Below are 1,065,208 nucleotides of genomic sequence, written 5' to 3'. Positions count from 1 at the left end.
TTTTCACCCATTTATGGCCCCTCATGATGCTAAAGACCCCAATCCTCACCGACCCTTGCACCCACTTTGGCAGGGCTTGGCCTCCAACATGGGCTGCATCATCCTTCTCCATACCCACACATTGGGCAAGCGCAGCTAAGAAGGGGCTTTCAAGGGTGTTTCTGGCTCTTTCTACCCAAAAGCTGTTGAATTCCACTCAAAAGTACAGGCAACATTGCTGTGAGAGGGATTGTGGGTTGCTGCTGCTGGGGATGGCACCGCAAGTCAAGGGCAGTGCAGGGAGTTGGGGTTTTTAGCACGTATGGGCTTATGTGTTCCCAGAAGAAGCGGTTTCAGGTGGAAATACACAGCTCTGGAAAAGTTGAACCATTGGGAATGTGAAGTTTACAGCCCGGGGCGTATTCAGCCAGGAGCAGTGAACAGAGAGCCGCCCGTACCAGTTATAATCCTCACATCCTGCTGGCATCACTGGCAACGCAGCATGACAGCATTGTAATGACCTATCCAGAAAAGCTTAGAAAGGCTTAGAAAATCAAAGAATAAAAAGAGATGTCCCGTGGAAAAGCCTGAGCGCGCTGGTGACGCTTCGGGTTATAAAACAGCTTGGGCAAAAGGGTAAGCAAAACATGCCCCAGTGCATAAGCACAGCATCCCCAGTGCTGATGATCCTTTTTCAAGAAATTTTTCAAGAAATCCCTTGCCTCTAAATAGATATCAGCTTGTAGCTAAGGAAACTGAGTTATTTGTAGCAGAAGCAAGGCTTGAGGTTAACAAAACCATCTCGAGTCTCAGGAAAAGGGCTTAGATTTTGGCCCACAGCATGTCTTGGGGAGACCTATGCTTTATACACAGAAAGCTCAGGTACTTTACTCCCTGCCTACACAGTCAGGCTATTGCTTATACCATTGAGAATTTTCACTGAATAAATAGATTTTCATTATATATTTAGTCAACTGGTGAAATTCTGTTGGAAAGTATGTCTCTCACCTGTCTCCCCCCTCATCAATAATCAAAACAAAGTGTTAATGCAATGATGTGTTATGGCTCAAACAGTTAGGGTAGGCAAAGTCTTTAAAGCTGAAAGAGAAAGGGGAAAGAAAAGTATAGGAATAAGAAGCGGTTTAAAGTTTCTGGGTGAAGTTATGGGCTCTCTGTGTTAAACCAGAGTGGTGTGGCTTAGCTGTCTCACAGTGATACTGTGTAGGGCTGCTGCGATGTTTCCTGGTAGCTCTGGGAAAGGAAATAGTACAGTATGCAAAGTAAATTATCTTGTTGAAGGTTTTGGCTCAACCCTCTGTAGTCTCTTACCAAAAGTAATGGAGACTTTTAGCAAAAATTGTTGCCAGTGAGGATTTTGTTCTGTATGTTTCACAGAGATGCAACTAATGTAATCTCTTTATTCCTAGCAGCTCTTAACAAATTAATCTCACTTGAGAGGTAAAGTACTCGGTTGTTCTGTTGGGGCTTCTGTTTCAGCTGCAGCTCAGTCGCAGTGCAAAGTACTTCACTGTTTCTGTCGCCGTTCGTGACCTGTTCATTTGAGCCTTGCACAGCACGCTGCTTTTCCTGCGCTGGGATCTTGGGGCAGTTGTAGGTAAGTACCAAACAAGTACAGTGCTGAGAGGTAGACAGGTTTGGCACTCATAGCCTAAGTCAAATTTCTGTCTCTTTAGAGATCAGGAATATTCAAAATGGTAACTTTGGGAAAGAGGTGCAAAGTCCGATTCTCTATCAGGACACAAAAAAATTGTTTTAAACAAACACAAACCTAACAGTATGTTTCCAGTTCTGTACAGGATATGGCCAGTTCCTAGACTTTTATTTCATATTTAAAATATTCCAAGGAGTGTTTTCATGCAGAGGGTGATTTTACACCAGTATTCTTCATAGCAGTTTCTATCATTGCATGTATCACTAAGACCCTACTGCTGTCTTTAAGCTACACTAAAGGATCTGAAAGTGGGGAACAGTCCCCTGGTGATTCAGAAGACAACCTCCACAGTGGAGAGGTGGAACACCCACTGCGGCTCATTTTAATTGCCAGCACGTTAGGCAGATAAACAAAATTGTCATGATTGCATATGCATTTCACTGGTCGTGGAGCTGTTCTGGAAAGGGCTCAGGTTAAACACGGAAAATACAAGTTTGTGCACGAAGGTGAGGCTAATAACTAGTTATTGTTTAAAAAAAAGCACACCGTCTACTACAAAAGAGTTATAATTCAAAATCAGTGAGACAAAAGTGTTCTGATCATTTGTCTAGTACAGCTGCTTTAGATGTAAATGGTTTCTCAAAAATTATTCCTGGGAGCTTTCCAGTTTTACAAAGGTGGACTAAATTTGTAAGTAAGCATTTCAAGACCAGTGCAGAGAAGTAATTTTGATTTCAGTTTGAAAAGAGGTCCAGAGGGGAAAAAACACAAATGCTCCATCGTCATTTCATATGATCTTCTGTAGTTTATATTAGGCATATCTAACCACAAGTCATTTCTACCATGTCATCTTTTATAACAAATCAGCATGAAACTACCTACAGTGCAGTTTTCAGAAAATACTGAAAATTTTATAAAATACTGAGAAAAATATAAATTCCATCTTCTTCATAATTATCCACTGTAATGACTCTGTAATTGGTTTTAGTAGGAAAATGACTTTGCATATTACAGCAATGTGCATGTAAGCTTATGTGTTTGAGGGAGAAATAGAGAAGTCATAAAGTTTTTCATTAGAGATTCATAGAATCATAGAATATCATAGAACGGTTTGGGTTGGAATGGACCTCAAAGCCCATCTAGTTCCACCCTCCACTAGCCCAGGTTGCCCAAAGCCCCATCCAACCTGGCCTTGAACACTGCCGGGGAGCCAGGGGCAGCCACAGCTTCTCTGGGCAACCTGGGCCAGGGCCTCAGCACCCTCACAGGGAAGGATTTCTGCCGCACATCTCATCTCCATCTCCCCTCCTGCAGCTTCAGGCCATTCCCCTTGGCCTGTCACTCCCCGCCCTTGTCACCAGCCCCTCTCCAGCTTTCCTGGAGCCCCTTCAGGGGCTGGAGGGGCCTCTAAGGTCTCCCCGCAGCCTTCTCTTCTCCAGGCTCAACCACCCCAACTCTCTCAGCCTGTCTCCAGAGCAGAGGTGCTCCAGCCCTTGGTTCATCTCCGTGGCCTCCTCTGGACTCTCTCCAACAGCTCCATGTCCTTCTTGTCCTGGGGACCCCTGAGCTGGATGCAGCACTGCAGGGGGGTCTCACCAGAGTGGAGCAGAGGGGCAGAATCCCCTCCCTCGACCTGCTGGTCACGCTGCTGGGGATGCAGCCCAGGATACGGTTGGCTTTCTGGGCTGCAAGCGCGCACTGCCGGGTCGTGTTGAGCTTCTCGTCCCCCAACACCCCAAGTCCTTCTCCTCAGGGCTGCTCTCCATCCGTTCCCTGCCCAGCCTGTGGTTGTGCTTGGGATTGCCCCAACCCACGTGCAGGACCTTGCACTTGGCCTTGTTGAACTTCACGTGGTTCGCATGGGCCCACCTCTCCAGCCTGTCCAGGTCTCTCTGGATGACATCCCTTCCCTCCAGCTTGTCAACTGCACCACACAGCTTGGTGTCATCATCAAACTTGCTGAGGGTGCACTCGATCCCGCTGTCTGTGTTGCTGACAAAGATGTTAAACAGCACCAGTCCCAGTACTGACCCCTGAGGAACACCACTCATCACTGGTCTCCACTTGAACATTGAGCCGTTGACCACAACTCTTTGTGTGTAACCGTCTAGCCACAACTCTTTGTGTGTGACCACTGAGTGGTCCATCCGTCAAATTCATGTCTCTCCAATTTAGAGGCAAGGATGTCGTGCGGGACAGTGTCAAATGCTTTGTACAAGTCCAGGTAGTTGACATCAGTCGCTCTTCCCTTATCTGCCAATGCTGTAACCCCATCATAGAAGGCCACCAAATTTACCAGGCATGATTTGCTCTTACCGAGGCCATGTTCATAGAATCATAGAATCATAGAATGGTTTGGGTTGGAAGGGACCTTAAAGATCATCTAGTTCCAACCCCCCTGCTGCAGGCAGGGACACCCTCCACTAGACCACATTGCCCAAAGCCTCATCACCAATCACCTCCTTAAGACTGTAAATCTTCAGATTGTAAAAAATGTGGATTTAAAAGGTAAATAAATAAAAACTGATTTGTGATCACAGTTTCCGTTTCAGAAAGGGAATTCTGTGCCCTGACTTGTCAAGCGAAGACAGCTACCCCCCACCGTGATCCCTTACTTGCTCCTATCATATTACATTAAATTGTCACATCCTATCATATCACATTAAATTGTTCAGTTATGTATTTTGAATGGCTTTCACAGGATTTTTACTATGTATCTATTAAGAAAAATCTTACCAATAACATATCATTCTATGAGGAGTCACCTCTAATTATTTTCCCTTCTTAGTATGTTTTTGAAAACATTAAGAGAAAGACCTGCTTTTACAACATCTTTCATATTTGACGGAGTCTGAGTCCGTAGAGGCCTTTGTGGCCTCCAGTCACCGGAAATTTTTGAGTGCTGCTCTCTGCTGAAAATGTTGCATTAATTGAATGGTTGCACATGAAGCTGGGCTCTTCAGAACTTCAGTGCAGGGCGTTTGTCACCTTCAGAAATAAAGACAGACCAGATGACTCGGACGCATAGCACCTACACAGCGTAAGTCGAGGCACGTGAACATAATTGCTCAGATATAGCTCTGTGATGTGTCAGGGACAAACAGGCCAAGTGAGTTAGAAATTGGGTAGGTACCAACCTGCCTGGTGCCACTTAGTCACGTGCAGCCTCTGGGTGCTGAAAATACCATTTTTTTTCTCCTTCAAAGCTTGTCCTCGCATACAGCATTATCTTCTCTCTGGAGAACAGCTCCAGTTCATACACCAAAATTCTGGACAAAGCGTTTACATAGCAGCCAAGTTGCCATTTTCACCCTCCACAAGTGATCGCAATGTCTGTTTTTTTGGTCCTTGTTGTGTCTTCTTTACGTTTAAATGAGGAGCCAAAAAAAAAATTAAAAACACGCCCATTCCAAATGCAACCATATCAAATTGTTCTCTCTTTTGTTCTCCTTTTTCATTTCTTTCCATCTTCAAGTATGGTGATGCTGAGGGTGTTTAATTCGCAAGTCACATTTCCATTCACTAGCATTATTTTGTTCTCTTACAGTGCAGTCAAATCAGTTTCAAAGAACTGTCCTGAATAATTTCTTTATTTCTGCTTCTTCAATGGATTTTCCTTAGAGGTGCATCAATTTCCAAATCAAGCTATATTTGAAATGCAACTGAGAACGTTAATGCACTAACCTCTTCTGAAAACACCTTTTTTCTTATAAAGCCTTCCTGTTCCGCAGTGCTTTGATAGCCTGTAATTACCATTAAGGGTGATGTATTTCTTTAGCAGTCAAAGGGCAGAGAAAATATATTTTAATATGTCCCCAGCTGAGTGTATGCTATTAGCTGGTCTTTTCAGGAGTGAAGAAACTGCTCCCATTGCCAGTCTGAGTATTTGGATAATTCAAATAGTACAGAATTCACTGTCCGCAGCTGTAGAAGGGAAGAACGGTTCTAGGTTTTGGCTCTCCATAAAGTGCTTTTAAAACCAATGATATTAATTACATGGTCCAGGGAGGAAAAAGTGTTGGTCTCTAATTTTGTGTTCTGCTTTCCTTCTCATGCAACCTGCCTTTTCATTTTCATTACTTTCAAGGAACAGATCTCTGAGCAAGGATCTCTTCCTGCTGGCTGGCAGCCATTCCTTATTATCTGATGGCCAGCTGCGGTTTTAGGAGAAGAAATAAAAGAAGTTGTTGTCAGCCTTTGAGCTTCCCAGTTCCAAAGTAACAGGGAAGTGAGAAACACGGGAGTTGTGCTATTCGGACGCCCTGCCTCACCGTTGAGTGTCTTCTTCAGAATAAAGTCTGCATAGCTTCAGCAGAGGTAGCTCAAAGCAGACAGCTATCCTCTATTCATTTGGTGCTTAGTTATTTCTTCTCCGTAAGTAAGTGAATTTTAACTTTTGAAGGCAGAAAGCAAAACCAACAAGATCCAAAGGCACTGCATGCTCCAGACAACCCAATTCTATCTTATTCTGCAGCAGTGGAGGGGCTGCAGGCTGGGGCTAGGCTCAGCCTAGCAAAGGCGCAGACAGCAGCCCGGGCATGAAGATCTACATGAGATGTATCACTGTTCTGGCTCTTGGCCTGGGCAGGAGGCGTGGGGCAGGGTAGAGCTGAGCCAATGTGAGTTTGATCTGGCAGAAAAAGGGACAGAAAGGTGAGGTGGTGTGGTGGAGACTCAGAGGAGGCAGAGGGTGTGGGCTTGCAGCAACTCAGCTGGCTGCTGGGTCGTGCCTTCACACTTGGAGACGATGCGCCAGCACATTAGCTTTGGGAGTTTCTTGTGCACTCTGTAATGTCAATGACAACTGAGCTGCTTTTATTTCTCCCATGAGGAGAGTGACCCTTCTCCCTGTGAACCTCACTGGCTCACATGCAGCTGCTTGTGTTTGTGCTCAGCAAGCAAAGCTGAGTTGCTGCTGCTGCTGCTGGGCGAGATGGTGGCATCCAGAAACCCAGGCTGGTGATCCTGTCAGTTGGCATCACATCCCTGGTCTCCAGTGCAAAGCCATGTCAGCAGAGTGGGGCTCACTTTGGATGCATATTTTTGTACCCTAAGTGCAAAATCTCTTTCATCCGGGGACACTGCCAGATCCTTGCTGCTTCCTTTTGAAGTGTAGGCTCTTCAGAGGCACTTTCTGTTCTTTTGCGGAGTCCTTTGTCTTCTGTGCATGTGAGCAGGGAGCAGAAACACATTTGTTGCTCCTATGGAATGGGATGGTGGCTGATGCCATATTTGGCTAGCAACTGGAGAGCTGGAAAAAGGAACGATGCATGCAATGGTAATTATTGCTTTCCACAGAAAGGGTTGAGTTCAGATCTCATCCATCCCATCCTAATGGAGAGAGAGGGACCATCTCCTAATACTTTTGGTTGCTATCTGACTTGCATGTCATTCTGGTTTGGGACTTGCAGCACTGTGACTTGTCAACAGTTGTCAGTGGAAGGTCTGTGACTGGGCTTCTTGGCCTGGAGATCGCTCATCTGGTCCCTCCCTCGCACTGCAAAGGGTGGCTGCTTTAGAGCTGCTCAATGGGATCTCCTTGAGGTTGGGGTCAAAGTCTTTTCCCAAGCTCCCCGGGCCTGCTTTTCCATCTGGCCGGTTCATTTAAATGGCTTATAATTAGGGCAGAGCCACCGCCTGCTTGCTGATGGGAAAGGCCACCCCTTGATTAACCCCGAGTACGACTACATCTCCGTAACTGTGCTTACAGCTCTGTTCTCATGGCCTTTTGCCACCCGGCGCTTGGGATATCAGTCCTGTTTGGTCATGTGCGGGAAACACGGAGCTCTCTGCAACCCTGAGTGCTATAACATGTCTGGGATCCTGGCTCAGGTCTCTCCCTTCTGGCATGACTTTGTTTAAAGGGCTTGATCAGCGCAGCTATGTCGTAATGAGGCTGTGTGTCACATGGCTTGTTCTTCCAGAAAATAAAGAAACCTTTGGGGATTGTAAGTTGTTTGACCTCTTTGCAAGCAGAGTTTCTGGTCTTGCAGTGATGCCCTGTGTGGGCAACTCCATCAGCATGACAACCTCGTAATTATGTGGCTTGTCCTTCCAGAGCATGTCAAGCCCTTCCAGTTCTTGAGCAGCATGATCCCATACAGCAAACACACTCAGGCGGTGGAATGGCTTGGAGTTTGAAAAATCGGCGATAAATTCAGAAACGCTCAAAATCAAACCAAATTGAGTTTTCCAAGAGTAAAAATAAATAATCGCAGTTTCTTTTTCCACATAAGTAAGAGGGAGAGAGAAACTACCCAGTGTGGATGTGTGCTCTATATATGGAAAAGGTAAATTTCTGGGTTGTATTTTCACCAAACAGAAGGCAGAAAAAGAACTCAAAGATTGTACCATGCTCAAGGCAAGGGACTAGTTAAAATAGTGAATGATGAAAGAATTGGCAAGTGTAATAATTAATCCAGTGGCAACCTTTTTATTATGGTTCTGTCAGACTGGATTTGGGCTGGGATGGCCAAAAGGCGGCCATAATAATGAAGTCTGCTGACAGCTCAAAGCTTGGCAGTGACCCAAGTACAGAGAACAACCAGTCGGAGACGGGCTGAAATCTAACGGTCAAAAATTGTGCTCTTGTAGCAAATGACAGGGATTTCTACTGCAAACTCATCAGCTCAAAGTAACAAAGGAAGAGAAAGGCTTGAACAGACTGGCTGATCTCCAGGCAACTGTGAGCCATCCGTGCGGCATGGCCGCATAACGGCAAATACGAGTTTAAGCTGGGTCAGAAGAGACATTATCAGTAGAGACAGGGAAAGTTTAACGCTGCCCACACCAGGTATTGCTGCGATCGCAACTGGGGAGCTGCGTATACAGCGCTGGCCATCCACAGTCACGTTCACCCAAGCGCGGAAGTTGCGCAGAAGTGCTGCTCGGGTGGTGCACGTCTTACGAGAGGACACACAGATGGGTGCAAAGAGGACACGAGTGGGCTGGATGTTAGGAGGTTTCTAATCTGGAAAGGGCAGCTTTGGCAACAGCCTTCCAGCAGTAAATGACCTAGCTGACCTCAAGATCAATTGACCAAGCTCAGTGAGAGGAATGAGGTGGTTTGCCTGCCTCTGACGGCAGACACTGAGCTCAGTGAGACAGGATGCTTCGGTTCTGCGCCCTGTTCTACTCTGCTTCCGACCAGAGCTTCGAGCCCACAGCACGCTTTTACGACCAAGCTTCTTGCCCAAGACAACAGGGATGTTATAGTGACAATGCCGATAGCGGGACCTCCCCTGACCAGTGGCCATCCATCCCCGCACGAAAAGAGGGACAGAAAAGCTCTGAAACAGCTTCAGAAAAATTCAGCGTCAGGAGTTGGCGTGAAACGAATCCAACTGTACCACGCTGCATTCAAAGCCACATCTCGTTAAATCATTCAGGATGAAGAACTGGAAACGGGGGCAGTTTGCCAATTTATTCAGCAGATGTACAGTCACGGCTGGTCAGCAGCTTTCTAAAATTACAACAGTCATCTAAGACAGATTTTCTTCATGACCAAGCCGCCTTTTTAATAGATTCAGTAAATAAAATGTTGTCCGGTGACATTTCTCCCAACCTAACACAGAAAATTATCCTTATGATACTGCTTTTAAATTCCATTTACATTTTCTAGTTTCTTTTCTTTAAAAAAAGTGTTGATCACCCACATTATCGTTAGAAAAACCTAGGCCACATTAACTTTTACCTGCCAATGGATGTAAGAGGCTGGTTTACATATATTTCTCAGGGCCTCCAAGAAGTTTGGAGGCAATTTAAGTTAACTTTGTCACTTTTTTTTTTCCATGGGAGGTATCAACTCGCTGCTGGCTCACTTTTCTTCTCTGTGTGCTCTCTTCACTGCCCTATTTTGTGAAGCCTCGCTTTCTTCTCCTCTAGATTTGAGAGACGGCAAGGCATTAGGAAGCCAGAGAGATTGTGGGACTTGCCAATACCCTCACACAAGAGGAGAAGCAAATATCAAGCATTAACTCCTAGATCCCTTCCATGCTAAAATGAAGGCAGATGCTTGTTCCATCCTCCCCAAAATCCGCAGCCATGTCAAAAGTACGGTTACAGTAGCAAGGGCAGTCCTTATCAGTTGTCGATAAATCTCACACTCAAACTGACTGCAAATCTATTTTCTGCCTTCACAGTTTGTTGGTTTTAGCTCTTGTGTATTTAGCTGTTTTCATGTTTTCCAGGCAGCGTGGGTTGCAAACAAACCGTATAATCCGTGTATGTTTTTGGAAACGTTTTGCTCCACCCGAAACCAGGCTGAGACTGATGGCAAACAGAGCTTGGCAGAGGAAAGATGTTGATTTGCTTTGCAGCTTTGCCCAGAGCTCAGCTGATCCTGCCTGCATTTCAGAGCGCAGATTTCAATAACGGGAATGAACCGGCACATTGGTCATCAGGGTCTTTCTTTTAGCATTGTTAGCAGTTGCAACACAAAAGGAAAATGAACAGAAAGAGGCATTCAGCTGGAGTTAGCTGAGTCTTAGTCTTTTGTCTAGAAAATCCTTAACTTCCCCATTGAAGTCTGTGGTAACAAATTAAAAACTTTTGTTTGCTTGCCGCTCAAAATCAGTTTGTGTCAGTAACGCTGTTAGCTTGGATAAAGGAAAGGGGAGTTGTAGGTTGGATTTACCATTCATTAAGGTAGATTCATTTACTCTTCTTTGTACAGGGTTGAAAAGTGCTGCACAGTACAATAACGGTGCTCGGGGCACGGGGCCTAGAGGGAAGCAGGGTAGAGAAATAGTGCTAACATGTCCCGCTTCGGGAATGCCTTGTGAGTCTTGTGCTGAAAGCAAAGAGCTATGAAAATCATCTGATTTTCTTTATATGTGTACGAAGAATCCACTCAAACTCAAAAGACAAAAAAAAGAAATAATTAATCTAGAAAATGCTTACGATGTTTTACCCCTCTTCAGGTTCCTGGGTGTTTGCAGAGCTCTTCGGTTACAGAGAGGTCAGAGCCAAACCTTCCTCAGCAGCGACAGGCGATGCGACAAGGGGACCCCTGAAACAGCCCATGAAAGAGGGACCAGTGCAACCCCACGTGTAAGAGAAGGGAAGGCAAACCAGGAGAGGGTATAACTCAAATTCTTCAGACTGCATGCCAGGCAAAAATAGTGGTCCAGGCAAGTTTTTCTTTGTTGTTGTTGACGTGGTTGAGGAAACGAACCTTTGTGCACGCTCTTGTACAGTGACAAGCTGTATGCGGGGGAGCGCTGCTTGAGAAAATGGGCAAACTCAAGCATTTTTGTTCTTGCTTTCTTTGGGGGATTATGAGGTCTGCTGTGGTTTTGTTGAAGGCAGCGAGCTGGTCTGTTCAGGAGGCTTGAAGTCAGGCTTCAGCATTTCATAAGCAGTAGGGTCTCATTTTTAAGTCACTGCTTTTATGACTGGGGAAATAGTGCTGTGCAGAACAGGAGTTCTTAGCTGGTTTGGCTTTCTTGACATTTACCCTGATTGAATGTCTGTTCTTCCTTCACTTGTGTCAGGATAAACTCTTTTCTTTTTGGCAGATTTCCCTTGTTGGATTTCACTTTTGCTTGTGATATGTCAATGGCACATGGCTGCATATTGATTTTATAAAGCCTTTTACTTAAAATGCCAGGATAATAATTTACTTTGCTTCACTGCTTGTTATTGGATCCCCTTTTGCTCAGGCACTAACTGCGCTTCTTTAGATGTGGCTGTGAAATGAGCCTTATTTAAATCTGGCTAGATCTGATCTGTAGCTTTAGTTGTACACGGTGTTAGTACCAAAATCCATCATTTGGGACATTTCAGTACCTTTACTCCATAATACAATGTTACATATGTTCACTACATTACCACATATACCTTTGAGGGGTGGAAAATGTTCTTCAACAGACCCACAACGCATGACTGTCAAATAAATTAACTTGTGAACTGATTTAGTATAAAAGGGTGTCTTATAACCATTTATCATATTGAAAGGAATTCCCTAATCTTTATGAAAAACAGCCACCTACAATTATCATTCAGTAATTTAAAATGCTGGTTGCTTTCCTTTCTGACACAGAAGATATACGGCTCTGTGCACGGTAAAGATATGTAATAATCACATGCTGCATTAACAGGCTAGGAAAATTAATCCCATCCAATGTAAAAGTATAAATATCATTAGCTGAATCAAGAGGAACGTGACATTCCTGGTGAGTGAGTCTATTTTTGGGAAATCATGGGGTCGGAATAAGATTAAAACAAAAAAAGGTGACACTTGGATCTTGTTGCTTACTGTAAAAATTTCCCTCTTCCATGAAAAGTTTGCAGCTTGCTCCTTTTATAAAACCTCTGGTTTAGCTTCCCTATAATTTTGGCCTGAGAAATTCCAGCTAAACTTAGAGGTTGAAGCAGACCGTCTTACTACAAACAGACATTGCCTATTTTTGCAGAGCAAGTTTACAAAACAGTCTTGTTTGTTTGAAATGGTGGCTTGTGCCATCCTTACATCACCCCTGAAGTCCAAAACTACATTTAAACTTTTCATAAGGTACCCTGAACTCCAAAACTACATTTAAACTTTTCATTCAGTTGGCTGTACTTAGCCAAAGCTGTTGTTTATCTTGTGGAAAATTTTAAAAGTCTGTTCCCTCCGTCGTCAGTGTATTTTTACTCTGATTTAAGCAGACACGGAACAAAATACTCGTGGTCTGTCTGTTTAAAGATCCCACCCAGGCTTTTCTGGTCATACCAAAGCTGCTGAAGGCAGCCTGAATATCCTTTGGTAGCCATTATAAATCTTCCTGCTAATACATAAGTATTTTCTTACGAGTTGTTTATTTAATAAGGAGAAACAATGGTTGCATTTGAAACTATCATGCTATTATGATTTTAGGCCTCTACGTATTTTGCACCAGAAAAACACGCTCTGCAAAAGCTTTGATTTTGCCAGCCAGGGTTGGAGATCTCCTCTTGGATAATTTGGCAATGTAGACAAGTTTTCTTTTCCCAGATGAACACGGTCTGCGTTTGCCTCCTGAGCGTATATTGGCATGTGGCTCCTGAAGCAGCCGTGAGCAAGGCAGGCAGAGACAAGGAGCCCATTAAAGTACGTGTGGTCTGAACAAGGGCTAATTCATTACCGAGAATAACTTTGAACTGACAGAGAAAGTCAGCGCTTCTTCTTGGCGTAGGAAAGCCAGCTAATTCTTCCAAGACCTTCGAGCACGTTATTTTTAGCTGAAAATAATCACGGGCTGTTAAACACAAAGAGAACCTATGAGAAGCCCTGCGGCACCGAGCACAGCACGGGTAAAGTCTCGCTGCAGCAGTTTTGTGCTCTGTACGTGCTGGCGGAGACATATGGGACTTCATGTCTGATTCCGCATGGCCATTCCTATATGAACTAGACACACTTGCTAAAACCAGGGAAGACGAATAGTCCTTTCTAATTACCCCTTTTCAAATGATTTAGAAACAAACAAGCAAGCAGAGGTATTTCTTGAGAGAGAAAGGAGACATTCAGAGTCAACAAAATTGCTTCAGTTCGTTCTCTGCTCTCCATGGAGATGGCCATCGTGCCCGTGTATAGCTCTGGTCTCCAACGGGAGGAGGAAGGGATCTATTCTAGGCTGTTTTCTAAAGGTTATATAGGAGGTTTGTGGGAGAGCCCAGAAATAGCTGAGGGCAGCTAGATCCGTGATGGCGGAGCCGGTACTGAAGTCCTTGGACTCGAACTGAAGGCAAAGCAGACCAACCCTGAAAAAACGTGTGGTCATCGCCAGAAGAAAGATTACAGTTAAGGGCCACTTTTTCCCAGGAGATGAGCTAAGACCGAACTGAACTGAACTCGTGACTAGGAGACCTCCCAGGAGTGCCCGGCCAGATATGAACTCAACGATCTTCCCAAATCAACAATTTCAGGACAAATTACAGTTAAATAAAGAGATTTATCTTGAGGTGTCTTTGATCTCTCCAACGGTAAAGAGCAGCTCTGGGGCACAGAGGAGGGCAACCAGCGTGATGGGAGCTGCTGCATCCTTGGAGCACGGCTGTGGTCTGAGCATCAGGTGGAAAAGGATACAGGGACCATCTCGGACAACATCCAAGAAAGGCTTCAAGTGGCAGCAAAAGGAAAGAAACGACATGTCGTGCTCCCAGTGAGGCTTCCTATCCAGGGCAGGGAAGAGGTGCAGTTTTATTTGCACTTAATTTGGAAGGAAATTTTTGCAACGGTGACCTGGGCTCTCTGAATGACAGCCCCTTGCTGCTCTCAGCCACACTTCTTGCGGAACAGCCCCCAGGGCACAGAGATAATAAAGCTGTTGACATCTCAGCATCAGTGGGTTTTAAAATAAGCCAGAGAAGTGCCTTTATAAGGGAACAAACCCAGTGCACCATATATAAGGGGAAAGACACAATGTTTTCCCGCAGAAAGGGCTGTGCCCTTGGCTTCATTTGCTAATACCAAGCAGGCTAGGGCCTGGAGCACCCAACCCAGAATGGGATGGGAGGTCACTCCAGCTGCAAGCATGAGGTGGAGTAGGGACCCCAAGAGGTCCAGCACCGTGTTGACACTGTGATCCTATGAAAGAGACAGCTTCATGCATGATTCTGGTCCAAATCTTGAATAATCTGGAATGAACTGTTCGATCCTTGGATATTTTGCAGGCATATAAGCAATAGAGCCCTGACTGCAGCATGTGGCCTGAAGCAATGTTTCTTCGCAGAGGGTAAACACCAGTGATGCTTTTGCAAACGCCGTACCAAGAACGCTCTGTGGTAACAGCTGCTCAAGCAGAACGTGCTGCACATTTAACTCCGTGACATTGTGGATTTGGAGTGGAGAAGGTCAGAAGGGACGGCAGCGTCCCTGATCTCGGTTTTAACCGCAGGGCTGTTCCCTCCCTTGCCCTTGCTATTTCCCTTACGAGATGTCACTATTTCTGCAGCTCAGTACAGGAAGACGTGCGTGAGCACGGTCCACAGCCGTGCAAGTGTTAAACTAGGCTGTCCCTGGGATGGGGCACAACCCTGTAACCACAGGGCTAAGCCCTCCTATTTCCTCCAGCTGGAGTTCCGTCACATTAGCCAGATGAGCCACTCGTTTTCACCCGGGGCTTTAGCCTCTGGTCTCAGTGCAAGGATGTTTGCACTTCATCAAGCTCCATGACAGGAGCAGGAAGCCGAGCAAGCGCAAAAGCCAGCCTGTGTTCCTCCCGCTGCGAGATCAAGTCAAAGATACGCAGCTCAGGGCCAGCCTTACAGGAGGCAAACCCACCTTTTCTCTCCTTCACTCGAGGAGAAGTAGAAGGGTGCAGCAAATCAGAGGCAAGATTTGGCCTGCTGGTGATTTTGCATATAGTAGGTAGCAGGTCTTCTGTGGAGAAAAATGTTCTTTAATCAGCATCGTTTACTTTATTGCAATTAACTTTGTTATGCTATTACAGTCTTACTGATTAAAGACCCTAAGCTTCCCTCTAATAATCCTGAATTACTGCTAGGATAATGAGATTTCCATTTCCAAACGTCCTGTGCATGCCATCCAAATCACATCTGTATTCATGTACATACCAAATATGAATTATTCTCACAACATTTACATCAAACATCCTTCCTGCATCAAAAATACTGTGCCACACTCAGTTAAAACCAGCTTTCTCGTGTTTTAGCGCTCAGCTTAATGCTATTATTATTAGCCCTGTATTATTGCTGCTGTATATTTAAGCAGGCGTCAAAGGATAAGCGCAACACTTGGTGTACGAGGCTGCGCTCTGAGGGACGTGGGACAGCAGGTGATACCGGATGAGCTATTTGCTTGCACTTAGTCATCACGCCTAATATATCCTTATTGTACCAAGGGTGCGCGTACGGTAGCGATATCACGCCCAGTGATGGTTAAGCACGGAAATCAAATTACTGCTGCAGAGATAATTGCTCCTTGCCCATGATGGAGGCGCGACTGGAGTGTGTCACGACACCAATGTCACTGTAAAAGCGAGTGCAGCAAAGGAAAGGATGGCCAGGAGGTAGTGCACCGGTCGTGGCGTTCGGTACAGCCGTGTGACAGTCCCCGGCTCCAAATCTGTCCCCCAGCCAGCGGATGTGCACAGTCCATCTAGCGAGAGGCGTTTAAACCACTCACAGCTTGTTTTAGGATGGGGCTGATGTGCTGACCTGAGCTTTAGATGACCTCTCACACTGCCATCTCCATGATGTGCATTTTTATTCAAAAACTCGGCGCAGCCTCTCACTCTGCCGGCTGCCAGGTTACCTGGGTGTCGCAGCACCTTTCAGGAGCAAGCCCATGCCTCGGCCGACTTGAAGGGCTTCAGATTTAATTTTGTTCCAGCTGTCTCATTCCAAATCAAGAGCAAAATTTTTTTTCTATGATTTATGATGTATTAAATGTTAAAAAGACGGTGGCTGTTATTAGTGAAATTGAAGTCTTTCCTAGCCGTAAGTTACCATAAAATTGGATCTGAGCTAATGTAATTTCAAGGAAACGTAATACACTGCGATCTTAGATACCAGCAAGAGGCCAAACATTACATATCCTCTTTTACGGTCTTCACAATATTAGTCCAATTTGCAGAACAAACACATTCAACCCTCAGCCCTTGTGCCATGACCCGTGAATACAACTGCTAATAGGATTGACATGTCTGACCCGCGCTCTGGGACAAAACTCCTGTTGAATTTGGTGGGAGCCGCTCCACTTCCCACGTTCTTCCCACAAAACCTCTGCCGTCATCTCCTCCGAAAGGCACTTGCAGCCCACGCGAGGGAGATCCAAGCCGCAATAATATTTGAACCACCGATAGGACAAATGGGCTTTGAGGTTGCCTCTTCTTTCTTTAGCAGAGGCATAAACATTTTTTTACACTGATAAATTTTGTAGCCATCCCGAAGGGGTTAGGCTCTCTCCCACGCTTGGGAGTAGCGAGGCGGTTATATGATTCTGAGTTTTATGTGGTTTATACTATGTTCTGGCCCTCTTCAAGTAACGTATGCTAGCTCCACCTGGATTTCGGTTGTAAATCTTCGCGTTACCAAAATTTGCCATCAAAATGAGAACCTCAGCATCAGCTTCTCTCCTCGCTTCCTCACTTCTCCCTTGACTAAGGGCAGTATCAGGTTATTGTACCTCACAGTTGTTACAGTAAAAACTATTAGCACTGAGGCCGGAATAATGTTTGATGTGCATCCTCACATGGAGAACTCGGCGCCCTATAGATTTCCCTGATTTTATATATTTATCAAGTTGCTAGGAGGACACCAGTCTGTTTTATGAGAGGATCCAGTGTTTCCCTGAAGGGTCTGGAGGGATTTGGGCAGAGATTTATTCTGTTTAAATCGTGTCCTAAATTTTGTTGGCCTGCAGCCAGCGGTGCTGGGAAGGGAGCTCTGGAGATCTCCAGTCCAGAGCAAGACTATTGCTCACACTTGATCAGGACAATCATAATATCTTTATTATTATATCAAAGGGAGGCTTGATTTCTATTATTCCTCTAATTTGAGGAATAGAGCTCGCATGGTGACACAGGACACAAATCACTAAGCAGTTTTAGGCAGTGAGTTGAACATTAAAATAAACAATAACTACTAAACCCAGTCAGTACAGGCTCACGCTGACGTTAGTCCTGTTACCAGAGCTGCATTCGCTAGGAATGAGAATTAGTTTTAAAATACAGATCATCTTCTTCCTTTAGACTGGCTTGCCAGGCAAGTGCTGCCCCTACAGGGAAAACTGAGAAAATCCAGTTTGAGAAAGAAATTTGTGCCCTCCCTGGGTGCCAGCACCACAGGAGGACAAAATCCCCAAACCATTTGTAATTGGCAATTCCCCAGATCATGTGAGGTGAAGGATAAATACAGGGTGCAACCGGGAAGAGCCTCCAGGACTGGGTCCTGGGACTGAGCAGGAAGGAGAGCTCTTGCTACGTGACCACAACATCTCTGGGCTCAGCAGAAAACCACATGAGAGCTTGACTAGGAGCCTCCAGGTATCATTTTGCTCCTCGGGCGCCATGGAGGTGACGTGGTCTGGAGCTCAGTGGTCAATACAGGCAGACAGCCCAGTACCTGTACTCTTTCACTCCAGACAGGTTTTTTTGGGTCTCCAAATGAGGTGACTTGAAGACGATCTGGAGGCATCATCCTGTTTTTCAACTTGACGCAGGGCGGACAGCGGGTTAACAGGGGGAGCATGGCTTTCTGCTCCATGTCTGCGTACTCGGACCAGTTGGGGCTGCAAGGGATCTCCAAAGCAGAGCGAACCTGGGGACACCCTGGCAGTGGTGGGTGGAAGCCAGGGCTCACGAGGAGAGGCTGAGGGAGCTGGGCTCGCTCAGCTGGAGATGAGGAGGCAAAGGGGGATCCGGCAGCATCTCCCCCCGCCCAAAGGGGTCCTGGAGGTGCCGGGGCCAGACTCAGCTCAGAGGGGCACAGCCAGAGCCCCAGAGGCACCAGCACGGACTGCAGTGCAGGAAACCCCAGCCAGCCCCAAGGAAGCAGCCTGTCCCCATGCAAGAGGTGGGGGATCCCCATCTCCAGGGATGCCCCAACTCACTCGGACAGGGACCCCAGTGAACTGCTGCAGCTGTGGCATCAGCCCCACTGGGAGTGGGGTTGGGCCAGAGACCCCCAGCCCAGGGTGCCTCCAGCCTGCGATGCCACATCTGACCCCATGGTGGGACATTAGTTTTAAGGTGACTATCTCCAGGACTTGCTGGAGAGCACAGAGCTCTGTGCTGGCTGGGAACTACTTCTGGCAGATGGATCCAGGGAATTACTGATTGACTGTGGTAGGACGGAGCAGGGGCTTCACCGCTTCTGCATCTGTGAAGCGCTGAGTCCCCATTCGTCTTCCTTCAACATAGCTGTTACACTGCTTTGCCCCAAGAAATCTGCCTCTTCCCAGCCTCTGCCATACTGCAAATTCAGCCTTGAGCACTTGCAAAGCCATTTCCTCCCGTTCTCCCACAATTTTAGCACGCCGCTCTGAGAATGAACTTGCTGGCAAAGTGAATACAAGGAGCTTCCACAAGGTAATCTTCTTCTCTTTTGAAAGCTGGGAGCTACTCGGGGCTCCCCGAGTCACTGCAGAGACACAGCTGTGTGAAATCCCACCTCGGTGCTGCTGATTTCACAGAGCAAGGTTGAAGTAATCGAGTTTTAACCATTCTGTAATTAACACCTCTTAGGCTGCTGTAGAGCCCTGTGCTGCTGGACTTGCCTGATAAGGTTTTACAAGGAAATGGGTGAGCAGAGCCATGCAACACAGCAACGATTCAAATCCACCTTTACATTTATTTATTTACAGTTAATGTTAGGAGTCCCAGCAAAAAAAAAACCTTTTTGAATGAGCAGCACTAGCATCGTGGGAAAAATCAAGGGCTGCAGCATGTGAGGTGCAGTTTCAGTGGAATTTCAAAGCAAATCAGATAAGAAGTCCTACCACAGCCTGCAAGAGCACAGATAACAGCCCTGTCAAGCTGCTGTAGTAACGCTGCTCTATCTGTCTCCCTGTATCGCTTGCTACCCTCCTATACGGAGAGGGTCGCACGGTGCCCTCCATCAGCCCCGCTCCTCCTTTTCGACTCAGCAAGAGGGATGAAAAGCGCATGCCAGCACCGGCATTAAAATCCTCCCGGCGAAAAGCACGGCTAAACCAATTCACTCTAAACCGGCGGTGGGGACTGTTCTGGTGAGGAGCCACGCACAACGCGGGAAAGCCTGGAGGGTTTCCACAAGCCTCGTTGGGAGCAGGCACTCGCTCCTTCAAAGAGGAGGCAGCACAGAGCGCTGGAGCCAAAGATGACAGAGAAAAGGGGGTGAGGGATAAGAAAAGCATGGCAGCCACCATTCTTGGGAAACACACCGCTACCTGAAAAGAAAACACCTTTTTTTTCCCTAAGAGCAGCAAACCCTGTTAGCAGCGACAGAAAGAGGGAGAACAACCTTCTGTGGTTGTCGTGCGCTGTGGCACGGGGGTCCCCTCAGGATGCTGGTGAGGAAGCGTGTCGCTGCCTGCAGGGGCCAGGAGCGGCGGTATCTGCGGTGGGAGACGTGGTACCATCAGCTCTGTCCCACTCCCAGCCCCTCGCCTACTCACTGTCTCCCACCCGCCTCTGTGTGGCGGCAAGTCTGAGCTGCAGTGTTTATTCCCCAGCCATTTTTATGGGATCCGCTGTCACCCCTTTCACGATCCGATGGGAAATGCCTAGCATGGCGCTGAAGGAAATGTTGTACGGATCCAGTGAAGGGATGAAATGGTGGTGCCACGGGCTTTCCTGTTTCTGGTCCCAAAGCCCACAGACACATCCGGTCCCCGGGACCCTGCGGACAGCCGTGGTCCAGTCCAGCCGGGACACGCCGCTTGCACGTGGGGTGCTCTGGGCAAGTCAAGGACAGCCCTGAGCTGGGCCCAGCTGCCCTCTGGAAAACCCCACGGCCCTCTCGTCCTCTCCTTTCAATTAATTGTCTTTTCTTTCTGCTTTTTCTGTCTTTCACGCCTCTTTTTCATTTTTCTTTCTTCTGTTTAAATGGGGAAATGGTTGCCATTGCCCTGCCTCTGTTAAGGTTTCTCCTTTTATTTCAAATTCTGACACATTTTCCTCCAAAGACACATGCCGTTTTAATCAGGAGCAATCAGCCATTAAAACCAGATTAATTAAAGAAATGAGTTTATGTATTTTTCTAATGATCTGAAACAAACAGGAGGAAAACTCTACAATCTTGCATTATAAATGCTGTTTGTCTGCAACAGATCACGGGATAATACCGCTGCTCATCTGTGAAGATGACGCCATCTCACCGTTAATCACTTGCTTGAATAATAAAATAGCTGAACTGGAATCTACTGCATCCTTTGGAAATAGATTTTTGGTCTCTTTTACCGTTTATACTGCAGTAGAGAGCCCTGCTCTGTAGTTTCTTAAAACCACAGCACGTGAATGCAACATGCCCTTTGCTTGACTCCGTTCATGACGTATTTCATTCTTATTTTTCACTCTGCTGCAGCTGCTGTTGTCCTTAACACCATCAGGGGACAGGGACAAAGCCCTGTGGGACTCTGCGATGTGCCGTACAAATCCGGAGCAATGAACGCTCCTGCGGTTTCTACTTCTATTAAAAACATCACGGAGAGTGCAAATCCATCTGACTGCAGGGTTAGCGTAAGTCACTCAATAAATGATGTCATATGGTGTCAAAATGATACCGAAATGGTATCACAAAGGCACTGAGTCGATGATGACATTTAATCTTAAATAGTGTCACGGAAAAAGGCACTAAATAACTGATGCAACACACTGAAATGATGCAACCTATGCAAATGATGCCATAACCTACGCAACCCATGCAAGTGATGTCATAAATACAATCAGTGAGTAAATGATGTCATATGGGATCAAGCGATGTCGTCAATGAAGTGCCTGGGTAAGTGGTCATTGCCATACCGAAAGATGTACCTGTGGTGAGTGTGGTGGGATGAAGAAGGTTATTGAAATGTTAATTACGGTAGCTCAATATTAGTTCATTAATACATAAAGTATTAACGTGCTAATAGTAAATGTTTTGCATCTAAATAAAAAGATCTCTTCAAATTGCATCTCATTAATTTATTACTGATCAATGCCTAATGATTATTAATGGTAGTGATCTATTAGCATTTTACTGTCGATTCTTTCATGTGCACATCAATTCTGATTAATTGATCAAACGAACCGCCCCGGCAGGAGAAACTCCCGGCTGAGCTGAGCTGCGGGCTGCCCCCTCCCGCTCCCACAAGGGCACCTCCATCCCACAGGGAGCCCCCCAAAATGATGTTATCATCTGGTGCAATCTCTCAGCATCTTCCCCGCCCTGGGCACTGGTCGTAGCCCCGCAGGAAAGGCTGTTTTCGGGAAGACAAGCGACTCAGCGGGATTAAGCCCAGGCAGCAGCCCGGGACAGCTCTTTCTAAGCCTCTCGGATGGCCCTTTGTCATTCCCAACAAGGAGGTCAGACTCCCCGGGAATCAATTTGCACAGCCTTCAGGTTCATATTATTTGCTGGAAAATGCCCATACGAGGGGAACAACCCCGGAAAGGGGGAATTTATTATACGATTACCCTGGGAGAAGTGTCAGCGACATTAATCCTATTATAGCTTTAGTAGGATGCAGTCGCAAGAAATGATCGTCCGCCTTCACCGTCAGCTTTCCTGTTTTCCAAGGAGAAATGAGGCAGGGAGTGGTGAGCAGAACTATTCCCTGTTCCTAAACCCTTCCCGGCATGACCACGCTCACGCAAGCCAGCTTTGCAAAGCTTAGGTAAGAATCAGATTTGAAGCCTGGTCAACTTGGGGAAAAACCCAGAACCGAGCAGCCAGTATGAAATCTGCTCACAAATAAATCCCTCTCCAGGGATATGAGAATTGAAGCTGTCAAGGCCTGGATTGTCGTCAGTGGTGAACCCCAAAAAAGACGGAGTGACTGGATTAAAAGCAAGGTCGTGGCAAGAAGAGCGAGGGGGAGGAAGGGAACTGCCTGGAAGGCTGCAGGAGGGGACAGTCATTTGCAGGCTGGTGGCACACGTGGGGTTTGGCCTCTCTGAAAACTCCTTGTTTAAGGCAGTATTTTGTTAGCTCAGAGGGTTTACAAGGTGCTTTCTTGCTCTGTGGGAGAAGATCGAGGAGTTCTGGCTCAGCTCTGGAGGACTCTAGTCCTGTCCATTCACCTGGACAAAACCTCTGCCTGCACGACCAGCCAAAAAGTTGGGTGATCCATCACGGCACCTGCATTTCTCACTCATTTCCATGATGACTTCCAGAAGATTCTAAGCAAAGAGTGGTTAAAGTAGTGGCGAACACAATGCTCAGACTCTGTTTTCCTATTCAGATGAAAAAGATGCGTTTACATTTAGCCCATGAGTGCTCGGCACAGACGACCAGGTAAAAAAACGTATTGTGAACTATTAGCTTGGGAGAAAAGTGAAGTGAAATCTCGTGCTGGATTTCTCCAGCACCCTTCTCCTAAGCCATCCTTTTCCATCTGCGATTCCCCTCCTAACTACTGAGTGGTTTGCACAGGGCGAAAGCTGTTGCCTGGATCCTGAGGTCAAAAAAAACCCGTTCCCTCTTAGTCAGCGCTAACGAAAAAGTGTGAAGAGCTGCAGGGCATGGCAGATCTCAAAATGTAACTTTCACACTGGCTCTAAATTTGAGTTTTATTACACAGAGAATTCTCCCTCTGAACGGCTAAACTACATTTTAAGAAACTGCAGTATTTTTGGTAGCTCATTACAGGGGACGAGGACACCATTGTGTTTCACCTGTCCCAGTGCATAAATTACTACTTACCCAAACTTAATTTTGATTTTGCTTGGGTAATGTCTGCAATCACTCGTTGATTAGGGTAAGTCATGAGGTTTTTTGGGGTTTTTTTTTTCAGATTTCTGTATGTTTACATGCCAAGGTTAGCAAAAACTGTTTCTTGCTCAACATAACTGTGACATGCCCAGCACATCCAGTCCCTCCCATGTGTGTTTTCATCCTCCTACTGCCTGGGAGAGGGGTAGCTGGATGTGGTGTGGCTCCGCTATCTCCACGATCTGCTGGCTACCAACCACTCTGGAGAGATAACAAGTGCCTGAAATATGGGAAAAGTTTTAATCAGACCTTGCAGATCTTCCCACACTGGGGAACAGACATGCAGGAAACCAGGCTCAGCGCACGTGGGTGCCTCTGTGGTCACCACAAAATGCTTTTGACCTTTTTGGACAGGAAAAACGCAACTTTTTTGTATTAACAAAGCACAATTTGTTAAGTGCGAGGTTTGAAATAGGATGTGAAGCGTTAGTGCTCATGAAACTAAACATTACCCTCTTCCTACTGGAGAAGATGATGTCCAGAGATTGCTCCCAAGCTAAATCATCCTGTGATTTTAACTAAGACTTTATTAATAAACCAGCCGCCTTCTCATGTCTCCAGAGCTCTTGATGTTGTAACGAAGGTGGTGGACAGAAGCCCAATGGCTGGGCACAGCCCCTGGACAGTGACATAAAAGCCGAGGTCAGTTTGTCCAGCACCACACCGTCTGGTCTCGCAGATCTCAGGGCAGGACGCTCTTGCCCCAGCCCCGGATCGCATTTTCCCTGCGGAAAGGCAACGGTTCCCCAAGCCAGCAGGCAGGACGGCCTCACCTCCCGAAGGACGAGGCAGCACCTGGCCCAGCTCTGTCAGGATGCCAGCCAGATTGCGCGTGAGACCTCCTCACGCCGTGCTACGCCTCAGCTGCTCGGAACAAGTTATACTGATCCCAGATTTCAGGATTATTTTTTTGGGTACGTGCACTCAGAAAGCTTCAGGTGGGCTTGTTCTAAGGAAAAACGTTGGGTTTTCCCAGGAGAGCGGCCCGCCCCGGTGCCGCAGGGTGGAAGGAGCGGCAGCGCTCCCTCACAGACGCTGCGGCCGGCCCCGGCCCCGCGCACAAGATGGCCGCGCGGGATGACACGGCCGTCACGTGACGGTGCCGCCCCGCCCGTCGCTGCCGCCGCCGTACGGGACACGGGGCCGCGGCCGCCGCCCAGGGGATCCGCCCGCCCGCACGGCGTCCGCCCCGACCCGACCCGACCCGACCCGCCGCGGGGCTCCGCGCCGCACGGTGAGCAGCGAGCCGTGCCGCCGCCTCAGCGCGGGGCTCGGGCGGTGGGGCCGGGCACAGGCCCGGGGGTGGTGGCGGGTGACAGCGGGGACGGGGCCGCGGCCGCCGCTGCCTGAGGCGGGGCCGTGTAGCGGCGGGGCCGTGTCACGGCTCGGAGGTCCCGGCCCCTCAGCCCGGCGACGGCCCCCGCAACCATGGGGGATTCGCGGGCAGTGTCCAGGCCCCCTCAGCCCTGGGGAGGGCTGCGGTCCCCTCGGCGCCGGGGGCTCTGGGGCACTCCGGTCCCCTCAGCCCCGGGGGGCCTGAGGGAGCTCTGGTCCCGGCAGCTCGGGGGTATCTGGGCCCCTCAGTCCCGTGGGGTGACCGGGGAAGCTGCGGTCCCCTCAGCCCTGGGGAGCTCTGGTCCCCTCAGCTCAGGGGGCTGCAGTCCCCTCAGCGCCGGGAACCCGGAGGAGCTCTGGTCCCCTCAGCTCCGGTGCCCGGTCGGGTCTGTCACCCTCCTCCCCAGGGTGTCTGAGTGGGGGTCTGGTCCCCTCTGCCCCACAGGGCTCTGGGGGACACTTTGTCCCGTCAGCTCTGGTGGGGCTGTGGGGGTGAGCCCAGTCCCCTCAACCTGAGGGCTGTGATCCCCTCAGCCCAGGTGGGGCCTTAGGGCCCCCCTCAGCCCAGGGCTTGCCTGGTCCCCTCTTTGCAGGCTGCTCCCTGCTCCGAAAGAAGCTAGAGGCGTCCGCTGCAAGTGGGGAGGAGATCCATCCTGTCCCGTCCTGATGACTTCGAGGGCCGTAGCGGTGGTGTTAGGGCTGCGCTGCCTCCTTGGGTCTGAGGTTCAATGGGCGACAGCGGCCCTGGGGGTCTCGGGGACGAAGAGGCTGGAAGGCAGAATGAGGGGGGGGCCTCACCATCATCACCTGGCAGGCAGGTGTGCTCCCCATTTGGTCTGCTTGTGAAATTGCTTGCTGATTGACAGGCTGTGTTACTTGGATTTTTTTTGGGTGTGTAGCGCATGTGGCTGTCTTCTTACTGTGCTCCTGCTGGAGGCCCTGTTTTGATCAAGGTTTCTAATTTATTCTGTCTTGTGTGAAAACCTCATTAAAGAAGGCCTTGGTGCCTTCAGGCACCATAAATACACGAGCGAGGATGGAAAGAGAGAGAAAAGAGTATTATTTGTAAAAAATGGGAGCTGTGCCATATTGACATGGTGCTGATGAAGCTTGCCGATGCAGGCAGCTTCCCTTAGCAGAGCTGGAAATCGGATGTCGATGAAGGTCCTCATGCCGCTTTGGCTGATGGCAGCATCGGTACATCGCGGTGTGACGACAGGTTTTGTAGCGATTCCTTCAGGCTCCATTCTGCTACTTCAGGTCCGCATGGATGACAATAATTTCTGTTGGCTTTTGTGCCTGTTTGCAAACCGGTATAAAACACAGACACAATGCCCGACAGTTGAAGTCGGGGAAGCTCTGTTGTTGATCTTGGTGGATTTGGGCTGGGCTACGTTTATTTGTTTGGGGAGTGGATGTTGCATTGGAGTAATGCGCCCTTGTGCTTTATTTCACGTAGTATTTTGGTGGGCATTGGAATTGCTTCAGCTTTGTGAAGTTGTTTAGAGTTTGGAAAGAGAACGCAATCAACCCTGGTTGGTGGCAGACAAAAGATAAAGGCCAATTTTACAAAAAAGGTAATAAAACCCCTTTAAATCCCGAGAGATTGCCTTGATTTCCCAGGTTTGTGCACGTGGAACAGAATTAAATCTAGCTCAGATGCCTTTAAACTGTGTTTGTGATCCATGCAACAAACTTGTGATTCCCAAATCATTTATCACGCTTCTTTCGTCTTTCACGTACCAACCTAGAGCCATGTCTCCACACGTTTAATTAGCTTTTAATGAAAACTTGCAACACTTCTAAATTTAATAAATCGAAGTACGTGGATCATTTTCGGGTTTTGGAGGTATTAATGAATACTATTTGACTACTCAGAGTTGACGGTATCCTTAAAAGGCAGTTATTGAGTTCTCTTGAACTGAACGTGTGGAGGAAGAACACATGCACTATGGGTGATGGCAACTTAAAAATTCTTCCCGTCTTCTGGTCACTACTGCTCTGTGTTGTTCAACATTGGTTAATTGGTGCACTAAATATGGGTGGCCTGGGATTACTCAGATTTAATAGCAATTTCAGTCTGGCCGTAAGGAATGGTTGCTGAATTAAAGGCTTTTTAATTGGGGCAACAGGACATCCTGTAAAAAATGCTCAGACAAAAATAATCCAGATCTTTGTTCTCCAGTGTGTTGGGAAGGGCCTGTTTGGCCAAAAAAAAACCCCAACCCAAACCCAAAAAAACTGTATAGGACTATCAAAAAACAAAGTAGGAGACTTGCATGTGGCCATGAACACTGGTTTTGTTGAACATAACATGAGATTCTTCTCGTGGTGTGGTTCAGAGGCACATGTTGCGCAGGAAGGATTTCTAAGGCTTCACAGCAAGGTAGGTCCAAACTGTTCTTTGCTGAAATAGAGCAAAGCACCTGAATGCTATTTCAGTTGTAATTCAAGTGCAACACATCAAAAACAACTGTACGTGGAAAAAATGCTCTGAAGCAGAGGTGAGCTTAAAATGAGCTCAAAAACCTGAGTTTTCAGAGGGTTTTTTTAGAATCTGAAGGTCACGAACTGAGCTCGAGTGTCTAATGTTAGTGTTTTCTGAAGGATTTTGGTGTCATCGGAGGCTTTTTGCACCCAGGGCAGCAGCATGTGGCTAGGGGCAGGCAGCCCTCCAAAGTCTGATGTTCTGCATGACTCTTGTGCTGTGGACTTGAAACTCTGGCTTCAAATACAGCTTGAATTCCCAAAGTGTGTGGCATCATTCAACTTAATAATTAAGTCCTCCCCCCCTTCCCCAAAAGGCTGGGGGAAATGCAGAAGACTGAAGAAATCATGAAACCTACTGGCTTTTTGTGACGCTTTCATTCCAAATATATTTTTTGCTCTTGAAAAATCTACTTAGCAGAGGCAGCGTTTGGTGCAAGTTACTTGGGCTTGTTTTTTGTTGATAAAAAGAACATCCATCCTGATAAGCTACTAAGTGTAACTGGTTTCCCTGTGCTGCTTATAGTTCATTAACATAAGTGAATATTTAAACATATTTATCTGGTCTTACCAAATGCGTTGACGTAGTTGGGGGGGGGGGGGGGGGAATGAAAGTACCGACTGAGCTTTGTTCTGATAGCTCTTGACCAAGACCTGTTAAGAGAAAAGAAAGCCAAACTTAGGAGACTATAACATGTCTCTTAAAGAAATGCAGCTTTTAAAATGTAGTTATTGCTCTTGCTGGTCTTTACAGTTCCTTTATCTAAATCAGAGGAGCAAGCCTTGTGTGGAGCAGAACATGTCTGTTGATGCTACTATCTTCATCGGCTTGTGCGGTGCTGCTCTGGTATCCAGTTATGCATCCGTATTCAAAGAAAAACACTAATAAATCTTTATTGTGAAAGCATCTTCACTAACTGTAGGTTTTGCTTGTGCCAATTTGCTTAGATTTAAACAAACAAAAAAACATCTCCCTCTGCTTAACCGTGACTTTAAAGCTTTTTTCTCTCTCAGACTTTCCAGCGTGGTCTGCCTTCTGTCTCCCTGATTTTTAAGCTCTTTGTGGGTAGCTTGCTTTATTTAAATGGAGTTAAGGCGAAGCATATTGCCACTTGGAAAAAAAAGATTTAAAGGAATCCCTGACGTCCAGTAACTTTGGGTTTTTCTAATGCAGGAAGCATAGCTGTGTGACAACCGGCAGCTTTCTTACCAAGTTGGGTGTACAGCGGGGAGACAGGGTAGCAGAATTCCTCGGGTGTGCTCGCTGGGCTGGCTTCTTGGGGTGCAGCGTTGCATCCTTAGCAGCTGGCTGCGACAGGGCTTGGAAAGCTTAGCGCTCCTGTGAGCATCAGTTTGTGGGTCTGGGGAACAGGGGTGAGCGGGGCTGCATTGCCTAAGCCCTCACCAGAAAAAGGTAGGAGGAAACAGATGTAAAAATGACAGAAGAGGGTGTAATTCCCATTTTAGGAACTGAAACAGCCTTACATTAGGTATATTGTCCCCAAAACCCAGCAGTTTTGAAGGAGATCTCACTGAATAAAGCATCTGTTTTTCTTTGCTCTCATATGTGCAGACGTAGCTGTGTGGTGTATCTGGAGAGGAGAGCTTTTGCAGCCTTGGTTTAAGAAGGATTTTTAATAGCTGTCATCTCTTCCTGTCCAGTGTAGCCTACACCTTTAATTTCCTTCAGTAAAAATGAGCATCACATTTCGGAGTGTCTTGCAATTTTCCTTGCTGGTCCATTAGTGTATTAGCTTAGCTTTGTGTGTGTTGAATGCCGTTAAATGTCACTTGCAAATTTAATGTTGGGAGTGCTGAGATTTGTGCTAATTGAATTTTAAGTCTTATACTTGAATTTGTTAAAATGGCAGATTCAGGCAATTGAGATGCTTTAATGGGAGAGTGCCTAAGTGTTTGTGAATTTGCTCTTGTAAGTGAATCTAACAGTGCATTTGTGTAGATGCAAGGGGAGACCCTGAGCAGACAGAGCAGGTTTCCATGGGGCTTTACTATCTTTTTTTTTTTTTTTTTTTCCCCCATTATGATGTGATGACAGCCGGCAAAATCCAGTATGTTGAAAGTCTTCGTGCTTGACATATGTTCAGGGTCATCATTGACACTAACTTAACTTTAAATACTTCTATAAAAATGGTAGAGAATATAGAGCTTTTCTCTCAGTTCAAATTAAATTTCTCCTCCTGCAGCCATAGTTTTAGGTACTCATGGGGAAGAGGTAATTGTTCGGGCTGTTGGTCTTTAAGCTCTGTTGTGCTTTCTTTGTCCATGGACCTGACTACTCCTGGGGTTTTATACAGGAAATAACACCTTTTGCACCTGAAGGTTTGTGGAGGGGGGGAGAGTTTGGTTTTGTTTTTTGTAGAGGACAGTCTGCACAAAAACTCAAGCATCTAACACTTCTTTAGTGTTAACTTCAGCAAAATAACCAAGGATTAGATACAAAACCAGCTCTCACCACTTACAGGAGACCCTACTGCTGTGCTTTTCGCAAGGTAGAGCGTTAAAGATGTTATCCTTGATTAGAAAGGAGTCATAAAGATTGTTACTAGGCTTTCCTAGCAGTATAAATCTGTGCCTCCCTAGATAGCGCAGTGCTTTTAAGAAGCTTGTCTTGAAACACTTCCATAAAATCTCTTGATGCCATGCTTTGACCTTCTGCCGCTGAGCTGGCATTTCGTATGGGCTTCTGGCATGAGCTCTCCTGCCACTTTCAAGTAAAAATTTACCAGGCATTGAAAAGTTTGACTCCGCAGTTGAGCGCTGTGCCAAGCTATAAAAGCCCTATTTGTACACAGAATGGATTTTTGCTTGCTGGGAAGGCTTGGGTAGCACTTTGATAACTGCATAGGAATGGCTTTGAATCTACATACTAATGAAACAGCTCCATCTAAATCGAGCTGTAGTGTCTCTTCCTCTCTGAAGTCTGTACTTTGTCTTCCTTCTGCCCCTGCTCTTCTGCATAGAGTTTTATGTAGTCAGATTACATTGCTCTGGAAAACTTTGTCAGGGAAGTTAATTTAAAACTATTTGAAAGGTTTAAAAATGATTCCTGCTGTTACGATGATGAAAAAGACCTTGAAAGCGCCTTGAGGGTGATTGCTGCAAAAATACCTTCTTGGCTATGCGAATGGCATACAGTTCCCAGAGCGCGCTCACCGTTCACTGATTAAGTAACTCCGAGGTGGCCACCTTCAGCGCAAGCACTGTTAGCCAGTTTGGCTAGCGATGGTGCATCAGGGCTCAAGGTCCACTTGCTTTAAATGAGAGTGAAAATCCAGCGCCAGCGGGTGAGTCAGGCAGCAGGGAGCTCAGGTGAGCTTTGCTGCTTGCAGAAGGTGCGTAAGAACATAAAGTGCCAATGGTCTGTGGATTTTGAGTGTTGAGGGGATGTATTTTCAGTCTAATACTTCAGTGAACAAGGTTTAGAGGAAGGAAGAGGAGCATATATGTTCTTCTCAAAATGCTGAACTTGGGCTTTTGAGGGGCAGGGTGCTGAGCAGAGGCAGCGTGGGGGTAGGTGATGTTCAAAGCAGCACTGTGAACAAAGCAAGAGTGGACAGAAAAGGGTGAATGCAAGCATGTGAAGGTACCTACTCAACGACTAGACAGAACTCGTCGTTCTCTTTCCACTAGTACTTTTGGGATGCCAGGATATGCGTTTAATGGGAACATGATTTTATGGAGGCTCGCAGCGCTAGGAGAAGCTTGCATTTGCCAAAAGCAATACTTAGTAATGGGCTAGGGTTTCTTATCTACTCTTCTTGAAACAGTGCAAAAGCCTTATTTCACAGTAATGAGCAATTATCCGCAAATTAACAAAATGACTTGTCAGATACTGCTTTTGTTTTTGTGCATGTGCAATTTCCTGTTTCAGTTTTTCTCCCTTTCCAAATGTAAATAGATGGTTTATCAAAGGACGTTTTAAAAACAAAAACAGGGCCTGCAGCACACTTATCAGAAGTGGATTATTTGCATTCTGATACTTTGTTCAGAATTTCTTTGGGCATGCTTGCAAGAAGACGGGTATCTGTGCTGAGAAGACACATATAGCCACCACATATCTTGTGTCCAAGCATCTATAGTGTTTTTGAGAGGGAATGCCAGAGTTCAACTCAGAATTCAGTAAGTATAAGTGGCTATGAGAATATTTGTAGAGATGATTATCACAGACAAATTTCTGTTGCCTCCTGGTCAGAGCACGGCTAGCCTCAAGGGTACATCAGGTTTTTCAGGGTCCAGTTGGGTTTTGAAAAGTCTCCAGGGAAGGAGATCTGTTGCTGTAAGAACCTAATGTGGGCTTTGGGGAGAGGGATTCCCACCTCGTGTGTAGAGATGGTCTGTCCAGCAATTCAGCGTTTCTCAGTGCCAAGGTGGGATGGGAGTGGAGGAGATGGAAGGACCTGAGATACAGATGATATTTACGATACAGGTGCACCAGATTTATGCAATAGAAAAGGCTATGAGCTGTTTTCTTCTCTGTACTTGTTCAGCTGAGCTGACGTTCTCAATAAACTACCCTTAAAGTTCTTAACTTCTGCATGGCGCTGCTTAACTCACAGTTCATCACGGCACAAGCGAATTGACTGGCGTCATTTTATAACTGCCTACAAGGAACTTTCCTTGGCCGTTTTATTGAGTGGCTGCCAATCTTTAAAATCCTTTTATGATTCTTTCCATTAGTCTTCCTCTTTGCTAATATTGCACAAAGTACTTAAGAGGTTAAAAGTAGATTGTTTGCATTAATTTTGTAATCACTCTTACCCTGGTAATGGTGCTTTAATACTGTCCATTTGTAGTTGGATATGAGCAAATACTTAAAATAATTGTCCACCCTACAGAAATGTTTGTTGGCTCGATAGATTGTGTTCTATTTTATTATTAACGATTTGGGAATCTTGTTTCCATGTTCAGGACTTCCTTTTTGGTCTTTTCATGGTTGTAGCCTGAAAGTAGACTATATACTAGAAATCATAGGGAATTGCTCTATTGCTTCAAGTGGTTCTACCGTAATAGCTGTGTGTTGAAATTGAGCCTGCAAGATGTGATGCTATGCTACTAAATTAATTACTGGTGTTTATTTGCAGAATGGATAATAACCCAGTCAATGTTTGGCCCTTCTGCTATAAGCTTTGCAAAAATTGTGAAGTGGCTTATGCTTTGCCTGCCTCCGTCTTTTCAGCACATGCGTTACGGTGTGCGATCTTTGTATTCATGGAAAGGTATCCGGACACCACGGGGTTGTACGAGTGTTCCTGTTACATGTAGCTGTGGGGACACTGAAGCTCCAACCTTTTCAAGGTGAAGGTTCCAAAGTCTGGTCTCGCTGCGTGTACAAAATTCATCGTAGCAAATTAAAAAGTCAAACCAGCTTGATAATTATGAAAATCCAATTTGAGGGTCATATTTGAGTTTGTTTACCTGCTTTCAAGAAAAATGAATTTATAGTTTGTCTAGACTGCTTAATAAATATAATTAATAAACTGTATCTGAACACTTTAAGGCACAAATAGGTTTGGAAAGACAATTTTTACACCGTGTGAGAAGGATTCATTTTTCTTGTGACCTGCGTCGAGGCGAAGCCTTTATATCTTTCATAAGTAAGGTGCTACTGCTTGTAAATGCCTTGTGTTTCCAGCTGCGTTGTGTACAGTTAGACCTGCCAGGGTGAAGTGATTTCAAAGTAGCTGGATATACAAATGTACAATCCAACAAGTACACCTTACCACTTTTTGTACATCAGAATAAGTAACTGTACCTCATAGTCTTGGTTACTCAGATGCAATTGGGGCACGCGGTTCGGTCCCATCTCTTGTGTAAGTTCATGCATAAATGTTCTCATTAAGACTTTGACTAATTGCGCGGCATTTAATGTGCATGCAAATGCTAATAAGGATGGCATGCTACTTTCTAAAGGATCCTAGCTGATTTATTGTGAGTTTTCATTTAAGTAGCAGTGAAAATCTTTTTGATGGGTTCAGCATGTGGCCCAGCTCCAGATGTTCACTGGAGGTGAGCTGCTTGAATTTCCCAGAGTGAGGGCGACTGGTTTTCCCTCTGAGCTGGTGGTTGCAGTGGCAAGGGTGGCTTGTGGCTGGCAGAGGCTTCTCACCCGGGGACCCAGGTGTGAATGCCTCGGAGCTGTAAGCTCTGATCCCTATCACTAAATCCCTGCTTTTAGGTTGAGAGGCTGCAGATTGAATTCCCAGAGAAACAGGAGGTTCCGGTACATCTGCTCAAAGTGAGCTCTTCAGGCTGAATCAATTCATGGCTGTCATAGAGATGATTTTCCCCCCCTTCCTTTCCTTTGTCTCACCAATTTCCAGTGTTAAAGGGCATCCCAGGAGGTTTTGGAGCAATGCGTTGTGGTTTATCTAGCAAAGTTGGACCTTATCAAGAGGGAAATAGCAACGCAGTGAATGTCAGCACGTGGGGTCATGCCCGTGTGTTCTGCCCTCGCTAGCGCTGCAGTAACCAACGTTTTTTTCCAGGTCCGTATCATGCAAAATACCAATGGCAATCTCTGTGCCTCTGAAGTGGAATAACTTCTGCAGTGATTGTGTCAACTGTTTCAACAAACTTTGTTTGTGACTGATGTGTTGGTGATTATTTTTTTTTTAATTTTTTTTTAAAAACAGACCATGAGAGGTAATTGTGGATCTGTACTAGACTAAACGGGAGTGGGTATTGTTTTTGTAAGAGGTGTCAACTAAAGCACTTGCTAGTGGTAAATGCAGTGACAGGACCTGTGTAGGCAACTGGAAATGTTCAAACTTGCTTGTTTCCCAGTTCTTTCCTGAATTAGGATAGAGCCCAATACAGCTTTAAAAGCTTGCGGGGCATATTTTAATGTAACTCTCATATAACAGACTATGCTCTGTTCATTTAGTGCAACTCGCTGCTGTCGGAAGGAAACACTCAAGTGCCATTGGGTCTCTTTGCCTGGGCTTGGTGGGTTTTGGGGAGCTGGAGCAACGCTTTAGTGCAGAATGGTGTGGGACTACGAGATCTTTCCCTCTGGGATGAGGGTCCCTCTGCCCAGCGCAGTCCTGCCCCTTGCTCCCCCAGCAGATGCCCAGTGATTTCTCTGAGCTGGGGTACAGCCTTGGCACTCCGGCGCTGGAGACACTGAGGGGCTGGCAGAACACCATGTTCTCCCTCCGGCAGAAGGGGCTGAAGTGAACAGAGGTGCCAGGAATGGTAAATCCCTGGGAAAGGATCTGGTGGCAGGGGAGGAAGCGGAGGGCACAGTCAAGATGCCACTGGGTATTTGTGGTGCTTCATCTTAGTAAGATACAATTAATAGATTGATGCTACTACATGGGTGCTGTAGCAGCCCTGACTCGCCCATCCTCTAGGAAGGTATTTCAACACTTAGAACACTGAGAACTGGTTTTATAGGTGAAGTGTGTGTGTATGCTTGCCTTTGTGCGTATCCTAGACACAAAGTATGAAATCAGAAGTACGATTTAGGGTGAGATCTCGCAGGCACAAGGGGTCTGGATGTGCAGCTGTGTATAGTCCTTGCATCCTTTTGTCTTTGCTCTTAAGGTTGCTAATAGTCACTAAAAGAGGCAACACAAACTTCAGCTAGAAGGAAGGAAAAGTCCGTTTACTTCCACAGACACTGCAAAGTGAAACCTCTGAAGTATTTGAAGAGCTGGACATCCTGATCTTTTTGTATTTATAGCTTTAAAAATGGGAGAAGAATGAAAATAAATAAAAAGAAGAACGGTCTCTACATTGGTTTCTCCGGAGGCAGTATTATCCTCTTCTGAATTTGAGGATTTGTTTCCTTTCAAGGACTGCTTTAAAAACCTTTCCTTTTTTATAAAGCAGAGGTGAATTACTCTGTGGTTATTTATGTAAAGTGACTTGCTGTATGCTTTATAATAACCCACAAATTTGTGCTGTACTCTTTTTTTTTTTTTAATGAAGATGTCAAGTCAGCCCCTTAGAAGACAGCCTGTCTTGTACAGGGCATGTTAGATTGTCTTGAACAAAGTACCTTTTTTTTTTTAATTGTTATTTTTATTGCTATGATTTACATTCGCAGGGTGAGGGCAGCACTGTTCCTCCAGTGGCTTAGGCAAGTGTTTAACTCTGCAGGGAGGAGGAGGAGAGCTATTCCCTTATCTGGAGACTTTCTTAGGTACTTACAAAGCTGCATACTTTTTCTGCAAGTGTAAGTATTGATATGCAGTATATGTGTAGTAAACTGACACGTTTTTAAGCACAGCATTTAATAGAAGTATTCTTGGCACGATTTTGCAAACATTTCCAAATTAAACCTAACCAGTTGTGGTACTTGTCATCAAAGTCAAGGGCGGTTTGTACAAGGCTCAGAAACACAGCTGAAATTCATACACTTTCAAATCACCTCTCAGAGCAGTCCTTCTGGCCTTCCTGGCCTGATCTTCTCGCCCTTCCTCCACGTCTTCCACCTCCTCGTGTATGTTCCCACCTTCTCAAGGCCCTGTCGCGTCCTGTCAGACCTCTGCTGCCACCACCTTCCCCTGGGCTCGCTGCGTGGGACCCTGTGCCCTGTCTGGGGTTTCTGGTAAGGGGAGAAGCGAAGGGCAGCTTGATGTTTAAACAGCAACAGCCTTTGCTAGATCGGTCACCAGGTTTGTGTGCCTTGTTTATGTACTCAAAATGTAGGAATATTGTTCTGGCAAGTGTTGTCGAACTCAAATTCTTTTTACAGGCTCACATGCAATTAATTCCTAGAAATTTCAGGGTGGGGATGAAAATGTTCTTGTATGTTGTTTCTAACAACTGGTAATACATGCAGCTAATCAAGCGTAAACTGAGGGCTGGTTTCTGAATGTGCTGAAGCAGGAACCAAAGCCTGGCTTGGTAAGGTCAGCATCAGAAATTTAGGGTCTGTGTTGGTTTTTCTTTTGTTGTACGGTTTATGGAGAACGTAATAGAGATTGTTTCCTTTTCTCCTTAATGAAACTGCTTTTGCAACGTGCGTCAATCCATCTTTAATCCTACGTCGAAAGACCCATGGCTGTGTCTGATGAGAGCAGAATCTGCTCGTGCTTTTGGGACTTCAGATATCCCTTGCGCAGGTACCAGCTCAGCAGTTAAGCCTATTACAGTAAACCCTTCAGTTGTGGCACCCACGTTGCTTCTCACCCTGCCCCCAGTCAGGCTGTTCAGCATACACCCCTCCAAGTGCAGGGTCGGGGACACACACACACACACACGGGAGCGTGCTTTGCCACAGCTACTGCCCCTTTTAACAACCAAAAAACCTGTGCAGAGCTGCAAGGGAGAGGAGGGAGCATCCTCATGCTGCTTGTTGCAAGCGTCCGTGTTTGGATTTTCCCCACGCTGTGCTGAGCCGCAATACAAGGAACAAGCGCAGGTATCCCAGTTACGCTCCCACCCAGGTCATACGTGCTCGCTCTGCAAGAGATCAGCCTGCATGTTTACATCCAGAAGTGCAACCAGGATCGCAATTGATGGGTTCCAAGGAGATCTGCTTTTCCCAGTAAATGTCTGTGCATGAGGCTGGAGTCAGGGATAAGCATCCCCCGAGGGCAGGGCAGGGAGAGCTGGCTGCAAGTCCTGGCTGTGCAGGGCTGCCTCGCCTCCCTCCCTCCCGCCGAGGGGATGGTCCCATTCCAGCAATTAAGGGGAATTAGCAGTTGCTTGGCGAGCCCCGAGACTTTGCTGTTAGAGGGGTGGAACAGATTCCTGCTCCTCACCCTGAGGCGTGTCTAGTTTCGGAGCCTGTGGTCGGGGGGAGGTGGATTCAAAAACCATGCTTTTGCCAGATCCGAGCCAACCGGCTTGTCAAATCTGCACTATAAAGGTTTCTTTTCCTGAAAAGTGGAATATGTTGTACTACTGATATTTCTGAAGACCTGGGTGCTGCTGGCACGTAAATGTCTTGCTTACGTTGGGAACTGAAAGCAGGCAACTCCAAAAATAAATCCTGTAAAGCAGGACCGGTGGGTTAATGTCACCTTGGGCTGCCCAACAGAAAAGGGCAGGAACAGCCATTTTCAAGTGGATTTGTTTAATGTCGCAATTTCCAAGTTTTTCTGGTACCAGCGCTCTTTTTGGTGTTAAGGTACTGTTCTCCCTTTTGGACAAGGCATCGTGGGGTCTTGCGTGCATATGGGGGACGGTTCTTTCTACTGACGCCGACTCCTTGCTCTCAAGCACAAAACTACTCTGCAGCCCCAGCAGCACTTTTCCCTTTTGAGGACAAAGTAGCTCAAGTTTCCTCCCTCTTTTCCATTACTATTTTTTTTTTTTTTTTTAGAGAAAATATGTTGTTTTGTTCAGGTCAAATTTGCAAATACATTGCTGGAGCTCAGTTTTTGTCTTTCCTGCCAATTTAGTGTTTTTGCACCTTTCATAAATGATTTGATTAACTGTTAAATCTGGAAGAGGCTGTCTGGCATTTACAAAGCTAACGGAAAAATTGAGTAACATGCATTATCAGAGATGGCCTTTCAAAAAGGGAAGGAATGCAAAAGCCAGTAATGTCTTCCTTGTTGACAAACTTGTTTGGAAGAGATTATTAATCCCTCACATCTGCTCAGATTCAGCTTTCAGACTCCCAGTTATTAGTATTTTTATCAGGAGCGGACCACAGCACGGAATTCCCCCCTCCCTCTGCAATCCAATACTTTGGTTTCTTCGAGGAACTTGCTTGTCTTTCAAAAAAACCAGTTTGGTAACTGGATGCGGTATCAAAGTTTACCACAGAAACTGTGCAGCGGAAGGAAGGACTGTCAGGTCTCTTCTTGGCTGGCTCCTCTTTGGGCATGGTCAAAGCTAAATCGGAATCTATATATTTAAACTCACAAGCATTCGTTAGTCGCATTGGTGGCAATTCTTGGTGTTGAAGTGTTGCTTCTGAGAAAGCCAGCCTGCTGTGGAATTGTCACCGAAATTCGGGAATGAAAGAACCCTCATTACCACCAGTTTGGCATGAAGAAGCAGGCATTTCCTTTATTGCAGCGCTGGGTGTCAGGAGGAGAGTTCCTCAAACCAGGCACACCTAATGCTGGTTCTCTTGTCATATTTATACACAAATGTTACAAAGATTACAAAGTGGTACCTCCCCGTTACAATAATTGGTTCCTATTTCTTTGCCTAGTATGCAAACTAGAAGGCATGCTCAGTTCCTTTCTCCACCTCTATCTTTTGAGTAGCTGGTATAGTTTGGCTTATGGGTCGGTGCTCGTGGGGACCCTGGCCCAAATTCCCTTTCCCCTAATTTCTCAGTATTTCGGTGTTGGTAGTTGCTTGCTATACGCCTCAGCAAGATCAGGATGTTGCTGGAGGCAATGAATGGCCTCCCTTTCTGCAAGGTATGTACATAAGGACCTTGAAGCGTCTTGTAGCTCCTCCTTTTTCTCATGATGCGTAGCAGGTGCTCATTCTAAGAATCGTTAGCCTTCTACCTAAAGTAATAATGAATAGTTTCCTATCACATATAATACAAGTAGGCCTTCGTTACAGGCCTTTCGTTTTGGCTACAGAATGGCCAAGGCTTTGCTTTCGTAGTGCCCGCCCAGGTTTGCTTGTCCTAAAGGGCTTTGCTCTGCCGTGAACGCAGAGGCTTAGCAAACAGAGCCCGCTCAAAAGCAAACTCTGAAAGTACGTCCTTATAAAAAAGGGAATTTCTAAATGAATACCGATCATCGTTTCTCCGAAGCCTGGGTGGTAACCATCTCTTACCATTTATTGAACTGCAGAGGAGGGATGTTGCAGCAAAGCGCAAATGCTTTTCAATGCCCAGAAGAAACAAGATTAAAAAACAATTACTGTAGCCTGGCAGGGGTGTTGTCCAGAAAATTCCTTTTCTAAGTTGCTATTTTTTAGGTCCAGACAGAGGGTGGAAAACAAGCAATTTGTTTGTGAAACAAATTTCTGCTGCAAACTATGGGAACCTTTGAAAGTTGGAATACCTTTTGTGGCTGGAAGTTTCAAATTTATTTTTTTTTTTCCTTCCGTAGGGCTCAGCTGTACTTTGTTGCAGACGAACTCGAGTTCTTGAAATACTTTGTGGACACATTGTGCTGCCCTCCAACAGAGATGAGCCCTCATCTCCTCTCTCCCCCCCTCGCCTCTTAGCAAGTCATCTGCCACTTGTTAACGGGTGTGTTAACCCCACTTAAAAAGCACTCTACTGAGATTTAGGTTTCATTTGCATCAGACTAGGGATGTATTGATTTTTAACACAGAGTAATTGTTACCCACCAGCCACTCTATAAAGAGTGCTTGGTAGACTGATTAAAGTGTCATCCTCCCAGTTATCATCTTGTAACTTTGCTTTTTACTTGCAGTGAATTAGTCAAGCGCAAATCCAGCTTGAATTCATTGCCCTCGGTGCAGATGTGGAGGTCTCTGGCCTCTGCAAGAAAAGAATAAATTAATGCTTGTCCCAGGAGACCCAAGTCTCGGGGGAGACAAGTTTCTGCTGAATTTGGTGTGTGTGGCAGATGACAGCAAAGCCTCCCTGGGGAGCGTTGAGGTCCGTGGCTCCCCTAAGCACGGGAGGGTTGCTGCTGAACTGCTGTGTTTTACAGCCACGACGGAACACGCCGCTTCCAGCACACCGATAGCGGAGCCTCCGCTTGCTTGGCCTCCGGAGACCCAAGAAACAGGCACAATTTGTGAAATTTGGGAGCAGGCCACACCTCAGCCGATCACCAAGCTCCTCTGCAGAGCCAGCCGTGGAATTTAATACTCCCAGAGAGCAAGTATGTATTGAATTACTGTGCCATTACCTGTATCGAGCTGCTCTGATGAAGAGATCTGCCTTCCAGCTTCCTCCGACTTCCCATTGATAACTATGGCACCAACAGAATTAGCAAACAGGAACATGTGGGACACTTTTTGTGTAAAGTAGATATGCTGTCTCACTTCAGCTCCACTTAACCCCTGGCTTTTAAGTGGATATGAGAGATTTGTGAGATGTGCTTGCAAGTTTGAAGAAGAAAAAGTCTAGCTGTGAAAGAGAGGAGAAAGGAACAGCAGAGCTTCAGGCTCTGCTTGTACTTCTGGGTGTGCACCTCTATAAAGAGAAGCTGCTTCAGGAAAAGGTCTGCTTGATGTTGGCCAATTTTCTTCTTTTTCCTTAGCTTTGCTTTCCTCCCTTACACAGAACTTGCTGCTTAAGTCTTGCTATGTAGCTCTGTTGCTTTGATGCATACATTTGCTGTACGTTTGCCAGTGCAGCGAGAAGAAAGTTCCTTAACTGTAGTGAAGCATTGTATGTAAGAAGAGAGCAGGCCACTGCTGGAGGATGGCTTTGTCCAGGTACGTAAACGTTGTGTGAGCTTAAAACAGAGATCTGTTCTGTGTTGCATGCTTCTGTACCTTTTTCTTTCTTTTGTTGTGGTTTAACCCGGCAGGCAGCTAAAACAGCCACACAGCCTTTGGCTCACTCCCCTCCAGCAGGATGGGGGAGAGAATCGGGGGAAACCTGGTAAAACTCGCGGGCTGAGATAAAGACAGGTTAATAGGACGGAAAAGGAAGATAATGATGAAGATAATAATAATAATAATATGATAAAAGAATATACAAAACAAGTGATGCACAGCACAATTGCTCACACCCCCCCCCCCCCCCGCTGACCAATGCCCAGCTAGTTCCCGAGCTGCCTTCACTCCCCCCAAGTTATATATGGAGTGTGACGTCATGTGGTATGGAATATCCCTTTGGGTCAGCTGTGCTGGCCGTGTCCCCTCCCAGCTTCTTGTGCTCCCCCAGCCTCCTCGCTGACGGGGCAGGGTGAGAAGCTGAAAAGTCCTTGACTTGGTGTAAACATTGCCCAGCAACAACCAGACCAGCAGTGTGTCACTAAACAGTATTCTCACCCTATATGCAAACTGCAGCACTATAGGAAGTGCTGCTAGGAAGAAGATTAACTCTACCCCAGCCAAAACCAGGCCAAGTTTTGTTACTGCCTTTGGCTCATGTAACTTGTAGTTATAAAAGAGCTTCACTAACTTCTAAATTCTCAAACCAGAGATTTCCTTACCGAACCACCACTCAGGAGTCACCTGCTCAATCCACCTGTGTCTTCCTCTTCCATCCCTGACCCAGCTTGTTTGATCATATAGTTTCCCTATTAAGCAAGGGGCAAAAAAGCAGCATTTGATCTGGTTCGCAAAGATGGTGACAGGCTCTTTGCAAGCAGCTTGTGACTGCGGGGAAACCACATGTGAAGGTGACATCAGTGTGACAGTATAAATCTTGCCACCGTGACTCCAGAAATGCTGAATGTGAGTCGAAGGTGTAGCTAATGTAACTAAGGGTGAAATGGAAACGTCTCGTTCTCGGTGTTTCAGAGTTTGTTTTCAGTTGTTGAGCCTGTGCCCATCCTATCTTTCCCTCCTGCATTAGATGTTATAACCTAAAAATAAAATGTGTTGTGCAGAGGAGTGGGAAACGAGATAGCGTGATGGATTTCAGCTTTAATTACCGTCGCACCGGCCTTTGCACTGTGCTGAGAGCCTTTCTTCTGGTCAGTGACGTCCCTCTAGGTCAGAGCAGTGCAAACAGTTCATCAGGAGACTGAAACTGAGCTAATGCTCATCTGCTCTCTGGCCTGTAATTAATTCAGACCCCAAATTAAAAAAAAAAAAAAGGGAGTTATTGAAGAAGGCAAAAGGTTGTTACAATTCCTCTGAGGTGAGTGTAACCCTTGTAAATCTCTGAAGGGAGTAAGTTTATTTTCTACACTGCCTTCTGCAGTGACTTGAAAAGGTCTCTTGGTGAGGCAGCGATGAACTGTTACGCCGCTAATTTAAACCACTGATAGGGCACTGGCAATGGTTGCTGGTCTGTGCGTGCTAGGGCCACGACTTGATCGGACTAACCTGGATAGCTGTGTCATTTTACAAGAGTTTGGAGAAGAATTTGAGTGGACAGGGGGACTGAAGGTCACTTTTATATTCCAGCCTCTTTGTCTACGTTAGTATTGACATGTAAATTTAACGGTAGGAGGCAACTTTGCCTGTTGCTCTTTGTACTGACTGACAGCAAATACTAAAATCTCTATGGCTTTTAGTTTGACACACTTGAAACTTTTACAGCAGAGACGCCGTTTGCACGCCTACTTACGTGTGGTTCAGAATTAGGCTTTCTCTCCCAGCAGGCTTGTAAAGCATGTGTCTTTGGAGAAAGAAAAGGAGAGATCTGATTTTTAAAGGTTGCAGGGGTCTTGTGAAACCTGGAGGTGCTGTGTGATCCTTTTGGTATATGAGAAGCCTGCCTTTCTGCCTCTGCTGTGCTTTCAAAGGTGGAGTACGGTTCTTTTCCTTCTTTTACTTAAACTCAGACTTGAAAATCTTGTGTGACTTGCTGCTTTTGTTGTTCATACCTCAGGAAGTACCGCAGATGGCTTTGTATATTGCATTTAAGCAAACCAGCTATTTTTAATACTTAATATGCCTGGTCTAAACTACTTTTCTCCCTGGCGTAAGAAAAAACTGGAAAATGAAGTCGGCTTGGTTTTACTATCATGTGGTGGTTGTGATGTGCTCTGGGTCTTGCAGCTTGTTCAATACTAAGCAATAATGCACTGTGGCTTTTTAGAGCGAGACTGAAATTATCCGTGTTCTCATACAAAAGCTGTGATTATTTCTGCAGGTTAGTGCCAGGGGTCTCATCAGGAAGCCGTGATAAACTTGCTAGCTTTTGCTTAAACTCTTGAGCCTCGTCTAATATTCTTATATTTAAGTGTTGCACAAGACTGGTTTTGAAAAACAGTTTTGCAGTGCTGAAGTTAACCTCGTGGAGGGTAAGCACCTAGTTGACCAAAGTTTATTTCAACTTGTTTTCTTTGGGGTTTTTGAGTATATTGGAACGTCTGGGTTTCACTACTTGCAGTTCCAGTTTGTCTGAGGCCTCTGACCACACCAGGCAAATTCTGGCGTGTGAGGCAGTATGAGTAAGACCTGCGTGAAGATCCATGTGGGTTTTTAGTACCTTACAAGGAAATGGCTTATCAAACTGTAGGGCTTATTTTTCTGCACATACGTTTTTGGTAATGTCAAAACTTGCTGGTTTATTGCCCCAGTGCTGTATAGTCCTAGTGATTTTTTAACATAAAAATATAAAAGTTATGTAGCATTACCTTGCTGTGAGCATACATGTAGTGAAGTTAAAGCAGGGAAACATTTTCTTACCTGCCAGATCACTGTTTTAAAAGCTTAACATTTTTTTTTTTCTCCTTCTGTTTATATTTGGTTAATTCTACATCTGTAATGTAGCTTGAGATAAGTGCATTGATTAATTAGGCAGTTTATGGAAGTGAGGAACTGATGCAGAACCAGCTTGTGGTTGGGAATTCCCTGGCAGGGGCAAACAACGAAACCACAACCCAAGAAAAGCATGCAGCTGGAGCTCTGGGATGGGAGCCTGCAGAGCTAAATAAGGAGTCAGTACAGAAGAATGCACTAATCAATAGCTACTATAGAACCAGTATAGTGGGGCTGGAGAGAACTGTCCCCTGCCCCCCTCTTTTTTTCTCCCCCCTCCCCCCCCCCCCCCCAGGTATCCTGGCCTTCACAAGAGGGTCCAGCACATCTGATTTAGGCTTTGCTGCTCTACTAAAGCAGCGATCAGGGATCAAATGTGCTGAGAGCATGTCTACAGCATGTCCTTAAATGAGAAGAGCTTTGAGCTGGAAAAAGAGATGCTGCTTTGCTGTTTTTGAACAATAACATTCTTAATATTCCCATCCTCCAGTTCTGTACCCCTGGGATAAATGAGTTGTGATTGTTGTATGAAAAATCTCCCTGTCAGCTGTCAGGCTTCTGTCTCTGGTGACCGATGTGGTTAATTCCTCTTGTCTTAAATAACATACTTTGGGCAGAGTTTTATTTTTAAGGTGGGTATGACTATTATAAGACTTAAGTGTAGCCTTAAGTGTGTCTGCTGGCTAGCTGGATTTCACTACCACAAGTTCAATTGTGGACCAGGCTGCAGGGAAACTCCCTGAACTGTTATGATGGTTTTCCAGAGCCCATGTACTGGGGAAGACTCCATAAAACTTATGGCTTACCCTGCTGTACCATCAAGTTTTTCCTACTGATGAATACAATGATCTGCTCTGAACAAAGTGAGCAAGAGTGAAACAGCACCCTTGCTTTGTCCTCAACCTTGCTATAACAACCTCTTTTAGCATATTGTTAAGAACATCACTCTTTGTTCTTTGTTTGTAGTTTTGCTGTAGTAAAATAGTCTTTTATAGCTGTAAAGCCTTTAAGGAAGAAAGTTTCTGGCAGTATCTGTAGGAGTTGCAGTTCTTTACTGTGCAAATGCTAAAATCTATGTCTTGCTTGAATGTTTCTTGGAGCTAAAATATTTTGGATAAACAAAGCATTTCACATACTGTATAAACCGCTTACAGGCAACCTTTACCCTCAGAGTGGAATGCAGCCATCGTGAACGTTGCAGTGTGAACAAGGACCTCTAACAGAGCTGAGGGCTGGGAGTGGGATGTAGTGGGGCAACGCGTCATATCTAAATGTTAATTTTGATCAGTGTGTCACGCTCCAAGCCATTTATTGTATGAAAAATTACTGGCATCCATAACCAGATTAATTTTTATTTATGGAATGGTTTACAGTAGCTTTTCTCCCAAAAAATTGTCACTGAATATTGCTGTGTAGTAGAGCAGGAGCAGCTAGAAACGTATTTGAGGAGTGCTGGCCTAACACCAGCTCAGTTGGGTTCCACTGCAGAAAAACAGGGCACAAGTGATGGCAGGAACATATTTGGTGAGCGGATGTAGTAGGTATGGTTGAGCACCAACATTAGCAGATGTGCATTCTCCTGTTGTTAGCCAGTGGCCTTGCCGTTTGTCGTTCAGGCAGTGCCATGGTCGGGATGGTTGCTGCTCTGTCCTTTTATTCTGTAGGCTGTTTAAATCCTAAAGGAAATACAAAGTACACTGTCGACATTTGTTGAACGTTGCTAGCAGCACTGGAGGTCGGCTTTTTGGGATATTGAGGTACTTCTGCGTTGCTAGATATCATGCCTCACAAAAGAATGTAAAAATCAGTTGTTCTGTCACTTCCAGTGCTTGAAAATCTTAGTGTGACATCTTAGGAATCATGGAGGAGCTCATTGAGATAAAGTCTATTTCTGTATAATTTTTCTTGCAGAGGAAAGGCGCAGTTCTGGTATACGTTATTTTATGTTAAAGGTTTTCTAAAACATCTCCCATGCGTTATTACGGAGGAGAAGAGTGTTCTCCACCTGTGGATTGTAACCTGGCTTCTGTTTACGAGAGAGTGCTGAGGGAGGAAACCCGGCAGCTTGTGACAACTTAAAAGTTAGGTAGAAGTGTAAACATACCTGCTTGAATCTGTAAGCAGCCTGGAAGCCAGAAACAAGGATTCCTTTCCACCTCATCTGTGTGGGAGATGGGATGCGGCAGTGGAATCCCCAGGAGCAGGAGCGGGCAGCAGCGTGTAGACTGCCCTCTCCGCGCAGCGACGGATGTGTTGGACTCCTTGTCACATAACGTCATGGGCACAAAGCGTTTAAATGGGATCAAGTTGGGGTGAAGGGGGAAGCTGAGCTGGAATTGGGATGGCAGATTCCCCAAGGGTTGCTAACTACAGGCTCAGGAAACTCCTGGAGCTGAAAGTAAAGAGCCTTGTCTGACCCAGGCACGCTGTTTAGCTGCTCTCACACGTCGATTCAACTGATGTAGCAGAACAGCTTTGAGTGGTTTGTTTTTTTTTTTTTTTCTGTTGCATGGGAATATCATGAAAATAAAAGCCCTGAAGCTTGGGGTGACTGGATTTGAGGGTTGTAATGGTGGAGGTAAATGCCAAACTTTTAGCTGTGTGATGGCAGCACCGAAGGGAGTCTCTGCGAAAAATGGTCACTGATCTTGGGTATGCTGGCTTCAGCCCCGAGGTGCTGCGGGAACGATACCTTCTGGTTTTATAGCCTTTCTTTGATTACGTTTTCCTGGGCAGTAAGGTGAATTGACAAGAAGGTTGAAATGGGATGGCTGCCCAAGCATTGCCTACCTGGCAGTGCTTGCTGTTCTGATATCGCTATAATTATCTTGCAAATCTTTTTGTTTAGAAGAGAACCACATACAAAGTATTGAATGATATTTTAAGCGCTTAAAGAGGCTTAAAGAAGCCTCCCTTATGCATTTCAGTGTTGCTAACAAAACATTTTTGTATGTTCCTTTAACTGCTGTAGTAATGTAGGGAAAGCTGCTTGGGCACATTTTAAGTGTATTTGCTGGATAAGCAGAGAATGTGTTTAGTGGTTTTTTGGGTTTTATTTTGTTTTGTTGTGGGTTGGGTTTTTTTTTCCCACTTCAGTGAAGGTTTTGGTGTGCTTTATGAAGCATGTTGGTTTTAACTTAGCTTGACCAGTGAACACAAAACTTGTCAGTGCATCTCTCCAGCTGTCCTGCTAAGTATCTCCTGACCTCCCTGCCCAGGAGAACCATCTGGTTTCCACTGGTGCTTCTGGAATTTGTGCGCTCCACGCAGTGCACGGCGTCTCCTCGGAGGAGGTGCAAGGCCAGAGTGAGCCCCTGTGTGCCTGTGACTCTGGGCGGCTGACAAAGGAGACGTTCAGTCACCAGCAGAGGATCGTGTTCCAGAAGCGAATCTGCACTAATGCTTTTAACCCCGCTGGAGCTGAAAAACCACACAACAGATCTGGTTTTGTGCTCTGCTGATTTGCCTTAGTCTCTCCAGACTGCACAGTCTGTAAATGACCCTGTCTCTCCATCCTGCCTGTCCTCCCTTCGAGATCTGCACGTAAGCATACCAGCATCCGTCCATTCTCCCCTTCTTCCCATGCCATCGTCACCGCCTCTGCTCTGCAGGTGCCGTATTGTCCAACTAGTCCCTTTTTGGGAAGAGGCACGGGACCTTTTATGAGGAGCTTTACTGATTGCAGCCTTGGTGGGTTTGCCAGTAAGCGAGGAGCCTGTGTTTCAGAAGCAAATGGTGCCGCAGAGAGCATTGCATTCAAAAAGGTGTTAAAACAGAATGCCTTGAGATGAGATGATTATCAAGCTGAGGCTTTCAAGAAAGCCTAATAGATACATGTGCGATGCACATATACGCGAAGACTGCTAGTGGGAGCTGTATGTAGTGGAAACTTCCTTAAAAATGTCAATCCAGAAAATACGATCTGTCTCAATAATCAGACCTTGGGTTTTTATAACCTGGGGAAATTATCTAGATAGGTCCAACTGCAACTATCCTGAAAATGACCTAACTATGAGTGAGTTGCAGTGTGTTTCATTTTATTAATGTTTGCCAACCTAGTAATAACTTGCTTTTTCAGAAGTAACTAATCTTAGCTTTTTATCGTCAAAATATTTTCAGGTGAATCTGGGAAATTTTGAGCATCTTGCCCTGTAGGGACAGTTGAAAATATCAGTAGTGTCCTGGCAGTGTAAAGATTTCCGAGTGTCCGTGGAGCGGTTGGCACCCTGAGTGATAAGCAGACTGATAGCAATGTTGAGGCCAGATCTGTGGAGAGGAGTGTGTCCTGTAAGGTGGTTTTTTTGGAAGAATTATCATTTTAGAAACAGGGAAAGTCTCCTGTTAATGGGATTGCTATTTGTTGCATACTTGTGTGTGAGATGATGTGACCTAAAAATAAATCCAGGCAAAGGGGGTTTTGGATCTGGTTATTTCTTAATGGCAGCTGATTCCCCCTTTGTCATAACTCCTCTCTTTACCGTAGTTTAGTGAGAGATCTCAAAAGTTTGTCATCTTAACTGGTGCTCGTGCGGTCCTTTTTTCCCCATGCTTCTAAAAATTACACTTCACCTTATTTACAGCATAAAATGGAAATCGAGACTTGGTGGTGTATGGCTGGCTTTGTACAAGCTAGTGCAGAAAGTACACAGATGTCTTAGATGTGAGACTGAGCACAGTTGTGTACTTCTGTGATAAAAGTGCAAATTTCAATAGTGCAGAAAGCGTTCATTTGTCACTGAAGTCTTTTGAGCTTCCTCCCCTCAGTTTTGTTCCCAGTCCCCTGCTCCGGTCACTGGGACGCTGGAAGAACTAAACATAGGTAATCCCACGAATAAATCTTGATAATTCAAATAATAATGTTGCTGTTGGTCATGATAACAACAGTTTTCTCAGGGTTTTGGGGCATGAGGAATGAGTTTGCAGCGTGCTAGATGTTTTGCTACCATCTTTCCATACAAGAAAGATGAAGGGAATGTTTCTGGGCTGCCTCCCTTAGTGCTTCACCAAGCACTGATTAAAAATGCAGTGTGTCTGGCACGGGGGAATTGTCTCCAAATCTTCCTAAAATGGAAATGGGAGCTAAAAATAGTCTCCTTTTTTACAATTAAAGACAAAAATGTGAAATGGAAGTTACCCTAAATTATAATAGCAAAAGCTGGGGGGCAGGGGGGGGAGTAGCATTTAGATAATGGCTCCCTACTGTAGGTCTGTCTACATAAACCAAATGAGGATCATTCTTTTCTTGCATCGCCTTTCGTTGGGAGGGAGTGCTAGTTATGAGTAGCTGTATGATTTTATTGTCTCCGCAGGAAGAGTGCAGAGGCAAACAACTGTAGATTAGGAGCAATTTGCAAAATAGTTCAGTGATTAGCATGTCTTTGGAGATGTTTTCTGTGTAAGAGCTGCATCACAAATTTTACTGGCTTCCTATGTTCAAAGAATTAACTGTGAGGAGGATTAAAATGACATCTTAGACGTCAGCTAAATATTCACTCAAAATCCCTTATGTTGTCTTTAAATCAATTAATTTGACTTCCTTAATCCACAAGCATACTGGGTTGGCAAACTCGTGCCAGTGATCTATTTAAACTGAATTTCTCCAGTGCATTTTAAGGACGCTTTAGTGTGTCCGGCAAACGAGAAGCAGACATGCCAGTGAAATGTGGAAACGTGCCTGCGTTCCTGTCCTGGGGTGTAAAATGAAAATGCTGCTCTAATCGTTGAGGTGCCTTTTCTAAGTGGCAGTCGGTAGCTGGTTAATCCAGCCTTTGCAGCCATTCCTGATCCTCGCTGTTTATGTTGGATAAGAAAGTATGACAACAGCCTACTCTCGCTCCTTTTGCAATGCTGCTGCTGCTGCTTGTGTGTACGTGTTAAGTGGGAAGGAAAGAGGAAGAAGAGAATCCTCCACTCCAGAGCTTCATGTCAGTGCTTTGCAGGCACAGCTGATGTGCAGCACAAGGAGACCTTTTTATTTTTACTTCTGTGAAGTCTCAGAGAGTGGCCCTCGGCACTCAGATATGGACACCTATGCTCCTAAATCATCTGGACAGTTGATTCGCTTACAATTCTGTATGGATAATAAGGGCGGTAGTATTCACCTGAAAAACATTGGAATATTACTAAAGGAATTTATTTGCTCTTTCTGGAAATCCCGCAGGTTTCCGCAAGTTGTAATCTATTTAAATGCATTAGTCAGAGATGCAGCTTAAACTCTAAGCCTGTCCTAAGCTCGAGGCTGTGCTGGTTACAATACATTAGATCAGGCGCTGTAAAATGGTGTGTATATTCAGAATAAGCTAGCGATGCTCCAGAGGGTGTTTGGGTGCTATTGAGAATGACTGGTAGTTCTTAGCCACCTTGTGATACGGAGAACAAGACTGGCAAGTAACTTCAGAAATTAATCTGCACGGTATTAAATCCATCAGAATTGCTTCTCAGATGGTGCTTCTGCATTAAAGAAATGCTGCGGATGTTAGAGCAAGTGGTATCACAGGCAGAGCTGAGCGTTGTCATGTTATGTGCTAAAACAGAAGTGGGCTTCTCTCGTGCCGTTATGGCTTGCTATCACTTAGCAACTCCAGAAACTGAACTACTCCCGTGAAGATATTAAAATCCAGTTGAAGGAAGCTGGGCCCTGAACTTGGCAGCCTACGCCCCAGCAGAGCGGAAGCCTCTGCTGTTCAAACAGAAGGGTCTTCCTCTAGGGGAAGAATGGAGGAGTTTGCATACAGGCCAATTGATTTAGGTAAGACAGACCTTTTATTTTCTGAAAAGTATGTAACAAATGTTAGAGTTTTTAAAAAAATACAATAAAGGTCCATGTGTGCCACAAGAAAGATATGAATGAGCTCTAATCAAACCTTGCCATACACATCTGCTACAAGTGTAAATTTGGTAGTAAACGAAACTAACTGTCAGTGTCAGTTGCTTCTAACTTGCTTCTAACTGGCTCAGAAATAATTCTTCCTGTATGTGGCAGAAGACGCGTCCTTACAGGGTCTGTATGGCTTTTACCGGAGCGGAAGAGGCTACAGGTGTTATCGAGCACCTTGGGAGCACTCGAGCTGCTCAGCAGCCCATGCTGACTCATGACTTGCTCATCAAAAATGCGTGTTTACGTTTGAGCACCAGTTTATGCTCCGTCGTCTCTTGGATCAGGGGAGTATCCGTCCTTCCTAGAAGAGTGGGCACGCAGAGTTTGGAGCTTTCCTTCCAGCTGCGGGGAGGGCTACGGCAGGCTGGCTTTCTCGCGGTTCACGCCGATGCTGCTCCCAGCAGATGGGCGGCTTTTTGGGCTTCGTAAAACTTGGCAGATGAGTGAGTGCCTGCGAGCAGACAGAGTATGATGTGTTCAGGAGGGTGGCCGTTGTTACGAGATGAGACTGTGGTTACTCATGGAAACAGGGCCTTCCTCCTTACTGAAGACATGCTGGTGGGCATTCATGGGATGGATAACTTCTCTTACATTTTGTAAACACGAGTTCTTATTACTACAACCCTACAGCAAACGGGGCAGGATAGCAAGGCTTTCACTGAGCAGCTCCACCCTGGCAGTGTGCCGTGGCTCGATCCAGGTGGACAAAACCTACTTGACTTCCAGCCGATTACAGAGAGGAGTCTTCTGGCTGGTGGGTACTCAGGGTGGGTGTTCGGAGGGGGGGTGCCTGATGGCACTCTCCCTGAAACACTTTGATGAAATAATCTTGAAGACGAGGCAAGAATGCAGTGTAAAATCCAAATGTGAATTTCGAAGTAATCCTAAATGTAGCTAAAAAGGAGTCCAAGAAAGCAGAATTGCCATGCAGCAGACTGCTTGCTTCCTGGCAGTCAGTTATTTGGATTTGGTTCTGCTTCAGCAAGCAGAATTTGATTTCCCCCCTCCACAACTAGTATTTGAATGGAAATATATGAATCGCAGTTTTCTAACTAATGTGAACGGAGCAGGGAGATCGTCTGGCTTTCCCTTGTTTGAAAGTTTAATTGAAATAGCCCTGCAGAGCCCCATGCAAAAAGGGGGCTGGTTCTCTTCTGAGTGTTTTGTCTCCCTTGAAAGCTGGGGGGGGTTTGGATGAAGAGTGCATTTGCTTCCCAGCCACAGGGCCGAATGGTTTGTCTACCGCTGCGGGCTCTGCCGCTTGGCTGTGCAGAAGTCAGATAAGGGGATGGAGAGAAGCCTGTTACCTGGGTGCTGCCTCGTGAGGATTTTGGTCACATGCATTTAGATTTTTCTTTTGTGTTTTTACTTAAGTGCAAGCGCTTTCTCTCTTATAAATGATCTTGGTTATCTTGAAGGCTAGCAGAAAAGGCTTTCAGCCTTCTTCCTTCGCACCCCCTGAATCAGCTTATTTGTCAGCAAAACCTGGTACCTTGTGTGATGCCTGGGTGACTCTACCAGCTCCCTTCAAAGAAAACGTCAAGATTTATTTCTTCAATGTGTGCTCCAAGCGGCAATGTATATCCCGAGACTTGTTCTGCCTGCTTGCGTTTTTAGTGAAAGAAAATGTGTTCTGGGTATGGCTTTCGACAGCAAAACTCTGAGATTCCCTTGATGTTGGGATAGAGGGCTTCTGGTCTGTGGGGCCCCTGGACCAAATCCGGTGGCCCGCGGCCCATTTCTGGTAGCTCCGTTTCTCACGTTGTTCTGAGGGTGGTGGTCTCGTCCAAACCTGGTGCAGGCTGGGAGGAAAGCGAGTGTATGTCAAGATACACTCCTGCAGGAAGGCTGGTACACGTGGGGAGTAGTGCATCTGCTCTCCGTGGGATACCACTGAGTGGATGGAGAAGCACTCCAGGCCTCCTTCAGATCCAATGAAAGCAGCTTATAGGCCTTATTTGGACACTGGGATCTTCTCTCTTTCTGTGTTCTTTGGGAAATACTATTTTTAAAATGCAGCTGTCCATATTAGCAGGGTCTTTACTGTATATCCCAGGTATTGGTAGACCTTGAGGTCATCTTTGCATTGTAGTAACTCCTAACATTCCAATAGAAGGCTTGCTGTTAGCTGTGCTTCTTAAAGTGTAATTGGTTTTATTTGTTTTTTTTATTAGTGACTCTTATGAATACATGAGAAGCAGCCAGCAGCAGGTCTTCTGAGCTTTGACTCTCATATTCATAGTGAGCTTCTAACCCGATGAATCGAGTGCTCTGGGTAAAACAGCAATTTCAGGTAAGTGAATGAATTTTGCATTTTCAAGCACATGTGTTTTGGAGTGGTGTGTGTTTTCAATACTTTGTTTACTGTAAAGTGCTATTAAATGTGACCTGAATTTGGATAAGTTCTTGTTTTGGGCTTGCACAGGCAGATAATCCATTTTGCTTTGGGTTAATAATTTTGTGTGTGTGTGCCAGTGGCAGTGTTCAGCACTGGCAGCACTCAGCGGTCCTCACTGGTGTGTTTGCATCGTCTGACTTACTGTCCTACAGCTGCGTGGCACTGTTTCTTTTGGCATCTGTGCTGGCTGGTTTCTTTAAGTGAGGCTTTCATTTAAAAGCATGGCTTAGTAGAGAATACGGTGATTCCCTCCATTTTCTCTTAGCTTAGACGCTTCTTGTGCCAGCCTGATACTATCTTCATTCAAGGAAAAAAAATATACACAAACAGTCTTAACTCCAGTACTAAATTGTATAATCTTAGGAAAAGTCAGCTGAAAGATGACTTAGATCGGTTCCTTTTTGCTGCCTCCAGATAAGGATAACTAAGAGCAAAAGTTGTGTATAAATGCTCCAAGCCCCCTACTTATAAGGAAATCTTTGCCCTTCTGGCTGTTGAAACTGGAGTGATCTATTGGGTAGACAACCAGACTGGTGGCCGGAGAACCTGGTTTCTGTTCCCAGTTCTGCCTTTGACGTAGATGAATGACCTGCGAAGAGGAAAATAAATGGGGCTTATGCCCTTTCTTGCTGCTTGTAGTTCTGTTTTTGTCTTTTAATAATCCTTTGAAGCCATGTGAGGATTTGCTGAAAGGCATCTTTTAAGATTTTTGTGGTTTTGTTGGGTTTGATCTGTGCTGGAAAGCTCCATGACTGATTTAAGAGCTAGAGGGGGAGGTGTCGTAAGAATCAGAAAATAAAAGTGGAGCTATTGGGCATAGAGATTTTGAGAAAGAGCGTGTTTTTAAAACTGTTATTTGTGTGTAACCTGAGTGACTAGCACATTGAATGAACCAAGTCTTGTGTGCCTTATGTTCTTAGTTGGAAAGCTGCTGCCTTTTTCTCAAAACGGTCTTGAATATTAGTGATACCAAAGTGGCTGATTCTGAGAGGCTGTGGTGAGGGACAGAGCAGAGAAGCAGCTTTCAGTTGTGATTCGTCCTAATGAGTTGTAATTCTTCCTGCGGGTGCCCTGAGCAAACTTGTTTTTTGGGAAAGTTGGGTTTAGTCCCTCTCCTACAGATGTCACTGCACTGTGAGCCTCACAGTCTCAAGTGGTGCACAATTAAGATGTTCAGTAGCGCTTGCACCGATGCTGTAAGAAATACCACCACTAATCAGAAATCATGAGAAAAATGCCGTGACTAAACATCAACATTGCTGAAATTAGGGGAACCGATTTTTTTTGTGTGCGTGTCGCACGTAGGGTGAATTGCTATGAGCAGGTTTTGATTTTGCAGTCGCTGCTTTCAGAAAACTGGCGTCTATATGATAGTTGTTCTGGGCTTGTTTTTGTCAGCATTAAAACCCCCTACTTTCCCCACCGTCCTTCAACTATATAAATATTAAGAGTAGAAGACACTTTTACCAGACACCAGAATCTCATGCCACTGTACTGATTCAACTTTTGTTTCCCCTGGGTCCAATACACAGATGTTATGAATAATGTAGTAATGTATTACTTAAAGTTTAATGCAGATTTAATAGGGGTTGAACATCAACAGGTACAGTGCAGGCAGTGCAAGACTGCTTTGTTCTGTGCTAAATGAAAAAGATTCAAACCAAATACTGTTGGGCGTGTGGCATACCTTGTAATTTATGTGAAGATACTACTCTCAGATGCCTTGGTATCTGGGACCTCTGTATTTTTTGTATATTTGTTTCTGTGTACGGCAACATACATTCTAAACTCCTGGGGTCGCAAAGCACGCGGATGAGTCGTTGAAAAACAGGGAGCGAATGTAGTGGAATATCAAGATGCTGCTGTCTCTTCAGTGGCTTGCTGCTGCTTTTTTTTCTTTTTTTTTTTTTCTTTTTTTTTTTTTTTGGTATGAGTATTGTATTTTTAAACAAAGGGAAAACATCCCTTTCCTCAATTGTTAGCTTTACAGAACTTGAGCCTTAAAATAATCCAGGAAGTCTTTTGTTATATAAATATACTCATCCTCCAGTATGTACTCAGTATAGCTGCTTGCTGAATTCTCTTTAAATTTAAACTTCAGTGGCTTTGAAAGAGAAACCCAACGTTACTTTTATACAGCATGTAATGATTCTGACCATGGCAGCTCTCTGGACTTGAGAGCCAAGCAAATGCACTGATTGCTGTATAATGACAGTGTAACAGTGACTATTTAAAGCAGACAGTGCAGTGCAAAGCTGTGTGATTTATGGTTGGAACTAAATTTCTGTACCTCTTAATGATTTTTGTTTAAGCTTGTTGCTGCCAGGTATGCTTATACCTACCAGATTTAACTCCATGGGAACGGAGCCTCAGTGTATGCGGTATCTCTTGAAAATTTTTTTGCCTAAGTTGTTTGTTCAGAAATAAAACCGTGTATGAATACAGCAAGGGCTTGGAATGGTTAAAATTAAATTCTGGTGCAGACCACTTGGTAGTTTAACAGGCACCAAGATTTTCAGCTGTCAGATTTTCCAATTAAATGGGCAACAGTTGGCTAGAGCAGATGTGTCTTTAAAACAAAACAAAAAACCCCCCAACAAAAACCAACAAAAAACCCCCACAACAAAAACCTACCACCCTGTGAAATGTCAAATGCATGGGAGATAATCTCAGTTAAAAGCAGTGACTGGTTTCTGGCTGTTGTCTTGTACACATAAAAGTACCTTTGGGGAAATTCGTTAATCAAGTATGTAACTGAACGTGAACTTAGAGGTTTTCTGTATCCTCTGTAGAACGTGAGTTCACTGTGCCATTGACTTCTTAAGTAATACCTTTGCTGCTAGGAATGCCCGAGCTTGAAGTTGCTTGAAGTTGAGGTGACGTGGCAGGTTAAAGCCCGGGATCTGCTGTGTAAGCACCACCTTTATTCACCTTCTGCACACAACAGGCAACACCTTTTACGGCATCACCCGACCGACCGGCTGCTGACTTCACCCTTGCTCTCTGGGAAAGCGTGGGCATCCTTCCTGGCTCCTGTTTGACCCCCTACTAACTTCCCCTCCCGACTCTTTCCAGATGCACGTGAGCTGCACGCATGAAATCTTTCCTGTAGAAGTGGGCATGGCAGGTGGATGTTGTAGGATCTGCATAGGTGGTTTTGGTGCAAACACAAAGTGAATCCTTGCAATCCCCTGGGAGTACTCGAGTCCAGTCTGTGGTCTGACGTGCTGCAGCTGCCTGCTCCCGTGTTAACAGAGCGATGCTGTACCAAGAGAGGAGTGAAGAGTCCAAGGACACAAGTGATGGTGTAACATCTTGGGCACTTACGCAGAATTGAAGATTTAATTGAATTTTGGAGCAGACATCATATGTTCCCTGTGCTCAGTTTATTTGGATTGATCAGATTCAACTTTGGTAGATTTTCTAGCCATTGCTGCTTATCAAATAGCTTGGCTGGTTCTTGGTAAGTGAGTAGCGTAAAACAGGTTGCTGTCAATAGTTTCACTCTTGTCTCCTAATTAATTTTCCTTCAGACACATAGCTGTTTCCCTGTTCCTTGGAAAAGGCAAAGGATGTGCTAGCAGGAAATGGCTGTGGTTAATGAAAATAGTCCGTACCTGCTGCGGATTAATCCTTAATCCAAAGAGGGAATCTTCCTTCTCAGAATTTGTTTGTCAACTGAATTAGCAAATGACTGTTCCTTTGTCCTGAGGCTGGCTCTGACTGATTCATAGTTTACTGGCGCAAGCAATAGGATTTCTCGTAAGGGTGTGCTCACCAATTCTCGCACGTGTTCAAAGAGAAAACGGGTTTTCCGTCTTGCTTTGCATCCTCTTTGCTTGTGCTCCTTTTTGCTTTGGCTTAATTTTTACTACTCTGCTCTCGTGTACCTGAGGATTCAGTTGGGGTTTGATGGCTAATGCCATCCCAACTGCTTTCATGTGTCACATCATCTACCTAAGACGTCTGGAGATGGGACAGGGCACCTAGCGTGCTTTACATGGGTTCAAGTGCTTGAAGAGTGAATGTAAATACATTTAGCTTTTATCTGAAAGGCAGCTACTGCTTTGAAGTACAGCGCGGCTCTTTTGCAACTCTTTTCGCTTCCTTTGAAGGCTGAGCAGCTGATATTAAACTCTGTTGCTGTAGGTGGCTGTTCCCGTAGCTCTTAGCATGCAGTTAAACCATCAACTATTACGTTGAAGTGTGAATGTTACTTTGTGCTGAAGTCATGCTGGAAATAGTTCAAAATGTCTTGTTTATTTGGATTCACGAGGGGAACGCTGTCTTGCTGATCTCTAATCTTGTTTTGCTCTCCGGTTTCTATCTGGTTTCTTTGCATTCAGCAAACCTGTATTCACGTGGTGCTGAAGCGTGTAATGAATCTGGGCGTCCTCTTAGTCTGCAGCCCAGGAGACACAGACTCTGATGGTGATACTTCTGGGTTTTGTGCCTTTTGGGAAGCTTTATCAGTTGTTTTCCTCCAACTTCAGTCAGGTGGATTCAACAGGCTATGTTCCTACGTTGAATTCGACCCTATTAAATAGCACTCTCTTATTGGATAAGTATTGACTACATTCATTATTTTATTGACAGACGTAGTTGTTTAAAATTACTCCATGGTTTTGCAGTTTTATTGTTGCACAGATGATACGGTTATTGGGATTCTTGCACAAGATGCTTTGTTTCAGTTCATTCATTAAATGCTTTTCTCTGTTCTTGTAGATTTGTTTTCAAGATGCATTAAAACAAAAAGGGTTTTTTTCCTGGCCTGTGCTCCCCCTCCTCTGCTGTCCCCATTGCCAGTGAATAGTGGAAAGGTTGTCAGCAACAGTTTCGACAGATTTCCATGTACTACGTAGGAAGACAAAATGTTATATCTGATCTCTTTTGCTCCACGGTGATAAATATGTAGCAAAGGATGGGTAGACTATTTGGTATTAAAATGCTCAGGGATTTTATAGTCCCACCGGAGGATGTCTGCTCTGTCACTGGAGTCCTCTGTGACTGTCCCAGCTGTTCGAATCATGTGTACGTCCAAGCTACATCTAGGCAGACTTAAATACCATCTTGTCTAGAGCATGCTCCTACCTTTAGGTTCCTCCCTGTCCTTTTCTGCATTGTGGAGCTTCATTGCAGTCATCTCCAGACACTGATGCATTCACTCAATTCCCTGAGCTTTACTAATAGTTTCTTGGAAAGCTCGTGTAAATATAGCCTTGGGAGCTCCCTGAGCTACACTGCACATCTTGAAAGGCGAGTTGCAGAAAAGGTAAGGAACGCGCTTTGCACAAACGCTGTTTTTATTATTAGGATACGTTAACCGTGCTTACAAGGTTGCGTCAGATGTTTCAGGAATGCTGTCGCCGATCCAAATTAAGTGATGCCCTCAGCCCGATGCAGCTACTTGTGTCTGCCCCTGCTAAAGGTTTGGATGGCCTCTGTCTGACAGCGTAACCGCCCTGCCATAGTACTGGTTCGTCAAACTGTCTGCTCCAAAAATAATAATCTGGCATGAAAAGCATTTAAATGAAGCTAGCAGCAAATGTGAAATCGAGCAGTGTAGATAAGGCAGAGGTAGACTAACAAGTCTGGGTATAGCAGTCAACACGGACAGCATGCGACTTTCTGAAATCAATTGCAGCACTCAACTTGCTCTTCCTCTTGATGTTTTGTTTTGTTTTGTTTTGTTCCACCCCCCGGCCCGGTTTTAGTCTTTTGTGAAGTTTCTCCAGGAAGGCAGCTGAATACCAAGAGTGCAAAGGCAGTTGACTCCAGTTTTGCAATGCTCTAAACATTTTGCTGATCCTGTTTAAAGTCCCCAGACAGTTGATCTGGCAAACCTGCTGCTAAATGGATGATCTAATTCCCAGTGAATCCTGTGATCATAAATATTACCCTACATCACAGAAATTATTTGAAAACTGGTCTGTGTTCCTCAAGCTGTCAGTCATCTTTCAGCATCCTCGTTGTGCTCTTTCATCTTTAAATGCTTGTGCTGAAGCTCAAGTAAACTTACCTGTCAGCAGTTACGAGGATTTCTCTTCTCATCTCCAGCTGCTCCTTAATCATAGCTGTACCTGGCAGTTTAAAAGCTGTTTACAAAGGAGATAAGGCAAGTAGCGATGTTGTAGCTGCTGCGTCTCTAAATGATTTTTCTCATACTCCAGTAATATTCAGCGCGAGGTTGTGTTTGTGCTTTGTGAGGATGTCGGCTTGCTCAAAGCCAACGCGTGAGCTCTCTGCTCGTAACCCCTAAGGACTAATGCCATGGGCAGGTCTATCAAAGCAGGAGGACAGCTCTGTCCTTAAATCACTGCTAGCTCTGCAGCATCACCTACCAGTTAGGTTTCAGATTTGTTAGCAAGGTGGTAATGTCATTGAGCCAAGCCCGGATTCTTTAAGTGCATTGACTTGCTCTGGTTTCTGAGCAGTAGTTGCACAGGTAAATAGCATGCAGTATCCTGAGATACTTAATCACAAATATTATAATCACAAAATTGCAAGTGGTGCGTGAAAATACGCTGATTTCATACCCACCTCCCTCAAGATTTCCCCAAAGTGTTCTGTTGAGAAAGGTTTTGTAATGAATAGACAACTCCCTCGTCAAATTTTAATAATGTTATCTACAGTGAATGCTATGTTAAAATTATGAAATAAGGAGTATATCACAAGGATAAAGAGCTTAAAAATTTTGTGACTTTTACTTGGCTACGTTCTGTAGGCTTTAGATTTACAGAATATATATAAAAGGCAATATGTTAGCTCTTATTTACACAGCTGAAGCAGCCGGTATGAAAGTGAGCTAATTTCTGTGTGTAGGGGGAAATATGTTGTGTACTCAGATTCCCAACTCAAATGCGCCACTGTTTGCACACAGAATTGCCTAGCCAAAAGTCAGGGGGGCAACGGGAGGTAGTCATTATTTGTATTTCTCCACTGTAAAGCAGTGCCTTAATTAGGAAACTTGATTCTGAGTCTCTTTCCCCTGTCCAATGAGTATTGCTAACTACTAGTCCAGACCCAAATCAAAACTTTAGCTCTCAAATTAATGATTTCTGGGGTTGTCATCTTAAACTTCCAGGGAGACCAAACTCAAATCATTGGGGTTGCTGTTGCAACTTGTTAATTCAAGAGTTCTGGTGTTGATTGTCCTACGATGACGTGATACCTGCAGCGCTCTGCATTGAGCAGTCTTAAATCAGTGTAGTTTAGGTGCTGTGTGGTTTGGCATGGTGTACGCTTGTCCTGAAAACAGCATTTTGTGAGAAGTGCCTCCCTCTGAGCATGGTGCGAGGTACCACTGCTGGCCTGCGCCTGGAGCCGTCAGCCTGTTGCTCCCGTAACGTGATGCACCGCATGTTTTGGGGCTAAGGTAAGGAAAGGGAGCGCCTTTGTGCAATTTCTGGCACAACGGTCCGTTTTCTGCAAATTTGCCCCCTCTGGAGGGGAAACCAAGCACAGTAGTGTTTTACTGGATTTTCAGTGGTTGTCTCGAGTCTCTGCAATGGCAGCAGGGAGGCTCAGGGCTGAGATAAAAATGTGAGTTGACCTGAGCTTGGAACAGAAAGAGTGCACAGGAGGAATTCGAGATGAGGGAGAGTTTCAAGGGGTCGTGGAGAGTGAATGGCAATGCAGGAACACCCTGCCATCCACGGCTGTTCTGCCCGTCATTTTGGAGAACCATTGCACATCTTTTAATACCCCCCTTGGCGGACTGTCTTAATACTCTTTTCCTGTCCCTCTCCCTTGTTTGGCTTGATTTGACCTGGATGAGAAAGATGACACTGACAGCCGAAATCTTACTGTTCAGAAAGAGGCAGCACGAACGCTTGCACCAAAAGATGTGTTAGGTATCGGTGAACAGCCGAGACCTTTCAGGATGGCGATCCACTTGATGAATGGTTGGACAAGGTTACTCAGGTATTGCAAGGTTTGACACCTTGCTGTAAGGAGACCCAACGTGTCAAAGTCTCGTGCCAGTGGGCACGTGTCTCTGGTTAGGAGCGCATACGGGGTGGGCGGGAGGGTGTCCCTGTACGGTGTGAAAACTGGATGGAGAAATGGTCTGGAAAGGAGTGGAAAAGGAACAGAGCATCCAACAACCCGAATGCCCGAGGAGTAGCCTCCAGCAAAGGAGTGCTGTTTCACAGACCACATTCATATAATTTGATTTTTACAAGTGAGAACTCTTGAAACCTGAAATTCCAGGTGGAGTACCCAAGACAGTCTGTTCCTGAACCTATTGATTCTGTTTCTTCTCAGGGTGGGGTGCTGGGTGCTCACTTGAGAGAAAGCCCGGTTACCATCACAAGCAAAATGAATCCGTCCTTCCTGTCTATTCCAACCAGCATCCAAAACTGTGCAGGTTATCCCAAGGAAGAGCTCTATTTTTACCCCGCAGCCTTGCAAGGAATAAGTCTTTAAAGATCATTTCTTTAAGTGAACTTACACAAACAGCAATTTTTCGTCTGTATCCTGCTGCTTCTTGCTTGTGCAAGATGCATCATCCCTGCAAAAGTCATGCTAAATCTGAAGTTCTTTCTCTGTGCATTTGTAATCCCATTGTTTGTCCATAAAATGCCTGCCTAAGGATTTTTTCTTTTAAATGTTTCTGCAGCAATTCTTTAGTTCTAGCTGGAAAATTGCTCTATTCAGCCAGTATCTGCTTCTCTTGTAATTTGAGGTGGAGTGAAAATGGACACTTAGAGCAAATCTGTATTGTCATCCTGTGTTGGGAGGAGCTTGAGGTGCTAAAAACTGGGAAAAAAATCTGTGTACCAGGCAGGAGTTTCAGGATGCAGCTCTGTCCTGTGGTGTACTGTGATTATTAATGACACAGAAAGTGTTGGGTACTCTTTTTCCACACAAAAAGAGGAAATGAGCTTGCGTGGAGCGTAGGTGAGGTAAGGAATCTTGTATGGGGTACAAGGTCAATGATGCTGTAAAGCAGCAATTGGTTACTAATAAAAAAGCAGGGCTTTTTCTGTGCTCCTCAGTAGAGGTCATTTTGCTGGTAATGCATCAGGAAATAATAAATAGAGGTGACCAAAGTGTGTGTGTGTGTATATATATATTTTTTTTTTTTTAACCAAGCACAAGCAGCTTGAGATGCACCTTCTGCTTGTTTGATATGGAGCCTGTGGGCTCTGAATTCAGGCTTGCCAGCTCTGAAACGCGAGATCCATGCTCCCTTCTCCCCCCTGCCCCCTTCCTCCCTGCCCTTTTGGCTTCGGCACCCGCAGGGCACTGCTGCCTTTGCTCCTTCTCCAGGACTTGCTGCGACGAGGTGCCAGCGGATGTGTCGAGGTGCCAGCGGATGTGTCGTGTGCTGGGCGGCTCTTAGAGCAAGCCCGAGCAGCAGTCCAGAGTAGGGGTCAACGATACGTGCAAGGAGGTGGGGGATGCTGATCTGCCCCTCTGAGCAGAAAAGAGGGATTGGGGGTGCCCGCTGGGTTGGGGGTGCTTTGCAAAAACACGGAGAGCCTGGGGTTGGGGCACTTTAAAGCAGCGGGTGGTTCCCAAGCTGTGCCTGAGCAGCAGAGGGTGAGGGGTTTAGCCAGAGCAAAGTGAGAGGATGGAGGAAGGCTTCTTCATGCACAGACAGGGATGTGATGAATGCCTTGCTTGGCTGCTCTGGTTGAAATGAAGTTTTGGAAACAGCCATTGTGAGAGATTGGGAGATTACTGCACTTCTCAGGGCCTTTCCTGTCTCTGAAACCTAATGCTTGTCCGTTCAACACTGGCATGATGCAAATATATTATTAGTTTTGGATTTTGTTCTGCTCTTAGGAGGCTTTTTCCCTGAATCTGGAGATCCATGAGCTGAAAATGGCTGTAAAGTCAAAGTAGTAAATGAATGAATCTTATTAGTGAAGGGGTAGAGAACAAAACGACAAGCTACTGTAAAAAAAATATAAAAATTTAAAAAATCTTTCTCCATGGTTCCTTGTGCCAGTTGGTCCTCCGTCTCCAAAAAGAAAAAGGTTCAGCAAAGGATGCTGAAGGTAATCAAAGGCATGGAGCAGTTGTATAAAAGGAAGTAAATAAACTTTGACTGTCCAGTGTGGAGAAGAAATGATTGTGAGCAGAGGAAGCGAGAAGAGGAATGTTATGCAAAGTGTGAGCAGAGGATGACTGTACCCAGGCCCTTCTCATTCAAAAAAATAATGCCAAATAAAACAAGGAAGCAACAAGCTTAAAACAATGGAAAGTTTTTCTTTCGCTCATGTTTTTCTTTTGGTGGTGCACAGTGGTGTAACCCTGCCGAAAGGTTAGAGGCTCAAAGGAGGCTGGATAAACCCTAGCCATGGCTATTAAAGATGGTGTCTTCTGGCGCAGGGAACAGTTACTAAAGCAATGTTTTGAAGAAGGTAATGCCATCTGTGTTGAACTTGCTACAGAAATGTGAAACTTCATTTTGTAAGTAGGTAATAAATAACGCTTAGCTGTTTTCAAATGCCGTGTCATATAGATGTGTGCTAACGCAGGGGGCTACAAGTTGGAGTAGCAGATTAAATGTGGGATTTCTTGGCTTCTGTATTATTTCATATATTTAGTAGCTAATAGGAAACAGGCACATAGTAGCAAATGATTCAGGTGATAAAAAGTTGGTGTTTATGAGCAGATTACAGCAGCAGCTGTCTTGGATAATTTGCTGTGTTACTTTACCAAAGTTTTGCAATCTGGAGCTAATAGGAGAGTGCTGATAGCTGGGTAGGTTGGAGTGGTAGCTTGCTAGCTGGTGCCTGGGGTACCCATCAGGTTACCCTGCTGCACTGGGGACAGAAGGGCTGCGGTATTTCCCTCCAAGCTCGATTTTCAGCGTGGCGTTATGTTTGGGTAGAGCTGAAACACTGCGACTGCGCGATGGAAGGCACCGGGGCGGCTTGGAGGGTGAGGGTTTCTTACACTGTACATCACTTTTACTACAGAGAGGTGATTTGCTTGCTTGGTTGGTGTATGAAAGGACCAAATTTCCCTGGAGTTTTTGGCGCTCGGCAGCATGTGGGTATTAGGAGGCTTTGGGAGGTGGAGGAGGATGGAGGTGGAATAATGTCCTTTGAATCAGAGCTGTTTTGACATGCGAGAAAGAAATTGCCAGCTGTAAAAGGGGGAAAAAAGAAAAATCAAACATTGAACCACTCTACGATTTCATGTGGAGAAAAAAGACTCGGAGCAGGAGATGTTTAAAAATGTATACTGGACTGAGTGGGGTGAAAATCACAGCATGTAGTGGGGTCAGCTCGTGCGCTGCTGTTACCTTGAAAATGAAAAGAAAGTCTTGGTTCAGTGGGCTCTGTCCCAAGGCGTGGGTTTGGTGACCTGCACGATAACTTTGAGAGTAAATTCAAAGTGATTTATCCCTCTTCTGATCTCTCTTGAACTCTGACTGCTCGTGTCTATTGCTGTGAAGTGGCTGCTTCTGTATTTACGAGCAAGGTAGAAATTACTGACCTGCTTTGCTTCCTCTGAAAGGCAAGTGATGGCTTTACTGAAGATGGCAAGGGCAGTACTTCTGAATGCGCTTGGACTAAATTTACTGTAAGGAACCGAAGAGCAAGATGGTGACTGTTGGAAGGGAAAACGTATTTATTGAACAGAGGCAAAAGATTTATAGGAAGATAGTTTAGTTTATAGATAAATATAGTTTGCCTGTATTTCTGTAGCTATAAGCAGTGTTGGATTTAAAACTGGATTTAAAAGCCTAAACTTTGCTATAATCTAGAGACCTTTTTACATTTTTTTTTTCCTATCCCATCTGCTGACTTCTTCACTCACGGCTGAGATGTCACGTGGCGCCAGGAGAGCCAAGAGAAGTGACGCATCTTGGTATCCCATGGTAACTCTCCCTTTTCCTTCGTTTTTAGCTCGTTTGCTTTGCTACCAGATAGAATAGCCTGACTGTGGGATTAGGTTTGCTTTGCTCATAAATGGGTGAAGATTAGGTTGCAAGCTCTAAAATTATTTGCACATGGTAATCCAAACTGTCCTTTAAAAAACCCCAAACAACACACAAACACACAACCCCCACTCCAAACCAACAGCCCCCCCCAAACCCAGAAAACTAGACACTAACATGCAGGAAGCATCGGTGAGGGTTTTTAATCTGTTTGCTATTCAGAAGATTGAAGCTCACCTGAGAAGGTTTTGCAAACCACACGTAGATACCCTGCAAGCATCTGTTGGCCTCAGAGGTAAAATTCTCACCAAAGCTAAATTTGCAATTCAGGTCTCACCGTTCACACAGGCTTGGCTGCTGGAAACTTGTTAGGTGATGCTTTCTTTTTTTCTTCCCACCCCCCCATCAGTTGTTTTTTAAACCTCTGATTGTTATATGCAGTTACTGGTTGCATTTTAATTAGAAATATCTGACATACCTCCCAAGAAAACCTCTTGGTTTTGCATTCAGATATGCTGATGTTTGTTAGAATTCTGATTATTTAAAAAAAACCTTGTCACTTATATCCATTTTCTCTTCTGTGCCTAAATATCCACTGCTAACTTCACTGTATTAAAACAGCAGTGGTACGATTTGGTCAGCCTGAAACTGAAGGCTGCAAATGCAGTAGCTCCTCACCTAACATAAACAGGGGGTATAGTCTTTGCAGTTGTACGGGAGAGACCTTGAACCTCTTCTTGCACCTTGTTTTCAAACTCTTCTGGGCCCGTTTTCTGAGTGCCTTAAAGCACAGCTAGTACAAATCCTGCTAAAGCAGTGTAAGTCTGGCTAAACTTTGCCCTGCCAATTTGATTTTTGCTTTAGGGGAGGGAACAGCTTTCAGAAACACAATTTATTCTTGGGGAACACACGCACACACAGAGAAAAAGTGGTTTTGCTCGCATGTAGTTCAGATGCGCTGGAGGAGACTGTGGTGAAGTTTTGCAGCGTGGCAGGATTTGCGTTTGCTGTTGCCACAGCTACGAGCGAGCTGCTGGCATCGCAGTTCCCTTGGCGGAGGGACGGAGCAGGAGTTTTCAGAGTTAAGGTACCGCTGCACAGAGATGACTCATTTTTGGTGTGTCCGACTGATTTTTTTTGAACCAGTTTTTGACCGAGAGAGGATGCGACCGTGGTGTTGCTGTGCCAGTCTTGAGCAGATTCGGGCTTCCTGGATTTGAGGCAATTGATCTGCAGGATGTTTGCTCTTAACAGGCTGCTAAGCTGTCATCTGCTACACAACATATGTACGGGCACCTGGCTATTTGGAAGTATTGCAAGACTTCTCTGGTGTGCACGGGCACTCTTTTCTCTAGCTGTGCCAAACCAGGGTGTGTATCTCTTGTTTGCTCCAAACAGGTATTTAGTACAAAGCGCTGTTATTACTGTAATGGGACTAATGGGACTGAATTGCCTTCTGTTAGATTTTCTTTTCTTTTTTTTTTTTTTTTGGTCACGTGCAGTCCAGCGTGCTAACGTGAGCTGTGTGTTTGCGTCAGGAGTGCTGCATGGTTAAATCCAAACAATAGGCTGCTTGTGGCAACTGCAAGTGGTGGTGGTGGGGAAAAAAAAATCCCTCTTCTGTAATTGCAGGAAAAAAGCAAGCCTGGTTGCAGCAGGAATCAGCAAGAGTTTATTAAGTCGTACTTTACTTTTCCCCCCTGCGTTTTCTGCATAGATTATGATGACTTAAGTGTAAATTGCTTAGGCAGAAAAAGCACTTGGCTTGCCTTTTAATTACTGATTGCAGTAGCATTGACTTAGCGGTCTAAAGAAATGCTATACCTTTCTGAGAATGACAGTGTGTGCGAGAACTATTTTATTTTGAGAGTGCATTTGTGCGTTTCTACGAGCGTATCTCCCGAGCAAACTCCTGCCTTTACAAACAACTTCTAACAAAAAAGGTAAAATTAAGGATTCGTTCGGTGGAACCTGCTGGTGGTAGGTTTTTAGCCCAGTCGGTGCTAAAAAATAGTCAAAGTGCTTTTTGGAGTGTTTTTTGTTCTCTTGTTTGGATCGTAGTGTTGACCTTGCAACCGCTAGCTGGAAGCGGAGAGTTCGGGAGCCCTTTCCAAACAGGCTAGGCTTTTGTGGCAGTAGGGGAGAAGGAAGCATGCTAAAGAAAAAGACCTAAGCTTGCAGTGCGCTGAAGAAATAAAGAGCAGCGTAATACAAGCACGATGTGGCAAGCTGCTGTAATGCAAATATTATTAAGCACATGCAACCAATGAGTGTATCGGAAACAAAAACAAGCATCAAAAGAAAGTTGAGGAGTTTAAAGTCCACAGCTAAATATTATTAAAACAAATACTAGCAAATTTCTCTTTGAGGACAGAAAATCGTACCCATGTTCAGAGGCAGGCGGGTTAACATCCTTTGAAGATGGGAATATTTGTGTGGATGTGGGTTCAATGTCAGAGGACAGCTATCCTGTAACCAGACGTTCACCATTTTTATCATTTTAAGTAAATGTGGAATAATAATAAGTAGATAAGACAATTGGCTTATCCCTTCATCTAGATAAGATTATAAACCATGGGCTACCTTGCAAGTCAAGCTGCTGCTTTTTTCCGACGAAAGCCTAACTTGTCTGTGCCTTTCACTTCCAGTATTTCCTGCTGCTCACGCTTATCAGCCGTATTTCATAAGCCGCCTGCAACGACTGCTTTTACACACTGAACTGCTGACTCTTCGTCTATCTTGAGATGGTTAACAGTAAGCTATTTCCTCTGTATTAGCTTACGCAAAATACTATTACGCCACTTCTAAAAAGTGTGAGACCTGTTGTACGGAAACAAGGTGCTCACCTGAGGAAACGGGAGATTGCAGCGATAGTTAGAAAAGTTGGAGCTGGGGGGAGAGGAGGACTGCGATGTGTGGCAAATTGAATTAACGCAGGGATCTTAAATTTAAGTGAGGAACTGAATCTGAGATGTTGTGAGCAGGTGGCACGCTTTTTCCTCAACAAATAGCTGTAACTTCTCATGTAGGTAACTTTTAACTGGCGTTGCATCTAACAGCCTAGGCTCGTGTAAGGATTTTATTATTGTGCTTCATTGGTACTGTTGAGGTTTTAAATTGCTGTGTGAGAAAGTGCTTTTGTATTGATGATGTACCTAAGTTTTTGCCATATTGTGAAGGGCTTTGTCTGCCGTAGTTTTTTTATTTTTGGAGCTATGGGTATGTAGGTTTATGGTTTAAAAGAAGCAAGGGAGGAGGGGAACCCTCAAAACAAACCAAACTGTGTCCTCAGTAGCCAAACTTCAGCTCTGACACAGGGAAGGTAAGGTCTCACGCCAGCACAGATGGAAGTGAGGTCTCTAGGTGCTGTGCTCAGCCTGTGCTAACGTCCTCTCTCCAGGGAGAATGGCTATGGTCTCCTTCCTTGCTGAGGAAATGCTGTGTCGGAGGGAAACCCCCAGAGCAGAGGGGTCAGCTCTGTCAGCCCCAGCGTTAGCACCTTGTGAGATGGTTTCCTGCGGTAGTGCCGCTGCGGGTGCTGGGAGCAGCTGTGAAATTGGGAATAGCGAGCGATGCCTTTGGGTTTCAAGGCGCCCAAGTCGTGGGTACCACTGCATCCTATCGCCTGGTCCCGTAGATCTGCATGTGAGTATGTCTGTCTTGTCACTGTAGTTGAGTGTAGCTACTAAATGGCTATGTCGAGATCCTGTGAGGCTATGTAAGCTCTCGTACCTCTTATGCCGTCTCTGTGCCCTATTAAGGGCTCTGGAGGTGGCCAGGGAAGAGATGGCGCAGGGCGCCTGGATTAGAAAGACAGAGGGCTGCCGCTCGCCTTTTGGAGTAGTTCCAAAGGTGGTCCTTCGGACCCAGGCAGGGATGGTTTCCCCAGAGAGCAGTCCCCTTCCTGAGCTGTGGGTCAAGGGGAAAGGCAAGCTCATGCGCAGGCATCATCGGCCGTCGCTTTGCCTTCATGCGCACCCTGCAGACTTGCAATAGGGGAATTTAGTTTTTATTTTACAAGGAAGTGCTTGTTCAGGTAGCAGGTAGAACAAAACAAGTAGCAGCTAGTGTAACAGGCAGCATATCTGGCTCATATTGAAGAGTCTGATTTCAGAAAGGATAGAAAGACGCGTCGTTCAGCTCCATCAGGCTGTGGTGAGCTTGTAGGGATGGAGAGGGAAGCTAAATGAAGGACGTGTTCCTTGGTCTGATGATAATTTGGAAGAAGGGAAGACTAGGCTGTGGTACAGCCAAGAGTGCCAGAGTTGTGAGACCCAGGAATACTGCTTCTCACTGCTTTTTTGGACACGGTTGGCCAAGGAATAAAGGTAGGTGCTGATGTGGTCAGAGTTACTGGGGAAAGCCTTTTGGCAACAGCACGGTGCTATCCGCAAGTGAGCTGTATCCTTGTAGGCAGCTGCTTGTCCCAGGGACTGGCCAATTTTGTTTGGGTTTTTTTGTTTGCCTTTTGTTTTGGTTTTTTTTTTTTTTTCCTGTTGGCCTGGTGACTATCCAAAACACAGCCCTGGGTTGTCTGGGTTGCACCTAAGGTATTGTCATTAAGATAATGGGAAGGAAAATAAAAGAACAATGCCTCTGCTGTCCAGTAGGTTTGCATCTGTGCTTCTACCTGGAGATCTTGGGCTAGTTCTAGTCCACATAGCACAGTGACGAACATCTGCAGGTAATACCAGCTGTGGAAAGAGTCTGTCCTGACGCTGCTGCTGTGAACATTGGGCAGTCTGGTCCGCACAGGGTAGGTAGGGCTTGAGCAGTTGTGTCTGTTCTGCTGGTAGAAGTGAGAGGAGTGCACCTGGGCGGGAAACTTAGTGTTGAATCACAATAGTGTATCTGGGTTTGATGCATGAAGATGTAATTAAGGCTTGAGGAGAAGCTTTTTGAACACTTCTGGAGAGTTTGGATGGATGAAATAACTTTGGAGGGACTGATGGAGCCTGTATGAGCCTGGAGATACTTAACTCAGAAAAGCTTATACAGGGCGTAGTGGCATGGGCTACTCCTGCATTCCTGGAGTCCCACGGCCTTTAACATGGAAAGGCAAGGAAATAGGGGGTTCTGCTCCCCACTGTGGATTGTAATACTGGTGAAATATTTGTATTGGAAACTGTTATTTCCCATGGGAATCCATCTCTCCTTCCTTTCTGAGAGGCTTGCTTTCTTGCACAATCTGGTCTGATGTGGTGTAATTTAATGCTTCCAGTACAAGAAGTTAAAACAGTGATTTTAAAAAAAAAAAAAAAAAAAAAAAAAATCCCTGAAACTCAGAATGTCTTTTGAAATAGCACAGGCAGGAGATAATCCCTACATGGATTATTTGGTCTCTTGGGTTTTAGTCTTTTTTTATTGACCCTAAAAATGTCCAGAGGTTAAAATTAGAATGGCAACCCCTAATAAACATTTTTCCAGTGAATTTTCTGCAGTCAGCTTTCATTTAGCACTGAAAACCCTGGTCCATTTCTATGTGCTGGAGACAAACTGAGTAAGCACAGCTCCTTCCTCAGCGTGGCACTGGGGAGCACAGCAGATCCTGTTAGGTTTTTGCTCTTTTTTTTTACCATTTCAATTTAGAGCTGCACGATGGCTGTGGAAACTTGAATTTTCCTTTACTTAGTGGTGTAGCAAATACGTTCTTCCACTGCATTAACAAATAGTCACGCTCATAACTGCAAGAGAAACTAAGCAATGCAGTGACTTAGAGGCTTATGATAAACACCTTGATATGGCAAGCAATTCATAAATAATGTAGGTCTTTTATGTCATTGATCACAAAGTCCTGTAGCTTTTCCCACCTAGGAGAAGAAGCTACTGTGACAGTCTTAGTCATGCTGTCCTGTTGCCCGGTGTATTTAAGGAAGTAATGCAGTTATTTTTGTCACTAGATGAACGATCCAAAACTATAGCGAGGTTCCTGTTGGGTGAGCCTATCGTTAAAAGGCTGGCTGTGCTGTGTGGGTTTTATGTTGTTCATCATTCATGCACTCCGTGCTGGAATAAGGATGTTCCCTGAGTATGAGTTTATGCTTTTCTGAATCGGGACCACTCAGAAAATACGTATGGGGGGGAGAGGTTGTAGCTGCCTCAGCTACATGCCTATACAAAGCATATCTGCCTCCCTCTTCACTGCTATACAGTTTCCATTTATACCTCTCTCTGCATCTCTCTGTGTGCCTGTGTTTTCATTGTTTTTTTTTTTTCTCCAGTACCCACAAACCCCTGAAACTTCAGCAAAATGTTCATTATTCTGCTAGCAGCAACAGCACAGGCCGCTTTGACGGGAGGATCTAATAAACCGGTAATGTGCTGGACATCCTAGTGTCCCTGTTTGTTTTGCAGAGCAGCTGCTGTGTCTGAATGCCAGATGCAGTCTGCTGGCATCTCAATGTGACGCTTGTAGAGGAGCCGCTCTATTACTGTGGAAGGCGACTGGCTTCGGCAAGCAGGGTAGCGTGTAGAAAACCTTTCCGGCTGGACCTAAGTCTGCTTTAATCACTAAATAGCCCTGAAACCTGCTGCACGGTACTCCTTAGAAATAATCTGAGCTACTCTTTACCTAAATAGAGTGCCAAGAGTATCAAAAAGATGAAACACAAATGTAGAGGCTCAGTGTTACCATCCTTCGGGCAAGAAAATATGCTTCTGTTCATGAAAGCAGCTCATGGCAGTATTATATATAAATAGCAGTCCCTCTCTGAGGCTTCTCCCCATTGCCTGCAGCCTGAATTGGATGGCTTCCTGGTGGCAGTGGCCACGGCTGGTGAGATTAAAAGGCAGATTAATTGTCTGGGAGTAACCAAGAGCGGTTTGATAATAGACGACAGCCTGTCTTCACCCTTTCACAGGGGAGATGGAGTTTGGGGGTGCTGCCGCTCCAGCTCCTTCTACAAGAACCAAAATCGCCGATGTAACTAAATGCCAGCGCTGATGCGCATTATAAAGAGTTGCTAATGGCAGTGAGGAGATGAGTTAGGCTGTAATTAGCAGCCTCTCTTTTCCCTTGCAAGTCCAGAGAGGATTCTGTAGTTATTTCTGTGTTTAGTTGGCTCTTTATTGGTTTTAATTCAGTATGAAAGAGTAGCTTATACCGCCCAAGAGAAAAGTACCATATAAATGGGGTTTCTTGTGTGCTAAGAGTGCTGCAAGTGCAAAGACACAAACTCCTTAGCCTGACTAGAATGAGTTGCTTTGATGTTTTGAGATGTTGGTCTGATTTTCTTGTTCACAGCTGTTGGATTTTTAAAGACAAAACTGTAGATGAGCGGAGAATCTGAGCCCTGGTTAAGAGCAGGAGATCAGTGCAGTGAATTTATATTGCTTCAGGGCTGTCTCTCTGTGCATCTGTTGCGTTATACTAAAATCTAGCATGGCAGCTATAAAGAAGTGGTCTCTAAAAACCTTCCCTAGCTCCAGTATAAAACATGGTATTGCTTGGAGCGATAGAGCCTACCAGAAAATGTACCTTGAACCTAGCTTCAGAGCTGGCCCAGCTTGGAGCAGGCACTGGACTGGCCGAACCCCGGAAGCCCTTTGCCACATGGGGCTCTCGGAGAGTCTTGGCACTGGACTTGATTACACAAGGCTAACGTTGAAAAATACCCACGGCAAGAAGCCAGAATTGTGGATGGCCTTTAAACCCCCGTGAACAAGCACATGCAGCAAGTCAGTTGAAAAACTGTAGTGTTGGGTTTTTTTTTTGAGCTGGGTGAAGAGACCGCAAGTGCTCTGGCCTCAAACGTGACAGTTGTCATGGTAGATCTCAGCTGTGCTCTCCTTCTCCCCACTCAGCGTGCTTGCTCTATTTGCAAAGAGAGGAAAAGGAGGAGGAGGTGTGCTAAACTGAGAACCAGTCAAGACAAATGCGCTAACGGTTGGATAGAAACATGTTTTATCTTGAGCTTTTGTACAAAAACCTGAACTCTGCATGGAGACTTCCCTGTTCCTGAACTTCTTTTTAGGGTGAAATCTCAGTAGATGGGATCAGCTTTGTACTTCCCTCTGTTACTGATGACCCCCACTGGCCTCTCTTTGCCAGACTACCTCCAGCTGTGGGAACAGGGAATGTTGGAGATTACAGCTTTACTTTATCTCTTAGCCTAAAAAATCAAAATCTTTAAAACTTCTGGTCTCTCAGACCAGCAAGAAGTAGGTGTCTGCCAAGTCAATGAAGATTTTAGCTAGTAAACCTTGCTTTGACAGCAGAGGTTGGCGGGGACCTCTGGAGGTCATCTTGTCCAACCCGCCCTGATCAAGCAAGGTCACCTAGAGCTGGTTGCCCAGGGCCATGTCCAGTTGGGTTTTGAATATCTCCAAGAACGGAGACTCCAAAACCTCTCTGGGCAACCTGGTGCAGTGTTCAACCACTCTCACAGTAAAACAGTTTCTTCTTATGGTCTGATGTGTTTCAACTTGTGCACTCTTGTCCTGTCACTGGGCACCACTGAGAAGAGCCTGGCTCCTTCCTCTTTGCACCCTCCCTTCAGGCACTTAAATACATTGATTAAAATCCGCCCTGAGCCTTCTCTTCTCCCATCTGAATAGTCTCAGGGCTCTCAGCTTTTCCTCATAGGAGAGATGCTCCAGTCCCTTAGTCATCTTAGCAGCCCTTTGCTGGACTCTCTTCAGTCTGTCTATGTCTGTCTTGCACTGAGGAGCCCAGAAATGGACCCAGCACTCCAGGTGTGGTCTCCCCAGTGCTGAGCAGAGGGGAAGGATCACCCCCCTCAACCTGCTGGCACCACTCCTCCTAGTTGCCCAGGGTGCTGGTGGCCTCCTTTGCTCTAAGGGTGCATTGCTGGCTCACGGTAGCTTGTCATCATCCCGAACCACAGGTCCTTCTTCACAAAACTGCTTTTCAGTCCATCAGCCCCCAGTCTGTACTGGTGTTTGGGGTCATTCTTCTCCCAGTGAAGGACTTTGCCTTTCCTTTATTTGAACACTGTGAGGTTCCTATCTGCCCTTTGCTCCAGTCTGTCAAAGTTCATCCAAGTGGCAATGTGACCGTCTGGTGTATTGGCCGTTCCTCCTAGTTTTGTCATGAGCAAACTTGCTGAGGGTACGCTCTGCACATCGTCCAGGTTGTTAATGAAGGGGTTACACAATATTGGCTCTCATATCAACCCATGGGCCGACTTTGTGCCACTCATCGCAACCCTCTGAACCTGGCTGTTCAGCCAGTTTTCAGTCCACTTCATTGTCTGCTTGTTTAGTCCTTACTTTGTCAGCTTGTCTGAGGATAAGAGACTGTGTTGAAAGTCTTACTAAAGTCCAGGCAGACAACATCCTCTGCACTCCCCTCATCCACCATGCCAGTTGTTTCATCCATACGAGGAGATCAGGCTGGTGAAGTGTTATTTCCCCCCCCCCCCCCCCGTTTGGTTTTTTTTTTCCTCCCCTTCATAAATCCATGCTGACTACTCCTGATCGTCCTCTTGTCCTTCATGTGACTGGAAATGGTTTCCAGAATTAGCTGCTCTTTCCCAGGGATGAAGTGAGGCTGACTGACCTATAGTTCCCCAGATCCATTTCCTTGCCCTTCTTGAAGACAGGGGTGACATTTGCTTTCCCCCAGTCATCGGGAACCTCTCCCAATTGCCATGATAATCAAGTGTGGCCTCACAACGCCATCAGCCAGCTCCCTCAGCACTTGTGGGTCCATCCCATCTGGTCTTGTGGACTGGTGTATGTACAGTCTACTGTTCCCTGCCCTGATCCCCTTCTATTTAAGGGTAAGTCTTCCTTGCTCAGGACTTCCCCTGTGGTCACAGGGGCCTGCAATTCCTGAAGGTTGGTCTTACAGTCACCCTTCGCATCCCTTGCCAGATTCAACTCCAGATGGGCTTTGGCTCTCTTAACTGCATCCTGCGTGATCAGTGTTCCTGGATTCCTCCTGGGTCACCTGCCCCTGCTGCTGCACTTTGTTTGCACTTGGGTTTGGTCAGGAGCTCCTTGCTTCTCTGTGTAGGCCTCCTGCCACCTGAGCTTGATTACTTGCTTGCTGGGATGGACCGTTCTTCAGCTTGGAGGAGGTGATTCTTTAATATCAACCAGCTCTTCTGGACTCCTCTCCAAGGCTGCATCCCATGGGATTCTTCAAGCACATCCCTGAAGATGCCAAAGTCTGCTCTCCTGTAGTTGAGGGGTGTGATGCAGCTTTTTTCCCCAGGTCCTTCCTTTTGGGGTCCTGAACTCCATCATCTCATGGTTGCTGCAGCCAGGGCTGCCCCGACCTTTGCATTCCTACCAGTTCTTGCTTGTTTTGTAAGTATGAGGTGCAGCAGAGCACCTCTCCTTGTTGACTCCCGATCATTTGTGTTAGGAAATTGTCATTGTCATCAGTGCACTCCAGAAATCTCCTCAGTTGCTTCTGCCGTGCTGTGTTGTCACTCCAGCAGATATCAGGGTGGTGAAAGTCCCCCATGAGCAGCCGTCCTGCCCTTCATAAAGAGCCAGTGTGCATCCAAATACTCATCCAGTCACAGATTTCACAGAATGGCAGGGGTTGGAAGGGACCTCTGGAGACCATCTAGTCCAACCCCCCTGTTAAAGCAGGATCACCCAGAGCAGGCTGCACAGGATGGTGTCCAGGTGGGTTTGGAATCTCTCCAGAGAAGGAGACTCCACAACCTCTCTGGGCAGCCTGTCCCAGTGCTCGGTCACCCTCAGAGGGAAGAAGTTTTTCCTCATATTGAGATGGAACCTCCTGTGTTCCAGTTTGTGCCCACTGCCCCTTGTCCTGTCGCTGGGCACCACTGAGAAGAGTCTGGCCCCTTCCTTTAGACACCCACCCTTTAGATATTTGTAAGCGTTGATCAGATCCCCTCTCAGTCTTCTCTTCTCCAGGCTAACCAGCCCCAGCTGTCTCAGCCTTTCCTCATACCGGAGATGCTCCAGGCCCCTCATCATCCTCGCAGCCCTCGGCTGGACTCTCTCCAGTAGTTCCCTGTCTGTCTGGAACTGGGGAGCCCAGAACTGGGCACGGAACTCCAGACGTGGCCTCACCAGGGCAGAGCAGAGGGGGAGGAGAACCTCCCTTGACCTGCCAGCCTTGCCGGTTGTGTGCGTTATCCCACCGCATCTCCGTGATCGCAGAGATTGTAGGCAGACCTCCTGCCTGTTCCCCAGGCTGTGTGCAGTGGTGTACAGGCACTACAGAGGCACCCAAGGGTGCAGAGTTCCCAGAAATGGTACGAGAGCTTTCCCCGCAGTGCCCCGCAGGCACTTCCATATCTGCGTACGCACCTTCAGGTGTGTGAGTGAAGGTGGCTTTCCTGAAGTCTAGTTGGACATGCAAAAATGCACGTGAGCTGCCAGGATGGCAGTCTGAGGAGCAGAAATAGCACGTCTCCTGGCAAAAGCCAGGAATATGTGAGAAGCTCCCTATTATTGGATGGATGCAATATTTATCTTGGATCGTTCAACCTGGCTTTAGTGTCTGACTCAACGTTGTGCATGTAGCTCTAGAAAAAGAAAGACTTTATTTCTGTCTGATATTCTCCCCAACTTACGTCTTTCCTAATGTAACCAAATATCTACAGCAGGGCTGTATTTCTTTGTCCTTCTCTTCTGGCGTGTGTCTATATATATACCCTGTGACGTTGCAGGAGTGTTTGCTTTGGAAGAAATCTCTCCATCTGAGCCAAACAGAAACCAAGCGTGCAAAATAAAGCGTTCCTTTCTTCTCCTCCTGGTGGGAAGAGGGGCCTGAAGAGTGAGAGAAAATTAGCACCTGGGAGGGACAGGAAGCCTGTGAAGGTAAATGGCCTTTTCTGTTTAACTAATCTAGTAAGGAACACCCCCACAAAACTGCGAACTTTTAATTACGGGATTGGATTGGGAGGCGGAGGTGTTAAACACTGGGGGGAGTATTTTGGAAAGGACTTGTGAAACAAGTTGATGAAAGGCTTTAAGTTTGAGGACAATGGTTCTTTAATTATCCAGCAAGACTGTCTCATCAGCTGCTTGCATGCACAGCATCAGTGCTCAGGGATTGCTTGTCCCCCCTCACACCCGTTTGAGAGGTGCTGCAGCAAATTTAAAATTACAACGATTTGCATAGGGGATGCAGAGAGGCTTTTTCTCCACCCCCCCACCCCCCCCCCTTGTTATTGCACTACGGAAGTGATTTCGTTACAGTAAAACTGAATTTCAACTCGTCTTTGGCTTTCTAAGCAATTCAGAACTCTGGCTTCTCAAAAACGTCTCGAGACTTTCCATTTTTATCGTGCTCAGTCTAAATCTAAAACAATGAACTTGGGCGAAAATTTTATCAAGGTGTAGACTGAATAGTCTGTTCTGCTTGTAGGATAGCTTGCAAAATAAGGCCATTTACTTTTGGATTAAGTACAGGTTTTCTGAGACCCGAAGCCACATTTGGTACTTTTTGGTACTTAGGAGTGGTAGAAGATGCAGCAAGAAACACTTTGAGGCTTGAGGTTTTCTGAGTGCACAGCGTGAGCTGAGCGTGTTTGAGCACTGCGTCTTTGCAGAAATGCCAATCACCAAGCGAATCAAACAGTACTGCATAAATAAGGCAAGAAAGCAAGTCTACCTCTCTAGAAAGCCCAAGTATTTCACATTACCCTTTTGTGCTCCCTCTTAGGTATTTTAAACTTGGTGCAGAATTGGATTTTTGTGAACTGTAATTGCAGGGGTAAAACCTCTGAGAGTGATTTTTACAAAATACAACATTTAACAGTCAGTGGAAGGTCTGTGGAAATACTGTTCTGGATTAGCCCTCTTTGTGGATGGAGAAGAAACTAATCTTTGCTTACTCTAGGAAATTGTAGTGAACAGCGCAACAATATCCAAGTAATGTAGGAGTAGTTAAGAAAGGTCTTTAAAAAGAAATGGGCAGTTCCTTTGACTCAAGACTCTGAGAGCACAGGAAGGATGGTGGTGTCCGCAGTTCGGTGTCCACATTTACCCCACCTGGCTTGCGCAGAACCAGCTCCATTTATTTCTGAGTTTGGATAATCCACCGGGAATAACCAAGAGGCAGCATATCAAGGGGTATCAAGCAGAATGATTTTCCCCGTCTATGCTTTGATTGTATGGCAACTTGGAGGATCAATACTGAGGTCAGAGTGGCCTGAGCTGGTCTCCTGTGTGGGTTTTGAAAAGATGTACGTAGTCTTTACCTTATGACTGGTGTCAAGAGCAGAAATGCAAGTGTGAACACGCTAAATGCCAGCCAAAATATGTTTGATGAATGTCAGGGGAAAGGTATTTGGCTGTGGCTTGATTTAGCAATTGCTGCTCTGTGTATGCTACAGCATAGTATACTTACAGTGTAAATATCCTTGTAGGTTTTTTTTTTTAGTATTGAGAGAACTCCTAGTAGTTCTCTAGTAAGGCTATATATAGGCTGTAGACATATGGTCTATCGGTCATTAAAACTAACCATACCAATAGGAAGTGAGTTGAAATGAAATCTGTTAGTTACTTGCAAATCAAACCTATGGCTAGTCATCCTTCTAAAGTACCTAACTCCCAAAGAGATCTAGAAATTGATAGGCATGGAGCCTCATCCGATCTGGATGCATGCTGCACTTAAGCAGAACTCAAAATGTGCTGGAAAGTACAGGCGTCAGCTTCTGCCCGGGGTGCACAGTGCCTTTTGTGGTCAAAGCTGCTGAGGCTTGGCTTCAGTGGGAGCAGGATGAAGTTCCTTCAGGTCCCCGTTCAAGCTAGTGCTCAGCATTGTAGTCACAGACACAAATTCGGGTGCTTGTGGGAAAGTGTACTTTTAAGAAATATCATGATTGGGATTTCAGTAAATGCTGAATTTTGGGCGGATATATGTGCTAGGAATCAGAGTTTTAATGATCTGGTGGAAGGACCAGGTGGTCGTTTTTAATGCTTACGCAGAACGGATGCTTGTACTTCCTATAGGAATAAATTGGACCAGAGGAAACGACTGCCCAGTCTGTAAGTGAGAAAACCCATAAATGAATCCAAGGTCCCATCTTAAAACAAGCAGATGGAAGTAGAAGGTAGCGCTGGTGTTTCATGATTTTTGATGTAACAGAATCTCTAATATTTTCTGTGTTTGTCCCTTGCCATATTTTGTGTTCTGTGATCACACCCTTTGCTTCTGCGGCACAAGCGATGCTTCCTGCAGGAAGCGTTACACGCTCGCCTTGCAGGACAGCCGAGCCTCCAAAGCCAGTGCTGAGCAGCCAGCACTTTGGTCTTCGTCCTTTCTTGTTTCTCATATGCGTCAGAGAGGTCAAAGTCACAAGTCACGACTTTCCCTGAAAACAGGGACTGGGAACATTTTTATTGCGCTTTGGTTACTGGTAGAGATGTAAGTACAGTTAGATTTTGAGCTATACCAAAACCAGCCCGTGGCTGTGGTGGCATTGCTGTATGTCCCCCTTTTCGGGAGGAGCGTGAGGGGCATATAAACACTTCCCCAGTAAGCCCTTTGAGCCTTTAGTGATTAATGGCTCAGGCTTCCGGAGCGTCATTTCTTCTTCTTTACTGCTCTGAATTCATCTGGTCATCCTTTGAACCCAGGGAAAGTCGTGTGCTGTGGGTGGAGGTCGCAAGAAGAGGATGTGTGTCACGATGATGGGATCACACTACTCATGTGTAAAGCGGTGATAACACCGGCTGCACGACACAGGATATTGGGAATACAACACCCTGTGGTCCTCAGAAATAGCTCTTTATCGCTTCTGTTGTGTCGTTCCCTTTGCCCTTGGGATGGAGGAAGTGGATATTTGAAGCCCTAATTTGCAGTATTCATCCACATCATGCTTATTAATGAGTGAGGTAGTGGATAGGTGGGTGTGTGTGAGTCAGTCCCACTTAACCTGTGAATATTTACTTTTGGTATATGTCGGAAAAAAAGGGAGCTGGAGTCAGGGATTAATCTATACGTGGTTTGTGTTTCATTTTCCGAGTCTTTGAGTGGGGTATATGTCGTTCTGGGTCTGCTACCTGGGTATGAGAGAGAAGATGCTCATTGCATGAACAGCGGGTGTAGGTTGTGTGTTTGGGATAATTAACTGTCCTGCTGAGGTGCTGAAGAAATATATTGCGAATTCAGGGGTTGGACTTCCCTCTGGTTTCTATTCTGTGTGACTGTGATGGTGTGCAAACAAATACTCAGGATGTGGAGACTGGGTTAGTTTATCTTTAACAGGAAAAAGCCCCCTCCACACCCAGGAGCCCTGTTGTTGACCTCTGCCAGAAACATGATCAGTATTAACTCTTGCTTTGCTTTTTTGTTTGGGGGGGTTTGTTGTTGTTGTTGTTGGGGGGGGGGGGCACTTTTTTTTTCTTTTTTTTTTTTTTTTCCCAAGATGCTAATTTTGCTTGTACTGGAAAGTGTTGGCTCCTTTTAGGTCTTTCAGGTTAATAAGAAATTCCTTTGAAAAGCGAGAGATAGCATCAGCAGACGGTGAAGCTGGTATTTGTATTTGCAGAAGGGTGCTGTTCTGCTGCTGGAGAGAGAGGAAATCAGAGGAAATAGCCGAGTTTCTCCTGTCTCTGCCCCTCCTTGGCACAGAGATCAGCACTAGTACCATCTCAAACCTCACTGTTTTAATGTAGGGTTTGCTGGGCAGGCCTACAAGCAGGCAGTACTGTGTGTTAATAAAATGTATCTTTGGTATAAACTCTTTTTTTTTTTTTTTTTTTTTTCCTGAAAGGAAAAGCATTTGCCTTGCAGTGCTCTGCATAAGCCCAAGTATGGACATTTTGGTTCCATTTACGCATAATAAATTAGTGACTTGCTATATCCAGCCAGCCATACTTAAAACAAGGAAGGGTATTTTCCTGAAAGGTTCTCGATTGCTCCTTGGATGACGGCATCCAGCATTACGTGCCACGTTTCTGGGTAAGGCCAAGTTGATCTGTCAGAAGCTTTAAAGAAGCCAGAGCACCCGACATGTGCCAAACTGCTGGTATACAAAACCAGCAGCGTTGTAGCAAGATGTGGGGCAAATAAAGGAATTAACTCCTTGATTGAAAAATCAACGGTGCTACCATCTGTGTCCCGCTACAGTATTTGGAGAGGAAACAATCTGTTGCCTGCCTGTCAACAGACACCTTTGGGTTGAAATTTTGGGTTTGGAAGAAATACACCCAAAGCGACGTTCTCAGGTGGTGACTTCTTTAGCCAGAGGATTTTGACACACCTGGGTAATGAAGCTTCTTGGAGGAAAAAATAAGTGGATCGGAGAATAGGAGTGGCACTTCACGAGCTGGGAGTGCTGCAGCTGGATGCGGGATGCGGTCACGTGTGAATAACACCCTGCCATGTGAAAAACGTCCTTCTGGTTGAGACGATGAGTTTGAAAAGGGTGTCTTGTTTCTATTTTATATGGAAAGCTTCACTCTTCTAGGTTAAAATGTGACCACAGTGGTATTAAACGCTTGCTTTGAACTGGGTATCTGATTGCTCATCTCCTGTATGAAAGTGAATTGCAGTAACGCAGTGTGCCACCTTGTTTTTCCTCTGCTCTCGCCTCTGAAGAGGTGCTGGACTCCACAGAGCAACCCCAGCTTCTAATGGCAGAGCTGGTGCTGAGAAATCGGGGTGTTTCTCCAGTGATGTGATGGCCAGCCATGGCATTTAACCGGGATCAGCAGAAGGATGTGCGCACCCTGCAGCCCAGGGAAGCCCCCGTGATGAGCAAAAGGACCGATTTTAGCCGCTTACAAAGACAATGCCAGTTAGACGAGAACTCCAGAGATGTAAACTCTTGCGCGGCTGGCACAACACGAGTGGCGCGGAGGCAGCAAAAGGTCCCGTGCCCTGGCGCAGCTCCAGGACACGTGGGGATCCCCACTGGTGTTTCTGCCTCCTATTTAGAGCTTTCAGGCACAGCGAGCGCACGGGGACGCACGGGGTGTGTGCGTATGTGTGTGTGCCATCCCTCGGAGCTGTCACAATGTGGCGGAGTCCCATGACTGCGGTCAGATGCAGCAGGGGAGCGAACTGGGAGCTGCCCAGGAACAGGTCAGCCAGCCAAAACACTGGGAGGTTGCACAACCCATGGGAGGTCAAAGTACAAACATGTGTTCAAATACAGCATCACAACATATTTCTTAATTCACTTCTGGAGGAGGAGCAGAGGATGTTTTCAGCCAAGTTTCCAGCAGACACTGGCTTGCTGGCAAGTTGCGTGATCATCCTCTTTGCAAGCGATTTAAAATACACTTTTGTTCTTGCACACACGCTCAAGCAAGCGATGCTGAAATTAGCTCCTTTGTTGGAGGAAAGACTTTTGTTGTTGTTGTTCAGGTAACTCAGTTCAACTTAAAAGCAAGTTGAGCTTTTTACAGGAAAAGAAAGAGAAGTGTGGTTTCCTCTGGACATTACTCCATGAGTCACACGTTGTATGACACAGCATTCCTCTCTGGAAACTTAATTGCTGGAGCTGATGAGTACATCAGTACTCCAGAACCACACTTTGTGTTTGATACACCTAAATGCTTAACCTGCCATTTCTGGAAGTTATCTTAATAAATACTTCATAGATTTTTAAAGTCAATCTTTTAACGTTTCTAGTATATATCAGAACCCAGTTAAGGTAAATTTAATGACACTTTTTCAGTTTCAGAAGCAATTGTCTGTTATTAACAGCCTTGCATGTAAGAAGTTGTAATGGCTGTATTTTATATGTAGTAATAAAATTTCAGGTTATTTCTCATAATAGGAAAGAATATAGATTGGGAGGGTGGGGTGTCCATTATGCTGCCTTTTTTTTTTTTTTTTTTCCCTTTTGGGTGGCTTTTTGGGGTTTTTTTTGTTTGGTTTTGGTTGTGGGTTGGTTTATTTTTTTTTTTTTTTTAAACCTACTGACCTGTTCAAAATCATGTGTTATATCAAACAGGAATATACACATTTGCTGGTTGAAAACCCTCAGAAGACAGAGTGGAGCAGTGACGGCCAGAACAAGTTTGTTTTAGTGATGAGCATTTTTGCATCTTTATTAAAGTACTTCATTTCTGGATCATAAAGCAGATGTGCTGAAAGGCCTCTGCCAAAGCTGCTCAAAACTTAGCAATGTCCTTGATTTTGTGTTTTCTTTACAAAGACACTTCAGCTTAAGAAAAATGGCTAAAAAACCCCAGCTTGGAACTGGAATAAATAATGAGCTTGATGTAAATAATAAGCAACAGGATTTGTTGCATTCACAGCATCTCTGGAGAGATCTGCGTTACAGACTGCACAGTGAGTTTCCCATAAACTAGGTCATTTGTTTGGGGGGTGAAAATGCTGAAAGAGTAATAAGCAGCAGTTTTAGAGCGGCATGGGTTGTTCAGCGTATTGTGATAGTAAATGCGAAGTAGAGGGTTTGATGCTTAGAGCAAACGGTAATTCAGTGCAATAGCTAATGCTTCCTTTTCAAGTGAGCAGGTAGTCACGTTGTAGTTAAGACCAAATAGCTTGGCTCTGAAGAAAATGGGCGATATATTTCGAATAATTTTAAAACACTTGTCCTCAAGCTGTTGTTGAACATAGTGGTTTAAAGTGTTCTGAAGCAAACAGAGGTCAGAGTAGCTTTTTAACGCTCCTGTAGCACATTTTTTTTCGTGATGTATCAGTGATCTGAGGTTACTTGAAGGAAAAAAAGACACACACAAACACAAGAAAAAAGCTTTAAAGGTTTTTGGGATACGCATGCTGGATGTACGAGTTTGTATTGCTCATGTGAAGCAATATGAACATATCCTCTCTGGTAGGGATTGATCCTAGAAGTCAGTAATCAGTCTTTGGACTCAGACCTGCTTTTGTGCAGGTAGTGGTCCTGGGTACCCAGCAAGCTACCTGCCTCCCTGCTGGGACCCGTGAAGGTGCTTCCTGAAAAGGCGAGCGCGTAGTTCCTTCGTTAAAGCCTTGCACGGGGAGGAGAGCTGCTTGCTAACGTAGGGAGAGAGAAATGTATCGCTTTAAAAGTTGTCGCCTATTTTATGTTGTCTCCAGAGGTGGGAAAAGGTAAAGCTACTCTGTGTGTTATCAGTTGCTTTTAAACTTTATTTTTATTTATTTATTTTTATTTCTGACTCAGGCTTCCTTTCTCTTTTTACACCAAAGTATTTTTACATCTTTCTGCTTTTTGTTTCCCAGCCGTGCCTGCAGCTCAGTTGGAGGCAGAGTCGTTGCTATTTTGCTTCATCTGGGTTGTGGTGCTTGGGCCTCAAAGTTGAGTTTGCTTGGTGGTGTGAATGAGTAGGGGTTTTTTTTTTACTTACGCTAGACTTTCCTTCCCATCATCAGTGCTGGATTCACCTGCTAATACGTAGTTTCATTACCGACAGGCAAAAGGAAAAGGTGACTCAGTATAATGTGCTTACTCTGACTTTTTTTGATGTTTAGGTAGATTTAAGCAGTCAAGGCAAAGAGGACCTTTCCCCAGCAAGGCTTTCGGCAGGATGCTCTCTTGCCAGTGCATGTGGTGCTTGAATTACCAAGAAACTTTAGCGCTGGAGCTATTACTCTGAAGCGCCAGCGGTCAAATGCAAATCTTAGTGCTGTGTCACACAGGTCGTGTCCTGATCAGGAAAGAAGCAAACAGGTGAACGCTGGGTGGCCTTTCTCTTCTACAGGCATTTTTATGGTGATTGTCATCCTCATGTCGAAGCACAATGTGGGAAGGTGGAGATGGAGCAGAGCAACAGCCACGTAACCGAGAGCAGTACTCCCAGAGGTTCAGTCCTATAGAAAGAAAATGATGTAATCAGTTTGGGCTGTCCTCCGTTTCAGCCCTTAGGCTAAATATGTCCTGGCTGAAGTGTATGGGAGAAAAAAACCCAACAAACAAAACACCTATGCAAGTACTTTGGAAAAGTTTGTTAAATATGTTTCTTTTTATTCGTTCAGAGCTTTACAGGGTATTAGGTTGTATCTGTCTGGATACATGCAGTATTTAAATGCCTAATGATTAAACATGTTGAAAAGGTGTTCCCAAAGCTCGCTTTTAATTACCTGTAATACTCGTCAAACTGTCGTCTCTTCTCCCTTCTGGCCCCACCTCACTCGTGGGAAAACAGGGCTGGCTTCCTTACGTGCCTTGAGGTCACTGAACCCATACAGTCCTGGATCACTGAGAGAAAAAAATTGCAAAGATAAGATCTGCCAGAGTAATAAAAAAGCATTTTTGTAAAATATGAGTGCATTTGTTGTCAGAAGTCAGTTATCAAGTTGGCCTCTGTCCTCACCAGGTGACTTCTGCTGTCCCACGAGGTGTGTAATGGCCCAAAGTAGACGTGAGTTGTCATCTACATAACAAGGAATCCACGGCCTCTGCTGTGTCTTCTGATTAATCCTTCGATTCCTCATGTATATGCTCAATGGGAGGAATTTACAGAATTGTTACCAATTGAATTACATCTAAGAAATCTTTAAGTAATGAGTAATTACCAGTTCTACTCCAGAATCCCTCCTAAAAGCGGGACGAGGTTGGGCAGATGCATGTGTTGAGTGTTGTGGAGCTCAGTCACTAAAGGACTGCTGGAAAAAAGGCACAGGGAGCTCGCTGGTGGCTCACTTTAATCCACACTTCTTGTCTCTCCTCAGATTTTAAATAAAATGGACTGACTTGGACTTGACCTGCTGGAGGTACAGCTTAACTGTTAAAATCCTTCCTAAAAGAGCTATGAAAAGGGAAATCTGATGGTTAGTTCACTTGAGCCGGGGTCTGCCAGCTCCCATGTTAATGGAGATCTGCAGGAAAAGGAGAATGAGCCTATGTGGGTTTTTAATTCTTAAATTAGGGAAGAAGCTGTTTGAGAAAGGGACAAGTTGGACCATTTAAGCAAAGTACTTTTTTTGTTGATCTTTAAAACAAAAGACTTTTAAAAATTAATTAGAGACAGGGGAACTGGCTGGGCTCACTGGCACAACAAGGTGTTCTCTGTTCTCCTTGAACTGGCGCTTGCAGACATAACACTTGATGTTGAGAGTCCTTCATCAAAACCTTTTCCCCACCCCTCTCCTCACTGGTGTTTGAAGGTTAGTGATAAACCTGCAGACTTTTTTGGCTTCTGGACTTTGTGGAGGAGCTGATCATGGACGCGTTGTTGCATTTGATACCTGGCTGTCTACGTGCATTAGGAACAAGGATGGATGGGCTGTGCCTAGGGGCATGTATCTATTAAAAAAAGACCAAAGCAACTACTTAAAAATATGTATTTTCCATATGACAAGATTAGTATGGAGGTATTTCTGTATGCGGCTTCTAAAAATACTTTTTCTGCCCTGTATTTCTTCGATGGGGCTCTGCAGATTCCTCAGTATCACTGGCAATAGGCTCCCTCTCCTGGGGTGGAGTTCAGAAAAGCTGATGCTGCTATTTGTTAATGCTGGTGTCTGTTTCTTCCCGCATTATTTCATCCATGGAGTGGAAGAAGGCCACTTCATACACCTCTGACTTCACTCCTGGACAGTATTTCTTTTGCTTACAGCGGCCAGCAGACTGCGTAGAGTCCTTGCACTCGTGTGAGCTGCTGGAAAACATTCTGCCAGCGCTGGTCATCCCATCAGTCTCTCCAACATGTGGCTTCAGTCTGCTTTGGATTGTGGTTTTGTACTCAGTTACATGGACCTCCCCGCCGTCCTGTGGCGAGCGGCCAGTAGACATGTTCTTTTCCCTCTTGTGCTCTCTGGGGATGCTTCACACCTTCCTTTCCCGCTCATCTTTGCCACCCCCTGTATTCGTGTGCAGGAGGTGTGTCTTTTGGGATAAAGGCTGGATGCGTGCCCTTGGGGACCGGGGATGCTGCCCACCCTGGGACTCCCCATGGGTTTGGGAATTTGTTGTTTCACTTTGTTTTAGCATGGTGAAATACGACTTTTTTTTGCCTTGTTGTGGTTTTGGGGTTGGGTTCCCCCCCCCGCCCCTTCCAGGGCAGGACATAACATCTGGTATTTATATGTATATTGGAAAATGAATCCTTCCTCCCAGCAGTGACTCTTTCATCTTCATAGTGTCATCTTGAGTCTTTCAAAAGTAATACTAATGCAAGGCTTTGCTTTGGGTTACTTGCACACATTAAGAATCAACAGACCTGAATTTATGATAACTTTATTCCCCCCCTGTTTTAGCCATTATTTTGCTGGTAAAACCCAGAGGTGCTGCAAGGTGTTACTCCAGCTGCCGTAGGAAACGGCAACCCTCTGGCCGGGCTGGCACTCCCGTCCCTCCTCCTCCTCCGTCTCCTCCTCTCGCCGCGCCGCTGCTGACGCACTCGGCGGGGTGAGACAGCGTGGCCGGGGAGGGAGCGGCAGCAGCGGGCGAGCGTTTGCTTCGTCGCCTCCGGTGCACCGCTCAGCTCTTGTGCTTTTCCTTTCCAGGCGTTTCCCGCACGGGGCTGGCAAGCAAGGGAGAGGAGCCCTGGTGAAGCCTGGCGTGGCGAAGTTGGAAGGCAGCTTTTAATTTGAAGGAAGTTTGGCTCGCACAGGAGACGCCGGTGGGATCCTCGGGTCCGGGAGTTGCTTTGCCGAAGTGTCGGAGGGATCGTAAAACATTTCAGCTCGCAGAGGCCTCGCTGCTGTCTCCCTCTCCTCTCACTGTAAGTGTCGCTTCTGGCTGACAGCTGGGAAGAGGAAAAGTTGGCTGTTGTTATCTGCTGCCTGATTTCCCTGAGTGACTAGCTCTCCGGCTCTGGATGATCCTGTTTTAGTTAAAAGGCGTGTTCGACTGCTGGTGAAGGGCCAGGGGCTGTGTTTTAGAAGCGAGCAGGAGGACTCGGATACAATAAGATCTAAAATATGGCTTTTGGGGATTTATTCTTTTTTTTAAAGGTGGCACTCAAGCTTGTGGTTAGTCACTTGTTGGTTGGGCTTGGTTTTGGTTTGGTTTTTTCCAAATAAAAGCCAGCCAGGCTGCCAGCAGCTGGGGCAGCACGTATCCGGCCAGTGAGTACCCCTGCGTTGTGTGCAGGGTCCGGCGTGTTTCCGACACGCAGGTTCATCGCTCGCCATGGCCGGGCAGCGAGGCACGGTGGAGTCTCTCTGTGGTTTCTAGGTTTGGAGGTTTTGCTTGCAGCACACTGGTACGAGGTAATCAAAGTTACACGGCCTGGCGGTGACGCTTGCTTGAACAAACCAGGAGTCAGGGACAAGCTGCTGTCCTTTTTGCCATCTCAGGCACCTCTCCCCACCCCAAACCACCTCCTTAATTGCTGCCAGATATCCCTAGTGCAACTGCCGCGAGTGTTTATGCGAAACAGTAAGAGCAAGAACGTATTTTAGACTTTATGTGAGATTTTTTTAGCAGCTGTACATAGGAGGAGGGAGTGCCGTGAGACTGCACCGCTCTGCATGTGTCACGGTGTCACCTGCCGTGCAAAAACGTGAATGCTTCGGTTGTAGACAAGGGTGGCCCTGGGTGTATAGAGGAACACAGTGAGTCACAGGGAAACCCCAGAAATCCTCTCGGTGAGCTGAGCGTGCTTCAGAAACAGGAAAATAACTTTATCCATAAGCTGTGTCTTACATACAGATATGTAGCTAAGTCTTTCCACGGTATGTGATCCTATTTGTGCGTTTCTGGCGTAGCTGCCTTTTCTTCTCGTCGTAAACCTCTTTTGAACTGAATGCTTTAATCTGGAAGCTTTCTAATAGATTCATAGTGATAAGTTGGAGGAAGAAACTAGAAAACCTGTGCCTGCAGTAGCTCATCTCTGTGTGTCTACGTATATTTGTATATATATACACACATATGTATACATGCAGAAGAGCTACTCCAGACATTTGGGTTTTAGTCTGTGTGTGTATATATGTGCATGTGTCTATATATATAAAAAAAATGTTTTTTTTAAAGCAGGATGGGGTAAGCAAGCGTAGAGGAGCATTAATTTCTTCCTATCCTGTCAAGTAATACCATGCCTACTTCATTTGTGAGTTGATTTGGTTATGTAGGCGAAGGCAGACCATAAAAAACCACGCTTTTATCAAATACCTACTTAGAGCACTGTCAGGTAAATCATTAACACGTGGTCCCAGTACCTGTAAAACAGCTGCTAAAGAGGTTTCTCACCGTGAAACGCCCTTTTTCCAGGTCAGAAGTGAAGTTACTTGCAGGTCTTGGTTTTGTGTGTGAGTGTTTGCTGCTGTCGTGGTTTCTGTACTGGTTAATAAAGTTATGAAGGATGGGAGAGGACCTCCTCTTCGTGCACAAAGAATAAAGCGCTTTCCTAGGAGAGCAGCTCAACCTAAGGCGGGGGGGGGACGGGACCAGAGCATGCCAGGCTGCTCGGTGGGATCAGCTCATGCATTGCTGTCGTGCTGGAGGAACCGTAGGTGGATAATGCTTTTGTTTCACGTGAACAAGAAACTTCAGCTCCGAAGCAGTTTTGGGTGGGGGGGAGGAATCAGTGTTTCAACTCTTCATCGAAGTAACTTGAGGCTAGGAAGAGTTTTGAATAAAACGGTGACTAAGGCATGTGGTTATCCACAAACCGACAAGAGCAGCCTTCTTTTCTGGGCTGTTGCTGGTGCACGTTGTGGGGAACAGGCTCTCAGACCTACCTGCCACCTGCGCTGCGTGCGGATACGGGCCATTGTGTTCATTCGTGGTGGAGCTTCTCTCCCCTGGCCATAACAGCAGCGTGGCAATTGCTGAGTCACATTGGTTTCTGCCACTTATCTACCTGCAAATACTGTAACTCATTAATGAAACTTAATTTTAAATAAGTTCATGGCTTATGGGCTCTTTTACTCAGCAGCTTTGTTCCCTGGGATCCTGTGGTTCGAATCTGTTTGAACCAGGAAGATTTGCTGTGTGTCTTGCTGTGCTTAATTCCATGCCAGACTTCTGTTTTGCCTGACTTCTGTTTCTGTAGGCATGTAAGAAATGGATTTTTCCAAGGCATTTGATAATTACAATTGTGCAGTCCTGTCTGCATGTGCTTTACGTTTTGATTGATTGCATTTGCAATAAGCCTATTTTGTGCAAGTAACTTGAAGCATAGAAAGTACTTAGCATATGAAAACCCGTTATATGGAGAGTAGCAAAAGTAGCCACATTTGCGATGTTTGCAGCGATTGCTTGAACAAAAGAAAAACGGCTTAGCTGAAGAAGGGCTTAAGTTATTCTACTTGCCTGCATCCAAGAGCATGACTCAAAACTTCCAGCTTAAGCTCCCTGAATTGGCGCTGGAGCTGTGCCTTGCCCTCCCCAAGCTGCGTCCGTTTTCGGTGCCAGGCTCTCAGCCAAGGGTCTGCCTGGTCCCACAAAGAGATTTTCAGTTTTCTCCCTGGAGATACCTGGTCCTAATAAGACCTTTGAGAGCGTGGCTCAGAAGCCTGGACCTAACTTTAAAAAAAAACGAACAAACCCCAAACCCAAAAGCCTGCTTTGTGCCGTTCCACATGGCTCAACACCTTGCACAGCCTGTGCTTTGCGTCCCTGGGTTTCCGTCTGCCCACGAAAGCTCAAAACTGCCCTTGCTGCTCAGGAAAGTGCCCTTTTTTGCTTGGCTAATTTTACAGGGCTGCTGCACATTATCTTTTTAAAGCTGAGCTTTTTAAAGCTGTTCTACCACGTGAGGAGAGAATTCAGGGTTTGCCAGTGTGTCTGTGTTACACCTGATACCAAGTGCCTGGAGGAGGAGATGTCCAAACCTGGAGGAGGAGATGAATCCAAACCTTTCTCCGAGAGATGTGTTTGTCGAAGGAGTTTGTGTACTGGGCGCATCCCAGCAAGTGCTCTCAAGCCTCTCCCCTTAGAGTTTTTTAGAGACAAGAGGTGCTGATTGGTATCTCAGCCGGTTTACGGGAGCCAGGAGGCCAAGAGAGCAGCAGTCCTTAGGACGAACCAGGTCGCCATGCTCTCTCTGTGTTCAGTAAGAGCCGTTGAAGCCACGGGGGACAGGGAAAAGGAAGACAGCCCCGTTCCCTCTCGGCTGCCTTGACCGTGGGTTCAGGATAGCGTTTAGCACTGTCTCTGTTGTCCCTTGTACACTTGCTGCCAGCTTGTGGGTGATTTTTTTGCCGGGGAAATTGGCCCGGTGGAGCACTCGGTTGTCTCCAGCTGCTTTCTGCAGCTGTCGGCATGGCAGAGAAGGTGGGGGAAGTGGCTGATTAAAAATAGAAAGGCGGATTAGGAAATTTTAGGTATGGTTTCAACATAGAGCTGAGCTACTCTGACAACTCGCTGCTGCCACCGAAAGGGGAAGGACTTGCTTATGCTTGTGTGGCTTGCGCAGCCAGCTGGTTCAGCCGCCCAGCTCAGCAGAAAACCAGGAAAAGAGGAATTTTTCCGCCACGCAATCACCCAAGCGCAAGAGAGGAGGGTGGGGATACAAGGCAGGAGGGGATGCCTCCCAGAAAAGACTTGTTGAACTCTGCTGGCACAGGTAACCCAAGTTCAGGGACGCCGGTAACATCAGCTCGCCTGTGTGCTCGGATTGGGGTTAAAAACAGAGCCGCAGCACGCACGCTGCTGCTTCTAGCTGGGGCTGAGCTCGTTCAGGTTAGTCTGCCCAGGTTAAGAGCAAAGCCTTAAGGAGATTTACTTTGCTGTTTGAATTGTGCGTGTTCTGGTAGTTTATAGGGAGAGTTTGAGTAGTTGGAAAAAAACCACATAAAAAGTACTGGGGCCTTAATTTCACTTACTAAATGTACCTGTCTTGCTTGATTATAATATTACACTCTTACAAAAGACTTTATTTTGCAATAAGCATGTGAAGCATCGGGAGAAAGGTAGTCAACAGACAAGCCAAGGGTAAATATATGGTGTGTTTTGGAAAGGGCAAGCTTTTTCAGCATTGCTTTTAGGAAATGGCCATTATGCAGTGTTTTGTCAGCAGTTCTTCACCGGTGGTTATCAGTGGTCCTTGTAACTTTGGATATATTTTCTGTGGCCTTTCCTAAAATAAGGGCAGAAGCCTGTTAAGGAAACCATTCTTTTCTTTGCTGAAAAGTTTGTTTTCTGATACTTTTTTTTTGTTGTTGTTGTTGTCTTTGGTTTCGTAAGTTTGGGGGTTTTTCTTTTTGGGTTTTTTGTTTGTGTGTTTGTTTTTCGTTAACTCTGTCAGTCTTGAGCACAGTGTGGTTTCTCTCACCGCTCCCTGGCTCAGATGAGCTCCTGCTGTTGTAGCCCTCCCAGCCACATGTTGATAGCCAGTGAACCATCCCGTTCAGTGCCAAATGATGAAGGAAATACCCAGGGGCATCTCAGATACCCTGGATATCCATCCTAGGTGGACCTTAAAAACCAGCAAGCGCTCTGTACCAAGTATTCCCTGCACAGGACATGGTGGAGGAAAACAGCAGTTACTTCAACATAACTAAATAATGTTTAGCTATATAATATTTAGTTCAGAGAACCTGTAACATAACACTTCCCCATGGCAGATGAAGACAAACAGCATTTATTCTTTTCAAGGGGCTGTAGATAGAAGCATATCCAGAGCTTGGTGGAATTCGGTGTCGCATCAAATTTTACCTCTCGATTTGTGAAAGTGGAATTCTTCTGTCTTTTAAAAGTGAATTTAAGAATTGAAGTTACTCTTTCAGCCTCTGGACAAAAATCCCGAAGACAAGCAGCTAGTTTTACTCAGTGAAGCTTCAAAGTGCTTCAGCATGCTTTCTTCCTTGGTACTGGGCTGCTTTTCATAACCAGGAGTAAAAATTCAATGGTCCCAGCGATACACGCAACACCATTTTCTTGTCAATTTAAAAAATCACTTTAGCAGTCAAGCAGATTTTTCACCAGTAAGAATGCTGACACTGTTACACTTTTAAAAACCATGAAGTTGAACCCAGTTAAATCCAATTTATTTATACTGGGGAAGCTGATGCTTTGGGATTGGTGATTGTTAAGCATCGAGGATGAGGAGGATTTAGTAAGAAGACCACCAGGTAGTTAGTTTTGGTGCAACTTTGATTTCAGTTTCTTGGTCTTCCCAGCTCTCTGGGTTTTTTCCTTATTATTTCTAACTCCTTTTGTGTTTTGAAATTTTCTAATCTTGGCCACGTGCTTTTCTTTGGGGACATTGGTTTGTCTGTTCTAGTCACACCCTACCTAAATCTGCAGCAGAATCCTGGCATTGTTCAGTGCATGTGTGTGGCGTACTTAGGTTAGAACAGCAAAGATCCGACCTGGGCAAGCCTCGAGAAACTTTATTTTCTGCTTGTACAGTTGCGGAGGGAGAACCGAGAGATGTTTTGGGTGGCGAGGGTATCTCTAGTCCTGTTAAACTTGAAGTAAATAATATATTGCAAATGCAAAATCAGAAATGAAAGCAACTTTTGTGTTAGGATTACTTTGTCTTCTCGGTTCCCCTTGCAGTTTCAGAAAACATAAGCTGTGGAACTGTTTGCCAGGGACTGGATTTTAGAGAAATGAAGAAATCTTTATAGCGAGGCTACATTAAACCCTCGTAACACAGGAGAACAGTTTGCCCCTGTTTTGATTTCTGAGCTACTAAATTGACATAAACAACCCTCCCAAACTGTATGTATTTTTACATGATAAAAATATCTTCCCTGTATAATAAAACTATAACTGCCTAGCAAAGGGACTCGTTGCAAACGTTTCCCCTGTATGCGGTGGCCTGGCTTTTGCAACTTGCGATGGAAAGGTGGGAAAAGAATTGATCCAATCATTCAGGGTTACTTAAGCTAAAAGCACTCAGTTACTGAATTAGATTTTTCTGGGAGAAAAGTAAGGCAGGCTCAGACTTTTGTTAATGTTTAATGTTCTGTAACGGGCTTCCCAGGCGTAATTGAGCCATCAGCACAGGAGCGATCCCATCAGAGGAGTTTATTTTGAGTGATTACAGAGCCCGCTGTGGCTTTCATTTCACTGCAGCCTGAGCTAATTGATGAACGGGGCCATAATTTATTTACAGTCCTCAGGATCCTTTCAGACCGATTCTCCTTCTTTTAAAAACCCGAGGAAGAGGAGGACGCTGGCTGGGCTCACTGGGGCTCACTGGGACTCGCTGGCGCTGCTGCCGTCTGTCACAAAGTTATCTAAAATATTCTGCCCTCCATTTCGGGCGATGGTTTCGCACAGCCCTGGGTTTAGCAGCCTCTCTGTTTTCCTCTAAGCCTGTTGACCTTTAATCCGGAGCGTGTGCCGCTCGGCTGCGGAGGGTCTGACACGCCGGGCTGAAACAAGCTGCAGAGGATGGGGGAAAGGAGGGAGCAAAGAGCGGACGCTACCCCTGCTGAAAAGAGAAATAAGGAAGAATAAAGCTACGGAGAGCACGAACACCCACTCTGTCTTTTGTCTAGGTCTCGGTTTGGGGTGAACACTCCTGATTTTTCTTCCTGATTTTTTTTTTTCTTCTCCTTCCTGATTTTGCTAGATTCCAGCATAATACAGTTTGTCTCCTATAGCTTGCTCTACTGATGGATCATGGGTCTGTATCAATAAATCCAGCTTTATACAGAGCTTTGAAGTAGGGAGGAATGCCTGTCTCCTTTCACAATAGGTAAGCAGAAGTGATTTTATACTCAGAAGTCACTTTAGGTATAAAGATGACTTTCAGTTTTGTTGAACCTCTGATTAATCAGGGGAGGAGGCAGCCGTGAGCTGATGGTGGCTTCGGATTTTCCCCATGTTTGGGGCAGACCTGCTATTTCTGGAGCTTCAGCAGGGACCTGTTGAGCTGTATAGTCCTGTATGGTGGGAAGGAGTAGGTGTGGAATCCCTCAAAGACCTGAGCACCACTGTCGGGGTTTCGCCTGTCCTGTCCTAGAGAGGTTGCCTGTACAGGTAAGCATGGTCTTCATCCTGAGCTCGTTCATCTGGCTGCAAGTTAAAAGCCACCTCAACTCCACTTTGCAAATACAGAGTAGTAAAAAGGTAGTCTGAAAATATGTCAGGCCGCGACCTAATTTTGAAGACGAAAGATGGTTTTCAGCTAGATACAGAGTTAGTTTTCATGACTGAACTTTGTGGAGGTGCCCGCCGCCAGTTGTTTGAAAGCTGCTGTGTCTTTTGAATCAAATTTTGCAGATGTGAGAAAGGCAAGTACATTGTAAACGTGAGCACTGCAACAGTATTGTCAGTCAGCTGCCTGAAATAAAAAAAAAAAAAAAAGAAGAAAAACAAGGAGATGCCAGTGATTAGGGGCAAGTCTTCCATAGGTAGCTATTACTCTTCCCCAGGGAAATTTGCTAAAGCAATACTGCTAACTGCTAACGCTTGAAACCGTAAAGACATTGTCTTTGCGCTCACGTGCGTGGCAAAGTGCTGGAAAACAGATAGAGCAACGAGTTTCAATAGGGCAATTCGTAACTGCTGTCATATCTTCAGGCAGCTTTGCAGAGAAATCTGACAGAAGGATCGTTTCAGCCAGTCTGGCTTAATTACCAAACTGGCGAGTGTCCTGCCATCCCATTGCAAGAGTTATATTTAGTGGAGACCCACACCAAAATCGTCAGATGTTTGTCTTGAGGTTTGATTCTGCCTTTCACCCATTTGGCCTGACTAAATAATACCTGAATCAAAGTGGTTTCTGCTGTTTCTGGGCAGTGCGGATCACGAAGGTGAATATAAATCCAACACTTGTTAATATAAAACTTCCTCGCCTGCTAACTGACCCCGAAGTCTGTGCCCTCTGTTAGGGGACGTGAGTCCCGTTGTCCTCAATGATTTATGCAGCATCTACAGTAACAGGGACTGCTGCTTATGGAAGTGTATGCATTTATATTTTACCTCTCCGCCTGCCCTTCATATTTTATTTAATGAAGAGTGTAAGGAAATTGGTTACTTGGCAAAAACCTGGCTTTTAGTGAACTAAGGAAATGCAAGTTTCCTGATTTCTGGGCTGGTGCTCTGTGTGTGGTGCTCCCCTCCCCAGTGGCTGTACCGCTCTTTCTCAGGATCTTTCTAAATATTCATCCTTCCTCGTAACTCCTCCAGAAATTGAGGAGAGCCCTCAGCCCTGCTGTTGCCAGCCCGTCTCCTGCAGATCACCTCGTGCCCTCTGCGGAGGGCAAGAAATCCCCGTAACAGATGGGAACGGGATGTCCTCCTACCCTCCTATAGCCGCTGGCTTTTCTGGTCCGAGATCAGCGATTTTCCCCTTAAATCTTAATTCGCATGGTGCCCTGTGCGTGGCACGTCGTGTGTTTCAGGCTACCCGCGTGCAGATGCTGCGGCTGGACTGAGCTGGCTCGCGTGCCGGCCGCTGCGTTTGCCGTTTGCCTGTACTTGATGGGAGAGGCTGTGAGGTCAGGCTTTTGCAATTTGGCTGCCGAAGACCGATTCAGACCAGCGCAAGTTTTTCTCAGGATCAAATTAAATCAAGTCCCTACATTTGCTTCACTAATGATGTGAAATAAAACCTATCATAAGACGCTTTTTTCAGTGCTGTTGTGGTGCCACGTAGGGTGAGCTGCATATTTCATCAGGATTTCTGCTCCGGTACTTTTATCCCCTCACCCACATTAAATATTTGTGAATGTAGGTATTTTCAGACCCAATGAAAAGGTTTTGGAGTGCCTAAGGACAGATAATAATATACTTGCTTTTAAAAGCAAATTTCATGTGTATTTATATTCTGTGCAATCTCTGGTAATACAGCCCCGCCCTCGCCCCCACAAAACCCACCCAAACAAACAAACAAAAACCCAACAAGCTCCAAATGCAAATTACCGTGACTGTTTAATATCTTTTTGTATGAGCCCTTTACAGTACTTGATCTTATAGTTTCCAAAATCATATTTTTTTTCCATCAGTAGTCATTTCAACAGCTCTGTACTGTTTGCTGGAGAAGCACTGGCATTACCAAAAGACTGACGGTGAATTTTTGTGATCTTTCTGCATGGAAGATTTTTTTTTTTTTTTTAAATGGCCTCTTATTAAAATGCTGTATTTTATCAGGTTTAGATCATCTTGCGTATGGTCTTAGGATTTACCTAAAAGATGCATGTCAGAGCACGGTTCAAGGATAGTCCTGTAGAGCGAGTCTGACCGTGGGACGGGTAGGTAAAGCAGCAGCTGTGTCAGGTTGGCCCCCGTTTGTTTTGTACTCTTCTGTTTACTAAGGTGTTTAGGAGGTGTATATACGTTTCCCAGGCCTTGAGGGAATGCCGCGTAGTCACGGAGCCTGTCGTGAGGCGGTTGATGGGGTTTTACTGGTGTGAGAGGAATTTCTACCCTGCCGTAACATCCTAACCCCTCCGATGCTCGGATGAGCCCCAGTACATTAGAAACTTCTGTGTTATTGTTATTCCCTTGTTTTGTTTTCTTACTCAGGTACGCAGCAGGGATATTGCATCCTGCTGGACATCCCTAGAGTGTGCGTCTTCTGGGTATTTACAGATGTGGAAGGCTTATTCCCAGCGAGCCTTCTGCATCTTGCTGCTGAAAGTTGATTTAAAGGAGTATTGTGCTTTCCTGCGTGGCTGCTGCTTCGTTATCTACTTTGCCATTCATCTTTTAGCTTCAGCCTCAGCAGCTTTTTCCAACTGTGCCCCGCTTCTCTTGCAATCTCCCATCCTTTCCCACCAGTCAGCAGTGACTTTGCGGCCGACACTGATCCGTCTGGGAGAGGGGACCATCGTTCCGCACGGCGAGGCAGGTCAGAGTTCAGCTGTTCTCGAGCTGTACCTCACCGGCGGTACTGCCGTGCTTTCATTACGCCTTGCTTTCGTTAATACCTTGCTAATCTGGGCTTCGCCCATCTGCTTGCAGAAAGCTACGGCATCCACGTGACCGCAGATTTTAAATCCTTCCTCCTCTCCCTCCCTCTCATCTCCTTCCCTGCAATTTATCTGGGTTCCTCTTTCTGTGGCTGGAAGGAGGAGGATAGTGCCGCTGAGTTTCTGCGGTTCTCTTGCTGCTGTAGACGGGCAGGGCTTGTCCTCTTCATTGCACGTTAACCTGTTTGTGTAACAGGAACTGTGAAGCTCGGTCTTGTTTTTGCAGGCAAGCAGCTCAGTGATCCTTTTGGAGTGACAGGCATCCCTTAATTGATTAAATGGTTAATTCATGTGTCCACTTTCTGGGAAGGAATGCTGATTTTTTTTTTTCCCTTTCTTTTTTTTTTTTTTTCTCCTTAAGGGTGGACACAGCTTTTCAATTTCTAAACCAGCTGAAATTATCTGCGCAATTTGATTTGCTTGCTGTGAGCAGCGTGTGGATGGCTGACTGCAGGGAGCTACAGTTGTTACGTGCTCAGTAAAGCGTACGGGCTGTGACGTAGTCCATGGACACTTACATTGGGGTGCATGGTGGAAATGACATTATGTTTAGCACTGTGCTACAAGCAGTTAACTCCAGACTTTGAGGAGTGCATCACACAGTTCATAGTGTACAGCTCGGTTTGCCGCCTTTTAGTTAAAATGTTCAGACTAGTAAGGAAAGTTTGCTAGAGGCTGCGCGGTCGTGCTAGCGCTGACGATAGCAAGCTGGGCCTGATCCCTCCATCCCTTCTCTGGCAGGAGAAAAGGTATCACATGAACAACCATCTCGAGGCATCTGATTTAAGTATTTTAATGATTTCTGGTTGTGAAGTGTGAACGAACAGCTGAAGGAGCTTTGCACTCTGGTTTGCAGCGGTTTTATGGGCTGGGGGTAGGTAGTGGATGATAGCGTTCCCCGAGTGGGGGAGTTTGTGACCTGAAATACTGTTTTCATTAAATACTGTTTTTAAATGTAGCTTAATTTCCATGACATGAATGCAAGCTAGTCCTACTCACCCAGTACCTCGAGCTGAGATTCTCTTGTTTGGCTGGAATTACAGGTTACTTTTGGAACTGATTTAATTGATGCGTTCAAAACCTACCAGTTCGGCATGTGAATCTGCTTCACGGTCATCCAGTCTTTCGCGTTCAGGGTGCCAGATAGTGGAGTCGCTGCCTGCAGAAGAAAGGGTGGCCGAGAGCCGGCCCTGCCTGCGATACTCCCTGGGATCGGAACCGGAGTTGCTGGGTGGCTAATGGACATCTCCATAAAGATGCTAGGAGAACATGACGTAGGGACATCTCCTGTACCACAAGTGTGTCATTAGAAAAATAAATTAAGAGGTAATTGGATGTCTGCAGGAGCTTCTGAGGCTTTCAGTTGGGTATTGAAATACTCATCGTTTCCAGAACAGTAAGATAGCAGGATACAAGTTTCTTATCTTTCTTTATTTGTGAATGTAGTTAATCACAACTTTGAGCAGAGAGGAATATTTAAAATATTAAGTACTTGGCAGACTTTGAACCTGCTATAATGATTTCAAGTGATTCTGCTTGTGGTCTTGTTCTTGGGAAATTGTTTGCTACCTGTTAGTACACCCAGTTGCCATCACTGGCAGTGTGGAAGCAAGCGTGTTTTAAATGTTCGGTTTGTGCTCTTCAAATATCTGGCAATTAAACACGTTAGGAACACTTAATGTTTTGGGGAGGAAGTTTGTGCATATCTATCTGTTCTTTGGGTTCAATGTCAAATGTTGTCAGAAGCAAGATTTAAGTAGGATTTGCCAGTGTCACAAAATAATGGGAGAGCTGGCATATCTGACGTAGATCGGGAGCAGCTGGGGATGGGTGGTTGACGGCGTTAAGATCTGGAGTCTGATACAGAGATAAAGCTACTTTTCAGCGCTGGGGGAGGAATCTCTTGGGTTTCAGAAGTCCAAATTCTGAAATTGGGAGCTCGTTGCAGCATCAAAGAGTCACATTCAGTGGCAGCAGCAGCAGTCCTGAAACGCCAAGCAACAATCATGGAATTATCTATAAAAGGCAAAAAACTAGGGACCCTTGGAGCAGGGAACAGAGCTGGTCTGAGTTGCCGTCCCTTTCTGGCACTCTTGCTTTCGAAGAGCGAGATGCTGGATGGCTGGGCTGGGGAGGGGAGAGGATTTGTCTCTCCAGCCGCACTGGATTTTGCTGAATGAATGCGAGCATGTTTTTGCCATCAAGCCGAATGCCGGCAGTGATGGATCTCCACTGCAAACAGCGAGACCTGGCATCCATGCGATTGGCAGCGAAGAGAGTAAAGAAGGTGGCTGAAGGTTGCCAAGTGAGCCGAGAGATGTTTTTCTTGCTTGTAGCATTAACCACAAAAAAAAAGATGCCAGGACACTTCATCTGAATTTTCAGCAGATCTGGCTCTACTAAGACAAATTCCCAGCGTGCAGATTGTACACTCGTAACTCACTGGCAATCAAAAATGCCGCCTTTCTTTTTTCTTTTTTTTTCTTCTTTTTCTAGCCTTTCCTGGTTTTCTGGTTGTTCTGGACCAGCAGTGCAATAAGTCTTCCTTTTCTTCCTACAGATACGTGTCTTCCAGACCTAAATGTTTTAGTTGTGGTACAACTCTGAACAGGTATTGCTGGAAAGAGGAGGACTATGTGTTCAAAAATTGGGTTAGGACTATATATACCAGAAATAATCTTGAATATTTGTGGTGTTCTGTCTTTCAGACAGTGTGTGTTACATGAAACTGAATTAATAAAGGCAAACCCAAGAATTGTTTTGTTTTACAAGGGTAATAGCATTGCAAATTAATAATGTTGACGGTGTGCTTTTTGGGTGGGTTTATGAATAGTGACAGCTGAAATGCAGAGAACGGTGTCTTGCATGAAGATATATAGAGGTTTATATTTCAACTCTTGAGGCTTGGAGTCTTTTTGATCTGGGTCTGATGTGCTGGACTTCAAAAGTAGGGTGTTCTAAATAAAATATTTATATCTCTAATGAAACATGGAAACGTTATTCTAGGCTGGGATTCCGAGCGTGTAAACTTGGTTTTCTCTTGCTTTATCTGTAACTCTGGGAAAGGCAGTTTGGAGGAAGCCGCTGTTGTGGTCTGGATGGTGTCTGATACATGTCTAGTAACAAACCCAAATATTAAGAAAATATAACAATTAATTGATTTAAGCCTTCAGTGAGGCTCTGTTTTGACTATAGTTTCTGCCAACTCGCTTTTTCCCAATCTGCAGGGCTGGTTTGGCAAAACATGCTGGAGTAAGCATTTCAGAGCTGTGTTTCCGTCAGTCACAAGACTGTTCTCAGCTTCCTTAGGCAAAACTTCCCTTTCTGTTTTGATAATTTTTAAAGAATTTTTTGCTACTACTTAGTTTCCCAGAAGCTCACCACAAATTTGACTTTCTAACAATACATTACTTTTAGGTTTAAAAAAAACCCCACAACCCTGAACACCAAAAAAACCCCCCAGCAACCCAGCTCAAAACCAACAACAAAGAAATCAACCCAAAATACATTTACTTGGTTAACAGAGTTAAAATACGGAGCATGCTGCAAGCATTTAGTCTCTCCTTATTTTCTTGTTTCCATCCTTCTGCCCTACACCTTCCTCTCCCCATTTCTATGCCAGGCGGTACGGGGAGGGGGGGGGGGGGGGGAATCACTTTTTTTTTGCTTTTTTCAGTGTTTCATCTGTTTTCCTTCGGAGGTTTTCTGTTGTGTGCGGATAAATATAAGGAGGTTTGGATAGTTTCAAGACGGAGGCAAGTATTGTTTCGTGCTCTTTAGTAACGGAGTTAGCTCAGAGGTTGCACGAGGACACGGGGCTCTATTTCCAGCTCTGCCCTATCTCCGGCTGACCCAGATCCCGAGGCGTAACACAGACGTGTGTGTAGCTGTGGTGGAGACGACGGCCAGAGCTTGCCGCTGCCCGAGCACAGCGCCCAGAAACGCTTAGGGTTCCTTCGGCCCAGAAACCGGATGTGCAAGGTTTGAGCGCAGCGTGCGTCGGGGTGTCCGCGGGGGTTTTTGTTTGTAGGGAGTGAAGGAGCGACCGATGCGGTGGGTGGGTTGAGTCCTGCCATAGGAGCCTTTGCTGAAGAATTAAAGACCCAGGTGTCGAAGCAGATTGACCCGTGTGTAAGGATTTGTGACGGTCCGTTAAGATTTTCGTGCACCCCTTTGCAGGTGGAAGGTTGAAGTAGTACAAACCCACTTTCTCTCAAGGATAATATTCTTAGGAGTTGAATATAGTTGGGGATTGTGTTGTTTTGTTCCCCCGCCCCCGCAGATTAACTTTGTGGTGTTACTTGCATCGTTCCTGCACAGAACTGAAAGCATTTGGGGCAGGGAGCTGGAAGGTAGATTTCCTATCGCAGCCATTCAAAAATAAGCTAATATTCATCCCACTCTTTTTGCAGTTGTTGTAATGACTTCAGGATTTGGGCATTAGGATTGCAGCACGCAGTACAAAATGAGATGTGTGCCTGGGTTATCCCTGCCGTAGCTGGAAAGCCCGTAGCTGTTCCCGTGGGTGCCAGTTGGGGTGCCTGGCTCTCCCTCCTGCGTTTGAGAAGACTTTTCAGTCTGAAATAATCGTTAGTAACTGAAACCAAAGGCAGGACCTGCCCTCCCCACCCCATCCTGTCCACCCCCCGGATCACCCGAGCAGGATTTCCGTAGTGTCAAAACAAAAGCCTTGCTTAGCAACTGTTCTTGTGAAGAGATTGCTGGTCAGGTGAGTGTTTGCCGGTTTCCATAACTACTTCCAAGCCCGAGGAAGAAGAAGGGGGAGGAAGAAAGTTGAGCAAAGAGATATAGGGCTACGAAGAAGCAAAGGGACTGAGGCTTCATCAGGTTTGGAGGGAAAAGGTGTCTCTATCGCACAGAACGTGTGCGTGTATATACCTACACACACGCACGCACCCAGCATAGATGATGCATTTTTGTAGCAGAGGTACTCGCTAGCAGTGTTTCCCATCAGAAGATGAGCTGTTTAGTTATTCAGATTTGATGCGAGTACTTTCGTTTTGAAATCTTTGCCACTGAACTCCGGGCTTGGGTTCAGAGCTGTTATACCGAGATCCCTGCCTGTGAGTGGATTTGCATTTCTTATTTTTTTGTTAAATTAGGATAGGAAATATACAGTGGCTTTTTTTCTTCTTCTTCCTATAGAGTAATTTAGAAAAAATGGGCTGCTCGGGGATTTATGTAGTATACAGGCATTTTTTTTTCTCTCTCTGAAGCTGCGTAAGTAGCGATTTAGGGTACGTGGGTGTTGCTTCACATGTCGATCCCAGCCTTTCTTTTCATAGTAGTAATTCTGCTTGCTCTGACTTTGTGTCCACGGGACAATGTTTTCCATCTGGGACCGACCTTGGAAACCTATCTCGGAGCTCTGTGAAACTCGTGAGCCCATCTGTGCCTCAATTTTATACTTACAGATACTTTCTATTTGCATATATTTGTATTTACAGCACAAACCCAGATTTACTGTAATGTTTTAAAATGCCAACAGTCTCTTGCTCGCTAGCGGTGCAGCCTCTTGCAAGGAGCGATCTCTGGTTTGGAGGCAAGGCTATCCTGGAGGGAGGGAAGCATTTCGGTACGTTGCTTGAGAGCTTGTTAGTGATACCAGCACATAATTTGTGGCAGGCATCACCATTTCGTTGCAAATTGGCATGCAGAGGGGCTTTGCAAGTACAGGATGCCCAGTTGTTGAGGTGTTGGAGCATAACTGTTAGTGATGATACAATGCCCATAGAGGATGTGACTGTAGCAGTGACTCAGACCCTGCTGTTACAAAGAGTTTGTTTTGTGCTCTAAAACTGCAGGATGAGAGTTCCCGGCTTCCATCCGGAGTATTTGGTCTCTGTGTAACTTCTGCTCGCCAGGGGTTTTGGGGAAGTCACTTGTGGGTTGGTTTCTAAAGCATTAAAACTTCAATCCTTACAGCAGTTCATTTTCTCCTGCTTACACTTGCACACACGTAATCAGTGTGCATCTCGGCGTTTGTTTTCCGAGGGAGAAAATGTCCCTATTTTGTCTTCAAACTGTGCTTATCCCTGGACCTCACTCGTTTTAACACTATTTTGCACTAACAGTTTTACCATCTCAACTTTTCCGGGGTGTTTGCGAAGGATGCTCCATGTTGCAACTGAAACACAGCCCCTGCCCCTGCCGGGATTTGAAAATCTCCGTGGCTCCTGGTGAAGGAGCTTGTCGCGGTTTCTGAAATGGCTGGTTATTTTACTGATTTCTATAGTGACTGTTGCCTTGGCAGCAAAGGTCCTCGCTTAGAGAATAAAAGCACTGTAGAAACATGAGGAAGGCATGATTTGATTTGGAAAGATTTAGGTTTTCTTCGGTCGGGTTTCAAAGTGCTTTAGGAGGAGATTGGAGACAAACTGATTTTGAGGGTCTTTATTTGCTGTTTTAGATGGAAGTGGGTTTGTCTCATCAGCGTTAATTGCGAGATGTAATGCTTTCTGCTTGCAAGTTTAGGGTAATAGGGAACGGCGTGCTAGCCTGTTAGCCAGCTCTGGGGTTGTGGAGGGAGGTTACTGCTCCGTGGACCCTGCATCCACCCCAGACAAAGTCTCGTGCCGCCCGCCCGGGGGATGTCCATCGCTCGCTCAGCGGTGAGCCCATGGACTTTGAAAGGAAATCTGGGACAGTGATGCCCAACGTGAGTGCTCAGTTATCCTCCAAGCAGGCCTAGAGACAGAAAACTGCAGTTTTCTGCACCGTCGCCGCCAAGTCAAGTGCGGAGGTGTGCCAGCTGGTGATTTTATTGCTGATTGTCTTGTCCTTTAGCCAAAGAGGTGGCTGCTCCCACGTTCTGTCCTTATGCCCAACCGCATCTCCACAAAGCGATGCAAAAGAGAACAGATCTTGATACGCAAGGTTATGTAGCACGCTCTCAAATACTTGTTTCACCCACTGGGGTGGCCATGGTCATGGTATTACAACCCTCATGTGGGCGGGTTGAAGCGGTGGTGGGAAATACTCCCTGTTGGGAAAGTGGAAAAAGATCTGAAAGTTTTGAGTTAGCACTTTAATGTTTGGTGGGAACAGGAAAAAAGGTCATGTAAACACAGGGAGGTGGGGACTGGAGCCCTTGCTGAAGTTATTTTATCCTGCTCGAGTCTAGTGGTGTGGGTATTTTGAGATACCGGTTTTACACGGTGTCGTTATCATTGTGCAGTTGGTATTATTATGATAATTGCATTGTTATTTATAATTCGTTATCAGATACAGGCTCCTTAATGAAGCAGATCTGCTGCGGATGGAGGGAGCGTTTTAGTTGCCAGGCCCAGGGTAACACCCTGTAGCAGAGCTGGGGAGGTTTGGGTGTGTGCCCGTCCCCCTGCCCGTCCCTGTGCCTTGCCGGGGCAGTGGGACCAAGGTAAGCCGGTGGACGTGCCCATCTCCAACTTCTGTCTTCAGCTGTTGTGGACAGGAGAAGACCTTTTGTGGAAGCAAGGGGCCAGCGAGGGCTGTTAGTCTCCAATAGCGTTTCTCCAAACCTCGCTCGATCAAGCTTTCATGAACGCAAGATGGAAAACGAGGTATTTTTAATGTGGCAAGCTGGAAGGTGTTAGTAAAGAAGCTTTTTTGCCTGTTCCTCCCCCATTAGACAGGCTGTGAAACGGAGGTTTGAATGATGGGTGTTCGTTAGAAATTTTAGTTGTTTTTCCTCATTTTAACTCTCATCGAAAACAACTCCATGGCCTGTGTCCTTGACAGACGCATTATCTTTCCTCTGAGCCTTTCTCCCATGAGTACCAGTCACTCTGCTTTTGTAAAAGGGGCTCTATTAGTGATTTACACGCTGGTGGTGCGATAGCAGCGGGCTGGGATTGCACCTGGCCAGCGCTGCACTCGTGCTCCCAGAAGTGTCATCCCTGAGGAGTGAAGCTCTCTGCTCAGTAGCTTTTTGCTCCTTCGTGACCCCCGCACCATCCTCGTCCGTCCATCCGCAGAGGACGAGATGGGGTGAAAGCGTGTGCCTCTGTGCAGGAGATGGGATTTCTCATTTATAAAACCAGCAGAGACTCTTAGGAGATGTGTTTATATTTTATGTTCCATAAAGACACAAAAATTGGGGTCGAACAATCTTTATTTTTCTCTGTGGTACCTTTAATAGCATTACTGATGGTAAGTTTAAAGCACGAGCAAGTTTCTGAATTGATAGTAGTTTTTAGCAATATTGCCAAACCCTGCAGTTTTACTGCAAGGCACACGCATTTGCTATTTCTCATTACACTGCCAGGCCAGGTATCGTGGGGTTACACCAGCATACTGTGATTCTTGTGCCAATATCAGACCGATATTTGCAGCTGGGAAGAGATTTTTATTCTTTTAGGCTCCACACAGAGCTCATCTTAAAACCTACTAGCTTAGCCGTGGCGGGAGGAGATGTATGCATGTGGTAAGTGAGGAGATGTAATTTGGAGGTTGTCTGCGGGCTCCTGGACAGTGATGAACGCAGCCCTTCGCGCTGCGTCTTTGGGATCCTGAACCCTTCAGCGCGCAGGAGGCTTGCGGCATGTTGCCGGGGGCTGGATGGAAAGGCTGACACGTCGAGAGGGATAATGGTTAAAGGTCAGCGTTCCTCCTTTCTGAGTGGCTTGGGAAACTGTGATTCAGTCCCTCCGGCGTTTAAAATTGAAAAGGTGTAATGTTGCCCCACCTCATGGTGTACACGGAGTGCTCCGACAACCCCAAAGCCCTGCTGAATTTGTAAAGCAAAACTTGGAGAGGCAGCCGATGGAGCTGTTGAATGGCATGAGGAAAAGGAGGTCCTGCTGCAGACTAAAAACCCAGGTGTCGTAGCAGGATTAAAAAATAAATAACTTAGGTTTTATCAAGGTTGTAAGGTGCTACCCTCGGAAACAGCGAGCCCACAGAGCAATCTGTTGTTAGTATTAGCTGTGAGTTTGCTGCTGCGCAGCGTCTGGTGCTGCACCTCACGGATTTCAACCTGAGTTTCGACCCTCGGATTGTGTGAAAGCGTGTGTTGTATTTTCCTTCACACATACACCGATTCCTTGAGTTGTGAATTACTGGTGCATCACCCGAGACTGAAATACTGCGGACATCAAGAAGGCGATGGTGTTTCCATCTCCTTGGTCTGCAGCGGGCGAGTCGAGCCGCAGGCATTAGCAAGCGAGATAGCTCCGGGCTGACATCGCCCTTAACGCGCAGACTGAGGCCATGAAGCTGGGGAGCTGGAGGCAACACGTCTTCCCGTAACTGCTGGTGACACCAGCCCTCCCCGGCGTGGAGTAAGGATGCAGGGTTCGTGCTTGAGCTGCGTGCTGCCGCTGGTGCCGGGCCCAGGAGTTGAGTTGCCCTGTGATAACGCGAGCGCAGCGGAGCCCAGCGTGGTGGAGAGCTGAGCTGCTCCTTCGGGCAAAGCCTTGTAGGAGTTTCTAATGTGGGTTAACATGCGTAATTCAATTCATCCTTCCCCCCCCCCGCGCCACGTTCAGAGCTGTGTAACTAAATACCGATTTGCTAAACACAACTTGAATAATGAAGCGATCCGTGGCTAAAAGCCTTCCTCAGTACATATCATCCCACTGAAAAAAAAAAAAGGAAAGGAAGTAGAGCTGTATCCTATCTTCTGCTCTCTTAAAACAGTGCAAATATTCGCAAGGGGGAATGTTCATCTTCATCCCTGTCTGCTCCGTGGATGTAAATGCATGCATGTGCATGGCGTGCCCAGCAAGCGAGAAGCAGCGTACGCAAAATGCTGCCAGTCCTTCGTCCAGACCTGTGTCTTTTATTAATCACAGGTTCATTCCGCAGAGAAACACGTGAAAAGCTGCACCTTTGTGTTTCTGCTCGGGTTTAGAGGTAGCATGTCAAAAAATAGGCTTATAGGCAGCACGATCTCATTTTGCATAGGACTATAGCTCTGTATCTGTTTTGTACCACTTCTTCTCAAATCGTGCCAGTAGCGTAGATTATTTTGCTTTTCCTCAGTGGCAACTTTGCTCCCTGCAATGAAAAACAAACATCTGGTGGCTTGTAGGAGGCTAAAAATATTCTTTAAGCTGATAAAGGCACGATACAACTTTTGAAAACGTAAAGTGTTTTTTCCCCACGCTGTTACTTTCTTTAGGTCACTTTGTGTTTCTGATGCCGACGTGGCCCGTGGGATGGCGGGCTGCAGACGAGGCTTCTCACCGTTGTCCTCCCTTTGCTCTGGGAAGGACCAGTTTCTGTTTGTTCCTTGAATGAACATCTCAAACCTGGGAATTTGCTGGTGGCGTCCGCTGCCGCGTGATCGCTGCCTTGTGCTGAGGATTTTGCTGCTCGTGTCTCCAAAATGCAGGAAGAGGTCCCTGCGAGTAGCATCTGTTTTCCTGTAATTTTTGTATTGGGAGTGATCAGCTTTTCTAAGCTTTCTAAGCTATTTTTGTAATTAATTTGATGTAGAAGTTTGTTACCTAGTTCCTTTTTTTTTTTTTTTTAAAGTTTCACTTTCTTTTTTCTACTGGTTCCTTTTTTAGCTGATGACAAACATTTATTTGAATTGTAGCGGTATACCATGGAAACCCTAAAATTTACCTTCAAGAGCTGCTAAACATCTGCTAGAGTCCTGCAAACCTAAATGCTTCAGTTTATTTTCAGGCTAACCTGTTTGGGCATGGATTTTTTTCTTCTGCTGGTGCTTTGTCCCAGAGAGCATAACCTTGCTTATCTGCATAATTTGTGTGTGTGTGTGTGTGGCTGACCTTTAGAAAAGCGGTTTTTGTGGTACACTAGATATTTTTGCCTTGCAGAACAAACCTCAGGCTTCCTATTCAGTAACTAAGTGCAACGCATTGCATTAAGATACAAGTCTGTAAGGGGAGGAGAAGGTTTGTGACATGAATAACACTAAACATTTGCTCTGGAGATCCTTAAATCCATTAGTAGTATGATTTTAGGAGGAGTTTGGGTACTGGTTATGGACCAGAGCTGCATAGTAATAGAAAATTTAGCAAATATAGAGCAGGAAGGAGTCTGTCCCACAGCTGTAAAGTGGCGTGTGTACTACAGAGCTGCTCAAGCTCTTGAGGAATCGGTAGCAAGCTCAGAAAGGACAGTGCTGCGTGTACAAGGCGAGAGCTCAAATCAGTTAGTCTTTTCCTTGCCGGAGTCTGGCTGTTCTGCAGTAATTTTGTCTTTAAACATGAACCGCAAACTATTGGTAAACGCTGTCCTAATGACTGGTTTGGGATTTTTCTCCTCCCCAGGAAGAAGAATGCCAACACGAATATGAAGTGAACCTTTTCCTATGCTTGCCACAGCGCCTGGATGCTCGTATCGGGTGGTTAGAGCCGGGGACTCGCCTTTCGCCAAACTGCTTCCTTGGACAAGATGAAGCCAAGGAGGAGCTTTCCGACGCGCTGGAGTCGCAGTGACTGCTGCCCGATTTAAAGTCAATGTCAGACTGTGCCCTGGCTGCCTGGCGAGATGAAAGAAGTGGGGTTGTGGTCACCCGAGGAGGTGACGAATTGGCTAACGGAAAATGCTGTGCCAGAGTATTGTGAGCCATTGAAGAGCTTCACCGGGCAGGATTTGATCAACCTCACGGAGGAGGATTTTAAGACGACGCCTCTCTCCCGGGTGTCTTCCGACAGCGGACAGCGGCTATTGCACATGATAGAAACTTTAAAAATGGCTCACCACATCGAGGCTCACAAAAACGGGCACGTCAACGGGCACATCCGCGTCAGCGTGAGCAACACCGCGCGCGAGAATGGCTTTAGCAGTAAAATGAAGCTAAACGGGATGCCAAATGGGTATAAGAAGGAGATGATAAAGATCCCCATGCCAGAGCCAGAGCGCTCACAGTATCCTATGGAATGGGGCAAGACTTTCCTGGCATTTATTTATGCACTTTTTTGTTTCATCTTTACCACAGTGACTATTTCAGTCGTTCATGAACGAGTGCCTCCCAAGGAGGTGCAGCCTCCCCTACCAGATGCATTTTTTGATCGCTTTGATCGGGTACAATGGGCTTTTTCTATTTGTGAAATCAACGGCATGATCCTTGTAGGACTGTGGTTTGTTCAGTGGCTGCTCTTAAAATACAAGTAAGTAAAACCTTTTGAAAACCGAGTTCTAGGGTATATACTTCTGACAGCTTTTGGAGGTCAGGTGCTGGTTTACCTCCAAATAACATTATGCTTCTTGTGATCTTTCTGATTTTGGTTGCCCAAACATGAAAGAGGTGTCATGCTATAGGTAAACTGCAGTTTCTGTGGCCTGCTTGTGCAAAAAGGAGAAGTTTGGTCCAACTGCTACCTAAGAAACTAATAGTCCTGGTTTTGTTTGCCTGTGCAATTAACTTGAACCCTTTTCACTTGCGAAAAGCCATGAATTGGATGTAATGATGTTCTGAACTCAGTTGACTGTCCTGTCTGTTTAGAGGGAGCACGGCTCACGCTGTTGTGAATACAGCTGCAAACCAGCTTGGGATTGATGTAGTGTCTCTGTAGTTTGCCCGGTGTAAAGACCTACCCTAAGGTTATGATACTTTTGGACAAAACCAACAGGCAGGGGTTTAGTCCGTGCACCTAAACAGTACTGCGTGAAAGAGCGTTGAGGTACGTTTCCTGCTTGATGCTAGATGGGACAGGTAATGTCAAACCCACAAAGTATGTCAAAAGCCCATCATAAAATATGCAAAAGCATAGATAGATATGCAGTGAATTTGCAAGTTCTTAGTGGTTGTCCGCCTCCTTGCTCATACTGGTCAGAATTGCAAGGGTGAATTTGCCTGCCAGTGGAAGTAGCCCACCGCTTACCCTGTACAGAGCGCGTGCGGATGCTTTATTTAGGGTATTTATACTGCTGTAAATCCACACCTTGGGCTGCCTTACCACAAGAGTCTGATGCAAACCCTCGTGCTGCCATGGCTGTGAATGTAGTCTTCAAAGTCAAGTGGCTTTAAGCAGTATGAGGTGGTGTATCACCTTTCTTTTCAAAAACCCAGGCAGAAGCCTGTCCCCCCAGCGGCCCAGCCCAAACAGGGTGTCCTCTTCTCTGCTAATTCATCATCTCATTCTTTACCTGTTCTTCACCTGCCTCTTGCTTTGTTTATGGCTGTAAGCTTCAGTATCGCTCTTATGTTGGTAGCTGCAGTGCTGCCAACGGCACTCCAGCTCCTCTCCCCACTGCTCCAGCTGCCTGCGGTGAACATGGGGCACCATTAACTTTCTTGGGGTCTCAGAGTGTAAATGTTGTTCAAAACCAAGGGAAGTCCCTAGAGAAGATGAGATGGGATTGCTCTCAGGAACGGGTTGTCAGGTTAATAGGGCAATATGAGGCAGCAAACGCTCTGTGATGGAGCTGAGCAGAGTCTTTAGATGAAGAACAGCAGAGTCCATAAGGTCCTTGGAGATTTCGAAGCATTGAGACATGGGCTGACTTTATCATCAAGTATGGTATGATTTATCATTGGTATGGTTGATAGATGTGAAGATCCCACCCCGTCCCCATTTGCTTTGATGTTTGGTTTTACTTGCTTTGGGAGGGCTCTTTCTGGCGTTAGGGGAAGATGTCAGGGAGTCGCAGAGCTTTCCATTCCCAGTATCAGCCCTGGGACAGCTGGTCAGCGGTGGTCAGTGTGTGTACTGGTCACGGAATGCTTTGGAGACCAAAACTCTTCTTTTATGTCAATGAGCAGAGGGGTGGAAGTGTGAGAGGCCCGAGCTGTCGGTAAGCAACAGAAAGGGAAGAACGGGAGAGGTGCTCACAGGAACAGGAGCCCGGTGAGGTGGCTTTATCTGGAGGACCTCACTCTCATGGCTTTGGATGGTGAACCACTAAGTGCCGTACAAAGAGGTGAATCGCTTTTGTGGCGTGGGTTATCACCTCTGAAACTTAATTCAAGAATAAAAAGAGGGAATTAAGCTAGACCTTCCTTACTACTCTGACATCTGATGATGTCAGAGATAGCCATTGCCACACTCCATTTGAGATCTGAAGGTAAGACGTGAAGCCAGGTGGTTGCTGGGCAGGGTGAGACCTGGCTCCTCGCCTACTCAGATGATAAAGATACCGTTCACAGATGTCTCCAAGTGCAAGCTCAGGGTCAGTGGTGAACCAGCAGCATTGTTACCCATAAGCTGAATTGCATCCAGTGGCTGGGTGGAACCTTTGACCGAAGGAGGCCGCTTCATAGTTTCAGACTTTTGAAACACTCTTCTTTGCCAAGCGGTGAAATTCCTATTGCTTATCCTACCAGATCCATTATTTGCCAATAAGCTGATTTCATCCAAGCTGAGCCTGCCGTCCTCCCAAGCAATGAAGGACCATAGAGATGTGTCATCCATGATACTGATCACTCAGATCTTTCTTGTTTAGTCCGGGTTGGATAGGACCTACACGTCATCTTTGTTGGACTACAGAGTTGGGGGCCAAAATGGAAGAGGGTGTTGGGTGTGTCTGTCCAGCTGACCACAGTGCAGGGTTTCCCTTAGCCCCTGTTACTGCTTTCTTGCCCGAAAATGAATTTTTACCTTCAGGTAGAGACTGGAGTTTCTGGCTGGCTTCGGGGCAAGGCACTAGATTTGGTGCCAGGAAATTGGTGACAACTTTCTTTGAACGTCCATACAGAATACTGTCCGTGGCCTTGGGTTGGTTTCTGACCAGGAAGCAGGAGCAGGGTGGATGTGCAAGTCTTGGCTGGGGACTCCCGGCTCCCCGAGCCTTTTTCCACGGACACTGCAGGGAGCTCGAGGAGTCCAGGCGAGCTGCTGAGGCAGAATTAACTTCTCTGGGAAACGTTCCCAGATGTTTCGGGAGAAGTACAGTGCTGGTTTTTGGCCGTGCTTGACATCTGATTCAGCCTCATGGGACTGAAAAAGCAGCATGCTCACTGCCTGCCTTAGGTGAGGTCTGGATGGTGGTAATAAAAGTTGTCTTGGCCAGTAATAAGCTTAGAGGTTGTACTTGCTAGCTGGCTCATAATCACACGCACACAAATCCTTTTGAGAAGGGAAAATATGAGGCTTTTTACATTTTTTTTTTATTACAGTACAGACCACTTTGACGCAGATTTTCCTAAGCTAAAATAGGCTAAATCCAGCTAAACCAAGTAGGTTCATGGGTAATTTCAATTAAAAAAAGTTTAGTGCTCAGTAAAACACTGCCGCTTCTTCAGTCTCTCGAAACACAGTGCTGCTCAGTCCTTAAACCCCAACCCCCGTGTTTGTCTTTATACCAGGTTATAAAGAAAAGCAAGTTCGTGTCTGGTTATAAAAGCCAGGCACAACTCTGAGGTCTTTACTGCATCACCCTTCCGAGAGGAAAAAATTCCTCATCCGAAACGCAGAGGAAAGCCACTGCTCCATGGCACGGTGCCTTCCGCTCTTAAATTTCAGTCCATGGAACTATGTTAATAAAGTATAATTTTTAACTCCCAGCTTTGTCCATGTTTACACCAGGAGAGGGAGGAAAAAATATGAAATACTGTATTTCAATAGCACTCAGCACTCGAGTGCAAAATGCATTTGCACTGTAATAGTTGAAGCTTTTCTGATAAATTAAGACACTCAGATTGTTATTGATCTGGCACTGCAAAGTCATACTCCTCCGAGAGTGGAGCACTACAGTTTAATAACTCTGCCAAAAGCTATTAAAAATAAAAAAGATGGCCAATGTTGAGCTTCGAAAGAGCTCGGTTTGATAGAAATATTATTTTTTTAAAAGTGAATGCTTAAAAGTAGCAACAAATGAATGCCAGAACTTGCAGCTTGTGTTGTAACCCTTTTATTCCCCAAATGATCGTAATTGTAAATACCAACCGTTTAAAATCAACCAAAACCAACAGGGTCCGTAGCAGCAGGATGCAAAGGGTTGCTGTGGTTAAGGCTACGAACTGCTGTAACTGGATTTGCCCTTTGTGACGCCGGCAGTGATTTCTCTTTGCTGAACTCTCTGCGAGCTCAGACAGAGGTTGCTCCCGTCCTGATGGATGTGCCAGAAGGGGTTTAATTGTCGTAGCTCGTTTCCTGTGATGTTATTAGCTGGTACGTAGTGGTGAAACTCCCCGGGCCAGTTTTGGGGCTGGCTGTCACTCCGGAGTCGAAGCTGCAGCTCTCTTACCCCGTGTGCTTTGGCTGGTTTTGCGGAACAGCATCACGGTACCCCCAAATTGCACCTACCCTCTCTGCGTATGTCAGCCCTCAATGAATAAATCTCTTCACAGCTATGGCTGCTTGCCTTGAGAGTGGCTGCCCGTGAAAACACTCTGTCCTGTAGCCAAGCAGCTCTTAATTTGTATTTCGGAGATTTCTTTGCTGATGTGAACTGCTTCCTCTTTAATGCTGCTCAGGAAAGATGTGTTCTCACTTGTTGGGGTCATACAAGCCATTTCTTCCCAAGCAGCCCTTTGTAATTACTAGATGTGTGTGTCAGCTGAAATAAACTTCCTCCTTTTCATCTTACAGTGAAAATATTGTAACTTTATCCCCTGCCTCGAATAGGAAATTAGTGACCGCTCAAAGCTAATGGAGGGGTCTGGGGCATGAAATCCCTTTCAATGTCTTCAACATGAAATCTGCACAAGCCTTTGTATTCTAATCCTTATATTTCCTGTAATCACCTTCATGAGTCATGTTAGTCGAGTTGCTCTTGTGTTTCTGACCTGTAAAGCGTGGGAATATTTGTAAAGTAATTCAGTATTCTCAGGTGTAAGCAGATACTGTCACGAGTTTCAAAAGCATCGAGAACAGTTGGTAGCTTATTTTATTTCCCTTTGCATATTTTGTTTGCATTGAGTGACCTCCTTATTTTTTTTTCCTCTCTTTTTTTTTTCTGTTTCTTTTAGGTCTATAATTAGCAGAAGATTTTTCTGTATAGTTGGCACACTATACCTGTATCGGTGTATTACAATGTATGTGACTACACTCCCAGTACCTGGCATGCATTTCAAGTGTTCTCCAAAGGTAAACTTTGTCTGGCTGCCTTTCCATATTTTAATCTATATGTTTTCCCCTTGTCCTGCTGTTACCAAAACTGCGAGCAACGCTTTCTCAAGAATTGTTCCTAATTTGAAAATACCGGTTTGGCGTGATGGGAACATCCTTCTGCAGATCACCAGCTTCCGTCTCGGTGAAGGCGTTGACAGTTGCTTTGGGGCAGTGCAGGCGTTCCCACCCTTTTCAAAGTGCTAATCTACACAATTTCTGTAGCATTTTCAACTAATTTGCACAATCAGCATTTTTCTGTCTGTACCGAAGCAGTCAAAGGTGTGCAACCTGTGGAGGTGCCGTGTGTGACTGACTTATTTCTAAACACTTCGGTATGTCAAATCCAAGTATGATTTGTATTTGAAAATGGCCCAAAGAGACTTTTCTAAGGCTGGTGAAATTTGCAGACGTTTGTCCCTGCATATATTTTTGCAATTGCGTTAGCACGAGGACTTGCCACCTCCTCCCCGATCTAGCGCTGACTCCTGTTTGTTGTGCCGAGGCATAAAATGGGCTTGCAAAAGCTGTGGGTGAAACCAGGCTCCTGAGACGGAGGTGCTTAGGCAAGACCCTCGTAGTCATCCTTGGAGGGTAATTCACGTGCTCGGGGTGGTGACGGGGCAGGGATGGTGGTGTTGCATCCATCTCCTGTCACACAAGCATTGGTGTAAGCGTGGTCCTTACTGCAACATGCTGTGTCTAAAACAGACTGGGCTTCTACGGTACGGAGCAAGGTGCGTGTATTAGACACACTGTTAGTTCGTCTCCGTGCCCCTCCTGGGGTTGTTTGTGCTATAGCTTGATTTAAGCAGGAGAAAGAGGGGGAAAAGATAACTTCTGTGAAATATGTACTGCAGACACAGTTCAGCAGCTTTGTGTGCGCAGCCATGCGTTAGATGACAGGTAGTAAAATCACTGATTTACAGATCATAAAATCCTGATTCCACTCTGTACACGTGCTGTCGCTGTTTCGGTGAGGATTGCTGGTACCTACAAACAAAGCCGAAACGCTTCGGTTCCTCGGGGAAATAAAGCCAGGGAATGTACTACACCGGTTGTTTGACAAGGCAGAGCGCTTGCCAACCCACGTGTGGCTTTTTGAGGGACCAAGGTCTTTTGTAAAGAGAAACGAGTGGGAGAGGAGTCAACATTGTGTTTGATCAGTCAGCCATTCTGAAATTAAAGAAACAACACAGGTACTTATCGGCTGAAGTGAGTAAATCTACCATTTTTGGAATTTTATAGCGTTGGCAAGTCCGTCTCATTACTCAAGTAAAGACGAGGCTATGTTGTGCTCTTCTATTGCCCCGATAAGACTAGGGATTAGCTGGGCTTTCGTGAAAGCTATAAATATACTCGTGGGAAAAGAATAACCTCTCAACACCTTATTGAGTTATATATGATTGTGAGAAGTTGGCTTTGGGGAGCGTTTGAATGTTTCGTAAGGAACTGTTAGCAGGAAACGTTTGATTGCTGCAAAGACCCTGTTTAAATCTGTCAGAAATTAATAATTTCCACTTCTTAAAGCAAGACTGAGTTTTAAAATAAAAGCAAAACATGCTTATAATGGCCAGCCGGGGGGATCAGTTTCCTTCTGACTGTGAAATGATTACCATGGGTTTCAAAACCTGATAAAATGAGGTAAGGATGCAGCACACGTGTAGTCACGTGCATTGATCCATCAGTCCTGCTCCTTTGAGCTCAGATGGCTCTTGCTTCCCGTTGGGTCCCAGAGGTGCTCAGTGCATCTTGGTCGTGCTTGTCCCACGGCATACATTTTCTTTGTGGATTTATTTAACGTTTGGGCTTGTTTTAGCACGGGGAGCAGCAAAAGCAAAATCTCGGGACAGTGCCAGCTGCCCTTCAGTCACCTGGGAGGAGGGCGAGGGGCGTCCTCACCGGAGGGACTTGGTTTGCTTCGATTTGGCTTTCCTAAGGCCAGCTGAAGTTATTTCAGAAATACCCTCTGAGCCAGCACCACGGGTTGGAGGTGGGCCAGAGCAGGTCCATCAGGTGTGGAGGAACATCCCCGTTGGTCGCCAGGTTTGAGTTAAAGCCGGCGCAGAAGTTTGGCACCGTGCTCTGACAAACACCGTGTACAGGTTTCTTTTGACGGGTGAAATGGAAAGAAACGATTTTGAAGACTTTCCAAGGCAGGGCAGTGGGAGACCTTAGGGTCTGGAGTGAGACGCTCTCTTCTATGCGTTGGATCTGGACATTTCGGCAGCGGGACGTACAGCTTGGGCAGCTCATCCTGTTTTTCCTTGGATTATCATCCCTAGTGCGCTGTTGCAACAAGATGAACTAACTTAAGCTTGATTTATTTTAGCGCGCATTGCCTCTTGAACAGAAGGAAAAACAGATGTTTAGAGAGCATGACAATTCTAGCTATAGCTGGAAATATTTTTAATTCCTTTTTATTGGTGAAGCTGGATTTTTGAGACTGTACTGCAGAAGTTGTAGTTTTTCCAAGAATGGTTATTCTGAACCTCACTGTATATATGTGAGGTTCATAAATACATCTATGTGCCCATTGTATATCCTACTGCAAGAATAGGAGGAATAAAAAGAGATCTGAACCCGTTAGCTCTGCTTGAAGATTCCCACTAAAAATCATTTTCCTGCGTTAGCAAAGGCTGCCAACAAGACCTGGGAGAGAGTTTACACCTTTGCATGGTAGCAGCAATAAGTCCTTATAAAAAACATAGAAGACAATTTTTGCTCCCCTACCTGTTTTACCGTGAGTAACAGTATGAAACTACTATATAACTGTAACTATATATATATATATAAAAAACTACTCCTGAGTGTAGCCACCAGCAGTTTAACAACTTTCAGACCAGTTTTTTGCTTTGGTAGTATACTGAAAAATGCCATGTTTGCCATGGCAACTGGAAGGGACCTGGGGTAAAGGGCTTTTGCACACATACATACGTACACAAATATGTGTGTAAATAAAAATGCCTTTTTCCCGTGCCTTTTTGATCTGTATTGTGAGCGTAGGAAAAAATCAGTAGTCCTTTGGGATACTGTATTTATATAACTTCCTTGATTCTTCATACATTGAATACTTCAAATAAAGTGATATTTTAGACAAATGGATGGAGGTGCATATGGCTCACATGAGCACTAGCTATAATAGATGCAAAGCATCAATAAAAAAAAATAAACTCATGTCTCACTTCCAGTCTTTTTCCCTCTAGAAGCGTGCTGCTAGCTTTTGGAAAAGGCTGTGGATTTACTGATTGGTGTTGCCGTATCAAAACAAAAAGAGAGAATAACTGAAAGGCAAAGTTGCTGGCTAACACTGTTGCTTTAAACTCCGAAAGGTTAGCGCTGGTATTTTACTGTGCTTTTGTGTTTTACTCTTCCACCAGCTTTTTGGAGACTGGGAATCTCATCTGCGAAGGATAATGAAATTGATTGCTGGCGGAGGATTGTCCATCACAGGATCCCACAACATGTGCGGCGACTATCTGTACAGCGGTCACACCGTCATATTAACTCTTACATACTTATTTATCAAAGAATGTAAGTTCGTTACTGTTCATGTGAAATTTCCTGTTGTGTAATTCCTTGCTAATTGAAGAGTTATTGTTGTGCTGATGGGTAAATAAAGTAAAAATGCACGCTTTTTCATTTAAATAAAAATAATAGAACTTCAAAGACATAGGGCTTACTGAAAAAGAAAACTTTGGAGACAAAATAAAACCCTTTACCGTGTAGATGTCTGAATTAAGCATTTTATTTCAAAAAAATTTTGTTTAGAGTATAATTGAAACCTTCATCGCACCCTGCCTGATGAACGGCATTTCAACAGTGTGTCTCCTAGCCTAGAGAGAGACCAATGCCTTGCAAAATGCAAGGCTGCTCGTTTTGCAAGAATCAGGCCTCAACGCATGCATTTATCTTTTATGAAAGGCAAGAGGAATGATTGCCATCTATGTAGAATCAATATTGAAATACACATCGGTTGATTTTACTGACCAGGGTATACTACATTGTTACGTATTGGGCCTGTTTCTCAAAGATTTCGAAACCTTTCTATTTTCCAGGGATCTGATTACCCCTGAGTGCAATTTAAAGTTACACCTTGAGAGAATGATACTTATTTTGTGATCTCCGCATTCCTGCTCTTAATCTTAATGCAGGCATCGCGCTACCCACCCAGGATTGCAGTCTGCATCCTCTGCTAGTTACAGCAGTAGTCTTGCGTGCTGATAATGTCACGCTTTGAAGTAATCACTGCTTGTGCTTCTTTCCAGATTCCCCACGGCGGCTCTGGTGGTATCACTGGCTTTGCTGGGCACTCAGCATGGTTGGGATGTTCTGCATCCTCCTTGCTCATGACCACTACACTGTGGACGTGGTGGTGGCTTACTACATCACTACAAGACTTTTCTGGTGGTATCACACAATGGCCAACCAGCAAGTGAGTTTCTCCCAGTCTTTGGATCTGCGTGGCTCTGCTTGTAGCGTGGTGGTGAGCGAATATCCACACTTTGCCTTGAGCCTCTCTGCAGGAGTAGGAGTGGACCCACCCATGTCTTGTGGAGCATCCCTCTCTTCCCCCTCACGTTGGGTTTGCAGGAAAGAAAGAGGCGTCGTCGGTTGGGTTCATTTTGCGTCTTGACCGCAAAAATATATGAAAGTCTACCCGCAGGCAGGCAGGCCTCTCCCTGCTTCTGCTGTGTAACCTCAAGCGTGGAAGTCCTTCTGCATATAGGCCAGTTGGCCAGTTTTGTGATAGCAGAGCAAACCATTTAGATGTGGTGGGTTTTTTTGGTCTTGGGGCTTGTTTTTTTTTGTTGAAGCCAACTGGGTTTTCCTTGTATTCTGTGGCTTGTGCCTTTAGTTAGATGACAGGTCTCTTGAGGAATAGTACAAGGCCTCACTAAAAATGAACGAGTTTCTCAAAGTGTTTCCAAGCGGCGGTAAGTTCCCCTGACCGAGGGAGACGTGTTCCTTTTGGAGGATGGTGCAGCAGAGAAGAGGCTGCTCGCGTCCTAAGGCCCGTGTCTAGGAAGGCGTGAAAAACAGGGTGATGAGGTAAATGCTGAGAGCAAGGAGCTGCTTGGGAGGAGACGCAGCACTTGATGGGAGAGAGCAAATCATGGCTTGTAACACTCAGAGAGCAGTGGTAAATGATTCAAAGGTCGAATGAAGTCTAAATGAGCTCTCATGTCGTTCTCATTCTTACTTTCCTGCTGGTGAGCTAGATGAGAGATGAGCTTACGGTGCTGAGGAACGTGAGAGAAAATACGCAAGTCTGTTACCCATGGGAAAGAACTAGTGAGTTGAGACTCTTACCCTTAGGTCTGTAACAGCAAATTGGTGTCCAAATATTTTCTGTGCAACGTGGAGAAAGATATTTTGCTTTTCTGTTGCATATGACTCCAGTTAATTAAGTTTAAGAAAGACCTGGTGCGATGATAGGAAATTAGTTGATATTGCGCTGGTACAGATTTTTAGATCATATCAAGGCTTTCTGGCTACCATGTCACCTTATTCCGGTGGTTTCGATGCTCCTTGAAGCAATACACCACAGTCAAGCCCCATGGTACGTTTTTACCACCAAATACCTAATTGCAAAGAATGCGCTTTGGTGTTCAGTCAGTTTGGGAACCGCTGTGTGCGACGGCAATCTGTGCCCAGACTTTGTAACTCATGTCGTACGGCACCAGACTGACTTCCACGCTTTGCATTTGCTCCTGGGCTCTGTCGGAGCGATGGTGCTGAGTGGCCGTGCTGCCAGGCTGGAAGTCGGGATTGCCTGGAGTGCTGATGAGGACTTGCTTCAGAAAAGCCCTTTGCCTTACTGTAGGGAAACGTACCCGTTTTGCCGCATGAAGTGACTCAGAAGGTGGCTCAACGTTGCTCCCCTAAGCTGCCGAGATGTTGGGAAATGCCGATCCCTGGATCCTTACCTGAGCGCATGTTCGTGTGCTAGTCTCTCCTTCCTGGTGCTGCTCCATGTGCAGAGGGCTGTGGCTTGTGTCTGACCTTAAAATTAAAAGCAAAGGCCTGCTAGGGCTAAAGCGGATTTATGTTATGTGTGAGTTTATGACATGGCAAGAGAGCTTAGCATTCCAGCCCCTGCTTGCACTTTCCGGTGGGCTGATACAACGCTTCCCTGCTCTGGCGTTGAAAAGGCGCAGCAGGTAGTTGGATAACTCCCTCGGAGCCTGCCCATTCCTTGCGTCTCCGCTGCGGCTTGCTCGTGGCCCGGAGAAGCCAAAGGGTGGGTGGGGGGTGGCTTGGGAACGTGTGGAGGGCAGAGCAGGGTTCGTTACCTCCTCCGGGTCCGGGTTGAGGCACACAGCCAGGCTCCGAAGCGGTTCTTGAGCTACATGTCATTTCAGACATACTTAGGGAAACGGCTGTGCCTTGGGGTGGGCTCTTTTCCTTCCCAAAGGAGAGGAGAGACTGATCTTTTGGGCCAGTCGTTCTTTTCCACGGGACCGTTGAACAGCTGAGGTCTTGGAAAGGAGGGCAAGCCTCACTTGGCAGCAACGTTTGGCGTGTGCAGGGAGGCTATGGAGAAGCGGCTTGGCTCCTCTCGATCTTTGTCTGTGCAGATCTGTTTGGGAGGTCTTTCTAGATATCGAGAGATTTTTGTAAGCAAGACACCACTGATGAACGGTAGCAAGCGAGACGCGATGAAGTCGTGTGAGTAAGCGACGTGCGCTTCCGTAATTCTCTTTTTTCCGATTATCTTTGTGCAGGTGCTAAAAGAAGCTTCCCAAACTAACCTCCTTGCAAGGGTCTGGTGGTACAAGCCCTTCCAGTACTTTGAAAAGAATGTCCAAGGAATTGTACCTCGCTCCTACTACTGGCCCTTCCCCTGGCCGGTGCTGCACCGGGGCAGGCAGGTGAAATACAGCCGCCTGGTGAATGACACATAACAGCGTGTCGACGGACAAAATGGGGGGGAAAGGACCTGTCCCAAGTGCTAAGAACTCCGCACGAGAAGATGCCATAAAAAAAAAAAAATCAACCGCTCCCTAACCCTTTCTTTTAACAGTTCCCTTGACTTAACCTATTCAGTTACCTGGTAAGCACTGTGATCTTTTTTTCTCTCCAAAGGATCTGCGTTGGACAACAATAAAGAGAATTTAACTTATCATGCACTGTTACACATTTCTTGTTAATAGATTTGGGATTTACATTTACCCACCACCATGTTCCTTTGTATATGATGCGACAGCATAAATGAAAGCTTTTATATCATAAGTTCTGGTCTTTCCAGTCACGTCTGGGAATAAAGCATATTATTTTCTTGGGAAAACATACTTTTCATATCTCTTGCCCCAAAGATTGGGCTGTAAGCCATTTTCTAGCAAATGACTATATGAAGGTTTCTAAATACCTGCCTTGGGTAAAATTGAGAAATCTTTCTACCTGTTGCACCGCGCTACAAATAAGATGATAGACACAGGAAGGTTTGGTAATCTTGATTTTGTAGAATCTGCAGTGACTGTGTCAAAAAGTGCAAAAAAAAAAAAAAAGAAAAAGAAAAAAAAAAGAAGAAAAAAGTTGTAAAGTGATTTTCTAAGTATTTCCTAACTTTATTTTTCAAAATGTGTATGAAAATTAAATTTAAAAAGATTTTTACATGTCAGAGAATAGAGAGTTAAAATTTAAAGAAAATGCTTCTTGGGAGAGAGAGATTTGTCTATGTTTCTAGTGCCTTTCTTGTCTTGATTGTATGGTCAGTAGGCAGTCTTAAATGTTTTTATTTAAAATAAAGTATTCCATGAAAGCAGAATTATATATACTGTATAATTACTAATTTTTGCATTTATAGCTAAATTAAACTGGAAATTTGCTTATAATGTTGAAATTGCCATGTGTAGGGGGGGAAAAAAACCAAATAAAAAGGGTCCGATCTTGCTCACACATTGTGGGCAGGTCAAACTAAAAGGTATCACTTTATTGTCTACTTGGTAGCTGTATTTTAAAAAGAAAAACAGCCATGAATTCCTGTTTTTTAAGAATTTTACAAATGATCACTGAGTGAACTACGAATGGTTTCTCCATCCCGTTTTGAAATGTTGTTGAAAAACAACAAAGATAATCTATTTCTTTAAAATATTTGTGCAGAAACTGCATGTAATTATAAGTTTCACTCCTACCATACATACTGTATGTTTGGGGAAGTATTCTATCCTAAACTTGCCAATGTGCAGAACAAAATAGTTTTTTTTAAAGAATGAAGAAGAGAAAATATATATATAAATATATATATATCCATTCTGTATTTTACGTGAAGCAGAGTTATCTTCTGTAGGGTTTTTTGTGTATTCACAAGGTGATATTTGTATTGTAAAACAACAATGGTGAAGGAAAATAAAAAGGCTTTTGAAAAATGTAGTTTCCTTTATCTTTTTGATATTAAGTTTAAATTTAAAGCTGGGTTTATTCTTCCAAACCTTGCCTTTAATTTTATCTGTTATTGCACTGTAGGCCATCAAATTTGGACTGTATGGAAACTGCATTGATTTCGAATTGCTGTTCGCGTTGGGCAAAACCGTGCCTTATCTGAAATAAATGCTATGCAATAGATTCTGATCGTGCGGGAGCCGGGAGCGGATGGGAGAAGCCTTCCTGGGAGCCATCACCAGGGCTTGAAAAATCTACCCCAAAACTGCTGGGACGGAGCGCGTTGCAGGGTAAACATCCACGGCCCCAAGATTTATCAGTCCTGTCGCTTAAACAAAAAACAAAACAAAACAAAAAAAGAAAAGTGACATTTCTGTGAGTACGTGGTGGTGAAAGTGTCATTTCTTCTTTTCTTTTTTTTTTTGGGGGGGGGGGGGGCTGGCTTATCTCTGTTTCTCTGCCCTGTTCCTCAGCCTGGGCCAGAAACTGCCTTGAAGAATTGAAGGGGTGTTGCTGCTGCTGCTTTGCCTCGCTGTTGCTTGGGATGCTGAACAAGACTAACCCGTCGCTTAGCACTTCTCTCTCTCTCCGGAGGGAGGGAATTTCTTCACGCCCCACGCTTCTTGGCAAAGCCTTTTGCAACAGCGTTTGCAGAGCTGTCTGTGAATTTTGGGGACCAGCTCTGCATGCTTTACCTCCAATTCACCGTATTCTCTTTGCAACTAGGCAGTTCAAAGTCGATTTTTTTCCAAAAAGCAAACCCACCCCGCGACAATTCCTTGAGAGACTTCACGCTCCCAGACGTAAATGAACGAGTAGATTTTTCAAGACCTGGCATCACGCACATCAAAACCATTGACATAAGTAAATGTATGGATATATGCACATGACATTAAATGGAATCTGCTGAATTCTGCATTGTAGTGTCTGACTTACTGCATGGATCTTGCTAAACATGGTTTCATTTTTTTTTAAGTTTTTTTTTTTTTTTCACAGCAGAGCTGTGCTTTGGTAAAGCATGCTGTCTTGAGAACGAAGTCTGGGCAAGCAGGGACACGGAGCTCAGCAGTGTGGCGTTGCGCTGGGTGCTGCCTAGTCTGGAGGAGGGGACCGAGGGAATAGATAACGAGACACAATCGTTGTGCATCAGTGTTAACTCCAGACCGGGGTGCTTCTGCTGCCTTGTTCTTCTCCTTCCCTGCGAGTATCTGCTCGGCAGCGCCAGCTTGCTGAGATGGGTGATGGCTTGTGATGGCGCTAAGGCTGCGGGGGTCGGTGCTGGAGTGCAACCGCTCGTTCTTTAGCATTGCGGTAACGATTGGGGATCCCAAATTTCCCACCGTCGAGCACTTCAGCTGCATTTCCCCCAAGCTGCTCGGGTATGGTACGTCTACAACGATTCTTCTGCCTTCGCTTTCTGGAGAGGCGTAGCCAGGGGGTGATGGTGGACACTTTGAACACCCACGCTTGTCTTTTCAGCATCGTATGTCTGGGGTGAGATCCTTGGGCAACTTCCAGGGGCAATCCTGTTCCCGATTAGAGGCACAAGCAGAAGTACGCTGTCCCCTTGCCCCCGAGCACTGGCACATGGGTGCGTTGCATGCATCTCTACCTTGGGTGGTGAAGCTTGTGCTGCTTGGGCACGGGTGGACCTTTACCACCGATACCCATCAGAGAGGTGAGCCCAGCAAACGTGTGGCAGTGTGGAGCAAGGAAGCCAGTAAAAGAGCTGAAATCTGGTCTTGTCCTGCCTGGATTGAAGCAGAGGTGACAGCTCTTCCCACATTGTGCCACTAAAACTGTCTTCTCTTGGCTTGAACACCCAGTTGGTTGGTCCTAGGATGCCTGTAGGAGGGCAGATTTGAAGGCAGAACCACCTGGTAAACTGTAATGTGTTGTCCAGTGCAGATTCACACAGGCTGAAGTTTGGAGGAGGGATCTCCACCTGAAGAGGCTGGAAAAGGGCAGCTTGAGATGGGGGAGGATCCGGCAAGTGGAGAAACAGAAACCGAGATCTTTCCTAGGAGGACGGGCTTTGATGAGTGCCCATGTTGCCGAGATCATCTTGGTTTAACTTTTTCAGTCCTTACAGGTAGGGAAAGCCTGAAGACCCTTAAAATACAGGGACCGGAGGTTTTTGAGGAGCACATGCCAAGCGTTTGCTATTCTGTACCCTCTGAAAAGAGCAATTAACCCCCATCAACCTCCCCCCTCCTGCTTTTACTGAGGGGGCAGCAACTCCTCTGTAACCCAGCAGGAACATGCATCTTGTAGAAAATTAATACTGATTTTCTAGCACAGGCGTATCCTCTTAATGTCATTTCTGCCGCTGGTTATCCACGTGTGCTGTAGGCTTGACCAGGCAGGCTGGTGAGCTCCAGAATTTGGGTGCATCCCTTCGTCAGCCTTGTTGAAATAAATCGGCACGTCTCTAGCAAAGTTTGGGAGCAGGCGGGAATTCTCCACCTTGACTGCAGATGATTTTCAGCAGCAGCATCTCAGCCCAGGTGGTTGGCGGGTAGGCATGGGTGGGCACAGAGCCGCCCACCTTGTTCATTTTCTGCCTGATTTTTATCCAGAAAAAGCCAGCGGGAGTTAGTTTAGGAAGGATCTGCCCAATTCTGCATTGTTTTTCAGTTTCCAGGGTTAAGAAGGGTTTCCCAATCTTGTGCTAGAGCTCTTCTGCTTTGCACGTGCTGCTTGGCTCTTCCTCGGAGCGATGCTTTCCCCGCGCTCTCCCGCATCCCAGGTAAGTGCCGTGCCCGCGGGGCTGCTGCTGTGCGCGTTTTAGCAAAACATCCATCCAGGGCCCGGGAACGACTCACAAACGCTGGTTTGCGTGCAAATGAAGACAAAGTGAGTGTTTTCCAACAAATGCTTCCCGGTGTGTCCAGCCGCCTTGGGACCTTGTTGCAGGTTGGAGAAGGGGGAATGGGTTAGCTTGGGGGAACGTGCTTTGGCCAGGAGACGGTGGGCTGAACCCCAGACTGGCTGCTCTAGGGTTTCTTCTGATGTCCTCTATGCTCCTGAGCACTGAAAGTGCTGCCAGCCTAGACTTGGAAATCTCTTAACCAATTTTGCTCTCAAAAGATCTCTGTCAACACAAGGACGTCTCCCTTGATCACCCACCTCTGATGACGGGGATGATCATCCGGGTAGTGCCGTGGGGTCCGGCCACGTTGGAGTTGGTCCCATCGCCTTTAACATGACGGGGAAAACTTGGTGCAAGAGCTTTCCCACTCTCCTCGGGACCTGCTTATGATGCTCTGGGTGACTTTTGGCCCACAAACTCCCTAACTCAACTAACAATCGCTTCCGCTCGGGCTTCACCGCCACTTGTCTGTGGCCGCGGCACACGCCAGTCACAGCATAACATCATCGTAACCCCTGATTTTCCTTTTTCCTGGGAGAAAGATACGCTGTTAGGCAAATTATTTGAGCAACCCTTTGTTTTGGGTTAATTTTGGTTGATCTCAGCTTCTTGCAGGTGGAGCGGGTCGGGCAGGATGAGTCTGAGCTGCAGAACAGGGACCTGCATTCGCCGCCCGGCGGGGTGGCTTTGGCTCAGGCAGCCCTCGGCTCCCCCTCCAAGGTGATTTTTTTTTTTTTTTTTCTTTCCTACTTAATATTTTAAAGGAAAGCAGAGTGGGCCAGGAGCTCAGGACATTGTTTCTCTGCACTGATGTCTCCCCCCAGCTGGAAGATGCAGCTCTGCACCTTCCAGCAGCGAGAGATAGTCCGCTTTATTATTTTTTTAGCCCTCCGGTGTACTCGTATGCGTTGCCTGCGCTTTGACAGAGCGAGTGGAACATACCTTCCCTTTTCACCTGGCAGCCACGTTACTTTTGGTTGGTCGGTTCGTTGGGTTTTTGTTGTTAAATTACTTTTTTGGCAGAGATTTTAATACTTGCCTCAGCTCCTTCCTCGTTCGGTTTGTGCTGCTGTTCGGGGAAATGACATTGCGGCGCTTGTCCACGCCTGTTTGTTTGTGGCCCCTGTTCATCCCCTGGAAGGGACGACCCGCCTGTGCCTTGTCACATGACCTCTTCATGACGTCATTCTGCGTTTTAGCTCATGGGAAACCTCAGCCAGGCTGGCGGGGGGGGGCACTAAGGGGGATGCTCAGCTTTGAAAGCAGTAACGTTACGTACGAGAAAGGGAGCGTGTTTGGCTTTTGCTGCCGCTTCAAGTGATTGATGGCAAAATATTTTCCATTTCTGGTGAAGCTTTAACCCATTTGCATTTAATCCGCGGATAGATTTAAGGCACGTGGTCTGAAGAAGTTTTGGGTGTTCCCATGTCTAAACATCAATCGAGTGTTAGACCGCAGCAAAAAATCACCAGGACTTGGTTGTCTAGAGGGGCAGGAGGGTCCTTGCTCACACTGTGTCCCAGGACAACATTTTGATGATGTTTGGTAGGAACCCCTTCAGCCCAGCTATCGCTCGGCGATCCGCGCGTGACTTTTGGGTTCAGAAACCGTCATCGTTCCAGTTTTGCTGCCTTTGCCAAAGCCCTTCTCCCCTTTCAACCTGCCCTTCCTACTCTTCCCCTGCGTGCTCCCGGCTGCGTTGTCCAGCAGGAAAGTCACCGTTTGCCACCACAAATAGGTCTGATCCCGCTACCGGGAGCAGTTTTCAGCTACACCACGGACCCGCGGCGTTTCCACAACACGGCGTGCTGTCTCCCAGTGAGCTGCAAATACCCGAATGCCGCGTCCCGCAGAGCTGTTGGTGTCTGACCTGGAAAATATCTTCACCCTTCAACCAGCTATTTAGCACATGTGCGAGGACAGGTGCTGGAGGCCCTCGAGGGACGCCGGGTAGCCCCGTGCTGGGACTGCAGCGGGTTTTTGTTGTGCAGCTCTTCATGGGCCTCCTCTTCTGGTTTTGTGTCCGGTTTTGTCCTCTTCTTGCGTCCCTGCTGAAGTTTCAGGTTTTGCCTGTACCCACAGAAAGGGTCCTGTGCTTAAGTGAGGTATTTAGAGCTGGCTTCAGCCACGGTCCCTTGTGTCACTCAAGCCCCAGCTCAGACAGCTCCTGTGAGCAGGCAAGAGGCACGTTCACAGCTGAAACTCCTGTTGAATGCAACGGAACGAGCTCTCCCAGCTCGGGGGTGGCAGATTTGGTGTTACCAGAAGAACTAGAGGTTTCATGAAGCAATTGAAGGCAACGACGCTGTCCACCATGCCCAAGTTTTCCAAAGAAATACTTGAGAAGTTTTAAGCCCGGCTCAGATCTTGGTGAAATACCTGAATTGCTGCATTGGCCACGGGAAGCAGAAGATGCTCCAGAAGGAAATCATTGTGTGTCCCGGGTGTTGGGCAACCAACTAGAGAACTTAGCGACATCTTGTGCGACCACTTGGCACTTCAGGGTCAGTCTGTGTGCCAGCCTGGTCACAGAGCTGTACTTGAGTATGTCCGTCATGACCATGACTTCAGCCCTTCGCCCAACGGAGCTACCTGCTGCTGCTTGGAGCAGGCGTGTGAGTGTTTTGACCAGGAAAGGTGGGGAAGAAAAATCCACATGGGGCTGCTGGGTTTTCCCCCCAGTGTGTCCTCGCCAAAGCCTGAGCAGATTTTTGCTGACAGCTCTGTGCAGAAACATTCTCTCCTGCCATCAGGATCCTCCTGCATCCATGTAAAAAGGACTTTGGCCATTATTAAATAAAGAACCAACATTATCTAAGAGGCTTCATAATTGCTTTCCCCTCCTCACATCCAGGATCCCAAGACTTTGGTGAATGTCTTGGGTCTGTACAAGCAACATGCTCATTTTGAGATGATGGTTGTTTCAATTTTCTGCTCAGGAACTGGCCATGGTTTCGCAAATAGGCTTGAATCAAGGTTTCTGTCCTTCAAGTGAGGAGGCCTGCAGCATGCCTGACCTTTCTGGAGATTTGCTCACTGCTATGGGGGATCTGCAGTGGCTTCCCAGGAAAAAAAAGATTTGCCCCCCAAACACCGGGTTGATGTAGCTGGTTTCAGTGGCTGCAGAAATCCAGCCAGGCTTTCTGGTTTCATAGATGGCAGCACAAACTGTTCCAGCGTAATAAAGACAAACCTGGGTAACACAGTGTTGTTTTTTTTTTTCTTTTTCTTTTTTTAAAAAAAGGAAATGTCAGTCTCTCCGTTACCCATCCACCCTTTTGATGCTCCCCAGCAGGCGCAAACAAAAATTCAGCCAGATTATGCAGCAGGTCTGTCCTCTTCCCAGCTCTGTGCATGCAGTGAGCTATACCAGCTGGTGGGTCTCTTCTGGACTCCTTTTTTATGAATTTTAATTAACAGAAAGGCAAAGGAATTGGTGTGAATCTCCAGGAGAGCTTTTTGAAGACGTCCAAGACCCCCACACCTTGTCCAGCAGACGGAGGTGCACGAGGCAGCTGGGTTTTGCAAGCACAAAGCAGCGGTTGCTTCACCCCAAAGGCAGGGCCGGACTTGCTGGTAGAAAATGAAGTTTTAAAGATAATGTAAATGAGTGTGTGTTTTGGCTTTGGGCCATTCCTGCTGAGATGGCTCCCAACTGTCAACCAAAACTCAGTCGGGCACGGGAAAACAGGCTGGTCAGGTTGCCGTCCCGATGATGACGAGCCATGTCAGAAAATCGGAGATCCTTTAGGGAAGGGTTTTGTTCTCCTGTCTCGGCTAAGACAGTCGTTCCTTTAATCCTCACTGCTTAAAGCATTACTTTTATTTACTGTTTTGAACAGATTAAGTTTTTTGTGTTTATTTGCTTTAGGTAGGACATAGAGAACACAGTCCCATTCCTGGTGGGGACAAATTGCCTTCTGTTGCGATTGCATCCTGCATCCCTGGCCGGCCCCTGGAAACCTCACCCATCTCTGGGGGTTAGCCGAAAATCCTTGGTGTGAGGAGCACTGTGGCTTTGGATGAACATCTGCTGTGCACCAAATTTAGGTGGTGAAGCTGCTCTGAGCCTCCGCCTGGAAGGAGCTGTGACAAGAGCAACTATTAAAGCTGGAACAAACCACATGAAGGACCGTGAAAATGAGAGGGGAGGAAGAGAAAACCAGCCAGACTTCAGGCTATTTCCTTTGAGTGGAGGGGGAGAAGGAAAAGAGAGAGAAAAAGAAGAAGAAGAGAGAAGAGACAAAAGAAAAAGGAAAAGGAAAAGAGCACCCGGGAGGCCAAGGGCAGGTGGGAAGTCCGCAGTGTCCCACGTGCACCTTCCCTCTGCGTCTCTTTGGCGATTTTCCCCATTGCCTTTCCTGCACGCCGCTGTTGGAAGACGAGGACGGAAGGATCCAGTTTCAGAAGGTTTGCCGAGAAGATCGTGGTCTCCTATGTGTCTATAAGGGAAGAGCTTACTTTTATATGGTCCCAGCTTTGACGGCTTGCACCAAACGAGCTCTCTGAGAGACCAGGAAATGCTGGGTTTGTGCAGGGTGGTTTTAAAGCGAAACGTGGATGCTGGAGGAAAGGGTCAGTTCTCTGAAATGATCTAGTCTTGCTCCGGAAAGGTGAGAAACTAAAAAATGAGGAGCAGAAAGGGAAGCAAACGCTTTATTGGTTTACATTTAAAAGCAAATTTGCTTAATTTAATTTATTTTTTTTCCTAAAGGATCATATATAGAGGTGGTTTCAATCCTCTTTCTTCATGGTTTGGAAGCACAACCTTCACTGCATAAGGAAATGTACCTTTACAAATCTGTGTTTACTGCGTTTCCTTCTCTCAGCTTTGCCTTATTGCTTCAGTGGATCCATTAATCGTGAGTGACCTTAGAATTTTTTCTTTTTTAATTAAGGGTACATTAAATTTAATTAAGGGGTACAACAAAATATTTTTAACTTTCCAAATGTATGAAATGTTTTTAAAAAAGGAAAAATAGTGTCATTTTTATCCTCTGACATCTCTTTATGTGGTTTACCTGCAAAATTGTTCCAAACAACAATGTTTAATCCCATGGAGTGAGAGGATCCACGATGTCCTGAATGCTCCTTGTCAAATATTTTCAAGTGACTGAAAGCTGGTACTTGGTCTCATATGAGAAATCAAGGGCATCCGGTAGAAGTCAAGACCAGTTGAGCGTTTCTATGAGTCAGTTGGGTGGTGGCATCAAACCAAGTAGGTTTGGAAGGGCTTGGCTGGCTTGTCCCAAAGTGATCTGCAGCGTTCGCGCTATGCTGAGACAGACTGAAAATCGTGTGATGTCTGCAGCTAGTGGATGTGCCTGGGAAGGGTACAAATTGGTATCGTGTTGGCAGCACTGATGGGTAGAAGCAATTTTTCAGTAGGAAAAATATAGTAAATAAAATATAACTTTCTTTAGTCTCATTTAGCACAAAATGAGAAGAGGATGAAGTTGGAGGACTCTTGGTCTTGGGAAAGAGGATGATCTGTGGGAAACCCTTCATCTTATGAGAAGGTAACTTGACATGTTACGACGTGACACCAGCCAGGACTGATGCATAGGGCCAGGCTGGACGCATTGCTGGACAAGGACCTCTCAAAGGAAATAATTTTTCTGGTCTGCATGCATTTGACATGTGTGCCTGCTTTCAAATCCCACATTTTCTCCCACCTCCAACATGGAGCATAATTTCAGGAATGTCCTGACCCCTCCAACCATGACTACTGCTGCTTCCCAAGCACAGGTTTCCTTCCAGCCTGGATCTGCAGAGTTACTGATCTCGACCATCAGTGGGTAATGAGCAGGTTCGTGAGCCTCCTGCCCCTGACAGGACAGCTTTTGCATGGGAGGAGTTCTTTTTCAGGCTAGGTGCTCCAGTGTGGCTGCTTTGGGGTAAGCACCGTGCCTCCAGTGGGATCACAGTCCTTCCTCATGGTGGTTGTGCTGGTGACCTCTCTGATCTGGTGGACATGATGTACAGAAACCACTGGGGAGAGTTTCCTTTGAGAACACTGTAAACATTTCCAGGACTTCTTTCTTGAGCCAATTTGTTGTTGTTTCCCGCTGGATTGACAGTGGCTCTGAGGTGCTCTGGGGTACCTGTTGCACTGCCGTGCGATGACTTCTGTGTGCGCAGTAAACACTTTCCTGGTCACCATCTTGGTGATCCTCCTTCTCTGGAGGCACTGGGTTGCATTTCCACAGGAAGAAAGGAGTTCAGAGGGATTTACCAAACCCTTAGCTCTTCAGCTGAGGTCTTTGCAGTCCAGAAAGTGCCTTTTCTGTACCAAAAACCTTGCTGCTTCTGCAGTCCTGTGTTGGTTTTGCGTGGCAAGGTTTTGGTAGCGGGGGGGCTACAGGGGTGGCTTCTGTGAGAAGCTGCTAGAAGCTTCCCCTGTGTCTGATAGAGCCAATGCCAGCCGGCTCCAAGACGGACCCGCCGCTGGCCAAGGCCAAGCCAATCAGCGCCTCTGGGATAACATATTTAAGAAGGGAAAAACCAGTTAGAGCACTTTTGCAGCCAGAGAGAGGAGTGAGAAGATGTAAGAAACTCTGCAGACACCAAGGTCAGTGCAGAAGGAGGGGCAGGAGGTGCTCCAGGCGCCGGAGCAGAGATCCCCCTGCAGCCCGTGGTGAAGACCATGGTGAGGCAGGCTGTCCCCCTGCAGCCCATGGAGGGAGGATGAGGGGGTGTAGCAATTCCACCTGCAGCCCGTGGAGGACCCCACGCCGGAGCAGGTGGAGGCACCTGAAGGAGGCTGTGACCCCGTGGGAAGCCCGGGCTGGAGCAAGCTCCTGGCAGGACCTGTGGACCCGTGGAGAGAGGAGCCCATGCCAGAGCAGGTTTGCTGGCAGGACTTGTGACCCCGTGGGGGACCCACGCTGGAGCAGTCTGCTCCTGAAGGTCTGCACCCCGTGGGAGAGACCCACGCTGGAGCAGTTTGTGAAGGACTGTCTCCCGTGAGAGGGACTCCATGCTGGAGCAGGGGAACGATGAGAGGAGTCCTCCCCCTGAGGATGAAGAAGCGGCAGAAACACCGCGTGAGGAACTGACCGTAACCCCCACTCCCCGTCCCCCTGTGTCGCTGAGGGGGGCGGAGGTTGAAGCCGGGAGTGAAGTTGAGCCCGGGAAGATGGGAGGGGTGGGGGGAGGTGTTTTTAAGATTTGGTTTTATTTCTCATTCCTCTACTCTGTTTTGCTTAGTAATAAATAAGATGAATTCCCTCTCTCAGTTCAGTCTGTTTTGCTCGTGATGATAATTAGAGAATGATCTCTCCCTGTCCTTATCTTGACCAGTAAGTTTTTTTTCATTGTACCTTTTCTCCCCTGTCTAATGAAAGAGGGGAGTGATAGAGCGGCTCTGGTGGGCACCTGGCCCTCAACCAGGGTCAACCCACCACAAGTCCTAAGCCAGGGTGAGTAGACACGGTCATGCCACCTGGGGGAGATGGAGGGTGTGGGTCCCCATAACCTCAATGAGCAGTCTTTTTAAAAGGAAAAGCTTTAAAATATTCTCCAGAATGTTTTTTCAGCTGCTATCAATCTTCCTTTTCCTCCTCCAACCCCAGCAGCAGCTGGGTTGTCCCATCTGGAGTGACAGAGGCACAGTGATGTCTTTTCCTCAGTTCTGTGCGTTTCATGGGGTGCACCATCACTATACCTACTCCTTAAAACTCAATTTCTTAGGGTTTTCATGATGATCTAGCAAATATACCACCTTCAGGAAGAGCTTTTGCTCTTCCTGCTGATGCACAACCTACTCCTCATCCCTGGAGAGTAGGGACCATCTCCTGGGACCTCATCTCTGCCCCAGGACCTTTCCCCTGACAGCAGAGTGATTGACCGCTCATGGTTTTGTCAAACAAGGCTCCTCAGTTTCCTCCGTGGCCGGTGCACCATTTGGGGCAACCTTGCGACCCGAAGCGGGGTGTTCCCAGTGGGGACATCAGTCGGCCCACACGGCAAAGCTGGTTGTATCTCCACCGACGGCAGGGGCAAGCGCGTTCCTTCAGTGTTGCAGTGAGGAGATAACATATCAGGAAATCTCGCTTCTCTCCTCCAGCTGGTCCAAAAATCGCTGAGTCGAAAGGCAATACTGAGCGTGACCTTGAAGCAATGACTCAGGCCGCATGTGCTCAGCACTAGCTGGAGGGTAAACCCTTGGGTTAGGGTGCACGAAAGAAACGGAGGAAAACTGAACCTCCTGAGATGTTTGCCTGTTGCAAACTGGAATATGTCAGAGAGGATCCCAGCCTGAAAGTCCCACCGAATGCTGGGGTCCCACCGGGTGCGGGGGGAAGCAAAGGGGTATTGCCTGGGGGGGTTTTGTGTCCCGTCCCCACCCCACTCCAGCAAGGGCAAGCAGCCGCCTCTGAGGGATGTGATGGGTCCTGTCATGCTTGGGAAGAGCAAATTGTCAAAACCCTTTGGATGCAGCATGCTTTAGCAGCTGGTAAATTTATGCATGTTGTAACCTACCTGGGACTCAACAGGAAAACTGGTGGGAAAAGCTGTATTTTTTAAATTTGTTAATAATTTTATTTATTAATACATTAATAAAATGTATTTTACACTTAAAATAGAATCCCGTGTTCAAGTTGTTCTTCTAGGAGAGTTTGGAAACCCTGGGGACTGATCTTCCCTGAGGATTAGGAGTCACAGCCAGATGGGAAGCAGCATCCATCCCACAGGCTGGTCAAGCCGTGAAGAAGTGAAGAGGAGGGAAAAAAAAAACCCAAAGTCCTTGTGCGCCGGAGCTGATTAGTGCAATTCCAGAAAGGTTATTTTAGAGAGGTAGGCGCCGTTCATAACTTAAATGCACTGGGGGAAAAAAAACAAACCACCACCACCTTTTATCTTGTGCAGTAAAAATTATTGATCGGTTTGTTCTTATCTTGCGCAGTGCTTGACTCACAGGGCTGTAACAGCAATAATTTGCGAGCTGAACTTTTCAGCCCGAACCAGGTCACAAGCTGGGAGATGTTCCCCTAGACGCTTGGGACACGCGAGGGATCTCAGGTAAGTTTGCATGAGCTTTCACTGGGATTTCATAGGACTAGTATTTCTTCTTTTAGTATTACTTCGGCGGTTTAATTGGTTGGAAAAAGAGAACTGTAATTGGGTATCACGCAGATGTGTTTAAGGCTGACGCTGTGATTTCGATTACCTGGACGGGTTGCAGTGCCGTGCGGCTGGCTGCCGATACCATGCTTGGAGAGTGAAAAGGGGAGGAAGGAAACCCGTAATATTAGATTTGTTGCCAGTAGAAAACTTGATAGGTGAAATTCGGCAATGATCGTGACTGCTGAGGCTTACCATGGCAAAAGCAGCTGATAAGAAAGGTCACCTGTAGCAAGGCTGGATGACCATCTGGCTATCTGGTGATGTTGTTCCTCCTTGCAACCTTTCCCAGACCATAAATGCTAGTTTCAGCAGTTATTTTCTGCAGGTTCAGTGCTTCCAGGGCATATCACCTCCGGGGAACAGCTTGCAGGCACAAGCTTTACCGAGCCCCGTGCCAAACCCGCCGAAAGGCAAATGTTACCTCCAGGAAAATTAGAGGCTCTGCCTCACTCTTCCCTTATCTAATCACATATCCATCCTTCCCCATCTCCACTCCTGCAACCGTGGGGCCGGCAGGCTGCTTGGGGCCGTGTCCAGACAAGTTGGGGGCATCCTGGGTGAGATGGAGATCTCCATCCAAGGATGGAGACCACCCACCGCCCTAAGCAAGGAACCAGTCCTTTGGGGCAGAGAGGTGGGTAGGTGACAGGCAGGAAAATGGGATCTGCAGCAAGTTTTATCTGCTAACAGATCTAAGGACACATGGAAATGCCCAAAGCTATTTTAAAGGCTTATTTCTCCCTTGTACGGTTGCTTACAGAAAGGGCAAACATGGCACGTCTTTGCTACAAGGGACACTTCCCACCGGGCAAGGCTGAAGCCCTTGACACAAATCTCGGGTGCCAGAGCAGGACAACTCAGACGTCACCAGAGCTTTTATCAGAGGGGGAAATAGCATCTTTTCCCATAGTCACATTTTGAATAATTTTTCTTGTTAATCTTTAACCCAAAACAAACCTCTGTCCAAGGAGGAAGAACCGTATACAAAAATCAAACGCAAAGAGCTCTGCATATGACTATACACAGGGTCTTACCTTGGAAAGCTGTCACAGCCACGACTTCTTCTAGCCAGGAGAGAGCTGCAGTTGGGCATGCAATGGGGTGTGCTTTTCTTGCGCTGAGTTTCCTAAACTGACCTTTATTATGGTGACAATACTGTTTTCTGATGTGGTCCGAGCACGTGAGCAGCAGAAAAGCTGCAAAGATTCAGGCCGCAGCATCTCCCTCAGCTGCTCAGGAAATGTCAGATCTGGTGGGAGATGGTGGGCTTTATTTAAGAGATTTCTCCAAAAGAGCGAGCAAAGTGTCCCGGGAAATGTGGGGTCGGGAATTCGGCCGCTCACCCTCTCTTATCGGGCCTCGTGACAGGGAGTGATCGCTGCTCTCAGGAGATATATTTTTGCTGTCTCAAGCAGATTGAAAACCAAATCTCCACTTTCCATCCCTACCGCTGTGGCTGCCTGCTCTGACACTGGGATGGGGGACACAAACCACCCCCAGCTCTTTGAGGGTGCGATGTGCTGCCCTGACATTGGGGCTGCCGTCTGCCTTCCCCATGAGCTCCTTTCTGCTTTCACAGTACCCCCACCATGGGTGGCAAGAGGTCCAAGTGCTCCTTCTCCCGCCTGGAGGTGATCCTCATCGTCTGCCTGGTGTTGATGGTATCGGTGACTGTGGTGCTCCTCGTCCTCCACTTTGTCTCCAAAGAGAAAAATGGCAAGTTCAGATATTCCAGTCCTGCTATCGCACCCTGCTCGAGTGTCTGTCCAGTGCAGTAATTTAAATTAAAGGGATACAGCGAGAGGGTCACTCCTGAGCCTTCATAATCTTCTCTGCGCGTGGTCCCCTCGCACAGCCGTGGCACGGTGCCGTTGCTGGCCTCTGCGGCAGGAGCATGGTGGTCAAACCCAATGGGAGCATCTCTCAGGTTGTGGATGCACGGCCTGGGGCCGGTGTGTGAAGGCTGGCTGCAGGGATCCAGACAACCTCCCTTCCCTCTCCCCGCCTGGCAGAGGGGGTCCCGAGAGCCCCTCGCTCTCTGCACTGCACCAAGGGGCTTCACAGCTGTTGCAATCCCATCGCAGCCCGTTTGCGCCTCCAACCCCACCAGCAGGCATGGAGCAGCTGGGTGTTGGGACCTGCCCAAAGTTAACTCTCAATTCACTTCTGATGTACCCCCAAAGAAAGAGAGAGAAAATCTCACGGGGAAAGAAAATATTTTGAAGGGTTAAGGTGTTTCCATGTGACAGGAGCCCCTTCCCAGAGCTGGGGGTCTCCTCTGCCCTGGACGGAGCATCACCTGGCAGGTCAGCAATGGGACCTTCTAATTTCTAGATTTTTGATCTCGAATTGAATGTAGTTCACACTTTCTTTGTGGTTCTAGGTAGTAACATGTAAGAGTTTTGTGCAAATGATTCCTCTCTGTGTCATAGCTCTTGGAGGAGGAGGTGGAGGAATGGTAATTTTGTTGGGTAGCCCTGCTCACTCATGTCCTTTTAAATGAGAGAATTGTCCCATGGTCGGTCTGTGGCCAGTGTCAGTGTTTCACTTCTCCTCTGTTTCAAGCGACAGCCTAGGAAAGGCCAGACTGGGAAGACTGAGCATCCCCTTATCCCGATGCCCTGCCTCGAGCAGCCACGGCTGGCTGGGGAAGGCTGTGAGAACAGATCAAGCACATAGAAATATTTTCCCACAGTGTTCTCTCAATCTTCAGTGATTTGTGGCTCTGGGATTTCCTGAGAAGCAGATTTTTTTTTTTTAATTATTTTTATTTTTTTTATTTAATAGCCCTCAATGGCTTTTCTTCCATGAGTTTGTCCAGGTGCTTCATTCATACTGCAGAAAGACTTCTGCACCTTCGTGATGGTTGGGATGAGACATGATCTCCTTTGGGAGCCCTTTTCCTCACCACTTGCCTGGAGGTCATTGCCCAGAGCTGCTTTGAGATTCTGCTGGCTCTACTGTGATTTTTTTTTTTGAGACCAGGGCACCGGTGCTGGACACAGGACACATTGTAGTCACCGGGGCGACCATATGGATGTGCCCCTCTTTCTTCTCTAGTCCTTTCCTGGTAGCTCCTGACATGCCATCACCTTTTTCTCATCGCTGCTGAGCTGATTTTTTTTGTGTGAAAACAGCTTTTACACCCTCTGATCTGTTTTCTGCATGGTAGTGGTGGGCTTGGAGAGCTTAAGTGGTGAAGTTAGGCTTGTTTCCCCCTCACTGTGAATCACGACACATTTTACACAATCTAGTGACGCTGTCGTGTGGGTTCCCTCTGCGGTTCTTCATGCCTGGTCCACCCTTTACCACCCCAAATGACTTAACAACCTCAGCACACTTTGACCATGTTGACAGCCCGTTGGAAACCTGAGCAGACTATCAGGGGGATCCCCTTGTCCACGGGCCTGCGGAGTCCTCTGGGGATGTCGAGCAGGTTTCAGGTGTGCAACCTCTTTAAAAAGGCTGGGTTGCTTCTTCTGTCCCTGATTCTGCTTGCTCCCGTGTCTACTAATCTACTCCTTATTCTTATTATAGATCCCAGTGAAGTAACAGCATACTACTTACTGGGTGTAGGCCGAGCGGACTGCACGGGACCTGTGGCAGAAATTCCTCTGGTAAGTCAGGGGAATTGGAACACGGCGTTGGTGAAATGTTGGTTTTCATCATCTCTGAATATTTTTGCAGGACTTCTGATTTAGGGGCTCTGCCTTGCCAAAGGGTTGTTGTCTTCAAACATTGGGTGAAATTTCTTTGAGGCTTTGAGCAACCTGGTCTAGTGGAGGGTGTCCCTCCCCATGGCAGGTGGGCCGGAACTAGATGGGCTTTAAGGTCCCTTCCCACCCAAACCATTCTATGATTCTTGCAATCACAGGGCAGGACAGTTGCAGCTCTGAGTGTTCAACTGTTGAATGACTTCTCTCACCCTCTAGCAAATCTACCTAGAAAAATACATGCAAATGAATACATCGCTCAATATTTTGACTGCATGGTCTTGATGGAGGTCTTCCCTTCCAGATGGGATATGCCAACCCGGGCCAGGTGGGTGGCGGGCTTCTCATGCGCCTCTACAGCCGAGCCTTCATCGTGGCAGACCTTGATGACTCCAAACGAGTAGTGTTTGTCAGCGCCGACATAGGAATGGTGTCCCAGAGACTGAGGTTGGAGGTGCGTGGCTGGAAATGAATGATTGGCAGAGTTTGGGTTGTCGCTGGTATTAGCATTAAGGTTGAAGTCATTGCTAAATAATATTGAGCATGGCAGCATGTTGATTGTTTGCTTTGGGATCTCCTTGCAGCATGATCTTGGAGAGACACCATGTCTCTCCTGAAGAAGAGCTTTTGATTCCTCAGCAAATGAGGCTGGACTTTGACCATGCTTTTCTTAGCAGAAAAATTATCACAAATACATTCAAATCACCCATATGTTATCATAGTGCCTGTGTAATGCTGGGTCTCCAGTGCCGCAGGAGAGGGAGGGAGATGCCAGAGAACTGGGGACTCCTTGGGTGATCTGGGCTTCATTGGCCACAGAGGTCTTCACTTACCAGATTTTGTTATTTTAGGACTCTTGCCAAGTCAACAGCTATACCCTACTTGTTGTGACACCAGTATGGGAGTATCAGGAGGAAAGAGAAGAGCGAGGAGGAAGATGAATGGTTGGGTTTTTTGCAAGGGCTAATACAAATCTCCGTAACCTTTGGGCATGAAAAAGGGAGGTTTTGTTTCAGGACCACCTCCTTTTACTTAGGTGCTTGAGAAACTGAAGAGCAAGTACGGCGACCTGTACCGACAGGACAACGTCATCCTCAGTGGCACCCACACGCACTCGGGACCTGGTGGCTACTTCCAGTACACCCTCTTCTGGATCACTAGCAAAGGGCTAATCAGACCATCCCTCAATGCTATCGTGAATGGCATCGTAAAGGTTGGTGTTGTCCAGTCTGTTGACGTGACCCATAAAAGCAGAAAAGTCGGGGAGCAGATATGTTTGTGACTAATGGAGCTCTTGCTGTGATGTTTGTGGCAGCACCTGTGAATGTCGCAGTCTTAAAACACACTTGGTGGTGGGTTAATGCTTACCAGTGAAATCTGACCGAAAAACAGAAGCCTCGAAGTCTTTCATTAGAAAGAGAGAGTTATGGATATATTATAATATATTATAATATTTTTCTAGAATTTTAAACTATTTAAGGAAAAAACCAAAGCCCCTGAATTCCCAAGAAAAGGTTGGGGACAGGCAGAGAGGGAAAGAGAGAGTTTTTGCAGATAATCTCACATATGCCTTACATGCATGGACCAATATTCCTTGCCTTCCTGCTTTTCAGAGCATTGATATAGCACATCAGAACATGAAGAAAGGAAAGCTTTTTATAAACAGAGGCACTGTAGAAAACAGCCAGATCAACCGAAGCCCCTTCTCCTATCTTGAGAATCCAGCATCCGAACGAAGCAGGTAAAACCTCCTCAAGCAGGAGAGAAACAGAGCCCTGAAGAGGACCCTTTGGTTGGGACCATGACCCAGTCCTCTTGCAGCTGGTGTTTCTAGTCATTCGTGGGATGGTTGAAAATGTGGAGCCAAGACCATGGCAGAATGACACTGTTGCCATCCTGAGCACTTGGGCGTTAGCATCCCCAAAAATTAGTTGCAAGAGTGGGCTCAAAAGTTGTGGTTGCCCCCTCCGAGTATGCAAAACATTGGCCAATGATGTGACCTTATGCTTTGTTTAAAAAAAAAAAAAAAAGGAAAAAGAAAAAAATTCTTTAGTAGATGTTAGCTTTGGGGTCAGACGGTATTAAAGTGCCATCCTTGGTGCCTGAATTTGTATTTGGAGAGAGCTCCTTGCTTCATCCCCTGGAGAAGCAGCACCTGAGGTCAGCAACAACCATAACTCTTCCCTCCCCTTCACAGCTATTTTCAGGTGCTCCTCTAAGGTTTCACTGTGCTCTGGTAATATCTGTAACTCTTCATTTCCTTGCTCAACTTAGTGGACATTTAACATGTCTGAGCAATGCAGAGTGTGACCATGGCTCTGGTGCTAATGGGATTTCCCTGCTTCATTTTCACCCAGGTATTCATCCAACACAGATAAAGAAATGGTGATGCTGAAGATGGTAGATGAGAATGGACAGGACCTAGGCCTTATCAGGTACTGAGCACCAAAGTGACATGTTTGTCTCCAAATCCTCATAAACCACAGTTCTGTAGCAGTTCTGTCTTTCTTCACAAGCTCTCCTTCCCAACACGGACCCTTGCGCATAGAGCCTTGCTCCCATATAGTCACCAGAGGGTCTCTGAGGGAAGAGTAAGTGAGAATCCATGAGTGCATAAGCCAGGTCAGAGTCCCTCATCTACTCTGGGAGATACAGCAGCACCTGGCCCACCTACAGCTGGGCACATCTCCTGGCATGGCCCAAAGGCATCTGGGCAAGATGTCCATAGCTGGTCTTCCCTTGTAGGGGTGCAGAAAAGTCCCCTCTGGGGCTCTCACTGTGCCTCTCCAAGCAGATCCTGGCCCCTGCGTCTCCAGAACCCTTTGGGCTCCTCGTCTCTTGGTTATTGTCTTTAACACCACATGTTTCTTGGGAAGCGTGCCATTCCCACAGGCAGCATTTACGACACCAGTCCTATCAACAGATCTGCGGGGCAGCGTTCAGCCGCACGAAGTTCAGAGCTCAAGGCCAGGCTAATGAAGTAACGTGCAGTCACCAAGCTGTAATTGTGTTTTGCTCGTTCAGAAGTCACAAGCGAGAGTCTGACTGCATTAAGAGGAAGAGGAGGGTTTTCTTTTTTGTAAGAACTAAAGCGTTCCTTTTTCCCTTTTTTACATCATTGACTCCTCTTCGTTTCTTTGAAGCAAGAAAATAAAAGTCCCTCCAAAATATAATTCTCTGGACTCAGAAAAGAGTCAGTTCAGGTCTGAAATAGCTCTTGGTGGCCCTGATAATTACGGTGTCAGATTCTTGTGGCCTCGAGACCTGGGCCATCATAGCCACAAGCCCTCCCGGTCAGGAAGGGAGAGGATGGGAATAACTCTGCCCTTGTTAATCCACCCCTAGGTACCAACAGTCTGTGTTTGTATTCCCCTAAAGAAAATTCCCATAAGTCAAGCGCAAACATATAGATTGAACAAATCAATTGTGAATATACAGATTGAACAATGCATTTCCTATGTGTGCCTTCTGACTCCTCTTCAGCTGGTTTGCTGTGCACCCGGTCAGCATGAACAACACAAACCATCTTGTGAACAGCGACAATGTGGGCTACGCCTCTTACTTGTTCGAACAGGATAAGAACAACGGGATGCTTCCTGGAGAGGTGGGAGTGTTTTCAGACTCCTGAAAATAACGGGGGGGGGGAAAAGTGCTGCAGCAGGGAGGGGGTGGTTGGTGCCTTCTACGGACCAAAGCAGGTTCTCTCAAACAGTGAAACAGGACGTCAGGGTAAACACAGAAAAAGGAGGACAAAGATGAGCACTCTGATTTATTTACTTTCTGATTTATTTACTTTTTCTAAGCTCTGATTTATTTACTTTTCTGATTTATTTACTTTCTTCTTTATTTACTTTCTTCTACTACAACCTCAAAGGAGGTGGTAGTGAGGAGGATGTTGGTCTCTTCTCCCAAGTAACTAGTGAAAGGACAAGAGGAAGTGGTCTCAAGTTGCGTCAGGGGAGGTTTAGATTGGGTATTAGGAGAAATTTCTTCACCAAAAGAGTGGTCAGGCATTGGAACAGGCTGCCCAGAGAGGTGGTGGAGTCAGCAGCCCTGGAGGTGTTCAAAAAAATGTGTAGATGGGGCACTTCGGGACATGGTTTAGTAGACATGGTGGTATTGGGTTGACGGTTGGACTTGATGATCTTAGAGGTCTTTTCCAACCTTAAAGATTCTATGATTCCAAGAGAGGAGGAGGAATTGCAAGGTGTACTCTTGACTTTCCAAACTACTAATCAGTAGCATTTATTTAGATTTCAGTAGTAAACCAGATTTTTCATTCAACTATTGTAAATGCTAGAAAGACATATGTGGGATACGTGATCCAAAGGGATTGCATCTGTGGTGTGGCATCAAGTTTGTGGTCAGCCCCACTCCTCTCTCATGGCTTCCAGCCAGTTCTGCCTTCTGATTTTTCACCTTTCCAGAAGATTTGCCATCCTCAGAGTGCAAACACAGCTCCTTTAAAAAGCATTATTTCCCCTGAAATGTGAATATGACACGACCCCATCTCATAGATGCTTTGAGTCACGAGTTGATTAAGAGGGTGTCCTGCGTGTATCTCCAGCATGTACCTCGAAACAGTTGCCCAATTCCTATTGCAACATTTTGGGCAGAGGAACATGTGCAGTTCATACCAAAGATGGAAACTAAAGGAAGTCTACCTAATTCCTGCTTGAAAATATTTCTTTTTATAGCAGATTATCTAAAAGCTTTTAACAAGGCTCGACTCTAGTGCACGGTTGTGGATGCACGTCAGTGCAAGTTGACACACATGCAAAGCTAAAAGGTGTTTGCAGGATTCAACATTTGGCCGTATGGTCTGCTGGGCAGTCTTACAAGAAAATGACATAAGACTTGATAATATATCAAAATATCTGGTGTTGGTGCATCCCGTCTCTAAAAGAGGGGGGAAAAAATGCGTATCTGTGAGAGCTGAATTCGGCTGACACTTGGTGTGTAATCAGCCTTGCTTCTAACGAGTACTGCTTGATGTTAAGTCCTGCAGTCAGATCCAATAGCTCTCACCCTGTAAATCAGCCATGGTGAAAGCCTGGCAGACAAAAAAAAATCCTGTGCAAGGTGCTACAATGATCCATTAACATCTGATCAGTAACATGAGAAACTGGGGCCACGGGGGGAAGAGCTGCCGCCGAGATGAAAGAGGTAGATGAAGAAATGCTGTCTGGATACCAAAGCGGTCTGAAGGTCCCTGTGAAATGGCAGTTGCATCCCATGTGCCCTGTTTTTCCTTGCTGCTCCTGTCCCTAACCCTTGGGACACTCCTAAATCCCCAATCCATCCCTCCCAGTCACTTCAGAAACGTTCACCAGCATTGCGTGTTCGTTAACTGGCCGTAATGCTGGCCCTGACTGCCGGGAAAGCTGCAGGTGATGTTTGCAATCACTGCAAGGCCCTCAAACCCACCTGCCCATGTCTGGTTTTGGCAGGGCTCTTTCGTTGCCGCCTTCGCATCCTCCAACTTGGGAGATGTGTCGCCCAACACCAAAGGCCCCTTCTGCATCAACACGGGGGAGTCGTGCAATAACCCACAGAGCACCTGTCCCGTTGGGGGGGTAAGTATATCTTAACTGGTCTGCTTTAACTTCCGATAAGGAGAAAACTTGGGGTGGAGCAGCAAATACAGAGCCACGTTGTGGACCATTGTGCATGAAGAGGACATAAAAATCATCACATCTTTTTGGACTATGCTGGATACTTCTTTCACGAACTTACTGTGTCTTGTCCTCATGCACCCTGTTTTCTGGTCATTCAGCCCGAACTTAAATTTATCTTGCTGCAAAGGTTAGGGTAGTAACCCGGTGCCCAAATTTGAGGTGGCTAGCAAGAAGCGATTAGTTCCTACACTATGACAATCGCTTGTGAACTAATCCACTTCGCAGCACCACATGTTCTCCACATTAACTGATCATTAACATTTAAACAAATTTGTTAACAGGCAACGATGTGCATGGCCGCGGGTCCCGGGAACGACATGTTTGACAGTACAAGAATTATAGGGCAAAATATCTACTTGAAAGCAAGGGTAAGTGATATTTTTTCTTTATGAGTCTGCGTGAATGCCGTTATTACAGGGAATGCATGTTCATTTAAGCGACTTTCTTGCACCAGTTTTTGTGAATGTTTGTAGATTTAAATTACTCTAAAGTCCATTTTTATATGCTTAAGGAAAAGTTTCTTGATTATTCAGAAAGCACACACTTCTATTTAGATACGTCATTGTAGGTTTTGCAATTTGAAAATGTTCGTTTGGGCTTTTAATCTCGATATTCTTCATTTGTATATAATGTGGATGTCGCCCCTTATAATCTCACCCTCCCTCCCATGCACACACCTCAGAGGTGTCATGATGGGAAAGATCGCTGATGTTGAAGACTCCTAGAAGAGCTCAGAGACACCACCACATACCACTTGTTGGCCGACTTTGGCATCGCGCTCCCAAACTAACTCAAATGTGGTTAAAATGTGCCAGCTTAAACATCCACAGAAGATACTCATCTTGCCCTGATTGACTTTGCATTTGCTCAGCCGGTGTCGTCCACCCTACGGCCTCCCTTACGTCACCTGTGTCCTTGGGCTCCACAGTCATCTCAGTCCACTGGTTCCCCTTCTGTGGCTTCGTGTAACGTGAGAGTAGTCAGTAAGAGGACATTTTTTGGCACTGCTTCAGGGACAGCAGCTTGTAGGAACCGGAACGGGTCCAGCAGAGGAGTAAGAGCAGAAGGCTTGATAGTGGCGGTTTCCTTTTAATTACCATTTCAGATGCTTGCCCTGAAGTCACTCCAGGCTGATCGTGACTTGCAAGTGAAAGCTTGTCCCAGTCGGGGTGGCCCGGTGCGTGTATCAAATGGCGAGGGAAAACATTGCTGTCATTTTTAACACTGCAGACTCTTGGCCTTCAAAGGCTGTGTCCTCTATTCCTTCCTGCAGTTACAGGAACGTTACTAAACCTGTAGAACTTCTGGCAACACTTTCTGTGTACCAACTCAAGGCACGTGTGCCAGAAAAAGCATTCACGGAAGAGCTGCATGGCTTAGCTGCCAGCTGTATAGTGAATGCGTGGTAAAGCCCATGCCTTTCGAAGCAATGAATGCAGCAAAGCGCATCTTTCTCATAGAAAACATTTCTTCTGGTTGGTCTAAGACGTGAGAAATGCCAAAAGTGAAATGCCCGGTGATAGAAACAAAGGAGCTTGGGAAATACACTCTTGCTTTAACACCTGCAAGAGGCTGCTGGAAGGTGTCAACAGAATGAAGAAATAATTCATGTAGCTGAATCTCAGAAGAGCTGGGTTCCTGATTTCTTCTTCCTCAAGGATTTCCACCTTGTGTGTCCCTTAGGAGCTGTACGAAAAAGCTTCCCAAGAGGTCACAGGACCCCTCAGCTCAGCTCACCAGTGGGTGAACATGAGTGATGTCTCGGTGGAGCTCAATGCCACGCACACGGTAAGAGCGGGAGGAGCTCCCGGGACACAGGCGTAAGGAAGAAATGTTATATTCTCATAGCAGGACTTGGCACACCGATGAGAGTTGGTTTTAAAATACTTCTTTTTTTTATTTCCCCCCCTTACCGATTAAGGTTAAAACATGTAAACCAGCCTTAGGACACAGCTTTGCCGCGGGGACTATTGACGGAGTGGGGGCTTTCAACTTCACACAAGGTAATTTAGGGACCAGATGTCAACAGGGCTTCATACAAATGGGGAGGACATGGGGCATCCCCCAAATAGATTCTAACCCCCAGAGTCATTTAAGAACATCAACAGCTGGTTGAACCGCAGTCTCCTAAGGGATGCTTTTTAGGAAGGTGTGATCTTACAGCCCCCTCGGAAGTTTGTCTGAGTTTGTCAGAAAGCTCCTGGAGAAAGACATGACCATGCTCTGAAGGAAGGAGCGTGCTGGATGGGGAGTGGGGAGAAGAAAGAGCTGGCTCTGGGGCAATCTTTCTCCTTTGTTCTCATTACCCAAAGGCTGCCAAGACGGAGCTCAGCTGGGCTAAAGGTCGGCTTTTCAAACCACCCCAGAACAGGGAGATAGTCAGAATCCGCTGAGAAATACTCTATTTGACATAAGCAGGGAGGGGGTAATAAATGAGTTTTCTGTCGGATAGCTGCTGGGGCAGCTGAAGGAACAGTGTTTAAAAGATATTTCCCCCTCAAGGCTCAGTAGAAGGGGACCCATTTTGGGATGAAATCCGGGACCAGCTGCTGGGAGAGCCATCCAATGAAACGAAAGCCTGCCACAAACCCAAGCCAATCCTCTTTAGCACCGGAGAGGTAAGGATACACCGGTGTGTGCCCTGAGAAGTGCAGAGATTGATGATCTGGGCTTATTTTGGTAGGATGCTACAGACGACGTCTGTGCCAGTCCCTATGGTGAAGAACAAGGAGGGAGAGTGAGCTGCATGGACTTTGAAAGCATGAAAACAGAAAGCAAGAATAAGTGTTGTCATTAGTTTGCATTGGAATGAGAGAGGTGGAAGTTTTCCTCTTGCAGAACATCTTTTCCATATATCCCAGGAGGAGGGACCAAACCCACTGCTCTCATTAGGGTCAAAAAACCCCAACTCAAGACCCACCCTGGCCTCATTCTCTACCTGTGAAGCAGCCCTGAGCAGGATGCGCAGGGAAAATGCATGAGGTCAGGGAAAGCCAGCGGTGCATGGAGCTCAGCGTTGCCTCCCAGCAGTCTCTGGCTCCAGGACATCCTCTGCTGGTGCTCAGATCTTAATAGCTCTGGGTGGATTTTTCTTCCATCCTATCATTGTTTTCCTAACGTAACCCATGAAAGGACCTTTCTTTCTGTCACTTGATAGACTGGTCCATGCAAAATGAAGTAATTTGTCATGGAGCCTTTTGGAAACTCTGGGGACTGTATGAACTTACCCACCTTCTCAGTGTTGTCTTCAAAGGTTTCTACCAGGCTTTGACTTCCTCTGGAGATGTCCTGTTGACTTCTCCACTTTTCTGTCACGTTTATGCAAGTGTCTGCTAGTTCTGTGAGTTATAACGTTGACTGATGCCAGACTTGCGCATCCACAGGTGGAATGAGACCAGGCTCAGGCTGGAGGTACACTGGGGTGGGGTTCTCCAGCACGGCCCTGCTCCCAGCAGGACCAACACTGCAGCTACAGCAGGATGCTGAGGGCCATGTCCAGAAGAGTCAGGGCAGTCATCAAGGATGGAGATCCCCCACTGCTCGGGATGCCCCACTCACACAGGGAAGGGCTGTTTCATAGGACCAGCCTCTGCAGAGCTGCTGCCCCGTTGGTCCCAGCCCATCCCATGCTCGGGGCCACTCTGTCCTGGGCAGAACTTGGTGTTTGTTCTCACCAAACTTTCCCAAAATCCTACTTACAACTTTAGAAGAAAATTGATGTCCCTTTTTCCACCTGCTGTTCCCTTGGCATTAAGGGAAACGCACTGTAGCGGAGCGGGATCATGTCCAAGGTCCTTTAGAGCACCTCAAGGATGCCATCTGGATGAGGCGATCCGTTGTTATTCCTTTCACCAATCTCGTTAAAAGCTTTCCTAGTGTCACTTTGTGTTCAATCAGCTCCTCACTTCACCTCTCATAAAAAGAGGTCCTAGCACAGAGCCTCCTCCCACCCCACCTCCTCCATCCAGGATGGTGCTACTGAGAGTAAATTATACTTTATTCTTAACGACTTTATCACCTTTTGAGCATCCTTTCACGGATGCTCTGGCAGGCTTCCTGCTTCTGGTGTGCTTCACAAGGTTTTGTTATTCATGTTTTGCCCCCAGTAAATTACTCCTCAAAAATATTTTTGGCTTGCTGGAGTGGGATTTTGCATTTTACTTGCTGGAGCCATGCCACCCTTCAGCTCCTGTTGTTCTTAATTTCCTTTTAACAGGCTTCTTCACTTTTATCTAGCTTTTTTTTTTTTTTTTTTTTTTTTAAGACAAGATGCTGCTGTAGCGTGTGTTGTGGCTGCTGCAGTGGTGCTGAGTCTGAGCACGGTGTGGTCCCTGCTAAGAGGCAGCTTGAGGTCAGGGCGAGGCCAAGGGTTCCCTGAGCATCACTCTCTGGGTGACTTAGAAACTCTCCCTCTACATCACAACCGATGGTGCATTTGCTCAGCTAACGAAGGGGTAACTCTCATTTCCCGTTGCCATCGGGATCTCTGATTTCACTCACTTGCTCCTGCCCTCCTGGTGAGATGATCAACCCTGTTGATCCTCACGATGTCCTTTTCCCACGCAGGTGAGGGGGTTCTAGGTGCGACCCTGACCTTATTTACCCACTTTGCTTTAAGCTCCCTCTCTGGCAACACCTTCTTTTTGCCTTACCCGTAATATTTACACGTGCCTTATCAGTTACGGTCAGACAGCTTGCTGTACGTGTGGAGGTAAAAGTTTTTCTTGTGTTCCTGTCCGCAAAGTAAATCTATTTGCCTGATTTATGACTGTAGGAAGGACAACATTTCAGCTATCTTTTTTTTTTGCTACTCTCCTACAATAGTCACATCCACTTTTTTTTGGCTTTTTTTCCACCTCAGATGACTCGGCCTCACCCATGGCACCCTGATGTCGTGGATGTTCAGATTGCTGCCATTGGATCACTAGCAATCATTGCTGTTCCTGGAGAGTTCACGTATGTGATTCTATGATTCTATGGTTTTTCTTCTCCAATTTGTAAACTAGCCATAGGAATGAATGAGATGCGAACAAGCTTCCTAAATAATTTGAACTGTTCATTGCAAAATGCAGTTTCAATGAATCGAAAGGAACTTGTTAAATTTGAACAATTTTTTTTTTTTTTTCCCCCCCACGGCACAAACACCGTAATCATGAATTGCACTGGCTATTGATGGTGCGATGGTGAAAATCTGAATAGGATAATGATTTATTCCTAGCACTATTTTTAGTACCCCATCCCACCCTGGGGTGCCTCCAGCCTCGCCCTGGCTGCGATGATGTATGTGAAATGTTTTGAGGTGTTTTGGTTGAGCTCATCGCAGAGAAGCCATAAGGGATGCTGAGCAGCGCTGCAAGTGCTATGTGAATTTCTGGTGGCGTGCTGCATGTCCAACCAGCGATTCCTGCTTTAGCTCCCCATGTTTCTGGAGACTGACCTTGTTCCCTTAATGCCCCCAGGACCATGTCTGGACGCAGGCTACGGGAAGCTGTTAAAAAAGTAAGTTGCTGAGGGAGAGGTTTCCTCAGAGTGCAGCGTATCTGGAACTTCACATTTCTTGATCCTTCTGGTCTTTCCTTGGTCTCCTCCCAGCTGAGGTCACGGGTTTCGTGTCTCTCAGATGTTTCCTTCTCACGATTGCCTCAGACACATTTTGCATGTGCTTGCTGACATGCAGGAGAAATTAAAATCCTCCCCAAAAGAAGCAAACCGGTCGAGTTTCAATCCATTAAGCCAACACAGGCAAACTCAACTGGGATCCAGGCGTAACTGATGCTAGCAGGAGTTTTGTCTCTGGGATGGAGGGGTTTATCTCCTTAATCCCTACCGGGATTTTGCAACACGAGAACGATTGGGGGAAAAAAATGGCAAATGTATTTTTTCCATTTTCCTGATTGATAGATCCTCTTCTCAGCTGCAGCCTGAATACCAGCTTCATCTCAGACACTGTCTCCACAACTCACTAAGCCTGTCTCACACAGTTATATCACCAGGTTTTTTTAGGAGTATGCAGATATCAGCTTCAAAAAAGCCCTAAATTTATTGAATTTGCTGCAGTATGAGTTCATTTCTCCTCTTTTTCTTTGGGAAGTAAATATGAGACATTAATAAAGGCAAATTACACTTGTAGGGTTGCGTTCCTGCACATCCAGCCCCCTCCCACCATAACTTTGTATTCTGTCCTAGTAAATAACAACAACATAATTGTGCATTAAACAGTTGTTACAAGATAAGTGCTTTATTTCCTTTCTTAGGAATTTGATTCTCATGGTACACCAAGAATGGATGTCGTAATTGCAGGTCTGTGCAATGTCTACACTCATTACATTACCACCTATGAAGAATACCAGGTAAATGTTAAAATTGCGACTGAACTATTTAACTGAGTTCAAATTTTGGCTATATGGGATGATAATTCATGTGAAATTATGCACAATTAGAGTACCTTTCCTTTGCCACAAAAAGCTGAAGGACCTGTGGCAGAAATCACGAGACCTTCTTGTTTATTCTGGCCTAGACGACATGGTCGACTAGCTAGAGAGCATGGATGGATGCTTTAATGTGGAAATGGTCAGATGTACTGAAGGGAGCTCCTGTGAGTTCAGGTCTGGTTTAGCAACTTGCTGATGGCACGGATGAATTAGAAATTATCTTCCTAAGTTGGCAAAGCTGCCAGAAGAAAGATTCGGAGCTGTATGGTTGTAAGGCAAACATGAATTGCAGTGCCGTGTTGCTGTGGAAAAGACCGTAATATAGCTTGCAAGGCTCACTTGTAAGGGTCCTCACAAGGCATGGTAGATGCTGGGCTTTGAGGAACATGTGGACCATTGGATAGAGTCCTTGGGTTCAGAAACCCTTAACTTGGGAGGGAAGGGTGGAAGAACTGTGGTTCTCCAACCCAAAATGTTGGAGAGGAGACGACCTTCATCATAAGCCTTTAAAAGAGTAAAAGAGCTGTGATAATTGGGAGAGTGACAACTGGTCCTCCCTGTTTGCGATGGATTAGAGAATGAAGACCAACCTGAAATGGCAGCAGAAATACTTAGGCAAGTTGTTGGGCTGTCTCCCTAGCAGTAAGGGAGCAAATAAACCCCCGCCGGTACAGTGCTGATCTTGTCTTGGCACAGTAGGATTAGCTGCATAAACTGCTTAAGAGTCCTCAAACCCTCCTTTTCCAAATTTGTCCTTTGCTAGGTTCAACGATACGAGGCTGCATCAACTATTTATGGGCCGCACACCCTTTCTGCTTATATTCAACTGTACAGAGGACTTGCAAGGGCTATTGCTACGGTAATCAAAATTTTCTGTGTGCCACATGCTGCTAGAGATATATAAATCCTGTAAATGGTGATGGCTATATTTGTTCCTCAGTGAGGTTGCATGATTGCTACCTTTTCTTTTCTCATAAGAAATCGCTTTGAGAAATTCTCACGTGGTATGAAAATAATTCCTGCAAATGAGGGTCTCATTCCACTTGAGAAATTCTGGGGGGTTTTTGGTTTAAAGTTTAGGAAATAAGTACCTCCAACCTTTCAGCATGGCCTGAAGTTGCTGGTTTTCTACCAAGACAAAAAAAATCTGCTACATTTCTGCTGTACATGGCAATGTCCGTCACCATTGTATCTGTGGACCATGTGAACGTGCAGGACTGGTGGGTGGGTGCTGCCTCCTGAAGTCGTGGGATATTCCGGCGGGTAGATTTGGGGGACCTCAGCAATAGGGCAGTGGGTCCTGCGGGGATTGCTCCTGCATGCAGAGAGCACATGAAGATGATCTTGTTTGTTTTCACGCTCACTTAATTGCCCTTGTTCTTAAAATCTAAGTAATGGACTTGGATAAAGAGCCACAGCAGTGATGCGATCTATCAGGGAGATACCAGTTATCTACATGTATGTATAATGAGTACATCTTCCCTCTCCCAGAACACAGTTCAGGATTTGCCGCATGGTCCAGAGCCCCCAGTTTTCACTATAGGTAACATCACCTTGGTGCCTCCTCTCATTGCCGATCGCGCGCCGGTGAATAAGACATTTGGGGATGTGCTGCAAGAAGTGAGACAACAGTATCAAGCGGTGAGAGCTTCAAGAACTTGCTAAAACCTCTTTAGGAAATCGTCTTTAAATTCTTACCCCTCATCTGAAAAATTCTGTGGTTCCTAAAGGGTCGTGGTGCGCTCAGACCAAAACGGTCTCGTTGCTCTTAGTGGGCATGGTTGAAAAGGCAGAGACAGAGCGTTTTCATGTCAACGTCGTTGTACTGAACGTGATTAAAATGAGTGAATGAAGGGGAAAATAAAGGCCCTTTATCCAACATGAAGAAGATTTCCTCTTCTGCTTCGACATAAAATAACAGCTGATGATTAAATAGGCGAATATTGTACAGCGATTTCTTTACAAGCAGAAATCAGGTCACCTTTGATGTGGAATGGAATGTAAATGTAATAAAAATGTCAGAAAGGATTCAGTTTGCAATGCTTAAAATTTAGATAAGGTGTTCAGAGCAAGGACTTTCATCTCATTGCTGTCTCCAGCAGTAAGGTAGAAAGAAGGCGGGGAGGCATTCTTAAAAATCTCACCTGTTTCCCTCCCTCTTTTACACAGAAATCTTGTGTGCTGTGGTGGAGTTTACCCAGCAAGCAGGATAAGTGGAATGGCAAGGCACAGAATATCAGTTTGCAGTATAAAATTTCCATTGCTATTGCAACAAGTGAAATTACAAGTAATAAAAAAAACCCAAACCAAAACAAAAAAAAACCTCCACAAAAATACCCACACACACACCCCCAACCAAACCACTAAAAAACTCATATGGCATCTTCAAAGGATGTTCTTAATGTGCAATTTGCTGCTCAGTCTTTAATATAAATCTCCATTTCACCCACAGAGAGACGTTGCTGAAGTAACTTTTGTAGGCGCAAACCCCAGGAACTCTGCAGAGAATGCGGTAAATATGACGCAACAACGCTGAAATTGGGGATGTTCGGGATTAGTGAATCTTTAGTTACTGCCTCTGCCTGAAGCATTTTAATCTTTGACCTTCAGGTTTCAGAAAGAGTAAGATCGTGTGCTTCCAGTACTTTTTTTCCTTTTCTGGGAGTTCAGAAGAAGATGGTTTTTCCCTTTAGCTTGTGCTTTGGGAATTCACACCACCAGAATGCTTTTGGGGCAAAGTCCTTATTTTGGTCAGATACGGACTATTCATGATTTCTTCATACTACTGAAGTTGAAGGCACTCATGTCATGCGCTAGGCCAGACACTCTCTCTCGGTCGGTAACCAGTGCCATCCAGTTGTAGCAAGCATGGTCTCTGGTCTCCATCCTATTGTCTCAGTGCATTGTTTTAACAAAGCAAAGAAAATTAGAAAAGTACTTCATTCCTCCCATCACTCACCTTGCATAGACATTGTTAGCAAAGAACCTCACCTGTCCGTTCTCTTTCTAATAATCAAGTTCTTCACTCATTCTCTGTGTCATTTTTTAGCTTAAATTTGTGCTTTTGCAATGAAATACAAGCATTTTTGCTAGTAATTACCGCATTTGCCAGTAAAGCACACAGAAGTATAGTCCCTTTTATTTATATATATATTTATATCCCACAGAAAAGTAGGGATACACCTGTCCCATCAGCATCGGGCTAACTCTGCCATTCTTATTCCAGACTGAACACAACTTCCTGACGGTGGAGAGATACGCCAACAGTTCAGACAGCTGGGACGTGGTGCAGAATGATGCCTCCTGGGACACCAGGTGGGTGCCCTGACCAGATTTCGCTGTTCCACAGACTCCACAGGGTAATCGGAGTTTAACCTGAATGGCTTCATTTCAGAGATCTCAACTGTAGGTTGGCCTTGTCCCTGCGGATGATGCTCTCTGGGGATGGATCAGTCCATATTTGGGTGGTTAACTTGTCAAGAACACAACAATCGGTCTTCCCCTTGGGTCTAGCTTCTGCAATGAAGGCTTATAAGTTTGGGAGAGGTAGAAGGAAGAGCAAGAATTACAGAAGGTTCGCGGTTTAACTTGTTCATAGCCTACATCCATCCATCTGCCATACTGCGCTATGAATAGGATACCAAACAGAAGATATGAGAGGTTCACCACAGTAGGGTTTTCATAGGGAAAAGCTGGCCAGCTTTGCTGTGCATCATAAAGCAGAACCAGCCAACAATTTAAAAAAAAGTTTGTAAGGAAGCCAAGTTAAGGTCAGAGATGCCAGTCTTAAGGAAAAATATCCACTAAGCACCAAAGCTGGTGTCACCTTTCAGAGCTGCACCAGAAGTCGGCATGTGAAATAGAAATACGAAAGCCATCTTTTGTCAAACCACTCAATTTCAACTTACTCCCCTGTTTGAATAAACCCAGACATTTTCCCACCTGCCTCTGCAACCCATCTATGAAAAAAGAGACCCTGAAAAGCATCCGTCTTGGGGTCTTCTGACCTTGCAGCACCCCAGTGCAACACGTAGCTCCTGAGGTCAGAGAGGCAACGTTCCTGACAGCTTGGCTTCATTGGGAAAGTCTTCCTCTGGATTTATGACCAGCATTTGATAGCGTGTGATTCTCTCTGCCCATGTGCAACCAGCTGCTCTCTAAACCTGATCCAGTGGCCAGGACTCCGGCTGTCCCAACGCAGGAGGTGTATTCCCACCCGCTCTAGGAGCTCTGCATTTCTAAGTGCTTGCCCTCCATTTAACACTTGCGCTATGTTACCTTGTCCCTCTCATTGACGTCACCCTTTCCAGCCAAGTTCCCTAATTGAGTGAGGGAAATGACGGCATTTTATCACCCGTATATGTAGCCCTGCCTTCTTCCCTCCTCTTCCAAAAACCCAACAGATTCCCCAAAATCTGGGCCAGGACCACTGAAAATGTTTAATAACGTCTCACTCGAGAAGATTAAAAAAAACATATAAAAGCGCAACACTTGAAGAATGTACTGCCGTGATGCTGGAAAGACAGGACTCCGGACATTTTTTTTTCCTTCCGGAGAAAGGTCAGACTTTGGATCTCTGAATGATACTTAAATACTCCTGCTGATGAGGAAGAGGAGCTGTTTGGCCTTTTCCTGCCTAAAGGGGCTGGCCGGAAGGCAAACCAGTGCAGACAGTAATGTCTCCCTGGTACCCCAGCAAAGTACCAAACACCACAAGAATGGGGAAATGGTTCTGTTAAGGTCAAAAAGAGTCACTTTTTACGATTTCAGTGTGTTAAACTTGAAATGTCAGTAACTACAGCGATGGGGACAGGGATCATCAAACATTTTTACTGGATATTAGTGGAGTCAGACTGTGGGGGTTTTAGTAGAGGAAAAACTAAGGTTCAGCGTTGAAAGTGCTGACGTTGCCATGGGGGAGCAGCACAAGGGGACCGCGTTATTTGTTAGCTTAGCATTGCAAAGCATTAAATAGCTTATAGCTGCATTTGTAAAATGCATATTTTCCAGGGATCGAGAGACATGAAGGTTTACTTAAAGGAGGTGCAGCTTTCGGGGAAGGAGATAGCTGTTATCTGCCCTTTGTCCTGCGCTCACCATTGCGGCGGGGACAAACTCAGTGCAGACTTGCCCTTCTGCTGGATGCTGCCTTGGTGTTTGCAGCAGAGAAACGTTTGGCCCCACCCTGTGTCTGCCTTGAGGGCAGTAATTGCTTTCTTGGGACTGTTTAGGAGGAGGGGCTGAGCTACAGGCAGGAATTTGCCTGGCCCTGCCTTTAGCAAACAGCCAACAGAGATAAGACATGGTGAAATCCCCACGAGCTCAGCTGTGAGAAGCCTCTTCCCAGGTGGGATCTGAGCTACGTTCCAGTTCCCAAGTCCCAGACCTGTGATCCTGGTTTACCAAGCCTGGAGGGCAGGATGGGGAGGAGGCTGGGTGGTGGCATAGATCTATCATGGCAGCATTTTTAGGTCACAGCGTTACAGCCAGGCTCAGGCTGCAGCTCTCTGGTCCAACCCAGCTCCCAACAGGACATATGTCGTAGCTAGAGCAGGTTGCTTGGGGCCACGTCCAGGCAGGTCGTGGTGGTCCCCAAGGATGGACATCCCCCACCACTTTGGGCCTTGTGCTGTCACCTTGCTGTCATCTCCCAAGACAACGTTGTCTTTGTCCCGAGACAATGTCTTTGTCCCAAGACAAGCCAGTGCAATCCACGGCCAAAACCTTGGACAAGAGCAACCAGGCGGATACCTGAGCCCTGTGTCAGCCTGTGGTCTCTGTTTACCAAACCAAACCAAATTTCTCCCATCATTCACTGTTTTTCTCCCAGTCAGGTCTGTAAATATTTATTTCAATCTTCTCGGTAAGACTGGTATGGGAAACTTTTTATTACTGTGCCGATGAATCAACATATTTTGTTCATCTGTTTCCTTTAGTTAAAGCCATGAAATGGAGGTTGCTATCTCAGTAGGTCTTGATAACTCACAATTAGGGAGATATCCAGCAGTACCCCTCATTGGCAGTATCAAAAAAAAAAAAAAAAAGAGCAGGTTAACCTTCTTAATCTCCTCAAGAAATGTGCCATCACCGCCGGCTGAAAAATCCCTCACCTGCAGGTGATGTGTGGCTGTCTGTAGAGTTTTGAGGTTGAGCAGAAGTGGTTTTGCATGAGAAGTCTGCAAAAGAAAATGAGAGTCTGATGTGGAAATGGGTGTCAGAATCCCTCAGCTCAATTATGATAGATTTTGCTCATGACCTTCAGTAAAAACTCATCCTCTTGGTTCAGCACTCTCCCTGCGCAGGGAAGGCTAAGCTGACAAATGCTGCTCACAGAGGTAATATTGCATGGGGTTATGATACGGAGTTGGGAATGTAGGAGCACGTTGGTAGAAATATTCTCCATCTGCAAAAAGGACCACTGACTTGTTTTTCCGTGTTTCTGGGTATTTTTCAGCCCTGCCAGGTTTTGGGTTGGCTTGTTGATTACTGCTCTGATAGCCCAGAGGTATGAGGAAAGGTTAAAAGAAGCGCTTAAAATATACTTAACTGGGGTCCATTCATCTCGTTCCACTTAGTGAGATCTTGGGATATTAAAACAAAGGAAAAGTGGATTTTCTTGCTGACTGAAGTTTTTTGTTTGTCTGCTAGATTTTACTGGACCAAAGGATTACTTGGTCGGAGCAATGTGACTGTTGAATGGCACATCCCTCATGGCACAGAGCCGGGCGTCTACAGGATACGGTACTTCGGGCACTACAAGAAAAAACTGTCCAACACTCACGCTCTCTCCGTTCCATTTGAAGGCACATCTTCAGCATTTGAAATCACAACTCAGTAGGTGATCTCCTTCATTAAAGGAACTGTTTCCTTTGAGTGGTAGATTTGTCACCTGCGATGTCCACAATGCACGCCTGGGAGGTTTTTTTTTGTGGCGTATGTGACTCTGTACGTCATTGCTGTCCCTCGAGCGCGGCTGTTCATCCTTTGCTGTGTGAGCTCGATTTCCTGCAAAGTTTCGACCTTTACCTGCAATTCGTTCTCACTAGTCCAATGTATTCTCATTCCAGCGGCTCCTGCTCCTGGCCAGACCTCGATGCAGTTGATTCTTATTGTAATAAAAGATGTAACTGTTTTTCTTTAGTCATTAAACAAGTGCTTATTGATTGCGAATAGGCTCCCTTGGAGAGAATTAGTGCATATCGGGAGCTAATCCAGACCATAAAATAGTCCATAAAATTAACCCCAGTCCATAAAAGTGGAAAGAGCTGCTGAATTCACAAGGCATCAGAAGAGAAGACTCCTCAATCGTGCTTGAAGTGCAAAGCTGACCTCTTAGGATGCTAAAGGGATAAATAGGGTAGATACTCATAAGAAAGATTTGAATATTATTTCATTTGATCATTCTGGTTTAGGGCAGTTGGAGGGTTCATTCTTTGAGTTAAAAGCCACCACAGACAGGGGGTGGTGGGGCAACAGTGTCATGAAGTGAATTGCGCAGGGTTCTCCATAAATCAGTGGTGTGGGTTTCACGGGTGCCTGATGAGAGCGGCTGTATAAGGTCCTACCTCAGAGGTCTCGAGTAAGGAAAGGAAGGTCAGTCACTTGCAAAATAAAATATTGAAGCAGTGGGCAGTTTTTTTCCTGCTAGACTGTGTTATTCTCTCTCACAAATGTCACTTTTGAGCCGACCAGTGTGCCAGGTGGGCTCAGTGCCGCCCACCACAAGTTGGTTTGTGGCATTTCAAGGGGATGCTGGGCAAGTTTTTGGAAGAGAAGCCCTCTGAAAGCTCTCCAATAACTACAAGTGGCTCAAGAAACTACAGGTGGGCTGGAGGCTACCAAGTACCAAGTCATTTTCTCTGATTTTATGACCTGAAGACATCATGTATCTGTGCCACGGTCCACAGGCAGGATGCTGGGCAAGAAAGATGTTGAGGCTGGCTTTGTGCACCCTTGTTGTCCTTGTGTTAAGCTCCTGCCCAGACCTCTGATCACAGCAAAGGTCAGCAGATGGCATTTTACCTTCTAAATATCACTTTGAGATGCATCAAAAAGGTAAAAAAACATAAGGATGCCTACATGTGCCTGAGGGTGTCGTGGGAGGGCACTGGGATTACACTGGGGGCCATACGCAGGATGAGGATTTTGGGAGGGACCTGTTGGTGAGGGAGAACCTGCAGCTGCTAGCAAAAGGTGACTGATGTCCAGCCAGAGCAGGGTTGGATTTAATGGCAATGACTTTATATTTCAGGTACTTCAGATGGAAACCAGTAAGAATTGAACTTATGAATTAAAACTGTGGGTGAGGCAGCTCTGAATGGACCTCAGCCTGCTTCATTTTAGCATCAGGAAGGACACAAGGTGAGCAGGATCTGGCTGGATGAAGGGCTGCCCAGACGTGATGCCCAAAGCCTGAATCACCTACAGGTAGGTCACCAGAAGGGCTCGTGGTGTGCCTCCAACCCACGTGAGAGATCAATAGAGGGTTTCATCAAAGCACAGAATGAAGATACCATTGAAGAGGCAGAAGGACAGTCCCAAAACCTGTTGGCTGAAAGGGCTTTAGCACAGAAAGATCCCCAGGAAGGTAGAGGATTTTCTCCTGGGGGTTTCAGGAGATGGGTGCACAAAGCCATGACCACCTTGACGCAGTGCTGGTGGCAGGTCCCTCCTGAGGTGCCTCCCACCAGCGCCACTATGGGGTGGCTCCACAGTCCTCAAGTCTCTTCCAGCCTCTTTCAGTGGTAGATCTGGGGACCACAGGGAGAAGAAAATATGCCTTTCAGATCTGGATTTAGGATTCTTGTAGCGTCTTACAGCTAAACAATTGTAAATGTTTAATAAGCTCCAACAATGTGTACCAATTTTGTATGCAATCTATTTAATTCTTCAGAGAACCGTCAGTCAGATAATTTTGCCTCTCTTTAAAATCAGTAGGAGAGAATGAATTATTCATTTTAAACCAGCAGCAATCAGTCTCAGACATCCCCATCCGGAGGAACTCAAAGCAATTGCAATATTGAGTCAGGCAAGAGAGAGCTTTGGAAGAACAACGCTGGGAATCAAATCCCTGAAGATGCTCTTAATGTCCTTTCCTAATCACTCACCCAGCCAGCCCATCCGCCCTGCTCTTGTCAGCAAAATCGCTCCGATGGCAGCGGTGGCATCTGTGGGATACGGGCAGCAGCAGAGGATGCTGCTCCAGCGTCCCGCTGTGCCGTGGGACAGGCGTGGTCAGTGCAGCGATGCGCATGTTCCAAAATGATCCGGAAAGTTTCTTGCAAAGTATTTCCCACTTTCTTCGTGTTTTCATGTGGGACCGTGCATGGTGAAACACATCACGGCCCCTTAAAACAGGGTCAGGTGAAACACAGGGGCTGCTTTCTGGTCTGAAAATGGTGCTGCGTAATGATCCTGGTATACGAATCACTCTCTACTTGCTGTTTTTCTTACACTGTGTAAGCTAGAATAAATCCTGTTTTCCTTAAAGAAATACATTGGGGAAAAGGAAATAGTGGTTCATTTTTTTTTTTTCTTCAGGCAACACTGAGATGTTTTATTTGATTGTTTCAGATAATTTTGTTTGTATTATTGCATTAAACTAAATGCGGATTATTTTTTTTTTTTTTAGTAGTGTGCATACTGAACATGTTTATGCAAGCAAAATTGAATTGCACAGTTAAAATGCTCATGGGTAAAATTTACCCTCTGAAACGTGAGCATATGACCCTAAACAGAGTTTTTAGGAAGTTGGTGGTTCTCATGGGAGAAGAGGTGTTGAGCCAGAATCAGGGTATCTGCAGAGTCCCACCGGTGCCCCACAGCACCGCATAGCAGGCTTATTTATTTGTCACCAGTGGGCACAGGCTTTTTGAAGTTTTGGCGGAGTTTTTCTGGAACCTTTCACAATTTTTTTGCATCTAGAAAATTCAGCAGCTCCGAGCGCTGCAGCGTGAGAAGGGCTGTTGAAAGAAGTCCTTTGTTTTATTTGCTCTTTAGCAGCACTGAGGCTGTCATCTACTGTTGGCGTACCGTGACAAAGAGCCCTTCCCTCCTACCTGCATGCCGTTTCGGGGTGCTGTGGGTGAATCCAGCAGCCACTAGGTGCCAGTGCCGTTTTACATGAGAACAAGCTCGCTGCTGAACAGAGCCAAAGCCTAGAAAAAAAAAATTTTCAGGAATTTGGGCAACTTGCCAGTCGTTAAATATAGCGCTACTCACCACAGTTGCTCTTCGCTCTCTCTGCTGTTCTCCTTCAACGTATAGCCGTTTGTGCCTTGCGTACGTGCTCGGGAGGCGAGCAATACTCCGCTTTTTTTATTTTTTACTTATTTTTATCGTGGGATATAAACTTGAGAAACTTGCATCCGCGGGCTGAGCCGCCTCGCAGAGCTCCTTTGCAAACCTTGACCGTGCCACAACTTTCCTCCTGCACAACGTCTTATCCCTCCTGAATTTACCAACAGTATTTGGAGCTGCAGAAGAGATGTTAAATTAGGATCTGACCTTAGGCGCTGAGGGGAAAGGGGAGAATCCTTCTGCTGTCTCCAGGCTCTGATGCGGGCTTTTAGGAACTGTCTGAGCCTGTGGTTGTCTGGTGCTGTTTGCATGCATCCCACAGAGGAAATTTGTGTGCAACCTATCTACAGGTCCACCAGAAGCTGTCTGCTTTTTAACATCTTCACAACTTGGGGCTGAATATGCACGAGGTGGGTCTGGGGTCCAAGGAACGTCACTCTTCCAGTGCTTCCCTTAACCAGCCACAAACCTGGACACGCACAGTCCCCGTGTCCTGCAGGCAGCTGGAGCCAGGACAAGTCTTTGGACATGGAGAGGAGTTTGAGGTGGCAGGGCATCTCCAGGGAGAGAGCAGCCCCAGCCAAAGCAGCCCCCAAGGAGAGGGGTTGGTGGGTATGGGCTGACCCCCTGGCAGCTAGTGAACAGTGGTGATTTGTGGTCCCTGACTTGTAACGTCACCCTTCAAAGATCTGGTTTTGGGGCTATTGGGGTTTTTTTTTTTCCCCAAAAAAAGGGAAATCCAAGGTAGGTATGTAATGGGGAGATGAGATGGTCTGTGGGAGATTTAGCTGGGCTAGTGGGAAAAGGGAGCCATGCAAGCTGAAAGATAAAGCAGCTCCCCTTGGAAGTCACTGGAGACAGTGTCCCATGGAATTCTAGAGGAGGTTTCAGCGGGACATGGGACATAGTTTCTGGGTGGGATGTTTCAGGGTCTATCCAGCTCCAAAGGTGGAGTTGTGTGATCCTCAGATGTGTTTTATTCTCGCTTTGCACCTCAGATGTGAGGCTGTGTGCTGTAGAGACCTCCAGGAAAGCGCTGGCTGGAAGAAGGGAGAAGGAAAATGCATTTTTTGTACCTCCTGCCCTGCAAGCAGCCAAACTTGTGGCCATCTGCTGATTTTTCGGGGCCATTGATCTTCTCATCACTTTACGGCTCAAACGTGTCAGACTTGTTCGTGGAGGAGGGATATGGTTTTTGGCTTTGTCTTGCTATCCACTGGGAACCCACATGTTTACAAATGGGAAATAATGTTTTTTTAAGTTGGGTTGTGGGTTTGAGATTTCTTGAAAAATCATTCTTGCTCTCCAAAATTGATCAGCCAGCTGCTGCTGAGCAAAAAGGGAATCTCAGTTGTCTGAGAGGGGAAACGTTGAAGCACAAAAGTGAATTCTGCCATTGCTCTGATTTCAAAGAAAATGAAAGCAGGCCATCAGGAAAAGCTAATGAGGTAAAATAATAGAGCTGGCAGAGCTGCTGTTCTTGCTAAAGCCCAGAATACAGCTGACCTCTTTGTAAGTCTGTAGGAACAATGTCAAGCTATTTTGGTGAAGTCTCTTTTGGCTTGGTAGGGGGAGGGCCGTTGGTGGGGTGCTGTGTGCTGGCAGTAGCGAGGTACCAGATCTTGCCCCCATTTCTTGGGCTCAGGATCTCTCTGTAAAGGTGCAAAACCACCCCTTGTTCTGGGCATGGAAGCAGGAATTGCTGTTGCTCGGTCATTTAACTATGATGGTTTTTCCAAGTAGCAGGTCCTCATCTTCTTAAAACGACAAGGGCTGTAGCTGATTTACCTGTCAGCAACCAGGCAACAGGCTCTTCCCAAGGTGGGACCAATCCCTCACAGCCCTAAATCATGTAACGCCCCATCTAACCCCCCTTATTTTTGCGTGTTGTTGTCTTGCTGTTGATGTCGCTCCCCGAGACATCTCCATCACGTAAGGAACAGGGATCAGGTAAGGAACAAAAGCATTACAACTGTAATAAATTTACAACAAAAGTGATTCCGGCAGTGTTGACAGATAAATAAATATTGGCCGAAGAGGTGGTGGGGAAAAAAACCCTAACCCCTTGATGTTTTTTACTTAAAAGTGCAGAAGTATAACGCTGCTGATTTACTGCTGCGTGTGCACGCCAAGCGTCACCAAAGTGCACGTTGAAAACGCTCTCGGCATTGCCGAGCAGCTTGTGACCTCACCTGTCTGACCTCAAATGGATCCCTGCAGAGCAAAGTGTGCTCTTACTTCCCATGCACAGGATAACCCTTTCAGATGAAACTTGGGCTGTAAAAGGACTTGAGGCATGCATGTTGGTTTAAAAAGTTTTAATGATATTTCAAAGTCCAGTTAATGTCCTTGGATTACTCTAGAATTACAGGCTTGCTTCACAGAATTTAATCCCGGTTATAATTTCCTCGTAATGGACAATTGAGATGCCATTTTCACTTCGTTCCGTTTAAACATACATGATTGTCCTCCAGTAAATGGATAGTGTGATTTTTTTTTTCGCTACACTTCACAGTGTTAAAACTCTATACAAATATTGTACTACGCATATAAAAATAAGTGCTTCATGCACACACTTTTTAATACTGCTTCTTGCCCTTTTCTTTGACATCTTCCTGAACTTATATAAATAGCTGAAAAAGCAGACTAAAGTTACCGAACATGGAAAGCGAGAAACACTTTCTGCCAACGGTAGTCTTATAGAGAAAGAGAGAGAGAGATATGTTACTCGTTGGCAATCGAACACGACTTAAAAGACATAGACAGAAGAGAAACTAAAGCCACGATACCTATAACACTCTGGGTTATTTTGCCCTCTGCGAACACGTGTCATTTTCTGCGAAGCCAAGCGTGCCGAACAGCAACCGCAGAGGGCTTGTAATACCTTTAGGATCACCCTAATGAGCTAGTTTATAAATAGAAAGGGTCTAACAGGACCGCAGACTATACAGCTTATGTGTTTTTGTTCCATTCCTAGTGAAACTGAGTCAGCCGAAGCATGAGAATAGAAAACACTCAGCTCCTGGTAGTCAACACCTTGTCACAGACCATCGTGCTTTGTACAGCTTTGGGGTTGCACGGGGGAAGCCTCGCTTGAAACTGCTTGTACGGTGCCACATTACATCATCTAGACCGGATGAAAAATTTGGGGCCAGGTCTTTGGAATCGATGGGCATCGTCAACCCGGTTGTAAATTCTGCCCCCAAAGGGTGGTTTGGTTTTTTTTTTTGGTCCTAGACAGAGCAGAGTCAAGTTGTCTCAGTGTGTGTTACCGTATAGGATATATTATATAGGATTAACATGTCTGCTGTAGTTATCCAGTGCTGGGTTTCTGCTCTGTCTCTAGAGCATCATTACTCCTGCCTCAATCCGATGGCAAAAACAACTGGCTGATGCCCTCCTGCTGCAAACCAAAGGATGCTCTCAGCATCCCCAGAGGGTTCAAACACAGCACCAACGCCAGCACCCTCCAAAACAAGAGGCACCTTTACTGTTGACATGAACCCTCTTCCACTAAATTAATTTTTTGCAAGGATCGCAGCAGTCAGCAGCCTTGCTTTAATGTGTAACGCAGCATTGACAGCCAGGCAGGGCTCTTTCCATCCTGTTAAAATGGTTCCTTGTATATAATTTTATTCCTGTAGAGGTGCCTGTTATTACTGGGCCGTGGCTGTGAGCTCTTGTGCTCTAATTAAGTAGAGAACTGGCCCTAATGAATAGCACTTTTCTGGTCCTTAATAGTCCTAAAAGTTTTCCTATCTTTCACTGAACGTGCCATTCGATGCAAACCGAAAAAAAACCACAAAAACTCACTGGTTTTTGATGGTTTGTGACTTGTAGGTATTGCTGGGAAGCAGCAAAGTAGGAGGGGAAAACTCTGCTGCGTGCTTGCCCCTTGCTTTAAAAATCAAATTAGCGTTGGAGAGCATGCAAACTAGCCTGTTAGGCTGGGCACACGCATTTATGATAAACGTCTGTTTTTTTCTTTGCCTGTGCCAGCGTGAACGTCAAAGCCTTTCCTTTTACCCGCTGCTCTGCCTGGCTGGAGAAATTTTGGGGCGAGGGGAGGAGAACTCCCGATGCACGGAGACACGCCATCCTTCCCCGGTCCCACGCCACAATGTCCACGGGACCAGCTGTTTTCAGCACAGGCTGTGGCTTGTAAACACTCACACAATGGTGTGTATGTATATATACTTATATATATGTGTGTGTATACACACACACCGGAGAACCACTTATTTTCTGGGCTGAGATTTTGCTTTCTAGTGTGAAAAATCTGATTCTGAGCAATTTTATTTTTCTAATTTCTCCTTTCCCCCCCCCCCCCCCAAATATCCTGTTATTAAACTAAAGAACTACAAGAATGAAACTCTGACTAAAAATCTAACTTTAGGCGACAGATTAGTTTAAAATCATGAGGGTGTAAGAATTACCAGACTGAGATTTTTTTTTTTTTTCTTTTTCTCCCCTGCTTGTGCTTGATTTAAGGAAACTCAACATTAAAATGCTCCGTAGCCATCGCTGCGTGCAGCAACCGCGAAGGCAGGGTAGGCTTCGTACGCTGCGTACGTCGCTAAATCTTGTCCCATGGTCACCGCTTGTTTGAGCTGAGTGGCTGTGACGGTCGCGGCTGCGTTAGCAATAGTATATCCTGCAGGGGAAAGGAGGGGTGGGGAAAAAAAAAAAAAAAAGCAGATTAATGAAAAGACATTCAAAACTCACCAGCGCCTGATAGGTTTTGATGGGAAGATTTTGCTGTCGATGGGAATGATGTAGGGAGCAATGAGCTTGTTAATGGGAATAATCAAATTAAATAGGTAATTTCTGGCATGTTTTTCCTCCACGTTAAAGGTAATAAAAAAAAAAAAACAACAATGCATTTCCTCACCTATTATTTGCTAAGCACACTGCTTAAAAATGCCCCTCTCTGTTGAATGTTTTTTCTTTAGGCTTTGGTTATTTCTGGTGCTCTGTGCACGTCCTCCCATGCATGACATGAGGAGAGCAAGAAAATGAAGTAATACAGGGGAAATATGGGCAGGTTTCATGGCGAAAAGATGGCTCTGATACCCTTCGCAGTCAAAATACATGCAGCCACATCAGAGAGGAGGGAAACTCCCTAAATGTAATATCATCAGGGTGAAAATATTTAGTAAACTGGATTTTTTTTTCCCATCAGTTTCTAATGGAAAATGTCGTTCCAACACTTCGAAATTTTCCATGGGAAAATGTTAGCTTTGCTGATTTAAAATGAATCACTGGGAAAACAAACATTGTTTGGGGCTGGTTTGTTTGAAAGCAGGGTATAGCAGCTTGTCGACCAGACCACAATATTTTGCTGTGAAAGAACCAAGAGTTAAGACAAAGCCCAAAATTGGGAAGAGCAGCTGGGGTACCCATTGGCTCCACTGGACCAGGCTTTGCAGTTTCCATCTCCCAGGGTCCAAAATCTCCAACCAACCAGCTGGACAATGGGATCAACTCAAGGTCAGTCAGAGCCGAGGCCCTCTCCATGGGGGGGATAGAGATATTGGGCAACACTGAGAGCACGTTGCCTTGTTGAAGGTGTTGCCTTAGGGGAAAACATGAGAAAAATCGCTATAATTTGAGTATCTTTTTTGCATCAGCAAGGTGAGGTGCAACATTCTGACTAGGACTTGAGAAACTTGTCATTTAAAGCATATCTGCCACCATCATAAGAGAAACGAGCTGCTACCTCGGCATGGCCTGAGCTGAGCTGGGCTTCAGCAAGCCCTGACCAAGGGCCAGTGTGTGTCGCAATCAGAAACTTTAATGTATGTCAATTTGTTGTGTTTCCAAGACAAATAAATAAGGGTGGATGAAAGAAAAAGGAGAGATTATAATTAAGCAGTAAGTGGAGACTGGATTCAATAAAGAGTCCATTTGGTTTCCATGCTGCGGAAGCCTGCACAAACCCAGACAAATTGATTTTTCTGTGGCTTTTGTGGACTCCTGTGGCAGGAAGCCGGATAGATTTTATTTTATTTTTTTTTAAATCCATCCTTGAGACACTCCAAACAACTCAGTAGTACTGACTAATGCATTCCTCGTGTGCAGTTTGGCATGCGTCGCTCCCACTACATCAGAATAACCGTCATGCTGGAGAGCACAGTAGACGTAATTGCCTGCGAGCTGGATTCCTGCTCCCAGCCTGTGTTTTCCATGACTTCCCGAGCTGTTTTGGGCAGTTGCAAGAGCTGTTGAGCTCTGAATTTCCAAACTGGAAAAAAAAAACAAAAACCCCAAAACCCCCTTCCCCATGGGGGTGTGAGAGCTGGGATCAGATCCTAACTTTCACGGTTGCGCCATTTCTTTGGCCGAGGAAATCAAACCTGGTGGTTCAAAAGGAGCTGGGGGTGCTGGGGGAGGATGGATAGGCTGTGAATCAATCAACTGCACATCTTTGCAGTGAGGAAGATCTACTCCATCCTGGCTGGCGTCGGCCAGACCACAGCCAGCAGGTCCAGGGAAGGGGGGGGCTCATCCCAGATGTGGCACTGGGGACACCAGTTCTGGATCCTGCATCCTATCTGGGGCTCCCGGTTGAAGGGAAGCATCCACAACCTGGAAGGAGCGGAGGGGAGGTGCGTACCTGGGATGGGGCCCTGAGCAGTAGGGGGGTCCCTATCCTTGGACACGATCCCCAAGCAACCTGCTGCGCCCGCAGCATCGACCTGCTGGGAGCCGGGTCTGACCGGAGACACCCCCCCCACCCCGGTGCCTCCAGCCTGGGTGGCTCTATGGTATGTATACCATAATCTGGGGAGCCCTGATATAGAGGCAAATTGCTATATAGACAATAAAGATGTCATGCATAAGTAACCTGAGTCAGGGTAGAGGCATGCGGGGGAGCACAGCCAGATCTGTCCTCAAGTGGCCAAAAATGGGTTTATTGCTAACATCCGCAAGGAAGCAGCAGGAAAAATAATATTCCAGGAGACCTTTGCTGTACAGACCTTCCCGTACCTGGAAAAGCTGGCGCTGCAGGAGGCACCTCTGCTCCCTCCGTGGGGATCCCCAGCGTCTGCAGGGTGTATTCTGCCGCGTAGGTTTTGGCTTCGTCGATGTAGGCGCTGAGCTTGGGCGGTGTGAAGGGATGTCTGCGAGTACAGCAAAATGTTAGCTAGCTTGTTGGGGGTTTTGGTTGGGTTTTTTTGTTGTTGTTGGTTTTTTTTTCTCTCTAGATATTTTGATCCGTTCATAGATGGCATCATCCCACATATCAAATGGAAACATTATTTTACTGTGCCGATGCTTTAACAAAAGTACTCTCCTCCTAGCAGTCCGGCGGCTTTGCTGAGTTTGTCGGCCCTGGGTCTTGTTTGGGACACAACATCCTTTCGGAGCATGTCATGCATTTTCAGTCCAAAAGAAAGTCTGCTGCAGTCTGGGTTTTTCTTTAGAATACACAGCAAACATTGTTTTCGGTCAGAAATGTTTAGAATCATATTTGGAGCTGAATTATCAGCATGTTCCTTCGAGCTGCTTTCTTTTTGCCCACAAGAGCTATCATATCCTTTATTTTTACACTGAAAACCACCCTTTTGCCTGATTATTTCTGGCTTTCTGTAATCTTTGCACCACCAGAGAGAGAGCACCAAGCATGGGAGACATCACTATCAGTCTATTTTAGTTTATGGATGCTTTTCTCCCTAATGTATATTTAAAAAAAAAAAAAAAAAGGAAATAGAGACCTGTGCAATTGTGTTTTGAGGAGAGATGCTGGATATAATGGTGTTTTAAAAAAAAAAAGAAATAAAATCCTAAACCCCAGAAAACCTCAAATAGTTACGTACATGGCGGGGTTCTGGCTGGTGAGGGCAGGGATGGTGATTTTGTAAAGGAAGAGCTGTCTTTGGTCTTGGCCGATTGCAGAGTGGAGCTGGTAAACAGGCTGGCCCCAGTTGTTTTTCTGGCAGATTTCTTCTAAGATCTGGAAGGGAGAAAAGGGATTTTTGCTCAGGTTAACTGCTGCGTCGTAACCTTCTCGCTCAGCTCCGGCCCCGGCACTGGGCAGCCTCCTTCCCTCCAAAGGGTTTTCAGGGGTGTCGCGGCAGCTTCCTCAAGGCTTCCAAAAAAATAAAATAAAGGGCAGACAGGATATGTTCACCTTGAAGTGTAAGATTCATCTAAATGTTTTATACTTTAAAAATCATTTAATTCCCAAAGTTAATTATTACCCCGTTAAATCGGACATCTTTGTCCTTTTGCTGATTATTCTGTTTTCAGTGTGTTTTTTTCTTTTAATTCTCCCCAGAAGCTCTATCTATGCAGTTCTATTTAACAGTGCTAAAACACGAGGGTTGCATTCATCCTCACTGCTTCTGTTGCCTCCCTGGCTTAGTGGGTTACAGTGCATGAAAAGTCCAAATAGTCGTCTTTTTTTTTTTTACAAAAAAAAAAAAAAAAAAAGAAAAAGGAAAAAAGGCTGTGTTTCCATCCAATTAATTATACAGGCTTCAATACGCGATTTCTGCTTCTAGTTTGAAAGAGAAATGCTGAATCACGTTGCCCCCAGCCTTAGCACAGCTTATTCCATGGTAATTGGGAATCGCTGTCCAGAAAAGCTCTGGCTTTGTATTTCTTTTTTTTTTTTTTTTTTCCCTTTTTTCTTAACCCACTGATTATGTGCTGTCTCAGATGGATTTGAGCACAGCGTGGTGTTCCTGTGCTTCCCTGCGAGCAGTGCTTGGACCAGTTATGGTTTTTGGTTTTTTTTTTTCCAAGTAGCTCCACCAGACCCGACACTCGGCTGAGAAGATGTTGGGTCTTGGGGCTTTGCGACGTTGGCCGTGCTGCCAGCTGGGTTGAACCAGAGACCCCCAGGTGTCTCCAACCTGTGTCTTTCTGTGGTCTACCTTATTTAAAATTTACACTTAATTTTATTTAAAATTAAAATGTAAAATTTAAATGTCGGTGCTGCTTTTAATTTTGTAATCGTAGCTCCAGCTGAAGTTTTGCACTTCATAGTGTAAATAAAATAGTTCATTACGTTTCTTGACTACAGCAACACTTGTTCCCGGCTGTCCCAACGCCTTTATACGGATGTCGGTTTTATAATGTTACATCAACATTTAAATCCTCAAGAAGGCAGATCTACTTATTAACACCAAACATCCCAGCCAGGCAGCGGGAACGAAACCCATCATTCAAAGATGCCGTTGAAACGGTCTCAGTGCAGCGAATGGGAGAGGCTGACCAAGTCGACAGGTATTAACGAGGCCGTCCTATTAACGAGGCTGCGGTGAAGCAAGCTGTAGCTGCTGAAGACCGGCTGTTGTGAAATAGTAGCAGTGGGGGGATTAGGGAGCTCAGCCGATGGGGAAAACGTGCCCCAAAAAACTGGTGTTGCAGGTTACTGTGCTATTTGAAGTACATGTGGTGGGGGTTCGGCATGCATGGGAAGAGTAAAAAAAATGAATTTCACCTGCCCTAAGGCAGTGCAGCACCACTCAGGCTATTTCACACCTCTTATATGTTGATAAAAGAGAGTAAGGGGACTGTGAAATTTTGCAGTTGGGGGAAAAAAAAAACCCACTTTCAAGTTTTCTGGGAGAGAAAAGAATGTTTTCATAGACTTTGGCATACCGGATGCTGCAGCAATTGAAGTGTCAATAGGCAAATATGTGCTTCAAAATTAAGGGTGAAATTAGTTTCTCCTGTTTCTTTGGATGATGTAAGGGGAAAGGAGTTACTGTAAGAGCTGGACCCTCATAAAACTCAGGGAATTTGCTGTGGGTTTGTTCTCCTCAGCCCTCATCCATCCATCTGGATCCCAGTCCCACACGCACAACCACATCAAAAGCCTCCTCAAGCAACCAGAGCTTCTGCGCTGGGCTGGGCTGCGCAGGCAGTCAACGCCTCTTTTCCCATAAATGATTTTAAAATGTGCATTATTTTTCTATAGATGCACGTTCATTCCTTGGTGAAGCCCCAGGCAACGCATCCTGTTTATCAAACCCATGGCTGGATTTCATCATACACCCATGGGTGTTTACGGAAACTCTCCTCCGAGGGAGAGCGGACACCATTCTCCACTGAGGCAGGTGGGTAGTGCAAGATGCAACTAGTGGTGGTTTTTTTTTTTTAATCTTTCAATGTCTTTTGACATGCAAGAATGGATTTAGTTATCAGTCCCCAGCACAGATTCAAGCAGGGGGCAGGGGCCGTTTTCCCAAAAGCATTTTGGGCAAAGACAACATCTGGACGGGATATTGACTCTTTTTTTTTTGGCGCACGTACCTGAGGAGCAAGTTTAATCCCTTGGGGCTTTAGCGTGACGTGGTTCATCGGCGTGAGCTCCATTCCTGGCAAGAGGTCGTAGAGTTTATCCTCTCCCCTCTTTTCTCCTTTGAGCTGGTATCCACGCCCCAGGCCCGTGTACGCCAGGTAGCCACGACCTCCCAGTCCTCTAACTCCCGCAGCCCCTACAGGTACATTCATGTAAATTTCTAGGAATGTAAGAAGGCATTAAACTGAATCAAATCACCGGAAAAATTACCCTGATTCTCGCTGAAATGGAAAAGTTAGCCCCATTCGCCAGGTTTGGGAAGAAGATGGGCAGGAGCCCCCCCGTAGCTAGTTGCCTGGATAACCCAGGCTCGGCATTGACAACCTTTCTTTTTCGGCTCATGGACTTGGATGGGTGAGATTTTTTGCGGGGAAGCCCTGCTTCTTTCTGACTCAGTTTCCATCTTCTCTGGCCAGTTTTGATTTCGTGAAACCTTTCTAACCAGATTTGTAGTTGAAAGGCAGAGAGGAGACAGCGGGTATCATTTGCTACCAACCAGTGTAATTTCACCTTCTTGAGGAATTCAGAGTTTATACAATCCCTTGCTTATATGATCCAAAATCCTTTTTTTTTTTTTTTTTTTTTTATTTTCCCCCCATTAGTCTTCCATTTTTGTTTGGGGACCCCTACATGGGGGTCAGGGGAGACTGCAAGGCAAGAGAGGGCTGGTGGCTTATCACATCTGCACCTTCTTAATGCAACCTTCATGGGAATGAGTCTCACCTGTGTAGGCAAAAATATGGGTGGCAACAAGGGAAATTCCTGTACCCTTCCTTGGGTAGAACTTGGGTGCAACTATCTCAAAGGAGGTGGTAGTGAGGTGGGTGTTGGTCTCTTCTCCCAAGTAACTAGCGAAAGGACAAGAGGAAATGGCCTCAGGTTGTGCCAGGGGAGGTTCAGATTGGATATTAGGAGACGTTTCTTCACCGAAAGAGTGCTCAGGCATTGGAACAGGCTGCCCAGACAGGAGGTGGAGTCACCATCCCTGGAGGTGTTCAAGAAACGTGTAGATGGGGCACTTAGGGACATGGTTTAGTAGACATGGTGGTGTTGGGTCAATGGTTGGACCTGATGGTCTTAGCGGTCTTTTCCAACCTTAAGACTCTGTGATTCTATAAAGGGGGAAAAATTGGCCGGCATGGTCCTTACCAGCCCCACTGGGGTGCCATGCAGGGTCCCAGCCTGCCGTGGGACCTTGCCACAGGCCTGGGGACACAAACTGAGCACCACAGGCATCATCTTTGGAAGGAAGATCAAATGGGCAATTTTTTTTTTTTTTTCACCCCAGCCCCCAAGCTTACTGCTGCACTTACCGAATGATGCCTGCAAAGATATTTAATAGGGGGGTACCTGAGTGTGGGCATTTGATTTGGTCCCAGATGTGGTGACCTGTGGTCACCCAGGATCAAAGGCAGAACCTCAGCAGCTTTCAGAAAGACTCTGTTTTCATAGACTGCTTATTATTAGGTCAATGATTCCCCCCAAAAAGGAGCCAGTCTCCCAGAACATGCAATTAATGGCTTGCTTGATTTCAGTGCTGGTTCCCCATCCTGCATCAGGGCAATGTGACCTCCCTGGGCTTTGGGTCAGAACACACCAGGACTGGTAAAACTTTCCCTGTGACCTTCAAAGCAAAGAAGAAACACCGCGGAGAGCTGTGCTGGTGGCTGGTTGAGGGAGCTGGCTCTGAAGGGGGAAAAGGAAAATTGTTTTATTTGGTCTTTCCTGCTGGGGCAAAACCAGGAGGATTTGCGGTTTATTTATGCTGGACGTAGGGTGATCTGGAAGCTGTTTCAAACTTGCTTTGGGAAAATGGTTATTTTTTTCGTTCCTTGCTTTTTCTGCTGGAAGATCACTACACTTTTGGGAAGGACAGAGCCTAAAAATTATATTTTCTGTCCCTCTCTGAAAGGGGTCCGGCATCCAGGGCAAAGCCAATGCCCTCAACACCAGTCTAGGGAGCGGCCACACAAGCCCCAGAGGAGTTATTTTGCAAGAGCTGAGTACTGGCGTGACGGGAGTTACCTCGGATGGACGGGGGCCGGATGATGCTCCTGTTGCTGAGCCCCTTGGTGGCAGGGAAGTGGAGGTTGGGGATAGCCGTGTAGGCTTGCGGCGCGTAGAAAACTGGGGCGCCCAGGTAGGCGGTAGCAGGGTCGTACATGTGTCCGAAGGTGTAAGTGTATTCTCCTTGCAGCATGGTACCTCTGCCGCCTGTGCCCCGGGTGTATCTGACGTAGCTGTCTTTGTCGACAGGTTTGGCTAACGTCACCTCGATCGGGGACCCATCCAGCACCTTCACGCCAGGGCGGCAGGGAGAGACCGTGGGAGAAGCACAGGCGTAAGTCTCCAAAGTGCACGGGGATTATCCTGCCTAGGGAGGCAGTTTCCCCATGTGGCTTGCTAATGAGACTGAAAGATGGAGAAAACCACCCAAAAAAGCCAAAATCTCCCTCCCATGGGTGGAAGAAGGCACTGGCTGGGTCACAGCTCAACATGCCTCAACAAGCACACAGCCCTGACCCCTGCCGGGAGAGGGTCCTTAACAGAATTAGCACAGTTGTGAAGCCTTCAAAAGGCTTCGCTTCCCTGCAAAGGAGCACGTCGGTGGGATGATATGTGCTCCTATGGAGAATAGCAGCAGCACTAAAAATAGGAGCAGGGTTAACACCTCTTTGGGAACAGCTCTTGCATTACAGCGCCGTGAATTACATGCAGTGCAAGAAGTACTAAATACAGAAGCCTCCTTGCAAATCCGCATCTGAATTTGGAGCAGATGTTTCGGGTTGACCCTGTTTGTCCTGGTTTGCCATTCACACGCTGCCCTGCGAGTATTTTTGTTGGCAGCTGTGGAACAAGGATGTGAGTGTGAGCCAAGGGAACCCGTAAACCCCTCATTTGCTAGTCCTTGTTTTGGCTTTGCTCTGCCCTTTTTTTTTCTTTTTTTCTGAGAGGTCAGCTACAGTCTGAGCTGGGCAAACATTTAGCGTGTATGCAAGGAGCAAGAAGCCAAAATGAACAGTTTGTGTACATCAGGATTGCTGAAAAATGAATTCAGGATTATAAAAGCAGCCTGCGAAAATAGGGCTAAAACCTTCAGGATGTTTTTGTAGCTCATAAAACAGGCAGCTTTTTTTCAGCTGCATGTAATATGCTGCATATTAGCCCCAGAAATTAGCATTTACAGCAGCTTTACCTTTCCATTCAAGGCTTTCATAGCTTCAACCGCATCTTCTCTTTTATTAAAGTGCACAAAGGCGTAGTCTCTGATTTTCTTTACTCTCTCCACCGCACCTGCAGAAAACATTCGAATATTAGTTGGAAATGGGTGTTAGTTGGAAAATACAGATCTGAAAGAGGAAGAGGACGGTGTCATCTTACCTTTTAGGATGTATATACCATGGGACAATAAATACAAAGGCTGTAGTATTTCAAGAAAAACTAGAAATACTTGGGGTCAGACACCAGTAAGTTTCTCATCACACTGGAATGGTTTTCTCCTGTCTAAAATGCTCTGTTGGATGGTGCCTTTGGTCTTGTCTCTCCCTTCTGTGACAGACCACCAAGACCTGGATGGCTGAGCAGGATGTGCAGCAGCCCAGGACTTGGTGAGCTACAGGTAACATCACTGGCTGGTCACCACCTCCGCGGTTTTGTACCTGCATCGTACAAGTTACTCAGAGGCAGCTTCAGGAAAGCTGATGCTTCTGCCATAAAAGAAGGACACGCTTCTCTTAACCATAGACTCAGGACGTTCAGCAAGAACAAACACCAGGTTCTGCTGGGACAAAGCAGCCCCAAGCGCAGGGACAAACACAGATCTGTGGACAAGGGCTGTCCCTAGGAAGCAGCCTTTCCCTGTGTGAGTGGGGCATCCCTGGGACAGGGCCACAGGTGATGAGGGATCCCCATCCCCAGGGATGCCCCAATTCACCTGGACACAGCCCCGATCAGCCCATCATCAGCTGCAGCATCGGCCCTGCTGGGAGCGGGGTTGGGATGGAGATCACCACTCTGGTGCCTCCAGCCTGAATCTTTCTACACCTCTGTAATTACCCACAAAAATTCAAATGTAAATGGCTTCTTGTTCTTCTCTTCTATGTCCATCCTCTACAGCTTTCCCTTGTTAGCTGCTCTGCTGCCGGTATCTTCTCCGCACTGAGATACTCAGCACTAACATGTTTGTCTCCAAAATAACCACACCGGTCCTATTCCCTGCGGTGACCAGCTTTAGATATCTACCTTTTCTTCTCTAATTGTTCATCTTCCCCGCTTCTGTGCGTTGGGAAGCACATCGTCACCCAGCCCAGCCATGGAGACTATAACACATCCTTGGGGAACACGGGTAAGGGACGCTCAACGACTCTTCCGTTGGCTTCTCACCCTTTAAAGCTGAACAGGTGCGCAGGGAAATGTCACGCCCATGCAAAAAGTGCTTTTACTTAAATAACTGCGGGAGAAAATACATTTCTTTGGAGTTCAGGGGGAGTCATTAGGAGCTCCAGTGGACTAAATGAAGCCTGTCCCAGCCTATAACCTGAGCAGCTTGCATGTCTTCAAAATGACACCAGGAAGGTAAGCAGCACTTTGTGTCCTTCTGGGATCGGAGGGTGATTTTCTAAGCCCGAAGTTATGGGAGTTACATGCTGATGCCTCTTTTACAAGTGAAGGCTTTAACGAACTCTCTGTTTTGAAAATCCCCTTTGTGCGTCCTCGAGAGCGCTCTGTGTTACTGATCCTCACCTGAGCCAAAAACCTTGCCTCTAGGGAGGGAGGACAGGGATATTCAGTGACGCAAGGGATGCATACCTCTATATAAGCCACCAGGCACTGAATTTGGCACAGGTTTAAGGGGTGGTACTTGTACTATATTACAACTTGAGATGTATAAGCAGTGTTCCTGGCAGCGTCTATGGAGCCCGTAGCGATGGGGTAATTGCTCTGTCACGGGGACCTCTGGATCGTAACTCCCCCAGTTAGGATCAGCTTTTATTGGATGGCGGTGTTGAAATGCGGAGCAATGAACAAGGCAGACAACCAAGGGGGGGAGGTGAATCCTTTCAGATCCTTGCTGACTTTTTTGATTGTAATCTCACTATAACTTCAGCTGCATTCGCTCTCCCCAAAGCTCAGGTTTTGCTGATGCGCATTTTTTTGAAAGTGTGGCACAGCTTTTACAAAGGCATCCCCGATTTTACCCGCAAGCCATCCATTAAAAAAGGGCAATTTCCACCATGAGAAGTCAAATTATAAAGTGATGAAAGGACAATTACAGATGATAAAGATCTTCTGTTGTTGTACCAGAAAACCTGTCTTAGGAGCAGAGCAGATGACTGTGACCAAAGTGTCAAAGGGGCATAAATGTGCTTCTGGGAAGTGCAAGCAGTTCAACATTCAGCAGCAAAACTGGAGAAATAAAAGGAGGAAACAGTTGAGAGAGTGGGATGATACATATTTAACTCAGGGGTAAAATGGGATCTCTATCAGCTTGATGATGGCTCAAAGTATCAGCCAGAAACATTGGAAGAGCAGAAAAGACTCATAAAGAAACCTCATGAAGACCTCTGCCTTGCAGCCTGTGGGGGGGAAGTATAAAGCAGAAATGAAAAGTTAGTGAAGGAAAAATGAAGCTCAGTAGTGTATTTTAAGATTTTAACAGAAGGAAGTTAATAGGAACATTGCCAAACATAAGTTACTAATGCCTAATGAACTGTGTGGCTTGGAGACCTACAGAAATGGGTTATTTTTACTTTGTTGTTTTTGGGTGGAATTTCCTAAAGCTGGAGCAACTGAGAAGTAAAATCTCCTTTGAAAGCCAGCAGGATTCTTATTCCCAAAAAACCTACTTGCTTTTTGAAAAATCTCGCCCTAGGTGCTGTAATATATGCCATGAAGGAATACTGTCATATTCTATGTTAAATTATAAGCACTGATTATTCACAAATTTACAAAAGATTGTGATGGGGGGGTTGTATGAAAATTATAGAATTCAGAGTTTAGATATTAGATAAAAAGCATTTGTATTAAATCACTCTATTTCTGTCATCATCCCTTGCCACAGAAGAACGCTGAAATCACCCAGCTGTTTCACCAACTCTCTCTTTTTAAGGAAGACCAAAATGATTCAAAATCGTTTTTATGACACTGGCATCCTCATGCAGCATTTTGGATCTCTTCCAGTTGCCAATTATCCTAAAAAGGTTAGTAGTGTTGTTAGCTGGAAATTAAGCAGCCCTTAATGGGATGACATGATGTGCGTGTTGGGTGGGAGCCTTCAGCCTAATGACAGTTTTTATGGCATTACACACGAACATTTTACAGCGGAAAACCAGTTATTTTTATCTCTTCCTTTGGCATTTTATGAATGAAGAAACATTTCCATTTGCAGTAGCAGTACTTACTTAGGCACTAGTGTGTCAATGGGCTCCTACCTGGTTTGATGTTGTTGAACTCCTTTTCTATGGTCTCTTCAGTGGTTGAGAGCATGAGGTTCCTTACGTAGAGAATTTTTACCGACGACATGGTGTCTTCGTCCACCTCCACTTCTGGTTCTGCCCAGTCAACAGCAATAGGGTGTCCCCACAACTGGATCCTTCCTTTAAATGGATTGGCATGGTCAGTGTCAGACAGGCTTTGGTTCCTTTCACTTCTGCTCAAAGACTGTTTCACGTGCGGTACAAACAGCGGAACAGGCCATTTCTACGAACGGGGCCAAAATAAGCTTTTCTAGCTCAAAGCACGACTGCTTCGTTAACTCGTTTCCAAAAGCAGATGGTTACACTTCAGCATGCTCCCACTAATACCTTAGATGCCTGCAGAAATGCAGCATCCAGAATTAAAGAAGTGAAAATATGGCATAATTCACAAACGTCCTCATTCCCTGGAGTGCTCTCTAAAGAGAAATATTTTAATGAACTTATAAAAATCCCCTTTTGCTGCAAATGTTTCATTCCCTAGATAAATGGAAAGGAATCCAAAAGTCCCAGCTGGATTAAATGAAATAGTAAAAGCAAGGATGTCTCTGTGTGCAACTATTTGAAGTTGTACGGTCCCCATCAGGTGAAGCTGCAGCAGCAGCAGAAAGGAGGGACACAAAAATTAACGAGGTATGAAACAGAGTGTGGGTGTGGAGGAGAAGCATGTGGGCTCTGTTAACACTGGACTGAGCCGCTGAGGGGCAGGGAATTAAAAGAGCAAATAAAGTGGTAGTTAAAAGCGATGTTGTCGCCATGTTATCATGCTGAGGTCCATAACCATTTGCATTGAGTCACCTAATCTGTTAAGTAATTGATTAGTCAATTAGTGATGTTTAATATGTAATGAAAGCTGACTGCCGTGGCCTTGTCTCTAAGCTGTGTGAAACGCAGTGATGAGCAGCAGGAGACCAGGTGGGGCAGAGGTACCTCTACAAAGTGAATGTTTTATAGAATCATAGAATCATTTAGGTTGGAAAAGACCTTGAAGATCATCAAGTCCACCAGCACTGCCAAGCCCACCACTAAACCATGTCCCTGAGCACCACATCTACATGGCTTTTAAATACCTCCAGGGATGGTGACTCCACCACTTCCCTGGGCAGCCTGTTTAGTGTTTGACAACCCTTTGGGTGAAGAAACGTCTCCTGATATCCAATCTGAACCTCCCCTGGCACAACCTGAGGCCATTTCCTCTTGTCCTTTCGCTAGTTACTTGGGAGAAGAGACCAACCCCCACCTGGCTACCACCTCCTGTCAGGTAGTTGCAGAGAGCCATCAGGTCTCCCCTCAGCCTCCTCTTCTCCAGGCTCAACAGCCCCAGATCCCTCAGCCGCTCCTCATCAGACTTGTGCTCCAGACCCTTCACCAGCTTCGTTGCCGCCCTTCTCTGGACACGCTCCAGCAGCTCAATGTCCTTCTTGTACCGAGGGGCCCAAAAGCGAACCCAGCACTCGAGGTGCAGCCTCACCAGAGCCGAGTACAGGGGGACAATCACATCCCTACTCCTGCTGGCCACACCATTCCTGATACAAGCCAGGATGCTGTTGGCCGTCTTGGCCACCTGGCCACACTGCTGGCTCATGTTCAGCCGCCTGTCGAAACACCCCCAGGTCCTTTTCCGCCAGGCACCTTTCCAGCCACTCTGCCCCAAGCCTGGAGCGGTGCCTGGGGTTGCTGTGACCCAACTGCAGGACCCAGCACTGAGCCTTGTTGAACCTCATCCAGCTGGCCTCGGCCCATCGACCCAGCCTCTCCGGACCCCTCTGCAGAGCCTTCCTACCCTCCAGCAGACCGACACTCCTGCCCAGCTTGGTGTCATCTGCAAACTTCCTGAGGGCGCACTCAATCCCCTCGCCCAGATCATTGATAAAGAGATTAAATAAAGATATAAAATATTTCTTCACCTCCTGTTTTCTCCAGACAGCAATGATACCTCTTTCCTGCTCTTTTTCTTCCCTGTCCCTTCTGCACATCTTGCGGGGAGATCATCCTCCCTTTTCTCCTCAAGAGTGGTTGAAATGTGGCCGCTCATTAAGGTCCATTGCCCCAAATTCTGTGGCTGACTTTCTATCTGGCAATTTTAATCAGCCCAGCAGCTAGTTCTTTCGATGTACAGTAGAGACAATTTTCTGTCTTAGTGGTATGTTAAGTGCTAGGTATTCCATCCAAATAATGAAATAAAATTTCTGCCTCTTCTGCAAATGTGCCCCAAAGAGTAAGTGGTTTTTTTTCTGTGTTTGTTCGTTCGTTCTTTCTTTCTTTCTTTCTTCCTTTCTTTCTCTCTGATCTTTATGACATGAAGATTGGGTCCTCCAAGGCTTTATTTATGCTAAAACCTGGAAGAAACCCAGGGACACCTATGCCAGTAGAGGGAAAACGAGAATCCCACAAAACATTTTTGGAGAGATCTAAAAAAAAGGCATCTTATCTTGCATCTCTGCTTGGATAATCCATGGGTTAGATGGGTTACATGGGTTAGAGGGTGAGGATGGAATTTGGAGACCTATTTTTCTATAACAGAAGTGACAAGAAACAAACCAGAGAGGGACCGCTTATTTTTACAGTAAGAAAACAAGGATTTAGATGACTTTTGTGGTGTTTCACAGAAAGGTCGCTGCTAATGGCAGCCAGCTGAAATGAAAGGCCGTGTGCCCCTTTCTTAATTGCCATTTTTCTGTTCAATAGTGGAAATAATGACCTAGTTGACTTGCAGCAAGGAGCTAAGCTTGGTGCCAGCACTAGCTTCTTGCTAAAACCCAGTTTTCCTCCACCTTCTTGTTTAACCAGGAGACAGGACAACATTTTCATAAAAAGCATCTTCCTTTTTGGGCGTTTCTATCTTTTCTACAAAGCTCCCTCAAAGAGCAGCGAGGTTCAGAGTAAAGGAAGCATTTTGATAATGATATTCAATCTCACATTCATCCAATGCATCAGCTGGAGATACATTCAATTCTGGCTTGAAACCTTTTTCAATTTCCTCCCGTATGTTTGTAACATCAGAAGGCTCTGGCTCCTGCTCAGGCCTTCGAAATTCCCCAAACTGTTTACCGAGACGTCCCTAAATTGGAAATCAGTAGCACATTGCACATGTCTGTTCAGGGCTACGTGCTCGTTCCCATCTGTCTTGCTGTCTTTGCTCAGGATTTCAAGTGCTTTGCTCCCTCAAGGCTGCCGTCGGCAGCTGTGGCTGCGCCCGCTCCTTCCTTCCTTCTCGATATAGAAACCATGAAAAAGTTGTGCTGAAGCACAGACTGACTGATTTTTTTCCCCCCGCAACCAGAGAGATGCTAAACAGATGCAGAAAATGCAGAATAAAAGGAAAAAACAGTCAGTGTGAGATATCCCACAATAGATAAGTCTACTCGGCGATCAAAATCATTCTCATATTTTTTACAATAAGAAAAGAAAGGATTTCAATGACTTGTGATGTTTCATAGGCTATCATACAGAAAGAGTGAAAGAAGACTGGTGGGTGAGGAACAAGTCTCAAAACAGAAGGTTTACTGGATTCTTTCACCGGCAAGCGAGCTGGGTTTGACAAAGCAGTGCAAGAGCTGCCAAGCATAAGAAAGCATGAGAAAATTGGTGAAATGAACTCAATGTTCAGTGACTCCTTCATCTAACACCTGACAAACCTCTCTGCTTCACAACAGTCTTTGAATGTCCCCAGCACCAAATTACATAGACTTATTCTTTATATTGTTTAAATCCTAAAGCGATTCCTTCTTTGAAGCTTTCTTCCCACATGGAAAATATCCATTTTCAGGAACATCCTCAGTACATTCTTAAGGCTGAATATCTTTTTGGATGCTTTCCTGAGTGATTCACTCTGAAAGGCCATAAATGAGGCTATATTTTATATATAACCCAAGATAACCACAGGATAACACATATCCTCCAACAGAGCTGTGTGGATGGATACAGCTAAATCCATCTAGCCGTATTTTTAATAAATTCAAGCACCTAAATGAAAAGCATAGATAATGAGCATGGTGCTACATCAGGATCTATAGTGAATCACCCGCCCTGCACCCCAGAGCCAGGATGACTCCATCAGCCAGCCATGGTGTACTGGGGTCCCTCCTTGCCTTGAGCATCTCTAGCAGCTGAGAGGTGTTGGAACACCAGGCAGTGTTTGCTTCCTTGGGTACGTGGGTCCTCTGGAGACTTCGGTCTCACTGCACCGCAACACATAGATACATAGGTGACCGCTGAGATGACACCATCCCTACCACCATCACCACCTGTACTAACCTGGGAGCAATTTTCTCCTGGCCATTGCTGCTGCCCGATGGCTTTCATATTCCACAAAAGCAAAACCCCGGTTTTTGGTTTTATCAGCCGCGCTAGGGTAGACAATGACATCCACGACTCCGTCTGTGACTTTCTTCATCTCTGCTAAAATTTCCTCCCTCTTCTTCGTTTTGGGGATCCCTCCCACAAACAGGCGGCAGTTGTCCACGCTGGCACAGACTCCGAGGAGACGCCCATTCCTGTGTATAAACAACATTGTTGGTTTGTTGGGAGTCAGGATCAGCTCTCAAAGAGAGGAAAAGATTAAAATACCCCCCCCCGCTCTTGTCCCAAAACACAAAGTCAAACACAAGGCCTCTCGCTCCTGTGGCATGTATTGCTTGGGACATTCACGTAGTCTTAGTCAACGCAAGAGCTAACGTGAAGGTTGCCATTTTGGTGAATTTGACATCCAAGTAAGGCAGCGCAATTGAAAGGAAGGATCTGAGATCACAGCAAAACCAAAGCCAAATTTTGCCTTTGCTTCCTGGGTTTCTCCCTTTTGCTATTATTTGCAAAAAACAGCTGCTACCAGACACGGTCACAGCAGTGACTTTTGTGTTGCCACCAGTATACGCCAGGATTTGTTGTGTCCACCAGTGACTTGTAGCTTCCCAGTCACCATTGGACCTCATGGCTGAGGTTTTGGGGAAACAAAATCCCTTGTCATGGGGAGACATCGTTTGAGGGCTTACTGAAGCCAACTGTTTCACAGATCCCAAAGTAAAAATTTCCTTACACACACTTTGCTCACCTCTTCGTGGTCCAAGCACCTCTTGCAGGTCTTGAGAAGTTAAAAACTTCTTTAGCGGGGTCTTTGGAACAAGGGAAGTAAGCAGAGGAGGTGGAGGTAGACAAAGTCTGATCTTTAAAACCCTCCAGCCTCTGATACAAACCATGTGTCCCTTGTGACCTGCTCATCCTTGGGGTTGCTAATAAAGCAATTCACAACTCTTCTTTTCTTTTTATTTTAAGTGAAAGCCATAAAATTGCCAGAATGGTTTATCTCTAAATGCTTCTAAGCAAAGGCGTCTACTCATCCCACTTTGAACGGGGGAAAAAAAACGTTAAATGTGGTTGAAATCAAAACAAAACATCTTGATGGGCCCATATGTTGTTGATTTCTGGGTGTTTTGTTCCCAATTTTTAGTCACAAACATGAGGGCTTTTTCTGTTCCTATCTATTAGGAAATGTCACTGGTTTGCCCATTGGTTTCCATCCTATTTCACCATTTTTTGCAATCGCTCTGTCTCCCAGAACATATCTGCAGTATAGCTCACGAGAGAGACTGTGGATAGAAATAAATCAACAAAAAACAGCCCAGAGGGGAACATGAAATAAACAGCAACAGTTAGGCAAAAATGAATTTGATCCAAAGCAAAATATTTTTTTCCAATGTTCTGGTAGATTTTTCTTTTGGTAAGGAAGAAATTTCCTGCAAAAGATTTTGGCTCTGATGAGTCCTTTGTTCTATGACTGCAGGGCGAGATAAGAAGTGATTTCCTCTTAAAGCTTAGGTCTCTAAACAACCTTCCTCCAGGCTGCAGGGAAAAATACACCTTGCATAAAAAAATAGATTACTATACATGCTTTAAAGTTGACGTGAAGGTGTTTGCCACGCTTACCTGATTTCATAATTATTGAGTTGCTTTATTGCGTTCTTCGCCTCCTGTTTATTCGAGAAGGTCACAAAGGCATAGCCCCTGTTGTTGCCATTAAAGTCCATCATCATCCTCATTTCGTAGATTTTGCCAATCTGCAAATAGAAAGAAAAAGGGTTGTCAGTGAGATGGGGGATGTTTAAGCAAGACCGGGTGCTTCCTTGACTATATCACGTCAGAGCTCCACCAGTGGTCTGGGCCAAACCATTTCCCGTTCAGCCTTGACATGCAGCTTTGATCATCACTAACCTCTGCAATACAACTACCCGCCATAAAGTCTTACTTTTTCACACAGTGGTATAAGTTCATCTTCAAAGAGGTCTCGGGGAAGTTTCCCAATAAAGATCTCGCACCCCCTCTCTGGCGGAGGGCCATCCCAGCCGGGTGGTGGGCCTCCGTATTTCCTCTGCCCATTTTCCTGCCATGGAGAAAAATAAAAGAGTGGTTTAGATAGAGATTTTAAATGTGGATGTAATCAACCCCTTCCCAGGGAATGACGCTTTAGGCACGCTCTGTTACCAGTGGGCTGGAGGCAGATGCCCTCCTTCTCTCCAAGGAGCAACTCTTCATCAGAGAGAACGTAGTGTGCATTGGCTGCCTCACTGCCATGTCTGTACTGAAAGGCTTTGGCGTCCCAGTTAGTACGCTGGTGATGTACTGGAAAATGGTCTGGTTTGTACCTAGCTGAGTTTTGCTAAGGGACAGGCATGACTGCATGCTCTGCAACTCGCTTGCTACTTCAGATGTCCAAGATGGACACAGTCAAATACCTCCTTGGAAAATGTAGGTCTTTTTCTTTTTTTTTTTCTTTTTTTTTTCTTTTTTTTTTTCTTTTCTTTTTTTTTTTTTTCTATTTTTGGCTCCCTGATCATTTCTGTAGTTATTTCTCACTCTGGGATTATTCCACGCAAGTGAATGCCTGTACGGCTGACTTAAGAGGAAGGCCAAAAGCCTGTAAGCAAACAGGGATCCTTGCAGGAAAATAAGAATATACCACAAGCTCTTTCAGTTTTCCTGAGCCTACAACAGGTCCTGAATTATCCATGCTCATTCCTGTTTTGCAAATGTTTTCAGCTTAATGATGGAGTCATGGGGACATTTGAATTTATGAATGAATTCTTATAGCAAATCTAACAGGAAGACCATGATGTTTCAGGCTATTTTTCTTCCCCCAGTTTGGCTGAACGGAGCACGTCGCCGGTGTGGGATTTTTCCATCTCTTGAGACATTTATTAGGTGAAGTCAAAAAGCGATGGCTGTACTTTGTGTCGTTGCGGTCATCTGCGATCTTCACTGGCGTGCCAGCTGGGAGAAGTTGATCACCTGGAGGAATGCTCAGCTCATCGATAATGGTCTGAAAATGGCCAGAGGAGTCTTACTGTCCCACTTTAAGCCAAGCGAGAGACAATCAAACAGTTAATTTTTTTCACTTTGACAACGTATGTGGGAGCTGGTGTGTGAGGAGGTGCAGCAAGATATAAAGCCTTCTCTCAGTCTGCAGTGGCTTCCTTTGTGGCATGAAGGCAGCATCTCAACAATCTCATCTTGGCAAAGTGTCTGGAGGGAAGGAGGACTTTATTGTCCCCTTCACAAAGAGGAGTGACCCTGGCATGCATTGAGGAAGAAGGTGTTTGGCTGCAGGGATAGATAGGTTGGAAGAAAAGCCCAAAGAGACATGGAAAAGGAAATTAGGCGAAAAAAAATTATAAAGTTGTAAGCTTGGAATGGAAAAGGTAGGGAGAAAGAAGATGTTGAGGGGGGTGAAAGGCTGGGGGTTGAAATCTGTGGTTTAGGAATGAGCTATAGCCAGATGTGACAGCATGAAAACTGAAGACCAGGATAAAGCAAGCGACAGTAAACGTAAGACATAGAGAAGTTATGTATCTTCTGGGCCAGGTACAGCAGAAAGCCTCCTCAAGGGCAACGAACCCGGCTGCTGGCCTGGTTCTGGGATGCACTCAGGATTGAGGGCTACAGGAAAAAGCTTTTTCCCAGGAGTCTCAGTTTTTGTTTTGGGCTGTTGTGCCCTCTAGTGCTACACAAAGCAAGGCAAAGTTCAAGGCAGCCACCTGCCTAAAATTCACAGTTTTCAGTCACTTCTTCCAGGATGCAAGGTCAGTCATATCAGTGCCCAATGCTTTCGAGAGATTAGCTTGTTTTGGTTGTGCTAACTGAGAAAGACTTCTTCAGATGGCTTTTGAAGGACATGCCCAGTCTCCACCTGCTCTAATCTGAGGAGGCTTTGCACTTGGAGACCTTGAGGACTAAACTGGGAGCTAACCTTTGGTGTCCGGGCAGGTGAGGCACCTGCCTCACATGCACTTGTATGTGTGCAAGGATCTGTACAAAAGGCAGATCTGGTGGTGATGCGTTGGACTTCCTATGGCCAAGTCCGGACCTATGCTCTTCTGAAACTTTGCCTAGCGGGCTTTCTTTGCTACACTACCACTGCACCCACGGCTTGGAGACAGCAATCCCAACCTTTCCCAACATCTAGCGGTGCTCAGGGTTTTTCTCCCACCCTCATCATAATTTGGCATCAGGCAAAGAATCCCTGGAGGAATAAGATCCTGCTTCATAAAGACAGCATCTATTACGCGTAGTTACGTGCAGCACATACGTTAGAGGAAAAACAGAGAGAAGAAGAATGAGCAAAGAGCGCTTCGCGTGTAGAGATTAGCTGCTCAAGCCCCCAGTGCAACACATCACTTCAGGATGAAGCCAGACACTGAGCACAAAAGGACGTGACTGAGTTCCTACCTGGATCAAATTATATCCCGTTCGCTGAATTAATGCACGGAGGGCGGCTTCTTTCTGTGTGCCGGTCAATCCATCCCCGGATTTGTGATTTGATTCCATTGTGAGTGATTATCAGCAAAAAATCAGGTTAATTAGGGGTGCTCACTGCAATCAAATTTAAGATAAATTAAATAAATTAATATGGCTAGGAGGAGAAAGTCCACCCTCCTGAGAAAGTTAACAGGATCATTCTTCCTAAATCAGTCATTTTGAGATAAAAACAAAATACCACAAACCGTGGAAAAAACCAAAACCAACCCCCCTGACACGTTGCATGAAAATAAACAGCATTGAAACCCATAGTCAGATTTTTAGGCAGTACTCCAGCGAGACGCAGAGGGATACAGTAACATGCGGGCGCACGTGTCTTAGGAGGGCAACACAGGTAAGATGCCTAATCCCGCGCTGACTACACGGCGGCGAGCGCTTCGTGCCGTTGCATCCACTGACGCTGGGAAGGGAACCTCGTGCAAGCCGTGTCTGGCGCTTTGTAAGACACATGAGCCATAGGTCCAGATTTGACCTATTTTTAATCATCAAGAACATGGGAGAACTTCAGATCTGTATCTAGGTTCACAGTTGGACAACCTTGGGTTCAGGTGTTTTGGTTCAAAGCTGTAGTTTTAGGTCACATCTAATTTAATTTTTTTTATTATTATTATTTTAAAGTTTTGGATTTGGGCTGAAAATACCGTAAAGCTGCAATCTGAATCTGAATGGGAAGGGAAATCTGGAGGATCCAAGGTGGGGACACAGACAGGTGGAAGGAGGATGGATTGCTGCGGTTGCACCCTGAGTTAATGCTAATTTTGGGGAGAAGACCCTAAACAATCCCCCTGCGCAGCAGATCTCTCGGTGCACATAACACGAACATCACGCACAAAGAAACGCAGGTAAAGAAGTGCAACGTATCTGACTCTGGCGGATTTTCTGAGCATGCCACAATGCTGGGGAAATAACAGAAATTTTTTTTTTTCCAATAACACCAAAATATTTTATTAGCACATGCCGCTTTTGGGGGTTCATTGAGGGAAGAACTAAGGTTTGAGGTTGGCCACTTTGCCTTCGGGCGTTACTTGTTCTGTGCTCCTATATGTTCATATCCTGGACAACTTCAGCATGTGCTTAAATTTAAACAGATGGATTATTCTCAGTGCTGAAAATGGGGCATGATCCCAGGTCTTCGCAGCGTCTCAGCCTTCTGTCACTCAGGTTCTGCCACACTGAGCTCCGGAGACCATGCCTTAAATATTTGGAAATAGAGACATATCCGTAATGCCAGATTTAGGAGCATTTTTTGCTGAGGTTTGTGAGACCCTTCTGATTTTTTTTTTTTTTTGTGTGTGTGTCATGCCCCTAGGTTGTTCAGTGTTTTAATTACTACCCAATGTGCAGGGGCTGGGACATGGACTGTGCAATGCAACAGCTTGCTCTAATTGCAAAACGAGTGTTTTCTGCAGCAAACAGAGCCCGGTTATTGTTTTGTTTTGTACGTGCTGAGGGCAGCAGCAAAACCCCGTTGATGCTTGTGGTTTCTGTGCCTGTCGACTCCTCCGGGGCTGGGGTTCGTCACGGCACAGGGCAGGATTAGCACACTGCTGTGCAAAAACGAGTCGGACACTTTTCCCAGGCTGCTTAAGAAGGAAAAAGCGGTCGCTCAAAAAAAATCCAATTAAAATCCAAACTGGTTTTGCATCCTCACGTGCCTTATAGAGGAAAGCTCCGGCATACTGCAAATTTGGCGCCTTATATTTTGCTTTTGCTGTATCCTGGTTTCATCAGGGGTTTGAGGGATGAAATTGCATCACTTGGATCAGTGCAAATTTGCAGGGTGCTCTGTGAGCCTCTGTCAGCCCTTTTACCCGGGCTCAAGCCCATCCTCATGTACCCGAAGGCCGTCACAGAGCTGGGCGTGGAAAGGGACGGCTGTGCTATGCAGATATCTCTAATATTCACCACCCCAGATTTCATCTTTTTTTTCTTTTTTTTTTTTTCTCTTCTCTATCGAATACACTGGCGCTGCAGTGACCCACTTCCCGACAGGGCGGCTGCCCGGGTGTCGGAGCGAGAGCGTCTCCTCTCCGTGCCGGGAAAGCAGCTGGACTGCAGCCAGGCGAACCTCGGCAGGTTTCCATAGCGGCTGCGGTTTCCAGTCTGTCCCCAGCCACGACCTAGATAGATGAGCAGTGTAAGAGCCTGGGGTTCTTTTCTCTGCCTCCCCCGCCCCAGATTGCATTATTTCACCCTGCACTTCCCTATGGGCTGGGTGTCTCGGTGGCTGGTGCTTTGAATGCATTTGCACGCAGAGCCTTAAATGCAAAAAATTTCCTAAAATCTCCATACCTCTCCTCCGGGGAGGAGTAATTTGCAGTAACATCTCACTCCAGGTGATGGTTTCACGCAGAGCAGCGAGCAGAAGCGGTGGGGTGGGGGGATGGATGGGAATAGAGCATCCTCCCAGCTGATGCATTTGCAGCAGGAGCAATATCCCTCTTTGGCTTCTGCCTTATTAGATAAAACCAGGCGAGCTCTTCTGGGCCTTTCTCGTAAGGCATCCTGCAAATTTTTTTAGGCTCTAGACCAGCACGTCTAGACATTGGCATACTCCAGGATATGCTCACGCAATCTGCTAGGAATAAGGAAGCAAGAGTGTTCAAGGTTGAGCAAGGTATTAATCACAGCCACCGTGAAAACCAGTGTTGGAGACTTCCACGCATTTCATGAAAAGTGCCAGACGAATCGGTCGATGTGCTCTCAGGGCGTGTGTTAACGATGGTCTGGCCTTCATCCGTGCCCGGTGCTTCCACACGCTGCGACCTTTGAAGAAAGCCCAGCTGATCGCAAGGAAACAGCCCTTCTCTGTGCAAGCAGTGGGGGGATCGCCATCGCCGGGGATGTTCTGACTCGCCTGGACCACAGTCCCCAGCGACCTGCTGCAGCTGCGGTCCCCGCTCCCGATTCGGGAGGAGCATCGGAGGCCAGGGCTGGACGATGCTGCATGCTCAGGGTTTGAACACCCACGTGGACAACCCAACGCGCCACCCAGATCCGGTTTTGTAGTGCCACTCTCAGAAATTAGGTCCTTCCTACTAATTGCCAGCCCAAAGTCTTTCACGGCTAATTTATAAGCCTTGCTGCTAAAGAGCTTTCTTCCATCAGTTGGGTTTCCGTGGGACAGAGACAGAAATCATACCTCTATTTTTTAAGAGTTATAAATCCCACCACAACAAATCCCAAGCATGGTAAATCTGGCTTTCCAGCCTCCAATTTTCCAAGTACGTCTTCTCCCACCCCTTCCCTCCTACCTCCCTTGGCCTGAGGACATCTAACCACCTTTTTGCACAGGACACTCTCCCACCCCCACCACCCTGGGGTCTGTACCCACCAATGCATCCCGACTATTTCCAGGACACAAATCACGCTGGGATGTTTTACTTCTGAAACCGGTGGGATTTCAGCCCTTTCCCCTTTTCCCAGGTGTCAGCTTCAGTCCTTGCAGCGATGCCGGCATGCTGGGCTATGTTTTTTTATCATTAAGGGTGAGGGAGGAGAGCTGCTGTCATGGGACCTGGGAAAACATGATTACTTTCTCTCCTTCTTTGTTCCCTGGGCCATTAATCAATTAGCAAATCCACCCTCACAGGGGGTACCCCCCCCCCCCCGCCTTCCATGGCTGCTGTTGGAAAGTGTGAGTGACTGCAGCAAATTAAGGCAGTATTTTTAGTACAATTTAAAAAACAAACAAACAAACAAAAAAACCCCAACCAAAACACCAACAACCACACTTAACAGAAACAATTGGTTTGGAATTCAATCATTTTCAGGGGTTTGACCCCTAGATGGTTTGCTGTTAATAATGACCATTATGCTAAAAAGAAAAGAAAAAAAAAAAAAAAAAGGAAGGGGGGAGGTTGCATTTTCTTCAGATGTTTATACTGAAATTAGGACCTTCAGAGGTGCAAACTGTCCAGGTGTGTTTCCTATTTCATGAGTTTTTAACAATCCTACCAAGTTATCATGGCCACAGAAGCAAGAACCCTGTGCCATTAGAAAAGGCAGGTACTGCTTTTATCTTAAATCAGAGCATCGCTTCGTTTGATTTTCCTCTCTCCATTGAATGGTCTCATTTATTTTAGGTTTCCCTTAAAGCTCTGAAATGCCAAGGCAAGAAAAGGTACTTTTATGCCTAGCAAACCCCAAATCGACAAGAAACAAACTTATTATAACACTGCTGCAGCTCTCTGTGACTTGCCTTGCCAGCTACTGCAGGCAGATCCTATGGCTTCGCTCCAGCCAGCCAGGAGCAAGATGAATCCAGAAGCTTTTACCCCAAAACCATGGATTTTACTTCGCTTTTGGGTTATTTGCTTGGAAATCCCCATTCAAGTGATGTCTCCCATACCGGGATTTTTGTTGAGATGAGGAAAGGAGGTATTTGCGGCCGGACCCTGCTCTCCCCCCCCGCACTGCTTTTGCACCCTGAGCCTGCCCCTTCGCAGCCCTTTCGGGGAAACCTGGTTACTGTTTTCCATGAATGAGATAACGAAACCGTGTTTATCCTGCGCGGATCAATACGCCTTCGTGTTTGAATGTGTTGAGCCACTTGGACACATTTAATGAAGGCCGTTTTGCACCGGTACCCACCCCCCCCCCAGGTGCAACCGCTCCTCGTGAAGAATAACAGCCTTTGAAAACGCTGGATAAGTGTGTTCAATCTTCACCCTTAATAATCCAAATAGGTAGTTACTGGAGAAACTATTTTCCTTCAGGTTATCAGCTTGCTTTTCAAGGTTTTGGGGTTTATTTCCTCTCTCCAGGCTCCAAGCAATACGTATTCATATATATGTATATATATATATCACAAAGCATTCTTCATATTCTTCCTAAAAACAGACACTTGAAGGTTGACGAGCTGCCACCAGCTCTTTGCTGGGGTGAGGCGCGGTGCAGGACCGAGTCTGATTGAGCAACATGTCCCTTTGCTTTCCGGGGCGTAGGGTATTTTTCCAGCTCAGGTGGTTCAAACGGAAAGCGGGAGCGCATAGGTGTTTGCAGGAAAGCGGGGTAAATTGGGAGTAATGGAAAAGCGCTGCATGCTTTGCAGCACGTGAGCCTTGGGAAAATATTTCACGTATAAACCGGGAAATATTTTGCTCAGCCTCTTTTGCTTGAGAAGCGGCTTCTCTCCTTTGAAATACCTCTCTTCTCGCACCCGGCTTTTGCAGCTGTGTTACCAAACGCACACAACATGCCCCAAAAAGCCATTTCTGAGGATGAAGGGAGCCTGATGCTGAGCCCAGCCTCCTTCCCCCCGCCGTTTTATTTGCAGCATCAGGTGCCGGATGCTTTGAAGCCAACCTCCCTCCAGCGCCTGCTCCTCCCCAAGCCTCCTATTTTGCCAAGGGAAAATAGCTTAAGAGAAGCATTATGTGTTGGGCAGAAAGCCTGCTAGTTTGATGACATTAGGGAAAATTGAGATTTTTTTTTAGGAGCGGCAATCGCCCTTGATACAGAGACTGATCTTTTGCAAAGAGAAGGAGGAATAAGAAGTCGGCTGGAAAGATCTCTAATGATTAGCCCTAGAAAGTTGGGCTTTAACAAATCGAGACTGAATTCTCGCAGGGAAAATCCCTCCTCCCCCTCCCACCTTGTCTGGCTCTGCTTTTCGAGCAACCGCCGGTGATCAGCAGGGGAAAAGCGGTAAAGAAAAGCTCCTTGCTGCCGCTGGCAGGCAGAAATTACGGCGAGGCCCCCAAGGAGCCCTCATCTCCCCACCTTGCTCATCAAAATATCAAGGCGAGCGGCGTGGGGCTGTGCCAACGGGGGGACTGAGCTGCGCAGTGAAGGGGGGGTCCCGGCACCCCCGGTCCAGCCCCACCGGTGTCGAGCAGCGCCCAAAGCGTGAGTTTGACGGTGGGACACCATCGGAGGAAGGGGGAAGGTGCGCGATGGAGCTGCTCCTTCCCCACCCCCGCCAGAAGCCCCGTCTCGTGGGGGACCCGCTCCCCGTGCCCCAGACCTGAGCGGCCGCGTACCTGAGCAATTTTGGAGATCGCCGCCCGGGGAAAAGGTCTCCTTGATTATGGAGAGTTTGCGACGTGTCACTCCGGTTATTCCCTAATCATCATATCAAACTCCAAAGGTTCAGCAGCCCCGGGGCTGGTTTACAGTCCCCATGGGTTAAACGTTAACCCGCTCTATCTCCCGGCTCCCTGCAGGCCTTTGACCAGATAGCTGGGTCACCGCGGCTCCACAGCACCTACCCAGGCCCATTTTCTTCGTAAATAAATGCAAAGGACTCGAGTCAGGTTGAGGTTTAAGGGCCGGCCCCGCGCTACCATTTTGACGCCGGTCCGTTCATTCGGCGCCGATCCCAGCTGATCCGTCCCCGTTGCCGCTGGGATGCTGGGAGAAGGGACACAGCCTGGTGCTGGCCTCAACAGGAGGTTTTTGGCTGGTTGGAGGGACATGGCAGAAGTGATAAATCCCTCTCGCTGGTGGCCTAAATGCACGTAGCCTGCGAACTGCGGGTTTGCAGGAATTGCTATGAAAACATCGTCCGAGCAAAGACTAAATACACTTGCAGTGACAAAAGCCAATGCAGGTTTTGGGGAGGGTTTGTTGCACATAGAAAAGGCTGCAAATAAATTCAGCGGCCACGAATCTCCATGATGGGTGGCTTCCAGGCGCGGCAACCTCTGAGCACCCAGATATTGCGTTTCTCAGGGTATTGTGCTGCATCTGCTGGTGCAACAGCTGAATCAAATGTTTGCTTCCGCTAAAATCCTTCTGGACCCCCACCAGTAAAGAAATGGGTACCGTGGTGGTTTGGTAGAGTAATTTCTTATAGGACACACAATTTTAGCATCCCAGCATAGGGATCCATCCCTGCAATTGCGTCCTGCTGTGGGTATCTCTCACCTCGATGCTGGACCACGACCACGCTACAGCCCTTGGTTTCACCAGTCCCACAGCCGACCCCCCCCCCGCCCCGAGCAGCCTACGCCGATGCCGTACTACATTTAAGGCAGCCTCGGGCTCCGTTTCAAGGCGCGTTAAATGAAGCGTTTTACGATTAGGTGTTGCTGACGCTTCAGGTTTGGAAAAGTGCCATAGTGGTGTTTGCTCAGCTTTAAAAGCATTAGGTATTCCTGTGAGGTGGGTAGATAACGGGGGCCTCGCTCCCTCAATGTCAGCAGCGTCCTGCTCCTCGCTCGGCACAACCGCTGTCTCACCCAGGCACTGCTGCGTTCGCCCGTCTCTTGGCCCAAAAATTTCCCGAGGAAACATCCGCCCGCCGGTATCCACCTTTCTGCTGAATTCAGGGGTTCAAATGCAGATTTTTGGAGCATGTTTTAAAAAAAACCACAAACCAGCAAAAAAACCCCCAGTGATGACCACCTACCACTGAGCACCCAGAGAGGGTTTGGGGTCTGTTGCTTCTCCTGACTGTCTGGGCAGAGCTTGGGAGTGACCGGCAGATGTAATTTCATATTTTTTCCCTATCAAAGGGATTTTTCTGTCTTTAGCATTCCATCCTGTCTCGTCTGTCACAAGGAATTGGTAAGATTTAATCATCACTGACATCAGGTTTCAGACTCAACGCCCGCATGCCATTGAGCATCTCAGACACACCAGGGAAATTATTTGAAGTAATTCAGTGATCAAATAAAGGCCACTGCCCTGAAATTGTGACAATGGGAGGAGCAAATCAGCTCCAGAAAATTAAGTGTCATGCATCTTCAGGTGACCATCCCTAAAAAGGAGTGATGAAAAAGTCTCTCGGGAGGGAAAAAGAGCAATGTGAGATGTTACCTGAGCGCAGAAGTGATGGAGGAGTCTGATGATACGTGAGCAAGACCAGAAAGTCTTGCTGGGCAGGAAAAGCCATCTGCTTGTTAGACCAAATGCAGGTGGCCAGTGGGGTCAGCTGTGTAAATAGAAGAGTGTGGGATAGAAAGCCAGTCGCCAAGCCCCGTTTTGGGGTAGGTACTGGCTGTGCTTCCACCGGCTAGACACACAGGCATCGGGGAAGCATGATGACACGTATGGGCATGGGAGACCCACAGAAAGCCATTCAGAGGCCGAAACAGTTGGGATTTTAGCATAGTTTTTTGAAGGCTGATTGAATGTTGCGCAGGAACAGCAGCTGCGATGCTATTCTTTTCTGACTTCCTCTCTCAGGTTTTGCTCAGAAGAGGAAAAATGATCAAAAAAGGAGCTGTGATCTGCGTTTATGTCTCCTTGAAAGCCTCTTGAGAGGCGTAGTCGAGAAGCCCCAAGAGCAGTAAGACATAACTGCTTCCTTTTCCATAACCATGCCTGTTTGAGGGTATCCCTCAGCTTGCCAGGTGGGATTAGGCAACAGCACTTCCAGCTCAAGAAAAATGATACTTGACCTGACATCGGCCCTTTGTGTTAATTACTTACCGCCACAAAACCCCTGAGCTGGGCCTGATCCTCCAGCTTCCCCTGGAAGCGCTGCAAGAAATTTCCTGGGCTGCCCAGCGAGGGGTTGATGGCAAATCTCCATCTGTGACAAGTCCTGCGGCTGGGGATCAGCAGCTGTCCATTAGCATAGAAATGAAGCCATTAAAATCATCTTTGATTTCAGGAGGAGCAGGGTGCCCTGAGCAGGACCTCTTGGGGGGGTGTGTGTGTGTGGGGTGTGTTGCTTCTTGGTCAGGTTTTGAAGTAGGAAAGATTTTAATTTAGCGTTGGGCTTTCCACGAGCATTGCTGGGGAGGATGAGGTGGGAACGCAGGAGGACATGGTTTTGGAAACCACCAATGCTAGGGACATTGTCCACGTTCATTAGAAACGGCTTGACATGCTACCGTGGGCAGATGTTCCTAGGCTCCTGTCCTAGTTTCAGCTGAGAGAGAGTTAATTTTCTTCACAGTAGCTAGTTCAGGGCTATGTTTGGGATTTGTGCTGGAAGCAGTGTTGATAACACAGAGATGTTTTTGTTATACGGACCTGTTGTTGTTGTTGTTGAGCAGTGCTTACACAGAGCCAAGGCCTTTGCTGCTTCTCGCGCTGCCCTGCCAGCGGGATGGCTGGGGGTGCACAAGGAGTTGGGAGGGGACACAGCCGGGACAGCTGACACCAATGACCAAAGGGATATTCCATACCGTATGACGTCATGCTCGGTTTATAAGGGGCTTGGGGAAGAGGAAGGGGCGGGGGGCGGCAGCGTTCGGAGTGATGGTGTTTGTCTTCCCCAGTCACCGTTATGTGTGATGGAGCCCTGCTCTCCTGGAGATGGCTGAACACCTGCCTGCCATGGGAAGTGGGGAATGAATGCCTTGTCTCGCTTTGCTTGTATGTGTGGCTTTTGCTTTACCTATTAAACTGTCTTTATCTCAACCCATGAGTTTTCTCACTTTCACTCTTCCGATTCTCTCCCCCATCCCGACGGGCGGGCACGAGCGAGCGGCTGCGTGGTGCTCACTGCCAGCTGGGGTAAAACCATGAGAGCTCCATGTTGCCCCAAAGTCACAGGAGTTTCAGCAGGTCACCTGGCTTGGGCAGCTTACAGAGTGCACAAAGAGACTTTGCAAGAAGGGTAGGCACAGCTTAAAAAGCATAAAGCAGGTATTTACTGGCTAATCCATGTGCTGATCAGCTGAGACTTGGGAGCTTCAAAACCAGGCAGTAAGGTGTTCACCACCCAGCTGGACACTTGAGGAGAGTTTGCTGGCTGGTCATCGGCCAGGCAGGAAGGTTCATCTCCTGGCCACTCATCAGCTGTGTGGGGAGGGTTCTCCTCCATCACGTCTGGGAAGGGGACCTCATTGATGTTTCCAGTGCCCTGATTGTCCCCTTAGCTTTCTGTATTGGAGATTTTTCCTCTGAATCCTTGAGCTGGGAGTGGGTCCACCTCAGCCACATCCCCTCTTTTACCTTCCTTAGCTCTTGTGACTCTCCCTGACAGTTTTCTCAGGTGTTTTAACCAAGGCTATGCAGCTGGGCTGGCTCTGCAAGAGGCTCTGGAGCCCATGGAGCTGGGCCCGTAGGAGCTGAGCTACAGGTGAGACCAAGCATGTCCGCACTGGAGACCCAGCTGCAGGAGATTTGGGACAACTGGCTGTCAAGCCTGAGAAGATAAAGGGCTGCACCCAGCCTAAGGATCACACCAGCTTTAACATGGAGAGAGAGTCTTGTATGGGATGTCTGCTGGGAAGGAAAGCAGAGGGTCTCCCAGGGTAAGAGGTGATGAGGAGGTTTTTGTGGGGAGGGTGGAGAGCTGTGGCTAGAGATATGCTTTCCAAAAGGCTGATCTGGCTTGGGGTGGTGGGGGAGCCTGGGGCAGGAGCCTCGGTGCATCTGGAGGTGTGGGATGGTGCTGGAGGCTGCTCGGTCAGTCCTTCTTCCCAGAGCCTGGGGGTGTTTTTTGCTTAACCTGGTAAGTTGTGTGAAGACACTTGCCGGGGACAAGGCTTTAAGCAGCATCAGACCTCAGCTTAGCTTTTGCTGTGCGGGGACACGGGCATGCAGCGGCTGTGTGCTGTGTCACTGGTGTGCCCTCTGCAGGGGGGTGGTCTGTGGGAGAGGGAGGAAGAAATGGGCTCCTGCTGAAAGGACTTGGAATTTTCCCAAGCGGGCTATGGATTCAGTAGGTCACATATATGTTATTAGGGATGGTTATGTACGTCTGTGTGCGCTAAGAGCAGTGAGTTACAGACTGTGTGAAACACCATTACAACTCATTATAGCTATATAAACATTGTTATGCTCCCTTTCCCCAGAATAAATCTGCATACTGTAATGCTATTGTGGTCTAGAACTATAAACAATTCAATTTAAGGCTTAATGGTTTCAAAAAACAATCTTGTGTTTCAGCAGCCTGCAGCATACCCTGTTAGAGAATTGCTTCCAGGCTGCAAAGGAATTTGTATCGGAGCAAATAGTCTGTGTGTATGTATATTTATATGTACGTACATTAGCTGCCTGGTCCCAATTCCCAAACTGACATCAGGTGAAAAACAAACTCTTTCAAAATTGGCATGAATGGGGTTTCTGCATCCCCATCCCTCAGGCTGGGGAGTCTGTCCCTTCTCATTGCTGCTTCTCCCTTGCTGTGGCTGAGACATTTCGGGTTCGATCATGCCGCAGAGAAGCGGCAGCGAGTTGCCACCAGCACGTGTCGTGCCCGGAGGGTGTCAGATCACACCGCTGCCAAAGAAAATAGAATAAATTATAAAAGTTTTGTGTATCTGTGGTCATGAGTGCTCCTTTGATTTACAGTATTTTGATAGGAGCTGTGTTTGTGTAAAGCTAATGTTTGGATATCGATCAAATATTGACACTACGCCAGTTCATAAATGTTCTCCCATTCCTCCACTTACAAGCGTGGTGTCTCGTAGCGCGGAGCGTGACCCTGCTGCGATGACGGCTTCTGCAGTCTGGTGGGTGTTCTGCAAGGGGAAAAGTGTCCGTAACAGCTCCGTATTTCCATCCCTGCGCCCTGGTGTAGCGCCAGCATGAATAACCGTAATGCAGAAGCTGAGTCCTGTAGGTGAGCGCGGGTAACTGCGTAACATCAAGCAGACAAAACGTGCTCGTTCCTAATTTGTCTGGTCAATATTGGTTTCTAAAATTTGTGTCAAAAAGTAATTGCAAAAAAAGTGATTTAAAACAGGGGCTGGTAGCAACATTGGTTATGAAAATGGTTTTGTCTCCTTGTTATTAGAAGGGTGATTTAATTCTGTACCTGCTGGTGTGTCTTTCCCTTTGGCAAATAATTCTTCAGAAGATGACATTAAACCCAAATGTTAATTGAAGTTAATTGAAAGTTGCATTCAGCTATTTTTAGTTATACTGAAAATTTCCCAACCTGCTTCCTGACTTCTTCCCCTCACCCCTCTCTGATCATGCATTTTCTTGATACTCATAGAGTACGATCTCTACTCGCTCTTGGAAAAAGATGGGTTTATCATGAACCTAATAACACCATGTACTTTAGAAGTAAGTAATAAAAAGTAATGACTTTTTTCGTAAAACAAACTCCCTCTTAAGTACAAGGACATGAAGGCAAACTTTAAAGTCATAGGTTTTAAGGCTTATGTAATGTAGGTTAAAAAACCAAAATCCTTTCTGCAAAATGTTATGGATAAGTTGTCTTTCATGCAATAATAAAGAAGGTGGCTAGTTCATCATTCTCAATGGTTGTAGTTGTCGTGAAATGGAAGAAAATTATATTTATTTGAAAAGAAAACTTCTGAATACTGGCTTCACGGGCAAAATAAGAGCTGTGACAATGAAGATCTGGGTGAATATTTCCGTACCATGGGAGCATAAGTATAGTTAAAACCTGGCTTGCACTTTTTTGGTTATTTTTCCCCAATCTTCCTGGAGTAAGCTGACATTAGAATTATTTGATGTGGAAATGGCTTTTTCCAAGCTTTGACTTCCCAACCAACTCTTACTTCACCTTTAAGTATGTTCTGAAGTAATAGGATGTTCTAATAGTAATGGTTTACATTAAATGCAAATGAAAAGTAATAATTGGGTTTACTGTATAAATCACTGGTAGTAAGTAATCTAATGCTGCTGGGACTTGTTAGAATAATACACTTAAACTCTCTCCTGACTGAAACCAAAGCTCACAAAACAGATAATTAAACTCAAAAGCCAGATGAGGTTATTTTGCAGCACCTTTTTGTGGCTTACGTGCATGCAGTAGAAAAGGTTTGTCTTGGTTTTTTTGTTTGTTTTGTTCCAGGACAAATAAGAAGTGACATGGAAAAGACAGGGCTTGCACAGTTATTTGTCTATTTGTTTTGGAAGGACACCCTGCACGAGGCTGCGTGAACTCGATGTGCTGCAGCCTGCTTGGGTACCGGCAGCACAGAACCTACTTTTGGTAGAGGAGAGAGAGGGGGTTTTGCAGATCTAGAGAGATCCTGAAGCATTGGTAGGAATAAGCTGCTCAACAGCACGTGGACCTCAGTGCTCAGGCTCTAATGCAGGTCAGCATCCCACAGCTTCCGCGGGGGCTCGCCTTCAGACGAAGGCTCAAACAAGGGGAAACCACCCAAGCGGCACAACGCAGCTTGAAATGGCCATCGCCAGATGTTGCGAAGCAGGATGAAGAAATGTTTGTTGGTGTGTCCAGGGGAGGAGAATGGAAAGCATAAATTTATCCATGTGGCTATAAACCCTACGAAGGAAAAAGACATTTCTTGGGGCAAATAATATGCCACCAGATGAGTTTTTATTGTGTTTGGAGCAAGAGATTTGTCATTAAGTACTGCAGCTATCTCCTGGTCCTCCCGTGAGTCTCTGTGCTGGAGGACATCCCCTTCAGGCATGAAGCGGTGGGAATTAGCTGGGAGCTGTGGAGTTGGCAATATTAACATCAATCCAAAATGCTTCCTGCTATGGAAAAGCTGGTGGTGAAAGGGAAGTCTCCCCATGATTGGGTGCGGGTGGTCAATGCCACTGTTCCAGTTTTTTTGAGGGGGCAAATAGCAAACTCTGCAGTTGGGAAAGGAGGTAGGAAAAGTGGTATTGATCTTGGGATATAGGGGAATTGATAAGAGAAATGGTAACAATTTGCATAAATATTAGGCAAGTCTAAGTAGGAAAGATGGGGGGAATGAGGCTTGGAGGCATTTTATATTTATTTGTTATATATTAATATAACTTAAAAAACAAAACCAAGATGACATTGGTGGACCTAGGAGACTTTTCTGCTGGGAGACCAGGGAGGAAAACAAGATTTATTTTTTTAGTAGTAGGTTAGTACTTGTAAGCCAGACCTAACCACTAAGCTGAGACTTTTGCCTCTTTTGAGCTTTGGCCACCTAGGGAGGCAAGAGCAAATATTATGGGATGCTGTTTTCTTCCATGTGGCTTTTGCTTTTTTCCAGTTGTGTTTTTCTTCAAAGACCATTTCATAACTTCTGTGTCAGCCCAGTGAATGCAGGCATGCGGAATATTTCCCATTTCACTCTTAAATTGGTAGTCATGTTTCCATGACTCATGGTACCTTTCTAATATGTCGTAATTTTCTTCTGAAAAGCGTTTCTGTAGCACATTGAGTTAAGGCGTGCTTTATTATGTAGTGGTGCTGCAGAAAAGCACCAGGAACATCCTGATATCATTAAAGCATCCAGTAGAGAAGCCTGTAAAACAGGTACAGAACTGTTAACAGTGATTCAGGAATTAAATCATGACTGTGATTGGCTTCAGTGTCCTGACTTGGGCTTTGTAAGTCCCTGGTGTATTAATTCATTGAGAAACAGAAGGAAAGTGCCCTTTCAGCACTTTCTTGGCTCAGATTGTGGAGGGAGGGGAAGAACAAACAGTGGGAAGCATCATTTAACCTCACAGCATGTTGAGCAGCTATTTCTCTGCAAAAGGGGCAAAATTATTTGCTTGGGTACGTATTTGATAATGCCCATCAAGCGAGGGGTGAACCTAATCCAGACACCAGGGTAAATGCCAGTCTGTTAATTAGCCTGTGGGATAGCAAAGCAAGTGAGAAATGGGGCAATTGAGTTTTCCTTGCACTGACGTTGCTGCGGTGCTGCTGGCTTGCATTTTTGCAAGTACCCGAGACCATTCTTTTAGTCTTACTTTTCCTCTCTGTGGCTAACCTGAAAAGTTGCATCTGGTGCACAAAAAAAACCAACCCCAAACAACCCAGCATGTGAAACTGCATGTTAATTCATATTTGGCAAATTTCTTCTGGGGTTTCTGCAGTGTAGTTGTGGGACAGAGGAGATGTTCCTCCTCACACGAAGAGCCTCTTGCCACCTCTTCTTCTGTCACTGACTTTCCTTGTAGTAGGAAAAAAAAATTGAGGTTAATTCTGCTGTTGGTCAGGCAGCGGTGCCATGGCGTAGGTCAGGACTGTGTGGTCCGTCCCTTGCCAACAGCCTGTACTGAATCCCCTTAGGGATGGGAGAGGGGGGAAAAGGGTATTGGAAGAACCATGAAATGGAGTAAAAGAAGTTCCTGCAGCTGAAAGGGTATGAGAAACAACAAGTGGGTGCTGAGTAGTACTGGGAAAGGAAAGCATGGAGCTGCCAACGGTTGATCAACCCCTCAGGCTCTGAGCTACAGGAAAAATTACTCTCCTATACAAATAGGAGAGATACCAATATCTGCAGTGTTTTATAAGAACTACTCTGACCCCTTTGCCCCAGTAAATGTGGACAGTTAGATACCGACCTCTCATCCAGAGCCTTAAAGTGCTGAGAGCTAGTGCTGCCCAAGAAATAGTTTAAATATTTCTAAATCTTGTTGTTGTTTGGGTTTTTTCCATTCCCCTCCCCAATGTCTTGTCAGGTGGTCTGTTTTCTGGTGCCTTGGTTTTGATCTTGGGTGGTCTCGAGACTGAAAGCGTAGGGTCCTCTTGGCAGAGGCTGTGTTGGGTAGGAGACCTCGTTGCAGCCCGGGTCAGATGTGGGAAGGCCTGTTTCTTCTTCAGGAGGTTACAAAAAGTAGTTCAGTTTCAAATCAAGAGGCTTGGCCCCTCCGCGTGGTCCAAATGTGAACTTCCCTGAGGGTTTGGGTTTGGATCCCACCAGCAAAATTGTGGCGTTATTGTTCAGCGGGGTTGCCAAGCTGTCCCTGAGTTCAGGTGGGTGGCGGGGATGGTCCTCCGTGTCAGGCCAAATCTGAACAAAACAGGGTCTGTGATGCAAGGTAGTGGTGTTTATTTTTGGATGTGTGACTACTAACCACTAACAGAGTAAATATTTAATATAATAGAATGGAAAAATAGGCTGATCTGAGTAGTTTAAGCAGGCCTGTGTCACTTCAACATAGGTGTAAGGGGTATCTTCTTGTTCTTTGAAGCATTAACTTTATTTTATTTTTTAAATGAATCTGGGACCCTGTTAGCTTTTGGGGTGTTGCAGTTTGCCATTTAAAATGAACTCCACCAGCTGACAGCCTGCCAGTACCCTCCTCAAAGCTGCTGTGCATGATGAAGTATGGGAAATATATTCATTTTGAAGTGGTGTTTTTAAACAAACCCTTTTCAGCTGTGGCCAAGGTTAAACCTTCCAATGTTTCCATGCCTAGAGAAATGGTGTTTCTTTAAAATAAAGACTGACAACACTGCTTCAGAGTCCATTCCTACCATTTTGTCGAAGCTGTGACCAAGAAACAGGGATTGAGGTGAGCTCTGCTTTAAGTTCACTGTAAATATATACATAAAAAATTTATTATTACGAGCTGTGATTGCAAGTGGGACAAAGTTGTGGGGATTTAAGAAGTGTTTTGGGGTTTGAGTTTTTCATATAGGTGTCTAAGCCTGGTGAATGTGGTAAGGTCTAATGTGTAGTTCTGAATCCATACCCCCCAAAATGTACTTGTTAATGGGTAGCTTGGCTCCTCCCTAGCAGAAAGTGCCTCTTCAGCTCTGTTTTTTCATGTAATACCTCTGGCCCTGACAACTATTTCTCTCCTGGAGATACATGCTGGATGGTCATGTGTGCAGGAGCATCCATGTGGAGTAAGAGGGTGGAGGGATGCAGGGAGGAGCTCCGCCATAGGTGGTGTTGGAGACCCCTTCTCCTTTTTGCAATGGTTTTGGGTGATGCGGGCTCCTTGCTCCACCGTGGCACTTGCCGTCACTTCAGATTCCTGCAGTGGAGGGGATGGTGCAGGAGCCCAGGGTAGGTATGTGGTCTTGCTGGAAAACCTAAAATAAATATAAAAATGAAATCCATCTTAAAGCTTTTTCCTGGCTGCTCTCGTGAGCAGAGACGCCACTCTGGACTCAAGAAATGGCCCCCCCTCCAGTTTTGACGTTTCTTTGAGAAAGTTTCAGCTTTGGCAATTTGTCATTTTTTTTCAATGGAAAAGTGGCTTATCAGGCAGCACCAGGCTAGCTTTCTGCTGGAGCTGTCGTAAAAGAGATGTCCACCCTTCCTGGCAAACCTTACTATCAATGTTTACGTAATGTACTGTTTTCCCCCCCTTGAAAGCAGCCAAACTTGTCAAAAACTTTTCACAGTTGGAAATTGCTGAAGTCTTTCTAGTTCTTAGTTTAAAAAAATTAGAATTTTAAGATAATACTTAGCCCTGGGTATTGATTAGAAATGGCATGTTCCAGATATTTTAATTACTAATTTGTATATCTATGGAAAAAAATGTTCAGATACAATGCAACTGAGCAAGGTACGTATAAATTAGAATTGTAAACAAATACATTCCCTGGGACCATAAATTTTTGGCAGTTTACAAAAAAAAGTGAGGTTTAAGTGGGAATACATTCAGCTGCTCTAGAAAGCAATCAAAACATCCCTGATATTTTGGGATGGGGCATCACTGCCTTGCCCTGAACGGAACAGAGCTCTCCTTATGTTGAAGTCAACAAGGTTTCAGAGTTGAGAGGTGATAACTTCCAAAGGGACCTCTGGAGGTGACAAGAGCCAACTGCTGCTCAGAGCAAACTCAAGGTTTTGCCCCATTCATGGCCTGCATGAGTCAATTCTGTTGCAAAAGAGTCATAAATGGATCAAAGCAGAATGTTTGTAGGCCGTTTGGTTTCTCCTCTAACCTTGCCAGAGATTTCCTGCTGCTGAAGCATCGGGTCTTTGAGGGTGCTGTGTTTCCTGGGGAGGATGGTTGGTACCATGTTGCCCATGGGATTGCTCAAATAACTTTCTAAACAGATTGTGGGTGGAAATATAAAATGCGTGTGGTGATGCTTTGGTCAACAGCAAATTCTTTTAATCTGGAAATATCAATGGTAATTGATGCATAGTCATACAAATGAGTATTACCTTGAAGTTGAGAAATACATATTTGTAAGAGATATTTTGGAGAAGAAACTTTTTTCTATGAAACACAAGAAAAATAAAAAGGGCTGTGAGAATAAGAATTTCTTCTTCTAGGAAAAGAGGAGGGGTAGGCCAAGACTTCAAATCCCCACAATATTCTAATACATGTTAACAGTTGGACTTGACGATCTTAAAGGTCTTTTCCAACCAAAATGATTCTATGACGTAGGGAATAGCAAAATGTTCTGTCCCTGGTAGATGGGGAAAATAAGTATTTGGCTGTTTTATCTCAGTCTCTCTGCTGTAGATTACACAATTTCTCCTGCATAGATAATTAAGTGTTGGGGTGGGTTGCTGAAAGCAGTTATGGAGTGTTGGTCACTGCCATGACATCAGACAAGGTGATCCAGGGATAAATGGTTCCTAGCTTCCACTGAGGTGGTGAGTGGGGCCATGGGGCTCAGCCTCTGAGCCCCTGCAAGGAGAAGGGTACCTGGACCACCTTTCTGAATCTCTGGGCTCTGCTGAGGCTCTTCACAAACAGGCGGAGCGAAACCTGGCCTTTCATGAGGTTGGGAAGCCCTGGAGATCACTTCTGGAGGTGCTTTCTGGACCTGCACTTTGATTTCCAATAGAGTTACCAAAAAGCTGGCTAATCTAAATAGACCTGGACTAGCCCATAAATTGTTAGACCCTTTCTGGATCAGCAACCAAAAAAGTTTGCTCTAATTCCGCATAACTTCCAGCACATCTCTGCTTCAAAGCAGTCACCAAACAGGGTCTCGAGCAAGGGGTCATAGACATGAGTGCTACAATAAGCAGGATAACTTTTAAATGAAGTTGAAGGTATGGTTTGGGGCCAGCTCCACTGATTTCACCCCAAAGCGTGCTAGGATTTGCTGCTGCTCTGGGTGACGCATATAGGTTTTTATAGGGTGTTAGCACGGAGCCAAGGCAGCAGGCTAGCCGCTCTTCTGCTTTACTCATCATCAAAAGAATTCAGCTCGCTTCCACTTGCAAAACCTTGCCCTCGAGGACAGAGCTGGGTGGAAAACTTTGCTTTCTGGTTCAGCCAGCAAACAAAAAATGTGTACTTCTGGTCAACTGGAATAATTGTGTATGTGTTTGGGGTTTTTTTTCCCCTTCCCTTGTGGAATGGAGAAACTTGAAATTCCTTTTGGGTTGACTCAACTGATGGGACTGTTTCAAGATAAAACACTGCATTTTTTTTAAAAATACCTTTTTGAAAAAGGGTTAATTTTAGTCAATGCTGGATGATTACATTTTTCTTCTCCTTATTTTTTCCTCCTTGTCAAGAAGGTGGTCTTCATGGCACGTTGTGGTGGCCTAATTTAATTTTTAACGGAATGTTTCTGCATGTCAAGCAGGAAACCTTACTGAGGTTTTTTTGAAGGGGGTGAAACCTGATTTCTGACAAATCAATGTCATCTCCAAAGACTTTACTGTGCTGTAACTGCACCATCACCAGTCCAGGAAGAACCACAGGCTGACTTGTGGATTTGGAAGGAGACCATCAACTCCAAGCTGAAAATGGCCCTGAAGTTGGAGCTCAAGTGCCATGGCTTCATTTTTGTCACACTCTCCAAATCAGTCAGGGTTGCTTTCATTGGGTTTTTATCTTGTTAACATCACCGTCACCTCTGGTGGGTGACAAATGTCACAAAAGTTGCTGTGAAGGGGCAGATATCTTCTGCTTGTGTTCCTTGTGATGGACAGATGGCCTTGACCTCAATTTCTGCTCTGTAATTAAATTCACCTCCATTTTCCTACAGACTAGCCTCTGGGCAGTATGAATTTGCTTGTTCTTGCTGGCAGTAACAGGCAGGGGTGGCTCCACACTTTCTGTCCACGAGAGCTGAAGTTTTTCTATCTGTTGTTTACCGATAACCTTCCTACAGACCGTAATCCTTGTAACTACCCCACAATTACTGAAGCCTTCTAGAGAAAGATGCTGGTACAAAAAAACCTCTAACAGAATATTCAAACCCCAATGCTATTAAAGCTATATTTAACGCAGTTGTGGGAACAGATTTCAATATGTTTATTCATCTAGTAATTATAAAATCATGGGGAAGGGTAGGATCTTACTTTTTCATAGCATATGTGACAACTTTTGAAGACCTTTTCACTGTAAATGAAGTATGGCATGTATGTTTGTTTTAACCTTAGATCAGTCTAATGTGTCTAAAAGTTAGTATTTTTTTTAAGAAGTGCCAATCTTGTAAGAACTTAGTGGAGTCCCTGGGATGTGGCTCCTTGCAAGTCCTTGGAAACTGTTGATTTTCTGGGGTGCAGCATTGCCATAGATTAGACATCTTTTTTTTTACTAGATTTTTTTTCCTTCTGGGCACTTTAAGCTTTGCAGAGCTAACCCCCCTTGCAAAGGGCATGTGTTTCCCTTTGGGCCTGGCTCTCCATTCCTCTTGTTTAACAAATCCTTTTTCTTTTTTTATTACCTTTTTCTGGAATCAACAAGTAATTATATTCCAGAAACAGCATAGATTTTTTTAACTCATTGAGTTTATACAGGGTGAAATTTTTATGCTGTTGAATTTGAAGTATATATACAAAGACAGAGCACAGAAAACAAATGTGTTTATCTTGAAATTGTAGAAGATTCTCTGGGTTTCTAAAAGTGGTCTTGCAGGAATATCCTAAATAATAAAATGGTAAAAAATATTTGAGGTATTCAGTAACCCTACCTGTTATTTATCAGTGTTGAAACTCTGTTTCAGTTCTCATCCATGACTTGAAGAGCTGGGACTAGGTTGGATCCTCTCAGGTCTTATGGAGAAGCAACCAGACTTCAATTGAGGGGAGGGGGGGAAAGTCATTATGTACGCTGCGATTTGACAGACTTCTTGTCTGAATTCAGCAATTTGTGTATCTCTCTTGTTCCCTAAGCTCCTTGAGGTTTTTTAGGTTTTGCTGGGACAGAGATAGAAGGCATGCTCAATGTCCTACTGCTGGATGGGGGTGGACAAGCTGGTGTAGATAGTGGGAGGATGTGAACCTGCCTGGAAAGAGTGAAGCTTTGTGATGTTTCTTGTTTGCAAGGAAGCCAAGAAGGCAGGAAAGCTCCTGAGGAGGACATAGGGGGTTTTATTTTTAGTTTGATGGTTTGGAGGTGTCTTTGGATTAAATACTCCAAGCCAAAGCTGAGAGAAGACAGTGAGAAGGTCACTGCTTAAACATGGAAGAAGTAGTAAAAATTTGCCAAATGGAAGGACTAGGTGAGAACAGTTCAGCCTATTTTCTCCACCAAAATTTGCAATTCCCTTCCCAGAGTGAATCTGGGAAAAACGGGCCCCTGGTAACTTGCATGGGCAGAGCAAAAGCAAAAAGCACGAGGGTCTCTGCGAGGCACAGGGGCGGGTTTGCAGGAGGCAGCACCGGTGGTGCATCGAGCAGGAGCACACACAGATCAAAGCGATGCCTGACTTCAGCTGGAGTTGCCACGTTGGCAAGGAGCTAAAGCCAAAGCGCGCACAGGACAGTGTATCGCCATAAAGAAGCAAAGTCTATATATTCTGCATAAAGTAGGTAAAATCAGTAGCCTGCAGTGGAGAGAACACGTGGTGATAGTTGTTCCTCTCGAGTCTTGCTCCAGGGCGGCCACCTCAGGACAGGACACACCTGGATGGTGAACGGGACCCTCGTGGCTTGGCCATGGGATGCTGATGGGCACGTCCATCTCAAATCAGAAGTTACAGTAAAGGGTTTAGAGTGGGGGTGTGTGAGTTGCAGGCAGTATATGCATGATACTGTGCAAGTCAGCTGTAATAGAAAATCCTGCAAAGATGGGCTTTTCTAGAGATGCAGCAGAGAGCACATTGGACACTAAATCTCATTAAAGTGTGAGTGCAGAGGTGCTGACAAGACTGATTGCATTAACTGGCACTATGTAAATGCATTTTCATTTTTAACTAAAATTACAGTATTTTAGATGTTGGAAGAATTTCAGCTGCATGTAAATGACTTCTGAAAAAAATAAGGCTGTACTAGACATCTAAGATGCAGTACCAGGTGATTTAATCTGGAAGTTCTTCTGCAGAAGGATATTACAAGCATCAGCCCAAAAATCCCGACTAGGCTGAGGACTTCTCAGACTTCTTTAATGCAGGTACCATTTAAAGTAGCGCATCCCCCCTTCGTGTGACCACAGTGTAAGTAGAATTAACGTAATGGGGATCTCGCATGTGGGTGGCGAGACCTTCTGCCAAACGCTTACTTTTATGGCTAGCCTGGAAAGGAGGAAAAATAAGATTTCTAAAATAATACAGCTGATTCCATCACCTTGGTATCTTTTTCTTAATATATGCGTAAACACAACTTTATCTGGATGGTGAACAGTGACTCCGAATAGCAATTCTGCCCTGCCCTTTTACTTTGAAAAATGGAGAGCGTTGTCTCCTAGCTGATGAATAAGGTGGTTCCTGGGAGCAAAGCTTGCTATCTAGCTGCTTTCAGGCTCTAATATGGGAAGTAGGTGATGCATAAAATGCTCAAATGAAGAACAAATTGACCAGGGGAAAAAATAATTTATACTTTAAAAAAAAAGGTATCTGGTTTTGTTGGTTTTGCTCACTGCACTGAGCTGATCTATACTACAGATGCTCCCTTGGTCTTAGGTACGTCTTACTGAACTTGTGGTTTTTATCTTTAAAAGAAAGTGTTTTTAAAAAAAGTCATAAATGTAGCTTGGGACTTCAGGGGAAAACAAAACAACAACCACACCAAGCCCAGACAACATTGCTTCTATAGACAGTTTGTGACAACTATATAATCTCACTATATGCAAGATGCTTCAGTAGCATCAATAACTCTTCCCATTTTTCACTGTAAATATTTGCTAGATTTATAAAAAAATCAGTTTCCCTGTAAATATTTACTAGATTTTAAAAAAAATCAATTGCCTAACTGTAGTGTATCCCTGATCCATTTGTACCCAGTGAGATGAACCTTCATTAATTTGACCTGGTCTACTTGAAATACTTAAGATTTTGCTGCTAAACTTGGTGTCGACTGAACTTCTAGGTTGTACACTTCATAGTGCCTCAGCAGATCTGTGGGGTTTTTAATTATTTCTCCCCCTCTCAAGATAGTATGAACATGCGTGGTGAGCAGTGCATGGTGTTACTTAGCCAAAAAGTATTCAATCATTAAAAAAGCCCGTTTCTAAGGAAGATTTGATGAAAACGTGTGGTGTAAGAGTTCACAGGCAGGTGAAGATCTATTTTTTAATGGCTTCTCTGGTCAGTAGCTTCCAAAAAACAAAGGGCATAGAAGCTGAATGTACGTTTGCTTGGGATTTTAAAATGAAAATGTATTTAGAAAGCACAGAGTCCTCAAGAGAAACAAGGTAAAAATATCTGCAAAACAAGGCAAAGCTGAAGTGGAAAGGAACACTGATATTTGGTATATTAATTTCTCACAGTCAGAGATTGATGTTAACAGCTCTGCTGGGAAATTACATTATTATTGTTAAAATGCTGTGGAAATCCAAATAAAAACTGTGAAGCTACAGGATGTTCTCTAAGAATGCAAGCTTTGCTAAAATAAAATCGACAGTTAATCTCAAACACCTAAATGAAGACGTAAAAGTGAAAAGGCTTCACAAATCAGCTGGTGACGGGGATGTCACAGGGTGTGAGCAGGTCTCCGAGTCAAATGTTCTCAGCATGTCTGTGAAGTAGTTGAAGCTCATAGGGTGTCCTAGGAAAGCAGGTTGCAAGCCAAGTAATAAAAGAATAATAAATGATGGAGTTAATGACTGCATTGTCCAGGAGCTGGGCTGCAGAAGGAAGATGAGGAATGGGGGCTGTTTCACTGATGGATGAAGAGTGCCCTAGAAGAGCGGCCCTGGGTCCTGAGTGGTGGGTGGTCCCCATCCTTAGGGACTGCCCCAGTGTTCCCAGACTGTGGTGGTCACCATGCTGGGATTGGGCTGGAGACAGCGACCACCCACCCCAGTGCTTCCAGTGGAGCCTGGTGGGATTGCTTGGCCAGGTGGGTGATGCCAAGCCAGAGTGACCGTATGTGTTGTCACTTTGTGAAAGCAGCTCTTGCCGGGTAGTTTTTTTTTAAGTTGGAATAGCTTAATGCAAGAGGCATTTGTGGGAAAATAAGCATGGAGTTCAAGGCCACGCTTGGAGGTCATTGCTTCTCCTACAGTTATCTCTTGAAATTTCTATACAGATCCCACAAACCCACTTTTGGCATGGGACCAGCTCCCTTTCTGTGCTGCTGCTGCCGAATGTCCCCTTTATAGCAAAACAGGCAATGGTCATTCTCCATCTGCTTTGTCACCTTCCTAATTTTAAAGAGCCATTTCTGAGATTTCAAGTGACTTTCTTCTCCCTGTTTACGTGAGTCGTGGTCTCTAGTGCTACATTCAAAGGCAACAGATCAGCAGACCTTGGAAAGGAAAAGATGGATTATAGCTCAAAGTAGACTTCCTCAAATACCCCCAGCCACAGTGCAGCCTGGTTTTGGAGCCGATCAAATATAAGCATGGAGGGTGCTCAGGCCTGGTGTCATCTTCCCAAGATAACCATCAGTTGTCACGCTCAGCACACTGGTTTTATTTTGGCACTTGAACACGATTGTAAGGGACGGAAAGCTTTTTAAATTTGTCACAGATGAGATGCTGAGCATTTTACAGAAATGTTTCTGTCTCCAAATAGACCGTCGGTGGCTTAATGTATTTGTGGTTGGCCAGGCAGCCACCAGCAGCTGTGCTGTGCTGCTGGATGTTGCCCTCTGACATCGACGTTATCGGGCGTGATACAACGTGCAGAGCTGAAAGGGGAAAGGTGTTTTGTTCTGTGACTGTCGATGGTCTGCAGCGTATTGGGAACTGTTAAACCTGGGCTCGCCGCTTTGGGAAAAGAAGCTGAAGTGCTTTGGAACCCCCAGGGAGAAGAGGTGACTTTGGAGCAGAGGTCTGCTCCGTGTCCTGTGGACTTGGGTTGGAAACCTCTTCTGCACCTCTTGGGTTGCAGCAAGAGGAAATCCATCTCCGGTCTTGAGATGGAGACGCCTTGACTTGCCTGGACATGGCCCTGAGTAACCTGCTGGGAGTGGGTCGGGCTGGAGACCCCCACCTGGGTACATCCAGTCTGTGCCTGGTGTAAGACTGGGTCCCTGTTCCAACTTCCCTAAAAAGACCCCAAAACCTTCCGGGGAGGCCATGTCTCTTGGGTGACATACTAGTGGCAGTAATGAAATGTTCTAGGAGTGATAATTGGACCCTCGGGCAACCTTTGGTCATCTGCGTGGTGGCAAAGAAAGAAGCCTTTGACTGATGTTGTTGATGACCTGTTGTTTCTTTGACTTCAGACGTTTTGCTTTGAAGAGACCCGGGCATATTGAATCTGAAAATATTTCTAGTCTGTGTCAACAGTCCTTCCAAACAGGAGGCAAAATAACAATTAGCGCGAGTCAATCTTTCCGTGGCAGCGGTTGGGAAATGAAAGGCTCTTACCTAGAAGCAAATTGGAGTATTTTGCTCATCTTGAGAGCATCACCACGCAACAAAAGGAGACGGAAATGTTTAAGGTCCAGAACCGTATTTTTCTGCAGAAGCATGGAAAGCGGCTCAGAGTGCTCATCTGGGAACCGCCTGGGTGGCGCAAGAGGTGTGAAGGACGTAGCCGTTGCTCAACGCGGTAACGTCTTGCAGGAAGTCAGAAGACTTTGGTCGATCGTGCTGTTTCCTAACAGGAACCTCAGAGCAGCCATTCTATGGGGAGCTTAACTCTTCTTACCGCATGTCTTTGTCTCTAAGGAATGAGGCGCTGGGATTTAATATTTGGGATTAAATGTTTCCCGCGTGTCAGAATCACAGCAATCGTGCCATTCCACGGGCCGTGTTACTCATGCTGGGGAAATATACGGCAGCTCATTTTTAGGGAGGATTACTACCTTTTTTTTTTTTCCTCCTCTCTGGACAGAGACGCAAGTGATTACAAAGGCTCTTTCATTCCTGTGGTTTTGCAAGAACGAGACAGCACTGTGATGGGTCTCGTAGCAGAAAAACATATAATCTCAGGCTGGAATTCCTACAACTCCTGAAGTCGTTCTCCTTCGCTCCTGACGTGGTAACCCCTCGTGGCTCTGGCTTTGCCGAGATTTGGGTTATAAATGTGCCGTTTTGCACGTGTCTTGGACAATGTTCCTCAATGGGCTTTGCTCCTCCTCTTCTGCGTGGTCTCTTAGTGCTTCTCTGAGACGTATTGGTCCGATTTCTTCCTTCTGCCTTTGAAGAAATTGGGGGGATGTTTCAGACATACCTACTGCCGTTCCAGGTGAGGGTTGCAGAAGAGCTGAAATGCTCTGGAGGATGAGTTTTCTTGAAAGATGAAGGGATTTTTATTACAGATTTACGATTTATTATTTTTTATTATACCTTCAAAAAAAATCTTTATAGAAAAAACACTTAGTTCAGAAAAGCCTGCACCTAAGTTTTTAATAAGATCGAGTGATGGAAGATAATAAAAAAGGAAGTTATTACGTGATAATCTTCTGTTTAAAAGGTGAGGGGGGGACACAAGTCCGGCAAAAAGTGATTTATTTTTTTATTGAGTTACGACAAAGCTCTCAAATTTTCTGTATTTTCAACATTTTGCAAAAATTACCACATGCAGAATGGGAGCGAGGATATGGCCTCAAGAACCACAAACACAGAGAGGGGAAACTCTTCTGGGATAGTAAAGAGAAAAAAACAAACAACCCAAAGAGCAGGAATTCAGGTGTTAGATATTCAGGGCATTTAAATATCTAAATTTGGCTGCCAGGTTTTTGTAGCTCCAACAGGTCTCGCTTGTGCAGTTTAACTTTTTAATTTTTTTCCCCCCTCTCCATATTAAAAAGCGTGGGATGGTGCAGGAGGGGGAACGGAGGCAGCCGTACGTCCCGGCTGCCTGCGGAATGAAAGGGACCGTGTCCGAGAGCAACGTGCAGCCGTGCGAATGCCTGCAGCGGGGCGAGTTGATATTATTTATATAATAACATGCCAAAACCCACGCGGGGCCTGGGGGATCGGACGGGATAAAGCTAGAATGAAATCCCTGATATCCATGGAGTTGCCGGAGATCTTTTTTTTATTATTTATTTCCCCCCCCTCCACTAAACCTGTGGGACCGTATACAAGGCAATAAGTCATAAGGAACAGGGAGAAAATGTGCCAAAAGCAGGAGGAGAAGAACGCGAGGAAACGTTTCCAGCTTAGCACGGCAAGAAAAATATTTAGTTTAATAATATTTGTGAGCTAACTAATGAAATTTATAAGCCGAAACCCTAGATATGGGCGATCAGAAGAGTTTTCTCCAACTCACAGCTACCTCAGTGCCTGTGACGACATTTTGCTGGAAGTTTTGATGGGTTGTAATTAATGGGCAGCGGGGGGGGAGGCAGAAATTTTAATCTAGTTCCACGGAAATGCTTGAGCAGCATTGCCGGATGCTTGCTGTGATCCAAAGGAGCGACGTATTTCTCGCACGCTTCAGTAGCTGCGGGGCTTAGGGCCGCGAGACGGCCAGCACACGCATCCTCGCGCCCTGCCCAAAGCCAACTCTTTTGAAGGTGTCAGGCAGCAAGAAAACCGGTACGAAGCTCTGCAAGGAGCTCAGCACGCAGGCTGCTCCATAGTGTCAGCTGCTAGGGGATTGAGAAAGCTGATTTTTTTTTTAATATAAATATCTTTTTTTTTTTTTTTGCGTTTCCCCGTGCAAAGAAAACTGTGTTTGGATGCTTTCTGCTTCCCGTTTGGGGAGTTACTGCGTGGTGAAAAGACCTCGTAGCCGTTAGTAAATTAGACACTGAGGAGGTGACACAGTTTATTAAATTAACCGGTAAAACAGGGACTAAAATGATGTTCGCTGAAGATGGAAACAGCACAAAATTAATCCTTCCTCTTTGTAAACTTAAAATGCCCTACCAGAATGAGTTGCCTTGTGTGCAATAAGGAAAAAAAAAATGATGAAAAAGAAAAACCCGGAAGGCAAAGAGTGCCTGGGCTCCATCCGAATCCAATCAGCGCTCGGTCTGGTACCGCCCTGCCTTTGGCGTCGCACCTATTGCCAAGCGGTGATTTACCGAAGCCAGCCGGGAGGTGAAGGGAGAACGGGTCTGTCTGAGCAAGCCGGGCTGGGAGATGCTGTGATGATGTCACTGATGAGCAGCAAGGGCTGCCAGCGTCACACCTTGGGGCACCGCGTCCCATAGGACACGTGGCCGCATCTTCTCTTGCGCTGCGCCCTTATATCTCTAGGTAGACATAGATGAAACATCTGCTGCCCTTTAAAACAAAACGACAAAAAACCCAACTTTGACGGATTCTTTAACCGCTGCCTTTATTAACGCTGTCCCTCTAAACGTGATCAAGTCCTGCCTCGGGCTCCGTCTGTGCCGCCTGGTCCCAAAGACAGCTGCATCCCTTAGGAAGCTGCCACAGATCTCTAGCCGATGTTAAGGCGGGGGGAGTTCGACTTTTATTGCTATTTAAATAGATCAGAAATACTAATTTTTAATTTTTTTTATATGTTTTTTTTTAACATGGGTGGGGAATAGTGACTTCACGTGGCTCCTCTAAAACACACAGCGCTGTGACCTCAAGCCCGCTCTATCGCCGCAGAGGCTTTTCGCTTGCAAAAGCGAGTTTAAAAGAGAAACGATGGGGGCTGTACAGGCGGAATAAAAGCCAGGGTATTGATTTTATAAAAATCCAGCATCACCTTTGATACTCTGTTAAAGTTACACTAAGGGATAGCTGGCACGGCTTCCAGCAGGATAATTACAGCCCTAGTCTGAGTAATGTCTGCGTGCTACGGGCTTGCAAAGTGATCTGCCTTTATGAGAAGGAGCTGGAATGAGAAATGAAGGCGCTGATCCTTCCTGGGTTCGATAGCTGGCGTATTTTACGTGTCTACTTTCTGTAAACTGTTTTCTATAGTGCTTCATAACAGAAAAGCCGCTGGGAGCCAAGAAAAGAAGCTCTGGCAGCGCTGGCCGAAGCCAACCGGGTTACTTCCAGCAGCGTACCGCGGTTTTGCCTCCTTTGTACGTGAAAAGTCGTCGTTGTGGACGTTCACCCGCCGTCGGGAGTTAGCCACGGGAATGGAGGGACTCGCTCCTTTGGGATGCTCCGGGACTGGAGTATCTGGCAAAACGTTGCCCTTTCTCGTAGGTGGTATCATGTTCTTTCCTTGGATAAACTTTAATCCCTCGGGGTATCGCCGGTCAGACTCAAAAGCTGCACTTTTTAAAAAAATGCCTCTAAAAGGCACCAGCAATCAGGTGGTTGTAAAACTTTCTGCCAACTGTTGCAGGAGCTGCCTGGGCTACAACCAGTTGTTCCTCCATCCTTACCGCTGGCAATAGCTGCACCTCTCCCTACCTTAAAAGTAAAATATTAATACCGGGGGCTACCCGGGATGAATGGGACTACGTGGGATGAACGGGACCGGCTGGGGTGTTACGGGTGCGTTTGCAGGAAAGGTGGGGCAGGTACGGGACCTTTTGTCCCCCGGGAAGAAGACGGGATCGCACCGAATCCTCTCGTCGCTGCAGGTCGCTGGCGGTGTTGCTCCGAACCCGCTTGCCCTGAAGGGTTTCCAGTTAGGAGCTGCCTTGTTCCCCGCCTGGTTTTTTCCATGCGTACGGGATGTCTGGAGGACTTCAGAGGGCCGAAGCCAATTAAGATGTCTGGCCCTACCCAGCGCCTTAATTCTTCTTGCTGGCGCTTTGTTGCAGGCTGCGTTTTCTCTCTGCGCTGTTTGAAAGCTGCTCGTCTTTAGATAAAACCGCAGTCGCTTTAGGCTGAATCTAGACACGGCACCAGGCGTGTTCCTGGAAGGGCCGAGGGTGACTTTGGCTCGACGTGGGGACCGAGGGGAGGCTGCGATCTCCGCAGGCTTCGCCAACCGCTCGCTCTGCGGGTAACTCTTGTTTGGGTTTCCCCAGGAGCTGACCTTGAAGCTGCAGCAGTTGCTGGTTGTAAAATTGGTAATGCTCCTCGGTGACTTGCTGTGCCTGTCAGTAAGCTCATGCATTCGATTCAATGTCTGTTCTTAGTGGCATGTACATACATATATATATATCAAAATATATATATATAGACCTTATTCTAGATGCACAGTAGACAACTGAGTGTGTTTTCCCTTCTGTGACTCCCAAGCAACCAAAGGCAGCTGGGATATTAATAATGATCACACACAGGGACAGCTCACATACTTAAAACCGAGGTTGCACGGGCGAGCAGGCGGGTCGGGACCTGTTCCTGCTGTCCTCTGCTCCAGGGATTTTCTCTCTTTTCCAGTAAAAACGCCATCTGCCAAAAGTGGCAGTCACAGGCGGTGTCTGTATTTGGGGTCCAGCGATGGAGACTGGAGAGCCGGTCAGTGCGTGGTGGCGATGACAAGATCTTAGCCGTTGTTTTAATTCACAGGAAATAGATAATTATATTTAATTCACAGTATGCTTGGAGTTTTGTCTTCTCGCTGCTGGCCTCCAGGGCTGTGAAAGGACTCAGTGCTGTTACAGGGGTAGAAACATGGAACTGCATGGTTCTGATTTAAAAAAAAAAAAAAAAAAAAAAAGTTTTTAAAAAACCTCTTTGGGGAAAGTCGCATCCTTCTGATGTGTAGGTGATCATTGTAGGGCAAAAAGGTAAAATTGTGTTTGGGAATGGTCTTCGTGACAGCTGCTCGTCGGAGGTCCCTGCTGGTCTGCCGCCTGCTTTCCTTGGTGAGGAAAGAAAGGGATGGGGAATGGCAGCAGCGGGGCCAGTACAAGTGCTAAACCCCTCTAGATTTGTTCTCCTTCCTCTCCAAACACACTTGATCCAAGGATATCTGGGGTTTGGTTTTTTTATGTGGATTCTGCTGGTTTTCTGGCGATTCTTCCAGGTTGGTCTTGGCAATTATCAAAGTGTGTCTTGGCAGTTCTTGAAGTGAGAAGTTATTTCAGAAGTTATTAGGTGCTGAAATTCTCCAGGAGTCCTGCACCTCGGGGACTGGGGATTTTGGCAACCCTGTGGACCCCGAGGATCTGGGGAGGGACCATCCCCACCACGCGCGGAGAGCATCTCACGCCCTGCGTCCTGCCGTCGCACGCGGGCCGTCCTGACGTTACCGCCAACTGAGGACTGCCTACCTCCACCTGAAACGAAAACTGTCTTATGACTGTACACGAATGCGGTATGAAGCACTCCGCGGGTCGCTCAGTTATCATCTCTCTTGAAATTGTGGTTATTTCGGTATTTATCCCGGTCCTTGTTTACCACGTGGAGGTCAAAGCTTATAAGCGGTCCTTGAATATGAATAATGAGCAGTGAGTTTACAACATAACCCTGAAAAGCCTGGTTTGGTATTGGTGAAATCTGACTGCTTAATTACCTGTTTTATAAGGAAATTAAGTATTTATTTTCTGGTGCGTATCTTTCTCTAGTTCCCCAGCAGCAATTACTTTCACAAAGGTCCCGAGGAATGCAGGAACGGTGCTCCTGTTTTTTTCTGAAACGAAACTTTTTTAAGAAACGAGATTTTAACAGGGAAACGTACCACGAAGGGGCTGAGCGTCAGTGCGAGGCCGAGCTGTGCCTGCCCAGCATCTCCCCTACCCCTCCGGAGCAGTGTGCGGAGGGTCGGTCTGTCTGTCCGTGAATCTTTGCCCCGTGCTACACCATCCTTTCCTACACGAGATGGCGCTCTTTGCCTTTCAATAAAGCAAAATGCTATTATTATTATTAATTTTTTTTTAATTATTCCCCCCCCTCCCCGCGCCCGCCCCCCTCAGCCCTGCCTGATCTCTTGGCCCCAGGGATGCTCCCGAGCTGTGGATGGGAACCGGGAGCAGCTCTGACCCCGGAGGTTCCCAACCACCCGTGAAAGGCTGGAAGAACGGACACAAGTGTGCAAAAACACCCCACCACCTCCAACTCATTAAAAGAGAGGCTGCTAATTGATTTTCCCACCTTAATTTAAGAGGCCTTTGATCCACAGCCTCGTCCTCCAAGCCCAGCTGAGGCGCTTTGCCCCATCCTTGCCCTGCCCCAGCAGCTGTGAGCCCCAAACCCCGGGGGACAAGGCCCCAGGGCTGCCCCAGGTTGGGGGGTGCACCCTGAGGGGGTCCTGGGCTCCCTTGGGGCCCAAGGCCTGGCTGGGGGGGCTGGGCCAGGCCCCCTCTTTGCCTGCAGTGAGGGGCTCCTGCCCTCCCTCCCCGAATAGGGGGTGGTTTGGGGGGGAAATGTGATAGGGGAGCTGATGGTGCCCTTTGCTAGCCGACATTAAAAATTCATGTGCATCATGGGCTCTTCCAAATAAGTCCGGAAAGGGTGAGTTCCTGCCTCCTCGGAGCTGCGGGTAAGCGCTCGGGCTGGCTGCCCTCCCTGGCCACGTCCCCCCCGGGGGGGCCACGTACCACCAGGGCCCTGGTGTCTGGGTGCCTGGTGATGGGCTCTGCTCCCTCGGGGTGTGGGGCGCAGACCGTGGGTGCGCGCTGGGTACCTGTGTGGGGGAAGCTGGGTGCCCCATAGCATGGGGGGGGGGGGGCTGGCATGTGTCGTGGGGTGACCCAGAGGGCAGGGATGTGGGGCAGCCAGGTGGAGTAGGATGTGGGGCACCTGGAGGAGGGTGGGAAAGGGAACCCTGGGGGGAAGGGATGCGGAGCCCTCGATGGGGAGGCACATGCAGGTGCCCGGAGGGGCGGGATGTGGGGTGCCCCAGCGGGGAGGTACGTGGGATGTCCTGGCAGGGAGGGATGCTGGGTGGCGCGTAGGGTGCCCCGGCAAGGACAGAGGTCGGGTACTCCGGGGATGGGGGTACCCGGGAGGGACTGGGGTGCCGAGGAGGGGAGCGATGGGGGGTGTGGGGTGACACGGGGGTGGGATGCTGAGCTCCCGGGGGTGGGATGCTGAGTTCCCGGGAGGGAGGGCCGGGCGGGGCGGGGGGCGGCTCCACGTGGCTCATTAGCAGAAGGCAATTTAATATTTATGAAGTGCTCTTGTTTGAATCCCAAGTCTTCGGCTCCAGTTACAAGGAGCTGCGTCACCCTCCGATCACATGGTAATTGTTGCTATTTCCAGGATCCCAGCCTCGCAGAGTGGCACAAAGCTCTTTCCCCTTTTCTCGTCTTTTTTTTTTTCCCCTTCTCTTTTCCCTTCTTTCTAGGTTGTTTTTTTCTTTGGGGGGGTGGTTCCCCCTCCACACACCCACCCGCCCCCCGGTTTCCCGCTCGCCGGCGGAGCTCGGGGCAGCGTTTGGGGATGCCGGGGCCGCTGCCCTGACCCGGGGCGGGCAGGAGCCGCCTCCACCCCCCCAAACCCCCCCGTCCCTCTCCCGAGGAGCGGATCCGGCCGCGGCTGCGAGCGGTTCCTCCATGAGAGCTGCCCGGCCCGGCCCGGGACCGGCTGGGTACTAGCACCGCAGAGGGTGGGGGGGCTTGGGGGGGGGACACCCCCAAAATGACCGAGCTGGAAGGAGATTTCACCAAGCTGCTGCTGCTGAAGGAGGAGCGGATCAAAGAGCTGGAGCGGCGCTTGGGAGAGAAGGACGAGGAGATCCAGGAGCTGCGCCGGCGGCTGCACAAATGCCAGTCGGTGCTGCCGGCCCCCAGCCCGCACATCGGGCCCCGCACCACCCGGGCGCAGGGCATCTCGGCCGAGCCGCAGACCTACCGCTCCTTCCACGACCTCCGGCAGGCTTTCCGCAAGTTCACCAAAGCCGAGAGGTAGGGACGGGCACACACGCACCCCCACACCCACACACGCAAAAACCTTTCCCGAGTGGGGTGGCCGGGAGGGATGGAGGCGGCGGGACCCCGCATCCCCCCGCCCCGGGGAAGCGGCATCGATCGTGCCCGGGGGGGGGTCGGAGGAAGCGCCGGGCGCATTAGGGGCTTTCAGCCGCCGGGAAGGAGCCCCGCGGGGGATCGGATAACCCATTACCGGCGGCCCGGCCTCCCCCCCCCCCCCCCTTCCCCTTCCCCTTCCCTTCCCCGCCGCGGCTCCGCTCCGGCTCCCCGGGGATGCTCGGCCGGCGGGGCGGGGGAGGCGGCGGTGCCTCCTCGGCGCTGGGAAAAGTTTGCAGCGGGGCCGGGAAGTTGTTTGGCCACTGCCCGAGAGCCAGCCCGGGGCGGGCAGCACCCACTCACCCACCCGCCCCACCCCCGGGGCAGGTGCTGTACCCCCCCCCGGCCCCCTCCTTTCCTGCCCCCATCCTCCCAACGCGCTCCCCAAAAACTAAAGCCCACGCTCCTCCACCCGTGGGCTTTGCACCGGCGCTTCGCCTCTGGTTATCCCCCTACGATAGTGTCGGGCACCCACGGAGGGGCTGGGGTTTTTTTTGGGGTGTGTGTGCATCACTCAACCTGGGGGCTCTGAGAGTTTCGAGTGCGTGACCCTCTAATACACCGTGTGAAAATGGGGGAGCGCGGCGCCGCTCCGGCTCCCCGGGGAATTCTGAGTGTGACGGGGAAGTTGCCGTGGGAGCGCGCCAGTTCTGTGCGACTGCAGCGCACGGGAGCCAGCGTCACCCTGTTTTCGGGAGAAGCTGTCACTCCGGTGCTCGTGAAGTAAGAGACTCTCTGATTTCTTCTGTGCGTAGCGATTTACTTTGGCAAAATCATTCCTGACAATATTTCCCGGAGCCGGGTGTGTTTGGGTGGCGATTCACACCACTCTCCTCGTTCTTCCCACAAAACGTACCTTGTCATCGCCCAGACCGAGCTCCTGCCCCTTCCTCCGCGGTTGCCCCCTGCCCTTCATTAAATGAGCGATAGTCTCGTTAAAGATAAACGAGAAGCTCTTGGATTTGGGCTTCTTTTAAAAATTTATTATTCTTTTTCCTGCCTGTATGGGGCGATTAATAAAACAAACGGCTATGCCCAGGGAGGTGCGTGACTGCCGCCCGCGCAAGCAGAGCGCGTCGGTTCGTCCTTCCCCGGGTTAGCGCTTCCCTTCGCACCCCCTGCCCGAAGCAGAGGCCGTGTGTCGCGGCTGAAGAAGAAACCCAGGTCCAACTTTTTCCTTTGCCGTTGCTTTTTTTGGAAGGTCGTGATCATCCCGAGCCTCAGCTGCCGCAGGGGAAGGTGACAGCGACCCGGGACCTGCGGTCACGGCAGGGCCCTCGGTGCCCACCCGTATTTATTAACTCGTTTAGGAGGTACTAAACCTGCTCACGGCTCTGGCAAGGTTTAATCCTCGCCCGAGACTTTTCCCTGCTGTTCCCAGCTTGGGCTGGCAGGCCAGCGCCAGAAAACGCTGCGTCCGCATGACGATGTGAAGGTCGTCGGCCTCATCCTGCACGGTCCCCGTCACCCAGGGACGTTGTTCTAACGTGCAGGAAAAGCTCTCGGCGGGGCCTGCGGGCGTTTCCCATCGCCCTGCGGGCCGGCGCTTCGTCCCCCGGCATCTTCCCATGCCTTGGCCTTGCTCGTGGTAGCCTTGACGATGGTAAACGAGCCAGTTTGGGATTGCTCTTGGGTTTTAATTAAGATCCGCTTAATTCTTCTCCTGTCTCGCTGCCAGAAGAGCGACGGGCGGCTGTACGGTGTACCGAACACGCTGCGCCCGCAACCTGCCTCTTTTGCCTTTCTCGCCCCCAAATTAGTACCCAGCAGTAGGTTAAAGAAACGCGCGTCTTGGCGGGCGGCATCTCGCCCGTCGATGCGGTTCCCGGTTGCTGCTACGGCGTCCCGGGCGCTGGGGGTGAAGGGCTTTGCTGCCGTCGGTCTCTGCCAAGAGGATGACGATGTTTCCCAGTCTTTGATGCCGACCGGAGGTAGAAGCGGGTCTGTCTGCTGCCAGCTCCCTTTTAATGTCTCTGTGGGTTTCTCCGGCTTTTTCATCTCAAAACTGCTGACCGTGTTTCGGCTAATTTATTTATGGGGGTAACGTAGACCTGTGAGAGTCTCCTGCCCGTGTTTCTGTCACAGCAGCCAAGAGCATCATCTGAACCGTTCGCCCCACGAGCCGTCAGGTCCCTGGGAGGTTGGAGGCAGATAATTCCTCTTTTCTAAAGCCCAGGGACGAGATCCGTGCCATAAAAAACCCAAAGGTGATAGTTTGTCCGTTTTGTGGGTTGATTTCAAATTAATGCTGCTAGAAAGCTTTTTTGTCTGGGATCAACCTTCATCTTTTTCATCTCTGAAGATGCAGCTACAGCTATTGACAGTGTAATTAATTTTATTTATTTATTATTATTTGTAAAATACACCGACATTTAAAACTCTCAAGAAGTTGGAACTATTAAACAGGAGGATAGAAGCTCAAAAAGTAGTTAAATCCCTGCTGGAAGCAGAAAATAGAGTTTGTCTCTGGCAACATGTTGTGCCTCTCGTAACCCTTCCCCGTGATGTGTAACAGGGTCAAAGTCGTAACGACTTGCAAAGAGCCGAGGAAAGGGCTTCGAAAATAGAAAGGTATTGAAAGACCTGTTGTCTTTTGTCCGGAAGTATGTTTTTATGCCGTTATTCCTCCCGATAACTTAATCGTACAGATATTAATGGAAGACAGCAAAGCATTTCCGTGTAGATGGTCACACGTATGTGATGTAAATCAGATTTTTTTTTTTTTTTTTTTCCAGAACAGTCAGGACACTGCCACTTCCCGTGTCTGGTTGTCCAAATATAATTCTTCCCTGTTGTTTTCTTGATCCATTCCTGCTAGCGGAGATTCGCGGTGAGGAAAGACACGCGCTTCTTGTAAATGATTCACAGATTTATATTTGTTCAGTGAGGTTTTTATTCACTTGTACCTGAACCCGACAAGCAATTTGGATCGTGCGTGGATCCGATCGCCGTCTGATGCGGCATCTGGCAGCTGCTTATTGCAATATAAAGAAGGAAAACCGGTTTGTCGTCGTCTTTTTTGTTTTGTGTTTTTTTCTTCCTAGCGCGGTAGGCGCCATCCGCGGCGTGGCTGGATGATACAGCAGTCGAGGCGCTCTGCTGATGCCCGGCAGAGCGGTTCCTAGGGAGTGATCCCCAGTTGCTAAGCAAAGGCTCTGCCGCGGTGCGAGCGCTGTAAGTGATAAACGATGCCAAAAAAGTAAATGCTGAGGTGTACTCAAAGCGCTCGGCTGGGACTAACAGCCGGATAAGGACCCTGGGGATTTTCGAAACTGCCTCGTTCCTGCCGCGAGGTGCTTTCTGAAAACCCGAGGGGCGCTGATCTGCGGGGTTTTCGGCATCCGCAGATGCTTTGTGCCGCGTGAATGATCGGCGTGAGCCATAATCCCCGGCTTCTAAATCGTCCTCTTGGTAAATTCTGGCAAATGCATTCTTTGATTCAGAGGTGCAATATCTAATTCCAGCTTAATCCTGCTTATTGGAGTTGACAAGCCTTATTCGAACCGGGGTGATGCTAAATTACTTTGGAAACTGTTACAGGTTTGGAAACAGCAACTAAATCTTTGCCGGCATTAATGTGCCAGAGCCACGACTAAAAGGCGGTCGCGGCCGTACAAGCGATTATGCTTTGCGTGTGTGATTATATCCTCAAATTTGGTTTGGATGATCCCGTCTCCGTGTTTTTCCACATCCGATTGTATCCGGCACTGTGCTATAGATTCGGTCTCAGCATCTTTTAGGAGAAGCAACGCGTTTCCCCGCCCCGTACCCAATAACCTACCCATCCTTCCTCGCTGCGCCAGCTAACTTTGGCCACAACTTTTTAACCGCTTTTCCCCTCTTTTCACTTTATTTTGGGCAGCGTTTGCCACAAGATGGCAGTGGGCTCTAACGTTTAAGGCGAGGCATCGGGGTGTATTGTGGTTCTGGCTTCCCAGCCCTGGCCAAAGTCGTCCTGCAGACGGTTTTCCAGATGAAATCCCGGCATGAATCTATCATTTCCCCCCCCTTCCACCTTGTCTGAGGTGTTAGGGGGGATGTGTTGCTGGGAGCGCGTGTTCACCCACGGTGTTTAAACTCGGTATCAAAGGCTTCGGGTGGTCTGTACGGTACTGTGGATGTAAGGTTTGGAGCAGATGCTCTCAATTTTATGTAGCTCCTGGCTCCAAGGCTTGCGATAAGCTAGTGTTTGATGATGGCAGGACCAACCCGTCTCGTGGCTGCTCAAGCCAGGCTTTGGGTACTGCTCAGGGCAATGCAGGAGGTCTCTAGTCCCAAACTCAAGGCAAGGTCAAAGCTGGACCAGGCTGCTTGGGGTGCTCCAGCCTAAAGCAAAGGGATCTCCTGCACGACCCTCTGCTGCTCCACCTCTTCTCCCTGCCCCGTAACGCAGCTTTGGCTTACGGCTCGCCCGCCATGGCCACGTCCACCAACCCTGGAGCTGGGGAGGGCTGGTCTGTTGATGGCTTCACCCGTGCTGTGCTCCAACCACCCCGAGCAGGACAAGAGAGAGGTTCTCCCCCCTTCCCCGGGGCAGCCGGGGCTGTGCCCTTCATGCCCCAGCCCTTTTCTGGGAACTCAGCTCCCAGCCGGGTGGCTGAGTTGCGTTAATTTAGACATGATCTCATCATCTGCCAGCAACTGCTAAAGCAGTATCGATCCTGCGTTTGGCCTCCATGTGAAAAACAATCCGACTGCTTCCCCGGTACCTGTAACCGCCGTCCCTCGAGGCCTCGGGAGGCTGGAAAATGAGCATTTGCCTTATTTTTTGGCTGTTGGGGATGAAGGTGTGACCTGCTGCAAATGTGTAGCACTTTAGTTGGGTTAAGGACAGCCTTTAAGCTAAGGGAGGGACATTTTGGGATCATAGCTCGTCTAATATTTGATATCGCTAAGCAGCTACGCCTTAAAAAATCTAAACAGGCAGGTTTTGCTATCTCTGGGTCCTCTGGGTGTCTGCTGTTTCTCATCAGCAATATCTCTGTAAGAATCAGCATCCCTTTCCAAAACTCAGAGGAAGGGTACGGGGCTGGGGGGGACAGCAGTAATTATGACGTTAATTACTACCCTAAAAAAAAAATAATGCTTCTCTTCCCTCATTTACCCATCACCGATCCGCTCCCAGCGTGCTGTGACGGCGCGTTCCTTGGATGCTTCATCCTGGGTGATTGACACCGGAGACCGTAAGGATTTTACTAGGTGGAATTATGTCACCGTAGGAAGAATTCGTGCTGGTAGTGTCCGTAGCGCATCGCCGGCCCGGAGAGAGAGAGGAATATAGGAAGGAGGGAAGTTTGAGCAGGTGTCACTTAACTTGGGGATAGCTGGAAAATATTGCAAAGGGAGCGATTGAAATGGGCAGCTGGACTCTTTGCTTGGTCACTCTGCTCTCTGATTCTTTGGGTGGAGCGGCTTAGTCCGTGGCACGAAGCAGCGAAGGATATCGAGTGAACTTTGGAGACGAGCGGGTCGTTGTGCGCTGTAGGAAGAGGTACGGCACGGGTCATTGGGTCCCTCGAGAGGTCCGAGGTCAGTAAAATAAGCGGAAGGATTTTAGGGGGAGAGAGAAGCAAATGTTTATGGTTAATCAATTGAAACCATTTCCCTTCTTTTAATTTTTAATGGGCTGAAGTTACCGCTCCCCCCTCCCTGGGCATTGCTTTCCTTCAGCTGACGGGAGACCTGAAAAGCGAGCCCCGGAGCGGGGAATTCGCGCTCCCGAAGGGCATCGGGTGGCACCTTGCCGGGGACGGCGAGGCGTCCGTCTGTCTGTCTCTCACCAGGGCCGCTGGTGACCAACACCACCTTTTCCATGGCATCCGTTCTGCGCTTCCTCGCGGGCAGAACGGCATCACGGGTGCGACAGCGCATCAAAAGCAGCTAAATTGAGCTTTGCCTTCCGCTTTCCGCAAAAATAATGGAAAACATGTGTATAGAAAATATTTTTTAAAAATTAGGTTATTCGATATGATCCCTGGCCCTTGTGAAAAAGGACGGGCGAGATGGCAGAATTAAAAATTTTCTGGGTGGTTTGTTTTTTGTTTTTTTGTTTTTAATGAAAACTTGAAATATTTACCTTCACTATTTATTGCTCGGTTTCGCACCGAAGAAAGCCTATACGACATGGTGACACGACACCCCAAACCCGACGGCCACCCTCACGGCTAACGGTGCGTCACCTGCTGGGTCTCAGAGCCCTTGTAGGGATGCTGTGCAGAGGGTGACTGCGTGGTCCCCGGGGGCAGGATCAGGCCCGGGACGGGCAGGGGATGAGCTGCCGCTGCCCGACCCCGGCTGACGCAGAGCCGTTCCCAGCGGCGTCATCGCAAATTCTTCCTTCTGCCTATTTTTAAATGCCTCTAGTCATGAGGCTTTCGGTGCCTCCCTTGGGGGGCTAAACCGCAGGCAGACAGATTTTCAGGCAGCTGCCAGATTACCGTATAACCCACCTTCCGCCTGCCCGCAGCTTGCCTGCTTTGGTTGCGAAAAATCCCTGAAAACGTGATTTACGTATCAGCTTTAAACCTATAGCTGCGCTCCCAGGCAAGGTGACGATAAACTGCTTTTCTCTCTCAGATCTTTGATGCGAGTTCGTTTAAAAAAAAAATTTTTATATATATATATATATATATATAGAAGGGAGGCGGGATCTAGCAAACGCGTTGTGTTATTTTCCTGTGGCAGCTCGCGGGCATCGCTGGGTTTGGAGGAGAAAAAGGGTCCTGTGTCTCGCTCGCCGCCGCATTTTTAAAAGCAGCATGTAGACGTGGGCATATATGGTATTGTAAACTGCTTGGCCACAGTCGCTCTTTATTTGGCTGCGTTTTAGTCACAGCAAGTGTCGTTTTTGTCAGAACTGTGCCATGGAAAAGGTAATAAGTGAAAATCCCCCGGGCGGTGAAGTGTATCAAAGTAAAATGAGGTAGAAATGACTAAATTAAGGCTGCGCGTCCCTCTCTGCAGCTTTACTAATGAGAAACTTCAGGAAAAAGCCTTCCCAAGATATCCACTTGGTTGCCTGTGGAGTTGATGCAGGTCCTGGAAAATACCTAACAGAGCTTGGCAAGGGGCTTCTGAAAGGGCTTTACCCTCCACCGTCACCCCTCCGGCTGGAAAAGATGAGGAGATGAGGACTGCTCCTTTTTTTTTTTTTTTTTTTAAATAGAGTTTTTCTACTACTTGGTCATGGATGTTCTTTGAGCATATTTGCTGCATTAGTAATAAACCCCTGTACTCGCAAATGGAGCATGCGTGCGTGGAGGAGATGCTAAAACAGCCGGAGGAAAGGAGGCTGAGGCACTCAGGACCGCACGTGCGGTAGCAGGAACTCGGATGCTCCGGACTGAACCGCGGGGATCTGCAAGCGCAAACGGTGATGCTTGTATTTTTGGATCAGATTCACGTGGAGGTTGTGTAGAAGGGGACTTTGTGAGTCCAGTGCCCAAATCTGTCCTGCCGATGCCGTGGCTTGTGGGATCTTTGTCCCTGGGGACTGCTCTGACTCGCCTGGACGCAGCCCTGGGCAACCCGCTGTAGCTGCGTGTTGGCCATGCTGGGAGCAGGACAGAGACCCTCCAAACTAAATCCTTCTGGGGACTTAGTGCTCCTGACCAATCATAGAATTTTTAAGGTTGGGAAAGACCTCTAAGATTGTCAAGTCCAACCGTCAACCCAACACCACCATATCTACTAAACCATGTCCCGAAGTGCCATGTCGATGTGGTTTCTGAACACCTCCAGGGATGGTGACTCCACCACCCCTCCGGGCAGCCTGTTCCAATGCCTGATGAGCTCTTTGAAGTCAAATCTGCCAGGAAGGTGGTTGTGGCTGTACCCAGACCTCATGGCAAGAGGGTCAACCAGAGCTTTGGTGGCTTGGGGGACCAGAGATGCCGTGCGGCCAGGGAGGGACAATCCTAGATTCGGCAGAGGATGAGGCACCATCCTGGCGAGCCCGTGACCAGGATGAGGTCTGCTGTCCCCCACTAACCTCCCCCGCTGCTGCCTCCACCAGCTTCAGTTTTGATTGCTGCTCGATGACTAGATTAACGAGATCTGCTTCGTTATCAAATGGCTTCCTCTCATCTCAGGTAGAAGTTTGAATAAATCCCCAAAAACTTGTGTCAAGGGAAAATGTTTTGCTGTAGCAGAAATGAACTGATTTACACAGCGTCGGGCTAAATAAGAATGCTCGTTTGAATCCTCCTTTGCTGTTGACCCTCGCTGATAAAGTCATCCGTTGGATTTGGGGGTGGGCCCTTTGCAACGCACTCCGACGCATTAGATGCCAGTGTAACAGAGCAGGTACCGCTTCTCCTTTAGTTTAAACGTCAGTCGGGACAGGAAATTACACGTAGTCCTAAAACACAGCCGATGGCTTTACTGAAAGACGCTGAGCTGTGAAGGACGCACCGAAGCAGCTTCGCGCTGTGTTCCCCCTCCCCAGAGATGCTGCCGTATCCCTGGACGAGTGAGGGTCCATTAAAACTGTCCGTTAAAGACGCGAGGACCATCGTACGCCGTTATGTACGCTGGCTGCTCTCTCTAGGGCTTGGAAACCTTCTTGTATTTGACAGGGAGGACAGATCAAGCAGAGCTTTAGCAGTGGCACGTCGTGGATAGCACGTGCCGGGGCAGCGGCAGGTGAACGCGGTATTAAAGTCTTCCTGACCTGCCGCAACGTACGGTTTGGGTTAGAGACGGTGGAAAAATAAAAGCTGAGGATGTAACTAAGGATAAAGAAGGTTTTGCCTCTTGTTTGGCTTAAATCGGTTTTATTTTGCGCCCCTTTGGCTTTCTTGGTGCCTTTGGGGTTTTGAGACTTACTGGTGTGTAGAATGGGGTAAAAACACGCACCCGCGATGGCCTTGTGGCGGTAAATTAATTACAAGGTGACTGTGTGACTGTAAGAGTCCGACAGCCTCCAGACACATTGGTAGAAAAACAGAGGATTAAAGAACGTAAAAGGCCCCGAAGGTAAGTGTGCTGGTGGGGAACAGGTTCAGGACATCAATATCTTAATATTTGGGTTTTCTGGCATACTGTTTGCAGTGATGGAGTACGGCGTGAGGCTGTGCTTGATTCCAGCGAGCGCAATAGGATGGGAATTTTGAGTTATTTTCATTTGCGTTTTGCAATTTGTTGGAAGTTTCTATAAAAGATAAAAATCACCACCAGGATTTTAAATGACCAGTCTGTGTATAAATTCTATTTAAAAAAAAAAAAAATTAAAAAAAATATATCTGTTGAGTTGTTTGTAATAAGGAATCATGCCCTGAATCTTGTAATTCCACTTTCTATTTATGTATCCTTGTGTGATAATGTCAGTAATTTAATTTCTTTAAACTCTTTAATTCCTCATGTGCTGAGGACCGGCCCAAGAGCCGTGCTCTGTATTATTTATCCTGCGATGTATGAAAGTGGGAAGGGTAACTGGGGATAACTTCTTGAGCAGCTCACGTGCTGAGATCCCCAACAAATATACCTGAACCCTTGGAGTGGCTTTAACACGAGTGCCAAAATTTGGGTGCGCGGTAGATGTCTTTGGCGTAATTAATCAACCAAAATGCAACTTTAATAACGGGAATCAGTGGATGTAGCAGGAAGGGGTCCCTTAAGAAATGCATCCTGAAGGGTGGCTTCCAGCTGGGCTGGTTTTGATGGTTTAAAAGTGTGGTCAGAAGCGACTATGGCGCGGAGGAAGATGCGAGGAGAGAGATTATGCTTTGAATAAGGCTGGTGAGGAGTTGCTAGAATAACTTAAAAATTTATCTTTAAAAAAAAAAAAAAAAGCTAGAAGGAGTAAATACATCAAATATCCCCTCTTGCTAAAGTCCATGGTTTTCCTGAAAGTCAAACGAAAATAAATTAGTAGCTCCTGGGCGACTAATTCAACGCGTGCTCAAGACATCGAGGATTAGAGCAAGGATTTTATTAATTAAGGGTATGTCCTTGTCTTGCATTACCATAAAGTCACGTCGCATAGCTGGGTGATGTCAGGTACGTTGTTCCCGTTCCCATTGCGACGGCACCGTGCAACGCCGTGCCGACCGCATCAACGATGCCGTGGAAGATGGGTTGCGGCACACCCCCCCTGCCTGGGCTCGTGCGGCCCGGCCACGTGAAAATAAGAAAAATGGGGTGATTGGTTAAATATGTGGCAATGGTAGAAGGTCATGAGCTCACCATGATGAACCACACTTTGGCACCCAGAAGCGTGGGATGTCTCCAATCTGCCAGTGTCCGTGTGGCGAAAGCGTTTCCTAGTGCAGTCATGAAATTGTCCAGATCGGGGGCCACCCGAGCATGAAGAAAGCAGAGACAACCTGGACGTTCCAGTCCAACAGCTTCGTCTCTGTATGCAAAATCAGGGTCTTGTCTTCCGTTGCCTCCCTGCGCAACGGTTTCCCCCCTTCTTTCTGTGAATCCTCTCCGGTTCTGCTCGCACGGAGGTGGTCCCTGAAGAGCCACGAGATGATGGAGCCTCCACCGTTGGCAGCTCCACCGGTGTCACAGGGAAGGACCGGGAAGGTGGAGGAAGAGCAGTATTTACACAGCACTGCGGATGACAGCTTGTCCGTTTTCAGATGATCGTAGGAGGGCAAGAAGTAGGTTTTTGTTGTTTGTTTGGGGTTTCGTTTTAATAGAAAATGGAATTAGAGCCGAGGCAAGCGTGATGGTTTGGCTTTCTCAGCAAGGGGCTGAGCGCTGGGCAGCTGAGCATGGCAAACTCGGTACACCTGTATTTTGGGGGTGCCTCTTGCTGGGTGTGGCTCGGCCGCTGGTTAGAAAAATACCGAGCTGTCATCAGTCTTATTTTGGCTAGAGACGAAACTTGAAAGCCTTGCTCTGCTAATTCAAGTGAAATCCCTGGGGAGCCGGGCATGGTGATACCCGAACAAGAACTCCCGTGTAGATGGCTTGCTGTAAAACGGGCCTTTGAAAACAAGCAAACGACAGTGTATTTTCCTTCCCCCCCCCCCTTCTTTTATTCTCTCCTTTTATTAAGAAAGTAGCAGTCATCCTGTAATTATCCAAAGACAATTTTAAATGTTCCTTAAAAAGAAAAAGAAGAAAGAGAAAAAAAATACTCTTTTCCTCTTCTTCAAATACCAACTTACTTTGGAAGCCCAAGGAAAAAAAACTTGCACTTTTGGAGGGGGGGGGGGAAGAAAAAGAAAGAAAAAGTTGACTTTTAATTTTATTTTTCTGTAAAAATTATACTGGGCAAGTTTTAACTAGCCTAGCACATCCTATAGAGGCAACATGCTTGTCTCAATTCCTGGTCCTTTCAAGACCAGAACTGGGCGTTCAGCAATAGCACGAGATCTTTCCTTTACTGGCACGTATTGGTTTATTTTGCAATTTGATCACTGACGGAATAAAGTGGTTTAGAAGAGGATAACGGGGTAGTTACCTCCTCAAAACAAGTATCTCCTGCTTAAAGTGTTTTACCTGGGTCTTAATATTTAGCTGCCAGAAACGCGTTTTCCTTTGCCGTGGCGTTCATCTGCTAACGATGATATTTGATCCCAGCTCCTGTCCCCTACAATTAAGGAATTTTATTCCCAACTTCATATCGGAGCTCCTGAAAAAGCCCCCCCTCCGGAATAACCAGCTTTCTGATGAATTTGACTTGCCCGTTTACTTGCCCCGTTACCCTCCACGCAGCTTGAATGGTTCTCAGGTCACGAAATTCAATTTTCCAGCAAGGGGTTTCTCCGCATAGGCTGAGTATTTACTGTGTGATTGGGGGCAAATGGTGGAAAAATGCCCTTTTTTTTTTTTTTTTTAATGCAGCATAACAGTATTGATATTTTGATGCTAAACACGAGGAGTTTTGGTGGTGGTGGTGCACGTCTTGTCCCTCTGGAGACAAGGGACAAGCACTGAGCGCTTGAAGAAACAAGAAGTCCAAGCGTGGCAGATGGCAACTAGGACTCGATTTGGCGTAGAAAAGAAGAAACAAGGAACAATTAAGCTCAGTGAACGTGGGGGAAAAGCATGTTTTACGACGCTGGGGTACATCATGTTTGCTTAACCAGGCAGGATTTACGCGAACGTTTCCACCGCAGCGAGGAGCAGGATGGAAGATTAGAAACTACTCATTCCTTTTTGCTGTGTCTGCTTTTTGGCCATTGAATTTTAGCTTTGCAAACACCAAAAAATAAGTATGAGTGCAACAGCACCGGGGTACGGAGGATCTCCAGATCCACCAAAAGCACCCGCCGGGAGGATGGGTACAAATAGAGCTCGTGCAGAGGGAAAGCAGCGGCCATGTGCGCGGGTAGCGGAAGAGGATGGGGAATGAAGACGCGTACGATGATTGGATTCTTTATGGCGAGTGTCACTATCGGTATATGCGTACGGGCAGTGGCTTGATGACTTCCTCAATGGGTGCGATGACTTGTTTCTTTCAGTAAAGGGGGAAGCGTCAGCTTATTAAAAAAAATAATGCGTTAGTGTCGGCAAAGGAGTTGAAATGAGGGTGGGGCTCAGGCTGCGAATAAGGATGAATAAAAGCCATTTGTTGATGCAGTGCAGCAAGGCACTGTTCCCCGGTCAGATAATCTTCCATTTTACTTGGGGACCTGATGGATGGGTGGGGATGCGGCACTCGGCTGGTATTTGGCTGGGGGCACAGCGAAGTTGAAGTTTGCCCTTTCCACAAAATGTTGTGGGCGGTTCTGATGCTGTTTCAGCCTGAATGGAGAGGGGGGAAAAAATCCCAAGATCAGTTGCTGTAGGGAAAATTTTCATAGAACACCACCGCAGGCGTTAGAGTGGGTTTTGTGAGTAGGTTTGGAAGGGCTTTCCTTGGGAAGCGAGTCTCTTTGCCCCCGCTTTGCAGAGGGGGAATGTGAGGAACATACCCATGGTGAGCGTACCAGTGAGGAGCAGGGTCAGGAGGAGACCTGAGGTATCGACCGCATTGATGGCCGTCGCTCAGAAATGGAGCTGGGAAAGCTGCATTTACCCCTTTTTGCCTCCTTTTTGTGTTTCCTTCTGCTAGTGACGGTGCACAGAGTGGGTTTGCACGGTAACCTTGACATCACCATCTGTTTCAAATCTTCCCAGGTCATTTCTGATGCCCTGTGCTCCTTGGGTTTGGGCATCTATTCATGTACAAGCTCCCTTAAGCTGCATCTGTAGCTCAGAAAAGGACTATTGAATATTTAAAAAAAAAAAAAAAAAAGGCAGGATAAAAGGTTTTTGTGTCGTCCCCCCCTTGATTTTTCATGCTACTTTACAAAATCTGTGTCAAGGTAAAGGGTGAAATCTATCCGTTCCCTTTCATCGCATAATGCGTGGCTGGGGCTTTAACGTGGTGTTTTGGCAGGTAGGCTCGCCCTCCCGGGAGCACGTTTCTTGCTTTGATCTGCAGTTTTGTTATCGGATGCCCGATTCAGGGGAAGGACTGGATTGCCTTTCTGGAAACACAGACCGGAGCAATTGGTCCCCCTTGCAGAAACCCTGACGTTTTGCACCTTCCCTTCCCTGCGTAACCCAGCCCTGCTGGAGCAGAGAGAGTTGAAGCAAAATTGAAATTTGTCCCTTTGCTCCATGGCATTAAAATAACCACTTAAAAAAAAAAAAAAATTATCAAAGTGAAGGTTTCATCTTTTGATGGGAGATCGCTCGTGGCAGCTTCAACCAGAAGCTCGATCCTCTGGGGGAAGGTGCTGGAAAAAAAATGGGTTGAGCTGGTGTGGGTACTATGGATATGAAATTTCTCACTCCATAAAACCATATGTTTGGGGGCAGAAGAGCAAAACCGCGTGGGAAAGGGAAGTGGAAATGGTGTCACGGGTCAACTGAAGGCCAGTTTTACAGAAATTTTGGTGCCTGATTAATCTCTTCTGAGTCTGTGCAGTAAAAGCTATCCTAAAGCATCAGTCAGCTCATTGCAGACTATTTGCGTCCAGAAGATGTTGAAACAACTTGTGTCTCCCCCACCCAGCTCCTTCTGCTGCAGCTTTCTATCAGCTCTTGCACTTTTGTGGCTGGGTTGACCCGTCACTTGTAGTTGCTACTCCGATACCAGAGAGCAGGTACAACTGATTTCCATCTTTCACGTCGGGTTGGTTGACTTCCATATCGGGAAGGCTTCTTCTCCTTCTTTCTCTTGCATCCCGTTGCTAAATATTAAGTAGCTAAAAATCAACTCTCTCTACAAGGCTTTAAATAAAACATGAAAAAGGGGGGGGGGGGGGGAATTCACGTGAAGATATCGGCTAGTTGTCTGCTGAAATTATGTCATTAATTTCTTGGATTGCTCTTGCCCAAGCAAGCATGTGAAGCAGTCTGTTTGAGCTGGTTTGTTTTGGTTTGGGTTTTTTTGGTTGGTTTTTTTTCTTTTTCCCCACAACAACTTTTCTTTTGACCCCGTTCTGGGTCTGTGATTCATTAGGAACTGGAAGCAGCAGTTATTTGCGTGGGCGTTGGATTTACTCGTCATCCAATCGTTTTCGCGTTGTGAGGCATAATACGGAGCTGATAAGGTCTGTACATCTGTATTCTGCGCGCCTTTCCGGACTGAAAAGTCTGCAGGATGTTGGGCTGGCAGCGTTTGTAAATTCAGCGTGTGACCTTGATTTAGAGAAAGAGACTTTACAATTACATTTGTATCCACTTTTGAGCCCTTTTAGCGTGCCTGAAAGATGTCGGATGGCAGAAGAATGAATGAAAATTACTTTAGTTTTCATAAGTGGATATCTTATAAGGTCAGTGAGGCTGGCTCTGCTCATCTAGCCTGATTTGCAGGAGATGGGCCATTAGCCTTGTCGAGGTTTTGTTTTCACTAGCGTATTTCTGTCTTTAAAAAAAAAAAAATTAAAAAAAAAAAAATCGTCTGGTCGTGGTTTAAAAATTTGCCAGTGACTGAGAAAGCACCACGGTCCCTTGCAAACTGTTGAAAAGATTAATTGCCCTAATTGCTCTGCCTTAAATATTTGTTCCACATTTCAAGCCTGAATTCGTCTAACTTCACGGTCCTGCTGTTAAATCCTGCCCTCGCTGTTTGCCGGATTAGCCGTCCGTTCTCACGCTTCTCCCAAGCGCTTTCCCGATGGCAGCTCATCGCTTTTAACCCCACTTCCGCTGAGACAAAAAACAAAACCCTGGAGCTGGAGACACGCTCAACGAGCTCCAGGTTGTAAGTCAGCCGATTTACAGCAGCCTAATTACGTTACCTCGCCGCGGATGTTTTCTCAACCCAATTTGCAGGTGGTTTAATAAAACTTGCAAAGTTTTATTCCATGAGATCTATTTTCCGTAGAGCCACATAGATTGGTATTCGTTACGTTGCCTTAATTTCTTCAGCAATTAAATTGAGAATTGCACATCCCAAAGGATGTCCAGGATCGATGTCAGGCTGACACCGTTATCTGTGCAATCCCATTTACCTGCTAAAAATCTTGGTGGAGCGCTTGCTTTCCTCCGGCCCTCTGAAATGTTTTTCTCAGTATTTCAAAACTCGCTGAAGATCATCAGCAGAGAAAACTTAACGACTCTTTGGCCCACCTTTTAAAAATTTTTTTAATTTGAAAAGCCGGCGTATAAAGACCTGATCCGCTCTGTTTTCCACTCTTTTGGCTGTCCATAGCTCACGTTCCACTCTGTGTTTTACCTGTTAAGATGCTGATCCATAATATCATTTTTTTTTATCCAGGGACTTGCCTGATATTGATGTTTTGCCTTCCTACGGGAAGCTATGACCATTAAGTTTACCGTCTCGACTATGGAACTTTTCCTGCCCCCTTCAATCAATGTGAATTGAGTGGGATTTGGGCAATTCTAGTGTTTATAGCAAGGCCGTTGGCGAGCAGAAGACTTTGGCAGACGACCTGTGGTGTCTTGGCAAAGCTGCGCAAACACTTCCATTTTATTCCACAGAAGCTCTCCTTTCTCCTTTTGTTTTAACACGTTTCTTCTTATCCTGAGGTGCCTGCTCCCGAAAGCAGAGGTTTTTTTCCATCTGGAGACCATCAGGATGCCCACAGCTCTCTTTGCAACAGACGGACTCGTGGTGGCTGAAGGTGTCTTCATGGCTCTGGTATATCCTGTATAGCTAACCCATATACATAAAATATATAGCTCCTATATACTAGTACAAGCCATATAGGTCTGTAGGTATGCTATTCGCCGCTGCCACGGTGAGAAGGTGAGGATGGCTTCGAGCTTGTGTGGTTTCTTCTGCTCCTCTCGTCTCTGGTAGTCCCGTGACAAGCGTTGCTCTCGCCAGCTGCTGGGGTGGGACGAGGGCTTGAAGGAGCAGCTGAGCCGCTGCTGTTCCAGGCTGCTTCTCTTGTCGGAGCGCCTGCTCACAGCAGAAGCTGCTTGAGCCTAATATTCCGCTAATGAAACTATTGAGGTAATGATTTCCCAGTGTGGAGGAAACGTTTTCCATTGACATTATCTTGGTCTAGCCTTCAGACCCCTGCAATGATAATGGGATAATTACGACCCAATTTCATGTGCTTAGACGTTGCTTTCATTACAGACAAACGTTCCTGAAGAAGTGAAATGTCATCCTGTTTCTGGCTGATCTTTAAAACCTTTAGGTGGTCTCTCATTTTTGCCTTTGCGAATATAGTTCTCACTTGCATACGTTCAAGGATGTATTCAGCATAAAGTACTTTTATCAGCGTGATAAAGCTGGCCTGGCACGCCAAAATAAATGACAGTTTACTGATCTTTAACCAATGAAAGCGTACGGGAGGCTAAACACAGATTTTTCTTTTGAAGCGTACCTCTCATTTAAGAGCCGCTGAAGGAAAATTCAGGCTTGAAATGAGAAACGATGCAGGTCCGTCTGGGACTTGCATCGCTGGCACTTCCGAAATAAGATCAAGCACCGTGCGGAGGATGCACCGCTAGTTCCTGCTCAGGGGCTCCACTGGATTTGCCTTTTGAGAAGGCGTAGGACCAGAAGAAGACATTCAGGACAGCTTATGTGACGTGTTGTTTGGGGGAGGCGAACACCGAGCACATTTCCTACGGACCTTCCTATGAAGGTGCTGGTTTGGCTGGAGAGCCATGGTGTACAGCACCACGGGAAAGGACCGGCAGCCCACCACCGATGGGAGATGTCAAGTGAGCCGTGTTGACAGCTTCCCTGGGTGCACGTGCCCGCACCTTGAAACGGAGCCTGAGCTCTGAAAACCCTGGCCCGATAGAAAATCGACTCGTAAAACCAGGCTATTTGTCCTGGGGTTTTTGCATAGTTGATCTCCCCCTATTTTTTTAATTGTTTTTTAGCTCAGATGAGCTTGGGGGAGGAGTTGGCAGTGCAGGGGACCAAAGGGTTTGGTACCACTGGGTGGGAGAACCAGGGATGGCCTGGGTCTGGACAGAGCGTTAATTTAAATCGGGTTTAAGGCTGGGGTTGAACAGATGGATGCTATGCCGTCTCCCTCCTGGCCGCAAAGTCTTACGGGAGGACAAGGAGACAGGAGGGGACAGCGGTTGTTTTGCAGAGGGTCTGGGTGATGTGGGTGCTGTGACCGACCCCCCCCTCCATGCACGTGCAGAAGCGGCGACTGATGGGGAGAGGCTGCACGAGGCTCTGGGTACCCACCAGGGAGCGTTTCGAAACGCCAGCTGAGGTTACCAGGCGGTCCTTTATTGCCGGAGATTAAACGCACACAGGTTATTTCGGTGATTATCTTCCCATCTTTCAATGGGAAACGTTTTGTGATGAAGGCAGCGACGGACCCACGTCTCGTAGCCTTGACTTGAGGTTACATGTCCCTTGAGAGCCTGGTGAAGGAGGCGAAATGCAGAGGACAACCCTTAGCTTAATGCTGGGAAGTGGTTAAAAACGATCCAAAAATATGATGCTTCAGTTGCCGGGGAACGGAGGGAGGTCGTTGCAGAGGGAAAAGCTGGAGGGCTGCACAGACCCCAAGCTTTCCCGGGAATGAAAAACTGCTTTCAGGTCTGTCTCCCCACCCTCTGCTCTCTTAAAAGGACTCATAGACCAGAAATCTTTGAACAGAGGGTGTGAGTAAGGTAAAGTACATAGCCAGCGGTGCCCTCGGCTACGGCTGGGTAACCACACCGCCCTCCGAGGAGCTTTGCAGATGCAACCAGAGGTCGCACTGGCCTGGCGGGACCAGGGGAGGTTGAAAGGCTGCGCTGTTCGGACACCGGTATTTTTATCGGTTAAACCCTGGGGAAGGATTCCTGGGTGAAAGCTGCCAAACCCCCACAAAGAGCTGTGAGGTGGGAAGAGGCATCTCCCATGCACTGGCGCACGCGGCTCAGCCACGCGAAATGTTTTGCCGTCGGCGCGGCTCGTTGCAGCGGCTGTAAACGGAGGGGACGTTGGGCGGCTGCAATGGCAGCAAGCGACCCTGAGATGGAGAGCAAGAGGGGAGAGTTGTGGAAGAGGAAAGGGGTCTCTTAATCTTTTTTTTTTTTTTTTTCTCTCCCTCCCCCATAAGCTAAACATTCCAAGCCCCTTCTGTCCTTCATAAAGATTTCTTTTTTTTTTTTTCCCCAGCTATCTGGTATTTGCTTGCGTTCTTCACCACCACCTCCAGCTGCTCAGTATCCTCTCCTGCAGCGGGGATATTAGCACTTCGAAAAGCCTGAGCCACCAATAGATACATGTCGTTATTGGTCTCTAGTCATTATTTCTCCATTTAGCTAGTCGTTTTCTACTTTCACTGGTCATAACTTCACCCCCCGGGTTCACATGGAGCCATTTCTTCATCAAGAAGCAGCAAAGGAGGAAGGTCGAGAGGTTCTTCCGAGCGGGAGGAGATCACCCTGGCTTTTTTGGCAGCTTGCAGAGGGCAGCCAGTGGGACGGGCACAGATAAAGCTGTGGGTGATGTTCAACAGACACCCCCCCCCATTTTATTTTATTTATTTTTTCAATGTTCAGATGACTGTTTTGCGGCTGTATGGTCTTTCCCTACCTAGAAACCAGCACTTTGGTTACTGGAAGAGAAAATTATTGCAAAGATTATGGGGGAAGGATGTCTGCCTGCTTGCAGTCTTGCCCCTTAAAACACATTATATTGACTAGACAAAAGAAAAAGGAGATGCATTTTTTTTTTCAGTTTCCTTTGAACTCGCTGGCATCGTCTATAAATCAGGCGCGGGACGTAGGGAGATTGAATGCACCGTGCCTTTTGGTGGCTAACTGCAAGCCTTGCCATTTCCCTTCCGTGATCCCCGGGATGAAGCAGGCATGACGGCTTGGCTTTGTTTGCCCAGTCCAATAACTGGCGTTGACTCCGAACAACTCCTTTGAAAGAGCTATAAGGTCTAAATAATTAATACCTATTAAATTATTCAAGCTGGAAATACAGTACATGAATTCAGCAAGCTGACCAGGATATGAATGAGTAATTATGTTAATTAACCCATGCAGCTAGCGGGAGCTGCAATTAGTTCAGGTTTTAGGCTGCTCTGTGTTTTTTAGGAACAGAAATGAGCTAAAAAATATAAATAGAGATAAGCTGAAGCTACAGTTGAAAAAATATGAGTTAAAGGATGTGGTTCGAATGATCGACAGGGAAACTGCATTCAGATTCAATTGGGTTTATGTTCAAATGGCCCTTCTTCCCTTCGGGGGGGGGGAGCAGGTACATTTTCTACAGCTTTAGTCACTGCTCTCTGCAAGAACTTGAAGATGTTTCTGAAAACTGTTAGTAGCGCCACGCAAGAAGTTGTCCTCTAGATACCCCGCTCCAGTCTCTGCGCATTTCTGCCGTTTCTTTCGTAGGTGTTGCTGAAGAGGTAGAGAGGATAGGGGGAAAATATCAGTTAAAGTATATATATATATATATATATTTTTTTATTTTAGACCCATTAGCATCATGGAAGAAGTCCTAATAATGATGTACAAATTGAAAGTCTAGTTTTGCAAGCACGGAACATGCCATTCAGCGGGCAGTAAAACCTGAACGTACAGTAAAAGGCTTTTTCAGTAAAAAAAAAAAACAAAAAAACAAAAACCCTAAACATTTAGTAGTTATAAAGGAAAAATATTGCAATAATTCAAAGCAATTCAATTGAGTTAAATTGATTAGCATTAACCGAGATCATAGGCGTGGAAATGGTCATTGTCCAAACGCTCTGAGTGCATTACTCTCTCGGGCGGATGAATAACACCTAGCCTCAGGAAAACAGGTCTTTTTTTTCCAAAAAGTTGGAACTGGTTGTGTTGTAGACAACTAATTGATTGATTTACACTAAAGGCCTTAATACGGAAACACACATTCTCTGATTCTTCCCACTTATTAACGTAAGTGGATATATTCAGATTTGATTCACTTTTTGGGTGGTTTTTATTTTTCCTAAAGGCAGCACGCTGAAAACGTGTCAACGACTCCTTATTTACATGAGGAGGCATCCGCCATCCTCGTTCCTCGAGGGACGTTTCAATAAGTCTGGGTCTAAAGGAAAAAATCTCTTGGCGGATTCCCGTTTTCCTCCTGCTCTTGTTTTGGTAATAAGCATTGCTTTTTGCCGTGAAGGTAATTCTTCGTTAGTATTGAATTTAAATGGATGCAGGTGGTTGTGAAATTGGAAGAACCCTGTTAAAATGGGTTAATGAGAGAGAAATTTAAGAAAAGCTTTTGATTTCCCAAGACGAAATGGAAAAGCTTGGCATTTACCTCTGCTCTGAGCTCTCCCTCTCATCATGGAATTGCCCAGGTGAAGTCAGTTCTCTGCTGAAAAATCTCGAAACCTGCTTCAGCTCTAATGGTTTTGGTGAAACCTTTGAATCGGTTCCATCCATATGCAGTTCTTCGTTGCATATTTGGGGTTATTGCAAATAATGCCTCTTAATAAAAGTAAGAGAAGAAGCCACAGGTGAGAAACGGACCCGTTGCCATCAATGAACGCGTAAGAGCATCGTTCGAGAAGAGGGTTGTGTCGCAAAGCGGAGATGTTTGGTGCAGTTCTTGTCCGTGCAGGTTCATAGAGATGCTTTCATGCTCCCTGAGATTTCAAACCTGGCTCAGGCTGTAGCAACCTGTGAACAAGGAATGATTATGGCGTATCGGTTGTTGCTTATGCCTTCGAAAGAGCGCAGACGGCAGAATTTTGCTCGTTCATAGCCTGGATATCAGACATAGGGTTCACATCTCCAATTTCATCTCCTGGTAGATATTCTGTGGCTTATTTCATGTAGATATCACAAATATATTTTGTGGCTTACCCTCAAAATCATGCCCCTTTCTTCCAGCATCATTATCTGGGCTGATAAAAGGGTTTATGTCTCTGCAACGTAAGCTGGGACACGCTTCAACCGACTCTCAGCCAGAGCCTGGGCTGACCCTGCTTTGCCACCAACGACGTGGGTACCGCACCCGTTTATTTCCCTGAATCTCCTCATCCGTTTGGGTTTGATTTGCCTTTTCAAAACATTATTCACCCCATCTCCTGAGTGTCCCCTACAAAAATATACAGAAGCTTGAGGAGGTGGGGGGGAAACCCCATCTGTTTAAATCTTCCATTCTAGTGGGGCTCCGGTATTGATTCTTTCCCCATAATTTAGACCTTCATGCTCAGCATTTGCTGTTCTGCTGCCCAATCAATACCAATTCCGTCTAGAAATTACGTTAATGTTTTTTAAATAAGAGTTTGCTTTTAACTTTAGCTGTACATCTGAGGCGTTTGGGAAGGTTTTTTGGGTTTGTTTTTTTTTTTTTTTTTGAGGTAATGGACTAATTGCAGTTGCAGTGGTATATGTGTATATTATGGTGGTATTTGCATGGGCTATTTTAATTTAATCGACTTTTCTGAGAGTTTATGAGGGAATATAAACAGAAAGTGAAAAGATTCAGGCTGCTCAAAATGGAATCCTTTAAAACCTGAAGAAATGAGACTAAATACAGAATTGTGGTGTACAGTGAAAACGAAAAGTCTTCCTTTTTCAGATTGGTCGTTCAACTGGTCGTTAATACTAAAAGAGATTTTTAGGTTTCTGCGTCCTGACTTTGACGCGCGCGCATGCTCGGAGTTGTTGCACGTGATTGTGGTGGCAGCACGTACCGGGTGTGGAGCCGAGACCTGGGGATTGGTGCGAATCAACGCTGTCCGAGGGGCTCACCTACAAGGTCTTTTACTGGATCAAATAAGTGATTCGAACTTTTTAACAAATCGGTCTAATTTTTTTTGTACCTCTTTAGGGGTCACCTAAAGGTGTGGTGAAGAAAACCCAGCTAAAACACGATGTCTGGTCTCGCTGGGACGTGCAGGTAGAGCTGTTGTGTCTCTCGAGGACACTGAGTGTTTAGGAGAAAGAAGGCTGTGAGTCTGACTGCTGTAAGGGACGTAGCGAGACACAGTACTGTGGTTTTATAAATGCCCGCTTTTATATAAATATGCCCCTTAATATGCCACGCATTCAGTTCTTTAGAGTTGTAGTAGCTAACTTGAGAAAAACTTCCAGGATTAATCCTGCCCTCCTGCTGAGAAATGGAATATATTCATACCGATGGGAACTTAAAGCGGAGTTTGAGCAGCACTCTGGGCCTCCATGGTCTCTTTTTTTTTTCCCCGCTAATGCATGCATATTTTTGTTTCTATATTGCCTTTTGATTTTTTTTTTTTTTTAATGTTTTGTTGGTTTTTTGCGGTGGTGGCGATTTCAACAAGTCTTTGGTGTGAAGGTTGCACCTCAAGCTGGGAGAGCAGGGCAGTAGAGGGCGGCATTACTCCTCGCGTTTGGTGTTTTCTCCTAAAAGAAACGAGAATTAAAAAGCAAAAGGGGTAAAAAAAAAAAAAAAAAGAACAAGAATGTGGAGAATGCTGTGCCTGCCAGAGCTGCAGGCCATGTAAGGGAACAGAGCGGGGGCCAAACACCCACCGCGTGGAGAGGTGGCACGCAACGCTTCACGCTACGTCATGCCCAAATCATGAGCTGAAAAAGGTTGTTTTGCTCATAGTGGTGGTTTTAAGCAAAAAAAAAAAAAAAAAAAAGACAAAGGAAAAGAGTGGGTTTTTTAAAAAAAAAAAAAACAAACAAATTGACGTTTGTGTATCTGTAAAGGAGCAGGGGGATTTTTGAAGCGGGTTGCGAATCTGCACTCTTGTTCCAGGGAGCAGAAGTATCAAATACGTTGCCTTCCTGCCTGCCACAACGCAGGTTTTTATGCTGCGTACCAGTACCGATCCTTCCTATTCTAACAGCACGAGACCCTTTCGCAGGTGTCAGATGCTTTGGAGATGAGTTTGTACACTGAGCCATGCGTATATGGGTTGCATAAACAAGGGTATGGAGAAATCCCCCTGTTCTTTGGGGCTAAGCCGCTCAGGTAAAAGCATAGACAATAAAGCTTCAACAGAAATAGTTCTTGCAGAGAAGTAGCCAATAAGAGCTCGGTACCAACCTAGAAATCTTTTTTTTTCTATTTTTTTTTCTAGAGCGCAGAGAAGCAGACCCAAGGTGCATGTTGCCTTTGCAGCATCATCACTTGCAAAGGATTTTTCCTTCTAGGTTTGAGGAAGCTCTCATGAGTTGGTATCATAATCAGCAGTGAAAATCGCGCTGTTCTCCACTCAGATCAACGATTAGGAGGTGGTGGGGAAGATGTGCAGGAGTGAACCTTCCCAATGTGTTTTATGGTGGAGAAGAGTTGCATAGGTGAACTTTCCAAGCATGTTTTATGGTGGAGAAGAGTTCATAGAATCACAGACTGGTTTGGGTTGGAAGGAACCTCAAAGATCATCTAGTTCCCACCCCCTGCCATGGGCAGGGACACCCTCCACTAGAATAGGTTGCCCAAAGCCTCATCCAAGAGTTGTGTAGGTGAACTTTCCAAGTGTGTTTTATGGCGGAGAAGAGTTGCGTAGGTGAACCTTCACAGCACGTTTTATGGTGGGGAAGATGTGCAGAGGTGAACTTTCACAGCACGTTTCAATGCACGTTTTAATCCTGTGCAACGGAGAGGAGCCAGGGTCAGAGCAAAACCAGCTGGAGATGGAGCTGGGGTCATGAAAGGCACCGTAGCCCTGGGTTCACACAGCCCGACGTGCCTGCGGCTGGTGAGGAGCTGCGGTCGCACATCCTCCTCCTAGATGGGGTAGCGGCCCCTCCTCGTGCAGCGAGAGCGAGGAGGGACCCCCGCGCCTTGCCCAGGGGCTCAGCTGCTGATGTGAAGCTGAAATTGTGCGAAGGTGAGAACAGAAGCGCTGCCCATCCCCTGGCTCACCCAACGCAGCAGGGCGGCCGGTTGAAAGACGTTGGCAACGCTTAGGAAATCAGGCGAGCGCTGGCCTCGAATGCTCTGCTGAGTAGAGCAATCAGTTCAAGCAAACACTGACAAAGAGAAAATGGCGAGCATAAACATTTTTACACACTCAGAGCGCCCAACCTGATGAAGTTTCCCCAAGCATAAATAAGAAATAGCTGTAGAAGTCAGCGGAGTGCTGTAAAACCTTTGTGAAACCTGAGGTGAGCCCCTGCTTGCAGATTGTGCCTGGATGATTCACGGAGGTTTCCGTGGCACCTTAACGAGCCGGGTCCTCTGCGGGGCACAGCCATTTATTCTGAGCCTTAAACGATCATGGGGATCAATTCTGAGTACAAACCTTTTCTGGAAATGTTTTCTGCAAGGAAGGAAGGGTTTAGCAGTGCAAGAATTGTGGACATAAAGGTTTCTAGTTACTTAAATAAAAGACTGGTACTTCAGTAAAATTTTTCTAGTTGGTCGGGACAGGCAGATGTCAGAAAAAGACCTCAGAATAAATTCCAGCACGAATCTGTTTCTAAAAAGGAAGACAACTTTCAGTGCAACTTATATTTATCTTTAAGAAACACCGGTCTGTTGTCCGGTCATGTAAAACACGGGCTTAAAATCTGTGCTTCGTGCTTATTGTTATAAATACCTGAAACATTCAAATAATAATTTTTAATAAGCAGAGGAATTAATTTGATTACATGAAGAGATGGTGCACTTGTTCACGACGCATTCATCATAAAATAATGGTAACGCACTGGTTATTTTCATATCGGTGGTAGCAGAATACATGTTTATTTCTAATCCAATTTCAAATATAAATGAATTGTTTTGAAGGTTGGATAAATCAGCCCAACAGACCAAGGCAATTACAGTAGGTGAGTGGTGCATTACTGGCAAGGAGAGATAAGAAACACCGCAGGGTCCAAAAGGGCGATTAGAGGGAGCACCCGGAATTGCAAACGCTCGGGGCTGGCAAGCGGTTTGCTGGTGTTAGACCCGGGAAGTTGAGAAATGGCATCAAGCAGCTTCAAAATCAGGCCGTAGAAATGAGCCGTTATCGATTAAAATAATTTGGGGGTAAACTGAGTCTCTTGCTGTTCATGCCTTCCTGAGGACTTTGCTTTCCACCTCTTGCAACCAGAGAACTAAAAAAAAAAAAAAAATCAAAAAAAATCAGCAAGTTGTGGAGGGCAACAGAGTTTGGAGGAAGGAAAAGATATAACTGCACGGTAACAGCTGATGAGTTTGAACGTGGTTGCGTAGCGTTTTAGAAGTATACCACGAAGAACTGCAGGCCAGCTCGCAAGACAAACCTCCCTTTTGGTCAAGGCGGCGTACTGCTGAATACCGATGCAAGAATCGCTGCTCCGAAACATGCCCCCAGAAGCTGTTGTCGCTACTTAGAGCCCCACGTGAAGATGAACGAAGAGATGATCTCATACGGGAAAGGTTAGTAGGAGCAGATGAAGTCCCCGGATGTCCTGACACCCTGTCGAGTTCCTGATTGCCCTCGACACGGTGAGGTCCGCTCTGAAAAGTGAGGTTTGGGAAACTTTTGGTAGCCTCTGTGTTGATGGTTCGATGGCGGAATGAATTGCAGAGCTTTTCGGCATTAGGATGTTGTTGCTGCTGTTGCGTGGTCAGGCTGGGTTGTTTTCATCCTCGGGCAGTAACCCCACGGCGTTTGGCGTGTGGGCTGGGTGATGGATGCGTCGCTGAGCTCTCCCACCCCTTCACCACGACACCGAGATATCACACAGTGGGAAGAGGAACATATGTTGAATAGTGAAGATAAAGGGGTCACTGAGCACGGGGTGTCCCCAGCGGTTAAACTCTGGTTGATAAGAAGCACAAGGAAGCTGGCCTGACTATCCTGGCTGTGTCTCCGGGACAATCCAACACGTGGCTCCCACCTTCCCTCGAACGTTTCAGCCTCTCCCAGTCTCTCAGATATGTGCGCGAGAGCCAGAACAATCTGGTTTTCCAACCACATCAACTGAGTCAATGTTTTCTACAAACTTCCCCTCCATTATGTCCTGTATCTCATGGCTCCAAGACTAGATCCGCATCCTTACGTTCAGTTTAATTGGTCCCTGGGTTCATTTGCCGGTAGCTTAAGGCTGGAAGCAAAAGAAATCTCCATTTCCAGGGCTCTCCTTGTCTAAATGCTGCTTTTGCTCTACATAGTCAGTGCCCTGGGACTGCTGAGAAAAGCAGGGGCATAGTCAGTGTCTAATTGTAGTAACTGAAAAACAGCACTAAGTATTTATCTTGGCAGTTTTCAGAACAAGTTGCTGCTTAACGTGAGCCTAAAGAGACTTCTTAAGGCAGCTGAATCATTTTGAAGCCGCTTCTGACTTAATCCAGCCCACGGGAAGACGTGTCTGAGCTCTGCTCTGACCTTGCCGGGCAGTCCAGCCCCTTCTGGCAGGTGGGGAAAAAAAAAAAAAAAAGTGAACTGGTCACTTGAGGTTGTGTATGGGCAGGAGGGATCAGGATCAGGGATGGCGGTTCCCACGCCTGACCTGCCTGAGATCTGCTGCTACTTGCAGCTCCTACCTAGGGGTGCACAGAAGATGCGTTTACTCTTGCCCGGAGAAAGCCCAGCTCCAAAGATTTCGTTTAGGCTGAGGATATGAGAAGGTGCTACCAGCAAGCCTGTCCCATCCCCTCCTGCCCTGTAGGGACTCATGAGTGGCTGAACCAGCACCGAAAGCGATGCGGAGATCCACTGCCGCCACCTGATGGGGTGAGCTGTTGAAAAATCCAACTTTCCATGCGATCACGGGAGAAAAAGCCTGGCTTAGAAAGACAACTTTCAACTCAAGTGTGAGAGATGCTTTTTGGAGGGCAGAGGCTGCGTGGTTTCTGTAGACAAATAGGCAGGGCTGGTGTGAATAGGGTCTTGTTAGTGGGCAGAAGAAGTCAGAGAGACCCTTTTGGTTGCTCTGATGGAAGGAAAGAGCTTCGAAGGGCTTGTTGAATGTGTATTCAACTTCTGGATAATTTATTGTGCCATTTTTATGTAAAACTCGTGTTCCCCCCCTAAAGATGATTGATACTCTTCTGCTGGTTCAGCCCTGCAGCCCACCCAACGGGAACGAGCCTGGAAGAACGATGAGGGGAGGGTTATCTCTTACCTCGCCAGCGCGTGAGGTCCTTCGTGCCATCTGTTGTTCTGGGCAAAGGGACCCACGAGGGTGAACAGGAAACTTGAATCTTAAATCAGATTCTGGCACACGCGTGTGCGCACGCACAAGGGGAGGAGGGCTTCAACCCGCCGTGTTACATGGATAATTCTGTGCTATTATACCCTCATAACGTCTCGTCCTTTTGCCTTGCATGACACAAACATTCATTTTTGTATTATTATGCATGCCCCTAATGTGATATAAAAAGCTAAGCATATTACCAACTGCAGTACAGCACACTATTATTTTTTTCTTGTCTCTGCAGTGAGCATTTTTTTGTACCATTGATAGATCTCGGGGTATTTTTTTTTTTTTTTTTTTATTCTCGTGCACTTTACTCCAAATGATCCTCATCCTGGGAGGATTTCCTAGGGCAGGCTGGAGCAGTTGCACGCTCTTCACAAGAGCTATTTCTCAGTGTTTCTTACTGATAATGGAAAAAATCGACATGCTAAAGGAAAATCCTTGAGATAATCCAGTTGAGATGTTGATTTGACTTTCAACACTCGGGATTCAATGGGGTTTAAAAGACAGCACTCGCTGCAAGAGTGCCCAACCCTGGATATCTCCATCCCTTCCGCGGGGAGGAACCAACGCGTTTCAGTTTCATTTGTAGAGGCTCCAAAAAGAGCCAAAATAAGGGGGAATGCCCAATGTCACGAGACAATGGGGCTTATTTTTGGAGAGAAACGGGGCTGAAGTACTCCCCAAATACTGCGAATCCCTGCTCCTCGGTCTCGGCGAGGCTGCTTTGACACGGTAGTTCCAGCCTAGATTATTTTCCAGCTGCAAATCTGTAGGGCACCGTGGGCCCAGAAGGGGTTGCCGAAGACACTCTGTTTGGGGCAAAAGGCAAAAAAAATGGCCAAATGTGCTCTAGGGAGGAGTCGGATGCGTTCGGGTTTCAGTAGGTGGCAGTCCTTCCTCTGCCTCAGAGACTGGCGTGAATTTTGGGTGCGTGGTGGAAAGGGGGAGGTAGCACCCCATGGATGAGATGGGTGGTGACTCTCAGGGGTGAACTGCAACTCGAGTTGGTCGTAGCATGCTTTTTGCAAGAGTTCAGCTCATGTACGTGCTGCCTTCCTCTAGATCTTCCTGTATCTTTAGTCTTTCCTCCTTCACGTCGTAAAGGTGTTGTTGTGAATACGCGCGTAGGGAACACGTTCAGCTTTGCAGCCAGCTGCGAGCCGTCGGCGGGTAGAGTCCCGCCGGTCACACACCTTCCCAAATCTGCACAAAGCCCTGACCAGCAGAGAAATGTGTCGCAAAATCCAAGCGGTTCCAACTTTCTTTTGGGAAAAGAATAAGGATTGCCATTGGAGTGGATTAGGCAGGGAAAAAAACCACGCTTCCAGGAGGAGGAAAATGTTTGTACGCGGTGATGCATCACTGGCTCCTCTGTCCACGCTGTCCTGGCCGGCTGTAGCAAGGTGACGTTTAGCCATCAGCGATCCCGCTTGCTACTCGACTGGCGAGCCCAGGGAGATGTTTGCAGAATAGAGAGCTTTCAAATATGATTTTAGCTGGGAAGATGGCAGCTGAGTGGGTGCGTTTGGTGACAGATGATCCTTGAAAGGTTTAGAAGCAAAAGCTATTCAAACCTAGGAGCTGTGCAGAGAGGAAATATTGTGAGTATATCAGAGCCTGTTTGAAGAGAAGAAACATCCCAGTTTCGTGTGATTCACATCAGCAAGCCCCGCACGCGGTGCTTTGGGGCAGAGAGGTCACCATCTGCAGAGGCTTTTTTTTTTTTCGGCTCCCTGCTTCCTTGACATCCAGGCGCAGAACTGCAGCGGCCGGATCAGGAAAGGGCTTTGGGATGACCGTAGCCAAAGGCTCCCTTAACAGACACCACAAGCAGCTTCGCCCTGTCCTCCCAAAACCCAAGCCAGTTGGTGCATTCCTACCATTCTTCTCCCCGAAACAGTTTCTTTCTGTTCACTGGATCAAGAAGACAAAGCAGCTGCTCTGAGAGTCTGAGATTTTTTTTTTTTTTTAATTGGGAACTTTAAGTGGAAAGGGATGGGATCAGAAGATTTATTTTTATCAGAGTGGGGCGGTACCCTGGCATCCCTGAGATTACACGCCAGCCGATACCGGGAAAGCCTGAAGCAGGAACCGCGGGGAGGAGATCTATGCTCGCCCGATGGTTTCTTTGGGAGAGCAGCAAAGAGTCAAAAATAGGCAACTGCTGGCTGCCTTCCCGCGGCAGAACGCGGCTCTCGGGTTGTGAAGCCCTTTGGGCTGCTTTGGCCTCATCCTTAAATCGGGGAGGACCAGCCTTAGACTTGACAGCTGCTGATTAGAGTCCCAAATCTAAAACTGAGCCATAAAACCTCTCTTTAGACCTCATAAGTCTTATGAAAAATCTGTAAATAAATATTTGCTTTAGATACACTCAGCGAAATTCCTCGCCGGTTTTATTCCCTGTAATTTCTCAGGGGGTTTCCCCCAATCCTTTCTGATCTAGGTACCGTTGTCTCCGTCCCAGGCTACGCACCTCTAATAGAAACCAAGAAATGTGGCTTTACTGCTTGTCATCGAGAAATTACGCCCAAGTTTCCCCCCAGGGCAGTTATTCTTTTGAAGCCTGGTGGGCTTCAGTTAACCGTATCGCCGTCTGCCTCGTCCAGAAGTTGGTATCGCTTCCGGAGGGAGGAAAGCAATAAAACTTTAAGCATGTCTGCTGAAGGCTATTAAAATATTTTCTTTATCATTGATTCCTAGTTTGTGGGCAGCAGGAGTGCATCTAGTTAAACGCTGGTCTTTAAAATGGAAACGTTCACAAGATATTTGGTACTTTTGTTCCTAGCGAGTTAGGCAAGATTGCAATGGAGGGAATATACAGTAAAAAATGCTGTCTGAACGTAAAGCACTTTGGCAACCCATGCAAACAACCAGGGGACTTTGCTTTTGTGCCTGGCACATATGCATCAGGGGGACTGAAAACTGAAACGTTTTACGTAACCCAATTTTTTTTTTTTTATTTTTTCCACGTGCATCTCAAAAAACGCAGGAGGGATCAAATACGTTGAAGAACCTGCAAAGCCTCACGCTTACGAAGAGAGGCCAGGCCCTTTCATACAACAGCATTGAGCAGGGAGCAGTTGTGATTCCTCATCCGTTCTTTTTTTTTTTTTTTTTAAATTTATTTTATAAAGACCATCTGCAGGTTGAAAGCTGGAACTTTGGACTCAGCCAAGCGCCAGTATGTAACAGTAAAAAAAACCAAACCAAACAAAACCAGCAAAAAAAAAAAAAAAAAAAGCTCAGTCCCAGAAACGCGGTCTCTGTCTGGATGTCTCTCAGGTCCAGCTGATGCTCGAATGGGAGGTCCAGGCACACTGCTAACAGCAGGTACTAACACCGCGGTACCACCCACCTCCAAAAAACGTATCCACGGCCGCATCCTCCCTCTCCCCTCCCCAAATGGAACTCCCAGAGAGGGAACTGAAGCAGCCGCTTTTGCTGCCCTGAAAACATCCAAGCACGAAACTGTGCCGCTGCAGAAGCTTTGCCTCTCGCTGGGCTCTGGGGGTTTTTACCCCCCGACTCCTCCAGAATGTGCAGTCTTATCCAGAAATCCCCAAACCAGTTATTTTCTTGCCCACAGATCCTTCTTTCTGCCCCAGAGGGCCAAGCCTAGGAGCCGCGTTGTCACAGGCGTAGATCGCTGTCCCTTCCGCGCCGCCTGGCAAACGCAGGCAAGACGAGAGAAAACAAACCCGTTTGGCACCGAGGGCTCATCCGACGCGGCTCATTTATTTTATTTTGTTATTTTTGTGCTGCAGACCCGTGGACTGCATCGCGTAGGTAGAACCGGTGCGTAAGCGGTTTGTCGGCACGCAGACAATCCTGGCGCATCAGGGGTCGTGCTCGCGCGCTGGGAAAATCCTGTCGTGTTTGGTACGGCAGAAACTAGCTCATGCTTTCATGTGGGTATTGGGGCTACGCAGCAAGTCTATTATTTCCCACATTTTAAGTTCGGGGTTTGTTTTTTTTTTTAGTGCTCTAAGACCCATATGCCCTGCCTCCAGGCTTTTCCAGTGCAGACATACTTGACCGATATTCATATTAAAATCTGGGTTTTGGAGCCCAAAGCGTGCTGAGACTGAGGAGGAGCGATGCCAGGCACTGGCTTGTGCTTTCACTCAGAGAAGGATGGCAAAAATTAGCTATTTAAAAAAAAAAAGAAAAAAGAAAGTAAACGGGAGATAAGCCGGGCAAGTTCTGCAGGGAAAAAGTACCACCCTTGATGGGAGCAGAGGATGGGAAGGGAGAGGACCAGGGGACACCCCGAAAGCAGCCATCTCCCCGGGTTTGGACCTGTTTGATGGCCTCCTCCTGCAAAAGGACGGGAGGGGAAGGGCTCGGCACAGGCTCCCGGCGGCGGAGCGCTCCCGCAGCCCCGGGGGGGAGCCGAGCCGAGCCGAGCCGAGCCTCCGGCCAGCCCCCTCCCCGCATCCCCCGCCGGGTGACCCCGGGGGTGTGGGCGGTGCGGGGAGCCGGCGGGGCCGGGAAGGAGGGAGCGGGGAGTTACATGTGCATCCTCGCAGGCGCCCCTGCCTCCCTCCCCGCCGCCTTCCCTCCCCCTCCGTGTGTGTGTGTGTGTGTGTGTGTGTGCCTCTCCCGCTCCCTCTCCAGCCTAGCCTGACGCAGCCGGATCGAAATCGCCCCTAACAACCCGGCTCCGGAGCGCGGTGCCGGCGGCGAGGGGTCCGGCTGCGGCGGGGCCCCGGCGGGTAGCGGGGCCGCGCCGGGCCGGGCCGGGGCCGGAGGGGGCGGCGGAGGCGAAGTTGGCCCAAGTGCGGGGAGGCGGCCCGGGGGGGGTGGGGGGGAAAGTTGCCGGGAGAGGCGAGCGGCGAGCGAGGCGGCAGGACCATGGGCACTTTGCGGGATTTACAGTACGCGCTGCAGGAGAAGATCGAGGAGCTGCGGCAGCGGGATGCTCTCATCGACGAGCTGGAGCTGGAGTTGGACCAGAAGGACGAACTGATCCAGAAGCTGCAGAACGAGCTGGACAAGTACCGCTCCGTGATCCGGCCCGCCACCCAGCAGGCGCAGCAGCAGAGCGCCGGCACCTTGCAGGGGGAGCAGAGGACCAAGCGGCAGGCGATCTCGGCCGAGCCCACCGCCTTTGACATCCAGGATCTCAGCCACGTCACCCTCCCCTTCTACCCCAAGAGCCCGCAGTAAGCAGGGGGTTCACCCCGGGTACCCCCCTCCCGCGGGGAGCGGAGCGCTCCGTGCCTCGCCTCGCCTCTCCATCCGCCGGGCTCAGCCCCTCTCGCCCCCCCCTTCTCCCCTCGCTGCCTGCGGGGCAGCCGGCGGACACCGCTTCCCCTCCATCCCCCGTCCTCGCTGCCGCCGCCCGCCGGGAAGGCACCGGGCCGGGGGGTTGGGGGAAGGGGGGGGAGGAGAGCCCCGAAGCGCGGCCGCCCCGGGTGCCGCCCGCCCCCGCAGCCCTCCCGGGTGGCCCCGCGGGGTGGGAAAGTTGCGAGCTGCGGGCTTGGGGAGGGGGTGTCCGACGGGAGTGAGCGCAGGGAGGGGGCAGAGCCGCGCTCCCCCGCCCCGGCTCCTTTCCCGCCGGGGGAGGCACGGCGGCGAGCTCGGGCAGGGGCGGGCGGCCGCCGGCGGAGTTTCTGCTGCCGGCGGGTTGAACCGGAGCGCATCGCCGTCTCGGGGGCTTCACCGCTGCGGGAGGGGACGGGAGAAACCCGGGGGTCGCTCTCCCCTCCGAGGAGAAGCGGTGTCCCGCAGGGAGCGATTCACGGCGGGGCGGGCAGGGAAACTTGGGAGTCCCACGGTGGCCGGGTCTCCAGCAGCCTCCTCGCCGCCCTGCCCGGCCTCCCCTGCCCGGTGGGTGCGGGTGTTTGGGGGGAGGCAGCGGCAGGGGCTCGTTGCAGTGACCTGGTCCGGCGGAGGGTAGGGAAAGTTGAGGGGAACCGGGGCTCCCAGTACGCCCGGGGGATGCTCTGCCCTGGTTTCACACTTGCCGCAGACTAGGGAAATTACAGCGATTTCATGGAGAAAACGGAGACCTTGCAGGAGAGGGATCGCCCCCCTCCGCCCCAGTATCTTTTCCTGGCCAATAAATTGCAATGCATTTGGTTCAGCATTTCTTAAAGGGGGGGAAAAAAGATATTATGTGCTGCTGAAGCGCCTGGCTTTATGTGCAAGCGTATCGGAGGCGGCGGGGCCGGCCGGGGCTCGGCTGGTCCCTGCCCGCAGCTGCCGGGCTGCGCCCCTCGGCTGGCGGCAACCGGGGCTCGACCTGCCGGTCGGTGGAGAAACCCGCCTCCCCTTTGCGGCCGATGTCTCCCTGGCTGAATTAAACCCCAGGAGCGCTGGGGTCGCGGAGGATCGTTCGAGCCGTGCTGGTATCGGGGTGGTTGTGGGTTTAATTTTGGTTTTCGCCTCCCCGCTCCCGCGTGGGCTTTGGGGTGCAGGTAGACCCCCGCCGCTCGTTAGGGCACACGGCAGACGGGCCCTCGGCCCCTGTTGCTCCAGCCGGGCCGCTCCGGAGCCCCACGCGGGACTCCAGCAGCTCCGCACGGCTGTGGGATTAACTCCCGGGTGGGGCGGCGGCGCAGGTGCTGTGGCTGAGGCCGGGCAGCTGTGAGGGACGATGCCCAGGTGCTCGCCATTGCCCCGGCTGGGGGTGTCGGAGCGGGACCTGCCGCCCCGACTCGCTCGTCTCCCGCGGTGGGTCTTGGGCCGGGGTCGAGCGGTGTCCCCTGCCCTGCCCGCGCAGGCTCGGCCCTTCCCGCCGCCATGGCGGGGCTCCGCCGTCTCCTGGCAACGGCCGCGCCGGGGCCGCCTGCCCAGGGAGGGCGGCCGCCATGGGCCGGGCCCCCCGCCTCGGGACCTTCGGCCGGGCCTGGCCGCCGTGTGGCGGCTCGCCTGCCTGCCCGCCCGCCTGCTTCCCCCCCTCCCCTTCCCGCCTCTTCCCGCCGCCGTTTCTCCACAGATATTTTGCCCTTTTAAGGCGAACGGCTGCGGCTCTGGATCCAAAAGGGCGGTGGGGAGAAACTGGGGTGGACCAAGAAAAAAAAACAACAAACCACCAACCCCCCAAAAAGAAATAAAAAAACACCCCAAAAAGTGGAGACCGGGCTGTGTCAGGAGGGGGGGGATGGTGCGGGCTGCCTGGTGGGTCTGTGCAAGCCGTGGTGCATCTGGTAAACCTCTAAGGTGGGATAAGGCGACCCAGAGGCATTAATTTCCTCAATTAAGCTGTAGGACAGAGTATCGCATCCAAAAATACTTATTTTTCTGTCAGGGACATGCGCGCGTTTTTGCCCCTTGGTGCCCTGAAAGTGCGAATCGAGCTTCCCCAGGGCTGGGGGCAGTGCTTCAGGTTTCAGCAGAACAAGCCTGGAACCTCTGCCCCGTACGGTGAAATACGTAGGAAGCCTGAGGAAGCCTTGAATTAACGTTTTCCAGCTTGAATTTTAATTGCTCGTTGCGTACGTGCCTGGCCGCAGTCTCACGTGAGGTGTAATGCGTGCCACCCATCAGTATTTCATATTGACCTTCCTTGGTCAATACTCCAATACTATTTACAATATTTAGGTCAACCTGCAGCTTCAGACTTTAATCGCTGGGGTGGAAAAGATACTTGTTAATGACTTCAGGAGCGCACGTTGCCCTGGGAAGCGTTCGCTGTTCAGCTTCAGCCATGTTATATTACGGTGACGAAAAGCCTGACGCCCGAGGATGGACACCTGCTGAGGCAACCCGACGTCTTCTGGAGATAGATGGTCATCTCGGGTGCTTGCCTAAATCCATAACTGCACTGATGAGCGCGTTTAATTTGTGCATTCCAATGGAAAGGAAGATACAGCTGCATAAATAAAGGAAAACTTGAGCCATGTATTTTGCTTACCTGTAGTTCTCATGACTAAAATGCAATAGAGATGACCTGCTCTGTTAGTGGTGGATGTTCCTGGGAGACTGAGTGAGGAAGCACAAGTGGTCTAGTTTATTTGGGATCATTAATCCCTGAATTTGGATTTTTTTTTTTTTTACAGTTTTTCTATGTGCTGCCTCAAATATGGCTTAGACAGTGCTTGTGAGTGGATGAGGGGAGGTCCTCGTCTTGATTAAACAAGCGTGATGCAATCTTGATGACATTCTGATGTTCGAGATAGCCGTTTGTGGTGGTACTGGGGGTTAAGGTGGAGAGGACCTGGACACAGAAGAGGAACTACCAAAATAAACAAAGGTTGACTTTTTTGGCCCGTTCGTGCCAAACCTCAATGACTCTTGAGGTAGTGGCATCCAACCTTTGGTTTGGATGAGCCACCAAGGGTAGCAGCCTGTTTTCCAGCATTATAGAGGAGTAGGAGCGCCAAGAGGACGCACAGGAAATCTTCAGTCTTGGTGGCCTGTGGGGTTTTTTTGCAGTTAAGTGGTGCTGGTTCTGTCCTCCTGATCTTGTGGAGCACCTCAGGCGGCTGGAGATTGGTAGGATCAGTAGTAGTAGTAAGTTCGTTAGAAACGAGGAGGTGTGATCCCAAGGGCCGTGGTAGACTTCTGATACCTGTGGGTCTGACTCTGTGGTCAAGCGTCTTTGGAAATTGCTGTGATGCCACGTAGGGTTAGAAAATGGTTAAACCCTGACTGGCTTTTAAGCGTGAAAGTAAATTTAATTGCCTCGTACGGAAAAATGCCATGAAATTTCCTGCAAGATCTTACCTTGCATGCAAACCCCACCGTTTAAGATGTGTATAGTTTTAAAAAAATCTGTTTCAGAGTGTTAAGAGTTTTAGTTGCTGTTGCAGGGTTGGCCTTATCTCACCTCTAAAATTTTTTTTTAAAAAATGTGAAACGGGACCTTGTGGGTTCACATGAGGAGTTTATAGCTAAAATCCGTGGAGGGACACATTGTGCCGTTTTCTTCCAAGTTACGAGACCAGTGAGAGAACTCAGGCATTGGCATCTTTGTCAGGCTTCCTATTGAAGTAACTAGAAGCCGGTTGTCTAAAATAAGTGGCTTTTTCTTTCTGCCCGCAAAGGAAATAACTTGACTGGAGTAAGTGGGCCCAGACTGTGGAGAAAGCTAGATGGTTTTCCATGGTAGAAAAATGCCGTGACAAATCCTTATCTCCTCTTCATCTTCTAAAATCACTGCTCTGTTTGTTTTTCCACACCTTTGACCTCTTGCAGGATATATCCTGGCTGCTAACAGCCTGTCAGCATGAAAAGAATACCGCGAGACCGAATTTGTCCCGACTGTTATTCCAATTAAGATCTTACAGAGCTGCAAAACAAAGAGCCTTTTTAACTAGGAAGCTCTAACTGTCATCTCTTTGCTTTTCGTTATTTTGTACTTGCCATGGGAAAATACCCAGGACTTTTTATTTTAAAAGGCTGTTTTGTTTGGTGATTGGCAACAGATGTATGCTTTTTTGGAAGACTCTGTAATCAGCATATTTTGTTTTCCAGAAGGGAAAAAAAATAATTGTAGAAGTGGAATGTAAAGCAAAGCGGAGAGCTCGTGAGCATGAAGAAATGTATAGGGCCTGATCTTCTCTTCTCAGAGGTGGTGCATGTCCTGTCATTGCCTTAACTGAGATAACGGCAAAATGCTGCGTCATTTATAGAAACTGTTGAGTAAGGCGAAAAATGACTTGGTTTTGTGAGTTAACAGACTTAGGAATGCTTTGAATGTAAAGTTGGGGAATCTGCCAGAATCCTAGAGATCCATTTTTGGGGGGGAGGAGCAGTCTGTGAGTCGTATTTAAGAGTTCTGGTTTTAAAAAACCGAAATACTTGGTTGCATAGCCTTAGGGAAAGTACAACGTACATACAAGAGATTTAACAAAATCTCTTCAGCAGACAAATTGGTTCTTTGAAGGCAAATGTGGACTAGAGGCATATTTTTAAGTGATCATAATAATAATAATAAAACCCCCAGAAATATTTGAAAAGCACTTCATATTTAGAGTGTTTGCATAAAATTATCTGCTGGTATTTGTAAATGATGTGTATGCTGCGATACCCAGGAGCCGTTCATTAATTAAAACTCTCAAACTGTAGTTCTAAAAAACCCAAACCAACCAAAACCCGTCAACCTCTTTTCTTAAACCCGATGCTTTCCTCTTTCTAAAATAATTTGGAGGACGGTCGCAACATAATTTTACTGCTAGAAACTGATGGTTGAGATGATTGGAGGGACCTGTGATTGGGAACTGAGACAACCCTCTCGCTGTGATTGCCTCCCGAAATGCCGGACAGGAGCTGTGAAATTGCACGAGGAATGGTGGCCTCTTCAGCCCTGTTACGTTCTGGTTTTGATGTCGTGCTGCAGAAAACAACAGATCGAAAGCAGTCAGCAGCGATGGATGTAGGGGCGCAACCTTAATTGTTTTTCAGTATCGAGATGTAATTCAGTATGATGTGTCCAGCAACCAATTGAAATGTGTTTATGGTTTGTTTGAGCGTAATTAACTTCTGCGGTTGCTTTTATATGCTACATGATACAGCATTGAATCCATCTGAATGTAGTTTAATGTTGTTCTGAAGAAGAATTTATGTGCCTGGAAGGATCTGCTAATTCTTGGTTAAATGCTGACATACACTGATGTCAGTGGTTGGTTTTTTCTCTTGGTATGCAGAATTTAGGGGGTTAAGACTTTAGGGCTAGGACTTTACTGATATGCGTTGAGTGGTGATGGGGCAGTATCTTTCCACTGGTAGGAGGTCTGTGAGAAAGGATGACGTGTCCACCCATACGAGATGTGGCCAAGAGCATCGTCTTGGGTAATGACCTCCCTGAGGCCCAGGCTGATTAGCTTTCCACTCATCTTGACGGCTATCAAGGGGACGGATCAACTTGTCTCCTGCCTCTCCAGCAGCGTGGTGCCACTCCAACCCTATCGTGGGTTTTGTGTTTGGCTTCAGCTGGCTGATTTGCACGGACAAGCTCTCGGATGCTGTGAAGGACAGCTCACTGCTGAATCTGGGTACGTGGGACTTGTTGCCTGCCCAGCAGCCCTGTCCTAAACTTACCTCATCTATACGGCTGGCCAAGGCAGCTTGGCAGAGTTGCCTTATGAGTCGTCTCCTCTCTTGACTCCCCAAACACCTAGCTTGCTCCGCTTCCGTTCCCACAGCAGGGCTGGGAGCGGGGATGAGTTTTTATTGTGAAGGATGATATGCTTCCTGACAGAAGTTTTAACATGCGGCGTGTCAAGGATAGTGGCGAATGCAAGTCAGTCAAATGTTATTTTCCTCTGTTTTGACAGGTCTGGCTTGGCGCCGGTGGTGGTGTGGTGGATGGGGCTTTCCTGTTCGCAAGAGGCATACGCGTGACTCACGCCACAGAGTCCGTGCCGCTTACTGCCTTGTGAAGTGGCAAGCGTGAGATTGCTGGTAGTTTGGCTCTTTGTATAATTCAGCCTTCTGAGGCTTTGGTTACTAGTGGGGGTAAGGAATAACTGTATTGTATTTAGTTGTCAGGCAGAGGACAAAGATTTTTCTCCGTTGGCAGGTAGCGTTCCGGGTCATCCCTGAAGTACGCTTGTTTAATCAGGTAATGTTTATGCTGAATGTAAAGTCTAAGGACCAGAGGTGTTTTATTCAAAGGAAGGTAGAAAACCAATTCACCGGACATAAAGCCACATAGTTGTTTTGTCATTTTCTGTCTGATTCTTGCTTTGATGAGTGACGACAAGATCAATTATTTTTAGTTCTGCTTAGTAGCAATAAGCAACACATACTTCTCTGATTTTCTGCTGCTTTCGGATATTAATTTTAGCAGTATAGTGTAGATACACTAGGTTTTAAAGCAAAGTAGTTCTGTTCAGAAACTATATTGAAATCTTTATGGTGATTGTATGCAAAACAAAACTATTCAGCAAGTACAGTAGTTTTAAGCAAACTGGTAGCACTTAAATGAAGGCGATCATTAACATGGAAACTATTTTTAAAATTGTAATACATCTCCATAAATTAATTTTCTAAAGAATTAACTTTTTTCCTCTTATTCGTATTATTGGGTGGATAGTTTTAAAGTACATCAGCTGAAAATGAGGTCCTAGACCATGCCTTCTCTGCAGACTCGCTGTGAAAGTAGTCCTGAGCTTTAGCATCCTCTGTTCCTAAACACAATATGCAACTTACACATCTGAAACGAGTCCAATCCCTGCCGTCTCCCAGATCAGAGCGCTGATATTGGGCCAAAATGTACGTAGTAGCACAAAATTCAGACTAGCCAGCTGCTTGCAGTGACCTGTGTTGCAGACTCGCTGGGAAGGTGAGCGGACTCCATGCCTTTACTAAACACTGTCTCACTGGGCACCAGGTGCAAAACAGGAGTCGAGGGGAAAAAAATCACTCCTTTAGAGAGGTAAAAAGGACAGTGAGTTGATACGTACCTGTTTCTTTGGTTATCCTGCATGGGATGGCCACTGTGGGATGCTAGGATTTTGGAAGTCGTGGAATACACGCCTTATCTTAAGGTTAGGGATCCTGGGAAGCTGTGCTTTTTGAACTGGAGATGGTGGTGCTTTAAATGCCACTTACTGTCATAAATGATACTCCTTACTGCCTGCACTGCTCGTATTTCTTCTCTTTTGGCTTTTCCTGGTGCCAAAATACTTGCATTTATAGCAGGGTAAAGGATAAATATTTGTATAAATGTTTTTCATCTGCTGCTTTGCCATTTCTAGGGGGTACGTGCAGGCAGAGAAGTCCCTGACATTCACAGTTTGTGTAGCTTGTCTTTGTTTTGAAGGGCTGACAGAACATGAAAAAACAAAAATATTTGCCACATTGGAGCCTAAAACAACGCAAAGAATTCCTTTCTCCTTCTTGCAACGTCTACAGAAAGTGGTTTGGTTGCAAGTGTGCAACGTTGCTCGGATATTTACTGTGTATACTGACATCCTGAACATCGGAAATTATATTAAGTTCTTTGAGAAACAGTGGTAAAGCACCTACCTGGAAGGGTTTGTGTCACGGAGACAGCTACAGTGTACTTGTGAACCGGCGAGCACAGGACTTGCATTTTGCAATGCTCATGCAGTCACTGGTTTCCTTGGAAACTGGTGCCTGAGCACGTATAGCCAAACTTGAGCAGCGGTGCCTGGTTTCAAAGTAGAAAATGGTCTCCCAGACTTTAAAATTGCAGAGCAGGATTGGGATATTTGCACTGTACTTGGTGCTTGTTCATTAGGAGCAATCTTGAAGTAAGGTATCACTGAAAAAAAGCCCCTCATCATACTGCATCACTTTTCCTAGCCGGAGCTGTGTTTCTTTCTCCAAAATTGCCTTTTTTGCTTCAGTTTGTGAGCATATTTATTGGAGGTGTTTCCTGTTAAACACACAAACTGTGTCAGGAAAGCTGTGGACCGGCACCGCGATGGGGGCTTGAAGTGGATTTGAGAACTACCCAGCCAGGCCAGCTCATTTTGTTCACTTATTTAATATTCTGTGAGGTGGTGATCGTGGGGGATCTGAACAAACAGGAGAAATCATAACGTAGATGTCTGGGTTGACCAAAACTGAAACTGGGGTCTTGTAAATATACTTTGTGGTAAATGTGATATCCTAGTTTCAAGAGAAATATATATATGTATATATATGACAATTGTGTGTGTGTGCATGTATATACTTATCCACATGTATAGGAGTATTGCATTGACACCAATATCCTACGAGATCAACTTTTATTAGGATAGAAAACAATCCGGCTTTAATATCAGTGGTGTATGTGGATTTTTGTCCGGTATCAAATGGGCTCTGGGAATGCCGAAATGCTGTTGGCTTCTGCGGCTTAGCAGCCACAGAGTGTCGTTCAGATGCAGGAGCAAAAGAGTAAATAACTGGTGACATGGCTGTGATGAGAATCCAAAGCCTTTGCTCCCTGCCCCCAGTGTAAGTGGGTCCCTGGGATCTGTCAGTGCTTGTTACTATTTCAGCTGCCTATTTGATGTCAATTGTGCGCAAGGATCCACCGGGTGAGGGGAATTCATTAGTGCTCTTGTAGTCCACTGGCTAAATGAGGAAAATAACTTTCTTGGCGGGTAACATTTCTGATGAATAGAAGAAATCAATTGTCATATGACTCTAGCAACAGCACATCAAGGCGACAGCCAAGCACTTAAGAAAGGTGTAGATAAACCAAATGCGACGCAAATAATGCCATTCAGCTATACCTTTATGTGATCTTAGTAGCTACAGAGATGCTTTGAAAATCATGACTCTTAAAAACCTGCGAAATTCCTTTAGGTAAAAGGGAAGATCAGGCATCCTCCTTTCTGAGGTGGAAATACGTACGCGGTGGACTTAGCGTCCACCTCTTTGCCTGGAAGTTTCAGTATTGTTTAAATTGGTGAAAGTCTCTAAAGGGTTACGCGAGAGGTGTAAGGGTGGGTAAACTTGGTCACCTACAGGAGAATACACATCTGTTGTCAGCTGCTGTGTTTTGTAGTTTGATATATATATATATATTTAATGAACGAAACAAAAAAATGATTTTGACACGCGGTCTTCAGCAGGGTTGTTCGACGTAGCTGCCACGGAGCCCACGTCTGCGCTAACGGCAGCTCGCTGCTGCCGTCTTTGGCTGGGCAGCTGGATCCCGGCTCCGGAGGCTGCAGAGGGGTGCGGAGCCAACGGCTGCAAGGACGCGGGGAAGCGGCTGGAAGAGGCGGACGAGGCAGTAGGGTTTCTTTTCACTCTCTTCCCACTTTAAGAAGCGAGGGAGGAAAAAAACGGAGCATTCAAGCATTGTGGAAGAGGGGGCTGGGGAGGAGAGAAATGATACTGTTCCTTTCCAGTTTTCTGCAGTGACCTGCAGCTGGGTACGAATCTGCAGGGTGGGATTGTACAACGCAGGAATGTTGCGATTTGCAGTTTCTGTGGGCTGAATCCATCGCATCTGTTCCCTTCCTCTTGGCTGCCAGGTTCCCACCGGGGTCCTTCGCGTGTCTTCTCTGTCCCCTTTGCAGCACGTGCTGGCGCTGTGCTCCCAGAGCCCTCTGCCTTCACACCACTGTGCCTTCTGCCCACCACGGCAGGGCAGACTGCTCTTCCCCAGAAAGGCCTCACCGTCCTCTTCTCCCTTCTCTTCCGAGCCCTCAGTTACTTCCCTCGGTCTCATGTTCCTGCTCCCTCTTCTTCTGCTGACGATTCTTCTCTCTTCCTATGGATGCTTGCCCTTCTCTTCCCTCTCCAACCCCAAAGCTCTTCCTTCTACAAAGCTGTTCCATCTGATCGGGTCAAGACTTTACATTTCCCTGAAAAACCTGCCTTGTTTCCTCTGTATATCAGGAGACAGAGAGCCTCCAGTGGCTGTAGCACAAGATACCACAGGAGGCTTGATTTTCCTGCCAATCCAGCTTTTCTCGCGTGCCAGTTTGTACAAAATCAGTTGACTCACGACTGATCAGATGTGACATCCCGTGGGCCTCCTGTTAGGGGCAAACAGCAGTCCTGTCACGTTGGCTGCCTGCACCTTGCTCGACTCAGCCGAAAGACAGATAATGCACAGCCCCTAAAGAACCGGCACCGAAAAGGGCACAAAGCGGGAGAGCGGCCGGTTCGCTCCGCATCGGGGCGTTTAGCGGTAATGGCCTTGAGTTGTATTGACAAAACATCACGGCGCACGCCGTGCGATGGCTGAATGTCATCCTGCAGTGACTCAATACGTCGTCGTGCGCCACTTGATGAAGTGGTGCTCCAGCTCCGGGAGGCTGCGTTTTAGCGTTTATCGCTACTTGTCCTCATCGCTGCCCTGCCTACGGCCCAAATAACAGCGACGTCTCACTGGCGGGGAGCGTACAGTGTACAGGCAGAAGAGTGGGCTAAATCTCGGTTCGAAATGTGGGGGTGCGCGTACACCTTCACGCATAACTTGTGTCTGAGCGCTCCAATGGTGCTGTTTATCTAAACCTGCTAGGTATTTACAAACTAGTTGAACTGGAGCGTGCGCATATATGTGTACGTATATATGTATATATAAAAGCTTTTTTCCCTTACAGATCTTTGCACATTTAAATCCTGTTAAGACAGCAATTGCACGAAGGGGAGAACACATCTCCTGCTCATCAGATACTTGATTGCTTTCTGTTTTCCCAGTAGAAGCCTAGCTCTAGAGAGAGGCACGGGAGAGAAATGAAGTGTGGAGAAGCGACGCCTTTTCTCTATTAGCAGCCTACCCAAACACAGATGTACTCAGATACCGTGATAACGAGTACGTTGGGAGAGCTTAAGTAAGGCAGATACTCTGGTTTTACTTGGTTCAGGGCATTGCTGAAAGGAAGACGCAGCCTCTGACTCACCACTTGGAGTTAGACTTGTTGCTGCTGGAAGATAATTGAAGTTTTGCGACGCTTCTGCTTGGAGAAGGGCCGCAGGTGGTGCAACTCTCTTACTTTGCTGCTTCTTAACCGACTCTGACAGGGTATCTCGGAGTCGCAGCTTGCCTTGGCAGGAGGAGCTCACGTGGCCTTTTTTTGGCGGCGGCGATCTGTTGCGGGCTGGATATTGTGTTGCGGCCCAGCAGTCTTTCATTAGAAGAGTCCCAAGGGACCGCTAACTATCCATCTTATTTCCCTCCATTCATTTACTAGATTTATTAATGTGCCTGCAGGAGGGCACGCACTGTCAAGGAGCGTTTTCTGCAGGCATGGCAAGCCTGAATACCAGAGCACGTTAGGCAGGCATTGTGAGTGCAGGTATGTTATGTGTGCCACCCCAGTTTGGTAGGGATTATGGCGTTGGGCTCTGTACGGCGGCGGACCTGACCTCTGCTCCTGCCGTGCAGAAAGCAGCTGCTCTACCTTCTGCTTTGCAAGTGGTGTTATTTTCTCATCAACCATCGTGGCAGGTACTTCAAGACCATGTGTTATCTGTGACTAGGAACAAATTATTACGTCCCTCTTAAATCCCCGACTTTTTTTTTTTTTCCTTCGGACTTTGTACAAGGATGACTGTTACCGTTATTTAGGTGGGCAAAACAAGTCCAAAAGAGACATCATCAAGCAAATCTCAGCTTTCTGATTATGTGCTGTTACCCTTGCACAGACTCAACAGGTGGATTTTTAAAAATTTTTTTTTTTATTTGAAAGCCAAAAAGAACTTACAACCGCTAGCCTGATATTTAGAGCCTCGGTTAGGATATATACACCTGGGTTGAGGCATGATCCTGGTGTTCGCAGGTACAAATGGAAAGGCTTTCACAGAGGGTGAGGCTGCCCCATCGGCACAGCGATGAACACTGGTGACACTTGACTGAAATTGGGCAGAGCCAGGGACGTGCGTCCATGTCACTCAGATTTCACCTCTGGAGCACGGTGGCTCTTTTCTCTCTCCTTGGTTTGACCAGAAATTCCATCCGTGAGCCACACAGGACTCTTCTATTGCAGGCTTAATAAAATTGAGCCTGTATCCACTTGGGTTTTATTCACTTTTTTCCACCGCAAAAGATTCTTGATGTGATTTGGGACGGGCAAACGTTATAAATTGGAGGCGCGTTATTTGATTAAGCTCCCTGGATTTAATGACCCCAAAAATTTTGGCTGCCGGGACAGTGCTGAAGAAGGCTGCAGTTTAAACGGAGCCAAATAATCTTCCATTGTGGCAGCGTTATTAAATTGGTGCAAAATTTATGAATACGTAGCAAACAAAATGTAAAGCTTCGTGAACTTGTACCCTGTTTGCATAGTATAGGATTTGGAAGCATAGGTGTAAGTTAGGACAAGCTGATTGATTTATGCACTGAAGTAAAGCCGATGTCTTAAGGATGGTCAGGACAGCGATGGAAAACATAGATGCTTGTGTAACGTACCAAGAAGGTAGGATCTTTACAGGTATTTGAAGTTTTAATGTATGTTGGAGGAGCCTTATAAGACTGAGATGCTATTCCTGAATAGTGCCTGGCGTTTAAAAAAATTACATATTGCACTTGCGTAGTTGGAAGCCTTCACCTCCATTACCTATTCTCATTTCGTTGTTCAGCAGTTGAAATATTTTTTGACTTTGTTGATACTGAAGAAATGATATATTATGGGGAGATAATATTCCATTCTGAGCCTCTTAATGGAATTTTTATCAATTCAGTTGAAGAATATGATGCAGAAAAAAGCTAACTTGCTGTCAGATTGTTTACTCTGTAGCTCCTTCAGAGTTGCCTTGGCTCTGCGTTTGACTGCCCAGTACAAGCTGTGAGAGGGGCCGTGGCACCCCAAATCACAAGTCTCTGCAGCCTGACACCCAGTCGCTCGGGTCACCGAGGACAGGTTGGGCAGAACTGGAGGCTGCCGGGTCCTGAGCCTGGGCATCAACCATCGAGGCTTCGGATCCATCGCCGGGAGACGAGCAGCGCTACGCCTGTCTCGCTCACGCTGCTCTACGGGTTTTCTTCCTTCCGCCAACATCATCTGCTTGTTTGAAACCTTTTCTGTGCTCTGCACGTTTTCGGAAGACCTAAAAGTCTGGGGGTTTTATCTGTTTGTGTTGACGATCCCGAGATTGCTCAGACACGGCCGCTGAATGCCTTGATACCATTTTCTCTGGATTGCTTTGTAGACTCAAGTGCACTTTCCTCCAGTACGTACATTGAGAATAAAAGACAGCTACCTCAGCAAATTAGCGTGAAAGCATTGGAGAAAAAATTGTAGACTATGGGTGGTTTTTTGAGTAAAAAGCTCTCCTTTTGTTGCCCGTGGCCTATGCTTTTTAAAAGGTATCTGTTGTGCAGGGAAGGATTCTGAGAAGTTAAATCAATTGTCTATTTGTGCGCTCATCTAAGGGAAATCAGATGCCATGTTGACAGAGATGTGTCTGTACGATACAACTTCAGCAGACGAGGTTCGATTGAAGTGTTTATGGGGGAAAAAAATAATTATGTAGCCCTAAGCCTAATGTACGGTAATTTTCATCACAAAAAAAGTTTTCTTCTGCATGCTACAGATGTGCAATCCTATTTATAAAAAAAAAAAAAAGGCAAAAATAGTCTGAAGGTTTATAATGCTTTTTAACCAGGAATCTCAAAATACCAAAACTTTTTTTTATTTACTGTCTGAAAAGGTTTTTCTTAGAAGCAGCCTCTGTTCTGAACGCAGTTGGTCGAAACCTGTGTTTTACTGGCAGCTGAGTCTTGCTGAATGAAAGAACTAATCAACCTGCGGCCGACCTGGAATAGCAGCCTGGCGATGTGTCCTCTTTGATTATTAGAGGCTTGGTTCGCAGCCAGGCATAGCTGAGCAGAGCTCCTTCGTGTAAGGCTAAGGTTAAGAGCTCATCCTTACGGCTGGTGCTTCAGCTGAAAACTTAATTTTTCTACCCGAGACTCAGGTGAGTGGTCATGGTCACTTAGCGGCAAAGATTTGTTCTGGGGAACGAAACCAAATTCCCCATCAGTGAATGTAATAAAATGGTGATGCTACAGCTGGTTCCTTACAGCCTCTAAATATAGACAAAATAGCATGTAGTAGAGAAAAAATGTTTGCTGAGTTAACTGGGCTATATTTAGGTGCCAAATAAACAGATTTCTGCTTTTGACCCTCCCCCTCACACCCTCAAAACCGCTTTTTATACTGTCTGCAAATGTCTTGGCTGTTCAAGGCTTCTGTTCTTTGCAAAAAGAGAAATTCTGAGTGGTAGGGAAAGGACATCTGTCACAGCTGAGAAAAGAAAAAAAAAAAGAAAAAAAAAAGGCCAGCTCTTTGGCACACAGCCCCAGTGTCCAGGCTTGTCCTCTCTCCTCCATCCTTCCGTAGCGCACTACATCCATAGGCTGTTGTAGTTACAAAACAGTTAGTGCTTTCAAAAAAACCCAAACCCCTAAATCCCCCCAAACTCTTCTCCATGACCAAGGCCTAACTGATCTACATAAAAAGTATGAGCCAAAAAATCATCCTTATATGATGCATTTCACATCATATTTTTATCTTGCAGCAGGCTCTTCTCCTGGCGCTACTGTTGCTACTGATTGTACGGTTAGCCCTTTATTCGTGTATGCATAAATTTTATTTTTTTTATAAAGGAAGCAAATAGCGTAGTCATCTTGCCAGAACAGATTAGCGGAGGGAGCCTGCGGATCCGCAACGATCCTCTTCCACGTTTGACGAGGAGGATTTCATCTGCCTGCGTAAAGTGCTGCTTGCAACCTCAAGGGTGGCCAGAGTATGAAGTTAGTTCATTCCTTTGTTTTTTTTTTTTCCTTTTCCGAGATATTTGTGCTGTTTATATATTTTGCCTCTTAATTTACAAGAAGATGGGCAGCTTGGGGCACCTGGTGTCGTACCCGGGAGGGAGAGAGTTGTGGCCGGCGCACGCTTTGGTCTGCCCCACCACTGCAGGCTTTGATCTATCTGCCTTTCGATGCTGATTAACCAGCATTTGTAAAGTCTTAATTTTTATATCCCAGAGAATATGTAAACTATAATTCCTTCGTAAGCGTGAGTGCTCGGTGATTAGAAATTAAGTTTCATTCCTAATTAAATAGCCAACTATGAGGCATAGTCTTCAACAAAAGCAGGACACTTAAAATTCCAGTGCTCTCATTTAAGAGGCAGTGATTTTCACAGGCAGAGCAGCTTTCCCCAAGTTTCCTCCTAAATAATAAAACTTAACCCAGATATAGGTTAACGACAGATTTATTTAAGGTTTTCTTTTCCTACTAACCTGAGAGTAAATTCCACAACAATCTTTAAAAGTGGGTTTATTGTTATTAGAGATGTGCCAGGAGTGTGAAGAGCTGACAGTTTTTAATAGTTAAAATTCAGGCTAGAAACATTCTGTATGCTTTTTTTTTTTTTTTTTTTTTCTTTTCCCCTCCGTAGTCTAAAAGCTACATGGAGCCCAGCTTGGTTCTTGCAAGGTACAGCTGGTCACTTGGGATTTCTGCTGCTTAACTTCCAGCTGGGTATGCTGGGCATATCTATCAAAAAAAAAAAAAAAGAAATTAGAGCACCTGCAAGTAGTAATTCTGCCTGGCACTTCTTTGTTCTCCTTGACCTCTCTTGCCTTTACAGACTTCTCTGAACTGCTTGGGAGAGAAATATGACAACTGTAAAACTGAAACTCGGGGAGCTATCTTCCTCAGCTGCAGTTTTGATTGCACTCGTGTTCTTTGATGTTGGCCCGATGGCACAGGACAGCCCTCAGCTCTCAGGCGTTCACTGAACCTTAGAGGCCGTGGTAGGAGAATATCAAAGATGAAATGTCACCAGGAATTCAATTTCCTAACCAGGTTCAGTTGAGGAGTTTCTTACGTATTGTGCTTTCAAGGCAAGTCGCAGCATTTAACTGTAAATGCTGTAATTGGGATAGGTTTCGATGGGATTTCTATGTTTGCTCGTTCATTTACTGCCTTCCTCAGAGTCTTGGATGGGCTTTTTGCAGTGCTAGCATCTCCATAGGTACTATTAGCTGTGTAACTTAAGTGGTCTTACATGCAGGCCTCTGCGTTTTACTGTGGCATAATCAGCAGCGTGATCATAAAACCCGTTTATTTTGGAATTGTTGTTCACTGGCTAAAGATCAAAAACCGCCTTGCTGGTTCTAACAAAGTAAGGAAGATCTGAGCATCGTCAGCTCCCCGTGTTGCTGAATCCTTGTCTGACCTCCTCAACAATTCCTGTGAAAGTATTGCTCACTGGGGCGTCCTTCTGGTACGGGAAGATGGCAGACGTGTGGCTGGGGGCAACGATTTTGTTCCGGGGACCCAGGTTAGGCACGTTAAACCCTGTTTAACCCCCTTCTCGCCCCCAACCCCCTTCGCTGTTCTTGGCAGTTCATTTCCTTGCCCACAAGATAATGCAAAGCTTTCTCCTTGCTTGACAGCTGGGCAGGATTTATAGCTGTGGCTTATCCAAACAACCTGTAAAAATGTTAATAGAGTGTTTAAAAAATAATAGTTGTTATAATTCAAGTGAAGAACAAATAAACATTCATGTTCCTGTTCTCCTCAGTGTGCACAGAATTGCGTAGGTGCCTTAACTCAGATTGGAGGGGGAAAGGCATTATTCTGAGATTTTTTTTTTTTTCTCTCTGAAGGGGGCTGTCTAAATAAAATATTCTGTTTTAATAATCCAGAGATGTTAGGGCACCATAGACTGCATACAATTTACTTGACCTTTATAAATAGAACGGCATTGTATCTCTATTGCAAAAAAGAACTAGAAAGTAGCATGCAGATTTATTAACCACCACATATAGGAATTGTTAGATTTTATTTTTTTTTTATTCCTTGAGCAGAAAGGCTAATTGTCCAAGTAGGGTTTGGACAGAATAGCACCGTATATACCAGCTCTCTTGGATCACTGCCAGCAAATGCAGACACGTATACATAAAACGGGCAGATGAAAATGGTCTGTTGTATTCCTAAGGTCTCTTGCCTTGGATTTGAGCAAGAGTACTACTCATGGGTTACAGTATGGTGGGAAGGAAATGCTGTGATTTGTTGAGCGCCTTGTAAAGTTAATGCTGCCAACGACCGAAATCATACAGTGTGGAGCAACAAATCTCGGTGTTGCTTTTAGCATCTATTTAGAAACGTTACACCTAATAATTTAGAGAGCTTTTGTCTTAAGGGTCACCAGGGTTAAAGATGAGTAAATAACTGGTAATTTTATTATTGTAATAGAGGGGGAAAATTGACACAAGCAAGTGAAAACTGAGTAACTACTGTAGCTGGAAGAGATGGACGTCTGTTCTCAGTCTTTCCTAGTGGAGAAACTTCAGGAGTTTTCATTTCTAGAGTGAATCCGTCTCATAAGGACACAGGTAAAATTGAAGTGCATTTCCAAAGATGGGTCCGTGTATCATAGCTAGCTAAAAATGTTTTGTTTGGTGAGCAGAGGTTAAGATCGGGGAATCTTGCATGACCCAGTGGGTGACCCACGCAGCGTGTGGGTAAGTAAACTGAAGTCCATTGAAAATAAAGGATGTTTCAAACTTGCTTGAGAGGCAGGTGTGAATGTGCAGGTCTCCATGCGAACAACGTGCTGCTGCGGTTTCTTGGTATTGTCACAGGGTTTTCTTTTCGCTCTGGTTGCTGTTTGCTAGCAGAGAGGAGATAATAGGCTGAATTTAGATTTAAAATAAATAATACTGAAAGGTCTGCTATTTGCTCACTGACTTCAAAGGTTTGTATGGTTTTGTTCCATAAACTCAGTAAGGGGAGGTGGTTTTTTTAGGAGTTGCAGTGCCAGTTACTTTCATTGCTCGTTGATTTAACACACATTTGGGCTGCTCTTTCCAATCATGTTCTGCTCGTGAATGTGCAATGTATTGGCATATATGCAAAGAGCTTGTATCTGCTTTTGACTTTGAAGCAAGGAACTGTCTGAGCATCTTTAAAGTGCTCTTAAATGTCTTTCAAGTAACACTCTTTAGGTCTGTCGGGGTTAACTGGATCTGAAATTGTTTCAGCTCACTCCAGTAGTTCCTGTTTCCTATACCAAAATAACTCAGCTCCTTGGCACGCACATTTTCTCCATCTCTTGTTAGCTCTTTCTGTGTATTCCTTCATGTAAATATTTCCTAAACGCAGCCTGCAGAGCGTGGATCAAACTCAAAATGTGGAAGAGTTGTAGCGGTGCTTTTCAGAAAGTGAACAAAACCGCATTCCTAGTCCTGTAAAATATTTGGGACAGAGGAAACAAACTGTTTCCCCAGAGACCCACGTGTGCTGTGTTGGAAGGACCACTGTTTCCGTCTTGCTGTGATACACCGATTTACTGTTCTGCTTTTTTGTGTGTGGATTTTCCCCCCCTTTTCCACAAATCTGATGCAAGTACCTCTGCTACTTCTTTCGTCCTTTCCTGTTTTTCCACGTTACTTCCTCAGGGGCCTTCCAGCTCCTTGCAGCCCCGTTTCCAAGCCAGCCATGTCTTCCTTCAGACCTTTGCCTCCTCGCCTGGGGCTCGGCTTTCTGCTCCTCTCCTGTTGCAGGCTGCGGTTTCTGGTTTGCTTTGGCTGCTGTTTGCTTGCTCGACTGCCCCATGTAAGGGGAAGGAACTTGCAGGGGGAGCGGGAGGGGAGAAACTATTTGGGAAGGTGGTGGAAGGAAAGAGAAAAGGAAACGATGGTGCGATGCACTGGGAATTTCAAGTAAGGTACTCGGACGAAAAAGGAAGGTGACCCAGAGTCGTCGTAATGGGAGCAAGCGTTTCTGAGTTCAAAGATGGTGTGGGGAGGTGATGAGACATAAGGGTGGTGGGAAATTGGAGAGTAAGTATGGGATAGTAATGCAAGGAAAGGAAAGTAATCATTAAGTACCTTCGGCATGTGAACCAACTTGCTTTTCTGCTCATATGGTGCAGATAAAAGTAACTGAATTCTGTGCGCTCTTCTGGCTTATCTTTTCTGTCGCAGTTCTCAGCCTTCAGACCTGTTTCTTCTCTCCAGTGTTGCTGTTTAGAGCCTTCCTAGGAACAAATGGTTTTCTATTAAGGAGCTGGGCAGCAAACTGGCACCGCTTGTTTTATTCTAACTTACGGGGAGCAGGGGCATTGATAACTGCCCATTGCTATAGGATATGATGTAACAGGTGCTCTCAAATAGGTACACAGCAGTTTGATCTGCCACGCGTCACACATATTAAAAATATCTGGGGAGAAACGTGTATGACTGAGTTCTTGTTAGCACTCTTGCAGCAGTGAAGTGTGGGATGGCGATGGCCAAGTGGTGTCTTCATTTGGATTTCACCTGGTGCAACAAATCCTCGATCCAGGGCACCTTTGGTAAGGGTGGGCTGGTTTTCCAGCCCCTACCACGTGTGGTTGTGTAAGGTGACCATCCCAGAGGCTTGAGGATTAAAGACACAATCCTTCCTAAAGCTTTTGAAGCTGTCTTGCATTCTTCTCAGTGGGATTTGAGTAATCTTGATCTTTTCTCTAATGTGTGATTCCTTGCTCTTTCAAATCCTCATTGCTGTGTGCATTCATGGACTTATCTACCAGCAAATCAGTATGTGCCTGTCTCCTTCCCTGTTAGGCTCGTGCCATCCCATCCCACGTTCACCCATAGTCTTTGCGTTTGCCGTGGTTGAAAGGGAATCCCCTCATCCCCTGATGCGACAGCGACAAGCTGTTTCATGCACCCCGTCTCTGAGAACGGAGCCTTGTTCGCTGTCTGCAGAGCCTGTCCCGTGGTGGCAAGTATGTACGCTTCCCATCACTCACGTGTCAACAGAATGAATCCGGAGTATTCCTGTCTTGTTAAAGGAATGGCTTTCTTGGCTTGCTGAAGCAGGTAGAATAGCAATCTGCTTAATGCATGTTGCTCTCTATCCTCAAGAAACAAGCAGTGCTCTTGTTTCCCGTTGAAATGCTCCTGTTTGTAACGAGGAGAGCTTTTCCTCGGGAATACCTCAGCATCTGCCGCGCTGGGCTTGCTAGGCTGTAACACCAACAGGTTACAACTGCTCACAGGGGCAGGTTGCCTTACTGAGTGACCTCCAAGTCTTGCTCGGCAGGATCATTTCCCTCTGCTTTACCTGGGCAGGACGCGTTTGTGTGCTGCATCCTTCTTTTACCTTCGTATGTCCGTTCCCATTAGCGTTCCCTGAAGACAAGGGATGCCAGGAAACGTGACATTACTAGTGTGCTGCTTGTGCAAAAATATCCTCCCATTTGCAAGAAATACGATGTTTCCCCTTCAATATCCTTTTGGGATGAAATTCCTGGAAGCATTCAACTCCTCTGGAGGACAGTTATTCTGATGAAAGAAGGGCCATTTCCTAAAATCCTTAAAAGCTCTTCATCTTCTCCTTGCCTTCCATCTGAATTTGGTGCCCTTCTTCTGACATGATATTTGTCACTCTTATTGTTCGAAACAATTCTTTTAAGTTCTTTCTGACTTGCGTTTATATGTGGCAGAATGGGGTGGAACAGGTTGCAGGTATCCCTAGCGTTTGTGGCGTATAGTTCTTGGGAATTAGGGAAATTTCTCTGAATCCCCAGCACGTCTCCTCTTGCCTCCTGTAGATTGTTCTTTACTAGGTAGTCCGAGACTGTATGAACACTTTGCCCCGAGGCTGCAATTTTCCAGGCTTGGGGTCGTGCTGGGTTTTTTGTGAGGAGTCTGTTTCTCCGGAGGCGGTGGCCGTGTGCTGCTCTCGTGCCTGCTTCGTAGCTGGGCATCCTTGCCGTGGCCGCTGGACCGCAGTCCCACCCGCAGCACCCCTCCCTGAGGACACCACCGTAGTCTGCGTCCTTCCACTTTGGAGTTTCTGTCCCTTGTTTTGGTCACAGCCAAAGGCAGCATCACAAGCCTGGGATTCTTAATATGCTCCCTAAAACAAGTCAATACTCATGCAGGGGAAATACGAGTGAAAGGTAGTATTTCGACTGTGACAGTCCCTCCCTGGTCTGACTTTGAAGGGACAGAAACTCAGTAGTGTTGCCCTGCTACGAGCGCCAGCCTCCCTGCTTTTCCGCAGACACCTTCTGAGCTTCCTGCTGCTGTCCCTTCTCCATTTAAACATTATCGAGTTGTATGGTTGTTCAGAGTTCATATCGTCTGCCAAAAGGTGCTTGCCCAGCTGTAATCTGGTTTATTAGCAGACTAGGCAGAGCCTGCGTGATGGTGCTCCCACAGCTCCGCTCAGGGTTGCTGTATCCCAAAGCGACCCTTCTGTACGCAGTGCTTGCCTTAAAATCCCCGCAGGCTGCTCCTTGGCTCTTGGCAGGGGGGTATATTATTTAGATAATCCTATAGGTCTTTCAAATATTTGTGTCTCAAAGCACGGCTGCTAAAGTCAGTCCTTTTACTGACTTGTAAAGCAGGAAGAAATATTTCTCCCTAAAATCCCCAAGAATATTTACTGAAAGACTAAGGCTCCGAGCGCTTGTCTGCGTTCTGCTGTTGTACACCTATGGCATTTAAGCTGGGGACTTCTCCAGGCGGCTGAAAAGCAAAAGAGCTGAAGCAACTTTCCTGGTGACAGTAACATCCATCAGAAGTGTTAGGTGAATCAGAGTAAGTGACGTTAAATCTCTGTCACTCCCCCCCCCCCGCCCGTATATCACACTTTCTGTGAAACCCCATCCTAAACTCACACTGGAAGCAGCTATGTATTTACGCTGTCGTGACAGCGTTCGCTTTTGATGTCGTTATGCCAAGGAGGAGCAAAGTGCTTTTGCGGAGCACATTCGTTTTGCCTGGACCACAGCGCATTTAGAAAAGCTTGCGACGTGTTAGTAGCCTCTAACCCAAGAGATGAGAATGAGCTGTCTCTGCTCAGAGGATCTCTAATTGGATTTCTGCATCTATTTAAATTAGGTTATCATCCACTTGGCAGATTTCCTGCTTATTCCACCAGGGCGAAGGCCATCTCCGTAGCGGCTATCAGTAACTCTCTTCTCCAGGGCATCTGAATGCAGTTCTCTGTCCACATGTTCATTTATCACTGTGAAGCCACGCAGACCTCAAAATACGCTAATAAACTTGGGGGAACTGGTTTAGTTGCCATTTAGTTGGCCTCCTCGTACCTGCCTCCAGTCAGAGTTCACTGCGCGGAGCTGCCAAGAGCGGAAGCGTACGTGGATAGTTGTTTGATTGATGGAGAAACTCTTGCCTTTCAAGTAGGTGGTTCTTTTCAAGATGTATCGTCGTGACCTTCAGGATGTGTTGTCTGGATCTCCGCAACTCAATCTCGCTAACTGAACTCCTCCTGGAGGAGTTGGGATTGTTTCTGGATCCCTCGGTGTTGCGACATATGGGTACATATGTTTTCTCTGCTATTTCTGTCGGTGCAAAAAGTGTCCAGCTCAGTCGCGCTGGATGTGAGCACCAAAACTGTGAGGTGCGCTGGGATAACGCCCTTCAAGAGACCAATGTGGGTTTTTTTGGCTTGGTGTCTCTGAGAGACACCCCATTCCTCCTTCACCATGACTCTCCTACATGGTTTCACCTATAATTAGCTGCTCAAAGCTTCTGCTCTTTGCTTCGGGTAATCAAGTACCCGCTCGATCCTGTTTGGAGGTTTTGGTAGTGGTTTCTCAAAATGAAGCTCGTGTGGGAGTTCCTCGGAGGTGTCAGATATTTCAGAAGTAGGCAAATTGTGTTGGCAAGAGCCAACTTTTTTTTTTTTTTTTTTTTTTTTTACTGAGCTTGCCAACATTTCCAGTATCTAAACCTGGGTTTTTGTAGGATGCAAAATACTAGCCTAGAAAAGGGTGGTAAATTAAGATCTGTGGGATAAGGCATGTTAAAATGCAAGAGTTAACCAGCTCTTCCCTACAGTATTTTTATACCAACAACAATTTTCAGCATAGGTGAAAGGAGATTTTATCATTTTTTTCCTTCAATTGTTTTGCTTTTTAAATGTCGAATGCCAAAATATGATATAATGAACAGCAGTGTAAATGAACTGCGTGTTTTACCGATATATTTAAAAATCCTAAGTGGAGCTGTCTGATCAACACATTCTCTACAGAGCGACTCGATTCTGCAGCTGTAACTTGTATTTAAGTACAAGAAAAATGAAAATGGAGGAGGGTATTTTGCTTTTTTACAGGTTTAGATCAGGGCACAGTTAACTTTCCCTGTTGCTTGTCTTTTTAATCAGAATGTTAGTTTAAAAAAATTTTAGTGTACTCTTCTGAAGAACGTATTCTTTCCATCCAACTGTGCAGTAACAATCTCGGCTGAGGATGCTCAAGATCCTGCTAAGAAATTTCCTCTTGCAACTTGAAGACACGCTGTGGGTTGTATGTTGGGGAAAGGCAAGCATTGTAAAGAAAATCCACAAGTACGTTTAAGGGCCTTCGTGTTATTCAGTCCCGGACTTGAATCCTACTCTTATTCCCAGTTAATGAGACAAGAATAGCTGTCGGGAGTTATATTTAAAATTCCCTTTAAGAAACATTCAGAGCGGTCTTTATCCATAGCCAAAACAAACAGCTAATGTAGAGTTATCAACTATTAATGGCATTGCAGTCCAAACAAGACCCAGATTTTACCGAAAGGTCTGGGCTTTTCTGTACTGTTCTGCTCCTAGTAGTAAGTTGTAAAAGAAGATCCATTTGTTCGCTTGCAGGCTTTAGTATTTAAAGACATTATCCAGTATTACGCACTCCAGAAAGCCACAGTTCCTATTGCGTTGCTGTCATGCAAAGAGTATATACTGCCCTACGCTGCGGACGTTTGTTACTGCCTTTAATGCAAAGCCTCTCCTTGGGGAGGACCCTCCACCTTTCCGTGACTGACTCGGCACAAATAATTGGTTTCTAACAACATGAATGCTTTGTTTGCAAAAGCAGCTTTTCCCTTTTTTTTATGAACTTCAAGTTGGTGGTTGAGGGATCAAGTAATCATCTCGGAAAGTTCTGCTTTCTGCCTCTATTTCCTACGTAAGAGATAACCACAATATGTAACGCAACCTGTAGAGAAGGGATGAACGCAAGGAAGAGCTTTTGACTGCTGTCTCTCGTTCACAGTCGTTTTGATATCACTGAAGGCTTTATCTGTTATTTTTGAACCTCTCTATGTTTGGCCAGGCCACAGTATTCATAAACAGAGCCAAGAAGATACAGTATGCAGATAAACACATGTAGGATCTATGGGCCATTTGGTGGATGGAATAGTTTTATAGTAAGCAATAGCAATTTTTTAGTAAGGCTTCTGTATCTATGTATTTACTGCTTTTTAGAAGGTGGGGGCTTTTCTGTGCGGAAGGGAGCATCTCTATAGAGAATTTTTAAAACACCTTATTCAAATTATTTAACTTGTCCATTCTTGATACCGCTCTTGTCGGTGATTAAATATACATCCTTCCATCAGAGATTTTCTTTAGTTTTGTTGGTTAGAAAGATTCATCATTGGTAACTGCAGTGATTTGGTGTTAACTAGACTGGGAACCGAAATACTGAGGTCCTGTTCCAGAGCAGCGTGAGTATATTTTCTAGTCTTACCTATTCTTTTAAGTACATGAGAGCTTAAAAACATAGTTAAAAGCTCTGTGAATGTGGGCTTTGAGCAAAGACCTTCCCCAACCCTCTAGAAACTTGCTTTTTGTGTTACTTGGAATGGGTGCCCCCTTATGAAAGGGAGGTATGTCTAGGTACAACTTAAAAACAAGTCTGTTTAACACTTTTCGCAGTGTGTTCATATCCTGCTGAATAGTTTCTGGAAATCTGGAGCAGGCATAATACTTGGCCATATTTTCTCTTTTTAAAGAAGGTTTGTTTGGGTTTTTTTTCCCCATGGCCACATTTTGTACAAGTAAACACTTTTAAACATTTCACGGTGTGGATTTTAAACAGATGGTTGTTGTAGGGATTGTCTGGACTCTTGTATCGCTCGTCATATTCTGGGTCAGAGGCTGCAAATTTATTTCCATGTTTCTTATCTACTGAAATCGGCTTAATTCCTTGTGGAGGGATATGGATATGGAAGCTCCCAAACAAGCAGTGCTTGGGCATGAGTTTCTACAAATACGCTTGATAGGTTTAGTTGGTGGATAGATGTAAAGGATGTACGTGCGTATTTAATTTGGATTTTTACAGCAATGATGAAACGGCACAAAAAAGATGCAGCTGGTGGTAGTAGCTTTGAGCAAGGTTTATCATATGAGTAAATAAGGAGTTCTCATTTCCCAGGGAGCTGCATTTTTACTGCTTTAAACTTCAGCCCTGGCAGCGAGCACTGTCTCTCTGCTTGGTCGCATTCCTGGAGATGTTTCCCTCTGAAAATACAGGGCTTTCGGTCATTAGTAGTAGTTGGCAGACTCTTGATGGGGGAGGCTCTAGAAAAAATACTCCTTCCTCCCCCATTAGTAGGAGCATAAAAGTTCGTATTGAAAAGTTTGATTTAAAGTTTGGAGAGAGGAAAGGCTAAAGAAAAAGTCTTGTGCATTTTTTTTTTTCCTTCTTCTTGACTATTAATACAAAAAGTGCTTTTTCTTTCCCTTTTTTGAGGTGTCCTCCAGCCTGTCTGCCTGGGACATTGCTTTTCATTTTTCTTATGAAAGTTTAAAATGGTTTTGGTACATAGCTATGGTGGTATACTTATGAACACCATAAAATTCAGATCTGCTTCCGACTGCTCTGTGTCGGTGCTGCTTTTATTGAATTCTTAATTTCTTTTATTTGTCTTGATCCACCTCTGTTTAATCTGCTCTTGCCAGCAGTAGATCACCTGGAGAGTGATACCGGTTTAGCCATGAGGTTCCTGCAAACCCCACTGCAAAGTGATGCCGTACCAGCGTGCTCCGTGGCAAGGAAGGCTTCGCGTTTCCGTAAGCGTCCCTACATGTATACGGCAGTCGTCTTTCCATCTGCACGTAAAATCTTCCCTTCCTTAAACTCAGCAAATGGCTTTTCCGACGTTGAAATAAGACCCGTTGGGACGAAGATTATCTTTTTGTTTTACTATTTATCGTACGTGCCGGAAGGTACAAATCTAGCCTAGAGAACGTGGGGGTTTTTGCTGTGGGTGAAGAGCCTGAGATGACTGTTCATTCTGCTCTTCGTAAAATGTAAATTACTGTCAGGATAACGACAGGCAGCAATACAGGGTTTGGTATTTTACTATGTACGTAGCAAACCACCATAGCATTAACTTTGCTTCTTATCTGGGGCTGCGTGACATCTCAGGTTGTGTTTTCACATCTGCTACAAACCAAAATTTTTATCTTCTGCCTTCACGCTTGTTTGAGTAGCCAGCGGATGTTAGCGGCAGGGTTTTGAGCAAAACGCTCGGCCAAATTCTGCATTTTATGCCCGGTGCAATAAGGCCAACCTTTAACAGGAGCCTTTTCCAGCACAGCCGAAACACGGCTTCTGTGCAGAGCCCCTGTCTGCTCAGACAGAAAGCGTGGCTGATTTTTTGCCAGGCGTTTTGCAGCTCCCGAGCTGTCACGCTGGCTTGTTGGGCGTTGGCGGCTGGCTCTGATCTGGCAGGAGCACCAGAGCAGCCCCCGCTACAGGATTAGGAGGTGCGCGAAGAAACGCCCGTTTATATGCTTTGTTCTGAGCGGCGTTCACAACCAGGACTTTATGTATTAGGTGTATTTTTAGCAAACTTCTTAAGGTGTTTTTTGCATGACTTCTGCGAATTAGAATGCAATTAGCTTGTCCCTACTGTTGCCTTATTAATTACCATGATGGACTTAAACTGATTTGGGAAAGGATGTATCGCAGAGGATTGTGCCCTTTTTTTTTTTTGAACCGTTCATCAAGTCGCCGTCACATTTGATCATTAATCTTTCAGAAAAATAGTAGTGGCTTAGTGCCAGGTTCCTACTTCCGGAGAGTAAAGATGACAACAACTACTTTCTGCTCTGAATAACCCTCTGCATTAGGAGCCGTTCAATTTGGCGCTGAGGAAATATTCATGAAAATACCTTCTTCTTAAAAAAGTCATTTGGAAATACAAGTTTCCTTACAAATATTGTAGTTGATTGTGTTTGCAGATTGTTTCTGTTAGAAACTTGAATCACAAAATACAGAATAAATGCTGTTTGAAAATAAGAGGTAATGAAACAGCTGTATGTTCTTTAAACCACTTGCAATAGCAGGAGTGAGTTTTTGAGCATTTTAAATACCTTTTTTTCTATTACTAGGTAGATTTGTGCATTCACACATCTGGGATAGACGCTGTTTGAAAATACTGATGGTGATGATTAAGGAATGGATGGTTTAGAAAAGCATTTGTTATGGAATAATTGTGAACTATGAGTTAATTTATATGCTTCGCGTTTCATTTCATGTAAAAATAAATATAAAAGAAAAGCAAATTCTATTTACCTGAAATTGCACCTGTGAATTACACTGAAAGAAAACCATGTAATAAAATAATGTAGAAGTTGCTGAAGGCCTGGCATGTGCAAGTATGTGGGAATGGTAATCTACATTGCATGAATAATTTTTTTGAATTATTAGAGTGACGAATATTCTTTTGCAGGGAACAATAGAGTAACACTTATTGTAGCCATGACAATGTATTTTTAGTATCAGCTAATTTTCAAATATGTCAAACTAAGCTTCTTATTTATTTTTTTTAAAGGCGGATGGAATATTTCCTGATGAGAAGGGTTGTAGCGTACGAACTATGAAGTGTGGTTTAGTCTGATGCAAATACACCCGTAAATACGCAGTTGGGTCACAAGGTGCTTGTTCCTGCAGCCAGCACTGTTTACGGGCAGCCCGAGGTGTTTTTCTCCCTTTGTAGTTGAAGTCTCATTTTAGCTAATTATCTTTAAATAATAATATCTATTTTGGCTACATCGAAGCGCGACTGAGTTATTATCCAGACCGTTCTATGGAGATACTTAATTTTAAGATGCTTAGATGTGGCAGAGATGAAACCGCGTTATTGATGTCCCGGCCGGCGCGTTTTTCCTCTTAATGGATGTATTTCTCATTGTCGTTAAAAGGGTTTGAATGGCTCGGTGGGCGTCGGAGCTTTAACTTCTCTGATACCTCTACGTTGAAGGGCAGAGGCTGTGAATCGGTTGGTTCGGATGTGCTCTTAGACGCCAGTAATACTGCTGAGCTCATAAATTCCCTAAGTTTCTTCATGTTGTGTGTATGCTTTGCCGCTTCTCCCCAAAATAAACTTCTAATGGATTTACCTACCCCCTGCGCCACTCCTTTGCTGTTGTTTAGACCAAGTTTCCCGGATCCTTTTCAAATCATTTGCTGTGCTCCGATTCTGACAAAAAAAGCATTGTTTTTTTGCAGAGGGCCTCTAAATTACCAGGGGAAGTCTGACAGGAACCACGTCTGAATTCCCTCTTGTCTTTTGTGGGTATTCTTACAAACCCTCTGCTTGAAAGGCTGACTTTATTTTATCAAGGAGAAAGCCTCCTTTTGAGCCTTGGAATGAAAGAAATGGCTGAAATTGTAATGTTAGTCGACGTGACTAATGCGAAAGCTTTTATTATGCTTTCTTCTTCGGCAGGCAGCTTGAGTAATGGTAATAATTAGTGCCTTTGTTAGGCGGGTTTTGGGGACCTGTGGGGGTGGCTAGGACCAAAAGAGCAGTACTGAGTCAAGGCATAGCATCGAAAGCGTAGTCTCGCTCCAGGGAATGAGGAAAGCGGGTTATCTGTCATCTGGTCAGCCTTACAAATTACCAGCTCCTTGCGTTACTGAAAGGAAGAAGCAACACAGATGTAGGGTTTTTTTCTGGCGGTTTTTATTTGCATGCACAAGGAAATGGAGTGACAGTACGTGAAGTCAAATTAAATTTCTCAGGAGCGAAAGGGTTTTGTAGCGGTCTGAGTCTGTGTCGTCTTGCAGACGGTACTTGAGAGGTCTGGGCTGCTTCCCGTCCTGCGCTTCAGCTGGGTCAGCAGTGACGGCCTCTGATGTAAAATAGCGCGTTTTGTTGAAATAACCTCAAAACAATCAAAAGCATAAAGAGCACCTTAAACGTTAACAAATGGAATCCGTGCTGCATATAACCTTGAGGTGTATTTTGAAAGGACTACTGCACCGGCATAGTATCTCCAAGGCTGTCTGGCTGGTTTTGGACTTCTGAAGTCCCAATTTGGCTCTTTTTTAAGAAGACACGATCCATTAACGCATCTTTCTTGTTTTCATGTTCCTATTTCAAAAAGTTAAGACTCTTTTGAATGAATAAGCTCTGAAGGTAGCTGCCATCTGCCTGGGCTGTGTTCACATTAGCAAATAGTTCGGCCCTTGGAAGTGGAGCTGCAGAATGAGAAATGAAGGGCTGAGGACCTGGTGTCCAGCCTGTGGGTGTTTTAGGGGCTTTAGTTTTGGTCTAGACACAGATTTAACGTCCACAGTTGTTTGTTTGCACAAGTTGCTTTAGGAGGTTTTTTTGCAAAATGTCGTAACGTGGTGGTTACGCTGCATTAGCAGATAGATGAAGTTGAACCTGACAGCCTGGAGGGAAGATTGGAGGGTTCACCTGAGTGTGGTGAGCACTTCACTTGTAGAAATGGAAAGAATCTCCGGAAAATCAGGAGAAACACGTCAGTGGTTTTGTTGCACGTTTTCTGTCATAACATGACACTGGCAGAGGCACTTCTATAGAGGGAGCAGGTTGTGTTACGTACCCATTTGGGTAGTCTCCCAGAGAACACGTCAACTTTGAGTTCTGAAATCTGGATCTTCAGAAACAACTCCTTCCTTACTCAGCTTTGCAAAGTGGCTACTAAGAACTCCGGACTTCCAACCCGATTGCGTGCCAAACCAAAACCGCACGTATAATTCTATGCGCACTAATATAACCTTGGAATTTTCCATTTAGTCATCAAAGAAATGAATTAGTGGTGGTGGTATCCCTACCACGGTGCTGCCTCCTCTCGTGAATATAATGGCCTTTGGTATTTGATTATTACTCAAAGAATCAGTGCGGTATCACGCTTTCATGTGCTCCAGTTTGTGTAACTTCATAGAAAATATAATAAACTAAGTCATAAATCCTTTAACTTCTTGTTTGTATTTCCTTTTGGGTTTGTATGTGGAAGTATTTTAAGTAGCTATGTTATTCGCTGGTGTTATTATAGATGTGAAACTTGTAGCTAAAAGAGGATCTTGCTATCACATGAAATCTATTTTTATTTCAATACTTGATGTATCTAAAACTTATTTACAAAAAATAATTACAAGTTAACATTTCTGTAATTATTTTTTTTTACTTCTCTGCAGATGGACTTTTATCAGATTTTTAGGGAAAATATTGATTTTTTTTCCTGAGGAAATACTCACTGGGGCACCGTACAGTTGTGCTAAAGTTCACATGCTATTAATGAGCTTGGTGATGGACAGGTGGATAAATCTTGTCTTTTGTTTCCGCAGGTCCAAGGAACTAATAAAGGAAGCGATCCTTGACAATGACTTCATGAAGAATCTGGAACTGTCTCAGATCCAGGAGATTGTGGATTGTATGTATCCCGTGGAGTATGGCAAAGACAGCTGCATCATCAAGGAAGGAGATGTGGGTTCCCTGGTGTATGTCATGGAAGGTACGGTTTAAAAAGCTAATATTTATTTCCCTTTTTCAACACATACAGAGACAAAAACTTTATTTCATAAGAAAAATAATTTTTAAAAAAAAGAGGTTAAAGACATTGCCTAAATATGGCTGTTGAAAAATTGTGTGGACTACTTTTGCCTGGAAAATTTCCGACTAGATTTGTGTGCCTCCCTATATAAAGAAAGAGGGTGAAAGCTGTTAACCTTGCACTGAGAGCCGTTGGAATAAACCTCCACTAAATATAGTTCTTTGGCTTTGAGGCAATACCAATGGTTTGCTATATAAATGAGGGGCTTAACAGAAAGAATGGTGTTATGGAAATGGGAAATGACCGTAAAACAAGGAGAATATGGTCACGGCTCGCTGCCTTACAGGGCATCGTGAGGACAAGCTTATAAATGTTGATAAAGCACATGGGGGTCTCTGCAGAAGCAACACATTGTGTAACAGAAAATGGTATTTTTCTGTCCTGTGCACAAAATAAGCGTAGCATCTGCAGTTTAGCACATCTGATTTGTAACAGTATGTGTTGTGGCAGGGTTTTGTTTTCTTGGTGGAACATGAGAGCAGTGGATATTCTTGTGTTCTTGGGAGCTGTCAGGTTTCTGAAAATCTTTCAACGGGATCGGTGTTGCCAGTGCTCTGCTTCTCCAAAATGTCAGCTATTTGCATTTTGTATCTTATTCTTTCCAAGTTCTCTAACTCCTCACATGTCAAATTGAGCATATTTTATATATGTGAGGTTTTTTTCTAAAGGAAGTGCATGTTCATCTCTAGGAGTTACTAAGCGTGATGAAGCCTTGTGTCCATCTACTGCAGCATCCCTCTTCTGAGAGTGACTGATAATGAGTTCTGATGCAAATCTCACTGTTTTAATTCGGATAACGCAGCAAGCAAATTCTCAGTTTGACTTGGTACAATGCAAATGGACAGATGCTTACAAAATTCTTCTTGCTTCTTACCAGAGCCATCTGGTAGACTCACAAGCATTTTGGCCAGATAACATCTAAGGGAAATGGAGGTTTCTTGCTTGCCCACATCTTTTGAGCAAATAAGGGAAAACTACAGGTTATGTATAACTCATGTGTTTACATGTACGTGTACATGCGCAAATTCATTTCTTAAATTGTTCTTTTGAACAAAAATATTTTCAAGGCAGTAAGCCATCCTTTAAACATGGTTTCCTGCCAAATTCTTAATGTCGTATAGTTGCGAATGCTCTTCAATAGTTTCCCATAACAGCTTTAATATTCTGTCCTTTTAAGGTTAAGTCCTTTTTCAAGCCACAGGTTTAATTCCTTTGGCTTTTAATATTTTTCAATTTTGCACATTCAAATGGTATTTTGCGTTATGAAGTAGTTAGTGGGGGATGCCAAAGCAAACGATATGTTTCCACACCCGGCGTTACATGGAAAGATTTAGGTTTTTCAGTCCTCCGTTTGAATACAGAAACTACTTTGATGAGGTGCAGGATCTGTTCTATCGATAGTAAAAAAAAACGGCTTTAAAATAATATTTGAATAATATTTTTTTCATAGTAAAAAATGTGGAGGTTTTTCGCTGCACAGCTCTGTGCTTTCTTCCCAAAACACCACCACATCACAGGTATGCTCACTGTATTTTTGCTGCGTGGTTGGTTTTGCATGTTGCGTTCAGTGTTGTCCCTTGAAAAACCCTGTAACAACAGGACACCGTCAAAATCAGCATATGCTTATCTCCTGCTTAGCCTCTTCGTATTCTTTGGAGAGGCTTTTGAGGGAATTTATGGGCAGAACTGTCTCCACCACAGTTTGGAGTACTGAACACGGCTTGGTACTCAAATGACCTTTATTTGATACATCTGATGATGATGTGCTATTACTGTCACACCCTTGAATTTACCAGATGTTTCTAATTGTTGGTCCAAACTCTATCCCTGAATTCTTGATTCCTGTCTTCTAAAACAAATGTGTGTCAAAGAAAACTTTTGTGTCTTTTGGGCATTTTAGCTTATCCTTGCTCTTCTGGCAGCCTTCTATGTATGAGGGCATGACTTGGCTCTCCCCCAGTCTTCGGCTGGTCTTGTAACTTAATTTAAGATTATTTAGATAGCTCCATAAATATGCATAATGCTTTACAAACAAAATTATGAAGAGTTTATAGTCTATGTTTAGACATAATGCAATGAGTGATGATGAAGTAATGGAAATGGAAGAAGACGTTATCAAATGGGTTGGATTATGGTTATGAGAACAGACACACTGGCTCATTTTGGCTTATCATTCTGTGTCCTCTCAGTTATTAACACTCCCCACGCCCCCCAACTATAAACTTTATTCTTCACAAAACTCTACCAGAGAAATGCATCTTTATGAGTATTACCAAGAGGCATTTTCTTTTCTCAAAAATCAAATAAACACTGCAAGTGTTTCTTCCATTAGTTCCTCCTTCTTTCCTTCCTTGGACTTATAGCCGTGATTAATATGAATAAAAATTACTCATGTAGAGCATTTGATAACCAATACTCTTACGCTTGTTTATGATTTATGATTCAGCCTTGAGATAGAGTTTCTCACCAGAAGTCTGAGTTATATATTGGTGATGCTTCCTTAGACTAATTTTAAATAATAATCTCAGTAAGATGGATTTGAAAACATCCATCATTTTCACTGTTACTTCTGCGTTCCCGTTTATCATGGTGAAGCAGCAGTAGTGTCTGTTTTAATTTCCCCCTCTAGACACAAGGACTCTACTGGTCCTGGTGAGACCTTTATAATTATGATCATTAAGTATTTTGGTTCTTTACCATGGCTGTTAAAATTCATATGTATGTGACACTTGCTGGGCTTGGTGAATCTTAAAAGGCTGGGTAATGATGAGTGGTGACCTGCAGACTCTTTCCTCTTCACTCTGGCTTGATTATGCTTTCTGAAGGTAATTCCAGGTTTCCTATGTTCCTTGGGTGGGAATGGCTGTAGCATTGTACCTCAGCAAAGGGTCAGGAAAAGGCTTGACTCCACTTTTCCACGTTCTCTTTGGTTCTGGCAGAAAAGTAATTCCATGCTGTCTAATACTGGGTTTGCGTGTGCAGTGATTTTTATTCGTGCGTTTGCCCAACCTTACCCACACTAGTAGGCTTGACTCTTTCCCCTCCACTCATGTGCTCCCACGCACACAATGACCGAGTAAACCCTTTGTATTCTTTGTCCTATTATTCCATCTCTTACATCAGATTTCCTGCCCTCCCTGTAATTCTTTTTTTTGTTTTCTTATCAGGAGTGAGAGCAGCGCTGGTACCAACAGGTTGGACTCTAGAGATGAAAAGTTGTTTAGTACAGTGAAGCCTGAGGAAAGACTGAGCTTGTTGAAAACACAAACATAAAATCTTTCATACATTCTCTTATTCAACCTACGATGTGTCAAACTGCAAAGCTGGGCAGGGAGAAGTGAAACACAGTATGGGAAAATAGGAGGATACTGTAAATTGTGATTTAGATGGGGAGAGGAGGAAGCTGAGGGAAATGTTCTTGGAGTAGAAGTGGTGAGGTGCTGTCAGAGGGAAATCAGAATGAGGTTCAGAGTTCAAAAGGAAGATGATCTCTCTATCTGCAGTGTGCTGGACAGAGGCAAGTGTTGAATTTGAGAGGTAAGAGTGTGCCTCTGGCATGTGCCATGCTTCGGCTGGATTGGATTTTGTTCATCAGTCCCAAGAGGAGGGAAATACCCATCAGATGGAGGAGCTCTCCATCTAAACACTCTCTGGCCTGAATGTGCACTGATCTGGGAGCTCACTTTTAAGGGTGTTTGCATAGAGTAGCTCTTAAATTGTGCAAGGCTAAGGGAGATGTGCCGTTAGTGTCATCCTCTAAACCCAGTGACTGCTAATATGCTCAGTCAGCTCTAAAAGAGGAGGCTGCCCCTGGCCTGGTAGACTTCCCTCTCCTTTCTCGCTCCTTCGTTCTCAACAGAAGGAGAGTTATGTTGGTTGGAGAGCCCTTCTGGGTCCCTCTCTCCGGGACAGCCCTGCCGCACTGAGGCACGCAGGGTCCTAGCCATGAGAGCCCAAGGATTGCTGTTTCTATGAGGTCTGGAGCCTTGGAAATACTGATTTGAGCTGAATTTGGGCTCTTGGTCCTCTTTGGGTCAGTAGTGAGAAAACAAAGCTATAAGTCAGGAGCTGAAACTGAAATTTCTCAGCAAGCAGAATCCCAAATTGACAGCTGGTTTCTTTTAATAAGTTTAATAAGCCTTCTTCTGTTTGTTTGTTTTTGTTTTGTTCTGGGCCGACTGTAGCCATAGTCTGTGTCTTGCTGTCCAGATTTCCACCTCTAGGAGAATAAGGGCCCCCATTTCACCTGATTCAGACTTTCGGAACTAGGGCTGGCCCCACTATATCCCAGTCTTTAAAACAAAACTTCATCTCTCTAGCTCCATCCTGCTTGTACTGTCACTTAGTTTAGTCCTCTGGGGTAACTGGGTCTGATGGGTTCGTGGCACAGACCACCTTAGAAACGCCTCATGGATTAAATGCAGCTAGCCAATGTTCAATTAACAAAATTCATTTGCTAGATGCCGATGTATTTCTTCCAGAGAGGAGGGAGACCCTAGCAGGAGGTGCCCATAGCGAGGCACAACAACCCGCAGGGCTCCATAGAAGGCACTGTTAGATAGGTGCCAGGGTGGCAGAGAAGGTAGCATCGCAATCGGAGCCCAGTGAGATCTCCTTACGGCTTTCTGCCTTACCTGCCTTCAGGCAGGGGTTTTGCTATTTACAGCCTGTACTTTGCATTTTAAATATTTGTCTGTTCCTTAGCAGCGGTGCTGTCATCAGGTATCTGTGTGAGTGTTAAATGGGAACACAAACTAGGTCCTGTGCCTGTGAAAGACTTCTTAGGACAGAGACCTCGAGCAGGGTGTGGAGAGCCATTGGATTTGGGTGGTTGTAGCGCCCCGTGTTTCCTGGGTAGGGTTTTGTACACGTTGAGTGGTTCTCTTCCCCTCCAAAGCTTTCCCTTAAGCCCTACGGAAGGAAGCTGGTTATAGTGGACTCTTGAGGCAAATGGCACGTGTCCATTTGTCTTGGATGGCTCTCGAAGAAGGATTTATATGAAGCAGCAAGGTATTTCATTAGGTTCTGAAATGGCTTGGGGCAGGGAACACCCCTTAATTCCCCTATGTTCATTAAGCAGCAAGAGAACCCCACAAGTTTTGCCTATTAACTGAATTGGGTAAAGAGATGCCCTTAACCTCTAGCAACACCAAAAAAAATTCCCTTAGAGCTGTGCTTTGAAGGTGGAAATTAATTTATTTGTGATAGAAGCAAGTATTCATTAGGGGCTGAAACTGCTGGAAGCATTGAACGTACGTGCTCTGCCCTCCTACAGCAACAGTTATTCCTCCAGGCTGATGAGACTGGTAAGGAAAGGGGGGACGAGTGATGCTGTGGCTGATACATCTGAACTCGTCTCTACTGGCACTCTTGACTCTGCAAGTAAAACATTTCTGAGAATAAAATAAACTGATCAGAAATATTACCTTTCTTATGAGAAAGTATATTGCTCTAAGAGTGGTTCAACAGATTGTTTGTCTTAAAATTGAAGTTTCTTTTGGAGCTAAAACAGGTTCTTGCTGGTTAATCATATTCTGCCTCTAAAATTAGTCCACCACCTCCAGTTTTGTTTAAGGAAAAAAAAACCCAAACCTTTTCCAAGTTCTAGTTTTGAAGGTTTGCATTCGTTGACTTCTTTGTCGTTATGATTTCGTTGGGCATAACATTTCTTAAAATTTTCTGAAAGCACTTAAAAATGTGAAAACCTGGAAAGGTCTTTTTCAGAGAGATGCATCTAGATCTGTACCGTGTTGACAGGTTTGAGTTATGCGTGGGTGTTACCTCACACTAATGAGGATAAATGTGATATCCCACATCTGAAACCAAATGTTTCCTCTTGTGCTCCCTCTCTGTCTGAGCCTGTCAACTGCAGTATGTCAAATTTGATGGTTGCATTATGAAAGGAAAATACATCAGCAGAGCTGGAGATAAATCAGGTGACGAGGTACAAGTTTCAGGCTTTCATGTGAATAACAGTCACGCTGTTATAAACAGAGGTTCTAATTTTTTTAGAAACTATATTAATAGGTGTAAAGAGTCCTCCTTTTATGTTTGTTGCTATTCCCATAAAGTATGGAAGAAATAATACAGTGAGCCAGGGGGAAAAGGAAGGTAAAACTACTTGGATTAACTATTTTGTCTCTCATGATTTTGTATTGGCAGCGGGTGCTGTAACATCCTCCCTGACTTGTTTGTCCTCCTGCAAATGAATATTGAGGTTGCAACTCTGCACCACAGCTTGAGAACCTGAGGGAAGAAAAATAGCTCCGCCAATACCCCGTGGGCTCCTACTTCTGTAGGCATGAAAAGGGAAGAAGCAGCTTTTTAAGAACCCATGTTGAGAAACAGCCTACACTTCCCCAGCCCTTGTTTTAGTAGTTTTTCTCTTGTCTTAAATTTTGTTTTATTTTTGTCTTCAGTCATGGAGATTTTCCTTTTATTTTTAAAGGAGACTTTGTTTCTTGCTTCATTCTTGGTAGCTTCTCCAATGCAATGAAGCATCTAATTGTGACTTCCCATGGGAATGTGGTTTTTTGGGAATCAGAGATGCCTTGGGAAGGAATGCATTCCTAGAAACTGCAGGATTTGCCAGGATGTCAAGCTTGGTGTTGATAAGGGAAGGCAAACAAAGTCTCTGTAGCCATTTGAACTACAGAGAGAAATGCAAGAGGCCGTAGAAGACCTCTCCTCTCAGATGGGTGAAATCCTCAAAGCAGCTCCTCAGTCTCTGGGGATTTTTGCTGTTGAATCAAACCCAAAGCAGGCATATAGTATGCCTGTGTTCCTTAAGACGTCACCTTCCTGCCTCCTGTGGGTTATCACAGCCTTTGCCCAAGTTTTGTGACACCGTAAGATTTTATCATCAATCTGTTGGCCAATGCACTTATACTTGTTCTTGCTTCTGAAGGTGTGCTGGACTGCATCACCCTTTTCTCTCCTGTTTGCTTTTTCTTAGCTGTGCAGTTACGGGGTTTTTTTTCCCCTAACCGGACAATGATCACTGCAGACTCTCGGATGCTATGTGCAGTCATCCACAGATGCTGCATTCAGTCTGTGTCCCTCTCCCCCGACCCCTCTTCTGTCTCTTTTTATGGGCTACTCTCATAAGGATCTGATTTAATAGGATGTAATTGCTCTTCTAGCCCAAGGGTCTCCTGAGTCAGTTCCTTGTCTTCTTGGAGAAAGGATTTGGTAGGACTGATTCTTCTAAGTGCAAGAGAAATGGAGAACAGAGACCCATTTTGGATTTAAGTAGGCTAAACGACTTTGTTCCCAAGTGCAAGTCTAGAATAGCAAAATGGGGGCAGTAGTACTGCCACCTCAGTGGAGACAGTGCATCCTGTCTCTTGACCTGCACCACATTTATTTTTGTGTTGCTCTACACCGTACTTGCAAGAGGTCCCTTGCTTTATTACGGCCTGCTGCTATTCTCATGGCAAAGTCCAAACACACGAGCTGCTCCTTGGTGGCACTCACCAACACTGATGGTGATCATCATTCATCTCAAAGAAAAACATATTGAGGGGTTTGTTGGGTTTATTCCCCCAGCTTTGGTGAAAGGATGCTGGCTGGAACAAACTTCATAAACTCTTTAGTCTGTTTTTAATTTGTTTAGTCTCTGGGGCTAAGAGTGAATGTGGTTCAGTCAATTAAATCCAGAGATGTTGGCTGAGCTCTGCATCTGCCAGGGCATTTCAGGTCAGTGTCATGCTCTGAGATCATACCCGGAGAGAGAGTTGAGCCCGTGCAGGTAGGGATTTGCCTGGCAGCACACTGTGGTTTGTCACATATGCCCAAGCAGTATCCTCGCTAGACTTCCTCCTTCAGGCCACCATGAAGTTCCTGCCTTTTTGGTGTAGGACCAGGCAGTTTTGAGTGCTTTTTCAAAATATATTCCTAATAATGTGGCTAGGTCCTCTGATATATGTTCCCACCATTCTGCATCTCCCAAGGACGCTCGGAAGGTAATAATAGCTGCATCCATTGCAGTCAGGGCTTTTCGAACGCAACTGAGGCCGTTCTGCTTCTAAGACTTGTTCTGACTTTCAGTACGAGTGTTTTGGGCCCTACCTGAGACTCCAAACCTCTTCTTGAGGGGTTTGGATCTGCCTTCCCAAGCAAACGTCAAAAAATAGCATCTCATTGCACAAGTGTTCGATGGCTCTTGAGATTGGAGAGCAGTTACTCAGTGTCCGTAAGAAGCACTGTGTAGGAAGGAATCAATTAGACATTTACGGCAAAGTGGGATTTTCTGCACAGCCTGCCAACAAATCACTAGTCTCTGAAGAACCTGCCTTTCACAGGACTTTCCATTAGTTCTCTGAAAATGTACTTTGGCGGCAGTTTCTTCTTTGCACTCCTCTGTTTAATGTTTCCAGGTGTCATTCCAGGTGTGCAAGATATCTCAGTGGCTGCCTGTTGGAAACTGGAGCCAGCATTTTTGTGGGGCTTGAGGACTGTCCCTTGGGCAATGCAGTGGCATTAAAAGAGGATTCCTGGAGCTTCTTGTGCTACAAACGTGCATATGGGCCAAAGGAGCAAGGGAGGTTATCAACCAGGTTCCTTAAAATGCGCTCTCAGTATATGTTTTCACATCGGGCACTGCACCCCCCCTATCTCACAAGCCCTGGGGAAGAGTCTGCGGGGCAGAGGAGTGAAGGGTTGAGGTCTCGAAATATTTCTGGTTGCTTCTCTTTCGTTACACACTCACCTTTTGGTTGGTATGTCTTTTGAGGATTTCTCTGGAGTTTAGCACACCTCCTTTGGAGAAGATCAGGTTTGTTTCCAACCCTTAGTTGATGCTTTGAGACTGTTTTATGTCTAGCCTGAATATTTGCAAGAAGCTTGGCAATTTTACTTCGAGACTTGCTTATTTTTAAGGTAACAATTTTATTATTTTTGGCATTGTTTAGTAATCACACTTTGCTATCACTTGCCCATAATTCCACTCATGCCCCTGACTAGGCACGTGTTGAAAAAAGACAATACGTATGTTTATATCGACTGTGTCTTGATCTACTTGGAAACACTTGGAGCACCTCACTGTAGTTGCCTGAAGTGGTATTAGTACCCTGAGAGTGTACCTAGGAACTGGCAGCATAAGAACAGAGAACACTTCCATGACTTTGGCAGCCGCACACTTTTTATGGATGCGGCATGAAAACTTGGCGAACTCAAAAAATCACCATCACTTACGCACTGGCTCAAAGAAGCAACTGTACGTTCGCTGCGGCAGTCAGGGTCTGCATCTAAATCTGCTTCAGGACTTAACCCAGGGCTTCGTGCATCTTCTTAGGCTTTTGTGAACTGTAAAAGTTACAAAATCTGTCAGTGTAAGGTTGGAGCAGAAACCCGTTGGTTAATCTTCAGGGATTCCATTACAGAAATTGGGTGCTATTCCAACGGCTTCCTTTTGGAGTTCCTACAATTCATACTGAAATTTGATTTGTCTCCCCTCTTTTTTTTTTTTTTTTTTTTTTTCTTCTTCTGGAAGTCAAAACTGTGGTTATTTCTTGGTTATAAAAATCCACAAGTATTTCTCGCTAAGTATTTTTACATAAATAGGTAAAGTGGGGACTTCTCTGTGTGGCTGCAGTATTGAGAAGGCTTGGGTTTGCAATATAGAGGCCCAGCCTGTGTGGGCACCCTTACAAGTGCTTGTTTCTGTATTTTTCCAAATTTTTATCAACTTAAAACCTGTTTGTAGCTGTCTTCCAGGATATGATGAATTGAACATTCGGGTGCTGTGCTCGTTTACTGTGTCGGTGTTAGAGAGCCTTGTGTATGGCCTGTCTCTTGGAGAAACTGAGCTGCATGCTGTTGTTTTCATATACAGGACAACAGAATGGAAATCTTCCACTCTTACCATCTAGTTATTTTAATTTTACAGTGTCTTAACAATTAACTCTTCTAAGAGTCATTATTTACTCATGCTAGTGATGGAGAAGTAAATATTTCTTGTACTTATGTCATAAAATGGTCGTGAGATGCAACAGGATATGAAATTATGATGATCACAGTGGCAGTGTTTTATTGGCAGCGATTGAGCTCATGATAGAAATATATTGATAGATTGATAGTTGTTCTGTAGAAAGCAATTCTTTTTTAAAGCTGCAGAACTAAATCTTAGCACTTTAAATGCAATAAGAACACTAGAGGTATATAAACATGGCATGGTAATACTGCTGCAACATGTTATGGGAGATATTCTTACTTACCCTTTCTCCTAAAAACAGCTCCAACCAAACTGCAAGCTGGTATATATTTTTTGTAATAACTCATATGAACCTATCGGGCTTTATTAGCAAGATTGCTGAATCGAAGGAAAACGGTTTACAGAAGGGAAGAGGATAGTGTTTTATAGGGGCAGTGGGAACATTCATTGTCACCCGAGCCGGGATTTAGGAAAGCAAGCCTGTATAAATCTCACAGGTATTAGAACAGGAGCTTGCGAAGCAGAAATCCAGCCCAGCGGTGTTCAGAGAGGAGTAACGTGACGCTGTCTGTGCCCGCTGTCCTGCGGCCTCCCTCTCTGCTCGGCTCAGACCCTGCGTGGGGGGCAAATAACCTGTAGCCCACCTCTGCTGATTTTACAGACTGACCTCTTGTTAAAGAACAAAGCCCCAAGCCCTATAGAATTTTTGTTAAGGAATGGCAAGAGGATGTACGTATATTCCAAGGATTTTATTTGATTAAATAATTCCTCTTCAGTAATGAAAACCTAACCTCTGGTTGGTCTAAGCCAGTATTTGGTTGGGGGGGGGGGAGGAGAAAACGCAATCAAAGCTGGGAGCTAATGGCTTCAGACCTATCAAATATAATTTCTTGTAGCTATCCAAATCATCATCATCATCACCATCAACCAACCTCAGGTTTCTCAAGGCGTTGCCAAACTCTGATCGGTGGAGAGAGGGACTGTACAGTATCAAATGCCTTTATAGGAGTGCTGCCAAGCACCCGCGGAGCTGAGTCTCCTACCTCTGTCCTCCCTCCAGTCCTGCCGTCAGCACGAGCTTCCCCAATAGCTTTGGGTAAGAGAGGACTGCGGGCAGGTTCTTGAGCAATGCTGTCAAAGTTTTAGTGTCGAGATGACCTAAAAATATTTTCCTTTTCAAAATGAATGCCCAGCTTTCTTTGGGATCTGCTCACATTCACTCATATTCACTGCTCTTGCCATTTCGTTCATCATTATCTCAGCTTCTCCGAACCTAAAGAGCCCGTTCTCTTTGCAGAGTAGTATTGAACCAGGCCAGAGCAGATTTAGCAAAAGCTCTAGTCTTCATTGCGAGGGAGGGGTGTTCAGAGGTTATCACATAGATAGATCGTTCTGTAAATGCATTCGTGCAACCTGGTTTATCTCCAGGCAGCCAAATATTCATCTTCCCCTCTTCAGGGAAGAAAATGTATAGGTGTGACCTCTTTAAAAAGATTCCCAATGTATGGGAAACATAATGAGTGCATATTTTTTTCCCCTCACATAAGATCATAGCTGATGTGCTTTTTTTTTTTTTTTATTTCTCGGCAGTTATGCAAAGACTGCTTTGTCGTTAAGGGGGTTTTATTTACAAAATAAATTGGTGAGATAAAGCCTCATTCATTTTATTAATAGCAGCTGAAAAGGGAGGCACAAATGTCTTTCTTGTCTCCCCCACCGTTCCACGACTCCCTTTTATTGAAACTCCCACAACTGAAATGTAAAATAAAAGGACTTTTCATCATAATAGTATACATGAAAGCGCCTGGATTTTGACCTTTATTTCTGCCCATTAAAATACATGGCTATATAATTTAGTCAGTGTATGCAGATAGAAAGTCTCTAGTATTAGCAATCCAAACTATTATTAAAGGAACATTAGAGGCAAAGTGTTCCCTTTTGTTAGGCTTGATTCGCTTTGGACTGCTTGTTTACCGTTGAAAGCTGATCGGCAAAAAAAATAATCAAACCATGGGAGCCCCGTGCCCTTTCTCACTGCTCTAGGTTGTACAGAGAGAGCTCAAAATAAACAGTTTGAGGAAGGGGAAGGAGAGAAAGGCTTCCTGCTTCTTGCTTAAACTGGAAAGTCACATCATTTCTACCTTGTAAGATTTATTTTTTTTTTTAATCTGTAGTGGAAAATGAGAGAGTGAAACCAGGAAAACTGAGAAAGGGCCATCTAGTCCATAGATATCCAAGGTCTCCAGTACTCCTAATTGGGAAGTGCACCACATCGATCAGTTGAAATGGAGACGAAGAAGTTGTTTTAAGCCGTCTCGGTGTCCCTCTGCTTGATGGGGCGCCGACTCAGCCTCTTGAACCCAATCTCCGGTTTATATTTGGCATGTACGATATGATCACTGGGTGCTCAGGACCACTTCTCGGAGGGGTAAAGCATTGCAAACACCACCCGTTTTAGGTCTCCGGTCCTGCCACTTGTTCTGGGTTTGGTTGGAGCGGCGACTTAGTCATTGCTATCTCATGCAGCAGTGGGTGAGATGGGGAAATCCAAGAGCCTCTTGGCAAGTCACAGAGCCAAAATTTCTGTATATACCCATGTGCCTTAAACGCTTCACCTTGATTGAACATCTCTTTGACCCAGGGGAAATACAGGGGAGATTTCATCTCTCTCCTCTTATCAGCGGGGAAAAACTCCCACGGATTGTATGGCCAAGGCTCTCTGCAGACCAGAAGTTTGACAGGGAGAAATCCGAGAACAAGTAAAACATCAGGGAATAAAGCCAGGGAGGTGGGGAGATTTGTTGATTGCATTTTTCAGCAAAGTTTTCTTATTTTTCTTTTGGTTTAATATGTTGGTCCTGATCTCAAACTTCTGCGTAGCCCTCACAGATGAGTTTTGGGGAAAAATGAGAATTTTGCTCTTAGGAAACAAATCTTTAAGATATCAAAATGTCAGATCAATGTTTGCACTGTCTTCTTCTAAAATAATGGAAATGACAGTGTATCCCAGCAGCTGCTATTCCTAGCACATCTAGGCACAGATGATAATTAAATGCAATCTGAATATATAGGATTTTCAGATTGAAAAACTAATAAATATGTTTGCCATCCTTGTGCTAAATATTTTTATAACCTCTTGGTTCTGACTGGAAACAGCTATTTTGTGAAATGACTAGAACATGAAATAACGCTGGATAGGCTTTCTCATATTATAAATAAAAGCAGCAGCTGAGGTTTGAGATGATGCAGATCTTGAAAAGTAATAATCCTGTTGTAGTTATGCAGTCACATCCTTCTAGTAGAGATTCACCAGAGACTGTTTATCACTGCTGAAACGATATAAACTCTTATCTTGAAGTAGGAGGAAACTTGAAGTTATTTTCTGGCTGGATTGTGAGATTTTTTTATTTTTTTCTCTTCTGGTAATGATGTATAACTTCACAGGTTTCTTAAAGTGAATCGTATTTTGTGTTGCCTGTTGTTCTTCATCTGCTTCCACTTCTTTTCTGTCATTGCTCTTGGGGGGAGGATGGAGAGGTCCAGGAGCTTGTAAAGGGACTTTGTTCATACCTAGGTGAAATCTTACTTAAATGAGCTTTTTCAGGGCTTTCAGCCCAAAACGTTGTGTGCTCTGCCATGTCCTTTTGTGGCGGTTGTTTCCACTGGAAAGGCGAGGTCAAGTTGTAATATTGATAAAAGATCTTCAGCGGGAGATAAAGAACTGCCTGTGGCAAAGCCCTGCTGACTTCACCAGTGCAAGATGGTGAACGACTTGTGAATTTTAGTGCAGACATCCCTGGGAAAATACTCCCAAGGATGGCGGGGTGATTTTTGCCCCTAAACCTGGTAGTTTTCCGATGATCCATTCGGGTTGGTAGTAATCCATGGGGTAGATGCTCCACAGTGGCTGAGAAACTCTTAGGTCCCAGTATGGACTTTAATTCGAGCCAAGTGGTCAACATGCCCTGCAATGAGAACTATCTCCAGAGATCTCCTTTAAACACTGGTTTCCTGTGTTGAAATTTGGACTGAACTTAAATCCATGGAAGATTTTTTAACCAAGGAATGTGTTTGTTCCCAGTCGGTACAAGATAAGAAAAGAAGGAGGTGTCCTTGGTAATGTTTGTCTGGAGGGAACAACTGGACCTCATGCATGATGAATGAAAAGCAAGGAAGTTTATTTTCTGCTTTTCATCAGCAGCTCCTGCTTGTTATCATTTGTCAGCTATCTCCAGTACCTTGTTTTTCTTCTTGGAAAAAACAAACCTTTTTCACAGACCTCACTTAGCTGAAAATATTTAACGCTGCACAACGAACCTTGCTTATAACTGCTGCTCGGAGGATAATTTATTTCCCAGTCTTGCGCTCCGTCGGCCGAACAGATCGTGATCATCAGAGAGTTGAAGCATTTGGGTTTTCTGTAGGTGTTTTTGGTTGTGGTTGGGAATACCGAAGCGCTGGGGAGTGCTGAGATGTCCCAGCAGCTTCTGTGCTGCTTTGCCCCTTTAAATTTTAACAGTAATCTCAGTTTTCCATCTTACTTTTGCAAAATAAATGTGTCTTATTTAACTGTCAGTATAAGCAAGGCTGCGTTTTCTTGGTGGAAACATGCAGGGGAGGAGGTCGGGGAATCAAAGAGCCAAGTATATATCCTCAGTCACTTCTATTTTTATTTTTATTTTTTCAAAAGTCCGGAGAATTTGGGACCTCAAAGTACATACTTTGCAGCATCTGTTCCTGATATTAGGGAAACCGTAGCGTCTGTCTTTCCCGGTTTGTAACTGTGCCCAGCGGGATGGAAAGGACAGGTGACGGGTCAGAGCGCCTTGTCTCGGTGCAGGGTAACTGAGACTTCTGCCATGGTGGCACAAGGGTTTGGGGGGATGATTATCCCTAGGGCTTGCTTTCCTCTGCAGGTGGTGAGAGTTGTCACCAGAAGGTTTTTTTGCTAGATCTTCCCGAAAGTTTGCCATGGGTATTTTGGGGGTCTGATTCTTTACAGTTTCTGTCACTGGATCATCTGCAAGAAAAATCTGAAAAAACCCATCTTACTAATCTTTTTGAAGGAAAAAAGGAATCTGGTCCCATTTTTTTTACGTTGTTATTTACCATATTAAGACAATCAGTAAGTTAAACCTTTGCTTAATATTTTGTCCTCAAAAAAGGCAGCTTAACAAGAGAATGAAAGCTTATGTGAAAGCAAACCAAAAAAATGCTCATAGTAAATGAAAGCTAATGGGAGTAAATGTACTGTAGAATAGTATATTTATATGTGGACTTTCAGAGATGATTTTTCGATGCTAATCAGGCCAAGTCAGTAAGAAGCAGAAAGGGTTTATTAAGATAAATGACATTCCTTAGCGTGACTAGTGTCTAAACAGGTTAGGGGTTAAAAACTCTCGCTGGGCTTTTGTTAACCCCAAGTCAGTGACAAGAATGATATGTTTTATAATCTAGTTTTAATTTTCCAATACCTACGAGTTAGAATTGGCACTCAGTAGGCATTTGCCATAAATCTTGCATTGTACTGCAGCGCACAGAAAAAGAGATGTACTGAAGGCTTATTTCGCTGCCTTGAGATTTGTTATACGCTGTACTCACAATATTATGCAGATCAGCTGTCAAACCGTGGGGTATCTGAGTTAAGAATCACTCTGATCCAAGAATAGAAATCAGTAAGTATTCGCTCTAATATTACAAATTAGTGATTTTTAAGAGCTCCATAAGGAGTAGAAAGAATCATCATTTATAAAAGCTTACCATAAACAACTTAATTCTGTTGCAGAGCTGTGGTTGTCATAAATGTCAGTGTTAGGTTTTCTTATAGTCCCGACAGAGACTTATTTAGCTTGTCCTGTGTTTATTCGGGGTGTTATTTCCCGTAACCTCATTTTACAGAGCTATTAGCGCGGGGGGAGCCCACTGCTGACCAGCAAGAAGCCTCGCAAATTGGATCCTCGCTAAGTGCAATGTGCTTTAGCCTTCAGGCTTTCCCATAAACTTGGCATAGTTTCCTAAACCTGAAGAAATCCACCTTTAAAGTACGTAGAAAACAAAGTCCTGCTTCCCTCCTCAGGTTAGGGGACTTTGCCTCACTGACTCGTTTGGATAGATCGTGGTGGGGTAACTGGGATTTTCAAAATGCATATCCATGTGTACCTGTAGGGAAGGGCAGGAAATCTTTCCCTAGATTTCTTGAAGTTGTTTATAAAGATTGAAAGACTCAGTTACACAGAAAGCAAAAAACTGTGAGCGAACCATTGTAAATCCACCAAAATAATCCCATTAGTACAAACAGTATCTAAATAAGAAAAAAAAAAAGAGTAGAATTTACATTTTTCATATGAAGTCACCTCTAGGAGAAATTTGCAAATAAATTTAATCTGGCAGTCTGAGAACAGAACTGTTCCAAGGTGCGCTGCAGTGAATTGAATTAAACCCACGCTATTATTCAATTAGCAAATGACTATTCCTAAATTACCCTCCTCTCCCTCTTAGAAGCAGCAGCATCTACAGCGGCCAATGTCAGTGGGTAGGGAGGTGTTATCTCCTCTGCACGGCAGAGGAGGAATGAAGCCTGCTTGCCCGTGCTGGCTCCGTAGTTTCTTCTCAGATGTGCTTGGGGGGGACCCTTGCAGTTGGGTTTCGATAGTGGGTCATCGTGCTTCTCATTTTGCTGTTACAAAGTGGGAAATGGAGCGTATTGCAGTCCTGCTGTCAATTGATGAAGAGCTTCGTAGATTAAGATTAATGATTTCTTAGCAGAAACCCCTCACTTCTGCAAATAAAATCAAGAAGGGAAAGCAAATAACTATGCAAAGCTGTGGTAGTGATTTAAAAATGATCACAGAAGAGAAAATTTCATTACATAAACCAGGGCAGGCTAAAAAAGGCGCAACCATAGCTCACTTGTCACTTCTAAAATTTCTAACTAATACATGTGAGTGCTGAATGTGTTGACTTTGTAAATCCTGTGCTGGTGGAAGAGTTTTGTGCTAGCTGGCTAACGGCAGTGAGCTTCGGGATAAGACAGCACTTTTTACTAAGTATGTTTTTTAGGTCATCTGCTTGCTTTGCCGACAAAAACAAGCTTTGCCTGTATTTGCTCACCAAAGTTTTGTGAGCAGAGAAGCAGCTCGGTTCCACCTTGTCTTCTGCAGCCTCAGCAAAGCCACCCGCTGGCGTCCACTTACAGCTGAGTATGGTCCCAAGCTGGGGAAAATGCAGTGATTTTTTTTTAACTATTATTATTTTTAAGATCCTGGATCGAGTTTTACTTAATTTGGCATTAAAGAAAATAGTTTCGGCATGTGTTAACCGCACACATGTACTATATACGAGTCCTCGGGAATAAATCTGGGAATGCTCGCACTTCACAGTGTAACACTTTAAAGAGTGCCCTAGGCAAAAGGTCCGGTTTGTTTTCCTGAGCGCCTGTTTGTACAAATTAATTAGGCTTTTATATGTCCCACACAAGATACATATATAGGAGGTGACTGGATGATTGAAAAGGTGAAGCTTGATGTCAGTAACTGCAGAGGAGCAGCTCCAGTGGTTACACACAGTGATGGGATTTAAATTGGCTGCTGCATTCGGGAGAGAAAAGTTGGAGTTGTCCTTCCTGTTTGCCCTGGCTGTGCCTCCTCGTGTCCAGCAGCGAGCAAAGAAACCCCAAAGAAACAGTGGGTTTAGTTTTGCTGAGAAAGGAGTTGAAAGTAAACCAAAAAACATCGGCACAGCATGGCATAGGATCTTGGTTTGTCCTCACGTTAAGTGGTCCGTGCAATGCTGATCCCCTATGAAAAAGGTACAGTGAAAGATCAAAATGTTGTAGAGAAAGGGATGCTCGGAGATGTAAAATAGCTCCAGTGTGAGAAAACTCTAAGAAAGAGGCAGTGAAAGAGCAAGGAGGTGATAAAGATTAAAAATACTGTAGAGAAGGTGAATATGAAATGAAAAAATGCCAGGGGTGGGGTGGGGGGTTTCCACCATCCAGGGAACAGGAGGTACCAACAGACCTGAACAGGCTTCAGCAGCAAAAATCCATTTTTTAATGGTCAAAGTCACGCTAACAGGATGTAAGAAGGCCAGAAACATGAATGGGCTAGAAAGGGGATTAGGTATATCTAAGCAGAGCAGTTCCACTCTTCTGTTGCAACCCACGGTCTTTGTTTTGTAGCGGAACGAAATCCGGCTGGGAGCGGGCGCAGGGTGTGAAATGCTGCCTCTGCTGAAAGGCGGCAGGGCAGCAAGGCCACGGCTGACCTGCGAACTGGGGATGCGCAGGCAAGCGCTGGAAACACTTACACTCCCTGCTGTTCAAACCCAATAGTACGAGAGAAATGGAAGTTTGCTCTAGAAGTCGAAGCAATTCGGTGTGGTTTATGCTTAAGAAAACATCAGTCAGAATTCGTACACAAATTTCACGTAAGCAATTCTTTACGAAGTGTTGAAATACTTTTCAGTTTCAAGTATGAATATATCCTTAAGGGAATATGCATTCTGGAAATCTGTAATTTTACTAATTTGACTTAGTTATTTCCTTCTCTGGCATTTTACTATCTTTGCTGTGCGCAGGATATTTAGACTGTATCATTGATGGCTTCTGAGACTGCATCGTTGCTCGTCAATGGATGTCCTTCCTGCTCCCTTGAAAATTTCCAAGCGTGGGCTTCTGAAAAGGGCAACGCTTTAAGAACCAGAAGGGCAATACATTTCATCTGCTCTTGCTGTGGATTAATAGTTGCTGTTTCTTTTGAAATAAGTGTTTTACCAACATTTTCCCCCTAATTTGCCCCCCCGCTGGTTAAGCCTAATGATTACCACGTAAAGTTGACCAGAACGGGTTGGGAGCAGGTGTGAACTGAACTGTTCAACATCATGGCTTCATCTCAGGCTATAATGAGAACAAAATTAGCTTTCCCTATGGCAGACGATTGCTAATGTGCTAAAATATTACTGCTGATATCTCCAGACTGCTTTGAATACTAACATCATTCTGTCATGCAGTCAGGACGTAAAGCTGTGAAAAACGCCCTGGTTTTCCTACTGATGTTGAAGTTCTCCATGTCATGAAAGTCAAACAGAGCAGAATGAAGAAAAGAGGACTGAGCTGATTTTTCTAAACTTGATCGTTGCTACCATGTGCCACAGCTTCATTAGTTTAATTGGCAGCCGTCTCACCCCATGAAGGGAGTGTTGCTTGCCGGAAGACCATGACTTGCATCTGCTTTACAGGTCAAGCTAAATGAAATTCTCTGAGGGCTTAACACGCGTCAGCTCTCCGAGTTGCACCTTCCCTGTTCCAGATGGTGAGCTTTGCATAGTTTGGCTGGGATGCTGACTTCACCCAGCGTATCTTGGTGCTATCTGGAGGAACGGACAACCCAGTTGCAAAAACTATTCTTTGCTGGTAGGGAGAAAACAACTTCTAAGCTTATCATCTGGTGAAGAACTTAAACTTTTGCTTCACAAACCTGACTGCCAGGTTGTTAATGAAAGACCGTGATGGTTTAAGCAATGTGCCTCAGCTTTCTCGTTGCTTATTCTGCGGTGGGAAAGGACATACAGGTGGAGCATGGCTTTAAACTAAAAGAGAGGAGATGGAGATGAGATGTGAGCCAGAAATCCTTCCCTGTGAGGGTGCTGAGGCCCTGGCCCAGGTTGCCCAGAGAAGCTGTGGCTGCCCCTGGCTCCCTGGCAGTGTTCAAGGCCAGGTTGGATGGGGCTTTGGGCAACCTGGGCTAGTGGAGGCAGATATCTTGGGGAGCAGTCTACAGCACCCACAAATCTCCAGGCAGTCGTGTTTCTCGTGGGCTAAAAATTCTGCTCCGTAGCCCTGCAATGCTCACGGGTTTCCTGTAAAAACCAACCCAGGTTTTTAGGCAGGGTACCCTGTCTGTGAGTTGGATCTGCTGCATTTAATTCTGCTTTCTGCGAGCGGTATTTGTACCAGTGATGCAGACCTAGGGTTTCTCTCACCCCAGAAAAGGTAGGTATTTTGGAGCAATAATAATTTTTTACTTTGAAGTGAACTTTGGGCCACAGTTTTCAAACCCGAATGCCTGAACTGAGGTGCCTGAATATCTGCATAAGCGCTGTAGGGATCCCGATGCGTCTCTCCAGCCTTATCCCCACCGCTCACCCTGCTACCCAGCTGGCAGCAAGGACTCCCGGCATCGCCCCTTCTTGTCATCTTGGCAATACAGATCTCCCTCTGTACTCAGAGCCTCAAAAACACAGTGTGTCCTAAACTGCTGTTATTTTGAAGCCAGCTGGAGAGAGAGGAAAGGACTTCAGGATCCATGACACGGCACTAAAACAGCAGCTTGCACTTCCGAGTCCTACCCGGTTTTCCTGCCCTTGCCCGGTGGTATTTACCAAAGTTAAGCCTAAATCTTACAGCACGAGAGCAGCCAGATAATGTTGTTGACAAGTTTTAACAAAGATCTCGCAGGAGATTTTTTTAAAATCCTTTCTATTTTCTTCCTTCTGTAATTGTAATAGTTCCCCCTTTAGCTGTTGTTGCTAAGCTGCCCTAAGAATTTGCATTTCAAGGCAATCTGAAACTGTCTTAATTTAAAGAACAACGTCAGCAAAAGCAATTCCATAACCTAAAACGGGAACGGAGCTGAAACAATCGCCTGTATGTTCAGTGTATTAATCATGCCAATGAACAGCTCTTTGGGCTGCTATGTGAACCAGAGGAATCCATTTGATAAGAAGTGCAAAATTCCCCCATCAGCTATCCAGCACAGGTTAATAACCTCCCAGATTATTTTGTTTCGCAGCCAACACAGCTAAGGCTTGCAGGGAGGGGAAGGTAACGCCGGCTTCAGAAAAAGGCAGTTTAAGTTTGTCTTTCAAAAGGTATCGATTCTGTCACTGTGGGAGCCTGCACAATGGTGTAAGCCGATGTGGGACGTGTCTTCTGAATGAACGGGGAAAACCAAGATCAGTAAACAGATAAAGCAGTTGAGGAAAAATGACGAAGACGGACAGAAAGGGTCTTACTGAATACTGTAATTGACTGGCAGACTGGTGTTAGTAATAAAGGCATTTTACTTGCTTTAGTCTAAAAGGAAGGCGAGGCTCGCAGGAGGAGAAATTCCTTGTTCGATCGGCTGATACGGTTTGAAAGAGGAGCTTGGGGTATGGAGCCTCTGGACCGCGTAGATGCCCGGTCAGCCTTGGGACCAACAGAAAATACAATAAACACGCACAAAACCGTGCAAGTGAGTAAACAGTAAGCAGGGTGGAGGAGTAGGTCTCAGTGGCACGAGCAAGCCAATACTGCCTTGGCAAGGAAGTTGGAACTGTCTCCAAGGCTGAGCCCAACGTGATTCAGCAGAATGACGACGGTGCCGTAAATCTGAGGGTTTACGTGCTGTAAATCCAGGGTCTCACCAGCACCCTCAGACTGGTGTTCCCAGAAAGCACTTTCCTAAAGAGCCAAGGGGATTATAGTTAATCTTACAAGGAACAAACCAAAACCCAATTGTCTTGGTCGGGGAAAGACAATTATTTTTAGAAGCCAACAGGTTTCCTGCAGACAGTTGAATTAATACGCTCAGGTTATAAGTATTCAAAGCATCTGTTCTGAGTGATCTGCAGACCAAGAATTAGTCAACGGCACCCTTTGTGAATAATCCTGAGTAAGTGCATATTAGGCAACTTCACAATCTTTTTTATCAGTAATCCAGGTAAAAATCATCCAATTTGTTTTGGCACGCGTTATTGACCAAACCCTTATGGAAGGACCGCTTGGCTGAAGATTTTATTGTACTTTCAAGTTTCTTTTCCTCGGCAAGAAATCGCATTTTCTCCTGCGGACTTGCACTCCATTATCTTGGCTTCCTTTTATGCGTGACAGACCGTATGCCAAGTCTTGTTTATAGTACATTTGGGTGCTGGTACACCCATCTGACAGCGTAAATCAGCTCTTCTCTAGAACAGGCGTCGCAGGGAACGGCTGCCCTGAAACAGCGAGGTCTGCATCAGCGTGCCTGCGCTCTACAGGAGTCGCATAAAAGCCATATACAGAAATAAGCCTCAGGCTTGTCATTCACCTCTGTTCACCTCTTTTTATTACTTAGCTTAATCTGCTGCGGCTGCAGGGCTGCGGTGGCTCTCGGCGCTCGGTTTGCGGGTGAACGGGACCAAGGATGATGTGGCTGGCAAGGCCTCGTGGGGCTGCGAAGCCTTTCTCTATCCCATTCCTCACACCATCCCCTTGCCTGAAATCTCTTCTTCTTTTCTTCAGTTTAGGCTGCGATGTGGGAAGGTGGTCCCCCCTCGGTGACGCTCCCATCCCTCCCACCAGACCTGCTGTGCCGTGGGAGGATGGTGGGCCACCTTGGGTTGCGCAGGTGCTGCTAAGGGGACCTCGGGGGCACCTCCGGTGCTTCACATCCAAGGCTTGGAAGGTGGCTGTGGCCGGCATGCTCCTCTCCTCTCCTGTAAAGGACAGTGTGTGCGCTTGCGTGCAAGGAATCCAAGGCATCTTCCTTGTTTTATGCATTTCTGCATCATCCTTCCTTCCCGTTTCGCTCTCACCTCGTGGAGCATGGGTGTCTCAATGGGGGAGTAACTCTAGAGGAGATGCAGATCCCAGTTTTCTACAGCAAACAAGCAGGTGACAACATCCGCTTCACTTTTTGGACATACTAATATGTATCATACCTGCTGTTTCAGGAACTGGTGTGATCAAGTAACGCCCCATTTATTCCTGATCCAGTCTTCCATCCCCACATCAGATGAATTACATTTGCCCATGGGGTCCCTTTTTCTTAGTCCGAAAACGCTTTTGTTTCTGTCATTCATTATCCACTTCATATTTTTCAGTGGGTCAGGAAACAACCATTTCATTTAGAGGGAGGAAAAAAACAGACGCAGAAAGGCAGTTTCGTTTCTTCTAGCTATTTGCAGGCGATACAGGAGAAGGGCTTTGAAAATATTGGTAGGCTTAAAAATGCCTCCATCTTTCTTGTGTTAGAAAGAAAATGGTCTCTGACCTTTTAAGTACTTTCGTCTACTTTTTGGAGAGTACTTTGAAGAAAAAGAAACCGAGATTTAAGAGGAGTTTGCTACTTAATGGGCAGATAAAGTAGCTGATGAGCTGAGAATGTTGCTTTCTCAGCCAAAAAATAAATTGCACTACTCACCAGCTTTACACCTGAAAAGCTCTCAAGAGCAGCTACCAAAAAAAATATGTATCGGTGAGTGATTGTTCTGGGACATCTGATAACGTCACCTAATCATGACTGCATCTTTTCAACCATAACAGGAACGTCACCGCTGTGATTCATCCCGTATCCCCTAACATTTCTGGCTAGGGTGGGTGGTTTGTTTTCTTCAGACATCAAGGTAATTTGTAGAGGTGTTTAATAGCTGATTCAGATTCAAGTTGGCAGCCATTTCATCCTTTCAGAAGGTGTTCAGTACTGCTCTTCTGTGCCCTTTAAAACAAACCCAACAAACCCAAACAAAACCAACCCCCCAAAACTTGTGGCAAGCTGTAACCATACGTTTACGACTTCAGGTTTTTAAGTGGATTTGTGTATTGAGTAGATGTAGCAGAAAATCTCTGCTTTGCTTATGTGCGATGGAGATAAAGTGCGCAGGCGTTATTAGGCTGTTGATTATGGTTTTGTTTTTCTGGAAGATGCTCTTTTCCAGTTTTTCAGAAAACACAGACTTCTGACTTGCATATTAACTGAAGTGTGTTGGCTTTTCCTGCAAGGAGAACTGCTGGTGAGCTCTCTGCAGGTCTGGGGGTAGTGATGGCAAATGGCTGTACATCATCTTGGAGAGCACTTGCGGTCGTAGGTCCCGAAGGAGGGACAGAGGAAGCTGAGCTGGTGTTTGCGTAGTGAAATAGTTATCCCCTCTCTTCTGTATTGCTCTTAAATAGTCATGACTTTTTATCATTTGTGATAAATACTTGGCTACTGAATATGACATGAGGAAACAAGGTCGACACGCCTGCCAAACGGAGCTTCCCAGAATCCCCCCAAAGGGATGGAGCGCAAGTTTCCTAAATCACTGCGATGTGTCCCCTTGATGGGGCACTTCCCGCCTGGGGTGCTCCACAGCATCGCGGGCATGCCCGACCCCGGAGGCAGGTCTGCGTGTCAGCGCAGTTAAACCTGTCAGACTTGTAAAACTCACGTTCTCTCCTGGTTGTGCTTCAGGATGTGTACACTGTGGTGGGTTGTATCGGTTTTTTTACGGACTGGTAGGGAAAATCATGGAATTTGGAAGGAAAACAAACTGAGTACAGTCTGACGTCATGAGAGGATATACTGGGTTTGTCAGCTGAGAAGCGTTTGCTTTGCCAGGAATGAAATGCAAGTCTTTGTACAAGAGCGAAGCAAGGAGCTCTGTTATCTTTTTGATGATGCCAACTTTTATTTTAACTTCCCTCCTACTTCTCTGAGGTGTCAGAAGTCTTGGTGGAGCCAGGCATTACTTTGTCACCTGAAATCGTTCTGGGACGCTTGTGCCAAGTGGTTTTGATGAACTGAAGGACAAGTGTGGATTTGGATCATCTTCACGCTACTGTGAATAACACCTCCTGTGTTAAGTCATCTTACATTTCAGGCTATATTTGTGAAACCTCAAAGTTTCCAAACTTTGAGGATGAGGCATATGAGGAGCTAGCTGTCCTTCCCATCACCAGCGGCTCTTTCGGATGGGAGGTACCGCAGCCCCGAAGCCAGCCAGCCACTGGCTGACGTTAGCATGCAAGTGCAGCAGTCGTGGCTGGAAATTGATATGTTGTTCACTTCTCGGAGCACTCAAGACAATGACCTCATCAAGCTTCAGGAGGATGAACGAGGCATTGTGAGGAGAGACGGAGCTGCTAGTCCAAAATTGCATCTTCGCTCCCGAAGGACAGCCGGCAATGGTATTGATAACCCCGAAGCGGGGGAGAGCAGAAAACCAACCAGATGGAGAACTCCTGCAATGCAGAGGCATTATGCTGATGTAAATCTCACCAATTCAGACTTATTTTGTTTGAGAAAAGCGATAGCTTGCCTTGCTAAATGTCTAAAGTGTTCCCAGTGAGAGAGGGTTTGTGTAGAGGTGCACAGAAAATCTCTAGAGGTGCACAGAAACAGTTTTCTAATTGGGATAAACCCCGAGAGAGTGAACGCGTGGCCCAAGTCTTGCATTTCACCTTCATGCCAGGTGTCTGGTGAGGCTTTATATTAAGTATTTAGTTCCTGATTGTTTTGTAAAGCAGGTTTATTGAAATTTCTGACATCAGGTTTTGAACCAGGTTGCTCAGTTATTTGTCTGTTCTGACACCTCCTTTAATGAATTTTTTGTTGTAATTCAGTGTCCATGTGTTGAATTTCATTGTCTTTGCACCAAGCTGCTGGTATTTGCATTTGAATTGCTTTCCTGGGTCTGCCCAAACTTTAATTTTCAGTTTCACAATTCTTTTGCAGGTAGAGATGGTCAAATGAATAAAAGATGAAAAATTTGCTGGCTCTGGTTTTTACCCTTACGAATACTGCATTTCTGAAGACTTTCAGAAGAACAATTAGCTGTGTTTGTGCACCTTGATTTGTGCTCTTCAAAGAACTCGAGAGTCCAGAAATGACAGTAGAAGGCAGAAGGTAATGGCCAACACTGAGGACAGCAGGGAGTACATAAGATGATAGATTACAAATTTCGGGGCAAAGATCACTCTTCTGTCTGCGTCTCTGCCTTTTGTGCTGAAGGTGGGGTGTTGTGTTGCATAAAGGTCCAAGTCAAACAGCTTCTGTTTCTCCGGCATGTTTTAGAGGGTTTGAATGACACCAGCTTCCCCCCCCCCCCCCCCCCCATTCAATAATGATGCTGTCAGATTTGGAGGAAGAAAGCAAAGGGAAGATTTTGGTACTGCTGAGTACAAGCATGTGCTCCAGACTGCTCCTGTCCTTGGAGCTTCAGACTGCTCCTGTCCTTGGAGCTTCAGATGGGAGCTGAATGCATGAAGTATTTCAGTAACCCGTAGGAGATGCGTTTGTTTAATGGGAGAAAAGGAGACTACCGGACATCGGGTAAAAAAGTCATGGTGCAAAAAAAGAGGCTTCCTGCTGCCCTCCGTATGTATTGTGTTTGCGGCCAGACTTTGCCAGCTGAGTGGCACTGGGAATTTACAGGAAAGCAAGTTCGATGCATCAGTGAAAATTCAGCACAGCAGTCAGTAATTCGGCTGGTTAAGTAATGGTAATGTGGTCTCAAATGGCCAGAGTGGCTGTTTGGCGAGTTAGCTTTATTGATATGTCTCCCCAAATGCTCCCATTACTTCTTGTACCATTTTCCTTCATTCAGAATAACTTGCCATTTGACTTCCTTAAGTAAATGCGGGCGTTGATTAAATGACCTCCTACCTAAGTCCATTTTTTGGCAGAAACGGGGGTTATCGATGTACCTGTTATAGTCTTACTCTTTTAAGTGAAGGTTTTCAGAGGGTGCGTCTCCTCCCCCCGCTGTGTTCTGCGAGGCAACGTTTAGTAATTCACAGTGGCCCCTGCTAATTTAACAGGGGAGCGTGACTGTGGATATCTAACTGCAACAGCTTCGGGTGGAGGGACGCGGGAGATGATACCGCCTCTTCTCGTCTCTTCTTTTTCTTCATTTAATTTACATAGGACGGATCTATTGACCAGAAGAAAGCACGACAATGAACAGAGGTAAACTCTGTATCTTGGATTTTTGGAAAAGTTTTTAGATCCTCAGGTTCTGGTTTTCCCACTGTTCTTTGTTGTTGCTTTTTTTTTTTTTTTTCTTTCAAAACAGTTTCGTATCAGTAAGTGGTGTTTAATTCCTCAAAGGATTAGCTTTTTATAGGCTCAGGACTTTCTGAAAGGTGTGCTTGTGTGCAGGATAGATGCAACATATTCTCTCCATGTTGTATTTATCCCTAACGTGTGCTGGGGCTCCTGCTGCTGGGCATCAGCATCACCCCAGGACCCGTCCCGCGGGGCGGCTTTCCACCTGGGGCAGGGGTACCAGGGTCTTGCTCCGGGGGAGCACGTCACTTAAAAGCAACAGTTTCCTCCCTTTTTACCTCTCCATTTGCCTTCTCCTCGAGAATTTGAGAAAACCTTGATCCACCCCGAATGGCAGTTACATTTTTTGGGTTGTCATCTTTGGGATTTTTATTTTCCCCAGGAATAAAAATGAATGCCCTTTGCATGAAATGAAAGCAGGCTCATTTTCCACAGGACCTAAAATCATTTCCCCACTAGTTCCAATTAAGCAGTGTTTGCACTTGAAATCAGGACTGTTTATATGAAATTAATGTTTTCAAATGTGATTAAAAAGCAAATAGTTGAATATAATCTCTGCAAACTAATGAAAAAGGATAAAGTGGAATGTTTAAACCAGCTTTGTTTACACTCCAGAGTTACTTTGTATGCATATTCACTGCTGGCTACACTTTTCCAAATCTAATTGCTCTTTTTCTGCTGAAGCAGCTGATAATCAGATTTACATGTTCAGTTTAAAGAAACAAAATATTTTATTAAAAAAAAAAAAAAATGCTCACCCCAACCTTGTTTTTTACTTTCTGTCCTTCCAAGTTTGAGCCCGGGGTGAAGAAGCAGGAGGGCGAGGGTTGTGTTAGGAATGAGAGTTATGAAAACCTGCTTTCTCATCACGGCACCGTCTCGCTGACAGCAAAATGATTCCTGCTTTTACTGAAATGCAGCCAGACCCACGTGTCCGCAGCCCGAGAGAAGCCGAAGCGCGGTAATTGTCTTACTGGGGTTAATGTTACGAGACCCTGCAAAGAAACTGTGCTAATTCACTTAGTCCTTTTATTTTTTTTCCCTTCCTGGAACAGAAGGAGCAACAGTTTGGCTTCTTGTAGGGGAAAAAACAGAGACATGCTCATCTCCTGCAGTTTATATTTTTGTTTGGCTGGGTTTGCAGACCTCGAGTGTTTGCTGCATTCCTCTGCCCTCGCGTTTTGCAGCTCCGAAGAGCCTTTTGGCGGAGCATCGCCAGCATCCCAAGCCCCAAATTTGCGACAGTGCTCTGTCAGCGACGAGCTGAACGGCTCTGTTAGGTTTGGGGTGGGACACCGAGGCACATAATTACACATATATTATCTTAGATTTATTTATTAGTGCGTGCGGTGTGCTCTGTCCTTGGGAACGAGGGTCACTGTTCGTGGAGGAGGCACGGACAATCAGCTTGCCAGTACTTGAGCTACTTGAGCAATATTGGTTACACCAGGGTTTTCTTGCTGAGAGTTCATTTTCATGGTAATCTGCATGAAAGGAGCTTTTTAATTCTCTCTCTTTGAAATCAATCTGCACTTGATGCCTTTTATTGGAAAAAGGAGAGCAGCCAGTAGTGGGGAGAGGGTATGGTCGCAGTGATAATATGAAGAGGATGAACTTTTTCAGGAATTGGCAGATACTTCTATTTTCTTCTTGAGCTGAATAAAACAGAAGAGGCCTCTGCAAGAAGCTGCAGGTTCCCTGGCAATTATTACAGTAACAGTGACCATCCGGGAGCCGTAATGTTTCATAACAATAAATAATTAACTCCAGCAAATTAACTCAAATTCTCATTCATCAGAACAACAGAGAAGAAAAGTGTTATTGAATAATCCTGAAATCAAATTTTTCAGCATCCTCCTTGCAGGGGCACTTTCTGAATTTATTTCCCCCTTTATATTAAGTGCAAAAAGTCCTTAGTTTCCAAGCACTAAAGGAAAAGTTTTTTTTTCTCTTGCTCGCCCAGGGGTGTATGTGCCAGTGCCTGAGGTCATCAGTCTCTCCTCTTCTTGTCACCTCATTGAGACAAGTCTTACGTGAAAGATTTCCTTGGACTAATTTTGACTGGAGTATTTCGCTCCTCCTCAGGATGTCTCATGCCATGACTTCTGACTGCTAAGCCAAATAAATGGCGTGCAAGTGAAAATAGTTTCCTGCGATACGCAGGCAGCAACCAGAGACCTCAAAATCCTGTCGGCGTGTGCGGGGTGTGCAGATGTAGCAGGGAGGTGCCTGGTTTTTGATGTCCTTGTGAAAGGTCTACCGACCACTGATGGTACGGTTCTGCTTCTTTATTAAAATGTCTACTTCAGATTTACAAGTGGGATGGCTTTGTTTGCTCTAATGCTACGTTATGTGTAGAAGTAATGTAGATGTAAGGAATCGTTAGTCTCGCGATGGTGGTGGTGTCAGCTGGGAAGTGCTGGCATCCCTGATCTGAGAAGCATCTGAAGGGCAAGAGATGATACAGTAAATGTGACCTCAGCCCGGTCCTTTTCAGAAGCAAAACTAGGGAGAAGGGGAAGAAAATACCATTGAACTTTGGGGTTATAGAGATATATCTGGGTTAGAGTATAGAACTTTGGGGTTCTATGCACCAGCGTGATCGCTCTCAGGATGCAAACACTGACTACTGCACAAAGGTGACGCAGCATTTGGGTTGCAGGTATCAGGTTGCCCTAGCCGACAGAAGAGCCTGTTCGTGCAAACACATCTATAGACTTGCAGCCAGCAGTACTTTGTATTTATTCGCCTTTTGCCTTTCAGTTTTATATGAACCTTTGGCTTTCTGGTATTTTTTTTCTCTCCATTTTTGTAGTCTGTCCGTTTGTGCTCAAGATTTCCTGGCCTCGGTCTCTCTCGATAGATGGCTGATGGGAAGGCCCCTTTTCTGTTAGCAGCTCTCTCGCAGAAGGCACTTCAGATGGGAGCAGAGCATACGTCAAACCCAAACCTTGCCGTCAGCCCGCAGCACCAAGGGAAGCAGCTGAAATAGTGTTTTTTCAGACTCTGTGGCAATTTTGGGGTTTTTTTTGTTTGCTTGCTTGCTTGCTTTCAGTGGTCGGGACTGTTACTCGTGCCTGTTCTTCATTCAGCCTTGGCCAAGGCAACACCCAAATGAAGCCTGCGTGGTTAGGAAGTCTCAAATTGCAGGTGATAAAAAGGAAGAGATAATAAAAACTGGATCTTTATAGCCACTTTCTTCAAAAATTATGGAACGGTTGTGACGTGGACCGCAGAAAAATGAGCAGCAGGCAGGTTCGCGTTTGGGGGGGGCGAAGAAAACTTGAGAAAAGGGTGTGCAGGAAAGATTGCTGCCGCCTGCAAAGGAGAGGGCAGCGACGGGCAGATGACTTTTGGGCAGGCAATGCCTGACGTGGACGGCTGCTCCGTAATTCCTGCGACCTGCCGGACTAAGCAGCCCAAGTGCCTGCCAAACGGATATTTCCCAGTGCCTCGAAACTTGTATTTATTACGGGATTGATCCAGGAGGGCTCAGGTGGGAAGGGGTCTGCACTGGTTGCAGATTTGCAATCTGTGTATTAGTTTATACTGGAAAAACGAGAAGGAGGACCTGATGAGAAGCAGGCTGCTCCCGTGCTCCTCCTGCACGTTGCGACTCTACTCCACAGCCCAGGTGTAATTTTTGCAGCACGGCTTCTTATTACCGTCCTAGTAATCTGAATAGTAAATTGCTGACAGGTAAAATAATACAGGGAAAAATGAGTCAGCTATTCTATTAAAAAATCACAGGGTTTGATCTACTTACTGCTTGAAGAAACGTTAGGGGAATTTGGAATACGCTAAATAATTATGGCAGTTAAGGTTATGATTGTGGCTGGATTGCACCAAATGGAGGTTTTCATTTTATTTCATTTCTACTTAACTCAGAGTATTAAATTGTGCAAGAATTATGCGGTTTGCAAGTGGTGTTTTACTTTGGAATTTCCTTCACATTTTTTTTCTGTCCTGAAGGCGTGTTAATCTATTTTTTTTGGTGCGTGGGCAAAGCTTTGAATGCAGGGCCTGGAAATTGTGTGTGCTTTCTAACCTGGGAGCGAGGCAGCTGTAGAGAAGAGGATGTCAGCATTGTACAAGCTTTTTTTGCTCCTCCTTCTGCGTAAGGAGCATTATGTTGTGCTGTCAGAATAAAAGATTGCCTTTGTACTTGGTGGAGTTGTTTACTTTTTGTTCGTGCAGCGCTTCTAGAAATAAATATTAAATTTTTCATTTTTTTCCCCCCTACTGCCATGTACTAGAAAATCCATGAAATGCGTGTTTCTGAGTGTCATCTTCTGGAGTAAACTAATCTGTAGTTATAAGATAATACAAGGCTGCTAAGATGTTACTTTTGAGGGAAAACTGGATCCTGCCCCAGGCTTTATGCTTACATCTTCCTGCATGACTGTGCTTTCTGTTTGCAGCTGCATACGTTTGCAGCCAGTGTTAGTGTAAGACTGATTACAAAGGGCACTTAATGAGTCTGTGCCTGTTCGTAATGATCTTGAAAATAAAAATGGCTTTTATATTACAAAAAAGGGGGGGGAAGGTTACTGCTAATATTAATGAGGAAACCATCGCAGTATTTTTATTTGCTCTAAATTTCACTGCTAGAATAACACAGATGTTTTTAAATTTGATCACCTTTTCCAAATTAAACCACGGAACCCCTTTCCCAGCTACGTGTTTTGCGGAATCCACTTTACGGTGTCGCCACGATGCGCGGTTCCCAAACTGTGGGGCATGGATGTGACACCTCTAGATGAAAAGACGCTCAGGCTGTGAACACAGAAGTTAAGCAAGCAAAGGGTAAAAGGTCAGAGTATTTCTGTTCCCTTCCTCTCCCTCCGGGCCCTGGATGGAGGGATTTGCAGTGACAAGCCCAGCTAGTTCATTCAGTAAGTGTGTATTGCTGCTAGGATAAATTTTAGCCTTGATTACTGCTTGGCTCGGAGAACCTGCCTGTTTGTGGTGAGCTGCAGGGTTACACAAAAAGCAGGATGGGAAATGCTCAAAAGCAGTACAAGTTTTTGCTCTCCTCGACGTCTTCCTCCATCCGCACAGCAAGGTTTTGTCATGTCAAGGTCTGCAAAATAGCAGCCACCAACGAACTGCAGAGTCCAGGCGGTCTGGAGGTCTGTCGACCTTGAGGGACTTAGGGATATGCAAGAGGCAGAGGGACCTTCTGCGAGATCTCCTACTGCTTCCAAGGTAAGGCGGCACAGACCGGGTGGTTCAGCGGTGCCGGAGTCATCTGCGGAGGGGAGACTTCAACCTGTTTCTACTTTATCCTGTACCAGTGTTGCAGCGTGCACGGTAGTGGCTCCAGAGTAAGTGTTCTACCTCACTTTAAGCGTATGGCTCGTGTCTGCGCATCGACGAGGCAAGTTTGGGCTTTTCTGGGTACAAATAATTCATCTCGCGTCCCACGCGTGAATCGGTGCACCCCTTTGCTGTTCATTTACAGGGGAAGCGGTGATGTGGTCTGGTTTGGGGTCTTTCTGGTTTGGGCTTGGCACAGGCACCCTACTTCTAGTTTTAGGCCTATTATTAACCTCGTCTTTCTAATTGTTTAAATTACTGAGTTAATACTAGAGCTTGGGAGCTTGACTTCATTTTTATTGACCTGACTTCATCTAAGCCAGGCCTGAATCCCCAGAGGACACATTAAATATCAAACTCAGGGTCGTTCAGGACTGAGCTTGTCTTTGCCTCCTGTTTGGATGGTCTGGCTCAGCCTGTCCTAAATCTCTTCCAGTTTGTACAAATATTTGTTAACGCCAGGGAGGAGGGAGACAGACCTCCCCTTCCACCCACTAAAATCCTCTGTCTCGCTAATATGTGTCACCTTCCACTCGTCACCGTTGCTGTTGATCCCTGGTGTTTTTTCTGATATTTAAAAGCCAAACCTGTGCCGAGCGACCTTCAGCACGCAGCACGCTGCAGCCCAGTCCTGCCTCAGCATCGCCGATCTACGGCTTTGCTTTTACTTTGCTTTCTATTTGCACTGAAAATAAGTCTGTAATTTGAATTTTCTTTTTTCAAGTGATCCCTTTCAGGAAGAATTCTGCAAATTATAATTGTGAAAAATCAGATGGCCAGGTTTTTTTAGCAGCAAAGAATTACCTTTAAATCTGAAAGCTGAATAAATATATTTCCTACCTCGCTTTCAGTAGGAAATGCATACGAACCTGCTGCTTTGCAGCCCTCGTGCGAGTGGTATATTCGTACCACTGCTTCGCGTTGCTCCAGGCTTGTTGAAAGGGTTGCAAAGAAACTTGTTGTAGTTGTGTGTTGCTAAACGTCATGCTTTCAGTGATAAAGTTAAGAAAAGCCCCCAAACCTTAATCATTATCGTGAAATATTTTGAAACCAGTGGAAGAAGCTTAACTGAAGATCAGTGTCTGTGTGTTTTCCTTTGTGCAGTCAGGAGTTTTAGCACTACGTGATGTTAACAATGACTTTGGAGCCTGTTGAATAGGAGTAGCATTTCCTATCGGGTCAGATGAGCGCTCATTTAAGATGACGAGCTCTGGTGCTGTGATGTAGTACTTCACAGGCTCAGTTAGCAGCAGGTCAAAGAAAACTTCAAGACCAAAATTCTGATTTTTATGCCTGATGTCTTCTTTTCTGGAGAAAAGATACAGTAAGTACAGTATGCTAAAACACACAGCCAGGTTTTTTAATGTGTTGTTCTTGTTTAGGTCTCATTTCCAGCTAAATATGTTTATTCCAAGACATTAAGTATTCCCCAAGTGACTCTCGTTCTTAAAATACACTTAAGCAAAGGTCAGTTTAGCCCCTCACAGCACCATCGTAAAGGATAACATGACCGTGCATTTTTCAGCTTGTCTTCTAAAATAAATTTGGAAGCCTCTCCAAGCAGATCATCGGCTTAACATGTGAAAATATGTCCCAAGGTTCCCTGAGGATTTTGACTAATGCATTTTCACTGACACAGAGGGAAATTTTTGGCTGGGGCCAGAGCTGATATAAATCAGCAGAACTTCATTGGCTCCAGCCGAGCCTCTCAAATTTATACTAGTTGAGGATCCAGGCTATATGGAGAAAATTATTTCACCGAATTGACTACTTTACTTTGTCAAAAAGAGTAACCTGAAACATTTCTACCATTTCAGAGCGAATATATGTTGATGGCAATGAATAGGGTTTCATTCATCAGGACGTGATTAATGAGGCTTGGCAGCTTTTGACAGGAATCGGTATTTTTTTGTTGTAGAGCTGATTAAGTTTTGCTGCGATATTTTATACACGCGTTTTGGTAGCTGAAAACACTTAGAGTAACTAATTCCTTCAATTGTAGATTTCCTCTTTGAATTTATGATCAGGGAGATTTAACTGGAGCATTTTTAGTTATAGCGCTGCAGAATAAATAAAAACAAAGTAATATATTTAAAAAGCAGTGAAGCTACAGAATTGGTGAGGAGCACTGTGAATGCAAATAACCCGGTGACGTTGCGGCAGCGTTTGCACAGGTACATAGTGCAGATCTAGGTGCCGTTCTAAAACATTTGGTTTGAAATAAACGCCACACTGAACAATTGAACAGCGGTGCTGTTGTGCGAAATCTTGATGCATCGCCCTGAGTCTGAAAGTCTTTGAATGAAATACGATGTTGGTATGTCCATGTAAAAGAGTATATGAGAAGAGAATGTGAATGTCATTGACATCAAAAACATCGCAGTAAAAGCAATACATAATTTGAGTTAAACGAGCAAATTCAATTCCTCAATTTCCTTTTCATTTTTTAGGCCCAATTTTTCCCCTGTAACGTTTAATGTTTCTGGATGGTTTTCATTCACTGGTAAGTGGAGGGAGAATTGATTTCGCCTTCATCTGTGTACCACTAGTTGTTTGTTCGTATGATTATTTCATGTGCTTTCTGGCATACCATATGTGCTGATGGAAGTCAACAGAAAGTGTACTTTTTTTAGAAGTATAAAAAAACCTTTGAAGAAATCTCAGCTACATCTCAGCTCATATAAAGGAGCCATTTAAATTTACCTTGAATGTACAGGTCAGAAATGTATATTTTCTGTCTGTAATTGAATTCCTCTCAGTCTGTCTCCATTTACTAGCTGAAATAGAGCATTTTTATTCCTGTTAGCATGCACCAGTCCAGGCTTGATGCTTTGTCAAGCAGTAAGTGGGAGGGTAATGGAGACACAGTTTGTGAAATGTCACCCTATTGTAAACACATTGTTCTGATCCTCATGCAGAAGAACAGCCGACGTACGTGTTTTCTTTAGGCAAGGGGAGGCTGTTGTATACTTCTAATAGTCAAAATTATTCAAAGAGAACAGAGTTTTCAGTCCAGAGGAGTCCAAAACATACAGCAATGTTTTCTCGGACTTGTAGGCAGGTCTGGTTTATCTTCGCTAGTTGGCCACAAGTTGACCTCTGTGCCCTTATCAATGTGATGCTGTTGACTTCTGACTCGTCGTTAAGCGCTTAATATTCGATTGCTTCTTTTGTTGGCGTCTTAAATCTTGGCCCCTTACTCCTGTTTTAAACTTTTGAAGTCGCTGGGCCACTTCAGTCAGGTTGGAAGTTCAGAATATGCCGACGTGTTACATGAGGCTGCTCCAGTTGGTATATGAAGATGCTCAGATTATGAAGGGAAGAGCTTCTGGGTATTTGTTTTACCTATAGGCAAACAAAATGCAGGTGAAATGCCAAGTGATCTCAGCCTCTGCTGAGAGCTGTAAAACATTTGGCATTTTACAAGCAAAGACCTTAATCGGGAAGCTGAGCTGATCTACTTTCACTGCATAATAAAACTGGAAAGCACAGAGGATGAAGCATCAATCAGAAGTTTGAAATTCACGTCCCTAAAAAGGCACCAAACAAATTTCAGCACTAGAGTTTTGATTTGTTAAAGATTGTGAGAGGCTCTGGGAATTGTCCCTGCTTTAGACATGTAATATTCCTCTCAATATCATGTTAATTAAACTGGTAAAGTGCCTGTTTCAAGGCTACTTTTCTTCAGAAGGTCTAAACAAAAGTCACCATCTGCTACTAAATTATTGCAGAAAAACCAGCCTCCCTCTCATCTTGATTCCTGAGCCTTGAGGTCATTCTGGTAATTGCTGGCATTGCCAGAGCCCATGTGTAAATTTTATATGACCATAATTTCAGCAAAGTTTGTCCAAAATCCCTTGTCGTTAGAAATTGGGAAGGTGGTTGAGAGGAAGGTGTTGAAGCTTCATCTTCCAGTGTGCTTAACGGCGGGGTCACAGAGTCCTTCCACATAAGGAATTTGGTTTTAAAACATAAGGAGAGAAATAAACTGTTCACTGGGGGCAGGACTTGTTGGGCAGTTGTACAGCTCGGGCATCGTCTGCGCCCAGGCGTTCGTGATGGAGTTAATTATCGTTTCCGCAAAGCTGCTCTGCGGTGCCCGAACAAGGGCACTTTATTTAGATTTTGGTGATGTTCATCTGCTTGTGCTTGCGAATATGGGTCTTCTGGCACGTTGAAGCCCATCTCGGCTTGGATATTTACATTATTTTTCAACATTTCTTTTTTTTCTGCTGACCTTCTCAGGGCTGCTTTAAATGAAAAGTCAATCATCTCCCTCTATGCAAGAAAATTAAATGATTGTTTGCCTTAACTGGCAGAGGTTCGTAGCTGGCATTGAAAGCCTGCCGGACTCTGTTACCCACTGCATGCGTATTATTTTTGCTGCTTCTGTGCTGGAAAGCAACTGTGTAGCTGTCATCTAGTTACACTCCTACGTGCTTTTGTGAACTGCTGTGCCAGCTGCCAAGCCTTGACTAGTAATTTTAATTGAATGCTATTTACTTGGCATCAAATTGATACAGAAACAGGGCGGTGACTGAAGGAACATTTTCCAAGGAGAGGTGTAGCAGCCAGATGTGTGAAAGGAAAGCTTTGTCCAGCGAGTAGTCTTCAGAAGGTAAAACAACAGGGTTTACACTATCAACCCAACATTTTTGATGAGTCTTTTAACTGTTTTATGAGCAAAACCCAATGCATACCTCATCAGTCGTCTTACTTGCATATTCATAGATAACACAGCAGAGCAGCTGTAGTGACAAGTCTCCTGGTTTAGGAGAGAATAAGAAATAATGGCGCGTGAGACGGCTGTACGCTACAGGTCTAATCTCACAGCCTGAATATGGCAGGATGAACGCAGGAGGTGTGTTGGACGTGATGAGTGTGACAGGTGGTTTGCTCTTTCAGAATGATGCTTATTAGCACTGGAGAAAGGGTAGACACAATCCATGGGAATCTTTGAGCAGTCCCTGTTGGGTACAAATGCTGCTGTTTCGCAGGAGGTATGGGAGAGGACAGAAACAGCGGTTTGGGGTAATGATAAAGTGGTGCTGAGCTCAGGTCACAGAATAAAATCCACAGTAATGTAGACATTTTCTTTTTTTTTTAAATTCTGTGTACATACTTCCTGTTCTGAGTATTCTTTTTTTATACGTCACTTGACAGAACTAAGAGTGATTCAGAGTAACTGGTGAGTTTAGACTGAATTAAGCTTTAGATAGACAATAAACAATGATGGATTTTCTTTTATCCGCTACACTAGCTATGAGATGTCTGTGTGCAGAACTGCTGGGATAGCCGGAGAAAAGGCTATGACTTCTAGCACCTTCACTGTCCGTGATCTACCTGTTCTGGACAAGGGAAAAAGAAAAACATCTTCCCCTTTATTCCTCCGTCCCCAGCACTCCTCCGGTCACCATGACTGCACTAATTAGTTGATTAGCCATGCAGAAGCAAGGTAAGCTGTTGCAATTCACTTCCAGCCCCTGCCCCTGGGCTCTTGCTCCAGCCATAACCTAACATTGCTGACTGGGGAGGCTGGGGACTCGCCATCCTCAGGGACTTCCAGGGTGTGACTGCTCAGAGCCATGCCTGCTGTGGTTTCCCGGCTTCTGAAGAGAGTTGGACTCAAGTCTATTGCTTCTTTTTAGCCTTTTATTCTCAAAAGCTTTAAAAACTATTATGTGTTATTTTATATTTCTCCTTAGAGTGAAGGCGCCTAGGAGAGAACTGTCTTATTTGGGTAATTCTTAGGAACAGAAACGGTCTTGCAGAGAAATTGTTTTTTACTAAATTATCCTGGGAGACACTCTTAAGAGCCTTTTCCCAAGAGACCCACCAACCAACCATCTCCATTTTTCTTTTAATGTCAGTTCTGATTCGGAACATGGTTGGTGTTCCTCCTGCGCAGGCTGACATGTTTGTAATCAAGTTCCAGGCTATCTTGGTCTGAGAGGGACGGGGAAATATCTGGCTTCCAAAGCCACTATTTTTATAGAATCAGCAGTATACTTTGCAAAGCTGTTCCCAAGAGAAGCAGATACTCGTCCCTGCTAAGGTACCACACTGGGGAACACGATGGATACTGGGTAACACTATGAAAAGTAAACGTGTGTGTATCGCATTTCAAGGTTTCTTGGGAACGTATTCATGTGATACAGGAAAAAATTACGTTTAGCAGGGTGGAGGTTTTTTCCATGTCTCATCTGTTGACATTTCTTCCAAAGTTTGGGTACTGCTAATATCAGCTGTTTCCTATGGGAAAAAATTGAAACAAAACATGCCTATTACATAAGAAAGAAAAATAAAGCACCCTTCAGAGCAACCTCCTTTATTTTTTACTTAGTCTATGAAAATGATTAGTAAGTGAGTACAACTCTCCAGAAAACAAGCATTCTGAAGCCTCGAAAACATCACTTAACTGCAGAATGATTTACCAATTCAGCATAGTAGTTTTCATGCCAGAAATCAAATATTCTACAGGAGTTTTGTCCCTGAACTGGATTTACTGAGCACAATGTATTAAAAAGCTCCAGTCCGAGCATTATCTCGCCCTCGGAGCAAAAAAGCCTTCTATTCTGACTCTATGCCTCCAAGGACCCCTTGCTTCAGTTCATTTTTAAGGTCACTGATATTATTTCATTTGCATTCACAGTCAGAAATGCCATAAATTGTTTGATCAAAACCTTTCTTCTTTTTCAGTTTTTCCACTCATTTTATGTAATCTCAATTTGGTATTTTTTGGAAAGCATGCCTGGCCTGCTGTGCCTTGCACTCAAATCGTCTCACTATGGAAGTCTACAGGGATCCAGGGTCTCAAAAACCTAAAAAAAGGTACATCCAGTGCCCCTAGAGAAACAAGTAGAGGTTTGTGTACGGCGTGTTCCTATGTACCCAAAGGTTAGGGATTTTTATGTTAATTTTGTGTCAGTCTTGGAGAAAGGCATTTACAAATGTTTCTTGTTGATCTCCCTGAAAGCATTAATTTCACCGAAAAATGTGTGCTTTTGTGCAAACCTTGGAGACTAGGATTTAAAAATAATTACTTTAATAAATTGCTTTGCTGAACACCACCTGAAATATTTAAAAAAAAAAATTTGTTAGGAAAAAGCCTTCTCAGAGATACGCAGTTAGAACATAATTGCTAATAGAAAAGATCCCCTTTCTTCCTCTTGTTTTGTAGCCAGAAAGCCTCATCCTGAGACAAATCAATCACCGGGAACTCTAGAAAATAAGAGAAATGCAATTTTAGAGAAGGAAAAAAGCTGGAGAACAAAGTTGCACAGCATTGCCACCAGCCAACAGAAACACAGAGAATAATAGAAGTCACACAAAGGAAATCAAACCCCTCCTTTCCAGAGAGGTATCATTAGTAGAAATACACGCAGAATTGGAACTGAAGGGCTTGGGCTTCTTGCTTACGCAGAAAAGGAACGGCCGTAGAGCTGGATTCCAAACCCCATGGACTCTAATGTATTTAGGCACTTCTGCTGTTGCTTTTCTCTGTCTACATCTGAAAAGCGTGTCTTTGACATTGCAGTCGGGAAGCAATGGTTCATTCTCTCTTTTTTTGACGATTGAAGACTTCTCTCCAGTGGGAGCTGACTGAGAGTGGGCATTGCTTGTCCCCTGTCATCCCTCTCTGCTTGCTACATCACTTGTTATTCCAGGTAGAGAGAAAAATCACCATGGCCTTTTCATGATAATAAAGGCCTGTCTGCATATTTCAGAAGTGACAGCAATGGAAAAGATCCACACTAAATCTTACACCCAAATTCAGTATAATTGTAAATTAAAGAGACTCTCCTGTTAAGGGAACAAATGACTTTGAGCCAGTGATTTCTGGAAGCGCCTGTAACTTTTACGTTCGAGGTATCGGGCTTGTTTTGCAGCTTGTAAATGGAGCGTGGTTACCTTAGGCTGTCCTTTCACTGTGCGGGGCCATGGCAAATACGACCGATCTGATTGCTAGAATTGCAATACCTTTTGTTTCTAGATTAAAGTCTAATAATAGTGTTATTTAAACAGGATTTTGAGATGGATGTCTCGGGTATCCTTCCCTCCTCTGATTTTATACAGAAATTTGTTCTGGCTTGTCCAGGGGAAGAATAGTTTGTCTGCAGCATGAATCAAGAAGCATTTTGGAAGGTGTCTCTGTGAAAAGGGCATTTTAAAATCTGGTCCACTGGAAGTCTTTAAGTATGCGGCTGTTTGAAGTTGTAGAATAGGTTGAATAAAAACTTGTACTTGCAAATTTCCTGACTTAAATAAAAAAGTAGCTTTTGCAAACTGTTTTGTAGACGATATTTTATTCTTGGTTTCACTCTGCATTTTTTATTTTTTTGGAAGAAAGGGTAGAATTTATTGTACTCATGCCTTCACATTCATCTTGTAGAATTCTTTTGTTCTTAGTTCTTAAAGCTACTTGGTAGGCCGTGTATTTCTAAATCTTGCTTTCCTTCTTATATTACATATGCTAGACTTCTCAGTTTAGGAGGAGGACTATATATGGAATATACTTACCAAAAGGAAAATAAACCCAAACTGAAAATCCTTGTATCCCATTTGGCTCTAAATCCTACTTTTAAACTATGTTAGAAAATGTTAAGGTCTGGATCCAAGCTAAACACAGCAGTTACTCTATGAAATGACTGCTATACTGTGAATAATATACACATCCTGGGGTCACCTGGAGGACTATCCTTTGGTTTGCTGCTGCGGAGGAAAATTAATGACAGACAGATGTTTTACCCAAAGTACTTTTAGATCTGGTTCAAAAGCTAAATTTACATTGTTGCTTCTCATTCCTTGAACCAACAGGAATGTGTTTTATATTGGTGCCAAAACTGGTTTCAAAGGCGCCAGTCAGCTCAACTCGCAGAAATCAGATCACATATTGTTCGTTGCCTTTGGCAATGACCTATAGACTTGCCATAATATTTTTGATTGCGATGAAAGGATTTTCAATATTTTTGATATAATCCACTCATAACCTCCCCTTTATGGGTGTATGAAATGGTATTTTTTTAAATAAATGTGCTCTGTGGGGTTTTTTTTGTGCACCAGATGATATCGTCATGTTTTCTCAAACTTGAGCTAAGGGTATGAATAGAGAGAATTTGCTTGTTTGTAAAGTCCCTGTGTCTTGCGCTGTAGAAACAAACAGAGAAAAAAAAAAAGTAATGACTAATTAAAATGCCAATCCAGCACCTAGCAGCACCATCAGTGGAAAGTCTTCCACCTGGGATTAACTTGCCCGGAGAAGATACAAGAGGTATAAAAGAGCTGTTTTTGTAGCAATGATTTTGAGGCTGCTAATGCAATCTTAAAACTTCAGTGCAACATCAATTACGAAGAAAAGAAACAGGCACTGAGCAAGCAAAACATTATTACTTTAAAGCTATTTCATTATGTATTGATCATGCAAAGTCTCTACTGTCATAATTTTCTTCCCGATGAATATGGAGAAATCCAGGAAGATGTCTTCTGCCTAGTCACACTGTTCCCATTGAGAAGCTGAAATTTGCTAGATTAAATCAAGTATCATATTTAGTACTACAATGCAATTAAAGTACACGATTTTCAATTGAATATTGTCATATATTGTAGTATTTCCCCTTGTTTGGTTAAATAATCAAAGCACCGTTTCACCTTTATGTAGCTCTTTCTATGTTGTCAGCTAAACAATTATCTCATTGGCAAACGATACTGAATTTTGGGCTGTGGATGAGCCGGGTGGTATGTTATGTCATCCTCTCTCAGCACAGCCAGCAGCTCCTCTTCATGACCTGCGATGCAGAAGCTGCAACCACGTGTTTATACTGATGGCGATGGTGTGGCTGTGCCCTCTGTGCACAGAGTTTAAGGAGAAAACCAAAGCCAGTTTTATGATGCCTCTTGAGCTTAAACTGCTGTTCCTCTGTACCTGGGTGGAGGAGGGCTCCACAGAAGTTTTGCTTTGCATGCCACATCTGGATGTCTTACGTTAATTTGCTTTAATTCTCCTGAATGTCCCCGTGATGCTAATGGCTTTTTGACAGCGAGAGGAAGATTTAAGCAAGTGTAACTGTATTTCTGTGGAAGCCTATTTGAGGATAGGGGAATGGATATCATTCAGCTGGGAGGTTGTTTAGACTTCACTGGAGGTCTTCAAGCAAAAGACAAGTGTTTCGGCATGTTATGTTCAGAGGTTAGCTGGGAGACAGCCTGCCTGCATGTTGGATTTGGCTTTTATTTTATTGGGAATCCCTCATAAACAACAATTTTATTAAGAAGCTTAAAGCTATGTAACGCAGGCTCAGGTTTTCATAAATGTTTATTGATCTATTTGATGTCTAAAAAGGGAATTGGTTATCAAAGGTGCCGTAGCGATCCGTTGAATACTAGATGTTTTTAAGAAGTCTCCTCAGGTGACATATTGAAAGTCAGGTGATAATTTGGAAAATCTTGGCCAGGTCGTGGCAGAGGTGGAGCACAGTTAACCCAGACCAGTGGGACAGCAGAGTACCTTGGGTCTTGCATGGCTTTTTCTGATGCTTGATGGTTTTGAAGGCTTTTGGTATTTTATTCTGAATTCTAATCCAATCACTCTCTTCTAGCTTTTTTTTTTTTTTTTTTTCCCAATTTCATGCAATACTGAAATGTCTTGTTGGTTTAATAAATTGCCTAAGCGCAAAAGAAAGCCCTGTTTGGATATTTATGTTATCATTTCTCTATGCTTGAGCAAACACTTGCTTCAGCCCCAAAATATGTGGTAATTGGCAAATATACTGAGAAATGTTATAGAAACACAGTGTGTGTTTATTTGTGTGATAGATATGAATGTTTTCTAGAGTTTGCTGGTTCCTCATCGTGTGCTTGCGTTGGTAGGAAATTATATCCTCTCATCTTATTAAAATAATTAAATACAGTTTGCAAAATGAACTGCTGATTGAGTCTATACTGTGTACCTATTGACGTTTTTAATGTGCCTCACTGGTCGTAAGAATGGTGCATTGAAAATAAACAGGTAGAAATATTATCTCTTTAGTGTCTTTTGCATTACATGTAGGTAATTTAAAGAGTTTGAAAACTCTGTTTTTCATTAGAAGGAAAAGAATTTCTAATTTATTGAATCATTTTTGTTTGTAGGTTATGAAATAGCTTCTTTGTTCAATCAAATACCAAGAGGCATCTGCAGTCCTGATAACCCAAGATGTTAACTCTGCTCAGACATTATTTTTGCTTACAGTCAGGAGAATAGAAGTTTGACAGGGAAATAATGTGCTTTAATGAAGTATTCATCACTTCTCCCCATTTTTCATCATTAAAACATCCATTTCAATTTAGAAATGGACCTGAAAAGTCATGAAATCTACCATGCAGAACAGATGGTTTTCACTGCAGATGGAAAAAATTCAAGCTGTTCCTGAACAGCAGTCTACATATTTTAAGCAATTAACTGCTTTTTGGAAGTATAATAGGAGGTCAAGTTTTTTTGTTTTTTTTTTTTTTTTTAAGATGGTAGAGGTTAGTTAGCCATAGTGGTTAACTTCAAAGTTTGTTTTTAAACCAGCTAAACAAAGTTCATATTTAAAATATCATGCTTGATTAAACACAAGGTATACCTTTTTGGTAGGTAGGGGTAGGTAAGAAGACTGTCTTGGTATTTTTGTGGTTTTATCCAGATGCTTTCTACATTCCGAATGAAGAAAAGACACTGTTTTAATCAACAAAATAGGGTTTTTTACAACCAGCAATTGAATTTCAATGTGGGATTTGTAGTCTCTAACATTCCTGGCTGCCCGCAGCTATTTGTTTTGAGCCGACTGGGGTGTGACTGTGCGTGATGACTTCAACATATAATGGGGATTTGTCTGGGACCAGTTCCCTCCTGATGCCTAACCTGTCAGGCTGAAAAGAGTTTTTGCTTTTGCAGCTCTGGCAACAGGAAGCTCTGTCTGGTCTTTCCCACCTCTTTTTGGAAATCATTTTGGTTGTTTCATCACCTGAAGCTTTCTCCTAACTAGTGAGGACTTCTTGAGACACCTCTTCTCTTTGTGGCCAGTCATAGTTGATTTTTCTGTCCAAGCCCCCATTTCTCCGGATCAGATTCTCCTGCTGGTTTCCTACTGCTTCTTCTGGAGGTGGGAGGACTGGTTGTGATTACTCAGTGTTTCTGTAAGACGAGCTTTAATTAGTACATTGTTTATTTGTTGTGATGCTCATTGCAGTTGCATTTACCATATGGTTGTATTTATCAGGAGCATGACCTGCAGGAGATGGTATGTGTATATATATATGGCTTTTATTTTTATCTGTTACAACAAAGCATTTGAGGGTCATTAATGAGATTTCATGAGATGAAATTCAGGCAGGGTGGGCTGGTCTGTCTGATCTGGGCTGGAGAATGGGTCTGAGAGCTGGAGGCACAAAGGCATCCTGTCGCTCATGCTTGGGTCTGTCCCTCTGGTAAAGCTTGTTCAGGCAGGACTGGTCTATACCACAGGTTTTGGGAGGTCTCAAGTTTGCGATGTCAACACCTGCATAGGTCTCGTAGCAAGGACTAGTTAGACAAAGTTTATTTATTTGCCATTGAATTGTAGCCTTTTGTTAGAAACGTAGCTGGTGTTGGCTGTTCGCTTTGCTGCGGAATGGAGCTTTTCAAAGTGGAGATTCCCTTTGCCATTTGTGTGCTTGCCGCGATACAAAGTGCATGATGGGAAACACTTTGTCTTGCATTTTATTCTCCAAGATGCTCCTTTCAGCCTGCAAAGGAGTGTTTCCTAAACGTTTCTGTGAGGCTATAGAGCTTCCTAATAACATGCCTGGGATCTGCTGAGGAATTCCTCTTTTTTAAAAAATTTGTGAGATGTGGGGGCATACTTGTGCACTCTTGCCACACTGCAGCACTGGTGAACCTGATGCATCAGTGCCGATTTTCCCGAGACTGCATCACCAACAGCAAGAAGGGATTTGGCCCAAGATGGTTTTATGCAGGACAAAATCCTTTCTGTTTTGTGAGAGCTACAGATCAGCTTCTAGCTTAGAAAGATTTAAGTGGTGGATGCTGCATCCAGAGCGATTTAAAAGGTTCCAACTCTGGTTATTTTTGAATTGAAAATCTACAGAGGTGCTTTATAGTCCGTGTTCATCAGCTCCCAGAAGATTAAATATGTTTTTGTAGTATTCCAGACAGTGTGACCCCACTGGATTGTGAAATACAGCTAGGGTGCAATATTTAACACAGCGATGCCTTCATTGCAGGCCAAGCACATTTTTCGATTTATAAATAGTGGTGTTTTGTTCTCCCATTGTTTCTGCAGTATCAGCTGTGCTCCAGCCACGTTTGGGGAGCAGACGCATAGCGGTAGCTAATAAAGAAAGTTGACTTGACATCTAACTCTTTCAATATAGCCGAAGCAGCTCTCTGTGAAATCCGGAGACGTTTCATTTGCATTTTTAGGCAAGGCTGGCATCTATTTAACCTATTAAAGCCAACTTTTCAAATGGTTTATTAGATTTCTGTTTTTTTTCCCCAGCAGCACTCCTGTCTGACAGGCTCCAAATCCAAGAGACTTCAGAGGATTTTTGCACGGGTCTGCCTCCCCTCGTGAAAGCCCAGGGCAGAGTAAGGACTGGGGGCTTTGAAGGAGGCTGCTCTCTATGCTGCCCTTCTTGCTCCTCAAGACTCGAAACGTTTCCATTGCAGCTTTCAGGATGCGGGTTTTAGGGGCAGAAGGAAGGATTTGCTAATGTTGTTTGGAGGACACGCGTGAAGGCTGTTAGATTTGGGACAAAAGGGCTGGTTTTGCTTTGGACCTTATGTTTGGTGCTGATTGGATTAATGAAACTAGAGATGGAGGAAACTGAGATTGGACATCCACGCCCCGAGTCGGATAAGCCCGTGCTGCCGCTGCAGTCCTCTGCCCTCGCCACGGGCTTGCTGAGAGAGGAAAAGTTAATCTGGTCTGCAATGGAGGAGGGAATTTTTGTCAAGCATAGAACTTTTCCATTCAAAACATACATTTAATACCAGTAGAAGTCCTACCTAAAATACAAGAATAAGCATTTTAATAGGTTAATAAATCTAAAAGTGCAGATTAGATGAGGTTTTGGGTGTGGTCCAGAGCTGTGGTAGCTGTATGGAATTAAAGTTAAAAACAATAAGGTGCTCTAACCAAAACAGAAGGTCTTACGGTGGTATTTGGTATCCCAGAGAACAAAATTCCACTCCAAAGTTTTTTCCCATTGTACACAGAGAAATGTGAATATTGGTTAAGTGTCAGATCAGACATTCCCATTCTGCTGGCAGCGGTAAGGAGCCCTTAAATTACTACAGGCTTCACTTCTGCTAATAAACAATATATCAGTAGTCAGAAAAAACTGCGTGGAGAGTGCCGATAACTCTTCATGAAAATCAAATTCAGCTTCCCCTTGAATTTCAACTTCCTGAACGCCAGCGCGGCTTATAAGGAAGAAAATGATAGGTCAGTTCTCCAGTTTACATATCGCTGGGATTATTTCAGGTGACATTTGTTTGTTTCGCTTTGAGCATTTTGCTACATTCCTGGACTGCAAATTGCAGCCTATGCAAGAAGAGCTACAGTTGCAAGAAGAGTTGAAAACACATCTGTCTTCTCCAGGGACAAAGAATACTGTGCTTGCCTAATTCTGGAAAGATTTAGGCTTTCCATGTTTTTCTCCTTCCTATTTTTGGGGGAGGTCGATGCTGCTCCTGGGACATGTCTCTACGGATAGTCCTAGAGAGTGATGCCAGACAGCGGTAGGTAAATATATTTCTTTTGTGCAGGGAGTTTCCCTTTCTGCATTTTCTCACAGGCTCTTCACTACTAATAGTTGTGTATGCAGACATTTGTTTAATTTTTTGTTATTTAGCAACCTGAATAGTTAATAAGCTGCACTCAGCTCCTGCAGCACGGTGCCATGGAGTGACCAGCTTATGTGAGTTTTCCTCCTCTGTATACACAGATTGGACGCACTGGCATAGCATCTTAGCAAATAGTCACGACTCTGAATGAAATAAATACCACATCTAAAACACCCATAAAGAGGCGCCAGGTAAACGCTACATTCAGATTCAGTTTACATTTTTTAAATTGCTCCAAGAGGATTAACAAAATCCTGTGAACATGAGGCATAAGGGCCATAAAGAGGCAGGAATCTCGTATCAGTTCTGGATTTTTCTTCTTATGCTAATAAGGCAATAACTGAAATATTATACTGGTACAGCAAATACCCATTTTCAAGCTAATGAAACAAAAGGCATCTGCACCTCCTGACTGCTGTAATCTTGCAAGTTTTGATAAACAGGTGTAGAAAAAGTGCCAACCAAAGAAGGCTCAAGCCCTAACCCTCCTTTTCAATTTACTACACTCGCTCAAAACTTCCTAATAGATTTCAGTTATATAAGCAATATTCAAATAAATGAACTAGGTGGGCATATTTATTCCCAAGAAGCTGGTACCTTCTTGGCAGTTGTTTTCAGTATTTTCACCTGTAAACCTAAAGCATTTCCACATGTTCCTTGCAAACTTTAAAAAACCCAACAGAATTCAGACATCAGCGGACTTGCAAAAAAGAAAAAAAAATTTACTTTTTGAAGTTTAAAGCTAACTAAATTATTCCCACAAGTGCATTTAGTGAGCATAGGGCCTATATTTACCAACAGAGGCATTGAGCCTTGCTGAGGGCAGAGCAGCCCTCCGTTTCTTCTCCACAAGTTTCTGCATTGGATGTTCCTCCAAGGACTGGATGTTGTGCTGGCCCCCTCTTTGCCTCAAGATGTCAATCCCAAATTGCATTATTTAATACTGGACACGGTCATTAAATAAAATTGCAGAACTGTTTGTTTGCTGATGTGTCTCATAGATTGCAATGGAGGACACAAACCTGGTCCTTATCATGGTTTTGTGGGCTCCTGGAGGTTATTGCCGTAGCGTTGTGCTCCTTTCTAATGAAAAATTCTGGCTGGCCAAAATTATTTCTAGACTCGATGAAGTGCTTCAAGCTTAAGGGAAATTGGGACAACAGGCGCTTTTATCTGGGAAGAAAGCGGTTTGAAATAAGAGCTTGAAATTTAGGGAGGAAAATGGCGCCCTCCCTCTGCTCAGGGCTGCCCGCTCCACAAGATGGCGCCCGGGGAACCCTGTTGCTAACCCTGCCGGGCGCCATCTTGTGGGGCGGGCAGTCAGTAGTCGCTGACGAGCTGGCCGGGTCCTGGCTTCTCCTTTAAAGCGTCATAATGACCCATTAATGCAGAACAGTGACGTGTAAAAGCAAGTGGCCACTGGCTATAAATAGGCGGCAGCTTGTGAGTGGAGTTGTGACTGGAAGGCTGCGGGCCCCTGGGCTGAAGGCTACCTCCACTGCCTGCTGCATCCACTCAGGGCTGAAGGAGTTTTGTGCCTGCACACCGAGCTCAAGGTAGGGTGTTAAAATGAAAGGGTTGTTCAATGCAAGACATCAAAATGAGCAGTTTGGATCGTAGAAGATTACTGCTAAGAATGCAGGGGTTTTTCCTCACAGCCATACAGTGTTTCCTTGAACTGTGCCTTTCTGCTGTTGTTTTAAAACAAGTGGACTTTTCTGGTTCACTGGTTAAAAAGTAATTATTTGAGATGCATCTAAGCATCCTTGCTCTAAACACTTTCCTAATTAAATCATAGTCCCGGGAAGCCAAAAAGAAGGGCAGTGCACTTTCACTGTAGAAAAGCAGCAGGGCTAATGGTTTATTGATAAACAGAGGAGGTCTGGTGTGTGATGGCTGGCTGTGAGGAGGTGCTTTCCCTGTCTCACCTGCTGTGCCCTTTGCTGGAGGGCACCCAGCAACACCCACCAGCTGAGACTTCACCCATTTCCCATACACCAACCTACAGTGAGTACATAATAATAGAATAGTAGAAAGTAATTGTAAAACCACGACAGTAATGAAAAGTATGCTTTATATATACCTGAAATTGGCCTTTTCCTCTTTGTTGTCGTTTCATATTCCTCCAAGACAGTACTTAACCTGAGAGAGTCGTTTTCTGGCACGGTCAGGTTTGGGTTTGCTCATTCAAGATGCACCTGATGATTATTGAGTTTTCTGTGTGCAAATGAAAGTCAAAAGCAGGGCCCAAGCCCCACATCCTCCCTTCCTTGTAGCTAATAACTTCAGTGAAGTACATTGTTTGAGCTGTGTGGGGTGTGCCTGGCATGTAAATGGAGCGGGGCCCAGGTTTGGCTGGTGCCTGATAGACTCAGCTATCCAGATATGCTGATTGCTCATACAAAGCTCATCCTCCTGTCTGGGGAGATAATTGGATTGCCTTCCCTCTCCTTCCCTGAGAAGAGGACTTGCCATATGAATTTCCTCTGTGCTTTGAAACAGCCTGGAGCTTTTCCATTGTTTAAAAAAAAACAAACGCAGAAGTATTGGTGAGGTATTGCAGACAGTCCCACAACTTAAAACATCATTCTGGCCTTCTGAGACCATGGGTGACGTTAATAAAACATGGCTTGGTGTTTGGGTCCCTGCTTTCCCCCTCTATTAGTTTCAGAGGGTTGGTTGGAACAGTGTCTCACTGGAGAGTCAGCAGGTCGTTTAGCACTGTTGCTAGTTACTGGGAGCCTTTCGTTAAAGTAGCACATGTAGGGACGGGGTGATAGACGCCTGGCAGCAGAACTTGTGCTTCAAAGTGAGCATCAGAGAGAATTTCTCTAATTTTCAGTCCTTTTCTGCAAGGTATAGGAAAAGAGACTGACAGGCAAAATCTTGGCTTAGCTCACTGTGGCAGTGAAATGCAGCAGCAGGCTCTAGGTTATCATCCAGGGTTGAAGGACCTGGGGGTGCTTTGGGCTTGATATCAAGTAATTAGTTACACTCCTGTTTGATCTGCAGATCTGGGCTCCTGCATGGTCATGGTCCTCTGTGTGGGCCCAGAAAAATCTCTGTGCTGTTGGATCCTTTAACTTGGGAGGCTAAACCCTATTTTTTGCCAGCTTTTTCTGTAAGATAGAGCAGTCCAGTGCAAGCAATGGCCACATTGTTCGGTGTCCACCACCTCAAACTTTTAATGAGCCAACAACTGTTTTTAATTCTGAGGAACTCTCATAAGCCTCAGTCCTCCCAAGAGAATTTCTTGCCTGCTTGTGTATGTGCAAACTGATCTCTTGGTTGAATTGCTTCCTTGAAATTGTTCATGTCTCTCATTTGCAGCTAAGCTGGAAGTAAAAACACTGAACTGCTGTGAAAAAGGAATAAGCTATTTCCACCTTGGCAAAAATTTAGGAATACAGGAAATCTTGCAAAAGGGCTTTTTCTCTTAGGATTTCCAGTCTGGTGTGTAGATCAAAGGAGCCTTGGTACACAGTTGAACTCTTGGATGCTTATCAGTACAAAACTGAACCTCTAAACCTGTTGAGATTTTCAAAATGCTAGTTCACAGGAAATGTTTATTGTTCTAAGGGGGGAAAAAATCCCCTAGAGTTTACTTGTAAGTGACTCTTTTCCAAAAGAAATGTTCCACAGCTGAAAAAGTGGGGCATGGAAATGACTTCCACGGTAACACATGAGTTCCTTGGGTTTTCCCATCTTCTTTTTAACCCCACAGAGACCTTTTAAGCCAATTACATGCATATTTTTCCTTCCTTTAAAAGCTATGTTAAGGCCCATAATAACGTAGAGCTGGGTAAGAGAACTGCACACTGGAGTTGACTACTGATTGTGAAAATGCAGACACTGTTGCTTGTTGTCTTTGAAAATGCACTGAGAGCAGAAAAAAGCAAGTTGACTCTGGCCCTGCTTTATTCCCCGTAAGTACATGATGGTCAGGGATATCGCTGTGCATTGGCTGACTTTAGGGTTAGGGGGCACAGCATATTTCTGCACTGTAGTTTGCGGGTAGCTCTTAGAAGCGTCATGAATTCTAGATATGAACTCACAAAGCAGAGTAGCTGCAGTACAGCTTTCAGCTGATATGGATGTCCTTTGCTCTGTAGCCCCAGGGTAGTGCAAATTCTTGTGGACTTTTCAACATTGATCGGGGAGCTCAATCCCTCTATTCAGCTGTGGTCTGAAATGCTGATGAAGTTATAAACTTGTGGAGGCAGGAAACTGAAAGGTGTTTAGATCTGATTTAGATTTCCCCTTGTGAATTCTCTGCCCCTGTGGCAAACCTGGCAGCCTTTACGTGGCAAGAGAAATGACTCCCTCTGCATGCACATCTGCAGAGAAGTGTTGGCTCCCCAGCTAGCGCCTTTGATCCAAGCTGCCGGCGGGAACTGCGCACGTGAAATTCTTAATTTCCCTTCTACTCCCAGAAAAACAAGAACCAGAAGCAAAGACCAGGCCTTGGACTGCTTAGGGATTAGAAGATATTAAACAGGATATGAATTTCACACAAGCAGTTTGCTGGAAGCTGGTGGAAAGTGAAACAGGAGTATTAAATGCTGTAGCTCAGCTTCTTCTCTGGCGAACTCAGCTTTGCCTTTAAAATTAGTCCCTAGAAGCATGTTTGTATTTATGTATATTGGAGATGAAGACTTGAGGTCAATGTTTTAAAAATGTACAAATGGTTTGGGAGCGTGAGGGACTTCTTATAAAGTGATTATGTGTGCCAGTCATCTTCAAGGGTGTTTAGGTTGGTAAGCAGCAGCCCCTCACGGGGTTTGTCGCAGCTGCTAATGCCCAGAAAACATGCGAATCCTTTCTTGCTAGAGGACGGTGGTTTGCTCTTGCTATTAGTGCTGGCTCGCTGGGGTTTTTGTTTATGCCATGAAGACTTCTTGATGGTCAGCAAAACGCAAGCTGATTTGTTTTGAAATGTTTGCAGTTGGCTGCCTTGTGACCTTGCGAGATCTTGGATTACAACCCTGGGATGACTCAAGTCTTGAGGGCTTTCAGTACCCTGGCCTAATGTGTGTGATTAGGTTGGGTTTATCTTTCAAGATGCGGCTAGCAGGACTAAACACTATGAATTACTCGTGAAGCTTGTTCAGGCTCAAACCACTTGTTGGACGAGCCTCACTACTGATGTGAGCAGGAGGTCCATTGAAATTTTGTCTGCACATTGTATGCTTATTGTCTGCTCTTTAAAAGCTGTGTGAGGTAATACCAAGCTGAGAATTGGTGTGAGTTTTTTTAGTAGAGCAATAGGATTTATGTCAAGTTTAGTTGCATGAATATGTGTGGTGTTTCTTAAAGAAGGATACTTTTGGTTGATCTAGACAGATCTGTCCCTTATTTGCCTGTAGAGGAAAAGCAGAGAGGTTCTCTAATAAGCATATGTAAGAAATATCTGGAAATGCTATGAGAAGAGTAGGGCATGAAGTGAGCAGTGAGTGTCGAAGCAACCTTTCTTTTGAATAAACTTAACACAAAACTAATGGCAGTAGCTCAAACATAAGCATGTATAATTGAATAAATATTTGAAAGCTAGGTGGGGAGGGTCCCTTATGATAAACTTATGAGGGTCTTTCTTACGATAAACTTTGGAAGGCTTATTAATGCACACTGGGTAAGAGCATCCCAGGAGGAGCCTGTATATGTGGATTCAGCTTTCTGTTGCCATGAATATGTATTGCCATGAAGTCAGCTCTGTTGTGAGGTCCAGCTGCAGGCAGCTCCCCAGAGATCACGGTCGGTCTGTCTGCTTGCATTATTCCTTTCTGTCTCTGCTCCGTGGAGTTGCCGAGTACAGGAGCACTCCCTTGCCCAGATCTTGGCATGGGAGAGAAAACGGAGCAGGTAGGTGCTGGAAGGATAAGGAGCTTTTCTGTGCCGTTGTGCTTTCGTTGTCCATTTTTGCCATGACTTTCCTGTGGTGTTGCCACTGTGCTAGTCTGTAGGGCTGAAATCTAGACATAGTATTCCTTGCACATCAGGAGCTACACAGCTGGTTCAAGCCAAGGTTGGCAGTGCTGTTACTGCCTGGATTCAGTTCAGTCGTCCAATATATACATGAAAATGTACACCACAAATTGTGTAACAGCTTCCCATTTTGCCATGTCATCACTTCCCAAGCTCGTTAAAGCAATTCTCTTAACTTAGCTTGAAATCTACCCAAATATATCGTGCCAGAAGGCTTTGTTTCTCCACTTGGAAACCTCACCAGCAATGTAGGAGAAATGCGTGTCAGAGGAGCTTGGAAGCGTTGCTAGCAGCTGGTAACTGTAATAGCAGCCTGCGCAGGTACGGCTGGCCGCGGCACAGTGATGGCAGCTCCAGAGGTGCTCCAGCTCAGCACCGGACACAGCCTCATCATTGCCAGGTTACAGGTTTCCTGGAAAGGTGCACTGACTTTTTTTGGTCTGTGTTCTTTTTTTAATTATAAAAGGTAGAGCCAAATGCCTCTTGACGTGTAAATACTTGGAAGAACTGTAGCAAGGCAGAGCAGTTTTCTTTCCCTGATGTATGACAGTACAGAAATTCAGTGGCTGCTGAGACACTGCCAGCTAATTACATGTAAAAGGGGACAAGGTTTGTTGGTGTAGTTTCCAGGCCTTTGCATGTAGATGTGTTATTTATCAGTTCAGCAAAGTAGAATAATAATTATATCTGTAGCTGTTAGGTGTCTCTGAAGAAGCCAGGTCACCAGCAATGCTCTCTAAGCATCAGATTAGAGCATAATATCAACTGAGTTGTGTTGCTGTTGATTAGAGCAAAATACTCCTGCAATACAACCTGTGCTATGTGTAGGAGATGACAACATGAATATTTAATCGTGCCACCATTAGCATCTATGTGGAAATGCATGTATACGCACACATAGGCTCTATAATAGTGATAGCAGGGAATTGAGCTTCGTATTTCTCAGAGCTGTTCTCTTTCTCTGCAGGAAATGGTTTATTGCAATGCAAATTGCCTTTCAATTGATTCTCAGCCAAATCAATTTCTGAAGGCAATTTTGTTATTCTGACAGTCTCTAGTACGCATCCGGTATTAAAGGTTGAGAACTTCAGAAAAACCCAGCAAAACTCAGACTGGAGCTCCATTACCATTAAAAGCATGAGTCTTAATGCCTTTTGTTGAGGAGCTGTTTGTGCATTTGTGACTTACAGTACATTGGATTGTAATCAAATAGATTTTCTATTAATGTGTTTTAATTGTCAAGAAAAGCTAATTAGTAAGCTTTTTATCATGTGTCAGACAACGTAGTAGCATCTCTTTTAGTATATGGATCTGTATCACTGAGGAAAGGTTTACAATATGTGACATAGTTATAAATAGCATGTAATCCAGCTTTAAGATATATTAAAGTATTCATTTAAAAAAAAAAAGGCAAAACCAAAACAAAACCCCCAAACATTTTCTAGCAATTCAAACAAATATTTTTTCCAGAGAGCACCTGGAAAATCCAAGAAAAGGATTTATGTAAAAAACCCCACAAAAACAAACACCCCCCCCCCCCGCCTGTCTGAATATGAGGAGTTGTCTGGTTTACCTGTTTTTTTCCCCCAACTCTGATAACCCATGAAGAGTCTTCACTTCTATTACAAGAAGTGTAGGATGTACCAAAACTCATCCTTAATTTTTTTCAGCTGATGAGGGCAGGAATGAGCAAAGCCAGAACTGCTTTGTTACATGGAACGGGCGTCTCTCTCTGCAGGTTGATAAACCTGAGGTAATTCAAGATACTATGGAACCTTCCTTAGCATGTGTTTTCCTTCCCAACAGAATTTGTGAAGAAGCCTCGATTTCAAGGCACTATATGGAAAGGTGCTGTCAGTTGTAAGCAGCATTGGATGTAATTGCTGAAACAGAGCTAGTATTTAACCAAGGGAGCTCCCCAGGCGGGTTCCAAGTGTCAGACCTGCCAAAGCTCATCCGCCGGAATTAGGCTCAGGGATAATTTTTGGCCCCTAGCAAGACCACATGTGACCCGCTGTATCAGCAAGGCACCTCACAACTGTGATGTGGGACTGTTGAACTGCGCGCTGGGAGTGAAAACAGTCTTTTCTGAAATAGTTCCTTTCTTTCAAGCATTGGCATGCAGGAATTTTGTGTGAAAATGTGTTTGTGTTAGAAAGCACAGACGTACATGCTTGTGTGCTGCTCTGATCGAATTGGATTTTCACATGTGGGACTGAAGAATTTGGGTCAGATAAAGTATTGCAGCATGGTGGCATTTAAGAATAATCATGGGATGCATTTCCAGGAATATATTGTCCTCCTTTCCCCCTTCTCTTTTTTTGGATTTTTCTGTGTTCTTCAGTACAGCTCTGGTAATGGTCAGTTTTAAAGTTACTTGGGATGGTTTGATCTGAGTTTTTTGGATTAAAGCTGACTTTTAAAGATGTTTTAAGACAGTTAAGCATCCAGTCCCAAGGAAATTCAAGAGATGAGATATATGCAAAGTTCATATGAACCTAGAATTGTAAAAAGAAATATTTAGAGATTGATTTTTTTTGGGGGGGGGGGGGGGGGGGGGCGGGGCTAATTTAGTAGATGTTAGTAATGTTCAGCTATAAATCTACAGGTTGAAAGTAGCTGGTGCCTGGCCAAGGAGTGAGTTGAGCTGCAGTGGGAGCTCTGGGGAGGAAGACAGGGAGGATGCAGCTGTTTCTCTGGAAAAGCCAGGAGGGGGGTATGCAGCACATGAAACAGGGAAGACAAGTCAGACGAGGCTGCTGAAATGGTGTGGAGGATGGAACAGCTGCCTGGGAATGCCAGGGAGCTCTGCTTGCAAAGTAACAATGCAGTCAGGGTTTATGAAATGTAAATTAAAGCTGTGGATCAAGTGGAGCATGTCAGTGCAGGAAGACCACCAGCAATGGGAGAATGGGGATTGTAGGCAGTTCTGGTCAGGCTGTGGAAGGAGGATCCTCAGTGATTAACATTAGAGGTAACAAGCCAAGAGATCATCTTTTTCATCTCTACTTCCCTCACAAAGTGCTCCCAGCAGTTTGAATTTATAGGGGAGTTTCAAAATAGAAAAAGGGCAGACAAACTGTTAGCACATATTCTTTAGAAGTGAAGTCACTGAGAACTCTTTATTCAGGGGAAGAAAAGGATGGGATAGGGCAGAAGTCAATACATTTCAAATAAGAAAATGCAAAGAGCAATTTCAACAAGTGCAGCCTCATTTAAGCAGGGCAGCCGGGCAGCTGAGGGAGAATCAAAGCTGTATGTGTCCCTGCAGATGAGCCAGAAACCTAAAGAATAGGGCAGTTGAGCAGGCGTGCCTGGCTTTCACTGAGGGACCTTGGTGTGTGAATGGCCTCTCCAAGGTCAGTGACAGGTCGTGGGCTGATAGGAGTGGTGGTGTTACACAGGACTGGTGGAGTTGATTGTGTTGGGGACAGAGTGGCACAGTAAAGAAGTATGTGACTTACCTGTATCAGCAAGTCTCACTGACTCCTGGATTTAAAAAAAAAAAATCAGGACTCTCTGGTGAACCATTCAACCATTGCACGTTACAGTGGCTGTGATATGCCAAGCAAGATTGGAATGGTCATAAGGGCAGAGAACAAAACAATAGTGGGAGGTTTTAATTACCCTCTGTGTACTCTGAGTAAATGTTGCATTAGGGACTACTCATACTGTAATAGCATAATACAGGTTGGAAAGGGACCTCTGTAACTCTCTAGGCTGGAGACTGCTGCTGAAAGCAAGAATGATGCCCATGTGAGGTCAGCTTACTCCCAGCTCTGTTGAATTTTGAGTATCTCCAAGGAGAGAGATCGCCAGCAGGTTCCCTGAAGGATGGACCTTCCCTGCTCTCTCCATGTGCTCAGCAATGCCCTTCATGAGATCTCCGCTTAACCGTGCGCACTTCAGTGCGTTCATAAATGATCTGGAAAAAGGAGTGGGCAGGAGTGAAGTTTGGTCAGATGGTGTGGTAAAAATGGAAGTCTGCAAGAGTCACGGTAGGATACTTTGCAACTGAAATTTTGATGTCAGTCAGCACAAAACAGTATACGTGGAGCAAACAAACCTAACTGCAGATGTATGATAGTAGGCTGCATATTAGCTTTGCCACAAAGAAGGTTTTTTGGCATCACTGCAGATAATTTTTCAGAAAACCATCAATTTAGTGTCCTCTTTCCTCTGTATCAAAGCTGGACACATTTTGTGACAGAGGAGAGGACGCTGCAGGATGCCTGCCTTGCCAGCGTGCGGGATGCGCCACTGCTGCAGCGTTTGGGCTTCGCCTACACCCCGAAAGGCCAAGGTGGCTCTGGGGGAGGAGATAGCACGTCACAAGCTGGAAAGCACTGGGTCAGGACATGCCGAGAGCTCAGTGGCGCAGCTGAAGCCATGTAAATGTGATTTATGACAGTATTGCCGAAGCACCTGAGGCTTTGAATACCAAACCTAAAACTGCACAAATGTTTGCAACAGCCTAGCGATAGCGATCTCCAGTCCCTGTGGGCATTAAGCATTCAAAGGGATGGCTTTTCTCAGGCACAGTGCTCTGTCTTCCATGTTTTGAATTTACTAACAACCGGAAATTTCAGATGTGCTTACTGAAGCTTTTCCAATGGATTTCCTTAGTGTTTTCTATTTTACTGAAACCTATTTTATAACAGCACCCGTAAGACCCATCTTGTAAAAAATCTTCTGAGGGCTAATGCAAAACTAGTTGGTTTTTTTCTTAAAATGAGTGCATTGCATGAGTTTTATGTGGTATGAAAGTGAAATTGTCTTTTGCAGCCTGAAAAGCTGTACCCTGTCACCCAGATCAGCAACTGTTTTGGAATTGCCTTTTTTAAAAACAGACACTGTGTGGGACCTGAAGCCTCAGCATGTCCTTTTATCTGCCCTGCTGTACTTCTGTAGGCTGTTGGTCTTTCATAGCCAAGCTCTAAAATGTGTGTAGGATGGATGCAAGGGAGTGCAATTTGGGTTTCTGGGACTCAAAAAGCATTGAAGTTTTGCTTGCAGGTTTGACAGGCTGGGCTCCATACAGGTCGTGCCTGCTGCTGTGGGAATGGTTAGTGATTTCTGAGAGTGCATTTTTCTTCCTGTGGAGGTACGTGAGCTTGGTTCCCAAGTTTGCCAATTGAGGCAGTTGCAGCAGTGTTTTAGTTTATTAAATTAAATTCATTGTGCTGCTGCTGGCTCAGGTCCTGTATTTCCACAGACTGTACTGCAGGAATCCAGCTCTGCAAACACCAATTAAGGGGGACAGTGGAAAGCGCAGTAATTATATGAATACTCTAAAAAAAACCTTTGGCTTGGCTATTTGCATCTTGCAGGCTTGTAGCTGTCTCCTGTACCCTGCAGACAAATACTGCATGTGGCTATTTAAAAATCAGCAAGCAGAAGTGCAACAGGTTTCAATATTAACAGCTCGTTAAAAGGAAGAACAGTTTACCTGTTTCATATACTGCTGTCTGCAGGCTCCACTTCCCTGTCACCTTCCCCAGCAGCAGCTCTAACCTCTCTGTTGTTCTGTGCCTTCCTGTGAAGGCTCACTTAAAACCAGGCACACAAAAAAACCCTAGCACGGGATTTTGCACTGTAACGTTTTTGCTCACAGAGGCTAAAAGCTTTTTTTACATGACTTAGTGTTTGCAGAGTCAAGATGTGTTTGACTGGGATCGTTAGGGATAGGCTCAGTGCTACAGCATCCTGACTCTTAATTTCCAGCACAGCAGAGCTAAGGAGCGAAGATTCCCCAGGATTTGATTTCTTTTTCAGGAGGGGTAATTGGGATCTGTGAACATCCTTTGCCAGAGCTTTCCTGTCATTAACAGCAGAAGTAGTAACGAGGTGCTCACCTGTGTTAGGTATACAAGCATATTTGAAATGCTGCTGTGAGTGTCCTCTTGAGAACTGGTGAAAGAGATCTTAAAGCACGGCTTTAGCTGCTGCTAACTGCCAAGTAGGCTTGTCGATTTGGCAAAAATTTTGTGTGAATACATTCCATAAGAGCAAAATAATGTTAATTGTTGTTGTTATTATTTTAATTAAATAACAGAATTTAAAATCATCCCAATCCACAGAACTTAACAGTTGAATTTAGACATTCCGATGCTGCTGTGTCAGAATTTTCATGGGAGTTCATGGTCAAATACTCTGACAGAAGGATGCAACTTCTTCTCTTTTCAACTGTTGCATGGAAAACCTCCTTCATTCTGAAAAGCTGCTGTTGTTGCTACGATGTAACACTGCGTGGTTCTGCTCTGCTTCCATGATACTAACACTGATGCACAAATACTAAAGCAATAAAAAGTCCTTGCTAGTATTTAATATGCTTCTAACATTAAAAGAGATACAGTATAAAAGGTTACCAAAATCTATAGAGCTCTCAGTCTTTTTACATAGGGTTTCAAAGCATCCTATTGTATCTCAAATAGGATGCAGGGTAGAATGATTGTGAACATATTGTGGAGACACGTATAAGCCTTTTTTCATTCAGGTAGCTTAAAAGAAAGGATACTGTGAAGAAAATGTCAGGTTAATTGCCGTGCATAATTGTATTATAGTAGAGAAAAGAATTGTAACAAGCCCATGAATTAAAGCTAACTATTTAGCTGGAGGAAGGTCTGATTTCTGTGATTTGTTGAATTAATTTAATTTAGTGTAAAATCTTATTCAGCTTGTAAGAGCTCTCATATTCAGAAAACTTTCTTTGGTGGGGAATGTAAGACAGACAGAGATATTTCTAGCTTAAACAATGGAGATGGTGATTTGTGTGCTGTTCAAGGAGAGCAACTTGACAGCTTTTTAGTTGCAATAAAAGTAGATAAGATCCAGCTGGTACAGCTAATAATAGCAATTTTTTTTAAGGAAGCCAACCCTATCTCTTTGTTTCACTAATGATCTATGCTGCTTAAATACAGTGAGGGGCATGAGCAAAAAGGGCCCATACTGCATATCTTTCCCATCTGTGGCCTCAGCCTGTGGTTCCCCAGCTGCTGGAGATGGTCTTCAACAGCATGGTCTGCTGGCTGCTGCACCACCGCCCTCCTTGGCTGCCCACGTGCTGTCCCGCTCTTCTCCTTATAGAATCACAGAATGGTTGGGTTGGAAGGGACCTCAAAGCCCACCCAGTCCCACCCCCTGCCATGGGCAGGGACACCCTCCACTAGCCCAGGTTGCCCAAAGCCCCATCCAACCTGGCTGTCATGGTTTAGCTCCAGCTGCAGCTGAGCACCATGTGGCTGCTCACTTACCTCCCCTCCCCTGGTGGGATGGGGAGGAGAATGGGAAGACAAAGGGAAAGCCCCGTGGGTTGGGATAAGGACAGTTTACTGGGACAGCAAAGGGAGAGGGAAATAACAACAACATTACTTAACAGAATATACACAGCTGGTGACACAATGCAGTTTCTCACCCAATGACTGTACAAGTCAGACTGCATGCTCAGACCTGTCCTGAAGCCAGACTGTCCCCAAGCCATATGCCCTGGAGCCACACTGCCCCTCCCCGACTAGCCCCCCTTTTATACTGAGCATGATGTCACATGGTATGGAATACTCCCTTTGGCTAGTTTGGGTCATCTGTCCTGGCTGGGTCCCATCCCAGCTTCTGGTGAAAATTAACTCTATCCTAGCTGAACCCGAGAGACTGGCCTTGAACGCTGCCAGGGAGCCAGGGGCAGCCACAGCTTCTCTGGGCAACCTGGGCCAGGGCCTCAGCACCCTCACAGGGAAGGATTTCTGCCTCCCATCCCATCTCCGTCTGCCCTCCTGCAGCTTCAGGCCATTCCCCTTGGCCTGTCACTCCCTGCTCTTGTCACCAGCCCCTCCCCAGCTTTCCTGGAGCCCCTGCAGGGACTGGAAGGGGCTCTAAGGTCTCCCCGCAGCCTTCTCTTCTCCAGGCTGAACAACCCCAACAGTCAGCCTGCCTTCATAGGAGAGGTGTTCCAGCCCTCAGATCCTTTTTGTGATCATGCCATCTCTTCCTTTCCTGAGATTCTTTTTGGGACTGTAGGAAGACTGAGACATAACTGGAAAACCCCTCCCAAACCACAGCATATCTTGATAACGCCAGAAATTGCTCCAGGCTGGGGGCAAAGAGATGCTTCAGGTCAAAGTTGTAGCTACTTCTCATGATTTTCACGTGCATAAATGTTTTGATTATTGTACCAAATCCCATGATATGTTACAACATGGTTCAGTATAGTAAGCATTTTTGATTGGTGGTGTTGTCTATGTCCTGTCCATGTGTGTCTCATCCCTGTCATCCCCCCCCCATTGCGATTATGTCACGTTAAAAGGAGAAATGGGGGTGGGAAAGGAGTGCTGTGCAGGGCTCACGGGCTGGTCCAGCTGTGTTGGTTCCTGCTAGTGGTAGGAGCTGTCATTTTTAAACTCTCTCATTGCCTTTCCTGAGCTCTGGCTTTTGCAAGGTTTTGCAGGTGCTGCCAGCCCAGATGAGGAGCAGCTGTTAAACAGCAAAGCTAATTTTCATGTAGAAGAGCACAGGAATACTTTAACCAAAACAGAGGAGTAAAGCATAGGAAATGATCCCTTTCATGGTGTTATCAGACCCATCCTGCTCTCTGGGATTGTCAGGTAGTTGGACCGTTTTATTTTCCAGGATTATGAGTGTCAGAGGATGGTTGTCTCTTCCTTTGCTCCCTTGAAGTATTTTGCAGAGAGCTCCCCAAAAAGCCCCTAATCATGTTGCTTTATGTCCACCCCGTGCTGTCGATGCTGCTGTTCCCTCTGTTGTGCATGGCCATTTCCATGTACCCTGCCATGGCTCTTTACTCTGTAAGGTTTTCTAAACATTTCTCGTAGGTTTCCTCTGTTCCTGGTTGCTTGACAGGGTGATGTGTGCTCTGACTGTCCCCCGTGCTTCCTGCAGGTACCCGTGATGGGCAGACTCTTGAAAACCTCAGGTGATGATGAAGTCTTTCCCTTTGACATCCCATAACTTTTGCAGATGCACAGTCAATGTACCGAAGGCCATAGCAGACCTCTCTTAGAGCAAAGCGGCTGGTAACAAAGTCGGATTTGTTTTGAAAATCCTTTGGTTTGTCCACCTTAAATTTGGATACTCTTTGAGTTCAGGAAACGCAGAGGCTGTCGCATGTCTCCTTGCTGTGACTTTCCACCTTGCCACTGCCTCTGGGTTGCATGGCTTGGGACAGGAGCCCCTCTGCTTTCTTGATGGTCTTCTGCTTTGGTGATGCCACTTGACAGCCAGGTTTCAAAGACAGTTGTTTTGCTCTAGTGGACTTGGAGGAGCTTTTTTATTTTGGGAACAGTCCAGCAGAGGAGATGGAGAGAAGGACCTCCCTCTCCCACTACGGAGATGGATTCAGCTCAACTATGAAGTTCATCTTCCCTCTCTTTTTGGCATGCTAACATCAGGCCAAACGAAGCCTTCATGGTTTTACCATCTGGTTATGCTAGGACAAGATCTATGCTACCTGTAATCATCTTCAGACCACAGCAAAACTAAACAGCAGCCGAGGGAATCAGCTCTGTTTCATACCATCATGATGAAATACTGTTCTGTTGTGAGGAGATCCCATAATACTTACACTTGAAATTGTTGCCCTCTTAATGCCTTATGCTTTTTCCCCTCTCAAATAGCTTTGGTATGTTTGCATTTTATGTGCTCTTGAATATGTTAGAGTAATAGAAGCATCATTCACTTCCTGATCTGTTTCTCTCCTTGTCCCTGTGAAATGAAGAAGAAAATATTTTATCTTCCTAGTAGCATTTACTCTCTGTTGCTGAATTTGTGACAGTTTCTTTCAAGGACCTGGTATTTTCACTCAATGAATATTTCTTTGTTTCAATTCTCCTTCCACCATGTAATCTTTCTCCCTTTTTTGATGTCCTGCAGAACAGTCACATCTCTCCTTTACTTAATCACTGTCTTTGCTTAAAAGCAAGAACAATATCATATTCTCTTCCAGCTTTGTTTTTTATTATTTTTCCCCTGTTTTTCCTTTCTCCTCAGCTAAACTATCCCTTCCCTTCATTCTTTTCTGTTTGCCCTTGACATTTGGTTTTCTTTCCTTTTAGTACTTCTCCCATTTGTGCTGGGTGGTGGTCAGCAGCTCTTGGACTAGTACTGGAATATTTTGGGGTAGTAAACAGGTTTTTGCACCATGGCCACGAAAGTTATCCATCTCTGTGTCATAAGACTGTCACAAACATGGTCTGTTTGTTTTCAACCCCACTGTCTCTGGGTGTGTCAAAGTTGTAGTGCAATAATGCTGCCCTTTTTTACTTTGTGTACGTGATTCCAGTTAGTGTGTTGCTATTTGAAGGTAAATGTGTGTAGGTGCATCTTGCACTCCCATCCAGAGTTGCATCATCTTTCATCTTCACTTGCCATACTTAATGTTGCAATCCACACACGGTTCAAATTTACTTTATTGAAGCAACCTTTATAATTTCTCTGCTGTTGTGTAGGACTCTACCATATAATTTAACTTCCAAATGTCATTGGTTCCATGTATCTTTGATACACCAAAAGCCTTCGGTGTCCTTTACTATGTTTTATTTTTAATGTTGAACACTCTGCCTTTAGGCTCCAGCTCAGTTGGTTAAAAGTCACCAGGCTGTGATGGCCTGCCTTTTTAAATGCAATATGAGGATACTTTGACATCTGAGCCAATTATATTGGTGTATCGGTTCTGCAGTGCAGCTAAAGCACTTGGTGATCAGTATCTCTGTAGACTATTTTAATTTTTTTCATAATGAAAATAATAGAGTGGTTCTGCTAGTCTGGGACTAGAGCATGGGGGGAGAAATTTGAGTCTGTTGGTATTTTGGCCTTGACTATGCAAAAGTTTGACCAAAGAACATTGCACTGTTAAAAATTTCATCATGCTGATATGGACTTGAATGCTAATAAGGAAACAGTAAATGGCAAGATGCTAAAAGATAATGTTACTGCCTAGTAACAGTAATTTGCTTTAGGGCAGAAGAAAAACAGCAGCATAGAAAACTGCACGCTGGCTTTCGGCAGTGAAGGTTGCATGTGTTGAGAAATCTTCACACTGTGCTTAACACATGCTGAACGCTTATTTTAGGGGTGTTACATGCCTTTAGCCTCAATTTTGATATAAATACAAACCTTAATTTGGAAATAACCATTAAAGGGCATTTCTCCCTGCTGTTTTGTTTTACGGAAGGACCTAACCATTTTCATAATGCTAAGGAAAATAGTAATTCTGAAAGGAGATCGTACAAGGAAAGGCAAACAGAAAACCACAGAGATGCAGAGGAGAACTGATTGCTTTTTACAGTGGCAATATCCAGGTTTCTCTGGCCAGCAAGAACAATATATTTGGACAAGATTTCTTAGATAGGACTGCCTATGGCTTGGAACACTTATTTCAAGTTCACTTAATTAAAGACTAAACGAAAGAGTTTGAATAAGATTTACCTATGCTGGTATATTTATCCCTTTCTTCGTATTTGTTTACTTTGTATTGTCTAAAGACAAATACCTTCCTCTAGCCTTGTTTCTCTCTTCTGCCCTCCTTTGGTGAAGGAAGAGGTGCCTGGCACTACCTCTTGCTCCTTACCCTTCTTTTCCCAAATACAAGGGGAGGACAGTGCTGACTTGACCCTACTAAAACTGTAGCAAAAGGGCAAAAGAACCCCTTTTTCCTTGCCTTCCATCCATAGTAACATTTCTACGCTTACTCCTTTGCTGGGACAGAGCCAACAGGATGATTTTAAGTCCAGAGTGCAAAACTTAGCTAAGACATGGTACTTGGTGAGGACAAAATACAGATGCAATTTTGAATTTCAGCAGCATTGTTTCAGATGTGATCAAGTGACATGCTAGGTGTTTTGCAACACCAGGCACAGAGTCCTGAGCCACACATGTGCTGTGTGGGAGCATCCAGGAGGGCTAATCCCTGCAGAACAGTGAATGATGAAGGGAGTGAACGATGAGTTGCGCTCCTGCAGGGATATTCTTGTCTGGGTTTAAAGTCTCTCTGGCTTGAGTGAGCGTGACTCACCTGCAATGCCAGTGAAGCAAACCACGTGAAAGCTGTGCTGTTCTGAAGGAGAGCCTGTGCAGAGGCTTGAGGAGAAATAACTATTCAATATTAATCTGCATTAATTTTTCTGAGCATTCCCCCTGTAGGAAACCTTAGCTGGAGTTTGAGGCAAAGGGTTTAAATCCCTCAAGTCTGTGTACTTGTGTGGTGTGATTACTGAGATAAGAGTATATAGGGGAAAAAAAATCTCAGCTGCATCACTGATATGCTGGGTTTTGCCCTTTAACTTGTCTGTCTCATTCAGCCAGAACTCGCTTTAATTTATCAAACGAAGTATTTCAAACTCTAAGTGCTGCATAGGGATCAGAGGCTGGGGAGATTTTTTTTCTGGAGTAGGGGCAGTTGAGATGACTGGAGGAGCTTTTATATTCCTAGGGAGGCTGTGGCTCCTGAGCTCATCTGACTTCAGCTGTGGACTAGTATTGGCAGGCTTTATAGTATGCTACTACAGGTTGTATTTTCTGAATAGCTCTTCATGCATCAAAGCTGATAACCATGGGATATGAGGGAGGTGTGTGTTGACCATGGTCCTTCAAAAACGGGCAGATGTTTTTTGTTTCTTGGCCATGTTGTTTTGTGTAAGTCCTTCTCAGCAGCCTTCTGGCACAGATATTACATGAATTTTAGTGACATTTTGTTGTATTTAATCTGGAGCCGTGCTAAAAACTGCTTTATGGTATATAGAGACGAAGCAGTGAAGAAAGTTTTAGGACACCTTGGCCTCAAAACCATCTGAATGCTTAGCATATATATATGTGTGCGCACACACACACACAAATATATACGCATCTCCAAAAAAATTCTTTGGTGCTGTTACCTGAGCAGAAAGGAGGTTGCCCTGTTTTCAGCTCCCTGCTCAGGGGATGTGTTTTGGCTGCTCCATCAGGTGGACAGGCTAATGACATTGCTCAAAGCTGTGCCGGTTTTTTTTGGGTGGCATTTGCAGATGGGAGCATGCTTCTTTCACTGGAAATCATAACAGAAGCATTTTTCCCTGTGCTCCTACTGTTGATGTGACATGTTTTTGATTCCAGTCTGGGTCTAATTTAGATGCCTCTTGCTCCAACTGTTAAGGCACCATCTGTTAATAGGCTCCTCAGCACCCTTTTCCCTGCATGTTCTTGGTCCCTCTGTGGCAGGATGAAGATGTTGATATCATCTGTCACTGTGCCAGCTACTCTGTCACTCGTTTGTGTTGCTGCCCTGGGTGGAGGAAACAGCTTTCCTATATCATGGGAAGTCCACATTCAGCACTGGGAGGAAGGAAAAGCTCATCTAAAAGATGTGTTTTTCTATTGTGTTGCAATCTTCTTATCTTTTTGCATGGGCTCGCAAAATAAAAATTCTTTGGGTAGCAATGATATTGACTTCTGTTATAAAACATTTATTTTCATCTTTTGCTTCATGGGGCCTCACCTTTGAAGAGAAATGAGCCAGTACGATTCCTCTTGTCTCTTTGTCATTACATTACAATACAGCTTTCTGTCTGACTGCTCTGCCACCCTCCTGCTCTTCAAATACTGAATGTATCAGTTCAGGCACTTAAATATTGGGAAGACTTACAGGGATCCAAACTAGCTGTAGGGTGCAAGGTACTTGCACAATAATTGCAAGTAGCAAGGAGGTTTAACTTGTGCCCATGAAGCATTAAGCATTTTGTGGATATATGGAGGTAACATAAGTTGTCATCTTATGTGACTTTGTACCTGCCCACCTGCTTCACCACGCAAGAGATGAGGATGTCGGGGCTTTTGTCTACAGTCTCTGTCTCACTTGTTCCAGGGCTACTTACTTCTTGCTTTGGCCTCTGTATGGCGCAGAGTTGCGGCTTTGGTGGCTGATTTACATACATACACAAGCTATACACTACAGTGTGTGCATCCATACAGTAATTGAGCTTAAAAATCTCCTTGTCTGTTCCTTTCTTACGGAAATTCTTGCGTTTGTTTATAAATGTTTTTCACTGATATATTTTGATGTATCTTATGGGGGTGTGATATGTGGGAGGAGTGGGTATTAGCCCCCTTAAAATCCTCACAGCATGCTGAACCTGGGACTTCTACTGAAAGTCCTGTCTTTCCTGGAGAACATCCTCTCTTTTCCAGTATGTATACAATGCCGCAGGTGACAAATACCATATGACATCACCATGCAAAAATTCAGGGATGTTCCACGGAAAACATGCTTTAACATGCCATTGTAGTGCTGCAAATTTGCAGACGGGCAGAATCGTCTTTGTTTTGCTGTGCGCTGCTTGCCCACCCTAAAGCAATGTTGCTGTGCTGTCTGAGTGTGTCCTGGGACACCTTTACTGGGAAAGTCTATCAATGAATGGGATTATACAGTAGGTTTGGTAGCGAGGACAGTCCTAGTTTGGTATTTGCTGTAGTCTCTATAAGTTTAGGTGTGTATGTGTACTGACGTACATCTGTTCCTACAGAAACCCGGAGGAGGCTTCTGTAGGTCTTGCCCCCTCTCCTTGCTACGGGAGGCCCTGGAAGGGTGTGTAGCTTCACCTGCCTGTCACAGTTTAACCGGGCAGGCAGCTAAAACAACCCCAGGGTATATATATTTAGTACAATTGTTGGTGTATGGGGTTTCTTTGTTCCCTCTAGGCCTAAAGCCTCCTGGCAATGTCCCCATGAAGGGACGTGTCAGGGCCCGCTGCCAAGCTCCTCCTCAGCCATGTAACTACCTCTCTCCAGCCCTCTCTGCTGGAAGCACCTGTTGGGTGGGCTTTGGCATGAAATATTAATATCATAATGCATTTTGAGTAGCTCTGCTGCTGTGGTGTCGCTTGAAAACCGCTTTAGAGAAATGAAGAAGCTGTGTAAAACACATTCTGGATCCCGGATAGCATTGTTTACGTGAAATGTTCTCAGTTTTGCAGACTGCCTGCTTAATTTTTGAGTAAGCAAACATGGCTTTGCAAAGTTTATCTTTGCTTTTCCATTTGTTTTCCAGCAGAGATTTCTATAGTCCTTCCCCATCCCTTTCCCTGTTTCCCAAGGGAAATCTGTGGGTGAGTACCCCTATTCATGTATATCCACCTTGGGCAGATAACAGTGGGACTCTAGTTTGGGGGTGTTTATTTCCACCTGTATTAAATGCATTTATTCACCAAGGAAATGAAATAAGCCAATCCTTAGCCATAGAAAGGTATCTAAGTATACATTGCATCCCCAGGGAGAAACTAATCAAATCTCCTGCCCCTACAATAATCAAGTGTTTGTACAGAAATGTATCACTTCAGCAAGTCTGTCTGTGTTGTGCCAGGCAGTAGCACAGTAATATATATTTGAGGCAGATTAAAAAAGAAAAAAATTAAGCTCTCTATATGAACTAGGTGAAGTGTTTATTCCACACAAATCTGGAGAAAGCCTTCAGAAATGTTGATCGTATTTTGGCACCAAATTTTCCAGTTTTGAATAGAAACAATAGCTTTTTTGTTACTTAACAAAATAAACCCTTCCAGTGAAAAGTTGATTTTTTTTTTGTAGTAGAAGCTAGTAATCATTTCTGCAGCTTTGCACACACTGTCATGTGATGCTTTTTTTTTTAAAAAAAAAAAAAGGCAGTGTCTTGATAGCTTTGCTGGCCTCCCAGGCAAAGACCCTTCTGTGGCTCATGTATGATTAGCTGCATTTGTATTCACACCAGCTCTGTCTGGAAAGGCAAAGTTTGTGTTCCTTGTTATAATATTCCTCTTGTCCACTTAAATGAGTGATTAAATGACATAACATGAGAAGCATGACTTTGCATCGCTGGGTCTGCAGAGTGAGCATTGTGCCTTCAGGCTTTCCTGACATCACATTTTCAGAGGTGTTAAATGGTTTATGGTTGTAGACAGCTTCTAGCTGCACATCTCAGAAGGCCTAGGAGCCTTTTTCCCACTGGGTTTTTTTTAAACCATCTGGATTTCTAGTTCAGGATTGTTTTGTGGCTCAAGGCATCGCAGCTTCTAGTATACTTGTGGAAGGTGAGCCTACAGGAGATTAGGCGCGTAGGTCAAATATATATTAATTTTCCCCAGGTTCTGGAGGAAAAAATAGTTTTGCTTTTCTCCTTGGAGGAGAGTGGAAAACAAATTGCATCATGCAGAAGCTGGTTGCTTTTCTCTGTTGCTCAAAGGAGAGAAGGGCTCTGGTGAAGGGGGAGTTTTTTTCTTGTCTCTGAACTGTTGGCCTGAGGCTGTAGTGAGATTGCGGTCTCATCCTGTTGGGACCACCTGATGTGACCCTCCATGCTTGCTCACTCTTCATCTTCCTCCTCCAAAGGCGATCCAGCCTAGGCGAGAGAGGGGAGAAGAGAAGCTGATGTTTCAGAGAAAATAAAAAATACTGTTTTCTGGTACTCCTCATAACATCTACATGTGACTATCTTCTCCCTTCTGCTTTTTGCAGTATTTACTGACTGCCCTCTGATTTCCTCTCTGGACTTGCCATCCTCTTTCAGACCTGTCAACTTGATCCTTTAAATTCAAGGAAATCAAACGCAGTAGACTTTGCTCCATTCTTACTGTGAAAAAGAGAGGCTATCGCAGACGTTTCCTCATGATGTTTAATCTGCATAAATGTACTTAGTTTAATTCCTCTCTGTTTTGGTTTTAGTAATATCTTTATGCTGTTGTGCCTACGCTTGAGGAATCTGCTGTCATCTCAGTGTGTCTGTCCTACCACTGTCAATAATGTTCCTCTCAATCTGCATGCAGGAGATGTTTGCAGTCATCCTGGTCCTTGAACATAAGGCAATGAGATAGCTAAAGCGACACACTTCATTAGCAGCTGGTATTTGTTGATCCCTCTTAAACTGTTCTCTGAAGAGTTTTTTCACTGTTTTGTTTTTGTCAGCAAAAAAGCACAGGGAGAAAAATCTTTTACTTTGATCATTCCCATTGGTTTGTGTCTGTTTTGTTTAATTAGTTGGGCAAGTCTGCAGGTTTTGGAAAATCACCTTTAAAGCAGAATGTGGCTCATCTTTGGCTACTGCGAACCCCCGTGAAGATGTACCATCAACCTGAGGCAGCGTTTGCATTGGATGTGTAAGAGTCCTCCAGATGATTTGAACATCATCTTTACTTGATAGGATCTCATAATACATTACTCAGGGCTAGAGATGTCCTCAGGGCTGTAAACTTCCCTGTATGTATCTACCTCTCGTGACGTCTCCCCCTTCCCTAAAACGTTTGAGTGTTATTGAAAGAGGGTGACCAAAATGTCCAATGTTCTCCTCTCTTGTCTCTCTCCATCCCCTGTGGTTACAGGGACATAGTGAGAGAGTACATGAATTCAGCATAAAACAAGCTATAAAAAGGACAAATTTCTGTTATATAGTTGTATAAAGTGCAGTTTGTGTAACAAAAATTACTTATTTACTCCAACTGCCCTCCTTTTTCAAGTAGACCTGAGCACGTGGGTAGCAAGAGCTGCTACCCATGTAATCTGTTACATCACTCTTCTGATCACCTAGATCCAGTAGAGAAAAATACTTTCCCACTTCTGCTTTTTTGCTTTTGTTTTTAAATATGTTAGACTAGAATATCACATCTCTAGCTTCTGTCTGAAGGTAAGAAAAATAAACCTGAAGAGGAGCGTGAGGAGAATACACTTTGAATGCTGTAAAATATTTTTGTACCTCTACAAAACCGAATAGGTGACATGTCTAGGGTTGATAATGGCAATTCAGACAAAGCCTGTGGCTGAAGCAGAAGAAAACATCCCTTTTGTCCAGGGGATGCAGGAGCAGAGTATCTGCTGAAAGCGTGCGAGATTGTGGACCAGTTTCTGAGAGCAGTCATTTGCTACAAATCCCCTGAAATCTCAGGAATTGTCCCCATTTGTATCAGGTGAAGACCATTCCGACATTGCTGCGAGCTAGCAGAAAGGCTGCCTGCTTTTCAAGTTTTGCTTTTTCCCAGGCCCGAGACTGATGTTTTTCAAAGCAGACAAAATCAAGCGAAAAGTAGGAGAGCTGAGCACTCAAATGCAGTAGTTTTGAAGTTAAGGTTTGGTGCTATTTTTCTTGATACCTCTGTTCACATTTAGTTTGGTGGATTATTTCTGTACTTGATGTTCAGATTTCTTTATTTAAAGTATACTTCTGTTTTAAACTTCAGATATATGTGCCAGACAGTTGTCGGCATGTGTTTGTTACAAGAAGTAGGCTATAGATGAATTCAGGTGTGATATGCACAAAGAAATGACAGGCTGGTTTAAAAATTAATCAAGAATATATAATTTGGTAATGAGCTCAATCAGCAGCATCCATCTGTAAGCAATATACTCTTAAGTAGTATTTTGACTATAGATTGTGTGAACTCACATATACTTCTATAGTATCCCTAGGAAAAGCACCTGCAATGTGAAATTATTGTAGTTATTTATACATTAACTACCATATAGGTATTTGATCCTTTTCCCCAAGGAAAATGTTCTTTGTGAAATCATCTGGAGATGGAAACATATGGCATTTGCTCCTCATTTGAGAGAACTGGATCATCCTCTTATTTCTACATGAGCTTTTGTCACAGACGCTGTGTAGCCTGGAAAAAAACAAACCCAGTCAGCTCAGATCCTTTTATTTTACAGAGCTGATTTCCTGAAGTGTCAATGTGGAGATTTTTTTTTTCTTCTTTTCATCTGTTCTCTTGAAAATCTGTGGTAGCTAAACCTTTGTCATCTTTTTCTGTTTGTCTGCAAATGAGAGTAACACTGTTTTTTTGAAACTGTCTGAATTTCTTTGCCTGCACTTGTAGACAAAGTACCAAGAAAAGGCCAGATCTCAGCAAGAATTCATTCCAAAAAATAGCTACAATACATGAATTATTCCAAGAGCAAAACCTCCCCATATCTATAAATAATAAACAATGAGAAGGATCCTATAAAAACATCTCTTGTTTTTAAGTATCTTTAGGAAAGTTTCTGGCAAGTTTTCTAATACAGTGCATCATTTTTCCAGTTTTAAAGAAAGAAATACATTTTACTTGCATATTAGCAAATTTAGTGCCAAAACTGTACAAAAACGTGAAGAGAATCATGATCACAGCTTTCGGTTTGTTGTAGGTTCTTAATTCATATGACATGAAGTGACGAATTCCACAGAATATATATTACTAGTAGAGACTTCCAAGGTAACTCACAGTTTCATTACTGTACAATGAAAGCTGTTAAAGCTTTTCTAAAAAATATATTGCAACAAATACTTGAAGATCACAAATACTCATCTCACTTTTAAGTGTATAATTGTAATATAGCTAGACAAATTTGAGAAATTTGAGGTATTTTCCATGTTGGGTTTGAAATTGACTGAAACATCTTTTTTTTTTTTTTTTTTCTTCCCATGTGCGTGAGCTGGATGAATAGTGACAATCAGAAGGCCAGAAATACTAACTAGATGCCATGGGGAGGAAGCTGATCCAATTTGTATCCAGAGGAAAGACGACACCTAGAAGGGCTGTACTTGGTTATGGATAGCTAGAGAATGCCGCTCATGTGGCTGCTTTTGTCAGACTTCCACAATGTTGTCCAGGTGAACATCTTCACCATCGAATATTTTCATCCTAATAAATTATGTGCCCTTATTCCAAGGGACCTCCATGTTCTAATTCTGTGGAGGAGTGCACGTGCAGATAAATGTTTCTTGCACCCTGAAACCGCGTCTGGCTTGTATTGGTTCAGATAACTGGTAGCAGTCCAGTTTTTCTGCCAAAGCTTTCAAATCCTTATGGCCATGGTGTAGGAGTGGGCTGGAGTGTACCGAGGGTGCACAAAGCAGATCTGCAAGGGATTTTAAACCTTTTGCTGAAGCAGATCTGCAAGGGATTTTAAACCTTTTGCTGCATATGGATTCTCCCAGAGGTTGCTGTGATGACTGAGTGATGTGTCTGCTTTGAAAACCATCAGCCCTATGGTACCACTTTACTGTTTTTTGACAGGTTTGATTGTTGTGGGGTTTTTTCCCATTCAGTACCAAGCAACTACTAGAAAAATGTCCAATTAATACAAAAGGTAGCTGCTTCTGAATGTTCTGTGTAATCCAGATGTGTCCTGATGTAGCTGTGTCCACGGTGTGTGGATTCCATTTACCCATTTGTGATGTTGGAGGGAGTCACTTGAGTGAATCTGCTGCCCACAGAAACCAGGTTTCAGTATTTTGATTTCTGTCAGCTTAATTCATTGTCTTAAGCTCTGATGCTGTTTCATAGCTTTGCGTTAATTTGGTCTTAACAAAACAAACAGCACAACGTCCCACTCAAGGCGCAGGGATGATTTGGGCAGGTGCCTTCAGACTTGCAAAGACCTGGAGCCTGTTCTTCCCACGTGCAGCTGGGCTGTCTCCAGCATTCATAGTTTGCGTATCATGAGTCAAGCCCCCAAAATGCATTTAATTATTTTAAAAGCACCGTAAATCAACTTTTATTAGATTGTGTGATTTATTTTTTCTTTTTTTAATGCCTTGATATGAATATACACATACATGTGAGTCACTTTGGCATCCCTAGCATTTAAAGCTGCTGTTGAGGCATTTATGTCCTCAACAAGTTACTTGGTGCATCCAATGGGGAGTTACAGTGATCAGAAAATGTAGTCTCTGTGTGGGTTTTGGAGAGTTTTTGTGGGTTTTCTGTGTTTCTTGTCTTGTTTGCTTTATCCCCCCCTCTGTTTTCACCCAGAATAATACAAAAGCATCACTAGAAAGTGCATTGGCACTTGTGATTAAAGTGGAACATAGTGGATCGCTGAGGCCATTGGAAAATTCTCCTGTGATTTCTTCTTAAATCAATTGTGGTTTATGAGTTAAAAAAGAAATAAAATCCGAACATGTCAACAAGGTCAATATGTTTCTAACAGAAAGGATTGATTTTGGTGAAATTTCATTTTCTAAATTCGCTCTGAGAGGGTACTGAGCATGTACTTCCCACAAGTTTCCTTCTTGCCGCAGGGAGTTAAGGAGCTTTATTTTTGGCTGTGCTTGAAGTGTCTTTCCTCAGACAGCTTTTCCTTTCTTTTATGGGTCGCAGTGTTTCATGCGATGTTTTGGTAAATTAGTCAAAAGTGCAGATAGAGCACCTCCTGTCAGTGCTGAGCAGGTTTCACATGTAGCCGGTGGATGAGGGAAATCACTGCTGCCCTTAGTTGTAGATCTTGGTTTCACCAAGTCCTAGGCAAGGTAAGGTGATGCTGCCTTATTGGGTCACTGAACACTTGTAGACTCTGAGAATCTCAATTTTTTCCCCCTGTGAGACTGACTAGACACAGACGGAAGGTTTTCTTATTGCATGAAGCTTGGTAGAGCTATTGCTGCGTTCGTTTCAAGACCATTAACCTTGGCTATAATAAATAGTTTGGAGTACTTGGTACAGTTTTCACTGGAAGAAGATAGTTGGGGTGCATATTTGTTTCAATGATCTCTGGAACAGGAAGAGTCCAAGTGATTTTAAAATAATGGCTTGTATTGACTTGCTATTGTTGAAATACTCTGTTTATGGAAGGTAAAGAGCATCAAAATTTGGATTCTTTGTGTTGACTCACTTTGCTTCAATAGTATAGTACATTCAAAAGCAAACCTGAAACTTGTATGCTGTAATTCTAGTATGCTATTACACGTGCTGTATTTTAAATAACATGAATTGAAATTATCAAATTAAAGCACTTTTCTTCCTTGAAAAGAGGCTTATTGACCTTATTGTTTAAAATAAAAGCTTCTAATTTATTTTCCTGACAGAAAATTTGAAGCTTCCACTCTTTTCTTTTGATCTGGAATTCATTTTCTCTGAGAATTTGTTCAGCTAATTATCTTTCTTTCTCCACACAGCACTGGTTGTGAAAACCTGGGTCTGCCCTACTGTCCTGGGGGAGAAATCTTGAATTCTGGAAATAAGCTTTCTGTTTGTAAGGGCGTAGTGTATCTTACCTGGGAAAGACAGAATCTGCTGGGGGCTGTGGGAGGGATGGAGGCAGAAGGCCTCCAGAAGGGTCTTGGCTGTCACTGGAAACATCTAAGCATCTCTCAGAGCAGGGAGGCATCGGTGTCATCACAAGAAGATTTTGGTTTAATAAAATGAAGTCAAGATGTAGGTGAGCTGGCTCCATGCAGGCTTTTTTGGTTGAATTCTGTGTATTCTGCAAGTTTCAGGGAGCAGGTACTCTATTTTGAATAGCTCTTAACAGGTTCACCATGAATTAAACAGATAACAGTAATATGTCTCAGCAGTCGTCTTCCACACCCTACTTGGATCCTGAGGAGCCTAATTTTCTTATCAGTTGCCTTTTTTCATTGTTTATTTGTTAACAGCATCCATTAAACTGTCATTTTTAAAAAAAAGTGGCTTAGTGATATGAACTGAATTATCTAAATGTGTGTATGAAATGGTGCCTATGGTGAAAGGGTTCTGGAAGCACAGTTTTTGCTGTATATTTCAGAATTTAATGTAAAAGTTTCTGAAGGAAAGTAATTATAAGTTCCAGATCAACCCTGACAGTTTGAATAACCAGTTTTTAAAGGAGAAAATCAGATCAGTATTTTGGAACAGTTAATACATGTGACCATGAAAGAGTATTTTTCTTTCCAGTTGTGTAAATAACTGGTACCGAAACTTGAATTTCCTTACTTCTTCATGGCTGTATCTTGGCGATCAATACTCCCTAGATGCTTTTTAGCTGGACCATACGAGGATCAATATATCTGAATATTCTGTGAACTGAGAGAGAAATAAAATGAATTTTCAATGGCTCTTTGTAACCACTACTAAAACTTTCATCGCTCTCGAATGTTGTTCGTATTCTTCTGGGTTATCTATTGCAATTAGATGTTTTATTGCAGTGCAGTACTTGAGTCACTGTTTGTATTTAGCAGGTAATGCAGATGGTAAGAGAAAGGGATTAGCGTCTCCCCTTAAAGAACAAACCAAAATGTTTTCCTACCTCCCCCTGTGGTTAAGCAGAGCATAGTTTCACGTAGCGTTGAATCCAAAGTGTGTCAAACCTGCTGCGAGTCCAAGCATGCCAAGTTATCACAACAACATCATTTCTTAATAAAACATAGCAGCACAGCAAGAAGCACAAATAATAATATTTCTTTTTAAACAAACTGTTCTTTATCTCCATGTTCTTCAAAGCTGGCATTTGATGGAGCATTACAGGAAAGTTGTCTGTTGCCAGTATATCATTTGCCATCTGCACAAACACAAAAAGAAAACCCGAATTTGCCTCCCTGCGTGAGAGGTGAAGTCTTGTGCAAGCAACAGATTCTGCAGAGTTTCACTTGTTCTTTTCTTTTCCTTTGCTCAAAGAGGACATTTAGGAATTAATTGGAAATCAAAATTTTTGAGAGCTAAAACATGGTTGGGTTCTTAATTATAAATTTTCCCCCCCTCATTTTGCTACTTAACAGCCCTTACTGCTTTTACCCATTACCGTTAAGTGGGTTTGAAAAACATCTTTTCCACCTTCATTTACAAAGACAGATCATTTTGCTTGACTTGTAAGGTGTCTGTGATTTATTTTTAACAGCCTGTAATTTTGTGGGCACGAATTGGATTACCGCTGTGTTTTTTCTAACATGGCTCTTGCTGGCTATTCTGTCACAGTGGTGTGATGGAAAACAGGCATAAAATACAAATGTTCTCCTCTGTTCGTTTTCTTAAGTCATTTGAGGATGGTACAGAGAGCAGGGGGCAGATCTGCCTTGGAAGTTTGATACCCAGTGAAATACTTCTTTTAGCTGGCTGGTCTCATCAAGGTGGAAACTATGGTCTCAACTTTTGTCTCCGCCTTTTTTTGTGTATCTAGCCCTAGGAGAGTAAAGTCTCTGACAACTCAGATTTGTTCTGTTTACACTGAGTGTATTAGCAGGAGTTGGGCTAACACAGGGAACAAGAATTGCAGGTGAGCTGAAGTGATACGTGGTAGGGGCAAAAGAGCTCAAATATTCTGCTGCTTCTGCAGTTTGTTTTCACTGTCAGGGAAAATGGATATCCAGCCTTTCCTGCCCTTGGCAAAAGCCAAGCCAGTAGTGTGCTCAACCCAAAATCTGGTTCTTAACCATTGTTTTGAAGCATTTTGGGTTTTGCTGGGCTTTCCAAAACCTTTCACTTAGGCTTAAGTATTCTGTTTTTCCCCTATTCCTTCTGATTTTCTTTGGGAAGTCTTCATGCTAGCACTTGACACAAGAGAAAGGATTACAGCTTTGTAGGTAGTAACACATAGCAACTGTTTCCAGATTGTTTGATACCATCAAAGCACTACTGTTAATTTTAGTTCAAGTATGCTCCTTGTTAAACACCTCCTTTCTTCTGTTAAGGAGCATATAAATTGTTAGTTTATTGCAAAATAAGAATTTTAAATTGCTTCTTGAAAGTAAAGCTGCAGAGGAAAATCACATGCTGGTTTTACATAATGGAATTATCCTGATTTACACTGCTGTGATTGAAATTGGGATCAAACATTGTTTTAAGTTCAGGGATTGGAACTGAAAATTACACGTAAGCTCCTACCATGACATTTTTTGAGTTGGTCAAATGCAGAGAGAAGTTTTTAATCCCACTGAGTCCTGAAAATGTGCTAAAATACCCACATGCTTATGGGCTACATATTTGCGGAAGCATCAGAGCACATAAGAATTTATCTGATTTTTACCTTTAAAATGTCACTTGCACATCAAATACTGTGACGTTCCACTAAATAAAACAGACGTAAAGGTTTACTTAAGACCTCAGAGCTTTGCACTGTGGCAAGCTACTCCATTACAACTAAATGTCATCCAGATGCCGCTGCAAGCTTGAAATTGTGTTGCAGAAATGAAGCATAGATGACACATTCTTCCTTTTAAAACCGGGTAAATTCAGCTAAGGTGACCATTTCACTAATCTCCAAGTCTTGAATCCTCTAATGAGCACTGGTGTGCTCAGTCCTGGCGGTTGGCCACAGTTTGCTTTGTACAAGAGCACTGAGGACTTTTGCTACCAGTTCCTGCTAATGTATTTATTGACACACATAAGGAAAAGAGGTCGGATAGCTTTCTCTTCCTGCATCTCTGGCAACTGTCGATGCAAACTGTGTATCCCTTCTGTGGTCAGGAATTGCTGAAGCAACTTTTTGCTTCCTTTGCTGTGGGAATGCTTATTTTTCCCAAAGATGACTGGTGTGTTTTGGGTTTATGCCACCCGGACATCCATCTGCAGGAGGTACCGCTTGTTTTTGCTGTATGTGATAGCTACAGCATCCTGGGATGTGAGGGAGGTTTTGGTTGCAACGTCCTACAATAACTGCAGTGTTAAGATATGTTTCTTGCCCAGGAAAGCTTGCAGCAGCCTCCTAGAGAACCTGAATAAAAACCTTACTGATTTACTGTTAAGTAAACAAAGCAAGCTTCAGAAATGCCCTTTAGTTCTATTTTGTTTTTATTATAAAGCTTATTTAGTATATACATAGCAGAGCTTATACAATTCCTTTGCTAAAAAAACCCGCAACACAAACCTCTTGGAAAGCTTTCATGGTTATGTGACTGGCTCAGTGTAGGTGGAAAACAGTCTGGACTTAAATATGCTATTAGTTAAAGAAGAATAAATGGTTATTTCTGGCAAGAGGTATACAATGGGCTTGTTATTTCAAGATATCTTTCTTTTGAGAAAATAATGATCCTATTTTTAGTTGCTTTTGCAGTAAATGCAATAATGAATTTTGTTGGAAACATTTAGGTTTTTTCCAGCCGCTCTTCCAAAGAGAGCGGGCACGGTCTGAGCAGAGACATTGCAGTGTTAGCAGTGGGGTTGGCTGCACCTTAGCATTTTTCCTGGGTTTGTTACAGCATGAATATCTTGTATAAAAGGGGGATGCTACGTAGATGCTTCTCTTCTTTATTTCCTCTTCTGTGGGAGGCCGTGTGATGCTTGAAAACACTTTGCATTTACTGTGAAGAAAACTAAGAGTTTCTAAATATGTGTGGGTCTCACCCAGAAAGGCTCGGAAGCTGCACTGCTGGTAAAAGTGAGTGTTAGTCTATTTCCTAAAAGTGTGAACTTAATTTGCTTTCCCCTCCACTTTCTAATTTCTTTCTGTCATAGTTGGTACTGGAAATGATCGCTCTCTAATGCAATATGACGTCTCAGAAGTATTATAAAATACAGTGCCTTTGCTCTTCTGTGTATGTATGTATTTTATATCTCTGCATAGTCTTAGACTCCATTTCCATGTGGCTGACAGTTCTGCTGTGAGTTGTTTGCAGACCACAGCTGATAAAAATACAAGCAGTTTAGACTTACTAAGCAGGATGATAGGGAGAGCAATTCTGAGAGCAGGATATCCCTTCCCTTCTCTCCTAGAAGGCATTACGCAGTTTACCTGCAGTATCCCGCTGTACCGTCCGTGTTTCTCAGGTGTCCTCTAGGATTAAGCTGTGTGGGTCCTGTCAATGCTCCTGGGAGCCTTGGAGGTAAATCACACACAGCTCTTTGAAAGGAGGAAAAATAAAAAACTATATTCTGTCTTCTCAGCTGCACCGAGACCTTTTTTCTTTTCTATTTTAGAAATAGAAAGGTGGTAACACCTCTAATAGCAAGAAAGGGGTCTTGCTTTGATCTTCCTTTCCCCTCTCCCTGTTCGTTCTGGCAGAAAGCAATCGCTGCAGAGTGATGCCACCTCCACAGCTCATACTCCTGTTTCGCAGGTGCACTTCTAAACCATGGGCTTCACAACTGCCACTTAAATTCATCTGAAGCTTGCGATGCTCCCTGCCCCTTGTAGACCTCCCTTATCTTACAGAAGACTGTCCCCTGGGAGATCATATTTAGGAATCCATTCCCAAGCGCTTGGGTGTGAGCCAGGTAGCAATAATGGGGTAAACATGTTTGAGACTCAGGAGCTGAACAGGGCTGGCTGTAAAGTGCATGAGATGCACAGGCAAAAACCCCCAAATTTGCAGGTTTTGACCCCAGTCTGGGCTCTGTGGTGCTATAGGCACTATCAAGCTGTGAGATCATTTAGGTTTTTTTGTAAGCTGTAGTAAGTACAGAGGAGAATAACAAAAGACACATAACATCTCAAGGCAATGTCTTTAAGTCACTTTACAGTCTGAAATATGATATCCTGGTGAGATAGCTTTTCAGATGTTCAGTGTCAGATATTAATATATTTTTGTCTATGAGAAAAGAAATAATTGTAGCAAGTAAAAAGCATTTGATGGGAAATTTCAGCTTGAACACAGCAGAATACTCCATAAAAACAATAGACAGCGTAGACGTTTTTAACTACTTCGTTTTCTTCGTTCAAAACCTCATTAGACAGTGAAGCTTCCCTTTCTGAAAGATTTCCTTTTACTTCTCTTTTAGGTTGTTAGGACCCTAGCAAGATCAAATGTACATCACTCTTGCTGGTTTGAACATACGTGGCAAGTTACTGGTTAAGCACACAACCAAACGGTCTGGCAGCAGATGCAGTTTGTCCTATGGTTGCGATGGTCAACTCTGCAGCGTTGAAAGGCTTTTGGTGCAGTGTGCTCTGGCAGGTCCAGCATTGAAATGACTGAGCAATTAGGTCTGTAAAATAAGTGTAGCTCTTCTTTACAAGCCTGTGTTTTGGGGTAGTTCAGTTGTTCCAGCCTTCCTAGCTACGGAGAAGCACAATATTCCTGTGTATGGATGTCTAGGAGTTGAGGCAAATAGCTGTCTGCAGTCTGCAACTTCAATTACACAGACTTTAATTAGCAGCTCTACTCCGGGAGGGCTTTTTTTCCTACATAGATCTTGTAAAGGAAGCTGAGGAACTTTTGATTTCTATGCAAAACTTTTTCCCACTTTCTTGGGCACCTGTGGCTGAGGGGGACATTTCCACAGACAATATCTGCCACTGGGGACAGTATTTAGTCCCTAATAGCCTCGGGCAGAAATGGAGTAGGAAATGCTGAACAGCTTTAGCAATTATTACCAGTTCCGAATAGGCCAAGAAATGAGAGTTAACGTCATCTATATTTCAAAAAATACCAAGGGACCTTTAATGAGGCATTAGACTGCTCTCATCCTGCAAACAGCTCTTCCCAGCAGTGCTGCTGCTTCCCAGCTGCCGCTGGGGCAAATTCAAAGGGACAAATCCAATTTGCTGATTTACAAATACCATGCCCTGCAAAACATGAGGTGTTTGGAAGGCGCCATCTCCTTGGCTCGTGTGATGAATCTTTGTTGAATCTTTGCTTTGTAGTGGCTAGTATATGCAGAAGATAGATCGGTAGTGGGAAATATCAATAGTTCCTCTGCGATAAAGCACAATATCGGGCTGTCTGGGTTATTTGGTGTGTTACCAAAATGTTTTGTAGGTAACCATTTCAGCATAAAAAGCTGTGCTGTTTGAACCTGTTGGGTTTCAGATGCGGCTTTAAGTTACATTAAGCATAGCAGCAACATCAAGTTCCTATTTACTTCTCCGCCTCTTGTTCTTTCAAGCAGCGCTGGATGTGGAAGTTAGGCAAGCTTGTTTGTTCTTGCAGGCATCAGCATTAGCTGAAGGTTTTTATGGTAATGGCCAGGCTTCCCACTGTCCGTTTATCTAAAATCCGATACAAAAGCACAAGGGAGAGGCTGCCCATTTCTTATGGGAGTGGGATTGGATATTTTCAGTTCCCAAGCCTCCAGCATGGCTAATTTAATGCCTTTCCAGCACTACTGTGGGATGTCAGGAGAGATAAGGGAAAAAAAATGAATTTTTAATAGTACTTATGCTCTGGGAGATATGTTGCAGGTGCCATCGTTCTTTCCTCCTTTGCTGTCACTCTTTGCCTTAATAATAATTATTTTTCTTGGTGGATAGAGCAGAACAGATGAGATATTTTCCCTCTGACCTGTGCAGCTGAGGAGGAGTTTGTCACAGACCAAGTGCAACCTTTGATCCGTTTGCCACATGTTGCAGGATCAAAGTATTGTGGAGAAAATCCAAGATTTGATAGCACAACTCTTAAAAGAATGAGACTATAAAAGATATCTTCTTTTTTTGTGGTTTGTGTGATGTCTATCAATTGATCTCTTTGTTTCTTTGCTGAGATACCTTGCCGTGAGTGCAGGGCATATCAAAGCCTGGGACTGACACTCGATAACCAAAACCAACAGCACTGCAGGCAGGTTTTTCCCTGCAATGTGACTTCCCCCCCCCCCTTTTTTTCAAAGAGCAAATGGATACCCTCAGTCATAATTAATTTCACTTTAGATCAGAATTAAATTGGATTAATATAAAGCCCTCAGATGAAGCCTGGAGTGTTTGCTTCCTCTGGCTGGGTAAGAGTTAGGCATTACAATAAAATAGTGGCTGAAAACAGGTTAAAAACTCCCAGATGCAATAGAAAAAAACATGATGCATGATCTTTGATTCATCTTCTCTAGCATAGATGTGTTGCAAGTCAAAGTCCTTTGTGTTTGGAATCACTTCCAACAGCGATACAGAAATTTTGGAAGAAACTTGGCAAATTACAAGTATTTTAAAGAAAATTCATGTATTACTGCAGTATTGTTCTCACAGGATTCATTTTGATGAAATCTTGAGCCTTTGAATTCAGTAGACTGCCTCGGATTATTATATGGTTTGCATGGACCAGTCTCTAGTTTGTTTCTTCATCGAATCAAAACCCACTGATAGGTGTCCTTGCAAAAAGTGAAGGTGCAGGAAGCATGAAGGAAACATCATTTTGATCCCCTGAAGGTGAGACCTGAATGGGCTGTGGGGTTTTGTGCAGTGTCAGCGGCTATGTCTAGGCTGTTGTGTTTTGGGGAGGGGGGCACAGGAGGGCTTGTCCTACATGAGGTGAGCAAGGAAGCAGGGAGAGGGACAGCTGCCTGTGGTGTGAGCACCCAAATGCAAAACAAAGCTGAAGGTTCCTTTTAAGGATACCACTCCAGGAGGAATGCCTGATAATTTATGGGGCTGTTTTACCCTTAAAATATATCAAATATGTAAGGATAATTGCCTGGCACCACCTCAAAAAGGAGGAGTAGTTGAAGGCTTCTCTGTGATCCCCTGGAAAAAGCATTGAGCAAAATACTCATTGAGTGTTGTAGATGTTATTGCATAAAATTCAAGGAAGAAGAAAGGTGCTTGTTCTAAGTACTGGATAATCTACACAGAGCTTGTGAAGGCTGTGTGTATCCGTGGGGAGGACAGGTAAAGCTCTCTAATGATCTGGTGGACTAATTAAAGGGTAGATGCTAGAAGAGATCTGAAAAGGAGAGAGGTGGCCTCGGTGATGCTGAGCTTCTGTGCAAGTATCTAGAGCATTGGAAAAGTAGGTATCTAGCATTAAAATCACACGAAAAGCTGGGGTTTTTTCAGCATGCTTGATGACAATTTTTCCTTTCGTTTAACTTCTGAAAACTTTTCCATGGAGGTTATCTACAACAGAATGACAGTTCCTGTTGCGATTTACTGTTTAGTCCATGCTTAAATTAACAGTAGCCTGATGACACAAGTTAAGTACATCTTAAACCATTAACATCCACTAAAGAGAAACAGCTCTTCTGTATTAAAGTTACCATAAATTCCTGCTGCTAGACTACTGCTCGGTAAATAGAGATGGGCTCCTTCATGAAGTCTAGATATGGGTTTGGTGTACTTTAAAATGTGAAAATATGTGTGCTTGTAATGTTGTTTCCTGTTAGTTTTTTTGCATGTATAATGTTAACTTACAAGTGGGTATTTGATTGCTCTGGCTTTAGCAGTCAAGCAATTTTTGCCATGACCTGCTGGGACACTACTTTTTGTTCAAATTTCAACCACTACGTTTTCTTTTAAAAACAGTTTGTTACCAGCATGTGATAAATAAGATAAAGAAGAACCTGCTAGGTTTTAGTATCTTCTCCTCCCATTTTCTGCTCAGAGGTGACTGATGCACTTTTTTGTCCTTATTTTTCCCCTTTTCTCCACTGTCCCTCGGTAAATTACTATAATTCAATTTTGGGCTTTATTGAATCATAGCCTTTTAAGAAACTAAGCAAGCCAGATGTTGAGAGGTATCCTTTGGGTTGCACTGTAAAGCTTATAAATATCTGGGGAAAAAAACATTACTGAGCTTCAGTGAATAATGTTTTTGTTTGCTTTAACAGAGTATGATTGCCTGGTAAATCTTCTGGTAAAATGGCACAAGGGAAGGTATAGTTCTTGGGTAAAGTACTTGTTTGGAGTTCTTCCTCACCTGTTTTGATTTTAGTATAAACCAGGATTCCTCAGTCCTCATGAAACATCTCAAACTTGTCTACCCTTCGGAGTATAACGGCTCTGACAAACAAGTCTCATGAATTTCATTGCTGATGCAGTGTGTTCTTCACCTCTGGGTTTTAATATCTGCCATCTGTCGCTACACTTTGCTCTGATTTCTGTTTTTAAAAAAAAAAAAAAACAACAAACTAATAACCAAGAAGACCAATGGCTTTTATTGTTATTAATCACGTATATGAAGTAAAAAACAAGAGAGAAGATGCCCTATTGTTTACCTGCCAGCAGTTTGACAGAGTACCTTGCAGCAAGACAGCAGTCAGGTGAGAGAGTGAACATAGGACTTGTTTGCTCTGTAAGTTTTGGCATAAAATGCTACATAAAGACTATAGATTTTATTATTGTTGGCCAGACTTCCCCTCGACAGAGTAGAATAGTGCCAGTGGGGGCAACGTATGGAGTCAACCCAACTCTTAACAGCAGCAACGGGCAATGTGATGTATAGTGTCTCACACATGTGCATGCATACAATGGTCTCTTAATATTCTGGCATATTAAGTAGAGTGAGGAGAGGATTTTTTTTTTCCGTTGCAAACTCTGGCCAATGTAGCCGATGTAATTCCCCCCTCCGGCCGTTTCCCAGGCAACCGGCACATGGCTACAGCAATAAATGGCAAAATACCTGCGCCCTGTCCCTCCTTGAAATGCTAAAAATATTATAAAATAAGACACGAATGTATGTGAGAAATGCTATAGCATAAATAGTTTATTAAGCAGATGGGCTTCTCTGATTCATCCGGCAGGGAGCAGTTGCAGCGCTTGTGCAGCTGATGTCCCTTTGCCGTTTGTACAAGAGGCGGGATGTCAGCTGTGTGAGTGAGAGTGCACTGATCTCTGTGTTGTGGGCATGTTTGTGTTTTGCTCAGTTGCTTTCATTAGATAAGGAGAGACAGTGTTTGTGTGTGTATATTCATGTATATTTAAGGTAAAGAAAATGTAGTCTTGTTTAAGTGTAGAAGTTGGAGGTACAACAGATGGCAATTGTTTTTTCAGGTCTTACTTCGTGACTCTTGCAAAATGGCTAATACAAACCTTTGTCAGCAGCTTATGCTGAGGGCATTTTCACGTAGGAGTGTTGTTGCCATGCGCACAACTTGGAAGGGGACGTTTCTCCTTAGCCTCCTTCCTCTGGCACTCATTGCCGAGCTGGCTGGTTGACTTTGGGATGTCAGGTGTGGGCCCAATAGCCTATCTCTAGTTTGGTCTGTCAGAGTCGTAGTACCTTACCTTTATGCGTAAGAAAGAGCCAGCTCTTGTGTTCTTGCTCGCTTTTGGATTTTATTTCTGCAGTAGCAGTTGGAAATAACTTGCTTGTTTTGAAGGTAACATTCCTTCCACGAGCAAACTAAACGTCATCTCACAGGCTCTCTATCTTTGTCACAGGGCAAGGTCCTGTCTTGACGACCTGCCCAGCAAGGCTGATGAATCATTTTGGTTCGAGCAGCATCTAAGGGATGTTAGTGCATGTCCGCTGAAACCCTCTGCTTCTACCATAGTGAATATAAGTCATCTATCCGTGGCCAGTGACAGCCGGAAACCTGTGTGCCTCCCCTCTCCTGCGTGGTTTTCGCAGGCCACCACACAGCTAATGAAGTGACAAGGAAGGAGGATGGCGTGGTGGTAGCAGAAAATGTACTGCAGGTCAGATTGATTACAGCACAGGGAATTTGTATGTACCAGACCTGCAAGGGTGACAGACGAAAAATGATGTTTCTCCTCATGCTGCGACTCGGGAGAAGATACTGCTGGCAAAAGAGTTTGGGGTGATGGAAACCTGGTAAAGTCCAACTTTTCAGGACTGTTGGCTTTTCTTGTCACCAGCTTTTTCCTCTTTCCCTGGAGAATAGGCTTGCTCAGATCCACCTGGGAGGAGAAATACTCTAGAAGAGGTCCCAGAGGAGGTGGATCGTGTGAGGGTGTGTACCGAGACAGTTTTTTATCTGGATTTTTTCATCGAGAGATCCAACAAAATCTGAGGATAATGCTTACTCAAAGCATTAATGAAGGCAATCAGTGAGACTTTGGGCTTTGTAACTGCTACTTTTTCTATGTCTGAGCTTTCTGCTTGGCAGCAGGGGGTGGATTGCCTTTAAACAGGTGATCAATCAACTTAAGTAGCCTCCTTGACAGTACCTTCATTATTTTTTGTCAGTCAAATCATATTCTGTTATTAAAAGGAAGAGTAGCAAGTGTTTTTGGAAAACCTTTACTCATAGCTCCTCTTTTCAAGCATTTCTTGTATGTTTTCTGCTTTAAACAGCAAATAATAATGCTTTCTATGGTTTGTTGGTTGATGATGATTTAATACCTATATTATCATTAATTAAAAAAATTTCTCTGATATTTGTTAGCCTGCTCTCCCGCATTACTGAATGTGTATTCTCTTTCTATTAGTTGTCCCCAAATTTCCTGTTAGCCCACTTGAGGGTCATAAAATTCTTGACTATAGCTATATGCTCATGAGTGTGTCAGCTGGGTGGGAAAGAAGAGGATGGAGATTCCTGCCTACGAGGTGCTGTCTGGCTGTGGCAGGGATACATGCAGCTACAGGGCTGTGGACATCAGAGCTGGTTTCCTGCAGACCATGTCCCATTGGGAGTGGAAGAACTACTTTTATTTTCAGAGAAGGACACAGATTGGAAGACAAGACTCAGTTTTGTGACTTTTTGTCTCCTTCCAGAGATAAGACTATGGAGTAATGTGTACCTCTTTGCTGTAGATACTCATATTAAACTTCTGAGTATGATGTTCTCCCCTGGTGTGAATGTCTGCATTAGGTCAGATCTGTAGTCTTGTGCTGCTTGTCCCCAGCAGAGATGATGCCATCTCAGAGCGATGATATTCTGAAGCTGAGCCCCTTGCCCTTCAGATGTCCCCACCCCTGTGGTTGTCCCAAATGCAGGAGGACCCTGCAGCCTTTTGGCAGTGGGATGCATTTGCACCTTCCCTGGAAGGCCAGAGGCATGGGGGAGGATTAGTCATGTGGGGATTCTTGTATAGAGATTTGCCATGTCATTCAGCCTCGGCCATTGGTAAAGTGGCCTTAGTACAAGTTGAAGTAGCAGTTACACGATTTGGGGGACACCTTCAGGAGGAAAAATGACTGGAGGAACTCAAGAACCAAAATTAAAGCAGTCTTCCAGTGAAGCAAGGAGGGGAACACAAGCACTGGCATTTTTGTTGGCTTAGTGTAACTTTTTCATTTCCAATTTCACTTTAAGGATTCATTGGTGTTTTCCTCAGGCTTCACCGGCCTTTGGATTCAGCTGTACAAATCTCTGGCTGGCTCTTGCTGTCCTTCCGTGCATTATCTGGCAGGTGGTGGGACAAGCTTTCCTTTGGAAAGCTGAAGCCAGCATCCCGCCAAACGCTGTGCCTACCTCGGAGCATAAGGTCTTAGATTGCTTACGTTCTTGAAAAACTTGGCTTGGCTTAATGGCGAGGATTGACATGTTTTATTTTCTTGAAGCTGAAGGGTAGCTATTGTGTTTTAAGATTGCTTTTTATAAATGCAAGAGACCCTGGTGCCAGCTGAAGAACACAAACATCAGTTTCTAGGTAAATTATTTCTGCTCCTGAAGTCTTCACAGTGGCCATTTGGCAGGCAATTAACCTTACAATATAATATGCGAGATAACTGGCATAGTAGGTGAGAATTGAAAATTGTAAAGATTTTTAAATTGCTTTTCAAATCAACTCTGTCTGCACCTTCCCTGTTGCCCTCTTCTGCAATGGCTCCTCAGCTGTTGTCATATAGCAGCCAGTAAAGGGGATGCTTGACACCTCCTTGTCCCCCCCAAAATACCTGAAGGTCTGTGTCGTCTCCTTTTAAGCCCCGCACATTCAGGCGAAGAGGATCTTGTGCTGTATCAAAGCATGTAATGTGCCAGCTGTCATGGCTCCGCTGAAGAGACCTTGCTGCAAGCAACACTGGGGATTTTGGATTTCTTCCAATTTAAGAGTGCAAAATGGTTGGTTTAAAACAATGGGTAATTTTTCACATACTTACCTACTGTTATTACATGCTGCAGAATACTTTTGAAGCAATTAGCGCCTTTGTAATTTGTAGAGATGAGTCATTCAGGTAAAACACAGCTAGGAGAGAGCACAGGGTTTATACAGTGTAATGTGCTGTGTGTGTTGCTGTACCAGGGATCACAGGACAGGAGTCTAGATGCGATCTCTCCATTTTTGTCCGATCATTCCAAGTTTTGAGTTTTCTCTTTACTCTATAGCATCCTTGTAAAGGAGTGGGATTAGCAGAGAGGGACTTGTGCATGCCACATGCCCATAACATCTTCAGCTGCTGCTGCCTTGATTATATACTGTGGTGGGGTGTTGTGTTATTTTGTTTTGTTGTTTTTAAGTTGAGAAGCTGAGAAGGTAGGCGGCTCTGGGACTGGAAAACCTCTAATCTTGTTCTTGCATCCAGTCAAAACTTGGAGGGACGACTTAACCTTAGGGATTTGGGTTTGAATCTGAATGTTCTTGTTCTGAGCCTTGCGAAAATCAAAGGTTTTAGATGAGAGAGTCTGGTTCAAGCCCAATTTAAGTTCAAAGCAGTGAGTGGGAGTTGTGTGTACTATAAAATCCTGTGCATATGGGATGCATACATTTAATGAGGAGTGCTTTGACAACTTATTCTATATGTCCTAAAGGAAATTCACTTCTTTATCAGTAACTTTTTTTTGCCTAAGTTGTAAACTTATTGAATGCAACACCTGTAGTATATATGGTGCTAAATGAAAATGCTGTAATACCAAATTAGACACTTAGACATTGAAGATAGAAATGGCTTATTGATGTGAGGATTTGACAGCCTTTGTGAAAAGGGTGAGAAACTTTCTAACATGGTCTTGAGTGAAGCTTGGGATACGGAACAGAAGATGGTCAATAAGTTTTGTTTCCATTCCTCTTGCTTTTTTTTTTTCTCTAGTTTAACCTGTCTGCCACACCTGGCCCATTGCCCTGTGTAAGTCTGGGTATACTCCGCGACCATTAACTCTGGCGTTAGGTGTAGCTGCAGAGTACATGAGTCATGCTGGAGTGCTGTGGGTTTGCTTTCATTAGGGCTCCCTGCAGGACAGTGTTTCAGTTTTCAGTTCTTGTTGATCTAAATGTCCTCTTTTCCCAAAGAGCTATTAAACAGATGATGGATAAATCCTGACACCAATAGTGGAAGAGCTGTGCACTGAAACGAAAGGGTTTTCCCCAGCTACCTTGGAGGTTTGACAATGATTGGTACCAAATCAACGACATGATGAAGCACAAGACATGGGCGAAGCTGTGTATCTACTGCTAGACCTTAGCTTGGATGAGGCTTGGCTGAAGTTGACGGTGGTAACACTGAATGGCGTTGGGATGTCTGCAGTGGAACCTGGAACAATAGAGTCCAAAAAAGGTCTTGGGAGTCATGGTTAAAGGGTTTTGCTGTGGACTGGTTCCATATTAAATTAGAGCTAGGAACTGTGAAAGGCATGAAAGAAACAGGATGACCTGAAGATAAAAATGGAAAAACACTGAGTCTGCCCAAGGAAAACGCAGCAAGAGCTTTTACTTAAAAATGTGGAGGAAAGGGCTTTTAGAAGCAGGAGCAAAGCAACCTTGTAGTACAAGGGAACAGGCATTGCTCCTGTGCTGTTCTGCCTGTATCCCTGGAAACAGTGGTTTATTCTCTGTGAACAAACAGGGCAATGAAAATAAGACTTGATTATTTATTATCAATATTTGAATGATATACAGAAACGCAGTGGTTCCTAAATACAGGCTAGCAACGACTGGTAGAGATATTGCTTACTGGAAGAGGAATTTCAGAATAGGGGTAAAACTCTCAGTTGAACAGACATCAACACTAACCAGAAGCCTGAGTCATAAATAAGCAGCTAATTTCTATATGATGTTTTGCATCATATAGAACAAATGAACACACTTCAGGAAGGGAGCTAGCATCAGCTTTTTTGTAAACTGGTTGGTGTGGCTGCTGGAAAGTGGACATATTATTCTGTTGTCTTTGTTAGCAGTCATGTGGCAGTGGTACATGGTGTAATAGCTGTTTTTACTGTACCAGTGACAGTAAAATTCAGTTTTGAAGTGAAGAGTTTATTTTCTGACTCCATTTCCCTAGACTCTAGTGCAGAAAGCATAATTTTATTTCTTTTTCTTCTGAATTGGTAGTTTCTCTTTAGTCCATGACCTTGTTCTCGGTGTGAAGCCCATCTGTATTTTGAGTAAGGCTAGTCTTTCTAATGTGGCCTGCTTGAAATCAAAAGGTCATTAAGACATACTGAACATCACTTAAAACATTGTGTTTGATGTAGTCAGGTTAAAATGTTTGATACATCACTGGCTTTAGTTGCATAGGGAAAAAAAAAAAGAAAAACAGCTGAAAGATGTTGCTCCTCTCAACTTTGGCTGAATCTGTTGGTTTTAAGGCTTGTGGTTGTAAGGATGTCTGGGTCATAAGTATTACTGTGTAATGGGAACATCTGAAGAAGACAGTGTTTGCTCTACAGTAATAAAAGAAGCCGGTGAGGAATTACTCCAGTCAGAGAATGAGTAATTTTCAGGTAATTTCAAGACTCCTTTAATTTTCTTTTCCCTTTACTTTATTACATGTTTTGAGGTTGGAGTATCCATTCCTGTTTAGAGCACTAGACATCACTGACACAGCTGCTGTCCCCTCTAAAACACAGGAGTGACACAGTGGTGGCTAATTTATCGGTCCCAATTAAAAAAAAAAGTTGCTTTTGGCTTATTGTGTCTACCTGTTGCTTTAAGGTATGCGTCTCCATTGTTAGTACTGGTTTTAAGCACAATGTAGCAGATTGGTACTTAAGTCTTCGAAGATGAGTATTTTAAATTTAAAGACCTATCAAAGCATCATCTTGTCTCTGGAACAGTATGTTACGGTGTCGTAAAGCACAAAGCGGTTGTATGAACTCATTATTGTGGCATTCCCTTTTAGCCTTGTTTGAAGTGTGTTGCGGTGGCAATGTCTTCAGAGCCTTGATGGTCTGCAGAAATGCACGAGTGACGGATTGTATAAAGCAAGATAGAGCAATGTGAGATCAGAGATGTGTCTGTGAAAACCCAATGAGCTTCTGTGTACACAGTGCACGTAAGTTCTCGGTGCAGAGAAGTTCATGCCATCTCTAGCAAGGAGCCACTGCAGTGTGCATACCACATTTCAGATGTCTTCTTTGGGGCCGTTAGTATCAGATACATTCACTCAACTGTTTGCTTTGATTTTACTTTGAAAATTACTTCCTTATGTCTTCTCTTTGAGTCTTTTGGACTCAGTCATCACTACCACCAGCAGCAAGAATGTTTGTTGAAGATGAAGAAAATAAATCAAGGAATCGCTAATGAGGTGCTGAGTTAAAACAGCTTTTATTACAAAAAATCTTAGCCTGTTTGATCAACACATCAATATATCCATCAAGTGAAATCCACTTGAAAGTTGAGCATTTTCATTTTCCACTTCTCTTCAAAGAACAAGGAACGAAGGTAGGGTTGCTCTGAACGAAGCCCTTGCTGTATATCAGGGTGCTCCAAGTTGGCTTTATTGCTCATTTTTATAAAATAAAGGCTGCTTAAAAGATAGAATTGTAACAATGCAGTCACAGTGCAAAAAGATAAGCTTGAGAAATGCATTCAAAAGGATATTCTTAGAAATAACCCCCTTGGTTACTCTTTTCAGCGTCTGGGTCAGCCTCTGCTTCTTAAGTTGGGCTCTTCCTCTTTTATGTCATTTAGTCTAGAAGGAGGAGAGCGACACTGACCAAAAAAGAATGCTTCCCGTTCTGAACTTGTCCTGTCTGCAGCCACCTGCTCTTCCTTACTCTGTGAAAAAAGCCCTTGTCCTGTGTGACTGGTTTTTCTGACAGCAAACCCAGACAAAGCAGGGGTGCCCACATTTTTTTTTTCCCTCTTCCCCTCCCTTCTTTAAGGTCTGTTGGTTCACATTTTATTCTGTACTTTCACATGCGCAGTCTTGGCCTCACCCTGTGCAGCTCCTTGGTAGTGCCCTAAAAGTGCCTTGTTAGGCCATTGTGCATCTCATTGGAAGTATTATATGGGCTCCTTCCTGCTAGCTTCATGAGTTTTGTTCAAATAGCAAGCAAGTTACTGTAGCTGAAGTAACTTGCCTCTACTCCACTCTCATGAGATGCCACTTGGAGTACTGTGCCCAGCTCTGGGGTCCCCAGGGCAAGAAGGACATGGAGCTGTTAGAGCGAGTCCAGAGGAGGCCACGGAGATGAACCAAGGGCTGGAGCACCTCTGCTATGGAGACAGGCTGAGAGAGTTGGGGTTGTTCAGCCTGGAGAAGAGAAGGCTGCGGGGAGACCTTAGAGCCCCTTCCAGTCCCTGCAGGGGCTCCAGGAAAGCTGGGGAGGGGCTGGTGACAAGGGCAGGGAGTGACAGGCCAAGGGGAATGGCCTGAAGCTGCAGGAGGGGAGATGGAGATGGGATGGGAGGCAGAAATCCTTCCCTGTGAGGGTGCTGAGGCCCTGGCCCAGGGTGCCCAGAGAAGCTGTGGCTGCCCCTGGCTCCCTGGCAGTGTTGAAGGCCAGGTTGGATGGGGCTTTGGGCAACCTGGGCTGGTGGAGGGTGTCCCTGCCCGTGGCAGGGGTGGGACTGGATGGGCTGGGAGGTCCCTTCCAACCCAAACCAGTCTGGGATTCTGTAAGTTGAGACTGAGCTATTGAACTTGACTGGCACCTGCTCCATCCCCTGGACAGAGCTGTGATTTTCCAGACTCCCTCCTCCAGGCTCTGTCTGCCCTTCCCTTTGCACAAATGCCTTGCGAGATACCAGTAAATATGAGTTTCTTGACACTAAATCTCGCTGTTTGTGGCAGGCCCACGCAGAGCAGACCTGGAGCTAGGCTATCTACAGTTGCTGCTTTAACTTTTTTTTTTATTTGCAGACACCTAAGCATTTTCTATTAGAGGTGCAGACCTTTTATTCTGACCTTAGCCTGCCGACAGCAGACTTGCTTTTCTTGGTCACCTTCTGGTGAGTGATTCCCCGAGGAGCTGTGGACTGTGGAGCTACAGAATTGTATTCCTTTCTGTACTGCTCTACTGTCAGAGTAAACTTTTATCTGTCCCTTTATTTATGGCACCTGTCTCATACACTGAGCTTTCTCTTTACAAGTTTCATCAATCTTTGAAAGTACAATCATCCATTTTATTTCAGAGGACATATTCTCTCTCTTTAAAATGCATTTATTTTATTTTTTTTTTCCCCTGGAAGAGATACGGGCATCAGTATGTCTTCAACACAGGCAACCACCTTCCTTTCCCATCTGCTTCCATGGAGTTCTTCACCACAGCCATTAAATCCGGGTGGTAGTACTGAGACCAATGACAAACCGTGTATGAGACAGTATGGAAGCAACTCACTGTAGGGAGAGCCTAGAGTGGCAGACAGCTGTCCTTAGTAGAAAAACCTGTTTCAACACAAAAAGCTTTTACCACCCATGATCCTGTCATCTTCCCTGCTGGCTGGAGCAGAGGCTCTATCCCACTGGCTTCCCAGCCCTGCAAAACTGCAAATTAGAAGCAGGAAACACCACCCTCAGACAAATTTCCCAGACTTCTTACATGGTAAACTTTGCCCTTTCTCATATCGTGCTTTTAGCAGCCAGCAGGACAGCATGTGGCTGGCTCACAGGGGGACTGGTCTTCAGCAGAAGGAGCTGTGCTCCACTGGCTCCTGCCTGCTGAAACCGTCAAAAGAATAAGGAGCTGCAGTTTAAAATACCTCCTCTTAAAAGGAAAATGATTGGGTCTCTTTAAAAGGGAGGGGGAAAAAAAAAAAGACCTCTTGGGCTCTCAGGTTTGCATCTGCAAGTGCTGCATGCTGGTAGTGGAATATGCTTGGATCAACTGACTTAGCAATTTTTATCAAATAACTTGAGCTTACTAATAAATTTCTTGAATGCACTCAAGAGTGACAAATAACCTTATAAAAAGAAAACCTGGCTAGGTTTTCTTGACAGATACTGCCTCTTCTTTTTGTGGGGCTATTTGTCACCAGCCAGAAGAAGAAATGTCAGGACTTGATTTGTGGGTGCATTCCTACCTGAATTCCCACTGGTTTCATTACCACAGAAAAGCGAGAGAATGGGGAGGCATGTGAAAATATGGTTGCATGGTGCTGTGATCATCTAACTTATCAAGCCTGAGGCAGTTACAGTGCTCACAGATTTCTTCAGGATGATGAAAGATGTTTTCTTTAATTAGTGCTCATGCCCAGAACCCTGGTTTTGGGTCTGAGAAACAACAATGTGAAAATTTTCTGCTAGCCTCCTAGCTGTGTGTGCTCTGCAAATTGATGTTAAAATCCAGCAAACACAATCTGTGCCCAATCCCGTTTAGTTGTTTGAAGACAAAACCAAAATGATAAACCGAGTGGGTCCAACTGGAGAAAACAGTAAGTATGGCTTTGCTGGGATCCTGCGTATCCTCTGAAATTCTGCTTGCTAGTGTGTCTGTTACTGAGATCTGGATTTTCTCTTTAGCATGTAGCTGCCATGCTGGTACTAGCTGTGCTTTAGTAGGTAACCTTGCTGTATTTTGTCCTGGTATTTTTTAAAAGAACTAGTGACAGCTTCCTCGTGAAACCAAAGCGGATATGAGACTGATCCTGATGGTGCGATCAAGAGAGCAGAAGAATTGAGAGACCTCAGATCAGTTCTCCTTGCACTGTGTTTCATCACGAACAAGCTTTATGTTGCCCACAGTCAGTGTGGCTTCTCGAGAAAGCTGGAAAGTTTTTGCCATGATGGTAGCTGTGGACAGAGAGGTGCTCGGAAGGGTTTTTGAGCTCTTTTTCTAATGGGTTTGGAAGCAATGGAGGGTGGTTCGATGAAGGTTTTCTCTGCTAGCACGGACACCAAAACAAGGACCACATTGTTCCAGTATCTTGATTTTCTTTTTTTTCCCCCCTTGAACATGCCTGTCAGTAATATGCAATGCAGGATGCCAGAGTTTTGTTCATCTCTGTTCTTTTCTCTTGTTGTGCTGGTGGAGGAGTTGGCTTTTGAAGTATCGTAGAAGTGGGGCTCCAGTTACTGCTGCAATGGGAGCCATGGGTGTTCACATAGAAATAAGGAGGAGGACTCAATGAAAAGAGGGAGAGAAAGAAGTAAGGCTCAAATTCAAAGCAGGTTTAAAACAGATATCCTTCTGTTATGTTCTCACAAATGCCCATCACAATGTTATTTAGGAGAAACCAAGGCTGAGACTATTTGCCTAGGCAAGGAGTTGTTAAACAAGCCGGTGCAAGAGCGTATGTATGACATTTTCTGCTTTACAAGTGTGCAGTGTTTGAGCTTTGAAACGTCACAGGTTCCTCTGAGCCACTTCAAGAGGTTTGGCTAAGGTTTAGGTCTGCTGTTGTGTTCAAGTCCTTTCTGCTCTTGGCAGGAGACCTGTGTGAGGATTTTCAGGGTGTTTAATACACAGTTTTAAAAACTGCAGTTATAGCCGTGAATTACAGAGGACAGTCAGTCTTGTCATGTAGAGCAATTAATTGCGGAGTTAGGATGTGTAAAATACTGTATTAATACATAGTCTACTTCTCAAAATGAAGCACAAACTTGAATACTGAGGTTTGTAAATCAAAACGTCTTTCTTGTAATCATATTCTGTGAGAAACTTAGGCAAAATAGCCATGCTTAGTTAGGAAACTGGCGGTGGTGCTCTGCATTGATATCTGTTGTACCCATCTGTGCTCTAAAGTGGTACCCAAAACCTTTCACCACTGGAGAGGAGATGTGCACAGAAATGTTGACATTACAGTAGATGAAATACCACTTCAGGCAGCAAAATAACTAACCAGCTATTAAAGTCAGTTTTATTGTGTATTTTTGTTTGTATCTCTTATAACATATGCTGTGAATACAAAATCTTACCTAACTGGCAGTTTCTCCAAATTGGTCTTTGGAAAAATCTCCAAATGAGAAAACAACAAAAATGAAAAATATCTTTTAGCTTTCATGTTGACTAAAGTACATTTGATTGGCAAGTAGAAGTAGTACTTGCTAGGGAAAAACATCCCAATCTATAAAGTTTATTGCTTTCTGCTAGCGTAAGTGCTCATTTTGTGAAGCATGCAGTTTTATTTTAGTAACAACACAAACTTCTCGGGAGGAAAATCTCTCTCAACTTTCAGAAATACTTTATATTAATCTCAGCAATTGATGGGAGACCTGTTGCCTTGTCACGCCTGACACTGGTGTATACCCAGAGTAATTCAATGTGTATGTACCCACTGCAGCCCTACCTTGGGCTGTTAACTGGCTCATGCCCTTCATTCTCATTCCTCTCTCTGGCTTGATTTACCGCACTGAAAAGTGTTGTGAGACTTGTACCTGAAAGATCTGGTGATGTACATGAAGCGTTACAGTGTTGGTGAAACCTCTAATTGGAGTAGGCTGCAAATTGGAGAGGCTAACCCTGGGTCCTCATCCACGTAGGCCGACTGCAAAGTCATAACTTGCTTGGTTCAGTAATTACTCTGCTTCACACCAGCATACCCAACAGGAATTTTGGCAATGGAAAAGTATAGTAAAATAACCAAAACGTGAGGGCTTAGAGTTCTTTTGTGTATAATAGTGCAAAACCAACCCCCTCCATGAACAGTACTTCTTCCTTTTGCTTCTCCGAAGGATGTTGCCATGCAGATTGAGCTGTGATTTTTAAGAATCTGCACTTACAAATTGGAAAAGATGAACTAGTAATTGTGGTTGCTTAATGTGGCATTTAGATGTTGAGTGATCGCACAATTCCCCCCCCCCCCCCTTTTTTTTTCTGTTAGCAAGAGCAATTACATAGAATTAGTGATTGGCCAAAATGTAACTACCTGCTTCTCTCTGTAAATCAGACATGTGAAACATTAACATGAGTCATGGTCAGATGAAATGGGCAGAGCTCATGGTAATTGGAAATTGTTCTGTGTGAAGCAACTGCTTGTCTCGTATGGCTCCTCGCGTTTCCATAGGCCTTCTTTCCAGGCATAACTTCTGCCTTTCAGACTCATGTAGAGGAAACAATCATATAAAATGTTCATTGTGGCTGATTTTTCTGTGGTCTGAATTTGGAGGAGCCAAAAGCTGTAGCAGATATTTTGGAAATCCCATTCTCACCCTGATACATCATCTCCTATTTCTGTTTGGTACACTCATAGAGGTTTCAAGTCTGTTACGGACACAAAATTTCCATCTTTGTTGTTCAGTAGTAAGAGTTAGGTATAACTGACTTTTTCTTTCCACAGCAGAGAAAAGCTGTGCAGCTGTAATGCTTTGTAGACCTGTAGCTGTTCATGCCTGTTCCTCTTGGAAAATTAAGACCTGACACTTGCCACTGAGCAGCGATGGAAGGTAAAGAGCTCAAATGCAGTTGCAGCACCATGTCAGCAGTTAAGCCTTGTCCCTGGGCAGCGTTCAAAGATGTGGGAGAAGGGTCTGAATCTTTCTGATACCTTAATGCTACAGCGAACCTAGCTGCTGTGTCAATGAATCGTGGTTCAGCCATGGTGGTGACACAACATCCTTCAACATGCGATCTGCTTTCAAAAACCTCATGCGGTAAAGTATGCAGGTCCAAATTAATAAGCTTTCACAGCGCTCAGCTGTCATCTGGAAGGATTACGGGCTGCCTGGGCTTTGAATAGCGGTTCCTCCAGGTCCTTGGGTGGCAGTCAGTGCTCTGCCACGCGCTGTGCTGCCGCGCTGTCGCCTCCAGCTCTTCTCCCGACAGCTCAGCCCATCCTGCCTCATCAGGTGCCGGCATCTCAGCAGCCCATTTATAAATGCTTTTGGACAGGAGAATGTTTGCAGAGAGATCGATCTGCAAGCGAACTTCATTTTTTTTCCAGCGTTCCCTCAGTAAGGAAATGCAAACCCTGTAGGGATCCTTTTCTTAAAAACAGCTTTTAACCAGAAAATCCCCAAACTATGCAGGAATCTAACAATTACGCTTCGATTTTTTGCGCCACCACTGACAACTGGCTAAAAGCAGCATTTTCCTCCGGTCATCTTGCGGGTCTGTGGTATAGCATTAGCATTGGGCATCAATTACTTTGTCGTGTCAGGTTACAGTATGTGCCCTAACAACTCCATTGTATGAACGCTAATAAGGGGCTACCTCAGAGGAGGCTTTTATCAAGTGCTACATTAACCTGCTGCCTTGTAAGTGCTCTGTAGTGGGCCCTGAAAGCAAGTAGCAGGTACCTATGTAGCCACATGCTCTTTTCTGCTTTCCTTAATTGTTCTCTACCTCAGACTGTTTCTAGGAGTTGGGAATGGATCTCAGAATAACCAAGGAAGTAGAGAGCTTGTCTTTGGATGGGAGTTAGAGTTTGGCACTATAACCTTAAAAAATAAGAGTTGATATAATTAGACCCATCACATTAAGAGTAAGATGCTAAATAAGCAAAAAGTGATACTGGCTCAGGAATCACCATCAGTCTGAAGTGGATACTCGAACAGATGATTTCTCATTACTGGAGCACGGTGGTTCAGGAAGAGTCACCAATAAGATGCAAAAGAAAAAAAAAAAATCAGTCTCAGGATGGTACTTGGTCAGGGCATAGAAAGAATGAGATGCAACGTGATAGTAGAGCGTGGGCTTGGTGTGCCTGAGTGATTCCAGCCTGGGATAGAAGCATTCCTGCTGACCCTGAGGCTGTAGAAGGTATCTAGAGCTCCAAAGTGCGTGCTGCTGGCTGTTGGTCTCCCAAACTTTGTCTTCAGTAGAAAGCTGGTGTAGCTGCTCCTGTGACTGGGCAGAGTTGGCCCGGGAAAGGGGAACTGGTCTCAGTTTTTGCTGTTGCACGTTCTAAGCGTGCTATTGAAGATTCATAGGGAGATGGCTTGAAATACAGTGGGATGAGCCAAAGGGCTTGCTCACAGTATTGCATTCTATGAGAAATTGTAGCTGAGTAACATGCTGGAGGGCTGTCCTGTGTTCTCTTGTATGCTTTTGAGCAAGGAAACTCCTTGTACTTTCTGGATGGTGGAACAGCAATGTCTGATTTGTAGTTGTTCCCATTAAACCATGGTTGGTTGGTTGTACTTGTATCTTCTGAGTTTATGTGAGTATAGAACTGAGTTTTACTTTCTCAATTGTCTGTGAAAAGTAAATATTAAGTCCTTGTGCTCAATTAAATTTGCATAGCAAACTGTTAAAAGAGCACTATTATGGTTGTAAAGTTAAACATACAACTATTAGCAGCTCTCAGTTCTGGGCATTCTCATGTTCAGTGCAGATCTCCTCTGCCATGTTACTGCCTTTGGCCAATGCCAAGTTCCAGGATCACTGAGTCCGAGTTTGACCCAGAAGATCCAGGTTTCAGGTTGGGTTATGAGTTAGGATGCAAGCAGGATTCAAGTCTCATGGCTTCCCAGCAGGACAGATCCCCATCACACCAACCAGGGTGGGAGAGATGTGGGCTGAGATAGATGTGGCAGGTCTACCCACCTCCCAGATTTCTCTTTCCAAATCTCCCCGTTGATCTCTGCCTACCCAGTCTCAGTCCATGGGACTTGTTGCTTACATCTGCAGCCTTCCGCCCTTTCCCGCAGCAGGAGGGAGAGGCATCCTCAGCAGAGCTGAGTAGTGCCTAGGTAGGTAACTCCTACCTGTCCCTGAGCAGCAACATCACCCTTGTTTCCTTGAGGATCTGGCCCTCCTGAACACAGGACTCTATTTGCAGTGGTTCCCCAGCTTCTGGGAACTGAATAGTTCTGGTCCTTCCTAGGCCTTTCTTCTAGGAGTTGTTCCCAAAACTGAGATAATACATACTTAGGGGTTATACGTCCAATCTGTGGCTTTTATCTCTTAGATGAATGGCAGAAAGCCCAAGTTACTGAGAAGTGAACCAAAAAACTGTTCTGAGTCTCAGGAGAAAAAGCAGGAATATTTTCCAAGACGACTATTCCAATAAGAAATAGGTTAAGTAAAAAGAATCAATTGTAGGTTAAAATTGTGCAGTATGTTGTTCCAACAAATTCAGGTGCACTGAATAGGTACTTTTTAGAATGGATATACAGGGAAAAACTGTTTGTAAATAGTATGCAAATATGGCTCCTACATTAATTTGCTCCTGTCAGCAGCTTTGTGGCAATCCTCAGAAATTATTCTTAATAAATTGCTCATAATTGGTTGCTGAATGTAAGGAAATAATCAGCACTCACTTGCTGAATATTTTAAGTCATAAATCAGGAGTGCAGTGGTGATACAGATCTTGATTCTGTAACCCATACATGTCCATGGAGTTGCATGTTCAGCACCAAAAAAAGGTAGAAAAATTAGAGCGGTATGTGATTAAATTGAGCTCCTTCAAACGAATTGCTATTAAAAAATATTGGCTGAGCAGCTCTGATCAAGAGCTAAGCTTTTGAGAGAAGTAAACCAAACTGTACTGCAAACTGTGCTACTAGCCTGAAAATATTTGCAGTTTTTCCACTGTCAATGGGGTACATGATCTTCATGCTGATCATGAGTTCGTAGCTCTTGTTTGGTAATACAGTTTTAATTATCTTCTGATTTGCAGTGCAGCACTTTTTCTGTAAGCATGTGGGGGGAAGATAAGAGTTGATGTAGTAAGAGCAGTAAATCTTCCATGACTTCTTCTCACTACTAAATTGCTCTGAAAAAGAGCAAATAGGAGGACTTGTAACAAAATCTTCCAGTCTTTGCTACGCAACAGGTTTAAAATTTTAATGCAAACTTTTCATATTAAATCTTTTGGACATTTTCTTGCTTTGCATTTTATTCTCGTAGTTTTTGTCTGTTCTTCCCTTGAATCGAATGTAACCATGTGGGGCTGTTAATGGGTGGAATTGCACGGGGTAAATCGCAGTTGATTGTGGGAGCAACGGAGCCTGCGCTGTTGAAATCCCTGAAGCGGTGCAGCGAGGGGAGGCCTTTCCTTCTCTCGCCTCTGTGAGAAAGAGGCATGAAACAGATGCATGAAATTAAGCACATACTACATGCCTTTATTTTATAACATTACTATTTTCCAAATTGCCAATAAACACAATTATCCAAGTAAGGAAAAGGTAAATAACAATAAGATTTAATTGAGATAAGCGTGTAATAAATGGTTAAGGGTTTTGCCTTTCATTAATATGCTTTAAGCCTATAAAGGCAAACCTGAAATTCAGTATGTGGAATAAGGAAATGATTTTCAGGTAAAATGACGTGATTTTAGTGTGAAGTAACTGTAGCTGTTCCAAGTTACTTATCTGCAAACCAGTGACTCCTATTGTTACGATACGCCTGAGACTGAGTCAGATTTCAATTTCCACGTTTCCCGAGACCTGTACTTCGCTGCGTATCCCAGATTTTTTCCAGTTTCATCTGTTCAATGCTTTAGGCACATCAAACACTTAAAATGCAAAACAGAGAACAGATCAAATTACGGAGCCTCAGATCTCCTGAGGCAGGGAAGGATCCTTCAGCTTGTAGTGAAATTTCTCCTATCACTTCTGCCTCCCAAATTGTGCCTCTAGAGAGAGGGAAGAGGATAGAGACAGAAGGATGCATTTGTTTGTTACCTGAAGGTAGCCAAATAAGGGAGATGCAAAGGAATATCTCCACTTCCCCCCCCACTTCTAAACTGCAGGTATCCATTTATCATGTTATTTGTATTAATTGGACATTTGGGCAGTTGTTTGCATCTTACTTTCTGTTAATCAGCATATCCAGCACAGTTTGCCAGGAGCCGGGGTTCACTGGACACCAGCTTGGGATCCGAGCATAAGTGCGCTGGTATATACTATCATTTGTCTTGACAAAAGGAGCCAGGAATTAATGAATTAATTGATGGCACTGCTACCTCACTCCTGTCTGTGGTCCAAGGTTTGCTTTTACAGCTGCAGGGTTGCGTGGGCGAGAGACCTGAACGCATCCTGCCTTGGCCAGACTGGTTGTACATAGGACAGCAGGAATAAATTAATGTGTTCTCCACACATAGCAGCTCTTACAGGCCGTCGTCCTTGTGATGAAATGCCTTCTGGACCCCTTGGGATTTAATGAATCGCCTTTTCCCATCTTAAAGTTTCCAAAATAACCCGCTTTGCGGGAACAGGCAGAGATGGAAGGAGAGGGGTCACATCTTAGCCTGCATTTCTGAATAAAGGAGGGGTGCAGGGAAGCAAAACTCTCTGTATTTCTCTGCAAAGAGCTTCCCTCCCCTGCAAACGCCTGCCAAGCAGCCAGCAGGAGAAGCTGTGTGAAGCCATGCGGGTGCTCCGGTCCTGCCTCCCACGGGATGCATGTGGCCAGGCCTGTCTGCTGCTTTCTGGAATCGAGCTCCTTTCTTTTTGTCTTAGAAGGGGTTCTTTACTGGTTTGAGGGCTCCGGCTGCAGGGGCCACTTGCAGAAGCCGTGGTACTGCTAGGCGTGACTTTTCAGCCCCTGTATGTGGTGCACATGGTCCTGGAGTTGGGCTGGGTGGGGAAACAGCAGAAAAATGTAACACTTGTGTTTGTTGTTAAAAATGAATAACCACACTGATTTGATCTTGGACAGTGAAATTCAGAGGTGTCACTCGACTATTAGTGTTTGCTCTGCTTTTGTGTCAGAGAAGACCATTTCTTCCCCCATCACTTCTCATCTCCAGCCTATTCCAGAAGTTGCTCCGATGAAAATCGAGGCTGTGCCGCCTTGTCCTCCCCTCTGCTTTTCTTCTCCTCCTACACTGGCACAGAAACCTAGTTCATAAAACATAGCAAATGCTTCTGCCACTGAAAAAGGCAGCAGGCACTGAAAAAGTGCTTTTAAGGTTGTGTCTGTGTAAATTGTTAGAAGGTATTTAAGATGCCAGCATAGTCAGACTGGCATTTCTGTGGGTATGATTAAGGTTTCCATGCCATCTCCTGAGATATGTGATACGTGGACCATTCATACATGTTCCTGTATTTTATTTTTTTCCTGGCATTTTTATTTCCTTTTTGAATCCTGCCATCTCAAGGTATCCAAAGTAATGCTTCCTCTCATATTAGCCTGCTTCGGTATCATCCAGTGACAAAAATGGAAAAGTGTTCTACTAAAAACGTTAATTTGGGATTTAAAGTGCGCTGAAAATGGTGAACCCTGTTCTCATAACTCTTTCCTTCTTGTTTGTGTGGGAAACCCTTATTTCCTGGTGTTTGCAGAGATTCATTAAAAAAAAAAATCCAAAGGCTACTCTTGCCTGGTTCTAGGGCACCTCTGGCATTTAATTAAACACAGATAAATAAATACAAAACAAAAAGGCAAGCTGGCAAGCAAAGCACTGGCAGAAAGGAGAAGGTATCCTCCATTTCTTAAATGTGTAGCCTGACTTTGAATTCCCAAAGATACCTTAAAGTGCCTGACTAATGAATGCTGTCTCCAGAACGTCAGCTCTCCCTCACCCAAAAATGGGTCTGGCACGCCAGGCAAGGTCCTGAAGCTGCACACAGTGTGATGAGGATGGACGCGCGCCCCAGACTTGGTCCTGAGCTCCGCACCACCTGATGGTGACTCTTCCCTCCCCGATGAAAGCCAGGCAAAGAACCGCTGCCCTCGTGTTCCTGACACGCGGCGGGTGAAAAGAGAGGGAAAGGGGATCAGGAATGCAAGAAAATAGTTTGTCTTCTGGATAGGCCAAGATTTAGACATAAATGTTTGATGCTTAATCCCAGGTCTTTGGTACAGTCATGACCTGTTATGGATTTCTTGTCATAGCCATCGTTAGCTGTTCCCAGGCTCAGTAAAGGATGAAGGAGGAGAACCCTTTTGCTTTCTACTGTTGCCAAAGTGGCCATTGAGCAACATAATTAACGCTGTCTCCCCGCCGTATACCGCGGGCACTCAGATCGGCAGGCTGTGGGATGTGCATGTTGCGAGTGCGTTCTCCAGGTGACCCTTTCATTAATCCTAATCACTAAGATGGATTACATGCCGAGGAATAATTAAGCAGCCTTCAGCCTAGGCAATATTACAGCTTCTTCAGCAGGAGACAGGCAGCCAGCATCCTTCGGAGAGGGGTTTTAGGCTCAGGTAGCTCCTGGACCTTCAGGTAGTTCCCAGCACAGTTAGGTCATGTGAAAAGTGGCAGTCTTGCAGGTGGGATTAAATGGTTTATTTAAAAGGTGTAAATCCTTCCTAAATCTCTAAACTGCTTGTGCCACATATTTCCCGGTTGTGGCTGTGTTGCTGTTGGCAGTGGGGACAGCAGGAGGGGAGAACAGAGAGGGGGGTGTCTTTAAGAGTAGCTGAAAGTGGCTTTGCTTTTGCCAGCCAGCTCTCTGTCCTTATTAATGGCTTGGCATGACATTGCTTATTCGGTTTCAGACCTCATGTTTCAGCTGGCAGCACAATGAACTACCTCCCTGCAATTCAGTTGGCAGCGATCTCATCCTTACTGACGGCCAGAAAGCGTGAGTAGGAGCCATTTAGGCTCATATCCTGCACTGGGTGCAGAGTCATTGTCATCGTTTCCCGGTGGAAAACATCAAAAAGATATCTAATCTGTCCCTTCACCTCTCCTGCACAGAGACAGCAGCAGGGTGCAGTCTGGGGCGATGGCTGTGGCAGCAGGAGATGGCCGCAGCTTGTCCTACTTGCAGTCTCAGCCTGCTATTCCACATCTGTGCTTTTATTTAAAGTGTGATGTTGTATAGGTAGAGGTACGCTTATTTTGGGTTTGCTGTCCCTGAAGCTTGCAGTTCTGATGTCTGTGTAAGAGCAATGTCTTTTTATTTGGATGCCTTTCTCTTTTCCTGGTTGGTGTTCTGCCTTGAGAGCATCCCAGGTCTTTGACGTTCATGGGTTTTTTCCATCCTGTGTTAAACTTTGAGAATGCTTTGGCAGTGGAGGGAAATACCAGCCCACTCTGCGGGTGCAGTCTTGTGGTCACCAGTGAACATGTTCAGCTCGGTGCTGCCGTTTGGTTTTGCTCTGCTTTTCGTACTCTGAGGATATCCTCGTCTGCAGGATTTTGGCAGTGGGCTGCTGTATCAGTTACGCGTAACTTCATCTGCTCGCTGAAGATGTCCACATCTTACTTCTCCGTCTTGGCGCCCACATAAAGGGCCTCTCCTGCGGCTGGACTACTGCTTTCTGTGGCCATGGTCCCTGAAGAGCCACAGCGGTATAAACCAGTGTGACGTGGTTGGGTCTTCTGGATGCCAGGTGTCAGCCAGAGTCTGCAGTGAATGGCTTCAGTACCGCACTGCCTACATCTATGTTCTCTTCTCTCCTGCCTTTAGCCTGTCCTTCCCGGGCTGCAGTAGCCCCAGCGGTACGGTGTTGTGGGTGCTGAATGTCGCCGCATCGGGCGATACGCCCTCCTCGTAGGATGAAGAGCAGGGAGGGCTCGCTTGGCTTTAGGAGGCAGTAACATCTGCATTGGAGATGGACACTTTGCTAATTCACATTGCAGAAGGTGAGCAGGGTTTCCAGGTACTATTCAGTATAACCTGTTTCACCCAGCAGAAGTTCTCAACTGTAGTTGCTTTGAGGCAGTTTCATGTGGTTTATTTTATGCAATCAAATTTGCAAAGACTGAAGCTCAAAGATGGATCAACAGTTTATCAACAATGGTATCGTTTTCTGTTTCCAAAGGGTAGATCCTGATAGTGGAGGTGGTGTTCAATCATGAGATCAGGTGGAAAGGGCTTGCCCAGCCAGAGCTTAATAAATGGATTTTTAGGGAGTACAGCTTCTTCCTATAGGCGAGTTTGGAGTATCCTCACCGTGTTTCTCTGGGATAGTTTGCACCACTCTGACAAATACAATGCACTAGAGAAACCCATAATCATCATCTGTATTTATAGCTCTGCAGTATTGTGCAAGGTACAGTTTTCTATTCACTAGTGTTCAATTACATACTTGTTATTAAAAACCTCAAGAAGTGTCAGGGCAATTACAGGCTGTAGGAGGAAGGCAGCCACTCGGAGAAGTAGAAGAAAGCTTTATTCAAACTGCTTGATGGAAGAGAAATTAATATATCCTCTTGGGAAATAGGTGGGATTTAGTTCTTGAAAATGCAGTGATGTTCCTATGAATTAGGAGTAAATAACCTCCCTCGGAGGAAGATTCTATAGAATAGTTCAGCGGTGAGACCCTCTTTGGCTTTTTCTCCTCCTTCTCTCATCTCCCTCTGCACTCACAGAGAAATAAAACACAGCAAATGAGACTTGTGGGTGGCTCTGTGTTTTGTTTCTTTTCAGAAGTTCTTGTCCATAACCTTTCCAGCTCTTTTGTGTACATTCTTCCTTAACTAATGCTCCCTTCTGCAATTTTAATCTTCAGCCTAGTGTGAACTTTCTCTTGATGTACGCAATTGTGTGTATTCACCCAGGGCTCTCAGCACTGGCATGTCTGCTGTATATTAATTAGGGCTCAATCCTTCCCAGCCTTCTGAATTTCACATCTGAAGCACACTCTGAGCTCTGTTCATCGTGTCCTTCCTCTTTCCCTGGAAGAGGTCTGGGAAACACATGGCACGAGGGGCTGAGACACACGTAAACTCTTTGGCAAACCACTGCGGATAAGCGAACGTGCTGCCTCGTGGTGAAACCTGGGCTGATAACAGCTGCTGCTGTGCTTGCAGCAGAGAATGGAAGCAGTTTTGGAAGTAAGCAGAAAGCATCCCATGCACTACTGTCTGAGTGGAGACACTTTAAAGTGCCATTTCAAATGACTATATGGGATGGTGACTCCATTTCATGTAATGCACTCTAATAAATGCATTGCCTGACTTAGCTGAGATTTGCGAGATGTTTTGAATGGGGAGGGGAAAAAAAAGCCTAAGTGTTTGCAGCTGCTCTGGGAAGAAAAGCCTGTAGCCTTTTAGCCTGCACAAAAGAGAACAAAAATATTTGCTGCTGGTAGTTACCCAACAGAGCTCCTGGCTTTCGCTCCAGGAATGACCCCAGAGGAAGGGGCTTTTTTCCACGCAGAAGGTTTCATGGGGAAATACATGGTGCATCGTTTTAGTGAAATACAGGGTGACTCTTTGGGATGTGTTCCTGCAGTAAATGGTGCAGCATTCCAAACGAGCATACGGCTTCTTGGTGTGACGTGGGGAAGCATCGAATGTGGATATAGAGGAGTTAGGAAGTTTCTAGGCAGGAAGAAGCGTGTGGCCAAGCAGAGGAAAAGGATTATAATTGCCATCCCCGTGGCAGTACTGAGAGAGAAGAGAATTGCCAGTGTTTAGCATTAGGTGCTCACGGTTTGGGCTTCTGCATGTTGAAACATCTGTTAGCATCTGCAGGATGTTGCCCTGGGATGTGGACACAACAGCAAGCATTTGTGGTGTGAAAATAATTTAAGCATGCCAAGCCTGTTGCCCATCCACAATCAAAACTCGTTGTCTGATTTTGTTGGCCTGTGCACTAGTACTTGTTAAGTTTGGCTTTACCGTCTGGCCCTTACACTTTTCACGTATGACTCATTTAATAGGAATACTAAAATTTTCTTCTGGCTTGCTGAGGAAGACTCCCTTCATTGTTCCATGTAGCACAAAGCTGCTGACTGGGAGCTGAAAAATTGTTTGTGGGCAGATCATCAGATCTGTCTGCTTCGTTTTCTGAAATTGCATGCCCAGGAGAGCAATATCAGAGGTTTTTTCCCCTCTTCCACAGTCAAGAGACTGGCGACATAATGCAGCATTAAAATGGGACTTGCCAGTCTATATTACCTCCATCAGTTAATGTCAGTGCTTTGATTCTTGCTTCTCTCTGATGTCTACAGACAGTAATAAATCACGTTTGACCGAGCTGAGTCAACATGCTGATTTGCAAACATGAAGTAACATCTAATAAAAGTACGCATTTCAGATTTTTAAAGAGTAGACATTGGATTAACCCGGAGTAGTGCAAATTGCAGCTGCAGTGAGTGAACTGAAGCTTTGCTACTTGAAAGTTCAGTGTATACTTATGTATGCAAAACTAATTAAAACTCAGTTTGCTCCTGTTTTCAGAAGAGACTTCAAACACAGTTGACTGAGAAATCACATCCCTCTATGTTACAAGGTGTTTCCAATCTTGTAATTTGCCCATTTGTCAACTTTGATTTTAAACAAGAGCTCGTACCACAATGCAATCTTTTTCTCTAGCAGTGATCACCCAGCAAACCTCATAAGAATAAATAATTATTCTTGCCTTGATATTTCAAGTGGGTTTTACCCAATATTGTATAAAATGTCACAGCCCTTTTAGGTTGTCTTGTCTAGGGAGGAGGGGGCACATTACCACCCAACATGAGCAGCCCCAATTAGTCAGATCTCCAGCCCCTAGGATATCTATTCCCAGGAATGCCACTACCCCATACCCTAAGCTTTCTCTTCCAAAGTACAGCGTTGTTTTTATATACGCATACTTCTTCCCACTTCCTCCTGCGGTTCAGAAATCCCCACCTACCTCGTGAGCTGAGACACATCACCGATAACTGCAGGGCTGCATTCTACTCAGCAGGTTTTTCTGGTGAGTGTTTTACATGCTGGTGTGGGTTCTACAGTGTTGGATTTTCTAGAGAAAAAAAGCGAAAAGCAAGTCTGGTCAAAATAAGACTGCAAGAGGGATTTCCAAGTGCTTACAGCTGGCCTGGTACGTCTGCTGAAAAAAGGGCTGCTCTGTTGGGCTTTCCCAAGAAACCAGGCAAGCAGACTGGCCCTTCTTTTGAGGAAGGTTGTAAGTCTGAGCTAATTCTAGTCCTGTTTTAGAAAGAAGAGGTTACACTTTGCATAAAGCTAAGCTAGAGGTGCTTGTGCTCTAGTTTCTGTATATGGAAAGTGTCTTTTTGGACTCACACGCTGCTCTCGCCTGAGCCTACCAAACACATACTGTGCAATTTTACAACTTTCACGACACCCTTTAGCAGCGTGTCGTCCTTGCTGCTGTAGGGACAAATGCTGTATAATGTATATATGTAGGCCTGCAAGAGGAGGGGAAGAAGAATGAAACATTTACTTTAAATTAAGCCCTGATTTCTTGCCTCAGTCCTGCCATCTTGATTCTTAGGTGATGACATGAGGTCGTCTAAACAAATAGTTCCCGGATGATAAATTCACCTTTTCTCTGTCTCAGTATAATGACTTACATTCAGTTTCTCTCACTTTTTCCCCTGGTTTTTATTCTTTAAATGAAATGACCTCCTGAAGTTCACAGCCCATGTATTTAGTTTTCCAAATTATTAACTCCTTAATGTTCTCCAAAACAGCTCCCCAGTTCCCTTTCTCAAGTGTCAGCTGCCGTCTGGAGCGAGGCATCCATACGTGGCCTTCAGAGAAACACAGCTCCGTAGTTTAGCTCATTTTTTCCAGCCTCATAATCCCTGTACAGGCGGTGAGACTGCCTGATCCGCAGCAAGGAAATGCAGATGGTCCTTTCTGGCTGGCAGAGAGTATGTTCAGCTCAGCCTTCGTTTTCCTTCGAGTTGTATGCAAACCATTTCTGCTCGTTGCTCTCTCTTTTGATTTTCTGTAGTGATTTCGTATCCCTTCGGAGGAGGCAGAGGCAGGATGGAATTTAGCTGAGAGAAAGGAAGAAAGTATAGCCTAAAACATCTCACTTTCCCGCTTTGCTTGTTACCATGTCTTTTTAGGCACAGGCAATCCAACATGTATGTCTTCCATCCTTTCCCTGTTGCTCAGTGAACTCTTGATTTTGAGATCTGTGCTTGTATGCTGCAGAAGGAAACAACTCGTGTCAGGTGAAAAGCTCTGGATGGCCACGGAGATTGGAGTTATGCTCGTTTGCGGTATGAACTGAGAGTGAATTTTGGGAGTGGTGCTGGGCAATGCAAGAGCAAAATCTTGTTAAACAAATGGAAGTCATTATTAGATACGTGTCCTCTGCAAGTTTATTTTGGAACCTCTAGGCGTGCGAGGGTCTCTAAGGAGTCAGCGGTTTGGTTCCTGCTGACAGGTTTTTTTCATATTCCTGGTTCTCCTCTTGATTGTTCTGGATGGTTTATGACACACTTGACATTTTTTATAAAATTTGTGCTGAGACAGTGATGTTACTTTCCCCTCTCTCCCTAGCAGAAAAAAAAAAGGCTATAAAGTGTCCCATAGGGTGTTTTTGAGGTCTTAAATCAGAGTTAGGAGTCATCTCAGTGCAAAGTAGACTAAATAACAGACTAAAATAACTAAGTAAGAGGCATTCATCTCCCTGTGAGGCTGCAGCGTAGAAACTGGAAGGGGAGCAGCTCCCCAGTCCTCTCACTGCACATTTCTGTCCCTCTTTACAGAGCTGAGAGGTATTCTGGCTCCTAGCAAAAACCCCTCTGCTGTCTCAGTTTGCTCTGATAGCGTATTACCCTGTGCTGCGCTACTGATGACAGCCTTTTTCCTGGATGCATGGCTGGCTGCAGCTCTCTCCTCCTGCTAACCTTGCTCTGTTCAATGAATCAGATGGTTTTGTTTTCAGCAGATGTTTCTGCCTCAGATCAGTGGAGAGTCTCTAGATCATTTCACTCCTTTCTGTAAAGTGATTGAATGCCAGCCGTAGGTGTAGCAAGTATATTCTCACCTGCCAAGATTTAAAACGGCTCCATTCATTACTGTATTCACTCATACTCCTGGTGGAAAAGCTTTCTGCATAAAGCTTGAAGACATCAACGTTACTGCTGTACGTGTCTCTCCCGGATGCTGCTTTGGCATAAGGAGAAGTCCCATTGCGGTACCGCAAGGATCTCGTCTGCTTGATAGGAGCCCACCAGGACGCCAGCGCAGAGTGCCCTGGCAGATGGAGACAGATGAGTTTGCAGTATTAACCACCCTGTGTGCTTGTCTCAAGGGTCTCGCTGCAAAGCGTGACTGGGGGGGGAAGGCTGAGCACGTATCCCATGACCCAGAAAGGCCAGCAACCAGCTAAAAAGGAAAATGACCCAATGTGTATTGGTCGACTGGTTTCCCAGTTTAGAAGCTTAAAGTAACTAATGAAGGTTCTTCAGTTTGTTCTGACAGTGGTTGGGAATCTAGCAGTGCCCCTCTTGGTGAGAATTATTTTTATTAAATGGAAAAGGATTTGTTTTCAGAAGAAGATGTTCACTTTTTGCCTTAGGGGGAAAAAAAAGAGTAAAGTTTTGAAGTGCCTATTTTATCAGTAACGCTTTGCTGTCAAAAATGCTACTAAGTTTTAGTGATCAACTATTCAGAAACCCTTGTGTCTGGACGAGAAATGAAAACACCAAAATGCTGCTGGTTCTGTGTAACTCAGAAACCTGGCCTCATTGCAGATGTCAGCTGAAAACGTTGATTTACTCGAGACCTTTTCCTGCTTCATCCGAGTCACTCAACTGAGAACTTTGCCTGTTGGATCAGTCTGAGCTTTCCCTCTAGCTGCCAGGCCCACAAAAGCCTCATCCCAGGTATTTATGTACCAGTAAAATGTGGAAAATAGGGGAGAGAGGAGTTGTGCTTTGTGAACGTGATATCTGTAGTCATATATGTAGGTTTACTGTCACTTGGCACCCTGAGCACTGTGTGGTAAGGTGGCACGTTTCTGAAGATAGTAACAATGGAAATACCACAAATATTTTTTTTTTCCCCTTCAAATGTGCATCTTTAATTAGTAAAGGTAATGATATAATTGTACAACCCTTTTAGCTCCTCTTCTTTTTATAAATAGAGGAAGAAGATAGGATTGTAGGATAGCTAAGGTCAGAAGGGATCTCAGGAGGTCTGAGGTGCAGCTTCCTGCTCAAGCACGGTCTGGGGTCAGACCAGGCTGCTTGGGGTTTTAGCCAGTCTGGTCCTAAAAACCTCCGGGGATGGAGCCTGCACGAACATCCTGTGCTCAGGCCCGAGTCCTTCATGTTACTTGCCACCAGTGGCCATCAAGTGGATAGAGAGCCGCAGAGGCAAAGGCAAATGGCCCAGGCTGGCTGTGGTCTCTCTTCTTGGCCAAGCAGTATGGGCTGGAAGGACCAAATAAGTCTTCATCTCCAGATGTCCCCCAGGTGGATTATCCGTATGGTTCTATTTGCGTTATTTAACATCCACAGCAAGGAAGTGGGAGAGGTAGTGAAGCAGCACGTGCCACGTGGCTAACGGTGCAATGCACTTTAAAAGCATTATAACATTGTAGTGCTTGAATGAATCCATCTAAAATTGAGCTAATAAAGCCCAACGCTCTTGTGGTACTGCTTGAAAGAGGTAAAGGCTCTCCTGGTTATGGCAGGATCTCTACCTTGAAACTTGGTTCAGGTCTTAAGTGGTTTTGGACCGGTTCACGCTCAGTCTTCTGCTAGCTGTAGGTGAAGAGTGCATTCCTCCTCTGTCTGGCACAGACCTCTGTCTTCTGATCTGCGTCTTCATATGGGCCTCAGGGGTTTGGGCACTTCAGCTACCGCCTTGTGAAGCCAGAAATGTTGTAATTTGGGGACAATTTTTGTTTTCCTACCTCTGAGGGCCTGTATGTTGTCTGGCTCATGTCACGGTACTTTTGACGCCTGTGGGCCTTTTCACTTGCTCCATGAGGCACGTTTCAGCCCCACAAAGTGTCTGTCAAGGATGTGGCCAGTACCAGAGGCTGGAAGAGCTTCTCATCCAGGATTTCCCTGGAACGAGTTTTTACAAATTGTGATTTCCATTCAGAGCCATAGGTGTTTGGCAGTCAACTGAATTATATGTTCTAAACCGTATTCAGAGTGGTATTATGCATGGTGGCGTATGTGGGTATACACACGTAGAATAGAGTGGAAAATATTACTGGTGTGTAAATGTTTTTCAATTTTAATCTTTTTTATTTTTGTGCATTTCCAACTTCTGTATGAAGTGCCCGTCTCATGATTTTTTCCTTTTTTAAATGTAGCTGTTCTTTTATCGTTGCATTTCAACCACATGATTATCATGGGTAACAAGAGAGAAAAGGGAATGATGTTATTGCTGTTCAAAGGGATCTCAACCTCTGGGTTTGTTCTGTTGTGTTTAATAAGAGATTGCAATGATTGCATGCCCCCTATCACTTATCACATCAGAAAACCAAGTCTAGTTTTCATTTTAATTAAAAGAATAAATTAAAATTGGCCACTTCCAGTGTTTTATACATTTATAGCTTCAACCTTTTGTTTTGGCTAACATTTTGAAATACTTCCAAAATATTTTGAAAAGCCAGGAAATGAAAGGCAGAGCTCTAAAGAGCAAGGAAGGAGGACTTCAACTAGAAAAAAAATTTGGATAGGGTAATTTAACAGCTGTTTCAGGCAGGTGAACAAAATGTCTTTTCTCAGTGTATTCAGCAGAAAACATCTCAGTATTTTAAGACAGATGAAGTTAACTAAGTGTCTTAGAAGGCCTGAAAGGGGGGGAAAAAAAATAAATTGGGGTTTCTCAGCATTTGAAATATGGCAGTAAGAGAAGTGTTGTTATGGAGACCCTGAAGAAGATGAGTGTAAAGTTACTTGTCTGTTGCTGTGGTTTTTTTAAGAACTAAGTCTGGGCGGTATGGAGACTGTCATAAACCAGCGATGCTCGTACCGTCAGGAGCAGAGCTGGCCTCAGGCTCAGCACTCTCCATCCATCTCCTTCACCCAGCTCCCAGCCCAGCTGCCATGTTACGGACCTGTCTTCTTGATTCCTCCTCTCTCTATAAATCTTAAAACCAGTTTCTTTCTATGCTGAAAGGTGGTGTGTCATTTATCTAAGAGTTTCAAAATACAGCTGGAGCCTGTTCATGCTTCCCACCCTAACTTGAGCTTGCCCGAGGGGCTGCTGTGGCCCATTTACTAAAGATTGTGTGCACAGCTTGAAGAAGCAAGGTCTCGTACAGAAATATTCAAGTGTGGATTTATCCGAAGGGATCTCTGATGAACACCCTGATGTGAAAGCACCTGTACCCAAGGGTGAACTGGCTCACGATGCGTTCTCGCACCATACGGGTTTGCTGCGAATTGGGGTAATAAATTACTCATGGGTTGCATTTCTTTTTGAAGTGCAATCTAGTTCCTGCAAACCTCCCACCGTAGCAAAGTCCTGTTCGTTGTATCTGTCACTCATGGGTTGTGCTCACAGAGACTTTGAGCACCAAAAAGGGGCAATTTGCACTTGTGGCATCGCAGTCACAATTCCAGGTTAAGACCTGCTCAGCCAAACTGGGAATTTGAGGCAAGCATTGCAGCTAGGCAGGGTGGACTGTGTCCTTCCACAAAATCACTTGCTTAGGGGAAAAGCAATTTGTATTTGAGGTTGTTGGGTTTATTTACTTTGGAGATTGAAAACGCATTATTTATCGAGGTAAGACTGGGTCAAATTAGACAAGCAAACCCAATTTCCTGGAAAAGTATTTGGGCTTTTCAGTATTTTATCTAGGATAAATATGAAACTCATCTATTCTCTTTGATCGCTTTCTTTTTTTCATGTATAGAAGCAATGGGGTTAACTGTGTATGAGGATGAACCGCCAACATGACCTGTGTGCATCTCCTGCCGGCCGCAGGAAAGCGTGTTCTCTTGCATTTCACTTTAACTGTTAAAGTTCCTTAGAAATCAAACTGACCAATCCCCCAACATGTAAATCACAGTTTGAATTTTTCTTGGCACGATTTGCTATCCACTAGAAAATTGAGAAAGTGTGGAATTAGCAGCTGCAAACCCACTTACGTTGAACTTGCTGCTGCGTGGGTGCTGCCCTACAGCAGGTAACTATTGGTATAGTGGGGGGACGGTGAAGAATTCTTCAGTGTTATATCTATTTACCTATGTGTGTATACCCTAAATATGCCTCTTCACAGCCATCTCCTCTCCCAACCTCCCTTCACTGTGCCTTGGCGCGTTACCTTCCAGCTCTGCGGGTGCTCTTACCCCTGAAATCTGGCCAGCCGGGGCTCGTGATGGTGCTGCCCCACAGCTGGAGCAATGGATCTTGCTGTATCCCATGCTGGAACCGTCTATCAGCCTAAGCAGTCATGGGCTTTGAGAGCAGGGATAAACAGATGTGTGCAAACCGAGACTTAGATTGCTTTCCCAAATTACCCCAAACTGAATCAGACTTTTTTTTTTTTTTTAAAAAAAAAACATCCTTCGGTGATCCTTTGGGTCTATTCTTGCTGTCGTTACATGAGTAATAGCATAGTCTGCCACGTTGAATCCTACTCAGGAGCCTGCATATCTCTCCATCTGCACCCCAGTCCATCGTTTTCTGAGCATCTTCAGTGAATCAGGCAGACTTGTTAATTTTTTGGGAGGCTCTCCAGTTGAGGGGGAGAAACTGGAATCAGGGCAGTGTAGACAAGAAATTCATGTTGGTCTTTAAAGTGCTGTCACAGACAGAAAGTGTCTGGTAATGAGTTACGGCCCGGGGAAGAGAATTCTTCTTGCCAGGCACCTTTGTGACTCCATACTTTGTTAGTACTTCTCTGCCCTAACTGTAACAAATCTATCCCAGACAGACATCTCCTATCAGTGCTAACAGGCTTCTTGTTTCTTCCTTGGGTTTCTTCCTTTTTGTAATTTTTTTTTTTTAAACAATGCTGTTTAACACCTGAATAATCTTCAGAAATGGTGTACATAAGCTAAAATTTGATTTGACTTTAATTGCATTTTTTCATATTCTCTGCTCGATAGCTAACAATCTCCTTGAGTACTTGTTATCTTTGTTTCCCAACTCACAACCTATTTTAAGGGGTTTCTCTAGCAGCTTTTTTTTCACCATCTTACAGATTTTATCATGGTCTTACAGCTTCATTGCAAACAGACTAATTATATGGTGCTTGCCAATACAAGTTGCAAAATTCTACGTGCACACCTTTTGGCTGAAACAAACCTTACATCAGAAGTAATCTATAGAGTCACAGAATAATTGAGGTTGGAAAGGACTTCTGGAGGTCACCTATCCATCGCCCTGAACATATATATTACAGTTGTAAGGATCTTGGAATTTAAGCTTGGAAAGAGAGTCTGTATATATGTGTGTGTGTGTATATATAAAGTATTTATTTTTGACTATTTTATATGGTGTCTGGGGATGTACATCTCCACTTGGGACTGGGTCCTCTAGGTTCCTTATAATAATAAAAATCATACTAAGGGCAAAACCCCTCAAGTTTTAGATCCTTCCAGATGGAACCCCACCTGGCTGGAAGTGCAAGGTACCCATTTAGATTGCTTCAGCTGCAGAGGTTACTTGTGAAGGTCACAAGAGGAAACAGTGGAGAATTAACATTGCTGCCCAGGCCGAGTATTTCTTCTGGGATAGTTGATCAGCCAGCCAGATAGTAACTAGCAGCTTCTGCTTTCAAGGGTCATGTTAGCAGTGTGCTTGGCAAGAGGTTTGTTTCACATGGGGATGTTAAAGAGGTTTAACCATAACCCACAGAATTCCTTTGACCCTGAAGTGTTAAAGCCGCATCAGCCATCCCGTTTACTTCTCTGAAGGTGAAGTCTTGCTTTGAATTGTTTTGGGCAGATCGACCGTTCTGCTAGGCAGTCTCCAGCATGACTTTTCTGTCTAACAACCTTCTTTGCCACTTTTTTTGTGCATGCCCACAGGCTACGTTACCACGCGGTATTGTCCAAGACAGGCTGACCTTTGGGACAGCTTTGCCTCCCAAGTTCTCTGCCACCAACCAACCCAACTGGTCTTCACTTGGTTTATTTTCTCTCTGCCCTGCCACACTTTGATGTCTCTCATGGCTCTGCGTCCCTATTCCCCGCTCGGCTGGGTACACCTTGTGCTCTTCATGCTTTGCTTCACGTTCCTGCGTCCCTCTCATCTAGGTTTTAATTCCTACCTTTAAAGCCCAGAGGAAGTTTCTTTATCCTTCTTTTCAGATGCTCTCAATCCTCCAAGCTCCTCTCTGCCCCTAGGCTGCTGTTACAGATTTTTGGCAATCACCTTCTTTATTTCCATTCCCTATTTTTCAAAACGTTTCTGCAGACTGGTTAGAAACTCGCATGCAGATCTGCTCTTATCTCCAGTAATCCTTTCTCTAGAGTAAGTCTTGATTTAAATCCAGGAAGTGTTACTGTTACTCACTGCTTCGTGCCTCTGAGATTGTATGCCTTGATTCCTGGTTTCAAGCCCAGTTTCAAAACCATTTCTTAAAAAAGAAACATTAAAAAATAGTCATAGCATGTCGTTTCTGAAAAGGCACAACAAAACTCCCCCATGGTGCTAGCAGGTCCCAACCAGCGAGGCGAGGTGGGGGATACTTACTGGCTTATGGATGTCTCTTGCGGACATCTCAGCACGGGTTTCTGCTGATGTCGGAAAGGCTGGGGTCTGTCCTGTCTGCTAAACTCCCCCAAATAAATCTTGGTGCTGGAAATCCCCCCAGATAAGGTTATCTGGTCAGGAAGACCATGGCTCTGCCTTCTCCGCTGCCCCAGAGCAGCTGGCTGTGTGCAGCCTCAGTGGCCCATCGGATTTTGACTGTCTCTCTGAGGGTGTTTTATAGGAGGTGAAATAAGTTCGTTCAACTGAGAAAGGGGTTACTGGAGCATAGGAAGGGACTTTTCGCAGTTTCACCGGTTGCGTCAGAAGGTTTGAGATCATAACTCTTCATGCCTTGCTTCGTTTACCTTCCTGTCATTAGATTTTGTCTAACACGCAAAAAAGAGGGACAGGCTTACGTTAGGGCTTTTTGTCAGTGTGTTACGGATGAGACTCCGCAGAGTTCTTGCTCTCAGGATCGACCAGGTACTGAAAATCATCAAGCCTTGCCTTCAGTTCCCTGTCACTTGCAAAAACATTAAACGGTTGAGCTTTAAACTTCTGCTGCAGGTGCCAGCTTAGAATGAAATTGTTCTGGAAAATGTCATCAGAAGTTGTTTAGTCTTTTCCAGGGAGGTGTCTAAGGAAAAATCCTATTTTTCTTCATATTCAAAACACTTGCAACAATTTACGATGCTGCCTTGTTTTGGAACACGATTTAAAATTTGGCAAAATGTGCATTGTGTGGTGGTTCTTTTGTTTGGTTTTTTCTTTTTTTTTTTTTCCCTCTCCCTCTTATTACAGTTCTTCTGTCAAAACTGACCCAAATTTGGGTAAGGGAAAAACGTGTCAGGGCTTACAGTTCCCACATGCGTATGGGCTGAGAAGCAGCGCAGGCTCAGGGTGAGCTCTGGCTGGGTGAGGGCGGGGGATGCTGGGGAAGGGATACTGGGATGGGCCGAGACGTGGACCAGAGGGACTAGAGCTGGTCTTTGCAGCGTGCTGGGAAAGCGATGGAAACTGGGACAGGGAAGGGAGCAGCCTGCTGTTGGGAGGAGCCGCTGGGTTAGCTCAGCTGGCAAGGTTTGGTTATAAAAACCCCGCTGTTGGTGATGACTAGCTGTAACGCCGCGTCGCCTTTTTGTAACTTGATAACCATTGACCTTGCGGTATTAATGACACCTCGTTAAAGCAGATTACAGGTGCGCATCTCCAGACTTTGAAACACCAGACTGGAAATCCCTCTTATTAGACAGCTCTGGAGCAAAGAGTGTAAGAGCATTGCTTCAGATTTAACCCCTAGTTGTCTTATTTCTCCTCTTTCCCCCACCTAAAGATTTATTACTTTCTTCGCGTGGCCTGTGTTTGTGAGTAATTCGTGGAGCTGTAAATAATGGAGCAGGCCATTGCCAGTGAAGCCCTGGAGAAAATTAGTTTTCCAGAGGAGGAAGCATTGGATAGCAGGGAAAGCCAAAGCAAAGCACTGCTTAAAGCTGCCGGCTGCTTTCAGGGAGAACCTGTTTCCATTTTGCGTGTGCTGGTGTGAATTGGTGTTACTGGTGAATGCCAGTAAGGCTGAGGCCAGCTGGTTGTGAAAAGTTTGGGTTTAATAAAGTTGCCCATTTCCTGAGCTGAAACTATGATTTGCCAACGTGCTGAATATTTGAAGCTATATTTAGTTGGTGGAGTTGAGCTTTCAGAGTACAAGCGTATACAGTAAGTATTGTTAAAATAAATTAAATTAAACTCAAATTTGAGTCTTTCCTATTGGACACTCTGAAGTGGGTGCTTCTGACCTAAATGCCCATGTCATTGTGTGGTGGGATAACTCATGCTTCATCTCAGGTGCAATTTTTGAAATGTGTTCAGGAAAATCTACAGATCCATAGTGATATTTCCTAAAGAAAACTAATTACAAATAATTATTATTCTGTTTTCAGAGCAGAGCTTGAATAGCATCCAACAAATAAAGCTGCAGTCCAAGTGTGACACAGCACGGATGAAATAAAATACTGAATAGTCATTCATGAATTCTGCACTGAATCGTGGGAATCCCCCTCCAACCCCTCCTGTCATTTTGGACTTGTATGATGAAATCTATATCCTAATGAGCACGTGAGGTCGCGCTGAACCCGCTTTGTGATTTTCCTCATTTCTGCAATATCGAATGTTTTTGTGTTTAAACCTTGCATGGAAGCGTAAGGAATAATCGGTGTTCTCCCGGGAGAACCTGTCTCTTTTTTTTTTTTCTTTGGGGGGTGTGTGTGTGAGTGTGTGTGTTCCCCAAAGGTTCAAGGATCTGAAAAGGGACCAATAACGTGAATAACGATAAACCTGATTACTCTTACCCATGTCTCAAAGGCATTGCTGGGATATACAATTAAGAACAAAGAATTAGGCCTTCCAGATCTCTCCCCTTTATACCCAGGAAGAGAAATGGAGAACTACAAGCTAGAAATGTCACTGCCCCATTCCTGAGGTTAAAGGCCTTACTGGACAAGAGCAAAGTGTATGTTACTGAGACCTCATGCTGTATAGAAATGTACTTTGGATTCTCAGCTGTCCTCTTAGATATTCTTGTATCTTTAAGAAACTTAAGGGCTGGTTTGGGCTTGTGAGTCATGGAAGACTTTGAGAAATAGCAAGTGGCTTTCCACCTGTGCCTCTGGTCTGGGAAGAGAAGGGGAGAGCTGGTACCGCACCACAAGAATTTTGCCCATTATATAAATTACACGCAGGCTGACGAATTCCTTAAGTCAACTTAATCTGTTTTCTTCTGCGCCCGGAAAGAGAAAATGACCATTTAATTATTGGGAGAAAAAATTATCCTACTAATTGAGAGAGTCACATTAGTGCAATTTAGTTTATCGTTCAATTTATTTGAGGAACATGGATGCAGTTCAGCCAAAGATGTTATTTAATGTTTAATTGGATGGACTCAAAGTGACAAAGCACCAAATGTCCTCATCAAAACAAACCCAGCCTGTGTGCTGTGCTGATGTTGTTATACAGGACAAAATTGATCCTGCTTTGTTCATACGTGCTTCAATCATCTGTGGTTTTGCTTTCCTATGCTTACAGAGACCCATATTTAACTTTGCATCCTGGGGAAGTTACACAGTAACTTGTAAGAGCACTAACTTCTCTGAGCAAATGCTTATAAGAGCATTTTCCAGGTAGAGACTGTTTCCCAGGAACTGTTTGCATCATTCCTGAAACGCAGCCTCAAGGTCCGAACCATCCCCACTGACACTCGTGGGTTTATTTTCACTGCATGGCACGGGATAGCAACGCTGCGATCTGGGCGGACAGCGAACGTGGGGCTGGGGGAGATGAGCCGGCAGCAATTCAGTGTCGACCTCTTTTAAGCAAAAAAAAAAATAAAAAATGATGGGTTTACTTTTAATATTGTTAATATTCATCATTACGAAATGTTATACTCTACAGCCACGCAGTGGCTTGGGCACAACCCCATGAATAATGCAGACCATTATCAGTTTGTGTTTTGAAACAAACACAAATATTAACAAATCTTCATCGGGCTGGCTTCTGATGTCAACTAGCCACTTAGCAATTAAAGTTTTAATTGCTTCGCAATTAAATTTGCAACTACAATGTAATTAGCACGCAGAGTTTAATTTGCAAAAGCGTGGCTCTGGTCGAGAGTCCCAGGCTCAGAGAATGCGTGGTGGGGGCTAGGGCCGCAAGGGAAGCCATTCCCTCCTGGATAATAGTGCAAACAGTGCGATCAACAAACATATTAGGAGGCAGCAAAAATGAATGAATTTAGCTGCACCTACCACAAATAATTTCCCGTTTTCTCAGCTAATTTACAAGCGCTTAGAAAAGTTGTGAGTTCTGATTGACAAGTGAAAAAATGGATGGGAAAGAGGGCAAAGCGTTTGGCAATGAGGAAATTTTACCCCTAGGTGAATGGCATTTACACAAAAATCTGTGCAAAGGAATAAGGATAAGGCTGTAGCTCTTACTATCCAGGAGGATCACTGGGGAAAAAATAAGTGAGGATAAAAAGAAGGTTGCTGGTCTTTGCATCCAAGGAATGAGGGTAGAAAATTTCCAATATAAATGCTTGTTTTGCCAAAGGTGGTACGTGATTTGAATAACAGAGCCAGGAAAAAGAAGCAAAGAGCCTCCTATATAATTGAGACTTCTGAGTATCTGCCAAACCCAAAATATTTTGAATTATGCATGGTTAAACTGATTTCTGGCAGCTATTTCTGTTGGGAGCAGGCTGGTGGCTTCTGGAGGTGGTGTTCTGTTCTGTATCCTCACGCTGGTCACCTGCATCTTGAGAAAGCCAAACGGATGGCACCCTTTGAGCTAGAGAATTGAGTCGTAAAACATGCCTTGCTGACAGCGACGTGATGTGGCAAAGGCCCATTTCACTGCTCGCAGAACCATTAATGAAGTGACTCATCGTCAGATGATATTGGGGCGTATTCTGGGGAAGAATAGGGACTTGAGGGCAATCCAGAATACAGCCACCAAAATACAGCTGCCAGCCTTTTCTCATGGTCAATCCTCCATGCTAGCTAAAACACAGAGATTGTTATGATATGCTCTGTCTATATGAAAAGTAACTTGTGTTGTCCTCCATCAATACGGAATAGTTTCTTGAAGCTGACATAGCTTGCATCTAACCTATGCACTTTGAAACCTGCATAAAATCAGCTCAGCTGTAAATTAAATATCAATGTTGGATTCAGTAATGCTCAGTATTTCAGCAGAAACGCAGCATTTGGCCATCTTTTCTTCTTGCCTCGAGTAAAACATCACTTGCATTAGTTAGTATTTGTCTTACAGAGATTTCAAAGGAAGTTGCAAATTTATCTCCATTAGTTGATCAATATTGTAATGCATTTCTTTTGGTTTCTTTATCTGGTTGATATGTCAAAAAAAAGCACAATTTATTTCCTACCTGGAAAGCTGCACTGTGTAGGCTGCCAGCTAGGAAAAGAAAATGGGTAAAATTCCTTCTGTTTATGGCTGCGTTAGACCCTTTATTTCCACGAGAGGTGGATTTGGCTCACGGTCTGGGGAGTTTATTGTTAGGTGTTTAATGTTCCGGATTGCTTAATTACACAACAGGAGAATGGGAGACTTTCTCCAGGAGACTAAATTGTAATTAAACAGCACACTTATTACTAAACCCTACCGAAAGAGAAGCAGCCTACCCGTATCTCTTCTCTTGCTGTAGTTACAAAGATCGAATACCTTCGCCTTTCAATTCCAGCCTTCCTCAGGCTACTGTCCTGTTCAATCTTTCTCTTATGTACTTAGAAAAAAAAATAGATACACTTTCTCCTGCAGCAGCTGAGTTTGTCTAATGAAGTCTCTCACGGACTGTTTTGTGGCTTGGTAGAAGAATACAGCTGTCTGGCAGGACTGGGGAGCTCTGGCTTCGGGAGCATCGCTGAGCTTTGGGAAAGGGGAGAAGGAGCAGCAGAGGTGGGCCTGGAGCCATAAAACACCGTCAGCCTCGTAGTAGGGGGTGGTGGACCAAGGCAAAGGTTACTCGAGTGGCTGCTTGCGCTCCCGCCACCTCCTGAACCAGTCGTAGCTCTCCTGTTTGGTTGTGTCAGGTGGTCACGAAGCTTGAGAGCGAGGAGCAGCTCATCGTTGCAGGGAGCCCCACGAGGACCCACCCCCCCCCCCCCCCGGCACCCTGGTAAAAGCCAGGAGGGGTGGTGGGAGAAGGCAGAGTGCTTTACTGTAACCCAGTAACTTGAACTTGGGCTACTCGCGGTGCAGAGGTGGACCAGGCTGCGTGGGCTTCGTGCCCCCGGCTTAGCGCAGAGCAGAAGCGGTGTCACCGCAAGCTGCTGTTTGCAATAGTAGCACGTCCCCGGTGCCAAGGCACTGCCCTTCCCCAGCGAGGTCGTCACTCGGGGCTGACCGAGAGCTGTTTCGCAACCCGAGCGGAGAGCTGCTGCTCGGTCCAAGGTGGGAGTGTAAAGTGCAGCCTTGCTAAGGCATTGCTCGTCTTTCTGCGAGTGAAACCTGCTTCCCTTTGGAGAACGCCATGGTCTGCGTGAAGAGTTTCATCTGTCTTTGCAGGTGCAGAGGGTGTTTTCGCCTTCAGACTGATTTAGGGAGGCTTTTCTGGAAAAAAGTTATTTCTGCCATTGTCATGTTATTGCCTTCTTGCTGATTGTTTCCAGTAGAAACAGGAGAAGGTTCATAATAGTTGTTTCATCTGCGTGTAGTGATTTTTATATTCAGATTTGCAAAATAAGAAACAGACACTGGAATCAAAACACCACTTCATTAGCAGAACTGGTAGAAAGTGCTTTTAAATGACTGCATATGAAATTCATGTTCTTTAGGTTTCAAGAAATCTAGTTTTAGTTTTGTTTTGACAAACAAGGCCTGTACATCGTGTCACGTTATGCTTCTGGAAGAACCAGGTTTTGTAGTAAGAAATGCACCCACAGTCTTGTGTGTCTTCTCCACAATCTAGGCTTTAAACGTCATTATTATGAATAAAACTAGTTTGAGTGCAAATGTTAAATGAGCATTTAAATAATTCTTGGGTTTTTATAAACAAAGCATTTTTAAATTGCTGAGTAGTTATTGGTAACCACCTCCCAATTTGAGCAGTTCTCATCTAGAAAATCCTTACTGAATTCATCAAAACAAATGCTTGTTGTCTCTTTTTTTGACTAATATCTAAACTCTACACCATCTTGGGTCATGAGAAATTGTAACTATAATCTTTTGCGTAATGCCGATGGCTTTTTGGGTTTGCCATGAAATAGAAACTGAATTTGAGGAGTTTGTGCTTGCCCAAAAGTTTCCTGAAGCTTAATGGTTTTCTGCTCAACTCCTGTAGCTGCTGCTTGAAACACAAAGTTGATGGTGGGTAGGATAACTGCATACTAAATCTTCTAACTTCTGCCTTCTGGAAGCTGACCCCCTCTTCTGCAAGTGAAATCAGTTTGCTTTGGTTTTCTTTTTGTAGAACGTCATCTTGCCTGTATCCACGTATTGTACTGGGAAATCTTCTCTGTAATTTTAAATTAGTATTTTAATTTCATCACCAATACGCTTCTTGTGTACTGGGGGAAATGATCGATGCAGTAAAAGGGTCGTGAAGACTCTAGTAAAAATAATCTCTGCAATATTGTGCTTTCTATCTCAAATCTCAAAGTCCTTTGCCATAATCAGGCTGGAATTTGTTATCAAGGTACGGCAGGGAGAGCTCAATTTTCTACATGTGAAAAACAGGCTGTAAATTGATGGGAGCTGAGCTAATATTTCTGTGCATTACACCAGGGGGCTCTGTCCAACCCCAAGGCGGTCCTTTGCAGCATTGTCCCTCCCTCGTGGGAATTTTCATCTCCTCTTCCAATCCTTGGAGGGCATCTGTGGATGATGAAGCGATGACTCGTAATCATGCATGATCGTGAGTGAACCACAGAATTTTTTTAATACAGTGAATAATGCCCCCCCACCCCCCAAAATAAACCCACTGAGCCATAAGATTCAGAACCCAGCTGCTTATTTTTAAGTCTTTATAAGAAAATAAATGAGACATGGGAATATATGTGGCTTCCTTATGAAGATGGATGATTAGCATGGATTGTTTTGGTAAGCAACAGATGACATCTTGAGTGGTGGGACAGATCTCAAAACACTTTTGAATAATATGATCTATTTGTGCATTACTGCTCAGATCTGGCTGTCTTTTCTCTGGAACCAGTTACGACTCCATGAGCTAACAGCGAGGTAAACTCATTCCCTTTGCAGATATCTATTGCAGAGCTTTTTTGCAGAAATATCCCCATTTCAGCTCTGCTGAAGCTCAGTTCTATTAAAAAAAAAAAAGTATTCTTCAAAATCATTTAGGAGTCTCTGAAGCGTGTGAGGCACCATTAAAGGTTGATTTTGCTCCTTCTTGAGATAAATATCTATTTTTGTGCTTCGTATGAAATTGATATTTACCATGAACAAACAAACCAAACATTTCTAAAAAATAATAATAAAAAATAAATTTACTTTTAAAGGAAAGTTAGCCAATACAAGGAATGGAATTGGTGTCCCTTTGAAGCTAACAACAAATCAGCAACCTCAGAATTTAATTTTCAGGCTTGTTTATTAGCCCCAAAGTATTATATTGCATATTTTAGTGTTTCTGTGATGGCTTTACTGTGTGAATATAGGTGAGTGCATTCCTGGCAGACATTTACTAGGTGCTGACTGTGCAGTGTCAACGGTTAACATGACTACTCAACGTGACGGATGCCGTACCCTTATACTCCCGTTTGCCTTTGCACGTTGCCATCCTATGTATTTCTTCTTGCCGTGATGGGAACCGCGCACACTGCGGCTGCCAGCCCACCGTACCTGGCCGGTATCTTCCAAAGGAAATGGTGTTTTGTCCTCCTTATATAAAAGTGTGGGGATATATATATATCTCTCTATGTACTTATGTAAGTAATCACTCATAAGTATATTTGCTGCCTTACTAGTGACAATTGCCCCATCCAACCTGGCCTTGAACACTGCCAGGGAGCCAGGGGCAGCCACAGCTTCTCTGGGCACCCTGGGCCAGGGCCTCAGCACCCTCACAGGGAAGGATTTCTGCCTCCCATCCCATCTCCATCTCCCCTCCTGCAGCTTCAGGCCATTCCCCCTGGCCTGTCACTCCCTGCCCTTGTCACCAGCCCCTCTCCAGCTTTCCTGGAGCCCCTGCAGGGACTGGAAGGGGCTCTAAGGTCTCCCCGCAGCCTTCTCTTCTCCAGGCTGAACAACCCCAACTCTCTCAGCCTGTCTCCATGTACAGAACACACTGCTGCAATCTTTACACACCCACAGGCCAGGTAACCTTTGGGTCATGATATTTATCAAGCAATAACTTTTAGTTTCATAAATAACAAGTTTTTTTTGTTTTAAACTTAATGTTTTTAATCAGCAATAGATCCTGATTTATTGTACCAGACAGTGTAAGACCACTCTCCTTCCAAAATACTTTGTCCTTCAAAGGCAGCCTTTAAAGTTTGCCCTGCCTTAGTACAGTACCTGCTTCCATTCACCCTCTTTCTTTATACTGCTATGAAAATACTTGAAGTTTTCTACTCAATTTGAATTACCTTATTATGTGCTTAGAAGGTATATGGTGTGTAAACTTATTTTGGTCTTCAAGGTTTGCTTGTCCTTGTTGGTGCGTTGTTTTGGTGGAGTAGCACGGCTAGGCTGGAGTCATCCTTGCTTTGTGGGGTATCATGGTGTAGATTTACATGTGGATAGATAGGGCTGATGTAGTTTTAGGGCTTATATATGATGTAGGAGAAGTTTCTATTTATGATGGCGGTTTTGCTGTGTAGCGAGTACCTCTGGATTCCCTCTGTAGGAGGTAGGGTTCTATAATCTCTTATGAAATGAATTGGCATTACGTATTTTTGCGAGCATTTGAGGCCCAGTTTGGTCTCTTAACATACAAATGCCATAAGGCAGGTCAGAACCAGTAAGCGTTGACCTTCCCTTTTGCACGTGTAGACCGCAGAGAGCAAGTCGGCGATGCCCTGGGGGCTGGTGTAGCAGCGAGCCCTTAACAATCTGCTTCCCAATTTGGCGTGAGAGGAGGTGTTTTAGTTGCTGATAAGATTTGAAATTCTTACTTTTCTGTCTTGTGCTTTATTTGTTACAGCCTAAATGCTGGTCGTAGGCACGATCGCCCTGCGTTCCTCCCCCACGCGTGTGCTCTGCTTCTTGCGTGGTGTCACTTGTGTGTGCAGGAGGTGGTGGGGCCACCTTCAGTTCCTTCCCGTCCCCTCCCTCTTGTTCCCCCGATGGCCTTTGAAACCCCCGGGCTGGCCCTGAGCCATTTGCTTTTCGTTCAGCTTTTGCTCTTAAATCCCCCTCGTGTGTCTCCTCCCGGCAAGGTATTGGTAAGCAGATAAAGCAGACTTGCTCTCCTAAGATGAAATGTTCAAAAAGGAAAGGTACGCTGAGATGGGAATTAAATAATGGCCACGGGTCAAAGTAATTTTCTTTTTGATAATAGCTGTGTTATTCATGGATGAGTGTTCTCGGGGATTAGTTTCTCAGTGAAAATGAGCAAAATTACTCTGTGGTTTTCATGTGTGGTGTTAAAGACCTAAATCTTTTCCTTTTTTAACACAAAAATTGGAGAAAATTTCACCTGGAAGTGTAATACATGAAACAGAGTTCACAGTGAGCTTAGTGTACTAGTAAGTATTTCCTGACTGTACCGATACTCCACTAAGAAAACTCAAGTATCGAAAGCTTATATATGCAGCAGTCGTTTTTAACCTTTTTCTGAGTTTATGTGCTCTGCTTCCTAATACATTTAATTTGCTTTCAAGTTGTAGGACTCCGGTGTTTTTATTCTCAGTACAATCAAATACATTTTAAAACTTAAGTCCAAAAGAATTTAATTTCCTTTTCAAAATGGTCTTCTTTCTTTCCCTCTTTTTCTCACAGATGGGAAGGTTGAAGTGACAAAAGAAGGCGTGAAGCTGTGCACCATGGGACCTGGCAAAGTATTCGGGGAGTTAGCCATCCTCTACAATTGCACTCGAACAGCAACTGTCAAAAGTAAGATGATTTTTGAACTTTAATGTTGAACGACTTGGGGTTTCATTGGGAAGTAGGGTTCTTCTCATCTCTCCTTTGGAGTTGCACCTAACAGAGGCTGTTAGAAGTTCCACTTAATTAAACTCCTTATGGCATGGACTATAGTATTGAATTTAGCCACTGTGAGCAGGAAGAAGATGGAAAACTAAATCTCATGACATATATAGCTTTAGCTTAGAAGAGCAAATCTGATCCTTGTAAGTGTTAAGTTTTCGAGGGAAACTCTAAGTAAAGCTTATGTGTTTTTTCAGGACGAGTCATTGTTTTCCCCCTAAACTGAGTAAACAAAATTGGGGGTAAAAAACCTGGATGGCACTGATCTCCTGCTCTAAGTCTCTACGGCACTTCTCATGTTTTTTTTTTTTTAATGAGTGTTCTAGGCAAAAGCCTGGGTTGTGCAATAAGCGGAGGAAAATCATATTGCTATGTACAACATTAAATGAAAACATATTTGTGATTTAATTCAGATTAATAGTTGAGATTTGGGATGCGTGATATCACAGTCCTTCTTGATCTTGAGGATAGGAGTTTATGATGACATCTTAAGTGGAGAGGTTTTATAGAAGATGATAAATAGTTCTGTGGTTTAAAGATGCTGTAGGGGAGAAGTTAGAAGGGTGCAAATGGAACAGAATAATAAAGACAAACAAGCGGTACCAAAATAATAAGGCATGTGAGTCCCTGTTCAGAAGAAAACCTTTTAGAAATACCTAGTTTTGCTTCAAAAAGAGAGAGAAAGAAAGAACAAATGGGCAGAAATGACAAAATGGGAAAAGATAAGTAGATATTTTTGTGAAGAACATGCTGTTCTCCATAATCCTAAAGAACTTGACTGATATACTCTATTTTTCACCTGCACAAACCTTGCTTTTTTAGAAGTACTGTTTATTGCAGGTAAATCCTTGGCTACAACAGTCAGATCACCAGTGGCACAGTTTATGCGTCAGAGTAATCCAAATGATTAGGAAATGCTTTGGAGTAATCCCGAATGCCTGCACAGGTCATGCCTAGCCCCACAGGGACAGCACCCAGGCTCAGCGACCTCCGGGCTGCTTCAGACAGCGTGTTGGGAAGCGGGTGTTGATCCACCCTCTCCTCCCCATACCTTCCTGCCCCGTAGGCTCAGTACCCAGGTAGCCTGTTTTTCTGCCCAATTAAAGCTTTGGGGGATTCCTGCCGGCGATGAATTCGGATAAGCTGCAGGCTTATGCGGTAATACAGTTACATAAAGTTGGAAAGAGCAGAGAAAGAGAGGAGATGATTGAATCCCAGGAGGGGAAATGAGAGGATGATTATTGTTCAGCTCCACGTAGAGATGCAGTGAAAAGGGTCCTGGTCCAATGGTACCACGAGCACTACATTATGTAATCCTGCATAGTCACGCTGTTCTTGCATTGTCTCCTGTTTGTACAAGTGACTCCAACAGGAAATAATACAGGCAGCAGTTTTTACTGTCGGTTTTACTATTACTCGCTCTTGAGCAAAACTCTGGATCGCCACTTGGCACTTAGTTTTTCCAAATCCTTTTTTCCTGGTTAAACTGGGGACAGTAGTAAGGTCACTACTGTAAGTGTCCTCAGAGATATCTTTCTCCAAGAAAGCGGTGTCTGCATTCCTTGTTAATACTCTGTTCCTTTCCCACTGGCATCGTAAAATTATGATAGTTGTGCACCTTCTTCTGCCGGCAGCTGTTGGGCACGTAATTTTGTTTCCAACGCCGGCAAGTGCCTTTTAGGTATTTTCTCTCTCATTATTGCACAAGTAGCAGTTGTGATTGTAATTGGCTTTATATTCTTTCAAGTGTGGTGGCACACAAGGTCAGAGCTTGACTTTGGGGAACCCTTTCAGCTAGACCTAACTGAACAGAGGTCTTAGAGGTGTGCAAATCAATTTAGGGCATATTATTGACTTAAATTGTTGCTGCAGCTGCTCATAAACAACTTCAAACATCTGTTTGTTCTTTTGGCTAAACGATAAATAAATGTCATAAATCTCTAGGAGGGCAAATGCTAGTAAATATTCCATTACATCTGATGATAACTTTGATCATTACAAGGTTTATTTTGGGAGAAATGAACAATTGATGATTGTAATGAGACTAGACACCCAGTCATCATTGATGCTGGAGATGGTGAAGATGTGTCAAGGGACATCATCCAACTTTCATTTAGAGCAAGACTTGAAGTCAGGGCTTCCCAATCTTCAGGAGATGGATTTCCATTACCTCCAGAGTGTCAGGGGTGGTTTTGGATGTGCCTGCCAGTACTTCATTACAAGGACGTTAAGTATTTCTTTTTGAAAAATGAAGTGGTAGTAAAGACTGACTGAAGGATGCATTACGGTAGTGTGCCTTTGGGCCGTAATGATGTGTCAGCTCTGCTGTAACTCGTTTGTATGTGTACTCTTGCTTTGGCTTTGTAAATAATAGTTTTTAGTGTCATTACTCACTGCATTAGTCTACATGGGCTCTTCAGCTGGTGCTCGCTCTGTAGGAGATTGCAAACTTAAAGGGATAAATCACTGTAGGAAGGACTTTGTCTTTTAAAAATAATTTAGAAGGCTTTAAATTTTAATTATTCTGATCTGACTCCTTCTGGTTCATTATGACCTCTTTAATAAGGCAACCCAGGTCTTTTGACCTTTATATAAGGCTGCCCCAAGAGAATTACTATAATATTTTTCCAATATTATTACAGTCTTAGTAAAAGCAGGATGAGGTCTAATCAGGGCCTGGGAAGAAAGAGTGACCAAATTCTTGGGTGTTCAGAAGCACTGAGGAAGGTAGGGCCGCACCTCAGGACAGGTGGCCTCATCTTTAAGATAACTGCTTACAATTTTTTGACATCTGATTTATTTATTTTTTTGGATTATTCTGAAGCTTTTGTTTTAGGTTTCCAGGTATTACAGAAAGAATAATTGGGGTTTTTTTTCTGGTGGAGACTGTTTTTGACACTCCAAGTATTTCACTGTCGTGGCTTTCTAAAGCGCTGGTGTTAACAGATCAGCTTCTATCGCATATAAAGCTAAATCCAAATCAGCAGCTATTTTTTTTTCTTTTATCAGTATTCATTATCCAGAGTTCTCTAGTGCCTAAATACAAAACTTGATGCTACTTGCCATTTAAAGCAGAATCACAGACTTTCCGCCCTGATTCCAATAAATAATTAAATTCAGTGCATTAGAATAAGGAAAAGAAAACTCCAATTTTTATGGATAAATTGTCTCATAGCTAAAATAATGTCTCTAATCCCCTGGGAGAGTGGTATTCTCCCTGTAACTTGCTGCTACCTTTGTAATTAATAACTTGAAATCTCTGCCTTGGTCGCGTGTTAGTGCCAAGGCAAATGTTGGGGCGCGGGTGACTTGGGGTGGTTGGGGGCCCACTGCCCTTCTCTTCCCGTCCGTGGGTGGAGCAGTACTGCCGGAGTCCGGTGGTGGTAAAGGAGCCTGGACAAGGGACGTGCGGATGCTACCCGAGCCACCCAGCTCCGTATTAGACCCTGTTCATTAGGAATCTATCCTGTACACCAGGAAGGGATTTGGTCTTGCTCATTGCCAACCAAAGAGGATTTCCGAGAGTGTTATCGGAAGAATCTGAAAGAAGCAAAAATGTTTTAAAATTCAGATGTGCTTTTCTTTATTAGTAACATGGCTGGTAGAAGGAACTATACAAGATGTCAACCCCCCGCCCCCTCCCCAACCCCCTGAAAAGAAAACCACCCAGTTGCATTTGGGTTGTATATAAAACTGTGTAATTCTTCATTTGATAACACAAAAGATCTTCTTAGTAAGTGTATATTATCTGCTCTTAATACTGTGCAGTAGTTCTCATTCCTTTTAAAGAATCATCTGATGAGCAGAGTTAAGTAGTGTTTTTACAGGCAGTTTTGGGGAGCACCGACTTTGTGAAAGGAGTGGATTCTTCATGCACTAAGGATATTGTATTTGTTTGAGAGGTGGCCTTAGCATCTGAAATGATAGTTTCTCGGGGGCAAAATTTGAATGAAAACTTCCCACAAAAACATGTCGATGCAAGGCTGCCAGTTTCAGCGGAGTTATACTCAACACCAGTCCATCTTTTTAGGAAAACGATACTAGAGAAAAAAAAAAAGAAAGCACAAGCTGAAGTTGTTAAACTGTAAATTATGTAAATCTCTTTTCTGGTGAAACTAAGGGTGTCTCCTCAAAAGCCGGCACAAGAGTTGCTCAAGCTTCTCTGCTTAGCAGCAGTGCTGATTGTATAAAACTCAGTGCCACACAGCGTGATTAAGGCAATAGTTTATCGATTTGTTGCCAAGCTTGGATGAGTGTGAATTTTCTATCACTGTTTTTTGTTAGGAGTTGTTTTGGGTTTTTTTTGATGGAGTCCTATGGAATTACTCTCCTAGGTTGCTAGCTGCAGCCCCAGAAATTACCTAACTTTACAAGGAGCTTGGTAACACGGATAATTTGCAAGGTAAAATAAGGCAACAGTCAGTTGCCAATTAAAACCACAGAGACTCATTAAAAGCCTTTGAGAAAAATGTTACCTTTGTATGTTCTCTTCTAACAATTATGGGAGCTCATGTAAAGCTTGCTCAGTTCTTCTTGAAGCAATCAATTATGTCAGAAAGAAGTTGACTTTAGATACTCAGCCATTTGATTAAAACCTTTCTGATATTACAGTTATGAAAACCGGGTTGGCCAAGGCAGAGATGATCAGGTCACAGATCTAGTGGGCCTGGCAGGAGATAAATGGATCAATCCTTGGAGAAAGTGATTTAAACCCTCCCTTGCACTGCCTCTGTTTTTCTCTGACCTTTAGGAGTTTTGCCAGGTAATGTGACAAAGTGGAATTGGATTATCCCTCCAAGGGAAGGACAGCAAGAGAAAATGATGTTGAGGACAATGGACAAGCCATCACAGACCTTTTCGTCCCCTCTTCTTGTTCAGTAGGCAGGAGCATCTTCAGTACAGCATCTCCGTGGCGCAGGAGATACAAGCATGGGGAGGTCCTGACCACACTGCACAGGGCAGTGAAATTTTAACCGAGAGACAGTCTAATCAAAGAGAGTAGTCTGAGACGGAAGGAGCAACGTGAAAAATTCATACAATGCCCGAGTTCGTTGTGTGTTTGAAATGTCAACAGGCTTGTCGAACTCAATGGTAAAAATAAGAGCTGGTTCAGGAAGCAGGGCAAAAAAGAGGAACTTTGGAATGATTTGTCTTGAGGTGTGTTGATACTTGTTGAATTATTAGTTATTTTTAAATAGTAAGGAGTACAGTCGCATGGTGTAGACAGGAATGACCAACCGTGAAAAGTTTCAGTCTGAGGTCGGGCATGCTGCTGTGTCCCGCCTGGTGACACAACCCTGGTGTGAAATGCTGTGTTGTCATTCCCCTCTACACGTACCTCTTTTCTGAGTGGAAATAGCCTGGCTTCTGGACCTTCTTATCTACTTCATGGACAAAATCTGGTATAGTTTGGGGCGTTTCAGGTGCTACAGCGTGCTGTTGACTGTAGAAACCAGCCAAGGCGGCTTGTTCCTTTGAACTGCACTTTTAATACGGGAAGTGAAAATGAAAGGACTGAGCAAAAGAAAATCAATTTGGATTTGGTTTTGGTTGTGGTTAAGTATCAAGTCAGTGCTTAAACTGGTTTCTGTCTGATAGTGATTTTTTTAAAAAAAAAATAATCTTGATGCAGTTCCTCAAGATTCAAGTCACTGCATCAATTACGAGAGCTGTGGCAGCACTAACGCTTCCGACATGTAGCAGCTGACCGTCTGTACAAAAGCTTTAGGTTATTGCTTATCCTGACCTTTGTTTTCACTTAATATTTTCAATTGTGAACTTCAGCCAGTTTCTAGCAGTGCAGCAAAGCTGAGCAAAATATTGCAAGCAAGATACAACAAAAATAACTGGCAGGGGAAAGAGCCATGTTTTCTGATGATGAGTGGGAATGATGCTGGTGGTCTTTGATGGAGAAAGCTGGTGGCAGGAGCGATGAGGCTGCGGAGGAGCACATATGGGGCTACTTGGTGGTGGACTATTTGTAAGCTTTGCATTTTCAAGAGGTCGTGAGCTTGCAGAGCTGCGTCGCCTATACGTTGTTTCTCCCGTTTCTGTGTGTGACCTTCCCCGTCACCCCCCAACTGTATACACACTGGCTTTTGGTTATTACTTCAGGATTCTTTGGTCATGAGGCTTTGATCCTTACTGCTTCAGGACTTTGAGGAACACTATCCATTGAAATGTCTGTTTGACTCAGGCTTTTTCCACTGAAAAGTCTTTAGTATCGAAAGCTGCCAGTCCTATGTGGGAAACAGATACTCTCTGTTGTACATTACATGTTCTACCCCTGGTAACACAGGAGGAGAGGTAGTGTCTTACTCTGACTTGAACACTGTGACCCAATATTTGAAAGTTTCATTCTTTGTTCTTTTTTCCTCCCTTTCAGTGTTTCTGACATAAAAGATGTGAAAGAAAAGAAAGTTCCACATACCCAGTTCCTAAGAATCATGAGACTGAAATAAAAAATGACTTATAAAGAAGGTGCAAGCTCTGGCAACACTTTATTTGATTCTCTGAAGAAATGCTTTATCTTTCCCATTTTATTGGATCAACGTATTAATTTGAAGGCTGCTGTGTTTCAGTTCCTGGGTTAGGAGCCACTGCAATGTGAGCTGGAAAAGAAGCGAGGGATATGTGTCGCTGCTGTGTGGCTCGGCTGGGTTAGAAAGCACCGGCTCTGCCTCCGGGAATTGTCAGTCTGGATTTTTCTTCCTTTGATTTGAGCTGTTGTTAAAACCAAGAAATCCCTAGTGCTTGCTTCCTGCTTCTTTAAACGCTCTCGTAGTTAGGGTGTTTGTGTTGCCTTTGTTCTTGAGAAAATCTGCCTTGTCTCTCAAAGTCTTTAATTAGTGCTTTTAATTAAAATAAACTTTTTTCTTTTTTCCTTTTCTTTGGGCTTTGTTTGCTTTGTTATTAGCAATACAGTTTGTTTAGTTTACCTGCCTTTGGCATCTTCAGCATTTTGCTAGTCTTTTCAGGATGGAAAGTGCTGCCATTCAGGGGCTCAGTTTTCTGTGGCTCATTTGACTGGAATTTCATCTTTTTTCTTTTTTTTTTTTTTAACCTGAATATATATTTATGTCTTTCTCTTTTTTTTTCTGTTAAACTTATTCTAGATTAGCTTTGTCACAGTGCTTATCCGGTGTGCAGAGCTTTCCCCTTGATCCTTGTAGCTGGTTTGATATTGCTGTTACCTTTATTGGCTCACCTGCGGATGCTTTGAGGAGAGGCATCGGTCTGAGTTCTCTTTTCTAGCAGCGGTTGTTACATCAGAGAGGCAGAAAGCAGTGATGACTTTGGAGCCAGTTGACTGGTTCTGCTCTGTGAAGACACTGCAAGCTGTCTGGGAGGCAGGGATGGAAGAAAGATGCTGAGTCGTGGTTGATGGCTTCTGTTGGGAGTCTGTGAAACCTAACGTTTCTGCAAAATCCAAGAGAAACTTTTTCAGCACAATATTGTGGTTTGCATGCCAGTGTTTTGGAAAGTAGGCAGGAAACAAATGCAGCAGCATCCCATGAATCTCTTATTTTTCCTCTCCTTATTCAGATTATTTCCTAGTTAACTGTAGAATAGCTTGAAGGTTTTAGTGTTGGATTACTCATTTTCTGTAGCTCTTCCTTCAGCACCTGCTTTAAGGCTTTTGTAAAAGGTATTGTGAAACCGAGCCTGGAAAACTGGCAATTCATTTTAAATTAAGAGACACCCTTAGGAATGGGACTTGAAAATTTGTCGCAGCTAAATTTGCAAATGGAGCACGGAGGAATCTCAGATGCTGGTTTTATTTTATAATGAGGTTGAATACCTGGAGAAATAAAGGTCTGTAAAACTATTCAGCCCAATAAAATTCTTGAAGAGTGCCGAGAAGCTGTGAGTCCCGTGGAGATCCTCATCTCTGGATGATGTCTGGGTTTATGTTGCTATTGTTGAGAATAACTTTCCTCTCTTTCAGATCCATAAAATTATTTAGAACGAAATGGTATGAAATAATTTTGTTATAGGAAGAAGCTTTCAGTGTAAGTCCAGGTTTAAAAACTATATAGACCCATTTGGCAGAGCTCAGAATGATGTAATATTTTGCATATGATACAGAAGTAGTGGGATCACCATGCAGGGGAAATGAAGCACTTGAGTTGTTTTTAAATAATCCTTAACATAATTGTGTTGATATTTTTCATGTTGAGTTGGATAATCTGAGAAACCATCACAGTTAAACAAGTTTATAAGTAGATTATGACTTTCTCCATGCAGCCCTTGAAGAAGTAGTTAATATTAACAGCAGCTGTAAAATAATTACTTTGCAAGAGCTTCCTTTTTATCCCCTTTTATAGATGTTTCCGAAAATGTTACTGAGGCATGAAATAGGGTTAGAGCAGTTTTGATAAATGAGAGGAGTGAACTTTGCTAATGATAGTAAACCTTTGCTTTGAGCAGTTTGATAAACACGAGAATGCAATAGTGCCATTTATATTAATTTATGGGCTCAACAACACATGGTCTTTTCTTGGACTGAAATGCAACACACTGCACGTGGTCTGGTTTTGACTCACCAATATACAAAAGTTTCTTCTTCTAGACTATTTCGCAGTACTAATTGTGGAACAATAAGCTGCTTAGTACTGAGAGACACACGGAACAATTTGTGTTTCAGAACCAAAGCAACCATCCCCTTTTTGTTCTCTAAAGCCACTTTAGAAGATGCTTGATGAAGTGGAATCACCCCATACTGTCTTTCCTGGTGGCCATAAAAGCATAGTTTTTAAAAATATTTTTACCCTTCATCGTTCCAAGGTTTCTTTCCGAGTGGATTAATTTTAAAGGTTTGATTATACCTTTCTGTATTGGAGGAGTTGTACTTCCCGATATTTGAAGTCCATCATTCAACAAACTTCCATTAAGGTGAGCTTAAAATCTCCCACCAATAAGCTCAAATATGTAACTAGTCAGTAAATGTCACTGTAATTTGTATTGCTTTCAGCCAAGCTGTGGCACCATCTTCTCCATGACTGATGGGCTGGGTCCCTTTGGGCCGTGCTGATCCTGCCACCTCCACCATCTCTGGTTGCAATGGGCTCCAGATCTTCCCATCCCACCAGGAAAAGTAGTATTTTAATTTTTTTGGTGTTAAACCTATCTATCTGCTACAAGTTTAATTGATTTTCCCCCATTTATGATATTGTGGGGTTTGGTTCTCCCTTATTTAGTCTTTAAAATTTGTCCCTGAATGGTTTATGGTAAATTCTTTAGCTTGTGTAGGACTTCTGACTCTAAAGTAACTGTAGAAGCATGCACAGTTTCCTACATTTTGCCCATGTTAGAAGCTAAGGAAATGTTTTAGCATCGGACTGCCTCAGGATGGGCTATCTATTAGTATAGTTTCCACAAGAAAAATTGCAAATATACATACAGAAGGTTCTAGGGCCGTTCCAAAGGCGAGTGATACCCCCTGTACAGCGCTTGGTCCTCGGGCAGTGATGCCCTCAGCTTCTGGACAGGGCAGTCCTTTTTTCCCTGGGTGTTTGCAGGAAAGCAGTTTGTCTCCATAGACAATTAGCTTCAAATAGGCTTGAAACCTATTTTCAATCTTCTCTGGGAAGCCATTTAGGAGTAAGTTTTTCTTCTCCCTTCTTCCTGCTCATCATACTCTCTCTGCTTTTGAATCTCGAACCATGGCGCTTCATCCCTTTGCGGAGGATTCTCTCCTTCCCGGGGCAGTGCCTCCGCGAAGCAGCATTAGCATGCAGCACAACAGGAGCAGTGAGATTTATTCTCTGCACGGTTAAAGGTCATCGATAGATCTCCTCAGACGTTTAAAGAGCACGTAAAGGATGCCCAGAGTGCTTTTGTTGACAGACCGGCATTGTTGTCGTCCTATATTGTTTTACAGTGAGCAAAACAGAGACCAGGAGCACATCCAAATTCAGTCTGGAGATCCAGAGCAGCGCTCCTGCTTTATTTATTGCCTGTGCAGTAAAAAAATACATGGGCAAACACTGAAGCTAAAAGTATTTTTCTCTTCAATGCTCCCCAATACAATACTAATTATTATTTCCTTATTTTGCATGCTTTTTTAGCTATTGCATGGCTCAAAATAAGTAAATCCCTTTAACAGTGTTGCATCAGTGGAGAGCATCTTCCTGTTGTATTTGTGGGCATCTCTGGAGGAGCAGAGCTGTCGGTAGCAGGAGGGGCAGTGGGGAAATGGGGGAGAAGAGCTGGCAGCACGTGTGGGATCACTCAGGAGAGCAGGTTTTGGGGACTGTGGGGTTTGTTGTGACTGCCAGCCGCTGGAAGTTGCTGATGGAAGTAGGTGGCTCTTTCTGAAAGTGGTCTCCGCTCCCGTTTCTGTTGCATGGGTATTTTCAGAGTAAGAGGTGTTGGTGTAGCAGATGGGTATGCCATGTGCTGTATTACATAGTGTTTGAGGTTCTATTTAATATATGGAAAAACAAAATAGAGACGGAAGAAAACATGTCTGTCTGCTACGCTGCTGACTTTGCTGGTAGATTTTTTTTTTGTTCCGCTATTCACCATCTGTGATTGCTGATTTACCTTCAGGAATTGTGAATTCCTTCAAGCGGGGTCGGTGTCCTCCTCTACGTTACCATGCTTGTTTTTGGGGCTGACACCCAACTTCTCAACATTTCCCAGAATAATCAGCTGAGCCAGCAGCATGCAAATTATTTGCCACCTCGTATTCAGGGAGTATAAACTCCACAAAATCGAATGCTTGAACCAGCACTAATGAACAGGTACAACCAGCTGCAAATCTTTTTTTGTTTCTTCTCCTTTTCAAGCCTTGCTAAATTCTCAGCTGGCTGAGCGTAGTGGGGCAATAGTTTGTCAAATGGAGAGGACTAAGAGGAAAGCATTCCCCTTCCCTGCGGCGGGCACAAGGCACTTATGAAGAAGGGACCTGACGGTGCATTGAACAAAATTACAACCTCCAGTTATTTCTCCTGGGATCTTGTGATCAGAGGCTGGGCTCCAGGTTTGCACCTGGCTCGCATGGGCTGTATTCTCCGTACCCTTTTAGTGCCTGTGCATAACCGTGGTTTAACAGGCCGGTCAGCCTGAAGAGACGACTGCTCTGTGTCGTTGTGGGGCCTCTTGCCAGGAAGCGGTCTCTGAAACAGATGCAGAGCCACCACGGAGGCTGGTTTTTCAAGCAGTCCTTCCTCTGATGGCTCTGGTGATATATTCTGGGGGCATGAAGGTTCCTGTAAGGTTTTTAAGGGCACGGCCATCACTAAGCATGCGAAGGCTTCATCCTCCCCCCGTGTCCTCTTGGAGGGAAACTCAGGTCTGAGGGAGCAAGAAGCAGCCCTCCAGTTGTAATCTTTTGCAGACAGTGCCTGTGTTGATTAAAAAAAAAAAAAAAAAAAAAGCTTGTTATTTAGTGTTGAGCATACCATCTTTATTCTTGATATGTTTGTGTTGCTCTGCCTTTGGACTTTCATAGCGGAGACATTCAGTGTCTTAATTTCATGGGCGTTGTTTGAAGTGGGACATTTTAGGTAGACCGAGCATTGTGCGGAAAATGTTTAAAGTTAAGAAATGGCTGTTGAGGGCAACTGGAGCTGTGTATTAGCAAGCCTTCGTCTACCATAGCTCTGTATTACTGCTGTGATGTGTCAATTTACAATAGTCATTAATGCTGCATGTCAGTTATAGTTCTTGAAAGAAACAAAATTCTCAGTAGCAGCTGAAAAATGCTACTGTATTTTTTGGGACTGTCTCATCAGACTTACTGGCTTTTTTCATCTGTAGATGCTCAGTGGCAAAACAACTGAAATCTTCTCTATTATATAAATCTAACCATAAATCCACTTGCTAGTGGCAACTCGGTTGAGTCAGGGGAGAAAAATGGTAAGCTTGCAGTGTGCTGTGATACCTTGGATGCAGTCTGTAATGGCCAATATTTACTCAAGTTTGTGATGCTGTAAAGAAGGTCGTAATTTACTTGCACTTATCTGCTCTCAAGGTTTCTGGCAAAGATGGATTTCATATTATTTAAGTGCCAGTGTTTAAAAGCACTTGGATACCAAATAAATTGACAAAGTGGCAGATAGGCTTTTTAATTAAAAAAAAGCAACCAAACAAGTTCTCGGTATTGCAGGTCTGAGAAACTCATTACATTTCATGAATTGCATCTTCCTCTGAATGTAATCAGAAGGGGAGTGCTTTTATTTGTCTTTAGACTGCAATAAAACCTATCCAGACAACGGGCTTTTGACAACTGGATTCACTCCTCCTAAGTTATTTGCAAAAACCTTTACTTCTGACTTTAAAAGTAATCAGTGTTTGAAATGTGTTTGCGGCTCTCCTCAGCCTCTGCCTAACGCCCAGTAGAAGGGAATGAGGTTTAAATAGTGTATCGTTTTTAATTAACCGGAGGAAAAAGGAGCTTGTCAAAAGGCTCAACTATATTTTGTTAGTTCTTTGGTTTTTCAGAGAAGTCTGCAGCCTCTCTAAACAACATAAAGCGCAGATGCCACCTTATAGCTGTCTTCTACTTTCCTACGGCACGTCCTGGCCACCTCTGTTGTTGTTTTGATGGGAATTGAGTTGAACTCAGGAGAGCCGGGCAGCTCAGATAGCCTTGGAGACTAAATGCAGAGATCTAAACGAGGAAAAATCCTTGCTAGTTTCAAATAAGTAGAATTGCCTTTATTTCTTGTGTTTGTTTTTCAGCTCTCGGGTTACTCTGCCTGCCTTACCTGTAGTAGGGGGCAGGAGTAATGATCGATTAAATTTACACAACATGCCCAGCTCAAAGCTTGTCTTTTTAAACTTAGATTTTTCTTTCATGGGCAAGGCAAAGGGAAGAATTCCTTTGTGGCAGAGTACTGGCATTGAATGAAGGCAGCGTTTGGGAATTTACTGAATTTGAGGGCAGGTGGTTTCTGGCGTGCCAGGCCATTAAGCTGCGATGCTCCTACCGCTGTCGGACTCGGAGCCACTCAGAGTAAAACTCATTTCTTTTAAGAGATCTCAGAGGCGAAGGTCTCTAGAAATTACATCCCCAGTGTGTAAGTGTGAAAATAACACTTGTGAAACCACGTGCTCTTACAGGAGTAATTTGAGCACTGCCAAAAAAGCCATGTAGAGTTTACTCCAGTGACAGGGGCCTGTGTGTAAATGTGTCTGTCAAAGTCATTGGGAGAGGACCGTGTTCCTAACAGCTCATACCAGAAGAGAAGAAGGAAATCCAGCGAGCTAAGAGCAAACGGCAGTGAGTTCTGAAAGGACTCGTGCTGGGAACCCAAAGCTCTGTGGTCAGGCTCATCCTTAGAGGAGAGAGGAGCGGGGTGAGGAGTCCCAGTGGGGCACAGGACCTGCCTCAGAAGTGGGCTGAATTGGCGGAGCTCGTCGTCCTCGGATGTGAAAACACCTCGTGGCCGGTGCGTCAGTGTTACCAGCCCCATTGAGAAGGGCCGAGCGCTTGCCCAGATACACCTCTGAGTTGGCAGCAGAGGCGGTGATGGGATGTGGCTCTCCTGGCCCATTCCCTGCCTGATAAGGCACATTCTCTACTTAAAAGCGGGTTAGTGTCTGATTAGATCCCATATTCTCTGTTTGACGAGTCTCTCGATGAGTCCCTTGAACCACTTCAGAGTCCTTTTTTTTTTTTTTTTTTCTTTGAATTTCTTCTCCGCATTTTTCCCTGTTCTTTTATGGTCTTTCATCATTTTCACACATTTCTGTGATTCTTTTAACAGTCATTGCAGGAGATCCCAAATATAGATTTATTGTTGTCAGATACACTCCCCGAAAGAGCAGAGTTTGCTTTGTTCTGTGTGTTTATAACATCCCTGCTCACAGGTATCAAACACGAGTTGATATCAAAGCCTGTCACGTCTTTTCATGCCCTGGCAGAAATACAAACACCGATAGTTTTATAGGCGCTGAGCAGGAGCCACAGCGGCCGCAGATCGGATTAGTGTTGCCGGAGCTACCGATGATCACAGCACCTGAGGATGTGCAGCATCGCTCACGGACCACACACGTGCTCCTTGCACCGCGCATCCCGACAGTAATTACAGCCCGATTGGTACGGCGGAAAGATGCGTTTTGCTGGAAGGGAATAATTAGGAGAAACTGTGGTTCCGCTTCTGTCTCAGCTTTACTTCAGAGTGGTTTGTTGCTCAGCAAAAGATGTATTTCTGATGATGATGATGACGGTGGAGTTGTGTGATCTTTCTCTGTCCCTCTGCCCACAGCCACTGTTTGTGCGTAGGTGTTTAAAACAAGTTCAGTAACAGGCAACGTTCAGCAGCTTGCACCAGGGATTCTCCTAGGGTGTAAGGCTGAGATGGGATATCAAACTGTTGGGGCAGAAACTCAGGTCTGGAAATAGGAATAGTGGGAAAATCCATGCCGTGAGGGTGAACTGTTTTCTGGTTATCTCCTCTTCTGGCTAGTTGGGCTGAACTTTGTTTGGGCCATTCTGGTGAGGGAGCAGTATTGTTTGGCCTTTTGCTGCCTCTCCAACCACTGATCCAAATTCAGGAAATTGTTGCTTCTCTTCTCATTTATCCTTCTGTGCCCACTCAGGCATTTTAAAGCCTCCATGTATTTGCTCAGCCCGCTAAGGGGGAAGCAAATTTTGCCTATATGTTATTGATCTTATGTTGTATATATGCACAGACTCATACATACATACATAAATATATATATATATATAAAATAGACGTGCACAAATGGCCAGGAGCCTCAGACAGCACCATAATGCAAAATAAGACAATTCCACCTTGGTCTCACAGGAGGAAGGAGCTGATTATCCCTCTTTTCCTGAGAGAGGAGATAAGCGAGAGGGACTTTTTATAGGCTCAGCGTCTACGTGATGCATTTGGTCCATAGGCTCATGAAATGCTACCGAGTAAGTGCTGAAAACCATCAATTGAGCTGGCCGCATCCCTAACCAGGGTGACTCATGGGCATCCAGAAGAGTGCATAGCGCTGAGAAAGAGGATCATAAATCAGGAGTTAAAGGTATTTTAAAAGGATAAAGATATTCAAGTGATTGATCTAAAAAAGTTTATTTGTAATCCCTTGCTCTAAGCAGCTTGCACAGCAACTATTTAGTGTTCATTGCATCTTAACCGCTGGTTTTGAGGAGGCCTTGTTTTGTGCACAGAGTTCATTGCACTATTGCAAACCATTAGCTTGGCTTTTATGTCATAAAAATAATTTTTTTCCCCTTTTCGATCGCACAGGCACTTATTGATTTGCACTACAGTTGCTAATGTTTCTGACGCTGCCTGTGGCACATGTGAAGGTTGATGCTCTTGTATTGAAAATTCTGTTGGCTAAAATAGGAAGAATTCCCATGGGGACGCTGCATGCTTTCTGCTTTGCCCTCGGTGATGGGCAGTCCTGACTTTCTGCTTTCAAAAGCACAATACAGGAAGCTGATTATATTTAATGGAAGGGATTACGTAGCATTCTCTATTCCCGGCAGCTGGGAGGAGTTTACCTGTATGTCAGGTACCAGAACCTACCGAAAATGATGCATACTATTAATGCGGGGACTGGCAGTATGTGTAGGGCCACCTTTTGTTGACACTGCAGGTAATGACTCCCCTTTCCCCTCGTGTGGGATAGTGCAAAGGTGGAATTTAGGAAAGTAGCTGAATTAGGGAAGCAGTTTAAGGCTGCCATGCTTTGAGTGCAAAACCTCTTTTGGAGAAACCGAAGTGGTCTGTGCATGATGAGCAGACACCACTGTATTGATCTAGGCTCACGTTGGTTGGAAAGAACCTCAGCAAGTTGTCTCCAACCTCCTGCTTGAAGAGGGTCCCCGGGGCAGCCATGGCTTTGTTTAGACAGGGCTTGAAACCCCCAAGGAGGGAGATGTTCCACCTCTCCAGTGCCCTGTCCCAGAGGGACACCCTCTTGGGGAAGAAGTTTTCCTTCATGTCCAACCTGAACCTCTCAAACTCCACATCCTCTGAGCGTTGTCCCTAGTTAGCAAAGTTTGGTAATACAGTCTTTGTAACTGCCTTCCCTGGGGGTGTAGGATCACTCAGGTCTCACAGGCGCTGCTCATGCTGTCCCCAAAGCAGGAGCAAGGCTTGAGGAGATCCAGCTATCTCTGCCCCGTCCGCCTCCCGTCACCCGGGTGCACACCTCTGTGCCCAGGGACATGGGAACTGGATTGGGAAGAAATCTGGGTTAAACATGAATTCCCTCCCTAACATGCAAAAAAAAACCCCAAACAACCCTTTAGGTTATTTTTAACCTAAATGTGCATGTCTCACTGCAGCTGCATGAACAGTTTTGCTGGCAGGAGGTGGGGGGCAGTGTGTGGGAATGAGAAGTGTGGTCAGGACTCTCCAGGTAGCCGTGAAAATAAAAGTTAAAAGTGCATAAATCCTCTTTATTCTGTGTTATAATGTTTGGGTAAGATTTAACAGGCTTTAAAGTGCTCTCTTGCTTCAGCTGTTTGAAAATATCCTGAGCTGGCCCAGTTTATTCAGGGAGAAGGTGAGGGCAACAGGGGACCTACAGGGCTTGTACTCAGTTGTACCACATTTCACGTAGGATGGCATTTTGGTTTATGTGAGAGGAAAAAAAAATATACCTGGAGTAAAGCACAGAGTGTAAGAATGAGTCGGGATTTCTGCTTTGTTCCGGAAACATGATGTGATTTTTGGGTCAGCCCTTCTGTCCTTAGGGCAGGTGTACATAAAACTGGGAAAATACGACTTTTGGGGATGTGCATCATTGCCCGAGATGGTAAGCTTTCTGGGACAGGGCTGGTTTCTGTGATACAGCTCGCACCAAGCTTGTTTGGAGTTTCTAGGCTGTATTCTTGTGCAAGTAATAATTATTTGTATGCAATTGCTGATGACAGCATATTATTGAACAAAAATCTGACCTAGCCTGATGATGTGCCATTGAATCTCATTAGGATATTCTTTCTGTACCCAGGACAATTATAATTGCATCATATAATTTAGTTACTGACAAATTTAGATCTTTCATTAGCTACTGTCATCCTCATTTACTAAGAGACAGGGTTTTTAACCTGCCATTAACTTCCCCTGGAAACTGTGGACACTGAAGCCTTAACAAATCTTACTAGCAATAATATGTAATCTGATTAGATTGTAATTAGGTAGTTACACCCATCCAATAGTGTTTGCACTTCCATATATTCATTATAAGGAAATGTATACAGCCCATTAAATGGAGTTTTCTAAAATACATTTTTAAAATGAAGTACTTTGAATCTTCAGAGGATTAAATAATACTAGACTTCAAGCTTGATTTGGAATTCTTTTGCTGCTGTTCTACACTGTGCAAATATTTGACTGCTTCAAATGAATTACAAAAGGTTTACAATATTTGCTTAATCATCGTTGCGTTTTTAATTGTTGCTTGACAAACGCTGTAGTGTCTAAAAAAGGCTTACTAATACCCGAGCAGTGGGAAACAAGCTAACCCAGGCTGGGCTGCTACTACTGTCGACTTTTCTGTGGTTTAAAAGAAATCTTTCTTCCTTCCCTTCTGAACAGAGGAAGATGATGATGGTTGCGTTCAGCAGCTGGTATTCAACTCCTGCTTCATTGGTATAATGATCTCCCCTCAATTACGGGCAAGTAAAAAACTCCATCAGTACATCAGCTACAGTGAGTGATGTTAGGGAGAAGCTGGGAGGCTCCCAGGCTTTGCTGTGCCCTTGTTTCTTTCTGGCTCTTAACCAGATGCGTGGAAAGAGGTCAGAGAAGGCATATTTTTCTCTAATTGGCCCTATATGAATGTATTTGCTCCCAGGATTCCCATAACTAGTTGTCTGGAATGAGCTTGCAGGCTGGGCTGGGATACATAATGCAGAATGCATTACTGTCGCCGCTTCTCCCAGGTAACGGTGATGCGTAACCCCAGGAGCAGCCGCAGCCACGCCGGCGAGTTGGGCTCTCCTGCACCTCGCTTCGGAGCATAGTATTTCGGCTGGAGAAAAGCACGGATGTGTTGCACTGTCTCCACGATGGGAGTATCTAAAAACACATGTTCGAACTAGGCATCAAATCAAGACGACTCATGACCGCATTGCCCCTTGGTGGTGTTTGATGCGTGTGACTTTGACGTTAGCATCTAGAAAATAGTTGTTCCATTTGCTGGATTAGTGGTGGGCACTACTGAACCCCGTAGCTCTCTCCCATTCCCCTTTCCAAATACATTGATGTATCTATATCACGTTGATGTATGTATCGCAGTGGTGCTGTCATGCCAGTCTGTCACCCAGTAAAATGTATTACTGTTTTGGGATGGCTGTGGCTTTTTTTTTTCCCCCCCATTTTGAAGCCTATGAAATATTTGAAAGGTTTTCAGAATATCCTTGACTTGCTGTAGTGATATGCAGTGTGAAGGCAGCAAGGACAATCCTGAATTTAAGGGTAAAAATTACAGATCCAGTTCAGCGCTGGGCCAAAGCTGAGTATATAAAGGTTTTAAAAGTTTAAGGCCCCAAATCCATTAAAGACTGCAGGTTTTCTTTCACTTCACAGGACTTAAGATTATACCCTGACTAATTTTTTGGCCATATTTACTCATCTCTATTAATAAATTTATAGGGATTTTATAATGAAAATTGATGTGCCGAGAATCTTTTAGAATTCTGCTGGGCTTGAAAGAAAAGTCTTGAAAACAGATTGGTTTTTCAGTGCTGGCAGCCCAGCTCGTACCAACAACTAGATAGGATTTATAAGATTTTTCTCTCCTAAAGCATTATCATCTTTTATTAATAAAAAATAGAGCAAAAAGAGTTGAAAATTTCCTTTTCAATAAATCAGAATACAGAAAGCAAGACATTTATGCTTAAAGATGCACAAACAAGTATTGCTGTACGCGAGCGTGACTCTCGATTTGACTGTTGCCCCAGGTTTACACGGTGCATTAGCATTAACCTCAGTTTCCAGGGGAACTGCAGCATCGCGAACGTCGGGCAAGGTTCGCCTCCAGCCTCGTGCCGTCGGTGTATAATGCTCATTGCAGATTACAGTCGCACAGCGGAGCGTTTGACAAGCTAAGTGGTTTTCCTGAACTACCCTAACAGCTAAAGCAGACCATTTCCATTCGTAGCAATTTCAGCTTTGTGTAGAATGATCTTGTGAATGAAGTGGGTATGATTTCATTTTAAACTCCGCTCTACGGTTCCTGTAGGGTTGGATAAAGATTGAACAAATTCACGGCGTTTCGACATTCTTTGTCATCGCATCTTCTGTTATCCTGCCTGGTTTTGGTAGAAATGAGTAGGCTCGGATCCCTCTGTCTTCGAGATTGCATTTCAGAGTCGTTTGGGTTTTAAGGTGAGAAGGCTTTTTCATCCAGTTGCTGTATGTCTCTGCGTGAGAGTTAGATCTTCCTTCTATAGCGGAAAGGGGCTATGTTTGAAAAAGTCCTCCCCAGTCACAAGCCACCGCATCCCTCCCCATGCTGTGCACCAGCACTAGAAGCGACTGATCCTCCTGTGCTGGGCAATTTGCCCGAAAATCCCTGAAATAACCTCCTGGAATGGAGGTCCCTTGGCTGCAGCGGGCACGGCAGTGCCGTGGCTCACGGGGAGGATGGTCGAAGGGCATCCAGCAGGGATGGGAAGGCCTGCCCCAAAGTGTCTCCCTGCCCAGAAACCAGGGGGGTGGCAGAGGTGCAGGAAACAGGCACTTTCAATTCCTGCGGAGAAGGTTTATGGCTGAGAGCAACCAGAAAGACTCTGAACGCTTCCCAGACATTGACATTTTTTTGGAGGAAACATTCTCACTTTTCCAACTAAATCTTTCCTCAGTGCGTTTGTTAGACATGCTGTGTTCTGAAAGAGGAAAAATAATGTTATGAAACCATGTTTAAAAATAGTCCTTATTTGCTTTTAGTCTGATAAAGGGAAAGTGGTAAGAGCTTTGTCCTCTAATATCAGTTTATCCTTGAACAGCATAGGAGCAGAACCTGGTAAAGAAATGCTTCTTGTGGATGGAAATACTCATTTCCATATTGCTTCGGTTTTTATGTTGTAGTCTTAGTTAATTAGCTGCGATGGATTTGTATGGGCGATTAACACACAGATTCTGAATTCATCGTGTGTCTGATCTCAGCTGTTGTGTTAGAAGTGGAACAACGTAAATGTCTTTTAATTACTATTGTAATTCTTACTGCAATGGAGTGTTACAGCTCTCCAGTGTGTTTGAAACAAAAATCTGATGCAGAGTAGTGTGAATCTTTCCAAACCAAAATGTTCCAGGCTATTTGAGGGAGATGTGCCTTTCCACCAACCACCTTTTGCAAACAGCGTTTTCTGGCTTTCATGAATGTGAGCCAAATAAAAACCAGCTGTCCTTTTTACTTACAAAGGAAGGAATGCAAATACTATAGCTCCTTATACGCATCCTTTACCTGGTGTCCAGCTTTGGTATGACTTCCAGCAGAGCGACCTGCAGAGTAGGGAAGGTCACTGCATTTTCACAAGGCTTTTTTGAAGCACAGTGTTAGGCGCAAATAATGCTCTGGTAAAATTCCCCAACTCTTGAGTGCGCAGTGCTTTGGCGCTAGGGCAGGAGCAGACGTTAGTGGCTTTGGTAGGCTCTCTTTGTACTGCCAGCCAGGGAGTGCTGCGAGGTCCTCAGTCAGAACAGCTGCTGAGCTGCATCTCCATCTAAAAAGGGATGGAGATGTGCATCTCTTGAGAGATTCTGGGTCTGAAGACGAGGAGGACCCAACGTTAGTCTTGTGATCTTATCTCTGCTTTTGTGTTATCCATAGTTTGCTCTCTCCAGTCCTGACAGCCTCCTCTGATGAAGGTCTGTCCTCTTGCAGGGAGTAATGCTGAATGGCTCATGTGCTGTTGGCGAGGTAGGATGCCCGCAATCGTTCTCCTCAACACCTCTTCCACAACTGACCAACTCATTGTAGGCCACCCAAACACCATCTGCCCACTTCCAAATTACACACAAGAGCATCTCCATCCAGTCAGAACATCACTGTCATGGTAGATAGTACTAAAGACACCTGGTAGAGGAGGGAAATAAGTTCTTTCCCTGCGCTATAAAATACAGATGTACTTGGGTACATCGAGTTATATAGCAGAACTGCATAAAGGCTGTTTGAGCCACTATGCAATAGTGGTAATGCTGGCACAGCCAGGGCTGTCTGAGACCACTGGCATGTTCCTGTCTGAAGTCTTCCTCCAGGCTTGAAATCAAGCAGCAAACCTTGAAACTAAATCAAGGTTGAGAAAAAATTGCCTGGAGTGTGATTAGTTATATATGTTACACCGCTGAGTCCAATAAAAGATACTATCTGTGCATACCAACCTGGTCCAGATGGAATTTAGTTCTTTATGAAACCTTAATTATTCTCTGCAAGCTGCTTAGGTTTGAGGCTGATGTGTCCGCATTAATATGTCCAAGGGACGCTGGTGCGTCATAGGAGGCGGGGAGGGACCAGCATGGACACGCATTTCCGTGCTGGCAAGGGCGACGGGAGCTGGAAGAGCAGCCACTTTGTGCCAGCAACGGAAGTGCGGGAGGTGCTGCCCTCCAGCTTCTTGGCTCGCTGGAGCCGCCTGTGGGACCTCTGTCTTCACAGGCGTTGCTTAATGGTGTGTAAAGAGGAGAAGTATTCCTGATCCCAAGGGGCTCTGCTATGAGGGGATTTTTTGCCCTAAACTCACTTCAGCTGCCTAATGCCGCTTAAGGGTTCGAGCTGCTTCTTCCATGTTACATATTCCACACTCTGTTGGAAACGCTGCAGGAATCCTGAAGACTCAGGCTAGGGCTGAAGTTAGCTCTTGCCTCGCCCAACATTTTCTAAAATTTTGAATTTTACATCTGGGACAAAAAGGTTAATGACAGGTCAGCCTCTCTGAGCCCTCCTGAGGAAAATGGCCTGTCTGGAAGACCTTTTGCTGGATGAATTTAGTTATAATGTGGAGTTACTTCTCAGCTTCTCTAACTCGCTTTCCAGCAAATATTTGTCAAGTTGCATATAATAATTCTCCAATAGTAGAGGCATTAACCTTTATTAACCACTGCAGAGACTGTAACTGCTTAAAGACTAACGTGATAATTAAGACCACATCTTGGGCTAAGTTCACTCGTATTCAAAGTCCATTAATTTTTATGACAATGATGAATTTCAGTGAAGCAGTAATTAGTTTTTCTCTCTGTATGGAAAAACGTTATGTGAAACTGCTGTAAATTTGATCTTGGAGTCCAAAGGGCTAGAAGACATCCATGCTCCTGAATAATACTGCAGCTGGTTTAGCAAAAACTTCATGGTCTGACTGCGGCTTTCTAACACCACTGTTATTTTCATGTCCTAAGACATGCGTGTTTAGTGGAAAAGCGTAGGTACTACGAGCTGGGAGAAAGAGCACGGCTGGATATTCTAACTCCTCCTGTAGTTATACCAACACTGTAATGCTGAATTGCAGCGCCGAGCAAAACGACTTGGGATAGATCCCTCTTCCCATCTTGCGTTTTTGCCTTGCCACTTCTGAAATGTTTGTGCCTTGAATAACAAGGGTGTGATTTCCAGGTGAAGCTGTAGGGAAAGATCCATCAGGAAGGGCTCGTTCAGGTTCTGTTTGCTCCCTTTGTGAAACCTATTCTGACTAGCATTGAAAGCTGATCATCGTGCACATGCAATTAATCATCTCAGAACGATGGATAATTGCTAAATACCGGTTGATTTTGCATCCACTTTTAAGCAACAACATTTCTTACCGTTTCTTTTTGCTACAAATTTCCGAGCCCGTGTAAAGTTTACATTGTTAAACAGCAGTGATGTGTGTTGGGGGAAAAAGTATTTTGAAATATCTGGTAAGATTTACTGCGTGGGCAGGCAGCGGAAGTGTCTCAAAGCTTGCCACAGGCTTTAGCTCACACCACCAAGTACTTTTGCCTGCAATATGTACAACATAGCTGGTTGTATCCCCTTCTGATTTGGGCATCCTGCTGGCACGGGAATATTCCCTCTCCTCTGGTTCTGAAGTTGAATCATGTTGGTGTGAGATGCTGGGGATGGCAGGCAGCTCTGTGATGTGCAGAGAGATTTCTGGCCAGGACTCACCAAGGGTGATTGGTTTTCTCCCCAGATGTTGCATTTGCTATCACCTGCCTTGTCCTTGCGTAGCGGCTGGGGCGTGCTCTGCGCACTCGGGGGAACTTGGCAATCTAACTAGAGCATATAGAGCGGAGAGCTCGCTCGTATGCTGAATTAGTGCTTCCTCATCGCCGGGGCATGGAGAACCCTGGGTTTATCGGGTCACGGGGAGCGAGCTTTATGGACGAGATTTAACCTTAAAATAACGCATTTCTGCAAAGATTCTGTTCAAGCGAAGGTTAAACTAGGTTGGTTTAGAATAGCAAAAGAAGACTGTAATACTGTGAGGTGATGCGATGCCATTCCAGATTATATTTATCAGTGGAAATAATTCTTTGTGCTTCAGCTGTCTCGAGCATCTCACCGGCTGGTGGAGCCTTTCCTGCTGTCGTGGGAGGAGGCAGCCGTCCCTCCCACGTCTGCTTTGCAGGGAGGGAGAAATGCCAGGGGAATCGAGGCAAAGAGCTCTCTGCATCGCCATCCAGCTCCCCCCCGGTCTGGCTTTCTGGTTCGCACAGATGACTTGTCCCACCGTTGACAGAGATGAGATCCTGAGCCGCTGTGTGGTGTCACGGAAGTCCTCCTCTCTGGCCCAAGAGAAGGCTGGATTAATTTGCACACCACTGCCTTTTTAACTTGACGCGCTCTAGCACGGGGAAAACGCTGATAAAACCTTACAGACTGCCTGTCTTGGCAAACAGAGAGCTGATGGTCCCATTTTAAAGCATGTGCCTTTATTTTACTGTGCACAGAGCCAAGCGACAGGCAAAGCTGTGTAAAAAAAGGTGCTTAAACTGTGTCTGCCCGTAGTGGCGGTGGTGGCAGATCCACCCTGCAGGCTGTCACCGAGCGTCTTCTCCCAGCGCCCCTTCCTTATCTCGGGCTGATGCTGGGGTCGGAGCACGCGCAATTATTGTTATTCAGCTTGCAGGAGAGAGAATCTCAGTATGCGTGGAGGAATTCCAATTCTGGCTTGGGAAGTTTTATCCAGTTTTATATTTGTTTTTGATAAATATATATGTGTGTGTACCTATATACGTGGATTGACGCAGGCTATGATGTAAGACCATACCTTTTTGCCAGTGCAGATCTGTTTATGTTTTCTGTTCCGATCTCAATTGCTTTTCCTAACTATCTGAAAATACTGTGTTTATAAAATGGATATTTCAGTGGTCTCAAAACTGTCTGATTGCAAAGTCAGCGCGCTCAATTCCTGTGGAAATATTTTATTCTGTTCTTTAAACTGGTATTTACACACACTGGTCTGTGAATGTTTATATGTAATAGAAATGAACTCAGATAGTGAGAAAGGAACTGGAATCTGACAGGCTTGCATAAAATACTGTGGGGGAGATTTTACAGCAGATTTGGTTCAACCCATTTTTTCCGTTCAGTTTGTTACTAAACGCTTCCACTAATTACTTTTTTGTTTTGAATTAGCTGCTTGAAGCAGCTCCACAAAAGCAAATTTGTTGTGTTCGTAATACAAAATATACCACAACCAATTACACTGCACGAGTGCCATATATTTAAAATATAATAAATCATCAGAATACAGATCAGGATTTGTTTATATGACTGCACATAGTAATTAATCCACAATTTTCATGAGATCTGTTTATAGGTATGCCGACTTCCTGTGCTATACCAGCATTTACTAGGGATTAGTACACAAAGTTATAATGAGTAATATATAATAAATCATAATTAATTTTAATTAAATGCTAGTATATAACAACTTTTTAACAAGGAAAAGTGCTCAAGTGTTGCCCTCGTTGAAGTCTGAGTTATTTTGATGTAGGATCTAAATGCCCGTTAGTAGAGTGGTATCTGCTGAAAGCTTGCGATGGAGAGTTAGGAGCGGCAAGTGGCACCATCAGGTGTGAACGCTGGATCAGATAAGGTCAAGCAAGAATATTCCAGGGACAGAAAGTGTATAGAAACGCCACTGGAGGACGGTTTAATGCACTAGGTGTTTTGGTGTGCTGTCGCAGAGAACTTTTTGCATGACCCCTGCAGCGAATGAAGAAGTGCTTTGCAGGGTGAGGCTGGTTTTGCCTTACTTAACTACACAAGCAGAGGTAAACAGCCAGAAAACTGTATTTTGCACCTCTCAAAGTTTTTGAAATCTTTCTAGATTTTTGCCTACTTTGCCGCAGTTTATCTGACTTGACGTGATGGGTTTTGGTTTGAGTTCCCTGAAGCCTTTTGGACTTTTGCAAACAAAACATTGTTTGGATTTTTGTGACCGCACCTTTGTCCTTTTGGCTCTTCTCGCTAGTGACTACGTTGTGTGTGTATATATGTATGATAAGAGCGGGGCTGTGCTTGCATGGGGCTCAGAGAGGCGCTGGGATCTCCACCCTCGCAGATACTAAAAACCAGACTGGCCAAAACCTTGAGCTGCGTTGGGACTTGCTTCGGGGGGTGGTTGGCTGAGGACCACCGGAGATCCCCTCCAAACGGAATTGTTTTATGAATCTGATTCCATCCCATGAAAGTAAATCAATGAAAAACATCTTCTAGTTTGATTTCAGTGGGCACATCCATTGGCTAACTTGTTTTCTCATTCTAAAATGTACCTTCTCGATTTAAAAGAAAATAAAGTACAAGCACACTTGGTTACTGTTTCATCAGTGGGTTTGTGCCATATATTTGCAGTAATGGCAATGATGGACTGTGAGAAAACAGGCTCAGAGAACAAAGATGTGGGACTGAAAAAAAGAAAGAGATGGTAATCTGAAAGATTTCTTTAATAGGATAATTAATTTTCTCCATGCTTTATAGTCTAGTAAAGTTGGAAACGTGCCGCCTTAGCAGGTTAGCTTTCTGTGCGTACATGCAAACTTGTGTGCTTGCTTTTAGTGTTTTGTTTCGTCTCTTAAAATTATTAAAGTGATTCATTTTGGGATGACAAACTAGATATTTTTAGCAACCGCTGGAATAACTGCTGTGAGCAGAACAGGCTGCAGAGAGTGATGCATAATGGAGCAAGAACCCAGCCTGACTTCCAGACCCCAGAGTGATGTTGATGATTTTATGTTGCTAACAGATAAGCTGTAAAATGAGGCCGGTGAGATAGGGCTGCCTTGGGAGCTCACGATACCGGTACAACAGATGTACTGAAGTTTGAGAGCTGGCCTGCCTTTATTTACTTGTATCTTTTACAGTTCATTTTAGCACATCCTTTATTTGCCAGAGCATTTGGAGGCCTGTGGCTGATTTTTCACATGGTGGAAAGTTCAGTTCGTTTAGCTGGCTGGTTATTCGCTTGACTCTCGTTAGTAGTTTTGTCTGTCCTCCTGTTAGAGGTGCATGTATGTGAAGGAGGGAACGGTAACTGGGCTACCTAGACCTGTCATCAGATAGCACGGCTCCTTCCCAGGAGACCAAGGAGTGAGGGAGAAAGCGGGGTAAAAGGAGAAGCAGACCTGAAGTGGTCCACAGTGGGACATGCGGGCTCAGAGGGCCCACCGCTACCTGCTGTGGTCCCTAGTGCACTTACCGGCACCCACGGAAATGCCATTTCTCAGCCAGAGGAGGATCTCCAGTGGGACGTTACGGTGAATTATCATAAAGAAAAGCTGCGGTGGAGCAGAATTCTTGTTTGGAGTTCACGTTGTCCCTGTGTCCCGGCTGAGCGTTGCAGCTCTTTGCTCCCTGGCCACCCATGGGTTTCTCCGCAGCAACTGCCTTGTGTTCAGCCCTGGTCTGTGCAGCTTCGTCTCTCACGAGGTGTCCTTAGCCAAAGGCAGTGCTTGGGTCTCACCCTCAGCTCCAGCGGTGATGTGGCCAAATTCTGGTCCTAGGGACCAGGGCTGAAGCTCCACCATGGAGCACGCTTGCCTTGAAGTGGAGAATCAGCCCCTTAACTGAGTCATTGGGTCAGATCCTGCTCCAGTGAAACCCGTTAATGGCAATGATCCGTGCCTGTCTGAGCTATGGTGGTCTTTGGAAACCTTCATCTTCCCGTCAGAGGTGTGTAGCAAGAGAATGAGATTTTTGGCAGACCTACCAGTAGATCCGGCATCTCGCCTTCACCTCTGTCCACCTACCCATGATCACTTCAGCCCATGAATGCAAAGTCACTGGGAAAAGAACCCCAAATTTATATTCCTCTTCAGTACATCTCCAGTGGCCTTAGTTCACCTGACTTCTTTCTCTTTTAATGGCTGTTGTCATTCTGTACCTCAGCGTCTTTAATCCTGCTCATTAAGTAGTTCGTTAGTTGCGCTGATCCCTCGGTTAATCTGTGCTACTCAAAAAAAGATAATTGAATTTAACTTAACTTCACAGCCCACCTATAGACAGATAAAACTCCATAGAAATGCCTTGGTTTGCTTGTATTACTTTTTTAATAGTTTTTATAATTAGGCTGAGAATATTCTTCCATTGACATGAGATTTAAAATACTGCTCACCCAAGGGAAATATCTTCAAATAGCGCAAATAAATGCGGTGGTACAAACCATGAATGCTTTTAAAATAGGATGGTTTTGTGTTGGTTTGGTGTCTGCAGGCAGCTTGGGAAGATAAAGCATACACGGAATGTTTTTAATGTCCCATCTCTATTTGCTGAGAAATACGGTTATATTTAGAGCTGTTCAAAACTTGGGGGGCGTATGCAGTGGTTGTGAAACAAAAACCCCACGAAACAAAACAAAAGAAAAATAACCCAACCAAACAAAAAGAAAATCCAAAAAAAGTTTCATTAGGAAAAGATTTTTAAATTTTCATCTTATCAGTGAGGTTTTCTCACTTTTAAAAAGGTACATTCTCTTTTTGATACATAGAAAGAAAACAAGATCCAGACAGATTCATACAGCAACCATCACAGTAATACATTGCAGTGTATAGTCTATAGCCACGGGAGATGGAAATTAAAGAAATAAATTTGTAACAAGTAGAGAATTCCGCAGAATATTGTTTCCAGCGGTAATAGGCTTCGGAAATACAATGAGCCTTTGGTCAGGAGACTTTATAGTGCCCGAACTATTCCCATTGCAGACGGGTAACAACGGGTACGTGGATTTCTAATGTGGGTTTTAGGAGATGCCGATAAATGAGAATTCCTGAACAGCTTTAACCTCTTGTTTGTCTTCCAAGTGGGCAACTGTCTGACTTTGGGGAGCAGAGAGGAGAGGAGGAGAGCTTTCTGCCCTGGCATGCTTTAGGACAGCGCAGCTCTGATTTTGTTGTCTTGTGCAGTGGTGTTTCACCGAGAATAGCTATTGAAGTTACTCGCAGGCTGAATATGGCGAATAATTTCAGCTCCGATAGCTTCTGGCTATTCAAATCCCTTACGAGGCTTCAGAAATCTCATTTGGGCTATTTTGCGTGTTGTCATGTAAAATGACAATGGGGTTATAGCAGTGACAATACAGATTTAGGTGTTCCTTTCACTATCTTACATTACAAATATCAAAAGCAACATGTTTCATGGTGTAAAGAAGATGGATGACAGGGTGGAAAGCCCCATAACCCTTTTGTTACTAAACACGAGTTTTAAAAACCACTCCCAACTTGCTCTCCCCCTTCCACAGTGCTCAAATTGCAGGCGCATCCTCCTGGGACGGGCTGTCATCTCAGAGTGGTTGCGTGCAGTACTCCAGGGACGGAAACCTCTCCCGATCCTGCAGGTGATGGTTCCTTTCCATCTGCATATAAAGGGAACTGATGATTTTTGCCAAAAACCTACAGTGTGAGGCTTTCCCATCTTTTCAGGAGGTGATTTTGTAAGTCTTGGGAAAGACTTTTACAATCGTGCTACTTATTTTTAGAAATATCTTGTATCTTGTTGAAGGTAGGGGTGGGGATGGGGTTTTAATTTCTTACTTCCCATGAAGCAGATGGCTTAGATATTTCCTATACATGAAAGATGAACATTTTTTAAATGCCAGAAGTGCAACAGGAAGACTGATAAATATATTTTTGTGCAAATATCTCCTGAGTGCTGTTCACCAGAATGCCGTGGACAAGCGTGGAGGAGTCAATCCCTTACGCCAAAGGCAGGCTTTAAAATGGAAAGGCAGCTTTGCCGCGGGAATGTTACCCTCAAAGGAAACGTCGCTTTTTTCCTGCGAGGAAATAATTCCAAAAGAAAAAATGCATAACGCACAGAGCAAACTAAATGCACCACTGGTTTACTACCTCTGTGCCATTCTAGTAGTTATTTTGAAGAGCAGTATTAATAAATCAAGATTTTCAGCAGGAAATAAGAAGCTTAAATCATGTTTTTATTTGCAGATATGCGTTTGAGAGAAGTAGTATTTGATTTGAATAGATTTGATAGAATCTGATAGAATTGAATTCTATCATCAAACTTGCACATCAGATTTCATTTGTGGTGCTGGCAATGTTAGACTCCACCTTTTCTCCCCTCTTTCGCTGTACGAGCAGCAAGTGATGGTCCCCTGTGATGCTGCAGGGAGCAGCCCGACAACCGGCTCCTTCCTCCTGTGTCCGCTGCACTGGTACATTATATCCCATATAACAGCGTCACTTCAATATACGCAGGCTGTAATTTGTTTTTTACCTGCTGTTTCGCTGAGCGATATTATTATGACCATAACGTTAAATTTAAAAAAAAAAAAAAAAAAGAAATTATGGCAGTTGTGGAATGGAGGAATTAGAGAAAAGCCCTTCTCCTCTTCTCTTTTTGATGCAAAAAGCTTTTTTAGCACTGCTTGCATGGAGGCAGCTCCTCACCGCTTCCGATAAATGTGGTATTTGTGCTTTTCCAAATGAAAATGGGTATAATTCACGAGGAGGACTGGAGACTATTTTATTAGAAAGCCTGTGAATAGGGTAATGGGGAATGTGAGGACATCTCTATTTATATTAGTCACTATTTTCTTTGATCATTAAATGCTTTGTAACTCCATCTCCAAACTTCTCAACTGGCATAATAAAATTAATTGGTTGCCTCTCTGAAAAAAGGCAGTGTTCGTACATCATGGGTTTGACAGCTGCGATCACAAATGCAAAGTGAACGCAAAAGTAATTTTGCTTTACATCCCCAAGCAGGCTCTGAAAGCGTAAGATAGACGATGGATGTCAGAAATATCAGCGGTACCTGACTGCTATCAGGTTACATTTTTCTAAATATAACTGTCAGTTAGCAACTTCCACAGTGACACATCCTGTATCTTCCCATCAGCCTTTCCCGGTCCTGGCTGATTGCTGCTGTTGAGTAAAACCCGCGGCTGGCTGACATGCCGTTTCCCTTTAGCCCACAAACCGTTTATTTCTGCATCAGAAGGGAGCGGGCGGCTCATGATGTGACGTCCCCGTGGCTTCTCTCGCCCTTCTGCACCGGGTGGTTGGCAGTATATATCTTTGCTTTTCCCCCGTGTGTTGCTGGCCCTGAAATGCCTGTGAGTTTGACTTTGTGTACAGATAAAGAGGAGTTGGGGCGATGGATATTTTATTTCTTAATATAAAGCCTTCTAAACTGTAGCTCTTCTGCCTTTGACTTGATTTAATTAGCTCTCGGATTGTTGGCAGTATGATTTTGTGGAGTAGTCCAAGCTGCAGTATAACGCATCTCAGAAACGCGCCGCTGCTGGGAGAAGCGAGCCTGCCAACGCCTGTTCTCACACCCTTGGGTTGGCTTATCGAGGAGCGAAAATACTGGTCAGTTGATAAGCGTGATCCACAGCTGAACATTTTGTAGAGGGTGATCACCAGGGTAAAAAGAAATTAAGGTAATGTGTGCTAAGCAGCATTGCAAAACAGTGGTTTTGGGGTTTTTTTCCTCCTTAGTGCTGAAATAGGATGCTTTATGGAAAACATCCAGCGTGTCTGTGCGAAGGGGAGGGTTCACAGTTGGGTACCACTTTTCGGAATGCAGGCTGCTTCCGGTAGGTGACTTCTGCTGCGGTGAATATGGCACCAGCCACCTTGGTGTTGAAGTCATACTGCGTTTATATAGGCTAAGGTCTAGGGGGGTGGCAGAAAGGGATAAAGAAGCTTTTTACCAAACTTAACGCTTTTCATGTGTTCTTAATATGAAATACAAGGCGGAAGAGGTGAGTGGTGAGGAGGAGTCAATGGTAAGTGGTATGTCTGGACTGTAAAATGGAGACATTAAAAACCGCCGAGGTAATTTCCATAAAGTTAACGTCAGTACGCTGTTAACAGACAACACTCAGAAAAACACACGGACTAATTGTACTGAATGCCACGGGACAAGGGTGATGAGTCACGTGAAGTTCCTTGGAAGAGATTATGCAGAACAAACCAGCAATGGACACGGGCCATCACAAGCAAGCTAGAGACTAGAAAGCTAATGGACCAGTCCTTAAAGATGGTGCCTGTTTGCTTAAAGCCCTTGGGAGTTGTGCAAACGGTGGAAAACAGCCCATTAACAGGACCTCCTCCCAGTAGGCTAAAAACAGATGTGGGGCCTTACATCTCCAGTGAGGTCACTTGCAAGAGCTTTTGTGCCACGTCGTGAAATATCCAGTGTTGCTCCTGAAAAGTTTGTCCTCCAGCGATGGCTTTTCCTGTAAATCGCAGCCCTTTTTACTGCTACACAGTGAGTTTCTCGGAGTCACGTGGCAGTGTGTCTCTGGGGACACGTGACAGGCGTGCACGGAGATGGCAGCTGATGCGACGTCTCCTGGAGTGCCGGCTCCGCAGCACAGCTCTGCCTCTTCCTTGACTGTCACCTGCACCCATACTACGTGAGGAAGGCACTAGACCAACATTAGTTCCAACCCAACCAGGGGTGTGGGACCTTCACCCTCCAAAATCTGTTCTGCCTGATTTTCAGAGTGTCCCCAGGGAAAACACATGTGATTTCTAGTTTCTCATAACAGTCAGATATTTTTTGGCAGTGCTGTGGAGGCACCCAGCCTACCTTTCTCCACTAAAGATTGCTGGGATGTCTGCGTTTGCTGCAGTTATGCTCCCACCTGCTCTGCAGGAGGATTAAAATCCTCCACCACCCTGGTCTTGTCCCCATGGACAACAAGAGCAAATGTCAAATCTTCAAAATAGCCAAAAATTTCTCTTTTATCTTCAGGTTTTGAAGGTGTTCAAGTGTTATCAGTAACCCAACCTGCAGGTGATAACACCTGGTGACCACTGAGCCTGGGGAAAAGCTGACCATGTCCGTATTCTCCCCCCCATGAAGCAAGGCTGAGCCCTGGGCTGTCCTCGGGGCAGACACCATGGCCATGGGCTTCTTATTCTTCCTCAGTGGGCTTCTTATTCTTCCCTGACAAGCTGAGAGACAAAATCTGGCCTGTACCCCATAATTAACACCCTTTCAAGAAGGGAAGATGTGCTGCCAAGAGACTCATGAAAAAGGCGTGAAAGTAGGTGAGACGTAACCGTTAAATACCGTTAATCCAGACCAAAAGAACGATTTCATCAGGCTTTGGCTCCAAATTAATATTTCACGGTCACTCGTGGCTCGTCGGGACCTGCCGAGCACCGTGGCAAGAGGCTTTTTACATTATTGCATGCCTCTGGGCCGCGTTTGGGGGGCCTGGTAGCAAACCCTGGGAGTCGTTAGGCAGGGGGGCGAGGGAACCACAGTTCTTTCTGCAAAATTACTACCGCCAGGAAAGAGAAGGGGGCTTCAAATGAAGAGTTAAACAAAAATCAGGGAAGTAAACCGGAGAAGCACGTTTGCAGCCGCTCTGCTCTGACTTACCACCGCCTTTCCCTCCAAGTGATTCATAAGGATCTCGCACTGAATTTATTAAAAGAATACAGCCTTGATCTTAAAATGCAATTTCCAGAGGTTAACACCTAGGAAATTGTTTGCTGGAGGTTCTTAAGTTGAATGATTATGTTATTATTAAATCAAACCACTTAATTAAAGTGATCAGATACAATGTGTTACTCTTTCCAGAAGTGTGACAGAAGTAGGTGGCAGGTCTGCTGGCAAAGAAAGAGGAAAAAACCCTCTCGTTGACGATAGCAAAGGTGTCACTAAACGATTCCTGAATGTTTTGGGCTGCTTTTTTTTTTGTTTTTTGGTTTTTTTTAATAATCTCTCTTTACTTCTGGCAGTGCCTCTTATTTTCTAGGGGTGATTCCTCTTGTGCTTATATTAACAAATTAATTAGGGAGGAGAACCGTAAGACCCAGTGATGCAGCTTGTCGTAATTATGCCGAGGAGCTTAAAACACGCAAACCTCCCCAAATTAATTGCAAAGCTATTTCATATATGAGTAGCCAGAATTAATCATTAACCTAATAATTCCCTTTCTGACATTATTTCTTTGTTAAAAATGAGTAATTTTAATTGGATAATGAGGTGCCAGTACGACTCATGAATTGTACATTACCCAAGCTAATGGAAAAAAAAAAAGGAGCTTATGCAAGTAGCGTTACAGATGCTGTTACAAATGCCTCCACCGTGAACATTTTATTCTGATAAATTCTTAATTTATTTCCAGCTGGCTTTTGAATTTCTAGAACATTTACTATGTGCTATCATTTTCCCATTTAATAGTCTTGTTACCAAATTCTTGTGAGCTGTACGGGTGAGGCTCAGGCCCTTGGGCAAGACCCGGGCTCTGGTTCCAGGTTCCTCAGCCCTTCTCTGGCAGCAAAAGAACAAGAGCAGTGGGTGCCTGAGAGCTTACTGGATTAGCAGATTAGCACCAAGTGCTGAGGTTGCGAGAGGATGGGAATAATTGAATTTTTCCAGAAGAAAGGAAAGGCTCTAGCCTCAGAAGCCGAGCAAATATTATTCGAGGGATAGTCAGAAAAAATACACAAGCCTGTTCTTTAAATAGAGTTGTCAGATATCTCATTTTTAAGAGCCTACTTTTCCCATAAACCAAACTTATTTATTTTTTTAAAGAAAGGATGCCAACATGAAAAATACTGAGTATGAGACTTCCTGCCGTGAAGGAGAATAACTCGTAGAAATAAAGAAGCCTCCATAACATAGTGATCACCATTAAAAATATTTTTTATTTGCAAACAGGAACCATTTCGTAGTGAGAGCTTCCTTACGTCCTTTCCTGCCCGGTGCTGCAGTATCTCTTCCTCCGCGTACCTGCTCCTCTACCAGCCCTGACCCCGGCTCCTGCGCAGCCACTCTCATCCACCTCTCCTGGCCTTGCCCCCCCTCCTAAGTCCTGGGTACAGTTAATTACCCTCTTTGAAGCTAATTAGAAATGAGTGAGTTAAGTGGATAATTATTTCCTTGCCTCAAGGTGCATGCAGGTTAAATGGGTGAGTGCGTTCTGCAAGGAAATTCCTTACATATCTGATAATTCAAGAGGGGTATCAACTCTCTTAATATGTGTGCAGATGGTGTTGTATGATCCCCCCCCCCCCCCCATTATTAATTCATTTTTATAAAAGAACAGCCAGTAGAATATCAGAATAGTTTGTGAGATTTAGGAGCAGGGATCTCATGGACTTTATTAGGAGTTGAAGGGTTAAATGCATCCATAAGGCTTTAAAAACAGTGTGCTGTTGCAGTTAATATCTGGTTTGGATTCTCTTACTAAATGTATTAAATACGTGTTTTTATAATTGCAGTCCTTAAACGACACACATTTTTTGCTTTTGAAGGAGGGAAAGGAATATAGTAAGGAAACTTAGCTATCTCTTCATCTCCCTAACTTACAGAGCTAATAAAATTAGGTTTTAATTGAAGTGATCAATGTCAGATCACTGGCATGTTTGTGGGATTGGCCATCAAAACTTTAGCATGATTAATCTGAAAACTGACATTTTTCTAGTTGAGAGAGAGATTTTCCAGGCCGCTTTTGGGTTCCTCAGAGTTCCTGCCTACGGCAATCATTCACACTCTTTATCAACTGGAGCACAAACGCCATGTGCGTCTTTTTGGTGCATTTTACGATGATATGTTCTTTCTGTGTGTTATTTTTTGCCTCACACCCTCAGTGATGTAATTCTCATAGTTGTGTCCTCTTCGTAAGAGCCTCAGGCGCGTTATGCTTTATGGCCTGCGACGTTGGGGTTCTGACGGGTGCGCCGTGGCAGATGTAGGTCAGTGACGTTGCGTCCTTGACCACCTTCAGTGGTCAGAACACATCAGCTAGACGTTGACCTCAGATTTCTATTGTTCACCTGTGCAAAACAGACACAACTAATCTGTAACGTGCTTTGTTATTTTATTTGCTTAATACGACGTGATATCAAACCAGGTCTAAGCCCAAGAATTCTCTGTGATCTGCCAGCGCTGCATCGGGTCTCTCCCCCGGCACCGAGCCTGTTGATTCACCACTCTGGAGCAGGAGGTTTGGTGACTTTTCTCACGGACTATCAACTGCCTTCGCATCATCTCCATTCCTAATTAGAAACAGAGCCTGTTAATTGAATATTTCCCCAGTGTTTAATTAAATATTTGTCTGGTGCCCGTAAGCAAACTGTGAACTCGCTATGAGATAACATGCTTTTTTTCACCCAGTAAGACAGCAGTTGTACCTCAACAGGAAACCTTTCAGTATTTGGAACCTCCTGCATGGAAAATATCTGTATTTTGCACAAATGTATAAATGAGGTGGGTACATGCAGACCGGTGCTGTCTCTTGACTGAGATCAGTCCGTAGTGCCGGAAGGAAAGCAGGCGGGCGGGCGGCCCGTGTTCCTTTCTGTCAGTGGTAGGCACGGTGACAATACCCGTATGAGACCTCTCCCTCTCAGAATAATATTATTCATTTTCAGTTTGAAGATGAGTAGATAAAAGAAGCGGGAATGGAGAAGTCTGCTGTTGACTCAGCGCCATCTCTCAGGTCTCTTTGTTTCCATCTTCAGGATACCCTGCAATTCCCTCCTGGGCTACTGCACCTCTCGGGAGCTTTGGGGGGGTTTTTTGGATTAAGTCTCCCGGAGGAAGGAGGGAATTACAAATCGCAGGATTCCTCCCCCCAGGTGATAAGCTGCGTGCTGAATAGTGTAGTGCTCCCCCAAAACCCCAAACCCTACCCATTTACTACTTCAAACCCCTACGCATTTACTCCTTTGATGTTGTGCAACTTGGCTTTCCAGTTTTTTCCTGTCTTAGTAAGATTATTGAATTATAACCACTGCTTTGCACACTTATGTGACGATGCCAGATGGCTTATTTTTTGATTAATTTCAGTAATTTTGCTCTTGTTGCTCCTCACTGCTCTGTTGCCGCTGTATGTCGCTTTTCTGTTGTTATTAGTTTTGCAAAAAGAACAGTGGGGAGTAAATCCACAGCTTAGGAAGTTGAAAATAAACTGAAAAATACAATAAAAGAAAAAACATGTAGTCACTAAAACTCTATGATATAATCTTTTCTTTTTCATTAAAGAATCATTTTCTAAATGTATTGCAGAAAACGCTTACTTTTCTGTTTCCACTCCATCACTTCGTGGGCCAAGCTCTGCATATAAAATCTTTCAGAAATCCTCTCACTTATTATTTATTGCACGCCCGATTTGTGTGGCTTTATGAGGAACATGAGAAATGATGGATGATATAAATTATGAGACATGGAATGAAGGTAAACTTTTGTAATTTGTACATTAATTCTTTGAGCTGAAGGGACAATGTATGGCAGCGTAACCCCCAAGCTCAGCTGGATTTATTTATGAACGTGCATGGGGAAAGGCTGTAGTTGAAGGGTCTGTGTATTTTGCACCTATTTTACTACTTGACGCCTCAGCCGAGGTCACGGCCGGCACTGGAAGGCAGCGTGCCTCTGGACGGAGAGGCTCTGCTGCATGCACGGCTGGCTGCTCTTAGCTGGAATACGGGCGGGTTATCTTGGAGCGTGGGAGGAAGACTCTGTGACCTAAATTGCTCTTTTTTTGTTTGTTTGTTTTGGGAGTGGCTCATGAGACTCAGGAGCAGAGGCAGCTAGGAGTTTGGTCCAGATTCATTTCATGCTACATCAGATCAAGATGCCCAAGCCATTGAAGGGGAACGTCCTTCAATGTGAAAGTGGCAGTAACCGTTTTCAGGTAGGAAAAGGCTTGGGCTTCATAACACAGTGTTTTGAAAGGGAATTTTGTATTTTGCTGATACTATTCCCCTTTCTAATTATAAGGGGTAATAGATTACGTAGGGGCCAGGACCTTGATCGCATTGCTGGTGATGGAAGCATTTGAAGGAGAGGGTCGAGATGTAAAAACCGAGGCATCTCCAGTTATTTTCCTGCGGTGGTCTCTGCCGAGAGTCACGGCAAGTGCGTGGCTCTGCATACCTGCCCAGCATCAGGCTGGAAATCACTTTTGAAGTCCTTGGACAACACCACCAGAAAGGTGCAGAGATGGATCGATCTCAACAGCACGAAGTTCTTCCAAGCTTTGTGAAAACAGGTTGGCAAAGGGAAGGCAGAAACCCTCTAAGCCCTACACCAGAAGAGGTAATGTGCATCACCCTGTATTAGGCACTTGAGAATCCACATCTGGAGGTGATAGGAGTGACCCAGAGGTGAGAAAAGCGTGGAGGGGATCATCGGTGTTACTACACATCACAGATTGCACCAGATCGAGCTGTGGACAGGCAGCCTCAGTGCAATGCAAACAGCCCATCACTCAGGGTACAGAGAGCTGGGAACCAACCTTCGTTATTGTCAAGCCGAGCTTATTTTTGTTTCCAAGATGTGTGCTTTTAAGCTTTTTGGTATCACTCAGAGCAAATGGAGTAGAAATGCGTTATTTTGGGTTTATCCTTCTAAACTAGGAGAACCCCATTTCAACACAAACTCCGGGAGCTACTCTTTAAGGAAAAAAAGAGGGAGAGAATTTGGTAAGTGGAAGATGTGCCAGGTGAGCAGCCTTACTGTCCGTGCGATGGACTGAGCTATCTCACGTGGGCATACTGCACGATTGAAAGGGCCTTTGCTAGGACAAGGTAAATTTTCTAGCAAGACATGGAGACCAGCCCTTTTCTCCTGAATCCCTAAATGAATTCCCTAACAGTTCCTGCTTTTTCTCTCAAATTGTAACTGGTTATAACTTCCTTATGAAAAAAATGCCCTATTTCTGAACATTTCCGAACAGCTCACGGGTGTAGTCCCCACAAGCTGTTGCTTCCCATCTTGCTGAAGATAGATGTTGGTGAGAAAATACAGAGCCAAATCTACAAAAATTGTTGGCGGTATGAGAAACACTTGAAAATGGATGGAGGGAACCTAGGTACCAGAAGTGAAAGGAATTTGATTTTAATTATGTCATTTTCTATTGGGGTTTTCTAAAGAAAGGTTAAAAATCCCAAAGCTGATAGAAATTTTCAGATGCCATTGTGATGCAAAATGCAGTCCTGACAGGTGTGGAAGGTGGGTAGCTTTTAAAAGCTCACCTACTGCATCTGTAACAGAGGTTGGAGGGGGGGAGAAGGGGTGATGATTTCTTTATGAGGTGAGGTTGGGAATCAGCATTTCCATTTCCCAGATCTCATAAAAAGCACTGATAAAAGGCACAGTACATCCTGTCGATTAGAAATTAGTGTTCATTTAATATTTGCCTTTTGGAACAGCACACTGAAACTTCATCTGTTTGTAAGTTAGGTTTGTTACACAAAACAAATGGCCTGCAATAAGAAGGAACATTATCCTAAAAATAAAAATCCATGTTGATCAGCTGCTGCTTTTTAATGTCTTTTGGTGCAGTTCATTTTTCGTGAAATTGCCTGTAGAGCACATGGAAGATTTCCTTCTGGTGCTGAGGGTAAGGGCCAATTTCGTCTACCAAGGTTTAAGAAAGATGCGAGCTAATTTTGGAGATTGACTCTCCATCCATACTTCTGTATGATTTTCATGTAATTTTTTAAGCTTTTTCCTTTTCCTGACGCATTTCCCAAGTCACAAATTAAAGTTTGCAACTCAAAAGGGCTTTGACGACCCCCGTAGGGCAGTAGCTGGCTCTGAAGCGATGCAGAGCAGAACCAAGTGATCTCGGAAGAGCCAGGCATTGCTCAGTGGCAGCGACTGACTCGCTTCTTCAGGTTAAGATCATGTTTTAGACCTGAAATCCATGTGGACCCCAGTTTTCATGGGTTATTTCACCATCTTTTTATTAGCAAAGTCGAGTGAGATGCCAGGTAGTTGTCCTCAGCTGCTGCTTCTGTAGATGCTGTAAATGTTGGTGGAGTGGGACCACCTTTGTAGCATTGATTTTATTGAAGGAGTCAGGGGGTTGCGACTCGGTGCCTTAAATTTGCCCAGGTCCGAAATCCTGATGAGCTTTGATTTCAGTATTTTTTATTCATCTTGAGAGGAGCTATTTCAAAAAGTGATTTATGATTTATCCAACGTGTGAAATTGATAACGGCAGCGTATTTATTACTTCTGCGTGCATATGCTCTAAGAGAAAAACACACTAAATGTTATTCTTGCAGTAGCAGGGCTGCAGGATGTCGTTTCTGCAGACTCCCTGGTGTGGTCTTCCGATGAAATTTGCAGTGGTTTGTGTTTGTATGCTCCTGAACACAGTATTCTTGGCTTTATCTCGGTCTCTCTCCTTCTCTGTATTGGAGTAGTGGGAGGTGACAAATAATAGGGCAGGGTTCCTGTTCCTTGGAACAGTGTTTTCTCTGAATCACTTCGGGTTGCTGTTGGTTTTTCCCACCCTGGTAAGCATGGCTGGAGTCTAATAGCAGGGTTTGGTCTTTAGGCTTTGCAGCATTTTCAGTGCCATTACTGGGGTTTTTTTGAATCACCAGCCATAGACCAAAATATTATTTCCTTTGCACCTTAGAGCTATTTTTGATAACTCCAAGCTTTTTTGCCTGGGGGGTTGTTTGCCAGTAAAAGGAACAAACTTGTTGCATTATAGCCTCCCCACTACCTCTTAGCATAGCTTTCCATACTACAGCTATACTTCATCTCTGACAGCAATTAAATGATGCTGCATAACTGTAGACATGATAAGGGATATTGTTCAACTCCAGCCTCCCTGTACAGTCACGGGGGAGGTGGAGATGGCTAACAGAGATGCTATAAGTCACGTCCTGGAGAAGCTTACCTCTGTCCTTCAGGATACGTTATCCTAATGAGGCCTCTTCAGCACCTCTGGTCCAGCAGTGAATGCCTCCGACAGTGCCCTAGCTGCTGAGCAGGAATCAGAGGTTGAGCTCAGAACATACATTACTATAGCTGGAAACCAACCTGATGTAGTGCACACTCCTCACTTCCTAGCTCTGCGTCCAGCCTCCGCGATGGTGATGAGCAGCGCTCGAGTCCATCATTGCAAAAAGATCTCCTTGAGTAGCTCCTGGGGCTCCATGTGTGAGTTCATCTCCCATGAGTTTAGCTTTGAAAAATTCAAAATATCAGACTACGACTGACATTGCTGCTTTGTTCTCCATGACTTTTGGTGCCAAACCATAGACCTGGATATATTTTTACCGAGCGTGTTGCAGGTTTTACCCAGAACTGTAGTAAGTTCCCTTTAGTGAATCTCTTCATTTATGTTTGTAAAAGCATTTCTCTGCTGGCGGGAAGATTTTGCATGATATTATTTTGGTTGGGAACAGCTTTCCAAGCAATGGTTCCTTACAGAGTGATAAAGGATGATCTCTTGGGCTGAGTGCAAGCCTCTAAAGCTCTCTTCCTGGCTCCGTGCTGTGTGCTCACGGTTGCCTTTGGCAAACCCCCTCCTTTCTGTGGCGGTTGGGTTTGATAAAGATGAATTAATTTGTTAGTGTTTGTACAGTACTTTAGTGACTTTAATTTTCATGCTTCCTAACTTCAGTAAAATGTGGGTTTATATTAATAGTATTAAACTGAATTTGTCTCATTAAATCCAGCCTGTCTCTTGTTTTCCAAAAAAAATTTCTGCTGCTAACTGCAGCCTTATCTAATCACTGATAAAGGAGAATAATTGCTTCTGAAATGATACTTTTCCTCATTTTAGTACCATTCACGGTTTCTGGAAGAAATCCTTCCACTTCTCTGTATAATAGCCTTCTCTGGTTTTTTGGGTGGTTGGGTTTTTTGTGACTTGAAAATAACTTTCACTGGGCACGCACACAAGCAAATACTTAATAGCCAGGGTATAACGATACAATGTTGTTAACGATATTTCTGCATTGCAAATAAAAATTTGGGGTACAAAAATGCAGTTGGAATTGCAAACCCAGAGACTTCAGAAGCTTGCGAACACCAATTTGTTGTGCCTTTGGCCACTTGGTTTTTGTCTTAGCATTTAATTAAATTATTGGATGTACTGATTTTGTTCAGATCTCTAGAGTAAGGCGGGAGACCCAAGAAAAAAGTCCCGTGCAGTCTAAGCCTGGTACCAGGATGCGTGTTCACCAAAGAATTAATGATGCCTGTACATCTGACTTTAAAGTATTTTGCAGTACTCTGTTTCTTAGCGTAGGCTCGCTCTCGTTACCCAAGTTTCATAGAAAATCAATCCAGAATCAAAGCAGAAATGCCGTCATATGGCATCAAATGAGCTTCATCATTGGTCCATCAGGTTGACTTCTGAGGGGGTAGTGACGGACGTGCTGCGTTATCCAGGCAGCAGCAGGAGAAGATAGATTGCCAGGGGCTCTTACAACGCTTCTGGAGAGCGGAGAGATGAGGGACTTGGGAACTCTTTGAGTGTAGGCTCCAGCACATACGGATAATCCCATTCTACATGGAGCAGCCGCTTTTGGTCCAGTCCACAAACCTTTCCCAGCTGTTTCCATCATGGGCCATCCTTCTTTCTTCCAGCCAATGCAGATGAAATTGTTGTATTTTTTTAGATGTCAAACTTCTAAGCCTGTACAAGAGCGTATCCCTGTTTTTCAAAGCTTACTGTGTGATTTGGGCAGACTTTTGGCCAGAGAGGTACCTCGGAGAGGAAGCCTACCTCTTGAAGATGCCAGGTCCTTGCGGTAAAGTGTTAGCGTACCAAAACATGTGAAATAATTCATTTCAAGAATATGGGATGACAAGTTATTTTTCTGCTAACGATGAGAGTCCCATTGGCTAAAACTTTCCAAAAAAAGATGACAGTGACCCGGCACGAGGGAGAGCACAGCAATTTCAACAGAGGGAAAAGCTGGGAGGGCCACAGCTCATGTTTTCAATCATCTTGGCATAATCACCCTAACCACCCCCCGAAATACTTGGAGAGGAAATACCATCATCTTTGGATAAAATGAATTCATGCAAGTTTCGCCTGGCGAGGTCGTTGCTGTGTTCCAGAGGCTCTGTTGTTTCTTGCGTTGGTGTAGACGGAGCGAGCGTTACTTCTGTCTCCGGCTGCCTCTTTGAAAAATGCTGTGTTGATAGTGGCAGAGAGCTGGCTCTGGAGCGCCGATTGCACAGGGAAGTAGTAGGGCAAGTGCCTTTCTGGGAGACGTTTTATTAAATGCCCATTAAAGCCAAAGGTGAAGTTTCCTATTGACTTTTGAGTCCTGCATCAGTCACTGTAGTCACAATTGAGACACCCATTACCAAAGAGCTCTGCTGTTAAGAGATGGCGATGAGGTTGTGGAAGAAGTAATAAAAATATTTTTTGTGATTAGAGAGAGGCAGAGAGAATTGAGCCTCCCAACAAAGTCATCATCTTTATGGGGTGGGAATCGTCTCTGCATTCGGTGTCTGCCCAGCTCCGGGCAAGTAAGAGCAGCCCCGTGTTGCCCTTGTGCCATGCCACCTGAGAAGTAATTTGTTTGCCAATGGCAAAGCTTGAAAAGGTATTTTTTAATGTTACAGCAGGTTTTTTCAGCGATTCTGCTTTGCCCACGCTGCGCTGGAAGGGGAAGGGTGGCGGTGCTCCCCCGGAGCCGGTGGCTCTTCTGCTTTAGCAGGAGCACGGTCTCCGCCAGCACCTTCCTATTGCGGATGCAGCAGCCGACCAAAAAGGTGCTTGGGGCTGGCCAGCCGTAATAAAGCGATTTCCAATGTCAGCTCTTCTCATTCTTCACGTTCCAGTGGTGACAGAAAAGGGGCTGCAAAATCAGGCTGGTCCAGTGTGCTCCCAGTCTGGTTTTGTTTATTGTGGGCTGCTCCTGAAAGCCGGATGATTTGCAGAGCTCTGTTCTCACGTGTGCCTCAGGCAGTGACGGGTAGCTTCGGTGGGGAAATGGTGGGTTTCCATAAATGAGGCAAAGTGTACCTTTAAAATATGGGTTTTGTTTTTTTTTTAATCTATTAACTGTCTTTCAGAATCAGACTCCAATAATCGATAAGAAATATTTTTAAAGCACCTGCCTTTATTTTGTTCCCAATTACTACTACTTTGAAATGCTTGTGGCCATACATAAATGGCTCATGAGGATAATAAAAGGGATTACCTGGAAGAAAAGTGGGCAGTGTAAGTATTAGTAATTACTCTATCATCACAGCCTTTTCACACTTGAGCAAGCGTTAAGAGAAGGTATATGCACAGTTAGTTTTCCAGTCATGTTCCGTATTGGTGGTTGTTATTTCTCTTACAGCAGGTATCTCAGCCCTCATCTCCGATTCTTCTATTACCGCAGTCAACAATAAAGTTATAATAATCTTGTGATTCTGCAGTCAAAGTCCGTGGTTGAGGATAGGATGGTGATGTTGCTGACTCCCTACTTGCTCTTCCGAGTGCAAGAATTAGAGGTGAAAAGGTATAGATTGATGGGCTAAGGAGCGTCTTAAATCACTCCCATCTGTGGTTGTGAACAAAAAGGATGATGCACGCATTTCTGCAAGGTGACGGGGGAACAGTGCAAGTCTGATTTGTTGCTCTTGGTGTTCAGAGGTGTATTTAAAGGGTGTAGTGCTTTTCAGAAGGGTTTTGGGGTTGGTTTTTTTTGGAAAGGATTGGGCAGTAAACTGAGACTTGAGTTCCATAGGTCTGATACCTGCTATGTCACAGACTCCCCTGTAATTAAACAAATAGTTCAGCTTTCTTGTTTCTTAGATCTTTGTCTGTAAAACTGACACAAAGATCCCCCATCTCAGTCTTGTAAAAGCAGCGGGCGTTCGGGTTGAACACCGAGCAGGGCTCCGTCGGGCAGTGACGTGGCCCGTGTCAGTGCCTGGCACGCACGCAGCCCCACGGACGCGTCAGGGGTTATTTTTTGGGGGCTGCCAAAGCGCCGGGGACTCCTGCAAGCAAATCAAGAGCGATGGTTATTTGAGGAGGTGTCGAGTCGGGTGAATGTGCAGTGGTTTCTCGTGGCGAGGGCATTGCTCTGATCTCCACATCCACCTTGATGAGTTTTGAAGGCTTGAAGAAAATACCTGGAGCGTCACAGCTCCCTGAGAGCATACTGCAGGAAGCTTCTATATTGAGTGAACTTAGACAGTTGGATCGCAGTGCCCGTACAATTACCTTGAAGAGAGAACCAGGTAAGAAACCTTTATTAAAAGCACAGGGAGGAGGACGGAGATGATTTTCAGCTCCCCTGTTTCAAGTCCCAAGGATACTGCTAAGTGCCGTGATGCTTCGTTGTAGCACAAAAATGTGTGGTTTTTAGATTTAGCATTGTGGTACAGGCTCTGCTGTAATGACAACATGATTTCTACTTCCTCCTAAATGAAAGTACCAATTTATCCTTCCTGATAAGGGGAAAAAAACAAACAAAACTGAAACAAAGTAACAGAGTAGAGGCTGGAAATAGTCTTTTTATGAGTAACAGCCTTAAGTAGATGGGCTTATCATAACCGGGCGTAATGCTGCCCAGGCGGCCTTATCCAGTAACTTTAAGGGTATCAGCTGGGGCTGCAGTTGATGCAGCATCTGAAAGCCAAACTGGAAAGCTTCTCAAAGGGGAAAAAAAAAAAGGGGGGGGGGGGGGAACAAAAAGCACTTAATTACGTTTTGAATAGTTCACAAGATTAATCCTTCAAAGCCCTGTTTTAATGTCCAGCCATATGTTTAGATTTACAAGGCAGAAAGAACATCACCATCCCATCCAAGCAACAAGGAAATCCTCAGTTTACCTTCATCCCGACGTCCTTCTATAAATGTCTGGGGTTTTATGTCACCCGTAGAGATGGTTAATTACCAGGAGATGTAGGTTTTTTGCTGCCCTCATTTGAAACCTGTGCTAAATAGCAGGTTTGGAGAACATACGATTGTGGTTGCTGGGTGAATCTCCTCCAACAGCAATAGCTGTTGTAAAACAGAGGGTCAGGAATTAAAGTTCTGAGGATACCACAGTGATTCACCGTATTTCATAGACCCAAGCTCAGGCACTTCGGAACATCCGGAATTGGTTTCTCAGTGGTTTCTAGACATTGATGTTGGTGGTCAGTTGATGTCATAGCTGATGTCATATATTGTGATTCTTGCTGTTGCTGTTTATTCTTCATCTTTAAAGTCAGACAAGGACGTAAGGTCTCAGGGCAGCTTCCAGCAACTGAATAAGGAAAAGGAGGTGAAAATCACTGCCGAAAGGAATATTAATCACATTGCTGCTACACATTACATCAGGTGAAGTCTCTCCTGGGTTAGTTCTGCCTAGAACAGGGGTTTCATCCAGTTCTCACGTGAGAAATCTTGTTACAAGGTAAATGATTTCTCTTAGGTGTTGCAGCCAACCACAGCCGATTCCTTGCCGTTAGGTGCCTAACAGATTTGTTTACTGTTCTGTTACGGAAAAATACTGAACCACCACCTTGTGAGCATATTATTAGCTGTTTTCAAAATCTGTAAATAATAGGATTTTGTTTAAGGAATTGTGTTTGTAAATATGTTGCATGTAAAGCAGTAAATTTCTAACCCACATGTTTGCTGTAAACCTTGAAAGCCACTGTTTTCTCTATGGTGCAAGTAGGTGGTTTTGTATCATTACAGAAAACTGCATTGGCATCACCGTTGGTCACTGATGTGGTCCACGTAAAATGTCTTTCTAACCCAATTATCCCTATTCTCTAATTATATCAACACAATTTCACGTATCCTTAGGAGCCAGCATTACAAATTCCTATCTTTGTAGCGTCGGCAAGTCTGTCAGCTTATCCGAGCCTTTTACCCTCCTGATGGTGAAGTTAATTCCAGGAGATCTTTTCCCATGGGGAACTGGAGGTGCTTAGATGAGCTGTCCAATGTTAAAAAACATGCACATAAAAATCCGTCTGCCGTGCTTATTATCACGGTTAAGCAGGTTGTGATGTCCATATGCCTAATAGAGTGATGTCTAGCCACAAGAGCTCATAAATCTTTTCACAAAGTGGAAATGCCTAAAATGCCAGTGTACCTGCAAACAATGGCCATCTTTATCTTGATTGAGAAATAATCTCCTCAAAGTCATACCTTATAAAAATAAATAATAACAGAAAAAGGGTTGGCAGGCTAATAGCTTATAATGCTTTTCTGCTGAGGTTTATTTTGAATTGTTTAAACTTTGGGTTGACTTCTGGGTACTGAACCAGTAGTTTGATTTTACAAGATTGGAAAATCTCCATTATCTTGTACTTAAGTGTTTTGGTTTTGTTCTTTAAATAAGTTTCAAAGTCAATCCAGTACTCCTACCGTCGCAAAGGGAGGGAGAGAAGGTGAGGTGTATGGAGTATCACTTCAGACAGGGCCTCCTTGCAAAATCACAAGGCGCAGTTGAAAACCCATCAAGCTCGACAGGTCTCCTGAAGTATCTTACCTGCTCGAGAGCTCTGTGTGTTCCTGGGAACACGCATACGAGTTTTTATCATCAGCGCATCCCAGCATTGTGCCCTGTTTAGCAGAAGATCCCTCGTACCCCGGTACTGTTGGACGCTAACCTGCGTAGGAGATGATGTTGGCACCACCGACTCTGCATTTTGTTCCAGCACCAGAACTGTTGATACACAAGAGGAGCAAGGTCATGCAGACTTGTTCCTTCTGCTTTCTCTCATCTCCTAAATTCCCACCTTTCATCCCTCCCCTGCTCCATTTCCACCACGCAAAGAGACCTCACGTCAAGCTGGGGGCGTGTGTCTCTCTGAGGGGTGGGGTTTTTTTGGTGTTCATCTTACGGAGCCTTGTCCTCAAAACGATTCATACCAGATGAACACCATTTGGCCAGCCAGGAAGGTGTTTTTTTTGGAGTTGTCCAGCAAACGTGGATTTGCAGATGGCCCCTTCAGGGTGATGGACTACCCCGGGGAAGGGAGCGAAGGCAACAGCAGTTGCTTAACACCTGCGGAAACGGTGCTCATGCGTTTGGTCCTGTATCATTTCACGCTCAAAGCATCTTTGTCATAGTACATTCGGTAGTAATTTATATTTACCTAAAGCTTTAAAAAAGTGTAACTCTACAGTGGGACATGTACTTGTGCACGTAGGATTCTGAAATCACTTGAGAAAGATTGCTTTCATGAGCGTTGTCTAGAATAAATCACCTATCCTTAGATAACCATCTAACACTGTCATCAGTGTCAAACCTTTCATTTATAAAACCCCAACATTCACTAATTTGATGATTTTCCAAGCTAACGAAGGGGTTTTCTTTCTTTTGCCATAAATTCAAAGCACCCATTGGTTGTTAAGTCTCTGCTGCTGGCTAGCCCCCGTTTTAAAATCTCACCTTTGATGTGCGTGTTAATTTTTAGCGGAAGAACAGAGGGAACAAACCAGGCATGAAAAGTAATTTCTGGAATGGAAACGAGAAGGTGTCAGGTGAAGTCACTGTGGTCTGGTAGTATTATCCAGCACATAGTTAATGGTCTGTCAGCATTTTCTTACAATTTCCTAATTTTACTGAATTAACTGGCTTGCAAAATTAAGAACGGCTTCAGATAATAGTAGCTGTTTGAAATTAAGACGAATATGGAATAAATATGCAAATATGTTGCAACAGCTGGCGAGACCTTTGTGGGCACGGTTTAATGATGCTCAGAAATTCTTACGCGTCTGGGAGAGGAACCTTGGCAGACGGCTTTGGAAAGTATGCGTCTCTAAAATAGTGTTTGGGGGGGGTTCCCAGCTGAACTTAGCATGAAACGTGATGTCTGTTTAACAGAGCCTGGTAAATTAACAAAAGGACTTTGGAATAAGGAGTAAATAGTGAATCCATCTAGGCTAGGAAGCGAATACTGCATCCGGATAGAGGCTGTAGGAAGAGTTTTAAATTTGAGGTGCAATACTTGGTTAAATACTTCCTCCATGCAAAGCATCCCCTGGCTCGGGGAGCTGCCACTTTTGAAGTTCAACAATCAGATTTAGTTAGAAAATCAGATTTTCCTGGTCTGTCACGTAAAACTGATCCTCATGATTAGGTGATGAGGAATTTAAGTATGTAGCCAAAGAAAAAAACCTCTTATTCATGGAGTCGCCCAAACTTCTCATATCACCTACGCCCCCAAAGCCCTTCCATCTCTACATTAATTAATCTGATTCTGATTAACCGGGAGCTCTGAGAGCATTAGAAAACAAAGCGATGGACTATTTTAGTTTACAAGTGAATACTCTGTCTAGCTGTTAACATTATTTCAGCATCTTCGTTCCTGGAAAATAGTATTTCAGAGCTGTCCTGCTGCTTAGAGCTGGTAGCAGTAAAATAACATTCACTCTGCAATGCCGAAGGTTAGTTGCCATTTGTAGGGAAAGTAGCGTGTGCCGGTGGGACTTCTGATTTTCCTGTGGTATTGCCAAAATTCACGTGGTCCAGCTTCGTAGCTCTCGGTTTTATGATAGACTAATGGCTATTAATTCTCAAAGCAGGTAAAAGAGGAATATCTTCTTGTATATACCTTGTTCTTGTAAAAGATTATCTTCGCCTGATTTACTGGTAAAATTTATAACTTTGGTAGTGTAGTATAAAAATAATTTGAGATAAATGCTAAAATTGTAAATACATATGTTTATGGGAATGCTACTGTGCATTTTAGGTTGTCTGTCCTTTCTCCCTGTGGTGCAGCTTTTCCTTGTTATGTTTTCCTTTCTCTTTTTGGCAAACGCAGATTTTTAACCTTCTGGTTTTCGAATATAAAACTGCCTCTTCGAGTCCCTTATCAGGCCGTGCCATCCCCACTTGCCAGAGGTGGGTCCGGCTATTCTAAATTCTGTGTCACAGCCTGGGTTACATTTCAGGTCGGTACGTTTATTTCTGGGAGAAGAAAGCAGGGATTAAATGAAAGAGAAATATGTGAATCCTTTTAACCGTGGGAAAATATGTCCTTTTTAGGGCAGAAGTGAAATAACCGAGGAACAAGTTTTTCTCGTTATCTCTGCGATAGCCTGTAGCTAAACAGTCAGATCCTTTCTCCTGCTCTCTCTTCCTCACCGCTCAGGAGACGGCATCCACGGACAGGCACAGCACATCGCAGCCAGACCTCTGCCAGTGTCCGGAGCTCGTGTTTTCATCTTCAGGAATCCTGTGCTTTGGTCCTGGAAAGTGTATTTTAATACTGACTTGGACAAAAGCAGAGGAAATAACAACTTCAGTGTAATTTCTTCTCACCTGTGCAAGCTGGGAATGGGAGCTGGTGGAAATATTGCTTCTGTTGGCCAGCTGTAAATCAGTTCTCTCCCCTCCGGCCCCAATATTTTGATAAAAACTAATGTCAGTCCTTTTCAAAACTGCTGCGAATGGGCAGTTTAATAGCCACCTCTGCACAGGAGCTGCCTTGCTGGGGTTTTTTGCGATGGTTGAGTTTGAAAGGGCTAAAACTTAAGTTTTCAACCTGGATGTATCAGCGCGCACATCCCGGGCTGTCTTCCCCATCTGCTCTCTGATTTCCAGTGCAGGAGCATTCCTCCTCTGCTGGTTGGCCTTGCTTTTCCCTCGCCCCCACCAGAAGTTCGAGCACCACTAGAGCTCTGTGTCAGAACTCTCATTCAGGAATGAAGTGGCCTTAATCCTGAAGAGGATTAACTCACAGTGCACCTAAAGCAATTTAGCTCCTGGGTAAGAGCCGTCACAGACAGATGTAGCGGTGCTTTAATTTATGTCCCTTGGCTTAGCTGATGGATGAAGCTCTGTGTGTCTGTGTGCTCGGAGTACCCTGCCCCTTGCACTCTTGGCTGATAGACCATTCTCGTCTGATTTTTGCCGTCTTGGGATGGTACAAGTTTCTCTGGCAAAGAGGCGCTCTCCCTAGGGCTGCCTGCTGGGGGTTCTTCCTCTCTCCTGAACACACCAGTTAAGCCCTGCACTTTGAAGTGCAATTTTCAGGTGGCAGATGAAAGCAGCAGAAAGATGGGAGAGCACTTGGGCTGCTCAGAGGAGGATCCTTAGAGTAAGCCTTAGGGACAGAGGTGGCCTTTCATGCGATGGACTGTAGCCACGCTCGTTTTGCTGTACCAGGAGTGTGAAATTTGAGATCGGGGGTGCAAGATCACACCAGATCTCAAACAGTTAGAGATGAAAAATCCACATCCTGTTTATCTATCAGTTAGACATGGAGATATTTTGTATGGTTTTTTATCACTGAATGATAATATTTTATTTTCTTGGAGAGTATTGGCAGAGAAACCCACGCCAACCTACAACTTTGAGATAATTTTGATACAGAGGCAACAACCACTTAGGTCAGCGTGAACTTAATGTAGACCTAAAGAAATTAGAGGATTCAGTTTTTCAATTTGATTTGGCAAAAGGTGAATTGATTTTAACACTGGGAGCGGTCACCTCAAACCCATACGCCACACCTCAGCGTGTATTACTTACAGTCGGGAATTAGATGGTCCGTTGTGTTGCATGCGGGTGGGCTTTGATCACCTTCCCCGGTTCACGCAACCGCCTTGGTTGAACACCACGCTCGAGCGCCGTGCACAAATCAATCCAGCGCTTTTCCTTTTTCCAGTGTGAACTTTCATAGAGAAAACAAATTACCAGCAGGAAATGTCACCGCGGGACGACGCAAAGATGAGACGATCTGTCAAGTCACTTGACTTTTAACGCATGAGCGCCGTCAACCTGCTCGGAGTGACGGGGCATTTACAAACAAACGATGCTGCCGAGGGAACATCATAACTATCCGGTTTTGCGTTAGGACATCATTTGCATTCCAAATGACACAGAATGCCACTGTGGTCCGAGGGGCCAGGGAGAGTAAATAGGATGACGTGAATACATTGAAAAGCAGCTCTGGCCAGAGCTGCGAGTGATTGATGAGCAATTAAGAGGCAGGGCTCCTGCGGTAGCCCGCAGCCTGCTGTGAATACTCAAGAGGACATCTATTTTGGGTTGCTCTGCTTACAGTGATAGAAAGGGGTTATTTACCCGTCTGATGGCGTTTATCCAGAAATAGCGATAAATAAGGATTGCTTCTTTCAAGAAGCCAGTTAGGATGAGTTGGAGCAAGAAAACGTGGTGTTGCTGTTGAAGTCCTCGTAGCAATTATTAATGCATTTCAGTCTGGGTATTAGCATTATCCCCATTTCTTCTCGGTGCTCGTTGGTGCTGCAAATAACCTCTTCAAAGTGGCATTTCATAACTTCTGCGTCACTTGCCTCTGCTGCTTTTTGTCCATTCCAACAGCCAAGTGCACTTGAACGCGACGGGAAAGCAATGTCTTTCCCTGAGGTTTGAATTCAGAGGGACCGATGCTTTACGGCTATGCCACCAGAGCTGGCGTGCTGCTGCGTGGAGGAGACCGATAGCGAGAATGTGACACTTGTGATTTTGCAAGGCAAGAAATTTGAAAGTTAAATCCTCTGTTCATCCATCCCGATGACAGACCCACCTGCGCGCTTCCTCCTGCTGTTGTGCCAAAATAATTTAGCTCTCATCCTCCATGTGAATAGTTCTCCGTGCACCTCTGTCTTTTGGGACTGCTGATGTTGATGAAGATAAGTGTTGTGTAGGAGAGCTGATCGTAATCGAAGCTCCGTGAGCTTGAATCAAGGAGCTGATGGAATTTTTACAAACCCCGAAATGGGTATCAATAGTGACAAGTAGCAAATCAGGCTGGCTGAGACTCCACATCCTAAAACTCAGACTGGAACGATGGGAACCTGCTATCTTATGTTGTTTCCCATGTTTTTTAAACACTTTTAGAAATGCTTTGACAGTAGTTGCAACTGGAGCTTTAAAGGATTTGGACCACGAGGAAAAGTTAGGTTTGTTTGGTTTTCCAAGTTGCTTTATTCTAACAAGTTTTTCTAGCAGTGCATTAATAATGTTTTTCATTTACTTGATGCTTTTCTGCTTCGTCGAGTGTGTTACGACTGCTCCGATAATGCCTGCAGCACTCCTGTCTGTCTAAGATGTGCTAATATTGCACTTTGATTAAAAGTAATGAAAAGCGCAGAAACAGCATGACTTCTTTAGGACACCGATCAAGGCAGCTGCAAAGCTGTCTGTACGATACCGGTGCCCAAGGCTTGGACCATTGGTGTGCTGAAAGATTTGGGACCGCCTGAATATGCTATATGTTCTTATATATGCGTGTTGGTTTGGAACCAATACGCCTGGAGCCCCCTGTGCCTTTTTACATCTCGCCCAGAATTGTACTTGAAAGTGATTATATAAATACCCCGCTCGCCTCCAGTTCGTTGTGTAGCCAGCAATAAGCCAGAATAATGATTTGATATTTGGTAATGGTTAAATAGCTGATCCTTTGATGTGTGTGAAAAACTCGGCATGTGGTTTCTCGGAAGAAAATTTGCCGTTATAATAAACTCTGGAAAAAATCTTTCCCTGCCTAAAGTGAACCCAGTGGCATGGATGGTGTGTTGGGTTTGTGTGGCAAGGTTTTGGTAGTGGGGGGGCTACAGGGGTGGCTTCTGTGAGAAGCTGCCAGAAGCTTCCCCTGTGTCTGACAGAGCCAATGCCAGCCGGCTCCAAGACGGACCCGCCGCTGGCCAAGGCCAAGCCAATCAGCGCCTCTGGGATAACATATTTAAGAAGGGAAAAACCAGTTAGAGCACTTTTGCAGCCAGAGAGAGGAGGGAGAAGATGTAAGAAACTCTGCAGACACCCAGGTCAGTGCAGAAGGAGGGGGAGGAGGTGCTCCAGGCGCCGGAGCAGAGATCTCCCTGCAGCCCGTGGTGAAGACCATGGTGAAGCAGGCTGTTCCCCTGCAGCCCATGGAGGGAGGATGAGGGGGTGTAGAGATTCCACCTGCAGCCCGTGGAGGACCCCACGCCGGAGCAGGTGGAGGCACCCGAGGGAGGCTGTGGCCTGTGGGAAGCCCACGCTGGAGCAAGCTCCTGGCAGGACCTGTGGACCGGTGGGGGACCCACGCTGGAGCAGTTTGCTCCTGAAGGTCTGCACCCCGTGGAAGGGACCCACGCTGGAGCAGTTCGTGAAGGACTGTAGCCCGTGGGAAAGACTCACATTGGAGAAGGTCGTGAAGGACTGTCTCCCGTGAGAGGGACTCCATGCTGGAGCAGGGGAACGTTGAGAGGAGTCCTCCCCCTGAGGATGAAGAAGCGGCAGAAACACCGTGTGATGAACTGACCGTAACCCCCATTCCCCATCCCCCTGTGCCGCTGAGGGGGGCGGAGGTTGAAGCCGGGAGTGAAGTTGAGCCCGGGAAGATGGGAGGGGTGGGGGGAGGTGTTTTAAGAGTTGATTTTATTTCTCATTCCTCTACTCTGTTTTGCCTAGTAATAAATTAGATGAATTCCCTCTCTCAGTTCAGTCTGTTTTGCTCGTGATGATAATTAGGGAGTGATCTCTCCCTGTCCTTATCTCGACCGTTGTACCTTTTCTCCCCTGTCTAATGAAAGAGGGGAGTGATAGAGCGGCTCTGGTGGGCACCTGGCCCCCAGCCAGGGTCAACCCACCACAGATGGGTTCCTGTTTGCCACCTAACTCAGATGTGCATTTTCTGCAGGCATGTATGTAAACTCTCCTACAAAATTCCCCCCAAAAGATAAATTTATTTTATCAGTTTTGTATTATTTTCAGGGAAATACCAGGAATGCTTCATTTTGTAGCTATTAAACGCACTTCAAAATACCAACCATGAAGGATGCTCTCTTGTGATGCCAAGGAAGAACCTTGCATTGAAGAGCAGCAATGATGGTTTGGCTCTCTGGAACCCAAAAATGATGGAGAGACAGTGTTTTATGTTGATTTTAAGCAGAGGGTGAGTGGGCAACCTGTGCTAGGCGGGCATGCGCCTTCACGAACTGCAAAAAGACGGCGGGATGGGGAGGATAGGACGGGCTGAGGTGAAGAGCATGGATTATATGGGACATAGAGCTGCTTCTGCTGCCGGCACAGCCTTCTCCCTTCCCTCCCATCCCTCTTCAGATCCAGCCAGCAAACCCCAAACCTCTTCCAGTCACTTGTCAGCGAATCCATTAAAAATAACGAGTGGGGAAACGGCGGTGTAGAAATAAAAGCTGCGGCTCCGCAGGAGAGGCAGGTATGTAAAGCCCCAGCGTTCCTCTCCGTCAGGTCTTACAAATAACGAGCCGCCGAGGGCGGGTCAGTGGCGGGGTAAGTGGTAGCGTGCATTCAGAAATAGCACTTACAGCGCTTTTCTAACGTCGCGTCTCTCCAGCGCAGCTTGGCAGCGCCAGCTGATCCCCTTGTTTGAGGGGATACAACCAACACGCGGACTCAGCCCTCTCTTTTGGCTCCTACAATAGCTGCTTTGTGTTGTGGGCGCTGTCTATAGCGAAATCCTTTTGTGGAATCTAAAGTTCAGGGAAAAAAAGGATTTTGAAATAGAGATTGAGATGTAAAAATTACTTTTTGGCTTGGGAAAATGCAATGGAAAGCATTCTGCTAAATGATCCCAAATCAGTTCTATGGCATCCTAATTTTCATTCAGGTTCTGCTGTGTTGCCAGAACGTGGACTAAGAGGAGGTTGGGAAGCCGTGATCTTCAGGGAACGTTTTTCATAAACGCCAAAGAAATTTTCTAAATGATTGAGGTTTTCTTCAGATTTCTGGATGAAACATCACAAAATAATGAACCAGAGTTTTCTTGGACCCAAATGAGTTTTGCCTTTTCATTTCTCAAGTAGCCACTTGGTTCTGGGTCAATTCCAAGCAGAATTTCCCCCTAGTTGTGTCTCAACCACCCCGCTGTACACGGGGCTGCCTCCTTTCTTCGAGAAGTTTTTTTCAGACATCTATTGCTTCGTAATTGATTTCCAAAGCCTTTTGTTCAACACAGTCTTCTCTTCCAGCCACTCAACAGGAGCATTGCCAACATATTTCTTCAGTGTTCCTGTTGCATCTTGGGCTCCTTGATGTTTAGTTCATTCACAAGTATTTCAGAAATATTGGTCTTAGCACAAAAAAGCTGTATTAAGCTGTTCTTCTATCTTTCAGTATTTTCTGTAGTTGGTACCCACAGATTTCTGTTCTTCTCTTCACCAGACTCACAATTCTATCCCTTTGCTCTCAGGCTGGCCAAACCCCTCGGCAGCTTTCCTTCACCCCTCAGCCTCAGATCTTCTAGCAACACGCACGAGGACTGGCTTTTGCTTCGTCTCACCAGTCCCTTGGTACTTCTTTTTACTTCATTTTTCCCTATTTCTCAGACTCTTGCTTGATTTGAACATCTTCTGAAGCTGCAAAGCTCTTCTTAACTGCTAGCTGCTAGCCTTTTATTTTGCATAGCTTAAATACTCTTTGTTGAACCAGCAGCCTGTTGGGTTTATTTATTTCTTTATTACAGCAAGGTGATTTCTTGTCCTTTCCAAAACAGTGATTTGTATCAGAAGTGGTTCCATAAAGTGTTCTGCTCTCCTGGTTTATTCCCTTTTTCTCCAGAATCGGTAAATATGTGATTCACTTGTTATCTAGCTCTAGCGTCCTTTTACATTTACAAGTCTTCTGATGATTTTTAATGCTGTTCATGATCGTATTGTCAAATGTGGAAAAGCTGTAATGATTTCATCACTTACTTGCTTTCCTTTGAGCAATTCTAAGATGTAATAGCTGAATAACCGGGCTTTTCAAGGACTGTAGAAGCCAGCCTGCATCCTTCCCGTACGGCAGGCCAGTCGATTGCTCCTTGCGCTTTCTTCCCCCCGTCCTATGGACTTTATGGCCACAAAGTCTTTATTACTGGTAAAATTATTGCTGTAATAAACTCTTAGTATCATGAGAGTACTACACGCAGCTTTTCTCTATATCAAGGGCATGCAGCCCCTCTCGAGTGGGAGGCAGCCAAGGTCTGCAACGAGCTGTTTCCCAATGGTGATTACCGTTCTTAGAATATAGACGGATCGTGGCAATAAGTAATATTTATAGGCGTTTCTATAGGGTAGTTGGAAGCAGAATTTATTTTTTTCAAGGGGCGAAGAACCGTCTTTTCAAAAACAGCAAAGACAAAAGGCCATTTGCTACGGTATGTCTTGCCTCTATCATGTATTCCCAACATTTCTTTCATACTGGGAAAGGAGGTTCATTTCTACAGATCAAGATCATCTCCGTACCAGTCTGATGGCTCAGATGCAGAATGCGACCTCTCGAACCCAAGTGCTACTTGTGACTTCTCTTTTATTTTCAGTTCTAAAAATACACATCCATGTTCCTTAATATGTTTCCACAAAACTCTTCAAGGTTTATCATTTACTAGGAGGATTTAGAATTTTCTTCCAATTTTTGTAACGGCGTAATGTTTGTTTCTGCAGTTGCTCATTTTACTGTTCTCCAAGCACGATGCCTGTGACAGCTTAATATCTATAATACCAAAACACAGTGGAGGCGAAGGCAGCTTCTTAACTCAGTATCACACAAAGAAATCAGAAGAATTGGTCCTATTCAATATGTTAAATAAACATTTAAGCATATTCCCTTACAGAGCAACAGCTTGCGAAGCACGCTTTATGGTATAAATGGATGTCATCGCTGTTAATGATCGGCAGCGTTGGCTGCTTCCCTGTAATTAAAAATACCATTGACTGTAATAATGCGTGCAGTTGCTCAAATGTTTGCGTCGTTGTTGTTCGACCTTGAATGGCTGAGCAGCCAATTAGTCATCGCGGAGACGTGCAGCAAAATAGGAAATAATCATGGCAACATCCTGACATTGCATCGATTAACTTGTCAGTGTAACTCAAAGCAGCAATACAAATATTACAGAACAGGGCCAAGACAACGATTACTTTGCGTTCCTCTGCAGTAGCAGATGACATCCAGTTTTCTTTCCTTCTCCAAAAATGAACTTTTCATACCCTTCCCTGGGAAAACTGGAGGAGATGGAGAGCTCTGGTTGTTCTTTGTGGCATATCCCGGTCACCTTTGCAGGTATAATCTATTATAAATTTAGATAGCGCCTTTGAGCTGGATTTACAGTGTCTGTTGCCATAATGATGAAAATTGTAGGTTCACCACGTCACCAGGCACAGTCACAGAGGATAAGGTAGGGCTCAGGCAGCTCCTGATCTCATTTAGATTTCTTGAAATCACAGCAAATTAGGCTGGTCCCAATCACACCTCTTCTGATACATAAAAAAAGAGATTTGTTAAGGGGATGAGAGGAGAGTATCTGAAGGAAGAGGAAGTCCAGTAAAGGAGGGATTTCTGCCTTTGGACAAGGACAAAGTCTGCTTTGGAAGGGTATTAGCAGTAAATCAATGAAAGGATAACATGGACTATATTGAGATACAGTATACCTTTATTTGAACAAAACCATGGTGGATCTTTTGTGGTTTATTTTGTTTTTTAAGAATGAGGTCGTGTCCTTTATAAATGCTAAAACCTATGTCATTCTCCCTGCTTCCCCGGAAGCTGTATGGCAGCACTGATGGGAGGAGCACAGAGAGTTCGTTTGTTGGTTTTTTCTTAATTCAGTCAATTATTTTAGTATCTACAAGATACAAGGAAGCACCAAATCGCTAGAGAAAATATTTTTGAGGAGGAAGGTCTACATCCTCTTCCGTCAATGACCAGTCTAGCAGTTAGTGTCAGAGAGGTAAGAATGGAGGGAATTGTGTTATGGAATCACATCAGATTATTTCACAGTTTCCTTCTCCATCAAGTCAGGAGTTGTTCATCCTCTGCGTAAGGTAAACCTACTAACAGGGCTTTGGCAGCGCGTTTGCAAGGATATCGTCCTGTGTGCACCTCTCCAGCCTGCTGTTGTCCTGGAGTTCCCTCGGGTAACCGGGTGAAGCAGTGGTGATGAGCTCAGGGACTCGCTGCTGTCCAGTTGACCCGAGGCGTATCGAGCAGCCAGGGAGGCATTTGCTTGCTGTGTCGTTAAGCCAGCTGAGCTAATTCTGCTTATTGAGTTTACGAGGATCTGCCAAAAGCAATTTTGTACAAAATGCAATCGTATGTACTCTGTCGGGTATATGTTTTGATTTTACCTCTAAGTAGGGTTATGGAGCTATCTATAAGTAGGATCGTGGAGTGCGTTTTTAAAATAAGTTTAAAAAAACCCCATGTGCTATATCTTTCACCCATGGGTAATCTTGAATTTTATAGCAAATTACAGCAAGCCCGATTTAGACTTTGTGTCTGTAAGAGTTTCAGCAAAACACTATGAGTTCACCGTGAAGTGCTGTGTCTTCAGGTACTCTCGAGCGGCATCTGGCGCGGCTGGACCTGGCTGTCGTGTTATAATCTCCGATAACGACTTACCGCCACGTTTCCCCGCTCCGGCATGCTAAGGTCCTTGTTTTCCCTTTCCCGTCCAGCAATATTTTCTAGTATTTTCTAGTGTACCCAAAGTGTGTGAACATCCTCTGCTTTTTACGGGAGCTGAGAATACACGAGTCTTCCAGGAGATGGCCCAGACCAAAAGTGAACGTACTGAAAAGTAATTGAATCCCAATAAAATCTCTGACTGCTGTAGCTTTCGAGTTAAGCCTCCGGGAGGACTTCCCTCCTGCCGCAGCATTCGATGATCTGAATGCAAGTGGTTCTCTATTGCTTTAAAATATACTTTAAGTGCTTTTAATGTGAATGGGCTCCTTTTTTGTATGTAGTGAAATCTTTACTTTGGAGGAGTAAAGAGAAAACTAAATGCCCAAATAGGAAAATCAGCCTGTATTTGCCTTTTAAACTTATGAAAATGAACACTTTGTATATTGCAAAACACCCTTCAATTTTAGAAAAGGTCCCGCTTCAAGGAGTTGTGGAAATTCTTGGGTTTAATCCTGTGTGGAGTAGCCTTGGTGGAAGGCATGCCTTCGCAGTAAGTCATCAGAAGGGCAGTACTGCTCTCCTGGGTTTTCTCAACCCTTTAAAATTAAAGGCCAGCTAACGCTGCCAGCACTTGAAACCTGTAAAAACAGATTTGTTAACGCTTTTTGAGGTGAGGAACGGTTGGCTTCATGGCTTGCATTCATTTTTAATATATAAAGAAGAGGGAAATGTGTCAGCAGCAGTTCTCATCAGAACTAATGGGTGGCAAGAAAAATCAGCGTTCAGAAGGCATTGGGGGGATGCGCTGCAGGAGAGGGGATCGCCTGGCCTAGCCTTGCACCAGCGTGTTCAGCGTGCGGCGGATGGAGCTGGCTGGGGATGGGTGGAAACACAAGAGCGGTGCGCGTGAGAGGCTTTAGGGCGGTCGTCTCTAAATTGTCTCCCCTCGGAGGGGAGGTTTGGTGTGTAGTTAATACCTGGTAACGTGCCCCCGAGGCGGAGTGAGCCACCTGAAGCGTCCGTAATTATAAATACGTTCGTGGCTGCCTGTTTAACGCCGCTTCTCAGTCTGTGCCCGCACGCGGGTACCTCCTGCCCCCCTGTTCAGCGTCCGAGCGAGTGCGGGCGACCACCTGCGAGGACAAGACGGCTTTCTCCAAGGGACATCACCCACCTGAAGCCAAGGTCCCCGTCCGGTGGAGGAGCGTACCGATCTCTGCGGTTTCAGGGTCTGCTTTGGCAGCGGCTTCGTGCTGGCGCAGAACGCCATTAGTACCTCCAGTATCAGTGCTGGGGGTTTGTTCGTTAGGTAATATTGCACAATCTCCGGTTTATTGCTCGGAAGAGACAACGCAGTTGCTAGGGAAACAGGGTAGAAAACCAAATCTTTGCTTCATGTTTGGGATGAAAGCGCTCGCCTGACTGTCAGGATTAATACCTGTCCTGTAACTTTTTCTTGTTTCTCACGCAGGGGAGGGAAAGTCCACGGGGCTTTGGTCCCTGCTGCCGCCTAACAGAGTGGCTTTTGGTTAGAGCATCACAAAAATCAATATTAATACGGTATTTTTGCAAGCCTGAAGCCACGCTGCCTGATTTTCCCCTGATTGCACTAGGAAAACAGGCATCTAGGAAAACGTGTGTCCAGACTGAAGTTTTTCTCCTAATTCAGGGCATTTAGGAGCTTTCACAGAGTCTTTAATAGTGTATGAGCTGTTTTCTGCCACTCACAGTATCGTGCGATCTCCTCTTCAAACCTAGTCACCTGTTGGCGGAAGGTTTGTGCCATCCATTGCTTTTGAGCGTAATTTAATTGTACGCCCGTCGCGTCTGAGCAGAATTAGCCCGAAGGTCACGGGGTATCTGGGAGGGACGGAGGCAGGCCGTGGGCCTGCAGGCCTGGGATTCCTTCGAAAAACAGACCGAAAATACAATTTACGTTTCAAACAGCTAGAGGCAGTTGTGCTAATTTTAAAATATTCATCAGTTCATGAATTTAAACGGCCTTTTCTTTGTGTTCTGGCGTACAGACAGGCGCACTGGCAGTTCTGCGGAGTGTGGTGATGCTTAGATACCAATGAAGACATGAAAATGCATTAGAAGAAATACATTGGGGGGGGGGAAGATGAAAAGATGAAAAAAACTATGGCCACAAAGCAGGCAGCATGCTGAGATCCACAGCCTGGAATCTTTTCCAGTTAAGACTAAACTTTTAATACGGATTTGAGCGGAAGGAGAGAGCGATGTTGAAGGAGGCTGGAAGCGCTGGGTGCTGGTCCCTGCAGGCGTCCTTAGCAGCGTGCTCGCCGTCGGGACAGTAAACGCTCCGTTCGTACCAGTTACCCAGTTCCAGCGCGAAATCTCTGCCGTTGCATTTTCTCACCCATCTGTATCAACCGCGCTGCCATGCTGATTTTTGTTTTTGATTATTATTCCATAATCTTGGATTAAGAAGTAATTGTTACTTGACAGCATTGTGCTGCCGAGTGAGGAAAGGTTATTTTCTGCACTTTTGAAAACCTGAATGCGTCGGACTTTTTGGCACTATTCTGTTCTTTCCAGTGCAGTATCTCACTGGTTCGGAGACTTTCTTTTAGGGTTCCGTATGTTTACAACACAACTGCATTTTTATATCTTCTACACGCACACAACTGAACAAAACATATTCCTTGGTCTAATTTTAGCATAAATAAAGGGGGTGTATTTTTCAGTCTGTACAACATATCACCGCTCTATGCTGGCATAAAGTGTTCTGCTGCCGGTACTGAATTATATTTAAGGAGTGTGCTATGTTAAGATTTAATTGAGATTGAGCACTACTGTTGTCATCAGCAGGTAAAGCTCAACAAATCTATCAAATACCTGGAGAAAGTACGTTCTTTGATCCATTACATCTGGCTCTTAAAAATATTTCTTGTCAACTTCTTTCCTGAGTCACAAAACCTGCTGTTTCTAAACACTGCGTGAAAATTAATGGTATTACACAAATTGCACGGTGCACCTTGGATTCAGTCTGCCTTTAGTAAAGCAAAACACTTATTACAGCTAATTTTTCTCCATCAGAAATGTTGCTCCCGGCACCAAACTTTTTACAATCTCAATATCGTGATCAGTTATGAGTCTTACCGCAGTGGTTTGGAGCTGGTGCAGCAAGCATCCCCTTTCCTTGTGATCCACAGTTAACGGTCTAGTCCACAAACGAGGACCAAAAGTAATTGCTTCATTAAACCACTGCGAACAACACTTGTTTTGCAAAAAGGCAAAATATTCCGTCCTTTTAATAAGAGCGTGTTATTCTATTGAGGTGTTTATGAAAATGCGAAGGAAAAGAGAAAAATCTTTAAAAGCAATTACTGTGAACATTTTTGTTGCTATAACGACGAGATGCAGCTCTTGATGAGCTATCATTTCCTTAATGTTGTTAAAAAGTTTAGTTGCCATAACAACAGAATGCATTTTTATTTTCAGTAACTGATACTTTTGCTTTTTTACCCTATGCTTGTAGAAGCAGCCTGCATTTTCTTGGGTGGATGAAATATTTAACGTAGACAAGTACGTGATAGGAAGTGGGTCGGATTGCGGAACTGCGCTGGAGTACGTAGGAATGAACCCGTTCATCTCCGTATCTTCCTTTGTACCTTAAATTTGGCTTTTAATAACTGCTGGGAACACAGAAACTTCTTGGGGTCTTGGAGGAGAAAGACTTTTATAGTTCGAGATGCTCGGTGCTACTTGACTGAACCTTTCTCTGCCGGGCTGGGGGTGCTGCTGCGGAGCACGAGGGGGTGGCGTGCGGACAGAGCTGAAGCGAGTGGTCCTTGCACTCGAGGGTTTGGTTGTTGGCGCTTGCCTGCTGTCGCGACGGCGAGCGCTGCTGGCAGCCTGCGTTGCGGCGGAGGGTGCCGAACGGTCGTCTTGGCCCTTTGGAGCCTTTATAGAAAACACAGCGCTTTTCAGCTTGCTTTGGGTGTATCTTATCCTTCAGATGTTTGCTGCCTAGATAATTTGGTTGCTGTTCAAGAAGGTGTAAAATTGTTGGAGTATTAATATATTCTCAAACCTACTTCTGTCCTTGGGTGTCTCAGCTCTGTGTTTTCTGTACAGAAGAGACGTTTTGAGACGACTCTTTTTACCATACCATATCGATTCTGGCTACAAGGCCTCCTGTTTGCTGAGATTTCTTTTGAAGCGATATCAATCCATGCTACGTTTGCAAGAAGTTATTTGCCAGCTTGGTAAATACTGCATTTTAAAGACTCGGATTTCCCTTTGGGGAATTACTTGCATCTGGGCGAAGCGCTCGTATGGGTTGTCTGTACTTTAAAAACAGTTAAAGAAAATAACAGGTAGTTGAGAATGAGAAATGGGAAAAAATCTGATCCGGAGGAAACGCTCGGTCCTGCAGAAAAACTGTGTGACAACTTTTCCGGGCTATCCAGAGAAACCCAGGGCAAATAAATAAATAAGAGCCAGTAAATTATCTTTTTCTATTGCTTTTGTTTAAGTCCGTGGCACAACGCTGCTGCTGCATCCTTGGCTTGGCCGGATTATCTCATTGCGTTTGCACGCCCTCCCCTCTCTCTGCCATCTCTCATTTTCAGGACACCGGATCAACGCGGGCCGTGGGATTGCCGTAGCACGCAGGGGAGGATGCTCAGGCTTTCGGCTTAACGGGCTGTCGTACTTCATCACCCTTAGCTGGGAAATAGGAGGAGGGCATGGGACGGGTGTTAGGGCTGGGTGGTTTTTCCCGGTGAGTGGTTAGCATAGGTGTCTTTGCTCATCCTGGAATTTCAGCCACTTCTTGAAACCTTCTGATTCCAATGGAAAACCAGCTGGAATTTGAAATGAATTACTGAGAAAATGAGATCCACCCCAAAAAAAGATGTTTAAAGAAATATATATCAATTTATGTGGACGTATTGGAATAGTCCTCCTGTAAATACTGAGGCTGGCACAGAGCACAGATGGGTCGCGTTGGCGTTGCAAGGTTGAGCCTCAGACTTTCCATGGGAGAGCCTGGGAGGAAATCTGGACTGAACAGGGCGGCAATCCCCTCTGTGTTTGCCCATGGGTACGGGACCCTTTCTGCTGCGTGTTTTTCTCATCAGAATAGCAGAGAAGGCGAGTGGTATGATCCCTGGAGACCCTGGCTTTATTCCTTCCTGTTCCTCCTTCCCGTTTTCCTCTTGGACAAGAACAGGGTTTGGTTGTATCTGTAAATGGCTAAAGAAGAAAAAAAATCGGAGGTCTAAACATGTCTTTTCAACACCCAGGACCTTCTGACTGTCAAAAGGTTTCTGTGAATGCAGTTCTGTTAGGAGTAAAACCCCTAACGAGTCTTTCAAAAACTCCTCGCTTCTGCAATTGAGATGCACAATGATCCTACGTGCAATTTAAACGTGGTGCCCAGAGTTTTCACTGGGGATTAAGAGGTAAAGATTGGTTATGATCTGCTAATTTTCGTTAGAGACCAAAAAACCTTTAATCTAGATCTTCTCTCTCCTGTGGCAGAATGGGGTGAACCTCTGTAGCCTGCGGTTGTGGTTAACAAGTGCCAGTTTGGGAGAGTTGCAATCGTTTTATCGAATTTTCAGCTCAGAGGAGAGGCAGGTGCAGGACTGAGGAGGCAGATGTGTCAGCGTCACCGCCCGGGGTCGTTGGTGTAAAGTTTAATTTTTGGAAATGACACCAAAGAAAGCCCATCTTTATGCTCTGGTTTTAAAGGAGGTGTTCATACCAATAATCTGGTATTAGATTTCCGTCCTGATTTACCTTCCCAAATTCCACATATGTGTCTAGAAAATGTCGGGCTTTTGGAATAAAGGCACGTAGTTAGTGGAGAGAGATTAAAATAAAGGGAATTGCCCTTTCCCTAGCTCCAGTTATAGATTGCCAGGCAGCATCTGGATTAAAATAACACAACCCTGAGCTGTTGTTGCTGATGTTACTAATTTGCACTAATTAGCGGGGAGCCCCCGTCTCTGCTTGCCCTGAGCTTCCCCCGGCCAGGCTCCCGTCCCCAGCAAAAGCAAAACTCAAATGGCACAACTCAGGAGCAGAAACGGTAGTATTTTTTGATCTGCACGTACAACCAGGAGCAGCAGAGGGACGAAAACAGCTTTGCGCAGGGCGGGCACGGGGGTCTCGCCAAGTCCAGCCTGTTTTCAGGCAGGGGGGAGCATTTTCAAGGAAGACGAGGAGGTGGCATCGTTATTCTGTGCCAGCCTGGGGAGCCCCGAAGAGAGAGCCTGCAGGATTTAGATAGCGTGCTCTTTGGTGATTCTGTGCGTTTCCAGCACGTGTATAAACGTCGTTTGGCTATTGAGCATGAAGAATATCGCTGTTTCTTACTACAAACGTGATTATTTTGGAGGTATTCAGGGAGGACGAGGTGTGCCGTACCCTCCATGAGCGTAGCGATCCATGCCGGGGGCAGTAGTCCAATGCCCCTTCTCATCCTCGCCTACAGCGAACAGGGATGAAAGGAATGAGGTGCGAGGTAACCATTTGAAAATTAATATCTTTAATTACGAGGTACAATTTAAAACCCCTGTGCTCATTAGCTTAGTGTTTATGATTAGTGCTTATTACCTAACTTAATTGCCTCAACCTTCTCCCATCTTTTTTCCTTTTTTCTATGTTATTTCCCAGTAATTTAGTATGTCGTTATGTTTTATTAAAGCGGCGATGGGAACCAAGGGAGAGCTGAGTCAGGGCGAGCACGTCTGACTTGTCCAAAACCAAACCAGAATTGATCCTGAAACTAAATTTCCAAAGTCCCAGCCCTGCCATTACCAAAAAATTTACTCGACCTCTGTAGAGCAAGGAGAAGCGAGGTGTGCGAGTAAGCGCTTTCATCCTGTCTCCTCTCCCTCTCAGGTGCTGGGGTTTAGTAGTATTTTCTGCTATAAATTATACATGGAAATAGCAGAGCTCTCTGTATTTGCAGCTGGATGTATTATAGGCTCAGATTTTTTTTTTTTTTTTTTGCTCCATGAAGTTATCTTTAGCCGTATCGCAATTAGGTTGCAGAGTCTGTTTCAGAGATATACTGCATAGTACAAATTCTTTTAGGCTTTCTTTTTTTAGTATTTCTTCTCCAGCTAACTGTAGGAGCTGTTTACAAGAAAACAGTTTTTCCCATGTAAATAGTGCTACGTTTTCTTGACAGTAAAATACTTTACCAATATATGTGGATTTTGTTGATTTGCAACTGGCCTAGTTCCCAGGTTGTTTATAAAACATTTCCGGGGGCGGGGAGTTCACATGCAACAACTTTTCACTGTAATTTGTTTTAATTGGTGAGATTAAAAGTGATTCTTTTCATCCAGCTCCCAGGCAATAAGCCCACCATCCCTGCTCTGTGTTTTCATTATATCAGTCCATAATATAGGTATAAGAAAGTCATCCCATAGTCATAATTCTTATTTTCGCTCCCCTTCCTCATGCTCCTAATAGTTGTTCCATCCATTGCTGACATCTTTCACAGGGATAGAGCCACACGAGATAGGCACACTTGGTCCCGTGGGACTCTTTATAGCTTTTTTTTGATGGGCAAATGTTAAAAATCTGGAATAAATGGCATGGATATATAATTGCAGTCTCCACGATACAGAGTTTCAGCAAGAAAAGCCAGCCCAACGCTGTTCCCCCGCAGTTGTCGCATCCTGGCCCGCAGGGAATCGCAGATGAGTAATGAGAAATTATCCGTGTTGTGCGTTTGAATAAATACAGAGTTATTTAGCGCAGGTGTTTCTGCGATTATGACGTATCGATAAAACGTGCTGCTCAGCAGACCTGAAAGTTGCATTTCCACTTGGTTGGAGTACAGCACGGGGATGTTGGGGTACAGCACGGGGAGCCTTCATCCCAACCAGGACTGCAAAATCGAGGTTCGCGAGGGCGGGTGGGTTGCTCTGCTCGTGTTGAGCACAAGGTCGCTTTTAAATCTGTATTAGTTCTGTATTATTTTAAGGGATGTAGCACATTTTCCCTGGAAATTTTCTGTGGAGGAACTCAGCTCTACCGTTTTGGTGCAAGCACAGCTGGAAGAGCTGCTGGAGAGCAGATTGGTTGCAGTCCTGACCCAAAAGTATGTTTTGCTGGGAAAATGTTTAGATCTCCTTTACCGAGTATCGCAGGATTCTCTGCGTAGATGCAAATATGATACTAGTAAAGAGCATTTGGGGGTTTTTGAGTTAGAGTTTTGGGTGTTCTTGACATTTTCTGGGTACTTACATTGGATACATACTGAACAAGAAATTCCTACTCAGCCCTTTTTATTCAGAAAGAGAATGTTTTCTCATAAAAATATGCTTGCTAATTAAAATCCCAGACTGGTTTGGGTGGGAAGGGAACTCATAGCCCATCCACTGCCACCCCTGCCATGGGCAGGGACACCCTCCACTAGCCCAGGTTGCCCAAAGCCCCATCCAACCTGGCCTTGACCACTGCCAGGGAGCCAGGGGCAGCCACAGCTTCTCTGGGCACCCTGTGCCAGGGCCTCAGCACCCTCACAGGGAAGGATTTCTGCCTCACATCTCATCTCAAAGTGTTTGAGGCTGCCCAAGGAGAAGGGTTGATGGTCTCATTACCCACTCTGGTCCTGTGAACTGCTTTACTCTCTCCTTTCCCATCTGCCACCTTGACTTTTCCCCGCACATCCAGTGCAGTCTTCCCATGCTACAGATTAAACAGGCACTAATCTTGCAATTTATTTTGAATTTTAATTAAAAAAAAAATCCATCCAAATGAAATAGCAAAGACAATCACCCATAGGATAATCCAGGTCAGAAGGGACCTCGGGAGATCTCTGGTCCAAGCTCCTCAAAGCAGGGCAGCTCTGAGGTCAGACCAGGCTGCTCAGGGCTTCATCCAGTTGGGTCCTGAGAACCTCTGAGGATGGAGCACAGCCTCTCTGGTAACCTGCTGCACTTTTTTCCACCCGAAAAGGCATTATTTCCTCACCTAGAAAACAATTTGGCCATACCTCTGTAACTTTTTCTTGGGTTCTGATAGAGCTGGGACATTTTGGGACAGACGATGGGTTTGAGGGGACTGACCTGCAGCAGCTTTCTCCTACAAGCAGCTTAAAAAAGCGTCCTGGGAGTCTCTCAACAAGCTCTGCCTGCTTTTATAATCATCTTGCTGCACTTCAGCACTCATAAATTCAGATGTGAAAGCAAACGCTGTGTCAGCACCTCAGCGTTTACGACCACTGAAGATGGAGACTAGGGATGCGGAAAGGCAGGGTGTGATGGACGGGGCTGGGTTTATGTTTTCCTTGTTGGCGGTGGGGGGTTTGTCCCGGGATGTAGTTCCTTCCTCCCGTAGCTGACAAGATGGGCTTTTTGCTAACTCCAGCATCCTCTGCAAAGGGCAGTCCTCCAAGGAATGGTTTTCCACGATAGAGGGTTGCTGACCTCCTGCCGCTGTGGATTGCGGATCTGTACCAAAAATCGACGCTGGCCTGGTGTTGTGGATGAGCCTCTTGACCTGCAGTTGCTGTTTAATGTAGGGAAGTTTTAATTTTCTAAAGAGCAAGTCAGTCTGAATGAAATAAATGCTTTCTCCAGTTGGGGTGTTTCCCTGAGCTCTCGTGGTGCTTCCTTCTGAATGGCTGGAAGTGGAAAATAGTACATTTTCCTTGCAGTATGAAAAATTTACAGACAAATTTCCCCATGCATTGAGATGCTGAACAGATGGTTCTGTAATTAATATCGCAGAAGCGATTTCTACTTTGTTTCATTCACTTCAGGCAAAGATACTCCAAACACGCTGCTCTTCTGCATGTTCAAGGTATTTTACAACTCTCTTAAAGCTCCGATTGGAGCTTAAGACATCTTTCTATTTTAAACCTAACAAACTGCACTTAAGATGAACGTGCTGACATGCATTTAAATACGGGACAAGTAAAACACAATCTGTTTCTCGCTTTCTGGCAGCGTGGCTGGGTATTCCCCTTCCAAGCTCTGAAGCCGGGTGCGTAGCTCTGCGTCACCCTGGGTCCTCCGTAGCTGGAGCAAACGAAGGGACGGTGAGCTCAGAAGCAAGTAATGTGCCCAGACCACCGAGTAACAAAAATAAACGACTCCGTGCAGAATTTATGGCAATTAAGATAAAATGCATGTAAGCTGATTCGTTCCCTGCCAGAGCAGATGAGATCATGTTGTTAATGACCAGAAATTACTAGCTTTAATGCAAATATTAGCAATGAAATTGTAAGCTCAGGCTTTATTGTTTCATTATATACCTTTCTTTAAAATGATTTTTTTTAAAATTCAGCCAGAAGTCATGAACAGCCTGGTGAATATATTCTCTGAGACGTTATTTGAAACGTTTCGTAAAGCATTGCTTTACCAGTAACCTCAGGGTGGGAAAGTCAGGTGTGGAGGGGACGCAGAGCTGCTGCTGGCTGGCCGCGGGTGGGATCGATACTTAAAATCGATGGTTTAGGGTGTTCCCAAGCGGCGCTGAATAGCTTTGGTCTCAGATCTTGGGTAAGACAGGATCCAGACACCTGGAAACATCTTACCACATAAAGGGGTGGGGTTTTTTTTAATATATTTATGTCATTTAAAAGCTTCCTGATCAGCAGTCTTCAGAAGGGACTTCTGAATCGTCTTATAAAACACGGTGCCAGGAAAGAGAGCGGCAGTAAGGTTGTAACAGATAATACTTCTTCCTACTGCAACGGTGCAGGCGAGCATAGGTAAAGCAGTGAACCAGCGTCCGGTAATGGCGTCATTACAAAGAATGCCCTGAAATCCTTAATTTCCCAGAAAAGTACTTCCTCCTACCTTCTAGGGGCGATGAGCCGCAGAGGGGTGGGGCGAGGGGTGCCAGCGCATCCATTTATTTCCCAGTTTAAGGAACAGTAATGCTAAACTGCACTTCACTGGGCTTATTTGCAGAAGTCCTACCTGGATCTTGTCTTTTTTTCCCTGAAATCGTTATTTGGAAGTGAGGAAAAAAAAAAAGAAACTTGGTTAATGGAGGCTGAAGATGGACACCTCCAGGATACGTATGAATAGTCTACATACCTCGTGCACGCTGGTCCAGAAGCAAAGCTCAGCACGTACGAATCCCTGATGTATATATTCTTTTATTGGAGTAATTGTTGGGGAATTACTGGTTAAGGACCTTCTAAAAAGCTGGAATTATCAAATGTGGGGTTTGTTCTTCGCAACAGTATAAACCGGCGCAGCAGGAATAGCAAGAGGAAGGTCGGGGGGGTTCTGGTGTGGGGAGATGTGAACGATGAAATAGTGATTTTGATGCCTTCGTAGGAGAAGCGATGTCTCTGTGTTAGAAGGTTTGGAGAGCTGGTACCTGAAATGGTAAACACATCTCTCTCTCATCAAAGCTTTCACCCTGTAATCAAAGAACAGCGAATACAGTGCCTTGAATTAAGAAAGGTTTGCCCAAAAAATGATGTAGCAGCTCATGCTGGTAGTCTGAGATCAAAAGCAGACAAAGCTTTAGAAGACATTTTAGTGGAAATACTCGTTGAAGACGTAGAGTTAACAGGGCTGAGTAACGTTGGAGCTTCCTTTGAGAAGGGCACCCGTCCTGCCCTTGAAGGGAGGGGGCAAATCTCACGCGCCCCATCTGGAAGGTGTGAATTATTTATCACTATGAATTTCGGATAGAAAACCGAAGGGCCTTCCCAGGCCAATGGAGACAGATGCTTGTCAACATCTACGCTATCTACTACCAGGTTTTCAGCAGATGTTCATTTTTCCCCCCACAATGATGAATTTTAATCCAAACGATATAAAAACTCGAACGTAAAGCATTGCCAGGTACCATTAATTATTTAAAACCATTTCAGATGTCAGATTTCCAGTTACAGTTACTTGGAACTCCCTGGTGATTCTGGAGTCATCGTGCTTGAAAAATAACCCAGATTACATTTAATAATTCAATACCATCTACTTTGGTGCTTTTATATCAACTGTTAGAGTGGCATTTAACACTCGTTAGAAGGTCGTTGGGGTTTTTTAATACTATATTATGCCAAGACTGCTGTACAGGAACATGTTGATTTTAATTGCATTTAGCTTTGGTTACAAAAAAGTAAATAAATCACTAAGAAAGGGTCAGACTGTTCCATTTGGCCTCAAGCTGTTTTTCTTTTAACAACAGATACTTTATTTGAAAAATTTGTTCTATGTATTCTAGTAATTATAAAGCAAAATAATGCAACTTAAAAATGGAGGCAAATTTGAACAGTCTTTATGGACACAAAGTACTTTCAGAGCAAATTTCAAAATTCAGCTTTTTTTACTTTGTTTTTTAAATATATAGAATTTACTGTGAAGAAATAAAAGCAAGTCTTACCCCTCTCTAATGCACTGGTATTACGGTGATAGCGTATATTCCTCGAGCGAATGAAACCCCGGTGAAGGAAGATTCCTTAACTATTCCAGAAATAGTGAAAGCACCCCATATGTCTGATCTAATGGCTAAATAGCTGGGTTTTTCTTTAATGACATCATAAGAGTCTTATAGAACTCTATTCTGATGCCAAAAAGGTAACAAATTCCCTATTTTACATACAGAAAATATTTCCTGTTGCTTTCTGTATGACTTTGTTCCATTGCCCTTCTCCCTCTCTCTGGAAGAGCAGGCTCTTCCAAATAAATTGGATTCGGCCGTGTTGTTCCCATGCTAATCAGTCTCCTGGCCTCCGAAAGCGTCTTGAAAGCCTGTTGACAACTTCTCCTAAATTATAAAAGAGAGACTGCAAAAGGGAAATGCTTTGTCCGTAGCTTTTAGATATGCCGGGGCGTTACTTGAACCCCACAGACAGCTTTTATTAATCTGGGCACTCAGCCGGGAAGCTCCTTGCCAGCTGTCCCTGGTACATTTTTTTATATCGATCGATTGAATCCAATTCTGTCAACTGTATCGTTTCCCAAACACAGAAATCTTTGGTGGGAGCAGGTTTTTGTGAGGCCTCCTCTTAAATGAGCAAGCTGCTCCCAGACACTCAGCGCTGCGGTGGGGTGTAACAAATACCCGGCGGAGTTGGGCATATCCCAGACGTGATCTGCTTTAAACTGATTTTGCTTGCGGTCCTGGTGTTTGTTAGGGACTCAGTAACGTGTAGCGCTTTGTTTTCTGTTAATTTGAGCAAGAACTTCAAATATTATACACATTTGGTTGACGAAGGTGACCTGTGGAGGACCTACGTTACCCTGCTGTTAGCAAGTGGGATAAATCTCCCGCTTTTGTGAAGGCCTTTTTTTGCCTGGGTGGCTTGTGGTGAAGGTTCAGACCCCGCTGAAGTCCACAGACTCTGAATTAGGTGGTTTTGGACCAGATTAGTTCATTCCTGTTCCAGCCTTGCTATTCTGGCCAGGTCGACATCGCTGTGGCGTCAACTGTGCGGTGACCAAATGGCCAGCTCAGCTGTTTGGAAACAAACAGCCCAGAGTTTGAAGGGTCTTTCCCAAGCACAAAAACCCCACTTTAGAAGTCTTCTAGCAACTATTGGAAAATCTGGTAGCGCTGCCTTTCCTGACAGAGGTGCGAAGAAGAAGAAGGTGCAGATAAACCACGTGTGGTTATGCTGAATCCCAAATACGAGCTGCTTCTGCCATCCAGATCCCAGAGCTTTTGGTATCGTTTTAAAAATCCCCTTTCCTAACCCTCCCCCTTCCCTACCTCTTCGTATCAGCGCCAAAGCTTTCCTGAGCCCAGCCTGACCGTGCTGACCCCAGGACAAAATTGGGTTGATACTAAAGGTGAACCTAGCTGTTGCTGGTTGAGAATTGAAATGATTCTTGAAATCGTTTTGCCGGGAAGAGCAGCCCAGGGCAGTTTGGTGCAGCAGAAGGGAGTTTGGGGAGCAGATAACGTGGGGCAAGACCAAGGAGTGGGTGTCTGCTTGCGCGTTTGTCACCGAGTCCTGCCGTTTGCCTCCATGTCATGGCATTTCCCCCAAATCCATGGCAAGGATGCCCTGAGAGCTCGGAGCATATTAACATCAAATGAAGTATCTTGACATTTTATATTCCGGTATGTTAATGGTGTTAGGACGCAGATGAGCAAGGTAGGAATGTGCATGATTATACAATTTCCTTTTTCTCCAGCAGAAGTGTTTCTACTTTAGAATTTATTGCATTAAATGTTTTCCTTCAGACTTTTCAACTAAAAAAAAAAAAAAAAAAATCGCCGTTTGCAATGAGCATACACCCAGGTAGCAAACACCGGCGTCAGAGGAGGGTGGCGTAACTGGGAAATCCTCGTCAGAACTGGGAGCGCTGACTCCCAGCAACCCTCTGCAAGCTCAGTCCTTCTGCAGAGGGAGATCCAGGAGGGGACTGTGCCCTGGTAGCTGCTGGGAGCCTCTCTAGCAAAGGCAAAGATGGTTAAACAACTGCGAAGGCTTGAATGATGAGGGTTTGCAGAGGAGAGATAAGGGGAGAATTATTTTTTTGAAGGCAGAATGGATTCACGCTATCCAAAGGGAATAGAGGAAATAAGAAAGGAGATTTCTTACCGCCTGCCGCAGCCCCCCGCTCCTGGGGCGCGCACCAGGCTGGGTGCTCGTGGCGTGTTTGATAGTGCAGCCTAAGTGAGGGATCCCCTTGTGCCCCTTCTTCCAGCACCCCTGCGCTTGAGCTGGACCGTGGCGCGGGAACATCATCTGCTTTCAGGGCTCTCTGAACATCTCGGATCTGCCAAAAAGCCACCAAAGAGGAGGCTGCAGCTCTGGTAAACACACCCAAGGAGACGGTTGGATATACTGGGGCAGCGCTGGCTCCTCTGGCACCGGGAGGAAACTTCCAATAAGTACGCCTCGGGTGGTGCAGCAGTCACACCTTTCATTTATTTCTATTTTGTAGAAGTTGTTAGCAGGCAGGCAAAAGTGCTGCTGCGAAAATTAAGAAGTCAGAATGATTTGGTGGTTGTTTTCTGTTGTGGTTTTTCTTTTTATTGCTTAGAAAAGATGGTGTGTATTTCTGTATATCAGTATATACATACTCTGGGGTTTAATGAATGCTTTCATCCCATGTGGCCTAGAAATTCCATGTTAATTTAAATGCTTTTGGATAGGAAGATCCTTATTTGACTGAAAACTGAAAACACAGAACTAAGACAACAGAGTAACAGTTTGAAATTGCCATCAGTACAAATGCAGCCAAACTGTATTTACCTTCAGTCTTTTCAGGGCTTAATGTATTTATGCAGTTTACAAGAAAGATTTTGACTAACCCTGAATCTTGAGGAATTTATTGTTTTCAATGCAGAATTTTAATGAATCAAGTTAGGTTAGTGCAGAAAGTTTCTAAAGCCTTAATAGCTGACACCTTGCCAGGTAGTTAATATGTTTTAATGTCTTCCGCTGGTTTTGTGCTTGCTTTGACTCCAACCCCCTTAGTGTCTCAGACCCGTCGGTGGTCCCCGCCTGATCCCGTTGTGTCCGGAGGGATACGGGTCCACAGAACCTGCGCGGCAAAGCAAAAGCCAGGACAGGGGTTTCCAGGCTGCACGCAGTATATGCCTTTTGCATTAGCATAATCGCTTCCCTATCTTTTACCTCCGCATCTAACTGAGCATTAGTAACGCAACATCTCTGCTTCGCTGCTTCCCCCCTTGCTGCTCTGCAAGTTAAGCAGCGGCGCTGTCTTTTAGAGGATGATAATGGAGCTCATTAGATGGCAAATAGAAGTCATTCGAGCAGATATTTTCCTAGGGTTGCATATAAAAATGTACAGAATAAAATTCTCTTGTGCTGATTCTCGCTATCGTGGATTTACTCTTCTCTAGCATATGTATTTTCATTCATTTGACATTTGTTAAAATGGTAGAAGCAGCCTGGGCTGTATTTTCTTATCTCGATTCTTACGCACTTTTCTGTCTATCTGTATAAATACATATTTTTAAAAAACCCAGTGTATAAACATTTTTACATCAGTAGGTATATCCAGACCATTTTCTCTCAGAAAAAATGAGGTGAATATGTATTTCCTCATACTCCCATGTTTTCAGATGTTGGCATCGGGGAGTTCTCTTTTTTTCACAGAGCTGCCATCATCGCATAAGAAAAGAATCATCACGTAAGGAAAGAAAACCTTCGGACATCCTTCTATAATCAAAGTTGATTAACACATTTTTGCCCTAAAACAATGTTGTAATGAAACAATGTGCTAGATAAAGCCTCAGCCTTGTAATCACTTCTAAATTATCGATGTGAAATGAGATTTCGGTAGGATAACTCAGACTGAAGTCATAAACTTTGCACGTTTGAAAATAGAAGCCATCAGGATTATTCCCAGGTAATTTCCCTTTAGGAAATCTTGCTTCCAGGCGTGTGGAGGTTTTGTCCTCCCTGCCTAGGCACGGTCACCTCTGCAGCCCGAACCGCGTGTGTTCAGCTCAACGGGGCGAGGAGCCTTAATGAGGAAGGGAGTAGGAGAACATCTCAGCAACACCGTTATAAATCAGACCTCTGGGGAAGGGAATCCAGTCATTTCCGTGGCCACACGCCTGAGGGGTTTTTAGAAGATGGCACATCCTTCAGGCTCCTGTTGAATATTGGAATGCCATCGTTCCCCGAAATCCTTTCCTGTTTAAGACTGTACAGCAGTATCTTTCTTTCAGATATTCTCGCCGTTAATTAGTTCGTTACATTGGTTTCATGTAAAACTTCTATTCAAACAACATTTTGTAGATTTTACTGTTGATTTTTTGAAACCCTATAACCCAGCTTTTGAGCATCCCACTGGCTTGAGGCTTCTGGACCCCCAGATACTCTAAGATGGGGAGCAGAGATTTTGCATGGGCTGTGAGGTTTTTGTGTGTGTGCGTGCATACCTTTTGGAGACTTGCCTTTTTCATTAGTTATTCTTCTCTAGGTTCTTACTGATTTGCATAGTTTCCTGGAGAACTTTATTGTCACTCCTGAATAACAGGAGAATTCATTAAAGAAAAGCAATATACGCTGAAGTCATTTAGAAATGCTTGTCTGAAAATCGGAGTGATAAATGGTATCTTGAGGAGCAAAAGGGGGAACTTAAATTTCACTTACACGGTGCCGTTCTCCAGTAATACACTTCACGGTGATTTTTCCCTGTAAGAAACTATCTAAAACTGTAGAGCAGATTATATCTGATGTTTGTTTAATAAGGTGATGATCAGAGCTGCTCTGTTGAGAAAGATTGGCCAGAGTCCTCAACTGCTGCCCCTTGCTGATGGGACTAGTATCTTTATAATAAAAATGAAACTATTGATCTTGTAGGGAGAGGTGCCAAATAGTGCACAAAGGCATCAGCCTGTAGCCTGTAACAAATAACGTTTCCTGCCAGCACTCAGGGGTTTGTGCTGCTCTGTTAAGAAGAGTTCTTATTTCAATCAGTGTTGTCTTTTGATTTAAAAAGAGAAATAAACTTTCAACTAAACCTGAATCATAAACCTAAATTCTCAAATTCTGCTTCTAGATCATGTCGACTTTTTTTTCTCAAAAGACCCAAGGTCTGTGGATTCAGCGACCGTGGTTGGGTTCGGGTTTTGGGTAAGCCGTTGTTCTCAGCGGTTCCCCTCCAAAACAGGCTGAGCTGACCTGCGAGTCTCGTGATGCACTGCTGGACTCCGCAGGAAAGGGTGCACGACTTATTTCATCATAAACCTAGGGGGATCATGTCTATATTTTTTTAAAAAAGGAGCTAAAATACAGCTGAGAAGCAGCAAATTTATGTAAAAACTATCTGTGTTGTCAAACCGTAGGCTAATAGAACAGCCTAGGGTGGAAGGGACCTCAAAAGATCATCTGGTCCAACCTTTCATGGGACAGGGAGCCAGACGGAGGTTATTTCACACCCTGTGCAGTCGGGTCTTGAAAACCTCCAGTGCTGGGGACTCCACTGCGTCCCTGGGGAGGCTGTCCCAGTGAATGGTTGTTCTCACTGTGAAAAATATCTTTCCTGATGAAACCTCTCCTGGTGCAACTTGTACCATTCCCCCTTGTCTTCTCCATGTGAAGAGAGAGCATCTGTCGTCTTTGTAGCCACCCTTTAAGTTCTGTAACACTGAGGACCCCTGAGCCTCCTCCAGGGAGAAGAGCCCTAACTCCTTCAATCTTTCCAACCCTTTGATCATCTTCATGGCCCTCCTTTGGACCCTCTCCAGTCTGTCCATGTCTTTCTTGAATTGTGGGGACCAGAATTGGACACAGTACTCCAGGGGTGGCCTGACAAGTGCTGAGTAGAGTGAGATGATCACATCTCGTGTTTCTGCTCGTAATGGATGCAACCCAGGATCCGATCTGCCTTTGTGGCTGTGGGACCTTGTGTTGAGCTTGCTGTCCCCTCAGGTCCCTCTCTACAAGGCTGCTCCCTGGCCGCACAGATCCTAGCCTGTCCTGGGCTCTTTGCTCATGTTGTCCCATGTGCAGGACTTTGTGTTTGTCTTTGTTAAACTTCATACGGTTCTTGGCAGCCTGCTCTTCCAGCCTGCCCAGGGGTCTCTGTGAGATGGCTCACCCTGCTGATGTGTCCACCTCACCACTCAGTTGAGTGTCATCAACAAGCCCATTGAGGGTGCCTTCAGTCTCATCATCCAGGTCATTTAAGAAGATGTTGATCAACATGGGGTCATTATCGATCCCTGGGGCACCCCAAAGATCACTGAAGTCCAAATACCACTGTAACGATCTTCAAATGGCCACAGATCCAGTCTTGCTGCTGCAGGTTTGGTGTTGGGCTGTCCTGTTTCCCTGGCTTGTTTGTGCTTTCTTTGGGAAAAGTCCATAAAACGGGCCATGCAGAACGTGCCTTCATCGAGTTTTCCTCAAATGCATTTTTTGGAAGGAAGAAATGCCCTAAAGATGAGGGTTTGGATTCCTTAGTGGTCGCCAGGGACAGGGGAACACGGGCGAGGTGTTAAATGAATGGCACAATGGAGCTGTGAGACAGAGTCCTCTGCATTGCCTCAGGGTGGGGAAAAGTCACTCCAATAACTTTTATACTCTAAATATTACACAACTTTTGCTCCCCATGAGGCAGATCTGATGGCTTTCTGTTTCACGTCAGGAGGAGATACGGATTTGATGTGTCAAACTGCGTTTGACTTCCATCAGAGGAGCCCCGTGAAAGTCTCGATGCGACTCAGTGCCCGTTATTGGTACAGCTTTTTTTTTTATTTTAAATACTTTGGGAACTGCGGACTCAAGAGACACACGGAGAAAGATCAGTGGGCGAGACGCTAATCTCGGACAACTAAGCCAAAGCTTAGAGAGAAGTTGAATCATTGACCTGGAAAACAGGCTCAGATTAAGAAATGTCAAGTTGGTATGATGTCCTAAAAGCAAAGGGATAAGAAAATTGAGATATTTGGTGGTAGCACAAACAGAACGGAAACAGATTAGTTGGGATTCCTTTTGATGCGTGCTGTCGGTGCAGTATCACAAGATGTGGGACGGGCGCTGCTTAGATCAGATGTGGGGTGAAGAGCAGGTATTTTTTGTGTTTGTAGATGGCCTGGGAATCACTATGGAGAGGCGTGCTCAAAGATCTTATTTATGATCTGTACAAGTCACAAGAAGGGGACAGTGATGGACAAAATCATATATTCTCTTGAGTCAGGAAACTGTGAGTCACGAACCTTTTGCACGGATGAATTTTTGAGCTACTCTCACAGGATTACGCGGCTCAGCGTGACCTATTCTTTTACGCTGTTGCGAATGAGACAGCCAGTATTAGAGAGATCAGGTCATTGGAAATGAATGAGGGAAACAATTTTTTGCATACTCTGTAGGCAGCCATTAAAAAAATTCGTAAAGAGACTTGAAAGAGCGATAGTGAAAAAGAAAATATTTAACAATGTGTAAAAGTTCATTGAGATGGTTTTGGTCATACCTGCAAATGCATAATAGGGGAAACCATAAAAAATTACTTACTTTGTATTTCCTGATTTAGTTGGCCATTAAACTAATCTCTTCTTTAAAATGAAGAGACCCATATATTTTATTTTTAATTATTATTTTGGTGTTGTTATTTTATAATAAATGATTTCTGTTGCTATGATGTTACCGACAGATTTTAATTAAGCCCTGTGCATATTATATGCAGATATTGCCCCTTGCGTAGTTCACAATCAAGGACGTAGTACATTACGGACCAATTTCAGAAACAAGACATAAATTTTAATCGTTTAATAGTCGTAGCTCTTACTTCTTTTTAATTAATGATAACGTAGCCTTGGTCAGTCCCGGAGATGAGAGGTTATGTCTAAAAAAGATGTTTTTCACTAGCAGGAGGTAATATCTCGGCTGGATTTGCTTTAAATTCCAAAGCCACACGGCTGGACCTGCGCTCAGTCTTTAAATGTTTATAAGCCAGGAAGCGGTGATTTGACAGAGCCCGTATTTATTTCAATCTTGGCCATTGCCTTTTACTCGGAAAATATGCCGGGACGCGGCGAGCAGTTCTGAGGTTTGAGGGGCTGCCTTGAGCGAGTGGGTGCAGCACGAGTATATCACGGGTGGCTCAGGGTGCAGACAGAGCGCGCGGTCTGATTTGGAGGGGTCTGTGGTGCAATGGGATTACCGGTCCCATCTAAACTAACAGAGTCAGGAAAATGCAGAATTAAGGCGATTATTCTAATCGGTAGGTTTGCCTTGCCGGGAAAAGCACAGTTCGTAGAGGAGGATCTGGGCCCACAGCTGCTTCGCTTTGGGGAGTTTGTCAAAATGCTACTATTTCCATATATATGTCTGTATGTATAATTTATTGATTTTTATATACGTATTTTATATATAAAAACTATATAGCATATATATATTTCAGTGTAGATATATAAACCATCTCTTTAGTTTTGTTGAGTGATGCTCGTGGAAATCCGCCGGCTCTGCCAGTTGAACAGCTGAGCGTGAGGACGTCTGCCCTGGAGCGCGGCTCTTAGCGCTGCGGGCGTTGGCAAAGGCTTGAGTGAAGCGAATCCCAACGGGTAACCGAAGTCCCGGGCTGGATTTACTCCCTGAAGTACTCTCAGTCTGTTGAGACGTGTCCTTCCGGCGTAATCGCAGTCCCTCAGCCATGCCTCAGTTTGTCTCACCTGCTGGCAGCACAGGAATTTTCTTTCTTTTCTTTTTCTTTTTTTCCCCCAAATAGATGTTTTGATAGAGAATTTACCCTCTGACTTAGTAAGCGCTAATGGAGAATAACTCTCCTGAAAGAAAGTTTATGAGCTGTAAGAAATGATAAACTGGTGAAATTAAGAAAAAGTCAGATGAAGTGCTTCACAGCTACGCTACCGTTTAATTCCATTTCTATCCACGTGAAATGAGAATCTCCCTAGGTATGAACAGAGAGAAGACGCTGTGTACCAGTTGTTAGTAAAGCTCGTGATATCGTGCGTATTTTAAGACTGAAAAGTGAGTGGTAATGTGGATACCGTGGGAGAATATTATTTATAGTTAGAATAAGGTATTTTTGTTGTGATGCCAATCACCGAGTTAAGCTCACGTGTTCTCCAGTATGTCTGTGGTCTGCTCTGGGCCTTTCTCCGGTCTGTGATCTTCTAACGCCCCAGTAAGGCACGTTTTGCCAGTTGGTTGCCTTTTGTGTAAGTTGTAATACTCTTGCTTTGATCTTCTGTCATAGAAGATGAAATCTAAACCACTATTTGTACAACCAGCCACCTCTCCTTCCCCTCTCGCTCCCGGTTAATGGTTTTTTCAGTGCCCAAATCTTTCTTAAAAAGTTTTATTAAAACAAAAAAACCCAACCCACCCAAAGTCCAGGATACTCAAGTGCAGTAAGCATCGTTATTGGAATACCGTAGGACTGTAACTCAGACGTGAGAACTGCGATTGTCTGCAGTGCTGTCCGTTGGAGAGCAGAACGATGGCTGTGGTTTAAAGGAAGGTAGATCTCCGTTCAGTGTTTTGGGTGCAGGCAGGTGGGTTTGCTTGCTTTCTGCCGCTGTGAGGTCCGGCTGGTACGTTGTATTTCCTGCATGCGCTGCATCCTCCGGCCTCTGTCGTTAGCCTGATCTCGCTCTTCAGTGAAGATACACTCGAGAAGGAAAAGAATTGGATCTATAGGTCAAAAATGTGAACATGAGTTGCCTTTAGTATTTCATAAATCAAGTCTAAGGATACTTGAAGTCAGTGTTTCTTAGCTGTGGGAAACTTTCTGATGAGGTTGGCAGTGTCAAGTATGTATCCCCATGATTAAAATTGGTGCATATTATGTACTAGACACCAGGAAATAATGCAATTAAAAACCACACTTTACCCAGAATGGGGCCTTCCATCCAGAAAGGAGGAGGTTATTTACTTTCTTCAATGCTTCTGCCTTAATCCAGTGCCACACAAACAACACTCTGAGCTCCTACAAAACAATTTACATGGCAGCTAATTTAAACCCTCTATGTTTATATAATGTCTTGATGGGCAAACATGGCTAATTACTTCTCGATAAATACGAGCAATTTTCATCATCTCCAGTGCAGAGATAATTTTAGTCACAGCGTGTTGACAGCATCGTTGAGACCCCGTTAACATTGACACTTGTGCGACGTCAGGGCCCATCCTACCTGGGGGACCTCCTGCCCACGCTCGGGGGACTTTTGGCAAGGCGGGACTGAATGGAAATTAATTCCGTGGTTATTACCTCACTGCAGTGTAATGAAGTATGAATAGAGGGGTTTGGAAGGAGAGATGAGCTCTCAAAGGTTGAACTGTAGTGTAAATGATACGCTAAGCTCAGCCAACGTAGAATTTTTCTGAAGATACTAATAGGTTTGTTAATTATTGCCTAAATTACTTGCCATTTTAAACCTCAGGTTCTCTTGGGTTTCTCTATCTGAAATTACCTAGAGCACCGGTATCTAACGAGAAGTTCAGGGTTCCCTCTTGAGACTGATACTTTTGCCTTCAGAAAAGAGCTGAGCACTACCGTTTGTAATCATAAAATGAATCCTGTGCACGTGCCCAACAAACAATATTTCTAATATTAACCATCCATGGTACAATGTATTAAAACCTTCTGTAGTAGTTTGAAATTGTGTTTATTTTTGCTCCTAGCAGCATTTCTGTCATGGAAAATTGTGCCAGCCTGCCGGATAGGCTGTCGGTCTTGCTAATCCAGGAAGGCTTGTGATTTTTTTTTTTGTGTGTGTGTCCGTGTGTATATACATCTATACATACACGTATTCCATCTGTGGATACATATATATGCAGACACAGTCGTAGGAAGACTTGTAATAACTTATCCTCACATCAAGAGCTCCAGGCTGACAGTGGCTGAATTCATGAGGGTTGAGGCTGAGCATCCTCTACCTCAGCTGACTTCAGAAAGCGTTGAGAGATGTTCAGAACATCACGGGGTGGTACCCTTGGTACTTTTCCCATAGTTAGCTATCTGACTTAGTTCATCAGAGAAAAATTTCGGGAGAAAGAAAACCTTTTTTTTTTTTTTTTTTTGCACTATTCAAACATATTCTAGCAAAAATGTTTTACTCTTCAGACCACGATTGCAGAATTTCTTCGGCTGTGAGACAAGTAAAGGGTGGGGTTGTTTTTTGATGAATAGTGAAGTGTCGATTGCTTTAAAATAGTCATCAGTGCTTTCTGCGTATGTGCGGACCGACATACTACTTTTTCAGTTCAAAACTATTTCAGATGTGCCTTTACTTTGCCCTGAAATAAGAATAATCTCAAAAAGTTGCTAGACAGTGAATTATCATCTTGGCTATTTGTATGCTAATAATGAAGAATAAACAAGATATTGGAAGGCTGAGTATGTAATCCACGTGATGACTTAATTACGCTACTGAGGCTTGCTGAGATAATTTACATTCCTGGAAAATTGATAGAGAAGGACGCAGCTTGTTCCAGAGAGGTGAGCTGAGGAAGGGCTGCCTTCTGAATTAAGGAGGGACAGACTTTCCGAATATTCCAAATATGAGAGCGCATGATATTTGGATAATAATAAAAAGATGTTGCCTACCCCTGACAACTCAGAAAAGCAAGAGAAAGGAGTCAGTAAGATCAAGGAATTTGTGGGTCAAGAAGGCAAAGCAAGGCAGAGGCATGAAAACGCCCTCCCTCGGTCTTTCCCCGACGTACGTTGCTAGGCAAGAGGAAGTCTACACCACGAAAGAGCCCACGAGGATGAGATTACGGGGTCTCCAGTATCCTGTACTGCAGCAAGAAATCGTGTCAAATGCAGAAACAACCGTCAAGTTTCATTGATGGATATGAGCGTGAGCACCTTTGGATAAATTATAACACGAGAATAACGAATGGTGTCCTGGAGTTTTTGGAGAAGCAACCTGTTTCAGATGCCACGGTAACTGGTCTGGTTGTAGCTGAGTTGTCTCTAAAAGCAGTGTCATGTCCCATGGTTGTTTTCCTGTGATTTCAGCGTTTGGGAGGGAAAAAGTAACGGTAATACGGTCTGCACTACGCATAAATGCTTAAAGACTTGGGATCAGCTAAAGTGCTTTGCCTTTCAGAAGGACCAGACATTTAGGAACCAAAGCACCAATTAAAAAAACTGAATGGGACTTCATCTTCTTCCTTGATAATGAGCACTGGAAAATGGGATGTTGGTGCCTCGGTCAGTTAGACGGATCGTAACATCTTCTCACAGGCTTTCCAAAATCCTCAGCAAAGTTTTGAACGTTGATTTAAATGCTTTAGGCCAAGTTTACTGGTTTGATGATTGCTTCTGCTCGTAATCAGTGTCATCTAGTAGGTAGCAGTCCTGTTTTGAACACAAACCGCTATTGATGAGTAGCTTTCGGAGTGCAGGAGAAGGTGCTGTCACGTAAGCTTGGTGTCAGATGAGAAGAAAGCTAAAGAAGCCCCGCAGCTCTGTCTTCTCCTTCCATCCCACTGCTCCCTTAGATAACGGCGTGTCTAAAAGAAGTGTTACTAAACGCTTCCCAAAGAAGGGGAGTGACAAAAAAAAAATGCAAATCATACGGTTTTAAGCTAAAATCCAGGTTGCAATTACTTTCAAACATTGTCATCTCCAGTTCATAAGTGCTATGTGAATATTGCTCATATTCAACATATCATGTATAGTTTGCTCTTTTGACAGAAGCGTGAATTAATAAGCTTAACTTGGATCAATGAGTAATAAAATAGAGTCTTACAAGTAGCAAAACAGTTCTACTCTGACGTTTTAGTCTTTGTTTTCATCTTAGGAGTCATATTTGTTGTCGACGTTCGTGAAGGACCGTTTAGCCTGGGCTGAGCCTTTGGCTCTCGGCACAAACCATGCAAATGAGGATTTCTGTGGGAGGAACTGTCAGGATAGTTTTCTTGTTCCTGGGTTAAGTACTGTCGGCTTTTTGGATTTCAGGCTAGATTACAACTGACAGAGTTTGATGTCAATCCAAAAATAGACTCCTTTCCTGGCAAGGAATAAGAAATTTAAGGCCTGGCAGTAATTGAATGATTTTTGATTGACTCCCAGATTAGATCATGGTATGCCACACTAGCTAAAAGTAGTGACATGGCCTGAGAGTCCACATCCTATGTACTTTTAATAAGATTTGCATATTGGGCTGAATTAAAATTAGCTCAGGAAGAAATAGTTCAACTGCTGACAACAGAGCCTACAGGTAAATTTGCACAAACCGAATTTTGTCTTTTAGATATCGTCCCACTTGTAGCATCTTCATCGCCCGCAGCCCGCGTAACCGCATGGTTTGTTTTTTTTCCTCTTGCTTCTTTACGCTGACAAAGGGGAGGGAGATGAGACAGGCTGATGTTTGACAGCCCTCCTGTTTGAGGACAGCTGTTATTCCTACGTGACTTTACGACGTTGGCTATCAAAATCCCTTTCCTTACACATCCATCAACGTTGGGTCTTGCTTTGATTCGCTCATGGAAATTTTGACATCCTTGCTTAGCTGCATGAATAATAATCCAGAAAACAAAGTCTCTAGCTTTACAGCCACATTTTTAATATTTTTTATATACATTTATACACCCACACGAGCGTTACGTTCGTCTGTATGTAGATACGTATATTTGTGTCCATACGCGATGGATCTACATATCTACGTATGTAGATACGTATATTTGTGTCTGTATATCGATGTGGTCGTATCTGAAGCAATGCATGGACCTGTGTCCTTTCTGTTCACATTTACTTTAGGAGTTAATAGATTGAAATATTTCTCTTCTCCATGGGGAAATAATGCTTGGAAAACCGTAAAAGTTTCATTGTGACATTGTCTCAGGTTTTCCGTGTGATATTTCAAGGAAATGTGATGAAGCCATCATTTACACATTTTATGTTACTTAAATTGCAGGAAAGTATTAAATGTCAGCAGTAAAGTTTTTAGCTATTTTAGTATGCCACGGAAATACGTGAAAAGCCTTAACCTTTTAGTAACTCTAAGTTCAAAGCTGTAGCTTATTTTTATCTAGATTGGTGTCGAGCACGAGCCAACTTACACTTTGATTAACCTTTTATAAATTCAGATAAGAAAAAATACAAAACATTTTGAGTAGCCCTCATGAAAAAAGCAAAGCAAACCAAACCACTGAAATTCCCCCAAGCAGCAGCGTGCTTCCTTCCCAGAATATGGTCGGTGTCTGATATTGCAGCCAAACCCCTAATGCCGGGCAAACACTTATTGTGTTTGATAGCAACCAGACCCCATCAAAAAAAATCCCAGCCCAACAACCCACAAAAAAGCAGCGCACACAAAAATAATTATGAATTAGTGCTGCAACACTAAGGGCTGAAGAGACTTTCTTGTAGAAAGAGATGGAGCCCAGAGGTGGTTTTTAGATAGACCTTGATAACATTCGAGCTCGACTCCTCCAACCCATGCAGTTGTTTCCTTTGGTTGCTCAAGGCGCCGTGTTTTGCCTATAGGGTCGGGGTGCTTTTTCAGTTCCTCTCTGACGAGATGGTTTCCCACGGTTCAGAGTTAACGTCTTGTCTTTTGCTCATGGTATAAACTGCAGCTTCTTTATTGTTGCCCTCAGCTTGTCATTAACATTCAAGGAATAATGCAGTGTTCCCGCCAGCTCTGGCGCTGGGTTTTCTTACTGGATAATAGCTGAAAAGAAATATTAAGGATTCAGCAGCTTTTATTTATTTATTCCTTGTCATCTCTTCCAATACTTTTTTTTTTTAGGTAGTTCCTTGATGTTAGAGGTAGTCCACAGGGAAGAAGAAATGCTTTAATTGGCATTTGTGATGGTCTTGATGTTCTTTCTGGCAAGAAGAAAGCTGCAGTTCCATGTAGTTTAGGAAAGGAAATAGTGAAATGACTCTTTTTTTCTGCTCTAGATAAACTGCAGTGAGTTGAGCTCTCTACTCACGATAAATTCATATCACCGTATCGTGACAAAAATGGCTCGTTTTCAAAGAAGGACTCATTTCCTTCTGTACAAGAATTAGGGGTTAAAAATCTGAAGGCGTTTAGCTGGCACAGATGGATTTCTACTGTTGACAGTGTCGTGGCCATTCTGGCCTCAGCCAAATATAGTTGAACTTATGTAAAAATTGTGTTTGTAACTGGCTGGAATATGACAACCACTAAAAACGGCATTTTAAAAATACTTTTGCTTGACATTTGGAACGTCTTCATGCTGTATTACAAAGTGGAGACACCTCGCAAGGTTGAATGGAGATGCTAAAGTCCTATGCCAGGGACGAGAAGCAGCAGCACGTGCCAAATGCAACAGGACCCAGTTTGCAGGAGGTAGAACCCTCTCAGATTTCCCTTGGTGGTTTTTTCCAAAGTTATTTAAACACTGGTTAAAATGTGGAAATCTGAGGATTTGCATAAGAGTGAGACCAGTAACGCCAGCGAGAACCGGCATTTGAACAACGGGTGCTTTCAGTCTTACGCTGGATGGGACTGTTGGTCCTGGGCAGGATTTGCCTCGTAATGGAGGTTGTGGTGAAAACAGTGTTGTCTTCTTTATAGCCAGAAAAAGCCTGAAAGAGTTTGGATAAGAAGATTGCATTATTTTTTTTGCAGTGCTCTCCTAGAATTGAATTTTAGGGAGTAGAGTCAGCATCGTGCACCGTGAACACCCACAGGAACCTGTCCTCTGCCCCGTGGTGGGGTCGTCCTCTGCCCCGTGGTGGGGTCGTCCTCTGCCCTGTGGTGGGGTCTTCTTGGGCAACACCTCGGGCGTCTCAGCGGACATCTCCAGCATGTGGGGTTTCTGAGCTGCTCTGAAACGTTGAGAAAGCAGCAGTATTAACTGCATGCAAATGTTGTTACTCTTCGCTTATATTTTGAACTTGGAGCGGTTCCAAGGAAAATATGTATCTTATGTAGAGTGTCTAAACTTCGTGCCATGTCTCCTGTTTGCATAGCCTGGGTAATGAAATGTAGGGCAGGGAATAAATACGATAGCTAAATATCTGAGGCATGAATGAGGCTGATGAATTTAATACTAAGGCTCTGTCCTGCAGCCGGTGTAGAGGCAAAAATGTTTCCAAAAGCAGCTTTGTCAGGGAATAGGTGGCAAAAGCAAATCCCAGATGATTTTTTTAATTTTTGGGTTTTTTTGAGGGCTCCTGGTTTGAATGTTGAATTCATCGCTAAAGATCTTGTTTGGATTTGTATGAATGGCAGTTTATATCCACGTAAAAATTGCGGAAAAGGGAAAATGAGAATAATATGTCCTTACATTGAAGGAAAAATAGATGGGTCACAACCCATCTCCCTATCTTCCACAACAGTTTTCCAGTTCTGCCAATTAGTAATTTTTTCTAAAAAGTTTTTTCTATCCAGCTGAGAAATGACTGAGAAGGAGCTGACATCTTCCAAGGATAAATGCATATATTGCAGCCTGGCTCTAACAAGGCATCGACTCACAACTGGGCAGTTCTCTGGGAGTCTCGGGGGGGGGGTGTTGTTGTTTATTTAATGAGCGTAAGTGAAAAACTTCCCTGCAAAAATGACTTTAAATAAATGCTTTCCTAAAGAAGGAAGCAATTCACCTATTATATAGTTTTATATGGCTAATTTCCAACATTTAGGACGAAAAAACAGTATGTGAAGAAGAAAATAGCTATCTTCTTGAGATGCAATTGTCAAGAAGGCTCCTAGCCAACGCTAGACGTACGCCCTTGTATATTTTATTGTTAACTATATAAATGTTAAGGTTTTCCTACAGGCTTTGTGAGCCTAAAAGGGATGTTTAAAAATCTCACAGGATTGGCTGTGGTGTACCCTTTCAGGTCAGAGCTGGCTGATAAACTCTGGAGATGGTGCTGAGTTATCTCCTTGAGAGACTTGAGGTTTGGACCGAACCTTCCCTACATTTCCTACATGTCAGTCTTCTGTCCTTTAACCTTTCTGTTCTTAAATGAAAATGACTATTTTTTTTTGCCAGCTGTGGGAAAGGCAACGTTTGAAAGACGCGATTCTCCGACGGTTTCACATATATGCGGTCTCTGGGGAAGGGGCTGTTGATGGAAATACGGAATTTTAGTTTCAAAAATTGTGTTGCTTTCCTGTTTCCGGAACTACGTTTTCTAATCGTCCGTAGGTAAAATGTATTTTCATCAGTAGGTGTCTTTAAACTGAGCATCCATGCAGTGATTATACAAAAAAACCCAAGCCACCTTGCATTTCAGAGGATAATTTTAGACATCAGGAAAAGTCTTCCTAAGTCCAGCTATCTTAATCTGCTTGACATGAGCTAACATCCTGTGTGCTGTTTGTACGCTCAGTCATTCGTTCATCAGCAAATTTGCCTTTCTGTATTTTTTAAGCTGTTTTCCCTGTTTGTGAAATCTTTTGATAAGCATTTCATATCAACAATGACTTCACGCTTGTATTGTATCATAGAATCATAGAATGGTTTGGGTTGGAAGGGACCTCAGAGATCATCTAGTTCCAACCCCCTGCTGCGGGCAGGGACACCCTCCACTAGACCACGTTGCCCAAAGCCTCATCCAACCTGGTCTTAAACACTTCCAGGGATGGGGCCTCCACAACCTCTCTGGGCAACCTGTGCCAGTGCCTCACCACTCTAACAGTAAAGAATTTCTTTCTAACATCTGATCTAAATCGACCCTCCTTCAGCTTGAACCCATTCCCCCTTGTCCTGTCACTACACTCCCTGATAAACAGTCCCTCCCCATCTTTCCTGGAGCCCCTTCAGGTACTGGTAAGCTGCAATTAGATCTCCCCAGAGCCGCCTTTTCCCCAGGCTGAACAACCCCAACTCTCTCAGCCTGTCCTCACAGGAGAGGTGCTCCAGCCCTCGGATCAGCTTCGTGGCCTCCTCTGGACTCTCTCCAACAGCTCCATGTCTCTCCTGTCCTGGGGCCCCCAGAGCTGGACGCAGCACTGCAGGTGGGGTCTCACCAGAGCAGAGTAGAGGGGCAGGGTCACCTCCCTCGACCTGCTGGTCACACCTCTCTTGATGCAGCCCAGGACACGGTTGGCTTTCTGGGCTGGAAGCGCACACTGCCGGCTCGTGTTGAGCTTCTCATCGATCAATACCCCCAAGTCCTTCTCCTCAGGGCTGCTTTCAATCCATTCCTCACCCAGCCTGTAGTTGTGCTTGGGATTGCGCCGACCCACGTGCAGGACCTTGCACTTGGCCTTGTTGAACTTCACGCTGTTCGCATGGTCCCACCTCTGCAGCCTGTCCAGGTCCCTCTGGATGGCATCCCTTCCCTCCAGTGTGTTGATCACACCACACAGTTTGGTGTCGTCGGCAAACTTGCTGAGGGTGCACTCGATCCCGCTGTCCGTGTATGATTAGCTTCTTCGTACGCTGTCATTAAGAAGTGCAGTGGCATTGTGGACTCCTGTTGATCTCCATGAGAAGTTTCCTCCTGCTGAACTTAACAGCAGTAACTCCAGAGCTCTGCAGTTCTCCAAACTTCTACCAAATAAAAAAACCAATAATGATGACAACCAACTAAAAAAACCCCACGAGAAGCCGGGAATTGATACTGCAGGTCCATGATGAGCTGTGTAAATGCGAGCATCCCCGCTGTCTGTCTGAGCACAGACAGTTACCCTGGCGTGCCCTGCCGCAGTCGCTCCGTAGGTGGATACATCCTTCGACAAATATCTTCTATTTGGAAGGCATTTATTGCTTCGATAGCGGGCAGGAGAAACTATTTCTGGCCGGTGATAAAAGAGCTTAGAGGAGAAGATGCGTTAACTCCAGATGGATCCAGTGCAATACAGAGTGCACTTTTGGGGCTAAAAAAGGAAGACTTAATATATTTTTGCCTTGTATTGTGTGAAAATCTTCCAGCAGCAGAGGGTTCGTAGGGTGTGAAAGTTGTTCATGTCCTGTCTGATGTGAGCTGGTGAATAGCGCAGCTGATGGTGGTATGGTAAAAAGTGTGAAAATTTTCTTCTTTTTTTATTGCCACGTATTTGTAAGAGGCTTCCCAGAAGTTTTAAATACTTGAAATGAGATGGGGTTTATACCCTTCCTTAAATCTGAGCTAGGAGCAACGGGGCAGGCTTGACCTGGATCTGCTTAGTACCCCTGGGTACTAAGGGAAGCGTTGCGCAAGTACTTTGTGTGTCTTTATTCATTCTCAGAGTCGCGCTCGAGGACGTGCGAACTGAGGAATTTCAGTTTTGGGTTCAAGCAAGCATTTTTCTGCCTTTTTCAAAGAAAAACGCTGACCCACGTGTTTCCGTGAGCGCTACCTTCAGCATCTTTGACTGCGTTAGAGTTTAGTGGGCCATCATCTTGGGTTTTGCAACCCAGAACCTGCATAGCACTCTATATTCATCACTTAGTGTTACTACCACCATTATTTTCTGCAATAAAGACATAACTCTATGTAGTTTAGCTAATTTGTAATATAAAAAATTGCCGTTAATGATATTCAGCATACCTTAGAACAGTTTAAGAGCTGAAGAGGGTGTGGATACTGAGCTCAGTTTGGTGCAACGACGAGTTTGGTAAAATAAAACCAGGGTGGCAGAGAGCACGATGCAAATAACAAAAGGTCTTGGGTCCCTCTAATGACGCTGGAAAATGAGGGTTTACCCAAATGTGTATATTCTCAGCAAACTGCAGCTTGCTGTGATTGCTGTGCTTCTGTCCAAGGAGGGAATTAATTGCTAGGCTGAAATCCAGGCAAATCTCACTCCCCTTTGCTTTCCTTCTTCCCTTTCAGTCCGGAAGCTGAATTGTTTCATCACGCGCGTTACGCAAATGTATTGATCCATTAAACACTCAAAAATACACGTTTAAATTAGACATTCTTTACATTGATACACAAGCTAAAGCCTACTCTGTTGATACATCCTTGGTATATTGGACAGGTTAGTTCTTTTAAACTCAGACTAAATTTTTCATCTCAAGGTAGCAGCTGTCTAATAAACCTGTTCTAATTAAAGAGGAGTTCAGCTTTATGATTTAGCAATGAATTGTTCTCCGATTCTGGCACTGACGGCATTTCACCCGAAGCTGGCAGAAACACGGCACAAATAGGTGCATTTAATGATTCTGCCCCTCAAGGCCCTCGTCTGATGAGAAGGTCGCACTGGATTTCAGCATCCTTAGACTTAAACTGGTGGCCCAGCTGCGATCCTAAATTTTGTCTGCAAATGAGTTTAAAACTAAGCCTGATCTGGGATTGCACCCTGCTTCTGGAGCTCGTATTTAGGCTACGCTTTCTCTTCCCCCCCCCCCCCCTTTCTTTTAATTTACCATGATGCAAGCACAGAACTATTTCTTTTCATAACATAAAATCGAGTTAATTGTAAATTCTTTTTCTACCACCATTAGGGAAAAGCGTTAGTTTTATGTTGAAAGGCAATCAGTAGATGATACCTTGTGCTGTTTTACCGTCTCATTGCAGCTGCATAGCCCCGTGGAGAGCCAAAGCTACTCTCTGTAGTCAAAGGCAAGGTTTGCCAAAATTGCAATGTGAAGGTTATTAAATTGGAAATACATTTTCATGCACAAACACCAGAAAAATACTTAACAAATGAACAGCACTTTTGCATTTTAAAATTTTTATGTGTTCTTTTGTTAACAGCTGGTTTCTTTCTGAACTAGTCCAGCCTATGAAACCAAACAGCTCGTTAAAGATCATTTAGTCTGTTTTGTTCCATTCCTTAGATAACTCTGTATCTTTTGCCAAAACTGGAGCCCAGAAACCTGAGAATTTGGGGATTTCTGTTGTCTGGACGTGCTGTGGCTCCCAAGGAGACTGAAACCCAGGCGCGCACTCCATCACTATCCAAAAGGTTGCCGTACCCAGCTGATAATCGTGTTTTTACAGCTGGATCATATAGGGGTGCCAATTTAAGACAGTAGTTTCTTCACTATACAGTTCGAGTCTTTCCCCGTGGATTCGCACGGAAAAGGGAATGCAGATTTCGTTTATAAAACGTTAAAGCTCAGGCAAGCGCTTCACCAGTTTGTAGGCGTATGCTCGCTCTTTCGGCCGAAGATGAAACGACGTGAAGCTCTCCTAGGAGCTGGGCATAAATAACCTTCCGCACGAATTACAGCTTGGAGCCTGTCCTAGTAAGGGCCCGGCGTCGTGTGAGCAAGTCACAGCGTCCGTGTCGGAGCAGCTGTCGGGTGTGCTTACGTCTCCCGCATCCCCATCGCTGGGGATGCAGCCTACTGTTGTTCCAGCTCCGTGTCGTAGATAGAGAAGACCATCATGGGCTTCCCAGGAATAACCTCATTTTTAAAAATTAAATTAAAAACCAAAACCAACCCTGGGAAATAGGGGAAGGCTGTTCTTGGTTATTCAGGGTGGATAAAGCGTGCTGGGCTAACGTGAAGTAGGGCACTATTAAAGCTTTTTTAGCCGGGATGTATGTTGCGGAGTAATCGGGGACATCTGTTTTTCTCACGCTTTGATTGCGATCGTATATTCTACAATCGGCAGCTTCTGTTTTTACAGATATGCAAGAATTTACTGGTTCCCTTAACAGATTTTTGGTTTTAATAATTGTGGTTTATCTTGTTGACAAGCTGGAATAGTTACCTTGTAGTGATAGCCGGGATCAAAGTTATTTCCGATTCTTAGCATAGCAGAGAGCCGATAGAAATACGTAGTAGTATATATAATAAGGCTGTTGTCAGACATTGCCTAGCACCTGAATTTCCAACAAAAGAGCAGAATATCCCCAAATATCCATTCTGCCTCGTTGGGACCGTGATGACCCAAAACGATGAACATGTTGCTGTGATGGATTGCAGAAGGAGATGCCCATCTTCACTTCTTGCTTCATTTGGCATCACCCAGGGCGCTCGTCCTGTCACCCGGATCCTTCTGCAGCACGTGCACAGATGTTAATTATTTCTGGGGAGATGGGATATAAAAATGACTTTAAACGTAGAAGCTTCTTCCGTGAAAGGTTCAATCATACGGAAGACTATCAGCCAACAAAGTGGAATCCACCTTTTGTGGTCCGGATCCCGTTTCTCTGTTACAATAAGCATCCCCTCACCAGGGTCAGGATTTCACTGGGAAATTTTTGGCTTTGAAAAGCGGTAAGGTTGTAATAAAATAGAGTGCAAAACTAAATAGCAATTAGATTATACATAAAGTATAAAATTTATGATTAAGTAATATTGGTGGTTTGCTATAATTGGCAGGTGTTTACTTTCTGTCGCTTAATGTTTGAGTCGTGATTACCCCGTTGTAAAATACACGGCGGGTCCATCGAGTATTTGTCCAGCTGCATGTTACGTTGTGTTCTTTTTTCTGTCCCCCAGATTTAATAATCTGAACGTATCGATGATGTGGATTATTTAAAATGACATCTTATTAGTGAAATAGTATTTGACTTTGCAGTAGCTACTTTTAACTGTATGTTTTGTTATGTTATGTAGTAAGCGTTTTTAAAAGTATCTCCAGAAGATGACAAATGCTATAAACACATCTCAGTGGGAGAAAGAGCATTTCACTCAGCAGTCACGCATTGTCTGAGTCTCATTTGCCTCTCTGCTCTTTGAAAGAAGAGGCTATTTTTAAACTAAGATTTTGGCTCTGTGCTACGAGAGCTGGTCTTGCTTGTAAATGCAAAAACAATTCTCTATCTCGTCATCTTTAAGCTATCGCTGTCGATCAGTGGCACAACTACTGAAGATAATAATCTTCAGCAAAAAGAAGAAAAGAAACCCCAAAAAATCTCTACTATCGTTAGTTTTGTATATATATACTGGGTATTTTTACAGCATAACCATCCCAAACCCTTGGAACAAGTACATTAACAGAAATAGGCTCCAGTGACATTTTGGCAGGTCCAAGCGGACATGCCCCAATCCAAACAGATTGATGGTCTCCTTCAGTATTTTGGGGGATGCTGTAATACTCTGGGTGTTTTCACATTGGCTCATAATCTGTGCGATCACAGCATTCAGCCGGTCCGTTGCTAAAAGAACAGCAAGAAACGACGATTAAAACAATAGCAACAGATTTTGTCTCGGACTCAGATTTCTAACGCCAGCAAACGTCTTTGCGGTCGCGTGGAGCATCTGGGAAGGATGCGGCGAGGTTTCCTGCCTTCGTCACCTCTGCCCAGCCCTCCTCTGTTATTGCCATGGTTATTCCAAACTATTCATACTTTTTTAAATCAAAATTGAGTGTTTTGAGTTGCGAGGAGCGTCGTGAGCATCTTACGAAGCTGTGTGACTGGGTGTTAAAAAGGAGAAGGAAGGCAGAGAAATGGAAAGCTCCATAGAAAATACAGCGGTTCCGTTTTTCTGTATAAGCTGATGGCCTCTGAGCTGAGGCTTTCAATTTAGAAATGAGGTCTTGAGTTTGTGATATATTGTGCTGTGAAAATGTCAGCCAAGTGGTCTCTCAAAAAGCCAAACTGAGCACTGTGAGAGAAATAATGATTTAAAAAAAAGAGAGAACGAAGGTCTGTATTCCCTTACATAAATGCTCTTGAATACTGTGCGCGCTTCTGGTTCCCCATCTCAGAAGATCTCTACTCGAACTGGAATAAGTTGGAAGAGGAGTGAAAAGGGTAATAAAGGCATTTAACAGCTTTCGTACAATAAAATACCAAATAAGCTTGTCACTCTGTCATCTGGAAAAGAGACAACAGAGCATTTATCAGTGAGGTCTGTAAGATCATGAGATGCACGAAGACCCAAGACAGATCAGTTGGTCGCTTCTTGCAGTAGAGGAATTCGGGAGATGTGAGTGAAGCTACTAGTAGGTGGCAGGTTCAGAAAACCAACAGCGTGGGCAGAGATGGACCTTTGGTCTAACCCCACGTGTTCATGTGAGTCTTCTTCGTGTGCCCGACGTGCCACCCCTAACATTGGCTCGGATTCTTGGCTCCGCGTTGATTTGGGGGGCCGAGGCTGCAAACTCTGTTACAGCTTTCCTGGGGAAATAGGTCATTTTCTTTTCAGGTCTCAGAAAACAACCCAAACTAAATCAACTCTTGACGCCTCCAAAGTTTTTGAGCCTCATTCTGCATGGCTTTGGGCTGGGCTACAGAACAGAAATTGGATGTCCGATGAGAACTGGGGTTTCTTTCTTGAGGAGTACCGTCCTGCGAGAGCCAGGCGGCTATCCTGGGCATCCTCTCACTCGCTCCTTGCACGCCGCTGTTACGAGGGCTCGCTAAACACGAGTCCTTGTGTTTCCATCCCTGCACTGATGTCCTTTGGGGGGAATTGGCTGCGGTGCGGCAGCTGGCGCGGGCTGGAGTTCAGCTGATGGCTTATTGGTCTCGGTCCAGATGGGAATAGGGAAATTCTCGTTAATTGGGATAATGCCTCCCAGCTGGCTGGTGTGCGTGCATGCAAGTGGCAGAAACCACGTTTTAAAGCACCTATATGAAACTTGAGGATTTGAAGAGTAATTGAAAAGCGTGAAGCTAATTGCACGGGCTAGACTTGCCCGACGTAGCAAGCTGTCCTTGCTCTGCTCAGCATTTGTGCTTGCCCTCAATGTACCAGATCGCCCACGCGATGGCCTGAAGATTGCCGTGCCTGTCCTGCGCGGCGAGGGGCAGCCGCCTGCTTTGGGGTAGAGATTTGTAACCTCTGCTTTGCTGTCGTTCTGTACCTACCTCAAAGAAATGCAGTTAGAAAGAGCTTAATGTGCCTCTGATATGTCTAATGAACCAGGTGTAGCTGGAAATAAAGGAAAATTAAAGAAATGGAGGAAAAGGAGCGTGATGAAAGATACTGTAAGTCTTGAAACATGCTTATTTGAATCAAAACCCTCCGTGTGCTGGTGCGCACAAAAACGGGGTGGCTTTTCCTCCCGAGAGATTGGGGTCCTGTGTTACTGGTTGTATCTGTAGAGGAACCGTGCTTCCACTTCTTCCTGTTGCATATTCTGTCTGAGTCTTTGTATAGTGTAAAGGCCTGGTATTTTGATAAAAATGCATTTTATAGACAAAGGTACTTAACTTCTTTACTTCTCATTGATAAGTCTAATCTTGGGAGAGGATTAATTGGGATTAGATAAGAGTAACCCTATAACAATGGATTTTGAATATCCAAACGATCCCCAGTCCCAGCAATTTTCTAAAAGGATTCCAATAAAAGTCTTGTTAAGTAAAGCTACTCACAGCCGTGGAATGCGGAGCGGCAAGCAGGTCGATACTAAAGTGATGCAGAAGCGGGTGCGATTGCTCGGGAACGGCAGAACCGCCGGCGGTCACCGAGGTTTGAGGCTCTCGGCACTGCCAACGCGACGAACCGTCGCTGCACTGCCCCTTAAATGAGAGCGGTCAAGTTGCAACACTTTGCTTGAGCTTTAGAAGACTTCCAAAACAGTTACGTGAAGAGTTGGGTCGTAGCAAGGGAGCAGTTTCATGCTACCTGTAGTTTAGCAGAGGCTGCAGCTAAAAAACTCTTTCACCTCCCATATCATGTCTTGCAGTAGGTCTTTGCCTCTCTGAGAGCTTATTGCCATCGCTACCAAAGTGGCAGAATTAGATGCAGAAAATATCGGAAGAACGGTGTGATTTGGGAAGCCAGTTACGCCTTGCTCTGCTCTCTGAAATAACCCATGGTCTAAATGTTTTCTAAACAGGTTTCAGCAGAGCCAAGCACCTGACTCTGGTTTAAAGATCTCTCTGCTGAGTTTGCTCCACCTGGACCTGGAGCAATTCCTGGTAATTAAGAAGGATGTTAAAAAGTCTCTCCTAAACGTGAGCATCTGCGAAGCAGTAGGGACAGGCCAGCAGTCCTGGCATCTGGGAGATTTAAGCCCCTGGTGCTCATTTGGGATTAATCTTGAATTTCTGCACAATCGAGGCTGAAAATGGGCTAAAATCTGTTCAATCGAGCAAATACGTAATGTCGCTGGTACCAATGCCGGGTGAAATAATGGGAACGTTTCTACGAGATGCAGGTGATGAAGGGTTAAAGGATTCTTTGATCCTTTAAAAAGGATTAAAATTTGCAATGCCATCAGTATGTATTTATGGAAACCAGAGTTGGCCAGACGTGCCTGGTTTCTTCCTCCGGGAAGATGCGCATTTGTTGCAGGTCCAATGTGCTAAGGCTGGTTTGGGAGGTTTGGTGCTGCTCATCATTTTGATTTCCAGCAATTAGCGGAAGGCACATGGAAACTAAACAAGTGTTTCCTGACAGGAGACCGTAATCAAGTTGCAGTTGCTGGTGTGGGTCAGCTGCATGTATTTCTTAGTGATCTGAAATAAGTATCAAAGGCTCCGGTGGTAATATTTGCAGGTGACTGGAAGAATATTGGGGTTTAGAGTCATGTTGGTCTCTCAAATCTGGTTAAATGGTTGTGATATACATGATATTGCAGTCCCTTATGGCCTTTGGCTCTTTTAATTGCAATTCCCATTATAGGGAAGTTGGATTTGCGGTAATCTGGTAACACGAACCGCATTTCAATGCATGCTCTACAACGAGTGTTGAAGATCTGAGGTGTGAGGCTGGTGATCCCTCCTCTGCAAACCTAACTTCTGTTCAGGGGATTGTTGGAAAGCAGGAAAATTCATATTTTTGAAGGTAAGGAATTAGCTGCTTTTCTCAAAGAACTTTGGGTTAAGTCTATCCTGAAAGGGCAACATCTTCATGATTAGAAAAAGAAAACCACCTACACCGTTCATCGCTTTTTTATTGCTTGTCCATGAGGTGGACAATATTAATTTCACTTGACAGAATCACCGGTCCTCCATGGCACAGGGTTACGTATGTTTTAAATCTAATGCAGAGGAGGACCGCGTGAATGCATCTCAACTGAAATTGTTTTCCCCCAATGGCAATGATTTTCCGTTTGGCTATTTTGTGCAATTGAAGCCACAGTGACCCCGATAACTCCATCTGGGAGCTGTAACAGATCCTACAAAGAAAAAATAGTGTTTCCAAAGGGTATTTTCTGGTTGCACCTACGAGGGGCGAGGGGAAAGCGGCTGTCTGTAGAGCTTTGCGCTGTAAAATACAGAAGAGCAGCCATCCCTGTACGTTGGCCTGTCATTTATTCTCGTGCTGCTCACAAGACTCAAGTTGCATTTGAGTTTGTATGGGTTCTTATCTGATCCTTTATCTCGTTTACGTACTAGGTTTTTCTGTTAGGTATTTAATCACGTAAACCCCTTTGAAACTCTGGCACTTTGTAATCGCACGGTAGTGTGCGTATTTGAATTACTGTCACATATCGTTTTCACTGGTTTTGCTTACGTTTTCATTTTCTTGCATTCTTTACTGGAGGGTTTTAGTTGTCTAACAGTCATTTCACAAGAATCCCGTGGAAAAGCCTCTTTGTAAGGACGGTAATTTATCCCTCCTTTTCTAAATAAGAGCCAAGGTCCTTTCCGTGTCGATGCTTTTGGCACTGCCGTTGATGCACGCTTCTCCAGCAGGCACGCTCGTCAACCAGAGGCCTCTTTGGATTAATGAACGTGATGTTAATGAGCGTCACGCCGCCCAAGACTGTGGGTGCAAGAACAGTGGTGATACTGGGGGACGGGGAAGGAGGAAGGCACAGCGGGTACGCAGCACTGCTCTGCTGCTGGCGTCCGTCACTTCTGGCTGCGGGCAGGTCGGTCGTGTCCTGAGCCGGGAGAGGTGTCCGCAGCAGTTCAGCATCTCACGCTGCTGTTCCTTCATTTTTGCTTCCCTTTCTGTGGTCCTTCGTGCTGCGCCTTAGTTGGACCGTTGGACTTGATGATCTCAGAGGTCCTTTCCAACCTTAAAGATTCTGTGACTCTACGACTCTGTGATTAGTCTGGGGCAATGCGGGGGTCAGGGCTGCGTGTGGGATTGAAGGCAGGGACCCACAGTGGTTTTAAGAGTCACAGCAGGATTTTCTTCTTGGTTCTCTGTTTCTTTTCCTAATAACTTTGTCTTTTTGACCACGGCCGTACACCGAGCTGGTAATTGAAAAGCCCGTAGCACGGTGACTATGGCATGGCCATAACACTCTCGTCTCTCTGTTAGTAAGGACAGCTTTCCCCTCTCGCGTTATTTTGCATCCATCGGCACTGAATCCAAGCAAAATCGATCAGCAGCTCCTCTTCAGCTTTTGCCTCCAATGAGTTTTACGTGACTATCAAACTTCATCCCCCTTTCCTTCACTCTTACCCTCCCCTTCTTTTGCAGAGCACGTCGGGCAGCACGAATCCCACTGCAGATCCCCGGATTCTTGTTATGCGCTTTGTGTCTTTTAACGAGGATATTCCCTTTCTTACCCCGTGACAGCTGAGTTGCTCTAAGAGCCTTTATTAAGAGGCCATGTCAAAAAAACTTACTTGAAATACACGTGGCAGCGAGGTCAGCCCTATCCGCACGGCGAAGTTTAAGGAACCAAGGGGTAGACACGCTGCTCATACACTCAGAAAAAGCTGTATCGACTCCTCATACGTATTCATACCTACACCATGTCGTAATTTTTACTGATTTGTCTGATACTAGAAATCAGACTGGGCGGTGCGCAATTTTCTTAAAGCCTCGGGGAGTCGTTTCAGAAGCTGCGTTGCCTTTGCCACCTCTTTTTTCCTTTATTGCGAAGGCTGATCTAAGCAGCGAGCTTCGTGCTAAAATTATTAGGTTGACAGTCGGAACGGTGTGTGTTCATGTATGTCAGACCTGCACGAGTCCGTCTAGGGATTTCCTCGCTCTATTTGCTGTAAATCTTTTCTGCTGACCCTTTAATTTCTTTTTGCCTGTCCCCTGTTTGTAGTAAGACAGGCAGGGAGCTCCCGGAGCTCTTCTCGGCCGAACAGCGGGGTCTGATCCTGATCCAGCTTTTCTGCTCTGACTTCATCTGCTTTCATGGCTTCTTTTAAAACTTGGTGTCGTAGGTCCTACAGGTTCTCCGGAAAGCTTTCTGCTTCTGATGTGCTTGGAAAAGGCTTTATTGGCTACCTTCTGCCAGATGCTCCTCAAAACGCTGTTGGGTACCACACCGTGGGTTTGCGCTTCTCTTGCTAGAGTCTGTGCTATTCTCTATTTTTCCTCATCAGATGCAATCACCATTTTTAAAGGTTGTCTTTTTCCTTCTCATACCTTTCTGCCCTTTGCTGTTCAACCATTGCAGCTTTTTATTGCTGTATTTAAAGTCATTTTGGGGATAGCCAGTATATAGAGTCATAGAATGGTTTGGGTTGGACGGGACCTCAAAGCCCATGTAGTTCCGTCCCCCTGCCATGGGCAGGGACACCCTTCACTGGATATATTTCCTGCAAAACTGTCATGGGTGCAATGAGACAATTTGTATGCCACTGCTAATTTTTCTTTTCCCTTTTGGGTGCTCCCTTTCATTGCCTTCTAACAAGTTTCTACATTTCTGTGTTATTTTCACTTTTGAGGCTACCCATGTGGTAGCAGCAGTTCTCATTTTTCACTTTCAAGAGGATGCTGAATTTGAGTATTGGGTGACTTTCCAGCAGAAACCTTGGAAAGGCAGACCTTCCGCCATGGGCTGATTGTTTTTTGACCGAGACTGCTTTTAGGAGAAGACTTCAATATTATTGAGGCAGTTTGGGTATTGACTCGGTGGTCCAGTAATTCTGATGCTGCAGTTTCCCAGGTATTTTGTACTGTGTTACCAAGTCCTTTCCAACAAGTTTCTGAGATGCCGAGGACCTTCAGCTTAAAATAAGACATTGCAATTCCTGTATCTTAATTTACAGATTTGCAAGCACTTGCGCAGAAAGTGTCTGTGGTTGGTCCTAGTTCTGCTGCCTGTTTTCGCAAGGTTTGTTGAAGCACAGTCTTCTTTAGATGCTGTTTCCAACTTGGCTGTTATTACTGTCCGATCTGGTTTTTGGCCCTTGACTTTTTAAGCCTAGGGAATGCATAGTTCTGAAACGAGCGGTTTCCCTCTCCTGTAAGCTGCCCTTCTTCTTTGTTCTAGAAAACTCTCCAGTGAAATCTTAATTTTTTGGGGGCATCAGAAAGGGGTGGTCACTATTTCTGGGAAGGAGACCTGACCTGCCGCTTAGCAGTCCAGGGAGAGAGATGGCGGGAGTCGGAGCACAGATGCACGCTGTCTTCTCAAGGGTTACTTTTTACAGCTTCCCATCAGCGGAATTGCGGAACCTTGGCAAGCTGCGAGGCTTGGGGAGAAGAATATTTGGCTTTGTTCTTGGCGTAGGAATGACCGAGGTTCTGTTGGGCGGATGTTGCAGTTATCTGCTTTGCTTCCTGTCAGTCAAATAGTGCCTTAAGCCATTTTTTTGGGAGGATGGTGAAAGAAAAAAATGGGGGGGAAAAAATTGAAGATCTAAGTTAAAAGCAACAACTCAAAACTCCCAAACCTCAGGAAACGAGCCGTAGCTGCCTTCAACTCTTTCCTATTCCAGCTCTGTTAAAATAAGCCTGGTCTGAATCCCCATTTGAATATTTAATAAGCCTGCAAGCTCATCTCCAAAGAAAACAAAAATACGCACTTTGCAAAGATTCAAAGTGATAAAAGTAAACATTAAGGATTAAATTCTCCCTGGGCAAAATCACCGAGGCCAGTAATATACCTGCCTTATTCTGTCGACAAAAGCGTGTTAAGGAGTAACTGTGGAAAAACCAGTCGGTGTTGCAGTTCTTGCTGCGGCGCTCGCTGTGTCTCGTCTCAATCTGATTTCTTTCTTCATTTCAGAGCTTGCGGATTTGCAGAAAACAATTTCTTTCTCATTAAAGACCTAATTTAGTCAATTCTCGGCGCTTTTGATAGTGGCATCTGGCCCGCAGGCCAAATGAACTGAATACGCGGAGTCGCGGGCAGCTGTAAGCACATAAATAATGCTGCTCAAGTCTGGTCTCCTAATGTATATATGCACGTACGTGCTGCTTCGGAGCTTGTCCGGCACGCTCCGCGACTTGCAGAATCGAAATCTTAGGGCATAAATACATTACAATTACCTGAATGAGAAGAAATAACATGTTGCGAAAGTGTTTGGAAGATGGTTATTATGGGAGGTTAAATGCGTAACGGTAGATGTCATTTAATGTTAGTATAGAAAAACACACGGTAACAAATTTCAGGGTACAGGTGGGGAGAAATTACTGTTTCAGTAAGGTTTGGCAGTTTGTTAGATCTGGTTGTTGGAGGACTGAAAGGAGGCGTGACCTTCGCTCTCTGTTTAATACTGAGTTGAAGCTCCTGTTTATTAGGGAAGAAATAAATCCCTGGAATTGCTCCAGCCTGCTCGGCTGTGTCGGCTGAACTCCGTGGGTTGTTGGCAATGTAAAATGCCTTCCCTCTGGATCAGGAGAGTAGATTCGTCTTCAGCGTCCACCTCCTCCCTCTCTCACCTTTCATCCCGAAGCCTGGGCAGATGCAGAAGCATCACTGCTGCGCGCTGAGCTCGCGGGCTTGGCTGCATCACGTCTGCACCGGTCGCTCCTAACTCTGCCTGTCCCGAGTTTACCTTAACTCGTCCTAAGGTTTATCTGAATTTACCTGAAGATGTGCTAAGGTTTCTCTGAGGCTGTTTTCCCTGTGATGGCCACCACCTCTTTTCCCCTTATTCCTCCACACCCTCTCGTTACCAACTGCAAACAGCCAAGTCCAGCTTTCATTCATGTTTTATACCCCCGCGCTCGTTAGCGCCCTCTTTTATGTCTTTTTTTTTTTCGCCCCCCCCAACAGCTGGCTCTCAAAAAAAAAAAGAAATTCTGAACAGGATCTCCAAAGCAGATGAGGGAACTTTGCAGGGCAGGCAGTCTTCAGTGCGTTTTAACCTCAGTTACTGCTTGCCTTTGGGATGCACCGCCAAGTGTTATGTGAATTATGAAAAATCACTGCTGGCTGGGGGCTGGAGAAATTTTAAAATAATTCATAAATGTTATTATAGGAAGAAAAAAGGCTCTTTAATATTCAGTTTTTAAACATGATTTCTGATCGCTAAAGTGCTTCAGTACAGCCGAGATGCCTGCTACCACAGTTGGGTTTAAGTTAGCAGCATTTTTCATCAAAGTCGAAATGATCTGTAATGATGGAATGATGCTTCTGCATATCAGCAAGGGCGTTTTATTTGATGTATGTATTAATCAACAGCCATTGTAGCTGTATGCCACTTAACGACTTCAATAAATGCATCAGAAACCTTTTTTCCCCAAACTGTCCTTTGCAGCACGTATCGAAAACCCACAAGTTTATCTAATGAGATGCACAGCATTATCTTCTTTCTGTATTATGTATTTAACGGCTCGGAAAATAGCTTCTCATGAATCACGTTAAATATGCTGTCATCCAAAGAAAACGAACGTCCCCTTCCGCTCACGCAAAACGTTCTTGCCACCTAGATGGGATGGTTACAGGAGCGAGGTTTGGAGGCTCAGGACAAGCGATGATGATTTTCCTGCCCGCTTTGAGTGAGGAACTGGGGTCCTGTCCCCCGGGCGGGCTGCTGGGTTTCCCAGGGCTCAGGGACGGCCGTAGCACCCTTTGGCGTCTTGCAGAAATGAAGCTGCGGAGCTCCGTGTGCTGCTGTGGAAAGGGGAGTTAGCCCGCCCCGTCATTCTGGGGGGGTCATCTCCCAGAGGAGACAAATCAAGCAGAGAGAGAGAAATTGCGGTTTCTTTTGGCCGTGCGCTCTGGGGCTGGTCCTTTTTTCCCAGCCTTGTGTTCAGATGAGTAGTGCAAGGCAGAAAACCCACTGCAACAAAACTTGCCTTCGTTTCTTTTCATCCCTTTTTCCTTCTGCAGAAAAATTCCTTATATTTTGCTTTTTTTTTTTTGCTTTTTTCTGCCAACGAGCAGCCGCCCTTGGGCAGACGTGATGCCCTTTGCATTGCCCATGGCTCTGTCTGCCTCCAGCTCGGGTTCAGAGCAGCAGTTCTGGTACCGAAGGGAGCCCCCTGCTCGCCCCCGCTCGCCGCGTGTTGCTTTGCTACGCAAAGTAGTTTCAGCACGTGCCGATTATTTTCTTTTCGGTGGAGAGCTCCCATCCGGGTGTGATCCAAGTGCTGGTGGATCCAGACCTCCTCCTGCAACCCTACAAGGTCCTCCCACGCTGACTTGCAAAGCAGACCCCCCAAAAAGGCTCTGGAGTGATGAGGGGTGCCCGCACCACCCCAAAGTGGCTCTCGTGCTATCTGATAGGTGCCCTCCCGTTTGCTTCCTGTGCCTTTCTCCTGGTGTGACATCTTCCCGTCCTTCGCTCGCCTTCTCCCCCTCCCTAGCCCTTCCTGAAAATCTTCTCTCTTTTACCTATTATCCCTTTTTCCTACCGTTCTCTTCTGCTGTGGCACCATCTACCCTTCGGCCCTTGGCTGGGCGGGTGGAGGGTTTGGCCCCTGAGGGCAGCAAGGGGGGACGGAGGTGACCTGGCTGTGGTCCACAGGGTCTGGAGGGACCGTCGGGTCCTTCTCACCTGTCTCGCCATCAAGTTCGCACCTGTCTGACCCGAGCGTTTGAACCAAACACCTCGGTGCGGAGCAGAGGGAAGGTTTCTCCCCGGAAAGGGAGGAGGGGACGGGATAGATGCTGCCCTGTCGCCCCGGGGAAGGAAGGCGGAGGAGAAGGTTTCTCTGCCAGTGCCATGTTAAATGCCACGTGGAGAGGCCAGCCATTGCTGTCTGTGCTTAGGAAAATACCAAGGCCGTAATGTTTTTGAAGTTCTCAGGGTGCTTTAAGGCAACATCATATCTCCTACCTCCTGCTTTCTCCTCGGGTGAATAACAAGACCTTGTTTTCAAAAGGCGTAATGCTCAGTCCTTCCGTTTCATAAGTGATATTTTGAAATTGCCCTTTTCCGTTTCCTTGCCAATGCTCTTTGGTATCCGATGTTCTTGCTGCTGCTTGACTTTTGCGTTATTCAGGCTGTGGTCGTCCACTGGGTTCCAAATACCGAAGCAAGAAAAGTCCCGTCCCAGAGATCAGGTCGTTTCAGGAAGATGTAGATGCAGAGACTGGAAAACCAAAGCAAACAGGCTAAGTCACCCCTGGATGTCAAATTTTACACAATATTAAGGCTACGCAGGAGCAGAAGGACCATTAAATTATATATGACACTTGGCAAAGGGTGGGGAGAGAATGGTGGTGGGCAGGAGAAGCTTTTGTCGGTCCCAGAGCCAGTTTACCCATTGCGTGGATAGCAAAAAACCCCTTCCCCTGGAGAACCCATCGCTCGTACGGGCTATTTTTAATGATTTAATCTGTGGGCTTTTTGCTGTGATCAGCACACTGCGGAAGGGAGTAAAAGATTTACTGGAGAGGAAGCTGTCTGCTAATTGCTTGCAGAGTTATCTTCGTGCAGCTGGACTTGAAGCTACCGTCTCTTTTTACTTGAGCCAGCAAACAACCAGCACTTGGTACTAATTTTTGATCCCCTTCGACCTATTTGGATTTCAAGGCCAAAAGCTTTGCAGCCTGTTTCTAATTTCTCCGCCGGTGCGTTGCACTCCCAGCCCCGCTTTGCTTTGGAGGAGAGATGCTGGAGTTGCCTCCTCGCCGTCCTCGTGGTCTCCGAGGCAGCCGGTCACGCTGGGGAGGCGTAGGGTAACGGTGGTGGGAATAAACAAATGTAAAACGGCGTTAGACGAGGGAGGGTCGGCAGCAGGACCCAGTCATGGTTCTCTGCACGCTCGCCGGGAAGTCTGGATACAGGGAGGAAATAATCCCCCAGAAAGACGTTTTAAATCTGATTAATAGGTGATATCTTGTTTTAATAGGTGAGGCTGCGGGTAATAAAAGCGTGGATACTCCGGGTTGGGCTGTAGTCCTTCCGGAAACCATTTTTTCTGAAGATGAGCCTGCGATCCCTGCCGTAGCTAGAATTACGTGTTTATCAAGGCAGGAGTGATTTGTTGAGTAAGTATGTCCCCAAATATTAACTGGTAGTGAATAAAATTGAACGTAGACTCCTGCATGTGGTTGCTCATTAAACCTTGTCGAAGTAGACCTGCTGTCAGACCAGACCAAAGGTGAAGCAGCTCGAGCGAGGGGATCTTCTGACTCTTCCTAGAACCAGCGAGCCACTGCGTTTTCGGCAGCCGTACCCAGCTTGCAGCAGAAGTGTCCACTGCTTTGGTTTAGCCTTTTTTTTAAGTGACTAGTTGTATATTTTACTTTGGACAGCTTTTTCCACTCTGTGGAGCTGAGGCTGGTCGAGAACTAAGCGGGAATGTGACTTCTCTTTGGCAGCAGAAGCGAAGCTGCACTTTCATTTCTTGTTCTCATAAGTATTGCAACAGAAATGCCAGTGTTTGCCATCGAATTAATGGAGCTGTTAAAAGCTTAACAATATTTTAGGCTATGCAATGATGTGTGAGGGAAGAGAAAAACCTTCAGCATCCCAGGATTTCCTCCCTGCTGTCAGTGCAGTTGATCACAGCTTTTACTGCTGGCGCTTTTCCAGCGGCGTTTCCACGAGGATGACTGTCCCAGGCGCCCTGTGTTAGCCAGGTACCACCAGCCACAGATCCCGCGTGTAAAGGTGATGACCAGGGCAAACATATGTGATCATTCCCCTGTAATCCTGTCGTAATTAAAACACAGGGGAATGATCACATAGAGGCAGACTGGAGAACCTGGCTTTGCGTATCTCTCAAAGCGCAGCCCCATCTCTCTGAGAGCAGGAGGGTTCTCACGCAGCCCTCGTTGGCTCTTTCCTTGGGCTGTGGATACGGAGGCGACCCATACCTCGTTTGCATTAGCTCGTAGCGTTGCTGTGGGTTTTGTCCGCAGCCAGACGCCGTAGCTGGTGTGCTCTTCCCATGGCTCAGCACTTAACAGCTTGAAGGTGTCAGAGTTAATGAGGGGGAGAAAGAAGTTGCTGCGACTGGAATTACAGAAAAGGAGATGTGAAGACGGAGAAGATGAGTATTCGAGTCACAGCCTAAACCTCAGATGGAGAGTTAGAACAATATCATCTTGTTTCGTAATTCAGTTACTTCCATACAGCACGACCAGACCCTTTTTTATCTCTGTTACTTCTATTACACAAGCGTCTGGCTTTGGGTCTTCTGCCCCCTTCCACGGAGGTATCTCAGACGCATCTTGTTCCCTCAGATGCCTCCATCTCCTGTGGGTGGGCTCTCACTTGGGGTTCGCACTTGTGCGATAGAAGACGTTCCCCCGACAGGCAGCTCTCCTGAGGCAGAGGGACATAACCCTACTCCGTGCTATTTAAGCACTGCTAAACCGTCAGGACAGATCTTTGATACCCGGTGCATAACTCCACAGGGTTTATACATGGCTTAGATTCTCCAAAAACAATATCGAGAGGGGGGAAAAGAGAGGATTTCAGCGTCATAACAAAAATAGCCATTTTTCCAGGCAAGTCTGCAGCTTGCCGCATGGGGCTGGCGGTGAAGCGGTTTGTAGGAGGAGGTATCTCCAAAGTGGGGAAGCTCCTGGGTCGTGGGGAAGGTGGACACCCCGCCTGCTAGAAACGGCAGTTGGTACGGCTGGGATGGCTCTCAGGGGCGACGAGCGGCAGGAACGGAGCGGGTTAAGCCTGTCGTCGGTGCTCTCGTGGCATCCACAGGCACCCTTTAAAAAGCCAACGCAAGGTGAATAGCAGCAAGTGATAGGTGATGTGGGCCAGGTTTCTGAAAACTCGGCCGGCTGCAAGTAGTTTGTGCTCAAGAGAGGAAAATCTCGAGCCTTCCTGCGATGGGGTTTGTGCGAGACGCGGCAACTCGGGTGTTTTGATGCTGCAAAGCAAAAGCTTTTCATCCTCGTTACCCGAGACGGCAGGGAGCTGGGGAAGAGTTATCTAACCGTTCTGTTGGAAATACTGCTTAAAATAAAGAAACGTTTTAAAAATGTGAAATTATTGTAAAGTTCACTTAGCAAACTGCCTCTTTTCAATCACAGAGAGCAGCTTTTGTGTCGTTGAGGTTTCTGGTTGCTTCGCATTCCTAGTGCGCCACCAAGATGCAGTTTAACTTCTCTGGATTTCTCAAAATACTGTTATTCGGGCTCATATCTGAAAGTTTACCATTATTTGCAGACGGCAGCAAGGTACTGTGTTAAATTTCAGAATTATGTGCAGTACTTTGCTGAAAATACGTAGCTGAATACGGGGCAAGGTAGCGAAATCTTCACCTCTGCTGCCGTACTTGGGCGAGTTTGTGCTGGCTGGAGTTTATGTGACTAGTGGTTAAAAACTTAGGTGATTTTTAATTTAAATGGGCAAAACCCAGGGTTTTTTCTGCTAACAACATTAGAGAGAGTAATTAAAGGTCTGCCGTAAAATAACATTTCAGGCTTGGAGCGAAAAGAGAGAGAGAAGGTCAAGGAGAAGGCGGCAATGAGAGTTCAAAGAGTCGGGTTCAAAACGTGTCACGGCTTTGCGGTGAGCGTGATCTTTTCCTTCCAGCCTCTGAGCGGTGGATGACTTGTCCGTCCGTCCCTTTCCCTCGGCGTCCTTTTCTCGCTGAAGCAAACGTCCCAGGCGGGGAAGGGGAGCACCGGCCCTGGCGCCTCTCGGGCACCCCGGCTCTGGGTTAGGAACGTGCCAGCGCCTCGGCGGTGGGGTTATTTCCATTTCACGTTGTCCTACCAGGGCCGTTGCTGCGGAGTGGGTTAGAGGGCTCGGCTGCCGTCGATTTGCACGCTATTCACAGAATAATTTCTTCCATCGCTTTGCTTAATGTTCCACAAAAATTCATCCGTCAGTTGTGTACCTGTCCTTTCGCTTAGCAGAATAAGTTTGCTCCTAATTGTACTAACAGCATCACGTAAGAAGGAGATTCTCTACGTTGCTTTACGGACAGCTACGTTTTTGCTTTTCCGTTGTATTTTTGTGCCATCGTTTCAGAGTACGTTTTAAGTTTTCATACGAAAAGCCCCAGTGAGGAGCTGTGAGCTTCCGTAGCAAAATAAATTCCAGACACGCGCTTGAACTGACTCGCACGTAAAAGAAGTAAAAATACATAGAAAAGCTACAAAGCAGCTCTAAAAGCCGGTGGTGTCATCCTCCTTTTGGAAACTCCAGAGCCAAGCGTACGGCAGACGCTGCTCTACAGATCCGACCGAGCGATGCGTCCCGGGGGCGGCTGCCTTGGAAGGGAAGACCCGGGGAAACGCGAGTGGGATCCCGGGGATCCCTTTAGCTCCGGCAGCAAACTCCATCACAAGTTTTTATGGATACCAGGGCCGAGAAAGTTAGAACAGGGATATTTTGGTGCTTTATATTTGGTTATATAAAGAAAAAACCCAATACTCATCTACTCTGTACTATGTGCCACTTTAATTAGGCTTTTCAATCAATAAAAAGCCTCTCGCCAGAAAGGTGTCCCCGGTCAATTAGTTACACCTAGTGAAGGCATGTATGGCACTTTTCTCGTTCTTATTGCTCTTGTTCATGAATTACGGCGTCCCGCGGAGCAGAATGATAAGTGAGAGCGTCTGGCTGTGTAAATGGATTTCCACACGGCTTCACGCTGATCTGTCGGGTCGAACGAGCTTTGTGGGAAGTTGGCCGTAGGAGCTACTTCTGTAGCTAAATAGCCAGCTAGCACCTAGAGCTGGGGGGGAAGAAAAAAAGTCAGGATAATAATGGTTTGTTACTTTTTAGAAAGTATCGTTAATTTTGCTCTCTGTGAACAGCTCTTTAAAAAACCGTCTTCCTTACAAAACCGTTCTTGATAACTCAGAGTGGAAAATAGATTTCTTGGACCTGTGGGGTGTTGCCCTTTAGAAAAAAAATCAGTCAACGAAGCTGAAATTCCTGCTCGTTTTAGGTCTTTTGGTATCAGGATCTGTTGCAGAGCTTGGTGAGAGACCCTGGAGTAAGGATGGAGGAAAGGACCTCATCACTTTGTGTCTCGCTGGGAAGTTAAACATTTAAACCATCTTTTTCCCCTTTTTCCGTGCCTGCTGGAGGTCTGGTGGTGACTCTGGGAGGAGGAGGATAGCTTCCACCCGGCTTCAGGCGGTGGCACCGCCTTGGGTGGTAGAGGAGCGAGGAAAGAGCCGATGCTTGTTTTGAAGGTGAACTCGACCGGAGAATCGGTGAATTCAGGAGAGCTGAAGTCTTAGCAGAGCTTTCTACCGGCAGCGGCAAAAACGCTTTCCTCTCTTCTTTTCCAGCGATATAGTGCTCCATAGCTTTCAGAAATATTGTGAGGCGCAATTATTGCCTGTAAAGCACTTCAGCTTTCTTTTTAGAAAAGGCATTATGTGTGCGCTTCTTTTCATTATTTTAACAAGCAGACAGTATCTGGCAGCCCTGTATCCTTAAAGCGATATTTTCTTTCGAACAGAGTATAAAATCTATTTTGCATTGTCCGATCATTCCTAAAATACCTCAGCCCCATTACAATTTTCAAGCATATCTCTCTTTACCGGCAGCTGGCTTTGATCATTCATTTAAACCTTTACCCCCTACGAATACTTAAACTAGTTCTAAACTTGTGCAGATCATCTTAAAAATTAACCCCAAGTTCTGCCCTGTAGGTTTGTGGTTTCGTGCCCGCTCATTGTATTTATTTTTTTACCGACTAGCCAAGCCACTCTGCTTCCCAGGATCGTTTTTCAGGGTAGACACCAAACCGTGTATATTTTTCAGATGAGAAATATGAAAGAGGCTCTTTGAGCAGAAAGACCGTCAAAGGGATGCTTGTCCAGCCTCGACGGCTTCAAGAAACGGAGCAACTCGGCGGGATGTGTTTATCCCGTCTTTACAGATCCTTCCCTCAGGCTCCTGGCAGAGGTCCTGGCCGGACCCCAGGAGCCGCCGGTATCGCCGCCTGGGCTGTTCCTCTGCTTTTAGCACCTTTTCTCCTATTGCCCCAATACCAGAAAGTCGCGTGCAGTTCTTCTGGCCCGTTTGTGTCTGCTAGCAGCAGAGCAATTCCTCCCTTCCCAAAACACAAGCTCCTGGTGCTGCCCCACCTGCGTTGCAGGAGACGGGTCTCCTCGCTGGGGAGGCTCTCTCGGATGCCTCATCTCGTTACTCTTACTTCTTCTGTTATTTTTTTAATGGTCCCCCAAGCTGGCTTCTTCATTTATCAATGCCTTCCCTCCCAAATTAGGGCAGGATTAAGATACCTCCTTTAATGGGGTGTATTCTGTTTCCTTGTTCCTGGGGGTCCTTTAGGCAACGAGCTAGAACTGATTCATAGGTCTCCTTAAAATGTGAATATTTTACTGTGCTCACTACTGTTAGACGCAAGGTTTCTTGGCAATGCTTTCATGATCTGGGCATGCCAGGGAGGTGATGCGTCCCAGGATGAACTTCACACCCCAGAGAGAGGTTTGGGTTGTTTTCTCCTTTTCCTTTCACAAATAATTGGAAGCGTTTTACTTCGTGGCATTAAATTAGTTGTTCGAGCAACTGAATTTCAGGCTTCTGACCTGCATTTAGACCCTTGTTGGTTTTCCGTTAATCTCACCTAACGCACATCAACTCAAAATAGTACTCGCAAGTATTTTTTGTGGCTTTGAAATTGTTCTGAATAGGTTCTTCCTTTAAGGAACTATTTTGGCTTTCGTCTTTTATATGGACAGTCAGTACTGTAATGAATACAATTCCTTGCTCTTGCAAGGTAAGTTTAATTAAAAACCTAGAAAAACTTCTGTATCAGAGGAGTGTAAGAAGAGTAGAACTACATTTATACAGAAGGGATGAATAAGAGATGACATAGTAAAGGTTGTGTAAAATAGCAGTTAGCTTACAAAGAGCCTATCAGGACATCTAATTAGCAGGTTTTGTAGTACAGATGATGTGGATGTTTTGAAATTCCAAGGAAAAAAAACCGGATACAATTAAAGACTTTCATAATGCTTAATTAATCCTTGTCACGACTTCTCATTGAAGCCAAGAAGTCACGAGTCTTCAGAAGAGGGCTGAGACAGTTTTGGGAGGCAGTGGGAAGGTTGGGAATTGTGTTAGATAAAAACAAATGACAATATATACCGTCAGCCAAACCCTGTGGGCCTTAAGGGAATAAAACCACCCAGGCGGGGGTTATTCCTGAATAATTCATTAGGAGACAGGTAGTTTTCTTTGAAACGTTGGGTGACGGTGGTTGCTAGGGCAGGAGGTTGGATTACTAAAAGTCCTGGGATCCTGCCTAGTATCTAATACAGATTATGGTTCTTAGCACTGGCTGATCGGTGTTGTCAGATCTTAAGTGTAAGGGTATTTTAGGTTGTAAGCCGTATGATGGAGCAGTGAGGATGAAATCCTCTCCATTGAAGTCAACTGACTTTTGGCTTGAAGCTTTACAAGGGCCTCGGGGCTCGCACGAGTCAGCTATGCTCCGGTTGCCACTTCTTGGTACATATTCATTCCTCTCCTGCTGTGACACAGGATTGTCCCGGGGCGGGGGATCGCCCACAGCAGAAGATTCAAAGAGGCAAAACCTGCCTGGGGTGGCCACGGGGGAACCCTGGGGGTTCGACCAGCTCTTCCTCTGCGTCACACGAATGAACGGCGGGGACAGCCAGCCCGTAGCACCGATGGGAATGGTCTCCCCTCGGTGTCCTTCAGACACGAAGGCCATCCCTTCCATCAAAGAATAACAACAGCATAACGTGGGCAGTGCAATGAATCAACTCTTTTTTAATTCTATTTATTTTAAATAGACCATTTTGTTGACTCTGCAGAGCCCAGTCACTTCAGTGGGAGAAGGAGTCAGCCTGCGTTCTCCAGTGTATCATACCGAACCCACGGTCAAACCAGTAGTGAATTCTGTTAACTAAAATTAAATATCAACGGCGTTATTCTATTTATTAATTTCTTACTACAGATTAACCGAAAGCGTGGTCATAATTTCCACTCGCTCATTTCTACAGTACACCTGCAGTGTTTCATTTTGTTTGCCCCCGTTTTTCCCAGATGTCTTCACCGTTAATGTTACTACCCCTACAGTTGGGTTCGCTGAGTTTTCAATACTAGAGGTTGTTTTATTCGGGTGGAAAAGAGCAGAGGTTGTTAATAACAATTTCCATCAGTTTCTTTTCGTAGTCATATCTGATCTTATCCAGGCATGTTTCATTCCTATGCAAAGTGTATATAATTCCTCGGGATGTCCGGGGTTCTCATAGTTTATTGTAGAGAAAGCAGAACTATGTGGAGAACTTCCATTGAGTCGTGCCCTTCCTGCTTTGTTTCCTCCTCACATAACCTGAATATATTTGTTTAAACAGCAGCCAAAGCCAGTTCTTTAAAAAGTAATAGAGTTCTGAGACTTGCCTATTAATCTGGTTTTGAATGTTTTATCCATTTAGTATGAAAAAATGCCCATTTTTGGTAAGTCTGCAGCAGTCTTGATTCCAGACCCGTGATTCAGGACCAGCCTGTACTTTGAGTACTGCGGAAGTGCAAGTAGTGCGTAGTTTTCCAAAGGAAAAGGGCTTCTCTCTGGTGCAAAGAGCAGATTACCGTACCTGCGCCACGTGTAGGTGAGCATCCAGCATCACCTGCCGGGAAGCTTGGTAGATGCCTTAGAGGGGACACGCACGGGTGCAGCATCCCTCTGCGAGGTTTCTCACGCTTGCCAGCTCTCTCCGATGACAGATAATCCCAGATACACGTGCGAGAGCATCCCTTGCTTTAAACACTGCGGCGCGGTCGAGGATTTCCTTGCCTCCCCCCCTCCTCAGCCTTAGGCGCTGGAATGGGGTCTGGCGCCAAGGGGGAGAGGCTGGGGCAGGTAGAGCGTGGCGATCAGCGCGCCCTTCGCTGCGGTATCCATGCCAAAGCAGAGGCTCTTTTTCATGGAAAGAGCACGCACATCCAAATAAGAAATGAATTTTATTTACGGCCTGAAGAGAGCTCGAGCATTGAAGCAGTTGTTGCCTTTGAGCAGCAGTTGCCCTCACTCCGGCCCAGGAACTTCTGCGCAACGGGGCTTCGTGGTGCACGTAACACAGGCGGCTTTCATGACAAAATTCGAGTTAGTAGAGCTCAGGGAGGGAGATGGGGGGGAAAAAATGTGGAAGACCAAAGTAAAGATGAAATCTGGATCTACCTATGTCAGGTCACAGTAATATGCTGATAATTTCAGGCACTCCCAAAAGTGCAGGTTTGACCTCTGTTTTAAGGACCGTTACCAACCGGTCTGCACCGCGGTGGGTGGAGGTGGTACAACCTCGTCCTTCCTCACGCACCTGCACCGCGGCGCAGAACTGCCACCATCCGGGCAAAACCCCCCCATCTGTAACCCAGCACCGTGAGAAGGACCGCGGTTGGGGTGTCCTGCTGCCATCGTGACACCGCACCCCAAAAATAGGAAGCGGTATGAAGCGCTGCTGTAGTGCCGGCATTGAGCATAGCGCCGTGCCGAGTGCTGGGCATCCAAGCTCATCCTGCGCTCCATCGTTAGGATTAGCGTTAGGCCTGCTGGAGGTTTTTTGCCTTTTTTTTCTCCTTATTAATTCTCCTGCTCTCTATGTATCAGGAAAAGCCACAGCTCTGGCCTAAGAATGCCAAAAAAAAAAAAAAAAAAAATTAATATTTTCTGCTGTTTCTGTGGAGGTGTTTGCATTTTTTATTGCTAAACATGATTTTTAATAAACTGTCCTAGTTTGGCAGCACGTGGATATAAACCGTACGGGGAGAAAAAGCATATTTAAATGTTTATCTGTCTCTGAACGCCGCATCTTTCCTTGGCCAGACGTAAAATTACTCCTTTGCACGGTATGAGGCGGCAAAGTCCCCCTGGGGAGTTACCCTGGGAAGGGACCTACTGAGAAAACGGATAGCATCGCGATGAAGTCGTCACTGTACCGGTGCCATCGTTCTTAGAAACTGGAAACACAAACGCCTGAGAGCAGAGAAATTCCTTCTCGCTCCAGCTGCGAAATCCATCCCCTCCGCGTCGCTCTGGGCTACGGCTCCGGGGGCCTCCTTCACGATTCGCGGTGTGTCGGGAGGGGTAAAACAGTTCACTCTGCTCCTTCGGATTAGTTCCGTGTGCTTTTCATCACCCCTTTTACACGATACGCTGACAAAACACAAGTAACTGGAAATGACTGTCTTCTCCCCGACGGTAATTTGCACAATAATCCCTGCAGAATCCAACCCAGGTGGAAGGCTGGTTCAGTCTGGGTGGAAATTTCACATCTCGGTGCTGCCGGAAAGGCCCTAAGGACACGACGGTGCCGCTGTGCCTTTGCCTGAGGCTTTCCTGGGCAGAGAAACGGTTATTTGAATAAAATCACCTGAAAGTAAAACCGAGGTGATGAATTCCGACTTACGGTGCGAGGCGGTAAAAAGCCTCGGGTCCGATAACGCCGACAGGGAGCGCTTGAGCTGAGGATGATTGACTCGGTGATCCTTAAAACATGGGGGGAGGCTTCACTGAGCACGTAAAAACTTGGAAAGATGCTAAAAGATTGCAGGGCCGTACGAGTATTGCATTTCATTTTGAAATCACGCACCTATCGGGGCACGACTGGGGCGGGTGCTGCGGTTTTTAAGGATTTAAAGCATCTTTTAATGTTTCGCTGATAAAGCTTTGCCGCGCTTTAACCGCCGGCTGTAAGGGCGGTTCGTGATTGACCTGGCTTGGCGGAAAAGCAAACCCCGTCTAAAATCTGGGATGGGAAGACAGTTTTACAAGAACGCTGTGCAAAATGATGCTTTATTTTCACGTGCGTCTTTGCAGCCGCACCTGAAGGACTTCCCCAGCTATATTAACATATATAATATAACACGTGTACGTAATACTTACGTTGCTCTTTGGTAAATACGTTTTTTTCACGGAAAACTTTGGGGGTCCCCCCCCCCCCCCCCCATCTTGCTGCCTTTGCATGTGATGGAGAGAAATGGGATCAAGCTCAGATCTGAGCTTGAAGTTCCTAATTTTCAGCTGCTGGGTCCACAAGAAGAAAAAAAAAGCAAAAGAGGAAAAACTTTGTCTTTCAGCAGGCTGGGGGCACGACAGCCGTATTCCAAATTCAGAGAATTAAGTCTTGGAGAGGATCAATAACAAATCTTTATTATTTAGTGCAATAGATGGAAAAAATCTGAATTTTTATTCTCTTTAATTTTTATGGAAGTACATATTATACCGCTACTGACGCCAAAAGGACGCTGTGTGAGCGATAGCAGTATATACAGTAAAGCCCAGAGAAAAACTGCAGTTTAACAGATGGTGCTGTGGTTTCAGGAGGAGACGTATCGAAGCCAAAATGTTGCAAACGTCTTTTAAGAGTGCAAAGACGAGCAGGGGAAAGGCGACCTCGGCGCCGCGTCCTGTGCCCCTGCACCTTCCCCGGCACCCCTCCGGCTCCGGGCTGGCACCGCGGAGGCTGCGGCTGCACGGGCCGGTGGTGAAACCCCGTCGGAAAGATCCGCGGGTTCCGCTCGAGACTGGCCACGACTTAAATTTGCTTTTATTTTTCCTCTTTCGCATCACCCTGAAATTGTGCCCTGCCTTGGACGGGGAGAAAACACTCAGAGAGGGGCTGAGCCGCTGAATCCATCAGGATTGTGCTGTGTCGTGAAGGATCCGCACGTACGATCCTTTGCAGCCAGAGAAAAGACGTTTCTCTCGCCCTGCTTTACGTTCAGAGAGCTCCCAGCACACGAGCGAGCCCGCAGCCATGGGTGACCCAGCCAGGACGTCGCCCAGGCTTTGGGCCGTGTCGGGGACTCCGTATCCCCAGGGATGTATTTCCATAGGTTGCCCAGGTAAATGACTAGGAAGAAAACTTCTTTTTTTTGGAAAAGAAGTTTGAAATTGTTTATTGAAATTGTTTATTTGCTTAAAGCAGTGATTTTGGTGTAGAGGGGTCCGACTCACGTACTGAAATGATTGATTTAAATAATTTCAGTCAATTCTTTATCAGAAGTATCGACCACAACGAACACTTCAAATTTAAACTTTAACGATAATATCTCCATCCCCGTCCAGCTTTGACCCGTGAAATCCCAATTCTTTTCCTTCGGCTCCCACTGCTCTTCCCTGTTTCTCCAGGAGCATTTTGCTTCGGTTTCAGCCCTCGCACCGCCTCACCTTCATCTGCAGTTTCGGATTCGGATGAATCCGTTTCTCAAAGGAAATCTTGCCCGAAAGCATAAGAAGTTACGCCTTCGCTGAGGTTAAATGAACTGCTTCATGCTTTAACCGTGATTTTCTAATTGTCTAGTGCCTTTGTCGGGACCTGGCACCAAATCCTCATTTTGATGGGATGGCTCCTCTCTAACGCGCAATTAAAACGTTCTGCGATGACCGCGGAGTGCCCAGCGCGGTCCGAGACCCCCGCCCGGAGAGCTGTAGCATATCGTCAGTCATTTAGAGGGCCCAGGCCTGGGCATCCCTGGTTCTATCCGTGCCTCAATGTATATGACAGTCTATATTTTATAATAGACCTTAGTTGGTGCGCGTGCGTGTTGTTACCTTATAGCGCTGCTGCTTTTTTTGCGTGTCAGCCAAAACCTTGGTGGCTTCTAGGATGATCAGTGATTGCATCGTGTGCTGTGAGAGAGATAAAACGAAACCCCAGCTATAACATTTTATTATGAGAAAGTGTAAAACCAGAGGCAGTAAACTTTAATTGTAGCATAACTCCGGTTTAGCTGCTTTGATTGCAGTATAAGATTTTATATTATTGAGTAGTCTTGGGAAACTCCCGTTACAGATAGACGTACGCACATCTGTTTTCATAATCTTATTTACCATATTCCTTTATGGTTGTAGTTCTTGCAGTCAGAGAATAAGAGATTCTCCCAAAATCAGGCGGAAATGACGGAAAAGGTTACCTCCAACGTCCAACACAGGCTCTTTGCAGAGGGACGGACAAGAAGCTCTCGGCGTCACCTCTGTATCTGTAATAACTCAGCTATTCACGGCGGAATTGGCTTTGCGCTATACATCCCATATACGTATTTTTCATCTCGGGGCACTCATAAACAGATCTCTTTGTATTTGTTAATGTTGTCAAATCTTCCAGATTTCGTACTGTTCCTTCAGTACCGCGTCCGGAGGAGTTTAAGCGTAACAGGAGATGATGCTCGCACCTGATTGTAAGGGTCTTATTGACATTTACCGCTCCACTGTGATTAGCCATTATTAAAACATCTGTTTAGCATTAGGCAGGATAAATGTGAATATAAAGTATGAGTGGGGATTATAATTAGCGGTACGGAAGTGCGTTGTCGTCTGCACTTAACTTTTCCTGAGCTGCGTGGTCCTTGTGAGGGGGCTGCTACATGGCTGTACGCATCACTAGGGGGTATGTTAAAATATGCATTATATACTATATATTAATACATAATTACATATAATATGTCTATAAAATGACATATCGCATGTATTATCTATAACTATATGTCTAGCTATGTAATTTTGTGTACATCTAGTCTCATCTATAACTACAGTTGTACGTATATATCTAAGCTGGGTTACTGGGGGGGACCGTCAGGGGAATGTGACTTGTTCTGGGCTCGCTGGGTAAGCCTCAGGATTGCCGGCTGCGGAGATTTGTTTGGCCAGAACAATTTCTAGCGGCGATAAATGGATCTTCATTTCGGGTGAGAGGCCCTAAACTACATTTGCCGTTGAGGGACCGAGTGAGAACGTTCCTAACGTGGCCCAGGCAGCACCGGCTCTTTCGGGGGGCTGGTACCAAATACGACATAGCGCTTCGTAAAGCATCTGGGGATCAGAGCGTCTGGCTCCGTGGTACCTGTGTGGAGCTCAGAGATAGGTACTGTCTTTGCAGCTACACCTGAACCCATCACGGGAAGGAAAATCCACTGGATGCCTTCATCATGCACTATCGGGGAATGATAGAATTGTTTGGGTGGGCAGGGACCTCCCAGCCCATCCAGTCCCACCCCTGCCGTGGGCAGGGACACCCTCCACTAGCCCAGGTTGCCCAAAGCCCCATCCAACCTGGCCTTGAACACTGCCAGGGAGCCAGGGGCAGCCACAGCTTCTCTGGGCACCCTGGGCCAGGGCCTCAGCACCCTCACAGGGAAGGATTTCTGCCTCCCATCCCATCTCCATCTCCCCTCCTGCAGCTTCAGGCCATTCCCCTTGGCCTGTCACTCCCTGCCCTTGTCACCAGCCCCTCTCCAGCTTTCCTGGAGCCCCTTCAGGGGCTGGAAGGGGCTCTAAGGTCTCCCCGCAGCCTTCTCTTCTCCAGGCTGAACAACCCCAACTCTCTCAGCCTGTCTCCATAGCAGAGGTGCTCCAGCCCTCGGATCATCTCCGTGGCCTCCTCTGGACTCTCTCCAACAGCTCCATGTCCTTCTTGTCCTGGGGCCCCCAGAGCTGGATGCAGCACTGCAGGGGGGTCTCACCAGAGCGGAGCAGAGGGGCAGGATCCCCTCCCTCGACCTGCTGGTCACGCTGCTGGTGATGCAGCCCAGGACACGGTTGGCTTTCTGGGCTGCAAGCGCACATTGCTGGGTCGTGTTGAGCTTCTCGTCCCCCAACACCCCAAGTCCTTCTCCTCAGGGCTGCTCTCCATCCGTTCCCTGCCCAGCCTGTAGTTGTGCTTGGGATTGCCCCAACCCACCTGCAGGACCTTGCACTTGGCCTTGTTGAACTTCATGTGGTTCTCACAGTCCCACCTCTCCAGCCTGCCCAGGTCCCTCTGGATGGCACCATGTTCCTGAACAACCAAGTTAGCTGCTTGTCGTGGGGCACCAATTTATGGCAGAGTGACACAAAGCCTGTAAACGTGTCTGACGGGCCAAGGATGAGGACTGCGGTTCGGATGCCGTGCTCTTGAACGCTGTGACGGACTCCCAACAGGAATTTGGTCCCCAACGCTAATTGAACGTGTCCGTTAAGCTGGCCAGGCTTGAGATTGGGATGAAACCTTTTATTTTTCAGAGCTACTTGTTTGCGTAAGATGCTGAATCTGTTAAAATACACTGGGAAGCAGGAGCAGGCAGAATTATTTCTAGGAAGGGTGCCCTGTCTTCCAGAATTACACAAGACAATAGAAAAAAAGGTGGATTTAAGTATCTGTTGTCTTCTGAGTTACTCAGCTAGTGGGGCCGTCTTAACAGCCGTGCCTTTGCTCCAAAGACTGTATGAAAGAAATACAGGTGAAAACTTTCATTTTACTCTAAGGGATGGCTGTACTTTGGAAAAAATACTTTGGATGAATGAATAAGATGTATTCGTGGTACGTGTTCACGGTGGGGCACTGGGATGCTGTTGGATATTTTAGTCCAAACAAACAAAAAAAAATTGTATAAACTCTTACTTCAGTCATTATTTTCACGTTCACTGCATCTTTGTTTAAAAAGACTCCATTATCGATGTTTTTGCCAGTCGTGACCGAGCGAGTTGCCTTTTTGCCTTGCGTGATAATCGTACGTTACACTGCATAGAAACCATCCTGAAACGGCCAGGCAGGCTGAAATCCCCTATATTTTTTTCACCTGGGTAGAAAGCACCTACTTTACAAGATCATCTTTTCCTGCTCTCAGTGAATTTACTAGGATTTTACTCAGATTTGAGTGACTCTACGTCAAGCCTCAGCAGCAGCAGCCGGGGTGGTAGGAGACCATCCTTTTCAGTGAGTCGTCCCCCCCCACCACCCTGTTGAATAATATTAATTTCCTCCTTTAGGATAGAGCCCATCTAAAAATCAGTTAATCCCCTGATTTTGCAGAAGACAATAAAAAAACCCAGAAAAATAAATCCCATTCATATTAATTGTCTCTTCCATTTCGAAGAGAGCGAAAGACTAATTTATTTATTTTTTTTACAGAAATCTCTCATACTAAAGCTCTATAGGTCATTCTTTCCCTTCAGTTTGATTATAAATCTAAAAACGCTCCTCAAAAAGGAATTTCTGTCTTGAAAAGGAGAAGAGGCTTTAAATGATGCGATGCATTCACTTCGTTCTGCAATGCAATTTGAGGAGAGAAATTTGAATTTGCACTTTGAAGGTCCTGCTAATGGGGTTAGGGATAAAAATTCATTAACCGGGGGGGGGTGTGTACTAAAGGACCACCAAAGAAAAGCCAAGTCATTCCTTGGATTTTTATTTGTGAGAATATTTGTAAATATTTTTGCTGAAAGTCTTTTTGCTCATTTCTGTTCCCTGTAGTGAAAGGGGATATGGGGATGGAATTTATTGCAATCACTCTCCGAAAAAAAAAGAAAATAATACAAGTGCAGAGCTCTTTAGAGTAATTTTGTTTAATTAAACTGTTTCTCTAAGGAGAACCTCTATTAGAAACTGTTTGTGTGGAGACATTTATAATAGATGCAAATGTCTCAGCCACATCTAAGGTGGAAATCTGGACCATCTGGGGTTCTGCCCATCCAACTCACTGTTTTCTTTGAGCATCTGTACTTTAATCAGTGGTAATCTGTTACGTTCGGGTTTACATCGGGACTTTGCTTTTGAAATACGTGGTGGGGTATATGATGCGTAATGTCGAAGTTTTGGAATTTATCAGAGACCTGAAAACTAAAATTGGTAAAAAATTATTCAAAATGTCCAGAATTGGTATGTGTTCAGTCGTGATGTGTAACAGGACTCGGGTCTGGGAAAGCTCTCAAGGTCACGGAGAAATTTGTCACGTACTTTGGGAGTAGGATGACCCCTTCATGAATTTTGCTGTCTCTGAAATAGGATAACGAGCTAAAAATTACCCCGGACGACTCGGTGTCGTGGGCGATGATGTGTCCCAGGTTGCGATGAACCCACCCCACCCCCTTGCCTGCTTTCAGCCTGCACCGACTTCTTCCCGTCTCCCAGCTGCTTTGAGGCTACCCTTCCCAAAGCCCGTGCTCCACAGCTAAAACCGGGGATATTTCCGATCGTTTCAGTGCATGCTTAGTCCATTGTCCAGCGGACAAGTTTTCTGGTACTGTTTTGAAGTGTGTGCCCATTTTCATGCTTTCTCATGAATGAATTTGTTTGCCTCTGCAGTTCACAACAGGTTTTTTCAAATTTTGACATTTTGCTAATTACATTTTCCCCTTGTCTTGTTTTTTCCAGCTCTCGTAAATGTGAAACTTTGGGCTATTGATCGGCAATGTTTTCAAACAATAATGATGAGGACAGGCCTCATCAAGCATACTGAGTATATGGAATTTTTAAAAAGGTATGACACTTGTTTACTTTATCAAAAACTACAGTGAAACTGCCGTCCTCATCTTTTGACTTTTTTTTTTGCGAGTGCCGTGTTTGATTTGTTTCCTTCTCCTCTCTTTTATTTTTTATTTTAATTTGCTGTTTAACCATCTGTAAGCCATATCCTCCGGCCGAAAGGAGGGCGAGCCCCAGGAGGAGCCTTGCTGCGGGGTCGTTCCATTCCCGTTGGGAGTTACTCATTGGCAAAGAGTCACGCAGCCGAGGCGTAAGAGGAAAAGCTTCAATGTGATTCATCCGAAGCTGACCTTACAAAAGAAAAGACCCATTTAAAAACAACCAACACCCTCCCTAGGGAAAAATTGGGTTTGTAAACTATTGTAGAAAGAAGCAAATCCATTCCAAGTGTGTTCTTGTGCTTCTAGAGGTAAAATGTGGGTTTCTAGAGAAGCAAAAGCTGTAGGTTGTACTAAAATGTGGGTTAGAGGAGTAACAAGAAAGACCTAAAGCCAAATCTTTTGCTCCTTAAAGTCATCTCAGACTTTCCTTTGGTTCGTGCTGCCATCTCGAACTGGAACAAATGCTCCTTACCAAAGCGATGTCCAGTATCCCAGTAAGTCAAGTGTGCCATAGCAGTGAGGAACGGGCTATGTTTCACGTCAGCAAAATAATCCCAAATAGAAGCTTAATGTCACCAAATTCGAGAGAAAAAAATCGCCCAGGTCCTTGTGATGCTGTAAGTAAATCCCATCTTTACTAAGATGTTACTACACCAGGCTTGTCCCAGACCGAAACGTTCCCCGCTGCATCGTTTCCCCCCAAAGCGACAACCCCTCGCTGTGCAGAAGCCGTGCAAGGGGTAAAATGATGCCCGAGAGACGGTTTCTCTCGATGGTGGATGGGGATGTGATCAAATTCCTTCAGATTTGGGCTCCTTTTCACCTCTCTCCAGGGGGAAGGTGTACTTGATCGCTTTTTTTTTTTATTTTGGATGCAGCTAATTTTCAACATAGAGAGATGTTTTAGCAATTATTGCTTCATTTCCAGAAGTTGCTTCTTTTTTCCAAAGAGAAGTTTTCGTGGAAAAGATCTAGAAGATCTTACAGTTTGCAAACTAATGACTTGAGTAGTGGTACACCCCCTTAAAAAGGATTTTTTGGGTGAAAAATTAATCCCACGCAGCTATTTCAGATGACAGGTAAGAGCTCTCCCTGATGCGGACACGCTAATTTTTACCCTGCCGTGTCACCTGCTCGATCTACTTTTGTTTCTGACCTGCTTTTTTTTATGTGTTTTCAAACCGAAGACTTCTAAAATGGGAAAAACATGCACAGTACGTTCACTTGGACGTTCGGTAATGTGAACTCAAGGAGTAGCCCGTATTCATTCAACTTTAAATTAGTTTTTCTCCAGTTAGTATTGGAGGGAAAAGGGACTTAGAAAAAATGTAATAATAATAGTAGTAACAATAATAATAATAGTAATAATAATAATAGCAGCAGCGGCTATTATTTAACCTGTAATATATTTAATATATAGAAAAATATAAATATACCAATACTACCTAAATCTCTGCGATGATGCTGTCGTGGGGCTGTCCCGGAGGGTGACCACGGTCGCAGATCTCCAGGCGAGGCATTAGGGACGGGTGCGTGGAGCCAGGAAGGTGATCCCGCGGGACCGATTCCCTGGGCACGAGCGTGGCTGTACCGCAGCTTGGCCGGCACCGCGGGTGAGGAGGAATTAATGGAAGCCGGGCACCATTAGCCACTTAGATCTGGGGGCAGAGACCTGCCCAACTCACTACGCTGGTTCTTGGCTGGGTAGATGTCCCACCTCCTGGCCTCTCCTCGTGACCAGGAGTTTCCCCTGTGAGTCTTTCCAGTCATGAAGAAAGCCAATAATAATAAAATAATGAAACAGAAAGAACTTGCCGGGTAGCACGACCTGTGACGAGGACAGGGTGTTTCCCTGGAGAGGACCAGGAGCTCCATGGAGATGTTCTGCTGCTCAGACATGGCATCAAAGCACAGTTAGCGACATCTCGCTTTTCCCGGGCATCTCAGTTTATGGTTATTAACAAGCAAACGCAGGAGAGAAAACAAAACCTGTTGCCGTACTGAAAGGGTTTAAAAAAATCATAAATTCAGACGCTAACAAGCGTTGGCCTTTCTTGTGTGCTGGTGAATGAAACCAGAGAATGAATCTGAGATCAGTTCTGGGGGTTAGAGCCTCTGGCTGTCTTTCAAAGCAGAAACTATGCACACATTAAGCTCTTAAGCTTTGAGCTTTAATAGAGATTTTCTAAAAGATTGTCGAGATTAATTTGGATGCAGGTTCCACAGAGCCTGCCCGGCTTTAATTTTAAAGCAAATAGTGTGAGGAAGAAACCGAGAAGCGTTTTCTCACACTGTGAGCTTCTTGGACACAGCCTATTACAGTGTGTCGAGCCACGTATTAATGCTCATTAGGAAGGCCTGAGGCAAGAAAATATTTTTTTTCTTTAAATCTTACGGTTTGAATTTAGGAAAAGATTTTTTTCCTGCGCAACAATCGTAGCATGGGGCAGATAGCTGGAGGAAGGTCAATACGAAATGGGATCTACCCATCGTGTCTTCCACTTGGGCTCTCTGCATCAATAGCTGTCTCAAGCTCAACCTGAATTCCATTTATTACATTAAATGCTCTCTTTTAAGCATGCTTTCCTTCTAAATCTTTTTAAGGAAAAATAGGTTACATCGTGAAAACAAGGAGTATGTCAGTTGTTGCCCTTATTCTTTGGGGTTTTTTTTTTGCTTTCCTGTATTAATAAGTGAATGAAAATGCTTCCTTTGTTAAGGAATCAAATGGAATAGAAACAGAGGTTTAAATGGTACCTGAGAAGAGTCAATGCGCTTGGACAACATTCTTTTCTGCTGACGTTGGTCTAAAAAAGTTACCCTTTCTAATCGTGTCGTTAGTCACAATAACGTAATGGTCGTTGGCTTTGAGAACATATTTTCACCTATGAACAAAATAGAATAGAAACTAAGCTTTTGAGGTTGAAATAAGACTATTCATATATTCTCATTTATCTTGCTGAAAGTAAGTGCAGTCTGAGCACCGGCATCACCCGGGCTCCTTGTTGTCATTGTACCCCGCACGCAGTGGCATGGTTTTGCTGTGGTTTTCCCCAGGAGGAACGTATTGATGACACGGGTCGGCTACTGTTTTCTTAGTTTCACCCTTTTATGCCCAGAGTGTGTATAGTCCTTTCCTTTCTTCTGAATGCCCTAAGAAAACCGTAGAAAGTGCGTTTCCTGGCTAAGAAATCCAGGTCTACCTTCCTAATGGGTCCTGGGCCAGAAGGCTATCTCCTGGTTTGCTCCAAGGAGCAGTAGTACAGAGTTTTCATGGGCTTGTAAAACTTGAGATAACTCTTCTGACTTCTAGAAATCATCTGCACTATACTGGAGTAAGGAGCGAATGAAAATCCTCTTTTTCACAGTATTTATGAGGAACCGGTCTGTCTATCCCTTTCTGCTGCTTGTAAAGTCAACGGCTGATCCTTGACATGATCCAAAGATGGCCTAATTCCCTAGCAGCACCTGCTTCAAGGAAGGGACAGAAAATCCAGGCTGGTTTTTGATGAAGGACAAATCACAGCAATGATTCCCTTCGAAACACTGATTTTCGGTAGCTCATTACGTGGCTAAATCAATGCTAGATCAAGCGAGTTCCTAGCGCGGTTAACAGTAAAAAGTCAAAATATAATATTGTGCTGTAGGTTTAGTGACTCCTTAGGGTATAGGGGGTTTTAGCTGAACATTTATTTAGTTTTTGCCCAAATTAGTGTTTTCTGTATATCATGGAATGTATTTGCCCTTATACAAAGGGCAGGAAGGAGCGTCATTCTGCAGTACAGCTAAGCAAAAATCACTGTACCTCTCACTGCGGTGTTCCCGGTTACAACGTTGGAATGATTTCCTTCTCAAGCCTGTGCTAAAAATAATTCCATTTAAGCAAGATCAGAATATTTCAGTTCAGGAAACTGCTATTTATAAAATAAATTTGTCCAGGAACTAAAAGATGGGAAAAAGCCTTATGCTGTGGCAAATGTGATGATTTCCTGCTAAAGCATAAAAGTTTAAAGACCAGAATGCCTCGCAAGAGTAAATATTGCATTTTTTTTTTACAAAAATCCTTCCTAAATGTTCCATAAAAAGAGGCCTCATGTTCCAGTCCACCGTGTAAACTCCGATTCATCCAAGACCCTGGAACAGCTCAGGAGAACAAATGACGAATACTCTGTTGCCTCGGAGGCAGGAGCTAGCTTTAGAAGCGGAAACTTAAAGGAAGTGCACACGTAAACACACTATCTTGAACCTTATAAATAAAAACTCCATAGTGCTAATAGAAAGAAAATCAAAGTATTTCGTTAACCCAAGCTTTTAACTTAATGTTAATGCCAAAAACTTTCATCTGGCTGAAGAAATGCCCGCTCTTCAACCTTTACCGTGTTGTCGTAGCCTCTGGCTTGATCTCGAGTCCCGTTGATGTTTTTAGCCGACTCCAGACTGGCTTCAGTGGGAAGCTGCGATCTGGGCAGGCATGGCAGGGCTGAGCTGGTTACGTCTACACAATGGGAGTTCACGCGCTCGCGGCTTGTCTGCGTGCGGAATTAGGCTGGCAAAGGGTTTTTGTGCGTGGCCGCGTATTTAATGGTGGCAACGCGTACAGAAATTGGTCGGTGTTGAGTCGCGTTATGATTTTAGAGGGAAGGTTTCGCATTTCGTGCGAGTTGTTTGTCGGTGAGAGGAAAGCAAATGCAAAAATGTGTGAAGCTTCATTAAATGACTGTGTCTTTGAACGATTGCCTGCGGTTTCGCATGAAATGTTTCCCCAAGTGCATCTTAGGGTGAAATTACACTGGGTAGAAGTGGGAGAGAAATTAAGGGAGCGAGGCAAAAGGAGGAGAGACTTTGGAGAAAGAGAGTTGGAGACTGATGGTGAGTTGGTGAAGTACGTACATTAAGATGGTTTCAGCTGACTGAATCTGCAAAACGAGTTTTGGCTTAAAGAAGACGATTTCTGTGGAGCACTGGAACGTAGGCAAAGCAAAGGGGGTAGCAGGGGAAGAGGAAAAGGGAAATTATTTCTGTAAGGCAAATAAATGCATCTATTCTTAATGCAAAGCTAAATCTAAGAACAGATACACTGGTTCAAACCGGCGTCCTTTTCATCCCAAGATGTCACTCAAGGCCAAAATGGAGAGGACCATCCCCACCAGGATGGGTGTGCACACCAGGACTTTGAAGGCCAAGAGCGTCGTCTTGAAGGGTGTTCACAACCACAAGATCTGCCATAACCCACCTTTAAGATGTCCAAATTTTCAGACAGTCCGAGGGGTGTTTCTAGGGGGAACAAGCTGGACTGTTACGTCATGGTCAGGTTCTATCTGACCTCAGTTAGCTGCTTTTACTTTCCCTGTCGCTGTCCAGACTGACACCACCAGTTCAGACGTGTGATCCATGAACCGCGCTATTGATACGGTGACAGGAAAGCTTATGTCCAGATTATGGTCTGCTGGGTGGAGCCAGGGAGACAGGAGACATCCAGACATGCCTCCCAAGAGCCGTAGGGGAGATGACAAAACTTGAAAATCGGCTCACCTTCCTGTGCCGTGGCCCATACTGACCACGGTAAGCAGCCCAGGAAAGAGTAAAACCCGGGAGAGGTAACAGATACGTAATCTGTCTGCTTTACAGCTGAGCTGGCTTTCTGACTCCTGTCTCTGGAAAGCTCTGAATCATTTCTTTCTTCCGAAGCATGCACACGAGACATTTTTCAGGCCTCTCTTTCCTGTTAGCATAACTCGAGCGAGGCGGATCGTATGCCACCCACAATTTTACTCCAATTTGCAGAGCTGTCAAATAGTATCTTCCTTTCTCTCTGAAGCTGCACGGTTCCTTCTATCGCCTCACGCTGCGTGAAGCCCACAGGTCTGCTTAGAGAGGGAAGATTGAAGGACTGATCTGCATTAGAGCACGTCTATTAGGTGGCAATTTTAGGTGGAAAGCATAAGTGGACGGAGTCTTTCCACATCTTAGGAAGGGCCGGCTTTGAAGAGGGCACCTGGAAACAGTGGGGACTCTTTCACAGCAGATGTCCACCTAGGTCATTCTTGGCTGAGGCCTACAGCCACCTTGAGTCCACAGCAAGGGTTAAAATTACCCTGTTTTTGCAGTTGTGAGGAGGACAGGCAAGAGGGACTATCAGGCAGGCAGAAAATCCACTCAGCTTTGAGCACAGTTAGTGCAGGAAGGTTTCATGGTGTTACAGGACTCCTCGGTGATCCTCAGAATGAAGAATTAATCCAGACTTGTAGGCAGCACATCAAAAGAAAATTTCTCTATGCTGTCCCTTTCGGTTGGTTTGTTGTTTTTTCAGATGAGGTGGAAGCGCAGCTTAGCCGTCGACTCTCTGAAGGTCACGTTAAACTCACCATGCCGTGAGGAGCTACACTGAGTTGTACCTGGAGCTTTAGTGGGGCGGGCTAAGATGACTGGAGAGGGTTTGCAAGACTGAAACTTCAGTCTTCTAAAGTCTGGTTAGATAAATCATGTGTTAAATCTTCTGCATTTTGGTTAGATAAATGATGCCTTTACAGCTAGCGCTAGGGAAAATAGACATTTTAGAAATTCAAAAATAGACACTTCTGCAATTCATGCAAACTGGCGGGAATCTGTGCCCGGGTCAGCAGGGTGCAGCTCGTGGGCAGCCACGGACCCCTGAGCCCCCCCAGGAGATGGGCGGGGAAGAGCGTTAATGAGTTACCGCGGCAGGGAGGAGGGCGGCAGGCTCCGGGATGCAAACCGGAGAGTAAATGAGATGTCAGGAAGCGAACGAGGGGTGGGCTGAGGGTGGCGAGAAGGAAGAGGCTGTTGTATTTCCTTGGGCAGGTGCGGGGAGGGTTCAGGGGTGGCTTTATGGGAGAAGCCGAGCGTAAGGCTGCAGGCGGTGAAGGCACGCGGGGTGCCCACAGGAGCTCTCTGGAGGTCCTTGCGCCTCCCGGGCTCCTGCATAAAGCATGAAGACAAACCTGCGATACAGGTTTTGTGGTATTTCAGTAGCCCCGCGTGGAAAAAAAAAAAAAAAAAACCCAAACAAAAAAAGCCGTGTTTCGGCTTTGGAAATCGCACAAAGTCTTGTCTGTCTGGTCTGTTTGTTTTTTAACCGCGTTGCTTTAAATTCAGTTTGTGCCGGGGACACTTGAGGATATCTCGAAGGAAGTTTCTGTTTGCAGGCGGCTGAGCGTGCGGAGGTGGTTTCACCACGCCGTGGTGCTCAGGCAGGCGCCGAAGCAGAACTGAAATGATGCGCCACGGTATTAAACTGTCAATTTTCTTCTGCCCTTTAACAAGAAAAATAGTCTTGCTCATCTTTCGGTGGAGAGAAGGCCAGGTTAAGATTTTATTTTTTTAAAATACTTTTTGTAATGAGCGATGCCACAGTCGAGACTCCATAATCCCTTGTGAATGCTGTTAATGCGTATGAAGGGGCTGGGGCAGATATTTTTTAAGTAGTAGAGTTTTAATATTGACCAAGCATGTTGTGATTTAAGAAAAGTCTTTATTGGAGGCAATGCATCACAAGGAAAAGGGAGAAGTGAAAAGGAGGCGAAGGGCTCGTGTTCCCGTTGATTCAGAGCATGAGGAAGGGGGTGAAGTAATTGCTGGTTTGTTCACGTGGCGGCATTTCCATCCAGGCAGCTGCAGCAGCCCCAGAAGCGCATTAAGGGGTTGAAGGCAGCAGCCCCTGAAGTGCCTTGCCGATGGCATTGGTTGTATTTGAAATGTGGATTGATACAAATGGGAGTAAGTCTATATCTCGTTTTAATGTCATTGAATCTTTGACTCACAGACCAGTTTGGGTTGGAAGGGACCTCCCAGCCCATCCAGTCCCACCCCTGCCATGGGCAGGGACACCCTCCACCAGCCCAGGTTGCCCAAAGCCCCATCCAACCTGGCCTTGAACACTGCCAGGGAGCCAGGGGCAGCCACAGCTTCTCTGGGCACCCTGGGCCAGGGCCTCAGCACCCTCACAGGGAAGGATTTCTGCCTCCCATCTCATCTCCATCTGCCCTCCCAAGGGGGAGTCTCAGTGGGGCGTGCTGTGATTTCCCTTTTGCCACCGCTGCCGATCTGCAATGTGGTGGTAAATAATTTGCCCGAGGCAGGTGACAGAGAGTGCCTTTGCTCCTAACGTTCATCCGTGGGGCAATTTAGGGCTCTGCAGAAATGATGAATTGATACGTCTGGTGGGAAACAGGCAGTTGCAAGGAGCAGGGAGTGCAGAAATGGGAACCGCGGGCTGTGCGATGGAGGCCGCAGGTGGTAGCGGTAATAAGACGTCTGCGGATGGTGAGGATTTTGAAGCGTTTGACTTTCTTTGCTGTTGTTGCTTTTTTTTTTCATTCAACTCAGAGTTTTCTTGGTGAGGTAAAATCTAATTTGCTGGTAGGATTGCTGCGCTAAAGAGATAACATCTTTACATTTCAAAGGAGAACAAAGCCACGTATGTCCTTTCTCCCCCATCGCGACTGTTATCAGTAAGGAAAAACACCTCCAAAGATGCACTCATGATCTCGGTAGGCACAAGATCTTATTTTTGTTTAAATCGCTGCCTTCCCCTTTTAGGTTATTCTATTGTAGTGGTTCCAAGTCAACGTCGTCCGGGTCAAATCTGTTCCGCAGGCCCACGCGTAGCCCTTTGGGCTCTACAAGCTATTTGCATGGAAAGAAAAGAGAAAGACAATTCCTTCATCGCTAAATGTTAAAAAGTAATAGCATTGAAGCCTTGTAACCATGCACAGGAGGAAGGAAGGAAAGCTCGTGCATAAAGACTCGCTGTTTTGAGGTAAAACACAAGAACAGCAAAAGAATTCAGCTGAGTCAGCAAGCCTACCATCTCAGGTGGGAAAGAGAAGTATTGGTTTTTAAATGAGCAGAAAAACCCAAGTGGTTGAAAACTAAAGAAATGTCATGATTCCGATCAGTCAAAATACCCTTATTCGTTATAATGTCACAAAGCAGATGCTCTCAGGAAGACCAATGGAGTGTCTCATTCTTTAGTCTAAGAAAAAAAAAACAAAAAACAAATTCAAAATACTGTCCAAGAGCAGCTCCAGAATGGTTTGATTGCAGTTTTCCCGGGGGCGAGTGCAAGGATGGGCTGGGCTTCCCTTGTAACACTTGAACGTAACCAGCCCGGGAGCCGTGGGAAGCAGACTGGCCAGGGGTCGGGGGCTGCGGGGAAGGCAGAGACGGCAAAAAGCTGAAGTCAAGCCAGAATAAGGCCATGACTATCCATGAATTACTCCGTTCCGTACGATCTAACTGATCTTGTAACAGAAGAGCTTTTCTCGGTGATGTTTTGTGCGTGGTCTTGCGGGTTAGATGGAGGCTAGAGCTCTAGGGACACGGGCGTTTCTGGAGTGGTTTAGCCCCCTGCTTCAGTATAGCTGCTGATTAATCAAGAAGGCAAGGTGATGTCAGAAATTAAACCTTGGACTTTTTCCCTTGGTTGTTAGCCTTTAAAAATAATGGAGTTTATTCTACTTTTCAATTTCCAAATCCCCCCCTCCCCGTTTGTTTTTTTGGGTTTTTTTTTTAGATTGAGTGCTGTCTTTTTTATTTGTCATCAGTTACCATTTCTTCCCGTGCTGAGAATCGCATTTTACTTTTCAACACCCGTAGAGAGTGATCGCAGGTACAGATCAATCAACAGGACGTAATTACGGGTAAACCAGGTGTCAAGTGTGGCTTTATACTGGTACAAACGGGACCGGAATCTGGTCCTCTGTGGTCGCAGTGGTTCTTCAGAGCCATCGGGGATGGTTACATCGGACATCCTGCCTGTTTGGAGAAAGAAAAGGCATGTCGGTAATTTTGCGTCAGGTCAAACTCAATCCTGGCTCACTGCCTAACTGTTAGTTGCTGTCCTGATTCGGAGGACACCAGCTTTCCGAGCTCCAGTGCAAACCGGGCTGAGAAACGACTTCAACATTTCTGTTTCCTGCAGCAGCAAAGGAACGAAGCTCTTCTCAGCTCGAGGCAGAACATTAGGCATAACTGGAGATTTATGAAGGTGTTTGGGTTTGTTGGAAGTAATTCATCCTTACCAAATTAACATGTTGTATTGTAATATCACGTGCATGTTTGTGGCCGTATATACCAAGAAGATTGTTTTCTGTTGCTTGCTAAAACGTAGTGAAGAGGACTGATTAAGATTTGGGGTTTATACTGCAAATATTACAGTAGGTGAAATTATTAGGTGTTAAAGTTATTTTATTTTCATCTGTGACTTAAAATTTAAGAGTCTGGAAAGGCAGCATGATCTCCGAGTCCAGATCTGCAGCAGGTAGCTACATCCCAGACAGCCTTGGATGGCTTCGTTGAGGTTTTCCTTACAAGAGCTGAGCTGAGCTGAGGAGGCAGCCCAGCAGAAGGGGGCAGGGCTCGTTAGGCTGTTGTCTTGCAGACGCTGTGTGGTGATCATCTCTGGGCCTTTGATCCACCAGCTATGTAAAATGCCCAGGGTAGTCGTTCACGCCCTAGCTGTGGCAGAATAGAGCTGAGCAGTGATGGTTGGTATTACAGCGTTAAAGATGGATGCGTTGTGCTGAATTGCAAAAGATGAGACATTTTTGAGGTTTTTTCAGAGCGTGGATTGTGCTTGGCATTTATTTTTTGTTTCAAGATGAGCGATGATGAGCAGCAGTTGTGACTTGCAGCAGCTGGATTACGTAGAGCGACGTTCTGCAGAGCTATAGAGAGATGGGAATAGGCGGTCTCTGATCTTGTAAAATAGGAGATATTCCTGATGGCACCGTGGGAACTAGAAGATACTCCTGATGCTTCACCAGTTCGGTGGCATGCAGGTGAAGCGGCGTAGGGCAGCAGTTCAGCCCAACCTGAACCACAACCACCCGTGGGCTCCCAGAGAGACTCAGCTGTCCAAAGACGCCAGTTGGGGACAGTCCCAGTTTGGAACCCCATTCCAAAAGGGTGGAGAAGAGAGAGCCAGAGAGAGAGATACAGACAGACAGACATAGAAAGAAGACAAAGCAGCACTGAGATGAAACGAGATATTTAGGAGATACTTAAGTCAACAGGCAGCTGCTGAAGCATACTGGCATTAGTGACTCTCCTTCGGGGTATCTACGGAAGGGTGCTGGTGATGAAGGAGGAACTAGAGAACAGTATAGAGATGTGATAAAAGAAGCAAAAGGATACAAGAAAAAATACAGAACTAATAGTGCTACGGGCCATGCAAGAGGAAAAAACTAATAGTCGTCATAATATTGGTCCCACTCTGGGTTGTAAGGTGTGGAAATGGTAATGCTGTCTAAAGAAAGAAAAATTAATTGGAAATGGTGGAAATTTGCAGTAATGCAGCTGTGCAGTATGTTGATGGTGAAGTTTAACAGCTGGTAGAATTACTTATTTTAAAATCAACAGGTGTAGGTAGCTTGCATCAAAGAATTATTTTAAGAGTTGTCGAGGGTGGGGTTTTGGTCACTGACACTGATTTTGGCGAGTCTTGCACCAGCTCAGAGGTTCCAGAAGTAGAAGACAGAGATTATGTCAGGCTACTATTGATTAAATGGGCTAATACTGATCTTGGACAAAACATATAGCAACTGAAATGGGATTGAGATCATAAAAGAAGATGATAGGATTGTGAGAAACAGTGCACTTGTGGGAAGTAAGCCTTGGGAAATTTTGTTCTGGTCTTTTATTGTGGAAACAAATCTGGATGCTGTGTGGAAGCATTGAAGTTCTGTAATCAGACACCTCTGAGGAGGTTGACCTGAAGCAGCTGAAAGCTACCTTAGAAAAGAATCCCAGAATCCCAGACTGGTTTGGGTGGGCAGGGACCTCCCAGCCCATCCAGTCCCAACCCCCTGCCATGGGCAGGGACACCCTCCACTAGCCCAGGTTGCCCAAAGCCCCATCCAACCTGGCCTTGAACGCTGCCAGGGAGCCAGGGGCAGCCACAGCTTCTCTGGGCACCCTGGGCCAGGGCCTCAGCACCCTCACAGGGAAGGATTTCTGCCTCCCATCTCATCTCCATCTCCCCTCCTAGTCTAGTCTAACCTAGAGAAGACAATGGAGTAACATGGTCACAGTTTATATGAGTCTTTGCAGGGAAAAGTCTTTAATAAAAGGCTCTTAAAAAAAAGGAAGGAACGTGGCCAGAAGTTGAGCTAGGATAGCAATAAGCCTGGTGTTCTGACAAAGGTAATTCTTAACTCTTGAAAGGACATGAAAAAGATTATGATGGCTTGTATCCTTCATTTTAAGATCAAGTTTTAATATTTTTGAAAAAAATTGCATTCTGCTTTAAGCAGTTAGTTCAAAAAGTCCTAAGTCCTGTGTTACACCAGGAATCAGAGTACATGGTTTGTTATCTGACTTCTATAATTTACTAACCTGTTATTTGTAATTGAACTGATACCTATGGAGAATGATTCATGCAAGTTTTGATACTAAAGTTCAGGAGGAATCACAGAAAACTGAGTCCTGCAGCCTTTATCCAGGCGAAATGCAACAGTCTTTACTCCTTCATTTATAAAACAGCGCTGGTACGGTTTACTGGCAACGCAAGAAAATAGCAAAAGGTGTGCTGCTCGCCCGTTTATCTCGCTTTTATGGCCACAGATGTTCCCGGTTTGCCGTGCTGCCTGGGTCAAACCATCGCTCACCCATGGTTTGACCAACGTGGCTGAACTGGGGCAAGTGTCCTGAGCTCCCATCTGAAGAGGTGAAAGCCCTTCAGCTCCTTTTAAGTGATCAGTGTGGGATTATTAATCCGTTAATCGGTGGGTTGGAAATCAAAGGGAAAGCACCAGCACAGCAGACCAAGGAGGTGGGTTTGCATCTGAGTGCTCTCGAGGTCTCAGCAAGGTGGACTCGCCTTGCCGGGTGGAAAGCAAAGGCACCGTGGTATGTTTGAAGATCCAGGTCTGTTTCTTAACCTTCTTTTTTAAGGATAAGTTTCCCATGAGCCATTTAACGCTCTTCTCTCATGGGCCCCGAAGCCGGTTTTGGAGCCCTTGGTTCGTGTGCAGCCATTTGATAGTCGCAGACATTTCAGAGCTCGTCCTCGTGGCTGACATTTCTCACAAAACCACATTTATTCACCTATCCAACACGTTATCGCACCTGACAGCCCCTATTCTTGTGCCTATTTTCATGCTCAAATTACAGATAGATACCTACCAAAGCATCTGACCGTCTCCTGTCCTCAAAGGAATCATTCAGCGGTACACAGGAGCAGGATTTCAATAGTGAAAGGTGTCTGCTTTAAAATATTTTGCTTTTTCACCTGGCAAACTGAGACTGCTCTTCTCAGTGGCAGCCACTCCAAAACTTTTTATATACTGCATTTAGAAATGCAGTTGGAGGCTTCCGAACTTCATTTCCTTTTGCTCTGCTAATAATCAGATATTAAGGTGTATCAGCTCCTATGTGAGAGGAGGGGGGTTTTGTTTGGGGGTTTTGTTTTGTTTTTTTAAATGAATGAGTAAGCTGAGCATTCCTTGACAGGCTGAAATTTAGCTTCTGTATCTTTTTTTTGGCCCCTCTTCTAGGAGATGCCTGAATTTCAGTGTGAGGTGTTTGACTGCTTATGGAAGCCCTCAGCTCCTTGGCTTCCCAGAAGACTTGGGAGTAAACAGCATTTTTACATGCCTTAAATCATCTAACAGATTTTCAAATTCAATTGATTAAAAGCACCTTCACTTGCAAATGAAGCATTTATCAGCATTTGATGATGCTGATAAATATTTTGCTCTCATTTGCCCAAATGAGGCAGCTTTAGAGGTGCATGAACAGTCTACCAACTTGCCCCCTAAACCGTGAGATACTGAAAAGTGGGCTGTAAGCAACACCCTAGATGTTCTTCATTAGTTATTCCGTACGCAGCATGGCTTCCAGAAATCCCTGTCAGGCCATTATTGCTTCTCCTCTTTTGGTCTAAAGTGATGGTTAAATAGGCAGCAGACCAGTCATGGTAAATGAATCCCAGTGTTCTTCACCGACGGTGGTTTATTAACCATGAACGTCCATGGCAGAGAAACGCTCTTGCCAGCGCTGGCATGCGAGCGTTGGGTCTGGCCGGGGTCAGTCGTGCCTTTGGGTTGTGGTTGCGGGAGTTTTTCTCCTTGCCAAACTCTTCGTTGTCTTGAGTTGGTAATTGGAAAACCACCTGAGGTGTCCACTGGAAACAAAACTCGTAGAGAGTTACTCACGGGCTCCAAGGAAACCGTGCCTGTCTGTGTGCAAGTTGAACTGCTTAAAATATGTGCAGTGTTAGGGAGAGAAAATAGTAGAAAAAGTGCCTTTTTTCCCACAGCTGGTGGAAAAGTTTGAGTACAGACTAATTGCTAGAAGGATATCTTAGGCTTCGTGTTTGAAAACTGTGTATCCAAACTGCCTTTTGATCCTAATGAAAAATCTGACTTTGCCTGCAAATACACAATGCCAAGCAAAGCGTTTTGGCAAACCATTTATTTGATGAAAAATGCAGCTTTAGGGCTGAATAATTTGTTGACAGAATATTTCAGTAATAATGAAAGAGATTTCTGCTCAGTCGGTGACGGATTCCTTGCATGACGAAATGACTATGAGGATAAGGGGAGAGCAGCGGGTGTCATTCGTGTTGGGTTTAGAAAGGCTTTTGACACTGTTGCCTGCAGCGGTGTCATTTGGCAGCTGAGGATGAATGGGCCGGACGCACGGATGGTTAGATGGGTTGAAAGTTGGCAGGACCGTTGGGCTTGAAGAGAGGTAATTAACGGCTTTGATGCTTAGCTGGTGCCAGTGGAAAGCAGAGTACATTAGGGGTTGGTACTGGGGCAGGTATCTCTGTTGACAGTCCCATTGGTGGGACAGAGTCATCTTCAGCAAATGTCCATCCAGGGATAAATTCGGGGAAAGGGGCTGTTGGTGCCTAGCCAGACTGGAGCTTCGTTTGAAAGAGACCTTGAGAAATCTGTTGGGTCAAAATCTGTTGGGTCAAAATGACCCTCATGAAGCTCAACACGGAGTACAGGGTAGAGGTTCTGTTTCTGGGATGCAATAACCCCACGCATCAGCAGAGGCCGCGCACTGACTGGCTGGACCAGAGGTCTGTAGCAAAGGACCTGGGCCATACAGTGGGGGATGAGTTGAGTAGAAGCCACCAGCGTGCTGTCACCATGAACAGTCCATCAGGAAGAGCACGGTGGCAGGTCAAGGTAAGCGTTTAAGTTCTTCTGCTTGGTGCTGGAGAGGCCATACCCGGAGGAACGTGTTTTGCGCCCAGATGCACCTCTGAAGATTGACACAGAGGGAGTAAGAGCGGATTTAAGAGCAGTCCACCGGTACTGCAAGGACAGTTTCAAAGGTACGGAGTCAAACTCTTCTTGGCAGTGAGCAAGGGGCAACAGCCATGAGTTGAGGTTTGGGAGGTGTGGGCTGGACAAAAAAGCAAATACCTTTCCTGGAAAGATGGTGCAGGTCAGGACAGGTCACCAGAGAGGTGGGGAGATCTCTGTCCTCAAGAGGAGGACATGTCGAAGTACATGTTTGTTTGAGGATACTGTTGCGGAAGGATTTCAGGAGGAATCTTGGGGGCCAGGTTTGGATTTCTTGTGCCTCTTTGTGTTTCAGTGTCGCAGTTGGACAACTGGCAGTAAAATGTAACCTGTACGTTAAAAATTGACTGTTAAATAAATATAGCTGAGACTTTTGCAGTCAGTAGCCTTGATGGAAAAAAAAAAAAACAAACCAAAAAACCAAACGGGGGTTGTGTATGCCTGAGTAGTTAAAAACCTGGTCTTTTTATTTCAAGTTTAGCTATCTGTCAAGGCAGAATACCACAGCAAGAAGGAATACTTCACATGATGACCACCACATATAAGAAAAATAGGTCAGGCAGGATCAGCTTCATTTCCATGGCAACTGCTTCATCGCTCGTGGAAAAGGCTACCTTGATGCCTACGTGCTGTTTCTTTACATTAGTTTCATTGCCGGGTCTTAAACGGGCGTATTTTTACAGTGACCTGATGGCCATGGAAATGACAACAAACAGCGGTTACCTTTCTGATAGCCCGCGCGTAGTTCGACATCACATTTTAGGCTCTTTCCTATATTTCTGCACGCTCGGGGTTGCGCTTTGCCAATGCACGCGCTTTCAGCCGAGGGGCGTCTGGGGGTGTCCTCCTCCCGGCCATGGTGGCACCACCGCAGCTCGGTGGGAATCTCGAGCCGTAGCTGCTTGTAGCCATCCTGACTTAAGGACTGCGAGGTTTGTTGGGTGAGTTTTTTCCCATTCAGAGATCCAGGGAAACATCAATGCACTCGAGGAGGTCACAGTGGCAGCAGAGCTTACATATATTTGAGTTTTATCCTTTTGTTTATCGCATCTGGAACTGAACGGACGTGATAAAATTCCTCAAGCGATAGCAGTGTGAGCAAGAAAGCCGTCTGAGGCTTCGAAGTCTGTATTGAGCTGCTGTGGGATGAAATTTCGCTTGACTTGCAGAGTGGGTTTGATGCAAGACGTTGGCGAGCAACTTCCACACGCTTTACAGGAGTGAAACACAGAGTAATTTTATTATCAGGCTTGTTACATTACTTCGACAAATTCAAGTTGCCACTAATGGATTCCGCTGCGGCGGTGAGTCCTAAGCATCAAGACACAGCCAGGAGAGTTGAGATCAGGAAAGGAAAGGAAAACACGAGTAAAATTTGAAACCTTGGAGGGCAAATGGTAAATATTAAATGTTTGATGACTGTGTCTCAGCTGGCGGTGTATAGCTGGTCCCTGAATTCATGCTTTGGGCTCCATTATAAAGGATCCTTCAGAAACACAGATCTAAACCGGATCGCTTGGGCTGAAGGAAGTGCGGCCGGAATCAAAGCATTGGGAGTTAAATTGTCGTGGCTGGGGAGGAGAGGAAAACTTGGGATAGCTGGAGTTACGCCCCGTCGAGTAATGTGGTGCTCAGGTGGTGCCAGTCCTCCTTCTGAGAAAGAAACGGTCGCGGGGTAGGGGGGATATCGGCGACACCTCTGTCTGCCAGCCACCACCTTCCTCCAGCGGGGTCGGTAACAAAGGCCGTGGCAGAAGCTGAAGAAAGGTGTTATTTCTTCATGTTATCTAATTGACATTTATTTTCTGTAAATCGGAATTATCCAATACAGATTCACAAGTGGAGGCATTTTGATAACTGTTACTTAAATGCATTGAGACAGATTATGAAGAAGTGTTTGTTCTCTCTGCTGGAGAAGGCTGGCTGGTATTTTTGAAGAGAACCACAGTGAAAAAAACCAAACCACCCGAAACCCAACCGCCCATATGGTTTTGTAAGCAAACTTGCATATCAAAGGCTTAGCCTTCATTTCATCTTTCCTTATGGATGGCTGACAATTATCACATTGCCCGGCTAACCCAGCTGTGGATGAGGGAACAGACTGATGGAAAAATGGAAATTGATGTGCCACTTGTCCCTGAAATCTTTTTTCTGTTTTTTTTTGTTGTTGTTTTGTGTTTTTTTTTCTGGGCCATTCGGTAAACCTTTGTGAAAAATGTATTTCAACAAGAACAGAGATTTCGTCAAGAGTCTGATTAGCTGTCACTTCAGTTAACTCTTAATAAACACAAAACCCTTCAGATGTTCTCATTGGAATAAAGATCACGTAATCATGTTTCGCTGATTGGAAATCCTTTGGGGATTAATATTTGTCGGTCTATGTTTGTTCAAGCAAAAATGAAATAGCGTTTGCTGGCTCTTAGGAGCTTTGAAATAAAAGGAATTATTACTTCCTCTGCAAATTGGAACCATGCATATGGGAGCATAAAACGCATGAGTTGGTCTAGATCCTTCTGAAGGGGCGATTTTAATCTTCATTAGTGATCTGGATGAAACAGTTGCTGACTGCAAAGAAACCGTGTGGCTGAATACAAACCAAACCATATTGAGATGAAAAATAGGGACAGGGTCTTTGAATTCGTCTTGTTGTAACGCATAACTCGGGAACACATCCTGTACTATGAACCGTATTAGAGTTTAAAGGCCAAATTAAGTAAAGAACTGGGCACGCTTCCAAATGAACAGCTCATTAAACTCCAGCCCTCTGTTGGGTCATCTGCTGGGAAGCGTGCAGCGAGGCCACCCTTTGATACTCTCTGGCAAGGAATAGTGCGTCTAATTTTGGCCTTGATGTTACAAAAAGGATGTTGTAGCTTCTGCTAGAGACGCGAAGGCACGCTGCGTCGGAGATGAAGCCTCGGCGTAGAAAAAGCTGCTAGTTTGCTATTTGGGTGCAATTAGAGGTGTGAGTGAAATATTGTGATAATATTGCGTTATATTCATGGGATAATACAAGTGATTCATAAGGAAAAGAGATCCTTTCTGTATTTAGATTGTATCTCTGTAAAATGTTCAGGATGAAGGATGCTTAAATGTGTTACACCAATGCAATCCGTCTGTGTTTGTCCACTTTTATATCCTATATATTGCAATACTTATTTGTCTTGCATGCCTACAGCTTGGCGAGCTCGTCAATAGCTAATCTGGCAGGTAAAAGAATAAAATTGGCTTTAGCAAATATTTGAAATAAATCTTACGAAGGCGGCTTAGGGAACTTTGACTCTTTCTTTGCTCAGAGTGGCAGGTTCTGCTCCTTCTCTTGATACCCAGACAGACTCCCTACAACCACCTACTGACAGACCTAGGAGCAGAAGGCGTATGCCAGATTTTTCCCGAATTCACTTTTTCTATCATTCAGTTTAACTTGCACTGCTTTTAGTTACAGAGAGGCTCTACAGCTGTTGTCACCGGGTGATAGCAGTGCTGCTGTGGTAGGCGTGGAGCAGCATTAGATTACCATCGTTGTCCGGACACGAGTTGTAGAGCATGATGGATGGTGGCGGCTCATAAAGCTTGTCCCACTACCTGGCAAGTCGCTGGGGATATTTTATGTATTTCTTCACGTTTTACATGGCTCCAAATGTTGCGTCTATCCTCTGCGTGCTTCTCTTTCTCTGTAACTTGGAACAAGATGAGAAATACAACAAAGGTGATGGGTTTTATTCTTCTCTTTAAATAACCCACGGTATGAAATTGGACATTGAATTTCAAAGGCAAGAAGAATGTTTGCAATGTCTTTTGGCATGAATCAATAGCTTTTACAAGGAAGAAACTCGCTCCAAGGGGAATGCTTTGAAGGTGGTACTCATGCCTTTGCTATTGTTTCAGCCCGAGTCCGCGCTATTCTGAGTATTTGAGGTATTTTTAGCTTGTGATCGTCGAATGCGGCTTGTTTGGATGTGCAGTGCAAAGTGTCTGGTTTTGGATGGATACTACATCCACTGATGTACAAAACCGGTCGAAGGAGGAGCGTGGGGGAGTTGAGAAGCCAAGCAGATGAGAGCAGTGGGTTCTGAAGTGCCAGAAGTACTCACAGTTGCAAGAGACACACAGTGTTGGTGCTGGTTTGAACACTGTGGTGCAGTGTTACGGGGGTGGCGTATTGTGATAGCGTGAGAATAGGAAGGTTAAGGGCACGGTCAGATGTGAAGCTGCTTTTCCAACAGGAAAACACGTTGAGTAGGGTAAGTTTGTGTCTTTATCGCGAAGATTACCATTTTCTATCTTGAAGATTAGAAAAGGCCCTGTGTATGCCGTTCTCCGAGCACATCTTCATTCATCTCTCTGATTTTTTTTTACCTGTTAATTGTTGTGTTTTGTATTATCAAAGTACAAGAAAGATTAAGTACAAAGCCTTTAATGTGATTAGAAATAGCTGTTTAGATGTGTATCTCATTTATTATTTGCAATTGTCTCGAGACTTGGCACTCTGCCTTACACATACAAATAGTAGTTTCCCTTCAGAATGGTTTAACAAGCTGAAGTATGAAGATATAGAAAGTATTGATCTGAAGATAAGCAAGTATAATTAGCAGAAAATAAATTGTTACAGAAAGTAGCCATTGGCATTTACGACGGTAGAAGCTTCTCGTTCAGAAGCTTTTCTTTAGTGTGATATCCTGCCGAGTAAAATGAACTTCTTTGATCACTAAATTCCCACAGATTATAGGTTTGGTAAATTGATTATTTTGTCTTCCTCGCCCCTAGTTTGCTGTGTCTCTCTTCGTGTCACAGTCTGTGTGAAAATACTCTCTAAGTGATGTGAGCCAGTTTTCTGATGAATTGCTCGTATTACTCAGGTGTACAAGGGTGAGAGTGTCTGGGGCAGAGGGGGTTTGGTTAATGAGCTGAGCAGAAAAAAGGAAAGGCTCTTCATGAGCTACATTTTCCCCTTCATTGAATTGAAAGTGTTAAATCCATGTTGATTTGAAGAAAACAAAGAATCTGGCTCCTATTCAGGAGCTTCCAGCTGAAGTGAAGCTGAGAGTTGAGTGTAGGAGCCTTCACCAAACCGGCGAGAAACGGAGGTGTACTCTGTCTTCAGTCTGCTTTCAGCCAAAAAATACCGACTTGGATCTGAGAGTTCAAGACCGAGTTCTTTTCTCACTCTCAGGCTGACCTAAGCCTGCTCCTCAGGGTGATGTCCTCACCATGCTGGCGTCAGATATTTGGGGTGGCCCATTCTTAATCTCTGCTGGGGAAGAGACTCCGAGCAAAGACTCTCCAAAAGAAGGGCAGATGTTCACCAATGCTTGATCGTGATCTCAGGAGACTCTCATTTCCATAAGCTGTTTTTTGGCTGGCCAAGTAAGGCATTTTTCCCTGCCAGACAGAGCAGTTTCCCCAGGAAGGGTGAGAACAGCCTTCTCGGCATGCTCAGTGTTTCCTTGGTGCGAGTATTTTCCTGAGGTCTTCCAAGGAAAACCGTACGGCAAACTGCAGTAGCACATAAGAATAGTTTTTGAATGGCCAAAACCGCATGACTTAGTTGTAATAAATACTGCATTTGGAGAAGCAAGTATTCTGGGCTTTCCTGAGCAATTGTTGAGGAGTTTTAATCAAAATGATGGTTTGGTTTTGAAATTGCGGCATTTGTTTGTTGCGCGTACTTCAAGGATCTGGGGAGAAAGTTCCTGCTCTGAGGGTTTTTCCCCCTCTTTAGAAGGTGTCAGCCTCACCTTGATGCTGATACTTTAAAGGTAAATCCCCTATTAGTGTAGATCTTGGTCAGAAAAATAATTATTTGGAATGAGAAGATGAAGGTGCAGAGCAACGTCAGGCCGCGGATACGGACCACCTCCAGCTAACCTGCCTGCTGCTAGAGCGTGAACTGCGACACTCCTCTAGGTTAAATCAGTTCAAACCACTGTGGTCGAGTAACTCCACAAGGTATCTTAGGAATAGCAAGCTATCCGCACCACAGCAACGTGGAGCACGGAAGATCCTCAGTCCTGAATTCCTGGAGGCGTTCGCAGAGGAGGAGAACTCATCAGAACTCATCGGCACTTGGTGGCGCTGCCCGTCCCGGGTTCTCGGCGAGGCTACCCAACGGTGGAACCGCTGGGGCTCGGCCCCGGGGGCTGCAGTAACCACAGGCAGCGGGTTCTGACCCGGGAAAAGGAGGCGTACGGAATATTTTGGGCTTGGGAAAAATAACCTGTGTGAGCAAAAGATGGATTTTTATTTTTCCTTCTAGACCCAATTTTAAGAAATCTCCCGGGAATCTGGAGAGGGGTTGATGACTTGCAATGTGCTTAATTATCTGTTAATGCTACTTTGTGCTGAGCAAGCAAAAAATAAAGAGTTGAGTGGACTGCCTTGAAAGGCTTATTGCTTCTTTGGCTAAGAGAGATAAAAATTAAAGAGGGAAAACAAAAGCATCGTGATGCAACAGACTGGCTCAAGTAACGAAGAATAGTTGGGTTATTTCCATGTCCTGCCCACGGGGACAGGCTAGCTTGAATCTTTTGGTGATTTTAATATGAATTCAGATGGGGGGGGGGGGGGAATCTAAATGGGGATTAGATTGGGAATGATTCAGATGGGGGAATCTGGGAGGTGCACACGGACAGCGTTTTAGAACAGAAAAGACAAATGAGAGCAGCTCCACTGGCCCAGTGTCGCGGAGACAGCTGTCCACAGCAAACTCAGGGATGAGCTTCAGAACCTTAAATAAGCGTCGAAGTTCTGTTCTGAGCGGGAATAGATTTAAAATGCTAATAGTCTCCCCTTCGGCGCTGTGTGTTCATCAGAAAAGTAGTCACACAGGTAATTTGACTGTCTGGATAGAACCACCTGACATCAAATTGTGTATTTTTGGAGTTTTATTTCAGGGAATTAATTCCGATTTCGAACAGGGTCCATATTCTTGTTAGTAATGGTACAAATCACATTTCTGAAGCAAGCTAAAGTGGACTTAGTCAAGTTACTAATGGGAGCATTTTTCTTTGGCAACTTTATATATAAATATTGCCATTTGAGCACAGATCTATTAGTTTTTATGTCCAGTGTGAGACTGGTCTCGCTTTCCTGTACCTAGTACATTTGCACATCGTAATGATCATTTTATGCATTTGTCCTCTACTTGCATGGGATGAATTTTTAATGTGCAGGCAGAAGGTGACATTTTTATTGCTTTTATGAGCATCAGGAATGCATTTTAAATTCAATTAGATACCGTCTCTGGAAATATCACACAAGTGACTTGCCAATAAATACAACTCATAGATTACCGAAAACGAAGGAGGGCAGTAATCACCAGAGTGACTTAAACTGTGGGAATTGAGAAGCGTATTACTATTGACTTCAAAAAATACAAGGTAGTGCATATTAGGAAGAATAATTTAAACTTCATATAGACACCAATAAACTGGCATAATTATTTCTGGAAGAAGATGAAAAGAGTTTCTGCAGCTCAGTGAAGACAACCTCACCGTGTGCCCCAGCAGTTCACGATGCAATTAGAAATACATATTTTAAAGCGTAGAGAAAATAGAAAGGGCGTTACATACAACAAACAGGATCTCACAGAACATGCTTGAATGATGCCGTGGAATTGAACTGTAGATAAAGACAAACTGGGCTTAGGCTAAAGGGTCCTCAGAGGGAAAATGAAAATCCTTAACTTCGTAATAATTTAGAAAATTAGAGCCGAGCGGTAGTGAATTAGTATTCTGTTAAGCTTCTAACAAGGAGGCTAAGGAGGACCAGCTGGCCAAAGGACACTACGAATCAATAAGATACTGATTTTAACAAGAAAATCCAGACTGCTAGATGTACAAAACTTTGAAGGTAATTTTCAGAGCAAATTGGAATATCTGTGTGCACAAACACACACATCCATATACGCGGGGTTTTAATGCTTTGCGCTAGGGTGGAAAGATAAAAGATGTTATTAAAAAAAAGAAATCAATTTGGCTTGATATTTGAAACAAGTAAATAAAGTGTAAGCCCTTATCTGGAGTAGTTAAATACAGAAGAAATCAGCATTTTCTTTCAGAGCATAGCATAACAGAGTGGTGATGTCTGAAGGGCCCCCCGGGCCATCTGGTCCAAACCCCCCTTCGAAACAGGCGGTGCGGTTGAGCTAAGCAAACCAACAGAGAGAGGTGTGGAGGGAGGAGATGTTCCGTCCAACACGGCCTCTCCTCCGCTGCAGCTGTAGGGAAGGGAGATGCTCAGCATCTCCTGGATCCTCTCTTGGAGGAAAGCAGGGTCAAAATCCGTCACCTGGATTTACAAGTCCAGGCTAATGGGATTTACCCTTCCAAATGGCACTAGAAATCCAGGAGCGTTTGTTCCTCTGTGTTTTCAGGTGACCAGTTAAACGGATGTTTCAATAAATTCCCACCCTTCATAAGCAAACTCTTCCCAGTGCTGTCTTCATGAGGTCCTGGATGTCTAAGGGACACCTGAAAAGTCTCCCTAAGCCGCTAAGATCCCTTACAACCTGCACAGACATATGCCACTGAATTTTTATTAGAGAAAGGAAAAAGCATGTCTGTATAAGAAAATATCCAGCCCTATCTTACAGGCTCCTAAATGAAGGCGACAGATCATGCTACTCGAGTACTTGCCTTGTTGCTAGAAACTGGGAAATGAGATAAAACCCCACAGTTTAGCCGATCTCTAATTCCATTGGACCTTACTTTCCTTCACCTGTAAGATGGTCTTCATCATCTTCATCATCTACCTCCCATGTAGGTAAAAATTCCTCTGAATCCATATCAAAATCTAAATTCATTATTTCAATGATACCCTCCTTTTTTGGAGGAGGTTATCGGGGAGGGCCTGGCTACCTTGTGCTAAGTCATTGCTTGCGTGTTCTCTCTTACGCTGCGGCTGTGATCTGCGTGCGTGTTCCAAGAGTGAGTTATCGAGTACTTGGACTATTAAAGGGCATTTTGTTAGATGTTAATCACCTGAGAGGAGTAAATTGCCTCATCCGCAAACTTGAGGAATGATCGTCAATAAAATAGAAGAGACGGTGAACTAGAAATGGATTTATGAGAAGTGCTTTCAACAGCCGTTGCTCACTTCTTTTGACTATATTTTGATATCTGTCAGTGAGTCAGATTTTAATCTGAAGTGTTTCCTTCTAAACATATATAATGGCATTTTTAATCAAGATGCTATATGGCCTTGAATAAATAAACATACAGTAAATAACCATATTTGCCTTAGTCAGCCAGAGCTGTAATCTTATCATGATGACCTGCTTTATATGAAAGAAAAAAAAAAAAGCTGACTGGCATAAATGACATTTTAAAAATCATTTTGGATGTGGTGCTAGATGCACTGTTCCATGAGGACAGGCCGTGCTCGTAGCCGGGCTCACTGGACGCTGCTGTGGGCAAAAAGGCGCAGCGCGGCGCATCCTGCGTTACGGGGCTCAGGGCAAACGTTCGGCACCAAAACCGAGTACGCCAACTCCAGTCCTGTCAGAGCCATCTCCCCTGTCCTTTGTCCTTCACTGACATACCTGTGAGCTGATTTCAGGGTCAGGTTTCCATTCTGCTTGCTCCATGTCTGTGATGGAAGTCCTGAACTTGTGTCCTGCCTTCCCTGTGAATTATTTCTCTATCTACATATCGACTGTGTTGGCTCCGGGAGCACCCACTGAGGTTTCAGTATTGTCTTTATCGCTCTCGTGAAACATGACAAGTGCAAAAGGTTTAGAGGTTCAGCCACCGGCAAACGATCCATGAGTATCAACGATCTCAGTCCCGTCAGCTCAGAAGGATTGGCAGAGCAGCGTGCCTGCCGAGATTCCTTCTTGGGATACAGAGACCTTTGTGTAATGTGCTGATCTTTTGCAATCTCTTGATTAGAAATTAATTAAAAAATTACAAGGGTCAGCCAACACGTGGCCAGTCAGTCTCACTGCTTACCGCCAAACAAACCACTTCGTACCTGGAGCGTGTTCCGGGTCACGGTACATCCACGTGGCTGGATCTCCACTCACGCCGATGCTCAGCCAAACCCGAGCTGCTCCAGCTGGAGGGTGATGTGGGGTGGACGCCGTGCTCCCAGCAGGGACTTTGGGATGAGCCTGGGCGTTGCACCCGGTCTTAACAGAGATGTCTTCTAACTGACAATCTAGGAGCTGGTTTTAGGGTTGCAGCCCCTGGATGGGCTGGTTTTTGAGCAAACGCGAAGGAAGCGATGGGCAAAGATTGTTTGACAGCAGCTGAATAGACTTGTACTGAATAATTGAAGTTGTCTTCCCAGCATGTTTTTTTTGGTTTGGTTTGAGTTTTTTGTTACCCGTTATATTGCTTGCCTGTCTGTAATATTCCCAAGATTATGTTTTCTTAAACAATTGAATTTTCAAACCTTATTTCGAATCTGTCAAGCTTATTTGATTATTTCTCCAATACAATCCAAGCCAGTTGAAAATCCTCAACATTTAATTCACTTTCGGCTGCGTTCTATTTTCAGCACGCAAAAAAAAATGCTACGCAGGCTTACTGTGCGTAGCAAATTTTGGACTGCCGAGATGTAAGGGGAGAGGAAAGTCAACAGCATCGTAAACTCAAACATTAAATCATTCTTCCCTTTTCTTTAATTCAATAAGGGGACTGAGGCTTATCCTGGAGAAAGAGAGGTGTACCACTTGCATTTTGAAGGTATTTGGTATGCTGAGCCTCCTAAAACGTGTAGTATTACATGTTTCAAGGAGATCCGAACTCAGCTCAGGCAAAGGTCCCTGTGACATCTCTAAAAAGGCATTTAGAGGTAACAGAGCTCTTCTACGCAAAGACAAAGAGCAACAGCAGCAGCATTCCCAAGAGTACGAATAAAAGCCATTAGAAATAAGGGATTAAGAGGAGCCACCATCTGTTAGCCTTCAGAGCTTCACAGAGGATAAATGTCCTGAATTACACCCCCGAATCAATAGCGCGTGCGCTGTCCTTTCCGCCGCGATCGGCAAATTAGCACGTTGCCAAGAGAATGACTTTTCTCGCAATAAGAAGGGATTTGCTGGCTGTGTATTTTTGCCTCGGGCCAATCTCGAAGTCAGTGTTCCTCTTGTCTCCAACTGAGCAGTAATTATTCAACACTGCCCTGGGGCTGTGCAGGTTAGAAATGGGGAGGAAGGATTATTTTGCCCATCAATGTGTTGGGTTAGAATCACTGAATTAGGCCGGTTCGGATGTCCCAGATGTCTCGCAGTACTTGCTGGTGTTATTTGGGGTTTGCACCAACACTTGTCTGTAGGAAGGTCTGAAACGCCTCTAACAAGCGCTGCGAGGTGAACTTGCATGGGGCAACGCTCATCGCTTCATGCAAACCTGGTTCCACCACGACGAGGAACGAGCTGTTTCTGGCCTCCGGTGCCTTTTTCGTAGCTTGTTTCTCTGTGGAGGAGGTGACTAAGTCAATATCTGGAGGACTGTTCTCGGTGATGATCTGCTGACCAAAAGTGCTGTTGTTTGGACACAGTAAATGGTGTCAGATGCATCTATCCAGAGGGAGGAGCTCAGATTGCCCCCAAAGCCAGTTCTGCTGCTTTGTGCTGAGTCTGGCAATCGATGATGCTGCCAAACAGAAGGTCATCCATGCCAACACGCTACGTAGGAATGTGTCGGCCTGGATTTCCATATTTTTTATCCCATTTTATTCATTTGCTATAGTCAAAAAAGAAGACTTGCAAAAAGTCTTCTGACTCTTCCTGTAGTAAGTAACAATAACAAAAAAAAGAAGATACTTAGATACGTTAATATTTGCTTTGTGAATCATGTCGATTCGGTCAACATCTGTGTCGGGGAGTAATTTTTGTTTGAAAGTTGAGCATGAGGGACCCAACTCTCAGGTCCCTTTTGGTTTGGTGGGCGCTGAAAGACGTTGCCTGGGAGAACGTGAAATGCTTGTGATTCAGATGATCTTCAAAACATTTACTGCTTATTTTTCTTTTGTATACATATAATTACGAAGACAGAAAACTACGGTAATCTTTTTAATACGTTCCTGTAATGGTGACGGTTAGCTGGAGGGAGGCAGGCAGCAGCGTTATAACAGCAGCGAACATTGCAAAACGGGGTCCGTGCTTTGGAAATAGTATTGTCAGTGTCTTCCTGAAAAACAGATTATTATGACAATTTGCTGTCAAGTGCAGTTAGACGTGTGTTAGAGACAAAACGCCTGGCTTCAATTGGGTTTGAAGATGTTGTAAATACCCAGTTTGGAGGAATGGGACAAAACGGACTGTGCATGCAAATGCCACTTGTCGCTTTAAACTCTACCGTGTCTTCAAAATATTGATCAGTGTTTAAGGATCTCTTTTGAGACACGGCTCAAGAGTCAGTCGCAAACATCTTTCATTTTCTAGGCACGGTATTAGCATCTTGTGTGAGCTAATGGGTTTCGTTTGACTTGATTCTGCTGCCGCAGTGATGCGTTTGTAATGTCCGTCGAGATGCAGAAGCAGAAATGGGGCTCGGTGCACCCACTCCGGGGGTGTCCATGGGGGCTGAAGCGGGGTGGTTCGTTTCCCACGAAACTGCCCAGAGAATGGGGAAAAAATGCCGGAGGGAAACTCCATGCCAGTAAACTGTTTTGAAGAGATACTAATTACATTGCAAGCCAAGGACAGTGCCGGATCACTGAAACAAAACGTGCAGGGTACAGGGGTGTGAGGCTTCTTCCGACAGCTATTATCTTTAATAACCGATATATCAATGTTGGAAAAGACGGGCTGAGCCGGAAGGTGCAGAAGCTTTCCTTTAGGACTCCAGGTATACTTTGATTTGCAAAGATGCAGAAATACCAACTGCTACGGCAGAAAAAAATCCCGTAACATAGGGATAGGTTTCCTCCGTAGGCTGGCGCAAGAGCAGCGCTGCTGGGCAGTGCGAATCCTCCGTCTTGAGATGAGGAACCAAAACTGCGCCCTAAAGTTCAGTGACGTCGCCAGAGTAGTTGCTGCTGTTGAGCATCCGTAGCTCTTTGGGAGCAATTGTCCTTTTCAAGATGAATAATCTTGAGTGATGCATGTGAAATGGGTGAAGAGGTTTACATACCTGCTAATTTCTCTCCTTCTCTCTCATCATGACAGCAACAATTTAATTTGTTTTAAAGTTTTGCAGTCTCCCCAGTGGCTGCAAAATGAGCTGCAGTAGGAGGGCTCGCTCTGACGATGAACCCCTGTCAGGGAGAGCTGGGGATTGACAGAAACGAGGGAAAATAATAATCCAGAGTACCCGAGCAGGCCGTTGAACATAAACAGAGCCTGGACCAAACCAGGGTGTGCAACCACATCCTTTTGCGATCATTTCGCCTCATGATGTCAGTGGACCACTTAATCCATTAGCGTCGTTATTATCCTTTCATCACGAGGGGGAAAAATACAATCCTACGCGCCTGCTCTACTTCAGTCTTTTGCTCGTAAAGAAAAAAACAATCAGTTCATTTGCTTTCTGCATCTCTCCCATTTTCATATGTACAACAGCTCTTAGAATACAACCACATGTCCAGGAGAAAAAAAAAATTACTACAAACCCCTTTTAGGAGTTTATTTACCAGAGTAAGGTCTGCGTTACGAGCGGCAGAGCTTTAATCCGTAGCTGCAACGTTTTCACCCTCTCCGAGATTAACATTAGCAAATGATTTTAATGCCTTGGTAGCTTTAGCACAGCAGACGAGTCATCTGCAGCACCTGCAGAGCAGATCTACTCTCTCTTCCTAAAAGTTGCATCGTTTGAGCTGCTTCAAGGCCAGACCTATGTGTAATTCATACGAGCAGGAGTGACTGTTGCTCTCCATCTCCCTTTCTCCTGTTTCTCTGGTGTTCTTTAAGCTAAGCAAACTGCGCAAGAAATGGCTTCAGGGAAACTAGCTTTGCCTTACCGATTTCGTTTGTCGTAGGGGAAGGATTGAGCTTCAGGAGAACTAAATAGACCTTTTCTGACCTTACTTTCTGCCACTTCTATTGTGGTGGGTACTACATGTGAAAAAAACTCCAACTTTACCCTCCAAATAATACCTGTTAATCTGGTGGAAAAGAGGAACTGTATTTTGATGCCACAGTTTGCAACGCAAAATGAATTTACAACTGTCTCATACACAAGGAATATACAACCGCCTCACACGCAAGGAGTATACAACTCTCTCACACAAAAGGAATATACAACTCTCTTGCACACAAGGAATATACAACCGCCTCACACACAAGGAGCATACAACTCTCTCACACACAAGGAATATACAACTCCGTGCTCTCGCCTCTCTTGCACGGAGGCATCCAGCAGCTGTGTTGGCTCAGGCGCTACTTGCAGTTGTTCTCACCGCTCCAAAGAGACCCCCTGTCCTACCACCTCCTCAAAAATTTTTGCATTTTCTCCCCGGCAAGCTGACACACTGTCTAGCCACTGGCTGATCTCAGCGCCCGGGTGTGGCTGGGCTCTTCCGACACTGGATAACCCCCATGGCATCTCCGAGCACCCTGGGAGACTTATTTTCTGATGGCCTGAAACTCGGCGTGCGACTTGCTTACCAGGATGGAAATGTGTTTTTGAAGTACTGGAATGGAGAGCCACGTATGGGAGGATGCAACACGTAGAGGCAGGTCTTGCTTCGTGCTTCTGCTCTCTGCCTTCCTGGCTTGGGTTAGGGTTTAGTCTGTAATCAGCATTATTTTTTTTTTTTACTCTATATGTCTGTATTAACGCACATGACAGGGACAGAATTTGTCCCCTAAGGTATGTGGTGTGGGAGCAATAGAGATTTTTTATTTTTTTTCCTCCTGAAACTGTCTTCTACAAGATCCCAGTTTAACCGATGCCAACCGGATCTCAGGACAGATGTCAGCACAGGAAAGGTGGGGCTCCGTGGGATTCTCTGGTGCAACGTGTCCCAGTCTAAGAAGGCAAAGAGACGACAACAAGAAGGATTGCACCGTCAATTTTTGTAAACATTCATGAATAAGGCTGCAAACACGTTTCTTAGTTCTATTTTTTTAAGGCCGTGATGCTGACGGAGCCAGCAGTCCCTACTTGACACAACTTGACGGCCAGTGGGCAGCTGCCTGTACGCAGCATTTCCAGTTTAGCTGTTCAAAACATCATCTTACGTGAGTATCCTAAACCAAGCGTCAGCTTCTGCTAGGTCAGATTTAGCCTCAGTTCTGTCAGAGCACAGAGGCAATGCTGTAGGGGCATCCAAAGCGTGGTAAAGCAAGGACCAAAACGGTAGTGGTTTTCAACCTTCATTCCAGTTGGGTGCAAAATAAAGAGTTTCAGGGAATGCAGACAGACTTCATTTCCTTTTACTGATCTGTTTTGATTTTTATACTGTGCTTACCCATCTGGCCCAAGGCAGAGAACAGTGACAACAACCGCATTAGTTACGGTGCCAGCCAATAATGAAAGATAAAGGGTTTGTTTCGGAGTTAACCCACAAGGACCGTCTGCCGCCGATGGCAAAGCTGGATGAACGCTTTCAATGAACGCCCTTTGAAAGTTTGGGGAACGCTTCTTGAAATGCATTTAGAAAGTGAATAGCTGCTTTTGTGTTGGGCTGGAAACAGAAGACAGCCAAGGACCCTGCACAGTTTTCATTTGTGTCGGAAGATAAATGTCCTGTCGGAGTGCTGGCATCTCTGCCACCGAGTATTTTTTAGAGGAAACTCAACCCCTTGGGTTACGGCCAGGATTATTTGGAAGCCCTTGCTGGTTTCATGCAAGAGTAATCCCATGGGATGAATCAAAAGGATGAACCAAAGCGTTGCTAACAGTGGATGTTGCTTCTCCCTAAATGGTGAGAGACGCTCGGTGACCACAGATCACCAGGGATGGAAACCTGACCTTTCACACCTCCTTCCACCACCCTCAGGTCTTTGCTTTTGTACCGGGGCGGAGACTCAACGCAGACATTCTGGCGCAGGTGTTTTCCCCTGTTTTGGCAGCCCCTGTTCAGCATGTTGAGCTCTCTGTGACAACATGTGGCTTTCAGAGCCAGCCGGAATAGCTGCTCTGCCGTTCCTGTGGACAGCAAACACTTCTCCACGGTGCCCTCACCAGCTATATGGACTGCCATCACATACAAAATATTCCGTGGCTGAAAAGTGTGGCATGTGGCCAGCAAAAAGTCACCTCTCCTTGCCAGCGTGAGCAGCTCCTCTACGGTGCAGCTACTTCTCCGTTTCATGCTCAAAGGCGAGTCTTAATGAGGCCTGGGGCGGGGACACTGGAGAAGGTCAGAGGTTGCTTCTCATCCTGTTACCCATGATGGCAGTCACACATCTTTTGTGATAAAGCACTGCTATGTTTGTGTGTTGGGTTTGTGTGGCAAGGTTTTGGTAGCGGCTGGGGGCATGGGCTATAGGGCTCCTGTGAGGAGCTTCTAGAAGCTTCCACAGTGTCTGATAGAGCCAATGCCAGCCAGCCCCAAGATGGGCCCGCCCCTGGCCAAGGCTAAGCCAATCAACGCCTCTGGGATAACATATTTAAGAAGGGGGGAAGTTTTTTTTTTTTTTACAGCCGGAGGGGGAAGTGCGGAGATGTAACATCAAGGTTAGTGCAGGAGGAGGGGGGAGGAGGAGGCGCTCCAGACACCGGAGCAGAGATCCCCCTGCAGCCCGTGGTGAAGACCATGGTGAAGCAGGCTGTTCCCCTGCAGCCCATGGAGGGAGGATGAGGGGGTGTAGAGATTCCACCTGCAGCCCGTGGAGGACCCCACGCCGGAGCAGGTGGAGGCACCCGAGGGAGGCTGTGGCCTGTGGGAAGCCCGGGCTGAAGCAAGTCCTTGGCCGGACTGGTAGACCCGTGGAGAGAGGAGCCCACGCCAGGGCAGGTTTTGGTGGCAGGACTTGTGACCCCATGGGAGACCCATGCTGGAACAGTTTTCTCCTGAAGGTCTGCACCCCATGGAAGAGACCACGCTGGAGCAGTTCGGGAAGGACTGTAGCCCGTGGGAGAGACTCCATTTTGGAGCAGGGGAGTGATGAGAGGAGTCCTCCCCCCGAGGACAACGAAGCGGCAGAAACACCGTGCGCTGCACTGACCGCAACCCCCATCCCCCTCCCCCCATTCCCCCCCCCCCCGTGCCGCTGAGGGGGGAGGAGGTTGAAGCCGGGAGTGAAGTTGAGCCCGGGAGGGGTGGGGGGAGGTGTTTTAAGGCTTGATGTTATTTTTTTTTTTCATTGCTCTATTCTGTTTAGTAATAAATTAGATGAATCCCTTTTTCTAAGTTCAGTTTGTTTTGCTCGTGATGATAATTAGCTCTCCCTGTCCTTACCTCGACCCGAGCCTTTTGTTAACTTCTCCTCCCCATCATGCTGGGGAAGGAGGGAGTGAGTGGCCGCGTGGCGCTCAGCTGCCAGCTGGGCCTAAACCAGGTCAGTTTGTGGATTAAAAAAAAACAAACTGGTTTATTGGCATTTGCTGTTAAAAATCCATTTCCTGAAGTTATGGATCTGGTTTGCCTTGTTGTGTGCTACTGGCACCTCTGCAGGGTGGCCTGGAGGCACCTCTTTGTGTGGATCTTGGTCTGTGAGTTTGCAAAGGGGGCATAAAAATAGGCATAAATTGTTTAGTAGCAATACTTTTTAGTACCTGTATCACCATAAATAACCTTGAGGAGCAGGGGAAGTGGCAGGTGAATAGACTATCAGTTGTGAAAGTGTCTCAGCTTTATTCCATCACCTCATTAGGTGGTGTAGTGCTGATCACCGTGCAGCTGTTTGCTTCATGGGGGAGATTGGAGCAGAGCTGGAGCCTCTTCTGCAGTTCCATGCTTTACCAGTTTCTCTCAAAACATGTTCAGAGGCCAAGGCAGCAGAGAAAGCCCTGGTCATCTTCTCTCTGGCCCAGGAGTGATCAAGGTGTTCACCCAGGATGAACAAGATGGGGTTTTGATTCCCACCTTAACATGTTGGAGTGTAGATCTTCCCCTTTCAGGGCAACTTCTCACTGATATATTCAGTGCAGGTGGAGAAATTGCTCGGTATTAGATGGAATAAGAAGCAGCTGGAGAAAGTCCACAGGAGGACTGGGTAACGGGGCTTGTAGGAAACACAGCTTGCTAGGAAAGGCTGGCCAAGCACTCTGCTGGTGCTTGCTCTGCTGAAGACAGAGCTCCTGGGCAAAAGGGGGGATGGTTGTGGAGAGGAGTGGAATGAAGTCCTTCGTGTGTGCTGCAGGTAGGAAGAAGAGTCGCTTGTTTTTAGGTTTGTTGGCATACTTTACCATTAGATAGCAGAATATCTCTGTTTCTAGCTGAAGGAATTGTTACTCTCTAGAGTAGATGACATGGATGTTTTAAAGTCTTTGTTACTGATGGGTTTTAAGAAGCTGTCAGAGAAAGTCTGGGTTTACTCAAGCCTGCTTTGTTAGGCACAGAGCAAATATTTCTTGATGAGCTGGAGCTGCATTTGCTGTGAGTTCTTCCAGCATAAAAAATGAATACATCTGAACTCAAGTGCTGAATGTTCTCTTTAGCGTATTTTCAGACTCTCTTACAAATTTCACAAAATTGTAGAAGATGGAATATAATTTTTCTTACTTCTTGCTGTGCTGCAAAATCCTCAAAGCTTTCCTTTGAGTCTTCTGCTCCTGTTTGTCCTCCTTAGCATGTGTTTTGTGGTTTGCAGCTCAGCTGTTCTCCTCTAAGCTCTCCCTTTAGAGCTGAGACTCCATTTTCCTTTGAGTGCAAGCACCCCTGTGGGAATAATCTCCAAAACTTTGTTGTTTGTTTTTTTTTAATGCAAACATTTAAATAATACAGGCAGATTTGGGGGGAAAGCAAGAATCTTATTTTATGAATCTGTTTAATGTTGCCACAGAGAGAGTGGGGGTCTATTTTAATTGACCTGGAGAATCAAGCCAAGCATTCAATATTATCTTACACACTTGAGCACCTTTCCAAATCTTGTTCTTCTGTCGGTGTTCTCATCAGCTCTGTTGGCTTCAATCTGTAACATCTTTTAACAGGTCAATAAAGGCTTTCTCTCTGCTATGTCATAAAGGCATTTGCTTGGTGCAGGTTTTTTTGGTGCTAAAGCGATGGGTGGTCCTGTAAGACCTCCTCTTAGGAGACCTGGAGATAATTTGGCTGTGCTGTTGCTTCTAGCTGTTGAGAAGGATACTGGCCCGTCATAAACCACCGCAAAGCTGTGATGTTAACTGTGCAATTCTGTGATGTAGTTGGAGTTTTTGTTGACAAGTTGATTTTTCCTGTTATGTGTTCTATTGCCGTGTTAAAGTTGTGAGCGTTTCTCTTAGAAATATTTTGTTGTTTCCGTACTATCCTAAGTTTTCAATAGTTAGATTTAGAATTTGTTCAGAGCTCCTGTTTCTCACGCATGTGGTCTATAATAGATGCCTTCTGCTACCCTCCCTTGGCTTGCACGGACATAATTATCTATATATATAAAAAAAAAAGCCATGATGCATTCTCCCCCAGTTTGGGAGCGTGATCGTGCAACCACAGTAAAATTTGTCGAGATGTCTGGGAGTATTAACTCCTCCCCTAGGTTTATTCTCTGTCTGGGAATGCTAAAGTTGATCTAATGAACTTTCATTTTTATACTTGGGCCCAGACATCATATAATTCTTTTTTAGTTGTTTGTTTGCTCTTGTTATGTTGTGGACCTGTGTGTTTCCAGTGAAAAGAGCACTTCCTAAGGAAAAAAATAGAAGATGCTGAGAGTGTGAGCAGTCATGGGTTTCTGCACTTTGTTGGCCAGTTCTGTCTTGGTATCATTTAATACATTCAGCTGAAGTTGGGCTGGTTTTGGTTTTTTTTTTTTCCTTAAGAAATACTGAAGGCTTCCAAACTTTCTAATTCCACTGCAGCATAGCATATGTTTAAGCTAATAAGGTGTAGAAACAGCCACCAAATTATGTGTCCAGAAAGCGTTGAGGGTTCACGAAACGTAGGTGGGGCGATTACCCCAAAGGCATGTGCCAGGACTTGCTCTCCAGAGTTCAGGATTGCAAAATCATGCAGGTTTGGCTTGGGTTTTTTAGCTCCCTAAAACGCGGAGAATAATTTTTGTGCAGTTATGGGATCCAAAGTAAAATGTGAATCCTTGTGTGAAAGGAAAAATAGGATTTATTTTGGGTTATATTTACCTCTCAGCAGGAAACTCCTCCCCCCTCGCTTTGCACCTGATCATGGGTGTTCCTGAGATCAGAGCGATGCATTGGGGATCTCAGTTTAATGTTAGGGGCATAGGACTGTGGTTACACCACGCAACGGAGCGGGATAAAGCAGCTCTTGAGTGAAACGTTCTTGGAAGTAGCCTCGGTAGAGCTGTATCAGCTCAGTGCTAGGCTTGGGCTAATATTTCATGTAGATGCATGGCTAATTAGTTTACCGATGACAAGCGTGTTTTAATTAAAGCAGGTACAGCTCTGCTTTTCTGCCTCTGGAACGTACGTTGTGCCTATGTTTCATTTAGCATCGCTTGGGAATATTGATGAACATGAAGTTTTTATGGCAAATAGAGAATGAGAGACCAGGGTGTTGCAGATTCACAGACTGGTTGACGTTGGGAGGGACCTCTGGAGGTCATGTGGTCCAACCCCACTGCTCAGGCAGGGTCTCCTAGAGCTCATTGCCCAGGACCACGTCGAGATAGCTTTTGAATATCTCCAAGGAGAGAGACTCCACAGCCTTGCTGGGCAGCCTGTAAGACAGCAGAGATGCAACTTTGAGGTCGGGGTACGTGCAGGGCATTTGGAGACCCAACTTCATATCCCTCATCCTGCTCCAGACTGAATTCAATCTCAGTCCTGCGGACCCTGGGCCGCTGGGCTCTTTGTTGCTGCATCGCCCCCTCACCTTGGCCGGCAGGTCCAGCCTGGCCTGGGAGACCTTTGCCGAGGGAAATGCTATCAAACAAGTAGAAAAGTTGCCTTTTTGGCAAAAGAAAACAAACCTCGATGTAAAACTCCTTGTGTAGTCTTCAATAATTCTTACAGTGGTTCGATGCTGACTTGTTGCTGACCCCGTACCCTTTGCAGCTTCGTGCTCTGCATTTGTTGTGTCTGCCTGGGGTTTCAGTCAATCTTCTATCTGTTGCTGGTTAGAGCTGATCTTTTCTGCCTTTTTTTTTTTTTTTTAATATTTATTTCTGGTGGGATGGAAGCAGACCAGGAAAAAAATCGCAGTCATACATGTGACGGAGCAGGCTTGTGGCGCATCTTAATTCCAGTAAATCCTTAATTGATTCTTAGTTGATTACCAGCTTTATGAGGGGTTCTCCAGATGTTTACTGCAAGTGGTCTCCTGCCAGCACAAAGTACATCTTGGCTGCTAGAAGATGATCAGATTTCCAGTATATACGCCGCTTTTCTGGTGAACGCTTGTTCAGCCCCAGATGATGAGGGCAAAGTATCTCTGGAGGGTAGATGGGAGAAACGCAGCTAGGTTTGTGGCCTGTGTAGAGGGATCCATTAATCGAGGTTTCTTTTTGTATTGCAGTGTTCCCACATTCCAGAGCCTTCCTGAGGAGATACTTAGTAAGCTTGCAGACGTCCTCGAAGAGGTAAGTGCTTTTAATTTTGAGAGCTAATGAGTTCAGAGTCTGTGAGCCTTCTGGTGGCAATATCCAGGCTCTTTTTTCCAAAACGAACAGCTTCCCAATTTTGCTCCCAGTTACGGTTGGCTGATCCAGCATGTCGAGATGACGAGAGGAGCTGCGTGAAAAACGAATCTGGTTTTGAACAGGGCTTACATATTTTTAATTGGATTTCTATCCAATTGGGGAGCAAAACAATTGTTTCCTGCGGTGTGCAGAAGGAAAACCTTCTTCTCCAGCCCCTGGTTCAGTGGTGGAGAGGGAGGGATGTGAAAATACCATCCCCTTTCATGCAGTGTCATGCCTTACAGCAGGTGCCATGGAAAAGCTGCTCCCGTAAGAGTTACAGCAGAGGGGGTGATGTTGAGATATGTCATGGTCCAGATGGAGTTGTGCTTTGCCTACCTGGTTATCACTAGTGTCTCAATAGTGTCAGGTTTTTAATCAGTCTTTATTTAAAAAACAAAAAACCCCAACAGGTAAACACAAAAACACCCAACAACACCCACAGAGATGACCCGAGGGCTGGAGCACCTCTGCTATGGAGACAGGCTGAGAGAGTTGGGGTTGTTGAGCCTGGAGAAGAGAAGGCTGCGGGGAGACCTTAGAGCCCCTTCCAGCCCCTGGAGGGGCTCCAGGAAAGCTGGAGAGGGGCTGGTGACAAGGGCAGGGAGTGACAGGCCAAGGGGAATGGCCTGAAGCTGCAGAAGGGGGGATGGAGATGGGATGGGAGGCAGAAATCCTTCCCTGTGAGGGTGCTGAAGCCCTGGCCCAGGTTGCCCAGAGAAGCTGTGGCTGCCCCTGGCTCCCTGGCAGTGTTGAAGGCCAGGCTGGATGGGGCTTTGGGCAACCTGGGCTAGTGGAGGGTGTCCCTGCCCGTGGCAGGGGGTGGGACTGGGTGGGCTGTGAGGTCCCTGCCCACCCAAAGCATTCTATCATTCTATGATAACAAAAAACCCCATAATCAAACAAAACCCCCTGTACCCCAACCCCCCAAACCAAACCCCCAGCTTTGCCATGTAAGTGAACGTGTGAAATGGATGTGAAATATTTGAGTTACATCGCAGGCAGTTTGTCCACGTAGTTTATTCACACAGCGCTCTGTTCTGGGCCTGTGGAATTGCATATGATTAAATATTACAGAAACGGTTAATAAAACCTTTCAAAACGTAGTCCCGTGTGATTTAACCGCAGGAAATCTCTGCGTACAACAGTATTTTATTTCATTCCTTGGTGGTTTTTCTCATGCATGCCTTGTCATCGTGAGCAACCCTAATAACTATGTTTATAGAAAAATGTTCATGTGTACCACCTCTGCCACTGATTTTAAGTGCTGCTGACATTTACGTTGTTTTTTTTTCCCAGAGCATTGATAGGACATTGTTATTTCTTTGCCTTTTTATTGAGCATACAGATAAATGCTGTGATCTGAACAAATCGGCTGTTTGTCATACAGAATAATTGCGTATTCGTAGATAAGCTTTATTTCCTTTGCTGCTGGAGAAGTGCTCAGAGTTAGAGAGAAAAGGCATATTAACTCGATAGGCAAATTTAAATCCTCGCATATCTCAAAACCGCACGCCTATCCAGAAATGTATAGTTCAGTTTGCTCGGATCCCGTAACCAACATTAAGCTCCTTATCAAGACTTGACGAAAAGAATAAAGTCAATAAAACTTTTCCAGGGACGCTTAAAAATTCATGGCAGGGGAAAGAAAACTCACAACAAACCTCACTGAAGAAGCGAGGGACGGAAGCAGCATCCGCAGTGGCGCTGACGCCGTACCCCCGGGGTGGGTGCTATGGCGAGAGAAGCTGGTCGTCCCAGTCCATACTGGGATACGGCTCTCAGTTTCCTACTTGGACTCGCCCTTGTTACTCCCTCTGGGTTTGTCTTTGATTTAACGTACCACGTTTTACATAAACTGGGGAAAAAAAAAAAACCAGTCTAGTTTGATGTTACGCATTTTGGATTTAACGCTATCTAGCCTACTGAAACTTAGCAGCAATAACTTCATTTTATCCTCTCTGTTGCAGTAACAAGGGTTGGATAAAAGTGACTGATTTGGCACAGTTTGAGGCGGCGGGGGGGGAGAATCTCTTAATGTCAAGATTTCAGGCAATTTTTCCCTTGATACAGTGCTGTGAATAATGCAACGCTTCTATCCTACATTCTCTAAAGAATTTCTAAAAACTGTTAACCAAAATGCAGAAGCGTGAAAAAGAAAAGGCGATTTAATTGCCCGTTATCCAAATCAAACTCGGAAATAGCGTTATAAAGACAGTGGGGAGGAAAAAAGGTCAGTGTTTGAGAACATAATTTCCTTTCTAGAATTGATGGAAATGCTACAAGTTTCTTTGTGTAACTCGAGAATTAACAAAACCCAGGGGAACTTCCTTTTCTCTCGCAGTGGCTTCTGCCTTGTGCGAGATGACTCCCATCGATGACATAGCTCGTCATTTTTATACGCGGGGAGGGACGAGTCTATTGGGTTCGGTTCTAGCACATTCAAGCCCAAGCTACCGATATGCCGTGGTTTTGCCAAGAAACCTCCCAGGAATTAGCTTTCTGGGGCCATAATTTACCCCTTTCCAGGCCCTTGTCCTGGGGTGGGAGGTGTCTCCAGCTATAGGTCGTGACACTCAATACTCAAAGCAGCTTTAGGTTGAGCTGATAGCCCCAGGATTTGGGAATCGGTACTAGACCCCAGCACAGCTTTTCCCAGCACCCAAACCTGACCCTTCTGTCATCTTCTATTGCGTTTTTTGAATTATATTAATGTTCTTCAACGTTATGTGCTAACAAGCATCAAGTTAGTATAGCTGACTTCATTCACATCTCTCAAGCCGTTGGGTAACCACGGCGGTGGGAAGCCAAGCATCCCTTCCAGCACCGAGCTTGATGTAGTTTGGTTGTGATGCCGTCTCTGCCGGAACAGCGCTGCCGGGCCCCTGATTTTATTGCGTTGTTTATCCTCGTGCCTGCCAAACAGAACGTGTGAGTCAATGAGTAATATGTTTCTGCAGCTCAAGGCTTAATTTTTGTTTTACTTGGGTTTTGGTAGCTTGGTGTCTTAAGGAGATGAGGTTTACATCTGCCTGTAGGACGGTTCTCTTGATTTGCAGTTTCTCACCCAAACCCCATTTGATGCAAAGTTCCTGTGAGGTTCATCCAAATTACAGAGTAGAACTAGAAGAAAGATTGAAGTTGGTGGGCATTGAGCCAAAATAAACGTGCAGGTTTGTGGTCAGCTTGGCCTCTGTGTCACACAAACTGAGGCATTGGCGGGGGTAGCTGTTTGGGAGAGGCGGGGACGCAAGGGTTAATGGTGCTCCTGGGACCAAGGACCCAAATTCATCAGTTCTTCTGTACAGGGAACTAGTTTGATCTTGATTTTTCCGTAGGGTTGTACATATCATCCCACCTCTGCTGCGTGTCTGGGGGGCAAGAGGTAACGCGTAGCACTGGAGTCCAGTAGAAATTTAATACTTAAATTTTCAGAATAGAATTAGTATTATCCCCAATGTTTTATTACTTTTCTTTCTTAGTGCCTGTTTTTTCATATTTTTCTTCAGTTGCACAAGCCCTTCTTGACTTCTCTCTGACTCTCCAAGCATCGCGCCCTGGGCTGCTGCTTCCTAAAAAAGCCTGTTGCCTCCGGCATGCGCACTCTCGGCTCTGTCGCTTAGCAGCCCTGAGCTGGTGGCAAAATCTTTTCGCTGTCCTGTGTTTTGGTAAAGAAAATCAACGTGTTTATGCTGAAATATTAGGTTTAATATATTTGGGAAAGATAACAGCTACCAGGATGCTGCTCAAACAGAGCGGCGTGCCTTGCCCACGTCCGAGGGCTGCGTAGCCCGGATTAAATACCTGGATTGGGATTTGTTGTATAAATATCTTTGCTCCAGATGAACGCAGATCTCCTTTGGAAAAGTAGAAGTGCCTTCTTGCACGTTACTTTTATTCGTGAAACATCCAAATAATTTTAGTTTCCTTGGGTGAAAGAGGGGAATTTGTTTGCATGTTGAAAGACTTGCTGTAGATGAGGAATAGCCAAGCTTGGAAGTCTTTCAATTAACCTGAAAAACTTTGTGAAAAGGCAGAAGCCTTGACCTTTCTTTTCCCACTTTTGAAAGCTTAGAAACAATTTATGATTGTCTTTTCTGATTAGAGACTTTCTGCTTTTCTTGGTTTACAAAGAAAAAAAAAAGTATTTTTTTTCTTAATCAGGCACCCTTATAGGTATCAGCTACATACCATGAGAATAAATGGATTTTTGGGAGTAAACAGTTCTTTTCTAAGAATGTGGAGCCTTACATTATGGCACTTCATTATAATGTGGGCAGTTCATAACGGAAGGGAATGAAGTATTGATTTTTTGATTATTTTTTTTGTAAGGGAATTAAAATGCATCGAAACACCTATAGTATAATTTCCAGCACGTGAGGGGCCGTTGACATTTGTGCCCCTGCTGCCAACATTTAGGGTTCCATCCCCTCTGCCTTCCCCCGCGCTGGACGGGAGCAAATTTCCATGCTCTGATGGAAATTTGGGAGGAGAGGGAAGAGCATCTTCCCCAGCTTCAGGGCTCTCAGAGTTTTCACCTCTGTTTTCTCCTGGGAATGGAGAAATCGGTTTTTCTAAGGGTCACGGCGCTGTTAGTATTACATGGACAACATGCCTCTGGTGTGTCACCAGTGGTAGTCTGGAAGGTACTAATATTGCTAGTGTTTGTGGGTTTATGGGTTAATTCCATCCATTAACTGAAATTAAATCCCCAAGGGAGGGGGATGGCGAGTCTGTAAGTGAATCAAGTTGCCAACAAGAGAATAAAAAAGGGAATGTATGGTCGGAGAGGAGAAAAACCAAACAAAAACCCCAAAACGCCCAACCTCTAGTATAATTTCTCAAGACGTAACTCCTCGTGGTAAATGTATAGGTGCTTTGTCTGCCCGTAGCATAGCAAGGTGCCTACAGGACATGCGTTTGCCTGCTGTTAAGCACCTTTGCTTTGGCTTTGCAGCTGGGGGGGGGGTGAGATGAACAGCCCTTGGCTGGTGGAGCCGGGGTGGCATCCCCCCGCTGTGCTCCAGTGGAAGCTCATCGCCTTTTGGCTCCGAACAAGCAGGAACCCCTGGAGATGCAGCAGGTTGCAGACCTCCTGTCAGCGGCCTTCAGCTCTGGCAACGTGTTTGGAAGAGCTTTCCAGGAGCTCAGCAGAGGAAATCCGTACTTCTGGTGGGAGAGCAGGTGCTGAGAGGGGAAGCCGGTGGGCAGGCAGAAGGACCACCGAGCTTGAGAAGGTGTTTGATGTCTCCAGAGGAAGAGGAGCGTCAGCCCCGGGGTCTGCGTTCCCAGCGTGGCCGAGGAGGGGGGGATGAGCTGGTAGTGGGCATGGGCAGCGCTCGGAGACTCTGGGCTGGCATCTCCTCCTCTCTTTATTTTTTCCTTCTTTTTATTTTTTGGGGGGCAAAAAATAGGGATTTCTTTTCCCATCTGGAAGTCGGTTCACTTTCCGGTAGCCTTTTTCTTCTTTCAGGGGTATCCTTTGTGTCATTCAAACGTAAAGCTCATATCCTTGCAAGATTTATATCTAAAATCAGCAGCTCAGGTAACAATAAGTGTAATTAAGGTGGCTTGACCTTGTCTCTTGTGAAACCATTTCCAGTTGCTTATGATTTTGGTGACTTATCCATTTGATCTAAAATTATTCATTGGGGCTGCTGGCCTACAGGTGATTTTTTTAAATTTTTTTTTTTCCCCCCCAACTCAAACTACTAATCCTGTTTCAAAGGAGGAGATTGCTTTGCCCATGTGTCAGGGATGGACTAGTTATCCACCGGAATATCTGTCCCAGCTCCATTGAGTTATGTAGGGCTTTCAAGGTAGGGGAAAGGGGCAGGAAATCAGAGAGCCTGGAGGAGCTGGAGAAAATAATACGTGATTTAAAAGTTTTGTAGTTATGAATACACAGGAGGGGGGCGAGTTAAGCTTTCATTGGTGTTTTTCAACTCTAGCATTTTCTAAATCCTGCATATTTGATGTTCCTTGGCTGTTTGGGATTTAGGATACTAATCCATATAAGATGTTACATGTACGAATCCGAGCAGTTTGAGCGAAAGCAAGCAACAAATGCAATTTCAGTTTGGTTACCAAAATACTGGAGATTCTTTTTGCATAGATAACATCTAAACCACGTCAAATGGATTATTCTTGTATATTGTGTGTCCAGAGCTCTAGATAGCTGAAGGGGCTCCAGGAAAGCTGGGGAGGGGCTGGTGACAAGGGCAGGGAGTGACAGGCCAAGGGGAATGGCCTGAAGCTGCAGGAGGGGAGATGGAGATGGGATGGGAGGCAGAAATCCTTCCCTGTGAGGGTGCTGAGGCCCTGGCACAGGGTGCCCAGAGAAGCTGTGGCTGCCCCTGGCTCCCTGGCAGTGTTGAAGGCCAGGCTGGATGGGGCTTTGGGCAACCTGGGCTAGTGGAGGGTGTCCCTGCCCATGGCAGGGGGTGGGACTGGGTGGGCTGTGAGGTCCCTGCCCACCCAAACCGGTCTGTGATTCTGTGCTATATTACAAATATATGTGTATGCTATACATGCGATATAGACAATCTATTATATGACTAGGAGTAATTGCCCTAGATCTAGGATGTTTACCACCTCATTAACAAGTCGTAGTTTTTCCTTGCTCTAAGGGCACAGTTTGGCTGAGGAGCACGTTAGGGCCCTGGACTGCTGTTCCCCACCTCTCCCAGCGTGCATTTTGGAAACCGTTTCACTAGAAGCATCAATACTTCTAAATTTGAATTTAATTTAATGCACTACAGAGATCCAGTGCCAGTGATGCGCTTCCTCCAAGCTACGATTTGGTGACCTCGTCGATCCCAACGCATTTATGGTCATAGGCAAGCGGCACTGCCAGACTATTTGAGCAGTACAAGCGAAGAGAAATGTGTTAAATACCAGAGGCAGATGATGCCAAGCCTGAAATCTGTGTTCTTGCAGCTCTCTGGCTGCCTGCGGAGCGCGTCTTGGGAGCGTGATCTCCAAGCGTGGAAAGCACAGATCACAGCGTCTGTCTGCAGCCATTTCATTAATGCTGCTGTAAACTTATGTGATGATGGTTGCTCGCCACTCTTTTTTTTTTCTTTTTTTTTTCCCAATTATTGAATTGAAAAAGGTGAAAGAAAACTGAAATGGTAAAAGAAAACCGAAATTCATCTCTGTTGCTAGTGGTAAAGGTCCTGATGAAGAGCAGAGATCTTGGAGAAAGTTTAATGGCGTAGTTCAGCTCCATGAGCTGGCTCGGGCAGACCAGTCGGGCTTTGCCAGCCTTCGTGCGAAGATGCCGACCGTCCTCCTCGCTCTGCGTTGTGAAATTAGTATGGATCAGAAATCCTTCGGATGCCTCCGTTTAATTAACGGTGTCTGAATACAATCCTCCTTTTACGCAGAACTGCGGAGCGACAATGAATAGAACAGGGGAAATATGCAAAATTAATGAGGTTTTAATAGAATTAGTTGGGTTTTGCTCTGCCTAGATAAGAGTGAGGATCGCTCTCAGGGAACGGAGACCAGGTCTAACGGAATCCTTTGCTGGTCCGTCCCGCAGGTGACGCCTGTCATGATGTCGAGCTCAGTGGGAGGCTCTGCCCAGACCAGAGGTGATCGGTGGCAGATAAATACCATCTGATTTAGAGGCACAAACTAGATTTCAGGGGCAATACAGGGAAGAGTGAACTGTTTGGCTTAGGAAAGATTTATTTGTATTTTATTATTTATCTTTTCTGATTTAAAGCTAGTACTCTGAGGTATATTTACCAAAGGAGCTATGGGGTATAGTTAGAAAAGTGCTGCCTGTGGGGGCAACAAAATAGATTCAATCACAATTGATTCAATCGTATATGGACAAAATTTCAACTTGCTTTGTACTTATATTAATTTTTCAAATGACATTCATGAAATGACAGCTTTGGTTTTGCAGGTGCTTCAAGAAGAAAAGCTTTTTGAGTATACTGGGAAAAAAAGCAAGCATTGGAAAATAAAATGCGATTGGAAAAATCGATGTGCAAGGGCACAGTGAAGTACTCTGATGCAATGGAGTAGAATAGTACCCTCTTCCGTCATTGATAAACTTTTTCTGGCCTTTAAACCTGTGGAATATGTCTGTACATACAGCGCGCGTGTGCTGCATTTTCCACTACAAATCCCAGCTGTCGAAAGAATCAAAAGCCATTTCTTCCAGTGTGAGAAACAAGGAGTGCTGATCTAATTGGAAAATATCTCTGCCTCCTTTGGTTTTGACCAGAGTACAAAATGCAGATGAATTACCTAAATCTAATTTTAAAAGATATTAGGGAGACAGAGAGAAACAACAGAATTTCTCTGTACGTGATGGTGTGAGGGTATAGAGATGGTCGCTTTAGAGGCTGCTCTAGCACTCATGTTGGGATAAAAGGTGTCATTTTGACCTAAGTTTTGGGTTTTTTCTTTTAGTTTTCTTTATTGTGGGCACTTATCATTTAAAGGCAATTACAAATGAGCTTGTGTTTAATTACCGCAGCAGAGGAACGGAGTTCAGCATTCCCTGATGCCTGCAGATACCTGTCAGGAACCTCATCATCCGTGTGTGTATTACAACAACCGTCCTGAGTGCTCGGTTCTTCTGCAGTGGTAGAAATGCGATTAATCGATCCGCAAAACTTACTGTTAGTGCGTGGCGTGGATGGAGAAAAGCTTTGTGGGTTGGAGAGGACCCTTGAAGCGTCCTTTGAGACTGCTGAATTGAGACACTCAATGTTGGAGCAGAGCTTCTGCGCTCAGAGCAAGACTGATGAGGATCTAGCAAGCTCTTTGTATGAGTAACGGAGAAATTATTAAGAAATTGTTGCCTGGTAAGGTAGCTTGCAAGCGAACTCAAAACTTCATCGGGTGAATGATTCGGTCTAACTAGAGCAAAAACTTTTACTGAGATTTGAGGCTGTTATTTCATTTGAAAGAAAGTTGAAGGACAACAGGATAAGTTGTCTGTTAAAATCAAAATATGTAACCAAACTGAATAAGCCCTTTAACTCTCCCATCCTGCTAAAAAAATGCATGTGATTTGTTTGATGGTTTCCATGATCACTCTGTCCTAGCGGAAGCAAAACCCAGAAGAACTCAAGGAAACGATGCTAATACGGGGCACTATTTTTTTTTTTTTTTTTCCTCCCCTTGTTTGGGGTCTGGTACCCAAGGTGCATCCCACCATGCTGCTTTAGTTGGGTGGGAGCGGGGCAGAAAGCCGCCTTTGGGCCAGGCAACGCTGTCTCTGCAAACAGAAATCAAATAATGTCTTGTGTGAATAACAAGGATGGAAAAACGGGGGGGTGGGGGGGTGGGAAGCAGCATGTTTCATAAAATAGAGAGGCATGTTAATAGCCAAAATAAACGTGGGTAAGTATTTATCTGGTTGAGGAAAATAGTGTGCTGGTGGTTAAAATACAGGTGCTGGAAAGGCAAGGTATTATCAAGTCCTTGACCAATTGACTCTTCTCTTTTTCAGAATGTTATTGCATTTCTAGAAGAGCGTGTAATGCAGGAGACACAAGAGCTATAGAGCTCTATACCAACAGAGCATATAGACTTCTTTAGCAAAACAGCACAGGAGGGTTTGCAAATAGGGAAAACTTTCTAAAAACACAGATATAGGATTTGCTATAAAGATGGGATTATTAGGAACATACGAGGCAGCATCTCTGTCCTTTCCGAAAAGCAGATATCATAGTGACTACTGGTGCGTTCAGCTAGGGTGACGCAGTGGTGCTGGATGTAATTATCCTTTTTGTTAGGCGTATCTCTAAAATACGTTACACTGGCGTTCTGCTTATCACGGGAATGGTTTCTTTAGACACGGCGAGGTATTTCCGCCTTGGCAAAACCACGTTAAAGATTAGTATTGAAATTTTAAGGCACGTTCATTTTTCTCGGATTCCCTTTCTGTTCCTATCCCGTCCCCGGGCTGCAGGGGATCCATGAGGTCTCGCGGGCACTGCGGGGTTTGCTGCGCTGTGCCTCCAGTTTAACAAGAAATTGTCCCTTGTCCCTGATGCGCCCCATTCCCTGCCAAGGTCTTGCCGAAGTCCTGCCCTGGCTCTGAAACCTTAGCTGCTGCCCTTGCGGTTTTGCCGAGATGCGTCTTGTTTCCAAGTTCTTCCACCGACCGTGTAGGCCAGCTGGGTCTTTCTCTCACCCTTTCTCCACAAAACCTTTATTGGCTTTTCTTCCCCGACCCATCCCTTTCATCATTTACCATCAAACCCGTCTTTTCTCCAGTAAAATCCCCGCAGTGGACGTGGGTGAAGCCGTGTCCCTGGCTTTCCGCCCGCTCGGCACGGATAACGGATTCGGGTCTCCCTGCAGTGGGACGCAGTGGGTGTTTGCTGCTGGTCGTGGAGAGCTTGGCCAAGTACGCTTTGAAATTGGGGAATTATGTTCTCTTTTGAAAGGAATTTTATGAAATGAATTTTAAAATCTCTCCAGAACCGGCTTGCATTTACACTGATAATCCTTGTGGTTTTGGAAGGATCTTTTTTTGGGAGCCGGATTCCTCTGGAGAGGGCAGGAGTTTATTATTACTTAATTTACTGTCAGAAGTACTGCTGCCCTTTTCTCTGGTCTTCTTGCCTAAACCACAAGCACAGGATCCAGGTTGGGGTTTTTTCCCCAGTCCAAATCATAAAACCCACTGCAGTTAGGTAAAAGCACTCCAGCTGAAGAATTACATCTGCAGCCATCTGAACCCCGGGGATGTACGTATTAACGTAAATCTTCGTGAGAATCCCCAAGGACACTCCAAAGGGTAAGGCTTTGGGGCGGTAAAGAGAGGTTTCCCCGGGTGCCGAGGCCGCGCAGAAGCTTGCCGTGCTCCAGGAGCCGGCTGGCGAAGGCGTAGCGCGCTCCTTGGCGTCAGGTATTGGCTCTCCTGTCTGGTCGTGAAAAAGCGTCAGGCTGGAGCCTGAATGTTCGAGCATGGTGTTTGGATTGCGATTTTTTAAATGATTTTTTTTCGCTGTATCCTCCAAAAGAGTTTTATAGTTGCTTGTTTCTCAGCTGCCTCTTCGAGGAACATCGTCGGTTCTAGGTTGTTACGCTGTGCCCCCGCGTTAGGCATCCCTCTCTCATTAATGAACGCATCTTGGTCAGATCACTGAGTAGAAGCCACCACTCTAGCCGTGATGTGGTTGCTCAGGGCACGCAATGACAGCAGCGTCATGGAACCGTTTCCAGCAGAAGTAGAAGAAAATACCTGCAACGCTGCTTTGAGCTCCGCTATTTTTGGTTTTTTATTATTAATTATTTTTGGTAACGGCGGGTTGAGTGGATGTTAAAGCTTGTGGTGATAAGACGCTAATTTATAAAGCTGGTGCGCTCGCCGTCGCCACGCTCGGGCTGTGCAGGTTTTTGGGTATAAGTGTTTGCTCTTGGACAGGTTGGATTAAACCCAGCTCTGCCCTATCTGGAATATATATTTTTTTTAATACTCTCTGTAAGCGGATTCTTCAGACAGTCTGTCACAGCTATAAAAGAAAGGAAAAAAAAAAATTGTTCTTTGTTGGTAATCTTAGATGTTTTGCAGGGTTTCACGGATATGGGGGAAAAAAAGATTTAAGTAAATCTGTAATTTATCATTTGAACTGGCAGATTAGCAGACTCTTTTTTTTAGAAACACAAGATGGATGTGAATTTTTTTTATAGCACGTGGGACAACAGGGAGGTCACTGGATGCAACTCAGGAGATGCAGTAAATATCTCCTCCGTGATCCAGCCATGTGCTTAATTTTCCCATATCCGTTAGTTCACTATTTCCAACGTTAAGAGGCTTTGCAGCGTACATTTGGGCAAAGCACACGTGGATTCTGGTTTTCTATGCGTTTTATTTGTTGCTTTTCCCTGCAGACAGGCCTGGGCTGATGGGTTGGCTGTCGCCCTTCACTTCTCGCATTGAGCAAATACAATATATTCAATTCCAGTTGAAATAGAATTAAAATTTGTGCAGCTGGCGGTTTCCGCTGCGGCTGACGGGGCTCAACTCCAGCCCTTCTCCCCAGCAGCGCCCTGAGCCACGGCTGCTGCTGCCCCCGGGACACGGGCAATGCCTCTGGGCCAAAACCACCGCTGGGATACTTCCCTGTCCAGCTGGGTGCCTTTAAAATTGAACTGGAAAATCTGGATCAGACATCAGATGAGAAATAATCTTCTAAAAGTCCATTCGTTTCTGGTTACGCGAGTAGCAGCAGCAAGGTACGGTACCGTCTTGCTCCATCGTGATGGGCAAAGTAGAGATTCGTATAGTAAATGCTCCCCTTTTTAAATATAATAATAATAATGCTTTGACTATACAGCTTTGTTTTATCTTAACATCTGTAATGTTAACAAAAAAGCATGTGAGTATCTAACAATCCCGGTTCCTCCTGCATCAGCCACCTAAGCTCAGGCCTAGCGGCCTGGTTTGGTCCGAGCGTCTCCGAGGCCTGATACCAGAATTAAAAGAAGAACTTTGCTAACCAGAGCTCCCTCAGGCACCTAACGATTTCTAGGATGGTTCTCCCTGTCGATGGGGTACTTGCTCTGTGCTGCGCCAGCTTCGTGGGAAGCCTGGAGGGACAGTGTGCGTGTCTCTAGTCTGCTGAGCATCTCCTTCTGTGAGTTTATTTTAACAGCAGTTTCCAAAAATCGCTACTTCTAACTCACATATCACTAGTTAAATATGTGCATACATAGGCTGACTTTGGCAGCAGTGAAGCAAAGAAACAAAATCCACCCTTGTGCTTACTTGAAAATACTCTGTGATTTCCAGTCTCTAACCCTGAATAGTCTGAAGCAGAAAAGGTGAATTATTTCCAGTAATGCTCCTTTTATCTGTGATGGGCAGACAATGCACTTTTATCTGTAAAAGCAGAAAAATCCAATTAGCAATTATATTTAAAAAGAAATACGAATTAACTTGATGGGTGTTTTCCCTTTGACTGGAACCCTGTTCAGGTGACGACTCCTGTACCGTTGCCCGCAGTGACACCTGCTGGCACTTGGAACAAGGCTGGCTCGTAGGCTGCAGCCTCCTGAGCAACTCATGCCAGGGATTAATTAGGAAAAACAAAGAGAACAGTAAATGTGGTTGTGGAGACACCTGTGGCCACCCAAGGGATGGCCACCAAGCTTTGAATGTCGGCCTTCTGCTCTGGGATGTTGAGTTTGGAGCCTTCCTGCACCAGGTGAAGACGACCCTCCAGAGCTGGTCGTTAAATCCATGGGTGGTGGGAGGCAAAAGATCAAGCGTTAGAATGGGGAGGTCCTCCTCCCTTCCCCAGGCCTTGGTGGCTTCTCAAAATACACCTTGGCTAGTGAGTGTTGGGGTTTTTTTGGTTTTTTCTTTTCGGGGAGTTTATTTTCCTTGGGAAATGAGCTTGCTCGCACTCACTTGAGTAGCTTTCCTTTTCATGCCTGTATATTATTAAACATTCAGTTAAGGTCTCGGGGATACATTTGAACTAGCTTCTTATTTCCCGCTGTTGGTGCGGTATTTGCAGTATCTCCGAGTTGTAATAATAGTAATTGAAAAGTGTTTTTATGATAGCGGAAAGCTATTTCACCCTCAATCCATAAAATAGTAGGCACTGGATGTCTTGATAGATAACCGTGAGACTGAGCCACTGGAGGAAGGGAGAAAGGCATCAGAAATGGAGTTACTGATGTGGTAAAATTGAAACGGCCTTCTTTCCGTACAGCGCAGAACGCAGCAAAACACACATTGAGATAAGTTTTCTTATTTATGTTTTTCATACCTTGTGGCTTTCTGTCCTTCTCAACGGGGAATGTCCCGGGGAGCTTCCCAAAGTGGAATTCCTCACGGCCGTAGGGGTCGGATCCTGTCTGCCAGATCGGGCTGGCGAGGGGACACAGGGCCAGAAGCGGCGGTGGGTGATTGCAGGGCTACCTGCCGATACAATAAATTTACCATCCACAGAGACAGAGTGCTTGGTAATGGCCATCTCCTCTTCCGATGCTGCCTTTCAGTGGAAATAGGACGTCTTTCTGGAGGAGAAGCTTTTTGGTTTGACTGCGTATGGGTTGTTGAGTCAGGTAATGGGGGGTTTGGGTTTTGGCTTTGTGCGTTTCTGAGGATTAGCTGATTCAGATGGTTCCTTCTGACCCTAAAAAAGGGGAGAAATTCAAAAATGTGTTCCTAATCTTCAGAGCTTCCGGGGAGTTGAGCACAGCTTCGAACTTCTGCCTCTTATTTGAAGTCCTTGGGCACTATGGAAATGATCTTGGGACTGTATTTGGGGGTCATCTGCAAGTTTTTGGGTATATGACTTCAGACCCTGTAGTAGTAGAACAGGGACGAAACTCATCTCAAAACATTGTCACAAGAGGCCACCGAAAGTTGTGTAACTTAAGCTTGGAGGTGTGACCCTCTTCATAGAGCAGATCTGTAGCAGATCTATCTTCAGTGTTGTCTTTCGAGCATCCCCGTAATGGATCTGTCCTTCCCTTGGAGGAAGGGTTGGACGGGGACAGGCTCCGTGACCTGCTGGCTCCTGGCAGAGCCTTGCCTGTGTTGTGGAGCTGAAGGTAGCACCAGGGCCCTGCCAGTTGACATTGATAACGGGTATCTGGAATGAAATCGAGGTGCGGGCTTTCATCAAAAAAAATCTCATGATCAAAATGTATAGAAGCTAAGTACGATAGCAGAGAAATTACCCTCTAAAATCTGTACTTGGAACAGAAAATGTGTATTTCTCCAAGAACCAGACATGTAAAAGGAATAGAGGTGTGTATCACTTTGGACTGTGCGTAATGCCATCTCGCCGTAGTCTACGGCGAGGCGTGTTTCACCTGATCTTTCTGACCTTGGAGCAGAGTCCAGGTTCGCGTAACACTCCGGTAGAATTCTAAGCAGCCTAATAGCCATTTAGGCAGCCTGAATTGCTGGCGTGGCCCTTAGCCTGAGGATGATCTAGCATAAGGAGTTGGGACTGACATCGTTTGATCCTGTGCTACCCTCTCCTCGGTTGCTTCGCCTCGCTCGCTGGTGAGGGCTTTGGAAAGGTGAAGGCAGAGCCTGGTCCTGTCCTACATGCTCATCAAGAACAACAGGTGGGATTTGCAGGTTTTTTTCATGCCATCAAAAGTCAGCTCAGGTCAGTTCTTCACTTGATAGAAAGCGATAGAAATACTAAAAATATTCAGACCTAAGTTGCTGGCGTGGCAGGAAATGCTATTCTCATTTTAAGTAAAAAAAAAAAAAAATGTTTTACAAACACAAGAGATGGAGAAGCAGCCATCTGTTTTTTCTGAAAATGGTTTTTACATCAGTGTAATTGTAGTCAGAGCTCAGAGACATGTTGGGGACCAGCAGCAAACTTAGCTTTGCAGTGGTAGACACCTGTCGTCCCTGGCGTTGGACACCAGATGGGAGGTGAAGGGTCGGAGCGCACTGGGCTCCGGGGAGATGCTGACCTGACCTCCTGCTTGGTGCCCTGAAGAGCACTTTGATCCCCTTCTCGAGTCATTTGATTCTCCGTCAGCAGCAGGCAGCTCTGGTAACAGATGCCTGGCATCAGAAATGGCATATTAGCAGCCGTCACGCCGCCGTGTGCTCGGGGGCCGTGGCACGGAGAGGTTCCTTCAGGGCTCAGCCTTGGGTTGCCCCTAGTTGGGTCCCAACGCACGGCTGGGCTGACAGGGGGTTGCCTGACCTCAGCGCAGCTCGTTGCCTGTTTGGGTACCACCAAAAAGGGAGAAATCCCCCCCCCTCCAAAAGCCAGCTACACGTTGGGAAGGGCTGAAATTCGGCTCTGCGCTTGGCCGCAGGCTTCTTGGGATCAACCAAGTCTGTCTTTGGTTCTCAGCTGGAAGCCGTGGAAAGCAGGTGAGAAGGGATCTCTTGCTGGAGATCCGTGTCCTTCAGATGCCCTTCCTCTATTCCACATTACACTAAAATAAACCAAAACAGCTCCTAAGTATCTCAAAATCAATATAAAATTAAAATAACTGACTATATTCTGGTAATTCAGAGGGAGGACGAGTGCAAAAATGGCTCATTGCTGGGAAGACAGACGGCACAGTGGCAGAGGAAAATGCTGATGTCCTGAATCAGGGCATCAGCGGAGCAGATGCGCTCTCCTCCTCCCGTCCCTTCTGATTTCTGTCCACCGTGAGAGACTCGGAAATGTAAATAACGTTTACCAGTGCGTAGTTTTATCCATTCCTTTACCAGGGCGAAGGTTTCCCGTGGCGTTGTTGATTAACTGCAAGGACGGGCGATGCTGTCTCTGTTGCAATAAGACTCGATCCTGCGCGTGTCCCCTTGTAAATCCACACGGTGATTTTCCAGATTGCTCGCAGAGAAACGCCACAAAGCACTCTCAGTGCTTTGGAGTTCAAAAACCTGCTAGCAAAGTAATCTCTGGATCGCTGTGCTGTCCCTGCCCGGCAAGGAATCAGTTGGCGTTAGCAGTGCTGCGTCTTGTGCCGCCAGTCTGACCCGGATTGTGTTTCCCAGCGCCGAGCTGGGTTTCTGTTCAGGACCGATGTTAAGGAATGCTCAGGGAGAACCTGCTTTGGAGAGGCACAAAAGGTGCAGTCGGTCAAACGTTTACACGTCTAATCGTTGCATGAGAGATTGCTGAAGGCGTTACTGTTGCAGGGTTAATTCTTCGCGTGCTTTATCTTTCAGTAATCTGAACTTTTACCATATCATGAATTCATAAAGTGATTTTTTTAAAAATCTTTTTTTTCTCACAACTTCATGTTTCGTTACAAGTTGCCCAGAAACCCAGAATAAGTTGTAGGCAGAGGAAAGGGCCAGTAAAATTTTCTTCGTAACAACTTCATAGCAGGGTTTGAATCGACGTGGCTGGAGTCGCATGAGCCTATTTTACCCTAATAAGCCCATATTAACAGTAATAAATACTGAGTTCTGCACTACAGGGAGGATATTGTACATTTCTGGATTGAAAGGGATTTTTACCTGAATTTGGCAAGCTCTGTTGTCGAGAAGACAGTTGCAACCCGGGTTGCATGGCTGAAGGCAGCTTCTGTTCCCATTGAGAACAGTTGTTCTTGCTGTTTCAAACGCTGGTGTTTTCCCGTTTCAGTGCATGCTCAGAGTAAAAGTTCACTGTTGGCCTTGAATCAATATATTTCAGGCAAACATTTTGATCTGGGTTAAGTCAGCACTGGTTGTCACCTACACAAAGCCCTAAAGAAGTTGCCAAACTGGAAGCAACTGGTGAATTCAGTGTCTGAATTGGGTTAAAAAAAAAAAAATTAAAAATTGAAAATTCAGTGTCTGAATTGGGCAGTTACCTGTTTCAGCGAAACTCTGTACAGGCTGGCAAAATGAAATGCTTTTCACGATTTTGCTGCCTGTAAACTTGGTTTCTAGTGAAAATTTAAAGTGCATTTGCATATGGAAAGGTAGAGTCTCCTTTTTGATTCAGACCACAGAAAGAAAATATATTTCATTGCAACGTACTTGAAGAGCGGCTGAATAGATTCAATTAATATACTTTTTTATTCTTTGTGATAAATTAGAAAATTAGTTTGGATCCTCAGGGCAATGCAAATCACTTGTCTGAATAAGCATACAAAATTTGGAGCGAATTAAGAAAAATATACCCCAAAAAAATAATGTTGATTGACATTGTTTACTTCCACTTTCTTTTTTTGGAAGGAATTGATTGCCGTTTTAATAGTTGTGGAACCGGTGTTTGGATTTACAGAGGAAAACTAGTGTTCCACACACATTCTACCATTATAAAGAGAAAGCCAAATCAGAGCTATTCAGGAAAGAAGGGGAGAAGAGCAGCTACTTTTCTTGCATTTCAATGAAATTTAATTAAAACCTCACATAGTTGAGTTGCTTGTGATGGGAGGGACGTTTTGTGGCGCGGTGACACGGCATGATGCCGTTCCTGGTTGTCTTTCCTTAAAACGAAGCTGTCAAAGTCGATACGCTGTCGTATTGCCGAGGGAGACCTTTCAATCTCCGTATTTAAAAAAAACAAAACACCTTTTCCTTCCCGGACGGTCTATTGAACCCTTCTGAGTCACAGCAACGTGCTGGAAATGTCGTGGGAGGGGGGCTGTTCACATAAAGCTATGGTAGGACTGAAATCTCTGTACTCGAAATTAAATGCGTGCGACTGGGCGTGGGCATGCAAACTTTTTTCTCCTGCTAATCCCTAAAATTTCCAATTGGTAGCTTGATTATTTTTTATTCCCCCCTGAGTCAGCATCAACCCCATGCAACTTGCAACTTAATTTTACTTGATGTTACCGTTCGCTAATTTTTAGTCAGGGCAACTGATTAATTAATTCCCCTCTGTTGCCTAGGTATCCTTTTTCTAATTACTTACCGCTCAGTTAACTCTCCACGTTTCACGTTGATGATGGGTGAGTCAGTTATTATTTTAGCTAGCAAGCACCCAGCTTTCTACCCCAGCTCGTTGATGGCTTGCTCTGTGGCTTAATAGCTGTATTAGCTTTCACCCAACTAATTTGCTGTCTCTCGTTACCACCATCATTTCTCATGGGAATAAATCCTGGGGTTTTCCCTCTCGGTTCCTCTCTCGTCTTCCTGAGCTCTCTGCTGAAGCCCTTCTCCCGTCTCTCCTGAGCCTGTCCCAGCGTGCTGCGCTCGCCCACGGGTGCCACCTCTCTGCTCTCTTACTCCTTGAATTACCTCTCCTTGAGTTCTCCCTCTTTGCCTTTGAGGGTTGTCTTGATCTCTTACCCTCTTCATCTCCGTCTGTATCTCTTTTGGACTTCCCAGCTTTTTTCAGCATCTTCTCCTTCCTCCATTTCTCATCCTTCTGAAATTCCTGTTTCTTCTCAGAAGATCATCCTGCCCATTAATCTACTTTTATTTCTTTTTTTCCCCTGTTTCTTTGCACTTAAGGGAGCAAAGCTCTCCCCCACTGCAGCTGATCTCTTCTGGTGGCCTCTCATGATACCAAATAAACGTGTGGTGGCAGGGCTGAGCTTCCTTCTCTGCTCCCCTTGGCCTTCCTTTCGCCCTTTCTCATCCCGTGAGCATCTTTACGTGTGGTCTTTCTCCAAGAGCATCAGGATTTCCTGTCATCCTTTTCACCCACCGCCTGCTACTTTGACTTTTCTCTCTCCTCTTGTATTTCCATGCCAACCTTTGCTATCTCTGTGGATAGATAACCCGCTTTCAGTGGCTACGCCTCCAAAAATTAGCACTTCTGAGTTTCTGCTATATTCCTACAAGCTTCCTTTATAAAAGGATGTTGGGCTGCAGGCAACAGCTTGGGCATCTCCTGAACCTCAGCCCTACGCGCGCCCACTCAAGGACGTTGTCGCTGGCTGGGAGGGACAGCAGGGACGGTGTCAGGCTCCGGGGTCAGGATGGTGGTGGTCCCTGCACCAGCTGGTGACAGCATTTTACGACACAATCCGTTTTCCAGGCAGAAACAGAGAAACAGATGTTTGCTTTGGCACCATGGAGGAAAAGTAGCCGAGAGGTGGTCGCCTCCCTGGCTGTTTGCAGCTTAGGAAGCCTGATCGCTCTCCAAAAACGGTTGTCAAACTGCATTACGGTAACCGTGGGGATGGAGCCAGTGTTAAAATGTGGTTCCTAAATGCCTTGTGTCTACCTGTGGAGCGAATTAAGGCAGGAAATTTCTCTAGCAACAGTGCATTAAACTAAATAATGCCTTTTCTTAGATTCTCTTTCCTTCTCTTTCTCCCCTAAAAATGCACAGTCGTTTAGGAATCAAAACTGAGTCTCAGGTCTTCATTACACACCTTAATGGACTCATCCAGTCCAAATCATCCTGGCTTACAGTCTGTAGATGTCTCATCATCTGCTTGCTATTCTGCAACATCCTTTAGTCTTAGAGGTGGCTGTATAAAAATCTTTGAAGCTCAACAAATCTTCATCACCTACTGTTCAGGCAGTCCCGTGGGCATTCAGGAGTCCCTGAACATACTCAGGTTTGCTCAAAACTGTTGGTTTTGAGAGTGGGCTGGGAAGGAAACTTGAAGGTGACAGCAGGACTTGGCTCTGCCCAAGAAATATTTGGCGATATCAGATCAGAAGGTTCCACTAAGGGAAGAGTTGAGCAGACCTTATGATTATATGGGGGTACAGAGGTGCCTCCTTTCATCACAGGACTCTTTGCTGACTTTTTTGAGGAGTAGAAAGAGAGAAGAAGCCCCAGTAGAAGACTGTTGATTTGAAAAAGGCCTGGGGAGCCCAGAAACGGCGTTTTCTCCTGTGACAGTGCTGCCAACCGCCTTGGGTGGTGAGGAAGATGCTCAGGAGTGGGAAAAGGAAAGTGCCAGAAGCTTCTTCCCTCTCGTGCACATGTCTTCCCTGTTGAACACAAGAACCTGGGCCAACGTTTGCCAGGTATGGTCCCTTATACGTTGTGTCGCCACTTACGTATCCTTGAAAATTGCACTTGCTGAGCGCTGGGTTGAAGTCCAGTGGAATCTAGAGGAAAGATGATAAAATCAGATTGAAAAAGACAACGTGGTGTTTTTCATGACTAGAAGATGATACCACTGAAGTTGATCCCTACATCATGCGCTTTTTCCCGAGTGTTGCTTGGTTTAGGGGACTTCTTTAATGAGACCTGTTTGTTTAGTGTCAAACTTAATAAATCTTGTTTGAGTATGTATCTCACAAGAGTTACAAGCGGTCCTATTTCTCCACTATTTCTTACCACGAGGACAGTTGGGTTCCAGTTGGATGTTCTGGTGTGAAGACCTTTAACTTCTATGGTGTAAAAGGAAACCAAACTGATCAGCTGGCTGTGTGCTCCAGGTCGTGGAAATGCCAGAGATGTGGTGCTGCCGCTTTTGTCCATGCGAGAAGTCAACCTTTAGGAAGCTCTTGAATGATCACAACTGTGATGTCATATTTACAGATCAATACAAAAGTCTTGAATTCATGGTGAAAATTCAGCCTGTGTTTCGGGACTGGCAGTTTCACCTAAGGAATTGTCAGAACTCTGCTCAGAGATGGAAAAACTACAGTTCGGAGATTTTTTGCTCCAAACCAAGTGTGGCGAGTTTCTCACTTCCACATTTATAACCTCATTTCCGTCGCCTATCTCGCCTTGTCCCCAGCAGTGTTGGTGGGTACCACCCAGCAGCTCATATGGCAGAGGATGGGTTCCAGCTCAATTTGTGGATGCCTTGTGTGTCTATGGGACACTGAAATTGGGGGAGGCTTTAGGAAAAAGGAAGAGAAGGAGGGTACCAGCCCCAGCACCGTCCCTCCCCACTGGCTGTCTGCACAGCACAGTGAAATTCAGATTCATGGAACAGTAGTGCCAAACCCCAAAAGAAACAACTAGGAAATGAAAGCAATCACTTAACCAAAGAACTTCAAATTAGAAACATTTATTGCATCTTTACATTTCAGAAGCAGCGGAGGAGTGTTGTACGACTGCTGTTTTATTCATTTGGTTTTGTACCCGGTGGAGTTAGGTGTAGGTCGTACTTGCTTTTGCTTCAGTGAAATAATTGTTGAATATACCTCTCTCTCTGCTCCCGTACGTCCTTGCACCTGGAGAAGTCAAAGTGACCGAGTTCTCAGAAGCACATGTTCTATCTTGATACGAGGAGGTGTGCCACCGACCGTTGGGTTTTTTCTAGTCTAAGGAAAAGGCATTTCTTAGCGTAGCAGTCGCTCCTGGTTTTGTTTGATTTGCAGCTTGTTTTGTCTCGGAAGGATGTAAGGACAACCTCAGTTGAGGACGGACAAACCCACCGTTTGGAGTGACATGTGTTATTCTGTACGCTGGACTTGAGCGTCTACACGCAAACGGCCCCTTTAGGTGCGTCAAGACTGTTGCTGGTCAGGGGATGCTTTTGTGGGAACCGGAAGCAACCTGTAAACTGCAGAAGACACCACAGTTGGAGAAGACACCCAGACTGTCCAAAACGTGCCCCAGGAGCGTGGTGTTTTCGCATTGCTGTCGCAGTCCATTAAGAAGCCACAGTGAATCAGTGCAGCGCAAATAAAACGTTCACCCAAGGCAACAGTCTCCCGCAACTGTTGCGGTACAGCTTTGACTTTAAAATTTACATTCAAATACCAAGTTTGCACTCGGACAGCATAATTTTTGAGAAGGAAGAGTAAGTTTGTAATCCATTAGTGAGAAAACGAAGAATTTCTTGCAGAAGGCTGCAGCTCCGTTAGAGCTGGGGTTTGCAGCCCCAGGTTGCCGTAGGGTCATCCCCAGGTTTCCAGTTCATAACCCTGTGGGATGGTGGAGGTCTGCTAATAACCTGCTAATTAGTAGCAGGTTATTAGTCTGCGCTTGCTCATCCCCCAATGTATGGTGGCTCAGCAGCATCCCCCATCTGTTGGGTTTATTCTTCCTCATCTGCTTTCCCAAGCCCGTGCTCCGTAACGACGTTGGATTAAAAGGCGTGAGTTCACGCTCCCTTCCCATCAGCCCTCCATCTTTCTCAAATTTTAATTTCCCGCTTGCTTAACTGCAGTTAAGCTGCTGTTTGGGGGGGGTGGGTATTGAGATATCTTGAGTGTCAAAAATCAGACCCACCTGCTGCGCTCTGATTCTCGGGATAAATAAGGAGAAAACCACAATATGATAATTTTGCCCTTTGGCTATTTCAAGGAGCAGCATTTTTAGCTAATTCATGGGAGTGAAACACGTAGTAAACCCAGGGAAACAGTTTTATTATTCCCAAGGAATTCAATACAGAGGACCAATATTAACCTGCTTGGTTTTACAGCATTTTTCAGCAAATAAACATTTTATTTTGTTTTTAATTCTATTTTATTAGCACTGCTGTTGTCATTTCAGACTTAAAAAAAAATGTTTAAGGCAGAAAGTCCAGAACGGAAACAAAAATATTTTGAAAGCTGCTTATGTTTGGAGTTTTGCTGATGGTTCTGTGAATATTTTTTTTAAACTGTCAGCAAAATAAGATATTTGGGTGTATTTTTTTTAATTTTTTTTTAAACATACACCTTGAGGGAGATGGATTAGACATTGAGCACTGTTGTCAACCCCGTGTTACCCTCGCTGGTTTGTGTGGCGCAGACGTGGCTGCGGGGAGTGAAGCTCCTCGTTTCAAAGCCCCCTTTGTGTTTCTGCTCCCCTGACGTGACCTCTGGCAGGGTTTTGGCCTCTCCGGCGCCACAGCTGACGTGGGTTACATTACACACAATCTATTTTCCACCTTTTTCCAAATGTTCTCAGTATGAACGTGGCAGTCAAAGGCATCCAGCTAGAGGAGAACGAGGTTTTTCAGAAGCATTAACCATTGGGTTGGTCTCCAGCATCAAGGTTTCTCCATGAAGCCTGTGTCAACACTTTGTTGGGCTTTAAAAGCTTCTCGGTTTTTGATGGTGGTCAGGAACAGAAGCTCCAATTGAGGTTGACGACTGACAAAGTTAAGGTTGGTGGACCAAAGCCTTTGCCCGAATGCGGTGTCTGAAGCTGCACAGCTCATGTTTTCCTTGCGTGGTGGGTGAGGTGTCCCACAGCGTGCTGTGGAGGAGGACCTCACTGCAACGAGGAGTGCCGAATGCAGGGCAAGGCGTCTGAAGCTCCGGTGGGTGGCACAGCTGATGGTGGCTCAAGGCGAGGTCCAGCGCAGTGCCCAGATGTTGCACATGCATCTGGCCAGCCTTGGAGAGGTGTCCATCTGAGCTGCTCTGTTTTGGCTGGTCCCACCAAACAAAGTTTTGGCTCTTTGGGTGTAGTGTTGGGAAGTAAGGAAACTGATTTTTCCTCCACTTAGCGGAAGACTGTGAGTTTATTTGCTGTGAGTCATTTCTGTGCGTTGTGGTAGAAACCTCTCTGGGAAGGGCGAGGTGCAGAAATTCAGATTTCAAACACCCGCGTCTCATTCTAGCCACGAGGTCACCATTGCAAACAAGAGAAGAAGGAGAAAGCAAACGCAGCGTGTGATGCTACGCTCGCACAATGGCTAGTGGTGGAAACTAGTTGCACAAATAACTTTTCTGAGAGGGATGGTATCGGGTGACCCCTGAGAGCACCCGATCCGGTTTGTACGTATTCTTAGACGAGCCCTTTCGTTTGGGTCTTGAATCATTAGGAGGTGTTGGTTGGTGAGGACTTGCAGCTTCGGTCTCGGGAAGCACAGTGATTCAAAAAAGGGGTTATTGTCCAAATTTGGTGCTATTTGTTGTTGCAGCTGATGCCTCGCTGCTTCTAATTTTGTCCATATTCAAGGCAAGGTTGGTCTCATAGAAATCCAATTACTTCTCAACGGAGCTTTAATTACATGGGGTGTTTCCCCACCCAAGGCCGGGGCGGCACGTGGGCGTTCTGCACGGGACGGAGGGTTTCATAAAGCAGGATATCTACCTTTGTTAGCGAATAATCTGACTCAGTCGTGGGATGCTCTGCTAGTTCTTCTGTGGGGTACATGGAGCACATCAGGGAGCCTTATCGCTGTCTTTCCCTACCGAACCCACTGAGTGAACATTTATTTCCCCTTGGCACGAGGATTTTTTCTTTGCTTTAAGTAAAATTGGCACTAGAAGAAAGGGAGGGAGAAGATAATTTTACAGAAGCTGCTATTACTGGGCAAACTGGGGATTTCCAGGAGAGAGGCACTTGATGTGCTGATGGGCCACATAGGAGGACTTCAAAGAGAGGAAGAGCTTCCAGGACTTGTGTTAATTTAGGCTGGAAAAGATATTTTGTGAAAGATTCAAGCCTCTCTCTATGCTGAGGCTGGTTTTAACCTAAACGTGCGAAGGCCATGTAGACATGGACTAGTACGTGCATTGGGGTACAGTCTGGCTCTGGTGTTGCATACAAACTGGCTTTGGTTAGCATTTGGGTTTTTGAGAACAACTTTATTTCAATTTTCTCTTTTTTCTAAGGGGAACTGATAGTTTGGAGTGACGGTAAGGTTTACAACAGAGCTCTGCCTGTTTGATGCCTAGGTGTCAGTACGTTCGATGTACGTTGGATATTCGCTATATCTACATCTAGCTTGGACCCGCCAAACAGTTTTCATTTATACTTGAGTGACATTTTTCTAAGAAATCTGATTTCTGTTGTTTCGCTCAGTGTAGTGTAAATTTAGTACATTTTTCCACTTCCAACCATATTCTAGACGTGCTTAGGCTTTCACCCGAAGTATCTGAAGATGGTGCTAACGTCGATGGCAATGAAGAGCTTAAGGATGGGGACAGGATGCAGTGTCCACTACTTGACCCTGGTTCAGACGTTGAAGTTCTTGCTCTTTCTAAAATCAAGATAAGTGCAAGGTGCTAATCTGTCTGCGTTGTCCGAATTGCTTTGAAATCAAGGAATCGGTTTATACGGAGCGGGGAGCATGTATCAATCCACAGTGATCTAAGCTGATCTGTTTTACTTTGCGTTTGAAAGTGGCTGAGGGATCGTGTGGGTCTGCCGTGCTTTGGGAGAAATACTCCATCTTCTGCTGCTCTACCTGGCCAGCCACGCAGGGCCGTTCTTTTAGGAGACGGCGTAAGGTGAGCGGCTCGTTTTGGAGTTCTGGGGTTGGAGGCAGGTCAGAAGTGAGATCTGACAGCCTCTTCCACCGCCGCTGCCTCGAGCAGGGCTGCGCCAGGAGCACAGCAAGTCGCTGGTGTCACTGGGATGGCTCCTGGCTTGTCGATGGCCAACAAGATGGTCTAGCCAGAAACCTTCATGCTGGTTTTACAGGTCTAGCCTAGAAATTATTTTAAATTTCTCTTGAGTTTCGTTCAGTTCAAAAGCTGTACGTTGACCCCCTGATCCGTCAAACCTGCCGTTTAAACCCGTCCTCTCCAGCCTTCCTGACGTTACACGATAGAGAAGCACGAAGGGAAGGAGTTGCCCAGATGGGCTGTAGCTCCCGGAGGTGAGACCTGGCCCTTTCCCAGATTGTTTAGTTGAACTCAACGATCCCTTTACGTTCTTGGTGAGAAAATGAGGATTACAGAGGAAACCAGGTGATTACGCAGGTTTCCTTGTTGCAGAGGTTTTCTAGTATGCTGTATTAGTTTGTAACAAACAGATTAGTTTGGGGTTTTTTTGTTAAAGAGCCCCATCTATTAGTTCAGCTCCTTAATTTTGTGTTAATCACAAAAGATTTGAAAAAATTCCCAGGTGTTGTTAAAAATAAGACCGCTCCTGAACCTGAAAACTCTTATTTAATACCGTACAAGAGACCAGAAGCCGGCAGTTCTCGGAGGGTCGGATCTGAGATTTAACAGGTTGGGCTTATGCAGAATTTGCAGGGGCGGGGGGAAAGGAGTTATAGAGAAATAAAGGTTGAGGGGTCAGCGGATGGGTGCTCTGAGGTGCTGGAAACGCTCTGCTCTGCGGACCTTGAAATGCTAATTGGGCTGGCTCTCTAATTTTTTTTTTTTATTTTCCCTCCTCCTCTCAGGCTTGTCTTGGTGTTGATGGAGTAAATTTAAGGGAAATCTGAGTTTATGCAACACGTACATGACTTTCTCTTGCTTGTACATGTTTTGGGTTTGTTTCCTATTAAACCATTTTGGTTAGGGACCTATTCTTCTTTCTCTGAGAAAGCTAATTAGAGCTTTCCCTTTTTTTGGTTTTTTTTTTTCCCTGCCTGACACATTCTTTCTGTAAATATAATGCCTTGGCTTTCAGTTCAGAGTTGAGCTCCACTGGAAAGACTTGGAACCTTTATTTTACAAATATTTAAATGCTTATAGGAGTTAAACCATGTATACAACAGATACTGAAATTAAAGCCCTGAGTATTAATTGGAAGAATTAAAGCTTTCTTTTTAAGGAAACCTTCAATTTTTAATTTCGGATGTGTCGCATGTGCCAAAAAAGCAGAAAAAACAAGATTTTTTTTTTATCACTTATTCTTATTATATAACTTTCTTAGGAAGAAGGCTCTTAATGGTGCACTTAACTATCTTCCGCTAAACACACGAGCATTCGGGTTGCAAGCCTGGCTTGCACTCCACGTCCCTGTGGGCGTCCCTGCGTTGCTAAGGATGCAACCCCTTACCGGTTTAGACCGGGAAAAATTTTTTATTATATAGGCAAATGGGATATTTGGAGGCTGAGGGTTTATTCAGGAGGGTGGTAAAGCAGCTCTCACTCCATAGAGAAGTACCTTAAGGGCCCGGCGTTACGTTATAAAACAAGGGTCTGGTTAGTGTGACAATTGCTCTGAATTTTGTAGCGTTTTGAATTCCTCGAAGCTCAGCTTTTATCCCCGTTTGCCAAAGCTTATAAAATATACATTTGTGGCTCGGGAGTGGATGAACGTTCCCAACAGGAATTTCTCGGCTTGATCATTTCTGTTTTCTTGAGCGCCGACTCTCTCAGATTTTGATGCCAGACTGGGAGCTGGATGCCTTAGCTTATAACCTTTTTTTGGGGATTTTTTTTTTCCCCCCCTCTGCACACACAAAACCCTTGTAACTAGTAGCTTTTCTGCCTGGTTATCTCAACCTTGGCAGGTCGTACAGCTGTATTTCTGCAGCCTGCGTTTCTGTTCAGGTTTTTTTCCATTCTGTTTTGATGCTGGATTTTTTTTTCAGCTCTGGTTTTCTGCTTGAGAGAAGAAAATGTAAGAATAGTTAATATAATCTGGTCAACTCTTCCAGCTAGGGATTAATTTCTCTGTTTTGCTTTGATTTTTTTTTTTTTTTTTTGTGGCCTGAAGAAGCTATGTCTTAAGAAGTGTGCTCAAAACCCGATATGATCCTTGGGTTTCAGTGAAATCCATCTGAGGTATTAAATTAGCTTTCATCACTGAACTTTGGTATTTCCTCTGAAAATACAGCGTTCTGTCCAGAGTCCCTTTCTCTTGGGAGAAAAGTCTAAAAACAAAAAGATTCAAGTTTTAAACCCAAATCTGGCATGTGATACTAGTTGTGTAATTTTTTTATTCATTTGTAACTGCAGAGGTGGGATAGAAATATCTATTGCCTATTTTAAAGGCATTCTGGAAATTCTTTGCCCAGCACATACAGGGCTTTGAAGCTAGAACTTAAGAAGATGCCAACAAATCGTCGTTCTCTCTCCATCAGAAGGATCCCCTTCAACAGCGTCTGGCTTCCGACAGCTTGCTAGAGCTCAGCCATTGAATTTAATTTCGCAAACACAAGTCCAGAAGAAGCGGTGGGGTCACTCTGAAGCTAGTAAAGATGCATCAAACCTGCTTGCTTTCCTGCTTTTCTGTTTTGTGATTATAATCCAAGTATTATTCCTTTGCATGTACCACCACCCATTTTAAAGCTATAGGAATTGTTGATTTTCCTCATATTGCTCTTGGACTGGTTTTCTCTAGAGGACGTGGAGCTTGTGTTACTAAAATGTGAATCAGCTATACCACAGATACGTGCAACATTTGTCAAAGCGCTTCTTCACGTGACTTTGTATAATAGCACCCGAGAACGTATTGCTACCTTATACGTGGCCGGCTAAAAGCAAGAGCCTTGTAATTATTTTCATTTGCATGTGTCGTAAGCGAGCACTTACGCGCTTTGCCTGCTCTGCACAGCGCTTTCAGTCTAAACGGACAGAAATAATTTGGTTAGAAGGGCGAAGTACACGGATGAGTTGATTTGTGTTAGAAGAGGAGGATTTAAGAGGAAGAGCGTTGTTAGAGGATGGGGAAGGACAGGTTGATTCAAGCAAGAAGAATTGCGGTAAGGCCAGGTGGAATTAGCTGTGAAAGAAATGGGCTGAAATAGATAAAGGCGAAGATGCAGACCGCAGGAAGGGCATGGAGAGAGGTGCTGATGAGCAGGAGGTCAAGCGAGATGAAAGCTCTGCGCGATTGGGCACTCAAGGAAGGACTGGAGGAATATGATTTGAACGTTGGAAAAAGGACTTGGAGTATTTTGAATGAGATTAGAGCCCAGGAAAAAAACAAAACACGGTAGACAAAGAATGCTGAAGTAAGAGGCAGCTTCAGATCCTTCAAAGCTCAAATTTGTTCTCCTTCCATTCCTCACATGGAAGCCTGGGTGGGAAGGTTGGGAGAACTCTTAGGTGGGAATCGGATACAGCATCAGGACAGTGAGTCGCGGTGCTAAGTGGTTGGTGCAGTTGCAATTGGTGACTAAGACCAAGAAACGGCCTTTTAGGAAGAAGGTTTTGTCATGTTGAGTGCGTTAACTGGCCAGAATTGGCGAGTCAGCTACAAGGCAGTATCAGCTGAAAATTGCACAAAAGTCATGTAAGAAGTAGTGGTTTAATATGTCTAACGAACATAGATTGCCCGTACGAAAATTGGAACCTTTTGACTGGTATTTTCAATCATTAGATTTTTGGGTGCCCACAAGATTCCCCTTGACCGCATATGGTCCCACCACCTTGTAAAATCAGGCCTTTCGAGGTGTCTCAACCTGGATGCTCAAAAATGTGTATTCTCAAAATCTGCTATCCACAAACATTCCACGAGTTTGCGTCCACGGTCTCCTCCGAGCTTTTTTACCTCTTCCCGCTCTGGCACATGGAAATTTGAAAAACGCTGCGGTCTTTAGATCTGTCAGAGCCCGTTCGGGATCGGGGCAACTCACAAGTCTGATGTTCTGATTTTATTTACCCAGATTTTTTTTAGGATGATGTAAGCACCCGCAGCCTATCTATATGTATTTTAAAGAACGAACCTAATTAATTCCATGTTATAGTTCACGTGGGTATCTTTTTTGTTTTCCTAGGACAATTATTTTTCCTTAATATCCCCATATGCCCGGCGCTCCCAAAGCAAGGCGTTGTTTTTCTCAGGCGCAGCAGATACGTTTACGTGAGCCTTTACCTATTTCTTTTCACGTTGGAGTCTGTTATCAATCTGTATGTGGCACCAAAAAAGCTTGAGTGTAAAGATAAATAAATACATGTCAGTCAATAAAATACTCTTGGTAGAAAACATCTCAAGCTTATCCAAATTCTAGGATTCGGATTAATTGCTCTGTCTTAGCTCAAATCCATCCTCGCTGTTGTTTATACCTATGTTGGGATTAAAAGATCTGGAGCTTTGGGCTTTGGTGTAGCTTGAAACAGCAACCGAGCTGGAGCACGGGGACATTTTTGGGGAGGCTTTGTCACAGATCAGCGCTGGGGCACGGGAGGTCTGGTGCCTGCAGCTCTCTGCAGGGGCTTGATTTGAAAAAAAGAGAAAAAACCACGGTGAAGATGTTGGGTGGGAAGCTCATAGCGTTCCCCTGCCTCTGCTTGCTGCTGAGCGGATGTTGGTTGAATTTGTAGGGTGGGGTAGACTATCTCTGAAGAAAACACCAGGGTTTGGGGGGACTAAATCTGAATGTCGTCTTTGCTTTAGAACACACCAGCTTTTATTTTTTTGGTGATGTAGAAATGCATATTGATTTTGATGGGGTAATGCAAGGGATGAAGCTATCCTGTTAAGTTTAGAGGCAAGCGTTGATAAGCTGTGACATAAATTTAGCAAGGAATATTCCACAAAACAAGGCAAAAAATGATGGATTAAATGACTATAATAACAGGAGAAAAGCAAAAATTATTTGTTGAATAAAGCCCTTGCTAGCAAAGCTGGAAGAATACCAAAACCAACAAAAAAAGAAGGAAAAGAACTATTTTTACAACAGACATATTATTGCAGTTTAGTTCACGTACCATATTCTCTGTTGAAAATTCCTCTGTCTGGTTTACTTAGTATAAATGGATTTAGGCTGAGAGGATAATTCATCTGGGCAAAAGCTGGCACTAGCACAGTAAGAAGAAAAATGGGCAAGGCGTAAACAGTTCCATTTTAATTATTATATTCCTTGACGCAGGACAATTTTTAAATAATGGCCAATGTCGGACTGGGATAAAATTGGTCCAGGATTACGTTTCCATAAGTGTTATCCAGCCAAACTGCCAACTATCTGCTGAATAACAGTCTCGGATTCTGTTTGTTCATCTTAATTTATATGTTTGGGGTTTTGTTTTTTTTTTTTTCCTTACAGACGCACTACGAAAGCGGAGAGTATATTATACGGCAAGGTGCTCGAGGGGACACTTTCTTTATAATCAGCAAAGGAAAGGTGAGTCGACACCCATCGCAGGCAAGCGGCGGCGGTGGTGGTGCGCGCTCGAAATTCAGCGCCAGCCAACGCTTTCTCTCTCCCCTCCCCGAGGCGCAAATGTTGCGACACTTGACATTTAATTAAACTTCTTGGCGCTGTATCAGTAGGGAAGAGTGGCCTGAAGGGGGGAAGAAACAGATCTCACGCTGTTTTACACATGTGCTCGCAGTGAACGCTTTGGGGTTGAAAACAATTGTGGAGTCTCTCGGTAAATGACCAAAAACCTCAATTTTTATTTTTTATTTATTAACGGTATACCCTACGATACTCAACATTTTCTTTGCTAAATATCTGTCTTGCAAAGCTGACTTCCAGACTTCGTTCCCATGGCTCTCACTTCTCTGCTTCTCCAAATTAAATAATAGGAAGCCAGAAAAGTCTGAGCTCTCTCCTTGGGGAAGACAAAAGGTCTAAGTTTATGTTCCACTGCTCACAGGGAAAATATGCTTTTTGACCTCTTTTCCTGTAAAATCCTGATGGGACTCTATACAGTGAGTTTTTTCCTTCCATTCAACTTTTTTTTTTTTTAATCTGTGTAGCTGGCCTGATACTATTACACTTGAGAAACATTTGGCTTCTTTCCGCGTAGCAGGATGGAGATATTCAGGGGAATACACAGCGATTTCCCACCGCAGATGAGATGCGATGCGTTGAAAGTAAACACAATTGGATAAATATGCTTGAAAGTACGCCAACCCCAGCCTCCTGGTTCGTGGCTCTGATCTTTGCACCGAGGCACGTATTAACGTTGGCCTTGCGTAACTGAGGGTAGCAAAACCCCCACGGCATCGGTAGAGGCAGAGCGTGGGTGTTGTACGCGCCGTTGGGTCGTTTCCCGAGGCAGCTGCCAGCTCTCAAGGTACCAAAACTAGGTTTTCACCGTCATCTTCCACTCTGTACCTCTGGGAGCTAGTCTTCAACAGAATTAAAAAATAGTCTTTTCCAGATGAATAAGATAGTCATGGACAAATTTCTGAAATGACGATAATCGTGGATTGCAGAAAGCCAAGTTTGATATTCCCTCATGCCCTTTTGCTTCCATCCTTTCAGAAGTAATATTTTCTCTTCTCCCAGAAAGACAACCGTGATGCATGCTTCAAATCCTTTTTTTTTTTTTTTCCTTTTTTTTAATGGGCAAAAATAATGGGAGGCTGCGCATCCCTCCCTCGTCGAGTGGTTGAAGCCCTCCTTGCCATGTTGGCCAGCCTGTTGGCAACAATGCTTTTGCCCCACTTGGTCAGGTGGATTCCTGTCCCTTCCTAGCAGTCCTCGATCTCCAAGGAGAGTCCCTTGGTTGTAAAAACCAAATCCCTGTTGCTGACACCAGCTGAGCAACCAGTTGTTGACCTGCACCTCCTCAAGCCCTTGCACCTTGCCTGCGGGATGGAGGAGGAAACCACCTGTGCCCTTGGCCATTGCTCCAGAGCCCTGTGGTCCTGCTTGAGATGCTCCTTGGCTTTATCCTTGGCCTTTTGGCTACTTTATCTTACTGTGACAGCTGTTGCCAGAAAAAGGGAGCTAAAATAAAACCACACACGTGGGCTTGTTGAGAAATTCCCAGACCCTCAGCTGGGTCCCGGTGCCTTGACAGAAATTCCCACAGGGACAGTTAAATTCTGGCCAATTTTCTCTTCCACGTTTCCTGCTTTCCAGAAGAGCTATCAGTGGCTGATAGAAGATGGATGGAGTTGGAGAGTGTTTCATTTTAGTGCCTGTGTTGGGACCTAGGAGCAGCTCAGTGGATGTAGTAACTAACCCATGCTAAGGAGACAGCCCAGGACAGGAGGAACAGACGTGAAACATGGAATAAATAGCAATGAACTATAGAATTAATAAATCAATGTGTGGTGCCCGGGACTTTCTGAAGCAGGGGCACTTGATGTCCCATGTCCCATGCTAAAACCCGTCCCAGGCAGCTGAATAAGGCAGAAGAAATGCTGGCAGCAGCTCAGGTACCCGGGACCTCCCGTGTGCTTCCTGCGGGCAGCGGCATTGCCTGAGTATTATCAGCGAGAGCTACTTATGGAAACTCTGCCTTGCCTTTGATGTCAGAGTGCTGTAGTGACAGACAAGTGAACACAGAAGATTTTTTTTTTTACGTTTCTGAGCCCAGCACTTCTCGCAGAAATGCTCAGAAGGATTTCTGCTCCGTTTTCTTTCAGCCCATGCTCCATGGATGGTTCTCTTGGGAGCAAAACCCTTTTCCCCTTCTCTCTGTCCACCCACCGTCCTTGATCCCACTCCTGAGCTCATTTACTTCATTTATTTTAGCATGTTTCCTCCAGTCCAAGCGAACAGAAATCAAAAGCATGTTCAAAACACCCTGTGTGCAGAAATCCGTTGAATAGTAGGTCAGATGAAAACGACTCGGTCCCTTCTGCTTGCCGCGTGGTGCTGCTGCCTGCCTGCTCTGTACCTCGCCTTTACCCAGAGACGGCGCGTGCCACGCCGCGCCATCCTACGCCATTTGCCCTTTAAGGGCTGTGGCGTGGCACCGATTCAATGCCGGGTTGGGCGGGTTCTTCATTGGGCCGTGGCTATTCAGATAGCTCATCTCTTTGAACCGCGTAGAAATCACGGTCCCCTGATCCCTTAGCACCCATTGCTTGGGATCCATGGAGGTCACAGAGAAAGAGCTTAAATATAGATTAAAGTTCCCTTTCTTTGGCCGAGGGTTTTTTTTTCCATCAGCTACACATCTTCCTGGCTCACCCATTAGGCGTTCCCTACCCTCATCTGATCCTTGATGAGTCACTGCAGATGTTAAACGTAGCGTGGTGGAGACTGAGAGCTCATTAATGACTCAAACCCACTGGTTACCATCCGTAAAAGAGAGGGGAGAATTGTAAATTTAATAGTGGAATTCAACCGGAATGTCTCTAAAGCTGAAAGGATGTGTCCAACAGCCCAGACTTCGGCTTTGTGGATTTGCATATGCAAAAGTTGAGGTTAAAGCTCAACAGCCTGAAAAGGAGAGAGCAGACGAGCGATTTTCCCGTGCATGCGAGGTACCTCCAGACAGTTGCTCATCCCAATTAAATTTTGGACAACTCTGGCTTTGGCAATGCCTGTTCCTCTCCACCACCATAGACAGAGCCTGGACAGCTAGATTTATAGATGGTTAACGGTGGGAGAGGGCATCCCCACCACACACTGATAGCAGCAGGTTGTGTTTTACGGCTATGAGTTACCTCTGGTTACAGCTGAAAAGGAAGAAATATTTCTCACAGAGGGCCGTGACATCAAGAACATTCATCTTTCATGGAGCCCTTGGCATCCTTGGTATGTCACGGCATCCTCAGCACCCAGCGGACATCAGGGGCTTTGTCATGCTGCGGCAGCTGGGATTTATATCCCATACTGGCACGGGAAACCAGGGCCAGGGCTGTTCCGATGATCAATTACTATTTTTCTTCTGAAATCATTTCAGAAAATAAAAAGGACCCCTTGGTGATAGGAAATCATTGCTCTCAGATGTGAAGTCATCTTCCTTTTGTTGCAGTGCCAGCTTCTTCAGCTTAGGCTTACACTAGGTTATGCTACTCACGGCGCATGGGGTTACCATAGGTAGAACGTCTGCTCTCCGTCAGCAGTAATTGCTTTTCTCTTTCACTGCAGGAATAAAGAACTAAAAACTAAGATGGTATTTTCCTTTACCCTTCCATGAAAATACTATTTGATTTTTGCTCCAGCTGGAGTTATCCCCTCCCTAAATTTGGGAGATAGTAAAAAGGAGAGGAGGCATCCTTCATCTTGTAATGCTCCAAACAGTTTCATTTCAGTCACGTCTAAATGTAGACTGGTTTTGTTATTCCTTTCCCTTAACTTAGCAACGCACGAAATCACACGGAACAAAGCTAACAGAAGCTGATCGGAGGGCTGAGAGAGTTGGGGTTGTTGAGCCTGGAGAAGAGAAGGCTCCAGGGAGACCTCAGAGCCCCTTCCAGCCCCTGCAGGGGCTCCAGGAAAGCTGGGGAGGGGCTGGTGACAAGGGCAGGGAGTGACAGGCCAAGGGGAATGGCCTGAAGCTGCAGGAGGGCAGATGGAGATGGGATGGGAGGCAGAAATCCTTCCCTGTGAGGGTGCTGAGGCCCTGGCCCAGGGTGCCCAGAGAAGCTGTGGCTGCCCCTGGCTCCCTGGCAGTGTTGAAGGCCAGGTTGGATGGGGCTTTGGGCAACCTGGGCTAGTGGAGGGTGTCCCTGCCCATGGCAGGGGGTGGGACTGGATGGGCTGGGAGGTCCCTTCCCACCCAAACCAGTCTGTGATATGATTCTATAAGCCTGTACCATGTGTTGGTCTGGTACACAGAAAATATTTGGAACCTATTTGCGCTGCTGACTCCCTACGGGCATCGACTCTGGGCAGCCAACACCATGTTTAGAGTTAAAACCTTCAAAAAACCCCAAGTACTGCATTTTTGCAAGAGAAGTAAGTACCTTAGTGGAAAACAACTGCTCATTTTCTTGGATGGTTGGTTGGTGATGTTGTGGTTCCCAGAAGAGATACAGGAGATGACTAATCCCTCTCTGAACAAACAGGTTTTATTTGTAAATGAAAAGTTTTCTAAATGCTGGGGGGTTTTGGCTTTTCAACAGGTGAACGTTACCCGTGAAGACTCCCCCAGTGAAGATCCGGTCTTTCTCCGTACTCTAGGGAAGGGAGATTGGTTTGGAGAAAAAGCCCTTCAAGGGTAAGTGCTCCTTATGATGTAGCTCTTGCGTTGAGATAACTTTTCACGGACTTTTGCAGCCTTCAGAGGGCTCTCGCAATTTGGAAGGAGATTGGGAGTGGGTTTATGCTTCTGGAGTCGGGCGTTGTCGCTTTGTGTCGCGTGTTGCCTTGAGGCTGCACCTTAAGGGCAAAATAAGGTTTGTTCCGCAGTTGAGCGCCTAAATGTAGACCTTCCCGTGTTCATAGATGTCAGAAAATAGTTTATCTTTGCACTGTCTTCCCCGACCGTGCATTCGAAGGTCAAAATGTTCAACGTTTTGCAAGTCTGGAGTTTTTTTCCTGTATGGTGAGAGCATAATCGTGGTTTTCTCGATGGGGTAGATGGCTGAAGGCAGGGCGGTGGTGGTGGGTTTTAAATTGTCTGATTGTGTGCGTACAGTTTCGGTGGAAGTGGGAATTGTATGCGAGTGACCTGTTTTATACAAACATTTTCCTTTGGGGGATGAACTAAAAGAAGAGAAACTGTAAATCCATATTCAATAGGTGATTGTTATAAAAATACGCTTTATTTCCGTAGGGAGGAATAAGAGTAGGAACGGTAGAACCTGTGCTTTAGGCAGGAATTTGAGGCACCCCATTCATCGCAATGGACAAACGCTTCATCCCGTCCTGGGTACTTCTCTGTGCGTAAGAGCTGGTGGGCTTCTCGTCGGTGCTGTGAAAAGGTGTTGAGTCCCTCCTGAATCAGTCGTCTTCGAAAAAAAAAAACCAAGCAGCCAGAAAATTTGAAGCCCAAATTTTGGGTCACTTCTGGCAGCCGGGGAGATGTTTCCAGCACAAAAATGAGTCTTGTCTTTGCAAATCTATACCTTAATTATAAAATAATATGGTTATTAAATAAATGTCCATATCTCAGTTATTTTTTTTAATACTAAGATGGGATGAACTATAATTTTAAATTTCCCCCCACAAATATATAAGCTGGAAACACTTTTTTTCTTTATTTCTTTAGAGCCTCACAGAAACTTGACTCTGAGAGCTGGCGTGTTTTTAAACCAGCACCAAATATTCGGAGACACCCACTCTTAATAGTGAGAGCAGGCAGTGGCGTGCCAAACAAAATCCTGTTTTGAAGAAGACTCGATATGGGAAATAAAAGGGTTTTCCTACCTTGCATCCCTACGCAGTGTACTGACGCACAGCACCGCCGTAAAGAGAATTTCTCATTTCAAATACAAACTGGCTCAGACTGGGATGAGTTAATTTACAATAAATACTTGTCTGTATATATTTAAATATTCCGTGCATAATAACTTTGATCTTCTGAAAGGAAATGGAAACTTCATAATTGAGAGTATGGTCTCACCATGGGAGGAAAGCGTAACACTGACACGTTTTTTTTGCGGGAGAGCTGGCGTACCTCCGGTGCCGTACCTCCAGTTTGCCGACAGGCTTGGTACTTCGGTAGCTAGATTTAAATTGGATAGTGTGAAAATACCATAATGTAAAGCATCCAGCAGCTCGATTAATTGCTAGTAAACGAGTAGCTTTCAGGACCGTGTAAGACGTCACTGTTCAGCAGCTTGGGAAACCCGTAGGATGTTTCTACTGCTGCAAAATACAGTTAGGGCGGGGGGCTCAAGATAAAATCAAATTTTTATTTTCTTGGCTTTTTCATCTTTGACTAATTTTTCAAAACTTTACTGGCGTTTGTGTAGCAGTACTTAATTACATGCTATTAAATCATGGTGGGATTTCATATGCATAGGATGTAGTAACAACTAAAAGACGTTTCTTCCTGGCAAGATAACAGTTGCAGCGTCCATTCAGTCTAGGACAGGCAACAAATATTATCAGCGCAGATAACAAACATCTTCCAGTCTCTCCCAGAAATACGTATGCCGAGGCAGACAGTGGGTGATGATATTACGTGATTCCGTTTTCCGCGCCGGCGCCAGATGGCACGCGTTATTTCGCGTATCCCGTTGCATGGCGGCAGGAACGCAGCGAGTTGCGAAGTGATCGGCCGCATCATCTTACGGTAATTCTCAAGGCTCCCAACTGTTGCACCGTTCCCTTACCTTCCCGGCTAATTGGCGCCGAAATAGCAGATGGAGAATTTACAGTATAGCAATACATAATTTACAGCGTGCTCACAATTAGTTATTTTTTCAGTGACGTTTTCTTAATTGGCAAGAAAATGTTTTGTAAGGCTATTTACGCTAATTATTGCTATCAACAGGGAAATAGCAATTCATTCAAATAAGCAAAGGAAAATAACTCAGTGCAACTTTGCGGCTCGCGTACAAAATCTAGCTAATAATTACGGTGTGATGCCTTGATGATGTCACACAGCTGGATCCTGCATCTGTCTGGACCACACCACATCCTCTTCCAGACATGATGTTTTTGGAGCAGCTATCCATCCATCCCATTTGATGGAACACATGATTTAGTCTGGGGTGGACAGTCTTAGGGAAAATGATGGGGGAAGAAAAGAGGACAGAAGAGCAAGTCTTTAGGAATATAAGAGAAGGCTCTTTCTCCTTCAGAACCCAGAGATGAACAGTTTGAGCTGTTGCCTCCTTGCTATTAGATTATATATCACATCATATATTACATTTAGGTCGTTTTGGGATTTCGCCTGGTTGTGGGATCCAGGAGGAGCTCCAGACCGTGGAGCAAAAGAGCAGCGGCACATGGCAGAGGGCTGATGTTTTGGAGAGGCACCGGTGGAGCCCACCTTGGTGACCAGGAGAGGGATTTTGAAAGAAATACTCATAGTGTGGTTCATAACACTTTTGACCAAACTGGCCAACTCTGGAGGTCCAATAGCCGGGTTTTTCTGGCGAGTGCGTTGGCTTTGTAACGCTTGGCAGCCTCAGGGCTGCGGGGCAGTGGCAATAGAGGAAGAATTTGGGAGAGCAGCCCAGGTTGAAGCTGAGATAGGGCTTGCCCTGGTCCCCACAGTAGATGTGGATGTGGTTTATGCATCTATGTGGAAATAGAAATTGTACTGACAAAACTAATGGAAATACAGATGCGCTTTGATTTACGTTTGCACAAATATGTTAAACAGATTTAGCAGAGACGTTTTCCGCTTAGTAAGATGAAGACAGCAGCTTAAGGCTTTTTTACGGTATTTCCAGGCTCTCATCGTTGAAAGGAGCATAGGAAGAGGCAGCTCCTTTGGAGGTGGCTGGGGCGGACACTGCTGGGGCAAAACAAGGTTGTGGAAACGCAGTTTTATTTTGAAAGCAGCTTAGTTTGCTCGTTTGTCCACGTGAGCTGTCTCTGAAAATGACAATGTTAATTTGACTTTCCACCGAGAGTTTATAAATCAATGCGACTGAAGATAATAAATCCGCGCAGGCATGGATTTGCGATGTCATTAAGCCAAAGCGAAAGAGCGAAACACGTTAGGGATAAGGATCAGATAAGATAAGGAAGTCTCGGCAACCAGCGTGAGTGATTTTAGGGCAGGGCATATGGAAAAGGTGTGGGAATTCAGGACGCCTTCCTGCTGCCGGGGCTCGTGGCGGGTCGGCTCGCGGATGGGACCGCGGGAGGAAGCCGCGGCTTGGCGCAGAGAGCCCCGGCCAAAGGGTGTCCTCTCATTTGTGAAGCAGAAAATACAGATTATTTTTTTTGGTGTTGGGGGTTTTTTTTTAATGTGTTTGTGGTGCGTAGGGTGAAGAAGAAATTGTCTTCAGGTCGTGCGGGAGGTGCTCTGCCATGGTGACAATTACAGTGATATTTGAGCTATGGTAACAGATTTATATATAAATTTTTTGTTGTCTTCGCAATGATTTGAAAAGGAGTATGGTAGTACTGGTCTCTCACGGGGCGTAACAGCAACTTCCTTTCAGGAGAATTTGTGTTATATCCCATTTACATCTCCGTCTCTGGAGGCTCCCGTGTCGTTATTTTCTCAGCGTTACAGAAACCATCACGGCAATTTCCTTCCTGACCATCCAAAAACTTTATACCCTATTTCCCACTAAAACCAGCGCGAATTGCTGCGATGGACGATGTCATCAGGCATCAGAAAGAAGTGGTAACGCACAGGGAAATGCCGGTGCCGCTTCAAATCGGAATCGCAGCTGGCAACGTCGGAGCTTTATTCATAAATTAATGTAGGAACGGAATATTATCCCAAAAACTTTTTTTCAAAAGTCCAGTAACTGATGGCTGAGATGAGAATGAGACGCTGATAAATAGGATATTAGAGTATTGGCAATGCTATCAATTTCTTTCTTTTTCTAATACGTGGTTGTTTTCTTTTGCTGTGGCCAGAGTTATGAGTCAGGCTCTAGAATTAATCGTTTTTATTCAACCTCTATAAATGTTGCAAGAGATGCTGGGGGTCCCGCTCGTGCTCCTCTTCTCCCTGCTCTAACTCCAAGTTTCTGTCAAGTTGCAGCGATGCTACCGCTAAACTGACCTTTGCGTTGGTCCTTTTCCCAGAGAAGAACCTAAAAATTCAGGTTTTTGTTAAAAACTTAATTGCCTGAACCTGGAATCCTGTTTAAGTGCCCCGCCTTGCTGCCCTGCTATCTTCTTTCTTACCCTTTCTATCTTCATTTTTACCTGTTTTGTTTCTTTTTGCCCAGAAATTCTTTTCCCCTGTTGGTCCCTAATAACTTTTGAAGGACTGCAGGGATTTATTTACGCAGTTCGAATGCTGGGGGAATAAGGCTGATTCTCAGCAGTTAGAAAATAGCCAACTTGGTAAGCGCTAGAACGGATTCGCTGGTGTCTTCAAATATTTTCTGTTTTGCAAGACCCACACACGCATAGTGCCCCGCGCACTTCGCACCCACCTTGGCTGTCCTGGAAAGGAAAAGTGCAGGCTGGAGTGGCTTTTTCTGTTACTCCAGTGCATTTGAAATTTTTTTAATATTTTATGTTATTTTATTTTATTAAATGGATGCTCCTGTTTGGACTGATCTTTGCTCGCACGGTAAACCAGGGTATTTTTCACACTCCCTTGCTCTCAAACGTTGCCTATTCTTCCCTTTCATTTGACACACACACATTTCCGCTTATTACGAATCACCTTTTGGGAGGTACCGAACCAGTTTTAATCTGCTGTAATTTATTTTATTTAATTTCTCTCAGCCCTCGCTATGCCTGAACTGTTGCGTCCAGAAAAAACTTTTCCGATGTCCTTGACCGAACTTTTCGGTGGGAAGCTTCGAGCTTCATCTTCATCGAACATGTTGCTCGCAAATACTGTGGTTCTACTGAAACCCTACCATCTGCTGACCTGTCCACCTACTTGGCTTGAATTTTCTTGGGAAAAGACAATGGGATGGAGGACTGGGAATGTTTATTGCTCTGTGCCATCTATATCCTATAGGACGATATGGTTTAATTTCTGTTTCTCCAGGGAGAAGGACTTGTCCTCCTGTTGCAATCCGGGTGCTCGGGAAAGGAGTCCACCACCACCACGGGGTGTTGGGGGGTCTGGGGAGCAGCCAAATTAACGCTGTGAGAAAGCAAGTGGGATGTGTGATGGAAAAGGGATGGGGAAGTGGGCCGTGCGGTCCTGGCTGGGAGAAGTAGGGAATAGTCCCACTGCCAGCGATTTCTCTCGCTCGTGGCCATGGCATGAAGCTGTTCCTTGCCTGTCGTGCCAGGGCTCACGATGGGCAGAGATTCACTCTTCCCGTTTCAACCCAGTTAGGAGCGGGTTTAAAAAAGAAAAAGGAAGAAAACAGCCATAGAGTAGAAGTTTGGTTCAGGATAATGTAGTTTTCCAGCCAAGACCCCGTGGGGATGAAGATGCACCCATAGCACTGGTCATTATAAAATTGAAGCAGTGCTTCAGATGTTGATGCACAGGAGAATGAGGTAAAAACCAACCAAAAAAAGACTTTTAACTTTGGCTTACAGGAGGAAACAGGTTGGGAAGCCCTTTTTATCGCCGTTGTTGCTAAATAACGGGGCCTCCTGCTAGTCCTGGGTGTTCTGCAGCCCTTCTGCTGCCCGGGACCTGCAGTACTGTGTGCGTAGCTCGGGGACTGTGGCTGTGACAAGTGGCTGCCAAGGAGCATCTGGAAGTTATTTCATCCATTACGTCAGCTGCTTTTTACATTTATTAGAAGCATTAGGCGATCTTAAAAGGTATTTCAGCCGTTACAGTTCTATTTCCCGGTAGATCCCTGCCCATAAAGTCAGGCGAGATGTGGGAGGTGGGAGCAGGGGGGTGGTGGCTGATGGGTTTTGACCCATCGCCCCGAGACGCAGGGAACTCTAGAAGCTTTTAAAGGGTTTGGAAAAGCTGTTGGCAAACCCCTGAAACAAAATCCTCCCGGAGGGTGAGAGCTCAAAAGCCCGGACAGCTGGAAGCGAGGAGGCAAAGTGACACTGAGACGGTGTCACCATATGGTTCCCCGTGGGTTGGCTTTCTTCCTGCAGGCACCTGGCCCTGCTCGGGCTGGGGGTGATGGCCGGGTTGACCTTGGCTCTGACTGATCTCCTAAGGGTACGCCACGGCAGTAATTAAACCCTACTGAAATGTCTCCCTGCCCTGTCCAGGCTGGCGGCGGGTACGCGGGTGCCCTGGTCTCAAAGGCCTCAGCTGGGCCATTACTCTAGCACAGATAAAGATATTTGGTGACACTGCTGTTGCAAAGTAAATTCTAAAGTCTTTATCAGGGCCTCTGCGGTTTGTTTAATTACAGTATTGCGAGCATGTATCGATCGCTGATGCAGTTGCTTCACGTTCTCCAAGTACACATTCGTTGCCCTTTTATTTCCTCGTAAAACGCAAGCCAATATCGCGTTGGCTTGCACAGGAGCTTGCGGCAAGCGTCTTCAGCTGGTTGCCAAAAGCTCTTGATGCTCCAGGAAGTTCCCTGGCAGGGAGGAGCCTCCCAATTAAGGGACTCATCCAAAGCCTTCAGAATGAGCTGGCAGGTTCACCCTGGTGGTTGTTAGGCGTGCTCTAACTCACAAAACTATGCCTTCGTCACCTGGCAGAAACAAATCTGGGGTTTTTTGGAGCTGTGTTGACTTCAGCCACCCCTTATATCAAGAAAAGAGGGGGAAAGGACCCCCCCCCCGAGAGGGACAGAGCGAGACGTGTTGGCTCTGACAGTATCCTGCCTGCAAGCGCTGCGTTGTGGCTGCCGACACGAAGGTTGCCTTACGCTTTTCCAACAGCAATGGATTGATATTGTCGACTCTGCTTGCCTTAAATAAGAACATAGAATGGATCATGCCAGGTGAAACCAAGGTCCATCTAGCCTGGCGTCCTGTCTTTGACAGCAACCCAAATCAATTGCTGACGAATGTCCTGAACCAGAGCTGGTGGCTGTATAATTCATAATTCTTGGTGGGTTGTCTGTTTACTTTTCAAACACATACAAGTGGTTTTAAAATCCAAGACCTTCTGTGGCAATTAGTTCCACGGTTTAAACGTGCAGGATGAGAAGAAATGCCGGGTTTGATGTGGGGTGGGTTTTTTTTTTTGGATGGGCCATCTGCTCCTCTTACAAGATGCCTCCAAGTTCTCAGACGTGCACTTGAGTTCTTGATTTGCAGAGACCCCCAAGAGTCTTGTTGTCTGAGGCCAGAAACGTGGCAACAAGGTATTTAATGTGAAGAGAAATGATGATTTTTCTTTACTATTTTTACAGTTTGTAGTGTCTTAAATGACGTGGCAAGATCTCTGGAGCTCAGTCCTACTTTTTCTTGAACAAGAACCACGCTTTGTATATAAAGATGTTTCACTTTTTCTATAAAGCTGTTTGGAACTTGAGCTAACCGACTGCGGTATCATTCCGCATTTTGCCAAACAGCTGGTCAGTCAATAATTTGAGGGTTTTTTTACTAATTTGCGTGCCGGTGCTGGTAACATCTTAGTCAAGCAGGTGTTGGTGAACCTTCCCAAAAAGCCGTGCAGCTTGTCGGATGTGCTCCGTGGGGCGAGTTACGCAAGAACTGCTCTTCCGGGCTTGAACAGCCCAAGGGTTTCTTCAGGACCGAAGCAATACGGCAAGGAGAGCAATTGCAAAATATCCTACCCACAAAGGCATCGCTCAGCGTAAGGTGATCACTTAAAAAAGCTCGCGTAGGGATGGAGTTAATTGGTGAGGCGGTGAATCGGGGGGATTTTCAGCTGCTTGATTTTCTCCGTTGTCAAATATCTTGCTTCTAAATTTCTTGAATTTCGAGGCAATTGACTTGGAAATGAGATGCTGCTTTATTTTGTAATACCACTGAACAAAGGCCGTTGCAGTTGAGCGACAGTAAACACCGCATTAAGGAGGAAAAACAAATGATTATGTACTTAAGCGAGATCAGTGAACACCAGAATTGGAGTCTGTTGTGCCTTATCAGTCGCCTGCCTCGTGCTGCATTTTGAGCGGCCGCTTTGCATTTCACAAGCCTGCTTGCGTTAAAATAATCAGGAAAATCCGTCCTTTACCGAAGGAGTGTAGACAATCATGTTGATAGAAGGCTTATGCATAAAATAGGCCTTTAATTTATTGTCTAAGAGAAAAAGAAAACAAATATCTGGTCTTTTTTTTTCTTTTTTTTTTTACTCTAGCAAACAAAAATCTTCGTTTGGGAAAACTAGCCATTGGAGACAGTTAGCAGTAAATTCAAAATTTTCCTACTCTTATTCAACAAAAAGGACATAAATAAAGTTGCTCCAATTTCTACAGGGAATTATGCTCAGTGCCAACTTCATGACTCAACTGTAGTTAATAAATAATCAGGTTGTTTTGAGTCCTAAAGATAATAATCATTAGTTTTTAAGAGCGCAACTTATTAATAGTTCTGGCTTTTTTACAGCTGAATCATAGCCTGGGAACTAAAACTGTGTGTTTGCTTTCCTTGGAGGATGCAGTCCTACCGAGAGAGCACAATATTCCTCCTGCTGAGTTTAAAATATATATATATATAACATTGGGCAAGGAGATTGTGCCGGATGGAGGAAAGCAGAATTACAGGGGGTTTATGGTGACAAATATATTTGCTTACGCTTACTGCGGTGAATGTCTCTGAAAGTTTTTTCTGCTGACTTTTTGCTTGAGCGTTATTTCAGAGCTTGAAAGAAACCCTGTTGCTGACATAGGCGACGTGTAGGAAATACCACCGAGGTGTTTTATTGTTGCTTTTTATTAGATGACAAAGCTCCTAGAGCGCTATTCGTATAAAAGATCATATTCTTACTGGAAAGTTTTGTGTGGTGGTTTGTTTTTTTTTTTAAATAGCACAATTTGGGGGATGTATCCTTCTGTACGGGGCAGGCTGAGTGAAACCAGTTAGTGGTAGGAACGATTGCGGGGGTCAGATCTGGTAGTTCTTGCTTACCTTAAAGTGTGTAAACCTGAGCTTGCAGCTTGCTTTTCTCAGCTGGGGGACGTGAAACAACCTGGAAGGGCTGAATCCTCCAAACTCCTTCCCTTTGCCTCGTCTTATGGTTTTTTGCAGACAATACTTGAACTATTCAAAAGAAGAACAAAAACAACAACAAAACCCCACCCATCTAACTTCTGTCCTGCAGCAACTTGCAGGATTTTGAAGTTTTTACATTCTTAAACAATAAGCCCTTTATGTCAACATGTTCCTGTCAAGAGTAAATGGTGATGATTGCATCAAAACATTTTATCCTAAAATTTCAAAATTATGATGCTTTTGTCAGAATGCTGGAACACTGGTTTCTGACAAATGTTTCTAGTTGGGGGGGGGGGGGGACGACGTAAAACAACCCATAATCCAAAATAAATGTTCTAATAGGGAGAGGAGAACAAAAATCCCTGCAGAAGACCTCCAGAGGAAATCACACATTTTCTTGGGAAAATGCTGCCATGGAAATGCAGACGAGAGAATTCCCGGTAGCTAACCCTCAGAGCAGGTTTGCAACAGTACGTAATCGTGGGGGAAAATAAGAGGAAAAAATAGTCTACTTCGTTTGGGGTTTTTTTGCCTAACTCCTATATAATTTACGCAGCTATGCATGCGTTTAAGCGTACATCCTTGAGTGTCATCGCGTTTAATGGCATTCAGTAACCAACGCCTGCTTATGGCACTTCATGGGATGGCTGCTTTTCCCTACGCGGGCTTTAATTTATAGACAAACTTACGTATGGCACAACATCATGTGGCTCCTCTTCTTCTTATACCCGGGATGGATTTGGTCTTGTGTGTCAGGCTTGTGACACCATATAAAATGACTATCATTTCTAAATTTTTCCTGCATGGAAAATGGAGGGGTTCTTTTGCAAGGGTGACGCACAGTAACCTGGGATTGGGATGCAGTGCCTAGTCATTTTGTGATCGTTATAAGGCGCCATCGTAATGTGACATACTTAATATTAAGCCTCATGATTAAAACATAGTAGAACATATCTTATAGGGGCGTATGAAAATAATTTCACCTCTAAAAATAGAGAATAATGCATTTTTCATGGCTTTCATTTTGCATGCTGAGTAATTTAAATACAAAGGGTGGGCCATTTAAATTGGCTAGTGATCTTAACACAATCATGATGCAGCCATAATAGAGCAAATTAGGTCCCCATCCGTGGAAGAAGAAGTTGGTGCAAGTTTGCAGTTAGTACACGTTTCTAATAACCTGTTATTTTCTTCATCGTGTTTTCATATTCAGCGTTAGGAACAACACGTAATGACTTTTTGATTTACATCATCCAGGTTATATTCAGCAGGGAAAAAGGGTCTTCACCGTTACAGGCTTGCCATTTTTAAGATGACTTTCTGTAACGCATCCGACGACGACGACCTAATTCCCTTTCTGAGCTCTCCCAACCCTGACGTTCTCCGACATCGGCTGCTGACTCTGGGTTGTCTCCTACGTGCAGCGAACCCAGAACCCTGATGACTTTGCTTGTGCTTCTAGTAACGCCGTTGGTTATGAGTTAAGAAGAGAAACATTGCGTCGCAACAGCAAAACTAGATGAATTAATGCTTAAGGAAAGTAGGATGGATTGCAGAGTTCTGCAACACCGTGAAATAATGGATCTCTCTTCTGATTTATAGACTTTTTTTCCCTAGATAGCTGCATCTCCCACCCAGTTTTGCTTAGGGGTCCGTAGTCTATAGGTGCTTCTGTAGTTCACAGGAGCACCATGACCCTTCCAAGGGATGATCCATCCTGTGCTGAAACTCTTCTGCTGTGCCCACTCCGGAGCTGGATGGATCCCCGCCTTTCAGGAGCCTCACGGAGGGCGGCTGAATCCCACTCGGAGGCATTGACTGGATTTCCTTCGGGACTGAAAAAAAAAAAAAAAGAAAAAGAGTGGCTGCACAGAATAAGTATTAAGCCTAACGATGAACATCTATTCTCCAGATGTTCTGTCGTGGCCATCCAAGCATTAAGTAACCTGGTTAACCGCTATGGACACGCTCAAAATTAAGAATGAAATATTGATAGGACCGGAGCTGGCTATTTGTCTGTATGAATGCCTATTTAATTCTATTTTGTTAGGAGCTCTGCAATATTAAAAGACCATTTTAAGATCACCCTTTTCAAGTAATGCTCATTTAAATTGACAAGAAGAGGTCAAAAAAGCAATGCCCTTTTTTATGGCGCTTAGTTTAACTATCTGAGCCTGGAGGACCCAATTGGGGGGGGGGCCCATTTTTAGTTTGTTTGCTTATTTTGTCTGAGGAATGCGTTTTGTGATGGGCTGAAGTCTCTCTCTGCGGCAGAGCTGTAACATTGTTTGTACCCAAAAGACTTCACAGTTGCGTTTCCAAAGTCTGGAGCGAAGAACCTGCTGCCCCTTTGCAAAGCTACAGCTTGTCCCCAGAGTGGTGGGCCGTCTCGAGGAGCACTTCTGCAGGTAATCGAACTTTTCACAGCCCAGAGTCTTTGCTTCCAACACCATCCCTTTCCCAAACCAAGAAAATAGAGCGAACGTTGGGGCTGCGTGCCTGCCATCTCACTGGAAACTTGGGGACGGAAGCAATGGCTTAAGTGCCCCACCATAATGCTAGGCAAAAGCGGCGACGCGATGTGAAAATCCTCTTTGTCGCTTTTTTTGGTTAAAGAATTGGCTTGTTTCCCTGAGCACGTCAGGAATTAGCAGTTTTACGTCCCGGAGGTATTTTCTGTTGAAGAGCAAACCTAGCACAGTTTGTTGTAGGGGAGGATGGCGGGGAAGCAGCTGAAGGCGGCTGCGGAATACCTGGCGTGTGGTTACGTAGGTATTGTGTCCTGCGGTGGGAAAAAACCATTTGGAACACGTGGACCAAGCTGGCTAATAAGCCGAAGGAAGAAATCATTTCCGTGTAGGCATTTAATGATATCTGACTGGGCTAATTACCTTCACGGCTCACGGTGCGTCACCCTGAAACATGGATCAGCGTCGTCATCTGCAAAGCGTCGCTCAACGGGACGAGCTGTTTATCACATCCCCTTTTTTGAGTTAAACGCTGGCTGCCGGCTTTTTTCGTGGCTTTGGTGCAGAGTGGGAAGCTTTTCACTTTGAGTGGGTCGGACTGCCGGGGATGGTAAACAAGCGCCTCAGGGCTGGGCGATGGGTCCAGGACCTCTGGACCAAGTCTCTTAAGGTTTGCTTTTCTCTACCTCATCTTCCCTCCATAACTACGCGGAGTTTTGTAGACCATAAACTACTCCTTTACTGTATATATTTCTATTTCGTGACAGTCATCAGTCTACCAGACCCCTGCTTGGAATTTAATTATTATTAATCATAGAATATTTAAGGTTGAGAAAGACCTCTAAGATCATCAAGTCCAACCGTCAACCCAACACCACCATGTCTACTAAACCACGTCCCAAAGTGCCGTGTCAGCGTGGTTCAACACCTCCAGAGATGGCAACATCAATTTTAAGTCTTAGAACAGATCTTTTTCCCCGTTTCAAGACTTGGCAGAGGGGCTGCGTGTGCCAGCGATGACAGATCAGGCTCTCATGGCTCCGTTTTCGGTTACAGCCTCTGAACATGAAGTAAGTTGCTTGACTGTTGAAGCAAACGATCCAGTTAAGCTTTTAAATACTCGGCACGTTAAAGCAAGTACGTGGTGTCCCAGCCTGTCCCTGTGGGATGTCGCTGGGACACAATCCCTCACCCCTGGGATTGTGAAGGGCAACTGGGCTGGCTGGAAATAATACCCTGAGCATTTTAACATTTAAAAATAAATAGATTGTGTTATCGCTAAACAAAGTCAGGTCTTATTTTAGGCAAAGGTGCAATCTGAGCATAGCTTTTGAAAGACACTGCAGCGCTCCCGATACGGCATCAGGACGTCGTGTGCAAAGCTCATGTTACCTTTATGTTTGGATCTTATAACAAATGTCTGAAAGCAAACTTTTAGAAATGGTTTTCCTATTAGGAGAGCACGTTATTTTTTTGCAATGTTGATATGGACGTTCACCTAAGGTATCTGTTTACTCAACACAAAAGATTCAGGTTGTTATAGGCTATATTATTTTGGAGCGCTCCTTGTAGGTGCTTAACGACCTACTAACATTTTGTTAGGCTGAACCATGTCACCACTGACCCTCAGAAACTTTGTCTGGGGCTGAGGGTTTCCATTTTTAACTCAGATGTAACCGGGGAATGAACTATAGCTGTGCCAATTGTGTGGGACAGCGTGTGAACCGGTCCAACCCCACGGCTGGAATGGGAACTGTGCTGCCAAGCTCCCCCCGTAACCGTCGTAGCCGGGATACTGCAAACCCTGCACGCAGGGCTTAAATGGAAGTTTGTCATTGGGGCGCTCCTCAGCGCCCTGGTAGACAGCGTGGTTTTTTCCAAAGAAGTTCCCGTGGTGGATACGGGAGCCCCCTGCTTCAATGCCTCGGGCTGCCGCTGAACGAAGGTGCGAGAGGAGCCTGGCCTCAGTGCTGGGATTAACCTTTTGTTTCCAGGTCTTTATGGGATAGACTGCGCCGTGCTGCCTTTCCCACGACTTATCTGCTCTGTTAAAGCCTCACCGTCACATCGGCACCGTTGATCCGGCATCTGACTGGTCGAGACCCATCCAGCCCTTCTCGCGGTCGCTGGGACCTCTCCTTTCCTTCCCATGGCCCTGTCCTCCTGCGCCCAGCCCTGCAGCAGTTGATTCTCTGCAGGTTTGAGGCTCCCAACCTCCTCACTCTCTTTTTGTCCTTCTGTAAACACAGGGTCCTTGTCCCCAAACCCATTTGCTATTGTGCTGCCAAACTGTGCTGGCACAAATCCTGCCAGCAGGCTGATTTCCTTAATTATGGTTATTGTCTTCCCCATTGTGCCATCTCTCTAACTAAACAACAGTCCCCCAGCTGCTTGTTCATCCTCTGACCATCATTCATCAAGCTTTTGTCTCCTTTCGCTGCCCAAGAGCTCACTGCTTTTCTCTTTTCAAAGAGAAAATGGACAAGATAGGTTCTGCTGACTTGCTGTCCCATGTCCCACCACAGCTCTGTCCTCCTCCTTTGCTGCTGCAGATGCAAAAAATTCCCACCCAGTCTCTTCTTGGAGCCATCTTCATGGCCCCCATTAACATATGACTTCTTTATAATCTGTATCTTCCTTTACTCTTTCCCTTCATTTCTTGCTCTTAGATCTTATCTTTCACCAGATGAGCGCGTTTTGATCTCCTCAGTCGCAGAGATAGGAGCTGCTGCCTGGTTCTCCTCTCTTCTGACCACTGATACTATTTACTGTGTCGAAAGCTGTTGGGATTTCTTGTCTTCCAATGTTACAGCATCATCGACTCATGATTTAAGCTGGGAGGGACTTGCAGAAGGCATCTGGTACAACTCTGTGCTCAAAACAAGTCTGATTAGAGCAGGGCCATGTCCAAATGCATGTCCATGCATTACACTAAATGCATGGATTTTTTTCATTTTCTGTCTTTCTTTCTTTTTTCAGCTTCTGGTCTATCAACTCAACTGTCAGTCTTCTAGTAAAGCCATTCTTAAGCATCCATAAAAAAGCCAGGACCAGCAATCCATTTTTGTCCTTTTAGAGTTGTCTTTGAAATTCAGAGCTGCCAACCATGGCCTTCTCTTGGCATCTCCGACTTTCTTCTTCTTACGTGCGGTGGAGAAGCTGTGGCCGTTCTTCAGCCTCTGTGCCGGCATTTGCAGGGGTGGTTTGCTCCTTCACGTCTTTCCCCTCTCTTCACTGGAACTTAACTCATTATCTGTGTCCTGATGTCTCACGGCTCATTTCTGGACTTGTCTCCCTCCAAACAGGAATCTCAGCCGTTTCTTTGATACCTCCTAGAGACAACTGGCTGCCAGCGTGCTTCCAATAAATTATGTAGACGTCCCGCTGGTTTCTTCCTTCTTTTGTTACTCCAAAGACATTGTAAGACTACTGCTGCAATTACTGTTATCCTAAATGATTGCTTTGACCAGGACCCTTTTATTTGGGTCCTGACCCCTCTGCTTTCTTGCCTCAACCACCAACTCTTTATCTCTGCCTTCATGAGTTACCCCCACCCAATCTTTTCCCGCAGTCGCTGGTGATTTTGGCAGCTAATGCCCAATTATTACGCTTGTGTAGAAGATATCTTTGTGGTTCTTCCTGAAGCCCCCCAGCCTGGGAGAAGTTCCCTGTAAAGACCCACAAAGCTGTCCAGGCTTCAGTCCTCCTTTGAGCTCATCTTTACTACCAGTTGTTTCCCAGGAGTAGAGCCCTAGCAATGTGCTAAGACCACCTCTTGTCTTTCCAAGCCGTTGTATACAGCTTTCTTCTATGTATTTTCTTCTGTTCCTCACCAGCCAACCACTTTTTCTTGGCCTCGAACTGGAGTGTAGATTTTGATGCCGACATAATAAATGGCTCCTGCCATAGTTAGGAAGTACACAGGTCTTCACCACTAGACCCTCTACAAAATGCTAATTTGCTGACAATAAATCTATTTCCTGTATTTATTTCAGCAAATGTATACGTTTGTTACCGAGGTCTCTGCGGGCGTTTGAAGTCCACAGCGGTTGTGGCCAGCTTGCAGAGGTACACGATGCTCTCAGGTGTTACGCCACCAGTGCGACGCAAATCGTCCCAAGTCCAACAGTCTGAGAGGAGGAACGTTTGAGCTGCATGCGTTGGGTTGGCCGCAGCTGTTTTCGGTGGTTTAATTGCGTTTGTATTCAACCAAAAGGGGAAAAGCTCATTTATAAGTACTAAGGCTGGGGCCAACCCTCATCGGAATTTAATTTTAGGTTTGTTCAGGCTGAAACAAGTGTTAGAGGTTTATATGGCAGAGCTTCCCTAATGAAGCAATTTTACTCTGCTAAAGGGGCTGGCAGAGATTTAAATTCATATGATTTTTATGTTACTATCAAATTCAATTTATTTTTTTTCCCCGAGCCTACGGGCTTTGTAAAATCAAGTTCTTGGTTCCTGAAGTCTGAAGCGATAAAACGCACATCTTTAAGGCACTTGCTAAATTCCGTTATTTCCTCAATCATGTTATAATTAAATGAAAAAAATGTTTTCAATTATAGAATTGAGAAGAAGCTGGAACATTTTAGAATAGTTATTGCCATGATGTTATATAGATGGTAATGGCTGTTACAGCAGGTAACATTATTTTCCCATTCCATAGTGTAATTTCAGATATAAGATGTTTGGGAACTTTACAGAGAAGTTGTCTTAAGCTGTGTAATAATGTGACTCTTGTACTTTTTTTTTTTTTTCCTTTCATACAAAGACCACAAACTAGTGAAAATAAAATAAACTGGGCTGGAGGGGCTAAGCATTAAATAAGGAGAGGGATGATGGTTTTGTTGGCTTGACTTTGCTCTCTTGGGTCCAAATCCACTTTATATTTTCCTAGTGGTTTGGGATTTTCTTAATATTGCCTGTGCTGATGTCACAAAGAAGAAGGGTTTTTTTAAATTTCTTCCAAATGAAGCCATCTGTTCTCTTAGGTAGCTTCAGTCTTGAGGTGACCAGACCAAGTAACTCCAGGTGAAGAATCAGCAATGTTAGCAAGAGCCCGATGATAACCTAGCCAAAAATCTACAGAAGGCATTGCTGTGGGGATACCCGTATTTTTAATTCTTACATGTCTTCTGCAGTGCCCGAGTGACTTTTGCACCGTGCTGTGGTGGAGCTGGTGACATGAAATATGTAGATGAGCTTCTTTTGGTCCTGGATTGTAATCTTCAGAATTATTTTTCGTCTTTTACGGTTGAGTAGGTGGTGTCACATTTAACAGAGGGGAAAAAAATAAATGAAACTGAAATTAAGGCAGGAAGAGGGAAAAGTTTGGGAAGTTCCTTGCCAGGGAATTGCTTTTCTAGACTGAAGACGTACGGCTCCTTCATGCCAAGCTGGGGTGCAGCTCCAGCCTAGAGCCAGCTCCTCCACACCTTGATTGCAGGAGCGGTCCGGAGTGTCTTCTCATCTCCTCGCTGAAAGGACAGGAATTAAGCAAGGTAAAACTTGATGGAAATATTTGGACTTTAAAAGGAGCTGAGCGTATGCGTCAGTCCACAAATAGCCTGGAAAGACTGCAGAAATGACGCGCAAGCTTTTATGCAAAAGCTGTAGAGTAAATCTTTCTCCCGCCAGATAACTGGGAGGGAATAGAAGTTACCCACTGCGTCTGCTGGTGAAGGCTTCCCTGTGATTTCGATATCTTGACCTTGGACATATTGAAATTTCCTCTGGTAATTGCTGAAACTTTGCAAAAGAAGATGGAATGAATTTTAAACTCAATATTATTCTGTTCTGCAGCCAGGTATTTCCAACATCTTACATTACCGGAGGTTAATGTAGTGCTTTTAAAGTAAAGATGACTCTAGTTGTGATATTCTCTGCTATCTCCCATCTGAAATCCTCATCTAAAATTCTCTTAGTGCTCTCTTCAAGCTTTCTCTGAATATATCTGCCTTAAGGAAAACTCAGAGGTGGCATAAAAAGGCATTTGGTTCTTGTTATTCAGGTGATGTGGGGTTTGTATCGTGGGTTTTAGCAGTTCTTAGTGCCAGAGCCAAAGTGTCTTTTAGTTTAGAAAGCGACATCATCATCATCATCATTATTATTATTATTATTAAATTAGTTGAATTTACTGGAGACGGGGGGAATCATGTACAGGAGAGAGACAAAAATCACATGAGGGTTGGCTGAAAGGGACCTCTGAAGGTCTCTGCTGTGACCCCCTGCTTGAAGCAGAGCTGTCACAAATGCTGGAGCAAATTTGTCATTGCCTTGTCCAGCCAAATCTTGAAAATCACCAAGGATGGAGAGTCGGTCACCAGTCGACCTATTGCACTGCTGTAAGGTGTTTGGTTTTTTTAAAGTTTTTCGTCATGTCCAACCTGACCTTCCTAAATGACAACGTGTGGCTGCGGCTTTAAAACAAATCCTGGAGAAAAAACACCAACAGAAGTGGTTTAAACCAAAGAGTCTGGCATCTAACAGGGATTATTGCAGCTATTTGTGTCAAAAAGCTATTGAGCCTAGTCTTTTGTCATAATGAAATGTGGGAATACAGCTAATCTGCATGGATTTGGGGGGGGGGGTGGTCCACAAGAGCAAAGGAGTTAATCCATACGCATCACAGTATATTTTTTTAAATCATCTTGCATCTCGCATCCTTTCTGGACAGGTTCCTAGAGACTTGGAGAAAGGCTGGGAAAGGCCGAGCCTTTTGTGCTGTTAGTTTATTGCCCCAGTGCTACAAAGAATTTAGGAAAGATTCCGATTTTAAACTAACCCCCAGCGCGTGTCCTTGAGCAGCGTCTGATGTTTTACAGCTAAGGAGATCACCTCTCTAAGCAGGGCATCTCAGAGGAACGCAAGCTCATTTAGAAAATGTTTTATCGTTTTAAAACCATTCACGAAAGGCTTGTAATAAGTATTGTAGTTAACCTTATAGCCTTATTTTTCCTTTTTTTCCCTTTTATGGCTGTAGAAGATATTTTTCCCACATGGCGATTCCGGATCAAGGGTAGTGAGAGAGTGGAGGGGGAAGTATTTTAATTGTCAGGAGCTTTGATTTAGTAACGAGAGACTGACACAGCGACACTGTGTTCCTCCCGGTGCTCGGGAGAAGCATTGGACCGTTTCACTTTGTGCGTCTTCATTTTCCGTCCGGCCTCAAGATGTTATCCGTACCCAAGGCTTGAAGAGAGAGGAGTCAACCACGGGGAAAGGGACTTTATTTCAGACCCCTAAGCCCAGCAATTTTCACAAATTTTATGGCTGATGCTCCCCAACGGCTCAGTTTACCCGTGATTTTGGTGATAGTTTTGTTGGCAGTATTTGCATACTCAGTTGGTTACGGCGTTTCCAAGTTATTTGCCCTTTATTGCCATACTTTCCAATATTAGTTCATCTTTGCTTTTCTAACCGAGGAGAATGTTTGACTATATATGATTAAGTTCCCTCTCATTTCTAAAAACACAAGGGGAAAGCAGTCATGTTTATTTGAAAAACGTTGCTTGTGCAAAAGAAAAAAAAAAAAACAAAACCCAAACCACCACGTTCAGGGAATTAGTCGACATATGTGCCAGTAACCGCGTGGGAATGCAGCCGCCTGGATTCGTGTCCTTGAGAGCGAGATTTGACAGTCCCCAAACTCATTTTGGATGTTCAAAGCCAGCTGGGTTATCTCTGCGCAGCATTGCTCCGCCACGTAGGCAAACCTTTACATTTCAGATTTAGCTAGGATTAAAAACCAAAAAAACCCCCACGCTTTTCTCAGAGGTTGTTTTTCATGAACGGCAGATCTAACTTAATAATGTGAGGTGATAAAACTGTACCAAAGTGTGGCATTTACTCATCTCAGTGTAGCGTAGCATAGTGGATAATGTTACACATCATCAAATCCACTGCACCGGATTTCATCCTGGTCATCGGCAGGTATTTTATCTCTTTCCTTTCTTATGAGCACGTGACGAGATTGAGATGATGAGAATCACGCGGTTTCTTGTGTTCGCGGAAAGGAGCAGGAGCGTGGTCTCCTCCGATACTCCGACCACAGGCTGAGCAGCCCAGTTGATAGGAAGCGCAGTTTAAAGTGAAGGTGGCACGTCTGGTGGGAGGCTTTGGTAAGGCTTTGCGAGAATTCGTTTGCCGGGTAGCACTGCAGACTTTTGCTAATTACTGCCCTGACTCTTTGCAAACGTTCCCTCCTGACGTAATCTGTGATGGTTTATGGCTTTTATGTGGCACCGTCCGCAGCGCGTCAGGACCTGCTGGGGAAGGACACGCTCCAAGGGACGTGGTTTAATTAGGGCTCGCCTTCATTAGGTTACTCATCTGCAATCAGGCAATAGCTCATCGCTTGCAGGTCATGTCTTTTTTTTTTTTTTTTTTTTTAAGTCCCCGGCCATTTCTAGTCCTAAATGTCTCTTGCAGGAGCTGTGGGGACTAAGGAGAGGCAGGTTGAGGACATGAGTTTCTCAGCTTCTCAATAACCAGAGAGTGCGAGCGGGCTTCACTGAGGACGCGTACGTGGTGTATATATGCTCAGCAAAGGCTGAAGGTCCTCCCTTTTCTCCGTGTCCTTCCTTGCCCAAGGAAATGCTATCCAATTTAGTTGTTCTTTCCCACCTCTCTGTTTTCCTTCTCTTCTCCATCCACTGGTAGGTCGTAAGCCTTCACGCCGGCTTTGTCCAACTTTGAAAGGAAAAAAATAAGGTGTAAGTAGGTTCCTACACCCATTCCTAGAACAAAATGCACGAGTGCTTTGGAAACAAGCCCTCGTTGCTTTTCCCAGACCACGAAGCAATGCGTTTCCTTCCCCAGGTCCGGAAGAGCATACAGAGCTGGTCGCCGATGCCTTCAGTCTTGAGCTGTAGAGGCATCGTGTGGCTTGTCTGTAGGTTACTGTCTGTCCCAGTCGTCTTTCCATAATACGGAACTGGAGAAGCAGCTTTTGCATGGCTTTCCCAATTTTCATTGGAAAAATTAGAAGCTATTTTGTGCACATCTTTTTCAAGTCGTAGCCAGAAAAAGAGAGGTACAAGAGCTTGGGTTCTTGTCTGCTTCAGCGGGTCCTGTCTTTGTAAGCAATAGGTCTCTTCTGATGGCAGCTTGGCCTGAATAAGCTGTAAAGAAGGACACGCAACAAAGTCCTGTGATTTTATTCAAATAAAATACTATACTAGTCTTTCCTTGATTTAAATAGCTTCAACAAGGGAAAACCCAAGTTCTTAATCTGTTTAATTCTGTACCCGTCACTCAGAAGAGCATCTGTCCTCATTAGCTAGACTTTGAGCTCAGATTTTATTCGTGCCGTTTAACGGAATGAAGTTCTGCTCCTCAGTATGTTTTGAAAATTAATTGGTTTAATAATAGGACTTTGTTTCCTCCAAACTCTTTGATTCTTTAACAAGGTTAAAATATCAATATATCCCAAAGCGAAGTAATTATTTGCGAGAGTTTGAGGGGTTTTTTTTCGATTCCCTGTTTGTGTTTACTTCTAGTGACGTATTAAATAATATGCTAAAGTGCAATTGTCGAGTTGGTCATGAAAAAATGGCTCAAAGACCGTTTCACGTGGTGCTGTACACCGAATTCCGCTGCTGCTGCTCTGCAAATTACTTTTCTGCAAGCGATCTTTGCAAAATTCTGTGCTTTGCTGCTTTTTATTTTCAAAATATTTTCCTATTATTGTTACCAAGTTGGTAAGAAAAGTAAAAAGACTTAGGAAAGCAACAATAACGTGCATGTGTATATATGTTATCAGGCATCTCAGGACACATAAACCAATTTATTCCGTTCTGAACTTACTAAAGTGGGACACCACTTATTTTGAGGAAATCAGTACGTAAATACATGGTTTCCTCTTTACCTGTTCAAGTTTCTTGGTCTTTTGGCTTTGTCTAGCTTTGCATTATCTGATCGGGGCGGGTAGATACGTCCCTTAGGCAGAGTAGGTCCACAAGGCTCTAATTTCTAGAACTCTTCTGATTTGCCCAAGATTTAATTGAATTGTCCTCGAGCGTGATAATTAACATTTAATATATCTTAAAGACACTCTTGTCACCCACTGACTGATTAAAATAGTAATGTACTGTGTGTGGTAGGATACTAGTGCCTTTTTTTTTTTTAATGAAAAACTTGGTCATTTCATACCTCTGGGTTGTTTCACTTCGGGAATATTATTAATTACTTGCTAGTGAGCCACTCGTTCATTACAATAATTCAGAATAAATTACAAGAATAATTGGTTTAAATCTTTAATAGATTTGGCAAGCCAGTAGGTATTAACATCCCGGTAGCAGCCTGAAGTCACTCGGATTCTGCTTTAGTCTATCGTTTCGTCCATACTACGCTTAAGCCACATTTTGCCTACAAAAATATCGATATAAATTCCTATAGACAGCTGTGTTTGCTCTCCTCTGTCTCTCCGGTCTTCTTACAACACCGTTCTACGTCCTGTAAGTATTACTGAGCGATTTCAGTGAGAGGCAGGGGCTACGCTCCTGTTGGAAGTAGATTTCCCATCGGCAGAGGACGTTCCCCAAGCGCGGTTGCCACCTCAGCGACGGGAAACGCGCACCTGGGGGCTCGGCGACAGCTCTGACCGCGGCCGACAGACCCCGCTGCGTCATGCGTTGGGGGGGCTGCGGTGAAATTGGGCATCTTTGCCTAAAGCTCTGCCGGCTGCGAGACTGACAGGCGTTGGGTGATGAAAACGGGTCACTTGGGAAAAACCAACGCGGCCCAAAAATGCTGATGGAATAGCAGAAACAAAGGGCAATACGGTGAAATGAAAACTGGTGAAGATTTGAAAAAAGAAAAAAAAAAAAGAGATGGAATGAGTGGAAAGAGGATGGGAAGAAAGAACCCTTGCAAACACAAGGAGTGGAATTCTTCATAACTCTTGCTATACAAAAGGAGTAGGGGATGCTGCAGTCATGCCTGCACGTGCAAAGCATCATTTGCAGGACTTTTAAGACTAATAATTGTAAATTTGCAAGTAAATTTTGTTCTAGAAGGTGCTTACGAGGCAGGGAGCTCTGCTTTGACACCATTCACTCCAGTTGCCTGCATGGGCCAAGCTGGGACGTCACTCCTGTGGTGACTGCTTCCAGGCAACCAAAAAAAAAAAAAAAAGAAAAGGCTCCAAAATGTTGTTTTTCTGATACTGTTAGCAGTTTGACCTATAAACGATTGGTATATAATTAGCTCCAGAATAAATTTGCTTGTATTTGCTTAAACAGAGGACTTTTATCTATCGTGGTCAACATATTGCACAAAGTATTGTGGTTGGGACCAGAATTAAATACAGAATTAAATTCTGCAGGAGGCAGAAACAGTGGTTTCAGTGAAGAAAAGGCTGGAGGGATGCTGCTTAGTAAGGGCGCGAAAGCCTGCTACCATACAAATCTCCTTTTTAAAACGTGTTAAAACGAGCATTTCCGGGAAGGAAACGCCAAGGTTTTAAATGAGTAAGGTTTTGTTCTTTAGGCCCTCAAGGCAGCAAAATATACAGATTAATATTGCTGAAATCCTTGCGTAGATACAGGAAACATTAACTTTTGTTTGTAGAAATTAAACTGGAAATATTTATTCCATATTTCTAAATATGGAAGATTTATATTTCTTCTGAGACAAGATGATCTAGTCTAACTTGCATCCTTGTCACGTAAGCTGATAATACGAAGAGCCCGTTTCTGGCATCGGTCTAGAGGGTTGGAGTCTTACCGTCGTGATGTGCAGAGTTCGGTACTAAAAGTGAACGCAAGAAAGTCGTAAATGCCTGGATCTGGCACAGACTCACGCGGCCCTGATAGGGCTAAACGTGTAAAAATTAAAACGGTTGATAAAGATCTTGAAGGCAGTGAATAGGAAAGGAGAAAGCTTGGGAGGAACCGACCACGCAGGAACCACCGTCACCAAACACCTGATGTCTCCACGAAAAATTGCCGGTTAAGGTTGCGTTACTGCTATTTCAATTGGTAATTGCAATTCAGTTTATAGTTGCAATTAGAACTGAGCTGGAAATGAAGGTTCGCTTATACCTTCTTGTGGTCTTCAGTTGGGCTGATGAGGTGGGTTGACCCCCCCGGCCACTCGCAGCTCCTTATGCCTTGCCTTCGACTCGCTCTTCAGAGTGAATCAGCAGCAGGGTGGTCCTTGGCACCCACTGGCGTGATGTCAGCAAATCCAGCCGTGATGAGACAGGTGAAATTGCGCCGGTTTGAACCACATAGGGTTCCACGCGCAGCTCGGTAGCAAAGGATAAGGCAGGAGATAGCCATCTCTTTTTCTTCCTCTCCCTTAAAAGACTACAAGAAGAACGATTTCGGCCGAACACGTGAATATCTGCGGTGCGTCTCCTCAGCGCGGCCGTTGCATTGTGTTGGGTTCCCCTTCCCGAGCTGATGGGTCCCCAAGGGACAACACCACGTTGAGTTCCTCCACCTAGTAAAAAGGCGGTAACAGCCTACGAGTAACCCTCGTGCCCCGACGCTGCCAATAATCCCTCTGGTTCTCTGAAGCAATTAAAAAAAAAACCAAAACAGCTGATTAAAATTAATAACGAGGGTTGGGGGTTGGTTTTTGGAAACATTCGACTTTGCCTCGTTTCTCATTCAGCAGCAGAGATGACAACGAAGGGCCAGAGGAAAGCACGTGTTCGCGTGGGGGTTGTTAGCTGTTAGTTGTGAATCTGGGTAAGTGCTGTTTATTGGGAAATAGGGTGGTGTTATCATCGTCACATATATATATTTTTATATATAATGTCGGAAAAACACTGCAGTGTCATGCATCTTGAGCGAAACACCGCTAATGTTTAGCTTTCTGATGCGTTTAGTGGATACGTGGCTTTCATATGGTGCCAGAAAACGATACCGAGGGGCTCAAGTCTTTCAATAAGACAACACTGGTACAGAGAGAAAATTTTGCAAAAATTCCCATTTTTAGTTCGTTTGGGTTTTTTGCAGAAACCAGGAAATATTTGTATTTTAGTACTTAAAGGTGAAGTGAAAACCTATTTTCTTACCTTTAGTCTTTTTCTGTGGGACCTAAGAGTTCTTAGCAGCTGGTTTTCGTCGTCACTGCCTCTGCGTGTCTGTGTGGGGTGAGCGAAACGGGGTTCAGCCTGTGATACCTGGTTTAGAGCATGGCCCAGGGGCTCAAAATAACCCAGCCCCCGGTTCAAACACCTGGACACCTGCAACAAATGACCAATAAAATATTTTAACTCAGTGGTTGTGAGCACAAAACAATATAATGTTGTTTCATGGATTCTTCTGACACACCCAGCCCCCCAAAAAAATCTACATCTTTTTCAAAAAAAAGTCTTTGAATCGAAAAGTTTGGTAAGTGTTGGCCTAGGGGTGCCTTTATTTTGCCTATATAAGCCTAATGGGAATCCTTCCTTGAAATATCCCTGTGAAATGTTAACGCACTGTGAAGATAATAACTTTGGCTATGTCAGGAGTGCACCAGAATTTCACGTCTTTGGAAGATGAACGGAGTAGAAGTCGCGTTCCCAGGGAGACACTGAGCCCCCGAGAACACGTGCTCGTCCTCTTCCTGCCAAGCAGGAAAGGTCCGCATTGTGAACAGTAATACAATAAGAAGAACGCTATAAAGAAATGTCATTCTGGGTTCCTGGATGACTTTTGCAGACTACTTAGACTACTGTATTCAAAAGCCGTCTGTATAATTCAGACCTCATTTCTATAGATCAGATTTCTGGGCTCACCGCTGCTCTGATCGCTGCAGGTAAAATGAAAGTTGTGGGTAGATCAAAAAAAAAACCAAACCCCCAAATCCCCGATATCCCCTTCTCGATCGTTGACGCAGGGTTTGTATTTTGTGGTTAGAGGAGATGACACCGGCCATAACGTAAGCGTAAAATGGTACGAAGTAATCCTTGTCGCGGTCGTTTTGTAAAGCCGTAGGGGAGTTAGGAAAAGCGATGCCCGTGAATTACAAGTGTAGCCTATTTAACATTCTGCTGCGCTTTGCTGGCATTTGAGCTAAATAGTGATTGTAGGGAAGGAAGCCCAGGTGACCTTTCTGTCGCCGCGGAGCAATACCAAAAGGGTTCTTTTTCCTGCTCTGCAGCTGTTAATGCTAAACCAGGGGGGTTTAGGCAACTTGATACGACAACGAACCATAAGCAAAACCCAAGTGCTTTGTTTTAGATAAAGTTTTCTTTTTACTGGGGTTGATGCCCAAAATCTAATGCTACCTAAACGTTCTCTCTTTCCGCCTCTGAATAGATATGGTTTTCTTTACGTACATTGAGGTAAGACGCAGTTCAGCATTAAATGGATTACAAATGGTTGGAGGCCAACCCGCTTCAATGTTGTCGGTCATTTTATTTAAGCTTTGACTCGTATTTCTTCTTCAGCCTGACTTTTTTCTTTCAACCCTTTTGATCTCCACTCAAATCTCAAGGAGAGATTGCCCATTTTAGCACCTGAAGCCGTTCAGCGCCGACGCAGAGCGGCGCTTCGCCCCGTCAGCGGAGCAGCCCTTGGTTTGCATCCCTGGCGCGAGCCCCTCAGCTCTCAGAGTGTTAGGATTTGCGGTTTCGCTTCAGGTACATCTGTCATTTCAAATTCAGATTCGAATCGGAAGTGCAATACCGAGCGGAGCAAGTCTGCCCCGCCAGAAGAGCTGTGGTCTTAACTCGGTTGATTTGGCGCCGTTTAACACGCCAGGGCTGTCGCACGGAGGAGATGACGCTGGTGATGGTCCGGTGAATTGTAGGTGGACCGGAGGGCTGAGAAGCTGGAGGGGAGCTGCAGTCCCGCCGTGCAATCCCTTTGCACGCTGGGCGTTTGAAGGAAGGGGAGAACAAATTTGCACCTGCTCGCGCTCACTGACGCGAGTCATCCTGCTGTTGCCCGTGTTTAACGGCCTCGTATTCAAACGCGATGTTGGGATTCATCACAATTTGTTCTTGAATACCTGCTTGGTTGATGTAAATCATAAAAGAAGGAGGAGGTTTCTTGAAGGTAATGGTTTTAAAGTGTAATGGTTTTAAAGTATGGCTATAATAATTGCTTAGATTTTTATTGTGCCGTCCCTGGTGCTGGCTGCTGAATCTCCCACCTTGATATTCAGATGCGTGTCATATAAAACTCATATAAAATCAAATCTAGCCCTCGAAGCCCTCAAAGCAATAAAATCCATCGTGCCAGGGTGGTATATGTCCACCCAGCAGAAGACCGGCCGCTCTGCAGTACAAAAGAGCTGGGACAGCATCGTGCTGCTGGGGCCAGCGACCGTCGCTGCTATAAAATACCTTTTGTCGGGGTCGTTGAAAGCAATAGCAATGTTCATCAACACGCTGCCGTCCGTAGGAGGCGAGGCCGGGAACGAGGATCCATCACTTCCCTGCTGGGAATATGCTAGGTGACAACCCTAATTGCTCTCTTAACGCTTCTATCATACTCCCAGCAGCGTAATTTCCCACAGGTCAGAGAAGCGTCACCCCCACCGCTGCCAGAAACAAATTCATTTCTTTCCCCGTCAGTTTGATTGCTTGGGTAGGATTCTCACGGTGACGGAGAAGAGCCAGTCACAGGCGCTGTTTGTAATTCCCTTAGACCTGTCGGCTGTAAAACTTAATTTAAAGTTGCTTGCTTTTTTTTTTTTTTGTAAAGAAAATAGTTTTTATCCGCATAATATACTTCTAGCAGTTGCATTATTCTCAGGTAGCGAATATGAGGGATTATTCCTTTTATAAGGATGAGTTTATCAGAGTTCATTTTGATGCTTTTCCACAGCCGGTGCATAGAGGAGAGCGGTGGAGAGTCAAGCATCACATCTTGGATGCTCGCTCTGTCGTTCCTTGCTTTGATTTGATTTCATTAAGGAAATACGTTCTGGAAAACGAGATCTGCAAAATCCTGTGGTCGGGACGTGTCGCATCCTATGCGTGCAAGGGATTGTTTGAGACCAGGAATATTTATTAGTTGAAGATCAGGCTCTTTTTCAAGTTTAAGCTCCATTTTCCAAAGAGTGTTACAGGTTACTCTGGTACTTGTACTTTTATCTTCTAATTTCTTTATCTTTGACGACTGTAAACCAGATGTGTGGTGTAACACTTAAACGGATGTTTTCCGAAATGCCGAACGTCTCGTCCTCATCGCAGGAGCATAGAGGTGCTCAGGTCAGAAGGGACCTCTGGACCTCCTCCGGTTCACTCTGCTCCTCCAAGCAGAGCTGGCTGTTCTTGGCTTCATCGAGCTGTCTTGTGACTGAAGTGGGACCAGGCCTAGTAACGATGAGATTTTTGTTTGGTTTTATCAAGTCAAACCTTGATTATTCTGGTTTTTACTAAATCAAGAGGAGGCACTGGAGGGGAGGTGGTTGTTACAGCTGGCCATGCTGTGACTGTAGGCCAAGGTGAAGGCCTAGAAGTTATTACAAATAAAAGGTCATCAAAGCTTTAAGAAGAAAGTAGATTGGGACTTAGGGGACCTCATTATCTCCACCCTCAAGCTCAGATCAGTCTAGTTTCTGAAACTCGGTGTGTGAATGTATCAAGTCACGAGTGCCATCGTAAGTAGGAAGAACGAGACATCAGAAGCGGTGGGGCCATTCAGGCGGCTGCCAGCTAGAAATCGGCAATGGTATACAGTCTTTAATTATCCTTTCCTTCCAACTTGGTTGTGAAGGCTTGAAGGAAAATGCTACACGTTGTGTCCGTGCAGGAGAACCCTGGTTTTGGACAAGGGAACCGCAGCAGGTATCGTACGCCAGGTTGTATGTGGCACCATGTGGAGATGCAGAAATTAGACAGTGTGAGATGGAGTTCCAGGAGACACTGAGAGGGGTGTTCAGTGGGAGCAGGGCAGGATTTGTACCATTGTCCAAAACCTTGGTGAGATCTAATCTGGAGTGTTCCAAACCACTTACGTTCACGGAGGACGAAGTCACGCTAGTGCAGGTACGGAGGAGCCAAGAGAGCTGAAAACAAAAAGTTAGGAGACCTTGAGTCATTTAACTCAGTGAAATAAAATCTGAGAAGGTTTTGGAGTTTTGTATATAATTATATCAAGGGGAAGAAAATAATTGTTTTAACTTGGGAATGGTTTTAGTCTAGGAACGGTTAGATATAAGCTTGCTATGGGTAATTTAGACTGGGGAACAGGAAAAGGTAGCTAACTGTCCAAGAGGTGAGTTTGGGAAGTGTCTTCAATGGCTGTATGGACAAACCCAATTTTAATTTGCATCTGCTAAGTTTGTGAAAGGTATCGGTATGGCGTATCTGACGCAGCAGGGAAATGGACTTTGTCATCTGTGGGATTCAGGAAATTCCCACCAGCTCCAGGGGATGTCTGGAACCAGAAACGAGGGTCCCCAGGAGGTGGTTCCGTTCCCCTCCAGAACTCATGGAAGTCCAGCTCTGGTGGGAATCTGCGTTCAGCCCCGACACCACAGACCCAGAAATCAAAAGTGATTGAGAGTCTGAGTTCGAGGTCCAGTCCTGTCTGCTAGTGGGGACCAAAAAAAAAAAATAGATATATCTGCTTTTCTTGACAGTGAAGTCAGTGTATTGCCATCCCTTAGTACAGCGAAGAGAGAGAAAGTGATCCCAAAATTAAATTAAAGGTTTTATCTTTGAAAATCATAGAACTTTTCCACCGGAAGATTGCAAGATAAAAAAGAAAATTATGCACCATACAAAACCTTTAGCATGAAGAAGAATGGTAGAAGGGAATATTTAAAGGCAGCGGGCCAATCTCTCTCGCCTCAACTGTGAAAATTAGGATGTGAATTAGTTGTTTCAGTCTAGACGTGCAGGTTTCTACCGACATGCTAAAAACCCCGGAGCCAGCCGGAGCTGAGGATATTTCCCGAAGGCAAAGGGCCAAACCCGTTATTCTTTGTGTGCATCGGTGAGCACTGAGGTGTCGCGTCCTCTGCTCATGGAGGATGCGGCACGGACTCGCTGGGACCAGCGGACGAGTCGGGACCAGCCACAAAGCGCCACGTGTATTTCTAGTGCAATTCAGCTTTCAGGCACAGCCCGTTGTTTCCTGCTGAAATAGATCTCGAAAAATCAATACATCCACCTCCACGTTAATTAACATTAACCACACGAATGTAAAACGCCGTGCAAACGAAGATGCGTGCTGCACAGCTGCTTTGCCGGTAGAAGAGCGATGAAATACTCTGCATCGCCGTCCAGGGTGATGGCACTATTTTTTTCCACAAACTCAATTCTGGAGTGATTTTTGAATCCCTCTGCAGAGGAGTTGCTGTTACGAGTTGGATAGGACTGCCTGGAGCATCAGCAACTTTGGGGTTACGTTTGGTTTAAGTTGTGATTTATTTTGCGCTGGGGTTACCGGTGCAGACTGTGAAGGCCTCCTTGAGAGGACTTTCCCCATCTCATCTAGGCTCGGTGCAGCTGGAGCGTGAAATCTCTTTTGGCTTTTTCAGTCCTTCTCCAAAGTTTTTAGCTTCTCCTCGGGCTGCAGCAGATAGATTCCCCCCCCCCGATTTTTTCACTTTATTTTCTAAGACTGTGTTGTGCTGCTCTCCAGACTTTACGTAACTGGGTTTGGGGGGTTTTTGGGCAATATATTAGTGGTGATAGAGCATGATCAAGGCAGGGTTTAGCAATAGTTTTTAAAATGTACTCTATCTGTTTATTACTAGCGAGATTGTTCATTAAGGTCTATGAATACTTTCTCATTGATTAAAAAAAATAGGTTTCTGGTGACAGCGTCTTTCACAGGCAAACCATCTTTTGCTTTTTCGCTTTGGTTTGATGCGGTTTTTAAACAGTGAGGTATTATTTTAGAAATGCAGCCTTTCCATAGCTCGGCAGGTTTTGTGATTAGTCAGTAGTTGCTTAAGTGGTGAAATCAGGAGGGAGAGCAAACTGCGCGTCTCAAGGACCAGGAGGATGTCTACTCCCACCTTCGCACCTTCAACAGACAAGACAGGGATGAAGGTTTGGCCACCCGTATCCTCTAGGCAAGCGCAGATCGTTTAGGATGTGGGTATGGAATTGTCTTAAGGGAGCATTTGGCTGTGTTTGTATAAAATCCGCTCTTTATTGATGATAAACTTCGCCCACAATTTACCCTTCCATGCTATTCCCACCGTAAAATAGCAGACAGAACAAGAAATTGAGGACCGGGACTAAAATACGGCCCTGTCAGCACCACAGACCGTGATGTTGGAGAGGGATGCTCTAGTTGGCTTTGCAGGAGTTAACCGGTCCGTCGGAGGAGTGGAGCGTGGCGGTGGGGAGCCCAGCGTGGGCTGCTGGAGGCTCTGCAGCTCTTCTGAGCGCTGCTGGTGCCCACTCCGGCTGGCGGAAAGTTGGGTCGAGCATCTCCGTGCTGCAGTTCAGAGCAGTGCTCAAACGAAAGCAGAAGCTGGATGGGAAGCACCGGCTCGCAGAGGAGCTAACTGCCTCAGCGGGAGGCTTTGAGGAGTTTGTAGACACTGATTTCTCGCAGGAGCCCCACTGGCTCATCTGGAAGCTGTCTGTGAAACCTGACTCAGCAAGACATGAAAAGGCTGCGGAAGAAAGAGCAGCAGCGAGTGTCTCCACTCGCATCAGCAGGCGCCGGTGTGGTCCTTCACGCCGTTAACTGTTGGTGTCCAGGATGTTAATTTTGTTGTTCTAATCCAAAATGAAAGGTCTGGGCACTTTCTCCTCTTGGTCGTGGTGCTTTCGTTCCCATTGTCGGTGTGACCTTTTGTGCAGCAATTAGGAGAAAGGGTTTGCAGTAATTAGCCAAGCAGAACTCATTCTGAGTGAACCTGGGTCCTGAGGTGGGTGCTGGTAACAGGGTGACTGGGAGGGGATGGCCTAGGTCCCAGGTCCACCCAGGGAGTCTCTGCCAAGGAGCAGCAGGAGATGGGCAGAGACAGGGCTGGAAACAAGGCTGCAGCATTGGGCACAGTGTGTCCGGGAGGTGGGACAGAAGCTATCTATGTCGTAGATCCAGGGTCCATCCAAGACATAGGGCCAGAGACAAGACAAAAGGCAAGTCCATACCTACAGCTGAGGGTCCCAGGCTGAGCTCCTGGACCGTGGGCAGAAGTTGTGGGTGAAGGTCCCAGTGAGGCTGCTCAGGGCATTTAAAGCCTATAGGCACGCTCAGGGTGATGACAAGCCCTTTATTTTATATTTATATTTATATTTTATATCTGTTAGAGTGGTGAGGCACTGGCACAGGTTGCCCAGAGAGGTTGTAGAGACCCCATCCCTGGCAGTGTTCAAGGCCAGGTTGGATGGGGCTTTGGGCAACCTGGGCTGGTGGAGGGTGTCCCTGCCCATGGCAGGGGGGTGGGACTGGATGATCTTTGAGGTCCCTTCCAACCCAAACCAGTCTATGGTTCTATGATTTTATTCATATAAACTCAAGTCCTTGACATCCATGACAACAGTTGGGTAGTATGGAAGAAGGTCAAAGGGTTTGTGAGGTAAAGGAGGGACGCAGTGAATTTGGCCTGCAGAGTGAAGGAGAGATGGGTGGGCCTGGAGGAGTCTGTACCATGGGCAGGAAGGTGAGATGGGCACAGACACTGGGGTGAGGATACTGGGATCCACTGGCAGGGCAGAGCATTGGCCGTGGGAAGAGGTAGATGAGAGTATGGTGCAAACCACAGGCCTTTGGTGGGATTGCAGCGACCTGAAGTATAGGGGAGTGGGAATGTGGTACCCAGGGCACTTGGTGGTGCCAGCCAAGGACAAGGGGTAGTGAACAAGTACCTCCCGCGGCTTGTCGTCTAGATCCTGCTGCCAGCATCCGTAAAGGAGAAGCCATATTCTCAGTACGACTCCCCTTCCCTTCTTTGCAGTCCTTGGGACTTTAAGAAGAACATTGTTTAAAATATAGTTCTTAAAAAAAACAAAACCCCAAACATCATGAATTCACAATAACCCCTTAACGAACGTTGTCAGCTGAAAGAGCCCCTTGGTGTCTGCAGGCAGCCAGACATCCCTGCGATGAGACGTGCTCTCGGTAACCAAGTACATTGCTGATCGCTTCCAAACGGGTGTCTGTCCCAGCACTCTTGTGCACAGAGATGCCAGGCGAGAAAAAGAACGTTACACAGAAATACTTGAAGGCTGGGGGAAAAAATCCACCCTCTAAGACGACGTTTTGGATGCGGTCATTTCCACTAACGTGAGCGAAGACTCTCCTGTGTTATTGTAGGGTTGGGATATAAATAGAGGGAGGCTGGCACAGGGAGGGGATAACCTGATCCCTGCCTCTGCGGCGATCGCAGGCGTGCGGCTTTATGAGCACGCCAAGGCAGTAACGACAGCCCAAATGGGTGCGGCCTCGTTAATTCTTGAAGAGAAGCCAGCTGCCGGCTCTGGTAGTGCTGAGGCTAGTCGCTGCCCGTCTCATCTCACGCACTTCGCTCAAGCTCCTCGTGCGTTGGTTTCCTCACCTCTAAAATATGTTTACAGATACTACCGTGTACCTTAGCTCCTCTGAGACGTAACTGTGACCACGTGAACCTCTTGCACGCGGTTTAAAATGACCGTTGCATAAGCGCCGTGGTGATATTGTTCCTGTGTAATAGACCTATCATGTTACTTTAACTCTCAGATCACAGTTTGATTTGATTTTAATATAGCTGTTTTCGTAAATAACGGCAAATTAGTAACTTACCGCTCAGGAAAAGTGCCTGTGGGTTAAATTAGTTGTGGCGGAGGTCACAGATTATTTCCTGAGCAGTTTGCAATTATCAGTTATGACTTTAATATGGTGAGACTATACTGAAAGCGTACGGCAAAGTTAATAAAGAGTTCTCTCCTTATTAACACCGTCACCTGGGTGGTTCACAGCCCTTTCGTACTGTTGCCGCCAGGAGCGAGTAGAAGAACCCGATTACGCCTCGCAGCAAGGGGGAAATCCTTGTGCAGACTGCCGACAGAGTAGGTACCGTCAGATCTGTGCCGGCTTCATGGTAACCGAGTGGTAGCAAGACCTTTTTTCTCTGCTTTCAGATCACGAGGAGCACGTACCCTTCTCTTCTCAGAATAGTTTTCGGCTGACACAAGGCCCTCCAGGTTTCCTGAGTCGCTGGCGGCTTGCGATCGTGTGTATAAATGTGAAGGTGGCGCGCAGGGACTGAGGTTACACCAACTTTTAAAAATACTTTTAGCAATACTTTTTGTCCTCTGCGTCTCCCCATCCGCTTCCGACGGGCAGGAGAGGGTTCAATATTATATTATACACGATAGCGCCTGTCATAGTGCTTCTGCTTTAATTAACACTATTTTGGGGGCAAATTTTATCTACATTGCATCTGTTGGTATCAGCATAGGTAGTCTGATAATGCAACACCACTACGATAATGCAGCATCGCTACGTCGGATCTACAATCCGTAAAAAATAACGGCAGCCATCTCTTGCGTAGTTTCTTCTGTCAGTAGCCCCAAGGGATCCCAGGGAAAATGAAAGGCTTTTTTTCTCATTGTAATGTAGGAATCGGATAGTGAAGGATAGCGATGTAGTGGCGTACTGGAAATACTCGTGTATCTAGAAATAGGTGGCTGCATAGGAATACAGTGGAATGTGGGAATGAGGTGGTGGAATGGCTTGTTCGAGGCTGGGCTGTAGGCAGCGCAAGGCAGACAAGGGAGCAGTCGCAGTGCAGTATTTGTAGCAACGGTTGTTTCCCCAGGTACATAGGATAATTGCAAAAATTACAGATTTTTTTTAAAAAAATGAAGACACTTTCATTAATAGCAACAATAAATTTTTTGTAAACTGCACTTGATTTTCCGTCATTCATGAAACTGAAAAGAAGGAGAAGCCTTTCAGGTGATTTCCTTTTCCTGAAATAACATCCATCGTTAATAGAAAGGACAAAAGAGTTGTCAGACTTCACACAGCATCCTGAAACAATCCTTACTTGTTGGGAGCGTTTTGAGTTAAAACTCGGCATAATCGTAGCAGCAGCTGTTGGAGTTTCATTTGCTGTTGGTTTGGTGCGTGCCTTCAAACTGGGGTACCTTAAAGAGCAAAATTTCTTTCGTATCGCGTTTCATTCCTTTTGTAGAAGGTGTGATTTTAATGCCTTCTCCTACTGCAACTATGGGGATTTTTGTAGATTTTATTAAACGCCGTATAAAGTTGCACATCTTATTATGTTCACATTAAAATTTTGAGACATTTAGTAGATCGCATTGTATTTATTAATTCCAGCAACGTATTTTTGTAGTCAAAACCAATGGCGAATGGATGTTCTGTTCTCAGAAAGTGTTGGGAAACCAGACCCCAGTCTACGAGGAGCATTTTTCTCCAGTCAGAAGGTCCAGGTAACTGATACAGACTGTGGCTTACACCATCAATCATGACGGACCACGCCACCATTCTGTAGGTCTGCGTTGACTTGACTCCAGCAATGACTACCAAGAAAAAGCAGGAGAGGGGAGAGTGCAGTTGATGGTGCAATAAAGTCAACGCGCGTTTTTTGTTTCCATGTGTGTTAGGTGATCACATCCTTCGCTAGGATAGCCCTAACGTTTCAGATAAAACTACCTATAGGTGACACCTGTCTTGAGCAGACTGTCCTGGGAAGAGCGATGGCCATCCTATCTAAAAACGGGCTCGTAGACTGCCAAAGGGCTATTGGCTGCAGCAGCGTCCCCAAATGTATATTTAGGATTGTGCGTTTTTTCATTTCTTTCTCTAAAATCGATGATGACAACCCGGTTTTCTTTGACCAAAAGTAACTGGAGGAGCTTGACCAGCTACCAAGAGTAGACGGATCAGTGTGTGGTCTTTGGTGGTTGCTCTGCAGAAGCTGCTGCTGCCTGGGGGAGGTCTACGGTAGAAAGCTCAAGTCCTGTGGGACTTCTGGAAACGAGTGTTTAGATCGTTTAAACTTGAGAATGGTGTTAATGAGGGTTTTCAAAGAAAAGATGGAAAGAAAAAATCAGGTCTTCCCCAGTGGGTTTTAAAAATTTGCCGCAGGAAGGTCCGGAGGTTCCTAATTTGCTGATATTCAAGTTCTTTAGTGCGTTTTACCCTTTTCCCGTGCTACACACTTGACCTTGTTACAGCATTTTTAATAAGGTTGATTTAAAGTATTTAGGACAAGGCATGTCAGAAATAAGTGAAAGGAAAAAAAAAATAAATTACAGGGAAAATCAGTTAACAGCTTGAATTTAGTGGTAATAGCTCAAAACCCAGCACCTCTAGCTCCCCTCCTTATTTTGGGGGGCATTTTCTGATTGCTTCCTCACTTTCACACGGGAAGTAAAAATGGTCTTTATTGGGTGTTCTGAGGAGCGGCACCCAAATTCAGCAATCCGCTGAAAAACAAGCCCGAGCCCTATCCTTTAGGGAGAGGGGTTTGCTTACCTGGAGAGCTAAAAACAAATCCCGCCCGTATTTTACTTTGAAATCTATTTTGACAGACAAAATGCCGGTCAGGGGACGAGCAGAGGAGGCTGGGCTGTAAACACGATACTTCCCGCGGCGGAGTACTCGCACCTCGTAATAAATGTTATTTTGTGCCGGGAGGCTGGGTCTGGCGGGGGGACACACGACCGATCCCGAAAGCTTGGGCAGACATCACGCCGAGGTCGCGCCCGTTGCGTCCATGTCTTGGGAAGAACGCGGAGCGGCGTTCGCTGGCGGTGTAACAGCGAGTTTCAAGCGAGTATAATGGTATATCGTTAAATCACGTCATCCAAACGTGGTTTGCGTTTATGCGAAGAGTTCTGTCGGCATTATTAAGGGGTTAGGTGTGGTGGGAGCTGCGAGCGGCGGTGTTGGAGCAGGGCTTTGGTGAATTAGGGGATGTACGAAGGTAAAAAAGCAAAAAGATGGGAATCAGCTGAAAGATTTTTTTTAAATCTAAGACAAATTTTTCAAAGCCTAAAGTGAAATGGGGGAACAGAGGCTGACGTATGACCTTATCTCTGATTAAAGCTGCCTGTATCATTCACGTTTGCGTTTTCCGACACAGCTTTATAAATAGTGTGATCAGTACGCTTTTATCAGAAAAGTTCCTGGAAACGGTTAAAAAAAAAAAAAATCATCGTTCTTAAATTAAGTTGTTGGCAGCTTATCGGAAGCAAAATTGTTGAAACTTCCCCAGTTATATGGGGTGAACTAGGTGACAAATTATAACAAGAAAAATATATATATATGCGCATTTTATTTCTTCAGTAAGGTGCTCGTGTTCATAGCGCTGTGATAACACGCTCTGGAAGAGCTTTAGGAACGTGGGCAACCTTGGCAGCTCATTCCACCGGGGGGTTAAGGCGCTGAGCGGCGGTGCGAGGTCTCCTGCCGTGGTTTTTGGCGCGTGCCCCGGGCGGGATCGGTGCCCGCTTGCGAGCAGCCTTGTGCCTCTTCGTACGAGAAACCCCCCGCAGCAGCTGTGACCTTTCTCCGAGTCCCGAAGTTTGAAGCTGGAAGGGCTGTAAAAATACCAGGGCTCGCCCGGAGGACAAAATTTAGTCACGGGCTGGAAGGAAGGAAGGAGGCATCGTGCCGGGAGGAAATGGTGGAGGCACACGTTCGCCATGGAGTACTCGGAGAGTGAAGGCGATTCCTCCGACGGAGAGTGCTGTTTCTCGGGGAGCAGCGATGAGTACTCCTGCGATGATGTCCAGAAAGCGTCCGAGTCAGTATCGCAAGCAAGGCTTCACGTAATTACTTGTGGCAGTTAATGCTCTGCACGTCTAATAACTACTCGTTGCATTTAATGCCCCGCGCGTCTAATAACTACTCGTTGCATTTAATGCCGTGCATTGCCATTAACTACTTTTGCATTTAATGCTGGGCACTTCTGGTAATTACCGTTGCATTTAATGCCATGCACTTGTAATAAGTGTTTGCCGCATTTAATGCGGCGCACTTCTAATAATTACTTGCTACATGTAATGCCGTACACTTGTAGTAGTTACTTGCTGTAGCTGGTGGCCGCCTGTGGAAATGCTGCCTTTTAAAACGTGGACCGACAATTTGTCGTGCTCGAAGGTGACTGAGGTTAATTCGGAGCTCGGGGGCACGGCCCTGGGTATGTTTGTCATTTTTAAGCGTATGCGAGGTGTTGGCAGGGTTTGGAAATCTGAGCATGTCTTGTATTTCACAGCTGATGTACGTAAAGGTTTCACGTTTGGATAAACCTGAAAATACGTTGGGTTTTTGGGGGTTTTTTTTCCCCTTTCTGTTTCTAGAAACTCGATGAGATTTTTAATCCTGCTTGCAGCCTGGTTGGGAACGGCCCCTAACACAAGAGCACGCCAGGTTTCTAAGCCCGCTCACAACCGATGTAGACCGTGGGAGCAGAAAGCTCCTTTCCCCCGCCCGGCAGTCCCTCCATGCGGAATTTGCAGGACGAGGGTCCTGCGGCGGCAGGGTGTGGGCGAGGATGTGCAGGTTGGTTGTCGAGATACCCAAAGACAGCCATTTCTTGATTTAACGCTTCACGTACGAGCCACTTTAGCATTCATTTTTTTAAAAAAATGCTTTTTCCTGACTTATCGGTCACTTCTGTTCGTGCAGAACACAAGGAAACCTCGGAATCGCGTGACTTTTGGCATTAAAAACCCCAGCCGTCCCTCTGGCTCGGGTGTGGATGCGACGTGAGACGCCCTTTGGGAAAGCGCCTTCTTCCTACATCTGTTTCCTGCTGATTCAAAGGATGTATTAAGTACAAGACAGTGGAAACCCTAACAGTCTCACGGGCGTTTTAATCTCTGACGTTAAGGTTTATTTAAAATGTTTGCACTGACGCCACCAATAGCTGGATTTGACTTGTCTGTAATCATGTAACTATAATATAGTAACTATAATCGTGTCTATAATCCGTAACTATAAAGGTTTAAACTGGGGTTTTTGCGGCAGAAAGGCATCGGAGATAATGGGACAAAGATGTTGAGTTTTAACCGGAATCAATGAACAACCAAAAGGTTTACGTGCCCGTTTTCCTGCGGTAAGGTACCGGTGACAGTGGGCTACGGCAACTTAACGGCGTACGAGACGTTATCGGTCCTTATCCGCTCTACATTTACCAAAGTTTCAGAAGTCGAGAGAGATGATTGTCTGCTGCTCTTCAGCTACTTCTTTCTATTTGCTTTAAATTACCATGATTTTGTTTAGCGTTGCGGCTAAATTAGCACTAACGTACACTTCATTTCATCGCAAATAGGCTCACGGACAGCATCCGCATACAGGCTAAATTAGCACTAACGTACACTTCATTTCATCGCAAATAGGCTCACGGACAGCATCCGCATACAGGCTCCACTGTGGATGTTTCTTTCATTTTGTAGTTGTGCTTGCTCTGTTCTAACGATATTCAGGATAGCTCAGAAGTTACTACAGTTAATTAATGATTACCTTAAAGGGAGAGTGCACACTCCTGTAGGAGTGTGCTTTTTTTTTTTTTTTTTTTACTATATTCCTGCTTTAATACCTCCAATCTTTACATAGGGGAAACTGTAATTTCTAACAGCACTTTTAAATCTCATTTTTTGCCCCAGTGGAAGTGTACAGTGGTTTCCCAGTTCTAAATGAATTAGGTGTGTTTATAAGCGGCGGGGCTCTTTCCCCTCTAATCCACTTACCCTTCATATGTGGAAAGGATTGGAGGGCATCCGAATAAAACAGCCACTCGGAATCCTCTGCGTCTGTTTGGCCGACACAGAAAATGCAAGGACATCTCTATCGCCCTGATGAAACACCGAATCGGTGCGATGAAAAATGAATTAACTTCGTATTTTAGAGCTTGGGCTGGCCATGGCCACATTCGCAGTGGGGCAGGGAAAGGGAGAACACAAAGCAGCTGGTGATGAAGATACAGAAAAAAATGTCCAGAGCCCAGTTCTAAGTGCAATATTTCTAATTTCTGAAAATTTTAATTTCTGAAAAAGGTACCAGCGCAGTGTTTCGATGCCAAGACCTTTCAAAAGCTCCGTCCTAATCGTGCCCCTTTTTTCGGCACAGTCCCAGCCTCCTCCACGCTCAGAGATCGAATGCATCGCGATTCCTGTAGCAAACCGTATACGTCGTACCTGCTCTGAGTAGCAGAGCTGACATCCTCCTTAACTGGGTGCTTCGTGTTCCAACGTTGAGATATTACGTAGGTTTTTGGGGAGAAGGACGTAAGCAGAAGTCAAATGTTCATAAATTCATCTGTGCAAATAGCTAATACTTTGCTAAAACGGTTTCTGTGCACACGTCTGGCGTAGTAAGAAACGAGACTTTGCCTAAACCAGATGAAAGGTACGGGCTGATGCGTGGCTGGATGTCTGATTTACAAGGGGAACCTGGTTTTCTGTTCATGCGTGGGTTTTAGCTTTTGCGTGCTTGAAGCCTCTACGGGCGATGAACATCAAATCAATAAAGGCGAAAAGCTGTGAAACCCAGAAATTTATTCTGGAAGTGCTTTAAGGATGCCATATGTTTGGAATTAAAAAGATTGTCGTGAAAACAATGCAGCTTACTTAAGAAATGTATTTTTTTTTCTTTCAGGGAGGATGTCAGAACAGCCAACGTCATCGCGGCTGAAGCAGTAACTTGTCTGGTCATAGACAGAGAGTAAGTACACCATTTTCCTACCTTGGGGTGTATCTCCAGTTTGCACCTTTTACAGTTTTTAACTAAACCCTTTAATCATTTTCTCCAGGGAGGTGGTTTAATTTTGAGTGATAAAGTCACAGTAGATACGTATCCTTGATGAAGTAGAGGGAAGGTCCCCCTAAATCAGTAAGACAAAAGTCAGTAGTGACAAATACGACCAATTAAGAAGCGCGGAAAGACAAAATGGAAATAAATGGGGAGGTAGCATTACTGTGGAAACAGATCCAGGCATTAACGGTGGAACACAGATTGATGTTCGTGTCGGCAAAACGTCACGAAAGGCATCAAGCTTCTGGTAAATGTTAGAGCAGGATGTTGTTATTTTAGTCCATGTGGGGATGGAGAGCCCTTGTCCAAAGGACGTAGCCCCGCTTGAAGCTCTGCGGCTCAAAGGAGATAGAGGAGACCTGAAGAGTAAAATAATGTCTTATGGAGGGAGCTTGAAGGAATCGGGGGCGGGGGGGTAAGCAAGGAAAGGAATGCCTGGGCTCCAGAAAACAGTGCTGCAAATTCAGCCGCTCTCTACAAGTGTTGGGAGTGGGATTTAAAAAAATTAGCATTACCTTGAAAATTCACCGTGACTCCTGGGGTGGTTTTCCAGTTGTGAGGGCAGTGAAGCACTGGCATAGACCGTCAAAAGTACGGGCAAATCTTCCATGGGAGTCCTTCTAAGGGAGTGTGGTATAGATCTGTGAAACCGTGAGAGAGGTGGGTGGGATGCATGGGGGTTGACTTTTCACGGCCTCCCCCAGTGCAAGAACCCAAGGAGACCTGCAGGAGAGAGGCGAAAGCCGAGAGGAGGTGGCTTCGTCACGTGGGGATCGCTCACAGAGCTATAGGAAAACGAGAAGAGTTTGCAAGCGTTCAAAACGAAAAGAAATCCATTGGATTTTTTAAACATGTAGGTCCTACCTCTGGGCTAGGAACTTTGGGAGGGGTGTAGGAGAGTACCAAGGCAAGTAGGACAAGTGGTTGCCCTGTCCTTGAACTCTTCCCTGGGCACGTAGTCTTATGCAAGATGCCATCAGTGATGGGTTAGGAGTGATCTCCGAATCTCTTCTAATATTCTGAGGAGATACGTGAGAGAGACTCAAGTATCTTGTAGGGATGATCTACAGACACTCAATCCTGCTTTGACACAAGGGGTTTGTGTTCAGCATCTTACAGTCCTTCCTTTCTGGAGATCTGGTGTTCTGTAGTGGCTGAGCTGGGGAAGTCCTAGGTCTTGTGATATGGTAGTTTGTTTATGATCAATTAAAAAAAAAATTACGGTCTATCCGTTGAAAACAGATGGTGAACTTCAGGACTGTCAGCTGAGTGGCTTGCTTTCAGATACACAAGCAAGGTAGCCTGGTAGATAGAAGACACGCTGCGCCTTATCATTCTGTGGGGCAAAGAGAAGAAGAATTGCCATAATTAGATAATTTAGCAAACATTAATTCAGAGAAATACAAAGCAGCAAGTAATTTATGCATTTTTTTTCTGAACGCTTCTGTAAGGGTTGTTTTTTTTTTCGCTGTAAGCATTAAAAAACCCCAAATAACTAGTAATTGCAGAGTCAGTCATTCCTCATCGTTTTACAGACTATTTCTTTGCTTGTCTCTTGTGCCTTTTTCTCAGTATATAATGCCCTTGAAATAGCAAGGAAGTACAAGTTAAATTTAAACTGATGAAGCTGTAGTTAATCTGTACCAGAGATTCTAGTAATGCTCTGCAATTAGTAGCAGAGTAACCCTATTTATAAGAATCCTATTTATAGTGCAAGAAAAGTAATGCTCTTTATGGCACTATTTGTAGTTCAAGGAAGGTTGTCCTCTGTCCTGACCAGCTCTGACTTTCTTGTTACAGCTCTTCTCTTAGATTATTATTTTATAGGCACGCGAATAACTGCAGAAACTAATTTTAATACAGAGAAAATCTGCTAAGACTTCTGCAAATTTGGAAAATTGTGCAGACGCCGTTCTGTTAATGAGGAAAATTAGCATTTCTTTATATCCGGACACACAGAACTTTACAACGTTTGGGTTGTTATGGTGGACATGGTAAATGTTCGCGTTGAGTTATACGCCAGGTGGCAATGGGAACTGGAAGTTGGCTTTACCTACAGTCGGAAGTTGTTCTGCGCAGGAGGAGGGGTGATGCATGGCATTAAGGTTTTCTAATATTTTTTATTACAAGACAAGCTCTTTGCTTAGTCAAATGTAACTACAGAAGCAGCAATTTTCATGCTCCGTGTGTGCCTCGATCTGAAACGTTTCAGCAAAATTGATGTTGCAATTTCAAAGAACAAGTTATGGGAAAATATCGTTTCCTTAACAGTCAGTCCATTTCTCTGAGAAACTGGAGAATTTCAGTCTTACTGTCAGTAGAAGTTAATATTACCCACTGGCACTATCTTGTCATCAGGCTAACTCTTCAAGCTTCCTTTTAAAAGTCTTCCCAAGACATCCAAAAATTGTTCCACACAACTGCTAATACAGCTGCCGTACTCCCATCTAGTTAACGCTTGAGCTGTAGGAGTCACACCTTGGCGTCACAGCAAGTTACACCTAGGACAGATGGAAGAGTGGTCTCTGGATTTGGCAAAATTATGAGCAGTTGTACAGCTGGTTTAGTTGCTGGAGGATTTTGAGGGTAATAATACGGGAAACTTTCTTTATAGGGATGAGCCAGGCCACCAAGCAAGCTCCGGGAGAGTTGGGGTTGAGATGAGACGTTGCTTAAGCATGAAAAGATGAAATCATTTCTGAAATTCCAAAAAAATATGTATGAAAATGCTACAGGGGTGAAGCAGCGGGAGTTGAAAATACCATGAGGAAAGCCAAACAGTAGTACATGATGGGTCATTAATTACCAAACTCTCACGATGTCGCTGCTGCCTTACTTTTTAATTTCCTCGTGAAATTACAGTCAAAAACCACCCTGAAGTTGCCCAAAAAGTAGTATAGCTATTTCTTGCAAATCTATGTTGACATGCTTTGCAATGGATTTTCAGCATCCTTTTCTGATGTAGAAGTGAGCAGAGTCGTTATCTAACAAAGAAAACGACCTTCAGTACAGCAAGCATTTGCTGTGTCCCATGACTTTAAGCCATTTTGTTCCCACTTGTCCTTGTCCTGAAAATATTTGTTACGAAGGACAACATTGACATTCTTTCCGTCTTGCAATTATCTTCTTAAGTCCCTTCCTTTACCAGAATAATGAATTTCAGTGGGATTTGGTCCTTAACGCTCTCTGGCTTCATCAGCAGTCTCCACCATGCAGGAGGTGAGCTGAAGCCGATCATCCGGCTCCAACCAAGCTGTAGGAGAAATTTCAGCTGACTTTGCTAAGGCTTAACGTCAGGTTTTGCTGCATTTCACTCCCATGTGAATGAATAAATATTGCTCGTGAACAACCAGCGCGTTGAACATCCTTTTCTCTAAATTGGAGACAGATGGATTTGATAGACGAGCTCTTTGGTGGATGAGGAATTGGCTGGATGGTCACATCCAGAGAGTAGTGGTCAGTGGCTCAATGTCTGGCTGGAGATCAGTGACGAGTGATCTCCCTCAGGGGTCCATATTGGGACCAGTACTGTTTAATATCTTCATCAACGACACAGTGGGATCGAGCACACCCTCAGCAAATTTGCAGACACCACCAAGCTGAGTGGTGCAGTTGACATGCCTGAGAGACAGGATGCCATTCGGAGAGACATGGACAAGCTTGAGAAGCGGGCCCATGTGAACCTCATGAGGTTCAACAAGGCCAAGTGCAAGGTCCTGCACGTGGGTCAGCGCAACCCCTGGTATCAATAAAGGCTGGAGGATGAAGAGATTGAGAGCAGCCCAGCAGAGAAAGACTTCAGGGTACTGGTGGATGAGAAGCTCCGCATGAGCCAGCAATGCGTGCTCACAACCCAGACAGCCAACCATATCCTTGGCTGCATCACCAGCAGTGTGACCAGCAGGTTGAGGGAGGGGATTCTGCCCCTCTACTCTCGTGAGACCCCCCCTGCAGTGCTGCGTGCGGCTCTGAGGTCCCCAGGACAAGAAGGACATGGAGCTGTTGGAGCGAGTCCAGAGGAGGCCACGGAGACAATCCGAGGGCTGGAGCACCTCTGCTATGGAGACAGGCTGAGAGAGTTGGGGTTGTTCAGCCTGGAGAAGAGAAGGCTCTGGGGACACCTTATTGTGTCCTTCCAGTACTTGAAGGAGGCTTATCACACAGATGCTGACAGACTTTTTAGTAGGGCCTGTTGTGATAGGACAAGGGGTAATGGTTTTAAACTAAAAGAAGGTAGATTCAGACTAGATACAAGGAAGAAATTTTTATGATGAGGTGGTGAGACACTGAAACAGGTTGCCTGGAGAGGTGGTAGATGCCCCATCCCCGGGAACATTCAAGGTCAGGTTGGACAGGGCTCTAAGCAACCTGATCTAGTTGAAGATGTCCCTGCTCATTGCAGGGGGGTTGGACCAGGTGACCTTTAAAGGTCCCTTCCAACCCAGACTCTTCTGTGATTCTGTGAACCTTTGGGAAGATGTCCTTCAGCAATAACCCGAACCCAACAATGAAGAAGATACAGGGTCAGCATTGAACTTTTAATTTGGTTGTTCTTTTAAACTAGGTGAGCTACTTCACATGGCCTCTGCAGCGTATTTTCTGATACTAGCGTGCATGGCACAGGAGAAATGTGAATGTGAGCGTTTATTGTGTTAAATGAGTGCTTTAGCTCAGTCTGCTGATACCATGTTGGCCTAGATGTAAGAAGCCAATAAATGGTGGGAGTCAGTAAACTTGGGGCAGAAAACAGCAAAGGTGCGGCGTGTTCTTCTGAGGTAATAAGAAGGAAGAAAGTGTAAGAGCATGTAAGTGAATAGCAACAATGGAAGTATATTTATTCAGGGAATGGAAGTTACTGAAGATGAGCGCATGTGATCCTTGAGCTGGAAGCTGTGTATGGGCAATATATCACATGCTATAGTTCATGGAGGAGAAAACATGAGAGTTTGGGTTGCAACTGGAAATTATTCTGGAGTTTGGATTGATTCTGAAGACATGGAGAAGTGGCTGCACATAGAACTGAAGCATTGCAGATGCCACCTGAAGCATTGCAGATACCTAGACATCAGTGGGTGGCAGATCTCTCGATAAGGACCGTGACTCTTCAGAGGTAATGATCACAAAGAGGGTGGCAGCATGAGCTAGCAGAGGGAAAAAAGCCATAAAGCAGTAAGTTTGTTGTGCAGAGGAGAGAGCATAAGCAGCAGGCCGTGACTGAAGATGAGGAGGCAAGGAGGAAGACCTAGCTCCAGCCAAGAACTGCAACCTGTGAAGAAAATCCAGGCTGTGACCGTGCGAAGAAGGGAGATTTTGCAGCGTTAGGGGAAATTCTGCAAGGAATCTGTTGCGAAACTGGGGATTGTGCAAGGAGCCAGAGGGGGCAAACTGGGGCCCCTGAGCAAAGGGAATCATGGGCTTATCCCAAAAACAGAAAGGCATGTCGTGTGCCAGGAGTAAAGGCGCAAAATTTGTGCAGAGATAACGGAAATATGATGGAGGAGCAACCACACATGAAATGCAACTGGAAAAAAAATACGATTAAGGTAATAGGGATCAATTTCATTGGGATTCAATAGGCTGGAACCTAAGAAGGAGGAGGTGTTCAGCATGGATATCTGTTCTGGGTCAAAATCACTTTGAAGCAGACAGTAAAGGAGTAGTAGCGAAGGGACTCCTGGATGTGTTTGGATGTGGATGTGTTTCAATAGGAATAGCAAAAATAGGAAAAGTTTTTGTAGAAAGAGAGCGCTCTGGACCTGTGTCGTTATAAATGACTGTAAATTTCCAGAGAAGAGGGGAAAATAATTGCTACTAAAAATGGAAAATCCCAGAAATCCCTGATGAGGATAGCGTAACAAGTGGTCACTGAAGCAGCAGAGTTGGTGGAGTAGGTTTTGGCACATAACGAACACAAAAGTCATGGGTTGTTTTTTGGTAAGCAGTGATGAGCAGACCATGGAAGATTACCTTGCATGAAATGATAATTTGTTGATTTAGCTTAAATTGTTTCAAAAGTAGGTCTGTAACGTTGATTCTCAATATTAAAAATGGAAAATTGAGAAATTAAAGGAGCTCTTTGGGAAATCAACTGCACAGGGGCACCTACAATTCCTTCATCTTCAGGTCTTAGAAGTCCGCATCAAAGAAAGCCAACACATTTAGGAAATTATTTATAGGGATTTGTAGGAGTTTGTGTTTGGGAATGGCTGAAGAGAATTGACTGGCAGGTTTGCGATTGCTACCGGTATTTAGAAAAACCTACAGAAAATGAAACGGGTGTCAGAGGTTGGATTTCCAGATGAGGTAGATTCTGTGATGCAGCCCTACAAGCTCTACAGTGACCGCATTGGGAGTAGCGTTAATTTTGGTCCCCCAAAGAAGAGGACTACGACGGCACATAGATTATTTGCTATAACATTAAGAGTTCTCATCTTGCCAGAAGGAAAACAGTGTAGTCCTACCTGTTCAGGTGTATTTCAAAGCTTCGTAATCCATAGGAAAAATTTCCAGGGAATTTCACTTTATAGTCAAGAGTTTCACCGTGTCCATGCACGCTGTCATTGAAGAGGAGGTTCCGCTAACCCGGTAGGGAGAACAAAACGAGACAGCGACGAGGCTGATCAAATGAGGATGATGGCTTTGCTAAGGGATCTCAGCACCGGGCAGGCTGGCGTCATCTCCATGCTCAAGCTTAATGGTGAGACCGGGTTGATTCAGCCAGGCTGTCTGGAGGGAAGGAGATGTTCTTCCTGCCAACTGTGACGCATAGACCCAACCGGGGGGCTTGAAGTTGGCTTGAAAAGTTCAGCAGAATCCACGTGTTGTTCACAGGAATTGTAAACGACCATTTCAAGGGATTTGTGGAAGCCTGTGGATGCTTGGGGAGCCAGACAGCTCGTTGCAAAAATACAATTATCTTCTGCTCAAACATGTGATCTAGGTAAACACATTAATATTTTATAATGGTTGTTAGTTGTCAGATGTCGTCTATTCAGTTTTAATACCAAGAGCAATTTTTTCTCTCCAGTTCGTAGGCTTTCTGTGTTTCTGACTTGCTAAGACCCAATGTGAAATAAAATCGAGACTGTTGCTAGTGAAGTGTGTCCTATTGAGATACTGCAGCAATTCACCCTCTGGGAAGAAACCAGTTGTGGGAGATGCGCAACGTTGTCGCCCCCAAAGTGTTTCAAGCTTGGCCCTGTCCTAGCTCGTCTTAGTGAATTTTCAGGCTCCCGGGAGGGGTTATTAGGTTTGTCGCAGCGATACAGTTGGGCCGAGTGGAGAAAAGTTAACAATTACGATATGCTGGATTTGATGGATTGGTCCTCTAGAAAATTGTCTAAAAAGCATCTTCTGATAAAAATTGTGTAGATGCAAGCGGGACAACCTTGAGCATCTGTTCTGTAAATCAATTTGAATAAGCACGTACAAACATGCTTTATTTACAGTTACTTTGGGTGGAGATAAAACAGGAGGAGAAGGTTCAAAACTCATTCCTAACAATTTGATCGTCATTGGCACCTTGAGAGAGAAGCTGGTGCAACTTTTCAAATTCTTTTTTTTTTTTTCATATGTACCTCTTGTACCTGAAAAAGTGTTTGAAACTGTTCATAGATTCTCTTGAACTGTAAGAATATTTATGCTGAAGTTGATTCGGGTTCATCTTTTATTTATTTTCTGTGATTTTTTTTTTCCCCCTCCGTATAACTTATTTATGGTGATAACAATATTTTCCTGGCACGCTGAGATTTACCGGGTGTAAATGTTGTGGGCGCTGGGAGCGCAGAATTGCCTGATGCACATATTAGAGAGAGGAGCCGAAGGACGAGAGCCACTACAACTCAAGGCACAGCTGCTGTGGCTGACGGACGCGATATTTGCAGATATTGATTGCTAAATGCTGGGGGGGGGGTTTCTGCTTATTGTCGTCTTCGGTTACGCGTATCAAGATGATACGGGTTTTTTTAAGGAAACATTTTAAATATTTCAGGTTTTGCAGATTTTTCACTTTGGATTTTACGTTGTCAGTATTTGAAAGCCTGATGCGTTTTTTTAACGGGGATAAGCTAGGAGGTGTCGAGAAAGGTTACTATATCAACTCTCTCGGCAATGGAAGTTGGAGAAAAATAAAATGAAAAAGTACTATCCTAGCATGACTGACCCTATATGAGCTGAGCTGAACTCTTTCATTGGAGGTTTTAGGTTTTGGTGCTTTACTGTTTTTCCCAGTTGGGGTGAAGTTTATCCATGGAGAAAATTGGTTATGAGGAGAGAATAGAAAAAAAATGAAGAGAGAAGGCTGTGCAGAGAAAAGAACCAAGCAGTTTTCTGATTAAAGTCTTGGGGAAGTTGTGACCAAGATGATAACTTCGACAGCGTTGAGATAGGCAATAAAAAAGTGACTCGAGTGAGCTTCAGTAGCTTGCCCAGTCCTAAGTCTTGCTTAAGATATTTTACTAAAAACTGAGACAAACTGTTGTTAGGCCTTTCAGTGACTTTTTCTTATTTGCCCATATAACGTTTCACAAGACAAAGATTTATTTGCATTGCCAAAAGAAAAATTGGATGTTTAACCCTGCCCTGTTTTCCTAACCACATGAAAGCAAACCGCGCCTAGCTGTTTGAAATTGCATTTGAAGCCTTAACTCATGTCTTGCGTCTTTCCAGGAGGATTACAGTATTACTGTGTCTTGCTTAATTGCCTAATTATCTGTTTGTGGTGCAAGCGAGCATTAACATACGCATCTCGTTTTGCCTTCGCTGTCAGCTTTCAAGGGTTTGGCATCATCCTACAGCACGTCTTCAGCACAAGATGTACTGAATGAGCTGAATTTTTTGTATTTTCACTGCTGAGTAAGGACGTTGGGGTCGAAAAGATACTCTGGTGATTAACACATCTTAATACGGAAAATTGCAGCCTGCCTTGTTAAAAAACTCGAACACAAGTTCCGTGGAGGAGCAAAGGGGTCTTTGCCTTCTCTTCCTCATCGACGAGATCCTGTGGCTTTCCCTGTGCTGTGTCAATGATTTCCTAGACTGTCATCATTTAAAATACTACGAATTAAACAAAGTGAAAGACTCAGGGAATTTGTGGCACAGGATATTTCCAGAGCGGTGACGACTGTAATTATGCAAAAGGCCATTACAGCGAGCAGCTCTAGATACAAACCAGCTGAAATACCTTTCCCGACTCTGACCTCTTGCCTCATATTTATTACAATAATGGGTCAAATATGGCTTTTTTCAGCTGCTTTTCATAAAGCAAGATAATTAAGCCTCCTTTTGTTCTTCTGGAAGCGGCCACTTGCCTTGGGGCCAGGCATCTCCTGATGCAGCAGGACACTTAAGTACCCACTTAAGAGCGTACGGCACGCTTAAGCCGCTCGGGCAAAGCGCAGCCGGAGCAGTTGGACCGCGCTGGAGGCCAAAGGGAGCGCGGAGTCACCCCGGTTAACCCCGCACGGCGCAGGATATTGCATTTCCCACAGCTGCCCTCCGCTCGTGCCAAATGCGTCAGGTGGAGGAATTCTGCCCGTGGCTGGTTTTTCACCAGCAGCTGGGGGGTGGAGCTTTTCGGGCTTTATCCTATATAATGTCCTGTGATCTTGGAACCAAGTGAGTTAGGAGGGGGAAAAAAAAAAAAAATGCAAACGACCTGCAAACTGTTGCCTCTGTTAACCTGCCCTGTGTGTTCCTCACCCGCTAAATAGCGTTAATTCTCTTGCACCCTAAAAGTCGTCATTGAGAGAGGGCCATATTAAATATCCTGTTCTTATTCCTAAATGTGTAAATATGGTCCTAAATGATGATTTTAAAAAAAAAAATAAATTATTTTTTCAACTTTTCAATTATTTTATTTTTTTCCCAGCTTCTTAATAGCCATTTCCATTCTCTGGCTGTACGTTCAGTGCCTCAGGAGTGTCACGAACATATAGAAGCTGGAGGAACCGCAGGGCTTTCCTTGCTGGAGCTGTGGCGATAAGGCAGGGATTAGTCCAGAGACCGTAGTTTGCAGCGGTTCGTCCTTTCAAATTAGCCCAACTCTTTTCTCTCTTGGCAAATGGCGCTTTCTTTTTTGAAAAAGGAAAACCCGTGTGTGACGGACCCATTGGGAATGATGGAAATGTGTAGGAGGGAACTATGCTTTTCACCCGGAATGTTTTCAGTTAGCGGTGTTGATTGATTTCCCTTATTAAAATCACTAAAAATATCCAATTTGTATTTCTTATGTAGTCTGACACTCTGTAATACTACTACCAAAGACATAACAGTTACATTTTTTAATTCTTTTTTTTTTTTTCTCCAGAGCGATGCTCGTTAGTTGATTGAATGGTCATTGGGTCCACTTGTTTGAGTCACTCACGATATAAAAAGATTGTCTAATTCTTTTTCCCATATGTCTGTGCCCTCTGTATCTCCCCTGGGGCAGAGGATGGTGTTAGGGGACTGCTCAGGCTACTCACAGCTCGGACAGAAGACAGCTCGGTGCTCCGTGTATCAAGCACTCCTAACGTTTCACCCTCTCTCGCTCAGTTTAACCCAATCGAAGCCAAATTTACTCTTCGATGTCATTAAGCAATTTGGCTTATGACAATTCACTTTCCTTTCTGCCTTCACTTTCTTTTCCTTCTCCGCCTTTTCTTTTTTTTTTTTTCTTTTTATTTCTCTCCGCTGTGTTTTTGGCTGCTGTTTCTGTTAAGGTGAGAAAGCTAAGGAATGGAAATAAAGATTGTCCTTCACTTTGAAAGCAGAGGGATTTCTAGGGTTTCTGGTTGGAGGACAAGGCTACGGTGGTGGCACCTCACCATCATGGGACACGTTGACAGACTGAAAATTTATATTGGAGGGAGGGGAAACTTCAGCAGTGATTTCAGTGGGCTCAGTCCCTAAAGGAGCTGGATAAAGAAATTTGGAGCTTCTTGGCATTGGTTATTGCATTTCCACCCCTTCTCCAGCGTGTCTGAGGCCATGTTTCCCAGCAGATGACCAGCCCTGGCCCTGGTCTGGTCGGTCACAGCCATCCCCAGCATCTTGCTGCCAAAGAGCCACGTTGGCTTGCGTGGCTCCCAAGTGGAGACTCTTCCTCTAAAAATGCCCCTTTATTTTTACAGCTCCTTCAAACATCTGATTGGCGGCCTAGATGACGTTTCCAACAAAGCCTATGAAGATGCAGAAGCAAAAGCAAAGTAAGTGTCTGCTCGTTGTGTTCAGCATAAAATCTTAACCTCGTTTTTATTGACGGTATGTCATTGTAATTCCAAAAACACCTGCTTTTTCTCAACACAGTAGCGTAAAACAGCTTGGGAAGTTGTGAGTTAGGTGCTAATTCTGAATTTTCCTCTGGATGAGCCTCGGTCTGTCTCCCTGGTTCTCTCCTTGAACATGGGAGGAGCGGAGGGCGATGGGTCTCCTCAGGGCAGGGCTCGGAGCCGAGTGGTCCCAAGGTCCCTCTTAATCACAATGTTTGAGTCCACGGAAGTGTTGGATCTTCAAAACTGAGCGCAAAATAATTCTCTTGAAATAGTTTAATGTGAGAAATTACAGAGCTTGGTAATGAAGGAAATTGTTGTGGAATAAAACATGTCAGAGATACTTTGATGTGAAGCAATATATTGATCGGAAGTCCTTCCAGAAACATTCATTCCTTTCAGAGGTGAGCTGTAGCGTATTGTGATTTTAAAATATTTCCCAAAAAAACACCCCGCTCTTCATTCAGTCTTGATCTGCAATTTGTTTTCAACAGGAAAACTTTGCGATGTCTGTACTTTGATTCTATACCAACAATTAAGCTTTTGAAGAGGAACCTGTTGATTAGAGGGATACTGAATATAAGCCAATATAATTCAAAGGCAAAAGTAGTTTAAAAGAAAACTGAAATTTGCTCTATACAAAATGATTTTACTTTTCCTCTTGGAAAATAATTTTACTTTTTTTCCTGAATTTTTTTTTTTAATTATTATTACCACATGGAAGAAGAGGATAGGTGTTTTCTCCAAGTCATATGCTGGGTGTGACTGTTAATCAGTGATCCGAAGCCATCTAAATTTAAGATTGTTCTTCAGTTATACATAGTAACTTCTTATTAAACCAGAGGGGATTGAAATAGTGTATTAGAAAGGAATTTGGCACTTCTCTGGAGAGAAAATGAGAAGCCCTAATTAGTTAGTCGATTAAAAATAACTTGTTGGTTGTTTGTTTCAGAAAGTAAATATGCATCCCAAGAAATTTAGTTTTTTGGACAAGATTTGCTAATATTGCAAAGTACCCACAAATTAAGATAGTCTCCTCTTTTTATCGTCTTTGAGTGAACTCTGAAATACATTTTTCATCACATTTAATTTATTTTAAAGTACTAGAAGGCAGCCCAGGCTTGCGTTTTTTAGAAGAATATTTCCCTACCCCAATTCAAACGTGTAAGCTTTTCTTCTTCAAATGCTTCAGTTCCCTCAAATTCTTGTCGACTGAACTGAAGAGGCAGGGGGGGCTGGCAGCCTCTGTTATCACCCCAGAACATAGCTGTGTGGGGCGCGGAATGCCGCATCAAACGGACATTTTACAAACAGAGGGAAGATAAGCTTAAGCAGCTTCAGAGAGACGGTCCCAAGTATCCCAGGCATGTGCTATTATTATTTTAAGTGGTTTTTTTTTTTTTTTAGTGTAACTAGTTGGATTATTTTGATTTCCGTTTGAATAAAAAGGAGGAAAACATCGGTAATGAAACAGGGCATTTGGGGTTTTAGTAATAACACGATGCTGTTATCACAGAAGCTTTTATGCCCCATTAGCACCAAGCAGAATTTGCAAATAGGACTTGTCGTTCCCCAATTCATAGTCAGTCTTTTCACATCTATGATTTTCAGCTGTATTATTAATGGAGTATCACGTAGTAATTTATCGTCACAGGCACAGCAGGTTGCATGGGAGGCTTTTCCAGGGTAGTTTGGTGAATTTTAGGGAAGGACTGTCAGGATCCCTTGTGTGCTTTATAACCTGTCTTTGCGAGGGGGGCTGCAGTTTGGTGGATAAACTCTTTATTTTGGGGAACCAGCAGGCCAGTGTTGACCTGAACACCCTTCGAGCCTTTATCTTCTTTATTCCTCTTCTTGTCTTCTAATGCCAAGTATTTCATCCCAACGGAAGGGCAAAGCAATGGAGGAACTGTTCCCTAAAAGAGGAATCGATTAATTTTGATAGGAAATTTTCTGTCTTCAAAGTCAGAGGTCTGTGCTTGAGCCCTGTCACTCGAGACCGCAGGTGACAGTGTCATTAGTGCCCTTCGCGTATTGACGTTTTGACTTTGAATAAGGAAAGGGGATCAGTGCTGTCTGCCTGGAGAAACTTTAAAAAAAAAAGAATGCTCTTTCGAAAGATACGGCATTTATTAGTGAAATACCACATTCACGTTTGCTCGAGTCCTTGGAAGCAAGCGCATGGCTGTGAAAAGATGAATAGAAGAGGGAAAAATGGCCAGGTTAGTTTGAGAGTAAAGCGAGATGCTTTGGAAGCTGCTGCGGAAAGTTTTGTTGCTCGAGTGTTATTGTTTCTGTATCTCGCAAGATAAAACTCCGCTGGGAGAAAAGTCGACTTGGCGGAAATTGTAACCTGGATTACTTTTCAAGCAGCTGTTAATTAGCTCCAGCTAATTGTCCTTCAAGGGTTTATCTTTTCCGAGGGCAAGTTTGCGAAAGGGGAGAACTTGGCACGTAAAGCGCGTTCGGCTTTACACAAACCACATAAAAAACCCATCTTCCCTCTTGTTGTGTCCTTGTAGCTAGCATCTCATTTTCAGTGCTTGTATGGCAGGTGGCAGAAGGTCTGTGGATGGATGGAAATTTTCTCTGTCCCCACGTCTCGCCGTCTGTCAGGTGGGTCGGGATGATCCACGCGAAGGTCAGACGTTTAGCAGGCATCACCAGGCAGAGTAAGTGCAAAGGATGTCATTGTGAGACGTCGTTACAGAGCATCAGAACCTGCTTTTGGCTGGTCTGGTGGCCACGTTCCGGGCCAAACCGTGAACAATTTCGTATTTTCTTATCAGTTAAGAAATATGAACTGAAATGATACGTATAAAAATATCTACAAAATGTATTTTTGTATAAATCTACTATATCAAGGTAGATATGATGTAAAGCTCCTGAGACACCTCTTCTGGATTATTAAATTCCTGTTAATTTGTAGGCTCTTGTGCAGCAAAAGCACCCTTTTAGACTACATCTGATGCAGGCTTCATGTTCCTAAAGCAGAACTTGGGCCATGGGCAGGAGTTCGTTGCAGAAATGATGACCAAATGGGTGGCAGTGGTGGGTTTTTTTTTTTTATCTCCATGCTAGAGCCAGGACCCTGGGGTCACAGAGCTGGTAGTGCCACTGCAGACACAACTGAGAGGATGTTAGGCAGAAGTTACAGGGTCAGAAGATCTTTCCATGGATCCAACAGTCCTCCAGGTCTGAAAGGGAACAACTTTTAGTTGAGTTTCTCTCTTGGCAGCCTGGTGTTTCCCCAGCCAAGCCTCAAGATACAGTTAGGGTGCTCCTAGGACTTGGGAAAATGTTCTGGCGATCAAACTGCTGTAGACAACTGAGCCACCACTTCCTACCCTCGGGCATGATTTGAAGGAAAGGACCAAGCTCTGCTTAGCTCTTGAAGGCAAAGAAAGAGTTCAGCTGAGCAGAGGGGCTTCCTGCACTGCTAAATGAGGTGTCACAGGGGGGACCATGACTTGAGGTATCTGCATGCTGGCCGTCACGGTTGTAGGCCTCTCTCCATGCTGAACGGGCACCTTGTGTCCTACATGCCTGGCCCTTGGCCCGCCCAGCACACGGCTGTGTCAGCGCTCCAGTGGGAAGGTGCCCAGGGGTCGCTGCCAAGCAGACCTCGAAGGAAGTTGTGTTCTTCAAGGGCTTTGGCCTTCCCTCAAGAAGACACGTCTCTCTAGGAAAGCAAGCGTATTCCTGCACTGCTGAAAGCTGGGGGATTCAAAAAAGTTGTTCGTGTGCTAAAGCTGAGTCATTTTTGATGCTTTTTTGTGAGTTTTCTTAAATTCAGGTGAACCTAAGAACTGTGGCTTTCAGCTGAATGGAAGAACCCTTTTTTATCTTCATGATTACAGAGGTTGTCTTTATAACGTGAGCTGACTCCAGCACCAGAACTGGTTTACTCGTTTACAACATACACCTTGCTACCCAACTAATACCTGTTTTGGGATGCTTTCCCCTGGTTTTTGCAAGCCTGGGACTGGCAGTTCTCCTTACCATCCATTCTTTGTGTGCAATCTCTTAAATCAGAAATTGTCGACGTATCGTCTGTGAGACTATATAATTAATATTCTACTCCTCGGATGCATTCAGATAAGTTAATGAATTCATCGACTAATGGATATTATAGTTACATCCTTACCAGAGAAAAGGTGAAGGAGAGAGGCAAATTAATTCGCTTCACGTTCTGAGAAAATGGGAGTTTCAGAAGAACGGCGCTCATGTCCCAGTGTCAGGCGTTGGTGTTTGGGGCGTGAAGGAGATACCTACGTAAGCAGGAGATCCATCTGAGCGTAGGCCAGCTCCGGATGGAGCCACTGCCACAGCTCCCGTACATCCGAGGGGAAACGGGTGGTTTCTGCTGCGGTCGTTGGTGCCAAGCGAGGCGAGGGTCCGGCGAGCGCTGTCAGCTCCAGGCATGCAAATCTGTCATGTCTTCCCCATCCAGAAACTCCTGAAGTCAATTGCCGCACGCCGCTTTAACCACTGACGAGGGCATTGGGTGAGGTCCCCTGTGGCTTGGTCCCACCTTTCCGTGACGTGGCTGCAGCAAGGGAGAGCCTCCCCCGTGGCGCGGAGACAAGGACACCAACAAGGTGGCCCTCAGCCCCAAGGTGGGAAAGCTGGTGGCTGCCTGGGCTTTGCCCGGCCAGGCTGAGCATATCCACCTCTGTGGCTGGGGTCCCTGCGCTCCTTGTCTCCTGTCACATCCAGAATTATCTGCTGACGTTGATCTCCTGTGGCAGCGGGGCTTGAAGTGAATACCCTCTCGAAGTCCAGACTCCGGTGCCTTCCTGCTGTTGCTCCAGGCCCTCTGCAGACGTAGGCTATTTTGATTGCACTTTTTGCCTTTTTTTTTTTTTCCTCCCTTCATTCCAGCTGCGTCGCAGCCCTGGGGGAGTACGTCTTGGGATTCGCGGCCAAAATTGTCTCCTTTTCACAGGAGTCGAGGAGGCGGGGACCTTCGTGGAGGCGTACCGTGCATTTTCCTTTCCCGGCAGCTCTGCCCCAAACACCCCTCAGCTCTGCTCGAGCTGTGGTTTGGTGAAGAGCTCCATCCAAACCATTGATTTTACTGGCCAGTCGTCCCTTTTTTCGCTTTACGCCGCCTCTCTCGCTACGTTGATTCGTAACATAGCGATTTATTGACTGTTTTAGTGCAGAGGGTGGTTATTGATGTTTTTCAGTTTTATATGCATACTTTGTAGATACTTTTCCCCTCCCGCCCTGGCTTTAAAGGTAAAATTGACTTCATTCTACCAAGGAAGGTACAGATACAGCTTTATAGTTCGAGTAAGCGAGGTGGCATGGCGCCCAGTCTTTTTTCCTTTCGTTTGCTGCTTACAAAATGACCTTTTTTCGAAGATGCCAGTTCAGGAAAAGTTTTCGAAGCAGGTGCTTGTCTGCGTGGCTGGACTGAAGCCTGCTCCCGAGGTCTCCGGCGGCCGGTAGCCGGCGTTCAGGTGCCATCTGCTGTTGAAGGCTTCCCCTGAGCTCTGCCCAAGTCGCGGGTTTTCCGCACCGTGAAATCCCCACGTCCCCCGCTCCGGCTGGTTTCTCCCTTGCCGACGTGTTTACAAGAGAGAGTATTTTCACATCTCCTGGGCGGCTCCTGGGCGGTGTTCCTCGGAGGGCTGCTGCTGACTTGACGTGTTTCTCCTTTTCCTTTGCTTCCTGAGGTCTCCCTTGAGACCTAGGTGAACGGGTGAAATCGTCTCCGGGAGTCGAAAGCTTGTTGCTTGCGGATAGGTCTAGGCGTTAGCAAGTAGCACAGATCCAGAGGAATAGATCCGGAGAGAAAAAACCGTTGGTGACAAGGACATGCTGTACAGATTATTTGCATTTCCGCGGGGTTTTCCTGTGGGCTCCTTCAAGTCTGGTTTCCTGGGCTCGGTGTTAAACAGCACTTGAGGTGCATAAAGCTCCTGAGACACCTCCTCCGGTTCGGCGTCACCTGAGGAGCCCGGTTCTCACCCTCTTGTCCCGCTCCATGACACGAGAGGGATTCCTCAGGGGACTTGCTCCAGAAACGCGTTCCTCATCTGGGCTAAGAGCGATTTTAATGCACCTTGCGAACCCAGGCTGCTCTTCATTGCTTCCCCGATTGGCGTGTTCCTCTGGAGGTGGTCGGCAGCAGTCGGGTCAGACGCGGTGTACCTGCAGCGTAGACATCTGCTCTTTGGTGGTCTGTAGGTACAAGTTCAAGCCAACCTCTCCATGAACGTGTTAAGGCTGGAGTTGGCCCTTAAGCTGCAAAAAATGGGCCGTGGCACGCAGCAGAAACCATCTTATCGTCATCCAAAGTCCTGTTGCAGTATGGTGGGGAGGCTCTGCCCCAGCGTCGGCAAGCGCACTGGTGGTTGGAGCCGGTCCGGGGATTTGGGGTGAATAATGAACAACCCCTGGTATTAGGCAAGGATGCTTTTTATTTTCTTTATCTTGTTTTCTTTTAGAAATATAGAGAAGATAAGCCTAGAGCAAATTTAACCCCTGCCAAAAGGGAAATTTTCAAAGTTAAATGTTCCAAAACGGGAGCTACCAATTAAAGAGAACGATTTCATGAAGGTCTGACTTTCTGGTGGGCCGCAGCTTTTGAAAACTTTGGCTCAAATAATTCACCGACGCACGGAATGCGATTAGATTAGTAATTTTTCTGCAAGAGAAAATATTTTCTGGCTTTACAGCCTTAGGAAGGTCTGGGCAGCCTGCAAACCGTAATAATTGGCTCCATCTCCCTCTACGGCAATTGTTTTCTGAATTAGGGACCATCTGGGAACTAGCTCTTGCCTTGGCTATCTGTGGTGCCAGACTGCGGGGGGGGGAAACCTCGTGGGACGTGCAAAAAGGGGGAAGAAAGCTCGTTAATGCTCTGAAAAGCAGAGGTTGCGATCTTTTCTCTTAAGCTGCGTAAATAATTAACATAATTCTCCTGCTTGGTGAGCGCCGTGGAGAAATCGTAAGTGATCACTGATACCTGTGAAGCGCGTATGAGTTTAAATATCTCGCTGTTTAGAAAAACCAAGAGCTTTTTTTTTTTTTTTTTCCTTTCTGCTGGAAAATTTTGCGCATAACAGAGTTTAGCCTTAAAAAAAATGCGTGATTTCATACTGAAGCCACTGGTAGTTTGTATCCAAGTCTGGCTGTTGAATTTTCCCAGCTGCTGTAATAAATAGGTGTTTACGTAGAAAATCACTTCTCAGAAATGGTTTTAAAAGGCGAGGGCACATCGAGATAACACGCAGGGTGATAGCCCCAAATGAAGGTCGTGGAGCCTGCTAAATCGTGACTTTTTTTTGAAGGCAAATTGCTGTTTTCTTGAAGATTTGCATCGCTCGGGCAGAGATCTGCACCGGGTAGACTTTACGGCTGCTTTCCTCCTGAGGAAATGCACTGTGTAATGCAGTGTGTCGCTCACGAGGGAGATATTAAATTAGCTTTTAAAAACAGGTCATTTTTATTTAGGTAATGATCTGTATGCTTTCCTCTTGCTAACTTGACCTTTCGATATGATAATGGACTGTGTCACATGTCAGATGGAAGCGGTAGCGAAAAAAAAAATCCGTGCCTTTGAAGCAGACCGCTATTATAATGTTTTACTGCGTTTGTTTTATAAAATTAGGGCCCGTACTGATGCAATCAAAATGCAGGAGAAAGCTCGCTGACGATAATGAGTCTCATTCCAGAGGAAACAGAAAAATGTTGCGGTGAGCACACCCACGTGCTCAGCAGTTCGAGCTGTACAGGGTAGCACTTGATGGAAATGGAGGTCTGTGCATTAGAAATATTAACCGTTCCTTTGGCGTTTAGCTAATATTTGTTCCAGAAACCTCTGGGAACCCTGACACCGATCCCAATACGGTCATTTAGAGCTTTACGGTGGGTGGCTTTAAACAGAAACCTCGGCAAACTTTGGCATCCGTGAGGGGCGGAGAGGCAAAGGTAGCATTAAAAGGTTTTTGCACAGTTTCTGGGTCTGTACCTTTGGCGTCCAGCACATTTTTGAGCTGTCCTGAAGATGTCTCTGAAGAGCTTTGTAAGGATTATGCCACTGGAAGATGGGCTGTTTCTGTCCTGCTTTCAGCTGCGGACTTAAATAACAGAGAGGCACTTGAATGGAGTCAAATATATTATAAATAAAACTCAGTGGACCTTCTACTATAGGGAGCTACCGGTTTTTGGAAATAGTTGTGGGATCATTTGTGGCTTTTCCAGTGCCGGAGTTGCCTGCTAGACCAGTTGTCCTTTGTTGTACCTGACCAACTCCTACGAGATCCACCGCGTGTTGGGTCAGACCTCACTTTAGTGTCCAAGCATTGGTTGGGGAGAGAAGGAAACCTAGAGCCAGCGAGAGCTGAAGGGCAAGTTTGTGGCTGGTGGTGGCACCTGCGGGAGGTTTGGGAGGAAGAGATTTGAGCTCCAGGAGGACAGCACCAGAGGAGGAGGTAGGGGAGCACCATCTCCCCGCTGCCAAATTGTCTTGGCAGAGCTGGAAAAGGTGTTGCCAGGTAAAGAAGTTTCTTCCCATTTACCCGAGAAACTTCCCAGGCTGGGACGTGATGGGAATAGCTCCAAAGTTGTGGCACGTCAGTGTACGCGGCTGTTCCAGGGAGAAGGGAAGGAGCAGAGGGTGGAGGTCCGTATTTCAAAGATGAGTGAATAGTCATTGTTTTCCCAACAAAAGTTGTAAGCATGGTACCCGAAAACTACGTAGCAAATTCAGTTGACCCCTGAACAGTATTTGTGTCAAATTCAGAGATGAAATTCAATCACCAAACTGCAAAATGGAAGAAATTTAATCCTGCTGTAAGCGAAAAAGTCAATGCAGCCTTAACTTCGAAGTTACTGCTGACACCTCCATCCCACCAGCAGCTGATCCACCAAAACAAACCTTTTTTCTTCTTCCCTGTAAAGAGTAACTTCATCGGTTTTCCTGAAGTCTAAATGTCATTAAACTCAGGATTTCTACCCACATCTCATCCTTACCTAGCGAGCTCGGGCAACGTTGGACCGCTGCGATATTGGCAACGTGGTGCCACCCGTATCAGCAGTGCTCAACTGCAAGGCTCTTCTCTTTTGATTTCTCTTGATTTTGTGCTAAACGTGAAGCGCTAAACCAAAGGCAGGCCAAGAGGGGCTGTAGAAGAAGAGCGACCAATACTGTCGAGATGGGTCTCTGCCTTCGCTGCTGCCAGCAGCGGGACCCCCAAGAGGCGCCGCTCCCCTCTTTGCGCTCAACGGGACGGCGACAGCCTGCCACTGCAATAACTTACTCTGTAATGCCAAGAAAAGGAGGTTTATTTAAAAAAAAAGCCAAAACCTGGTATTTCCAATAGTGTTGCTGGATCCATGAGATTAAACTAATATTTATTATTTTTTCCATTTTGCTTGCTTGCAGCACTTTGGGCATCCCAAAGCCCACAGCTGGGCAGTGCGCTCGTTTATCCTGCCTGTGCTGCGCTCCGCTTCCATTGATTTGCCCTCGGTTGCACTTGCTGTGTTTTCTCAGTGCCTGACTGAATGCGCCACGAAACGATTTGAGAAGTGCTGAGCTCTAAATCTTCAAATCATCTGCTGGGGAAAAAAAAACCACAACGGAAAAACCGTTCTCATGATTTAACTGATCCCACAGCTTTTACGTCGGTATAGCAAGATAAAACATCAAAAATATAGATAACATGAAATTTTGAATATGTGAGAAAGCTCAGTGTCTGTAAACCTTTAAAGAGAAGATCAAAGTCTGATCTTGCCTCTTATATTGGACGTTAACCTAACTGGAAGTTTATAATGGAGCTATTGTAATTAAATTTCTGATGTAAGTTAAAAGGACCCCACTCATGGCTGTATTTAAAATTCGGTTCAGTAACGGGAACGAAGTGTTTCTGCTCAGCGTACCGTCCCACGCAGGCGCGTTTGCATTCTGGCTTGAATACCTCTTAGCTTTCGTTACTTCGTTTCCGGGTGCGCGCGCGGGGTCGCTCCAGGGAACACATCAAATAACGGAATTTGTCGGTAGCAAACCAAGGCCTTAGTCTGATACAAGGGGGCTCCGAAAGGCGGTTGCGGAATTGCGAGTGCAATTTGCTCGGCTGTTGATTACCTGCTGCGGATAACCGGTGCCGTGCCTCCACCCAAACCCAGCAGAGCTACGGGTGCGCGCTCAGATCCTCATACCGATCTTAGTCTTGGATTAAATCGCGAGCTTTGCCAGACTTCGGTGCCTTTCCTAATCCTTTACGCCTTGAGAAGATGCTTTTCGACAAAGGTGTATTTCGGTTTTAATGGATGGCTGTTCCTTATTTCACGTAGGGGCTGTGAGATCATTCATCTTGGATGGCAAAATGGAATTCTTACTGCTTGAAATTCTTTTGGGAGAGTGGGCTGGCGGCGGGCCAGTCAACGGCTGCGACTCTTTTAACATGCAGGGAAATTGCCAGGGAGACCCTACAGAGGCTGCTTTTGGGGAAGAAAAAAGAAAAAAAAAAAGCTAACTACTTGGCTGCTTTGAAACATTAGCCGTCTCCTTAAATCCCGACAGCTTCCCAGCTTGCTTTCTGATTGCATACACTTGGGGAAAAGAATGCCTTGAATTGAGCTTTGAAAGACGTTGTGCAACCCCAGGATCGACCCCACTGCTTCCAAATAAGCTATTTTAATAAGCGTGCCATCGTTGAATTGTTCCGGTTTGCATCTGGGTCAGATTCAGATGTGAAAATGTTTGTCAAGCGTCATGCGTGACACCCCCCCCGCCCCGCCGCGTGCGAAAAACAGAGTATCCAGGAGGAAATACAGCCCCGAAGTTCACGTCTCGGGAAAGCAAGACCTGCGAGGGATCGCTGCTGCTTCAAATGCGCCCTTGCTAAGTATCAAAGCTGACATATATTTAAAAAAAAAAAAAAAAGGAATTACTTTCGTCTTTTATCGCCGCAGCCTTTGCAGAGAGTAAAGTCCTGCAAGACTGAGTGCTGGGAAGAGCCTTCCCCCCGCTGTCGTGCACCGCGCTCGGCGCCACATAAAGCCCCCTCTAAAATTAAATATAATCAAATGCTTTTCTTCCAGTCAGCTGAAACAAAACGCTGGCAACCTGAACTTCCTTTAAGTGAACTTGTTGAATGCAGAAGCAAAACTAAGAGTATTTTCTCTTGTTTCTATATGTGTTTCAACCTTTTTTTTTTTTTTTTTTTTTTTTTTTTTTTTTTTTTTTTTTTTTAAAGCAGGCAGATTTTTATCAGTGCCTTGTTATCCAGGACAGCTACCATCTATTGCTCCTGGAAATGGAAAAAAATATTCAGACTTCTCTGGAGAGAAATAGAAAGCATACAGGCTGGAAACAAGCAGTCCTGTACCTTCTCTTTCCTAATGCGATGCGTAAGGGATGGCGATGGCTTCACACGAGGGCATATACAGAGGCAGGAGCCTCTCAAGTGAAGGGTCCTTTTATAGCGAGTCTCTTTGAATCGCTTCAAGCATTTCGCAGTATTGCTTTGAACATGGATGGGGGAAAGAAATTCAGATGTCTGTGTGACCTGCAGCATTTCCTATGTCATTTTGTAGAGAGCTGAACATAAAAAAGCCGAGCTCTGGGTGTGCCAGGGGCCATATCGCTCGAGAAGTCAACAGGAGCTACTGATGATGAATTCCCCTTTTGAGTCGGTGAATGTTGGTTTTGAGTCGGTTCACAGTTTGGCTTGGGAAAAAAAAAAAAAAAATCGTATTCACCTGAGCTATTTTAAAGTTTTCCACAAGTTTTAGTGGATGGAAGTGCTTAGAAGATGAACATTTTTAGTAGAGGACATCACTCCTCCAACTGCTGGGGATCAGGAGAGGCTTCTCTGTGTCACCCCTTCGGAGACGGCACAACGAGGGTGCTTGGAGATAACCACTGAATGGGGTATGGGTACGCGGGTGCTTGAAAGTGTCGTTAGAAAAAAATTACTACATTCGTGTATCTAAGTCATATTTTATCACCGACTTCTAAAAACTATTCAGAGCTTGAAATAATTTATAGTCACTTTAGTATCTCTCGCCCACTTTCAGTGATCTTGTTACGATGTGACAAATACTATTGTCATATTGGCACTTCACTGGGCAATCAAATTGCTAATTTTCCTGAAGTCCTGCATCTTTAATAAAGCCCTTTCGCTGGCTTTTTTAAGTGAGTTCTGTTAAAAAAAAAAATCCAGGAACGCATTCAAAATACATCAGCTTCTTCAAAAGTGTGAAGAAAGCATCTGGTCTGATCTTGGCTCAGAAAACCATATTTACAGCGGAAGCGGGGGGGGGGGGGGGGGTTCAGTGAACTTGAATCTATACGCCAATATTCATTGAAAATTATAAAGTCCACCTGAGAAGGTCCTAAACCCCCATGAAGTTACTGCTTATTGCCCCGTTCCCACGATGCAAAGCTCCGGTGTCGATAGATGAGAATCGCTAGCGATTTGGGGCGCTCGGGGGATTCAGGATCACGCCTGCAGATGAGGAGAACGTGTTTTGCTTGCTCCGAAAATGAATAATCATGAAAATGATTCCATTTCAGAAAGCGGTATCAACCTGTTAATAGTCAACACTCATCGACTCCAGTCTTTAACATTTATATGCCCCGTGTTTATTTGATAAGGTGTAGTGTTATCTGACTTTTCCAGTAGAAAGGAACCCGTACTCAGGGCCTCTTTGTCATATTTATACATCTAATAAAACAGAGCACTGCCAGCTTAGACCTGTTCATTTGTATTTTACGCTTTCGCTCTTTACTCTCAGTTTCTATGGGAACCTGGGCTGTAACGGCAATAAAGAGACGAAGAGACGTCTTCGAAAATATAACTCCGTTTCTCTGCTGAACTGCCAGCGTGGTATACCAGGCACAAACACGTATAGAGCCACATAAACTGGGAAGGGAAAAATCAAGGCAAGTTAAAGATTGGATATTAGGAAAAATTTAGATTGGGTATTAGGAAAAATTTCTTCACCGAAAGAGTGGTCAGGCATTGGAACAGGCTGCCCAGAGAGGTGGTGGAGTCACCATCCCTGGAGGTGTTCAAAAACCATGTAGACGTGGCACTTTGGGACATGGTTTAGTACACATGGTGGTGTTGGGTTGGCGGTTGGACTTGACAGTCTTAGAGGTCTTTCCCAACCTTAAAGATTCTATGATAAAGGCGAGAAAGTTGATAGTAATGGAGTTTCCTCCTTCCAGAAACATCTCAATTGAGTGCTTTTATGCTTTTTGCGTTGAAAATCCACGTACAAAGCTTGGAAGTTAGCTTTACATTTTCTGCGGAGGAGATAACAATTTGCATTGCTTGCCTTTATGGCTGTTTTAGTGCAAAGTGCTCCACTGCAAATAGAAATATAAAAAAAAAAACCCTCTCCTTTTGGTATGATTAATTACAGCTAATGAATTGGAAACGTGACGTTCATGCACAATCCCATACGTTTTGCAGAGAAACGTACTTTAGCTCATATATTACAGGGTATCGTTTAGTATCCGCTGCTTCGATATCTGTTGGTGAATCAGGGTGAGTAATGCAGATGAGCTGAAATAATTAGAAAAACCTCCTTAAGGACATTTCTTGCAGCGCGACGGTGTGTGTATGAATTCCTTACGAGATGTTTGCGTTTCCGTCTACCTTGGAAGACTATGAATGTAATGCTTTGAATACAGAGCGTCTAAGGCTGTGCTAAAAATGCAAAGATAAATTTTATGTCTTTCAACAGGTCTGGATTTAAAAACCAGTGGATTTGGCAAACTTTGCAAGGATATACACAAAAAAAGGCTTTGAAACAGTGGGGTTTGGTAGGGCTAATCCCAGTAAGACTTGTAAGCTGTTCCTGAAACGTCTCGTTTATTTGTTGTTCATGTGCACCAAGGTGTTCCGGAATATCTAGAAATGTCTGTCAGCAGTGAGATACTCCTCTGCAGAATCAACCAAAACAAGGGCACCCCTTGGGATGCTAGGTGGTATTATCTTTAGGCTATTTTTTTTTTTCTCACAAATACTGATTTTTAAGGTCAAGCAGGCCTGTTCAAGACCATCTGGTCTATAGGCTCTCTCCAAAATCATCTCCAAGATGATGTGGTGTTTTGAGTTGGTGTTGTGGTGTTAGGTTTAATAAGTTATAGTGTGAGATGAACTCGTGTGGCTGTTTGCGTCTGGAAGGAACGCAGTAGCGTTGAACAGCACCATGAATAACTCCAGGCAAGTTGCTTTTCTCTGTCCTTTGGCTTCCTGATCTGAAAAACAGCATTCAAGATCTAATCCAAGGTACTACATCAGAAATTGATGCTGTTATATTATCTCCGTCATCCCAGGTTACGCTTTCAGGATACGTCTCAAGTCTAAGCTTCCTGGTCCCTTTGTTCTTGCAGTAAAGTGATTTTAAAATTATCTTTTAAAATAACATTCAAAAGGGGAGTGGTGAACACTTGACCTCTTAACACAGCATCTAGAAATAGTTTTTTAACCATACCAAGAAGTTGGTTCTGTGGTTCTGTGTTGATTCTTTGTTTTCAGGCATCTCTTCATAGTTGGTGTTACCTCCATATATATATATTTGTATAAAAGCTGTCTGTTGGCCATGAAGTCGCCTTTGCAGTTTCTACCAAAGGTACATGGGCCAAACCCTTGTTCAAACTGAGTTTTCCTTTTCTTTTGCAATGAGAGAAACTTCATTCTCCACTTCTGCTGGGCAAGTGTGTGTCACTTAATGCTGTTGTTTTCCTGGATTATAGAGGCATGGCTTTCTGTCCTCTGCAGCCTTCTGAAACATCCTTTTGTGCCTCAAAGTATCTTTTAATTGTTATAAAAGAAGAGAATAAATAAAAGAGCAACTTCTTCCCTTCTGCTTCGTAGGTAGTTTTCAGGATTTATGTTCCGTAGATGTTTGTCAGGGTAAGCAGTGATGCAGCAGCCTTGCCCACCAACTCTCCATGGGTTCTTCCGGTGCTACACATCCCTGTGGTGGGAGGGTGCTGAGGCTCATGGCAGAACCCTGTGGTCTCCAGAAAGCGGTCCACTGAGGCTCTGGACCTCTCCAGGGGCCTGCAGGTTGGAATGACGTTAACAACTTCATAAAGGTTTACTAAAGATATAGCCCATTCAGTTAAAACTGGGTTGGTTATGGAGTCTAGGTTTACCCTTCTCAAAACTGCCAGGGTGCCAGGTGAGCCTGAGGACCAGAAAGGTCTTTTGACTGGTGATGACCTTTTCAGGCTTGGGGAAGAGTAGCTTGCTGGTATGTGCCGTGGGCCAAGATATTCTTGGGGATCTCAGAGGGGCTCCACTGGGCTTAGATGACTTTCAGCTGGTAGGATCGGTAAATCCGACCTACCACTTTGTAGCATCGTGGCTCAGATCCGTAGGTGGCAGAGAAGAAATGATTGCACGAAGAGGTTGACTGTGTAGTAGACGTTGAGGACCCAGGCAGCAGAAGTAGCCCCGTCATTGTGAGAGCTCCTGAAAGCAGATCTGGACTCCCGGTTCAGACAGCGGGCAACCTCTCGACCCCTGTGATAACCACAGGATCTCTGCTCCAGCCCCCGCAGGAAGAGCTGGAGGAGGAACACTGCAATGATCTCAAAGCTCTGCCCTTGAATTTAGAGAGGTTGCCTGCCGTGCACTGCTCGATCGTTTGATCTACTGGACACCTGACCTTTTGGTTTACGAGGGAAACATAATCCCTCCTCTTCATCGCTGCCAACTCCCACACACATCCGAGCGCGGGATGCCGGAGCTTGGGCTCCCTCACGCTGCCCCAAAGCTGGGCAGCGGCAGGCAGAGCTGCGTCTCTCCTGGTCTCCTCGGGCTTTTGGGTTTCCCCCACACGACTTACATCTGGAGTTGTCCTAAGTAGGCACCTAACATCAGTTTGTGCTCGTGGGGAGTATCCAAACCGTATCGGGATGCTTCCAAGCGAGGACAAGCTGAAGGAGGCCGCTCCAAATTGCAGGTGTCTTTGGCAAGCCTCTCACCCCTCACTTCAGCCACAATGAGGAGCCGCCATCAAAACTAGGGATTACGTGAAAAATACCATAAAAAGGATGAGGCGATGCTGCTGCAGCCCAGTGATGTCAACAGCAATAAAGCGTGAAACTACACACGTAAAGACGATGTAGTAGGAAACACCGAGCTGCCAGGACGAAGGCATGAGATTAATTGGGAATAATATCTCTTCAAGAAGATGCAGCTACCAAAAAAAGGCCCCCGTTTCCTTCACTTTGGAGACTAAAAAAAAAAAAAAAAAAAAAACCAAATTGTGCCTAGACCTGATGTTTGAGAGCCAGTGTTTTTAAGTTCTAAGTGTCCAGGATCACCAAGGAGCATCTCCAGCCAACATTTCGCTGCTTTTTGGGAGGGCAGCCTGCACCACGCTGCGAGCAAATGGAAGAGCAGCGCGGTAGGTAGAGAAATGAGGAGAAATACAGGAGTAACGTCGAGCAGCTAAGCAGGAAAGGCATAGCAGGGAAGGCAGGGAGGGCAGCATATTTCAACATAGCCGCTCGGCGGCTGCCGCTGGGGTTGGAGGCTCTGGGGGAAAAGCCTTTTTTCACAGCCTTTTGCCGGTCTCGAAATCCACTGCCCATAAAATAAACAAAACACATATTTTTCGACTGTAATAAGATAAAACACTGCTACCTATTTAAAAAGCAAATTTTTAGTTAGCCCCGCTGGGTGCAGATGTTCCTCATTCCCCTGGATCACTTTAAAACGAGCTCTGACCTTCCGTGGGTTGTCTGGTGTTTCTCAGGAGTCGGCAGCGTTCACACTAAAATTTTGCACAATTTCGCTTGTTTGGCACGCAGCCGAGTTCAGGCCTTTTCTAATTCATTTTCAGGCAAAGAGAAGCTAATTTGAAACCACCGCTGCTAATTCCGGGAAAAGAAGAAGGCATTAAGTCTCTTTTGGGAGTTTCAAGTGACAGCGTAGCCATTAGCAGAGGGGAAATGCAGGAAGACGATCTTTATCAGAAACCATGTGTTTGGCTATATAGTTCCTCCCCAGAAATCACTATTTACCTTTTGGCTAAGTAGTATTTTTATGACGTTAAAAGATAGGTGTTATCAGGTCTCTCCATCCTCTTGCTGAGCAGCAGTTAGAATTTTGTGGTTTATTAAAGATGCAGAAAGAAGGAGGAGAAAAACCTCCTCGTGAAAGGAAGAGTGTGATCTTTGTTGAGAACAGAAATTGATACAATTTTGGAAAGTTTTTGTGTAGAGACTGACCACGGGATGATACTGGAGAAGCGTTTGCGGCGCAAGAAACCTCTTCTGTGCTCTGGGCTTTGTATTGTGTGACGGAGCAGAGGGGATCATCCCTTTGTGACTGCGTGGGTTTCTGTTGGAAGCAGCAGCTCTGGGCATCCCTCTGCCACAAAGTTACTTAAGAGTTTAATTTAAAAAAAAAAAACCTACCTGGATTTATTACAATAGTATAAACGGTGGCACAGTCCTCCTTTTACGTGGGCTGGGAGGATGCTGAGCTCCGTTTCCAGCACCCAAAGCCCTTGTTGTGGAGCCTCTCATGAGGATCATGACCACCAGGATCGTTTTGGTGCGCAAAACTCTGCTCCTTCATGTAAGAGTTTTACAATAGCTCCTGCAAATCCATCAAACCTCCAGAGACTGTAAGAGTATTCAAGGAAATATCACTACATGCTTGCTCTGCTGCTCCATGTGCTTCCTCACGGCTTCCTCACCAGAGGAGGTACTGAGCAAAACTGGACCTTTGACCTGATCCCAGACATCCCACAGGTGATCTGTCCTTGAATAAGTCTCCTGGTGCATCCTTATTTTACAGATAAGGAAACAGATATGAAGAAATTAAGTGAATTAACCAGAAATCAGAAAAGCCAAGGCAGAACTGGAGCTGACGGCATCCTCCTCTCTCCCATCGTCAGTCCTCAGATGGAAATGTAACTGGCAGAGAAGGAGACGGAGTGGACAGAGCTTCACCTGCAGAGTTGTCTCCTGTTTAATGAGCTAACATAGGGTCATTATAGCAAATAGCAAGTAAATTTTGACATTTTTTGTTTCAGTGGTGAAATAGTCTGTAAAAGTTAAGACTTAAATACGGAAAAGAGTTCCTTACAACAGGCCGTGTTCCGCGTTACACCAGATATTAAGCTTTTCAGTCCTTCCAGAACCCCAAGATTTGAGTGAAGTAGTGTCTCCCTTTGCTAAACAACTCTTGACGATACCAAATTGTAGGCCGTTTGCAGCCCAGAGAGCGCCAGCGTGCTCCGTCGCTGCCCACGTCACGGCACGTCCCTTCGAGCAGCCCCGTTGCCTTGCCCTGGGTGGTTCCCAGCGGTGGTGGACTGGAAGGGGGTGGAGGTACCGAGCGCCGTGGGGTTGACTAAAGGCAGGCTGCTGTCTGCTCCTCAGAGTCCGTCCATCTTCTTGGCCATGCCTGAGCACTAGGCTGAAGCTTTCACGGTGTAAACTCTTGAAGGGGGGGGATGATCATCTCAGCGCCTGTCTTTTGACGTTGGAAGTTTGGGTTATTTTTTCTACGCGTATCAGTTCATCTCTGTTTCATTTCATCTGACACGTTATTGGCAAATCACCGAATCTCCTGCGGTCCTTCCGCAGCTCTTTATGGTTCACCCCATTTTTTTCTACTACTCTGAATAGCTCGATGTCCACAGAAAACCTCGGCGCTGTGTTACTGAACCTTTATCCACATGAATTTTAAATCCGTCGAACAGCACAGGTCCCAACTCAGCACCACGCAGGATCACAGGTGACTGACCACCACCCTCGTTAGCAGTTATTTCTCCACGAGAAGACCTTTCCTTTTCCCTCCTGGAAGGTTCATGTCTTTCATTGCCTTTGCTGGGGAACCTTCTGACGTGCCTTTCGGAAACCAAATAAACTCTGTCAAGCAGCTCAACCTTATGCGTGACCCCTTCAATAACTCCGATACGTCCCTTTGCAGAAGGCGGCATATCAAATTTTTTCCCGTGTCCGCTAATTCTACTCTTGATGATAGTTTTCGCTAATAAACTTGCAGACGATACAAGCCGTAGCTCCCCCTGATCAGCCCTGCGAGCCTTTAAAAATATTTTTATTGCCTCCTGGGGAAGCAGCAAAGATGTTAACCTGCCTGTCAGCACATGTGTACGTACTTCCAGTATATATCTGCTACCTATAGGAACGTGGGGGAGCTTGGAGAGCTACAGGTAATGCAGGGGGCAGAGGGGCACTGGGAGGGGAGGTATTGATATGGGGGGAAACTGGGAATGTCGTAGTTGTTTCATGGAAGTAATGATGATGTTTTGAAAAAAATAGAGCTAGTCATAAAAGCAGGATAGAAACCAAAGTGAAGTCTGGAAGTGTCCAAGAGCGTCTCCCGAAGGCCAGGCCTTGCTAAAGCTGTTTAAGCAGATGGGTGCGTGGCAATGAGCTGAAGGGTCGCCGGTGGAATCGTGGGATGTTCCTGCCCTCCAGTGGAGGTACGGGAAAGTGCCTTTCTGAAGTTGCCTCAGGTGGGAGCCCACAAAGCGATGCTAAGAAGCTTCCAGGAAACACTTTGCTTTTGATCCGTTGTCCCCTGAATTATCATGGGTATTTCTCAGCAGAGCTCCTTGGTCATCTCTAGGTTCACCTGCCCACAGGTGATGGTACACCCATCATTACCTTCACTCGATTAAATTTTCTAAATCTGGGGCACTGAACCAAGTAGATGATGTGTAGCCAGTTACATTTCAGTGTTGTAGCATGGTAGCGTGGCTTGGAGGTGTGTTCTGGGGAACGTGCAACCGCGTGAGTTGTGTTCAGCTCCTGGGATGCCACGAGCCCGTCTCCAAAACGAGCTGAGTACCTGGGAGGTGTGTTAGGAAATCTTCCTCCATTAGAAGAGTGGCAAACGAGTTGTTGAACTGCTGTGACGTGAGGGGTTTTGAGCCTTCCAGCTTCCTGGAGTTCCCCAAATGAGACGACTTGCATCACTTTTTAAGCCAGGGAGTCATCTGCAGTAGCAAAACTTGGGGGTTGGGGTTGTTTGGTTGGTTCCTTTTTTTTTTTTTTTCACTCTCTCTAATTAGCAAGTGATAGTATTAAAATGTTGACAAAGCACTTGGTAGTTTTCTCATGTGGTAAATTTAGGATTAGCGTCAGTGAGTAAGTGAGAACTACACTTTTTCCTCATGTTAGCCACCATGTGTGATAATGTCTGATAAAAACTTCCTTTTATCTAGTCAGGACAAGCCGTAAGATTGAACAGCTCATCTCTCACTACATAGAACACAGACGAGATCAGGCACCAGGCACTGCAAAACACAACTCTCTGGGGTTTTTTTGATGCTATTATACATTACAAGTAGGGGCCTTGCGTTTCTCAATTTATTCCGGTTATATACAGATACATTGGAAGTGCCAATGTAGGAGTGGCCTCGCTGCATCAAGATGCAGCCAACCTGTCTCTGACGGTGCCCAGCAGCGGGTATCTAGGAAGGAGAATACGAGCAAAGAGATGCTTATTGATTTGTCATCTGCCAGTCCCAGTGATTTGGGACTCAGGGACCTCCTGCGTATCAGTGCTGTTGATATATTTAATAGCCCTTGGTGGGTTTTTTTCCCCTGAATCTGCTTAGCTGCTTTCCATGGCACACCCAAGTTTTAGACCTTGGTCATCTCCTACCTGAGTTGTCTTTTTCCCCAGGAAGAAGCCCCTAACGCAGTCGTTCCTGCATGAGAAACCAATCCAGACCTGTGCTCCTTACCAGCACGCGTCTTGGTACCTTTTCTAATTCTACTCTGTAGGTTTTGAGATGGGAGGGGAGGGTACAGGTGGATGAATCAACCCATTACTGCATGTGTAAGATTGGGATTTTTTTTTTTTCCCCTGATGTTCATCACTGCATTTCTACAGGACTTCAAGTGAATGTCCCTCGATATCTTTAAGTCCTTGTGCAATTTTTCATCTTGGGCTTTTGTTCGCTATGTTTGGTGATTTAATATCCTTGACCAATGTTTTCATTGTACTTATTCCCCTCCCCCCTTTTACAGATCTTCTATAAAGATGTTGAGCAGGAAAGCTTTGAGCACTGTTGGCCCCCATCCATTAGGAAAACCAGCCATTTATTACTATCTGCCGTTTCCTGTTTTTAACCATTTTTTAATCAATGCAAAGACCTTTCCTCTTACCTCACGGCAGCTTAATTTCTCTAACAGCTTTTCAGACTTTGTCAAATGCCTTTTGGAAATCCAAGCCAACTATATTGACCAGATCTCTCCTGCCCATGTGCCCGTCGACTCCTTCAAAGAACTCCAGTAGACTTGTGAAGCATGTTGGCTCTTCCCCAGAGAAGTCAGATTTATCCATGTGTCAACTAATTCTGTTAGGACAGATGTTGGGCTTAGTCGAGTACAGCGCTCTGGATCACATCAAAAAGCCACTTCCATCCCTCGGCAAGCAGAGCTGGTTACAAACCACAGTTAGTAGTTCACCTTGAGTTCATGCAGAAGTGCTGGGTGAACACCATCTGGGTCTGGAGATGGATTAACGTTCGTTTGGTCGCCTTTGGTCCCCTACTGACACTTCAGTTGGAGGCGGTTACTCTGGTGATCCCCCTGGGAAGGGGGATTGCGGTGGGAGGCTCTCCCCGAGATCTTCCGCGTCAAACCCAGGGGTAAAAAGTGCGCTGAGCTTTTCTCACATGGCTTTGTTCTTCTCAGCGTGCTCTTTCTAGAGCATGAGCCTCTGGAGACCCTACAGCCCACGGTCAGGCTCCTTGCTGCTGCTGTGATTGAGAAGGATTTATTATTTGTTTTTAAGCCTTTTGAAGTTGTTACTTGCATTATTTTAACTTTTTTTTTTCCTGCCTTATGGTGGTTTTCCTTTCAACCGGACAGGGTTTGTTTCTTTGTTTTCTTTTTTTTTTTTCTTTCTCTTTATTGATTTGTTTGAAACCGCTTCGTATTTGAAGGATGCCTCCTTGCTTTTAATGTACCATCTCATCCTGCTGTTCAGCCACACCAACTTCCTTTTGACCTATTCTAGGTCCATGTTTGATAGATGGTATGTTTGCTATATGCTTCCAGATACTTACATGCTGCTGCTAAGATTAATTCTCCTAATCAACTCTCTTTAGCTACTCTTTAAATTCCCCTTTTTTATTTTTGAAGTGCAAAACTAGTACTTTTATTCTAAACCTCTTTTCAGACCTCCAGCCATGTTAAATCTCAATACATCATGGTTACTGCTACAGGGAGGTTCTTCAGTGGTAATGCTTTTAAACGGGTCTTGCTTGTTGTTCAGCATCAAGTCACAAGCTTGCTTTGTTCTTGGGCCACCTAATGGGCCATCTCCTAAAATAATCATTAATTGCATCTAAAAATTTAGGCTTCACGGATAGTGTATCTAGAGTTTGTTGCACACTCATGTTGGGTGTCTTTGCTGAGATCTTGTCAGAGCTCCTTCAGCAGATGACACTCTTGCCTGTCTGGTGGGTGGTCAGTAATCTCGTCCTAGTACCCTCCTGCCCTGCTTAGACTGGAATTTCCATCTACAGATGATCTGCATGACTTGATAATTTGATTTGTTGACCTGATTTAGCACAAGAACTCACTTTTTCCTTAGGACAGGCTACTTGGGGTAGCCTGCATGTTTCCAGTGTCTTCCGTGGCTGCTGTTAAGTCGTCCCGGTGATGGTCATTTCATGCCTCCTATACGTCTGTCACGCTGCAGCCTTCTTGCGAGCTAGACCTTCTAGTTCTTCCGTTCTCTTTCTCAGATCTTTCTTAGAAGTTTGTGGGACAGCACAAGCTCAGTTGCTTTTTTTTTTTCCCTATTTCTCTGGATTTTCTTTAACTTAGCCCTCCATTTTGATGATTTTTCTTGACTTTTGCCAGATACTGGCTTTCATTGCTTGTGTAGAGTCGTTAAGCCCCAGGGGAAACTTTCTCCTTCTGCAGAGTCTCTTATCCCACTTGGAGCCAAAAGGACCTGCATTGCCCAAGACATTGATTTTGCTTTTGAAAGTGATATTTGCACAAGCAAAACCCTAGCAGATAAGTCAAATTAAAAGCGGGTTTGACACAGGGTGATACCGGGATGGGGTTGGTTGTGTGGAGCCCAGTTTCACTGATCTCTTCCCACAGTTTCATCTGTCTGCCAGAATAAACAAGCGGAGCAAAAAAAACCTCACTTTGTGTGGACACGTACTTGCTTTGTAAGGAAAAATCTGCTTCCTGCCTGTTCCCACTTTTTCGGTAGGATTTTATGTAATATTCCCCTCCTCCCCGCCTTCCCCTTACATGTCACCTTCTTTTTTTCAAAGTAAATTAGAATGAAACATGCCGGATGCAACAACTTCCACCAGCAGTGCCAGCACGGCCAGAACGTTCCAACGTTGGCCGAAAGGGTAAAAGCTTGAGGGTTTTGCGGTAACGCTTTGGGAGGTTTAGTCCGGTGACCCCAGTGCAATTAATAGGTCTCGCTGATGATCTGTGGGCATTTTGGGAGAACCGCTGGGTTAAGAGAACATAATTCACCCATCTGCTACAGCAACATCTCCAGGTCCCATCACATATGGGTCCACTTGAGGATTTGGAAGAGGCTACAGGAAACGTAGAAATGGCTCTGGGCAGCCCTTGGAGAAGGGACACCCGTTCACTTGAGGTAGACCTCTACTTCTTACAGCCGTCAAACTGGGAACCATCTAGGAAGTGATTTTTTTTTTTTTCCTAGAGGATGAGAGCCATTTGAAAAAAAGAAACGAGGGCAAAACAGCACACGCTGTTGTCTGAATCCCGTGGGGCTCGAACAAATGTGCAATAAGTAGCGAACAGGGTGAGTTGGACAAATAAGTATGTGTAACATCAGCGATATATCGATCTTTGAAAAAGATCCTCGATCTTTGAAAAAGATCCACGTTCTTTGAAAAAATCTACGAGAAGGAAAACCACGAGCAAATCTTTTTAATGTGCGCGTTGCTGTTGCCCTGGTGTGCGTTTACTTAGCCAAGCAGCACAGTCCTGCGTTAAGGCTGGAGGCAAAAGGGCCGTTTAGTGTTTACGTGCCTAGATGACCAGATTTGGGGTTCGTGGGGTCTAATTAGCAGTTTGCAGTTAGGTTGTGAGATTTTGTAAAGTAGAAGAGCAACGAGCAGAACTAACGGTGATTTGAGCCATTTCAAGCTGTAATTAGACTGAATTTTCCTTGAGATCGCATCTCACTTTGCAAGGTTGTAACATGGTCATGGCTCTTCCCCGGTGGCTCCCAATGAGTTGCCTTAAAACAACTTTGGTGTTCTTCTGTGGTGGCACCCTTGAACCAAGTTTGGTAGCCGGGGTTTATTGACCTTACAGAGGTCAATTGGAGTTTTAGTGTGAAATGCTTTTTTTTTTCTTTTCCCTAGGTGCTTCTCGTAAGCACTGGTGTTTTCTAAAGGAAGAAATAAGAGATCTGGAGGCATGTCCTCTGAAGTCAATCGGAAAACCCTTCATGCCTTATCTTCCAAATATATTTTCTTGTCTACAGATCCAAGCTGTTAAATTCAGAACTAACGAGGAGAATAGAAGGAAGTTCGTGGATTCTCTCCTTCCTTACCATGATACCTTTTTTCCCTTCTAATTACTCAAGGGCAGTTAACATCAGGGACAGACACATGCACAACCAGCCATGGGAGGTTTATTTTTCACTGACTTTGTATTACTTCAAAAAGGAGGGTTTGAGTGCTACGATAGAATTGGGTATTGCAGAGTATAGCCAAACTGTAGCTGATTTAGCTGGTGAATCTGGGGATTTAAACCCGCATTTTATCTCAATAGTGACCCACGATTTATGAAGGTAAAATATAATAATAATAATAATAAAAAGAATTAATATGCTACAGGCAAAAAGTCCCTGGCAGTTCTTCGATGAAGTGCATTTGACTCAAGCCCCGTCACCCTGCAGTGGGATGGTAGATAGTGTGTTGCAACCCACCAACATAAACCTAATAATTTAATCCAAGAGGTTGCTTATTCACACCAGCGTTAGCGTGTGGGAGGAGAAACGTGCCGAGAAGGCCACTAAGGGATAACACCGCAGGGTGCTGCCATAGCGAAGATACAAAAGCCAAGTGAAGCGCGTTGGGCTCTCGGTTTATTCCCACCAGCCAGGCGGAAGAGCTTTCTCTTTGCGATGCGCGTGCCTTGGAGCACGAGAAATGTTTCTTTGCAATTCGATCCTTACCCCGCACTTCTGTTGTAATGAGCACAGCTAATCAGGAAAAAGGAAAAAAAAAAAAGAAAAAAAGGAACAAAAACCGCACAGCTTTCTTGGGATTAGCGTTGGGGTGGCCAGGGCATGAAACTCAGTGGACTCCAGTGAGCTAACGCATGTAATAGGTACTTTTTATCTCATGGGTGTAATAGTTCAACTGAGCATCCTTTAAAAACTCGCCGTAAGACTCAGACACGCGCGTACCGCATAGCTGCTGGCATCGAAACGTGGTGATGTGGGGTGTGTGCAGAGGGAGGGTAGTAAATCAGTATTTCTTCCAACCCAGCAACGGCGACAAAGGAAACGGAAAGGAAAACTGATAGGGATTTTGCTAAGGAAAATGTTGAATTGTCAACAAGGGAATACTTTACAGAAATGCGCGATCTCAGCATGAATTTATTTGGGGAAGAAAAGCTGTTGATAGGTAACATTTTAAAATGATCTTTCATTTTATCTTTGATGTTATTTTCATTGAAATGAAAGATGTCAAAGTCAGACTGCAGTGTTTGAGGTGCTGTAAAAATTGTTTGCTTTCCTTAGATTTCCCTTGCGTGTGGAATTTCAGGTTGTGTTGCCGCTTGTCTTGGTGTCGGAAAGTTATTGCTGTTTTATTTTTCTGCTGTCACCAGTGAGTCCCCTTCCCAGCCAGGTTAACCCAGCATACCCTACACAACCGTGCCATCGGCAACTATTTTGGGTTCGCTCCCTCGCTTCTGAGCCAAGATGCAGATGCAATGCCACGGCAGTGAGGAAGTTTCTTTGGTCTCCAGCTAGCAACATCCAGAGTTTATTTTTTTTTAAAAAAAAAAAAGACAAAAAGGAAGAAAAAAAAAGAAACAACCCCCCTCCTTAAGCAATGTCTTTTAATACTGTACAGAACAGGAAACACCACCAGAGGAAGGAATACTCCACATCCTCCCTCCACCCCTTTTAATTAAAATTGATTAAAGTCTTGGGTTTTGTAAGTCGGTCTATCCTGTAGAGTATCTTCTTTGAACTATTTCAGGACGGTCTTGGCGTTAGGCGTATATTGCAAAAGTGCAAATGTTACTTTAACCGAAGCTGAACCAGGACTTCCCGGAGCGGGATCCAGGGAGAGAAGAGAGTCCTCTTGGACGCACCAGGCTGTTGCATTGAAAGTTGAAGGAGAAGCACGTGCATCTAGAAAATAGAATAGAAAATAGAATAGAAAAGCACTCTGCTTCACACCTGTACGGTATTATCACACACACACACACCCCCCCGGTCAGCTGGTGTTTTATAGCCCGGTTTGTTTGGTTTTTCCACCCAAATTTTGGCTTGTTTCTGGCACGTGAGCACTTGCAGGCAGTCAGAATTTACGCAACATTTACACGACCCCCTCGTACCTGCTTGTACTGGGGAGAGAAGGGGGGTTTTCCCAGCAGATTGATTACGAGCTTACGGGAGCAGTCGTGCATTTTAAAGGGAGTGATGCGTTTCCCCGCGTTACAAGAGGAGAGGATTCCCACCGTGAACATCCGGGGGGGGGGGGGAAAGGTGAAATTTGAATTTTAGGGGGGTTTTTTTTCCTAATAAAGTTGCTCCCTGCACATCCTGCGTTCAGACACAGTCCCGCTGCGGTGCTCATGCTCTTGCTAGACGGGAGGCACAGAACCCGATAGGCATAAGTTCTTTACTAAGGTATTACCCATCTCTTGGCACGTTTAGGAGTTGAACAACATTAGCTTCAAAGTTCAGACTTTTTAAAGAGCCTGGATGATGAGAAGGGCTTTCGGAGCTGTTTTAACTGACTGTATTTGAGTGCATTCAGTTACATTTCTCGGTGAAATCGGTCTCCGTGCAACAGCAAGTCTTCAAAGCCCCATGATTCAAACAAATCTCTTCGCTTAACTGCCGAAACAACCTACGATGAGCGCAGCTTATTATAACGGCATAGTATCGTGTTGACGTTGCCGAGTAGTAATTGAAAAGTAATGTGCTTTGAAAATAGGAGGGGAGAGGGGGAAATGATTTCTCTGTTAGTTTTTTAACTTTATGTTTTTAATTTCAGATCTCCTTCCCCTTCCAGAGGAAGTTAGAGATGCCATAGCTTTAATGTCTGTTTTAGCTGCCACTCAAATGTTCGCTTTCTGTAAGAAAATCTAAACCAGGAGGTATGCTATTTCTCCTGATGTGAAAGTCATTAAAGGCAAGTACGCTGTGAGTTCAAGTGGTGGTGGGTCCAAAACCAATTCCCAGCCCCGACAACACGAACCTGAAAAGAAAGACAGCCTTTCTTTTCGATGCAATGGTCTCCGCGAGCTGTAGCTTTCAATTGCATCGTCGCCGCTAGCACATCGCTTTTAAAAAAAAAAAATCCAAATGAAATCTCTCTTGATTTGGATTTTCAGTCGAAGGTGTAAGACGTGGAAGGAAGTGGTGGCAGCTAAATCGGGAGTTAAAGCCACTGCACTGCTGACCTCAGAAGGATGGTCTGGAAGAAGGAGACCTGAACTAAGGAAAAGCTGGGTTATCAGTTATCAGGCTGTCTCCCTGTATCCATCTGTCTACAGAGACATGTAGATGGATTGATACATGCCTCTTGCTTTTTCAATCTTGCTTGCAATTAGTAAAAATGGAAGAGTAGAAGATGAGTTTGATGGTCTCCTCCTTGGTCTTCCTTGGTGCAGGGCGGCAAATCCTCGTCCGCAAGGAGATCCTACCTGACACACGTCTGTGGGTAACACCGTAGCAGCCGTCCCTCCCAGGAGTGGCTTGGCATTAGGATAGCGCATACCAGGCAGAAATTATTTATGGGCATGCTAACACGCCATAAGTCCGTTGTCTCTGTGAAAGGGCAGAAAATCCCGTTTGGGTTTCGGGCAATCGGATGTCACTGCTCCCTGGTTAACGCAATGCGGGGCCGGGTGGGCAACGGCGACCTTGCTGCCGATGGGAGAAATGGGTCGTCTTGTGCCGGTACTTTTATCCAACAGCTCGGTGTCTTTGATCGGCATCTTCCTGCTTTCCCTGTCAATGGGGATGTCCTGGTACAATTTTGTGATCCTGTATTTGTGAACGAGCTAATAAATGGCGATAATGTGATGGAGCTTGAAATAAATTCACCTTTACTGTAACGTTATGCGATGGACAGTAAAACAGGTAAAGAGCTGGTCTTTTTCTTGCTATTTTTGTTGTTATTGATGCCAGCGTTTATCTGAAAGGGACATTTGAAAGTAAAAAGGTGCATTTGTGCATTGTGAGAGAGACAGACATCTGGTACCCAGAGGAAGAAACGCAAACCGTAGGCATTTCCCATACAGAGGGACAGTATTCAGGAAATATTTATTCTCTGCTGTCACTGCCTGCTCTCTCTGACTGATTTTGGGGCAAACATCTCCCTTTCAGCCAGTGCAATTCCATGGAGACCAGAGAGTGCTCTTCACCTTGCAGGATCAGACTCTTCGAGAGGTCTGATGAGCATGTTATGGTCTTCCCCAACAGGGTTTTGGGTTCATACCCTTGGGGTGGATTTGTTGCTGCAGTGGTTTGTCAAGGGACATCTCCCCCCCGCAAAGCGTACTGACCCAAACGGATCGCTGTCTGGAGGGCATGCTGGATAAGAAGGGGTTTGCACGCGGGGTGGGACCTCTGAGAGGATGAGTGGCAACTCGCCGTAAAGAAATACAGATTTGCTCTCAATGCCTCTCAAGAATTTGCTTTCAGGCATTCCCAGGCTCTGGATCTTGCTGGTTGTGTAAAATACACTGTCGCTGTGCCATGCTTCTGTCTGTTGCCTGAATGTGGCTAGATCTTCTGAGCCCCGCTCAAACAGGGCGTAGTTGAAGGTAAGGATCTCCTGTGGGCATGACACAAGGTGCTTTTTATTTCGCTTTCACCCATATGACCATTCATAGATTTCCCCTTTGTCCAAAATCACTCAGAAATACGTGAACCTGAGCTTCTCAGAGTCATTTGAGCAGGCGGGGAAGGGAAGGCATGGGAGCCCTACCACCATTTGCTGCATCTGCTCTTCCTTGCATCGCTTTCCGATAACGAAGCCGCCTCGTTACATGAATTCGATCCATGCCCTCTGCCAGTTTTCATTCATGTTTGGAATTGCATCTCTCTTAAAGAGCATGAATCCAATCCAGAAAACCTGCCGTGACTTCAGGGTACCAGGCAGGTGAACGGCAGCCGGGTGCCGTGAGTAGACCAGGTGGGTTATTTTGGTAGGGCTAAAATACCTTGGGTTCAGGTGTATAGAAAAAATAGTCAGAACATTGAAGATTTGAGGTAGTTTTTACTTTCATTTCTCACAAACTCATTTTTTTTTAAAGTGCAGCATCAGTTGAAGCAGCATCCTAAAAAAGAAATTAGTTATCTCTTAAGAATCATAAGGAGACGGACTGAGATAAATCTCTTATTTAGTGGACGCAGAAATAGAGTTTCCTTTGGCGATGTATTTTTTTTTTTCCCCACCTGTGGCTCTTCGGCTCATTGCACGCGTATCTTCTTGCAGGCTGGGCTTGGTCATCACCATCCAAGCATTACAACTCAGTTATCCTAGTCTGTGCAGAGATTGAATATTTCTGTCTGCAGAAGTCCAGTGCTTCTACGATGGGTGATACGGTCACCGCGCCAGCCAACAAAACTGGACGGCAAAATAGCTGTTAAACAAGCAGGTGTCTGTCACTGAGGAAGGCTCCGAAATTCTGGTTTTATCCACCCAAAACAGTTACGTTTGCTCTCATCAGGGAGTTGGTGGTTGGTTCCCATTTGGTTGCGATTTACGTCTAGTTGGCAGCACGCAGGTGGAAAGAAGCCAAGTTTTCTATCAAGATAACAGTTTGGTAACAGATGTCTGATGTTTCCCAACACATTTAGCTCATGTGATGGGAATCGTGAACTAGCTTAGCAAAGCTGAGCAGTTGGGTAATTGCAACCCTTTTGCTCCTCATATTTTTTCGTTTATCCTTTTTTGCTGCCTAGGCAAGGTGATTCTCTTTTTTTTCCTTTTTTCTTTTTTTGTGTGTATTCATAGTTTTGGGAGGAAAAACTTGAAATGTGTTTTGGAGTAATCGTTGTCCTAGGAAGCAGTCACTCATTTAAATGGTTGGAAACCTCCAACAGCACAAGAAGCCACACGTTTTCCTCTCCCGTTGTGCGTAACAGGCATTGCCCAAGCGCTTGGGCTGCTTGTGGCTCCTGCGCTGCTGTTTCCAAGTAACGGGACGTGTGGACCATGGTATTTACTCCTGAGCCCCCCCCCAAGAAGTCTAGATTCTTGCATGCGATACCTGTCTGTGCCAAAGAGGAGACTGAATCTAGGCATTTTAATCAGCCACTCCTGAAGAGTCTGTGTTTTATTTGGAACGAGAGAAAGAAACGGTGGTCCCAAGCCCCAACTCCTCCATAGGAAGGCACCAATACTAATTAGGGCAAGATCGTTACGGAAAACCGGTCGTTTGAGCGAGATTTCAGTAGGTACCTCTGCCATTCGGATTTGCAAGAAGCCTCGGAGAAGAGCTTGGGATATTCCGCAAGGATGCTCGTGTTTGTCCTGGATCTGAGCAGTTCCTCCTCCGTCATGTTTTCTGACATCCCCGATGGAGGAGACACCTCTCGGCTGCAGGAGTGGACTGTAAGCTCTGGCGGGGGGGGCGGTTCGTAGGGTAGGTGATAAATAATAAGCAAAAAAGTCCCATTAGGAGTGCATACCTGGCCTCCCACAAGCTCTTGTGAAAATCTCAGCATGAATTTTAAAAGCTTTTTATTAAAGAACAGACTTTTTGTTGTTTCCCCCTCTTTGGATGAAACGTTCTCCGGCATCTTTTCTTTCTGTGCGCTTCCAGCTGTGATTTTTCCAGGCGTTTTGGTTTGCGATAGCTGGGGCAAGAAGCACAATACCCAGAGCAGGATTCTGTCTCAATTACATCTAACTCAGAGTCAGAAAACCCCAGAAATCTCAGCACAGAAAGTTTGAGCCTGTCATCTGCATAGCTCCAGAACGTGGATGTGACGCTGCTCAGCGTTCATGCCTCCGAGCTTGCCCGAGATGTCTTCCCAATACTCCTCTAGTAATTTAGGAATGTAAATTGCCAACTCTTCCAGAGGACAAAAACCCCAAATATCCATTTTCTTGTTCAGAAAGTCTCAGAGCACCATTGTTTGGCTGCGTATTTAGAATTGAACCACCTTGCTCGTTAGACTGGATGGGAAGAGGCTGTGGCACCCGCAAAATGGTACCCAGAAGAAATAACACCCTGACCTGGCGCACATCCATTTTTCCCACAGAGTGCCGAGTTATTTCCATGTCAGCTTGCGCAAATTTGGTCCAATTGTCTCTACCATTCGTCCCATCTCTGTTGTGTTCCCAGGGGATATCCCAAGCGTCCTCCCCCCCGTATCTGAGCGTAGCAGATTTCTTCAACCTGGTCCAGAACCGAACGTTTGAATTTTATTAAACAACTTCTGTACTTCTTTGCACTGCCCTCCCAATGCCTTGAAAGGGTCCTTTTTCTTTTGAAGGAGATAAAACCAAGACACGCCATACGTTTTTCACTATAATTCTGTAGAGCAAGGAGCGCACGCTGCAAAACCTTGGGAGTTTCTGTTTAGGGAGCAGCATGCTCCAATTAGGGAAGTTGACGGATAAAAGATTCATTCATATTCTAAATTTCAGGATGAGGATTATACCCCAATTTCTGATTTAGGAGACGGCTTGGGAATATTTGCATTCGGGTATTTTTGTTTAAGTGAAGAGATTTATTCTTAAGCTTTGCAGGGCTGAAGTGCGTAACTCCTGTTAGTTTATAGGATTTTGATTTGAAAGTGGACTTTGACCTTTGTAGTTGGGGTTAAAACAGAATTCAGATGTGACTGCTGTTACAAAGCACGTGAAGGGCTAGTTGCTCGATTTTTTTTGGCTTCACTATTTATCTTTTGGAATTTCTTTTGTTATTTGGATGCCTGTTGCACAGCGTGTAGAAAACCACATCCAATCTGGTTTATGCATGTGCTTCGTTGCACCGGTGTGTACTAACTACGCATAAGCAGTCTGTCAGAATTAGCCAAGAGATTTCCAAAAGCAATCACAATAATGCTGCAAGTACATTTTTTTAAGCAAAATAATAAATGAACACTTTTTTTTTTTTTTAACTTTAAAAGCCTTGAGCAGAGCTTTTGGCTTCTGCTACTCGGCACATAAAACGATGAAGAAGTTGGGAGTGGAGAGGAGGAACCCGTCTCCCATCGAACCAAGAGATTTTTCGGGAGAATTGGTGGAATTTGCAGGGACTGGGACTACGGTCCTGCTCATCTTGCCAGCACTGCCCCACGTCATACCTTTTTTTTTTTTCCTCCTTCTCACGTCGCATGATGGGAACTATATGTCATTTTTGTCGGACTTGACCGTCTTTCAGGACGGTCTTGTATTGTAGGGAAAAAGAGGTATTGTAGGGAAAAAACCATTTCCCCTCTCTGTCCCGTATGTTTTTGGAGACCCTGACCCTTCTGACGCGCTGCCGTTTGGCATCTCTCATCCCCTGCTTGCTCAGCATGGAGAAGTCCTCAGTAGGTGCCCAGAAGAGAAGACAGGGTAGCTGGTCCCAAGCCTTGGGCAAAGGTAACGCAGCGCTTCTGACTCTTGAAGGGAAATTTTCCACGCTGGGATTTCATCTTCCTAGCAATGACAAATCATTAAGGGTATTTGACTGATCTATACATACATCCTGCAAATTAGACCCATCTCATTTCTCTATCACCCCTAAAGTGTCATGGCTGCTGTGATTTAGAAGGGAATGCATAAACCCATCTTTCCTTTAGCAGAGGTTTTTCAGGATTAGCGTGTCCCTCATGATGCGACTAACGCGATCGATAAGCAGCTGTGCCGTGCAAGGTTATCCCAAGTTCGAAGCACGCTCGGTACTGATTGGTTTCCAAAATCGGATGCATCGGGCTGCTGTGGCCACAGGAGCAAGGTCACCGAGAGGATCTGGTGACAGCATAAATAATAAAGTCATTTGTCGACAGCACCTCCGAGATAAAATTGCGCTTTATTGCATCGGATTTGGGGCTCCGTGATGTGACCTTTCATTTGGGGCTCCATGATGTGACCTGTCTCGACAACACCTCTTTTTATTTTTCCCTTTTGACTTTAAATTTATTTTTTTTTTCCTCCCCCAATGTCATTGCGGTTTTAAATAGACTAAAGAAGGTGGTTTGAAGGGAATAAGTCAGTAAATCAATTCCATCCCATTACTGAATTAGATCAGAGGCAGGCGTGTCGGATAAGGTACATTAAAAAGATAGGTGGACACACATATATATATATATATTTGTGGCTTACGCTATCATGTTTTATCTTTACGCTAGTGTTACCATGCACGATGAAGCATCCAGGTGAAATAGCACATTATGGTCTATCTGTTCGTTGCAAGATGTTATGGCTAAAATTAAGTACTGAAAGGCAAGCCAAGTCCCCCTGTACACCCTCCATGCCTCTCTCCATAATCCCCTCAACGCTCTTTTCCCATACAAGTCTGTGTCACCAGCGGCCAAAGGTTGCACACGCACGGGGACTTCTCCGGCAGCTGAATGTCAAACTTTATTGAGTGGGTGGATCCTGTTCATCCATTTCCCCTCCGAGCCTTTCTAAAAATACCATAAACCTTGACAAGGAGCTATTTTAGAGGACTCATATTCATGAGGATAGTCATGGGAAGCTTATTTTGGCAGGCTTGCATGTGTTCGATTTGCATGCTTCCTTAGTCAAGGGCTTGGTGAACTTGCGTCGCGAGCCAGTTGGACACGGGCTTAAGAGAGAGCATCTGGATTTTGGGACCTCCTGGGTTGGGACGTCTATTCCAAGTGAGTTTATAGGAGGAAAAGAAGTGAAGATACTCTTCTAGGAATGTTGATATGTGACTGAAGTCATTCATTTCAGGCATTTGCACACCAGCCCGCAGCTTATCGGATCTGATTTCATAAAACCTGGCTGTGATTTCTCTCCAGGGACCTTAATGATCTTGCCACTCTGAATAAACATTTATAGAAACTACTGCCAGCCTGTGGATAAGAGAAACTCCTGTGAGAGACTTTATCTTCCAAAAAATACTTTAAGACACCAAAAAAAAACCAAAAACCACCCACAAGAAGATCAATAGACAATGTCAAAATGTAGCATTCGCTGGGTAGCTGGAGCTGAATTGCAGTACCAGACATTGGCATTGTAGGCATGCAGTAGGTACGTTTGCTTTTCTCACTTGGAAAACCGTGCCCATCGGAGCAATGCTATCATTGGGACCAGCAAAACAATGAGTGGGAATAAAAGCAAACTGTAAGAGATAAAATGGAAATTAAGCAGGTAAAGGCTGTTCCACGCTCATGCCATTCGGGTACGGTATTGCGCAGTACTCATGTTTGCACCTCTAAGAAATTTCCGTTTTTTCGCATAAAAAAATCCAGATACGAAGCCGAAGCTGCCTTCTTCGCCAACCTGAAACTGTCTGATTTCAACATCATTGACACCCTTGGAGTCGGAGGGTTTGGACGAGTTGAGCTGGTAGGTAACCTTTTCTTCTTTGAAGTTTGCGTGATGTCCTAGCATAAGTACTGTGTTACGAGTCTCTCAATTTTTGTTTGTTACTACACCCGAATAACCGGAAGAAAATCATGCGATGGGATTGTATATTTTCTAATGGCTGAAGAAAGCTGAATGGCATTTCCCGGTAAATAAAAATGTAAAAACAAATGCTTTGCAGTAACCAAGAAGAATTTATGTACTGGGTTGAGAGAGGAGACGCATCTTCTCTCTCCAAGTGGTCCTATGTTTATGGCACCGATTGCCTTTTAAAAACAACCTGAAGAGTTGTGCAGCTGTTGAGTGCTAAGATTAAAAGAGCAACTTAAAAATCTTGCTTAGCCAAAACTGGAGTAACGGTACAATGTCTCTTGTAAGCAGTTTCTAATTCAAGGCTAGACATAAATCTCCTTGGTTATCGCAAGAGCTGTAGATTCAACGTCTGAGCTCTGACAACGCTTCACAGAAAACTACTTATTTTTTTGCAGAATTTTAGAGAAAGGGAAAAATCCGAGCTTGTTGTTTTGCTCTGCTTGGATTTAGAGCTCTTCAGTCCTTTTTAAAACAAAGCCTGAGCGGGAGGAGACTGAAACAGCAGCCGTTGCGTGACCCGTTTGTAATATCACAAAAATACAAAAATTTATAATAGAAAGAGGGAGCTTAGCTTACATCACAGCGCTGACCACAGAGGAGCTTCTGATACCGGACACCGGTACAGTATGTCAGGAACTCCTGTGAGTCAGGGGCAGAAAAGTGAACAGAGTCACTGCCGCCATCACGAAACCTTGGGGAAACCCCCGCTCCGTAACCCTGCGGGAGCCCGACGCACCCGTAGCGCCGGGAACTGGAAAACCAGCAAAAGAAAGCACTGCAGTGTTTTATTTGTGGCGTAGCACGTAAATTCTGTGTTAAAAGTGTGACTCGCTCTTCCATGTGATTTATTTCTGACTTCTCCTGTTCGGATGTGTGTAAAATTGTGTGGAGGAGAGCATGTCCGTGAGAATGCTGGTCCCTTCCTGGGGTTTGGGGGAGGGGTGTATTTATTTATTTATTTACTTACTTACTTACTTATTTATGTGAGACAAGCAACTGTTGTTTTGGAAGACAGTCACGAGAGCTCACGTGTAGCCTGGGAAGGCTGTCCTTACCCTGCTCCTTCTATAGTCATCTGCTGTGGAGGATGCTTTAGAGTTTAATTCGGGTTGCACTCAACCTCCCTTTTGAAGGCCCTTCCCTCTCTGTTGACAACAGCATAAAGCCCAGGAGATTTGTCTCCTAAATTAACACCACCGCTGGCTTCGCTGCCCGAGGTGACTTGTAGTGAGGGAGTTTGGGGGCTTGTTTTGAGTCTTGTGAAGGAACTTTTGAGGTTTGTTTTCATTTTTAAGGCTTTTTTTGATGCATGCTGTCAAGCTTTGAAAACCTGAGGGTGTTCCTGGGAAGGTGCATGAGTTTGTCTTCATGAGGGGTTGCTTATGGGACCCCCAAACTGCACAGATACGAAAGGAAATTGGGTGGTTACTGATGGCCGCGGGCCAGTCCTCTACCTCTAGCTGCTCGCAAAGTCAATTTGGAAGCTTTGAGATGTTAACATCTTGAAATCTTGAACTCTTCTCGATGCGTGGTGCTTGGCCAGGTGTGAGGAAGAGCAGGAGTGGACATGCTCTGTCACTTCAACCTCTCAGATCAGTCACGTAGAGATACGTAGTTCTTAGGAGATGTCCAAATCTCGGAAGCCCCCAAGAAGCCCCGGTGCCGCCGACACAGCCTGCAGAAGGCTGCCGATGAAAGAAATGTTTCCATCACCTTGTGGGGGTTTTCTTCAGCGGTGGCTGCCCCTCTCCTGAACAGGAAAATGCTGGTTAAGGTCATTTTCTGTAGTTCTTAATGAATACTGAATTGCACACAAAAGAATGTAAGATATTTAAAAGTTTAGCTTAACGCTCTAGATTTTATTATTTTTCTTTACCACCGAGGGAAATTTTGTTACTAAAACAAGAGAATATTCTTTTTGTCAAAGCTGAGCCCAGAAGTGCTATCTCTTGTTTCTGTCTTCTTCTATCTTCCTCATGAAAAATATATTTAATTTAAGGTTAAAAACACAAACCGATGCAAAATGCATGGGAGGAGTTGACTCTTCTATTGCCTGCGTGTGTTACGGTAGCCTGGAATTTGTGTGTTCAGAAGAGTTTTGTGTTTTCCAAGAGTAAAATTGATCAAATAAGGAAAATACATTGCAAGGAAGAGGATTTTTATAGCTTAACCTCAGCCGCTGCGGGCAAGTCCCCCCAGGGCATCTCTGTACCCTTCCAGAGGTCAACTGGTGGTGTCTGGTTGGAAACTGGAACATCTCAGGCTTAGTTTGCATCTTGTTGGCCAATAACGCTTCCATCGGCCTGTGTTTTAATTTCCAGCTGTGGTTTTCCAGACACCTCTGTGACCAGGAGAGGTCATCCCTTCAATGCATTCGTACCCAAGTATATGGCTTTGAGGCAAGGCAGCCCAATATTTAAATAATTTTTAATCCTGTGGAGATTACACATGGAACTATCTTTTTGTCCTGGTTTTCTAGGTAGTTGTTGTTTGGGTTTTTTGTACGTCAAGAGACCTTTCTGACAGATTTGCATCAGTGGTGTACGTAGTTTGCTCAGTTTTTCGGTGGCTAGCTGATGCCTCTCGCAGCATGTCTCGTCCTTATGGATGCTGTTGTCCATCCCCAACTGGACTATGTCATCAGCTTTTATCCAGGCTTCTCTCGAGGAGAGAAACCAGCTGGGCAGTGGCTGTGCTACTTCAGATGGGGACCAGCTCTGCCACTGGAACAAGAGCAAATAAAGGCTTTTGTTCTCTTACAGCAGGACCTGTGTGATCCTCAAAGTCTGAAAAGCAAACCAGGTGGGTTGGAGAGACTACAGTCAGGCCAGGGCCGGCCGTGCCACATTCCTAGGACAACCCTCCCGCATTTCGGAGAGTTGCCAAGTAGATGCAAGCTGCTCCGGGACACGTCTCTCCCAGCTGGTAGACACCTCCCTTAGCAGGGCAGAAAGAAAACAGGAGGAGTGGACTTCTTGGGTTTTAATAGCATGGATTAACAGGTGCATCCACTATTTTTTGCAGCTCAGCTTCCCAGCACTGTGTCAGTTGAGCATCTTCTGTGCTGGGATCCAGGTGCTTCCATAATCCGTTGGCACAGGGAATGAGTATATCATCTCAGGTTCATGTCCCACCAAGCTCTGCTTGCAGAGGACAGGGATATAGGTCAGGTGTCCTTAGCCTTCATAAATCATCTCTCCTGACCTTTATTGCTCTTGTCTTTGTTCTTTAATTTCCTTGTAATTTAAGTCCTGTTAGTCGTCTGCCCCAGGTCAGTTATTTTGGATTTAAATCAAGATTATTTTAGACAGCGCTGAAATAAATGTGTTGGAGTAACTGAACGTACGGGGTTAGAGTGATGATTGCTGTGAAATCAGTTCGTGTAGGTGATGGCTGAGCACAGGTAGACTGAAAATCAGGTCCACCCCTGAGCAAATGCCTTTCTGTTATATTGATTTACGCAGTTATCACTTCCAACAATCACTCAGAGGTGGAGGAAGGAGAAGATTTTAAATCACTCCTGTTGTTATAAAATTGCAAAAATAATGTATTTTCTCCACAGCCCATCACAAGGTTGGTCGAGACTTGGTTTCAGCTACATCTTTGTTCATTTCTCAGGACAGATAACGCCGGTGAAAACCTATAGCCTTACCCACTGTCCCTGCACGTACGCGAGCTTGGGGGGAGCTGTGCCTTCTGCACTCCTGCGAGTAGCATATGGCTTGGGACATCCTGAAGGCAGCAGGCAATAGCCAGATGAAGGACAGTCTCTACTTTTAGCCCTGACTCGACAAAACGTTTAATCATATGTTTTAACGTTCAGCAGTTTTGCGGAAGTCGGTGGCACTTAGAGCACATATTTCAACCATATGGTCATTAAACTTCGGGCTGGGAAGGGACATGGAGAGATCATCATCCAGGCAGAGCCAAATACACCCAGCAACTTCTCACCAGTTTTCCCTAATTTGTCATTGAAGTCTTCAAGGAAGGAGATTCCCAGGAAGGTTTTTCCAAATATTTAACATCTCCTTGTTGTAGTTTGTGGTAGGCTCGAAGTACAACTACGTACAACCCTTGAGGTTGAGTTGTACGTATTTGACGACTGTTATCACATGAACCTGAAGAACTCTTCTCTTTAAAAGAGTAAATGTGCTTCTTTTGAGCTTCACATCTAATTCATGCTTTCTGGGCCCGTGATCATTCTTGTTCCTCAGTCTCCAGCTGCCTCTCACCTCTTTGGAGCAATGCCCAAACCAGGCACGTTAGTCCAACCTGGACCTTCCTCTGCTCAGGTAGAGCCGGACAACAAGGGGCAGCACTTTGCCGCTCGCTACGAAACGGTGTCCCTTTTATTTCGAGTCATCGCTTCAATTTATAAAAATCAGTTTGAATTCCCTTGCCCTTCACAAAAGCGGTCCCAGCCCTCCCTGGCTTGATTTTGATGGGTGTAAAGTTAATAACATTCTTCTTATTTCATAATCCAAGCCATTAATGAAAGTGTTTCCTGGTGCCATGTACTAGATGGACCCCCCCTTGAAGTCCCCTTGGCTTGATGGTGGCCACTAGAAGCTAAACTCCTTTACGATATGGAGATTAATAAAGATATACACATAAAAACTAAGCCTTAGTTTCAGCCACATTTTACTGGGACTATACAAGACCTTCTTAAAATGGACAGTATGGCATTTTTCATTTTTATTCATGTTTTAAGAGAAATCTGGCCACAGATTATGAAGTGCAATCAAATTTATTATAGCTTCTAGCCTGTTTGGTAAACAAAACCATTAGTGAATTAATTAGATGGCAAGGAAAAAAAACACCATAATTGTCTTCCAATAGACTGACAGATGCGTAATTCAGATATTTATCAGTGGAAATTTCCAATTGCATAGCTATCCTTTTGTTCCAGCTATTACGAAGCTTTTTATTAGAAAGATCAATCTTCTCTTTGAAATCTCTTCATTTTTATTTTTAATTCTCAGGAAATCCTTTGGCCTCCTTCCTTTTGAAAGAATGGGTATTTTGGGTGCTGTCAAGGTGAGGCAACTGAGATGTGAGGGATTTGGACATCAGGTACCTGAATAAATCCTACGTTCATCTGACGACAAAACTACTCCTATGGAGCTGAGCAAAATGCTGGTTATAGACATTTGGCCTTTTTTTTTCCCCCTTCCTTTCTTAACTATATGCAGGATGCTTAATTTTAATGATACCGTCAGATGGGGCTGGACCACTGCAGAGCTATTATTTTTATTATTTTTCCTTTGATTTTAAATTCCTAATAGAATTAAATACATCCTTTGTTAGAACAAAGCGTATTCTCAGGGCTTGTCTGTTGATGGAAAGGACGTTGTCAAGGTTTGGAAAGAACAGATGCCGTTTGTAGCCCCTCAAATATAATCAGAGCTGTCGAGGCGGAGGCTTGAGCTCTGGTTGGAGGCAGGAATAAGGCGTGAAAGTAGGCGCTACATTGCGGACAAAGCCAAACTCAGGAGCAGGGCGGGATCACGTGTGGGGTTTGGAGAGTATAGGTCTGTCTGATATTTTCAAGAAACCACCGGAGTGAGTTTTTCCATTTGGTTTCGCATATTTTAGCTATATAACCCTTCTTCTACTGTTCACTTTTTACTGGCATGGTTTTATGCATGAAACAGTTTACATTCCTCGCTGCTTTTTAGCCTTTTCCTTCTAGACATTTTTGAAAAACAATATTTACCTCTGGGCTTTCTAGAAAGAAACAACCTTTAATGTATTTCCCAATGCACTTGCTTATAAAAAACTTAGTTGTGCATGTTGTCAAGTATTGAATATCAATTTTCAGTACAGGGATGAAAACACAGAATTACAGGGGTTTAGCACAGTTGAGTATTTGATTAAGTAACTTTAATTGTTAAATAGCTGAGGTTTTCTAAGGACTGTGCATTTTTTAGTGTATGCTTCGGTGTATATTCATGGAGTGTCATTTTGCAATTTATATTCCTGTAGAGTCCCGCAGCACTCAGATTGTGATACGGTATTTGGTGCTTTCCCAACTAGTTGAATCTAGACATTTTTAAAGAAAATAAGGTTATCGTCATGGACAGTTTCCACCTTGCTGCCCACTTGTAATTAGTTCTTGATTCGTCCTTCAAAATTTCAGCCTACAGTATGTCCTAAAAACTTCATTTTTATTCTGTGATTTTTCTTTCCATCTTTTTTCTTTTCCATCTTTTTTTTTTTTTTTTTTTTTTTGGTCTTGACTGATTTTCCAGTCTAACCCAGTCCAATCGCTGTGCCTGTTTGCACGCGGCGTACACTTAATCCAAAACTAGCGTGATGTTTTGTAGACGTCGCCCTTCGGGTCGTGGTTTAGTAGACATGGCGGTGTTGGGTTGGCGGTTGGATGTGATGATCTCAGAGGTCTCTTCCAACCTTAAAGATTCTCTGATTCTATGTTGAGCACGAGGTGGAAGGGATATAGAAAAGCATCAGGTAGCCTGCTTATAATTTAGATATGCAAACCACAACTTCTCTATTAGCCTTACATGAGGAGAGCGGCTGAATCTGGCCTTCAGGAGAGGTGCAAACTACCTTCAAAACCGCAGCAGAGAGACCTGCAGCGCTAAGCACCACAGCAGGCTTGGAGGCGGAAATACGAGCTTGCCTAACGAAAAGAAATGCTGGCGAGAGAGCAAGTCGTAAGGCAAAGAGGATTGTGATGGGGAAATCTGTTTCATCCTGGAAGAACATAAATATATTTAGCGCTAAAAGCATGCCGTACTCTTTTGCTGGGGTGGTGGCGGGGGGAGAAGTTGCCGCTTTGTTCGTGCAGCAGTTCAGCTGTCGGGATTAGGAGAGCTCAGCTTGCAAGCGCTGCGCTCAGCAACAGCTGCTGCTATTTTTGTTGGTTCGAACGCATCTAGCTGGGAAACAGTGGAAAATAAAGGAGCTTGGACATACCCGGCAAGCAAAAGCATTTGCACTTCAGTTCCCGAGCGCTGCGGTTGAGCCAGTTATTACTTAATGCAATGGGAAGATATTCGCGTTGCGTGATAGCGCAGGTTTCTCGCTCCATTATAGCCGAATAACGCACGTGCGGCAAAATGAACAGCTAGCAAAAGCCCTTTGGAAAAGCATCCTTGTCGTTCTAGAAGTATCGCCGTGCCCACGCGGGGAGTTCAACAGGAGACGTGAGCAACAAGGAAACTTGTCTGCGAGTCGTGGACATGAGAGTTCAGGAAAAACTTCTGTCGGGCTCCTCAAAGCTCACCGTTACTGCGTGTTTAGGAAAAAGCCATGTCTCCAGAGTAAACGAAATATTTTTTACTTGCACAAACTCCTCTCCCTGTGTGTGTTCCCACTTAGCTGGGAGCCCGGCCAGCTCCCTTGAAGATCAGCAGCAAAGGCTCATGAGCAAGGTTTTTGTGAGCGCGGTGCCCAGACACCATGAAAGTTCATGTTCCAATGCCTCCCTTATATCAGTGAGAAGAAATCTGGGGATTTTTAAGTGGCTAACACCATTCCAGTTTGTAACCTCTATGTAGCTGCCAAAATGAAGGAAGGATAAACTATAAATATAAATACGTGTTCAGCTCTGCTTTCGTGCCCTTGGGGCTGCTGCTCTTTCATGGCTTCAGGGTTCTACGCAGGGTACCATAGTAGCAAATATTACCTGTAGCAGCTCCCTGGAGAAAAAAGCCATGATTGTAGGGTTTCTTGGAAAACCCGCAGCCATGCAAGAGCCGTAACCCAGAGGCACAACATCTGCAGTAAATGGGAATTCCAAAAATCGGGAGAGGTTCTTTGCTGTCTTCTCCTAGAAGATCATGCAGGAATAGAAGACCAGACGTGAACGAGACAAGTGCAGTTAAAATCGCGTGTCCTCAGGCGAGGTATGGCAAGGTTCAGGCACCTCACTAGTCTTCGCTGAAAATAAATCCTTCTTTTGGGGAGCGTTCTACATCCTGGTAAATGTTTATTAACGTTTACGCATTCTCAAGGTCAGTTTGCGTTGTATCAGTTTGGCTCTCCCTGGAGTTGCATGTAAACAGCACACATTGAGGACTATATAAAATACGCTTATATGATTTATAGTAAATAGAGACAGAAAGAGGAAGGATGAGAAACATGCAGATACACCCATTTATTCTTTTTTTCCATCGAGGCCTGGCTTTTGTCTCATCAATATCCATTTTCCCAGAAAGTCTGAAAAAGCACTAAGGTGTAAAACCGTGTTTATTTGTACGTGAATTATAGCCGTGTTAAAAATAATCACCAGGCCTCACGCGTGGTGTGTTTGGGAAGTCGCAGAAGTCTGTAGGCCGTAAAGCAAAGCAAGGCTTTTGGAGCACTTCCAACGTTTTGATAGACGTGCGGGGAGCCCAGGAGAAGCCAGCTGAGGTCTAACGAAATAAGGACTTGGAAAAGCAGGAGAGGTTGGATCTCCTCTCTTTCTTTTGTCCTTCTCCCTCTCCTTCTCCTCTCCATCTCTCTTTCTCCTCTTCTTTTCTCTTCCTCTTCTCCCCTGCATCTTGTCCCAAGCTTGTAGTGTTCCTCTTCTACTCAACTCGTTACCAAGACATCTTCACCCCCTTCATCTTGAACTTTTCCTCACTGAAGGAACATTATTTTCTCAATGCCGAGAAGTTAAAGATAGTCCTGTGAATTCAACTTGTTAGCAGCAAAATGAAGCCCATTTCCGTGCCGGGCCCTTGTGTCCTCTTCAGGAGAACTTCTGGTTGAAGGTATTTCCAGATAGCGACCCGTGTGTTTGGGTTCGCTCAGGGGTAGCTTTGTCACGATGACTCAGACTGCCAAAAAAACCACTTGGTGTAGTGAGAACGGGGCATCACCATGCTGAAGCACAGCCAAAGAGGAGATGACGAGGCGCTGACACCGAGTGGACGCGCGACCACGAGACATGTGGGGAGAGGGCAGCTTTGGGGCTGGCACAGAAGAAAGCTGCTTCCTTCAACTTCTGTCCTGCTCCGATGTTGCGAGGCTTCCTTGCTTCAGAGGTCTGGAAGGGTGTCGCGCGTGGAGGGTGGGATTAGCTGCCTCTTCATCAGGTTGGCGGTTGCTGTGAGCTCAGGTGGTGGGAAGAGGCTAAAAGATGGAGGAGCCTGACTCTTCTCCTGGAGCCCTGTCCAGGCAGTACCCGCTGGGTGAGGATGCAGCCACGGCTCCAACTCTGAGTGTGACATCCCGTCACCGCAGTGCTTGGGCCAGCATACTTTGCAAAATATATATGTATGTGTGTTTTAATGTTTTATTTATTTTATAGATGCATATAAATATATATGCCATATAGATTTTTGCATATACGTACGCAAAAAATACATATGCAAAATACATACATATGCAAAATAAAAACAGCCATTTCTTACTCTATTTTGCTTCTACAATTGGCAGGTTTAGTTATAAACAGCACGTCTGCCGTTATGTTTTTGTATCGCTGTTATGCAGTTCATTTCCCGGATAAGAATCCTGCAGAACGACCTAATCCAATCACTTTTAGCCCTCCTCTCTCCAGTTTCAGACATCACCTCTTTAAGGTGGTGTTTGAGCTTTATTTAACTACGCTCCCTATTGTATTTTCTTGTCTTTCGGAGAGAAAATGTATTCCTGCTCCATATTCTTCTTCTCCAGAGGTTCATTTCTACCAGAGAGGGGAAGAGCTCAGGCAGATTCACCAGGAGGGAGTCTGACCAGGAGTAGTAACTACAGCTTTACAAGGATTCTCTGGTTTGGGGATGATTGCGGTAGAAAGGACGGCGTGGGTCTGTTCTCGGTGGAGGTTAGCTGTTCAGCCTGCTTCGCCTTTTGCGATTAAGTCCGTGCGAAGTGAAGACAGAATGGCGGGCACGGCCCACGTGCCAGAGCTCGGCGATGAGATGGACAGAAAACGGAAAGCTGAAACACGTGCGTGAAGGTGACGAGAAAGGGAAGGAGTCTACTTGGTGTTGCAAATTTTATTTCTGCTTTTTTCCTGCCAGCGAGCCTTTCAGCAGATCCACAACTTGCTGTTATCATTGAATGTGGACACTTTCTGTTGCCTTAGTGTTTGCTCTTACCATCAGTGCACTCAGTTTCCAGGAGAGATCGGTTCGGAGATTGTTTGCGCTGGGGAAAGGGCAATGACTGGGGAAGGTCAGTGTGAGGAGAGGAGTGAAAAAAAGGAGGAGGGAAGGCACCAGAAATTCTTTTAACTTGCCAAAAGAAGGTTGAGAGAGGTGGAGGTTGGTGGCTACCGTGTGTCAGTCCTCTTAGTGGCTCATCTGCTGCCGGAGAAGAGCAGTGGAAACCAAGGCTCCGGCAGGTCTCCACCAAATCAATAGTCCCGGGGCCTTTGAAATACAAGATGTTGCTTCCGAGCGAGCGAAAGCCAATCTCCTGAGCTCTGCAGCAAGGATGACTGACTCCTTTGCAATCTGCCTGCCTTGGAAAACTGCGTGCTTTTCCCTTTTCCAAAGCATTTAGGAGATTTTTGTGGTGGGTTTCTTTGGGAGGCTGAGCCTCCTATGCGACATACCCCGCTCCTTCTGAGCCGAGAGTCAAAATCCTTGTGGCTTCTGTGGCTCCCAGTGCTGTTTTTCTCGTTATAACTGGAGAACAGGGTGTTCTCAGCAGCCCGTTCTCATCTTCTGAACATTAATCCTTTTTTTTTTTTTTTTAATAATTAAAAAGTCCAAGTGACTCCTGGATATTTTCTTTTCTGCTTTTGAAATGAGATCGGGATCAGACACGGGTTTGGGTTTTGTTGGGTTTTTTTTCTATTAACTGTCATCTGCTTAATATTATAAATTACTGTTTGTAAGAATAATAGAAATGACCTGGAGCTCCCCAGCTTTACATCGTAAAAATAGTTACGGCATTTGGCAGAAATGCCGAAGCAAGGGGAGGACTCGGGCACGTTGAAGAAGGAGGAGAAGTTGGCAGGATCCATTTTCCAGGTGGACAGGCAGGTGATCCAAACTGTAAGCCTTAGCTTTTCGTACCTCAGTGGCTTGTTTTGGTGCATCAGCGCATTTCACGCAAATTAATCCCCCCCGCACTCTCAAACTCTCGCAAATCGTTTGCATTACGAAGCACGACAGGAGTGGGAATGGGAAATGGATCCAACTTCTCCTGTGGCATTAGGTGAGAGTCTTGTGTTAGCTACTCGTAGCTTGTTCTGTATTTCAGCATTTGTGGCAGTGGTAGCGGTATCAAACACCAAATCAAACCACTGCTGCCTCCTTCCTCGTAGTAATTTCCTTTCCCGTATTTACGATGAAACTGTGCGAGTTCGTAGAGGAAAACAGGTTTCTTCCCCAGACTCTCCATCATGTTTCCAGGCATCTCTGAAAAAAACAGTAATTAATAAAAGGAATGGCCTTTTCAATGAAAGGCACAAAAATTAGATGGTCAGAATCCATAGTATTAAAAGGATAATACCAGAAAGGGACACGTGGGAATTTATTCATATGATGCTTTATTTAAAATATTGGAATTTATTCATTTGAGCCTCCACCAGGTTGTTGGGTTTATTTTTAACACTGATGTCTACAGATTAACATTAGGAAAATAGGGATTTATTTTTCAAGTTGAGAGTGTTAAATACCTTTTCTCTTTTTTTAAATTTTTTTCTTTTTTTTTTTTTTCCCAATGTTTCATGTCCAAATTCACCCCAAAGTGTTCAAATTTGCTACTGGAGCTACTTTCTTGGTTCCACTGGTCATTATTCTTTGTGGACAGCCTAACCTTCAGAAAAACAGAGGCTGAAAGAAACCCAATATCCGATCGGTAATATCTAATGGGGATTTGCACAGACTTTTGTTTGAACTCGTTTGCGTGGCAGCTGATTGCGCTTGTCCGTCACCAGATGGACAGGTCTGGTGGGAAACCACGCGGTCTGGATTGCCGTCAGAAGCAAGAGGGCTAAGTTCTCCAGAAGGATATGCTTAGTCATACTAAACCTTAATTGATTTTTTTTTTTTTTTTGCGAGTTTTAGGAAATTTTGCTCAGCCCAGATTTTACCTTCACTTTCATCATGTCTTTGTTCCCTGCGTGTCACCTCACCTCTCTCCCTCCCCCTCTGGAACAGCCTGGTTTCCTTTAAATTGGATAATATCAAATCATTCACTTCAAACAGTTGAACTAAAGTCCATATGCCATTTATTCAAAATGAAACAACAACCACCAAAAAAAAAACCCTAACCCCAAACCAAAAAAAAAAAAATGTTTTTATTGCTTTCAGTCTGCCATAAATGCAGGATTTCTTTCTGCCTTGAGCTGTGGTCAAACCACACAGCGAAGGCAGCGCCGTGTAGCACCAGTTCAATAAATAACCAGGCGGCTCTACTGCAAAGATGAGGAAAAAAAAAAAATGTTTTTCTTTATTTGATGTGGATTGTTTAGGTCTTTGTACCCTGCCTCCCCGAAGATTAAATGGCAAACACGGGCTTCGTGCAAAGCTAATCGTTACGCATCGCAGTGTGAAATACTGACCGGCCCCTTTGGAGAAAGGAGAGTTCCATGTGGGCTTGGAAATGCTGCAGGGAAAATAAGAAGCCACAAATCTGGGGACCAAAACCCCAAGTGGTTTTAGAACAGATAGAGAAATACGTGCATACATATAGACGTACCCTTGGCTTTAAAGGGGTGGACCCTCATTTATTAGGGTTTATTTCTGGATTATTTGTGGTGGTGGTGGAAATCTCTTTGCCAGCTGAGAATCAGCCTTTTGGGTTTGATTTCCTTAAGCTGTACATGTCTTTGTGGACATTTATGTGTCGCCGAGTACCGGTTTGATTTCTGACAAAGACGGGGCGCTGAGGATACTGTTCCCCCTCGCATTTTCCCTGCGACCTGACCCACCACGTGAACAAATCAAATGCAGAGGAAACTCGTCCGAGGTTACGGCGCGCAGCCAGGGGAAAGCGTGGAAGGTACCATGTCTCATCTCAGCCCACTTTTCTGTTACCAAGAAAACAGAAAAATAGCTATTGTATTAAAGCAATGGCGATGGCGTGAATGTTGTCTCCTCAACTAAAAGGCAAGCTGGATTTCTGATGGGGTGTGATGACAGACAAGCCATTCGTCCGCTGGCTGAAGCCAAGTTCCTCCCAGAAAACCAAAATAGAAGTCGCCCAATGGCACCTCTTATTATAAAGGGGAAAAAGGTGTTTAACTGGCAATATTATCGTGAGCAGCTGCTGGGCGAGTTTGGCAAACTAAGAGGCCTGGCAGGTCAACTGCGAGGTTCCTTTCTCGTTTGGTGGTGACTAAGGGGCGGGATGGCCAAGACGGAACGGGTGGCTGCGTGCCAGCTGTCTTCGGGATGGATACCGGTCCCTCGGAACGGGCTAGGGATGGCTCAGGGTTCACAAGTTGCCAGGGTAATGCCGGCAAGCAAGCAAACAACCTCCTCTCGGGAAATCAGGCTAAAAATAGGTTGCTGAGGCTTAAGGTTAAAAGTAAAGACGTGACCAAGCAGTGCCGTTGAAAAGCCAGCTCTGCTCATCCTCTCCAAACATCCAAGGGCTGCATTTCCCTGCCAGCGCCGCTGTGTTTCTTACTAGGTGTAGAAAAAGGCTTTGTGAAAGTGGTACGCTAGCCAGCAGCGTCTTCTGACCTGAGAGTGACGCTGACGGTTGGGTTTTCCCTAGAACACAGGGAGTTTTAGAAACGGCTTTTCAGTTTAGCAACAGGCCGGGTATTTAGAAAGCTGGTTCGTATCGAAGTGAAGCTAATGACTGGAGAAGCGAGAGGAATTATTTGAAGGTAGGGCGGTAGGTTTGTTTGAAGGTGGGGTGGTGGGATTGCTGGGTGCCCATGCGGTTGGACGGTCAGAGCGTGGCGGGGGGGATGCGCCCCGTTTCTAACCATTGCGTTTGCCTGCTTTACCCAAGGTCCAGTTGAAGAGCGAAGAATCGAAGACGTTTGCCATGAAAATACTGAAGAAACGTCACATTGTGGACACGAGGCAGCAGGAGCACATCCGCTCAGAGAAGCAGATCATGCAGAGCGCGCACTCGGACTTCATCGTGAGGTACCTTCCCTCCGCCTTGCGCGCTGCCCTAGGGGAGCGACGCGCAGCCCATCTCGGCATTTCCTAAAACCCTGTGGGAATAATCCATCCATCACCAGCAAACCCTTTAGCCCTAGCTTCCCTGCAGGTACAGCACACGGAATAAGGTCTTCTCCAGGCAAACCTGAGATGGCTCTGCTCATGGGGGACATCTGGTCAGGGTTAATTTTCCTCTTTTTTTCTGAGTTTCTGAATTTTCCTTCCCGCGAAGTGAAGCAGGGTTTGATCTGTTGAGATCGTGTGCTGCCGTGTGAATACGTAGTTGTTGTATGCAGAGCTTCTCTTTAGGCTGTGTTACGTAGATCCGCCTCAGTGTCCCTTGACTCATAACATGGCAGGGGGGTTGGAACTCGATGACCTTTGAGGTCCCTTCCAACCCAAACCATTCTATGATTCTATGATTCTGAATGCCTAAACCATATAGCTCCCCAAAAGCTAAGCAGATGCAATTCTTCAGTGAAGAAAATCAGGTGCCAGGCATTTTTCTTTGTTTTAACCCTGACAGCGACGTTCTCTAACTGCTCGAGGATTGCGAGTATCCATCAGCAGGAAGCAGAGACGGTTCTTTATATGGTTTGGGTCAGGCGAAGAGCAGTGGGTGGTGGGGACCTCTGGCAGGGCGATGCATTTCACCGAGCTGGAGGTATCTGAAAGGGCAACCTCTTCGTCTACGCCGAGGGGCGCTGCATCCCACCCTCGAAGAGATGCCTGAGGCACTTGCCTTCTGCCAGAGGAACTCAACCCCGCTCCCAAAAATTGCTCCGGAGAGACGTGCTAACCCAGGGGGCGAAACCAAAGCCCTGTGATAAAAACGGGACAGCAAGCGCGTGGGCGGGAGGGCCACCCGTCAGCCGCTAAGGGGGGGTTTCCTTCCCGAGCTGATCCCTGGGATTCCCCGGAGCTTCGCCTCTGATTCATGGGTGACAACTGCAGCCCGACACCCGGCTACAGTTTCCTTCGCGCTGTAATACTCAATCCAGAGCCGTGCCCCCGTTACCTAGGCTAGAGCCAAATATACCTTGCAGGCTATTTCAGCCTATAGATTGATTTTTCCAAAGCCTGAGCTGCCTCAGGATGGGGACATAAAGGGAGGCGAAGCGCGGGGCCGGCTAACCGGAGGGACGTTGTGACACCAGATCCAGAATCTCCTTTCCTTAAATAAAAAGCCCGAGCCTGCAAACATTTCTTAATGGAGCCACTGATGTTCGTAGCTAATAAAATAAATACTTCTTCATTCCCACTGTTTATTCGTTCAGTAGGCAGGTGAAAAAGGATGCGTTAGCCATAGGTCTTTTCCTTCCATACCATGCAATACTTCCCATCCTTTACTGTAACGAGCCTCCCTTAACTATTTTTTAATACCCCATGGAAATCCTGCGCTGGGAAGGGACTTTCTGAGTCGTAAAGTCCAACCTTTTGCTGTTGCATGTGCCGCAGCTAGAGAACCTTCTCTGGTTTATCAAACTCCATGCCTGCATTTCCCCCTCGCTTCTCCTTTTGCACATCCACAGGGATTTGAAGTTGTTTCTAGCCTAAAATTAGTCGTAACCCGGTTTATACCCTTTCTGGGGCCAGCTGGGATAATATTTTTCTGGGTGCTATGGGCAGAAATCTTAGGGCTTTGGCAGATGAATTGTGGTTTGAGATGTTGTGTGAAAGGTGGATTTGAAATGATCTTGGAGCAAGGACACAACCTCTCGGATAACAGAACGGGCAAGGCAAAATTCCCAGAGAACCCAATTATATTCTTAATTCAGCAAAAAAAAAAAAATTGTAATTCATTAAAAATCTTTGAAGACTAGTTCAGTTTGGTTATTAAAATGCATTAAACCGAGCAAAAGAAGCAAAAGAGGACAGTTATCACTAAATACAACCGAACTCGTAGATAAACTAAGAATTTCACAGAACAAAGTGCTCTGGGTGGGTTTGGTAAAGGGCCACACGAGTGTTGAGCCGTGGATATCTGCACCAGATCTGCAAATATTTAGATGAATAAGAAAATAAATTAAAAAAAATTAATTCAAATATTGTGACATTTCAAACTTCTGACTGCTTGATCTACCAAGATACTGCAGTTTCATCGTATATAAACTTTATGCTTCCATTACAGTCGATAAACAATATTTGATTTTACTTTTTTTCCACACGTTTTAGGCCAGATTTGATGGCCATAAAATTTTCTGGAAAGAAATTTTTCAGCAGGGCTAACTTAACTAGAGAAAGCCATGCCTTATTTCAGTAGCATTTAAATTACTGAGGAATAAAAATATTTAGTTACTCATAATTTGGATTCTTGAATATGTAGGTTTTCTGTAAACCTTAACGTAGATGAAATGTTTGTTAAGATAAATTGTATCTTGTCCAACTGGCAAGAAATAGGTTTGTTTTTTATTAAACCCACAAATTTCAACCAGATGGTCAGAAAGTTTGTTCCAGCTTTTTTTGGGGTTTTAAACGTCAACGTAGGTAATGCAAGAGAAAGGGAAGGCCTAAAACACGAGTTAATTTTTGTTTTTTCCCCTTTAAATTTCGTTGTGGCTTGCAAATAATATCTTTTAGCTACCAAACATTTCCCAGGTAGATAAGCACCGAACATATTCAGTACCCAGACTCCTGCCTGCATCAAAGCTGTGCCTGCTGGGACCTTTTTCTGTTAAACGTGCCAAAAAATATAGCGGGTAACTGCTGCTAAGCTGTGTGCTGGATGCTACGCAAACAGGCAGGAGACAAATGTTGTCTAGCGTCGTGATGTGAAAGCGTATCGGAGCCAAGCTGTAGCTGCCGGGATGTTTTGCCACGTACCTTAAGTTAATATTTAACCAAGCGCCTGCGAAAGGAACCGAATCCTGCTGTGTTTTCCCCCTGGTCCATCACACAGCTCCATAAAACATATCAATAACTGGATTTATCACTAGCGGGGAAGAGCTAGAATCTGCAAAACCACCTGGTTTAATTTATATTGTGTTGCATCAGCCCTTTAATTTTTAACTCTTGGCTGTTGCCATGAATGGAGCAATTACGCCATAACAGAATATCCCTCAGCATCCCCTCCTGCTGTGGAGCTCGGATATTTTGTTTTTAAATTAATTTCTAAACAGCACAGCTGCAAAGAAACCTTTCCAGCATCCGCAGACGGCGGTGGGCTCCTTCCTGCAGGCAACCTGAAGCGACGTACCCACACACGTAATGAGAAGTGCGAAAGTAGTTCAACGTTAAAATCAAATAAAACAGCTAATTCCCTATTTTTATTTCCCTAGTTGTATAGTCGCATTTGTTTAATATATTAAACACAGAGTATGGATCTTGCCGCAGAATTTAGCTTGTGCTCCAGGAGGAGGACGCGTTCATAAAGCCTGGCGTTCATCCACCCCCTTAGGCAGTTTTTCCTCTGCGGTCAGTCCCTGGGAGGAAGAGGAAGAGCACTCTTAGGTACCTGCACATCAGCGGGTTCTCTTTAAATTCCACCAGACCAGCAGGTTTAGGTTCAGAAACAAATCGCAAATTGGGCAGCCCTCCTTTGAAACGGTCGCACGGAAGGAAGGCGGCCGATCTGCAGCCGGACTCTGTAGCGTGAAGAATAACAGGATGGGGATGGTATAAAAAGCGGTAGGAAAACGTCTCTTTCAAGCACGTCTGGAGAGCCAAGTGTCAGGTTAGGCCGTTAGGAACGGCAGATTTTATGGGTAGCACCTCTTTTATATGATGACCCCTTCTTCTGAGGTCCACGATACGCTTCGCCACTTCATCCATCCTTTTCTGCTGAAGTATTTCCTGCCTGAGCAGAGACGTTGAGATGATCTCCTTAAATGTAGCACTAGCCCCAAGAGATACCCTTAGTCTGGTGGTGCTTCCTGGGACAAAGCCCGCGGTCCGTGAGGACTGGGAACGTGTGGTGCCTTCGCTCGTACGGTGGATTTATTTATGATTCTCTTGTTCGCCAACGACAGGCTCTACAGGACGTTCAAGGACAGCAAGTACCTGTACATGCTGATGGAAGCCTGTCTAGGTGGAGAGCTCTGGACAATTCTCAGGGACAGGTGAGTTTTAAGAAACTATTGTCTTAAAAAGTGGAATATTTTCTAATATGCCTTCAGATGACCAGAGGTCTTTGTGGGCAAAAATCTGGATCTTACCACACCGTTTGATTTAAGATCCCGGAAAGGTGAGGAGTTATTTTTGTTCCTACGCGGTTGACTAGAGACAAAGTGAATCCAGTCATAACTGAGAATAAAGACGGATTTTAGGTTGCATCCGGCAGGTACAAGGCTTTATGTAAGTGGAGACTCATCCAGAGCTACTTTCTCACAGCCTCCCTGAAAAACAGGTAGAAAGCAGTGATGGTAGCGATGGTAGTCACGTGATAAATTGCATCTATGCTAAGTCTTTGACTGCCCTTTCCCTGTATCTTCATCTCTAAAGGGTAGCCCTAAGTAGCCGGTGGCATATTTTAATGTTAATGTAACTAATTAACTAATTTTTCATTACCTAGACCAATAACCTTTTACAACCACAGAAATCACAGCTGTGCCCTCGGTGCCCATGCTGCCGTTTCTCAGGTTTGGGAGCCTCGGCGTGGAGGCTCACGCACCTGCTAGAGAAACGTGGGACGGTCCTAAGGGTGACGAAGCCTTCGGGCACCACGTGTGATGGCAGGGAGTGACCCTGGAGGCTCAGCGCAGTGCAGGAGGTGCAGTGTCAAGGCCAATCTCACTGCATTCCTGCCAGACATGGTCTGGAGATGTGCTCCTTCCTCTACGCATTGCTCTCGTGACCGTTTCAGACTCCGGGATTGCAAACGGAGGCCGTAAGGCGGCAGTGGCGTTAACGAGAGTTCACAGTTGCCGACGAAATCCATGGGAAAGTGCATTTTCAAGGTGAAAAAAATGCAGACTTCTTCAAAGTCACGTCACAGTTCCCCGGCCCAGCGCTGCCCTTTTCATCCACCCACCCTCTGTAGCTGTGAATAGCAGCATCCACCTCTGGCGCGGAGGCACCGGGATAAACAACATCTATTAATATTTCTTCATATTTATGTCACAGTCAGGTGTGGTAGTGACGAGCAGGGGGGTGGAAATCAATATTCTGCCTGAGCTCTGAGTGCCGACATCGCATATTAAACGAGGGCCACTCGTCAAAGCGGGAACGGGGATTGCGCAGCACGTCCCCACCCTGCGAGGAGCACCGCGCATTCGGGATGCAGAAGCGCCCTGGACCGGAATAGTCAGGGAAGCGTGTAATTACACACCACGCCGTAACGCACGAGCAAACGCGGTCCTGGTATCTCCTGCCTTGGGAGGGTTTGACCTCGCGGCGTTTGGTTTTGGCTGCGTGCGAGGAGGTGGCGGGTGGGTTGCACGGGCCGCGCACGTCCGAACACCCGCAGGGCAGGAAAGGTGCGGCAAATGACGTAGAACTACGTAACAGGCTCGTAATTGGAGCGTCACTTAATTAAATTTGGAAAGCGAAAGAAATGCATCAGAACGATTGATCGGAAAGCAAAGATTAAATTCTTTTTTAATTACCTGGAATGAATTTTTCATAATTCTTCCTCTTCCTAACAGCACACCTTCTCCGGGCCACGAGAACTTTAGCAAAGTTAACAGGTGCCGGGTTCTGGTTTTTCATCCTCTTTGTCAGAGGCTGATAAGTTCAGCTTTAATTCTCTCGGCTTTAAATTGTGGTTCTGCTGCCACCTAGCTTAGTCACGCTTCCGAGCTCAGCCGTCTCCCGGCGGGCATGGGGGCATGGTTTGCTTCGGAAAACCGGTGGAAAACCTGGTGCTGAAACAAGGATCCAAAAGTGCAGTTTACGCTGAATTTGCAATTAACACTTCAAGTCCCAGCAATAGCAATTTTTCTGCCTTTTGTCTTGGTTATGAACATTAGTACGGGAGTTCTTGATCCCCACATCTCAAAAATAGCCTTATCACCCAACAGTCAAAGGTTATCATAAAAAACAATCACCTGTTATTTAGAAGGTATGTGTACATTTTCCTTCTCTGAGATGTAATCATAAAAGAAAACTAAATATTTTCATATTAAATAAATTAAAAATATTTTGGATTCACGTATTTGATATGAAGGTGGATTGAAGGCAAAGATGCTACCTTCAGAAATGGAAACGCAATTAAATACAAAGGTGAGTTTAGCAACAGGCACTTTCCAGGTATTAGCGTGATTCTGCTGAACCGTGTAGATATTTTAACCATCGGGTGAAGTCCAGCAAGGGAAGAGATCTAATCGCTTTATCCCCTTTCCCTCTCTCGTTTGACGTAGAGGTTCGTTTGAGGATTCGACGACCAGATTTTACACGGCGTGTGTGGTCGAAGCTTTTGCCTATTTGCATTCCAAAGGGATCATTTATAGGGACCTCAAGCCAGAAAACCTCATTCTGGATCATCGAGGTTATGCCAAACTGGTGAGTACCTGCAACGTCTGGTTTGGCCAAAAAAAAAAAAAAACAACCCCAAATTATCACCACTACTATCAGACAACTAGTGTTAGCAGTGGAGGAGAACGTAGGGTTGGCCATTAGAAGCAAAGTCCACCCAGCCCAGGGTCCTGTCTCGGATGGTGGCCATCAGTAGATGATGAGATCAGGGCAAGGGTGACGTCACCCATCACCGGGATGTTTTCCCAACCTCCAGTGGACTGAGGTTCAGGGTACAGCTGAGCTGGGAAACACTGATTCTGCCTTGAAATTCAGAGCTGTGGTCCCGAAGTGGAAATGTGTAGCAAAAAGCATCAAGAGAAATCCATCCAGCTCTTTTGGAGCTACTGGAAGACTCAAAAATAACTTGAAAATAGGTGTCCTAAACGGGGGGAGGACTTGCATCAGTGGGCTTTCTAGGCAACTGGTGCAGCAGATTTTGCAGGCTATTGTTTGTGTGTCAGGTCCTTTGTGGAAGCAATAAAAAAAGGCATTCTTAGTGGAAATATTAATCATGGCAAGAAATTGTTATTATTGATTGCTCTGGACTGTGTTGCTGAACTGTGGCCAGTACAGCTCCTTGCTTTGGAAGGGCCACTTGTGTTTTAGCACCAATAACACACCTGACCGATCTGTGCAAACTCCTCTGGGACAACTGCCTGAGGCTCTGCCCGAAACTGCTCTTCCCAGAAGGTCACGCTCCTTTCTCGGTGCTGTCCCCCTACAAGATCTACCTCCTCAAACCGGGATGGCAGCGTGTACAAGACCTCCGCTCCCCAAATTAGGGAGTTACTGATGGGTTTCACTGTCTCGCTTTGTTCGCTCAGATTACTTTTTTTGCCTCAAAAATCACTGTAGAGGTGCCCTGCGTGTAAGGTGCGGCCCAAATGCCAGGTGAGACCATGGAGAAGGGGAGAAGAAAAGAAAGACCTCTCTTGGTGGGAGGTGCTGGAGGACATGGGCACGTGGGAAGCCACCAGTGAAGGAGGGGGCAATACACTCCTAAAAGCTGTGTCCAAGAGGAGCTGATGCCGTCACAGGGGGTGGGCAAGATCTCTGCCTCTTGCCCTGGAGACTCTTCCCTGCCTTTGGGAAGGGAAACTTGGGAGCAGTAAGTCAGACCATGACCATCATGGACCTTGACGGCCTGGTGGCAGCCACCATGTGTCACCGTGACACTAAGCCTAATGAATGACATCGCAGTTTGTCCTCTACAGAGTTTCGCTAAGGCTGGGGGGGGAGTCCAGCGAGGTGTGGGATGATTGAGTTGGATTAGGTGTAGGACTGTCCTTCTCCCCCACCCCAGGAGGATCTGGGCCAGGGTTTGTGCTGGTCCCATCACCAATGCCCAGCTCCTTAGACATTTTGATCTTCATGGATACATCCACGATAGCACGAGAAGCGTCCCAGATCCCTTGTGGGACTGTGACCATGTGGGACATTTTGCTCCTGACCATCTCAAGGTGTAGGAGCACCTCAGAGCCATGGAGGGACAGCAGAGTGTGCTGCAGCCCACAGCTCTGGGCCAGCCCAGCGCCGAGGCCGGGGAGGGCAGGGGGGAGCAGAGCTAAAAATACAGCAAGCCTGTTAACCCGAGCTCTGCCCGGGCCCCAAGGGACGGCTTCGGTTCCCAGTGTAACCTGATTTTCCGTGCCTGCGGGTGGCACGGGGCAGTGCCGTAGGGGCACGCTGAGGGCTGTGAGCCATCAGCACGGCATAACAGCCCTGAGTCCATCGGGAGAGCTGGGTGGATGCCGCTTGTGCTCCATTGCTCTCTGTACCGGAGAGAAATCGGAACTTTTCAGTAGATGCCAAAAGGGTCAGTATTTAGCCTAAATAGTTCCTTGCTCAGGGAAAGGCTGGGAAATTGGGGGGGGGGGAATGAAAGCAAAACAAATCAACCTGAGTTGTGAACGATATGGAGTTACATCTCCCAAGAAACCCTCGGTGTTGGCCTTTGTTCTTTTTCCCTCACAAGAATTTTCTTTTTATATTCCAAAGGATAAATCGGCGAAAAGGTCAATGTGGTTGCCCGGTTCTGGAAGGACCCGCCATGCTTTAGTTAGGAGAATATTCCCACGAGGAAACCTCCTTTCTGCTTTGCTTCACTTCAAGAGGAGCGGAGCACGCGGGTGACATTCCCTCTCGTGCTCTGCCCTGACGGTCCTCTGCTCCTTTCTGCAGGTCGATTTTGGCTTTGCAAAGAAAATAGGATTTGGAAAGAAAACATGGACTTTTTGTGGAACCCCGGAGTACGTAGCCCCCGAGATCATCCTGAACAAAGGTCACGACATTTCGGCAGACTACTGGTCACTGGGAATCTTAATGTATGAACTCCTGACTGGCAGGTATGGGCATCGGGGCCGGCGCCGCCGCTGAAACCAGATCCGAATGTTTCTGCCGTTGTCACCCTGATTAGGCGAGGGGAAGGTTCAGAGCCGGTGCATGCTGTAGCGGCACAGCGCTGTGCCGCTGAACCTGATAACGAGTTTTTCTGCTTTGAGCCGCGGCATCCGTGCGGACCTCTCAAAAGGCAAGACGTGAGCAGGCTTTATAGGAAATGCTGTGAAATGACACCGAAAATTCGGGTTTGGCCCTGAGTGAGCTGAACACGGTGGGGAGAGGGAAAAGATTTGCAGTTCAGCTGGGGAGGTGTGGCGATGGGGTGCCACACGTCCGAAAAGGAGGAGGTGGGCCTGACACTGTGGGGACTGGAGTCCCCGTATCCATCCCTTCCCGTGGTTAGGTCTGGACGTATGTGTCACTGCTGAGGTTGGCAGTCATGGCTTCCTGGCACCTCCTCACCTCATCCCCCATCGCTCGCTCCTGGGATACAGGAGCTGGAAGAGGATCCACCACCTCAACCTGCTTATCCTTTGGGGCTAGACCCAGCCCCTGTTCTGTCAAACCAGGGCAAACCTAATTAATCCCCTCTGAAAGCACGTCACGGCATCAAACAGAGAGCAAGCCGGCCAGGCCATCGTGGAAACGAGAGGTTTAGCACGCACTGCTGCGGAAAACGTGACTCTACGGGCTGGGGCTTCCCTCCAGCCAGCACCGCTGAAATCCAGGCGGTATCAGAGGTCCTTGGCTGAGAAACGGTGACGATCATAGAGACCAAAGCCATGCTAGCTGTCATCTACCTGGTCTCATTTCAGTAGGGTGCTACGTTTTGCTTTGGTTGGTTGGGTTTTTTTTAAATTAATCTTGAATGCTGTTTTAAAGATGAGCTTTTAATCTTTCTTTTCCTCTCCCCTCTGAAGTCCCCCTTTCTCAGGCCCAGACCCCATGAAGACCTATAACATCATATTAAGGGGAATAGACATGATTGAATTTCCAAAGAAGATTGCCAAAAATGCTGCTAATTTAATTAAAAAACTATGCAGGTAAACGCATGAGATATCATCGCCTTGATCTTATTTGCAAAGGAAGCAGTTGTTCATCAGTATTAAGAAAGTAACTGATTTTGTTATTCATTTTATAGGGATAATCCATCAGAAAGATTAGGGAACTTGAAAAATGGAGTGAAAGATATCCAAAAGCACAAGTAAGTGTCTTCTCCACCCTTCATCAGATCCAACCCACAAGAACCACGCGTTTCAAACACTTCAGCTGTCTGCAAAAAAAATACTTTTCTTAAACTCTTTCGGCCTTTTCTTTCTAGCATGCTTTAGACTCTAACTGAATTTCCATCAGCCTTTTTTCCCCCGCGGTGTTTTGGTATGGATGCCAGCCTTGCCTATGACCAAAACGCATTGCACATTGATCTTTCTGCTTTAATTACTCTAATTGCATAAGAGCATTTGGAAGTAATCCAACTCGGCCACTGCCTGCTTGGATTATTTTTTTTTTTTTTTGGTTTGCAGAATTACTTTCCAAGGTTTTCCTGAATTTCCCTTTTCCCCCCCCGCCCCCCAGCCCAACACACTTTCTCCCTACTCGTAACATTAATTCGTCCTCCTGTTTGGTCTGATGGGAGAGAGTTGTTAAGCAATGCCTCCTAAGTTTTCACACTGCTGGAGGGGAGTAAGAACAAGTTGCAGAAGCAGGTTATCTCATCCATCCGTGCTGGTCCTTCTCTTCTCCCATGCCCAAAGCAATAGGAATGAGTTGGATGGACAGTTGGGGTGGGTGGGTTGAAGGCTCAGCTCAGGGCTCGTCCACCCACCTCGGCTGCCGTATTTCCGAGCAAACCCGAGGTGCTCAAAGCTGGAGGACATCATCCCTGGGCATGCCTTCAGCGCCCCACCTCATTTGATGAAAGGACATCGGGGGTCTCGTATGGGAGGGATCAACCCTGTAGGAAGGAAAGAGCAGCTGCCAGGACACCTGCGGTGAGGAATGGTTTTCTTCTGAGCGTTGGTACCACTAGCCGTGGTATCACCACTGGGTTGCTGTACACGCTTCATTTCGGTCCCAAAAAACGTATATAAGGATGACAGGAAAAATTGGTAAGGCTAACTGGACACTTTGAAGAAGGTGACGGCAGGAGCTGGAACCCACTGTTGAGACAATTTAAATTACATTCTGTGCTACAGAGAGATTTATGCCCTATGTCTAACTCTTTCATTATTCCCTCCCTTCTAGATGGTTTGAAGGCTTTAACTGGGAAGGGTTACGAAAAGGGACACTGACACCTCCTATAATACCAAGTGTAAGTTTTCCTACTTGTTTTCTCCTTCCTGGCCAATAAGTTTCTTTTACGCGAGCGTCGTGAGCTTCGGGCACTAACCCACCGGAGTTAAGTGGCGACAGCACGTGCTTTATTTCTCCTGAAGATGCTTGAAGAAGCCACGTTAGAGACATTTCCAGCTCTCCTTGGTCTCCTGGCAGCCTCTGCCAGGGGAAGGCAGTTTGGGGAGGGCACGACTGCGATGCAGTGCTCTTTGCAGCAGGAGATCGAGGCAGGCTCACTCGCTGCCACATGGTTTTCTCTTCCTCACCTGCTCCACTTGTTTCTTCGGCTACTTTTCACATTTCAGTGGAGAGCTGCCACTTTCACCCCCTTCTCTTAGATGCGTCCTCTTTCTTTCTCTCTTTATTCTTATTTCTTTTGACGAGGCAAGTGGGATTTGTATGCCATCTCCCTTTTCTTTTGCATTAACCTTTCCCTCTGCCTTTTCTTTTGTGCTTTTCACTCTTTTTTTTTTTCCCCCTGCGTCCGTGTCCTACATGAAAAGCCCTGTTACCGCCTAGTTTATGTTTAACCGGGAGCAGACGCGGAGGGACAGCTCGACTCATTTTCCTTTGGAGCAAAGCTCTTCCTTTGATGTCTTTGTGAGCTCTTTAGCCACAAAGCCTGCCGCAAAGGGAAACCAAACAGGATTAGCTGATAGAAATTACCTTGGCCCCTTCTGTTCTCCAGCCTCCCCTCCTTGTTTCAACTTAATCCCTTTCTCTCCGCGCCTCTCCCGCGGGATCACCCGGAGAATGACATTAGCAATCGTGTTTAATTGTGCCCCGTCGCTCCATCCACCCGTGGTCCTGCACCTCCTGCGGCAGCGGCGGCCACGGCTCCGGGGCTAAATCTGCCAGCCCAAAGTTTTCTTAACTGCCATGAAAGAGCAAGAGGGTTTTGCTTCGCCCCATGAAAGAGCAAGAGGGTTTTGCTTCCCCCCACCCAGATTTTTGCCCTATGGGCTGCAGAAGGTGCTGGCAGTCAGTGGGAGAAAGCAGAACAAATATCTGCCTAAAGCAGGATGCCCAAAGAACAAAGAAAATGTTTTATAAATCCAAACTGTGAGGTTCTTTCTGTTAAGCTTCTTTTTAATGACTATGAATTTGTCAGCCGTGCTGTTCACCACATTTCAGGTCAGACAATAATATCAAGTTTGCCCCTTTGCATCCAATTTCAGTCCCTGGTTTACCTGTGCAGGATGTCAGTGTAGCCCAAAAATGCCCCAGTATGTTTTTCTAATAGTTTTTAGTGGATTTTTCATTTAGCAAGAGCATTTCCAGTGCTGCTTTTACCCAATATCTGTACGGACCCTGTATGTCTAACCCTCAGACAGCAGTGCCTTCAGCAGTATCTGCACTCTACAGGCATGAATGTCCCCAAGCTGGGACGTTGCTCCATCGCCAGAAAGGTCTCTCCTCCTTTGGCATTGCCTAGAGGAAGGTCGCTCTTCAGCAGCCTGTTGCACAGGAAATCACGTTTTCTTTGCTTTTTTCAGTTAGGTCCAACGCGGTAGGAGAAAAGGGATGTGTGAGCAGCCGGTTCGCTTTGTTGGCATTATTTCTCGGCATCGTCAAGGCTGTGTGTTCATGGGTCTGGCGATGTCCTACCAGGCAACATGTCTGTGATTGCTCCCAAGAGAGCGATCTGCTGATCATCACGCTGATGGCCAGCACACCACCATCAAGGCTGTCCAAAGTAGATGGGAGCATCCTTCTCTCTTCAGAGGAATGCTTCTCTCAGGACATCTCTCAGTGCTGACAGCCATGCATTGCCCTAATCCCAACTCAACACAGCTCATTCTTTCCTAGAGCTCTTAGGACTAACATCCTCTCTAGCCATACTCTTGAGATCCTCTCCAAAACCTGACTCCATTAACTAGTGAACCTCATCAACCCCAAAGCTGTCAGTCCTGCTCAGCCTTGTGTTCCACAATTTTTTCCATTGCTTTGGCTGAAGTCCCAACTGCCAGTAAGGGCCGTATCTGAGAAGTGACCTGAAATACACAGCTGTGGGAGAAGAAATCAGGTTTTCCTTCAATCAGCGCACCTCTCCTTCTTAGCTGGAAAGGAGCCAGTAGGGTTAAACACAGACACTAGTTTGTTTTGTGGTGGGTTTTTTTAAGAAAAAAGGCCTTCCCTAGCTCTTCAACCCTCATCAGCAGTTACATGGTACTACCAGTGAGGCAATTGAAACCTGCTCCTTAGCTCTTACTCTACGGGGGTTTAGGAAAGAACTCAATTTAGAGCCTGTTCCTAGGACATTGCTTCAGGGAGCAGCTGATCCTCAATGCCACCGCTTAAATCTGTGATGGTAGCTGTCCTGAAAAGTTCTCCTACTTCTTGACTCTTCCAAAGACGTGCTGTCTTGCATCACAGCTGTTGCCTTTGAGAATGACATGCAGAGCTCTGTGCCGTAATTCATCTCAAGCCCTTATGTTGGTGAGGACTCAGGAAGCTGATACTGATGTTTGCACTTTATCTTCTTGGATGGACAGGAGATAAATCTAGAGTGTCCCTTCTCGGCCGGAGAGGGCATTGAGAGGGACGTTTGCTCCCATGGCTCTGCCAGTGAAGGGCTGCAGGACCTCAAGAGCTGTGGGGAATCACAGCATTGGCATCACATAGTGTCAATCGGCAGAGTAGCAACTCATCCAACCTTTTTTCCCCAATTCATGTTTCTTCTAAGAAAAAGCAAAAGCACCTGTGCTGCTAGGTGCTTCCAGAGTGGACAACTGCAGAGGAGCCCCAGGGAGCTCCACAGATGCTTTCACCCAGTGCACCCCACTTACTTACACACTGTCCATTCGCAAGGTGCTCCAGCTCGCGCGCGTCGTCTGTGAACGGCCGCACCAACCGCGTCTCTTACGCTTTGGTAGCTGGTACCTTGTACGTATGTCCCCGACACTTCTGCTTGCAGAGAGAGAGCTCGCGTGGGGTGGGCTGAGGGAAACAGAGGGATGTGGGCCAGCCTGTGGGACTGTGGAGGAGGGCGAGCGTGGAGCACCCCAAGGGTGAGGACCCGAAGGATGAAGGCTCTCCAACCCAACAGCGCCAGCACCAGCAAAGTGAAGAGATCCAGAGAACTCAAAAGAAATTAAATTAGGGTATTCAGTACAGAGTGGGGCAGCTTATCCCTCTGCAGTACTACACTAAGCTTTTACAGGGTGGGTTTTTTCAAAGTGAGTTGGGTATTCAAGAATCTTAACTTTCCCCAAGATGTTTCCAGCAGCAGGAAAACGCTGATGCAGCCAGGCACCAAATTACATTTAGAGCTGAAGTTGGAGCTTTTGTTGATCAAATAGTCCTTTCCCCAGGCTTATGGCAGCATCCAGCATCAGATACGTCTCCTGGACTGCGGGCTCTGGCCGGGGCTTCTGCACCAGCTGCACAAGTGAAACCACTGGAAAATACCGCAAGTGTTTCCTGCGGAGCGCTCCTGTGGCGAGTGCAGTGCCCTCCAGCCTGCGCTGGCTGCTCGGCGTGCAGCTTAAAGTGCTGATTTTCTCTAGTCAGACACTGATTATTTTGGTACGGAGAGCTGCTGGTCTGGTTTTGTGTTGTTTCTTTTTATTTTTTTTTTTAATTGCATTGAATGAATGAGGGTCTCATTGTAAGAAAGTTTCAGTCATCATCATAAAGCTAAAAAAAAAAAAAAAATAGAAATTATGTATCTACGGTAGATTTTAAATGCCATTATTTCCAGAAAAGAAATGTAGTTGGCCTTTGTCCTAGGAAGCTGGGTTTCTCTGGTAGGCTCCCTACGGTGAGCAGGAAAGTCAGAGGCAGCAGGGCCTAGCTCACAGCCTCAAATTCAGGATTCTGGAGCCATAAATTGGAAAACCTGGGCTTTGGGGAGGCCCAGGGCTTTGGGGAGGCCTGGTGCTTTAGGGAGGCCCAGGGCTATGGGGAGGCCCAGGGCTTTGGGGAGGCCCAGGGCTTTGGGGAGGCCCGGTGCTTTGGGGAGGCCCAGGGCTATGGGGAGGCCCAGGGCTATGGGGAGGCCCAGGGCTTTAGGGAGGCCCAGGGCTATGGGGAGGCCCAGGGCTTTGGGGAGGCCCAGGGCTTTAGGGAGGCCCGGTGCTTTAGGGAGGCCCGGGGCTTTGGGGAGGCCCAGGGCTTTGCTGCCTCTTTCCTTACGACCTGTGGCCAGCAGGTGGGAAAGTCATTCTTGAACCAGAGACCCTCGAGAGCCTGGATCATCGGGGTGGAGTAGGGGGGCTGTGGGAAGTCCTCCTGGGGTTCGGTAAAAAGCTGTTGAAGGTAGAACTTTTCTCGCTCGCTGCCGGACGTTTCTAAACGACGACGGCGGTGAGACAGAGAGGAGACGTCTGCAGAGGTCTGCTGTGATGACCATCCCCTTCTTGTCGCGCTCTTCTTTCCGCAGGTTGCATCTCCGACAGACACAAGCAATTTCGACAGCTTCCCGGAGGACAGCGACGAACCGCCCCCTGACGACAACTCAGGATGGGACATAGATTTTTAATGTATTTCTCTTAACCTGCTTCTGCCTTGCTGAAGACAGCTTCCTGGGACACGGCTGCCAGCGAAACGGAAAGAATTGGGGAGGATTAGTGCTCGGGGTCACCATGATGCCTTGATTGATGCTGCTACAGTAACTACAGTGGCATTAGGACTTAATTGCTTAGATGACAACAGTGCTCTTCATGTTTTACGTTCGAACTTAAACTAGCAGTTGACATGGTGGTCCTGACGCAAAGCCTTTCACCAGTAAAGAAAATATGTTTTTCTGTCACTGCGACGATCTTGCTGCGCTCTTAATTATAAAAGTCGAGAGATACGTAGTGTAAGATGCACTTAATTCTAGCTGCAAGGTACTGGCTTTATCAGTAGGCTCAGTAGTAATTTATTAAGCGCTGTAGCTAAATACAGCGTGGGATTTGGGCTACTCCCACCCTCCAAACTCTGGAGGTCTTCTGCTGTGGGCCAGTGGAGGAGCAAAGGAGGGCCACAGCAGTACCTGTCAGAGAGTTCACGTCAAAGCAGTGGTAAAATTTGTCCTTTTTCTTTCCGAGCAGTATTCTTGACAAGACTGAATGTTACCTTTCCTCTTTCTTTTTTGAGAATTTATTTTTTTTTTTTTTAGCCTGGTAAAACAAAAGCACAACTGCTCTCGGTCCTACTAAGGCAGACATGGGTCGCTTCTTTGGTACAGCTGAGACCATACCGTAACGCGACAGTTGGGGTTGGGGTGGTTTGTTCGTTTGTTCTTTTTTTCCTTTCCCTCGGTACAAATACATAACTGCATTTAAAAAAAAAAAATCGTAAAAATAATCCATTTTACATATAAAATAGCGCTAAAATAGTGGTCCTGTAATAAAGTGACAGCAGCCCACTGGTATTACTGATTAGCTATTAGGCATAAAACTAAGCTTCGTTTTTACCTTTTTAGAACCCAAAGGGAAAACATAAGGCCCGTAATGTACTTTATAGGTGCTATGTACATCCTTCATCTGTGAATAGAAATTGAGTCAACCACCATTTCGGGAATATGTAGCAAGAGGCATCGTTCTCCATCATCACACTCTTAGATGATTTTATGTCTCCACGTCTGCATCTCCTCCGTGTTTAGTACAAAGCTAATTAAAAATAAAAGGTGATGCAGGGCCAGTTTCACCGGCTCTGTAATACTGCCCGCAAAAACGTAATCCTAACGCCTCACCAAACGAAGGAGCTCGGCAGGAAAGTCAGTGGAATTCAATGGAAAACCGATACTGGATGTGTTTGGGCAAGGTCTCCGTGTCTGTGCTGTGCCAGGTCCCCAGCGACCGTGTTTAAGGCGCGGGGATGGCTAGAGCCGAGTCGGCTCTTACGGGGGGAAAAAAAAAAAAAAGCTGGGGAAAATAATATTATTGTGCATACGCTTGTCCCTGACTTCCACTGCTTTTCCTTTGCTTGAGCATGGTCTTTTCTGATTTGCAGGACGTCACAGAGGAATCCTGTGCTGGACGCCTGCTCGTTGGCGTACCCGTGGCACTAAAAGTTTATCAACTTTCGGTCTCTGTAACAGACCCTGCCCCAAAAAATGCGCAGATGCTGCCCCGTTTCATCTCAGAGCTGTTGTACGCACTGGAAGTCAAAAGATCAGCTTTTGTGGAAAAGTCATTTGTATGACTTTTGACTGCATAGTACGCAGAAAATCTATGTTTTAACAGTAAAAAATTATTTTCCCGATGCTAGATCCCAACTCTTTCAATATTCCTAATGAAAGCAACTTCACAGAGCATGTTAAAAAGAGATTTTTTCTCCCCTTCTTCGACAGCATAGACAATGTCTGCTGTTTGCCAGCAAATAGAGAGCTCGGTCGTCATGACCCCTTCGAAACCAATCTGTGTCGCCGAATTCCCTTCCTAATTCTCCGAAGGGTGAGGCGATGCCATCGGCACAGTAACTTCAGGTTATTTCCGCTACTCATTAATCATCGAAACTTTTTTTTTGCCTTGCAAACCGTAGGGAAAAGACGGTAACTGCTTCTCCCAGGAATTACCCTGGTAGGGCAAACAGACGCTCGCTTTTCAGCCTTTCTCTGAGGGATGGAGGATGCTGAAAGCCAGTGCTGAATCCTAGGGCCGAAATAATCACCAGGCATCTTAGCCAACAGGCTGCTGCCTAAAAACCGAGCTCTCCGCTCGCATCCCCCTGGTTTTTCACTTGACGGATGTGGCGGCGTTGGAGGAGACGACTTGTTGCATTTGGTAATTTTCTGTATAGAAGAACGTAGAGAGGAGTTTGTCCCCAGACGATGATGCTCAGTAGCTGAGATGCAGTTGTCAGTCAAGGGGTTGCCAGGAGGAAGGAACATCACGACGCTTTTGGGGTGGACCACCCGAAAACGTTACAGGAAGAAGGTTTTTAAATGGGCGGACGAGTTATTTTTCTTTTTTCCTGGCCCTTTTTCCTCGTGCCAAGCACAGCAATCCATACCTGCAGCCCACACCGTTCCAAATAGACGTTTCTTTCGGTACCAAATGCCCCACTCGACTTCCGTCACCTTTCCTAAGCATCCTTTAACCAACATACTTAGCATATGTATATGGTAAACGCCTTCATTTATAAGTAATATATTTGAGTTGCATTATATATATATATATATTCACAGCAACGGATTGCCTCTGTGTTTCCACTTTCTGTCCTTTCTTCTTTGTCTCCTTTTTTAATATATGGGACGACGGCATATTTACGTAAGGGGGAATCGGCTCCCGCGTTTAAACCGAGCGTGTGAAGATTGGTGTCGTTCAGACACGGACAATCCATAGCTTCTCACAGTGCTGCATTATCCATAGCAAACTCTTATTTAACAACAGGACCACAAGCGAATATTTCTGTAAATAGGTATTTTCGTGTTGATATTTTGTGGTACACATAGAACTTTTTCTTTTAGAGTTCCATGGCATTATTACTTCATTTTCTTATTTGTAATGTAATGTTTTTAGCTCCAGGTAGACTTGAATTAATGTCATAATTGTCAGTATTATTAAACTTTATGTCAATTGTACTGTTAACCCATCTGTCCCATAGTTCTAGAACATGACTAGCTATCTGGCATTGTTGCAAGTGCCTTAAATCCATGGCATCCTATAAAAAAACAAATTTACAAATTTGGTGTTATGCTGCATGACAAAGACAAACACACCTCAAAATGTCGTCCTTTCTTAGCTTGCTGCGTTTTACAGTTCTTTCTGCTACCAATTTCTAAGCCTTTATTATATAATATTGATGAATTACAGAAATGATGAAGTCGTTCTCTTATTTCTGTTCAATGTACCAGAGCTGTGTATCTGTTAATGAGATACAGAGTCATTTCTGTGAAATGTATAAATGTTATGTGCGGGTCAAATTAATATATGACATCCTATCAGTCCGTAGACAGGTATTCCTGTTTTGCTAAGCTGTGCAGATTCAACCCATCGTGCCGTCCAGCGCCGACCTCCCGTCTTATACAAACCCCGTTAGAAATCTCCTGCCCGGAAAAAAAAAAAACAAAAAAACAAAAAAAAAAAGAAAACAAAAAACCCAAACCAAAAAAAAAAAAAAATGAGCGACTCGGTGTGCAACCTGACCTGCAGTTTTTGAGCTGAAACCCCGACGCGAAGGCGTCGCTCATTCGCACCACTCAACAAAACAGGATCCGTGCTTTTTGCCCCCCTCCCCCCGTCCCCACTCCTCCTATATGCAACCCACCGCGGAGGCGAGCCCTGGAAAGCTGGAAGCTCCGCGTCCTCCGCAGCTCCCCGGCCGCGTAAACCAGGCGTAACGCTGAGACTCGGGCGCTTTTAAGGGTTTTACCGGCAAAAGGGGAAATTCTCGTTTGGAGTTACCTATTGTCCCGAGTCCCAGTTTACGCTGTTTTTACACTGGTCCTTTATTTTGTATTCTTTCTTTCTCCAGTTTTCTTCTTAAATGAAAGAGGTTTTGTTTGTCGGAAAAACGTCAGTCATCCACCGGTTGCCAGCCGGTTGTACTCTTTTGATGTAGACTTAAGAACTTTTTTTCATAAACTTTAACCGCTTTTGTTTTGCTCTGTATTTTCCCTGCAGCTGTAATTGCCGAGTGCCTGTTGTATACTTTATAGAGTTGAAATAAAAATAATTACTTTTGAACGGCTGTCACCATCTTTCTTCCACGGCAGAAGCCAAATTCGGGGGAGTGCTTCTGCTTAGCGATTAAATCGGATTTTTTTATTCTCGTTTATGACGATATGCAGTAAGAGATAACCGAATGAAACGTGTGATATGTGTAGATTAGTACCGGGGTCCTGGCTCGTATCTTCATCCAGTTTTTCTGCAGGATGCAAAGGCAAATGGCCATGGTTGCTGCACTGTAGTGCTTGGTTGAGCTCCGGCATCGCCTGGAGCAGCCCGGCTGAAGCTCTGAACAGGGTTGGCACCGGGTGACACCACCCCCCCCAGTTTATTTCCAACCCAAATTATTCTGTGAGCGTGCTAAAGCAGTGAGGACGTTTACAGCGTGTTTACTCTTTGGGGATGAAGAATTCACTCGGTATTTCGATTGGTGCCAATACACGCGAGCGCAGGGCGCCCGGCTGGGAAGGGACTGGACTGGGTTCCCGACACGAGCTGGGACGTGACTGCGAACAACACCCATGCCAAAAAACGACGGTATCCTCGTCCCCACTGTCCCTTACGGTTAATGCCGAGAGGCGGTGACGTGGAGGCGCAGCAGAGCGGTGGGCTGTCACGAAGATGTCAGCGGTGTGCGCGGGATGACGCCTACGTTTTGCAGCATTTGGGAGACTGAGGCTCTGCTCGTCCCAGTGGATTTAAATCCATCCCCGGGAAACTGCTCGGCCCCTGCGTGACACGACTGTCTGTAAACCGCAGCAAGGTCATGGTTAGGGGCGTGCTTCAGTGCTGCGCGGACACCGCGGGAGGTAAAAACCGGGGAAGGTGATAAAAGGGAGCCAGAAAACATCCTTCCAAGAGGGAAATAAATTTGATAAGTGCCTAAGCAGGAGCCAGAAAAACATCGGAAAAGGGTATTGCAGGATGCAGCGATCACAGACACAACAGAAAGCCCAGGGTGACGTGCTCCTCACCTGAAACTGCCGGGGGAACACGGGAATTTCGGGGCAAGGTGTGGCCCTCATTCTCGCAGGCTAAAAATAGCAAGGCCCCCGCTTCGCCTGACTGTGCGGGGATGCGTGCCGGCCGCTGACTCAGCGACACGGCTTCCGCCAACACCTGCGTTAGGCGCTCGCCGAAACTCTCCCAGCCAATTATTAGCCCGGCTTGAGCCTCTTGGGCCTGAAATACCCGATAGCAGCTCCCCGCTGAGCGGGGCCCTGGGTGAGCGCTGGGGGGGGGGGGTGTTAACGGCAGGACGGTGGAGTCTGACATCACCCAGCCTCACGGGAGTCACCGGTTTGGGAGGGGGGCAGGCTTTTTGCCTCTGTTTTCTTTCAAACCCCGCCTAAGAAAAATGAATGAGAGCGTTAGGCCGTCATCATGAAAAAGCAGTTTAATTAATTGGGGTTTGCTCCCGCACTCGCGTAACCTCCCTGGGGCGGGGGGGGGGGCGGGCGATGCCCCAGCGCGGCCGCCAGGGGGCGCCGTGGTGCCGGCCGCGCCGCGCTGCCCCGGGAGGGGCGGGGGGGGCCCGAGGGCGCCGGGGCAGGGACCGGGGGGGAAATGGGGCGGGGGGGGACACGGACCCCTTTGATCTGCCGGCATCAAAGGCCCCGGGACCCTTCCCCCCCCCCCCCAGTGTTGCCCCCTCCCCATCCCGACGGAGGCGCTGTCCGGGCTGGGGTCAGGCGAGTGCGCGGGTAGGAGCGGCGCGGGGGGGGGCGACGGGCACCGGTGGGGGGGGTGCGGACCGGGGCTCAGCCCCCCCCAACTCCCCCCCCGTGTCTCGTCCCGTCGTCTCCGCCCCCCCCCCCCACACACAGCCCGGGCCGGGGGGTCGCGCAGCGGCCCCCTCCCTTCCTGCAAAGCTGCGCTGGCGCCAGGAAGGACGGCGGGGGGGGGGAACGCAGACTTATAGTAGACCAAAGGACCGACTTTGCCACCGGGGAAGGGGGGGCCCTCTCTGCACCCCACCGCGGCTCCCAGCCCAGCCACTGGGGGGGGGTTGCATGGGGTGAGGCCCCCCCCGCCTTTCCCCGTCCCCCCCGTCGGGAGAGGCGGCGCGCCCGGCTGGAGACAGCGGCGGCGTCGGGGCGTGCGGAGCATCTGGCCGGGACCGGGCGGGGGGAGGAGGGATGCCGGGGGGGGACGGGGGACGGGACACGGGGGGGGGTGTCTGCCCTCGCCGTTGCGAAACCCCCTCCCGGGCGGGCGGCCAATGACGGAGCCCTCGGGGCGGGGTGGGGGGTGGTTTTGGGGGCTCATCGGCACAACCCCCCGGGGGCCCTTTGAAATCCCATCCGCCGTGCCCTCCTCCCCGAGGGGGCGGGCGCAGGAGGCAGCCCCCGGGGGTATAAAGGCAGCGGCGGGCAGCGCAGGTAGCTGCTGCTCGGAGACCGCGGGAGCTGCTGCGCAGACGGGAGGGACACCACCGGGGACGAGGGGCCGGGAGGGGACGGGACGGGACGAGGATGCGGGGGCTGGTGGCGCTACTGGCGGCGCTGAGCTGCGCGGCCCCGGCGGGGCGGGCGGCGGCTCCCGGCGGCGCCCTCAGCTCCAACGCCATCAAGGGACCCCCCCCCGGGGGGGGCGGCAGAAGCCAGCGCCGCCCCCGCCGCCCCCTTCGACGGCAGCAACAAGCCACCGCCGGCCGCCACCCGGCAGGTAGGAGCGGGGATGGACCGGGGATGGAGGGCGGGGGAAGGAGCACACCGGGGATGGAGTTGGGGGGGGACGGGACACACCGGGGATGGAGTAGGGGGGGGACACAGCGGGGATGGAGTGGGGGGGACACACCGGGGATGAGCGGGCTGGCGGCCCCGCTGACCCCCCCCCCTTCTGCAACCCCCCCCCCCCAGCCTTTCCCCTGCGCTGAGGACGAGGACTGCGGCCCCGAGGAGTTTTGCGGGGGGGCGGCCCGTGCCGGGGGCGCCCCGCTCTGCCTCGCCTGCCGGAGACGCCGCAAGCGCTGCCTGCGCGACGCCATGTGCTGCCCCGGCACGACCTGCAGCAACGGTGAGGGGCGGCAGGGCTTGGGGGGCGGGGGGGGGGGGGACACGACACGCCGACGACACCCTGGGGGTATCCGCGGGAGGGGGTGTCGGGGTCCCACCCGTGGCTGACAGCCGCCCCGCTGCCTCCCGCAGGGCTCTGCACCCCCCCGGAGCCTCCCCACGGAGCCGCCGAGCTGGACGAGATCGGCGCTGAGGCTCTGCCCCGACGGACGCCCGCTCCCGCCTGGCTCCCCGCTGCCAAAGGTAAGGGGGTCCCCGGTGCTGTGACCCCCACCGTCCCCCGTGGGGCTGCCCACCCTGCCCCACTGTCCCCCCCGTGGGGTCGGTCCGGGCTGAACACGTGCCGCGCTGTCCCCACGCAGGTGAGGAGGGGGACTTCTGCCTGCGCTCGTCGGACTGCGCGGCCGGGCTGTGCTGCGCCCGTCACTTCTGGTCCAAAATCTGCAAGCCGGTGCTGCGGGAAGGGCAGGTGTGTACCCGGCACCGGCGGAAAGGCACCCACGGCCTGGAAATCTTCCAGCGGTGCCAGTGCGCCGAGGGCCTGGCGTGCCGCCTCCAGCGAGAGCACGGCCCCTCCGACGCCTCCCGCCTGCACACCTGCCAGCGGCACTGAGCATCGCCGGACGGACAGGACGGGACGGACTCCGGCCCTGCCGGAGTGGAAGGTTGTTTCTCAAGGGAACTACTTTTAAGCGACTGATTGCAGTACGTTACTGTGTTGTGAATACTCGAGCTGGCACTTAGCTGTACATAACGCTGGGACTTTTTAATGACTTTTTTTTTCCCCCCCGTGGGTGCTGCCTTGTGCTCTTCAAGCCGTGACTGTGACTTTGTACACACTGGGTTTTTTTTTAAAATCTAGGTCAAAGGGATGCGACCGTCTGTTTGCGAGCGAATAAACCGTTCTTTAAAAAAAAAATCAGCCCGAGATACCTGCGCGTCCCTGCCCGCGTACGGCCGCCGTGATCCCTCCCTGCCCCACGGGAGGAGAGGGGAGATGCAGCCTGGGGTGGAAATGCCCGAAGCGAGAGGAGGGGAGTGGGGCGGCTCATCGCCAGCACCCCACGGGAAAGGCAGTTTGGTTATCCCTGTTTATTCAGCCGCTTTTTAGGAACTGCGGTGTGCCACGGCAGCCGGTGGATATGGGGCCAAGGATGGGCACCGGGGCTCTGGGAAGGGCAGGCGGCAGCGAAACACCCTCTTGTCTGATTTTTTCCGTGGGGAAAGGGTGCAGGATCACTGGAGGGGCTGGGCTGGGCTGCGGCGCGTGGCCGACCACGGGATGGGTGCTGAGGAGCGCAGTGATCTCAGCCGCTCCAGCAGTGCAATCTTTGCTCCGTGCACAATAAAGACTTACTTTTCACTTCACTTTGCAGCCTGTTACTATGAGTTTGCTCCCTTTGGGGATGGCTTGGAGGGAGGGAAAGCTGCAAGCACGCTTTTTTTTTTTCCCCACCCGCCCTTAACACCGTCCACCTATTGCAAGTGGTTGTAAATGTGCGTGGAGCGAGAGCGGGGGGCTGTGGCGTGCAGGATGGGGCTGGTGGGCAGCACGTGTGGTCCTGTGCCTACCTGGCAGGCTGCCCTCGGCCTCCCTGCCATCTGGGGAGGATGTTTGGGATGCAGAACCGTGCCAGAGTCTTCCCTGTACATCCCAAAAGTGCTTTACACCCAGAGTCCAGATCTGACTGCAAAGCAGCGCGTCTCTGGGTGGCTCTGAGGGCACTGCGCCCCGATGGTAGGGGTGCTCCAGCAGTGCCGTGTCTTGTCTTAAAATGCACCTTGGTCACTAGTGTTTGGTGCCTCTAGTGTCAACACTGCCTATTTAGGGACCCCAGGGAGCGCACTGGTAGGTGGAATTACTGACCATGAACCCAAACTGCAGCTCTCGTGGGATTCTGCAAGTACCAGCTGGTGCTGGACCAAACCCACGGCTACAGCAGATGCAAAAGAGGGAGTGAACAGCCCCAGGTAGAGGGAAACGGTTAAAATGGAGCCTTCCTCTTGCACGGGCAAGGGGTCATCCCCGTCTTTGCGCCAGCTCTCTCCAAGGCTGGGGCTGGGTGGCACATGGGCAGGCTGCCGAACGGCCAGAGCCGCCCCAAACCGGAGGGTAAACCACTGATGCTCCTTAAACCACCTAAAGCTACTGGGGCATTTGTGCCCCCCCCCCCCCCCAAACTATCTGCGGCAGCCAAGGAAAGTTGCTGTAGCCAGAGGGACTGCAGCCGGAGGTGTGGATGCCGTAAGCTGACCGACCTGCGGGTCACGGCGACGTTGGGCGGTGACGTTGCTGGACGGCGCGTGTTTAAGTCTCACCGTCCCAGGTCTGCGCTCGGGAACGGCTTTTCCTGGGGTTGCAGCACGAGCTGGGGTTTGAAGCAGCTCCCCGAAAGAGTTCCTGACTCAAAGGCTTGAGTTTAGTGCTTTAATCACTGTGCGAGGCTTCAAAAATTAAGAAACAAAAAATATTTTTTTTAAAAAATACATAGTTTAAAAAAATTACTATTTCATAACGTACTTATTATTACTAATTACAGTTATGCCCAGTAAAAGTCCAGGCTGGGAAGTCCAGGCACTTTTTTTTTATTGTTATAAATCACAATATTTAACTTTATAGAGCTTTGTCATGGGCTCTCCCAGCGCTATAACCAGGAACAGGGGGCAAACGAGAGGCACTAAACCTCCTCGCCCACCAAAACCTGCTTCTTTTATTAGCTCTACTCTTTGCTTAGAGTCAGGTGAGGGTTCTTCTGTCTTTTTTTTTTTTTTTTTTTTTGGTAAATAATTTCATTAGAGAGGAGATGAGTCGGGGAAGCGCATCCTGAGATGCCTTTTACTACAGGTGTTACTGGGTTACGTCCCATCTTAAATTATTATAAATCTTAAATAAAAAAGTCCAGGCACTGGAGCACTGAAGATACCTGGCTATAAAAAAAAAAAAACACATCAGTGACTATTTAGATAAGTTCAGATCAGACATCAATGATGGCATATTTCATCCCTGGTACATACAAAACAGCGTCATTAGGTTTAGGGCGGGTTTCTCCATAAATTTACAGCACTCTTTCCTGCCCAAATAGACCAACATGGTTTTGATGCCTTGAAGGCAGTGAAAAACCTGCTCGTGGCGCATTAAATAGCAATTACGCGTCTTGTTTTGCTTTGGAATCGCGTTATATCAAATCTCGGCGGCTCGCACGGGTGCTTGGGTGGACGTGATGCTCGGTGTCGTCACACCCAGCTCCATCCTTGCAGACAGGTTTTAGCACCACGATGGCTTTGCGGTGACACCCGGCACACGCCGGCACTTCGGATACCTTAATAAAGTGATTATTTTGATCTGAAAAACTGTGGGTACCGTTTCCTGCCGTCGTTAGCACTGTGTTCTGCATCCTCTTTTGTTTCAGGCAGTTTGGCCGTCTCTGTTCTCCCTGCATTAACCAAAAATTCCTTAATACTACTTATGCCTCCACATTCTTCACTTTCTTAGTCTGGGGGAGGGGAAGAAAAAAAAAAAGTGCATTTTTAGCAGCCCTTTTTAGGGAAGGGGAGCAGCTCAGGTCAGTGCTGTCTGACGCAAGGTGTAAGGGAGCTCCGACGCACAGGTCGCATCTATCTCCCGTAGCCCATGCCCATCGCCAGCAGGATGGATGCGAACACGGTAGATCTCCAGAATCATTAGTTTCACGGCGAGATTTCGCAAAAGCAATGGCTTTGAGGGTTTGAGTTGGGGTTTTTGGGTTTGGTTTGGTTTTTTTTTTCCCCTTACCATCTCTCAGTGAGCAGCCAGGATCTCGTCCCGTTTCTGTCCCATTTGGCCTTTTAGGGTTTGTTCTTTAAGAGCACCAAAAAACTGGATTTAGTAACATCCCTTGGGGGGGGGGGGGGATCATGACAATATGACCTCATGTCTGTTAAGACTTAAAACAATCATTATTTTTTTAAAGGAGAGATTTTTTCAGTCTTCCCTTGGCCTTGTGCATCGTTCAGCCTCCGGAACCTGAACCTGCGTCAGGTCTTCGGCAGCTTGAGAAGTCAAAATACTCGCCTAGTGCCAACAGCAATTCAGAAACGCAGATAAATGGAAAAATGGGTGAGAATGTTGGGATATGCCTTGAGGAATAAATGGGCAGCACCACCACGGTCACTCCTGTATTCATCCCTGATGCTCCATATTTCAGAAATGCCTGAGTTTAACACGTGCAACCTCAAAAAAAAAAAAAAAGAAAAGAAAAAAGCGTATGGGAAGTTGAACAGATATTGATCAGAGTTGGGAAAGATGGGACGTAACCCAGTAACACCTGTAGTAAAAGGCATCTCAGGATGCGCTTCCCTGACTCGTCTCCTCTCTAATGAAATTATTTACCAAAAAAAAAAAAAAAGACAGAAGAACCCTCACCTGACTCTAAGCAAAGAGTAGAGCTAATAAAAGAAGCAGGTTTTGGTGGGCGAGGAGGTTTAGTGCCTCTCGTTTGCCCCCTGTTCCTGGTTATAGCGCTGGGAGAGCTCACGACAAAGCTCTGTAAAGTTAAATATTGTGATTTATAACAATAACAAACCGGAGCATCATGAAGCAGCCTCCCCTGATGACTGGTTGCTGGCGGCTCAGCTGTACAGCCTTCTGCAAACAGAACCCTTCCCCTTCATTTCTCCTTCGGATTAAATCCTGTATCACGCATCGCCATGGTAGTACAGCTTTTAAAGGTCCCATTCCCTCCCATATCCATTTATGGGCCAATTTGCTATTCATTTGGCTAATTGTTGCTTTTTTTTGTTTGTTTTTTTGGAAGCCTTTCTGGACTCTTAACCGCTGGCTTGCTATGTACCTTCCACCTCCGCGGCACCCGGCTAAAAATACTAAAGCAACGTCCCAGCAGCCCGTAGTCCTGCCCCGGCCCCGCGATGACGCTGGCTGCGTAAATGCAGACGCCTTCGACGATTTGAAGACAAAACCGAATCGCTCTTCTGACATCGCTATGGTTTTTCCTGAGGTCATTTTTTTCCTGCGCTGAGGGCACAGATTTCAAGGACACGCTTCCACAGAAGCATTGTCAGAAAAACCCCTTCGGCCGCACCCGGTGACAACATTGGCACAAAGGCATTAATCTTACAGGGGAAGATGGGATAGAAATACTATTTTCTTCAAATCTTCTTCCCCAGTTCTTCCAGAAACTAGTTGCACACGTTATAGCACAAGAGATATCCCTTTTTTTTTAAAAAAAAAAAAAAAAAAAAGCTTTAAAATAGATGCTCATGCTCCTCTTGCCCCCCCAACCCTCGCATCGCACTTGGCACCAAACTCCCGTGCCACCACAAATGCTCGCTGAGGACCGACCCTCCCTCTGTGCTCATACAGAGCAAGAAAGGGTTACAAGAGTCCTTAAATCCACCCACAGGCATTAAGATGAGAAAAGTTCTTTTTTTTTCTTCTTTTTTTTTTCTTTTTTCTTTCCATACTCCCCTCTCCTGACCCAGAGCAGAAAACTGCACATTTTGGCTCGGAAAGATGAAAGCCCTGACCAGAGGGAGCAGGTGGAAGCCTTTACGGATGTAACACAATACAGAAAGCTTTTTGGGGGTTTTTTTGCCTTTATTTTCCTTTATATTTGAGGCTGTTTGGGTTTTTGGGGTTGGTTTGTTGGGTTTTTTTCTCTCCTGGGGTGTTAACCCACCTGCTTAAGCTGCTCTTTATCGTTCAGTCTTGCAGCTGAGGGCTCGGTGAAGCAAACCTTGATCTCACTTGGGGTGGGCAGCAGAGCATCCAGGTGGCCCAGCTCCTCGTCACCCCTTGCAGAGCACTGAAGGTATGGTTTCCTCCACGCCTCGCACTTCTCCAAATATACTACATCCCTGCTAATCCAAAGGGATGTTTATTACAAGGGTTGGGTTTTTTTTTCCCCAAGTAACATTTTTTTCCTCTTTTTTTTTTTCCTGCTCCCCAATGCCTGACTTGTGTCCCTAATTAACACCTTGAGGGGGGTGCGTGTGAGGATAACTGAGATACTTCAGGAGGACACTTCTGGGCAGAGCTTCTAATCTACCTCTCGGTGAGGGAGGGGACCCATTAGCAGGTGATTTAAGTGAGTAATAAGTCCATCAGCATGCAAATGGCTGTAGCCTGATGAAAGGGTTGGCTGGGGAGGGTGAGAGCTGGAGCTGGGCCACAATGGGATGTTAAACCTTCCCCCCCCTTCCAACCCGAGCATCTGGCAGGGGTGTGTGTCGTGTCCCCCCCCCCCCCCCAACTCTCCAAATCCCCGATCTGAACGGTTGGGTGAGCAAAGGGAAGCAGCTGTGGATGGGTGGATGGGTGGATGTTGGGCACGGGCAAAGAGTCAGCGTGAGTTTTGCATGAGAAAGTGGTGCTTTGCCAGTCTGGGAGAAGCACTTAAAGGAATCAACAAGGAGGCAGAGGAAGGTGATCCAGCTGATTGCAAAGACCTTGGTGAGGAGCCTCACCAAAGGGGTGGAGCTGCTGCTGGAGAAAATAAAGGGTTTTCTCCCTTTGAAACAACCGTGGAGAGACACAGGGGAAGGAATAGTTGGTTCTCGTGGTGGAAGGAGGTGGCGGCAGCTGAGAAGGATGGGTGCTGGCACTTGTGCTTTTTGGCTCTGATTACTTTTTTTGTTTCCCTTAATATTTTTTTAAGAGTAAGTCTGTAGGTCAGGCTTAGAATCAGTAAATCTGGGGGAAAAAGAATAATATTTAAAATCCCAGTAGCAGGATCATATGGCAATACCAAGTGACTCCAGAAGCATATTGTATAGCAAAGCTATGAACAATGAAGGATAAGGAGGTGGTGGGGGCATGTTCCCATACGAGGAAGGGTTCAGCAGCTCTTCTCAGCTGGAAAAGAGATGACTGAGGGAGGGTACGAGAGGTCTGTAGAGCTGTAAACAATGCTGAGGAGGTGACCGAGGGGTAATTTTTGTTCCTTACAATGTAAGGAGGAGATGGACCGTTCAGCCAGCGGGTTTTAAACAAACGCAGCACGTGGCCAAGTTGTGTAACCGGTGGCCACAAAATGAAAACTCGTAAGTTAAGTCACGTGGGGACAAGGCAAATTCACAGAAGATGGAGGTCTGGATGCAATGACCGGCTGAGGAAATCTCTAAATGCTGATTTTTGGCAGTGGAAAGATGATGCTGTAAGTAGCTGGGGGTGGGGTTTTTAATTATTACTTTTGTTTTGTTTTTTCTGGAATATTGGCTCCTTAAGGCCCTGCTGTTGCCTCTTGGAGAATACAACCTGGGGCTGCAAGGACGTGGGTGCCAGACCCGCAAGGAAGTGTTGGTCAACTTTTATTTATTCATCGTTCTAAACTAACCCTCCTTTAACACACGTAATTGGGTTTCAAGATACTGACTTTTGAGAAGAAGGAGTGATTGTGCAAGAGCTCCATCGCTGGACACGCAACCCTGGCGATTCAGCAGCGACTCGGAGCCTCGTCTGACCTTCTGTCTTCATGTCCTTGTTGAAATGACCTCCTGAAACTCCAGGCTGATGTGAGCAGCGCGTCCTCCCTCTGTTTGTCGTGCCAAATGAAGGACTTCTTGTAGCAGGTCAAGTTACCTAACTGCTTTTGTCTTAAGGTGAATGCACTTTAAAAAAAAAACAACCACCAACAACCAAAATGTAATATTTAGTTTTACTGTGCACTAATTAATATTCCTGATTTTTATGAGATTGACATACACATCATAAATCACTAATGAATGGAAAACCTTCTTGTGTCAAAGCGTGGAAGAACATGTTCCAAAATTGGTTCACTTGCTTTCTTTTTATTTTTAAACCTGAGCACCAATTCACCACCGATGAAAATATTTCTATATTGTTTTGAACTTCCACCTCAACATTAATTCTCTATTTTTCTATTGATACACAGTGAGTTTGTAGCTTCATAGCCAGGCTTGTGGTGTACAGGTGGCACTTCAAAATGACAACTTCACAACGTGGTGAGAAATCAGATAATCCTGGGCAGGTAGGACCTGGACGTCACACTTATTTTTCTGAATAATTGGACTCACACGAGGAACTTTAATAATTTAATTTATTTTAGCTTGCATGTTTGAGGAGCACCTCTCCATTGATGTGTAGCAGAATGAGAAAGGAGGGTATAAAAGGTCCTGCCACAGTCCATATTTTAGAAGTGTGGAGACCCTCCCATGATGACTCCTCTAAGGAAAACCAGGTTTTTCACACCCACTGCCGAGCTGAGGTCATCTCGTCTCCAGGAGGAGCTTGGAAAGGTGCACGCAAATGGCAGCTCTACCTCAGCTCGTGAGAGCAGGCTGCGGGCCACGGGCTGCTGGTTGGGAAGCAGCGAAGCGAAATGCCAATGGCTCCGATTTCCATTGTAAATGTCTGCTGGGGGTCTCTGCTCTTCGCTCTTTAACTTGTAGTGAGCAGGTCTCTGCTGGCTTTAGGTGGCCCCAAACTACCCATCCTCCCAAAGGACTGGCCTGCGCTGATCCTTCCCTATCAGGGTGGCTTTGCTGTCCCAGACGTCTCCCATCAGCGAGGCTTTAGCTGCTTCAGCCAAGGAGGAATGCCTGACCATAAATGATCATCAGAGAAACATAATTGCTTTTGGCTGCAGGCCAGCCTGTATAGGGGGATGAGTGATGGCCACGATATCGATGCGCCCAGATCTTTCCCCTATTTGGAGACCTGCATCTTGCATACCACAACCCACGGGCCGCGTTCAGAGAGGAGGTAAGGGAAGAGCCTGGAGCTGTTTTCAGATGGGACTTTATTTCACTCCCATCCACAGGGCTCTTGAGTTTTCAGCCTAAAACACAAATCCTTTGTGTGCAAATCTGCTTCTATGTTTAGCTTTTCAATTTTTATTTTTTTTTAAGACTGTCAGGGTCACAGGGTGTACGCTACTTTTGCTCAGCGTCTTTGCTGAGAGAATAGCCCATCCTCTCTGTCCTTGGGCTGGTTGGGGCCAGCACCCTCATCCCCGGGCAATGTTCCACTCAAATTCAATGTTGCCCTGGAGTATTTATGTGAATTTTAGAGAAGGCTTAGTGATGCAAGATGTTGTCTTGGCTTCCTCTTGTCAACGTAACACCATTATGAGCAATTTTGAAGTATTTTGTCCCACCGTGTGTTGGGAAGAGCTTCCAGCTCCTCCTTGGCAAGGAGCGCCTTTGGAGGCGGATGGGGACTTTCTAGTCCGTGAAACCTGGCCACGTGCTGGTGATCTACTCTACTTCCAGCGGAGTGATGAAGGGCTAATCCCATTCCTGAGCTGGATACCCTTTGCCGGAGCAGTCTAATATTATCTCCATCAGAAGGCCAGGAGAGCTTGTTGGGAGCAGCTGCCATCAGCCTGTCTGATCAACTAAGGAACAGTAGGAACGCAAAAAGGGAAGCCCTTGTGACCCAAATTATTGATGTGTTTTAATCATTGTTGTAGGATTTTATATTTTGCAGGGAGCTCAGAAGCTGAGAACAGTGCAAGTTCAATGTCGTGGAAAAACTGGCAGTGGCTGCAATGGTCCCACTGCACTAAGCGGAGGCACCGGGTGCAAGGAGAGGCATGATGGGTTCCTGGAGAAACCAATTTAGTATTTCCCAGTTTTGTTTTTTTGTTTTTTTTTAATGCCACCACAGGCCAAAGTGATCAGCAGGGAGAGGAAAACCCCTTCCATCGGTTTGTGTCATGTGCATTGAAAATTTCTAAATATGAGGGTTTTCCAGAACTGTAAATAACTTTATTTATTTTGGTTTAGATAGCATGTTCTTAAAAAATATATCATTTGTTAGCCAAAGCATTGTAATGGGAAAAGAGGCCTCCTGCTTCCATCTGGCCTGTAAAGCTTGTTTGGATTCATTTTTAAGCCCATCAAGGTTTTCCTGGACAACTTGGGACAAGGAATCATCACAGCACACAATTCCGGACCAGAGTTGTGCTCCTGATGGTGTTTTTCAGCTTTTTTTGTTTGTTTGTTTTTTGGGAGGCTCTTCATTGTGTCAGAAATTCAATGGCCTAGAAATCGAGACCCTTATTACTTGGGCATCTTGATCCTCCCTTAGATCTGGCTCTGTCTTAAGCTGTGGATGTAATTTAATAAATAATTAGTAAAGTGAGAGCCTTTAAAAGCTGGAGTTTTCTTTTTTTTGTGATAACATCTTAGTCCTGAATACTTCTTACTATTAAGTAGCCTATTACTATTAAAAAAACCTTCACTGTCATTAAAATTTGAAGACCATTGCCTGCATCTGCCTGTTGCAAAGATGAATGTGACCTATAGGAGTGTTTGGGTAACCCAACCCCAATTTCTTAGTTTATCCCTTAAATATTGTTGAGCCTCAGAACATCAGTTTCATATATTTGGGGTTTTATTTCCTCCTTGTCAAGACTGTTTTAATAACTTTCAAATCTGTTCCATCTGAGGATTGCACATCTAACGCTGTGAAACAAGATAAGGAGCAAGGACGCACATGCTTCTTGATTTAGAATGAAGTTCTGAGGTTTATCTTTCCAGGCTTGGGTTTTAGGAAGGATGCTGCTGGGTTTTGTTCAGTACCGGCTTTACGTTTTGCAGAGCCACCGAGGTGGGATAAATCAGTGCAGGAATTTTTTTGAATAAAATTTATGTCGTCTCACTGAAGCAAACTCAAAGCCTTTTTGTGATGAGAAAGAGGAACGTATGCAAAATTTCTGGGTGGGGAAAAAATAATCCCGCTATTTTCCTCCCAATGTGACTTGGCGTGCATGCGAGCTATTCAACAGGCATATATAAAATAGGGATGGATGAGAAAAATTGGATGTTACTAAAAACAAGTATAACACTGGATTTTGCTGGGGCTTTGTTTTTGTTCACTTCCTTGGGGTGTTTTAAGGAGACAAGCCCATTAGGTCACAATGAGCAGTCATGGTACAGACAGAGCATTTTAAGGCACAAATCAGCCTCCCTATCTCCCTTCTTATCATTGCTAAAGCTAAAATGACTGACGTGGTATTTTGGCAGAGCCAGAGCTTCTGTTGCAACCTCTGGCTAAAACACTTCCTAAAGCTCTTAAGCTCTCCCTCCCTCATCATTCAGGCTGCGCGTCACGTTGCGTGTCTGCTCATCTCTGCTCTGGTTCCCAGTACGTGTCCCACGTGGTTGCATCATTCTCTGCCTCTGGTAGCACCAAGCTGGTGGTCTCACTTGCAACCCCAAGGGCGGCTATCGTGTGGCTGTCCGCCCACTGATTTACTGCTGACTTGGCCCTCTTATGGCCAATTGACAAGTTGATGGAAAGATCCTTTTCTTCTACTATTTTTTTATGAGATTTGGTTCCATTGACCTTCTGCTTTGTCTCCTTTCCACCCGTTCCTACCCCTTTACTCAACCATCAAGCATGGACAAAAATGGCCTGACTTTCAAGTCAAGAGGTCGTCCCATCCCAGCCCCACCAGTCGCCTGACCTTTCAGAGCCCAGACATTGAAAACTCCCAGCAAATAACCATTTTCTCTGCTTTCCCTTGCTGGAAGCTACCCCAGAAACTCCACCACCATCGCTTTGCTGTCTCCCTTCAAATTGCTCCTTAAATACCTGAGAGCTTACACAAAATACCCCCAAACTCCTTCTTCAGCTTTTTATCTTCTAGGTGTGCCAGCCCATCTATTTGCTCCAGCGCAGCCAGAGTCATCTCATCACCGCTCAATGTACATAGAAAAGGATCGGGAAATTACGATAGCAGGTGACAATAAATGACAATGAAAGTGTGGGGGAAAACATGCTTTGCATTAAAACATGTGCGTGCATGTATCGCAGGCAGTCTTGAAGCAAAAAGGACGCGTGCCCGATGGGAGATAGCGTACAAGAAGAGAGAAAGAGCAGTCTAGACCTGAAGTGTACCGCCCGCCCACGTATATTTGGTAAAAAACAACTCTGCCTGCTGGATTTTATTTTTCCCACTGAGGTACATGTTGCTCTTAAATAAACATGATTATACCCTACGTGGAGCTGCAGCTCGGTCCAAACGCTAAAAATAGCAGGCAGAAAGTAGAGACTTCAATTAGATGCATGCTGCTCAACAATTTAACTTCTAATTGGCTTGTGGTTATTCCCCAACTAGGAACCAACCCTGTTGTGTTTAAAGGATTGTCAGTCTAGCAAAACAGGGACCTGAAACAAATTTTTTTTTAAAGTGAAATGACCAGAAAAAGAGACTTGCGTGGTGCATGTCGAGGAACTCGCACGCTTGTGTGCCGCTTACCTTTAGCCTAGAGCTATTCTGCGGCTGGTCTCACCATTGTGGCTTTGACAGTTCGGTTCCACATCCTCTCCTCAACTCCATTTCCGTGGCCCCACAAAGTTTTTCTAACCTAATATGGGTTAGATTTGGTTCCTGATTCAGCTCGTGGTGCAATGCTGCAGGACGGGTGGTTGGAGGCATCTCAAGAGCATCTTGATTTCTGCCCTCTGCAGTCCAAAAATCTATTTTCCTTTCAGCTAGCAACAGAACAGCCTCTATCATCGCCATGCTCTTAATTTTTATCTGTATTTAATTCTCCTTGTTGACTCATCCTGGAAGCAGTAGAGCTCAATGTGTGGTCTGCCGTGGCATCAAGAAGTGATGGCAGACTAGCAAAACTCATGCCACGGTTCAGCTGGGCGCACGCACATGTAACACAAAGCAACGTTCGGCATCACGGGAGTCATGTGTCAGATGCTGACATGACCTGTTATTCCTCAAAGCGCATCAGGTCGGGTGAAGAATGGGAGGAGGATGACAACAGGGCTCAATTTTTGGCAGAATGGCAAAAACACACCGCTCTCCACACCACTTTTTAGCTGAGCTTTGAGTTTAATTCTGCCATGGCCTATAGTGGCTTCAGAAGACAAAGCTTTTCCAAGGCTCTGGTGGGATAGAGAGTTGGATTTCAATGGTACACCAGCAAAAATTTGTAAAGCTGCCCACATGCCCAGGAAGGGTACAGGAGCCTTTGCATCTACCCACAACCAGGGCATCACTCCTTTTTCCCCAGGACATGGGAATAATCCTTTCCTGCCCTTATTTCCTGACCTTTTCCCCTAACTCAACACCCACAGAAAAGCTGACTACTACAGTCCCGTGATCACCAAGGCTCAGTCTTGTACCTGTGACTATCACTTAACTGGAGGAAAGCATGACAGTTTAAGGGGGGGGGGGGAACCAAAACCCCATAATACATGATTAAAAGTAACACGTGCATCACAACATACCCTACGCATGCTTGGACGGTAAATTTTGGGTGTCTTTCCCCACTGCTGCACCCCAGGGGATGCCTAAGGCGGCATTTCACCATCGTACTGGGCAAGAGAGCACACAAATAGCATGGCGTTCCGTCTGGTTAGGCTGAAATTAAATTCAGCCCTTCTGCCCAAAACCATGTCCCAGCTGCCAGCCCTTCCTCATGTGAGCAGGTTTCCCTCCAGCGAGAAGCATCCCAGAAACCACCATGGCCTGGATGGTTTCAATTTTGCATTATTCAGTGGAGTTCAGGCCTGTAATTATCTGACTCCTCACCAGTGACGTCCACTTACCCAACGCTCTCGCGTGGGGCGGGATAACAATGACAGCGACGGGGTTTTGTTGGGGTTTTTTTTTTTTTTTTTTTGGCCGTATTCTTACACTGAAAGTGAAACTATGCCCTGTGCCTCAGTGGTTGATAGAATCAAAGGCAAGTGTCTAGCCGCGCTTAAACTGCTCATGAAACAAGGAGTAATGAAGAAATTGTAAGCCGAAGAGCGCAGCATTGGGAGAATAACGTAGAGTATGGCTGACCCCACAGGGCAGCTCTGCGTAAAGAGCAGGAGGGCAGTAAATGAGTCAAGCCAGCATTTGATGCCCATAAAACCCCTATTTTTCTAACATAGGATGTAGCTCTTTTACTTGTAGAATTTGTATCTTTTAATTTACTGCATCAGATGATCCATCACATTTAAAAAAAAAAAAAAGGAAAATTTTCATATCCCAAGATTATAAGGGGTGGGGTGGTTTTGGGTTTGGTGTTTTGGGTTTTTTTGTGAAATAGGATTTATTATGCTCTACAGGCAGTGAACTGAATTAAAGCACAGAATTGAAATAATGATTTGATTAAGAACGGCTTGATGATTAGCCAAGGGATGCATTTAGTCCTAAAAGGCGAGACCGCAGCACCATGACGCAGCGGTGACATTCCTGCCGCGTGGCCGACACCTGGGGAGGCTCCCATTTTAAATCACTTCCTTGCCAATTGTTGCATGTATGGATTTGTTGGGTTGGGGTTTTGGTTGTTTTTTTTTTTTCAATTTAACTCCTGTAATTTCGAAAAAGAAAACAGAATGAGAGCAAAGCTGCATGAGGGTCCATTCTCTGACCGGGTAGAGCATCTGCATTGTTTCTAAAGACAGATGTTGCATTGCCGCATACTCAGTCATCACACAATTCTATGAATCTTGGTCGTTCTGGCAGTGCAAGGTCCAGAGGGCTCCACCGTTACAGCCGTCTTGTTGCACAAATCCATCCCTATGCCACTGTGTTTGGTGGCAAGCTGGAAAAAAAAAAAAAGAGAATTCTTTCATTGCATACAATAGGACCAAGATTAACATCCAGAATTGTAGGTGAACACACATTATTTATCTTTTTAGGGCCAAAATCTTGGAAAGCAAAGTTTTGGTTTCTTCGAATACGGATTGTTTGCTGGAGTGTCTCCATGTCTGGTATCTAGAGGTTGGAACTGGAGATCCCACGTTCCGCTCCTGGCCACCACTACAAGCCCATCGTCCTCCTGGGGTCTCAAGCAGCAGCGGGGATGGTGGCCTCAGTTCATCGTCCCGCTCTCTTCCAGACTTTCCAGCCTAAAAAGAAGAGATGTCTGCTGCTAACAGCCTACCGCATTAGCTCCTCTGACAAATGTAGAAGTAGCGAAATAACAGGAACAGGAAATAACTACCCAAGGTTTGCCAGCCGCCGGCCAAATGCTAACCCGCTCGAAAAATTTTCGAGCCCAATTTACTAAAAACTGTGATCTGGAGTTAAACATAGCAAGATGCAAATAGCACAGGGCAAGAGCTGGCTCTAGTTGGATCTCTGCTTTGGTTTGCAGACCTTGGAATAACTCCCCGTGTTTATTTGGTGCTGGGAAGTGCGGAGTGACTTCTGGGGGTTGCGGATGCTCAGCACCTCCCAGGAATTGCTCCACATTTCGCAGTATCAGGCTCTTGATAGTAGGTTACCAGTTCTCCAGGGCGCACACAGTATACTTAAGGATGCGTTGAAATGAGAGACTGCGTTTCGCCCAGGATCCTTTCATTAAACCCTGGACGGACACGCACGCAAACTGAATCCCATCGACCGTGGAGCACGAGGTAGCTGTTTCCAAACCCTGTTATTGGAGATCCCAGCGTGGAAGGACTTGGCCACCACACTGAAATGCCATCACCATTTCAGTCCCCTACGGATGGCCTTCGGTCACGGCCGGTAGCGTTGAGCACCCCAAAAACTCACCCGGTGTTTCGACCATGAAATGCTCTGGATTTAGGCTCATTGCCTTCTTTTTTTTTTTTTTTTTTTTTTCTTTCTTCCAAAATACAAGGAGTCCATTCTCCCTTTCAGCTGCACCACTACCTGACACAGTTAATTTTTGTTCGAGAGACCATGCAAGCTCATTTCAGTTTGAGACCCATGGAGGTGGGGGAAATGGGAGGCCATGTCCAAGGCAGGGTTTGGGGTATCTGGCCATGCCAATGGATCTGTGGTGTTCATGCACTTTCCAAATTAGGGATTGGGGAGAAAGGATTTTTAAAGATTTTACAGAAGAAGAGGGTGCTAGTAGGGCATGGGCATCCCAAGTGTCCTTTGGCAGTTAACTCTATGGCTTTTATCAAACGCCCGTCTTGAAAGGCTGGGGTCACTGGTATTGAACAGTGAAGGAGGGATGTTGCCTCAGGTACAGAAAAATCCAAGACCTGCCACCTCAGAAGTCTAAATTGAATTTCTGGGGCCAAGAAGGTGCTAAATGCTCAGATCAGTCCAAATTTTCCATTATTTATAGTTAGGAACTTAAATGTTGCCCTGTGAGCACTGAGAGGCTCGTTCTCCACAAGACGCCCAGTTTTGCTGGACCACGGTGGTGCCTCTAGAAGGTGACACCAGTCACCACCATCACCAGTCTGGTTTCCTCCATACAAGACAAATCTAACTGGGCAGGTCAGGCTGGTGACACTTCCAAAATCAAAAGGGTTTGTACCAAGTAATTTTTCTTTCCACTGTAACAGGTGAGGATAGAGAAGCAGGGGGAAGGCAAACTTCTCCTCAGGCTTTTAATTTTGTTAAACTAGTTATTATTTTTTAATTTCATGGCAACTTGCTGGTCGAGGAATATATCTATAAATGCTGGGGATGATTCACCAGAGGACAGCGAGTGTCAGCAGCTGCTGAGATGCAGCGCTCGGGCACTCGGGGCTCCTTGGGAAAGGCAAACAGTTTGTTCATCAGACCGTTTCATTTACTTATTTATTTATTACAAAAGAGCGTCATGAATGTGTTTTATTTGGCCTGAGACATCACTGCCCTCTTATATCTCAAGTGGTGGGGTTTTTTCAGACCACTCCAGGATTTTTTACATTTGACCCATCAGCCAGCAAAATATATTTGGTTTTGGGTTTTTTTGTTCTCAGCCATAAATATCCTCTGTACATGGCTCGTGATATATTGAAGTGATTGGTGTGCTCAAGTGAATTTGGTTGGCATTTTTAAAGTCGTACTCCAGGTTCTTCCTTCACTTCGACTCCAAACAGATCCAAATGATGTATGAGCTGTCAAACTCATTATATAAATTTGCCACCAATTTAAAAAACGGTGACAAAATTGGAACGGCAGAAATTGTTTGGAGATAAACGGTGGGGCGCGGCAGAGCGGGTGGCTGGTGGACGCTGCTGGAGGGGTTGGAAAGTGATGGAGAGCTTCGAGGAAGGCAACAAAAAAAGCCAATCCACGGCTACGAAGTGCCCAAATTTGCATTGCAGCTGCTGCAATTTGTTTGTTCCCAGCTCGGTTGGTAATATAAGTTGCATGCACCTGGAAACACGCTGTATACAGCATCTAAAGGTGAAAAAAAACCCCACCCCGTGCAATCTGATCACTAGCTATACATGAGCGACCGGCAAAAATAAACCTTATATTGCAGTAAATGCAACTGTAGCTTGGCAGCGGAGGCGTAGCCCCTTCGAGGGCTGGATCAAGGGGATCAGAACGATGCCGGGTGCCGTGTATATAAATACAGTGATGCTGTTAATAGTAAACAGCTCCGCTGCTCTTTTAAAAGACGTATTTCTTCGACACATGCAGAAAGTTAAAGTTACAACTCTGTGAAATTTCAGTTTGCTCCCTCATCTGTTTATCATTTACTCTTTGGATGCTTGTGCTAAGAATTTAGGCTTTCAGAATAATGTTTATGGTAGGTGGTCCCTTCAAAGCTGGTTTCCTTCACTGAAACGTTTTGATTTGCTGTGCGCGACTCATGCAAAATTTTCCTTTAACTGTATCCAACACCGTGAGGAACCAGTGCAAGAAAAACTACTGGTGCAGTATTTCCCCTTGTGATACAGTCAGATACTTTGAAGTGTAACTTTTCATTGAATTTTGGGGGCAGAGAACTTGTTTGGGGTTCCCCTACCCTGCATTCCCAAGTGAAAAATAAAATGTATGATGGTACTCTATATACATCAACATAAAATCTAAATATAGATATAGATATCTCATTGGTTTTATACCCATACATGCACAAGCATTAACGTAACGATAACCAATGGCCCTTTGCGGTTGCTCTGGCCATGGCGCTCTCAACCATAAAATAAACACACTTTCTGCTTTGGAAAATTATTTTTTCAAAAGAGATTTACAATTATTACGACAAGAAGTTGGGATATCCACACAAAAATGGAAATGCTTTCCCCTTGTGTGTTCACCTAAAGAAAGCAGCATCCCATTCTCCTTAACAAACCGTGGGAGCACTTCCCACCCAGGACATTTATTTACTGCAGAAATGAAAAAATAATAAAACAAAAAGGCTGCAAACCAAGAATTTAATCTTTCTCTATAAAGATTAATACCATAATTCAGCACAGCCATTGGGGCGTGTAACAGGAGCCCCATTTTACATGGGGCGGTCGCTGTATATGAAGCGTCGCTGAGCGTATACTCACTGTGGAAGTGATGTGCACAAGCACAAAAAAAATCAGCTGAAATAAGTTTTAAAAACTTAGTAAATCAGCGTAAGGATCCTTTTTCCTAATAGTAAAAGAAAAAGAAAAAGAAAGCGGGTTTGTTTGGATTAATGTTACACCGCCGTCTAGACAACAAGTAAAATACCCCCTGGACGCGTGCGGGAAAGCTGTGTTTATTTAGCTTTTGCCAAATTCTAAAAATCAGTGAGAATTCAGGTAGCAAATGCTCAAACTGAGGCTAAAAAAAAAAAAAAAATATCAAATCGCAAGATATTTGCCAGCGACCTCAACTCAGCTGTCACCCTTTTCACGTGGGCTATTGCAACCCGCCTGCGCGGAGCCAGAAAACCCAGCGGGGCAAAGTAGGTGGAGGAGGGCGAGGACTGAGTTGCTGGGAAAGATGGGCAGCAAACGCACAAGGGGATAAACCCGGCTTGAAAAAATAAAAGAGGTTTGGGTTTCTCTTGAGATGCATTGCTCCCGAAGCAATAACGCATCACCGAAGAGCAGCATCGTTTCTCTAAATAAGAAGCAATGGATATTATAGGGAAACTATAGATTTTTTTTAATAATTTTTTTAAAGTTATTGTTTTATATTGATTGGGGGGGGATTTTTAAATTTTTTTTTTCTTTTCTCTATCTTTGCTTAAAAAACCAAAAGCAAGCAGCACGTTTCCTTTGGCAGGCGCTCTCCCCGAAGCACCGCGCTGCCGGTACGGCATCCTCATCTGGGCGGCAGCTCCTCGCCGTAGCCCCGCGCTGCCCGGACTCGCCGGCCTTGAAAGGCGCTGGCGGGAGAGCTCTGACTTCCTCCGAAAGCCTTTGTGCGCTCCGGCGAGCCCATAAATCAGCCCGCTCACGCTGCGCGACCTTCTGACATGACCAGCAGACAGGAAGATGGGGAGTGCGAACGACAGCGCCGCTCAGCAGGTGACCGCCGGCGATGGAGCTATAATTTAAGCGCCTGATTAAAAAAAAAAACAACAAAAAAAACCCCCCACGATATGTCAAGGCGTTGCATGTGGAAAATGAGACGCTGCCCTTCGTGGCGTCCTTGCCAGGAAGGTAAGCAAGCACCAGGGATTACTGTTTTTTTATTAGAAAGGTTTTAATTTGACGTAAGACCATATGCACCGCAGACCAGCTGTAATTCACGTTGGTTTTCTTGCCCTCCGGCTGGCAGCGGATGGGGAATTCATTGAAAGCAACACCCAAAGATTTGCAAAGCTGAGAGCAACACTGGGGTTGTGTTGCTACTCCAAATATTTGGAATTTTTCCTCTTTTCCTTTTAAGACTGTATAGCTTTCACGCCTGGTGCAGCCCCCTCCATCTCTCCTCCCAGGCACCCAAGCTCACGACTTTTTTCTCCCCAGTTTTGGGCTGGAAAGAAGGCAGAAGAAGAATTTAAACAAAAAAACAAAATAAAATCTTTCTTGAAGAACCGCTGCCTATGGAGGAACTGCTCTATGTCTTGCAGCCTCCTGGTGGGATCGCCTTCAGCTGAACCACACGCCGAAATTACAGTGTTCAAATTGTTCAGAAAAGCAATAGAAAAACAAACCTCGCTTTCTTCGGTGGCTCCGTTTACACTTTGGCTCTACTTCTACTGGGCAACCATGGGTAAAAAAGAAAACCTTTTTTTTTTTTTTTTTTTAATGGGAAAAAGTCTTGTATTTAAAACCAGCACAGCCCTACCCATGGGCAGACAGTCAGTGCTGGCAGCTCAGGTGCCCGGGTGAATGCACACGTGTACGCGCAGCTCCTGTTTCCAGCAAAACGCCCACGGGAGGATTAATGGTATCATCTGTTGGAAGTGGCTTGTCGAGGCCAGGCATCTGCCTCTGAGTTTTCCCAGTAACTCCAGCAGCGGTTTAGCCCATACCGTGGGCAGCATCCCTATCCCACATGGAGCAGGACCTGAGCAGCGTGGGACTTTCCTTGCCCTGGGTTTGGGGAATATGCACCCTCGGGGGGTTTGTGTGGGGATGTCCCCCGTAGCCAGCTCCCGGCGGCACTTGCAGACGTCAGCGGCACAGAGGCTAGTCCCCACACCGGTGGTGCCCGTTGCTTACCTTTCCCGCTCGGACGTTAATGGGATAACGCTAGCCAAGTCCTTTGAAGATGAAGAAGAAAGACTAGGCAAACACGGGTGGATAAACACAGCACTTCATCTTCGGAGCGGCGCTGGGTGAAGAGCTCTTCCAATTATTTTTCCCAGTGTCTCCACGTACAGGAGAAGACACAGGTCACAGCTGAGCTCTCTTCCCTCCCCCCCCAACCCAAAACATACCATTTGATCCGTCCCTGCAGGATGCTGCTGCGAAGCACACACTGATGCATCGCCCGAGCTGCCGGTTAATTCAACAGCCATTAACCTAAGTAAAACTATAACCCGCTGAGTAAACATTTCCCTATTGTTTCTAGAGATTACTGTGCTGGGAAGCCATTAATAACCTGGAAGTACATTCAATTTATCTTTGTTTATTAGCTGCTTTTGTCAGACGAGAGGATCGTCCTCCCGCTATTGAAGTATCACACTATGACATTAGCCCCGACTACAGCCGCTGTAAAGTCAACAATCTGATATGGTCATTAATCTCACACTTCAAAAGGGGAGGCAGGAGATTGAGTAGGAAGATCTCACATCTGCTCTTCCACTTGCCTATTGCCGCCGCCTGACTTCAGATAACGGCTCGGTCCAGCATCCTGCTAGACCCTGCCAGGATCCCCAGATTTTCATTTCCAGCCAAAGGGGACCAGCAGATACAACGTGGGACCTGCAGAAGACCTGCGCCCTGAGGAACAGGAGCTGGAGATGTTCCACATACCCCGCCCCCCCCCCCCGAGCACCTCAGATAACTACATTAAAGTGACCAAATCCCATCCCTAGTCTCTAAGTGGAAAGGTGCATAGGTACTCCCATGGGTACATCCAGCTCACTTTTAAGCTAAAGCCAATGCACCTTGCCCCAAACTCCAGTCTGGTCCTGGTGGGTCGAGAGCCCACCACTGTGTCTGGCTCATCGCAGACCTCCCAGGAGCTGGGGGCAAGGGAGGACCTCAGCTGTGAAGGTCTGTCACCGCAAAGGTGAAATGATGAGCATTGCCTCCTCCAGCTTAGCGTGGAGCCATTCCTCCATCCGTCACCCACATTTCCGAACAAAACAGACTTGGAAAGTCCACTGGACCCGCTGCAGGAACAACTTGGCATTGGAAAATGGGTCACTTGGCACTGGGAAATGGGTCACTGTTGTGCTTAACCCTCTTGTTATCCTGGAAGAAATGACTTAAAACACTGTTAAAATAATATATTATTTACTAATAGCAATTTATTCTTTTTTTCATGTGCTCTCACTACTGCTAACACTGCCGCACATCCGGGACAGGAGTGATCGTAACGAGTGGAGCAGGAGAAGCCAGTGTGTAAAGTATCCTCTGTGGTTAAAGCACATTCAAGGTATCACAGCCAAACCAAACCTAGCATCATGTTTTTTTCTGGACAGTGGCTGCTAAACGTGCTACGAGCATTTGCTTTCTAAATAATTTCTTTCCTACCCAGGGAATTGGCTCGTAGCACAAACCACGGATGATAAAGCGTTGCCCTCTCTGTACAGAAACAATCCTTTGCTCGTCCTGGGAAGGTCACTGGCAGATCTGTCATGGGTAGGAGAAGTATAGCATAGAAGTTTCATTAAAAATGAAAACTTCACGAAACTCCATTAAAGTCCTGTTTTCACCAGGATATTATTTTTTCTTACCTACCTTTGTGGGTAAAAGGAAAATGCCAACTCTCTTCTTTGAAAGTATGACATGTATGTTCTACAGGAACACTTCTTGTCTCTTTTCTTTTCATTTTAAAGAGATTATTTTTTTTTTATTTCATGCTACCCAGCCCTCCAGGAGCTGTGATGTGGGCTGGGTGGGTACGTCTCCCCCCGACTCCCTCTCCTCATGCGCCTGCCCAGCTGGCTGGATGTTCTCCTGATGTTGGAGATTAGGTCCAAACCCCTCCAGGCAAGGAGGAACTTCAACGTGCATCTCCCATGTCCTAAACGGATGCTTCAATCACTGAGAAGTTGCATAAGGAGAGGGAGGAGGGTGCCTTTGGGAAGAAAGGGACTTTTTTTGTTTCTCGAAAAAAGGTTAGTACCTGGGCAAAACCCAGCAGCAGTTTCGAGACCTCCTGAGACCTCCAGAGTGATGAACCCTGCCTGAAGAGGGACACCCGTTTCTCTGAGCCTAAACTCCACTTGTCTTTTCATCGCTGTCTGCTAGCCGGCTCCCGCGAATCTTCGTCTGCTCCTCTCCAGGTGCCCCTGCCTCGGATCCGCTGGCCTGCTGAGCTGGCTGGTTGGGGCTTGAATACCTGATCTACCTCCTCTGCACCTTCACCACAGCATCCTTTTTTTCTTTCAAACACTCTGACACGTTTTTAATGGCGCTCGCCTCCACATGAAACACGTTACATACCATGCACGGCTTAAAACAAACACCGCAAGCTGCAGTACGGCTCACGCAAGTATTCTCTTTTACAGCATATATTAAATATATGCTAAAGACCTTGTGTATAAGGTAGTATTTACCCACGGCTATTGGTCATGCAGATGCACTGTGCCCCACAGCATTAAATTTAAAAAAGTCTTTGGATGAAAAAATATCTTATCTTCTTTTGTACGAGGCTTTTTGTGTGCGTGCACGGCACGTTCCAGCCCTGTCCATGGAGGACACTGTTTTGACAGCGCTTGGTCTGGCCTTGGTCTGTCGTGCACCATGAGACCAGTCCGTGGCTTTTCAGAGTATTTTCAGGAAAGACCAAGCAATATTCCTTCCGTCACGTTAGCTAATATAGTTCAGTATCAAGTATCCTTTAAAATTATGATTGCACACAGCACAATATATTTGTAATCATAAACCTTGGGAGGATTTTGCCACTTTTATTATAAACTCGTGTGGGCAATGAAAAAAAAAAATAAAAATTGCTGCATGTCATCTCCATCCTGTAAGAGAAAATGTTTCTTCTCCCGGATTATTTCTCTGGGGAAACGTCGGTGGACAGGCACCCGGACCTTCACACGGGTGTGATTTAACCATTTGCTCTGTAACTGGGGGAAGACATGCGCAGCCCAGGGAGGGCTCGGTGCCTAAACCCTGCGAGTAGGTAACGGCAGAAAGAAAGGAAAGCGCAATCTTTGATCTCGGTGAGGTGCTAATTTGTAAGATTTGGGGGTTGTTAGGGCCTTAGGAAGCCAGGGCCAGCACATAGACCAGGGCGCTTATCTGGCAGGGGATTATTGACGCATTACTATCTCCACACTCGGCCATTTACCCAAGCGTTTGAAGCCAAGCCTACGTGTCAATGAAGGCATTAGAGCGGACACCTCCAGCCCATCGGGTTTATCTGGCCGTTGCTGACAGGAACAGTAGGTGACACCAAGCCGGGGAGGAAACTTCAAAGTTTTGTGGGTTGAAGTCTTGCACCGAAGACAAACAACCTTTGCTGCTGGGGCCGGGACAAACAGCCGGGCAGGGAGGGCAGCTGGGAGATGAAAGGCTGGTCCCCTCGGTGCGTTGGCGGCCGCGCCACCGGAGCCGGCCTTCCTTCGATGGTGGGGGGGCTTCTTTTAATGGAAACTCATCTCGGCCCTCCTGAAAGCGACGGTGTTTTAAAAGGAGGAACGAGAGGATTTGAAGGGGATGAAGACCAGAGAAGTCACCTGCTGCTTGGGCAAACACAACACCCAAGCAGAGGGACAGTCCCTTGATGTTGTTTTTGGGGGATAAAATCCAGCATTTATTTCCAAAGGCTGGGATGCTCTGAGCGGCAAAGCTCAAAGCGGGAACAAGGGGAAGAAAAAGAAAAAATAGGAGAAGTAGAGGCAATTTGCCCAACGCTCCTCTATATTTCCAAATCTCAGTCACTCCTATAGACGCTATTGCCTCTCCTACAAACCTCACCCCTCCTACCCCTGCAGACCTCTGCGGTGACAACCACCACTGCTGAATCTTGAAAACGCCACTGAACTTAAAAACTGTGTGCCAGCTTTCGAAATTCTCACTTTTAAACAAATAAGATGTTCACTTAAAAGGCAGTGAGGTAGTATTTTCACGGTGAGGTAAAATGCTGATCCTCGAGGCCAGGATTAACGTTTGAATCCGTGAGCTTAACACCTTATGTTTTGTCTCCCTGAAGTGATTTTAACTAATAGGCATTTAAATGGAAAAAAAAAAATTAAAAAAAGATTACATGAAAATCCTTTAAAAATAAGTATAACCTGTATTTCACCTTTATCTGTACTGTACTTTATCCGTACTGTACTGTACACTATCAAGGACAAATACATAAGGACCCACAGAGTGGCTCTTGGCTGCACATTTTAAATCTCTGAACAATATCTCTCTGAATAAATCTCTCGATAACATCCCCAGACATGGGGCTACTTTTAAGCAGTCACCATGAAAGCTCTGACATCTAAATTTATTTGTTCATGACAATACTGAGCTGTGCGGTTAGCCACGGCTGCAACCCAAAGATTTCCCCAGCTAAACCCCAGGTTTTTTCCTCTTCATTGCCAGTCATTTTACGAAGGGCCCACGCCATTCGATTGCGTCACGCTGGGAGCGGGAGAAGCAACCTGATGAATGTCACGCTTTCCAAAGGTGTCAGATAAGGGCTGCAGAGGTGGTGGCTGGTTCTTGTGGCTCCTGAAGCCACCTCAATGCCAAGTTGGGTTGGAAGGAGCACCTCTGCCCTCTTCTGGGACAGCCACAGCCTGACTCGGCCTCCACAAGAATTTTAAACCCCTTGGATATACGACATCCCTCGTGACGGTTTGAGGAGGACAGCAGCTATGAAGACGCGTACATTCGAGCTGGCTGCCCAAACTCTGCGCGTTTAAATCTCACCTGGGCTCTGGGACTCAGTGCCTTTATCAAGGGACTCGGGGTGAACGCTGAGAAGGGGTGCATTACCGTTTGGAAGTCCTTCTAACGCAAGTGCATTCTTCCCTGTGGCAATCAGTGGACACAAAACTCATCGCGCTTCAGCGCACGTCTCGATCCCGCTTGCTTGTGGTCCGGACTTGCTTCTTTTTTTTTCTTTTCTTTTTTTTTTTTTTTTTTTTTGGCTGCCTTTAATTTGTGGCCATTCAGTAACCGCTAGTTGCAGGCCTGCTGGGCTCAGCCCCCTTTACAGAAGCTGTTCTCTGCAACCACAACCATTTTAGAAAAATCAGGATGTGATGGAATATTTACTCTTTGATTGTTTAACAACATCTGAGAATTCGAGCAATTCCCGTAAGACCCCGAGGAATGTGGAGCCAGAGGAGGAAAAGCTGTGCCAGAACCAACTCCTTTTCATTTCTTTTGGACTGTGGAAACCGGAGCCAAAGAAAAGCTGGGATAACGAAGCGTAAGGTGGTTTTAATTAGCTGCAAGCCGGCGCATTTCTGGAATGCGGGGGTTGATTGTATTTGTTTAATGATGAATAAATATGGAACGGTGTGGGTGGGTGTATAAGATAATACATAATGCTATAATGCATATGGAATATAAGGAATGTCGCTGCAATATCACAGCGTGGTCACAGCCCGTGGACCACCACAGCTGTGCTCTTCCCAAGGGAAATCTCTTTGCAGAGTATTCGGGGAAGGCTCTTTGGGTTTGTTTCAAACGTACCAAGGAAGGAGCTCTTTTGGAAGACAGTACTGGCCATTGCTGTGCACTTGCAGAAGAGACGAGCACAGGGCTGGACATCGCTCCCGGAGCATTAAGCAAGTGGTTTGCCTGGTGAGATGGTGCACAGAGCTCCTGGGATGCCACGTGGTGTTGACACCCTCTGCATTTTCCCCTCTTCCACTGTTACAGCACGCAGCTGGGAGCGCACCTCTCCCAGGGCTGAAGCAGAAGTACTCACCAGCACGTTACAGAAGCAGAGGACCATCAGCATGGGACAACCAGCCCTCGCTGTCAAGAGCTGTCCAAGCAAAGAAATTGGTCCAGGAAACACCTGCCCTCCTACCCCAAACACTCCCTGCTGGTCAGTACAAGACTTTCAGTACAAAAGACCAAAAGTAATGAAAATTTGATGGTGTTTTGATCCCCAAATTAGTGTGAGCAGGACAGAGCCATTGGGCCAAGCACCTTGCCAACAGCCCGTCTCTTGCTGTTGCTACAGAGGAGGGCGAAACCCCAACCAACAACCGAGCCAAGATGCAAAGGTTGGGAGAAACTCCTGGACTCTGCAGAGAGCGGTAGACATCTGGGATTGATGCAGTGTGCGCACACATATATTTACATATATATATGGCGTAATAAACAATAATCAAACCTTCTGTGGACTGTACGGGGGGGATATCATAGGCACACGCCCCAAGAGACGGGCTTCAACGTTGAGCTGCCGACTCAGCCTCCCCCAGCCACACGTCCCCTCTCGTACCCAGCGTGGGTTGGGAACAGGGTACGTTCCTTGCCCCTGCAGCCTTGCAGAAGACCAGCAGAAAGATTTCATAATTGCTTCGTTTAATGAACTTTTACAGCTGTGATCATGCTGTATTGTATTTCTAGGTTATATTGGCAACGGTAGCTGCTTTCTGTATGGTTGTACTTGATTTAATATTGGTCAAGAGGCGAATACACCTGAGATATTGGATCCTGCACCCAGGGATTTCAGCAGGAGCAGCAACGGACACTTAGCAGGTCGTGCCGTCCTCTCTGCCCCGTTCCTCTTGCCTTGACAGCCCTGCCTGCAGCATCTGCAAACCCACCGGGCACGTCATTAGGGAGGTGTGACTTTGCATGCCTCGCTTGCTGAGCCACCTCTGAAGTATTCCTGGTACAGTAACTACAACTCTGAAGCACACAGCCACGAGACCGAGTCACAAAAATACGCTGGGAAACGAGTTATGTCGAAACTGAAATGCAAAAGCACTTTGACCTCTAAGAAAAAGCTGTTCAGGCACAAAGGCACGTCAAGATTTAAGGCAGGTTTCTAAAGCTTGGTAACTGATGCAATATTCTTCTGCTCTTCTTAGGACACAGCTATAGTCTGTGCAAAATTCATTAGACTTAAAATCTTGACCTCCCTTTTCCCATCCCAGCCTGTTTTATCCCAAACCCTGTGGCAAAGCCCATCTCTGGCAGCACATTCGAGCAGAGAACCTGCCGCTCGTGTGAACAGGAGTGGTACACGCTCCCTGCTAGTGCCTGCTGCTGTCGTCAGCGCATACGATCGTAGACTGGAACACTGGACAGGCCCCGTAAACTACAAACCACCACCGCACCTCAGCCTTGCAGCGAGGTAACCCCACGGATTTGGGGCATCGTCGCGGCTCGAGGAGGTCAGAGCAGCCGAAGGTCCCATCTTCCTCGAAGATGCCACGACTGCCCTAGTGCCTTCAGCATCATTCCGCTCTCTGGCCGTATCGCTTTTAAATTACATAAAGAGACTCGCAGCTTGCCGCCCCTGCCGCCGTGAGCCGGTCCTTTATTATCCTTTTCCTTTCTGGCGCAGCGGCCAAGAACGAGACAGAATCGAGTCCACCGTCGTCAGTCTCTCTGGAAACTCGAGCATCTGGCGCTGCATCTTGTGGCATCCTTTCAAAAGATCAGCCAGGCAGCTGCCGAGCACATGTGCAAAGGGAAAGCGCTGCCTGTTAGTTAAAGCGACGCTATAATAAGAGCGTTCACTCTCTGCAGCACCGGCGTTGCTGGGGGTGGCTTCCTGGACCCTCCGAGCTCCACGATTTCAGCGCGATATAAAGCAGCTCCCACACCAATGGTGAACTCATCAGGCTGAGGGATAATTTTATTCCCACTACAGCACAGCGGTTTAGAAAGTCAGTGGAAGCTGGAGATGCTTCCACTCGCGTGGCGGGGGGTTGTTGTGCTCCGAAGCATTCCAGCATCAGACGTTGCACCGCCAGCCCACGGGTCTCCGTTTTTGGGTTAGAGCAGCCAGAAGGGCACAGCAGAGCTTTGGTTCGGCACTGCCTGTATAAAAAAGGATGCTCTAGAAGCACCTGACTTGCGCTAATGTCCGAGGAAAACGGTTCTTTGGAGGGCGCGGGCAATGCCTGGCACAGCGAGCCCTCGTAGGAGCGTGCTGGGAAGCGCAGCACCGTGGGCATCGCCTCCTGCCAGCTGCAGGACTGTTCCCGTTCTCACCGGGCGCAGCACTAAATGCCGGCTCGTTTCCCCAAAACGTCAGGACTGAGCTGTTGTAGCAGTCGTGTCACCCTGAGCCTCCCAGGAAATCGTTTAACAGCTTCTAACGTTGGGAGATTTGGGCCAGCGAAGCCCCCTTTTGCTAGCTGGGCGCGATAGCTTTATTTACTCACCCCCTACATTTTCTCCTTATGGCTTGGGACATTTTTTTTTAGCATATGATTATCCAGTTTTGATCCCAGAGAAAGGTCGAGATCTTCCTGGAGATGAAATCATGATGCTGCATAAAAATTATCTCCTCCCATCACTACTGTGGGGGGCTGATTTAGGGCCATCCCATCCTCCGCCCGCTCCGTCCCACGTCTCTGGCCGGGACCGAGATGACCGCACGCCTACAGCATCGTCACCCTCGTATTTCTGTGAGTGGGCTGACGCCGGGACAGACAATATCGCAAACGCAGAGCCGTTGCGTTCAGGGGAAAAGCTAAATAATACAGCTGTGGAAGCTCGGTTAGGTACCAAAGTGCTTTCGGACAGAAACAACCCGAACGCGCAGCAAGATTTTGGATGTACAAGGGCAGAATACATCTGTGATAATCCCAGGCTCGATTACCCAGCTGACAGGTCTAAATTCCGTTCTTTTTCTCGGAGAAGCGCTGGTGCGGGGAAGGCTGATGGTAAGGCAAGGCACGCTTCGGGAAGAGCCTCCTATTTGCCATGAGCTCGAGCTTTGCACATCCACCAGGGCTGGGAACACGTCAACGGGCATCTTGTTCCCTCTCCTCGGTCACTTCTCCCTGTTGCCTGCTGGTCCCCAAGCCTGGAAGGACGGAGCGCACCCCGCGGCTACGGCAGCGGCGGGGAGGCGAAGCGTGCAGGGGGCAAACAAGGAGATCCTGCAGGATGTGGGGTTTGCATTGCCAAACAAACAAAATAAATAAATAAATAAAAAAAAATAGGAAGAGAGAAAGCCTGAAGTCTGCTCTCACTTTCACTGCCTTAATTCTAACGGCACTAATTTCGGCGACGCCAGCCCTGCTTTGCGCAGCGGGGCAGGCTCCCCAAGTTGGGCCTTGCCCAAGTTATTCCCCCGCCGAACCCGATATTTCACCGATGGGCAGACAACATACGGTCCTCCTGTCCTTTCAGTTTTCTTTGGTAGGGAAAAAAAAAAACCCAACCCCGCTCCCAGTTTGCAAATGCTTAGCACCCCGACCCAGCGGAGTTTAGGGTAAGTGCTAGAACTAATGTAAACAGAGAATTACACTATTACAGCTGCATGTGGTGTTATAATTACACAAGAATGCAGCTCAGCCGCTGGTGCATCATATGCGCCACACTGTCGCCAAATTTGCAGATGTTCAGTCTTACTTTTATTAAGCATGACAATGCCCAGCAGGATCTATTTTCTCTGATTATCCTCAAATGGAGAGGAATATTAAAAGGCAGGATAATTAAAAATATATGCCTAAACAAAGGATGTGTGTACAATTCTTTTTCCTAGCGCTTTGAAATAGTTCAAATTTCTCGGCTGGCTCGTGTATACAGGGAACCAAAAGGATGTCTTAAATTCAGACATATGTCTTCATTCTGTTTAATGTGCCAGAACAAAAACATAGCTCGAGACCACCATGAATTGATTTTTAAGCGACGGCTCCTCGTTCCACCCTGCCAGACTCCGGGGCAGATTTTGCAGCAAGGATATAATAGTTTCCTACAAGGAAAAAAAAAAAGAAAAAGAAAAAAAAAAAAAAGATAGAGCCTATCTGCTGAATTTTATGGTGGGGATGTTGCACGGGGAGCGTGACCTCAGTAGTTCAGGTATTAACTCGGTATTATTAAGCACTATTTTTTAAAACAGACGCGCAGAGGAGCACGCGCGCGGGGAATGCTCTGCAGAAGGTCTTTGCGAGCCGCATTTCATTAAATCGTCTCCGACGCTTATGGCAGGCTCTGAAATAATCATCGTGCTTCGAGGGTTTTCACAGGACGAGGATTTGAGGAAAGCAAACAACCTGATTCTAGGAAAATTCAGAAAGGGTTCGTTAGACACGGGAAAAGGGAAACTCAGGCCAGGTCCGAGGGGTCGGAGGAGAGGATTGCAGCTGGCTGTGGCTCGGTGGGAGGTGCTGGATGCTGCGGCAAGGCTCTGACTCGTGTGAATTCACCTCTGCCCCGGGAACCAGCCACCCCAAACCAAATAATTCAATCTCTATACGCATTTCCCAATGTCACCTAAAGGAAGCTGTGGCTCCTCATGGGCTTGGATGTTTTGGGGCAAGGAGGGAAGAAAAGTTGCCAGAATGAAGGGAAAACCCCCCAAACGATCCCCAACCCATCATAACTTCCTTCAATTCGGCACAGCCTTGCGGGGGCTGTGAGTGCCTGGCAGCATCCCAAAGGTCGGGGTGGAAAGAGAAAGGCTCGCTCATCACTCGCTGGGCTGTAGGACGTATAGGATGGTTAGCACTGAAGGTATGGGAACTGTGATCTTTTCCTTCAGATGCAGCGTCCCCCACAGCTCCACAAAACCAGCCTAAGATTTCCAAATCCTTCTTCAAGGTTCAGGGCGAAGCTTGAGCAGATGAGCACACGCGTTCCCTGGTGCCCCCCACGCCGGGGAAGCCGCTGGAACCCAGCGCCTGCTGCAAAGAAGTTAAAACCAGCTCAAAAATGGGTCTCGGTGCCTAAAGTTGAACCCCAAAGGCTGATCTTGAAAATCTCCTGCCTTACCTAAGGGGGCTGAAATGCCGCAGGCACCTCGGCTGTGATCCGAAACTCCCCCAGACACCCCGGGCTCAGGCGAGGGGTCTGTATTTCATCCAGAGACTCTTTGGTGGCAAACGTGCCAGGAGTCCTCAGGGCAGGAGCTGGGATGCTATCCCAGCTGGGCTGCTATCCCAAAGCTATCCCCAAAATCACCAAATTTAGCAACTCAGTTGCTGTGCTTTCAGCTCGTCCGCAAAATAGGTTTTACGCAGTGATAGCACAGAGCAGTTTCCCGGGGGAGACACCAAAATTTGGGTGTGTGGCGCTCGGGCTCAGCAGTGGGGGCAGTACCGCAGCCTTAAAAACTAGTTTTGCCTTTTGGAAGTGTCTAGTGCTGTCGTCCCTGGAGGACACCAGTGCTCGTGGCCCATGTTTGGTTACTGTGATTTAATCTGGAACAGTGCAGCAGCTTTCCGGGTTCGCTCCATATTAATGGGGTCGCCCCATCCTGCAACAAGCCCTGTATTAATCTGAGTCTGTGGGTTTTGACGTTTTCAATAGATTCCTACAAGCATCCCAAATGACTTCATGCTGGCTGGGAATGTCCACACTCCTGCAAGACTCTTTGGGCCATGGATTCCCAGAACTAGATTTACAAATCCCATCCACTATTTGTTTTCTTGGTTCTTCCCCTGTAGAAATAGCCATTGCTCAGCATTACTGATGCTTACGGGGAAGACGGTACGCTATGCAACTGGAGGATCCAGTAAGGTCTTGGCCTTGGCTCCCGAGAAGAGCGGGAAGGTCTGATCTCCAGCAGCAACAGCTGGAACTGCTCTTGCCTGTCCAATGGCAGAGCTGTGTAGGATGCTGAGGGCTCCCCCCGACCCAAGGAACAAAGGAAGCGAGGAGAACAACAGTGAGCAAAAAATAGGTTATGCCAGGAGGAAGTCTGGATTAAGCAGCCAGATTTCCTCTACATAAATCTCGCTGTGAAATGACTCATTAAAACACCAGTTCTTTCCCCTCGCTTCCAAATACATCTCTCGCTCAGAGCGGTAACGATCTTCTCCGAAACGTTCGCAGGTTCTTCTGGACGGAGCTGCTGGGGTTTGGGAAGCATCCCTGCCCTCACCCACGCCTGGCTGCCGGGCAGGCTCGCTGGGCTCGACCTGGTGGTCAGAGCCTGGGAGGGAAGTGGTGGGCCCACGGTCTCAATTCACAAATGGTCCTCGACCTTCTGGAACATCTCAACGTCAAAGGCAGGACCCATCCCCTAAAGGACCAGGCAGCACTGTTTGCAAAGCCTCGGTGGAAGCTGCAAGACTTCGTCTGGTTCCTGCTCCTCAGTTTTAAAATCTCCTTTTAGGCCCTTTGGCACCTCAATACCAAGTTCTGGAGGGTTGTTCCTCCCCTTCCCCCCCTCCCCTTGAGCTTCTTGCAACCAGTCTGGAAATAAATTGGGTAAGACGGGTTCCTTGTGACCGTCCCAAAGCGAAGCAAAGCCATGTCTGGCGGTGGTGCAGAGCACACTTCTCACAGGGTCTTCCTCCCACCTCCAGCCTCGCAGGACCCAGTTATTACCACAGACCAATAACTGTCTTGGCACACGTACATAGATACTTACATACATATCTATGGATTTCCTATACTTTTTTTAGACCGTATCTGTTTGCACACACTCAGTGTATGAGATCAAGGAGAGAACAAAAAAAAAACCAACACAAACCAAATGCATGCTTTGTTTTCTCCCACAATCGTTAAGTGTTAAACCAACATCTGGATGCTCTATAAATGTGTTATTTAAGGAGCGAGAGTTCCCCAGAAGTGTTTATTTGCAATGTCTTCGTCCCTGTGGCAGAGTGGCTTTTTGACATGAGGCTCATTGGCAGCTCATTGCATTGAAGTGACTCTTTTGTAGTCTCGGTGTCTGTACAATTGCCAGAGCCAGAAGATTACCACATTAAAAATACACGTCAGTCTCATTAAGGAGCGGTGTCTAGCAACATCCGGCGGGGAGCTCGCTGGTGGAAGCCTTGATTTAAAGGCAGGATTCACTCGCTCAGACGGGGAGGGAACTTGTGGGATCGCTGGCACAGTTATCCCTCTCCCTTTTTGTTCAGTGGCCGGGATGGGTTTGCTCGGTGAGCGGGGAGGGCATCTTTTGCTCCATGGTTTGCTCTGGTCCCCGGGCTCTGGCACGACTCGCTCAGCACCATGAAATGCTGTAGCTGCTTGGAAAGCAGTCAGCATGCTGCAGGCTTCTGCTTCAGGCCCCTTGTCGCCTTGAAAAAGTGACCCCATTGGCATTTTTGCTCCAGGGAGAGATGGAGAGCTGGGTACCACTGTGCCTCAGCGCATTCATGTCACCGAGAGGTGGATGTGGGGTGAGGAGGTGTAGGGTATGGCCCCGCAGGAGGGATGCAGGCAGGTTTTACCTGCTTATGGCCAGTACAAAGATCTGGAAAAATCTGCGGAGTAGCTCTGGTTGGTGCCTAGTGCTTGTCCTGGCGTGAACATCCATTTCCATGGCAGCTTTGAAGGACCTCCAAGTCCAAGGCTGAGCAATAGGCTCCAGCTGAGACACTATATAAATTGTAGCCAAACGGCACAGAGAGAAGCCTGTCCTTCTACATCTTCCTCCACTTCACCATCTTACGGAAGACGAGAAAAGCAACGATGCATTCCACAAACCTGGGAAAGGGCTTTGGGGTGCACAAACTGCCATGACCATGGTGGGAGTTTAAAGATGAAGCATCAGCAACTTGCAAGGCAATAATTCTCCTGGACATCATATAAAACAAATCAACAAGCCGAAGAAAATAGTGTAAACGTGTAGGACTTTGGAGCAATGTCGGACTTCAAGGAACGGCAGGACAGAAAGGAGTTGCGTAGAAGAAACCAAACCCAATCACATTGCTGTGAACATGGTTCCAGCTTGAAATTTCCAGGTAACTTGAATATATACAGTTATATTTTCAAATGCGGAGTTTAAAACTAATTGAAAACACGTCAGCTTCATTAAAGGCAAGGGAAAATACGACACGCTGGATGGGAGCACCGCTGTTAAGCACGGCTGTTTATAGGGGTTGAAATGCTGCCATCCTCGGTCGGCGATATTTTGTTGAAAACCATACTGGGGAAGGAAGCAAAGCGATTGGCAAACTGCAAACCTTAATAAAGGAGTTTTAAAATAAGCTCGAGCGTCCCGTTTCCCCCAGTGCTCGAGAAGTTGACAGGTTTTGGTTCGCGTGTCTTCGCTGTGTCCCAGGACAGGGTGAGAGATGCTCCGGGCTTGCGGCATCGCAGGAAGATCTGCTCTCTGCCATTCGCTTCCGTCGGTGCAAGAGAAGGAAACAGCTTTGGAGGAAAAGGTGCCATTTGTACAATAGGCAGGGTTTGTCCTGTAAGTAATAATAATAAAAACAACCTCTCCTTAATTAGTCTTAGGCCAAGAAGTTGCACAGCATCAGGGCTCATGCAAAAGGTGCTTTTAATTATCATCTCCCGTGCGGGCCATCTCCATGTTCTGGAGAGAAATTACGAAAGCAAGGAATTTTGGGCCATTGGATTTTATTTTGTTTGTTTGCCTGCCCCCCCCCCCCGCCCCCCAACACATGGCAAATCACATCACTTTGCAATCCCACTATCATATATTATAAAGCTGTCTATCTACAACCAGATGTGCTGCAGGGAAAGGATTTCTGTCCCTTGGCATTGACTCCAGAGGGAACCTCAGAAACCGAGCCTCGCGGAGCGAATGCCAGCCTAGCTGGGCGCCCATCATGCTCCCCTGATAAACACGCTTCGTAAAACAACTTTTTAAGGGTATTTGGTATGAACACACTCACCACATATTGCGTTAGCTATGCTGGATGTAGTGCCCAAACTGTAGAGGCTTTACATAAAAAAATAGTTGAGTATTTGAGCACACACGTGCCCCATTTCAGAGGTCAGGATGCAAAACTTTGCTTCCTTTTCTTCTTTTCTATTCCTAGTTGTGCCTTTAAAAACCATTTGACTGTAAGAGGGTCACACTAGCTTGGCAAGAGATGCGGTTCCAGGCGTAGCTTTGGTGGAACTCTTCGCAGGTTTAATGTGATTTTAACCACGTTAAATCCGCGTCGTTCTCACAGGAGCAAAATTCTGTCCTTTCCACTGAGAAAGCGGGAAGCAAATTAAAAGCCAGTGAGCTGAAAGCTTTCTATTTGATCAACATCTTTCTTCTGCTTTGACATTTAAGCAAAAACAAATGAGAATTAATAATACGCTTCCGCTTCTCCACTTTTTTGTTGTTTAGAAGTGCAACGCCGTGGAAGTTGTGTTTGTGCAATTCTGAAATTAAAGCCCTCAGCAAAATTTAGCAAAAGCGTATTTTTTTTTTTTTAATGGGAGACATTACTTTCCTTCAGGATTTCTAACCATCTCTAACAACCTCATTCAAGTACAGGAATGACTTCCCACTAAAACATCACTAGCACAGTCAGTTCTCCCAAAACCCCTGGATATCCTGGCATTTATTCAAACTGCATCCAGCTGGAGATGGAAAATCAGGCCGCTCTCCACCTCTCCAACAAAGTCATCTCATAAATTGTCTGATGTGCTCCCCATTTTACCGTCCTACTCAACGTTTCAACAGGATGATACATGTACATCAGAACTCCAGTAAATGACATGGAAAAAAACTACCGCATTCCTTTGCTCTAGGTGTGGTACCCATATTTAATTCCCGAAAGCAGCGTGGTTCTTTTTCCTCCTGGAAACAGTGGTGCAAAAAGAAAAAAAAAAAAAAAATCAACTTGGGCCACTGCTCTGCCTTTATTACCAGTGGTAAAAGAAGTCAAAGAGCCTGTAACTGTCGAGTATTTATTTCACCGCTGCAAGAAATGACTTGCCAAAAAATGGAGTCATATATATCAAAGTTCTCCTGTGCTCATTCACATTGACTCTTACATCACATTTATCCTCCCTCCGCCACAAAGGCAGCATTCGAGAAAGATGTGAGCCGTCATTCCGCCAGTTTGCTCCCCAAATTGGCAAGTTCCACTAATTTATGGCTCTTTGCACTCCGAAGGAGAAAGCTGGAGGGATGGCTTAGCTGGGGACAAGAAAATTCAACTGCAGGTAACAGTTTGAAAAACACACTGTTTGTGAGAGGGGACACACAATACTCGAGATGATGCCAGATTTTTTTTGCCCTGACTTGCTTTCCATTACCTATCATGCTTAAACCAGTATTTAAGTACACATTTTCTTAATGTTAACATTGGCGAAAATTTTGACGCATCCATGCTTTGGTAAGAATTCGAAAGCAAACAGCTTTTTTGGTAAAATTACATTTGTATGCATGGTGAGCGGTTTAAGAAACTCCTGAAAGCCCGGCTCAGCCCTCGCACCTCTTCAGAGCACCATGCCTTGAATTTCATGGCTTCACTGCAGCAATGTAGTTATTCTAAACAGTGCCTTTGATCAAGTTTTAAATGAAGGCCACAGATTAGCTGCTGTCAAACTCTCAGACCTCTGTTACTCGCATTTCTCCGCTGCCAGAAGCTCAGTTTCTTGGCCACTGAATGTGTAGTGCCTTTGGGAGGGCATTAAAAAGAGCATGGTTAAACAGCGAGTCCTGGGCTTGACTTCACAGTGACAGTCAACGTGTTTTCACACAACCCAAAAGCAGCCTCTCATTTCTTCCAAACCATCGATTCAGTCCTTTTAGCCATGTAAAGCCCTGTAGGTGAACGTGATTAGCACATTTTTCCAGTCCTTGTTGATATTCCTCCAGCGACACGAAGGGTGAAATAAAGTCTCTGTTGACTTCCACCAAGGAATTCGCAGAATCTCAAAAAAAAGGTCTCACTGATCCATGGTGGAAAGCAAAATGCCCGCTCAAGAGGGAGCACCACATCCAGCTTGTAGCTGTGCCTAGAAGACCACGGTCGTGTGCGAAGTATGGCTCCGCGTGCGCCGAGCTGCGAGGTTCCCACCGGTGTGTCATTTTACTCTCTCTCGCATCAAGCGCGACTCTACTGTCGTCAAAGACAGGAGGCAGCAACTTTATAGTTACAACTGCTTGCGGTGTCTTTAGTTTTCTATATCAGCTTCGCTCACGGCTGGCTGGATTTTACAGGTGTACTGCTAAGGCGGCAATTTCCTTAAGCCTGAGCTAGCTGTTTTATTGCACTAAACTTAAACTCTGTTCCTACGGGGCTTCTAGGATTTTCACGCTTTCAGAGCCCGCAAACTCAGCCAAATCTCTGTCGACAGGCCAAGGCTCAAACAGCATTTCTTCTGGATTTTTTTTAATTTTTTATTCGAAACATCATAGCTAATGGAGGATACCAACAGTTTCCATGGATTCTTTCTCAAATATTCGGTAAATATTCATCTAATACCCTCCTCAGATCTCAGACTTACGCCCCACCACTCAAAGAGCCCCTTCACACAGTCCTGGAGCTCAAGTTAGAGGTGGGCAAACTTTGCGGCGTTTGAGGTTTTGGGTATTTGGCAAGGTCTGTTTCAGGTTCACAGAGTTGCTTGCTAATTTAGGGTAGAAAAGTGTATTTCACCACCATTTCAAATCATATTGTTTTTGTCCAAGGTACACAGTTTACAAAAAAACAAACATATTTTTCTACCTCGGGAGAGCAGAACACCTCTCAAAGTGCACAGCAGCACAAATAGGCGCTCTATTTATTGACTTATGTATATATAGTTCCCCCCACACTTTCTAAAGTGCCTGTTTTTCACTTCACCCGTTCTCTCAGGTTTTTTTTCCTTGCTCTCCCCCCGCCTCTTGTTTTTCAGAATTTAAGTGGACCACAAAGCGAACCGCATTTTGGTTTCAGTGACTAGGTAAGACTGAGCAGATTGTAGCTACTTGGTCCATGCTCATCCCCCAAATATTCCAAGGAAATTACATGAAGATGAGCTCATGCACCTGGGAGTTACATCGCACGAAGAAAAATGGAGAAAACAAAGACGCATGCTAAGCCTTTAGCGGTATATTTTTTTACTCGACATATTCACTAAAAAAGTAAGGTTCCCCAGGGCAGTCTCCGTTAACTTCATGAGTTTTCCTTCAAGTATTTCTCCCGGTTGGAGAGCCCACACCACAGAAGTGACTCTAAAACCTCTCCCTAATCACACCACCAGCGGCACTCGTATTCGGCGTCAACCATGAATCAAGGCAAATGTCAAGTGGTTTGGTTTTTTTTTAATCTGCTCAGAAGATTATCAATCATTTTAGGATCTGGAAGGCATCAGAACTGGACCAAGGATCAAGATATTTTTTCAGTTTAATTCGATGTTGGAGATGGTCCCATCCTGTACCACTGCAAGGGAGCGGGCACCCCGACAGGGTTGGGGGGACGTGTACCCACCAACCTACGGTCCGTCCAAAGAGTTGCCAGGACCGACAGATTTATTTGCGATATTTGCAATGAAAGGATTTGCCACATTTTTTTTTTTTTTTCCAGAAGGGAAGCTACTCCAGTGGAAGTGGTGTGAGACGGGGGGGATGATTCACAGCTTTATTTAGGCGCCGTTGTTTTCACAGTCAGCTCTGCAAGCAATATATCATCTCCTGACTTAGACGGGGCTACGTCCTCCTCCTCCTCTCACATGAAGCGTCTCCATTTGCCTCGCTTCACGTTTTGCCTGCCAAACCCCGGCCTGTCGATGGGAGCAGAAAGTAATTAAGTCAGAGGGTCGGAGCATTGCGTTCGTTTTCCTCTTCAAGCCAATTTGTCTTTCTGAACTGACCAGTTACATCATGCGCTGTGATCTCGGCACTGATACGAGCTCAAGCTGCTTGCAGAAAACCCGTGCCCTTTCTTCAGAAGATAATAAGTACCAGACCTCTGAGTGTCTGCTGAAAAGAGGAGAAAAAGCTGCTGTCTGCTCCCTGCCTTGGGTGCCTGTGCGATCGTTGGAGGGCAGACGCACCACGTGCAGCGTGTCCCCGCCGCACGACGGCACACGCTGTGTCGAGAGATGCAATGTCACGGCTGAAATCTCCGACAGAGCGAGGCACCGCCGTCCGAGCGGTAAGGGGCAAAAAAATAAACGCCTCAAATGTGCCATTTGGGTCATTAGTTGAACTACGTGCAGCTATACTTTATAATTTCAGTTTCTGTTTTAGTGGGTATGGATAGAACAAGCCTATAGCTAAGCCTTGCCGACACTTTACCTAACGGCTCACGTTCCCAATGAGTTCAGCGCTGGCTCTGCAGGCGAGCAAAGAACTGCTGTTAAAGGAGGGGGGCTGGGGGGACAATGCTTGCCAGTCAAGAGTCTGACTTGTCCTCGGAGCTGGCATCAGGTAGAAAAGTCCTTTTGGAACAAAAAGTGAAACATTAAAAAAAAAAAAGTGAAAATGTGGGGGGAACCCCCCCGTTTTTCTGGCTTTTTCAATTGTCATAAATTGTTTGCAAAAACTCAAAAAACCATTTTGGATGGGAAAAAAAAGGTTCCGATAACAATATTATTTTTTTAGGTTCATAATGATCTTTCACCAATATTCTACCGTCCCAGCTTTTGTGAATGTTTCCGACTGAGCCATCCTCTCTGCAAACACAAAATGTTCTTTTTCCCTTGTTTGGCATGAGCGGATTGGGCTACAGCTGTTGAAGGAAAGGCAGGCAAAGGAATAATGTGTTGTAGGAACCATGATGAGCCTGCTGCTTGGAGAAAAAGATGATGAACCTATTTGCTTAACGCCTCCACACTTCTCCCTGCGTGCCGACTTGCATTCCTTGGAGCCCTTCTTGTCTGCATGCAGCAGAGGGCAGGATTTTGGCCCATGGACATGACGGCTTTTCCAAGCCAGCCTTCAGGTCTACTGATAAACCATCACTGGTGTCGTCGTATCATTCTTTCAAATCACTGGGGAATGTTTACAAGTATCTAAAAATATGTATTTTCCTAGTTCCAAAATAATTCCACCTACAGGAAAATGGAATTTTCACTGTGGGGTTTCACAGAACAAATAGCCATTTTAGCTTTGCGGTAAGAAAATGTGTTTTCTCCTTAGAAACGTGCTGTGTATCTTCCACCACTACAGCAAAATTTCTCAGTCGAAAGACATGAAAGGTTTGATGAGACTTTGTCATTCTCTCTAAACATAAAGATTAATTTTTTTGCTATTTTCCACCAGTAACTTTCTTCTCTAGTGATTCTCTTACCTCTGCGTTGGAGACTGGGACCCTCTCAACAGGCCACTCTTTCGTCATGTCCTAAAAATGTTTCTGAAGATCGATCTTCCAGCGATGCCTCTTTGGACAACAGCATCCGGTCAGATCGGAGTTGGTGTCATGGTAAATGTGTGCTGGAGAAGATGGGAAGAAGATGGCCTCCAGTTGAAGGCACACAAAATACTACCCAACTTGAAGAGGACTAAAACCGGACGTTGCTTTTGCCGCTCCAGTACAATTTGAAGTTTATCTTATAATCCAAGGCTCCCTCTCCCGCAGCTAGCATTACTTGAGTCGTGGTTCATTAATATCTCCGCCTGATACGTGACGCAAGTAACATAATTACAGCTCCAGACCTCATCCTGTATCATTAGCAGGAGCTTTTGCATTTAATGCCGAGAATGATTCAAGTGAAGAATTGCTTTCTGTGACCTGTCATAAATAAGGGACCGTTATAATCAAAACCCCAGCCGTGATTTATACGGACTGTTTGCTCAGGCTGCCAGGATTGAGCCTCTTAATACCTATTGTTACCGAGGGATTTTTGGTGGAAGTTGATCTAGTTTAATCAAAGACTTGCTGCTTCTAATAAGCTTTAGCAAAGCAGCAAGCAACAAAAACAATCCTGGCTGAATGGATTTCTCCTACTCTTCATGTTTGCTCCAGTCTTGGATTATTAATTGCTACGACTGTGATATGCTTTGATTTATTTAAATCAAAGCATGCTTCTTTGGCTTCACTTGCTCTCAGTTTAACTTTAAATAGACATTGATACAAGACTTAGTGATATAAAGAACATCTGGTTTTGATAAATGACATCCGGAGATGCATGAGACTACTGAATGCAGAAACTCCCCAAATATCTGCAGGTTACTCTGCATCATAAAACACGCATTTATTTTGCTTACAATACCAATAGGAAAACAAAAGAATTCATGCAGATTTGCACCGAACACCTGGATGTTGTAAGAAACAAAAAAAAAGTCCTAGAAAAGTTTATTAAACAAAGACTGGGAGGCCGAGTCTCACCCATATGAAGTCAGATACTACTCTGACCCTGCAAAGGACATTAAAGCACACATAATTATGGCTGTATCGAAAAGGGACATAATTGTTGATACTTCCTCCTCAACTGGCTATGGTGAAATGCAAATTCCAAACCCACAAAATTACCTAAAATACACTGAAAAATTACGCTCTTTAAGCAGGAACCCTGGGTGGTATTTGCCTTTGGCGGCTCTGCAGCCCTGGCTGCTCCAGAGGCGGGACACGTTCCCCATAACGGCCGCTAAGCGTAGCAAACTGCACTGCTGAGGACACATTGTTTTTACCTTCTGAATTTCAACAAATGGCACCTCATGATTAAAATGGCTGCAGACTGAGACAGAGGGCTCGTGGCCAGGTATCTCCCACACTTCAGCGATCCCTCACGTGCTATAGAGTGCTTCGGGCTTCCCCACACGCACCGGAGCGCTGCGCAGTTGAGCTAAGCCAAAAGAGGCTCAGGGTACTTGGTCAGCTCCAGAGCTACGGCCAAATTCACAGGGACACGCAAAACTTTGGTGAAATAAAGATGACAAAGATGTATTTAATACACTAGACGTTCCTCTGAACCCCATCAGTTATCTGCTTTGCTTTATACCAAGCAACTGGCTTAGAGGAAAATCTATCAAACAGCCTAAACGGTCCGTGTATCCTTGATTTTAGAAGTCTGAGTACAAAGGGTTAAGTCGTGAAAGGTTATTGAGGTGGAATTTCTAATCCATAGCATTATTTCCTTGTTTCAGGGTCTCTGGGCTACAGGAGCTAGTCACCACAGATAACGTAACTCAAATATCTTCCTGCTGTCAAAGGCAGAGGAGAAATGCAGAGAGTGGGACGCTTTGCGGAAGCACTCCCATGTGGAGCTGGCCATGAATGAATTTTTTTTTGCTAAACAGAAACAACTCCTTTAATCTGCAGGACACGATCAATAACTGATAAGGATCCCAGCAGCAGGCCAGGAGAGTCCCGTAAGATAACTCTGGCAGTTCACAAAGGCAAAGGCCGCAAGGAGAATTAAAACGTGCCGTAGGGTTCACCGCCCATCACCTGATCCTCTCTGAAGTCGTGGCGCCTCAGTATAATCAGTTGACCAGATCATCTCCTGGAGCGTGATTCTCGTTTTGAAGAAGGCATTGGTTTCTCTGCAAATTGTTTAGTCTCTGAACTAATTAGCATCCTTTATGAAGTTATTAATGCTATAAGCAAGAGGAGGGAAATGAAGAGCTGGCGAAGCTAGAACTAGTTGCCATGCTGAAATCCATGGCAATACATTATCTTCTTCCAGATCAGAATGTGGTTTGTAATTTGCAGATAAGGTCAAGTCCAAAAAAAATACTGTTTGGCTGTTTAGCGACCTATAGGAATTAAAGAGGCAGAGAATTTCTCTAACGTGAGGCCCTGGGATACAGGCAAGTGCAGCACGCGTGGTTTGCCAATACCCAAGATCTGCCGCTTAACTTAGCTGCCAGCTGTCCTTGGTGCAGGGCTGCCATCCCCACCACGCTGTCATCTATGCCCTGTCATCCTCGTGTCTGGAGCCTCCTCTCTGGACCAACTTCAGAAGCACACCTGAGGACCCGAATTAAAAAGACAATAAACTAAAGGGAATCAGATCATGAAAACACATATATTTCTGCTCAGATGTTTTTACAGTGTCTTTTGCAGCATTCCAAATACAAAAGAGGACATTGTATAAGCACTTGAGTTGAGTACCAGCCGTGCTCTAAACAAATTCATCATGGTTGGCGTACTGCAAGATTTCATCATTTAAGAACAGACACGAGACTGGAGTGCTTTATTGATTCTGTCCAGCTTACAGCACGTTCTCAACTATTTGATACCCGTTGTTGGCACATAAAAACGTTTCAGGACACAAAAATGTGGCAAAAGTGTCAGGTCACATGAATCTACATCTATTTGGCCAAGAATAGTACAAGGAGTTGGTTCTGTGCTTTCAAACCACTACAAAAAGGCACCCCATACACTTATTCTAGAAAATAAAGAGGGAAAGATCCATCTTTTATTGAAGAGTGACTGCAATCGCTGCCAAGGCGAGGGACTCAGAAATGGGTGCCGTAAAGGTGATGAGCAGAGTGTCGGGTTATGGTCACAGTGGACGGATCGTGGTGGGATTGTCCTGAGACAAGGAGGCTTCAGGTCAGTAGGAAACACCATTTGTAAGACCTTGAAGCCCAGGAATTGCCCAGGAGAGGCAGGGGACTCCAGTCTTTGGGAACAGGCTGCGCTTGTGTGGGGGCAGCTCTGGACTTTCTTGGGCACCGTATAGCTTTGTAAGTCTGGGGCAGACAACATCCACCGACCGTGGGCAAAGGAAGGAGGATTCTCATTGTCTTGTGTGTTGGGGGGAACAAAATCCTTCCCTGACTTTGGAGACGGGCCTGTGATCATGGCTATTTGCACATCTTTCTAGATGTACCTATTCAAGGGGGTTTATCTCAGCACAGCTCCTGAAACCCGAAGACTAAGACTAGCTTATCTCAAACCTTTCAACTTATTCCCATTATTTCATTGTTCGGAGGTATTTATAAATGTGGGTACAGAGTCACACCAGCAAAAGCTTAAGTGAAATCACTTAAGACTCTTCCTGCAAATGGCAAAAGGAGGTTATATATCCTGTGAACTCTGGCTTGTTTCCTTTGCTAGGGGATTATTTGGGTAGGTAAGGATTGTTCGGGATAACCAAACCAGCTGAGTGCGTGCTTACTTAAGTGCTTTGCTCAGTCAGAGGCTTAATGGACTCAACAGCCCTAATGCTATTTAACCCTTTAGTATACTAAAACGAAGGTTGTGAGCTGTACCAGCCAGGGATAAGATGTGGTAGCGAGTGATCCAATGCCACCGCCTGCTGGGCTGGGGCCCCAAGAAATGGGCTGCAGTCTGGATGATCAACTCCTAATTCGGTTTGTGTGGCAGTGCCACGGATCATTAATTATCTCAGCAGTAGTCACTGAAGGGTATGCTCTGAGTTAGAAAATGATGCTACCAGTTTGCTCAGAGAGCTGGGAGCTGCACTTTAAAAATACATTGCAATGCAATGCAATCTCTTTCGAAAAGATTTGCAGGGGTAAGTGGTCCTGAGAGTTGTGTGTCTGATTCTGAACGAAGCTGCGAGCCAGCCCCATCACACTCCCCTCTTGAAAGCACTCGCCATCACCATGAGCTGCTTCTCTGCCAGTGCTTTCAGGAAGGTGTTAGCCCTGTAAGGAGCTTGGCTGCCACAAGAACATTGCAACAATATAATATTTAGGTACCTGGGTTCTGGTATAGGATTGCAGTGAACTCATACGGGCATTTTACCAAAATGTTACTGCATGAAAGACTTTCCAACAGCAGCCGTAACCCAGAACATCTTCTGCTATTGTGGTACAGACTCTTCAGCCCTGCTCCAGCACACTTCTGATCCTAGAAAATGCTTTATTCTTTTCAAGAAGAGTGAAAAAAGGAGGAAGAGATGGTGGAATTGTCTATGCCTATAAGCGGTTGTCGTGGTTTAACCCCAGCCAGCAGCCAAGCCCCACATAGCCGCTCGCTCACTCCCTCCTGGTGGGATGGGGGAGAGAATCGGAAGGGTAACAGTGAGAGAACTCGTCGGCTGAGATAAAGACAGTTTAATAGGGAAAGCAAAAGCTGTGCGTTCAAGGAAAGCAAACCAAGGAATTCACTCACCACTCCCCATCGCAGGCAGGTGTTCAGCCATCTCCAGGAGAGCAGGGCTCCATCACGCGTAACAGTTATGTGGGAAGACAAACGCCATCACTCTGAAGGCAAAAAAGGAACCTTAACCTGTTTCCCCAGACCTGAGGAGGATGTCTGTCCATTGGGAGGACTATCTTGTCCAATAGTCATCTTTTAAGATGGAGCAAAGCTCAGGAGAGCATTTTCTGCTGACCCTAGTTGTCAGACGACTCTGAGGACAGCACTGGCCAGTTGTTGTGGTTTAACCCTGGCTGGCAGCTAAGGCCCCCACACCCACTCCCCTCCAGTGGGATGGGGGAGAAAAATCAGAAAGGTATAAGTGAGAAAACTCGTGGGTTAAGACAGTCTAATAGGTAAAGCAAAAGCTGTGTGTGCAAACAAAGCAAAAGAAGAAATTAATTCACTACATCCCATTGGCAGGCAGATGTCTAGCCAAAATGTTCACAAAATGTTGACTGAGTTTATTTAGTCCATGACTTTGGTGTTCTGTCACTCAGGACAGGAGGGATGGTGTGTTATGTGGTGTGCTTGGGCACCAAAGCCAGCTCAGGCTGGGTCACTCCTGTATTTGCACAACCTCATGTGACACTTGTCCTCCATCGGTTCAAGTGGGTCCTGCTACAGTGCTTCCTATACCGTGCAACTCAGATCATGGGTTACAGCAACGTAGCAGTATATCCATTACAATTTCCACCCTCTGTGCCTTCGGACGAGGCCATAAGGTTTAACATTGCAATGAATTTCTCCCTTTGTCCCTGCTCCAGTATGGACTTATCCACAGTCCCTTCCGGGTGTACCTGCTAATGTATGGAATTATCCAGAAGGCACATTCTCTGTGACTTGGGTTCACACTGGAGTCCCAGCCTGTCCAGGAACTCGCCCTGGCCCATGGCCATTGCTGTTAACAAAATGTTGTCAGGCATAGCAGAGAAGGATGATAAGCAGCACAGCAAAAGCCAAAAGCGGCCACTAACAAGCCCTAGACAATACAGTAAGGCAAGGAAGCCCCTTGGCGAGCACAGGAACCTGCCAACTGGTAGCTAAACACTATATAATACTGAGCTGCTACTTGGTAAAATAAGTTTACAAGTCCCTAATGGCATAGCATGCTTATTCAGCTTGCCTTGGTCTTGGCCAAGGTCTATGACCATATCCACTGTGACAGCGCATATTTGATAGCTTGGGTTAATTTCCCTTTTCTCCCCCCTTCAGAGCTCTTCCTGCAGAGCACAGCTCTATGCAGCCCAATATCTATCCACAAACATGCAACTACAATCGATTTCTTCCCTAAGATAAACAGAAGAAAAGGAGATGCTAAACCACGCCATGCCAGGATGTGTGGGCACGACGCAGTGGGAGAGTGGGGGGAGAGGCAACGGAGTGATCACAGCGGTAAGGGGCACCCGATCTGCAGGGTCAGCACCACACAGGGAGCAGTCACTAATTTCAATGAAAAAGAGACCTGTGAAATATATTTCCAGTATTATTGAGGGGAAAAAAAATATGAAGAAGCCAGTCTGGATTTGCATGTGAGTCAGACGGGTTTGTTTTCTACGAGCTCAGTCCTAACCGAGGCTTTGACTCCACAGCCCTCTGCTCCGCAGCATTCCCACCACGGACACATGCTGTGAAGGGTGGGAAATGACTGAAGAGAGAGAGCAAAACTCTTTGAATTGCACAGCGTTGAGGCGTTCTCTCTCTCCTCCCTACCCCAAATCAGTAGGCTAAGGGTGGGCAAGAGCTTGGGAGGGGAAACAGCCGCTGGGACAGCTGACCCAAACTGACCAGAGGGATGTATGACATGGTACTGAGCAGTAAAAGCTGACGGAAAGGAGGAAGAATGAGGCAGAACACATTCATCGTTAAGGAATTTGTCTTCCCAAGCACCCACTACACATGCTGAGGCCTCTTCTTGCTTTGCTTGCATGCACAGCTTTTGCATTTCTTATTAAACTGTCAGGATCTCAATCTACAAGTCTTGATCTCCCTGGCCTCAGCCTGTCCCCACGGCGGTGCCCGACGTCCCCAGGCTGGGGCTGCCCCTGGCCACGCCATCCCCACTGGCTCTACTTCAGCGAGAAGGTTGGAATATCTCCAAACGAGACCAGGCAGAGAAATGACAAGGGCTTCAGCTACCACGCGTCAGCTCTGTTCGATATGTTTAGTTGCACGGATCTGTCTGCCTAGCTGTAAATATTTGGGGTAAGGCATCTGTGTCCACTCAGCCTACATAATACCCAGCAGTGTTCAGTGACGGAGCTGCTGCCCACAGCCGTACAGTTCTTAAACAGAACTACGGCAGCTGCATTTCCAAAGTGAAAATTCACTTATGGCACTGCTAGAACAAAATAGGCCGAGATGGGTGGACCTTAACAGAGAGAGTATTTTGATTCTACATTGTATTTGATCTTTCTCTTGATTTCCTTTTAGCATGACGTCTTTCTAGGAGTTGTTTTGTTTTTTTTTTTCCTACTGAACTTTAAGGCTCCGGTCTATCACTCTGACCAGGTGTCGAGCAGGTGCCGTTCAACTTCACAACAGGTTTGCAGTCCTGACACACTTACAGCTCAATCTTAGCACAGTATATATAGCCTATATAAATACATACAGTTCACAGACAAGGAAATTCAAGACACACCTGCGTCTGTATTGATTAGCCTAAGGCATTGTGTATTATCAGTCAAGCAAGTGTCTGAAAGATGCTAAGCAAGCTGAGATAGTTTGACAGCTTCTGTAGCCTCATCTGCTCTTTTCAAGACAACATGGAAGTCATGTGATGGAAGAACAGATCTATGTCAGAGAAGACAGGCACGTGTCAACTGCGTCTGCCCTTTGTTCTCGGCGATGCTGGCCCCAACGTGCGCACAGGCACCATAAAACTGACGGCCGCCTCTTCAGCCTGTGACACAAACCCCAGGTCACGGAGGCATCGACGTGAAGTTCTTGTTTGACTGTACATTTATAAAAAGAAGTTAAAAGAAATATTTTCACTCGTCACATGGCATCATCCATCTGGGACAACTATTAAGATCCAGCAGATGTCAGGTGAATTTGACCAAAGTCTGTTTTAGTAGTGGTTCATGGGGCTCCCCAGCAGCTGCTGGTAAAATACTGGCTGGGATGATGTGCAGGGAATGAACGAGGATGCCAGTGCCCCACCATGACCTGCGCCTGCCCACGTGCCGTATCCAGCAGCCTGGGAAAGGAAAGTGCGCTATCAGGGCCCCGGTGCTTGAAACAGTTTTCAGAGATTGCATGTAGAACACCACTGCAGCAGCTTTTATGCTGGGCAGGCAGATAGATGCACGGCCAAATGAGTATCTAAGGGGAAAACAAGGGTCAGCAAAGACAGGGTGTAGGCAAACGAGCCCAGGCGACGTGGTTTTGCCCGGGAAAGGCAAGCAAGGGAGGAGGGCTGGCTCCTTCAGGTGAGCGATGTTGGGAGCGTGGGCCTGCGGGCTGAGTGGGGCTGGCTGTGGCTATAGGCTAGGTGAGCATGTGGGACTGGCAAGGGCCAGCTGAATTTGCTAATTATTTAATTAGGGAGTGGAGGCCTGAGGCTGTGTTATGTGATGCCTTAATCCTCCCAAGGGGGTAGGGCTTTCTCCAAAACAGGAGAGAATAAAAAGGTGGTACCTCCCTAACTTAGGGCTCTTTGCATCAGTTTGGCTTAAGGGGTTGTCCTGGTGAGTACCTATTCCTTGTAGGAAAGCACATGGGCTTCAAGTCAGCTGATTTCTTCCCATGTACTTGCTTATGGGTTTGTTTTCAGCAAAGCCAGGTCTTGTTTTGTTGCTAGTGTGATAAGGCTAGAGCAAGGGCCAGCCGATGCTTTAATCCCTTTTTCAAAGGGAGAATTGAATTTATCTGAACCTTTGAAAACTAAAATTATCTGAGCTCCAGCAACAGAGTGGGAAGCCCCCAGATTCTCGTGCAGAGCTCAGTGTGGGTAACAGACAAGGCTTGGGGGTGAGGTGCTCTGGGCCCTCACGATGGGGTTGCCCCCTTGGGTCCAGGGTGCTTGGGGAGCTGCAGACCAGGTGGCCCTTGAGCTCCCTTGGTGGCTGGTACAGGGCGGTCCTGGCTCTGCATGGTCTCTGCTACGCTGAGGAGGGGGAGCCTGGGGCCAGGAGGTGGCTGTGCTGGTGAGGAAGGGGATCATATTTTCCCTTTGAAAGCAACCCCCTCCACTGGAGGGACCTTTGGGTTCAGGGTGGGGCATGAGTGATGCGGGAGGGCTGTTGTTAGCCCCAGGAGGGCTGCCAAAACAAGTGTACTGACACAGAAGGGTTTGGGGGAGCTGGGGACCCCGTGGATACTGATGGCATGGTGGGAGCAGGGATATGCTGGTGGTTCAGTGCTGGCTGCCAGGCAGGAGCTCTGTAGTTTGGGCTGTCTCTCGATTGCTGCCTGTCCCTGCAGTGAGGCCCGAGGGGCAGCAGGCACTGGGGCTCAGTGGGGCAGAGAGCCTTTGGGGCAGGGGGATTCCACGCATGGGGAACGGGCTGTGCACTGGGTGATGGCACTGGGGATGGCTGTGGAGGAGTAGCTTGGTGAGGAGCCAGGGAAAAGCTGGCAGGCTCAGGGGAGCTCCTCATTTGGGCCGTGAAGGAAGATGCGTGATGGTCAGCACACCCCAGAAAGGCTGGGGCAGGTATGAGCAGCACAACCACGATAAACAGGGATGGCAAAGCAGGCTGCCTGCAGAGCCAGGGGAGCAGGACATGCAGCAGTAAGAGAAGGGGGAAAGCAGACCTTACTGGTGCGAGGAGCCTGGCAGATAAGACTGGGGAACTGCAATACCTGATGTGAGATGATAGCCCTGGTACAGTCGGGCTCTTGGACCTGGTGGAGGGAGGATAATCGATGGAAAAAGTTGTTGTCAGGCAGCTGAGTGTCCAGGAGTGCTACAGGCATTCTGCAGAGAAGTGTGGCCATGTGTCCAAAGGCTACAAGGAGGCCTAAGCACACTGGAGGCTGCTCAGAATTCACCGTGTTATAAACTCAGGGAAAGCCTGTGCCAGCAGTTTAAGAAGCCCCTGCATGGTTTAGCAGGGAAGCTAAGGAAATGCTATAGGGAAAGCTCAGCATTCAGTAATGGGAATCTGAACTGGGATCTCCCAGTGGGGCAGGCTGGGTGCTAGGAAAACAGGGGGAGGGCTGAAACAATTTGCAGACCACCTTGGAAAGGGTGATCAAGCTGATGGTAGACAGACAGTCTTGCATTCTTCAGAAGCAGAAAGGCAGCCTGGGAATCAGTAGGACCACTCAGTAACAAGGGTGTAAAAGGGGCATTTGAGGAAAATAAGGCTGTAGCAGAGAAAACAGTAACTGTGTCGCCTTCTCCTCCCAAAAGTACTGGAGATGTTATGTGTATGCTTTGCAGCAGACTGGCCAGGGGAGCAAGGTTAGTTTGAGTGTTACACCAGACAGATGGGATTAAACTCTAGGATTAAATGATATCACCTGAAAGCCTTGAAGGAATTTAACTGTGAGATTGCAAAACTCCCAGCCAGGGTGTAACCTGTCCCTGCAAACTGCTGCTGTGCCAGGCAGCTAGAGGGAAGGGCTGAGTGGGTTCCTTGAAGCTGTGGAACAAAGCCAGCCCTACTGAAGACTGGGGAGGGAAGCAAGCAGTGAAATCTCTGGTCTCCTGGAGGACACTGAGCTCTTCTGGGTAGTCAAATGCTTTGCTGGCAGTGAGAAGCTCCACAAAGATATCTCACCCTACAGTGAAAGGGTAAAAAGGAGGCAGAAGAGTGTCAGTGTATAGGAACTTAAGTGATGTATTTAAGGGCAAAACAGACCAGAGCCTACTCACCTAATGCTGAGTTCTGAACTGGCAGTTACAGTCAGAAAACATCCCAGAATTAACACTGATGATTTTCTGAAACCACAGCTCAATTTACAGTGCCAGCCAGATAACAAACTTCTGGGACTTGTTGCCACTGGATGCAGCACCAGCAGGTTCAAACAGGGTGAGATGAATTTGTGATCGAGTGCATCTCCCCAGACACTATGGATGGGACAAAGCCCTGTCTGAAGCTGTAGTAATTTCTGACAGCAGTTGACAGCAGACACTGTTTTATTTCTGTTTGGCAAACTCCTTCCAGTAAGTTTATGCATGACGAGTGTGATATCTGAACTCCGATTTGGGAACCCTGCTGTACTTGTGATGACTTGCTGGGAGTGTGCCATCTTAGATCATTTAAAGCTACATATTGTACTGGGAGCATGCAAAAGCATAAGACAGGCAATGGAACCGAACACAGATCATCTGTGTATAGTGAAATATAAGTTATTGCATAAACTGATGCTGCTAGATGGTTTCTGTAGACACTAATTAAACCTGCTATTACAAGAGCTGTATCACTGTACTGAGAATTAATTTCAAATGCATTAGGAGGCTCAGAGAAGGGTGTCTGTAGGAGCATGCAGAAATCCATGAGCAGTACTGGCTTGAATTTTTTTCTAAAAATGAGAGAAAATGTTGCCATGGCCAGTTTGTTCTGTGGGATATGGCCTTTACAGTGACCTTAAATCAATTAATTTTTGTTTTTTCTGGTCTGAGACAAGCTAGGTATCACTCCTAAACAACCATGGGTAGTTTCCTTGTGTGTTGTAAATTACCTGAGTTCTGGAGAAAAGCTTTCTTCTTAAATCATCTAGTTCCTCATTTGCTTTTTCATAACTTGTGCATAATGACAGCTGTAATGTGGCATGGCACTTTAACAGTAAAGGAACATTTAAGTCCCTTATCAACTACTTGGTTATGTTAAATAATAAAAATTAACAGCAGCTATAATATCTGTAATTGCTATAACTCCTGTGAATTAGCTCATGAACTATAATTATCAATTCTTAGGACAGCCTTGAGGAACACAAAAATAAAATGTGCAGCATAGGAAATACCTGAACATGTCTCAGCAGTTCCTTGCAGATGTTATGGAATCTGTATGTTTCTTTAATGTTAATTTGCATATACATAAACATTTTATTTGATAGGAAAAAGCTCCTTGGGCTTCAACCGAACCAGATTTTCATCTTGTTTCTTGTGTAAGGTACATTCAGTGGAGTCTACAATGCATACAGGGATATCGTTATATGAACTTTCACTTGCCATTTTTGCCAATTGGTCTGACACTTCACCATACAAGCGTTACGCAAGTACGAAAGCCACGTCTCCCTCCTTATGGATGCCTCCCCCACCAGCTAGGATGGTGTGGAGCAGCATCCAGGCTGATGTGCTGCCAAGGTCCTGTGGACTGTGTGGTACTCCGTAGGACCACTCAACTAGCTACAGCTCATTTTGACACTGGTATCTCTGTTGCAATGAACCCACCCTCCTTTTGTTACCTTTGGGTCCAGTTCCAGACAAGACTTCTGGAGCTAGATGACACCTTTAATCTAGGTGACATCTAGGGACATATTGATACTCTCCAGTATCTTTATTGTGTAAAATAGCTTAACTTTCACGATAAATCAAACTACAAATTGTAGAGCAGACATAGGAAGGAAAGGGATGTGATGTCTGAATACAAGCACAAAAAATTCTTAGTTTTCTTCCTCTCTGCCTTCACGTGTTGCTAAACTTTATACTTTTTGTAATATACTTTTTTGTAATAAGCCCCTAAACTAAATAGAAGGATTTTTGCAACAAGGGTGGGCTGCTGGAGAAGACACATCACTTCTTTGCAGGATCCAAACCCTTTAAAAGGACGGAGTTGCATATAACAGCCATATCAATTTCTTATTGTACATGGCTCTTAAACATGTACAGCACAAGATACAGCCTAAGGCTTGGAGGATGTTCTAACTTGCAAAAAACAAGTGAGGAATAATACAGAAAACATGCTAGTATCAGAGTCAAACTATCAGACAATGCTCTGTATACTTGTGTATATATAAATAGATGAGCAAGTCACTTGCTTTGAGTGTAAAGTTTCTCAAACTTTATGGCTTTAGATTTCTATGCTTACAAACGAATACTAAGTAAAAAATCAAATACTTGGCACAAGAAGAATCTGTGTTTCTACTTAGTAGCTGATTAACAGTGTATCATGCTGCCTAATCAACAAAATCAATTAACACTTCAAATGCAAGTAAGGACTGTTTTTGCTTCCACTTGCATCAGGAGCAGTTTCTTCTAGCTTCAATAGAAATGACATTGGTTCCTCAATCTATAAATAGCACCTGGGCAGCGAGGGTGTTTCTTGCGTGCTTTGTGGTGCTGGCATCGATGGCAATGGAATCAACTTGAGAGCAGCCATACTCTGAAACTAGTTGTTTCAGTGCAGCATGTAATGATAGCCAGAAGGTCCTCCAGAAGGGGATGAGCAGAGCTGCAAGAAAAAAAAATAACATGGGAGTGGGAGGATGTATGTTTTTTGTTTTATCAGATGGGGGGGTGGGAAACATGATTTCTAGACTTGTTAACCTGCAAGACATTTCATACTGGGTCAAATGTCTTTGGTCTGTAAGGAAGAAAAGTGCTGTTTGTGTTTCTTGGCTCTGCCCACCTCCCATCCAGAGGCTGTCTGGCAGTGACAGGAGGGGTGGCCAGCGAGGGCCAGCTGACAGCCTGCAGGCACTTGGCATCTCCAGCGGCAGGAGGTGCGCTCTGCCCTTTGCTGCAGCCCTGTCCGGAGCACTGCGGCCACCCTTCACCATCTTGGTCCTCTAACAACAGCACCCTCCTCGCTGCCCAGGTTAGATAATGGTCTCTACCACTGTACAAGATTTGCCCAGTATTGGTGGGGCAAAAATCCTAGTATAGGCCCTCTGATGGGGGGAAAAAAGTCTTGGCTACAAGTTACATCTTTAGGGTTCTCCTGCTCTATAGCATTTTTCCTTCCCAAGGCTTCATTTCTACTCCAGAACCTCAGCACTGTTAGGGTAAGAGACAGAATGTTGGGGAGAATGAGGGAGGATTTTCTACACTTGAGATTCTGTGTATGGAAATGAATGTTAGAGAAGGAGATTAGATCCATGAAATAGCATGATTTTTCCAGGGCTGCTATAGTTACTGCTATCTTTTCTTGCAGCCTGCAGCACAGACGTAGCAAGCAATCAGAAAGACTGACTGGCAGTGAGAATCATAGGGATGAGAGGAAAAGGAGACAAGGAGCATTTAATGTTCTGACTCTCCTTCCCACCTCCAAGTTAATTCAGTGTGGGCTTTCCTTGATCAAAGTTCCTACCCCACAATATATTGTAATTTATGTGTGTTGGAGGCATACAATAATGCTGAGCTAATGTGGTTTTGTACTTAAGTAAACATGTTTTCAGAGTTACTAATGCATGACAGAAAGTGCTGGGTTGAAGGCTCTCCTGAATTAGGAGAAGAAAGAAAAGGAGCAATGAGTTTCACAGCATAATGCATCAGAAAGTCTGCAAATCAGTATCTTAGTCTTTGATAAGGAACTATTTTTTGTAATTATGGGGCTGGGGACCAAACATCCCATCATACCTGGGCACAGAGCACACAGCTATTGTCTTTGAAATTTTTATCCTGTTTCTTAGAGCAGTAAAAGACATACTCCAGCTCAGGTCTTAGGACAGTAAGATAACCACCCCAAATGGGCTTTAAGTGAGGAAAAAGCACATCAAAAAGTTTACCTTAGCTGACCATGAGAGAATAAACACTGACATGTACTGTCATGGGTAGGATGTAAATTATATACTGCTACTTATTCTTCTATCTAGTGGAGTCCCAGCATTTTTTAAATCTGACTATGCAACTGAGTAATGCATCATTAAACTAAAAAAGACAGGTTATTTCTCATTTTAAAAGATGTTTTTACAAGATTTCTTTGGAGACCTATTTGGGTAAGGGAGTTTGCTGACATGGCAACACAGACACAAAGCCCCAGTCCTTATTGCTGGTGGTGCTTTCCTCCTGTTCCCTTAAAATGGGACAGTGAACTATAATAATGATTTTGTTTGATGTATTTTTAATGTATGTTCTAAAGGATCTTGTCTGATAAACTATCATGAGAAACGGACCTTCCATAGCATTTCCTAATACAGCACATGGTTTTGATCTATAAAGTAAACCACAATAAGAAAACCACGTGTTAACAGCGTGGGAACACCAAGAAGAGAGACCTTTCTTACTGTGTTTTGAACACGATGAGATTTCTAGATAGTTTTGCACCACTGATGTCTCTTTCATCAGTGAGATCGATCCCAGAACTTGGTCAGAATAACAAAAGCAACTTGAACCAAGAAAAATTAGAAAATGGAGGGGGGCAGGGAACTGAGATAAGCTGGTAAGCTTTACGGATATTTCATAGGTTTCTGTGAGAGGATACTGTCACGATGGAGTGGTTTGAGACTGAAATGCACATGTATCCCACAAATCTCAGAGGAGACACCTAAGTGGCAGGAGTTCTACTTCACAGAGTTATGACAAACACTGGATTACACTAAGGATCCAGATATTCAGATGCAGACAGAAATGCTCGCAGTACGCACAATACCTAAATGAAGCACTGCTCTGGTCTTGAGTAATGCTGTCATCCTGCCAGCATCTTCACTGGTGCCAACAGAACTTCTCAAGTGAGAGTTTCCTGCAGGAAGGAGGACTCTTAATAATGAAAAGCAATACCTGGGAGTGCAGGAGATGAGAGTGCTCTGTGACTGCTTGGGTGGCATGGAGAAGAGGAAAGGGGAACTAATCTGCTGGTTCATGCCACAAGAGCCAGGCAGTGTCACACAAGACCAGGAAACGGCAAGTTCAAAACAAGCCAAGGAGATGCTCTGTCATACCACGTCCCATTAAACACAAACTCCTTGCTGCAAGAGTGGATGCTTGAACTCTGAGTGCATTCAAAAGCATTAGACTGTTTCAAATAAAAGCCTGCCTAGTGCAAAAATAACATCGCTGGCTTAAGTCATCCTTCAACCTCCAAATCACTGAGGAAAAAGGGAAGAGTATTTTGGAGAACTATCACTGTGTGAGCAATCTGATTTTATGCTCTTCCCTAGGCACGCGCTACTGAAGGCAGGAGAAAAGGACTTGACAGACCTAAATGACTCGGTAGGCTTGTTTTTATCTTTTCTCCTAAACTGTGAAAACAAGTTACAGCTCAAAATTTAAAGATAGGGAAGAAAGGGATATAAAGAAAATATAGTCAGTGACGGCCAAGACAGCGCCAGCTAGAGCTTCCTCTTCAAGGGCACTCCTGATGCCAGCGGTGACAGGTAATATTCTTGTGACACTATAAACCCTTACAGTCACAGAAAAGCTAAAAGTACTTCCTAAATACACATACACAAAATATAATCAAATTATGCAAGTACGTGGACCACAATATTTGCCACTGCTATTGAAGTGAACGAATTCAACAAGTTTCATGACAGTCAATGGAAGTATCTCAATGTAAGCACGCGCTTACATTTATTAAGGCATTTAAAATAAGGTGTGTGCTCAAGAGCTGTTATTTGTACTGAGAAGTGGGCTTAAAGCATTTTCCTGAGCTAGGACTTTGCTGCATTGATAGTCAGCTATGCAACTGGAGAAAAGAGGAGTAAAACCTAAAATAGATGCATGCGCACACAAAAATGCAGAAGGAGCGTTTCTTTTTATGTCTGTCTGCTAAGCTTAGTGGGCTTTCTTGGCTAAGTCTGAGCTAAATATTACTGAAAATAGCATAGTACTGTAGTTATTTCAAAGCACTGTCTGTATTTGTTCTGTGCACTGGGTGGGCAGGAAGCTTCATTTCATAAATCACTTTCAACGAGACAGTAGGCTATAAAAAGGGAGGGTTTTTTCCCTTTAGTGTTTTTAGTTCTGAAAGTTCTGAAGTGGCACAGCCTACATACTGGGAAAAGTTCAAAAAAAAATGTTTCTCACTGCTCCACAGACCTTCTCTCACACACACACGAGACCCAAGGAGACGCCGGTCAGGCACCCCTATGCTTGCAGGTTGCCCAGGTCACGCTGCTTAGACTGGGCTAAAACATTTGTCAGCAAAACTACTAAAGCATCTTCTCATTCCCAGCCGCATGCAAAGCCCTCTGCAAGCAGTTTCACAGAGTGTTGCCAGCCTAGGGAACCCATCTGGTGGGATAATTGCCCAGAAAAGAAAATGGGTTAGTTTTCAGGGGAGTCTCCGGTACACTTTTGGGTACAGTTGGGCAGGGATGTGCTGCAGGATGGAACAGAAGGAGGAAGGGTGTGAGGAAGAGGGGAGGAGTAAGCAGGTGGAAGAGCTTACTTAATCCAGTGATTCTGCTTAGAAGATACTTGTTAAAACTTTGTTAGATTGAGCTTTACACTCAAAAAGGAGCCAACTGCAGATTATGTTGCTCCCTGTGGTAGATATTAGGAAAAACAGGATAGGAGAGATACAGGGAGTCATCTGCCCTCAGCAAGGAAAAAGCTGCTGTCTGGTTTGACTCACTGAATCAACTTTTCCCACTTAGATTACAAAAAATGGACTTCTGCAGACCAGCACCTAAAATGTGCCCTGCAATTTTGGCACTGGCTGGACCTGGGCTTTTAAAATACTACAGAGGAGTAAATGTCACTGGGTGAGTGGTTTTTATCTGACTTGGTTGTTTCTCCCAGTGTCAGAGAAACTTGCACAAGCAGGGTTTAGGAAGCATGTTCACACCTGCTAAATATCATGCACTGAACATAATGTAGGAATAGTCCTCCCAAATCATCTGCTCCAGTCTCCATTTCAGACTGTCCCCAGTACTGAAGGCCTCAATAAAACACAACCAGCAATTTTACCACCTCTTTCCCTGAGCTGCCCTCCCAGCTCTTGGCACTCCACAGCTTCGCAGCTTCCTGAGCTAACAGTTGCACGCAACTGGCTTGCTGCCTGCAAACCTGCTCCCTCGTAGGCTACCTCACACCTTCCACCTCTGCAATGAGCCCCTGTGCCAGGTCAGCCTGATCCACTGTCTGATGTGGAAGAGCCACTGCAGCTCTGCTCTGCATTCAAAATGCTTAGAAATGCTTTCCTCAGCTACAGTTTCTGTCTCCACTCTTGCAGTTCTGGGATGAAAACAGTTGCAAAGGCTATAGTCTGATCAGGGTTAACCTATTTTTTTTCTTTTTTTTCTAGAAAAGAACAGATTGTTCTGGGTTTGGTAGAAGAAAGTGTGCAAAGGGCTCTGGGAAAAATAGCAGCAAACATGTAATGATTTGTTTTAAAAGCAGCAGCCACCATTCTTTTTACGCTACAAACCCAGCCTATGAAAGCATAAAATATGGTTGCTTAAAATAGTTGAAAACACTCCTCCAGCAGGAACCAGCCTGATGGACTGAATCCATACCCAGTGTTAGTTCTGATACTACCCATATATGAGAAGGAAATCTAATTAAAATTTGAATCTGAGGCTACATCGAATTAACTTTCTGAATCACATGTAGGATTGCCTTTTAAAACCACTGCAGGTTGAAAGATTTGCTTCAATCCAAATACCAATTTTTAGCACAGTTTTAGATGGGAATTTTGGAACTGGTAAGCAAGACAATCCAAAATATTGTCTCTCTTGCACTTGGGAACACCAAATTTGCAGGTAGTCATTTGTATATACCATTTTGTGGACATCAGAACAGAAGCAGTAGCCAAACATCTAACTTAAATTCTTTTCAGTTGCGCTGATACAAGTAGAAATTTCTGCTGTTGCCAGCTGACACTACTCCAGCATGTGAGATAACTTGCAGAGAGTTTATGATGGTGGAGTTCATGGCAGATTATGGCCCTTCAAGTTTAGATTAGCATTCCACATTATGCATCAGAGGAATAATTCTTAAAAAAAAAACCAACCCCAACCAATACTAGGAACTCCAAAGCTTTTCTTAACGCATGGTGGTACTCCCTGACCGGAGCCAGTATTTCAGTGGTTCTCCACTGTGGTTCAGATTTCACTCCGTTGTATTAATTGATACTGCCTTAGAAGAGAACATCAAATGCTGGGAAAGCGCCTTTTATAGGCGGATTAAATATTTTAATTTTCCATGGTAATTATTAAGATGAATCATTAAACTAAGGCTGCCAGCTGCGCTCTGTTAGACTGCAGTCTCCCAGGTTCAACATTCTCGAGCTGCTTTTAGCTCAGTAAATTTGTCATTGGATTTCCATGAATTTGCTGAGTGTTGAAGTTTGCTTTTAAATTCTCTTGCAATCACACAAACCACACAATAAGACTAACCATTGTAATTTGATTTAAAGAAAAAGAGCTATCTGGAAACTAGTTCTAGTGCTGCTATATTGGCTAAGTTCATTGTGGCTCATTTTGTACCACTTTGATCAGAAATAAAATAAAATCTTTGAAAATTAAAGCCAGAAAAAGCTTCCCCAAACCAAGACTCTGAAATGTAAAAGTATTGGTTCAAGCTGAGTGACAAATGGCTGAAGTTCTCTGTTTTCTGCAATGGTGCAAACAGTTAGTTCAAGAGCGTTGTTGTTATTGCTACATATTTAAAGCCGATTTTTATATATATATATATAAAATATTTCAAAAAAAGAGCACTCTGCATGTCAGACAACATTTCAGCTCTATCTTTTAGTTGTGGATTTCAGGCCCCAAAGGAATAGATGCAAGACTGTAGATAAATAGTACTTTGTACAGTAAGCATATGCCATAATCTTGATGAGTGGGGTACATATAGCCATTTTTTCACTACTCTCCCTGACAATATGGTAAAAAAAATAATGGATTTACAGTTTGAATTTCCATGCATCTGTAAAGTCAGACATTCATTGCACCCTACAAAGCTGTCATGTTTCAAGATGTGGATATGCTATGCTGTATTCTGTTTGAACTCAGGCTGGCTGTAACCCTTCTCTTAAAATCACCAGTACCTGAAAAATGTTGCAGTCTGGAAAATGTACATGTTTTATCTTTGACATGTTATGTGGGACTTCATCAGAATTAGCGTGAATAGCACAAACTTGACTAAAGACTTTTAAAATAGTACCTCTGAAAGTTGTCTGCTGAGCCAGTCTCGCAAGGCATGTCGATCTGGGATGGTGCTTCTCAAACGTTCTCGAGCAGCAGCTTTTGCCAGCCAAATTACCTGCATTTAAAAAATAAAAAATAAATCTAAGAGCTGACGCTGAGGGAGCTGTAAATCCCCTCCTGTCCCTGGCTCACCAGCAGCAATAGTAACTGTAATACGTACATTTTTAGTAAGAGACCCTCTAGGCCGGGATGCTGTTGAGAGCTATTGCAGTGCATCCCACATTGGGGTAAACAAAGAGGAACTTGCTGTTAGGGCTTAGCCCAGACACTTGTTGGAGACACTAATTAAAGCTGGAAAACTGCAGACAGATACAAACCAAGCAAGTGAAGGAACGAGGCAACTGGACCTTGCAAAGAACTAGTGTGTGAGGTGAAGCTGGGGACCCAGCTGAAGGATGCCACGGGATCGCAGGGCAAGGTACCAGGAGAGACCAAGCTCTGAACACTGAAGTGTGCAGCGAGAGAAGTTCCACCCGGGAAACGTGATTTGAGTCCCTCAACAGGATAAAACATCTTCTGGCAGGGAAAGGACAATAGGATTACAGCTCCTCTCACACATTCTCTGCTCAGGAAGGCCATAAGGAAGCCGTCTTCTTTTTTATGAGGAACTATGAAATGATGCTGCGGAAGCAATTTAAGGAGAGAAGTTCCTGGGATGGGGCTTCAGGAAAGACACCACCTCTCCCATGCGGACTCCAAAGGAATTGTGTTTGCAAGCTGTGCGCTGAGCCTTCCCTCTGGCTTAGCTGGGTGGAAGAAGATGACCAGTCTGAACACACAGTAAAAGGAGATGCAATGTCTTACGGTCCGTAGTGTGTTCTAGGCAATGTTGATTAAACAAGGCAGACAGAAAGGTGACATGGCTGGCTGGAGTGTCTCGGTCAGCTTTAAATCTGTATTTTAGAGCTAGTTTTTCCAGTGCCTCAGAATTTTTGGAAGCATTTTCTATGCTTGATATAATTTTCCCACTGAAAGTAATCAGGACCTAAAAAGGTAAGAGAAAGGGCCTCTTAAATCATCTATATATTTCATTCTGCAAATGCAGGACTGGTCTATAACTGCACCTCTCAAGTCCATTGCCCATTTTCCTTGTTTTAGAACCTGCTGAGCCAACATCCTGCTCTTGACGTATAGCCCAGCATTTCCTACATCTCAGGAAGACCTAAAACTTCCCAAGAAACACCCCAAAAAACTTCCATTTTAATTTCAACCCAGTTTAAGTTACTGAGTAGCTAGATATAATTAATGCAATAATACCTCTCTCCCTAAAAGATGACATCCTCCAGGCATCCCTAATCACTGATATCTTCCCAACAGGAGGATCCTAGTCCAAGATACATATTTACACATTAACACATGTCCCTGCTGAAAATAAATTTCATTAACCAAGATTTTCAGAACCACCTCTGGGACTTGGGGATCACTTCTAGCTAACTTCTAGTGGGACTTGGGAGCCAAATCCTTCAGCTTGGGGAAAAAATCTCCATCTTAGTGTTTACTCCTTTTTCTTTTTTTTTTTCTTTTCTTTTTTTTTAATTTGTACTGAACTGAATGACCAACAAGCTTTAGTGTGTTTCACAACTTAGCTTGGTCATGCTGTTCATTTTTCGATGAGCTAAAGGATCACCATTTCTTTCTTCTGTGGCGTAGCACTATTTTAAGTAGGACTAAGTGCTCATTAGGATGAGTAGATGATAACCTAGCTGCCTGCTTACATTTTCTCACAATACAAAACAACACAGTAGCAATCTATTTGTTGTATTTCCTGCTCGAACACATGGAGCCGTTTTGGAAAGAGTTAAAGCGAGCTGGAAGCTGCTGATTCTGCTCTGGGCTACAACAGCTTATGAAAGGAGGACGACAGAGACCAGAGCAGAAAAGAAAGGAAAAAGGACAGGGAGGTGATGGAGAGATGGAAGAGCTGTGAGGCAACACATTCTGTAAACTGTTTCCTTCTGCGCCTTGCTGGAAGGTATAATCAGTCATCTGCTGCTCGTTTTTGTGTGTATGGTGTGTGTGTTTTTTTAACTTCCATTGCAATCCCCAAAGACTACCCTCCTGGTTTTACTTTTTTTGGTGGTGAATAGTGTATGTTTGTGTAAGGGGTGTCAGGGGACTGAAATTGTGATACCAACTAGCAATTTGGGTGTGTGGGTGAAAATTAACTGTTGTAGTTGGTTATTTTATGGGCCCAAAATATGGCTGTTAAAAACCCCAACATTCACCATATGAGCTTTCTGTATCCAGACCATAAAATGTCTGGGATACATAGACGGGATCCAAGCCGACTTCCTGCCATGAAATTGTGCTTCACTAATGATCACTCCAGCCTGTTTTCTAAACTTGGAGACCTCTTGTTTTCCCCAGAGGATATTATATTGTTTGTCTTTGGGGGAAAAGTGTTTGTGTGCTACAATTATGAAGTTTATAGAACTTAAAAATTCACCTGAAATGGGACTACTACTTTACACATGGTTCAGCTTGGGTACAACAAGAAAAAAACCTACATTTGAAAGCTGCAAAAAATCACAAAGGTAAGGGATCATTTAAAAAGCTAGTTGTCTATCAAAAACTATATTTAAACTCAATGCTGGAAGTTCTTTTCTAGGTGGGGTTCTCTCACACCCCCTCGCCCCCAATTCTTTTCTCAAGTGCAACATTTCCCTCGCATCCCCAAACACTGCTTTTTCTAATCACATTTTTAAATAGAATATATGCTATTTTTAATATTAGGACAAGTTTTGATACTGCTCTGAACTGTTCAGTGAGCATCTGTAGAGAGGCTTCTGACACTGTGTCTCCGCTGTCTGATGTCTTGCAACACAAAGATCCCAGTTTAGACTACTAATGCTCTAGGTAAAAAGATTTTATTAAAAAAAAAAAAAAAGACATTAAATTGAGATGTGATGGAAAGAATGTGCATTTACAATGTTCACTGAGAGAGGGGGTTTTATGTTTCATCATCACCCTGGTTAGGACTGCTAACCTTTGAGCTGCCTTTGAAGAAAAGAATCATTTTGAGGTACATATGCCTGGGTGACTGTGGAAGGCTAATAATAAAGATGGATTTGAAAGAGGATAATTAGCCTCATCATCAGGGAAATACGCAGGTACCTCAAAGATGTCATTACCAGTGTTTTAGGTGCTACCTAAAAGCTAACCAATCTTGTCATCCTTTTGCTTAATCAGAATATTTTTCTAGGAGGAGAAGTAAACATGGCTCATATTTGGACTTCGGCTTAATGGGGGTTTTGAGGATCAAAGCTGGGATTTTTGGATTTCTTTAGGCACACTAGGCATGCCGAATATTGCAATGCAGAGCAGTCCACATGGGTGACAGCAGTCACAGTGCATGAACTGCAAGAAGGAAAAACTCTTCTTAATCCTGTTCACATATTTAAATGTTGCTATTTGAATTGCATTGACTCGCATGTGGGAGTGTGATTGTCAGCCTCACGCATGAGCCTCTGTAAAACACAGTCCTGTTTAAGATAGTTCCCTGCTTCCCAGGGCACATACACTTGAGGCATAAAAATGTTTACCAGCAACATATAATTCAGAGGCAGTTTAGATGGGATTTTTAATTTGGTCACTCCCTCTGCTGGAAGCTTTTTGCCTAGGTTTTATTCAGATGGTGATCACATTACCAAGTAATTAATCAATCCTCATAGGTGTTTTTTTAATAACCTCTTTTAAACAGACAAACAAACCCACATGTAACTGTATTTTTGTAGCTTCCAGAGTGCAAGCTGTGCACGGCTGGCCGAGCTGTATGTGCAATGAAACACACAGCATAATTGCCACACAGGCTGTCATGACTCTCCTAATACATAGTCACCGAGGCAGTGAAAGATGGTCCATGCGAGTCAAGAGAAGTTTGAGGGCATGCTTTCTCTACAAGAGTCTTTAAAACAGCACCTTATTTTTAGCTTCCCAGTGTCTGGTTTGGGGCCACACACTGTCAGGATGCTAATCCAGTTTACTAATGGGATTTTTTAAAGCTAACTCCCACATCCTTTTAAGTATTGTTTCATAAGAACCTGAAAATTGAGAAAAGGGCATTGCAGGATATATCCCAATAGGTTTCAGCTTAAGGAGCAGAGGTGATGCGATCACTATGAATTTCAGTAACCTATTCAGCTTTCATTGCATAAACCCAGCAGATTAAAAGTATTGCTTTGAAGGCTTTACAGTGCACGCATAACATTTAGTTTGGAGATGGCTCTGGTAAACGGTAAAAGCCTAGACAAAGGGTAAGCAAATGTAATTCCAGCATATTCTGCTGAGGAAGATTAATAAAACGCAGCAATAACAAAAAGCTCAATGAATGGTCAAGATATACCTCAGTAAATATAATTAATTCCTAGCTTCATTAAACGTAATCTCAGTAGCAGTGCGAGGTTGATGCAAGAACTTTTTTCTGCCTTACTCTGCTATTAAAATGGAAAGACTGGGATAATTCACAAAAAGTTTTGATGGGAAGTGATTTATTTCCATTAATTCAAATCCTCGTCAATAGCGAAACTATTCAATCAAAACACAGCATTTCTGCTTTCGTGATGCGTTTAATTTTTTTTTTCCTTTGGTGGCTCTCACTACAACACTACCCATGCTCAGAAATTGCACGTCTTGAGCACCACAAGCTTTTCTTAGCTAGGTTTGGTTAAGCAAGGACTGTGTTTAAGCCAGGAGCCAGCCTCTGTTTAACATGGGCATGCATTCCAAACTCTCTTGTTTTCGGATTGCCAATGGAAATTTTCATCCTTCCTGTCTGGGTTTTCTTCTGAGCTGCCTGTCACAACTCTTACAAGATGGAGCAGTTTTCAAGTGGCTGGTGAAAGTCTCTGTTTTCCCTCTGTCTCTCTCCATTTCTTCTACTGCTACGCTGCCACTCACTCTTTGATCTGCTGGCATCATTACCTGGGAGAGGTTTTACCAAAAGCCTGGGTCATCTAATCAGACAGCAACAGTCAGGCTCTAACTTCTTCTAGGAATGGGCTCTCTGGGTCAAGAAACCTTCTCTTGGTGAAGATACACTGGGATCAACCACTCAGCTCAGTCCCATCTTGAATTTTGCATCATTTTGGAATGCCACCCTCTTGGAGGGATCAGAGTCTTGTATGAAATCAGCCCTTTATGTGCCCCGATGTTAAATGTAATGCAGATAGCCCGAAGTTTGAAATTAGCAGTAATTCAAGTAAAAACCCTAGGCTTTGTTGTGCAATAACATCAGGGGTCGCTACAGAAACCTGTAATCTGTGAAGTTTACACTGTGTGTCACAGGCTTATATCTTGCCTGGGTCCGAGGACACTGCAAATATTAGAGTTTCACAGAAGAAACAAGGGATTCTCACTTTTCTATTTAACACAGCATGTAACATGGTGTGGAAAAACTGGTAAGAAAAGGTAAATCTGTGCCTGGCTATGCTCCCACTACTTTCAGTTGAGAAAAATCTCAGAAATTAGGAGTATAGGATAAGTGTTTCTAATCAACTAAGTGAGAACCATTAGACATCTGAAATTAAAATGCAAACTCCCAAGCTGAACATTGAGGTGTTCATCAGAGAGGGTTAGGGAAAAGAAAGACTGAACATCTTGAAAAACAGGAAACATTAAGGCAGCACAGCTATTTTAAATGATGTCTAGCAAAAAAGATGATGGCATTTTTAAAAGCTGTTGAATTGATATTTTTGATTGTAGCATCCAATAACCCAAAAGTTTGGAAAGTTTCTGAGAAAAATTTGAATCCACTTAATTCTTCTTGATAGCCATGGGAAACTGCATCCCTGGCATGCTGTCCTCAAAGATGTTTGCTCATATATAGCTACAAGAGTAGGTGGTTAAAGGTGATTGAACAGCATAGGATTTTCCAATTACACCACGATTACAGCAACATCCCAGCCAAATAACTTGATGAATCAGTGTGAAAAATGACAAGGTCAAGTCCAGGCCTGCTGTGCAGGTGGAGCCCTGCTGTGTGCTGACATCAAGCAGGAATTCAGCTGCTTCACAGGCTGGTGTGTTGCATATTTAGTAGCTGCAAAATATATGCAAGTTTTATGTTACGACACTTGAAAACACCACCTGTACTACTTCATCCTGACTACTGTAGCTTTAAAAAAAGCCACGCGAGCTTTAAATGAACAGAGGAAAAGCCCTAAGTAAAACATGACACGAGGCATAGTAGCATCGGATACCTCAAAATGATGTGCTAAGTCAGACAGACAAATAGCAGAAGGTGATAACCTCATGTAGCTGTCAGTCAAACCGACCAAGGTAATCTATGCAAGTGTCATGTGAAGTCTTCAAATTTCTCTTGGGAGTCCAAAGTTGATTTCTCGACCGACAAGGGTATAAAATGCTGCACGCTGTTTCACTGTCTGGGTTGAAGAACGTTGCCTGAGAGCATGTGGTGTGTTCAAACATAATTCCCCCGTCCTTGCCCCTGAAATCGTGGTGTTCTCACACAGGAAATAAAGCAGCAACCTGTGGGCTCTGCCACATAAACAAAATTTTCAAGGTTCCCTCAGCTTTTATGATCTAGCACTACCTGTTGCTAACAAAAAAAATAAATCAAAATCTAAAGAAAATATAATTTCTTAAGACATTTGTTTCTGCCTCCTGGTTATCCACATCCATGCCACAGCCCCCCACTTCCCCCCCAGCTCACAGCACCCAGATCGTATATGGACGTAAAACTCAGCTAACACTGCCAATCACATCCAGCCTTTCAACTTCCAAAAAGTTATAGAATAAAGATGTTTCAGGGTTGGTGTTTTGTTTGGTTTGGTTTTTTAGTTGTTTTTTTTTCTTCTCCAATTTGTTGAGAACCCCAAACTGAAAAAGTAGCAAAGAGGAATTGTGAACTATCAATCAGGCCTAAACTTGTCTGTAAATCCGAGTAAAATGAATTATGTAGACCCTTTTTTTTTCTTCTTCAGTGAAATGAACTCTCCAGGCTGCTGTGGATTTTCGTATGTACTTCCTCAATTATAAGAGTTTTCAGGGTCCCTCATCTGTTCCCAGCTACATCCTGTAATTTCCAGTGCTGGTTGCTGCACTCTAAATCTGGTCAGCACAACTCACATGTACTTATCAGTGACTCATCCACATATTTGAAGATCTTAAGAATGAATCACATCTACGTGTTTGCTGAATTCCTTCTGCTGCCTGTGAAGGAAGGCTCACACTGATGGACTGTAGAACAGAGCTCAAGACAAGAGAGACTTTGATGTTTAGGGACTTTATATGAGTCTGCACTCTCGGAAGAGAGGATTTAAATCAGTTTATTAAATCATGCTGACTTTGTTGTCGAGCTCAGGCAGTGACACCTTAACAAAATGCATCCTTCAATTTTTCAGGCAGTTACTGAACATGAGGTATAATTAAAATGTTTGGGTTTGAATCTGGCATTTAAAATATGTTGTTGCTGCTGTTAGAATAGCTTTCTGTCAAATCAGATCAGAGAAGGAAGTGTCACTCAGCACAACAGGCCACAGTCTGTGCATATAAATTGTCTCAAATCTTCCCTTTCAAATGTCAGCTGACAAACCAAAATGAGAATAGGCTATGCAGCATAAATATCAGTTATACATTAAAGACTTAACACAGGGCTCCTGTCTACTAATGTCTGAGAGCTCCAAATGCAGAGAAACCACACAAAGTTAATGATAATTGATATCATGTGGTCTTTATCAAAGCTTCCTCAAGAAAAGCAGCTTAAGGGAAAATCCGTAAATGTGTGTCTTGACCACAGTCTACCAATCTTCTTCCGCATTGGAGCCTTTAACTAATTTGTTGGTTTAATTGCTGAGGCACAGGAAAGTTTGCAAGAGTGATAATTGTGTATTCTTTGATTGCTGATCATTACATCAAGTGGTCTTTATGAATTAAAAATAAGCCCCGAGTGTGATATGCGAACCTGGGAAGTCAGTCTGTGCCTAAATCTGGAAGTATAAGCCTACTCCTCCTGGCTGACAGCACAAAGTAAAAAAGCAAAGCAACAGCAAAGTTCCAAAAACCTGAAATAGCTGTGACAGTTAACTGCAGCCTACAAAAATTTGGGATTCAAAGTGGGTCAAGCAAGATCAATGAGACTGCGGGCTCTCATTTGAGGGGGGTTTAGAGGCTTGTTAGGTAACTTCTAATGTGCCACATACTTATATCTTTAATTGGAGGGGGGTAGTATAGCCTACTGCACCGTTCTGAACTAGCGCCGGAGGAATTACCAGAAGGTCAAACGGAAGAGAGAGGCAGGGGGAGGAGGAAGTGGTAATTGAAGAGACAAGAGATGATTGTGAAAGTACTTGGAGGAGTCTGTGTGTCTGGCGAGATGCAACGGGCCAAGCTACAAACAGGAGGCAAGGCACTTACTGGAACAACCTCTTTCCTCACTTCCCTCGCAGCCTAGAGCAATGCCACCGCTAACTGTCCCCAGCAGCTGCCGAAGCAACAAAGCGCAGTGGTGCCTCATTAACTGCAGTATCTGTCCCACTGCAACGACCAGAAATATCAGCCATACGTACTCACAATGATCAAGCGCGTAACTACAGATGCCTCAGCTGAAACACCTTCGTTTTCCAGAGATTAGCTGAAAGGACATGATGACAACAAAAACATGTAGTCAATAGTTGAATGGCCTTCTGTTCTGGCTCAGTTTACAGTAGGTCTTCTCTGTCCTTTCTACTGTTTATAAACCAGAGTATCTTAGAAATGTTTGCATCGTCCTGCAATAAAGCTTGGTCAGAGCTTACCTAGGAAACAGGCCTTCAGTCACCAGCATAGCTTTTCACACCCGTGATAAACTAAACACAGCCTGAAAGGTAAATTCAGAGGAAATGTTCTAAGCAAACTGACAAAAAGTGACCTACTTTTTTTTTTTTTTTAATATCCTATCAAGAAGATAAGAAGTTGACAAGCAGTGCTGGATGGCACTATGGACATAATGGAAGAGTTTGGAGCAGAACCTGAAACAAATATGGGAAAGAGGGACTGGGAATGCATGGATCAGGCCTTGTGTCACAGACAAAGTGCAAAAATGTCAAAGATTGCACGAGAAAACGGGCGAAAGAAGAATTTGGGCAGTAAAGTTACAGATGAAGTGTCTGAGCCCAAGAGACATCAAGAGAGAAAAGGCAGCATTTACAGTGCTGTAGGATGACACAAGGAATAAGAGAAATCACGAGTCTGATGATTACAGTTCATTAGAGCAAAGAATAATGAATCAGAGTAGCATGGATCAAGAAAGGGGTTTGAAAGATGAGACAGCACACACCTGAACACACGTGACACATGACTGAATCAGTTATGCGGAGAGACAGAGCGAGTCAGGTACTGATGGGTGCCTTACGAAGACACTATTTTTATTTCAGATGCTGAATATCCAGTCTGCCTGACTGGGATTGAAGTGTTTGCCTAAGAGGAAACCTGGCATGTTCTCGCCCCAGTTTTACAGCAACCCTTATTACACATTTCTTGCATTTCAAAGGATTTTCTTGCAGATTAAATGGAGTCAATAGTTTCAGCAGTTCCACTAACCATTGTTTACTAGTGTTACCTTATACCTGAAAAAGGTTCTTTATAACCTTCCAAGCCGTATTTTTAAATTATCACAATCTCCAGACTGTGTATTTAAAATACTTAATCTACTCTTTGGAATTTCTCCTCAGATCTCCATGCACCACCTTGGTCTTATACATACACCACCCCACCCTCACCCCCCCAGAGAAGCTATTCTGACATGCAACAGTAAATTTGAGATGCAAAAGCTATACAGGGAGAGAGAATGCAGAATTCCTTATGCAGCACACCAAAATTTGATTTGCAACTTTTAGTTATTTGAAAGCTTCAAGAAACCAACAGCATTACAGCTTGAACCCCTATACTGTTTGGATTTTTTTCCTTCCTATAGATAAAGAGGATGGAATACATAAGCAAAAAAAAAAGGGTTTGTTACTTAAACTTTCTGATAGGTGCTTTAAGAGCAGTTTCAGTTTTCAAAAAGAACATACATTTATAATTAATATATCACCTGTTTTTAATGAGGATTTTTTTGTGTAACATGTACCTTCAATACAGCTACAATATATCTTTATAATGCATACCATTTGCCAAGACAGACATTACAATCATAAGGAAAGTATCTTAAGGTGTTTGTGTGGTATTTTTAGAGTTATATTGTAAAATGCAAAGCCACAACAATATATCATTATAATTTAAAGGCCAGAAAATTCAATATTAAGTACTTTCTTCTGCAACTGCTCCGAGATTGATATTCTGCTGCATAAAAGTACAGACAGTATTTCAGCTAATGGGTTTTTAAAGTGTGCACTGAACCTTAAAACACTTACAGACATACCAGCTTTTTGCTCGGGATCCATTCCACTCTGCAGTGCCATCACTCACGGGCAAAAAATATTGGCAGACTAAGACCAAACTTGGAGATCTTGACCAGAACTTGGAAACCTGGTTACAAAGAGAAAAAGGAAAAAAATCCCCAAACATATATACTGGCACTGAACGGTTGGTCCACAGTCACCCTCTTTGCGACACTCCTTATTTCATAGTATTCTATCATATCCTCCCAAGTGTTTTTCCAGGCTGATGAGTCCTCCTCTTTAGTCATTGCTCACACTGAAGTCACACCAGACCTCTGATTATCCCATCAACCTTCTCTGGGCCTTTTCCAGTTGCCCACATCCTTTCAGGAATGAGGGCACCAGAACCACACAGGCTGCTCTAAACTGACCTACAACAGATTCATACTGTTACTGTCATCTCCACTCCTGACGGATGATTTCCTCCTTCGACTGCTACTGCACTCAGCCAGTGTTTTCACGGCACTGTTAATAACCGAGGTAGAGTCAGCTTAAAGTTCTAAGAGGAAAGAATGAGAGGACTTCCCCCACCCTCTCGTGTACCACCACTTCTGCTGCTTTGTATGTCTTCTCATGTGAGTCATTTAGTCTCAATGTCCCTTTGCAGCCCATTGTAATTGGTGCTCAACCCTATTACCCTGCAAAGCTTGGTATCATCAACAAACCTCGTCACCATATGGTTCTCCCACTCATTTCTCAGTATAACGAGCATTGGACAAATCCTTGCCAACCTGCTGGTGATCCCTCTCCTTTCTGAAGGCTGGTTACTAACTCCTGCTTATTTTTTCCTGTCTTTTAATTAATTACATACCATGTAAATACCTTCCCTCTCATCCCACAGTGCCTTTAATTGCCAAACATTTTTTCAAAACCTGTATTAACTGGGAGTCGGGACACACACAGCAATAGGGTTCTCTCAAAGAACTCAAAAAATGTGAGACTTAACTTGCTTTCACAGACACCCCACCAGCTCCTCCCAGATATGTGATGTTTATCAAAGCATCAGCTAAGTCTGGTCTAGAGGACAGTCCCTCCTTATTTGCCCAGTTCTTATGTCAGGCTTCCCAGCCTGCGGTTCCCTGTAGCACTGCTTTCCCTGTTCTAAGGCTAGGTGCCCCTACATCACATCTTTGGAGCTGACAGAAAGACAAAGCTACTTTTAAATGACCATTTTGTAAAAAAATTATTTCCACTTTTGAAGCCGAGCCCAACAACAGATCGAGGGACATTTGCTGCACGTACAAGGAAACTGAATTAACCTACATTATACTTGCTGCTAACTGGTTTGTTACACCCCAATATCATTCAAGGTTTCTAATACTGGAAAGGCTTCAGAATTTTGCAAGCAAGTCCATTCCTCTCCTCCCTCTCCTACTCTGATGCCATTTGTGGATCTCCAATAGGATGGAGACTTTTTCTTTCTGGCCCCAGGACCCGTACTATTATAAAACTGTAAGTATTGTCTTTTCCCTTTCCTTCCTTTCTATTTAAAGGCACCATCTTTCTTCTTCCTTTATCCTCCCTCCCCTCCTCCCCGCTGGCAATTTGTTAAAGATCCTGGTTAGACCTTTGTTGTTTTACTGTGGAACAGGCTATCAATACCATCTGTTGATAACAGGACACAGGGGCTGGAAGTATTTTGTTTTGGTATTTTTGATGTTCAAGTTGAGCCTCATCGGCTCCTGGGAAGCAAAGATCTGGATGTTGGCTTCACATCTTGTCTATACACAGCCCAGAAACCTATTAGAGGGAGACGATGTGACTGCTTCTCCCAAATCCATTCGAATCTGTCTGAGAGCAACAGGATCACAGCTGGTGGGGAGATTTCTTAGGGCCTCACAAGTTTCATGCTGGGTCCAAATAACTCTTTCAAATGTAATGGTGGGTAATAATCCAAGTAGTGTTAAGTGTAACAGCACTTACACCCAATGTAAGAACCGCCTCACAAATAGTTTATGTGCAAACTGACTTGCCCTGACTTTATTTCAATGGTTAACTTTATTCAATATACTAACAAAATCATCTGAGCAGAGACACGAGAAAGGCTGCTAACGACAGTCAGCAATTTAAGATAATAAAGACTGATGAGAATTGTTGAAGGACCCTATAAGACTGAAAAGCTGGGCAGTAAAATGTCAGATCACATTCAACATTGATACATGTGAAACGATGCAATTCTGCATACACAGAAATAGTGAGTGCTGAGCCGATTGTTACCAAATCTTGATGTTATAGTCAAGAGGTCCACAAAAACATCATCTCAGTGTTCCTTAGAGGTCAAAAAGCAATTCAAACACTAGGAACTAATAGGAAGGAAACAGCAAACAAATCCAAGAATATCATTATGCTGCCAAATCCATGGTTTACCCACAATCTCAATGCTCTGGTCTCCTCATCTCAAGAAAGGCTGTAACAGATAGGGCCGGGGGGGCGGGCGGGGGGTGTAAGTCAGAGCAGTCTTCTAAAAAATACAGAACAGCTCCTGGACAAGGCAGGACAGTGTAGACTGAGACTCTTCAGTTTGGAAAAGAAACTCTGCCAGTCATCCTGCAAGAGCCCACCGAGAGCACAACAACAAGACGAAGCTGTGCTTGAACCCATCTAGTAGGAAACAAACTGGAATGCGAGCGTTAATCTAAGCTATAGCAAACCATGCACCATTACCCTCTGGTTTAAGCCAGCTAACACTTCCATGTTTGGTTTTGTGTTTTTTTTAATATGCTCCATAGTTGTTTAGTGATGTGGGTCATACTCGTTCTTTTGCAGAAACAGAGGAAGGCCGGCTTATGATCCTCACACGAGTGGTTTCTTTCTTTTCAGTTTCTATTGTACAATGTAAAAATTCTTCTCCATTGTAATTCCCTGGCAGGACATGGCCAGACCCAGATGCCCTGAACCTTGGCAGAGCAAGCGGCAAGAAATGTGGAGGTAAGATGGGGACCACCTCAGTCTCTCTTAATACAGGTCTCTTACAACTTGGAGGCAAAAGCACAGAGCAGATTACATTCTATAGCAGCTCTCAGCTTTTCCTCATTTCTTTGGCTTTAAATAGCTCTGCCGCCTGTCTGCTCACCTAAGACAGCCTGTCTGACAAGGCAAGATCGATCATCTCAGCCTGCTTTACACGAGGGGCCCCACTGCAGATGACAAGCTCTACGTCGGATACTGAATGCCCGTAGCCCATAATCTCTGCAGGGGCAGACACACCTAACCACGGACCTGCTGGTTTAGGAGGCCGTACAAAATTAGTTATGAAGTTAGCCCTCCACTACTCCTTTAATGCAGAGTTTGATCTACCTGGCACTGCAGTTTAGCATGGAGAAGGCTTCACAAGAGGCAGAATTTGAGCAAGAGCATTTTCCATGTGTTAGAAGCTTTTTAATCACTAGTAGGCATGGCTCCATGTTCCTCGCCAACCAAACCACTAGTTACGTGCAAAGCATGCTTCCGACGCTCTGCAGTGGGTGTCCATAAAGACTGCAATACCACAATCTTGTTTACCTCATCCTTAAATGAATTTGGTTACCTGAGCCTGCTAACAAGGCCTGACTCGAGGACTCTGCATTTGCAACCTTCTAAATGGACCTGATTTAAATTGATAGTCAATGGAAGAAATTAATCGTTAATGATATCCCTACATCTAAAATCGAACACAGACTGATAGGCTCCCTATTTCAATAAGCTTATGCCATCATGAGATGGCAAACAGGGCTGTAAATGCGTGTCAATGTAAGTTAAAAGAGAAAAGTAAATTATATGGTTTAGCTTATGTACCTACCAGGGCAAAACTGAAATGCTTTTCATGCTGTCTTGCCTGCTCTGTGGAGATGAACATCCTCATCCCCCATATAAAACACGCTCTTGATACAACAAATATAATGGGGTCCTAATACAAAAGAGGATGAGCTGAACATATAGCCCCCCTCCCCGTATTCCTGCAGATTAAAAACCAGTTGAAAATCCTGATGACCTACTACCATACTCAAAGAGCAAATATTTTCCCCATATCTCCCATCGTTTTCTACAAGCGACGTGCTCTCTGTCACAGATAGGATAAACTTAGTGGGCTGGATGCCAAGCACATGCAGCAAGATAAAGAATTAGCTCAGGCATAGCCAGCACTTGAATTTCCAAAGGTGTTTAAATTGAAACAATATGTAGCAGGAATCAGGTTTTCTTAACAGTATTTAAAAAAACCCACAGCCAACCAAACCAAAAGCTCACAGCAAATACATGCATGTTTGATTTTTATCTTGCTGCCCCTCACAAAACTGCCATAAAAATTTAGTTTTCCCCCCACCAAGCCAAATCCACTTTAAATGAACTCCTGCTTCCTGTTTTGTACCCAAATACTGATATGACATTGTTTCTGGAAAGAAACAGTCCCATCCGTCTTTTACATTAAATTGATTAATTGTTTTTCCATTTGTTTTCTTTGTGATGTTCCTCCAAACACTCCACAAATTATCTAGCCCTTAGAAAGCCAGAAGTTGTTTGGGTTTTTTTTTTTCCCTCTCCTCTTTAAACTTGAATGCAGCTTGAGAGACTTAAGATCTCACATTAGTTTTAACTGCTTCACTGTAGACCTGCTGGCACCAATGACAGAAAGGGAGGGCTCCGACATGCCACGATGATGCGCTCCTTTCAGTGGCCAACAAAGAGCCAAAGGCGACCCCTATTATTAGTGCTAGTGAGACTAGATTTACCATATTATTAATCATTAAAGTCTGACTCAAAATTCAGACTGGCTTGTACTTACTCCATGGGTCAGGGAGCTTTACCAGAGCTCATTAACTGTGCTGGGCTACTCATTTACTCTTTCTGCAACAACCTTTTTCCTAATGTATGAGAGGAAAAATGAAATACAGGTGATTTTTCTGTTTGAGGGGTGTTTGCTGCTTGATCTCAACAAATAGAAGCTGCAGGAGTATTTTGCTTGTCAAGAGGACAGTAATTCTTCAAATCCCTCTAAAGAGATAATGAGTGGCAGTGTAATGCTTTTGATCTGTCATAATTATAAAATAAAAGAGAACGGATGCAAAGCTCGTGCCATGGGAAGGTCACTCACTTTTAAACGTCTAGGATTCCCTCCGTGGCTAATCCCAGCCTGTCCCAAACATGGGCTATTTTTAGGCGCAATCGTGGGTCCGTTATACATCCTGTCACTATAAAATGAGTGCCTTACTGGTGATTCTCCTGTAGGGCAGCTAATAAGTAGGTAGGAAAATGATGTCTCTGTGCTTTTGACTTGCATGCTATTGCAAGGAAGGACAGCAGGAACGTCTCCTCTCTGGCGTCAAACAGTCCCCCTGCAGCATACATGCAATTTAAATTATTACAAGGCAATGTTACAAGTATGAACCCTGGCACAAAATAAAGTAATTACATTTAATTAGGCAGCCAAAAAAGTGATGGCCTGAGACTCACTGCCTTAGATGTAGCCTTTTGTTGACTTAACACAGGACAGGTAATGAATGAAACTTCAAAGTGTAAGCAACTAAATTGCTACTTAATTAGTGGAGCCCTAGTCAAAAACACAGCAAAACAAAAAAACAAACCCTCAATTTTCTTTTGTCAAAGGAATTTAGACAAAGATCCCACATCTCAGAGAGACCCTGAAATTAAGGATTATTCTATTAAGTACGTGTTTGTGTTCAAAGTTTCTCTTTTTGTTAATGCAGAGCTCCTGAGAGGTGCTAGATTGGCAGTCCTGGAGCCTGACATTGCCCAAAAGGGAACTCGGTGCAAACAAGCTACTAGCTCACAAATCTCACTTGCCTGCTAAATATCAAGTACACATATTTAATCCTTTGAGTACTCCGATCTGCTGGTAGACCCGCACCAAGCAGCCTACCACAGTGAGACAGCTTTCAAAGTCAGAAACGATGGAAGATAATAGAAAAAGGAAAGTAGGTATAGTAACACTACATTTTTATGTACAACCTCTCTCAGTTTTGCTCTTTCATATCCAGGATTGCACAGTTTGCCAGAGCCCTCTCTGGAAGCCTCCTCTGCTTCCAAAGCATCCTGCTGCTTTATCATACAATTAAATGTGAAAACCAAAAGTGGGTCTGAATAGCATAATGAGTTACGCTAGGCTGTCATCTTTTATTCTAATTTCAATCAGAGACGAAAACAAGCTATTTATTGTTCTCATCCTATTCCTCACACGCTTACATCAGACCGTAAGTCTCTACTCCCGAGAGGTGCTCAGCGTGGACTGGGAGCCTTTATTTCATCTGTCTGCCTACAACCATGTATTTACTGGTGAGAACAGCTGGAAGGTAATATAACATCTATTGCAAAGATTTCTACCTGGCTCAGGTTTTCCCTCTTCAGTGCAACAAACCCTTCATCCCCTGACAATTTTGCCCGTTTTTAGCTCCACTTCCCGCCCCACTTTGCCTGTCTCTCACATCTTTCCTTTTATTTCTCCTCTCACTCTCATCTTTCCCTCCTGCTTGTTGTTTATCTCTCCAGAGCCAGACTTTTCATCCCCATCTCATGTGCTGCTTCATACTCTCCACTGCAGACTTCGTAGCTGAGGTTAGAAGCAGCGCAGGGAAAGGTGGTGGTGGTGGGTGATCAAAATATGCAACTACACCCTCCTAAATCCTTTATTTCAGGAGTTTTAGAGGACTAAAATAGTACTTTATATTTTTTTTGGAGGAAGGGAACTGTATTGTCATGTCCTGTCCCGTCCATGCCCCCATCAAACAACAAAAACTACAAACAAATAAAAAGGGCAAAGTTTTGCTAGAGGACTTCTCATTACCTGTCCGATTCCACATCTCATAACTCTGGGAGCCACTAGTTCTGGAGCAGTAGCACCGTATCCAGGAATTATTAAACACCAGCTTGTCCCAGTTGCATCCCAGAGCTCTTTTTATTTTGTGGGGTATAAGGAGACTGTTCTGATGTACTACAACTATTCACTCTTTAAGCTAGGCTTTAAGTAAGCAGATACATTTGCCCCAGTGCAAGCTGTGCTTTCCATATACAGATTGAAAACAGTCAAGAAACCTCGGTACTTGCATTTTTTGCACTGTTTTTCACAGTATTTCATACAGCTGCACATGTAGCAAAATTCAGGTGGTTCTGATCAATCCCTTCAGTGAACTGAGAGAGGTAGTTTCCACACAGTTGAATTTTGGTAGTGTTTTTTTTTTCTTTTAAGGGGGAGTTTTCTGTCTCCTCACCTGTCCCCTGGACAAAATACAGTATTCCCCCCCCCCCCCCAGTTTTTCCCCTTTCTTGACATGAGATACAGAAACAAACAGCATATGAGCCTATATGCTTCGCAATTCCTTGAGAGCAGCAGAGTGCTGCTAGGCAGAATACATCACAAAATACACTGACGCTTTGAGATTTTATCCAGTCAACGAAACTGTTTTCTCAAGAGCCTGCATAACTCAGGAGTCTGAACCATGTTTTGAAAAGTGATTTAGAGACTCAGGGCCAGAACCAGTTCTCTTACTTCAAAGCTCAAGTCCCTTTGTTAGCTGGCTTTGCAGGAGAGCAAGCTGGCGAACACACAAGTTGCGTGTGTGCACACTGCTGTGCAGAGTGGCTTGTGCCGATGCAGGTCACCCACGTCCTTGGCCATGGCATGCACCTCCCACTGAGATGCTACTGCAGTCCAAAAAAAGCGGCACCATCACCTGCATCATTTTACCAATACTATTCCCTTGTCACACACTGACAGCTCTCAGGGGAAGGCAGGCAGGGCAGCCGCATCCACTCTCCAATAAGCAATGCAGCAGGCTACAGCAAAACAGCCTGGCAACTAGCATCCTTCAGTTCCCAGTAGGTGATGCGACGACACAACAGTAGATCCTGCTTGCAAGTGACAGGAAGACAAAACTAGGAAGGAAAAAAAGTCTTAGAGCCAGAGACCTAGAACTGCTAGCAACTCAAACGTGCGTGTTCCATCATGTGGAGAAGCCACTGTGGATGTCCCAAACAATACTCAGTGGCTGCCTGATGACGACAGCCAGCCCAGCGAGGACTCAAGCCTACAAGTGAAGTGAACCTTCACATCTATAATCCTGAGCCTATGCTTTACTAATTAGATTGCAGTATTATGGGAGCTGCTGCTCAATCCTCTGGGAGCTCTGCTCTGAAACTAGAGAGCTTTGCTTATCTAGCAGTTGTTATTAGAGAACTGTGGGCTCTGATTCCGGCAATGTCCAATATGCAACCTCAGAATAAGCACCCAAAAGCACCTGGGATGGGGCAAAGCTCAGATCCACTCTGTTTCCCACAGCCAGCTTTAAACAGCTCCCCATACATCACCCTGTGGTGCCCTGCTCTCTCCACCGGCTGTACTGGGAGCCAAGACCTCACACTTCGCTGCCTAAAACCATCACACTGAGGCCGGGGGCTTAATTCCGAACATACAGAGCTTTTGACACACCAAGACTGGGTATTCCATCAGAGTTTGGGGTCCTGCAAACAAAGTCCAACCAGAAAGACTGGGACATATTCAGAGGAAAATCTCTGTGCCCCTCTACCTGAAATTTAGCTGTTTCATTGAGAAGCACGGTGTGCTGGAAGCAAACTCGGCAAGCTGGGAAGCAGTTCCAGGAAAGCTTTACTCGGTTCATTGGTTCACGTAGGGACACCAGAGGAAAATGCACATTGCAGGACCTCACAGTTAGATAATATGATGCACTTAAAGCAAACCTTGCATAGAGTTGGCACAGTTCTCTTATTGTGCGAATCAAACTTACACATAAGAAATACTTCCAGCTAAGTACAAGGGTCTAGTCCATATTCAACTCTCAGCTGCCCAGCTAACCCTTTCACTTTACTATTTATGTGAGTTCAATGATTTAACAAGTTTTCAGTTATTTTGACTGAAATGATCTTGAACTATCTCCTTTCCTAATATCCACACCAACTGCTCCTGCTTTAATACAGTGTGCTACTGTCCCCTTCTCCACTGTTTCCTACGCTAATATCCAATGAGACAACAGCATTTGTGTCCAAAACCACACCACACCCCCCCAACAGTTTGCTTTTTTGCTGGAGATGGTAACTTTTGAAGGACGCACCTCCTTCCTTCTCCACCTCTCACCGAAACGCTGAATGTAGACATTGCTTTCTGCAGGGGTGATGTAAAGATCAAAACTTGACAGGCACATGTGGTTTTCAGTAGAAAGCGCAGCAGCACTGAATCTGCTCTACAAAGATATAAAACATGTATCTACAGAAAGCAATATTGTATGTTCAGTGGCCTTGTTCCCATCACTAGGCACAGCACTATGGAGGACGCTCGACTTACAGCTTTATCTATTAGTATACCCTTTTACCAATAAAAGCAGCAATTCTGAGATAATTCAAGTGTTTCACCAAAATCAGTAGGACTATCTTGTGGTCCTCTGCATTCTTCCTTTTCAGGACAGTGTCAGAAAAAGACTGAAGTGTAAAATAGAAGGGAAGAAAAGAAGAAAATCAACAGAATTTCACCAACTTTTGAAACAGATAAGCAAGTGCCAGAGGGACACTAAAAGCAAGCATGGGCCAGCTGAAACTGGATTTAAATTAGATTCCTCATATCTTTCAACAATATACAGAAATGGTTCTTTTAATTATTTAAGATGCATTGTGAAGTGCTATTTGAAGTTTTGTTTTCCAGATATGATTAAAATGCAAATGGAGGGAGAACGCGTGCACACTGCTGCTGCTACAAATCTGTGTTCACTAAGGAGCATTTTCCTTGCAAAAGGAGCTAAGAGGTTGGAGCGGTCTGGCCCTTTTTCCCCAGAGTTAGCAATAGAAATACCTATGCTTGGACAGTGCACATTAATGCACCAGCAGAGCTGTGACATGTTAGAGATTAAGAAATATTCAGAAAATGCAACAAAGAATATGTTTGATGACTTGTGCTTTTCAGTGTCTAGCTAGTGTCAAAACCTGTACGTCTCGAGGAAATCAGTACGTCACCACCTCACCATCTTTCCAATGGCATGCAGCCATAGGCTTTTCTCTAAGCTGTTGAGTGACTGCATTTACTATCACATTTACAAATAATTACAGACTAGTTGCACAGCTATACCATTGTTTTGTCTAAAAATAGACTGAAATATTAATGGTAGCATATCAGAAATCCTTAGTGAAAGCATACATACACAAATCAAAAACTCTCTTTCAAATCCATTAATAATCCCCTCTCAAATCTGTGTGCAAACTACAGAAGTACTTCATGTATCTTATCTCTTCAGGCTACTGTTACATCAAAGTATTCCTGACTGCACATCCATTATATTTCTGTCACCTTTCTTGATAAAAATCTTGTTTTGCAAGGCAATACCTTTTAGAACTAAATACATACAAATGCCAAGTTCCCAGGCTGCTCTCCTGAAGATGCGGAGAGCTTGAAGACATCCATAATCTCTCAGAATAGTCATCATATCTGATTAGTGACAGATAAATCTGAAGCCCTTTTAGCAGAACCAGTCCTGAGCTTTCCAACAGCATGGGACAGAAATTACTTTGGGTGCTTAGGGGAGGAAGGCTCAGGGACATCCTTCCTGCCCTGGGATAGAAATTTGAGAGAGGACTGAAGAGGCAGACACCCTTCGCTACGGGACTTCCATGGGCCGAGCATAGAGCCATTGGATTCTTTTCATATTAACAAATTTTCTCCTCCCTTAGTCAGCTCCTGCGGTTGTGACATCTTACGTGCCTGGAGGCATCTGTTGGATTAAAGGAAATAAAGATGTAATCACCCTTTGCTGAATAACCTGAAGAACACTAATCCCAAGACAAGACAGAACAAACCCCCGCATTCATACTTCCCAGTTTCTGCTTCCTCTTCTCCCCAGGGCATTCATCGTGCAGAGGAGCCTTACGCCTGCAGAAGTCCAGCCTTTTCTGCATAATTCATGGCTCATTTTCTGAACAACAGCAATTTTACAGCTCAGTTTCCCTTTTCCTAACCTTGCTCAGGCTGCTCATCATTTTCCATTACTTGGCTAAGGCTTTCTGGCATTTGTCTCAACTTCCCATGCAGCTCCCTGTTGGATACCAGACATATCAGCCTCATGACCTTCTCCCCTCCCGGAGGTGCCACTGCACATTACTTCTTCCCTATCAACAAACCTGGCCAGGCTCACTTTCACACATTTCTGCTAGTCCGCGGCCTCGAGCGGTTTACTCTGACAGCCTCCCACCATCAGCCTCTCTTCCTGGTACCCACAGAGCATTAAAAACCATGACAACATGTGCACAAAGGTCATGAAAGAAAAGCAATTGCCTGAATAGGAGATAGCACGCACAGGTCATTTGCAAGCAGATCCCAAATGCAAATGAGATCATCTCCAAATCTTGTACAATGTATGCATAAATCAAAGGCTATCTTCTTTTTGTAATACCATGCCTTTGGCTTAAAAGAAGCTAAAGCTTGTCAGAAAAATATTCTAATATAACTGAAGTTGTGGTTCCTGAAGGCCATCATAAACACAGTTATTCTAGAGCACAGCAAGATAGTTCATTCACTGTCCCATAAATTTCATTATTAAGTTGAACAATTATATGTACATTTTTTGAAGCATTCAGCTGAATCATCTGTATGCATGCACAGTCCCAGCAGCCAGGCAGTAAAAGTTTCTACAATAGTGCTTATAGATATTTTGATGAAAGCTTCTAACTTGCTTTATTTTTTAATGCTTTAACAGAGGTAATAATGTTGTTGGTTATTGTAAAGAAACATAAAAACCATGCTTGCTCTTAGCTATTTATAAAAGCACTACAAGATGGGGGAAAAGACTAGTAGTCTTTGAGTGCCGCCATGATAAATGGACGTACGGATACAGGGTCTAATTTAATCACATATGGTACAGCTAGAGGAAAAAAAATGCCTATTTTTGGTGTTTACTGAAAATGTCTGAGGGGGAAATCCAGTTCAATAGGATCCTATATGCAGCTTTAATGAACAGATATACAATTTAAGTTAGAGGGATTTCAGCTGATCAAAATTCACTGCACAGCACTTCAGGGTGGCAGTAAAAGAACTGCTTTGCTCACATTAATTACAGCATTATAAAGAATGTTTTTGTCTTCTACTACAAGATTGTTCTGTGGGAAGAAGAGATTTGCAGCCAGGGAAGAGTTCAACTGCGTTAACAGCAACACCAGTTACAGCCTACGTATAACGTACAAGCAAAAACTAATTCCTTTCACAACTGTCAGCAAGTGTTAAGCCAGCTTTGTGCTTTGGGGAGAAGACAGACTCAGATCACGTCAAGGACATGAGCAGCCCTCCTTGAAGCACCTCAGGGAGACATCCTGCCAACAAACACAGAGCCACTGCAGTGCCTGACTCTCATTTGCCAATACAGCCACGCTGCTGAAGGTGGATCAATGCCATCAGGGATGGATCCATGTCTATCAGGAACAGGAAAAAGATTTTATATGAAGCTGTCTTCAATAAAAATGACAAAAACCTGTCTCAAATATATTTTCTCATTTCTTTAAAAAAAAAAAAAAAAGACAAGTCATCTTTTTCTCTCTTCTTTCCTGAGCAGAACAGCTTAACTTTCAGCTAGGAAAGGTTGTGTTCTACCACGTACTTTCACGCTGCATCCTATATTGCACAACATCCTTCTTGGAAGGTAAGAACCTGCCGAAGCGAGTCCAGAGTGTCGCTCCTTTGGCATCCATCTGGAATAACCAGATTCATCCATTCCAGGGTACTTGGAGAAGGGCTAGACAGAGGAGACACACAATAACCATCTTCAACCTGAGAAAAAGCCACTGCAGGCCACAAGGAAACAGACTTCCCATTCTCTGGATCTGCAGTGGATAGGGTACGAAATAACAGGTTAACAGAAGATTTTTAAGGGAGAGGTAAATACAGGGAGAGTGTCCAGGAAGATTACAAGTCTTCTGCAATTGAGATGATGCAAGAATCTGACAGGAAAGGCTTAGCTGTAATCATTCTTGACTTTGGGCAAGGGGCTGGACTTACCGACTGCTGGAGGTCCCTCCCAGCAGTCTTTCGTCCGTAATACTGTATTCCCAGTGTTTAAAATTTCCCAGAACATAGGGAAATACCAACACCCATCCAGTGTCACACCCCAAACCGAGGCTGTTATGTGGAACAGTTTCCTTGACACACAAGGGAGACTTCAGCACTCAAGGCATCTCAGCCCCAGGGGCAAAGTGTGGTTTTCCTTCTGCAGCAGCAGAACGTGTCCTGGAGGATGCAGAGCGGGCAAAGAGAGGGCACTGGGATTAAAAGAATGAGGGAGGAGGAAAGCCCCCTTTCCATCACCTGCTCTCATCCTCTTCGTGTGAGGAATACACCAGCAGCCCTCTACAAGTCCCCTACCTACTCCTCAGCTACAACTCAGCTACCCCCCCGCCTCCCCGATCCCCTTAGGATGAAGGGATAGGTCAGAAGAATGAGAACCGAGTCCTCTTCCTCCTCAACATGTAAAAGATGAAGGACAGAGCTGGGGGGAAAAGCCAGCAGAGGTCTCCGACAGAAGGGCATTCCCTACTCCTGCCCCTAAGGTAGGAGGCAGCAGCTGCTGTGGGGAATGCCAGCAGGCGCTGCCTCCCTTCACACCTGAGCTCTTGCTGTACAGGTAGGACAGATGGTTTGGCCCAGGCAAAACAGTCTCCCGTTGTGCCCTGAGCTGGCTCAGGAGGGCACAGCCTTGCCTTAGGCTTGGATTTGCAAACTCAGAGTGTTTGCACTCAGCTTCCTTCTCGTGGGCTGCAAAAGGGAGAGATGGGCTGCACGCTGCCAGGAGGTATGTACTGGCAGGTACCTCTCACTCCATGCTTGCTGACATTTTAGTGGATTCAGGCTACCACCACATTTTCAAGACAATTTATAACCTTGGTTTGAAAAGATCTGAGAATGGGAAGGACAAGTGTACAGAATTACAGGTAATCCTTCATTGTTTTTCCCTCCTGATGCTCCATTGCTAAGTTTTGTGTGTGTAGCGTGTGAGCAGTCAGGCGCACGCAGGAAGAGCTGCCCTTCTGATACTTTAAGAATTTGGTTTAGCTCTCCCCACCTCGAGTATTTCTACATATATAAAAATATACAGACTCTCCTGCTGAAGTAGTGAATCCCTTTGTAGATTAGCAAAGCCAGTGCTACGTCAGAGATCAGCAGATGTTTCCAAAATGATCTGGGTACTTGCCAGGAGAGATGCAGACAGGGCACAGGCAAAGAAGCCGGCAGGTGGGGTGAGCAGCTTCCATAACAGAACTATTGAGCAGGGGATGCTGTGAAGTTTCGCTAAAAATACGTCATCACAGAAAAACATGTCCCAAGTGCTATATCTAGCCATGACTCGGGGAAAGGTTATTCTTTGATTCTTCAGTCCATCACAACACTGCCTTTTTAACCTTCCTTCAATTCTTCCTAATCCAAATTTCTGAATGTGGGACACACCACAAGGTATGGTTGCTTAGAAAGTAAGAACATGGGAACAGATGTTTTCAGCGAATCAGTCCTTCAAAGCCAGCCCAAAGGCATCTTAGCATAGGCCTGAACAAGCAAGAGAGGAGGGATTAGCAGCTCAGCCTACCCTCAGAGCAGCCAGCTCATCTTTTAAACCGTAGGCAAATACTGCAGTTTACCTCCCTACCCTTCTTTGCTACAGCCAACTCTCAGCCTACTATCAAAAATAATGATTTTCTCTTTGCAAAGAATACAAAAGTGTGCTTAGCTCTGAAGTGCAGCAAAAGTCAGGTTTGCTAGGAAGGAGCGAAGCGTAGGGGTACAGAGAAGCATGGAGGTAAGAGCGTGCAGACAGACAGCCTAACATTCCCATGTAATTACTGATTATTTCCTTCTTCCCAAGCAGGCTGCAGAGAACAAGCAGCGAGGTGTCTTTGAGGGATGATTTCAAAAGGTGTTTTCCCAAGCTGCTTGTTCTAATCACACAAGTATCCTTTCAATCACACTTGCTACAGCCAAGAGTTTGTTCTGAATCACTGACAGTTTTAACATCTTACCACATTGCGCTTTCGGGAAGAAATACACCTCTGCCAGAATTTGACTGGTATTTACAGCTGTGATAACAGAACCAAGGTACTAATAATCCCCTCAGTGATACTTTTTATGACATTAATGCAGACTATCTCTTTTGTCACTACAATACAGAAAGACAGAATTAAAGTGGTGGTTTTATAAATACTTCCTCACCCACGAAAAAGCAAGGGGGAAGAAAACGGGTCTCAGGAAATACAAAGTATGTAAGACAATCATTTTCAAGTCATTGCAAGGGGAAAAGGGGTGCCCTTTTAAAATAGCTTATTGCACCTTTGAAACACCAAATTAGAGCATTTCTCTCAAAGCAGAAAACAGAAAACTGCGTAAGGTCTGAAAGAGGTACAGGAGAAAAGCGAGCAGTTAAGTGGAAAGCCAGACACCACAAACTCTTTTGCATTGCAGACAAGGTATGACAATCACTTAAATACAATCCATGGTGTGAGAACGTGGTACTGGAAGAGATGAAGATAAAGAGGAGAGTGAGGTTTTTCAAGCTACAAAATCCAGAATAGCTCCATGAAATGTAGATAGAGGCAAAAAATTTAGACAGTCTTTGTAGATTGAAGACAATGACCTCTCTGCTGCAAATTAGGACACTCCTTTTGCATTTAATTTAATATTAGAATTAATTAATTGTTTCCCATCAAGCATATCTGTGGATGATGTGGTTTCATAGACTTAACAGCCCAGATTTGTTAAATTCTGAGCATTTCATAGCTGTTGCTGCACAGCTGGCCTACAGCTGTGAACAAGCGTATTTTGAAGTAATTAGTCTGAGACACACCTGGCACTTGCCAAATGAAATGCAAAAGAATTGCTCTTGAGAAAGATGTAGCTATACTTTCCCACTCTTAACCTTGGATTAAAAATTTAAGCGCACACACACTTGTTCTTTGAAACATGCATAGTTTTACAGCCACTCACTATTCCTGTTAAGAGACAGCTTACCATCACTACAGTAAGACTGCAAACACACAAATGCTGGTGGAAAGAAACCACCACAGGAAAGAAAGCTCCCTTCTGACTGACCAGAATTAGCCAAGTGAAGAGTCTCCATTGAGATAAGACTTTAAGCAGGCTACCACGTTATCCTACACAATTATCCATCAAATGGTGATCAGTTGTGTCAAAGATCACTCCTGAGATCTACCAAAACAGACGATCCGTCTCTGTTGGTCACAGGGGCATTAAAATTCTTGTAGAAACCATGCACGTCAGCTGGCACAGTCGTCTTGGCCACATGTAACAGTGGAAAGCAACAACCATGAAAAAGCCGAACACTTATAAAACCTATGGTTTTTTCCCCTATATGGACCCTGCTACAGAAACTTCTGAAGTGTGGATTTGGCTTTTGCAAGCTAGCATTGTGCCAACACACACTCACATTAAATATTCATTTTGATCTGTCTTACCTGAGTATAAAGAGCCACACAGAGGACACTAAGAACCAAACCCCTAAGGTCAAAATTTATCTTCTCCAGCCAATACTTTCATACTGTGAACCAACACGCACTGAGCTGCACAGTATTTGGTGCTTGCTGCTTCCATCCATTTCAACAGCGTCTTTCATACCCAGCAATTTTTACCCAATCCTTTGCTCCTGCTCTCCTCAACAGATAAGGAGTGGCCTTCCAGACTAAATCCAGGTGTTCTTACCTGACTGACAGTCATTTGGGCAACCCAGGTGATGAATGACTGCTCATGCAAGTCCCCAAAAGCCCACCAACACCCACAGAGCAGGGATAGCTGAGTACCAGTAACGCAGATCCACAGGCCACTGGTCAGAGTTCGGCTGCCCTTGACAGAGAGATGCTGGAGCTGCCTCCAGCTCTAACAGAAGAGTGTCGGGAGCCGAGATGCAGCACTGTGTACCCATGGGAATATCTCAAGGGCCTGCTCAGACCTACCAGCAGAGCCTCAGCAGCTATGCGAGTGCCACACTCCCAGGTCCAGGAGCACCAACAGCCCTAGCTCAGGCTCCAGGGAGCAAGCACTGCAATCCAGGCTCCAAACAGCACCGTCACTGCAAGCAGGGAGTGAGGGAACTTTATGATATTTCTTCCTTCATTTACCACCTTACAGTGCAGGTGAAACTTTCTGCTGCTACAGGGATTTGAACAGGACTGACATTTTCACCCCGTGGATGCTTCATTGCTACAGTCTTAGCTAGGCTATCCCATCTGCTCAGACTGAAGGTCATGGTTAGAGCAGCCTGCCACCCTTTCTAATGGGACCTCAGAGCAGCATCTGCATCTGAGATGGGAACAGTCACATTCCAAGTGCTGTGTTGCAGCTTTTGTGCTACAACTTGGGTACAGCTCCCACAGAGCAAGGGTTCAGTCTTGCGATCACAGCTTTTAGCAGTTTTATGCCACGGAGCACGCAGGCCAGCCAGTTCCTCCCTGGCAGATGGGACCACGTCAGTGTTTTAGCTGTCTTCAGTGAAATATGGATCAGACTGAGGGCTCTCACTTGTTCTGTGTCGTAAAGTCTAGGCTAACAACAGCATCCTCTCAATGTTTGACTAACATAGCTAACCAATACCCACCCAAACCAGAGCAGGCTGGGAAAATCCTAGGGGATCTCAGGTGCTACCGTCACCTATGCTCAACAGTAACGGACAGGAGTTCATGCATTCCCATCGAGCATCTGAAAGCTGTGATGGAGCTGCTATTACCTTTAGTAAGGTAGTTGTGCAACTCCATCTTTTAGACACCAACAGAAACAGAACAGCTCTGGCCAACTCGGGCACAGAGCTAGAAGCTAGGAACTGCAGGTGCGTGCAAGCTGTAAAAGAAGCACAGAAATGCAACCGAGGTAATATTGGTCAGCAAGGTAAATTGCTTTGCAGCCGCTGCCAAACCACTTGTTTTGCTGTTTACATATTACATCAACAGCATTCATCACCTCTGCAAGCTTTACAGAAACACCTCAATTTTCTTTTCCCGGACTTCATCTACTTTTCTTCTCTCTCTTACACACTTTGCCTCATACTCAAACAACAGGAATAAATTATTACGTGGGATCTTCATGCACATCTTTAGACATCATGGCAACATAGACGCTATTGACAGTCTTAGTGATGGATGCAGCTAAACTTGAATTAGTTCCTAAACAGAAAAACACATATAAGTCTTATCTGAGAAGCTGCAGCACCCTGGAAATAATGAACTGATTCCACGCAGCAGAAGTGGGTTAAGTTTCTTGCTTTCCTAGGAGCATTAATATTTAGGCCTTCCTGCTTGAAACATTTGGAAACCCTCATTAAAAGTGGTTGGACAAACCAGGCTCCACAATGTCTGTTTGGAAATCCAACTGTTACAGCACAGGAAAAATGGCATATGGGGCAGAAATGTAAAATCTACTTCAAAAGGAACAAACGAGTTTTTCACCGCGCCCCCCTTTCCAAACTGAATCAGCAAGCACATGATGCACCATGATTTTCTTGCAAAAACCATGGACCAAGCTCTGAGAAGCAGCACAGAGTATTCATGCTAAGTTTACATGAGAGTCTGGTACAGCAACTAAGAAAGATGTAGCTTCAAGGCCTGCAGTTTAAACAGCGATTGGTGAAAGGATGTGTTATTGATTGCAAGGGTTGGTAGAACACAGTAGTAGGTCAGTCCACCATAATAATGATCCTTATTCAGAGCAGCAAGCATTTTTGGCCTCATCACTGCACTGTAACAGCCACAAAGACCCTTCTCAAAGGCTGATGTCTCACTGTAATATATCACTGAGCATTAAAGTGGTGATTTATACTAAATTGGATCCTCAAACCACAGTGTTTTTACTGTGGCAGCTGGTAAGTATAAACATACACACCTCTGGATCCTATTTCAACCACAGGATCTTAAGTAGCTATTGAAACCTACAGTTCATCTAGCGAATGGGGAGGGGGGAAATACCAGACTGGAGATTTATACATTACAGTGGGTCATCAGAGTCAGGAAAGGAGCTTCTTCGTCAACAGGAGACCTGTTGCCATTGGTAACTGTTACTTGTATTTCACTTGGTGAAACAGCTGCCTCTTTGGCTCACCACTGCTCTCTCTATGGAAAGCAAAACACCACTGTGCATAGTAAAACCTCAAAGATCTTTTTCTTCCCATCAGTATCTGGGTCAAGCATACAGCAAACACGTTGGTTTTCTCCAAGCTCCTTTCCCTGTGCTACACAAGAGGCACCCTCAAGGATGGCCGTACGGGGCCTGGTGAGGTCCACACAGCTCAGTACCTTGCCTCTGCCTGCAAGGCAAAGCGACCACGTAATGAAAAGGAAACAGCGAACCTCTGTAAATCAGCACAGCAGCATCCACTGGAGTGTTATTGTAGTGAAGGAAAGTTCTGCCTGGTGATAAGCACAAGCTGTGAAAACACATACATACTTCGGTCACACTCTTGTCAGCTCTATCAGCTCTTCTGTATGCCACTGCTTGACTGAGAACTAATTTCATACAGGGTATGGCTTCCAGAAGTTAAGTAAGGTCCCTGGGTGCATGCAGAAAACACTGAGGTCCATCTCATGTGTCTACAGCAACCAAACAATCGGTTCTTTCCAATATAGTGCTCTGATAAGTTTCATCATTTAATAGGCTTTTTATAACAAAGTGAAACTCAAGTGAAGCGATGGGATGCTTTAGCTGTCATTTCATTTTCTGAGATCTCAGTCCTATACAACAGACCAAGCCTAAGCAAAGGAAGCTTTGCGCTTTCTCTTCTCATTCTTTGCTGAACTGTTCTCACAAACCCCTGACGTGACCATAGCAACGCTTCCCAAATCACCAGCAACTGAGCCCTGGTTCAGCAAAAGCACCCCCACTTTAAAATTTTACATGTCTTAGATTGTCTGTCTTCAGCATCATGCCCAACAAACTCTGCTTTAACATTTGCTTTGGGCAACACTAGTTGGAAATCTTCTGAGGAGAACTTCTAATCAGAAGATGCCAAAGAGATCACAGAACTGGCATAAGAATCCCTGCTAATTTCTGGGACCTGTTTTCAGCTTCTTCACAGATTCAGATATCTGAGCTGGTTGCATTTACCTTATGTTTTTCAAGGTTGCTTTGGACCAAAGATTTTTTTTTTTTTCCCCCAAAGGAATGAGAAGAAAAGAAAGCCAGCCCTCTGGAGAGCAACACAGATTTGTGAGGCCTGTGAACAAACCCTGGAGTCCTATTTCTCCTTCCTGCAGCAGGTCATCTGTATCTTGAGGGACCACTGACCTACATAATGTCTATAGGAGACTAATTAGGAGGAAACTAAGAAAGTGGATCACATTTAAAATGGATCTTATTTAAAAATAATTGCATGGCAAAGCCAGTCATCAACACCTAGGAAGAATTACTTTGCAAACAGGTAACATTTGCTTTGTGCTGTAACAACATGATCACAGTCCATAATTCTATCAGAAAAGTACAGTTCTGTTGCTCTGCTTCGAGTAAGTTAACAATAGACTGATGGGGTGTTTGGTTGGGGTTTGTTTCAGTAAAACAAAAGCACCTTATTGCATACTTTTCCAGTAAGTGTCAGGGGACTTTTCTGAAGACCAGAGAGAATAGCTGTGAAGACTACCAATTCATACAGCCTCAATGCTCCTCCCTCGTAGTTGGTAAGCTAACTGCAGACATCCAGTCCGACAAGGCGTCAGTATTTTTGCTGGGGCACAGTTGCAAGGACTGTATCAGACGAGTCGTCAACATCCCTTCCTGGAAAAGCCTTGTTGTTAAGAGCTGTAATATCATGTATGATCTTCTAACCACATCCTGCTATTAAGATTTTACAAAGAATATGCAGTTGGAGACAAATGGACAAAATAAATTCTTGTTGGGAACATGACCTAGAAGAACCTTGATGTCTCAGCATTAGACAAAATAGGTTGGTGCTAATGACTGCATTTTATCAAAATTAGACTGATCATTAAATTATTAACAGTGGTTAACTTCACATCAAGTATTTACATGAAAACTGACCAGCAGTTATCTACATGTGTTTTCAGAGGCTGACTACTCATCTCATACCATAAAACTATTTTTATCAAGTTTATTAAAATTTATATTCTTTTTCTTGCCAGCTAAGACAGTTGAAATTTACTCATGGCTTGACTAAAGTTGCAATTTTAGCTTCCCATTATATAAAACCTGGACTACACCAGTCAAAAAGCCTCATTGCCTTCTTTGAATGGTACTGCAACAGAGTGCTACAGCAAATTACTTCATCGCAGAACGGACTATCAAGATTAAATTTAACCTCAGGATAAGTAAAGTATACAATTCAAGTCAGGCAACATAACAGGCTTGCTTCTTGCATGTATTCTTTTTTTTTTTTTCCTGTGCTCCTTCACTGCTATAGTTTCCTCTACAAAAATGTAGTTATTTCTGAAAATACTGTCTTCACAGATAATCTTTGAAAATGTTTCTGCAGGTTGTTTGCAAGCAGAAAAAATATTTATTTTTTTAAGATATCCAACTATCACAATTCTACCCTATACTTCGGTCCTTTATGAATTCTTAATTTTTATTTGCATGCTTGTTATAAGGGTCTTCCTGGATTTGCCATTCTCCTTGTGATTCACGTATCAAGGACAAGCAGCACGCGGGAATATTTTGGAACTTTTAAACAATAAATACATGGCTAACTGACCAATAAAGCATGAACTTCTGCCTATGGTGAAAGTAAGCAACTGGTTGTTCAAGTTACTTTTTAACCAGAAGTAAACACAACAGGCAGCCTAGAATAATCCAACTCAAAGATATAAACCTATTTATCAGCTAGAAAACTCCCAAAACCCAAGTTAAACACTTGTATTGCCAGCTGGGTGACAATCAAATGGCTGAAGGCTTCCTTGTCTCTTTTTGGTCTCTACAACTGCGAGGTCAGACAAACCCCTGCAGAAGCAATTCAGAGGTGTGGGCACAAAACCAAACAAAATGGGAGGCTAAATTTTACCTCTCATTTCATTGTAAATGAAAAGAATCTCAGCAGTTCTGCAAAGGAGAGCCTCGTGGCTGCAAAACTTTATACTTTGATTCCAAATCACGGAAACTCTTCAGGCAGCAATCCTTTAAAGCACACAGGTATTATGTCCTGATCTGACGTAAATCAAGAAAAATCATCCCCTGAAAATATGAAGACAGCAAAGAGGTAATGTTGCAGATACTGACTCAGACTAGTTTGCAGAGATGGCAAGCTCCAGCAACCGAGGTTCCTAACCTCTATACAGAAAAATAAAAAGACACAGTCGGTGCTTAGAGTCCGTGCATCCACGAATGTGAGGTCAGCTTCAGCCATACGATGCTTCTGCTCCTGCAGCCCTCCAGCTGACAGCTACATGCCAGTCACAGCCAGAAGCTTGACTTCCATGCTGTTTTCTGCTGTCTCACTTTTGCACTGTTTAAGATGGTACTTCTGTATATCCTTGCAATACTTTTCCAGCCCTCTCAGCTACATAGTACCTGCTCCCAATCATCATCCCACACTTATTCGGCATCCTAGACACCCGACTTGCTCAACCTAACCACTTGGCTGTGGTCACAGCTTCTGATCACTACAAGACTGATTTGTTTCAAAACGTTCTTGAAATTTCCATCCTGCCATTTAACAGGACATGAGTCCATGTGTTAGCTGCACAGCAATTTGGACAGCATGCTCTGCCACCCAAACTACAATTAGCCCTCTTAAAAGCAGGTCTGTGGCTGTACATAGCTATTGGTTTTGTTACCAAAGCTAGCTTGTGTACCTCTATGTATGCATTATACATTCCAGCCACATTCGGTGTATGCACAGGATCCTGGGGAAGAGAGGGGGAATTTGTTGAGGGTCAAAGTGGGGATTGAGACCAAGCCACTGCTAACATTTCTGAGCATAAACCAGCTGCATCAGGGACACACGGGTTGCTGTTAACCTCATTGAGGCTGTTTGTGTAAGTGAAGTCTCATTAACATCAGGGTAGGCTCCAGCATCTGGCCACAAGAAAATCAATTAGTTGCCTACCAAGTTATCTAGCAGAAAACAAAGGCAGACTTCCAATGTTCAAACGAAATTGGTTTGTAAAAGAAATAGGCTACAAGTTCATGCATTTGGTGCCAAGTCTACTCTATGTTCACCAGGTTTGCTATCGGTTACAAGAAATAGAGGAAATGGAGGTTTGGCTTTCTAACAAAGAAACATCCTTTGGGACCTAAAGAAAGAAAAAACATTTCCTGTCTGCCAGTTAAACTGAGAATACAGAGCTAGTCTTGAGAAATCTATATCCTTTCTCTAGGAAAAAAATGACACTGCTATACTTACTCTTCCTTGAAATATTACATCTTTCTGTATTCAATTTCCATAGTTTCTGATTGTAGACAGCTCTGTTGAAATTACTGTAAATGAAAACAATACAAAAGGAAACACGGAAGAATTACATGAAAGTGGTATTGTCAATCAAAAGCACTTCAGCAGCTCTGAGTACCTCAGACATGTTTGCAAGGCTCACGGAACCCTTGTGAGTTAGGTGCGTCGAGACTGATTTTTCTTAACAATAAGGGAACTACCCAAGACAAAGAGAACTGCAGCAAAGAAATCAGCTGAACCCACTCCTATAGCCAGTGAATTCAATGACTTTATTCTTTCCTCTTCACTATTAGCACAATGGAAATCCAGATGGAATTTAAAACCATGGCCAAAGTCTTGACTACAGACAAGCTGCTGACACGACTGCCATGATTTAAACAGGAGCTGATTTCACTGTATGTTCCCCTTCTCTATTGTCCGATTCCTCTCATATGTACTGGGAGTTGGACTTTTGGTGAAAGCGGAAAGGGATCCCAATGCTTGCCTCAGTAGAAACAAGTGTGATTTTTGGCCCTGGCTTCAGTGGAAGAGAGATTAGTCCCAAACTTTGAGATGTACCAGAAATGTAGCCATAGTGGCTATTTAAAAACTCTTTATAGCTAAGTATATCCTGCATTATCCAGATTCATCAGCACACATCACCTTTTCCAAATTATGTTTTGTCCATATAGAGGTTGTGGATTTGAAACGTTCAGATGACCAAGATGATCAGAAATGCCTCCAGAGCCGCATGCTGCACAGTCATCCCCGCAGCACATGTGCACGATGCATGCCCAGCACTGACCGGCCATACAACATCTGCTGCTCACGCGCTGCACAGACAGCCTACGCATGCAGAACAAACCCAGGGCACTCAGGATGCATCAACTCTGGGTGCCAGCACCAGCAGAAGGGAAGGCCCAGCTGTGCAGCACATGGGCAGTACAGCCAGCTCATCCCAAGGCACCCTGGAGCCAGCCCTGACCCTGACCAACTGCTGCCGGTGCGCGCATCTCTCTGCCTGGGGCATCTCAGACGAACACTGCAAAAATACCTCTGCTTATGACCAAAAAAATACCAGGAGAACAGAATGTTCTCTACATAGATTTAGGTTCTTCCTTGAAAACCCACTACTGGCCATTGCTGGGGATGAAACACTGGGCTGCAAAGACCTTTGCCAAACTTTGTAGCTTTCTACCTTACAAATACCAATGGAGAATCAAACTTCTTTCTGGTTTGTGTTTTTATTAATTACTGATATCCTTCCAATTAAATTGAAGCAATTACATTAGGTTTTTAAATTAACTTGTTTCAGCGAAGTTTTTGTAAGGTATCTTTGTGTATTTCACCTGGAAAATATTGACAGAAAATTATTTTGTACTCCACAGAAAACTGTTTCTAAGCAGAATTATACAGACAACTTCAATGAAATTTTGCTTAATCGTAATCAAGCCTGAAATGATAAAAGTAAGCCAGATCCAGGCTGGCTGGGCAAGCGCTGGCAGAAACGTGGCAAACACTGAGCAGAAGCTTACCCAAGCAGGTCCACAGGAATTCATTCGGGACTGATTAAAAACCATGGAGATTGAAGGAGGAAACTTAGCAAAAACCAAAGAAAGCAGAAGCCAGTGGTCAGCAGCTCTGCCAAGAAACAGAGACAGGCCCCCTGTGTATATGGTCGCTGGAAAGGTAGGACTGGAGGTTACGAGCAAGGAAACAAACTGCAGACTTCTCTGAGGGGATCCTGCAACAGCAGCCCCAGTCTCACTGCTGTGGGTAACACAGCGGACCTGAGGTAATGGGCGTAAGGTCCAAAATCAACAGTAACGATCTAGCAAACACACTCGCAACACAGTTCCATGTTTAAATCAGAATCAGTTCTACCATTCTTCAGCAATTACAGCTTTTCTACCTCAAAACAACCAATGCGTTTGGCTGCTTGGTGGTGACCACTAGTTGTGCTGCAGTATATGTGGAAAAGGATTCACAAACAACATGGGAAAGGGGATAAATAGTAACTCATAAAGTCTAGTGATTATGTTTAGTTATTCAAGTTGGTAAAGAAAAGAGCAGATTGTGAAGAACTGCAGGAGAACCTACAGGACTGAGTAACAGGGTGTTAAAATGACACATCAAGTCCAATGTAAAGTGACATAAGTGGAAAACCAACCCTAACATTTTAGGGTTAGGTGGGATATCTAACAAACATATCAGCTCAGTGCACAGTCATCAAAACCCAGAAATCATTCAGCATCCTTTAAAAAAAAGCAGATAACATCTTTATGCTGCTATCTAAATCCTTCTCACGCATCCTTAAGATTGACCCAAACTGGAAGAAGTTCAAGGAGGGACAACAAGGATGGTCAGTGCTCTGGAAGTGCCAATTCCTTCACATAAGGAATGACTACGTCCACTAGGACTTTCGCATCTATAAAAGATGATACAGGAGAGCAACAGGTATCTATAAAATCCTGGGGGGCAAGGAGAGGCTGAATAGGGGCCAGCTACTACCTGAGTCTTCCAGCACAAGACCTGAGGGATATCAAATGGTGCTAGCAGGTGGCAGGTTCAAGAACACACACAAGGATGTATTTTTCTTCCATACAATGCTTAGTTAAACCGTGCAATTCCTTGCTGTGGGACGTTGTGGATGTGAACAGTTCACGGGTAGTCAGCGGGGAGATGCACACAAACATGGAAGAAAAGTTCACTGAGCTTCTTTGCACTCAGAAACAGTATGGGGCTTAGCAGGTTCCTTGAGTTGAAAATAACCAGAAGCTGGGAGAGTACTTTTTTTTCCTGAGTATTGCCCTTCTTAGGTTATGTTCTTACAAAACAAGCGTCATCAGAACACAAACCTGTATGTGAGCATCAGCATCCATGACACATAATTGAAGTTAGTTCTTTTTAAAGAATTTTATTAGGCGCTGCAAATTCTATGCCCTTCAACAGACAACAGCCCCAAGACATGCTTTTAATTAATGCCACAAAATCTTGAAACTCTGTATTGGAAACAATATTTTACTTTTGTCCTCCTCAGGGACCACTGAAATTAAGCTACTATTTTTGTCCTTTCACCTGGAAAATTATTTCATGTGAGATCACAGCATATTTCCAGCCACTATATAATTAGTTCAGAACTGAAGACAGTGTATCAGAAAAAAAAATAAAAATACTCCTTTTAATCGATTTTAGTCCTCTAGCTTGTATTTTAAAGGTGCTGTATGAGCAAAAGACCTCTCAGCATAAATCATGAAGTAAGCTGCTATTCTGGAAAATTATACCAAAATAGGAAAGTGGATCTGTTTGGAAGTGCCATTGTTTGGCAAGGGAATGACACTGTGATATAATTTTTACATTGCATGAAGGTACTAAACTGCTCCAGCAAGTCAAACTTGTAAGATTTTCTAAAACAATAACTGAATCCCCTTTGGGGCTGGACTGCTTCACGTTGCTTATAAGGTTTTAAGCTGCTCATGGAACTGGACCTAGCAAGGTCCCACATGTTTCTTTACGAGGGTCCCTTTTTGATTTGAATACTGGCAAGTAAACTCAGCCTATTTAAAAGTTTTCCACAGCTTCACAGAAGATCATGTGTTGCAAAACCCAACACTAGCAAAAATCCCAAGTCTACCGCCAGAAAATACAGCAGCCTCACAGGTTCTGTTACTAACAAGTACACATATATAAAGGGAAACCTAATAATTGCTGGGGGGGGGGGGCACAATTTGTTTCATCATCCAGGTTGTTAACGAAGATACTGAACAATATTAGCCCCAGAATCAACCCCTGGGGTACTTCACTCTTAACCAGCTGCTAGCCGGACATCTGGCCCATCATCATTACCCTTCAAGCCTGGCAGCTCAAGTAACCTTCAGTCCATCTGGCTGTTCTTCAAGCCCATAGCTTCCACAGCTTCCAAAGGAGAATGCCGTGACAGATCCAGTCAAAAGCCTTTCTAAACATCAAGGTAGTTTGTGTCTATTGCTCTGCCCTCAAACACATAACCAGTCATTTCATCAGAGAAGGCGATCCAGCTGGTCAAGCACAATTCGCTCTCGACAAACGCATCCTTGATTATCCTCTTGCTCTCGCAATATTTGGAAATGGAATCCAAGAGGACATGCTTTTCCAGGGACTGATGTGAAGCTGAGCAACCAGAGACTGCCTAGGCTGTTGTCACTCTAGTGACAACTAGGGCTGCCCCCCCTTCCCCAAACACATGGAGGTCTATGCTTATGTGAACCGTATTACTCTAATGGGGAGGCAGCTTTGAAACACATCCAGTTCTCATTTTGTTAACACAGCTAACTCTCCGCTGCATGGAAAGTAGCCGGAAACCATTGCTCAGAAAGTTAGCAATAGAATCTGTTGGAACCTCACATTTTTCTGTATACAGTTTGAAGTAGTTTATGGATTACGTATTTTCAGCCCAAAGTACAAAACTAGTCGCTTGTGAAGCAGTCTCACTGCTGACTTCTAGCTCATTCCCTGACCCACTTTCTGTTCTGCTCCCCATAGAGAAGCCAACCTAGCCCATTAGCATGGGCTCCAACTTTTACCTTAGTAACAGCATATACCACTGGAAATGCACGTTTCCTGAAATGGGAAATGATGGCACAGCCTACTGGGACATCAGACTTCTGAGGGAACCTCTGTGTGGATTTGACAGGATGCTTCTTTTATCTGAGGTTTTTACAGTTTGCAGGGAACCCTCAAAGTTCAGGGATCTGTGGGGAAAAAGACTTGCATGTGTTGCATATTTGCATTGCTTTCATGCTCCTGTTTTTCCTCTAGCACGAAGGAGTCACAGTTTCTAAGACCAGCCCACACATATCACACTCTCTATCACGTGATGAGAACAAGGACTAGAGTTCAGCTTTAACAAAGACAAGTGCTGGCGGAACAGGGTTTCATGAGATATCTATGAGAAGCCTGTCATCCATTTGGCTTTGGGCTGCCCTGGAGATGCACATCTAGAAGTGTGTTTTGCAGCTGATAAGCAATTTTGATTAATGTTAACTAAGGCAATTTACATAGTGGAAAACACGTAACATTTGCTGTCTTCACAGAAAAAAAGAAAGCATTTGCATTCCAACATCTGATTGTAGACCAGACAGCTAGAATATTAGCGTACTATTTACACATTGAAGTGTATGTGCCTGTTCCTTGCAGAGTTGATAAATCTAGGTGCTTTATTAATAACAATGCAAGCAACCCTCATGTTACTCTTGGAAAATGAGCTATTCAGATACACAGAGATTAATTTCTACATAATTACATACAGGAGACAGATGCCAAGGACTTAGAAGGATATTGCTGTACATAAACCAACAAAGATGAGGGGAAATTTGAGACAACTCCTGAGGGAATTTGATGATGCAAAAGATGCACCATTAATGAGCCACTTAACTGGAAGTACCTTGGCATGAAAGACTTATGTCAAGGACTGCAGGAGACATTTCACCCGGTGATTCATATGAATGCTCCATGCAGTATGGACTTCTGCACCAATAAGCCCACTTGTACTCTGCTCATTAATCCAGTTCCAGCTCATCCAACCACTCAGCTGATTCCAGTAACTAAGTTTGGCAAGACCTGGGCTAATGGTTTGGGGTTTTTTTTTCATTTTCATAGAAAGAAGAGAGAAAGGATCTTTTCCCCTTCTCATTACAAATATCCAGTTCAGTTCCTTTTCCTTACCTCTCCCTATAAATTACATTGATTTGGAGTAGAAAAGGATTTCCATTCAGATACTGAGGCATATAATTAGGTGAGACATTGAAGTTGGCAATAGCTATTGTTCAACTAAAACCGGAGAAGAGGAATTTCCTATTATCTCCTCCAGTCTCTGCTAGGACCTAAAATAGTACACCCAGAAGTTTAATTTTGCTGTGGTTATAAAAATCTGGGCTGGCCAGTTTTATTTCTATTAGATGCCATGTGAGAAAGATACTTCAGAGTAGCGTTCTGTATTTATCAGGAAAAAAAGATGAAAACTAACAGTAATAGTTTTAAAATCACATAGATAAAACCACAGCTCAATCTAGGGCAAAAATGTAGTACAGTCTCATCTTTTCAGCTATAATTACTTTAAAAAAAAACCCTCTCCCCCCCACCTTTAAATTTAATAGACTTCATAGACTTTAGACTCCTATAGACTGATTTCTTGTCCTGTAGGTAGCATCTGTGGCTTGCAGCAGCTTGAAGACAGAAAGATTTGTGCTGACACTAACCCTCAAGTAAAACACCTAGCATAAGGAAAAAAGCTAGTTTAATATAAAAATACATCGATTTGTAAAGTTGCTGCAATAAATGCTGAAGTAATTAAATTTATTTTGCTCTAAGTATTCTTTACATGGGAAAGCTTCTGGTTTGTCATTAATGCTTCTGCCTTTCATACTCAGTTTACTTCAGAAATAGCACAATATACTTTTACTCTATTTCTTGCTTCCCCATTCCCCAAAGCAAGAGAATTTGTAAATCCTCTAATGCTTGACACAGAAAAAAATAGTGATGGGGTTAAGCATTAGGGTTTGGGTTGAATATTTTTCTTTCAACAGAGAGAAAGGGAAGGTTTTGATGGGTTCTATTCTACCTCTGATTTATATTTAAGATCTCAGAAGTCTTGGGAACTGGAAGTTTTCTACAATTTAGGAGCACATGTCAGGTTCTGGCAGTTCTACTTCAGTCCTAAATTTTCTTAGCCAGCTTCCAGAGGATTTTTGCTGCCTGTAAAATACCTCCTCCTAGCCCAGCTACTTCATTCTTCAACACAGGTCACAAGATCAAAGTATGAGGAACAAATGGAACAATTTCATTACAACTGTAAGGTAAACCTAATTTGCAGTAAAGCTGCAAAAAGCAATGAAGAGCTGTCCACTTGGGTTCTGCACCAAGCACGGCTCAGGAGATCCAAGGATGTTCTGTCGTGTGCACAACCGCGTAGGGCAACCCAGGGCTGAGATGAGCTGTAGAGTGGCACAGCACCTTTCTACCAAACCTTGTGTCAGATTTCAATATATAAGCTAGACTTTGTCTTTGGGATCTGCTATTCCAGAAGGAAAAGAAGTTACAGGTGAGGCTGTGGCTAGCAGGTATATTAGACATACAGACTATGAGGAAACTGGATAAAATTGAAAGAACATGGAAAAACCTCATGTACTTAGAAAAAAAAAATCACTAGACAACGAGAAGACAGAGTGCATATGACAGGTACTGGAGATTGCTTTTCCTCAGCAGCCAATACATGGTTGGGACATCTGCTCTTGCCCTCACCTCAGTTGCTCACAGTACCACTCTAGTTACCTCCTCTCGCCAGTAACACACAAAACCCAAACCAAATCATTCACATGAGCACTATGGCAGACAATATTCCTGGGCCATTAAAAAAGGGGAACAGCCATCAATAATACACCTCAAGGCTAAATCCAAAGCCAATAGACAACATCGCATATTGTTCAAGTTTATACAAGGCCTGCTCCAGAGATGATGCATATTTTGGCATGATTGAGCCCTTTTATATAAGCACACTCCTACTAATTCTGCAATAAAAAAGCGCTCTTTTTTCTTTACAACGCTATCTTTCCTTCAAGAATTTGTGAATAACACTCAAATTGTACAGCACTTGGTCTGTAAAGAATTAAGGAGGGGTGCTTTATATCTACCTGATATTTTACTGACAAAGTACTTTGGAGAAAATATGTATTCAGAATGAGGTACTTTTATTAACAGGCTTGTAGTGGGTTTTGATATGTTTCCATAGTCCCCAGGAAATACTACTCTGCATCAGACACACATATACATGGACTGTAGCCCTTTGCATAGAAATATCACCCTGTTTGGCTATTTTACTGGGAGGGTTTTGTTTTCAGAAGTCATCTAATCGCTATTAACAATGAACATTTGTAATACGCTTTCCAGGACACAATGTTTCAGCAAAAGCTCTATTCTGTAAAGGTCCACTTTCATTCCCTAGCTTTACAGGGGATTTTTCAGCACCTTGTACTTGTGTTTTCCTACAGGACATGAGGCCAAAATCCATATGAATTCAATTACCTGGAAAAAAAAAAATACACTATAGTTCCAGTAGAGCATTGGTAATTATGCCATTGCTATTATGGGAGGGAAATGTGGAACTAAACACACCACACACCACTTATGACCATGTCTCTACAAGGGAATATTGACCAAGGTTCAATACGATGTCACTGACAGCAAATCAAAGGTCATTCCTGTCAACAGTTAAATCATGTCAGAAGGTGGCATATCAAATAGCAAATGTGTCTCAGTGAGAAAAACCTCAAGTTAAAAAGAAATCTGTTCACCTTTCTAATCTGTTCAACGGCACCATAAACATTAATAGAATAGTTAAGCACATATTTAATCAATGTTGTATTATGTCCTACTGTTTGCAATACTGTTCTGAGTCAATAGTATATTCGTTCTGTTTACAAGTAACGTGCTCATCCTGTGATATTTTAGTGTCCCGGGCACGCTGGCAGACCAGGCACTGAAACAGCACGACTGGTAGCTTTTAGAGCACTTTTAGATGCTTAAAACATTGATGGAAAAGAACAAAATGCTGTCAGGTATGTAACATTTAGAATGATGCTGGTTTACTACAGCAGGACTGTTTTTCACTTCCTAGTATTTGTGATACTTTGTCTTAAAAGCAAACATGCCAACACATTAAGCACAAAAAACCCCATTAAAGAAACAGCTCCAAAAAATAGAAAAACATGTAAGATTTTCTTAAGTAAGAAATAACTTCTCACTCAAAGAAATTGTTTATGTGTGTGTATTACAGTTGCATCAGGACATATACTCCTAACTGGGCTCTTCTTCATGGTTGACTCGCCTTTCCCACCCCTTCTACATTTATGTCACATTTAAGCTTGAGTCATTATCCTGAGAAATCCACTATTTGGTCCTATCTCTGTATAGCGGGGTGTTGTCATAATTCCTGATTATTTGAAAATAGCATGAAATCTTTGCCAAGATGATAAAATATGAAAAGCCACTCCAAAGGCCTCTTAAAAAGCTCGTTCTGTTGAATCTAGGACTGCAAGCTGCACAGTGAAGGAACTGAGGTCACTCCATGCTCCATAGATACTCCATACATTAAAACCAAAAAATAAACATAACCCAAAGTTAACTTCCTCGGGTGCCTTAGGCTTTTTACCAGAGTAGATCTCACTTGGCATGCTCTCAAAATTATTCTCAGCTTCCAGTCTACAGTGGTGGTGCACTGTCTGCCTGAAAAACAATTTCAGCACCCTCCTCCACCCCCAGCAGCAGCAAAAGGAAAGTATTCGGTATTTTACTGCAGAAACTAACTCAGCATATGTATTTCACGAGCCCCCTCTACCGTCATTTTCTGGAAATACCACTATGGTTAAAACAGCTTTTGAAGAAACATAGCCAGACCCTGTAAACTCATTCCTCTTTCACTAGTCTTTTAAAGGAACAGGCCTTACCAAAAACAAAGCCATTTTTAAACGCAAATTGAAATTATTTTCAATGCCTGGCACTATAGTAGGAGAGAAAGAATTCCAGACCAACCCCCTAGTACCACCACTGTTACATCCAGTGTAAGTCCATTCTTAAAAGCAGGTTTACCAAAAAAGTTCACCAAAACCAGTGAACTAGCATAAAGGAGAGGTCAGTAACTTCATGGGACCTGCTACCAAACTGCAGTGTAACTTTGCAATTCCACATGCATTTTGACTCTTTTACCTCTCCTGGAAATGTAAATGGAGTGCTACAGGCAGTGCTTGTCCGTTACACTATATCCAGCCTTTTGCATGCAAGCAACTGCTGGGGTTTTCCAGCCACCGCTTCCCAGGTCAGGTCTTTGTTCCTATGGTATATGAACTAGAATAAGCACTGTCAAAAAAACCCCAAACCAAACCCAGCTGGGATGATGGGATACCTGCCCCAAAACTAAACCCACATTTGAAGGGAAGCTGATCTTCAGCCAGCAGCAATCTAAAATACCAGAGAGCAATAAGACCGCAAGGCGCTATTCCTGAGAAGCCAAATACGCAGCTGAACTGTACAAATCACTGTTGGGTAGGTCCTAGATAGGTCTATCCATTTGGTCTTTCCTGCATCCTAGGAGCGAGATTCACGAAGTAGAAGGTTCACTATTGCCAATTAAGAGAAGCTTATCCTAGATTAAGTTTTACACATCAGCAATTTGATTCTGAATTCCTATTACTTTCCTTTTTTTCTAACACATTTTTCCTTGGCCTTTACAGTCACCTTGCGGGCTTATGTAACTCAATGATACACTTACCCTGCCCTAATTTCTCATGTAACCTTCAAACTTCTTTTCCTGAGGGAAGGAGGAGTTTGTTCTGAGCAAACCAGCAAGAGAATGAAGTGTTGAAACTTCAAGCTCTGGATTTACTCAGGACAGAAAACTTTACCTTCTAGTCTTCATACATGTCCAGACCAAAAATAGTCTTAGCATGTAAGAATTTGGATATAAACCTCAACAAAGTCCAAATCACAGTTAATATCACACTGTTTTGGAGAGGAATTTTACTCTATTCTTTCTGCTTAAATTTTTCTCAGGCTTTAAATTTACTAGGTGGCTTTAAGCCTAGCAACTACTTCAGTTTTACTGCAGATGTCAAAATTCCACACAACAGAAATGTATATTAACAAGTGCTAGTGCAAGAAAGGCTCCTAAGGGACAGCATTTTCACAAGAAGAAACAACCAAAGGTCTACAAAAGCATCATTCCTTCATATTAAGAAGTTGCTTATGTGCATCTTACAGAGGTGATACCTTAGAACATGAGTCCACACATGATATTCACAACTCCACATCAAGAAATTTAAGTTGCATTCAAATCACCATCAATCTAATTCTCATTGAGAATTTAATTTTTCTTAAAAGCTAGTATACTGCTTAAATTATCCTGGTATCCATGTCTGACTGAACAAAACCCCCAAGATTTCCAAAATACTGTATACAATTACAGTAAAAAGCAGCAGCCGTTACTTGTAATAATTTTCATGTTGTTGTGGGTTAACAGACATTTCCAAGGCATGTCCTTTGGGAGCCCTGCCTTTTCTGACCTTGCTAACTCCGCTTTAAATTCCTTGGATCAACTGCTGAATTTGAGTGCTGCTGAACTTGACTCCTGGCCCAGAAGTACAGTCTCCAGGCTTCTACTCCACAGTGGGAATTTTGTGTTTGTTTTCAAGAGCTAGAAGTTATCGGGATGCCAGCTAGCCTCCACAACAGACAAATGTCTTGACACCCACAATATCTGGGCTGTAAAAAGGAAATTGGAGAGCTCACAGTAAGAATTTCTAGTGATGTCACCAAAGAAGGCCATCTGAACTACATCACACTAATTTCTCTTTTGTAGAGGGATATTATGCATAAGAAGCAATTCCACACAAAGCGTGTGTTTTTACCTAGTACAGTATGAGTCCACAGAACAGTAACAGCTCTTAGATTGCCATTTTATGTTGTATTCGGTATATGCAGTAACAGGGAACACTTAAAATATTTGTTTAAAGAGAATTGCAACATCTGAAAACATGGCCTTTCCTACCCTTTTGGCTCTGTACAGAATTGAAATTTTGTGACCCCCCCAGTTTTAGTTTCACCACATTAAGTCTCAGTACAAAAAGATGCAACGCACAGCCTTTTGGACCTTTCAGTAGATTCCAGTTGAAGACTGGGAACAGCTTTTACAAACCCTAACTTTCCATATATAAGCCACAAGCCAGAAGCTATTCTCGGCTCTAAGAGTATATGGCAAAGTAAACCTCACGGTTTAATAATGTGTAGCGTTGTCCAGTAACAGAAGCACAATGCAAAGTATGATTAAACCCAACTGTAAGTCTCTTATTAAGTACATTGACCTGATGTATAGGCTTTCTGCCACGTTGGGAGGCTGAACTGCAGGAGAGAAAGGGTGTCTGATCTCGCATCCTAAGCTCTTTCCGTGCCCTCTTTATTACCTGTAAATTGAGCATTGCAGTGGAGCCTGATTTGAACTCAGCACTGATGTTGATATCATGCAAATAGGTGTCAACCAACAATCTGCACATTTTTATGTCTATTAATGTAACTTTCAAAACCTATCATGACCTCTACTTGTAGCCTGTATCTGATTTTATTCTGATTTAGACAATATTCTAAACATAACACTTTTACAACAGTCAGAAACATCCAGAACTTATATGTAAATCGACACCAACAAAAAAAAAAAAAATCTATTTACACAAACACACATGCTCTTTCAATAGATGCCCTTGTACATCAGCATCCAACCACATCAATAACCCTATTACCATCCTTTAGTGCAACTTTTCCTCCCTACATCTTCAAATGAGGAGATAAAATTGCAGCACCAACCACTCCAGAAACAAAACTCCATGCTATCTGAACTTCTTAAAGGAGGCGAATCAAAATCAATAGTATTTCTGGCTGCTGACAGCTCTCACGCTAAAGTTTTCCCCACAGAAGTCTGTGGTTTCCTGATAGCATTGGGCTGCAGCCTAGGTGCTCTGCCATTTATGAAGGTAAATGTTAAGACCGAAGCCATTTATGGTCAACAGTTACATCTTGAACATCACAGGAGATGAACCTCTAGACTGTGGAGGAACATCAGCACAGGTCCCCAACTCTCCTTGCAAACAACAGCATAGTGGCCAAATTCTTGGTACTGTTAGACACAGATAGACCTAATCTTTATTTGTTTCATGTGTATTAGTGCAAACTAAGAACTGACACTCACTGGGACCCAGCAATACCAAAAAATCTGTACGTATATGGGAACCTATACAATACTAAGACATGTAGGACAGGACAATCAACAAAATAAGTTTTACTCAGTTATGTTTCAGGCTACTCTTCCCTCCATTTCCTCACAAATCCAAGCACTTCCAGACTTTACTCAATTAACAACTGTCTTTCCATGAAGCTGAAGGAGCATGCATGGAGATTTTCAGCCGACACATGGCTCCCCTGCCTTGTAAGGGGTCTGGAAATTGTGAAAATGTCAAAAAGTTTGGCAAGTGGAATCAAAATGATCCATCCTTTTATAACCATATTGACTAGCACTGAAGGTGATGGAATATACTTCCACGAATGAACAGCATGCCTCTTACCTAAGCAACCAACAGCATAAACCTGAGTGTTTTGCAAGCAAGTCTCCATAATCCCTCCCCTAACCAAGCCTTTCTAGTGACAGGCTGAATCTGTGACCTTAGTTTAATAATATGGCTGGCCTCAGGATAAGCTGTCTGACCTTGGAAGCACGACTCACCTGCAGAGAGGTAGAAGACTTTGTGATAATGTGAATTTTACAAATTAACTCACCCTTGAGTATGTAGGAACAGAGGCAAAACCAAATAGCGCTGCAGGTTAAACGTGTCGCTCCGTCGACTCCTGGACTCTCTGTCCAGCCAGACGCAAGCTTTAAGACAGAAACAGGCAGCGCAATTTCAACACTTCACTGTTTTAGCTGCGCAGACCGGCACTCTGGGGGGGACAAAAGGGTTATATGTGCGTTAGCTCTCCAAGAAGCGAGGGAAGGGATCACCTCGACATAACCGTGCCTCTTTGAAGCCAGGTCATGACCAGAGAAACACGAGGCCTCGCACGCCTCACCCACAGCTGCCTCAGCAGGCTGAGCTTTCCTCCATCACGGCCCGTGGCCCCGGCGGCCTGCCCCAGGCACCGCCGGCCGGTGTTCACGCACCCAGCCCGCCTCGCACAGGCTGCCGTCGCTCCCCCAGCCGCTTCTCCTCGACGCGCTCCGCCGGCCTCTCCTCACCCAGCCCCGCGCGCCCAACGGTCGCCCAGCGTTGCCCGGCAACCGTTCGCGCGCCTCGTTCTCGTCCATTTAACGGTCCGTTCTTGCCCCCGTCAGGTTTCGGTGTCCCAAAGTCGCGACAATAGCGATATTTGTCACCGCACTTGGACCACGGAAAAGGTGGGAGACGCAGCCATGCCCGGTTCCGACGGCAGCTTTTCACTCCCGAGGACTCCCGGCTCTGCAAAGGACGCGGTAATAGGGGGGGAAAGTTTTCCCGCCCAAAGGCCGGCCGTACTCAGTCTGTTCTGCAGCTGGGCCCTCCATTTTGGGGACTGAACTGAGGCAAAGAGGCATAAGAAATGCGCGGCTTTCTTTTAAGGCTAGAGATGCTAAAACTGTCAGGCAGCCAGTAGTGAAACGGAGCAGTTTGTGAGGAAAACGCTTGGGGGGGGGGGGCGAGGGGGGGAAGGTATTTTCACTCTCAAAATAAGCCAGCTCTGGCGCTGAATTCTCCCCCAAACGCATGTCCTTTGGGGAAAAAAGGTGTGAGAAAAACTCGCTTAGCCACTTCTTGGGAAACGAGAGGGGAGATTAAGCAACATAATGGGAAAGAAAAGCAGAAGAAACTTTTTAAAAATTATTTTTCCCCTGAAGCAGGTTTTACAGAAAGCAGCCCCCCATGATCCCCCACAGGCTGCACCTCTTAGTGCAAAATGTTTTCACCTGCTCTGACACCACAATCTAATTAAATCTCTGCAGATCGGGGTGAGGGAAGTTTGCTGAAGCAAAGTAGTTTTTCCAAACACTTTTCTACTACCCAACTTTGCATCAGTACGGTTTTATTCCATGCAAGTTGTTCCTCTTTGTTTTTTGCTAGTGCTTACAGACCTAAGTGACAAGAGTATGCAAGTTTACCTCCCACTTCTTTAATTTTCACTCTGCCTGATAAATGTATTCTAGTTCCCCGACAGGTAACATGGAAACAAGCTGTCTATCACTTGTGCTAGTTCAACAGCATTTGAGGCTCTCGGATGTAGGCTATTCTGCAAAATTTTAATTAGACCTGGTTTCACTAAATTTGGCACAAAATACATCCTTTAACACAGACTAAATTTACTCAATAACACTCCTGCAAGCTATTTAGCCCTTGCTAAACCCTTTCTTCCTACGTCACTGAAATCATTGTACTTTATAAATGATCAATTCCATCTAAGAGATGGTAAATTTGCCTCATTTCTGATTTCAATAACTTCACAGGGGAACTGATAGAGTGACTCTCTTCTGAGAAGAAAATGCAATTCTGGCTTGATTGTGTTAGTTCCCTCAAAATGTATTTTCAATGCTAATTTACTAGTTGGTTTGTATCGTTTATACCTGCTATTCCATTTTTTTTAAATGGTATAAAGTATAACAGAATCCCTCAATTTATTATAGGATTAGCTGCAATTTCAAAATAACCAAATCATTCGTTATATAAATTAGCTCAGAAACTGAGAAGAGGCAGAGAAATAGCCACCTAAGAAATACAGTTAGACCATTGAATATCTTTGATGATTCCCTATAAAATTAAATAAAATTCAAATTCTGTTGTTCCTCACAAAGGAAAGCAACATGCTGCCAACCTGCACATGTGGTGATAAAAGATGAATTCATGAGAGTTATCCTAAAACTAGTTTTGAAAAAAGTTCATTTTGCACCAGATATGCAACAACACAATGAATAAAAGCAAACCCATGGTTTAATGCCAAAAGAGTCACCTTAGAAAGGAGGAAAAACATTTATCTTCTCCCTCATACTGAAGATCTAGGTTGATTTCCCAATTGTGGCGGCTGCCTTGCAGTGCCTTATATTACCTGGAGTTAACTCTTTTAAATGACTTTTTAAAACCAATTCAGATCAGCACCTTTGTGATCAAGCCACATAAAGGGTGTGTTATTGCCAGGTAAATAGGCATAAAGGGGCGCTAGCCCAGGATTAAATAATGTTATTGTATCTTAAAGCTATGAATTTAATTCGTACTGTAGGAGGGGGAATACAGGTTCCCAGAGAGATAGTTACCACCCTCAAGAGGCCTAAAACATTGCACTTGATCAAGGGCTGATCACATTTACAAAACTGATAAGGACCTGTAGTTATCAGTGAGTAGTTGCCACATTTTGCCTAAGATCAAGACTTATTCTCACTTTTTTGTGAAGGTCCTGTGAAAAGGGTGCCTTGGCACTATTTTCCCAGCAGGATGAACAGGGAATGCTGTCATGCGAGAATATGCTGCACCACCACAGGCTTTGAGGTCGGACAATTTACAGCCCAGAGATGTAGCTGGCTTCAGTTTACAGTGAGGCAGGTGAGCAAACCTCAGCAGTAGGTTTCCTACAGAGCCCTGCTGACAAGTCGGATCCCGGTGTTTATTTCCAGTGCAATCTGACCTGTGGGTTAGTATGATTGACTGAAAGCCTCTCCTTACCTGCCCTGGCATTCCTGTGCACTCAGAGGGTTTCTTCTCTGCTCCTCACCCCCAGTGAAGCCACAAGAGGAGATACCTTCCTCCTTTATGTATTGCCAAGTTAGGATCCTCTGTTAGGTCTCAAATCCTGGTTTTTCCATATGTATGCTGTCCTGAAAACAGCACCAAACAATTTAGCATCAGTATTTCTAACTCTCTAATTTTCTATGTACTTTTGTTGTGGTTTAACTCAGCAGGCAGCTAAAACCACCACACAGCCGTTTGCTCACTATCTCCCCTGCAGTAGGATGGGGAAAAGAATCAGAAAAAGGTAAAACTTGTGAGTTGAGATAAAAACAGTTTAGTAGGACAGAAAAGGAAGGTAATAATAATAATAAACAAGTGATGCACAGCACAATTGCTTGCCACCCACTGACCATTGATGCCCAGCTAGTTCCTGAGCTGTGGCCCTCCCCAGCCAACTCCTCCCAGCTTATATACTGAGTATGATGTCGTATGGTATGGCTTCTTATGGCCAGTTTGGGTCAGCTGCTCTGGCTGTGCTTTCCCAGCTCCTGTGGAAGGCTCACACCTCCTCACTGGCAGGGCCGGGAAGCTGAAAAGTCCTTGACTTAATTGTAAACACTGCTTAGCAACAACTAAAATATTAGTGTATTATCAACTGATATTTTCATACTAAGTCAAAACCACAGCACTATACCAGCTACTAGGAAGAAAATGAACTCTATCCCAGCTGAAACCAGGACAACTTTTTTACCACAAATGTACATGTTAATACAATTATAAGTGCAGTGCAATTATACTGAATAATGTTTACATTTGTGGTAAAAAGTATACAGAAAAGTATACTGGGGCTCCATATTTCATAGAAAATGTTTGTTTCAGTGCTGCCAACCCTCATGATTTTGTTGGGACCAGGGTAATGAGGTACTAACAGTGCTGTTAGACTTTCACTGTTGATTAAAACACAAAAAGTAAACATCAGCCTTGTGAGCAGAGAGAAAAAAAATACATCCCAGTATCACTGCAACTTTGAAGCGTCCAGAACAAGCTGTTAACAGCCTGTGATCTGCAGTTACTGGGGTTAGCAGTGCTTTTATTTTTGTGTGTCTACATGAACACCTAAAGGAGCTTTGGAGAAGACCAGGCCACCTCTAAGAGCTGAAGGGCAGAACAGCCTGTGGCTCACCAAGGCTGGCTGTCGCGGGACTGCACTCACCAACATCAGAGGCTGACTCCTGTTTGAACTGTACTGTTCGCTTTCCTAAATGGTCTCGCCTTGATTTAATACCACATGATATATTTCCTGTGACTTTAATTAAAGTGCTGCAAATGATTTCACAGCCCCACTACCGAAAGCTAATTTTATTGATTAAATTTTTGACCCCATCAGAATAGATTTCATATTTGCTTTTCAAGAATTATTTTTCACAAAACGTCCTTGATTGGTGTTAATTACGTTGTCTTAAATTGTTCACTGATTGCATCTAGCCATATCTTTCCAATATCCAGCCTCAGACTCATTGTCGAGCCAACCAGCCTGTATTGGCCTGTCCACCTTTTTAAATACTAATTTTTCTTTACTCCTCCAAAACTTCTCGAGCATGATAGAATTTAACAGAAATCAGTTCCAGTGATTTAAATTTCCTCTAAATTTGCAGGCAACTTTATAACCCTAGGAGATACAGTTTAAATCTGTCACTTCTTTAAAATATTATCTCCAAATAATACCAAGATCTTCCTCCCAAATATCTATGTATTGATAAAATTTTCCATGTAAAAAATTAATGGATAAATTTAAAGTATATGAAGATCCCATGTAAACAGGAAAAACTAAAAACAGCTAGCCAGACTAGCTAATAACAGCACCATAGCCAAGAGGCAAGAACAGGTCAGATTATATGGTAAACATTTACATTGTAAACATAATTCTGTTTGTATAGCTCCCAGTTCTATATATAAACCTTTTGAATTCCCACATTAAGTGTAAGAAATGCCCTTAAGTAAGAAAATACAGTCTAACTTATTAGCAGCATCGAGTCCATTTGGAAGATTTGGGGCTGCTCTGTAATTCCTTTAAGTCAATAGCAAAAGTTCCACTGAATAAACATTGAAACATTGTCAAGATCTTGAAAAAAAAAAGCAAGATTTAGAGATAAAGCCTACTTACCTTTTCTGAGACCCTGTATTTCCAAACCAAACATCTAATTTCAAATGAACTTTAAAAACAAAATACTTGGATTTGGGTAGATAGGCAATGTACAATGTCAGACTTTAATTTTTGCATGGAAAGACTGGAAAGCTGGCAGCATAACACAGGATGCTCATTTCAGTAAGGAAAAGTCAGTTACATGGAAACACAAGGAACTAATTTCTGAAAAGTGTATTTTTTAAATACATAGCAGCGTGAGGCCTCCTTGCGTGCACTTGCTTACCTGTGCTCAGCAGCAGAGCCCCGCTGAGCTGGGTCCTTGTGGGCAGGCAGCACAGCCGCACGCACTGGAGCCAGACAAGCACACACACAGTTGCCCTTATTGAGGAAATAAACCCCTGAGCTTGGCACCTAGGTCTTGTAACTGCCAGGCTTTTCCAGCTTTTCTTGCGAAAGGTCATTGCCATCTTGCACCACTGCTAGGGAAGAAAGTGTACGGCACTCTGGAGAAAGTTTGTTCAGCATTTGGATGGCAGACAAGGCAATCAACCAAAAAGCAGGCGTGCGTTCTGCAGTTTGTACCTACAGCAAGCCTTCACACTGAGGTTACGCAGGGTAAACTGTTTGGGTCTCTCTAGCCCGCCAGATGAGAGAACCAAAGAGCAGCGAGCATGTGCCAGGACCCCCCTAGGCAAGAACAAACAGCCCCCCTTTGTGTTATCTTGCATAGAGAGCCTTTGAAACTGAGGGCACCGGTGGAAAGGAAGAGTCCCCCATTAGTCTTGTGGGGGGCTGACTCCGCTATCCTTTTTCTTCAGCACTCACTGATGAGTTGTGGCAGGAGTGGCCAAGAGGGGCTTTCCCAGTAAGCACCAGCTGATAGCTCCAGCTGTAAACGCTCCAAAGCTGATCTGCTGTGAGGTAAGGGAAAGGAGCCAGAAGCTACATGCAGTGCTGGAAAAGCCAAGGGATCACAGGGAGATCAAAAAATTGCTCAAAAATTTCTCCAGGATAAAGCCTGAGAGAGGCACATGAGTCTTCTGTGCCTTCTGGGGAGGGGGAAAATGTTTTTAAGTTTTACCTAAATCCAAACTGTGAGGTAATATAAATACACATGATTGTGTACACATTTATATATAAACATGTATATGTACACTTATAAATATATATGTGTGTGTACACACATATGTATATGTGTACAAAAACACAAGGGCAGGTTAACATTTTGATCATTTTCCCACCAAAAGCAATACATTGCAAAGTACATAACATTTCCAAGCCAATTTCACTTCTGTGACATTGCCCTTAAAGACTCAACTATGCAAATGATCTGCACATTTCTAACAGATAAAAGGCTTTCCTCCTCCTTTCTTTTTCCGAAAATATTAATTTCTGGATTTACAGCTACATGGTTCAATTAAGAAAGAAAATGAAGGATGAAGCTGGACAGAAAGCATGCATCCAACACAAGGCTCGAAGGAGAATTATGGAAACAATGTCCTGAAAGGAAATTATATTTTAATTTTGCTCACCCACTGCAGTATTATACATCAGTATTCAGTTTTTAAGGTATGGCTTTCCTTCATTTCTCTGACATCAATAGGGTTGAAAATGTAACCAGTCCTGGAAATAATAGCTGTCCTGTCCTCATACACATATTTCACCTACACACCTTGGCAAGTTCTTTTATGTAAATCACTGTTGCCTTATTTTTTCAACCTTGATTTCCCCCTAGCCAGTATAATATTCTTTTTTACATAAGAGGGGGTGAAATCTCTCAAAAAACCTCAGAACTTGATGTTCGAGTCTGTTTTCCTTCTCTGTGGACATCATTGCCATCTAGTGTGATGATGATGTGACTGCACTATGTTAGGTACAGAAAAAAGGGTGGGAAGATGGTTATTAGTTACACAGTAAGACAGTAAAGATGCTGACAGCGTAGAATGAAAGTACAGGATTGAAACATGAGAGTAAAAATTACAGTGAAGCTAAACTGAACTGTATAGCAGCAGTTGTCAGAGAACCATTTCAAACGCCAGGTAGTTAAATGATTTTGCAATCCAACATGGAAGACAACTTTTAACTATGTGACTGAGTCACCATACTTTTCACTTGCAACATTCAGCTTCTAATTCAAAACGTTAAGTTCATCCCTTTAGGACTGTGTTCTTTCTTTTTCATAATTTTTTTTCTTCAGTTAATGCTAGCTAGGTAAAAAAACCTAAAAATAAAAACCTCAAAAAAAAAGAGGCAAACATTTGCAAAGATGCAATGATTCACTTCTTACAATGAAAAAGGTAAAAGGAAAATGTACATTCTTTAAAGGCAATTAATCCTACAGGAAAAAAATTCAAATATGCAACACATTACTTTTTTATAAAATATAGACTTTACAACACAAAACCAAATGATTGTTTGCATGAAAAGCTGGATTGTTCTCAAGATTGTTGTCAAAGCGTCTAGAACAGTACTGCAGTATGGAAAGGAAAAACATCTGGAAATCCAGATGTATTCATCCCATTCTCCCCCTTTTGGCTGGGTTTAATTTTGGCTCAATTGTGTATTGGTGAGTGCTGCCTACAGACCACAGAAGACAGAGGCTCTTTCCTGCCTGCAGTAGGCAGCATTGTCAATCAGGATGCTCATTAGACACTTTATTTTACCCCTATTATCCCATCCTGACTGCCGAACATGGATGTGCTAGGATGGCCACGAATTTCTGGAGGGAGGGAGAACAGGCAGAGCTAATGCATGACTGTCTGCACCTGACCAAGAGAGGTGCTCTTCATGGGAATGTGGTAAGATTAGAAAGTTGAGGCTGAAATTTTCCTCTGTTGTCTCACAGTAAAGCCTCACTTGTTAGGGTATAAAATTGGATAGTAAATACTTTCACCTAACCAGCAGCATATAGAAAAGGGGAGATCGTGGCCTTTTTATTTGCTGAAAGTTTGTGCACAGGTGTACAAGCATGGTGAATTATGGCATCCGTACGGGTGAATGTGGGCTGTGTACCCATGAAGTGCCTCTAACAGGAACTGTACTTCTCTGTCACTTTCTGCCAGAGAGGGTTCCTCTGCTGATACCTGTGAATTTGTTTGCACAACTGCAGTATACCCTGAAGACCTGCTGCTTGGACAGTGCATGGGTCCAGGATGCCCCTGACCTTCCCATAAAGGCTGAGGCCAGCACAGTGGCTCGTGATGATGTCTGCTTGCAGCACCAGCTTAGTCTTAAATTACAGTGACCACAAGTGATTTGTTACTTTGGTGGGCTCTCAAAACTCAGCTGGCAATGCAAGCCACAAAATAGGAAAAGTTGGATGTCAGAGGTATGAGTCTCAGGCCTAAACACAGGAAGGAAAAAAATCCCCCCCACCCCCTTGGGAATCTCTCCCTGATGCATTGTTAAGGCTTGCTAGAAAAAAAATGTGACTTTTCTATGGCTTAAAAGTAAATAAATAAATAAATAACTTTAAAAAAAACCCTGAACCTAAAGAAAAGCTCACAACTTTGTCCATTTACAAAGCATGTGTAACTAACTGTCCGTGCACCTCACGTGTGTGACTTGAAGCCTAGGCAACAATCTGTTTGATGTTGGCAAGTTTTGCATCTGCCTGAAAAAAGTAACTCGTTTTGAGCTGTCCTATATTGAGTGGCTTCTCTCGAGATTTATTTTTATTCAAATATCACCAGCAAAGGGAACACATTTCAGAAATCGGGTCGTGTTACAGTGTGACCCAAAGGACAGTGGTCGCCCAGAGGAATGAGGTGGAGAAACAGGCAGCAGCTGGGAGTTTTAAGAGCCCAACTCATCCAGCATAAAGGCAGACTGCTTTTCTTACGGCCTGCAAAGTGGGGATATGCTGTGTTGAAGGCAGCCAAGGCACCATAGCATGGAAAGATCTAAATCTTTTCTACTGTAACTGAAGTGTTGTGACAATTTCGATGTGCAAACTCGTAAAAGGAGAGTCACAGGCATAGCGTTAGGAACAATGTGCAACATAACCCCTGTCTTTTAGCATGTAACATAGCATACAGATTTCTTGCATTACTGTGTTCAAAGTCTTATTACTCCTGGCAAATAAGAAATATAACTCATTGGAAAATATTGTGCAGATTGGGATTTTCTACAGAAACAAGTGGGCAAAGCTGCTATGTATAACATAGTATGTATGTATGTACATAGCATATGTATGTATACTCATGGCAATTTTTGCAGAGCTCTGGATAGGATGAGTTTTATACTCTGATCTCCTGGTGGACTAGTCTGGAGACTCAAGAGTTAAGTAAGTGCTAGCAACTAAAATACTTCTGAGCATACAGCTGCAGATCTCATAAAGCTTTTGTGGATGCCTTTGTCAGTCCCAAGTGGATTGCTCTGACACATTATGGATATACTTGTTTGCATCATTTTTTTATACGCTGACTTTGCAAAAGAAAAAGTTGCCTTATTTATTTGTACATCATTGTTATGTTTAAAAAATGACCCTTTAGCTTTCTAGTAAAAATGAGAAAGTTGTTGAACTTCTGGCAGGGAAGAGGAAATGAGAGGAACAGCCCCAGAGCAATGCAAAACCAAGAGCAGGGCACTGCTTGTTTTTAATAAACCCACTCATTTGACCATCTGACCACTCCTTTTATGGAGAAAAATGAGTTTTTTCCCATGACTGCTTTTGTGACTGTTCAAAAATAGTCTTCAGTTTTGTCTTGTAAGTTGCTTATAAATATCTATGCAAATCTTTACCAAAAAATCATCCCTGGAAAAAAGTGTTGCATCTATTACCACATTTTTTGGCTTTTCTTTTACCATAATTGTGTTAATGTTCATCTGATTATCAAAAAAAGCCCCACCAGTTTTTGAAATATACATCAAACAACAGAAACACTAGAGGTTGCCTGGGCTGGTTATTGAATAGATCTAGCACTCTCCTCTTTGTTTTTAAGAGGACTTGAGGCTCTCGCCTGCTTTCCTACTGTCCTGTGGTGACACCTTCTGGGCCTTAGTCAGACTGCACAAAACACATCCAGCCGCACACTGGTGGAGGACAGCTCAGAAACCCTCCAGTTTCTGGCCATTAAGAGACTTTTAAACTGAACCAAAAAAGTCTCACTCTTCTGTTTTCCCAGAAGGATTGTTCTCCTTAGAGCTTTCTTGGCTGGCCAAACCCCTACCCAACAAACGCCCACCCTGTTCCCAAGCACTGACTCGCTTTACTGTTTTTATTTTGCACCACTATTAAGCTGTGGCAAAGGAGAGCTCAGAAATAGGGTGTGGGATGTAAGTCACCCCTCAGCTTCCCAATACAATGCAGCTTGAACCTTGCTGCTTTGTCCAAAGGCTACTTCAATTTCCAAAACTGGCTATATCCCCAAATAAAGCCTTTTTTTTCAGGCAGAACAGGAATGTCCTGGCTATGTGTGTTCATTGTGGAGCTGTATATAGGGGCATCTAAGACAATTACCCCAAACTTTGGTCTGCACAGCTCTTTCAGGAGGTATGGACGTCGCCTACTCCCAATGCATTCACAGCGTACCTGTGAGGTGGTCTGACCAAGAGCTTGATGCCCCCATCTCACCTAGTGCATTGGTTTGATCCAAGGGTTTGCTTGGTCCTCACATGGACGCGCGTTACAGCTGAATATTGAACAACTGCCCATCAGAAGGAGCAAACAGATTTACCCCAGGACATATTAGCACCCTACCTAGCGAGGCAGCTAGACACCAACTCTGCAGATGACCTCAAGGCAAACCCACATGTGCCCTGGGTCCCCCAACTCCTCCCTGAATGCTTGAAGCGACTAGAAAAATTGCGGTTCTCTTCCCTCACCTCAAAAGACACTGGCCTTGCCGTGTCACAGGCTCCTCACAGGAGTCTGGGCCCTTCCACTTGTTACACATGCCCTGAAACAGCCACCCGATGAGGTCCTGAGCTGCCTTTGGGCACGGCCTCTGGCTGTGTACCCCAAGCAAATGCTTTCTGCCCATGCAAAGCAGTAGCTAGGGAACCTTGCCAAAACCCAAAGAAGCTGCTTAGTGAGGCTGCCAGTCTCCACGGTCAAATGGTTTCAGTGTTGGAGGTTTGGCAATATAATTTCGGAGTTAGGCCTCTCATTTCCACTATTTTAGTTTACCTGCATCCTTTTGAGAACGGGCCTCTTGGCTTAGGATGAGCTGATCAGTAACTATTCACCCAGCTCTTGTCTGCTGTAGCCCCATGGATAATGAACTGGAACAATGCAAACAGAGAGGTGGGGAGTGCACTGTGTTTAACAAGTGAATACACACAACTCTTTCAGCACCTTCTTGTTCAATTAAACAAACCTGTAACACGGGAAATAGACTTGACGGTACATAGAAAAGTCAATGATAATTTTAAAAGTGGGTCTAAGTGCTGCTGGCTTGAATACAAGTCTTGTCACACAAAAATGATGTAATGTAACCAAATGCCAAATTAGCTATTTCCTGGAGAAGGGAGCATTAGCACAGATAGTCTAGTATTCAGGTCTGTCACAGGCCACTAATTTTACCCCTTTTCCCCTGTGTCAAGCCAAATGGCTTGGGCTGGAAGAAAGGTTGTTGGTCATCTGGAGATTGTGTCCTCGCCCAGAGAATAGGAGAGACTGAGCTGCTGCTCGGCACTGACCTGCAGTAAAGTACGGGTGGTGGAAACAGGTGAAAAGGCCCCATCCATTTCGCATCCCAGATCTGGCAATTGGTCAAGCATACACACACACACACACACAAAAAAAAAAATCACCTCTTCAGTGCAGGCAAACAGTCAAACTAGACTTTAGCCAGAAAAGCTGCTGCATCAAAGTTGTGGGGTATTGAGCCTCTAAGCTATGAATTCCTGCTCTGCTGTGCAGAGGTAACAAATGGACACAGGAACAGAGGCTGCTGTAATTGAAAAAAAAGAAGAAGAAAAAAAAAAGAGTATGATTTGAGCTCTCGAAGGAGAGGATAAATTCTTCTCATCAGCAGGTAAGGTACCCTAAACACTAATTCAGTCTTAAAAATGTGCTACAAAAACTAGAGTTCCTTCTCCTTACTGTCTGGAGCTGAATGCAATCACACTTGTGCTGGGGACAGAGTGACCTGGCAGTCAGAACCAGACGTATTACCAAAACAATCCCTGTGCACTCAAGAAAGCCCTCTGCTTTGCGAGCGAGAGGGAGCAGCCCACAAAGCACAACTGCCCTGAACAGCTCATTAGTGGATAGAGTTATTACACACCCACAGTGGAGGAGTAAAGCAGAAAACACGTGGTAAGATGAACAACGTGCAAATGATAATTCACAGCTCCATAAGCTGTCCCACGCAGTGCTCAGACTTTTGTACACTTCAGTAAAAACAAATTTGAATACATTTGAGAGGAGAAGGAAAGGGGCAGTGACCAGAAGAGATGCTGCACCTTTTCCAAGGGGAGAGAAGACCAAGGGGTGAGTTCAGTGCTGACAGCCACACGGAATGGCTTTGATCTTTCCTATCACCACTGGGATTTCTGGAAGCACAGACCCAATGCCTTGTTTCCTCTCCCTGACTTCAACTTTTCAGACTTGAGGAAAATCCTGCAAAATGCCTTTACAGCTTTCCCACCCTCTGCACTCACCCCTCCCGCACTACGTTTTGCAGAAGCTGTGATGAACCCCCCAGTTGACAAACTCTGAATTTAGAGCTGCGGTAAGTGGAAGAAAATCAGCCTTAATGTCTTTACTTTCTGGTGTTCTGATACCAATTGCAAAAGTCGCCAAGGAAAAGTCAGGGCACGCTCGGATTTGTTAGTGCTTCTGATCTAATAAAGATCTATACATTTAACTTGCAGACCAGAGGGGAAAATTAGACCAGATAAAATCAGGGCTGCCTGTTGCTTTTATAGCATGTACCACAAGGGGGACTCTTCTACAACTTTAAAGGGCAAAAATAATTTCAAGGAGAATGGAAAGGACGAATAAATTGGTTCTGCAGCTGAATGTGCAGAGACCATTTTAGGCTTTAAGTTTTTATGCCTGCAGAGGCTGTTAATCTGCAAAATTAATTAACAGGTATCAGTTTACGTTAATGTCCAACTGCTGTTCTGGCTCCTTTCAGCTCCTGCTTTTACACTGCATGTTGCAAATTGGAAATATCCTATTAATTTTTCTTAACAAAGTGAAATTCAAGAGACTTTGTTGACCTACTAGATAGAAACCACAAACAAAAAACCTGACCACCCACAGAAGCCTCTGATTATATTCCAGGGCTGGGAGAACCTGCTGGGCTGCCGAGGCCAGAGACTGGCGTGTCCCAAGTGGTGCACACGGTGCAGGAGAAGACAGCCGGTGTCACAGGAGGAGGGTGCAGAGAAATCATGAGACAGGTACGGGTGTGGGCTGCAGGTTGGGGTCTGGGCAGCGGAGCAGGAGAAGGGGAATACACTGTAGAAGAGTGCCGGGAGGGAAGAAGGGAGAAAGTGTGTGGCCCGGTGCTTATCAACTTGAGCCATCCGTGGAGTCACGCCTGCCTTAGAGTAACATTATAAACTGCCAGAAGAACAACAAAAGCACAGTTTCACGGTTTCTGCTAACATGCACATATTTAACTGTGGTTTCCTGTACTGCTTACTAATTCTTGGCTATCATGAAAGCTTGATATTGCACAGCTGCATATGTTACTTTGTACCTCAGATACAGGACGTGTTGTAAGGCTTACTGCATTTAGAGTTTACTTAAGATGATACATCGAAAAATCAAGATTTAAAAATACAAGTTCTGTTCAACTTTTAGGAAGTAAATATAACAGGGTCAATAAATATCACCCTGAATTGTCTGTACGGTGCCTTTCTTAGCTAACATGCAAAAGAAATGGGCAATGTGGTCTAGTGGAGGGTGTCCCTGCCCGCAGCAGGGGGGTGGAACTAGATGATCTTTGAGGTCCCTTCCAACCCAAACCATTCTATGATTCTATGATTCTGTTATTGTGAAACTGTTAAGTGGGAGACTGGGTTTATGGTGAAAGTCATGGAAGACAGCTACTAAAATGAAACTGAGAGTTAACTGGCTATTCAAACAAAGTTGTAGGTGACCTCGCAATTACTTTAAAAGCTTCCCCAAAGAAGAGGCATTATCATTCTAATTAGAACTTCATTTTAATGAGAAAAAACTTGTATTACACAGCTCCCATAATTCTCATTATAAGTGACCAAATAATTGTTCTTACTCAACATATCAAATTCCTATTATATCTTCAAAACATTAACTAAAACCAAAAGTCAAAGGTTTTTAAGTCTATTTTGAGGACAGTGCTTGAAATGTTCTGCTTGTCAAAGTGCAACAGCGACGAGCACATTTGCATCTCATGGCAAATGTACAAATCGGACAATGACAACTGGCTCTTCAATGGTTTTTAAAAATCTCAGCTGCCTATGACAGTAGGAAAAGAAAGTAACATGCACTGTGAGCAAAGAAAGTATTTGGTTTTCTCTCATCCATCCCTCTGCCATCCACACTAGAGTCACACCAGGCATACCAAGGCCACCAGGACACCCCCAGCGGTCATGGAATAACCGGGGGCATCCTGACTGGCCATCTGCAGCCAACCAAGTGGGTAACAGCTGAATTCTTGTCTTCCTCTGGGGGCACAGAAGTATTAATTTGCTTCTCTGCCCAGGTGTCCATTTTCCTGAAGCTTGTGGAAACTTAACTGATTTGGAGCCTGCTAACCCTCTTTCAGATTTGGATGAAATCAGTCATTTGGTGCAGAAATTATTCAGAGCAGGAGGGACAGGTGGGTGGATACGTCACCAAAACCCGGGATAAACCTTGTAACACCAATGTAGTGTTAAAAGGCAGGCATTCTTTATTGCAGCGCTGGATGCACGGGGGATAGCTCCACCCAACGTGCATGCCAGGTGATCACCAACACACAGGTTATGTAGGATCAAAATATACATATTCATTATTTTCCAAGAAAAGGCAGTCCTATGATAATCGTTTCTTAGAATCCATTTCCATATTCTCCTCCCCGTCACACATGCTCAGTGATTGGAGTCGGTGGTCCTCAGGGGTCTCTGGTGGTCGTCAGTGGTCTTGCACCCGTGTCCGCTGGATGACCCTCTTCTTGCAGGCATGCGCAGTATCCTTGTTGCAGGTGCACCTGTCCATAGCAACTTACTTCATAAGATTAATATTCCCGAACCTATTGTCCGGTTGGGTAGGGACTGTGCATGGAACACAGAAGCATTGTACATTGCCATGGTCAGTTACCTTCATTACTTATTACCTTAGTTACAAACTAATTATCTCAAACTGATTTTATAGTTTCTGTTTCACGGCCCCTATCCTACGGTTACAGGTACACATGTGGGCAGTCACATAAGTGGTGTTTTCCTAGGAAATCAAGCTGAAAACAAGAGAGTAACAACAACATTAGAAAATAGAGGTCCTCAAATCTTAGGAGAGGTAATTAGTACCTCACAACTGTTGGAGGGCTAATTCTTGATGGACATCTGGGAAATACCGGGTGATAAACACACATTGGTGTAGTGATGCTGCAGTGCTGGGGGTGAGCACTTCCCACAAGATACGGGCATCACTACTGGTAATAGGGCTCTTTGCTGCAATCTAAAGAGCACAGTCAAATATGTAAATAAAACAATCATTTAGAAAAGAACTTGAACTCCTGAAAGTAAGGGCAATCATCATCAGCTAGTTAAGATACTGGCCAGACTTCAGATGCCTGTGCCAGGTCACAAAAACAAAGCTCTTTAATGCAATCTGGCAAGTTTAAGGACAATGGGAAGTTGATGTGTAATACAGCATGGGAACAAGGCATCACAGAAGCATGCCTTAGAAGTGATGAAGCAGGAAGTCAGTAGGAATGATATTTCTTAAAAACAAACTGAAGGTTTTATGGGAGGAAATAAAAAGTGGTGGTTTGGGCACTGAAGGAGAAGCAACAGTAGTGATCATGATTCAAGAGTGTTTTTTCAGTCTGCCTTTGGAATTTAAAATTACTGAGAAGCACTACTGTAAGAAATCTTTTTGTTTGGTTGATTTTGGAGTTTTTTAGTGATCCTGTAAGATCAAAACTAACACTCCTTTCTCTGGATTCATCTAGAAAGTTTCTGGAAACGTGTTATTAAGCAAGACTGTAAAACTTAAAATCTTTCCTATATCTTTTTCAAAAGATAAGTGTGCAACATTTCTTAGAATGTAGAGCAGGAAAGAGAACAAATCCATTCCATCTGGTTTGCAAATCAATAGATTCACAGGCTAAAACCAGAAATGTTAACGCAATAGTCTGTACAAGTAGGATCATTAGCAGAACGCTTGCTCAGGGTGAACTTTAACAACGACACGGTGTTTAAAAAGGCAAAAATGATCAAACTGCATTACAGTGTATGCATTTTTACAAGAACTCTATGAGCCCACTTAAGCAAAGTCAGTTGCAGGAGCACATGAGACTTTTGCTTCTAATCCCCACACCTTTCGTTGCCTCAGTTTTTCTGCACTTGTTTGGGGATTGTGTTTTCCTCTTCAATTCAGCCACACAGAGCTGTATTGAACTGTAAATAAGATCTCCCCAAGACTACCTACCTGACCAGACCTTTTATTTTATCTTTTATATATATATAAATATAACCTTTTCTAGAAAGATGGAGAGGGATTAAAGACCAGCTAAACTCACACATTACTGCTAGACTGCTAGGAACATCCCTATCATTCTGTTGCACTGTTCAAATACAAATAAATGCTACTGTCAGCAGCAACAACACAGAATACCTGTCCACCAAATGCTATTTTACTCCATATTATGGAATGTATTTAAAAAACAAAACCAAAATAACACAACAAACCCAAAGCAAACAAACCCAAATAAACCAGTAGTTTTTGATAGTCGAATGTCACAATGTTGCTCAAGTACTGCAGAGAAACCTCACAGAACTGAATGAGTGGGCAAAAAAAGGGAGGTAGGTGACTTTCAACAGAGATAAATGCAATGAAATGCATCTAGGGAAAAATAATCCAAACGCTACCAGCAAGATGTTGAACTTGGAACCGATAGATACAACTACAGGAAGAGCTCCTGGAGTTACAACTGACAGTTCTCGGAAATCAGGACACAGCCCAACATGTATCAGCAACCAAACCCAGTCAAAATAATTGGGCATCATCAGGCAGATGATGGCAGAGATGGCATTTTTCTACTTTATATTTGCATGAAATGAGAAAGAAGCTAAGAAAGGCCAATCACTCCTTCCATGCAAATCCTGCTGCAGAAGTTGTTTGCCAAAAAGACAGGAAAACTGCCTTGGATGGTCAATCTTCATTGGAAAAACACCTTTCACTGAAAAGTCAGCTTGTTTATCTACTGCACACTGTAGCCAGGCTGCTTTACTAGCGCTAACCAACATTTCTGTGTCCTGGTTCTGGCATGCAATACAGAAGATCTGCTTTTAAATCCACCTTTATAGAAACAGCACGGAATCAATGCCCATAAACCAACCTACCAAAAGGCAAACGTGAAATCAAGAGCGGGACCTACAGCAGGGAATCAGTCTGGGGAGTTACATATTTACACTTAAAAGGAATATAGCCTTAAGCCCTGAACTCTGCAATACAGAACTAACCTGGCTCAAGCGGGCTCTGCATGAAAAAGACCAGTTGTGAATAGCTTCCATAATGAGCTTACCATAGAAAAAGCACTTCAAGTCTTTTGTTAAAGTGTTTCTTGTAGTTATTTCAGTGCATTCATAAAGATAAGTCTCCTTTTATAAATCCATGCAGCATTTTGCTGCTTGAATAAAAGGAAGGGTCCATATTCCAATAGTTAGAATAAACCTTTTCATTTATTATTAAAACTTCTAAAATATGTATCACTAATAAGAGCTGAGGCCACATTATGAAATGGCCTCACAGATGTCCCCTTCGCTAAGGCTGTCTAAGAATTGGTTTGTCCCTGGATGGTTCTTCTGTGCTTTATTCAGGAGACTCACTCTCCCATTTTTAAAATGCAACTAGAAACCTGCATTTCAGCAGCAACAACAAGCATCGGAGGAATATTTTTCATTAGTTCCTAAAACATCCTTCTTCTTGGATGATGTGTTCCTGTAACACACTTGCTATCAGTCAGAATTCCCGTTACTGCAGTGCAGTTTTCCTATATGGAGGCATGGTCAGTGTGTGTGTCCACTGAGCATCCTTTGATTCTAACATCAGTCATGCTCAGAAACTGCAGTGCCACGGCAGCTACTGCATTTCAAAGACTTTATCGCTTTAACAGCCTGCTCCTAACTGGCTCAGCCAGAAAAGATCTAAAACCTAAAGTACTGGTGATGTCTTCTTGTTAACCTCCAATAGCAAACTACTGCTTAAGCCAGCCTTTCATTTTCCTATACATCCATACATAGGTGTACAACGCAAATAATGCAGCTGCCTAACTGCTATCAGAGATCTCCTGGACAATGGACAGAAAGAAAAAAAAAAAAAAAAAAGAGCAGCTAGCCAGAGAAAGTGGGTGTTTGGAGGAGTAGATATGAAGGATGGAAATCGAGGGTGCCAGCATCCTGGTAACCTATACCCCCTCTGCAAAAGGAATCACTACATTCCTAGTGATCCGCAGCGAAACCAAGGCTCAGCAGGCAAGTTGTGCTCCGGCACTCACCCTAGCTAGATGCACACAACAAGCTTGGCCCTCGACTACTGTACTATACTACCAGCACAACATCCCAGCACATGCTAAACATACTGATGCTATCCCTTCAGAGCCCATCTGCAACATTATGTGACTAACTACACCAGGCCTTAAGTATCAAGACCATGCTCCCCCCCGCCCTTTTTTAAAAATTTTTTTACAAGCAGTCTATAGATGAGTAAAAGAAGGTCTAAAATTTGGGAAAGGTACACCCGTCCAGCTGTAGCAGCCAGAGTTTTGCACTTACCTGTGCTCAGGGTACTGCCAACAGCAGGGTGGTGTGCTCACGTACCGGCAAAGCCTCTGCTCTCAAGTGGACCTTAGAAGGACTGTCATTCCAGTTGCTGTTTCCTATGATTTAGTAGATTTTATTGACCCAAACTTGTAACAACAGAGCATATTTTATATGGAGGCTAAACTAGCAGCACTCAGATGAACATATATCACAGCCTAGGATTTCTACAACCCCCTCAAAATTCCTAAAAAGCAAATCTTGCCCTCACCTGATTCTCCTGCAACATGCCAGGTGAATGGATGCTGGGAAGGAAGCACAAGAAATCAAGGTGACACGTCCTGCAGTAGCGGCAGATGGGCTGTTTCATTGTACTTGCAGCCTGTTGCCTTGTTTTTAAGCCTCAGAAGCTTTGCTGTCTTTTCTTTTTATACTTCTTTCCTTTAGCGACTACGTCTTCATTAGTTTGAGGACACGGAGGTTATCAGGAAGGCTGGAAAGCTGTGTCATAAACAGAGCAGCTGCTGAAATCAATGTGACTTTTCTGCTTGCCTTTGTGGAGACTACAGTGGAGCACTTTGTCTCCTGCTAACCCAAACTCATTTGGCACAAGAAGCTATTTAGCTGTGTTACCTTCACATGGGCACAAGCAACATGCTCTGGCTTCAGTGGGAGCTCCACCTCATGCCTGCGGGCACAGGGCAGCACGCAGGCACCTCTGGGTCTGCTTTTCAGATGTGGCCAGCCAGTGGGACCAGGAGGGAGAGGTGCTGCACCACCATGGAGTGCCTGCTGCTGCTGCAAAGTCCTCCTGGTGCGCACCACAGTGCTGCGGCCCCGCGGCCCCGCTTCGTGCGCTGTCAGGGTCTGGCGGTGATGGTACTGCGTAATGATAATGAGCACTGTGTTTCAGCATTTCTCTCTCCCTCCTCCTGCTCTCTTTAAGACATACTGTTTTTTAATCAGAATTTCCATCTTTCATTTACAGCATTCTCTCCTTAGCCATTAGCTTGTTTTTAACAGGAACATCTATTTTCTCTAATAGTCCATGTCATAGCTATGCATTTATAGATGGAGAAGGATGATGGACAGGTGGGTGCACGTGTGTGTGTGTACAGATACAAAGGCGTATGTGCACAAAGAGGGCAAATCCCCTCCAAGCAAACAAGGGACAAGTCCAGAAAACAAGGGACTGTAATTTGTCATCTTAGCAGGATAATTAGCCTGGGCAGCACAATGCCCAGCATGGCTGTACTCTGGCACCCACGCTAGGCTGGGTATCTCTCCACGCACTCTGCTGAGTCCTGTCTCTCCTGCCCTTGCTCAGCTTTTTTAAGGAAACCAAGAAGGAACCAGTGGCTGAGCCAAGCGTAGCTTCTGAACGTGAGATCTGGGAGCACCACTTCTGTGCCCTTGCTGTGCTTCTCACTTGGCCTCAACAATCCCTCGCACAACCAGTGCTTCGCCACATTGTGAAGGTCTTTCACAGGCTGCTTTGTGCCCTCATGTCTACTCAGACGTTGCATCCTCATACTTCATTTATTGATGCATATCAACAGTGTAACTATGCAGATTTTTCAGTCTGCAAGGGAAAAACGTGTATCAGTAAATTAAACTGATGGGAGAGACAAATATTTACTATTCTTACTTGGCTTGATGATGGTATTAAGTATTGTAGTTTACTGCGTTCTTATACTTCGTGATCCTCATTTAAATGGTGGTGATTAATCAGCATTCACCATTTTGTTTACCCTCTCTTCCTAGGACTAGCATGCTACGGTAGCTTTTTGTAACACTAAATCAGAACAGACCCCTGCTTAACATTTTATATATTTAAAAATTGCACTTTCCTTTTTCATTAAAACAGCCTCTTACCAGCATTTCTGAGATAACAAGTTAGAATAAAATAGCTCTTTGTGAATGCAGTTAGAGAGATGCTGTCTAGATCTAATTTCTAAAATGTAATACATTAAAACATAATAATCTTTCTACCTGTGAAAAATTAATATCAGATTAAATAATGACCTCAATACAATTTCCCTTGGTGACCTTTATCAAGGAAATAAGTTCTTTCTTAGATACTAAAAATAATCAAAGCAGAGTTTCTCTAAACTCTGCTGTTGGCCTTCAGCACAGGCATTAGTAAGAACCTGAAGCGTTACCTCGGTGAGTAGCAGCTAAACCACGGCAGTGCCGAATGCTGTGGTTTTGCCACCTTTTCTCACAAAAACCAGTGACCCACTGCTAAGTTGCAGCGAGACGTGGCTGGGAACCACTAACGGTACAATGCAGCGCGCAGCTTCGTTTGCAAACGGGAGCAGTTACAGAACACAGTACCTGCGAGAGGGTGGGCCTCACTCTGGCAGGAATGACATCCCGTCTGCTCCCACCCACACGACTGGTGGCAAATTACTGCGCTGCAGGGAGCACTTCTACGAGACACCTGGCTGCAGGGTGCCAAGCTCTTAGGAGACATCTATACGCCTCAAGAGACAACAGAGAATCTACGGGCAGCCAGAGAGGATGCACACACATACTGCAAATCCAGCTGCTGAGGAGAACCAACGCTGGATTTCACCAATGAGCTGTTAGCTATCAATCTCTTCAATGCCAACATACAACACGGCTTTGTGGTGTTATCAGCATTAAGTCTTATGTTCCCCCTAAACTCTTGAAACAAAACTAAGCCTCCCTCCAGTGTAACACAACATTCAGTTCTGCACCAAAACTGCCCTTCTATACCAAGCATCCTGTCCCCGGCACCCCAAAAATCTCCCAAAAATCCTCTGACTGGACTTCCGTAGCACTCACAGGGCTGCCGGGAACACCTTCCCTGGGAAGAGGCACTTGCAAAGTCCCCAATAAGTGCGCAATGAGATAAGCTCCGTACCTGCCCTCGCATTTGACTTTGCCAGGTACTATGTCCACAGACTTCTGGGAGTAGAGAATGAAGTCTTGAGAGGTATGCACTAAAAAAGGCTAATTTTACCTTTGTTGCCTTAAAAAGGTGATGCTGTTTTCTATTTAAGCATTTCAACAGAGCTTTGAGGGTGAAGAGCAAGATTTTTAACAGTTTGACACAGGATCTTGTCCTTGCTCTTTCAAGAACCACTAAAGAGCCACTGTACAGGCACCGTCCCTTCCCCAACACACTTTTGACTCAGCGCAAACAACTCACCAGCTACTTCCCACGCCAAGCAAGGTCAGCCTGTCGAGAACTGGACTTTCACTGGGACTTCCCAAAAGCCAAACAGGCCTAAGCAAAGCATGGGAGCTGCAAGAGCCCAAGCAATTCCTGAATGCTACAGCCACCTATATGTTTTCATAGCATCCATACGGGGACAGGCAAACACTGCTCGGAATGCTGCAACTCGTTCTGGGTATCACGGCGGCATCGCGGACAGCCATTGCTTAACAACGTGCAAACAGTTTGCAGGGTCGGCGTTGCTCCTGTTGGGTGGCTTGCAAAATGAACAACGTAATTTTATTGTGTATTGGTAAAGAGCAACAATCGGTGCCACAAAGATAAACTGTGTTCCAGCCGTCCGGGCCGGTGCCACCCTGAAAGCTTCAGTTTTGTTACGCTACGAGTGAATTGCCTGACTCTGCTCAAGCTGTTGCTACAGTATTGATCCAGGCCTGTGCTACAGCTTTATCATTTGATCAGCTGGGCTTAGCGCTCCTAGTCCAAACAGTGAAATTACTGAAACTCTCTTCTTCCAATAATAAAGAAAAAAGGTAATAATCCTCAGTACTCATCTAACGGGCTTTTGAGAACCAGCTGCCTTCAAAATTCATTCTTTGGGTTTATCAAACCTTGTGGTTTATCAGTGCTTTGTAATAAATGCAAGTCTTTCTCAGACTAAATGAGACAGACTTAACGTTACCGTTTCTGTGTGCAGCATTTGAAGGGTCAGCAAGTGAGTATGTGCTGAGCAGGAGAAAGCTGCTGCTCTTTTTATTCCTGGCTAGCTATGTGTCACAGCACAGCCACAAACTAAGGCTTGATGAGAAAACATTCATGTTTATACCCCCATGTGCAGCACAATTATAAATACTACAAGATAAGAAACATTTATCACCAGCTGCAAAATATCCTTCTTTGCGAAACTTTGAGTTACAACCAACAGTTGCTAGAGGCAAAGGGATGTAAAAAGGAGAAGCCACTTCTGAACACCGAGATCATGACACAGAAGCAACCTGGGGACAGCCACCACGAGAAACCAGAACCACTGTGGCTGTGATCCATTAGGGACTGTTTTAAATATCGGGCTGCATTCACGTAGGAGTGCGACACTTCCCAGAAAGCACCTTTGTGGTTGTGAGTGGCCCAAAATATTCATTTCCCACTGTGTTCTTCTACAGTAGAAGCCGAAATTTGAGCAAGAGATTGGTGCTGTTCTCCCACTGCTAAAAATTCTTTTTTTTTTTTTTTTTTTTTTCAATCTCTCTTCCATTTTTCTGACTGTGCAAGTTTTCCAGTTACAGAACCAGGTTCTGGAAGGATTCAACCTGGGGTGTGGGGAGATGCTGAGTAATCGTGCCGTGACATCACTCTGCCAGCAGAAGGCTCCAAGACGGACACAATCACCCACCACAGCCACACTGTCCTTTCCCCCACACCCACTCAAGCAAACCTTGGGTGCAAGGACTGCCTACCATTAACGTGTGAATATTTTAAGCTTCCCAACAGGCCCTCAACGGATGTGTGGGGCTTTCTTTGCAATTTTGCTCATTGTAGTATACGCTTAAATAGGAAAAAGTTTGTGTTTTTCTCCCGACAGCCCCTGTTCTGCCTCGCAGTGGGCATTACGCTGCCCTTCTACGGCCACGTCGTCGGTCATTTGGTCCTTGCTTATACTGAAAGCGCGGCAGATGCTGTACTAAACCACAAAACTATTAGTGCCTGCTTGGAGGACTGTACAAATTAAATCAATGTCAGGAGAAATGATTATGACCTTGATCGGTCAGCCAGTGAGTAGTTCTGCCACTCAGGAGAAAATGCTCATGCATTTTGCATCAGTGTTACAAATTTCAGTGGTTAAATAGCTGTAAATTATATCCCAAGACCCAGATACTTTATTCTACTTACCCACCAAAGCCATAGTAATACTTCCCAAAGGAAAAAAAAAAAAAAAAAAAAGTTACTTTCTTCTACTGTATCAGTCTGTACTGTTATTGCTGTTGGTTCTGGGACCCACTGCCCGCTCACAGTCTAAAAATCTGTATTAATTTATAGTATGGCATCCCCAGAAAATAAAGATTCAAATTCCGTACTGATTTACAGCATTACATCCACTGAAAATAAGAAATACCCCCCCCAAGTCTTCTGCGCCAGTGAAAGGCATCACAAAGCCGCCTCTTCGCCAACAGTGTTCAAGAATTTGAAAGTCACTACAAGTTTAGTTAAAATAGAGCTAGATTTTTAGATAAGCTCAACCCACTGCTTAAAAAGTGAAATTTCTTATTGAATTTCTTCTGCTTATTGCATTGTGGGAAACGTTCTGAGTGCTTGGACAGCACGAGGGCGACAGTACTGGCAGGTTTTGCCTTTGATAAGCAGGTGCAGCACACTACTGACCACCAGTCAGCTGGGCCTGCGATCCTGCACAGAGCTACGGCGACAGCTGGCAAAGCTGAGAGCCTCTGGAAACCTGGGTTTGGGTTTTGGTTTTTTTCCTCCTGCTCAGAAAACAGAGCAGCTGGGAGAAAATGTTTCTCTAAAAAGCATGTGACCTTATCAAACTATTGAGTAAGAATCCAGCTGACAGATCTGGCAATAAAAATGATGTAGTGAAATAATAACGGTATCTTAAACAGGATTAAAGTATAACATTTTACTAGTTATTTCAAAGAATATTTTTTTTTCTTCCGTTGTTCTTATCTATATATTCAGAATCTAGCTAAACTCCAAACAGCTAGATCTTGTTAGGTACCAAGTGCAAATATGCCAAGGTAATACAGTTAGGAGAAAGAAATACCTAGTCTTTTTTCTTTTTCCTTGCGCGGTAAGGCCTCATTGCATTTCTCATGCCTAAAAACAAGCACCATCTCAAAATATTTGGTCAGCAACCTCAGCTTGAAAAGGAGGCATTTGACAGAAACGTCACATTTACATCAGCAGAACACGCGAACAGCATCTACAGACAAACACGGAGAGGGATCTCCTGGAGGAGAAGGCGTGCAACGGGAGCAGCAGCAGGCCCGCAGCACCAGAGGCGCGTCCGCTGCCAGGGCGGAACCCGCGGGCAGCGCCGTCCGGCCGCGCTGCTGGGACTGCCACCGCCCCAGCGGGGGACGGGCGGCGGCGCCCGGCTCCGTGCGGACAGCGGCGGCGCTGCTGCCCCCTGGCGGCCGGAGGTGCGCACTGCGCCCCCGGCCGCGCCTGCCACAGTTGAAGTATTTCTTTACGCTGTATTTTGTGGGTGGGCTTTGTTGTTGTTGTTGTTGTTGTTGTTGTCCTTTCCCCCTGGGAATTCTGTGGGCGACCGGGAAACTCAAGTGCTGTTGAGCCGTTTGCGTTCAAAGGACAAAAAGGCGTTTGAAGGTCACGTCCTTTGCAGGCGTGCCGAGACGTGAGGAGGAGGAGGAGGAGGAGGAAACTCACCGCGTGGGGCTTCAGAGTTACAGCGCCTGGGCCGCGGATCCGTGAACGGCAGGTGCCGCATGCGGGACGCTGTACGAAGGAATTAGCGGTTCGGTTTAATAGGGGATATGGTTGGGGAGGCCTTTAAGGGGCGGGCCCGGCCGCCATCTTGCGGCAGGGAGGTTGGTGGCGCATGCGCGGTGGGGTGTGCGGAGCTGCGCGTGCCCTCTACGACGTCGGAGCGGGAGCGATGGGGCTGGGGCAGAACTCCGCCGTGCGGGGTAGGGCCGCGCTCGGCGGGGGACGGAGGGTTGGGAGGGGGGTGGCGGAGGGTTGGGAGGGGGGTGGCGGCTGTGTGTACCCTGTGCACCGGCCGCGGGGATTGGGGGGGGGGGGGGGGGGGAAGCAGCGGAGGGGGCGCGGCCCCGTCCCAGCCCACCCCGTCCCGCCTATTCGCGGCCCGCCGGACCCCCCGGGGACAAAATGGCGGCGGGGAGGCGGGTGCCCCCCGGCGCGCGCCCGGAGGTGGCGGGTGCGCTGCTCCATGGCCGGCTGGGGAGGGCGAGGGGCGGCGGGTCCTGAGGGATCCTTCCCCCCCCCCGGGCCCGGCCCGGCCTCGCCCCCTGTGAGAACGTCGAGCCAGGCCCTCGTGTGCGCTTCGCCCCTCGGAGCCGGCCCCGGCCACCCGCCGGGTTTTTTTGCGATGGGGAACGGGCCCTTTCAGGCGCCGGTGGTTTATTTCTGCCTTTCCCCCCGCCGCTTCGCCTTTGTTCGGGCACCGTAGCTTACGTGCAGCCACCGAGTGTAAATTTCATGAAAACCTGTAAATGTGGGGGGGTTTAATTTATCCTCAAAGCCCGATACTGTCGAGTAGGGGTCTCGGTGATATTTGCGCTGTGTGATGATTGAGCTAAACCATGCCTGAAGTGGCCTTGTGCGTTTTAAATGCTCTTGGGCAACCGGGTAGGATGAAAGGGTTGGGATGAATGGAGGACAAGCTGGAGTGCTGAATTACTTGATTTCTTTAGAAAAAATGAGCTTCACCTGTATGGCTGTGGCTTCCAGTTGCAAAGCTGCTCATGGTTCATGCCTCTAAGTTGGGAGACTCCATCCAGGTAGATTTATTTTTTTTAAAATTTTTTTAGGAGGGTTTTTGGGGTACACTGCTGGTACAGAGGATGTTGACAAAGGCATTGCTATAGTCTAAAGTGGGTTATAGTGGTGGAAGGCTGTGCTTATTAAAATAATCAAACCAAAGCCCCGAGGATGACTTGATAATAGCTTGCAGCCGGGTTGCGTTCCCAACAGCAGCTCACTGTTATGTATAAGCTTTCAAGAATTAGAACGGTTCCTCTATGCTAGAAACTGAGAAGAAAACTTAGTTTGTGGGGGAAGGAGAAGAGCGTGCTCCTATTCAAACCGCGATTATGTTCCTTATCCCAGGAGAGCAGGGGAACAGCCGATCAGAGCAGTCTGGAGGGTGCTTTGTTTAGGAGGAGGCAGCGACATACAGTTAATGTGATTTCTGTCAAGATTATGCTTGATCAGCACCTGGCGACCGGCAGGTCACGGCTCTGTCTTCAGCTTGTGTGTTTCTCAGACTGATGACTTTTGGAAGTCATATTAATGCCTGTTACCTAGAGAAAACTAGAAACCAGAAACTTCCTATGTTTTTGTGGGATTTAATTCCTGGAAGCAATCGGAGAGTTAATTGTTTCTGTGTATATTGGTGTGTGTTTGTGCCACAAGTTTACCCTTTGGAAGTTAGTGAATAGGGCAGCTAGTGCTTTTTGTTGTAAGTAATGTGGTTGTTTGCAGGTGTGACCTGATCACGGTCACTCACCTGCTGCTGCTTATTTGCCAGATCCAACAATCTTTCTCCCTCAGGTGGCTTCTTTACCTTATGGTTTTAGTTAAATTAAGCCTGTCAGTTGTAATCCCATTTCTTGTGGATGCTGTGAAGTGGTAGAAGTGACTTTATCTGCTTGATTGGTTGGCTTTTACTCTTAGGTTTTCGGTTATCCTCAGGGAGCAAGTGCTACGTGTTTCTCCAAGCATGGCTTGCAGAGAGGTGGCTTTTCGTTGTGGGCCGTTACTGGACTGTCATAAACAACTCTTGGACAATAATAGCCTCTTCATTGCCAACAAGAAGAGGAGAACAATGCTTGAAAGTTATAAGCACTTCTGAAGACCAAAAAAATATGGATTTTCATGTCTGGAGTTATTAATTTGTAGCTGACTTTCAAATAACATGAACTTTTAAGCAGCAGAGGTAATTTGAAAATTGCTTCTTAGGACTGTCTTGGAATAACTTTGTAGGGGTGCAGTTATTCCCCATGTTGTTGCCAGTTCCTGGAAAGTAAATTGATAACGTTTCCTAACAAGGATTGTGTACTCCTGGTGGAGCCAAGACGATCTCAGTTTCTTTGTGTGCTTGTCAGTGCAGATGGTAAATGTGTGTTCTACCTGCAGATAGAATCTGAGCTCTCTGGTAGATCCTAAAACAACTTCTATAGCCTAGATCTGGAAACATCCAGAGCAATTTCTTAGCTGTTAAGGGAGAGGAGGAGAGAGAAACTTTGTGGTCCAAATCTCTTGTTCATTAGGATATGTCCAAAGAATATAAAAGAAAATAAATTCCTACCATTGGCTTGTTGCTGTTCTCTTCTGATTTTTTTTTTTGTTTACTTCTGTGCACTGCCAGTTCTCCTGGGATTGCATTCTTTGGACTTCTGTTTCCTTCTTTTCATTTCTCTTCCCTTCTTTTCTCTCCTCTGTGTGTTAGTTTTTCTGGCATTTTAGCCAAACCTTTTCCATTGTATAATGCTTATAACATTGAAACAATTTCTGTGCTGTATTAGGCCTGTAGTGTCTTGTCCTGTTGTGACTTGTAACCATTGTGTTTTGGTATTGTACCAGATTTGGGATTTCTTTAATAATCACTCAAAAGTTGCTCTTAGTTTTGTTATTTTAAAAAGAAACAAACCCCCTTGACATTCCACATCAATGTCACTCTGTTAACAGACGCCTCTTCAAGTAATACATGCGTGACCATAGGAGTTTGGCAGCTTACTGTGGAATTGGCACCGGAGGCCTCTTGAAACAGTTTAAAGTATTTAAAAACTTCTGAAAACTGTTTTCCTTCCAGGTGCAGTTTTATGGCTAACTTAGTCTGAAAGATGAAATGGGCATTCCAGCTCTTCCAGATCTGTTTGTGAAACAAAAACAACAGTTGACAACAAAACTTACCACCGAAACCTTGCAGGGTGACATCATCGTAAGAGAGTCCATTTGTTAAATTCAAATAGCTTTCATAAATTTCCATTATGTTTATTAAGGCAATGCTGAAATTTAAAGAATAGACTGCTTTAAATGTTTGGACTTCCTGTATTATTGGTTGATGTAATTTTCCACCCTGATATGACTCCAGAGAAGAGATTGAAAAAAAAGGTACTACAGTGAAAAAGACACTGTGATCTATTATAAGAAAAAAAAAAACAACAAAAAACCAAACATAAAAAAAAAACCCAAAAAACAAACATAAAGCTGTTTGTATACAATCTGCCCACGTGTGTAACAGATGAATCTGGCCTTTGGCAGAATAAGTAGAGGGTTATTGAAACATGAAATGACAATGACTTTAAATCAATGATCTCTGCTTGCGCACAGCACATCCAGCTCCGCAGTTACCTGGTAGGTGGCCTGAGGGATGGTCAGAGGGATCTGGGTTCGCTGCAGAAGTGCAGAACAGCTCTTCTGAATGCGCTGCAACGCTACTCAGTTTTAGTACAGACTGCTCATGCTGTGAGTTGTAGAAGTATTTTAATCATCAGAATCTTTTCCTCTGCTGGCTTGTTAAGCCGACCTGGACTTTTGGATAGGCGCAGTAAAAGATTAGCTTCCTTAATGTGCAGCACCTTAAAGGATGGTTCAGTTATAGGAGCCATCCTTGGGCTTCATTGAAGTCACTCTTTGCCCTCCATTTCCTGAAGGGAATGGATACAGTTTATCACCCTCCCTTCATCAGTTATTTAAAAACCTTGGTTAAGGCTTGATCCATTGGCAATACATCAGTTAGCACCTTGGGCAATCCTTGCAACTGCTGCTTTTCTGAAATCCCCAGTATGGGCAGTCCCTGTTTTGCCTGCAGCTGTTGTAGCTGCACCTGATGTTTCATCAGAAATCCCTTCAAACTTGTCAGACCCAGCTTGTCCCTGAACTGGCTGGGTACCTCATCCCTGCCACAGCCCTGCTCTGCTGGGGGAAACATGCTCAAGCAAGAAGGGGAAAGGGTGCTGCAGACTCTCTGTGGTGGCTTTCCTTGGAGGAAACCTGCTGTGGCTCTTCTTTGGATTAGTTTGGGCTGTTTCATTAAATTAAAGCAGATTTTTGTAGACTTTCTTCTTTAATTTCACCTCCTCACTTCTTTACCCTGCCCTATTAAAATTAATGCATTACTCTGGCTAGTTTGTAGTGGGGAGATAAAGAGGTGAGAACTCGCTGGATGGATATAAACCACTGAATTCACAATATATTCTCCGAGGCTTTAATTGTTTTAAGGAGTTTGGGAGCAGGGAAACATGCCCTAAATTCTTTGATGTTAAAAATATTTTTCCGTATCTTGATATCACCCTGTTGTTACAGGCAGAGTTTGTCGCTCATTTGCAGGGGAGAGCTCAGTGTATGTTGGTCTCTTCTTCTTCATTTACTAAAAAAAATGAACTCTGTAGGATTTCTGCGTCTTTTATTCCTTTAATAAGACTCTAAAGGAGTGCCTGCCTTCCCTGATCTTACAGGGCTGCAGACATCTTGCAAATATTGGTCTAACTCCAGGTACTGCTACATCCAGACCCTTGTGGATCAGCATGGTACGTAGGAGCTAATGCAATGTTTTAGCTGAGGAAAGGCCTTGGTGTGGGTTTTAGAAAACCTTTTTGATCCTTTTAGTGCAAGCTCACAGTGGCAATACAGCAAGTCGGTTAGCCGTGGGACATAGCAAGGACAAAGAAAGGCTTTTTGTTTCTTCTTACCCTGTAGAGTTAATGTAGTAACGTCTTGCCCCACAGATGCCATGTGGCTCGGCGTCTGTGAAATCCAACGCAAAGATTGAAAGGCAAGATAGACATTCCCAACTGGAGGCTGGTTGAGTTTTCTTAAGTTGTGTAAATGTGCTAAAACTTACGTTCCTGTTTGACTTATGTCTGTAGAATCGGATAAACTCTGTATGTACACTTTAGGAGTAGATGTGTGAGTAGAAATGGTGTATAAAAAGCAAAAGAGGAGCAGCCACCTGCAGCTCGGAGACAGGGCCAGAGCTGTTGGCACAACCAGAACCTTTGGGCCAAAGTTCAGCGTATTTTCATGAAGCAGAGGGCAAACAATAGACCCACAAAAAAGGAGGAAAACTCCTTGCAGAACAGGAAATTATACCAAGTGAGTGAGACTGCGAAGATTTTAAGAGGTATCTGGGCAGTGGTGGGGGGAGTGAGGATGGGAGGTGGTGAAAAGAGGATTTTTTTTAAATGGAAGTTGTCTTTCAGAGAGTCAGGACCTAATCCAGTTAAAATAAACTCGTGCTATTATTCTTCCATATAATCTTTTTAGATCCATATTCTTTCCTGTACACCACAGTAGGGATTTAATCTAAGCTGGCTTTTGTTACTGAAGTGGTAGTATATTAAGTAATTTCCCCTCTGCCAAACACCTGTTAAGATTTTTAGTCGCAAGATGCGTTACATCAAAAGCTATTCAGTAGCCATACCCTGGGGGGGATCTTGCTTGGGTTGGTGATGCTGAGCATTCTTCCTTAGTGACTTTCCTGCAACTGAAACAAACAGCTGGGATTTTTGCTGCTATGGGGTGTACTTGTAGCTGGCTTAACGCGCTGAACTTGGAAACACTGTATTTCCAGTGTTGGTATCCCAGGTTCCCAAATAAAAGGTTAAAAAACCCTCCAAACCCTGCCGGGTTAATCCTGACCCTTGTGTGGAAGGGATTGGGGTTAAGGAGAACTCTGATCAGGAGAAAGGAGTAGATTAACTAGATGAGTGTCAAAAGAATATATTCTTCTAAAGGACTGCAATACCACTACAGAACAAAAAGGTCTGTCGGAAAACAGACCACAAGCATGAAGACATTTACTACTGAGTAGTTTTAATAGAATGTTGTGGTCAGAAAGTGAGTATATCCCTTTTTTTTTCTTTTTTTTTCTCTTTTATTCTAGTTGAATGGATTGCTGCAGTCTCCTTAGCTGCCGGAGCAGCTGCTGTTGGGTATCTAGCTTACAAAAAATTTCTCTCTAAAGACAAATGCTGCAAAGCAATGGTGAATCCCCATATCCAGAAGGATAACCCCAAGGTAGTCCATGCGTTTGATATGGAAGATCTGGGAGACAAGGCTGTGTACTGTCGTTGTTGGAGATCTAAGAAGGTAAGAGAAGAATAAATGGTCCATTTTCATTCATGTGCATGCATCTTTCAACAAAACTATTTTCAAACTGCTTTGTTTAGAGGAAACTAGCTTTGCACCTAAACTATTCTGCGGCGAGATGCAGCAGTATTTTAATCCATAAATCTATGTAGATTTATACTGTCACTCAGAGTAAAGCCGGCAGATCAGCACTAATAGCAAACAAAATCTTTCAGTAGTTGTGAAGAAGCAGATTCCTTGAAAGGAGAGCTGCCGTATGGAGCAATCACAGTCAGGAATGACAGATGCCATTTTGTGTGCTGCCTTTGCTAATCCCGACCTTATACAAAACTACTGGCCTGTTAGCAGTAGGAGCTCAGGAACCACAGTCTGAGAAGACCTTAAACACTTTTTACCCAAAGAAGTTGGAAGCCTGAAAATACCTTGCTATTAGTTCATGGTGTTAATAACACAAATCCATTTTAAAAGTCCCTTGGTATACCAGAGCTGGTGTCAAAGTGTCACTTGCGGTGTCTGAGCCCATCATTAACTCTTGTAGACAGGGTGAGTGCAGAATGATTTAGGAAGAGCCTGTCTTGAACAGTTGATACTACGGTGGTAGTGCTGTTCTGTCCCGAATATATTGTTGTAGTAGTGCTGTGCACTGTAGATAGCCACCTTTTTCCACTTGAATGAGTACAGCAGTGAATTGTTTCCAGTGGTGATGAAGGTAATCTAAAAAAGTCATTGTGGTTAAAAGCTTTTGAAGAATCTAGACAGATGACTTAATGCATTTGTGCCTTAGCAACTCAAAATAGTTATATGGGTAATCCTACAGTAAAGCCGGTGAAATCATGATGGCATACTTTAAGCCTGTATTTTTGAGCAATTAAGAGTCTGACCTAGATACCGGTCCAACTTACTTGCGTATGAAGTTGGGTTGTCTCAGTTGCCTAAAGTTAGTGGTAAGCATGATACCTGGCCTTTCAATAACACTAAAATTGGATTTAAATCTGAGGTAGAGAAGCATGACATTGGGTGTAGCTGCGATCTGTATAATTTATCTGTAGTGGTAGTTCTCAGATCTGTAAGGAGAGAAAGCAGATATCATGAGTAGTCCTTTCCGTTTGCCACTGGCACACATTTAAAGGCTTTTTTAGAAGTCAAGGTGACAATGTGCAGAGACTGAAATAATACAAACTTTCGAAGTCAGATGACTGAGGCCAACTGCCTTGAAATCCAGCTTGCTCTCCATCCATTGACTGCATACTGGACTTCTCAGGCCTTAGACACGGGTCTGGTCAGGCCACACTCTGGAGTTTTCCAGGTACTGTAACTTTCAGTTCTTGCTCTTGTCAGATCTGACTTCATTACCTTGTGGGTGAAAATAACTCAGCAAGTTACACGTTTGTAGCTGTGTTTGGTTTAACACTAAAACACTACTGAGGGTTAAACAGCATCAGGACTGGATTCTGAAATAGTCCTGTGGAGATGGGCTTGTCTTTGCTCTGTCCAGAGTCTGAACAGAAAACCAAAATTCCACATCCCCCCACCGTTGCCACACTGTGCTCCGTGGATGAAGTTACATACCGTATGATTATACAACAGGGAAGCGTGTACATTTACGTGCAGTGCCGACGGCTGTGTAGCATGCAGGTATCATGCATGTGTATAGCAGCATTGCCGCTATATCTTTGTGGTAAGTCTCAATTGACAGCCAGAATCCAGCTTTGGAGGCTGCTGCAAGGGCTGCAGCTTCAGAAAATAAAAAGGGGGAAGAGAAAGGCTGCTCTAAGTATCTGCACTTTGTTTTAATACTTAAATTTGGATTTACCTTGGTTTGCAATAGTGTAGGCACCTCCTTCAGTGCTCCTGGGGAAAAAAAAGAAAAAAAAATCAACAAATCCTGATTTGCACTTTGGTGTTTGTCCTTTTTGCTTCCTACTCTGTTTTCTAAACAGGTTGCATTGCAGCTCCTGCCAATATTCTAGCTATCGTTTGATACTATTTTTTTTGGTGTGAAAGAAAAATCTTTAGTAGTACATTTTGGCATATATTGAAGGGGTGTTGTCAGTTTAGGAACATGCTGTCCTACTGAGTTAGGGCTCTGTAATCAACACCCTAAAAGGAAGTAGATGGGGCTACCTTATGATGAGTCCGTTATTAGAACTCTGAAAGGTCTTGTGAAGGCATTAAGGAGGTCAGTGGAAGATTTTGAAGGCCTTTGTTCTCTTTTACTGATGCTTAATAATGAGTATTTTAATCAGCGTGTTGTGCTTCAAAGACCACAGTTTCCAGTTTTGCTGCCTTCCTCTTGCCCTGATCAGTTGACCTTGTATGGTGGGTAGCATGGTCTTTAAGATGGTGTGCGTGCTCCTTCTCATGTTCAGTTATTGCCAAGCAGTAATAAAATACAGAGACATTCTTCATCATTCTCACATGCTTGTCATCTTTGGAAGCGGTTAGCTAGCATTATCTGTTTCTTACAGTTCTCAAACTAAGATCCTGTTAAAACGTGTAAGGTAATATTTATATGATGGCAAAATGGTAGAGTGCGTGTGCTGCCAGTGCAGGGGATTATAATTACTTCCAAAGCAGTAAGTACCCACTGTGTTTTTGTTAAATAAGTGATGTATGGGGATCTCTGTTCTACATACAGGTTAGAAGAAACATCCTCTTGTATCGATTGATTAAGCACTTCTCATCAGGTTTAGCCTCATCGGAGGCACGAGGCCGTTACAAGAACCAAGTAGTGGTATAAGCCATAGGATATTTCTGTGTGTACCGATGGTGTATGTGCGCTACAGCTGGCTTCGCATGGCGTTCCTCCTGTACGGGGAATAAAAACCAGTTGGACTATACCAGGGTGTTCTGGAGTAACTCTTTAAAAAGGAGCAAGATTATTTTCTTTTTTTGTTTTCCTTCTGAAAAAGTATACTTCAAAGGCTTTTTGTTTTGTGTTCGCCAAAATCACCCATGGTATCTTTAAATAAGTCCGTCTTGGGATGTAATTATCTGTTAAAGTAGGTGGTAGGTAGTTCTTTAAATGGCCCTTTCCTATTTGGTGGTGTGCTCTGCAGGCACTTCATAGCACTGCTTGTCAAGTTTTGTGGAAAAGCCCAGTGTTCAAATTTATCAGTGTAGAGGCAAGAGTTTTGTCTTAAAACCAAACTGTAATTAGACTCAAATTAGAACATTTGTTTTCTTACCCTTCTGCATTTTGAAGTGTGTGAGCCGGGGCGAAAAAATCATTTGCTTTCTTTTGCAATGACCTGCAACCTCTCTGTCTTCCAGAGAAGTATTAGTCCCCAGGCTGTAGGTCAAGGAATACTGCCGCAGAACATCAGAAGAAATAGTGGTGGAGAATCTAAACCTGTTCATTGTCAATGGAAATAAGCCGAGTTGTCCAGTTCACTGCACGCTTCCCTCGGGGTTTGAGATTTGGCCGCTATTGCTAGCATGCTTTATCTTAATCGAGGATGAACGTGTTCTGTCAGGCCCAGGATCCATCTGTTCAGTGTCTGGTCTTCAGTGTGACCAGTTGGTCTGGCAAGTGGTGGTGGCAGCTGGGTTTTTTTCCTGAGAAACTCGAATCTAGTGTCCTAGCCTTCGGGAGCCAGTGGTTCCGAGACCAGCTTGACCCAGAGGATGAGTCAGAGTTGGTAGCTGTTAAAGATGTCTTGATGCCATCTGAAGCCTGTGAATTCCACCATTTTTGTCACTTGCAAACTTGAAGTGATGATATTGCTGTAGCTGGACCTTGGGCTTGCCTCCTTGGGGCATGTGAGATGTTAATGTCTGATGGAAGCTGGGTCAATGCTTCTGTGAAGACCAGCAAATTGTGGTGTTGCATGGAAACAAAACTGGCCCGGGAAGATCTGGGTTGGAAGCGGGTCAGTGTCCCATGAACATATGATCTTGTTTGCTCAGAATTTTTCCCAAGTATCTGTCAGTACCTACTCACTGAGTCACAGATGACTGATGTGATGATAAAGTTCCTGCATGAATCAGCTTACATGATTATTCTCTGAATTCAGGGTTTCTTTATTTGGAAGCGTCACCTGCCATTTATAGCGTGGGTTTTGACATTTGGTAACTGTGAAAAACAAAAAAATCCCCATTTCCCCTCTCTCCCCTCCACTACCCCCCCTCCCCAACACGCTACCCTACAGGGCATATGACTTTATTTTTAGAGCTCTGGGAAATTTTTTTACAAGTATATTGTCTTCATTATATTGTTTTCCTGCAGTACTTTGAAGTCTTTTATTCTAACTACGTGTGGGTGACAGGGTGTTTGTTTTTTTCAAGGGCTATGACTGAGGTATGAACATTGGGATCAGTGGAGTGTCAAAGACTTTGTGACTGTACTGTGAGGGAATATTGCCCTTGCAAAGGCAGCAGCTGAGTAATGCCCAACTTTGATTCCCATTACTTCTAAGCAAACAAAATAGTAACTGAATGCAAAATACTGGTGTGTGATTTCTGTGATCATTTCCTCTGCGGAGGAGGCATAGCCCTGAAAACACTTCCTTGAGAAGTGATGGGATCTGACCTCACTCTTGTTGCTTCACAGAACGTCTTTCAGCTCTCGGACGTGAAAAGAGCTGCCCAGGAGCAGAGTGGTTGTGACTGGTCTGGGACCTGGGCACTTAGAGCTGGCTGAAGGAGTCCCTGGGGGTCTTGCTCTGACCAGGCTGTTCCAGGAGGGGCTTTTTTATGGAACAAACATTTCTTCAAATTGCTTCCTCAGTGCTACCCTTAAAACTCCCTGATGAATAGCCATGTCAGTTGGAAGGGCAGTTTATTTCCATTAGCAGGTCAAAATCCTAATGTCAAAGCCAGCTTGTGCAGAGCGACCTTTGTGCTGATGAGAGAAGCCAGCTGTGTCAGGAGGAAGCAAAGGCAGCTTGCCACTCTAGCTGTCTGGAGGCAGGACTAATATGTAGGTGTCTCTCTTAAATAAGACATGAGCTAGGGAAACTGTCCTTTTACTCCTCATGTGCTACAGAAAACCAGGAGAAAAAATTTGGCAAAGGCTCTCCTCCTGTTTCTCTTCCTCACCTCACTTATCTTCTGTAACTGCACTCAACTCTGGCTGTTGCCCAGGAAAACAGAGCGTTGGGGCAAGGCTGAGAGCAAGATACTCCAGGTGGGTTACGGCTGAAGGTCAGCACGGGCGGCACATTCCTCATGTTGGCCTGAGGCAGGAACACCAAACAGAGTAGAGCTGAGTTGCTGCTTTTTTCTTAACAAGCCTCTTGTCCGCTCTGCGCTCACGTGGACAGAACTAGCATTCAGGCAAAATTCAGGGAGACCCACGATGCCAGCACAGAAGTTATGGTCTGCGGTCGCAGTGGGTTTAACAAGAAGATGGTCTAATGAACTTTTAACCTTAATTCTGGCTCTGGATGTACTTTAGATGTGTTTATTCTTTCTCTTTTCAGTTCCCGCTGTGTGACGGCTCTCACACGAAGCACAACGAGGAGACTGGCGACAATGTTGGGCCTCTGATCATCAAGAGGAAGGAGGCATAGAGTGGACAGTAGAAGCTACAAAATGAATGTCTGACAAATCCTCTGCTCACTTGTAATTGGGGGAAAACCCACAAATTCTTTGTCATGTCACTGAAGACTTTCCAGTGTAGTACATACATCAGGCTTCAGCATGTGTATTTTATCTGGTGCTTGTCTTGTTTTAATCACTACAATGCATAAGTCACTAAATAGTCATGGTTTAAATTTTTTGTCCTGTAAAGTGTGTGTACCTTCTCATTGAGTATGAAACTAAAATGACGCACAGAATGTACTTCAGCAGAAAATAGGTATTATTTTCAAATACATGTGTACTATTCTGAGGCTATTCAGTAGAAAGTGTGTTCAAAATGTAGATCTTAAAATTCCGGAGGGGTTCTGAAGTCACAGGTCTGGATTGATTTCTGTGTGAAAGGCAGTGGCAGGAAAGAAATCATGGTGCCAAAATGCAGCTTAACCTCTTATTACGCTGCATTTTCTGCAGGTGTCATGTTTGGCCTGTTACACTACTGTGTGGCTTCTGAAAAATAAAATAAAAATTAAAATAGTGAACAATGAACAGACAATATAAAAGGCTTATAGCAAGATGAGGCTAAAAGGCAACTTTACCTTTGATTTTACAGCACTGTGGAAACTTGACCCTACTATGATATGGTATCAAGAACACACTCTTGGAACTGTAGAGCTGTATTTAGAGCAGGATTAGGAAGATGGTCTCTGCGAGAGCTTTCTTAATTGACAAGTGGAATGATGTGACGGGCGGGGGGTGGCAGGGTTGCCTTTGCTGCTAGAAAGCCTTAGTTTCACTTGCAGTCTCTAGCAGTGAAGCTAATTTCCCCAGACCACAGGGTGCTTCTGTGGAGGAACCTATGCTGATTTATTCCAGAATCTAAAATACAAACTAAAACCCCACCCATCATTACTGTCTGCTTCGTCGTTGCTCTGGCTGGTTCCGGAGGACACTTCCCACTGCGGAGGGAGGAGGCACACCTTTCTTACAAAGTGGCCTTAGGCTCTATGTGTCTTAAATAACTCCTGCCTCCCTGGGCTAACTTGTTAATGTGGTTCAGCTAATTTTACCAAAAGAACTGACACGGAAAAGGAAAGGCTTTGGCGACAGCTAGAAACAAGGGGGAAGGGACGGATGAGACAAGGAGAGCTCTTATCCTCCTTTTGCGTGGCACTTGTCTGCCTCGTCTGACGTGGTTGCATTAATGGTTGTCATGTTGGTTTCCTTAAATAGCTTTGATTTATCAACATGCAAATGACTACAAAGCAAAACCCAAAGAGTGAGGTGGCAGAGGGCAGTTTTGTATTAAACCCAATCCATTAGTGTAATCGCAGCCTGTGTAAGATTGAGCTCTTGATGTCCTGGGACAGAGAGACTACCTCAGAGCTAGAGGAAGGGCCTTTTCAAGAAGCTGACGTTTTAACCTGGACCCTTAAGGATTCTTCCAGATGATTTGGACAGTAGAGATTTTATTTAATTTTTTTAGGGGTGTGGTTGGTTTAGCTGGTTAAGATTGAAGAAGATGTTTCACGTATTCTCAGTGTGGCACTTTCAGAGGCTGAGGTCTTTGCTGACTGGTCTGAACTTTGGCAGAAGGCGCAAAGAGTAGAGAAGGTGGCACAGAGGTAGAGAAAGAGGGTTTGCAGGTGGGGGCAACTACTGTCTGTGAGAGACCTCTGCTTGTAAGAAGTTGCAGTCAAATATATTTAGTTGTATCTTTTCTTCCTGTCTTGACCGTAAAGGTACTTGATATTTTTTACGTGGCCGAGTACTGATGCCTATGGAAAGTTGTTTTAACCTTAAATTATCAAATACATTGCTTTTATCCAAAACAAAGTTATTTCTGTATTATTAGACTATGACACTGGATATTTCTGTATTTTTGTCGAATACACATTTGAGCTCATCTGAATCTCGAGGTTGTAACGTCTGTGTTATCTCATGGGTGTGCTGGTTTTTGCAAGGGAGAGTTACACTGCGCTTTACACCAATGCTGCTGTAATTGTAAACCTGTGTCTGGGTTGGGTTTTCCTTATTAGACTTCTTTCTCTGTTAGCAGCAAAGCCTGGCTGCTCTTGAAGGAATAAAAGTTCACTGAAAGCTGCATTAATGTTCCGAGAGATGAAGTCCTGAAGTTTCAAATGAGTCTCCTCAGTCATAAAACTATTTCCTGGAGTTTGGGCATCAGGGAAGTGGGCTCCACGAGAAGTTTTTGTTCCTGGGAAGCAAAGATGCAGAAGCAGAGATTGTGTTCATTTACATCCTGGTGAGTTTGTTTTGGAGAATGTCACATTTCTGAAAGTGGACACAAAGTGGTTAAATTTTATTTCGATGTGCGTACAATTTTCTGTACTGTATCTAAAAGTTCCTGTTACTTGTGTGTGAGCTGTTTGAACGTGATAATGAAAAGAGATAATTGAATTTTGAGTAAACAAGCTTGCCAGTGGTCTGAATGAACATCACAGAGAACATTTCTTTTTTTTTTTCTTCCTTAGTACCATCATAAGTTATCATGTTCTGATGGTCTGAGCGCTTGCCTGCTCCAGTGTTTTCTGAAATCGCTGATCTTGTGCTTCCCTCAAATACTCTCTAGAATATGAAGTGAATTGGTTAGGTTTTACCAGGTTTTAACCGTAAAGAAATTCTTAGGCAGTTTTCACCTCACATTGAAGCTCCTACATGAAAATGTGGTACAAATCCTTCATATTAAAGCCGTGAGGGATTCCTGTCCCAGAGTAAAACTGTATTTCTGTTCTACGTTATCTTTCAACATGTAAGTGTTCATTAGGAAGGTGAACAGATTAAAGTACTGATTCTGCAGTAATTGAGTGTGACTCATCAAAATAGTCTGAATGTCAAATATTCAGGTGCTTCTAGAATCAGCATTCTTGAAGAGGAGACGGCTGTAAGTTCCAGGTATTTTCTGCACGTTTAATTGAAGCTCGGTTAATCTAACGGATGATTATGAATGGTGAGGCAAGCATTGCAATCACAGGCTGGCCCACTAGGAGGAAACAAATGCTGTGCAATGATGGGGGCAAGGCTGGTTCTGAGGGGCTTTTATACACGCATCTATTTATGGGTTTGGGGGTTTTTTTCAGCAGCATTGCTGTCTGTCTGAGCCCAGGCATCTAGAAGTGCTGCGTAAACGTGTTTGGAACTAAGCGGCTTTTCATGCACGGAGGCTCATGCACTTTGTATTCTAGCAGTTGTATCATCAGCCCTTACTAATATTTGCACCATATTGTCGCAGTTTAGACCTTGCTGTGGTGCTGTTGGGGTCTGCAAAATTTATTTTGCACAGTTGCATAGCAGTTGCACTAGGATTTCTCTTTCAGTGTGCTACAGCTAGATAAAGACATGGAAACGTGCGTCACTGCTGTATCACAGTTGCTCACTCCAATAACGGAAGAACATTTAATAATAGCAGGAAGGATAAGAACGTAGGCGTGAAACTAAACATCGGTGTTGCAGACAAACCTCGTCAGCTGGCTTCTCTTTAGCCATGTTGAAGATGGAAGTCTAAATTTGGCTTTTGTTCCAACTCCTGAAGCTTCACAGCTGACAAAACCTACCCCGAGCCCCAGCTGGATTAGGTGGAAGAGCGTGATCTCCCCGTGGCGTGTGGGCAGAGAGGGGATGCCCCGACACGGCTGCCAGCAGGCTGAGTTATCTATCTGTGCTCAGCGTCTCTATCGCAGCCTGCTCAGAACGTTTCATGTGGACCTGCTGATCAGACCAAATGCCTGTCCCATGGTCACTGGTGCGCATTAAGCCCAGCAGTGTCGGATACCCCTTCCCCCAGTTGCTTTCTGCACCCAGGCTTGCTCTCCTGCATTGATGAGGAAGGAGAATGATCATTTTCCTAGAGCCATCGTTAATTTAGGATCGGTACCAGGAGCTGCTGCTTGAAGCTCTCTGCTGCTTGTTTTCTGCTGTCACGGTGATGTAGCTGCACTGCCTGCGGTGCATGGTGCATTTCTCGGGCAGGATGATTTCCAGGAAGCTGAGGCTAATGCAGAGAGGAGCTGAATAAAAACTAAATAACATAAAAATAAATAAATGTGTGGAGAGAAACAAGAAGGGGAAAAAGAAGAAATAAAATGGCAGATGGGAGGAGAGCGTAAGCTAGAAGATTTAATACCATGTAACATTGCTAGGCGGTAGCAAAAAAGGGATAAATGAAATTACAAAAAATGATGCATCACATTGTACAACTGACGCTTTGCTCTATTAAGAGGTATAATGTAAAGTGGCTGTTCATTAGCTTCTGGAGCTAAGCGGTTCTATTAGCCAAAAACTCACTCCTTAGAGCCAAAGGGGTTATGTGCCTTGAGCAGACATCTGCGTTTTTCCTTCCTGAACTGTCTGTGCAATCCCGCAGTGCTGGACAGAAAGCAACGTACGCTCACGCCATGGGTCACTTGTTAGCAGTCTAATGTTCCTCCCCACCTACCTTTGTAAACTGTTTAATTAGATGTGCAATTATAATAAATAGGACTATTTACCGGTATGCTCCCTGAAGTCAGTAAAATCACCGTAGGTTTATGTGATTGTAGCAAAGCAGAATTCAGTCCACCTTTCTCATGTGCAGAAAGGATTTATCGGGGTTCTCAAGGAACTTCTGTTTTCTTCGATACATAGAAGTTGCATATGTCTCACGTAAGCCCAGAGAGATCACTTCTCTCGGTATTTTTTTTTCCTAGCTGAAGACTGAACCATCCCTCCTCTCCAATTTGACATTGCACTGCCCTTAATCCGCTCTCCTCTGCATCGTTTTTGTCATGCAGACTGCAGTTTTCTTTTGGCTTTTTTGAATGCGTGGCACATTTATTTAGAAAAAAAAAAAAAAAGCACCTTCTACTCTCCAGGAGAAGCCTGTGCAAAAAGAGGAGCTTCCCAAGCGTGCCAGAAATTACAGCTTTAATGTGTGAAGCATTCAAAATTCAGCATACTGCAAGGATCTGCTCAGTAGCTGGAATGTTTGTGCTGTTCGGTCAAGTCAGCTGGCAACAGAAAAGCAGCAAAATGAATGATAAGGTCACTGACTGCGTAACTTTTCTCAAATACTTTTCTGCAGCTGGCAAATACCACCATACATGGGTAAGACGTGGTCAAGACGCACTGTCTGTTCACTGCTGGGACTCTTGCTCGAGACTTGCAAAACAACGGCCAGAACAGACTTTCACTTCAGCAATTATTAAATTTGCTGCTCTTTTAAAACAGCGTGATCTTGCTCTTTCAATCTCATTCTTGGCCGCAGCATTTGTGTGGATTAAATTACTTTTTAAGGGTTGAAATCCTGTTGTTTTGCAGGCAAAGTCTGGGAGTAGAATACTGTTTAATAGAAGAGATTTTCTAAAATGCCAGTTGGCAGTGGGTTTAGTCAATAAATAGGTGTTTTATTTTATTGCAGATGGAGGCAATGTAAGTAGCCTCTAGGGAAAGACAAAGAGGCATTTTAAATAAACCTCATGGCATGTTAATCATTTTAAATCAAGTACCAGGGTTATCCTAAAGCATTAGGATGTGACTGGTAAAATGCCACCATGCATTTGTAAAACCTGAGTAACCCCCTGATAGAGATACAAAACCATACTTCAGAAAAAATCTTTGTTTAGAAACACAAAGGGAGTAATCTTTATCTACCTATGAGAACAGGAGATGGTACTAAAGACTTTAATGCCTCTGTTTCAGAAAGCAGCACAACTTCTTGCCCAAGGACGTCAAAGCATACACATCTCGTTGCTGTTTTCTAGGGCTGGAGGCAGCTAAAACATGTTCCACCAATTTAGACTCTCCACAAATCATGGCTTAATTCCATCTTCTGCACCAGTTAATTAATGGTATGTTCCTATTCTCCGTGAGAGACCAGGCGTGGAAGCCGGACTCAATACGTGGCGTGCTGAGGCTACACAGAGCAGCAAAATCACGCCTTTTGTCTTTCTGTCAATGCTCTTCCTGACGTTGCCCAACATTTTGTTGGCTCTTTTTGGCTGCAGATGTACGCCGGGCTGATGATCTCAGACAACTGTCGACAGTGACTTCAGGATCTCTTTCCTGGGCTGTGACAGCCAGTTCTGGGATCAGCATCAAAGAGCTTTGGTTTGGATTATTTTCCCCTACATGCATTAACTTACCATTATCCACCCTGAAGCTCCTCTGTCAACGTTGTGCCTTTCATTCGGTTTTGTGAGATTTTGCGGGATTTCTTTGCCATCGGTGTGGCATTTTACTGCCCTAAGGAGGTCATGAGCATCCGCAGACTTGGAGACTTCGTGCATGCTCCCTTCTGCAGGTTGTGAATGAAGATACTGAACAAAACCAGTCTCAGCACCCACCCACTGCTGCCTCCTCTCCACCCTGAAAGCCCTTCCATTTGCTTCCCACCCCTGAACCTCCTCTCAGTCCAAAAATGAACCTTTCCTCCAAATTCTTCGCTTAGTTTCTCCTACATGGGAAGGTGTCCCTGCCCATGGCAGAGGGTTGGAACTAGGTGGTCTTTAAGGTCCCTTTCAACCCAAATCAGTCTGTGATTCTATGATTCCATGAAACGTACTATATTCTCTCTGGAGAGCTTTAGGTTGGCTTTTGACTCCATCTGTTTGTTTTCATCCTGGAAAACCCCAGATGTACCTGGTTGCCAGGGAGGAGAGTAGTGTCAAAGAGTTTGCATCGGTCAGAGCCAAGTAAAATATTAATCATTGTGGGACCTGATGCCTAAGTGACAAGGCGGTAGCTAGGAAAGAAAGTGGGATAGCAGCACCGTTGAGTTTTACAGCTACAACAGACAAGGGTAGTTTAGATATTCCTTAACAAGAACAAAAAAGACAGCACAGAACTGTGAATTTATCAAAGGATTAAAAGCCCTGAGCTATTTTAAGAGTGCGTGATACAGCAACCCTTCTGCTGTGAAACGGCGAGGAAAAAAAAAGAACTGCAACATGGCTACAACTTCCACGCTGCTGTGACGATGTCTGCCGTACACCGAATGAGCAGGACAGGCCCTCCGGCCCACAGAAGCACCACTGCAGATGCTCTCATCTGTCTAGCAAATTATTGGTTTCACTGATCGATGTTTCCTATCAGGACCACACGCACGTACGGTCCAGGTCGGCTCTGCTGCAATCTGTTCGTCCGGCAGAAGCTATGCAAGCGTGGCTGCCTGCTGCAGGAAGTGGCTCTGTGGGCAGCAGGATCCACGTCTCTCGCACAGACCTCGCACAGAAGACGTGGCTCCAGCAGAGAAGCGGTATTTTTGGCAAGAGGAGTGGTATTTTTGGCTGTGAACCCTCCAAAGGGACAGTCAAAAATCCAGCTTGTTGTCAGCATACCTCTAAAGTACCAATATTTTGGCCAAGTCCCGGCTCCGCTAATCTGTTTACCTAATGTCCCCCTGCACTTCCACTGAAGTATGAGCTTATTTCCTGTACTAAACTACTGTGCGTCTTGCGGTTTGTTATTAACTAGCTGTTGTGTTTGAAAAAGGGCTGTATTTCAGCAGAAAGGGATTCTTTTGTAATCCTCGTTCAGTTCGGGGGAGCTTTGCAATTTGCTGGTGAGACATCCTCTTGCAGCTCAAAGTAGTTTGTGCAAACCAAATGCCTGCATAATATTTTCTAGGCACTGTTAGTCTTTACATTTTCATGAAACCGAGTGAGGTACGATTGATTTCCAGCAACAGAAAGAAAGAATAATCCAGAATTAAGGATAATTTTGGCAAATGCATGTTGTTGTGGGGGGGGATTCCCAACCACCTGCCTCTTCTTTACGAGCTGTTTGCAGCCCCTTTCACTTTCTTTTCAAATGCCATTGCACAGCCTGGAGTCGAGAAGTTTCCTTGGGAATCTTGCTGGTGGGTTCAGCTTTCAGTGCAAACTCGTACAGTATCACACTCTGTGGAGAAATTAATTATTTGTCATTTCTGGTATTCTCTTGGTTTCGCTTGTTTTATTTTAGGAGAAGGTCCCAGATAAGATTAGTGAACTTCGTGTGCTGACGTGTGAGGGTGGAATGAGTGAGCAGAGGATAGAGTCTCGCATCACTTGATTTCTATATGCATAAATCTGACTAAAGCAAATATCAGGGAAACAGAAATAGTCAGTGTTTACTTATTCCAATTACTCATGCTTTCATATTTCTTTTAATCCCCTCCAGGTCCAGTTCTGTTAGCTCTAAGGAGATCTAGAAGCTATTAGTTCAGGACTAGGTACTTGAATAGCCTTTAAATTCCAATTTTTTGCCTTTTAATTTTTTTTTTTCCCATTAAGATTTTGAGCTCAGGTAGATCGCAGTGTGAGATGGGCACTCACGCAAGTCTGAAATGGCATCTGTGGTTTTCTCTCTGCATTTAGATCTGGATCAGATGAAGAGTCTCACATCTCTGCAGGGGGAAATATCTTTCCGCAAGGCTCAGGTTGGCATCCGAACGTTGCAGCAGCTGCTGCTGCCGAGACCAGGAGTCTTCTCTCTGCCAGACGTATACCACTTGTGCTTTATTTTCACTTTACTCGTCAGTAATTTCTTTTTTTGTGCAAGGGTTGACCAATCTGTGGTATTTCTCCTCCTGCGTCAGCACCCCCCTGGGAAAATTCAGCATTGGGGAACTGAAGATAGGAGCTTACGCTTGCAACCAGCTGACTCCTAATCTTTAGGGCTGGACAGTAACAAATGATGAGGATATTTGGGAGCGAGAAACATAACTTCTGACCAGCCTTGTTACTTCAGAAAGGATCTTGCTGAGTTGTTACCGCTGTCTTCCCCGTCTTACCCAATTAAGAGAGTGAAACAAATTGTTCCATGGACATGAACTAATGAAACACAGTTTTGATAGGTTTATATGCTGTGCTCAGTTCTCTCACTCTTCAATACTCTCATTTTCCCTGTGACCTTCTGGTTCCTTTGATACTTCAGTTTCCCCAGTAAATCCCCCAAATTGCCATGCAGTTCTCCCAAACACCTGCCATGTCTCCTAACTATGGAATGGGGAAGAGGTGCCATGTAATAACCGAGTTCACGGCATTGTCATTCCTCTAATGTCAGCACTGATTCCTGACATACATCAGCCCATTTTCATAAAAACCTGTGGGAACATCATATATCTGCTAAAATTAATTTTTCTATCTCCATTCTTGTCTTCCTCTTCCTGCATCCTATTAATGCCACACGACTTGATACTGGGAGATACCATGGCAAAAATGCAGGTCTAATACTCACAGAGTTCAGCTGATTTTATAAAGGAAGGAAAGAAACAGCAAAAAGAAAACGCAGTAATGACAGGCTGACAAACAAAGCTGATACATGCCCTAGAGAAAATAAATGTTCATGAAGTCTCCTACCCAGGCAGTGGGCTCTGGGGTCCCGTGAGGGAATGCAGGGCTTGTGCATACCTTCCTCTACCCGGGGTGTGTGTGTGTTAAAATTCAGATCAGAGATCAATCCCTTATCCAGTTTTCATCTGGCACACCCACCTCAAATCAAGACCAGCACCTACGGAGCTTGGTAAGGCTCTGGTTTAGGCTGCTCTAAAGGTCCGTACCCACTTTAAAGGTCTGACACTATTTACATGCCCCAGCCTGCTCTCGCTTCTAGTACCTCTAATATACTGGAGAGAAAATAAACAAATTTCCTCCGATGCCGGGAAATTGATATAAAACGGAGGAGGATTTGGGGCGTACTTCTGGCTACCGGGAACCGGCCTCTGCCCGCCACCACACGCCTCTCGCTGCGCCCGGCAGCACTCTGCCCCCGGAGAGCGGAGAGAGCGAACCCTGGCCCGGGGGCTGGCGGCGGCGGGTCGGGGCGGCGTGGGGATGCCCACGGGGATGCCCACGGGGGTGGCTCGGGGCGGGACCCCGTGCCCTCGGCGGGACGCGCTAGGCCCTGCTGCCTCTGCAGGCGACCGCTGAACCCAGGCGCTGCCCGCCCCGGCCTCACCGGGGCGCCGGGGCCCGGGCGCGGCCTACGCCCGGGGCCGCGCGTCGCTCGGCCGCACCGCCGCCGCCACCACCACAGCGGCGGCGACACCCAGCCGGCCGCGGGCCGGGCCGGGCCGGGCCGGGCGGCGGAGGTGGAGCCGCGTCCGGGGCGGGGCGGCGCCGCGGCCAGTCGCTGCCTCAGCGGCGGGGTGGGCGGTCCGGTGCGGTGCGGAGCGGCGCGGCGCGGGGTGATGGAGCCGCGGGCCCTCACCGCCCGCGCTCCGGTACGCAGCGCCCGCTGAGGCCCGCCCGCCGCCGCCGCAGCGCGGCCGCCCCTCGCCTCCCGCCGCCACTCTTCCACCCCCGGGAAATGGCCACGGAGCCCCCGCGGCCGGTGCCGCCCGCGGCGGGGCGCCCCGAGAGCGGGCACGGGCGCTGCGCGGGCGGCGGGCACGGCGAAGCGGAGGAGGCCGCGGCCCAGCCGGCGCTCGGCGCCTCTCCGGGCCCCGCGGCGGCGGCGGGGGGCCGGCGGCGGGGTCTGAACGGCTGCGTGCCGCTGTCGCACCAGGTGGCCGGGCACATGTACGGCAAGGATAAAGGCGGTGAGCGGCGGTGGGGCGCGGGGAGAGGGGCGGCGGGGGGAGCGGCGGGCCCGGCCGCCTGTGAGGGTGTTTCCCCCCCCCGCCTTCCCGTTTATCTTAATTCTTCCAAACCTGGTTGTGGCGGGGCGGGTCTCGCTTCGATTCTCCTCACGTCCCGCTGGCGGCGGCCGGCAGCTCTGCTGTTGGCGGGGGGGGTGTGGGGGGTGGTGGTGTCGGTGACAGCCGTGAGCCGCTCACCGGCGGCGGGGGACACACACACACGGTACCTCAGGAGCGGCGGGCAGGGCTTCCCGCCTTGGTGGCTGAGCTCCCGCCGCCGGGCTCTGCCCGCCTCCCGGCCTGAGGTGACAGCACCTGCTCGGCCTCAGCGGAGGGGGGGTAGGGGGTCAGTGCGGGGGTGTGGTGGTCACCTCAGTGCTGTGAGGGGTCCGTCTGCCTGGCCGGGGTCTCTGCCTCCCTTCGAGGGCTGGAGGGGCTGGCAGGGCTCACCTGGAGCGCTGTGGGCGGAGAGGAGTCACCGCTGTCTTCTGGTGGTTTTCATAAATGGTGGCGGCTCGTCGGGACGGGATAGTTAACAAGTACCTTTAGGCCACGGGGCTTTTGTAGTGTAGCTTCATTTTAACGGGCACCTTAAAAAGTGGGAATTTAGGTAACAGCATGTCACGGTACCTTCAGGACGTGTGTCAAAAGTGTGCCTATGGCCACCAAAAACTTCGGCAAAATATTGGTAAGCGATTTACCAATCTGAGGTAACTTCTTAGTTGCTTGTTTATTTGATGGTAAGAGTAAGTCTGAACCAATGGCTATTAAGCTGTCTAATAAGACAAATGTCATAAGGATATAGCATTTTTGAAGCTTGCCTCCGCTAGCTTTAAATTTCTATTTTATTTGTGGGTTGAGGAGTGAGGTGTTGGCCCTTCTGATGAAGGTGCCTTTTAATGTAGGCAGCGGTCAGTGCCAGAGCAGGCGGCCAAGTTAACGTTGCCAAATGGCATTTCTCACCCTTTCAGGACATCAAATTTGGTATAACTCCTGCCTCTGAGCCAAATGTAAGGTATACATCCATTCATCTCTCAGTGTGCCCTTTGAGAGTAGCTATAGCGAGTCTTTTGACTATTGCCTTTGAACCTCGTCAGTAGGAACTGCCTCTGCCGAACTTCATAACCCCTTCAACCGTCAGCAAGTGGAATTACAGCATTAATGGCACTGTGAGTTTGTCTTATCTACAGCCCGCATCCATGGCATGTCTTGCTGCTGATAATCTCCATAGCAAAGTAATTCTTGTCCCTTGCCCCTGCTGCAACCGGTGCAATAAAATGTTGAGGGAGGTGCGTTGGATCGTTGCAGCTGTACTTCTGCCTTGTTGTTCATATAACATGGGGTGGGATCAGGCAAAAAAAGGCTCACTTCAGGGAGAGCCTCACCTTTGGCACGTCAATCTTATCACAGTTGGATTAAGACAACACGGGTGATACATCTTCTGTATTGTGGGTGCAGCTCAAAGGTAAAGCTAGCTCCACTACGTGTAATGAGCAAGACCGAGATTTTCCTGCAGAGGTACCACCTCATTTTAGAAACTGAGTTTTACATTTAAGTGAAGACCAAAGCTGCTCTGGCACTCACAGTTTTCTCATTTTTTGTAACTGAATTTTGGTTTATTTCTTTGCAGATGTTGTGTGTAGGAGTGCAGGTAGTTGAAATGCTAAAGATAGAGGGTCATGTGTAATTCTGCAGTGCTGTTCCCTGTGGTGTCTTTGTTGTGAAGCTAGTGGCCAGATGTTTGGATAGAAGTAGTTGCTAATAGTGCTGGTAAGGAATATCACAGACAATCTGTATGCCAAAACTTTAAGCATGTGTGGGGAGACCAGTGTGTCTTCTACCTTCTCTGTTGCCTTTTTTGCCTTTTCCTACAGTAGTCATCCTTTCTGCTGTTTTCCGTTCTGCCCTTTTCTACCCCATCAAACCTTTAGCATTTTAAAAGCCTAAAGCTATAAAACCAGTATGTCTTTTTGTCAGGATCCCTCTGTTGCAATGCGTACAACATGGCAAACGTACCTTGACTGTTGTACCTGGCTGGTGTTAGTATCTGAACTGTTTACTGACTCAAGCTCAGAGCCTTCCTTGTTCTGCCCAGCTTCCTCCTGCGTGTCACTGCTGTCCTCCACGTTTGACTTCCCTTCTGTCCCCACATACAGACACGCAGAGGCCTTGAAGGGGTCCAAAGTATTTTTTAACTTTTTGCTGTTGTTGTTGTTAAAGTACACCTTAAAATTTCTTTGCCATAGAGTTCCCTCCCTTGTGAATAACCTTTCCATTTTCCCTTTGCTCCCTGCGTCTGTTACCACTTTGCAAAGAACGGGCTCTAGCAGTCTCCCTGCATGCGCGCACGGACTCTCGACATCTGGACATTATGACTGATTTTTTTGTTGCGTGCTGTGTTCAGTAGTGCTTCCTCCAGAACAGAGTAAAGCATGTGTAGTAATAAGGGAACCACGTTGAGTTGTGGTTTAATTCCATAGGCAGGTGGAGGGAGGCAGGAGCTGACGGGATACGCCACCTTATCAGAGAGCCTCCCACAGCTGGCTGTGGTTTGGTGCCTGCACCCACAATGTGCTGGAGGTCCCCAAGCCGTGAGTGGGATTCTGTAGCTAGAGGAGCCGTCTCTTTCGGTGTGACTTGCTCAGTCGTGCAAATCACAAAACTTCTGACTGCTGTTTTTGTTGCAGAGCTTAAGGTGGCACATGCATACTGGGCAGGCCTTATTAGATACCGTCAGAGGACAGAGGATCTTTTCTAAATGTTTGGCGTGTTTGTGTGGAACAGGTTTTGTCTGTAGTTCAGTGAAGCATGTGGATTGGATGTGGTTTGTTTGTTTGTTAAGAAGAATGCGTACATCTATGTTGGCTATTTTTGCAGTAGATTTGAGTTTCAGGTTGCTAGCAAGCTTTGCATGCGGAGCCATGGAGAAATGTTTGTGAGATATTTCACAATTTTAATCTTCTGCTTCTTCAGAAATGTTAAATCGCTTGCTCATATATGAAAACAATACTTCTTATCTGTGCTGAAAAACCCCAGGAACCCCAGAACAAACCCATGACCAGCATCCATATGTTAGTCTAATCTGCAGGTGATGGTATCTCTGGTTGTAGTTGCAGATCAGAGGGAAGGTTATGGAGTTTTCATCTTTGTGGTGAGTGTTGAAACGTGAGTCTGGTTTCCAGGCCTGCCCCAGTCACCACAGTCACAGAGTAGGTGCTCTAGTCTGTCAAGAAATCCAGAGGATGAGGGAACTTTAGGCAAAGTCAGGTTATATTAAACTTTTCAAGTAATGCGTATCAATCCAACAGTGTGTGGGTTCTACTTCTAGGAATATTTGCCTGGTTTTTCTACCTCGTAGATTGTCGTCTTGTCTTATCATCAAAGCCAACACGCAGATTTGGATGAGTATGTGTTATAAAACCTTTTTTAATGTTGCGATTGTTAGCAATTCACATTCAAAACACGGTGGGCAGGGGGAGAAGCTGTTGTTTCTTGCAGATGTTGTGGTAGTCTGCACATTGTTGTGTGGTAATATTTTTCTAGTTCTGGAAAGTATAAAAAAATCTAGCTTTTAGCAGGCGACTTGGCTTGAGAGCTGTTTTACGCAAATTTTTAAAACCACTCTTTGTTCATTGGTACAGCAAACTAATGAAACAACTTTTCGAAGTCTAGTGGCTGTTTTAAAGTAAGTATCTTAGGCTCTAAAGATTTTGTTTAGTTTCCAAGATTGCACAACAGAACCCATTCAGAGATAATACTTTCTAGAAGGTGAGAACACAATTGCTGTTACAACTTCAAACTCTTTTTGGGACACAGAGCTCCTGGCTTGTTTTACTGTGTTTCCTCAAGTGGTAAGCTGAAGATGGAACCTATTTTGGATACGGTTGGCATTTTTACTTCCTTTCTAAACAAAATAAATTACTATCTGAAAAGCTATGAATAAATCCTAGGAGAAAATTTCTTTTCCAGAAGTGAGTTTTTCTTTTTCCCATGCAACTGATGATCTTGAAATTTAGAGCGCATTTCACAGGGATGCACTTACTTTTCTCTATTCTTGCTCATATCCATCTCTTGAGTACCCTCAGATATTCAGTTGCATTTCTTACATGGCTACACAGCAATCTTGCTGACTGGAGAGTCATTAAAGCTGTTTCGGGAGGATATTTTTGGGGTTTTTGGTGCAGGCATGATGAAGATGGTTGCCTGGCTGAGGTGAAATTCTATATCGTGTTATAATTATGGGCAATACAAATAGTAGCATCTGATTAGCGTGGAGTGCTTGAGGGGTGCTACTTCTGGTAATACAGAAGTGCTCTTTCTATGCTACTAGTATAGAAGTAAATTCACAGGACATATATTTCTATTTTAGTTAGTGAGCAATGCATTGAACTTGGTACTAACTCCTTTAACTTCTTGGCATTGTTGGAAAAACAACTTATCAGTTATTTAAAAAGGGAGTGTCTATGTAATCTTCCATAGTTGAATGATTGATTTTTTTTTAATTTTTTTTTTTATTTTTGGGTGGAACTTTTAATGTCAAATCCCAGTACTGTGTTGGCCTTGAGCAGAATTAGACCCCAGAAATCATCTGATGGCTAGAAAAAGAGGAATGCGAGCAAACCTCTGCTAAGGGTTTTGTGTAGGAGCTGCCAATTTCAACTCTACTGTGCACCTACTGAAAGCAGTACAACTGAGCAAACAGACTGTCCCTGATGTGTATTTGCTGTTTCTGGGGAAAAAAATTAATAAAAGCTGTATCTGTTAAAACTAAGCCCTGAAGGAAATGCTCCTCTTCTAGGTATACTGCAGCATCCAGATGGGACTGTCCTGAAGCAGTTGCAGCCACCACCTCGCGGTCCCAGGGAGCAGGAGTTCTACAACAAGGTGAGGGTCGGGCGGCATGGAGCGAGCTGCCTCGCCGCAGTTGAAATGGTGCGTGTGATTTGTGTAGAAGTACGTCCTTATTGTTGCACTTGGGAAAGCACAACCTAAATAGTGGAATGGTAAGTCACTGACAGTCCTTCATGGCATCTGTGTGCTGTCTAGAACTTTCTCCTCTCTACAGGTCTGTCCCCGCACCAGAACTACTTCACTCACAGGATTTAAGCTTGCTTATTTGTTCATGGGACAGCAGGGTTTTCACAGCAGCTAAGATGTTATTGAAAAGCCGTGCATTATCTCCATCTATGATTAAGGGGTGGTATGATTGATCCCATCTTTCTCATGTTGCGGAGTGTCTCAAAATTGGTTGCATCTAAATTTAGCAAGTCTTACACTTCTGTTTAGTCTGGTTTATTGCTAGAAGTATTGCTCTGTTCACTGTATTAAAACTCAGCTCTTTTAAAAAAGTCAATAAAAAGTGAAACTCTCCCGTAGTTTTAACTTTAGTTTGTTGTGTTTTTCCTATTGCTCATCTTCACTTTGCTTTATCAGTAACTTTAGTAACACAAACCAGGAAAGCTGTTGTTTGTTGTCTCATGAGGGTAAGTGCTTTTAGAGCCTCTTTATCTTACCAACCTACCTGCCCGTGATAGTCTGTCACGTGGTTTTTTTTTCTATAGCTGCTTGATGTGTCATCCCTTTCTGTGGCTCGTTAGCTACGAAGAACTGTAGAAATCTTCATGTGGGATGAGAGGAGTCTTGAGACCCTCTTTTTGTTGTTTGGGGTTTGGTTTTTTTTTTATTTTATTTTTCCCCTAGAAGGATATTAATTTTAAGTTACCAAAAGAAGTTATGTATTTTGTGGAAATGTCTCACATTAAAACAGACTAAGCAATGTGCTCTAAGTGAACAATGTGTTTGCATACTAGCATTACTCGATAATTCTCATGATGGGACTGCTAGACAAAACAGCAGCTCTCGAGTTAGTAGGAGCTCAGCAGGAGCCAGTTAAATCTAAATGTAAATATTTTTCTGAGGTTTCTCAGTGACTGTCATTTAGATGAGGTTAGGAAAGATGCAATCCAGCCCGAGTGGTAACTCGTCAGTAGAAGGAGAAAGCTTGAACAGACTCCTTCGAGTGCCAGGCTACTTACTCTTCTGTGAAATCCTGTGGTACAGACATGCTATCATTGTCTCAAGCCAGCGGGTAAGAGGGGTAAGCTTAGCTGTTAACCTTTCACAGCGCAGGCTTTATCACTTTGCCTGTCGCTTAGATTTGCATGACAAGCCCTGAGTAAGACCCTGGGCAAAATCTTTGACAAAAAGAGGTTTGTATCAGTGTGGTTGTTACTATGCCCTGTCACAGTGGAAGAACTTGTGTCTCAGTGCTAGTAACTTGCAAAGTTAGCTGCAATTATGTCTTCTGGGGCCTTGCTGGGTCACTTCCGACACTGAATTTTTTTTGGTTATAAGCCATTTGGGAAAGGTGTTGGGCAATTCTTGAAAAATAATAGAAAAAGGGAAAGGTATATACACAATTAATTGCGGGTGGACTAGAATGCCTTTTTGTGGAAGAAGGGAAGGAGAGCAAATGCCTATACGTTACGTAGGTGAAAGTACAGGAGAAAGGTCTTGGGGATTTGTCGCTTCTCCGTGATTAATACTATCATGTTTGCTCTCAGGCAAGAACCACGTGATGTCGGATAGAGACACCTAAGCACTACATATGGTTGTTACAAGATGAGGATTACTGCGGATTGTGAGGTTCACTGTAAGGAACAGTTTCGTGTACAGCTTGAGCTGATAACAGTAGCTCATTGCTGCCAAGAGGGAAAGGCCTTCTTTCCATTCTTGCCGTTTACCTTGTGCCGTGCTGGTGGTTTTTGGACGTTGGTGAACTGATTTGACTTGCTTTAAAAGACAGCAAAACTTCCTTCTGTTGGTTTTAGTGATTAAACTGATACGCGTTGGGAACAACAGCAAGACTGCCCTGTTTTGGTGACTGAGCTCAACACATCTTGTGATCTGTAATCAAAGAGGCATTATCACCTTGGAGTAGGCTAATGAGCCTCCAGAGAATGGAGGAAGGAGTATTTACCACTCCTTGAGACAAGGGGTTGTTTACAACACAGGTACAGGAGATGGTGAGAAACAGTGCAGAAATGAAACAAGTAAAACAAGACTGATGGATGCCAGGCTGTAGCTTTGTCAGGACTAGACAGCAAGTCCATTGATAAGATCAAACCAGAAGGTTACCCATTCGTGGTAATATGTGGATTAATCATTACTTTTTTTTTTTTTTCATTTCTGCACCTATTTTTCCATATGCACTTACAACTGTTTTGTCTAGCGATACGTAAGTTTTCCTTCCTTTGCATGCTATTGGCCTGAATTAAGATTAGTACCCCAGTACCTGGGCCAGAAACAAGTGGGGTTTTTTACTTACGGGTAAAGGGAACCTCCTCAGCTGAAGTAATTTTAAACCCCTGTAGTTTATGGTAGCAAGAAGATGAACACGTCTCGGTTTCAGCTGCACAAGTCAGCTGGAGAGCAGCTATCACAGGTCTGAGGTGGAAGTGTCTTCCAATAACTACCAGCGACCAGGAAGCGATATTTCATCGTGCAGTCTTGAGTGCTCGTGAGCTGAAGGTTGCAGGGTGTCATGATAGAAGATAGTGAGGCATTAACAGACAGGTTTGAATATAACCCTGGCATATTTAACTTGATACCAGGGTGGTATCAGGTAGGTACTATATCGGGACAAGACAGTCTTTTCTGAAACTGCTGGATTTGCCTTCTGCTGGATGTGTGAACATGACGGAGGGCCATAGTCTGCATCAGCAAATCATCAGATGTTTTTACCCCTGGGCAAACGGTGGTTATTTGCTATTGAGCACAAACCTGAGTGCTGATCAGGAGAGCCCAAATAAAATGAACTTCCGTTTTGGAAGGGAAACTTGAGCAACACGCTGATCTGAAACTGGGATCTACGGGTCACCCTGCTCAGAAGTGGGTGGCAACTGGAAGTTCTGAATAATTTCGCAGGTCTTTGTCAAAGTGGAAAACTGGAAAGAAAATCTCTCCAGTAATTCCTACTCAGACTGCCATTAAATTACCTTTCTGTTTTTCAGCATATTTTCAGTACAGCAGTTTAAAAAATAAACACTGTCTTAATACCGGTAGTCTTTCTTAAGGGATTATTTTGTCAAGTAAACTGAATGTTACCTCTACTACAATAATATGTATCATTCTCTACGGATGGGGAAATGGCTTGCCATGATTCTGTGTTACGAGGGAGGGGAAAAATAGAGTATGACAAGATTATCGTGAATACTTTCTGTGATTAAAATGTAGTAGAACAATGAGCTGTTTGTAGTAATTATTAATAACTGACTATGTATTGCTTAACTTATCACTGGAGTGTGACTTTCCAGTAATGTTCACTTTCTGTTGAGTTCTGTAAATATGAGTAATTATCAAATCAAAATGATAACATTTCAATTTTGTTCCTGCAAACTCCCTTCCTGTACCTGAGGTCATGAACTTCTTACATAGGCTGCATAACCATGGAGTGTTTTACCAGGTCTTCTGATACCCCTATCTGGTTAAATGGTTAGGGTTTTTTTAACCTTGAATAGCTACAAAATACTTTGTTTTCAATAGATATGAGCAGCAAGAGAAGAAGAAGAGAATTGAAGTAAAAGGGTTGTGGTTTTTTAAGGACTATCTAAACTGGTGATCAGTCATTTCCATTTAATGGAAATACTCTGTGAGAACGTGTAGGCGGAGGCGCTCTAAAGGACTGCTTTGAAAGGAGTTTCAGGAGGCAGCAGTATGCAGAGATGTGGAAACAGGAAAATAGTGTTTGAAAATGCAGTATGATATATAATGTAGTAGTGCCCCATTTCCATTAAAGAAAACAAGTTGGTGAAAGGCAGTATGCGTTTATGGTAGGCTGCCTACACATGCATACTAAGAAATCCACAAAAGCAGGCTACTCCTCAGTGCATTTTAGTATTTGGCTTCAGCCTGCTTTATGCCAGGGCGCATTTATATGTGCTGAAATGGTTTGATTTAATTCAGCAGTGTTGGAAGAGGGAAGAAGCCTATCAGCCCTCCTACAGTGATCTCTTCTGGCAGATGATTTGGGAACTGTAAGAAAAGCATCCTTTGAAAAGGTTAGTGCAGTCTCTGTATGAGGTAAAACCTCCCCGCTTAGCTGGGTACAGAGCTCTTGTCTCAAACGTGCCAGGCTGTACCCAAGAGCACTGTGTGCTAACATAACTCACTCTCTTCCTATTTAAGAGCTATCCTCTTCAGCACAGGGTTTTTGTTTTTTTTTTTTTTAATTTGTCATGTTAAGAATGTAGCATTGCAGAAACTACTGTCCTGTTGGTGCCCCGAAGAGGGGGAGGAAGCTGGAATGTCAGGCTTTAAATAGGGCAGCTGCTTTTGTGGGCACAGAAAGATAGAGCTTGGGCTGCAAATATTTAAAACTGAGGGAGACAGGATTTACAGTTGTTGAGGTTACCTTCGTGACTACAGTTTCCTACCAGCTGTGTTTCTAACAGTAAGAGATGGAGTGTTTCTTTCGTTCAACAGAACAGGAGAAGGTCACTGAAATGTGTTGAAATGGCAGCTCTTTCACTTCTGATTTCTGGCATTCACTCGGTTGGACTCTAAACCTCTGTTACTGAGCGTACCTGCTCTGAGCATGGCATACTGAAGTTTTAAAGATTGCTAATGCAGTAGGTAATAAACTGGGATTGGCTTAACAGATCAATAAATGTTCCTGTAAACTTTTATTTGAATTGCCCTTCTGCTCTCCTGTGGTGACAGCGTGATGCTTGGGGTATGAGTAGTACAACTTCCCCCCCTTATTCTGCCTGCCAGAAATTGTCCTGAGAAAGCTCTTGCAGCATTGACAACTTCCAGCGCTTACCTTTTTTAATTTTTCTTCCCCCCCCGCCCCTTGTTTGTTAGTGGCTGTATGTCAGAATAGCTGGTTCTCATCATGTTGCCAAGTCCTAGCTCCGAATAATATACCTGCAATACTATAAGGTTTCCAAGGCTGTTGTATTGCAAGCCTTATCCTAATTCTCAGAATTTTTCGGGGGGGCTGGAATGTAAAGGCGGTCGGGGTTTTCCCAATTGCAGCTCAGCTTTGGCCACCTTCTATCTCTACGCCAGTGCTTGGGAACCAAGGGAGCTGATTCACCCCCCGTACCACTGGGGGAAGATAATTGGGCTAGTCATCTGGCCCTTCTGGATAACAGATCTTCTACCCATTGCCAATTAATGACAACTCTTTTAACTGCTGTAGCAGTCGTCTGAAAGTTCAGGATTCAAGCCCTGCTGAAATATAATATGAATGCAAGGAAGCTGCTACCGCTGTAGATAATAGAAATTGTTTTGGACTCTTGTAACGTGTCCTGAAAACAAAGCCAGGATGTAAGAGACGCAAATAGCTCCAGCATGTAAAAGAGATTTAGGTTAGTTAGATGAGTGTCAGGCACTGAAAAGCTAGGAAGTAATGGTTTCGTGGTTGCCCACACAATTGTTGTTCTGAACTTTTGCTGGATGCATTATAATGCAGCTTTCAATAGGGCAACGACCTGTCTTTCTGTTTTGTTCCCCCTGAAGAATTTACTAACTCGTTTTACAACCTGACATGAGGCAGAATTAGTATAGTTTGTGCAACTTTTGCTGTGTGTCTTGTAACATTCAGTCTTTGAGTTTGTGACCAGAGAATAGCATGTTAGTGAAGGCCAAATTACGTTTATATTCCTGAAGCCATCGTTCCTTGTGCTTATGTCGTTCCAGAGAAGAAACATGGAGGAAGCATGCCAATTTGGACCATTATCAGTAATCTTCTCCTTGCTGTTTTATTTATTTCATCCTCAGTAACCTGCTGCTACTCCTATGCCGTGGCTTTTCATTGCTGCTTGATGCTTTCTTCTTTTTTTTTTTTTCCTATTGTCTAATTTTAATTAGTATTCAAGCAGCTTCAGGCAGTGCAGAAGACTTCTGGTGACTTCCCTCCCCCTCCGTGGCATAAAATCAAGCCAGCAGCCTGAAAAGATGTGTTTTGGCCTGGAAGTTTTTGCATAGAGTTGCAAGAACTGACTCATAAGGCTCAGCCCCCTTTCAGCCCATATAGCACAAATCACGATAAGGCAGCCTGCGTTCTGTAAACTGTTCTCTGCTAGTGACGGAAAAGGAAGGGGACTGGGGAGGCAAAGTACGTCTTGCTTCAGGATGAATTTACCCCATTTTGTAAACTCAGTTAACTGGTTTTGTAGTCTTGACTTAGATGATTATCCTCGACTGAAAAAAGGAGTGGATGGTAGCCATCGTGCTGCTGTTGCATACTAAAAGATCCTTATCCCGTGATCAAGTCTCTAGCTAAGGTTCTGATTTTCAGTCTTGTATGAACAAAGCTTGGAGAAATAGGATACACGGTTCTCTTAACGTCTTATTTTGGGGATGCAATGCCTTGCCCAAACCTTTCATTGCTACCCCGTTCAGAGCTGTAGCTCAATAGCTGGAAAGTTGTTGGGTTTGGTTTTTTTGGCCATGTCTTGGTCTGGTACATCCGGATTTGCTGCATCTCCGGAAGAGGTAGCAGTACCAAAGTAGACAAATTACCTGTTTGCAAACACAGTGAGCGTGTTGTGATACAGTCCATTTCTGCCCTTGGCATCGTTTCTCCTGCTGAGAAACTGTCCAGGAGTGATTCTGTTTTGCTGGGGAAATAAGCAAATTTAAGTTCCCAAATCAGTGTGTGAAATTGCCTCACGGTCTATACTTTAAACCACAAGCCTGGACAGAAGTATTGTAATAAAAGGAAGGACATGTAGTGCTCCTCAGCTAATGAGAAGAAAATGGCTTTTTGACCAAATTGTGAAATACTGGCAGCTTGTATTCGGATCTTTTTCATGTTAGGAGTTGTCTAAGAGGTAAAGGATGAAGTGTAGGTCTAAATCTGCTGAGTTCCTACTGCTGTCCTATAAACACTTTTTTTTTTTTTGTACTTCAGATTGCTATTAAATGACTGAAAGCCTACTGTACCAGGACAGTAAGACTTACAAAGTATGGCAGATTTTTGTGATTCCTGCACTCTGTAGCAAAAACAAGTTTGGAAGGGATGCGCTGTGCATTAGAACGTTGACCTAGAAGGGTCTGGTGAGCATCTGTTCCCTGTGCTCCTTGTATGTCGTGTGTCACAGAGTAAACTACACCCTGCTTTAATAAATCTAAGAAAAAACTCGTAAAAGGAGACAATAAAAGGCCGTTATTGCAATTTGATGCTATCGGGGAACTACTGGGTGGAGTTGGTAACAGACTGAGTAGTCTACAGTCCATGCTATGTAACTAAGCAGGAAGAAAAACCCAATTCTCTTACCAACCTGATTTTGGGGAAAATTCCTTCCCGAGTGTAGATCTGGCTGAAAATAAAGCAAAAATGCACAGTTTTGATGTGCATATCCATGGTACATTAAATTAGGTTAAGTTACAGTACAGTGCTCCTGCGGTGCTAGAGGGTCTTGCAAGCACTAACGTTTTCAGACTGGGTCAAACACTGTTTAAACTTCAGTTATGAATGTTTCAGAATATGGATAAACTTACTAAAGGTATGTTGGTGTTATACGGAAAATACATTGCTTTGTGTATTATAAGTTTATTTAAAAATAAGATAGGGTTGGTGGGCTGCCAGTATGGGATTGAGGAAAGTGTAGGCTGCCTCCTTGAAAGAAAAAGAAAATAAATTCAGTCTCTCAAAATAAGAATTCCAGTTTTCAGATGGGGAGGTAAGGAAAAGCTTGTAGTAGGAGAATATTGCATAAACCCAGGACTCTGTATGTGTGGAAAGACATGTGAATTACCAGTGTATATGGTGGAAAATAATGTAATGTTTAGGTGTCTTCTTGGTCATCCAGGTACCGAATTAACCATAAAAAAAATTAAAAAGTCCAATAAGTATTATGTTGAATGTCCTACTGTGTATACAACGCGCTTGTTAAAATTCCTGTAATACTCAGTAGTTAGGGAGCAATTTGGTAGCAATTATTTTTCAATCTTTGAATATTTATTTTTCTGAGTGTGTGTGTCTATTTTATATATATAGATGTGTGTGTATATATATATATTTATATATATAAAAATCTTCTTGAAGACAAAGCAAATGACTTGGCTCACCATGCCTGAGTGTAACAGAATCTACTTACCCAGGTTTGGTTTTTTCTGCCTTACTAGAACAGACTATGATCAAAGTCTTCCTAAGGTTTCTTAGCATTGTTATTAGTGTTGGTTTTGTTTGTTTTTTTTTTTTTCCCTTATGTTCTAGCACAAATTAGTGCTGTTTTCTGCCTCTATTGCCAATGGTGAGCAATGGGTTATTACAAACCAGCTATTTTGATGTGAATGTATCTTATCTAACAACTGAAACCCCCTCTACTTGGGTAGAAAACATTAGAATGGCTTTTGGGCTGTTAGTTTTAGTGCTTGTGGAAGGAGCCATTGCATACTTTCCCAGAATCATAAGCCATCAACTAAAATTCCTATTAGTAGGTGCCGTTCTTCTCTGTCCGTTTTAAAAAAAAAAAATATATAAAAAATTTATTACTACCTGCCTCTGTCTTGGCAAGTGTTCTCATCACAAAGCAGAGCCTGTTGCCTGCAGAGGAGCTTTATTTGTAGAAACTTAGGACTATAAATCTGACATAACATTTGCAGGGTAGCCCTTGAAATGACCAATTTGGAGACCCAGCTGCAGGTGGGAGTTGAGTATTCTGCATTAAGGGGTAGGGTATAGTAGGAGGTGGTAAAATACATAGTTGCTGGCAAAAAGCCAATAATTTAGATGAAGAAAATTGTCAAAATTAAGGGGAACACAAGCAAGTGTTTTTAAAGGAAGGTAAAGACATTATTTTAAGCATTTCAGAGGTACTGATGGCAGATGTACTGAAATGGCAGTTTAAACGGAGTGCCTTGGCCTGGTGTCATGAGGTGAGCCAGCTCGGGGTGCTCAGCAGGCTGCAGGACCAGCTGGATGCTGACATTGCTGCAGGGGATGGGATGAAAATGTGTGTGGGACTGTGGTAGCCCTGGCTCGGGTTGACTTAAACTACAGCAAAGCTGCACCTTTAGGGTAATGCTGCAGTAGATTTTTTTTTTGTGAGGGCTGCCTCTTGCAGTATTAGGAAAAAACCAACCCAACATATGTCTGTCAGGATTTGGTTCCCCTTTCTGTCTCTCTGAAATGTAAAATTAAGTTTTGCCTGTTTAACTGCTTCAGGGTTCCTCCCACCCCTTGTTCTCTCTCACTCCCTAGCTCGAATCTTCAGCTGTGATCAGATAGCTTTCCAGAAACAGAGAGTAATGCTTATTAATGTTCTCTGAAAGAGGGACAGCCATACTGGCTTATTTTTGCCTTTTGTCTTATTGTTCTACCATTTCATTTTTCTTTCAGTAATTTCAGTGATAATTTAAGCTTGAACTCTTGAGTGGTTGGAGTAACTGGAAAAAAAAAATCAGAAAGTTTGTATGAAAACATTCTGGCTGCTGTCTTTCTTTAATGTGCTTTTGCATCTGTGAGGATTTGGATGTGTCAAGGTGGTGGTTTCTGACCAGGTCTGTGTCTTCCCGTAAAATGCTAAGCAGTATTTGTGTTGCACCACTTCGTGCACTGCAGTAACAGCTGTCTTTTGGCACAGTAGTAGTAAAGATAGATGAGAAAACTGGATGTACTGTAGTTCTTCAAGGGAGGTATGAATTGCCAAAGTGACTTGACTTTTTTTGCCTTGAAATTTGCTGGATCTGGCCGCTAGTTACTTGAGTTTTTGCAGTGGGGTAACTTCAGGACAGGGTCATTGCAGCTCTGTTGGGTCAATGGTCAGTGTTGTCAAACTAAGAAGGAAGAGTAAAAATGGGAGAAAAAGTATTTAGTGTGTTTCAATTTTAACTTCCTTATCATATGACCAATGATAGTATGTCTTAACCATTTTTTTAGGCTATGTTCTCTTTATTTTGGCCTCTTAAGTGAGAGTACCAAACGTGAACTCTGCTCCAGCCTGTTGTACATGCATGTTGACATAACTGAACCAAAGAAATGTAGATTCTGGAGTAGAGACCTCGATGTGCAATTTGCCATGTACTTTTGAATTATATTCACCTAAGAGTCTCATAACCTACTTAGGAGGCTGCTTAGCAGGTGTTAACAATCACCTACACTTTCCTGGGTATCTTCTTTAAGAATTTTTTTTTTTTTTAAGAAAAAGATGAATCAGCTTGTGGTGCCTGGGGGATCAGGCTTTGTTGCACACTGTTGTGGTTTTGCCCCGACCAGCAGCTAAGTACCACGTAGCCACTCACCCTCAGCGGGATGGGGGAGAGAATCGGAAGAGTAAAAGTGAGAAAACTTGTGGGTTGAGATAAAGACAGTTTAATAGGTAAAGCAAAAGCCACACACACAAGCAAAGCAAACCAAGGAATTCGTTTCCCGCTTCCCATTGGCAGGCAGGTGTTCAGCCATCTCCAGGAAAGCAGGGCTCCATCACATGTAATGGTGACTTGGGAAGACAAACGCCATCACTCTGAACATCCCATTCTTCCTTCTTATTCCTCCAACTTTATATGCTAAGCATGACATCATATGGTATGGGATATCCCTTTGGTCATTGAGGTCAGCTGTCCCAGCTGTGTCCCCTCCCAGCTCCTTGTGCACCCTCAGCCTACTCACTGGTGGGGTGAGAAGCAGAAGAGGCCTTGACTCTGTGTAAGCACTGCTCAGCAATAACTAAAACATCCCTGTGTTATCAACACTGTTTTCAGCACAAATCCAAACCAGAACCCCATACTAGCTACTGTGAAGAAAATTAACCCAACCAAAACCAGCATGCACATCCTGAAAGAAGAGAGCTCTTTGAAGTCAAAGGTAATTCAAGTTCATTGAAGCCTCCAGCTCCTACTCAGTTGAAGCTGAACATAACGTCTGATTGTGCTAGTGAGTTGTGAACCCAGAAGAGACTGAAGGGCAAGAGGAAGCTCAGTTCTGTGGCAAGAAACTTGTGATGAAACACGATCTCTATTTTTGCAATTTTGACCAAGAAGGCGGCCCTGATGCCCGCTACCCTGCTCTGTGCTCAGCTGGATGGCTTGCAGCAATTGTAGGGGTCTGTGGGTAAAGTAAATAATTTAAACTTGCTTTGTTGTTAATCTTTAGTTGCCCAGGAATCTTGTGGGATGAAAGACAAGATGGGAGTTTGCTGTCTTGTGAAGAGGAAACCAACCCTTTTCTGCTTGTGATGGGGTAGGCTCAGGTGCCTGCTTAGGTCTTTCAAAATACTTGACTGCCTTGCCTCTGTTGGAAGTGGTGATTGGAAAGAAAGAGGGACTGGGTGATCTGTTTCTACCCAACTTGCCGCAGATGGTGCCTGCAGCTCTTCGCTGTCGGCTCCGCAGTGGTGTTTGTTCAGCGCTGCTGTCGGTGGCTGTGCCTGACTGCTGCCTTTTTGGTTGCTTCTGGCTGCTCAAGTTTGGAAGCTCTGACACATCCTCAGAAATGGGTCAGGGTTTGCTTTGCCTCTTGTAAAGATAATTCCATGCCTGGGGCTGCAAATCTTGCTAGAGTCAGCCTAAATTTGGCTATATAAAACATGTGGAAGTGGATAAAATAAGAGCTACTGGTTTTTTGGCATTGTTAGAGAATGACTGGTTGATAAACATGACCAAATAAGTATCTCTTTGGGAGATTTTTGAAGCTTATTTTCACAGCCTTCATTTTTTGGAAGGGAGGATGGCAATGTCCTTGCTAGAATTTATTTTTTCCCCGATTCCTGGAAGAAGGATATGATTGTCGCAAGTGTGCGCCATTCTTTCTTGAAAATCCATTAACGTGATCGGATTGTGGGGATATATCCTGATTTAAGTGGGTTTTTTGTCTTTCTGTAGCTATGGTCAGTGAGAATAATGATGACAATCTCATGTATAGTACAACTATATATTGGATAGTAAAATAAGCAGTTCAGTATAATAGCATTTAGTATAATAGCATTCGCAAATATGTAAATTTTGGAATTACTCTGGTATCAGATATTTTGAATATAAGCAGAGCTGGCTCGATTCCAGTCATATTTGTGGAAACAAATACTGCGGATGCTCGCAAGTCAAAACATGGTGGTACTAATTTGAAAAAGAAGGAAGGGCTGTTTGAGTTGTAGAACCAAGCAGTTATGAATTGCTCAAATCACAGCTGCTGTTTTAACCTCTTTTTTTTTTTTTTTTTTTTTTTTGGTCCTTGTACCTGCCTGGTGTAACTGGGTGATGTAGGAGTCCGAAGGGAAATGCGGTGTGCGCTCAGGTAATTAAAATCTGTAATATAATGCGTGCACATTGGGAGACAGAATTAAGGTTGCACTATCATCTGTAAATCTTGCATTTGCTAATTTGAGCACATTAACTGCTCCCCACCCCTCAAGAGCCCCCCCCAAAACCAGACTGGAAACTGAACTCTCTGCCTGATGTTGGCAGCTGGTTGTGTATCCTGCGACTGTCCAGGCAGTGCTGCTGCCTTTAGGAACAATTTATGATAGCCGACAACAAGAAAAGGTAATGCTTCAGACTGATATGCTTACTCTGACATTTAAAGTTTCTTACTCAAGTAGCTTTAAAACAAATGCAAATTTAAAATACATAAGAATTGATTTAAAAGAATATATACTTTAGAAGATGTTCTTTAGACTACGTTTCTGTCAAAGCGGTATTTTTTCATCAGGACAATTGAAGATGGGTCTGTACTGCCAGAACTAGTTTCCTGTTGAAATTTAAACCTTTGTTTTTACCCTCCCTCTGTCATTTATGTGATTAGCTAGTCTTTAGACCCACCCCCCCCGCCCCCCCCCCCCCCCAAATGTCATGCTGCCTTAAATAGAGAAGAGAACATTCCCATTTGCCTAAGCAGCCCGTTTGTATTAAAAAACAGATGAATCTGTTTGGATCAGATTTACCAAAACAAACAGAGTGTACTTTGGATTAAAAACTAAGAAATGGTAAATTTGCCTCGGAATTAAAAAATCCTGAGTACTGGAAATTATTACTTCATGGTGTCTGTTAGACTATCTGAGCTGCCACAGGACATATCTGGGGCATATTCTTCCTATGAGTTAGTTGTTGTGATTTGTAATGGTCGTGTTGTGAGCCCTCCAAATGTCAGCATCCTGTTTACTTGCTTTTAAGCCCAACAGTTATTAACATTTTATGTTTCCAGTTTGCGCTATTGGAAGAATGTAGCCTGTGATGTGTAGAATGAATACCTCCCCTGGCTGAGCTGACACCAAATTGTTTTGCAGTTCTTGATTGGTTGGATGAAGACGTACAGTTACTGGTAAAGCAGAAATAACTTATTTTTGTCAGTGTATACTGGAGAAATGGACTTGTTGTTACATTAAAAAAAAAAAAAAAGCACGGCTGCTTGAAATGAAATTGGAATATTGCTGATATAAGTAAAGATATAATGGTTTATTTCCAAAGGTTGTTCTGGGGTAAGTGATAACCTATCTCTTCCATGAGGTTTCCAGCAATATCAGTAGTGATACCTTCTGGGGCACGAGGTGCACGGTTTATTGCCTGTGTAATTTTAGGGATGGTTTTGTCACGTATACATTTATATTTGGCATTCTGAATGACATCTAAATGTGTAGCTTGCTACCAGGTTCTATGAAATGCAAGAAATGCCCACGGCATGGGTGCCGTTTACGAGGCCCCTCTCTAATGAGCAGAAGTGGTTCTCTCCTGTATAGAAGTGAGCATAATTCATGAAATGTCTGGCTTTGTTGCTTTGCCCACACCAAATGACTTCCTCTGATCTTTATTAACTGAGTGCTTATTCTTGTTTGACGTGCAAATACAATACGGGCTGAGATTGAGGTCTATATTAAGGTCAAATAAGTGCTTTGTATATGTTACATCAAACTTGAGGGGAGTTTATTGCTGTTTCTGGGAGCAAGATAACTTCTTGAGAGACGGCAGTAGTGTACTTGGTTCTGTTATGCTGAAGTAATGATACTGAACAATGTATTACTGTGAGCTTTGTCTCAGTTTAAAATGTCTTATATCAGTGTATTAAAGGGTAAACTACTTGGAAGATGCCACTCCTGGAGCTCTTTTCCCTATTTGGCCTGGACTTTGGGCTTTTACACCCTATTATAAATTATCTGAATATCTTTATTGTATCCTACTATTTGAAATACACAGGAGCATACTCGTAGTTGCTAATTTAATCACCTAATGTTGGTGATTAAACAGTAAGCCAAAGCAAGAGTACTGTCTCTCTTTAAAAAATGGAAGTGGTCTCCTGCCATGTCACTTTCTCAGAATCTTTTTGCCAATAAATTAAGCAAATGAGTTCTTAGTATGTTTGCCTGTTTTTCTTCCAGTTGCATTTGGTGCTTCTCCTCCTTGTCTGCTGCACTTGCTTCCATCTCTCTCCTCTTTGTCCTGTCCTTGCTCCCACGTAAAGGCTGCGATACTGCATGATTGTTGCTGCTGCTCAGATCTGCTTAAATTCACCTGGGAAAAGAGTACTTGTGCTGGGTGCAATGCAGTTTCCTGTCTTGGCTGTGAGGTGCTATGATAATGAACTACCACAGTAAGCAAAAATTGAGTTTGTACTACTTGTCTGAAAATACCCTTGACATGAAGTAATTCATCAGTCAGTGCTCGGAGTCCTGGCCCAGAAACAGCCGTCTGTATGGTGAGGAACAGTGAACTCTCTTATAAATACAGCAGTGGATGGGTCTGTGCCTCAGCATCTGCGTGGTGCTAATCTTTCTCTCTCTTCTCTCCCTCCCTTAATTTATTTATTTATTTTTTTTCATCTTTGAGCTAGTAAGATCAAGGTACATTGCAGTGTTCTAGGGAAAGCACTGTCTTCTGCTGGCAACATCTGAGGCTCAGCAAAGAAATGTTGCATAAATAAAAATAAACAGCAGCCACTGATCCCAGGGACGAGCAAGGGTTTTTGTCTCAGAGCAGAAGAATATCAGCATACCGACTTGTGTTAACACGGAGGAAAAATAGGCCTAGACGCACAATTACCTGTAGTCCTCAGAGGTCATGCCAGCTTGTGTGAAAGGAGATTGGTGCCCTGTGATGTGACACTGTGACTTGTAAGATACACACCCAGCAGCTTTTGTATGCTTAAGGTAGCAATAGCAGCGGTAGAGGGTGTGGCGGTAGGTGTCTGTCACCGTTTTGCATCACACTGTGCACATATTTGTGTGGTTTGAACTTTGGGGATTCAGCCCCTTCCTTAGGATCTTTAAACTGGAGCTCAGACCATGAGCTAGTTAAAAGAATGAGTCAAATTAAATGCTCTAGGGTAAAGTCAGTGTGGATTTGGTTGTTATCACCTTTTCAGTCGCTGGCATGAAGGTGTTAGAATTGTGGCTGGTACAAGAGAGCCCCAGATTAGATGTGCCTAAAGGGCTATGGAACAACGCCGTGCGTTTGAAGCACACTGGTGATTTGAGTTTGCACGGTTTGAGCTTTCTGTGATGAAACCTAAATTTAGCACAAACCTGCATTGACTAATTTTAACATTCTGCTGTTGCAGGAGGCTCTGTCTAGAGTTACACGACATCGGTGATCGTAGCCGAGGCTTGCCTTGATGCTCTAAAATAGTAGCTGGACTTCAGGGCTGGGGTTTTTTCCCCTCTAGATGTATTAATACTACAACGTTAAGGGCATGTATTTTGCGATACCTACTCTGAGCAACGAGCTGAGCCAACTCTGCAGAGCCCTGTTGACACCTTAAATAATTTTTTGCATTGCTTCTGACTTTGCAGTGGGCTCTGTCGCTCCTGTGCATTGCGTACTGAAGTGAAAGCAGAATCATTAGCTTGTCCCGGTCACTCGTGTGCAGTGTCTGTGGGTATTGCTGTGCAGCCGCCGCAGGGCTGAGGGACAGGACGTGAGTCTGATAGCATCAGAACCGGGATAGCTGCAAGGGCATTAGGATGAGATGGTACGCAATAATAATCATTGTAACCTGTATTTGTGTGGATATAGATCTTTTAATCTGCAAACCGTGTTGAACTGCGCTGTAGGCAATCCCCTACGTCTGTAACTAGACCTTCAGGCAAGGGGGGGGGGAAATCTGGTGAAGGGAACGGTTTTGGAAACCCTCCTAACAATAACACTGCAAACTAGTGACAGTCATGCGATTCTGTAGCAGATAGTATCCAAGGCTTTGTTTTAATTCCGCAAAGAATTACTCCTTCAGGAATATAAGCCAGCTGCTGTTCCCAAACTGTTCTTGTTTTTCTTACAGAAGTTGAAAAAAAAAATGTTGAAAGCACTAAAGCAAATGATAACAAATATATTTAAATTGTGCATTGTCTGCGTGATGTAGTTACAAGATGAGTTGATTTAGAGGAAATACTATCCAGTCTGAGCATGTATACTTTACCTGGTATAACTTAAAAAGCTTCGGATATATGATAACGATGTAGTAATCCTATACAGTCTTGGATCCGGGATGGGAAAACACCCTTTTTGCTAAACAGACTTTGATGCTAGCAATTATAGTTTAGATTTTTATTCAAGTTAACCCATACATTATTCTTAGAGTTGATTCATCTTTCCCACTTTAAAATTTGAAAGGATATCACTTGTTTATGTTGGACTGTGATAATTATCCTCTTCATCTTGTAGGTTTTTTAAATGCAAAGTAGAAATCTTAAACATATGAAAATAAAGGCTGTAAGAAATTGTAACTATGGGACAATTGGAAGTATAAAGTGAATGTTTTAAACTGATGATCTCTCCACCCCTCCCTAATTTATTTCAGGTTTATGACTCTGACTGTTGCGACAGCATTCTTCTGGAGCTGCGGGAATATCTGCCAAAATACTTCGGTGTCTGGTCACCACCTACTGCACCAAATGGTACTGTTCTAATTTTATCTGTTAATCCAAACCCCCTGGAAAAATCTTCTGGAGACTGATTTTTGGCAGTTGGGAGCTCCGTAGGGGTTTTTTTTGGTTGTGTTTTGTAACCCACTAACGTTCCCTCTAACAACTGGTTCCAGTTTGCAGTCCTCTGGCTGGAAAAGGTTTTTTGGGGCCTTCCTCCCAGGGCAGATGGGGCACGTGTGGCCGTTTTGTATGGCAAACTTTTCCCGAGTATATTGCCCCGGAGCTGCTGCTGTGGTGTGGCTCATGTCGGAGAAGTGGACTGGTTGCGTGTTTATGTCTGGTTGGGCCATCAGAGCAAGAGGCAGGCGCTGTGTGGGGGTGTAAGGAAGAAAAAAATGTATAGGCTGGGGCTTAAGCGGAGGCGTTCAACGTGGAGTCTGCTGCTGGGTTTCCAGAGGTCAGATCCCATCGCCGTGCCGTATCATACAAAGCACTTCAGCAGGTACCTTGCCGGGGAGCTCTGCTCAGCATCCTCTGTTACTGGTTTGAATGGAACAAGGCTCTGGTATCATAACTTTGTGTTTGTATAACAGGTTAGGAGTCAGGAAGAAAAAGGTATTTTGGGAGGACAATTGGAAGATTGTCTCTTGGAGAGAAAATAGATATTGATGTATTTAAAACAGAAACTAGTTTTTCTTTTGGGGGCTTTCCCTATTCACACTGGGGACATAGAGCTTCTGGAACACGCAGAAACCAAAGGATGCCATCGAGTCTATTTAAATACATGAGCACCAAAACTAGATGCTGTAATATAACTCTGTCGTCTTTTGCTTATGCTGCCACTTGATAAACTTCTTTTCCAAAAAGAGTAGTAAGACAGTGTCCAAAGACAGTGTTTAAACTCTGCAAAAAGAAACGCAAGGAGGATTGTGGTAGTACCCAGCACTTCCTTGGCTCGGATTTGCTTTCACTCTCTCATTTTGGCACTAATTCAAACAGCTCTACCGGCGCTATCTTTTTCCTTCCCTCATCATTTTGTGCGTGTCATGGAGCTCACTTAACGTCCCTTCCAAATTGCAAATCAATTTTTTCTATTCACAGTAGGGTCTTAAGATGTAAAAATATGTGGTCTAGCCAAGATATAGTAATTCAACGCTTCCCTAGTTTACTTTGGGAATTCACTAGCACTGTGCACCATGGGGCCGAATTTTGGCAGGTCTCCACCAGTAGTCCAGACATAGCCAGTAGGAATAACTGTTTAAAGGAAGAGTAACTTTTGATTTTTGTTTGTTTTGCTTCTTGAAAAGACTGTGCACTGTCAGGAGCCCTCTTCGTAGAAAGCTATGGCGGGGGTTCAAACAAAACATTCCGTTGCCATCTCGGTTATCTGTAGTATTAATGAGTTTTGTGTAGTCCTGATAGCAATCAGATACATGATGATGGAGCTTAACAAACGCATGCGTGCTGGATACATCCAAAGCTAAGGAGGCAGCCGTTCAGGTTGGAAGTCAGCTGTGGTTTAGCAAGTATTTGCAAATGCAGTTTTACTAATGCCAGATGTGAAGGAAAACCTCTGCGATGCATTTGTGTGTGTGCATCGGTGCTTGGCACCAGAGGTGAAAAGAATCAGCACTGTTGCATTTAGGCTGCATGAAAAAGTAGGAAAACAAGTTTAGAAAAATAGGAAGAGGGGAAGTAACCACACAGGAGGGACATGGAGAGGCTATTTTGGGGAGATTGGGGATGGGTTTGTTACCTGTCCCCCCAAATTAGCTGTGGATTAAGCTTTGGTTCAAAACATTGAACGATATGCTTAGCTGCTGTGGTGTGTCCCAGTGACATTAGATGAGGGAATCTAGCTGCTAGATAGGTATCTAGTTCTTAAACATAGATGGAGGATGTATTTGTAGGTTTTTGCAGTCTTGACCTGGGAAGCCTGACCTTTCCTTTGGCAGTCACTGCTCTACAGACACTGGGGACACAGCTCCATACAGCCTCTGAGTAGTGAACCCAATAATTCCATATTGTTGCTAAATTGGACATAAGTGACTTCTAAAAAACCAAAAATTAAATTAAACAATCTATCACTTGCCAAACTCTGCTTGCTGTATGTTCTGAACTGTTCTAAGGGGGGGGGGGGTGTGTGTGTGTGCGCGTGTGTAGAACAACAGCTTACCTGCTTTGCCAGGGCACAGTGGGGATGGCCATTGGTGTCCGTGTTTCATATAAAGTTCTTTTATTTATGGGATAAGGAAGACAGAGAGCTCTTTGGGGAATGGTGTCTTGTACGTGTAGCATCATAGTTGTTATCTTGGGTAGAGGATTGAGAGTTTTAGCAGATTTGTACAAACACGAAGAGAAAGGCTTGTGGTAGACAAAAAAACAGAGTAACTTAATGTAGGACCACTCTGAACTTGATCTGTGACTGTCTCTGAGTTTGCATGTGACAGGTAAGCAGGAACTGCGGTGGGTAAGGTGGGGAACACGAGGAGTTTCTTTTCTTAGAGAAATATTTAGGGAGAAGCATCAGTCTTCTATGCTGAAAATGTAGATGAGTGGATGAAGTTGCTAGCTAAAAGGGGTGAAATGTGTTAAGTGTAAATGAGAATATAGGAAGTGTGACAGAAAAGATGGACTGATATTCCCAGTATCAATAAAATTTGTAAAATAACTGTCCTGTTATGCTGAAATAGCATACCTGCTACTACCACACAGAAGATGGAGTTAGAGGTGGATGCCACTCCGTCTCCCTAAGCCAATCTAAAATTGGATTGAGACTAAATTTAAGTTGGACTTTGGGTTCACTGGCATTGTGGGCATTTGGACTTTATTAATAAAGTGGAAAAGTTGCTATAAAGATGTAGGAGCCATGTTAAGCTTTTTATATCTCCTTCTGAGAGTTGTGGGGTTTGCTGCTGGCTTGTTGCCCCTGCTTATTTTTTTCCTAAGTGACGTTGCTGCTGCTCATTTCACACTACGCTCTAATTTTTGTTGCCTAAACTGAGACCAGGGTGAATCAATATAAGCCAGCTTCAAAACTTTTTCTTCCCTTGTTGCTGGTAGCAACTGAGGCTTTTCCGTGCATATTCATTTGTTTTGAGAGATGTCTTGTAAGTTATGAGAAGAAGTCAGATGCCTCGAGTTATTTTGTCACTTCTGATTCCAGTGAGGACTGAATGCATCAGCACGTACGTGCTGAAGTCTGCAGTGGTTCATGCCATGCATACTTGCTGAATCTTGGTGGTCTTTCGGTTTGCCTCCTTTGGGACTGTAATAAAATATGTAAATAATATGTCAAACCACATCTTCCTGCCTCCTCCCCTGCTACTGAAATATAGAAAGGGGGAGGGCAAGCCTCTGAGGAATGATCTGTTTAAATCCTTAAAATATAGAGTCAGGATTATTTACCAAAGCTAAGATATAAAAATCCCTATGAATTCTTTTCTCGGCAGGGGATTTTAAGTTAACCTGGCGAATGCTAACATTGGGTTAGCAGTGTGCTACACAATAATTTAGAAAATCTGAACTGCTTGAAAAATCTGCAGGTTTTTGTTTGTCGAAATGAGAAGAGGAAGGAGAGTGCTCTAGTTATCTAGGCTCAGCTGCAGACTTGCTGATGGCCTTGAGAAGGACATTTGGGGTCAAATCCTCAAAGCCTGAGAGCACCTGACTTGAAAAGGTAGAGCAGTGATACCTATCGATGTCTGAATCCAAAGCTTGCTTTGTTTGCCTTAAAGCTTCGAGATATCATAGGGGTAACTGTTGGAAGTTGTGGTATGTTCCGATACAGTGGTTTTGGGGTCTGTTTCGGTAGACCATAGATCTCGAGCACAATGCAAACAAGAACTAAACAGTGCCAGGAAAAAAGAAATGTAAACACTCAATGCATATTTTATTTATTTTTTTTTCCCTGAAGCTGTAATGAAAAAAAATAACTTTATCTGTGGTGGCATTGCTCTCCCTACAAGGACAAAAAGCTTTTTGAGAGTGGGGGCGTGCATTGAACAGATGTAACGTAGTCTTAATTCTGAACTAGCAGTTAGCTAACGATGAAGACTTAAATAATAATTCCAAGTAGTATGAGAGAGATGAGTCGGTTTTGGATAATTCATGGGCTTTGCCAAGTAATTAGTGTTTCCCAGGGTTAGTGTTAGCTTCTAAGTTATTTTAATGCTTAATATTTTAAAAAAAGTAATTGTTATATTTTTAGGAGGTCAATAAGGGAGATATTCTAGCTTAATGGATCTGAAATGGATGGCTAATTATAAACGCGACAGATATTTAGAACTTTTAAATATTTTGGAGGTGCTGAACGTTGGTGCCGTATGCTTAAAAAGAGAGATCTGGCCCAGTGGAGTAGAGGACAGCGGATAACCATGGGTGCTCCGCAAATGCCTTTGGTGGAAAGAGCACGACTGTCTTGCCTGCGTATTGTCTGAAGGGAAGTGTGCTGGGTTTGGGGAGACTTAAGTTCTGCTTTTGAAAATAGGTATTTTTATGGGTTCAGCGTTTGTTGCATTAAGGAAATAGATGTCTTAGACTACTTTACATACAGTTATATTTTAAGGTTAATAAAAGCATTGCATCTAAACAATTTGTGTAATTTGTGGTAACTTGCAATTTGTATAATTTTGTATTTGTAACAGTTGGAGTCTGGAGGTGCTCACAACATAATCCAACGCGTTCTGGAGTTGGTGGTGAAAGACTGCAGCCATTTGCTGAGATGTTTTTGTATTTATTTTTCTCTCCCCATCTCCCATGGCTTGCCTCTGGCTCAGTGCTTTTGAGAGCTAAGTACTGAAAGCCTTGAATTTCATTTAGGTTTTATTTTATGGATTGTTTTAGAGTGATGACACAAATCTGTCAATGACAGTGATTTCCGTAATATGTAAAAAGGATAGGTGCGAAGGATGACGCTTGGATTTTTACAATTTTTGTTTGACTAACAGAGAGCTAACAGGTTACACGGAGTCCCTCGGATTCAGTAGTGGTTCCCCAAAGCCCCACAAAAGCTGCGCTAATATCTAACTGAATTAGACCTGTGTATAAAAACTTTGAATAGAAGCAGCAGCACCTGCAGTTCAGTGACAGAGAATACACTTTCTGGTAAGGCAGGGTATTTGTCCACTTCTCCTTAGGGGATATCTAGTGAGCACATACTGAGTGTGTTTGCTGCCTGCAGCTTCTCAAAGTTGAGTACGAGTTATTTTAGCTTGGATATCCCTGCAGTTGTAGTTAATCATCCTGGTTTATGGATGAGCTAGTCTGTAAGAAAACTCCTTTTGCTGTAGCTGGATTGATTTTGTAGCCCAAAGGACATTGAAAAGTACTCTAAGCTGCAACAGTGAGTTGGGAGAAGATTGGCTGGTTTGGTTTTTTTTAAAATAGTTTGTTGGTTTGACATGCTTTCCTGAGCATGACTTTACCTTAACAATATGCTTAGTCCCATTTATTCATAAAGCAGGCATCTAAGGATTAAATCAAACCTATTTCTGATTGATACATACGTACTTTGGGGAATTGGGACATTCAGTCGTGATGGTGTGAAAACTGAAGCTCTAAGTAGGACTTACAAAGTAATAAAAGTCCTTCTCATTTCTTATCCTTAAGGAAGTGTTTCTACTTATGAAGTGGAAATGGAACATGGCTTGTTCCCTTTATCTTGCCTCCAACTGGTTTAGTTACCTGTCTGTACAGTTATCAAAACAAGGCACTCTGTCCCTCTTCTCTCTTTAACCTTGAACTGGTTTTGCTTTCTTTGGCAATCCCATTTAGATCACGCTGCAGGAACGGGGAATAATACAATGTTTTTGTGTATTGGGATTGCATCAAAGCCAAAGAAATCCACTTAGAGAGTAAGGCTGTACTTGAAAACAAAGCAAACTTTAATGTGAAGTTTGTGACTGGTAACAGGTGGGTTTGCAGCAGCTGTGTGAAGGACGAGACGTATGTTAGTGCCGCTTGTTGTCTTGGTGCGTATCCTGCCCTGGCAGGGGCTGCAGATCCGTGTGAGCTTCCTCCAAGCGGAGCTGTCTGCGAGTCAAGCAGTTACTGAAGTTTGTCTTGTTGTGTTCTGACAATCGGTGCTGTAGATCACGTTGGTAACAGTCTCTTACCTGCACTGGAGGAAAGCATAAACCAGTTTGACCGGGTTTTTGACAGTCCTTTAAATCTTCAGGCACTCCAAGGCTTGGGCTTTTTTGGTCCACGTACCTTCCCAAAGGGACTTTTGGACATGGATGAAAGGCAGCCTGGGATTTGAGGAGTGTTTTCACCAAAAGATGTGCCATGAGAAATGAGTACGGACGGGATAAAATGAAGAAAAATGAGATACATTTAGGCCCCTGTAGGGCAGGACTCTGAAACCAACGCAAAACCAACACAGTTAATTTAATTTTTGAAATGACACAAAGAAAAATTGCCATTTTAATTCTAGCCCTTTCACGCAGAGAAAGAAACCACCCTCTCCGTTCCAAAACCAGCCATGTATTAACCTGCATTTGTATGTGCTTATTAATGCTATTCAAAGTATGTTAATGGCTTAATAAAAGCTACTCATGAGTTTCAACTGGGCAATAATTTGAATTTGAGTGCTAGGTTAGCACACTTTAATTGTGTACAATTTTCTAAACAATAAGGCATTTAGAATTTAATGCCAACAGAATTTGTGGGTGTCAATGACCATGATTTAGTCTGTGTTCAGAGACAAATTTGACTCTTAAAGAACTAATGTGATGTTAAGCCTTAAACTGTTCTCCTTCCTCTGCAGAAGCTCAGCAGAAACTATATAATTATTTTGCTTTGACCCACTGTTTATGAAAGTTTTGTCTTTTTAACAGATACATATCTAAAACTGGAAGATGTGACCCGTAAGTTTAATAAGCCTTGCATAATGGATGTAAAAATAGGTCAGAAAAGTTATGATCCGTATGCTTCAGCAGAGAAGATACAGCAGCAGGTCAGCAAGTACCCGCTGATGGAAGAGATTGGCTTTTTGGTACTTGGCATGAGGGTAAGAACTTGTTTTGTTTTCAAATTCAGCTTATGCTCTGGCCTGTTGTCCCACACCAGATACAACGGCAAGTTTTCTCTAGCAAACAACAATCCTCTTGAGTTTTACGTAAATAAAGTGTTATCTGAATATGTGGGTAGTGCTGGTATCAACTGTTGTGTGAAATGTGTTCCAAAACACTGCTCTTCTTCACAACAAGTGTTTAACTTGGCCGTGTCCCTTCTGGGAATCTGTTTGCAACTTGGGTTCTGTGTATGTGTGCAAGAAAGGGGTAGGGGTTGGGACAGATCGTAGTTATTTAAAACTGAACATAGTTGCAATCAATTCTTCTCGCATAGCACGTATTTCAAATTATCAAAATATTTTTTTGACTTTTAGGTTTATATCAGAGATTTACATACTGAACCAGTCTTTATAATAATTTAATAACAAGCCGTATCCTCTCCAAATTTTTCATCTTGACTTTTTTCTTCAAATAAGAATAATTTTTATGTAATTTTTCTATTTAGGGAATAGTAAGTTAGAGCTCAGAGGTGATGCATGTAGTTATAAATAGCTGCTTACATTCTGCATTTTAAAAAAGCTTTCCACCAGAAGAAGACATCTTTGATGCTTACATGCTTGAGGAACAACTGTCAGTTGAAGGTTAGTTTGAGATGGATACGGCCCTGCAGATGTCCGTACTAACTCTTATCACATTTCCTTATCTTAGGTGAGGAGAGAAGGGTGAAGATTACATGTTTGTGTATTGGCTACTTTAAAACTTAAAAGCTGTTTCTGTACAGAAAAGCTGTACAGAACATTTATGGATCAGTAGCATAAATGTGTGGATGTCAGTAATGAATTCCTGATGCAAATCATTCAGAGTACGTTTTTCTGTTATGATTGGCACCGGAATCGTTTTCTTTTTGATAGATTTTTGTTTTCCTTCTCTCGTGACACAAAGCCAGGGTTTTTCCGGCTTTGCATCAAGAAGCATAAACGGCCGAAGACTTGGATAAGCTTCCCCTTTGCTGTTAGATAGCAACAGCACACAGATTGCACCATTGTTTGAAATAATTCTAATATCTCTGTAATGTTTTGTACTTAATTGCCTAGGCGCTCTCAGCCTTAACTCTGTCTTGAGATAAGCTTTTACAGCTATAAATTATAGTGGTCATGAGTAGTAATTATGTAAGCCCGTGAGAGAAAACGTGGGAGTCCAGTCAAAAACTAGTCAAACAGTTTAGATTGAGAAGGAAGGCTGGAGATTATAGCTTTGGATTTGGCTTATGTCGTTACGTAACCTTTCTTATCTCGTGTGTAAAACAATGTACTTCACGTCCTTTGTTTCGTGACACTGCAAAAGGAATGAATGCTTGCTTCCACGGCATTTTTGCTTGTGACTATTGTTTCTAACGTTCTCATTTATTGGTATCTTTACCCTGTTGCAGAAATTCTTTTGATTCCCTAATTCAAACTGTATGTAATGATGGTTCCTCCAAGCATCACAGTTTCCCATCCGGTGTTTAACTAGATGAAATTTGTTTTGTGCTTTTGGTCCAAATTGCATGTTGAAGTTATTTTCCAAAAAGAATTCAAAAGGTTTCTCCTCCCCTCACGCAACACTTAGCAAAGTCTAAAATCGCAAGGCATTTTCTCTGCTCAGCTTGTCGCCTCTTGATTATGGGGTGCTCTCTGCCTGTTTGCTTCCTTTATTTTTGCAAGATTCTGGCCATCGTGTAAAACGCCCTCCTGTTACAGACATTTACTGCCTGGATAAAGGTTGCTTGTGTTTGCTGGACAAAAAAACATGGTATAATACAATTCAGAAAGTAGAGGGTTTTGTTCTTAATCTCTCCGCTCAATATAACTTTTAACATGCGGATGGGCTCGCTTATTAAGTTTCTATTTTAGAAGAGCAAGAAAGAGAGGGCCAGGAAAAATAGAAAAAGTAGTTATCTATGTTTTTTAAAGCACACATCATATAAGCTGTCATGAAGAGATACAAGCAAAAATGTGTTATGGGTGTTTTTGTTGGGTGGTTTTTTTTTTTTTTTTTTTTTTACACCAAAGTGTATTTATAGTGGGTTTTTACCCCAAAAGCCATTGATACAGCTTTTTTTTATGCACTGGTAAATAAGCAGTCATCTGTTTATATATAAAAATATGTATGGTTTGTTCTTAAAAGAAGCGAGTCTCCTATCCGGCAGAGCTTTGATTTATGTACATAGTTCTGGTGTTTGGTGTGTGCTAAACTATAGTAATCTTAATGCACTGAATAGGCAGAATAAATACGTGGAAAAGCATTTAGAAAATACAGACGTTTCAATAACATCAGTTAAAAACCCAGTTTCATATTTAGTGGAGAGATCCCTTTCTTTAACAGATGAGGACATAGATTTGTTACGAAAGTAGTGAGAGTTTAAAGATAAGTTGGAAAACTCAGGTACGGTTCCAGTAGCAAAAATACAAGTTGCAATATGGTTTCAGTAGTAGACATATAAATATATAAGAAATATCTTCGCAGCACATGCAGTATTAAAAATAGAGTATATTGTATGCTGTTGAATACAAGCAGAATATGTGGGCTGTGAGCTCGTTTTGGATTTGCAATTCATTCAGAATCCACAATTCCCGATTTCTGCAGGTTTGGGGTTTTCTTTCTTCTAGAACATCTTGATTCCAATGTCATGTAGTCCCTAATATTTCTGAAACATGTTTTTAAAGCACAAACTGGTGATTACGTAACTTTACCAGTATAATCCATCATTTACTTATTGTTTGTGCCTGTGAACTATTGCATGCAGTAATGCAGATACTTCATCAAAGCTGTTTTTACAGGTGAATTTCCTAATCTACAGCGCATGTTCCTGCAAGCTATTTTAAAACAGACTGTAGCTGAGTCAGTTTTACGAGTATTTTAGGAACCCTTTCTAATATTCTGGTAATTTTCATAAGCTCTGATGTGTTAACAACAAGATTTACAAAGAGAAGCATAATATCCTTTAATCGTCCATCTAGTGTTTGTATTTTTCTGTAGTTAGAAATGACCAGAACTGGGTTTTTTTTACATTTCTAAGTCCAGTTCAAGCTTTGATGTTTAAGAAAACAGGAATACAAAACAAAAGCTAGAAAAAACCCACACCCCCAACCAGCCAAAAAAACACCCCAAAACCAGAAACAAGCAAGTCCCCCCCAAAGTCTGGAACTAGATAATCTGCGGTGATTGATACGAGCAGTGAGCCAAGGCTCTGGGTGGTTTGTCCGTGCTGGCTTCGTTACCTCTGCACCGCCGCCGCCTCCGCTGCTTTGCTGTCTGTCGACTTTCGCTCCCAGGTTCTTGCGGTTGAGTTCGGCTCCCATTTCTCAGCTTGCCGGTGCCGAATCAGTGCTGTGGAGCCGAGCAATTCCTCCAAGTCCGGTATCTGCTAGTGGATTGAAGGGTATGTTTCGGAAGTACCTCATTTGTAGAGTTCAGCAGCTTCATCTGTCATCCTCTCGGGCGAGTTCTAGCAGATGGATACCCTGGCTTTTTTTTGTTGTTGTTGTTGTTTCCCCAGCAATTTTTCCTTACGCAAAAGACTCCTTGTATATATGACAGCTGGTCTGGTTGTGTCCTTATGGCTGATAAGATTTCCTCTATGTTAGGAAAAAGCTGATGGTGCATGAGATGAAGTGGCCTCTTTCCTCCCCCCTACCCCCCTTATTATATAAAAAGGAGACATGAAAAAAATGTATTCTAATGAGGCGCTTCGTGGAAGTTCTGGGAGTCCAAAACGAAGTATTAAGCTATTTTTAAAATGGTTCACAATTTAACTGCAGTGTCATCTTTTTTTTTTTTATTTAGAAGATTATTATTTTGCTTTTTCACTGAATTAGTTTCAATATAATTTCATTCTACAATTTATTTATGTAAGGACCTTACTAAAACTTTATATTGATTGTCAGGGCATTTGGTGGTATACTTAATCATATAAAGCCCTCTGTCAAATACCAGAAGAACAAAGAAAGAAGCAAAACAGATAGAATAATATGTAAGTATAGTCTTAGAAACAGGGGTGCATCCTTCCTGTGCTGAATTTTCAAGCCACCCACAAGTAGGGATGCGTGTACTTTCATCACTCGTGATCTAGCAACAACAACATAAGTTGCTGGGTTTTGATTTTTTTTTTTTTTTTTTAAAGAAAAAGGGGGGGAGATGTTGGGTAAGTGGATTTAGATAAATGGACATGCTCTCAGCAGCATTAAGTGTTACAGCATTACTATAAAGCAGTAGTATCAAATAAGAGAATGTATTTTTAAAATTTTTCTCCCTTTGTTATTTTTCTTCAAATCCCGGCGCTGGAGTTGCTCCCTGTGAAGGTGGTGGTCTGATGCTGATGTCAGATGGCCTTGGGTTAGCTGGCGTGCTGCCTGCTTACCCCCCGCTCTCCGCTTGGCTCCGGTTCTGGCAGGGTTCCGACCTTCAGGTGCCAGTTCCCAGCGCAGAGGTGCCTTGCTGTAAACAGAAAACTCTGTAATATTTAAACACTCGCTCGCTCTTACCCGCATGAGTGTAAAATAGGGGTGACTGTTAAGTATATTTACGGAAAAAAGAAATACAGGGGAGTGGACAGCTCAGCCCTTTGAAGTCTGGATGTCTCAGCATCAGAGCGTCTATCTCCAATCTCCGTGTCCTTGCTTACAAGAGCAGGTTGAACTCGCAGGGCACGTGGGGGAGCCGGGATGGGCACCAGGAGCTCCACAGGAAAACTGCTTCCCAGGCACTGGCTAGTGCGTGGGAATGTCGGCAGCGCACGAGTCTCCATCATGCGTGCAATCGAGCTGGCCTTTGCGCTGCAGGTAGCCCTCTGTAGCGCTGTACGAGCCTGCTCAAAATACATTTTTCCAGGTTTGGTGATGTGGATTAATTAATATTTTGTGCAGATGTGAAGGAGGTCTGCAAGTTATTTAGTAGAGATTTTTTTATTTGTGATAGCAGTATCTCCACCAAACAGGCTAGTCTTAATTAATATGTATTTAAATTACTCTTTCTGGAAGTTAGGGAGTTCCCACAGATAAGTCTTTGAACAGTGTGCCTATTTTTCTCCCTCACCATGGAAGTCAGTACTGAATTACCTACCGTAAATAACCTTACATAACATTTGATATTTGTTTTCCTCAATCCAGCCTTCAGCTTTAATGTCCCAAAGCTGCAGCTGCAAGGTTTCCAAACCGTGTAGCTCACCGTTGAGATCTTGCGAGGGTTGTGCTTTTTTTAAAGACCACACTGGACCAACTTTTTATTTTAGCTCAAGGTTTCCCTCAGTTCAAGAATGTCAGATGAACTAACCGTAATTGAAAAAGGGGTACAAAAATCCGTGTGCCTATGCAAGCAGCAATAACGTAACGCCTCGTGGGAAAACAAAAGCCAAGTGCAGGTTGAGAAAGTCCAAAGATAATTTCCCTCGACAGTTAATCATCTGGATCTTCTGACGTGCTGCCCATACTGAGTCCCTACTACTCTTCATTAAAAAACTGAAGCTGTTGGCGTGCCGGATTCCAGCTCTGTTTATGCAGAGACTTCACCAAATGGGGGCTGCTTGTCGGCACAAGGAAGAGCCTGCACGTTGTCAGTCCAAACAGCTCTGATCTGGTGTGGTAAGAACATACAAAAATCACCAAAGCAGGAGTTTTCTTGAAGGCAATGCTTTGCAGATCATAGAAGGAGTTTTCTTTGTCTTGCACCACACAGTGAAACTCAATGTGAATACAGAGCAAACGCGTAACGAGCTGTGGCAAGTGGACAAGAAATGAGATTTTCCTGTCTAATCATTTCTCGGCCATTGTTGAGGTTACAGATTTGACTTATTTGACTTGTCATCGTTTTGACAGAAGTGGGCTGGTACAGACAGCTGCAACAACAGGGATGCAGAAAAAGATTGGTTCAAAGGGAAATGCCCTTTTGGGAAGGGTGAGTAGCAGATTACTAGCGGTGACAGCATGAACAAAAGCATGGTGAAGCAAGAGGTCTGTAGACTACGAAGTTGATTTAGTCTTCTCCTACTACAGCACGTAGTTTTTGGGGGGTAGGCGAGGGTGCAAGCAAGAACCGATGAAAGATTATCTCTGTTTGAACTTAGGGTTCTGTTTCTCTGCTTTCGGTATGGGGCTTAGCGTATTTATATTTGAGGTTTTCCAGGAATGTTTCGAACAATCGCTTCCTTGGCGTTGAGAAAAGACTTGAAGCAGTACTAAGAGACAGCTCTTCAGCTAACATGGAGAATGCTTTCATGATTCCCTACATATGTTGTCCTTTAATGCCATTGTCTGCAGCCAAGCCCCTTGGTAACCAAGGGTGCTCTGAGTCTTTGCTTGTTCCCAAGATAGTTAACTATATACATTACACTGTTGGTAAATGCACTGTTAATGCAAAACGTGCCCACCTGCCTGGGTATTTTTCAACTATATAAAAAGCTGTTTGGGGGGGGAATGGTTTTGTGCAAATTATGAGCAGAGGTAGGGTGGTTTCACAGGGAACCCAGCTCAGAAGAACAGGGGGCTTATGTGCTGCTCCAGCATTTCTTTGGAAAACAAAATGAGCTTGCAGATCTTAATCAGCATTTTTGAGCAAGTGCCCATGTCACTAAAACTGTTAGCTCCTACGGGGAAGAGATAAGGTTCTGGTAAACAAGATTATTCTTTCAGGAGCGTGCTGCAGTGCTGGTGTATGGAGGAAGCTGAAACAAGAATGTTCAATATTATTAAAATGACGACACAGCTAGTGGAAACTTGAAGCAGTTGTCAGACTCTTGATCCTCTTCCTAAGCAGTATTTGTTTTTTTTTTTTAATTTATTCTTGCTTTATTTAATTACCTTTGGCTTCTGGCTCTTTAAAATGAAAAAGTTTTTGAAACTTTTTGTATGTTTTTGAAACTAACTTTGGTACCTGAAGTATTTATATAAGTAATCTCTGGGTTCATACATTGTATGCTGTACCTCTTCTATGTGCTTTGGGGGGGGGGGGAAAAGTGGTGTAAAATGATTGCTTTCGTGAAACCAAAATCACACTTGTCAGCTGCTGCATTAGAATAACTCACCTCTGCTACACTCTTCTGCAATTCAGAGCCATCAGGGCCTCCGTTTCTGTAAGTATCATAAAGTGGAAATAGGAATCGGAACAGTGGGAAGTGTCTCTGCTGCTAAATGAGTTTAAACCTTCAGGCTTACAACTGTTATTTCTTTAGAATAACCAGAATTATTTACTGCCCCTTCAATTCATGGTCGATGACTTAAATCAATTTCCACATGCTATGATTTAAGTTCCTTGGGAACCCTGAATTTAATTACTTCTATCTTTTTGTCAAAAGAAGAGCTATTTGAGACTTTTCCCACGTATTTTGTGAAGCAAGAGTTATGGACCTGTGTTTTCATACTGTGCTTGTTGTGGTTTGGATGGGGGAGAGAGGTTTTGGGGTGGGGGGCTGCAATGAAAACAGGGAATTCTTATTTTTTTTTAAATATTGCTCATCTCCCATTCCTTTTTATGTGCTGATGTTTCACTGTCATGGACTTTCTCTGTGGGCTACAGCAAGAAAAAGACCCCAAAGGAGAGATGAGGGGCAGACGCCTCACCGGTGCGCCCCAGCTTGTTTCCCGTGGGATCCTCTCTTTTTACAGCGGGTGAAGGGAGGGCAGAGTGCCGCAGCCGGGATGGGTGCCGCAGGGTTGGGTGGTCTGAACGAGTGCCAAGCATGAATTTTCTGCCAGAGACAACTGCCTGCTTGGTAACACCATTATTTCTGCAAATAAGAATTGTCTGCACTCTCATAAACAAATTATACTCGGGCCTGGCTGGCTGGCACGTTTCTACTATGGAAATTATTTCAGTTAGAGAGAAAATGTGTCTCTATAAAATGTTTTTTGAATTAAGTTGTTAAGCTTGTACAATTCCTGATATGGACAAAACTGTACCCGTATGAGTTGCCTCCCTTTCAGGCGAGAGCTGATGTACGGCTATCAAGGCTGGAACCGAGCTTTCATTCAGCTGCTGTCATTTATTTAGTACAACCCCATTTATGCCAACAGTTAGTTTCAGATGGTCATATCATAGTATTTCTTACTGTTTTGCTGTTGTGCTAAATATTTTTTTAGTTTTAAGAATTGCAAAATTGTTGCATTGAATTTTTTAGCTTTGTCTTACTGGGTAACATGGGTAGGAGTATGGGGAGTACGCCAGTTTCAAGTCTTGGCATTGATTTGCAAGGCAGGTGCCATATAAAATGTTTTCCTGTAGCGGATGTGTTGCTTTTTGCCAACATAATGATGTCTTTCTAAGGCAGGAAAGCTGTAGCTTAGACCCCAAGATGTGAAGGAGGAGGATTTTGCACTAGAGGGCAGTGCTGACCGCTGCATATGCGAGGGCTAAATGGTACCAGAGATTTTGTTAACCTGTCTGTAAGGTCTCTTGCAGCTCTGCAGAAATATTGGTTAAATACTGGTTGTTGGAAATAAGTACAGAGTTACCTCCTTGTTTCTTTAGGTTTACCACATCTCTTCTGACAGCTATGAGACACAAAACCAGCACTATGGAAGGAGCTTGACAAAGGAAACAGTAAAGGACGGTAAGAGAATTTGTGTGTCAGAATTTGATGCTCTTGGATATTTTTCATTTCTTTACTTACTTATAGAACCATACGGAAAAAGTAGTCTGTGTGTTCCCATTTTAAAAGTCCTTTTTTCTCCTCTTGCCAGATGGGTCTTTAGCTGTTTCCTGCATCATTTGAACTACCTGTTGATCCTAAATTAAGTTTGGAGTTGGCTATAACAGCAGTGTAGACTACGGGAATTTCCTCGTGTGTCTTTTACTACTACTGCTAAGGGCATGATAGTGGTAGAATTCAATTTCTTTGCAGCTTTGAAACTTTAATGAAATATAAATCTTTTAGAAGTATTAAATGTTTTTATAATATGTATATTTTTATCTCTAGCTGTCTTCTGTGAATATATCTTGTCTTTTATATTAGAAAGCCACCATAAATGCATCTTTCAATTTAAGAGACCTTCTTGGTTGAGGTCAATCCATACATTGCTCTACGTTAACAGTAAATAACACTGCTACCATCATCATGCTACTGTCAGTTTGGTGATAACTATTTCAAACTAGTTATTAATTGACATCTGTTCATCTGTCCCCCACCAAGGGACAGAAGAACGCACGCACCAACACCACCCCACCCCACCCCCCCCCCCCGAGCTGGCGCTAAATTGTCAGCTCTGTCACTCGTGATACAGAGCTGCTTGAGCTCCTTTATCCCTGGAGAATTTAATGGGTCTGTGCCCAAAACTGTCCAGATATTTGCTAAAATGACCTGGGGAGCAGGAACCGTGTTTGTCTACCTTTTGATTGATACATTGACTTGTTAGTTTTATTTACAATCCAAGCCCAATCTGTAGTATTATACAGCAGGCCTTACACAGGGGAGGTGACTGAAGGTATCAGAGATCCTCGATTCGCTTCTGATTTAGTTAATAATTGCCTGAAAGGAAACTACATGAACGCTGTCTGTTTCTTCAGATGGAGTACCATTCTCATCCCAAAAGAAATGAAAGATGTTTCATTTCTTTTCAGAGGTGAAAATAATCCCGAAACGTGTCTATATCTTGCAGGCATCTCAAAATTTTTCCACAATGGGTACTGCTTGAGGAAAGATGCGATAGCTGCCAGCATTCAGAAGATTGAAAAAATTTTGGAGTGGTTTGAGGGCCAGAAGCAACTCAACTTTTATGCAAGCTCATTACTCTTTGTTTATGAAGGTTCGTGTCAGGCAACAACCGTGCGGTTGAGTGATGTCACCTTGGCAGAGAAGAGAGGAGTGCCCAAAGGACTGTTATCAGGTGGAGACATACTGGAGTATAATAATAATATTCATGTAATAAATTCTACAGAGAATGGAAAAATTGAGGCCTCTGTAAGTAAAGGCCTGTCCAAATTTTATGCACTTCACAAAAAGGCGTACTCCAAGAGGCACCACAGTCAACTCTCACTAAAAGTTGAAAACTTAGAGAAAGACAACGTGTGGAAAAGCAGCACGTGCATTACGCAAGAGCATCTGAACGGAAACGTTATACCCCAACTGGAAAAAGTTTTCTGTCACATGCCAGCAGAGATCAAGGAAAGCGCAAACGTAGAAGTCCGAATGATCGATTTTGCTCATGTGTTTCCTAGCAACACAAAGGATGAGGGCTACATTTATGGTCTGAAGAATTTAATCACAGTACTTCAAAATATTTTGGATAACTAAATTCTTTGCTATGGTTTTTACTGGGGGCCAATGATAAAGAAGAGCAACAACATGAAGAATTTCTGCACTTGTAATGCTGTATAACTGGGTTTGTATTGTTCTATATTTTATTTGTCTTTGTACTTTTGGTAGAAGGGTTTAACTTTTTATAATCTCACTCAGGAAAATAATTGATAACTAATTAATGGAGTGTGAAAGGATGAAGATACTTGAGATTAAGCAGGATAGGTAAATCAGTAGGATGGAATGTATATGGCTGGCTTCAATCCAAGGAGTACAGTTGTACAATAAGCAAGGATTATGTTAGTTCCCGTAACAACTTTAGCGTAGATAACATTTGCCCACTTAGCCTTGACACTGAGCCGTATCTCAATTAACAGGTTTTTAGAAAATGGACTGAAAACTCTAATGCGCAGGATTGATGTCCTCAGTACTGCCCTCTTGTGTTTACTGTATTTCAATAACTGGAGTTAACCCTACGTTGAGAGAAATCCCACTTTGAATCAGGAGTCTAACCTGGAAGCCCGTGTATCAAAAAGCGCTTTTCAATGTCAGGGGACGATACCGCTGTTCTTTCAGCCCTGGTTGCGGGCACTTCCCCTCTTGGTGGTTGTCCCTAGCCCATGTTCACCACAGACAAGCTACAACGTAATTTCTGTTGAGGTGCTAAGAAAATGCTGGAGTAAAATGCCCTAACAGGCTTAAACTGCACAACTGCTAGAGAAACTGTTAGTTTCTAAGAAAGAGTAAAAGAATGCAAACGCAAGGTTTTCTGGGAACCGATTTTGTTTAGGAGGTTAACTCAATCTGTTAATGGAGTGTCTGATGTTGTGACTAAGGGAAATGCCTCACTGCTTTGTTCTGATGGCCCTTCTCCAAAAACATTGCTTTTTAAAAGCAAACTAATCGAATGGGGAAACAAAGCGTTTTAAGTAAGCATACAGAGATTTCCTCTAGCCCTTTGCCGCTTGTCTTTTTGCAACAAGCGTTTCATGCTTCCACTGACTGGAAACTGCGAGCCATACAGGTGAAGGACCCTTGACTGCGAAGATCCTGTTCAGCCCTGGAGCAACCAGACGTACCTCCGTTTGTTGCAGCGGAGTTGTGGCTCTCGTACCCTGGGCTAAAGCCGGCCCTTTTTTTTTTTCTGTTTTTTTTTTTTTTTGAAATGCTGCATAGGGAAGCTGTGTAATTTGAAAGTTATCCCACTTGTTCTTTTTCACAGGAAAAAAAAAATCAAGCTTTCATACGGAATATTTGAGATCAGGATGATGTATCCAAAGCACTTTGGGTGTGTCTCTTCTGTATGCTGTGTACGTGGCTGTCCTACCATGCGTATATAGGCAGCTAGATGAAAAGTCGGGACGGAGGAGTCTGGCCATCCATAGAGCAAGATTTTAATGCTTTAAGCAAGCCCCAGAAGTAAAACTTTTTAGAATGGATTTGGTCATTGGAAACATACATCTTTTACACGCGGACTTAATGTGACACCGTGGCCTTGCTGCTCTCTCTGTGTGATGTCCTGCACTATGCACTCATTTGTGTACGCGTCTTTGCAAGTTCTCGATTTGACGTGTGTTTTTCTATATCAGAAAGAGATAAATAGTTTTTCAAATACACTGTTTTAAATAAAGCTGAAATTTTAGCTCTTTGAGAACCTGGGTTAATTGGAAGAAACAGGGTATTATGTGTAGAACTACATTGTTTAAACTTTAGAGCTAATATTGGCCAATATATTCAAGAATGAAACCAATCTGTTAGTAACAGAATGTTTTTGAAGCATGGGAAAAGATGCTTGCAGGAGAGGCAGTATCATTTTGTTGAAAATTTTATGCAAATTATGGTGAAGGCTGAGGGGAAAATATCAGGAAGATAAAATAACTTTTTTCTACCTGGTATTTCCATTGCATCATCTAGTTAATATATTCCCAACTCTCTGTGAACTAATTTAAGCCATATTCTAGGAAGAGTTTGTGGTTTTATTTGCTTTGACGCTGGTTTCTCTGTTATGATTTTGTTGTTCTATCCCGTAAATAGTTAACACTAGAGTAGTCTAGGCTGGTAGTGGCCTTGTATGATAAATTCACAATGTTTTATAGAAAATACGGGAGGGGAACATTTATACATCTGAATTTTTGTCCTCTGTAATTCATCTCTTCTGGATTTTAATCCATTTTGTGCCGGAGAAATCAGACATCTGCCTCAAAGAAGTCAGTTATTGGAAAATGATCTGTGTGCTCTTAGTATAAGCTCCTTCTCCTGTCTCTGCTTTAAGATATACGTCTTCAGTGTTTGAATGCTCTTTAAGTATTGATTGTTGTGTTGACTATGGCCGTGTTTGTAATGCACCTGGAATATTGTTCAACTGTCAGAATATTTTGAATAAAAAAAAAAAATAAAAGTAATTTTATCATGTTTTTTTACCAGTAGTTATTATGGATGTATATCTGTTAATTTAAAATGTAACCTGAGAGATGACAGTATTTTTAATTGGAAGTTGTGTAAATAACGCTTGCTGTAGAGGTGTTTTGGCATAGTACCAACTGTGAATTTATGCCTGCAAAGGCACTATATTCACATTGCTCTTGCACATTTTAGATTTGGTGTTTCTAGTGTCTTCTACCGCATTGTTTTTCAGTTATAGTTGGAGATGTATTCGCAGAAATCGTTAAACAGATAACAGAATTAATTAGAAAATGAAAAGGGAGCCACTGGTCACTAAATGTATGTATTGCCATCGATCTCCCTCCCAGTGACGTCCCTTTTGTTCTCTACAAAGCGGGACAGTTCCGTGGGAATCTTTACGGAATGGTAACAAGACCTATAGGTATTTCTGCCACATAAAACTGAAAGCAGGACCCTTCCCTGGACTCGTGTGGTGTGTATGTTGTTGATGAAACCCGTCTGGTTTGATTTTAAGCAATAAGAGTTTGATTTGGCAGAATCACTCGTCGAAGGGGAAGGTCCATGGAAGCATTGTCATTCATGTACTCTCTGAGAATATACTTTTCAGAAAAACTTTCTACGTAGGTGATTGTGCGAATTGTGTATAGGCTTACCTAATGGGAGCTTGAATTGTATAAAGTTTTATAAAAAAAGCATTTACATATATGGTATTTTTGGATATGGGTGCCATTTGTTGCATAAATTACATTGGAAATTATTATAGCATTATGAAATGTTTAAAATATTTTAATCAAATCATTTTATGAACTTCAACTGGAGACTTACAGTTGTGATTCACATGAAACTTGTACTGTTTTCTATTTTTTTTTTTCTGCTGTAATGCATAGTCCGACCATTCTTTTTCATAACCCTACAGTTTCATGGAGAACTTTTAAAGTACTCAGAAGATTAGGAAATGACCACTTTCCTTTAGTTTGATTAACAGAGTGCGTACGTTCCTGAAATACTTCAGTGCATACAGTATTTTAGGTAATGTTAGTGAATTATACATCTATACATTGTGTTCTCACTTCAAAATACAAAGTACTATCAAGTATAGGAAGGAAGTGGAAGGAAGGAAGGAGACTTGCATCCACGTCTGTTTAAAGTTAGGATTAGTTGTTCATCATCCCTCCAAATTTATTTAATTTTTTCCAAGTAAACTTTCCTCCTGAGTGCCACCTTCAGCCCTTGCTCTGGTACCACAGATGACCTCCCATAGCATCATTGTGGAATGATTTAAAGTGAAATTTTTATTTCCTAAAAAAACCTTCATGCCCCATAACTGCTCTTAGAGTGAAGGTATTGAAAGATGCCATCAAAATGCCTCAAATACTGTGGGCAATGCAATTTCCCTTTTGCACTCTCCCATGAAAGGAAATGGAGGAGGAGTGGAATGTTAGTGGAGAGCGTACTTTGATGGGAGGCTGGATCATCAAGTTTTATGAAACTTCTTTATCTGTGTTTTGAAGAGGGCGTTTTGGGGGCAAGATGAGCGACAGCCAAACCGCATGAAGTTTTCTTACTGCTGTTGACATTGAGGTTTGGGTTTAAGGAGGTAGCATAGTGGGGAGTGGGGAAAGTTTGTAAGGAGCCCCGAGTAGGACGTTGGGTCAGTTCTGCAGTGCGGGTAATCGCTACAGATGAGATCCACAGGCTGCGAGTTTTCGCGTATCTCGCAGGGAGAATATGCCACGTGTATTCAGCGACTTACAACAGACGCTTGTAGGATGTTACCTGGGAAGTACGTTCCTCTTCATAGCCACGGGCCAAATACAGCCCATTTTCCATGTTCACGGCCATCTGTAAATGAAAATTGCAGAGAAGGTTGTCAACCCAAGGAGAAATGTAACTGAGCAGAGTTTGAAAGGGGAAGGAGGAGGAAAGCTGAGGATTGTACAGCAGAAAACACACTTCAAGGAATATCTTCCACTGTTGTCTTGTTTAGTGGCGATGGGCCCTGTGTGGTTGGAGTTTAGTTTGGTTATATGACATTCAACAGCAAATAGTCAGAAAAAAGGTACTTTAAACACACCTTAGTTTGAATCGTGTGCGTTGTTTCAAATAGTTATTTTATTTTTTAAAATAAAAGTTACCTATGAAGTAACTTCCAAATACTATGTGTTGCACCTGGCTGTAAATGAAAGTAGAGTGCACAAAGGCACTTTAATCCTCTGGGAACTGTACTGGAAGGTAAATGAAAGCATGTGAAATTGCACCTGATGCTGTGGTGTTGCTTTTAAAATCTAAAATTCTACATTAATTATGCTTGATGGATGAATGTATCTAGTCTGGTCTCGATTTCTTTGATTCAAGTGTCTAAAGCCGTCATTCGATCTCCTCTAATTTGTATGTGTTTGTAATTTCATTTGCTATATTTTGCCATTATTGGACTGCAGGGGGTATTGTTAATATTACCTGTGTTTATTTTATAGAACATTGTACTATGCTATCTATCAACTTTTGTAACTTAATTATAAGTGCTATTTAGGGTAATTCTAATAGCTGTATATTTGGCAAATTATTAAAATTTTCTGCAAGTGACTTGCAAGTATAATGGGTTTCTTTTTAATACAGGAAGATTGTTTAGAAAAATTTTTCTTGACTATACCTGCACTGATTAATCCTTTCTTTTTCCTCTTTTCTGTGTGCTCTATAACAAGTGTTTACCTTGGATTTACCAGTTTTGCATTACCACCATATTTTTATCATGGCATCCATTGCTATGGTTTGTTGGGAATACCTGCCTTTATACAAGAGTCACCTCTATAAAATGAAAAAATAAAAATCCAACTCCACACACACACACACACACACAAAAACCCCAAAACAGAACTTGTTTTTTGAGCAAAAGTCTGTGTGTTGATTGCTCTGTTACATGTGAATTGTTGGTCAGCGTTGTATTTGATCTCCATAGCAGTCCCCCAGTCTGTTTCCTAAAACCTTCTTCCCTGCTAGGAAATGCTTCTCTGCATGGAAAGAGGATTGGAAAAGACAAAGCTGTCCCATTTACTGAGACACAGAAAAAAAAAAGGGGGGGGAGGTGGGGATTTTTCATAAATTTGGGGCAATCCAGGCCTTGATGAGCAACTAGAAAATGGCTTGTTTACTCCAGAAGAATCGAACCTCAAGATTGCCTTTAATAGTTGATTGAAAGCTGTAAAAAAGGACGTTAAAGCTGAACTTGTTTTTTCTCCTTGTCCTTTCAGAAGAGGGTGAGTAGACAGGCAGTAAAAGGAAGGCAGAGCTGAAAATGTGGAAAAGCTACACTTTTCCTTTGTGCTCTGGCTTGTAAAGCAGGATCCTGTGAGTTATCCTCAACGAGGGTGTCAGCTGAGCTGCATATGAAAGAATTTCCTGCATCTGTTAAGGTAGGCAGCAGAGTTATTGCTTTGCAGATGTGAAAACTAAATTAAATTAATCAACTGATGGGCATCACGGTTGTAATTGTATTGGAACAGTTGGTGCCAATTAGTAGTAGTTTCTAGCTAAGGGATACTTGTGGACAATGCCTGCAGTTATTTTGGAATGTAGAGCAAAGCAGTCTTATTTTACAGCATACCTTCGAGTAAATGAATTACACTGTTTATGCAGGACATCTGTATCTAAAATTTCCGCAATCCTTTAAACTCATCGAGGAAAACACTGAACAGCTCTGTGAGAGGCTGCGTATGTTGTTGGATACAAGCCCTTCTGAAAGTCTGCAGGAACAGCCTTCAGTTTCATTGTAAATCTGTTTGGTTTTGGTGTTTTGTGGGGTTTGTTTTGAACGTGTTGTCTTGCTTGTATACCAAAAGCTTTCTCAAGGTGTTCGGTAGTCTTAGTATTGTCCTGTGGGTCTGCGCAGCTCCTTCCTGCCCGTGCTCCAGAATTGAAGAAATGATTAAAAATGGGGTGAGGTTACAACTGGGGCAAGAAGCATAGTTTTGCGACGATCTAGTTTTTGTGGGGTTTTAAATTTTAAAAATCTGCATGGCGGCTATGCATTGAAGAATCCTCTAAAGAAAACCGCACTTCCTTCTTGTTTTAGAGTGAAGGAGGAATCAGGCTGCTTCGTTGCCCTCTCAAACCACTTGTCAGTGAGGTATCATCCAGTTGGGGGTCACCCCGTCTCTCTGCTGTGTCCTTTCTTGCGCCAGTGTGAAGGTTTGAAGTATGTCAGGGAGCTGGCATGGCTGAAAACCGACTCAGACAAAGAAAATTACACATGGGGAGGTGCAGAGGGGAGCTGGGGAACTCACAGAGCTCCCCCCCCCAACAAGTAAATCCCATCCGGGACGGACGTGGAGTTTAGGCTGTTTAGATACAGCCTGGTGTGAAGAGCAAAGCTACTATTATGTAAAGATGTACTCGTGTGTCTTTGCTAGCACAGCTATCGGGTTTATTTTCACTCGCCTCCGTTGCGCAAAGCGTGTCTAATGGCTGACGGATGCTAAATGTTACAGTCCCGCTCTCGCCTTGCCCTGGGTGATCTGTTCCTGTGCCCTCTTCGGCTCAGCCAAGGCTTGCTAGTTTCACAAATTACTAGTTTTCTACTGTCCTCAATTCCTCGATTTGGCTCATTTTGGGGGAGACAAGCACGTCTTCTGGGCGCAGTGGAAGTGGTGAAAGATTGTGGCTGTGGAAGGGGAATGGGATTGCTAGAGAGCCGTTAAGGAGGCTTACCTTTAATATTGGACACTTCTCTTCATCTCCTCTTGCCGCTCTGCTGTCCTTGCTTGTACTTTTCGTCCTTCTTGCCATCCCCAAACATAGACTTCCACTAAATGTAACTTGTTTTAGTTTGTGGGTTAGGTCACCACAGGATTTGAGGATAAATGTAATCTAGAATGCAAACTGTAACATATCTGCAGTGAATATACATTTTCCTCTGGTCGTCTCTACACTTACTCTGACCCTCAGCAGAGCAAATAAATCTACCTATATATCGTGCAGTACATCTGAAGGGCAGCCTATAGCCTGCTGCGCTGTATGTCCCCACTGCTGGCAGGAAAGAATCGGTGTCAGCACACACTTTGGTTGATGAAGCGTAAGGAGAAATTGAGTGCAGCTCATTTTCCCACAGCTATATAAGCTTTGCAATGTGGCTAACAATAAAAACTTGATTTTGTTAGCAAATTCAGTGGATGTAAATTGGGCAAGCAGATGGGAAGCCATCAAATAGGTACTGTGCCAAAGTACCAATTTTGCAAAATCACTTTTTAAAAGAAAAGCCAGAAACAAACCAGGAACAGCTACGAAGAAAATACGGACTTCTTGGACTTTGGTCAACAGAAACCATTTGTTCGCAAATACTGTGAGTCTGCAACTGGAGCAGCATCTTCTCAAGTGTGTATTGGCATCCTTTTTGCACGTAAAAAGCCTCCAGCTTCTCCAATACCTGTTCCGTGTTTGTGGGTAGGAGAGGTAATTCCAGAACAACATCATGTTCATCATGTTCAGTAGCCATCAAAAACCGTCGGCAATTTGTATTGGATCCAATCAGAAAACAGTGTAAGTCCATAAAAGCAGTGGTTCTCCTACAGCTTGAATACTCTGTGTGGTTTTCAAAATATTGCTGGAAAGCGGAGCTGGCTGGACCCTCATATAGAATCCCACGGCCTTCTGTTAGGTCTTACCCTGTTTAAAGTTACCGTGGTCTTGCTTAGCTGGGGACGATGCATCTCCTGGGACCCTGCTCAGGTCACCCAGGGCATTTATCCGCTCCAGCCCCACTGGTCAGGGCGTCTTCCTCCTCCGTTAAACTACAGTTGTTGCCATGGGCTTAAGAAATAATTACTAATACTGTTACTGTTCTTCATAAAGAAAAATAACATTCTTGTGAATAGACAGCATGGCCTCATGCCTGTTTTCTGCTCTCTTGCATCTGATTTTTACTAAACGAGTATTAAACCTGTCGTTTTAAAATGAACTAAGAGACATATTGTAATTGCTTTTATCAGTTAAACTGTTTTTGCAATCTGTATGAGGAAAATGGAAGCAATATGGTGCAAAAAGAGCGATTTAGGCATCAAAGCAACAGTTATCTGTCTGGGTCAACAGATGTATTTTTATGAGTTTGTAATTATCATTGCAAATTAGAAAAACGTACTGCATTACAAAGAGACTTGAGAGCTGGGCAGTTTGCACAAGGGCTTTTCTTTCCTTTGTGTTGTTAAACAAATTAAATCAAAATCATGGCCCATACATATCCTTTTCATTAAATTACAGTTCTCCTTCAAGCTAATCAAAAAGCATGTAACTGGATTTTTTGGTCTAATTAAAGCCCAGCAGTTCATGCAGGTTTGTGGGAGGTGCTTCTGAAATAATCTGAAGGTTTTCAGCTGCCTAACAATCTCTGAAAACTTGCATCTGACATAAGTAATTTTAGTGCTCGTGGCAGTTCTGAAGCTTGACCTAAGTTTAGCGTTTGCTTACTTATTGCTGAGAGTAATATAATTGCAAAGACACGAGCAGTGTTAGACCTTCGTGCAGCCACTGAAGGAGAGGTATTCTTGGGGAATGTAAAACATGCTTCTTTTCAGGGCTGGCAACTTTTTGTTTAGTGGCCTTTTTTAAATTAATTGTACAGAGGGAAATACGATGGTAAAAAAGGGAAAGAGTGGAAGGCGGCAAGTCTCCAGTGCTACACTTCCCCTGCATCCCTCTTCAGTCAGGGCTTTTACAGACCTTAGCCCACGGACTGTAACGACACATTTGCATTTCATCAGCTTGAATCAAGGACGACTTCTTCCCCTGCCTGGCAGCTTTTTGGGTCCATTTTCAACATTGGTACCCCAATATCTGGAGCAAGGAGGCTCCGGGTCTCTCTCGTGCCATGACGGTGCCTTGGAGGGGCTGATAACCAGCCAGGCTCTGGCACAGCTCATCTTTCACATCTGCTTGCAGCAAGACGAGAAACTATTAAAACTCTGTGCCGAGAAGTAAAATGATGACTCAATCTGTAAAAGCCAGTATGCCTCTATGAAAATAGCAAAGACACGGAAGTACTGAGCACGGCCTTGATTTCTGCTTCTTTTTTAACCTTTTTTCATTTTCAAAGCTTCCATCTCACCTGGTGCTTGCCAATACTAAAGCAACCGCACTGTGTGTCAGAGCAGTTGGCAGGACAGCCAGCGTGGGAAGCCTGAGAAGTGAATCAGAAGGTCTTCATAATGCAAAACTTTTTTGCCAGCAGGAAGGTGCCACTTTTGGCCCTCAATTACGTTCACTTTCTCCAAATGAAAGTAGGTCCCAGGGTGTAGAAATCAAGACAGAATAGACAATCAATTAAAGAAAGGAGAGGGGGAGAGAACCAGGCAGAAAAGGAGGAATGCATTCATATGGAACTGGGAGTTTTCCCTTAAAGAAAAGTGCATTGAAATAAAAGAAGTTTAACAAAAATAAGAGTTTGTTGCTTGTGAAGCATACCAGTGTAATGGGCTAGTAATCAAAATCACTGATTTATTCACACTAAAACAGAGCCTGGGAACTGCAGAAGGGCTCCCTCAACCTCATCGATGTTACCCTTAAATCCCAACGCTGGCTCTCCCACTGGGGGCCGCTGCATACATTCCATGTGAGTCTTGATAAAGTGGAAAACTGAATTCAGTGTTTGCTTTTAAGTGGCTCTGTCATTTGGTACAGAAAACTCGAGCTGTTGCATTTTGGTTGGTATTAATAAACAAAGACTGTTTGGGTCCACTTTTCTTGGGGACGTCAGCAGGAGCTTTCCTCTTGGAGCATGTTTAGAAAAGCCCCTTTTGCTCCTCTGATCGAATCGAGTGCCGTTTCCAGTTGCGCACCATTATTTTTTTTACTCAAATGCAGGCAGCACAAGCTGGGCTCTGCAAATATCAGGAGCTGTTGGAAAATGCTGTGTGTTTGAGTTTCAGCTGTGTGATACCTGTAGCTGCCAAGCAAGGCATCCCAAAATCGATGTTCCGGTTACCTGGGGGGGCAGTGACAACGCATCAGTCCTGTGCATGTCATTTGGGTTAAAGTGGAGACTTGGTTAAATAACGATAAAATTTTGGACTGTCAATTGTGAGAGTGTTTTGTGGAGGACCAGAGGTGGAGATGCTCTGTGACTTGTGCTAGAGGCAGGTCACGTTGAGGGGGTTGGCGGGGGGGGGGAGGTGACTGCTGAAAACCTCCCCGAATTTCTCTCCTCTGCTTGGAGATCTACAACTATTTTCTTTGGCAGTAGCAGCTGAGATACTGCCGACAATAAAGAGAGCTGCTCTGCCCCAGTAAAATGCTAGAGACAGTGCATTAAACCTGACCAAGACAGGTTTACTACTGCGTATCTCTTGGCTTTATAAAGGTATATTAGAGAATTCATTCCATACGTTAATGGGATTATTTCACAAGACACAGAGAAGTAATGGAGCTCTTATATCAGTGGAGTTGTAGTAAATGGTCTTAGTACTAATTATGAATTACTGGTTACAAGCAGGAGCACTTTACCAAGGGAAGCTGTTGCACTTGCTCAGTGTCATGTGTTACAGATATTCATGCATTTTCTCTAAAAAAAGTGTTTTTAAGGACATCAGTCTATGATTCCCTCAGCTGTGCGGTTGTAATAGTTATATTTTTAAATGAAAATCTGTGAGGGTTATGCTACAGAGCTGAAAAAGAGACCCTCTGGAAGATAAAGGTGTGCGTACGGGAAATACCAGTTCCTCCATGAGGAAAGGCTGCTGGCTTTGAATGAGAAAAGAATGAGAATAAACCCCCAAACTCCTCCGTGCAGCATCAGGAAGTGCCAGGCAATGAGGGGACAGTGGCGAGGGAGGGGGACACGGCTGGCAGCCGGGATGTGGGAGAGATCCCCGATTTTGACTCCAGTTGAGCCTTCGTCTTCTCACTCCTTCAGTTAAAGCTCCTTAATCACAGTTTTCTCAAAAAATTTGCCCTCAAAAGTAGGTTAGAGATGAGCTTATAACCAGCAGCCCTGCCAGGGTCAAGAGAGGGAGGGTTTTGAGCAAGAGGGCACCAGCTGCTCCCTGCGATGGTTTCTCTTGCCCCCGAGGACGGTGGCAATGATCTTTGCCAGCAGCGGGCACAACAGCCTGGCCATGCAGAGCAACTTCAACAAGAAACCTTGTTGGAGTGCCCAAGAGCATCATGTTAACCTGCTGACTTACAGAAAAAGATGGAAAATGCTGGTTTTTTTTCAAAATCCCCCTTTTTATTTAGTAGTGTAATAGTCAGTGGAAGTTGAAATAATAACAGGATTGATTATTTTCTTTCTTTACAGCAGCCTGGGCTGGGTTACAACCAATTTTGGAAGCAGCTTTGGAATAATTTTCCTTCTAGTTCTAGGACAGCTCATTTAGGGAGTTGCTGTGGGTTTTACCCTCTGGCAGATGGTTTGCGTAATGTGTTAGGAACAGCATATTTCACAGAATAATTGCTTTTGTAGCTCTTTGCACGTTCTCAGTTGAAGATGCTGCCCTAATGCTGGTGCATGTCTGTTAGCAGCGGGGATGTTAGGGGCTCCGGCCTGCAGCTGTTGCCTGGCCATCTTGTACGGGGGGTACAAAGTGCTGTAGGTTTGCACCACCAAAGGCTTCTTGCTTGTGTGGAAAGACCAAGTTTTAGCTACAAGAGAGCTCATGAGAAAGAACAGAGGCTGGAAAGACAATGGATGGGCTTGCAGGGAGCTTCCCACCCCTACCACCATTCGGGGAGAAGGCATTTTCCTCCCCAAGGCACCTAGAAGTGATTTATCACAGCAATGAGGTGCTGCACAGGTAGAGGTAAGGTGGCCAGTGGAGCCCATCCTCATCTCCTCTGGGCTGGACAGAGTCCGAGCTTTGAGCCAGTTCACCTAGAGGTACATAGAGCTGAAAATAAAGCTGCTCAAGTTTTTTTAATCTCTTCAGATGGGTCCTGGCTCTGGATACAAAACTTCCCACTCCCACCACCAAGCAGGTGCCTGGGAGGTTTGTGCGGCTGGTCATCCCTAGCTCATGTCCATTCACACAGGCACAAGGCTGCTGAAACACCTAACTGTGGAAGGAAAGTGGCTTGTATTTTAAGGAAATCAAAAAACTTGTAAAAGGAAGAAAAATAGTAATGCAATTGCAGGCCTTCTGGCTGTTTCGCAGTACTTAGGATCATTAAGAAAGGTGCAAAATAAGACAACTATTTGTGGAAAAAATGAGACTGTTGAGAGTAATTTTGATTTTCTTTCCTTCTCTGATCCTCTCTTATTTTCCCTCCCACCATTCCTTCCTGGTTGTTCTTGAAATAGCCACAGCACCTATTTTTTATTAAATAGAGGAAAGGCAAAGCTTCTCCAGAGCACCCTTCTGCGTCAGGGCCAGCACACATACAGCTCCCGATGACAGGAGACCCTGTTCCCGCTCTTTGCACACAAATGCACCGATGCCTGGGATTATCCTGGAAGCAGGTGAATAACCTGTTGGGTGCTAACTGCCTCCATTGAGCGTGCAGTGCCGGCTGCTCTCCCAGGAGAGGGAAGCAGCTTCTTGAATTGCATTCAGGTGATTCAGTTGATTTTTGCAGAAATATTGGCTACAACGCTTCAGATCCAGCTACAAATGGACCAGCCAGCAATCAGCAGCACTCTCCCTCCTTTAAAAGCCCCTCAGCCAGGCAAGTACTGTAGTTTGGCTCTTTAGTGTTTATTAGTCTACTGGGAAGAAGCTGCTGGAAGTCTGTGGAAAATATGAAATAAGTTCCTCTCTTTGCTTTGGTCCCTTATATCTGTTTACAGGGGGCCTGAGCCTGCCCTGCTGCTGGTCAGCTGTCCTCTCTGACCAAGTCTTCTGCTTGGTGTAGGGGATGTGTTGTGATGATGCATCCAGGTTCATCAAGAAAGCGGCTCCATGACGCATGAAATGCAATACTGAAATAAGAAAGTGCCCTAGCATGGAGGTGTGGTCTGGAAGAGGTGAGAACTTCCCACATTCCTCTCAGTTGCCTTATCAAAGTCTTTCTTGTGTTTGTTGGGAAATAGCAAAGCATAAAAGAAAAGATCTAAAGCAAAACATCTCATTTTCTATTTCATGTTATTATTTATTTTTCATCTTGTGACAAACATAATTTTCTGTTGGCTTACCTGATAGAGTTGGAAACATGAGGGTGATTAATGCTTACAAGGTGTTTTTATTTTATTTAAGCATTTAGCATGGGGATTTCTCTTTAAAATCTACCCAGAGGAAGTCTGTGGGGATTGGATGGTGCACAGGTGAAAAGCTGATATGGGTCCTCCCTTACAAAATGCATTTCCTCACTCTGCTTCTTGTATGAGAGAGGCTGATGGAGTCTTGAGGATTAAATATGTGCATAAAGTGAGTAAGGGATCAGTAAAACTGGGGATTGATGCAAAAAGCCTCTGCTTCCTGGTGAAAAGCTGAGGGAGCTACTTATAACTTTGCCAGTGTTTGCAGCAGGATTTCTGAGTTGGGTCCAGCAGCAGAAACTGTGGAGGGAGCTGTAAGCACAGTGTTTCAGCACAGATCCGGTGTGGGTTGTCTTGTTTCAGGGTTTTTTTCCCCCCTCCTCTCAGCCAAAATTGAGCTTTAAAGAGGTGGTGTGTTGGGCATTTGAAAGTGGGTGTATTTGTGAGTGATGCGAAAGGAAATGATTTGACTTACCCCTGTTTCTTTAAGTTGCAAATGTAGTTACTGAAGTCTTTGCAAGCAGCAGGCACCTGTATCTTTGGTGGTCAAATTTAACAGGTTTTCATCAGTGTGTGAGGCCAGCTCTGTTTTCAGAGAGAAAACAGAGCTATCAACTTTCTCTGGAATAGAGAAACAAAAGGGTAGGTGAAATTATAAAATACAGATAGTGGGTGTGATTTGGGTTTGGTGGTTTTTTTTTTTTTTTTGGGGGGGTAAAAGATTTTCAGGCCTTTTGAGTGCTATTGCTGTTTTTTGAGATAGTGATTACAGAAGAGGATGGGTAAAGGTAGACACAATACCCTGAGGTGTATGTGTATTTAAAAACAAAGTAGACAAAAGGCAGTACTTAACTATGCAATGTTTATAACCTTCTGGGAGGACTTTTTCTGTTGACAAATGACTGCTGATGAGCTATAAAACCTCAAACAGGGGGAGAAAAACATTTTTAAAAGGCATATCAGAAGCTGACGGTGGTTTTCCTTGTCTGTGGGAGTTCTCCCTGTCTTGTTCTGTGGCTGTTTTTTGGTGTCGTGTGAGGAAAGCTTCAGCAGTAGCTCGGGGACAGCTGTTTCTTCCAGGGTGTCCTGTCTGCTCAGGAAGACTTCCCCCCCCACCCCTCATGAGTGAGGGAATAATTTAGATTGTCTGTCACGCTTGAGCCTGTGTGAAGAGCTGGACTGGGCTTAAGAGGCCTGATTCAGATCAGAAATACTTCATGGTTAAAAAAAGTACTATTTCTTCTGGTGAAGTAGTGCTCGTTTTCATCAAAGACCTTGTCAATAAAAATTGTGAGCGTTTTTTTTTTTGAAGGAAAATAGGTATTTGAGGAAGGCTTTTGCACGCGGAGAAGTGGTGAAGCACAGGAGCGCCCGTGCTGCTGGTGGGCATTACCGACCCTATGCTGTGCCCCTGGAGCCTCCCTGAGTGAACGACCTCCTCGAGGCTCTTTAGTGCTGTATTTACTACTAAAACAAACGCAGATTTAGGTTGGTTTTGTTTTGTTTTTTAAAAAAAAGGCGCAGCGGACAGCTCTGGCGACGCCGCGGGATGGCGGGCTTCCTCCGCCCGGCGAGGCAACGGGCCGCCCGCCCCGTCCTCACACCGGTGCCCCGGGCTGGAGCCGCCCCGCTCCCCCCGGGGCGGTGTGGAGGCTGCACGCTCCGGCACTGAGGGGATCCCTCAGCCCTGAGAGGAGGTTCCCGCCTCAGAGGGAGCAGGCGGCACCCGGGTGATCACGGCACGCAGTGTTCCTGAGGTGGGCAAAGCTTGCACTGCGGGTAAGCCAAATCTTAGTATTTTAAAACTACTCTCTGCCTGTGAGTTGTGGGTGTGTGAGGAAAATGACTTAGGGGGGGCACCGTCAGTGGTGTCTGAGGTAAACCTGATCCGCGCAGCTCTGTGGCTGAGGAGGCATTTCTCAGGGCATGTCTCTGCAGCCAATTTGAGGTAAATTTGAAGCTTGCAGATTCTTAGGCCCATGTTTTCACCACAGCCTTCGAGGCCGGCTCCTGGGGAGTCTGTCTTCCCCCTGGCTGAGGGGAACTGTGGGCTGTGGTGAAGGATGGTGGGGGATGGCTGTTTCTAGTCACAGGGTTACTGGTGCAGGGGTTTTGGGGGCAAACCATCTCTGGGAACCCACGCTGGGAGCAGCAGCAGGGGTAAGTTGTTGTATTAAATAGTATATTGCATCCTCTGTGCCCAGGTCATCTTGGTCGATGTAGCAGAAGACTTTTTCCCCTCAGCTGGAAATGAAGGGGAAGGGAAAATGCACCATTAAATATATAACCTTTGGGATATCTGATGTCCTTAGGTTTGCAAAGGCTGAGGATGTGCCAAGTCATACTGGAACCACATGCAAGAAACCATCCTGAGGCCTGTGTCCCAGGTGAGTACCTGCTGCCGTTTAAAGTGGCTCTGCTGTTATTTGGGCAGTGAGCAGTTGTGTACCTGCACTCCTGGTACCTCCTCCTGCTTCCCCTGTGAGTCCCCATGCTGGTGGGTGGCTTCTTCTCGTGTTTTTGGTCAGACTTAGTTGAGCCAATGCTATTTGGCACATAATTATTTAAAAAAAAAAAAGTTCTCAGACAGCAGTCTGTTCTACATCTATGATGCGTAGTAATGTAAAAGCTGTAGGAGGAATAGTAATGTCTCCTGTGAGTCACTGTGGACAAAGTGATATACCTGTTTAAAGAAAAAATTTTAAAAGTAGTATCTTCTCGTCAAAAAAATTTGATGGAATGGGACTTGTTGGGGTGTGGGGGAACCAAGTCTGACCCACATTCATGCCAAAGCAATCAGTTTATCAAGGCTTTATCCAGCTGTTTCAGGGGATGGCAACCTTGATGGCAGTATCAAGACAACTCTAATTGGGTGTTTGCAAGTTGCTTATTGTTACCCCATTGTATATCAAGCAGGGCAACAGCAAGGCCAGCAAAGATGCTGGAGGTGTAAAACTATTCTGCAAAAATAAACATTGTATCAAGCATGTGGGGGTTTTTTATTTGGGTTTGTTTGTGTGTTTTTGTTTTTTTTTTTTTTTTTTACACACAAGGGTTTCTTTTTCTGTGTGTGTGGGAGGGGGTGTTGCTTTGTTTGCTGTTATGAAAGCGTAGCCATCAAAAAGGTAAAGCCTGGAGCGCATTACATTGGTGCCCTGTTAGCAAAGCCAGCCTTCATCCAAGTTCAGAACTGCTATGAAGTCCTGGAGTGAAATCCTGTCCCACTGCCACTAGTGGGAGTGACTTTGGCAAGTCGAGGGCTCGATTCCTGGCGTTGATCTCCTGGCTTGGCCTGTACTTTGTCACCTTCTTCCGGGCTTTCATCTGTTGCCAAAGACTGAAGAAGGTCAAGCACATGTAAAATTGGATTTCAGGACTGTGAGCAAGCTTCTGCCTGCAGTCCTCATGACCTTTCATGCTGGAACCATGTCAGGTGAGACAATACCTTGCAGAAGCAACGATTTCCAAGTACGGGCGGGTACTGTAACTCTGTTGTAGTGCATGACTATGAAATGGGGCTTCAGGTCTGTACCAAGATGGGAAAAGAAAAGCTCTGACCTTTTGTTCTTATAAATCCTAAATCTTAATTTTATTTTAGAGTTGTCTCAAATCTAGTTTTGAGTTCAGTTTTGGATTGGAAATGAAATAGATGCTTCTGCAGTGTATCAGTTTAATGAGTACAAACAGTGGTGTAGCACTAGGTGTCAGTAGTGCTTCACCAGTTTCTGCGTGGACCTTGCAGGCTTTATTTGCTGCTGGCTTTTGGCACAGGGATGCGCTCTCCTTATTCCATGTTTTTCAGAATAAACACTTACAAATATGCTGTCCTTCAAAAATACGCTTTCTCTTACTTTGCTGTCCTTGGTGAATAACCATCTTGGATCACCAACTAACAAAAATGACATGTTTTCTGACACTTCAGTAGATCATGCATAGGCTTTTTTGTTCTTAGTGGTCAAATCTGAAAAAGTTGCACCTGGGCTTATAACTTGGCAAATATCACTCTTGTTGCAGTTGCTCATTAAAATTCAGGTGTGAAAGTTTCAAAACCTGTTCAAACACTTCCAAAGAACATTTTATTTGTAAAAAGATACCCTAGGTCTAAAAGCTCTGGTGTAACTGGGTGCCTTTATTAAACTTAAACTAGACTACTGTCAGCCAGGTGCTTTAATGAAATGTCCTTTATCACACTTCAGGAAAGTGAATGTAGAAAGGCAGTAGCGTAATTGGCTGAAAGACTCTGATTTATCTTCTTAAAATGCTGTAAAGCAGAAGACATATTTTCATTTTGATCCTAGGCTGTTTCCTGGTTCATAATACTTAATAAAAAAATACTACAGCTAATGTTATGACAGAAGCCAGATAGTAGAGCCACTTCTTGCTTCTCCTCCTGAAGAGATAGTTAATATGGTAACATAAAATTTCTGAAACCGAATCTTTATTATTGGAAGAGTTTCTGGAGATTGTAGTTATTTCTCAAGGGTATGCTGTTGTACAAGTTCAACCTGTGTCAAATAGTTATGCTGTTTGGCTTCAGGATGGAGTTAAAAATGTAAGTATGTCTTATGTTGATTCTTGTTTTCTTCCTTGGAAGTCACTGGAGCCTCTTGGGGCAGATGCTGTCCTTGTGTGGTTAGATGCTGGGCAATGTAGGGGGTTCAGATCTCAGCTGCACCTCTTGGAGGCAGTGCTTACACAGCGTGGGGGGGAGAGATGTAAGCTTAGGAAAAGGATGCTGTGTATAGAACGAGTTTGCTAAGCTCATCAAATATGCTAGAGGAATCTCAGTCACAGAATGAAACTTTGAAAACTGCTAATTTTCCCAAGATACTAGGAGCAGCAATCTTTCCAATAATCCACGCTCCTCATGCGTGCATTGGCTTTAATGAGATGGAAGGACATTCTTCGTTTCTCCTAATACAAGAGCTGGGAACGTAACATGAAATAGGCAGGTTTGGGGCAAACAAAGTATGTCTTTTACAGAAGGTTCAGCGAAATTGGAGAATGTGTTCCCACAGGGAACTGCAAACAGCAAAACTTTGTGTGCTGAAAAAGGGAATAAAAATTGATGGCAACTCAGCTGAGAGCTGTTAAATAGAGGCAGATCAGGGACATGGAGTCCAGGTATTGCTGATCCATGGAACAAGGGACAGTGAGCGAAAGCCTTGGCAGAGACTGCGTGTGGGGATAAGCAGATGTTTGTCTGAGACATGTAGGGGTATTATCAAGCCTGGGAGGTGAGGCAGCAGGTTCCTCTATCCCCACCACTAGTCCTGCTTTCTGCCTTTCGTAACATGTCATAATACATGTTTTGTGTGAATATGCATCTGGGAAAAACAAGTTATCCCAATCCCTACTGGAGATCAAAAAACTGGCAGCCTTGGACACGACTCCAGGGGAAGCTGTCCTGCATGAGGAACTACTTATTTTTAATAGTAAATCCTTAATGCTATAATAAGTCAAGAAGAAAATAACAGTTCTGTGTGCTGCATTTTAAAGAAGTGTTTGCACCGTATATTCCTTACCTGTGCAGTGTAGGTATGCACATCTTATCTACATTCCTTATGCTATCAGTTTTAAGATGGAAGACGAGCTGTAATAATTCCTTTGTGGTATCTCTTTGCCTTCCCTTTGGGAGCTTATGGTCAGCTACAACTGTTGCTCCAAGTCAGCTAGCATGGAGAATAAGTTTCCTTCCACTGAAATATGTGTAGTCAAAATATGACTTCTTAATCCATTTATCTCTCTTTCTGAGATTTCTTTTTAAAATGATGTTGCTGTCTACCAGGCTTGCTTTGGTCTTCCAACTGTGTAGCTAATTTCTTTGTGTTTATTCTGGATTGGCATCTGTTATGGTCTGTACAGAGTAAGAATTGTGGAAAAACCACTAGGATGTTTGTGGTATTGTGGGACAGCATAGTGTTCTTAAATGCAGTCTCAAGTTAAAGAGTAATTAATCCAGGGATGAATGTTTCTCCTTCACCAAGCAGCCTAAGCCGTCCTCAGGAAATATTTCTTTAAGGACAGAATTAATTCATGTAACCATGATGCACAATGTCTGCAGAAGCTCCTTAATAACAGCTTATCTTACTGTTTTAGCAACTTTACTGAAAAAACATTTTAAGTGCTAATTGATCACAGGGTGTGAGACAGCTGAACTTTGTCCCCAGTAACTGTTCCAGTTGTTCCAAGTCAAAATAAGTAAAACCTGCTGTAGACTAACAGAAGTCACTTTTAATTTTTTTATTCACTTTTAGACAACTCTATTGGTTTGTGAGTGTGGCTATATTAAGTAATATTACAAAAGCTCAGCTAGTTTTGCAGGAGATGGTGTCACATTGAATTTTGCAAGCATGTTTTGCAGGCATGGGGCTTCCCTCTGCTCTGCAGACTACTCTGAGGGACGCAAAACAAGGATTAAGAATGCAGATGTGTGTTTAGAAAGCAGAGTTGACAGGCAGAGGAGCTACCAACCCCACCCCACCCTTCTTTTCTGGGGAATCCCTAAGCAGGGTAGAGAAGCTTGGCAAAGGCTGTGTTATATGGTAGGAAAAAATTCAAAGGAAGTTAACAGGGAAGAGAGAAAAGGCTTTTTAAAATATTCCTGTCCTCTCTATTCAGCAGAGGAGTGAAAGACTGTGCTATGTGTGCGCTTGGGAGTGTGGTGTACCCCTCTTCTTTGGCTGGGATCCCTGAGGGTAGGGTGGTGGTGGCTGGCTCCCCAGACTGTCCCCGTGTATGCCTACCAGGTGGATGGGCAATTTGGGAGCTGTAACTTTTTTCCTTTTCTTTCTCCTTTTTTATCTCCTGTCTCTCCAAAGAGGACATGGGGTATAGGTGGCTCAATTCTGCAGATTGCTGTCAGAGCTATGTCATTGTTGCGGGGGGGACACGCTTCCAAGGGCTTACACAAAATTAGGTTTTAAAACTTCAAAATCTTGGTGCTGCCAGCTCGTGCTGCAGTTGTACAGCTGCTCTGCCAGACTTTACGCCAGCCAGTAACAAAAGGGTGCCTCTGCCCCTCACATCTTCCAGTTTAGATTGAGGGCCAAGGTTTGTGTGTCTCAGCAAAGGCTGAGTGGGCTGTTTGTGACTGCTCTTGCTTTTAAGACCACCAAACCCTGTGGTCTAGAAGTTTTTACCTTCATTCTACATACTGAACCCCGATACAAAGTCAGTCTGTCTCCTAGGGAGCAGGAGTGATATTGCTGGGTGCAGTTCTTATGAACCTGGACACTACTTGTGTTTATAGGAGTCTATTTATAGACATACTGATTGTGCAGACAACATGAGAAGGTTTTTTTTTTTGCAGTGGAGAAGAGCTGAGAAACAACCTTCTAAGTACAAAGTATAAATTGTGTAAGGTAGCTGAAATAAACTAGTCATAAAATGACCTTAAATTAAATGAGAGGCCTGGTGTCCATTAGAGACAGGTGTATGAAACACAGATGCATGTGGCATACAGAATGTGTATGTACATTTCTGTATGTTGTATGCACAATGTATTGCAATTCAAATAGGTGTATGTAGGAGAGGCAGCTGTTACCCAGAGTCACTGTCCTGTCCCAATCTGAGAACAACTGTGACCATCAGTCTGCAAAAGGTTCAGGTTTACACTGGGGGAGCAATAGCTGGAGTGATGTACTCCGTTATTGCCCAGCAGCAAAGGTTGGTACTCTTAATCTCTGCATGAGGAGAAATGTGGTGTCACTTTGGAAGACAGCTGCATTTAGTTGATGGGAACACTTGTGTAATTTTATTGTCCGCTAGGCAGTGAACATCGCTGTCCAGCCGTGGCAAACTACTGTCAAACACTAACCAAAGCTAAACAAAATGGTTAGAAAAGCCTGTCCAAATGTGAGCCTGTGCAAGGGAGTGTCCACTTCGGGATCCCACTGTTCTTAATATAATCTGGTATTGCTCCATTTAAGATGCTCTCATGAAAACCTGAGTGTATTCTGTGGCTCTGCTTGGTGGCATCTGCTGAACTGAGTTTTACAGCTAAAGAACAGGATTTTTTTTTTTTGCAGGAGACTTTTAAAAACTCTGTAGGTACTCTATGTACACAGACTTTCTCTAAAACAAGTACAATTTGCTATTTCTCTGTGATTATTTCCAGTACAGGGAACTGGGTCAGGTGTTAACTGTTAAGCTAAGGCTTTCCAGCTTTCCTTTCCTTCTAAGGAAATGAAGACAGATAAAGGTGATTTGCTCTATCCTCCCCCAAAATAAACAGTAGCTCTTCTAGTTAATAATGTAGAAAGTGGTGTGAAATGATAATGTGGATGACATTGGTGTTAAAAGCTTATGAAGACAGACAAGTATTGCAGATATCATATACTTGATTTAATCTATACAAACAGCTTTATAATTGAGTAGTGCAAAATTATATTTTACAATAAGATACTGTTAGCTGCATAGTTTGCCGGCATGAGTATCTAGTTGCTTGATGCTAACAGAGTAGATTCTATAAACGTAGCTATGTAAGTAAGGATTTAATGTACTTGAAAGTGACTTCAGTGAAATTATTCACTTATTCTTCTCACTTATATGGGGATACATTGAGGAAAAAACATTAAGCAGCAAACCTGAGTTGAAGCAGCCAGACAGCTGAATTTTTAAAATGGGAAAATAAGGTAGAGATGCTCTGCAATTTTGTAAATTGTTCCCTCAAAGCTGAGCTTCATCCTATCTTCCAAAGTAGGATTATGAATCTTAAAGGATTAAATTCTCTCACATCAAATCTCTTAATGAATTGTGGCTAGTTCAAGTTTGTTTTTCTCAACTTCTGTTTTTCAGAAAAATAAATATCTGTAAATGTAAGAACACTTTCAGATCTGTGATGGTAAAACTTAACCCTGTGATGGGCAGGTCTGGCCACTGTGAACCCAACATGGTCTAGGCAGGTGCAGTCAGTACCACCGAGGTGTCCCTGGTGTTGGCATACCTTTGAGATCCCATCTCACTTGTTGCCATGGTGGATTATTCACCACTGCTCATTGGTGTTTTTTTGTCATATTGGGGAAATAAGATGTGATATGGTGATGAATGGGAGAAAGCTTCTTAAGAAACCCTTGTGTTGGTGGTGAAACTTACCTGGAGTAAGTTCAACTCCAGCTTTATGTATGATCTAAAAGAAGATAGGGCTGGTGAAGTTAAATGTTACCTGACTGTGTTTGAGCTTGCTCTGACACTGCAGGCAGTGATTTCCAAGGTCATTCTTAGGGCCCCCTGGCATTTCTGGGCACAGGTCCCTTTGTCCCCCATTCCTCCTGCTTTGTTATACATCAGCTTGCCCTCTCCTTGTAGAGTTTCTCGTAGGCTTTCCTATAGCCACACCAGAAGTAAGAGCAGGTCATCAAGTAATAGGACCTTCCCCTAGGTCTTCTTGGAACTGTTTTCGAGAAGGGCCACAAAAAAGCTCCATCATCACTTCTGCTTGCACAAGAGGTTGTGGGATTTCTGTCCCTGAAGGGTGTCCTTCACCAGAAGTGGTCGACGTGCACATGACCTTCTGCCTGTAGTTTCATAGATGAGTTGCCAATGGTGTCCCAGAAATAGCCTATCAGTATCCACAGCCTGCTCCAAAAGACAGGGGGTAGCTTCACACAAAGCAGTAAATAGTTGTTTGGTCAAACTTAATGCTGATAAAATATTAAGCATGGGGTCAACACATGCTATGGTATGTGCTCCTTCCCAAACCTGGAGGGGTTTTGTTGGTAAGGGCCTGAGAGCTTCAGGGACCTTTTCCTGTTACTGGTCTTGGGTAGGACTGTGTAAATGCTGGGTATCAAATCTGTAGAAATTCATATGGTATCTGAAGCCTTTCATTAGCCTTCAAATAGTATTTACAAATTTTCTTTGTCATAAAGTATTCCAATATTTGGAATTAAATAAACAGCAATGTTAAAGTAAAATTGCTGGAATACAAACAAAGTAGATATAAGTCCTCCTGAAGGAGGCTGATCTAGCAGTAGTGGCAGAGACAAGAGTCACTGCGCTCATAGGAAGGCATCGGGTGGGTGGGGGAAGAGGGGATTTTTGTACCATGAGAATTGTGTTTGTTTTGAAGTGAAGGGTAGGAAGTGGTTAGTGATACACAAATTGTGGCAGAATGGAATATAGAAACAAATAAGTAAATTCCCTGAGCAGGACACATGCAGTCCAGATAGACCTTTGATTCACGAGGCAAAGGAGTGCTATGCTGATAAGGGCACTCGTGCATGACTCGAGAGAGATGGCTTTGTCCCTGGTTTTGCTGTTGACCTCACACCTCTGTTTCTTTCTCCTTTCATCCTGTGCCTTGTGTATTTAGACTGTGTTTCTTTGTATTGGGGCCAGCCTGCTGGAGAGTGTGCATTCATTCAAGACCTTGGCCAGGGACTGGAGACACTTTTGTCATAGAAATAAATAATCTTTAAAACACACAGGGAAGCTGCAGAGGATACGATGGAGGTGACACTCTTTGGTGCCATTTTTGATAAGCTGGCAGCAGTGTTCTGCATATAAAGAATTTTTTTTTTTTTAAAACAGCCTGCTATGCAGCAGGGGAGCCAAGAGCAGCAGCAGAGATTTGGAAGAGGATTGGTGGTGTGATGTCTAGCAAAAGTGTTTGTGAACCAGTCTGAGTGTTCCTGCAGCCAGGGCTAACCAGGTATTAGCAAGGAGATCTACAGAGAGCTAATGGAGATGTTTAATAGCTATTAAACTCAGCTGTGTTGCAGCATCCTGTGGATGATTGCAGGTGTGGAAAGGCTCACTTGAAAAAGATGCTGGTTTTCACAGTTTTAGATCTGCTAATTGCTAGATATGATTAAAGAAGATGGGAATATTTGTTAGAGTCAACCCTGCCTCTCCACAGTGATGTACTGACGTAACTAAACCTGGAGGCTTTTGTGTTATAGACAAGAGAAAACTAGCTACCTCATCAGAAGTCAGTTTTGAGAAGAAAAGTTTTAAAAGCTGATTTGTTGTAACTTAAGGCAGAAAATACCTGTGGATAAGGAACCCAGCAAGTTTATGTGCTGTTGCAAAAAGAAAATTTGAAATCTGAGTTTCTTGAAGCAGAGACTTTTGACTTGAAAAGAATGCTTCATTTGGAACAGAACAGGGGAGAACAGGACCAGGATGGTGTCGGCATCTCCTGCAGGCAGATGTGCATCCATGTCCTGGTAGTGAGGTGAGCCAGATGGAGCTCCCTTACCTGGGACCAGCACATGCAGAGGATGTGGTTTTAGCAATGGCTGTGTGACTCAGGCATGTCGGTGATTCCTCAGCATCTGTGAAATTCATATTGTAACAAGACCCAAGTGGTATCGTCTTGCCTCCAGCTTGGAGGCAAGAAAATGGGCCCAGAAAAACTAATGCAACTTCTTGTACTAAGACAGGAGGTGCTCACCCAGCAGCCAGCTGTCATCTGCTGTTTGTTACTAGCCCTTTCCTGCCATGGGAGCCTGAGATTTAAAAGCCATTTTACTGCTAGGGTCTTCTGTACAGCAGAACAGGTTCTCCATAAATCCGAGAGCAGCCCTTCTGACAGCCACTGTAGGAAATATCACTAGGAAATGTAGCCTGAGGGTCTGAGCGCTCTGGGAGTTTGTAACTGTGTTATTTCCAGAATAAAGCTACTAACTTTGGCTCTTGACTCTGCTTATGTTCATTAGGCAGATTTTGTGCCCTGAAACATGTGGTGTTGAATAACAGAAGGGTAAGAAAGGTCAGTGGGGAAAACCTGAGAAGACTGGGGGAAAAAGGTAAAACTGGTAAAACAGAGCAGAGAGGTAGTGATGAGGTGGTGGAGCTGCCTGCTGTTTTCCAGCTGAGGTGGTCAGGCTGGGAAGTGAGGAACAGCTGAGAAATGGCTATCAGCAGTGAAGCTGCTGAGGATGGCAGTAAGGAAATCCCACTGTAAAGTCCCTGAGGATGGATGTGTAAGGGGTGTCAGTGGGTGGAAATGTAACCCTGCCTGGGAGGAAGGAATAAAAGGCATTTGGAGCTCTGTGAGCAGGAGAGAAGACCAGCCTTTTTGTTTCCCTACAACTTTTACAATTGCTTCTTGTGCAAATTTTTTCATTTCCAGCTCTCTGTGAGTGCCCTGACAGATGTGAAAGGATTGTGCTGGAGCTGTCAGGGCACCTGGGGCTGATTAGCAGAAAAGTGCAGCTCTGCCTGCCCTTGCAGGCTTCGCTTACTGATTTTGAGTCAGTCTGTGTGGCAGTGTGCGTTAGGAAAGGTCATGCGCAGTGTCCTTTTGTGGGCTTGCTTTTTTTTCCTCCTGTTGTTCTTTTGCCTTTTTTAATCCACATGGAAATGTGGGCAGCAATCAGTAAGAAAACCATAACCGGAGGCAATGAAACTATTTAAAGATTTGTGTCTTGAACTTCTCAGCAAAGTTAGGTCTTTACTGCCTGAATCAAGTGCCCGCTTCTAAAATGAAAACCAGCTTGGCTTTTAAGCTATTAGTGCAAGCATGGAAGTCACCGATGTATTGTTCTACAGACCTCTGGAGAATTGTAGAAAGTTTTCTGAATGGGTATTTTACTAACATCAAGCCACAAACCGCTGGATGTGTGCGATGTATTAATTATACAGTATGTGCATGTTGTTCACTTAAATATGCTATGATTTTAACATAAATGAGAGCCTCTTTTAGAGAAGAATAAATGCATAAGGTTTAGCAACAGAAGTCACTTCTATCCTTGGGTCCGAAAAGTAGTTGTTGGCCTTGCAGCCTGCTATAATGTGCTGTGCCGCTAGACACTGCTTTTTGCTCACTGTACTCCTGTGTGTTTCTGCAGCTCCCGCTGCCTTTTGCTGATCCTGTTGAGTTGGTGGGTGAGCCATTGCTGTCTTCTGATGTTCCAAATTCAGTGAAAATGTTTTGCAGCAGCAGGAGGATAGGAGAGGTGCCTTGCTTTGCTGCAAAAATGCTGCTCTTGAGCCTGTTCTGATGGTCCTCTAGGTCTCTCCCTGTCTGGAGGAGGAAGTGTTTAGGGTGAGCTGGGCTATTTTTTTATTTTTTTTTTTTTTTTAGTGCAGGCTGTTTTCATGTGTAACTGCTCTTAAGCAAAGGTGGTCACTGGCAGCCTGTGTGAGGTTAAGGAGCTGCAGCTGAAGTCAAGTGTCCCTGGAGATGTCTCTGGTTGGTACAGGAGAGTGTGGCCTTGCAATGTCCACTAACAGGTCCATATCCACTTACTGCAACACTGCTAACAGGAAATAACAAGTAAGCATTCAGTCTTTTAAAAAAAAAAAATCAATAAAATGATGAAAAATAATCTAAGTCTTGAAGGACTTTTCTAGAAGATTTTTTTTGTGCAAAGAAAACGAAATCCCACACTGGTGCATATTGAACATGTATGTTGTGAAAGAATGAGATTTCACTGGTGCAACAGGATCGCTTCATTGCTCATGAGTAGTGACGTCAAGGCATGTTTACACCAAGTGTTCACTGGATAGCTTCACAGATTAATGAGACTGTGAGAGTATAGAACATATTTAACAGAAGCTCCTGCCTTATTCCGGAAAGCTTTTTTCCAACGTGTCATGCTAGTAGACTAGATATACCCTTGGTTAACAAAACCAGTTACATTAGTATTCTAACTCTGACCCATTGCACACATTCACTGCAGCTCTTGGTAGTAATGTGGGATCCTTTCCGCACATAAAATGCAGAAGGATGATTCACTCCAAAATTATGGAGTGGCCCTTTGGAGAGAAGCAAAATTGGTGTTCCCTCTAACTGGTGTTTATTATAAATCTGAGTCTCTTGACAGTAGTATCAAAGCACTGAAAGCACTTCCTGAACAGCGTTGTATTAGCTGTATGTCTTGATGGAAGGCATTATATCACATCTGAGTCCCAATGCTTGGGATAGTTACTCAGTTTGTGCGATTCCTGAATGAATCTCTATCTGCTTCTGAAACTACAAGCACAATAGAGTCCTCCCTTTGACACAGGTCTGTGCCTAGAAGTGAAGATGATGGCAGTAAGTCAGAGGGTTGTATTTTGTGGTGAATTAAAGTTTTTCAAATATGTAAATGTAGCTCACTGAGGCTGTTTCGTATAAAGGTGCACATATACTTCAGATGCTTTTGTGTTTCACCAAGACTTGTATTACCCTAGGAGCTGTTTAGGTACTTGAACCCCAAAGGTAGATCCTAGTGATTTTTAGTGTTGCAGCTGATGGATAGATAAACTACCAGAATATTAATTGTGGTTTGGTTCTACAAACTATTCCAGCAAAAGTTGTAGTGAAAAATGCTGTTGGAATGCAATAGGGATGATGAATGTGTGTTTCAGAGGAATAGCACCTCAGGGCTGCATCATCTACTACCCTCACCCAGTAGAAAGGATGACTAGGTGGCCGATTGACCCTGTGTCCTTACGTGTCAAGGGAGGATGTTACAGAGCAAGGTTTTCCTTCTCTGGATACCACAGGCCTGATGAATTTCTTCTCAGCCACCTTTGTACAATGCACGAGCATACCCAGGAATCAAACTACTTTTGGGGGCATTGGACAACTCTGGGTGCTGGAGTCCCCCAAGTTACCTGTGATCCTGTGAATAACAGCTCTAGGTTTCCCTTTGTGCTGAGGAAAAAAGCGATGTCTACAACCTGGTGTGCTCAGCCTTTGCCTGCCTCTGGGGACCTGTTGGGTTTAAATGTTTAATATCCTGGGAGTTTTGCAGTGTGAGTCTTCTCTTTGGTGTCATTTGCTTCTGAAAGTAGGTGGTAGTGGATGTGAAGTGTCTGTTGTTATGGCTGCTATGGCGTTGCGTGTTTAAAGGAAAATTGCTTGTTGGGAGAAAAAGAATTACAAGTCAATCAGACAATCATTACAAGTCAATCTTGCAGACAATCTTATATTGTTCCTTAAAATTTGGATACGTATTGTAGCTGCTTCTGAACTGTGGTTCTTCTGGGTATGTGTGCTATTGCTGTCTGTATTTTAGTGCATCTCATGTGTTAACTAATGGAAAGAATGATGTCAGAGAAACTATATTTGTTGTTATTGCAGAACTTGTCACTGAAAGAATAATAACTATAATGAAGTATTTAAAGGTAGGAATCAGTCCAATATTTGGATAGATACAAGAAGCTAGGTAACTTTGTAAGGCAAAAATACTGCTGTAGTATCTCGAATAATCTTGAGTACAGCTCCTCTAACAACCTGGTAGGAAGTTCAAAGAACTACTTTAAAAAAAACCAAAAAAACTATGAGAATGTCAATGTAATAGAAATAACATTGTTCTGAAGGTTCAGCTTTTGATAATAGGCTTTGTAAATGCAGTTCCATAATCAACATGTCTGTCTCCTCTTATCTAGAGCTTGAGTGGGTTTTACTCTGCATATCATGGCTATATCTGAGCACTTTTCTTTGCGTTAGTATATCATTATTTAGTCATGTCCTAAAATGTCATTGACTTTGGGCGGAAGTTGGGGAGTCTCCCTCCAATGTGTTGAGGCTGCGAGTAGGTGAAGAAACTGTCGTTGCATGCAGTGGGTGATATACTTCATACAGAAAGCATCATTCTTGTACTAATAGAAAGACTTGTGGTTCTGTGTAGATGTGGGTAACCTCAGAATAACTTGTGTCAGCAGAATCTGGCTTGAATTGTTCTTTGCCTCACAAAGAACCACAAAAAAAATAATCAAGATGCTAAAAAAACCTGAAACCCACCCCATCAAAAACCCCACATACTGTTGAAGACCTTTTTTTGCTATGAGTGTTTTAAGTCATTTTGTTGCTAGGAAGCTAGGCTGTGCCAGGGGAGCGCAGTGCTTGAAAAGCACTATTGTAAGTGGCTATCGCTCCAGAGTGACCGCCGAGATTTTTTTTTTAGAAATCAATTAAATGTCAATGGCAGGACTTCACAGACAAACCAATGTCTTCTATTTCCCTTTTCTCCCCTGCCCTGTAATGAGCAGGCATTGATTATCCTGCTATAAAGATGAATTGGTGAGAGCATTTTATGATTTTACTTTTTATCTTGGTCAAGCAAGAAAAAAAAACCACACACACCCCCCCCAAAAAAAAACCAAAAACAAACCACTTTGAGAGGTGCAAGTCCAGGTTAGTTACTTGGAGATGCTGGTATTCATGCTGATATCACTTCAAGAGGTATCTATATTAATTGCTCATACATCAACTAAGCCTTGTGTCCCTGTAGAAATCCCAAGAGAAATGATCTTCATTAACCTCTCCTTGGACTGGACTATAGTGCAGTATGCACTCAGAGCTGTGTGCCAGCTCTGTGTTTTTCAGCTGGTGACTAAGGCCGAATGAATTGGTAGCCAACATACTCCTGCCACGTCACCTCCTGGGAACTGGCTTTCATCTCTCCAGAAGGGAGCTACAGCAGCTGTGGCACTGATGGAGCAGCTTAAAGCCCAAAGTTGGCAAGAATCTTATCTGAGGCATCTGCCTATGGTAGGGACCTCAAAGAAAACACTTTTCACATCATGTTTCAGGAAATACCTCTAATCTCTAAGCCAGGAATGACAGAAAAGTACTTCCTAGCAGGAGGCTCACTATTACTGTTCCTCAAACAGTCTGGGTTCTGGGGTGTCCTCATGCATGTGTCTGTGTCATTTTGCTTGCTCTTTGCTTAGAGATGCTTTCAGGATAGAGCATTGGTTATTTCTGTTATGTGTCTACCCTCAAAAAAAAATCACAGGAAACTGTAGAATCCAAATGCTGATTGTTACAGCACAACAAATTGTGATAATTAAGCGTGTTTTGAAGCAGTTGGTGTGAATCGCCTGTTAACTCTGCCAGGGGGACCCAGTATGAACCTCTAAGCAGAAGGATGCGCTTCCATTTTTGGCACAATGATATTTTCAGATATTTTGGTGGGATTGTGGCTGGAACTTGGTGTTTATGCCAAAGACTGAATTTTAAAGGACTGTAATCCTGAAATGCAGGATTTTACCCTCTTGTCATCGTGCTGGTAGATTACATTGAGTGTACTGCTATGCTTAAGCAATCTATTGTAATGTGAGGTGATCAAAGTGCTCCCTATACTAAGTAGAAAACTAATATAGGGTAGCTTCTGTGCATGCATTGGAAACTTTGCCATGTTGCTACAAGCACTTTGTCTGATGTCCAGAATTTCCTTGTTACATTTCAATTGTACTAACACCCAAACTTTCTATTTCCAGAGTGTCAAAAATCCTTCAACGCTTCTCATCCATTCCAGGCTGCAACAAAAAGCATCTGATTTCCTAAGGTTGCGAGGCTAGTAACTGTGGTTTCATTCTTCTTTCTTAAAGTTCATACTTTGCTATTCACTTTCTGAGTAGTTATGTTGGCTTGCTTCCTGTTCTGAAAATAGGAAGTGAGTCCTATGCAGCTGCATTGCCCCCTGAAGATTCAGACCTGCTTTAAAATTGGCCAAAGCTGAAATTGAATTGGAAAGATTTGTTAGAACTCATGCAAGTGGGGGAGCTGCCTGGGTGAGTACGGAGTAGGCTACTCTGTGAGCTAACCCAGGGTTGCTGTCAGAAAGTGAGTGAAGCCCCTGTGCATCTCGGACAATTGCCCGTTTTAAGGTGGCATAAGGATCACACTGCACGCATAGCTGTTGCAAGAAGAGGATTGGGTGCTTCTGCTCACTGCAGTGGGACTTTGGCACACCTGTAGTCTCACATTTGTGGCTTTAGTGCTAATAGGTGTGTTTTGAGGGATGCCCTTCTCCCTGATGTGTGCTGTGGGCTTTGCTAGCGGAGCATGTGTGCCCTTCTCCGATGCAGCGATTCGGTGCAGGCAGCTAATGGAGCACTCTGCATGTCTGTATGTTTGAAATACACCATGAAAGGGCCATTATGACCTGCAAGTTTGTGTTGGTTTCATGCTGCTCAGAAGCCACAGATCTATGTGCCATGTCCTTATACCTTACCTGAAGTGTACACAGCGTAGTTATGAATCTCCTGAAACACTAGCTCCTGCTATCTGCCTTAAAACAAGCAAACAAACCCATCCCTTCTAACACACAGAGCAGGCTAAAGAAGATACCCCTCAAATTTAAAAGTGAATATAGAAATGCCAATCAGTATTGGGCTAGCCAGATTCAGATTTCATATTCCTACAGTGCTGTATGTAAACAATGTGAAACTGTAAGAATATTAAAACAGCAGGCAATACTTGGCAACATTTACTGTAACAAAATAAAATGGCATAAAGTGTCTGAGATTGGGTCTTTAAGGCAGAGATGACTTTACAGATGAGCCTCTAAAAAGGCTGTGAACTGCCCGATGAACCCATCATTTTTTTTGTGTGCCACTTTGCTCTGTATCATGGAAGTCTCTCTTTTTTTTTTTTCCTAGAATAGCCTCTACCCTTGCACTTGATGCATCCAAGTACATGTCACTTGGCAGTGTTGTCACAGCGGATTTCTATAACCTTTGAGCAATGCTGCCGTCTGCTAGATTTCTCTACAGTGCAATGCCTACCCCCAGTTGCACTTATTTTTCACTGATCACTAGCCCTTGCTTTGCTCTAACTCTCATAAAATCAATAATTCATTCGATAGGTTGAAAAACCAGAAAAGGGATTCAAAAACCAAATGTGCTATGGAGGCTGTAACAGGGATCATTGACTATTTTCTCTTGCTTATTGATGTATAATCTAACATCGAGGACTATAAATATTTATGTGATGCTGAGGTAGTAAGACTGAGAGCTTTCATTTGTAGGATAATCTCTTGTAGGACCTGCTGACACCTGATCATCTCATAAATTTAGAATTCTGCTCTTAGAGCAGACCTTGTATTAGAAACTATTTCTCTTGCTGGAGTGCTGAAAGATAAAATTTGGGGCTGGAGCACTGTTATGCACCACAGCTAGCTGGATTTTTATTTTCAGTGACTGTATTTTCATGAAGGTTACTTAAAAGAATATTTGTGTGTTTGTGGCTTTGCAGGTGGGGACAGCAGGGAGTCCCACTTCTACCTCCTTCCTGTGGTATCTGTAGGAGAAGGTGTCTCAGATGCAAAGAGTTGTGGGTTCCCCACCATCTGGGCTTTCCTGGTTCCATATGTATGTGCACGAGGATTCTCAGCCTCTCTTCCCGGGTTCCACACGTTTCCACTTGCACTGCTCTTCATGGGCATGCAGCCGATCCAAAATGCCACTTACATGTGTAGACAATTTAATATTCCCACCCACACTGTTGCTTACCCTGGTATTTGCATATTGTGGCTGAATTGACCAAACAATTTTGGGTGGAAAATGGCTGTTGTGATGGGATTAAGTTACCTTGGTTACAGCAGCTCAAGGTGCCTCTCTTTAGGGAAAACTCCCATTTGCAGACTTCTTGTTTCCCTGACAGTCCTTTTGTGGATAAGCCCTAAAAGTCCATCCTTGTCCAGATGCCTTTTGCATCTGGAGCACGCATCCTGTTGCTTGTGGATGTGCGAACACGTGTTCCTGCGTGCATGCAAGGCTCTGCTGAATGAGAAGCGCACACGGAACCAAAGCTCTGAAAAACAGTGCTTCATTTTTCTGTGTGGGGTTTCATTTTATTGCCCATAGTGGAGTTGGACATGTTGCTGGAGCTCTGGCTTGCTGTGATTATGTCTCTTGTAGGCTCTGCTCAGTACATTGGGGAGTCTGCCTACTGAGGAGCATGCAGCCATTTCTCCAAACTACGATGATGACTGGCAAAAAAATTAGTTTGTAAAGGGGTAGTAGTGATAGCGACAGCCATTTTGACATTGTGAATGTGATAAATTGAGAGGCTGTTTTCTAAAAGATGTGACTTGCATCAAATGGGCTCCATGCATCTGTCTTAGTGCAAGACGACTGCACAGAGGTGTCATGTTGGCGGACCTTTGGTAATGCCTATTCTCATTTTGCTAGCTTTTATGAGACCTTGTTAAAACAATTGAGAGAAAGTATGATCTCCCTGGAAGTACTGATTCCTGCAGAACACTAACACTTTTGTGATCTGTATGAAAGGGACTCAATATTAAAACAATGCAAAATGTCAATTGAAAATCCTTGTAAAATTCGACTTGCCGAGCTTAGCACTGTGCTTCAACTGAGCAATATATGATTTTTTTTTAATCTCAAGACGTGAAGTTTGCCAGTTTCAGCTTGTTTTCTTGAATGTTTAGCGATTAGCTCAGCAGAAGTGTCACCAGAGCTGAAGTGCCCCAGATGAGACCCAAGAGGGATGTGATAACTGAGCTGCCAGGGTGTGCTTCAGGAGTGTTTCTGGGCCACAGAGTTATGAAGGATGTCACTAGGAGATGAGCAAAATGATGCTTCATTGCAGTATTTTCGGGAACTGATCAGTGTTTCCACTGGGGGAGCTCCTAGTTCACCCCATTCGTTCTGCTGTGTGAACACAAGTCACTGTATTTAACTCATGTACTGTCTGCACTGAGCCTCAGGGATGGGCTTTTGATGAAAACATGTTATAAAGAATTGAGATTTGATTTGAAAATGCAAGGAGATGGAGAATATGCATGTTCTGTGGACAGTAGAGGTTTTTTTCCCCACCTCCTGCTGGCTAATTGTTCAAGTTGTTTTAAAGTATTTTGCCTTACTTTGAATTTGGCTTCAACTTCCACATCCTGGTCCTTAACCTTCCTCTGTTAAAGTTTCATTTAGTAACCGGTATCTTATTAAAGTACACATTGTAATCAGGTTACTTGTTTCTTGCTAACTTAACTTTTTTCGTGACATCTAAAGCTCTTCAGCCCTTTAGTTGTCTCAGCTTTGAGACATTTGCAACAGCTGTTGCATCACTTCTTTAAGCTGCTTTCCCCCTCTCTGCCCAGTCTGGTTGGGTTTTTTCTTTTTGTGTGTGTGTTGCTCTGTTATCCTTTTGGGGACTTGGAGGAACACAGAGGGAACCTTTCCTCGTTGCCGTTAGCTTGCAAGGATCAGGTTGATTCTGGCCTTGCTCTAGGAAGGATGGGTGTAAATACATCACCACAGAAGCAACGTGTTACAAACTTTGTGCCTGGTGCAGGCAGGTTGGGCGCTTGCCTTTCCCTCTGCGGGGAGAAGCTGTGACTGTCACTGCCTCTTTGGGGCAGAGCTGCCCCTTCAGGGTGTGGTGTGTTGGCCCTTCAGCAGCTGCCGTGGAGGTGTATTAGTGCCTTGCTTCTGATGTGCTACACTCATATGTTGTTGTAGGAGAAGCTTTCATTAGAAGGAGTCTAATATTAACTTTTACCATCATTTTAACATGTTTCCTTTTTTTTGGTGTTTGTGGTGGGTGTGTCTGTGCATGTATGTGTAGGGAAAAAGCAGAAGGCGTTGAAATCTGTAACTAGTTTCTGATTGGAGTTGATAAACAGATTTCAGTGCAGTTCTCTGCAAAACAAACTGAGTAACCTAGCAACTTTGCCATTGAAAATATTTTCATTCACTGAGACACATACAAGGAAGACATTTGTTATACTTTGACCAAGTATCCAAAACTATCAGGTTCTTATGTGGCTCCCTGGCTGTTACCACCACACAAATAAAGGAGAAGAGTAATACTGCTATGGAGGGGCAGAGGGATGGGAGATAGAGGGGCTCTGTGTGACACTAGATGGTGCTCCGTATCTGTGTGGGTGTCACTGAGTGCTTGTGCCACTCTCGCTAATTCCTTTGGCAGTGTTCAAGGCTTTTTAATCTGTATCGGACTTGTCACAATCAGGTAGGGCAGGGTTTGTTATTCTGGAAGGTATCATTGGTAGAACTCCAGTTTAAATACTCAAATGAGACCACTCGAAGTAAATCCTATTATCTGTGAATCTTGACGTACTTTTTTGAATAGTAACTGATTTCTCTAGTTGACAGTGAAGTTAAGTGAGCAATACATCCACTTTATAGATTATTAAATTAAAGCACAGTTAGATTTATTGTCTGCTGGAAGTCATGTAGCGAGGCAGTGACAGGACTGGGAATAAAATCTGGGAGTGCTGGCTTGCAGTTCCCTCTTCTGTCTGTTTGATAATGAATCATTTGATCACAGTTTCAGTAAATAAAATTGGAACTGGGAGGCTAAAAATGATATTTAAGGAAAAGAATTGTTTTATTATAAATGATAAAGGTGTTAGCCTAAGTATGAATATGTAAATATCACACTCTACTAAGTAGAAAAGGCATTAGCTGGATATGACTGGATAGTCCCTAATTTAGCCATTGTGATCTGCAGAGTCCTATTGAGTCTGCTTGTAGCTGGGTGCACCTCCAGTCGGGAAATCCCTAACTCCTTTTTCCCTCAACCAGCAAATCTTTCTTCCTTTTTTCTTTCCCTGTCTGATTTGGATGGAACAAAGCTTATCCTCAGGTTTCGTGCTGCAGTTACTTTCCCCGCTCTCCTCTTGCCTTTTGGGGATTTCCCTGATTCCTGCCACTGAGGACCAGCAATCGCAGCCCTCTTCACCAGCAGGTGATACCTGGCGCAGCTAGGAACAGCGCTTCACTTGTGACTATATGGTCACTAGGAAATCATGGTGTTATCAGACAGCTAAATTAAATATTGAAGGTTGTCGCTCACCCTGTGTCAATCGGAGTAAACTGTGAGAGGCAATGGAGGATTTCCAGGTGTTCCCTGGCTCCCTCAGTGTGCGATTGGTGTGCCACCTTCTGTGGTCTCTGAAGGTATCAGAGCTTGCTTTTGTGCTGCAAAAGTATTTCCAGATCTGATCTGTCAGAAGAATAAGGATGTCTGGAAAAGCAGCTGGTGGTAGGTAGCAAATTAATCCCATTGGAAAAATGGCAGATAGTTTGGGAATCATGTGGGGAAGGCCGGCTTGATGGCATTGATCTTCCCAGATACTAGTAGCCTTCTGTTTGTGGGATAAAATGCAGGAGATGGTTAGCAAATGCTATTGCAAGTCAAACTGTGGGAAGGGGGATGTTTACCATGCATCTCTGTGCAGTGGAAATGGGACCTTGTTTTGCTCTTGGTCTCTGTGTCAGTGATTTCACTGGGCAATGCACTGCATATCATTCCTGAAAGTGAAAATTGAATTAGCAGCCCATATCTGGCATAAACGATGTATTTTGAACTTTGACTGTATGCTTTTAAATGTGAATGTGTGATGCTAACCAAATAATACTCTCTGGTTTGGGGCTAATGGTGCATTTAAACAGTCTTGTCAGTGCGGTTGACGAAAGTCATTAGGGGATAGAGCAAACCTTGCTGCTTTTCTGCAGCAGTGTCTCAGGGTGGTTTGTTTCTGCCAGCCCCTCTGAAACGTGGCTACATCCGGGGCCACTGCCTTACAGCCATGTAAGCATTGCGACTTGGTCTGGGACCCACCAAGCCCCAGTTGTAGCTGCGTAACTGGAAAATCCTCAAGCCAATGAGCTTAACATTCTCAGAAGCTAAGTTTTGGCAGTTTGGAGCAAAGATTTGTTTGGTTGTGTTTGCTTAAATTGCTGCACTTAAGACTCTTCCCATCTGCTAGTGACATTTTGGAGGCTAATATACTTGCTCTTAGTATATTATTATTATTATTATGAAAAGCTGTAGGTTGGATATTTGCAATGCAGTGGTCAGGCATTTGCAGCTGCTATGGCTTAGAATTTCTTTGCTTGTGTAGTATTTTAGATAAGTGAACAGTCCAGGTTACTAAACTAACCATATCATAACATTTCCATAGATTTATTTTTTTTTCTCCAGGTTGATAAAAATTGACCTAAATAATATTAAAGGCTTCTTGAAGAGGATGATAGGGTGGAAAAGGAACTCTAGAACTCCATCTGGATTATGGTGAGGGAGTACATACAGGTTTTAAAAGGAATCTAGAAGGAAAAATAGTGCTATAAAGCGGTATGGTGCAGGAGTTCAATGGCAAAATTTTCTGTGTAAGTCTGTAGAGACTTAGTGTAAATGGCTTGATGGATGGTGATTATTATATCAGTCCAATTTCAATGCAAATGTATGGACAGCCTATTCCAATATCATTACAGTTCTGTTACAATTTGAAATTAGGCTGAAGTATTTGAGTGATTCTTTTGAGGCTGTGCTAATGAAGTTATTACAATGCAAAATCACTATTGTAGGATAATGGTTTCAGTGCAAATCTGTAGATTAACTGTGATTTCATATCACTAGACAGGCTATGCCATTATTTAAAATAAAAACCATCTTGCTGAGAAATTATCTTAATATAACATTGGGATTAGGACACAAATTTGTACAGTGACAGGGGAGTTGAAGTCTGTGAGTTGCTGTGATGTTTATAGGACTGCATCAGCCTTGTTGTGTGCATAGCAGCTGTGAACTCTTCATGGAGTTTTGAAACAAAACTTTATATATATTAGTGCAAAGCTGCAGTTGGTGTGCAGGGTTTCTACTTGGTGGTGTGCCTTGCAGGCATTACAAAACAGTTTGGGTGCCCGTGCTCGTTGGCAGAGCTGGCCAGCCCACCCTCAGCATGTGAGAAGGCAGGGGCATGGGGACGAGGCATGGGAACTGGCTTTGAAAACAGGAGAAAAGTGATGGGTTTGAGCTATGCACAGAGTCACTGAGAGTATGTGTTAAGAAAAGATTCTTGAGGGTGAGGATAGTGGAACAGATATGCTGTGGCTTCAGCTGACCTCCAGTGGAGGTTTATTTGCACTTCTCTCCATTTCTTGCCTGTTTTACTCCACCAGTTCATTCACTTCTACCTCTGATGCTTCTCCTTGAGTATTTCTCTGTCAGATTAAATTTAACATAGATAAGGCTGACCACCTGCTCTCTGGCACAGGTGACATCACTGCTTTCTTACCTGTCATCAGGCTGGCAAGCCATGGGTCACTTGTGTTCCTCCCTGTTGTCCTCTGTAGATACACAAACTGTCTCTTAATCCTGTTCCTCTTTCTCTAAACCTTCTGTAATCTGCCCATTTTCTCCCTCCACACAGCTGGAAAGGTTGTGTTTGTGTAAGGTTAATCAGCAGCAGGGAACTTGCTTGAGACCTGCTGCCCTTCATCCTCTGGCTCTTGCCTACCTCCTCATCCTTCTCCACCTTATTTCTTATTCCCTTTGGGCCGTCTTTTTTGATTTCTTGCAAAAACCTTCAGGCAGCTTCTTTTAATTCTGCTAGGAGCTCATGACCACAAACCAGCTGAAAACAGTGCCCTAAGTGCTCTCGTTTGGTACAATTTGTCCAGGTTTCAGAGAGATTGTAAGCCCAGGCACTGTACCTGCAGTCCTCTGGAAAGAGGAGGCTGCATGTAAGAAAGCAGCTTGCCTCAAGCAGAAACTCCGTTTCATTTTGCTTTTTTCATTTTTCATTTGTTGTGTCTTTCTTTCAAGAAGCAGGCGTGGACTGTCATAACAGCAGGTTTATTCCATCTCAACTGCATTTTTGCATTGCTTCAAAAAAGACAGCTGCTGCTGTCTCTTACTGTTTTAAAGATTATCGAGTGAATCTGTTGCCTGCACCACAAAAGAAGAAAGATATCTGCAAAACAACATCCTTTACTGCTAAAGGAAGAAGAATGTTTGCATAGGAAATGATTTCACTTTTCCTGCTTTTTTTTTCCCCCATCTTTAAGGGTTTTTCCCAGGGCCTTTGCTTGCAGTGGAATATAGCAGCTATGACACTCTTATCCTTGAAAACTCAGACATTAGGTGACATCAGCTTAAAATGTCAGGGTCATGCTAAGATTTCTGACTTTCTAAGGCCATTTCTTAAGGCAACACTTTATATACTTCAGTGTTAACACTTTCCAAACGATATTGTGGAACCATCCAACCCCACGAGCAGGCAGTATGGATAACCACTGGGTCTCACTAATGTTACTCTTCCTGCTTCCAACTCTAATATTTGTTTATGGTATTGAGTCAGTCAAGATTGTGATTTATTTGGAAGGAGAACTCTGTTTCTGTGCTGAGGTTTCTGTGCAGCAGTTAGCACAGTGTGACTCAGTCTTCATGGGAGATTTGGGAAAGTGAACTGACAGAACAACCTTATGATGGAGAAAATAGTTTGTATTTTTGACACCTGGGGGCCAATCTTTACTGCTTTTAGGGCTGATTGGCACTCCTCTAGTGAATACCTTGGTGTTTTGTGGAGAATTTCAGCAACTTTCTGCCAGGTTCCAGTTTCTGGACTCATCTTAATCATATTGTATAGACTTGATGTAGCTAATGCTCTGCGCAGTACTGCTGAAACCAAATGAAAACCAGTGGTCTCTAGCTCTCCCTTAGCATGTGCTCCCTCCATATGCTGTCAGTAACATATTCTCTTGCAATGCCTCACATGGAGGTACTAGCCACAAAAGGCTGCAGTAAAGTAAATGCAATAGCAGCTCCTCAGCAGGGAAAATCCAATTGCTTTGCACTGGGCCACTATAACTAGCGTGGTATTTTTGATCACTGCAGAGACACTGATTTAATTTCCTCCAAGGCAGCCCCAGTCACTCTGGTCCCTTTGCAAAATACTTCTTTCCCTCTGGCTTTAGATTTTTTTTTTTTTTGGAATAGAGACAGGTGTTGAAAAGACGAATGCATGATAAAAAGCAAAAATGTAGCAAAGCTGCAAATGTACTAAACCACTGCAAATAAAAAAAAAAGATTCTGAGGAGTGTGGTCTATAGGAAGTGAATAAAATATCAAGTGATAGTAAGAGTACTTGGAGGAAATTGGTAAATTAAGCCGTCTCCTCGCTGAAAGATAATGGAAGTGAGTTAATAAGGTAAGGCAGGCATAGGAGGGAAAACTTAAGCTCTTAAACTTAGTTTTCTTGAGGAAATGGTGAATTATGACCCTCAGAAGTAAAACCTCATTTTGCTGAGGGATCACAGTAGGAAAAAAAACAAGGTTGCCACTAATGCTTTTTAAGGAAAAAAATTTATTATTGGTCGGTCTAAAATACTGGGTCATGAAGCAGAACTTGAGTTCATGTGTACCCTTCATTTTGTGTTTTTTTTCTCTCTAAATAAATGTAATACTGGTTAAATTGTGATTTTTTTTTTTACCTAAAATAATTAAATGCAGATTAGTAAAAATCAGAAACAGCAATTTAGAATGTCTTACTGAAATCTATCAGGATGAAGACATAGAAGTGGTATTTTCTGGAGTCCTCAGTACTTAAAGCCATTTTGCATTGGCTTTTGTTTCATGCTGTTAAACGCTGTTATTAAAACTGTCTCTATATTTAACATCAGACATTAACAACAGCTTGATTGTGGGAGTTTCCTCTTTTGCCTGTCTACTCGCTAGGAAGAGTTGTCCCTTCTTGTAGCGTTAGGGCCAGCAGAGCTCAGCTTGGCTAAAAGTACTGGGGGGGGATACTGGTTTCTTTCACTGATATAAAAAAGTTAGTTATCTGTCTGGTGGTTGTGCAGAGTGCTCATCCAGGTGGCTTTTACAGTCTTTTGTGAGGAGGGGGGCAATCAATGGGATCGGGTTGGTATTTGGCAATGTGGCTCTTCAGCAAGACCACATCAGGGACCGAATGTCCCCTGTGGTGTGTTGCAGTGGCGTAGCGTCGTGTTGCGATGGTGTAGCACCATGAAGCTGAAGTGCCTTTTCATTCTCTGCCGCATCAAGGATCCCTGCAATGCTATAGTCTCTGGGCTATATTATTGAGGTTATTTCTGTTGTTTTCCCTTTCAAAATTATGTTCTGGCAAGTCCTGTCTGTCTTGATAAAACATCTTTCTTACCTGTGCAGAATTTGCTAGCTCAGTGGAGGTCCATTACCCTTCAGTGTTGTATTCAATGTTTCCCGTAAAGCCTCTATTAGTTGTGATTTAACGGTTATTCAATGCTGCTGTTTTAAAAGAACCTCTGCAATGTGGGAAGTGATTTCTTCTCAGTTTGACACATGAAATAAAAAGAACTTTTGTGCTGAATGACTTGGACTCTGCCATGTTAATGAATAGCTAATCCAGGTCCAAAATTAAAGCCTGAGAGCTGCTGCCTGATATAAATAGAAAAGAGTTGCTAAGTACTGAAAGAAGAGCTTGGCTCAGCTTACAGTAAGGCCAGTTTGTACCCCTGTGCTTGCATGGGTTTCATGCTAAGTTCAGTGTTAGTTAGTGCTTACCTGTAGTGGCCTTAAAAATGAAGATTAAAAACTTAGTGGATGCCATTGCATGAAAGACGGGTCAGCCACATGAGCAAAGAGTAAATAACAAACATTGCATGCTGTCAGACTTGGGTAGGTAAATAAATTCAAGCTATGTGCATTGGAAGTAATTCAGCAAGCCAGATCCCAGAATAATGAATGTCTGCATGTGCTCCAAATGAGGTAAAAAATTGTCAGGTGTGTAAAGCCCAAATAACATGGGAATGGGGCCAACAGAATTAAGTACTGAATCCAATGCCCCCTCGGCAAAGCAATGTAGAGAGAATGTACTATATTAGCAAACTTGCTACTAATGATCTTGAAAGTGCAAATAGGAAGTGGATGTGGCTTAAAAGAAAACAAAGGTGGCTGGTGTATACAGGTTACTGTGGTGAGGTGCCAGAGCAGAAAAAGGGCACCCCCAAAGGTCCACTTCTGCTGGAAGCAGAGTTTTGGTGATGGTATTAGAGGAGAGGAGGGCTTCAGGCTCCTCCACTGCAGCATGCCCAAAGCTACCTGCATCACACGATTGAGTTTGTTGTGCAGGGGGTGAAACGAGGACAGCAGCATGTCAGTTACTTCATAATGTGCAGGCTTGATATACGGAGAAGATTTGCTATTATCCAAACCGAGTCTTAAAAACTGCAGAAGATAAAACTTCATTTTTTTTTTTTTTTTCCTTCCTGGCTATTAATTCCATGCAGAAAAGACACTTTGTCAATATTTTCTTTTCAATCCTGAGCTATAAGCACTTTTTCCAGAGAAGTACTTGAGGGAACACTAGCAAAGAGGATGCCATATGGTCTCCTTAGGGGTATATTTCAGAAAAAGGATGCTTTAACTTTAGTCCTCAATGTGCTGCATATGCTGTTGGTATACAAGTTCTCTGCACAGTTGGGGAGGGGGGGAACCCCACCCAGTGCTTACTTGCAGAGCGTTCAGGTAACGTGTGAGATGCGAGAGGTCAAAGAGGCACCTGGGGGCATGACTACTGCTGATGTACGCTGCTCTGGGTCAGAGCTGGGGTGGATTTGCTCTTCCTGCCCCTGCAGGGGTAACGTGTTTTCCCTTATAACCGTGGTGTCACAAGCCTCAAGCATGAGTGGTCCTATGTCCAATGCATCCTCTGAGCTCCTCTCTCTGCCCTGCCTCCTGGTGTTCCTGTAAAATTCCCCTGAAGGAGAATCTAGTTCTGAAATAATGATTAATTTTTTTTCCCATGAACTTTTTCTCTTTGCAATATTTCCTCTTTCCTTGGATTTTTTTTGCTTTAACAGAATTGCTTTGACAAACTAACTGCCGAACGCGGGTGGTTGATCATTGGAGTTGGGTGGTTGTGACTGAGTTGTACTCCCCCCCACCCCCGACCTTCATGTTTTGGTAAACAATAGTGTTTTTTTCATGTAGGATAACAGAAATGCTATTTTTACTGAATTTATTAAAAAAATAATTTTATGTTCCAAGGGATGACTCAGGCACTCTGCGGTGCCAGAAGTTGTTTCCTCCCCATGCTGTGTCAGGAAAGTATGTCCCTGCAACCTTTTCATGGGTTGCAGCAGCCAGAGAAGCCTTTTCCTCTGCTGACGGGGAAGAGACTGATGGAACAAAGTTGGACATTGCCCGCTCTATTGCTGATCCCTCCTCACCCAGCTGGTTTTGAATATGGGCTGGTTTCAAGTTTGTATTTCAGAAAGCAAATTATGCAGCAATTGGCAGATGCCTATGTGTGAGAATTCATGTTAGAAATTCCCAAATAAGTGTTCAATTCATTGCTGTGTATTTGCTTTCACTTGTGTGAGATGCACTAGACTTGCACAAAAAAGGTGGAAAGGTGGTTTAAATGAATTTGGGTGAAGACGAGGTGGTGGTTTTCTGAAAAAGTTTTCCAGATGTTCAGGAACAAAAAAGTTTTGAAACTTAGTGCAAATAGTTTGACGTGTTTCACCCCTAATAAGGGAGAAGTGGCAAAATGCACATGTCCTTGGTATAGAGTCTGTTCATCTGTAGGATCTACTATATTCCAATTAAGGGCTCAGTGAGGAACCTGACCTGCAGTTCGGAGGTGCTTATTAAATTCCTTTGGTTTCAGACCCTTGCTGTGATAATACAGGATAACAATTTTACTTAGAGGCTAGTAAGAAACCATTCTCATTTGAGACTTTGATGCGATATCTTCAGAGCAGATATGAAACTTCTGATTTAATGCATAATGAATAACTAGTTTCCTGTTTGAAACTTCAGACTTTCCCTCAGTACCGTTTCATGTGCTAGCTGCCTGTGATGCCTCTCTTGTGGCAAATACCAAAAAAAAGTCTATCGGTAGTTGAGGAAAATTAAGAAATGCCAAGGAGAAGGTCAGGGGACTGCTGACATGGGTAATGAATAAAATCAGGAAGGTGAGAGGGTAGACAGAATATCAAATGTCTTACAGAAGGCTGAAGTGGAAATTTCATTGTTGAAATAAGCTGGGATAAGATCAGGCCCTCTGAAGATGGTTGATGGAGGTTGGTACCTCCATTGGGGATGCAGGGAAGGGTAGAAGTGTCTGTAGGGCAAGGAGGGAAAACACCTACAGGCAGGATTGCAAGGGTGATGTGCCAGTAGGATGCTGTGAATAAACTGGTATGTTGAGTTTGGCAAAACAAGAGAAAACAAATCGTGGGCTGAGGTAAGAATTAAGTGAAAAGGGGGAAAATAAAATTAATTCTCCTTTAAAAGTGCTAGCACTTCAAACTTTGAAGGGAGATGCGATTTGAAATGAAAAATGTTTTGTTTAGGCAAACGTAGATATTAAAAAGAAAATGTTTTCACTTTTAAAAAAGAATCAGTTCTCAAGTTGTAAAACCTACAATGCAATCTCGTCTTTTTTCAAACAATTCAATGTAAAAATACAATTGTTCTGTGAATAACTTCAGTTGACCTGATTCCTTCAGTAAGGATTTGAGCAAAACGTTTTGCTCATCTGTCCGAGTGAATCGGATCACGTCAAATATCTTACTGTGCCTAAATGTGGACTTAGGATGGTGTTTTGCTGCACAGTTATTGATGAAAGTCTTTAAATGTTTGTCATCTTTGATATTGTGCAACCCAGCTTCTCCCACCCTCAGGGAAGGAGAGCTCCTGACTATTTTGAGTGAACTAATTAGTGCATCAGTGATGATTATTTCTGCCACCTCTGGACAGTACAATGTTTTTGTTATTTTTCATATAGATGGGGGGAAAAAAGCATAAGAAATGACTGGAAAATCACTTCTGAAATGAGCGTGATAATGAATCATTAACAGCTCAAATAGCGGTGTCAGGGATACTTGTTTCAATGGGCATGTAGTAAAATTAATTCTACATTTAAGAGAAGAATTAATGGTGTAAACTGCTTATATAATGAAGTTTTAATGGCTGGAACAAACTTATTAGAAAACAGTTATTTTACCAAGCTTTGTCCAAACCCAACAGGAGACTGAAAACAGCCCTTAAGACTGTGTTATGCAAAGCTGTGGCATTTAGCTTTTATCTTTGAACTAACATCTTAATTGAATTATCATCAATAGGTATTAGATTAAAACTCCCTTGCTATAAAAACACACTATCACTTCAGGTTAGCTGAATTGCCAATATAACCTCCAGTGAAATGGTCACTGTGCACTTGCAGATTTGCTCATAGAGATGTAAGGTTCTTGTTGGGGTTTTTTAGGACCAGTAAAACTTTGCTCAGCAAGTGGTTTGCATTGGGTTTTGTATGCTGCTCCTCAACTCCACACACTATAGAAGTGCAATTTGCTTGCTGAGAACCCAAGAAGCAAAAAGCTATTTAAATTAGATGAATGGCACAATAGATATGCCCAGCCTTTTTAGGTGCTTGCTGTGGTCTTCAGATTAAATAGTACAGATACAGTTTATAAAGAAACTGCTGAACAAGCATAGGAACTACTTACTGTAAAGCTTCTTACTGGTGCTATTATTAATCTATAATGTGCAACCTAATGGTGGAGATCCATAACAGCAAATTTACAGGTGAGCGATATATGGTATGGCATGCACAGTACTACAGTAGCTCTTCTTAAGGAACAGACTTGCAATTTAATCCTCCTGTCTCCAAAGCCTTTAATTGGGGAAAAAAGTATGAACTAAGTGCTTAAATTCTCATTAATGCGCAAGTAAACTAAACCACCCCTAGAATTTCGGTTCAGTAAGCTACTTAACCTCTGTGCCTCAAATTCACATGGAGAGCAGTTGATAAAATGGCTCTGATTCAGTGTCTCTCCGGCTAGTGGTATTGTAGTTACGAGGAGGACGACCGCATTTGGGAGCGGTTCTGTCTCTCACTCCAGGCATGTTGATATATTGTATGAGTATATGAAACTGCAAAACCATATCACGGAGTAGTATCAATCCATGTAAGATAAAGGTGTCTATCTTGGTGTAATGTTTTAGGCGCTGCTTCTTTGTCTTGCATGATGTATTGAAATAGAATAAAGTCTGCTGCCCTTACATTTTAAGGATAGTAATGGTGTCTTTAGGCAGTGCTATGAAGTGTGGTCTAGTATAATCTTCATTGCACCTACTAAACTTGACCTGCTTTTTGAATACTAATGTGAAAATGAAAATAACAAAAAAGGACTAAAGTTGGAGCCTGGCTCTTGGTTTGTTTAAATGATAGGAGATGGCTGAGAATATATACACAGTAAACCAAGAGATCATTTTAAGCATTTCAGTGGCTTACTGTTAGGATTTTATCACCCTATATTTAGAACAGAGGGGGAAAGGGAGTTCAGCCACCCCTAAAAGCATTGCAACCACAAAGTGGTTAAATACCACTGTGTCCAACCTTACGATGAAGCCAGTAACGTGCCAAACACATCAATCCTATTCAGCTACCTGTGTGCAGTGTGTTTGCTAGTGACCTGACACAGAGCATAAGGTTTTAGCAAAGAGACTTTGGCTTGAAATGGGGATGGAGTGTTGCCCTTGCTGTCTAGCGGGCAGCTCAGCACTGGGGGTGGCACTGGTTTAATGATCTTTCCAAAGAAAACTAGGTGCTCTTCCAGATATGAAGAAACAAAATGCATGTCAGTAGAAAGGATATAATCTGTCCAGATTCCCTAGGTCTGGGGGAGTATGGCTCCAAAACTTAGTGTGCGTGGCCAAAATAAAAACCGTTAAGAGGCTGCAGCCCAAGATATGAAAGGAGACTTGAGACATGAATGTGCCTCAAGGAAAAGCTTGCAGAAAACTAATCTGGGAACATAATGTGGGAGAGAAGTATCTGCTTCAAACCTAAATCAGCCTTATTTCTCTTATTTAACAGATGTGTCTTCTGCAAACAGTTACAATGATGTAGTCTGGTTTGGATGTTGTGAGTAAAGGCTTTCTGTTCATGTATAACTCAATGAGATGATTAAGGTGACTTTTAAGCAAACTCCGTATCAAGAAGGCATTCTTTACCCCATGTGGTGATAAATCTGGAAACAGGGTGTCTGTGTGTGTCTCAGCCCACGTCCAAGGTAGCAGGATCAGGCTGGGCAGGGAAGCCCCTCCCTATACCCGAAGGGAAAGAGTCCACGAATGGGAGCGTTCTGCATTTATTAGGGATTTAAGACCTGTAAAATCTCTCCTTGCATAGTTAATGTGGTCCTGCATCATTTAATAAGGGTAAACAAAATCTACATATGTGTCTGCATTGCTGTCTGCTAATGACCTATAATTATATAGCCATGAGATGACTGTCAGGAAGTAAGACCAGCCAGCTATTTCTGATGTTAATTGCAAATAACAATTGGGGGGTTTTTTTGAGGGCTCTGACTTCCTAAAGTGAGGGGTTGTCAGTGGCCCTCATCTCTCAGGTTTCACTGTCTACTGCCAGTATCAAGTGCTGTCGATAATTCCCTCTAAAGGCAATTGGGAAAAGGAGCTGGTGGCTGTGTATCTGCCTGTAGGCCCTCTCCAACGGGTGTAGTTCCAGTGTCATCTGTCACTCCCAAAGTGTGGCCAGCACGTGCATCACATTGCTGCAGTTGACTCTTAATATTGAATGTGCTGTAGTGACCTGCTGTGGCCCTTGGTGTCTCTGGTGCCCAAAGCCGTTAATCAGCAAAAGGGAGAATGATGGATTGTATCATCAGGGATGATGCTACTGTTACCTTCTTCTTGTGGCATAGTAAATAGAAGGCTTTGGGGAGTCTGGGTTTGGAACTTTTTTGACATAAATTTCACAGATTTAAAACTTCTTTGGGTCCTAGAAATCCAGTGTTTAGAAGGCTGGTGCCACAGGTGCTCTGAAGAGGTGTGTGCTGACATTGTTTTGCTTTTAACTGTGTCAGAAACCTAAATCTCAATTTATTGTGTGTATAGCATATCTCCTGAGGAGCAGATGGTGCCTTGCAAGATGACAGCGAGCAGTCTCTCTGTGTCTTGCTCTTCTGTCTGTCTCTTTCCCATATGGCTTTTGAACATAAAAAGGAGAAAATAAGTATGTGCATGTTTGGGTTTCTTTTAATGGCACTAAGCTAATTTGCTGTCTCCACACTCCACTTTAAGTGCAAGGTGCTGGCAGCACCTGCTCTGGTTGGGGTTTTGTTGTCACCTGGTGCTATGGGGTTTGATGTGCTTGTGCTGTGACCTTCACCAAGATTGATTGCCATGAGGGCTTTTTTTTATCAGTGCCAAAACACTTCACAGAAGCACCCCTGTTCTTCTGCACCCCTCGCCAGGAAGGCTACCTGGGCTGGGGAGGGCGCTTCTAGATTGATAGGAGAGGAGTGAAGTTGGGGTCCAGGTTAACCTCTGTAGCCCACTGAGGTAGTGACCTCTTTCAAGGGATGACGCAAAAAAGGTTGCTCAAAGGGGAATTATTTCAAATGGGGAAGAAAGAAGAGGTAGATTAGTGAAGATACCCTGGGGGTAGTAGAAGCCTCAGATAAAAGGAAAACTTAGTGGAGTAGGCTTACCCATCTTTCTGTGAAGAAGGAAAAAAGATAAGGGAATCTTTTGCTGATTTTAATCCAGCATAAATACTCAAGTTTATTAATGTGTAATCTGTATCTGGCAAAAAATGTGTATCAGGAAAGAAGAAATCCAATGGAATGATGTTTGTGTACGAGTGATAGTCAGTGAACTACTAGCAATAAATTCCATTAATTTTTGTGAGTAATAGGAAAGAAGAGATGATTATTACTATTATCAGACAAAAGAAACGTTTGCAGCTTTGGTGAAAGCCTGTTGGAAAAGAAATAAACATGTAAATGGTGCCAGGGAATCATTAGCTAGTGGTGATAAATACAATAAGAGGCATTAGTGCAGAAATAGCAACACTAGCAATTTGTATGCATTAAATTTTCTACGAGACCTGTCATAGTTCAGTGAAAGAGAAAGTGATGGCGTGGTACTGGAGGACAATGCTGTTGCTTGGTATGTGCAGTGTGACTCCAGCATCGTTTTAGAACATGTTCGTTGGGCCTGTAGTTACAGTTTAGGTGGAATTACTTCATGCTTTAAATATGAAGGTAATGCTGTTAAACGTAAGCTTGGAAAATAAAATTGCAGAGAGATATGGTGAGGGAGGCTCTGCAGAAAAGTAGACGATAGTAAATTGTGGAAGAAAAATGTTATCGTAACAAAAAGATGTAACACACCTGTGTTTGAGTCCTGACTTCAGCTGCCTGTACTGTGGATGGATCTGTCGAAAATGAGCATGTGTGCAAAACCAGGCATTTGGTGCACAGATGAAATAGGTGTGCACACAAAGAAGGGAATAGACTTGCATGCAAATCGTGTAAAATAAGTTTCTCCTCACGTAGCCAAAGATGCTGCTGTTAGCAGATGAGCTTTTGTCTTGTCTAGTTGCCTTTACTCCGAAAGGGTCTTGGAAAATTCCTCATTAGGAACCCAGTCAGGGAAGGGGTTTTGCATACTTCTGGGGTTGGATATATTAAATAAAATATTGCATTTTATTGACTATGTATGTTAGATCATTTTTTAAACTAAAATAATGATGATGCACTTTGCAACTCTGAGGCGTTGCTAAGCAGTGGTGGTAAAATCTCCCCTGGAGTTCTTAGCTGAGGTGCTGGACTTTGGGCTCTTATCTCATTGCTAATGTGTTTTTTTGCCCCTAAATACAGAGGGGTAAGATTTGCTCTTGGAAAGCAGAATATGAAGGTAAATGCGAACCTGGGGAGGCCCTTAAGTTGCAGCCTCCCATGGAGAGTTGAAGCTAATAGTGTTTTTCATAGCTATCTTGAAATTGCTGCCAACTCTTGCCAAGTTGGGACCTGCAGCTGCTTCATGGTTAGTTTTAGCCCTGCTGATTGTCACCAAGTGTCTCCTTCAGGATGTTCCTCAACCCTCCTGTATTAGCTGCCAGTTTTAGATGGAGCTCCTGAGCCTCTGAGTTTGGAGGCAACAGCAGGGACACAACCTCTCGCTTATGCAGCTCAGATTCTTTTGTTATATAACAAAGTTATTCAAGTTAAATTACATGGTCTGCTTTGATACTGTTAAATATGAATCTTGAAATTACAGAAGCAACATAAATGTCTGATTTTTATCCATCGTGACTGTCCTCAAGTTCAATGTCAGATAATGTGTTTAATAACATTCATTGATGGAGGATGGCATTCTCTTCTGTCTTGCTTCCTACTTTGAAAAATGTCCTTTATTTCTTTGGAGTTCAGCTTTCTCCTATAAATCAAATATACATGAGTGAGTTTTCTGACAGAGAAATGCAACAAGGTTGTAGTCAGAATCACTCTCTAGGCTGCACTAGAAAGACAAGAGGTGATTTTTTTTTTACCATTACTTTACATTAACAAGGATAACAAATGTAAGTTGTAGTATGAACTTACAGGGACAGTATATTTTAGGCAGCCCATTTTACACTTTTATTACAGTGATGTTAACATTCGCATATTTTTTGAGACATTGGAAGGAGCACAAGCCCTGCATTCAAGAATAAAAATTTCAAGTTGCTGGGTATATTCGTTAGACTTGAATTTTCTGCACAGTACTTGGGTCAAATTTTGTAAATCAAGAATATTTGTGGTGTAAGATTATAAGTCGTGATCCAGTTGAAGCATTTTGCTTGTAGTGAGAAGAAAAAGTCTATTCATATAAGATGTGATTTAGTGTTGTGGACTTATTGAAGTCAGTGGAAGCAGAAGGGAGGAGGAAGTAGACATTTTGATTCTCAGACCATTAAATTTAGATTTCAGAGATTTAAGGTTTCAAGTTTTTGAAAATTCCAGTCTGGAAATGAATCTGACTTTCAAAGTCTCTTCTAAAAAAGCAAGTTCTAAAGTAGCAAATGTGAAAGGTAGACTTTTGGATCAGGTGAAATATTTTCTTTAAGCTTTAGCTCTGTAAACTACAAATGGTGTGATACTACACTTTTAAAACTTGAACAGAACCATTTTGGAAGAAAACCAAAAATATTGGATTGGCTCTTGTTGACTCTGCCCCATTCCTGCCTTTAGAGTCTTGGATATAAATGTGAATTGAACCACTAACAAGGGACTCATGAGAGATATGGTAAAAAGAAATCAAATGTGGAGGTTCTTCTGTGAAATGTCAAGTATCGCAGAAGTTATTTACATCTCCAATGGAAAAGTGCATAGCAAAAGGCAAAAGATGTGCTCCGCGCTCTCCAGAAGCAGAGCTGTCCCTTTAGGTGTCTCTGGATACGCTGTCTGTATGATGCAATTGCTGGAGCCCTTCTGCTCCCTCTGCTATTAAAAAAATGTAGCTTTGGGGGCAAAATGCTATAGTTGCTGAATGTGAGTGGCAGTGGGTGGAGGGAGTCCATCCCAGAGGGAGACCTGGATGTGTACAGACATGGTCTCTGGTTCTCCCAGTATACTTAGGCAACACGAAGTGTGGAAATCATCTGGCATCAGCAGCTCTTCTTTGCAGTTTACTCCTCTGTAGGACTATAGGAAAACTCACTTTTTTCCACTCATTTAACAATCAGCTGTGCTGAGGATGATGTTTCTCCTGCTTTGGCCAGTGAGTCTGCTTGCCTTGTTGGTTTTCACTTATCACTTCATGGTTCCCAATGAAATCAGCCTTTTCCAGCCCCTCTTCGGGCTGCTTTGGAAGAAGAGAGCTTTTCTATGGGCATGAATCTTGGAGAGGCTGGGATCTCTCCTTTCTGTTTCATGTCTTCCCTTTCCCCTGGAAGATACTTATAAGTGCATCCTCAGCTGATTTGTAGTTTCTTGCCTCTCTAAAAAGCACATGAGATTAAGGGAGTGTCTACCCATACAGCCAAATCACACATTTCTTTCTGTGGAGTCCAGAATGTTGCCTACTTACACCCCACTGCTTAGTGCCTTGCCTTTTAATGCCAGGCGCAGTGCCCAGCAGCCCACTGCCTTTTGCATCCAACTTCAAGGTAATTAATGTCCAATTTGCTCTGATGGATAATCCATTTAACATGCTCTGTGGTACTGACAGGGTGCTGTTCCGGCCTCACTGTGCCGTGATTGTGCACGCTGGGGACAGAGGATGCTTTGCCTTGCCTGAACACCCCTTTGCATTGTGGTCCGTTGCGCTTCTGGGGTCTCTATTCCAGGCAGTGTACTGATGGGGATGGACTGACATACTGTGGCAAGCTCCAGATGTTGTTCTTGCTTAACTGGTTTTGAGCTGTGCAAGTCTTGCTGCCACAGTCTTTAAAAATCTTCATTTTTCAGCCATGTCTCTATTACTATGGTGCTGTGCATCTTCCATTAGCAGCCTCTGGATGGAGGGACTTCCACTGTTAGCCAAGCCTAAATCCCTTGTCAGGGGCAATTTAGATGCTCTTTTGTACTGTCTTCTGCTTCAATTATTTTCTTTCCCTTTTTTCTTTCTTTTATCAGAGAAAAGAATATGTAAGGGATGTGCAACTTGGGTTTGATTTTACATTTCTAATAGCTGTTTTTTATGTAATGTAAGATTTTGAAATACAGTAGTGCTGTTACTGATTTTTTTTTTTGTGTGTACTGTGGGAGCCAAAAAAATACAAGGGGTATGTCTAGCCATGTCTATTATATTTAGGTCCTGGAGATCTGGTTTATCTGTAAAAGCTTTACTGGAGTAAAAAAACCCATGAACTACAGCACCGTTGCTCCTGTGAGTCTGCCCAGACTTTTCCATCCTTGTGAAAAGAGCTACTTTTGCTACTAAAAGGCAGCAGTGGGGGACAGTGATTTAACTTCCTGAACTGAACACAAGCATTTGGTTAATTGTAAATAAGGTGATGGCAGACAGCAATCCTAACTACGGCATCTTGTGCTGTGAAGGTGTTGAGTCACCATGTTCCTCTTCAGCAGCAAGAGCAACTTGGAGATAGCAGGAAACCTACTTATAGTGCATCAAAAAGCACCCACAGCTAAAAAGTCTTTAGGATATAGCTTCATACTTTTATTTTTAGAACTGAGTCCAAGGGGCAATAGCTTAATTATGTTCCAGAACAAGTAGAAAGAAGATACAGGTTCTGTTATGCTGGAGAAACCTTTGACAGGAAAGTTGGAAGACTTTTGCTGTTGCCAGTACTAAATGGTCAGGAAAGATTCACATCCCTAGTGGTGGTTAATCTATAAACTGGGGCGATGAAAAGTCTGTGCCTTTTGTCTGCTCCTCTTCCGTTTTCTTTGCTCTCTGCCCCCGTTTTTATCCTGAAAGCATACTTTGAGATTTTGAAAAACCACATGGGGGAAGTCTTGTGACTTGAGATTGTAGGTCCTACTAAAAAAGCTACAATATGTACACATAAATAACTTTCTGCTGTCCTTTTGGGTAAGGAGCAGCTCTTCCCTGGTTACGTGCCTTGACACCTGCAGTGAATATCAACAGGGAAATTTCTGACTGAATTTTTTTTTGCCTTGTGCGACTTCTGCCTCCTCACACGTGCAAATGCTGAGGCTGTTACAGCTGTCAAAAGGGGATGCTTCTGACCTGCTGCTTGCTTGTCCAGCCTGCAGAATGCTGTCAGTGGGGGCTTTGCTGTCAAGTCGGGGAATACTTGGGGTTTCAGCCTGTGCATGTGCTGAAAATTGTGTTTCTCTGCTTCTCAGTCTCAAGCAAAACTGGGTAGATCTGTTGATGCTGTTAATTGCACCTCTGAACTGCAATGTCAGACCTCTCCTGCAGTACTTTTGGAGACTGGATGAGGTGTAAAAACCCTTGTCATGTGTCCCTTTAGTGAAGAGAAGTTTAAACTGATGATTTCTTCCCAACCATTGTTTCATTTGTATTGTGTGCTGGGATTTTCTTTGGGGGGTGTGTGTGTGATATGAGATGCTGATGGACTGCTGCTTCATGGTGCTGGTATGACCAGTTATGAAGGCAACTGCCGAAATCCATAGTGGCAAAAATAGATGCCAGCTTTTGTCTCCTTTCCATGATCAGCTGCACCCATGTCCCTCCATGATAAATGTTTGCATTGCTGCTTCTTCAGCATCTCCAGTGTCAGAGACTTCAAGGCTTGCTCAGGAAGCCTAACCCAGTACTGCCCTGTCCTTACTTTTTAAAAGTTTTACTTCTTACCTGACTTAGATTTCCTCTGCCCTGGTTGAAGTGGTTCTCTCTCTCCCTATCCACACAGACCATACTATTTCTTGCCTTTGTGTAACAGCCTTTTTTGTAGTCTGTCCTTTGTTCCTCTTTCATCTCCTTTTCTTGGGGCTAAGCAATGCCAAATTATTCAATCTCTACTCCTGTGCAATTTTTTTAAATACATCCAAAGGGAAAAAGTACATTTCAGTTGAAATATTTTGAATAATATTTCATGTATAGCTTATTTCTTAAAAAGAAGTCCTATATAAACTTATCTCTGCATAGTGGCATTTCATCAATTATACCTGCAGTGAAGATCTATCTGCAGTATTTTTGTGTGTGTTTTTATTTAGCATCAAATTGGAATATGATTTGAAGCTTCATGGGAAGGATAAACTTTGAAAATCCATTATGGAAACTTATAACTCAGGTGGTGTTATTAGATCCACTTATCCACCAGGTAGCCCAAAGAACTGGGACAATCATCAGTCACTTCTGCAGCGCTTGCTTTATCCTGCATTTCAAATTGCTTTTTTTTTTAAAGCTAGCTTGTTAAAACAACCCAAAAACCCCCTTAGTGTTACAGGGGTAATGATCTTCCTAAAAGTATTTTTGCCTTGTTGTGCTGCAGGAGTAGGAACTTGCCACGAAGTTTAGAGCGGTTTGGATTAAGGGTTTGGAGTTGGGGGGGAAAGCTTGAATTGCTCTCAAAGAAACAACAAATACATGCAGTGAAAGTGTTTGAGATGATCTTATAGCTTTTATTCCCCACTGCCTTTGGTCCCCCGTGTCATGAGGGGCTCCCACCCCTCCTGCCATCTGTGGCTGTACGTGTGGCTCTCTCCTAGTGCCGCTTCCATGCGTAATTCACGATTAGGTACGTGCTGGGTTTGATATTTTTTGATAATGAAATGTTTCACTCTACCTTCCTAGATGGAATTCTCTTGCAGTTTCATGATATGGCGTTATCCAAATGACTTGCAATAAGTGGAAGCCCAGAAGTTGTTTTTTTCTACCTCATTTTTCAAACCCTTTATTATCAATGTCTTCATTTTCAGGCTACTCCAATGCTGCTTATAAATGCATTTAGAAAGGTTAATGTTCAAAAATAATGAGACTTTCTTCATTTATAACAGTGACCGGGATATTGTGTAGTAATAATGTCTCCTGCTGCAATAAAACATACTGTAGAATGTTTTGAGGGCCTTTGTAATTCAAGGTTAAAGATACTAAGATAAGTCAAACTAGACTTAGTATTTTTTTTAATAGTATTAAGAGGTTCTTGCAGGTTGTGCTAGTTTTTTGGCTACTTGCTAAAATGAGGGTTCTGTCCTGACAGAAATTTTCATTCTGTATTTGTGATAATGTTCCTCTGGTATCTATAGTGGATTAAAAAGGAATTTCAGAATATTAGTCCATTTTTGGTGTCTTTAAGTATCATAGCAAGGGTAAATGAAGGAAAATTTTGTATAGGGCAGCAGCTATCTGGAGGGTGTTAGCAAGAAATCTGGGTACCGCTGCAAATATTAAGGGATATGCACATGTCTCTGGCTACTTGTTTATGAAACTTCCCACACTAAAGTGGGTTTTAACATCCTCCGTAAAAGAAATCTGCACTGCATTATGGAGAACCAATTTTAAGAAAAGTTCCTGAGTACCACCTTTGTGGCAGTGTGTAGATCTAAAAGAAATAGAAGTAGGCAACGGAGTTTCCTCTAAATCCACTGAAATCCTGAAGGCAGATTTACTGGCTTAGGTCAGATATTTGAGCTAGGTTCCAGAACTTCCACCTTGACAAGTTTATCAGCAGATAAAAAATAAATTTTTTCAATGCAGTACAAAACTCGGTCCAAAATAGTCTTCTGTTTTCTTCAGCTACACTGAAAGAAGCCTTACTCTACTGTATGTTTCTGTATACTGTGAAAAAGATGGATAATAGGATTTCTCTGGCCCTCTCTATTCTATCCCTGCTTTCTAGGGAAGATGTGTTGCCTCTGGCTTCCTACATGGCACTCGCATGCTAGCGATATACCCTTAGCCAGGGTTCATGGTTTTAAGGAGCTACAGCAGATGCTTTTAAATCTTCAGTATTTCCCAGAGCTCAGAATTCCTTACGCTCATGGCTGTATCTACTAAGATGGGAAATATTTCTGTATGTTATCTGACCACAGCCTTCAAGTGCTAATTTATAACAAAAATTAAAAGATAACTGGATAACAAATGGCAGTGTAAAAAAAAAAAAAAAAAAACCAAACCAAAAACAACCAAAAAACCCCCCGAAACAATACAACCAACTGGCTTCCAAAAAAACCCCACCAAAAAAGCATAACACTTGTGCACAACTCCTGAAAAACATAAGAAATTATAAAGGGGGGAAAAAAGTCAACTCTTAAAATATTTTTTCCTAATAGCCTGCAAGTTCTGGTCCAATTTGAGTGCTGCTGTAGCTCATCTTTCTGAATTAATTCAGCCATTCTGTAAGCTCTCAAGTATCTTGTAGAGAGTAAATATCTCTTTAAGAATGACTCACCATTCTTCTGTTTAAGAAATAATTATATCAAATAGTTTTACCATAATAAAAAGCATTTTTTCCCACAAATTAAATGGAGGAGGAGGGAGCTTACTGTAGTGTTTTATGTTTTTCTTGCTCAAATTTTATAGCCCCATGATTTAGAGCTATGACCAAGGGCACAATGAACTGGTAGAGAAGAGCTAAACAACTGGTGAGCGGCAAGACCATCACTTCTCAGCTCTGTCGTGGTGTGCAACTAGAAAAAACATGTAACATGGTACTTGCAAAAAAAAAAATGCAGTGTCACCTGATGGTAGGATATGATCATTGCTGTTTGCTGCAATGTGACCTTATTATCCTCAGGAAAACCTGGCATCGTGCTGTGGTTTGTGAAGCTTTCCCAGCAGGTAACTGAGATCAGTTTCCAACCCTGTACGTCCAAAGTGGCCTGGGCATGTGCCCAAGTGTTGCATGGCAGAGACCCAGACTCCTCATAGCTGCAGTAGCTGGAAGTTTTAACCTGAAATTAAATTCTTAAGTGAAAGTATTTTACCTTTTTATTGTGTCTTTTAATTATGGTGTCCAAGCTGCAGTAAAATTGCAGGCAGTAGTTTGACCCACAGTATGTGAAACTGCATATGCTACTCTTCAAAAAGGTAAGAAAAACCAACTACCAAATAGCAAGCAGTCTTCTAAAAAACCCCTAGTGCCTGCCATTTTTGAACAATGTATTTATTGTATCATTGTTGAATGACTATTTATTTTGCATTTCTACTTTGCCTTATGGTAGCTAACTGTTGCTTGGAAGTATTAATTTTCTCCAAGTATTGTATATGGTGTCAAACAGTAAAACACCGGTTTCTGGCTGGCATTTGAAGTGATGTTGGAACAGTGTTACTTGTATATTGTCAGTCATTGATCTTGCTATGCAAAATGATTTGTTGTAGCGCACAAAATGTGCATGCTTTGCTGAAAGTGGAGCTGTGGAATAGAACTCTTTGCTAGTCTAAAAAACCCGCGAGCCCTGTAATTGATGCCTTGAAATGAGAAAAGTGATAGGTGAACTTGCATGTATCCAAATTGCTTGGCAGGTGCCTGGATATATCTCTGAAGGGTGTGGGGATTTGGTATTCTTCCCCACATGGAGTCTTGAAAAACCTGATTTTTGTATTGTGTGATCAGAAGACTGGCTTAATATTTACAAAATATATGTAATAGGGACAAGACCTTTCTGTTTTATGAAGACAAATGTTTCTTGTGCATTTTAATGCCAACTTTAACATATGTCACTTTCATTGTTAGAAAATGAAACTTGGCAGTACAAGTTTTAAACTGGTGTGTCAATGTATATGGCTTTGTGTTCTGCTGCTTAGATATTCCAGTGTTACAAATACTGTGTGTGTCTTTTTTGCTTGGTATGGAGCTTGTTCAGTGGATGCCTCTGTGGGTGAATGTTTAAGGTAATAGATTTTGACTATTCTTGTAAAGTGCCAAACTGTCAGCTTTGTTTTGAAGTGGTAGATTAAACATGGATTATGGACCTTCTGAGAAAATTTCCTCACTCCACTTGAACACTCCAGTTTTTCTCTGTAAATAACCCAGTGATTGCTGGGCAATCACAGTTGTTCCCTTGGCTGTCTCGGGGATACACGTGCACCACAGTGTGTGTCCTCATTTGGCTCGGGGTTGGTGGTCTATGCCAACCCCTGGCACTGCACCATGTCTTTCACCAGCTCTTCTCATAGTGCCTTTGAATGGGACCAGTTCTGTTTGCTTTATGCTGTTGCTGCTTTGTCTTTTGAAGCTTTGCAACACACCCTGTTAGTAATGTGTTAGGTAATCTCTATGTGTTTACATCCTTATTCTTTGAGCCCTTCTTTCTATGTAGGAGTTGAGTATGTGCCTGTTTGCATGCAGCCAGCCAAACCACGTTGCTTGCCCAGCTGTCCTGTGGTGGCCACTGATGACAAACTTTTGTTACACCTTGGAGGTTGTTGAGAAGCTGTAATGATAAGGAGGACAGCCAAGGTGAATTGCTGTTTCTTACTTCTACCCTTCTTCAAGCCACCTCCATTGTGTCTTTAAAACCCATCTCTTGTTTTGTCCCAGTGCTGGGAGTAAATCCTCAAAACAACCATTTAAAGGCTCCGGCGTAGTCTCCCCATCTCACTATATGTGTTGGTCAGCCCCTCAGGCTTTTAAAGCTTTTAGCTGAGGTTGGGCTTGTGATGAGGCTTGGCAGTTGGCTGTCATCTGGCAGTGATTAAAAGCAAAGCTTCTGTCACACAGCTAAAAAGCCTTTGCCTCTTCCTAATGCCTGGACCCTGAAAAGACCCCCCTGCTAACTTAAACACTGCAATCAAGTCAGCAATCAATCAATCAAAAAAAAAAAAGTCAGAAGGAGTATCTTAATCTTTTGTCATCAAGAAGCTGTCTCTCACGTTCTCTTCTGCTGCTACCCTGCTGGCTCCTGTGCTTCTGTAGCCAAATCTTTGATTTATTTCCAAGCAAGATGTAGAGAAGAACAGCGGTTTAAAAAAAATAAGCTGGTCTTGTGCAATAAAGACATAACAGCATAAATACTTTGAAGAGGTTTGTTGTGGTGGACTTCCTCAGGTATTAATTGGGGTACACAGGTAGGTCACTTCAGGCAGCAATGTGTTAAATGAGGTGGGAAAGGAGGAGTTTAGTGCAATTATCAGTTTTAATTGCTGTGAAACTGATTAAAAAGTTTTCAACAACTTAAGTTATACTCTAAACTTTATCCGCTTGTTCTACCAAGCAAGGCAGATCGAGATGGATGTCTCCAGTTCCTGAGAGATGGTTCAGCGCATACCAGACCGCACCTTTTCCTAGTGCATAGGGGCTGGACAAATGCTGTGAAGCGAGAAGAGCAGGAGTGTTGCCCCCCCGCCAGCTCTGAAAGACACAGGTACCCAGCATGACTCACTAGCCAACTAGTTCCTAGTTTAGGAATGCAAAAAAGACTTGAAAAATAATTCATTTATTATAATACCGGGTTTTTATCCTTCTAAGAAAAAAAAGTCCAATGTCTGAAGTGGCACACTTAAAGAAATGCAGCAAAGTTAGTACGGCATGTCATGGTAGCAAATTGAGTGTCTAAAGCAAGCTTCAGAAATTTGAGTAGTGTGTCCACTTACACATCAAGAAAGCCTAAGGAAATCAGCAGTCACCACCTGGAGGTAGGTAGTACCCACGTCCTAATTTTTGGCTGACTTTAGTTAAAACTCTTGATCTTGAAGTGAGTACTTTATTTCTAAAAATTGTGCCATTAATTTATGTTTTACCCATGGCAATAAAGTTGAGCACATCTGTAGGCTTGTGGCACTTTGGGGCCTTGCTTGAACTGTTAATCTGTCCAGAAAACATATAAATGATAACGTGAGCTGCACTTCATTCAGGTGCTGTGAGTAGGGGATTGTCCTGAATAGCCCTTTCATAGGGTCTGGGGATGTTCCGGTATTGGCCTTTGCCTGCTTGGCTGTCCCCAGGATCAGGAGTGTCTTAAAAGTTTTGTCTACTTTATGTTTTTTCTGTCTCATGGATTTTTAATTTTTTTTTTAAAGAAACAAAAACTTTCCTTCAAGTTTAGGCTGGGAAAAGGTTTGAAGTTTCTATCTATCATCTCTAGGGTAATGTAAACTTTTGAAAGCTGTGCTCAGCAAAAGTGATGTGGTCAGCTCAGTAAATCCTAATTAATTGAAGTTATGAAGGGATATCCAGCTTAATGCAGTGATCTAAATTGTTCTTCAGCCTGATGAATCATGTACCATCATCAACAGCAGAGGGCAAACCATAAAACTGTAGGAAAAGTATTTTAGTACCCTTGCCCCCTTAGTTTTTGCATATGTAAGCAAGAAAATAAACAATACAGGCGAAAAATAAAGGTGGTAGATGCCAAATTTCACCTAAAGCTTTAATTTCCTGCAAATGAGGAATCATTGTGGTAACACCGCAAAAGAGATTGTCTGCCTCCCCCTCAAAAAAATTAGGTGGCTCATAGAGTTAAGAAGTTTGCAAAATGTTGTTCTAGGTAATAAGTGGTAGGGGTTAGCAGTCTCCTGAAATATGTCCTTCTTTTTTTTTTTTTAAAAAGCTGCTCTTTTTTCCACTTTTTTCAGACGTATTTTGTGCTGTCGAAAGTGGGTGTTATAGTGTCCCCATCTTGCAATTGAAATTTAGGAGGGGATTCAGTCCATGTGGAGGAAAGTTTTGCAAGGATTGGGCCCTAAGTAGCACCACTGTAAATAGGATTGGCAGTATGTGTAGGATTTTGATATACTCTGAGGAAACAAATTCAGTCTGTTCCAATATGGCTCGTGCACAGAGACTAAAACAAATGTTATCTTCTGCTGAACAATATGCTAGATTTCTTCCAGATAAAAATGGATATTCCCTTACAATGCCAATAATGAAGTTCAGCGCAAAGTAAATGAATGCTCTGAATCCATTACTAGCGACACACTGGCAGCTTAATGCAATAAGAACTCATGAAGCCTGATTTACGTATACATTAGTAATTCATACTGGTAGAATGTTTTAACAAAAATAAGGTAAAGAAAAAATAATTTTCCCTCTTCCCTCCTCCTTTTCTTAAATGAAAGACCTCTTCCTCCCCAGTTTCACATAGCTGTGTAATGTACAAGCAATTTAACTTTTATTGTGCTTTCTAATTAGCATAGTGGGAGACCTCAGTGAGCAAGACTGGCTTTGTCCTCCTGCTCTGCATATAACACAGCAGCTTGTGAGAGGCAGCTCAGCAAGCTGCTCCTGTGTTAAATTCAGCAACCCAAGAAGTAATGTGTCAGTCTCGGTGGTAGCTACTAACAATGCTCTCAGGCTTTTCATCAAATCTGCCTTTAATTCCCCGAGATGGGGGAGTCTGCCAGGCCCTGGTGGCTCAGAGTGTATTGGAGCATGGAAGGAGAGGAACTAAACTTCACCGGTTGGGTTAATTTTTTTCATTTGCATGTCTCTGAAGTTTTATGCAGTGGCATCTGCTATCAGTGCCTAAAGACAGCTTTTTTTTAAAAAAACAAAACCAAAACCAACCAAACACCAAATCCTGTGCATGTTACTAATTTTGACATTTTTGTTTTGTTTGCTATCTCTGTCACTTTTGCTGAAACTATTCCTCTTTTCTTGGAGTCTCAGTGACACCAGAAATGTGCATGTGTCTCTTCATATGTAGTTCATCTTCCTCCTTTGGTCCCCTGGTATATTGCAGTAAAGAAATAACAGTATAGTTCTCTATATGCTGTAAATCCTTTTTTCGTTCTTCCCATCTCTGTTTTCCTTTTTCAGCTATAGACTGCCACTTTTACCAGAGCCCTTTAACTTATTTTTGGTCTATATATGTTCAGTTCTGAGACAAGATTGCTGCTGTATTTCCACATTCTTACTGCTTATGGCTTATCTCTTTTTCTAGGCTTCATTGGATTTTTATTTTCCCAAATAGGAGAATAAACCAATGCAGTTGGAACTAGATGATCTTTGAGGTCCCTTCCAACCCAAACCATTCTATGATTCTAAATCTATATGTTGAAGAGAAGCAAGGTCACCAGAATGCACTAGTAAATTTTTACTTTATATATAAATGCGGAATGTGAATGCAGGCAGGTTTAGACATCAAAGGTTCGTTGTCAGAGTTTACAGTATATACTTATCCAGGATGTTAGCTGTATTTTAATTTTTTTTTCTGTCATTGTGATGCTAGGACTACCCTTTATTTCTGTGTTAAGATGTGAATGCCTTGGATGGGTCTCCTTCTGGAAGTGAATTAAATCATACTTCAAGGAAGAGGTCAGCATTTCCCATTTCTTCAGTTTGCACAAGGCCCTAATGGACAATAAATCTCTTGGAACAGAGCTGGAAAGCTTCTAGCAGTATCGGGGATTTATAGTCCTTGTCTGATATGAGACGAGAGAGATGGCTAGGGGTCTCTATTCTCCTTCTGGGGCTGGTGAAAGCTGCCAGGTTACCCCAGGGCACCCTCAGACATTTGTCCATTACTTGTTTAGATCTAATTCTGCATTTTTCTCATCCAGTTTCAACACCACTTGTTGACAGACGTGTGAAATTGGGGCCCCCAGATGTGCTCACAGAGTTCATCGCTTTGCCCTCAGCACAGCTGGCGCATGAATAACAGTGTGGTCCCCCAGGCTGTCCTGTGTCTTGGCTTGGGGCAGATCCCAGGTGAAATGCTGGCTGCCCTTAACCGTTTTTGTCTTCTAATTCAACATGCGTTATCAGAGTTAAACTTTTTGCTTTTTCTAAGCAATGTAGGTCAAGAATAAAACTCATCTACATAAAAACACTTTGAAAGTGGCTTTGCAGAAACGCTTCAGTGACCTTTCTGCAGTTGTATTGTGGCTTACTGGTGAAGATCTGAAAGTAAATGCTAATGAGGATGCAGCTTCACACAGGAGTCCTCAACTATTTTGGATTCCTTTGTGGCAAATTACATAAGGAACAGTTTTCTAGATCAAAAAATTTTCTATATTTGGAAAAGGTCAGATCTGTTTTGAAACTTAGATTGACATTTCACACAGATTTTTCTTTTATGAAAGATCAGTCATAACTTCACAAGAAAATCATCTGGTCTCAAATAGATGATGAGTCGGGGGCTCAGTATAAGGGTTACTTTCATGGAGTCTGGAAAGTGTCTGTCTAAAAAAAGATGGCTTTTGGTGGATGCTCCACTTCTCCTTGGTGGTTATCCTTGAATAAAAATAAAATATTCAGTCTAATCCTGGCAAAGTTGCGTCTGGGCTCTTATAGGTATAAATATGTGAAAAGTCCTTTATGCAGCTCAAAACCTACATAAATTCATGAAGCTTGTGATTTCCCTTTGTTCTTGAGGACAGTTACTGAGGAGCTGCTCTGATGGATGTTGTGGAAGATCTCTAAATGCCTGAGATAGATGTATCTGCAATCTAGGTAGGAAACATCTGGAAATCCCTTAAGATGAGGAGCATGTGAGTCTTCAGAGGGAATTTTATGCTGTGGTCACAAGTTACCCCAGGGAAAGAGGAAGGTGAGTTTGCCTGGCCTCTGGCTTACATTGGAAAGCAAATTTTTGCAGCTGACGAAGGAGATAAGAGAGTGTTAAACCTGTACAGAAAGAAAGGGTGAAATAGGGAACAAATAAGTGTTCATTTAGTGCAAAATTAAGATGTTACAAATGAAATTAGTTGAGACACAACTGTGGAGAGAAGAACATTTGTAATTATTTCCATGTCAGTGCTAGGAACTTGGAGAAAGAGGCAGGAGGGCCTAGAATAGCTTGGTTTTGAGCATAGCTGTGACTGCACTGCATTGCTGAAACCTGATGGCAAAATTTGCATGGTTAGAATATTAAAAACCCCCAGGTCTGACCTGTTTTGCAAAGTTTGAATGAGAGGAATGTGGGTGCCACTGTCAGGAAAGGCATTGTCACTTCTGAGGCTCTGATCAGAGATAAATTATTGGCTTGAATAGCTACAGCAGCGGCAGCACCCTTTCAGTAGTGGGTTTGAGACTTTTTCCTTCCTCTTGTGGCAGGACCCCAGAAGAAGCCAGGAGACTGGTCCTGGAGGAAGAGGCTGAGCTGCTTTGGGGGACTGGGTGGGAGAGCAGAGGCTGCAGTGCTCACCTCTCCCAAAGCCCCTGGTTTTCTTTGGGCAAGGCAGAAGCCTTCTTAAAGTTAAAAAAAAAAAAAAAAAAAAAAAAAAAAAAGAATTTGCAGCACGTTTTGAGCTGCAGATTTTTCTCCTATGCCTTACAAGGGCAAAACCTACATTAGACCTTGCTCTGGCAGGTTAAAAATGAAACATGGAATTGAAAACTGAGGCTAGGTTAGATACAATGATCATAACTTCATTGTATGTGTGGTGTGCATAGAATAAAATCCAACCAATTACATTTTTAGTGCTTTAAAAGGCCCATTCTAAAAGCTGCAAAGATTATTAAGCTAAGCAGGTAGGAAGATGATGTCTAAATGGAAAAAATAAATGATATTTTGGAACTGCCAGGAGTATCTCATCATACACCCTGAAGCCCACAGTCAAGAGGAAAAGGATCTACTCCATAAAATAAACGTATTGTTATGTCTGCATCTAATATAAAGCACACTGTGACAATAAAATTTCCAAATATCCAAAACAGCAAGGGGAAATGGATAGCAAGAGATGTTTTTTAGATAATGGGAGCAGAACCTGGTCAAGAAACAGGATACAAGAACTAACTGTAGTTGTCAGCACTGAATATAATAGAGATTTTTTTTTGGGTTTAAGTTTAGAGAAAACTACCACCACAACTACTTCTATTATTAGATAGCAGTGATGGGTTTCAGCAGTTATATGCAGAAGCAAGTGCTTAATTAATACTTCTGAACTCTGTCTGGGAAACAGCCAGATAACGCGGTCATGTCCAATGAGTGGTGATTAACTCCTTTGCAGTCTGCCTGCACCAAGATTATGGGCCCATGGATGAGTTGCCGTGAGCTGACCTCGAGTGAGCTTCTCTGAGGTGATTTTCTGCATTTGACTGATCTTTTGTTTAGGGGTAAATTGCCTCACATCAGGAGAGGTTGAGCTATTTGAGTGCTTAATACAGATTTATCTGGTTACTTAAACTTCAGATAGTAGTTTACCTGTGTTAATCACTGTATAGCCAGATGCCAGAAGCACACTAAGCAACGCTAGTCATTTGTAAGCTGATGACTTGCATTACGTGAGGGTGGGTGAAGACACTTTTGGCTTGAATTGACTTTAGCTTTGTTTAGTGTATGTTGAAATGTGGGGGAAATAGAAAAGATTGAATGTTAATGTTATGAATATAGCTGAACAGAGAAGGTGATTTAAGTTGCTGTAGGTGCGATTTACCCTGATCTTGGTTATGACTGTGAAATACTGATACAGGTTTTTGAATGAGGAATAAAAGATCAGAAAGTGATTGTTCTCCTGCAAGACAGGTGTAGAAAATACATACTGTAAAACTGATGGTACCACAGATGATAAAATTAATAATGTTGGTACAGTATACTTTTCTGTGGGATGCAAGCTCTGCTGTCACAATATTTTGATTAAGAAATTAACCATCCAATACCAAATGCATTAAAGGCCAGCTAACTGGTGGGACTGCAGAGGTTGTGATTAAATACAATCATCATCGACCAGCCAATCCAACTATAGTTTTGGAGTGGTTTTCCTGGCAGCGTTTCACACAACTTGTGCCTTGTCTCTATGCTATTTTGTTAAATCAGTGTTTTGAGGAGGAAAAAAAATCCTGGTAGGTTCACTAGCAATAGAAATTTTCAGATGGCACAGATAACCATTATCTGTAAACTTCTAATCTGGGGGAAGTTGGAGTGATAAATAATACGAAAAAGAGATCGTTGGTTCAGTGCAGCCTGGATTGGTTGGTAAATTGGGTATGATATACCTTATAACAGGACTAAATGTGAAACGAGGAAAGGAGGAGCTGATGTGATCCATCGCAGCATGTACAGCATGTGGGATGGGACTGGGAAGGCTTTGTCGCTCTGTGTGTCACCCAGCCCAGCGCCTGCGAGCCTGCCCTGTGCCCTGCTGATTCGGGGGGAAGCTGGAAACTGGAGAGAGAGCTCTGAGCAGAGTCGGGAGGGTTGCTGGGAGAACTGGCAAGGATTGCCTTAAAAGGCTCAAGTAGCTCAATCTTGATGTAATAAGGAAGAATTTGAAGGGTGACTTGATGATAGTCTGTAACCGTCTCTAAAGGAACAGATATTTGATAGTTCAGTAGATGAGTCTTGGCTCTTTTCCTACTGGGTGAATAATTAAGGTTTGGGACAGCTCGCTCCTCACTGTAGAGGATTTTCAGACACTGGTGATTTTAGAAACTAATTGCCCTGTTTTTCTACAAGATATGATTCTAATGCGAACAGGATTAAACTCTGAGAAACCCAATGTGCAGCATGTCAAATGGAAAGATCATGCTGTTTCCTTTCAGCTTTATAACTTGAAGATATTTATCAGACTGGGGAGCTCATCTGGATAAGTGTCTCAGCTGAGAAGTGTATATTAAGTTTGATAGGAGCTCAAAACTTTGCCTTGCGGGAGGCATACATGGATGGTAGGGCGCATTCATTCATTTAGCTCATCAATGCATTCTCCAGTGCAAAAATCTGGAGACGGATACTGTCCTGCAGACTTTCCTGTATGAGCTGGATGGGTTTCCAGTCGTGCAGACTTTAAGGGGACTCGAGCAATGAAACAATTAACGGTAGAGAGCACTTAATTCTCTTTCTACTTTTAGGCAGCATATCTTTCTGTTAAAATTAATTTTTATAAATTCCTGTGAAACTTGCCTGCACGCTTCTATGCACGCTCCTTTATTGCGAGGTACTCAAGACAAGGAGAAAAGGAATCGCTCTCAGCATCACTGCAGTCGTGAAAAATGCGGCAGTCCAGACTTTCTCTGTTTCTGTAAGGTCTTATCTGCAAGTCTGAACATGGTACTATAAATTAGAAACTCTCTTTATCCCCCAGAAAAGCAGATCTGCCTTGTGACATTGAGTTTAGTTGAGTCCTCTTTCTGTCCCCTAGCTTTCATCTTGTGGATTCAAACTGCTGACTGCATCATAAATTCTCAAGGCAACCCTCAAAAATGCTTCAAAAACATGGTTGTTCGTGCAGAAAAGGTCTGTAAATTTTAAGCACCAAGCACTACATAATTCAGTTGTGTTGTGAATGGCAGTGCAGTGATGTAGGATAGATGGAGATCTGACTTTAAACAAGTCTTTCAATTTTCTTTTTTCCCCTTGAATTTAGTTGGTTCTTTCCTATTCTTGCTTTCCCATGCCCACCCTTCCTGTGGTGTCTCTCTGTCTTCTCCCTGTGTCTCACTCCCCCTCTTCTTGAAGAATTGTGCAAATTAAAGATGTAGAAGGACACTGGAGTATACTTAGGCCAACAAGCCTCTAAGAAAAATGAGAATATATTGTCCTTTCTTGCAGCATTTGAAACGATTTGGACAGAAAATGTAAGCGTTGGGACTTCAACAGCTTTTTCTCATGAGACATTTCTGGTGCCTGATAGATGATATAATCACAAAGCTTTCCCTGGAGTCCCAAACATTTCCTGTGTTGTCTTCATTTGATGGCCCCTAAAATGATATTAGTACACCAAGAAGCAACAAAATCTTTCTAGCCTTAGTGGATGCTACCGTCTCTGCGGTGTGATTGTTGCCTTGCAGAGCAGTGTCAAACTGAAGTGAGCTCTCTGAAATGTTTCCTACAACAAGCTGTGCTGTGTTGCTTATGTAGCAACATTTTGTATGCTGCTGTTGTGATCCTGGAAACAGCACTGAGAATTACAAGATAGTCTTGGTTTGGCTGTACTGAGGCTGTGTGACAGTCTGTTATCTCTTTTCAGTGTTCTTCAGGCTGTGTCTGCCCAGCCTGAATTTGATTAGTTTATTTTCATCTCTGAAATAAGCAATGCTGCAAAGTCACAACAAATTGTCTACTCTGTACCAACATAGTCTAGATTCTGACAAAATTCATGTTTATTTTAGAGAAACAGCATTTCTGCATCTTTCCAGTGTTGGCTTTATTTTATTTCAGGCAATGATTCTATTGTTAGGTCTCTTTCTTCCCTTCTTTGAGGTCTCTTTCTTCCCTTCTTTGACTAATCTTGCAGTGCCTACTAATCTTGCATCAAGTTCTGTTACTTTACCCCTCTCTTGGGTGATTAATTAGGATTGTAAAAAAAACCAAAAAAACCAACAAACCAACCACCAAACAACAACAACTATAGCTTTAGCATTTCCCTTTTCCTGCACTTTTCATGTATTATAACACTTTATTTGTAGTTTCCCATGTAGCTTTTAGACTATAATGCCTGTGTTTCACTCCCATCAACTTGAATTAATTTTCAAGCATGACTTCTTGAGACTACCCAATGTAGCCAAATGAGGTAGTTACTTCTTTCCCCTCAGCCTTTAGTTTTATAACTCTATTAAATAAAATGTTATCTGGCAGGATTAATTCTTTGAGTCTATGGTGCTTCTTGTTGATTTTATTACCTTGCAGATGTTTACAGGTGTGTTTGCTTTGGATTTTGTTTTTTATTTAGATATGATTTATATATATGATTATATTTTCCCAGATACTTAGTTCGATTGTTTTTACTTAGTAAAATAATTGTACAGATTTACCTTTGTTACTAACTTTTCAGGTTTCTTTGTCTTGGTGTTTGCACATGGACAATCCACAATATAAGTAGAATTCAGTCCTTCATGATTTTCAAGGCATGATTCTCACACTTTCCTATATGTAATCCATGTGTTGTTTATACCAGTGTACCCCCACCTCTCCTGGCAGCCCATCTGCCCCAGGTTGCAGGTTACCTCTGGGTCCCCCAAAGCTTTGGGAGACTCCAGGAGTGGATTGTACCTGCAAAAGCAGCTGGTTTAGTCCTTTCTAGTCTATTACACTTTTTTCTTGGTGTTTCTCTCCTCTTTTACGTATTTACAAGCAACATGTCTCAGTCTTTCCAAGCCTCTTTAGCTTGTGCGAGCTCCTCCATCGTGGGATATGGCCTGCTGTGGTGGTCCTGTCTCTGCTTGTTTAGCTCTCACCCTCCCAGGTGTTAAGCCAGGTTTCACTCCTAAGCCTATTCTAATTAAATATCTTGTAGAGCCTGAAGCAAAGCTTGGCTGTAGCAGCATGGCACCTTCAGCTGCAGTTCCAAGGATGCTCTTTCCTACTAAATTTGCACCTCCAAATTAAACACCAAGCATGGTTTGTTCAAACATACTTTTTTTCAGGAGCCACTTGGTCAACTCCAGTAAGTTTTACTCAGCTTGCTTAAAAAGTAAGTACGCTTCACCTCTTGAGCAGGCTTGATATTTGCTGTATCTTGTGAATGTTTCCCCTCCACTTAAGCCATGAACTCCTCTTCCACTTCAGTGGCCTCCTGATAATGGTAAAATGACTGAGATTTCTGGATCTTTACAGTGATATGTCAGTTTTGAACTTGCAATTTTGCTATTCTTACGCTGGAAACATGAGTGATCGCAGGAGGACACCTATTTCCACCCTTTTCCCAGCTCCTTGCCCAATTTGGCAGGTCCCCTGGCACTTACCTTGTTCCCCAGAAATCTGAATCTGATAGGTCTTTGAGAAACTGCCAAATAATGGTGAATAAATAATAGAATTTCATGTGTGTACTGAGACCAAATATAATTTCAAATGCCTCTTAGATTTAATAAAAACCTATAAACTTTTTTCCTTATTATGGCATCCCTAATTTGTTGTTTTCAGGTTCCTAAATGGAAGGAAGGAGGGTGCGACTTCTAGTGCATTTTAATGACTGTTTTTTCTTCAAGTACTGTAGTTAAAATGTGATGTATTCTGATTGTCACAAAACCTGTTAAATTGTAATTAGACTTTTATTATTTTTGATTACATGGCAAAAAGGATCAAATGCATTTTCATCCCAATCACCACCTTGTTTGTGGTTGCTTTCATTGCTCCAAGGCTGAAAAAGAAAATATTATGCAAATGAAACTCTCTATACACCCAGAACAGTATTAAATCTATCTGAAAGCATCCAGTATTAATCTTGTTTATATACGTGTTGCTGATCTTGTCTAGGGCTGCTGTGGATTTTGACCGGTGCAGAAGCAGGCAATGGCCTAAGATTTAAAGCTTGCTTAAATCTTTTTCCTTTCTTCTTCTCACAGTGACCAAATGCCACTGAGAAATCAAGGGAACACAAAGTAAACAGACAATGGTAGGTTTGAATATAATTCTTTGTTTTTTGTGGTTATTGAACAGTCAAGTTGCTTATTAAAAAAATCCCTTTTGAGTCTAATCTGGAACAAGTGGCTTTGGAAATGTTTCCTATAGACAAGTCTCTCAGAACCATCCCTGCCTCTTTGCAATTAATATGCTAGTAGCACCAAACAAGCTCCTCCAAAGCCCACGGCTTCTTAGAAGCTCTGTGACAAAGTATATTAAGCCTTTTAAGTTGTGTAATTTTATTTTGTTTGGCCTGATTGCTTCTGTTTTCCTATGATAAGGACCTGGCATAAACTGCATAAAACAGCAGTTAAAGTTGTTACAGCATTGGAAGTTTATTGCTGACTTGCTGCACTCAAGAAAACCTGTGTTATCCTTGGAGAAGCCATTAAAAAAATGCCTTGTGTAGTTAAATCCTGTTATTCTTCATTCAGCTTGAAATCTGATGAAAGAAGAAAGCGTGTAGTCGTAGGATGAATATCAGTTATGTTTTAAGTTTTTAATCACTGCTTTTCCTTGATAACGGCTCGGAGACAGAGGATCCAGGTAAAGTTAGCTTGCTTGGAAAACTCTGGCACCTAATACATGATAATGTCACTACTTACCAGGAAATTTGTGTCTGAAAAAACACTGATATAGCATATCACAGAGGTTTAGGTGCTTCCTAGTTCCAATTCAGAATATGTAGTCCTTGTCACTATAGGAATATGCATGTAATTCTTTCAAAAACAGCCCTTGATGTCTGACATGCAATATAACTGCTTGATTTTATTCTAAGAATCTGTGGCTTTATTTTCCTGCCAACTTACAAATACTCTTACTGATCTTTGTTCTCAAACCTTTCTGGAGTCACCAGCTTGCATTTTGGCAATGGTGTCACTTTTCGGATTCTACTGAAGTATTCTGTTTACAATTTACTTAACTGTTGATCTTTGGCTATTGGAGCTGAATTGTTAGATAAATATTGTCAAATGTCAAAACACAGATCTGAGAGGAGTGGTGCGTCCTTTCAGCACTTTAAAAAAATATAATTATTCTCTGCATACTGCAATAAACAATGCAGACTCTTATTTTTCTGTTTTCAGAGGCAGGGAAATTATATTCAATGTGCAGCCCCATAGAGCATATTGCTGCTTAACAATATATTTGGTCCAACTTCTAGGCCTTCATACTATTTTCCAGTTTGTTAAAAATGTTTTTATCCTTTAGTGTTTTCTCTTCCAACAACCCTTAGATATGTTGGGGGCTTTTGCCATTGAGTTTAGTTTCAAGTGCTTTATGCACTTGTGTTTGAGTCCTGGGGCTCAGCTGCCCTCCTGCTAAAGCACTTCCTAAAAATAATTCTAGTCATACGTGGAAAGTGAAAGATTTTATTGCATTTATCAAATCTCATTTATTCTAGAGCCACTGGGACATGAGCTGAAAGGTCACAGAATCTGTAATAGCCCTACATACAACAGCAGGTAGGATATGAACTTGATTATACATGCAGTATTAGTGAACAGTAGTTGTGGTCTTCTGTTCTTTTTTCATGGATAATGTAAATACTTTGTCATAGGAAACAGAAGTGAATTTACTTCAACAGGTAAGAGACAATGAAGTATTAGTTAAAAGTAAATTTGATAGCCTGTAGTGTCTGTGTGTGAAAATTGACAGGCATTTTACCTAGCATAGGTTGTCTTTGGGAATATATGAAATATAAGTTTCATAAGAAGTATCTGAAACTAAATATTTAGCCAACTTGAAATTTCAAATGCTTCTAAACTTCTAAACCCCCCTATGTTCCCTTCTAGGATGGCTTAAAACTTAGAAAGAAGTTTCAGCAAAATTTATTTCTTAGTGAAAATTCTTGCTCTTGGTTTTTCTCTTTTTTTGCCTGGCTCTGAATAGCCTTTCTTGATGGAATGACTTGATATGTTCCTTGTCAAGTTTACAAAACCAGGGAACGAGCAGCTTGCAGACATTTACAAAAACTTGTATTTCTGATGGCAGTAACTTGCTCATTGGGATTGCGATTGAAATTTTATGAACTGAGGTCATTAGTGTTTGAATGCATGTCGTTACTATCTGATGGCTGCTTGGAGGCCTGTGTAGAAATGAGCTTTTGAGCTTAGTCATTATTTTAATGTGACTGGATGGATCACAATAAACAACCCCTGGAAGTGTCAGTAGCTTTTCACCATTCCCCAGCTGTTCTGCATAGCTGGGCTAGAGCAAGGAGGAACAAACAATTATCATTTAAGAACGCCTAGTATATCTATATGTACCTAATACATGCTTACTATCAGTTAAGTGCTTGTCAAGCACACAAATATGAAGTTCGGGTTTGTGGGGTTTTTTTGTAGTATTTAAATCAGCATTTTTATACCTGAACTGATTTGCAGATCCTTGGTGCTAACACAGAGTATCAACCTCTTCTACTCAAAATCTCACGGATGTCACTTGATTTATCCAGGAAATAAATGGGGAAGATGGAATAACTTTTAATGAGGTTTTGCTGAGAAATAAGAATTTTAGTAACAGATCTATGCAATGAGTTAGAAACAAATAACAAACACTGGAATCAATTTTATTTTTTTATTCTCAATTTACATGCATAAAGTTTTTTTCGAGTGCAAGGTAGGAGTTTGGGAAGGATTACTTGTCTTCCATTCTTCCTGCTTCTAAATGTGCCTTTTGTGATTATCCTGTGTCTCATTTTCCTCCCTCCTTTTCTCCCCCAACGATTAGCCTGTGGTTTATTTTATTTTTTTTAATTTCAGAGGCTGACTTTTCTAGCATGTTTATTTGTGATGATTACGCTTCAGAGGTCTGAAGCTAGCTGCAACATTATCAGCAATTTTCTGTTTCCTGTTGTTGATTTAGGCGGTGTGACAAATATTTGCACAGTAGAAGGTCCACAGTACTGATATTTTACCCTCCTAATGTGCTTTTTTTCCCAAATACTGCCTGAAGATTATATTTATCTTTCATGTTGAGGCACTTGAAGGAAAGGAAAAGTGAGCAAAATGTAAGCAGTACCTGTGTAAGTGCTCTTACCCAATAAAACCCCAAAATCTATGAATTTGGAGTTGCAAGATTCAGATGGGAGGTGATTTTGAGAGGTAATGGGGGTTTTTTGAAGCAGAGGAATATCTACCTGAGCCTAAGATGGGCTAACCCTCATTTCTGCAGGGGTCTCCCTAGGATCGAGGTTTATACATCAAGATATGAGTGCATCTTTCCTGCTGCTTTCTCTTCTCCCTATGTATGCTCTATCATTCATGGGACTACGGATGTGGGTTTGGCCGGCATTAATGCCCACCCTAATGTGTCTGGGTCTGGTGCTGACTGCCAGTTTTGACTATCGGATTGCCAACTGTTTTCTCTGGGAGTATGTCTTATGGGTCACATAAGAAATAATGTGGGTGCTGACCTTCTTGTATTACTAATGTTTGTTAATGTTGTGTTATTTGTTTTTTAAACATCAGTATCACTTTTAAACTTCTTAAACTATCAGCTTCTTGAGATGCGAGAGCCCTATCTCAGCACAAGCTTCAGTAGCTTTTGGCTACTTTCTTACAACTTAAGTGTGCTGAGTCTTCCTCCTTTGCCTCTTTCGAAGCGCGAGGGGCATTTGGGCTGTCTTGTGAATCACGTGCAGGGAATGTCTGCAGTAGGCAGTACAAATACCTCCTGAGTGAACGTATCCAATTTGTTTTAGCCTTCAGTTTCATTAGCGGGGCTGTGGTAAGGCTGATGCACAGGGATTTCGGAGACATTTACTTTTCATGGGTGTTCAGAACCAAAGGAGAAATCTCATGCCTGTCTTTGCTAATATATATAATGTGTTCTTTCACAAGCAGTCAAGAGGGAAAGATAAATGAACACTAAATACATGAGCCAGTCGGATGAGGGTGGTCTGGAGCGGCAGTGTGTTTGCCTTTGATTGTCTCTGTGCTGTGTACATTGAATAGGTCTTTTTTGTGAAGCAGCCTCGCCACTTTTCAGTAGTGAGACTTGCACATCTAACCCACCCAGATCTTCCAGGGGGTTACTGATATCACCTACTAATGGGTCTAACAGTGCCCAAGTTCACAAAGTGCTTTTTAGTGTAGTATCGGCTGAGCTTTTAACCTCTGAGTCGGTAGCAGTGATCCCTTTGAAAGGTTGTGATGGAGAACAGGGCAATAATACAGCCTTGTACTTAACATCTGAGCAATAGTGTTGCTTGCATTTATCATTCCGGTATGCATCTGTGTGTAGTATGTGCATTAACATAGCCTATGTGAGATATTCTTGGCAGAGGAATTTCAAGAGAATGAATTTCTGTTTGTGTATTTGAACCAGGGACCTACCTTTGCAACGTTGCCCTCTGTAGTTAGAGTGTAACTAAGTCACTTTCTCAGCTCAGCGAGACAAATCTATTTAGTTCTTTGCAAATGTGGTTGAACGTTCATTTACTAGTTTGTGGCTCTCTTATTTTTCTCTGTACAATCTGAAGTAACAGCTGGAGCTGAGCCTTAATTAACAATTGCCATAGTGTTATGGGAAATGGATTCCACCTCACTCTCCCAAACATGTGGTCCCTCTGTGATAGATAACACAATGGTAGGACAACTGAGCAGGACTGGACCAAGTCCAGTCTAAGATCCTTTCTCGAACTGTAATCAAAAATGGATGCCTCAGGAGGAGGATAAGAAAAAGACTAAAAATTCTCTCTCTTCTCCCCCACTTTCCCCACATATCCAACCATTTTTGGCTTTCTGACTCTGGGTAAAGTTTTTCCAAGTCTGAAGAAGCTTCTCTGTTTTGTAACCGTCATGGATTTCTCTTCTGCAGACCTTGGCTGCTTCATTTCAAATCCCTGTAAAGAACATCCACAACATCCTAGAGCAAACAGTGCTTCTAAGTAACAGAAGCTGAAGCAGCATGACAGTTAAGCAGATTTCTGGAAGATAATTTGCTAAAGTAGAATAGCATTATGTCACAACATCTCTTATAAGGTGATAATGAAAATTAATTCAGTCCTCTAATCTCAAATACAATTTGGCCTTAAGAAGCTGAAGTGAGAATAAAAATAATGATGCAAAGCTCCTTCTGCAGTCCACTTGGGTGGTATTTTAAACATAGTTACTGTAAGTAGTAACTGAGATTGGACACAGCTTAAGAGGTATACAATTAAAAATCTATGCAGATGAACATGTGTGCTGACATGATTACATATAACCAATAAAATTACTGAGAAATAATTCAGAATGCCAGAAGTTATTCATGAGCATGTAGAAAAGCTACTGTAACCCAAACTTAGTGTAATACTTGAATACTGTAACATGAAGTTAGCCCTAATTCAACTGTGCAAGATACACCAAGCTGAAAATCACCATGGGTCCATAGCTGGTACCAGGGTGGCAATTTCTGTGATGGAGGCAGGTGGGGAAAAGGCACCTTCAAGTCATCCAAGAGCTCTCATCCCAAATACTGGCTGTGTATTATGGTGAACTGAAATCACATCTTCAGCTTAATGTGCTGGGCTGAAAACTGCAGTAGTCCCTGGGATGCTTTGTCAGGTTTGTAGTTGTCCTCGCTGCAGAATTGCCATGTGGACCAGCAGCGGGGGATTTGTAGTGAGCACCTATTGCAATAGCCACTGCTGGCCTTGGACTCTGGGGGGAAATAGGAATTCGACTCATGCCTATGTCGGGGATGGACGGATACTGAACCCAAATGTAAGTTTGAGGGGGACTTGGTAGCTTGGGATTACTGCCAACTAACGTGCAAACACCTGCTTAAAGTTTGGGGGTATTTTTGATATAAATGTAGACTTGTACATTTTTTTTTTTCCCTGGCACCGGTAATGCCTGTGTCAGTGCTGCTTGAACAATTGTGCTCAGCATACAAATTTGCTGCATAAGGAACAAAAGCAAAAGGAAGATGTAGTGATGAAGAAAAGAATTAAAATGCATGAAGCACTGATTATCTCTTCCAAATAGATAAATCTCTACTCTGTGTTGGGTTTTTCATTGTATTCTGGGCAAATTGTCCTCTGGTGCTTAAAGGACTTCTTTCAAACATTAACAGTCCAGATATTTATAAAACAGAAATAAACACACCACCTTCTTCACTTTGGTACAGCTTAAGCAGCTACAAGATAGCTTATTTCCTGCTTTGTTACCATACAGATAGGCAGATTAATAGTTAGATCTGATACCTCTGACAGAATATGTGCTTTTTGTTGCTTGAATTTCAGGATTCGATTATAACACTGAGGACTACAATACCATCCTATTTTTCAAGGAGCTCTTTCAAGTTGTTCAAATCCCTTAAATACCTACCACGTTTCCATAATGAAAACAGAATGCAATATTATCTTCAGCACAAAATGCTATTATGTGGTGTAATGTTGGGATTTTTTCCACTGAAGAGTGTTTTTGTGTGTTGCTACATTCTGTTAAGTAATTGACTTCAGGCTCTGTCACTTTGTTTTCCATTGCTTCCACTGATGTGATTAATCGGGAGCTTTTCTGTTGGCTAGGTTTTCATCCCGAGTGGCTGTATGTGACGCAATCAACCCTTTCCTTTAACCACATGGTGTGGGTAAATCCAGTTCAGGTGGTGAGCACTGATTTCAGATGGAAAACTGTGGTTAAACTCATAAAAAATGAAAATGCGTGCATGGGTTTGAAAAAGCCAAGATGCCATATTGATTTTTTCCTTTCTCTATTTTCCCTTTTACCAGGATTTTTTTTCCTTGTCTGATTAACCAACTTTGTACTTCAGTAACTGAGCATTGTATGGGCAAAGTGCAAGTTTTCTCTCTGAAGTTCATTGAATATAGCTGCATATGGACTGGATTTTTCTCTGTTTTTATCTTCAGCTAGAGAAATGTGGCAAAAACCAAAACCACCCCAGCAATATTTTGTTCTGTCAGTGCAGGTATAGGCAAGAGTCTGATCTGGGTGGATTGCCAGGTAACTCTGTGGGTTTAAATAAGATGTTTTAGAAGAGTAGCTGCTAATATCCCAGGTGTCTTGCAGTATCCTTTATCCTAGTGTAGTGAGTCAAGGTTACCAGCAATGGGAGGAATTGTGCTGTGGAATTCCCTGGTGAAGTAAAAAAAAATGGAATGTGGGGATGTTTTTGAGGGAACTTCTGATGCTTTTCATTAGGGAACAGTCTCCCCTCCTCTCCCCTTTTTATGCACTGATTGCTGCTTGGCTAATACCCAAGAGAATGGAACTGGGAATAATAGGTTTTTAAAATAAAAGGACTTTACAGTTTCAGCTGAAACTCTGTAGATGTTACATAATTTGATAATAAGGAAGGACCCTTGAAACACACTAATCCATAGGCTGCATGCTGCTTCAGCTAAAGAAAACATGACCTGGGAACCCAGAAACTTCAGGGAACTACCTGTCCCTGAGATACCAGGCTCTCACACTGGAGGCTTAGAAAGAACTTTATTTAAAAATTTAGGCATGGCACAATGAGCAGATGAAGAGCAAAGTGGTATAGGTAAGCAAAGAGCAGTCTGTAAGGAAGAGATTTAATTTATCTCTTGCTGAGATTTGGACCTGAATGTCAAAGGAGTCCTTAGGTGATCTGTAGGTGGGAACTTCATTGTGGGAAATCACGTCAGTGTGTGGAGTCCTGTCAGAAGATTTTTTTTTTTTAATCTTGCATCTATATTGGGTGAGTGTGTTTTGTTTTTTTGCTGACCTCTGCTAGTAAAAGCCCTTGTTCCTGTGTCTTGGTCTGGAACTACTCATGCTTGCAGCTTTCACTTTGGCTGCTTTCTGTTTATTCTATTTCATATTAGTCTTACTTAGCATGTCTGAAATCAAGTTGGACATGTGCTGTTTGTAACTCTTTCAAGTCAGGTGCTTCTGAGCCTTCCTTCACATTGATTTAAATAATTTAAAACGTTATCTTTCTCATAGGTCTCTAGCCCTGAGCAACAGAGCCTCATCGTGTTGAGACCCACATATAAATGACCTGTTAGCTGAGCTGGGTTTTCGATAACCTGAAAAATGACATGCTGCTCCCAGAGCTTGTACTGCAGAGCCTAAACTCTGTAGCCATGGGCTGTAACAATTCACAGCACAAGGGGATTGGCACAGCGCAGAATTTGCAACACACATACTCACATGAGTGAGTTATATCGGCATTAGCTTTTTGCCTTGAGCAATGCTGTCTTTTGTGTACTTGTAGTCAAGTCCTACATATGTCAACGTCCTCTGCTTGGAATACAAAATAACTCAAGGATGACTGTGTTGGCTGAGACCAAAAGTCTGTCTAACCACATGTCCTGCCTCTGACGGTGGCCAGGAGCATCTGGGAGCTTGTAGACTTTTGGGATTATGGGAGTTTCTGCTGGCCAGATGCCCCTTCCTTTATTGCAAGGAGAATCTTTTTGCTTTTGAGGGGACTGAGTTATTCCATGTACTTGGTTTTGGCTTTAAAAGGAGTTGAGAAGTACACAAAGTTAGAGAGTAGAGGGTTGCTTTTGCATGCAAAATCAATTTCAGCTTTCTCATAAGAGTACTTCCTTCAATCCCATGAATCTCGTCTTTGCATGTACAACCTGCTCTGTATCAGTCAGATGTCTTAGACTTCAAATTGTTAAAAGAAGTAAGTATTGCTGGATACAAGTAAGAGTAAAAACTATGACACAATCTCCTATATCCTATGAGATAAAAAATGTGCTTCTCCTTCCCAAAAGAACCTGTCCTCCATCTCCCTGCCTTTCTCAGCAGAACGACCCTTGTCACAAACCCTGCTTTGGTGGTAGGAAGGACCCTCTCATCCATCTGTTGTGTAGGAGATTGGTGTTACTGCTGGTTTGCTACTTTGAGGAGCGGTCTGAGTGCTTTCACACTGATAGCACTCTGCACCCATTGAATATTTCATCCTAAATAGTGAGCAGCATAGCAGCCTGTTTATATTCATTTCACACAGCCCAGTTTGGAGAGAATCTGATTTCCATGATTTCAGATGGCTCTGTGCCAAGAAGATGTGTTACCATTGAATAGTATATACATGAGTGCATCTGATACATGGTAGGCTCTCGCTCTCTATGGATTCATCTTATTTAAATTTTCAATTTCTGTAAGTGTTGTAGGCATTATAAATAAGTATGCTTGGGCCAAAGTTGAATCTGTGGCTGAAATTTCATAGTGGAGCTGTGATGGCACGAATAAATCTAGCAAACTTTTGCTCTTGGAGTCTTCTAGAAGTCTGTGATTGAATTACAGCTTTTGTAATGGCCATCTGTCAAAATATTATTTTAAATACTAACGCAACCCAGAATGGCACTGCAAGTGTAACAAGAATGATCATCATTGTGCTCGTTATGGTAAAACATAGTGTATTACAAACATATCTCAGCCAGAATTTACCAACACAGCGATGTCCTTGCACTCATCTCTTCAGGAGACTGCAGTTTGGTCTTTCTGGTCTCCTTCCTTTGAAGTGACAATTATTTCTTGGTATCTGTTTCTTCAGAATTTTTTTTGTTGCTTTTATTCTAGAAGACCTGACTCTGGGACAGTGGTTTTTGCTTGTTGCTTGGGGAATACCAGGAGCCCCAAGTACCTTCTCACCTTCAGTGGTTGTGGGAGGACTCTTTGGGAGGTGAAGTTTTGTAAAGTTGATCCAAATAGCAGGCTTCCTCTGGGGCCAGACGAGAGGAATTGTGTGGTTTCATTTCAATTCAATGCTTTGGGGAAGACAGCATTTCAAATTATGCTGGGAAGGATGAACGTGTCCACAGACCAGTATGACATTATGTATCGCTCTTCTTTTGCAGCTCACAAAGTTCCTTTTTGCAGACTTTCTTGTGCTGAGGTCTGTGTTCCTGTGTGCTGGGATACAGGACGTGTGTACTTCTACATGTAAAAGTTGAATAAGTCTGTAAACTACTCCTTATAAAAAAGAATGATGTCAGATTTGATCTATATCAATTTTTGGATTTCTTGATATGGATCACTTTGAATACTATCTTAGACTAATAATGAAGGTGGAATCTATTGTTTTAAGATGAAAGCTGCATGAAAGACTTGGTAGGAGAATGTGTGGCAAAAAGGCTACTAGGCTATTAAAAAAAAGGCCATTTTACTATGAGTAGCATAAAATATCTGTATTTGATATTTTTGTCTCCTATTTTATTTTGTAACCTCAATGGACTGTAGTGAAAAATTTTGTCTGCTGTAAGATGCTGCCTGTTGTGTATTCCTCCCCTCCTCTTAATATCACTACTGTTAGCTATCAAAGAAAGGTTTGTTTTATACGTGCCTTCTAGTTCCCTGTGCATCCTTTTAACAGAGATTAACTCAGGTTGTATCCTGAGAGCCTAGTGACATCATTATCAATAGATAAACGTTCACTAAACTTGCATGATTTTAAAGAGTTCATCTTGAAATGGGCCCTTGTGTGGGAGATGATCTTTTTGGATTTGATTCTTGATATGGCCTCAAAACAAAATGCCTGTTTCATTCCATTGTCTCATATGCAGGCTTGTGATTCCAAAACCTTGGATCTGTTTTGATTTATAATATGCTGAACAGTAAAGCAGTTCAAATCTTCTCTTGCAAGTGATGATTGTGGTAAAACTAGGAACATATTAAAAATACATACAAATTAATTTAATGTCTTTAAAAACTATTTGCTGTCTTTAGCTTTTAAATTTTTTCGAAGTCTTCATCTGTCCATTAATACTTGCTGGGTTCCCCCCCCCCCATCCCGTTTATTTGAATTTTTCTATTTTCTATTTTTCCTTCAGGGCTAGTAATAAAACCAAGGTAATGTCACAGTACAAGGTTTGTTTCTTATCCTGGTTTTGTATCATGTAACTCTAATCCATCCTGTTGATAAAAGTAACTACCTTTAGCCACAGCAATCAGCAGTATTGCTTTTAAGCAGGTCAACTATTGAAGTGATAATCCCATGGCAGAAGAGGATGTATGAGGCAATAAATTTCTCCCCATTTCATAAACATGGAGACCTGTAACCCATCTGTTTGTGCCTTGAGGAGACATTTACTCATCTGCGGTATAGCAGCTTCTTTGGGGATACTCTTATTCTATGACGAATAAAGGAAGTAATTTGCGATGAATTTTTCAGGCTTACTTTTTATTTGATTCTGACATAGCAAGGGAGCAGCAGGCAGCACAGCGCAGCAAAAAGGCTTGAACTGAAGATGCCCTCTGAAAAATCTGACTGCAGGATTGGAAAACCTCTTTGGGGGAGAGGGAGGATAGCTTGGCAGAGCACTCGGCATCCCTCTTGGCTAAGCAACTCTCTTGGAGTTTTAGATACATCTGGCAGTAACTGCTCCGTTTGGGTTGGGTTATAAAGTGGGCAATTTGTACAGAAAACAAACAGTAAAACTACTGTGTGGAGTTATTTTTATTCCTAAATCAGTAATATTTAGGTGTGTTATCTCTTTCTCTCAATGTTATTTTTTTTTCCCCCTTTTGAAAAGCAGCCAGCTGAAATAGACTTTCTCTTGAGCTTAAAAAGCTCAACTTTTTTATTGCAGTGGCAAACTCCTTGTGCCTCAGCCGCAAGTCTGCTAGGGCTTAGTGTTCTCCAAATCAATGAGAGGTGTAGAAACTTGAAGTTTATTAAATTAAGTGGGTCAGCAGGATTGGTCCTTGTGGTTTCATATCTGAATTTTGCAGAGTAAGATAAATTACACTGGGAGGAGATGAATATTTTACAGCAGAAGATTGGAGAGGGGAGGTTGGCCAGCTAGCAGAGGAAGGGGCTGTGTCCTTAGTCAGGACCAGCAGCCTTTCCTGGGCTCCTATCTGTGTGGGAAGCAACTGGGGAATGAAAAAGCACTTTTAAAAATGTGTGCTGCCATCCTGGGCTTGTCACCAGGTGCGGCACTGCTGTCCCATTCCTAGACTGGCCTTAAATGGGAGTTCAGAAATGATGCAGCACAAATCAGTGATGATGGAAGATAAACCTTTGAAACTGTGCACTTATTGAGCACCAATATTAAATTTCATCCATTAGAGGCTGTTCTTGTGAGCAATGTTTAATGCTGTTTTAGCACTTGGATTTGCAAGATTTCTTCTATACCTGCAGCTTCCTCGGGTGTCTAAATAAGGGATTTATAATTGTGTTGTAGTCCCTGTGTCCTAATTGATTCCTAGCGATCTGATTTCTGAAGTCAGCAGACGTATTGGTAGCACTCACTGTAACAGCTTTATAGCAGCTAAAGACTTTGAAGCTTTCAAAAAATTTCTAAATGTTGAAGATGGTCTTCAACAATTCAAGTCTACCTGGACTTGTGCACAGCATTTGACACTACCCTGCATGACATCCTTGTCTCTAAATTGGAAAGACATGGATTTGACAGACAGACTGCTCAGTGGATAAGTAATTGGCTGGATGATTGTGGTCAATGGCTTGATGTTCAAGTGGAGACCAGTAATGAGTGGCGTTCCTCAGGGGTCAGTGTTGGGATCGGCACCGTTGAACGTCTTTGTTGGTGACATGGACAGCGGGATCGAGTGCACCCTCAGCAAGGTTGCTGACAACACCGAGTTGTGTGGTGTGATTGACACACTGGAGGGAAGGGATGCCATCCAGAGGGACCTGGACAGGCTGGAGAGGTGAGCCCACGTGAACCACGTGAAGTTCAACAAGGCCAAGTGCAAGGTCCTGCACGTGGGTCGGCGCAATCCCAAGCACAACTACAGGCTGGGCGAAGAATGGATTGAAAGCAGCCCTGAGGAGAAGGACTTGGGGCTGTTGGAGGAAAAGCTCAACATGAGTCAGCAGTGTGCGCTTCCAGCCCAGAAAGCCAACTGTATCCTGGGCCGCATCAAAAGAGGTGTGACCAGCAGGTCGAGGGAGGGGATTCTGTCCCTCTGCTCCCCTCTGGTGAGACCCCCTGCAGTGCTGCGTCCAGCTCTGGGGGCTCCAGGACAAGGCAGACATGGAGCTGTTGGAGCGAGTCCAGAGGAGGCCACGGAGATGATCAAAGGGCTGGAGCACCTCTGCTATGGAGACAGGCTGAGAGAGTTGGGGTTGTTCAGCCTGGAGAAGAGAAGGCTCCAGGGACACCTCAGAGCCCCTTCCAGTCCCTGCAGGGGCTCCAGGAAAGCTGGAGAGGGACTGGTGACAAGGGCAGGGAGTGACAGGCCAAGGGGAATGGCCTGAAGCTGCAGGAGGGGAGATGGAGATGGGATGGGAGGCAGAAATCCTTCCCTGTGAGGGTGGTGAGGCCCTGGCACAGGGTGCCCAGAGAAGCTGTGGCTGCCCCTGGCTCCCTGGCAGTGTTCAAGGCCAGGTTGGATGGGACTTTGGGCAACCTGGGCTAGTGGAGGGTGTCCCTGCCTATGGCAGGGGGTTGGGACTGGATGGGCTTTTAAGGTCCCTTCTAACCCAAACCAGTCTATGACTCTACGATATTTGTAGAAATTGCTTCACTGATAGCAGAAATTAAGTCTCCTTGTGCAGCGCTGGTAATCTCAGAGAATACGATCCCATTATTAGTGGAAACTTTGGCTTATGGTCTGTCGGATCCCCCTTTGTGGGCATCTGCCCTTTGCAGATAGGGATTAATGCCCATTCTAACGAGATCCAGTTATTCTGTGCTCTCGACAGGCTGTGAATAATGTAATTATACAATTGGATTTCCTGTGGATCATACAAAGAGATAAATGGTGTTCAGGCCACATCATTATTGATTCATGCACCATTTGCCTCTTAGCTCACTCAGAGAAACACAATTACTGCTGTTACACTTCATTTAAAAGAATTGCAACTTTTCAGCAGTGGAAACAGCTATTGTGTCTGAATTGATATTCTTCTTTGACCAAACCTTAATGTGTTGGTTTATGTTTTCCTGATTGCAACCAAACAAAACTTAAAAGGCTTATAAAGCTAAATCTTTCCCATTACTGTTCTCTCTGTGCTGCTCTACAAAACTGCAGAGCGTTTTCAAAACTCAAAGCATAGCATACACTTTTCCAGAATTTATAATATACGTTATATTTATAGTTGTATAAATGTTTGTATCAAATACAGTGTTTTGCTGATTTAAGGCTAAAGCTGGGTTTTAGGCACTGTGCAGACATTTGCAATTTCTATTTCTTTGAAACCGCATAGTAAGCAGGTAGTAATCTCTAGATCCTCACACTTGCATGAAAGTATAATAGATCTCTCAAACTTTGTTGGGGCAGAGGAGTTTAAAAATATTGGCTATCTTGCATTTTAGTGAACGTAAATGGTAGCAAGTCTTTAAATTAGGAAACCATAGATGAAAGTATGTGGTAGTACAGTTCTCTGTACACGCAAGGGTGAAAGCTAACGGTATGGCTGTGAAAGTGCCATAATAGTGTGAGCATACGCGCTATTGTGTGTGCTGGGCTGCCGAGTGCTCTCAGCGTTTGCATTTTCCTGATTTTGTTGGATTTTACATTGCTGCCTCAAACTGGAGGAAGAGGGATGCTAGCAAAGATCCTGTTTGTTGCTGTTTCTCAAGTTGTAATTGTCTTTTCTGGAGTAATTTATGTGATATCTGAAGTGCCATGATATTTTGTGTAATAAGAACATAATGATAATCAATTTGCTCTAAAGTCTCTTTTTTTCCAGTAGTTTTCACTGGTAAAGAAATAATCTAATTCAAGGGTTATTTGTACCCTATACCGAGTGTGTCGGGTGCGCGTCTATGATGGCTTATCATGAAAGAGCTGGTGTCACTGGGAAAGTGTGCCCGTCTCTTGGAGCCACAAATGCTCTGTCTTGCTGCTCTTCGCAATTCCTGGGTTTTCGAAAGGTTTCTACACCGGGGATAGGGGGTTTAACCTGTCTCTTCTGCGATGACTCCTTTTTGGAGGGAGGAATTCCAGACCACTAAAGAAATGGAAACAGCAGCGTTTTGAGGCCAGCCAACAGGAGCTCTTCCTCAGACTCTGCCTCCATGTTAACAGAGGCTGTCCTCGGAGGTATCCTCTGGCAGTAATTCCAAACTTAATCCTTGAGGGAACATTGGGCTGCAGATCATCATGCACTAGATTTTGAGAACAAGTTTTCCTCTCCGAATATGAGTCACACTTGGAAATATGTTTTGTAATGAGGGAGAGAAGCAGTTTTGTTCAGAAATGTTCCTCTCAAATAGAAGACGCCAGGGAGAGTTTGTTTTGTGCTACAGTAATTTCTCTGCTGTATTTTGTTCTGTTTCATTTACCCTCTTGAAAGAAACTTTTAAAATGACTCCTCGTAGTAATAAGGATTATGCAAGCAGGAGCTTTCCCTGCCTTGCAGCTTGGCAAATTTGTCATCTTTAGTGGGATTTCTCCGACATAAATGAGGAAAGAAACTGGCCTACAGCTGAGCAGGGATGAGGAGCACTGGTGCTACTGGAGGAGCCAGAACAGGGCTTGGATCAGTGGGACTTTTGTCTCTTGAAGCTGTCTGGTCCTATTGTCATTGAAAGGGAAAAGGAGTGGATAGCTTGTTGTTTGTTCATTTTATTTTAAATAAATAAGGCAGGTAAAATGCTAAAACAAACTCGGCAAACAGTTTTTGTTTTGGCCTAGATTCTTAATAAAATTACATGTTAACGCCAGGATATGCAGAGATGCTCTTGCATTGATAGAGGGACTTCACCAGTGACTTTGAAAGAAGTAGAGCTGGGTTAGGGCTAAGTGTCTGGCTCCATTTGACTTACCTAGGTGCCTCATTTTTATTATTTATGTTCAAGGAAAAAGCCATCTACCAGGCTGTTTTCTCAAAATATTTCCACTTGACAAGACAATGTTTTATGAGAAGAAAACTCTGTAACACTCATAAAAGTTTTACAGTCTGCCAAACTTGCAGCCTCATTTTTGGCTTTCTTTTACCCTTGCTGATATTTTAAAACACTGAGCACAGTTACAAATCTGTATATCTTTATAGATTTGAAAAGAAGGTAAGTCCAGACTGAATTAACTCAAGCTGCTTTGCCACAGCCTGCTCTCTGTCAGGTCAATCTTTATCTGCCCTTTTCCTAGAGAGATAGTGATGTAATTAATAAATCCAAACAGTTACTGCTTTAGCTGGGGAGTTGCGAAAGGACTTCACTCCAGAGTATCTTGGAGTACAGCTTATATATATATGTGTGTCTAGATATTTCCAGAGTATGTAGGAGACTTCACATAACTTAAGAAATCTATAGTTTGAGTTGTTCCGTTAAAATCCACAACATGCAATTCAGTTTTTGAATGAAATACACAGTTCTTACTAGTGAAAGGTTAGTAAATATTGTATGAGCTCAATCCCCACAGAAGGGGGTACTGAGACTTAGAGAAATAACTGTGCAGGCTATGGGGAAAACTAGTGCAGCAGTAGAAACTGCAAGAAGGGTGGATTAGCTTCGGGGGATGGCTTTAGGAGAGGAGCTCCTTTCTGGCCCATGCATGGCCATAATGAACATGCCTATCAATGAAGAGTAAGTGAATTTACCACTGACAATTCTGTTAAAGTGGTATCTGCTTTTTCTTCTGAGCTGTGAAACGGCGTCTTGCTCACAGTTGTTTCTGTCAGCATTTTCTACTTGTGCGAGGAGTTGTGACTATCCGCAAATGTCACACTTTCAGTGTACAAGCAGACCTTCATGTAAAACTGCAAATGGCGCCCAGGGGAACCAAACAGATGAGTGCATGAGCTTTTATGCTTTATTTCCAAGCTATGGTGCGTATTAGTAGAGAGCTCTCAGTTCTTCTGGAGCATTGATGTTCCTGGTGACTGACAGATTTGTTCTTCCTCCCATTTTGTTCCTTTATGTTCATAACTGAGTCCCATTTTTGTCTGTTTGAGGAAGTTAGAGAGGCAGCAGGATGTGATGAATAAGACGTTGCAGCCACGAGCTGGGAGCAGCCAGCCTGGCCTCTGAGCTGGCCAGAGGAGCCTGCAAGGACTGAGCAGACGACGTGCTGCTCTGCAGGTCACTTAGCTCATTGAACCCAAGGATGGAAGCACAGACCCACCTACAGGGATGCAGTGGTCAAGGGTTGCATATACACCTTGTTTCTGTTTTTGTCTTTGCTGATTGCTTTGAGTTTTCCCTGTTTAAAAAAAAAAAATAAAATTATGGTTGGGAGCTAACTGTAAGGAGATAGTTTAGGGCAATCCATCTCAAAGCCTGGAACAAGTCAGGATTTTGCCACGCTATTTTTTTTCCTCTTGTATTTGTGGTGATAGCTCTTGGGATGTGCTAATTTCAAAACAATCTAAACCTCCTGGGCAATCCTTTTATTAGCTCAGGAGAGAATGATGATCTGTGTGCAATTGGTAGCATGGTATTACAAACTCCAGTAATTGCACCCAAGTGTTATCTTAGAATGATATAAAAACGATGTGAAAGCACCAGGCTGGTGTAACGTTGCAGTGAAGCAGGAAGCAGATGCTTAATTAGACATGTATGTTTCAAGAGCTAAAAGGTGTGTATATCATTTAGAAAAATATACTCTCTTGGTCATTCATATTATGCGAAACTATGTTTTCCATATCATCGTGAATAATTAATCAGGAAAAATCACTATGAAGGTTCTTTTGTTAAGCTGCAGAGATAAAAGCATTTTATTTGTTGAGAGGCAGCAAAATATCTGTTTAACATAATTATCTGTTAACACACAAAGTTAACAGATTAACGTTAAGTTGCCTTCCCATGGAGTTGGTGTAAGCATAAAACACTGATATCACACACGCACGCACCCCTCTGACTAACTGTAAGTGATTTACCACTTAGATTAGTTAAGGATGATGGACTAGATGAGCTCTTTTCGATCTCTTCCAGTCCCATCTGTGATTGTGATAGGCATCCTCCTCTTGGGGTTGAGATCGTATCTCAAAACTACCTTTGCTATCAGTTGGGTCACATTTCAGAGTGAAAGCTTGCGATTTCAGTTACTTTCTGCAAAAGATTTCACATCTGAGAAAACTCTCCTCGCATCTTACAAGCGTGGGGATGAGGGCTGCTACTGCTGGTCTTTAGGCTTACACCTGACTTTCTTCCTTGGCAGCAAATGAGAATGCAAACCTTGTTGTGCCAAGAACTGGCCTTTAGCTGTTTATTGTTGTAGCTGGTTTTAATTTTTGTATCCTGCAGATAAGTGAACCAGAATGAGTAAAGAGCGGAAAAATACTTATTTTTTACCCCTTGAGTTTATGCAAGTTCTTATTTGCCAAAATCAGCACAAAGTAACATGGGACATATAGTTAATTTGAAACTGCTCTCCAGTCCAAAAACTATTTTCAGGTGACCCACAAATAACATGTGTTTGGCTTGTGTGCCCAGCAGCTTGGGTTTTCTTCCAAAGCATAAGGCAGGTGCGTGCCAGGTGCATGTCCCAGGGTTGATGTTATTTATTTCATTTGCCTGATTGAATTTGTTGCATTTAATACTTTTTTCTCTGAAATGCAGGTAAGCACGGTATATTTGCATGATCTATATGTTATATAGACACGTGCCCAGCCTGAAAATGCAAATTAGACATTAATGGTGATTAAAAGAGAGTTTGAGATTGAAGTGGAGGTTTTTGGTCAATCCCACTGGCACTGAGAGGTGGGCGCTGCACATCGGCAGGATCTGCTGGGTGCAAAGGGCCAAACCTCTACAAAATTCCCAGAGTGCTGAATGCAACCTTACAGCTCTGCTACCAGATTTGCGGGCCTGCCTAGTTCTTTTTTTCTTTTCTTCTGCCTCCTCCCTGGTGTACATTTTGCTGTTGAGCGGCTTGTGCTGTCCCTGAGATCTCCGTGTGCTGATGGCCTCTCCCTGACACAGCTCATACTGCGTTTGCTAAGCATGCACAGCTCCATGTTAAGCAAAAGGTATATGCAAATGTGTATGTCACTTGTGTCTTGCCTAAACTAGAGCAAAATTCCCCCAAATAGGTGTGGAGCCTTGATTTACTATGCCTGCTTCGTATATACGCTATATTCCATGTCTTGGAATGGCTGCAGTATTTGTTTGGGAATTGCCTGTCTGTCGTAGACTCCTTTGGACAATCCCTGAAGCTTGTTATGTGAGGAGACAGTTCCTAAAGTGGATGTTCTCCAGGAAATACTGATGCTGTAGTTGTGCCAGCTCCATCTGGCTGGCACCAGAGCTGTCGTCTTTGTGGGGATAGTTTGACAAAAGAGCCGCTATCAATTCCAGTGCTCTACCGCTGTTGAATCTTGCTGTTGTAAGCTGCGTATTTGAAATGCTGAGGGAGAGGCAGTTTGCTTTTGTGCATGGGCTTTGGCAGTTGTTTTTTTTTTTTTTTTTCCAGAGACCTGATGCTGCTATGAGGTGTCAGCCTTCTCCCCTCATCATGGGAGGCTCTAACTTGCAGTATTGCAGCTTCCAGCAAATTGTCACGGTACCAACATCTTGCATTTAGAACCCATGTCATGCACGTGGTTGTAGTACAAGGATTTTTTTCATGGTTTCCCTGTGAAATGCTGTAGGCTAAAATGCAACGCAAGCTATGTATAGTTTTGAAATGAGAGGAGGAATCAATGAATTTGCTTGGAGAGATTTGGTTGGCATATAGCTTTGGAAATATTTCCATTCTGCTTTAGGTATCTGTTGTGATGTCTGCTCTTCAGTAATGAAGGTGACTTCTTGTGAGTTGGGACAAAATAGGAAAGAGAAAGGATAAACTTTCTGATGCCTTATATCCAAAATAAAGACGAGAAAACTTCCACTAATGTTCTTCCTTCTTTGATTCCAAGCATGTCAGTGATTATTTCCGTAATAACTGACAGTTCATGCAAAATTGAGATCCACATGGTCACTGCTTATTTTAGTATCCTCCACCCCTCTTCCTTGGTCCTTGCCTTCAAAGGACAGACGTTACAGGACAACTTTTTGGATCTAGTAGATAGTGGGGGGGAACAGTGTCTTGAAGAGTGTTGGTAGGTCTGATTGCCTCTAGACCAGCAAGCATTTGGGAAATGGTGTGAATTTTTTGGATTGTAAAAAGCTTTTTTTGGAGCTTTTCGGGTTCCCGAATGGTTCCAAGCTTCTGTTTTCTGTATCGTTTCCCTTAAAAGAGATTTAATTAAAAACCAAGCAACCATGACAGCTATCATAGCAAGTTTTTCCTATGTGCAGAAAGAGGATTTTTAGATACAACCCTTACAAGCCATAGAAGCCAAGGGGAAACACATTTCTATGTATATGGTGAATCTTAGGACAGTGTTAAAGTCTTTATTATATTGTAGGAATACTAGGATCATTTGTCCTAGACAGTGAATTATTGCCTTCTCAGCCCAGGGGTGAAAAAGCCTATCTGAGGTAACGGTAAATGTGCAGTGAACTCTACTAAAAGCATTATGCGAGGTCCTGGGGGTGCAAACCGAAATTGCAGAGTGAGAAACAGGCATATACAGCAAACCCATCGCTTGCAAGCAGAGATAAGTACCAGCCGTGGGTGACTCGGGTCTGCAGCGCAGGGAGGTTGCTGGTGGCAGCTCACGGAGCGGCAGTGCCCGTGGGGCAGTGTTTTACCATCTGCATCAAACAGGGGCTGTGTCTGTGTCTTCCAAACCTTGCTCCTGTTTTATACTTGTGAGGTGCTTTCAGGGTACGCTGTGTCTGAGACGATTCTTTAAATGAATTTGGAAAATTGAGACTGCAAAGGGTGCTCTCTTGGCTGAAAGGCATTTCCAGGCGGATTCAGTTAAGTTGTTTAAAGCTCTGTGTGGTTGTTGCATATCCTTGGTGGGTTTTTTTTAATAAATCCATGGACATAACTGATGGGTCACTAAGTTAAGGTGTTGTGTAAGTCTGGACTACTCTAAATGTATGAAAACATTTAATCACAGACCATTCCTGCGTATTGGATGTTATATGCACATATATATCCATATATGTATACACACATATGGACATATATTAAACCAACGTATCTTTTGTGCCTTACATCATACTTTTCTAACCCTGCACTTCTATTCAGTTGGAAATGCCTATGAGCAAATTTATTTGCCTGCATAAGACAGCTAAATCCAAATCAGTTCACACAGCCTTTTAAAACTTGTAATTATTTTCCTACTAATTTTAACAAGTCTTCTAGTTTATTACTTTGGGGGAAAAAACACCCCTGAATCCCACTAAACTCCAAAGAAGCAAATCCCCCCAACTTAACTGGCCTCATCCAAAGAGGGCAAAAGCAACTTTGTGTGCCATTGGCTTTGGCTTTATTTACATAAAGGAAAGATCAAGTTAATGTCATCAGCAATTGGTGGGTTTCTATCAGAATGCAGAATTATGACACCTCTCCATGTGTTACCTAGAGAAAATCCCAGGATATTATTGTGCTTTTAACAGCATCGGTCCTGCAATGTGCTCGTTAAGGCTGTATGTTCTCTTACAACTTGTTTGCAAGAGCTGGCGCAAAGTGCCCGTGCTCTTAAGTCTGACTTAATGCTCAGTGCGAAGTTGGGGAGGGTGGGGAGCAAAAACCAGAGCCTGTGGTCCTGATGGTAGACACATGGAAATGGAAATCCAGCAGTGATGCATGAACTTCCCATGACTGTCAGAAATGGGTGCCAGGATGTTCTCGGTGGCTCAGGCTTTTCTTGGCTCTTGCTCCTTCCCCTGCTATGCCAGCAAGGCATGTTTAACTCAGGCCAATGTTGGCAACTCCCTTCCAAGAAGAAAGCAGGATTTTTGTGGACCACCTATGAATTTTCTCCTAATAAAAGTCTCCAAATGTGAAAACCAAACTTATTTTTCTGAGGAATCTCTGAATAAATAATGAAGGGTTGACATGTGGAGTTATAGGTTTGCCATCTGGTAGTACAGCCCCTGGCAAATTGTAGCACGTTGTTATGGCGAGTAAATGCTTATTTGCTGAAATGGACTGTTATTTCATTGCTTTAGCACTGAGCAGAAGCGTGGAAAATGATGAGCAATTTACTGGAGAGTTTTTGATGTGAATATCTCTTGTAGGGAGAAGAGGCCTAATGGAAGCAATGAGTTCTTTAAAACAAAATTAATGGGCCACCATAAAGTGTTTAAATTCTCTGCTGATTTAAGTTTATCTTGCTAATAAAGGTCATTCTTTTCCATTCAGGTTATGCATACCTGTAAGATGTGGGGTTTTTTTTCCATTCCATGGGGATCAGCATAGGACACCCTATTGGTATGCACGACATACCATTTGTAAGCTCTCTGAGGATGCTTGTTGAAGGCTTCTGTCTCCAGGAAATGAAACTATGTCACCACAGCTAAAATAATTGTATATGGTTTTTATTTTATCGAGTTAAAAAGTGACTTTTCAGTCTTGAGTGACAATTCCAGGTGAGAGCAATTTGGGAGAGGGTGTGGCAGCTGTCTCTGCAACAGGACTGACAGTGTCAGGGAAGTATTATGAATTAGGTATAGGGAAGATGAGAGAAGATGTGTTGGGTTTGTGTGGCAAGGTTTTGGTAGTGGGGGGGGCTACAGGGGTGGCTTCTGTGAGAAGCTGCCAGAAGCTTCCCCTGTGTCTGACAGAGCCAATGCCAGCCGGCTCCAAGAGGGACCCGCCGCTGGCCAAGGCCAAGCCAATCAGCGCCTCTGGGATAACATATTTAAGAAGGGAAAAACCAGTTAGAGCTTTTGCAGCCAGAGAGAGGAGGGAGAAGATGTGAGAAACTCTGCAGACACCAAGGTCAGTGAAGAAGGAGGGGCAGGAGGTGCTCCAGGCGCCGGAGCAGAGATCCCCCTGCAGCCCATGGTGAAGACCATGGTGAGGCAGGCTGTCCCCCTGCAGCCCATGGAGGGAGGATGAGGGGGTGTAGAGATTCCACCTGCAGCCCGTGGAGGACCCCACGCCGGAGCAGGTGGAGGCACCTGAAGGAGGCTGTGGCCCCGTGGGAAGCCCACGCTGGAGCAAGCTCCTGGCAGGACCTGTAGCCCCGTGGAGAGAGGAGCCCACGCCAGAGCAGGTTTGCTGACAGGACTTGTGACCCCGTGGGGGACCCCACGCTGGAGCAGTCTGCTCCTGAAGGTCTGCACCCCGTGGGAGAGACCACGCTGGAGCAGTTTGTGAAGGACTGTCTCCCGTGAGAGGGACTCCATGCTGGAGCAGGGGAATGATGAGAGGAGTCCTCCCCCTGAGGATGAAGAAGCAGCAGAAACACCGTGTGATGAACTGACCGTAACCCCCACTCTCCGTCCCCCTGTGCCGCTGGGGGGGGAGGAGGTTGAAGCCGGGAGTGAAGTTGGGCCCGGGAAGATGGGAGGGGTGGGGGGAGGTGTTTCAAGGTTTGATTTTATTTCTCATTCCTCTACTCTGTTTTGCCTAGTAATAAATTAGATGAATTCCCTCTCTCAGTTCAGTCTGTTTTGCTCGTGACGATAATTAGGGAGTGATCTCTCCCTGTCCTTATCTCGACCGTTGTACTTTTTCTCCCCTGTTTAGTGAATGAGGGGAGTGATAGAGCGGCTCTGGTGGGCACCTGGCCCCCAGCCAGGGTCAACCCACCACAGAAGATTACAGACAAGTAAGAGTCTGGGTAAAAAAAAAAAATAGAGATGGGAGTGAAAGGGAAGATGAGTAATGGGTGAATAACTTCTGAGGGAGCATAAATGATGTAAGAGGTTGAGGAAACAATAGCTTGATATTTTAAAGGTTTGCTAAGAGGAGCCCTGGGAGCAGCAAATTTTGCATATAGGCTATATCGATGATTGCTTTCTCCAAACAAAGCATTGGAAAAGGTTTCTTTTTGTTTAGTTGTTTGACAGTACTGGCAAGACCCAGTCTGCAATACGCAAAGTACGTAGGCATACGTGGTGAGATCAAGTCTGGAGACCTAATGTAAATTTACAGGACAAATAATTGAATAAATGTTAAATGTGGTAGGAAAGAACGAGGGGCGCTACTACTAAGGAGGAAGGAAGGAAACTGCCTGGGGAGGGGACTTTGTGGTTTTTTGTTTTTTTTTTGAAGCAGCATCTTGCTCCACAAAGCAACAATTATCAATTTGTAAACCGGAATTTTCATTTTAGTTTTTCTCCCCCCCCCCTGAAAAAGACGAAGCAAAGACACTCTAATGAGCTCTCCAGTGGCATTGTTAACTTGGTTCTCTTTTTTCTTTTTTTTCCTTGACTGCTCATGAAAGGTGCTGAGTTGCTGGCAGCCTGTTTATTCAAGCAGAGTCAACTTTGACATTACTACACCCTCAGGTTACCTCCAGCATATTCCTAACTGGCCAGCTGCTGCCTTGTACTATTAGAACTTAATACCTATTTGGTATTTAGCTTCTCTGAGAAGTTTTTTTAGCAAGTGTACCTGTTAATGAGAATTGTCCGAGCTCTTGTCTGCTCTACTGCTGATAATGGATTTTGTATAGGATATCTCACCACTACTAGTACTAGTTAGTGGCAGGTTTCCAGATTTAAGTGGAAAGTTGATTGAAAAATTTCATCCGGGTTTTTGTTTGGGTGTCAACGATGGTATTTATAAGAAAGAAGCGTAATAATAGATTGTTTAGCTTTTGCTGTAAATAGAAATAGTCTTATCAGATGCTAACTTTCTCAGAAACCACCCTGTATTTGCAATGCCTTTTGTTACTAATACAAAAAAAAATGCTTTCAAGTCTAAAGAGGTCAAAATCCCCTTTCTTGTTAATAGATGTTGCCATTTTGAAAAAGATGGCTGCGATACTGAGGACAGAATGCTGTGTGGTCCTTAAGAGACTTTCCTTTTAAAAGAGACTTTACCCGTTCATCTCAGTTTACAGTCTTAAAAAGCAAAGACTGAGTATGTCCCCTTGTGTGGAGGGGAGCAGAGAAACAGGAAGGGTAAATGGCTTGTACAGTGTTCAGCAAGATGTCTTAGGCAGCAACAATAGGAACCAAACTCTGTATTTCTAGAGTCAAGTGCATTTCCTTAAATTTTTCCCTTCTTGGTCTTATCCTCCCTTTCAGATACAGCTTTCCTGTGGCTGTCATTTGAGAGTTTAGGTGGCTTCTTCACTCTGGTTTAACTGAAAGTGATGCTGAATGTCAGATGCTATCTATTCCAAAAGGGAAAATAGAGAGTCTTCCTAGCAAATTCAATTTTTCTTGAATGTGTCATTTCAGAGAATCTCTGAGTGAGCCAGTGTTTCATAACACAGTATTGATTTATTGTTCAAATGCCACAAATCCTCCACAGGGAGGTCAAATGGTAAAAATTATTAAGAATTTATGGCTTCGAATGAGGGAGGAGATAGATAGAACTCTAAGAGCATTGACAGTTACAGATATTTCTTTTTTAAATTTTATTGAATGTGAAAAAGTGATATTTCATCAGGTCTGCTTGGGCTTGTGTCCTGTATACTCATCTGTTGTTTTCCTAGTTAAAAAGCTGAGAAAGCACTAAATGCTGACATGTAATGTACTACAGTACGCAGAGATGCTTCTCATCAGCGTGTAGTATTTTGCTTGCACAAAAGCAACAAAACCAGTGATAAGTTTGGGCTGAAAAAATATTTCTTTAGTCAGAATGGTATTAATTCGTCCATTGCATTGTCCTTTTGAACTCTGTCGTTAATTAAGCTCTTGAACTCGGGCATTGTAAATATGCAAGGACAGACATGGTTTGGGCAGTCACTTTTATGGGGCAGATGTAAAAGGACTAGGTTATTTGGCAATTTTCACAGCAAGATGGTCAGATGATAATACCTACCAACTTCATTTTTCCGAGGGCTTATAGAAGATACAGTTTTAAAAAAAAATTGCTGTCTCTGCTAATTAGGACACAGATGATAAAATACAGTTCAGTTAAAAGGCTAAAATTGAAAGAGATAATTGGACTCAATGGTGTACCTTTGAGATGCCTGCAGGTTGGGTATCTTCATGAGTGCTCTCGAGAGCTTTCTTGGTTACCCCTGGTCACCAGAAGACAAAATCTCCTGCTGTTACCCCCAGGGATGTCTGCTTTCAAGCCAATGTCTGCAGAGGCACAGTCCTTTGCCCCTTGAAGCAATATGATGGGGAACTGGGGGCTTGCTAGTGTGCCCTGGGAGCACAGGTTTAAAGGCTGCTGCCCTGAGCAGCGGTGTGTTGTATCTATTTAGAGTTGGATTTATCACTAAGTGAGATTTAAGGATGAAGTAGTGTTTGCTTAAGGTGCAGTCTGCAGCGCTGGAAGGAGGCATACTGTTAAAAGAAAACCCAAGAGCCGAGATGATCTTTGGGTCTTTGAGCACCTCAGCCAGCTTTTACCTTTCCTTTGCTCCAGTTTAACTGGAATTTCCCTCGTAACTTGAAATGAATCTCTTGCTTTGCTTATGGAAGTTGCTGCCTTCTAACCTTACATTGTGCCTTCTGCCTCCTCAAAAGAAAGGGACGAAACAAAATGAGCTATGTCCCTTCTTCCAAGAGATGGTAAACCAGGCTGTCATAGCAAATGCCCTGCCCGATAACGCCTTGCAAGACCTCATCTCCCCCTTTCTTGGCATTAAGACCCAAGACATGTTGTGATGTGTTGCTATCTGACCTCTTTTCCTGGCCCCTTTTCTCCTTAGGGGCTTGTGTTTGCAATCAGTATTGCATACCTTGATACATTCCCACCTCAAGGTTTCTGAAGAGGTACTTTAAAGCAGGATACATCATATTATGAGAAATACAAAACATGCTGTTTGTACTAAATTTGTAACTTGTGAGCATCACAGAATATCTTAACATGACGCCATAGCTCAGGGAGTTTGAAAGGATGGTTGGATGATTTCCCACCTTTCACGTATACGTTTTTGACTTTAAACAGTCTCTTTCTGGCAACCGTATCACAAAGAGATACCTCTTATGTCTACAGGGATTAGCATTGTCTCACTCTTCAGACCTTCAGAGGAACAGCTGGGTATTCATTGTGTTTTAAAGGGCTAAATAGATCTGTAGGCATTGCAGACAGAGGACAGCAGCAATTTCATTCTATCAGTTAAGGTGGATGTCTTGATGCTGAGTAGCACATCTGGGCTACTCTTTAAAAGCACTGATTGATTGTTGGTTGTTTAAGAGTCTGACACCCTAGCTTAATTCACTCTTTTTATGGAGTAATTGATTACGTAATAAGCACAATCTAAATAATAGTGTGATATTTCTTTTAATGAAAAAGTGAGAAATAGAAGATGTAGGTTTAGGTTTCTGGCCATATTTCTTGCCATACTTTCTGGCTTTGACTACCTTGCAGGCAGATTTTTATGCACCCATCAGCTGAATTTAAAAAAACCCACAAATACTTTGGGGTGGAATTGTGTATCCAATGTCTTAATTATCCAGTATTAAAATATCAGAAATCCCTTGTTTTACAACTGGAACATAAGGCTGTACCCCGACTGACCAAAGAGTCTTAGCTGGCATAGTATTAAACCCAAAGCAGTATTTCCTAGTGTGCCTTCAGTGAAGGGTATTTTCTTCTAGCAGAGTTGGAAGATATAGAAAACTCAGGTAATACTTCGTAAGTGGTCACTTAAGAGAAGGCAAGACAGGCCTGGAGAACAAATCCTCTAAATGATGCAGGAAAATGCAGGTCATCTTGGCTGTTATAATGCATCTGTCAGTTCTGCTTGGCATTACTTGCATCCATGAAGTGGGGTTGATTAATGGCGTCCATTGACGGGGTCAATTGTCTTGTTTTTTCTCAAATTTGCTATCACAGCTCATTTATTACATCTTCCCAGCATTACATTAGATTTTAGTTTTTATCTCTGGCAGCTGGGTTCAGTGGCTGAAGCTGACCAGAGGGACAGGACTTCAAATCCTATGGTTCCTTCACAGTACTTGTTGGAATTTACAGGAGAAGGGCTGCTGTATGACCTCACTTGTCAGCACTTGAAGTTTCAGAGGCAGGGGAGAAAGGCTGCCTGATTTCCTTGAGCTCGCTGCAGGCTTCACCACTTATGCTTCTGTTCACACACAGTCAATTTCAAAATGGGAGTCATTAGCAAAACCTCTCCGTGGTTTTCACTGCTCAGACAAGCTTGCTTTTAATGCTTTAATCTACCTGTTGGGCATTGCCTGGATTCTGCAGCGGGCAGATGCATGAATGGGGGATCTCGCACGTGAGCATCGTTGCAGAGCTCTGCAGTCAGCCATGTCAAGTAGGTAGAAAAAGAGAAAGATGAGAGAATATGGTATCACGACCTCAGAATTTGTCATTTAGAACCCGAAAATGTATTTGTTAGATGCGGAGGAGAGCAGAGAATGGTCTGGGTTTACATAGGTTGATTCTTCCAAACACTACTTTTAAATCTCTTATTTAGCCTTTGTGTATATTTGCTTTAGCTTGTTACTGACTCGTTGCTGCAGCAGCGATAGCTGTTTCCAAGGACTGAAGGGTACCTTACAGCAGCATCTTGGCAATAACACAAATAAGTCATGAAAGAATATGTTAACGTGTTGCTGGACTACTCTTGTGTCTGTTGTTACCGTTAGGACTGGGCTATGGGGAGGAGGAGGAGGAGGGCTCTAGGAGGAAGAGGTCTAAGGTTATACATGTCGTTGCCATTGTACCAGAGGTGACTTTCACTGAAAAGCAGCAAGAGCAGGCTGGGAAAGGAGCTGGTATTCAAGGTCTGGCTGAGGTTAAAGGCCCCTTTGCAGTCATAAAGTCTGAATGTCCTCAGAGACTATCATACGAGCGTGCTGGCAGAAAGTTGGAACATTAAGTGCATAGCACGTGGGGGTTTTTCGTTCTTTTTGTCCCCTAGTATTACCAAGGATCTTACACTTTTTCCCCTCTGATGTTAAATTTACCTCTCTTAGTGCTACGGTATGATAGATTCCACTTTTGGTTTTGCTGCTGTGTTTGGAGGACACAAAGCAGCTCCTGAAGACTTCCCTAGAGAGCTGCTACTAGCCTCAGAAATGGCAGAAGCCCTGTCTTTGCATGTCTCCCCGGTTAACCTGTAAGACAGTGTTAATGTTAGAACCCAGTGATCTATGATAACTTCAAAATGGCTATATTTTCTTGCCACTAAGGAGCAGCATATCACCCAACCTTGATGTGAGATCTTTGGTGTCAAGGTTTCACATCATATGGAAATATAGAAAATTTCCTGGGAATATTAAGTTATTTCTGAGTGAGGAAGAGCCAGCGTGGCAGATGAGTGGACCAAGCTGCTCTTTGTAATGAGTCCCACAAGAAAATGCTCACACTGTGCTGGGAGAGTTTTTTCTGAGCTTGTGCACCACTAGTCAGTAGGAGTCAAAATTCAAATACTATAGTGCTGATGAACCTTTCCTTTCATCTAAATAACCTGATCATTTTGGGGGAGGATACAGAATAAATAACTCGAGAGGTGCTGCCCACCTATCTTGGGAGAAGAAATAATTAATAATATTCCAGTTGGTGAAAATAAAAGGAAGGCATATGAGTATTTAAATCTGATACCAAAATAGGTAAATTAACACTTTTTAATGAAACCCATTTAGCAAATTCACAGAGCATTTTATGGTGCAGAGATCAAAAATAACATGAAAAGGAAGGGAATTAGTGCCACAGCATATTGCCTTTTTCCCCAGTGACAACAATGGGAAGTTCAGATTCAACATAACTGATGAGTGAAGAGAAGAACAAGCTGAAATGTGATTAGTGGAGTGTCAGATGGAAAAAAAAAAACAAACCAACAACAAAAACAAACCCCCAAAAAAACCATGGAAGAGACTTGCTCCTACTGACAATTTCAGCTAATGCTCTGCTTGGGAAATAGAGCAACTTTATGCTGAGTAACTCAGTACAGATCAATTGAAATAATACTCTCCTTTGTAATAATGCTGGGTGTAGATAAGGAGAAAAGCTTAAGTGCCTCCACGTGTGGATGCCCAAGCCAAGGTACCTTGGTGTCTGCAGCTGAGCAAGTACAGCGAGGTCTATAAATAGGAAAAATGGTTGGTTGTGCTTTAACCATTCTGTCTGGAAAAGTTTTCAAGCTTGGTGACAGTCTGAATGCTGAGTTAATTGGTAACTTCTCTTTCCTGTTCAAAGCAAGCAGAAAATAAATTTGTCTAGCTTCATAATTAAAAGAAAAAAGCTAGTTAATGACCTGTTTCTGGCACTGGAGAGACATGTGTAACTGATACTGAATATTCGGTATGTAAATCTACATGATATAAAAGAGCCAAACTTCCTCAAGGGGGAGGACAAAAACATCTTCTGATTTTTTTTTTTTAAAAAGGACTATTATAGATTCCTATGCTTTCTGCCATCTTATTATAAGATTTTATTAAAAATATTCAGGATTAGAAAGCACTTTTTAGCAATTTGACCATCTAGAAAGGGATAGATATGCCAGGATGTTTTGGCTAAACATTTTCTAGCTTTATACCTCTGACAATTTCAAAGTATGGTGTAGAATAAACTTACAAATATAAAATATGTTGAATATGCCTGTGGCTGAATATAGAGAGAAATTCAGATATGTTATCAGACTGTAGCAAGTTTACTGTGTATGGTATAGCTGCTCCACTAGTTGGAAGATGTGCAGTGAAGTAATTATAAATTTAAAAATGCTGTGTGACAGTTCAATTAATCTGTGTGAGAAAAGCAAATCCGAATAGAATCCTTTCACTGTGGTATATGTTGTAGCATATCTCCATTTTAAAATAATGTTTTCTATCTCAGGTTAGCAGGTATGTTTTGGTACATGTGGAATTCAGCACGTTTGGGTCATACCTGGGGATTATTCAGAAGAAAGGTGTAATGCTATAGTTAATGAAATAAATAATTTGGGGGTAAATTAAGAGCCACCTTAGGCATATCTTCTTAGTAGATGAATTTCCTAATGAATTTCCTGTGAGAGCAGACGCTGCAATGCAAGAAAGTGAAAAAGATGTGGAAAATACTGGCAAACGAACAAGGAGAGGTTTTTTAGCTACTGAATATTTGGGAACCCCAAAGGTCTGTCTTTTTTTCCTCTCAGACTACAGGATGGATTGAATCTTGGAATCTTCCCCTCTGTGTTGGGGGTAGGAGGGGAGAATGCTGCTTATTCTTTTTTTATGTAGTTTAAAGCCTTGTTTATGACTTAATTAATCTCTGCTTACAGTCTGGAAGCCCTGGCAAAGGGGCTGCAATTAAAATTGGCATTAGGCATCATACGATGCCTTTGATCAGCTGAGCTCCCTGCTGTTGCTGTGTTTTGGACCTAGTGGAGCTGTGAAGAAGATTTGGCCTCTCTGGGTGGCAGTGGGCATCCAACTCTCTTCCATTCCATCCGAACCGGAGCAGGGCACATCTTGCACGCAACCACTGCCTGTAGTGCTGCTAATGATTCAAGCTGCCAGCCCTGCAGAAGTGTTTTGTGTCCAGCTGGCGGGCAGAGCCATCATGTTTTGTGTGTCTCTCGATGGTAGGATTACAGCCAAGGAGGCAGCCGAGAGGGTTTTTTTTGACTTAGCCAGAGCTTTGCTCAGAAGGGCACCTTAGTCGTGGGTTCCTCCTGCCCTTGGACCATGTTGAAGCTGAAGGCAAGGTGGCTTTTGTCTGTGAAATGTTAGGAAATGATGGGTCTAACTGGGGTGGTGGGAAGCAGGGGAACTGCATTGCAGTTTCCAAAAGTGTGTGGCAATAGGACAAAGTCTGCCAAGATGGGTAGGATTTGAATACGGGACTGAGCGGGTCTGTGCTATGGGTGTCCTGTGCCTCATTCCTATTTCACTGGAAGGAGAAAATCATCTTCACCCATGTCAGGGAGCACTTTGTGGATATACTTACTTTCCTTTTTCTGTTGGAGCATGTTGTGTGTAAGTATCCTCCAAATCCTTTTTGAGTAGGCTTTGTTTAGTGTTAACTCCAAAATGCATTAATTCTCCTGAATAATTACTTTTTTCCCCATCTGTGGGAAGTTTTTTTGTTCCCTGTGGCAAAATATTTTTACCTATACTTGGTAATTTAATGCACAAAGTCCCTACATCTCAGTCATTATATTCTATTCTTATTTCTGCAAGGATTTTACATATACACAACCTCTGTACACTGTTATAAATTAGCATTATAAATATATTTATTGTATAATATATACTTGTATTTTATGTTATATAAATACATTTGTAAAACAGTTTAAATGAGGCACCCCAAAATCTGTCTCTTTACACCCTGTTTGGATCAGAGGAAGTGTTAGTCCAAGTAATGGGAAATGCTGATGGGCAGAAGTTTAGATTCTAAGTAAAATTTTAGATATTTGTCTTTTGTAACAGGAATAAGCTTACGGAAGAGAGATCACAGTGCCGATAGTACTGAATTCCAGTAGTGTCTTAATGCATCACCACCTCAGGAAGCTCTCCCCCCACCCCCCGAAGCCCCAAATTCCTTGGTTGGGTAAGAAAGCCAATGTTCAAGAGCATCTGACAAACAGTGACTGGCATCTTTTTGTTTACACCCTGGGCCTCTCATTGATGGCATTTTGATGCAGGGGAGTTTGGACAATATTCAATCTCTCTTTTCTGTGTCTATTAAGTGAAATGTGCTTCTCTGGTGTTTAGATGACCTTTCTTCTGGGAGTACCTGTAAGCCAAAACCATAGCCTTTTTTCTCCCCAAATAGCTACTAACTACCTCTCTTAGCTCCAAAGGCCATTCTGTAGATAAAATGTGGCTCTTAACCATAATTAATGTGCCTGACTACTATGTTATTCAAAGGTTTTATTGTGAATTGCTAAGGGCAAGTGTTTATAATCCAGGTACTCTGGAACGCTACATATGGACCTACTGTAGAGAAGGGAGTTTAATTCCTCCATAGGTCTATCAGTGGGAATTTGTTAGTGAAAGGGAACCCCTTTGTAGAAGGGGCTGTGCTGTAGCTGAGCATTGCTCCTGTGCTCTCCCACCTCCTTGTAGATGCTGGAGAGCTCCGTTAAGACCAAAAAGTGGGCTAAGCATGGCAAAAGGGGGCATGCAAAGGTCTTCCATACAGCTAGATAGTCTACAAGGGGTTCAATTTATTCCTGGCTTGGGAATGGAGACAGACATGGAGCTAAAAGAGGTTTATGTGGTCCCCTGCTCTCTTTTTCCTTCTTTTGTATCTGTCTCCAAGGGAATGCCAGTGTTAAACTGCCTTTGTTTCTGCACATGGCATGAGGGATATTTAAAGAGTTTAGTTTCTTCCCAAAATAGTGAATGAAAAAAGAAAACTAAATGGAATAATAACTGTAAGAGGAGGAATAATTGATTGATTCTGGATGCCAGCTATTACTCATTTTGTCATGAGGAAAGAAGCCCAGCTTATGCTCTGTTCATAAAATGCTTTAATTGCTCTCTCTATTTAAACAAGAACACACTAATATCTTCAACTGACCACAGTGTAAGCAAAGTAACTTCATACTCTAGGTGCAACGAGAAGGGCCATAAATCAGCTTGTCCCAGTGTCCTGTTTTCCGTTGAAAAGAATATATACATATTATATTTAGTCCAAACAAAAAGTTTTGTTAACCCTTGTTGAAAATTACAGTTTTAAATGTTGCTCTCTGTGTCAGTGAATAAGTTAGGTTCTCAGAAATACTGATTATGGGCTTTTTTGAGCTCCTGTGCTGGGAGTTTGCCTGGAGAAATCATGGCATATGTGGTCTGCCTCTTACACTCTCCTTTGCACGTCAGCTGCCATGAGCAATGGTATGCTGGAGTATTTCTTATATCCTTAAGCCAGACTGTGAAGCCCTGAGACTTGAATGGTGGGAATGGCAGCAACTTCAGTACTATTCACTGGAATGTTTTGCATATGAGAAAGGAGCTTTTGAAAAGCTTGGGTAATCTGAAATTAGCCACAGCAATATCTGGAGGACCTCAAATCTAATTTGTATAACACATTCAGCATACCATGAATACCAGCCACTTAAATGCGCAACTGAGCCAGTTGGGGGATATGTAAAAGACTGGAAATATAAGTATTTGGATAATACAGCAGGATGTAAGCCCAGAAAAGAAGCTGAGCTCAGTTATCTTGACATGGCTGGAGCTAGTTGGCTTGCTGGAGAACTGCTAATAACAAAAAGAGAAAGACAAAAGCCCACCTAAAGTAATAGGGGGAGGTGGTTTGGGGTTTTTCTTGGTAACTATAGTGACAAAATTCCAGGATAAATAAGCAGTGATCAGTGCACAGATACCCAAATGGACTTGAAAATTTGATTAATATCAGGCCAGGAAGAACATTGCCACCCCAAAAGCTGTGGAATTTTCTAGTGGAGTTTAAAACTCTCCTTGCATCAGAAGAACAAAAACTTCCACTAGTGAGAAAGGAAGTGGTTGATCTGTGCAGAGAGTTGGGGGTTTAATATGATTGAGGAGGGAGAAGGGATCCATTTGGAATAGGGACACTAGTGAATGGTTTATAAAGGTCGTAAATATCAATGTGTTCTCTTAAGTCAGGGTGGGTAGCACAAAGAGGAAAAGGAATTAAACTGCAATAAAGGAATTTGTGGCTAGCTATTAGCAAAATTTTTTTTGGCTCTATGGGAAATTAGGCAGCAGAATAGAATGTCATGGAACAGCGTAGCATTTCCATCGCTCTGGAGTTTTGTAGCTAAACTAGATTAACATCTTTCATGGACAACAAATACTATCAATCCTGCATTGCTGTAGGGGGTCATGGAAGACTTGGAGATCATCTGTGATCCTTTCTAGTCCTGTGGTTTGTATGGTGCTGGCTTAACCGTAAGTCCTTAGACTTTCTAGTCTGAAAACAAGCTCAAGTTGGACAGATCTTACTGGTCTCAAATGCGTAGCAAAAGGTGTGTATTTGTGATACTTGGCAAAGTTGGGTTAAAAAAATTGCTTTCTGATATTTAAGTGGCAAATCTGGGAGCAGAAATTAGGTTCAAACAAATTAGTGGTTTGGATGTTGGCTCAGCTCCTACTGAACTTTTCCACCCATCCTCTGAACTGCGGCCGCTCCTGGGCAGTACAAGTCTGCTGAAGCCCTGAACTGTCTTTTTGGGACAAGCTTGGATAGCAATTGTCACTGTCAAACACATCCGAGTATGGGACAGGAGGGTGAGTGCCCCTGATCCCCTTCTGTGGCAGAAACCTGACTTGTATAATCTCTTTTAGAAATCCCCAGCCAAAATCCACTGTGCCTGCCCCTCACCCCTCATGCAGATTCTTCTAATCACTGTTTCTTGCTTCATATGGTATCAAAACACCAGACCGCATACTTCACTGATGTATAGGCTGATGAGGTCTTTGATGGCTTCATCTAGGAAATATCTAGGTTGTTGTATCTCATGGGAAAACCATAGTGTGACTGCAACTTTGACTTGCCTAAGTCTAGGAGCATAAATTTATAAATATATATATACACACACACACAAGTATTATCTTTGAGAATATCTCTATGTTTCTGTGAAGTTTCTTAATAAATAATTGAAATCAGAATATAAAAAAATATATGATTAACCTAGCTAACTGTAATTAGCAGTAGATTGATCCTTGTAGATTGAAGGCCTGTCAAAGGCAGGTCCTTCACACCTGGAAACTCACATTTTGTTGAGAGAAATGACAAACCTTTTAAGTGCATTCTGCACCTTCAGATACTTATTTCTGTTTTCTTGCTCTTTTAATGTTTTTGTAAAAAAACAACAGAACCTCTTCAGTTTTCCCCAGAATATTCCCTTGCTGCCTACTTTTCTTCCTGCTTCTAGGTGACGGTGAATTATGACGTAGCATCATAATAACATGGTAGTATAATAATATAGTAATTTTTTTGATGAAAGAAGACATTTACTGGAATTAGATCCTTTTTAACTGGCAGCTTTTTGTCCCCTATAATATTTCTTTCATCATCTTGTATGTTATAATTTAGAGTGAATAACCCCAAATACTGATTATGGGCTTTTTTGAGCTCCTGTGCAAACTGAATTATTAGCATTTCTAGTGGTTCTCCAATATTACTGCCATGCTAAGGTCACCATTATCTTATATGAACTATTGTTGAAGGTTTCTTGCTGATGGTTTGCATGGAGTAGCTGCCCTTGTAACACTAACTACAAAGGCCTAGAGATGTTTCTGGAAGATTTTATGACCCTTCTGTGCTTTCTCACTTGATGAGTTTGGGCTTTCTTTGGATTTCCTCCTCATGTAGAAGCAAGTATATTTCTACATCTCTTTTGTTCGTTTTTGGGCATAGCCTTACCAAAACATGTGCCCAAATGTATTGCTGATTTAGGGCTTCAACACAGCGCTGCAGTTTTTGGCTTGCTTTTCCATCCATTAATAATTTCCGGGAAAACTGCACGTTTCCTGACATCACAAGCTCCATTCCCCATGCCGTGGGGACGGCAGTGCTCAGGGGGCAGCAGAGGGTTTTAGGAAGCCACCCTGATGGACTCGGCACCCCTAATTTCAGCCACTGGAAGTGGGACGATGTTTCCCTCTATCTGGATAAGGATCAGCAGCGCCAGAAGGAGCTGATCTCATCTTAAATACCTGAGCTGATGGGTGGTAGTTTGGCATTCAAATTCTGCTGCACTTTATGTAATATCTTAGATCTTTTTTTGAATAGCGCAAATAATTCAGAAGGTTCCTCAGAAGTTAAACTTTTTAAAATGAGTTGTGACTGTCCTCAGACTCTCCAGTGACATCACAGTGGGCAAAGGAACCAAAATCAACAGGAAATGAACAGCTATAGAAAAGACGTACCTATAGAATAAGGGTGATTAGAGAAAGAGTTTATAATTTTACTTTTAAAGATATTTTTAAAGGCTACTATAACAAAAAAAAAAAAAAAAAGACACAGTGTTGGGAGTTTTGTGGGCTGTGAGGGAACCAGTGAGGCTCAATGCACTGGGCCGGGGCTGTCCCCTGCTCCCTCTCTGCCCCGCACGGCACCGTGACAGAAAATGCTGAAAGGATACGTAGAGGAATCGTGGAAAGAAGTGAAACCACAGGTTAAATTAAACAGTTATTAATAATGTATTGTGCTTTTTCAGCATTTTTTTCCCTATGTGGAAAATAGAGCTGCCGACAAATTTCTTTGTGTGTTTTATCATTGCTGTTGTCAGATGTTTCAGACAGTGAATTTAAAGGCAACTGTTTAATGGGCGAAATGCAGTGGAATATATGACAGGAATAGCAAAGTTGGAAAGTGCATCAAAATCCATGTAATTTAAACCTCTGTTCGTAGCACGAAAGGGCAAAGTGCACCAAAAAGAAATTGCTTAATTTGTCATAGGAAAAAATATGTATCATAGGTGCTTTATTTAAGAGATCAGCTCAGTACTGCGCAACGAAGTGTTTCACAGGCTGTCAATAAGATCTTGCCTTGCAGACTGGCTTAGGATTCAAAAGAAAGCAATATTTTTAGTAAGACAATTATCCAGCTGTAAAAAGGCAGTTTCATTCTGTGTCTTTGAGGAGCTGACAGTATCTTGCTTTTTGTATTTGTCTTACATTTGGACAGATCATATTATTTTTTATTAGAATTTGTGGGAGGGAAAAAAAGCGATGGAAATGAAATCCCTTGTGAAATTGCTTGAAATTGCCTTTCACTTGCCTGAATAAATTTGTTATTGATTTTTTGCCCTTTTATAAGAATGAAAGGTTAATGAAAACAATCACATTGCTTTCATCCCAAGGTAGAGATTATGAATACATACAGGGCTTCGTCTTTTTTTTTTTTTTTAACCTAACAGAGATGTTAGTGTTTAGACATTAGCCTTATGAAAGATTAGCTGTTGTGATGGGAAATGAGTTATGCTACAGTATCTTCAAGAGCTGTCATACAGTGTATGACAGATTAATAACTCCAACCCTTTCATATTTTTACTCCTTGGTTATTTGAGATGGGTACCATCATAAATGGGATCTGTGCTCTCCAGATATGCAGAGAATGTTTTATTTTGTGTGACTTTCCATAGAATAAGGAAGATATATTGTTGTTTTCATACAGGAGGCCATAGAATGCGGTGTGCCTGATCACTGGTAGAGTCTCTGTTGTAGTGGAGAGTGGAATGATGTCTCTAGAAACCCTTGAAGGTGTGAGTTCAAAAGCAAAGCTCTCTACCCCGGGCAAAAATGCAGTGTGACAACTCTTTCCAAAGCTTGTCTGAGCTTGTGACAAGCCACATAGGGAAGAATTGGAAGTCCCTGCTTGGATGTCAGCAAAAATGTACAAAACTGCAAGAACATACTCTGACGAGGGACATGTGACCATTGGAGCCCAAGTTCTTCATGGCAGTCTCCTAAACAGACATCCAAGAGGGACTAGGGTGGCCTGTTGCACCATTTCTCCTCCCTGAACCCTCACAGAGCATCTGCAACTTGGTCTGTTATGCAGCTTAGGCATAGCCTGAGGGTGCATCTCCTGCAGAAATGTGCTCTTCCAACCAGTTTTACCTTTCCTGTAGTTTTCATTGCTTTGGGACCCAGGTTTTTTCTGTGGTAACTGAATTAAGGTACTTCTAGCAGGGCCAACTCTGCACAGCTTCATCTCAGGGCACCCTGGTCACTCTCAGTGAGCGTGTCACTCCTGTGTTGGCACAGGATATACTTTCACTTGCAAAATAGGGATTGCTTCTCAAAAAGAAGTTATTGTGTGCAGCACAAGGTTTACCCCAGTGGTCTTCCCATGTCACAGCCTTCTGGTCTCCCTTGCTTACTCCTCCTCCTGAGCTACCTGAGGGCAAAGACAACCTCTGAAAACTTGGTGCTTAAGCATATCCTTAATCTATAGCCCGAAATCTGAGCAGTACTGAAGAGTAATGACTATCATAAACTGGCAGCTGATTCCTCACTGTGGTTACCCGTCTCTGGTAAAGTCTGAGTAGTAGGTGGTCTGCCCAGCTGCTCATACTGGAATAAATTCTGCACCAGGTAAGGGTGGGACACAGGGATGCCACCTGCACCGTGCTGCCTCCTGCCCACCCCTCTGCTTCTGGAGTATTTCTGGTGCATCTCTTGCAATGGCCCTTCCTATGTTTTATTTATAACGCCTACTTTCATTAAAATAAGGAAATCATGTAATGCTATCCAACAAGGGAAATATGGATCTTTCAGCTAGGTTCTGGCTTTATAGGGGACAGTACTAACCTCTTTTGATATAGCTTGGTGATAGGGAGGGCTTCTATATCTCTAATATTTAACGTTCTTGTAGCAACTTTTAAAAGTCCTGAGTGGATAGCGATGGGCTGACTAGAGTGTGACCACGGCCAGAGGTGGTACCAAAGGAGCTCCCCAACTATTGGTAGAGGCGTTCAGCCTTTCATGGTCTGTATCACTCTTCCCAGGTCTGGCCTCTAACTATTTTCTGCAGAGGAGAGAAATACTGAGTCTCTCTAGGTGACCCTTCCAATTCATAAAGTGCCTAGGGGGGATGGGGAGCTGCCTTTGCCAGATAGAATAAGCAACAGTCATTATGGGTCAATCTTAAATGTTAAGTGGTTTCAAATGTACTTTTATTTGCTGCTCTTGGCTGTTCTTGAGCAAAGGTTCACCTTGACCTTTAAGCTGGCCCCAGCTCTTAACTTTTATGCAGAGTGAGCAGGTATGAATAGAGATCCCTGAACTTTGAAGCCCACCTTTCTCTCCTAGGCTGAGACCTACTTAGACCCTAGTTTCCCATTGGGTGTCTCTTGCTAACGTTTGCATCGTTTCTGCTGCTCTGGCATCTCTCTGGACTTCCCTATACATTGCAAGCTTCTTAATACCTCATAAAAATGCGAACAAAGAGGCGCAATTAATTTGCTATTCACCAGCCATGTACTCCTTGTAAGGCTTGAGTGAGATAAAGATTCATCATAACACAGACTTTCATGCGGAAGTGGATTTTTATTCAAAACATGCAATCAGATTTGATTTTTTTTATAAGCCGTTGCTACACCCAGAATTCATTTTAAGATATTATATAACCTATAGTCCATGACTAAACCTTTGGGCTGGAAAGCAATGAACTGGAAGAAAAAATGGCATTTCTACACCAATGGTTAAAGTCTAATCACACCTCCCAAAGCAGACAATTTCTGACAGAATGGCAAGTTCATTTTCCTGAAGACACACAGTTGATAAATATAACGTGCTGTTGGCAGGTGTAGTAATTTTTCAACTCCTGAAAAACCTTCAAAATTCAATATAGCCAAAAAGACTGTGTGTCAGATGTAGGATTGGGATTCTTTATCAATTCCCAACTGTACCAAAAAAACCTTCTCATGCAAGAACTTGGGTTGTCAACATCCCATAAGAGCAACAATGAAAAACATGCTGCAGAGTGATGTTTCCGCTCACATTCTTGTACTGTTTTGCTGGTGTTTTTAAGGGGCTTAGAAGCAACATCTGCCCGGTTCTTGCTGCAGTATAAGCATGTAAACCACCACTCTGATCCAAATGCCAAATGGCTGGGTGACGTTATACAAGTTTCTGCAATGTCTTATCTACTGATAGTTGTCCTACAGCTGTAACTCAATTTGTAGTTTGTGTATTTTGACTTGAAATCAGTGCTTGTATTTAAAGTTGTGTAACTCATAAACTGCAGCTGAAGGTTGCCGGGCACTTCTAAGCTGTAAGCTAAGCTCAATACTATCTTCCATGTGTCTTAATGTGATATTAAAGAAATGGTGTTGCTGATGGGTTGTTGGGGTTTTTTTGGTTTTGTTTTTTCTTTAAACAGCTCTTTGTTTGGGGAGGGAAGGCACGAGAGGGACTCATAGTACAGTCCTACTTTGAGTTTGGGACGGTATGATCAAAACAAAGCTAACGGGCTTTTTTAAAAGCCGTTTAGGAAATGCACTGAACCTTTTCTTATTCTTCTTGCTGTTTGCTTGTGTTTCTTTGGGCACTTGTGAAGTCGATCTCTGATGTGAGGTAATTGCTGGGAATTTATTACTCTAACATTTTGGGTTTGCTTTTTGTGTGGTTTATTATATGAAGAACTTTGAACTTTCAATATTCAAAGTTTAATGTATTTAATACATACAAGCTACTCCTGAACCACGTTCTGCCAGCTTGTATTTGCATCCCACCTGCTGATCTGGGATCCCATCAAGCACTCAGGGGACAGAAATGGCTCTGTCAGAGATCCTTCTTTGTTCATTTTTATAAGGTCTCAATAGAGGATGTTTATAAAATTATTCTGGAGCTGTACTGGCTGACTTTCTGTTCCTTTTTATTTCTTCTTTCTAAATTTGACCTTGCTGCTGGCTTAATCTCTTTGAATTTTAAGAGGACATTTGTAATTATTCTCCTGTTGTATTTTAAATAGATTAATTACTAGGTAGCATGCAGAATACCTTCTTGGTGTGAGAAGCTATTTCTGCTTGTCTAATCCATATTAGAGTTTACACTCTTGGGTCAGGAGCAGCCTATCCAGTGCATTAATTGTACCTGTGAATACTTAGAAAATCTCAACTTTTAAATACATCTTTAGGGCCAGGTGGCTTCTATAGCCTACCCTTGCTTGCAGTAGTTGGATAAGTTCATTGGCACATGTGGTTATGCTCGCTAAAGGGAAGGTATCAGGAACAGAGAGCAAATTAAAAATGAGCGATGACCAGCGAGTCTTTAATATTGCCCCTGACTATCGTCTGTAGACATTAGCAAAGACTGCTGGTAAGTTTTGCTATTCCAGTCCCACTTGTTAATGGCAAATTTCTCACCCTCTAACAATGCAGAGCGGTGTGTTACCACTGCTCGTAGCAGGAGCAACCATTGGTTGCCATTCTGAGGCAAACTGCAGACTTCTCCTGGTTTCAGGTTTTTCTGCTTTCCATAAGCACCATCATCCTCCCATTGGGATCCCACTGCATGCCTCTGCCTGAAGAAGCTTTTTGCCTGGCTATATTAAACACTTTTTGTTCCTGAGACACTGGAAAGTGAGTACAACGTCACTGTCGTGGTTCTTTCGGTGAGTGGGCTGAGAAGGATTTGAGTGCTTTGTCCTCATCGCTCCCCTTTGACTTTGAAATGTTAGACTTTGTTGTCTAATGCTAGAATTTCTCGAACCACTCCTTGTGAATATGTTCCTCTGCTCCTTTGACTTTACAATTCAGACACAGTTTGCATTGAAAAGAATTAGCAGTTTGCTAAGGGTTTAGCTGGTTTTGAAACCAGAAAGCTTAAAAAAAATGAGAATATGCTTACTCAGGGACTCCCTAAGCTTGTGTAATTCTCCAATGGCCATTCATACCCTTCTGTGCAGCCGTGTTTGTTTGCAATGTGTATCAACCGTTTGTGTTGGCACCTAGAGCTAAGGGTTGGTATTTTTGGTGGCTGTTGCTGGCTTAGTGCCTTTTTTTTTTTTTTTTTTTCCCCCAGCATTATATTGTGGAATTTTGAACCTTGACGAGGAAGACCCGTAACACTGACATAGTCGATAGGTCCCTTGTTGCTTGGTCACGTTTTATTAAGTGCAAGATGTAGCTGTTCTTCTCTGTGCATGAGGGATGTCTACATATGGCTATTTCCAGCAGCTACTGAGATAACAGTCTGTGCAACAAATACCTACAGAGGGAACAACATATGGATTAAAGATGCGACATGTAGCTTGTTTATATGTCAGAATGGATGGGCCTTAAAGGTTGAGTTAGGTGGCTTTGATTGGGCTTGGCTGAATTTCAATCAAGGTCCTTTTAATCAAGATTATGTCACTCTTGTAAAATTAGATTACTTTTTCTGGGTCTGGTCCTGCTAGTGACTACATAGTCAAGCAATAAGGTATCAGTGGAAATAGCAATAAATATAAAACTGGTAATACCCAAGGGTTTGCGAGAATATTGGTAATGTAATATAGGAGTTTATGTAATTAGTGAAAAGAAAAATCATTAACTCTGCAAACTAGTAGGATTTTAGGAATGAATAGGAAGTATGGACAGGTATTTCCACGTTGATGTGATAAAATGTACGTCTTCTGAAAAAAAAGTCATCAAATGGGCTGAACTGTCTATCTAATTCAGATAACTTGTCCATATCATCATGGTCTTAGTGATTTTGTTGTTCTGCTCTTGACAAGGATAGCCTATAAATTCAGCAAATATAAAGGAGCGGCTTGGTAAAAATGTGCTGAAATATGAAAAATACTATTCTTGAGCCTGTTAAAATAAAACCTTTCTGGTGATCTCAACAGGGCCATTGTTTTTAAATATTTCCCCCTAATGCTGTTTTTCTCTTTGCAGTCAGTGTTTTATAGCAGTTCTTTAAAAAAATAAACTCAAGTCAAAATGCTGATGCAGTACTACTTGTAGCCCAATGCAACGCCTATGCGGGGAAATTAGACTGGGGTATTCAATTAACCCTACAGCTATAATTTAAACTGGGGCATACAGCGGGAGATGTGCTTTATGCATAACTTCTTACTTAATGCAAAACTCATGTACCTATTCATTAACAGAAATGGAAAGCAGAAGGTCCATTTTATTAATACTGCTAATTAGTTATTTAATATTTGTGAAATGCAGAGTCATGTGAATTATTACCCACACCATCAGTAATAATGCAAAGCCAGAAGCAGAGCCTCAGACTTGTACAGAAAGCAATGAGTAGCTGCTCCTAAATTATGAATAACCAGGAGAAAAATAGTCCAAAGAACCATTGCTGTGCTTGAAGGGGGTGCATGGTGATCCAGAGGTGCAACTGTGGGTTCATGGCATGGATACAGAGTCTCTTTTTTGGATTTTGGGAAGACCTTTGGAGCCGTTCGTCCCTCTGATGGGGAAGTGCTCAGATGAGCTATTCTCACCTGGCCCCCGTTGGTGAAAGCTGTTGTAGGTAGCGGGTAACTAATGACTGCAGAGAGCTGCAGCAGTGCTGCACGCAGCGCGTTTTGACTTTTGCAGGTTTTGTATTTTAAGGCAGACCCGGGAAAGTATGGCCTTAGGAAATTCTGTGAACATGTGCCTCCAAAAGACCATGAAAAGCCCACGAGGCTATCACTGCGGTGGTGAGGATAGCCCCACTGATTCCCAGTGCCTGGAAAGCAGCAGGATTCCTTTGTCTTTGCAGATACTGAGAGATTTGCTCATTTTCAGCTCCTGTCTTATCCCCAGGCCACCAGACAGTCCAGTTGAACTCATTTTCCAAGCACAGTCTTTGGGCTGTGGGGTTTTCCTCTATAGTTCTGCCTTTCATGTGACTTTTATTATTAATTGCTTTAACCCAAAGGAAGAAAAGAAAGGGAAGAAAATCGGCAATGTGTTAGAGTATACCGAGAATAAAAAGTAAAATCATTGGCAAGAGTGGAAGTGAACTACTGAAGAAAGTAATAAAAGGAAAGTCGTATTTTTTTTTTTCCCTCCAGATGTCCTAAAAAATAAATTACCAAACACAAAGATGTCTTGAGAGTTTGGTCTGTAAATTTCAAATGGAAAGTCTGAGCTGCGGGAAGCAAAATCTTAACTGCTGCTGATAGCAAAACCCAGGCGGTGGCATCTCACCCAGGATGCCTCAGCAAATTCATCCCTATTTACTTAACCTACTCCCAGGGGAGTTCTTGTACCAAAGTAGGTGTGAAATTTCCTATCCAGAAAAACGGAGACATCTCTAGCACAGTTCAGCCATGCAGTGTAGGGTATCCCTGTGCTTTTCTGAGGAGATCCAGGTACAAGAGAGGTGTGAAGAAGTATTTGGCTTCCCTACTTTGGTTTGCACCATCATTTCCTGATTGTGCGTTGTCACTGCCTAATGATTCATCCAATGCACATCTTCCATGCTTTTTTTTTTGATAGTGGTTAATCACAATTCAAGCTACAGAAATTAACCCCGTTTTGTTTCAGGTTCTTGGTTTCTTTGCTTGCTTGCAATCTGTCTGTAACATTTTGTGCGTATGGCAAAAGGCTGGTGGAGAAAAAAAAATAATTGCATGCAAGCACTGCTTGATTTTAAGGCCAAAGGGACCTCTGTGATCATCTACTCTGATATAATTTCTGGTGCCTTTTGGAGTCTTAGAAATTAGAGATGCACGGTAGCAATGGTTATTGCACTTGTGAGCCTTGTTAGTCATGTGTAAATGTAGCACCTCATACGCATAGGAAGTCATGGTAATAACATCCCTACACTTTTTTCTAATGCTGTTAGCTTTATTGAAACACTTTTTATCTAAAATACTAAAATACATATTGGATTCAATAGAAAGAAGTTTCAAATCCACTCTGCTTTATTTTTTTTTATTGGAATGCAACTGCTAACAGAGCTGCTTCAGTGTCATAAATCATTACTACTTCAGCTGAAACTTGTTTTGCTTTTGCCACTTCTGCAGTGATTCAGACTCTTGTTTCAACAGTTTAAATCTAGTGATACAGATTATCTTGTTATCTGTACCTTCAAAAATTGAGGCTTTGCCTTTATCAGATTTTGCAGGAAGTGTCTCCAGTATTTCAAAACGTTGGGATGATTTCTGTGGTGCTTGTTACCCCTATATGTTTTTGCGATATGCATCTAAGTTCTGTTTTGTACTTAACTTGAGCTGGAATAATTTTTTAGATGGATTGATTCTCGTCTTCCCAGAGGCAACTGATACATGGGCTTTTACTATGAGAAATCTTGGTTTACTTCTATTTTGATTTATTAATATATGACCTAAATACTACTTTACCTTCACTAATACTGCCAACATCCCTTATTTTTGAACTTGCATCCAGCAGCATAGAGCAGGCTTCACATTCATACCTGAATTCCAAGCATCGGTGGACATCAAGGTTAGGAATGTATTTACCCTCCTAACATCTGCCAGGAAGAAAAGTTGTGCTGTGCCTCTCCATCCCATGGGAAACCCTGAGATACAGAGGTATGAGACAGCACTTCTAGGGTAGGACAAGGAATCTGCTGAAGACCAGAGACTCGCATCCCAAACCAGGGCTTTGCCCTGACCATTGGCCTGCTCTTGAGACCTTGTTGTCGTGGAGTCTGACGGCTCAAGGTGGTATGTAGCCGATGCATTGGCTGCATTTCAGCTTAGTCCCATTGGCTTCACAAGACTCGTATTGTTCTGGAGTGTTGGGAGGGAGGAAAGAGAAGGTGGTGTCTGTGAGGAGGAATATAATTAGCCTGTGAGTTAAGTGCTTTTCCTACAACATCAAGGCCAAGCAAGGCAGGTTTAAATGTTTAATTAGCTTGGAACCAGCAGTGATTTTTTAATTTTCTTTAAATTTCCTTTGAAAATTCTGTTACTTTAGGTGGGGGAAAAGGTAATTATCTTTTTTCAACTGATCCAGGCTTGACATCTTGTAATGTGGAGGGAGAAGGCAAAGCAACTTGTGATCCTTCTGTTAATTATCAAGGTCCTCTAGCTTTTGGAAACCTACTTAACTTGGGGCTGCTCAGAGGCATTAAAATGCTATTTGACAATCATGATTTGTATATCACATCACTTCATTTGCATACAAGTAGTAGAAAACCTATCATTACACCAAAGTATAATTTGGAGCTTTTCCATATTCATGACATTGTATGAGGTTGGAAAACAAATGCCACCTCAATAGAGTACAATTACTGATCACATGGAGTGACTGATCTTTAATTGGTTTTAAATTAGAGTCTTCTCTATTTCACTCCTCTGCAGAGTACTGCTGAAGCTTCAGGTAAGAAAAAGAAGTGTCATATTTTATAAGAAAACATAAAAACACCATTTCTGGTATTAGCTTAAAGGGACTTTGGGCCCAATTATTGTAGACCAGGATGAAGACCTTGCACAAGATCACTGCCAATTGAAAAAGGTCTCTGGTACTTCATGTTCTCTAACATGTTATTTTTGGTTAAAGTAAAGAAAAGTCAAGTTTTTCCATTAACACTTTAAAAATGGTTTTCTTTACTAACTCCTATTCCAATGATATTTTAAATCTTTCATAATTAAACCTCTGCTGCGGTTAAAAATATCGTCACCGTTTCTGTTTAAACTTACCTCTCTGAAGGATGAAAAGTAGTGAAAATTTGTTCAAGTTGCTACATAGCATACAGATAACCTTGTGGATGAACTACAGAATTTTTTTACCAATTTTGGAGACTCTTCTTATATACAAAAGAAATTTGGTACAACAGACTTCCAGCATCTTTCTTTATATAATGAGAAAACCTGGTTTTTTTGTGTGCAATTGTTCAATGGCTTTTTAACGTGTAATATCAATCAGAAATATGATTCAGCAGCCCAAGTCCTCTTGATTCCTGATACTTTCAGATCTAGTTACTTCTCTGAAGGAGTCCATTTGGATTTGGAGAAGAGGAAAAAGTGGAACAAACCCTAAACTTTTAAATCTTCCTCAGAGTCCGGCTACTGTTTCAATACTGCTTTTTTGTATTTAATACAGAACATATAAGACTGGTTTATTTCTGTTATGCCTTAGCAAAGGGAACTGAAAGTTCTGAAATGAGGACAACTTGTTTGATAGATGTAATGCAGTGGGAGCTACTGTGCCAGGCTGCAACCCTCTTGGAGTGAAGGAAAATTTGCAGCTTAATTTAGTGCTAATCTGTTTTCACTTCACACACTGGTAGTCATACATGGGAAGGGTTGTAGGGTTCCAGTTCAAAGGCCCAACCTGGTGCTCCAAAAAGAAGGGAAACTTGGAGCCTTTTAGACTTGTTACATGCCAAAATAGCTTTTCAGTTTCTTGGATGCAGGTTCCCTCTGAGAGAAGGCTGCAGCTGGAGGACGTGAAGGTGAAAGCTACATAGTCCCACTTACAAGGCAGGGCATGAAGAGACTTTCCCCGTGGTGTCTGTGGAGTTGTAGTCACAAGTGAAAGTGACAATTTTCTAACGTGAATGTAAAAGAGGCAACCAGAGGACAGACTGACCTGCTGATCACAAGCAGGAGGGAGAACCTAGTGGAAGAATACGGCTCTAGACAGTCATTCGAGCTGCAGTGACCATAAGGTGATGACTAGATTGAGGATTTGGAGGAAGGGTGGGAGGGTGAGTAGCGGAGTTTGGACCCTGGCTTTCAAGAAAGCAGACTTGAGCTGCTTTTAGGAAATTGTTAGGCAAAATGAAGGGGAATGATGCCCAGGAGACCTGGCTGAATTTTAAAGAAAACCAACTGAGAGTTGCTGTTTTTGCAGGAAGACTGGGAATTCCAGCAGATTTGGCTAAGCAAGGAGCTTCACTGTGAACTAAAATGCAAAAATACAGCATATGAGAAATGGAAATAGTAATAGGCAAGAGAGGGGTTGAAAAGCATTGCTTGGGCACTGAGGGAGTAATTCAGAAAGACCAGAGACCATCTGGAGCTAAAACTAAGGCCAAAAAAAGCAGCAAGAAGGGATTTTACAAGTATGCTGCTAGGGAGAGGAAGTTCAAGGAAACTATTTATCCATACATGAACAAGGGAGGCAGACTAATTGTACACAATGCAGAAAGGGCTGTGGTACTCCAAGCCTTTTTGTACCTCAGTTTTCACAGGGAAAGACTATTCCCAGGCTGCTGTGTCCATCAGTAAGCTTCAGCAAGAGAGGCTGCCAGCAGTGAGAGAGTAGCAGCAGGTTAGGGACTGCATAAAGAAGCTGGATACCTTCAAAAGGGGAAACTTAACGCCCATTTTTAAAAAGGGAGGAAAGGAAGCCCCGGGGAACTACAGGCCAGTCAGTCTCACCTCTGAGCCCAGCAAGATCATGGAGCAGATCCTCCAGGAAACTATGCTCAGGGACATGGAAAATGAGGGGACTGGTGACAGCCAACGTGGCTTCACTAAGGGCAAATCGTACCTAACCCATTCTACGATGGGGTTTCAGCATTGGTGGATAAGGGAAGTACAACTGATATTATCTACGTGGACTTGTGCAAAGCATTTGGCACTGTCCCGCACGACATCCTTGTCTCTAAATTGGAGACACATGGATTCGATGGATGGACCACTTGGTGGATAAGGAATTGGCTGGATGATTGTGGTCAACAGCTCAATATTCAAGTGGAGACCAGCGACGAGTGGTGTTCCTCAGGGGTCGGTACTGGGACCGGCACTGTTCAACATCTTTGTTGGTGACATGGACAGCGGGATCGAGTGCACCCTCAGCAAGGTTGCTGACAACACCGAGCTGTGTGGTGTGGTCGACACTCTGGAGGGAAGGGATGCCATCCAGAAGGACCTTGACAGACTTGAGAGGTGGACCCATGTTTTTCACCAGGAGGGTGGTGCAGCCCTGGGACAGGTCACCCAGAGAAGCAGTGGACTCTCCATCTTTAGATGTTTTCAGAGATGGGGCCAACCTGACAGAACAAAATTTTTCTTTCTTCCCTCGCCCCACATCTCAAAGATGCTAAGCTAAAATCTTTCACTTGGGAGTGTTATATGTCCATACGCAGTTTGTTTGGGTTTGTTTGGGTTTTTTTAAACACAAACAGGTGACTTACAAGCTCAAAAGAGGGTAGTAACCAGGTTCTTGTATTCAGACACTGAGAATAGTGTTAACACCTTGACTGGTGTAAGTAGCTTCTCAAATACGAGTTTGTTCCCAACTAGTTGAATATTCCTAAGCTTGCTTTGAACCATCTCTTTTTTTTTTTTTTTTAAAGAGTCCTGAGGAGAAAAATCTGATAAGGGGCTTCTTCAAAATTTTGGTGCTGTACTTTGAAAGCCTTTGATTAAGTCTAGTTTATTAATCTTCATAATTCTCAAGCTCCTTCCAGCAATTTTCTTCCCTACATAGGAAGAGCTCATCAATCCTAAGGCAGTTTTCAGAATATCTTCATTAAAAAAAATAACCATTTCCCACACACTTTACCTCCAGTCCAAGCTACATTTTCAGCTAAGTGAATCTTCCAGCAGACTTAAGAATTTTTTCTCTTTTTATTTTTGTCCAGAGATTTATGTACTTAACTCACGGTACACCTAGGAGTTTCACCCCTAAATGACTATGTAGCAACTTAAGACTGGATACTCTCCCTGTTCTGCTAAACGCAGATTATTCCAGTTGTGTCTTGGGAATGGGAGGTGGTTAAAGGTTGACAGCAGAAGTGCGTGGCCTCCTGTAGAGGCAGCTGAGCTGATGATAAGTGGACACCAGGCTTCCCTGCAGCTGATAGTTTTGCACTGTCTCATAGAAACTGTAGCTTGTTTTTGGTCTTCGGTCTAAGTGATCCAAACATAACGCAAGTAAACCATGGCCTGTCTTTTGAAGTCTCTGAACCAGATGTGCAACCATTAGTTATCTTTGGTGGAAATGAAGTCTATGTGGTTATGGACCTCTCCTTAATGCTGAAGGAAAATGTTTCAGGCTTTGTTGGTACCATGAATAAGGGAGTACTAAGAAATTATTGATATCCTAGAGGTTTAACACACAAATATCATATCTGACAAAAAAGAGGACCTGGGCTAAGGGAAGAAAGCTAGTAAAGAATCTCAGGGCATTATATATATACTGCTGGCCCATCTGTCTTGGCAGCGACAGAAGCAAAGTTTAGAAAACAGTGCTAAAGAGTGTGTTGAATTGTGTAGGGAAAAACTAGTAACAAGGAATTTTCAGTGAGGATCTGTGTACTTTATATGATGCATGTGAAAGCAGGAATGGTAGCTGAGTGTCAGAGGAGTAAAACCCAACGTCGTGGTATTTGAAATATTGGACGTGAAGAATTTCAAATGAGATGTGAAAGGTTGTTTTGTTAATGAGAACAAAAGTTGTGTTCTGTGCCTTGGGTAAGTGGAAAAGGAAGGTGAAGGGGTTGGAATAATCAGTTTTGGTAAGGTTTACAGGCTTCAAGTTCTCAACTAATTCATTATAATATAGTCAGAAAGGAAAATAAGTTCACTTTAAGCTGTAGAGCGACAGTATGTGGTTGGGAATCTGCATAATAAGAAACATTTGCTATGAACAAAGAAGGTCATTCCCCTTACAGAAACTGCCTTTTTTTTAATCCGCTCTGGCTGCATTTCTTTACTAGTTTCTAGTGAAACGATTTCTGGTTGAAGCTCTATTTGGAGTAAATAAGCGTTATAAAATTGGGAATTCTGGGTGATATAGCCATCACTTCTTGAATTTTTTGAAATGAATTGGAACAATGGATGATTTTGAGATTGAAATCAAAGTGTCCTTTGATTTCCCTTGTATGATATTTTCCATGTCTCCAGCACTACGTGCCTGTATAAATGCAGGTCTGCATAGCAAGGGTAAGTGATCTGATTGTCTTGGAAGTTTATCCAAACAGTCTAAGAATCCTGATAAGGGGTATTAGTAGTTTTAATTATAATTTTATGGTGAGGGCACGTTGAGAAACAAACCATGCAAGTGCAATTTTAGCATAATATATTGCTGTATTATTTCACAAATGCTGACATGTAGGTTCCTGCATTAGGAAATAATATATTTTATTGTTCATGATCGCAAGAAAAATTAAGTTATTTTGTACCCTGATGTAAAGCATTCTTTTTTTTTTCTTCAGTGTGCCCTCATTGCCCCCTGTTTCTGGAGGATGGCATTTACTTTGCTTATTGTACAACTTTTTATTTTGATTATTATGCAAAACTTTAAATATTTTCACATTTCAAGTGCAATTAAACAGGACATCTGTTACACTGGGAACAAGAGAGAACACTTTTATTATGCTGAAAAGATTTTTCTGCATATAACTAAGCCATTATTTGCATTACCAATTGCATATTGAAAAATGATCGTTGTTAAAGAGTCAGCACACATACTGAAACGCTAGTAGTAGCCACAGTGTTGAAGCATTTCATCTCTGGAGCAGGAAACTGTCCATTGTAATCACACAGCTATTGGTAACTTATGCATAGTAAGAACAGGCAGTGTGTGTCCATGGCTCCGACCATTAATTGAGGCTTTTGCAGTCCTTTCCACTGAAACAGAGTCTTTGACATCTTTGATGTCAATGCCTTTGCAATAAGAAACTCAAGACGGCTGAGGTGATACAGATAGCAGAGAACAGGAATTTGCTAGCTGAACTTGATGTGAAAGCTGAAATGAAGGCCAGGCAACTCCTACAGTCCAGGAGTCCCAGAGCTGGAATGTGGTGAGAAAATTGGGGAACAGAGGACTCAAAGGGAGCTGCATCTGGCTTTGCAACTATTCTATGTACTTGGGTTATATTCATCCCTTTTGTCATTGCACGCAGGAGATAGTGCCAGAGATTAATTTGGGATTCTGTGTAAACTTATTTTTGATGTAGCGCTGAGGCATGTTAGCATATTTTATCTCTAGCTCTAGTGTAAGCATAGAGGAAAAAGGGAGGTAAAAGACCCCCAAAAGCCAGACTAAACAGCAGACAATGCAATTCACATTTGAGAGGACTGTTTTCAGTATAATACATTTCCTTCCACTTTAGTTGACTATTTCTTCCTCATGCTGGAGAGTTTGGGATCTATAATCATAATTTTCATACATTACCTAAAATAGCATACTTTCAGATTGTTTGTTATTTATGCATTAGGCTATTTTTCTTTTCTGTAGAGAGACACCTGCAGTAGCAACGTAGTAGAAAGTATTGAATTATCACACAACTCATTTGTCTCGGATAACAGAATCACAGAATAATTTTTGTTGGAGGGACCTCTGGAGGTCATCTGGTCCGACACCCCACTCAAAGCATGACTGGCTTCAAAGTTTGCTCCAACTTCCAAATTAGATCAGGTTGCTCAAGGCCTGTTCAGGTGAGTTTTGAGCATCTCCAAGGATGGACTATTTCGCAACTTCTTGGGGTTCCAGTGTTTGACAACCCTCACTGTAAACTCTTTTTTTGAAGTGGTGGTTGACAGCATTAAGATCCTCCCTGAGCCTTCTCTTCTGATGGTTAAACAAACCCAGCTCTTGGCCTCTCCTCATGTGCCCTGGCAGCCCTTGACCATCTTGGTAACCCTCTACTAGATTCACTCAGTGCATCAATGTCTTTCCCATGCCTGGGAGTCCGAATCTGGACATACTAATCCAGATTTGGCCTAACTAGTGGAAAATAGAGAGGAATAATCCCTTTCTGGTACAAGACGTAGATCTTGATAATGAAGGTCCAAGGTGTTAATGATGCTGAGATTCAAGGCTATTTTTCCAGAAATTTGCATCCTAACTTGTAGCCCAAATACTGTGCATCTATATATACAGAGAGCTATTTGTGTACATTGGTATGGAATGGATGGGCTGGAAGGAGGTGTGTGTTCGTGCATGCAGAAGAGATGCACAGTTTGTATTTTGAATACAAACTTGAGTTTTGAATTCCTTTCACAATTAGAGAGTGGTTTAGTCTTGACTGTTGGCTCCAGATAACATAGTAAAGAGCACTTTTCCTCTGCATGTTTAGCAGGTGCATTGGAGATTTGTTTTATAGCTTTGTCAAGTAATTAAGAGCCTCATGAATGGCCCCTGTTCAGGACCCATGGTGTAAATTGAAATGTGTTGGAAACGCTATTATTTCCTGGAAGCTTTCACTTTGATCTGCTCCTAAATCTCTGATATCCCTAGTTTGAGTCAGATTGATTAGCCATTCTCATGTCTAACTAATTCATGGTGGTGTTAATGATCAGAGCTCATCATTGTTATCCAAGTGAGCAAAATGCACATTATCCATTACTCCGGTTGTGGTTATGAGTTATGACAGACAGCTGTCATGCCAATGAGTGCATTTCTCCTGGAAAATACATAAACACTCCCTTTAATTTTTATTTTTCCCCTGACTAGAGCAAACCGTGAAGCCTTCAGAGGAGGACCGCTGGGTAAAGTATTCAGTAAATGGCCATTACCTTCGGAGAGATGAAGAGAGATGGCACAAACTGCGAACTGCTGTTTCAAACCAAGGGAAACCCTACAGGGAATAGGGAAGGGAGATTTATTCCACCACTTGATGTCAGTATATACTCACTCTTAAAATTAGACAGAATTCTTTTTCCTTGCCAGGGAGACTTCTGGGTAAAGGCAATTTGTCCACTTTCCTGAGTGTTCCTTGCTGTCAAGATTTTATTGATGGTGCCAATTGAAGAAGCAGGACAACACCAGTGAGAGGACAACTCCAAAATTTCCTTGCAAGGGATGCATGCTTTCCCTTCCAGAAGAGACTGCTCTTGGATAACAGAGTAATGGTTTTCTAGACTTAGGACGTTTTTGGAGGACTTTACAGATGGGAGCTTATTACTTTCAAGGCACTTAACTGCATGAGTAACTGAAATCCATCCTCACAGAGGTCTGGAGTGATCTCAGCCATTCCTGATTTTTTTTTGGCTCTGTGAGTGCTGAGAAAACTGCTGCCTAATGGAACATTATTTCTGCAGTAGCCCACTTCTTGGGGCCTCTTCTCTCATTCCTTTCTCTGCATCGAATTGTGGTGGAGGTATCAGAAAACTTCACTTTTGCCAAACTTGACTCTTCTCACTGCCCTCTGCTTTCATTTTGAGTAACTACAATACAGAAGTAGCAAGATGACTTTGGGGCTGCTCTGGATTTACACCAGCAGAGGAGGCAGCTGTATCAAATATCTCATGTGTAACCCAGGCATCCTTAGGCAAAATTCCCTCTTTGCTTTCTACAAGATTGAGTCTATCATTACATTTCCTAATTGTCCTACGAGTACTTCTCTGCTCTAACTGCTTCCTTTATTGGTAATGTGAGCAATTTCTTTGATAATAAAGTCCATCACAAAGTGAAATTGAGATTTAAATAGAAATCTGTTTAGTTTTAAATAGTTTAATTTTTCTCAAACTGAAAAGGCTGTTCTGGAATATCATTAAGTACTAGGTTGTATCTGGAAGATAACTTTCAATTTCCTGATTCTATATGTTCACAAACTTTTATTTGCATGTCAAAATAATTAGATTGTCCTCTAATAATTAGTACGTTTGACTTAGCATAGACACTAGTCTTTTAAATCTGCTTTAAGCCATTTGCATTAATTGTAATAAATCACTCATTTAAATTGGACACAGTGTTAGACAGAAAACAGTGTCATTCCTGGGGTTTTGAAAGCTGCTGGAAGAAAAAAGCTACTCATGCTGCTGAAACTGAACTTAATTTCACAGCTAGTCCTAAGAATGTGTTACTGGGTTTCCTGTAACTGCAGAAAAACAAGAACATCGTTGGCACTGCAGCCAGTCAAATGACTTGTAGAGACTGGAAAAATCCTAAGCCTGACAATGCACCTACTTGTGCAGTATGTGTTATTTAAATGTTTAAAGTTTAAAGTAGGTATCTATAAGAAAGCCCAACAAAGTAAATATATGATTAGAGGATGACCTAGGTCTTCCAGCCAAAAACTTCTGAGTCAAACTTTCAATATGTTTGAATGAAACGGACACTACAGAAGAGGACTGGCCCAGAAAACATATTTCAGTTCTGCGAAAGTCTATTTGCAAAACAGTAGCAAATCCCAAGTTGCACTTTAAAGTTAAACCCATGAAAATGCCCATGGGATTGAAAGCTGTTTTAAAAAAAATTTAAAAATTGTGGATACACCAGCACCTGGTGATTTGTTCAGAGACTGCTAAAATCAAACACAATCTGAGCATCTGTGGCTGCGGTGGAGAGAGTAGGAGACCCGCATTACCACAAAATACCACATGCTACCCGGCCCAGATCTGCCCGCATTCCTGGGCTGTCCTAAAAGGAGCGCGAGTGTTCCTTCCTCATCGCTGGTAACACTGCTTCCTTTCTCCTCGTATCCGTCACGTGAGATATCCCTCTGATATAAGGGTAAAAACATTAGGTAGTCATGGCGCGTTTTTCCGCTGCTCAGCTATATGCCGGCTGGTTCTTTACTTGATGGTTGTTATGGGATATTTACTGGAAGACAATGGCACTCTGGGATTTAGAGTCAAGCTAAATTATTAGTAGCTAAGTATCTCTTTATTCCTCTTTCTTCTGTGAGTCAGCACCATTTTCAAAGCACCATCTGGCATCATGGAATCAACACCCCTGCATGCTACAGTCATTAATAACAATTTGCTGATGCACATGTATTGGCAATCATTGAGCCTTGGGTGGTCTGAGGAACAGTACCCTAGCAGTCAAGGCAAAGATGAGGAGGCCGCTGCCATCAGCTGCTCCTGCAGATGATGTCTCTGCTGGAGCTTTATTTTGTAGCCGTTGCTAGAACCTGATGTCCGGGTAGGTGGTGTAGGAAGGCCGGAGCACCCTGCTTGTGCTATGCTCAGATCCGGCTGCTAGCCAGGAGAAAAATCCCCTTTGGGTGTCGTGCCTAAGTAACGTGGCAGAGTGCTACCAGCCTGCAGTCTCTTCTTCTGCACATGGTCTGCTACCTGCTGACCTGTTTTGGGTCCCTGGTGCCTTGTCCCTTTCCAAAGGGACCCTCCAATCGCTGCTACAGACTCATCTGCAGACCCGTTTGTGGAAGGGAATTGGGCAAAGGCTGCTAGATAAACACAAGACCTGTTCTTGAATCAGGCCAGCGCTTTGAAATAGCCCTGTCAAGCTATCGCAGGAAATATTTTATGCTTTTGTGGTGGAAGCAGCAGAGCGTATGTTTGACAGTCTTTGCTAGTGACATTAGACATGCATCTAACAAGTGATCCCTGGAAGTTTATTATCACACCGAGAATCCTTATGGCTTAACAGAAGCAAGGCAATAACAGCAGAAATCTCACAAAAGAGCGGCTCCTCTAAATGAACAAAACCCTCACACTTGCAAATTTAGAGGTAAAAATCTATCCAAGCCATGTATACATTTTGTACCCTATACCTTGGTGGTGTGCCTTAGACTTAATATGCTTTATTCTGCTAGTTTACATTAGAGTTACACGTGTATTAATTTTAACAGAATTGCAGCACAGCTTTAAAGTAAGCTTTTCAAGTTATTTGGTGGCATATCTTGACTTCACAAATGTGATCTTATGACAGTTCATCTCATGAGCAATTAAAGCAACATTAATGTATTATGATACTTATTGTTACTACTCTGTGCGACCTCTCCTGTACTAAAGTAAACCTTTAGATATTTGCTTTGATTTTTGTGTATAAGAACAAAAGACTCTTAGGTCTGTTAGAGAAATTAACGTATTTTTTGATGAAAATCTTAAGGGTCGAAATAGTTTCTACAAGAACACAATTGTTACTGTAAAGTGCCTTCGTATAAATACCAAATATCTTCATGTGGTCGATACTAGCCCTTTGCAGGTTGGATGTACGTGGTGCCTGTGGAGATGAGTCCCCGTTAGTACGGACTGATCAGTTTTGGGCAGAAGATGTTGAAGGAGAAAGCAGGGTTTGCCCTTTAGCGTGTAGTTTTGTGCGTGCTTATGTGATGCTTAGAGCTTTGTATGATATAAACTTCACTTTTTGTAAGACATAAGCTTTCAAATGTAGTGTGGAAAATAGTTGCTAGGGTATGGGGCTGTTCATCAGGCTTATAGTGTATACATAAGACAATAGGAGAGAGTCATTTTGCTGAATATACGTCTTCAGAGAGCTATCACACCATTATCAGCTTTCATTGGAAAACAATTACAAGGCTTCAAAAATGATTAACATGCAAGACATTTTTCTTTGTGACTTCACTTACAAGAATGACAGAAATTTCAATGCATAATCTTTCCCTAGCGTATTCTTTACCATTCAGTAAAAGCAAGAGTGGGAGAGGTAGATCATACAAGGTAAAAATCAAGCAGGGAAAAGCATTTACATAAGTGAGAAAATATGCAAGTATCTAATCTTAGAGGGTGTTACCGCTTCTTTGGAAATTTGGGGACCTTCTGTTGGGAGTCAGTACTCTCTGCTCTCTGGTTTCTCCTGCTGTGTCCTCCTCTTTGTAACTTTCCACTTGCTGGTTTCTCCAAAGGACCTTTGAGGTATTTAGTATCCCTGGAGGCTGAATTGTCTCTGGAGACATGGTTTTGTGTCCTCTTGCTCTTTCTAGCTGCTCCTATTGATGCCGAACTGTAAGATGGTAAGAGACCGCTTGTGATCTGATAGTGTGGGCTCCTATGTCACCTAAGCTTTTCTGAAGTAAATACTACTCAATAAGACCAAGGTATTTTTTCTAGAGGTCTGCACACCATTTGTAGGTCCAAATATTGCATCTAGTCACCAAAGAGAGGTAACAAAAAAAGAGCAAATGTATTGTCAATTGCCAGCAGCCTTAAACTATCTATGGGGATGTTTGCATCTTCTCTGGAAACTTCTTGGGACTCCGTAAATTGAAAAAGTTCAAAAGCCACCGTTGCACAGCACTTCTTTTTCAGAGACCGTCCCAGTTGCGGAGAACCCACTTCACCCCGTGGCATCTCATTCTAGTTGCCAATTGCCCCGCTGTTTAAAAGCTGGTCTTTATTGCTAGATTTGGGTTGTTGGGCTGCCCTGAGTCTCGTATACTTTTGAGTTCTAGGTTAAAGGATTGCCAATTTTTTGGTAGATAGCGAGAGGCTGCGATCAAGCCACCACTTCTCATTTGATAAACTAAATGGATTGATCTTCTCGAATCTTTTACTCTAAGGCATGCTTTCCAACCTTTTACTTGTCTGTGTGCTTTGGCAGGTTGCAGAGATTTGATGCTTTGGAAATGAGACCCCGTTTACTGAGTTTGGAGTAAAAGGGTCCTGGTGTTGTTTTGGGCCTTTTCAAGCCTTTCACACATCCGCTTGTGCACAGAACAATTTTTTCTGGTTGTGTGTTTCAGGTTGTTCTGGAAGACTGTAAAATGTTTGATTTTAAATGATTGCCGGGCTTGACTTAAATCAATATGAGGGAGATGGAAATGTATTTCAGGATGTTTCTTTGTTGGTCAATAAAATGTTATACCCTGTGCCATCAAAAAATGCTGAAATCAGCTTTGAAGAAGCAGAAAAATGCAACAGTAGCAGATGCAATTATAGTGATTTGCTGCTCTAAATCATCTCCTGTATACAGGGCTAAAATGGCAGTTAAAAAAACAAAAGAGAGATATTTGTGTTCCTCAAAATCTGAGGTTTAGGTTTGAGGTAAAAGAGGTAATGTATGCTAACGAGAAGCTTATGTGACCTTTTAATAATGAAGAAATGGGAAGGACATCAGATGCTTCATCACTGAAATCAGTGACATTTCATGTTAATTGAATTAAAGCAAAAGTATTTGTCCCAGATGTTGCCAAGTGAAGTTTCCTTCTTGAGGGGTTTGTCCCCATCATGACACAGGGAATGAAATGAAACAGAATGTTTGGGTGGTTTTTTTTTATTGTTATGTTTGGATGGAAATGGTGATCTGATTGTCTGAAAAGCATTCCTTTCCCATCTAATTATTTCCCTGTGAACGCACAAATACAGATTGTGAAGCTTGTAACCACTGAAGCTTCTGGGGGAGGATGGCCTGGGCCACCATGTGACTGCAAAACTAGGAGGAAAATGAATTTACCTTCATTTTGGTTATCTGCCATGACAACTTTAGCTGGTTAAAGTGGAAGTGACAGGCCAACTTCATCTGTTGGTGGAGGATGAGCATGCATACAGCTGGCATAAATCTTTCCAGTTTGCTTTGACAGGGATCGCACAAGTTCACCTTGTGGGATTTTTATTTTTTGTCTGTCTACCTGTGTGGGAATCGGGAGAACTTGCATCAGATTTCAGTGATCAACAAGGCTAGCTCAGCATTTTGGAAAGACAACTTGTGCACCGTAAAAGCCTGCAGTGTTTGTGGACGCCACCTAAACTAACAAAATAACGTATCCGAGGTGAGGCTTTCTGCTGCAGCATCCCTGGCAGTGCAGAGCTTGAGACAGGCTGCAAACACAGCATGAGATGACATCCCCTAATTCTGTTCCTTTGTTGTTTGAAAAATGTAAAATGCATGTTAGTTTTCACAAGATTCTTGTGAACCTGTAAAATATATTTTTTCTTTATTTTTAAGCTTCTGTCAATGCAGCAGTGAGTTTAAAAGGGGAGAATTTGTTATTCTGACTATATTAGCTCCCACTCAACCTTTCAGAAAAGTCAGATGGGTGTAATGGAGCTGAATTCACTTCCTTGGGCAAATAATATATCAAATGCTATAGATTCTTGGGAACTGGTGCATATGGCTACTGTGTAAACAAAACAACACACTTGAAGCAGCGAGATTACACAGGTTACAACAAATAGAATTATTATTTTTTTAAAAGGCAACTATGAAACCCAGCAACACTCCATAAATGATGCTTTTCAACAGAGGCGTGTACCTACCAGCTGACAAGTTCCTTAATGTTATTATGAGCTATTGGCATTATCTTATTAAGACAAAACTGCCCATTTTCTACACTTTACTATCCAGTTGCATGTGTTGGCCGGCTCGGGAGCCTTATGAGCTGTGTCCTGAAGCCCTACCGCATTCCCAGGACAGGCTTGTTTCTGCACCACTGGTTGGATAGTGGAAGGTCCAAAAAGTCTTGACTGGTTTTGGCAAGATATTGTTGTTTGTGGAAGGAGCAGAGCGATGCTGGAAACTCCTTAGGCCTTAACGCGGGCTGGGGGGAAGGAAGCTGAAGCTGCCAATGGATATCAGCAGGGCTGATTACTTGTAATCAAAAAAGGATTGTATATGTGCTGCGGAAATGGCGAGTGTTAAGAAAAGATTTAGAGGAATATAAAAGGAGTACGCGCTCCGTTTCAGTAAGGAAACTATCATCAGCTAAAATACATGATAAAAATGAGTATTCAGCTTTTTGGCTGAAGTCAAAACGTAACAAATCTCTGTGAAGAAGTTGTCATATGGTATTAGATTGACCATAACGCTTCTGCTTTTTGCATGTCCCTTTGCTTGCCTGCTGAAAAACATGTATCTTTGTTTCTGCTCACTTCTCAAACTTCCTACCACTTTCCACAATTTTTCAAAGCTACAGAATACATACCACAGCTGCAGAAGTGTATTGGAAGCACCTTGGTGACTTCAGGGGAACTGCTTGAATAAAGTGAGAATTTCAAAAATCTGCTCCTCGTGTCATAGAAAACAAAATGAAGAGAGCAAGTCAAGTGTCAGACACTGCCATCTGCTAAAATTTGTGGTGCTTATTGTGAAAAGCAATTTTCCAATGCATACAGAAATCCACTGGGCAGGGTTTTGCTGTCAGTTTGAGGTCAGCACGTAGGATTTGTTTTGAACTGTTCTCATTTCAGATATTCAGGTACGTGATACGTACGTGGCCATGAACAAATAAATCCTTGAAGGGCAGTGCTGCCGCCTGAATGCGGAACGAATGAGGTGAGGAATGAGCAACCTGATCTTGGATCATTTTCAGTATCAACAGCCCTTTGGTGGTAAGTTTGAAGCAGAACATGGTTCAGACTGGTTCTGCAAAGAAAGGGTGCTTGTAGGTCGGGGAGGAAAGGCACCAGCGGCCGTTAGCTGGGTGGTCCAACAGGAACTGCTTCTGCGTCCTCGCGTCTGGCCAGAGACCAAGCACAGACTTGCCCAACGTCAGTGGAAACTTTCAAGAACTTTCAGAGTAGATTTTTTTTTTTAATGCAGTGCTCTCACAGCAAGACAATATGGACAGGTCATTAGGAAGAGAGTACTGGGGTTTGAATAAAAAGTACTGAATTTTAGCCTCTTTAAATCCTCCCTGGACTTCCAAAACAGTTTCTTCTCTCCTTTCAGAAAGAAGTTTCTTCTCTCCTTTCTCCACTCCCCCTGCTGTGTTACTTGAGGATCACGTATCCCAAAAGTGTCATCATCTTTCCTTTACGGAGCATTCTGCAATGTTGGATTACTAAATTTCCTCCATTTATAAGATAAATTGTCAATTATTGAGGTCCTCACCAATTATCACAGGGCACTGACAGGAGAATGCCCTATGGTAGCCACTGCTATGGCCTATAACAAATAAATTCTACCGAATCTTTTCAAGTGGAAGACTTTTATTTTAGTTGAGGCACTAATCAAAATTGCACTGCCTGTGGAAATAAAGCAACTTTTGTATCTTAATAGTTATGTAGAAGTATGTTGTGGCACCAACAGGATTTTGTTAATCTGATGTGATGTCCTAACCATAATATCTCACCGAGGTTTATTTTACATGATGAGATTTCCAAATGCGCATATTGGTATTTTGTATATGTTTCACGATGATGATATCTTGTTTGAGACTTTGCATCTCCAAAGGTTAGTGTTTGTAAAAATTCACATTTGTAAGATTCACGGTGATAAAAAGGACAGATGTTAAGTCCTCATTATGCCATTAAAAGAAAAGAGATAGCTTGAGCTGAATTCTTTCTGGATATACTGAAGCTTTTTGAAATATGAGCTGTGAATTTTAAGTACAGCCAGTGATTGGATATAGGGAGTAGGCAAAGGGCGATAAATCTATAGCGTTGAATTGGAAATGTCATTGTAGCCATGTATCTACTGTTTACGTTGTACCAAGGACTTAGAGTAAAAAGTCTCTCAAAATGTTTACTTTTTTTTTTTTACTTTTTGATTATAAATACAAGACATGGATTTTTAGCTTAGGGAAGCTTACATGGTGTATGGTATGAAGGTGCATAGACATTCCTACATTTACAAGACTGGAGTTACTTATTTCTGAGAAAAGGCTCAGAGGTGATAGGACCAATATGTTTGAGATACATCAAGGATGTTAGGAAATCAGTGCTGATTATTTGGTTGAGGCTGTTGGGCAGAACAGAAGTAAAGCTTAAGTTGATTGCACACACTGCAGGAACATTTGGGAAGGTGTGATTGTACACAGAGTACTGATTATAATCTCTGAACAATTCTTGTAAAAAGCAGTATAAAGTACAGGATGATGTAAAGCAAGAGAAATAATTAGCTTGATCGCTTTATGCTTCGGTGTATGTGATAATAGGAGGGTATGAAGCCCATTAGAGAGGTGTATGATAGCATTTTGATTCTAAACACATTCCTTGTGCCTGAATGCTTTTACAAGTCCTTTCTGTTCCTGAAGATATTCCTCAGTCTGTTGAGGATAGATGAGAGTCTTGTCTTACGCTCTGTAGCTGGCTCAGCTTGATCTGCAATGAATCCAACTACTTGATGTCTCCAAAAATAATGCCTCTCCCTGGATATTTAAATGCGTTCTCTGTCAATTATAATGTTCCTACTGAATGCAACTGCGGAGTGCCAAAGACAGAGCCTTTTATTTCCTCCAGAAAATATTGTATTTTGAGGCATAAAGTAATAAAATAAAAATTTGCTTTTAAGTTAATATTATGGCTGATATATATTTAAAAGCTATATATGCCAGTGTGTGTTATGTGTAAATATTTATTCTGCCTGGGATGGGAGTTACTGAGGATGCTGTATAAATGATCCAGAGCAAGCCTGAACCAAATGTGATATGTTGTTTTATTCTTACGCACTTGAAGCAGATCCAAAAGAGTCACGACTCTCTTCTTTCTACTTTGCCTTTCCTGGTTTTAATTTTTCTAAAGTAGCAGCAAAAAGTAAGGGTTTTCATTGTAGTAAATCTCATTTTTCTTCTGTACAGGTGCTGACTTCTTTTATACCATCTATTCATCGCTCAAAGGCACCTTTTTAATTGGAGAGCTCATTATTTCAAAATGCTGAATTGGAGCCATGTGACCCGACCTGAAGGGAGCCGTGTTCTCTGGCTTGCAGGGGCAGCGGAGCTGGTAAGATGATCTATTCAGAGGGGTTTTGGTGGCTAGAGAGGGAAAGATGCTAAATGAAAACAACAAATATTTTGAAGCACAATATGTCAGACAGTTAAAGCCAATGCAAATGCTCATGATCTAACAGTATCAAATGAGGTACTGCGTATTGCCACTCTGCTAAAACAATGCATCCTGAAGTTATAAACAAACTGATTTGAATTATTTTTTCAGTGCTATTAAAAATAGTAACCTGCTCCTCTAGATGAGGAGGAGACTGGCAGAGAAAGAGCGAATCTCTGGTGCTTAGGGACATGGTTTAGTGGTGGTCTGGCAATGCTGGGTTAACGGTTGGACTTGATGATCTTGAAGGTCTTTTCCAACCAAACAATTCTGTAATATCATTGTAAGGCTGCGCGCCTTTCTTTACTTGGCAAGCGACATTTTAGGTTATCATTTCCAGACAGGTGTCTGATTGGTTTGGGAGGCAAGATGTAATGCTACCAAATAGTTCTGTAATGACTTTTAATGCAGATCAAGTTTTTTCCAAGTATTCTCTGTTTATCATGGAGGCCTAGCCTCTATAATTCTTCAAGTCTTGACACCTTTCTTTTCCTAATGTGCGCTATGCTTGAAGATGTGTGGATGGCTTAAAAAAAAAAAAAAGATAAAAACGAGTTAAGTGCTTTGCTATTTAAGCTCTCAGAAGTAAGCCTTTTCAAGGACCGTTACTTTAGATTGCAAGATCACTCTGCCATTCGGCTCACCTTGTTCTTTTCCACAGCTGCCTCTGTATTTCTTCATCCGAATGTATAAGCAACGAGGTTGTTGACACTGCCATTGAACAGTCTCTTCTGGTCTGGCAATGAAGCTCTCAATTAAAGTATAAGGACTTTGTCTCTCCTGAGTTATTGTTCCAATCGTCACCTGTAAGCTGCTGTGGATAAACATCATATCTCAGTGCCAATTCTTACCTTTATCTTTAATGTTGAGTAAAAAGCAATAGAGGCTGATGACATTTAAGTGGCATAAAAAAAAATTTCTTAGTGGGGGGGGATCTCTTCACTGTGTAAATATTTTATAAGAGCTAAATAGTGAAGAGGGCTGGGCAGCTACAGCTCAGTAGTGAAATGAATAGAAGTACTAGTTTAATTTTGTAAAAAAAAAAAGTGCAGAAGTGGTGTTACTGAAAATGCTTCACACATTAAACATGAAATGTTAGTGTCTGGAGAAGGCTGATAGTATGTGGCAGCTCTCGTTCAAAGCTTCGGCTACTCTGTCTTCTTGGCATGTTGTATTTTATGTAGTGCTCTCACTGAACTTAGTTGATCTTCACAGGAAGTAGGAGAAAGGTTTATTGAACGAAAAGTATCTATTAAAAGGCCCTGAAGAGACAAATCTATCAGCAATGGGTTTAAAATAATATGGCAGCAAAATGTATTAATGCTGCTGCACAAAAATGTTGAGTACTGCTGGGGTATGCTTGAAAATTGATCGTATCATCCTGGCCCACGCTTCAGCCTTGTCAACTTTTGTATCGGTGTGAACTGCAGGGACGTAAGGGAAGTTCTCACACACGTGTCTCGCTGGCATCGTGCCTTTGAGGACTTGCGCTAACACTTCAGGATGCGGGCATGCTGCTCCACTGCTATACTTATGCCATGCTCAGCAAGAACGTGAGGGCATGTGGACAAGGAATTGGCTTGCAGAAGAGAACAAGGGAAAAATAGCATGGGATATTCCCCTCCTACATACTGAAGCTTTTTTTCTTCTGGTTTCAGCTGGACTAAACAATTGCAAACAGGGAATTTCAAGTAAAATATATTAACTGAAGTTCACAGGTACAACTCAGCTTTAGCAGTTGCTATTCGATTCTCACTGAAAAAGCAAGTTCCCCCAAGGTAGTTCTGCTCAGAGACGTAATATAATTGTAATAATTTAAAGACCTGCCAGGTGGTACACCAGGGTATTTCACTGACTACTTGTAGCCATGGATTTGTCTATCAGTTCACAAGTATTATTTGTCATAAATGGAAAGATTTCTAGATGAAGCAAAAAATGAGACAAAAGATTTCACTTGTATGATGAGTAAAATATCACCCAGAGAATGTAAAGGCATTTTAATAAAGGCAGCGTGAGAGAGAAGAGTGGCAGAAACACAATATACAGTGTAAGCAGGTCTTCTTTGGTGCACATATCGCTTTTATGGGAAGCGCAAGGCCAGGCTCACTGGTAGGCTCCAGATGCTTTCCCGTGCTCTGGAGGTCCAAAGGTGCAGTAAATCCAATTTAGCTGAGCAGCTGAGCAAGGTTTACAATTGCTTTGTGTCACTAGAGTGGAGCAAAGCAACCAGACCTTATGCATGGATGTGGCCTATAAACGTCAAAGAAATGAAGAGCGTGGAATAACGATATGTCCCCCAATCCTTTGCATGATTCACATGTATCCGAGGCTGCAAGTGTGCAGTTGCATGTCCAAATGGATGAATAAGTATGCAACAGCGTGTGCTGAATACGTGGTTATGTGTTTGTGCCAGAGCCAGTATTTCGTAGGTGTCTTCTATTTTTGGTTATTTCACCATATTACTGAAGCAACTGCAACCGTTTTTTAAAACACCGGAAAACAGGTGTTTTTCTGATAGCGTTATAAGGCACTGCATGTAAAGAGTGTGTGAAATAATCTCATCACTCCTTTTGTTCCTATTATTCGTAACAAAGTGATTTGCGGGTTTTCTCTCCTGCTTTCCCTTTATTCATTTCTGCGTTCTTTTAAAAATTGTGACTCTCCATGTTTCGAGCATAGGTTTTTTTTTCCCTGTGATGTAACTCAAGTTTTATGGCTATTTGTTACTGTATCAAACTGGCTAAGGGCTATTAGGCAATATCACAGACTATAACAGTAGTAAATCTTTAACGCTACTTATAATATGCAGAAAACTACAACCCATAAACTTTTTAAATGTTTGAGGTAAAAGAAGAGCTGAAGTTGCTGACAGTTTTATAATGTTTACGTAAATGTTTCCTTACTCATGGCAAAATAAAACCAATGAGTTAGAGACTTTAAATGGAGCATATTAAGACTGCTTATTAAGGGAAATGTCCTGAAACTTTTGTAGCTGAGGATAAGGAGTGTAACATCATGGGAGCCCTATGAATATGTCTTTGGGTTTTTTTTTTTCTCCCAAATTTTGTATTAGATTGTACTTTAGAATTTGTGACAGACCTCTTTGGCCAAATTTTTGAGGCAGATGTATTTAGACTTTGCTTTTAGCCATTCAGAGAATGCTTAAAAGGTTCTTTAACTGAAAAAGACGTGTTTTGTTAGATTATGCATTAGAATAAATAGCTTTTTTAAAATAGAGGATTAGATAAGACAAAATAATACAAAGGATTAATACCCAACTCTCTTCCTACCCATGATATTCTTACAGGTCAGTCCCTCCTTCCAGACTTTGGTCCAGTCGCCTTGGTGGCTTTTGGGATCACAGCAAACTCACCAGCTTTTCCTGCAGCCATTCAACCTACCTCTCTTGCCTTCCTGCTCCTCCTTACAGTTTCTCTGCTCAGCTCCCCCCTTCCTGGGATTTTTTCTGAAAAGAAAATGAAACAAACAAACAAACAAAAAAGGTTGCTTCTTCAAAGGCTTTTTTTTTTTCTTCCCCGTGCTCTCAGATAAAGATGGGTTTAAAAAGCTCTTTTCAGATGGCTCACAGCACACCAGCCAGCCCCCGCGCTCTCTGGAAGACACCGGTGTTGCTCTTGGGGAGCATCTTCTTCCCCCAGCCCCCCCAGATGAGCTGAGCAGCAGCCCCGTTGCTGGCCATGCCTAGCCCTGCCGCTGCTGCCTGGCAGCCGAGGCATCTGCAAGGGCCTGGCTCACGGGTTTGCTGGGTGCTTGGATGGAGAAGACCTTGTTGTTGTCATCTAATTAACAAGTTTGTGCTAAGTGGGGCTTAAGGCTTCAATGGAATGAAAATACATGCATTTATTCATAACACCCAGAGTGTGAAGTGATTAAAACAACAACAACAGAAAACAACCCAAATATACTTGCTTTTCCCATTGGAAGACTGTATCAGACAAGGCAGTTTTCCCCCTGATTCAGCCAGGTGTCATTCCCTGGATAAGGTGACTATAAAGCTGTTGGCCTTTGTGCGTGCCTCTCTTACTCTTGGCGAGATATCTCCATTTTGTAACCAGTCCCCATTTTGAGCCCTCAAGGGTCTTGACAGACTTAATCTCTTATCTCTATTGTCCCTTTCACTAGGGAAAGGCTGCGTCTCATCAGAATAGAAGTTGTTTCCCCTCCATACAGATTTAAACACATCTTTACTATAGCAGGACTGGTTGCAAAATAACTCTCTGCTTCAGTGAGATTTAAAGGTCTCTCTTCTGCCCTTCCTGACTGCAGGACATCCTTCAGCAGGGTCTGGGCTCTGCACTAGACTTCACATTCACTATTAATGTGTATGTTAAAACTTTAGATGAGGCCAACATCTAAACCATCCAGCTTGGACAGACATACAGTTGTCTCTTGAATGAGACTAGATGTGTTCTTGCCCAGCATGGCAAGACACGTTGGTTTGGGATGTCTGATTCTCAAAGTGATTTCTTCCATACTATAATATCTGAATTCTACAAAGGTGGTCAGGTGCATCATCAACTTAGCACTGATAAGATGAACTGTAGCAATTTACCCTTGGCATGTACTGTGGTCGCTTAATTTAAACTAAACCTGTTCTGGGGGTAAGTGAAGCTGAATATTTCGTATTTGCTGCAGGCTGGGGATGTGCCTATCTGCAAATATTGCAGAACAACTTCTCTAAACCAATGATAAACAGAAATGCAGTAACTTGCCTAGATTCATGAAACTGCTCTCTACGCTTGAGAAAGGTTTCTATCAATGCAGGTTTTTGCTGAAACTAAACCCACCTTTTTCCAAGGGCCTATAGATGCTGTTTTCTGAATTCTTTTGTAACTTGGTCTGCTGTCTGGAAATAGGTTAGGGAAAAAAAAAGTATGAATCATTTGCCAGGGAACATATGACCATGCCAAGGTTTGGTATTTTCTTTTGTTTGGTGTCCCATAATGCAGTATGGAAGCTGCAAGCCAAGTTTATTAGTATTGTACTGATATGTAAATAAGACCATCTGTAGTGTGCTTAGTTATAATAGCTGCAAATTGGGTAGTGCTTTGGTTTCCTGGTTACTAATCAGACTATCTGTATTTAATTGGGTGCATTTCAAACTCTCCATGGGTTTTGTTTTCCAGCTAATTCACATAGGTATGTTTATGATGGAAACTGCGTCTGATTTTGTAGTTAATTCAGCAGAAATAGACAAGCTAATCTATTTTAAAATCTTAGTAACCACACTGATGTCTTATTCTGGATTGAAAGTAGCACACCTCAAACCCCTTAATTTTTCTGTTGTTTATATGAAGTGTCATTCTACTAAATTGTGTTGTGAAAGGTGTGCAAAAAGCTCGTGATGGTCATCAGAGTCTAAATCTAAACCTGCTTTTTAAAATTGCTTCCTGTCAAAGAATGATTTATTATTTTAATTTTCACTACAGCAGTTAAAGTGGTAGAAAAGATTCTTTTGAATGACTTTTTTCATCTGACATAACCTCATTACAGCTTCAAGGTATTTACTTTGCCAAAGCTATAAGCAGTATCCACACCTTTTACCTGCCCCAGAGCTCTCCAGAGATCTCTAACCCGTGCCATTGTGACCTCCTGCTTTTGTTGATTTTATACAATTTTGAAAGTCTAAAACCTCCTCTAGGAGGAAGGTGTCAGCTTAAACTATGGTTAATTCAGCTTGAAAGAGAGCAATGGGAAAACTGTAACAAAAATGTACTATGATGCTGCTGCCTTTCATACTGGCTAGTCCTAAAATGAATTCAGAATCTACTGAGGTCCATGGCAGAAAGGCAATGACTAGATACTACCAAATGTGCACAGTTCAAATTGGGCTGATAACACTGAATTTTAGCTGAAGGTTCAATGCGATTTTTTTTCACGTTACAATGTGTGTCTGTTCTGCTTGTGAAGAGCGTGTCGTGTCCTTTCTCATCATAGACTCCCACGCTATTAGTGATTTCAGCTCGCCATGCTGATGACCCATCTCATCTCTTTGCTTCATCTGTCTTTTCTGTTGTGCCTTCGGTTGGCTTGCAGTGAATCTTCACCTGCCTCACTCAAGAGCAGGGCTGCTTGCTTGATTTGGCCTTCGTCACGTCATGTTACTCTGCCCCCACTGAGCACTGGCTTGCCTTGGCTTTTCCTCGATGTTTAGCCCAATATTGCCAACAAGTTCCTGCCTCCTCCATGATCTAATCACAGTAAAATCTCATTTTTTCTAATCCTGAGCTTGCTTTTCCACTTTGCTGTCTTTCCCCAGTGCTGGTGTGCTGTGGCACATCCTTATAGCCCAGCAAATCCTGGATGGAAATCTCCTGGCCAAGGTGGATTCCTCCACAGCAAGTTTGTTCTCCTGTGGTTTATTTTGCAAGGTCTTTTTAGCTTGAATATACCACCTTCGCTATTATGGGAACAAGCCACCTTATTTTCTTTAGGGAAGAAATTCCCCTGTATTTCTGAGATACCTATGGATGACTTCACAGAATTCTGACTGAGACTGGCCCATCGCTTCCCACCTGCCTTTTGAGCTTGATTTGAGCTGCTTTTTTACCTCACTTGTAAGTTATTAGAGAAGAAAGTTTTCTGTTTGCTCAGTTTTTGCATGCGGATATCACAACAGGATCCATAATGAGACACCTCAGTGGTAAGATAATACAAATATAATAGTAATGCTAATTAACTGCACGCTAATGAAAGTTGTGTTTGCACAGGGACCCTCTGAAAACAACTGCGGTTTGTTGTAGTGTTTATTCCAGGTATTTGTAGTATGAATGAAAAGGATGGTGATGAGGTGCAATTAAAGTAATTTTGATAGATGTCAAAGGTCGAAGAGACAGCAGCTTATGAAAAAATTAAGTTCAAGACTATATATTACATCTTTTTCAAGAATACGTACTGGAAGATTTAAAATGTGCAATCGGGAGAATGAAACTGGATTAACGTCTTTTAAAGTGCAAAATCAACTTTTTTTTTTGGATATTCAGTGGTTCATTGTGTGTGAATTTAAAAGTGTAGATCTGAGGATTTTGAAATATTTTAACAAAATGCTTTAGCCCAATACGCAAAGGCATAAGTTAACTTAGATCTTACTGTTTGTTTTATAACTTTCGAATTCTTGGAAATTCTTGTGCTGATGTAACGTTTGATCAAAATTTTTGGCTTGATACTTCTAACAACACAGACATATGGCTGTTCAGCAACTAAAGTTTCAGGTACGGAGAAATTCAAGGTAGGTGCTGTAAAGCAAACAATGAGACTGAGAGCATAGAGAATCTGAGAAAGAACTTAATGTAAGTGGCAAAGCAACCAATATGTTATTTAAAAAACCCAATCTGAAACAAATGGTACTAAAAGAAGTAAATTTTCAAGCAACTAGTGAGGTTACTGCAATGTACTCAGTTGCTGGCACAATATATTTGGAACAAAAAACCCTTCAAAACTTGTGATTCATAATAAATAGGTCAAGAAAATGTTGTTTAAAGGGGAAGATTCAGGGGAAAAAACTGTGAAAAATTTTCCTAGGCATATCTATGCTAGTAGTCCATCCCACTCTATGGTGTGAGGCGGAAACAGGAGTGAAAAATACCAAGAAAAACTTCTACTGTATTTAAAAGATTAAAAGTTAGAGATAATGTGGCTTGAAATTACTTGCAAAAGTAAAAGTTCTGAGATTAAATTCCTTAAACCTTCAGGGATGTTATGATGATAAGCATCGCTTAGGAGAAAAATGCCTTGCAAAAGATATAAGTAAAAGGACAATTTCTGAATTTTAATAAAGTATCCATAGGTGAAGGGGAAATTAAAATCAATGTTAAAATTATTACCACTTACTTTACATGTTCACTAGAGGAATGAGGAAACATTTTAAACAAATCTCAAGGTTGAAGAAACATTTATAATATAACTCTATACCATAACTTTATAATATAGCAAGTGCGGGGTGTTAAGAACAGTCGCCTGTAATCAACAGTAAGCAACTGAAGAAAATAGAATATTATTGCCTTGGTTGGACTACCGATTTTCAGAAGTTTTGGAAATACATCTGGATAACCACTGCACCTCTCTAGAGTGTAATCTAAAGTAATAGATGTGGTTAGACCTATGGGTGTCCAACCTTAATCAGCAGTCTGTAGGTTTATGCTTCATTAACATGGATTTATGACGTTTATCACCTTTTTGTCAAGGCATCTCATTACTAATGCTTAAAACTATCGAAAACTGAGAAAAGATAACCCTTATGTTTGATGTTTTATGGAGGTCATTCTCATTTGCTTAGTACAAAATTATGAAAGAAAAATTTTCCAAAC

The 1,065,208-nt window shown here is 44.4% G+C and overlaps 7 protein-coding genes and 6 long non-coding RNA genes across 33 annotated transcripts; 10 read left to right on the top strand and 3 right to left on the bottom strand.

The window, feature by feature from the left end:
* The first annotated feature begins 24,090 nt into the window (after nt 1–24,090).
* SGMS1 (sphingomyelin synthase 1) lies at nt 24,091–122,266 on the top strand. Of its 9 annotated transcripts, none has more exons than XM_075759026.1 (8): nt 24,091–24,260; nt 52,157–52,275; nt 86,610–86,827; nt 108,167–109,009; nt 113,752–113,869; nt 117,271–117,424; nt 118,159–118,325; nt 120,619–122,266. In XM_075759026.1, the coding sequence occupies exons 4-8, from the start codon at nt 108,387–108,389 to the stop codon at nt 120,796–120,798; spliced, it is 1,242 nt and encodes a 413-aa protein (XP_075615141.1). In that variant the 5' UTR covers nt 24,091–24,260; nt 52,157–52,275; nt 86,610–86,827; nt 108,167–108,386; the 3' UTR covers nt 120,799–122,266. The 9 variants fall into 9 exon arrangements, with proteins under 9 accessions (XP_075615141.1, XP_075615146.1, XP_075615144.1 ...); XM_075759033.1 differs by lacking the exon at nt 86,610–86,827 and adding an exon at nt 39,424–39,597 and having other exon boundaries at nt 24,143–24,260; XM_075759028.1 differs by lacking the exon at nt 24,091–24,260 and adding an exon at nt 49,690–49,853.
* Nucleotides 122,267–129,863: 7,597 nt separating this feature from the next.
* Nucleotides 129,864–133,865, top strand: LOC142602667 (uncharacterized). 2 transcript variants are annotated; one of them, XR_012836432.1, is made up of 3 exons: nt 129,864–130,009; nt 133,216–133,653; nt 133,751–133,865. It is a non-coding gene; the product is annotated as an uncharacterized LOC142602667 (long non-coding RNA). The 2 variants fall into 2 exon arrangements; XR_012836433.1 differs by having other exon boundaries at nt 133,736–133,865.
* Nucleotides 133,866–133,888: 23 nt separating this feature from the next.
* LOC104633186 (putative neutral ceramidase C) lies at nt 133,889–158,148 on the top strand. Its single transcript, XM_075759025.1, has 22 exons — nt 133,889–133,946; nt 134,056–134,171; nt 135,856–136,010; nt 137,826–137,893; nt 138,294–138,443; nt 139,026–139,202; nt 139,603–139,730; nt 140,347–140,424; nt 141,473–141,593; nt 143,440–143,565; nt 143,949–144,035; nt 145,351–145,455; nt 145,589–145,670; nt 146,170–146,285; nt 148,529–148,623; nt 149,127–149,166; nt 149,922–150,017; nt 150,862–150,957; nt 151,590–151,739; nt 152,551–152,610; nt 153,325–153,413; nt 156,747–158,148. The coding sequence occupies exons 3-22, from the start codon at nt 135,866–135,868 to the stop codon at nt 156,934–156,936; spliced, it is 2,199 nt and encodes a 732-aa protein (XP_075615140.1). The 5' UTR covers nt 133,889–133,946; nt 134,056–134,171; nt 135,856–135,865; the 3' UTR covers nt 156,937–158,148.
* Nucleotides 158,149–164,683: 6,535 nt separating this feature from the next.
* A1CF (APOBEC1 complementation factor) lies at nt 164,684–192,111 on the bottom strand. 5 transcript variants are annotated; one of them, XM_075759016.1, is made up of 12 exons: nt 191,978–192,111; nt 185,904–186,047; nt 183,427–183,561; nt 183,108–183,238; nt 181,443–181,681; nt 177,144–177,308; nt 173,909–174,006; nt 172,738–173,008; nt 170,664–170,872; nt 168,218–168,354; nt 167,388–167,521; nt 164,684–165,051 (listed from the first exon to the last, which is right to left on the bottom strand). In XM_075759016.1, the coding sequence occupies exons 2-12, from the start codon at nt 186,000–186,002 to the stop codon at nt 164,900–164,902; spliced, it is 1,770 nt and encodes a 589-aa protein (XP_075615131.1). In that variant the 5' UTR covers nt 186,003–186,047; nt 191,978–192,111; the 3' UTR covers nt 164,684–164,899. The 5 variants fall into 5 exon arrangements, with proteins under 5 accessions (XP_075615131.1, XP_075615133.1, XP_075615136.1 ...); XM_075759018.1 differs by having other exon boundaries at nt 170,664–170,848; XM_075759021.1 differs by having other exon boundaries at nt 164,906–165,051; nt 167,378–167,521.
* A 26,732-nt stretch (nt 192,112–218,843) lies between these two features.
* Nucleotides 218,844–725,854, top strand: PRKG1 (protein kinase cGMP-dependent 1). Of its 3 annotated transcripts, none has more exons than XM_075759023.1 (18): nt 218,844–219,439; nt 282,700–282,866; nt 410,776–410,889; nt 532,637–532,742; nt 569,619–569,682; nt 600,685–600,762; nt 605,400–605,494; nt 645,830–645,895; nt 657,097–657,171; nt 691,872–691,968; nt 705,952–706,091; nt 710,078–710,167; nt 712,406–712,547; nt 714,744–714,907; nt 715,823–715,945; nt 716,044–716,106; nt 717,147–717,213; nt 721,621–725,854. In XM_075759023.1, the coding sequence occupies exons 1-18, from the start codon at nt 219,174–219,176 to the stop codon at nt 721,717–721,719; spliced, it is 2,016 nt and encodes a 671-aa protein (XP_075615138.1). In that variant the 5' UTR covers nt 218,844–219,173; the 3' UTR covers nt 721,720–725,854. The 3 variants fall into 3 exon arrangements, with proteins under 3 accessions (XP_075615138.1, XP_075615137.1, XP_075615139.1); XM_075759022.1 differs by lacking the exon at nt 218,844–219,439 and adding an exon at nt 251,800–252,150; XM_075759024.1 differs by lacking the exon at nt 218,844–219,439 and adding an exon at nt 253,209–253,338.
* Nucleotides 725,855–728,057: 2,203 nt separating this feature from the next.
* On the top strand, nt 728,058–730,221 carry DKK1 (dickkopf Wnt signaling pathway inhibitor 1). Its single transcript, XM_075759015.1, is given in 6 exon segments — nt 728,058–728,290; nt 728,292–728,412; nt 728,414–728,503; nt 728,698–728,854; nt 728,986–729,096; nt 729,216–730,221. Coding segments are annotated over 6 exon segments (963 nt in total). The 3' UTR covers nt 729,467–730,221.
* A 49,741-nt stretch (nt 730,222–779,962) lies between these two features.
* Nucleotides 779,963–799,596, bottom strand: LOC142602664 (uncharacterized). Of its 6 annotated transcripts, XR_012836429.1 has the most exons (6): nt 799,217–799,596; nt 797,613–797,674; nt 797,389–797,449; nt 790,117–790,183; nt 788,816–788,914; nt 779,963–782,216 (listed from the first exon to the last, which is right to left on the bottom strand). It is a non-coding gene; the product is annotated as an uncharacterized LOC142602664 (long non-coding RNA). The 6 variants fall into 6 exon arrangements; XR_012836428.1 differs by lacking the exon at nt 797,613–797,674 and having other exon boundaries at nt 797,385–797,449; XR_012836425.1 differs by lacking the exon at nt 797,613–797,674.
* On the top strand, nt 784,754–811,681 carry LOC142602665 (uncharacterized). The gene is made up of 4 exons (XR_012836431.1): nt 784,754–784,915; nt 800,546–800,687; nt 802,105–802,163; nt 811,311–811,681. It is a non-coding gene; the product is annotated as an uncharacterized LOC142602665 (long non-coding RNA).
* A 24,805-nt stretch (nt 811,682–836,486) lies between these two features.
* Nucleotides 836,487–849,319, top strand: LOC142602528 (uncharacterized). The gene is made up of 3 exons (XR_012836261.1): nt 836,487–836,606; nt 842,375–842,539; nt 849,207–849,319. It is a non-coding gene; the product is annotated as an uncharacterized LOC142602528 (long non-coding RNA).
* Nucleotides 849,320–861,588: 12,269 nt separating this feature from the next.
* Nucleotides 861,589–875,513, top strand: CISD1 (CDGSH iron sulfur domain 1). Its single transcript, XM_075759013.1, has 3 exons — nt 861,589–861,739; nt 867,682–867,887; nt 873,311–875,513. Exons 1-3 carry the CDS (start codon nt 861,652–861,654, stop codon nt 873,398–873,400), a joined length of 384 nt encoding a protein of 127 aa, XP_075615128.1. The 5' UTR covers nt 861,589–861,651; the 3' UTR covers nt 873,401–875,513.
* On the bottom strand, nt 867,884–884,298 carry LOC142602662 (uncharacterized). Its single transcript, XR_012836423.1, has 3 exons — nt 884,038–884,298; nt 869,701–869,738; nt 867,884–869,240 (listed from the first exon to the last, which is right to left on the bottom strand). It is a non-coding gene; the product is annotated as an uncharacterized LOC142602662 (long non-coding RNA).
* On the top strand, nt 883,514–928,028 carry IPMK (inositol polyphosphate multikinase). Its single transcript, XM_075759012.1, has 6 exons — nt 883,514–883,926; nt 888,764–888,849; nt 905,696–905,792; nt 912,602–912,774; nt 921,278–921,359; nt 922,405–928,028. Exons 1-6 carry the CDS (start codon nt 883,695–883,697, stop codon nt 923,037–923,039), a joined length of 1,305 nt encoding a protein of 434 aa, XP_075615127.1. The 5' UTR covers nt 883,514–883,694; the 3' UTR covers nt 923,040–928,028.
* On the top strand, nt 885,490–888,763 carry LOC142602663 (uncharacterized). Its single transcript, XR_012836424.1, has 2 exons — nt 885,490–888,102; nt 888,250–888,763. It is a non-coding gene; the product is annotated as an uncharacterized LOC142602663 (long non-coding RNA).
* Nucleotides 928,029–1,065,208: the final 137,180 nt, after the last annotated feature.

This window comes from Balearica regulorum, chromosome 7, assembly GCF_011004875.1.
Source record: "Balearica regulorum gibbericeps isolate bBalReg1 chromosome 7, bBalReg1.pri, whole genome shotgun sequence".
Lineage (NCBI taxonomy): Eukaryota > Metazoa > Chordata > Aves > Gruiformes > Gruidae > Balearica > Balearica regulorum.
The sequence above is the reverse complement of the archived record's forward strand: the minus strand, read 5'-3'. Positions and strand labels throughout refer to the sequence as shown.

Coding starts and splice junctions, on each gene's coding strand:
- SGMS1 (XM_075759026.1), top strand. CDS start 108,387: ATGAAAGAAGTGGGGTTGTGGTCACCCGAGGAGGTGACGAATTGGCTA. Junction 109,010..113,751: donor TGGCTGCTCTTAAAATACAA/GTAAGTAAAACC, acceptor TGTTTCTTTTAG/GTCTATAATTAGCAGAAGAT. Junction 118,326..120,618: donor ACACAATGGCCAACCAGCAA/GTGAGTTTCTCC, acceptor ATCTTTGTGCAG/GTGCTAAAAGAAGCTTCCCA.
- LOC104633186 (XM_075759025.1), top strand. CDS start 135,866: ATGGGTGGCAAGAGGTCCAAGTGCTCCTTCTCCCGCCTGGAGGTGATC. Junction 139,203..139,602: donor TCGTGAATGGCATCGTAAAG/GTTGGTGTTGTC, acceptor CCTGCTTTTCAG/AGCATTGATATAGCACATCA. Junction 149,167..149,921: donor TACGGGAAGCTGTTAAAAAA/GTAAGTTGCTGA, acceptor TTCCTTTCTTAG/GAATTTGATTCTCATGGTAC.
- A1CF (XM_075759016.1), bottom strand. CDS start 186,002: ATGGAATCAAATCACAAATCCGGGGATGGATTGACCGGCACACAGAAA. Junction 183,239..183,426: donor TTATACCACTGTGTGAAAAA/GTAAGACTTTAT, acceptor TTCTATTTGCAG/ATTGGCAAAATCTACGAAAT. Junction 173,009..173,908: donor TGAAAGCCTTGAATGGAAAG/GTAAAGCTGCTG, acceptor CCTGGCGTGAAG/GTGCTGGATGGGTCCCCGAT.
- PRKG1 (XM_075759022.1), top strand. CDS start 251,840: ATGGGCACTTTGCGGGATTTACAGTACGCGCTGCAGGAGAAGATCGAG. Junction 252,151..282,699: donor TTCTACCCCAAGAGCCCGCA/GTAAGCAGGGGG, acceptor TTGTTTCCGCAG/GTCCAAGGAACTAATAAAGG. Junction 715,946..716,043: donor TTAATTAAAAAACTATGCAG/GTAAACGCATGA, acceptor TTCATTTTATAG/GGATAATCCATCAGAAAGAT.
- CISD1 (XM_075759013.1), top strand. CDS start 861,652: ATGCGCGGTGGGGTGTGCGGAGCTGCGCGTGCCCTCTACGACGTCGGA. Junction 861,740..867,681: donor GCAGAACTCCGCCGTGCGGG/GTAGGGCCGCGC, acceptor CTTTTATTCTAG/TTGAATGGATTGCTGCAGTC. Junction 867,888..873,310: donor GTTGTTGGAGATCTAAGAAG/GTAAGAGAAGAA, acceptor TTCTCTTTTCAG/TTCCCGCTGTGTGACGGCTC.
- IPMK (XM_075759012.1), top strand. CDS start 883,695: ATGGCCACGGAGCCCCCGCGGCCGGTGCCGCCCGCGGCGGGGCGCCCC. Junction 883,927..888,763: donor GTACGGCAAGGATAAAGGCG/GTGAGCGGCGGT, acceptor CTCCTCTTCTAG/GTATACTGCAGCATCCAGAT. Junction 905,793..912,601: donor ACCACCTACTGCACCAAATG/GTACTGTTCTAA, acceptor TCTTTTTAACAG/ATACATATCTAAAACTGGAA.